We start from the raw sequence: 1142472 nt of genomic DNA on the forward strand, positions 1-1142472 counted from the left end.
TAACAAATTAATATTTAAAAGTCTCTGTACACCTTTGTAAGCATAGGTGCAGGCCAAAGTACAGTAATATATGGGCTATATGTTACCATAACTAGTGCTGCTTGATTTATTGGCAGCATCTGATAACCTTCATCACCAGATTCTATTGACATGGCTAGTATTGTCATGGTTAGCAAACCATAAGAGATGCAAAAAAGCATTTTGAAGATCACATTGCTAATAAGATCCAGGCCAACAATAAAGAATTCTTTAAATATATCAGAAGCAGGAAACCAGGTAGGGAAGCAACAGTAATTTTTAAAAAGGGATCCAGGGGGGATCTGGGAAATTGCAGGCCAGTTAGCTTGACATCCATTCCAGGTAAATTGGTCGAAAGGATTATTAAAGACAAAATTAGTAATCATATAGAAGGATCTGCTGAAGAAGAATCAACAAAGGCAACAACAACAACAACAAATCAAAGACAGACTGTGGACCAAGGCAACAATTCATGGACAGATTCAGATAGGGGATAGGGCCATGCCAAGACATCTTGTTGAGGGACAGGGTAGATTAATGGTTAACTACGCCAGGGTTAATTCTGTGGTAGAAGTTTAAGCAAGCACGAGAAAATAATGGATGAGGCGAGGTTTAGAACAAGAAGAGACTAAGGCCTTTGCTAGACCAGCCTATATCCCAGGCTGATACCCGGGATCGCCCCTGTGCATCCAGATGATGCACAGGGGATCCTGAGCTCAGGCAAGGATCAACCCTGCCTGGCCCTGGGATATAGCCTACCCCTTTGGGCCCACGTGAGCATGTGGCCCATTTTCGCAGCTTTTCCCGGCTCCGTGCGATTACTTGTGCAGAGCCAGGAGCACTGTGCCCATCAGGGGCAGGGGGGGGGGAGTGGGGAAACCCATGGTTTTTTTTTTAAAAAAAAAAACTTACCTTGGCACATGAGCGTTTGTGCACTTCCTTCCTTTAAAAAAAATGGTGGACGCGATGGGTCTCTCCTTGAGCTCATCGCAACTGATGTGTAGACTACAGCGACATCCCGTGATACTTGCATCGTGGGCTCTCCCCTCCTCCGTCGCGGACTTTCCAGTAGGTCTAGCAAAGGCCTAAAAATGAAGAAATGTATGGGGTTTGCCCTCAATGCGCAAGAGAACTTTGTTGTATAGACCACCAAGATTGTAGAATTTAACCTTTGGTCAATGGTAGAGATGCAAAGCTAAGGGTTATTAATCCTGATTGGAGCCAAGGGCAGTAAGCTCACAATTTGCAAGAGAGAGGATATTGTTTAGGAGGCAGAGTTTTCATCCAGCTGTTAGAAGGATGCTTGCTTGAGACCTGCTTTGTGACCCTTTACTTTTCTCTTTCCCCCTCTTTTTGCTACCCTTGAAGCACCTTCATTACTGATACCTGGGTGAACACGAGACCTTTCCATGTCTCTTTATGATCCCCACTACATATTTCATGACTTTAAATTGAAACACGCACAGCATCTCCAAGCCATTTTAATCATTCTTATACTGGACTGACTCATCAAACTCAACACAGGCATTCTGTCATATTTTCAGCAGCATGTTATGTGTTTAGGAAATATAATCAGCACGGGGTTGTTCTGTCTCATGCAGAAACTCACAGAAGGGTCAGATTTTCCATTTAATTCTTGATACATATTTGTATTTTGCAGATGTTGAAGCTTTTGCTGATTATACATGTGGATTTGTTCTGTGGATGTGAGGTCAACGTGAGTGCAAATCTGGAGACAGTACAAGCAAAATCTGATTATAAAGGGATACGATGAAGCAACTTGCAGTCTTTAATATCGAGCTTTACATATTCCAAGCTGCATTTGTACAAGAAATGTCACCCCAGACAACTCATTCCAGCAGATTGAGATGAGTTCATCGTATTTTAACATCATCCTTATTACTCTGAAGTAATAACTAGCACTGCACACAGTATCCAGTTCGCAATCTATTTATTCTCCACCCTTGCAAAGTTTCCCATCATTTGTTCTGATGGTTCACCATCTTAGAAGCTTCTTGATCTACATGGGAAAGGCCATAGCTCAGTGGTAGAGCACTTGCTTTGTATGCAGAAGATGCCAGATTGAATCCCCAGTATCTCCAGCTAGGGCTGGAAAGACTTCTGTCTGAAATCCTGCAGAGTGCTGCCAGTCAGTCTAAATAATTCAATGAACAAAAAACCTACGGTTTATAAAACAACGTTAAGGCCCTACACTTTCCCACCAAGCACCAAAAAGCGGGGAAATTGGGAGTTAAGGCTCGCCAGCCTTAACGCCACATCCTCCCTAAGGAGGCAGAAAGTACCAGTGAAATTCTCATTCTGCCAAAGCAGATAAACCATGAGGACAGGATGGAGAATAGGATATGCAGAGGTGACTGTGGGGTTGTGGAAAACTGATGACGAACAACTTAGAGCCACCTACTTCTTTTTTTGTTTAGAGCAGCCCTTCCCCAACCTGGTGCCCTCCAAAGGTGTTGGACTGCAACGATCCATCATTGCAAGTCAGTATGTCCCATGGTCAGGAATGCTGGGACAGCAGGATGGGGAACGTAGGGCGGCACCTCCAGGCAAGCCCCCCACCCCGCTTACCTGCTCTGTCGTCGTTGGGCCCGGGCTTGAACTGAGCGCCCTGGTGCACCTGGAAGCAAGGCCACACTTGCAGCCTTGCTTCTGGGTGGACCCAGGGGCTCAATTCAAGCCTGGGCCAGGCAACGACGGAGCAGGTAAGAACACCCCCCACACACACCTGGCCCCTTACCTGGACCTGCTGCCACCGCTGCACAAAGTGCAGCAGCTCCAGCCAGCCCCCCTCCTGCCTGGCCCCTTACCTGGAGCCGCCACTGCACAAACTGTTGCGGTGGCAGCTCCAGGCAAGCCCCCCCGCACCCCACCACTTGCCTTCTCCGTCATGGCCTGACCCGTGCTTGAATCGAGCCCCCGAGTCCACCCAGAAGCAAGGCTGCAGGTGCGGACTTGCTTCCGGGTGGACCAGGGCACTCGATTCAAGCCGGGGCCCAGCAACAACGGAGCAGGTAAGTGAGGTGGGCTGGGGTGGGGGCTTGCCTGGAGCCAGTGGTGCAGTTTGCACAGCAGTGGCAGCGGGTCCAGGTAAGGGCCCAGGCAGGAGGGGGGTGTTTACCTGCTCCGTCGTCCCCGGGCCCAGGCTTGAATTGAGCTTCCGGATGGACCAGGATGCTCAGTTCAAGCCCAGGCCCAGTGACGATGGAACACGTAAGTGGGTTGGGGCTTACCTGGCAGCAGGGCCAGGCAGGAGGGGGTGGGGTTTCTTACCTGCTCCGTCGTCGCAGTCCAACACCTTTGGAGGGCACCAGGTTGGGGAAGGGCTGCTCTAAACAAAAAAAGAAGTAGGTGGCTCTAAGTTGTTCGTCATCAGTTTTCCACAACCCCACAGTCACCTCTGCATATCCTATTCTCCATCCTGTCCTCATGGTTTATCTGCTTTGGCAGAATGAGAATTTCACTGGTACTTTCTGCCTCCTTAGGGAGGATGTGGCGTTAAGGCTGGCGAGCCTTAACTCCCAATTTCCCCGCTTTTTGGTGCTTGGTGGGAAAGTGTAGGGCCTTAACGTTGTTTTATAAACCGTAGGTTTTTTGTTCATTGAATTTCATGGCTTTTTGTAAAGGATGACGAAAGCCCTGCCCTCTTTTAAATGCGGTCACTGTAGTATGGCTCCTGCAGCTTTCACTGTTGTGATGAAAAGGAGATTTCACCAGGTTCTCCATATAAACAAATGACACCTGGTGAAATTCCCTTTTCATCACAACAGTGCAAGCTGAATGAATCCATGGGTACGTAAATCCTACAATCCTATGCAAGGTTAGACATAAAATCCTACAATCCTATGCATATACCCACGGATTCATAGACCCACTGACATCGGAGTCACTAGCCCCACCATGTGACCATATGCAAAGGAGTACAGGGCTCCTGCATCTTTTACAGTTGCATAGAAAAGGGAATTTCAGCAAGTGTCACTTGTATTCATGCAGCACCTGGTGAAATTCCCTCTTCATCACAGCAGTGAAAGCTGCAGGAGCTGTACTAGAGTGACTCCATTTAAAAGAGGGCAAGGCTCCTGCAGCTTTCACTGTTGTGATGAAGAGGAAATTTCACCAGGTTCTCCATATATACAAATGATATCTGCTGAAATTTATATTTATAAATATAGCTGTAAAAAAATTATATTTTTTACTTAATTAACATTAAAGAATGCACAATGCACCATTGTGCATTCTTTAATGTTTATTAAGTAAAAAATATATTTTTCTCCTGCACCTTTAACTGGTGTGATGAAGAGGGAACTTCACCAGGTTCCCCTCTGCTGAAATTCCCTTTTCTATGCAACTGTTAAAGATACAGGAGCCCTGTGCTCCTTTTCATATGGTCACAGGGGCAGGGGGCTGGTGACTCCGATGTCGGTGGGGCTATGTCGTAAGTACATAAATCCTACAATCCTACGCAAGGTTAGACATAAAATCCTACAATCCTATGCATATACCCACGGATTCATAGACCCACTGATATCGGAGTCACCAGCCCCACCTTGTAACCATATGCAAAGGAGTACAGGGCTCCTGTATCTTTTACAGTTGCACAGAAAAGGGAATTTCAGCAGGTGTCACTTGTATTCATGCAGCACCTGGTGAAATTCCCTCTTCATCACAGCAGTGAAAGCTGCAGGAGCTATACTAGAGTGACTCCATTTAAAACAGGGCAGGGCTCCTGCAGCTTTCACTGTTGTGATGAAGAGGGAATTCCACCAGGTTCTCCATATATACAAATGACACCTGGTGAAATTCCCTTTTCTGCATGCACCTCCTGGTGAAATTCTCTCTTCATCACATTTAAAGCTGCAGGAGCCCTGCCCTCTTGACCAGACACAAAAGAGGCAAGGCTCCTGTGACTTTAAATGTTGTGATGAATCCCAGGTGGATTCCTGCATTAAGAAGTGGGATGGACTAGATGCCCTCATAGGCCCCCTTTTCAACTCTGCTATTCTACGATTCTATGAACATGGACAGAGTGCATTGCCTGTGACTGATGTGAGCCAAACATGCAACGATAACTGGAGGGAGGAAGTTCTCCCTAACTGTCAGCTAAATTCCTGCATTAAGAAGGGGGTTGGACTAGATGCCCTCATAGGCCCCCTTTTCAACTCTGCTATTCTACGATTCTATGAACATGGGCAGAGTGCATTGCCTGTGGCTGATGTGAGCCAAACATGCAACGATAACTGGAGGGAGGAAGTTCTCCCTAACTGCCAGCTAAATTCCTGCATTAAGAAGGGGGTTGGACTAGATGCCCTCATAGGCCCCCTTTTCAACTCTGCTATTCTACGATTCTATGAACATGGGCAGAGTGCATTGCCTGTGGCTGATGTGAGCCAAACATGCAACGATAACTGGAGGGAGGAAGTTCTCCCTAACTGCCAGCTAAATTCCTGCATTAAGAAGGGGGTTGGACTAGATGCCCTCATAGGCCCCCTTTTCAACTCTGCTATTCTACGATTCTATGAACATGGGCAGAGTGCATTGCCTGTGGCTGATGTGAGCCAAACATGCAACGATAACTGGAGGGAGGAAGTTCTCCCTAACTGCCAGCTAAATTCCTGCATTAAGAAGGGGGTTGGACTAGATGCCCTCATAGGCCCCCTTTTCAACTCTGCTATTCTACGATTCTATGAACATGGGCAGAGTGCATTGCCTGTGGCTGATGTGAGCCAAACATGCAACGATAACTGGAGGCCGGACGTTTTGCCAACCCTACCAGCTGAATTCCTGCATTAAGAAGGGGATTGGATTCTTTAATGTTTATAAATTAAAAATTATAAATTTTAGTTATAGATACATGAGTGTATTAGTGGTAAGTTAGATAGAATACTAATGTATTAGTTAGTGTAAAACCTGAGTTTGTTGCAGTTTTTGTCACGGACTTTTGCGTTCGGGTGTACTTACTGTATCCAGAAAGTGTTTTTAATAAACAACACCTCCCTCCAAAAAAACTCAACTTGCTTTTTCACAAAACACAGATGTGACTTTATATACCCATCTATTTCATGGTTACATGTATTTTATATTTATATTTATATTTTATCTTTGCCTTGTAGCTCCTTTGTAGTTCTGACTGGCTATAACTGAAACCTAGAGCGGATTCACCACCCCACTGACATCAGAATCACAAGCCACTGCTGGATTTAGCATGTCTCGCTCCTGTAGAGTGACCATATTCAAAGGAGTACAGGGTTCCTGTACCTTTAACAGTTGCGTAGAAAAGGGGGTTGGACTGGATGGCCTCGTAGGCCCTTTCCAACTCTGCTATTCTATGATTCTATGATTGGGGTAGTTTATGCGCTCTCTCTCTCTCTCACTCTCACACACACACTCTCACACACACACTCAAACCCAAATATGTGGCAGTGTAGTGCAATGGTTAGTGTGTCAGGCAGGTTCTAGTCCCCACTTGATCATGAAGCTCACTGGCTAACTTTGGACCAATCACTGACTCTCAGCCTCACCTACCTCACTGGGTTGTTGTGGCTATTAAATGGACAACAGGAGAACTATGTACACCACCTTGGGTTGCTTGCAAGAGGGAAAAAAGGTTTCTCCCATATACCTTTCCATGTGGCTAGGGTGATGAATTCAAAGGAGTACAGGGCTCTTCTATCTTTTACACTTGTATAGAAAAGGGAATTTCAGCAGGTCTCACTTGTATGCATGCAGCAGAGATTATTATTATTATTATTATTATTATTATTATTATTATTATTTATTTATTTATTTATATAGCACCATCAATGTACATGGTGCTGTACAGATAACACAGTAAAAAGCAAGACCCTGGAATTAAGCTCTTTCACAGGAGGTAGGTTTTGCACAGAATATTTCTCAATGTCCCAATGTTCCCAAATACATTTAGTTCTCAGAATATAAGCTCCTGCTGATGTCACAAACTCCCTCCCTACTGGCAAAAATATTCTTAGCTATCCCTTTCCTTCCCTCTCTGGTCTCTTGTTTCTTTCAGGAGAAGAAACTGCACACACCAGATAGGGAAACACTACAGACCACCTCCAGCAAGCTACACACACACCTCACCACCACCACGCTAGAAATTAAAGCTCTAGCTTTCTTTTTACTATAAAATTAACTACTGGACAATCTATCACCCCTGCTCATGTCATATGTGCACAACCAGAGACTGTACAACCAGAGAACACAGAGTCCTAAGTATGGAGACAAAAACCATTGAGAGGGTTTTTGCTTTAAAGGTTAAAAGGAGGTATTACTTCTGCTTAAAGAATGTGATATCTCATTAAAGATATAGGAGCAAAAATAGATTTTTATACACCCTAATATACATTCTAAGGCTGCAATCCTAACCATGCTTACTTGGGAGTAAGCCCCATTGAAATCAGTAGGCCTTCCTTCTGAATAAGCATGTAGAGGGATGGGCTGTAGGTCTGGCAGAATCCAGAAACAAGAATGTGCTTTTCTAAAGTATGCTAAAGCAATGCCTTCAGCAAGCTAGCCAAAACGCACAAACTGGCATGTTGAACAACTGGAAACGTACCTTATCTTCTTGTCTTGTGTCAGTCCAGAACACTACATATAATTGCACACCCACTAGAAAATTTGCTGGGGTCAGCCCATCAGCCATAAGATAAATCACAGAACACTTAGATTATCCAGAGTCCAGTGCAGTTTTAAACATTTTTCTCTACGTTGCCTGCCTAACTTTTGTAATTCAGGAACTCTGCAACTGGAACACGCTGCTCAGTGCTTACGCTTCAGAGCTATCTTTAGTGTGGCAAAGGGAAGGCAACAATGAGAGTGTAGCCACTCCTTTCTGCCGTTTGGCCAAGTGAAAGTTCTAAACGTAATCTTCAGGAAAGCAGGTTTTTTTCCCTTAAGGTGTTCTCTCTGCAGACAGTGCTAACTGAGCACAGAAGTCTGGGATTTCTGTGTGTTGTCACCTTGAAAGGGTAAAGTACAATCAAGTGGAAAAGAAGGATACTGCTATGAAGCAAGCAGGAAGCAGTCTTTATCATGATTATGGGATAAATAGCAATTTAAATAAGGATATGAGTCTTCCTGGCACAGTAAATATTATAACTGGCAGACAGCTGTCTCGTTGCAGAAAACCTTCTACAAAGATTAACAAGCTGGGAAGTCACTATTTTGCACAGGCATTTATTAGACAGTGATTTGCTGAATGCAGAGAACCGCCCTGGGTGCTTCGGCTATTGGGCAGTATAGAAATGCAATCAATCGCACAATCATGCCCAGTAGCCTTTTTAATTCCATTATGGTACATAATCTCTCTCTCTCTCTCTCTCTCTCTCTCTCTCTCTCTCTCTCTCTCTCGGGGGGGGGGGGAGGATTACCTTACCTCCTTCCTGTCGCAGGGCCGCTGGGAAATGGAGTTTTCAGCATAAGAGGAAGTGATGTCACTTCCTCTTATGTTGAAAACTCCATTTCCCAGCGGGCCTGCGACGAGGAAGGAGGTAAGGTAATTCTCTCTCTCCCCCACCCCCCCCGGCTAGGCCCCCCCCGCCACTCTCCAACATCCCTCCACCCCCCACCACGCGGTCACTTACCTTTCTCCGTTCACCTCCCAGTCCAGGCTTCGAAGCCAGGCCGGGGGTTTGGAGGTGGACTCTTTAGAGCGGTGCACCAGATGGTGTAGCACTCTAAAGTGTCCCCTCCAACTCCCCGCCCTAGCTTCGAAGCCTGGACCGGGAGGTGAACGGAGAAAGGTAAGTAATACCTCCTCTCCCCCCCCCACCCGGCTAGGGCCCCCCCCCCACCGTCCACCCCACCCCCCCCGCCGTGCGGTCAGTTACGTTCCTATTATCACCTCCCGGTCCAGGCTTCGAAGCCAGGACGGGGAGTTGGAGGCGGACGCTTTAGCGCTCTAAAGCATCCGGCTCCAACCCCCCGTCTTGCCTTCTAAGCCTGGACCGGGAAGTGATCATAGTAACGTAAGTGACCGCGCGGATGCCCCAGCGCGGCCCAGTCCCGTCCCGCAGGGCCCGGCCTGCCGCCGCCGTAGCAACTACGGGGCGGCGGCGCGGCCCATGGGATTCCCCCCAACACCCTGTCCTGGCCTCCCGCCACTGCAGCGGTAGGCAGCGGCGGGGACCAGGAAATCACCCCTCCCCACCCCGCACAACATCACTTACCGTCCTCCTCCACAGTCCGTCGCAAGATTAAATTTAGGCCGTGGCTTTAAGCGGAAGTAAAGACCTTGGCCTTTACTTCCGCTTAAAGCCATGGTGTAAATTTAATCTTGCGACGGACAGTGGAGGAGGACGGTAAGTCTCCGCTTCCCCCCCCCCGGGCCTGGGACCGGGACCGCCGGTTCCCCCCCCCCCCCGCTACGCCTGGGTCCGCCGCTGCACGAATGCAGCAGCGGCTCCAGGCAAGCTCCCTCACCCCACTTACCTGGCCCGTTGGGGATGAGCGCCGGCGGCGCTCTCCCTGCTTCTCCGTTTCCCTCTGGGGATTCTGAAGCTCACGCGCATGCGTGAGCTTATCAGATTCCCCATTGAGAAACATGGGGATTTTAAAAATTAATTAAAAATTGATGGAACGGTCTTTCGAAAAAAGAAAGGCCATTCCATCAATCGGATGGATAGGGGAATTTAATCCTGTTTATGCATTCCCCCGGGAGGCTTCCCCTTTTGCGCTACGAGTGCGCAAAAAAAAAGTCGCCACCCCCCGAGAAAAACAAAGCAGATTGTGACGGACAGACTTTCTCTCCCTTTTTCTCCTTTAAACTCCCACCCAGACCTCAATATTTCAGGAATCTCCCTGAAACGCGCAGGGAATGTAAAGCCAGCATTTCTTTCTGGCAGTACCGCGTTTCAGAAAGATTCCTGAAATAGTTTTCATTTTAGGACCCTAAATTCCCCTTCCCCCCCGCTAAATAAATTATAATGGTGGAATGCTCAGATTACTGATGGGCCTTAACATACAGCAGCCACTACCGTGGCTGCTGTAATACTGAGCCAAATGAACCAGTAGCCTGAATTGGTACAAGGCAATGTCCTGGGTTCCTAACTACCTGTGAAGTTAATTACCATTGTGAGAAACAATAGCATGTGGAGCAGATGTGGAGAGGGGGTGAACAAGGGAATAATAAATAGCTGAACCAGACTTGGGAATTGTGTGGAATCAGTTTAAAGGTGGCAATTCCAATCCAACAATGAATATATTGCAATATTGGAACAAAATGGTAAAACTAAATAGCATTAAAACAAAATGGTAGCATGAGCAACATGAAAAAGTGTTGCATGAGATGCTATATGTTTATGAAGTAGGCCATGTGAGTGAACTCCAGCTGGGCCTTGAAGGCCCTGGATCAGCTTTGAATTTCTGGGTTTTAGGGCAATTGTGCTGAAAACAGCCCAGGGCCAGGCCACCTTAAGAACAGCTTCATTTTGTATGAACCTGCCTGGATGTTGAGTTCATCACAGGAGGCCTGGATGTTGACTTCACTGCTCTGTGTTCCATCAAAACAATGGCAGCTGGGCATTCCAAAGTTATGAAGTGCCCTCCCAAAGCAGGTCCATCTTTCCTCACCTTTCAGATAAAGTGAAAACATAGCTATTCCAGGGAGCTTTTGGCATGCCTTTTAATTGTTTGCAGTGATGACATAAAGGGCCTGTTCAGAAGATACCTTAAACCCTGATGGTTAAGGCTTTTGGTTAAGCAGCAGGGTTTAAGGTGTTTTGTGCAATTTGTTTTGCTAAACCCTGCTCACTCACTAACCACAGTCAGACTGCCTGCAGCAGGGTTAGCGGTTCTAACCGTGGCTTAAAGTGCTGTGTGCGACAGCATGGCTTGTGTTTAGTGCTAACCCCAGAGAATCACAGTTTTGCTAACAACAGAGCCTGAAGTGTCATCTGAACAGGCCCAAAATCTTTCACAGGATGCGATGAAGTTTTGCGAACACTTTTTCTTTTCTTTTATAAATTTTGTTGGCTGCTTTGAGCAATTTTCTTTAAAAAAAATGGAAAAGTAAGTGGGATAAAATTGCCCTTAAGTAAATAAATGAAGCCAGATGTTGCTATGATTGTGCACATGGTCCCATATAACACTGTCAGGTCTCATCAGCACTGTTAGGCATGTTATCCTGTAATAAGGTAAGTTGTTTTTCCTTCAAGGTTGGAAAAGCTACTTTGACAAGGAACATCAATAGAACACATTGTGATCTCTTTCTGAATCTCCAGAGGATATATTATACAGTATAATTCTGGGGAAACTATTTATTTTAAAGACATTCAGCTCCAAGAAGGCAATTTAACCCCAAGTCACATCTAATGCTTGTCCAACATGGATAATGTTTTATGCTCAGCTGTGAGAGCATGTTGAATTAAAACTTCTCCGGTGAATCATCGCATTGAAGGATAAACTGTTTCCTAGTTAATCAGTCCAGGGAAAAACTTAATTATATAGAGAATTTAGTAAAGAGAAAGATGAAGTACCACAACATTAAAAATGCTAGTGTTGCAACTGAGATGTTTGGATGCCAACTTTTGACCACACACATAAGTAGGTATTTCAGAAGACATTTCAGTTAGTAGGCTTCATGGTGACTTAATTTTTTAAGCAGCCCAGATGCTGGGGAAATCACTGTGGAATAGTCATCACTAGAGAAGGGCAGATCAATGTATTTCCAGTCCATGTCAACTTCATACGTGTTCATAAGCCCAGTCTATCCTGTTTCCACATTAATGTGCGATGGCTTTGGGTCTTTTTTTTTTAAAAAAAAAGTTCTGTACAAAATGTGTGTATGAATACATACTTAAATGTGTATTTTTATTTTTTTGAATGTATTCTCAAAAAATCTGCATTTTTGTTTTAAATACATCTATGCATTTAATCTGTATGAAAATGTGTGTGTATAAGAGATCTTGGAATGGGAAAAGAAGTTGTGGAGGGCAACTTGACATCACTACATGACACCACTATGCCAGAAGCCCATCTTTCTACATGATGCACAGTGGATCCTGGGAGCAGGGAGGGATGATCCCTCCCTTGCCCTGGGATCTCGCCTTCCCCTTCAAGCCAGTTTTTTTTCCATGTTCTCAGGATGATCCTGAGACTGCAGAACATGTGTGTGGGCGTCGCAGTTTGTCCCGGTTCCTCGTGGTTAATCGCAAGGAGCCAGGAGCCATGCATGGGGCGCAGAGCTTCTCAGGAGCTCTGCGCCCATTGAGGGTGGGGTGAGGAGAGCAGGGGATTTATTTATTTATTTTTTAAAAAAGATTTACCTTCTGAGCATGAGCGCTAACATGCTTCTTCTTTAAAAAAAAAAAATGCTGGCTGCGATGTCGCACGCCACGTGTAGACCAGTGCAACGATCTCACGATCATAAAATCACAAGTACAACCCCCTGGTCTAGCTGAGGCCTCAGTTGCAGTTTGGGGTTGTCCCTTGCAGAAGCACTACAGCCAATCTCCAGTCTGAGCTCCATATGGAGCTATCCAACTTGAATCTGGCTTGGCCTTGCCTTACCAGGACCTTGTCTTTCTTTATTTTGCCATATTGGAAACTGAACTTTGACTTGCTTTGCGCTACCAGAACCAGAACCTTTCTCTGCCTTGCTGGAACTTAACTCTTGCCTTGAAACCCCCCACTCCCCAACCTGGGGAGAAAGATCCTGCACATAAAAACAAACATGCCAGGAGAAGTCTATAATATAACTCCTGATATGTCACTTTCTAGGTGTTGAGAGAGTTTTACTAATGTGGGGAAGTGTTCATTCATCTAATCCAACCTGAGGTCTGAGGTGGTGCAGTCCACAAAGGGTTTTATCATGTAAAGATTAGGTTTAGAGAACGGCAGCATCCCTATGTGCAATACATTTAGAACATTTGAGTATGCAAATTTGGAGGATGTTTGCCAAGAAATATGGGACTTCAGCTAATGCAACATACTGTCCCTGTCTTCTCCTCCCCTCTGCAATCCCCTTCGTGCCTCCCAGAGCTAAAAAGGGCTGCAGGGAGAGGGACTTCGCTTCCACTGGCAGAATGATTTGACCCATAATGTTTTCCCTAACATTTTTTTTGTCTCCATGTTCTAGTTTTCTTTTCCTTTTTTGTTTGTTTGCTTAAAAAGCATACATTCTTCATTTTATAAGGCTGTGCTCCATGAATTTCCCAAAGCTCTTGCTAATTGCTCAGAAGTACTTGGCTAATTCCTTCATTGTTCTGAAGTTATTTTAGTTGCATTAACTTTTGGGACCTCAGGGCAAGCTCCACTTTTCCCTACAGTATTACAGAATAACTGGGTGTCCCCTGAGTTTGAAACCATCTGCTCTACCTCTGTTGGGTTGGGACTATGGAAAACTCCTCTTTGTTTTCAAAGGAGAAATGCTCTTTAAATAATCGCTTTGGGAATACTATCAAATGCAATTTATCTCAACAAAGGAGTCTGATTTTATTCATGTCTAAACCATCAGAATCTCTTTCCTTCATAAATCTGATTTCCCTTTTGAAGTGGTAGGAGACACATTCAGTCTCCCCATCCTCACCACATACCCATCTCTGGTTATGAGGCACTGCCTGCCTTGATGCCTAATAGTAATAATTATGGTGTATGTTTCACTGTTTGGCAGACACCTTAAGGAACATGCAATAGGAAGCTTTCTCAGACCACTTGTCCATCAAACTCAATTGTCTTGAATGGCAGTGGCTCTCCAGGATTTAAGACATTAATAATAATAATAATAATAATAATAATAATAATAATATTTCTTACCCGCCTCTCCCTTTGGATCAAGGTGGGGAATAACCAAATACAAAAATACTATAAAATACATAAAATTGATTAAAAACATATACAACTAATACATTATTAAAATAACAGCCAGGAGTATCTTCCTGGAGATGATGGGGATGATGTGCTCTAACACTGAGCTGAAGCCCTTTAACTAGCCTTTCCCCAGTATGCTAGGTTACATGCCTCTATTGAAACTGAAATTCGTGACCCGGGTATCCTCTACATTAATTTAGTTAAAAGTTGTTGCCCTGGGCCAGAACTATATCAAGCAGGATATAACACTATGGAAGCAGTTTGAAAACAGTATAAGGAATGTGTCATGGTCCCAAACAGTTGTCAGTGCACTTCAATACCGCTCTAAAGCAATCAGAGAACCCATTGGGCACTATTTATTTATTTATTTATTTATTATATTTCTATGCTGCCCAATAGCCGGAGCTCTCTGGGCAGCTTCACATAAACCCTTACATATGCCCAAAGGGCTTTTTGGATCATGATGAAGGTTTCATAATAATTATCTTACAGCCTGAAGATGGGGAGATAAAGTTTGGATTGTTATGGGGAAACCCACAAGAATCTTAAGACTTAGCTAGATAGGGCTTTATCCTGGGCCTAACCCCAGGATTGTCCCTGTGCATCCACATGACATACAGAGGATCCCGGGATCAGGGAGGGATCATCCCTCCCTTGCCCCGGGATAGAGCCCTCCCTTTGGGGCCTGGTTTTGAGCCCGAGGCTGTGGAACATGTGGCCCGTTGCCGCTGAGCTGGGAGCCGCGCATGGGGTTCAGCACTCCTCAGGAGCACTGTGCCCGCCGGGGGTAAGGTGGGGGGAGCAGGGATTTTTTTTTAAAAAAAAACTTACTTTTCGGTGCTCAAGTGGTCGTGCACTCCTGCTGCTTTAAAAAAAAATTAAATGCCGGGCGTGACGCCGCTCCTCCTGAGGTTGACATCGTAGACGATCACCTTGCTAGGAGTATTTCTGCAGACATCTCTTATCCACCCCCTGAGGAAGGCCTTGGAAAGAACACAGGCCAAAATGCATTGGGCTTTGAAATAAAGATTTTGCATCCTGAGAACCTGTTCCTCCCTTCTTTTTCTGTCCTGAATGGATTCAGAACCACAAGCACTTGCTTTAAACTTGCTTTAAACCAAATCTCTTCTTGCTTAGCCCAGATAACTTCTGAATATTGAAGCACTCTTTTAGTAGCTGAAATATTTTACAGAAGGATTGAATTGTCAACTCTGGTTAGCACAAGCAAAAGGACATGTGGAAATAGAAAGATATGGCTTTCACCACATGTTTCTGCCAAATGTAAGAACTCCGAGTTCCAAAGAGTTTTATGTTTCATTGGATGCAGGTGTTCTTGTTACTTATCTGCTAGACTTTAGCAAGAGGGGCAGGGAATATTAAAAGCAACACGAGTCCCTTGTACAGGTTATGTGCAAAGAATTTATGAAATCTTACGTAATATTAATACTGAGCATATTCATCCAAAGCTAAGGACTATTAATCCGTCTGCATTCAAGATGATTGTTAAGATTATATCTATTATTTATTAACCACATTGGTATATCCTGCCTTGGTCTGTGCAAAAATTGCCAGCCATTTTTCACCTACATTTTCAGCTGACCTTTGGAGGACAGTTTTCCAAAAATGTGATCTTCCTTGTTTTAAATTTCTCTTATTCTCAGTTGTTTCCTATCACTCTCCAAGATGCCATTATTAAATTAAATCTGGATATATCATTGCATGGTTTCATACAATGCACAATGTGATCTCACAGTGCATGCAAATATCCATGTGGCAAACCCAACAAGGATGAAGAAGAAACAGCCAATGGGATTGATGGTGCCAGACACACAAGCACTAGGGAAACAGCATTGCTTAATATGATTTTTTAAAAGAGGAGTATTCCCACATACTATATAGTTTGGGAGAAATGCCCACTTTATTAAAAACACTAGTGTCAATCTGAGTAGCCCAAGTCCAACTCTAAGTTTGGCTAAGCTCGCCAAAGCCGAGGGATGAGTGAAGTGAGCACCTTGTTCAGGGCAATGACCATTGATTTATCTAACATTCATACTCATATGTAATTTTAGACAATACACTTGGCTACACAATATGTTGTGAAATTATTATTATTTATTTATTTATTTATATAGCACCAACAATGTACTAGACAAGATTAATGCCCACTAGACAGGATTAAGCAGGAGGTTTCCATTAGTAAAAAAAAAAGTGCAAATTACTGAAAGGTTGAAGCTATAAGTACTAGGGGTGTGCACGGACCCCCCAATCTGCTTCGTGGCCCGATCTGGAAAATCCAGATCTGGCCCGATCCTCTTCGCGCCGCTCCGCCCGTCTCCTGCTCCGCGGAGCGAGATTCAGCTTCACCGCCGTCACTATATGGACGGCGGCGGCGGCCCAAGAGAAACCACCCACCCACCCCACCCCCTTATCTTCCTCCGTCGCGGGATTCAATTGAGGCCCCGGTTGAAGGCGGAAGAGGTCTCGGCCTTCACTTCTGGCTTCAACCAGGGCCTCAATTGAAGCCCGTGACGGAGGAAGGTAAGCATCCCTCCTCCCTGCTCCCTTACCTGGTGCTGCCACCGGCGCCGCTGCATGGATGGCGGCGCCGGCAGCGCCAGGTAGGCCTGGCCCCCGCCCCGCCCCCCGCCCCCTTACCTTCCTCCATCGCGGGCTTCAATTGAGGCCCCGGTTGAAGCTGGAAGAGGCCTCGGCCTTCACTTCCGGCTTCAACCGGGGCCTCAATTGAAGTCCGCGATGGAGGAAGGTAAGCGTCCCTCCTCCCTGCTCCTTTACCTGGTGCTTCCGCCGCCGCTGCCGCATGGATGGCGGCGCCGGCAGCGCCAGATTAGTCCCCCTCCCCCCCACTTACCTTCAGGCGAAGCTCCGGATTGAGGCGATCCTTTTCGCCTCGATCCGCAGCCCCCCGACTCTCTTCGCCTCCGCCTTTTCCGGAGGCGAATTAGGCCACCTCACTCCTGCTTCTCTGAACCGAAGAGAAGCGGAGCACATCCCTAATAAGTACACTTGGTAGGGTGGGGAGTAAGCCTCATTGAACATAAAGGAGCTTAAGTCGGGGGGGGACCATGTGCACAGAGGGTCCCTGCTTTTAGAGATAAGGTGGAAACTGGAAACAGGAACTTCTCTGTGGTAGTGCCTATCTTTGGGCCCCTCCTCCAAAAGAGCTCAACTAACATCTATGCTGATATCCTTTAGACTGCAGGTGAAGCAATATTATCTTTGGCTTCTCCCTGACATGGGGCAGTATCCAATGGGATGTTTACACCCCCACAATTCCCTTCCACCCTGCTAATTCCTTTCTGCAAGTGATGAGTCTTGCCAATTCTGTTGCACAAGGAGGGCCCACTGCTCACACAATGAAGATTTAGTATTTCTGGGAGGAAGCCCCGAAATGAGTGGAAACACTTGTTTCTGGATTGGGTGAGGTTTGCAGAGTTCCCTTAAGTTTCCTGGAGGAGAAGTCTATCAATGGCTACTAGCCCTGATGGTTGTGTGCTACCTCCAGTATCCCAGGCAGTAAGCCTGTATGGACCAGTTGCTGGGGAACATGGGTGGGAGGCTGCTTTTGCACCATGTCCTGCTTTGTTGGTCCCTGGTCGACAGCTGGTTGGCCACTATGTAAACAGAGTGCTGGACTAGATGGACCCTTGGACTGATCCAGCAGGGCTCTCCTTATGTTCTTAAGCAAGCTGTGCTGACCTTGCCCATTCCAGAATCAAGCACTTCCACTCATTTTGGGTTGCCCCCAGAACCACTACATCCTATTGTGCAAGCAGTGGGGGCTGCTTGAACAGCAGAATCAGCAGGGCACAAAAAAATCATCAGGTGTATAAACGCCCTGTTGAATAGTGCCCTGGGTTTGTATCGTTATACTGTTTTATGCAATTTGTACAGTGATTCAACCTTTCCTAAACTTGTTTATTTTTATAATTACCTGTTTTAAATTTTATAATGCAACCAACTTTAGTCATATATTTGGGAAGACAGGATATTAATTGTTTGACTGATTTATTGACTGGTAACTAAAAACACACACACAATGCTTTAATGCTGTACTGGTCTTTTGAGACAAGCTATACACCGATATGATTGTCTGGAATGAGTTAGTAACATCCTAGCCTCATATTCTTGACATCTGAATGGCATATTTATTTGTCCAGCAGTTTAACTTTTCCAATCTGAGCATGACTTTTGTAGAACCAATAAGCGGTGTGAATTGATAGCACTTTGAAATCTGCAATGCCAGTACTTGCATTTTATAAATTGCTTTCTGCCAAGTACTTCAATTTAGTTCAGACTGTTGATAACCAATCTGATGGAATGGACCACATTTTTGAAGAAACTGCATGTGAAGAAAATAGCAGTTTCATTCCTAGCTTTTACAAACAGGTACAACATGTTAAGGTTCAATTTCTCCATAATGTGTTAGCAGGCTTTGTCTCCTGCAAACACATACCTCCTATAATGCTACAAAAACACTTTATGGAGATATATATATATATATCTTGACTCAGAACTGGCCATTAATTGTGGATTCTCTAATTCTCTTTTTGATTTGTTGTGTTCCTTCTCCTTTCTCTATATTCTATAACATGCAAATTACCTCATTTGAATTTATTTAGGGCTAAATCAAGACTAAAGCTGACTGAATAAGAATGACCTCTGCAAAGAAATTGTTCATAGAGCAGGAAAAACAGGACTGATTGTGAGTTCTGGCTGTTTCCTAACTTTTGGTATTCATTTCTGAAGCCCTAGCCTGTGCTTCTGGCCCATCAATGACAGTACAGTGGTTTCAGCATGGGTGTGTTCTGTGAGTCATAGGACATGTGAGGGCTTAACCTGGAAGGGGGGCGGAACACACATGCTGGCTCTGTCTTCTACATCCTTGTGTGTGCCGGTCCCTGGCCCCTCTTTCCCCAACCTTGCCATGTTGAGCGAGAAGTTCTGAAGATATATCCTACTCATCTTTGCAAAAACATGCGTGGAACTCATTGCATGATTAGGGACCCTGTTTCATCAGGACAGCTCATCACATGGAGACCTCTATATGCATTCAAGTGAATTCAGGTAGAATGCTTCTTCAAGCCTCCTTGCAGAATGTACGGAGGTCACAGACAGGGTCAAAATATGTGGCCCCAGCCCCTACCCAGTGTAAGCCATTACATGTTCAGAATAATGCCTGAACAGAGATTGATTCTGAGTTTACAATAGGGGATATAGAACTCACCGGGTGCTCGCCAGCCCTATTTGGGAGCTGGCCCGGCTGAGCATTTGGCAAAGCACACTCTCTGGGGCCTCTGGAAAGTGAACAATTCCCCCACCATGCCATTAGTGAGTCCAGGGCAATTGTGCACTTTCCAGAGGCCCCAGAAAGTGTGCTTTGCCTCCCTCCCCCCCACACCAATCGTGGCCCTCTTAAAACCTTGGATTTGATTAGTGTGGGGGGGAGGGAGGCAAAGTGTGCTTTCTGGGGCCTCCAGAAAGTGCACAATGGCATGCTGGGGGAATTGTGCACTTCCCAGAAGCCCCAAAAAGCATGTTTTGCCTCCCCCCTGTGCCAAGGTTTTAAGAGGGCTTTTAAGGCCACAATCAGCATGGGGGTGGGAATGTGATTTAATAGGGCCTTCATCAGCACAGGAGGGGAGAGAAATGCAATTTTGCTCTAGGCCAGGGAAATTGTATATTACCCACCGCTGCTTTAATGGTGGCTGCCATTAATGCAGCAGGGGAAATGGACAAAGGGTGTGCGTAGGGCCGGACAGAACTCAGTTCTGCTCGGACCTGCACCCCCTTTGTTCTTTGGCAGCGTTGGGGCAAAAATCCCCCAAGCGCATCCATCAGGGTCCGTGAGGTCCAGACGTGAGGGTGTCCGTTGCCCTCATCGGCCCAAGCAGATTTTTGCCCCATCACAGCCAGAATAGTGACATGCTGAAACAAAGATTCATTTTTAAAAAGACATGATGTTACTTGGATATTTAGAACTCCATTCCATGTTTCCAAGGGTACATCTACACAGAGGGTTTGCCCTGGGGTTGCTTCGCAGTAGCGTCAAGTCAGTTACATGATGCAGCCACCACTGCGAAGCCATCCGGGGGCAAACCCTTCAAAATCTGTGCCAAAAAAGTTGGGCATTTACTGCAACTTTTTGGCAGCAGAGGCAGCCCCATGCCTCTAAAAATGAAAACAAATAAAAATGGGGGGGAGGAGAGGAAAAGTGCCGTTCCTCCTCCCGCTTTCTAAAAAAAATTATGAGCCCTACCTGTGGAGCTCTGCATAAACATGAACATATAAGCTCTATCTGTGGAGCATCACAGATTTATATAAGGGGGAAAGAAAAGAATGAGGCAGCCAGAGCAGGGCACAAGAGGGGGACTGGAGGTTGCCCGCTCCTCCCAACCCACCCGCATTTATGTTTATGCAGAGCTCCACAGATAGGGCTCATAAAATAATTTTAAAAACAGCTCCGTTCCTTTCCTCCCCACCCCACCCCGTTTCTTTTTTTAAAAAAACTTTTCAGAGGCAATGGGCAGGGAAATTCTCACTTGCCTTCAGTGCAGATGCCGGGAAGGAAGGCAAATGCAGGTGCAAGGTGCCTCCGGGCGCCAAAGCACCTCCATATAGATGGGGACCTATAGACAGGAGCCTAGGAGTTTAATCATATCAGAATTACAATAGTTCTTACCCATATTATATTAAGGACTTATGTTCTCTCTCTTTCTCTCTCCTTTCCCCTCCCCCCGGACTAGAATAGGTCAGGCCTCAATATAAACACTTGTTTGATATTAAAGCTCTTGTAATAAAGCACAGGTGGCTTGGAACACTTTTCTGTCGTCCCCTGGATCCCAGAAAAATCTCACAGATACCAACTCATAAAAGTGTTACAATATAGAGCTCTGGGTCAGCGGAGAGAAGAGATTGGCAGCTACGTACCATACTTTCCAAACTTCCTCCTGAGGAAGTCTGTCTTTGATCCAGACCATTGTTTTGTTATAAGTCCATGGAGCTCAGCGATTTTGTCTGATCTATATTATTGCCTATAATTACATTATTTTTTCTATTGTTGCTGAAGATCCCAGAGACATGAGATTATTGTCAAGCATTTCCTACAATTACCGCTCTGATATGATTTGAGATATGAAATGGTAAATTCTTCCTGTGACCAAATGGGTTGCAACTGATAAAGGACATTTCAGGACATGCACATCCTCAAACCTTTCCAATTTTAATTGATCTTATAAAAAAAAAACCTTACTTCTAGCCAATGGTAAGGCCTCTAGATGTTTTAAACAATATGGATCATTATGGATCCTGGCTGAGGCTGCTGGGAGTTGAAGTCACAAACTTCTGGAGGGCACCAGTTTGGGGAAGGCTTTCCTAGCCAATGTTCTTTCAGATAATTATTATTATTATTATTATTATTATTATTATTATTATTATTATTATTATGTCTCATATTTCAGACAGGCAGACTAGCAGATTCATAGTGTTTGGGAGGCACGCCTTTGGAATATTCATTTGGGTAGTACACAGTGTGAATGTCATTACTAAGTACCCCTTTCAGCAAGTTCCTCACTTTGTTGATGGGAAGCTTGTTGAATGGTGTTGTTATTACCACAGTGCTTTTCCTAAGTTGTACACGCTGAGCTCTTTCAATACAGTTGAATTACTATCATTATGGCCTGTTATGTTAGGTTTGCTTATTCACTGTGCCAAAATACCATGTGGATGTTTAAAAACAAAATGTACAAAGGACTCTTTAAAAGGCAAACAATTACCTCATATGTTTTAGTATGAAATATAAACGTTATTACATACATTTAGCAGTTGAAATCTAACAAAGTAATTCAAACAAATGGGGGATGATCCAGATATTATGCATTTTAACTAGTGTGACCATAAGTCCAGATCCCCCAGGACAAGTCCGGAAATGGGGGGGAAATCCGGCGTCTGGGCGGGGGGGGGGAATGTAATAATTAATTAAAATGTCCAGGAGTTCTGATCTCCCCCACACCACCCTGGCCCTTTTCTTCCCCACTGCGATCATGGAGGCCAAGAAAACACCCAGAGCGGTGTGGGGGAGGACCTTGGAAGACGCGTTTCCATCTCCCTCCCCTCCGAGTGTCTTGTCCTTGCTCCTCCTTGTTTCCTGTCAGTTTACCTGGGCCAGATCTACACTAAGCTGCTGCTGCTGCAACCCCTTTTGCAGCAGACACACCGCCGCCGCTGAATCTCAGGCCTGGGGAAACTTCCCGCTGCACAGTGGTGGGAGGGGGAACGTGGGCCAGACGCAGCTGCGCAGAGCTTGACTGCGGGGAAAATGAGGTGAGTCAACCGAGCGGCCATGGCTGCCCCTACCTTCTTTCTCCTGCTCCTTCTCGTGTGTGCAAGTGTAGTGGGCAGCACGGCACCTCCTTTCCTGCTGCTGAGGGAGGAGGAAGGGGGCTGATGGTGGGCGGGCGCAGAAGGAGTGTGCACTACCTGGCCACTGAGCAGGTGCAAGCAGCACTCCCTGCTTGCACGTCTCTCTGTGTGTCTAACCCTATTCAGAAACAAGCAGGACAAGACTTCTGAATGTCTGAATTACTCCGCAACACTTTTAAAGAGCATCCCAAATTCAAAGTCTCTGCATGTCTACTCACAAATAAGCAGGTCTCTGATCTGTAAAATGCACATCTTAACTCTGTGCAGCAGCTCTCTTGCCTGCAAAAGGCACTGCTCAAAATCTTTGCAACTATCCCATTCTTTGCAGGATATTTAAAAGTTAAATGCTTTTAAATATCCTCTTATCCCCAATCAGTGATCAGAGTTAACAGCAAAAGAAGCTTGCTTGCACAGGGATGGAACCCCCCAGGGGCTGCATCCAGCCTGTGAGCTGGAGGTTCTCCATTCATTTTCTATGGGGACAGGCCCTGCCATTGTCTAATCCAGTGTGGCATAGTGGTTTGAGTGTTGGACTGGGACTTGCCAGATCTGGGTTCTAGTTCCCACTTGGTCATGCAGCTCATTAGGTGACTTTGGTAGGGTGACCATATGAAAAGGAGGACAGGGCTCCTGTATCTTTAACAGTTGCATAGGAAAGGGAATCTCAGCAGGTGTCATTTGTATATATGGAGAACCTGGTGAAATTCCCTCTTCATCACCACAGTTAAGGCTGCAGGAGCTATACTAGAGTGACCAGATTTAAAAGAGGGCAGGGCACCTGCAGCTTCAACTGTGGTGATGAAGAGGAAATTTCACCAGGTTCTCCATATATACAAATGACACCTGCTGAAATTTCCTTTTCTATGCAACTGTTAAAGATACAGGAACCCTGTCCTCCTTTTCATATGGTCACCCTAACTTTGGGCCAGTCACAGACTCTCAGCCCTACCTACCTTACAGGGTTGTTTTTGTGAGGATAAAATGGAGACGCGAAAGATTATGTATGCTACCTCGGGTTCCTTGGAAGAAAAAAGGCAGGATATAAATGCAATAATAAAAAATAGTCACAAGTGGCATGAAAGTAGGGCTTTGAGGTTGGTCTTTCCTCTCTTCTTGCCATCCCCCCTAAATTGTGCATGTTTATCTGTGGAAAGTGTTTACTAGATGATGATGATGATGATGATGATGATGATGATGATAAGCATTTAGTCAAACTGTTTTAGCAACACAACAGCCCTTTAAGGTAGGCCAATTGCACTAAGAGATTTTATTCTGTTTCTAAGGAATTTCTAAGGCTGGGCATATTGGGATGGGCACACCTTCTTGAGGGTGGCCATATTGTCATGTGACCAAGACCACATCCCCTTGGGGGCCGGTCATGTCAAGATGGTCCCGACTTGGGGGCTGGGCATGTTGAGGTGGGCATGCCTCCTTGACGGTGTCCATATTGTCATACTTTTTGGTTTCCAAAATATGGTCACCCTATTTTAACTGTACCCAATTTCCTATGTTTATACCTAATCTTTTGAAATTTTGAAAAGAAACCATTCCTTATTTTAAATGATATGAGTTCTGTGTCATGGAAATTATTGGGACTATGGGGAGGGACACATTCAGGTTCAGTTTTGTGAGGTCTGAGAATTGATGGAGCCAACCCTTCCATTAGTTATTTGATTTTTTAGGGGGAATACTCTGCTCCCTGGGAGGGTGGCTGAAGGGTCATAGGATGAGGTGCAAGCACCATTCCACAAGCAGAAAGGGTCAGGGGCTGACAGCAGGATGGCATGTCTACCACCAGAATTTCCCCTGATGTGACAGCAGAATGCTCCATCACCATTGCAGTCGAATCCATGGTGTTCTGCCAGCAGTGGGGGCCGAAATGGGCGTGATTTTGAGCACATGTTGTGGGCATGGTAAGAGAGGCCATGAATATGCAGGATCCTCTGAATATCGCTAACCAGCCTTGAAACTGCACCAACACTGGAGCCAGTGTAGTGAATTCCGTCCTATCGTGGTAAATTGGGGTGGGGGTGAGAAGAAATGGAAAGAAAAAACTAGAACAAGAGCCAGTGTTGTATAGTGGTTGAAGTGTTGGACTGGGAGTCAGGAGATCTGAGTTCTAGTCCCCACTCAGCCATGGAAACCCACTGGGTGACTTTGGGCCAGTCACAGAGGCCTGGTTCAGACAACACGCTAAATCATGCTGTTTAACCACAAAATTGTTAAGGGAATGCACTAACCTTAATGCATTCCCTTAACCATTTGTGGTTAAGCAACATGGTTTAGCGTGTTGTTTGAACCAGGCCAGACTCTCAGCCCAGCCTACCTCACAGGGTTGTTGTTGTGAGGATAAAATGGAGAAGAGGAGGATTATGTATGACACTTTAGGTTCCTTGGAGGGAAAAAGGTGGGATATCAATGCAATAATAAATAAATAAATAAATAAATAAATAAATAAATAAACAAACTCCTGCCTTGACTGCAGCAAGCTGGCAGGGCTTGGGGCGTGACGTTTCTCCACCATGAAATCTCCCCAACCCATCATAGGATTGCTCTGTAATTCTTATAGTTCAACTGGCTCTGGCTGCTATGTGCCTTGATTTGGGGGAGCCATTAGTGTTCTGCCTCAGGCAGCAAAATGTCCTGAGCTGTCCTGTTAAGCAGCAGTGTTTGTTTTCTGTACATTTTAATATAAAGTGAGACCAGAGTCAGTATGTCCGTTTTGTGTGAGGCATTAGCTAGGGTGACCCTATGAAAAGGAGGACAGGGCTCCTGTATCTTTAACAGTTGCATAGGAAAGGGAATCTCAGCAGGTGTCATTTGTATATATGGAGAACCTGGTGAAATTTCCTCTTCATCACCACAGTTAAAGCTGCAGGTGCCCTGCCCTCTTTTAAACCTGGTCACTCTAGTATAGCTCCTGCAGCCTTAACTGTGGTGATGAAGAGGGAATTTCACCAGGCTCCCCATATATACAAATGACACCTGCTGAGATTCCCTTTCCTATGCAACTGTTAAAGATACAGGAGCCCTGTCCTCCTTTTCATATGGTCACCCTACATTAGCCTATTGCTAATGTAGTTATTTGGCTGTGAGCAAATAACTGCGGCCTTAAAGAACATCAGAACATAGGGCTGAACCCATTGGTGTCATTATAATTCTGGAACTGCTTCCCTTAGTTGAACTAGCAGGGGGTGATTCCCTCCTACCCCTCAGCCCCCAATATGCCTTAAAAATCTGCTCCAGGAAAACCCTCTAGGACAGATTTTCAGGTAGCTCAGAGGACTGCAGGAGAGGGGAGAGATGGAAAAAGTCCCACTGCACTAGCAGATTTCTTAACCCATAAGAATTAGCTTGCTGAATTAAGTTAAGTGTGCTCTTTTTAACCTATCTAGTCCAGTGTGCTCTTTCAAATCAGATCTAGGAAGCTCAGAAGCTGAAGGTCGTGGCCAACTCTTGTTGTCTGTCCCCAACATCTGCCAATCATACTTCAATCCCATTATTATTAGCTATTCTTTTCTCCTTGAGGTTCATATGGATATAAACTGGGAATATTAAACAATATTATATTCACTGGGAATATTAAACAATAGCCTAGTGGGTCACACAGACTAGACGTAAGTAATGAAAGAGTAGATCTACTCATGTTCTTGTAGCTATGACTTGTATTCATGATATTACTGTGCTTAAAATTCACAGTTTCAATACAAATTTAATTCTACATAGGTCAACACATTTCACCATTTACACTGTGACTACAGAGTATTAAAAAGCACAGTCTGCTACCAGTTCTTTACTTTCAGAAGTTTAAAAAATGCGAAGTAATTATAAAAGGCTACTCTCAAATACCAAGAGAAACATATTGCTACAGTTGTTCATGTTTGCAAAGTACAATCTATTGTACTTTGGCACTATGGCCCTATTCTTGAGATGTTCTTAAATTTCTTTTCACCCACTCCCTTTTGACATTTGCTCATTTGGAGACTGTCTTTCAGGAAATCTTCATGCCCTTTCTTTATGATTTGTGGACTAATAACATGTCTTGCCTATAAAATTGTGGCATAGTTTCAAAACATAATGGAAAAGCTGGATTATGCAATTCTTGTGAATTGCATTAACCATCAAGTGTATAAAATGGTGGTTTGAAAAACAAGAACCAATGCCAACAATGCTAGATCATCCTGAAACCAATAAATGCTTTGCAGACCTTCAAGTTAAATTAGACGTATTTAACTTCTAAGATATTTTAACTCCATGATCTCATCATAAAGTCTCCAGTTCTCCCGGTTGTGTGAATCCACTAGGCTTCCTTCCATTCAAAGCTAACAGTAAAGTAACCTAAAGGAACTAAGGCCCCTCCTGGCACTACTGTTATGGCATGGAAACGGCTCCTGCGGAAATTGGCCTTTCGTCCCACAGTGCTCCAGTGACACTGCAACGTCTTGAATATATTTTTATTGCTGGGATAAGGGGGAGTGGATGGATCCATTTTGTGTGGCTTTAATCTCGAGGGTTCTACCTTTAAAGGCAGCCTAAGAATAATTTAAAATAAAATAAATAAAGCCCATACAAGGATCTCACAATGCTGTTCCTTCCTTCCTTCGCCAATGTTACTCCTGCTAGGAACATGGGCAATGCTCACATTGGAAGACCCCACATAGTAGCATAGATCTCTTGGGGCTAGAGGAGAGGCATGGCAGAGGCACACACCACAGCTGCTAAGATAATGCCATAAAGTTGCCTCATTATTTCCATTCGTCCACATCTCTCAAAATGCTTTTTGATAGGGCAGGCTGAATATAACAAATACACAAACCAAAATGCATTTTGCGGAGTCTCTCTGAGCCTTTGAATAAATACAATCAAATTATATCTGAATATTCACCAATATCTCTGCTCAATTTTTTGGGGACCCCCTTCCTTCCCACTCCCCTCCCCACCCCACATCTCATCCCTTTCAGTAGGTATAACATTTTCAGAGGCTGGAAGGGCTGCCCTGGGAAGGAAGAAGCAGGAAGGTCCACTTCCATCAGTGCATTTGATCCAACTTCAGTCTAGATCCACCATACCTACTAACAGGGTAACACCACCCAATGTGGCAGCAGTGTTACACTACTGTCCCGTTCGGCTATGCCGATGTGATTAGTATTGAGGTTCCAGTTATGTTGGTAGAGATTATGTAAGACTCATCAGTGAGATAAAAATCATTGAGATATGGATATAACCATCCAAAAGATTCAGACAACCCCTATCGATGTCAGCAGAATATCCCTAGAGAGAACTCACATGCTGTTTTAAATGCAATTGCTGATTCCAAAATATAGCAGAGACCTATGATGTTTATTTACCATGGGGATCTTTTCTACACTTTAAATTAACCTCTGCCTCTATTTAGCCCTTTGATTATGTAAGCAAATCAGGGACAATCAAGATATTGATAACTTGATTGTGTACGAAACCTCTGCTATCAGACACCTGAATGGAAGTAAAGACAGTTAAAATCTATGGGAATTGATTTCAAGCAAATGTAAGTAGGACTGAGGCATGCTATTTAAGAGGCATTCCAAAAGCCCTCTGAGTTAGTGTAGTCTCACTACTAAAATTCACTGGCATGGGAGGGATGGGAGAACCAGAAAATTCTCTTAACTTCACTTCAAAGCTTGGTTCAGCTCACTGTTAAGTATATGAAAAGAAATACTTGCTTAGTCATTAAAATTGTGTGTGTATGGCTATCTCAGGGTTAAACAGAGAAAGTCTATCTGTGGGCAATTACCTTGAGATAGAGGCTGTTCTGGGAACCTTGCCAAGATTCTAAGTTAGCCTCATCACAGCTGTATGTAATGTAGATAAGAATTGTGTAAGATGTGTATATAGTTTCTCACTTTGTAAAATGGAACTGATCACTGCTCGCTGATCACTGCTCTCTGATCACTGCTCTCTGTGTATGCCTCAGTGTGCTGATCTGAACTGATCTGAATTGAACTGCACAGAAGCCTGAAGGAAATAAACCAGCTCTGCTGTGTAAGACCTGCGTGATGTGTGTTTGTTTCTGAGCACAAACAGAGTTCCAGAGAGAGAAAAGTTCTGGCACAATAACCCAACAAAGGTTATGGGCCCAGCCCAGTCCAGTCCAGGCAGCCTACGCCAGCCTAGAGCCAGTCCAGCCTAGACCAGCCTACGCCAGCCTAACCCAGGCAGAAGAACCAGAACTTGGTGGGAACGGTGCAGTATCAGAACCAGGAGTCTGCTAAAACAGAAAACTGTTGATGAAGAAAGACATCAAGCTAAAGCCAGTGCTGCAAAGTGAGGAAAAATCTCAGTCGGCTGACTCTGAGGAGGACTCTGAGCAGGAGGACGGTGAGATACCAATTCCTAAAGCAGAGGAAATGGCAGGAGCTAATATGTCTGGTTTGCATCAATTGTTAGAAAAGCTGAATGACTCTAACTATGCATTATGGTCTTACAAAATGCAAATGTATCTGATTCAGGCTGAACTGTGGTATGTAGTCACAGAGGATCCACCAGATAGAGCAAATCCACAGAATGCTAAATGGTTTAAGGATGATGCAAAAGCAATGGCAGTTATTGCATTAGCTGTGGAAGACTCTCAAATTTCCTTCATTCAGTTTTTGAATACATCAAAAGAGTGCTGGAATGCGCTACAAGCTGTATATCAAAGAGAAACAGCGGGCAGTAAAGTAATTCTAACCCGGAAGCTGTATGGAATGAAGCTGAAACCAGGGGAGTCAATGTCAAACCATTTGAAAAGCATGAGAGAAATCTTCAATCAACTCAGGGCACGAGGGATGGAGTTTACAACTATACACCAAGTCTATGTGATTTTGTCAAGTCTTGATTCATCGTACGACGCGGTTGTCACCATGATGGAAAGTCAAGAGGAGAAAAATTTAACCCTCGAGTATGTAGCTGGAAAACTACTGGAAACCTATGAAAGAAGACAAGCTTCAAAACAACAGAGCCTTAAACTTCCTGTGGCTGATTTTCAACAAAGCCATAAATCTTCTGATGTGGTGGCTGCATTAAAGGCAAGGAAATGCTTTAATTGTGGTTCCACAGAACATTTACAGCGGGATTGCAACAACAAGAAGAAAAAGCAGTCGACAGCAAAATGGAGAGAAGAAAACAACATGAATGAAGCTGAATCAACAAAGAAGTGTCTTCTAGCAAGAGTCAAAGAGACAATGAATCCTTGGTTTTTGGACTCTGGGGCTTCAATAAGTATGGCAAAAGACAAACTTTCATTTGTAACCTTGGAAACTTCTACTTCAGAGCAAAAGTGTGTTACCCTTGCAAATGGAACAAAAATCCAGATTTGTGGTGTGGGTAATGTATATTTTGATTGTCTGGGAGTTGAACTACAAAGTGTTTTATATGTACCAGAATTAGAAACAAACCTTCTAAGTGTGTTTCAGTTAACAGAAATGGGGTATGAGGTTTGTTTTACTGAAGAAAATTGTACTATAAAACAGGGAAACAAGGTGTGTGTGCAGGGAATAATGAAAGAATCTTTGTATATAATTAATACTTGTACAGAAAATGAAGTTGTAGCCAGCAAAGTCACAACAAAAACAATAGCCAATTGCAAACCACACCAAGAGTGTATCCATTTAACTCATAAAAGGTTTGGTCATGCTAACTATAAAACAATTTCTAAGATTCCAGAATTGTGTGAAGGGGTGAAAATCAAACCATGTTCTAACTATGTAGAATGTAATGTATGCAGTGAAACCAAGTGTCATAAGTCAAACATTCCAAAACATAGTGAGAGAACAACAAAAAGAATTTTTGAATTAATTCATGCAGATCTTGCAGGTCCTTTTGAGACAAGTCAAGGAGGAAACAGATTTTTCTTGTCTATTGTTGATGATTACAGTAGATTTGGATTTGTGTATGTGTTAAAACAGAAGAGTGAAACTTTTGGAAAGTTTAAAGCCTTTGTTAAGTGGAGTAAAAATAGATTTAAAGAACCTATAGCTAATCTAAGAACGGACCGGGGAGGTGAATTTCTTAGCAACCAATTAAAAAAATTCCTCAGTGATGAGGGTATACAACATGACCTTACTGCTCCATATTCACCATTTCAAAATGGAGTTGCAGAAAGGAAAAACAGAACCTTGCAGAACATGTTAAGAGCTCTATTGAGAGAGTCAGGATTATCTAACCTGTTCTGGGCAGAAGCTTTGTCCACCTCAAATTATTTGTTAAACAGGCTTTACCACTCTGTACATGAAAAAACTCCATATGAAATGTTTTACAAAAGAAAACCTAGAGTGTCACATATAAGGGTTTTTGGAAGTAAATGTTTTGCTCATGTTCAGAAAGAAAACAGACCAGGAAAGCTAGCTCAAAGAGGTTTGGAATGTAAACTGTTGGGATATGATACACAAACAAAAGGCTATCGTTTGTGGTCTCCATATCACAAAAGTGTAATTGTGAGCAGAGATGTAGTTTTTCATGAACAAATGCAGGAAACAAAACAGTATGTAAGTTTGCCTGTAGAACAGAAAGCTGTAGAAACAGAAGAAATTCCTGAACAATCTCAGCAAGAGAGGGAGGGGGAAGAAACTGTAGAGGAGGAAACTATGCCTGTAACTATGCCAAGACGATCAGAAAGGGAACGCAAAGCTCCAATTCGTTACTCAGATGAATACCAAAGCAAACAGGTTTCTCATAGAGCTTTACTAATAGCCTATGAACCTACTTCATTTGAGGAAATTCAGGAAATGGAACCTACAGAAGCTCAGGGCTGGCATGAAGCAATGTCAGAGGAAATCAGAGCAATGGAAAAAAATGAAACGTGGGAGCTAGTACCTTTACCTGAAGGTCGTAAAGCCATTACCTGTAAATGGGTATTCAAAGTAAAACAAAATGAGAAAGGACAGGTGGAACGTTACAGAGCAAGATTGGTAGCAAGAGGATTTGCTCAAAAATATCTAATAGATTTTGAAGAAGTTTATGCACCTACAACAAAATACTCAAGTGTAAAACTTTTGTTAAAAATTGCAGCAGAAAAACAATTGAATGTATTTCATTTTGACATCAAAACAGCTTTCTTATATGGAGATTTAACAGAGGAAATTTACATGACTCAACCAAAAGGTTTTGTTAAAAATCCAGGGTTAGTTTGTAAATTGAAAAAATCCATATATGGTTTGAGGCAAGCAGCAAGGTGTTGGAATAAGAAACTGGACAATGTATTGATCAAAATGGGTTTTAAACAAAGCAAAGCTGATCATTGTTTGTACACAAAACAGGATGGTTCAAATGTAGTGTATTTGCTGATTTATGTAGATGATTTGTTACTGGTTTTTAATGAAGAAGAACAGAAAAACACATTTGTAAACCAGCTGCAAAGACATTTTGAGTTAAAAGACCTTGGTTCAGTGAAAAGTTATTTAGGAATGCAAATTTCAAAAGATTCTAACACAGGGTCATTTCTGATTGAACAAAGTGGCAAAATTAAAAAATTGCTGGAAGAACACAGCATGGAGAATTGTAAAATTGTTGCCACTCCTATGGTCACTGATTTTCAAAATCAGACAGACAGTACTGAAATGGAAGACATACAGAAATATCAGAGTGTGATTGGAAGTTTACTTTATCTAGCAAACCTAAGTAGACCAGATATTACATTTGCTGTAAATCTTTTAAGCAGAAAAATGACAAAACCTTCTGTAACTGATTGGACAGCTGTAAAACGTGTATTGAGATATCTAAAAGGTACAATCAATCACAAATTGGAAATATCTACACACAAAGATGGAAATTTCTGTGTTTATGCAGATGCTGACTGGGCTAACGCAATTGATAGAAAGTCTACCAGTGGAGCAGCATTCTTTTACAATCAATCCTTGATTGATTGGTATACAAGAAAACAAAATTGTGTAGCAACCTCTAGTGCAGAAGCAGAATATATCAGCTTATCTCTGGCTTGTAATGAGATTGAGTGGTATAAACAATTATTTGCTGATCTAAGGTTGGAAATTGAGACACCAGTAACCATATTTGAGGATAATCAGGCATGTATTAGTATGGCTACATCTGAAAAGTGTAAACCAAGAACTAAACATGTGGATGTTCGTTATTCTCATGTGAAAGATATAATTCAGAAGGGCTGGATTAAGCTTGAATATTGTCCATCTGAAATGATGTTGGCTGATTTATTCACAAAACCAGTATCAATGGTAAAACACAAAGAGATGCTTTTAAAGCTGGGTCTCAGATTGTAACACAATTTAAACAACATGCGCAAGAGGAGGACTGTTAAGTATATGAAAAGAAATACTTGCTTAGTCATTAAAATTGTGTGTGTATGGCTATCTCAGGGTTAAACAGAGAAAGTCTATCTGTGGGCAATTACCTTGAGATAGAGGCTGTTCTGGGAACCTTGCCAAGATTCTAAGTTAGCCTCATCACAGCTGTATGTAATGTAGATAAGAATTGTGTAAGATGTGTATATAGTTTCTCACTTTGTAAAATGGAACTGATCACTGCTCGCTGATCACTGCTCTCTGATCACTGCTTACTGATCACTGCTCTCTGTGTATGCCTCAGTGTGCTGATCTGAACTGATCTGAATTGAACTGCACAGAAGCCTGAAGGAAATAAACCAGCTCTGCTGTGTAAGACCTGCGTGATGTGTGTTTGTTTCTGAGCACAAACAGAGTTCCAGAGAGAGAAAAGTTCTGGCACAATAACCCAACACTCACTCCCACTTTCATTTGCAACCTGTTTGTTGTTTGTTCAAATGGGGAAAGGATTTCTGTGCACATTTTTCAAAAGAGCACACTCCCCCTTCCCATTGACTAAAGTATGAAAATCCATATTTTGGGGGAAATGCACATTTCAAATTGCACATTTAAAAGAAAACAACAACCCACTATCACAAGTTGGGGAAGGTGCAAACATTATCATTATTAATAATAAATGTACTCCCTTTTGCATTCAGGGCAAATTTGAATGTTTGCAAATTGAAATGAAATTCTAATGCATTTAAATGAATGGACTAGCATAAGAAGAGCCCTCCAGGACCAGACCATGGGTCCATCCAATCCAGCAACCAGTGGCCAGCCAGATGTTTCCAGGAAACCAAGCAAGAAGACAACAGCTCTTCCCCATTATTTGCCCCCCACAGCTAGTATTAAAAGCCCCCCCCTACAGAGAGAGAGAGAGAGAGAGAGAGAGAGAGAGAGAGAGAGAGAGAGAGAGAGACTGACTCACAAGCATCAGAAGGTAGAGGCAGGGGAAAGCTGGGGAAGCACCGTGCAGGCAAATGAACCGCCCAGAGAGCTCCGGCTATTTGGCGGTATAGAAATGTAATAAATAAATAAATAAATAAATAAATTGAAGCCCACGACGGACCGCGATGGACGCAGCTAAGGGGGTGAGGGGGTGGCCTACCTGGTGCCGCCGGTGACACCGTCCATGGAGCAATGGCGACGGTGGAGCCAGGTAAGGGGGCAGGGAGGAGGGAGGCTTACCTGCGTCCGTCATGGTCCATTGCGGACTTCAATTGAGGCCCCAGTTGAAGTCAGAAGTGAAGGCCGAGGCCTCTTCCGGCTTCAAGCTGGGGCCTCAATTGAAGCCCGTGATGACTGACACAGGTAAGGGGGTGGGGGGTTGGCTTACCTGGCGCCGGCACCGGCGTCCATGTGGCGCCGGCGGCGGAGCTGGATCTCGCTCCGCGGAGCGGAGCAGGGGGCGGGCGGTTCAGCCCGAAGAGGATCGGGCCCGATCTGGAAGTTCCAGATCGGGCCACGAAGTGGATTGGGGGGTCCATGCACAGCCCTAATTGTTGACAGACTGGCAGTGGCTCTCCAGGGTTCCATGAAGGAGTGTTTCCTTGTCCTATCTGGAAATTCCAGGGCATAACCTGGAACATTATGCATGCAAAGCATGTGCTCTAACACTGAGCGATGTTACCTCCCCAGCTGCAGCACCTTTACTATTTAAAGACATCCACAGCACTTCTACTTCAAGCTCCCCTTCAAAAAATATTATTACAGAACAAAGCAGGGAAATGGCTAAAATGTGTTCTCAGGTAGGTAGTTATAACAGAAAGAAGGAAAGTTGGCAAATGCAGTATTAGAGCACTGCATCAAATTAATGGTCCACAATAACAGGACAGTGCCTCGCAATCTTTGTGTATCATCCCCTTTCCTCCCCATGAAATTAGCTGCCTTAAATTAGAAGAGGAGGAGAATGGAACAAAAGCAAGTCCGGGCAAAGCGCCATACATATTGACAAATTGTAATGACCTTTCCTCATTTGTCAGGCTCAGCTGCTCTTGCACCTGGGAATACTCATACAGACCTCTGCACTGTTCCACTGAATTGGCTATTTTCAGATAATCAAGTCAAGCGCCTTTGAAAAGGAGGAGCCAGGGGGGAAAGTTACAGTGTTAAAACTCTCATTTCGCAAAAGCAGTTGGACCTGAGAGCCTTGTAAGCCAGAGCTACTGCAGCAGCAGACACCAGACTCATGGAATCAGGATAAAGATCTCACGATCTAGACATAAGGGCACCATGGGCTGTGGCCCAGTGGTAGAGCACCTGCTTTGCATGCCGAAAGCCCCAGGTTCAATCCCCAGCATCTGCAGGTAAGGCAGGAAAGAAACCCTGCCTGAAAGCTTGGAGAGCCACTGCCAGTGAGTGGGCCTAACAATACTGTGCCAGATGGACCAATGGTCTGGCTCGGTATAAGGCAGCGTGCTGTGTTCCTAACTGCACCTTTACAATAAATCCAGGCTGCCTCTGTCTCCACCATTCTAACTGGGGGCAGCAGAGAGCAGGTAGGAGGGGCCCACTCCATGCGTTCCATTGAGAGACCAGCTACCATTTCACTCATCTCCTACAACTGTCACCTATTAACAGCCAATTGGCTGTGGTAGAAGGAGAGATGGGGCGATGGCTTCATGACACTGAGAGACCAGTTGCAATCTAGCTCCTCCCATCCCTGAATTGCTTCAATTCAAGCTGGTCATTATAAGACCAAGGCAGGATCTACACTACTGCTTTAAAATGATTTACAATGGTTTTGACAACTGTTGGGGCCCAGGACACACTCCATATACCGTTTTCAAAACACTTCCAAAGTGTTATATCTGGCTTGGTGTAGATCTGGCCCAACTGTGTAACTTTTACAATTGGTGACTGGATTTTTCATTTTCTTCTTCCTTTCCCATCCTTTTTGAATCATATATTTTACAATGCAAGCCTGTGGGCAGCAACTGGCATATTTTTTTATCTGCATTCAGGACTTGGTAAATTTGGGTAGCACAGAAGCACAAATCTCTGGCTGTCAAACTGCAAGTCCTAGTTTTACTGCAAAAGCACAAATTCTGTGTTGTAGAAGAGAGACTGGGCCATCAATGCACTGGTAAATTCTAAAAGTGCTCCAGATTGGCTTGTGGAAATCTAACAAGATCTGGACATTTGGAACATACATAGATACTGAGAAACAAGTTACCATGAATATCCTCAAGCATGACCTAAAACACTAGTCTCATTCTTCCCACAGTAATAAGGAAAGGGTGGCCAGATACAAAAGAGGGCGGGGCTCCTACCACTTTAACTGTTGTGACCAAGAGGGAATTTCACCAGGTGCTGCATGCATACAAAAGTCACCTGGTGAAATTCCCTTTTCTATAATAATAATAATAATAATAATAATAATAATAATAATAATAATAATAATAATTTTATTTATTTCTTACCTGCCTCTCCCTGTGGATCAAGGCAGGGAACAACATTAGAACAGGAATCAATACATCTTAAAATTCTTGATTTTACATTGATCTGGATAGGCCTGCCAGAAAAGGCTAGTCTTTAAAGCTGCCTTAAAATCACACAGAGAATTAATTTTTTGAATCTCCTCCGGAAGGCCGTTCCACAATCTGGGGGTGACAGAAGAAAAGGTCCTCTGGGAAACTGATGTCAGCCTAATTTTAGCTGAGTGAAGTAAGTTCTCCTCAGAGGACCTAAGTGTGCAGGGCGGACTGTATGGGAGAAGGCGATCCCGCAGGTAACCTGGACCCAAACCATTTAGGGCTTTAAAGGTAATGACCAACACTTTGTACTTTGCCCGGAAACTAATTGGCAGCCAGTGGAGTGATTTTAATGTTGGGGTAATATGCTCACCCCTAGATGTACCAGAGACCAACCTGGCTGCCATATTTTGAACTAGCTGAAGTTTCCGAACAAGGTACAATGGTAGCCCTATGTAGAGCGCATTGCAGAAGTCAAGCCTTGAGGTTACCAGCGCATGCACTACTGTCTTTAGGCCTTCTGACTCTAAGAAGGTGCGTAGCTGGCGTATCAGCCGAAGCTGATAGTAGGCACTCCTGGCCGTCGCATCTATCTGGGCTGTCATTTGGAGCGACGGATCCAGGAGCACCCCCAAACTGCAAACACAGTCTTTCAGGGGGAGTGTAGCCCCATCCAGAACTGGTTGACACACCTCCAAACCTAGGTCAGAGCCCTTGACAGCAAGCACCTCTGTTTTGTCTGGATTCAGCTTCAGTTTGTTTTTCCTCTCCAGCCCATTACCACCTCCAAGCATTCATTCAGAGGAGACACACTATCCTTAGCTGACGCTGTTATTGAAGGCATAGAGAAATATATTTGGGTGTCATCAGCATACTGATAGCACCCTGCCCCATGCCTCCGGATGATCTCTCTCGGCGGTTTCATGTAAATGTTAATAAATGAATAACCGGGGATAGGATGGCACCTTGTGGTTCACCATACAACAGCTTCTTTTTTGAGGAGCAACTATCCCCAAGCATCACCATCTGGAATCTACCTGAGAGGTAGGACTGGAACCACCAGAGCATAGTGCCCCCGATTCCCAAACCCCTCAGGCATTCCAGAAGGATACCATGGTCGATGGTATCGAAAGCCGCTGAAAGGTCCAAAAGTACCAGCAGGGACACACTCCCCCTGTCAATACTCATGCGGAGATTGTCCACTAAGGCGACCATAGCTGTCTCAACTCTGTATCCCACCCTAAAGCTGGTTTGAAATGGGTCTAGAAAATCTGTATCATCCAAGACTGCTTGGAGTCAGAAGGCAACTGCCTTCTCAATCACCTTGCCAAAAAACGAAGATTTGATACTGGTCTGTAATTATTAAGGTCCAGGGGGTCCAGGGAGGACTTTTTTAGAAGTGGACATACCACTGCTTCTTTTAAACATGGTGGAAAACTCCCCTCCCTGAGAGATGCATTAATAATATGTTGTGAATGTTGTGGTTGTAGTCTAACTGCATCTCCTACCTGGGCAACCGGCCAAGAAGAACAGGGATCGAGAGGACAAGTTGTTTTCCTTACTCGTCCAAGCAGCTTGTCCACATCATCAGTACTCACCAACTGAAACTGATCCAGTGTAATCCTACTCACGGAGTTGCTGGACACTTCAGCTTCAGCTTCTGTTATAACGACAGCATCTGAATTGGCTCTTACCCGAGAGATTTTTTCTGTGAAATGATCATTAAATGCATCACAGCGAACTACCGAAGGCTCTAAAACTGGGTTCAGGGGAGGAGGAGCCCCACTGTCCTCCTTTCCATTGTAGCTTGGACTGACTTCCCTAGTAAAGTGTATCCTCCCCTCCTCCCCATGTTTTGTTCCTGTTCCCCAGCATCCTTCCTTCCTTCCTTTTCTACCTACCATAAATGCAGATCAAAAGTAACTGCCACTAAGCATGTATGCTTAGAATTGCATCTTTATTTTTTCTCATCTTAAAAGGTGACTCAATGACAAGTTTAAAAATGGAGTGATTGACCTTTAATATTGAATGGGCCTGTAGCACCATATGGCAACTGAACCATAAAATACTGGATGACCTATTAAATAAGTAAATTGACTTTTGAAATTACAGCTGTGTGCAAGTGACCTCTCAAAATTCTCCACCGTGAATCATAGAATAGTAGAGTTGGAAGGGGCCTACAAGGCCATCGAGTCTGAGAAATTGGGGGGACACACACAACTTCATCAAATTTCTCCAGGGGGAGGAGAAATTCTCCAACAATTTCTCACAGTTTCCCATTGGCAAGGGTTGTATAACAGTTTCTTTCTTCCTTTTTTTCCTATGGGTTTTTGGTTTTTCTGCACTGCCATTGCAAGTGGCAACATCATCAATTGTGTTGGCCGCCTGGCCCCATCTTGCATCCCCCACAATACCCCATATACCTAGCAGCATTCCAGGACATGGCAGGGGGTGGGGGAGGGAATGCAGCCCCACACACAAAAATAATGGTGAAGAAAAGTGTCTTTTCATTTCTAGGGGGTAAGAAAAGTAAAATCCTAGGACATTTCTGAAGAAGATGTATTCTAAGAATTTTTGAGTTAGCTTTCAGGATTCCGCATTTTCCTTAGTCTTCCAAATGTTACATTTCTGAGGGGTGATTTTGGATACAACATATCTCTAATGCAGGTGCTGGCAACACTGCTCCTTCCCTGAAAGCCCTGTAGCAGGTGTGAGGTTGTCGGGAGAGAGCAGTGTTGTATTCAGCTCCAAGGAAAGGGTATAGCGCTAACGCTGTGCCAAAATCTGTCCTCCAATTTCCTGAAAGTTTTCTTCCCCCATGAAAGAAGCTTTCATCTTTTTCTCACATTCTCAGGGCATTTTATAATTTATTTTGAATGTGTGTTGGTGATGTTTTTGGCCTCACCTTAATTACTGTGAGAGGGCAGAGGGTATTGTCTATATTTTCTTTCTATTACACATCTCACCATTGCTCTCCCAGGCTGCCTGCACCTCCTGATCTGAAAAGGCTGTCAGAGAAATGATTATACAATGAAAGACAGGACACTCACACACACTTCTCAGCCACGAAGTACCCTGAACCCAACCCAGGAGGATTTCCCTGAAATTTCTTCTCCCTTGAATTTCTTTTCAAAAGCAATTTCTTTTCTTTCAGATTGAACGAGAATGGTCAAAAAAATATGTGGGAGAAATGTGAACTTGCATATGTTGTATGCATTTGTGTGTACATCTACAAATAGCTCTAAGTGCTATTGGGCCTATTCAGACAAAATGCTAAGCCACTAACCCTTTTGCAGCACATGATTAGTGAGCGTGTTTAAACAATGGTTGTATAGCCACCATGGTTAGGAATGGTTCACACGACACACTAGGGGCCTTGCTAGACCCAGCCGGATAAGCCGGCAGGGAGGCGGGGCGACAGCACGCTAACTTTAGCGTGCACCGCCCCACCTCCTAGACGCACGACGCGCAGGGACTACGGAAGCCCTGCAGCGTCGGCCATTTTTTTGTTGTTGTTAAAGGGGCCACGTGCGCCCCAAAGCCGCCGGACAAGGTAAGTGCCTTTTTAAAAAAATTAAGCCCCCTCCGCTCTTGATCCCCCCCCCTGCCATCCCCGATGCCTCCCTGGTCACTCTTTCCCCGCCCGCCCGCCCTCTCCCCGATGCCCGTGCTGCCCTCTCTCCCTCTCCCTGATGCCCGTGCTTCCCTCCCTCCCTCTCCCCGATACCATCCCGGTGCCTGGCCTTCTACCACCCCTCTCCTCTCTCTTCTTCCCCCCCCCCCCGGCCCGATGGGCACAGCGCTCATATGAGTGCTGTGCCCAGTCCGTGGCTTTTCCCGGCTACTTGCGAGTAAGCGAGTAGCCGCAAAAAGCCATGGACCTTGCTAGACGTTCTGCAGCCCCGGCCTCAGGCCAGGGCTGTGGAAAAGGCACGCCATAAGTGAATTCGCTTATGGCGCGTTAGGGGAGGTTTCAGCGCGGCCTGACCCTGGATTCCCCTGTGCGTCATCTGGACGCACAGCAGGGAAACCGGGCCTCACAGCGCGATAAGACCTCGTCTAGCAAGGCCCTAAGTCGTGGTTCACATGACATTCTAAGCCATAATGCTTAGCTCAAAATGCTTAACTGCAGTGCCTTAGTGTGTCATCTGAACAGGGTCATTGTCTACCTGAAACAGAAGAAGGTAATTCCACCATCACATATGCTGATTCTATGGTGCTTAATAAGTATGGAACTTTCAAACAAAAATCAGTGTAGCACTGAACAACATGTGGAAACAAGTGTGGTAAGGTCCACTTCATTCCAAATCAAACCTTAGTCCGCTTTTGAGACTTACTAGTCACGTTAGATTTGTATGTTTATTTATTCGACCATTTAACATCATCCCCCCCTTTTAGTAATAAGTTATTTATTACATACCTTATCACATCCCTTCAAGAGTAATAAATTAATTTTGGCAAAATCACATTGGTAATACATTAATATTGATTCGATAACACCATGTTAGGCTCATAACTTCACAGACAGTCTTTGTATTTAATATTATTGTAATTGCAAAGTACCCCATTTTGTCTAAATCTGGCCCAAGCCTAAAGACTCCTGATAAAGTGCCGCTCTGGCTTTCAGTTGAGCCACATTTTGATGTTTCAGCAAAACAGAAAAACCATTAAGAAGCAAACTGACACTTCCCCAGACTAATTCTCATAGCAGAGCAGTGCCAGCACAGGGTAGAGTCCATAAGCTCAAAGATGATGTCAGCAGGGCCCCATACAGGATTGGCAAGCTGCTCATCCTAGCAGTTAATATAGGATGGCCTATATGCTGGCAGATAGCAGCTATCGCTGAACCCATGCATCGTGCCATTAGACGATTTTTCAGCAGCTCAAGAGACTGCTGTGGGTGAATGATTACAGTCAGCAGTTACTTGCATAGCAAGAAAATTCCTTATGGTGATTAGGTTGGCCAGTTACACATCACCCCCAAAAAGGAAATACATCTCCAAGAAAGAGGACAAAACAGAGTGCTGGTTTACATCAATGTTGCATATACAATTTTCTAGCATATACATATTCGTGCCTGCTCAGTCTGCTGTCCATGTGCTAACTGTTCATGGGTAATTTCTAGGCTTCCATTCTCTTGTCTTACGGCTTTTTATCTTTAAAGCAGACTTGGACTGGACAATCCTTCAAATAGAGTACACTTTCGAACAAATGACTATCCTCTGATTGTCCTCTCTAATCAAGAACCAATCCCCAAAACCTGGACCACTCAGGCACAGTCTTTGCAGTAACGTTGCTGATGAACTATAGTTAAATCAGATGTTTACAGTTACACTACATTTGGGAGGTCCATGAAATTTAGGCCCATTTCAGGCATCCAGTTGATCACTGAAAACTCAAAATGGTGTGGAAGTACTCTGGTCCTGCCTGGTCTTCCAGCCTCTAGTCTTGGTACTTGTCCAATGAGCACTCTGCACTGCTTAACCAGCTAATCCCAAAACTTAGGGGAATTTGAGACTAGGGGCATGTCTAGATGAGGGCTTATCCCAGGAATCACCCCAGAATCATCCCTGTGCATCCACGTGATGCACAGGGGATCCCGAGGGCAGGAAGGACAGCTTTAATCCCAACTTTTCCCACTGTCTCAGGATCATCCCGGCTCCTTGTGAGTAAACGCAAGGAGCAGGAAACTGGGCATGGGGCACAGAGCTTTTCAGGTGCTCCGTGCCCATTGGGTGTGGGAGGGAGGGAACGGGATCTTTTTTTAAAAAAAAAAAAAACCCTACCTTTACGATGGAGCTCTCATCTTCACTCATCTTCAATAAAATGCACTCATCTTCAATAAAAAAACAAAAACAAAATGGCGGGCATGACGTCCTCTTTCCTCCTGGGACATCTTGCCACGTGTGGACTGGGGGGGAGGATCTCGCGATCACCATATTGAGAGATCCTCCCCACTCCCCTGTAGACATGCCCTAGGAGTGTTACTAAACTCTACTAAAAGTCAGATTCAGTGTGGATTTGAGGTCCCATCCACACTGAAAGCAAACTAAGCTGGGGCTGAACCTGGAATTACTAGAATCTAGAAATTTCTTTTGCAGGTCAAAAGATCTTTTCTGTTGTTGGAGCATGTACAGATGCTTTCTGCATTAGTGTGACACAATGTACAACAATACCATGCTATTGTGGGATGAGTAGATCAGAGATATTCAGAGACAGGACCCTGCAATGGGATAACAGGAGTAGGATAAGTTTGCTATGTGTATCTTCCAAAAATACTGATGTCTCAGTGGTTGTAGTTTGATTTTGCTTATTTGACAAAAGGGCTAGACAAAGTATATAAACAGATCCACAAGAGGGTGACGCTGGAGGCAAAGTTGCTAACTAGGGCCTGTTTGGGGTTGTAGATGTCTGTTAAGGGAAAGGGTTGGGGAGATGGTACAAGAATGCAAGTAGACAGCAAGTAGATAGAGAAGCTGGGAGGGGAACAGTTGGAAAGATTAAAAGCCAGCGAGGCTCAAGCAGCCCTCATGCAATTTCAGGAGGTTTTTTTCTTCTTGTTGGCAATGCTCTGTTCCATGAATGGAAGGGAAAACAGGCAAAATGATGTGTCCATTCTCCTTTTTGCTCTTTCCTTCCTGTGGCCTTTTCTCTGCCACCAGATGGAAATATTTATTTCTCTAGCTGCTTCTACCAGACCAGCCTTAAAGCTCTCCACATCTCAGGTATCTACTTTAGATAGCGTGGGAGTAGGCTATTAGACATGGTGTGGGTAACCCCCCTCCCTCCATAACAATACCACATTTCTTTCCTCTGTTTCTTTCTGCTTCTCTGCCTTTCTGCTTATATCTTCTAAAATTGTTTTTTCCCTCTCTCTCTCGCCAGCATCAATCAGAGGCTAGTTTCTTGTTCATTTCTGCAAACCAAGTCTCTGTTTACTGCATTCAAACTTTTCTCTTTCCCTCTGATCTTCTGCTGAACTTTATAATCTCCTGGCTTCCCAAGCAAAATTTCTTGACTTCCCTATTTTCTAACTAAACGTTTGACCTCTAAACTAATCTTTTGGTTGAAAATGACAAGCACACACACTCACACAAACACATTTAACCCCATAATATCCTAAAACCAAACTCAATGCAAAAACTGAGGACAGTTATGTTCCTTTACAGTTTTAAAAATACTTCTATCATTTTAAACTCATTTCAATTAGGGCTGTGCACTACCTCAAATCTGAACCCCAAATCCAAAATGAATCGGGGTGATTCGGACCCTTCCGAACTGGATCCGAGGCAGTTTGGGCAAAGGCCAAGGTGGCCCGAAGCCAAAGCCAATTGGCTCCAAAGCTTCGGGCCGCCTCAGTGCTTCAGAGCCGGCCGCACCCTCCAGCCCCCCACCAGTCTCCTTATCTGCTGCCTTCGTCGCCCCCACCATCTTGGTTTTGGTGGCTTCCAGTGGCACCGCTGGAAATGAAAGGGAGTAGGCTGCGCGATTTTAAGATATTGCATGGCCTCTGCTGATTAGTACCTCTATGGCCACCGTAGTTACAGTGGCCATAGAGGTACTAATCCCAGCAGAGGCTATGCGATATCTTAAAATCGCGCAGCCTACTTCCGGTCATTTCCGGCGGTGGCACCAGAAGCTTCTAGAAGAAATATAGCAGGTAAGGAGACTGGTGGGGTGGGGTGGGGCAGGAAGGCTTTTTTACATCTAACAGAATTGGAATACACCAAGCAGTATCTACCAGCAGATAATCATTGCCTGTTTGTATTGAAATATCTTGCTAAATTCCCAGGTGACTGATTATACAACATATTGATTTTGAGAATGCATTCCTAACTAGGAAGGATTCCTGAACATTGACTCTCAGGAATATTTTAGCATCTTTGAGCTGCTGTGGTTTTGCTGAGTCTAACCTCTTCACAAGGTCCTGCCAGCAAATTTTACATAGCAGGAGTCCTTTGTCAAAAGGAGTCTATGCTGTGAAAGTCTCTTCTTCAGGAACTCCACGGGGTTCTGAGTACTTTGACATTTCAATTAATTTAACAGCTTCTCTTTGTGTAGCTTTGCTTACAGATTTCTACAGTTTTGTCACCTAAATTATACATGTAGGTTTAACATTTTATTTTCTTATTGCTCCGCCCACCCTGCCTGTGCTTTGGCTGTGAAGGTTTTTGAAGTATACGGATTAAACATCAGAATGTGGATATAGAACCAGGAAATAATTTTAAATGTGAACTCAATAAATTCAAACTGAACATTTCTTACAGCCTACGTTTTATTATTCCAAGTCAAATATTGCCAAATTATCTTGAGTATTTCCAACTTTAGGCAAAGCCCAAGTCCATTTTCCATTCTCTAGAACCATTTAGACTTATTCCCCTGCCCCTTATTCCAGCTTTTATCTATTAGCCATACTCTCACTATGTGACTTACAAGGTTGTAAAACAAATGGGAGGAAATAATAGGAGGAACAAGCTCTGGGGGTATGACTCTCAAAGTCCCACTGCGGGGGTTCCTGGATCAAGGGTATCTGATTTTATGGGGTCAGGCTCTGGCCCAGGCATGATGCAGTGCCTTTGTCTCAGGTGCCACTTGCCTGAGTGATGTGGCCAGCCTCTCCTTGTCTAAGCCCAGGCTGCTGCGCTGAGTGGGGTTCCTGATAGTATGTCCCAAAGGGAGGCACACTTCCCATAAACTGCTGTTCACCTATTTTCTCCACATGTATAATACAGTGGTGGGGAGGGGCACAGTATCAGGCTTGCTGCAGGATGTCGCACCCCCAATTTTCATGAATTCAAATGTGAAAGGGGATTATACCCAACTATGCGGTGGTGGGATGGAACTGCATAAATTTTGAATACAGAATTGTTATTTAAATGTTATCCTAGATGTATGGGAGCTGGTTTTTCTTGTGCAGCTTCCTTATGGTTAGGATAACATTTAAAGAGCTGTGGGGGGAAAATATATTTAAAATCATGTGTAAACTGAGACTGAATCCTGGCAAGACGGAAGCCCTGTGGGTGAGTGGTTCCCAAGTCCGGGAGACAGGCTCATTGCCTGTTCTGGATGGGGTTGCACTGCCTCTGAAAGATCAGGTTCATAGTTTGGGGGTACTCTTAGACTCATCTCTGTCACTGGAGGCTCAAGTAGCCGCCGTGGGTCGGAGTGTATTTTACCAGCTTCAGCTGGTTTGCCAACTATGGCCTCTCCTGAACAGGGATAGCTTGGCCATGGTGTACCAGCATTGGTAACCTCAAGATTGGATTACTGCAATGCGCTCTATGTGGGGCTGCCCTTGAAGCTGCTCCGGAAGCTGGAGCTAGTGCAGAATGCTGCAGCTCGGCTGTTGTCTGGAGCTGCACGTTTCCAGCATGTACCTCCTCTGCTGAGGGAACTGCACTGGCTGCCTATTCGCTACCAGGCCAGGTTTAAGGTTCTTCTACTTGTGTACAAAGCCCTAAACAACTTAGGACCAGGACACCTGAGAGAGCACCTTCTCCCCTAACAACCTGCCCGGTCACTGAGGTCATCCGAGGGCCTGCTCCTGGTGGTTCCACATAGATCCATCCTCTGATTGGAGTCCACCAGGGGAAGAGCCTTCAGCGTGATGGCGCCCCTCCTGTGGAATTCCCTGCCTCTGGAGGTCAGGCAAGCTCCAACCTTGTACTCCTTTCGCTGCCTCCTGAAAACATCTTTATTCCAGGAAGCCTTTCCTTACTATGCAGCCTTGAATTTCTGTATTTGCTTCTTTTAAAATCTATTTTAAGTGTTTCATTCTGTTTTTATTTTCATTTTATCTTGTACATCACTCCAAAAATTTTCAATGGGGAACAGTATATAAATAGTGTAAATAAATAAATAAATAATAATGATAAAATATATAGATAAGCTTGTTCTGTAATGTAGTGTGATTATAATGGTTATTTCAGATAGGTGAAAAGGTTACCTCTAACAAAGGCTAGTTACTTTGCAGGCTGCCAACTGCCAGTAAAGCTATTACTGTTGTTACCAAAGAAGCTGTTACGACTTCAGTGGTTAGACCTGTCAGCTTATATATTAGAAAAAAGGATTCAAACAGTCATGTTTTGATAGGTCATTTATGAACTTTCTAATGCTGCTCTGGCGTAAAGTTATAGCCCAATGATGCCATGTTTCTCGCCTGCCCAAGGGCCTCTACTTCCCTTGCTCGGCTTCGTCCATTTTCGTCTGCTGCCCCTTACGCCTGGAACGCTCTTCCAGAACATTTGAGAACTACAAGTTCAACCACAGCTTTTAAAGCTCAACTAAAAACTTTTCTTTTTCCTAAAGCTTTTAAAACTTGATGTTGTGCAGACTTCTACTGTTACTTTCTACTGTTAGTTTTTCCCTACCCTGTGCCTGCTTACCCTTCCCTGTACCTGTTGGCATTCTCTTCCCCTCCTTATTGTTTTACTATGATTTTATTAGATTGTAAGCCTATGCGGCAGAGTCTTGCTATTTACTGTTTTACTCTGTACAGCACCATGTACATTGATGGTGCTATATAAATAAATAATAATAATAATAAGTAGGCAAATACTGAGGAATTGTAGGTTATTCGTCAGAGGGTCTTGACTGAAAATGGATAAAAGAGGCAGTTCCAAACTGTTGGAGCAGTGTAATCTGGTGGTCAGTCAAGCCCAGAAAGTGGCAGATGATTAGTGAAGATCACTGAAGGAAGGACCTGTGAGCACCAACCAGGAGAGAAAGATGTGCTTTGCATCATCGCAGGGGTAAAAGAAGCCACATGCACATCGTGGCATGTAGGGTGGGTATAAAGCCACCCTGCCACACCACGCAACAGGTTCAGATGACATGCCAACCTGTGCAGTGCAAGTAATTACGTAAACAACTGGCATGTGTGCAGCACACACAGGGGAGATGGGGGAGAAGCCACAATGGTTTTCCAGGTGGGCTTCTGGCTTCAGTGACAGTAGAATACAGCTAACCTCGGCAGAAGCATAGACATCTCAATTTTTCAGGGAGCGTGGGCGTGGGGCTAAACTTGGAAAAGGAGGGCTAGGCTTGTTTACATTTATGTATATATTTCTATTTCTGGAAACCATCCTTCATCAACAATGGATCCTGGAGTGTTAAAGCCACATATTAAAATAACAAGTACTCAACAAAAATATTACATTTTAATTATAATGTTATGAATCTTTACCCCACCATCCATAGTACTATACAATATACCAGTGTTCTTCAAACGTTTTTTCCCATGACCAAGTATAATAATATCGCATACCCTCAAGACCCTATTCCTGTGCTTAGTCTAAAAAGATCTGACATGTATTATGCTTTTGACTCATTAGTCAAGACGTACTGTATTAATTTAAGGAGACCTTTATAATTAAGTCCCAGTGAGCTCTCTGGAAATTACTTCTAAGTAAACATGCATAAGTTTCGGTAGCTAAAAGTGTTTAATAGTAGCTGGATTGTGTCAGTATGTGTGTATTATTATTATTATTATTATTATTATTATTATTATTATTATTATTATTATTCCATCAAGGTATGTGGTGCTGCACATAGTAAAACAATAAATTATATAATATATATTGTATGTATACATTTTTTGTTTAGACATATTTTGTAAACCGCCCAGAGAGCTTTGGCTATGGGGTGGTATATAAATGTAATAAAATAAAAAAATAAAATAAAAAAGGCAACCCCTCCCTCCACACTAATTCCTAAATGGGCAACCTCTTGTCCTACAAGGCCTGAGGGGTAGGAGAAAATGAATATGGAGGAGGCTGAGCCTGACACAAAAGGAGGGTGGCTTTTGTCAAGCAAAGAGATCTGCTGGGCAGTTGAGGAGAAAGCAGGATTTGCTTGGAGGTAAGTTAGACTGACCCCCAAACACATAACAATGCAGACAACTGGAGACTGACTGAGGAATCTGCCACAAACTGTTTAAATAAATGTATATATCCTGTTCTCATTGGCAAGTTACATTACACTGCCCCAATTCTATTTCACAAATCTGTAAGTATATATATACACACACATATAAGTGGTGTGTATCATGTGCGTAAATAATGCTAACAATAAAGTACATTGAAACCAATTATACAATGTTTGGTAATCATTCAATAACAAAAACAGTTTTGTAACATGAGACAATTCAATAACAACAGCTTTGCAATGTGTAATTATTCAATAACAAAACAATTTTGCAGCGTGAAAAATTCAATAGCAACAGGAGTCCAGTACATTAACGTGTTTCACCAGGGACTGCTTCCTCAGGAACACGAGGAATATATATGTACTTACAGAATTGTGAAATAGAATTGGGGCAGTGTAACATAACTTGCCTATGAGAACAAGATATATATATTTATTTAAACCGTTTTTGTGACTATTTGTTTTTCTTGCTTGTGGTTGGAGGCTGTTTACCCCAATTTTGTTTGTAGTATTTCCAACCACCGCCTCCTTCTATTGAGGAAACTTCCAGCCAGACTGTGATTGCCCCCTTTGAGAAATCCTGGTGGGGGGTTGACACCCCCACCCCAGAGTTTAAGCTCCTGAACTGGGGTGGAATCAAGGAAAGAGTAGCTGGCATATGCTTTTTATTTAGGGAAGTGAATTTAGTTGGGGATATAACAGCTTTCTTAAACTGTCAGTATGCAATTTATTGAAAATTTCTAATCTAATAGTCTTAGTAATACACTTTAATATTTGTAGGCATTTCAGCTAAATAAGGAATAATAATGATGATGATGATGATGATGATGATAATAATAATAATAATAATCTATTTGGTGGTGGTGGGTTGTTTTTTTTTAAAAAAAAAACTCTTTTGGTTTATCCTGTGCTTAAGGCCTAATGCACTGCTTCTGTAATATTTATGGTGTATTACAGGAAAGGTTTCTTAGCGTTTATGGAGGCAGTGGAATTTTAAGTTATTAGAAGTTAAAGTAATTTTATAATAGAGGCCAAGAAAAAAATGGTAGCCAGATTCATCATAGTTTGGGAAAGTATAGAACAATGTGGTTTCCATGAGTGCACTGGCAGCTGCCAAGACCCCAAAGTGTACCACAATCAGCTTTTCCTTACATTTCTTGAAGTCATTGTACTGATCCTGTTCTACTGATTTTAATGTGTGTGTGCGGGGGGGAGAGAAGAGTCCCCTGTAAAAAAAATGGTTTGAAGGGGGATGACTACTCCCACCTAGAACACTTGGAGCAACAGAGACCTTCGTAGGAGTCATGACTAGAATGATTCTGAATAGCATGTCTGTATCCACTTTTTTTTCAGCAGAGGAAAAAATTTCAATAGAGGTGGGGACAAAAGTCCCATGAAATTAATTTATTTATTAAAGTGGCTGGGGGTTGGCAAGAAAAATGTCAAATTTACCCATGGACACAAAAAAAGGATAGAAATTCAGTCTTTGGTGTCCAAGCAGTGAGATTTAAGAAACCCAGTCAACATTATTTTCTCCATTTGGTGGTAGCAATAGGTTATGTGACCAATTTCCACAAGGGCCCATAAAATGTGACACATTTTATTATAATTCAGGATGGTAATGGACCCATTTGGCAGGAACTAAACAAAGTCTGACAACCATTAATGCAAACTAATTCCTTCATAAGAGTAACCCAATGATTTTAATATAAACTATTCAGAATTACAGTAGTCATGACATATTTTTTCATTAACAAGGACTAGTATGAAATGCCATCTATTAGTTTTGGTTATTGAATTAACATCAGCAAGTATCGAAAATTGGGATTTCATTTATCCAATTTACTTCAATCTAAAGTTTTTCCTCTGCCCAACTATTTTTTTCATCTGAGTACAATGTGAAAAGCCTTTCCTAACTCATCTTTTAGCATTAAAATAAATGTATTTTAGGAAACAGACATGGTTTATTTAGTTACCGTATCATGAATCTTTGTAATAAACTTAATTAAATGAAGCAAAACAAAAACTTAATACAAAATCTCCTTGTATTAAGTAATAGATATTCTATCTTCAGACAGAAGCAATCTAATTGTATCAGTGAGAAAGACTGTGCATCATTTATACAGCAGAATAAGATTCTCCCTTCATCTCTGTAATTGGCTAGGCAAAAATTCACTTTGAACACTACACCCAAACAAATGGAAATTAAGAGCTTTTTGATGGGAAATCCTCAAACCAATAGTTCCCCAAAGAGATCAGTCAACCACAACTGTTATTGATGAAATGACTACCTTACCAAAACTCATTCCATACCATGAACTCACCCTTTGGCATGCCAAGAGCAGTATCCAATGCTGCCCATCTGCAAATGGGTCCCAACATTTCCTTTCCACAAGTATCACCCACCATTTGTGGAACATAGATTTAGCGCTTCTGAGGAGAGCCTCTGAAACAAGGAGAAACCCTCATCTCTGGAATGGAGCAGTTTAGCAGAGCTGCCCTATGTGAGCTCTGCCAACCTGCCCCATTACAGAAACAAGTATTTCCACACATTTTGGGTTGCCCTTGCAAGCACTACATCTATGTTCCTTAAGCGCTGGGCACTGTTTGCAGAAGGGAATCAGCAGGGCCAGCTGCTCACTGGCAGTCTTCTTTGGACACTGCCACAGCTCTAGAAACAGGAATTGTGGCCTGTGTAAGGAAGAAGGCAACGTGGAAGTCAAAATAGGCACATCTATCCGTTTAATTTTCTCCCACATTTCCTTTTTAAAAATAATAATATAAACATAAAGAACTTGGTGAATTTTGCTCAATTCCTTTTTAAAACAAACTGAAATTAAACTTTTATTTATCTACACCAGACAAATTCAATAGATAGTTATCCCAAGCATGGAAGGAACCCAATGTACCAGCCTGCCATATAGCTGTTAAAGATGAAAAAAGAGGTAGTAACCCTAAGTATGCAATGATGGCTATATATACAGGGATGTTTTACAAACTAGCCAATAGGCAGTCAAAGGCTTAGATGAACAAATCTGTTGGGTTTTTTTTTGTTTCTCCTACATTTTATTTTTTATTTTTTAATATCTCAAATTCTTTTTGGCTCAAATATGGAAAACTTTACAAATTTTGAATCAACAGAGAAAATGGCTTCTTTAAAAGAGATAGAGTACCGGAGTAGTTATTTGTTTTAGGTCAAATGGATGAGAATTTCATTTCAGTTTATTTTTGATAATAATTGGCAACATTTTCTAAATTTGAGATTAAAAGAACTTGAATTTTAAAAAAAACGTATATGAGAGAAACCGACAGATTTGAGTGCTTAACTCTTAAAAGCCTAGGTCTGAATCTTTGTGTCTTCAAATACATTAGTCCTGAATTAGAGCTGCCATGACTTTTTTGGGAGGCGGACAATTTCCTCAACTTTAAGAACTTTATGACAGGCAGGTACAACATGGTCCTCTCTATGCTGAGAATAGCACCTGTTGAATTTGGCCAGTGCAGATGGTTGAGAATTTTGTTTCAGAAATTTAATAAGAATTTATGAAAATTCACACATTTTTTTTCATATTTGGGCAGGGCTCCTGTATGTCTAACAGTTGTATAGAAAAGGGAAGTTCAGCAGGTGTCATTTGTACACATGCAGCAGCTGGTGAAATTCCCTCTTCAGCACAACTGTTAAAGCTGCAGGAGCCCTGCCCTCTTTTGTATCTGGTCATTCTGGGGAAATTCTCTTTTCTATGCAACTGTTAAATATATAGGAGCCCTGTCCGTCTTTCCATATGGTCACCCTAGGTTTGTTGCGAGGGCGGGGTGGAGCGGTTGGATGGTATTTTATCTGTATTGTTCCAGGAAGTAATAGTTTTCTGCACACTGTTTTCAAAGATAAATGAGGGATACCAGAGCTAAAAGGCCATACACTGCGGGCAGCTCATTTCGGGAAGTGAAAACATTCTCTCCTCACTTTCTTCTCTGCCTCTCTTTGCTGGCCATCCTTAGAACAGGACATTTTGATGCAATACATAATGACCTTCTCCCTTCACACTTTCACTCTGACTTTACCACCACCTGTTGAAATTGTAAACATTTTGCACTTTTATCTCGTACATTCTTTTCAGATTACAAGGCAGCCTTAAGTAAGACAGATAGTCTGTTTTCAGTATTGTGGCATGGATTTGTTTTTGAATAATGAGCAGCAGAGAGAGTATGATTAATAATTTTATAGAAAAAGAGCAGAAGCTACAAGGCAGGGGGTGGGGTGGGGGGTTGATGTATAGACCATTTATTAATGAAGTACATTTAGTGCTGCCTGAAGAAAATAAAGGAATAAGAAAAGGTTTCATGTGAAAAATTCGAGATGGCATGTAAAAAAGAGAAAGCAGCACAGGACAAAAGGAAGCTGACAAATTGTAACATAAGGAGAGGCAGAGCAAACGGAATGAGCAATCCATGCAGCCAAAAAAAAAAAAAGCCTTTGCAGAACAGAACAGTAAGGATCTCTGAACAATTTCCTAAAGAAAGAAGTGTCCAGGAATGAAAGGAGCAATCAGTGGAGAGGCTTTCTGATTAAATACTGAAGGTCTAGAGAGCTAGTCTATGATGACTCAAGTAAGATTTTTAATAGTTTTATTTAATGTTTTTTAAAAAGAGGATAGTGAAATTGTAGAACATAATCTACAGCAAATCCACGAAAAATATAGAGAGCCTAAGGCTGAGTACATGCATACCATTTTAAGTATGGAATTGAAATCTGTGATCTCAATCTTGCACGAGAACCTTCAGTGAAAAAGAGGAGTCACTACACTTTTATGGGGGGTGGAGGAGGGGAGATCCCAGGATGCGAGTATCACGGGATGTCGCCCTCGTTTACATGTCAGGCGCAGCAACCTCTGGAGGAGAGGCGTAATATCACGCATAATATCACCCCGGGATATAGCTTGGTCTAGTCTTAGCTGTGTATAATGTTTCAGAGACAATTAAGCTATCTGAATGTACAATAAACATATATGGGGTTGGTAGTGTCATGGTGACAGGCTCCATCCCAATGTATGTGCATTTGATGTACGATCTGAAAATTCCATTAGGTTGAATCCAGATTTAAGCTGGCTCAACTGTGCTGGTACAAATTGACCTTTTCAACCCTCCTGCCTTTTGCAACCCCTTCAGCCCCCTGATATTGTTACACAAATAAGCCAGGAGACCTTAATGATTAGTCTGATCTGTGGTGTGGGGAGACGGGGAATTCCCAAAAATTGCACCTTCTGCAATCTGAGCCTTCCTTTTGCAAAAGGCTCTCCTTGAAGGATCAGGACTATGTCTGGACTCAGATTTGTTCCTGGAGGATGCCCAGAAGCTCAAAGAGCAGCTGTGATGGCCAGGAGTGCTTTTGCTGAGCTTAGGCTGGTGTGCTAGCTATGCCTGTTGGTTTTGGTGACAGATCAAACCACTGTTACATATACCTTACTGCTCTATATGTGGCTGCTCTTGAAAAGCATTTGTAAAATTCAACTGGTGCAGAATGAGGAAGCAAGAGTTTTAACTGGAGATGATTCAAGAGGTCGTACGACTCCATTGTTACATCAGCTGCACTTACTTCTGGTTTGTTTGGGACCACAATTCAATTACCTTTAAAGCCCACAACAGTTTATTGTTAGGATAATTCCTTCTGATTCATGATCCTGCCTTGACACCCAGATCATCAGGAGAGACCTTGCTCCATGTCTCTCCATCAGCTGAATTGTGGTTGATGGAACTGCAGGACAAGGCCCTCTGTGCCATGTTAACCAGCATTACTGGGTTAACAAAAGTTCCATATATATGAATCTTTAACCTGAAGCTCTTTAATTCTTTGCTTTGAGGGATTCACATGGGACACCTGCTGGTTATTGTTCTGTGGGTCTAGAGTAGTGTTTCCCTCCTTATGATACTGACATCATACTAGACTGGTGGTTTTCTTTTGGTTCTATTTAAAAATTGTATTGTCATAGACCAAACTGAATGTTCAGGATATAAATATTTTAATTAATACATATATAAAGGAATAGCCGACGCTTGGCAGTCAGAGGTATAATGGCTCTGAATCTGGAGGTTCCATCTAACTATAATAACTAATAACTGTTGATAGACAGTTTTTCAAATACGGGGGCAGGGAGCCATTTTATTTTATTTTATTTCTGTAATGTATATGACACTTTCTACAGAGGTATCAAAGCAGTAAACATAAAATTTGATGACATTAAAACAACAATAAAATATAACAATAAATAAACAGAATTTTAAAAAGTTAATCAACAGTAAAACTGCACACTCTACTCTGTGCTACAGGCCATTGCTGGTTGGGTCACACTTTGGGGAAAACCTGTGTGAAGCAATGGATCTTGAGAAGATGTCTAAAGATCAAAACTCTGGGGACCTGTCTAATGACAGTTAGGAAAGTGTTCCAGAGGAATGTGCTGCAACAATAAATGCTCTACCGCAAATGCTCCTGAGGCAAACTTCAGGAGCATGTGGCACCCTCAGAAGTGCACCCTTTGAAATTTATGTAGACTGGGCAGGGAGATAAGAGGTGAGGTGATCCCTAAATGAACCTGGTCTCAAGTTGTTCATGGCTTTATATGTTAACAGCAACATCTTGACTGCTGCATTCTGCATGAGGACCAGCTTCTGGACCAAACTCAAAGGAAGCTCCACATAGAGCACATTACGTTAATCCAAACTTGAGATTGCCAATGGATAGCTACAGTTATCCATGCTCTCATAACCTCTCGTTTGGATTACTGCAATGCGTTATATGTCGGGCTGCCTTTGAAAATGGTCCGGAAATTCAACTGGTACAAAACAGGGCAGCATGGTTACTAACAGGGACTGGCCAACAAGAGCACATTATGCCAGTCCTCCAGCTTCATTGGCTGGAGGTCCGAGCCCGATTCAAAGTGTTGGTATTAACATTTAAAGCCCTAAATGGCTTGGGGCCAGGCTATCTGAAGGAACACTTGGGGGCAGGCTATCTGAAGGAACACCTTAGGGTACCTGCCCGGACCCTAAGGTCATCATCAGGGGTCCTTCTCCGTGAGCCCCTGTCAAAGGAAGTGAGGCAGGTGGCTACCACGAGGAGGGCATTTTCTGCTGTGGCACCCTGGCTGTGGAATGAGCTCCCTAAGGAGGTTCACTGTATTCTTTTAAATGCCAGGTGAAGACTTTTTTATTCTCCCAGTATTTCAACAGTCTATAAATTAATTTTAACTTTGCTGTTTTAAATTTGTATTTTAAATTTGTATTTTTGCATTGCTGCTGTTTTTATCTTGGTTGTGCTTTTATATTGTATTTTATAGGCATCAAGACCATTTACAAGTATTGTAATGGGGAGCTGGAGATTTTGCCCTTCTTAAATGTGTTGTTCTAGTACCTCACTGTGGAGCTCTAAATTTATGTAAATATGATTTTGTATTTTTATACTCTTGTATTTTCGTTTAGCTTTTTATTGTATTTTAAATTATCTATTTTTATTCCATTTACATACAGCTCATCTTTTTACTTGTATTTTATTTTTCTAACTATGTTAAATTATGACAGCTTATCGCTTTTATAAAGATTTCATTCATTCATATTATGGTTTTATACTGTTGTTTTAGAATTTGAATGGTCTTAATTTTGTGAACCGCCCAGAGAGCTTCGGCTATTGGGCAGTAAATGCAATAAATAAATAAATAAAATAATGCCTGAACCACTGAGGCTAAGCTATCACAGTGCAAGAATGACCATAGTTGGTGCACCAGCTAAAGCTGGTAAAAGGCACTCCTAGCCACCAAGACCATCTGAGCCTCAAGTGACAAAGATTAATCCAGGAGTATCCCTAAACTATGCACCTGTTCCTTCAGAGGGAGTGCAATTCCATGCAGAAAAGGCAATTGGCCTATTTCCTGGACCTGTGACCCACCCATCCATTGGGCTTCAACCTTGCCAAGATGCAAACTTAATTTATTGACCCTCATCCAGCCAATCACTGCATTCAAAAACTGGTCCAGATCCTGCAAGGCCACATCTTATACAGAAGTCAGAGCAATAGAGCTGAGGGTCATTTGCATACTACTATACCTTGCTCCTGATTCCCAGATGAGTCTTCCTAACAGCATCATATAGATGTTGAATAGCATTCAGGATAAATTTGTGTCCTGAGGCACCCCATAGCACAAGTGCCAGGGAGCCAAGATGCACTCCTACAACAACATTCTCTGAGACCGACCTGTATGTAGGAATGGAGCCAATGAAGTATACTGTCCTTAATACCCATCCTACAAAGCTGATCCATGGTCAATGATATCAAAAGTTACAGAGAGATTGAGTAAGAGGAACAAGGTGGCAGTCCTTCTATCGGTAAATGTCATACAACAGGGAAACCAAGGCCAATTTGGTCCCAAAACCAGGTCTGACACCATTTAAGCTAGTAGCCAATGCTACATCATGTGGCAGTGAATTCAATACACCAATTATGTGTGTTATGAAGAAGTTCTATCTTTTGCTTATCCTGAAACTGCTGGCAACCTGTTTCATTATGTGACTCTGAGTCTTAGGCCTTAGCTAGACGGGGCTTTATCTCAGGGCGATCCCCAGGATCATCCCTGTGCATCCACATGACACACTGGGGATCATGGGATCAGGGAGGGATGATGCCTCCCTTGCCCCAGGATCTCACCCTCCACTTTAGGCCTAGTTTTTCCATGCAGGATGTCTGGCCGGGAGTTGCGGTTTGTCCCGGCTCTTCACAGTTCCTTGCAAGTAGCTGGGACCTGCACATGGGTAGCTCTGTGCCCATCGGGGTGGGGGTGGGGTGGGCGAGCAGGGAATATATATATATATTTAAAAGTACTTACCTTTTACCCACGAGCGCTTGTGCGCTCCTGTCACTTTAGAAACAAAAACAAAATGGTGGGTGCAACGCCTCTCCCTCTGAAGCTATCGCACGCTGCATGTGAACAGAGAGGGAGATCTTGTGATAAAAATATCATGGGATCTTCACCCCTCCATCGTTCTAGACCACTAGGTCTAGCTGAGGCCTTAGCATTATGAGAATGGAAGAAATTTTCACTTTCTCCACACTATGCCCAATTGAGTCTTTCCTATGGCTCCCTGTTAGTCATCTTTTTCTTTTCCTAAATGACAAAAGGCCAGCCCCAAATGCATTCTGCCTGTTACTGGACCACAAACATTTCAATATCTTCTGATATCAAAGATTAATATTCACTGAAAAAAGGCAAGGGAATGTCATGTTTCATCCTACAATGAAGGGAAGATAAAAAAGCAATTAACTTGAATAGGAGGCAAATGTTTGTTCCATTTCCCTTGGGTCAGATTGTCAGCAGAAAATAAAGCACCCTGCTGACATAATGTTATGCCAGCTGAGGATATGATCCCTATCTTCTGAAATCCATCTGAGCACACTGGTATTAAATGTGATCTCCAAATATGTCTCTTCCCTCTTCAATGAAATACTATGTATGTTCTAACATGTGATAAAAGATTTTCATTGATATAGATAGATAGATAGATAGATAGATAGATAGATAGATAGATAGATAGTGCAAATGGGTAATAATAGATTGAACATATGTGCTTCAACCTTAGGGCTGTACCAATTGTTAACCTGTTTTGTTTTATGGTCAAAGGTAGTTGCAGCTTTTGATCACAAAGACTTCCCAAAGAGTAGGGCAGTCCTCAAATGGCAATTTCCAGGTGTACAAAAAGGGTTGATCATCTTGTTCCTACTTAGCCAAGGAGCGGGGAGAGTCTATGTTTTAGGGCGAGTTTGGAGCACTTCTTGGAAAGCACAGTGAAAACCTTGGTACTGAATTGATAAGTGCTACAGAGTTGATTGTGTTAGGAAGTGGAGGAAGATTTCACGTTAACACAAATTATTTCTGGTGGTTCCTTGCCCATCTCAATCCCAGTTTGGAGAACTTTAGGGTGTGCTTTGTTCTAGTCTGTTACAACATTTTCAGACAAACTGTAGCCTTTTGAGCCAAGGTGCTCATGAGCGGACATAAAAAAATGGAGACACAAATTTGCTCTCTGCAACAATGGTGCCAAATTAACAACAGCAGCAGCAGCATGACTTGGCAAAGCAGAATCCAATATAAACTTCTCCTGTTAACCTTCAAAGCTTTTCACGGTCTAGCTCCTTCCTATCTCTCCTCTCTCATCTCACACTATTGCCCCGCTCGTGCTCTTCGCTCCTCTGATGCCATGTTTCTCGCCTGCCCAAGGGCCTCTACTTCCCTTGCTCGGCTTCGTTCATTTTCTTCTGCTGCCCCTTACGCCTGGAACGCTCTTCCAGAACATTTGAGAACTACAAGTTCAATCGCAGCTTTTAAAGCTCAACTAAAAACTTTTCTTTTTCCTAAAGCTTTAAAAATTGATGTTGTGCGGACTTTATACTGTTAGTTTTACCCTACCCTGTGCCTGCTTACCCTACCCTGTGCCTGTTTGCATTCTCTTCCTCTCCTTATTGTTTTACTATGATTTTATTAGATTGTAAGCCTATGTGGCAGGATCTTGCTATTTACTGTTTTACTCTGTACAGCACCATGTACATTGATGGTGCTCTATAAATAAATAAATAATAATAATAAAGCTCTTCATGTTCATCTAGAAAAACCAGCATGAGCAAAAAGAGAGAGAAATAATAATAATAATAATAATAATAATAATAATAATAATTCATAACTAAATCATCATCATCAAGTGATTCAGCAAAGGCCAGGAAAGCCCTGACTAGGACCCTGAGCTGCCCATTGAAAATCTGTTTGGGATTATATGTTAATAACTAATTTGTGGAGAATAGCTTTAGGTATTGAGTTGTTAAGATCTCCTGTTATGAACAAATCTCTCCCTCCCTCCCTCATTGCACTGCTGAAAAGCATTTGGAGAGCTCATTTCAACAAGATAGGGCTGTATGATTGCCTCTGGTGGTAAAGTCAGGTAGAAGAGACTAATTGGCTAGAACCAATTAGGATAAAAATCTACAGCGTGTTCCAGTCCATTCCTGTGGAGACTTCCGACTTTGCTGCCACGTGCCAACCTGAAGTGGCTTAATTGTACATTGGCTTTCTTAAGGATAAAAGTAGCTTAGACTAGATAAACACTCATTCCAGTTCGGTGGCATTGACTGATGACTGAAAATGTGATTTATTTAAAAGTCTGTAACACCCTTTGGATTCATACTTGAGTGTTCAGGATGGCTCACATGCTTCCTTTAAGTGGGTTAAAAGTCACAGCTCACAAGATTGCTCTAGTGTGGAAGTTTTGATTTAGCTAAGAGATTAATCACAGGAGGGGTTTGTTTGTTTGTTGCCACCGGAGTTCTGTAGAAATTCTCAATTGCAGAATGGTGTGGGCTCTTACCCTGTCTGAGATTATTGGGGATTTGGCTTGGCAGCTGACATTTAAGGTGGAACAAACCCTTCTGGGCAAAAGGTTCCCTGCAGCATATATTTGCTACGGAGTACTGTTTGATAAATATGAATACTACCAAAGGACGACTAGCATTTTCCTAGATATCGAGGAAGGAGTTAAAGACTCCAATGCACACGGAAGACTCCCAGATGAGATGATAGAAGGAGCAAACATTAATAGTTAAAATAAGACTGCAGATGGGGGCTCACACGATTCATATCTATATATCTAATTCCTTTCCGTGGAAAACTGTCCTAACAAGGAGAAGGCTTCTATCCTTTCCTGAGATGTAGTTTAATATATGCATGGAATTGTTTTGTCTGGAGGAGCATTCAGTCATGAGATTCATGTGTGAGCCCACCTGGAGTCTGAAGTGGTACAGGTGAAAACAGATTTAACCCTACTTCTGTGAACTAGGACTTTATGCATGATGCAGTGGTAGATGGAAGACAGCAGAATTCTGTATGGTGAAGGTATGTGGAGTATTTTACTCCTCATGTAAAATACTTCGTGCCTTTCATTCCAACATGTTTGCATTTTAATTTTTTGTGGGGTTTATTGTTCATTAACCTGCAGACACTGTATTTGGATTTTATTCCATGTATGATACATATGTATATCCTTTGTAATAAAATGTACATAATTTTTTTGTATATTAAAAGTCAGTGGTTTAATTATAATTGTGTATTCTCTGGCACTTGTTGATTGCATTTGCAACAGCCATCCGTATTTTGTTTTGTTCAAGCCCTATTCAGGCATTCCTGAAAGGGCTTAAACATATGATTGGGGAGCAGGGCCACACCACGTAGGCTACTCCTTGATGTCACTGTATGGACGTAGGCCTCCCAACAGCATCCTGGCTTGCATGTTTAATTAAGACCTCTAACTATGCCTGAATTGGGCCTTACTGTATATAGGAATGTAAGCTGTGCTTTCTCTATTATTTTGGCAGACCTGAATTATGACATCTCAGCTTTAAAACACCCAGAGATATTCCTGTGTCAGTTTTGCCAGAATAAATACTCGATGGCCTTATAGGCCCCTTCCAACTTTACTGTTCTATGATTCTATGAAATTGCCAATGTCTTAGGTGAATTTTTGCAAATATTTACCAAAAATAATTCCTGCACAAGCTACTCATTTAAACAAATGGTGTTTGTCCAAATGCAGTTCTTGGTGGATTGTACACACACTTCAGAAGAAGGCTGTAAAATGAAAGAGAATTTGGTTCAGCCCAGTCCAGCAGTTCTCAATACAATCATCGTTAGTTACTTAAACACTATTCATATTTCCGTTACATTCATTAAGCATGCCAAAAGCTCAACTTTAACCTGAATAGCAAAAGAGAAATGGAATAAGCATGACCTTAATAAGCTTGTAGGTGCTTTATGCATATAAATATAGAAGAAATCCACCATAAAAACTGTCACCTCTCGTATGTAATTTACAAGTGTCACATACAGAATTAAGGGAATAATAATAAAAAGGTTATGTGTTGCAGTATTTCTTGCAAAGTATTAAAGTGATATCATATTGTATCAGGGCAGCTTTTATTACCAACTTCCATCATGTAGTTTTAATCAAGAAGTTGCTTTTGAAGCACTAGCTTCAGCTGACTTTTAAAGTGGTTTTTTTAGTATAAACATTAGATTTGTTAAAGTGGTGATGGATTTGTGCTATTACCTCATCTCGTACCATGTGTGGTGTGACTAGGATTGGTTTAACCTTGCACAAACACCATTTTCTTTTGTGTATATATGTGTTCCCATATCCAGGTCCCCCATCACCATAGTGCTGTACTGTTTGCAAATTATTTAGATCATGAGTGCTAACATATGCAGATGAGATCCAGTACACCAAATGCAAGTGTTTGCCCTCTGCTCCTGCAACAAGAGAAAAGGTATTAGGAGGTGTCATTATCAGGGAGAAGACATACAGCTCAGGGGGCCCAATTGAAAATGGGCTTCACAGCCACCTCCTATCATTATAAAGCCCTCCAAGCCAGTGCCTTGCCTCCCTCAAGCAAAAAGTCCTCGCTTTGGTAAAGGGGTGGCAGAGAGGGGATTCACTATCATACTATTTCCAGGGAAGACCTCTCCTTCGCTGGAAATTACCTCCAGAAAGTTGTTTTGCAGTTGCAGCTTTCGAGTTGTAGTACTGAACCTTCACCAAGGAAAGGTTTCTTTGTAGGAATGAGGAAGGTGGAGAACACAGGCGGGACGACAAGAAGCTGTGTTTCATGCATTTGAACTTTTTAGAACAGTGCTATCAAACCACAGAATGTTTTTTTAAGGTGTTTTTCATTTGTTTGTTTGTTTGTTTGTTTGTTTTAGTATTCAACAGAAATGCTCACAAATCCCAAATGGCTTTTTGGGTGAGCCAGAATGGGGGAAAGGCTCAGACATCATAGTGGTAGGTGGATCTTTGTAAATAATGTTATGAACAGTTCCTGTGAATAGATACCTTCTTTTCTTTTTTTGTTATGTTCTTTTTCTTTTTCTACTGTGTTTTTTTCCACTTCTTTTTATCATTGCACATTAAAAATAAGTGAACAATAAATAACATTTTTACAAGGTTGTCTGTAGACTATTCCAATGTTGTTGTTGTTTTACCACAAATATTTCTTTAAGGTGTAGGGTGTTCCAATCCAGCCCCAGACCTGTTAAGCTTCAGCATGGTTACTGCCTCCAAACAGTGCCCAAATTCAATAGGCCCAGCTATTCCCAGCATGAAGAGGACTGTTATGATGTACTTGCCTGCCATATAGCTATTAAGAATGAGGAGCCGGTCAGGGAGGAAAAAACAAAAATATGGTGGTACACACAGGGATCCAAACCCCGACTTTTAAGAGCTAAGCACGAAAGCCCAGTGCCCAGATAGGTGACTCTGGCAGTTTCACTTTCTCCCACATTAGATTTAATATATATATCCCTCCTGTTTCTGAAGGGATTTGTAGGTTTTTGAATTCTTATTTTTTAAAAAATAAACCAAATGAAATTCTCATCTGTTCCAGCATACAAACCCTTTGGGGAAGATATGGTAGCAATTTCCCTTGTAGAGCTCTGCTTTTCCTCGCATTTAAAGGCGCCAAACACATTTCAAAAATAAAAGACCAGAAAGCAGGAAATAACCACATATATTGACAGGACTTTGCTGATGGGGACTTTACGGGAAGTGATTACATGCTGCAGGACATCAGCCCTTTCCTTGGGGGTGGGGATGTACTTTTGACATGACTGGCCCTCATTTGAACAGAAGCCCAGATTCCTGCCTTAGGGGTGAATCTCTTGTCCTATGTGTGGGGAGAGGAAGTGAGTGGGAGAGAGTCAGCATGAACCAGGCATACCTAGTGTTAGACTGTGTCACCAGGTATGACAAGAACATGGCCTCTTTCCATACACCAATCACCTTTAGGCCAGGCAGTTCAGAGGAGGAAAGGTTTGGAGGAGAGCAGCACACAGGTTGAAGTGTCAGATGTGCACCTAGGTCTAGCTTGGATACTGGCCAGGGCTTCCTTGCCCATGCTCCCCCTCCCATATCTTGGCCTTCTGCCTATTCCTACTTTTCCCAGTCTGTTCCCACAACCCCTGAGCTTCACATTCATTGAACTAACCTATAGTTGTTTTTGCAGTCTCATGACCTCAAAATGCTTACAATGAAGTTTGAATTACCAGTGGCAGAATCAGGGGGCTGGGAGGAAACATCCCTGCTTTGCTTGGACATTGTTTTTATTTCTGCCCACAGATTTTCTCTGCTGGTAGGAAATTGAGACACCTGTAAATAGAGCAGAATAGAGTTATGGTAAATTGAGGAGACCAAAGCTGTCGTTTATCTTGTATTCATTAGGTTGGTCTGTGTTGATGTTTAGATTGTGCTACTTACATATCGAAGAAATCTCAGTACAATATTTGTTTTAAAAAAGAAGTTGCTCATAGATGAAGATAGTGAACCTTAATGTAAAATGCTGATTCTTTCAAAGAGAATATTCTAGATCATCTACTTACATTAAATGTTTGTCTGTCAAATATGGTTATAGTGCAATACAAGCCATTTCCTAAGGCTACTTGACAAAGCAGCTGGTGAATGATCGAGGGCTAGGGCCCTAGAAAAGATTGTTAGCCAGCTGTCAAATAGTGTATATGTTTGCATCTAGTAAATGTTTTACAAGGACACCCTCATTGCTTGCCATAAGCTTATGTCCCTTGGTGGTGACAAAAAGGAGATATTGCAGGTCACGTTCGTTTAAACTGAAATAATTTTTGTGCTTGATGAAGCTTTTAAACTGTAATGTGACCTTGCCAACCTGGCAAATACTACAGATTTCCTATCATAATCTTGCAGAATTGAGAAAAAAATATGTTTTCTTTCTATCATCTCCACATGCAACGGCTTCCATTTTTACGGGGCAAGTGGATATGATTGCCATTTTTCTCGTTTTCAACTTGTGTGTCTGAGATGGGAACATTTCTAAAACAAGAGGTTTATGATATATTAAAAACTGGTAGCACGCTACTTTAGAGAGCAATCCTATGGCCCCTGGGTAGCATCTGGGGGTGCGGGGGATAGGGTAGTTTGGCTCCTGGATCTGAAGTCAGATACAGCACTCCGACCTTGGACCCAGGTGTCCGAGCTCCCTGCCTTCTCCCCTTTGCACTTTGCAGCTGGCACAGAGAGAACTGTGCTGGCTACCCCTCCAAGCTCACAAGTGACCATGGAGAGGCTGGAAAGGGAATGGCTCTATGGGCAGGGAGGGGACTGGGGAAGCAGAGGTATGACCTTTCCCCAGCTTCCTTCCCTCCCCCTCCACAGGGCCCTAGCTAGACAGGCAAAAATGACCAACTGGGAAAATGCAGAGTGGGAGAAGCATGGAGACATCGCCTCCACACTCTCCCCATTCTGCATAAGATGCCTATCAGCCTCTGACTTTGGAGGCTGACAGGCATCTGGATAGGACTGAGGCCTTGGTATCTTCACTTCATTATAGGGTGCTGCTATGGAATTTCTTTCATGGGGTTTGTCAAACCTCAAACACATTCTGTGTAACACAGACTTGTTCTCACAAATGGGTGTTTCCCATTCACCCACCTGAATGCCAACAAGGTTACTTTAAGGCCATATGCTCCATACTAACTGCAGTGGGGGGGGGGACTGGTAAATTTTGAAGGGCAGGCACTCATCATGACAGTCTCCATAGCCAAGCCGCAAAGGAGAGTCCAAAATTGCAGGCAGTGCTGTGATCCATATCAACATTCTCATTTTCACCTGCTAGGAGTAGGCTTTTTGTAAAGCTAATGGGGCTCAATGCCCCTTTTAAGACTACCCCACCCCAAATACTTTACATTATATTGAGGAACAAGATATTTTTCCTGGGGAAATTCATCCTCCTGCCCTCAGCTACTGTGAGGATTGCTGCTAACCTCAGAAGGAACAGGGAACGCTGGATGGGGGGAGGTGGCAGATGATGTCAGAGTCCCTGCTAATAAAAAAAGTGTTGGTGCTACATCCCTAACAGCCTTGGCTCCACTACACCACTGACCAGGTGTGATTCCAGCTGCCTTAGAATGTTAGACAACATAGCTGTATGTACAATCAATGAATGGAGGAAAGGAGCAGGGTCACACCCACCAGCTCCAACCTCCAAGTGTTGGATCCAGATCTCTCATTCTTCCTGTGAAAAGATACTGCTTGCAGAATGGGACTTCCACACCTTGTCCTCTCCCATGAAGCCCTCCTCCTGCCCATACATCCTCCAAATCTGCTCTGGAGGCTCTCTTTACTCTCTGGAGCAGATTTGGAGGGTAAGAATATAAGAACATAAGAAGTGTCATGCTGGATCAGACCAAGAGTCCATCTAGTCCAGCACTCTGTTCACACAGTGGCCAACCAGCCGTTGGTCAGGGACCAACAAAGCAGGACATGGTGCAACAGCACCCTCCTACCCATGTTCCCCAGCAACTGGTGCACACAGGCTTACTGCCTCGAATAGTGGAGATAGCACACAACCATCAGGGATAGTATGGTGCAGAGGGGATGCATTCCATAAACTGTATCCTTCCGCCAGAGAAATGAGAGGACTGGATCCAATCCCTGATGTTTCTGCAGGGTACAAATTGTGCAAAACTGGATAGTCTATATTCGCGTTATGCTTAGAAAGGCAATTGAAAATATGGCCTCATCTGTTCTACTGTGAAACTGTATTGTGCCTTGAGCGATCAACATAAGGGGTGAATCAATCCACATAGTCACTTATTCAGATGTCCTATAAGCATTTAATAATGAAGGTATTAAAAAAATCTCATGATAACTGATCCCACCTATGGTAAAGATGAAATAAAGAAGAAAAGCATTGCTTCTTTTTCTTTATTTATTTTATGTATTATTATATTCTGATTCCACCTTTCTTAGAGGTGGCTACATGCTGTTCCCAGGTGGTCTCCCCTCCAATGACTGACCAGACCCAGACCTTCTTAGCTTCAGCAAGGTGGCTGCCTCATGAGCCTTTGCTTGTTTTTTAATTTGAGCATATCATTCGAAGAATCCTTTGGTTTTTTTAACTCATCTACGATCCATATTTTTTGTACAGTAGAACACTGGAATTCCCTTGTGCCGCTGAAAGATGAAAGAGGTCAGCTACAAAGCAAAATGCCTTGGAGGCCTGGGGCCAGCCACTAGTACTGGCAGCATTTTGTTGGTGCAGGACGAGTGTTTTGTCTCACTCATTTATCTACCATCAAAAACGCTCTGGTGCTCCAGTCTGCAACAGAATGTCGTTTCCCTAAAGGAAATACAAAGCAAGAGGAGGAGGACTTAGAACTGTCTTCTAGCAGCATATTCTACAGCTCTATAACCAAATTCAAACAATGCTCCGTCCCTAGAGATCTTGTGTTAAAAATAATTGCTCAGAGCATGTTGACAGTTCCAAAACGTTTGAGTGAGATGATATTATGCACAATAGAGCTCATTCTCCTTCTCATAAATATGTGCCGTGAAAGTGATTAACCTATGGTCAGTCAAAATCCATTACATGAACAGTCTCCTTGGTACCTGTCAAAAGCCATTAGAAGCTCGAGGGGGCATGCACTGATAAGCTGCCATCCCTCCAAAGACCTGAGTATCATAGGAGGCCATGACCAAATGAGCCCCTTATGAAGGATCCACTGTGATAGAATCAGAGGACTGGGATGTACCTGGCCAGGAGTGCATTTGCACAGTTAAAGGTAGTACGCCAACTACACCTGTTCCTAGAGATGTCAGACCTGGCCACAGTCACACATGCCTTAGTTACATCCCGATTGGATTATTGTAACACACTCTACATGGGGCTGACTTTTAAGAGTGTTCGGAAATTTCAGCTGGTTCAAAGAGCTGCAGCCAGAGTGTTGATGGGGGCTGGTTACAGGGAGCATACAACTCCCCTGTTAAAACAGTTCCACTGGCTTCCAGTCTGTTTCCGGGCACAATTCAAAGTGCTGGTTATGACCTATAAAGTAGGGGTGTGATCCGCTCCGATTAGGAGCGTAGAAGCAGTAGCGGATTGGCCTGCTCCGCCTTACCCAGAGGCGGAGTAGGAGCGGACCGCGGACCCCCTAGAAGCAAGGCGAAGAGAAGCGGCCATTTTTCGGAGCTCCGAGTTCAGTCGGAGCGCTCCGGTCGCCATCTTGAAAACATTTCGCCATAGGATTGCATTGCGGCAAATAATCGCGCATAACTAGGTTGTTTTTGAAGCTATCGTTCTAGAAATTCTTGTGCTCAGAAAGTCGTGGATGGGGGTCATTTTGAGACCACTCTCACCTCTCTGCGTTGTCTGGGTCGCGTGCTATATTTTTGTGAAAATCGGGTCAACCGCGCGGCTCAAACGGCGTTTTCGGCTTTTCGCCCATAGGATTGCATTGAGGGAAAGAATCGGGGATAACTGGGGGGGGTTTTAAGCTATCGTTCTGAAAATTCTTGTGCACAGAGAGTCGTGGATGGGGGTCATTTTGAGACCACTCTCACCTCTCTGCGTTGTCTGGGTCGCGTGCTATATTTTTGTGAAAATCGGGTCAACCGCGCGGCTCAAACTGCGTTTTCGGCTTTTCGCCCATAGGATTGCATTGAGGGAAAGAATCGGGGATAACTGGGGGGGGGTTAAGCTATCGTTCTGAAAATTCTTGTGCACAGAGAGTCGTGGATGGGGGTCATTTTGAGACTACTCTCAACTTTCTGCGTCGTACGGGTCGCGCACTAGAAGTTTTTTAAAAATCAGCGGGAAAAATACCTTTTTCAAAGGGCTGAGGGGCAGAGTCAGCTCCCGGTCATGATGATCCCAAAGTTGGAGGAGGGCATAGGCAAAACAGGTAACTTGGGATTCTGGGAAACTTCTCTTTCTTCATCTGAACGGGCTTTTCCCCGTGTTTTTTAACACAGTAGCCCCACCAAATGCACAAACACAACCTGAAATCATATACTAAGCCAAGAATAAGAGATAGAAACACAGCACTGCTCCCCACCCTAACCTTGGTGAACAACTGAATAGATGTGGTGCAAGGGGATGAGCTCCCCTAGGGCATCTCATCGTGGACGTGCCCCCACTCTCTCCTGCACTGGAAGGCCATTAGAGCCTTCCAAAGAGAGTAAAACAGTGGAGCAATGCCTATCGTGAGTTGAAGTGAATGGTCACTTTTCAGTGGTAGAGCAATGCCTGTTATGAGTTGAAGTGAGCGTTTTACTTCTTCTCAGAGCTGTTGGTGGCTGTCTTGAACTGGCAGCTACTTCCCCCTCCCCCGGGCACGTCCCCCTATTGCTGGTAAAAGACAGATATAGCCTTTTTTTAAAAATTCTTCTTGCTGTTTATTGAGCAACACTGCTGCTTTTAATTCCACCCCTCCTTTGTTTATTGATTGATTTATTCCATTTTATATGCATTACTGGCTTATCCTTGGCTCACTTCCTTATGCCCCCAGAAATGCCAGCTGCATGCCTGCCTGCCTTCCCTCCCTCCTCCCCTGCCCACCTCGCAGGGATGTTGTGTGTGGGGTGCCCGATTTTCAAAAATTCGCCAAAAATCAGGGGATGATGGGATTGCTTTGAAACTTGGCGTGCGTGTGTATATCCCCATGAGGTGTCATGGTGCCAAACATGAGGTTTCTAACTTGAACAGAAAAAAAGTTGTATAATTTTTTAGCTTTCAATGCAAGCCTATGGGGGGGGGGGAAACGGAGCTCCGGATCCGGATCCGGAGCTCCGAGCGGAGCGGAGCGGAAGTGGGCGGAGCGGGGGCGGGGCGGAGCGGCCCGATCCGGAAAATGGCGGATCTGCAAGTGAAGCGGAGCGGGGGGTCCGTGCACACCCCTACTATAAAGCCCTCTATGGCTCGGGTCTGGGTTATCTGAAAGACCATATTCTCCCTTATGAACCTGCCTGGGGAGGCCTTTCTCTCAGTCCCACCAACATCACAGGTGCGCCTGATGGGAACACGTGATAGAGCCTTTTCGGTGGCTGCTCCAGTGTTCTGGAACTCTCGTCCCAGGGAAGCTAGACTGGCTCCCTCCTTGATGTGCTTTCAGAGGCAGGCAAAATCTTTTTTGTTCTGGCAGGACTTTGTCGATTAATCTGGGCCTCCATCTGTGCTAAGGACTTTTAAAATTGTAATGTATTTTAAATGTTTAAATTTTTTAATATTGGAATATTTTTTTTAACTTTTGTATATTTCTATTCATATGCTTTAAAAGGTATATGTTTTAAATTTTGTAAGGCCGCCTTGAGGCCCTGTATTGGGCAAAAGGTGAGATACAAATTAATAATAATAATAATAATAATAATAATAATAATAATAATATAAATAATATAACCCCAGTTACCAATTTTGTAATTTTAATTTAATTTATTTATTTAAGCTATATTTGTTTAGGGAGGGAAGTGGTATTTCATTTGTAAGCGACTTTATCTTTGGTTTAGGGCCCTCAGCTTGAAAAAACAAGAGACTTAAAGGACAGAACTGAATGGGTATCTCAGCATCCCCCCAACCCAGTGACCTCTAAATGTTTTAGACTTCAATTCCCATCAGCCCTAGCTGGCATAGCCAATGGTGAAGGATGGTGGGAGTTGTAGATTGAAACATCTGGATGGCCACAAGTTGCCCACCCTTAGCCCAGATATTGCGGTCAAAACAGAACATCACCAGGGAGTCCCAGAATTCACAATGCCTCTTGGCTTAACACAAGGGTTGGCAATACAGTGTCTATGGGTGCACTGTCACCTGCCAAGACCCCTGAGTTCACCAACCAAGACCCCCTTCCTCATGCCCCTATGTGCACCAACCCACTTTTACACTGCTGACACTTCTCTCTACCTCCTCAGGGCCAGGATGTCGGAAGCTGGCATATTGAGAGACTTCCTGCTTCTTTGGTTTTAGGGCAACACTGGGAAGGAAGAAAGGCAAAAGTGGTGTTGGGGAAACGTGGTGGAGGGGTGGGAGAGGGAATGTAACCACAGGAGGAATGTAGCGACAGGGGAAAATCTGGAGGAGAAGCAGTGGTGGGCAAGGAAAGAGGTAGCAAAAGGGGGATGAAAGAAGAAGAAAGATGAGGCAGTGGCAGTGGGAAAGGGATTCCAGAAAAGAAGGAGGAACAGCCAAGAAAAGAGAGAATCTGGGCAAGGTGAGAGCATGAAAAAGAGATGATGCAAAGAAGGGGTTTGCAAAGAAAGATTCAAGCGGCCTTGGTTTTTCTTTTGAAGTTTACACCTCTTAGGAATGTTGCAGGAACAAGGGGCAACATCTTTCCTATATGGCTGTTCTCACCATTTTTCTCATAATATTTAGCCACCTAACATGTTGAAAACCAAGTGCTTTACACAGGTATAACATGAACTAATTCTGCATGAAGAGATAAGGAGAACAAAAACGGAAGGAAATATTCTCTAAAGTCAGTTTCATTTATACACTATTTCCTGCTGGAACAATTTTGAAAATGAATTGGCCATTGCATTAGTGCCTGCTCACTGATGAAGCATTCCAAATAGGTGAAGCACAAGTAGCTTAGGGAATTATGATTCACCTCTAAAAGCTCCATCCGATGAGCATTTTATTGCACACTCGTTACTGGGCACTCATGGAGTTTGCTCAGGTCCCTCACATGCCATAGTCTGCCTCCAGCACGCCTTAGCCTTCCTTGTGCAACAAAAAAAACCCCTCATTAAGTCAGATATTTTTTTAAACTCAGAATCGCTCCTCTCTCCTGCTGTGTGCAGGAGAAACAGCGCCATTAGAACAGTGGACTCAATGGGCCTCGTGCTTATTCTGAAAAGAGGAAGTAACTGAGGAATGACAACACCACAGAGAAGCGAAGGTAGGGAGCGTGTAACCCCCGGTGTGATGGAGCTTAAAGCTTCTAAGCTTTAAGCCTTAGAACCTCAATGACTGTTAGAGACTGCCTATTGAGCAGAGAATATGCAACGTATAGTCAAGATATGCACATTCCCTAAGATCTGTTGGGGATTATGCATATTGGCCAGAGAATGTTCAAAATGCAGCTGAAATATACACATTTCCCAAAGCTATTCGGGATTATGCACAATGACCAGAGTATGTGTGAAATGCAATCCAGATATATATTCAAGTCTTATTGGAGATTACACATAATGGTGTGATGGCGAATGTGCACAAGTCCCTCTTCATTAATAGATCATGCAGACATTCTTCATGAAGCATCATGAATATTTTAAATGGCTGTTTGTTAAGCACATTAACTGTTCAACTCACATTACACCCAACATATATACAATTCCTGAGGTAAATGTACAGTGCTTGTTTCCCTTAAAACAATCAATGTTTCTTTACAAAAAAAATCAAATGAAATTTTATTTTATTTTTATCTACCATATTTTGTACCACTTTTCAATTATATTATTTACAAAGCAATCATTCTGTGTTACCTTTTCAGAATATTAAACAAAGGAGTCCCAATTATAAATGAGTCAAGAGAGAGGAGGTCTTACAGTAATTAAAAAGGGAAGAAAGTTGCTCATGTATAATACCAAGAGGGACTGAATGGAGTTGTTAATAGTCAATGGAAATTCACTCCAACAAGTCCATTAAAAAATGAAATGGATCTCTAGCTCAGAAATCTGAGAACCAATTTTTACTGATGTGTGAATATTACAACAGCAATCAAAATATTACTTCACATTTTGAAAACATGTGCCCAGAAAACAGATTAAACTACCAAAGCTTTTATTATAGTGCCAGAAGTAGGGTGTTCCCTTTCTTCTATCTTGGGTTGGGTCCAGATCCTTGATTCTGCTAGTGGAAGGACACCACTTGCGGAACAAGAGTTCTACGTCCTCTACTTCTCCCACCAGCCCCCTTCCACACACATCCTACAAGGGGTTAGGGTACTCTTTGGAAGAGATTTAGAGGGCAAATGGGGTGGGTGGGTGATGCAGTTGGTGAGTGGACACAGAAGTTCCATTCTGCAAGTGGCAGTCTTCCACTGGCAGAACAAAGATTCTGGCTGCAAATCCAAATGTATATCGTTACTATTGGACTTCACTTCAGGTAAATAGGAATGGTACAGAGTATCAGATAATAGTGTTCAGATACTGGGAAAAATGTCATGCCACCATCTCAATTGCTCTGCTCTGCTCGGATATTTATTCCATTTAGTGATGCTATATGAGACAGATGTGCGCAGACTTCAAGCTTACGGGAACTACTTTGTTTTTTTACTAGAACCTTGAGATCCACCAACCAGAGCCCAGTACAAAAGACATACTCTTTAGAATGAAAGAATGCTGCATCCAGAAATTTGTTTTGCACAATGGAACTGCGTGGAACTCACAATCCTTCTGTATTAAAAACGAGGGCTGGTAGGGAAGGGGGCCGAATAAGCCCCCCCTCCCCCTGCCCCCTTACCTGGCTCCGCTGCCACCGCACGGACTGCGGGAACGGAGCCAGGTAAGACCCCCTCCCCCCTACTTACTTGCCTCCATCGTGGTCTGGCGCTGGCTTCAACTGAGGGCCAGGCCTCAGTTGAAGTTGGCACCGGACCGCGACGGAGCCAGGTAAGCCCCCCTCCCCTCTGCCCCCTTACCTGGCTCTGCTGCTGTCGCTGCACAGACTGCGGCGGCTTCGGAGCCAGATAAGCCCCTCCCCCCCCTTACCTGCCTCCATCGTGGTCCGGCGCAGGTTTCAACTGAGGGCCAGGCCTCAAAATGGAAGAGCAGGCCAAGGCTTGCTCTTCTGGCTTGACACCCGGCCCTCAGTTGAAGCCAGCACCAGACCATGACGGAGGCAGCGAAGCCCCCCTCCCTCCTGCCCCCTTACCTGGCTCTGCCGCCGTCGCCACATGGACTGTGGCGGCAAAGCCAGGTAAGCCCCCCTCCTCCCCCACTTACCTGCCTCCGTGGCGGTCCGGCGCAGGCTTCAACTGAGGCCCAGGCCTCAAAGCGGAAGCAGGCCTGCTACCACTTTGAGGCCTGAGCCTCAGTTGAAGCCTGTGCCGGACCGCCACGGACACTGGTAAGCCCCCCTCACCCCTGCCCCCTTACCTGGCTCCGCTGCTGTCGCCGCACGGACTGCGGTGGCGGTGCCAGGTGAGCCCCCCTCCCCCCCACTTACCTGCATTTGGAGCACCGGATGGAGGTGAACCGCTTTGCCTCGATCCGCAGCTCCCCCGACCCGATTCGGATGCACCTTTGGCAAATCAGAGCGGAGCACAGCCCTATTAAAAACCCACACCTCTTTACCCCCTTGATTTCAGCAATATAATTCTGGGTGGGTTTGTGGGGGACAGTCACTTTGCTGCTTCTGTATTGCAAACATATTGCATAGCTGCGGGGGAATGCTGGGAGTTGTAGGACTTTGTAGAACTTGCATAGGCTTGTACCCTTACCGAAATAGTTGCAGTATCATCAGGCCCACAGAGTCAAGCACAATCACGTAGCCAGAGCCAAATGACACATTACGCTGATCGTTCAGCACATAAGTAGAAGTTAACTTTTTATTTACTCTAAACACACATGGATTTGAATTGGCACCAGTACACACTGGGAGGGCAGGATTAAACCTTACCAGCCACCATTTCTTCCCTGAAATTTCTGCTCCACCCATGGGGGAAGGTGATTTTAAAAAGAAGAAAGAAAAAACCCTCTGTTGATGCCAATAGTAACTTTTTTTTCTTTTCATCCCCCAGTCCCCCATGGGAGGATTTCAGCGGGGAAACAGGGGAAGAGTTATTCCCCTCCACAGAGGTCTCAATCTGAATCAGGGTCCCACGTACTTACAACAGACTAAATAAAAAACTAACCTCCAGCTAAACTCTGTGTGATTGGCATAATGGGTACTAAAGAGAGGATTTGCCTAGTATGGAAGCACAGATGGATAGTTCTCCCTGTTTCCAAGCTTTAAGAAAGTGCTCCCGCCCAGGACCTATCAACGCTGACAGGCTCAATCTGTAAGCGTAGAGTTTATTGTAGGATCTCTACACTTGAAAACATAAATTCATGGTTTTTTGTGTCACCTGCCTTAAACATGTGAGCCAAACATGTGCTGCATTTATTTATTTATTTATTTATTTATGGATTTTTATACCTCCCAATAGCCTCTGGGCAGTTTATAAAACTCTCTGGGCAGTTTATAAAAATTAAAACAATAGAAACCATTCAAAATATAAAAACAAACAGTATAAAAGCATAATATAAAATACAATATAAAATCAGCCAGGATAAAATCAAGCAGCAATGCAGAAATTAATCCCGATTTAAAATACTATGGTTCATAGCCACAATTCTGCCTCCCTTCAATGTAACGATGTAAAGATGCAGCTCACGTACCTAGAACATTGAAAGATTGATGCAATTATTCTATTGCTTTCTTTGGGACTTAATTAAATTCCAGTTACCACCAGTGTAAAGTAGATTTGACAGATGAAGATTTAGCTTGACATGTGAGGCTGGGTAATTCTTGATTCTGGCAAAGTCATGGACTTTAATGAATGAGACAGTGTTTTGCTTATATCATCAACAAAGCTATTGTACATTCTTAGGTTAAAATATACAGCACACATAATTTTATTTCTAAAGACTGCAGGATTGAACTGTTGTCAGGGAAAGCTTTCCCCTTTGCCCTCCTTGAATCTCAAGCTGCTTTCCTCAGCAATCGCAACAAGAATCTTCTCTGACAGTTCAAAATTTCCTATACTATGAACACCCATACTAGCCCTCACCCAGTGCTGGCTAGGGGGGAAATATTTTCCTTGCTGTCAGGGGAACTACACACTCACTCACCCAGACTTAATGGGAGAACATAGCGGGTTTTAACAGCATTTAACAACGTTAAGTTTGTTTTTAATGGACCCCAGAATTGTTGTTTTTTAATGAATACTGTTGTTTTTATGTTTTTGATGTTTTTTTAAATTTTGTATACTTTTTAATGTTTACCATTTTTAACTGTTGTAAATCGCCCAGAGAGCGTTGGCTGTGGGACAGTATATAAATGTAATAAATAAATAAACAAACTTAGCGTAGACCCACTAAAATGAATGGAATTTAGGTAGTCATGACTCATTTAAATCCACTTCATTTCAGTGGGCCTACTCTGAAGTAGAGCAGTATGACAATGGAACCAGTTACCTAGGGAGGTCGTCGGCTCTCCCACACTAGAGGCCTTCAAGAGGCAGCTGGACAACCATCTGTCAGGGATGCTTTAGGGTGGATTCCTGCATTGGGCAGGGGTTGGACTCAATGGCCTTATAAGCCCCTTTCAACTCTACTATTCTATGATTCTATGGTTCTATGGTTCTACTCTGAGTAGAAGCCTCAGCCATTCAGAATGAGTCTGAATGTTCAACAGAGTAATTTTTAGAATGTCCAATGGACACTCTCCAGATTAGTCCATTTTAACAGGTCCATTTAACCAGTGGTTAAACTCACTGGCACATTGTTTTAACTGTTTTAATTGCTTTTACTGCTTTTAAATTATATATTGTTTTAACTTGTTCATGGTTTAATCTGTTTTTAACTGTGCATATTTATTGTTTTATACTGTATGCTTTTATCTGTATGCCACTCTGAGATCTTAATGATATAGGGCGGGATATACATGTTTTAAATAAATAAGTAAATAAATAATTGGGCAGGAATGGATCAGCCCATCCCTATAAAAATCATTGCCTACAAGGAAAAGGCTTTTCACTGAGATGAAAGCACACTTTCTAAGAGACATCGGCCTTTGCTAGACCAGGCTATATCCCGGGGTGATACCTGGGATCGTCCCTGTGCATCCAGATGATGCACAGGGGATCTCGGGATCAGGCAGGGATCAACCCTCCCTGGCCCTGGGATATAGCCTACCCCTTCAAGCCCACTTTTTCCCGTGAGCATGTGGCCCGTTTTTGTGGCTTTTCCCAGCTCTGCGCAATTACACGTGCAGAGCCAGGAGCTGCACATGGGGTGCAGCACTTGCCAGGAGCGCTGTGCCCATTCGTGCTCAGCGTCCCCTGTAAAAGTTAAAAAATGGGGGCGTGACGGCTCTCTTCTTGAGTCTCCTCGCCTTAAGTGTGAACGAGGGCGGGATTGACAACACGAGATCACCCCTCCTCTGTCCTGGAATACCTGTAGGTCTAGCAAAGGCCATCATCTTCTTGCATAGCTCTAGTGGAAACACAAAATGCTAACATCTGTTGAAAGTGTGTAAAGTCCAAGATAGTCATGTGCAAGCCTAGAAGCCTAGAAATAATTTGAACTCTGCAATCACTTTTTCTCTCTCAACCACGCATAATTATCTTCCTTCAGTGATCAAGAAGGATGCATGCTTAATGAGCTGGAACATATGTGGATCTGTAGTCTATATGTCATATATGATGCTTGCAGAGTATCTTGCAAATTTCTGATTAATATACTTAGGAAATCTTCCATGATATAAACGTCTAGAAATAAAGGCAATTAGTACAGTGTTCAAGCAATGCCACTCCTAGCACTGTTTAGAGTAGATTACAGATGGCTTTTATTTCAACCTCTTAATTACATGGAAAATGGAACATCTTGGCTATTGAGTCTTTCTCCCAATATTCAAGCCAGATGAATTTTATGAGCTTTCCATTTTAAATAAATGATTTTTTTTACCTACTAGCCATTCTTTCCTAATAGATGTTGTGTTTTATCTGCTGCAATTTATTGAATTTTTTTGTGATTATTTTAACTTGTTTTTTTTATTATTATTCTGTAAGCTACCCAGAGAACTTCTGCTATAGGGCAGCCTATAAATTGCATGCATGATTTTATAGTGGTTGGGCTATGCAAAGCAGCTTGAAGTCTGTGTAAGCTGTGCATGTATAAGCCAAAACATATCAGTTTAGGGTCAGCCTAAAGTCCCAGGAGGAAGGTTGTTTAGAATCTGACTTTCAACAGAGTTCCAGATTTTATCGTGTCCCCGATCATATCAACAGGAATATAATCAGGCCCGGAAGTCTCCTCTCCCCCAACTCCTCACAAGGCATTTCCGATTGGGAATTCACCATGGGGATCATGAGGAAGGCTAGAAGCCTGTGCAATGCCAACTACCTCCAGAACTACCTCTTTTCTCCAAAACATACTCGGACGTGACTGGTAGGATGACCATAATGAAAGGAGGAAAGGGCTCCTATACCTTTAACAGATGTATAGAAAAGGAAATTTCAGCAAGTGTCATTTGTATGTATGCAGCACCTGGTGAAACTCCCTCTTCATCACAACAGTTAAAGCTGCAAGAGCCCTGCCCTCTTTTGTATCTGGTCACTCTACAAAAGAGGGCAGGGCACCTGCAGCTTTAACTGTTGTGATAAAGAGGCAATTTCACCAGATGCTGTGCGCATACAAATGACACCTGCTTAAATTCCCTTTTCTATACAACTGTTAAAGATACAGGAGCCCTGTCCTCCTTCATATGGTCCATATGGACCATATGATCACCCTGCTTAAGTAGTTATGGATGCAAAGCTACTCTATTCTCAATACTGCTGGGTCTTCTCTCCATTTTAGTGAATTTGACACAATGATCAAATTGTGCTGGTCACCAAAATGCTACAATAATTTTCCTGTTCAGTATGTTCTTTATTTTTTCACTCATTCCTGATGAAATGCCTTATTAAAACACACAAATAATGAAAGCGAGATAAAAGCATCTGTGTACTGTATGTACCAAACTTGGGAAATAAAAACAAATGCAAGGGTATCTTGTTGTCCTGGCTGGTTAGCGTTTCATCTTTTCCAGGTAAACTGATGGAAAGCATTATTAAAAGATAAAATTATCAAGCAAGAAGGACATGTTCTGCTGAAAAAGAATCAACGTGGCTTCTACAAAGGGTTGTTCTGTTTGACTAACCTTTTTAGAGTGCTTTGAGAGAGTGGCAATAAGCATGTGGACAGGGTGGTCTGGTAGGAAGTGTTCACCAGGACATCCAAAAGATGTTTGACAAAGTCCCTTATCAGACTTCTGAAGAAATTTAGCAGTCATTGAATAAATAGAATAAATCTTATTCTGCAGTAGTGCTGACAACAAAGAACTCAAACTCCCCCCCCCCACACACACACCATTGCATCTGCTCAGTGTTATCCAATGGAGCCTTTTTGAGTGGTGAAGGGTCTTTTTGGAGTACGCCCAGGAACACAAGAACTTCAGTCCTCAAAAGTCTGCTATGAACAATTTGCTGGACACTTAGTTATTCATATCTGTGCCAATTTATACCATTGTTTTGACAGAGTCAGAACTAGATGTGATCAGAGTGCCATTTAGTCATGTAATCATGGATACCTTTCAGCATGTACAGCCTGAAGATTTGGATAAACTGCTTGGGTGACTGAGGGCCACTGCTTGCTCTCTAGACCCTACCGATCTTGGCTTGTGAAATCAGCCAGACATGGACTGGGTATATAGACCTTGAAGTTGATTAATGCCTTGCTAATGATAGGAGTAGCCCCCACTAGATTAAAGGAAGCAGTGGCAAGACAACTATTGATGAAACCTAGATTAGATCCATTGGTTTCTGATAATTACCATCAAATCTGACATTTTTAGGCAAGGTGCTGGAGCATGTGGAGGCTTTTCAACTCCAGGTAGTATTGGATGATGCTGGATATTTGTATCCATTCCAGTACAGGTGCAGTCCTGGCTTTGGGATGGAAACAGCCTTGGTTGTCTTCATAGAGGCCTTACTCTTGGGATGGGGAGAGTATGACTTTGTTGGTTCTCCTGGGCTTCTCAATGGCTTTGATATCATCAGCCATGGTATTCTGAATTGGTTGTCTGGGTTGGGCATAGGAAGCACATGATGGTTCTGGTCCTTCCTGGATAAACAGTCTTTGAATGTGGTGCTGGGGGGACTTTTGCTCCCCCCCAATGGCCATTGGTCTATGGGGTGCTGCAGGGTTCCAGCCTTTCCCCTATGCTCTTCAATAGCTATATGAAACCATTGGGGAAAGTCATTTGGAGTCATTTGGAGATTTGAGCTGAAGTAGCATCCGTATGCAGATGGCACTCAGCTCTACTTGTTTCCATTGAATGATCCTAGGGAGACTGGGCAGTTTTGAAATGAATGAGGGCAAACAAGCAAAGAGTTAATCTAGATAAGATACTCTGGTACTATGGGGATACTGTGGGTAGGGAAACAGACAAATCTGGTCAAAGGAATATATATGGTCTTAGATGGGTTTGCAGTGTGTTATTTGGGTGTGCTTCAGGACTCAGAACTAACTGGGGAAGCTCAGCTGGCAGTGATGGCCAGGAGGACTTTTTCCCAGCTTAGGCTGGTACACCAACTGCAACACTATCTGGAAAAGGAGGATCTTGCCTCAGTCATTCACAGTCTAGGGACATCCAGGCTTGACTATGTGATCTGCACTATGGAGGGCTTCCCTTGAAGCCAGCTTAAAAACTTCCGTTAATGCAGAATGCAACCCCTCAGATATTGGTGGGAGCTGAGCAGTCTGATTGTATGACATCAATACTACGTCAGATGCATTGGTTGCCAGTGTGTTTTTAAGCACAATTTAAAGTGCTGCTTTTAACCTTTGAAGTCTTAAATAGTTAATTGAAGTACTGACTTCTCCAGAACCAGCACACCTGCACTTTTCAGAAGTGGCCCCACACCTCTGGGATCAGCTCCTATCAGGGGTTCATAATGCCTCCCTTCCTTGCAGATCTTCATGAAGGCTCTGAAGAATCACCTATTTTCACTGGCCTTCCCATAATCTGTGGACTGCAGGTTGTTGTTGGTTAACAAGTGACTGATTTCTTAGCATTACTGCCTGAATTGCTAGGTAATTGCCAAAGAGATGGAAACTGGCAGAGGATAATCTGGCATTCATTATTGCCACTTTAGGCCTATATCCACTATGTAATTCTTAGCAACAGAAACTCTGCTTGCTCCACAGCAGTTAAGACTTTCTCTAGGTAGCAGAAAAGCATCTAGTGTTCTATTGCCACCTCCTCTCCTCTCCTTTCCTCTCATGCAATGGATGGGCAGAAGATATATTGGGGCCAACTAATAGATCATTGGATGATTTACAGTAGATTATCAGTGTTTCCAACTTCTGATTATGTAATAATATGAACAAAAAGATTTCCCCCTTCTAAGTTAGAATTCCTAATCAATACGAACTTAAATATGATTTGTACTTGTACATGCAATAACTTTATCTCACCCACTGAAAATAATCTTAGGACAAACTGTGTGAGTAATGGGGTGGGGGCAATTGCCCCAACTTAGTTAAAATATTAAGACTGCCAGAATCCAGATAAAATTGATGGTAATACTTTGAGGGCTACATCTGAGGCCTAAGGGCATAATTTGATCCCTGATTGAGAAGATAGGCTGTGTTTGGTTTTGAATAGGTGTCATGATACAATAAATTTCAGGAGGCCTCAGGCTAACTTTATTTGGAATGGAAATCAAAGGAAAACACAACCATGGTGGGAAAACACACAAGACAGACTGCGAGAACATTCATAGAAAAAGTTTCCTCCTCCCTGCAATCACCCTCCCCCACCCTCAAAGCTTCTCTGGAACCTAAACAATCAGGGATGGAGCATGGAGGTAGGGAGAAGAATCACCCCAAATCTGGAGTTCTGAGTGGCTGCAGCAGGCAGGGGGAGAAGGACCTTTCCTTCTGTGAACTTCCTGAAGTGAATGTATCTTAGGTTCCAAGCCATAATATACAAGCCTAGACAGACTCTGAAATGTTTGTATTATTATTATTGTTGTTGTTGTTGTTGAGGAGTGAGTGAGGAATGAACCTCTTATCCTTGAAGAACTTTTCATCAGATAATTATGTCCAGATGTACTTTCAATTTCATTCCCTTGATTCATTCCTTTTAACAATAAAACTATAAGCAGGTTCTGTTGTAAGTTTTGGGCCAATTCCAGTCCTAAAGAGATTACTCTAGAATAACTAGATCAAAGCTTATGTCCAAAGCTTGGTTCTTTGGGATAATTACTTTTCGAGAAATAGTTGATATGCTCAGGTAGCCATAGTTAAGCAGTATATGTCCCATTGATTTCAACGGGAAAATGAAATCAATAGGATTGACTGAAATAGAAGTGTTTAATTATGGCTGAATTACCCCATTGTTAATCAATTTTTAAAGCCAAATGCTTTATTTTTCTTAGATTGACAACAATGAACTGGGCCTTTGTCGATAAATTAGTCTTCAAAAGCAGCAAGAGCTCCTGTTATCTTTATTAACACTGAAAAATAGGTAGAATATGATATTTTATTATTTTGTGTAGGACAATAAGAGGTCTAAGGAATAATTCATGTAGCAAATAACATTGGCAGAATATGCCCAAAGGACATCAACAATCCATCTCAGGAGGAATAGGAGTTGTAAACATTCAGTGCTCAGTGATGTTATTATTTACTTCAGCAAAAGGCCATCACAAAATTAAATGATAATCCAGATGAGCTCAAGAATAGCAAAACACATACAGGTGCAATTTTACACACACACACACACACACACACACACACACACACACACACACCCCCCTGCAAGCATTGTAAGAAACATTTGACAACTATAATGTAATGGACAAAATCAGAAGTCACATTTAATGGCTGCTTATATCCACAACAAGATATTGCAATTGATTTCACAAACATGCTTCGGATTTTTTCAGCAGTGACTTCCAACGGCATGATTTTGCTACAAGAATTGACAATAGGCAGCAAATCTTTTGGAAGTCTATAGATCCCAGGAAACTGTTGAAGCATCTGGGTTGAAAGTGGTCTCTGAAGGAGTTATTATATAAAGCTTACATATATGTAGCTAAAATGCAGTTGAGAACATAGTCCACTGCAACTTATGTTGTATTGTCCTCTATATAAATTGACATAATGGACGATGTAAATCGCAATGGCTTATGATCTCAACATATGTGTTGGCTACATATGTGTAACTCTTTGTTTGTCCAGACTTTGGGCTCATCTAAACCAAGCAGAATATTCCATTATGAAAGCAGTTTATAAAAGGCAGGAATCACACCAAGCAGCATATAGCAGTATGAAAGTGATAGTTAGTATGTCTCAATGGGCCCCAACAATTGTCAATGCACTTCAATACCACTATAAAGCAGTAGTGTGTGGCTCCTGCCTTTTATATACTGCTTTCATAGTGGAATATCCTGCTTGGTGGTGTAGATGAGCCCTCTGAATGGAATCCACCCTGCATCCCCCAATCTTCAAGAACAGATTTTGAGGACATGTTGATGCTGCTTCCAGGGAGGATGTGGAATTGCCCTCTCTGTTCCGCTGATGGCAGCAGCTCCTGCCAGCAGTGAGGAGACTCAATTGGATACCACCCTATAATATATCGACCATCTACAATGGTTGAGAGCATCAGCTGAAAGTGCAATCTCATAAAGGCTTTCCCTGGAGAGAGAGAAATACAAGTTCCTCGAAGTTACATCACTCAGCATGGTCTGCCTTAATGAAGAGATGCTTTCGTGTTCTGAATCATTTCCATATCTCATAGGATACATTTGCAAAATAAATAAATAAATAAATTCTTGTCTTTAATTCATGGTTTTTTTTCAATTCCAAGTAGCTTCAATAATTATTTGTATAACTACTTTTGACATGTTTTCTTTCTTTACATTCAACAGGAATTACAGTTGTTACCAAGAGGAATTAATGCTGCTATTCATAATGGGATTGAATCATTGAGAACTAAGTGGAAATCATATGGAGTAATCGTAGGAGACCAAAATGCTCAAAGAAAGGCTTTAATTAACAATGCTGTTAGCAAGAGAAAAGCAGTTTGTTCATCACTGCAGTACCACACAGCAAATATACTTAGAGCATGGGGTCATGACTAGACTGGATATTTTTTCTTTCATGCAATTTACCTGATCTGCCTAACAACTTAACAAAACATAAATGTGGAATTCGTCAGACTAAAATCGTTAGTCATGTTTCCCTTACCGCAATTGTTTTCAACCTTGAGGGAACCTCAATCTTGAGGTTTCTATCTTGATGCAACACCCTTTGTTGTATTTATGCATTCATTTAAAGCATTTCTAATCTGCATTTCAGAGAAAGCTCTCAAGATAGCTCACAAACAGTTAGAATAATTAATATCAAAATTTATTTAAAATTACACTAACAATTTTTTTTAAAAAAGCTAGAGAGCAGCAACTAAAATCGAAGCTAAATTAGCACTAAAAGCCACACCAGTAGAAGTAAAATTGTCTATTAAAATCAGAGGAGAATAAAATGTCTTCATCTGATACCAAAAGGACACGTTGGAACTAGCTGAATGGCCCCATGGAGAGCATTCCAGACCAGGGGCTCGCAATGATCCTGGGTCCACCAGTCATCCATTGTGCCTCTGAAGATGGCAGCACCCAGGGCAAGGTGCCTGGTGCAGATCTTAATGGATTAGCAGGATCATATGAGAGCAGTTGGTCCTTCAGATACTTTGATCTCAAGCTCCGTAAGACTTGCTAAATCAAACAAGCATTGACCCTGTTCAGATGACACAATAAGCCATGGTGGTTAAGCATTTTGAGCTAAACATTATGGCTTGGTGGGCCATGTGAACCATTGCTAACCATGGTGGCTACATAGCTGTGGTTTAAAACATGCTCACTAACCACTTGCTGCAAAAGGGTTAGTGGCCCAGCCATGGCTTACTGTGTTTTCTGAACAGGCCCGTTATGGCTTGTACCTTGTAACAAATTGGAAACCCTTTTTTAATACTAGTGAGATATTAGGGATGGGGCCAAATTCATTTAAATTACATTTTAATGTGAACTGACCTAATTTGGCACATTTGAACCATTAGACAAAATGAAATTCAGTTATCCTTCAAAATTCACATTTCTCCATTTTTTACAATAAAGTCCAACAGTAAAAAAAAAAAGAGTACAAAAATGAGTATATTAGGGAAAATAATGTGCAACAATGCATTGTATTACAAAAATTGTTTTTGGAAAAATGTGTACATTAGGCACAATATATACAAAATACATGTTCACACAAATGTATATGATTTTTTAAAAAAATCCAAGTTCAGGATGAACCAAACCTAAGACTGAAGAAATTCACAAAGCTTTAGATGATCTAAATTTAGGATTGGAAAAATGGGGAAACAAGAGAAAACGAAACTGACAGATTTGTCCATCCCTATCCATTTGGAGCAGCCAATACTGGTCAGATACATTCAGAATAGCCAGTACCAATCAATAACCTGGCCACCATATTTTGAAACAGCTGAAGTTCCACTTCATCTTGTCTGCTGAACAACCCTGACTTTCTGCAATGGAACATTGATGCAATGCTGTGAATTTTGGGATGTATGCTAGGGGACACACTCAGGGTTGGATCCAGGATCTGCCTTCCGCAGGAGGAAGGCTCTGCTCGCAGAGTCCCTCCACTCATTGTTGGGGGTTCCCACTTTCTCCCTCCTATGCTACAGCTCCCCATTCAGTAATGTCTCCTGACTCACTGTGTAGCATTTTCAGTGGGCTGCAGGGAAAGGTGGGGGCAGAGAAGTCCACTTCCACTAGCACAGTTAATCCATCTTAAATCAGGATCCAACCCTCGGTTTAGACTGTACACTGGCTATGCTTGTTGCAATGCTGTCACATTACATGAACCCATAGTACAATAACAGAATAAGAAAAATCTGATCATTTCTAGTCATGTCCCTTGTGAAGTATGGCTATGTGAACTTGTGACTGTTTTCTCCTGTTAGGCAGCTTGCCAACTTACTGATGCTATTTTGAATGATGTGCCATTGCTGCTCTGGCAGCTTGATTCATATTCTTTTGCATAACTTTAGCAAATCCCCAGTATCTTTTCTCCAAAACACCCTTTTACAAAAAGGCAGTGAAACTTAAAGTGTCGCTGTCTGTCACTCCATCAGCATGCTACTGATGTGCTTGGCAAGTTACCAGAAAGGAGAGCAGCAGCTGCTAATGGATCCCACTGACATTTATATGCGCAACATATGCCTTGACAGCAGTGATAAATCCACATGGGAACGGCTTTACTCCAAAAGCCTGTGACCCACAAACTGAATTCAATTGAAATATTTCAACTACATTCTTTATTGTAAGAACAGAAAGCCCAGATCTCAAAAATGGCTTGCATCCATGGAATATTTTTGAGGACATAACTCTAAAGAGTTCTGACACTACAAGCCATTTTGAAAAGAATCGTATATTGAGATGATGAATTAAGATCCTGCTGTTGGTAAACTGTAGTTGACAGCCTTGCAATTGGTAAATTGTTGAAATATATGATGTGTGTTTTGGATATTTGGGTACATACATGGCAGGATGATGCACATTCACACTTACAGGTTTTATAAAGTGCTTTAAAGATATGTCCAGCGCAGGCCATGGAAAATGTTTTCAAATTACCTCCTGCAGTGGACTCAATGAAAATCCTGTATTGTATAATGCATACTGTGAATGTTTAAAGTGCATTAAATAGTCATCCTTGGAGGACTAGCCACTTAATAGTATGAATGGGCCCTTAAAGCATGGTAAATAATGTGAAAGATCAGCAACATTTTGCATAATGTAACACTATTAATTCTTAAGCTACATTGTTACCATTACATGTTCTGATCACATGGGTGTGAGTGGAATTCACCAGTTCATCAATGGGAACATTTGGATTAAATTTAAAGGTAGCCCTACCTAAATTCGAAACACAGAAATATTTCCTTCAGTGGATGGAAATGTCTAACTAGGCCGGCAATGCATGCAAAATGAAGAAGTAGCTAGACTTAGTTGAAAACTGTCATCATCTGCAAAGACAAAGAGCTACTTCTCTAAAATTCTCCTCTTGTTTTATCTAATATGATAAATCTCTTATTAGAGTTGTCACTGCAATACAAATGCAAATTACACAACAATGTTGGAACAATTAAAATTTAGTCCACAAGTTTATTGTCACAGGAGAATTGTAATTGAATTCATATTGCTTTCAGACTAGGTGGAAATGACCATAATGAAACACATCAGTTTTATATTTCACATGCCATTGTTTGAACATCGAAGTTTCTGACTGGAATATTTTACCCTCAAAAGCAGATCAGGGAAGTGTCAGGAGAAAAAGCTGCTTAACACTGTTAATATGACTTCTTAAAACAAGTTTGATCATCTAAACTCAAGAAATTAAAAGTTATGTGTCCCAAAACTATCTTGATTCTATTAAGGGCTTGCTTTCCAAAGTAGCTGAGGGACGAATTTTTGAAGAGTTTCACACAGCTCAGTTCAGGATCTGATTTGTGGAAAAAGCTCAGCTGTCATTTAAGAACAAAAATCAGAGCTCCTGCTGTACCATTAGCATACAGATTTCTCCAAAAAATAAAGGGATTATATGTGCAAGTATAAATTAAATCAAAATTAATACTGTGTGCAATTGGCCCCAAAGCTTATTTTATATATACTTTAAAAATAAATTACCCAGTACTACAACCAAATGTGGCTTTATGAAAAATGTGCAGCTATCACCAAAAATGATTGCCTCAATGTATTATAGTAGAATGTTATGTGATGGCACAATAGAATACTAGATATAGAATAGATATAGAATATAGAATGTCACAATAGAATACTAGATATAGTAGAATACTATGTGATGTCGGAGTTTTGCCCACCTCTTATCAGCAGCATCCACTATGTGGAGCATATATAGGAAGACACTGTGATATCACAGTACAAGGTACATTCATATAGCACAGTCAGAATGGGAATTAGATGTGATGGCTGTTTTGAGCAGCAACCTCACTTTTGTCAAATTTCTAGTTTGGTACTTACATGCAGGCAGGCACCATTTTTTGTTAAGCTTCACATGAAGATAATTTAAGAGAGAAGTAGAAGCATCTTTCATTGTGGAGATAAAAGCATGATGAGAAATAATAAGTGAGATTATGAACTTCGGAGGTGGAAAAGCTCAACCATATCCTTTCCCTCTTAATAGAGGGCTTATGACTTACCCACCACCTTCATTCTTATGCAGATTTGGGAAGTGTCTGGAGGGATGGCAAAACCAAACCTACCCCTATCCCCAACTTTATTTGATCATAAACAGAACCAAGTTGCAGCAGCATCACATTTGGATGACATTTAGGCTGCAGTCCTATATACACTTTTCTGGGAGCAAGTCCCACTGGACTCAATAGAGCTTCCTCAGGAGTAGACATGTGTAGTATTGCATGGTAATCTCTTTCTTTTTACAGAAGGGTAAAACCATCATTTCCCCTTAAAAAGTTGGAAATCACTTGTCTAACCTAGAAATTCTACTGAGCCAACTTTCCCCATTCATTTCAATGAAGCAAGCAGGCCCAGTCCATACAGGCAAAGGGACACATGGAGTTATCCCATCCACTGAAGAGGATGGAGAAATCTCTCTGTCTCTGTCTCTGTCTCTGTCTCTGTCTCTGTCTCTCTCTCTCTCTCTCTCTCTCTCTCTCTGTGTGTGTGTGTGTGTGTGTGTGTGTGTGTGTGCGCACAGGATTGCTTGGATGACAGTTACTGTGTGCAATTGATTATGGATCAACCAAGCAATGTAGCCCAAAAGTGCCAAATAATAACTTTACAGGGCACACACCAGTTTACCAATAACAGAAATATCTAAAAACATTGCCTAAGGGCATTGCACTCTCTTAGAACAAAGAACATTGGATCCTATGATGTTTAGCTGCCCTTGGGGTCATTTGAACTATTGCGTCTGAAAATGAAACAGTTTTCTTGTTCCCTTGACTAATGTAAAGAGAAATGAAGCTGCCTGAGAACAGGATACATCCAGTCACCCTATTCATGTCTTTGGGTCTGTAAGTGTGAAAAACAGTGCACAGAGATGTTGAAGTTGTTTAGCTTTTCCCACCATTAACACTGACACACATATATTGCCATAGTTTACTATCACTCTGACATATTTTGGAGAGTCATTAGAGAAGATTCAAAATATTGAACAAAGCCTTTCAACCTTTTTTGGTTATTTGAGATTTACCTCATAATCATAGAACAGAGTCCCCAGTCTAGCTACATACCACAGCAGTGTTCACATAGTTAAAATTTATCATATGTTTAAGAAATTACCAGATCTGTCTGTTACTAAGAAGCTCCACCATGATGTCTCTCTACGTACGCAGTTTATATTTTGTATCCTTGTTGGAATCACCCTAGCACCTTGCCTAAAATGACCACATAAGAGGGTAAGGTTCCTGCAGCTTTAACTGTTGTGATAAACAGGGAATTTCACCAGGTGCTGCATGCATACCTGCTGAAATTCCCATTTCTGTACAACTGTTAAAGATACAGGAGCCCTGTCTTCTTTTGCATATGGTCACCCTAAGTTATGGGATCATAGAGGCTTGTAGGACACCTAGGGCAATCTCCTGCTCTTTCAGGAAATCCTGAGCTAGAATATCTCCAACAGATGTCTGGGGCTTGAAGACCCATTCCTCAGGCAGCTTATAAATCTCTTCAATAAACAGCTAATAGGTTCCATTATTGAACTGCTCATACCATCAAGATGTTTTGCCCAATGTTCAACCTAAAACTATCCTCCTCTAACTTAAGCCCATTAGATCTAGTTGTGCTGTCTGGGGCCACAGAGAACTAGTCGTTACCTGCTTCTGTGTTACTGTCTTTTAGGGATTTTCAGAGTGCTTATGCAGCTTCATGCCTGATCCTATGCATATTTACTCAGAAGTAAGCCCTACTCTGTTCAGTTAAGCTTCTTCCCAGATAAGTGTGTTTAGGATTGGGTGTGTGTGTGTGTGTGTGTGTGTGTGTGTGTGTGTGTGTGTGAGAGAGAGAGAGAGAGAGAGAGAGAGAGAGAGAGAGAGAGAGAGAGAGAGAGAACAAGAACATGCAATGTTACACTCAAATTGCTTTACAGCAATTTCACATTACAGTTTAGATTTCTTTTCTTCTTTTTTCTTCTTTTTACTTGGAGATTCATTCTCAAAGCCATTACAATGCATCAAAACACTAAACAAAGCATGCCTTTTGTTCTTAAAATATATCACAGAAATAATATCTATAAAAGCTCATTTTCATTTCACAGTTGAAAAGCTGATTATGAATTGTTTTTCAGCCAGTGGGTCATTTGATAGCACATGCTACTAACAGCAAGTGACACATGGTTTGATATTTTTGCAGGCTAAATAGCTTGTCACCAATACTTTCCTGATTTTGGCACTGGACATCTCTTGCATGTAAAATGAAGTGGGGCAGCAGGCGGTGGGGGTGGGGGTGGAAGATGCTTCTTTCAACATTTGTCATATAGCAGAAACAAAGAACAGCCAGAGAGCCAGATATTCCTGGTAGGAAAGGGATCAAAACTAAACAACTACAACCCACATTTAACAGTATTACCTTCAAATGAGAATCCACTCTTTTGGGTATGACTGAGAAGTTATGGTTTTCAAATGAACAGATTTGGTTTGGTTACATTAACCATAGTATAATCATTATGGGCATCAATGACAAAGTAAAATTGTAAAATAATCTCTAAACCCCTAGAGACATTAATTGAGCATCTTAAAATATTATAAACTAGCTGATATTATAAACTAAAATATTATAAACTAGCATTGCTCGGGGTCCATGAATAATGTTTATAACATTTATTTGAAATATAATAAATTTCTATGCAATCTGTTCATCTTTAGGTTGGTTGGGTTTTTTAGACCTAAGGTTTATCCCAGGATTGTCCCAGGGTTGTCCCTGCCTGTTCCCAGGATATCCCGTGTGTCATTTACATGAACAGGGATGACCCCGGGACGATCCCGGGATAAACCTTAGGTCTAGCTAAGTCCTGAGTTGAACATCCATCTCATATGTTCCCAGGCTTACACATCAAAGAGGGAGGCATCAATCATGGATACAGTACCTGCAGAAACACTTTTCCTACTACATTGATCTATTCAGGGTTTAGAACATTTTGGGTGCGTTTAGTACAAGCATTTATGTATTTGTTACCATCTATGGCCAAGATTTGGAGAAAGTCAACATTCGTCCAGCTTTGGACATTCACTGTAACACTGGCCTTCCTTCTTCTCACATCAGTCCGTTGGTTTCTGTTCACCACTCTGCTGCTAAGATCATCTTCTTGGCTCGCCGCTCTGACCATGTAACTCCACTTCTGAAATCTCTTCATTGGCTCCCAATTCACTTCAGAATCCAATATAAACTTCTCCTGTTGACCTTCAAAGCTTTTCACGGTCTAGCTCCTTCCTATCTCTCCTCTCTCATCTCACACTATTGCCCCGCTCGTGCTCTTCGCTCCTCTGATGCCATGTTTCTCGCCTGCCCAAGGGTCTCTACTTCCCTTGCTCGGCTTCGTCCATTTTCTTCTGCTGCCCCTTATGCCTGGAACGCTCTTCCAGAACATTTGAGAACTACAAGTTCAACCACAGCTTTTAAAGCTCAGCTAAAAACTTTTCTTTTTCCTAAAGCTTTTAAAACTTGATTTTGTTCTGACTTTATACTGTTAGTTTTACCCTACCCAGTGCCTGTTTGCATTCTCTTCCCCTCCTTATTGTTTTATTATGATTTTATTAGAATGTAAGCCTATGCGGCAGGGTCTTGCTACTTACTGTTTTACTCTGTACAGCACCATGTACACTGATGGTGCTATATAAATAAATAAATAAATAAATAAATAAATAAATAAATAATCATAAGAGATGTGGTAGGTAGTGTTTTCTTTTTACTGTGCCTATGCAACCCTTGGCCATCCAATGGGCCAGGTTCATAAATTGTGATGGTTTTAATTCACATATGTGCACTTCAACACAGTAAGTGAAAGAGAACAAGGTTACAACAGTGAAGGACAACTCCTTTCATCCCAGATGTCTCAAAATCTGCCATGTTTCTTGCAAGTGGACAGCTGCAGTAAGCTAGTTAGTCTTGGGCTTTCTTCCTTCTGAGAAGTCTATCATCCATTCTGGCACATGCTGTCCAGGGTGCCAACCTGGAATTTTAAAATCTCAGCAAAGTCAGGATTTCAGCTTGCTCTTCTGGGTAGGATTTCAGCTTGTTCTTCCAGCTTCTGCCGATGGCTGTTGAGAAAGTGATTGTCAGCTTGCAATGTCTTCCCCGAAGAGTAATCCACTTCTCATCCTAGCCTTCTTTTATGAGTAGCACTGCAATTTTAGCCAGCAACCAGGAAGACCTCAGTGCCCAATGAAACTTCCAGTGAAAACTCATCACTCCCCAGGCTTGATTTCGTTATAAGAACGCAGGTTGGGCCTTCTTCAGGCTGTCTTTTATGCACATTAATGTCTTCCACTGAATGACTACTATGGAGACTGGGTTTTCCCCCTCTAAAGCTTACACATGTCATATGCACAGTCCAACTAAGCAGTTGTGTTGCTCTTGGTTCTCCTGATACAATTCTTTCCCTATTCTTATGAATGGGGGGGGAGGCAGGGAGGACAGAAAAACAACTGAATGAAATCTTCTTAAATGGTATTTCCTTTCTTTGTGAGAAAATCAAATAGAACATTTATGTATGATGCTTCCAGACCAAGAAGTACCCACTTCACCCAGTTCCTTTTAAGAAATGGAAACAGGACCTGTGAGCATCTCTGCCATAAAATCTCAGTGGGCAGTACTGATTAACTTTCCATGCTCAAGAAGTATAAAAAAGCCAATTTTTGTTCTGCATGAGAAGCACAAGATGGTTTTGAAAACAGGAGCCTGGAGCTGAACATATGTTGCTGTCAAGAGTGACATTTTCCCTTTTTCTTGTTCACTAGCTCAGCCATAATAGTATTAAGAAATCTTATGAAGACTGCCTGCGACCTTTGCCTGCCTTCCAATTGGACAGTGCTGGAGTCCAGAGTTGTTATCTTCCAGAGTTGTTAGCCATGAAATAATGTTGTATATCATTTTTGCAAAGAATGAGATGGACTTTTAAAATATAAGGCACAATCCCAGACAAAGTTAAGTGGTAAAGACTTAAGCATGTGTACAACTCACCAGCTGACATCTATGGGAAGTAAAAAGGGCTTAACTCTAGCTCGATTGTGTCATATTATAATTAGTGATGGTGTTGAAGTTTGGAAATAATGGCCTCCCCCAAGCTGAATATGAGCTGAGGCCAAGCCCCAGTAAAAACTTGGCCTGGCTCATTATTTGTTCACTAGCACCATCATGGGAGTTTGCTACTGAAACTGTTTTCTACTTACCTAGCAATCCAAATGAGATTTAACTAATGTTGTCATTAAGTCATCTCACTGAGATGCCTCTGTTCTTCCCTGCCTGGGAACTTGAGCACTGCAACAAGTTTTCCCATCACTAATTGCAATCAGTAGTGGAGAAATCATATATTTGGAGTGTTTCTGAATTTTTAATCCAAATTCTCCCTAGATCCTGGAATTCTGAGTTATTCTTATTTCCAAAATGGAACAAATGCTTTTGAATTTTTCTGTGGTTCCATGTTCTATTTCTGGACAAAGTGTTGTACTTTTGCCATTATTTTCAGTTTCTTTTCATTTGTGTTCCCCCACCCTGCCTTACTTTACTGATGCAACCATTCATATGGATAAAACACTACAAGAGAGCAATCTTGATGCAATTGCATATATGATTGTATCCCGTTTTTGTGTGTGTAGTGTTTTACCAATGCACAGAAGCATATGTACAGCATAACACAGTAAAGCACCACACCATATAGCAGAATCTTGATGCAATAATATGTCTTATCGTATCAAGGTTGCTTTTTTGTTTTTTGCAATGTTTATCAGTCTGTATACATGCCCACTATGATAGTGAGGAATGGAAAGATGCAAATAAATGGAAGAAACTAAAATCTGTGTCAAACTGGGCATGCTCAGGTTCAGAAATTAGTTTTAGAAATTCTCCTAGATAACCTGGAATGCAAGGCAGAATGGCGCCATGAGAACCAGATGTGTAGACTGCATTCAGATGCTCATCTGTACTGTGATGTGCATTCAAAGAAGAGGCATCTGAAGTGGCCCCATTTGTGCAAAGTCATGAGGATGTGCAATGAGAATGAGCATCCTGCTTGTGTCAATGCTGGCTGTGTCTGCCCTGTTCAATGTGACTATGGGTTGGATCTATCACCCTTGCTCCACCAGCAGGATACCACTGGCAAAATGGATTTCTGCATTCTTTCTTGCCTCCTGTAGATCCACATGCATCCTCCAAATCTCAGGGGGATGTCCCCCAACCCTCCGGAGAAGATGGGAGGCTGCAGGAGGGGAAAAGAAGATGTGTACGTCGCATTCTGCCACCGGTATTTTTTTTACTGGCAGAGCAAAGACGCTGCATCCGCTCCAGTATCTATATCAGAACCTGGGTGTTAATGCTGACATTTGTGTCTGAAACTGCTTATCAGACTAAGTAAAAGACAATCCATAGAAAACTCTCTGTGTTCATACCTTTCCAATATGACTTGTAGAAAGAAACCCTGCTTTAATTATTCTGATGGGCTCAGTGTCAAGGTAAATTAATAAGCATTTGTGTTCAACCAGAACTAACAACTTAATTTGTTTATTGGATTTCATATCCTTATTCTGTGTATTAAAGCTTATCATATTCTTTAATGAAGTGTTCATTAGTTTTATTTCCTTTTAAGTAACAGATTAACTAGAACATAGTATTGAGCTTTGACATCTATAGCTTCACCTGACTGACTGGTGCTTTTAATGTACACAGTTTCCATTGATACAGTGCATAAAAGAATTCACTTTCCCAATTTATACCTGCCACTTATCCATTTATAGCTAAACTACTGGTATAGAAGTAGGTGCGATGTTTGTTTCATGCCCTGTTTGTGATCACGGCTTGCTCTGAGGAAATGGGGAAATTCTGCAAACTGAGCAGTGATTGATTGTGAAATTCGTGCAGCTTTCCTCTATAGAGTAAAGTCAGGACGATTCAGTCTACAGGGGTCATTTGTGCAAATTAGGAAATCTGTGCAAAATTGAACTGGAATGTTGCGCAAATAGAATCCAGACACGAGCTCACGCTCACGTGTTTTGTGAGCAAAGATTAAATCCTCATACAGCCCTATATCGATACTAGAATCAAGATTTTGACCAAATAAACATAGCTGGCCTGCTACAATGCCACCATAGTTAAGTCAATATTTATATTTTTGGATTCTTTTCAACAGTAAGATCTAGTGGTATAATATCTAACTTTGTTCCACATATCATTTAGATACTTAAGGCTGGCTTGTAAATATGCCCCCGAAGTTACTAGCCTTCATTTATTTTTTTAAAAAATGTCAATTAGTCTGCTAAGAAGACAGTAGCATGCATTACTATGTTGGCCATGGAGGAACTGAAGCCTCTTAGTAGCCTAGTTAAAAAACAAATAAAAACGTCTACCATGCAGGCTGGCAGAGAAGGTACAGATCACCCCATCTCTCCATCACCTGCACACTGCACCTCTGGGACTTCCCTTCCTCTATAGCCAGCATAGAAACCAGCTGGCTGACAGAGAAGCCATGAACTAATCCATCCCTCCTCTATTGGCCTGCTCACTCGTGTGTATGGAATTCCATGAGTAGTATCCAATGATGCACCAGCAGGACCCAGTGCTAGTGAAATAGGAAGCTAGTAGTTCCTAATGCAACCCAAAAATGAACTGAAATGCTTGTTTCTGACATGGACCGGGTTAGTAGAGCTCACAGACAAGAGTTTCAGCAACTTTCCAGGGTTACTTTAGGAAACACTAGCTTCTTGTTGCACCCGTGGTTGATCCCGTATCACCCAGAGCAGCCAAGCAACTTGTTAAATACAAGGCTGACTTAAAGAGTGAACCAATAAAGACTTAAGTGCCCACAACCAACACAGATGTTTTCAAGATTGATAAGTGAACATGGTTCAGATGCAACTGAAAGCACCAATGACAGGTGCTATGCTTCTGCTGGTGCACCAGGACAAATTATGTGCTGCCACTGGAGATGTTCATATCTAGTCTTATAACCAATTGTGTCAGCATGAAGAGTGAGAAAGTATGTGCAGTGACAAAGTAATGTTGAATAATGGTAGAACTAGTTCACACTACTGTCTATGAATGAGCCTCCATGGATTCAGAAGCTTTTTGCTGAATGGGCTATAAGGTATCTCTCTGTGGGAATTATGGCTGAAGCTATTTGCTACCAGCACCCATAGAAAATGCCTTATAGCCCTTTCAACACCTCCAGCACAACTGCAGCCACAACTTTCCCACTCACCCTCAGTTGTGATTGGCTTTTGGCAAAGAAGAACAAGAATGGTTCTTTGTCTTCCCTTCCCTGTGTTTGGAGTATGCAAAGATATAATTTATTGGACTACATTATTGGAATGGGAAGAGTGGGGAGAGGGGGAACCCTATTTTAATCCTAAAGCCATGGACAATTAGCACCAGTTGGTGATCATATAAAAATGAAATGAAGGTGGCATGCACATAACTAATACACACACACACACACACACACACACACACACACACACACTTTGAGTCATATCCATAGGCTACACCTATGGGAGGCTAAACACTTGGGCTATATCTATGGGAGTTGTAGAAAGGCATGATGTGATTTTTATGTCCAAAAACCCAAAGCCCCACAATTGCACTGTCACTGTTTAAGGCAGCTGTGCTTTTCCTGGAAATGCTCAGCATACACTTCCTCAGTGTTATATGCAGTCCCAGCTTCCCTTGCTCTTCTCCCAGACAGCTGACTCAGGCTCAACCATTTGAGAGATGAGTGTAAGTACACTTATCTTGCATTAAGCAAGCAAGCATACATTTTAATCAAGTCTGCAATCAGTGCTATATTGAATAAGCAAGCAAAATGACCGACTTCTATGAAGCAATCTGGTGTGTACCAACAGGTTATTAATTTCTCTCTCTCCTAATTAGAAAGCAGCTTGCTACACTTAAATAACGTTAACTTATCTGAATCTAGAAATAACGACATATAATCTGTCCAGTCCTAGCAGATCTAACCCAGAAGAACACTTGTATGTATACACATGTAAAGACTTGACTTGGGGGAACAGTCACTATTTACTGCTCTGCCTAACGCATCAAAATGTCTTGACTGTGTCATTTGTAGTTCACTTGTATGTGCAGGAACTCTGGACTCTGAATATGTGCCCAAGCCATATACAGCCATATTTTCTGTTTAGATAGTTACTTATCCTGGGGTGTGGGGGAGGGGAGTATGTCAAGAGTTACTAGTCTAACTATTGGTTCTATTTGTCCTCTATTCTGTTTGACAATCTAAGCAGACATGACTTTAATTCCATATCTAGCAGCTACATCTTTTTAACTCTAAAATGGGTGCAGAAAGCACATTCTCCACCCTAAAGCCCTTCTATCCACCATCCTAGGATCCCTATCTGGATTCCACATGAGTAAAAATATAGAAAAAGACATAGCTAGATATGCATTGAAAGTCTATTTTGGCCCTGAGAAGCTTCTGGTTACATCTTCAGAAAGAACTGTGAGATCAAGGGAGTTGTTGCTCTTCTCTTTCAATAAGTAACCGAAGACTATGAATCCCCAAGATACACTGGTAGTCGCTGGGCAGCATGACTACAGCAAATCAAAACCCATAAACAAAGGTAGCGATGGTGGTCCATGTGCAAACTTTTGAGTTCTGTGGGTAGCGGTTTATATTTTAGAAAGCAGTAGCAATGGGTGATCTCCATTACTAAAAATACAAAGCTGGCTGTAACTTTGACCTGCCTCTTGCCTTGGGCCAAACACGCAGGTTCCTGAGGCGGCATAGTGCAAAAGTACAGAGAAACACGACAGTCCTTATATTAACAAAACCAGTGATTAATTTTAGGTGATCCACTAAATTATCATCTAGAGAGCTTTGGCTATTGGGTGCTATAGAAATGTAATAAATAAGTCAGTTGAGGATACATTGTGAATATTACATCATGGTTGGAGGAAATCAAAAGTTACTCATTAGAGAAATCCATAGAAAATACAGACATCAATTGCTGTTAGTTCAGACCAGTGCCACCTCCAGGTTTCTAAGAGCCCCTGGACAAGACACCCTCAGTGGGCCTCCTGACTTAGTAAGCCTTCCTTGTTATTGCCATTGTGACCAGCTGCTCTTGCTTCTCATCCGCTTTCTTATCATTGTTACCACCTGTATGCTTGACAGGCAGAGAGCCAGGGAAGAAGAACACAGTGGCATCCCCTGGTCCTCCTCCTCCTCGCTACCACCATTGTCTGGTCCAGAGTGAGAGGAAGGTGAACAAGCAGGCTGCAATAATGAAAAGGGGAAGCAAGTCCAGGTGGCTCTTGTCACTGGGTCCCTGCTGGGGTGTGAACCCTCAGCCCCCAGCCACGCCTACCCTCAACTTTGCCATAGTTATAAATGCTGGGGCATCTGGCTGGCCACTATTGAACAGTGTTGGATGTTCTGATCCAGCCTAGGTCATGCTTATTTTCTTCAATTGTTATTTTGATCAGAATTGGAATGTGCATGTTTCTAAAGCTTTTCCACTAACCCTCTAATGTCAAAAGCACTTGTTTGTAAAGCTTTTGAAAATCTCACATTTCTTCCCAAACAAACCTTCTAAGCAAATTGTCAAAGCAACACATTTCTTTGTTTTTGAGACTCTTCTGTAAAGAGATAATTGGGGAGGTGAGAGGAGGTGGCTGAAGGGAAGAATTACTTCGTCCTGCGAGAGTCTGCTGGCGGGTCTAATTTTAAATAATCATCAATAACAACAAAGCATCATGTGTGCCAGCTGCCTTTTGGAAAATACATGAATATTGGTTGTTTTCACATGGGGGGAAATGGAGATTTATTGTTTTTATGGCTCAAAGCAGAATCACATTATAATGAAAGCATATGATGTCCCTGTCCTAATTACCTGATAAAACATTTGCAGGTGGCTTATATGACTGCAGGTGTAGTCAGCATGTGTATGTTCCCTTACGAACTGTGGACTAGAGGACATTTCTGGAAATGCTTAGTAGAGAACTGAAATGTGGAGTTCCCAACATAATGAGCAGGGAGTGAAGGGTTAAAGTCTGTTGCTGGGAAATCCAGCCCTTTTGGGCTTGCCTAATTTCAGCGGCACATCTGGCTCAGCTTGCATTTTTGAGCCGAGATGCGTTTTTTCCTGAAATCTGGGTACTTTTCCCATTTTGTTTTGTTTTTAAATTTTATTTTTATAAATATAAATTTGTGCAAATTATGGCCAAATGTATGTAAATCCTTAGCCATGGTCCCTAAATACATAGCACTTCCAGAGACAACTACAACAAAATACACACACACCTTCAAATTAGTGCATGGAAGTGAGACTCATTGCATGCAATAGACTTTACTTCTGAGTAGACATGTCTTGGATTGAAAATTGAGCTGCAGCAATGATCAAATGAAGAATAAAAGAACACACACAGAGAGTAAGCAAGTTGTTAATTGTAGGATTATTGTGCTGAAAGGAGAGGACATTCTCAGTAACATCTCTCGGCTCCCAGCTTTGAGCCCCATGGCCGAGCTAGGGAGATGAGGCTTACCTTTGGGCCAACCCTACTCATCCACTCTGAGCCATGCGGCCTGAGTCGGGATGACAAAGGAAGGTCTCCCTACCCCACAAGGGGTAGGCCCGTGGGAAGGGGAATGATGCATCACTCGCCCACAGGCCATGAATAGCTCGCCCAACTAGAGGAGCCTGTTAACAGGCCATACTGGATGCCCGTTAGGATTCCTACCCCTTTGGAGATCATTAATAAATGTTTAAACCCAGCTATTCTTGTCTCATCTCATTATTTATCGACCTATGCAGCACAAAGGAAATTCTCAGTAACAACTCTCACCAGGGGCTTCATTATACAATGAGGGCCCAATAACCAGTCCAAAAATTATTCAGCTGGCCTGGACTCAATGTTTGGTAATTCATTAACTGGCCATTTTCTTTTCTCAGAATTAGGATGGGAAAAAATAGTTATTCTGGACTGATTATGGGCCTTTACATCATTGGTCACTGGTACCAATCCCAATTGGTCACTGGTACCAGTCCCAATTGTTTATATCCTCCTCAGATAATCAGAGCTAGCAGCTAGCAGCTCTGACCATGGGACATACTGACTTGTAGTCCAACACCTTTGGAGGACACCAGATTGGGGAAGGGCTGCTCTAAACAAAAAAAGAGAAGTAGGTGGCCCTAAGTTGTTTGTCATCAGTTTTCCACAACCCCACAGTCACCTCTGCATATCATATTCTCCATCCTGTCCTCATGGTTTATCTGCTTTGGGCGAATGAGAATTTCACTGGCACTTTCTGCCTCCTTAGGGAGGATGTGGCATTAAAGGCTAATGAGCCTTAACTCCCAATTTCCCTGCTTTTTGGAGTTTGGTTGAAAACTGTAGAGCCTTAATGTTGTTTTGTAAAATGTAGGTTTTTTTGTATAATGAATATTAAAATCCTTGGTTTAGAATACATCAGACTAGACAAGAGAAAAAGGTTACAGAGGACACTACAATGCTATTTATAAAGTATAAATATCAAACAGTATTATTCTCATGGCTAATTTTAAGTTTAAAGTTAATTTTAATGACTAGAAGAGAGGAAATGAAGCCAATCAGGGTAAAATATATAACTACCAAAGAAAGGATAAGGACAGATATGGGTGACAGTATAAATAGTTCCATAACGTTGTCATTTCTTTGTCATTACATTATACCCTGCCTTTTCCGCCAAGGAGCCCACTCCAGATGGGGTGCATGATCCTGGTCTTCTGTTTTTCCTCACAAACCCCCTGTGAGGTAGGTTAGGCTGAGAGTTAGTGACTGGCCTGAATTCACCCAGTGAATTTCATGGCCGAGTGGGGACTGGGACTCAACTCTCTGAAATCCCTCTAACCACTATACCACACTGGCTCTCAGCATTTCATTTTACCTGGTATGAAATAGCAGCATGCTATATATTTTGTGGCATAACTCAGAAATGAACCTTTTTGCAACAGGACAAAAAGTAGAAGATACAAAGTACAAAAAAGGAGTTGGTTCCACACTGACTTCTACACATGCCATTGCTGAGTTCAGCACACAGTGAAGAAATGTTACCCTTTTGCACCCCCAAAATAAGTAGTTGTCACACAAAAAACATCTTGCATTGAAGAAGCAGCATTGAAAAATTCACAATATCTTCCATAATATGCCACAGTGACTGATGATAGGTGTGCCACAGTGATAGATGTGCCACAGTATCAGAGCAAATAAATAAGATCCAATCAGACTTACAGGGAATTTACACTAGCCATTTATTGCAGGATTGTATTGTAGTCATGACTAACAGGGCATATGATGTTCACATGCTTCTGCAGTGATCTCATTTCCACCTCTCAGTTACACCAGAATATCCCTGACTGCTTTTGTTATTTATTTATTTATTTATTTATTTATTTATTACATTTTTATACCGCCCAATAGCCAAAGCTGTCTGGGCAATTCACAAAAATTGTTGCATTTTTTCTGGCTCTCTTGCTTCCTTTCCAAAGTACGTGTATGGGTGTGCCCCCCACCTTTGCGATGTCATTGCTGTTCATTGGGAGTGGTGGGCTCAGCAAACAGCCATCACCTGTTAGGGGCATATCCACGGGTATCAGCATGTTTCACTATCAGGTTTTTTTTTTTCATACAATGATAATCTGCACAGAAGCAGATATTTGACAGAGTAGTTTGCGTCTGCACTCGTGTGCATGAGTCATTTAAAAAAAGTACACTTCTGTCCTGTGGGCAGGTGTGCCCCATGAATGGCAATCACTGAAGCAGGGAACAATCGTAATCATCCCTCTTCCATAGTGAAAGGCCTGCAGGTGTAGACTAGCCCTTAATCTCTGATGCCCCTGAAGTAGGGTGGAAACCAAAAAGGAGGCCAACATGCCCAGCCCCCAAGGGAGCATGCCCACTGCCACGACACAGGCTCTGAACACCAGACCTCACGTCTGCCACCAGTTCTTATGGGGCGACACAGGCTCTGAACACCAGACCCGGCCAAGGCTACTCCCTGCTCAAACCAAGCAACACCACTTGATACGCCTGAGGCAAGGGATAAAAATCCACCTTCCTCCAAACTATGTGGAGAAAGGGGTTTAAAATGGAGAATGGATTTTAATATTTATAATAATGCGCTGTGAGTTATATCTGCTTAGGTGAATGACTATCAGAGTGGGTGTTAAATGTGTAAACATAAGATGATAAATGCCAAACAGACACGTGGGATTTTTGTGGTAGTTTAAAAACAAAACAATCAAAATTTATTTTTAAAAGTTCACAAGCTTTGTTTCAAACAACAACATTTAAAAACCTTTTTGAAACCTTTCATACAATCCGGTCACTCATTCACATTCACGCTTTCCTTTTTCTCACACAATCACTCTTGAACTTTCTTTATTATCAGTATTGATTAATATACTTCCACTACGTGCACACCACACTCTAAAGACACCACTCACTACACTGACTCTCAAATTTCCCAGAACTTAAGTACCATAAACACAGAGAGCACTACAGACTCTAAGAGTACCTAACAAGTCTCCCTGAAAAGTTTCCCTGAAAAGAATTTCCTGAAAAGAACTCTCACTCCCCTCAGTCATTCCCTTATATATCACTCCTCCCCCCTCCCAAGACATTCTAACTCCGCCCACTCAGGCCAACATTCTAAAAACCACAGACTTACAAACTGCAACATACATTTGGAATTGACTTGTGGGGTGTAACGCCACACCCACCAACGTGCCCAGCCCCCAAAGGGGCGTGCCCACCCAAACATGCCCTTGGTCACATGTCTGATTTCACAGCACATAATTAAGACAAAGCTGTTCTACATAACATCTTAAGGTTAAAATCACTGAAATAAAGAACATGTGAGACATTCAACGTATCTGAAATCAACTTCACTCACTCCCACTTTTGTAGCTTTTGCTATACTTTGAAGCTTTTGTGTGATACAGTCTTCCCTTTCCTCAAATGTCTTTTCTGACTGCTTCCGACCCCAATTCAAGGTGCTGGTTTTTTTAACCTATAAAGCCCTACATGGCTTGGGACCACAATACCTGATGGAATGCCTCACCCGACATGAACCTACCCATACACTGCGCTCAACATCTAAGGTCCTTCTCCGAGTGCCTATTCTGAGGGAAGCTCGGAGGATGGCCACAAGGGAGAGGGCCTTTTCAGTGGTGCCCCCCCCATTATGGAATGATCTCCCCGTTGAGGCTCGCCTGGGGCCAACATTGTTATTTTTTCAGCACCAGGTCAAGACTTTTCTCTTTTCCCAGGCATTTAACAGCATTTAACAATGCTAAGTTTGTTTGTTTTTTAACAGCCCCCAGAACTGTAGTTTTTAAATTGATACTGCTGTTTTTATACTCTTTATGTTTTTGATGGTTTAATATTTTGTATACTTTTTAATATTCATTGTTTTTAACTTTTGTAAATCACCCAGAGAACTTCAGCTATGTGGTGGTATATAAATGTAATAAATCAATCAATCAAATCAAATCAAATCCTTTACTGGATGACCATAGTTTCACCTTTCCTAACATTTAACACTCTTTCTTCATCACCTTTTTCATATCCATACTTAGATTCAGTATGCTGCTACCACTGAACAAATGAAGCAGTTGACAAGTGCAGAAAAATCTAGTACAACAAACTAGCAACCTAGCATTCAGAAAGAGTATGAAATACTATTACCCTGCAAACATTAGCCATGGAACAAAATGGACTAAAGGCTTATTGCAGCCACTTCTTACTAGCACCACTTAGCTTGTTTCAACTTATTATTATTATTATTATTATTATTATTATTATTTATTTATTTATTTATATAGCACCATCAATGTACATGGTGCTGTACAGAGTAAAACAGTAAATAGCGAGACCCTGCCGCATAGGCTTCCATTCTAATAAAACCATAATAATCTAAAAATGTGTCATTACATCTCTGGTTCATTAGCCATATAAACAAGACCATGGTCAGTTGCAATACAAAGAAAGACTAGAACAGAAGCCCATTATCACAATGCTAGAGAAGGATCTTTCCCTCCTTTTATCCATATATCTCCTGAATTTAGGCTGCCTCGGTGTGCAGAGAACAGAAATCCCAATCAAGGACCCAAAGAAATGACAGAAAGAAGTCCCATTGATTTCAATAAATACTCCCACATAAGTGAATATAGGACTGTAGCCTCTTCACATCTGTTCACCTTACTCTAGCATGTGCAAGCCCCTCCTGTCAAGGACAACCATGTATTCACAGAACCTTAACTCCTGGGTCATGCAACCAGCAGGTGCTCTCCAGAAAGATGCTTTCAGAGCTTAGGAGATCCAGACACACTCAAAGAAGTCAAGCCAAAGCACGCTATGCACTCACATGTTATCTTGCTGGGACAGAACAATTCTGGGACAAAATTTGAGACAACAGCTGCCATGTCACTATAACAGATAACTGGGAATAAAATGTGAACACACCAAGATATGCATATATGGCTACTGAGAGGAGACTGAGAATAGCTGAACAAGTAACCCATACTTGCAGTCTAGAGCAATGACAAATCAATGATCCTTGTCCTTCAAATCATGCCAAAAGGCAAGCAAGCTGCTTTTCAAAACTATGGGTTGCATTCAGAGTCTACATTCCATACATTTGGGTCTAATCTATGTAAGACTAACATTGGATACAACCAATTGTTCTCTTTCTCATGGGATTTTTCATACACCACCATCTTCTTGCTGTTGGTTATACAAATGTTTATGGCAGCTGTACATTAATACTGCTAAAACCAGATATCTCCAATACTGTTTACAAGCCTACCATCAGGAATTTTACTGAGGCAACCAGTCCATCATTCCAGATGCTCTTAAAAGAACTGACACATAAACTTTCAGATATTCCCATTCAGTTACAATGAAATAAAATGTAAAACTTTACTGAGGTATCATTTTATGGCAATTTCAAAGGAAACTGCCATGAACATCTGCAAGCATACAGGTTTCTCCACTGCATTTGCCCATCCCATCACATAACAAATTGCCAAACAGTTTTCTAAACTGTCTTATTGCAAATCAAATTGTTTTATGTGTAGTACAGCATTTAATAACACAGACCATGAGTGCTTTAAAGTTAACGTTTTGTATTCAAAGTGATAAATGGCACCATATTGTATTTCAATTACTACAAGATAGGTCATGGTAATAAACAGTGGGAATACTATTCATATTAAGCCAATAAAAAGCATCTGCAATGTGTAATTTATAAGAGCTGTTATCACAACATAATTTGATGGCATCATACAACAAAGAATCATAGAACAGGAAAATCCAGGTCCTGATCATGAAGTATTCAAGCCTTATTTTCATTAATTTATTCTCCTGCACTGCAAGGGAATTATATATCTAATCCTATGTTAGATACAAAGATAAAAGGAGCATTAGTACTCTAAAGTATGGTTTAGTTAGTTATGTGCAGCACTAGAAAGTAGCTGTGATCGTAAAAACACTTACCCATTGGACTCAATGGAACTGACTTCTGAGTAAGCAGGTACAAGATGGTGTTATTTTCTGTTTAACAGTGGCATCTGTATTAGAGTGAGATAAAAATGCCAACTAAAAGTGGTAAGACTGACCAAAAAATAAAGAACCAAGCTACACAGAGAGGAATGTCCATGTATAAGAAAAGAAAGGAGAGAGTATGAAGGGCACTTCAGTCTCTGCAAATGAGTTGAAGGTTCCTTAATCAGACTTAGACTTCTTTCAATATATACATGTGCGATCCTATGTTTAGACAAAAAAAAGTATAAAGTATCTTTGTAAGAGGTGATTTGGGGTGGGAAATCTGCGGGTGGGGGGATTGCTTAACCCTTTCCCAACCCACTATATGATTTGCATAATTAGCAAATAGCTTGAATAACATGTAAATTAAGCAACACTCGCCTCCCAACAAATAGCACCCCTGATGGCCACATAATAATAATAACAACAACAATAATAACAATAATAATTTAGATAGCCCTTTCAGGCTGATTCAGCTCATCAAAGTATGAGCTGTAGAATTCAGAGGATGCACCATCCATTCTTCCAAGACTAATAGAAAAATATGAATTGTGTTTGGGAGCCTGGCAAAGAGTTAGGGCAAACCCTTCCACTTTCTGGAGACCTGGGGGGGGGGCACGTACCCCTAAGCTGCTTTGGGGAGTGAGGGTCTTGATTAAAGTTCAAACTCTGGGATTAAAGTTCAAACTCTACAGCTGTGGGGGCGGCTGCTGCAAATGGGGTGGTGGCTGCCATAAAGCCAGAGAAGGTGAGCTGCAGCTGGGCCTGAGTGGGAGGGGCTGGCAGGCCACTCCCACGCATCCATCCAAGCTTTTGCTGAGTCATTGCCATAGCGATGACCTAGCAGATGCCCGGATGTACCATTGGAGGTAATGGAAGGGCCTGTTTCCAGAAGTGCTGAAAACAGGCCTTTCTAGCCAAGCTTCTGCTTGGTCATCACCATAGCGACAACTCAGCTGATGCCTGGATGTACCATCAGAAGTGCTGCAGATTCAGCCAGACAGGGTCTTTTTGGTACGCTCACATGAGAACTCAAGTCTTGCTGGAAGTCTCACAAGACTTCCTACTTCCTGGGAAAGATGAAGGCAGCCATAAACAAGGCCTAGCACAACCACTGGGTGCCCGTAAGTTGACCCTCAGCCCCAGTTGCTCCAGTCAGCCTTCTTTTCCCAGAGGATTCCGGACTTTTCTGGGTGGAATGGTCACCCTACCTGAAGTATCCTATAGCTGTTGTGTCAGGAGGTAGCACATTCTTTGTATGTGTTCCTTGTTACAACCCCTGGTATTTCTAATGAAAAGACCTTGAGTTGTAAAAGTCCTCTGGCTGAGATCTTGGAGGGACTCCACCATAAGGAGGCAACTTCATGTGTTTCATAGGAGTTAGGCATGGAAATTCTAGAGGCAAATATATGGAATTTGTATTGTACAGTAACTAGATCAGTCATCAGGGTGTTATGCAAAAACAGATTTAGCAGTATCAATGGTTGAGTTCCCATTGACTCAGTTTAGAAGTGATCTTAGAAAACTGAGCTGTGTTTCCTGAACCTAATTCCAAAATTAAGAGAATGATAGGGTCCAAAAACCTGACCCAAAATCATCCTTTGCAGGTCCCACAAACTTCTGTGTCCTGCCCAGCCTCCTCCTTCCATTCCAGCAGGAAGATGACAGCCACTGGGGTGGGGGGAATCTCTGGAGGCCTCATTGAGAAGTTTTCCATTTCTCTCTTGCACCCTGCCTCCCTATTTTGCATTTCATTTTGAGAGCCACGTGGCTTTATACAACCTACACTTTTCATGCTGCTGAGCCAACACCCACCCTAACTACTCAAGTGCCATTGGAAAATTACATTTCCCAGGACCCCTGATTTCTGGGATGCTACTATTTCAATGACCAACCCAAGGAGGAAGGGAGGCCCAGGCACAGACTAAATCCAAGCTGGAGAAGAAATTCATGGGAAAATTTGTAGCACAGGCGAGTATTACAAGCCGGAGAAATTGATATTTTGGGGCCCATGTATTTTAATAATGACACTACCTCTGCAAGGATAAACTGGTCCATTTGTTTCATCGCTGCACCATCAGGATTTTATTAACTTCTGACAGTGGAACGGGTCATAGAATATCATAGAATTAATTGCTGAGAGTAACAGACTATGCATCTTGTGCTGGGGGAACCAAATATTAACCCAGGCATGACCTCAACCTAAAATATAAAATGTAATCAAGATATGAAAATACTGCCTTGTTTTGTTTCTTATGTATGAATCATTCTATCAAGCAGTGGAATAAGCTTCGATGCTGTTGTTGAATTTGGTCTAAATAAAGAATGCCATTGTCCTAAATGAAATGTATACATCAATATGCATGAGTTAATTTGAATCCTATATTAAACAGAAATTCAGTACCCAATTACAAAAAATAAATAATAGTACCATTTTGCATATATTGTTGACATAGCTAATTTGTTACCTTCTGAGAATTTGCAATAATATCATTATCAAGCCCCTTATTGTCATTTAGTATTTACTGTTCCTTGGCCCTTCCTAAATTGAAGGAATGCTGAACACATTTCAGTATTGTCAGAGCTTTATTATAGACTTGTTGTAGGGATGTATAAAATTTTTGCTTCTGTTTGTAAATCAGGCAAAACTCTCCTGCTCACAATCCCAAATGCAAACATGAGTAGAAGTTCTTTTCTTTTTTTGAGAAATGCTTACAAATTGCCGAATTTGTCATTGCATTAAAAAAATGCATATATACATTTTTAAAAATGCATACTTGAAACTGCACACTTAAAAAAAATTCATGCTTTAGTCAATAGGGGGAAAGTTCACACTTTTGAAAAATAAGCACAGAAGTGAGCGTGTTTCCTGTTTGAAATATGCACTTTTCCTGTTCGAACGAGGTTGAAAATTAAAATGGAGCAAACCAAAATGAGCTTCAAATTATTTTCGCAGAATTTAGGTGAGCTTGAAAAAGGCTGGTCCTTCCATCCTGAGGTTGCTGGGAACAGCACCAGAGAACAATAACAGTGCAACCCTAAACTCAGAAGCAAGCACTATTGAATTCAATGTGACTTATTCCTTCTCAGGTAAATGTGTACAGAATTGCAGCCCAGCAGAGCAATTCTAAAGGCGGGGGAGAGATTTTTTCGTGGAGAAGGCAACACTTCCTAAGGCTTCCTTGCTCACTTCAGTCAGGATGGAATGTGGACACTATTCATTGACACTGATGGGAAGTATCCCAGTTCCAGGGCTAGGGTCCTTTTCAGCCTTTGGGGGTTGGTGAGGGGGGGGGGGTGAGCAAGAGAAACAAAGGAGCTTTGGATCCAATGGATCCAAGGCCTCCCAAAATGCCCCCAATACCCCCTGGAAAGCTAGAGTGACCAGATACAGAAGAGGGCAGGGCTCCTGCGGTTTTAACTGTTGCGATTAAGAGGGAATTTCACTAGGTGGTGCATGCATACAAAAGACACCTGCTGAAATTCCCTTTTCTATACAGCTGTTAAAGATGCAGGATCCCTGTCCTCCTTTTGATATGGTCATCCTAGCTTTGGATCCAGGGGATCCAAAACTGTACCAACACAACCCTGGAATGCCACAATTTTGGGGCCTACCACCAGTAGTAAACCCACTGGCAGTGCTCCAATATCCACAGAGCTTTATAGGTCTATTGGGGTCTCCATGACAGATGTGTCACCCTGCCAAAAGAGCAGCACTCCTGCCCCATCCGAATCCTCCACAACCAGTCTTTGACAGGGTTAGAACTGCTCTGTATGGCTGCAATCCTATACAGAGTTGCCTGAAAGTAGCTCCTTTTATGCTGTCAGGTTTTAAAATGAAGTAGACAAAAGGTTTATTTATTTATTTTTAGACTTAATTATGCTCTCACTGAAGGCTCAGCATATGAAGCAATTTAAAAAACACACACTAATAAGTAAAAGAAGGATTAAGGAGAAAATAATCAAAGAGTCTAAAAATCATTAGCCTTTGTGTGGCCGAAATACAATAGGCTGCTGACATGTCATCTTCTATAAATTAGTCTTTTGCAAAAATTGACTAATTCATAAAAGGTGATGTGTCAGCTGCATATTGTATTCTGGCTGTAAAAACACTAATGATCTTGAGAGTTTTCGTTTAATCCCTCTTTAATCCAGTCCATTAAAGAGACAGAACCAGATTTGGGCTAAAGTCAGTGATGAATGAGGAACAGCAATGAAGATTTGGCTAAGCTGATGGAGCCACATAACCCTTGCGCTTATTTTGGCGGATTTGCAGAATTTGGAGGTTTCATCACGTCTGGAATGCACTAAAGCACTTAAGAAAAAACATCCCCACAAGTCAGTAAGAAATACTCTCAGTTAATAAAAAGATCTTTGCCCTCTCCAATGGTTTTGTTTTACAGTAAATGAGCAGACACTTCCCCTGCTTTCTCTCACACACAAATGGAATTGTTAGTAGGGATGTGCTCCGCTTCTAATCGGACCGGCGAATTAGAAGCGGAGTGGGGTGCTTCGTCTCCCCTTAAGGCGGAGGCGAAGAGGATTGGGGCGACAACGGCAGGGCCCGGTAAACCCCCCCTCCTCTCCCTTACCTGCCTCCGTCCACTGTCCCTCGGCTTCTTCAATTGAGCCCGCGGTTCAACCAGGAAGTCTAGGCCGCACTTGCAGCCCAGACTTCCTGGTTGAACCGCGGGCTCAATTGAAGAAGCCGACGGACCGCGGACATAGGCAGGTAAGGCCCCCCTCCCTGTTGGTCCCTTACCGGGCTCTGCCGTTGTCGCCGCACGGGCGGCGACGGTGGCAGGGCCCAGTAACACACACACCCCGCCCTCCTCTCCCGGCCTTACCTGGCACCACTCCCCTCCACTGCGGAGCTCCGATTCGGAGCTGGAGCAGCGCGGGCCGATCCAAAATTTTCGGATCGGCCCACGGGGCGGAGCGGGGGGTCCGTGCACACCCCTAATTGATAGACAATTTATGCAGTCTTTTAATCAAACTCCATGGGTTGGAGCTAGACTTGCTTTCCATTTACAGAGGGAACTGGGATCCATTGGATGCTCCCTGCTGGATAAAGGGCAATTTTTGCAGATTCCCCCTTTTACTGTACCCCTGAGTGCCATCTCCCATGGTGTTCCAGAGGGGGGCCCTAACCCCCTGCAGCAGCTTTTTAGGGGGGCACAGAGAGCTGCAGAAGGAAGGACAAGTGGGCTATCCCACACCCTTCCTTAGCTATTGCACATACATTGACCTAACCAATATATGTGCAGTGGCCAAGCCTGCACATGAATATCCTCAGTTAGCTACTCAGATGTTTATTGGAAAGTTATGAGGCAGCATAATGGATGTTTATTGGCATTATTGTGAGTGCCTGACTGGGATTATATATGTGTATCCATTTACAGTTAGTAGACAGGACTGAAAAATGATTCATGGGTGCAACAACTATTTGTGTCCGCAATTCCTCATGCAGCCCGAGGAAAATATGCAGAAGCTTGGTTCCCTGTATGTATGTCCCCTACCTGGACTGAGGCAAAAAGTCCTTCTTAGGCAGGATCTACACTACTGCTTTAAAACAGTTTATAACAGTAGTGACAACTGTTAGGGCCTGGGACACATTCCATATACAGTTTTCAAACTGCTTTCAAAGTGTCATTTCCTGCTTGGTGTAGAACTGGCCTTAGTTTACAGGTCACAATTATAATAAACCCTTCTATTCCATCCTATAAAGGGGTAATATTTTAAAGAATCCCTGTTAACAGCGAACTTCAGACATTCTGTTTCCTGATGCAGTCTCAGATACCACAATTCACATATAGAAATAAAAGCACAGCATTTATTTCAATGGGGCAGAATTCTCCCTCCTCATCTTAAATGTAAGAGCTGCTTAATCTGTATATTAATCAAATAACATTTTGCTGATTAATCAATGGGGTAGTTTTAGTCAGCAAAAATGTGAGTTAAGTGCATAGTTGTCAGTTGGCAGCTTTTGGTTCTGGCATATTGCAGTAACAGAATGAAATGGAAAATATTAAAAATTGGACTTCTCACAATTACTGGTAGCTGCATTTTATTAAATTATGTTACCCCACATTTCCTTCAACTTTTCAATGCTACCTATAGGCATTTCTAATATCTAACTTTTTGGGAATGTGCATGTGCATTTAAATATCAGTTAATAGATTAATTGATTATGTAAAGGTAAAATTAAACAGCTATAAACTCTTAATTGGTTGACAGTCTAAATTATTACTCATTTTGATAGTATGCTCAAAGAATGCCAACTAGGGATGTACTGATCCATCTATTTCTGGTCCATAGCTTCACATATGTCTATATGTAAGTCCATTCTGTCCTATTTCCATATTAATCTGCCTTTTAAACAAACATTGATGGTGCTATATAAATAAATAATAATAATAATCTACACAAATATTCATGTTTATTAAATATCTACTTTTGAACTCGTTTTCTCACATGATATAGAATTCTAAACATATTTTCTCAAAGTATACATTTCTAATCATATTGTATCCTAAAACATGTGGTTTTATGTCCATTTTTGGTACATCTTGTGAGCTGAAAATAACATCACAAAATTCAGAAAAGTGCGAAATCCCTAAGGTAGCTGCATTCCTATCTCCATATTACTTTCGGATGTGCAATTCAAGCTGGTTTGCTTTGAAATTGAGACCATATGAAATCTTCGAGGGGTTCTAATGCAAACCATATGGCAAGAACTTCACAGTAAAGCTGACAAATATTCTAGTCACTGCAGAATTGATTGATTCATTTTTAGATGTTAGAATATCCTCTCACTGAAGGCTTATTATTTGTAACAACATTTAAAATGTCCCATCTATGAAGCAAATACTTTATTATATATAAAAAGCTAAAAAAAAAAGGCCTTATTTCTCATCCTTAGTCACTTATCTCACTCCCAGCTTTGGTGGGTAAAGACAGCCAGTCTAGAAGAGAGCAGATTTGACCTTATTCAATTCCCTTAGTGTTCCCTGAGTTTACTCTGCTTAGCATTCCATTGTTCCAGAACTCCATTTTAGCTAGAAGTCTATAAAATTACTTTTATACTTGGGGCAATTTGCCACACATTGCCCCAGCATTCTGTTCATTTGTGTTGTTTTCCTTCTCTATCCTAGCTCCTGCTTTTTGTGCAATGTTTCTGTGATGTGAACATGTGTGCTTCTACATTTGGGTGCTTTGGATTGATCTGGGCCATTCAGAAGCCCTATCAGGGCCTCTGAATCATCCACTCACACCAGAGACTTAACAAACCCGTCTTTTTGTGCCTGACAACCTCCCGCTCCTCCATGGAAGCCGCCATTTTTACTGAAGGTGGGGGCTGCATCATAGATCTATGTTGTGCACAATGGCAGCCTTAAAGGGCCATTTCCACTAGCCCCAAATTAGCCTCTGAAGCAGGTTGGTGGTGGTGGTGGTTCTGTGCACAGCCCTACGCAAGATTAAAACCATTCATTACAAAGGGCCAATCTACACCAAGCAAGATATAACACTTTAAAAACGGTATGAAAACAGTATTTGTAATGTGTCCTGGGCCTGAACAGTTGTCATAACCATTATAAACTGTTATAAGCAGTAGTGTAGATCCTGCCCATCACGAGCAGAGTGAACCACCCTCTGGCCTAGGAGGTGGCAGCAGCAGCAGCATGAGCTGAAATAGTTGCACAGCGAACCATCGCCAAATTTGAATACCAGATATTAGCGGGAACATTTGGGCTAGGTGATAAACAGCAGCTGAGAAAACTCTCTCCTCTGGCAGTGGTAAATAGTATACTGCTATAGTGCCTCATCCACACATTTCTACTGGAGGACTCTGTGGATGGTCGATTCTCATGCTACAAATCTACGGTAGGGAAGGAATTTTCTTTAAACTGGATTGCCATTGATTTTGTTCCTAATTGCTCTCTTTGACTCTCCCCTGTAATACGGCAAGCTTGGATCACTTGCAATCTGGAGCTCAGTGGAATGGGACTTTTGCATCCTCTCTTCTCCCCTGCAGCCCCCGGCCCACACTGCGCCTTCCAAATCTGTTATGGAGGCTCTCCCAACACCTTCTGTGAATAATCTGCTCCCTCTTGTAGTATACTGTGGCTTGGGATTGTGTACATTCATCAGTGAAGGGCTGTAGGATGGGGCAGAGAGCTGGGCTAGAGAGACTCGAGAGTTGATTCCTTCTAAGCCTGCAATTTGACAAAACAGATCCAGTCCTGTGATTATCCTCAAAGACCCTCTAATCTGAAAATAGCACTGAAAAATCTTTTTGAATTTTATAACACATCTCTGTGTGAGTGCAATTTGGTCCAACCCTGCTTTAAATGTGAATATGTTTGACAGGCCTGGCCCAAGGCAAGTCGCCACCTGAAGCAGTGGGGAACAGCCATGCCCCATGTCCCCCTCCCCTCTGCCTCCTCCCACGACACCCCCCTCCAGGCAACTTACTTTTACAAGCATGGATATGCACATTCTGTAAAGTCTTTCTGCCTTCAGGATCCACGCAGCACCTGTGCGTCTGCCCAGTGCAGCTCCTGAAGGCAGAGGCAGCACGCTGGCAATGCAGGCAGGCATGTCCCCGCTAAGGAAAGTAAGCCGGCTGGCCAGCAAGGTTGGGAGCAGGAGGCTCTGCACCTGCTTCCTTCTGCTTAATGTTAAGGCCAGTCCTGTTGCAGGCAGGCTGAAGAACAGCATTACCAAGAGCCGTTAACCATTGCTTTGCTGTGTTGAGGCTGCCTTGCCCAGGGCAACCAGGTGAGCCTTCCTGGCATGGGCAGAGGCATGAGCGGAGGCACTGTTGGGAGTGCGTGGGGAGCAGCTCTGATGGTTGATTGCAGTTCTAAAATCACTTACCCGAAGAAAGGATTTCACTGAGATTTGATTAATTCAATGTAGGTAACATTGTCCTCAGGCACTGGATACCAGTGAATTACTGATGACTCATTTACACATTATATTCTATCCTGGGGTTGCAATACTAAGAGGCAATCATGGCTTTTGCCTCTAGGAGGCTGCAGTTCTGCTAGGTAAGTACGACTGGAAGAAAAATTCAGGCCATGACAGATGGCAAGTATGCAATTTTTTAAAGTGATTTATGTGAGGAAACGCTGTGCAAAACATAAAGTGTGTGTACAAGCTCTTCGCCCAATAAATACAATGACAGCAGTATTTATGTTTAGAAAAAAATAACTAGAGAAAGATTGTGCTGCCCACCATGGATCCAATCCAGCTCTGGCAGAAACTTGTACATTCCCATTCACTTCAATGGGCATTTAATCAGATCCAGGCATTAGCAGGGCATTGCCAATATAAGCCCTGATGTTAAATCACATCAAATGCAATGAGGGTTCTGATGATATGAGAATATAAATAGACAAAGAGTAAAAAAATCACAAGAGAAAGTGATGGCTTCATGATGTTTTTATCTTAGCAAAAAAAAAAAAAATGCTTCTTGAAAATGGGCCATATCCTTCAAATTTTGTCAATGGAGCCCCAGGAAAGAAAGGAAAAAAGCAAGAATTAAAAGTTCTGCAGCAACCTTTGTACTCCTCTTCCATTGCCATCTGTCCGCAGTAGCACAGGAAACAGAACCTCCTCCATCGCCCACCAGTGCCCAGTAATCCCATGTAGGAGAGGAGGCTGTGGGGGAACCAGACTCCTGTCCCCCACCTAATCTGCACTGCACATCCAGCCATCCATTAAATCAGTTGCCAGGAACCCCCCTTCCCCACCATGCACCCAAAGTACAAAAACCAGCAATGGAGATTTGAAACTGAGATTTAAGCTAACAATTTCTATAACTCATTATCGTCTCCGCAAAGGCTGCAAGTCCCTTTGATTGCAAAATCCTTTTATTTGTAGATCTCCAATGCTTTGTAGAGACTAATTGGCAGTAATTAGTGTGATCCTTTTATCTCATTCCAATGAACACAGATTCTATCATCTTTCCTCTTCATCTGTACTGTAAGGAAAGGGACCAATTCAGCTAGACTGTCACAAGGGCCATTTAAACATTATTATAATGGGGGATGATTTCAATTCATTTCAATGGAGTTACTAAAGTTTTAATGGCTCTTGATTAAATTCTTGCGTAAACAGAAGCAGTATTTTCAGCAGCATCACTCCCTTGCTGAATACTTTGGAAATTATTGATCTGTATTGGCATTTGAGATTGCTGCTTCCAGAAATACTGCCCTCTCCCTGATACTTAGGTCGCTAGGGATCCTATGATATTGAGCAGCCAGCCTAAACTGATGAACTGCAATGTTTTTGCTTCTGCAAGTGGAAACCTTTCCTTTAGTTTCCCAGGGTGCCTCACTCTATACCAGGGATGGACAACTTGTAGTCCTACAGATGTTTTGGCCTACAACTCCTATCAGTCCTAGCCAGCATAGTGGTGAGAATTCATGGGAGTTGTAGTCCAAAAATCTGGAGGACCACAAGTAGTCCATCTCTGCTCTGCACCTCTGTTAGGATTTTACATTCATACATATTCAGTAGCGGTGTGCTCTCCACACCGGAATTATTTTCAGTAGGGGGGAGCTCTCCGCCCCGGCATTCTGCAAACATTTCAAATATTATCAGAAGACATCACTTCTTGAATCATGTATAATGACTGTGGAAGGGAGGGTTGTAAAGGCATTAATCTTTGTGTGGCTGTTTATAATTTTTGTAAGAAAAGACCCAGAAGCATAGTTTTTAAAAAGAAGTGAAAAGAGCCATATTGATCCATTCGGGAAGAGAAACGATTACGTTGACCCCTGCATGTGCTTCTTCAGCTCCTTGATACTCTTCTTTAATTGGTTCACATAATATGTGATTAAGGAAGGTGATGCTACTGAGTAGAAGATTCAAGCCTGTAGTGTCCATTCGCTGAAATAAAGATGTACTCTCGGAGTCTTTATCCTTAGTTATTTCTGGCTCTTTCTTTACTTATCTTTTTAATGTGTCAAATTTAAAAGACAGGCTTAACTGGACTTCTGGGGGAGACTTCCATTTGATTGGCAGTAATGAGAAAGCTCTTTATATGAGTGGCTCATTTTCTTTGCTTAGAACAGGGTTCTGTTGAGAAGAGGATAGATATTCAGCATGACATGATATGTTTCAATATGGCTGCTGCTGAGGGAGCAGGGGAGCTCACATATCTCCATCATTAAGCAACCACAATTGCACCTCTTCATAGCCAGAAAATGACATATTGCTGCTCAGGTCTACACGGACTAAAGTAGTGCCTTCTGATCTGGAAGTCTTTCTCCTAATTTTGAATTGTGGTGGGGAAGGTGCACTCTGAACTAGACTTGGCTTTGAAAATAGGACTAAGTTATGTTGAGCCCTATTTCAAGATTAAGCCCTAAATTAAGCTCTTGCAGACACCCTGTAGCTGAAGGGGGAAGAGGACTCTCTTAGGCTACCCTGCTATCATCAGACCTGCATGTTTCAATCAGGGGCTGCAGACTGATCTGAGGAATTACTAAATGCTATATTTCGCCCCACCCCAAAATGGAGATCAGCCATTTTTCTTTCTGTATCCCAACAGATCTCAGTGCAACCTGGAAATCTGTTTAATGCCCTAGTAGAGGCACAGCACTTCCTAGAATCCATCTAACTTAAGACTGTTCCCATCTAACTCACTCAGGACAAAGTCCCATGCATCTGACTCTAGTCCATAAAAAATTATGCCATAACAAATGTGCTAGGCTATTTTTTGCTTTCTTAGGACTTTTTAAATCTGCAGGTATTATCGCTTGAACTAGGGCTGTGCACTGCTTCGGCTCTGGATCCCAATTTCAGGCTGAAGCAGACCAATTAGGACCAAATTGGTCCGGAAACAAAGTGGGTCGGCTGCAGGCCAATTTGGGTGCCAAAGTGCTTCATAGCACATTGGACCGATCCAGCCCCCCATTCATGCCCCCCTCTGCATGACCCCCCCCCGCTTCTTACCTGGACCCCTCATAAGCAACTCCCTTAAAGAGGCCCACACAGCTGTGGGTGCTCACAGCTGGACCAGTAAGGGGCACAGGGCTCTAAGGGGCTTAGGAGCAGTTGCTTGGCAGGTGCCAAGCCGCATGAGCCCCCCGCCCCTTACCTGGACCCACTGTAAACACCCACCGCCATGGGGGGGGGCTTGCTGGCCAGCCAGGTTGGACCCAGTGCAGAAGCAGATCAGGATGGATTCTTAAGATCCAAATAGGCCTCCAAACAGATGGCTGTATGTGCACTGCCCTACTTTTTAACATCATGACAGCTTTCTCTCTCCCTGTCCTTGTTGGCTTAACATCTAGCTGGAATAAGAGTTCTGGAGAATGCTCACTATCTTGTGACCTTTTGAAGGTCACGATATATCGAATGAAGGTATTTCCTTACTGTGTATTTTGGACCAACACAGCTATCGATGTTTTTCATACACTAGCCATTTCTAAATGAAAACTAATCTCAAGATGGCCTGAGCTGACATAATAATCACATTCCTGGAAACAGGAAAAAAATATCCCAGGGAGTGCTCACACACTTATCTCCTGCATGCCCCAATAAACTTTCTCCCACAAGTCCTATTATGCATTGTCCCAGTGCATGTGCAGGGCTGCACGAAATAGCCTCAATATCATGCACAACAAACAGCCCCTGCTCCTATCATATGAATGTACAGCAAGAACATCTGCAGGGACAGAGCCTTCATGCATCCACTGGAGGTAAGAGAAGGCTCCATCCCTGAAGATATTTGTGCTGTATGTGTGACACCAGGGGGTTGAGGCTTCTCATTGTGGCCCCACTCCCTGCTCACATGTTGGGACAATGCAGGAGTAAAACACCTAAATAGGGCTACGGACTAAGGCCTCATCTACACCAAGCAGGATATTGCACTATGGAAGTGGTATGAAAACTGTATGTAAAAGGCAGGAGCCACACCAAACAGGACATAGCACTTTGAAAGCGGTATGAAAGAGGTATATGGTCTTTGTCAATGGGCCCCAACAGTTGTCAGTGGACTTCGATACTGCTATAAAGCACTAGCATGGCTCCTGACTCTTGTATGGCGGTTTCATACTGCAATATCCTGCTTGGTGTAGATTAAGGTGCTTGGGAAAGGGCAAAGCTTAAGCACCACCATCTCTGGAAAAGTGTCAGTTCCTTTTCTGATCTTTTTGCCCACATTCCAAAAATGTTACCTATAGGATTGCAGTCTTACCCTAATAACATATTAAGTCTTAGGGCCAACAGGTATTTCTGGATATTTCTGGATGGGGTTTAGAAAATGTCCTATTTATTTTTCTATGTACTCCTCAGCCTTTTTTTTTTCCCCATACTCTCTAGCCTCTTGTCCTTGACTCATTTTTTTCCTGACTTTCCCTCACTTTACTTCCCCCCTTTTTTTCACACTTGCTCCTTACCGGAGTGTCAAACCAATGACTTGCTAGTCTAAGTCATTATTCCAAGTCACCCCATTAGAATGGTCATAATGCAAGCGGTCCCATAAGAGCTCACCTTTAATGTTTAGTGAGAGCTTGCATTTCTCAATGATCTGAAGAACCATGCTGATGGGAATTCCATGCCTTAATAGAGATACTCATACACGAACATTAAAAAAAAGAGCTAATGCTAATAACATTTCCTTTTGGGGGGAGGGGGATCTTAAAGCTTTGATACCACATAGAGCCCACTACTTGCCTATCTTGTATTAATTAGCTACAAGCTTTTTTGGTTTCAAAGCTCTGGACTTCAGGAAAAAACAGTCAAATACCAAGAACAACAAAAGGTGGCAAAAGCTTTTAGCGATGCAGTCTCTACAGAGGGTGACCCAATGACACCAAAAATGGTAAACAGAAGGCAGCTTCAACCCATCCTTAGAGAGAAGCCTCTAAAGCATTTTATCAACACAAGTCCTTTGAGAATGACGCCCTTACCTTCTACATATGTCCTTCAAAGTTAAGTTTTCAGATCTGAAATGTAGAACTTTGCTTCAAGATACTTGCAGCAGGAGACACAACTTGTAGAGTATGCAGAAGGCCCTAGATTTGATGGCTGGCATCTCCAGGTTACAGTCATAGCAGGTGATCGAAAACACTTTTGTTGGAGAACCACCACAAGATGGAATAGTAAAAACTATTGGCAGGGATGTGAAAGATGGCACATTTGGCAGGGACATGAGAGATGGCCTTCTGGCTGGCTGTTCCCAGATTTTGGAACCCCCTGCAAAGGGATACCAGGCAACCTACATCTTTGTTGAAAAGACACTTTTATTCTGACTGTCATTTGGCATTTAAGATGACTTGTTTGCTGGAGTAGGTCGAACTCGTGTGTGCAGCTTATTCCTTTTTTACTGGTATGCTTTTAAATAATTTGCTTTTATGTTTTCATTATAATGTTGCATTTTAACTTATATTTTAGTGCTGTTAGCTACCTTGGGTACAATTTGTAGTGGAAGGGCAGGATAAAAATCTAATAAATATTGGGCTAGATTCACCAATGGTCTAACTCTGTATAAAGTAGCTTTCTACTCCATGCAAAGCCATACTAATCACTGAATATCTTTTACAAATTAGGAGCCATGGTGGAATGCTAAACTGTGGGAAGGGAAGGGAAGGCTACCCCACCCTATCCCATAAGTAGCAGCACTATTAGTTTCAATATTTCCAATTGTCGAGATTGTAATATCCACATGATCACAATTCCAAGCAGCAACTGCTTATAGACCAGACTATCCTAAGCCACTTTGGAGATGTTTTTAAGCAGAAAACGGCCATATAAATATTTGAAACCAAGAAATTGCTTTCCATAACACAAATGCAATAAATGAAAACTGTCAGCTAGTCTGTAAGGTGACATTGCAAGTTTTGCTTTCTGGTTGCTACGGAAAGCAAAAATGTATCTATTTTTTAGATATAATGTAGCATTACTTGGATCACTGCCATAAAAGCAGTATTCATGGACGGACTGAGACTTTCACTTTCTAACTACATTTTACTGCTATTTTTCATTATTGAGAGATGCCCCCGCCCCCGCCCCAAACATACACGTTATCCATTTATTTCTCACTTTTTTAAAAACCCATCTTCCTACTGTTTCTAGATTGGCACAACTGTGTGTGTGTTTTCTTTTCAGATCATTTTCTCTCTGAATTTTCTTATCCTTCCTCCTTGACTGTATTCATGGTGGACAGTCCTTGATGAAGGCCACAGACATTCTAACAAAGAATCTCTAAAAGGATCTTGAAAGTGTCCAACATATCTCCCTAAACTATCGAACAACGAAAGGGAAAGGCAATCTAGAAGACACTGCAATTAATCGTATTTGAACTTAACTTCACAAATGCTACTTCTCAGATTTCAAGGGTACATGACTTCTATAATCTCACAGAGCTACAAGAAATATACCTCTGATTAGATGTGTCCCTTTGTTAATAACCAGGACTGTCCCATTCATCTTTCAAAAATATATTGTGTATTAAAATATTACCCACTTTCACAGGGGACCTCTTAGCCCAAGCATCCCACATGAGGTGAATTTCCACTCCAAAATTCTGGATTTCCCCTGAATTTTCCCAGGGGAAGTACTTTAAAACACCTCCCTTGCAAATCAACAGAGAAACTCTCCACTGCTTTTCGAGGTGGGTGGGTTGTTAAGAGCTGTTCCTTGGGAAACTAGGTGTGGAAGGGGGTAATGAAGAACCCCCTCCCTCCTCCCCTCACTCCCAGTTTCCACAGAGGCAGTTCCTTAACACTGTCCTGTAGCAAAGCCAGTAAGAAATATCCTGAATCAGATCAAGTAGCAAAATGGAGAAAACCTAATGAAAGTGTTTCAGGTGTCTGGGCAAAGTGGGAAACGGGGGGGGGGGGGAGGGGACAACATCCTCTGCTGTGCTGTCAAGGGATAAAAACTGGCAGATATAGGATCATTGCTACTGCATTCAGATTTTAGCCTCAGTGGAAGAGAAAATATGAACCTCTGATACTTTCTTGTGTGGATATTCTTGAATAGGCTGGAACAGGACAATCAATTAAATTTATTTTTAGGCAACAAGATAGAAGAGAGCTTCTTAAAATAAAGATTTAGAACATAAGATGAGTAAATCCAGACCCTTGAAAAAAGTCACAAGAATCTCATATTGCCTTGTGTATAAGTGAAAAGACCTCAGGAAAGCAGTTTTGTTTTTTAATTTGACTGCAAATGTGAACCCTCAAGACATACTGGGATGCAGTGGCTGAGCCTATGAATGATATGTTATGGGATAGTGATCAAAGTGCAAGCCTCTCCGGTGATCCTGCTTTGGGATCCAAAGAAGTGCATGCCTGTCCGCTTTGGGTCTTATCCAAAGCCACATCTGTTATTGTTAAACCAGTACCAGAGCCACACATTCTATCTCTACTGCAAAAATGCTTATAGGCCAGATTCATTTGTGAAGGTGTGGGGGGAAAAGCAATAAAAGGGAAGTCGAGTGACAAGTCATACCTTGATAATGAAAGGCCAGTATCAAGGGGAAAAAATAAACCAGGTCATTCCTCCTCATTAGCTCAGTACACATCTAGCCCACTCTATATCTTTAACAATAGGTTATGCAAGTGACTGCACAATAATCTCCTTGGTTAAAAAAAGGCCTCACAAAAGCTACTAAACAATACAGCAGACCAAACTGCAGGTGCACAAATCACTCCTTTTGGTGGTGTTTGCATTGGTTTTCGGCCCTGGCTGCCCCTTTTTTCTTTCTTTTTTAACATACTCTGGGGTGTTTTTGATCACAGCCATTCTTAGCTACAGGTTGCTAGGCAGAGGGAAATGCTAGTTCGTTTTCCAAAGTCACTCTAGGATTTTAAAATGCTCATCAGCTTATTGATGTGAAGAGGCATCACACCATTGAATTCTAGTGTACAGTCATCCTTTGAATAACAAAGGCAGCTAAAAGGAAAAAAACCAAAATAGAGGAGAAAAGGAACAGCAAGATATTGGGAACCAGATGGTGAATCAGACCATCTAAAGCCGCTTATTGTTTGTTGTGTTTGAGTTTTTGCATGAGTTCCATGCAGTCCTTATTGCTAGGGGGACCTCTTTGCTACGAATGTTTTCAGCATTTGAAGACTTAATTTCTCCATGGTTTAACTGGTATCAGAAAGAATGTAACACTTTCTCCGATGATGATGATGATGATGAAGCTAGCACCATGTACATTGATGGTGCTATATAAATAAATAATAATAATAATAATAATAATAATAATAATAATAATAGGGACAGAGATGTACTGATAAATTATGTCAAAATAGACACTGGAAACCCAGTGAACATTGGCATATACAGATAATTCTGAAGATTTCTACAATTTGTAACTATGTATTAGTAAACTCGGCTCAACATAGATAGTTTTTGGGTGTCACTGGAAATTGCCTCAGCCTCGGAATGTTGTGTGCCAACGGGGAATTTGAGCATATGTGCGGAACTTTGTATTCCAAGCTACTATTGCAAATCCCCTCATACCCATTTTGCATTTAGATAAAATTGCCATGCTGGATCACATGAGTGGGCCATCTTGATCAGGGCCGGAGTCAAAGGTTGGCAGGGGCCCACTGACAAAATCCCCCTGGACTTGCTCCTTCTCTTCACCAATGCAACCCCACTCCTTGTTCACGTACCTGTCACTGTGGTCCAGACAGTAGTGATGGCAAGAAGGAGGAGCAGTTGATACTACTGCCTGCTTGTACCCTGGCTCTCTGACTGTCAAGCAACTAAGTGGTAGCAATGAGGAGAAAGACAATGAGGAACATAAGCAGCTGGTGACAATGGTAGTCAGAAGGTAGACTCACTGAGGGAGAGGGCCCATTGAGGGTGTCTTGCCCAAGGGCCATCAACAACCTGGAGCTGGATCAACATTCTGTGATTGCAAAATAGATGTGCATACATCAGGCTATTCCATCCAGACCTTCTAGCTCTGTTCCTCATCCTTATTTCAATACATGGAATTGTGAGGATTACATATCAGTGAGATAAATTTACTCTGCATATTCCTAGAAGGAGGAGGAGGAGGAGGAGAAGGAGGAGGAGGAGGAGAAGGAGGAGGAGGAGAAGGAGAAGGAGAAGGAGAAGGAGAAGAGTGTAGATCTTTCAAATTTGCACCACCTTACTCCTGCTGCCCAGTTAACAAATCCAATAATTAAATGCCTCCAAGAGAATTCTGAATGAAAGAATGGGATCCCCATGGCTAGTGAAACAGAGCTTGGCCTCTTGTGATGGGAGTAGTTAAATTCATCTTATCTTTGAGGCTTCACAAAAGTGCCAGGCCAACAGTAAATGACAACTGGCTCCTTGGTATTCTTTACTGACAAGAGAGGATTCCAAATAATGGTGCCCAATTTTGCAGTGTCCATATTACATTTATAGTAACATCCCCCTCACAGCATTGAAAAGCAACCATAAAAACAAGCAGGCTGATCATAAAACAATTAGCTTAATAATAGAACAAGTATGCCATCAGATAAGGTAATAAGAGGGAGTTCCCAGATCGTAAAAATGCAAGATATGTTTTTACTCACAAGAGAGGTTGAAGTGATTTCTGGAAATGGAACATTCTGTGTGACCAATATCTAGGCTGAAGACTTTATCTTACCCTTAGGTGGCATCTGGTTTGGGGAGGAATCCAATTATGTGTAGTTCAACAGGTAATTCAGAGCTGCCGACATTCACTTTTTGAAGAGCCTCTTTCCATTCAACCCAATACCACCTCCATGCAATATCTTCAGTTTATTTACTTAGGACATTTACATCTCACCTTTCAGTGGTCAATTATAATTTCCAAACAGGCTTACAGAAAAGTAGGGCAGAGGAATATTACAACACAAATAAAAACTCCAATCAATTAAAAAACAAAACACCTCCCAGCTGTTTAAAAGAATTTAAAGCTAGCAATAGTTAAAAGTCTGGCACCAATATGATAACAAAGCAAGCACCAGGCATTACACAGTTGGATCACCACCACTAAAGAGGCTGTCTCCCTGGTTACTGGTCATCTGGGTGGGGGCACCCAGAAAAACATGCCAGATATAGATGTCATTACAGATTGATGAAGGAGAAGACAGTCCTGAAGAAACTTATTCTGCAAGAAGCAATCTCGACATGCTTAGAGATATTGGACCTGTCCAGATGATACACCAAGCCATGGTTAGACCGCTAACCCTTTTGCAGTGAATGGTTAGTGAGTGTGTTTAAACCATGGATATTTAGCCATCATGGGTAGGAATGGTTCACATGACACACTAAGCCATATTTTTTAGCTCAAAATGCTTAACCACCATGGCTTAGCATGTCATCTGAACAGGACCATTCTTAATTTTGTTATTTTCATAATTCCAGAATTCAGAGGAGAGTCTGGGATTTATATAAATGCTGTTCTTGAAAAATCTTTAATAATAGCGGATGTTCATGTGCTTTTAAATCACATCTGTGTGAAGTGGAGATTAACAGATAGATAGTAAAGAGCCCTTACAGTTGCAAAGAGATGTTAATCAATCAAACATAAACACCTAATGCCTACCCTTCAATGAAGTGAAGATCTTACTTCTCTTATTACATTGGAACACATCTCCTCTAGCCATCAATTTCAAATGAATGCTTATTAAGATATATGAACTGCTTATATTAAAGTATGTATTTACCCCTCTTTTTTCTTTTCTTTTTTCTTATATTAAGGGCGATGTAAATGATTTTTGTTTTGTGATATGTTCTTTTTTCTTTTCCCCCTCTCTTTTGTGGTCCCCCCCCATTTTTGTTATTGTATTTGCAAGTAAAAAAATAATTAAATTGAAATTGAAAACAAGGGGTTCTCAGACTGGCCTTGTTGATTCATGGCTGAAATTAGGCTCTGACTATGGACAGTAGCAAGTCTGATGCTTCAGGATGTTGCATCCCTGGCCTAATCTACACCAAGCAGGATATTGCACTATGAAAGCGGTATATAAAAAGCAGGAGCCACACCAAGCAGGATATAGCAGTATGAAAGCGCTATACGGTATGTGTCAATGGGCCCCAACAGTTGTCAGTGCACTTCAATGCCGCTATAAAGCAGTGGTGTGGCTCCTGCCTTTTATATACCGCTTTCATAGCTCAATATCCTACTTGGTGTAGATTAGGCCTCAGTCTATGTTCAAACTCTTTGCATTCCCTTTTAATATTTGGACAAAATGCTTGTCTCACTGGAAAACATATTCTAAAAAGAATTTAGCTACACATACATTTCTGAAGAAAGCAGCTGTTTTCATTGTGGGGAATGGTTCCAATCAGTAATTTCGCAGCCACCTGTAATGATAAACATTCTCTTTAGAGCCACCAACACAAAAGCGGCCAATCAGCCGTATTCAGGTAAGATTCCATTTTGTGTCTTTGTTTTCCTTCAAGAGGCAAACCCTTATTTTTTATTTAAGTGGAATAGCAAGAAATCCTTGCTTAATTGTTGCCTCAAAAAAAAAATTACCTCTTTAGCAACAATCGTAACTTTTTGTTTTAAAAAATAATTTTCTTAAATTGAGGTTTGCAGCGTTGAAAGTTCTCTTTACGGTTGTCGCCCGTTCGAAAACAACTATTTCATGCTAATAATGAAGAGAAATGCTACTGTGATTCAGAGTATGCTGGTGGTGTGACCACTTGCAGATGCGAATGAAGAGTCAAGTTGCAAAGAAACTCAAGAACAGGCAAACCAGCAAATAAAATTAAGGGTGCAATCCTAAAGCTGGCCAAAGACCAGCCGAGGGGGAAAAGGAAGTGGCCCCTGCTGCTGTCAGTGTGTTTAGCACAGGGGTGGGGAACCTCTTTCCGCATGAAGACTGAATTCTGTTTCAGAGAAGCTCTCAAGAGCTGCTTTCCAGTGGTAGGCAGGACTGAAGGCAAAGGGGATGGGACCAAAAATACCAGGATACTGTTGCTTTCAGACCTTGCTGCCAGTCACTACGCCTTAGGAGAGGCATTCCAACCATTCGGAATGGGAGAAATGGCACGAAAGCCAGGACACCAAACAACTGGTGGCGGGGAGCAAGGGGCATATGGCCATCTGGGGAACCTCAGACTGGCACATTGGAACCCCAGGAGGGCAAGATTTTAGTGGTTAGGGACTTGTATATACCCTCTCAGGACTAAGGAGTCGCACCCCATTGTTTATATGACACATCCGCCACATCGGGCTTTTCCTCACAAAACTGCACTTTTGCGAAGTGTCATTTTACCGTAACTTTTTTCAATTTGCTTTGATAATCGCCACAGTTGTTTTCTCATTTGTCAGTGGTGGCTTCGGTTCAGGTTAAGAAAGTGGGCCTAGCAAGGGGCAGATCCCAGTGCAGGGCAGGCACAGGAATGCAGGGCAGGGGGTAGCAAACCCAGTAATGCTGTTGAGGAAAAAGAAGGCCACACATTCCGCGGTCCCGAGCTCAGCCCAAAGCAGGCCCAAAGTGTAGGGCTGTATCCCGGGGCAAGGGAGGGATGATCCCACCCTGATCCCGGGATCCCCTGTGCGTCATCTCCCCGGATATAGCCTGGTCTAGCTAAGGCCTATATGTGGCGTTTCCCCACCTCAGATGTCCACGCTAACACATGGACAATTGGCGTGGAGCCAGGAGAAGCAGTGTCACTGGGGTGGAGTTAGAGGTGTGGCCCTATAGGGCCTTTCTGCACTCTTTGCCCCTTCAAGCGAGTAACAAGCAGACTTTAGAAATCCACTGATGTTAGAAATCCACCAACGTTATTTCTTTACAAAAAATTCTTTTTGTCAGACCCAGTAAACAAGTTTTGGTATTCTTAGTCTTAATGCTTACTATTAATTTGTCTCCTTCTATAGAAGGCGGCGTGACTCAGTTCTGTGACACACTTACTTGAGCGATACAAAGTGATCTGTTTATTGGGCATTTTGGTATGGAGTACATGGTTTGCTCCTGTTCTCCTAGATGATGTAGGTTGCCTGTAATTGGTGTATGGAACCTGTGTGGTGCAGGGCTAGGTAGCCTCTGGTTCACTCCTGTTCTTTTATCCTACATTACTCAGTGTTGCATGAAAGTGGTAGAACTCTTTGGGCTACGCTGCTTCATGTTTCATAGGGGGAGGGGTTTGTTTCTGAGCACAAAAATGCACAGGACAAAAGATGTTAACAGAAGATGTCACACACAATTTTGTCCCATTCTTTGCACCAACGATTTGCCTCCAGCCATTATGTGCACTTATTAATACATTAATCATCATTATGATGGGGTTTAAAAGTTTGGTTACATAAAAGAACCAGAGGCCAAATGAGGATTATAATTACACTTGACGTATATTGCCACTTTGTCTAGGCTTCTACAAAGTTTACACAGCAGAACAGAAGTCAGAACCTGTATATAACAGGAAAAATAAAAACATTTCCTAAGGGTTATTTCTATATGCTGTGGCCTGGCTCTGATTGACAGTAAGGCCACCTTAGACGTTTTCCTTCATGGCCCAGAGGAGTATCTGCATCTGCATCATTTACAAGTAAAAAATTAATAATTAGTGGAAATACCCAGACATTGGGAGTGAATTCTGGGGATTTGGCCACCAGAATCAAGTTAGGTGGCAGAATCCTAGGTGGTAGAATGAATTGTAACACTTCATGATGCAGGTAATAGCTTATATTTTTGAGTGAAAATATAAGCTATATTCATAAATATAGCTTAAATTTATTATATTAATAAATAAAATGCCTCAGTTTCCATTCCTGCTTTAGAAAACTAGCACACAGACAGGATTTAGAATCTTTCTCTGGCATGTATTTGGTTTTGTTTATTCAGCAATGACATCTCACTCCTGCATTTTAAAGTGGTATAGTCCACTCTATTAAGAACAGTGGTATAGTCCACTCTACTAAGCCGCATATAACACTATTAAAGCGGTTTGAAAACACTATGCGGAATGTGTCATAGGCCCCAACACTTTTCAATGCACTTTAATCCTGTTATAAAGCAGTAGTGTAGACCCTGCCGAAGTCAGGATTCTACCACCACATTGTGCTGCATGCATACACTAGGTCACAATCAACTGTTCTTTCCAAGGTGTTAGGGGATCTATTCCAGCTTTCCTTGATGCTCTCCCAACAGGTGATCAGAGCTTTTAAAAATGCCAACCATGTATATGCATAGTTCCCTGCTGCTCAAGAGGATATTTGGATTAGAGTCCTAGGCCTTAGCTAAACCTACTGGTCAAGCCCACCATTTTGTTTTATTTTTTCTTAAAGGCGAAGATGCACATGAGTGCTCGTATGCAAAAGGTAAGGGTTTTTTAAAAAAAGAAATATATATTGCCTGCTGCTCCCACCCCAACCCTGATGAGTGCAGTGCTCCTAAGGAGCTCTGTGCCCCGTGCACGGGTCCCGGCTCCTTGCAAGTAACCACGAGGAACAAGGACAAACCATGATGCCCAACCACACATTCCGCTGTCTTGGGATCAGCCCGGGACCATGGAAAAACTGGGCACAAAGGGTAGGGTGAGATCCTGGGGTAAGGGAGGGATCATCCCTCCCTGATCCCAGGATCCCCTATGCATCATGTGAATGCACAGGAACGATCCCAGGGATCACCCTGGGATTTTGCCCCGTCTAGCTATGGTCCTAGAGATGGAGCCAGATTTAAGCTGGATCAATAGTGCTGGTGGATGTGGACTTCCCCAACCCTTCCTTCCCAAGGTAGCTCTCCTAGCTGCCTGAAAATGCTAAAAAAGTCAAGAGGCCGTGCTGAATGGTTTGAACTGAGTGAGGGGATTCCCAAAAGTCAAGTGGTGGGACCTTCTACAAGCAGAGCCCTTCCTCTTATGGAAGGTCCCTTCCTCTCATTGAAGGCAGATCCTAGGTTCAACCCCTAGTGTTTGTTGTTGCTAATTTAGTTGAATCATCATCATCATCATCATCATCATCATCATCATCATCATCCTACAATGCTCCTTGACAGTTCTCTACACCATTAGTTATGGTGATATTACAATCTCATTCTTGTACATCACATATCTTTCTTATGGTCATATTTTGCCAACACTGCAATATGAAGAAAAACATTCATTTATTTTAACTTTTCATAAGTGCTGGAAAACTAAGGGTAAAGTCATTCTATGCACAGGGTTTGTTGGTTTGGTTTGGTTTGGTTTGGGGGAACCTTGTGGGCATCCCAGAGGCACCTGTTTGGCCACTGTGGGAAATAGGCTCCTACACTAGATGGTCCTTTGGTCAGATCTAGTAGGGCTCTTCTTATATTGTTACATTCAATTTTATATTCAGCTGACAATTGCAAAATACTGACCATATGCACCAAGCTATTTGTTACAAAAGAAAATGTGCTATGACCAACCCTTCTGTAGATAATTGTATTTTCAATTAGAAAGTGTGCAGAGCATTCCTATGTTTACACAGAAATTCCGCCGTGTTTTGGGCAGGAATCTTTGGGCTTATACAGTTAAGACTAGAGATGGACAAGCTCTCCCACATTTCCCAAAATATCAGAAGAATCTCCGATAACTATCCAAGACAATCCAAGGCTGAGAAAATGCTCACCCCATCCCCACCAGCCATTCTCATGCCCAAACCCCCTCCCCATTAAATCCTCCAAGACATCTCCCCTTTTTTACTTACCCAAATGGCCATGGAAGAATGAGCAGGGAGGACAGAGGTTGTCCTTTTCCTCCTTATTTCTCTGTTGTCATGGTACACACTAGTGAGCAAGACCAAGGTCCCATGGGAGATGTAGTTCTCTCCTGAGGGCTACTACAATTTCAGATTTTGATCCTCATCAGATCCAAGCCCTTCCCAAGCCTAGCCAGGGAAAACATCACAAGCATCTCTAGTTGAGTCTTTTCCCCCCTACACATAGCTGCTTCAAATATATTTCACTCAATTCCATCTTGGGCCATTAAAAGAACTGATGTTATTTTGTGGGTGCAGTGGGGGGTAAAGAAGTTGTTTATAATGCATTTTAGCTTGGCTCAGCACAAAGACATTATATTTCAGCAAAATATAAATGGAAAAGAAGGAAGTTTGAAGGACTGGAAATAAATCCAAAGGGAATTACTATGGTTGATTTTATGGAACTCCAAGATATGATAGGTGCCTTGTTGTACAAAAAGTACTTTGCCCCAATTTAATGCAGGTATGCTACAATTTCACAGGTTGAAACAAAAGACCAGCAAGACGGTTTAACAAAGACATGTGCAATGATGGGGGGGAAACTGCTATCCCAAAGACTAGTAGTTTTAGTTTTTTAACAACTCGTTTATTGGCAATTGTACAGAACTTCCAAATAGCACAGTACTATAGCCAGAAAATGGTCCTAAACAAACATCTGGACCTTGCTGAAGTAAAGACTCACAGAATATTACAATATTTAAATTACAAATAATACAATATTATCGTATGTTGTGTAAAACTGCATGTATCAGCAAAGAGAAAGAATTAGTGAGTAGTGATATTACCCATGCCAGTGAATATCTAAGCAATGATCATTAACGATAATCATGAATAATAAAAGGAAGTACTTCTTCACACAGCACATAGTTAAACTATGGAATTCACTACTACAAGATGTAGTGATGGTTTTAAAAGGGGGTTGGATAAATTCCTGGAGGAGAAGGCTATCAATGTCTACTAGCCCTGATGGCTATGTGCTACCTCCAGTATCTGAAGCAGTAAGCCTGTATACGGTTGATGGGGATGATGGTTCAGAGAGTGCTGTTGCACCATGTCCTGCTTTGTTGGTCCCTGGTTGACAGCTGGTTGGCCACTATGTGAACAGAGTGCTGGACTACATGAACTCTCGGTCTGATCCAGCAGGGCCCTTCTTATGTTATGAACGAATATTATGATTGCCAATGAATGTCTAAAATTACGGACTCACAGAAATCAATGTTGGCAACCACTGACCACTGAATGATATCCACTTTCACTTTTCTATCATCTCCATATTTTTAGATGTTCACCAGATAGGTAAAGGTTTGTCAAATGCTTCCTAATGATTACTGACCATGTCCATATTTTGGATATTCTCTGGAACATGTACAATTTGTAAAGTCTTACATATGTGTGCAGAGGATGTTATGTCAGAATTGAGTATCAAACAAACAATTAAGCAACAGGAATTTATTTTCATACATTTGTATCCCACTACCTGGCTATGGTCCCTGCAACAGCTTACAAATTCATAAAACAAACTACGATCAGAAATGTTTTGCAATCTTAGCCAAGAGACGCTAAAACCAAAATAAATCCAGCAAACATTTGGAACAACTATTTTAAACAAGATAGGGAAATACATCCTAAAGGGGCAGGGAGGTGTTGTTTTTTAACCTGTTTCTAAACACAGGTAGGACATTGTTGAAATGTGTGTCATTAAACCCAGATGACTGGAGATAATTTTAAATTGTTTTCAATTCATGTGTAGTTGTCTGAAAAATACCTCTGCTTACTGTTACTGGAACAGTTAGAGAAATAGCATATAGAAGTGGCAACCTCTCTATTAAAATAATATAGGACCTGTCCTTTGCTTTTGGACAACTGTGTTTAGGAGCAAAGTCTTGCAATAAAAAATTGTGGAATTTATGGCAGCATTTAAAAGTTGGAAAAGGTGGAAAATTGTCCTTTTTTAAAAAAAAAATGCTACTATATTATTAAGTGCCATAATACATTTAAACTGTAATAACTGTACAAACCATGCAAGACATCTAGGCAATTTGTTAAAAAAAAAAAAAAAACTACGTTGAACAAAAAGCCTGTTGGTTCAAAAATAATGGGTTGTATCCTACCCTGAACATCCATCAGTGAAATGGTCAGCACTGCTTTTCACTTTTCTGCAGTGCCCCTGCAACCCCCAAACTTACTCCAGAGGGTTGGAGACCGTCTAGAGCAGATTTGGAGGGTACACAGGGACTGCAGAGGGAAGGAGAGCAAGGGGAAGTCCACTTGCATAGGGTTGGATTTAACCCATGAAATTACAACTTCCACAATGCCCTACTACATGAACAAGCTAATAAGATACTTTCATAATTTGAGCCATCCCCCCATCCCATGTCCTGCTGTAGTCCTCCTGCCTAAGCATGCTGGCATTCTTCCATCCTCCCTTGCAGTGTTTAAGGTCATTTAAGCCTCCCACTCCATAGGCCTGGGTTTAAGCCATTTCCAGTGCCAATACAGCCATAGCGCAAGGTTTTGAAGGTGCATCAGGTACCGCCATACCGGGGGAAGCTGTGTGTCAAGTTTCGTTCCCATCCTGTAAGGTCCCAAGGCTTTACAGATGCCCCCTGTTTTAGTGTTTTGATTTTAAACAAATAAACAACACTGCAATAGCTGGTTTCAGCTGTCCCCAATTCCACAGTTGTGCATATTCTCTCTCTCTTTTGCTATAATATCACAGTTGCACATTTGTTCAGGAAACAAAAGAAGTAATTCTCAAAAGGCGTTTTGTTTTATTTTGAGCCCTAAGCATTTGGGAGAGATTTCTTTCATTTTTAGGAGCTGATCTACAAACCAGCACACAAGCGCTTATGAGCAGAATAGTTCCACTTCAAATTTTATTTTATTTTTTAAAAAAAAGCTTTTAAAATGCCCAGAGCACAAAATGACGTCTCTTATAGAATAATTTCAATTTGGTCAGGATCAAAATCTGAAATTGTTGTAGCCCTCAGGAGAACAATCTGGATCATATCCATAGTAAGGATGTCTACATGTATGTTACCCAATGCTGTGCATGCCCAGACACCTAGGCTCACTGTCTTTTCCACTGTAGGGCTAGGAACACTTGTCATGTTTAGCCACACTCAAACAGAAAATTAGCATAATCACCTTTGACAACACAAATCACCTCTTTGAAGGGTGCAACAGAATGATTCTATCAGGATATCAACAGGTGATCTGCACCATCAGAGGAAAGAGTAAGAGTATTGGCAATGGATGTCTATCCATATGTCAGACCATACTGAGAGTTGTAGGACTTTTTTGTATCCAAAAATGCATAGGATCACATCCTTCATAAATGTAATACCATGTCCTTCAGGATATCTGCCCTCACAGGGCAGCATACAATTATTAAAAAACTAAATTAATCAAACAATATGAAATATATATATTAAAATAATAAAAGGAGAACGCTAATTTATTGAAGAAAGCTAATTTTTAGTTGGTTGAGAGAAAATCTGTCACTAAATATATCTTTCCTGGGTGTTCCAGAGAAGCAAATATGCATTGCCAAAAATATAATTCACAATACATTTGCCAACGAACAGTAATGTGCCAAAACCACTGAAATGTTTTCAGTCCAAAACCAAGCAAAGAAATTCATTCATGTTTAATTTGCCATAAATTTAATGAGGCAATAGGAGAAGCTAATATAATCTGTTTTAACAAAGTTCCCTCTTTTAAATTTCAGCATTGAATTTTAAAAAATGAACATGTTTTTAATACATTGCCTCTGCATGCACATTTTCTTAGTATTCCAGAACATGAAACACAGCCAGATATCCACAGTGAAATAGTTTTGTCACGTTTTGCAGAGCCTATTCCAAAGGGACAATGCTAGAAGGGCCGAGTCAAAATTACTCCCTCGTGCACATATTTTGGAATTTTGAAAAAGCATCATCCTTTGGATAGTTTCCTGTTTGTTGCAATACCTTTGGGAACCCAATGAAAGGCCTGTTATGTTATTCTACCATAATATAAGTAGATAGGACATTATATATTTACATGTCTGGTTAGATGACTTGCTCCAACAGTAGTTACCCTGTGTGATCCGGATTTAATCATTGTACTCAGTTCCCCATTTTCTTGTAGGGTTTAAACAAGGAATGTACATTATTTCAAATGGTTTGCCTTTGGGGTTTCTTCCAAGATTGACTTTCATAAATACACATACACATACACATACACATACACACACACACACACACACACACACACACACACACACACGGCTATCAATGGCTACTAGTCCTGATGGCTAAGTGCAACTTCCTGTATCAGAGGTAGTAAGCCTGTATACATTAGTTGCTGGGGAACATGGGTGGGAGGGTGCTGTTGCACCATGTCTTGCTTATGGATCCCTGGTCGACAGGTAGTTGGCCACTGTGTGAACAGAGTGATGGACTAGCTGATCCAACAGGGCTGTTCTGTTCTTAAGAAGCAGCACCATTGAACATCTATGGAAGAAAGTACATTTGATGCACCTGCCCCTTGTAAACCAAATGGCTTGGTCAAAGAGCAGACGACACGTATAATCAGTGTAAAATGAGCAAAACTCTTTTTGCAAAAGGCTCTTTAGGGTAATAACCCCACTGGGGCTCTTAAATCTTCAAACTTTAAATGTGAAAGCTGTATTTGCCCCATACAGGTCAATGTATCAGAAAGAAATGACACCCTTAAGTTACCAATTGACCATTTGTGTCCTGAGTCTTTACAACGTAGGCTCTAGTGCCAGGGGTTTTCCATCACTGCAAAGATTAAATCACGTTATGTGTCATAACAATGACAAACTTTGCACCTTGCGATTCATAATACAAACATCACCAAGAATGTGATGGTCTGAGGACTTTTTTTCTTTGTTCTAACTATTATTGTCGGATGCACGAGTTATCAAGATAGCACCCTACAACGAAATGAAGTGAGCTCTGGATAGCCTTGGGAATGAAACCCAACAAGAAACAGGCATCATGCTCATTCTGAAATAGGTGATGTTATCTTTGCATGGCATAAAACAAATGTGACATACAAGTAAATAAATTGAAATCTTGGGGAGAGACATTAATTTTCTCCCATCACTTAATGCTGAATTTCATTGACTGTAGCTCCGTGGAAGAACACATGAAAAAGGCTCCAGATTCAACTCCTGGCATCACTAGACAGGGTTGGGGGAAGTCCTGTCTGAGACCCTTGAGAGTCAGTGTAGATTAGGCTGACATATGAAAAGGATGACAGGGCTCCTGTATCTTTAACAGTTGCGTAGAAAAGGGAATTTCAGCAGGTGTCATTTGTATACATGGAGAACCTGAGGAAAGTCCCTCTTCATCACAACAGTTAAAGCTGCAGGAGCTATACTAGAGTGACCAGATTTAAAAGAGGGCAGGGCACCTGCAGCTTTAACTGGTGTGGTGAAGAGGAAATTTCACCGGGTTCTCCATCTATACGAATGACACCTGCTGAAATTCCCTTTTCAATACAACTGTTAAAGATACAGGAGCCCTGTCCTCCTTTTCATATGGTCACCCTAGTAGAATATGGGGACTGAAAGCACAGTACAGTTTTCCTACCCTAACCCAGAGGTGGCTCTTACATGCTGAGAATAGTGTATTAGGGTAACCATATGAAAAGGAGGACAGGGCTCCTGTATCTTTAACAGTTGCATAGAAAAGGGAATTTCAGCAGGTGTCATTTGTAGGCATTATTATTATTATTATTATTATTATTATTATTATTATTATTATTATTTATTTATTTATTTATATAGCACCATCAATGTACATGGTGCTGTACAGAGTAAATTCCCTTTTCAATACAACTGTTAAAAATACAGGAGCCCTGTCCTCCTTTTCATATGGCCAGCCTAGTGTAGATGGACCAATGCTCTGACTAAGTATAAGGCAGTTTCCCATGTTCCCAGATCAACTGGAGAGGTTGCATTTATATTCAGATTTAGTTCAACATAGCAGCAGCAGCTGGTGATGCTTAAAAGGGAACGCTCTCTCTCCTCTCTGATGGCCTTCTGCGGGTTGCTTAAAAAAATATTTTTAGGGAGGCAATTGGACTGAGAATTGCTGCCTCGCTGAAAATGGCTTTTAACTGTCTATGCTTTAAAAAATAATTTTACTATTGTATCCTTTTATTTTCTGCTGCCATTTCAGTGTTTTACTGTTATACGGTATGGGCAGTTTTATTTTCTTAGTCTGTTCTTTTAACTTGCTGCCAGTCATCTTGAACTCTCTGGAAAAAAGACAAAGTATAAAGTAAGACTCACAGTGCAACCGTATAAATGTTTACTCACAAATATGTCTCCCAGAGCTCAACAGGAATTACTTCTTCAGAAGTGTGTTTAAGATTGCAGCCTTAATATTGCTCTTGTTTACCACTCTTTATTATCTTTTTAATCCTCCCAACAAGAAATGTTCTCTGCACAGATTACATATTTATGTGACTTGACATATAAATTTTAATCTACTTTTTAAAGAGAGAGAGATGATTTGCCTGTCAGGATGCAGTAGATCCCTGTTCTTCCCCCAGACTTTCTACAGCACATAGAGCAGGGGTGGGTAATACATGGCCCATGGGTCAGATGTGGTCCCCACTGTCCCCTGTTGCAGTCCCAAACCACTCACATTTCCCCCAAATTTATTTTTAATAGAAATGGCAGCTGTAGCAGCTACAGAGCACTCTAATAGCCAAATTTAGCTGGTTTGCAAGCCAAATTTGGCCCTCTGGGTTCAGTGGCAAACTTTAATTTCAACATGAATTGGAGGGGGGGCTGTGGACTGCAACCTGTGCCTGTGGTCCAGGTGTTAAAAATGGTCTCCAGATGTCTGGAAATGCCCCGCCCCTGACATAGAGGATATAAATGACTGAAACAGAGTTAAGGAAAATAACATATATGGAACCAGCAGTTACAATTTAATTACTATGTCACCAAATATCTGTACAAAGATATTTATTACAGAAAAAGAATTGCTTGTGATCCATTTTTAATTCTTTTTATGTAATAAATAACTTTGTACACATATCTGGTGACATATTAATTAAGTTGTAACTGCTGGTACCATATATGTTGTTTTCCTTAACTCTGGCCTAAGGATTATCCCAGGAAAATGGAGGGATTGCCCCTGCCTGCTCCCAGGATCCCCTGTGTGTCATTTGGATGCACAGGGATGATCCCGGGACAATCCCGGGATATAGGCCTGGTCTAGCCATGGTCTCTGTTTCAGTCATTTGTTGTTTTCTGTTAAGGATAATGTGTGTGTTTTTAGTAGCGGATATGGAAACATAGTTATAGTGAGTAATAAATCTGCCAGTTTAATGCCAGTGTGACAGTTTGAGCAGAACTGTGGGAACTGGTTCTCTTCCCAACTATCACAGCTGTCATTTTCTCCAAGATTTGGGGGCGGGGGGAACCCACTGTGGCCACTATCCAACTAAGAAGGATTTCTGGGTGGAAATTGTATAGCCCCAGATAATATAGAAAGACGGAATGCATACACTTATCCCTTCCAGTCTTGCATTTAAAGCAATCACCTTGAATGCAATAATTGCTGAAAATGCACTTTTTCTGTCCATAAGGTTGTTTGTGCCTGAGGCTTCCATGTTGTATTGCTGACAGAAATTGGACAATAAAGCTGCCATTCTAAATATGCTTAGTCAAGGTTGCAATCCTCAAAATGTTTACTTTGTGGGGAAATCTCATTAAAGCTATGCTATCAACTTGTCTACTCCAGCTATGTGTCTGAAAGACTGATTCTACAGAGCAAAGTGAGGAGTAACTCACATCACTGCTGCGTCAGGCAGGACTCAGGATGAGGCAAAGCTAGCTTGTGACTTCTGCTATGGTTTATGAGGATATGTGGGGGGCCCGTTATCATTCCTATGTTCCAATAATGCCTGCACACTTGGATTCCCTACAGGAGAGTAAGATGGTACCCTCCTTTTGTATCTGCCAATAAGAGAGCAAGATAATGGCCAAAGTTGAATTAGATGACCTTCAGATTGTTGAGGCTGCTTTCCAATGCAAATAATGCCTTGTCCGCCACCATCCTAAACACAATCACAGTTAACAGCTAGTAAATTCCAGGGCAATGAATGGAAGTAATTCACAATAAATGTGGTTTGGGATTGATTGGACTCGATGGCCTTATAGGCCCCTTCCAACTCTACTATTCTATGATTCTTCAATACATTTTGTTTTCTTTATAATTTGTTAATGTGTATTAATGCAGATAATTTGAATATAAATGAAACCCCTAGAGTCTAGAAATGTAGCTAATGTGAATCGTGTAACTAGACATGGTATTTGAAGAACTGACTTCACATTCTTGCTAATATAACAGTATACCAGCAGCATTTTCGAAAGAGCTTCAAGAGGGGAGAATTTGGGGTGGGAACGTTGCATGAAGGGAAGAGGGAGAGCACATCATTGCCCTGCCAGCTGATTTTCAACTCAAAAGCTTCCCCTGCTGCTTTTCTTCTCATGAGGTTCCAGATGTGTGTCTATCCTGCAGGTATCTAGAACCTCACAGGAGGGGAAGGAAATGGGGGGGGGTGTTTTGAGTGTGAAAAAAACACCCCTCAGGGAAAAATACCTTCTCCACTCTAAATTTCCCCATCCTTACACCAGAGTATCGTCATGTAGATTAGCATGTAACATATAACTAGCCCCCAAGGTGAACATTATTGGTTGCTAATACTCATTTTTCTTTAGGGAGAATAGCATCCAAGAACAAGAACTCTCCTATACTAAGAATTTCTAACAGTATTGTTAACATTTAATCCAACATATATAATGCTCTATGATGTAATAATTGTGTAGTTGTGGGCAATTAAAAAAACATTTTTCTCATGAAAGCAGACTCATCAGGTGCTGGATCTTCAACTTGAGAAGGCTTCCTCAACTCACTAGCCACTGTTTCTCTGGTTCCTTTGTTTTTAAATTGAACAATTTTAAGTTGCTTTTTAAATCTTCTTTCTTTTACTGTTCACCGCTCTGGAATCTGTGATAGATAATTGAGCAGTATATAAATATTGTAAATAAATAAATAAATAAACTCCTCTTAGTTGATTTACTATTGGGGATGGGGAAGAGGACAAAGTAGAAATTGCAATTAAAACATGAATGAGCTTAAAACTTGCTGAATTAAGACTAGAATGGCAACCATGCCAACATGTTTTAAAATGGAAAGCATGACTTTTTTGGGGGGGGGGGTACTGCTGAAGCAAGAGATAATATTTTATCACACTAAGTGCCATCCATGTGTTCGGGTGGGGTAGGATTGAAAAAAGTTGAGGTCACATCTGCTCTTTCTCTTGGCAGATATTCTGTCAAAGTATATCACAGCTGAAGGGAATTCTTCACACTGAAATCAAATTAAAACTGGCTTTGTGATGGTTTGCTTTTGCTTTTTTCCCCCCTTCACATGTTTCCAGATAACTGGAAGACATTAGGAGGGGGGAATTACAGCATCTTGGAAGTGGCCCAGTGAAGACATTTCATCAAAGAGAGAGTGCTGTGCTGTTTCACAAGAATTTGGAAGTGTTATTTGCTCACTAACTGCTTCTTCAGCCCACACACATGTGCCCTAAATATTTGGCCCTCATCGATCATATAACAAGCAGATGGGTTCCTTGACAAGTAGGTTCTTTACCACCGAGTGAAATGGACAATGATCTATAAGCAGTTCTCCAAATAGAACAAACAATGAAAGAAGACCCACAAAATCCTTTCCAAAAAGGAAATGCTACTGCCTGAAGCTTGGTAGGAGGCTGAGAGAAAAATGAGCCCTCTCCAGCCATTCTGTCTAATGCAATTAAAAACCATGTGATGGAAGGTGAAGGGTGCATCAGCTCACCACCACCACTATTTTCAGCCTTCCATGAGCGGAAAGGCAAACTTCCTTCAATTTCAGGATTTTAAATCCACAATAAGATTGCCCTTTAATTCATGGAGGGGGGCGTTGTAAATGAGGGGAGGGTGGCAATATAGGAGAGGGCTGGACTTGCCAGCACATCCTTCAGTTGTGCAAAGAAATGGAATCCCTGAAGCGGGCAACAGGGAGATTAAAATCTGGAACGCTAAAAAGCCTAGAAGCCTGCTACCATTGTTTATGGAAGACATTTCAATACAATCCTATCAGTGCTACTTTCTGTACTGCAAATCTGCACAGTCAAATCTGTGATACATCTGAAGTTCATTCTGCAAACATGGTCATTCTGCTCAATCTTCTAAATAGGGGCAGTGTAAAAGACAAAATGGAAGGGAACAGACCCTTTATTTTAAATGCACACACACACACGTGTGTTAGAGATGCCTGAGAACAATATTTTAGGACAGAAACCCTTTCAAAATTATGTTTAAGGTCATTCAATCGGGTTTCAGGCCTGGTTTTGGAATGGAAACTACCTTGGTCGCCCTGTGGGTTGACCTCTGCCGGGAGAGAGACAGGTGTAGTGTGACCCTGTTGGTTCTCCTGAACCTCTCAGCGGCTTTCAATACCGTCGACCATGGTATCCTTCTAGATAGGTTGTCTGAGCTGGCGGTTGGAGGTACTGTGTTGTAGTGGTTCCGCTCCTACTTGTATGTTTGTTTTCAGAAGGTGGTGCTGGGGGATTATTGCTCTGTGCCATGGTACCTAAGCCATGGGGTTCCACCGGGCTCGATTTTATCCCCTATGCTGTTTAACATATACATGAAGCCACTGGGGGAGGTTATCCGGAGATGTGGACTGAGGTGTCATCAATATGCAGATGATACTTTGGCCACATAATGAGAAGACAGGATACCCTGGAGAAGATGCTGATGCTAGGGAAAGTGGAAGGCAAAAGGAAGAGGGGCCGACCAAGGGCAAGATGGATGGATGATATTCTGGAGGTGACAGTCTTGACCTTGGAGGAGCTAGGGGTGGCAACGGCCAACAGAAAGCTCTGGCGTGGGCTGGTCCATGAAGTCACGAAGAGTTGGAAGCAACTGAATGAAAAAACAACAAACCCAGCTCTACCTTTCCTTTTCATCAAACCCAGGTGAGGCAGTGGCTGGTCTGAACCAGTGTCTGGGCACAGTAATGGACTGGATGAGGGCTAACAAACTGAGACTCAATCCAGACAAGACGGAGGTACTGTTAGTGGGTGGTTCATCTGTCCAGCGAAGTGATGTTTACCCTGTCCTGGACGGGGTTGCACTCTACCTAAAAGATCGGGTCCATAGTTTGGGGGTGCTCTTGGATCCAGAACTGTCACTTGAGGCACAGGTGAACTCAGTGGCAAAGAGCACCTTTTATCAGCTTAGGCTGATATTCCAACTGCGCGCTTATCTGGACAGAGATAGCCTAGCTACAGTTATCGATGCTCTGATAACCTCTCATTTGGATTACTGCAATGCATTATACGTGGGGCTTCCTTTGAAAATGGTCTGGAAACTTCAGCTAGTACAAAACAGGGCAGCCCACCTACTAACAGGGACTGGCCGGCAAGACCATATCACATCAGTCCTTCTACAACTTCATTGGCTGCCAGTCCAGGTCTGGGCCCGATTCAAAGTGCTGGTACTAACATTCAAAGCCCTAAATGGTTTGGGGCCAGGTTATTTGAAGGAACACCTCCTCCCATATGTGCCTGCCCAGACCTTAAGATCATCCACAGGGGTCCTTCTCCACTAGCTCCTGCCAAAGGAAGTGAGGAGGTGGCTACTAGGAGGAGGGCTTTCTCTGCTGTGGCACCCTGGCTGTGGAATGAGCTCCCCAGAGAGGTTCGCTTGGTGCCTACAATGTACTCCTTTTATCGCCAGCTGAAAACCTTTTTATTTTCTCAGTATTTTAACACTTAATTTAACTTAAATTTAAACTTTGCTGTTTTAATTCCATATTTTAACCTATATCAATTTTTGCTGTGTGGTTTTAATCCTGGTTGTGCTTTTTATATTTTATTTTGTATTTGTGGTTTTAGGTTGTTGGCTGTTTTTATGGTCTTCATGATTTTAATTTTTGTGAACCGCCCAGAGAGCTTCGGCTATTAGGTGGTATAAAAATGTAACAAATAAATAAATAAATGTTATTAATAACCCCTTAATGCCTAGAACATATCTGGAACAGAATAGAATGGCTCAGAACAGCCATTTCCAAATGCACCAAATCAGCCACATTCACCAGTCACACATAACTACATGGGACTGAAGCGATAAACTACAAAACATTCACAGAAACCATGTTTGGATACCCATTCTGGGCAATAGTCTGCATTCCAGAAAACCACCCATAACAGCAACTTCCAAGTGAGCGAAATCAACCGGAATCACCAGTCACACATGACTAAATGGGAGCGATACAATAAGCCATAAACAACCACAACCACTCAATATTAGAATTAAGAGCCATCTTTAATGTATATTACAATAATACGACAGAATCAAACCCACCTCAAAAGTTACTCACATCTGTCTTTAACTTTAAGCCTTACCAAGTAACATTTGACATCATCAAATTAAATCTGTTGTTAAACCACTATAATTTATATTCAGTGATTTTTAAAAAAACACCGAAGTTAAGAATCTCTGGTGGGATTTTTGTAATGGGGGGTGGGAATTATTTGCACAAAGTTCAGCTGTAAATATGCAAAATTGTGAAATTTAAAGCCAAAATTTGTGCAAACCTCTATTTGCACAAATTTCAGCCAAGATCCTCCACCCCAAAAATAATGTGTAAAGAGTCCCCAGGACTCAGGGAATCTGTGCAGTTTGCCTCACAATAGTAAGCCAAGTTGGAAGTCTGGCAAGCCCCCCAAAAGCCAGATTTCTCAGCAACAGACATCCCTAACTCCTGTATCAAAGTGCTTTCAGTCCCCCACATGTATGGCAGGAGCTAAATGGATGAATTCATAGAGGAGTCATCTGACTCCCACCAGGTGATGCCTCCATTTGGGACTTTCAGGGATGGGGTGGGACTTCTGGCAGATGTGGGGCTAAACCTCCTTTCATTTGAATAAGGAGTGGGGCTTAGAGTTGGATATGAGGTAGACTTTTTCAATACTTCATGCGACACTTTGGCGCCGCGAGGTGCCTTGCACCCACACTTGTGCCCCTTCCTAGCATCTGCACGGGCAGCAAGGCAAGGGTGAATTTTCCAGCTCTGAAAAAGTAAAAAACAAAACAAAAAACGGGGCGGGGGGAGAGTGGAACGGGGCCCTTTCTCCCCCATTTTAAAATTTATAATCTGTATCTGTGGAGCTCCACAGATATAAATAATAAAAATAAAAATGGGGGGGAAGGAAAGCTGCGCAGATATAGACAATAAAATAAAAAAGGGGGAAGGAACGGCCCCATTCCTCTACTCCCCCCCACGCTGGTTGTTTGTTGTTTGCCATTCAAGAGGCAGCTGGACAACCATCTGTCAGATTTAAGGTGGATTCCTGCACTGAGCAGGGGGTTGGACTCAATGGCCTTATAGGCCCCTTCCAACTCTACTATTCTATGATAGTATTCTATGATTCTGTGATTCTAAGCTCAGATAGATCTTGTTGTTCAAGCACAGCTCCGATGAAAAAGGAAGTCCTTTATTCTCCTTCATGCCCAATAGCCTGTCCAAATGAGTGGAGCCAGTCCAGTTCTGGAAAGTTTCTTCCCTTAGAAGTTACATGGCTCACCACATGGGGACATTGGTCACCAGTTCTTGATACTGGTCCCCTACACAAATATAGAGAACCTCAATCTTGAACAGTGTCATGCCCTTTCCCACCCACAGTTGGACTACCTTTTAAAGTTTAAAACCCTTGAAAGTGTACCACAACATGTTTGAGCATAGCTCATAGGTTAATTCCTGTTCAGTGTTTGTAAGAAAATCAGTCTAAACATGCAGTTGCTCTGAGCCACATCAAAGTACTTGCTTTGAAAAATGTGAACCAACCGCTGAAGACCAATTCTTAAAAAGCCTACAAGTATACCAGACATCAGGAAATCAGCATAGAACAGTCATTTTTTCAGACAAGATAGAGAACATGGTCTATGTTTGAAGTATCTAAAATTAACACAAGGCAACAGCTGAGCAAGTTATATGGGGAAAAAACCAGGGCCTTCCAGCACCCCCAAATGGAAATAGAAACATCTACATAAAGAGCTAGGCTCAATAGCAAACTCACCTCTCTCAGCACATAGGAAGGAATAATGAATTTACTCCTATCCATATTAACTGCCTCTCCATAGAGGCACACAAATATACACACACCTCATGAAATTGTACATACATTTTAGAATATCGCAGGGATATAGAAAAGAAATGTTAAGAGATAAAAGTTCATGTATTAACCCTAGCATACAATAATTCCCTGTTACTACACACACCGAGACACTTCACCATAGGCAAAGCTAATCTTATCTGAACACAAGGTATTTGAAAGTACTATGTGTCTACTAAGCTTTTCATGCTGAGGAGTCAAAGAATACAAGGGGGACCTCTAGCAAAATGTTGTTCTGTATCCCCAGCCTGGTTTTATTGTTCAGGACTCAAGCCAGTCAGGAACAGGAGCCTTGTAGGCCTGTTCAGGCCTTGGGGAAGGCATAGACGTGTGCGGAAGGGGGGGGAGACATTTTTCCTCTCATGCCTTCCCTGCGATACTGAATAGTGGGTGCAGTTCTGGAGAGTTGGAAAGTTGTGTGTATGTGTTTCTTTTCCTTTCTCTTCCCCCTCTCAACTCCCCCTCTCAACGGATCGACGACTTTTATGACAGATGGGACAGCTTTTATTAGTTTTTGAAATGTGGCAATCACTCTGAGGCATACTGACATACATGGGACATGCTGACATGCATTGATAGGAGTTGTAGTCCAACACCTTTGGAGGGCACCAGGTTGGGGAAGGGCTGCTCTAAACAAAAAAAGAGAAGTAGGTGGCCCTAAGTTGTTCGTCATCAGTTTTCCACAAACCCCACAGTCACCTCTGCATATCCTATTCTCCACCCTGTCCTCATGGTTTATCTGCTTTGGGAGAATGAGAATTTCACTGGCACTTTCTGCCTCCTTAGGGAGGATGTGGCATTATGGCTTGTGAGCCTTAACTCCCAATTTCCCTGCTTTTTGGTGCTTGGTTGAAAACTGTAGAGCCTTAACATTGTTTTGTAAACCGTAGGTTTTTTGTTTAATGAATATTATATTGATCACATGGCTTGTTCCTTCCTGACACCCAATCCCATTGTCTAGACTGCCCATCCAAGATCAAGTTGCTCTTTTACTTTGTGTAAAGAACTTACTAACTTGTACTATGTACTAGAAAATATTTCACACTGTTGTATTTTGGCACGAGAAACAGTTTGCAAAGAGATGCTATTTTCACTCTAGATTTGCCTTCCCCAACCTGGTGCCCTCCAGATGTTTTGGACTACAACCACCACCATTCCTGACAGTTGGCTATCCTGGTCTGGGGTGATGGGAATTGTAGTCCAAGGCTGCTCTAGAAAGAGATCAGTATGGGCAAAAGTAATTACTTGTAGATTAAAGTAAATGCAAGCCACAATTTAGTAAACCCATAAAGATTCCATGAGTTTGAAGAATTGAAGGAAATAAACATGTTAAAGGTTCTGTTCAAACATGGATTGAAAGTCAAAGGACTCCTACGAGTATGATTAAGCAGATAAAATAACTTCATTCTTAAGCTATAGGGGAAAAAAAGAACAATCAGTATAAAAATAGATGTGGTCTCTACATCGTCAACAATCATGGCTTTGTTAACCATGATTTGTTAAAACTGCAACAGGAGAAAGAGCATTTGATGGTTCAAAATATGAGAAGAGCCCTGCTGAATCAAACCAAGGGTCTATCTAGTCCAGCACTCTGTTCACACAATGGCTAACCAGCTGTTTACCAGGGACCCACAAGCAGGACACTGTGCAACAGCATCCTCCCACCCATGTTCCCCAGCCACTGGTGTATAAAGACTTACAGCTTTTGATACTGGAGATAGCACACAGCCATCTAGTAGCCATTGGCCTGGTTCAGACAGCACAATAAACCATGCTGCTTAACCACAAAATAGTTAAGGGAATGCATGCAAACTGAGTGAACCGCTTCACCTCGATCCACTGCCCCCCGACCCAATTCAGCTCCACTCCCGCTTCGACGATCCGAAACGGAGCAGAGCCCAGCCCTCCTTTATTGTTTCAACCAATGGTTACAACAAGCATAATAACAACAATGCTAAAACAAATCATATCTAGTGGTTTTATATGTAATGTAATATTTGAAAAGGATTAATTCTTTATGTTCAGATCCAATGATGATGATGATGAAAATTTGGAAGACACTTTAATTTATTTATTTATTTATTTTATTATTTATTTATTACATTTTTATACCGCCCAATAGCCGAAGCTCTCTGGGCGGTTCACAAAAATTAAAATCATCATAAAACAACCAACAAGTTAAAAATACAAATACAAAATACAATATAAAAAGCACAACCAGGATAAAACCACGCAGCAAAATTGATATAAGGTTAAAATACAGAGTTAAAACAGTATAATTTAAATTTAAGTTAAAATTAAGTGTTAAAATACTGAGTGAATAAAAAGGTCTTCAGCTGGCGACGAAAGGAGTACAGTGTAGGCGCCAGGCGGACCTCTCTGGGGAGCTCATTCCACAACCGGGGTGCCACAGCGGAGAAAGCCCTCCTCCCAGTAGCCACCTGCCTCACCTCCTTTGGCAGGGGCTCACGGAGAAGGGCCCCTGTAGATGATCTTAAGGTCCGGGTAGGTACATATGGGAGGAGGCGTTCCTTCAAATAACCTGGCCCCAAACCGTTTAGGGCTTTAAATGTCAATACCAGCACTTTGAATCGGGCCCGGACCTGGACTGGCAGCCAATGAAGTTGTAAAAGGACTGGCGTAATGTGATCTCGCCAGCCAGTCCCTGTTAGTAAACGGGCTGCCCTGTTTTGTACCAGCTGAAGCTTCCGGACCGTTTTCAAAGGCAGCCCCACGTATAACGCATTGCAGTAATCCAAACGAGAGGTTATCAGAGCATGGATAACTGTAGCTAGGCTACAGGAGCTGAATTAAGGTAGCTGAAACTGAATACTTAGGTGAAAGTCCAATTTAACTCAACAAGTGATGGATCAGGGGTGAAGGCTATTATGTCCCTGAGCTCTTGCTGAGATACATACTTTATGAGTACATACACAGATCGAATAATTTCCTAGTGTTCTGCATTCATACACTATGTCATTGCACATCATCAGGTTTATTTTCACACGTGCCACTTTTGCTTCACTGATAGAATCAGCATTTCATGCATATTAGCCCATTTATTTTTTATTGTATTATATTGTTTTCATTTGCAGTATTTTAATGGGGACCATAACATTCATCTGCTCAGACTTGTAGAATTTGTCCATGACTTTTTGTTTTACTGAAGTCAAACTAGGAGGTCATTCTGCGAAATAATTCTCCTCCCAAAGTATTTCGTTGCACAGGGGTTTGCTGCCCTCTAATGTTAGACATGTGCATTACCCATAAATTAAATGGGAGATGCATTTTTATGGAAAACTAAAGCTTCTCTGCACATACATCTTAAAGAACCTTGAAACACTTTCTTTCCTCACCACCACCACCACCACCCAAAAAAGGTTCTAATGCACCATTTGCAAATGTGCCGTGTTCTATCCTTTTAGGACAATGAGTTCTGAGAAATCAATAAACTTGTGCCTGTGAGTGGAATTAAATTGCATACTGCCACTTGCCTCTTCTTTTTTCTCCTGTGCCCTTACTCCTAGCATAGGAAATATTGTTTGCTGAGCTGTAGAAGAAAAAAAGGAAGGAAGAAGGCTACTACAATTCTTTGAATAGGAGTATAGTTGGGCAAAGGCACAAAGACTACCCTTCATTCAGCTGTTGCTATTTTTCTGGACCCTAGGGGGCAGCAAAACCTAAGGAACGCACATATAGACAGGCATGCTAGGAATGACGGAGGAATCTGGTTTGGAGCGTGAGGTCAATGACTTTTCATCAGCTCACAGATCCCAGAGTTTGCCCATCAAGTAGGGCAAGACCGCAGTGTCCCCCAGTTCCGCAAGGTGAGATTTTGTGCAAAATCACAGCTAAGCTATTTACAGAAATTGCCATACTGTGATTATTTTTCATCAGAGGATGTCCTTTTGTATTCTTACTAATTTTAAAATATGCTTTCAACCAATTTTCCCAGAACAGACATTAAGCTGATCAGACTGTGATTTCCTGAAACCCCCTTGCTCCCCTTTAAAAATTCGTGTTACATTAGCCATTCTCCAGTCCTCTGGTATGAAGTCTGATCATAGCGACATGCTATATATTGTTTGTGTGACACACATGTAGATGTAATACTGCCTGCTGTCCCTGCTGTCCTTAAGGAGGCAGTAGTGCGACCACTCCTGAAGAAGCCCACTCTGGACCTGATGGTACTAGACAACTACCGCACAGTCGCAAACACACCCTTTTTAGGGGGTACTTGAGAAAGTTGTAGTGGAGCAACTGCAAGCACTCTTGGAGGATACTGATTATCTAGACCCCTTCCAGTCTGTGTTTTGATCTGGTAATGGGACTGAATCAGCCTTGGTCGCCCTGATGGATGACCTTTATCGAGAGAGGGACAGGGGGAATGCAACCCTGTTAATCCTGTTCGATCTCTCATTGGCTTTTGATACCATCAACCATGGTATCCTCCTGGATCGACTCCGTGGGATGGGCATCAGAGGCACTGTGTTACAGTGGTTCCGGTCCTACCTACGGGGTCGTTTTCAGAGAGTAGCATTGGGTGACCAGTCCTCGGCCTCTTGGCAATTGAGCTATGGAGTGCCGCAGGGCACCATCTTGTCCCCAATGTTATTTAACATCTAAATGAAGCCGTTGGGAGCGGTCATTAGGGGATTTGGAGCTAAATGCCATCAATACGCTGATGACACGCAGCTCTATCTCCCTGTAACAACTGAATCGGGTGAGGCTATGCAGGTCCTGGACCAGTGCCTAGACTCAGTAATGGGCTGGATGAGGGTCAATAAACTGAAACTGGGTCCTGGCAAGATGGAAGCCCTGTGGGTGAGTGGTTCCTAAGTCCAAGAGATAGGCTCATTGCCTGTTCTGGATGGGGTTGCATTCCCTCTGAAAGATAAGGTTTGTTGTTTGGGGGTATTCTTAGATCCATCTCTGTCGCTGGAGGCTCAAGTGGCCATGGCAGCTTGGAGAGCTTCTTACCAGCTTCAGCTGGTTCACCAGCTACAGCCTCTCGTGGACAGTGATAGCTTGGCCATGGTGGTACAGGCACTGGTAACCACAAGATTGGATTACTGCAATGCACTCTGTGTGGGGCTGCCCTTAAAGCTGCTCCAGAAGCTGGAGCTAGTGCAGAATGCTGCAGCTTGGCTGTTGTCTGGAACTGCCCCTTTCCAGCATGTAACTCCTCTGCCGAGGGAACTGCACTGGCTGCCTATTTACTACCAGGCCAGGTTTAAGGTTCTTTTACTTGTGTACAAAGCGCTAAACAACTTGGGGCCAAGATACTTGAGAGAGCACCTTCTCCCCCACCAACCTGCCCGATCACTGAGGTCATCCGAGGGCATGCTCCTGGTGGTTCCACATAGACCCATCCTCCAATTGGAGTCTACCAGGGGAAGAGTGTGGTGGGCCCCCTCCCATGGAATTCTCTGCCTCAGGAGGTCAGGCAGGCACCAACTTTGTATTCCTTTCGGTGCCTCCTGAAAATGTCATTGTTCCAGGAAGCCTTTCCTTAATGACCAGCTACGCTTCACGGTTCACTTTTCATTTCACTTCTTTTAAAAAATCTATTTTAAGGTGTTCTATTCTGTTTTTATTTTATTTTATCTTGTACACCACTCCAAAATTTTGAATGGGGAACAGTATATAAATATTGTGAATAAATAAATAAAATAAATAATAACATCACAAAGAAACAGATCCTTTTGATGCATGCTCATGCATATCTCCATGCAGGATGGAAAGTATTTAGCATGACAAGCAAAATTGAGAGAATACTGATTGCTTGGCACACATATAAGTTAAAAGGTTGGTGGGATGCAAGTTATTTTGTATTCAAAGTTTAAAATATTAGACATTGATAAGACAGGGTGCTTGTTTATGTAAGCATGAGTCATACGTGAATTCCTAGGAACATAGGATGTCACTTGACGGTTTGAGATAGTTGTTTTTATTCTCTGCTGCTGGAATTTTTAATGCTGCATTACGTGTTCTCATTCTTATGGTTTATAATTGTGTTTCAACATTTTATTGCTATTATAAGCCACCAAGGGAATTTGGTTCTCGGGCAGCATATAAATACAGTTAATAAATGCTAACTAAATAATAGCAAGTCATATTCAGAAGCTCTCTTCTCAGGTTTCCATGCACACACTCAATCAATGCATGGCTCGGATTCAGATTTAGGTGAGTGCAACTGGGCTGGATAAAGCAGACTTCCCCAGTCCTCCTCCCTATGGCAATGCCTCCCCCCTTCCCGAATAAATGCCACACAGGGGCCCCTGCAGGGGCCAGAAGCACCTTCCATGACCTTCCCCTTTTCCGCAGCCTTCACATTTCAGCAGGGTTCATTTTTTCCCTCCAGATCCTCCTCCCAACAGGCCACAGTCTGTTCAGTGGCTTGAAAAATGAATTAAGGGATAAATAAACAAAACGAATGGTGTCTGGAGCACTATGGAACACTAAAAAGGTCAAATTTAGCTTTTCTGCAAACTAAATTTGACCCTTCTGCAGCTCGATAGCTACAGAGCGCTAAAAGGATCAAATCTAACTTTGATCTTTTTGGCACCCTGTAGTGCTCATAGAAAATAAAATAAATGTAACTTTTTTCAGGAGACAGGGGCAGCAGAGACAGATGCAGTGGGGGCAGCAAGAGGCACATACAGCCTGCGGACTGGATGTTGCCCACCCCGGGTCTATTGTATAGCACAATCAGGAGCCTATCTTTGCATTCTACATAGATCCTGTCTTTGCATTTTACTCAAGAAGTCAAGGTGAGACCAGCAGATGGCTCCAAGTCTGGAAGCAGGACCAAGTAGCCATGACCTTGCACTTCCCCACACGTTAGATGATGACAATGCTTCCATACTGGACCATCATTTTCTCCTTCTCGTTTAATTTTTCATGGCAACTCTACAGTGAAATATAAGCTATGCTGAAAATCTATCTATACAATAAACCCTTGCATGGAGGTGTTTTTTCCCTTTTTTGTTTGGTTTTTCTGTATCGATTCTACAGAGAGACAGATGGGATGCAAAGTGGTTCAGATGTTAATTTTTATTGGACCAGATGGGGTGGTACTGCTTCATAGCCAAAGATGCATGCTGACGAATTTCTAGATTTGTGCAATAAATACACATAGGATTTGCACCAAACCATTGCCAGATTTTCATTCATTCATTCATTCATTCATTCATTAATGCATGCCCATAGATAGAGAGCCCAATACTGGGCCCTCTAGCAGCTTCCAAATAGATTTCTGGATCATGGTCAGCACTATGTGCTACCTCCAGTATCAGAAGCAGTGAGCCCATGTACACCAGTTGCTGGTGAACATGGGTGGTGTGGTGCTGTTGCACCCATGTCCTGCTTGTGGCTTCCTGGTCAACAGCTGGTTGTCCACTGTGTGAGCAGAGAACTGGACTGGATGGACCCTTGGTCTGATCCAGCATGGCTCTTCTTATGATCTTATGGACTTTTTGTGAGTCTGCAGCTGCTCTCTCTTGGATGGAGTACCCAAAAGGGGACCAATATAATTTATTCCTGTTATTCTTTGGATCACACCTAACAGCTCCACATTTTCTTCACTACACCCATTGGAGAGCTCCTGCCTGAGCTTTAAAAAAATGCCTAATTTCTCTTGATGTTAAACTACCAGTTCAATGCAATGGACCTCTGAATATTAATTCTCATGCAGAATTAAGTGTTTCAGTGCTGTGTACAGAAATCTTGATAAAGGGACTTAGAACCCATGCAGTTTTATCCCCCGTTTTTCCATATTCTAAAAAAATGTGATAGTTGCTTGAGAGGTATAGTTGCTTTTTAGAAATAATCATGCACCTATAAAAAGAACATGTGATCATTGTTTATATCACAACTGAATAAAAACATAACTAAACTTCTCTCTCTTTTTTTCAATACAAGAATAGCTATTTTTAATTTTCTTAATTTTCAGGTGCATAACAAGCATTATTTCACTTCTTAATGCCCGTCACAAATTGATGGTTGTCTCATAAAGATGCACCATTCTAAAGGTTATAGTGAGCATGAATCTCATCTTACTCCTTTAAGCAACCAATTCTATTAAATCAGATTATATTTCATTAGAGCTCTAACAGCATTTCATTGGACTTGATGGATGCAGCTACTGGCTACAAATTAATAATAATCACCCTGGAAATATAAGTGAAGGGAGGTGTTAAAATACTTATAATAAAGAAACAAACTGGACATCGACACAGGAAGTGGCCTTAAAATGAGTCAGACCCTTGGTCCATCTAGCCCAATATTGTCAACACTGACTGGCAGCAATGGCTCTCATGGTTTTCAGGCAGGAGTTTTCCCAGCCCTACCTGAAGAATGAATCTGGGACCTTCTCTATGTAAAGTATGTGCTCTATCTTCTAAGCTACGGCCCTGTCAAACAACCAACTTAGATTGGAGAAGGTGTCAGGCCAGCTGATTTTGAACCAAATAAACACTGCCAAAAGGCTTTTGTTTTCATACCAACCTAAAATAAGTAGAATTTGTTTCCATTGCACTATGCTTTATAAACCTTAACTCCAGGCTGCATTATTGACTCCTGTCCTTGATTCTTACTCATTGTTAGCAGTTCTGTCATGGCCGTTAAATGATTGGGTTGATCCTCTTGGCTTACATGAAGTTAGCACTTAAGATCAATGAAACATCTTGATAATTAATCACTTCGACAATGAGAACCTCTGTCAAATTAAGCTTTAATCTTTTACAGCTCAAGCCTCGTAGGTTTCAGGGCTCTTCGCTGCCACACTTCACAGAATGTCATTGTCTTCAAATTAAGGTATTATCCCTCAGAGGCACAGAAAAGCTCAACTATTTTTAATCACTTCAAATTTCAAGATAAATCAGGCTGAAATGTTTTTGGAACATGCTAGCTTATTCCAATATTCTTAATTTAAAAATAAAACTTCCCTCCAGGGTAATTCTGAGTCAGTGGTATATTGGGAAGACCTGGGTTCAGTGTTTACCTAAGCTATGCATGTGTTGTGTAGCCTTGAGGGAAGCATTATTTTACAGTCTCAGTTCTACATCTGTAAAATGGGCATTATACTCACACAGCATTATAAAACATTTTGCATGTTAATAAGCGTCATCAGATGAGATTTATCAGGTGCTCGTTGCTATACCCTTACAGATGTTTGTGGGTCCTTTTGACGATGACGTCTACTTCCCATGCATCTCCCACTCCTTCTGCCCTTCCTTCCATCACAAAATAGATCCCGGTGAATCCAATTCATTTTAGGAAAGGTGGAACGATAAAAACAGCCACTGAATGGGATATGTGGTCATTGTATCATGGGACAGAAACGGGGGAGGGGGAAGCGACAGTAAGGAAACACGATCACTATCTGATGACACTCACTACCACAATATTAAATATGTTTAGTCAGAATGAAATCCCACTGATTCTAATGAAACCTGCTTCCAAGTGTTATGCTTAGAGCCTCAAGTTCTATATAACTTATGCTGTACTAAGATTGCTGTTTTGGATAGTTTCAGGTTCTGCAGAAGTCATGTAGCAGTATGAATTTTTTAAAAAGGATATTCCAAGACACACCACTTTTATGCCATAGATAGATAGCCAGATGGGTATCAAGATAAATAGATAGATAGATCTCATGTGGGGGGGGGGGTTCCCCTCAGTGAGTGCAGTTGTCTCTTTGATCATGATAAAGGCTAATGGAAGAATCATAAAAGAATCATAAAATAGCTGCATAATGATGTAAACATCTTAACAAGAAAAGGGGCACACATTTCTGAGTTAACTGAGAAAGCCTGAGAGCTTTGTAAAACGACCCTGGTGAGAATACATGCAAACAAATAAACAGAAATAAAATAAAACCTCATTGCCTCTGGCTAAGCAGGGAGCAGCGAGTTATCACAGTCCCCCATGAATGCTGTCTCATGCTTGATTTGCATTCATTTTCAGCTTCAGTCTTCTCTCTCATCCACTACTTATTTTGCCCAGACAAAGCCCAGTCTGGCCACTTGGGGCCATGCCTTGCCACAGGCGATGGTCCACAAAAGCCTCATTTCAAAAGGACCATATTCTTCCTTTTGCCGCTGAGACGCAGGCATTTCAATATGCCCCAGTTTTCAGCTGCAGGAACGAGTCAACGAACCCAGGGGAAGGTTTATTTGAAGCCCCATCTTTATTTTGAGGTCTTTCAACAAAATTGTAGCCTCTTCCTGCTATCCTGTAGTGTGCATGTGTATAATCGGATCTAATTTTGAACTTGTTTGGTCCCATGGACCAGCCTTGTAGTGCAAAGTAGTGGAAGGGATTGCAGGTGGGACCCCTTCAACTTCCCTCTTTATTTTCCTACTTCAGTTGGCTGTCTCTTCCTGAAGTGATAGTCAAACTGAAGTTCCATATTGTATTCACTGATCCGGTTTGCACCCTCACCAGGTCGTTAATAAGCCATGGAGGCTTGTTAACCACACTGCACATGCTGGTTGCACACCATCTGGATTTATATATTTACCTTTGCAAGCATGACTTGTTTTTGCTGTCCAAACCAGGCAAGATTGGGTGGTTGGACTGGTTAACAAACAACTCAGAACCTCCATGGTGCCATGCTTCCCATTCCCTGCAGCATTCCCACGTTCTGGCAAACTGACACGGGACATCCACATCTGTGAAACTTACTTATTGAGGGAAAGCTCATGGTGAAAAGCTTAATGGTTACATACTTCAGAAATACTTAAAGCTGATTGATGGTCAGAAAGCTTTAGGCTCCAAGATAACGTACAGTCAAAATGCTACTCACTACAATAACAACCTGGTTTCCCAGTTGCCATCTCAATGGTTCCAAAATGGGTTCCGAACCTGGCCAAGGGAGGAGAAAGGTTCCTTATATGATCCTTCAGGCAATCACAATGGGACATTCTTGAATGGCTTAACCAACCATACCTAGGGAGCTAGTCCAAATATGGATCATTCGTTGGTAATTCAAGGAACATGGCCACAGCCTAAACAGGATCACGTGGAAGGTAAAAATCTCAGGCACAAGAGGTCCCATGCTCTGCTTTAGCACAGGGAACTCCCCACCACTTTAGTCTGCAGAGAAAAGGTCTAACAACAAAAATCAAGCTCAGACTACCCTCACTCCTTGCCTTTGCTCCAGCTTATAAAGGGAGATGTTGGCCTGTTCAAAACCACTTGACAGACGGGAGCTCTGACCTATAAGTCATGCTCATGTCCAAACAGGGTGGCACTTTATAACATTGTCAAGTTCCCAGTGAAGCCATGTAGCCTCAAGGTTGAGACAGGGAGTAAGTGAAGCTACTGAGGGCCTTGCTAGACCACGGGTTAGCGTGGTGCAAGGCCCGTGCTCATCCTTGTGCGTCCAAATGGCGCACAGGGGATCCCGGCCTCAGCCAGGGCTCGAGCCGCCCTGGCACCATGCTAACCAAAACCGCCTGTAGCGGGGTTCTTCCCGTGGTCCCGGCCTCAGGTCAGGCTAAGGCCAGGACCGCATGCGTGTGGACCGGTCCGCCACTTTTCCCAGCTCCCGCACTTACGCGCGAGTAGCTGGGAAAAGCAGTGGACGGGCCGCAGCGCTCCCACCGCCGCTGAGTCCCCGGCCTCCATTTCCCGCCTCCCTATGCCCACTGCCTGTGTTGGCCTCTGCCGCCAAGTGCCTGACAGGGGGACATGGCAGCGCCGGCCATCACAGGCCGGGAATTCAGCGGCAGAGGCCATCACAGGCCGGGGACTCAGTAGCAGAGGCCATCACAGGCCGGGGACATGCGGGGGTGGGAAACGGAGGCTGGGGACATGGGGGCAGGAAAACAGAGGCCGGGGACATGGGGGGAATTGTGGGCGGGGGACTGGACATCATGGGGGGAAGGAGAACGGGCCGGGGGACTGGACATCGTGGGGGGCGGGGGGGGAAGGAGAACGGGCCGGGGAGGGGAGAAGGAGACTTAAAAAAAAAAAAACCCTACTTACCTGTCCTGGCTCCTGCGCTGCTGCTGCCTCTTTAAAAAGAAAAAAATGGCGGCCACAATGGCTCTCCTCCAGAGTTCATCATGGCTCCCATCTGAATAAGGGCGAGATCTTGCATTATTCCTAGCACGAGATCTTCCCTCCTCTCCTCTGGATTATCAGGTAGGTCTAGCAAAGCCCTGAGAGCTTTAACAGAGATAAGTTTGCACAGATTCTGACATTCCAAATTAGTTCTAAATAAGGCCTCACAACCTTGCTGAGACCTATACCTGACAAATGGCCTGTTTTAGGGTTTGTGAAAACCAGCCCAGTGTCTGTAGTTTGGTTGTGTAGGCTCATTTGAAGTGGAAATAGAAGAAAAGCACACAAAGCATTTTAAAGTAGAGTGAATGAACTGTGAATGTTGAGTAAACTCTTACCTTTTCTCCCTTTCGTTATTGTGACTGCACATCAGGAGCTACCTGATTGGATCATCCCACATTACCAGAGATTTCCTTGAAATGCTTTCCTCCCTCCCTATTCTTTAATGCTCTCCCCACGCCTTTCTTTTCTCTCCCAAAAGTGTTAGGGATGACAATCTACCTAATCCCCACTTCTTTGACCTCTCACACTGACAAACCCATCATCCTACAGTAGACTGAACAGTCAGCACATATCCACAGACTAGTTTCAGCTCTAGATTCAGCCTCCAAGAGAACAATGCTAATTTCCCCATAATAACATTCTCTCTGCAGGCTTCTGAGGGGCTTAATTGCTCTCTCTCTCACTCTCGCTGTCTCTCTCTCTTGTATTTACTCTCCCAAGTTACTTTCTCTGAAGTAATGGGTGTTCAATTTACGTTCTTGCTTGTAGTTAATAATTTCCCCATTGCTTGAAGAAGCTTGTGGGGGGGGTGTTTTTGAGGAGTTGAGCAAATTTGCCCATGTGTCTACAAGAGCACATTCAGTAACACCACGAATGGGTTTTATAAATGGGTACTGCAGCTAAGAAGATACTCTTTCCAGCTGTAGCTGCTTTACTTCAAATGTTGGGGGTGTAGGGTGAGACTCATATTGGAGTATGTAATCCAATTGTTCATGGGTTATGACACCCATGCACCAAAGCAGGCACCATGCTCCAAGAATGCAAGGATTGCCCAAGGCCTCAAATGGCCATCTGGTCTAACTATATGACACCAGCTCCACTTAACAGTGCAGCTTCTTACCCCAACTAACAGTTGTTTGGACAAGAATGGGGCCTGTATAGGCTCCATTTTTGCTTCTCACCTGAGATTTCACAAGACCCAAGGCAAAATGTTAGGTCTTGCAAGTCTGGGTCAAATGTCTGCTGTTCCTCCCCTGCAAACTACTCTGTTCCTACAGGCTTGCCCACCTTTAATTAGGGATGCACCCAAGGTCATGGCCCCAAAGTGAAACCAGAAGCTTCCGTGAAAGGGCTGGGTATCGTAAAGCCTTGAAACGTAGTCTCACCTGATTCCTGAGGGTGATTGCTCAGTATTTCATTCCACATGCTGGTTTCCACTGTGACGTATGGGGAAATCCAAAGCTGTGCAAACCCACCCATGATGACTCACCCAACTGTTGAAAAGTAAGGTAGTCCAATGAAGGTAGGAACATTAGCACTATAGCAGCAGACCATGGCTATGTTAAAATGCATCTATTTCCCCTCAGTACCAAATAATTAAAAAATAGGACATTTACAAACTAATGTTGTACTAAGACCAGATCAACACCAAGCAGGATGTAACACTTTGAAAATGGTTTGAAAACAGTATATGGAGTGTGTCCTGGACCCCAACAGTTGTCAATACTGTTATAAACTGTTATAAAGCAATAATGTAGATCCTGCCTAAGTTGGACTGTGTCCTACTCTTCTGTTTCAGTGGTGAGGAAACAGGCCTTCCAGTGTTCCTGGACTCCAACTCCCATCAGCCAGCATGGAAGTCATAGTTTGGCAACATCGGGAAGGCCGCAGTCTCTCCACCCCGTCCTAGTTACACAAAGCTACCTGCAGGTGTTTACAGACTTGTACATGCCATGGACACATGGACCATGTTATGCCAACACTACAGTCCTTCCAATGCTAGGTTAAAACTTTATTTAAACCAGAGTTGGATATTATGTATTACATCTGTATATTAGGCTGTGTTAACTTGCCAAAGCTTTCTCCCAGAAAATCTTTTCATCTTTTCTGCTACTAAGACAATGACTTATGGCATTAAGGTGAATGCTTCCCGCAAATGAAGAAAAGTTTCCCCATGAAACAACTGACTTTGGCATGGCAGCGTAATTTATCTGGCTGCCCTGATCCAACTTGCCTGGGGAAAGAATATTTTAACTACACGTAGTACTTTTGTTTATTTATTACTGCCAGTTTTATTTAAATCACTATTGGCTAATTGCAAGGAGGGATAAGGATACTAATTGTGTCTGCTCACTCCCAAAATGAAAACACTAGCTCAGTTGAAGACATTCTGTGGCTGTTTTGACAGAGCTGAAAGGAATTATGTGAAAGCTTATACATTTTGGAGCTTGCTGTGTTCTGATTTTAATTTCCTACAGAATTTACTAGGTTTCTCAGATTGCTGTATTAAATGTGGCAATTTCCAAGTTTCAATTTTACCATGTTTTTATTTTCCAAATTGCTGCTTAATGAGCTGGGTAATGGTTATTCTGAGACATATGAGGAGCGGTATATTGACACACAATGCCCTCATATGGAGTAAATGGTTACAGTTTCACATTGGCATGTTGTAAAGTGCAAATACTTACAGAATAAATCAGCAGAGGGCACCATCAACACATGTCTGCAAACCACTTCTGATCAATTCAGTTTGAGAATTTTTCTCAGGAGTGCTAGAATTGGGTTTTTCTCCTATAAAAGGTGTCTGAGGCCTTGCTAGTCCAGGGGTTAGCACGGTGTGAGGCCCATGTTTGTCCCTGTGCGTCCAAATGACACACAGGGGATCCCGGCCTCAGCCAGGGCTCGAGCCGCCCTGACACCGTGCTAACCGGAACCGCTTGTAGCACGATTCTTCCCGCGGTCCTGGCCTCAGGTCGGGCTGAGGCAGGGACCGCAGGTGTGTGGACCATTCCGCCACTTTTCCAGCTACCACGCTTACGCATGAGTAGCCAGGAAAAGTGGTGGACGGGCCACAGTGCTCCCACCCCCCTTCCCCCAATTCCCCCCCACAACCTCCCCTGGCCTCCAATCCCCCCCATCCCCACGTCCATGTCTCACCCCCCCGTCCCCACCTGCTGTGTCCTGCTGCCACCGCAATGTCCCCAGCCGCTCTGTCCTGCTGCCACCACCGATGCCCCATCCCCAGCTGGCGTTTCCTGTTGTCACCATGTCCGGCCTGTGATGCCTGCTGTCTCCATGTCCTGCAGGTCGGACATGGTGACAACAGGAAACGCCAGCTGGGGACAGTGGCGGTGGCAGCGGGACAGAGCGGCTGGGGATATTGGCGGCGGCGGTGGCAGGACACAGCAGGTGGGGACAGGGGTGGTGGTGAGACATGGACGTGGGGATGGGGGGGTTTGAAGGCCAGGGGAGGTTGTGGGGGGGAAATCGGGGAATGGGGATGGGAGGGACCACTTACCTTTCCTGGTGGTGCGCTCCTGCGCATGCAGCCCCTTTAAGTTAAAAGAAAATGGCAGATGCGATGGGGTTTTCCTAGGCCCCATCATGTCTCGCATGTAGATAGGGCCAACAGGCCATGCTACTTCTGGCGTGTCCTGGCCCCTCCTCACCGCCGGATTCAGCGGTAGGTCTAGCAAGGCCCTTAGACTGCACTTGCAGCAAACTTGAATGATTTTCATTGCCAAACCTAAAAAGCAACAGACAACTGCCTATGGATTGGCCATTGGCTCCAAGAGGTAAAGCAGATAAACTCTCTGCAATCAGAACACATTTTTGACCTTCAAAATCTGCCTGAGGATTTGTGGATCAGATTCCTAAGAGAGAGATTAAAATATTAAAATAGCTGGAGTGATGGTTTGAATGCTGAAATCATTTTCTGAAGGTGAGCTTCAATATTTGCATTTTGATATTGAAACTGGGAGTCAAATGAGGGGTGCTATTATACAGTAAATCGAAAACTACCGCTGACTTCATTAGTTTTTGCATATAACATTAAAAAAAACCTCTGGTCTAAAGACAGGTGTAAAGTCAATGCATAAGTCAATGGCAAGCATTAAGTATTCTAAAACTGGACTCTCCAATACAATATAGGATGGGACTAAATGCTACAAGGTAAGTAGAGGCCACTGGAGTTTTTCCATTGCTTGATTGGCTTTAGAGAACTGAGTTTCACTGAAATATAACTGATCCCAGCTGGATTGTGAAAAATTGATATGTAGATATGAAGGTCCTGAATATGTTTTAGTCTTCATTCCTTTAGAAGTATAAGAAACTGTCCAGAAGGGCAAGTGTCAGAGAATAACTAGCAAAAGCTATAACTAAGTCTGCACTATGGTAGTCTGATTATAGCTCCCATCCATTGTGACAATGGCCATGGCTAGACCAGGCCTATATCCTGGGATAGTCCTGGGATCATCCCTGTGCATCCAAATGACACACAGGGGATACCGGGAGCAGGCAGGGATGACCCCTCCATTTGCCTGGGATAATCCTTAGGACTAGCTAAGGCCAATATGTTTGTGGGGACTATCTTGCACTATGAAAGAGGTATATAAAAGGCAGGAGCCACACTACTGCTTTATAGTGGTACTGAAGTGCACTGATAATTGTTGGGGCCCATTGACAGAGACCACATACTGCTTTCATAGTGCTATATCCTTCTTGCTGTAGATGAGGTCTGTCTATCTATCTATCTATCTATCTATCTATCTATCTATCTATCTATCTTTCTAAAGAAATCAGGGTTAGAGCAATAGAATATTGTGGTGTATATTTATCTCAGCAAGACCATGCTCAACTTGTGGACATATTGAGACACTGTTGGATTCACAACTGGGCCAAGCTCACATGGTTGTTAGCTGTGGGTTGACACCTCCATATGGGTAGAAGACAGGGCTGACATCAATGGTTGGCATGATAGGCATCTCTTGCTAAGGGTCGACCCATTGACAAGAGTCCCCTGGAGTTGCTCCTCCAATTCATCACTGCAATCTGTTTGTTTACGGTCTCTTGCTGTGGCCCAGACAACAGTAGTGGTAAGGAGAAGCAGGAGATGTCGCTGCCTACTTGCTTCCTGGCTCTCTGCCTTCCAAGCAAGCAAGTGGTAGCCATGATTAACTTAAAAGGTTGCCACACAGAGGAGGGCCAGGATCTCTTCTTGATCCTCCCAGAGTGCAGGACACGAAATAACGGGCTCAAGTTAAAGGAAGCCAGATTCCAGCTGGACATCAGGAAAAACTTCCTGACTGTTAGAGCAGTACGACAATGGAATCGGTTACCTAGGGAGGTTGTGGGCTCTCCCACACTAGAGGCCTTCAAGAGGCAGCTGGACAACCAACTGTCAGGGATGCTTTAGGGTGGATTCCTGCAATGAGCAGGGGGTTGGACTCGATGGCCTTATAGGCGCCTTCCAGCTCTGCTATTCTATGATTCTGTGATTCTATGATTCTATGATGAGAAAGAGGAGAAAGAGCAAGAGCAGCTGGTGACCAGGATGGTGAGAAGGTGGGCTCACTGAGGGAAAGGGCCTGTTGAGGGTGTCTCATTCAAGGGTCCTCCAAACCCTGGAGCCAGCACCATCATGGAAATCAGGGCAGTTGTATACCTCACTTACACAAAGGCCTAAGTTTTCACAAAGGCCTAAGTTCTGCATGAGACTTACATGACCACATGAAGGAGGGCTTCATAAGTAAATCAGCTAGATATTGGCAGGATTGCTAACATAGCAGGGATGTTGCAGTTCTAAAAGTAACCCCAGGATTAGCAGAAATGCTCACTTCCAGATTGGCACAGGTCAGCAGAGCTCCCTATGTAAGCTCCACTGACTTGTCCCATTCTGGAAACCAGCATATTTGCTCATTCCGGGTTGGTTATAGAACCACAAAATCCCCTTTGCTCGAGAGGCCACTCCTGCTGGGGCACATACACAACAGGATACTGCCCAATTTTGCCTTCATACTAGGGTGACCATATGAAAAGGAGAACAGGGCTCCTGTATCTTTAACAGTTGTATTGAAAAGGGAATTTCAGCAGGTGTCATTTGTATATATGGAGAACCTGGAGAAATTTTCTCTTCATCACAATAGTTAAAGCTGCAGGAGCTATACTGCAGCTATACTGTGACCAGATTTACAGTATAAATACAGTAAGAGGGCAGGGCACCTGCTGCTTTAACTGTTGTGATGAAGAGGGAATTTCACCAGATTTTCCATATATACAAATGACACCTGCTGAAATTCCTTTTTCAATACAACTGTTAAAGATACAGGAGCCCTGTCCTCCTTTTCATATGGTCACCCTACTTCATACTAGTCACCCTACTAGCATGAAACAACTCTGTCATGTCACAGTTTAGGCAAGACTGCAGGTGAGCCACAAACCAATGGAGTCTTACTTCTGCATTTTGAGTCTCTACTCTTCATAGACCAAGGAGCCATTTTTTTTTCTTTTTCTATTCAGTAACAATGATTTCAGACCACATTGCTACTCTATCCCTATCTAGACTCTGTTTCTGGCAGTGCCTTGTCCTTGCAAAAGGTAATTCCTGCCCCATCAGCTTTCATTCATCTACTCCAATCTGTTTCAAAAGTGTTAATAATATATTGTTCGATAATGTATCGTGTTTTAAAATTGTTGGTTGTTTTTATGCTTTTTGTGGTTTAATTTTTGTGAACCACCCAGAGAGCTTCAGCTATTGGGCGGTATAAAAATGAAATGAAATAAATAAATAAATAAATAAATGTAAGAGGTAAACAACAAATTACTTCAAATGAGTCTTTGCAGTTGCATCCATGTTGTTGTTGTTTTAAAATAACAGGCACAATGGCATGGATTTGGATTGGGACTGGGTCATGAGGTGGGGTGGGGTGAGGTAGTCAACCCCTTCTTCCCTCTGTCAAGGTCATGAAGAAAACTGCTCCCTCCAGATGGGAGGTTCACTGTTTGGGTTGCCAATGGCAACTTCCCTTCCAGAGCAAATGGCAACTGCAGCAAGGGAATGATTTCCATTGGGATTGCAGCTAGGAAGGAAACATTCAACCCCTTCCAGCCATGCCACAGCCCCAATCCTGATCAGGGCTCATGGAGGCTGCTATTTACAAACAAACAGAGAGATGTGCAAATGTACTTAATGTGGCCTGTTCAGACAACATGCTAAGCCATGGTTAGACTGCTAACCCTTTTACAGTAAATGGATAGTGAGTGTGTTTAAACCGTGGTTATGTAAACACCATGGTTCGTAATGGTTCAAATGACATGCTAAGCCATGATGTTTAGCTCAAAATGCCTAACCATCGTGGCTTAGCATGTCATCTGAACAGGGTCAATGGAGTGGAACCCTAAAATAAAAATAAACTTGAATATTACTTTGGTGCCAAACACAGTCTGTCCGTTTCCTGAGCTCATGTCACTTCAGCAGGCTATATCAGATTCTCTATTTTCTCAGGGTGGTGTCTTTTGGTCCTCTGGTATCTTGCCTCAACTTCCTGCAGGATGATGTCTCTTAGTGGAGCAGTGCTGGTTGACTCAGGGAAACTTTGGGAAGTTGGCTGGGCTCTATCAATTATGAGGCTTTTTCTCAGTCTCTAGCCTCCTCTCTTCCTTCTGTCTTTTCTGCTGTCTCCTTGGACTCAACTGTCTCTTTCTTTAATTCCTCCTTATCCTCAACTCTTGATAATCTTGCTCCATCTACAACTCGGATAGTTCGTCCTTCTCAACCCCAATCGTGGCTCACCTCTTTCATCCGCTACCTTCGTTCTTGTTCCCGGGCAGCTGAACATCTTTGGCGTAGGACCAGGGAATGGGCGGACTTTGTCCATTACAAATTTGTTCTCTCCTCTTTCTCTTCTGCTATTTCCTTGGCTAAACAGCAGTATTACTCAACGTTGATCCAGTCAAATGCTATGCATCCTCAGCGGCTCTTTGCATCCTTCAATTCTCTTCTGAAGCCTAATCCACCACCTCTCCCCGCCCCTCTGTCTGCTAATAACTTTGCCTCTTTTTTCAATGCTAAAATCCAAACTATTCACTCTGATCTTGCCAGCTCTGCTCCTTTTCCAGTTCCTGTCCCTCATCTGTCAGTTCCTCTTGCAAATTTCTCTGCGTTCCCTTCGGTCTCAGCTGATGAACTGTCTAGAATACTGTGCTCTTCCAAGCCTTCCACTTGTTCTGGTGATCCGATTCCTTCTCGGGTCTTTATTAATCTTATCCCTGCTATCCTCCCTTCCTTGCTTCATATTATTAATTTTTCTTTGTCCTCTGGTTCATTTCCTTCTGCTTTTAAACATGCTACAGTCTCTCCTATTCTCAAAAAAACTACTCTTGATGTGCTTTCTCTGTCTAACTACCGATCTACCTCTTTGTTGCCTTTTGTTTCAAAGATCCTGGAGCGTGTGGTCTACTCTCGTTGTCTTGATTTTCTTTCTAGTAACTCTGCTCTGGATCCTTTTCAATCTGGATTCCGTCCTTTGCATTCCACTGAAACAGCCCTTACTAAGATTACCAATGATCTTCTTTTTGCCAAGTCTAAAGGCCTTTATGCTATTCTTATTCTCCTGGATCTTACTGCAGCCTTTGACACGGTTGATCACGATCTTCTTTTGGATTCCCTTCATGACCTCGGATTTTGTGGCCCCATCTATAACTGGTTTGCCTCCTATCTAGTGGGTCGCTCTTTCAATGTGTTGGCTAATGGCAGCTCGTCTTCTTCTTTTCCCCTTTCAGTAGGGGTTCCACAAGGCTTGGTGCTTGGCCCGTTGTTGTTTTCTTTATACATGTTGTCCTTGGATAATCTTATTCAATCTCATGGTCTCCAATATCATCTGTATGCCGATGATACACAATTATATCTTTCATCTCCAGAACTTTCTCCTGATGTTCATGATTGTATCTCGGCATGTCTTTTGGTTATCTCAGCTTGGTTGCTTCATCGTCGTTTGAAACTTAATATGGCAAAGACTGAATTGCTTGCTTTTCCTCCTAAACCTTCTCCTCATCTCTCATTCTCTCTTACTGTCAATGATGTTACACTTACTCTAGTCAAGGAAGCTCATAGTCTTGGCTTTATATTTGACTCCTCGCTCTCCTTTATTCCTCATATTGAGGCAGTAGCTAAATCCTGTCATTTTTTCCTGTATAATATTGCCAGGATTCGACCATTTTTGTCTGTCTCTTCTGCCAAGACTCTTGTTCATGCATTGGTTATTTCTCTGTTGGACTACTGCAACCTTCTTCTCACTGGCCTTCCTTCTTCTCACATCAGTTCGTTGGTTTCTGTTCATCATTCTGCTGCTAAGATCATCTTCTTGGCTCACTGCTCTCACCATGTTACTCCACTTCTGAAATCTCTTCATTGGCTTCCAATTCACCTCAGAATCCAATATAAACTTCTCCTGTTGACCTACAAAGCTTTTCACAGTCTAGCTCCTTCCTATCTTTCCTCTCTCATCTCACACTATTGCCCCGCTCATGCTCTTCGTTCCTCTGATGCCATGTTTCTTACCTGCCCAAGGGTCTCTACTTCCCTTGCTCGGCTTCATCCATTTTCTTCCGCTGCCCCTTACTCCTGGCACGCTCTTCCAGAACATTTGCGAACTACAAGTTCAATCGCAGTTTTTAAAGCTCAGCTAAAACCTTTTCTTTTTTCTGAAGCTTTTAAAACTTGATTTTGATCTGACTTTTATACTGTTAGTTTTACTCTACCCTGTGCCTGTTTGGTGCATTCTCTTCCCCTTCTTATTGTTTTATTATGATTTTATTAGAATGTAAGCCTATGCGGCAGGGTTTTGCTATTTTATTGTTTTGCTCTGTACAGCCCCATGTACACTGATGGTGCTATAAATAATAATAATAATAATAATAATAATAATAATAATAATAATAATGGGATGTCCCATTGGTCATCTCTGCAGAAGATGTACTCAAAATAGGGATGTTGCAGGTGCCTGACTCGGTCCAGGAGTCCAAAGGACTCCCTTGTGTCCATCCCCCCCAGACCAGTTGGGCACCTGCAGTATGTTCTTGGGCCTGCAAGTCAAACACCCATGCAATCCCATGAGCACCTGGTAGCTGTCCAGAGTACCACGAGTGGGGATGAGCAGCGGTGGTGGCAGGGCAAGTGTCCTACAAAATGGATGCTGGTGAATTCACCCATCCCTAACTCAAAGCAGTCATATAGGGCATCACCAGGAGTTGTGCAGGAGGAAGACATCCCATTAAGGACCTTTTTCATTCCATTGGCTCTGTTACTATAATAGAGCTTTTGGGTGGGTGCTGTCATCTGTGGGTCATAGTGGTATATAAGGCCACTAGGTTAAGACCAGCAACTTAAATTGGGCTCAGAAAGCAAATGCAAGCAGGCCAGAATTGGTGTCATAAATTCAGACTATCTGGTCCCTGTTATTAATCTGGCTGCCACATTTTGCTCAAGCTGCAGCTTCTGAACAGTCTTCAAGAGCAGACCCACACAGGGTGCATTGTAGTAATCTAACTTGGAAGTTACCAGAGCCTAGACTACTGAAGACAGATTATTCCTGTCCAGTTAGAGGCATAGCTGAGCCACCAGCCAATGCCTCTATCTGGACAGGGATAACCAGTCCACATGTTGTCACTTCCAGATGGAAAACTAGGAATGGCTACTGCTAAGTGAAGGGTCCACCAGGTAGGGCTTGGCCAAGAGAGATCCTCTACACAATGGGTAGGCAACTTGTGGCCCTCCAAATGTTTTGGCCTGCAACTCCTCAGCCCTAACCAGTATAACCAGTGGTGAGCAATCATGGGAATTGGAGGCAAAATATTAAAACTAAACCATGTTTAAGGTTAACAACAGTTCCAGGTTTGGTCATAATGATAAACCATGGTTAATTGAAAATGGAAGTGATAGCTTCAATCTTCTTGCAACCATGCCAGAGTAAGAGAGGGGGAGAAGAGATCACACAAGCCTGAAGCTCATACTAGATTGTGTATTTGGGTTCTGCTAATCAACTACAAAATGCATGTCTATCTAACTCAGCTAGGAGAGGTGCATAATTGGTGGGGTGGAATCCTTCAGCACATTTGCAAGTGGCAACTGAGAAAGGATCAGGTCCTGATGTTTGGGAAGCTAAACGTTTTACAGGAAAAATAAAGTTATTTTTGATCACTAGAGAGCAGCAGAGTTTCAAAGAAGAGGAGAGTTTAAAAATATTCAGTCAGGCTGTAGGAAAACTGGTGGTGAAGTGGTTATGCCACTAGTAGCTGGCTTTCTGTTTTCCCTGTTCCATAATGGAAGGATGACCTAAATCTGCATGAAGCTGGTGCAATTGAGACTTGAGGCACCCTGCTGCCTGAGGGCAAAGGCACAGCACCGACATAAACGGGTTTAATATAGTAATGCCCCCTCCTGAGGAAATCCTAGGATCTGTACTTTTTTGTAAAGGAGCAAAGCTAGGAACCTCTAACAGCGATTTTTTTTAGCACCTTCGCAAAACTATACTTCCCCCAATTCTTTGAGAAAAGTTATGATGGCTAAATGAAGACATTTTAATGAATACTTTTATTATTTTTTCAAATGCAACAGTTCATTACACAACGTTACAACTTTATTTATACATTTACATCAGCCCAAGAAATCCTTCCAGAAAAGGCTATGTGTTTGTGGTGGTTGGTTTATTTCTTTGGCTCTGTTCAGAAGACACCTTAAACCATGGCATTAACCACGGTGAATAAGGCAAAAGGGTCTTTGTGGTCTATCATACAGCTTATAATGTCCCACCAGGTTGTATAAAAGTCATCCATGTTTGTGTACTTCTATATGATCTTATTTTAGTCAATTTATCCACTAAGGAAATTGGCCATTTCTTATTGCCAAACAGTGGGTGCTTTTCCAACTAGCCACAACTGAAAAGAATGTCAAAAGTTCAGTTGTTATTTTCCTTGTCATATATTGCGAGGAAATACACAATTGGAGAAATTTGTATCAGATGATTTGTAATCACAGCTGCTTCTCTAAATTCCTTAAACACCTCCTGCCAAAATTGATTAATTATCCCACATGACCACCACGTCTGAAGAAAACGTGCCAGTCAATATGACTGCATGATATGCAGAGTGGTTCCAGTAACGGAAATCACCCATATTCTTCTGATTTGTTTCAAAAAACTGTGGGGCCTAGAAGACAGCCCTCTTTATCCCAGTCACATGGACATAACCATGTGGCTCTTATATTCTTGTGCCCAGTTCACTTATTTGGTACTCCGGACACTGTTTTATACGAAGTCATCCCATTGGTCCACCTAACTCAGTTTCAGAAGGGGCCAACAAATGGCCCTCCAGATATTGTCGGATTACAACTCCCACCATACTTGACCATTGCCATGCTGGTTGAGGCTGCTGGGAAATGGAATCCAACAACAACTGGAGGGCACCAGGCTGCTCATTCCTGGCTACACCAATTGGAAACAGCTCTCCGGGTCTTCTGACAGGGTTCTTTCCTAGTTCTACTGGGAACAAATTGTGGGGAATTGAACCTGGGGCTGTCTATGTGCAAAGCAAGTGCCCTACTACTGAACTTCCATTTAGGAGTCACACTGACTCAATCACAGAAGAAGGTTCTGTTCACTGACGGAGTGCACATTTTTAACTCCTTTGGGTGAACAGAAATCTTCAGCACAGATGTCACACTAATGCTCAAAGTAGTTGTGACATTTCAGTTCTATTTATGAAGCACACCTCCAGTACATTAGGATCAAAGACTGAGGCAGGATCTACACTGCTGCTTATAACAGTTTATAATGGTTTTGACAACGGTTCGGGCCCAGGACACATTACATATACAGTTTTCAAACCATTTTTAAAGAGTTGTATCTTGCTTGGTGTAGATCCTAAATCTCCCTCACTAAGGGCAGATGCCCCCACTGTATATTCATCAGGCCTGTTGTTCAGGTCCCAGTACTCAAATGACCCACTGGCTGCTTCATATCACTTCCTGCCTGTTGACGGACTTAAACAGTTACAGGGTATAACTTCTTGAAAGTTGTATGTACACCTAGTTCAGGTGGTTTACTGTGATTAAGTGCTTCTTAGCTCTGCTTTACCTCCTCTTCTGAGTATATTATTGTTCAGATGTATGAGAATTTCATTTTGGTGGGGTTTTGTTTGTTTTTATCAGAACTTGCTCCATTTCCACAACCACCCCCAATCACAAACATAAGTATATTTTGCAAACAAAGCTCACACAGTCTGGAGCTTATGATGCAGGTTCAAAAAATACATACTTTGGAAGGGAGGAAAAGTGCATTTTTACCCCTTAGTCAATGAGGGGAAAATATGCATTAAGCATGTGCACTCTTGTGCATACTACTTTTCCAGTTAGAAATAAAGAAAGCTTGCAATCAGGAACGGAAATAAGGTAGACCAAGTATTGACGTGGAATTCAGAGAGCCTTGATGAGTCACGCTTTGCTTGACTGTATTTTTGTTTATTTGGGTTGTATCAGAAAAAGTGGCTTTAGCAGACAGGTGAAAGTGTACGATTAGATACACAGTGTCTTAAATTGTATATAATTAAGCTAGATTGAGGAATCAATGTGTAGCACAGTGTTTCTGCACCCAGAGATAATAAAAAAAATGACTTGGAGATCTATGCTACTTATTTTCAAATTTCGGCATCTGTTCCCTACTCTCTGCATAAACAACAGAGCAGCAGATGGTGTCAGGCAGGTCAGTTTGAAAAGGATCACTTCTCTTTTGATGGAAGATGCCTGCCTATATAAGTGCAGTACAGCATGGCTTCAGCTTGCGGCTCTTGCCAGTGGGCCCCTGCTGGGCTGTGAGCCCTTGGCCAGTGCCCAACCATGCCTACCCTTGATGTCAACCCTGGCAATGGGGTAGGATCCTGCTTTGTTCTCTCTTCTCCCTGCCCTGTTTGAACTTCAGAGCCCTTTTCTCTTTATAAGCAAGAGGGAAAAGCACAAGTAAGTCTTCAGCCCTACTCTTACTAGGGAGTATGCCACACTGGGAATTACTTCTGAGTAAATATGCACAGGATTGTGCTGTAAAGCAAATATTCATTATATAACCAGGCAGGTGCTTTGCATGGAACACAATGTGAAGAGAGTTAATTCAGTTTGATTTAGTCGTATGAAGTGGTTGAAATGCTGCAACGTTACATTCACTGGAATCATTGTTCCTAGTCAAATGCAACAGCATTACAATCCACCTTCATGCTGTTATAACTATTGGGGATTGTCAATTATAAGTGAAATCTCCCTTTTCTTTATTGCCTGTTATAAGTGAATCTACACACACACATCCAGTTCACTCAAACAATTTATAGTGGGTAATGTAATATGCTTAGCACTTGAAGAACTTGGTCAACATAGTGGGTACTGTAAGGTCTATTCAATAACCCCCCTCATGCATCAGTCACATGGAGGGCTTCCATGGGTACGAAGAGGTAGTGGGTGCACGATTGACTTTGCCCCCACTGCTGTGCAGTTTCCTCAGTCCTGCCCCTGAAATCCCCATGTTGAGCATGGATGTCTGCATAGGTGAAGTCCATGAATGTAGACCTCTATGAACATAGTCTTCTCCTAGGCAGATATACTAAGGGAACACATGGGTGTCATGGATGTCACTCTACACATGGATGTCGGAGGATGGAGCCAAGGTGCAGTGTGACCTTTGAAAGGAGGCCAGTGGCACAGCCCTGCTGATTAATCCATGCAAGAAGCCGATGAGGGATGTAGTTGTTAGGAACTGTTGAATCCTCCTGATATGAATATAAAGGAAAAGGCTACAAATTAAGACCTCTTATATCACCTTCTATGCCAGACACTATTCATTCACTCTCTCCTTACTGTATTTAGTTAGCGTGATTTGTATTTATATTTTTAGTTCCTTGAGCAATTCAAATATAGGGTTGGATCCAGATTTAGAGTAGGGCCACTGAAATCAATTACAAACATAAGCCCCATTTATTTCAATAGGTCTACTATAAGTATGACTAAATCTGGAGCTAATCCCTAAAATATCTGTATGCAACAATAAAATGCAATAACCAGAAATAATAATTTGTATATATTTTCTTGGCAGATAAAAAATTAATTCACATTAAAATGAAGGTGAATAAAATCCACATGCTCATGTGATGGTGTGGTACTGTGAAATGCACATGTGCCTGTAGCACAGCTTTCATGTGTTAAGTTCCTCCCTCTCTCTCTCTCTCTCTCTCTCTCTCTCTCTCTCATATAAGTTGTTCTGGTGTCACAATACAGGGGTATTTCTCATTCCTGCCAGTGGCAACTATTGATGCAGAGTGGGAAGAAGCAGGGAACCACACAGGTATACTAGGTCTTACAGAAGTCAACTGGGGGGCTTGACACAGGGTTGTCATTTTCAGCGGTAGTCATGCAACCATTTCACATCATGATGCCATCATATGGTAAATGCAGTTACAGTGTGGATAATCTGTCACAGAAAGTACTACCGGATCTTACTTTAATCTTCTTTTCCTGCAATGTTCCACTGACAAGTATTAAAAGCATATAAATCATGGCAACATTAAAAAAAAAAAGGATGAACAAAACACTTTAATTTTACAGCACATTCAGCATATTTAACAAGAACACTGTCACGAGTCTGCATTTACAGAATTAGTCAATAAAAATCAGTTGGACAGTAATTGATAGCTCTTCATTCTTATTGTGTTTAAATTATGCAATTATCAGTGCTGGCCTCTGGGTTGCTATTAAAATGTGCATAGTAAATGGAAGAGCCGCAAATCATGTTGCTGCGTGTCTTTCCTTGAAGGAAGAGTGGAACAGTGAAGCCAATGCATTTTGTCCGGCTATGGTTCCCTTGCTACTGCCTCCCCAAAAGAGGGATGGAGGGCAGCCTTCTTTCTACCCTGTGTTAAAAGTTCCTCCACTACTAAATCCTGCTCAGATCCTGTTCTTTAACCAGTTACTGATTCAAAAGAGGGCCTCTCCTCTTATTCCATAACTGCTAACTTTGTTCAGGAGTCTTTGGTGAGGGACTTTATCAAAAGCCTTTGGGAAGTCCAAGTAAACAGTGTCCACTGGATCACCCCTGACTATATGTTTGTTGACACTCTCCCCCTTTTTTTCGTCATGTTCTCTCTGCTGCAGTGGGATGAGGAAGCTGAGTCTGGCTGTATAATTAATATTTTATGTATTTTGTATTTGGCTCTTGTATGTAGCATTGAAATATATTGGAAAAGCCTGGACATAGGGTCACCCTATGGAAAGGAGGACAGGGCTCCAGTCTTTAACAGTTGTATAGAAAATGGAATTTCAGCAGGTGTCCTTTGTATGCATGCAGCACTGGATGAAATTCCCTCTTCGTCACAACAGTTAAAGCTGCAGGAGCCCTGCCCTCTTTTGTATCTGGTCACTCTAATATAGCTCCTGCAGCTTTAATTGCTGTGATGAAGAGGGAATTTCACCAGCTGCTGCATGCATACAAAGGACACCTGCTAAAATTCCATTTTCTATTTAATTGTTAAAGCTGCAGCAACCCTGTTCTCCTTTCCATATGGTCACCCTACTGCACGTAAATAGTCCAGGAACTGAGCTAGCTGAACAAAACAAGATACACAGCAGCAGATGTGACTTCCTTGTGAGAATATCTGGTGTGGGGAACACCAAGTCTGTTTTTTGAAAATGAAGTACTAAGATACATAACCAATGAACTAAAAACAGGGCAAGCTTATGGTGGGCTTGTTTTCACTGACCCTGTACCAAGTCTTTGCAAGTTCTGTATATATCAAAGGGGCTGTATCCTTCCTATTTCAGAAACTCCATTCTTCTTCTTCCCATATCCTCTGTAAACTCTGAGAAGCTTAACAGAACTGAGTTCTTGGAGAAACCTAACTTTACTGCAATCCTGGTTTAAAATGACGACACTGAATGCATCCCAATAAGCCTACTTTTTCCCCATATACATCTGAATATAATGAGCAATCAGAAAAGGCAACTGCATAAGAGCACTTACCACTGCCTCACTGAATATTTATTTTATGTGTTTTTAAAATTTATCAACCACCTTCTCAAATCAACAACCACAACTGTTCAAGGCAATGTATTATAAAATGCATAAAACTAATACAATCAAACATCACATGAACAGTCACATAAAGTCTCTCTGTGTGTCAGTTCTTTGCTCAAATATTTGCTTGGGTTTTATCCAGTGTTAACCCCACTTAGAGTAGGCATACTGAAATGAAGAGGACTTAAGTTAGAAGAACTTTGGATACACCCCAAATCTATGTATTGTCCCGGCTGTGGGCTTGTAAGGTTATTCAGGTTACCAAGTAAACAATTAGTCAGATTCAAGGTTTGTTTACAATTTATTGAGTAACTTACAACACATAACAGGTGTACCCAATAAGAAGGATCCAGACAGTGATGGTCTGCACAACCACTTGGCCAGTTCTGGACACCCACCCCTAGGCACAAGAGCAATTTATAGCATAACTGGACTTGGCATAACCGCTGCCAAGTTAAGCAAGTGATTGATTACTAGGATTAATAACAAAGCATTCATTCTCAGCATAAGATTGGCACTAAATAAGCAAGGCACTTCTTGACATCTCTTTGGCATACATAAGCGCATCTTAAGCTTCCTACTGGATAGATGGGGTGTTATGGCATAGCCCCTCGACATAGCAACTTTGGAATCTCAGCTCATTAGTGCTTCTAGATATGGTACCAGGCCTGTTGATAAGGCACCTGGTACTTCCATGAGATCACTGTAATTGTACTTTGACCCATCTTTCCCAAAGCCAAAGGAATGTTGCAGACTAATACAGAAAACTAACAGTTTGCTAGATTAAAGGCAGAAGCAGCCATTCACCCATAAGCCTTTGCAGGTAGCCATTGCTTGTAGGTCAGTAGACCACACAATCTTTTACCTAAACATATGAAAAGATTGGTTCAGGTTGGCCCAGTGGAAGCTGGTGCCTCTGATTTCAGTAGGGCTATGAATCCAATCCAGCCAGAACAATAAAGGAGCTGTCCAAGGTGCTGAACACCACCGGCAAGATAGATTCAGCACATTGGATAGCTCCTTTAGAGTTTTGGCTGCCTTTGAGTGAAACCCAGAATGGATTCACTGCCCCAACAAAATCGGAGGCACCAACCTCAACTGGGTGGGCCTTCTGGGAAGAACATTCCAGAGAATAGGCAGGTGACCTGCTCTTATGGAGGCACAGCATGCAATGATGTTGCACAACTACCTCTTTTACCTTTGGTGTTATCACGTTTTGCCTTTGGCCCAGCCCACCAGTGAAATACAACTCCTCCTAAAAGCTTATCCAAAATGGAAGTCTAAAGGAGCTATCCAAGGTTCTGAACCAATTTCAGTTATGAGCAGCCCCTTTATTGTTCTGGCTGGTTCTGATAGAAACCCATTCTCTGGAATGGATTCACACACACATCAAAATCAGAGCCAACAGCCTCCACTGGGTGAGCTTTCCAGGAAGAAAGTTCCAGAGAACAGGCAGATGACATGCTCTTATGGAAGCACAGCATGCAATGATAATGCACAGCCATCACTACATGTCCTGCTTGGAGGAAGCTCAATATCTTGTGAAGTGTTGTGCAATTGGCCAGCTCTCACACTGGGGACATTGCTTTGCTACTAGATTGCTACTGCTAGTTTTTGACCACCTTGATATTTATGCAGAACATCACTTGCACAACACACACACATATTCCGTGTGAAATTTGCACAGGGCACCATGAGAATTCCTGCAGAGTTTATTGTTCCACTTCCAAATCTTTAATTTATCCTTGCCCCTCCCCTCCCGTAACGCTGCCTGTGCACATGCAATTGCCCTCCTTGCATGAGCCATGTGAGAGGGAGCCACGGCCAGCCCAATGAGTCCAGTCGGATGAAGAAGACTGGGAGCAAACATGGTTATAGCCATTGTCCCATTTGCACTGCTTAAAGGATCAGAAAAAGAGAACAGCATTACTGGTCAAGCAGAAGAGGGACAATGAGCTTTATCACACCAGTGTTATACTGTGCAATCATTGCGAATCACCCGCCTCGATCTAGAGGGAGAGGCGGGTAAGGAATAAATTTGTTGTTGTTGTTGTTGTTGTTGTCTATGTATGCCAATTTATATATGTGGTTACTCTGAAATTATTCCCACGTCTTCAGCTGAATTGATGAAAAGAGCCTCTTTGAATTGCCAGCTGAATATCAAATCCTCCCTGCTCATCAGCAGTTATATAAGCTGTCCAAAAGTAATGTCACAGTAATATTCTTCATGCATCAAAAGGCCAAAGCCAATATAATAAATGGGTATAATCCTCCAGAGCTAAGGAATTTTCTCAGTCATGAGTTGGGTGCCTATAGCAAAGGATTTCTCGATGAAAGGGAAATACTAGAATTGTTCCCTTATAGCAGGAACAGCCAGCCTGGCGCCCTCTAAATGTTTGGACTACAGTTCTTGGCATCACTCACCACAGGCTATGCTGGCTAGGGCTGATGGGAATTGCAGTCAAGTAACATCTGGAGGTCCACAGTTTACCATCCTCTTACAGGTATTTTTTTTAAAGAAAAAGAAAAACCACTCATATAACTCAATCTAGCCCAGTGTACTAAGTAATGAGAGATAGGAATGAACTGGAGATGTGCCTACAAAGATGTGGCAAAATCTTCCCTTTTGAAGTAGAAATGATGGAAGGAGAGGGGACCCTACCTTCTTTTTGTTTGTTTTTATTTATTTGTGTATCTCAGACCCTTTTATGATGTATTGCTCTCTTGAATGTGTCGATTTGGTTCTCTGTCTTTATACACAGGCAGATTCTTCAAAATGCACACTAACTAAATATTTATTTATTTGCTATGTTTATATCCCACCATTTCTACAAGGAATTCAAGGCAGTGGACATGGGAGGGGGGCATCTATATGTTGCCACTTTGCCTACTGATTCCCCCCCAAACCCTGCAACATTGCTGCCACAAACTGGCAACAGTAGGGTTACGTGGCAGGAGTGAGCATGGGCTATCCAGCCAGGAAAATGTGCAGCACCATTGTCTGATGACAGTAATGGGCAGCAAATATTGAGGGACCAAAAATTGCACACACAAAAACCCTTTTCTTTTGGGAGGGTTGTTTTCTAGCAACTCTGCCCAATTTTGAAAGCCTGTAGCTGCACATCTGCACTGCTACAGTTCATTGAATTTATGCATTATACATAACTGCCCTTACTTTCATTCCCCAGACTTTGATATCACTATGGCAGCCATTACTAAACACTCTGGGGCTTGTTGAGCCTGCCCCCCCCCACTTTGGAAAAGAAAATACAGCCAGACAATGGAAGAACTGGAAATATAATTTAAAGGAATGAAAGCAGAGGAAATGGATATACATTATCCTAGTCATTATTGTTCCTATAATTGGTAAATAAAATCCACTTTTCCAACAAAGTACACAATTCATGTTTAATTTCAAGTTGTAAATCTTTCTACATGTGAGAACAAAGCTCAGAGTTTGATGATTAAGGGACAATGGAAGCCAGCTGTCAAAACACCTTTAGCCCTACATATTTTCTTTTTGTCTTTGCTGTGAGCAGTGAAGATGTCACTGTTGGATGTACTGTCATGGTAGAAGAACACAAAATCATCTTATTAAAAGCTCTGGCAAACAAAAGAAGGCTTCATTTTCATTTACTAAATATACAAGCACTCCTCCCTTTTTTAGGGCCATCACTTAATGCTGTCTTTTGAATTTTTGAAGAATTTTGGAAGCTGGTTATCCAATAACAGCCTTCTAGATACTTGGATCAGGTGACATTTATGAAAATTCCATGTAGATGTCACTCTGCTAATACAATTCAGCGGGCTTCTGGCTTGGCCCAGAAATACCTCTTTTCCTATTCATTATTTAGACAGATTTAATTACTTAAGTGAATTGTATTTATCACCTATGAATCACCTATTAATCACCATAGACTTCTCCACGGGTTGCCATTCCTTCATGAATGTCACATAATGATGTGGCATGAAACACTGACTGAGGATTGGTCAACTAGGGAGACCTAGGGAGGTTGTGGGCTCTCTCACACTAGAGGCCTTCAAGAGGCAGCTGGACAACCATCTGTCAGGGATGCTTTAGGGTGGATTCCTGCATTGAGCAGGGGGTTGGACTCGATGGCCTTGTAGGCCCCTTCCAACTCTGCTATTCTATGATTCTAACTGTTGCCATCATAAAAACAGAGTTGTGCCTGACAGTCTGGCAGATTATCACACTTTCCAAATTCTCTGAGAATCAACAGTGGCCATTTCTGTAAGATACATTTCAACCAAACCATTTAGTATTTCTCATCTAACTTGCTGCATAAGTAAATCAAATGAGAAATTCCAGGAAAGACCCCTGTAGTCCTTCTTAGACACCTTGTTATCTGCCTCTACTCTGCTACAGGAAGTGGCACCTTGCTTCATAAAATAAATACAAAGAGAAGCAGAACAACAAAAAGCCTTGCAGCAGCACTAACAAATATATTATGGTATAAGCCAGGGATATAGAATCTTTTCCACCCCAAAGGTGATGTCCATTTTGGAAAAGCCTTTAGGGGCCATATTCCATTGGTGGGCGGGGCTAAAGGAAGAGGGTGATAGCACCAAAGGCAAAAGGGGTGGAGTCAAAATGCAAAACATACTCCAAATATCAGCACATTTTCTCTTAAACTTATTACTGCCAGTAATTCAGCTTTAGCAGAAGCATTTCAACGTTTTAGAATGGGGTGTGTGTATAAAAGTCAGGAAACCACCATTGGTGATTGGAGGAAAGGGTGGCAAGTAAAGGGAGTGGGGCCATCTAAAGAACCCCAAAGGCCAAATTAGAGTCCCAGGAAGATCAGATGTCAACCTAGGCCTGCACTTATGGCATAAGCTTTTGGCTCCACTTTATCAGAGGAGTATGTTTTCCACAATGTACATGGTTAATCAGAAAAGTGTTGGTTATACCATGTCTACTTTTTGTTGCACTGTAGACTGCACATAGCGGAATCATATATTTTAAATACCCCCCTCCTCCCTCGCAAAAATGACCCACATATCAAAAGTTATTATTCTTTGTCACATGATTATTTCCCAAGTTTTGTTATTTTCTAATTTTCTATGTCCATGATTTTTTAAAAAATCTAGAGGATAATTTCAAATATGCAATATGGATCAAACTGGTATGATCCAATAAGAGCTGTCCCATGTGATTCTCACGATCCTTCTCTTTGGACCAAAGCACACATTCTGGTTGCCCTGCAAATGCCACAAAACTGCCTTCCACATGGCAAGGAGGCCCTGCTCAATGAAACTACCCTCAGCACGATGCTCTCCCATCATATTCCGAATGCATATGAATGACAGACCACGTTGCCATTGGGAACATGAAGTAGTGGCAGGGAAATTCGCAGTAGCTACCCCAAATGGCCTGTTCTAGGCATGGGGCACTTTTACAAAAGTGGTTCCAAAAGCTTATTAATATAAAGTGGACCTGTTTGAAAGTCAGTCTGAGACCTGAACAATATCACAAAACAAAAACAGCGGTGAAAGTCCAGTCGCCCTGCCTTTTACATCTCTGGTTTATGATGTCAAACGCTCCAGTGGGATTCCTGGGCCAACCCATCTATTTTTCTCTATTTAATTTAGTTCAGTCTTAGCTGAGCAGACAGTTGTTCATTACAATATTAGAGCGCAAACTGATTCAGTGCAATGTCCCACTGAGCAGGCAACTGAGTGGAGAAATTACTTAAGACAGGCAAAGAGGCAGGTATTGGAACAAGCCGCTGCTGTTCAGCAAAGGCCAGCTTAAAATTGCTGGAGGCTCCCTGAGCCCTCACCCATCTCTTTCTGACTTGCTCATGCAGACCAGCAGTATGTACATTCAACATAAGAACTGAACCCAAGTTATGGCTGTGTTGATTAAATCAGCCTTAGCGCTGCCAGCTTTTTCCAGGCATGGCTCCCAGAGATAAAAGAAGCAAACATTCAGCATGTCAAGCTTTCCACATTACTTCACCTAAACTGAGAATTTTTGCTTGCCATATACCTATTAAATAGGGTGACAATATGGAAAGGAGGACAGGGCTCCTGTACCTTTAACAGTTGCACAGACACGGGAATTTCAGCAGGTGTCAATTGTATGCATGCAGCACCTGGTGAAATTCCCTCTTCATCACAACAGTTAAACCTGCCTAGCAAGACCAGATACAAAAGAGGGCAGGGCTCCTGCAGCTTTAACTGTTGTGATGAAGAGGGAATTTCATCCGGTGCTGCATGCATACAAATGACACCTGCTGAAATTCCCATTTCTATATAACTGTTAAAGATATAGGAGCCCTGTCCTCCTTTCCATATAGTCACCCTACAATAAAGGCCTCGTGTAGAAAGGCCCAAACCACAGCTGGAGAAGGAAAAGCAAAGATTCTGTGTGCACCCACAGCGAGGGGGGTTGAGAAACCACAAGAAAGGAGAAAGGGGTGATTCCACAGTGAAGTGAGGAAAGGGAAAGTTACTGTATTTACTGTTACTCATTTTAAATTAAAAGAAATGTTCTTAATACATCGTTGTTTGTCTGAATTCTTTCATTCCCCACTCAGATTTTTATTTAAAGGAGCCTGTTACCCTAGCTGCCATGGTGTTTTCCTCTATGTTTTCTAGCTCTGATTTGGGGATGGGGTGCATGTGAGTGTGTTACCTTGACAGGAATAACCAAACCTGAGCTGTCCTTTTACTAATTTTCTCTCTCTCTCTCTGTGGCTTTTGAGCTTCTCCACACAAACACACAATTGGGCGTGTTAATGTGGAAACTGTCAAGAATTCCTCATGAATGGTTCCCAGCCCGGGGAAAGGGAAGCACTGCCTGGTTGTGCTTGCTGACTGCTATTTGTCCATTTACATATGCGCACGCGCGCACACACACACACACACACACACTGTTGTCCTGGATGGGGTATAAAATGGGTGGGGTATACCCCATGGGTGGGGTATAAAATGTGTTCTCCTTGAAGCTATTTCAACCAGTGACCCTGTGAGCATGCAGAGATTCATTTCTGTGTCATTCCAGTTGTACTGGCTCTTTCCATAACTTATAAATGTAATAAATCAATAAATAAAGCCTTTGCAAGCTTTTCAACGAACAGTGTCTGAGGAGGACAAGAAAAAAAATTCCGCTGTGTGGATTTGAACCATCAGTTCTGTGAATGTATGTATCTTTAAGCTTTAGTAGAGTTAGGGTGACCATAAGAAAAGGAGGACAGTGCTCCTGTATCTTTAACATTTGTATTGAAAAGGGAATTTCAGAAGGTGTCATTTGTATAAATGGAGAACCTGGTGAAATTCCCTCTTCATCACAACAGTTAAAGCTGCAGGTGCCCTGCCCTCTTTTAAATTTGGTCACTCTAGTTTAGCTCCTGCAGCTTTAACTGTTGTGATGAAGAGGGAATTTCACCAGGTTCTCCATATGATACCTGCTGAAATTCCTTTTTCTATGCAACTGTTAAAGACACAGGAGCCCTGTCCTCCTATTCATATGGTCACCCTAGTAGAGTGTCCCATGGGCTTCCCTTCCTTGTTGCCTATTGCCTGGCTGTATGTCTTTCTTCCATTGGAAGGTGCAGGGGGAGAGTAAAAATGTTTCATTGATCGGGGTATTCAAACTAGCCACCGTCAGCATAGCATGGGATTCCCTTGCTTACTGCAGCTGCCTGGTTGTGTGTCTTTCCCACATGAATTGGGTGTTCAGGGGAGGTAAGTATGATTTGCCCATAGATGGATTCAAACCAGCAATCCTCACTGTGCGTGTGTGTGCGTTTGTGTATTTAGTTCTTGGGCTATGGTTGCTACCTCTGCCTGGATCTCTGTGTTTCTTCTGTGTTGCGGGATATGGTGATGTGATGAACATGCTCCCAGTTCAGCATGGGGTGCCATCCCTGCTTAGGAGCTGGGGGCTTGTGGGATTTTGAGAGATGGGCATGTCTGCCAGTTTGGGGTCACATATTTTCTGATTGTGTGTTTCTCTCCTACTTGCTGAGCATGCATTGGTTACAGTGGCTGTTCCACTAGTGTAGGAGTGACACAGAGTGTCATCAGACAAGGCTCATTACTGGCCACTCACAGATTTTTGCGGGTCCTTTTCATGACGCTGTCCACCTCCTGTGTGCCTCCCGCTCCTTCTGATCATTTTCCCATTAGAATCCCTCCCAAAAAAAATTCAATTCTTTTGGCTGTGATGAAACTTGCCGCCATTTCCTGCTGTGTGCAGAAGCAGCAGCATGATAGAAATGCCAACTGAATGGGCCATGTGGTCTTTACTTGCTTCCTCTTCCTTCCCGCGTGAAGAAAGAGGAATCTGTTTGTCCCTTTTGGGGGACAGGAGCAGGAGGCAAAGTGACAGAAGGGAAATGCAATTCCTCCCCTCCCCCCTCCCCCCTCTGATGACACTCATATTCACAATTTTGGATTGCTCTGCCTTTAAATGAATGGGGAACATAGTGCTTTGATGTAGTCCTGCCTTTGCCCAAAAACAAAATTATCTATTTTTGTGGAGAAATGCTCTGAGATTCATGGCGATATTTAACATGAAAATACCCTCCAAAAATAAGAAAGGTTCTCACATCCCTAGTATATCTAAATATTATAAAGACTGTAATGTATTTTTATTATATTGCAACTTCTATCAGGATTTTAGGACAGAACTGTTCATGCCTTTATTATCTAAATTTCTTGGCAGAGACAATCTGTTTTACATATCTTACTATTCCACCGACAGCTTTCCTGCAGGGATGCCCATTGTTCAGAAATCCAGGGCTTAGGGGAGTCAATTGATTTCCTCTACCCACATGCCTTGGCTTGCATTTGTGAGCTGAGCCACAGGTTTCTCCAAACTCCAGAAGCATTTTGTGGCTTTGGAGGGGGAGGGGGTGGAGAAAGACCACAATTTGCACAGAGATTTGCACAATTTGCAGCTGAAACTCGCACAAATGTGCGTAATTTGCCAAATTGCACCTGCAATTTACATAATTTGTGTGAACTGCAGCAATAATTAGTACAATGTGCAAATTATGCAGTTTTATGCAAAATTGCAGCTTTTATTTGCACCAATTGAACAATATGGAACATCCACTCACTGACTCACTGCATACCAAGTCAGGCCACTTGGCAGAAAATTGAAAAGTGGGGGGGGGGGTTTCAGTCTGACAAAAGCTTGTTGAGCTCCACACACACCCCAAACAGATTCCTCCAACATCCTTGCATTCCGGTCATTCCTGGGAAAGTTGCTAAGGTTTTTTTTTTTTTCCCTGTTGCAGTTAATTTGAGAGCTCAGTTAACCTATTTTTGATTAAGTCAGCATGGATGATATGCTGTTCTCTGTGTCTTGGTATATATACTTTGTTGCTCTAAATGTTTTTGTAAATATATTTGGTATAACTTGTTTTTACAATCTGGTCATGGACTGCAATAAACAGATTTTGGATTTGGATCTGAAAGATTATCTTTCAGATCATGCTTTATAAATGATCAATAACATTCTATATCAAACAATAATAATAGATACTGACAGTGGTAATAGGTTCTCACAGTACAACCTACATAAAGGGGTTTAATTGATGTCGTATTTTACTAGCACATATAAATCGACCGATTAAAAATTGATGTTCTTTAAGCAAATTTTTAGTATTGTGCTCAACAGCATGCCAGACCTTGGTAGAGGATGCAATGGGAGTCCATTTCTACAGCAGTATGATGTATGATGTTTACAATTGTATGAACATGAAATGAATAAATAAAGGAGTCTAGAGGGTTGGATTTTAAAATTTAACAGAAGGGGGAAATTGTATCTGCAAAGCAGAACACAGCAGTCGCTTTAAGAATTATTAGTTCCGGTATGGCAAATCCAAAAGCCCACATGGCAGTCAAGAAATCTCATTGACCATTTTGTTTGATTGTAATTGCATGAAAAACCAATATAGTGGTACATCAGCATAAAATTGAATTAGTGCCATGGTAAATCACAGGCATTTCCAGGTGCATGCATTGGTGATTAGACTAATTTTTGCTACTTATGATGGTTGTGATTTTTTAAAAAATCTTATTCTTAGAACCCAACTGTGCACAAGCTCTCAGTATGAGGGAAGGTAATAGACTTCAGCCAATTAAAAATTTAAACAGCCCTCTTATTTAATGCAAACCATCTGGTACATGATCATGCATGCAATGTGTCTGAAGACTGAATGGATTCACTGGGCCAAAATCTACAAAAGCATTTGAATTTCTCCTACTTTTGGCTACCAGTGTACTGTGGATTCTGTGAGAGAACCTCAGGTTAGGATTGTGCTGAACATTGGTGCAAAAGTGAAGCTTGTGGAGAAGGGGGAAATGTGCGTTGGCAGAGGGGGTCTATTTTGGCTCAGCCCGTCACCAGCATCAAACAGCACCTTTACTAGGGTGACCGTATGAAAAGGAGGACAGGGCATAGAAAAGGAAATTTCAGCTGGTGTCATTTGTATATAAGGAGAACTTGGTGAAATTCCCTCTTCATCACAACAGTTAAAGCTGTAGGAGCTATACTAGTGTGTCCAGATTTAAAAGACGGCAGGGCACCTGCAGCTTTAACTGATGAAGAGGGAATTTCACCAGGTGCTGCATGCATACAAATGACACCTGCTGAAACTTCCTTTTCAATACAACTGTTAAAGATACAGGAGCCCTGTCCTCCTTTTCATATGGTCACCCAAACCTTTACCATCTATATAAATAAAAATGAAAAAGACCGTTCGTTACTGTCGTTATATCTCCGAAAGTTCTTCACCGATTGCTTTGAAATTTTGACACAGTGTTGCGTTCGAATACGCGAGCATTGTTATGTAACTATGTTCTCTATGGGGTCAAAGGTTTGTCTTAAAATCGAAGAAATAGGCCTCCTCAAAACTAGTCCTGCTGATCATTGTGACATCACCAACCAGTAGGCCAATCAGCTGCCTCTGCCTCCTCTCCTATTTGCATATTCTCTCGCAATTGGCTGAGTGAATATAGATGTCACACCTGTGACAGTTACACGTTCTGAAGAAAGGTAACTGCCAGGAGTTTCCAGTAACCTCCTCACCGTAAAAACATCCTTTTTTAAAAACCAAACAATCTGCTTTACTTCATCCAAATAATGCCTCGCAGAAGATCACACTTAGGTCGTCGTACTCGCAGAGCGGAAGCACTGCAACGAGAAATTGCAAATCAGACTGAGGAAGAACGGGCATCAGCAAACGAGAAAAAAAGAAAAAGAATGCCTCAAATACGTGCCAAGGAACCAGGCAAGCAATGTTCAGCCAGACTTGAGGATGCACGGTTGCGAGCACGGCAATCGCGTTCTACAGCTTCAGATCGGATTTGTTCTCAACAGAATGAACGCGACAGGCTGAGAGCGGCTGAAAGATGTCAACGAGAAACAGCACATCAGCGTCAAACACGACTCCGTGGTAAACAATCACACGATTACAATCGCCTTGCATTCCGGTACAACCCAGCTGATGATTATAGTTTGAGGCGGCATGTTCTCATTGGCACTGTGACTGAAGTGTGTCCTTATTGCAAGGCTCTTAAATTTAATGGAGAAACAAAAGGAATGTGTTGCGCTGCTGGAAAAATTAAACTGCCTCAACTTGGAGAACCACCAGAGCCATTACAAACTTTGCTTGCTGGATATACCGCAGAATCAAAGCATTTCCTATCTAACATCAGGAAATACAACTCATGCTTCCAAATGACGTCGTTCAGCGCAGAAATCATCACAGCTCCATTTATGCCAACTTTCAAAGTCAAAGGACAAATTTATCATAAAGCCGGCTCCTTCCTTCCGTTTCAAGATAGTCAACATAAATTCCTACAAATGTATTTCATTGGTGATGGCAATGATGAATTGAATGCACGCTGCGGAATTTATACCGGCATAAAAAGGTCCGTCGTTTCAAAACTGCAACAGCTACTTCACGAAAAAATCAATTTAGTACATTTGTTCAAAACAGCAATTGACATGATGCCATCTGATACACACAAGATTGTTATTCATGCTGACAAAACGCCTGCTGGAGAACATGTGCGAAGATTCAATGCTCCAACTATAGACGAAGTGGCAATTGTTATAGTCGGAGATCAATCTTGACAGGACCTTTCAAAGGTGAAGATGTCCTCATTCCTCGCATTCCTATGATTCCAACAGATATGCCATTTCAATTTAAGAGATTGCAATTCCCAATTCGATTGGCGTTTGCAATCACCATCAACAAAGCTCAGGGCCAATCTTTAGAATTGTGCGGTTTAGATCTAGACACAGATTGCTTCTCATATGGTCTTGCTATTTACTGTTTTACTCTGTACAGCACCATGTACATTGATGGTGCTATATAAATTAATAATAATAATAATAATAATAATAATAATAATAATAATAATAATAATATGTTGCGTGTTCTAGAGTCGGCAAACCAGACAATCTCTATATCTACACAGACAATGGAACAACTAAAAATATTGTATATCCACAAGCATTGTGAAATTAAACATATTAGAAACATCCGCTTTGTCTTTTCTTTCTTTTCAATTTAACCAGACTGAGCCACAGCAACGCGTGGCAGGGTACAGCTAGTATATAATATAAATACATTACCAAACCTGTTTTCATATTGGAGTCACTTTGGATAGGATTCCAGATTTCAACAGAATTATAGTTTTGGAATGCTGCTCCCCAATGCATGGGCAGAGGTTGTTTTGTCCCACCTCCTTGCACTGGAATAGGGACACATGGGATGAGCATCCACGTGTCCTGATATCAGCATGTCTGGCCATGGGAAAGAGCTGACACACATCTTTATAAGGCAGCAGTGCCCCAACCCCCAGCCTCTGCAGATCCAGAATGGCATTTACTGATTTGGCTTATTGGCAACTTATTTTATTTTTGTCACAACTGGCAAACAGTGCAGGCACCTAGGGAGTTGCGTTAGGCTACACTGGTGAGCATCCCTTAGGTACCTGAATAAGCCAAATCGGTGGGAAGGGGGCATATCTTTGAGGTCTTTAGCCCATAGAACAATGTCCAGCAAGGATGGAATGGAACAGACAGGCTCCCCTCAGCTTATCTATAAGGTGAGGAGACAATGAAAGGCATAGATAAGCAAATTGGCTGGTGCAGCATGTTGAGTCATGGTCATCTGAGTGTGAATACAGCTGGGTGTGTGTGTGTGTCCCAGCTGTTGACTCTAGTAGTAGTTAATGTGTTGCTCATTGCAGATGGTTGTGGCCCTTACATCCAACTACTGCCTCAACTCTTTATTTAGGGTGATCATATGGGAAGGAGGACAGGGCTCCTGTATCTTTAACAGTTGTATAGAAAAGAGAATTTCAGCAGGTGTCCTTTGTATGCATGTGGCACTGAGTGAAATTCCATCTTCATCACAACGGTTAAAGCTGAAGGAGCTATACCACAGTGACCTGATATAAAAGAGGGCAGGGCTCCTGCAGCTTTAACTGTTGTGATGAAGAGAGAGTTTTACTGTATCATGGATATAGATGACACTGAAATTCCCTTTTCTATACAACAGTTAAAGATGCAGGAGCCCTGTCCTCCTTTACATATGGTCACCCTACTTCATTACCTTTTGGGGAAGTGCAAAGCAATTTCTTTATGGCAGGGAAATATGTAACAAACAGTATTCTGGGATATCTCTTTCTCTTGTTTGGTGCTCGTTGTCTTCTGGTGGGACCAGTATGTATAGTTTAAGATCACCACCTTGATCTTTAGATAGCCCACTAAAATGGGAGACAAAGCAGCCCCATCTCCTCCTGCCTGTTCCCTCCATACTCTTCCTTCTCCTGTAGTGCCAGGCAGGACTCACAGAAAGCATGAGAGGAGAATGGGGAGGGAACAAGGAAGAGCATCTGTGGCTGTCTTGACTCCCATTGCAGAGGGAAATGATGTGTGGTGTCCTAGTTACCAGGTGATTTTGGTGCACAGCCTCGGGTCAGTACTGAATTGTCATTATTCCAAGCCATCCCACTGATGTATAAGACAATAAAGATGTCTGCTGTGGAACTCACAAAGCTTTGTTTAACAAACATCTCTTCATACCTGAAGGCAGTGTGAATGCTCGGAGCTATCCTCTAAGCCTAATTTGGCTAACAAAACTAGGCAGTTGCTTTAAACTAAAGCAAGACTGTTTCCTATAGTCTAACAGGCACTTTAGCTCATGGAGAGTCTTTTGGGAGGAGCCTCTCACAAGCCGCTACCCTAAGTGACCCTCTCCCACCTCCTCTCAACTCTGCTTGCTTGACCATGTGGCAGACTCTAGGATCTGTCAACTCTGATGTCTCCTCCCCCTCAGACAGAGGCTGAGTTCTCAGGAGTGGGGGAATGGTCTCTGAGCCATTTGCAACTTCTCCATGAAAAGCTTGTGGGATGATTCATCCTTGATTCCTGAAGAGTTTACCTTGGAGAATCTCCTTCCCTGTTACCTGTGTTGGCTGGTAAATTCGTTCTTCTTATAAATTTTGGATAGCATCACCTTTGTTCATTAGAGCATGTTAGAAAGAACATGTGCTGCTTCCTCCAGTTGGCCAAGCTGCAGAACCCTCATTTTATCACCATTGGATTCTGCCCTCCCACCATGGAGTGGCCATATGCGGGGTGAGCCTCTTGTTATCATCATAGGTTACGTTAGGCTGAAAATTAGCCACATGCCCATTTGCCTAGCCTACACCCAACATTCTATTTTAGGGGTATGAAATCTGAGGTCCTCCAGAAACCTGACTCCAACTCCCATAACCCCATACCGTTTTAATAAATCAGTGCTAGCTGAGGCTGATGGGAAATTAGTTTTCCACCTTTTTATCTAAATTTTGCTTTATTTTGCAAAGAACTGAGCAAGGCATCCAAGCCAACATGAAATGCATTTTGCTGTGCCTCTTCAACTAGCATGGAATCAAATGTTATGGCCAATTTTTGCAGCACAGAGGCTACAAGATGTGGGCCATCTGGAGACTAGTTGATCAGTGCCATAAAAACTTTGATTGCTGTGATGGAGAAAAAGGCTTGTTGTTTTCCCAATTGGATTTTGATTCATATTGGAATTGGAGTACGATGAATGAGTGCTGTACAAGTCTACTTTGTGCAGTCCTAATGTGACTAATAACAATAATATTATCTGGTCAGTTTCATTCTAAGCCTCTCTGCAAGCTTTGTGCCTTGTAAATTTTACTTTTACAGCATTTCATGCTTGTGCACAATGCTACCAGCAATATTTATTGCTTTTACAACATTTCCAAACACTCTGCTAGCATGCCAGAATCTAATTGACTTTCAATGTCACAAAGTAAACATAGCAAAGGACAGTTAAGGGACATGATAATTGCCTAACTAAGCAGACCTCTACACAGAGGGTGATCTAGAAAACAACAGCAAAATGACTTGTATTTGCCAGAATTTTATTTATTTACTAAATTGAAGCTAATAAGATTGAAAATGATTTCTGGCTTTCGGGCAGACCCCTCATTGTCTGGATTAAGGGTAAAAAGTACACTGATGGAGTACACAGTGTACTATTGAATTGGCTTACTATATTGAGAGTTCCACTAAGATGAACTTTATAACTTTTAATTCAAACCTGAATTTAAATTTGATTTGAACTGTTTTTAAAGTTGTGCATTCAGGATTTGTTGTAGTTTCCAACTCTGCAAATCTGAGACTTTCTGACAAATTGTGATCCTTGCAGAGGAAAGAGCTGTGTTTTGACATGCTACTGAAAGGTAACTTCGCTGCTGCACAGTGGCGTCCAGTAGACTGAACTGTACATATATAAACAAAACACATTCTGAAAAATTTAGGGAGTTGTACATCCCTTACTAAAAAATGAAGACAGAGGTTTTGGGGAAGGACAAGGCCTCAGATCTAGAGTACCTGCTTTGAATGCACAAGATCTCAGGTTCAGTCTCCAGGTTCTCCAGACAGAGTTGAGAAAAGTACTGCCTGAAACCTGGAAAGCTACTGCCAGTCCATTGACCCCTTTCAGACAACATGCAAAGCCATGGTGGTTAAGCATTTTGAGCCAAACATTATGGCTTAGCTTGTCATATGAACCATGACTTAGCATGTCGTATGTACTATTCTTAACCATGGTGGCTACATAATCATGGCTTAAACACGCTCACTAACCATTTGCTGGAAAAGGGTTAGTAGCCTAACCATGAGCTAGTGTGTTGTCTGAACAGGCCCAGTGTCAACAATTCTGGGCTTAGATGGATCATTAGTCTGAGTCAGTATAACACAATGTTCTTTGTTCCCTAGTTTTCAATGAGGCACGAAAGTGTGTGCATCTGTGCCCAGTAGTATCATTAAATAAGCCCTTCCTTTAAAAATACAGTTAGTTTACCAGTTGTATTTACCAACTGGTAAACTAACGTAATTCACAGAAACCCCACTTGCAAATTTAGAAAGATTCCACAATCCTAATTAACTGCACTGTGCACATGTAAGGGTACTGAAGTCTTGGGCACATTGTTTTGTTATGAAAACTGCCATGTTGAACTATACTCTTGCACCCAGTAGGAAAGCAATATGGAGAAATCTAATCGAATTCTTGGAAGATGTACTGTGGTTGACAAGGTGACCACTGTAAAGAAAGGTCTTGTAGCATTTCATGCTGTTCTTGTCTGCAATATGAATCCCTAAAGGCTTCATCAGTGCAGAAGAATTTTGCTGGCTGAAGCACTGGTATGATTAAAGACCATCTCAGAAGTATGTGGTATCTGCCCCTTTGTGTTGAGGGAGAAAAAAACAATGATATTAAAGATATTTCTGCCTCAAATAATGGTCTAGGAACTAGTTAAAGATTTTCAGTCAAGTAATGTGCACAAAAATGTGTATATTGAGGGAAGTGCACACATATTAGTGAAAATAACATTTAAAATGCATTATACTGAAAAAATCCTGACAAAAATTGTACATATCAGGCCAAATTGCATATAAAAAGTGCAAGTATTAGGAGAAATACACACAGAATGTGTAGATATTTTCATGACAACTTTTTAAAAAAGATTATTCTCAAAGTTCAGGATGAACTGGATTTAAGACTAGCAAAATTAGAAATTAAGATAAACCAAAACTGACAAATTCATTCACCCCTTAGTTTTATTTATTTGCTATTAGTATCCAGCACCTATTATCCATGAAGGGCAAACCAATCTGTGTGATACGTCAGGTCAGGAGGTGGCATGAAAGGCAGCCACTGAACTTTGCAACTAAAAGGGGATTTGAACCTAGGCTTCTCCCACCAAGTCCAACTCTTTAGCCTCTCCACTGGCTCCCTTCTGATATGTGAGCTATGCTTTCTGATTTCTTCTTTATCAGTTGAATGTACAATGTGGACAGCTACTTTCACAAGATGTTTCACAACTGAGAAGTGTGGCCATCACAGCTTAATATTAACCTCCATTGATCATGAGCTGTTCTTTCATTTAAAAGAACAGCAGCAACAAAATATTTAAAGGATTTAGCATATTAAATTCACTTTACCATTCAGAACATGACCTGATAACCTAGGGGTTTGATCCAGATTTCATCAGACTTTGAGTAGACCCATTTAAATTGGTAGGAATTAAATTAGTCATGATTCCAAGGGGGGCAGTTCTACACCAAGCAGGATATAACACTTTGAATGTGGTTTGAAACAGGTATGTGTCATGGGCAGTTGTCAGTGCACTTCAATACCATTATAAAGCAGTAGTGTAGATCCCATCTCAAGAGAGTACAACCTCTAGGAACTTGCGTCTAGGCAAAAGTATGCAAACTAAGTGAGACAATTGTCCTTTCAAGAAGAATGGAAAGCTTTTCCCCAGAATGCTTTAACTTCAGGGAGACTGGTTCTGAAGAAGCCTTTGGCAAGAAGCTAGCCAGGCTGACCTTCTCTCACCTTCCTATAGCTCCGCCCATTTTAGTCTGGAGCATACTCTAGGATCAGCTAGACTTTCAGTGCCCTCACCCTCAGAAGAATACTGATTTCCCACAGAATGTGTGTTGTTAACATTTTCAGAGACAATGACTGGCGAAAGTTCATTTCCAGCTGGTGACCTCCCTCCCTCAATTATCAGGAATGCCAAAAGGCACACAACTGCATAACAATTTTAACAATACATCAAACAGTAGTGATATACAGAGTCAAATTAATGACTTCTATTTTATAGTACTATCAAGTAGAACAATTCAAATATACAAAATTGTGAAGATGACAAAACAATATATGGAATCTGTATGATTCTCTGAATGTTTTTGTTTGGATGTTTGTTCTGAAAGTTAATTTTGTCACCCAGCTAGTTTATTTACTTAAGTAATGTTTATTTATTGACAGACTTGAAAGAGTATTCATCTGAGGAAGTCTGAAATGAAATGACGAAACGGGAAAACAACCAGAATCCTGTTATAATTAATAATATTTAGTCTGTTGTTATATCTTATTGTCAAGGCATCATAAGAAGCAACTATTTGCATTGTTTTGTCATCTTCACAATTTTGTATATTTGAATTGTTCTACTTGATAACACTATAAAATAGAAGTCATTAATTTGACTCTGTATATCACTACTGTTTGATTGTATTGTTAAAATTGTTATGCAGTTATGTGCCTGATAACTGGTTATTATGAACTGCAGCCTTCGTGTGTTTTGGTTTGACCTCCCTCACTCTCCATTTAGGCTGGTATGTTTCTGGTACCAACTCTTCTGCTTCAGAATCTGATTCCGATTGATCGCCTGAAACTCCTTCCCCAGCATAAGGGGAACAGGCCTAGTCATGACATCCTGTGGCCCCTAATCTAGCCTGATGTCCTTGGGTCTGTTGGAGGTCCCTCTCCTGTTTTCAATGTTGAACGAAGATTCCACAGCTGGTCCGATTGGCTTCTGTACATAGAATTGGCAGTAAGTGCCATCTTCTCTGCTGCCTTGGGCCAGCCTTGAACATTGGAGACACCAGATGTTGTATTTTCCCTCCATTGTGGTTTTGGCTCAGCCTTCCGAAAACCAAGCTCCTACAACAGCTGATAAAGATGGGTGAAGTGACCTTCACCCTGACCTTTTAACAACTTCTGACAAAATTGTGTCTGAAGAGAGGATCTTAGGGCCTGCCATAAGTATATAAGAACATAAGACGAGCCCTGATGGATCAGACCAAAGGCCTAATAGTCCAGCATTCTTCTCCTACAGTGGCCAATCAGAATCCCATGGGGATAAAAATCCCAGGAGGGCATGAGTGCAATAGCCCCCTCACATTCATGTTCCCTAGCTACTGGTATACAGAGGCAAAATTAGAAGTTAATAATAATTAATTTTGGCACATTTCTATGCGTGTCAGTCATGTTGCTCTGAGTTGTGGTTGATTTTTATCATGATGATTATGTTTATATTGCTTTGTATATTATAATGCATTTTTACCTTAGTTGCCTTGACTGCCATCTGAAGAAATAAATAAAACCTATCTGGCCCATGCCTTTAGAAAACATGAACATTTAGCTGAAGATAAATTCAATCCATCTATAAGAACATATGAAAAGACATGCTGGATCAGACCAAGGGCTAGCCTGCTGTGTTCGGGAAGCACCCAAATAGGAACTCAGTGCAACTGTATCCTCATACCTGTGTTCCTCAGAAACTGGCGTCTCTGAGACTGGGGGTTATTTGTAGCCATTATAACAAGTCGAAATTGAAAGCCTTATCCTCCATGCATTTGTCTGTCCTTACATTATAACTCGGGCACAAACCATATGGACTTCTAACCATGTGGGAACTAGAAGGCTATTTGTGTGAAGGGATTTCTCCATACGGTTTTCAAAACATTATTTGCTGGCATGGTTGAGGAATGGTTAGGAGCAATACCACTGCTTCAAGATGGCCTGTTAAATTTCTAAGGTTAAGCATTTCCAAACCACGGCAGGCAAAATAGTGTGCTTCTCAATAGTCTGTGCTGCAACTGTTTTAATTCTTGTCATTTTCAGTAGATTTACAGCAGGTAGCAAATAATTGTCATTCAGCTGTGTTGAAATACTACAATTTTATGTTCCAGTTGGTGATATTGCTTTATTGTATTCCCAGTGTTCTTGTGTAGTCTCTGAAAATCTAACAGTAAAATAAAAAATCCCAAGAAAGCATTCATATATTTTTATAAAGCATTGGCAGAAGCACAATATAGTATAAAAACCTTCACCTGAGATGCTCTTTATACACACGGGAACTATGATATCTTAATAAATCCAGTATTCAAAGCTTTATAAAGACACATTTATATATGTTTTTTAAAGCTTAAGTCTCAACTCTATGGCTCATCCAAATCTGTTACTTCAACTTTAGATCCATAGTTACAAGCTAGTCTGCTTAGTTAATACTGCCATAAGTCATGGCAATATAATAACAGTGGTGAAAGAATATTAAACATACAAGGTATGCCTCACCCACTATGTAGTCTACTACAAGAAGAAGAGAGGAGTAGTCATTGTGGAAGACTCCTTGCTGCATGTAATTGAAACTCAAGTATATCACGAAGATCTATGGACTCGCCAGGTATGCTGTCTCTCTGGAGGACAGATTCAAGATGTGACTGAAGGGTTGCCAAAGCTCATGAAGCCCACTCACACATATCCCTTTCTTCTCATCCATGTGGGAACAAATGATACTGCCAAGCGGAGCTACAAAGAAACCACACCAGACTTTGAAGCTTTGGGAAGGAAACTCAAGAACTTTGAAGTCCAGATAGTTTTCTCATCCATCTTCCCAGTTCGTGGAAGAGGAATAGAAAGGGAAAGAAAAATACTCTGGGTAAACAACTGGCCACGAAGGTGGTGCCGACATGAGAGATTTGGATTCTGGGAACACGGGGTACACTACTTTGAAGATGGACTGCTGGTAAGGGATGGGTTGCACCTCACAAGGACTGGGTAGAATGTGTTTGGCCACAGCAGGAAGAACTTCATCAGAAGGGCTTTAAAATGAATAAACTGAACTATGATAAGTAAGGTCCCACGGCAAGTGGCCCTAATGAGAAAAGGAGTCTGAGATGGGTGGGAGTTTTTTAAAAAAAGGAAAATTTAAAGGTACAATTGCAAACAATTCCAACAAGGAAAAAAGAAGACAACAAAACAAATCAATGTGGCTCCACAAAAAGCTTAGAGATGACCTGAAAACAAAAAAGGACCCATATAGGAAGTAGAAGGAAGGCCAGGCTACAAAATAAAAATACAGACAGGTAGCACAGAAGTGCAGGAATGGCATCAGGAATGCTAAAGCTGAGAATGAGCTGAGGCTAGCGAGGAATGCTAAAAACAACAAAAAAGCTTTCTTCAGGTATGTGCATAGTAAAAGATAGGGAAAAGAAATGGCAGTTCAACTGATTAATGAGGATGGCAAATTGATAACAAATGACAAAGGAAAGGCCGAAATGCTCAATTCCTACTTTGGCTCAGTTTTCTCCCAAAAGCGGGTGTATGACCACCACCACCAGCAGCAGCAGCAGCAGCAGCAGCATAAGTGAAGTACAAGCTCAAGGGGCAGGATTGCAGTTTGAGATTGATAAACAAAATGGTCAAGGAACACCTAATTTCTTGGAATGAGTTCAAATCTCCAGGGCCCAATGAACTGCATCCTAGAGTAATGAAGGAGCTAGCGGAAGAACTCTCAGAACCACTGTCTATTATTTTTGCAAAATCATGGAAGACGGGTGAAGTGCTGGACAACTTAGGAGGACTAATGTTGTCCCTTAGTTCAAAGAGGGCAAAAAGGAGGAACCTGGGAACTATAGACCAGTTACTCTGACATCAGTCCTAGACAAAATTTTGGGGCAGATTATAAAGAAGTCAATCTGTAAGCACCTTGAAAACAATGCAGTTATGAATTTTTATGCAAATATGTGTGTTTTATTCTGAATGTTTAAAATATTTTTAATGGATTAAATGTTTTACAAATGTTTTAGAGAAATGTTTTTGTATTCATCATATATATATATATATATATATATATATATATATATATTTCAAAGTTAGGAGTTAGTTGGTCATGTCTTTTTGACTGCCTTCCTATTGATCGATTCTAATGAAACATACTTTATTGGAAAGCTCTTTACGTGCAGATTCCAGGAATAGCAATGGTTTTCACTATAATTTAGTCAGGAGTTCATTTATGTCCATAATCCTTTTTTAAAAAAAGAATTAGGCTACTATAACAATGTAGTATAACATTTTATTTTTAATATAACAATATCAAGTATTAATTAAACAAACACATTAGGTAGGATATTTGTTGTAATTAAAAGTGAGAAGCCAGCTTTTCTCTCCTACGCCTCAGAAGAAATTTTGTTACTTCCTTTGTAACAAGAGAATAATAACCTGGACAGCTGGGTTGCTAGAGAGCTGTAAGAAAAGCTTCAGTAGAATTAAGGCAGACAAAGCCATCTGGGTTGAACAGGAAATATACTGTAGAATTTTTTTGCGGCTGGGGCAGGGGGAAGGAGCATCATTTCAGTTCAAATAATTCCAAATAGTATTTTAAAGTGCTGCATAATTTCCTAGGAAAATATCAGTTAGGTTAATTTTTTCATGATAGTCTACATTTCATAGGAATGGCATTGTTATCATGAATACTTCCATCTAGACTATGAAAATTTTAAATCCTTTTTAATAGAAAGCTGTAATAATCTGCTGTGCTAAAGGGGGCAAAATGACAAATTCCCAGAGCTCTGATCTCACGGGGTTCAGTTAGTCATGGTATCAACAAGAGAGGAGGCGATTCTGGATTTAATCCTAAATGTTGTTGCCCAGGATCTAGTATGGCATATGAGTGTTGTTGAGCCAATTGGAAACAGTGGCCACAGTGCTATCACATTTAGTATATATTTAAGTGGAAAATTGCTAAGGAAGTCCAACACAGTCACATTGCTTTCACGAGAAGAAATGTGTCTGAAATGAGGGAAGTAGTCAAAAGGATGTTTAAAGGGGGAGCCAAGTTGGTTAAATCCCTTCAAAATGCTTGAAAGTTATTCAAAACCACAATAATAGAAGCTCAGCTAGAATGTAGAAGTCAGGAAATGAAGCACCAAGTTCAAGAAGTCACAGGCAGCCAGGTAAATGGCCAGGGTCAAGTAAGCTATTAGAAAAAACGTAGCAGTCATGGAAGAAGAAAAGAGGTCTTCAAAAGGATCAGTAACTGGTTAAAGAACAGAAAACAGAGAGTAGGAATAAATGGTCAATTCTCCCGATGAAGGGAAGTAAATAGTGGGATCCCCCAGGAATCTGAATTGGAACCTATGCTTTTCTACTTATTCATAAATGATCTGGAATTAGGAGTGAGCAGTGAAGTGGCCAAGTTTGCTGATGTCAATAAATTATTTAGGGTGGGTAAAAAAAATAGGGGTTGCACGGAGCTGCAAAAGGATATCTCCAACTGGGCAGCAAATTGGCAAATCAGGTCCTAAGTAAGCAAGTTGGGTCAAATAATCCCAACTTCAAGTATAAACTGATGGGATCTGAGCTAGCAGTGACTGACCAAGAAAGAGATCTTGGGATTGTGGTGGACAGTTCAATGAAAATGTCAACCCAGTGTGTGGCTGCTGTGAAAAAAGCAAAATCCATGTTATGCATAATTAGGAAAGAAATTGAAAATAAAACTGCCAAGATCATACTCCCCTTATACAAAGCTATGATATGACCTTACTTAGAATATTGTGTACAGTTTTGGTCACCACACCTAAAAAAGGATGCTGTAGAATCAGAAAAAAGTGTAGAAAAGGGCAACTAAAATGATCAAGGGGCTGGAGCAACTCTCCTATGAGGAAAGATTACAATAGCTGAGGCTATGCGCCTTAGAAAAAAAGGTGAGTAAGGGAGATATGAAAGAGTTGTACAAAATTATGCATGGTATGGAGAATGTGGATAGGGAGACACATTTCTCCCTTTCTCATAATACTAGAACATGGGGTCATCCCATGAAGCTGACTGGTGGGAGATTCAGGACAGATAAAAGGAAGTGCTTCTTCACACAGTGCATAGTTAAACTATGAAAATCGAAACCACAAGATGTAGTGATGGCCACCAATTTGGTTGACTTTAAATGGTGATTGAACAAATTCATGGAGGATAAGAGTATCATGGATACTACTCCTGATGGCTCTGTGCTACCCTCAGTATCAGAGGCAGTATGCCTATGTATACCAGATGCTGGGAAACATGGGTGGGAAAGTACTTCTGCCCTCATGTCCTGCTTGTGGTTTTCCCATGGGCAACTCGTTGGCCACTATGTGAACATAATGCTGGTCCAGATGAACCCTTTGTCTGATCTAGCATGGCTCTTCCTATATTCTTCTTATTATAATCTTTAATACCTTTCTAATGGTATGTATGGAGTTCCAAAGACAGGTTGCAATTAGTGGTGCCACCAGGGCAGGACTTTGGGCAGAAGTCCAGGCCCCCACTCAGCAGAATGGTAGGCAGCCAAACAAGTGAAGTAATATACATTGCCATCTAAAAAGGGGGGTCCCTTTCAGATTCTTGTCCAAAGTCACCTAATTGCACCACTGGGCAGAGCCACTGAAAAAAATCATCAGGAGAGTGCATATGTGCCCAATGTCCTATTGTGTATGTGCCCAATGTCCTATTTGGTACCTGGAGGAAGAAGGAATTTCACCAGGGGCTGCATGCATCTGAATAATACCTGCTGAAGTTCCCTTTTCTATACAACTGTTAAAGATACAGAAGCCCTGTCCTCCTTTTCATATGGTCGCCCTAGGAGATGCATGAAACATAGCTCACAAGTATGACTGGGTTTGGTGTGCACCTGTATGTGTGTGGAGGAGAGGAAGGTTTGTCAGAACAATAGGTGACTTTTGTAGCTTGTGCTCTAAGCTTCTTTTGTGGTATCCAGCTGTAATTTCAGATGCCACATTGTCTAAGGTCATAAACATTTCTTAAAGCTGTGTCTGATATAAGTCAGGGCCAAAGTCATATCTAGCAGCTATATCTTTTTTGTTTAATTTTTACCCTAGAATAGATGAAAGGGGCCCAATCCAGAAATAACTGTCCCCTACACCCATTTGCTAGGGTCCCAATCTGGATTGGGTGCCCTGCACCTGTTCTGAAGTATATATGAAAAGGGGGGAGAATACACAGCTGCTAGATACAGATTTAAAATAGTGTCTGGTTTGGCACTCAATAGCTATGAATTCTAATTGGAATTCTAAAAGTTAGCATGTGGCTTTTCAGAGTACATGAAACTGCTCTATTAAAGCAGTGAGAAAGTAGCATTTTACATGTTTTTACTTGCCTTTTTTGTCTGAATTCTAGATTGCTGCATTGCTTCTCTAGTTCCTTTTGCCTCAAACAAATATGCTATGAGACTTTCCGCCAGGCTGCAGGTATTTGTATGTTCAATCACGTCTAGGGAGAGCAATTATTCCTAAATATGGTAATAAGCTCTGTGTAAAAAGCTTGAAATTGAGGAGCTGTGCCTTTTCTTTCTTTCTTTCTCTCTTTTTTGCTGGTTTCACACAAAAATGGGTTAGGAAGAGGAAAAATTACATTTCACACTCTATAATTTTCGAAGTGTTGCTAAAAGCAAAAGGCCTTTAGCAGTTTAATACTAAACCAAAATCAACCTCACATACAACAGTTTCAAACGAAGGGGAGCTTAAGGTGAAAATTTAGATTCCATCTCTTATGTAATTTGTAACTAAAATCACTGTGCCAAATGTTTTCCTATTTTGGAATCTTGCATCAAAAATGGTAGTTTTCTAGAGTGGATGAAATATTTATCCAAAATACTGGATACATTGGGTGAAACAGAAATGTGTTTCATTCCTGTTTTGTGCCATTGTTTCCTCTATGTGCTGTCTCCTCAACAGCATCTACTTTTTCTAATTACTGAAATACTTCTTAGTTCTCTTAGAATATTAAAATGGGTGAGTCAAGCCAGTTGGGGATCATGAAATGAATAGGATGGCTACCACACTGTATAGCCAATCAGATCTGGAAATAATAATAATAATAATAATAATAATAATAATAATAATAATAATAATAATTTATTTATTTATTACCCGCCTCTCCCTTTGGATCGAGGCGGGGAACAACATTAGTACAAGAATCAACACATCTTAAAAATTCTTGATTTTACATTTATCTGGGTAGGCCTGCCGGAAAAGGCTACTCTTCAAAGCTGTCTTAAAATCACAGAGAGAGTTAATTTTATGAATCTCCTCCAGAAGACCGTTCCACAATCTGGGGGCAACCGAAGAAACGGTCCTCGGGGTAACTGATGTCAGCCTAGTTTTGGCTGACTGAAGGAAGTTCTCCCCAGAGGACCTGAGTGTGCAGGGCAGACTGTAATGGAGAAGGCGATCCTGCAGGTAACCTGGACCCAAACCATGTAAGGTAATGACCAACACTTTGTACTTTGCCCAGAAACTAAATGGCAGCCAGTGGAGTGATTTTAATGCTGGGGTAATATGCTCACCCCTAGATGTACTGGTGACCAACCTAGCTGCCATATTTTGAACTAGTTGAAGTTTCCAAACTAGGTACAATGGTAGCCCTATGTACAGCACATTGCAGAAGTCAAGCCTTGAGATTACCAGTGCGTGCACTATTGTCTTTAGGTCTTCCAACTCTAGAAAAGGTTGTAGCTGGCGCAATAGTCGAAGCTGATAGTAGGCACTCCTGGCCGTCGCATCTATCTGGGCTGTCATTTAGAGCGATGGATCCAGGAGCACTCCCAAACTGCAAACAAAGTCTTTCAGGGGGAGTGTAGCCCCATCCAGAACTGGTTGACACACCTCCAAACCTAGGTCAGAGCCCTTGACAGCAAGCACCTCTGTTTTGTCTGGATTCAGCTTCAGTTTGTTTTTCCTCATCCAGCCCATTACCACCTCCAAGCATTCATTCCACAATATTACTGAAGGGAAGTGAAGCCAAGGGAGAAAGATATTCAAGCTTCCTGGATCAGTCATATGGGTGATTACAGCCAATCAGGGATCATATAATGAACAGGGTCACAATTATTATAGCTAATCAGGTTTGGCTAAATCCTGACATTATTGAGGCCAAAAGAGCCAGTTCAGAGTAAGGAGAAGGCTTTTTGAATAGCTGAAATGTTCATCAAATTGCCTCCCTTTTTGCTCAGGCCTAATAGGTTGTCTGTCTTGTAACGTGAACACAAGTCATGTTACAACTTTGGGTACTTCTAAACAGAGGGCTCTTAGAGCTAACAACCAAAATACATTGTTCAATTCTCCCATCTTCTCCTCCATAACATATTTTTTTCTTCTAAGAAAAAAGATCGATGTAGCAGTGGAAAATACTGGAGGGTCACAAATTGAAGATGATGACGTAGTCTGGACTCACTATAAAATTCTGTCAATGAGGCCTGGCGGTTGCATAATAAAAGCCTAATCTGGAAGAACCCTTTCTTAATATGCAAGTAAATTGATAATCAATGGATGAATTAATGTTTCTTTGTAAAATTAAGATCTTCAGTAGACTTCAAATCCAATCCTTTTCCAGGGTTTCAGCTTTGGAGTTTATACCAAAATTCATAAGATAACAGATTCAGCTCAGATTTTCTCTTCCTCTTCAGACCTTTTTGTGTGCCTTCAGAACACCTGATTTTAAAGAGGTATTGCATCATCTTGTTTGAGGAGCATTTTCATGTTTTTTGCGCTTCCACACTGATGAATCAAACATGCCCTCTTAACATGGATTAAGTTGAGGTGCTTCAGTAAACTGTGCCAGAATGAAAGTTGTCGATTATATAGAAGAAAGTGCATCATGTTGTTCAGCACAGCTGTCAATTTGCATAACTGGCAGCACCAAACGGGGAAGGAAACGCAAGCTGAGGATGGAAGGAGTGCTTGAATTCATTGGCAAATGATTCTGGTGCTTTTTCCTGTTACAGATGAGGAACTTGAAGCAGAATCTTTTAAACTGATTTGGCTCAAACCACAGAGCAAGCCAGGGGTAGAACTGTGAACTCTGGTCTCTTTAATAACAAAAGCACAATTTCCTTAGGAGATTTAAAGGTAAGAGCAGCTTAAGGTGTTTTTTTTTTGGGGGGGGGTTAATGCTGAGCACCCTAATATAATACTGATGCTAATAAATATTTATGGAAGAAAGAGTCCCTGTATGAACTCATTCCTTGCTGCTGCTGCTGCAGTAGTGCTGTTTTCTTGCCGCTGCTACAATGACAACAGCGTCAATGATGATAGCACCAGTGACATAATATTGATTTAAAAAAGAAAAAAAATACAGTATTTGTAAACTGCTACTGATCCAAAGATTTTGGAGCAGGGAGCAGCAGATTACATGCCAAAGTCGATTTAGGAGAAGCTCTTGGTGGGGGTGGCACAGTGATGGGCGTTAGCGAAAGGAAAAAGGAGCGTACCCAAATACCAACGTAGTTTACTGTAAACCTTTTACTGACAGTAACGAAAGCTTAGAAGAGGCATTTTGAGCTTTTAGAATGTGCAAAAGCTGGTAAACCATCAGTAGCTGGGGTACAGGGAGTAGGCCCAAGGAACGAAGGTGAGGCCTTCTGGGAAACACTGGAAGGTTGGATTGGGACCCTTTGAGGGGCAGGTTTGGTGCCTGGGCCTGAGGGTCCCTGCCAGAAAGCTTGCACTGTACACCCGAAGGCTAAGAAGAAAGGGTGGAAGAGTCAAGTCAGGGATTAAAAAATATGTACTAGGAAGTGGACAGTAAAAAGCCAGGTAGCAGCTGAGGCATAGCTGGAATGAGGACTACAAATAGTTGAGTTTAAGAAAAACTTTGCTAAGGAGATGAATCTTGAGGAAAGGCAAAGAGAAGGACATAACTTGATGAATAGAGATGGGTATGCATGTTGCTCCAGGCTAAATGGCAACATAGCAGAAGGCAACAAAGATGGAAGCAAGAAGACCACAGTCCTGTGAGCTAATAAAGATGTTGACTCAGTTCAGAATCATCTCCCTATTTCTCATTTTTTGTTTTTTGTGATTAAAGAGTAAGAGAACTTATTGTTACTTATTTTTGTTGCGGAGAAAATCAGAATCCCATTTTAAATGTGTATATGTTGTTTTTGTGATGTTTGTTTACTTGTCTGTTTTTTATGTTTGGAAATAACAATAAAAATGAATAAAAAATTAAAAAAAGAATCATCTCCCTATTGATGGGTTTTCACAGTGAGTGTTGGTAAAATAAATCCACCAAAACCAAACCTCGTCTGTTTTTTCTTTTCTTTTTTTGAGAGCTGTCTGCTGGCTCATAAAGTTGGTGTATGTGCCATGATAGTGTCACACATACGGACATTTTCATCTTGTATCCTGGGAATTGAAGCTTGGATTCCTTGCCCAGCATCGCCCTAGCAGCCATGGTGGAGGGACTCTTCATAATTTTAGTGACTCTCTCTCTCTCTCTCTCTCTCACACACACACACACACACACACACACACAGGAACAAGAGAGAGATTTATAGCTGGAGAGGCAACAATGACCACACATCCAATATTTGATTGGCCCAAATAGAAACGATACTCACTGCACAAAAGATGGTTTGGTCAAGTAGTCTATTCGTTTAGTTCACAATAATCAGAGTTTAATCAACAATAAGCAGTTAACTTAAAAGAGTTTTTGCGCGTATGCTGATAGAGCCACGTAGATTCACAGCAGTCAATGAGATTTTAATCAAGAGTAAAGGATTAGCTTTTAATTAACTTTTCTGCAACCACGTACATTGGAGCTGGCTTGAGGTACTGGTTCCCCAGACGGTGCATCTGCAGAATTGCATTTAACGTTCTAAGCCAGAGAAAAAATTCTAAGGGAAATTATGCTTGATTCACTATGAGCCAGACAAATTTAGATGCCAAACCAAGTACATACAGATTTCAGCAACATTGCAACTCACTGTCAGTAAGTGTGATTATTTGAAAATGGAAAGTCAGGCTGGGTGGAAGGAGACCCAGAGGAGGAGATGTAGTGGGAAGAAAGGGCAGAGAGAGCTTTCAGAAAGAGCGAGAATCTTGAAGTTGATGTCAAGCATGACAGTGTAATGACTTAGGGCAAAAGGGTGAAATGATCATAGCAACAAAAGAGAGAGAAAAGTATAGCAATGGTATTTTGATTTAACCAGGAAAAGATAGAGCAGGATAACAGGCTTGCAAAGGGTAAGATAAAATAGCCTAGAAAAATATATTTATTATTTGCATAACGTTTTGTGAATGAAGACGCCCAACAACTCATTCTATACACATTAAAATGGGATATTTAAACAATTTTTTTTGGCATGGTTTTAGTAGTCGCTCAATAGCCTCAATTGATCTAATATTACATTTTAAAATCCATCTCAGATCAACTGGTTGCATACATTATGCAAATTGCAATCCCCTGGGGGGGAAACTGTTATATGAATTATTGGCAAGTATCCCATCAAAATTGCATTGGTGTGGAGAAGATGGATCATAGGCAATATGTTCTAAAGTGCTTACCTCCAGTATCAGAGCCAATATGCCTACGTACACCAGTTGCTGGGGAACATGAGTGGGAAGGTGCTGTTGGACTCATGTCCTCCTTGTGGGTTTCCTGTGGGCAACTGATTGCTGGACTGGATGGACCCTTGGTCTGATCCAGCAAGGCTCTTCTTATGTTCTTATGAAATAAATAAGGCTTATATCTAAGCAATGTGGATGTAACTGTGACCCACTAACTGCCTAAAGTAGAGTAATTGGCCTCAAGCTGACCCACTAAAGTCTTGGGTACTACAGTGATGGATAAGTCAGAGCATCTGTAAAACTGCATCCATTACTGTTACCTGGAAATGTCTCAAAAGTACATTAATTAAACAAATAGGACTTCTCTGGAGTAGATTATTTAAAGACTGTTGCTTAACACCATAAAACCAATCGTTGAACCAGGGATCTATTGCAAATTCACTGTAGCATTCTTACAATAACCCAGCATATCTGTTTACTATTGATGCAGCTGCTATTCCACGTTATTCTAATTACTTACTGGAGAATCAAATGTTAGTGCTAGGTCATGAGATTGGCAGTTTTTGAGTGTTCCCAATTCCCTGTATCACAGGAAGAAATGTTAAAGAAAATCTTAAAAATGCATATAGTTATTCAGATTCTGCAATGTGGAAACAGCCTGTGAAATCTTTCAATTTGGTATAATATTGATAGATAGATAGATAGATAGATAGATAGATAGATAGATAGATAGATAGATAGACTTGGCAGTAAAACTCTTCTCTAATAACTGAGGATTTATTAGTCCACTTTCACATTTTATTACTTTTACAATCACAAGTCTTCACTAGAGCCCTTTTTCTTAAATGTCTGGACTAATGTATTGGTCCAATTAATGCTTTTATTCTCCTTGAAGGGCAGACTAATAACAATTAAATACCTTTATTCCTAAAAGAGAACTCACGATCTGCTATGTGCCACTATATCGTAAACACAAAGTCGAAAGTCATCATCTTAAGTATAGTGAAAGAGAGACACTGGCATCTAGCTATTTTCCAGGCAGCTAACATTTTCCTATGTTAACTGAACCCTTCTATAGTAATATGTATTAATTCAGCAATGCCTATTGTTTAAGACAGGCTTGATTAACTGTAAAATCCCATGCTGCTGGTACTAACTCCTAGGCGCCTTTCTCTGACAGCTGAGCTCTTAACTTTTAAGATGAATGGAAAGTTTAAGAGATGACTTCACGTACCTATCTAGAGACCGAGAGCTGGAAACTCATATTTTTTTCTTGCTCGAAGCCAGCCAATGACACAGCTGTGGAGCAAGAGACCACTCTGTCTGACTTCAAGTGACATGACAGAAAATGCCTCTGAACATTTAAAATACTATTTGGACTCAAAAGACATATTCAGTATCCTAGAGGGACTAATTTAATTGCCCTCTGCTGATCTACTCAAAATGTCTTAGCCTGGAAAAATCACATTCTAGCCTCTAAGGCTTCCTGTAGATTTGGAGTGGAGGAGGAGGGACTATGTAATATCAAAAGAAATGCCTATAAGAATACAAATTCTGAGCATGTGTTTGCTAATATCAGATATATATTTTCTGAATACGATGCAGAAATTGCTAGGTGGATGTGTTAGGCCTCTATTAGACAGCAGGTCACATGAAATGATGGGTTCCATCAGCCTTAAAACCTATGAATATATTTCTCTAAGATTCCTAGCGATTTATATTTATGGTGAAATTTTCTCAGAGCCCAGTATAGATACAAAAGGGCCATTTTCATAGTTACAGAGTCATTTAACGACATGAGAGATGCTTAGGCTTCGTACATAAGGTTATTTCAGGTAAGAAACAGAACAATGCTTCTGAGCACTGAGCCTTTAGCTACTCAATCCTACATAAGTCTATTCAAAGGCAAGTTTATTTACTGTGAGAACAGAATGCTGGACTAAATGGATCCTGGGTCTGATCTAGCATGGCTCTTCTTACGTTCTTAGGACATACTGCCCATCTTCTTCACAGAGTCAGGTATTGTGGCCCAAGACTAGAGATAGCAATTCTAAAAGGAAAGATTCAGGGCAACACCCCTTAATAACCAATACACATCTTTCTTCTCCTGGCAGGGCCTTCACTCTCTGTTATAGATAGAAGGAGAAGAGACAGATGGAGCTTTGAGCTTCCGAGGAATTATCTAGCAACCATTCCATGCCACTTGATGGAAGTTTGCAAGAAGGTCAGGAGGCACAGCAGTATAAACCCCACCTCTAGCAACAAGAGCCTAAGGAAAGCAGTTCCAACACAGAGGAGAAGAGAAGGAGACTGAGGCCTTAGCTAGACCTAAGGTTTATCCCGGGATCATCCCGGGGTCATCCCTGTTCATGTAAATGACACACAGGATATCCCAGGAGCAGGCAGGGACAACCCCGGGATGATCCAGGGATAAACCTTAGGTCTAGTTAAGGCCTGAGTCTTTCTGGGTAAGTGAATTCCAGCTTCTATTTTCCTTTCCTTCTCATGTATATTTTGGCCTCCTTATCAGGCCATTATAAAATCCCTGACTGGTTCTTCCCATTTCACTCACACCTCCTCCTGTGTTCTGAGTCACAGCTCTCCCACAACAAGCTTCAGCAATGGACTTGACAAAAAGTAATAATCAGAAAATGAAGTGAGAAGTTAGGTTAACATTGTGCATATTTAAGTTGTGTGTAATTAACATGAATTGGCTTTGAATTTGCATGAGCTTGAGAGAGGTCAAACAACAGCCTGTAGCCGTGTTGCTCCTACTCTTTGCTCACTTAGGAACTGATAATATCAAGTGTTGTGGGGTGGGGAAGTATGAATCAGCTCCTTTTGGGGGGGGGGGACTCAAAAATTAATTGGATTTGAGCAGTATGATCAGGTATGGGCTTTTATGTGTTTTATTTTGGGATGGTGTAAAAGCCAGAATGGAATAGGCTGGAACGACCCCTTTATATTAAAACACACACACCAAAAACAGTGGCATGTGTTAGAAACACTTGAGAACAATATTTTAGGACTAAAATCCTTGCAATATTACCGTATTTCTTCGATTGTAAGATTACATTGATTGTAAGATGCACACTAATTTCAGTACCACCAACAGAAAAAAAAAAACCTAAGACACACCCACAATTCTAAGACGCACCCCATTTTAAGAGATATTTATATGGGGAAAAAAGTGTGTCTTAGAATCGAAGAAATAGGGTATATCACTATTAACTCCATAATTCCCAGAAAAACATCCGGAACAGAATGGATGGCCTAGAATGGCCACTTCCGAATGACTGAAATCAACCAAACCCACCAGTCACATGTAACTTCATGGCAGGGATGTGTTAAGCACCAAAACATCCATGAAAACCACATTCCAATACTTGTTCCAGGCCATAGTCCAGTTTGCGCAAAACAGGCCAGAACGGCAGCTTCCAAGTGAGTCAACTCAACCAAACTCACCACTCACACACATTACTAGGTGGGACACATATAATAAGCTCCATAACTTCCACTGAAATTGTGTTCCATTACCCATTCCGGACCATAGTCGTATTCCGCAAAATGAGCCAGAAGGGCAGCTTCCAGGTGAAGTAAGTCAACCAAACTCACCAGTCACACATTACTAAATGAGAAAGATAGAATAACCTCTGAAACTTCCATGAAAGCCAGGTTCCGATACCATTCCCGGCCATAGTTCGTATTCCCAAAATTAGCTGGAAAATAAAATTATGGGTAAGCAAAATGAGGCACAATCCATTGTTGGGAAATTGCCCACAATAGCAACTTCTTTGTGCACGAAGGGAATTTAATAAACCACTTTTATTGTACTAAATGGAACATTTAATAAATTTTCTCAGAATCCAGAGCAAAGATCTTCAAAGATGTGAATGGGAATCTGTCACTGCAAGCTTCATAATGGAATGGGTTCCCCACATCCTAGTCTGATATTTTAAGCACTACACAACACCACATGACAACTATGGGCTTCTGTAGGAAACTGTCTTTGCAGTCATTTGGAAGTGGCCACTCCGAGCCATCCATTCTGTTCTGGCTGTTATTCTGGGAGTTATGGGGTTAACAGTTATATAATATTACAAGGATTTTAGTCCTAAAATATTGTTCTCAGGTGTTTCTAACACACACCACTGTGTGGTTGTTGTTGTTTTAATATAAAGGGGTCGATCTGGCCTGTTCCATTCCAGCTTTTACACCATCCCTTTTATTTTGAAGTATTCCACAATCAAGAGTACTTTAGAAATACTGCAGTATGAAAGTTGAAGTACTGAGAGTCCCCCAAAACATCCAAGGGTCCCATATAAACAGGTATGCAGGACAATTTGCATAATTGCTTTTTTCTAACCCCCTACCTCCATTTTAATCCCAACTCTTATCTTAAATTCACGTGTTTTATCTTAAATTTCCCATAAATATTTATTGGCTTTTATTCTGCAAAATGTTGAGCTACTTTTATCAAGTTTGGATACAATCCTATGCATGTTCAGGCCGAAAAAAAAGTCCTACAACTCCCAGCATTCTCCAGGACAGTTAAAAGGAAGATTTAGGACAGATAAAAGGAAGTACTTCTTCACACAGTGCATAGTTACGCTATGGAACTCACTACCACAAGGTTTAGTGATGGCTACCAATTTCAATGGCTTTAAAAGGGGGTTGGATAAATTCCTGGAGGAGAAAGATATCACTGGCTACTAGCCCTGAGGGTTATGTGCTACCTCCAGTATCCAAGGCAGTAAGCCTCTGTGCACCAGTTGCACCATAAGTGGGAGGGTGTTGTTGCACCATGTCCTGCTTTGTTGGTCCCTGGTCGACAGCTGGTTGGCCACTGTGTGAACATAGTGCTGGACTAGTTGGACCCTCGGTCTGATCCAGCACAGCACATCTTACGTTCTTATTTCTTTCCTGGGAAAATTCATTATGTAGGAACTACATAGAAGCCTTTCTCTGTGGTGGCTCCCTCTCCCTTCCCACTGAAGCTCAACTGTCGCCAATACTGCTGTCTGTTTGATGCCAGGGTAAAATTAATTTAGGCCTTTGCTAGACCACAGTTTAGCCCAGGGTGAACCTCGGGCTCGCCCCTGTGTGTCCAGATGACGCACAGGGGATCCCAGGCTCAGGCAGGGGTAACCCTCCCTTGGCCAGGGATAACGGGCACCGCTTTTGGCCCAATATTTCCCGTGGTATGTAGCGCATTCCGCCGCTTTTCCCGGCTACCGCAATTACTCAAAAGTAGCCGGGAGAAGCCGTGGACAGGGCGCAGCGCTCCACAGGAGCGCTGGGCCCATCAGAGCCGGAGGGGGGGAGATCAGGGGGGAAATTGGAGCCAGGGGGATTGGGGAGGGAGAGATCAGAGTCAGGGGGAGGCTAAGATGGGGGGAACAGTGACATAAAGGGGGGGGGAAATAGGCTAGAGGCTGGCAGTGGAGAGAACCAGTGGAAGAGAAAGAGCTAGGGGCTTGGAAGACAGAGAAAGAAGGCTAGGGAAGAAGGGAGGGAAACAGCAAGGAAAGCAAGGCTTGGAGAAGTGAAATAGTGAAGTGTGAGGCTTGGCATGGAGGGAGGGGGGGGAGAGAGAGAGAGAGATCCTTAGGGTGACCATATGAAAAGGAGGACAGGGCTCCTGTTAACAGTTGTAGAATAAAGGGAATTTCAGCAGGTGTCACTGGTATGCATGTAGCATCTGGTGAAATCCCCTCTTTATCACAACAGTTAAAGCTGTAGGAGCCCTGCCTAGCATGACCAGAAGACAGCAGAGCTCCTGCAGCTTTAGCTGTTGTGATGAAGAGGGAATTTCACCAGCTGCTGCATGCATACAAAGGACATCTGGAAGAAGATTGGATGGGGCCAGGAAACAAATCTTTCCTTCTCTTCCTGCCAGCCAAACAGCTGTTCATTGACAGTTTCAGGGGCAGGAAGGAAACCCTGCCACCCTTGTTGTTGTTTTTAATTAAAATATGTTTTCCAAAGGGGCAGGGAACGGGGAGCTTCAAGGACAGAATTGAGGTCCCCGTGGGCATTTAGGAGCTTCACTCCATTACTGCTTTCACATTCCTTATCCCAGCACACCATTTTAGTACCCATTTGCATTTGTTTTGTATTACTTCAATACACATTCTAGACAAAAAGTGACTACAAAATATGACTCCTCTATTCAAAGTTTAACAAATGAACCTCCTGATCACCCTCTTACAATGTGTTCAACAGAATGTGTTTTCATATGGATGCCAAAACTAAACTACGGTTATCCTTTCTATATTTTTCAATGCCCTTGATTAGGAATTTCCATAGAGTTTTCTGACATTCAAATAGAGGAAGACAAAATAAAAGAGTTATCAAGTGCTTTGTCCTTGGAACCAAACTTAAGTCTACAAATAATTGCCTTTATTTTCTTTATGTATTCAAAGATATCACCTTCCAGTAATTTAGCAGAATCGTTACTCATTGGATGAAGCTTTTACTAGCTATTGGAGAAATGTTGGAAATGGCCATATATTAAAAGACAATAATTTAGGAAAACAGCTTTGGGAGATCTGCAGATAACATCAGTGTTGATGAAAGTGACATAATGTCACATACTGTTATATGAAACTTCACATTTCATTTCAAAATAACCTAAAGAAAAAAAATGTGCATGCCATCCTTTGTCTAGATGCCTTTGCCCCAATCCTCTGATTTCCTAGTGGTATGATACCTCCACTTTAAACACAAGCTCTACAAGGGCTTCCTGATTTGGAACACCATTACATGAACTCCATTACATGTACACAGTCTTGGGCTCTAACCATCTCATACTTTTTGTAAACCGCCCAGAGAGCTTTGGCTATTGGGCGGTATAAAAATGCAATAAATAAATAAATAAATTCATCACAAACTTGTGATGTACATCAGGGGTGGGCAGAAAATAGATCTCCAGATGTTTTGGACTTCATTTCCCAGATGCCCGTCAGCAAGGTCAGGAATGCTGGGTGGTGAAGTCCAAAACATCTAGACTTCTTCCTTATAAAATGAGCTGAAGGATGCTCTGTGAGATGGGGAGGGACACCATGAAATTATGGATAAACATGGAGGAGGAAAGAAAAGGTCTTTTGATGTATGCAATGCATAGACGCAGGGTTGGATATCTTATCTACCATGATTAATTCAGTTTTTAAAAAAAATTCTGGGTCTTTGTTTTACAGCAGGAGCATGTAGAAACTTCTTCATCATCTATGTCTTCATCCTCTTCTCTCTTTTTTAAAAAGAATGTGTGGGTTAAATATTACATCTCTGCTAAATTCCAAACATATTAGATTGAATAGAGCTTGGCTAATTGTATTACTATTTTAAAAACTCAACTATGGGGCTCAGCCGGCTAGGCTTCTGTTGACAGCAATCATTAGATGCATTTCATTTATTTAAATTTTTGAGTTATTCCAACTGTTTTCCAAATTAATGAGGATTTCCATTGCATTTTTTTCATGTAGAGAAGCAAATACATTTATCAAAATGTTCAAGAGCTACTTGTCAATGATGATTTGGTGAGTTTACCCATCTGTTTGCCCTGACCCTTTGTACAGAATTTATCTTAGAGTGTGTTTACACAATAATTTTTGACAGAAAAGTGAATTATACCTTTCACACTCCAATGATTAAGTTTATTGTGAATGTTCTCTTATCATGGATTTTATAATGGTTTTCAGAACAGATGAATCTTCTTATGGAATATGTTATTCTGTAAGGTGCTTTATTTTATTTATTTTGTCAGTTTTATATACTACCTTTCCAATGTATAATGGCTTTGGGTATTTGATAATAAAGTACATAAACTAAAATATGTGATCAGCTTTATATTTATTTTGATTTTGCTTATTTGTAAGGCTTATTGACAACACTTCTTACTGAAGCTTAACAATAGACAAAAGTGGAAATGTCACAACAGTGTGATTTTTTTTCCTGTACAAAATAATTGTGTATATGTATCTTTATACACCATTGTGTTAATCAACACAACTGCCATCCAGAAATATTGCATATATAGGCCTCTATACACAAACAACTACATAATGCAACACGTGACAGTTTCTTGCATTGAGCAGGAGTTTGCACTCAATGGCCTTATAGGCTCCTTCCAACTCTACTATTCTATGATTCTCTGAAATGGCTTTCTCTTGTATTGTTCCCAAGCTACGGAATGTGTTCCTTAAAGAACTATGATTGCCCCCTACTTTCTCGGCTTTCCAAAAGACAAAACTTTTCCATTTTGCCTTCTAAAATGTCTACTTCAGTATTTTAATGTTTTGCCATTTTTAGTGGTCTTCCTCAGTAGACCGGCTTTTCCTGAATCATGCAGATTCCATGGATTTGTGGACCAGTTTTGGGCAGATTTGCACTAATTTGCATTTATGCATTAACGCTAATGTGCACTTGCACAATGTGTTAATCCACACTAGCTAATACGCATTAGCATGATGTGCATTAACTAATGTGGATTAGCGCAAACTGGCAGGCATAGCGCCTTCTCTGTAGGGATAGGGCCTTCTCTGTAGTTCCACAACATGTGGAACTCTGGCCATAGTTCAGAAGGGGCAAAATCCCAGGGTGATCCCCAGGCTCATCCCTGTGCATCCACATGACGCACAGGGGATCCCAGGATCAGGGAGGGATGATCCCTCCCTTGCCCCAGGATGTCCCTCTCCGCTTTACCCCAGTTTTTCCATGGTCTTGGGCTGAGCCCGAGACCACGGAAAGCTTGGCTGGGCACCACAGGTTGACCTGGCTCCTTGCGATTCCTTACAAGGAGCCAGGAGCACTGCACCCATCTGGGGTAGAGTGGGGAGAGCGGGGAAAATAATTTAAATTAAAAAAATTACTTACCTTTCACGCACAAGCGTTTGTGCGCTGCTGTCCCCTTAAGAAAATGGCGGGTGATGCCTCTCCTGAGGTCATTGTGCATTGCGTATAAATAGAGGAGGGAACTCACGATAAACACATTGCGAGATCTTCCCTCCTCCATCACGTGCTAACAGATAGGTCTAGCTAAGGACTCTGTTTCAATTGCTGCCAGGCCTTCAAACAGGCCCTAAAGACTCACATTATTACTTTGGCCTATATTTGAGTTAGGAACCTGCTTGGGATAGTGTGTATAGAGCACTGTTTTTATCATTGCCTTTATTGTTGTTATTGTTTAATTATCTTTAGTAGTTTTGTGTTCTGTTGTATTGTGCCTTGGGAGACAGCTTATAAATCTTTTAATAAATAAATAAATAAATAAATGGGGAGAAAGTATTATGGGAATCAGGTATCTTACATATGGATTTATGCCCATATGAATCTGATATGCAAGGGAATCAGTGGTGCAGCTAAGCAATATTTCATAGTCCCTGCTGCTTTTTATGGGCCAAGGGGTCCATAGGATAATATGCAGGGGATTAGTGGTGCTCCTAGGCAATTTTGGACCCTGGATTTAATGATCTAACACAGGCCCCCTTTTAGATAGCCATGTGTATTACTTCAGTTGTGAAGCATTCGACCAACATTTCTCTTCTCTCTCCCCCCGCCCCCACCGCCCATGCCCACAACCTTCATTTCATGTTTTACAAGTGTTGCTTATAATCCCTTACATGTTCCAGATAAAAGAAATACCCCGACATATGCAGTTGCGCATTTAAATTCACTTAAAACATAGTGAATTTAAATCATTAATTCTTTTTAATGTTAACTGTTTTTAACTTCTGTAAACCGCCCAAAGAGCTTCGGCTATGGGGTGGTATATTATTATTATTATTATTATTATTAATAATAATAATAATAATAATAGCACCCTCATAACAAAAATAAAAAATGGAATTTGCTCATGATGCTTTCATCATGTACCACTCTCTGGCTAATCATTGCAGGGCCTGGACATTGGCCCTAGCTGCACCACCACAAGGGATTATTATTGTTGATTTAATATAGCACCCTTCCTCCCAAGGGAGCCCAGGGTGGTAATTAAAAATACATCACCATGCATAAAGTAAAACATGGACTCTCCTCACTTGTCAGAGTGACCCAATGGCCCCTGGTATGGCACCACTTGTTTGAGCGCCAGACCTTTTCATGGGTACAAGCTCAACCCTCATGATGATTCTAGGGTGCATAGATCAGTTCTTGTGAGCTGCAGTCTTCCATGACCAGACTTGGACAAAATAAAAACTAACAGGCATTTTACATCCTGTCAATGAACATGACATTAGTCAAGCTTAAAAATGTAGTCTGGTATATAGCAGTGAAGGGAATAAGAAAGATAATATCTCCTCAGCCCTGTTCTTTTCTTCTTCTTCTTCTTTTAATTTAATAAGAATCCATGGAAGTGAATTTTGTTCTAGCTACTTTAAAGGCACATTTAAATGCATCTTCAGAGAACAGTTTCCTCTGAAGAATGGAACATTTCATGGTTTTCCCCTAGAAGCCAAGGGATTAATTTTCATCAGCCTGTATAGGAAACTGTACAGACTGCTCCTTTCAATTACATACAAAGGCTGCATTTTCCTCTCAATCACTCTCAACTTTATGCAGGTGTATCCGAGACAGGAAATGACTATTGTGTTGCATTGCTTTCAGTCTACGTTTCTGAATTGTGGGTCAGAGTGACCCTCAAAACTCAAAAAAGAGGCCAAGAGCCTTGCGCGAGGCTTCCATTCATTTTGCTCAACTCTGCATTAATGCATCCCTTAAAGAGAAGCTTTTCAGGTGTTGTGAATCGTACAGCAAAGGAGACCATTGCTATTCTGCAGATGTAAAGGCATCCATACGACCGTAGGGCAGAGGTTGAGGCACTATGCTTTGATTTATTGCTTTATTCTTCTCACAGAGAGGCTCACCTCATGAAATCCAGTTCACTAAAAGAAAAAAAGAAACACCAAGCCATTGTCTGCAGAGCTAGCAAGTGAGAGATAACTGAGCAATTATTTATTGTGACTCACAAGAAATTATTGCAGTGTATCACCAGCCACCTGAACAGGAACCTTGTAGTACTATTTGGTGTTCATAGAAGACACCTTTTCCCCAGCCTCCCCGAGAGGAGAATGCTGGTTATGGAAATATGAGCGCGGCACCAGAGGGAGCCTGCTAAGAAGGATGATGGGGAATGAGTTGTGAACCAAGGGTAGTATCCAATAGGGGCCGTGTGCGGCCCACCCAGTGCCGCCAGCCCAGATCTGCATGTGGCTGTGATATAGTGCTTCTGGGGGCAAGACCCAACACATGCAAAAGCTCTCATTTCTAGAAGGGGCTTGGCCTGCCTCTTTCAAAAACAAGTGTTTTCACTTGTGTCAGGGTTTGCACCTGGAAGCGCTATATCACGGCCGTGCATGGACCTGGGCGAGGCACACGCACACCAGAGCCCAGTGAAGCTGACCACATGTGCACAGTCTTGATTGGATATTAACCTTGGTTCACAAATCATTTTTCACCATCCTTCCTAGCATGCTCCCTCTGGTGCCATTCCCACATTTCCAAGACCAGAATTCTCCTCTCACTTGCACCATGTCCCTGCCTTGTATAACCAGAAACAGCTTCACCCATTGTGAAGCTCTCATTGTCACTTTCAAGCCAGCTTCTATTTCTTTGGCACAGACCAATCCCACTGTGAGCTCAAAAGATCTGCCTGGGACACCCAAGGGCCTCCTGTACTTGGTACACAAGCACAATCTTGTGGCCGCCTTGTTGTGGGCCTTGCAGAATCTTGGGGCTGTAACTCCCAGTGGGAGGGAGAGAGAGAGAGAGGAGTCACTGTGGTTTATGAGTAATGGTTTACTAATACAATGGACAAGTAGGGAATTTAAAGGATTCTAGTGATATTTCAGGGTGTCAAGCCAAGTGCAATCACACACATCCACTTACTTCTGGCCCTTAACTCCTACCGCCAAGTTCCCTTGTCTCTCTCCTTAACTCCTTAGTTAAGGAGAGAGACAAGTTAAGGAGAGAGACAAGTTGTATGTAAAACACCTATCTGTGTTTACATAGAGCATGGTGCCCATATGTACATATAAGGAGCACATTTAAGGAGTTAAGGAGCGAGACAAGGGAACTTGGGGGTTGGAGTTAAGGGCCAGAAGTAAGTGTACGTGTGAGGTGGATTTGTGCAAATGTGTAGGGAGCACTCAGTTATATGTAAAACAGCTACCTGTGTTTTATACAAGATAGGTGTTTTATATATATAATACTGTGCAGTTGGTCTGTGTTTTTTCTAATAACAACTGCAACAACAGGATAATACCAATAGTACAAAACAATAACAATGTACATTATGGAGTAGGTCTGCTTTTCTTTACATAGAGCACGGTGCCCATATGTACATATAAGGAGTACATTTGAGTGCTCCCTAGACGTTTGCACAAATCCACCCCTACATGCTTAAGAGATTAGTTTGGTTTGTACCCTTGGGATGTAGCAATAGAAAAACTATATTTAATTCTCAGAGCAAGTAATTTAATATGCCAGTATCAGATAAAAATTCCAAATGTAATACATTTTCAGCTTTTGAAGTTTTTATTCTTCAGCAGCTACTATATTTCCACAGGTTTCCATTCACTTTACTTTTCATGCCAACGTGTCTAACTATCATCAAGATTTAGTGTTTTTAAACTGTGCCTTCTAATCATGCCTCATCTCTCTTGTATTGTAATAGATGTTACATGCTGATCTCCATGCTGTCTGTAAATTAAGATTTCCAGCTTTGAAGCTCTCCAGATTTTGTTTGTGGGTTTTTTTATGGGCTCATCAGTATTCCTAAGCTTCTTTAGACAGCCTTTGTTTCTTTTTCTTAGTGGCCAAGGTTTCAGCCATAAGGGGCAAAACTGGCCGTAGTGATGAGAGCACTGTTGCTTTCTGTTCTTGATTTAGCTCATTGTAAAGACTATCATAATATTAGCATTGCTGAATGGTAACAGTAGGCTCTATAGTACCCATCCTGTCTCACCTAAAGGAAGCCTAATCTTGCAGTAATTCATACTTTCAGCAACTGAGTTAAGACACAATGCCTATAAACCACCCAGTCTTGTTGGTGAAATATCTATGTTGAATTCAGGCATTATTTCTTAAAGTCCTCCTTTCTTCAAACAGAGCTCAACAGGGCTAACAACAGTAAGTTAAAACAACTATAGTCTAACACTACAATTAAGCGGCATTCAAGAGGCAGCTGGACAACCATCTGTCAGAGATTCTTTAAGATGGATTCCTGCTTTGAGCAGGGGGTTGGACTCGATGGCCTTATAGGCCCCTTCCAACTCTACTATTCTATGATTCTATGATAATCAAAAGAGCATAAGAAAAAGGACAGAAAATATGCAGAGCTATTAAAGCCATTTCATCAAACAGCTGTCAGGAAATTAAAACAATTCAGTACAGGATCTTAAAAAGCATTCTTGGTCCAAATGCCCTTAAAGGTGGCTACTAGGAGGAGGGCTTTCTCTGCTGTGGCTCCCCACCTGCAAAGGCAGCACCAATCACTGATGCCAACTCCTGAACTCCTGAGCAAAGGCAGGTCTTGAGAGAAGCACGTGCAGCAGTATAGGGATGCCCGGTTCCCCCATGGACATCCTCAAGTGAACAAGAAGCTTCAGAGTAATGCTCAGAGGATGCCCCCCTGACAGGGCTACAGTGGGAACCAGGAAACTTAGCCCAGCCAACAGCAAAAATAAGTATAGGCAGTGCAGGTGCACAATTGTTGCCAGAGGGAGAATCTAAAGTGTCAGAAAGAGACTTCCCAAAGCAGCAAACAGAAATCCAGACTCTCCTTAAAACCCTAGCCACTGGAGGAGACAATACTCTTAACTGCCAAAGAAACCTCTCCCAGAAATGCACAAGGGAAATTTCCCCTCAGCCAGAGAAGTTGAGGCTTCACTTCCTAAGCCAAGTGAGTCCATGAAAGGGCCAGTTTTTAAAGATCCCCCAGTTCGAGTGAGCAAACCCAGTCTAAAGTTTCTGCCATGCCAAATTGTAAACAAAATCCTGTGGCATGTTTAGAAGTAGAAATTACAAGTATAAAGCCTGTCAAGGAATGCTGTGTAGCACAGAAAGAACATTCTCAAGAAACACTACTGCTTTAAAGTGCTTTGAAAATGTTTTGAAAACTGTATAGGGAGTGTGTCCTGGGCCCCAACAGTTGTCAAAACTGTTATAAAGTGCTTTAAAGCAGTAGTGTAGATCCTGCCTTTGTCTCTTGAAATGGTGGTAAAGTCTAGTAAATAACTCCTTGTATTTGTTAATCAGATTTTGCTTCCTAATAAATTTAAACTTTAAAGGTAGAGCTTCCAACTGCAGGAGGTGTCTACCTGAAACACAAATTAAATTTAAAAATTAATTCTGTGCCTAGCGTGACCAGATACAAAAGAGGGCAGGGCTCCTGCAGCTTTTATTATTGCGATGGAGGGAATTTCACCAGGTGCTGCATGCATTCAAATGACACCTGTGGAAATTCCCCTTTCAATACAACTGGCAAGCAAGAAGCCTAGTGGTCTCAGCAGGAGCCTTTCTTCTGGGAGGAGAGGCTCAGTGATTTCAGCAGCAGTGTGGCACCTTCCCCCCCCAGGTGGTGGTAAAGGCACCCAGCAATTTCAGCATCATGGTCCCATGCCTCTGGGCAGTGGGGACGCTTGGACTCTTCAAAACTGATGGTACTTACAGTTGAGTGTTTCTATAGGCATTTGCTGTAAATAAGAAATCACATAGGTGGTAGCAATGCTGAAGAAAAATCCCCCCCCCCAACAAAAGGAGCAACTCCTTAACTCCTAACAGAGCAGTTCCCAGACAAAGAAATCAGAATGCAATTAGTAACAGCTGACTGCAGTGTAACAAACATTAGGGGGGAGAGGAAGACTGTACCCAAGAGGTGGACCTGGTTGTGGGTGTATCTGCTGAGGGTGAAGGTTTAGGGAATTTGGCCTGAGGTAAAAAGTCATTAAGAAGCTTGCAGCAGCAGCAGCCATGTTTCTCAAGTCCTTCAGACAGAATTGTCACCAAGCAATCTCAAAACCCCCAAAGTAAATATTAGTATTCCCTCATGTCTGGAATTTTTACTCTCTCCCCCCCACCCCATTCCACAGTTCAGTCCTTAATCTCTCTCCTCACTCTCAGGCATCCACCCCACCTCCAAACTTCTATGTCCCTTTTCAAGAAAAACCTCTGCCACAAATCACCCATTAGATGCACTGCTCCCTCACAGTAAAATTAACTGAAAGGAAACAAAAGCCATGGGTTTCCCCAGTCTAGAGTCTTCAGCTACAGAAGGGGAAGGGGTCCATTCCCCCCTCCTTTCCATAAGCAGAGTTAAAGGGGATTGAGGACTGGCGTTGTTGCTCAGTAGTAATGCACCTACTTTGCAGGAGAAAATCAGCTTTGGAAGAACCAGTTCTCCCACAATTAATTAATTAATTAATTAATTATATGCATGCCACCTTGTCACACTACAGAACACCGAAAAGCTCAAGGCTGAAAATTCCTACTCAGGAGCAAAAGGGTGAAGACTAGAGGGGTCTACTCAAGTGAAGGAAGAACCACCTGTGAATACTAACGAGCCAGACTCAATTCAGCTGCAGCTACAGAGCCACAGTGCATATAATCTCTCAGTATTCCCAGTTCCTTAGATAGAGAGTTTGCATAGGGGAGAAACTCAAAAAAAGAACCAGTTTGCTCATGGCTTTCCATCCTTCCTGAGCACAGTGCAAAGGCCCAAGTGGCACTATGGGGGTAATTGGGCCACAAGAAGCAATGAGCCTTCTGTCTCAACTGTGTTTTACCTGCTAGTAAGAGTGCCTTCTCGCTTGGCCTGGACTGTTTCAATCTGCAGCTTTGCTGGTAAGGATTTGCCATTGGGGACTGTGGTGACTGGATTAGGTCAGAGACTCATCTGGAAGTGGCTGATAAAAGAACCAGCCCTGCCATGGGCTTCTTTTCTGGGAGCAGCACAAGGGACCAACTGGCAGCATGAGGCTTACTGGGCCACAGAAAAAACACCCAGCCCTCTGCCTCAGCTGCATTTTACCTGATAGCAACAGTGCCTTTTTGCTTCTCCAAGCTCTACTTGGTGGCTGGCCTGCTTACCTGGACTGTTTCAATCAACAGCCTGCTAGTAAAAGTTTACTGCTGGAGACTGTGTGGTGGCTGGATTGGGCCAGAGCCTCAGCTGGAAGAGGCTCATGAAAGAACCAGCCCTACTGTGCCTTCCTGGGAGCAACACAAGGGACCAACTGGCAGCATGAGGCTTACTGGGCCACACACAAAAAAGCTAGCCCTTCAGCTGTGTTTTACCTGACAGTAAGAGTGCCTTCTTGTTTGGCCTGCTTGCTTATCTGGACTGTTTCAATCTGCAGCTGGCTAGTAAGGGGTTGTTGCTGGGGACTGTGTGGTGGCTGGATTGGGCCAAAGCCTCACCTGGAAGAGGTTCATGAAAGTACCAGCCCTGCCGTGGCTTTCCTTCCTTCCAGCAGCACAAGGGCCCAACTGGCAGCATGGGGCTGATTGGGCCACACAAAACGCCTCACCCTCTGCCTTAGCTGCTTTACCTGCCAGCAAGAGGGCCTTCTTGCTTCTCCAAGCGCTGCTTGGTGGCCAGCCTGCTTACCTGGACTGTTTCAATCTGCAGCTCTGCTGGTAAGGGTTTGCTGCTGGGGACTGTGTGGTGGATGGATTGGGCCAGAGCCTCAGGGATCTACACTACTGCTTTAAAGCGCTTTATAACAGTTTTGACAACTGTTGGGGCCCAGGACACACTGCATATACAGGTTTCAAAACGTTTTCAAAGCGATTTAAAAGCAGTAGTGTAGATCCCCCCTGGAAGAGGCTCATAAACATCCAAACCTATGGGGAGGGGGGCTTGCCTGGCTTGTTCCCAAGTGGTGCCTTGCCCCCAAATGTGGGGCAAGCTGCCATCTTGGGGGCAAGCTGGGCATTTCTTGCCCCCTTCTTTCTCGCTTTTCTTATTCATTCTCTCTCTCTCTCTCTCTCTCTCTCTCTCTCTCTCTCTCTTCGGGGGTAGGGATTTTTACAAACCAGAATGTGCCAGGATAGAAGGGAGGGTAAGATGGAGGTAGAGGGTGCTGCCATAGCAGTTGTCATGGATAAGGGAAGGTCTGGCACAATGGGGAGGAAATGTTATCGAAGCTGTGGGGGAGCTAGGTGACTACAAGCCGTTGCCCTTTCTGATCAGATCCCCACCCCCACCCCAGGTTCCTGGTGGACTGGCTACTGAACCCTCTGGCTTGGTTTATTTATTGCATTTATATACTGCCCCATAGCTGAAGCTCTCTGGGCGATTTACTAAAGTTAAAAACAGTAAACATTAAAAACAAATATACAAAATTTAAAAACATAAGCATAAAAACAACTGTATCCTTGTGGAAACAGCTATTCTGGTTGTGGTGCTGGTGGTGAATGCCAAGTCAGCTTGCAACAAGACCTCACTCATCACTGAGACATGGTTCAGTGAGCTGGGCAGTGTAGCAGGGTGACCATTTGGAAAAAGGGACAGGGCTCCTGTATCTTTAACATTTGTATTGAAAGGGGAATTTCAGCAGGTGCTGTTTTATGCATGCAGCACCTGGTGAAATTCCCTCTTCATCACAACAGTTAAAGCTGCAGGAGCTATACTGTTGTTCCCTGCCTCAATCAAAATGGAGAGGTGGGTAAGAAATAAATACTTTTATTATTATCAGATACAAAAAGGGGCAGGGCTCATGCAGCTTTAGCTGTTGTGATGAAGAGGGAATTTCACCAGGTGCTGCATGCATACAAATGACACCTGCTGAAATTCCCTTTTCTATGTAACAGTTAAAGATACAGAAGCCCTGTCCTCCTTTCTGTATGGTCACCCTATGGTGTAGACATGACCCAGCTTTGCCCATCTGCTTATTTAGTGCAGACCCAATCCAGGCTTGAGGGCCAGGGTTGGGAGTTGCCATGATCCATACAAGTTAAATCTTGCTCACCAGGAGATCCCCTATGCCCTGGGATAGGCTATGAGGGCCTGTACCTTGTGCTGGGCCAAACAGACAGATTAGGGATACTATTGGTGTACTACCCACCCTGCTACCCAATGGGTTCCCTGACTTAGCTGCCTGAGGAGCTCTCGGATGTGGTCTTGGGAAATCCTAGGGCCTTGGTCCTGGGGGATTTCAATATTCATGTTGAGGCTGCCTTAACAGGACCAGATCAGGATTTCATATTCTCCATGACAACTGTGGGGCTGTCTCCATTTGTCGAGGCCCGACACACAGGGCAGGGCATACCCTTGACTCGGTCTTTGCCTCAGGGTGTGAGGGGGTGGTCTGGATTTTGTGTGGAATGGAAATTACCCCATTGTCATGGTCAGACTACTTCCTGGTGAAATTTGGTCTCACACAGTGGCGGGGGTGGGGGCAAATGCTCCCCCCAAACAAAGAGCTTGCCACCCCAGTTGCAGTGGAGCAGGAAAGAGTGGCAAATTCAACTGCTCTCCCCATCCCGCTCCTGCAAAGGAAGGCCAAGGACATCTTTCTCACTGGCTCAGCCGCTGCCTTCACTCGCTCTTCCACTCACTCCCCCACCCAGCTGCTCCTTGCTATGAGCTGCTCTGCCTGATCTCTCGCGACAGTTGCTGACCAAGGAGTGAGAGAGAAGCTGTATGTTTGAGTGTTCTCTCCTTAGCTCTATCTCTCTCCCCACCCCCCAAGTGTGGACTCCAGCAAGACTGAGAGAGAAAGGAGGGAGGGTTAAGGAGGATTCATCATCAGCACTTTTTTCAGAACTGCTAAAACAGTTCTTATCTGCCCTTGCTAATTTTAGGGTGTCCAAACCCCTTTTTTCAAGCTGTTCTTTTGGTAAACATGGTAGGTGTGTATCTTGTTTCACCTTAAAAACAGAGCTGCAGCACAATCCTAAGTATGTCTACACAGAAGTAAGCCCCACTGAGATCAGTAGGACTTACTCTGAGGTAAATGTGCATAAGAGTCAGCCTGAAAAAGAAGGGAGAGTGAAGTAAAGACAAGAGAAAAGGATACCGATGAAGGCATTGTAGAAACAGAATAGCAAGATAACTGTGGGATGTTTAACCATATTTAAAGAAAATAATAAGTACAGTAATGATTAGTGCCCTTAAAATTAGTGCCCCTCTCCTTCATTCATGTGTAACTGTATTTTAGTCTCAATCAAATAATTGCAAGAGTGAACCAGCTAGGTTTTCCATGAGAAAACTCTGTACCAGGTAACAGATAAGTTTTTTTAAATTAAAAACATATCCTTTCCTATAACAAAATGGTGCTTACTCCTAAGTAAGCATGTTCCACTGCAAAAGGAAATCCTATTTGATTCCTATATTCATGCTAGTGTGGCATGGTGAGTTAAAGGCACAATTTTATGCATGTTTAGACAGAAAAAAGTCCTTCAACTCTTAGGGCATGCTGGCTAGGGTATGCTGAGAATTGTAGGACTTTTTTTTCTTTCCAAGCATGCATAGGGTTGCACTTTAAATGAGTTTAAAATGTGAAACTCCTCACATGTGTTGAAACACACACACACACACACACACACACACACACACACACGTGTGTGTGTGTGTGTGTGTGTGTGTGTGTGTGTGTGTGTGTGTGTGTGTGTTTTAAATGAGCCATGTATCCGCTTCTAAATCTTGTGGGGCCTTAATAAGAGCATGTACTTTGATCTTTTAAAATATTGTATAACCTTAATTATAGACTTTTTAAAAGTAATGTTTTAAGATTCATGTATTGTTTGTTTTTAACACATGTTTATTGTGTGTGAAATGGTCTGAAGACTTAACCAGTAAACTTTTGATCGATTTTTTTATTTGATATAATTGCTCTAGTATCAGGAATGTAGCAGCTGTCAGTGTGGAAGGTATATCTGCCATTTGAACTGAAGTGATACATTTTAAGATATAAAGGGGCCTATAAGTATCTAAAATTGCTAAACAACACCATTGTAAGCTACTACCTGATTATGCAGAAGGAGGTGCCCAGCCAATTACTACACTTTGCCATTATTATTATTATTATTATTATTATTTATTTATTTATATAGCACCATCAATGTACATGGTGCTGTACAGAGTAAAACAGTAAATAGCAAGACCCTGCCGCATAGGCTTACAATCTAATAAAATCATAGTAAAACAATAAGGAGGGGAAGAGAATGCAAACAGGGACAGGGTAGGGTAAGCAGGCACAGGGTAGGGTAAAACTAACAGTAGAAAGTAACAGTAGAAGTCTGCACAACATCAAGTTTTAAAAGCTTTAGGAAAAAGAAAAGTTTTTAGTTGAGCTTTAAAAGCTGCAGTTGAACTTGTAGTTCTCAAATGTGCTGGAAGAGCATTCCAGGCGTAAGAGCATTCCAGGCGTATAGACAGTGAGGGTCCTGGCAAGGGGAGGAGTGGGTGGACTGGCTTCTGCCATATTCAGTGGAGTGCCAGAGGCCTTCTTTACCTGTTGCTTCTTCCAAGCTGCCCAGGCCCCTTATCTGGGTTAAAGAGACAGAAGTGGCACTGCAGCAAAAAGGGATGTGAGCAGCAACGTTTGGGCTAGGGGCAAGATAATATGTGGGTATGTAGTGTGGTTTGGCTTGAATTGCTTGTGTCTGGGTTTCCTTGGCTCTCAAAACATCTTTCTGGACTGTACCTGCTAGTTATATGATCCACAAGGCCAGGTTGTGGTATAGTCCTCCTTGGCAGGGGTTTGCACTTGCTAGAAAAAGGTGAAGAGATGTTAAGGGAAGCATAGGGAACTCTTCTTCTTCTGGTTTCAAAAGCTATAAAGTGTCCTGTGACATCGTGAAGACTCACAACTTTATTAAGGCATAATAAGCTGTTGTCAACTGGCCTCAAGTGCCAAAATGACTTGACTGGCTTGTGCACTGTGACTTTTTTTGAGGGAGGGGGCATCAAGTCATTTGCTATTCCACTTCGGGCAGCAAAATGTCTTCAGGCGGGCCTGGCCGAAGATGGCTGTAAGTTAGATACAGAACAACATGCATTGGGTTTCCTAGCTGTACAGGGCCCTGGTGTCTCAGGCAGGATCTACACTACTGCTTTCATAGAAACATAGAATAGTAGAGTTGGAAAGGCCTCTAAGGACATTGAGTCCAACCCTGTGCTCAATGCAGGAATCCACCTCAAAGCATACCTGACAGATGGCTGTCCAGCTGCCTCTTGAATGCCTCTATTGTGGGAGAGCCCACAACCTCCCTAGGTAATTGGTTCCATAGTTGTACTGCTCTAACAGGAAGTTTTTCTTGATGTCCAGCTGGAATCTGGCTTCCTGTAACTTGAGCCCATTATTCCATGTCCTACACTCTGGGAGGATTGAGAAGAGATCCTGGCCCTCCTCTGTGTGACATCCTTTCAAGTATTTGAAGAGTACTATTCTGTCTCCCCTCAGTCTTCTCTTCTCCAGGCTAAACATGTCCAATTCTTTCATTCTCTTCTCATAGGGCTTTGTTTCCAAACCCCTGATCATCCTCATTGCCCTCCTCTGAACCCCCTCCAGCTTGTCTGCATCCTTCTTGAAGTGTGGTGCCCAGATCTGGACACAATACTCAAGATGAGCCCTAACCAGTGCCGAATAGAGGGGAGACAGTACCTCGCATGATTTGGACACTATACTTCTATTAATGCAGCCCAAAATAGCATTTGTTTTTTTTTGCAGCGACATCACCCTGGTGGCTCATATTCCGCTTGTGATCTACAACAATTCCAAGATCCTTCTCGCTTGTAGTATTGCTGAGCCAAGTATCCCCCATCTTGTAACTGTGCATTTAGTTTCTTTTTCCCAGGTGTAGAACTTGGCATTTATCGCTATTAAATTTCATTCTGCTCCAGCCTATCAAGATCACGTTGAAGTTTTTTCTGTCTTCCAGGGTATTAGCTATCCCACCCAATTGTGTGTCAATTGCAAATTTAATAAGCATTCCCTGCACCTCTTCATCCAAGTCATAAATAAAAATGTTGAAGAGAACTGGGTAAAGGACTGAGCCCTGTGGTACCCCCCCCCCCCATTACCTCTCGCCAGTTTAAAATGGTTTATAACAGTAGTGACAACTGTTGGGGCCCAGGACACTCTACATGTACAGTTTTCAAAACATTTTCCAAAGTGTCATATCCTGCTTGGTGTAGATCTTGCCTCAGTTTGCTCTTACTTTCCTTACACTAGGAGTCTACCCTGTACTGGTTCAAAAGTAACTGTTTCCTAAAGAAAGTGTTCTGTCTGTCTAATCTGTATGTCAAGAAAATGTTTGTGTAGTGACTCTTAACTTGTTTGAAAGCTTTTCTACTTACTGTAATTAGAATTTGGCTCATGCTAGATTAAAAAAACACTTACTGGGTAAATTAATCAATATATCACTTCAGAATATATGGTTAGGATAGCAGTTTTAGTGTGAGAATATACCATTATCTTTATTTCAGAGAACTTATGTGAGACACAGCCCGCTCACCTAGAAATATACTTTGCCCCTTCTGTGCCCCCCGCCCCCTGGAGTTTCCTTTCTGGTTCTGCCACTGGCAGTCCCTCCCTGCAAGGGTGGGGGACCCATTAAGATGGTCTGTCCCCAGAGACTTATGAAATCCGAGTGGTTCCTGAATGCTTTGGGAGAATTTTTGTGAACCGCCCAGAGAGCTCCGGCTATTGGGCGGTATCGAAATGTAATAAATAAATAAATAATAGCCAGAGCCAGCGATTCTGTCAAGGCCCTTGTCATACTATGGAAGGATGCAGTGCGAAGGACCATTGACCCAATCACTCCTGAGTGCCCTTTTCAACACTGTAGGACTTGGAAGGTGCCGTGGTTTACTGGGGAGATCAGGGCAATGAAACAGGTCAGAAGATGGCTGGAGTGTAAGTGGCGTAAGACTAATCATGAAGGTGACCGAACAGGCATACGAGTGTATAATCATGTCTTCTGCATGGTGGTGAAGGCAGCAAAGAAGGCTTACTTTGCTGCCTCCATTGCATCAAGCTGTTGTCTAAGCTTTTCAGAGTGGTTCAGGGATTACTTGCATCTAACCCACCCAATTCAATACTAGAACCCTCGAGGGCTCACTGTGATGAGTTTGCAAGACACATTGAGGATAAAATTGCTCACCTTCACGCTGGCTCAAATGCCACTATTGATTCAGTGTCTGTTGAGGTGTCCAGTGCATGGTCTTACCTGTTTTGTGGGATCAATCCCAGTTTTTGGAGCCTAGGATGTGGACAAGACACTAGCATCAGTTCAACCCACCACATTTTCCCTTGATCCTTGCCTGTCATGGCTTATCTGAGCTAGCTGTACTGGCCTCCTCCTCCTGGCTGTACTGAATGGCAAATGAGCAAAGAATCCCTATTGAAATGCAGCTTCTGCTTGAGGGACACCTGAAAACTAAGGTGTCTCTTTAGATATTGCAATTAGTAAGTTTTACCTTTTTTTTAGTCTTATTGTGTGTGTTTTGTTCTTGTACGTAATTGTACATTTTCACTTCTCTTCCCCAGCTTGTCTATCTGCTTGATCAGCTTGCTTCAAAGAAAGGTAAGTGCCTGGGATTTGATTTTATAACATGTTTTGTGGTTTGAATTGTTGGGAGTTGCATTTTACTTTGTCATGTATTTTGTGGTTTGAGAGTTGGTTTGTATCATTCTTTAGCATTTATCACACAATCTTTTGTGTGTTTAATCAGAAGTAAATCCCAATGGCCCTGTTCAGAAGGCACCTTAAACCATGGTGGTTAAGGTTTTTTTGTTAACAAAAAAGCATTAACCACTGTGGTTTAAGGTGTTGGGTGTTTACTGAACGAGGCCAAGATCATTGACTGTGAAATGGGAGGACGCCAGGTTGGGCAAGGATGGTGTAGAGGAAGAACGGCTGGCCGTGACAGGGTTAAATACACCTTACCAAGATTCCTTCATGGCTTTCTAATGGTGCTTTCGCATTTAATACTGCATTTTGTTTGTTGATGCATTTTGTGGATTGAATTGTGGATTGAATTTCATTTGATTATGCATTTTGTGGTTTGACATGTGGATTGAATTTCATTTGATGATGCATTTTGTGCTCTGAATTGTTGGAAACTGCCCAGAGAGATCAGTTGTGGGAGTTGGTTTGTGTCATTTTTAGGGTTTTATCATACACCTCTACATGTATTTAATTAGAAGTAAATCCCAACGTCTTTAACTGTGAAATGGGAGGGTGCCAGGTTGGGAGATGGTGATATAGAGGAAAACTGGCTAGCAGTGATGGGATTAAAAAAAACCTTACCAAGATTAATTCCTGGCTTTATAAATGTGCTTTTGCATTTTACATCACAATATATTTCGTGGTTTGAATTGCTGTGGATTGCATTTTTAATTTATTTACAAATATAAAACTTAAATATCAGCATACAAAGAGTAAGTAGTAAATTGCAAATACTTCTTAAAAAAAGAAAAAGTCCAACTATAGAGTCCAACACTATAAATACACAGTACAAATTTAACATTAGTTCTTAGGCAGATTTAAAATATAATTAACTAAAGAGAGGATAGGTCCCAAATCAAAAGGAAGGCTGTGAGTTTATTACTGTGTTTTTTAATGTTTTCTCCTGAGAAACTATTGTAATGAGAAACTATTAAAGACATTTCAAAATCGTGTGGGTGCTTTCATTTCGTTTGTGCGTATAATAAAACACCGGCATTCTGTTACAAAAGTGTCATTTTTCTTGTCGCCTTTTAATACTCTCAAATGTTAAATAAGTTTCTGTCAGAGTTACTTAACATAATACATTGTACCATCTCCTTATGTTTAAACTTTCTGCATACTTCCAACATTTGGCAATTAGCATTATAATTAATAATGTGTAATATGGTTTTAATAGTTGTTCTTAATTGTCCAAAGAACTTAGTTGTAAGACCTTGCTTGTGCTACCTTTTAAAATATAAAGTTGCTTATTAGCTTTCTCCCAGGTAAGTGTGCAAACTAATTACGAATTCACTTTGCACAAGGTGAGAGTATAATTTGTAGGCATGTGAAAATAGAATCATAAAAACAAACATAGCAAACTTCCCATTCATTGGGACGCCAGTTACTTAAAGTTACCCTGCCACCCGTTAAAGGTGACTAAAAACTGTGTTAGACACAGCTAGTGTCCAATTCATTAGGATACCAGGACTTATAGCTACCCTGCCACACATTAAAGGACTGGCTGACTAAAAACTGTGTTAGACACAGCTAGTGTCCCATTCATTAGGATCCCAGGACTTATAGCTACCCTGCCACCTGTTAAAGGGCTGGCTGACTTAAAACTGTGTTAGACACAGCTAGTGCCCCAGGGACTTATAGCTACCCTGCCACCTGTTAAAGGGCTGGTGGATTAAAAACTGTGTCAGACACAACTAGTGTCCCATTCATAGGGACCCCAGAGACTTAAAGCTACCCTGCCACCCATGAAAGGGTGGTGGATTTAAAACTGTGTTATACACAGCCAGTATCCCATTCAATAGGATCCCAGTGACTTATAGCTACCCTGCCACCTGTTAAAGGGTTGGCGGACATTAAACTGTGTTAGACACAGCTAGAACCCCAGGGTCTTAAAGCTACCCTGCCACCCATCAAAGGGCTGGCGGACTAAAAATTGTGTTAGACACAGATAGTATCCCCTTCATTGGGATGACAGGGACATAGAGCTACCCTGCCACCCGTTAAAGGGCTGGCTGACTAAAAACTGTTCTAGACACAGCTAGTGTCCCAGGGACTTATAGCTACCCTGCCAGCCATTAAAGGGTTGGCGGACATTAAACTGCGTTAGACACAGTGTCCCTGTCATTGGGATCCCAGGGACTTATATCTACCCTGCCACCCGTTAAAGGGCTGGTGGATTAAAAACTGTGTTAGACACAGCTAGTATCCCATTCATTGGGATCCCAGGGACTTAAAGCCACCCTGCCACCCGTTAAATGGTTGGCGAACATTAAACTGTGTTAGACACAGCTAGTATCCCATTCATTGGGATGCCAGGGACTTATAGCTAACCTGCCACCTGTTAAAGGGCTGGCTGACTTAAAACTGTGTTAAACACAGCTAGTATCCCATTCATTGGGATGCCAGGGACTTATAGCTACTCTGTCACCCGTTAAAGGTTGGCGGACATTAAACTGTGTTAGACACAGCTAGTATCCCATTCATTGGGATGCCAGGGACTTATAGCTACCCTGCCACCTGTTAAAGGGCTGGCTGACTTAAAACTGTGTTAGACACAGCTAGGACCCCATTCATTGGGATGCCAGGGACTTATAGCGACCCTGCCACCCGTTAAAGGGCTGGTGGATTAAAACTGTGTTAGACACAGCTAGTATCCCATTCATTGGGATGCCAGGGACTTATAGCTACCCTGCCACCTGTTAAAGGGCTGGTGGATTTAAAAATGTGTTAGACACAGCTAGTATCCCATTCATTGGGATCCCAGGACTTATAGCTACCCTGCCACCCGTTAAAGGGCTGGCTGACTTAAAACTGTGTTAGACACAGCTAGTGCCCCAGGGACTTATAGCTACCCTGCCACCTGTAAAAGGGCTGGTGGATTAAAAACTGTGTCAGACACAACTAGTGTCCCATTCATAGGGACCCCAGAGACTTAAAGCTACCCTGCCACCCATGAAAGGGTGGTGGATTTAAAACTGTGTTATACACAGCCAGTATCCCATTCAATAGGATCCCAGTGACTTATAGCTACCCTGCCACCTGTTAAAGGGTTGGCGGACATTAAACTGTGTTAGACACAGCTAGAACCCCAGGGTCTTAAAGCTACCCTGCCACCCATCAAAGGGCTGGCGGACTAAAAATTGTGTTAGACACAGATAGTATCCCCTTCATTGGGATGACAGGGACATAGAGCTACCCTGCCACCCGTTAAAGGGCTGGCTGACTAAAAACTGTTCTAGACACAGCTAGTGTCCCAGGGACTTATAGCTACCCTGCCAGCCATTAAAGGGTTGGCGGACATTAAACTGCGTTAGACACAGTGTCCCTGTCATTGGGATCCCAGGGACTTATATCTACCCTGCCACCCGTTAAAGGGCTGGTGGATTAAAAACTGTGTTAGACACAGCTAGTATCCCATTCATTGGGATCCCAGGGACTTATAGCCACCCTGCCACCCGTTAAATGGTTGGCGAACATTAAACTGTGTTAGACACAGCTAGTATCCCATTCATTGGGATGCCAGGGACTTATAGCTAACCTGCCACCTGTTAAAGGGCTGGCTGACTTAAAACTGTGTTAAACACAGCTAGTATCCCATTCATTGGGATGCCAGGGACTTATAGCTACTCTGTCACCCGTTAAAGGTTGACGGACATTAAACTGTGTTAGACACGGCTAGTATCCCATTCATTGGATGCCAGGGACTTATAGCTACCCTGCCACCTGTTAAAGGGCTGGCTGACTTAAAACTGTGTTAGACACAGCTAGGACCCCATTCATTGGGATGCCAGGGACTTATAGCTACCCTGCCACCCGTTAAAGGGCTGGTGGATTAAAATCTGTGTTAGACACAGCTAGTATCCCATTCATTGGGATGCCAGGAACTTATAGCTACCCTGCCACCTGTTAAAGGGCTGGCTGACTTAAAACTGTGTTAGACACAGCTAGTGTCCAATTCATTCAGATGCCATAGACCTATAGCTGCCCTGTCACCTGTTAAAGGGCTGGCTGACTTAAAACTGTGTTAGACACAGCTAGTATCCCATTCATTGGGATGCCAGGGACTTATAGCTACCCTGCCACCTGTTAAAGGGCTGGCTGACTTAAAACTGTGTTAGACACAGCTAGGACCCCATTCATTGGGATGCCAGGGACTTATAGCGACCCTGCCACCCGTTAAAGGGCTGGTGGATTAAAACTGTGTTAGACACAGCTAGTATCCCATTCATTGGGATGCCAGGGACTTATAGCTACCCTGCCACCTGTTAAAGGGCTGGTGGATTTAAAAATGTGTTAGACACAGCTAGTATCCCATTCATTGGGATCCCAGGACTTATAGCTACCCTGCCACCCGTTAAAGGGCTGGCTGACTTAAAACTGTGTTAGACACAGCTAGTGCCCCAGGGACTTATAGCTACCCTGCCACCTGTAAAAGGGCTGGTGGATTAAAAACTGTGTCAGACACAACTAGTGTCCCATTCATAGGGACCCCAGAGACTTAAAGCTACCCTGCCACCCATGAAAGGGTGGTGGATTTAAAACTGTGTTATACACAGCCAGTATCCCATTCAATAGGATCCCAGTGACTTATAGCTACCCTGCCACCTGTTAAAGGGTTGGCGGACATTAAACTGTGTTAGACACAGCTAGAACCCCAGGGTCTTAAAGCTACCCTGCCACCCATCAAAGGGCTGGCGGACTAAAAATTGTGTTAGACACAGATAGTATCCCCTTCATTGGGATCCCAGGGACTTATATCTACCCTGCCACCCGTTAAAGGGCTGGCTGACTAAAAACTATTCTAGACACAGCTAGTGTCCCAGGGACTTATAGCTACCCTGCCAGCCATTAAAGGGTTGGCGGACATTAAACTGCGTTAGACACAGTGTCCCTGTCATTGGGATCCCAGGGACTTATATCTACCCTGCCACCCGTTAAAGGGCTGGTGGATTAAAAACTGTGTTAGACACAGCTAGTATCCCATTCATTGGGATCCCAGGGACTTATAGCCACCCTGCCACCCGTTAAATGGTTGGCGAACATTAAACTGTGTTAGACACAGCTAGTATCCCATTCATTGGGATGCCAGGGACTTATAGCTAACCTGCCACCTGTTAAAGGGCTGGCTGACTTAAAACTGTGTTAAACACAGCTAGTATCCCATTCATTGGGATGCCAGGGACTTATAGCTACTCTGTCACCCGTTAAAGGTTGACGGACATTAAACTGTGTTAGACACGGCTAGTATCCCATTCATTGGATGCCAGGGACTTATAGCTACCCTGCCACCTGTTAAAGGGCTGGCTGACTTAAAACTGTGTTAGACACAGCTAGGACCCCATTCATTGGGATGCCAGGGACTTATAGCTACCCTGCCACCCGTTAAAGGGCTGGTGGATTAAAATCTGTGTTAGACACAGCTAGTATCCCATTCATTGGGATGCCAGGAACTTATAGCTACCCTGCCACCTGTTAAAGGGCTGGCTGACTTAAAACTGTGTTAGACACAGCTAGTGTCCAATTCATTCAGATGCCATAGACCTATAGCTGCCCTGCCACCTGTTAAAGGGCTGGCTGACTTAAAACTGTGTTAGACACAGCTAGTATCCCATTCATTGGGATGCCAGGGACTTATAGCTACCCTGCCACCCGTTAAAGGGCTGGCTGACAAAAAACTGTTTTAGACACAGCTAATGTCCCAGGGACTTATAGCTACCCTGCCAGCCATTAAAGGGTTGGCGGACATTAAACTGTGTTAGACGCAGTGTCCCTGTCATTGGGATCTCAGGGACTTATATCTACCCTGCCACCCGTTAAATGACTGGTGGACTAAAAACTGTGTTAGACACAGCTAGTATCCCATTCATTGGGATGCCAAGGACTTATAGCTACCCTGCCACCTGTTAAAGGGCTGGTGGATTAAAACTGTGTTAGACACAGCTAGTATCCCATTCATTGGGATCCCAGGGACTTATAGCCACCCTGCCACCCGTTAAATGGTTGGCGAACATTAAACTGTGTTAGACGCAGCTAGTATCCCATTCATTGGGATGCCAGGGACTTATAGCTACCCTGCCACCTGTTAAAGGGCTGGCTGACTTAAAACTGTGTTAGACACCTAGGACCCCATTCATTGGGATACCAGGGACGTATAGCTACCCTGCCACCTGTTAAAGGGCTGGTGGATTAAAATCTGTGTTAGACACAGCTAGTATCCCATTCATTGGGATGCCAGGGACTTATAGCTACCCTGTCAGCCGTTAAAGGTTGGCGGACATTAAACTGTGTTAGACACAGCTAGTACCCCAGAGACCTAAAGCTACCCTGCCACCTGTTAAAGGGTTGGCGGACATTAAACTGTGTTAGACACAGTGTCCCTGTCATTGGGATCCCTGGGACTTATATCTACCCTGCCACCCGTTAAATGACTGGTGGACTAAAAACTGTGTTAGACACAGCTAGTATCCCATTCATTGGGATGCCAAGGACTTATAGCCACCCTGCCACCCGTTAAATGGTTGGCGAACATTAAACTGTGTTAGACACAGCTAGTATCCCATTCATTGGGATGCCAGGGACTTATAGCTACCCTGCCACCTGTTAAAGGGCTGGCTGACTTAAAACTGTGTTAAACACAGCTAGTATCCCATTCATTGGGATGCCAGGGACTTATAGCTACTCTGTCACCCGTTAAAGGTTGGCGGACATTATACTGTGTTAGACACGGATAGTATCCCATTCATTGGGATGCCAGGGACTTATAGCTACCCTGTCAGCCGTTAAAGGTTGGCGGACATTAAACTGTGTTAGACACAGCTAGTACCCCAGAGACCTAAAGCTACCCTGCCACCTGTTAAAGGGTTGGCGGACATTAAACTGTGTTAGACACAGTGTCCCTGTCATTGGGATCGCAGGGACTTAAATCTACCCTGCCACCCGTTAAATGACTGGTGGACTAAAAACTGTGTTAGACACAGCTAGTATCCCATTCATTGGGATCCCAGGGACTTATAGCCACCCTGCCACCCGTTAAATGGTTGGCGAACATTAAACTGTGTTAGACACAGCTAGTATCCCATTCATTGGGATGCCAGGGACTTATAGCTACCCTGCCACCTGTTAAAGGGCTGGCTGACTTAAAACTGTGTTAAACACAGCTAGTATCCCATTCATTGGGATGCCAGGGACTTATAGCTACTCTGTCACCCGTTAAAGGTTGGCGGACATTAAACTGTGTTAGACACAGCTAGTATCCCATTCATTGGGATGCCAGGGACTTATAGCTACCCTGCCACCTGTTAAAGGGCTGGCTGACTTAAAACTGTGTTAGACACAGCTAGGACCCCATTCATTGGGATGCCAGGGACTTATAGCTACCCTGCCACCCGTTAAAGGGCTGGTGGATTAAAATCTGTGTTAGACACAGCTAGTATCCCATTCATTGGGATGCCAGGGACTTATAGCTACTCTGTCACCCGTTAAAGGTTGGCGGACATTAAACTGTGTTAGACACAGCTAGTACCCCAGAGACCTAAAGCTACCCTGCCACCTGTTAAAGGGTTGGCTAGACTTAAAACTGTGTTAGACACAGCTAGTGTCCAATTCATTCAGATGCCATAGACCTATAGCTGCCCTGCCACCTGTTAAAGGGCTGGCTGACTTAAAACTGTGTTAGACACAGCTATTATCCCATTCATTGGGATCCCAGGGACTTATAGCTACCCTTCCACCTGTTAAAGGGCTGGCTGACTTAAAACTCTGTTAGGCACAGCTAGTATCCCATTCATTGGGATCCCATGGACTAATAGCTACCCTGCCACCCGTTAAAGGGCTGGCTGACAAAAAACTGTTTTAGACCCAGCTAGTGTCCCAGGGACTTATAGCTACCCTGCCAGCCATTAAAGGGTTGGCGGACATTAAACTGTGTTAGACACAGTGTCCCTGTCATTGGGATCTCAGGGACTTATATCTACCCTGCCACCCGTTAAATGACTGGTGGACTAAAAACTGTGTTAGACACAGCTAGTATCCCATTCATTGGGATGCCAAGGACTTATAGCTACCCTGCCACCTGTAAAAGGGCTGGTGGATTAAAACTGTGTTAGACACAGCTAGTATCCCATTCATTGGGATCCCAGGGACTTATAGCCACCCTGCCACCCGTTAAATGGTTGGCGAACATTAAACTGTGTTAGACGCAGCTAGTATCCCATTCATTGGGATGGCAGGGACTTATAGCTACCCTGCCACCTGTTAAAGGGCTGGCTGACTTAAAACTGTGTTAGACACAGCTAGGACCCCATTCATTGGGATACCAGGGACGTATAGCTACCCTGCCACCTGTTAAAGGGCTGGTGGATTAAAATCTGTGTTAGACACAGCTAGTATCCCATTCATTGGGATGCCAGGGACTTATAGCTACCCTGTCAGCCGTTAAAGGTTGGTGGACATTAAACTGTGTTAGACACAGCTAGTACCCCAGAGACCTAAAGCTACCCTGCCACCTGTTAAAGGGTTGGCGGACATTAAACTGTGTTAGACACAGTGTCCCTGTCATTGGGATCCCAGGGACTTATAGCCACCCTGCCACCCGTTAAATGGTTGGCGAACATTAAACTGTGTTAGACACAGCTAGTATCCCATTCATTGGGATGCCAGGGACTTATAGCTACCCTGCCACCTGTTAAAGGGCTGGCTGACTTAAAACTGTGTTAAACACAGTTAGTATCCCATTCATTGGGATGCCAGGGACTTATAGCTACTCTGTCACCCGTTAAAGGTTGGCGGACATTAAACTGTGTTAGACACGGCTAGTATCCCATTCATTGGGATGCCAGGGACTTATAGCTACCCTGCCACCTGTTAAAGGGCTGGCTGACTTAAAACTGTGTTAGACACAGCTAGGACCCCATTCATTGGGATGCCAGGGACTTATAGCTACCCTGCCACCCGTTAAAGGGCTGGGGGATTAAAATCTGTGTTAGACACAGCTAGTATCCCATTCATTGGGATGCCAGGGACTTATAGCTACCCTGTCACCCGTTAAAGGTTGGCGGACATTAAACTGTGTTAGACACAGCTAGTACCCCAGAGACCTAAAGCTACCCTGCCACCTGTTAAAGGGTTGGCTAGACTTAAAACTGTGTTAGACACAGCTAGTGTCCAATTCATTCAGATGCCATAGACCTATAGCTGCCCTGCCACCTGTTAAAGGGCTGGCTGACTTAAAACTGTGTTAGACACAGCTATTATCCCATTCATTGGGATCCCAGGGACTTATAGCTACCCTGCCACCTGTTAAAGGGCTGGCTGACTTAAAACTCTGTTAGGCACAGCTAGTATCCCATTCATTGGGATCCCATGGACTAATAGCTACCCTGCCACCCGTTAAATGGCTGGCTGACAAAAAACTGTTTTAGACCCAGCTAGTGTCCGAGGGACTTATAGCTACCCTGCCGGCCATTAAAGGGTTGGCGGACATTAAACTGTGTTAGACACAGTGTCCCTGTCATTGGGATCTCAGGGACTTATATCTACCCTGCCACCCGTTAAATGACTGGTGGACTAAAAACTGTGTTAGACACAGCTAGTATCCCATTCATTGGGATGCCAAGGACTTATAGCTACCCTGCCACCTGTAAAAGGGCTGGTGGATTAAAACTGTGTTAGACACAGCTAGTATCCCATTCACTGGGATCCCAGGGACTTATAGCCACCCTGCCACCCGTTAAATGGTTGGCGAACATTAAACTGTGTTAGACGCAGCTAGTATCCCATTCATTGGGATGCCAGGGACTTATAGCTACTCTCCCACCTGTTAAAGGGCTGGCTGACTTAAAACTGTGTTAGACACAGCTAGGACCCCATTCATTGGGATACCAGGGACGTATAGCTACCCTGCCACCTGTTAAAGGGCTGGTGGATTAAAATCTGTGTTAGACACAGCTAGTATCCCATTCATTGGGATGCCAGGGACTTATAGCTACCCTGTCAGCCGTTAAAGGTTGGCGGACATTAAACTGTGTTAGACACAGCTAGTACCCCAGAGACCTAAAGCTACCCTGCCACCTGTTAAAGGGTTGGCGGACATTAAACTGTGTTAGACACAGTGTCCCTGCATTGGGATCCCAGGGACTTATAGCCACCCTGCCACCCGTTAAATGGTTGGCGAACATTAAACTGTGTTAGACACAGCTAGTATCCCATTCATTGGGATGCCAGGGACTTATAGCTAACCTGCCACCTGTTAAAGGGCTGGCTGACTTAAAACTGTGTTAAACACAGTTAGTATCCCATTCATTGGGATGCCAGGGACTTATAGCTACTCTGTCACCCGTTAAAGGTTGGCGGACATTAAACTGTGTTAGACACGGCTAGTATCCCATTCATTGGGATGCCAGGGACTTATATCTACCCTGCCACCTGTTAAAGGGCTGGCTGACTTAAAACTGTGTTAGACACAGCTAGGACCCCATTCATTGGGATGCCAGGGACTTATAGCTACCCTGCCACCCGTTAAAGGGCTGGTGGATTAAAATCTGTGTTAGACACAGCTAGTATCCCATTCATTGGGATGCCAGGGACTTATAGCTACCCTGTCACTCATTAAAGGTTGGCGGACATTAAACTGTGTTAGACACAGCTAGTACCACAGAGACCTAAAGCTACCCTGCGACCTGTTAAAGGGTTGGCTAGACTTAAAACTGTGTTAGACACAGCTAGTGTCCAATTCATTCAGATGCCATAGACCTATAGCTGCCCTGCCACCTGTTAAAGGGCTGGCTGACTTAAAACTGTGTTAGACACAGCTATTATCCCATTCATTGGGATCCCAGGGACTTATAGCTACCCTGCCACCCGTTAAAGGGCTGGTGGATTAAAATCTGTGTTAGACACAGCTAGTATCCCATTCATTGGGATGCCAGGGACTTATAGCTACCCTGTCACTCATTAAAGGTTGGCGGACATTAAACTGTGTTAGACACAGCTAGTACCACAGAGACCTAAAGCTACCCTGCGACCTGTTAAAGGGTTGGCTAGACTTAAAACTGTGTTAGACACAGCTATTGTCCAATTCATTCATATGCCATAGACCTATAGCTGCCCTGCCACCTGTTAAAGGGCTGGCTGACTTAAAACTGTGTTAGACACAGCTATTATCCCATTCATTGGGATCCCAGGGACTTATAGCTACCCTGCCACCTGTTAAAGGGCTGGCTGACTTAAAACTCTGTTAGACACAGCTAGTATCCCATTCATTGGGATCCCATGGACTAATAGCTACCCTGCCACCCGTTAAAGGGCTGGCTGACAAAAAACTGTTTTAGACCCAGCTAGTGTCCCAGGGACTTATAGCTACCCTGCCAGCCATTAAAGGGTTGGCGGACATTAAACTGTGTTAGACACAGTGTCCCTGTCATTGGGATCTCAGGGACTTATATCTACCCTGCCACCCGTTAAATGACTGGTGGACTAAAAACTGTGTTAGACACAGCTAGTATCCCATTCATTGGGATGCCAAGGACTTATAGCTACCCTGCCACCTGTTAAAGGGCTGGTGGATTAAAACTGTGTTACACACAGATAGTATCCCCTTCATTGGGATGACAGGGACATAGAGCTACCCTGCCACCTGTTAAAGGGCTGGTGGATTAAAAACTGTGTTAGACACAGCTAGTATACCATTCATTGGGATCCCAGGGACTTATAGCCACCCTGCCACCCGTTAAATGGTTGGCGAACATTAAACTGTGTTAGACACAGCTAGTATCCCATTCATTGGGATGCCAGGGACTTATAGCTAACCTGCCACCTGTTAAAGGGCTGGCTGAATTAAAACTGTGTTAAACACAGCTAGTATCCCATTCATTGGGATGCCAGGGACTTATAGCTACTCTGTCACCCGTTAAAGGTTGGCGGACATTAAACTGTGTTAGACACAGCTAGTATCCCATTCATTGGGATGCCAGGGACTTATAGCTACCCTGCCACCTGTTAAAGGGCTGGCTGACTTAAAACTGTGTTAGACACAGCTAGGACCCCATTCATTGGGATGCCAGGGACTTATAGCTACCCTGCCACCCGTTAAAGAGCTGGTGGATTAAAATCTGTGTTAGACACAGCTAGTATCACATTCATTGGGATGCCAGGGACTTATAGCTACCCTGTCACCCGTTAAAGGTTGGCGGACATTAAACTGTGTTAGACACAGCTAGTACCACAGAGACCTAAAGCTACCCTACGACCTTTTAAAGGGTTGGCTAGACTTAAAACTGTGTTAGACACAACTAGTGTCCAATTCATTCAGATGCCATAGACCTATAGCTGCCCTGCCACCTGTTAAAGGGCTGGCTGACTTAAAACTGTGTTAGACACAGCTAGTATCCCATTCATTGGGATCCCAGGGACTTATAGCCACCCTGCCACCCGTTAAATGGTTGGCGAACATTAAACTGTGTTAGACACAGCTAGTATCCCATTCATTGGGATGCCAGGGACTTATAGCTAACCTGCCACCTATTAAAGGGCTGGCTGAATTAAAACTGTGTTAAACACAGCTAGTATCCCATTCATTGGGATGCCAGGGACTTATAGCTACTCTGTCACCCGTTAAAGGTTGGCGGACATTAAACTGTGTTAGACACAGCTAGTATCCCATTCATTGGGATGCCAGGGACTTATAGCTACCCTGCCACCTGTTAAAGGGCTGGCTGACTTAAAACTGTGTTAGACACAGCTAGGACCCCATTCATTGGGATGCCAGGGACTTATAGCGACCCTGCCACCCGTTAAAGGGCTGGTGGATTAAAATCTGTGTTAGACACAGCTAGTATCCCATTCATTGGGATGCCAGGGACTTATAGCTACCCTGTCACCCGTTAAAGGTTGGCGGACATTAAACTCTGTTAGACACAGCTAGTACCCCAGAGACCTAAAGCTACCCTGCCACCTGTTAAAGGGTTGGCTAGACTTAAAACTGTGTTAGACACAGCTAGTATCCCATTCATTGGGACCCCAGGGACTTACAGCTACCCTGCCACCCGTTAAAGGACTGGCTGACTAAAAACTGTGTTAGACATAGCTAGTGTCCAATTCATTGAGATGCCATAGACCTATAGCTGCCCTGCCACCTGTTAAAGGGCTGGCTGACTTAAAACTGTGTTAGACACAGCTATTATCCCATTCATTGGGATCCCAGGGACTTATAGCTACCCTGCGACCCGTTAAAGGGCTGGCTGACAAAAAACTGTTTTAGACCCAGCTAATGTCCCAGGGACTTATTGCTACCCTGCCAGCCATTAAAGGGTTGGCGGACATTAAACTGTGTTAGACACAGTGTCCCTGTCATTGGGATCTCAGGGACTTATATCTACCCTGCCACCCGTTAAATGACTGGTGGACTAAAAACTGTGTTAGACACAGCTAGTATCCCATTCATTGGGATGCCAAGGACTTATAGCTACCCTGCCACCTGTTAAAGGGCTGGTGGATTAAAACTGTGTTAGACACAGCTAGTATCCCATTCATTGGGATCCCAGGGACTTATAGCCACCCTGCCACCCGTTAAATGGTTGGCGAACATTAAACTGTGTTAGACGCAGCTAGTATCCCATTCATTGGGATGCCAGGGACTTATAGCTACCCTGCCACCTGTTAAAGGGCTGGCTGACTAAAAACTGTGTTAAACACAGCTAGTATCCCATTCATTGGGATGCCAGGGACGTATAGCTACCCTGCCACCCGTTAAAGGGCTGGTGGATTAAAATCTGTGTTAGACACAGCTGGTATCCCATTCATTGGGATCCCAGGGACTTATAGCCACCCTGCCACCCGTTAAATGGTTGGCGAACATTAAACTGTGTTAGACACAGCTAGTATCCCATTCATTGGGATGCCAGGGACTTATAGCTAACCTGCCACCTGTTAAAGGGCTGGCTGAAGTAAAACTGTGTTAAACACAGCTAGTATCCCATTCATTGGGATGCCAGGGACTTATAGCTACTCTGTCACCCGTTAAAGGTTGGCGGACATTAAACTGTGTTAGACACAGCTAGTATCCCATTCATTGGGATGCCAGGGACTTATAGCTACCCTGCCACCTGTTAAAGGGCTGGCTGACTTAAAACTGTGTTAGACACAGCTAGGACCCCATTCATTGGGATGCCAGGGACTTATATCTACCCTGCCACCTGTTAAAGGGCCGGTGGATTAAAATCTGTGTTAGACACAGCTAGTATCCCATTCATTGGGATGCCAGGGACTTATAGCTACCCTGCCACCTGTTAAAGGGCTGGCTGACTTAAAACTGTGTTAGACACAGCTATTATCCCATTCATTGGGATACCAGGGACTTATAGCTACCCTGCCACCTGTTAAAGGGCTGGCTGACTTAAAACTCTGTTAGGCACAGCTAGTATCCCATTCATTGGGATCCCATGGACTAATAGCTACCCTGCCACCCGTTAAATGGCTGGCTGACAAAAAACTGTTTTAGACCCAGCTAGTGTCCGAGGGACTTATAGCTACCCTGCCGGCCATTAAAGGGTTGGCGGACATTAAACTGTGTTAGACACAGTGTCCCTGTCATTGGGATCTCAGGGACTTATATCTACCCTGCCACCCGTTAAATGACTGGTGGACTAAAAACTGTGTTAGACACAGCTAGTATCCCATTCATTGGGATGCCAAGGACTTATAGCTACCCTGCCACCTGTAAAAGGGCTGGTGGATTAAAACTGTGTTAGACACAGCTAGTATCCCATTCACTGGGATCCCAGGGACTTATAGCCACCCTGCCACCCGTTAAATGGTTGGCGAACATTAAACTGTGTTAGACGCAGCTAGTATCCCATTCATTGGGATGCCAGGGACTTATAGCTACTCTCCCACCTGTTAAAGGGCTGGCTGACTTAAAACTGTGTTAGACACAGCTAGGACCCCATTCATTGGGATACCAGGGACGTATAGCTACCCTGCCACCTGTTAAAGGGCTGGTGGATTAAAATCTGTGTTAGACACAGCTAGTATCCCATTCATTGGGATGCCAGGGACTTATAGCTACCCTGTCAGCCGTTAAAGGTTGGCGGACATTAAACTGTGTTAGACACAGCTAGTACCCCAGAGACCTAAAGCTACCCTGCCACCTGTTAAAGGGTTGGCGGACATTAAACTGTGTTAGACACAGTGTCCCTGCATTGGGATCCCAGGGACTTATAGCCACCCTGCCACCCGTTAAATGGTTGGCGAACATTAAACTGTGTTAGACACAGCTAGTATCCCATTCATTGGGATGCCAGGGACTTATAGCTAACCTGCCACCTGTTAAAGGGCTGGCTGACTTAAAACTGTGTTAAACACAGTTAGTATCCCATTCATTGGGATGCCAGGGACTTATAGCTACTCTGTCACCCGTTAAAGGTTGGCGGACATTAAACTGTGTTAGACACGGCTAGTATCCCATTCATTGGGATGCCAGGGACTTATATCTACCCTGCCACCTGTTAAAGGGCTGGCTGACTTAAAACTGTGTTAGACACAGCTAGGACCCCATTCATTGGGATGCCAGGGACTTATAGCTACCCTGCCACCCGTTAAAGGGCTGGGGGATTAAAATCTGTGTTAGACACAGCTAGTATCCCATTCATTGGGATGCCAGGGACTTATAGCTACCCTGTCACTCGTTAAAGGTTGGCGGACATTAAACTGTGTTAGACACAGCTAGTTCCACAGAGACCTAAAGCTACCCTGCGACCTGTTAAAGGGTTGGCTAGACTTAAAACTGTGTTAGACACAGCTAGTGTCCAATTCATTCAGATGCCATAGACCTATAGCTGCCCTGCCACCTGTTAAAGGGCTGGCTGACTTAAAACTGTGTTAGACACAGCTATTATCCCATTCATTGGGATCCCAGGGACTTATAGCTACCCTGCCACCCGTTAAAGGGCTGGTGGATTAAAATCTGTGTTAGACACAGCTAGTATCCCATTCATTGGGATGCCAGGGACTTATAGCTACCCTGTCACTCATTAAAGGTTGGCGGACATTAAACTGTGTTAGACACAGCTAGTACCACAGAGACCTAAAGCTACCCTGCGACCTGTTAAAGGGTTGGCTAGACTTAAAACTGTGTTAGACACAGCTATTGTCCAATTCATTCATATGCCATAGACCTATAGCTACCCTGCCACCTGTTAAAGGGCTGGCTGACTTAAAACTGTGTTAGACACAGCTATTATCCCATTCATTGGGATCCCAGGGACTTATAGCTACCCTGCCACCTGTTAAAGGGCTGGCTGACTTAAAACTCTGTTAGACACAGCTAGTATCCCATTCATTGGGATCCCATGGACTAATAGCTACCCTGCCACCCGTTAAAGGGCTGGCTGACAAAAAACTGTTTTAGACCCAGCTAGTGTCCCAGGGACTTATAGCTACCCTGCCAGCCATTAAAGGGTTGGCGGACATTAAACTGTGTTAGACACAGTGTCCCTGTCATTGGGATCTCAGGGACTTATATCTACCCTGCCACCCGTTAAATGACTGGTGGACTAAAAACTGTGTTAGACACAGCTAGTATCCCATTCATTGGGATGCCAAGGACTTATAGCTACCCTGCCACCTGTTAAAGGGCTGGTGGATTAAAACTGTGTTACACACAGATAGTATCCCCTTCATTGGGATGACAGGGACATAGAGCTACCCTGCCACCTGTTAAAGGGCTGGTGGATTAAAAACTGTGTTAGACACAGCTAGTATACCATTCATTGGGATCCCAGGGACTTATAGCCACCCTGCCACCCGTTAAATGGTTGGCGAACATTAAACTGTGTTAGACACAGCTAGTATCCCATTCATTGGGATGCCAGGGACTTATAGCTACCCTGCCACCTGTTAAAGGGCTGGCTGACTAAAAACTGTGTTAAACACAGCTAGTATCCCATTCATTGGGATGCCAGGGACTTATAGCTACTCTGTCACCCGTTAAATGTTGGCGGACATTAAACTGTGTTAGACACAGCTAGTATCCCATTCATTGGGATGCCAGGGACATAGAGCTACCCTGCCACCTGTTAAAGGGCTGGCTGACTTAAAACTGTGTTAGACACAGCTAGGACCCCATTCATTGGGATGCCAGGGACGTATAGCTACCCTGCCCCCCGTTAAAGGGCTGGTGGATTAAAATCTGTGTTAGACACAGCTAGTATCCCATTCAATGGGATGCCAGGAACTTATAGCTACCCTGTCAGCCGTTAAAGGTTGGCGGACATTAAACTGTGTTAGACACAGCAAGTACCCCAGAGACCTAAAGCTACGCTGCCACCTCTTAAAGGGTTGGCGGACATTAAACTGTGTTAGACACAGTGTCCCTGTCATTGGGATCCCAGGGACCTATATCTACCCTGCCACCCGTTAAATGACTGCTGGACTAAAAACTGTGTTAGACACAGCTATTATCCCATTCATTGGGATCCCAGGGACTTATAGCTACCCTGCCACCCATTAAAGGGCTGGTGGATTTAAAACAGTGTTAGACACAGGTAGTATCGCATTCATTGGGATCCCAGGGACTTATAGCTACCCTGCCACCTGTTAAAGGGCTGGCTGACTTAAAACTCTATTAGACACAGCTAGTATCCCATTCATTGGGATCCCATGGACTAATAGCTACCATGCCACCCGTTAAAGGGCTAGTGGATTAAAACTGTGTTAGACACAGCTAGTATCCCATTCATTGGGATGCCAGGGACTTATAGCTACCCTGTCACCCGTTAAAGGTTGGCGGACATTAAACTGTGTTAGACACAGCTAGTACCCCAGAGACCTAAAGCTACCCTGCCACCTGTTAAAGGGTTGGCTAGACTTAAAACTGTGTTAGACACAGCTTGTATCCCATTCATTGGGATCCCATGGACTAATAGCTACCCTGCCACCCGTTAAAGGGCTGGCTGACAAAAAACTGTTTTAGACCCAGCTAGTGTCCCAGGGACTTATAGCTACCCTGCCAGCCATTAAAGGGTTGGCGGACATTAAACTGTGTTAGACACAGTGTCCCTGTCATTGGGATCTCAGGGACTTATATCTACCCTGCCACCCGTTAAATGACTGGTGGACTAAAAACTGTGTTAGACACAGCTAGTATCCCATTCATTGGGATGCCAAGGACTTATAGCTACCCTGCCACCTTTTAAAGGGCTGGTGGATTAAAACTGTGTTAGACACAGCTAGTATCCCGTTCATTGGGATCCCAGGGACTAATAGCTACCCTGCCACCCGTTAAAGGGCTGGTGGATTTAAAACAGTGTTAGACACAGCTAGTATCCCATTCATTGGGATGCCAGGGACTTATAGCTACCCTGCCACCTGTTAAAGGGCTGGCTGACTTAAAACTCTGTTAGATACAGCCAGTATCCCATTCATTGGGATCCCATGGACTAATAGCTACCCTGCCACCTGTTAAAGGGCTGGCTCACAAAAAACTGTTTTAGACCCAGCTAGTGTCCCAGGGACTTATAGCTACCCTGCCAGCCATTAAAGGGTTGGCGGACATTAAACTGTGTTAGACACAGTGACCCTGTCATTGGGATCTCAGGGACTTATATCTACCCTGCCACCCGTTAAATGACTGGTGGACTAAAAACTGTGTTAGACACAGCTAGTATCCCATTCATTGGGATGCCAAGGACTTATAGCTACGCTGCCACCTTTTAAAGGGCTGGTGGATTAAAACTGTGTTAGACACAGCTAGTATCCCATTCATTGGGATCCCAGGGACTTATAGCCACCCTGCAACCCGATAAATGGTTGGCGAACATTAAAGTGTGTTAGACACAGCTAGTATCCCATTCATTGGGATGCCAGGGACTTATAGCTACCCTGCCACCTTTTAAAGGGCTGGCTGACTAAAAACTGTGTTAAACACAGCTAGTATCCCATTCATTGGGATGCCAGGGACTTATAGCTACTCTGTCACCCGTCAAAGGTTAGCGGACATTAAACTGTGTTAGACACAGCTAGTATCCCATTCATTGGGATGCCAGGGACATAGAGCTACCCTGCCACCTGTTAAAGGGCTGGCTGACTTAAAACTGTGTTAGACACAGCTAGGACCCCATTCATTGGGATGCCAGGGACGTATAGCTACCCTGCCACCCGTTAAAGGGCTGGTGGATTAAAATCTGTGTTAGACACAGCTAGTATCCCATTCATTGGGATGCCAAGGACTTATAGCTACGCTGCCACCTGTTAAAGGGCTGGTGGATTAAAACTGTGTTAGACACAGCTAGTACCACAGAGACCTAAAGCTACCCTGCGACCTGTTAAAGGGTTGGCTAGACTTAAAACTGTGTTAGACACAACTAGTGTCCAATTCATACAGATACCATAGACCTATAGCTGCCCTGCCACCTGTTAAAGGGCTGGCTGACTTAAAACTGTGTTAGACACAGCTATTATCCCATTCATTGGGATCCCAGGGACTTATAGCTACCCTGCCACCTGTTAAAGGGCTGGCTGACTTAAAACTCTGTTAGACACAGCTAGTATCCCATTCATTGGGATCCCATGGACTAATAGCTACCCTGCCACCCGTTAAAGGGCTGGCTGACAAAAAACTGTTTTAGACCCAGCTAGTGTCCCAGGGACTTATAGCTACCCTGCCAGCCATTAAAGGGTTGGCGGACATTAAACTGTGTTAGACACAGTGTCCCTGTCATTGGGATCTCAGGGACTTATATCTACCCTGCCACCCGTTAAATGACTGGTGGACTAAAAACTGAGTTAGACACAGCTAGTATCCCATTCATTGGGATGCCAAGGACTTATAGCTACCCTGCCACCTGTTAAAGGGCTGGTGGATTAAAACTGTGTTAGACACAGATAGTATCCCCTTCATTGGGATGACAGGTACATAGAGCTACCCTGCCACCTGTTAAAGGGCTGGTGGATTAAAAACTGTGTTAGACACAGCTAGTATCCCATTCATTGGGATGCCAGGGACTTATAGCTACTCTGTCACCCGTCAAAGGTTAGCGGACATTAAACTGTGTTAGACACAGCTAGTATCCCATTCATTGGGATGCCAGGGACATAGAGCTACCCTGCCACCTGTTAAAGGGCTGGCTGACTTAAAACTGTGTTAGACACAGCTAGGACCCCATTCATTGGGATGCCAGGGACGTATAGCTACCCTGCCACCCGTTAAAGGGCTGGTGGATTAAAATCTGTGTTAGACACAGCTAGTATCCCATTCATTGGGATGCCAAGGACTTATAGCTACGCTGCCACCTGTTAAAGGGCTGGTGGATTAAAACTGTGTTAGACACAGCTAGTATCCCATTCATTGGGATCCCAGGGACTTATAGCCACCCTGCCACCCGTTAAATGGTTGGCGAACATTAAACTGTGTTAGACACAGCTAGTATCCCATTCATTGGGATGCCAGGGACATATAGCTACCCTGCCACCTGTTAAAGGGCTGGCTGACTAAAAACTGTGTTAAACACAGCTAGTATCCCATTCATTGGGATGCCAGGGACTTACAGCTACTCTGTCACCCGTTAAAGGTTGGCGGACATTAAACTGTGTTAGACACAGCTAGTATCCCATTCATTGGGATGCCAGTGACTTATAGCTACCCTGTCACCCGTTAAAGGTTGGCGGACATTAAACTGTGTTAGACACAGCTAGTACCACAGAGACCTAAAGCTACCCTGCGACCTGTTAAAGGGTTGGCTAGACTTAAAACTGTGTTAGACACAACTAGTGTCCAATTCATACAGATACCATAGACCTATAGCTGCCCTGCCACCTGTTAAAGGGCTGGCTGACTTAAAACTGTGTTAGACACAGCTATTATCCCATTCATTGGGATCCCAGGGACTTATAGCTACCCTGCCACCTGTTAAAGGGCTGGCTGACTTAAAACTCTGTTAGACACAGCTAGTATCCCATTCATTGGGATCCCATGGACTAATAGCTACCCTGCCACCCGTTAAAGGGCTGGCTGACAAAAAACTGTTTTAGACCCAGCTAGTGTCCCAGGGACTTATAGCTACCCTGCCAGCCATTAAAGGGTTGGCGGACATTAAACTGTGTTAGACACAGTGTCCCTGTCATTGGGATCTCAGGGACTTATATCTACCCTGCCACCCGTTAAATGACTGGTGGACTAAAAACTGAGTTAGACACAGCTAGTATCCCATTCATTGGGATGCCAAGGACTTATAGCTACCCTGCCACCTGTTAAAGGGCTGGTGGATTAAAACTGTGTTAGACACAGATAGTATCCCCTTCATTGGGATGACAGGTACATAGAGCTACCCTGCCACCTGTTAAAGGGCTGGTGGATTAAAAACTGTGTTAGACACAGCTAGTATCCCATTCATTGGGATCCCAGGGACTTATAGCCACCCTGCCACCCGTTAAATGGTTGGCGAACATTAAACTGTGTTAGACACAGCTAGTATCCCATTCATTGGGATGCCAGGGACTTATAGCTAACCTGCCACCTATTAAAGGGCTGGCTGAATTAAAACTGTGTTAAACACAGCTAGTATCCCATTCATTGGGATGCCAGGGACTTATAGCTACTCTGTCACCCGTTAAAGGTTGGCGGACATTAAACTGTGTTAGACACAGCTAGTATCCCATTCATTGGGATGCCAGGGACTTATAGCTACCCTGCCACCTGTTAAAGGGCTGGCTGACTTAAAACTGTGTTAGACACAGCTAGGACCCCATTCATTGGGATGCCAGGGACTTATAGCGACCCTGCCACCCGTTAAAGGGCTGGTGGATTAAAATCTGTGTTAGACACAGCTAGTATCCCATTCATTGGGATGCCAGGGACTTATAGCTACCCTGTCACCCGTTAAAGATTGGCGGACATTAAACTGTGTTAGACACAGCTAGTACCCCAGAGACCTAAAGCTACCCTGCCACCTGTTAAAGGGTTGGCTAGACTTAAAACTGTGTTAGACACAGCTAGTATCCCATTCATTGGGACCCCAGGGACTTACAGCTACCCTGCCACCCGTTAAAGGACTGGCTGACTAAAAACTGTGTTAGACATAGCTAGTGTCCAATTCATTGAGATGCCATAGACCTATAGCTGCCCTGCCACCTGTTAAAGGGCTGGCTGACTAAAATCTGTTAAACACAGCTAGTATCCCATTCATTGGGATGCCAGGGACTTATAGCTACTCTGTCACCCGTTAAAGGTTGGCGGACATTAAACTGTGTTAGACACAGCTAGTATCCCATTCATTGGGATGCCAGGGACATAGAGCTACCCTGCCACCTGTTAAAGGGCTGGCTGACTTAAAACTGTGTTAGACACAGCTAGGACCCCATTCATTGGGATGCCAGGGACGTATAGCTACCCTGCCACCCGTTAAAGGGCTGTTGGATTAAAATCTGTGTTAGACACAGCTAGTATCCCATTCATTCGGATGCCAGGGACTTATAGCTACCCTGTCAGCCGTTAAAGGTTGGCGGACATTAAACTGTGTTAGACACAGCTAGTACCCCAGAGACCTAAAGCTACCCTGCCACCTGTTAAAGGGTTGGCGGACATTAAACTGTGTTAGACACAGTGTCCCTGTCATTGGGATCCCAGGGACTTATATCTACCCTGCCACCCGTTGAATGACTGCTGGACTAAAAACTGTGTTAGACACAGCTATTATCCCATTCATTGGGATCCCAGGGACTTATAGCTACCCTGCCACCCATTAAAGGGCTGGTGGATTTAAAACAGTGTTAGACACAGGTAGTATCCCATTCATTGGGATCCCACGGACTTATAGCTACCCTGCCACCTGTTAAAGGGCTGGCTGACTTAAAACTCTGTTAGACACAGCTAGTATCCCATTCATTGGGATCCCATGGACTAATAGCTACCCTGCCACCCGTTAAAGGGCTGGTGGATTAAAACTGTGTTAGACACAGCTAGTATCCCATTCATTGGGATGCCAGGGACTTATAGCTACCCTGTCACCCGTTAAAGGTTGGCGGACATTAAACTGTGTTACACACAGCTAGTACCCCAGAGACCTAAAGCTACCCTGCCACCTCTTGAAGGGTTGGCGGACATTAAACTGTGTTAGACACAGTGTCCCTGTCATTGGGATCCCAGGGACTTTTTTCTACCCTGCCACCCGTTAAATGACTGGTGGACTAAAAACTGTGTTAGACACAGCTAGTATCCCATTCATTGGGATGCCAAGGACTTATAGGTACCCTGCCACCCGTTAAAGGGCTGGTGGATTAAAAACTGTGTTAGACACAGCTAGTATCCCATTCATTGGGATCCCAGGGACTTATAGCCACCCTGCCGCCCGTTAAATGGTTGGCGAACATTAAACTGTGTTAGACACAGCTAGTACCCCATTCATTGGGATGCCAGCGACTTATAGCTACCCTGCCACCTGTTAAAGGGCTGGCTGACTTAAAACTGTGTTAAACACAGCTAGTATCCCATTCATTGGGATGCCAGGGACTTACAGCTACTCTGTCACCCGTTAAAGGTTGGCGGACATTAAACTGTGTTAGACACAGCTAGTATCCCATTCACTGGGATGCCAGGGACATAGAGCTACCCTGCCACCTGTTAAATGGCTGGCTGACTTAAAACTGTGTTAGACACAGCTAAGACCCCATTCATTGGGATGCCAGGGACTTATAGCTACCCTGCCACCCGTTAAAGGGCTGGTGGATTAAAATCTGTGTTAGACACAGCTAGTATCCCATTCATTGGGATGCCAGGGACTTATAGCTACCCTGTCACCTGTTAAAGGTTGGCGGACATTAAACTGTGTTAGACACAGCTAGTACCCCAGAGACCTAAAGCTACCCTGCCACCTGTTAAGGGGTTGGCTAGACTTAAAACTGTGTTAGACACAGCTAGTTTCCCATTCATTGGGATCCCATGGACTAATAGCTACCCTGCCACCCGTTAAAGGGCTGGCTGACAAAAAACTGTTTTAGACCCAGCTAGTGTCCCAGGGACTTATAGCTACCCTGCCAGCCATTAAAGGGTTGGCGGACATTAAACTGTGTTAGACACAGTGTCCCTGTCATTGGGATCTCAGGGACTTATATCGACCCTGCCACCCGTTAAATGACTGGTGGACTAAAAACTGTCTTAGACACAGCTAGTATCCCATTCATTGGGATGCCAAGGACTTATAGCTACCCTGCCACCTTTTAAAGGGCTGGTGGATTAAAACTGTGTTAGACACAGCTATTATCCCATTCATTGGGATCCCAGGGACTTATAGCTACCCTGCCACCCATTAAAGGGCTGGTGGATTTAAAACAGTGTTAGACACAGGTAGTATCCCATTCATTGGGATCCCACGGACTTATAGCTACCCTGCCACCTGTTAAAGGGCTGGCTGACTTAAAACTCTGTTAGACACAGCTAGTATCCCATTCATTGGGATCCCATGGACTAATAGCTACCCTGCCACCCGTTAAAGGGCTGGTGGATTAAAACTGTGTTAGACACAGCTAGTATCCCATTCATTGGGATGCCAGGGACTTATAGCTACCCTGTCACCCGTTAAAGGTTGGCGGACATTAAACTGTGTTACACACAGCTAGTACCCCAGAGACCTAAAGCTACCCTGCCACCTCTTGAAGGGTTGGCGGACATTAAACTGTGTTAGACACAGTGTCCCTGTCATTGGGATCCCAGGGACTTTTATCTACCCTGCCACCCGTTAAATGACTGGTGGACTAAAAACTGTGTTAGACACAGCTAGTATCCCATTCATTGGGATGCCAAGGACTTATAGGTACCCTGCCACCCGTTAAAGGGCTGGTGGATTAAAAACTGTGTTAGACACAGCTAGTATCCCATTCATTGGGATCCCAGGGACTTATAGCCACCCTGCCACCCGTTAAATGGTTGGCGAACATTAAACTGTGTTAGACACAGCTAGTACCCCATTCATTGGGATGCCAGCGACTTATAGCTACCCTGCCACCTGTTAAAGGGCTGGCTGACTTAAAACTGGGTTAAACACAGCTAGTATCCCATTCATTGGGATGCCAGGGACTTACAGCTACTCTGTCACCCGTTAAAGGTTGGCGGACATTAAACTGTGTTAGACACAGCTAGTATCCCATTCACTGGGATGCCAGGGACATAGAGCTACCCTGCCACCTGTTAAATGGCTGGCTGACTTAAAACTGTGTTAGACACAGCTAAGACCCCATTCATTGGGATGCCAGGGACTTATAGCTACCCTGCCACCCGTTAAAGGGCTGGTGGATTAAAATCTGTGTTAGACACAGCTAGTATCCCATTCATTGGGATGCCAGGGACTTATAGCTACCCTGTCACCCGTTAAAGGTTGGCGGACATTAAACTGTGTTAGACACAGCTAGTACCCCAGAGACCTAAAGCTACCCTGCCACCTGTTAAGGGGTTGGCTAGACTTAAAACTGTGTTAGACACAGCTAGTTTCCCATTCATTGGGATCCCATGGACTAATAGCTACCCTGCCACCCGTTAAAGGGCTGGCTGACAAAAAACTGTTTTAGACCCAGCTAGTGTCCCAGGGACTTATAGCTACCCTGCCAGCCATTAAAGGGTTGGCGGACATTAAACTGTGTTAGACACAGTGTCCCTGTCATTGGGATCTCAGGGACTTATATCTACCCTGCCACCCATTAAATGACTGGTGGACTAAAAACTGTCTTAGACACAGCTAGTATCCCATTCATTGGGATGCCAAGGACTTATAGCTACCCTGCCACCTTTTAAAGGGCTGGTGGATTAAAACTGTGTTAGACACAGCTAGTATCCCGTTCATTGGGATCCCAGGGACTTATAGCTACCCTGCCACCCGTTTAAGGGCTGGCTGACAAAAAACTGTTTTAGACCCAGCTAGTGTCCCAGGGACTTATAGCTACCCTGCCAGCCATTAAAGGGTTGGCGGACATTAAACTGTGTTAGACACAGTGTCCCTGTCATTGGGATCTCAGGGACTTACATCTACCCTGCCACCCGTTAAATGACTGGTGGACTAAAAACTGTGTTAGACACAGCTAGTATCCCATTCATTGGGATGCCAAGGACTTATAGCTACGCTGCCACCTTTTAAAGGGCTGGTGGATTAAAACTGTGTTAGACACAGCTAGTATCCCATTCATTGGGATCCCAGGGACTTATAGCCACCCTGCCACCCGTTAAATGGTTGGCGAACATTAAACTGTGTTAGACACAGCTAGTATCCCATTCATTGGGATGCCAGGGACGTATAGCTACCCTGTCACCCGTTAAAGGTTGGCGGACATTAAACTGTGTTAGACACAGCTAGTACCCCAGAGACCTAAAGCTACCCTGCCACCTGTTAAGGGGTTGGCTAGACTTAAAACTGTGTTAGACACAGCTATTGTCCAATTCATTGAGATGCCATAGACCTATAGCTGCCCTGCCACCTGTTAAAGGGCTGGCTGACTTAAAACTGTGTTAGACACAGCTATTATCCCATTCATTGGGATCCCAGGGACTTATAGCTACCCTGCCACCTTTTAAAGGGTTGGCGGACATTAAACTGTGTTAGACACAGTGTCCCTGTCATTGGGATCTCAGGGACTTATATCTGCCCTCCCACCCGTTAAATGACTGGTGGACTAAAAACTGTGTTAGACACAGCTAGTATCCCATTCATTGGGATGCCAAGGACTTATAGCTACCCTGCCACCTTTTAAAGGGCTGGTGGATTAAAACTGTGTTAGACACAGCTAGTATCCCATTCATTGGGATCCCAGGGACTTATAGCCACCCTGCCACCCGTTAAATGGTTGGCGAACATTAAACTGTGTTAGACACAGCTAGTATCCCATTCATTTGGATGCCAGGGACTTACAGCTACTCTGTCACCCGTTAAAGGTTGGCGGACATTAAACTGTGTTAGACACAGCTAGTATCCCATTCATTGGGATGCCAGGGACATAGAGCTACCCTGCCACCTATTAAAGGGCTGGCTGACTTAAAACTGTGTTAGACACAGCTAGGACCCCATTCATTGGGATGCCAGGGACGTATAGCTACCCTGCCACCCGTTAAAGGGCTGGTGGATTAAAATCTGTGTTAGACACAGCTAGTATCCCATTCATTGGGATGCCAGGGACTTATAGCTACCCTGCCACCCGTTAAAGGGCTGGATGACAAAAAACTTTTTTAGACCCAGCTAATGTCCCAGGGACTTATAGCTACCCTCCAGCCATTAAAGGGTTTGCGGACATTAAACTGTGTTAGACACAGCAGGTACCCCAGAGACCTAAAGCTACCCTGCCACCTGTTAAAGGGTTGGCGGACATTAAACTGTGTTAGACACAGTGTCCCTGTCATTGGGATCCCAGGGACTTATATCTACCCTGCCACCCGTTAAATGACTGGTGGACTAAAAACTGTGTTAGACACAGCTATTATCCCATTCATTGGGATCCCAGGGACTTATAGCTACCCTGCCACCGATTAAAGGGCTGGTGGATTAAAAACAGTGTTAGACACAGGTAGTATCCCATTCATTGGGATCCCAGGGACTTATAGCTACCCTGCCACCTGTTAAAGGGCTGGCTGACTTAAAACTCTGTTAGACACAGCTAGTATCCCATTCATTGGGATCCCATGGACTAATAGCTACCCTGCCACCCGTTAAAGGGCTGGTGGATTAAAACTGTGTTAGACACAGCTAGTATCCCATTCATTGGGATGCCAGGGACTTATAGCTACCCTGTCACCCGTTAAAGGTTGGCGGACATTAAACTGTGTTAGACACAGCTAGTACCCCAGAGGCCTAAAGCTACCCTGCCAACCGTTAAAGGGCTGGTGGATTAAAATCTGTGTTAGACACAGCTAGTATCCCATTCATTGGGATGCCAGGGACTTATAGCTACCCTGTCAGCCATTAAAGGTTGGCGGACATTAAACTGTGTTAGACACAGCTAGTACCCCAGAGACCTAAAGCTACCCTGCCACCTGTTAAAGGGTTGGCGGACATTAAACTGTGTTAGACACAGTGTCCCTGTCATTGGGATCCCAGGGACTTATATCTACCCTGCCACCCGTTAAATGACTGGTGGACTAAAAACTGTGTTAGACACAGCTAGTATCCCATTCATTGGGATGCCAAGGACTTATAGCTACCCTGCCACCCGTTAAAGGGCTGGTGGATTAAAAACTGTGTTAGAAACAGCTAGTATCCCATTCATTGGGATCCCAGGGACTTATAGCCACCCTGCCACCTGTTAAATGGTTGGCGAACATTAAACTGTGTTAGACACAGCTAGTATCCCATTCATTGGGATGCCAGGGACTTATAGCTACCCTGCCACCCGTTAAAGGGCTGGCTGACTTAAAACTGTGTTAGACACAGCTAGGACCCCATTCATTGGGATGCCAGGGACTTATAGCTACCCTGCCACCCGTTAAAGGGCTGGTGGATTAAAATCTGTGTTAGTTACAGCTAGTATCCCATTCATTGGGATGCCAGGGACTTATAGCTACCCTGTCACCCGTTAAAGGTTGGCGGACATTAAACTGTGTTAGACACAGCTAGTACCCCAGAGACCTAAAGCTACCCTGCCACCTGTTAAGGGGTTGGCTAGACTTAAAACTGTTTTAGACACAGCTATTGTCCAATTCATTGAGATGCCATAGACCTATAGCTACCCTGTCACCCGCTAAAGGTTTGGCGGACATTAAACTGTGTTAGACACAGCTAGTACCCCAGAGACTTAAAGCTACCCTGCCACCTGTTAAATGGTTGGCGGACATTAAACTGTGTTAGACACAGCTAGTATCCCATTCATTGGGATGCCAGGGACTTATATCTACCGTGCCACTGGTTAAAGGACTGGTGGTCTAAAAACTGTGTTAGACACTGCTAGTGTCCCATTCATTGAGATGCCAGAGACTTATAGTTTCACTGCCACCCATTAAAGGACTGGCTGACTTAAAACTGTGTTAGACACAGCTAGTGTTTCATTTGTTGAGAGGCCAGGGACTTATAGCTACCCTGCCACCCGTTAAAGGGCTGGTGAATTTAAAACTGTGTTAGACACAGGTAGTGTCCCATTCATTGGGATGACATGTAATAATAGTTACCCTTCCATCCGTTAAAGGACTGGTGGACTAAAAACTGTGTTAGACACAGCTAGTGTCCCATTCATTGGGATCCCAGGGACGTATAGCTACGCTGCCACCTGTTAAAGGGTTGGTGGACATTAAACTGTGTTAGACACAGCTAGAACTCCAGGGACATATAGCTACCCTGCCACCTGTTAAAGGGCTGGTGGATTAAAACTGTTTTAGACACTGCTAGTGTCCCATTCATTGAGATGCCAGAGACTTATAGTTTCACTGCCACCCATTAAAGGACTGGCTGACTTAAAACTATGTTAGACACAGCTCGTGTCTCATTTGTTGAGAGGCCAGGGACTTATAGCTACCCTGCCACCCGTTAAAGGGCTGGTGAATTTAAAACTGTGTTAGACACAGCTAGTGTCCCATTCATTGGGATCCCAGGGACTTATAGCTACACTTCCACCTGTTAAAGGGTTGGTGGACATTAAACTGTGCTAGACACAGCTGGAACCCCAGGGACTTGTAGCTACCCTGCCACCCATTAAAGGGCCTGTGGACTAAAAACTGTGTTATATACAGCTAGTGTCCCAGGGACTTATAGCTAACCTGCCACCCGTTAAAGGTCTGGCTGAATTAAAACTGTGTTAGACCAGGTATTATCCCATTCATTGGGATCCCAGGGACTTAAAGCTACTCTGCCACCCATGAAAGGGTGGTGGATTTAAAAATGTGTTAGACACAGCTAGTATCCGATTCATTGTGATGCCAAGGACTTATATCTACCGTGCCACTGGTTAAAGGACTGGTGGTCTAAAAACTGTGTTAGACACTGCTAGTGTCCCATTCATTGAGATGCCAGAGACTTATAGTTTCACTGCCACCCATTAAAGGACTGGCTGACTTAAAACTGTGTTAGACACAGCTAGTGTCTCATTTGTTGAGAGGCCAGGGACTTATAGCTACCCTGCCACCCGTTAAAGGGCTGGTGAATTTAAAACTGTGTTAGACACAGCTAGTGTCCCATTCATTGGGATGCCAGGGACATATAGCTACCCTGCCACCCGTTAAAGGGCTGGTGAATTTAAAACTGTGTTAGACACAGCTAGTGTCCCATTCATTGGGATGCCAGGGACATAGAGCTACCCTGCCACCCGTTAAACGGCTGGTGGACATTAAAATGTGTTAGACACAGCTAGTACCCCAGGTACTTAAAGCTACCCTGCCACCCATTAAAGGGCTGGTGGATTTAAAACTGTTAGACACAGGTAGTGTCCCATTCATTGGGATGCGAGGGACTTATAGCTACCCTGCCACCCGTTAAAGGGCTGATGGATTAAAAACTGTGTTAGACACAGGTAGTGTCCCATTCATTGGGATGACATGTAATAATAGCTACCCTGCCACCTGTTAAAGGGCTGGCTGACTTAAAACTGTGTTAGACACAGCTAGGACCCCATTCATTGGGATGCCAGGGACTTATAGCGACCCTGCCACCCGTTAAAGGGCTGGTGGATTAAAACTGTGTTAGACACAGGTATTATCCCATTCATTGGGATCCCAGGGACTTAAAGCTACTCTGCCACCCATGAAAGGGTGGTGGATTTAAAAATGTGTTAGACACAGCTAGTATCCCATTCATTGTGATGCCAAGGACTTATAGTTATCCTGCCACCCGTTAAAGGGCTGGCTGACTTAAAGCTGTGTTAGACACAGCTAGTATCCCATTCATTGGGATCCCAGGGACGTATACACTGCCACCCGTTAAAGGTTTGGCGGACATTAAACTGTGTTTGACACAGCTAGAACCCCAGGGACTTATAGCTACCCTGCCACCTGTTAAAGGGCTGGTGGATTAAAAAATGTGTTGGACACAGCTAGTATCCCGTTCATTGGGATCCCAGGGACGTATAGCTACACTGCCACCCGTTAAAGGTTTGGCGGACATTAAACTGTGTTTGACACAGCTAGAACCCCAGGGACTTATAGCTACCCTGCCACCTGTTAAGGGGCTGGCAGATTAAAAAATGTGTTAGACACAGCTCGTGTCTCATTTGTTGAGAGGCCAGGGACTTATAGCTACCCTGCCACCCGTTAAAGGGCTGGTGAATTTAAAACTGTGTTAGACACAGCTAGTGTCCCATTCATTGGGATCCCAGGGACATATAGCTATGCTGCCACCTGTTGAAGGGTTGGTGGACATTAAATTGTGCTAGACACAGCTGGAACCCCAGGGACTTGTAGCTACCCTGCCACCCATTAAAGGGCTGGTGGACTAAAAACTGTGTTATATACAGCTAGTGTCCCAGGGACTTATAGCTACCCTGCCACCCGTTAAAGGTCTGGCTGAATTAAAACTGTGTTAGATGCAGGTATTATCCCATTCATTGGGATGACAGGGACTTATTGCTACCCTGCCAACCGTTAAAGGGCTGGCTGACTAAAAACTGTGTTAGACACAGCTAGTGTCCCATTCATTGAGATTCCAGGGACTTATAGCTACACTGCCACCTGTTAAAGGTTTGGAGGACATTAAACTGTGTTTGACACAGCTAGAACCCCAGGGACTTATAGCTACCCTGCCACCTGTTAAAGGGCTGGTGGATTAAAAAATGTGTTAGACACAGCTAGTGTCCCATTCATTGGGATGACATGTAGTAATAGTTGTCCTGCCATCCTTTAAAGGGCTGGTGGATTAAAAACTGTATTAGACACAGCTTGTACCCCAGGGACTTATAGCTACCCTGCCACCCAGTAAAGGGCTGGCAGACTTAAAACTGTGTTAGACACAGCTAGTATCCCATTCATTGGGATGCCAAGGACTTATAGCTACCCTGCCACCTGTTAAAGGGCTGGTGGATTAAAACTGTGTTAGACACTGCTAGTGTCCCATTCATTGAGATGCCAGAGACTTATAGTTTCACTGCCACCCATTAAACGACTAGCTGACTTAAAACTGTGTTAGACACAGCTAGTGTCCCATTCATTGGGATGCCAGGGACATAGAGCTACCCTGCCACCCGTTAAAGGGCTGGTGGACATTAAAATGTGTTAGACACAGCTAGTACCCCAGGGACTTAAAGCTACCCTGCCACCCATTAAAGGGCTGGTGGATTTAAAACTGTGTTAGACACAGGTAGTGTCCCATTCATTGGGATGCGAGGGACTTATAGCTACCCTGCCACCCGTTAAAGGGCTGATGGATTTAAAACTGTGTTAGACACAGGTAGTGTCCCATTCACTAGGATGCCAGGGACTTATAGCTACCCTGCCACTCATTAAAGGACTGGTGGACTAAAAACTGGTTTAGACACAGCTAGTATCCCATTCATTCGGATCCCGGGGACTTATAGCTACACTGTCACCCGTTAAAGGTTTGGCGGACATTAAACTGTGTTAGACGCAGCTAGCACCCCAGAGACTAAAAGCTACCCTGCCACCTGTTAAAGGGCTGATGGATTAAAAACTGTGTTAGACACAGCTAGTGTCCCATTCATTGGGATGACATGTAATAATAGTTACCCTGCCATCCGTTAAAGGACTGCTGGACTAAAAACTGTGTTAGACACAGCTAGTGTCCCTTTCATTGGGATCCCAGGGACTTATAGCTACGCTGCCGCCTGTTAAAGGGTTGGTGGACATTAAACTGTGTTAGACACAGCTAGAACCCAGGGACATATAGCTACCCTGCCACCTGTTAAAGGGCTGGTGGATTAAAAACAGCTAGTGTCCCATTCATTGGGATGACATGTAATAATAGTTACCCTGTCATCCGTTAAAGGGCTGGCTGACTTAAAACTGTGTTAAACACAGCTAGTATCCCATTCATTGGGATCCCAGGGACATATAGCTATGCTGCCACCTGTTGAAGGGTTGGTGGACATTAAACTGTGCTAGACACAGCTGGAACCCCAGGGACTTGTAGCTACCCTGCCACCCATTAAAGGGCCGGTGGACTAAAAACTGTGTTATATACAGCTAGTGTCCCAGGGACTTATAGCTACCCTGCCACCCGTTAAAGGTCTGGCTGAATTAAAACTGTGTTAGACACAGGTTTTATCCCATTCATTGGGATCCCAGGGACTTAAAGCTACCCTGCCACCCATGAAAGGGTGGTGGATTTAAAAATGTGTTAGACACAGCTAGTATCCCATTCATTGGGATTCCAGGGACGTATAGCTACACTGCCACCCGTTAAAGGTTTGGCAGACATTAAACTGTGTTTGACACAGCTAGAACCCCAGGGACTTATAGCTACCCTGCCACCTGTTAAAGGGCTGGTGGATTAAAAACTGTGTTAGACACAGCTAGTGTCCCATTCATTGGGATGAGATGTAGTAATAGTTACCCTGCTATCCGTTAAAGGACTGGTGGACTAAAAACTGTGTTAGACACAGCTAGTATCCCATTCATTGGGATGCCAGGGACTTATAGCTACCCTGCCACCTGTTAAAGGGCTGGTGGATTAAAAACTGTGTTAGACACAGCTAGTATCCCATTCATTGGGATGTCAGGGACTTTTAGCTACCCTGCCACCTGTTAAAGGGCTGGTGGATTAAAAACTGTATTAGACACAGCTTGTACCCCAGGGACTTATAGCTACCCTGCCACCCAGTAAAGGGCTTGCAGACTTAAAACTGTGTTAGACACATCTAGTGTCCCATTCATTGGGATGCCAGGGACTTATAGCTACCCAGCTGCCCGTTAAAGCATTCCTTTCATTGGGATGTTAGGGACCTAAACCTACCTTGATGCCCATCAGGCAAGAGATCTCATGGTCCAGCTGACAGCACTCCACAGAAAGTTTGGAAGAACAGCTTGGCTCCTCCAATGTTGTTCTCAGATGTCCCTATGTGCAGGAAGCAGACCCAGAGATCCTTCATCTGTACAGATGCCATAGGTTCTGAACGGTAGAGAAGGAAGAAGCTATAGCTTGGCGCCTCCTTTGAAAGTAACATGCTGACTTAATTAGCCTGCTTTGCTTCTTACGGACCATGCATAAATCAGTCCAGCTGGAACCTGATCTCTGCTGCAGTCAACTGTAAGTTAACCTCAAGATGTCGCCTTACTTCTCTGGACCCTGCTGACTCCTTGACCCTCAACAATCCACATGGACCATCCTCCTTCACAGCAGCTTCTAATCCTGAAGGATGAGTTCATAAAGTATTTAGTTAATTCTTCCAGAAAAGAGTCATGCAAACGGAGTTTCTTTACTCTGTAATATAATATTTTTGCTTCCGAAATGAATGCTGTTGCTAATGTCTTTGTCAGTGCCTTGGAAATCCATGACAATACCTGGATTCCTTGTCTGGGAGTCGACAAGGCTCGTCAGGACCAGATCGGTAGAAGCCCTTTGGGGACCACCATCCCAGCGCGCACCAAGGTAAGGGACCTTTTGAAATCCCTATTGGCTTGGCCTCCCCTTCGGGTGGAACCGTGGGTCCGGAGCACGCTCGAATCCCAACCCAGGAATTCTGTGAGACCAAGCAAAACAGGAAAGTGGACCTGACTGCCTCTGTAAGTAAAGAATGTAAAGTTTATTACTCACCCCATAGAGCATGTCTTGATACCCTAAACGTATTGTGACCTTGTTGCAAGGCATGATGTGGCCTTTTCCTCCTTTGGAGGCTGGTTTGAGTTTCCTGACTCCTCTTCATGAAATCCAACTTCCAGCCTGATCACCTGGGGGTCTTGGAATTTAATGAAATCTCTTTTTGCATTTAAGAAAAGGGAATATTGAGGAAATAAGGAGACACCATGTTTCAGAGGAGAGGGAAACCCGTATCTTCTGGGTATTTTGAGCCATATACAGAGTGGTTTGCTAGACTGAGCTAGTAGAACCTAATGAAGTGTGTTCAAGCTTCTCATTCACAGGTAGTCAAAAGACTGCATCAACTACTAGAGCCTGGAGATTGAATCTCCAGCCTGGAGATTGAATCTACATCAAATTGTTTCAAAGGAAGAACGTCCTGCAACCGAGGTGGAAAAGTCCGTATCAGGTGCTTCTTGCGACCAACGCTGCTGTTAAGGGTAATCAATGCCATAAGTGTGAGGGCTACAACAGCTGGGTCTACTTCTCACACTGCAAAAGAGTGACTGCCGACGCCAGTCAAGAGATGACACCAAGGGACAGAGACAGTGATTCCCAACGGAGCGATGCTGGCTGCCCAGCCCAGAAAAAACTGACTGCAGTTGCAGATGGCTTTCTCATGACCACCAGATGGACTGCTAACCCCTCGGGAGACCTCAAAGTGAAGTTGAAGAGACTGAACTGACAGGATTTGCCCTCAGTGAAAACTGGTTTAGAAACTAGTTATTCATGGGTTCAGCCACGCTGGCCTTACTTAGTGTGTTTGCTTTTCACAGTCATTATTATTGTTACTATAATTCTGTTGATAGAATTCTCATGAAAAGAGAAATCCTATTAGTCTTCCCATTTGTAACCCCTCTGAGTTCCTTCTACTAAGGCAACACTTTCCTCCATCATGTAAAGCAGATAGAACAAGACTCAGAACAAGACCCACTACTGGGTCTGTTCTCACAGGCCCAAAGATGCCAAAAGTGGCCTACCCATATTTTCAGTCCTGGCCAGTCATGAGTGGGATGGGGAAAATGTCTCCTGGATGTAGGCCCCAAGTAACGAAAACTTTTTACCCTTTAGCACAAGTGGGTACCCTCCCCATATGCTAATAGTACCCAAATATATGCTCAGATGAGCCAAGGGAAAAGCAGGAGTCTGGCAGATCCCTTCCAAGACAGTCTGACCAATGTGCAGATTATATTTGTCTATGCATATGCAGCTGGAACATTTTGGCAATGCAGAGAGCGTGTCCACAAAATGATTCCGTGCAGTGACCCTGGCCTGTGTTCCCTTTCATATATTTCCTCCTCTGGGAGAACCCTGAAATCCTTGCCTGCTCCCAATTATCTCAATGCTAATGGAGGAGCAATAATAGAAATGTACCTCAAAGGAGCTGTTCCCTTTTATGAGGCAGGTGCCAATCACATGGATATTTTAAAATTATTCTCAGCCCTAGAAGAACTAGGAAACACTATGGCCAAAGCCCTCGGAGCCATGAGTTCTGAAATGGGGCCAGTAAGGAAATTGTCCCTACAAAATAGAATGGTTGAGGGAGCCCAATGGAACTTTTGGGGACCACTATGGAATTCATTAAGTAGTTCAGTGAAGAAGATACTCATAGCTCTGGGTTGTATGTTTATGTGTTTTGCTTGCTTCCAAATGTCCATTTGCTGCTTCAAGTTGTACGTTGGGAAGGCTGCCAAGGCCATCAGCACATGGCTGACTTAGAACTGTGTTGCACATAGCCAGAGTCCCCTTCATGAGGACGTCTCAGCTTAGCAATGATGACCTAATAGAAGGTGGCTTAATGATGGGGCATCGTGATGGATCCTTCCTGGAAATGTAGCTGAGTGTGAGGAAACCTCCAAGGTGAAAAGCCCAGACACATTGAATGAGATTTCATATTAAATTAGAACTCTTGTTTGAGCGACTACAGGAAAACAACAATTTCACCTGAGGCACATCTTCCCATCACTAGTTTATAGAGCACAACCTTTCCCAACCTAGTGCCCTTCAGAGGTTTTGGACTATGATCCCCAGCATTTCTGACCATTGGCTGTGCTGGCAAGGGCTGTTGGGAGTTGAAGTTGAAAACATTAGGAGGGTACCAGGTTGGGGATTGCTGATATATCAATATATGTGAAGTTTTATGGAGAATGTGCCAACAAAGGTGAGCCAATTCAATTGTACCTGCCTAGGCTTCCTTTCGGGTACAAACGGGGATGGCAGAGGGCAGCCACCTCACATTGGAATTGCATAAAGGCAGAAGAAGCATATTTATTGGGTTTTTTTAATGCATGTTGTGTATGCTGCATGTTTTTATGGTTTCAAATGCATGTTGTGTATGCTGCTTATTTTTATGGTTTTAAATTGTATATGTTTTTAATTTTATGTCAACCACCCAGAAAGCTTTGACTATGGGGCAGTAGAGAAATGTAATAAATAATGACAATGAAGCAAGGATGGCTGGAGCAGAAGGTTGTTGCCTTGATGTGTCACGTTATTCTACCCCTTCAATAGACAAAAATATAGCCCACATATGCTTTCATCTTATCACCAAGAATGTAGGTGTTACTGAAGAGAGATGAGATGCTTCAAAGGGGATTAGCTAAATGTGGTCCAACTTCAAAGGTGTGGTTGGCTGGGATGCAAAATTGGGTTTGTTCTGCAACACTCAGGTTATTCATCTCCCTCATTGCTTCCCTCCCTTTAGCTTTAGACATTCTATTAAGACTTCTTTTATTACTATTTCACTTACCTTGGGCAGAGCAACATCAGTTAAAATTATGTCCAGGGAAGAGATATGCTACTGCAAGATTGTCTGTCATGTCCTTGGCCTGGGAAGGGAGAAGGAAAGCCTGCTGTCAGAAAATACAGAGGGTAGTCTCTGGCTTGCCCTTTTTGCCACAGCCAGCCATCTGCTTCCAATGTGAAAACTGACACTAGATAAGCCCAGGGTAGTGGTACAGGGCTCACAAGTAGGCCATGTTGGTACATAGTTTATTAGCTGGGATGCTGACATCTTCCACCATCCCCACCCTTCAGAATGTCCTATTCCCTTTGAGCTTAGCTGCAGTCTTCACAATAAGTGGGGGTGAAATGGATTTCCCCAAGGACACTGCATTACAGCAGGGCCTGGAACTCTACTGAGAACCCCTGTTAGACTACAGCTTCACATACCATGATGCACCTTTGGGGGATGGGCGATTAGCTCCAATGTAGCCATTCATTTCCATCAGGTCAGGAAGTTAGTTGAGGTTATTTTCAACATTTTATTTAGTATTTTGAGCCACATGCCTAACAGAATGGCTCGGGCAAAGGCGTATGAAATTAATATGAAGAAAACAAATTACGTCAATAAAAGTGTCAACTGGTAGAATTAAAAATATCTTTATAAAACACTCACTAGAACTAGCCCAGCCTTCCAAAAGAGCAAGATTAAGCAGTTTGCAAAAGAAGCTGCCAGGTAGACCGTTTTCCCTGGAGAGTAAGTAAGAGGGCTGTGTCACCACAGATCAGGGCTGGGGAGCCTATGGCCCTTCAGATGATGTTGGCCCTCAAATCCCATCAGTCCCTCCCAAGATGAGAATTGTTCCCCTTGGAGCCAGAGTTCAGGCACTCTTTGCCTAGGAGAGGATTCTCAGAGCGGGACAGGGCTCCTTCAGATGAAACTGTGCTGGGCAAGTTATTTTCTTATCCAAAACCCTCCCCCACTTTGAAAGAAATCCCACTTAAACTCACTTTCAAGATAGTATTAAGATCATAGGTGTTATGGAGTTAAAGAGGGCCGCATTTGACTTCTGGACTTTGGTCACTGGTAGTTACATCAGCATAAGATTGGCTGGTTTGGACAATTGTGCTTGATAATTACTTCCACAAATTAATTCTTATTAAATTCTACCCCAGTTTTCTATTTTTTAAAAAAACAACAACACAGCACTGAGAGCCAGTGTGATGTAGTGGTTAGACTGTTGAATTGGGAGTTGGGAGATCCGGGTTCTGGGCATTATTCAGCTGTGGAAGCTCACTGGGTAAGTTTGGGCCAGTCCCAGACTCTCAGCCTAACCTTCCTCACAAAGTTTTTGATGTGAGGATAAATTGAGAGAATGAATACGTACTCTGACTTGAGTTCCTTGGAGGAAAAAAGGTGGGATATAGGTGCAATAAATAAATAAATCATTTTATGAAACACAAAAATAGCAAACAATGCAAAATGATAACAAACCAAAAAAAAAAACCAAAACTAAAGGCTTTAAAGCAGCTGCCAAGGAAAAGCTTGGCAGTGCCTTAAAGGCTAGACCTGGAAAAAGTTCATTGCTCCAGAATTTGTTTAGATGATATTCTGAAGGTGACCGACTTGACCTTGGGGGAGCTAGGGGTGGTGACAGCCGACAGAAAGCTCTGGCGTGGGCTGGTCCATGAAGTCACGAAGAGTCGGAAACGACTGAACGAATAAACAACAAAGAGCAGTATATAAATGTCGTAAATCATTATTTCATGGCTCTGGTGTGTCCCTTTCATGTTATGTGGTTTGCACATATGCATCTGTAAGCCTGTATGCATTTATCTATTCATGCCACATGAACTCCGTATACTATTTGTTTCACCAGTTGAATGAATAGTCAAATAGATAGCCCCTATCATACCCTCCCCAAGCCAGTGGACCCCATGAAATTGATTGGGTTGCCTGCCCCTAATTTCCATCCCTGGGGGATAATTTGAGGGGGATTATTCATTCAGCCCTGCCCACCACTGGAATGCTGCCCACAAGAGCTTCTCCAAAACAGAACTCAGTCCTCAGGCTCAAAGAAGTTCATCACCCCTGAAATAGATGAGTCCTTCAAACAGAAAACTGTCTTATGATACTCCTTCAATTAGCCCACTGTCCTCAGTAAAGCAGGGCACCTGGCCACCATACGCAAAGCTGCTATCCAGAATTACTGGAAATGGAATTCAGAATGTGCCAATTTTGTTATTTTCTCTGGGTGACCTTGGGCAGGTTTTTTCTTCATTGAAAACCAGCCGTCCTTCACCTTACAGGTGTGACAGCCTGGCATCTTGAGCTGAAACCATCTGTGGCTTCTTCTACTCCCCTCTTTGGTGCATTGATAGAACTGGGTGGCCAAATACCTGAACCAGGAAGTGGTGGTTGATTTGAAGAACTATCAGTGATGGTGCCAGTGGCAGAAACTCTGCTGCAGCAAGAGACCTGCCTCTCCTGTGAAAGACTGCAAACAAGACCAAGATTTTAACACATTTATTTCTTTGTTATGTTTCTAGCCTGCTTTTTACTGTAAGGAGATTGAGGCAGCATCTGGTGCCTCGGATAGCTGCCAGGGCCCAAACACTCTGACCAGGCCCACTGTGGATACCTGCCCTGGACCCCTTAAGAAACATATTCTGGCCTCATCCTCAAAGCCCCACCAGGCAGCTGGGCCTAGCTGCTGTTCTAATTTCCCACGATGCCCTAGAATGAAATTATATAGGCTAACCATATCTTGGAAACTAAAAAGGAGGACAAAATGGCCACCCCAAGGAGGCATGTCCACCAACATGTCCAGCCTCCAAGGGGGCGTGCCCACCAACATGTCCGGCCCTCAAAGGGGCATACCTACCAACATGTCCAGCCCCATGGCGATGACCCAGCAAGAGCCCGGATGTGCCATGGGAGATGCTGGGAAAGCCTGTACCCGCAAGTGGCGAAAACAGGCCTTTCTAGCTTCCCATGTAAGGCAATTTTTCCGGATTTGGGGGCAAATTCAAGGTTTCCCCCCCCCCCGGACCCGGTTTTGGCCCCCAATTCCCAGACATGTCCGGGCAAATCCGGTCATATGGTCACCCATGGTTATGTTATCCTTCATTGTACTCAATAACAGAAGAGTATTGTGTTTTTCTTTTGAGGATGAATAATGATATTCATTTATTTACCATGGAAATGCACCAGCACTCACCTCCTTCATGTATCTGGGATATTCCAACAGTATACATTAGGCATAAGGAGTCATATAAGAATTTCTTTTAACAGAATAGAAACAGGAAGTACTGAAAGAGCAAATAAAATGAAAATTGAAAGCTTGAAGGAGAAAAATAAATCTCCACTTTTAAGCGTGAGCTTAAGAAAAGTGGAGTAAACAGTGCTTACAATAGAAATAGATCACAACTATCTTGCTGGTTATTTAAGACCTGAGTGACCAGAAAGTACTGAAGATCTTATTTTAACTAATGAGATTTCTCTGTACTCTTATGCCCCAGATTTTAATGCGTTTCTGATGATGAATTACTCATCAAAACGTGTCAGTTCATTTGCAGATTCCTGGAGGAGCAAATGACTACCAGCAAGACGAGAGCAACTTATTCTTCTGGGTCAGTGCTCAACCATGTTAAAATGCTATTATTAGTGTGTGAGAGAAATAGGGGCCTTGATTTACAAAACAGTGAAGAATAACATAAGAACATACAAAGAGTCTCCCTCGACCAGAACAAATGTTCAGTTCCAAACTCCTCTTTCCCACAGGATCCACTCAGGCATTTTGGGGATGCCCAGAGGCAGAATATGAAGGCAATAAGACTTGCCAAGTTGCTTCCAAGTAGCTCATATTCAGTGGCATATTGAACCTGCAAGTTACATATATAGCCATTGTGGCTGGTAGTTGCCACTGACAGACTTTATTCAGCAATAAACATGGATACATACAGGAGTCAGTTTCTTAAACCTATCTATCAAAGTAGATAGTTTCAAGCTACCTGGCATCGTAACCCTGAACACAAACACCAGTGCCAGCTTCAGGTTTTGGAGGGCCCATGGGCAAGGCACCTTTAATGCATCCCTCCCTCAATGAATCTGTTTTCTCACCACAGTTGTCAACATCTGGCTTCTTCTACCATTTGCTGCTTCACCAGGTATGGCTGGACAGGGATAGTTTGGTCACAGTGGTACAGGTACTAGTAACGTCAAGACTGGCTTACTGCAATGTACTCTATGTGGAGCTGACCTTAAGGCTGCTCCAGAAGCTGGAGCTAGTGTAGAATGCAGCAGCTCAGCTTTTGTCATAAACTGCATCTTTTCAGCCTGCAACTCCTTTGCACTGGTTGCCTATTTGCTACTGGGCCAGGTTTGTTTTAGAACTAGTGTACAATACCGCAAACAACATGGGACCCGGATAACTGAGGTCATCAGAGGGCATGCTCTTGGTGTTTCCACACAGACCTATGATCCAATTGGAGTCCACCCAGAGAAGCATAGTGGCCCCTTTCTATGGAGCTCCCTACCTCTGGAGGTCAGGTAGGTGTCAACATTGTGTTGTTTCCAGCTGAAAACATCTTTATTTCAGGAAGTCTTCCTTGACTGACCAGCCACTGTTTTGACTTGTATTCTGTTTGTTTTTTAAAATAACTGTTTTATTCTTTTATATTTTACTGTTCACCACTCCAGAATCTGTTCAGATGTGGAATGGTATGCAAATATAATAAATAAATAAATAAATAAATAAATAAATAAATAAATAAATAAATCTGCTGTTGCTTCTCATCCTCTATCTCATAATTGCTGCTGCACATTTGCTTGACAGACAGAGAGCCAGTGAGCATGTAGCAATGGCATTTACTGCTCTTCCTTCTCATTACCTCCATTGTCAGGGCAGAGCGAAAGGCAGGTGAACAAGGAGGTTGCAGTGTGAAAAGGAGGAACAATTCTCAGGGGCTCTTGCCAGTGGGCCCCTACTGGGAATTGAGCCCTTGGCTGTCACCCAACCATGCCTACCCTTGATACTGTTCCTGACAAATTCAAATACTTTTTGTAGAAGCTTGATATGGGGAATATCACCTTCTTCTGCAAATGGTTGTTCATGAATGGAGATCCACACCTGGGAACCTATAACTATGTGCAGTTTCTTCCTCATTGGATTGTGGCAATACTGATGAATCATCTTAACTTTACAACTCAGTGTTTCATAAATAGTTATGCTCCTGATTAAAAATAACCAATGCATCTGGAAAAACGTTTAGAGGCAGATACAGAGACCATTATTTTTTTTAGTGAACTTCACATCATCTAGAAGAGTGGTCTTAATTCATCCTATCCTGCGTGAGCAAGGTACAATGAAATACAATGAACTACTGGGGAAGACACTGGCAAATGTTAAATGATAGATGAAAATAATGGGAACAATTTACCAAGACTGTCTCAGATAGAAACTGGTAAGGGAGGCAATTCAAGTCACATTTATTTTTTGTGTCACAAAAAACAGGCTGTTTTTCTTTTAAAAGTTAAGCTCTCTATGTATTCTCTCCAGAGTCCAGGGATATTTCTTTATAACTTTTATAAGACCTGTATGTCTTCCACTCAGACAAGAAGTTCTTCACAGGCCTCTATGTGTGTATCAGAATTATTGGATGGGAATTCATTCAAATGCAGATTCCATCTACCTGTACAGCATTACTAGGGTGGACATATGAAATGGAGGTAAGATAAAAATGTCAGTTCTCATCCCATTAAGGGTGACCATATGAAAAGAAGGACATGACTCCTGTATCTTTAACAGTTGTATGGAAAAGGGAATTTCAGCAGGTGTCATTTGTATGTATGCAGCACCTGGTGAAATTCCCTCTTCATCACAATGGTTAAAGCTACAGGAGTCCTGCCCTCTTTTGTAACTGGTCAAGAGGGCAGGGCTCCCGCAGCTTTAACTGTTATGATGAAAAGGGAATTTCACCAGGTGCTGCATACATACAAATGACACCTGCTGAAATTCCCTTTTCTATACAACTGTTAAAGATACAGGAATCATGTCCTTCTTTTCATATGGTCACCCTGAATGGGATGAGAACTGACATTTTTACATTACTCTCTAGATTCTTGAGTATGGATCTAGACTCCAGAGCAACATATGAAAATTTCTAGTTATGTTTCAGTAGAGTGCTGCTTAAATTGACTAGGTCCAATCACAGGGAGGGACAGATACAAAAATAGGGTTGGATCCAGACTTAGTCATACTTGGAGAACACTCCTTGAAAAAGCCTAGCTTAAGTCCAACTTCAATAGGTTTATTCTAAATATAACTAAGCCTGGATCCAATCCATAGGTTTTAATGGGAGGGCTCAAACCACAGTATCCAGCAGCCAGCCTCCAGCAACTAGCCTCCTATATCACCAACTAGGTCTTTTAGATCAAGCTCCAGCCTGAAAAGAGTCAAATGATAGCAACCTCCCATCTTCCATACTATCAGCTGACTCCACAAGCCAATTGGCAAAGAGCAAACCCTTGAAGCCACTCCTACACATCAGTCTGAGCAGCTTATTGCTTTGCCTTTCTGATTCCTGTCTTCCTCCTTTGCCACACTTTTTGTCTCTGTCTTTTCGTGCCTGTTGCTGGTGTTAGAACCAGGCTTTCCCCAAACTGTGGCCTGGTGTGGAGCAAGACTTGACCCTGGGCATGGGACTACCTTGCTCTGACGCTGCATGGTTCTGAATGATTTACATATGCAGCTGTTTTGCATCATTCAGGACCTCTGCAAAGGCTGTCATTAGAATAGCTTTAGAGAGGGTGCTCCTGGCAATTCTTCTTCCTTGATGATTCTGTATGGAGAGTAGGACAGGAGGAGCCTGATCCATGTCATACAGGCTGCAGCTTGAGTCAGGGCTGGTGAACCTGCGGCCTCCAGATGTTGTTGGGCTGGAACTCCTGTCATTTCTCACCATTGCCTATCCCAGCTAAGGCTGATGGGATTTGCAGCTTGGCAACATCTAGAGGGCTAGAAATTCCTCATCCTTGCCCTAACTGATGACACACTGTGATAAGTACACAGACACTGGGGGTGGGTATCAGCCAATCGATTAGAAACATACAGTAATAAAATATACTTAATTGTATGCCTACCCAGATGAATTTTAAACCTAAGAATTTTAATACGTTGCGATTGTTATTTTAATATTGTATTGGTTTTATATGCTCTTTTAACTAATTTTATGTGTTATATTTTATATTAGTGTTGTTCCCGCCTCGATCCAGAGGGAGAGGCAGGTAATAAATTATTATTATTATTATTATTATTATTATTATTATTATTATTATTATTATTATTATGCACAGTATGAACAATGGACATGGATGATTTGCTCCATGCAGTAAATATATTAGATAAAAGTTAGTCACCCTGGATTTCAAAGAAATTATCTCTCTATGATTACGATTAGAATTATAGATTTAATTAATCTATATAGCAAGAATTGCTTTGGATTTCTGCTTATTGAAAATAAAAAACCCAGAAAAGGGGAACATTGTATTTTCCTTGATATTTCTTTTATCGTTGTAGAAATGATGGTTTGTTTTGCAAATAGAATGGAGAGTAAAATCCAAATTGAACCCTCTTAATGTAAAAAAACAAAAAACAGTTTTGTTTTTAAGAAATGAGTTCAAATATTATGATTTTTCAACTAGAAAAATCATATTTACAGCAATTAAGAACAGAAAAGGATAAAAAAATGTATTATTCAAATACTTGAACTTGTTCAATGAGAGATCAGTTTTGTTAAGTGTTGCTTAGCAATGGACTCAGAGACTTCATTCAGCATATTAATGTAGGGTGGGGGTAATAACATATCCTGTGAAAATAAACATTTTTCATTGTTAATTAGTACTTGGAAATAGATTTAACTGAGTAGTTTTCAAACTGTATTCTTTGAAATCACCCGGAAAGCTCATAATTAAATTAGAAGGCCCGTAATAAGACCTTCAATTAGAATAGGGTTGGGAAACTTTTCTCTCTCTCAAGGTTGTATTCTCTCAGTTGGCCAGCTGCATGCTAGCAGTGGGTGGCCCCATTAGACGTCCGTGCATATTAATTCACTTATGGAACCCATAACTAACATTTCTCTTCTGCACAATCCAATGACTGTTCCATGCTTTACAACTACTTCTATTATCCTGATACTTTTGGGGGGTGGGGGTGGGGGAGAGTTTGCTAATCGTGGTAAAAAGAAAGAAAGAATACTCTGAGGAAGCACATGGCTACAGGAATACAATGCAGTTTGTCTGCTACACTGATGGCTTCATTACCTGCCACTCTCTGGGACCTTGGCCTCAAGGTCAAGGCCTAGCTGCACCACTATGTGTCAGAGGTAGGTGTTTCCAACGTCCAGAAACCACCTATGTTTCTCTCTCTCTCTCTTTCTGATGCCCTCTTCTCTCATACCTCCCTCTCTACCACACTCTTCCTTCCTGTCCAGTGGGCTGCTGGGGAAGTCGCAGACATATCTCAACAGAGGGCTGAAATGATTGCTCATTGAGGGCTTTGGAAATTATGCTGAGGGCCACAAGTGACCCACCCCTGAATTAGAACGTCAGCAATGGTTCCTTAGCAGGTACCCCCATTACAGACAGGGTTCCCTGAACAAAGAACTCTTGAAAGCCACTGGTCTAAATGACATCATGCTACTTACATCCAGCTAAATGTGTAGTAGTAGTAGTTGCATGGGGTGAAGCTTGTGGTGAATCCTTTTATCTGAGCCTTGGAAACATCATAAGAAGCCATCTAATACTAGGTCAGACTATTTTTTCACCTACTTATAAGAACATAAGAAGACCCATTCTGGATCAGGCCAGGGTCCTATCTAATCCTGTGTTCTGTTCCCACAATGGCCAGCCAGCTGCATGTCGGAAGCCCTGAGGTAAGGCATGAGTGAAAGCACCTTCCAACAGGTGTTTCCCAGCAATTATACAGCATACTACCTCTGATACTAGAGCTAATATGCACTATGTAAAGTTCCTCCATTATCTGTCCTGTATCTTCCACCAAACAGACTGTCCAAAGTCCCCTAAACCTTTGCAGTGAATGGAACCTCTAGGAGCAAATAGCAGCATCAGGGATTTATGTTGGAAAAATACAAAGGAAGGGGTCCTGCAGTTGTGAGCATGTACTTTAAAGTATGCTGTTAATGTAAAAAACAACAACAGTTTTATGGCACATTAGAGACTAACAAATATATTATGGCATAAAGTTTCATGGACTTCAGTCCACTTCATCCCTGAAGGATGGGAGGAGGTTCCATTCAGCAATTTCAGGTATCTTATATATTCATCGGAACTGTTGCCAAGTTTGACCCGTGAAGGTGAAAAGTGCTTTGGGAAAGTCCAGAGAGGGATGGAGAAGGGTTGTGAGGTTTTCTGATATGTACAATAATCCCAAAGAAATCAATTAAATTGTCCTAATAGTGCATTGAAATGAGTTAGAAGAGAAACAAATGAGAACGCGGAAAGGAGAAAAGTTTTTTTAAAAAAGAAACTGGTATAGTCATAGATTGTGGAAGGCAATATTACAATGCTGCTTTAGGGCATAATCCTATTTAGACAGAAATCTACAATTCCCAGCATGCTTTATGTAAACCATCCAGAGAGCTTTGGCTATGAGGTGGTATAGAAATGTAATAAATACTAATACTAATAATTATGATAATGATGCTTTACTCTCTCTAAACATGCAGAGGATTGCAGCATCAGTAACATGTGCTAGACAAGTGGGACAGAACTGCTTACTATCAGTCCATGAGCTCCATCACACCTACTTTTTTTGTTGGTGTGCACCCATGATTTTGACCTCCGTTTCATGAGCTCAGCAAGCTCTGGTCCCTTTCATGATCGTTACTATACTAGTGAACTCTCTTTTCACTTGTTTACTCTCCCGCTATTGCGCCCAGCCCCACCTGGCCCCTTGTCTTTCCCTCTCCAGTTCATTGGTTACGACATTGTGATGGTCGTCAGCAGCTGGGAGAAACATTGTGAATCCTGGAATTTCTGAATGCCTTCATCTGCCCCCTCCCCACCAATAAGCTATCCCCTTACTCTGTTTGTACTGATAGGGATACCCTGACTTCATTTGTTGTGACTGCCAGTTCCCTTCACCCCTCCCCTGGTAAATGTATGGTGTGGAATCCTATTGCATGTCTACTCAGAAGTCAGTCCCAATGAAATCCATGAGAATTACTCCCAGGTCAGAGTGATTGCAGCCCAAACCTTCATATATCAAAGCTTTCATTTTTGGACAAAGTGATTGAGAGGGCAGTTGCCTTCCAACTTCAGGCAATTTTGGATGATACAGATTTTCTAGACCCATTTCAAACAGGCTTTAGGGCAGACTTCACTGGCTGCCAATTAGTTTCTGGGCAAAGTGTATAGTGTTGGTTATTACCTTTAAAGCCCTACATGGTTTGGGTCCAGGTTACCTGCAGGATTGCCTTCTCCCATACAATCTGCCACACAGCCAAAACACTATCTGCCACACAGCCAAAGGTTGACAACCATTACCCAGAGGACCTTCTCTTCTGCCGCTCCCAGACTGTGGAACGGCCTTCCGAGAGAGATCCCCAAGCTTAATGGTCTTTCTGAATTTAAAAAAGCTGTAAATATGGATCTCTTCTGGCAGGCCTAACCAGTTGAATTTTAAAATGTCTTAAACGATTTTAGGATTTTAATAATGTATTGGTTTTATGTTTTTAATCAGTTTTATGTATTTTATATTTTTGTTCCCTGCCTTGATCCAGAGGGAGAGGCGGGTAAGAAATAATAATAATAATAATAATAATAATAATAATAATAATAATAATTATCATCATCATCATCATCAGAACTACACCAGATCTGGATTCAAAGCAACCTGAGAGCAGCTCAGTGGAAGCCTATGCATGTTCTACTCAGAAGTAAATCATATTGCGTTCAGTGAGGTTTATTTCTTGGGTTGCAGTCTTGAAGGCCGTGCTGCGTGCATTGTACTACCCAATGCAATGGGGTCCTGAGTGCTTGTTTACTCAAGAGGAAGCATCTCCCCCATCCACTGAGCCTGGTACATCAGGATCACTCCCTTTACCAGGACTAACCCTATTGAAATGCAGGGCTAATGCTTTAAACTGGCTGGAGTGTTTCCCCCCCCCTCCCTGCACAATGGAAGATCATTCCAGGGAGTTGTTAATCAGATCCCAGAGAGAGAGAGAGAGAGAGAGAGAGATGGGCAGGTTGGAAAAGGTGTCATTCACTCCCCCACCCAAAAAAAAACCCACAGACATAATTCCCATGGCAAGAAGAAAGTAAATGTTGCACCTCCTGTAGTGTGGGCTGGTAGAGGGTGAAGCAGCCACACTTAGGAGTTGCACTTGCTAGTGCTTCCACCCTCCACATGAGGAGAACATTTCTCTTTCACTCTCTCTGGCTTGCTCTAAGCAGCTTGTGCAGAACAGTTTCTTGGCAAGTAGGTGGAGCAGCAATGGAAGAAACTACAAGCCCCACAATTGCAACTGCAAATGGCAGAGGAGGAGGAAGTGCTGAAGGGCAACAGAAAGCCCCTTGGTTCTCACAGCCTGATAACCACTCCCCTCATAAAGCTCAGTACAAGTCCATTTGTTCAACCGACAGACTCAGCAAGCTTTCATCAGCAGTGCCCCCCCCCAAAAAAAAGCAACATCGCATGAGGACGACAATACATGGAGAGGGATGAGCAGTTTTATTGCTCATGGAGAAAATAAACCAGACTTTCCCCACTATAAAATAAGATGGGAAAGGGAGGGGAAGAGGCAAGATGAGTGCAGGATAGTGACGTCATGTGAGTACCGCATTGCAAACTCACAAACCAAGCATGATGAAAATGTGATAAAATGCTGGTGTGATGGAGCTCCATGTGTTGATATAACAGAGACAAAACCCGTCAGACCAGGTGCAAAGGAATGGAGGGTGCTCTTCCTTTCCTTCCATCTGTTTCATGTACTCCTAGATTCTCTTGCATAGTATGGTTGCACTGTTTGGAGGTTTCTTTGGAATGCTGGAGTACTGTGAGTGGAAGCTCAATACAGCAGATGGAACCACCTTACACTGCCATGGCAAAAAGTCAAGGTGCCCCTATTCTGCTGTCACTGAGACCTTCACACCAGATCCTGTGTTTCAGTGTCTATTGAAATAAAGGGGATGAACAAGAACACAATTGATTTCATTTCCACTGAAATATGACTAACTGGATCAAGACCAGTCTCTTTAAGCCTCTTTCTGATTTTCTTGGTTTGTATGTGGGCCTAGTTGGAAAAATAATCTTAGTTTACTGTTGTACTTGATTTTAAGTTTACTGCTGTACTTGATTTTAATGGAAGGCTTAGGACCAAGCTATGTGATACATTGGGGCTCTGTGTTTGGAGTTCTCATGGTACTTCACATAGCTATGGGAAAGGCAATATGGATCAGGGCTATGACACAGGGAGGGAGGGGGGAGAGAGAGAGATTTACCATTTACCATTGTACTGCAACCCCAATACAGGCCACCCTCCTGGATCTGCTATTAGCCACAGAGGGGAGAAACCAGCATCTCAGGGAGGGATTCAGATCAGGGTTGTTGCAGTGGGGGAAGCATTACATCCACCCTCTGCATCATGGCCCTGATCTAAATTGGATGAAGAGCTGTAGATGCTTTAACAACAACACCCATGTAATTTGGTCTTATAACATACTTACCCATTGAAATTAGTGGGATTTAAAGCTGCTTCATTTTGGATGAATTATACCATTTGATTTATTTTGTCTTATTTGTTGTCAAATGATGTTCTGACAGTGACCCTGTGTTTATTAAACCATGGCATGATTAGAACTTAATTTAGAAGTTCCATATAATCCATGAGAACTTTGTATAAATTGACCCAGTTATATTCAGCTAATTTTAATGCAGTAATTTAGTTCAGTCTAGTACACATTACTAGTATGCATTCCATTGTACCTTAATTTTATGCTATTTTTGCTTAATCTGATGGATTTAAATGACAAAATTGCCATATTTTGTGATTAATTGTTGTTGCTGGTTTAGGATGATCATGTAAGGATATCATGGCAGAGCTTCCATTATTATGACAAAACCAACTATTTCCACATGTCACATATGATGTCTCTTGCTGATGCAGATGAGAGCTATTGGTGAGTTCATAGGAATTGACATTTTGCTCCCGTAACACCTAGTCAAGTCACTAAGGCTTTCATTGATGTTCTATGTGGATTGTGCCATATTATCAATAAAAGAGCACTTTTTGCTTTGAAAAAGTTGCACAAAAATCTGGAGATAACTGACATCAATTCATAGCAACCTTTGAATGGTTTCCAACTTTTCCTCTCCCCCTCCCCATAATGTACCCAGCCAACACCTGTGTTGGCTTCAAGCTTGGCAGCTGCAGTAAACTCTTAAATTGGCTTTTTTGCTCAGGTTATTATAACTAATTAAGGCTAATGAACTGTTTGCAGAATCTGCTAATTTGGTAGAGTCCAATTTTGCTGCTCCTATTAAAGTCAATGGAATTTTTCCCGTTGGGCCATTGGGAGGATGCAATTTCAATACATGAGTATCTCTTACTGCTGAGTACAGGGGAAATCTGCAAAGTCTAAAATATGGTCTATACTGTGAGCACATTATTTTTTGTGCCAAGTGCCATTTTTCTTTCGTTCTTCTTTAATTGCATGGATAGGGCAGGCTCTTGACAAGATCCATGTCCTTCGACTGTAAAATATCCTTACACAGATGGGATTGAAAGCAGCCCCGTCTTAACATTGTGGAAGCTATGAATTAAAAGTTCAAGTTGTATTCCCTGTCTGCTGCTTTGTTTAAAATGTGCTTCTTGCTTCAGAGCAGCAGAAAGACAGAGAAAGCGTTGCAGCTTCATGACATGTGGAAGACTGTGTAATGAACATTTCATAACCAGATCATCATTTCCAGTAAAGAGCTTTTCTGTATTTATCTTTAACACAGCTAACAACACTGAAGCCACAGCCTTGGGAATCTCCAGAGTGTGTGGAAAGAACAATTGTCTGTTTGATAAGCAAGATCTTGTGCAGATGTCACAAAGGGAATGCACACACTAATTGCATGCACAGAGATCCAAAGAAATGATGCATGCATGTAGGCCCTACACTGTAGGGGAAGAACTGTTGCTGTTATTTCTGAAGCACTTCTACTGCTGAAGAAAACCACTGCTTTCTTTGGAAGTTGAAATGACAACAATAAAAACAAGGAATGAAACAATTGCCAGTGGAAGCTGGTGGCTTTGATTTCAGTGGGGCTGTGAATCTATTCTGGATTTCAGTCAGAACCAGCCTGAAAGGAGCTATCCACAGTTTGAACCTATTTGAGGGAGTGTTCAGCACTTTGGATAGCTCCCTTCATTAAGGCTAGTTCTGACTGAAATAGGAGCCAGCCTCCATTGACAGCTGCTGAATATGTGGATCTCTCTTCTAATTGCACAGCCCCTTCTTTCAGTCCATGGTATATTCCTTTGGGAGTTGCAGATTAAAAAAACATCATGTATCATTGTTTGGAAATGTTGCCTGGGACAAATACACACTTTCCTGTGGTGCATGCCATGTCTAGAACAGCTTGACAAGAGTAGCTTAGTGAATTGCATACATTTTTTAGTCCCCAGTTACCTTCCTCATTACAGGGATCCCTGCTGAATGACTGAGATTCCATAAGACATTCCTTTTATTTCCTCTTTGTGAAAGATGTGATTGCTACATTTTCCTCTGCAACAACTACCCACATAAATTGCCTTTAACAGAATCTTAGAGTTCTAGCAGCCTGCCATCCTTGACTTATCATGTGAGTAAGAACCATTGTAGCCTACTGTGGTCAGGAATTAAGTGAGATTAGAGCTGTGTTGAGTAGACCTTTGTGTACTAGTTCTTTTAAAAGGCTGTGATGATTGTCAGCAAACTGGAGATGCAAGTGGAATTATTTTATAGTTAATTGGCACCCCTGGTTGGCCCTTCCATTTTGGAAATGGCCATGGCAGGAAGATGAAATGAGCAAGCTCAAACCCACTCACCCCCATAGACTCAGACCATGGGTTAAAAAAAATCGTTTCACCCGCTCTCTTACACATTGCACACTGAACATTGCTGTTCATATGTATATTTCATAGATCATGGTTTGAACATAGGTGGTGGTCTGAGTGCACTATACTTTAAAATATTTATTAATACATTATCATAAGAACTACTATCCTAATGCTTCTCCTGTTTTTTTCACCTGTCCACCTAGGGAGGCAAACTGTCTTAATACATCACTCACCTCAGTTGGAAGCTTGGAATATTTCATGGGCCCAATGTTCAAAATTGTTCATATACATTTTTACTTAAAGAAGTCTAGATAGAGATATTGCTTAAAGAAAACTCTAGATTTGTTTCCTCTTCTCACTGACAATACTGAAATATATTAGGATAATGGCTCTAGAATGAATTGATTCTTGAAACTTTTGGGATTGTGTTTTAATGGTGAGTTCCAGCCAGTGCCAGATAATTTGAAAGACAAAAGAAGCAAGAGCATACCTTTAATTTGACCAAATACAAGACACTTCTAGACATCAGCTTCCCCAACATTGGTAGCCACAATTCCAGAAGCAAATATTTGGAGTATTTGAGATCTCTGGTTTTGCATGACAATTGCACGCTTTGTTTCTCATGCAATGACAGTCCTGCTATGCAATGTTTGAAGCAGGAATGACCAGCAGAAGGATAGGGTTAACGAATGTGTGGATTGCAAGTCCAGCCACTCACAAAAACTCTATGATTGGCAACTGATGCCTGAAAGCACCCTTAGGAGAGATGGAGGGTGGAGAGAAGAGAGAGAAGCTTGGTAAACATGGCTGACAGTCCATGACTCTATGATTAAGTGCTACTGAGAATGTGCGAGCTACTTAACCTACTTCTCATCAACTCATACTTATAATCTAATTAAATTTCACAAGCTGTTACACATGGACCTATAGAGAAGGATGAAATTCTGACTCCCATGCAATTAATGGCTACTTTTCTATAGTCTCCATTACTTTTCAACTGCTCTGCTTCATTGTTATTCTTGTGTATTAAAATATTAAGTAAACTATTTTAACAGGCTTTAGCTTGAAAATCTGAATACAAATACTCTAAATAAAACAATTTATAAAATGATGCATAGTATGATATTCATAACAATTAAAATAATTTACTAATTTGGTTTTATGTAAGCTAATCATGTAGTCTGGACTCCTTCCTGATGTCATCTTCCACTTTCCTGCCTACATGTTCTCAGGCAGCCTTCACCAACATGATACCTTTCAGATGTTTTATACTCCCACTCCCAGCATTCCTGTCCATGATGGCTAGGCAGATGGAAATTGAAGTCCAAAACATCTGGAAGACACCACATTAGGAAAGAGAATACTGTCCTTGTTTGGCTACAGTCCCAGAGCTGACACCAACAGGTTAAAAACATATGAAAAAGTTCCACCTTAAAGTGAAGTGCCAGCCAGCTACAGGAGGCAACAAGCTCTGTGTGTTTGCTCAGATTGCTCTGGGCGTAGTCTGCTTTGCTCCTGCTGTTGCAGCTGCCATTATTTCTGCTACTGGTTCTGCCATTGTTGTAGTGACTGCTGAGAAGGAAGCTGTTGTATAGCAGCTCAAGCAGGTGCGGTGACTGCCTGGCTTGCTGTTTCAGAATTTTTCACTTCCTGTGGAGCTACCTTGCCTCCTGCCTCTCTAGGATTCATGCTGTTCCAAAAGTAGAGACTCTCTCTTTTGCAAGAGGCGATCATACACAGCTATGTCTCCAGCATTAGAATTTGAAACTGTTAAAGCTCCAGTTGGTGATAAATACATTATTAAATCTACAGACAAGGGTGGTGTTTTTTTTACTGTTACTGTGAGTGATAAACAGCTGTGATGTACTGCAGCTGCTGAAGGATGTGAATCACTGTCAAAGATTAAACCTAGATCTCACATTTAGTAGGATCAAAACGGATTAGAAGCATTTGGAAGATGGTATTATGCCATAATTGGGTAAATGGAAATGCATCTTTCTTGTGCAAACATTGGAATATACAAATGTTTGGAATATACAAGTGAAACCTAGGTAAATGTTTTTCCCCTGGTAAATATTTTCCTTGGTTTAACTGCAGTAGAACTTTAGGATTCTTAATATATGCCCCAATACTTGTGCCTCTTAAAAATTCTCAATAATTCTTTCAATATCAGCTTGTTCTGCTCTTTGTTATTTCTTCACTTCCCCCTAATTTGTTTTGTATCTCTCTACCCTCTACCTCTTTCCTTCACACCACTCTTCAAAGATCTCTCATATTCTTTCCTGAGATCTGGTTTGGCCCAATCTATTGCTTTCTTGGTAATGCTTCAAACAATCATTTTATCATACCACTTGGGACCTTATTTGTAGGAGTGTCCAGGGTACTCAGATAAAATATTTTTGAATGGTGAAGTAAATGGAGGTTTGTTATTAGGACTAAATTTGATCTGGGAAGTTGTTGAGCAATATAGTCTTAGGAGTGTTTAGAGTAGGATCTTCCATAACTCAGTGCTGATCCAAATACTTTGCCATGAGATGGAGCTGCCCCTCCACCTAACTCCTCAATGGGCTCTTCACAAACATGAATCTATGGAGTCAACAAACATCTTCCAGTCACATGGCTAGTTAATTATACAATGAAAATCTTTATCTCCCCACCAACCTGGACAACAACACCAGCCTTCACTTCAGGTTAAGGGAATAGTATCAGGTTGATGAGTAGTCTCTCCAAGAACTGTGGCATATTAATTGAATCATAGAATATAATTTTAGAACTAATCCACCCTCTGCTCAATATAGGATCCACAATGTAGGGGGCAAGTACAGCATCCCTCGCAGATGGCTCTTCTACCTCTGCATAAATACTTCCAGTGAAGAAGAGAGCCCACAACCTCTTGAGTAGGGTGACAACATGAAAAGGAGGACAGGGCTCCTGTATCTTTAACAGTTGCATAGAAAAGGGAATTTCAGCAGGTGTCATTTGTATATATGGAGAACCTGGTGAAATTCCGTCCATCACAACAGTTAAAGTGCAGGAGCTATACTAGAGTGACCAGGTTTAAAAGAGGGCAGTTTTAACTGTTGTGAAGAAGCGGAAATTTCACCAGGTTCCCCATATATACAAATGACACCTGCTGAAATTTCCTTTTCAGTACAACTGTTAAAGATACAGGAGCCCTGTCCTCCTTTTCATATGGTCACCCTACTCTTGAGTCAGTCTGTTCCATTGCCAAACAGTTCTTAGTATTAGGAAGTTCTCCTAGTCCGTAACTGAAATCTGCTTCCCTGCAATTTCCACCATGTAAATTCAAGTCCTGACTTCTGGACCAACAGAGAATAAGTCTGCTACCATCTCTTTTCCAAGACAAACGTATCTAGTTCTTTCAACTGTTTCTCATATGGCAAGGTTACAAAGCCCTCACTATTCTGGACACCCTGGTTTGGACATGTGTTTTTGTTGCTCTTCTTAAAATATGGCAACTGAAATTGACCAGAAAACTTCAGAGGTTGGATCCAGATTAAGCTGAGGTAACTGCTCTGGTGGAAATTGACTGCCTCCAGCCCCCTGCTGAATAGGATGAACTGTGGTGTGAAAAGGACAGCAGCTCCCCCAAAATTGGGTAGAGAGACTTTCTGTGAGTCTCAAGAAAGATCCTTTCCCCTTGCAGAGCAGATTCTGGATTCAACATTCGATGTGCTGTGACCTGCACAGAATAGAGTGGAACTAGACACAATGTTTCTGTTAAAATAGCTTAAGGCCTCATTACTCATATGAGGCAGTGGTCCATGCAGGAGGTGCTCATAGCCACCTGAAACCCCCCACTGTGGTGTGCATTATGCATGTCAGAATCCATGGCATGGCATACCCTGCTCCTGCCTTCCTTGAACTAGATACAGAATTACCAACTTTTTGAAATTTCAAAACTTCTGATACCTGGGTAAGACCTGGTATATGAGGAATTCCCACAGCCTGTTTTTGTGGTGTGGGAATTATAACCCACCCTATGCAGCAGCTGACCTCAACCGTCTTGAGTCCTGAATGCACCTGTGTTGGATATACTACTCACTTTTACTCAACAAATTCTGGCAACTATGCCAAATTGGTTTTTTTTTAACACCCTAAATTCTGGCAGCTGCTCCAGGTTTTTGTTGTTGCTTTTTAAACAGAATTCTCAAGTCACCTGCCCAAAGCGTGAGGTCTGTTCCCAAATTGGGTAGCCCGGTGGTCCAATGAGTTCAGTTGGTGGGTAAACTCTAACTTTAGAGGCAGCAATGCGCTTTAAGTGATGCACACCCTGAAGAAACAAGGGGCTATTTTACTGAAAGGCTGCTGCAGCGACGCCTTCACAGGAGAACTAGGCCCGAGGAGAGCCTGGAAGGAGCCGGGTTGTTTTCTTCAGCAGCCACGGCAGCGCCGCGCATCGCTCAGCAGGTGGCGCCAGATTTCGAAGAATCACGCCGAGCCCGTGAGAGGAACGCGCACAGACACGCAGCCCACTTCCACAGGCACACACAAAGCGGCTGGGCGAAGCGTTCGCGGGGCTCCCGGTGGTTCACTGCGACCCCAAACCAGGCGGCGGCGGCGGCGCAAAGGTGGCTGAAGGGCTGGCACAGGCACCAACGGCAGCAAAGTCCTCTGACCGAAGGTGAGTGGACCCGGAGCATCCTTGGCAGGCAAACTTGCTGGCGGCTTCCCTCGCCGACGGTGCCGCCTCCGCCTGAGCTCGGTTCTGTTCCCAACTGGAGGGGCGGTTACGAAAGGCTTGCCTTGGAGGGGGAAGAGGGGAGGGGGTGCGCTCCCCGCCCAAGTCGGAAAGGTGAGGAGAAATCCCGCGTATGCCACTCAAACTTTCCCGGGAATCCGTCGCTCTCCCCTCCCTGCAAGACCACTGCTTGTTTTTGCAGTTTCGTTTCCTTCAGTCGGGTTGCCCTCAGCGCCCGGTGCAATAGGACGCTGGTGTTGACGAGGAGCTCGGCGGCGTCTCCCCCAAATCCCAGGCTGAGCCCACTTCGCCCCTCCTCTTGTTATTAAGCTAGCTTGCTTTGGAACACTGGTTTGTTTTTTGACTGACTGACTGAGACAGGTATCTGTGTGTCTCCCCCCACCCCCAATACCTTCTGCTCTTCCTGCTTTCTCTCTCCGCCCCCCCCCACCTCCCTTTGCAGATGCATAGGATATTGGCCATAGTTGTTTGGTGCTTTCTGCAAGTGGAAGGAAGGCATCCAGAAATCGCCACTGGTAGCAGCAACAATGGCAATTTCTTGGACAATGACAAATGGCTGAGCACTGTTTCCCAATATGACAAAGATAAATATTGGAACAAGTTCAGAGATGTAAGTACCCTTATTATTTTCCCAAGCCACTTCTTAGGGTTTTTCTCTGCTCAGGGCTGCCTTATGGGGAGGGCGGGGGGGTGGAAGGAGAGATGGCTATGGCCATGCAAGTGGTTGCTGCTGTTGTATTGGAAGGAGCAGGCTCGCCCTTTAAAATCCACTGTGTTTCAGTTTTCATGGTATTAGTATTCTGTGTATGTTTACTTAGGGGTTAGTTGTTTTGATCTTTGGCTTTCCTTCAGGGCATAACTTTCAGAGAACTTTGTGTGCTTGTTGTGTAAGAGATTAGTGACTGTGAAATACAACCTTCTGAAACACACACATACACAAGTGATTTACCCACAACACCACAAGGTGGTAAACACTGAAGCTTTCTGTTGTGCATAAGTGGCAGGAGACCAAAGCAGCTGATTCTGTTACTCAGTTCTGCTCTTCAGGGTATTTGTTACGGTGTCCATATTTTTCAGACCTGGCACGTTAAAAATTCAGGAATGCTTTCAGTTGTGTTTAGACTCTAGGATTGTGCTGTAACTCTTGCATATTAGATATGGAAGGGGGGAGAGAAAATGTATTTCATAAGTAAAACTTTAGGGGAAATGAACACTTCAGAATTGTTCCTCAATGTAGCTGACCACCCCAGGAGATGCAATGTAATGGTTTTGTTGTTAATAAGTCTAGACACTTGAGAAGCTTAACGTTTAGGATTGTCTGTAAGCAATATTGTAGTAAGCTATTAACAGATCTTGTGGCCTCACAATGGTCTTATATGGTTAGTGTAGCAAAGGTATTTCTGCCAGGTTGATTATAGGAAGATGGTTGGGAGATTTAGTCATCATAAAGTATCCTAATAACAAGGGGATTCACATCAATGTTTATAGACTCCACTTATCCAGCATCATGTAAGGGTGGGGGTGGGCTAGGGAGCCCATACTGTTAAAGTAAAGGTAGAATTTACTTGTCTGTAATTTGTACTATCCATACATTATCCACAAGTTGTTTTCCAATGGAGCAGAGCCATAATTCAGTTACCATTGATATTACTTTTATTCAACTTCAATATATATCACAAGATAAGAGAATCTAAACATATATCACATGACCAATTGTAGGGGTAGAAAGTGTTATGATTTAGCTGAGTGATTCTGATTGAAGAGGGATTGATCCATATGATCAGAGGTAAACAAGAATCTTGCTGTTGAAGCCAGTGGGTCTCAAATGCAGTCTTAATTAATCAGCAAAACAAAAATGACTGTGTTAGATCAGGGGTGCAGAACATTGTTGGGGTGGGCAGATAATAGTGGGGGTGGCCATGCCCACTCCCACTGACATCATCACCCCACCCATTTAAATTTTTGGGGGTCTCTCATTAGGACAGAAAAAGGGACTTGGCCACACCAGGAAGATTTGCGGATTAGTTCTGCATCACTGCTGTAGACTGTCACTCTTCTTCTTAATAAACATTCACTGGAATATCAACTCTGTGACCATTTAATGGCACATTTTATTTGCCATGGGCAAGTGGCTAGGCTTGATGAAACTTTCTAATTCCTAGAAAGTTTTTAGGAACTCTACTTCTATAGCAATTTTTGTAAACTCAATTGTAATTCTACCTGAGAGTTTCTTGGAACGATCAAAATTCAGAAGTTATTTCAGTAGTTAAGGCCTGCATTTGTAACTAGATCATAGAATAGTAGAGTTGGAAGGGGGCCATAAGGCTATCGAGTCCAACCCTTGCTCAGTGCAGGAATCCACCCTAAAGCATCCCTGACAGATGGCTGTCCAGCTGCATCTTGAATGCCTCTAGTGTGGGAGAGCCCAAGGCCTCCCTAGGTCATTGGTTCCATTGTCATACTGCTCTTACAGTCAGGAAGTTGATGCCCAGCTAGAATTTGGCTTCCTGTAACTTGAGCCCATTTGTCCGTGTCCTGCACTCTGGGATGATCGAGAAGAGATCCTGGACCTCCTCTGTGTGACAACCTTTCAAGAATTTGAAGAATGCTCTCATGCCTCCCCTCAGTCTCCTCTTCTCAAGGCTAAACATGCCCAGTTCTTTCAGCCTCTCCTCATAGGGCTTTGTTTCCAGACCCCTGATCATCCTGGTTGCCCTCCTCTGAACATGCTCCAGCTTGTCTGTGTCCTTCTTGAATTGTGGAGCCCAGAACTAGACGCAATACTCTAGATGAGGCCTAACCAGTGCCGAATAGAGGGGAACCAGTACCTTGTGTGATTTGGAAACTAAAATTCTGTTAATGCATCGCAAAATAGCATTTGCTTTTTTTGCAGCCACGTCACACTGTTGGCTCATATTCAGCTTGTGATCTATAACAATTTCAAGATCCTTCTCATGATGCTGAGCCAAGTATCCCCCGTCTTGTAACTGTGCATTTGGTTTCTTTTTCTTAGGTGTAGAACTTGGCATTTATCCCTATAAAATGTGATTCTGTTGTTTTCAGCACGGTGCTCAAGCCTATCAAAATCAGTTTGAATTATTATTATTATTTACAAGGCAGTTTACAAGATTAAAACATGTGTAATTAAACATGTACAATTAAAACATATAAATATAAATTATAAAAGTTAAAATAGAATTAAACCTACAGTAAAATTAAAAACGTGTTAATTTTTTTTTAAAAAAAACCCGTTATAGATTAAAAGAGGGTGGGGAATCCAATACATTAACACAGGACCAGTATAGTTCCAAAAGCCTGCTTGAAAAAAAAGGTTTTGCCTGCCTCTGAAACTGTAGCACAGAGGTTTGTTTCTGTCTTCCAGGGTATTAGCTATCCCACCCAATTTTGTGTCATCTGCAAATTTGACAAGCATTCCATGCACCTCCTCATCTAAGTCATTAATAAAAATGTTGAAGAACACTGGTCCAGGGCTGAGCCTTTGGTATCCCGGTCGTTACCTCCCCCCAGTTTGAGAAGGTACAATTGATAACATAATGGAGTAAGGTGAGGACTGATGGTTCTAGATTAATTCATGGTGTAGAATAGGGATGGGGAGTGGGTGGCCCTCCATATATGGTTGGACTGCAACTCCTATCATCCATCACCATTGATCATGACCGCTAGGTCTGAAGGGAATTTCAGTTCTATAAGATCTGGGGGGCAAACATTCCTCACCTCCGTTATAGACAAACTGTCTCAAATAGTTCAAAGACTTCTTTAAAGCATATTTAAGAACTGATGTAATTTAGTGACCAAGAGTTGGAAAGTCTCTGGTTCAGACCTGGCAAGGTAAACCACTGAACTGGTTTGCATGATCACCATGAGCTAAATAAGCCATAGTGGCTTGTTTAAGCAAAAGTGTGTGCCACAGATCAGTTGCTAAATCACCTGTCTGAGTACAGTTTGTTGTGTTGTCCAAACCTGCATGGCTTGTTGGAAATCACCCTCCAATAACCCATGGGCTCTTGTTGGGCTATTTGAGATTTTTTTGTTCCTCCAACAAACCATGCTGCCCAGGTTCGGCCAACACAACAAGCTGTGTTTGGGTAGGTGAGTAGGCAAATACTGCCTGGCACAGCCCACACTTAAACAAACCACCCAGGCTTGTTTAACCCATGGTGATTGTGCGAACATGCATTCATTTGCTTTCGTTTAAGGATAATATTGGCCTACCTTACAGGGTTGTTGTAAGAATTAATGTGATATTTTGTGTGAAGATTTTGAATATTGTAATGTGCTACATAAATGCTTATTAGTGGCCTTTACTGAATTATCTTACTTAGGCATGCCCATTTAGGGCTGTTCTTTGTTTTTTTACTTTTAATTGAACAACAGAATCCTATGGCAAATTGCAAACTTATTTTTAGAAGTCCCTTAAATTTTAAATGTTGTTTTCCATATTGGAGGGCTGCTGTTTGAGGAAAAACAACCCCAAAGTCACCTTGGCTATACAGAAATAGGTGTATGTTTCTTTTTGGATTGCAGCTATTAAGTATATGATTTCTTATTCTTCTGCACATGAATACACTTCTAGAAGATTATGCTGAAATATACCAGAAGTGCTGTGGTTCCAGATAGCCTGAGAAATCTATGGTCACCAAAGTACCTTTGTATTCAACAGAATACTACCAGATTCTCTTCTTTTGCTTATTGATAGTGATCTTGCCAGATTGATTAGTCTCTTCTTATAGAAGATGGCTATTGTTGCTGGTTAGTCTGAGCTATTTTTCCTTTCATGTGAAAGATGCTAGAAGCATAATCTACTAGAAATTTTGTGACATGTGATTCATTGAATTAAGCATTACTTTAAACAGTTCCAGTTCATTTCAGCAAGCCTTTCACACCAAACATTTCTAGTACATTGTTCCCCAGTATAGCAGGAGAAAATTGCTCACCTGTCGACAGCCTTCCTTTTGAAGAGAAGTGCACATGATTCAAATTCTGTATGATATTTATCTTTAAAGGAGCATTTTGAAAATGCCTCAGTTCTAGCAGCAATAATACCGTTAAATGCTTATTTTTCAGAGGACATGAAAGGAATCTGTTAATGTTGGAGTTCTGTATGTCTATGGATAGTTGTGTCCTAAACCTTGAAACTGTATGTTTCAAACAAACACATATATTTTCTTGTTAAGCCAAGTCCCTGCCCTTAACAGGGAGCGATGAATTGTGGAGGCGAGCAGGCCAGCAGCGAAGCGGGAAGGGCTGGTAAAGAGCAGTGGCACAGCCCCCACAACAGAGCAGCAGCAGCAGCATCTCCTTCCCAGGAGGGGACTGCTGAGCCAATCAATGCAGTGATGGGGTGGGGCCAAAGAGGCAGACCCAGCAGAGTGAGATCGCTCCTTTATCTGCCTCCAGATCAACTTGAGGCTCCCAAAGGCAGACCTCCAATGCATCTCCAGGATTGCAGTTGAGGTTGTTGACTTCCCCAAGAGTAAATCCATGTGGAAAGAGATCACTGAGCTCGACCCACCTACTGCAGGTAGTAAGATGTCTTGCAGTAGCAGAAGTAGTCACCAGTTAATAGGGCTGGGAAGGAATTTTACCTGCACACCAATTGGCAAAGACTGTGAAGTGTGGTGTGTGTGTTTTTGCCTCCCCCATTGCAAGATTAATTCCATTGTAAATAAATTGATCTGGACTATGAATAAACTCTTTGTGGATGCTTCATTTGATAACATTTGTCACAGTTTACGTAGGCATGATAGGCATTGGGCTGGATCCATTGGTGAGGGAGAACAGGATTGAGCTTCCTGCTCTCCCGTGCTGAGGATTCCCATAAGGGATCTTGGGGATGTGGCACCAAGACCAGACCAGCTTGGGGGCTGTGAACTGGCTATGTTTGTGGCAGTGGCAAGGCGTTCACATTAGCGGTCTGTGCCATGGTGTGCCCCCAGACCTTCCAACACTACCAATCTTCCTGGCATGTGGACCAGAGGAATCAGTCAGCAGGCTGGTTAGTTATAGAGCCATGCCCTATGCCGCTGCCAAGCCCATTCAAGTGAGTCAATAAATGTTGTAGGCAATTTATTATTCCAGTAATGCTTCCGTGTCTATTTGTTCTCATCTGTTTGCTAGCCAGACCCAATTAAGCGTTGCCCACACAATTACTACTAAAGCTCAGATATTGGGTATATGAAGCTCTATTACTAAATGCTCAATGTTCGAATAAGGGCCTGTTCAGACAACACATTAAGCTATGGTTAGGTGACTAACCTTTTGCAACATATGGTTACTGTGCCTGCTTAAACCATGGTTATTTAGCCACCATTGGTTAGGAATGGCTCACATAATACACTAAGCCACAATGTTTGGCTCAAAATGCTTAACCATCATGGCTTAGTGTCTCATCTGAAGAGGGTCTAAGATGAGGATCAAACGAGAAGTGATGGGGACAGGCACATTTATTCTAGGAATGACACAATCATTTGAGGAGAGGTGTTTGCACAGGTAAATGCCACTCCTCAAACAATTGCAAGTAGAATCGGAACAAATACATGCTTTGTCCTAATTCTATGAACTGCCACCTCTGCCTAACCCAAGGCAAAGGAACATGGCTGCTTCCAACTGATGACAGGTTAGCTATAAATTACATAGTTGTATCTTGTGATTATCCTAAGAAATTAGTCTATGTATGTGGATTTAATTCTATAGTGAATTCTAATGACACTATCACAGTACTGCTAATGCAAATAATATGAGAGTTTGTTAAATATCAGACAGGTTTTTAACATGGAGTGTTTCCTTAATCAAATACTCATGACTGCAGAGGTGTAGATAACTAATAGGGAATGAGGGAGGGAAGGGATGAATGTTAGGACATAGTATGGAATACGGAGGGCTTTGGGTTCCCAAGGTTACCATCCCTTCTTTTCAGTGACAAAAAGTAAACTACTTGAAATAAGCCATCATTGAAACCTTGCCATAAACTTGAATGCTTAATAGCACAAGTTGAATTTCTCTGACAAAATTCAAAAGGATATTTACATATGTGCTTTTGTCCCATTAAAATGAAATCCTTTGGGAGAATCTGTACGTGAATTTGAGAGAGTACTCGAGTTTTGAATTAAATATTTTGCTTCAGCAGTACTTAGAAGGTCATGGATCAAGAGCAGGGGGAAAAAAAATCCTGTATACTTCTTCCACAATGTATGTTAAATTCATTTATTTTAAAAGCACACAATACAAAATGTTTAATAGAAACAAAGGACTGAACAATTCATAGCCCAATTCTGAAATACTTTCTTGGAGCGTTCTCACTTGTGCATTTTAAAGTCACTGAAGAAATATTTGTATTCCTTCAGCATGGTAATCATGCACAAAACTGTATGTTCACCTTCCGCTTAGAATGAGGTGGAGTGCAAGCCTCGGGCCTCTGATTTGGAAATCTGAATCATGGAGGCCATTTTATGATAGATCCACTATTTTCTTGATGACTTCCTGGGGCTATCGCCAGCTCCTCCTGGGAAGCTTTTATATTGTATTTTATATTGAACTTTTGTATTGTATTTTATATTATGGTTTTATACTGTTGTTTTATACTTTGAATGTTTTTAATTTTTGTGAACCGCCCAGAGAGCTCCGGCTATTGGGCAGTATAGAAATGTAATAAATAAATAAGCTGGCGATCATGTGGAGGAGCCGGCAATTGCCCTGGGAAGCCGGGGATGGCAGCAGCTAATTCATGTATTCCCTCTGCTCCTACTGCATGCTGGGAGTTGTAAGCTGTATGGGGAGCCTAGGGCTGTGCAAGAAAATGGCGAATCCATCATAAAATGGTGGATCTGCCATAAAATGGGCTCCATGGTTTGGATTTCTGAATCTGAGGCTTGCACAGGCTTAGTGGAGTCTGCCAATGCTGGAACTGTAGCTTTCAGCAGAAGCATTTCCAGGAGTGGCAGGTGTTTGCTTTCTCTCCCTGACCCCCCCCCCCCCCACTCTATCCTCAATCTCTTCGCCTCAGAGGCCTTTGGGCATGCAGGGTGGGATGTATTTCAACCACCTTGAATCAACACCTTGAATGGAAGCCCTCATATCCAGCAAGGGGAATGTTAACAAGAAGTTCCACCTTGCTGAACTGAATAGCTCTGGATGCTAAGTGGGTCTAGTGTGGCCCAGAGGCCCTGCTAGATCCTATTCTTATCTAATGGTCTTCAACCTAGCAAGGCACATTTTTGTTAACTCCCCATGATTGGATTGGTGGACTTCTTTCCTGGAATGCAGAGAAGTCCTTGGATCCAGTGAAGGGAAGGTAAAACCAAAACCCTTCTCACCAGTTTAGAGTCTTTCAGAATTAAGTGTGTGGGAGGTTGGGAGATCCTTTCACCCATTGGATCATAGTGAATTGTAATCCGCTCCTGATGCACTTTGGTGGAACAAAACAAAACCATTTTCTTCTTTACCTAAATTTTGCTGAGTGGAACCCATCCATACTTTCAAGGAAGTGCATCATATTTTACTTTGGAGCTGTTTATTGCCTACTTCATTGAATGTCCTAATTCAGGGGTCAGCAATCTGCCAAACATATTTCACTTAAAAATAGAGAGTAATTCATAGCAGGAAGAGAATTGAAAACTAACAGCACTGGTAATAGACTTCTCAGTTTGATTTGCAGTCATATATCAGTATTTGATCAGATAATATGGACCAATGTATTTTAATCAGAGGAATACAGAGAGAAACCTGTGTTTGTCTGAAGAGCTAAGAAAATATTTAGACTGTCGTTTTTGTCTTCCAAGATTGCAAAACTCAAGGAATGAGCAGATGAGTAGATTTCTTTTCTGTTCCATTTCTCTTTTGTTGCATGGGTTCACTTTGACCCGGCATTCTAGTCTTCCTGAATTCTGGTTTAACTAAGTTTCTAAAATTAGAATTTAGATATTCTAATTCCAGGAATTGAACATGTAGTTTGCTACACCTTTAAGGTTCTTGCATCTAACACTTGCATTTAACACTTACCAGTGCACATGATTAGATTGACAAAACACTGCAAAAAAAGACCGCCTTGATGTCACTGGATATATGGCTGCCTCAAGATTCGTTTTGATCGAGGTTGGATTCAAGTTTAAAGTAGAACAACTATGTTAGTGGAAGTGGACATCTCTACCCACTCCTTCTCATATGTATAATTATTCTCATGGCAGTCCCTCCAGCCCCTGAAAGTTCTACACGGTGAATGAGAAGACTCTGCTGAATAGGGCGAGCTGTGGTATGGCAGAGGCAGAGGGGCCTTCCTTCAGAGAGCCCTTATTTTTGCAGAAGGCAAATCCTGGGTCCAACATACTTTTTTGTGAACATAATTTTTGTGAACTGCCCAGAGAGCTTCGGCTATTGGGCGGTATAAAAATGTAATAAATAAATAAATAAACATACAGTGTTTTACTGATGTGGACATGCGGTCCTGTGCTTTGGCAAAACACCACAATCAAAACTGTTATAGAAATGTACTTGGAGTTTCATCAAAATTCTTTTTTGTGTGTGTTTTATCAGTGCGTATGTGTGGCAAGCTGTACAGGTACAAGACTGTACACAACATTCAGAAATAAGAAAAGGGAACAACTGAGTATTACTAATTCATCAGCTCTACCTCGGAAACAAAGCCAGGTGATTAAATGGAACTTTAAAATCTGTGAAGAAAGGTGGATAAGGAAATTTTTAGAAGTATCCCTAGGAAACATGTGATCCCATATAGTCCCAGTTACTCCAATCTCAGGAGAAAGTCGATTTACTCCTGGAGCACAAGGTCCCTTGGGTCAGTGGCTTGTGCTGGAGCAAGCAGAAGTCACTGCTCTGTCTGGCCAGGCAAAAGCCAATAGCTAAAAGCATAGTATTTAAACTATGCCTGGCCAGTCCAGAGGCTTCCTGCAGCCTAACAACCTAACACTGCACACATTTTCTCCCTGTTGCACTAAGTACAACACTAAGGCCTAAGTACATACTAAGTACTAAATCTCGTGAATGACAGTCTCTGGTCACCCATGAGGCTAGATCCCAACTTCAGATCCTGGGGTTCTTTGTTCAAGCCTGACCTGAGGACCCTGACATCTAGATACTGGTGGCTGTCTTGGTTGCCATCACTGGAAAAAACACACACCTCAGATATAGCCAGAGATAGTGAAAACGCTCTTGTTTTAAAAATGTTTGCACCTCATTAGATTTGCACTTTGAACTTACTTGAATCACTGATAAGACATGCATTGTACAGCACTTTGTAGAGGCCTTGCAAATGTAATAGTCTAGTTTAACACATCCAGATACTTAAAGAGGAAAGTACTAGCTTGATGTTTGCTTCATAATGCTCATCTGATATGAAACACATGTCTGGCACAAAGGGTTATTGTGGCTTTTAACCTTAATATCCATTAGTTTTGAAGCCCCAAAGGGTGAGATCCTGTATCTACTATAGTCAGTAGTAAAAGTCCTATTGGCTTTAAAGGCAGGAGGGTTGTAGCCACAGAGATCCAGAGAGTCAAATGATGATTGCTTGGTTTCAGTCCTGCTGCTAAGTTATTAACAAGCAAAATAAAATACCTTTTTATATAGTACTGTTTGGAAATAGAAACTGTATTGGGTGCAGTGGTTTCTAGGACTATTTCTTTTGAACAAAGAAATGTAGAATTGAATTATGAACAATTACAGTTATAGATTTGGAGAACATTATTTTTATGTTTGCCATTACACTTTTTTAAAGGTAACTTCTATCAGACATGGATACTTGCTTATTAAATCGTTTCCGTGTTTTTATGATCTTTTGTCTGGATTCATCTTTGCGAAGGCAGCCATAGTTTGCTTCTTGGATGTAGATTGTAGATACTGAAAATAGCCAAGCTGCAGGGAAATATAATGATGTTGGGATCATGCTATTTCTTCATGTTGAGGGGCAGAAGAAGAAAAAAACTACTTTGGTGAATTGTTATATGGAATAAATGTGGAAACTCAACTTTTATGTGGAAGTCATATGCCTTCAAGGATGGAAAAGATTTAGCAGGCAAATTAAATCTTAGCCATATGTGCTTGAGACGTGGATCGTTTTTAGATTGATGAAATCCCAACCCCTTATTAAATGAGCAGCCTATGGGCAAAATCTCTGTCAGCAACAATGGCGGTCCTAAACAAAAATGAAAGAATATTGCCAAAAGCGCTTCTCCTTATCTCATTAAAAAGTTGGTAAAAAGGCAAAATGGGTTTAGAAAAGAGAGCTCATTCTAGTACACCACACTAGCGGAGGTTTGAAAGTACATGACTCTGTTGAGACTTGATTCTGCCTTAACACCATGCAAGTAGAAAGCGATGTGATATAGCGGCTGTAGTATTAGATTCATGTGTAAGAAATCTAGATTCAAATCCCTGTTCAGCAATGATACTTCTGTGGTCATCTTGGTAAGTCACTATCGTATCCTAAGATTTTTTCCACCCTTTGAAAAGGCCTCATACAGCCTTGTCCTGGAGGAAGAAGTGTCTGATTCTTTGAGAGAAATGTCAGGGTTATCTGTACTCCTTCTGTGTGTTTTTAACTATTTATTTGCAATATTTCTATACAACTTCTTATTTGCACAAATCCCGAAGAGGTTTATTAAGAATTCAATAAATACACAGTAGTACAATATGACAAATTTATTCAAAGATAGTGCATGGCTGGGAGAAAGCCAAAGTAAACAAGACACATTTTCAGTAGCCGCCTAGAACACACCAAACTTCAGTCATGCAACAGAGGTATAGCAAAATTAGGGAACACCTAGAGGCTGGGCTAGTTTGCACCTCACAGGTGTTGAGGCTTACTTTTCATGTGGGAGAGGCAAAAAAATCAGAGTTCAACTCAGAACCCAAAGGTAACACCAGGGAAAACTCAAGGAAGCAGTACGGAGACATCCAGTAAATGGAATATAGCATTTTCTGTGGACAGTGCTAGCAGTATATTGTAAAAACGTTTTTAAAAAACACTGCATCTCTTCAAGAAATGTGAAATTTACATACCCCTGGGTTCATTTCAGGATTTATCTTCCACTGTGGAAAGTTTCCTTCCATCCATGGGAGGCTTCTGATCCAGTGAAGCATTTCTGCTGGGAGGCTATCTTAGGGAGTTCCTCCCTCCCTCTGTAACTCCCTATCACCACCCCACCCTGCAGTGTACTCTGGAGGGTTGGGGACTCCTTCTGAACAGCATGGGAGTTTGCCTTGGGGACTGCAGGGGGAAGAACTCTGCTTAGGGGAACTAAGGTAGAAGTAAGAACCTGTTTGCAACATTGATCAGTTTTTAAATTATAAAGGCCTTAAAATTAAATAATTTCAAAAAATGATGCTGTTTCCTGCATGATAGAGAACACTATTTCCTTTGAGGTTTAAGGTACGCATTATGAAGTACACCTACACGTACATGCACACACACCATTGTGTTGAATTCACCCCCTTCCAATTTAAACAGTGTATCACAACCTTGATTTCTGTTTTATAAAGAACTTCTGCAAATTCCTCAGCATGCCACTTCTTGGTTTTCCTTTCATATTTGGTTTGTAATCATTTATAACAGAAAATCATTCTCAATAAATGAATGCAAATGATTTAAATGAGTTTTTTTGAATTTGCAGTGCAATTCTGTATATGTTTCCTCAGAAGCAAACCATGTTAAATTAAATGAAACTTACTCCTCAGTAAGTGTGTATAGGATTGCAGACTTAGTTTCTCTCCTAATGAACTAAGACTTCAATTTTATACTTACTTTCCCCATTCAACTCAGCACTCTTCTGAACAGAATGCATAGGATTGTGCTGTAAGTATCATAAATCCACTTAAAAATCGCTCTTCCTCACTATTCACACCTGTCAGAAGGGATAATGTTTTCATAATGGCCTTCAAGTGTATTCTTTCTGTGCAAAAGTAAAGGTGTGTATGTGAGTGCGCTGGGGATGAGGGACTTGTAGGACCACAACTGCCAGCATCCCTCACCAGCATAGCCAAGGAAGTTAAGCAGTTGCAGGTCCAAATCTGTTTATGACATTCCATTACTGGATTGAGAATACACGTGCGTGCGCACACACACACACACACACACACACACACACACACACACACACATATCTTAAGTACTTAAGATACCTTAATTAATGGCATGTTAACTCATGTTTTTTTTACAATCTTTTCAGTAACTACAGGAATGATATCATCTAAACAATAAGATACATAAAACAATTTGACTCTACCAGGTAACTTAAATAATAAATGCATAATCAGTTCTCTTCTAATATCCTGATAGAAATTATAATACAGTATGACATGCATTACGACTTCCAAGTCCTGGTAACCACAAAGACATTAAGGTTGAATCTTCACTCTAACATGGTGGATTGGTATAACATTCGTAAGGACCAATGTAAATACAACCCAAAGCTTAAATGTATATAGTTCTTAAGTAATTTGCCCATTTACTCCCAATTGTGAATTGAATGACAAGGATATCAAATTTTGCTAGTTGAAGGCCAAAACATTTGTAGGGCCACAAGTTTCCCATCCTATTTCTATATTTTTACATAGCAAGCTCCATCTAACTTCCCACCCCTCTGCCTTATGTTAGATGTTGAATTTGGAAATGTCATTTTACTATCTACTGTAGAAAAGATTGTGTGATTTACTTTGGCAAATACAGACTTCATTGGTATTTACTCTCATTTTCTCTTTTTCTTTCCTCACCAATCTTAAAAATAATATGCTACTTTTCAAATAGCTGTGCCTGTCACCCATTCTTCAAGGAGCTCAAAGCTGCAGCCAGGGGTTATATAATTTTCTTCTTAAAACAATACTGTGTGAGGTATCTCATGATCACCCAGTGACATCGTAGCTGAAGTAGTTATAAATAGAAAACTGGTTGTCTATAGCATCTGGGTATGTGGTGGAGAACTTTGTGACACAAATCTGGTTAGGGAAACAAAAGTATGCTGAAACTAGGGTTGCCACCCAGCTGGCTCTGTTTCGGGAGCTGGCACTGCCAGGCACTCGGCAAAGGGCACTTTTGGGGGCTTCCAAGAAGTGTCCAGTTCCCCCAGCACACTATAGTGTGTCCAGGGGGATTGTGCGCTTCCTGGAGGCCTCAGGAAGCACACTTTGCCTTCTCCTCCCCCCACCATGCCAATTGTAGCTTTAAAGGCCCTCTTAAAACCTTTAAGGCACCCATTGGCATGGGGCAGGGGGAGAAACACAATTTCTCCAAGACTTGAGTGGAGGGGGGAAATTGCGTATTTTCCCCTACTGTGTTAATAGTGGCCGCTATTAATGCAGCGGGGGAAAGGACAAAGGGCACGTGCAGGTCAGGGCCAAACTGAGTTCCACCCAACCTGCACCTTTGTCCTTTGGCAGCATTGGGGCAAAAATCCACCAAGGCAGATTTTTGTTAGCTGAAACTTTAATTGACATGTAACTGGATTTTGCGAATGACTGGCTTTCCATGAGGTTACATGGCACTAGAATAGGTTTACAAGCAGTGTTCACTCCAGTTTAAAACTCCAGCACAGGGTTACTAAAGATGTCTATTCATCATCTATAGGTAGCCTGTGTTTTCAGTGTTCCATGAAATACTAGGGCCATAAATATGGGCTTTATATGCCGCTGGGGAATTGGTAATCCATACTTTGAAACACTGTAAAGTAGCCCTTTCTTTAATGAGGAAGCGGTTGTTGTTGGTGCTTACCTCAACAAATTTGTTAGTAGACAATACTATGGCCCCTATGATGGATCCAGCCCCTTGAAAGCTTTAATACTGTACCATATTCCCTATGTCTTTTGTCTGATTGCTCCCATTGAAGAGACCAGGCCTTGATTACTAATCAATAAAGCGCTTTTGAACCCTCTGTCGCTGGAATGGTGGAGTCGTGCTTAAGGGCTGTTTGGATCTCGTCCTTGGGTGAAAAGAACATTGATCTAACACCTAGACAGTATTTGAGGAGCCATAGGATCGTTGGGAGACAGCACTCTGACCTTGGAAGGGGGAAAAGGAGAACCACCCCCTCCCCCTTGCAGCTGGTGTGGAAAGAACCATGTGAGCTGACCTCAGAGGTCTGGATCTCAACCTTGGAGGAGGGGGAAGGGAGTGTTTCAGTGGGCAGGGAGGGGAATAGACTTGAGAGGCCAGAGTTCTCTGCCAGCCTCCTTCCTTCCCTCTCTGAAACACCTTTGTTATAAAGGTAAAAGAGACAGTCTAGCAAAAAATGCAGAATGGGAGGACAGGAAAGCGAAGATTACTCCACCATTCCTCCCACCCCGAACAGGATGATCGCAAGCCTCTGAGTTCAAGTGCTTACGATCATCGAGGGTGCGTTCGTTAGGATTTCACCTTAAGTCACCCTTTCTACTTCTCAAGATAAATCACACTTTGGTATTTTAGTGATGTAACTGATTTGCTCGGGTTAAGGATCCCTTCCCCCATTTTTACTCAAAGCATGAATATGTTAACAGTGGTATTGATAATACTTTGTTCCAGGAACGTGGAGATTAGGATAACATATGATACTGTATATGTGTATAAAATGTCCTTCTTAGTGAGGACATTATACTGTGTACTTTTTGTGTGTAAAAATGTCCATGACAATGATAACATCCCCTGTTCAAATTTGCAACTGGATTCTTGCAATGGGTTAGATGGGGCAGTGCACATCTTACATATAATACTTCTTACGAATGAAATAATGACAGAATAATTCTTTGTAAATACTTGTTAGTTTCTCTCTCACACAGACTTATCAATTTGTTGGTCTGCTGTCTGAATTTGTAATGTAAATCATTCTAGATCGTGATGAGCATCACAAATCTAAATTTATACGTTTTGGCATTTTTAAAATATGTTTTTACAAAAGATTCTACTACAAACTCTACATATAGCTTTTTTTTAATCAATAGAAGCACAAAAATAATCCCTATACAACCAGAAATGTATAACTTGGCTGTCCTATCTGATAGCTGGCTTTTCCAAACCTATTATACATTGAACATCCTGACCTGTAGAAGAATTCTATTAATTTTCTAGTACTCCTATATACCAAGATGCAATGTACTGTCTCTTTGATTTCAGAGAGCTTTGCAAAGCTTATTCATTGTGCTATGCAAACACTTTGGTGTAGCTATGAGTAATAATCATAAAACACAGAAAAGAGATTGCTTTGTAAAGATAACAAAGTACTAGATAATATAATAAAATGAAATTTAAAATAGCATTTTCAGTGAAGCTTTGGTCTCCTTTTTCAAGATATGATTGTTTTAGTCATGAAAACTTTGTTTCATGCATGTTTATCCAACTCCTTCCTCTTTTTCATTCTAGTTTTACTAGCATAAGGAGTTCATTTTGTACAGTTTGGAATACCCCTTAGTTGAATACAGCAATGCCTCTAAGCAAAGTTATGCACTGGTCAGAGTAGGGCACATTGTACCTGTCTTGCCTGAGTGAAGACACACCTGGTGGCACCTTTATACACCCCTCCGGCATGCCACACCCCAATACCCCCTTGAGGGAGCGAACTGCCCACTCCGTTCCCCTGGAGGGGGGGCTTCTGTATAGCAAAGGCAGCCGTATAACAATGCCTCTCAGAATATTCCATCCTGGCTTAGAACTGTATCAGCTGCGAAAACAATGCTCTGGCTAATCACCTAGTGACTGAAGATGGTATCGCAGACTTCAAACACATGTCCGCATTTAAATTAATTAAAATAAATTAATGCATTTAAAAAACAAAATAAGCCGTAGGATCCCCTTACTGTGCATGCCAAGCTTCAGGTGTCTTGTTTTCATGGTCTTGGTGCTGTGATGCTGACAATTAAACAGACATCCTCTCTTCTTCTTCTTCTTCTTCTTCTTCTTCTTCTTCTTCTTCATAATAATAATAATAATAATAATAATAATAATGATAATAATAAATTTTATTATAGATTAATAAGGAACAGCCAAGACTAGAGCTTTCAACTACATTCTTTAGCTATAGCACATCTTATGTAGATGTGTTTGTGAGGACTTTTTTGGTGTTGCTCATGGCTCAGAGCTTGATTTGAAAATCCATCCAGACTCTTTGTAATTTGCAGTTTATTCTTATGGACATTGCTTCTATGCATTGTGCTTCTGAAATTTGTTTTCTAATTATACTTTATATATAAACGTGTTAATATAACTAGGAAGAAGGAATATAATGTTTCATTAAGTCATATTATTCCTTAAGTCGTATTTGTTTATAGCTATTAGGGCAAGCCTAGCCTCAACATGGGTTCCCCATTCTACTCTGGGATGGCCATGAGGAGGACTTCAGAAGCTTTTGCTTCCAGTTTAAATTAACCACAATTTGCTGTGTCGTTGAATTTAGGCAACTATGGATAATTAACTATGGTTAGTGGAAACAAGCCAACTTAAAACCATAGTTTATGAAGCTGGCTTGTTTTCAGTAACTATAGTTTAGATTAACCAGAGTTGAGGGTTTAGATGAGATGGCAAGCTGTAACTAATTGAAAAGGGAACCAGAAGCTTCTGATCTTGTCCTTGCAGTTGAGTTGGAGATGGTGGGGGGTGTGGATGAGCCTGGTGGGAGTCTAGGGTCATTCTCGTAAAATTAAACCATAGTTGTGTTTGAACACAATAATTATCGTCACCCCATAGAATTCGGTGTCGATTCATCTCAGCTGCTCTTGACTATCTGCTCTAACAGGCAGTAGTTCTCTAGGGTCTCAGTAGTTCTTCAGTCCTGCTACCAGGTATAATTCGTTTAATAGAAGATGGCAAAACTTTAACCTCTGGCATTCTTCATACAAACCACATGCTCTGTAACTGCACTATGTTGAACTGATGACCCATAGCTAAAAGTGACTTGACAATTGTACTACATTTGCAAGGCATACTTGCTTGATTAGGGACACACACATCCAACACTAAATTGAAATCATGTATTGAACCTGAATATTAGTTCAATATTTTAACTGCAAGGCTTTTTCTGGTCATTTGTAAGTTTAATAATCACTGATGTATCAGCCTGATGTCTTGCTCATCCTTATTCATTCCTCATCTGCTACTTTTCATTTAATTGGTCACAGAGGACCTTAGTTTAGCTTTCTGCTTTCTGTTATGCTTATCATGCTATTTAGTAACTTTCAAGGTAAGTCTTGCACAGGTTTCCGCTCCTTCAAAGGACAGCAGTTAATTTCTTCAGTAGTTTCATATACAATTAGTAGAATATAGGTGTGCATTGTCATTACACTGAAAAAGATAATAAAATCTGCTCAGCACATCTTGCAACCCATTTAAGTTGAACACAGCCAGTGTTCGCTTTGATAAACGGCGTGGTATTGATTCCTGCAGGCCATGATACCTAGCTGGTGGGATACATTTCGCTTTGTTGGGTATCCATGTAGTATTTGTGTTGAGGTTCTCACTAATGTTTCTTGTAACCTTCAGATGCTATTGCATCCCATAGAAGAAATGTCTCCATAGGATATATTAAGACCAAGATGTTACAGGTTAAGTTTTGCAGACCATGGGTTGGATCCTGATTTAAGCTGGATGATGGTCTTCTCTGCTCCTGCCTTCCCAGGGCAGCCCCCTGAAAATGCTACACAAAGTGCCAGGAGACTCTTCTGAATGGGGTGAGCTGTGATGTAAAGGGGAGGGGATCCCCCAATATCAGGCAGAGGGACCTTCTTCTCACAGAAGGCAGATCCTGGATCCAACCCACCATCTCACTAACCTCTGCAATCACAAGCTGTACTTTTCAATTGTATGTTTTCGTGATTCTTTTAATGTGTGGTAGTTACTTTCTCAATAGAGGGAGTTGGACAAACTAAGAGTTTGTATTTTTCCTCTAATAAAATTACTGGAAAAGGAATACGTAATATATTATGGCATGTATCTTTGTAGTTATATGAGTAGAATTAGTTTCCTTTTTTGTGGTGCACAGTTTCCACATATCGAGCAAGTATCTCCAAAATATCAAAGTTTACTTCAAACATTTTGATTGTAAAAGGTTTCATTTCATATTTCTTTCATTCTGCATTGATATATAAAAGGTAAGAAAGTTCATTTTACTCAGCATGAGGTTTGCTTAATCTAATTCTAGTCAGTTTTCCTCTCGTTCTGGTATTACACACTGAAATTCAAAAGAGAAGCAAAAGCCATTTATGTATGTATTTATTTATTTCTAAAACCTGAGACTAAGGTTGCAGTCCTCAAATAGTTCATGATGGAATAATACAAGTGAATTAATTTTGACTAGTTTGAAGAAGATGATTTTAGGACTGAAGTCATTGTACCCTACAGGTGACATGTTAGCTTGAAGTATTTATTCAAAATTGGCTTCCTCCCTTGCCTGTGTGTAAAATTGGAAACCTCACAGGGATAGCTCTGCTTATTTCTATCTGTCACAAGGCTGAAACATCTCAGAAGGAGAGATACAAAACCATGTGAATCAATCCATCCCACTTATGGAAGTAGATTGAGAAGTTTCTGTCTAGCATCTATCTCTACTCTACTTGAACTACTATTTGTGAACCGCCCAGAGAGCTTTGGCTATTGGGCAGTATAAAAATGTAATAAATAAAATTATGAATTGTATGTTGACATTCAAATGCAGTTTCATTTAATTGTACTTGTATACTCATAGAAGAGTGTGACTCACATTTATTGAGAACTGAATTCTGTATCCTGAGGTTTTACAGTGAGTAAAACTCACTGTAAACCTTCCTAAAGTTTTCAGGAAGCACAAATTTAGAAGGAAGCCACAAAGTAAGCCTTTATCTTTCATTTTACAACCATTTATAAGATACATTTGAAAGTTCTATGGACTCATTACTAGAGACATAAACATTAGCAGTGCATTATTAGATAACCTCTGATTTTGAGTTGGCATCTGTGTAGAATTTAAATTTATGAACATCTTGACAATTATTTTGGATTAAGTGTGGGATAAAAGAGTTTTAAATAGAATATGAAATTACCAAACTTAGGGCTGTTTTCAAATATAGACATTCTGATACATGCTCTGCATGATGCTAGCATCCCTGTTATCTAATGCCACTTCTCAACATTCTCCTAAATTACTGTTGATTTTGTGCCCTTTAGATGGGGATGTCGCTCCTTTGCCATAACTATTTGCCTCTCAAAAGGTTCAGTCAGTTTCCAGTAACAGCTACCTTCTTTTCTCTGGCCCTGATACCATAAGGAGCTGTCCAGTGCTGAATAGTTCCACAAGCATAGCATTTCCTTGCATTCTCAAGGGTAGTTAAACAGTAAGAATGTTTTATGCCAAAAGCTTTCATTTAGGAAGAAGTGAGGAAACTGTTGTTGTCTAAATTCTCTTCTTGAATGTATATGAAATCATATAGCTCTTTCATTTTTGTCTTTTTAAAGCATTCTCTGATCAGTAGGAACTTTCCCAGCCCTTCTCTACTGAAAGGGGCTACACTTTCTCACCCGTGTCCATAGGTTACCTCAAAAATTTTACTGCTGTATTGTTGATTCTAAATTATTTGCTCTGAGTTATGGACACTTTTTTATGTAGCGCACAAGTAAGAAGTCATCCCTGCCCCCAGCAGTCTTTCTGTCTTCCAACAGGATTTTTCACCATTCACCATACTTCAGCATACTCTTTACATAGAATTTGTTTTTCTTTATCTTGCTGGTGAATATATCCAAGTGAACAAAATGAGTCATGACTATACCTTCATTGTAGATTAGGGAATGTTTGTGGAACAACCTTAGCATTTGTAATATGTATAGTATATATTGCAAATGCTAAATACGGAAGCACCAACAGCTAGCTAATGAGTGATTATCATCATCATGTCCCTTAACCCAGAAGCATATGTTCAAATAGTTTTGTATTATGAAAAGATTTCCTGTCTGGCAGCTTTATTGTATATAATTTTTATTTATTTTTATTGCATTTATATCCTGCCTTTTTTCCTCCAAGAAACCTAAGGCTGTGTGTACATAATCCTCCTCCTTTCCATTTTATCCTCACAACAACAACCCTGTTAGGTAGGTTGGGCTGAGAGTCTGCGACTGGCCCAAAGACACCCTGTGGGTTTCCGTGGCCAAGTTGGCACTAGAACCCGGATCTCCTGATTCCCAGTCCAACACTTTAGCCACTAACACCACACTGGCTCTGTGTTTACACGGGTCTGTTGTTTGCTTCTCCCATGTGCTCTATTATCATGGGCTTTTCCTGATTGGCTATCCTTTATCATTGTGGACTATATACAGTGTTATGTGAGTGTACTTCTGCTCTGGTGTTTGACTTCCCTTCCCCCTTCTCCAACCTGCAGCCTTCCATGTCCCTCTCTCTCTCTCTCTCGAGTCCACCAATCCTCCAGAGAATGGGAGGATGCAAAGCAAATCCATTGTGCTAGTGGATGCCATTCATAGGCATTAACACACCATTAGATTTAACCCAGAAAGTCTATTTGCCTTTGATCCAGATGTTTTCTCTAAAGAACTTTCCAAGCATTTTTTAAAAACAATAACTGTCAAGATATGAATTAAGTTTTCAATACATTTGTGTATTTCTCCTAACGGTTGAAGGGGAAAATTCTTCTAAATGGCATGTAATTATATGATTAGGCAAAACATAGCCTGCTGATTTGGCAAGACTTGATTTCTTTATGTCTCTAATACTGTTTCTATAGTACAAGTTTTATTCATGGCTACCCTAAATGGGTTTTAGCCTAATGTTTCTATATTTTAAAATCATCACTCTTACCTAGAGATGTAAAATTTCTGGAAATTTTGAGGACATGCAAAACCAGTTTTCCAGTTTGTGTTGTTAACCGTCCAGAGAGCTTCGGCAATGGGGTGGTATAGAAATATAATAAATAACAGTAATATTTTGCTGGAAAAAACAAATCTAAAGTCCCTTTGTTACTTTAAGGCAGCCTTCCCCAAACTGGTACCCTCCAGATATTTTGAACTTTAGCTCCCATCAGTCTCAGGCAACATGGACAATGATCAGAAATGCTGGGCACTGTAGTCCAAAGCATCTGGAGGACACGAGATTGGGGAAGGCTGCTTTCTGTTCCTAAAGTTATTTTATGTATAATTTAGTTTGCTCATAAAATTATTATATTTTAAAAGTAAACTTAGTGAGGGAGCAATCCTATGGCTACTAGACACTGTTTAGATGGCCATGGGAGTTTCCAGTTTCTGAGAACCGAGGTCAGAACCAGTGCTCTGATCTCAGTTCACAGAAACTGCTTGCCCTCCTTCCCCCCTGCTGCCTCTTAGCCAGTGAGGTTCTCTCAGGCGGTCAGAAATAGAGTGTGGGGAGGTCAAAAATGGGGAGGGGAGATCCCAGAAACTGGTGTACGAAGTTTCCTTTCAGGTCTATGGCCTCCTTTCCTCCTCAAAGCCACAGCTAGATGCTCAAAATCGAGTGTCTAGTGAAAGTTGCAGAGCGGATGGAACACTGAGGAGAGGATTCCCTCGGTGCACCATGTGCCTTGCATTGGATAGTTGTTAGCTTCCGAATTTGGAGGCTTTGCACCCTTAGTAAATGTGTAATTATTATCTGAATAGATTAACTACCTTAATTGACTGCTACAGCATCAGAACACAGGACTCTATAGAACAAAACTCAAACTGTCAAGAATGCACATTTACTGACAAGAATCTGACTCTACTCACATGTTGGGAAACAGAGCTTAAATGTCTATCAGTAAAGTATACTTTAGATCAATAATTTTAATAAAGAATGAAAGAAATAGCTATGCTAGGAATCTTACAGACAGGATTAAAAAATACTTTCCCCTATGGCTTCATTATTTTCAGACATTTTTCATCTCTAATCTTTCTATAATAAAAGTGTTCTTTTTACATGTTTTTTTAGAAATCATTTTGGGGAGGAAAGGCTCTGTAACAATATATAAATACTTTGACTTAAATTCTAACAGAAAATATTTCATAATCTAAAGCTCTTGAATTTTTCCAGTTTTCCAAGAAAAGCAAAAACAGTCCTCTGGGGGGAAAATGGGGAGGGGGGAGACCTGGGTTTTCCCCTGCACCAAATTTTTCCAGTCCCCCCCCCCCCAGACCTTCACATCTTTACTCTAACCCTTTCCTTAATACATCATTTGATACTATTGCAGTGAACTTTTGCTTAGGAGAATATAAAGAAAGCTTAAATAATATATTTAAGCGCAGATATATTTGAGTGTTGTTTTTTACTCATCCCTTCTAATTTAACTTCAGGAATATATAACTTTCAGAGATGTTCTTAAAACAGAAAACAAACAAAACGAAGTATCTCAGATTTGCCATATGTGCCATTTTACTGTTGGATCTGCACTTAGCTGAAGCTTGGTGTTTGCAAAATCAAAAAATAGTGCTGCACAGCTCTGAATAATGATGCAGGTCATGCAAGTTAACAAACATCCCTTCATTAAGATGGATGCATGTTGCACCAGAGTCCCCCTCAAGTTACAGAACATGTGTACAGTCCGATATTGTAAGTCTTATCGAATAATAAGAGAGGGAAAATTGGAAACAATAATCCTAGCCTTCATTTGGACTATATTCTTACATTTAATTACAATATAGTAACACTTTTTAATTTAATCTAATCTTGATTTTATTTTTGGAAAATCAGAACTTGAAAATAATTTCAGCAACAATTCGTTCTGTACAGAATCTTTGTCCTGCTTGTTCATCCCTGGCCGATGGCTGGTTGGCCAACAGAGTGCTGGACTAGATGGACCCTCGGTCTGATCCAGCATCAGGGCACTTCTTATGTTCTTATAAACCAGAATGGAGAATTTCATGTTGTGTTTAGAGGAGTAGGGCCAGATATACACCAAAAGCAGGTTATGACACTTTGAAAATGGTTTGTCCTGGGCCCCAACAGTTGTCACTACTGTTATAAACCATTTTAAAGCAATAGTGTAATTTTGTAATTTATTTATTAATGCTTAGGCCATAGGCCATTTGCATACAGAATAAATACACTATGAAGAAACAACAATATAAAAGTGCTACATATAGTCACAAACAGTTCATACATAATAAAAGAATAAAATTCAATACAATTAAAAGCATAATTTGAATATAAAATTTGTAGTTAAATAAGAGCATCTCCAGCACAGTTAACTGCAGTCTCAGTAATAAATAGTGTAGATCCTGCCAGAGACACAGTGACCTTGAGGGAAATGTGGTAAAATCCTAGGCATAAGTACTTAGAAGTTCAATTGGACTACTCCTAAACATTGCCAATAAAAATTCCAAGCAGTGTCTTGGTAAAGGTATCTCAATGGGCAGAAGCTTAATCTTATCATATTACATATCTAGAAAAGCAGGAAAGGAACAAACAACTTTTCTATTTGTCTTCTGTCACCATGTATTGTGTGTATAGGACATCTGCTTCACTTTAAATGAAGAACTGCAGATCCATTTGCTGAAGGAGCACATGTTAAATTACTTAACACTTTTGCTGAGCTAATGGTAAAATTTTGTTACATTCATAATTGGTGATGGAACAGATGGCACAGCTCTAGTTTCAAAGCAGTATATCTACTAAATGATCCAGGAATACATATTTAGTTTCTCTTGCTAGGTTTATAGAAAAACAAAGAAACGCTTTAAAACAGAGATACAAAATAGCAAAAGAAAAACAAAACAATATATTTACCCAATTAACTTCGCAAACTAAATCAATGTACATAAAATATACTTCATATGTATAACATATTGCTCTGGTACAGTGGTGAAAAAAGGACATAGGGGGGAAAAACAGTATTTTATTTATTTATTTATTTATTTATTTATTTATTTTATTACATTTATATACCGCCCCACAGCCGAAGCTCTCTGGGCGGTTCACAACAGTTAAAAACAGTAAACATTAAAAAAGTATACAAGATTTTTTTAAAAAAAACCATCAGAAACATATAGACAACAATATAAAAACAATATTATCCATTTAAAAACAACAGTTCTGGGGTCCGTTAAAAACAAACTTAGCGTTGTTAAATGCCTGGGAGAAGAGATAAGTCTTGACCTGGCACCTGAAAGATAACAGTGTTGGCGCCAGGCGAGCCTCATTGGGGAGATTATTCCACAGTCGGGGGGCCACCACCGAAAAGGCCCTCTCCCTTGTTGCCACCCTCTGAGCTTCCCTCGGAGTAAGCACTCAGAGGAGGACCTTAAATGTTGAGCGCAGTGTATGGGTAGGTTCATGTCAGGAGAGGCGTTCCATCAGGTATTGCAGTCCCAAGCCATATAGGGCTTTATAGGTTAAAACCAACACCTTGAATTGGGCTCAGAAACGTATAGGCAGCCAATGCAAGTGGGCCAGAATCGGTGTTATATGCTCAAACCTCCCTGTTCCAGCTGTCAATCTGGCTGCTGCATTTTGCACAAGCTGCAGCTTCTGAACTGTCTTCAAAGGCTGTCCCATGTAAAGGGGGTTGCAGTAATTTAATTTGGCGGTTACCAGAGTATGGACAACTGAAGTTAGGTTATCCCTGTCCAGATAGGGGCATAGCTGGGCCACCAGCTGAAGCTGGTAGAAAGCACTCCGTGCCACTGAGGCCACCTGAGCCTCAAGTAACAGATGGTTCTAGGAGAACCCCCAAGCTACAAACCTGCTCTTTCAGGGGGAGTGTAACCCCATCCAGAACTGGTTGAGCACCTATGAGTATAGGTGCTGAGAGTCATGGGCTGGAAAGCACTGAGGACGATAGGGAGATATTCAGAGCAGAAGAATTGCTGGTTGTCACATCCAGCTTATTTTTTTTCTGCAATCGTGAGCTAGAAATTTGGGATGTTCACTTTTACTTGCAGATTGGAAGACCAGGCTTCTTCATGAAAATTAATATCAAAAGTTTTTCCAGTTTCAGAGGAATGGAGATTGTATACCTGGTGAAAATTTTAAAGTTATTTTATTTTATTTATTTGTTACATTTATATCCCATCTTTTCTCCAAAGAGCCGAAGATGGCAGACATTATTCTTTTCATCTCATCCTCACAACAACCCTGTGAAGTAGATTAGGCTGGGAGTCAGTGGTCTGGTTTGCATGATCAGGTGGCCAACCATCACTCTTTTAAGCCATAGTGGGTTGCGGTGTGTGCGTGCGGCGATTTTTAATATTTAGACCACAACTGTGGCTTCTTGTGTCATCCAAACCTGGTGAGGGTGGATTTTTGGCATGGTTAACAAACTACCCAGAATACCAAAACAGTGCACAGGTTCTGTTTGTCTTGTTAACCATGCCAGCTACCCACCCTCACCATGTTCGGATTGCGTGACAAGCGGTAGTTGTTTAAATATTGAAAATATGCCTGGCATGGACTGCAAAACACTGTGGCTTATTTAAGCCATGGTGGGCTATAGTTATCCTGTGAACCTTGTCAGTGACTGGCCCAAAGTCACCCAGTGAGCTTCATGGCTTAGTGGGGACTAGACCCAGGACTCCTGAGTTCCAGTCCAATATCCTAACCACTACCCCAAACCCATAGATTTATGGCCAAATAAGATTCATTACTATTTTTTAAAGTAAGAAGTGAATTTAATGTGATACAGTTGTAAAGAAAACTGTGAACAGTCCTCCTGCTGAAAAAAATGTTTTTATTCTTACCCTCTCTTTTTTTTAGTTTCATATTAGCAATTCAAAGCCAAGAAATGTGAGAGTTTTGTCAGCATTTTGCCATGACACTAGTTGTACATAGAAAGCCAGAGGGCAAAACAAAGTAGTTTCTTTTGGTCCATGTAATCTACTTACAAAACAGTTGTCGCCCTAGGGGCACAATCGGTAAGGTCTATGTGAGCTACTGTTCAGGATGATAAGATTTTAGATGCAAAAGCCGACTGGTAATTAGCTGCGAGAAGGTCCTTTCTACAGATTTAAAGGGGGGGGGGAAGGTTTTCTCCTCTTCAAGTATGTGAGAGTAAACCACTCTAAAGTACTTTATTCCTCTAATCTACCAGATATATTATTTCTATATCCCGAAGAGGCTGGATGGATTATTGCATCCTGTCTTATATTGTCAGGATCACTTGGTTTTATTTTTCCAATTTCTTCTTGGTTCAAAATCAGCTGACTTCAAAAACAAAAACAAAGATAAGCAGCAGTTGGGATACTTATCTGTGTGAGATGGCTTATATTTATCTTCAAACTTCAATGAATAGAGCACTTTGTTAGACACTGCATCCATGTTTTATACTGTGCTTTTATTCCCTGGACTTTTAAAGTCTATAGAGAGAGAAATAGTTCTGACAAAACAACGATGACACTCTAGATGTATAGAATTGTTACAACTTTTTAGTGCATAGTGTATATTTAGGACAGCTTCAGTAACCTGCAATGAAGTAATCTTTCTGTAGCACATACTTCTCTTCTGTATGTCAGACAGTAAATTTTGATGACACAATGCAAAATGTATCTTCTTTATGCCATTAGAAATGTCCTGTATTTCTTCACAATCGAAGTTACAAGAAATACAGGAATAGAAGAATGCAGAAACATAAGAAATGCAGGGTAAAAACGAAAGTTTTCCAGTCTCCAAGGTCCCCTTGTTTCATTTGTGTGTGTGTATGCAAATGTATATGTATTAAATATATTGGATCCATTGTTGTCCTATGAATGGAAGTTTTCTTTCCATTTTCAGTAGGCTTCCAATCCAGTAGAACTGCTGTAAAGAATTCTCTCCTACCCATGCCAATATGCCCCACCAAAATCTGTTCCTGAATGTTGGAAGACTCTCCAGAATGATGTGGTGAGGTGGCACTGCAGACTGCACAGGGATAGAGTAATTGGCAAAGATTACCTTCTTCTTTCTGGCAGTGGAAGCATTCTTATTTTGAGTGGTGGTCTGCTCAGACAGTGCTCCCCTGGGTGGGAAAGGACTTGGATCTAAGCTATCTGTATTTCTGTATATAGATAGATAGATCAATACAGTCAGACACAGACACACACTGGTTTTTATACTGTGATGTCTATGAATGCTGTAACCATCTCTACTATTCTATGATTCCCATCTGATTAACAGCCTCTGTGAAGGTGCATCTGGGTAGACTTTTCTCATCCATTTAACATACACTCTGGCCTGTCAACAATTTATCTTGAAGTAGTGGCTTATGTGTGAGAACAACTGGAGTTAGTATCAAAAAATAACAACAAAACCTTATAAGAATCATTTCTTCACTGGCAACTGTTTTAAGGAATTCAGGTCAAATAAGACCACATCCTTTTGATTGAAGAATCCACCTTTCTTTAGGAGTTTTATAGTGACTTTTAAAATATATTCCACAATAAATGCTACAGACAACTTTTGTGTTCATTTGTGTCTTTTAACATTTATTTTATTTAATTGTGCCTGTAGAATCCAAGAATAAATGAAGTGATTTGTGTTTGCTCACTTCCTCTGTGAGCTTGAAAACTGAAAATTCCAATTTGAAATTTATGTGAAATAATTAAATCTATTTTCATTGTTGAAATTGAAGCTTATATGTACTGGAAAATAAATTCAGCTAAAAGCAGTTTCCAAGCAAGTGTAAAACTTGTATTCTATCAGCTTACTTTTCAAACTTTTCATTTTTCAATTTTTGAACTTACAGTTCTCTCCCCTGCCCCCATTGCCTCATTTATTATTAATGTAATTAATAATAAATAAATGTAAATAATAAATAAATAAATTTAGTGGCAGCCTTGTGCAGGCTGAAATGGAGCAACAAACTGGAAGGTAGAGCAAAAATACTGACACAAGGTCTCTATTGGTACACATTAATCTTTATGCACATGAGAAGAAACAGCCCCAAACCTAGGTGCCTTCACATCTGGGCTTGATTCACATCTGGGCTTGATTCAGGTGTTGTTGAAAGCATTTTTTTCTGCATTTCCTATTCCTATCACACACAGATGTGATGGTATGAAGCACAACAGCCTTCCCCTTACCTTTTTGCATTGTTAGTTAAAAGCACATTGGAAGTGAAAAATGGGAAAACATTTTTTATCATATGAATATTTAGCACAAAATCCTCTAGGTTATATTATACTCGGCTGTACTATATTTAATCGGTATCAGACTTAACGATTCCTAGTATCATGACCTTTTTATTGATCACAGTACTTGTTATTAGTTCAATGTGTTTGTGAACAAAGGTTATGTGAGAGTTGCTGAAAATTGCAGGGTGTTTTTTTTTTTAAAAAAAAATGCCTCCCACTTTTAGTTCCTGGGCTTTTTCTTGGCTCTGCTTCTCCTTTTGATGACAACAAAGCCATCTGGATTCATGTATGGCTGTGGGCTAGATTTTAAAGTGCCTCATGAGTCAAGTACTTTCAAGTTAATAGCAGTCAAGTTAACAGTTTAACAGTTTTCAGCACTGTTGGTGAGGACAGCATGATAGTAATCCTATCAACACACTTTTGGTTTTGTTCTGTAGTGGTCTTCAGTTGAACAAGAGCAATTTTGTCCTAATGGTTTCCTTTCAACTCCTCTAAGCTATAAGTAACTATAAACTTAGGGCTACTTTTTAATCTGTCTGTTGTCTAGTTGTGGTGACTCCCTTAAAGCACTTTGAAATCTCTTAAACCATCTCTTTTGAAGGAATCTATATTTTTCATTTCTTATAAAGGCAAAAAATCAAGGCAGCTAACTACAAATTGATTTACAAATGGACCCAAATAGGAGTACATTTAACTTGGATAGACATGCCCATTCTGGTGCATGAATTCTGTAGCTGCCATTTCCTAAAATGGTTGACACGCAGATGGGGTTATGTAAAAAGCTCACTTGCTGGCAAAATGTAGGGGTTTTAGGTACATGTTATTTGCATTTAGTTAGCCTTTGTCTCGGCACATTTGATATCCTATAGCAGGTTGTGACATTGTATCAATTTTGCAGGCAAGTCTTCTGTAAGTATAAGAGTCTTCTATAAGTATTAGCTACAAGCTATGTCTCCTGGATTTTATACCACATCATCTGTCAGGACAGAGAAAAAGCCTTTTGATTTCAATCAGATCTAAGCTGATCCAAAGGATCAGTTGGTGCCATATAAGATACATTCTATTCATCTAATTTTACAGGTAGATAAATTATTAGATTTAGAACCAACATTTCTCTGTTTATTTTTCTGACTGTAAGTCTATGCTCAGTGTGGTTTATTAATAAACCTGTTTGGTTAATTCAATTAGCGTGTTCTGATCAGACTAACACTGTCTCACACCATGTCAATACCTTGGCCAAGTTACTGCAACAGTGTGCTAATCCTCCTAGGGGAATTGGGGTGGGCCAAGATTGGATGCTGACAGAGCCGTAACTTAGTACCCTGATTGATTGATTGATTGTGTATTTTATCCACCCAATAACTGATATTCTCTGGGCATATTACAACTATTAAAACTAAAATACAAACAATTAAAAGTATAAAATATTTTAAATATAACAATAGTTAAAAGAATATAATACAGTAACAAACCAACAGCATGGGAATAGTTAAAAAAAGCCATAAACTAGAACTAAGTCTCTGAACTGCTTGGGCGAAAAGAAAGGTCTTTGCCTAGTTCCAAAAAGATAACAAAATATAAACCAGGTGAAACTCTTTGGGGATGGCATTTCATAAGTGGGGTGCCACAACTGAAAACACCCTCTCTCTTGTAGCCACCTGCCTAGCTTCCTTCCATGGGAGTACTCCAAAGATGACCTAAGTGTCAGGGCAAGTGTCAAGCTATATATGACTTTAACAATCAATTCCTCTTGAGCTCTGCAGGTAGTGGCACATATTGCTTCTTCAGGTATTTTAAGTGATGTTCTTTAGTTTAAAAATATATACCACTGTCTTTAAAATAAACTCAAAGCAATTTACCAAAAAGTTCATAAAATAAAAAATAGTGTATTATAACTTACGTTGAAATAAATTTGTAGTGAAAGAGAACCCAAAGGAAACGTTTATTTGTACACAAGCATCAATAAAGAAAACATTAGATCTAGCTTTTTAAAAAGCTCTAGGTAGCCTTGAATCAATTTGGCTTTATTGATGTTAATGATATATGCCACATGCTAATATCATAAAACATCCAATTTCTTTTCCTGGAGAGAGAGAGGAGGGTTTCAGGAAAGCATCATAATGGGAGTTTATTTCATCATTTCATCTGTTTATACGGCTTTAACTGGGACAGATCCTTTAAAGAGATGTCTTATATTTTGAAGAATTGGTATCTAGTCTTCTTGTATTTCAGAAAACAGTCCCTCTACAGTAGCCCATCAGAAAGTCATGGCATAGATATTTTTAGTCTTAAAATGTTATGTTTGCAATTTTAAGTAGCCATCAAGTTTTCTCAAAGTTATGTCACATCTACTATGGAATTGGTGTGACTGTGTAGGAGACCAGCATGGACTTGATCAAGTAAAATTCTGAGAGGTATTCACAGTGCTGAGGGTTCTCTGAAGCCATCTACTAGTGAGGTGGTAGTTGTTCCCAAAGTGGAGTAATGTCATATGATTACTGTTTGCATTGCTGCTTCATAATCATTTTACATCCTTCCTCCTGAACTGAACAGTATTTGTGTTATCAGCACTTTGTTGTTAAGGTGCAGCCCATAAGAGGATTAACCCAATAGTAATTTGGAAACATTCTTGTTGAGCTTTTAGCTTTTTTTAAAGTCAGCTGTGGTTCTGAAAATCCTAGATAGGGTCTTGCATTTCTGTCCTTTTAAAATGCGGGGACCTACGTTTAGTGAAAACATACTGTGCCAAAAGGCCAAAGCAAAAAAAGAATATAAATGGACAACATGTTTTTAACATACCACCTCCCCTGGTTTTTAAGACTCCTTGCTTTGTTCCTAGGTTTCCACCATTTCCTCTTAAAGCTGTTTAGATAGTTGACTTTAAACACAGAATGTCCTCTATAAAGAAAAATATCCAGAGTTGTTTACAACGTGGTTTTAAAAAGTCTTAAAAAGATATTTTCTTTTTAGTTCTTTTCAAATTGAGCAAAGATTATACCATTAGTTGAATGGTTGTCTGAGTCACACAGATAAGTAAAGGGTTTTGGAAGACTCAGAACGAACATCAACCCAGGGACACAAATACCATTAAGAGTTCACAGCCAGAAATGTATCCCTCCCCCGATATAGCTGTGCCTACAATGGATGAGACCAAACTCTCACCCTCTGATGTTCTATTGGAAATTAGGGATTTAGTGAAGGAAATAAAAGAATTATTGACTGTAATGATGGGACTACTGAAGGAGAGAGACCATCTTCAACCAGTGGAACGACAGATCCAAAGAACGAAAGAAAATCCCTTATTTTGCTCAGATAAAGACGATTATTATAATTTATCACCTAATACAGCTGAAAGAATTGCTAGTTTATCACATGAGGAATTATTGCTATGTCTAGGACAAAACACCTGGGATCCTTTAAAATTAATTTCAACCAATCAAGATAAACAAGATTTGGCCAGTGACCAGTACCCTTCCATTGATGAAGTTGAGTCACACAGCTATTTTTATTAAATAATGGTGATCCCAAAAGCTATTCATTTATTATTTTACAGTATTTGACTCACTTGGCATGAGAGGAAAGGCTGTAGAAAATGGCACATGAAGTTTGTGAGCTATGAACTACTTCATTAAAGTACTAGCAGGACCACAGTAGCAGTTCACAAATCACGGTCAAAGACTCAGCTTTGTGTTCTTGGGTGTGTTCATGTGGAGTGAGGGCAGGGAGAGAGACCTGCAAAGTTTTCTAAAGATGTGCCTACAAACCTTAGCACAAATTGCCTATCTTTAATTAGCTGCCATTAGCTGCCAGTTTCTTCACATGACTGAAGGAGAGGCACTTTCTCTCCTGATCCTGCTGTAGTCCAGTTTGGGGACGGGGGTGATGAGAAAATACACACAGACACATAGCTTCTCTCTCTCTTTCTCCCAAACCTCACAGTATCAGCAGTGCTGATTAGGGCAGGAGGGCAGTAGCTCAGGAGGGGAGATGGCCCCAATCTGCTGCTCCTGACAAGGGAAGGAAACTTGGGGTTACATTCCAGCAGCAGAAACAGACCTGCTCCCCACCCGGCTGGCCAGCCAGCCTACCACTCTTCTTAGCAGCCGCTCTGCCGCCCACATTCCTCCATGTGCTCCTTCCTCACCCGCAGCATGGCAGAACAGAAAAGTCTTTGCCTGCCTCCTAAAGCACATCAGGGAGGGAGCCAGTCTAGCTTTCCTGGGAAGAGAGTTCCAGAGTACTGGAGCAGCCACTGGGAAGGCCCTCTACCGCGAACCCACCAGGTGTGCCTGTGATGTTGGTGGGACTGAGTAGGGCTTCCTCCGAAGATCTTAGAACACGGGCAGGCTCGTAAGAGGTCATATGATCTTTCAGATAACCTGGACCCGAACCATATAGGGCATAACCAGCACTTTGAATTGTGCCCAGAAACAAACTGGAAGCCAGTGAAGCTGTTTTAACAGGGGAGATGTCTGCTCCCTGTAACCAGCCCTGGTCAGCAATCTGGCTGCAGCTTTTTGAGCCAGCTGAAGTTTCCAAACACTCTTTAAAGGCAGCCCCATGTAGAGCGCATTATAGTAATCCACTCTGGATGTAACTAAAGCAGTTGTCACTGGGGCCAGATCTGATGTTTCTAGGAACGGGTGCAGTTGGCGCACTAGCTTTAACTGTGCAAATGCACTCCTGGTCACCACTGAACCCTGGGCATCCAGGCTCAGGGCTGAATCCAGAAGTACACCCAAGCTGCAGACCTGTGTCTTCAGGGAAAGTGTCTTCATCACAAGCTGAATCCCTATTCCTTGGTCTGCCTTTTGATTCACCAGGAGCACCTCTGTCTTGTCTGGATTAAGCTTTAATTTGTTTGCCCACATCCAGTCCATTACTACCAACAGACACTGGTTTAGCACAGAAACAGCTTCCTTGGAATTGGGTGGAAAGGAGTACTAGAAGCCATGGGCCCTCCTGGGCAGGGGTAGGGTGGGGAAAGCAGCTGAATTCACAGCTCTTTCTGCTCTGCTGCCTCATGAGGGTACTTCCCCCTGCTTAATGGTGAGGCCAGCTTTGTCTGCCAGAAACTGGGATGGCAAATTCCTTGTTTGGGGGGCATCTGCCCCCCCCCTTCTGGCACCACCACTGTTCTTCTTCTCCATAGATCATCCTTAAGGTTCTTTTTCCCCAGGGAAAAAACATGGATACTTGATTATCCTTGGGACAACAATACCTGATGGAACGCCTCTTCCGACGTGAATATACCTGGTCACTACGTTCAACATCTAAGGTCCTCCTCCGGGTGCCTACTCTGAGAGAGGCTTGGAGTATGGTAATGAGGGACAGGGCCTTTTTGGTGGTGGCCCCCAGACTATGGAACTATCTCCCTGACAAGGCTTGCCTGGCACCAACGCTGCTATCTTTCCGGTGCCAGGTTAAGACTTTCCTCTTTGCCCAGGCATATGGCGGCACATCTTAATCACAAATAAATAGAAGTTTTTAAATGACTAATATATATAAGGTGCCTGAAAGCACACAACTACCCAACACACTAGTGAAGAGAGATGATCAACAAGAAACCCATTTATTATTATACAAAAGTTATAAAAAGGCTGATGTATCCCATAGTTGTTTAACAATAGTGGTGTTGGGTGCTATAATACAATAAACCAATAATTCGAATGATATTCCTACTTAAAGACTATACAGGTCTATAATATAGCCCAACAAAATCACACTAACACACTTTAGTATATTTTACACATTTGGCAATAACATCAGTACATAACATATATTCACAGATATAATGTCATTATAACTTTTGTATAGTAATAAATGGGTTTCTTGTTGATCATCTCTCTTCACTAGTGTGTTGGGTAGTTGTGTGCTTTCAGGCACCTTATATATATTGTTGTTTATTCATTCAGTCGTTTCCGACTCTTCATGACTTCATGGACCAGTCCACGCCAGAGCTTTCTGTCAGCTGTCGCCACCCCCAGCTTCCCCAAGGTCAAGTCTGTCACCTCCAGAATATCATCCATCCATCTTGCCCTTGGTCGGCCCCTCTTCCTTTTGCCTTCCACTTTCCCTAGCATCAGCCTCTTCTCCAGGGTATCCTGTCTTCTCATTATGTGGCCAAAGTACTTCAGTTTTGCCTTTAATACCATTCCCTCAAGTGAGCAGTCTGGCTTTATTTCCTGGAGTATGGACTGGTTTGATCTTCTTGCAGTCCATGGCACTCTCAGAATTTTCCTCCAACACCACAGTTCAAAAGCATCTATCTTCCACATCTTAATCACCCACATTTTTAGTTTTTTAACGGTTTTTAATGCTTTATGTGTGTATGTTCTGTTTTTTTAGAATTTTAAATTTTGTATACTCGTTTTTATCTTAATTTTAGAATTTCTGTAAACCGCCCAGAGAGCCCTGGCTATGGGGGCAGTATATTAGTGTAATAAAATAAATAAATAAATGTATCATGTGTGCCAGCTTATCTGCTTGTGGGAACAGTCTATTGGCCTAATCTTATCATTTCCCAAAAGGTGCAGTAAAATACTTAGATAAATACAATGTTTGGTTCCATGTCCGCTTACTTCCCCAAATAACACAGTGGACACAACCAGCTCCAAGTTATCTTCTTTTATTTGATGTTCACCCACCTTAGTTTCACTCTTTTGCAATTTTTCCTGCCCTTTGTTTTGTTAGGTTCTTCTTTCCTTCCTGTCCCCCCATTACTGGTGCCTGCTGCTTATCATCCCTAGTCTCCTGCCATCTCTTTAGATACCTCCTGGAAGTATTAATTTACTGTATTCATTTACTTAATTTTGACCCCCCCCCTTTTCAGACAATTAATGTCTCAAAGTGGCTCATATCAGTAAAAAGACAGATGGGCCCTGCCATCAGGGTTACAAACTAAAAAATAACGTGACACACAAGGGAAGGGGAGCGGAGAGGGCAATAGGACAAGGAGGGTGAGCAGTTTTTGAAGGCCAGAACAAGGTGGTGAACTATAACAAGGCATTTATGTGCCTTTTAGGCCTGGCTGATCTTCCCTTGCTGGTGTTCTTGTTTGAATAGCAATTGGTGGCTATTTGGCTGATGGACAGGGCCAGAGCGATCTTTCCTCTTCCTTCTGGACTCTTAAGAGCTAAAGGAGGTTGGAGCGAAGTATATCTTTTTTTCTGGAAGGGAAATGGAAGTAAGCTCCCTGTAGCTGCTTCATCTCTGGCTGATGGATAGGCAAAACTGGTCTCCCCCTTGGCTTGGTGAGTTATTCTTAGGAAACAGGTTGTAGTCTCCTAATGGCCTTTGGTTGCTTGGCTGATGGCACACCTTTTCCTTTATCATATTACAGTTTCAGAATTTCTGCCTTGGGCAGAAATTAGGGGATCATGCAGGATGTCAGAAAAAGAGAAGAACAATTGAGTAAAGAAGATTGGAAATAAGCTTACAAATCTATTGGATCATTATTCTAACTTTTGAATCTGGGAGAGGCACAACTTCAAATGTTATACCAATAGTAGCTTACAGCACAAATAATTAAGAGGGTTTGTTAAAAAAAAAAACACAACCCAAAACCCCACCACCACGCACCCTATTTATCGCAAATGCTATTATATGCTCATGTGGGTGCCTATGTGGTGGGACTGCCTTTTGGTTGGTAAATTATTGGAGGGGGAGTATTTTGTAATAAGCAGCAACTTTTATGATGATATTGAATGTTACATTTTTTTAAAAAAAAACTTTACATGTACATAATCATAAAATCTTTGCTAAGAAATTAGACTGTCACTTAAAATGTAGTGGCTGCAAAGATTGTAACTGCAAAGGATTGGAAACTTAATGGTCCATTGTATACCATGGAGTAGTTGAGGAAATCACTTTCAGTAGATGAAATGGATAAATCGAGGGATTGATATGACTATAGAATAGAAAAAGAAATTGGTAATTGATTATTTTAGAGAAGGACCCCCCTCATATATTATAAAACATTCAATTTTGTATATTGTAAAAATTATGAATGTAAGTTTCCTTAGAGTATTTTGTGGGGGGGGGGGCTGTCTGGCAAAGTGTATCTTTTATTATTAAGACAGTAAAAAGAAAGGGCTAAGCATCCCCAGCTGCTCCTTCTCCAGTGTGTTCCCATCACACCAAAAGTGCCTTTTTGTGTTTAAAAGCTGGCACTGGAACTATATTATGACTTTAGTGCAACAGAAAATTGCCTCTTCCCTTGTTACTGAAAGAGTGTGTTGTTCGTGTTCACATAGCATATTACTAGTGTGATATTTGCTTCTTTAAGATTTGCTGGGTTGTTTTACATGTGAACTAACTCAAATGCGAACTAAGTCTTGCAATCTTCACAATTTCTGGGACTTTACTCATCTGTTTACCAAGATTAAAAACAGCTTTCCTTATTGATTATAGCAAATCCTTAAATAGGGAAGGCTTATTTGTGATCTGCCTACCCATGTATTATACCTAGGCAATGTATGATTGTGCCTAGTGATGGGATGGAATTCCACTCCAACCAGAATCCAGGCCGTGACTATGGAATCGGATTCAAGAACAAACATTGCTAGAGTTGACACAGAATCCACTCCATCCCAGTGGGTTTTCTGTTTGTTCTGAGAAAAGCAAACCTAAATATATTTATCCAGAGGTAGGCTCCATAGAATTAAGAGAAGACATCAATTTTGATTCAGAATTAGTCTTAATAATAAGCTTAGTTCAGACTTTACCACTGGTATGTTATATTCCTCTTGAGAAAATGAACTAAACTTACTGACTTAAAATAATAAAAAGGCTAAGTATATGTTATCTTGATGTACTTTATTGTATTATTAATGTTACAGCCTCCCGAGAAAGGCCTTAGAATTAAGCACAGGCTGAAATGTATCACGCGTCTTGAAAATAAATATTTTGCGTTCTGAGAAGAACTCATTTCTCTTCCTTCTAACACATTCTGAACAAGTGCCTGGATGCAGTAATTGACTGGATGAGAGCCAATAAACTGAGACTCAATCCAGATAAGATGGAGATATTGTTAGTGGGTGGTCTGTCTACTTGGATAAGTGATGCTCAACCTGTTCTGGATGAATTGTACCCCAGTTAAATAATAATAATAATAATAATAATAATAATAATAATAATTGTTACCCGCCTCTCCCTCTGGATCAAGGCGGGGAACAACATTGAATACAAAAATACATAAACTAATTAAAAACATATAAAACGAATATATTATTAAAATAACAGCCAAACATCTTAAAATTTGACTGGGTAGGCCTGCTGGAAGAGATAAGTCATTATAGCTTTTTTAAATTCAGAAAGACTGTTAAGTTGGTGAATCTCTCCCGGCAGGCCATTCCACAGCCTGAGAGTAGAATCAGGGTTATACTTTGGAGGTACTCTTGGATCCTGTATGGTCACTAGAGGTACAGGTGGACTTGGTGGCACAGAGCACCATTTATCAGTTTAGGCTGATAATACTAACTACGTACTTACCTGGAAAGAGAAAGCCTAGCTACAGTTATCCAGCTAATCTTGTCTGGATTACTGCAATACATTATATGTGAGGCTGCCTTTGCAAATGGTCCGGAAATTCCAGCTGGTCCAAAATAGGATTGTGAGATTGTTAATGGATCAATGTGATCATATTATGCCTGTACTTTCCCATCTGCACTGGTTGCCATTCCATTTCCAGACCCAGTTCAAAAAGCTTGATATTAACATTCCGAGCCCTAAATGGCTTGGTGCCAGGTTGCCTGAAGGATCTTCTCCCATATATATGCCTGGACCGTCAGATCATCTTCAATGGTCCTTGTCCTGGAGCTCCAACCAAGGGAAGAAGAGGGCCTTTTCTGTTGTGGCACTCTCATGCCACAAGAGAACTTCCCAGGGAGATTCAATTGGTGCCAGGTGAAGACATTTTTATTTTGCCAGGCATTTTAGTTTTTCAGGTTTTGTCTTAAATCTGGTACTGTATTTTAATTTTTTACATTAGTACTACGTTCTATTTGGTTATTATTTTATTGTATACTGTAGCTTTAAACCAGAACACACAAACTCCCACCAGAACAGGCAAACTTCACAAAAGACAGCCCTCTATTTGAAATGCTGTCAGAGGAAACTCTTCTATTTGAAGGTGGAGTGACCAAGAAGGCTCACACCTAGATTGAAGTTATTCCTTAGTTCTATAGGTACAAAGTGATGCAAGGGGGTGACGGTTTTGCTATCCGTTCAGCTGCAGCAATTTTTGCATACAAAAACGGCAAGATTCATTGGCCCTAAATTAACACTTGCTGAGAGAATTTACACATCACAATGTAAGACCAATTCAGTCCTATTGTAAGTGCCTAGAACTTGGGAAAACAGCATTTTTAATGATTGGTGGAAGAGTTTGCTAGCTTTTTCTACAAATCTTTCTGGGTGGTATATGCTCATGCAGAAATCTTCTTTGCTACTACTTTTGTTTGCCTCAAACAGATTAGATATAAAGTTACATTTCATCTGGTTGAAAGAATATGAAAAACTGCAAGCGCTGAGGTGTGTCTTTGAAACTGCACCTCTTTGGTATAGGTTTACAACTTGCTATGCTTAATCACCATGAATCCACTCTGAACTGACTGACGTCTAAAAGTGTGGAGGTGGAGGGAAGAGAAGAGGAAATGAAATATGACTATCCCAAAGATCAAATGTAATGTTTTCTTTAGAATCCTATGAATGTTCTGAAGCCAATGCAGCCGTTACCTTGCTTTTTAAAATCTCGATTAAACCCAAAGGAAAGATTTCTTGTCTCAGTAATGTGCGTGTGCAAAGCCACACGTTTAAAATGCTGGAAGCAATGGTTATAATTTGTCAGAGCTCTGCTTTGGGGGTGGGGGAGAAAGGAGAAGCATGTTTAAATAGGTTACTGAAAACATATTTCAGGTTTTGTTCTTACTGAAAATATGATCAAACAATGAGAGGCCTTCCAACAAGCTCCATTTCAGTTTTCCAGTATTTCTCCAAGGAGACCTATAATTAGTTCCTTTTCTGTGTACAGATAGAAAGCCTTTCCCTGGAGCTTTAAATGTACTGCATGTTACTTTATCCTGGGTAACGAGATTCTGTTGCATTTGCTGTAAGCATAACATGAATGTAGCTGCTCATTAAAACAATACATAATTTTATCCATTAAGAAGCACAAGTTAATTGATGGTTATCATTGGCCTAATTGCAGTCAAGATAGCATGGGACATTTATGTACTCTGCAGGAAAGGTGGGGGAAGTAAAAGAAATCTTCACAATTTGTGCTTATAACTTAGTCATTTACCTGAATAGTTCTACCTGATGAGGCTACTGTGTTTCATAGTTGAGGCTAACTAGTCTAGCATCTAGAATTCAACAACCATTAATCATGTGATAGATGTTGTGAGCTTTACCTTGCCATACACTCTTGTTTTCCTGGATGTCTGGATGGTTGTGGGGGTGAAGTAATGTTCCATTTCCAGTAGTGTGGGCCACTCCCTCTATGCAAGAAGAGTAATCATGTGATATGTTTTTAAATGGCTGTCATGTGGTTAATGGTTATTTTATTCAATCTTAAGGAATGTATGAACTCATATTCATAGAGGTATAATGCTTAAAGACACTCATCTGTACTTCTGACCATGAGCCACCTTGTTAAGCAGGCTTTACATCAATAATAGGCATGGCAGATCAGCTTCTGGTACCTAAGACCACCAGAGATCCTGCAGGTAAACAAGCAAACAAATAACAACAACAACAACAACGAACTAGGAAACAATACTGGCTGGAATCTTTGTTGTGCTTCTAAGCAGACATGCACAGAAGGCTAAAGGAGATTGTACTCCAGCAGCCATTAATAAGAAAGGGACATAGTATGACATGTGGTGGTGGCACTTTTGCTACTCACCACTCTCCTTGCTGTCTTTTCAGCTCCCTCTTTCAGCTCAGAGAAAAGGGAAAGGAAGTCCTGGGCTGGAAAGCCTTCCCACATCCATTTATGCAATCTGCAGCTGCAGAAAAGAGAGGGAAAGGAAAATGTGCTACTTGTGCATCATAGTACTAGACGCTCTGCACACTCTGCCACACATCAGGCTCAGTCAGGGGGTTATTCTACCTTCCCAACAATCTGAGAGTTGGATATCAGAGTGGACCAAATAACTCAAAGAGCCAGTTCCTGAATTCCTTCTCTGCATGCTGAACCCAGGATTCCAGGTCCTAGAATATGACAACCTCTAGGCAGGGTAAAAAAAAAACACCATGGGTTTTCCGCTTCAGGAATCCACAAATCATGAAGCTGGCTATACTTTTACAGTTTCCTGGTGCAGCTTCTGATTTATAAGGTGCCATTTTTGGCACCTTATGAAAATTTAGGATGAGTATTTTTCCAAGTGTTGGATATAGTGTGGCATTAACTAAGAGCACTACTGACTGACATACCATTTTAAGATGCACTCACATTTCTTCTTCCCACACCATTACACTTCGTGCTCTTGTTTGTGGCTGATTTGGTATATAGCCATCCTTGCTCATTCAAGTGTGAGGTAAGCTTGTTACGTGGTGTAAATAGATAACAGGTAAAAATGTGGTGACATGAGTGACACTTCCCATTACATTGTCCTGGGGGTGTCATTTACAAGGGACATTTTGCTTCATTTGGAAAAAAAATATTCTTCTATAGATTTTTCTTTTGTCATGACAAATACTATTTGGCATTTCCTGATGTATTATCCTGCATGACAGTGGAAATAATTTGCTGTCGGGTTAATGTGCTGCTAAGCTCTGTACAATTAAATGTTGCTACTTAATGAAAGATGGTTAAAATCTAAAACCAGAATCCAAACACTTTTCTATGAAGCTTTCATGAGCTACTGTTCTTTTTGTGTTCATGTGGAATAATGAATAAAGGAAGAAAATCAATCCTACTTCATGGCTAGAGTGTCATCTATAGTTTATATTTCACTTTTGCAGGTATTACTTTTTATACCGACTTCTAACTAAGAGAACATCAGTGTGCAGTGAGGCTACAATTGACAGTGGCTGAGGCAGCTGCGTTGGCACTATATTTTATATAGCAGCATTTCCCTAGCCAAAAATCAGTGCTATTCTGAACATATAAGCCCAATTCTGGCCTGCTGGCACTGCCTGTATTTTTCTGAGGTAAATTCAAGGTGCTGATTTTGATTTATAGAGCTCTATATGGCTAAGGACCACAACACCTGATGGAGCGTCTCTCTCTTGGCATAAGCCAACCCATACATTACACTCAGTATCCAAGGCCTTCCTCCAGTTTCCTCCTCTGAGGGAAGCTCAGAGGGTGGTAACAAGAGAGAAGTCCTTCTTGGTGGTGGTCCCCCAGTTGTGCAATGATCTTCCTAACTAGGCCCACCTGGCAACAATATTGTTATCTTTTTGGTGCCAGATTAAAAATGCCTTCCTTTCTGGCATTTGGCAGCATACAGTGAATTTTAAATTAGGTCTTGGATCATCTTTAGCTGATGGGTTAACAAATTGTTTTTTCATATTATGTTGTTTCTCTCTCTCTGTGTGTGTGTGTGTGTGTTATCTGTTTATATGGTTTTAGGTAAATGCTTTTTTTTTGTACTTTGTATAACCTGTTTTAATGGTTTTAATTTTTGTGAACTGCCAAGAGAGCTTCAGCTATGACCAGTATAGAAATACAGTAAATGAATGAATTCAGGCTATTCAAGTGGTACAGGTACTACTAGCTATGGAACAGAATCTTTAATGCTCCAGAACAATGGCATTATTAACTTAGAATGTGCATCTAGAACTTATGTAATGTACTCCTGAGTTATATGTAAACTCCGATGATTCCATAAAAAATAAACTCTCTGGCAGAAACTCTAATATTAGGGATTAGGTGGGTGTTTACAAATGATAGGGGCTTTTTAGTAGTGGCATTACCAAAATCCTCTCCATGGAGAGGTCTGCCTGATGCTTACTTTGATATCCTTTGGGTAAAGACTTTTTTCTTTTCCAAGGCATTTTCAGTCCTGTAGCTTTTAAAAATTCAATTTTAGCACTTATGATTTATTTTCCACTCTGTGTTTTTATTTTGTTTTGATTTCAATTTGGAGTTGGTTTCAATGCTCCATCACATTTTATTATATGATTCACTGTATTTCTATTTTTGATCTTGTTTGTTTTTATTCTGTAGTTTGCCATGCTGTTTTTTGGTATAAAATTGAAAATAAATAAATAAATAAAATATATTAGTATTAGTTCTGGACATTTAAATATTTGTGTATACGTTTTAGTTTTCCTTCAAAGATTAAAACTTGTCTCTTCTAGCAGAGATAAATAACATTTACTGTGCTATGTGGGATGAATTGTATTTGTCCTCTATGTAAATAGGAAAAGAGGAAGTTGTTATTCAAGTATATTTTAGAAGTGTTTAAAAAGCAGCAGTTAATCTTTCCTATCTGATGCAATATGCACATATATTGTGTGTATGTGTGTGTATACACACACACACACACACACAAATACACAGAGGGAGAGAGAGAAACACCTGTGTAGAAAATTGAATATATCACTACTTCCCATCTATCAGATATTTGAAGTTGTTGATACATGAGGGCTAACAAACCAAACCTTAATTCAGATGGAAGAGTAGCTCAACTTTCTAAAGAGATTGGTGATTAACTTGTTTTGGATAGGATTTCACCACCTCTTAATTGTCAGGTTCACAGCCTAGATCCAGCTTATTCTGGATGCTCAGGTGGAATCAATGGCTCAAAGTGCTTTCCAGCAGTTGTGGCTGGTATGCCAGCAGCAACTCCTCTTGGATAGAGAGAGATCCTTGTCACAGTAGTCCATGCTGAGGTGGCAGCCAGGTTATTAACTAGGTCTCACCAAACAAAACAAACCTTGCTAGTGTTATATAACTTATTATATAAAAGTTTGGGAATGGCCTTTTTATTTTTAAGTTGTTCGGAAGGTTTCAGTTTTGTATAGTTTGAACATTTTATGGAACATAATGTGTTACAGGCTTGCACACTAGTAGGCAAATACAGAAAATGCAAGAGGTGTTGGACCAGAGCCTATTAAACTGTTCTATTTGAAGGGTACCTAACTTAGGATAGTCGTATGAATGAGTTTGAAGTATCATATCATACTACCATAGTGTTCTCTATAAAAGAAATCTTCAACACAACATTTTTAGAACATTAGTATACAAAAACCTACAAATAATGAAAATAGTGTCCTTTCTAGGCAGAAACAGTCTAACAGGGGAAAAAGTGTCAACACCAAACCTGCCATTCTTGTTTTCCTTGAGGCACAAGGGGACAAGAGCCTGATGGAAGGTGTAAATTAAATCTCCTAGCACATGCTGCAACTTTAATGTAGCTCCCTGTCTCTTTATTTGGCAGACTCCTGAAAGGCATAGTTAGTCATTTTGAAGGACTTTAAAGCACTCCTACCGAAGCTAAAGGCAGATCTCCCACTGGCTTCAGTGGTGTGGTATAAAGCCTTCAGAATTGATTGCCTGTAGTGCGTACAGTGTTATCAGTTGTGCAGATATTAAAGAAGCTATAGACTTTGGCACACTGCTCATGATTGCAATACTAAATATTTCTGAAACTCTTTAAAGAAGATCCATTGTGTTATGGCATTTATGGGACCTTGGCCAATAATCAAATTAACTAGCCATCAGACTTACCTGGCATGCGTTTTTGCATACCTACATAAGTAGCCTGCATAAGACTGATCTGATATTTAATGTTGATACTATGCAATTGGAGTGCTATTCTTACCATATTTTGAGTTCATTTATTTATTTGTTTGTTTATTGCATTTTTAACCCACCCAATAGTTGAAGCTCTCTGGGCAGTTTACAAAAATCACCTTTTACAGTAGTCAATAATGCTTACAAAGGAATGGATGGAAGCAGCCAGATTCCTATAAGGAGTGGGCACAGTTGTTGTGCCAGGTGTAACTTACGAAAGGATGTGCCTGTTTACCTGTTGTTGCAGTGCCTCCACAGTTCACTATCTCTGTAGACCACTAAGGACAGTTCTAGCCTCTTGATTTAAAAGGATTGTAGCTCAACTTTCTAGCACTTGAGCTGGACTTACTAACATATTAATTTGATCAATTAATAGTGATCTTTCCCCACCAGTGCAGATAAGGGCATTTGACAATAATGATATCTGGATATGAGGAGTGTTAAGAGTGTTAAGTCAGTGTTACAAAAACATCTAACAATAGTACAAATTGTAAATAATTTTGGAATTGTCTGTTGATTTGCATCTGAAATACTAATACTCCTTTTTGATCCTCTACATAAATTCAACAACATAGATTGGTGTCATGCTCTGACGTAGAACTAAAGTGAATTATAGTGTTGAAACTCAAAGACAACCTGATATTCATAGAAAGCATATAATAAAAAAGAAGGGGGGGAACCACCTTCAATGTATAATACATTTTAAATCAAATACAGATTAACAGGCATCTGAAAATGAATCTCGGGAGAGCCTCTAAAGTCACCTTCATTTTTAATGGAGTTTGGATAACATGCAGCACCTTCTGTGTACCATCAGAAAAAGCTAGGGAATGAATATTCAATTTAAGATTTATTTACATATAATTCCACTTGGATAGTATTTGGAATTATTCAACTAGATACTCCTGTCAGCTAGCAGCTAAAACCTGTCAGTCTTAGCCATTCTGATGTGATGCCTCCATTCTTAATCATGATCTGACTGAATATTGGAATGTGCAACAGGATTTACGTTTTCATGTATGGTGATGATTTAAAACTTGATTGCAACTTGAGGTATCTCAAATCTTGTTTTAAATCTCAACATTGAAGCTAGCATTCAAGCAGTAATCCAAGATTTCTAGGCAGTGTCATGTAGATGCAAAACCTGGTCCTTCTAATCTTCCAGAGTAGAGCCAAAAGGTTAGGTCAGAGGCATAGCTGAATCTAGGTGTACTTGGTGGACATAACACAGATACTAGTGTTTACATAATCCAAAGAATGTGCCTGTACTTTAGATGCCCAAGGCAGTTAGAGATGGTTCTTCCACTGCACGTCCTGGCGTGTTCCTCACAAGTCTGTTCTGTTGCCATGTGCCCTTGTTCATATAGACATGTAACTTGCCTGTGTACATGTGTAATGACCAATGGATTTCTAAGGTTTTTTTTAACCAGGACTGTGGTGCAGACACACAGTGGATTCATGTAGTGTGGTCTTACCAAAGTGGAGCATCACTACTTCAATGATGGAAAATTAACTCAAACTCTCATTAAAGTCCAAAAGCATAGACTTTATTTTTGCAGATTTTGTTTTCAACATGTATACTTCCTACAGAAGAGAAAAATGGCTTGGTTAGTATTACCATATACCTAGCACATGGACCAGTATAGTAGTTCAAACGGACTAATGAAAAGATAAAGAAATTTGAATGTTGGTTAATTAGTGTTTGCCAAATAGGAACAGGAGTAGATGCGATGAAAAGGGCAAGGCAAGGGAAAGCTTCAAGCACTTTATTTAGTACCATACTTTGCAAAAAAAATACCCAAGGGATGATACATCAGGAGATGGTCGTGATACTAGAGTTCTCGGTGATGATTGGAAGGCTGAACAGAGGCCTAGCCATTATTATTAGGGAATCTGGAGTTCCAAAATTTGCTTAAACATAGAATTTGATTGGGAGAGTCTTTAAAATGTCCTTCTCCCTAGAATTCCCAATAAGTGATATGGGGTGGAAAAATTTCCATTGTCTCATTTCTGGGTGGATTTTTTTCCAATTCATATGTTCATTACTAAAAAGTAAAATAAAAATGAATGTATGTCAAAGGCAAATACAATTTTAGGCATGCTTGGCAGTTTAAAGTTGCAATTACTGCCTTTCAGTAATTATCCTTAGCAAGTTTGTCATTGAAATACATAGATATTTTCGAGTGAAATGGAAATAATAAATAGTGACAACGAAACTGAAGATGTTCCAGTTCAGTGAAAGAGAGTTGAATTCTGTTGAAATAGATAAGTGGTTGTCAGCATATCATCCACATTTCGGGGTGTTGCTAAAACGTATTAGTGTGTCAACATTTTTCAGCACCTCTGGGTTTTCCTTTAAATTTAAACAATATAAAGGAAGTACATGCTATTGAATTTAAGTTTTTAGAAGTATTCCAACAAACATTTTACATAATTGAACATTTAAATCACATTAAGGGTGCAATGCCATGTGGATTGCTGGCAGCCTCTGAACTCAGAGGCTGCTGTGTGTCCAATGCAGGTCTTCACGCTCCAGCCACCCTGCATTTCTGCTAGCTGGGTGATTTTGCCCATCTAGCATTAGCGCCTCAGAGGGAGAGAGAAGAAGGCTGGGGCGGCCATAGGATATGTTGTACTGCAGCTGCCCCAGTTTCCTCCCATTGCTAACCCCGTGAATAACCCCTTTTCCCTGTCTCCATGCTCTATTTTCCAGGCACAGAGAGATAACTGCGTGGTTCTCTGCACCAGCTATGAGGGGGAGGAGGAGGGGAATGTGGTCCCGAGGTCAGAGCCCTGTTGGGAGGAGGACAGAGGATTGCTCCATAAGTGTGCTTTAATTCCCTCACTCCTCCCATGAAATATTTTAGTTAAAATACTTGTGGTGTATTGGGACAAAAAAATGATATGGGGTGTTTTCTTTAAAGCTTTGTCATCTACTAAATCCTAAATACAAGTAAAATAAACCCATGGACTGTTTTAGGGTTATTTCTCTCTCCAACAAGCCATGCTGCCTGAGTTCAGATGACATGACAAGCTGTGTCTGGACTATTGTCTTTAAGATTTTATGAGTCTTCTTATAAAAATGCCTCTATAATATAACATTGAAATCACATTAAGTGTGCGTTAATTTCCCCCCTCAACTATTTCAGGTCAAATACTTGTGTATTGGGACAAAATATTAACATGGGTTACTTTTTTTTTAGTGTTGTTTATTAAATCCAAGTAAAATAAACATGCTAAATTAGATCTCTCTAGGGCAGGTGTGGGCAACTTGTTGCCCTCCAGGTGTTTTGGACACGGTTTCTATCAGCTCTAGCCAACATAGCTAATGATGAAGGATAATGGAAGTTGTAGATGGAAACTTCTGAAGGAACACAAGTTTCCCACCCCTGTTCTAGGGCGTCAGAACATTTTCCAATGCAATCTTTTTTTCCCTCTATACAAATTAACCTAATCTGCATTGGCAATTTTTCTGATACACACTAAACATTTTCGGTGGAAATGGTCCCAATTTCCTGGAAAATTTGCCAAATCAAAATTTTCTGGAAAAGTGCATAACCTATTTTGAAGAAAAAGCTGTGTCCTCTCCAGGTGGCCATAACCCAGCAGGGTAATATTTTTATGAATTGTCTTGCTTGGATATGTTCCACCTGACAAAAATTGTGCTGGAGTGTAAACTGATCACTTTGGTCTGTACACACAATAATCCTTCATGAGTTGAGTCCATTTTTATATCCACAAACAACAAATAGTTCTTCATTACAACAAGTCCTTGATTAGGGCTAGTTCTGGGAGAACCAGATCTACACTCCACATCTACTTTGCCCCTGACTTTTGCTGTCACAGCTGATCATGCCAACCATCTCTTTATGTATCCCATTGGCTGCATTCTATGTATAAACAACTCTTAATCAGGCACAGAACCCATATAGGGATGGGGTTGAATTCTACCCCAACCAGAATCTGGGCTGGAACCACAGCTTTGATTTGGGATTGAAGGATATCTGGACTAGTGCCAGCAGCCATTGCATTCAAGAGACTTCCATTCCCATTCTAACATTATATGAAGGATTGTCATATTGTGGCCCATAATGTCTTCAATCTCCTCTGCACCACCTTCAGCCTCAAGCTTGCTAAGGAAGCAACAATATCAATAGCAGTGAAGGCCTTGGAACAGATGATTTAAGGTCTACTGACTTGAGCTGTCTCCACTTCTTGGCTTCAAGGTGTCCAAATGCCGCTGTCTGCTCCAGAGGTTTAACAGAATGGAATGAATAGACTTCACTCTCCACCAAAGCTTTTCAGAGCAAAATGCAGTGATTTGGCTCATCCCTATGGTATTTGTAACAGCACCATATATAAAAAAGTAACATTGAGTTTATATACTTGTTAATATTGTCTAATTAACCCTGGAGGGGAAAAATAATATTGGCAAGTGCATTGAGGGTACAATAGCTAATCAAGTGCAATAATTTCCAAGTTGGGAATCTTAAGCATAAGACACAAAGGTCTTTCTCACTCTGTTTGATGATTTTTATGAAGATGCTTCTCCTTTTATTTTAGAGGTCATCAAGAATTAGTTTTAAAAGCAACACACGGATCAGCAAATTCCCCATTTGGAGCCTTCTGTCTGGAAGTACTATCGGATCTATTTAATTAGATTTCAGTACAGCATCTGTAGCACCAGTAAATTCCAATAATTAAGCTTCATGATTTCTTCTGTATTATAAATGTCACTAAAATTGCTGTTGCAGAACAGATAATTTCTTTTTATAATTGGAATTTGTCATGAATTGTTTCCTCACTTACAGCTATTAGAAGTTACAAATAACTCTGTATAATTAGATTCATTTTATATTTATTTTATTTTGTGTTTATATAATACTTTTCTGATGTATCTCCTAGTATGTCTTGCTTGCCATCCAGGATACTAGAATGTTGATGCTTTAAGATTTATTTTGTATGTGAACTGGAATAACATGGCTCCTGCCACCTTGTGGTTGCTCTCAAAACTACTATGCAATTGACTGCACTTATCAGGTCTGCTATGAAGGTCTTGGCTATTACAATCATTCATACAATTAACACAGTCCATTCATGAAGTTTTTAGGGAGCGTTAAAGTAGTAAATATGGATTCTGTTTTTGTGACTTACATAACTGGAATTATTGCTCCCAAACGTTAGTCTGGATCAAAGGAACCATCTTCTACCAACTAATTGCCTCTCTGGTGTTTCAGACAGGAATCTTTCCCGGTCCTGCTTGGAGATTCTGAGCTTTGAACTTGGGACCTTCTGTGTGCAAACAGTGTCCTCTACTGTTGAGTTATTGCTCTTCCCCAAAGATTCCTATGGTGTTGAGATTACACTGTAGACCTTACGAGTTGTTGTTTTCTTCTTTTGCCATCTGAAAAGGGTGCAGAACCATTCCTTAAAAGATAGTAAGTTGGGGTTTTTTGTATTTTTCTTGCCAGGCTTGCAGTTTGATTCATCATCATCATCATTATTATTATTATTATTATTATTATTATTATTATTATTATTATTTTATTAGAGATTATTTCATGTATTCAACGTATCACAAACAATATAATATGATATATGCCCCTCCCACACACACAAAAGGAAAATAAAAATAAAAAATGGAGTAAAGGTGTAGTTTCCCTATTACACTTTTTAAAACATTTTTTTATTTTTATTAGACTACTAAATAAAAACAAACAAATATGACAATTTAACATACCATACATAGAAAAAAAATCAAATACATAACAGATTACTTGAATATATAAATATTAACATATAATACTTTATCCATAACATAATCCAACAAGTGCTCCCCCCCTTCCACACGGGATCATTCCTGTTTCCAAAATCTTAACGCCTCTTCTGATGGTGGTTTCCCACTTCCCTTAGAGAACACAAATATTAGGAACTGTTTCCAAATTTCATCAAATTCGTTCGTTTTTGCTATACCTCTTCTTACTTTTATGTTACATGTCAATTTATCATTGATAGCAATATCCCATACTTCTTTATACCATTCTTCAATACAATAATCACCTTGAATCTTCCAGTTCCTAGCTAGAATTAACCTTGCTGCAGTCAGCAAATTTGTTATCAATTCCTTAATTTCTTTTTTACACTTTAAATCTTCAAATAGTGAAAGTAATGCTGCTCTTGGTGTCTCTTCTATCTTCATTCCAACAATTTCTTCAGTCTCAGAGAATACCATCTTCCACAATTTTTGCACAAATTTGCATTCCCACCACATATGTAAATACGTTCCTTTTTCCCCACAACCTCTCCAACAATTTGCTGAGTGCTGCTTGTTTATCTTGTTTAATCTAACCGGGGTTAGGTACCACCTCCATATGATTTTATAATAATTCTCTCTTATTCTCACTGACATATTTCTTAACACTCTTTGTCTCCATAATCCTTCCCAACTCTGTTTTCCTATTTGTACCTTCAAATCTGTCTCCCACACCAATTTTCCTGAGTTGTCCGTCAACCCTTTCTCGAGCAATATTCTATATATTTCACTCATGAAACCTTTTATTACTTTACTTTCTCCCTTATCAATTTCTTTTTTAGCAATTAGTTCCTCAAACTTCGACAACTCTCTACAATCTCCATTTTCTCTTATCCAGTTTTTGGTCCATTGTTCCAATTGCCAATAGTTTAACCAGGTTAGTTTTTTGTCTTTTAAAACCTCTTCCAACTCCCCACGTGTATTCATCCCTCTCAACCATTCCCTTAATTTCATTTTATTTTTCTCTATTAAAACTTTGCTTAATCTACTCTTTAAATTTTCAGGGAAATTCTTTAACATTATTACCGGTGATAAAGGAGAGATGCTCGAAAGTAACTCCCCTTTATATTTACTCCAAATTTCCCAGTGGAACTTTAAAAGAGGATTACCTATACTTTCAACCCATTTTTTACCTCCCTCCCTAAAAAATACATTTTCCAGATTCAAATCTATATTATTTTTAGTTTTATCTTCCATCCATTCTAAATCTCCTACTCCTAAAACTGCTTCTGCAATATGCCTTAACCTATTGGCTACATAATATGGATTAATATTTGGGAGACCCAAACCTCCCTTTTTTTGGCTTAGATACCAATTATTTTTATTTATCCTCGCTTTCTTATCCCCATTACAATAATTATTTATAATATTCTGCCAACTTTTTAACTCTGAATCTGAGATTTTTATTGGTAGCATCCTAAAAATAAAATTGATCTTTGCTAAAATTTTCAATTTTATTAATGCTATTCTTCCAAACCATGATAAATTCAACCTTTTATATTTTTTCAATTTATCTAAAATCTCTTTTTTCAAACTACTTAAATTTTCCTTCTCTAAATTCTCTAGATTTTTTTGTAATTCTAATTCCAAAATATTTAATCTGTTCTTTAATTCTCATTTCCATTACTTTTCCTTCCCAATCCTTCTCTTCCTTTTTAGTATAATAACATCAACTCTGATTTTGACCAATTTATTCTTAATCCAGTAATTTCTTCAAATTCTTTCAAATGCTGTTTAATTCTTCCCATCTTTCCAGCTGGGTTTTTAATAGTTAACAAAGTATCATCCGCAAACATATTCAATTTTATTTTTTTAATACTACCTATCCCTTCTATCTCCCCATCATCTCTTATAACATTTGCCAAGAGTTCCATAACCATTACAAACAGGACAGGCGAGAGTGGGCATCCTTGTCTTGTTCTTCTGGCCAGTTGTATTTTATCAGTAAATCCATCGTTTATTACCACTAAGGCTGTATTTTGAGAGTATAATTGTTCTATTATAGCTTTAAATTTATTTCCAAATCCCATTCTATTTAAAACCATCTTTAATGCTTGCCAGCTCACACAATCGAAGGCCTTAAAAATATCCAAAGCTAATATTCCCGCTTTAGTCTTTGTCTTTTTTACCTCCTGTATTACATTTAAAACTCTTCCCACTAAATTATGCATTTGTCTACCTACTACAAATCCACATTGCTCTTCCCCTATATAATTAGCTATAAATTTATTTAATCGTTCTGCTAAAATAGTTGAAATTTTTTTTTGCATCTTGGTTTATTAATGAAATAGGTCTATACGAATCAGGGACAGTCAGATCCTTTTTTGGCTTTGGAATTAAAATTATTAACGAATGTTCCCATGATTCTGGGATCCTCTCTCCTTCTATTATAGCATTATATAGCTTCAATAATGTTGGTACCAAAAACGTTTTAAATTTTTTATAATATTCCGGTCCTAGACCGTCTACCCCAGGTGATTTACCCGCTTTCAAATTCTCTATAGCTTCTTCCATTTCTCTTTGAGATATGCTCCTTTCCATTAGCTCTTTATGTTCTATTTCCAATCCCTTCTTTATATACTTTTCCATATAAACTTCCATCTTCTTCCTTATATAGTTCTTGATAAAATTCCTGGAAAATTTTTATTTTACCCTTCATTGTATGACAATAATTCCCTTGTTTATCTTTCACTATACCTATCCAATTCTTCGCCTTTTCCTTTTGTGTGAGTCTAGCAAGCATCTTAGAGTTTTTATTACTATTTTCAAAATACTCTCTTTTCAAATAAATTAATTTTTTCTGGACTTCCTCTAAGTTTTTATTCTCTAACTCTTTTTTCTTTGCTTGTAATTCTATTAATTTATGTTTATTTTTAGATTGCCAATATTTTTTCTCCAAATTCTTGATCTCTTCCTCTAACTTTTCCTGTATTGCAACCTGTTGCCTCTTTAAATTATACGTTTCCCTGATACAAATCCCCCTTGTTACTGCCTTCATGGTATCCCAAACAACTGTCATTGCCGTTCCTCCCTTTTCATTAATTTCCCAAGTTTCTGACAATTCCTTTTGCATTTTCTCCACCACTTTATTATATTTAAAAATCTTTGTATTCAGCTTCCACCTAAACGCTTCTCTATAGTCCTTTCTAACTGTGAAATCTAAACTTACCAGTGCATGGTCTGTTACCTTGATTACCCCCAATTCCATTCCACAAACCTTAGTTGCAAACTCCTTAGAGACAAAAACATGGTCTATCCTAGAATAAGATTTATGAACTGGAGAATAATATGTAAATCCAGGCTCCGCCCCTCTAAGTAATCGCCACCCATCAACAAAGTCTTTTTCTTTTATCAATTTATTTAAAATAGTAATATTGTTCCTCTTTTCAACACTAGTGGGGTTCAACCTGTCCAATCTATTATCCATAACCATATTGAAATCTCCAGCTAAAATAACATATCCTTCTTTGAATTCTTCTATTTCTTTAAATAATTCTTTATAAAATTCTCTATGTCTCTCATTTGGGGCATATTACACTTTTAAAGTCTTGATATTACAATAAGTTCATTCTATTTCAGAAGTTTCATGATGTTTATACATTCCATATCTCCTTAGCTTCAGTCAGCATGTATGTCAGCAACTCAAAATCTACTGTATGTGAAATGAATTAATGCTGGTGGCTCATCTTTGCCTTGTAGTAACCATAACGTATGCATTATTTTTTGACAAATTGAGGTAGACCGTATATTTTTATACCACACCTTTTCGTCTAAGTAACCCGTTTTTTTCACAACTGTGCTATTGTCTGTCTCACATCTGCTATTAAAAAGGTTATTAATTGTTTGGCTTCAATAAGTTCATTATTATTAACAGAGATAATAAAAATAGTTCTGGAGAACACAGAATTTGTTCCTTTGCAAATTCCTGGTGCAACGTGTGTCAAAACTATTGAACTCACAGGCATTCCCAGGTGATAATACGTGCCTCTGATGGAGCACCACCTACAACAATCAGAATTTCCATTTGTGATGATGTGAGCCATTTGCATTGAGGTTCTGTACCATTGATGCAGCGTCTTCAAGGATGTTTTCTTAATGGGTGCTGAAACTGATTTATAGGGTCTTTCCAACCAAAGCCAATTCCATCTGGTATCATAAAACCAAAGTCAGTCTCCCAAACCATTTTCAGGCCCTGTAGAGGATGTGTTTGTATCTCAACTAAAATACTGTAGCAAGATGATATAGTTCCCTTCCCCGTGGACCCTGTGGAGAGAATAATTTGTTCAGTTGCCGTTAATGGTCTGGTGGCATGTATTTTGATGATTGGATCCTGCAATATGTGCATTAGTTGTATTTCTGTATGCAGTGTAGGTTCCAGTATCCTATCTTGGTTTTCCGCTGTTCTGTCGTATAAGGAATATTTTGTATATAAAATTCTCTTAGACAAAATAGGCTACAGTCTGCCCGTTCTGCTATTTTTCTTCTCAAGCCCTTATCTAATAATCTAGGGTATGTTTGTAATGGGGTTATTGAAGAACAAGCTGGTGCGAATTTTGTCTGCCACCTTTTCCAAATAGTAAACATTGCAAGTATATATGGGTTTTTAATTTGGCGGATATCGCCTATCTTTATTATTCTATGGGGTACAGTGCACATGGGGCCCATCTGCAACATCTCCAATCTGATCCAATCTTTTCCCCCTCATTATTATAAACTCCAGTTGTCTTAATTGCTATGCTTCATAATATATCAATAACGAAGGGAAACCCTAGCCTCCTTCAGCTGTTTTTTTTTAATAATAAGGTGTTTTGCCCTGAAAAATAAATGCATTTATTTGTTTTTGCCAATTTCTTTACATTTGAAGATGGGGAGGACTTGGAATAGGAACAAGAATCTCTGGATCACTTTCATCTGAATTGCTGTTCTTCCTGAAATTGATAATTTTAACTTTGATTTCATGTTTCATTTCATCTCCTTAATTAATGGCTTATAATTTAAATTAAATATTGGCTGCATTGCATGGTACTTATATGCTTAAATATTTAAATGAAGTACTACACATTGGGACCTGGAGGGTCCTACATGCATTTAGTTTCTGCTGGGGAGGGGGCATATCGAAAAACATAATAACAGACTTCTCATAGTTTACTCATAAGCCTGTCGCTTGTGCAAAGGATATCATTTCTTGTTTCAGTATAGAAGCTGTTCGTTCCGATTCAGATAGCATCACTATCATATTATCAGCATACAAGTCTTGCAGTTTTATGATACCCAATGAAATAGGCTGCTCGGTTTTTTCTCCTATTTTGAATTGAAAGTCAGTTTAGTATGTAGCAGAGCTTTAGAGAAACAATACTGATAGTTTGATATAATCTTTAATGGCATTCTATCTGTCTACCAGCAAAACCAGGACACCACTTGGAACAGATTCTCCCTCCCTGCTGGAGCCCCAGAATCTTCTCCAGAAGGTTGAGGATCATTGAGTACAGATTTGGAGCAGGTGCAGGGGGTAGGAGAAGAAGAGGAAGTCCCATTGCACAAGTGGAAATCTGGTTGTACAACATTAGATGTTGCCCTAGGTATTTAGCCAGTCTTAATAAGATTGCAGCTGGTATCAATTATGGATTCTCAGCAGGCTTCCTTTGTAACCATAGTCAGCTAGTTCACCTCTGCAGTTATTGGCTAGAGTTCAATGGTTGCTGCTGTATGGAAGAAAAGAAATGGCTGAGCCAATGGGACCGCATAGCTTCTTAGTGGCAATTCACATGGATACATGGACACATTCTCTCTTTTTTCAGCTCACATGACTCCAGCTACATTATTCTGTGAACTTATGCCATACTTTTTCCTTGTGATTTGTAGCTGTCAAATTGATGATTACTAACATGGACTATTCTTTTTTTTTAAAAAAAGGGTAAAGCCCATGTTGTCATGGGCACTAGTAGTCCTGCTCCTTTCCAGCTTTTTTTTTTTTTTTTGGCCCCTTAGCTCTGTCACCGTAGAGGGGCTGATGAATAATGCAAATATGGCTCATGCATGCTGAATCCTCCCTCTCAAATATGCATGTGTTGCGGCCCTGCCCCCTCCCTTGCATACTGCAATTGGCTGCCTCTGTCCCCTTCTTCCTCCCCACTGGTGGCAGCAGCCTAACCACACGGCTGCACCCAGGGCCTGCCTTTGCACCACACTTGCCGAGAAAAATCAGTGTGGGAGATCTCTAGTAATAAGCCTTACACTACTGTATTCTTATATAAGATGCATTATGATTTAATACTCAGCACTGCAGGTTTACTACTGTATTTGACTACTAATTCTATATTAATATTGATTTTGACAGCTTTGTTTTACCTACTACTTTTTCCCAATGTTGACTGACTTGACAGTATTGGAAATAAAGGGATTTGAAGATTACCAGCTCTTGTCTACTAACTCTGCTGACTACCAACTTTATCCTGATTAATTGTAGAGCTTGACTTCACTCTAATCTTTATTCTCTCCAATAGCTGATTAACTGATTTGATCACTATAATCCAATATTATTACTAATCCTATTTTTGTTTTAATCTGCTATACTTTTTAGTAGTATTTGAAGGCAACATTTTCTTTTGGAAACTAACAGGTAATTTTAACCCTTATCTCAGAAAGCTTTCATGTCCAAAGCCCTGTTATGCTCATGCCAGTAGGACAGAAGTAAGGGCAGTTTCGCAAATATATGAAGTATGTACACCACGAGGAGAACTTAAATAGGTTTTAGAAAGACTATATATTTTTTATAATTATATATATTATAGAGGATTATCTAGCCTATTGTGATGAAATTTGTTATTTATTGATGACCTTATTTGTATATAAATTATTTCAATTATTAAGGTTATTTGTGAAGTTTATCTATGTTTGGTAATACTCCAAATTTACAGTAATGTGTATGGCAAATGTTATATTTAATTGCAGTTAATAAATATAACAATGAAAATACTATTTAAAATCCTGGTGGCTGTGTATAAGTCCTTCGGTATGTTAGATCCCCTTTTATAATGCTTTTGTAATAGCTTTTATTCATCTATTTAGTGTTTCCTACGTCCTTTTGTCAGGTGTAACTTATTTGTTAATTTTTCTGTTAAGGCAATCTTCTAAACTTGAGTCCACCAAGCATCCAATGAAACTCCTCTTTGGTCCTTCCAAAATTGAGCAATGACCAGTCTAGTTACTGCCAACAAAAATCCAGCCAGTGGCTTACAGAAGCAATTTCTATTAGTTCCTAGAAACAATCCTAAAAGTGCTAACTCTGGTGTTCTATCCAATTGCAGTCCAAGTATCTTATCAGTTTCATTAAAGCCTGAAGTCCAAAACTCTGCCACTTTTACGCAGGGCAACCACATATGCTGGGTGGATCCTAGTTCTTTGCAGCCCCTCCAGCACAAGTTTGACAATTCCTGGTGGATATGTGCAAATAATCAGGGGCCATGTACCATTTTTGAAGAACCTTCAAAGCTTGTTCCCTTATATTAATAGATACTGATTTAAATGGGAATTTTTCTAGCACTGAATTCCATAAAGCATCCTCTATTTCTGTTTCCTCAGTCCAGTTCCCACACTTGTTTTAAACTGTTGGTTGAACCCATATCTAAGTTGATTATCACTCATTAAATATGACACCAGTCCTTTCTCCTCCTTGCCTAAGAGTTTAAATATGGATTCAAATTGTGTTAAATTTCTCAGGGTCTGTTCTTTAACATTCTATCTCCTAATAAACATACCTATTTGATACCATGCTAACCATGTTATTCCAACTTCTTTCAAGTGAATCCTTTAAAATTTCCTATAAAGGTAATAGGTTTTAGAATGGTGAAAACAGTGGCCTGGTTCACATGACGTGATATGCCAGCTTAATTTACCCACGGGGACTGTCATGTTGGGACAGGCACATTTTGACATGGTGCCCCTAGATTGCCATGGCTTCTTGTGTCATGGGAACCCAGGCAGCAAGGATTGTTTGAGGGCACACAGCACAACACAGCACCCCCATGGGTAAATTAACCCACAGTGGGTTGTTGTGTCATGTGAACCAGGTCACTGTTTTGAATTACTATGAGTGCTGTAAGTGGAGGTTCAGCCACAATGAACCACAGTGAACAAGCCTGGATGGATTCCTTAAAACTGTGCATTTATTCAGCACCACCCCTTCTTTTTGTTTGCAGTGATTCTGTCCCTCCTTTCCTGGTTTGAAGCAAATCATAATTTTGCTGTTTTTGTCTTAATTGGCAAGCTGCCGTTTGTGCTTATCCTGAAAACCAGACCTTAAAATAGGTATCAAAGCCTGCTTTCCGATCCTGGTTTGTAAATTAAGCACGAACTGTAGCTTGCCGGTTCAAACAAAATGGGAAAGTATGCTTTGCCTCAAATGAGAGAAGGAGATAGTGTGTGATGATGATAAACCATAGTTTAGTGCTCTGCTTGAACCACTCCATTGTGTTTAGCAATAAGAGGAAGAGGACTAGAACCAGAAGTTTCAAGTATCTCTCCTGAGCAATTTTAGTTTAGTGCCATGTGGGGAAGCTTTTAGCATAATAGCTCGTAACATGTATTGTCCTGCATTTTCATTTTCCTGCAATTTGGTTATTTTTTGTGATATTTTGTGAGTGCACCCAGGGCTCTGGTGGCCATATTCTAGGTCATTTTCCCATCCTGCCCATAATTTAAAAGGTTATTTAATGTGTTAAGTGTTGCTTGTTAAATTCAATTTCTGCAAAACTTTTATGGTGTCAATCCTACATACATACAATCTTGTTATTGTTTCTTTATATGCAAAAGCATAAAGAGATGTATTTTGGATTAAACAGAATTTATTAATGTGCAGTTCAACCATATTTTATTCCTGAATAGCTCATTTACCAATAATGGAATGTATATAATTGGTTTGAGGATCGGGTTTGTTGAGAGTGCAGTAGAGTAGACATGTTGTGAATACAGTGAATCCAATAGCTAGAATTAGTGATGGTTACTGAAACTTGCAATTATCTGGTTTGGAATATCAGTTTGTTTATCTTATAGTGCTTACAAGCAGTATAAATCTAACATAATTTTTCTCAGTGTTCTTCTAGAACTTGGAATGCACATGCATAGAGTATTTTTTTAAAACCTGAATCTATTTTAAGACCAAGGCCTAATTTATACCAAGCAGGATATCGCACTGTGAAAGTGGTATGAAAGCGGCATAAAAAGCAAGAGCCACACTACTGCTTTATAGCGGTATTGAAGTGCACTGACAACTGTTGGGGCCCATTGATGCATACCATATACTGCTTTCATACCGCTATATCCTGCTTGGTGTGGCTCTTGCCTTTTATATACGGCTTTCATAGTGCAATATCCTGCTTGGTGTAGATTAGGCCCAAGTCATAGATACCAAAAGTTGTCCACACAAGGCTAAGCAAATACCCACCAATAGAGATCTTTAAGGATCCAGTGTATGGTAGACAAGCCCAGTGATGCTCCCAAGGCTTGAGAAGTAAAAGATATATAACCAGTTTTTGGAAAATGCCCTAGATCAACCTGTTGTTTACTTTTAACAACTGAGGCATCTGGGAAGAAGTCTTTTCTTTCTTTCTTTTCTTTTGATCTCAGAGGCCTGACTGGGATTGTTCAGACAAAATGTGAAAGTTCTAATCTGGCTGTACTTGTGGAGCTGGCATGCTGGTCTCACCTCATCTGCCCTCGTAAGGCTGGTTCTTGTATAGGCCAGAATCATGTGGTCAATTTCCATTACCTGAGTATCCTCTACATGATTGTGGGCTATATGTTCAGGCTGTATTCATATGGGATGGTCCCACATGGATTAGCAGGGCTAAGTGCAGGCTCCATGTGTAGGGCCAGATTACACAATTTCAAGTACCATCTGAACCATCCCACTATAAACTCAGGTGGTCAGGGAAACATAGACTAGAGGCTAGATCAGCTGTGCCTGAAATTAAAGTTTCTGCTTCTGTTGTAGCATCACTTAGGAAACTTTCCAGAGATTATGCAGTCTGTAGCTTCAGTCTGTTTTCTATGCCCACTCCCCAACACACATGCATCCAAGCTATAGAGCAGGACTGGGCTCCTTGTAGTCTTAAAAATGCAACCTGAATAGTGTTTGAACTGAGATTAGTGTGACGTCCTTGGGCAAAGTATGAAGAGATTTCAAAGAAATTCAATGGCCCTATTCAAAAGATATCTTAAACCATGGCTTTTACCAGAGTGAATAAGGCAAAAAGCCTAATTCACAGTGGTTAAAGCCGTGGTTTAAGGTGTCTTCTGAACAGGGCCAATGTAGTGTAACCAATATTACAAATCATTTTAGAACTTTCAGGGGGAATCCTTTTTCCCCCTCGCATAAGAACATAAGAAGAGCCATGCTGGATCAGACCAAGTTCCATCTAGTCCAGCATTCTGTTCTCACAGTGGCCAACCAGGAACTGATCAGGCACCCATAAGCAAGACATGAGTGCAACAGCACCCTCCTGTACATGTTCCCCAGCCACTGGTGTATATGCTACTGGTGCGCTTGGTGGGAACATAGGAGAGGGCCTTCTTGGTGGCTGCTCCAGTGCTTTGGATCTCTCTTCCTGGGGAAGCTAGACCCCCTTGATGCGCTTTCAGAAGCAGGCAAAAACTTATTTGTTCCGGCAGGCCTTTGGAGAATAATCTCGGCCTCCATCTATGTTAAGGACTTGTAAAATTGTCGTGTATTTTAAACCTTTAATGTTTTAATATTGTATTTTAATGTTTGTACATTTCTTTTCCTAGGTTTTAAAATGTATGTATTTTAAATTTTGTAAGGCCGGCTTGAGGCCCAGTGTTGGGCAAAAGGCGGGATACAAATATAATAATAATAATAATAATAATAATAATAATAATAATAGATAGCCATCAGGATTAGTAGTCATTGATAACCTTCTCCTCCTGGGATTTGTCTACCCCCCCCTTTTAAAGCCATCCGAATTGTTGGCCATCACTATATCTTATGTTACTGGATTCCATAGTTTAACTACGTGCTATATGAAGTACTTCCTTTTATCTGTCCTGAGTCACTTCACTTCTTACTCTTAATTCCAGATCATTTATTAACAAGCTGGAAAGCATTGGAGCCAATTCTGATCCTTGTGGGACCTAATGTTTACATTCTTCCATTGGGAGAATTTCTCACTTATTCCTACTCTCTGCTCTCTGTTCTTTAAACAGTTACTAACCCATAGCAGGACATTTGCTCTTATTTCATGACTGTTAAGTTTGCTGAGGAATCTTTGGTGAAGGACTTCGTTTAAAGCCTTTTGGAAGTCTAAGTAAACAATGTCTACCAGATCACTTGGTCCGCATGTTTATTGTCACTCTCCAAGGACTCTCAAAGGTTAGTGAGACAGAACTTACCTTTGTGGAAGCCATGTTGATTCTTTTTCAGCATGAGTTGTCTTTCTGTTTTCATACTAATTGTATCTTTAAAAATGCTTTCCACCAATTCATCAGCAGTTTAACATATCAGTTCTTTAAGAACTCTAGGATGAATACCATCTTGGGCTAGTGATTTATTAGCTTTGAATTTTTCACGAAGATCTAGAACTCAATCTTTTGTCACCACTATTTGATTCAGTTCCGCAGTGTACCTTCAGGAAAATATCAGTTCAAGCACAGATACTGTCCTACATCTTCTGCAATGAAGACAGATGAAAAGAATTCAGTTTGCCTGCAATCTCGTTATCTGCCTTTAGCACCACTTTAACTCTGTTGTAGTCAACTGTTTGGGAAGCAAGCTGTGGGGAATTAGCCCTTCACTAGCTAGAATCACAATACTTCATTTGCAAGAATTGAGACACACCTTTCTGATAAAAGTAAACTAGAGTATGTCTTAATTAGGCCCTTACTAACTTGGAAGTGTTATTTCTTAACTCCCAGGAAGAAAACTGGAACATAGTTGTTATGGCTGCATTAGTGGACAGCATAGGCAAAGAACAGAATGTCAAAACTGGCAGGGAATAGCAGACATACCAGGCACAACCTGGCCAGATACAGATTTAGGAAGGATCATGTCAGAGAAAAGCAATGGCCACTGCCAACACAATCCAGACTACTTCAGTGACCCTGGAGGGGTCCCCGTGCATTCTGCAGGTGCCCCACAGTCACCTGCTTCTCTGAGAGCCATCCATTCTGGTAAAGAAAGTGAGCAGCTCTCAGGGAAAGCAGGAAGCTGCAGGGTGCCTGCAGAACGCGCTGGGACCCCTCCAGGGTCAGTAGAATATCCTGGATTGTGATGACAGCAGCCAATTGTGCCGAGGAGACAGTGACCACACTGAAGAGTGGATGATTGTGCTGGAAAGCAGGTGATTGCGGTGAGGAGGAGGCAGTAGCGATAACACATGTGCTCCCACTGTACTAGGGCTGTGCAGGAAAATGGTAGATCCTTCATAAAATGGCGGATCTGCCATAAAATGGCCTTCATGATTTGGATTTTGGATTGCAGAGCCCTAATTGTCACACAGACTAAGATTGAACATTCTAGAGTAAGCTACATATTGGAAGCTTTACAGAACATCTAAAACTTAAATTATGTTCTGTTTCTAGCAATGCCTAGTCAGTGGTACACATTAAAAGCAAATATTGATCAGATCATTTGATACGGTATGCTACATTAAGATTTATGTTAGGGGGGTTTCTGGCAGGTTCATATTGGCCCATTTTGCTATGGTGAGAACTTACACAGGACTGTAGCAAATAACAAAATCTCGATCAATAAAAGCATTAGTAATAAATGCAACTCTCCTGGGTGAGCTAATCCATTGCACTACACCAAAATGAAGTGTTGGATGGAATATATCAGTCAGAAAAAGCATTATAGACCAATCAATATGTGAGCCCTCCAAATACATCAGCTTAACATTAAGTGCTATTATTGGCCTTAATAAAATATGTGATGCTTCACAATAAATACAGGGATAATGTGCTAGTAAAGCAAGCTGAACTCTGGAAATCATTGCATCTTAAACCTAGAGGTTTTGATCTTCATGTAAGGCAGCAGTGATAGATTCTCACCTACACAGGTCTATGAAATAAAGCAACATTCAGTAAAGTTTTTTTTGAGCCAGAGTGGGCTGTATTAAGGATCTTGCTTTGGAAACCTAGAAGAATAGAAAAGCAACAGCAGGTTTGATTCTGACTAGCAGTCAGTAGCTTTAAGTTTATTATCTATTTATTAAGTTTCTATACCGCCCAATAGCCAAAGCTCTGTAGTTCCTAGGTTGGATCCAGATTTAGACATACTCAGAGTTGTGACTAAGTTATATCCCTTTGATTCAGTAAATATGACCAAGTCAGGATCCAACACACTATTTGCTGAATGCTAAAAGTGTTGCCATAAAAATGTAATACGCAATTCTAACCCAGTCTGCACATTTGTAGGCTTTAAAAATAAAGTTAGAGATAATGTTAGATGTTTTGTACTTGATGCCAATTCTGAACCTATCCGAATATATTTATGACTTTGGACAGTATGGAGAAAAAGGTTGTTCTTAAGTTGTTTCTTGATTGTCCCAAAGAGCTTTGAAGATTGAGATAATCTAATAGTTTAAGAGTATTTTGCAACTTTGCAACCATAAAGAGTATTTTGCAACTTTGCAATGTACTGTCAATTGTAAAAGAAAATACAGAAGTAATTCTTCCTGCGTGGTAATTTGTAACCCTGTTACATTCTTGGAACAATGTTCAGCTATGAATTCCATTAACAGCAGCAGTCAACTATCAACTCAGTTTTTAATTGTACCTCTTTATTTTAGCAGTCGCATGCTGTTATTTGAACACAATAATTATTTCCCAGCAGAATATTGCTAATGTAACAAATGCAATTTCTTACAATACCTAAATAAATACTGTCAATATTTTTCACTTCCCTTCATGAATTTTGTCTTTTCAACTAGAGGATAATGAAATTACTTTAGCAACATCAAGATTACTCTGTATTTACAATAAGGAATTTATAAGCGTTCATATCATATAATGTTCCAAAACTTGTATTCCCCCTGTTGACATTGTATTCTAAATTGCATTTAAGAAGCTCCTTCAGTAAACTCACCAAATTTGTCAACAGAACATAATTGTTGCTGTAATGGAAATTAACCAGTACAAATTGTTTACAAGAGCAAAGCAGAACAGGTGGAGCTGAAGGCTGGCTATAAGGATATTTGGGCCTCACTGAGTTACAGGGGTAGAAAAATTGTTAGGTTACTTTCACAAGCAAGGAAAGGTAGAACTTGGCATGCGCATCATCAAAGGCATGCAAAAAGTCTGACAGTCGTCATGTTAATGTCTATTCGTTCCACTATGCTATGGAATGGCTGCCTCAGAAGGGTTGCCAGTACTACTGAAGAGAGTAAACTGCTCGTGCACCAGCTGGAAGGGTGTGTGTGTTCTCCTTTTACACATTTGAACAAACTTGAGGAAGGGTTGTAGCCTCGTAGTAGAGCACATACTTGGCATGAAAAAGGCCCCCGTTTCAATGTTCAGCACCTCCAGATATGGCTGTGAGAGATTCCTGTTTGAAATAAGCCTCTAAGCACCACTGTCAGTCATCTACACAATACTGAGCTATATGGAACAGTAGTCTTACTGGGAATGAAGCCACTTCCTATCTTCCAGATTGGTGGTTTTTATATTTATGGTGGCAGCCAGGAATTTGAATAAAATGTGGTAGTTCCTCCTTCACACACCTTGACTATCTTGGGTTAGAAGATGTGGGGTGAGACTTGTACTGGCAGGCGAAATGTGTATCTGTTCCTGCAGAATGAACCTCAATTTACTATTAGGAGTACCATTTCATTCTGTTTTCCACTGAAGCTGACTGTGGTAATCCCATGATTTGTTCTGCATGTCTCAAGCGATATTTGCACAGTATGGAATTTGACCTATGGCTCACAACAGCAGTGCAAGCAAGAGGAATCCTATCCTTGTGCTTAGGAGCCAGAATCTGGTTTTGAGCTCTGCACCAAAATAACAGTAACCAGCATCAGTACTGCCACCTTAGGATATTGCCAGGTGGGGCTTTTTGTTGCACAAGCACCCTGTCTATGAATGGAATTTAGGGGGGAGGCATATGTCTTACGTTCATGAGAAAAGGGGTGGAAACGGTTTCCCTCTGAAAGTTCTAAGTTGCAGAACATTCTCGCTATAACCAGATTAGGATAGTTGGTGTAGACAAAAAATTCAGTTTAATTCAGCTGAATACAGAAATACTTAGTCATCCATGTTTTCTTTATCAGTCTTCTACAGGCATTTCAAGCATGATTAAACTAAATATTAATATATGGACTCAGCAGGCAAATTTTCTTTAACTGATGGGTCTAGGGAAAAGAAATTTCAGTTTTACTAATGGCTTCTATGGGAGAAATAGCCTACGACACGTAGGTACATATTTTAAGTATCCAGCCTGATTTTAAATGTGCTTACTCAGAAATAAGTCCCATTAAGATCAGAATATTTTTGCAAGTTTTTTGCTTGACAGCAGAACAAGCAGGGGGTGTTGCAAATTCTAATGCTTGCTAATTTCTATTCCAATTGCTGTGGCTCATTTTCATTCAGGCCTTAGCTAGACCAGGCTTTATCCCGGGGCGAACCTCGGGATCATCCCTGTGCGTCCCGATGATGCACAGGGGATCCCAGGATCAGGGAAGGATCATCCTTCCCTTACCTCGGGATACAACCTTCCCCTTTGGGCCTGCTTTTTCCACGGTCTCAGGCTGAGCACGAGTAATCATGTGGCCCGTTTCCACGGATTTACCAGGCTCTGTGCGATTACTCGTGCTGAGCCTGGAGCTGCGCCCATTGGGAGTAGGGTGGGGGGAGCAGGGAAAGTAGTTAAAATTAAAAATAAACCCTTACCTTTGTGCATGACTGTTTGTGCACTTCCCTTCCTTTAAAAAATTTAAAAATGGTGGGCGCGACACCTCTCTTCCTGAGGTCGTCGCACCTTACGTGTAAACGGAGGAGGGATCTCGCGTTAATTGCAACGCGAGATCTCCCCTCCTCCATCCCGGACCTTCAGGTAGGTCTAGCTAAGGCCTCAGTCTAAACAGGGCCATAGAGTAAAAAGGCAGAACAGGATGCTTCTGACAATGTATCATCTTAACTTTTTCTGCTAGCCACAAGGATTGTTCCAAAATTTTATTTAGATAGTTTTGTCATATCTGACAGCTGATTCAGCTTACCAGTCTAGTCAGACACTTAAACACCTTTTGGGACTCTTATTTTTCTGTTTAGACATTTTGTATATCAGGTATGAACAATCCCAGAGTCCCTCCCGAAAGGCCAAAATCTGCTTGCTCATCTAACCATGTCAGACTGGAGCTTGTATCCTGTGCTTCCTGAGAAACAAAAGTTATACCTCGATCTTGACATTCATGTATTTGATAGTATTGTGGGTGAGAACTGATGAAAGCTGGTTTTATCTAAAATTATCTCTCATGAATGTGAGGCATTGTGGCTAAAATGCTTAGGTATTAGATAATTTAAATTACAGCTGGTAGATTCAAGAGGCAATCATCAACATAAAAGATGCCACTAACATGTTATAGTATCTAGATTTATTATGACTGTAAAGTTCAGCTGTGATACTTAAAAGTTTGTAAATTGTGATGTTGAGCTTTGATATATTGGGCCAATTAGGCTGAATGAAGAGAGGCTCTGGCACGTTGCCCTTTCCTTAGCATATAACAGAGACATTTTTCAGGCCTGTCATGGGGGCATCTTGCTTCGGAGACTTCTGATACTCTGACTGGGAATGCTCTATGTGGCATTCACTGATCTTTTCTCTGGGTGAATTTGGCTTTAGGATAAACTAGTGGTTAAGACCTACAAAAAATTGTGCAGGAGGTGGAAGGAGGAATTGAGCTCAGCAACGAACAAGTACATACTCCCACACTAGAGGCATTGAAGAGGCAGCTGGACAACTATCTGTCAAGTATGCTTTAAGGTGGATTCCTGCACTGAGCAGGGGGTTGGACTCGATGGCCTTATAAGCCCCTTCCAACTCTACTATTCTATGATTCTATGATTCCTTTCAAGTAGAAAAGGCTGGGAGACACACAACGTATTTACAGATGAGGAGCTGCTACCACCATGATAAATACTTTAGATTTAGTCACCTGGAGATTCAGACCTGCAGATTTTTTAAGGAAAGGACACTGATCTCTGTTCACTCCCTTTTTAGTACTTAAATATTTAATATTTAGTAGCATTAGAGCAGTCAGCTTTAGGTGAGATCACCCAAGTAAAAGCTCTTAGCTCCAGGTTTGTAATTCATATCTTTTGTAAATCTTCAGATTTTTTGTTTATAAACTTAGGTCATTGCAGTACAAGGCAGGGAAAATTGATATTATATAACACATTTAAAAATGGGACAAGATTAATTAAATATAAATCAGTACAAAATCAAACTAGTTAAAACCATACAGTCCACCCAACAAATTAAGATGACCATGAAAACCAGCTACAACATTCAAACTTGAGATGTTGAGATCCTTGTTAAAAACCGGATAGTACAATTTTAACAAGCAGCATTTTTTTTTCAATACTGAGTGTCAGGAAACTGTTAAAGTGATAATGGGGAAGATCACTGATCTCATTTAAGCCACAGTAGCAGAAGCATATATAGTGGCTACTTTTGAACATGTCTTTAAGCTATGATGAATTAATACGCTACACAATCAGACAAATAAGCTACTATGCAGTTTATTAAGCTTCAATACGTAATCAGAATCATTTCCCCACCCCACCGCTTGTCCTGTTGCAGTCCTCCTTCCCCAGCAGTGGCACTGTTTCACCCATTGACTATTATTATTATTATTATTATTATTATTATTATTATTATTATTATTATTATTATTTCTTACCTACCTCTCCGATTGGATTGAGGCGGGGAACAACAACAAGCATAAAATACGCAAAATACTGATTAAAAACATAGCATACACTTTTAAAACCATCCTAAAAGCATCCTAAAAGCATATTAAAAATATCCTAAAATTCTACTGGATAGCAGCCTATTTTAACCTTCCACAATATCCCAATAAGTGGTGAGAGCTGTGAAGTAAAGTACAGAGGCTTAATTCAGCCCTTTCAGCAGCATTCCGACAAGCGTGGTGGTGGTTTTAAAGTGCTTGAAGTTTGCAGGATTGGGACAAAACTTTTTTCACAGCATCCCCTATTCAGGAGGCATCCAGGCACCATCAAAGCCCTGTGCAATTATATTTGTTTATTTATTTATTTATTTATTTATTACTTTTTATACCACCCAACAGCCAAAGCTCTCTGGGCAGTTCACATGCAATAGATCAGAAACCCCAGGTGCACCAAAAAAGGGGGTAGCACAAATAAACCCTTGGAAGTTTGCAGAATCAGTACCAAACTTCATGCACAGCCTCGCGTAGCAGAAATGCACATGAGGCCCATTGAAAACCCTCTGCGCTGATCCATCCACATGAACGAAAGCACCTTTTCACCAAAAAGGAAGGGGTGGCTATAACTCCATGGAAGTTTGCAAGAGAGGAATAAAACTTCATACATAGTATCTCTTGGCAAGGATGCACACAAAGCAGAATGGCAACACTGTGTAGCTGCCGCCAACTGACTGAGATGGTGTTTGAAATTTGGGGAGGTTTCAGAGGACAAGCTGAGAGTGCAATCAGTTGCTAGGAAGGTTACAGAAACAGAGACCTAACAGCTGGAGGAGAGCGGCGGCGGTAATGGTTTTGACTACTCTTGCCAGGCGACTCTGTAGACGAAAAAAATAACCCACTGTGACCAACACGTGACACAATAACCCATAGTGGGTTAAATACCCCACTCTGCAGACTGTGGATTATCATAGTGGGTTATTTTGGCCAAATAAGTGATCATGACAGATGATGCAATAACCCATAATGGATTAAATAAACCATCATGGTTTATTTAAACCATCATGGGTTATCATGACATCTGAACCCATCTATATGTTGTTTTAGCTAAGGTGTCATTAGGAAATGTAGATGACATTAATTGAAATAGCAAGAGCTGAGTTTCTTCCCCAAACAAAATTAATCAGTTTTATATAAATAGAGGGCATGGATTATGTTTAAGTAAATTATACCAGAGATATCTTTACAAACTTGAGAGATGCAAAATTTCCCCACAAAAACTCATAATGAGTATATAATTTAAATTACTTCTTGCTAAAATATGGTCTTTCTGGAGAAAATAAGTTCCCAAATAGCCAATTTTTTGCAGTACACGTATATTTTGATACCAGGATTTCTTCCTCAATGGACTTAAAGTCAATTATTCCAAATAACATTTTCCCCAGACAGTTATTCCAAATAACATTTTCCCCAGACAATTATTCCAAATAACATTTTCCCCAGACAATATGTCGTAGTATATCTAGGAGTCCCCAATATAACTCATATATAACTCATATGAGATTTGATGGCGCCAAATGTCTGATCTGAAAAATCCTTGGAGAACTTTAATAGTATTAGATTCAGCATAGAGTGGACCTTCCTGCCCCCACAGTATACCAAAACTTAAGAATCCTATTCACAATATGTACAGCCTTGAGTTTTGCTGCCCTAATGTGGGGTTGCTATGATAACAATATGTAGATTTTTGCTCTGTCACATTTTCAGCTATAAACCATTTATATTTTTGAGCTGCTTCTGAAAGCTATTACTTCAGTCTTTTCATAATTAATTTCTAATTTCTTATCTTGACAATATGTTTTCAAATTAGCCAGAAGACTTCTACCCTGTATTTGGGTATAAGAGAGATTGGCCATATCAACGGCTTACAGGAAAATGGGGATTTTTCTTAGTTTAATTTCTGGAGAGATCATTCTTTATGCTTCATATGTTGAACCATATGTTTTTCTTTGCTTTTTTTAAAAAGACGATGCCATTACACATCTGCTTCCATTCTTTATATCACAAGATAAAACAAAGAATCTTCTAAACTGTCATATTTTTATACATTGTAAAGTGATAGTTGTACTGTTTTTGTGTGTGTATTCCAGGTATTGCTATGGCCTAAATCAACCAAAATATTTAATTAAAATATTTTTATACATCCAGTAAAAGCACAAAAAGGGTGGGTGGGCAGAGTAGAGCTAAACAAAGGGTTAAAGAACATATATGTGACTATCCCAGGGGGCTTAATGTGGGACAGGAGAGGAACTTGATCAGGCAACTAACTTATTTAGCCACCCAAACTGACGGCCATCCATTGCTAGTTGCAGATTAGTGCCTGTTTCTGCTCTTTGCTGTTAAGATTATTCCCTTGGCTCCCACCATTTTAGGCAGTGTAGGAGAAGGAAGGCATTCTAATCCCTTCCTCTTTTTTCATGCAGAGGTAGTAGATTTCTATCATTACTAAAGATCTTTGCATCCACTTCAGTCCCTGGAATGTCTGCATGTGGACATCTCCAATTTACAGATATGTTTGGCTCTGACTATATACTTGAAAGCTGCTGCTGATTCTGGAAATTCAGCTTTTTCACATGTGGTGTAAAAGGACACAAATTGAATGTATTTAATACATATAATAGAGAGCATTCATGTGACCTTTAATAAAAGCAGGTCTTAAAGTAGAGTTATGTTTTAGAAAAAAACTGAATCAAACTGGCATTAAGCAGCCTACTGTATTAAAAGATGCGTGAACTCCTGACCTTCTGTTTACCTTCTTAAAAGTTTGTGAACTGGGCAACTTGATGGTACCATGACATACTCTGCACGCAAAAGGTCCAGAGTTCAATCTCTGCCATATCCATTTTAAAATATCTCAAGTAGTAAGGCAGGGAAAAGGTTCCAGGCCAAGATACTGGAGAACTGCTTCCAATCAGTGTTAGTCAATAATTGACTACTTGGATCAATGCCCTGACTTGGTATAAGGCAACTTTGTAAGTAACTTCTGTTTGCTTAGCTGCATGAGGACCTGTTGGTTATAGAATAAATAAAACAAGTATCCATGTCTAACACGGCAAACACAAAATCACCCATCTCTATTCAAAGAGACAATTAATTAAAATCCCATCACCGGAGCTGTGAGGTTCAAGGTGAGTTATTACTCAAGCCCATGAAGCATAAAATGGCTCAAAGAGCTGCATTGCTCTCATGTCCTGGAAATTCTTTCATATGCAGTTTCCAGCTTTCAATATTACAGGAATGTTCTCTTACATAAATCCTGCTCATAACATTTTGACGTGTACAGTAAATATGTGTGGGGGAAACAGGAGCATAACTGCACCACTGACCCAAACCAGCAACACAGGAACTCAGCTTGCTGGCTCTCTGTACGAGCATAGTCTGTGTCTCTTGTTTTTATTGGCATCATCTGGTACCTTGGCTAAAGAATCCATTTGTTTCAGGAAAGACAGCTATTGAAGGGGGAATTACTTACTTACCTACTAATCCTCCAGCAGGGATCAATAGGAAACAGCAAAACATTTTCATTTAAGGGGTCAAGAGCCCTGACAAGTCTTAATGCTTTGTCCATATTGGATAGGCTGCAACTGCAATTGCATTTTATTAGTCTCCCCAAATTGCCACAAATCATGTCTGAAAAAACACAAGAATGGGCTACAGAAAACACAGGAAGTCAACAATTTGGAAAATATAATCTGGTTCATCTGTAAAAATTGTACAAACAAAAGAGGGCAATTCCAAAGAAAGTGACTAATTTGACAGCATCCCAAAAGTCACCATTACCTCTGAAGAGGATTTTGAAATGTTAGGCATAATTATAACAGTTTAGAGTCATTTTAGTTCAGAACTATTGTTTTGATTTGTATGCAAATTTTATTCTTTAATCATTTAAAGTAATACAATTCATCAAATAAGTTGTGTTTTTTTTTTAAAAAAAAAAAAAAAAAAAAAAAAAAAGGTTGACAGGGAGATCTGCCAGTCTAGGTCTTCCTGAGACTGTCATTTTTTTGTCGTTCAGCTTGTTCAGTCCCATTTCTGTATGAAATTGCAAATTTCATACAGAAATATGCACATATATGTTAACAAATGTGCTTTTGTTCACATTTTTAAATGCCTGCATTTTCTTCCAAGTACTTGCATTCTGATGGATGGTTTTACACATACTTTTCTCAAATATATGAATTTTGTACACAAGTTTCCCTAATGTGTACATTTTTAGGGACCTTTCCCCTCCAAGACAAGCTACACTGGAAAGCTTAGAAAAATGTAGATTTTGGAACAAAACTCTGTCTCATCTTGCTGAAAGTGCAGATTGGGTGACTAAGTAAAAAAAGAAAAAGAAAAATCTCACGAGTGAATTTCTTAACCATCCCTAATGACAACCCTAAGGGGAAAATGACAAAGGGGGCATGGAAATATATATAGAATAACGATTGTCATAAAAGTAGGTTTCTATGGCTCTATATGGGCCCTGAAACAAAATCCTGCAATGGGGACTGTTCCTGTTCTCAGTGTTCCAGTCTGTAAGCCATGTCCCCATCTGTAATGCTGTATTCTGTTCTCTCTGCCATCAGTAGTTTTGTCTCCCCTCCCAAACAATCAGCATTCCATGGTCACTGAGCTTGCTCAGCCTCCATAGGAGTATTATAGATCCCCCTCCCTTAGTCCCCCCCCCAACTTCTGGGGGTGGGAATATTTTTTGGCAAACTTTGGGGTTTCCCCAATGCTGCTGTCTTGTACATGAAGAGTGCCATTTTGAATACTTAAGCAACAGCTGTCACAGCCTGAACAGTGAAAATATAGGAAATGATTCTACCTTGTCCCTCAATACTTATGAATGTGAAATGAATTGCAACATAAATTGTACATAAAACACTGCAGTGTGTATTATTTATGTTACATTATTACTTTTGCCCCCCCCCCCCAGCAGCCTTATCTTTGAATTCTTTCATTTTCGTGTTATTATTAAGGACCAACAATCTACTAAGTAGTCAAATTATTGGTATTTCTCCAAAAGTACCATTTGGCTCACACAAACAGGAATTGCATCCATCTGTTATAATTTTTTTAAAAAAAAAACATTGCAGAAATATTTTTATGACATTGGAGGATCAACAAAAGTTTTGTGTGAATTTTCATTGCTACAATATTGGGTAACGTTCTTCATTAAAATGTCACTGGTGAAATGGCTATAATGGCATTTGGCATAAATTCTGTGTGTAAGTTGATAGAGAAGATTTCCAAGGTCAGGTGCAAAATATTCTACATCTCATTCTCCTCCCCAGGTATGTTGTTGGCATCTGGGTCATTCAGTGTCAGGGTTGGAAAGCAGGTTTCACTTATAAGTGGTGGTGGGAAGATCTGAATTCAGAGATACTATTGAGAAAGGAACTAAACCATATCATGCTGTCAGCATAACCCCATCCCCATTTCTGATCCTGCATGAGGCACCAAGACTCAGTACTATGTGTGTATGTATGATGTTTGGGGGTGGGGTGTGTGTTTATTACTCTGTTTTCCCATTCCATTCAGTACTTGAAAACAAAACAAAAAAGCAAATGGCAGATGGATGTTTAGCACTTCTTTCTTGAGTTTGCATTATTTGCACCTGAATGTTTGCATTCAGAATGTTTATTTTAGTATCAGACTTTTGAAAAGTAAAAGCATGATTGGTGTGCTAAAAGTAGCATCTCAGTGGAAAGCAGAACATATTTAAGCTTGCAGAAAAGTATCACATTCTTTGTATACTCAGCACAAGGACCGCACTTGTTATCATGTATTACATCTTATTGTACATTACATTTCAATGATTACTGCATGAGAGATCTTTTGTACAAGTTCAATGTAACAGCTGTGGCTGTTAATGTCTGATTTCCAATGCTGGCCTTGGCAGAATGATCACTGAAGCTGGTAAGTTTGCTCTCAGACTGGGTAATGGCAGACACTTGATCTAAAGCCAAACCAATAAACCAATGCCCTAGTGACACTTGTGGTGCTGGCTACTGTAGATACAGAAAAGCAATTCAGTGATATTGCTAGGCATCAACGATTGTTCCAAATTAGCTGTACAAGCTTAAACAATATAGACAGTGTATTTTGCCCTGCATTGTTTTCTGTCAAACTTTTGTGGCAAGCATCACTCATAAAAACAGAAAAGCTTTCTTGTTTGAGCACTTCTATTGTTGATGTAATAACCAAGACACTAGTGCACACATCTCATTCATATTCAGATTTGTGGGCAACATCATCATGTGACAACATAATGATGTGAGTGGAGCTCCTCTCATGCAACAGGATGTCCTTTCATCTCCTGTCCCCCCCCCCCCCAATATGCTCTGGAGGACACCAGTCCTCTGCAGTAGATTTCGGTGTTTGTGAGGGGACTGCAGGGAGGAAGTGGAAGCCCTTCCACCAATGATGTCCATTCTGGTGGTGGACAGATACCACTGGAGACAACCCAATATATTATGAAGTTCATTTTAGATACAAGTAAGATCTAAATTTCTGGTGCACTACAAGTAAGTGCACCAGAAATTATCTTATTATTTGATTTTTGAAGCATTTGAAACCCACTCTTCAACTAAGTAAGTAGCTTACAAAATTAATAAGATGTCAGTCCCTGTCCTAACCCTTTGAGAACCTGTTGGTGCACATTTAATGACCAGTTCTCATATCTAGATCTTAGAAGACTTCAATAATTTTAGCTTGCAACAGTTTGGGATCAGATGCTTCCATTTGCATAATATAATGTATAGCATTTTCTTCCAGTTGGCATTTACAAGCATCATTATGTCAAATACCACTTAGTGGCGCTTTAAACTGATTTAGCACAACTGAGAATTCATCAGTATCAAAGATGTAGATGTTTTTGTAAAATTGTATGCTGATATTTCTTTAAAAAATGAATTGAGGCACAATTTTTCAGTTTTTTTAATTTTCTTGTGGCAGTAAGTAGCAAATGACAATATTCTGCTTGATTTATTTTACAAAAGTATGTATCATTTTATTATTATGCCCCATGTTTATTAAGCCACTGTTAATTAAATCTGGCCCATTTTGAAAACCTAATCATACACTATTCAGAAGGCAAGCCTTCAAATGATTCAGCAAAGCATAAGACAATCTTCTTTTTTCTTTGTCTTAAATTTTTATTGTGAATATCAACAAAACAACAGGAAATATATCGTGAAAATGGGGGGTGGGGTGCTGTACATAAGATTACCATCATTTTCCATCATATGTACCATTCATTTTTAAAAAGGGGGGAGTTATACAAAGGTTTCAAGAAAAGCAGACCAGATATCCATATATTTATCCACTTGCAAGTTCCATCTATATAACACCAAAAGTTGATAATATTATTAGGTCCTCGATCCATTCCGTTATGGGAGGTGTGGATTTGTCCTTCCAATGTGATAGTATAAGTCAATTTTGTGGAACAATAGTGATATATAGGTTTATGTCTACAAGAATGCTTAAGCTTCATTTGGTAAATGGGGTTTCAAAGCATATATTAGCTGCATACATAATAAACAGTAGATGGTTTGTGGCTGAATATTAAAGCAAAATGATAAGCATATTAAAACTATTCCTTTGTGTTTTCTTGTAATTGACTGAAAAAGCTTTGCGAAATCCTACAGGTATTACATACTAATATATCTAGCACCTTGGAAAATTCTTCACACAAAAAATGGCCTTAAAAGGAACTGCTTTTTTTTAATGATGCTTCTTAACTTTTGAATATCTAAGCCTTTAGTACAGCATTCTCTAATCATCTGAGAATTCTCTCTTTGAGCTAAATAAGAATCTGTATTTGTTCTGTCTTATGTTTAAAAAGATTAACATATATTCAAGATAATGAAAATCTCTTTAAAAGCTTGTTATGTCTTTGGTGTGATAAAAGAGTGATACTAGCTCCCTGCTGATGTGTTTTAACAGCAAAAACAGAACTCTCTAGACTTTGAGGAAGCCTACTTGTATTTTAACCTAGCATATTGCTGGCCAACACTGTTCCAGTCCTTGTGGTTCAACATTAGGCATTGGTCAGTACACATGCTATTGGGCTGTCTGCCATTACATAAATGTTTGATATTGTACCTCAAACAGGGGAAGGGGAAAAAAGATAATAACTGCTAAATTAACTAGTTGTGGATATGTTAGTAGTGTAGGTAGTAGCTGTCATGATGAAAACCCTGTGTATTTCCCATCTGTCTGCACAGAGGCCTATCAATGCTGCAAAATGACTGTTCCTGAAAGACATATAGTGGACTCAACCCTTCTCTCACCACTGAACAGTGGTATAGAATGACCTGGTTCATACATGACTACAACCCATCAGTTTAAAAACTGATGGCTTGTCAGGCACAAACAGCTGAGAATGTGCAGACTGCAGCCTCTTCTGCGTTTACTCTATGACCCAAAGGGGTGTGCACTCTGCCCCAGAATGATCTGGTAAGCCACGAACATCCAGAGAGTATTCGATCTTCCAGAGCAGAGATTGGCTGCTTCCAAATGCATCAATTCATATCAGAGTGGAGACATGCCCAATCGGAGCTTCTAAAGTCTCCAAAATTATCCTGTTCTCTCTCTCTCTCTCTCTCTCTCTCTCTCTCTCTCTCTCTCTCTCTCTCTCTCTCTCTGTGTGTGTGTGTGTGTGTGTGTGTGTGTGTGTGTGTGTCTAAATTGAATATCTCAATATTTGGAAGATGCTGCGTGGGGTGAGGGGTAGCTTTGATACTGACTTCTGTGGCTAACCAATTAGGAAGTGCCACAGCACTGTCTGTGACCGTGTTCTCCAATCACAGTGTCCAGGGGAATGGGAAACACTAACTGGCTGTCGATTCTGGCCATAGGGAGGGGAGGGGAGGAAGGGAGGGAGCACATTGCTCAGAGTAAATCATCCTCATTTCCACAGTGTGAAAGTGCTCCTGGGCTGGCACGGTAAGTGAGAAAGCTTCAACCCTTGAGTCAGGAACAAGCAGGCTCTTTATTTCAGTGACTGAGCTTCCAGTGCAGCCGGGGCGGGGGCTCTGGAGGGTACCAGGTTGGAGAAGGCTGGAGTAGTGGGGATTTTTTAAAACATTGCTTCTGATTGGCTCCAGCAAATCTCAAAGAATCTGGTGCATTCTAGATTATTTTTGTACTACAACTCCCAGCATTCCTGGCTGGGCTGATGGGAATTGAAGTCTTAACAGAGAACAGAAGGCTGATCTGGACAATAGCTTCAGAGAAAGAGGGAAATAAGTTTCCAGAAATATCCTCAAGCATGATATAAAATTAACTGCATTTCGCTTTCATGGTATTGTGATTGCCAACCTGTGATGGGTTTCCCTGGATCTCCAGACCCTGGTAAGGTGCAACCTTCCTCCCCACACCCATATGCTTGGACTTTGGCCAGAATAATTGCCTTTGACTGCGTTGGGACAACAAGATTACCATTGGTGGGTTAAATAGTCAATGGTTGGTTATTGTGTCTTCTGTCAGGACTTTTTTCACACCACAGTTGGTTATTTAGCTGAAATAACCAATGCAAATAACCAAAACTGTGCAGAGTTGATTGTTTGAACAACTGTTGGGTAGCGTGGCGTGTGTCATTGGCTATTTCACTGCACATGATTGCTTTTGGTGATTACAGAATCCCCTGGCAAAAATGACCAAGGCGGCAACTGCCACTCTAGTCCAACCAGCAGAACATGCAATGGCTGATGGAATGCTAGTGGGAGGGTGGAGAGAGGGAGGGGGGGTGTCAGTCTAACACACCGGTGATGAATATTCAATTTGAGGCTGACCTTAACACCATAGTTGATTATAATCATGTCATGTGGGAGTATCCTCTCAATAATCAACCGTGGAGTTGACTATTAAGCCACCATTGACTATTGTGTTGTCCGAACGCAGCCTTAATCACATAGGAGGCTTGTAAGTTCTGGGGCCTGTCTACATGGGGTATTGGCTCCCAAAGGCAATCGTGTTAGATGACGCGTGTCCACCTCAATTGTGAGTGCACTGTTTCTTGCTGTAAAATCCAGTATTTTGGAAATTGGTTTTCCTGTCATAGTGGCTTCAGAGCAGCTTGGGAGTGTGTGTGACCTGGACTGTCCTCAGTGTGTGCTGCTGGAAGCATTGCTGATTGGTGGAAGGGAAAGTTGCATGGTGGGGGGTATGGGGAGAACAGAGAACTAAACATGTCTACCCAGAAGTAACTTCAGTTGCACTTTCCGAGTACAGGAGCCGAGGGGTCAGGAGAATTCCTTTGTTTTAAATATTCATTGAGCAAAGGAATGGGAAGGGGGTGGGGAGCTGGCCCTGTTGCTATGTTACTGCTCTATTGCGAATGTGCACTGGATATACATGCTTACTCTGAAGTAACTCTCCAATTGAACTTAACTGACCCCAGGAGTCAGTGGGAGTGGTGGAGAGCAAGCCTCAAGCCCGCCATTTTAAAACTACCCATGCCTGCTTGGAAGTAACCAGTTCTCCGTTGCAACTCACTGACCATGGGGACGGGGAGAAGTGGCAGAGAGATGCCTTAAACAAGTCATTTTAAAACTGTGCTGTCATGCAAGTGGGAAGGTATGCTCTTATGGAGGTTTGCAGACACACAGAGCCTTACTGATCTCAAAAGCTGATGGCCCGCAAATGGCCACTAACCCTGCAGAGAAGGACTGGAGACAGAGAAGACATGTCTGCTAAACATTTTTATTTGAATGTCGCTCATTCTCCATTGCACCTCATGGAATACAGGGCATAGGTGTATGGAGCAAGCCTCTGATCATTCACTGCCCCACATCTATGCAGTTGTTAATGTTCTTTTCTACTTACGGGATACCACCCACCCAACCCCGAACTAATGTGGTTTCAGATGCCATTTGCCCCATGCAAGTGGTTTTTGTTTTAATGAATAAGCCACTTTACCAGATACCATTTTTCCTGGAAGGAGGCAACATCATTTCATGAAAATCCAGATTTTAACAAAATCATTTCAAAAACTGTCACGGTGAAGATTCAGACCTGGCTAAGGCCATTCTGACTTAGTATCATTAACCATTGTTAAGATAAACAAAAAGTGGAAAGGGAAATTCATTCTAGATGGAGGAAGAAGTATATATTCTGAAAGCTGGTTCCCAGTTTCTAGACCCTGGTTTGCAGGTAGACAGTATTATATCTGCCCCTGACCACTGACTAAATTTTAGATTTTGCATGCATTTTTATGAGTTTTTCCAAACGCTTGGGAAATTTAGAAAATCAATTCGTCTTTTGGTATGAGATTTATCTTAATAGAGTAAGGGAGGCATATAGCATGGTGTAGTGGATACACGGAGACTGGCCAATGTATAAATAACATATCAGTAAGAGCCTTCCCATAACCACTATCTCTACAGTGTTATCACTTCCCAAAGATATTCAGAAATCTCTCTTTACTTCTGTCTGCAATTTTAATCTAAGCCAGAAAACTTTGAGACATCTTATTATATTCTGTTTGCATTTCCAACAGATTGATTACAGTTGACAAGTGTTTGTGATTATCAGCTTAATCTAAAATGAACTTTCCTAGCAAAATAATACAAAGGTAAATGCTCTGACAAAAGTAACTAAAAGAGACACACTGCTTTGGCTTGGTTGCTCCAGGGGAACACTCCATGCATTGAAATTATGTTTTCAAGAGAAAAGAATGATTATGGAAGGAATTTCATTATTATAGAACAGAATCTAATGGGTTTATACATGATGGGAAAATGCAGTATCTTTCATCTAAAGGTTCGATCTTAATGCACGGGTGACTTTACCATATTGGCTAAATGGGAAAAAAGATGCATGTTATGAACTTGTGTCTTTATTACTGCAGCATAATTTGCAGGCATATTTTCTGTACTGAGTTGAGGGGAAGCCTCAGAGTGAGTCTCTTCTATCAGTTATTTTTTAAAGTTATTAATTCTTGCTGACTTTATTTTTCTTCCTTGGTTCATTCTTTGTTTTAAGCTCCTTTCTTCATTGCTAACTTCATGCCTTCTGATTCTTTTTTTTAAAAAGTATTTAACTCTGGCCAGTTCATACATTTACTGAACAAGGAAGAGTCTTTCTGTGGTGAAAGAATGGGTACACCCCATCCTCTTCAACATATAGATAACTTCATGAGTGACCTGAAGTCTTCCAATTCAGACTCCTGATTGCACAAATGCCTGATTTTTCACAGCCTCACACAACTAGGCACTTATGTAATCTGATATCATAAGATTACTTGTATAATAGATGCACATTTTCCTCCTCCTCTATCCCACAAACTCTTGCAAAACTAGTAAATGACTAAACAAGACCGTTGATTTTCAGTGCCTTCCAATTTCACAAAGTTCAGTTTGCCCTCAAACTTATAAAATCACATACATTTATCTCTTTATGGATATCATATGGTACAGTTCACAGGTGACTCATTTTTTGTATGTCTTACTTGACATTCTTTGGAAGATAAAGTTGCACTTATCAACCTTCTAAAGTTATTTGTATCTAAAACCTTTTGAAGTTGATAAATTTAGAAAGTTAATAAATATAGGTATTGGGTTACACTAGAAACCTAGTCAACACACAAGAAGAATGATTTGCGAGTGGAGAAGGAAGCATGGGATAAAGACACAGTCACCAGAGCTTGAGATAAACTAGGCCATCTTTATTTAAACAAGGGAACTTTACCCCTCCCTGGATCTGCATGTGAAAGTGCAGGAATCTATTAGATCCTTTCTTCAGGCACCTAGCCTGCCAATAAGAGTGAGCCACTCCATTGAACACAGGGGTTGGGTAAACCTGCCCCCTTATTCATTCAACACTTCAGTGTACGGAGAGACCAGTCTGCATCATCCCCACTCAGTGCTGCACAGCTCCAAGTAGATGAGGCACGAGAGTCTCCAAAAGCATACAATATCCTGACACGAGAACTGCACAGCCCCCAAGGAGCAGGATCTCCGGATATGCCAATCACCAAAAGGTGTCAGAGTGCTCACAGTCCCTATTGTAATATCATGCAAATTCCTGCACACCCCGCCACAGGAGGGTGCCAAGCCTCTGCTTTGGCACACTAGCCCAGGGAAATCCCGCAGGCCCACATGCAGATCCTGCAGGAAAACATAATTGCCTGCATTGGACATGTGAACTCATCTGCCCTATAAGGTTCCCCTCTAGTGAAATATTTTTTGGATAGTGGATCACATCCCTGCCAATCCTTGGAGACAGACAAATTTACCTATTGACTTTTGTCATTGCCCTATTTAAACTAAGGGCTCCCCCACCCACAGGCCCCTGGCAACAAGGGAGCAAGTATGATCGCACAGTACAAATATTTGGCCATCCAGATATGCTCTAAGTCTGCCCTAGGCTGTAAAGTTTGGGACTTCCACTCCAGAAACCCCATTGTACCCCCCAATTGGGCAACACACCTGTGGTGGGGCAAAACCAACCAGATTGGACTGTTTATGGAGGGGACACCACCACAGCATGCCTCGCCTGCCACCCCACTGGATGGAGGCCAACTGACCAAGCCCAAGTGTGTGCCAACAGCTGCTTGTGTCGCTGTACAGCTGGCCCAAATACCACGCTGTGTCTTCAGATTAGGACCCCCAAGGGCTGTGGTCTCCACCACCAATCTGTCAAAGGAACACAGATATCAACATTGAATCTTCAGTGACTGCACTCATCTTCCTTTCAGAATGTACTCGGATGCATGCCCAAGACTGCCACCTTTCTATGGCCCAGATCTTGGCCTCCCACAGCCCCATTGCAGAAACAGCAGCCCAGTGCCAAATGGGTGTCCAAATGGAATAGTTCCATAGGCCTGATGTCTGATGGTACCTGATAAGGGGCAGCCCCTTCCTGTGTTAGAGTAGCATCCAATGTTCTTTCCCCCATAGGGTGAAGTAGGGTCAACATTGCAACTGGGCATGTACCCTCACTCAAGACCACAGTGAGTGTTACCCTGGCACCTCTAGTCAGGTTCCATAAGCGAAAGAGTCCAAGCTTCAGTGGGGCAGGACTTTATAGGCTCTTCCCTGCCCACACCTCATGCTGCTCATGTCCCATTGCACATGCAGCATCTTTCTCTCCCCCCCACGCCCCACCCTACAAAAGCCACCTCCCACCCCAAGCCATTCTGGCTGGGCTGGAAGCAGGCATATGGTACCATGGCACTTGTTGACAAAGTTTATAACTGGAAAATAAAAATGACATAGCACAGTGTGTACATTACCAATAGCTGCCTGCTAGCGGAGTTTACCCACTACCCAAAGTAACCATGCCCAGTATCATCACTTTACTTTTATAGTTTTACACTTGAACATGTTATGTGATGTGATGGCTGTAGTCTGGTTGGCTGCTGTACTCTTCTGATCCTACTTATTCATATTTGCTGAAGTCTTGTTTACTTCTAGAGTTCTATAGAAATTTCCCAACATGTTCTTGGTCGTTTTACCCAGTCTGAGCCTTATGAACCTTATTGAGCAAAAAAAAAAAAAAACTTGTAATTTTCTCTTTTGTCCAGGTCAAGCTGCATGTCAGTAATAGGCCAAAAGCAAACTATGGTTCAGAAAGCTGACACTTTAGCTAGGTCTCTTTGGTATGCTTAGTATGATCGTTGCATATATATATATATATATATATATATATATATATATATATATGCATTTGAATTTTAAATTCAAATGCTATCATTGGCATATTTCATTTGATTTAATTTTGAGACTCATTTTGGATCCAAAGAGGGCTATTAAAATAAAAATAAAAATGAAATTCGTGAGGGTGCGGGTGGTTTCAAATATGCACATTAGAACTCAAAACAATGGTAGAACACAAGACATGGCATCCTTAGCTCCAGGAGCAAGTACAGGAGCAGGAGCACCAAAAAAGATCTCTCATTGGGTTTCTTGGGTGTCCTAATATTAGAATATGTAAATAAATATTGCAGATTGGGGGGGAGTGCATATGTGAGTCCACATGAACACCCTACTACAGATGAGCAGCTGTGGTAGACTGCTTATATTCTACTGTAACCTGTAATGTGTTCATGCATGCAATATTTTGGATAGCTGTCAAGCAGATGGCTATAGTTCAGTTCCTTGGATGGGGAGCTCTCATTTTATAGTGTCTGCTCATCAGAATTGTTTGGGTGGCTGAGCGTACATCACACTGAGACCTACCCATATGTTTGTTGGAGAACTTTGACCATGCTGTGATTTTCCTCTGCTGCTAAATATGAAGCAATTAGCATTGATTCATGCTTTCTAAGTGCTGCTTGAAATTCAGTTTAGGGAATTGCATTTTGGGGTGAATTTCTAGAACTGGTGCTGCAGTATATGTAATATGTATATATTTAATACTGACAGCTATAATTTATGTTTAGAAACCTGTATGATATGATCCAAGAAAACATTTTGATTGTTTTAGTGGCAATGTGCATGCTAAAAATATAATTAGTTATATAGATATTGTTGAACTCCATAAGATCTAATATAAATAAGCTTAATATTTCACATCTCTCTGAATGGGTAGTGATTTAACATTACAAGGGAAGATACATTTCTTCTCTTCCTCAGGAAAAAAATACATAATCCCTCACCTGTTTATGGACATCAGTTCTAGTACTTCTATAACTTGAGGCTGCAGGAAAAGGTCAAGGGATGTATGAAAGAGAAATCTAAAATGATGTACAAATATTATGCTGTGTGTTTGTGTGAGCCAATCTGCCTTTCTCTATGTGGCAAAATGGCCAATAACTTAATTGTGGCTGCAGTCCTCCCAGGAGTAAGCCCAAATGAACATAGTGATACTTACATTTGAGTAAAACATACATAGGATTGGACTGCAAGAGAACTCCATGGGGCAGAGGGAAGCAGTATCAGCATTATTCTTTGGATTGTATGGGTAAGGTAGCCATAATGTAATGTAACATGCTTAAATAGGATTCTAAAGGAATCTATACTACAATGCTCATAAGAGGTGAAACAGTAGCTGAGTCTAGTGATTTTGAAGTCAGTGTAGTGTCATTGACTTCAAGGCAACTGACAATATTTGGGGCCATTCACAACTTATGCTGGCTAAAGATTTGTGCCCAGGTACCAAATGATACTCATATTTTATTGTTGCAGATCAAAAATAATGTATCAGCTTCATTGGTATTTCTTCAGATTTACAGCACCATGCTAGAGAGTTCCATCCAGTATTGATCAAACTTGTATCCCAGAACTCATAAACAAATTAAAATCCATTTGCAAATCAGCAACCAATCCTAAGAGATGCCATTGTGCTGCCCAGAAGACAGAAGGTTGCTCTATCTTGTTGTGACACAGACGTTCTTCAAGGAATTATGCATTACTGAGGCCACAGACTCTTTTTAAATGAAACGTTTACACAACTAGCTGGGGAAAAGGCCCACATCAGTGCAGGTCCCCATTATGTAGCTCCTTAGTAGTGATTATACTAGTCCTACCTTATTAGGAGGTTCCAGAAAATGGTGCTGGTGTGTATGCTGTTCTTCCATTTATGGAGCTCTCAATCTGATGCTGGTTTGAGCCACATGAGACAAAGTTGTCTGGTTTCGTGCCCCAGCACTACTCTGAGCTCTCCATGGTGCTGTCCTGTACCTATCCCTGCATCTCTGAGAAACCCTGGTAAAACCTTGAAACCCTATGACTTCACCAGTACCCAGCAATGCTAAGACTTCGGCATGACAGAGGCTCAACAGAGCACTGTGATAGTGTGTTGTCTCTGAATAGGCTGCCTGAGGTAACTGAGGGAGGAATGGGCAAGGGGGAATGAGTTGAAATGTAATTCAGAAAAGGAGCTGCTCATTTCTGGGTTATCGTAAATCATTTTTATAATTGTTAGCTGCCTTGAGCACAGTTTTGTTGGAAATGTTCTAAATAAATAAAATAAAGTCAATCAAGTGGTTTATTTGTTGTTTCAACCGTCATGGTCATATCAACTTTACAAATGCATAGGTAAGCACACAAAAACTTTACAATACAAAGAAGTAAAATACAAAAAGATACTAAAAAGATGGTAATTTGCCTGTTTTTGGGTGAGCTCACATTGTCTCTGAAAAAGCAGTACTTTTGGTCTTGGATCTCCTCCTGGATTCTCAAATAGAGGCTGTGGCCATTATCATGTCCTATCAACTTCAATTGATTGTTCCAGCACTGTCCCTTTCTTTAAAAAGACAGACCTCACCAAGGGAGTCCTTTTACCTGGGAGAGACTGTAGTTCAGCAGTAGGGCACATGCTTTGCATACAGAAGGTCCCAGGTTCAATTCCCAGCTTCTGATAGGGCAGTGAAAACTTCCATTTGAAACCCAGGAAAGCTGCTGCCAGTCAGTGTACGAAGTACTGGGCTAGATGGACCAGTGATCTGACTCAGTATAAGGCAGCTGCCTATGTTTCTATCTTCACCACTCTTATTGCAGTACTCTCCCATGGACTACTGTAATGCAGCTTCAGTTACAAGGGACTGCTCTGAAAAGCAGTTCAAAAACTTCATTTGACTTAAAATGCAGCAACAAGACTGATGAAGGTTGTTAACTGCCAGAATGATAAAACAGAATCTCTCCTAGTTGGCCCTATGCTTTCTCTTCACCTTTTAAGCATCTAAACAGCATAACTCTGAAATATAGAAATAAACACTCTCTCATGTATATACTTCCCTGGTCATTGAACTCCAGGAATGAATCTCTACAATGGTTGCCACATCCTTTGGAGGCTAGATTTTCTTCAACAATTAATAGAGCATTCCCTGTTACTGCCCCTCATTTATGGAATTCATTACTGCTTTGAGATTAGGCAGATTCAAGAAACTGGCCTATTTAGAGGGGCTATTAGATCTTTTAGATTAGTTTTTAACATCCAAGGGTGATGGAGTTTAGTTGGGTTTATGTTGTTGTTTTTAGATAATGCTGCTTGTTAGATTTTTCTTTGTGTTTTCATGTTTGTGTTTGTTTTTAAAATTGTTATCTACATATTAATGAGAGTCAAAGTATATTATAAATCCTCCAATAAGTAAGTAAATAAAACCCATGACGTGGCATAATCTGTGCAGGTTTTAGCTGACAGATCTCAAGCAAGCTTATCTACTTATAAGTAACGTGTAGGAAGAGCCAAGCTAGTCCTGTTGAACCTGGATTTTGTTGTGTTTTTAGATACAGTAGTACCTGAAGCTCTGGCTGGTAGGAGATGTAGTCTAATAACAGAGGAAGCAGGCTGTTGGGAAGGGCACCTGTTGTACATGTTTTGCTTAAAGAGACTCAGCTGCTTGAAACATTCAGGCTGTAAATGAGAATTGTCACGTAATTGCTTTTCATATAAAGAATAACAAAAGTATTAACTCATCTTGTTTACTCAGTCAAAACTCAGTATGTTGGTTTAGGATTGCCTAAGGGTTTGTTATCCTAAGATTAAAATAGGTGCATTAACCAAAAATTCCCAAGTGTTTTTTTCAGCTATGCACTCTTTATGAGTATCTGGAATCACTTACAAGACAATGTGGGTGGCTTCAGATGTTCATGGAAAGTAACAAAGTATATGTGACTCTCACTTCTGCTGATGCCACTTCGAAAGAGGGTGAAATGTGAATATCTCAATGACACTATGGAATGTAAGCTGCATTTTCAGAGGGAAGAAAAGCAGCAAACCAGCCCCTTCTTAGTCCTCTCTGAGTGGATATCATTATTTATTTTAAACATTTTAAAAAGATTATACTTGTCTCTCGACCTGGGAGCTTACAGTGGTTAAACTAAACTACTAGAAACATACTTGCAATACCAGACAAAACCCAATAAACATTAAAACACAACATCTATTTCCTGGGTGCTTCCACAAAACAGCCCTTCAACCTCTACAGTAGAATTGCTTCTGGGGCGGGCAATATTGCAAGGGGGGTTCACACACACACACACACACACACACACACACACACACTGCACTCATTCTCAAGCTAAATTTAACTAAACTACTATTTTGTGGGGGCTGCACCAGGTGGAGTCAAGGTATGTGTTGTCAACCCCTGAATTACTGGCTTATCCAACAGTGTGGTATGGCACTTAGTTATGGGATGAATAACAAGGCTACAGAAAAAAGTTATTCTAAAGCAATTTTTGCTTAGCAGTTATTCAGAAAATATTTTTTTTGGGGGGGGAACACTTCCAACTTTCTCTTGTTTGCATCCACTGCAAGCCTTTATCCTGGTTTCTTTCTGCATAAATGCTCTAATTTCAGTGCTCTCTTTTTCTATAATTCTTTCATCATCTGCTCTCTCTTTCCATATCTGTAATACTTCTCTCTACTCTTTTTTCCCCAGTCTGAATTGTACACCCCTATTTTTATTCTGCTTCCCAACTTTTTGGCCAGTCAGAAGGGTAGTAGAATCCTGGTTAAATTTCTATTTTTCCCTAATTGCCCTAATCTTTGGGTTGAAAATTTGACCCTCCTGTTAGTTCATTCCCCCTTTATGTTAAATTCATAGGCTCTTTTATGTACTTTTGACCATCTCTAGTCAGAGCCCCCTCCAAAACAAATAGCAATCATCTTACAACCCCCAAAACGTTACAGAAAATGGCTGAAAGTTTCATTCCATCTCAATTCTCAGTGGTAGCATGATGTGCATTCTCCCTTGAGTGAACAGAATGTTCTGGACAGAGCAGGAACGTTTTGCCAGTGTTTGTATGATTCATTTTAGTTTCCAATTCACCACCTTTTCCCCTCAGAGGGAAAAAAATATTTTCACAATAGGCTGCCTCCTACAGCTGTCCCCACCCCACATCTTTGGCAGTAGCAAAAGGAAGCAAATTGAAGATGATGCATGGTGTATACATTGCAGTTTCTCTATAAGGAACCGCTTTGGAAAAATTAGACCAGCTAACCTAGCTGTAGTTGGCTATAAAAAGTAGTTAGCATTTAGATCTGTTGTGGATAATTCCATATGTTCTGAGGGCTAGGGGATTTTGTATTTTTGTTGACCCAGTTTAGCCCTGGGTTAGCTACTTCCATTAAAAAGACAGCTTCACTATGATGCGGAGCTTTGTTCAAATTGTTTCAATGTGCTTATCATGGGTCAGTTGCAGTCATGGTTAGTTTGACCCAGGACTTTAGCCTCCAATGTTTAATTACACGAGAGGTAGAGGGAGCTCTTGGTCTCCCCCTCCCTCCCACCAGCCATGGATAAAACTGAGAAATTGGTGACTGGGGTTGTGTATTTCATGAAGCCCTCCTATTTTTCTACTTATAATTGTGGAGATGGCAGCCTGTTGTGTGTCCCCCCACACACACACACATACCTGTCTCTGTTATACGTTTTTCCCTTACATATCTGTACCTCATGAATAAGTGAATATATTCAAAACACACTTGCATGTTAAAACGAACACGTTAAAGTTAAATGGAACTTAAATTGCAGTCTTTTGAATACTTTGTTCTCATATTTACTTGCTATTAGTTCCCAGTGGTCTCATTAGCCCATTGGGTTCAGATAGACTGCTTACATTTTATTAAGCCTGACAGCTCTTTATGTCTCTATTGATTAAATGACCTAGGAGCACTGTGGGTTGTCACTCATAGATTGAAAAAGAATTGGTACTGCCAATTGGACTGGATTGCTGGGAAATATGAATGTCTGATTCCAAGGTTTTGGCAGAAATTAATAAAGTGAACATTTCTTTAAGAGAAGCAGTGACATAATTGTGGTTAATCTTGCCTTTATTATTATTATTATTATTATTATTATTATTTATGATTTTTATTTGTGTGTGGGGGGAAGAGATATTAAAAGGAAGTGTATAATTAGTTGTGATATCATGTGTAATGTTTGCTTAGGTTTAGTAAATGGAAGCCCAGAATTATGCTCCTTTCTGGATGACATGATACATTACTCCCATTAAGGATGGAGCTTTAAGCATATGTGTTGAAAAGAGAAGAAGGTCCCAAGTGTGACGCTTCATTCCTACTTGTATAACATTATGAATACCTATGGGTATAATGACGTGGATTCTTTTTCTTAAAAGAGTGTAAACTTCAAAGAGAACACTTCAAGTTAGTTATTAATAAGCACAGAATGCTTAACCAAAGCACCACCTTTTCTTACCTTGTCTATGTTGCTGAAAATTATAATATGAACATCATTGCAGTATGGCTCTAAATGCCATCAATTACACAAGGAGATGCCAGCATTTTTTTAAACAAACAAACTGGTCCTATGATAGAGAGCACTGGAACTCAGGCACTGCCATTTTTCATAATCTTAGGCTTGATTCATATTACTAACAGACTGCTAAACCTACTCCTGTGGTGAAGAAACAGGCATATGATGCCCCTGCACTTACTGTAAAAATTGTCATAAGGACTATGTGAAAACTAAGGCATCCCACATTAGGCATCATTTCTCCCCTTCCGCATGTGCATACACACTGTGTGAAGGGGACAAATTATGCAAATCAGGCCATTCCATGTGTGGCTATATACATGAAGAATGTAGAAACCAGGCTTTAGGGGTTTAAATAGTGGTATTTGAATACTAATTTAGTCACACAAAAGCAGCATTTGCATTTCTTCAAACCTCTATTTGAAGCCAGATATATGAGGTTGAGTTGTATTGAATACAGCATCTTCCACCAGAGAGTAATTCAGGACCAGGAGAATTTCATCCTACACACACAGGGAGGGAGGGAGGGAGGGAGAGAGAGAGACTCCATATTATCACTATTAACACTATATTATGTGGTATGGCTAACCTCTTTGTAACCTCTTGCTCTGGCAGTGTAAAAACCAGGCTTCATTCTCGTTGAGCTAGGATGCATCAAGAAGGCATTCCCACTAGTACCAATCAGCTGCTAAATTTTATAAAATGGTGCTCAAGGCAGCTAAATAACTTACAAGTGATATATGCTACCAAGGGCAGATGAGTCTATAGAGAATTTCTCAGTTGGCCAGTTAAAATGAAAAATGAGGTAGGGAAAGCTGCACTGCCTAGGAGCAATCCTAAATAGCATGGGCAGGAATGAAGCATGTGCTTAGCCAGAGCTGTTCAAAGGTCGTATGTTGTTGTTGTGGTGGTGGTTGTTATTATTATTGTTGTTGTTGTTGTTGTTGTTGTTGTTAACAATCACTAGGGGTATCATGGAGGTTCTCCCAGACCTGACTCAAACATGAATAACCAGGGTTCAGTAGACCCTCACGAAAATGTGGGGCAACTTTAAGTCAACTTTGAACTCTATCGCCATACTCAGATAAAGAAGGGAAGTTCGGTTATTTGGTGGACATATGCTAGCATGAATTTTTGCAGCTTCGAACAGGGCATGCCTGCATGTTTAGCAAAACAAAAAATAAATTCTCATACATCCCTACTTCCAATGTAATAAAAACACTACCATCTGCCAGCAATACTTTTTGCATTATTCATAGGGCAAATTGTGTACTTTCTATGCAAAAGAATAAATGGACACAAATCTGACATCAAAAGAACAGTATTCAGAAACCAATAGGGAAGCATTTCAACCTCCCGTCTCTCACCTTATGTGAGCATTCTTGGACAAAGGAATTTCAAAGGGTCACTCTAGACTAAAACCACTAAATTACAACATATTAAGATGTTCGGTTCAGTCATCTGTGGTCTGAATCGAGATAATGGGACTTCTTTCTACTACAGGAGTTAATTAACTTACCAAAGCCAAGATAATTCTGTTATAATCAACACTGCTTTGTTAATTTTACATTTAAGCTCTAACGTAATTGCCTTTGCCTGTGGTTTTTTGCCTTTCATTGCCTTCTGCATCCACTGATTAAAACTTCCCCATCGACACCCATGTATGCTTGTATATCTGTATCTATGGGCATGTCTATGTGGGGCGATGTCCAGGGATCGTTCCAGGATCGTCACTGTGCATCCTCATGACGCACAGGGCATCCCGGGAGCAGGGACGGATGATCCCTCCCTTGCCCCAGGATATCGCCCTACCCTTTAATTCTGATTTTTCCCATGTTCTTGGGATGTTCCCAAGACCACGGGACATGTGGGTGACCATTCCGGTTTGTCCCTGCTTCTCACGAGTAACCGTGAGAAGCTGGGAACCAGGCATGGTGCTCTTCAGGAGCTCCGTGCCCATTGGGGGTGGGGTGGGGGGGAGAGGGATTATTTTTTTAAAAAAAAACAAACCTTACTTTTTGTACGAGCGCTCCAGCTCTCCTTTTCAGTAAAAAAAAAAAAAAAAAAATGGCGGCCGCAACATCCTCTGTCCTCTGGGGATGTCACGCACCACATGTAGACTGAGGGAGAGGGTCTCGCGATCACCATATCACAAGATCCTCCCCCTCCCTTTTCACCCATAGGTGTAGACATGCCCTAAGTCTCTTTCTCCTAACCAGCTTAGAATAGCACTTTATCAATATGATGAAGTGGACTCTTATTCATGATGACTCTTGTGCTATCATAGTTGGCCCAAGACATTTTGCTGCCTGAGGCAATGGATAAACCATGTAGAAAAACTGACCAGACTAATAGTTAAATCTTCCTTCGACACTACTGCTGTGACAACATCTTCCACTACACCTGATGGCAACAACCTAGGTTAGGAGAAGGGCAAGTTTCATGGCACGCACAGCTGTTTTCCCAACAACTTGCTACATCTCTGAACCTCCAGCATCTGCCTACTGAGGTAGCTGCCTCACTCTACCTAATGCCAGGGTTATCCCCATATGCCATAATAAATTTATTTAATTACTCTTTATTTCTTCTCTATGTTATCTTCAAAATAAGCAATTAGTATGTGATACGGTATAATGTTTACCTTGCTTCAGACAAGTTCTAATAAGTGGAAAAACAACTCTGAAGCAAATATGATGTTGTACAACCCAACTCTTGCATGTCTACTCAGAAGTAAGTTTCATTAAGTTTAGTGGGGTTACTTTGAAGAAATATGCATAATATTACAAGTTCCTAGTGACCTTTTTTTTAAAAAAAAAAAATATACATATTCAGTTCCCCTGAAATTACATGGTCTGTTTAATATTCATTTTATACGTGTATTTCTCCCCAAGGATTGGTTCTAATAGAGATTTCATGCCACAGGCTCCTGAGTTGATGAGCTTTAAATAGTCTTCATTTGAAGCTAACTGGCTATGATAGACAATTTTTAACTGCCTGTTCCCAAAATTATATCTTAAGTAGTAACCTGCTATTTTCTGTGTTCTGTAGACTTTGTGATAAGTTTGGTATGGAAAGAACTGTCCAAGTGCCTTTTAAATTGAAGTTCAAGATATAGAGATGCTTGATTTGATCCTGCAGTTCCCTGAACATTTTAGCTAGAAGGCATAGGGACAAACCTTTTTCATTCTAAATGTTTAATCTACCTTGGCAAAGTTTCATGAAAGTAACTAGAAAGGTATGTCAGAATTTGCTATGAAAGAATAAAAAGAAATCATGGCTTCTTACAGAAGCCTGTAGATTCTGATCCTTTTTATCCTACCATTTCCCCCCCCAGTGCTGAGCAGACTTCTGCTGTAGTGGAAAGAGTTGTAATCTAAGGAACATGCAGAATATTCTGCAAAATGAACTGCATTCTTAACATGAAGTACTTTCCATTTTTTTTAGGAGATACACTTGTATTATAAAAGCAAGCTAACCTTATGATGGATCTTAACTGCCAAGATTAAAACACATTCAGGCTGTGGTATTGAACTCCCTGAAACAAGGGAAGCTTCATTTTCATTCTGATATTCTCATTAATTTTTACATAGTGAAAATGTATTGGCCAAGAATATGAAATAGTTGAATCATGCAGTAGTGATTATATAATGAGAAAAAGGGGTTGTTCCTTTACTGTTAACAGAATGACTTTCAGCTAACACAGAAACCTTGGGAAGGGAAGGGAAGTAAATAAATTGGTATATTTTGTCACTAGTCTTTTTGATGCTGTCCCACTGAAATGTGTTTCTCATTCGATTGTTAAGTTTCACAATATGCCATCTGAACTCGTCTGTCATAGCAGAAGGAGTCAACTAATCGGCCAGTCCTCCTTACTAGTATGAGGCTTAGTCTGCAGGGGAATGAACTGTGTGCTCCTGACATGAGGACAGTGGCTTATGCAGCCTGAATCCTGCTGCATTGTAGATTTGGGCAACAGGCTGAGGTGGCTCCTTGAAGGCTAATCCAATAGATTCTCTTGCCCAGACATGGCCTGTTTACAAAAGCATAGTCCTCACTGAGGTGGTAATCTTGTGTCTGTGCTGTACCACTTCAGGCTGCAGGTAAGTCCTCACATAACTGAATGTTCCTCCAAACTAAAAAAATAAAATTAAGAATGCATGAATACTGAAAATCTTAGGTTTCTTTATATGACATTGTTTTGTGTGGAGTAGCATTCAGTTGCATCCCCCCCTCCAATTTATTTATTTATTGCACTTTTAGACTTGAGTTCTCCATGCAATGTATGGATAAATTAAAAACAAAAAATACCACGCAATAAACAGTGATAAAAACGGCACATGATAAAGCCAAGATAAAACCAGCAGCAAGGAGTAAAAACAATGCAACATATAAAACCAAAGTAAAACCAGCAGCAAAACCAAACAGTATGAAGTTCTAAAAGCACTAAAGGCAGTTCTTAAAAAGTTTGGGAGAATAAAAAGGTCTTCACCTACTCCTGAAAAGACCATAATTAGACCTTTTATTGTTATTTGAGTTTTATTTGATGTGTTTTCAATTGATGAATGTTAATTATATCTATGTTTGCTAGCTGCCTTGAGCACCAGTTTAGTGGAAAGGTAGGCTATTAGTTAATTATTAATAAATAAATAGATGCCAAGCTGCCACCCTGACAAATGCCTTCTCTCCTCATTTGGCAGGGACACCTGGAGGAGGACCTAAGACAATGATGTTGGGGTCTGGTAGGTAGATATGTGAGGGGATGCTCCTTCAGGCAACCTGCCCCATGCTCACTAGGGTATTAAAAGTAAAAACCAGCCCTTTGAATTGGGCCCAGGAATAGACTGGAAGCCTGTACAGATAACAAAGTATGATCATTGCAGCCAGTCCCAGATAACAGTTTAGCTATATGGTTTTGGACTAACTGTCTAGACTGTTTCCAGAGGCAGCCTCATATATAATGCATTGCAATACAGTACTACAGCTCAAATACAGAATTACCATGTTAATTTAAACCAGGCCTAATCCCTGGTTAGCTAGAAGTCTCTCTGGACTTAATGGAACTTACTTCTGAGTAAACATACTTCGAGAATTGTGATGAAAATGATGAAATAGTAGGTGGTAAACATGAAAGAGGGTAAGTGTGTGTAAGGTGACAACTTCAAACAGGAAAAGAAAACGAACCTGCCAATTACTGATTGCCAAAGGGAGCTAAAAATCTGTAGTTACTACAAAAAAGTAAAAGTAGCTAATTATATCTAACATTTTAGAGTGCAGGTGACTGATGTTATTTCTTTGAGTCATGGTTTTCCATCACTGTAATGCTGACCCATGTCACTTCTATAGGTTATTTTTGTAAAACATTTTGTCTTGGGTTAATACTGCAATTTTTCTTTTCTTGTTCAATTACTTAATCTATTTGATCTTTCTGATATTCAGCAAATAGGTGGCTGTAAAAGTGTGTTCACACAAGAGAGGGATGAAAGTTTTAGGGCCCCACTGTAGTCCACTAAAGTAGTCCACTATTAAATAGTCCACTAAAGGCTAGGTCTATGGAATAGGAAAGGAAAAATGAAGGTTGATCCAGTGTGGCGTAGTGACTAGAGTGTTGGACTGGGTGTCAGGAGATCTAACTCCAAAGCCTGCAACAATGCAGCAGGAATAATTTCTACTGCTGTGTAGGTATGACAAAGTTCCCTGCTCCCACTTTATTATAGTGATGCAGTATAGCAGTGTCTAATCAGGAAGGAATCTAAAGCTGTAACTTTGATGATTCTCTATAAATAAATTTTATACAGTCAGTTCTATATTAGATACTGATTCATATTAATCACTTAATCATTTCCAAAAATAAATCTTTAGAAAATGTTCTAAGGTAGGCAAGCAGCTAGTAAGCTAAAGGCTAAAGTAGCACAGCCTTATTCGTTCTTAGCATTGGGCCATGGGCAGCATTCTGAGATGAGCCAAGAGCTAAAAACTGGAAGCTGTGGGACAAGGTGGTAGTCAGGGTTGAAGAGCAAGTCTAGGGTGACCATATGGAAAGGAGGACAGGGCTCCTGTATCTCCTGAACAGTTGTATTGAAAAGGGAATTTCAGCAGGTGTCCTTTGTATGCATGCAGCACCTGGTGAAATTCCCTCTTCGTCACAAGAGTTAGCTACACGAGCCCTGCCCTCTTTTGTATCTGGTCACTCTAGTATATACCATATATAAAAGAGGGTAGGGCTCCTGCAGCTTTAACTGTTGTTAAATTCACCAGGTGCTGTGTGCATACAAAGGACACCTGCTGAAATTCTTTTCTCTATACAACTGTTAAAGATACAGGAGCCCTGTCCTCCTTTCCATGTGGTCACCCTATCTAGGTCGGAACATACTATACTGAGAAAGCTGTCACCTGCAGTTTAGAAGGTACTAGACCTAGATCCAACAACTCCCGATGTTCATATCTTTAGCCTTTTCATGCATTGTTGTTTTGCTTTTTTCATAAATAGCCCATGCAGGAGGGGCAAATCAGTTCAGGACCATAGTGTGGAGAATGGGTGGGGTTTTAACACCCCCTGAGTTGGGCATTTGCAATGGCAGACAAACTCTCATTGTTATCAATCTTGTTCTTCATCTCCTACCATACTAGGTATTCATGAGGGCCAAAAAACATGCACACCAGAGCTAAAGATGTGAGCTTAGCCCTAATACCATCTTTGCAAGTTTTTGTTTTGCTCCTTCAGGATTTCTATAGTGTCCTTCTAAAATAGCTTATGTACTTATACCCCTGTATTGTTACCTAAATGAAACCAAATAAAGCACTCTTGCTTTTCTCTATGTGCCAGTTTAGATATTAACTGACCATGAAAATAGGCATCTCTGTAGTGAATTTCCCAGCCACTTACTTATTGCAGAGATGAGCAAGTTATGTCCCTCCAGATGTCACTGGACTGCAATTCTCATAATCTTTACTATTGGCTATGCTGGTTAAGGCTGATTAAGGCTGATTGGATTTGCAGTCCAACAAATACGGAGAGCCACAAGTGGCCCGCCCTTTGCTTATTGGTTAGTATCACCTGCAGCATGAGTTATGACCATCCCATTTCCTGCACACTGTTCCTATCCATGGAATTCACTGGGAGATTGGGACCCACAAGATGACGGTAATGTTTTGACAGGCTCTAGTCTAGTTCTTCTTGGGTTTATGGCATGACAGAAGGTTATATGAGGCCTGATAATGATCTCAGCCAGAACTATGAACACAAAATTGTTAAGAGAATATTGTTTTGAAAGCTATGTAGTCTTATAGAGGAAATTTCAGACTCTAGGGAATATAGCAAAGCCATGTGATATTTATTTACTGCGCATTTTAATTGCATCAGTGGAACTGAACTGATAAATTTTCTGGATAACTTGCTAAATTTGTTTTTCTTGCTTAACTTTTGGGGAGAGGGGGGGGAAGCTGCCCATCTTTTCCGTCTTCTGTGAAGCATAAAATGACTGCAATGAAGAGGAAATTACATTGTATGAAGGTCTCTATTGAAGATTTATTCAGGGATTTTTATGCAATTCATTAAAATTTCCACAGGACTGAATGTAGGTAAGGATAAGTAGCTTTTATGATAATTATCAGGTAAAAGGAATATTTCGCATCATAATTAACAATGGCTTGATTTAAAACATTTTACACTTAGCTGTGAACAAACAGTTCCAATGTGTGTTCCTTTTATTTGCCTTTTTCCTCCTGGGAGGTGGGGAATTCTTGGTACACGTAATGAGGAACTGCCTTATGTTGTGGGTTATTTCTATGCCGTGTTTCAGATGAAAAGGCCCCCACAAGGTCTTATACAAAATTCAAACAGTACAATACATCTTACAGCAAATTTCAAACAGTGATATTTTAGTAAATTTGATATAGTCCTGAATCTGCCATAGATACCCATTAAAAAGCAGGGTGGCAGAAAATCTTGATGTTTGTATGTGTTTCAGGCCCATGTTGGAATACATTTAACTTGGGTAGACATGCCTATTCTAGTGCATGAATTCTGTAGCTGCCATTTCCCAAGATGACTGACAGGTGAATGGGGATATGCAGTAACTCATGGACAGATACATGAAGACAGGTCATTTTAATGGCAAAATAGAGGAGGAAAGAGGTTTTGTCAAGATAGGTAGAAGAACAATTTCTAGTCACTGTTATCATTTGTATGATCCAGTGAATAGAATGCTACACAAGGAGCAGAAAGATCCAGGTTCAAGTCCCTGCTCAGTTATGAAGCTCAGCAAATACACTTTGGCCAGTTACCATATCTTAGCCTAACCTACTTCAATGGTGTTGTTATGAGGATAAGAGGAGGAGGAATCATGTATACTATCCTGAGTTCCTTGGAGGAAGGATGGAATAAAAATGAAATCAATAAATATTAACATTGAGTATAGTTACTGATGCAAACAACAGCATACATTGTTGGCTAATAAATATAAATAAATGTTTGAACTTGGGTTTGTTATTTAAGATGCATTATGACAGCTTTTCACACTTGCATATAGTACAACCAATAATTGACAACCTCAATAATTTGCATGATAGTTTCTTTATGATATAATCTTAATAATGCAGTTCAATAGTATTGTTCTAGATTGGTGTACAAAAAGTCAGCAGCTGGCTCTGTTCAGGCAGCAACTTGTTGATTGGGCAGAAGGGCCCAACACAACTGCAAGGCCATTACAGTGTTGACTTATGGCTGAAGTGCAATAGCTTAAGTATAGAGGCTTGCTTCATGTGGTACCTCTAGCATACAGGATGGTAAGTAATGGGTACAGTATTTAATGGGATGCCTTCCTCACACCAACCTGGAGAAACACATTTTATGAGATGATTACATGTGACAAACTCTTTTAGGACTAGGAGCTACGTGGTTAATGCTGCAGTGAAGACGAACCTAATACCAAATATAGCAAGAGGCATAATAGACAAGGAAATCCCAATTGTGTTAGATGATAGATTCAATCTGGATAGCTTGCTTGAGACGGGCTGACTTGCTTGAGGAACTTAGAAATGTAGGGTAAGAGTAGGCAGAAGAAAGAAAAGGAAATTTGGAGCACAAATTTTACCAATTCCAATACAAGAGGGAAAATAGGTTTCTCTTCTAGAGAGAAGGTTGTGTGCTGCTGGCCAGGAGGTCAGTCTCTCTTGCCAGACTACATGAGTTATTCATCTGTGAGTCTGTGGCTCCCAACTGGAGGCAGTGAAAACCTAGCAGGTCACTTTAGCCTTGTATATTATGAAGCTTTTTGGTGTACAGCTTGGAGGCCGTGCATTCCTTTGGGGATATCTCCTATAGGTTCAGTTACCTGGGGAATCTCTTGGATCGAAGACGAAAGAGTATCATAACTATGATTGCAATACAGGTTTTCCTACCATGTGTGATGAGTGCATGAACACACAGAATGGTTAGGTCACGAACGATGATGATCACTAATATTCCTTCACCAGGGTATATTCCTTCACCAGTATATTCCTTCACCAGGGTATATTCCTTCACCAGTATATTCCTTCACCAGGGTTTTAGGTTAGGCAATTAAAACAAGGCATTAAAAAGACATTTCCTTGTTTCCAGAGGTTTCATAACTTATTGGATAAAGAGCACAAATCAGTCCTGTGATCAAGATTAATGGAAGGAAGCCATGAACATCTTGTTTGTTGCTCCACGTGCTTAAGCTTTTGCTTTGCAACTTTTGTTGAACAAACTGTATTTTTCAGAGTCAAGGTGCAAGATATTAGGGATAAACCTACCTAATTTGCACTGCTCAAACCAAAATGTGAACCAAAACAGTAATCCTTCGGTATTTCCCAGAGAATTTTTTAATTTTATTTTACCTAAGTTATTAAAGGCTTTTACTGAATGGTGGGCACTGGTATTGGGCCTCACCCTTTATTTAAATTGATTGTTCAGGAAAAATTCTAACTGAATGGAAAGAGATAATATCGGTGTCCATATATAAAATGGCTGAAAGAGAAAATCCATCTAGCTATAGAGCTACTAGTTTACTTGTTGTTGGGAAAGTCTATGCTAGACATTTTCTAATTAAGCTAGAAGATTGGGTAATAACTAATAATAACCTATATGAGAAAACTGGCTTTCAAGCTGCTAGATCAAACAGCTTAGATCGTTCTTCTTATACCATCTTATACAAAAGTATACTGTAAATTGCACTCAAAGTCTGTATGTAGCCTTTATTGATCTTCGGTCTGCATTTGATACTATACCAAGAGAACAGCTTTGGAAAATCTTGAAGAGTAGCAAATAGATAAACATCTATTGTACTGGCTCTTTATATTAACATCTGTTTTAAAGTTGTTGGGGAACTTTATGATTGTATCTGAACACAAAGGCCATCCATCAAGGGGGCAAGGGGGAAAATGGATGGGGGAAATATACAAAAATACCAGCATATATTTAAAAGCTCTTACTGCTGGTAACTAAGCCTTAGCAGGGGTCTTTTTGAATGGTGGAGGGGGGAAGCGGTACAAATGGTGGGAAACCACCATATGATTGGTGGTTGTGGGAAAGGGGGTTAGGGCAGGAGAAGGGATTCATGGAGGGCTGAACTGCTGTGCTAAGGAACAGTATTTGGCCCGATTCTAGATAAATATTTGGTGGGGGTTGTCTGCCCATGAAACAATCTTCTTTGTGGACAAGATAGTTATCTAAATTGCAAACGCCACATATTTTCCATCTACCGTTGTTAGCACTAGATAGACGATTGAGGTAGATTGAGACCTTTATGTTTATGTTCATGAGTAATTATATAGGTTTGTGTAATTTTACTCCTTTAACCTACATTTTAAGTTCATTCTATATGATCTGAAATTGTGTTTACTTTATATAAATACTAGCTGATATGCCCTGCATTGCTCAGGTCCGTGAATAATGTTTATAACATTTATTTGATAATAAATTTCTATGCAACTTATTCACCTTTAGGTTGCTTGTTTTTTTTTAGTTTGGTTGAGTTAGTAAATTGTTTTGTTAGAATAAATGGAAAATTGTGTTAATAAGAACTGTATTTTAAATTAGAGCTTCGTGATAAACCACATTTTTTGTTTTACCTGAAATGCCGCCAGCTCCCATCATGCCATGGCCGGAGCAGCCACCTAAACTTCAAAAACAATCAGGACACACAACACCCTTTCTACCATCTAAAAAAGAGGCAAACCTAAGAATATGTTTTCAAAATATATCCAGCATTGCCCAGATATCTGAATAACATGTAGTAGGGCAGCAGATCTCAGAGACTTGGGCCTCTTATCTGAAATACCTGCATTCTGAAGACACACCATGGCACTTTTTATTTTTTATTTTTTTAGTTAAATGGTCAACCCACCACCTTATGATGCTGGTGGCATTGTGCCACTGCTATGGATCCACATAAAGTAATTTTCAATATCTCCTGCTGAAGAAATTTTATTTATGGAAAACCTGAAGGAATAATAGCAATTTGCACTAGTTATGACCATGAGTCATAATTTGGTGGCAAGAGAAGACTCTTGGGAGTTCCACCCAAGGCATCCTGGGAGTTGTAGGCATAAGCCTCAGATTTTTATTAAATTATTTAAAAATATTTAAAATCCAAAATTTCATGTTTTAGATTTTTCTGGTACATTGTGCAACCAGACCTATCAGTGTGCCAAATTCCAAGTTTCAACCTGACTGCCCCCTAAGATATATGTCTGTGAGGTAATCATCTTAAAGTAGCAGGCCAGTGCTAGGCCTGTGAGTTAACCTTTAAACAAATGAAATTCATTTCTTTTTTTCCTCTCTTATCCTCATGACAATCCTGCAAGATAGGCCATTCCTAGGCCTGCAAGATAACATTAAAAATAAATAAATTGTTCTTCTCTCTGTCTCTGTCTCTGTCTCTGTCTCTCTCTCCCTCTCCCTCTCCCTCAATGCCTGGCCAAGGCCACCTTGAAGCTGTCATCATGATTTTCCTTGTCCCCACAGAAAAGAAAAACTACAACTCCTGGCATGCCTTTTGCCCAGAGCTGCAACCTTCCCTTCTGCTCCCAATGGAGCCCAGTAACTGAAGCAGCCAACCCAGGCACTCTCCCTTCAGACCCAGGATGGCAAACCACTTCCAGATGATGCCTGCCAAAGCCTGATAAATCTTCCCTCCCACCCAAGGCATGCTGGGAGTTGTAGGCATAAGCCTAGATCCTTGAATAATATGTTAGTCTTTGAACAACATCTGAGGTGTGGTGTAAGACAACTGGAGAGCAGGCCATCTTAGATGTAGCACCCTGCTTATGGATTTCTTTTTCCCAGGCAGGCTTGCCTAGTAACTACATTAATGGCTTTAAAGAGCCAAGAGATTTTTTTAAAAAATATATATTTTCCAAGGCCTTTTAACTTGATGAGATTTTTTGTGCTGCATTTTTCTCTGTTATAACTAAACCACAACATTCCAAGACAGATGCAATAATTACTGAATACAGTTTATGATTTTTATGTAAAAGCCTGATTTTTCTATTGAAACAGAAGAGTGAATGGAGGAATGACTGATAGCTGAGGCTAGAATGGAATGGTGGATAATGAATGGCTGTTTGGGAAAGTCAGAAGCAGAACAAAGACAGTTAGCGAGAGGTCAGGAAAGTGGGGGCTGAGTTAGGACTGAGAGATAGTGACGTGGTTTGCACATACTGACCTGGTTTGCAAACTGCATGCCAGTACTACACCTCCCAGCATCCCTTTGGCAGCCCACAGGTGCCCATGTCCTCTGAGAGGCAATTCCCTCCTCTCATTGCCGATGCTGCTCTTCGATAGAGGATTGAGGAGGAGTATTGCAAAAGAGGGGAAGTAAGCGTCTGTCAGTGGACATGCCCAGCTCTAGCAAAGGCCTGCCAGGACTGCCCTGGCCTGCACTTCTTGCCCACCAAGTGCTCCATCAGGAGCCTCTACTGAAGGGTCAGGGCTGGTCCACCTACTTGCTCTCCTTCATTGAGACTATTTCTGGGCATGCACTGAGTGCTTCCCTTTCCTCCCTCCCTCCATCTTAAGGATGAAGGCTGTACAATTGCTTCCCTCAGTTTCTGAGAAAACAGCGATATCAGGTGCCTTTGAGCATGTCTAGAGTTTAGCCTCTCAAAGACACATTGTTGCATCTAGTTATGATTTTAAAACCACACATGGCAGGTGAGAGGAGGCACCGCAAATGGATGCAGCCCATTTATGTGGGTTGTTCCCTTTTATGTGGAATTGGGTTGACTGCTTCAGACTGACTTTAGGAATCACAATGGCTGCCAAAGGCCAGTAAGTCTGGCTTTCCACCCAGGGCATACTCGGAGTTCTGCCCAAGGCATGCTGAAAGTTGTAAGTGTAAACCTAGTTTTTATTAAATTCTTTAAAAATACTTAAACACCCGAAATTCAAGTTTTTCTATTTTTTCTGATCCATGTACAAGACCTGTCTGGGTGAACAGTAATAAAGGCAGTACCATATGTGGAAGTGGGTAAACATTTTGGGACATATATGACACACACATTTGTTGTTTATTCGTTCAGTCGTTTCCGACTCTTCATGACTTCATGGACCAGCCCACGCCAGAGCTTTCTGTCGGCTGTCGCCACCCCCAGCTTCCCCAAGGTCAAGTCTGTCACCTCCAGAATATCATCCATCCATCTTGCCCTTGGTCGGCCCCTCTTCCTTTTGCCCTCCACTTTCCCTAGCATCAGCCTCTTCTCCAGGGTATCCTGTCTTCTCATTATGTGGCCAAAGTACTTCAGTTTTGCCTTTAATACCATTCCCTCAAGTGAGCAGTCTGGCTTTATTTCCTGGAGTATGGACTGGTTTGATCTTCTTGCAGTCCACGGCACTCTCAGAATTTTCCTCCAACACCACAGTTCAAAAGCATCTATCTTCCTTCGCTCAGCTTTCCTTATGGTCCAGCTCTCGCAGCCATAGGTTACTACGGGGAAAACCATTGCTTTAACTATGCGGACCTTTGTTGTCAGTGTGGTGTCTCTGCTCTTAACTATTTTATCAAGATTTGTCATTGCTATCCTCCCAAGAAGTAAACTTCTTCTGATTTCCTGGCTGCAGTCAGCGTCTGCAGTAATCTTTGCGCCCAGAAATACAAAGTCTGTCACTGCCTCCACTTTATAGGTAGAGATTTTATCTTTGTATTGATATCTAGTAATTTTTGTTAAATATTTATGATGTGGTCTAATGACAATATACAAATAATAATAAAAAACTCATTTGAACTGATCTTTGCTATTCACAAATTTTGTGATGGAGTTCTCCAGTAAAAATGTATACAAACATGCATATATTAAGGGAAAATGTGCACAAAAATACATATATTAGTAAAAAAAAATCATGTTGAAAAATGAATTTATTTGTGGAAATCACAGACAGAAATGCATTATATTAGGGCAGGGGTGGAACCTCTGAGAGCCCCCATGGATAGAGAAGGCTCTCCCCTTCACGAAGTCACCCTCTACTTGTAGAGGATGACAAGAGTGACAATTGAGGAGGGTAGGGGTAGCACATTCCCCTTCTTGCACATTTAAACACCACACTTGGCCAATTCCTAAATAGGCCTCATGTTTTCCCAGAATCTATCAGTGCCAGAATTCCTGGTGAGAAAACTTCTGCTGAGGAGAAGGAGATTTGATCTGTTCTACTTGATTCATATAATTTGCTCCTTTTAAGATGGCACAGTGATATGAATGACATTTCCCCAGCGGGGATTCTGGGAATTGTACTCCGAGTCCCATGGAGCTTTGTGAATAGTCACCTGCTGCCACCGCTTGTCAACTGGAGTGTGGTACAGCAGAGATGTGGCCCTGAATGTTTAAATTGCAGAACATGAGCATGGGTGCCTCTGTAGGCATCTTTCAGACACAAGGATAAAAGAATCCAATAAACTATTTGGATTCAACATCTTTTGTGTCTCTAGGTCTTTTTAAAGATGATATTGATCTTTACCATCAGACACTCAGGCAATCAATCATACACTGACAGTCGCACATATGCAAACTAGCAGTTATCATATCCCGCAGTCTGCTCCCCAGAGAGGTATTGATTTTGACTTGGTTTTGAGAGTTTTCCAACTTTTCTTTTTCATGCTGTAAGTGATCTGTGTGGAAGGGATGAATATGCAGAGCTGGACAACGCAATGCTTTCACTGTTATCGATGTGCTTGTAAAACCTCAGGCCCGGGAGGCTAGTTTAAAAGTAACATTGATTTTTTTTTTCAGGAAGGTTATTGAAGTCTTAAATGCTTAACTACATTCTTTCCATTCAATTATATTGAAATCACCAGTCTTAACAATTAGCCAAGTTGGTATTATTAGCTGTTGAGAAAGATTTACGCTGAATCCACTGCCCTGTCCTTCACAAAACATCAATAGTGTATATTGTTGCAAATCTGTATCGAGGAAGCCAAGCCCATTAATTTGATAGCTTAGCTAAAACTGTGTTAAAGTGTCCCATCCAGTCAAGGCAGTGATCACAAGCATTCTTAAAAACAACACAAAGAACACATACCCCAGTTTATTTTATCGTAAAGTGCTATAAAGTAGCAATCAAATGCTCAGCTACTTAATATAATAACCCCTATTGTATTTACTCAGAAGGCTTACTTCTGAGTAAATATGCTGAAAAAATGGACTCCATGCAACTATTAATGTAACTGCTCTGGAATACATGAGTGAGGGCTGGTGATACGCAAGAAAAAAGAAATTAAAAATTATTCAGTACTGGAAAAGGAACTGGAATATGAGCCCAGGGTTTTATTAATTTAATTAAGTGAAAAAACCAGTATTGATTTCAGTGGACACTAGGTTGGCTCCTATCAAAAGTGACAATAATGAAAAGTTTTACTTTACTAGCAGTGAGGATAATTAAGTGGTGGAAATCACTGCTTGGAGAGATTACCAGCTTTTTACATTAGTCATTGGATGTCTCTTTAAAATATTAATTCAGCATTCAAAGTACTTAAAAAATTAGGTTTGCAGATATTTTGCTTCTTGATTGTACTCAAACATTATTTGAGTAACAATCCTTAAAATTTCAATGTATTACTAAATAATGATTTCAATTAGAATGTGGATTCAGGAAATAATAGTTTAAAAGTCTCTGTGTGGTTCCTATATGATGGATATGCTCACTTTGTAGCATGCATTGCCTTGTTAAGTGTGATTAGATTTTTCCATTTAAATTAACTCTTTTTAGTGTATTTATAGAATTGTAAGCATTGGGGGGGGGGGGACTTGTAGGCTATCCAGTCCAACCTTCCTGCTTCATGCAGGAAATCCTTCAGCAATAGCCTCTGTCCAGCCCACTAGCAAAGGAGAGCTCATCACCCCTCTTGCTAATTGCTTCAGTCGTTGATCTTCTCTTACTGCCAGAGATTTCTTTTAATGTTAATCCTAAATCTACCCTCCTTTAATTTAAACCCATTAGATCTAGTCATACTCTAGGGGACACAAAGCATCTCTACCTTTAGGAAAAACCCTGACTCCTTGCCAAGTTGTTTTTTTTTCTAACCTTTCCACATTCACTACACATTCCTTCAGACATGACCATGCAATTTGTAATTGAAGCCTACCCCTCCTTAAGAGCTATCACATTGCCATGTTTCATCTCTTTATCTATATAAATTATGCAGATGTAAGCATTTTTGTTAATTTCCATTTAAAAATTCCTAAAAATCAAAGTATGAACCTATCTGATTCAAACTTGGTGGGGCTAAAGCCCTCCTTAAGAGCTAACTTTTTATCTTTAAAAATTAGGGAGCAGTAAGCATTTCTGTTAATACTTATTACCCTAATACTGAACCGTTGTTTGACGGGTAATTCGAAATCGAGGCAGAGAATCATCTCTTCAGAGCTCCAGTTCAAATTTCGAGGCAGAGAAGACCCACTTTGCACACTCCTACTATTTACATATTGACAGTTCACTACTTCTTCCTCTCCTGCTCACAGGACAGTTGATTGGAGTGGCTTCTGTGATGGAAAGGAGGCAATAAATGTATTTATTTTATTTTATTGATTTGTACCCTGCTTTTCTACCAAGAAAAATTGCATTCAACGCAGCCCCATTCCGTTTCATCCCTCCTACCATATGGTGTTCCATCTCTTTCTCCCCACCTCTACACACGCATTTCTCTGGTCCTGTCTCTTTTATTCCCAACCTCCCTGCACACTGCTGCACTCAACAAGGAATTTGGCTGATTGGCGTTCCTGGTTGCATGAGACTCTGTCATTGCATTCAGCCGAACACAGTTACAGCATCCTTTGCTGACCTTCCCTGTCAAAATAAGGGAGGTCGGCTCTCTTCATGTTTACAGTTAACCGACTTTGGCGAAAACCTGAAGAGTATGACAATCAGTCAGTATTCTGTGGCTGTGGAGCACACTTAGGCTTCATTGGGCTGTTGCAGTGTTTTTCACCCTTTACTATTTCCCCCGTTTAACATCAGTTGTACTTCAGCAGACCTTGGGGTCCTCCGAAGCCTCTTTCTTGTCTGTGGTGCAAAAAGATGTTCCATGAATCATTTACCTCCCTAGAATGACTGTATAGGATTTCTCCTGTGTTGTGAGAGCCCAATGTTCTCTGCTAGTCCTTAAGATTTTTTTGGTTTGAGTAAGAGGGAGGTGGAGTGGTAGCTAAACTGAGATTGTCAAGTATTCATATCAAACACTCAGAGTGCTCTTGAGGTTTTTAAAGTGATCAGTATGAACACTTAAAACTCCCAATTTATTTCCAGAGCCATCAGGACCCGCTCTCTCCATCCCACCCTTCTCTCTCTCTCTCTCTCTCTCTCTCACTCTCTCTCACACACACACACACACACTCACACACTTTTTAAGGGGCAATTCTTCAGCCTAGTTTTAGCATTATTACTTAGGAATGGTGAAACTAAAGCAATATAATTATTCTGTAGGATTATTTTTCTTTCCACTGTATGCAAGTTTATTGTTTAATCTCAAGCTGCTATGAGAAGCTCTTTTTAAAAACCCATATCAATAGCAATGTAATTATAGCTGCCTCAGCTCAAAGTGCGAGCCAGATACAAATTATTTGAACTGAACTGTAGGTTCCTAAGCTAGACTGATAAAGCTGTAGTTGCCTTCTATTAGAGGATGATAAATCATTCAGGAGAAATCTCAAGTTAGTTTAAACTAAGTCACGTAGACAGTAGATTTGTTGTCAGAGAGGGAAGAGCTTATCACTAAAAGTGGGCTGAGAGCTGGAACTAACTGTGAGTTGCAAAATAAAGCAGCAGCTCTTTTCAGAGCAAAACCTTGGGAAGAGAGAAAAATATGAAGTTTTTAAGCATGCCCTCAGTCTTTGAGGTTGTGGTGGAGCGTGTTATTTTCTTCTCTAATACGATATTCTCTGCAGGACAGCCGTAGCCCCAGGGAAACACACCAAACACTTAATAGAACTTACTCCTTGGAGAGTAGTTCAAGGTGGTGGCACAATTCATTTTGCATTTTCTCCTCAATTATATATGAAGTTGGGATGCTGCTAAAATTCATTCAGAATTACGTCTCGTGTGCATGTATATGTTGTTACTGAATGCATGGTTCTGCAAATACCCTTGCTACTTTTATAAGCAGTCTTAATGACATCTATAAAAATAGGAGAAGAAACACAATCGCATGCTTTTCAGAATGACATTTCAAAGGTCCATGTATATAATTCTGCTTTTATGGATTTATTTATATATTTAATTTCAATACCACCCAACAGCTGGTATAGTTATGGGCGGTTCACAAAAATTAAAACCATGAGGTACAGCATAAAATATAAAATATAGAATATTAAAACCACAGTATAAAAATACAACCAGAATAAAAATGAGCAGAAAATGCAGAGATTTAAAATACAGATTTAAAACAGCGGAGGTAAAAGACTAGGATGCTAAAATACTAGGAAAATAAAAAGGTCTTCACCTGGCACCAAAAGGAGTACAACGTACATGCCAGGCAAGCCCTCTAGGGGGCTCATGCTTTTGGTAGAACTAGATGATAGAGAGAACTGCACTGGCTGCCTATACACTTCCAGTTGGAATTCAAGGTGTTGGTAATGACATTTAAAGCCCTAAATGGATTGGGACCTCGATACTTGAGGGAGCACCTGCCCCTGTCTATGCCTGCCCAAGACTTGAGATCTGTTGGAGGACCCTTCCTCTGTGTCCCACCAACGCGAGACATGCGCTATTGTGGGACATGGGAGAGGGCTTTCTTTGTTGTGGCACCCCAGCTGTGGAGTGCCCTCCCCTTGAAGGCCTGACTGGCACCAGCACTGTTTTCATTTTGGTGCCAGGTTAAGACATGGCTTTTTCACAAAGCTGTCGATGGCTAAATTCACCAAGCCTGTACATAGTTTTAATTGCTTTAATTGGTTTTACTGGTTTTAAATTCTATACTGGTTTTAACTTATTAATTGTTTAATTTGTTTTTAGCTGTGTATATTTGTTGTTTTATATTGTTTGTATGATTTGACCAGTACGCTGCCCTGAGATCCTTGTAATATAGGGCGGGATACAAATGTTTTAATGAATAAATAAGCATGGAACTGCCACCATAAACAGCAGGCACACATCCCCTCTTCCTCTACCTCCAAGTAATGTCTGGTAAACTCAGCACATGACATCAGATTATTTTAAATTACAACGAATATTTAGTTTTTACAGTTTTTGCTATGTTTTTGTTATCAGTTATAATGCTTTGTATTTATTTATTTTGTTAGTCTCGAAGATGCCACAAGACTCTTTGTTGTTTTCTGCAGTAGGTTAACATTGTTACCTTTCTGGAAATAGCTCCTGCTCTGATAGGCAGTCTAGAAATAAATAGTACGTATACTTTTTAAATAGAAATAAACTTAAAAGAAGCACCGTAACACCAATATGTCATGATGTCAGCCAAGTCAAAAGGTATATTTTTCTTGACAGAGTTAGGGATGTGTGAGAAAATTGTGTTTTGTATCAATGTATGCCTAGTTCTTCCAGACTGAACATGGACTCAAACAGAATCTGTGGTTGAGGTCTGTACAGTTCCATGCATGCAATGTGATTTTTAGACACACACAAAAAAAATGTATTTGACAGCAGGCAGATATTTGCAAAATTGTGCCTGAAACAAATGCATACGTTTGAAAAATGCACACAAATGCATTTTAATCAATGGGAGAAGAATGCGTACATTTCAAAGATGTGCACAGTTGTTGCATATATCTGGAAATGATGGAGATATGCACAACTTTTCATGTGAAAAGAAAAAGTAATAAGATATGGACCTGAGTCAGAATGAGCTTTGAAATGGAATAACCCAGTTTTGCTCATTCAACTATCCCTAAGAGAGACAAAGGGGATGGGGTGGGAGCATCCACATCTAATTTACACATCCAGTTGAGGGGTCCATAGCTCACTTATACCAAAATGGGCCAATCGTTTCTCCTTCTTAGCTTCTTTAGAAACTTCACTATTTCATCCGCAGTTTTTTTAAAAGAAAACAAAATGTAAAAGTGGGTTAGTGAAAGTATGCTTGAAGTTTCTAAGCTATACTCTGAATTAAAAGCATTCAGTGGTTTATATTTTAGCAATGCTGTTGGCTTATGCCTAATGGGGTTTATACAGTATAATACTCCTAAGGAAAATCCCCAACTCACATTGCCTGCAGATTTGGTCATCAGGGCAGCATTCATTTCCTGATTATAATTGTGTGGACAAGAGTTCTTAAGCCAGGAAACATAGACAAGCTTACACATATCCTTAAAAACCTCTAGTGTGACAAAACCAAATCAGGGGGCGGGGGAGGAGAGAACTTAAGTGTTGTGTTATGTACTTTTAGGTGGGAGAATTTTTTTAAAATTCACATAAGTCCACTGAGTCTTCCATCTGAAATATTTCTTAACATTGTCTTCTGCTCTCAGTAGTTATCTTCCTGTTGAAATGAGGAGGATAACTAGAACTGACCTTCTCTATGCCATGTATTGTTTAAGACTTCTACAATGTCACTTCGTATTCACCTCCTCACAAAATTGTCTTAACCTTTTAGATCTTTCCTCATGTGGAAGACTTTCCATGCCTCCAGTTATTTTTGTTACCCTTGTCTGAACTTTCTCCAATTTGCCGCCTCTTCTCAGAAATGGTGTGACCAGAATTCAGCACAGTACATTAATGTCAAGACTTATTAGTATAGTATTTGCGCTTCCACTCTGTGTAGCAGAACACTATGGCTTATTTCTGAACTCATTTTCTCTGTTTAAAATCAGAAGGAACTTCACCAAAGTCCATTGAATTAATCTGAGGCAAGTAAGTTCAGTATCAACACTTTATTGTTAGTTTTTAAGGCAGGCTTTGTCTGCCCTTAAAGCCTACCTTAATATTATTGTCACCGAAAAAGGGAGCTTCCTGCAGAGATTTGGAGACAATGCAGAGGGCTGAAGAGAGGATGCAGCGGTATTCTTCCAATAGCAAACAACAATGCTGAATCAAACCCACTCTGTGTGTGAATTTTAGAATACATTTAGTTCCAGTGGTAAGGTTAGAGTAATTGTTTAATGACCACTGGCTCTTCAAAAGAACACAGGGAGTCATGCCTATCTAATTTGGAAGGACTGGAACACAAAACAGTTATAGAATAGGATATTTAATTTTCAGCATGGCTAGATATTTTTTAGTTGTGGAAAAATATATTTTGGTGATTGAACCACAAACTGCTGTTTTGATCACAAAGTAAGAGAAGTCAGATATGTAGTATGGTATGCAGATTGCTGGATTTTGATCAGATTGTCCTGGGCTCAAATCTCAACTCAGACATGGATGGCTTATGGCCAATGACTATCTCTCAAGCAACCTCCCTAAAATGGTTGTTGTGAGAATAAAATGGGACAATTCCCTTTGTGAGCTTTTCTACATGAGGTTGTTCATCTGCTGTTAATCCACTGTATCTATTTTCAGTATTGTCTCAGAATTGAGATAGGAGCACTGTTTCCATTCCTGCTTTTCCTCCAGATAATCTCTAAGTGGCACTGTGGTATAGAAAAATAGCTCAAATACCCTAGTGAAAATAGAGTTTCTTTCGCTTTCACAATTAAATGCTGTATTTTCCCTGCTCTAAAAAAACTCACCAAAAGTGCTTGTTAGTCACAGAAGCAAAAACGGAAGGTCATGATCTCACCTAAAAAAATTGTAAACAATCATGAGTAGGGACTGACAAGGACACAATAAATGTCTCATGTAGAAAAGCCCTATACTTCTCTGAACTCCTTAGAATAAGTGTCAGCTAAAATGGCATGTTGTGCTCTGTTTAGAAGAAAAGGAACCTGGATGGTGGAGAGTTCTTTCCATTTCTTTAACTTTGCCCGTGCAAGCCAGTTTCAGTTACACAAAGGCTAAAAGTGCCTTGACAAGAAAGAGAATCTTCTTCTAGTGAGCTTTTCCTTCTTGTTCTGCAGAACAGATACAATCACCATATGTGATATATCCTCAGGCTAGGGGGAAACACTTATCCTACACTGAAGGAATAGGGAGATAATGAAAGAGAGAAGAGATTATACCGACATAGAAAATATCAAATTGGTTCCTCCGCTACTTTGATTTGTCTTCTTCCACTTTATTAGTTATGGTTTAGAGTGCTCAGAGATGATCTGATGTTGTTTCTTAAATGTATATTTCTATATATAAATCCATTTAAAATTTGTTCAAATAAGATTTGCTTCCTATTGTTCTGACATTTTTTCATCGGTATTGATATCCATCACTGTATAGTGTGCATTCATCATCAAAAGTAGAAGCACAAAGTAGGGAAAGTGGTTGGTGGGTGTTTTTTTCTTGATTGTGCCAAATTTAGATGGAAAAGATTGCACATTGCCAAAGAGTATTTATTTGAAAACCATGTTTAGGCACACTCATTCATACATACAAAGGTTTCCAATAAAAACCAATCTCATGCCACTGTGAACCTTCTTTTCTCTGAGACCAACTAGGCAATAACTTTTGAAACAAAGAAACCATGTTTGTTTTATAATGAAGTTTGACGTTAAGTAGCTTTTCAGCAAGGCCTGGATAAGAACACTGACAATTGGTCCGTAGGACACAGGTGCACCATATATGGTATGAAACTCTATCTTTGAAAGTTGGAGTGTATGGTTTTGTCTTTTAAAAGCTGTTTTTAGTAAACAAGCCTCCTAACTTCAGCAGTGAAAAGTTTTTCAAGCTCCTCCAACTAAAACATTAGTCTTTTATCCTGTGGTGTTGCGGAAGGATAAGAATACTGTGATCACTCTGGTAGGTAATAGACTCTATCATTACTGTCTGGAAGCCAGTTCTTTATAAATTCATTTATCAACTCTGCACCCTCAGAGCCTTCCCTTTCTTATTTCTCTGGATATTAAATTTAGTTATAGCTCTGGTATTATTGCTTTCCTCTGTACATCATTTTCTCTTGGTGGGGGAAGATGTTTATTCAGTCAAATAAAAAAGTGATTTTCTGGCAATGCAGTCAAAATGCAATCACCAAATAACTTTGTGTGATTGATGTGGATTCTAGTTCTAATATCTAAGGAACAATGAAGGCATGTAGTGAGGATAGACGCAAATCATATTGCTCCTTTCTTTAAGGAAGTCTGACCTTTATGTTGCGGTCCAACACTCATATGTCAAAAAGCTTTAAAAAGCCAGAGATTTTGGTTTATATTTTAGCTACATTTTCTACAGAAACAAACCACAGCAAGAGAGAACAAGGCATGAACCATGCCTATTCTTATATCCATTGGCATTAGTGTAATCCTTTCAGTGGAGAATGGATCAAGGTTTTATTGATTTGCCCTTAAGAGTCTGTGTCAGGAGTAGACCAACAGAGTAGAAAATGGCACACTCTCCACTATATAAGGTTCTGTCCCCATCTTTGGTGATAGGGAGGGCAAATATTTTGGAATTATGAAACCTACTCCTCCATTCCCCCCCCCCCCACACACACTTTTGAAAGGGATTAGATTATACACTACGTGGTCCAAATTTGGATACGGATCAAGTTGTAGATGGACAAATGGAGAAAACAATTAATGTACTTTACTTCATAATCCTGTGCATATCTACTCAGAAGTAAGCCCCATTGAGTTCACTTGTACTTGCATCCAGGTCCTGTAAGTGTGCAGCTTTGGTTGGAACTTAACTGCTTCTAAACATGGCAGTTCCATTTTAACAACCATGGTAAAAAGTTCTAGTGATAGCTATATTCCATGCATTTATCTAACCTTATAAAGCCATCTAAAATACTGCCCATCACTTGCTGCCTTTCAGTTACATTGTATTTCAATTTATGTTCCACATAACCATGGACTTCTTTTCATACTTTCCATTTAGCACAACTTTTTAAAACATGGGGTGCAGGAAACTTTGGTAAAGATGCACCCTTGAAGTGTTTATAGGAATCAATACCTTACTGAATCTCCCCATAGTATTAATAACATTTTTGTTGTATTGTTAGACAGCTTTTATGGTTCATTTGATTTCAAATATATCCTGAATAAAATGGTTTTTTTGACAGGCACATAATAGAAATTCTGCTCATATACCTAAGGCAGGACAGTTTATAAATCGTACCTTGAATTGACACTAAAGGAAAGAAATTATTTTCATGCCTGTTTGACATGCCTTATCACTTTGGAATTGAGTCAGCTACCTATAAGTATTCAATAAATTGATATAATATTGCTATGCTATTACTGTCACCCATTGCTTTCTGGTGCAACTGCATATACGAAGATAAATGAGTGATTAAAGCAACCCTGCTGCTGTATTTGTGCATTTGTGATATGTAATGACTGCTTGTTTATTAAGACTTCAAGATATTCATACTCATAATATCTCCTAAATTCTCTTGTCTCTGAAGATAGGCTCCCTGCTTTGAACTTGCTAGTTAGCTCTTTGTATTCTGCTTTTACCTTGCCACTTGAGAGACATTGCAGTATAGTAGCTTAGACAAATGGGACCTAAAATAAAAAGTTGCAGTGGATTCTCACCTTCCACCAGGAGCCCTGTTCAGAGTTTCAGCTACCCAGGGCATGGCTAGAACAGGCCTATCTCCTGGGATTGTCCCAGGATCATCCCTGTGCATCCAAATGACACACAGGGGATCCCAGGAGCAGGCAGGGATGACCCCTCCGTTTGCCTGGGATAATCCTTAGGTCTAGCTAAGGCCCCAGTCAGTCAGTCGTACTCTACTGTAGGATGCTCCATTTGATCTGCCACCCCCAGAATTTTGCATTTTCTTTTCCAACTGACACTCATTGTGCTGTGATTACTGAGTATGTTCAACTCTCAATGGATTGTTGGGAGTAGGGTGAGTGTTCCCATATGGGTTGTTCTTTTTTGTTTTGTTTTTTAAAGATGTTTTGTACTTCTGTTCTCCCCACATGTTGATATATTTGTTTATTTAAAACATTTATATCCCGCCCTATATCAATATACCTCTTGATTTTGGTGGACCTGTTTTGGCTCTATTTCTATTGGCAGTTACCACTTGAGCTGTGTACTAGAGAATTAAAAGAATATAAAATCTTGCTTCTGAAACAAACTTAATATGTGGCCTTAGGCAAAGCTCCCCCCCCCCCCCGCTCTCTCTCTGGCTTAACACATACACCCCATCTGCAATGTAGGGATAATAATATAGGGATATTACTGGACTTATCTTACATGGTTGTTGTAAGAATTTTAGAAATATATGTACTGTATGTGAATAACTGATTTAAAAGCTATATTATTATTATTATTATTATTATTATTATTATTATTATTATTATTATTATTAAAGATCAAAGGCAGCAACATCTGGCCATTAGGGCTGTCACCATTTTTCTGCTCCTGCTTACCATGGGCTCCCCACACAGCAATTGAGTGGGTGAAGCTTTTACCTAGTTTTCTCCATTCAGCAAAAAGCTTCAACTGCTACATTTCTGTGTGTCATGCTGCTGTCGAAGGCATAGAGCAGGACCAGTAAAATGCCACTGGCTAGTAAATCAAATACTTCAGATGGTTTCACACACTCATGGTCCGTGGAGGGTAATGTAATATATACTGACGCTGTTTAGGCTGACACTGAAACACTATGACAAATATTTTCTTAGAGGCTCCATGAGCATGTTATTAGGTTACTTGAAACAGTGACTCTAGCCCACAGTGCTGGTTGTGGACATTCTCCCGAACACAGATTGGCAACATGCCAGAGGCACTACTTAAACCATCAGTAAGCATCTGCCCAGCATCTCTTCTGCTACTTATTGAAGTAGATCCCATATTTCAGTATTACTTCCATGTCATAAATATACACATTGATTTCTCTTTCAATTTATAAATAACATGAAATATTGACACCTTAATTTAGATTCAGCAATGTCATCATCTAACTAATGTGTTCAGAATGTAATTAATAAGAAGATATTAGGAGTGATGTTTCTGTTATTATGTATTTGCCAGCATATTTTAGTTTCTGGAAATGTCATTGCTTGTTTCCTATTTTGTGCACATATTCTTATGTGCCTTATGTATTTATTTTTTATTTTGTTCTCATTGGGCATTTTAGAAGAAAGAAACTATTCAACATTCTGTAGAAGAATGTGACAGGCAGGAAATAACAACATTGGATCAGGTGGTTAAGTAATGTGTGGCTCACGTTATTGAATCTCCCAAAATAAATAAAAATAAAATTAAAGATAGATGCCCTTGCCTGACAGCTTTCAGAAGTGGAATATATCTCTGTTCCCAAATTTGAAATGAGGTAGTGTAGAATATTGGTATTTTATTAACATACTAACTCATAACTGTCAGGTATCTTCATGGTATGAAAAGAGGATGAATGAGCAAACAAACAAAAATGCACAAAAACTTATAAAGAGTTGCCCTCATATCTGGTATAAATCATAGGAATGATTCCGAGGGAGAAATTGACTATATTGAGTGAATGCCTATTTAAATTGGCTGCAATGAACTTAAAGTTACAGAAATAATTGATGGTAGTATAGGTTATGTCTGAGTCTTAGGAAATGCACAACAAGCTAAAATGTCAACCCTAGAGTCATACATGTTTTCTGGTTGAACTTTGCCTGAAACTGAATCTTTTCTTCCTCCCCAAATTTTGAGGTGCCAATTATCAGAAATGGTTACCAGAATCTCCAGTTCTAATGTCATTTCTGAAAAACCAGAAAGCCAACATAAAAAAAAAACCTCTCAAGGGAATAAAATTGTTTCTGAAAGGAATATCACTCCATGCCGGTGCATTCCTGCAGAAAGGGAATATAAAAAGCAATAAATATCATGAAGGAACAAATATATTTTCTTTCTGGAAATTGGGGGTGCATTTAATTTTTTTAATCTGTGCTGGGGTTCTGGTGAGCTCTTGCAGAATAGCAATATTAAAATATTATTTATTTATTTATTAAATTTATATACCGCCCCATAGCCAAAGCTCTCTGGGCGGTTTACAAAAGTTAAAAACAGTGAACATTAAAAAGTATACAAAATTTTAAACCATCAATAATATAAAAACAACAGTATAAACAACAGTATCCATTCATGTATTTACTTATTAGATTTGTACTCTCCCTTTCAATAGAAATGAGTAAATAAATATAAAAATAAATATTTCTTACAAATCACTTTCTTTTTATTTAAATATCTATTCCACTTTTTGACTGCAAGTAATGTTCAAGGAAGCTACCAATAACAAATAAGGTAAAATACACAAATATAATTCCAACATAAAAGAAAATCAGTTAAAACACATTCATAGAAATAAAACAGTGCCCACTAGTTAAAGCCTACTTCATCAAACAAGTCAGCTTAAAAGCCAAAGGCCTGTTCCAATAAAAACGTCTTTGTCCGCCAATGGAATGACAACAACGATGGAGTTGGCTTGGCTTCCTTTGGCAGGGAGTTCCAGAATGTGGAAGCTGCTACCAAGAAGGCTCCCTCTCACATTCCCCTCAATGTGCTTCCAAAGGTGGAGGGACGTTAAAAATAACCACTCCTGAGGATCATAAAATCTGGGTAAGCTCATATGGCAAAATACAGTCCTTCCAAGTTGTGTAAAGCTTCATTGTTGACAATCAGCACTTTGAATTGTGCTCAGAAATGGACTTTATTTATTTATTTATTACATTTCTATACCGCCCAATAGCCGGAGCTCTCTGGGCGGTTCACAAAAATTAAAAACATTCAAAGTATAAAACAACAGTATAAAACCATAATATAAATACAATATAAAAGCTCAACCAGATAAAAACAGCAGCAATGCAAAATTACTTATAGCCAGTGAAGCTGTTGTAACTAGGGATGGGAGAGAATTTTGTTAGTACTACACTTTTAAGTGATCCTAATCAGTACATCCCAGATATACAGGTCAGAACAGCGGACAAAGACATTGTGCATTTCTTGAAATTTTGCAATGCAGTTTTTAACTAAAAAATTGTGTACAAAATGTGTATATTAGGGAAAGTTGGACACAAAATGCATGTGGAGAGTGCGTTCTGGTAGACTTATTTACTTGGACTTCCAAAAGGTTTTTGATAAAGTCCCTCATCAAATACTCCTGAGTAAACTTAGCCATCATGGAATAAAAGAAGAAATCCTCCTATATAACTGCTTAAAGAACAGAAAGCAGAGAGAAAAAATAAATGGCAAATTCTCTCAATGGAGGGATGTAACCAGTGGGTTCCAGTGCTTTTTAACTTGTTCATAAATAATCTGAAATTAGGAATGAGCAGGGGAGTGACCATGTTCGCAGATGTCATCAAATTATTTAGGCTGGTTAAAACGAAAAGGAACTGTAAAGACCTCCAAAAGTATGTTTCTAAACTGGGCAAATGTGAATTAAAATGGCGAAGGTGGTGCAACGTAAAAAAGTGTAAAGTGATGTATATTGGGGCAAAAAATTCTCAACTTTATATATACGCTGATGGAATCTGAGCAAGGGGTGACTGATAAAAAATAATAATAATAATCCTGGGGCTGTGGTGTTCAATATCAACCCAGTGTGCAGCTGCTGTGAAAAAAGGCAATTACATATTAGGCATAATTAGGAAAAGATCATAATGCCTTTATACAAATCTATGGTGGGACCACACTGTGAACAGTTCTGCTCACCACACTGAAAAAAGGATATTGTAGAGTTGGAAAAAGGTGAAGAAAAGAGCAAGCAAAAGGCATGGGAGAAAATCTCCTGTAAGGAAATGTTACAATGTCTAGGGCCATAGCTAGATGGGGCAAAATCCTGGGATGATCCCTGGGATTGTCCCTGTGCATTCAGATGACACACAGGGGATCCCTCCCTTGCCCCGGGATCTCACCCTCCCCTTTAGGCCCAGTTTTCCTACGGTCTTGGGCTGAGCCTAAGACCATGGAACGTGTGGCCGGGCACCGGGACCTGTGCACAGGGCGCAGCGCTCCTCAGGAGCACTGTGCCCATCAGGGCTGGGGTGGGGGGAGCGGGAGAAGTAATTATTTTTTTAAAAAAATAACTTATCTTTTGCGCACGATCGTTCGTGCACTGCTGGCCCTTTAACTGCAAATAAAATGGCGGGCACAACACCTCTCCGTCTGAGGTCGTCACGCACCATGTGTAAACAGAGGAAGGTTCTTGCAATAAAACCATTGCAAGAGGTAAGTCTAGCGAAGGCATAGGACTGTTTAACTTAGAAAAAATGAAAATACTGGGAGACACAACAGTGTTGTACAAAATTATGTATAATGTGGAGAAAGTGGATACAGATACATTTTTCTCCCTCTCTTGTAATACCAAAACCCAGGATCATTCCATGAAGTGGAAAGGTGAGAGATTAAGGACAGATAAAAAGAAGTACTTCTTCACACAGAGCATAGTGAAACTATGGAATTTACTACCACAAAATGGGCCATCAATTTGGATGTCTTTAAAGGGGGATTAGGCAAATTCATGGAGTATAAGGCCTGTGTAAGGCTTAATCTGCACCAAGCAGGATATTGCACTATGAAAGCGGTATATGGTCTGTGTCAATGGGCCCCAACAGTTGCCAGTGTATTTCAATACCGCTATAAAGCAGTAGTGTGGCTCCTGCCTTTTTATATATCGCTTTCATAGTGCAATATCCTGCTTGGTGTAGATTAGTCCTAAGACTATTAGTCATGATGGCTATATGCTACCTCAAGAATCAAAGGTAGTATGTCTATGTATACCAGTTTCTGGGGAACATGAGTGGGAGGATGCTATTGCATTCATGTCTTGTTGTGGGTTTCCCACGGCCAAATGTTTGGTTGCTTGTGAACCAAATGCTGGACTAGGTGGGCCCTTGGTCCAGTATAGCTCCTCTTATGTAGCTTTGTTTATCCTCACCACCAAATTAACTATGGGAGTAGAGTTTAGGTTCAGAGCCAGAACTCTGAACCCAAACTTTTGCATGTTATCTCTGACTCCAGTTCCTCACCCAGCTACCACCAACCTCACTTTGGGGACAAAAGGAAGGATTTGGGCTCCGAGGAAATTTACTCTTTCCCCCCACTCCCTCCCTGTCATCTCACTTAGTATTTTCTACGCTGAGAGGCAGCAGCTTTCTAAGGTTTCAGAGGGGAAGTCTTTCCTAGCTATACTTGGAGATGCCAGGACTGAACCTGGGATCTTTTGCACACAAACTATGTGCACTAAAGTCCCCTAAATCAGTTGTGTGTGTTTTTAAAGAGGAAGTGGGTGGAGGAAGCAATGAGGAAATAATTTCCCCTCCCTTCTCCACAATTCCTTCTACATTCCCACTTGTTTTATTTATTTTGTAACTATGACACCCCCTTTTCATATTATTAACACCTTTAATTCTCAGGGAGAAAAACATATCACTAATTTAATTGAAGGTATTTCAAATTAATTAACTGTTAGATTTAATGTTTATGTAGTCTCCATGAATTCATCTGTGAATCTATTATTTTCACACAAGGTATTTATTCAAGGAGGTATTTATTCATGTAGGTAAAATCTTCTGATGTTCAAAATAATTGTATGTGTGCATATGTGTGTGTTTTTAACTTCTGCATTTCTGATGCCAACACATATTGACATTTAGCTTGATGACAGGGTTATACATGTTCTTGCTCATTTGGGGGTGGGGAATCACTGATCCTTTGAAGCCTTCACTTGCAAGGAAGGCTGGCTAGGGCCCTGCATTTATGACATCCCTTTAGCAGTGTGGGAGCTGTGCAGAATGTATCCTTCTAGTACCACTCTGAGAGTGTCAGAAGTTGGAACTCATCTGGGAGGATCCCGCAATGCAGGTCCATTCCACACCAGCTGGGACACCAAGTTTCCAGTAGTATAGCTGGCCTAGAATAATTAACCCTTGGGCTGAGGCAACTGCAGCTCCCAGTTCACCATGTCAGGGATCCTTCTAGGTTCCCATCTTTCAAATAAAGAAAGAGCAAGTCTTTAGCCCTTGTAGCAAGATATAAGACAAGATGTTCAGGCACAATTCTGTCCAATCATTTTTTGAGAAATGAGCTTTTCGGTGTGGTTAGCCATTGAGTAAATTCACAACTATGATTGATACTTAGCCACAACAATATTGTAAAGTGTATGCAGAAGGGGCTTTCCTGTTCCTTTTGAACCCTCTTTCTTTGTCTACCAATGTGAAATAGTGATTATTCTGCATTGAAAACAATTCAGAGAATTTTAGTGTAAATGTGATTTAGCAATAGCATATCCAGCCCCAAACAATAGGCAGCAGGATTGACATTAGTTCATAGGAGCCATGTCCTCCTACCTGGGCAGGTAGGTCCTAAGTGCAGAGTACTGCAAATTCCAGGCAGGCCCCAAGCTCTCCATACCCGGGATGAAGCCAGGCCATTAGTCCATTTCCTTTAACACCTGGGTGTTGGAGCTTTGCCTTTGTTCTCTGTAACCAGGTAGTAGCTGGGCTCTTGGGCCTTCTGTTTGTTTTGGGCCTTCTTGATGTCCCTTCTGTTTATTTTGGGCCATCTCTTTATTTTCTCTTTGTTTCTCTTTTATTTCTTTGTAACTGGGTGGTAGTTGGGCTGTTGGGCCCAGCTACTCTTTATTTTGGCATGGAAAGTTCCTAGACTGTGGCTGCCCTGCTCTCGCTGTCCCTACCTGGGATTAAGCAGGATGGTTGGGCCCAGATGATTCTATTCTCAACACAAAGAACTCCATAAGGAGTAGCACCCAGCCCCTCCCTGTCAGGGACTGGGGATGCAGGTTTTGCTCCATTGCCACCTTCCCCCAACACGATGTTAATCTCTAGCCTGCCCCTACCCAGGACCAGGCAAGGCTGGTTGGTGTGCCATCAGCTGTCCACACAGTGGGAGCAACAGAAGCTATGGGGCAGTGAGTGGAGGTGGCAGCATTGCTGGGATAAGACTCCTCCAGTGCTATCAGGTCCAGTAGGAACAAATCTATCCTGGGCCCTCCCCTATTCTTCCCAATGGGTGCTGGATTTGAGTGCCGATCAGTTTGGGACCATGTTTCATTCTTGTTGGTTGTTAAAGCAATTAGAGTGCATTTTTGACAGGTACAAGAACACAAGTTTTCCTTTGAGGGGGCCTTTGCTGGGTACATCTAGTAGAGACTTCAAGGAAGGGAAGGGAAGGGAAGGGAAGGAAGCTGAGGTGGCAATAGGAAAAGGCATAAGACAGATGCCCCAGCCTCCTCCCCTCCCTGTCCCCAGGAACTCCCCCTTTCCCCATCTCTGCACTCCATTTTGCTGGTTTGAAGAGATAGCCAGCATGGTTCTCTCAGGGACCAATACGAGGGGGGAGGGGAGTACGATTTCCTGGTTATGAGGTTGGAGCTATTTCCATGAAACTGATCCCTCCATTGTTGCTGTGAAAGCTGTTAGCCTTGTGGATAATAACATGGGGATAGTATTTGTCTAAACCACACTAAATAAGCAACAATAAAAATCAAAACAAAACAGACAAAACACTTGCCCTCTAATTTATAGTACTAACTTTCTTGTGTTATTTTTCTCACTAAACTACAAGAACCTTTGTATTAAGGATGAGTGAGGAATTCATTTCAGTCCATTTGTTGCCAGCATTTGTATTCAGATTCACCTGTGGACTTGAATACAATTTGCAGTCTGAAGTGTATTTCTACCTTTGCAATGTGATTCATGAGATAACAAAATGTCTTTGATAAACCTGAAAATTGTAGGCATTTGAAAATAGTGTGTGTGTGCATACGTATAAACATACTCACATATGTGCATGCACATATACAGATACATAGAGTCCCCTGTATACCAGTTGCTGGAGAACATGAGTGGGGGTTACTATTACACTTGTTCTGTTGGGGGCTTCCCAGAGGCCCCTGTGTGAAGAGAATGCTGGACTAGACAGGTAGGCTTTAGATCTGAGTCAGCATGGCTGTTCTTGTGTTCTTATGTCTTAGATGAGGGAATATTCCTTTCTTCTTTTCCTCTAACTTCTCTCCCCCTGCCCCTGCCCCTGCCCCTGCCCCAGCTTCCAACTACCCTAAATGAATCCTTACTACTCTCAGAAATTCAATGTCCAAATTCCATCTCAGGAAAGAAAGTTATTCCTATTGAGGTCCTTTAAACATACTGAATTGAAATATAGCCAATTGAAGTGGACAGGCAGGCAGTCTTTGCCTCTCATGCTGCTCTGGAGGATCCCCCTGGCCTCTGTAACAGCTTTTTAGGAGTCACAGGGGAAAGAGGAATGGCAAAGATTACCTCCTTGTTCCTTTATGCCAGCGTGCATGGAACTCCAGCAGGTGCCAATGTGGATCCAACCCTATGTGATGATGGCTGGCAGAATTCTGGGCTTCAAGCTGCAAGAGTCAATTGCACATTTCATTTCTGTCCTCAACTTTTTAAAGAACTTGTACAACAGTTGCTTTGAAGAAGGAGGAGGAGGAGGAGGAGGGAACTCTAAGCACAGGGTAAGGTAGTGGCTAGACAGAGTGTTGAACTGCGAGTCAGGAGATCTGGGTTCTAGTCCCCACTCGGTCATGGAAGCTCACTAGGTCACTTTGGGCCTGTCACAGACTCTCAGCCCAACCTACCTCACAGGGCTCTTGTTGTGAGGATAAAATGGAGAGGAGGAGGATTATGTACAATGCCTTGGGTTCCTTTGGGGGGGGGGAATGGTAAGATATAAATGTAATAAGTAAATAATAAATAATGAATTGCTCTCTCTACTACCACACTCTTTTTGCGATAAGGGTAAAGAAGAGACAAAGGTATAAAGACTGTGCATTGCCTTCCTCCCCACAGCAATTCCTTGCAGTTTACCTATTCTTATTAGAGAAACCACCACCACCACCCCGTAAGGAACCCCAAAATATTGTGGCCCAGTTCAGTTTTTAGCTCTCATATTTAACCCTCAAACAGTTTCTTCTTGCTTAGAATTGTTTAGTAACACTGCCCTTCCTTATAGATCAAGATATGCAGATAGATGAGAATTTACACTATGCCCATAATTAACCACACAGTTAGGTGCATTTAAGGCTATAGACTTCAGTGACTCATATCCAAAGGATTCAATGAATATTTATAGTTATTTGTTGCGAGCATAAGTGTCCTGAATCAGGCTACTGGTTTCCCAGTTTATTAAAGATCCACAAATCATATACTCGTTAGCAATGAATGTGAAATAATCTGATCTTTTAAGCAACAGCTTGGCACAATGTGAAATAACAACCAGCACTTCAGTGGGGAACAGCAATAATAAAATGATCATGGAAATAGCAAGACTCTCAGGAGTTTTAGTGGGCATAATGCACATTTATGGTAACATGTGGACTAATATGAACGAAGTATTCAGAAAATCCCACTGTTACAAAAATTACACATCAACTTTTGTGGATTAATGTCCTGAACCTGTGGCATCATACTTAAGCAAGGTGAAAAATTTCCATGGAAATAATAGGGATGGCTTGGTACATTTCTGCCATGTCTTTATTTGTTGATGGCTACTGAGTGATGGTTATATTGCTGGTTTTAGAAAAAAAGCCAGCAAGCCAGCAGGATCTTTAATCATAGTACCCATTTGCACTCAAAATTATATTCAGGATTGTACTTACTTTCCATGCTTTCTTTATCACATTATTGCTGAAATGTTTTTTTTCCAGCCTACCACTTCAAAATATGCTCATTTCTATAACAAAATTTATGGGCATATGGTATGTTTAAACAAATAAATTGACAGCATGTAGAGTCAGCCTGTTGGGAAATTGACATTCTTAGCACTCTCTTATCAAGAAAGCAGGATTGCTTTGATGTTGCTGCTGTCTGGAGATAAAAATGCACTACCATGGGTAAACAGGTATAGGTAAATGTCTAGGTTAAAAGCCTAAAAGAAAGGTCTGTGGATGGTAGGGAGAAAGGCTAGGCAGACCCAGAATGGGCAAACTGAGGCATGCAATTTAAGTTTAAGATCATGAATGCAATGCATGGGGGGTTTTTTTTGACCCATATAAACACATTAAAATAATCTTCTGATCCAACATTTGTCTGCTCAAACAGAGCACCTATTTCACAAAAGGCAAGTCCCCCAAATCATCTCTAAGTTAACCTTAAAATTCCCTCCCCAAAAAAATATTTCCCAAAGTACAAACTTCACTCAAAATCAATTTTCCTCAAGCCTTCCAATCCTGCCACAAGTTCACCACCAGATAATTTCCCCCCAAATTCATTAGCCATCTCACTCCTTATCCCCAAATCACCCCAAGATAACCTTTCCCCAAGCTCATGCCCCATCCAGATTCTTCCCCAGATGAATCTCTCTACAATTATCCCTCAATTAACTCATTATCTCTTTGCCCAGCCCCAAAAGAAAAAAAACCTCTGTTTCCCCCTCTATTCCTCACTCATCGTTACTTATTTATTTATTTATTTATTTATTGCATTTCTATACCGCCCAATAGCCAAAGCTCTCTGGGCAGTTCACAAATTTAAGACAATTCATAAGACAAATCACCAATCAGCCAACCAGCAGCAATTTGTAAAAAACATTTTAATTACTTTTTAATATGTGCCTGGGGAGCTCTGGGGGATATGGGGATGCCCGCATAACTGTGGTCACGGGTAGGGGGAGGTATGGTGCTAGGAGAGGAACAGGCCAGATGAGGAGAAGAGGGGATAGATTCCTTTCAGCTATCCCTTCTTCTGGTTCCTACCCCAACCAGATAGTTCCTGGCGGCCTTATCAGCTTGCTCCCGGGTCTGGTGGTGCTGCTGCTGAATGCCAGGTCAGTTCAAAACAAAATCTCCCTCATCCATGATCTGATTGTGGATGAGGAGGCTGACCTGGTATGTATCACTGAGACCTGGGTGGGTGATCTGGGGTGTGTGTGTTACTCTCACCCAGCTCTGCCCTCCTGGGTACTCGGTGCAGCACCAGCACAGACTCAAGGGCCGGGGAGGGCGGGTTGCCATGGTCTATAGGAATACAATCTCCTTCTCTAGGCTTCCTGTTCATTCAAGTGCTGATCTTGAGTGTTTGTACTTTGTGTTGGGTACTCGAGACAGATTAGGGATTCTGCTGGTGTACCGTCCACCCCGCTGCCCAACAGTCTCCCTGCCTGAGCTGACGGAGGTTGTCTCGGACCTGGTGTTGAGGACCCCCAGGATGGTGGTTCTGGGGGATCTCAACTTCCATGCTGAGGCTTCTGTATCCGGGGCGGCTCAGGACTTCATGGCTGCCATGACAACCGTGGGGCTGTCTCAACATGTTACTGGCCCAACGCATGTAAAAGGACACATGCTTGATCTGGTTTTCTCGACTGGACAGGAGGATGGTGATCTGGAAGTGGGGGAACTAACATCTACCCCCTTGTCATGGTCAGATCACTTCCTATTGAGGTTTAGACTCTCGGCAGCCTTTCCCCTCTGCAAGGGTGGGGGCCCTATTAAAATGGTCCGCCCCTGGAGGCTAATGGACTCCAATGGATTCCAGAGGGCTCTGGGGGATTTTCCTGCTGATATGGCCGGTGCACCTGTCGAAGCCCAGGTCTCTCTGTGGAATACAGAGATGACTCGGGTGGTTGACACGATCGCGCCCAAGCGTCCTCTTCCTCTGAGCAGAGCCTGGTCAGCTCCTTGGTATACACCTGAGCTGAGGGCAATGAAGCAAGAGGGGAGACGGCTAGAACGCAGGTGGAGGAAAACTTGTGCTGGGTATGATTGAACACGGGTTAGAGCTCACTATCGAGCCTACTCTGTGGCTGTGAGGGTAGCAAAGAGGCAGTTCTTTTCCACCAGCATTGCGTCTTCTCAGTGTCGTCCAGCGGAGCTTTTCCGAGTGGTTTGCGGCCTGTTACACTCTGGGCCAAGGCGTGAGATAGTTGAACCCTCGGTAGCACGCTGCAACAAGTTTGCACGGCACTTTGAAGATAAAGTCGCTCAGATTCGTCATGAATTGGACACCACACTTAATGCAGCTCCACTAATAGAGGTGTTCAGAGCGCCGTCCAGTTCATGCCCTGGAAGCTTCCTCTACACACATGCAGCAAATTGAAAGTGGGGGAGGGAAGACAGACCGGAATTGGATGGGATTGTCAGAATTAATGTCCATTTATTTTTAAACCTTGTCAGTCCAGAGAGTTTGAGAGTCTCATGTGCCTGAATTTGTTTCCTACCCTGGCGATGCCTACCTGTAGGTGTAGAAGGAAGAAAAGGAGCTCCACTCCTTTGCACATCACAGTCCGGCTGTATGTACATTGCCACTCACTGGCCATGATAACATACATTGTTCTTTTGTTTGCAGCCATAGGGAGCTGGGGACTTGCAGGAGTAGGGCATCATCATCATCATCATCATCATCATCATCATCATTATTATTATTATTATTATTATTATTATTATATACCGCCCCATAGCCGAAGCTCTCTGGGCAGTTTACGAAAGTTAAAAACAGTGAATATTAAAAAGTATACAAAATTTTAAACCATTAAAAATATAAAAACAACAGTATCCATTTAAACAACTGCAACAAAGAGGTGATAACCTTAACCTAACACAGTATAAATGAAATCAAGGAAGTTAAGGAAACAGGTAAAAAATGCAATTTTATATACTAAAATATGTTTAAAAAAATAACATACACAGAGCATTTCACAAGTACAATAATACAACAAGACAATCAGAATGCTAGACAGAAAATGCTCAGTAAACTTGATCCATTTGGCCAGACGCGTTTCGACCCTTGGTCTTCCTCAATGGCCAGTTTGCCAAGCTGATTAGTACCGTGGGCTATTTTCTCCTGGGGCTGACTTAAAAGTTCCAAAAATTAAACGAAATCAGATGTCACTCCCCACAATATACGGTATGAGTCCAAATATTCAAAGGAAGCCCATGGAAGGTATTCCAGACAGCCACTGCTCGCAAGCAAACTGGCCATTGAGGAAGACCAAGGGTCGAAACGCGTCTGGCCAAATGGATCAAGTTTACTGAGCATTTTCTGTCTAGCATTCTGATTGTCTTGTTGTATTATTGTACTTGTGAAATGCTCTGTGTATGTTATTTTTAACATTATATTTTAGTATATAAAATTGCATTTTTACCTGTTTCCTTAACTTCCTTGTTTTCATCCATTTAAACATTAACAGTTCTGTGGTCCATTAAAAAACATAAGCAGCTCTCTGCCTTCCTTGTCCAGATGGACCAGGCAAGTATGGTAGAGAGCCCTAAGATGTCCTGATATTAAGAATCCCTGTAATCATTGAAACAAATGTTGAAGAAGAAGTCTGTACTCAAAGTTAAAAAGCTTATTTTGATTTTTCTCACCCTGCAGCAAAAGCGTTTCACCAAAAAACTGTAACACATGAATGAACGGACATTTTCATTTGGATGTAGCATGAATGAATGAGATGGGAGAGAAATATTTTATCCTCTGATCAGCACTTAACCAGTCATGTAAGAAGTTTCTAGCAATGTTATATTTGAAGTAATGCCAACAGGTTTAGTACTAAAAGTCTTGCTTCCCAAGTAATAATTGGTAATTTAATTCAATATAGGCAAAGCTTCCTATTCATATCCGAAGGAGGAGGGATTAATGTTGTCCTTACGTTTTCTTGAAATTAAAAATGTGGTATATGTGAAGCAATTTAAGCAAGAGAGAGCTTAAATTTCTCTCTGACTGACCATTCCTGTGTTCAAACCCAATATTCAGGTGGATTTTTACAGTCATGACTGTATGCAGTAGCTTGTCATGCTGGAAACCCACCTGGAAACTTCTCACCAGAAACTATTACAGGGGGAGGGGAAGTGTGGTGTGGAGAAAATTCACCAAGTTCATAGTTTGAACCATTGCCCATAAATGAATAACCATGTGAGCAATTTAAAACAGTCTCCACAGGGCTTCTGATTGGTGTGCAGATTATTATTCTTCCGGGAAAGGGGAAGAAAAGAAAATATTTTCTTTTCTTCCCTTTTTCCAGAAAAACAATAATCTTCTCTGAGCATGATATATTTAATTTACAGGCTTGCTGCATTTTATTTGTATTATGAGCATGCACATACAGAGCAGAATTTTGCTGAGGAAGCAAAATAGCTGGAAACCGAGTTTAAACTAGCCAATTAATAGTGATTTACAGAACCTTTATGGGGGCTCACAAATTGGCCAGATCTTCTTGGTGAATTTGACCAATAAGCTACATACATCTAATGCCCAAATATAGTGCAAGATCCAAAGTCCTTTAAAATTAAAGCTAAATTCACATCTTGAAAGATAATTTCACTGCATGGTTCTCCACTTGCATGGTTTTGTCTGTCAACCTGGTTTGCATGATTGCAGTGTGGTTAATAAGCCATGGTGGCTTGTTAATCATCCTACATGTGCTTGTCACGTACCAGGGAGACTAACATAATTACCCTTGGCATGGACCGTGTCATATGCCATATGAACCCAGCCAGGGTGGCTTGTTGTGAGACATAGTACTTTTTAGTGTGTAGATAAAATTGAATGGATGGAAACATCTATTATACATCTATTCTATTACTATACATTGTAAAATATGTAAAGGAAGCTTGAAAGAAGAAGCACATCGTTTTGATCAGGTATAAACAAACAAATTTAGATAAATAAAGCAAAAACATATTTCATCAAACAAACATGAATATTTCATGATTTCATTTTAATATTATTTTCATAGAAGAGCATCTAGATCACCTGCAGTCTGTAGTGCTACAGTCCATCCTATTACCTCTTAACCCTGCTACATGCTTGCTTCTCATACTGCTGCATATTCAGACCAGCCCTTAATTCAAATCCATGGCAGACATTCATAATAGCCTTTAGGTCCTCTTCAGAAAACAACAGTCTAGCACAGGTCTAGCCATTTATCAGACCATGTATGTAACAAATACTGGTCTGTCTGTCTGTCTGCTGTCCTTGGGTATGCTAAGCTTTACTGACCACAGGATTTGTACTCCAGTTAATTACATGTGGCATTATGCCTGCTATCAGATTCTGAAATACAATGCCTTGACTAATTAGTTTAATTTAATTTATAACTTTAATTCAGTGTTTATTTTTAAGAATTTTTATTTAATAGGGATTTAATTGTTCATTTTTCATTTCTCTGTAAACACCATCACCTTACCCAAAGGATATTCTCTTTAGGTGTGGAGGCATTGGTAACTATCAGTGAACTGCAAAAGACAGAGAATGAAAAATCCAATGCCAACACAGTAAATTACACTATGTTCCCAACTCACACTGGGACTGAGCTCAGAAATGATTAATGTGGTATAGATTTTGTACAGGAGGCTAGAAGGGCAAAGAAAATGATCCCTTCATTCTCACCAGGACACAAGTCCTTCTGTTCAGTATGTTCATCCATGCTTTGACTGTCCAAAGGAAACAAAACAAATGGAGGAAATGGTATTGATCTCAATTCTGTTTAACAAAAGGAATGAGAGATCGGTAATAATATTATATGATGGAAAGCAGTAGAAACTGTACCTACAATTCTGTGCTGAGAATGTGCAAGTTTTACATGTGGCCACTTTAGCTTGTATCATATTTTTCTTTGCCTTCATGTGATCCTGTAGGTTTTCCCCAATAGGACTGGAATGAGTATTGGTAGAGTAAGCTTCATGCTTGTGTCATTAGGAAAATACACCAAAAGAAGCACAAAAAAGTATTTGAAAGTCACATGCAGAATACAGATTTTCTGCTTCCCTTTTAGTGGAATCCACGTATTGAACTTTTTTTCTCAACTGGAATTTAGGAGGCATTTTTATATTCTCCCTTTGGAAGCTGGGCATTGGAGGGGATGACAAAATGAAAATCTTGGACACACGTTACCAGATCCTGTGTAGGCTGGCAGAATGATGTTCTGTACATCTTGACCTTGCAAATACCAGGGCTGTAAAGCACACATAGGTATGCATACTGGTGCACCAGTTCTGATAGCTATGTTATGCTCATGATGGGACCAAAGGAAGGCCTAATGCTAACGAAAGAACTCCTTTAATAAGTAACATTTAATAGCAATGGAGGAATTTGTCTTGGATACATTTTAATAGAGCAGCTCTCTCTACATTAAAAAATAGTCCCATGATTGTCATGAGACCATGCTGGAAACAGCAAAGATACCCCAAAAGGTGATTTTTCACACTCATTGCCTCTTTAGACACATCCTGCTCACTTAACGAGGCCACAGACTGATAAATAATGATGAGCACTTTTTACCATTCATAATTTTGTACCCTAGTTATAAATCCAATGTTACAAGTTTGGACCGAAGTTACATCATTATAACATTTCAAAGTATTTCCAAATTTTAGTCATGTGTGTCACCAAACTGGAAATATGGCCTGTGTAGCATGGTGTTTGTGTTAAACTATGAAAGATAAGCCTCCCAAAATTGGTTTAGTCTCTCTAAACTCTTTGAAAAAGCTAAATATTTTTCAACTTGGCCTTAAATAAGAAATAACTGGCTCATTATACAGAGCCTGTTCAAACAACATAAACATGGTTTAAACACACTCGCTAACCATTTTCTGCAAAAGGGTTCGTGGCCTAACCATGTTTAGCGTGTTGTCTGAACAGGCTCAAAATGTTTAGCTCAAAATGCTTAGCAAAATGTCATCTGAACAAGGTGACAGGCTGACAATTTGCTAATGCATAGTTCTAGGATCAATTAGCCCATTGTAATTCTTATCAGCTCCTATAGTCTTTCAAAATAAAAGTTGCCTGTCTGTTGTATGGCTTCGCACAAAAGATTATTTGTCTTCTCCTCTGTCCACCCCCACTTTCCTTCAGTCTTTGATCAGTTTATATTTTTATTTTTATTTATTAATTAATTAATTAATTAATTACATTTTTATACCGCCCAACAGCCGAAGCTTTCTGGGCGGTTCACAAAAATTAAAACCATAATAGAACAACCAACAGGTTAAAAGCACAAATACAAAATACAGTATAAAAACACAACCAAGATAAAAACCACGCAGCAAAATTGATATAAAATTAAAATACAGAGTTAAAACAGTAAAATTTAAATTTAAGTTAAAATACTGAGAGAATAAAAAGGTCTTCAGTGGCGACGAAAGGAGTACAGTGTAGGCGCCAGGCGTACCTCTCTGGGAAGCTCATTCCACAACCGGGGTGCCACAGCGGAGAAGCCCTCCTCCTAGTAGCCACCTGCCTCACTTCTTTGGCAGGGGCTCACGGAGAAGGGCCCCTGTAGATGATCTTAAGGTCTGGGCAGGTACATATGGGAGGAGGCATTCCTTCAAATAACCTGGCCCCAAACTGTTTAGGGCTTTAAATGTCAATACCAGCACTTTGAATCGGGCGCGGACCTGGACTGGCAGCCAATGAAGTTGTAAAAGGACTGGCGTAATGTGATCTCGCTGGCCAGTCCCCGTTAGTAAACGGGCTTCCCTGTTTTGTACCAGCTGAAGCTTCCGGACCATTTTCAAAGGCAGCCCCACGTATAACGCATTGCAGTAATCCAAACGAGAGGTTATCAGAGCATGGATAACTGTAGCTAGGCTATCTCTGTCCAGATAAGGGTTATATCAACCTAAGTTGGTATATCAACCTAAGCTGATAAATGGTGCTCTTTGCCACTGAGTTCACGTGTGCTTCAAGTGACAGTTCTGGATCCAAGAGCACCCCCAAACTATGCACCCGATCCTTTAGGGAGAGTGCAACCCTGTCCAGGACAGGGCAAACATCACCTCGCCGGACGGATGAACCACCCGCTAACAGTACCTCCGTCTTGTCTGGATTGAGTCTCAGTTTGTTAGCCCTCATCCAGTCCATTACCATGCCCAGGCACTGGTTCAGAACAGTCACTGCCTCACCTGGGTTTGATGAAAAGGAAAGGTAGAGCTGGGTATCATCCGCATATTGATGACACCTCAGTCCTCATCTCCGGATAACCTCCCCCAGCAACTTCATGTATATGTTAAACAGCATAGGGGATAAGATAGAGCCCTGTGGAACCCCTTAGCTTAGGAGCCACGGCACAGAGCAATAATCCCCCAGCACCACCTTCTGGAATCGGCCATCCAAGTAGGAGCAGAACCACTGCAATGCAGTACCTCCAACTCCCAGCTCAGACAACCTATCCAGAAGGATGCCATGGTCGATGGTATTGAAGGCCGCTGAGAAGTCCAGAAGAACCAACAGGGACATGCTCCACCTGTCTCTCTCCCGACAGAGGTCATCTCACAGGGCGACCAAGGCAGTTTCCGTTCCAAAACCAGGCCTGAAACCCGATTGAAATGGATCTAGATAATCCGTTTCATTCAAGAGTGCCTGGAGTTATCCTGCAACCACCCGCTCAAGCACCTTGCCCAGGAAAGGGATATTAGCCACCGGCCTGTAGTTGTTAACATCCTCTTGATGGCTTGGGCTCATTAGCTGCCTGCAACAGTTGGTTCCCACAACCCTTGGAAATGCCACAATAACTTTGAGGTGGAGTAGTGAGGCTAGTCAAATTTCCACCTATGCACAGCCTGGGTGACTCCCCATGTGTCATAATGTCATGCATTATGTGACACAACCTTCTCTAGCTGTTACCACATTTGCTTTGTTTACAAAACTAGATTGATATGGAGCCACTACAGGCCAAGAAGTGTCTGTGGAAGCAGAACTAGAAGCAGCAGCAACAAAAAATGTTTGTTCATTGCAGGGCTTGGTGTTTTTTTTATCTAGTTAAGGAGCGGAAACATCTTGCCCCTTGGTGTCCCTTATTTCAAAGCCCAAGTTTGGTTCCTTAGTCATGCCAACCCCATAGACTGTGCCGGTGCATAAAATATAAATTAACTCATAATTAATCTTGGTTTGGATTGCGAAAATATTAACAATATCCAATTTCTTTGACTGAAGGGCTTACTATAAATTTACGGATTATGAACATATTAGATTCAACTTTTACATTGACTAATTTCAAGGTTTTGGTGGCATCAGTACTGATAAGATTGCTGCTTAAATTAGACATCCCTGTTCTATTTTACTTCTCTGCTTTATTTGCTTTCACCTGTCAAAAACCACAGGGAAAGCCCAGCTTCAAAGGTAAGTTATGCATTGACTGGTCCCAAAGTCATACTATGCAAGTCACGCTAAACCTTGAATTTCAAGCCTGATTTGCCAAAAGTCTCAAGGGGGGGGGGGAACCATTTATAAAAGAAAAACACACTTTTGAAAAATATGCTTTTTTGTAAAGAGAGATCAGAAATCACCCTTCCATCAAAGTCCCAATCCATATATGGATTCTGATTTTTAGTCTAGTAACTTTCTAAATGGTAGTTTTGGCTAGTTTTCTGGGTTCTGCTAGCGAGCAGTAATTTCTCACTAGTCCATGATTATAGCTGGCAGATTGCCAGTACTGGATACTGCTCATAGTTTTAAATTATTCAAATATTTTAATAATATATATTTTAAAATTTATTTATTTATTTATTTATTTATTACATTTTTATACCACCCAATAGCCGAAGCTCTCTGGGTGGTTCACAAAAATTAAAACCATCATAAAAACAACCAACAAGTTAAAAATACAAATACAAAATACAATATAAAAAGCACAACCAGGATAAAACCACGCAGCACAATTGATATAAGGTTAAAATACAGAGTTAAAACAGTATAATTTAAATTTGAGTTAAAATTAAGTGTTAAAATACTGAATGAATAAAAAGGTCTTCAGCTGGCGACGAAAGGAGTACAGTGTAGGAGCCAGGCGGACCTCTCTGGGGAGCTCATTCCACAACCTGGGTGCCACAGCGGAGAAAGCCCTCCTCCTAGTAGCCACCTGCCTCACTTCCTTTGGCAGGGGCTCACGGAGAAGGGCCCCTGTAGATGATCTTAAGGTCCGGGTAGGTACATATGGGAGGAGGCGTTCCTTCAAATAACCTGGCCCCAAACCGTTTAGGGCTTTAAATGTCAATACCAGCACTTTGAATCGGGCCCAGACCTGGACTGGCAGTATAAAATAGTCTTGTCCTGTGACTGTGCAGTATAACTCTTTCCAAACTTCCCTATCAGACACTGTTTGGATTTTTTCCTTTCCTTCTCAAGCCAATTCAGTATGGAACTGAATTATTTAACCCAAGATTATTTTTGCAAGCATTCCCAATCTCTACTCTTTCTGTTCCTTGTGATAAACTATCAACCATAAAAAAAATCTGCTTTGTTCTTCTTTTTTTACAAAGTAGATGCACCGGAGGAAATACATCCTAATGCTGTTGTGTAATTTCTGTTCATTGCTTGCATTACTAAGAAATACACAACAAAGGAAAGTGTACACCATAATCCTAATCAAAAGTGAAATCTGAGTTTATTTTCAGAGTCAGTATTTCTGTTTAGCTTCCCATACAATGCAAACAAATGCTAGGGAGGGAGGGGGAAAGTGAGAAGAGGGTTTTTCTCCTATATTCCACCAGTATCAGATTTCAATTTAAATGAATTGGGTTTATGGATGGCTGCAGAAACTGTCTTTATTCACACTCCATATACATCCATCAGAGATTCTGCAGACTTTTACAGCAGCAGCAGCAGCAGCAGGAGAAGAGCTAATCAGAATCACCCAGTGGAATATTATGATAGGAAAAAGAGAAGAATAGATTACATATTTATGTAGTCTGCAGAAATGCATTTGGACAGAAAGAGTGCTTATAATCTAAGTACTTCCATTTCACAGCCAGAAATCCTAAACAATATTTTTGGAGCAAACTCCACTGGAGTCAGATATGGGTCCTATTCTCAGATTTTTTTTAGGACTGGTACAACTACTGTCAAACTTTGTTGCATCAGTTATTTTATAAATAGGTTGCCCTGAATGGACTGATGTATTAATGACTTCCATCCATTACTCTAAAAATAGAATTTTGAGGTCAAGTTTTGTACTTTTAAAAATCAGAACAAGGAAGATGCTAGAGTTTAGCTTTAAATTCAGATAATAAAAAGAGAGAGAGAAAACTGTCAAAATGTTTTTGAATATTTAGACTACAATAGTATACCCATTTACCTGGGATCAAGCTGTATTAAACTCTATGGGTCTACTTCTGAGTAGGTATGCATACGATTCCCCTGTTAAAAATGTGAACATCTAAAAACAAAAGGCTATTTGCCAAAAAATCCTTCCTTGTGCTGATGTATGCAAGAATTCAAGGAATGTGTGAACAGAAAGTACATATGGGCCAATTTATAGATGACTGCAGCTGAGTGTTGTGGAGCCCAGATTTCTTTGTTTGCTGCTGTTGGAACAGAAACCTCACAAACACTAAATCAGATGTCATGACCCATACTTACCTTGTATCATTGCTGTAGTTTCCCCACTCATAGTCATTTATATTAAAGCTGTTCACATACCAAAATGCATTAACAAGTCAATATGCTCTCCAACTTACTTTAAATTCCAGAAACACAGGTTGTTAGATCCCTGTGCAAACCCAAATATGACAGTAGCTTTCTACTTTTGCACATTTAATCTTCCATCAATTTCACTGCTGTCTGAATATTTCATCCAAGCTGAAGGCTTTATCACACAAGGAGCCTGAGATAGCTTGATATTATCTCATGGGAACACCTCGCTATTGCCTGGCTAACATCAAAGTGCACTTGATGAGTATTATGCCTTTGACACTGTGCAAGTCAAAGGGACAGACCACAGTCTCTTGTGCAAGTTCAAACAAGCTGAAGCCTTTGACTCTTCACACTGGGTAATGTGTACTTGCAGTATCTAGTTTTCCCTCCATTCCAGTAAGCAACAACTTAGCTTCTAAGTTTTAGATAAAGGTTTTCCAGTTCACCAGTTGGAAATGCTTCAACTGAGGCTACAGTTATCTCTAATCACTGAGAGCTTCAGACTTTGGCTGTTGTTCTGTCAAACCAAGATACCTTTTTTTCTTATTGCCAAGAGGATTTGCTCTGCTTTGCTCTTCTCTTGTATTCTCAGATTCATCTCACAGACAGCTGAAAATATACAATAATGTTGTCACAAAGTAATGCTTCAAAAGCCCGTAGTTTTTCATTAAAACATTCCAATTCAGTGATTTAATACAGCTAAATCTCATGCCTTTCATCCATATGCCAGTGGCATGGCAGCACTTGATTTAATATCGTCACTAGCAATATGCCCACCACATATTGGGAATATGTCTGGAAGCATATTGTTATAAAGATGAACTAAAGCTGGCTGTGAAGATCTGCCAGCACCAGCATCTCTTCTTCGTAAGTAGATTGTCCTCCGTCCCACTGAAGTTTGTAATACTAAAAAATTAATAGATGGGATGCACATATTGTCAGTGAGTTACATTATGTCTTCATCTGAAGATTTTCTATTTCCACATTCCATGCGATTGTAATTTTATTACGACAATGATGATGTTGCCATAGATGGGAGCTTTGATGATGCATTGCCTGCAGCTTCACAGTAAGAATTGTTTTCTCTGAGTTAAACCTGTCTTGAAGGGAAACTGGCGTTGGGGAGAACGTAGTCTCTTCCCCACCAGAGACTAGATTATGCTCATCCTGAAGCTCTGGTCTGGAGCATCTTCCTTGGTGGTATGCTTCATCATACGCCAACCACGCAGGCCAATGAAATATCACATCTAAATACTCTGATAGGACCATGCCTTTATCAGGATGCTTTTGCTAGACTACTCCTATAAAAATAATATTTCCAGCTAGCCAATTAGCCCAGGTCTTTTCAAGTTCCTTTTTCTTAATCCATTCTTGACCCTTGTTCTTCTCTTTTTTCTTATCCTCCCTGAAAAGGAGGGAAGATATGTTGATGATTGTTCCCTTCCATATCTTCTCCTTAGTGGCTGGCAGTAAATGATAGCCTAAAGGAGTGGATACAGTGCCATATGGTATAGGTGAGCCTTTTGCTGAGGCATAGGGATCAGAGCCCAGGAACTGGCTCTGTTTGTGTTGTCTAAGTTTATGTTGCTGTGGCGGGTGGGGACACGGTCTTGGTGACTACCTCCACCTGCGCCATAGGAGCCTGAGGCACTGCAGGTGCACCAGCATCAACTGAGATGGAGGTCTCCTGCCACACTGGCATGCATGTGTCCAATAAGGACTCTTGTTGTTCCATGCCAGTCTTGTGGTGGTTCTTGTATTCAATTGGCCATGAGAATGGCCACATTTGTGCTATACCCCAGGGGTTGAATGAAGGTCATCTTGGAAAAGTCACAGATGCTTGTGCAACGTACTCACTCTGTGCCGAGTTATTGCTATAACCCGTCCCAGATGTTTTGGGATCTGGTGCTTGCACTTCCTGTGGTGGCTCCATCTCTGGAACCATAGCAGCTCCACCCGATGGCCCCTCATTATCCAACCTGAATCTCTGCTCTGGAATAACAATCTCAGCTCTGTTATATATTTGCCAAAATAACTAAACTTTATAAGAATTGGAGGAGTCCTACTCCAAAAAAACAAGACCAAGCAGTTTAGACTGTCAAAATGAGAAGAGTCATTTTGACCCTTTGCAGTAACTATGTTGAATGCCTAGAGCTATCTGATGACCAGTCTTCATAGCTGAACAATGGGAATTCAGCTGAACAATTCACCCTACAGATGGTATTAACTACGAGGGCATCTTTAAATAACAAATTGTACTATAATAAATTCTTAGTCCAAATAAATGTAAGTGAGGTGGTGCTCCTAGAAACATTTATGGAAACTGCTATGATCTTTTGTTACAAATCATCTTCTCATATTGTGAAAAACTGTGATAACCATAGAATGAGAGCAACTGATATCCTTTATCACCTGTTCAGTTGCAGTGTGGCACAGATTTCTTGATCCTTTCCCAAGTGTACACTGTTCATCCATCTCTTCTTATAAGCCATTTTCTATCTTCACATTACATTACCAATTACAGTGGTTCCATGTAATGGGCATTATTCTTCATTCATGACAGCTGGTGTATTTTATCTTACATATCCTTATACTAGAGTGTACTAATGTATAATTTAGAAAGGTAACAACAACTTTGCTACAGTGTCATTCAAAGCTGCTCTAAACATATTTCTTCATTTCTATATGTTGCCTGGCTGTCTAGTGAATAAGTTTTCTATCTCTTGCATCAATAAATGCAGAACAGGAAATGTTAAATGGTAGGTGAGAGAATGTTACTGTGAGAATACGCAATTTCAAAGCCTACCTATTCTGCATTCATAACATGCATAGCTTCTTAAGGGCCGAAACAGACCCCACTTTAAATGATAACTAGCAGCTTTGTCTTTTTCATTTTTACTTTAAAGTTGGCATAGAGGCCCAAATCCAGATCAGGGCCCTATTGTAGTGGGTGGGGGCTTTTAAGATCCACATTAGGGGGCATGTGCCAACTGAAACATCAAAACATGAACATGAAAAAAGTCACAGCTGCTAGATACAGGTTTAGAATGAAGTTCTGGAGCACCTTCATTACTTCCTTGATTTGAGTGGATATTTTATTCATTTTTAATTTTTATTTATTTAACACCTTTTTATACTGCCCAATAGCTGAGGCTCTCTGGACAATTTACCATTAAAACCATAGCATACAGCAAGTTAAAATTTAAAAAGTTAAAAATACAGTATAAAACCAAAATAAGTTATAGTCCAACAGCCACGGGTTGGAAATCGGGAAGGATCTGTCAGTGAAGTTTGTGGCTGCCATATCTCCAACTGATGAACACAACCAGGTTGCAGATACTGAAACTGATGAACACAACCAGGTTGTAGATATTGATGAACACAACCAGGTTGCAGATACTGAAACTGTCACCAACAGCTGTGAATCTACAGAGCTTGCTCTAAGTGTGCATGCCCTGTTGTTTTTCCTGAATTCCATTACCACCAAGGTGGTGGTGGTTTTTGTTTTTCGTTTTTAAAAAAGCAAGATAAAATCCTTCATAGATCCAAATGGAGACTTTTTTTCTATTTTCTAGCCCTCTCCCCTCTGGAGGGTCGAATTTCACATAGAAAATGGGTGGAGGAAGCTTAAATCCTTCTCTCATGGAGCACTGTGGTCCCGATTCAAATTGGAGCTACACATGCAACCAGAGAGTAGAGAAAGCTAGCACACAACATTTAGTTTGGTCCTGAGTCAGGACTCTAATAAAAGGTGTCCAAAGCCTGATTCTTCCAAGGTTAGAAAGACCTCATGCTCTAGTCAATCTCCAGCTCAGTCAGTCTCCAGATGTTATTGACACAAGAGGCTCATTTGGAGATCTCCAAGGTGCTGTAACACTGTCCACTTTTCTGCTTTGCTTTGCCCGCATGAGCTTCTGTTCAAGTTCAAGACATGTAAGAGTCTTAATTCACTTTTAAGTATTCTACAGCAGTTCCACGATGATGAGGTGCTTTTAAAGAGAATATCTTATTGATGCATTTTATCTATTTAAGATGATACTAAAATAAAGCATTTTTGCAGCCTTATTGTAGCACTCCATTTCCCAGCCCTGACAATTGTTTCTCTTCTCCTTTTAGCTTCTTAGAAGTTACACAGACATCCTGGTACTACACAACAAATGTACAATGGATTGAAATCTGTTTTATTATTTCTTATTTGAGGACACCGGGGAGGGGGGATGTAGATGTAGTAAGTATGTCCTTTTCCCTATTTCAAAAAGGCCCAGCCCAAGTCTATGTCACCATTTGGGTCTGTTCCATGAATAAAATCTAGTAGACTATACTCACTTTTCCCCAGGAGATGCTTCCTCTTGCCCCTTGTGTTGCTTATGAGTACTTTTGCACCAACATGGCCCCTCTATGTTGTATGACACATCCAAGAATGTAAGAGGTCTTCTAGGTCAAACCAAATACACCACACATTTGCTTACCTGTGTACACACACGCACACACACCATTGTAGCTACAGAGTTGTTAATCTCAGTGGTTTTGTTTTCAAAACCCTTAGTCAGAATACCCTCTTTTCTTATTTTTGGGAGTTTGATGTCCTTGGATGAGTGAGTGCTACCATAGGTGCTCAGAGCTCACTGCGCCTTCATTTTTGGAGACATAACATTCCTAAAACAAATTTTAAACTTTTTGCAAGAGAAAACTAATTCATCACATACTTCTGATTAGATATTGAATTGAATTTAATATAATAAGTAGAATGCATAATGTACTATATCTCCATGTGTCTGGGGTGTATTATTATGTATTCAGATATGTCAATGTGCAGGTTACTCACAACTTCAGTCATGACACATCATAGAGATTATGTAGATTTGCATATGATGCTATGGAACCCTGAGGATAAGAAAGATGGGTTTTTTTTCACACAAAAGACAAAAGAAGCATGTGTAATAATCAGCATTACTTCAGGAAAAAAAGGACTTACAGTGTTCCTAACATTACTTTTTTATACATGGACTGATTCAACAAGGTATAAGGCTTAATATAAAAGTTATTATAGGATATCAACTACCTTCCATCTAGAAGTACATTTTCAGTCCTCTGTAGAGTTCATGCTGTTCTGGAACAGAACTTTTATGGAGCTTTCAGACTATTACTTCTAAGAGAGCCAGTGTGGTATAGTGGTTAGAGTGTTGGACTGGGAGTCAAGAGATTTGGGTTCTAGTCCCCATTTGGCCATGGAAGCTCACTGGGTGACTTTCGGCCAGTCACAGGCTCTCAGCCCAGGTTACCTCACAGTGGACTGTTGGTGTGAGGAAATGGAAAGGAAGAGGATTATATACGCCGCCTTGGTTCCTTTGAGGAAAAAAAGGTGGGATATAAATGCAATGAATCAATATATGAAATAATACATAAGATTTACGCATATTACAACAATGCTTCTAATTTCAGTCATCTGTACATAGAAGGAATCAGTGGATTTGAACATCATAGTCTTCACGTCTCTCCTTGTAAAGTCATACCCATGCTTGTTTCAATACAAGTAGGCTACATCTTAAATACTTGGGCATGTTCTTCACCATTTTTTTCTGCCCCTCGGCTGGTTATTTGAAGACTATGGGCATGTCTACACCTAAGGATGTAGAGGGAGGGAGGGGGGAGGATTGCAGACTTATCTGTTTCTCTGATCCTCCCCCAGCATCTTGAGAGCCGCACAAATTCCCAGAAGGGAAGAGCAATGTCACGGCCAATTTTTTTTTTCCTGGAATGAGATGGAGCACAATTGCACTCCAGCGCATGTAAGCTTTTTAAAAAAAACCTTTAAAAAAAGAGAAAAAGTTGGCCATGTTCCACCCACCCACCCCCGATGGGCATGGACTGTCCCCATGCAGCTCCGTGCCCGTTTTAAGAGCCTCGCTACTTGCAGGGAGTAAGGGAGAAGCTGGGAGCAGGTGCTACACCTCCGGCAGTCCTCAGGATGGTCCTGGGACCACAGGGAAAATCAGGATAATGGGGCAACCTGTTATCCTGCGAAAATGGAAGGGTCATCCCTGGTTGCCCCCAGGATCCCTTGACCATCATTTGGATGCACAGGGATGATCTAGGGATGACCCTGGGGGAAAGGCTGGTGTTGACATGCCCCATATGTCCTTAATGGTGCCTGTGGTGAAATGGATACTCAGCTACTGCTAATTTTGCCCCAATAGTGGATCCAGGTAGGGCACTTCATTGACCCATACCCTGCCAACTAACTCTTCATATGTTTCACAGTCACCACACAGAATCTTCATTTAACTTGAGTATGCATTCTCCATTTTTCTAGGTCTTTTAGTAAATTCTTAGTTTAAAGAACAAGAAGTATCCTATACTGTTACTGTGCTCCAGCCTATTCAGTTGTGCCAGTGGGACCCACTGCTCATACAACAGAAAGTTAAATAAAATTCAGAGGCTAAATTGTATCTTGTTTATTCAGGAAGCATTTGTTGTGGTTATTTTTTTTTAAAAAAAAAATGGTCTCATAATAAGGACTCTATTAGGATCTTTCACCCTTCTTTTTCCTTGATAGCCAAAGGCCAACAAAGTAAGAAGTGGATTGACAGAGAAAATGAGTGTCATTAACAAGAAGCAGCAACCATCCTTCTTGTGTGAAACTGATTAATGCCCAATATTGTAAAAGAGATGGTAGTTTCAGTTTTACAATGAGAGGCAGGAGAGAGGACAGGGGATAACTTTCTCCCTTCCCGTTATGCCTTGCATTTGTGGTGTAGTGTGGTGTAGTGGCTAAGGTGTTGGACTGGGAGTCAGGAGATCCAGGTTCTAGTCCCCACTCGGCCATGGAAACCCACAGACTCTCAGCCCAACTTACGTCATAAGGTTGTTGTTGTGAGGATAACGTGGAGAGGAGGAGGATTATGTACACTGCCTTGGGTTCCTTGGAGGAAAAAAGGTGAGATATAAATGAAATAAATAAATAATTTCAGACCATATGTAATTGTTCTTCAGCAGTAGGTTGTCTGCTTATTATGAGACGTTTAAAAAAAAAAAGTAACCACAACAAATGCTTCCTGAATAAACAAGACACAATTTAGCCTCTGAATTTTATTTGTTTAAGGGTAACTTGGAGGAAGCAAACATATATAGCTGATCTTATAAGAAAGAAAGGGAGGTTGAATTACTAGGGCAGAAGCATAATACAAAGAGAAAAGGAACTCGTTTACTGAGAAAAAGAGACATTGCCTTTCCTACTCCGCTCACATCCTCAGCCTTTCCTTATACCAGCCCACGCAACTTTATTTGCATTTCAAATATCTGGATACACTACAGGCAGCTAGACCTTTCCAGTGTCACAAATGATGGGACATTTCAACTAGTGGGTTGCTGACAGCTTGTGAGTTCAGAAATTTCCTTTAAGGCTTTATTTACATTTGATTAATGCGTCTCACAGTTCTGACATGACAAGGAGTGGATCTCTTGCATCAACTTTCAATCTGTCAAGCTGAAACTGAAGCATAGCATTTTTCTTTAAGAACAGTGCAGGTTCTGGCAGCTTTGGCTCTTCAATGATACTGTTACATGGTGGGTCGGCACACAAGAAATGTGTAGGAAACTTGCATATACTGAAAATGAAGTTCCGACTGCCCCAATGCAGTGTAATGAGGGTTGACTTAGGGCTATTTAAACATATGTTAAAACTTAAGCAGCAGAACAGTGAATGTTCTTTAACTTATTAAACAAATGAAAACATGACACACAGGAAGTCTTAAGAGATGAATGGTTTATAGAGAAGAGAAAATGCAGAAGAACATCACATGCTGAAGTAAAATGTGAAATGTGCAGTGATTACAAGGAAAATACATTTATAGCCATGAAACGTGGGTTATATGGAAAAATTACACCACGCAAAAAAACTACAGTTTAATTCTTATTGTGGCCTATTAGCAAAATAGTATTAGGAAAACTGTACTAGAGCATCAAATGGAATAGCTATGACATACAAAAGTTATAGTTGGCCAAACCAGCAGCAGTTTTAATTGTTACTTAGTTCCTCTTAAACTTCCATCAGTTAAACAGCCAAACATTTAAATGCAATGTTTAAAGTTTTCAAATATATAGTAGTATAGTCCAAAACTTTAGAGAAAAAGAAGAAGAAAATGAAAATGAATGAATAGCTACCCATCATAAGCAGACACCTGAAGAACAAGCCTTTGTGCACTCCAGGCCCAAGATATAAGACCCAGCAGTGTCCAGATGAGAAAATTAATCCAAGTAGAAAGTGAAGAAAACGTTTAAAATAAAAAGGTTGGTGAAGCCTAAGACTCACCAGTGAGTAAAATAAAACAGTGGGGAAAACTGGATCAAGCTGCTCAGAGGCTAGGTCTCTAGCCCCAAAATGCAAGTTCAGAAATGATCTCTAGCTTCAGACTTAAAACTGAAGAAGGTCATGTTTAAAGGAAGAAAACACAAAAATCTGTTAACAAACACTGGAGCTATGCAACAAGGAAAAACAAAAGAAGGAAGGGCACAAAGTGTTCTCTCCTAGGGTTCAGTTGCATTGTGATTCACTGCCTCCCCTAAACTTTCCTGTTTTATTGTCCCTTTTCTTTCTTTCAGTTGCCAACTAGAGATTTGGTCCCTTCCCCTTGGGCACACAGGAACATTCCAGGTTCTTACAGCTGCTAGCTGCAGGGAGTAATAGACATGGTATCTTCTTATACTGGTCCATTGTTCCACAACTTGACCACAGCTTTGTCAGCATGACTGCCTGCATCTCAGACTACAGGCACCAAAACTTTCTGCCCTCAAGGAAAGGCAGGCTTGCTTATGAACCAAAGTTCTACTTCCATTTCACTCCATGGCTTCCTTATAAGCCTTCTGTTCCCAGCGCTTCATATTCTTGGATGTATGCTGATATAGTACAGTGGCATTGCAAATTCTTGAAGGAGCACATTTAAACTTTTTTACAGATTAGGAACATAGAAGCTGTCTTAAAGCAGGTCAGACTCTTTTTCCATCTAGCCCATCTATTCTGAGATCCTGGAGAATGGCAGAAAATGGAATGGAAATAAAAGACAACATGTGGACATGCCTAGGCATAAGGGACCCCCTGCCATGTTGCGTTGGCTTTTTGTCCTTCTGCAATAAAGGGGGGGGAAATGAAATAAAGAACTGGAAATGCTACATTTTTCCTTTCCTACCTTCCTAATTCCAAAATCCCAAATGCATATAAAACAGAACCTTTGTGTTCTTTGCTTGTGAGGAAGTCTTGGGATGTAGAAATATCAAGATGATTGTCACAATATTCATTTTCAAATTTGCATCTTATTAGCCACCAAATCATATCACTTTGTTAATCTTTGGTTTGTTTCTAATGGGGCAGGGGAGAATAGTTGTTTATGAGCATAGAATTGTTGCATTGAGGGGAAATTAGCATATATATATATATATATATATATATATATATATATATATATATGCCTGCAAGATACAGCAAGTCTCTGTGGTTGCCATCAAACATCCATAAACATCCCTAGAGTTTGAAGAGTTTATGAATATTAAGCCTGCAACTGTAAATCTGAAAAGGATTTATCTGAAAAGGATCTGTCCAAAACTTCTGATTTGAACTCATCTGTATGAAATGCTATGGGGAAAATGTGAATTTTGATATAAACTTTGCCTGCTGTGAAGGGACTTGTTGGTTTGAACTAGTTCTGTAATAAGCACTCACATTATTATAATTCATGTAGTTTAGTTATGCTAGCTACACCCTACACTTTTGAAAAGGATTGTCAAAACGATTGTTAAAAATAAAAAAGCAAATCAAAGGTTCATTAGTTAAATTATTATTATTATTATTTATTTATTTATTTATTTATTTATTTATTTATTTATATAGCACCATCAATGTACATGGTGCTGTACAGAGTAAAACAGTAAATAGCAAGACCCTGCCGCATAGGCTTACATTCTAATAAAATCATAAAACAATAAGGAGGGGAAGAGAATGCAAACAGGCACAGGGTAGGGTAAACAGGCACTGGGTAGGGTAAAACTAACAGTATAAAGTCAGAACAAAATCAAGTTTTAAAAGCTTTAGGAAAAAGAAAAGTTTTTAGCTGAGCTTTAAAAGCTGCGGTTAAACTTGTAGTTCTCAAATGTTCTGGAAGAGCGTTCCAGGCATAAGGGGCAGCAGAAGAAAATGGACGAAGCCGAGCAAGGGAAGTAGAGACCCTTGGGCAGGCGAGAAACATGGCATCAGAGGAGCGAAGAGCATGAGCTGGGCAATAGTGTGAGATGAATGATTCTTATAAAGCACGTGCTGTGTCCATCCAATAGTTAGGATTTCTCTTGAGCTAAGGCCTGTATTGCTGCTGTCTTCCCAATCCCACATTGACATAACACCCACTCATCAAGTAGGCAAGCTGGAATTGGAAAGAATCAACAAGTAGCTTAGGTTATCACAACTGACTGTTGAGCCACATTCAGCCTATGAAGGATGGCAGTTGATCACTGGTGGATGTACATATTGAGGGCAGAAACCAATCATGTGTCTTCTATTACCCATAAACTACAGAGACACTCTAGGGTGCATAGGGTGGGGTCACAACCGTGGCCTACCTAATTTATTTTAAAAAGTAGTCCCAGCCTACCTAGCTATTGTTAACTTGGGGGTCTCAATATTGAACATTTTCCAAGTGTTAGGCTAACAGAAAACATCATATATATTTTTAAAATTAAATTTAACTAGTGCACCTCATCTGTAAAAAGAGTAATTAATTTAGCCATCATTAATTTATCTCTTCCACAGTTGCTTAATTCTTTGATAAATATATATACCTGCTTGTAGCCCATCCTACTAATCTGATTCATGGTAGATTAATAGGAATGGCTTCATATAACCTGGGGGCCTATCTTCTTCATGTATTAGAATTCCACTCCTGGTGTTTCCTAAGCAACGGCACTCTATGCTTACTTTATTGGCCTTCTCCCGAAGTAAGCCTGCTCCTGACTCTACCAGCAGTGATCTGCATTATAGCCCGTCAGAAATTAGAGAAAATGGTACAATCCTCATACAGTAGGCATGGACAGATTGGTTTGTTGATAGTGCAGGTACATTCACCCAAAATACCCTTTTTCCTGTTTCTACATTAATCTGTAACTTTGAAAAAAATCTACATGAACATTTTCATTTCTATACATATTTTAAAAAGAATTTTCTCTCAAAATGCACATTTCTGAATGGTTTTTTAAAAAAGGTGAGAGCTGTGTGTGAACATTTGGGAAGTGTGCAAGACAATGATGATGATTTTCTGATCTGCACATTATTCTAGGAGGGTCAGATAAGGACAGTTTTTTTATCAGAATTCACAAATAACAAATTACTCAAGCATCCCTAGTTTGCAGTGACATTGTAAAAGTCTCATTGCAGCATTTATTTCCATCATATTTGGAAATATTTATTACATTTTGTATCTTGCCTTTCCTCCAAGGAACTCAAAATGTCATCTAAGGTGGCTGCCATTCTTAATTTTACAACAACCCTATCATGTGGAACTGTCATAAGGAAGTTTGCTTTATATAGGGTAACTTAGATTCCATTTACATTATTTTACTGGGATGGCAACTCCTTCCTCTCCGGTTGGTTTCTCCAACATAATTTTAGAAATTATGTCTGCTCATGTGGTTGCTTCTGTGTTAGGCCACACAGATATATTTGGAGTAAAATGCTATTTGCAGCTGTAAATGGCCTTAGATTAGTGCGGGAGCAGACACACTAGTAAGGGAACATATAAAGGAGGTGTTAATAGATTAACTGTATGAACATTCATGCTGTATTTTGCTAAAAATAGAGAATTTGTTGTATCAAGCCCAGAGTGTTAGCTGATCAGAATTCCAGTCTTCTCCTGTTGTGTAATAGCTGCTGCTGCTGCTGCTACTACTACTGTTAAAGATCACATTCTCACCTTTAGGTTTTCCAAAATTGTGTTGGTTGGTTTTAACACATCATGATTTTCAACCCTTCAGCAGGTAGTAAACATAATGTCTCAAAAGCGGGAAGATGTCTCTGTTTACAGCCACAAAGTTGAGAATTGTTTCTTGAAGATCCTGGAGCTTTACATCCTCTTGAGCCCTAGCTATCTGGTTGGGAAGCTTCTTAAAAGTGAGAAATAATGTTTTGTTTCATCAGGTTTCCTTGTGCCACTGGTCATCCTATCGCAGGCTACACCATGCTGAGGAGAAGAAAGCAAACACTGAGCTTTTATTACTGAAACACAGAGTCATGTGTTCTGACCATTCCCACAGCACATCACTTCCCTCTGCATCACACTTTTATTACTTGTGTGTCCTTGATTTAAGAAAAGGGCTAGTTTCTGTAAAAATCTATTTTAGTTGTTTTAGAAAGTTAAACATCCTGAAGGGATTTCTCCCCCCTCCTTCCTCCTCCCCTTTTTATTAATGATTGCTATTATGCTCTTGTTGCTTGGCTTATAGAAGAATGATGCAGTACATAAAATGCAATCCTATACATGTTTACTCAGGTGCAAGTGCCACTGTGTTCACTGGGATTTACTCCATGTGTGTACATAGAAACGGAGCCTCACAGTACAAACCTATGTGAATTTATTCACAACTAAGCACCACTGCACCGGTTTACAGCCATAATGGCATATGAATAATTATTTCTTGTAGCGTGACAGAAAACCCCTTCCGGTCACTACTTCTTATCATATAGAGAATACAGTCTTTGTGGCAGATTACCTGCAGGTTGTTTACAAGAGCTGGATGCATTAGAAAGGGATCTTCTTTTCTTTTGTTAAGGACTCTGGGAAATATTGCTTAGGGGAAGTGTCACTGGTTTCCAGTATCCTGACTTGCACGGTCACCACAGTCCACTGTGGCTTATTAGCCATGGTTGGTTATGGTGCCTGTAGGCACCAGGTTACTGATATATGCTGACACAGGTTCTCATTACATGCAAACCCAGCAAGGATGAGTTGTTGGAATAGTTGACAAGCCACCCAGAACTCATGGGCTGTTTGTTTTAAGGTTGTGGGGTGGGGGATTGTCAACCACTCCAACAAATCATCCTTGCCAGGTTCGCATGTATCAAGGAGCTATAAGGCATCCCTGCTCCACCTAGAATATTCAAAATGGTTGGCACCATTGCCACAACAAAAAGGCCCACGAGGAAATTTTCCCATGGTGACTTTTTGCTATGTGCAAACTGGGCCGCTATGTTCTGCTGCCATGTTTATACTGGTTAGGAGGTGTGAGAACATGTTTATAAGAGTCCATGTTCATAGCAAATTTTTATGGCACCCCTAATTTGGCTAGACAGAGCTGGAAAACTTCAGTGAAATAAGCTTTCTCCCATCTCCTTGTTATGTTCCAAGAGGCTTACAATTCCAACAGGGTTACAGTTCTTCTGTTTGATAGTATTGTGAGCAAGGATTAGTGGTGATAGTGTGGTTCATCCTATTTGCTTTGACCATTTTATTAAGATTTTACAGATGCATTGGAAGGTGGTCTAGGGCCAAAACAGTCATGACACTGTAGTAATGTATCAGAAGCTCTATTTGTGTCTGTGAATACAGAATATTGCTTTTTGGCATAATGTATTTAATAGATATCTTTAATTAAATGAACAAATTAGTACATAGGAAGTTTAAGTTCACTTTCATGGTTGGAAGCTCTCCCTCATTAGTACAAAGACTCTAGTGGCCATGTTCAGATTTAACATTAAACCATAGATTAGTGCTACATGAACAAGCCTCAGGCAACATACTTCTCCCCTCTCCTGTTATGGCACGGTTTTAAGGAGATTGAGAGCATCCACTTTCATTATATACTAATTGTATATAATGTCTGAACAGTAACAAAGTATAGTTAGTTTAGACTATGGTTTAGCGAAACAAGACAAAAACAAACTCTGGTTTTTGATCCTGGCTTGTTTGGGGGGAAAACATAGTTAAAACAAAATGCAGTTCCTAATTCAGGCAGATTTACAAAATATAAATAATATATTTATCTCTTACCCACCTCTTCCTCTGGATTGAGGCGGGGAACAACATGAAATACAAAAATATCATAAAATATTATAAAATACATAAAACTAATTAAAACATATAAAACTAATACATTGTTAAAAGCAGCCAGGCTTCTTAAAATTCAACTGGGTAGGCCTGCTGGAAGAGATCAGTCTTTATAGTTTTTTTAATATTCAAAAAGACTGTTGAGTTGGCGGATCTCTCCCAGCAGGCCATTCCACAGTCTGGGAGTGGCAAAAGAGAAGGCCCTCTGGGTAACAGTTGTCAATCTAGTTTTAGCTGGCTGAAGTAAATTCTTCCCAGAGGACCTGAGTATGCAGAGCGGATTGTATGGGAGAAGGTGATCCCGCAGGTAACCTGGACCCAAACCATGTAGGGCTTTAAAGGTAATAACCAACACTTTATACACCTGGAAACTAATTGGCAGCAAGTGAAGTGATTTTAAAATTGGTGTAATATGGTCACCCCTAGGTGTACCGGTGACCAACCTGGCTGCCATATTTTGAACTAGTTGAAGTTTCTGGACTAGGCACAAAGATAGCCCTATGTAGAGCACGTTGCAGAAGTCAAGTCTCGAAGTTACCAGCGCGTGCACTACCATCTTTAGGTCTTCCAACTATAGGAAGGGGCGCAGCTGGCATATCAGCCGAAGCTGGTAGTGGGCATTCCTGGCTGTCACATCTTATCTGAGCTGTCATTTGGAGCGACGGATCCAGGAGCACCCCCAAGCTGCAAACGCAATCTTTCAGGGGGAGTGTAACCCCATCCAGAACTGGTTGACACACCTTGCTAATGGATCATCCTTCCTTGCAGTTTTCTTTTCCCACTCACTTAATGGGAAAAGGGCAAAGATGCCTCCTTTTTAGAGGGGAGATTTTAGAAAGGTAGTATAGATCAGAAAACACTTTACATCCAGCCTAAAAATGCAGTGTTTGCCAATATTCAAGGGCCCAGCACATCTTTGACTATCCGAAGTACCATCTTGAGAGTTAAACAGTTAGCTGGTCTTTTTCACATTGAGTCCAAATTGAATTGTCATTTAATAGATGCAGTTTAAAGGATTGGAATTACCTTTATACTGTGCAGCATAGAGCAGCCATGAGGAACAGGCTGTGTTAAAAGTAGACAATCATATTCCACTCCCTCTCCACCCCTGAAATAAAATTGAATCTGTCCTCATGGAAATTCTGCTCTGTGGATGCTAGCAAGCTTTGCATTTGAGTCTCACTACAGCCATTATTGTAGTTTAGTAGTCCATCCACTGAACCAGTATATTGTATTTTAGCTTATTTATCTTATTTTTATTTCCTTTTTATTGACTAGTCTTGCAAGCTCTTTCAAATTCAAACACTGTTCAAGCTTACAAAAAGTTTATCTTGGAAATATTATTGCCTCAAGCAGATGACAGTATGCAATTTTATGGCTTATAACTTTTTGTCATTCATTGTTAGTCTTCCCACACAGGTGCTGCAACAGACACTACTAATATGTTTCTTAGTTATTTTCTATTTTACTGTATGAATGTCTAGATATGTATCAGTGAGCACGTATAAAGATAATGTTGAACAGTTCACTTAATTTATTTATCTGGAATTATATCCAATAGCTATATGAATCAATGTCACACAACTAGGACAATCAGTTTTGCAAAGAGTGATAATTTGTAAGATAGTTCAACCTAAAAATAATAAAAATAGTGGTGACATAGATAGAGCTTTGGAGCCAGCATTACTACATCAAAGATACCCAGAATGTTTGACTTCACTCACACTCACAAACTCAATGAAACTGTTATAACTTTAAAACATATATAAAAACAATTTAAGGAAGTTAAAGTCAAACAGAACATGGACCTCCATTCAGCAAAGCAAACTAAAATAATATACTCACAAGTCTGGCAAATTTCTGGAGAACTTGTTAAGACAAACATAGACAAACACACACACAGTGACACCATGACAGTACCACTCATACTGACTTTCCAAAGGAGCTCTTCTTCACAGAGGGACTCCCATCTGCACCAGGCAAGACCAAGTCATGCCTGAGGGAAAGGGAAGACATCTTTGTCCTCTGTGTTCAGACTTAAATACCCTTCTCAAAGGGAAAGACCTCCCTCTTAATACATATTAATTTAATCAGAAATGGCTAAATCTATTGGTCCACATTATTAATTTAGATCTTCTTCTCAGACTGTTCCATCCTTTTCTGACATATTTGTTTACCTCTAAGTTGGACATTACTTCTGCTTTTCATGTGGTCAACTGTCTACTTCTCTGTTCTTATGGACTTTTCCAACCACAACCTCACCTGTCAACCCTGGACTCTTCACCTAGTTCCCTTAGAAAGAATACATACAGCTGGTACAAGTTCATATGACTAATGTCTTTGTGCAACATAGTTGGTACAAGTCCTCATGAGTATCGTCTTTGAGCAACCTCAGATCATATTTCCAAATCATTTCCCATCAGGCCTTATCTAAACTAAAGCATCCTAACCTTGATACAGTGTTCTATGTGTGTATGCCTACTTGCCCCCTTCCTACCCTATCACTTGTACAGCTATTTAAACCCTTTCTATTAGGCATGTGCTCCGCTCCGATTAGAAGCGTAGAAGCAGGAGCGAATTGGCCTGCTCCGCCTTGCCCAGAGGCGGAGTAGAAGCGGACCGTGGACCCCTAGAAGCAAGGCGAAGAGAAGCGCCCATTTTCGGAGCGATCCTCTTTCCGCGGTCCGATCCGATCGCCATCTTGAAACATTTCGCCCATAGGATTGCATTGCGGAAAAGAAGGGGGGATAACTGTGTTGTTTTTGAAGCTATCTTTCTGAAAATTCTTGTGCTTAGAGAGTCGTGGATGGGGGGGCATTTTGAGCCTACTCTCTGTGTGGTGCGGTTCGTGTGCTAGAATTTTTAAAAAAACCGGCGGGAAAAATACCTTTTCCGAAGGGCTGAAGGGCAGAGTCAACTCCCGGTCATGATCACATGATCCCAAAGTTGGAGGAGGGGATAGGCAAAACGGGGAACTTGGGATTCTGGGAACTTCTCTTTCTTAGTCTGAACGGACTTTTCCCAGTGTTTTTTAAAACAGTAGCCCCACCAAATGCACAAACACAACCTGAAATCATACTAACTGATAGGAAACACACAGCAGTGCTACCCACCCTAACTTTGGGGAACAACTGAAAAGATGTGGTGCAAGGGGATGAGCTCCCCTAGGGCATCTCATTGTGGACGTGCCCTCACTCTCTCCTGTACTTGGAGGGCCATCAGAGCCCTCCAAAGAGAGTAACCCGGTGGAGCAATGCCTATCATGAGTTGAAGTGAGAGCTTTACTCCTTAGAGCTCTCGTGGTGGAGCAATGGCTTTCATGAGTTGAACTGACAGCGTTGCTTCTTAAAAGACTGGTCACTAGGACCAGTCAAATTGGCAGCTGCTTCCCCCTCCCCTGGGCACGTCCCCCTATTACTGGTAAAAGACAGATATAGCCTTTTTTAAAAAGTTCTTCTTGTTGTTTATTCAGCAACACTGCTGCTTTTAATTCCACCCCTCCTTTGTTTATTTATTTATTTATTCCATTTTATATGCATTACTGGCTTATCCTTGGCTCACTTCCTTATGCCCCCAGAAATGTCTGCTGCCTGCCTGCCTGCCTTCCCTCCCTCCTCCCCTGCCCGCCTAGCAGGGATGTTGTGTGTGTCTGGCTTTGACTCAGGGGAGAAGTCCTTCCTGCGCTCAATTAGACTTTTGGAAGTTCCAAATCCATTTTTCAAGTGTGGAAGAAGATTCATAGGTTTATCTCTACTCACCAATTCATGGCATGTTGGGATTTCCTTTGAAATGGCCCCATTGAGCTGTCTGAAGGTTTAAGCCCCGCCAAAAAACAGGGGATGATGGGATTGCCTTGTACCTTGGCATGATTGTGGGTCTAGATGGCATCTGTGAGTGTGCTCACTTCCCTTTTTTTTATCTGTCCAAATGTCAGAGAACAGTCCACGTCTGCAAATGGGGTGTTGGATTTCATAAATTCCCCAAAGATCAGGGGATGATGGGACTGCCTTGAGTCTGGGCGTGCATGTGTATCCCTGGATAAGCTATCATGGTGGTGAGTTTGAGGTTTCTAACGTGCAAATTGACGGAGCTATCGAAAGGGGTGTGAATGGGGTGTTGGATTTTCATAAATTCCCCAAAGATCAGGGGATGATGGGACTGCCTTGAGTCTGGGTGTGCATGTGTATCCCTGGATAAGCTATCATGGTGGTGAGTTTGAGGTTTCTAACGTGCAAATTGACGGAGCTATCGAAAGGGGTGTGAATGGGGTGCCCGATTTTCATACATTCCCCAAAAATCAGGGGATGATGGGACTGCCTTGAGTCTTGGTGTGCATGTGTATCCCTGGATAAGCTATCATGGTGGCGAGTTTGAGGTTTTTAACGTGCAAATTGACGGAGCTATCGAAAGCAGTGTGAATGGGGTGCCCGATTTTCATAAATTCCCCAAAAATCAGGGGATGATGGGATTGCCTTGGGTCTTGGCGTGTGTGTGTATACCTCCATGAGGTGTCATGGTACCAAACTTGAGGTTTCTAACTTTCACAGAAAAAAAGTTGTATAATGCAAGCCTATGGGGGGGGGAAACGGAACTCCGATCCGGATCCGGAGCTCTGGAGCGGAGCGGACATGGGCGGAGCGGGGGCGGAGCGAAGTGGCCCGATCTGCAAATCGCGGATCTGGAAGAGAAGCGGAGCAGGGGGTCCGTGCACACCCCTACTTTCTATTCCCCCAAGCTTCTTTCCCATGCTATGCCAACAAACTTTTATATCCCCAATCTTAAAACATATTTAGTAAATTTTCAAATGAAGAAATAATCTTACACCATTCCAGCCAGAAGCAGGTTTCTGTGCAGATTCTTGCTGGAGGTGGAACTCTGTCCCATCTCTATGCATCTTGGAGATGATGATGTGATGAAAATAACAGAACATCGGAAGATAATTTGGGCACAGAAGTAGAGAAAGTCATCAAAATTCACTGTTCTGAGCAGAGGACTTCATTAAAAATAGCATTACCAAATGATAGTGAAAATAAAAAAGAGAAGGAAAGTGCAGAGGAAGGAAAATAAATTCCGGGTTGGTGGGGCCAAGGACAGCAGCGATCATGGGGTAGCATCACGTCCTGGAGAGGTCTGACAAGTATAATGGTAAGCAGTAACCTGGAAATCTTGGAAAGGGTATTCGTTTTGGAAAAGATTGTTGCCTCACGCTTGCATTAAAACCCTTGAAGCATTTTGCCTTTCCCTCATCCCTCTCAGCATCCTTGCTTTAACACTCTTTCCCCTTCCACCCCGGATATTCTTTCAGGCTCTTCATCTTTGTCATAGTGTGATTCAGTACTGCCAAGCTGAAAGCATAATTCATCAATGCCATTATGGAAGACAGTGAGCCTTGATACTGTGAGAAAATATCAGGTCACACCTTGCATTGGGCTAAACAGGATTAAATGAGATTCCCCATTTCAGGAGATAGATATAAATTCAATATTTAAAATGATGAGTTAAAATAAGATGAGAAATAAGATTAAGGTATAATTTGGTTGGCACAGATGTATTTTCTGATTCTGATGTTTTCATATGAGTTATTAAGGCTAAGCAGTCAAGCAGCAGTAGCTATTTATTGATGGCAGGCTTTCTTCCTTTAAAAAAAATGGAACCTTTCCTAATTAAACACACGAGATAATAAAACTATTTAGTGAACATGATTAACTAGTAAGAGAGTTGATCATCTATCCACAGTAGCCACAACTGGTTGCAGTGATAAAAAAGATATGTTTGCTGGCATGCAATGATGCAGTAAGTGTGTATAAAGACACACTTTATACACTCTCTCTATAAATATATTTGCCTTATATTGTATCATACTATCAATGTTTATATATTATGAACCCTGAATGGCAGTGGCTCTCCAGAATTTCTGCCAACCTTCCACCTGAAACATCTTAACGTTTGTACCTGGGACTTCATGCATCCATGTGCTCTTCCACAGACCCCTTGCCCCTCACAGTTGAGATTGTATTTATTTATATTTATTTATAATGTGCACCCCAATTTTCCATTCCATAAAAATAGCATCTCAAAGCAGCTTACAAAACATAAAAAGCATTAAATAATAAACAATGATTAAAATATATGTATAACAAGCTAAAAGCAGCAGGAGGAGAGACAATAATACAAAGAGCCAAAACAACAATCAAATAAAATTAATTACACTTGTCTTCCTCTCTGGATGATGAATTTAAAGGGTTAAAAAAACACCAAACTTGCAATGTTTGTAAGTTCAGTGTTTCTGAGTTCTTATAGCTAATTCACACAGTCAAAAATGTAGGTTGGTTCACTGCTGAAGCTGGGGCTGAGATCCAAGGCCCGAAGATCAGAAGGCTTCAGAATTACTACCCAGACAGTGGTGGGTCATGGGGCGAACAGTGAATAGGTCCAGCATCAGCATTTGGATTGGCATAGGCTGGGGCTCACTGGGGCTGACACCACTAACCACAGCATCCTTTAGGGGGCAGCTGATTGGGCCTGTACATGGTTACAACTGCTCACTTCATTGTTTGACTAAAAAATACTGTTCTTCAATACAGTAACATGGTTCTTATTACCAAGTTAATGTAATAGCATCAGGGCAGCAAAATCAAATTCCACTTTATACCTGTAGTCATGATGGTGCTATGATTTAAACTATGTTCTTTAAAATATGAAACTGTTCATGATCAGAGTACTTCACTGTCTTTTTTTTAATCAGGGTGGGCAAACTGGTAATTTGTTTTGTTTTGCTGTAAGATATCATGAAAGTTGAAGCAATTGTAAAGTATGGCATGGGGGTGGGAAGTATTAATGAAATTAATACTCATGTCCATCTCAAGGGACACCCCTTAGAGGAACATGAAGTCTGTGTTCTAAAATTACCTATCATGCACTAATGGCTTGTTTGTCCATGTTACACTGTGGAGAAATGTATTGTGTCATCCAGTAATACATATGTTCATTCTGCAGCCATTCCTGTCACAGCAGGAATTCCTTAAATGTGAACAGGTCCTTCAGGCAAAGAGAACAAATACCAGCTTTGCAGAATAGCAGTGAACTTTGTGCTGAGGGACAATGTCAGAAATCAGATGGAATGCTTGTCATTCTGATTTTGTTCACAAAACAAATGTGACAGTTTATGAAGTATCTTCACATTTTCAAGAATGCATTATAGCCCACCATGGAGAAATCTTCTTGTTACTAGTCCAGTGTTGTTCGTTTTTATACCTCATATAGGAAATGCTGCCAAAGAAAACAAATTTATCTCATAGTTACAGAATTTTAGTAGTTCCCATATCTTCATGAGATCACTTTGGGCAGCAAACTCGTGGCTCCAAAGAGGCCATTGGATATAGTGGTGGTGGTGGTGGTGGTGGTGGGGTTACCCTAGGGCTGGTTTAATTAATTTTCCTCCTACTGGGAGCAATAGAAGGGAAAGGCTTTTTTAAAAAATAGAAGGCCAAAACAATATGGGAATACATCCCACCCACCATCTTCTACTCTGCCAGCACATAGGAAGTAGCATTCATCCTCCAGAGATTCTCCCTCCCCTTCTCCCTTTGGATTGCTCTGTCCATTAATATTGCTATCAAGATATTTTTAGGGCATTCCTAGACAGCTAGTTGTGGCAATACAAACCCAGGTATCATATTTAATTACCAGTAAAAATTTCTTTCCCCAAAGACAACTTGATGGATGTCTCCATTTATTTAATAGTGACTAATAAAATACAATAAATGTTGAATTAGCACAGGAAGCAGGGCTGAAAGAGATGCTGCTCTGAGACTCCAGAGAATTGCTGCTACCACTGAGCCAGATCAAGGGTGGGCAATTTGTGTCCCTCCAGTGTTTTAGCTTGCATTATTTATTTATTTATTTATTTATTGCATTTATATCCCGGCTTTCTTTCATAGTGGAACTCAAAGTGGCTATATGTGGTTCCCAGGTGGTCTAACCTCCAAGCACTGACCAGACCCAGACCTGCTTAGCTTCAACAAGGTGGCTGACTCATGTGCTTTCAGACCATGCTTTGGGACATAAGTTGCTCACCCCTGGGCTAGATGGACCAACAGTTTGACTGCAATGGCAGGTTTGAGTCCTATGGTGATGATTTAATTTGTACCTTGTTTGCCCTTTTTTAGTGGAAAGGTAGGGAACAAATTACATAAATAAATACCTGACTTCATAAGTTCAGACAGTCATGATTCACATTCCCAGAAAATAGCAGTTTAGCAGTTTATTTCATTGCCCAGAATTCCACAATCATTTTGAGTCATTTAAGCTTTCCAAATTGCTGGAAGCAGCTCTGGTGCCTTCCAGATGTGTTGGACTAGATACATTCCAATACATCTGGAATGCATCTTGCTCAGAAAGCCCTGGCATATAGAGTAATATAGTTTATATTTTAGGTAAACTCCATAACAAAAGTTTTTGATTTTATGAATTAATAGAAGTATAGCTTCCAAATCGTGCGAAATACTGGTCCCCCTCTATTTGGCACTGGTTAGGCCTCTTCTTGAGTATTGCGTCCAGTTCTGGGCACCACACTTCAAGAAGGAAGCAGACAAGCTGGAGCGTGTTCAGAGGAGGGCGACCAGGATGATCAGGGGTCTGGAAACAAAGCCTTATGAGGAGAGATTGAAAGAACTGGGCATGTTTAGCCTGGAGAAGAGAAGGCTGAGGGGGAGACATGATAGCACTCTTCAAATACTTGAAACGTTGTCACACAGAGGAGGACCAGGATTTCTTCTTGGTCATCCCAGAGTGCAGGACACGGAATAATAGACTCAAATTACAGGAAGCCAGATTCCGGCTGGACATCTGGAAAAAACTTCCTGACTGTAAGAACAGTATGACAATGGAACCAATTACCTAGGGAGGTCATGGGCTCCCCCACATTAGAGACATTCAAGAGGCAGCTGGCCAGCCATCTGTCAGGGATGCTTTATGGTGGATTTCTGCATTGAGCAGGGGGTTGAACTTGATGGCCTTATAGGTCCCTTCCAATTCTACTATTCTATGATTGTATGAGTTCTATATGTTCTCCGCTAAAAGAACAGTTAAAGATGACATGGCCAGAAATTTGTATGGCTTTAAAAGGGGTTGGATAAATTCCTGGAGGAGAAGGCTGTCAATGACTACTAGTCCTGATGGCTATGTGGTACGTCCAGTATCGGAGGCAGTAAGCTTATATACACCAGTTGCTGGGGAACATGGGTGGGAGGGTACAATTGCACCTGTGTCCTACTTGTGGGTCCTTAGTGAACAGCTAGTTGGCCACTGTGTGAACAGAGTGTTAGACTATATGGACCCTTGGTCTGATCCAGCAGGGCTCTTCTTATGTGCTTATGACATCATGTGCTTTAAAAGAACTTGTAGATAGATAAATAGCAAGAGATATCTTGCTTGTGATTAGGTGCACATTGTAAAGTACCCCTTGAAAAAACTCTGCATAGAGCCAGTGTATTCAAGTATTTCCACTGACCTAGAACACTTGTAACACTAAATTTCAAAATGAGATAAACTGGTTGTACTTGACTGCTATTTGTTTCCCTATAGATTTTTACTAGTGGGTCTTGTAGTTCTTCATGAAACATAATTACAATTTGATTTATAATTTAACTTCTGGGGAACCGTGATATCTGGAGAACACTCATTTTATCTGATATTTATTTTTCTCAAAATTACTAATTTAAGAGTTAAGCCAATGAAAGGAGAACTCTGAGTTGCTTCCATAATACAAAGCAAAAACGATGAGTAACTGTTCAATTATGAGAAGTTATTTCTCTATGGTACCTGTTCTGGGTGCCTTAATAATGAATTAATGGGCATGAAACTCATGCTTTGAAGTGGGATCCAAAGTGAATAAAAAAATATTAAATGTTAGTTAAATGAATGTCTGCCATTAAATTGATGGATAGCATTATTAACATTTGAATTCTAAGTATATAGAAGAAAAGGCGTTGCTCAGGCAAAATTAGCATGGCTTCTGCAATAGAAATCCTGCTTCAGTTTGGAGTTTTTCCAATTAGCAAGGATGTAGAAATGATATATTTCCAAGTAATGTCAGGGATTATTAGAAAAGGGTCTGAAAATAAAACAGCCTATATTGGGATGCATTTGTGGAATGTGAAATACTGTGTACAGTTCTGCATGGGTCATCTGAAAAAGAATACCACAGAGCTGGAAAAAGCAGAGTGAGGGAACCAAAATCATCAAGTAGATGTGGATAAAGTAGATAGAAATCACACACAAACACACACACAGCACTAGAACTCATAGTCACCCAATAAAGTTGATTAGCAGTAGATTCATGGTACATAATTCACCTACAGAAGTTGTTGACCCAACAGTGTGATGATGGCCACATCATTAGATGGGTTCAGACACTGACAAGTCCTCCATTAATATCAAACGATATTACCCATGGGATGTACTTGGTTTAAAAGGTTGCCCAAATGCAGAATTGGTAAGCTTCTAATTACCAGTTACTGGGGCAAGTAGCATGGCAGGACCATTTCTTTCATACCCTGGATGTGGTTAGCAGCTGTGGAAAATGGAATGCTGTGCTTAATGGATTTTGGGCCTAATTGAGTATGGCTGTTGTAATTAGGCAGGGCTGTTGTAATTGTAATTAGTTGGAATACCCCCCTCATTTAAGTATCCAAATTACAAGGTGCAATGTTGGGGGGGGAGGGCATTTAGATTATTTTCAAGGAGCTCAAAGTGGGGTAAATTTACTTCTGGCACTCATGGCTTGCCTGAGAGCTTGTGGCCACCAGTTATCTTCATGGTTCCTCCCTCATAATACCACATGATCATTCCAAAGCTACTCTGATTGCTGCCTGTTAACTATTGAGCCATATACAAAGTTATGTCATTATCCTATAAAGCCCTAAACAACTTGAGACCAGCATACCTAGCAGACCGCCTTCCCTTATATGCACCTGGATGACGACTACGATCCTCAGAGGAGGTCTGCTGGCCATTCCGAAACAAACGGAATGCTGCCATGAAGAACCTCGGCTGCGGGCCTTTTCTGGAAAACCCTCCCTCATGCGGTACGGGAGGCGGAAAATGTAATAGGTTTTAAATACCTCCTAAAGATGTACCTCTTCACACAGACTTTCCCTGGACTGTGATTTTTCTGATTTTATATTGCAATCTTAAGCTTTTAACGTTTTAAATGTATTGCATACTTACTGTATTTTTATGGTTTTAACTGTGCACACTGCCTGGAGAGCCTTGCCTATTGGGTTGTATAAAAATGTAATAAATAAATAAAATTATTCTGAATCCAATCAGAGTGAGGGTAATGCCTGCTGCCCTCAGTCTAAGGAGAATAATGTGGTGCGGGATACAAGGGGGCAGCTACCAGCTACCAGGAGAGTCAGGATTGACATCGGCAGGGCCTCTAAACAAGTGATGGTAGTGCAAAAAGTTAAGCCAGGAGATGTTGTTTTTTCTGCTAATCCCGTAATTCTGAGCAGAAAGTTCTCAAAACCTTGGCCGCCCTTTCTGCTCTGCAAAGTGAATTGGAAGGGGGGGACTATTTTCAAGGGAGGAGATGCAGGTGAGAAGAGAGGTACTTACATATTGTTTCATACTTCCCCATCACAGCACAGCTCTTGCCCACCTAGTAAGGGTTCCAGAACAATATTTCTGATAGGGGTGTGTGAATGTGTGTTTGCTTGCTCCAAAGACAAATTAGGCGTTACAAGTGTTGTTGAATGCTTGCAAAACTCAAAGGATTTTTTGAGTACCAGCTATCAACAATTATTATTATTTAACCACTATGCCCCCTTACCCTCCAGTCATCCCCCCTGCTACCACCCCCCACCCCCCAAATTGACTTGGAGAAGAGATAGAGCAATTAACAGGACAACTCCAGGCCCCATGATCTCTTGGCAGGAAATTGCACTCCATTATAATTTGCAACTAAGGAGCCCTGATGCCTGTTGACTCCTTCTTTTTTCCCCAAGATAAGCTTTTTGGTTTGGGGAAGGTGGGAGAGATTTTCAGGGAAGGCAGAATAATGCCAGAGATGGGTAACCAGAGATTCAAGGCTGACAGCAGTGGGATGCCTTGTGATGGCAACTGACAGCAGCACTGACAGGATCAGTGAGGCCACCCAGCTGGCTCCACTGGTGCCACCATTTTAATTCACCCACAATGCAATGCCAGATGTACTTTCAGCATTGTATTGTGGGGAAGTTAATGTGGTGACACCAGCACAGGCAGCTGGGTGACCTCACTGATCCTGTCAGCACCCAGCAAAAAAATGTGGTTCCAGATCAGACCACATGTCAGCATTTGCCTGAGGCAGACATATTCATGTGCTGGCTCTGCTGGAGTTTGCATATTGGATCACAACAGCCGAAGCCCCATTCCACACAGTTTCTGTTCTGAAGGGCAGAAGTGGGGACCAGGGCTTGAGCTCTCAAGTTTTTTGTAGGTAGTGAAGAGAGAGGGGGAAAAAGGTTTCTCTGAGTAAAAGAACCATAAATATATGATAAAAGAGAGGAGCATAATTTACCTGTTTAACTATTAGATCCTGACTAGGAGAGATATGAAGTTTATCTTCATTGTTAAATAAAAGGGAACTAAGGGTCTCTTCTAAGCCAGAGATTTGGATAGAATTTCATTAACAACTGAAGTGCAGTGACTTTGAGAGATCCTGATTCCCCCCAGCCCTAAGTCTCAGTCCAGCACTACTGCTAGCTAAAATCATCCCTTTTATATTTTTATTACATTATCTTGTAATGTGCAACAGTCATATCTCCTGAATTCCAGCTGCCTTGGGAAATGTCTCACTATGGCCATTTCTACACCTTCCTTTCCCCCCAGGATCGTCCCTGGATTATTATTATTATTTATTTATTTATATAGCACCATCAGTGTACATGGTGCTGTACAGAGTAAAACAATAAAATAGCAAAACCCTGCCGCATAGGCTTACATTCTAATTCCTGTGCATCCAAATGACACACAGGGGATCCCAGGAGCAGGCAGGGATCATCCCTCCCTTTTCCTGGAAATAATCCTTAGGTGTAGAAAGGGCCTATGTCTTCAAGGATTCTTTCTGCCACAGGAAAAATAAAATAAACATTCCCCTTGGTATGAGCAATCCCTTCACTGTGGAACCCACCCTAATTGAGTGAATATTCCACATTTCCCAAGAGGCAGGGCAGAAAAAGATTGCTAGAAAGATTACAGCGTGCTTAGGAGGCTGAGAGACCAACCTTTCTACTAAAACAGACTCTCGCCTGTAGTTACAACTGGGAAATCTCTGTTCACATTAACAGGGGAAAATGTGTAATTTGCTGACACTACAATTTGCTTTGAATGGGCATTACGCCTTGGGGAGATGTTTATGGTAAGACTAGATTGGTGTCAGCAAGCAGGAGCTACTGCTACTCCCACATTGCCTTGATGTTAGAATGATCCTCAATATTACGAGTTAGAAGAATTTTTTAAAGAAGTGCAGCTGCTGCTTCCTAGGACTGCTTTCAAAGGGGGAGGAAAGTCATAATTATCCTTCTTAGATGTTTTTATTAAAGCTGAGAGAGTTTTCTTACAACATATGGGCAGTGTGAGCATTGTGGCAGGATGGTTCCTTCCAGGCCACTGATTCCTAGGAGAGGCAATGATGATATGGAACACATACCATATGAAGCCTCCTCTCATGTGGCCTGGGGGCTTCTCATGAGGCCTAGGGGCAAAAGTGCAGTGCTCCTTCATTGGAGCACCAGTATGACATAAGACCACAGTATGGCAGCCAAGAGGAGGGATGTATGAGTCAGCAAAATCCAAGCTCCTTGAGGTTCTCCAAGTTTATTTATTTATTTATTACATTTATATACCACCCCATAACCAGAGCTCTCTGGGCGGTTTACAAAAGTTAAAAACAGTGAACATTAAAAAGTATACAAAATTTAAAACCATCAAAAACATAAAAACAACAGTATAAAAACAACGGTGTCCATTTAAAAACAACAGTTCATTCTGAGTCATATATGTATCAAATTGCAAGCTTTATTTTTTTTCCCTGCCCACATGAAAAATTGTGCACATTTAAGGTATGCCTCAATTGTAGGCAATTTTGAATGTACATATTGATTAAAATGTGTTTATGTGCATTTTTCAAGCACCCCAAGTAGACAAAAAATCTCTGGCAAAACTGATTAATTTTATTTAGAGTACCTCTTGTCTGATTGGAGTGCTCAGGTCGTGGTAGCATCCTGAGACTATTCTCCCTTTTTGTGTTAATCTTGGATGCCCACCCGCCTTGCACCCACCATAGCGAAAGTGGCTAGATTCTGCACAGCGACCATCATCTGTTGGAGAGGAGTGACAAATCAACATTGCAGAAGGCTTCGTACCTGGATTTTTCTTGTTATCTCTTATTGAAGTTTGCATAGTCCTATATTCGATCTTTGATTTTTAATTGTATTTAATTGTCTTAATTGTTCTGATATGCTAGTTACTGATCATAATAAAATCATTCATTCAAGTTTGCACATTTTTTCATGTGCATTTTTCAAACACTTTTTGTTGTTGTTCCACAAGCTCAGAAATATACGGACTTTGATTATAGATTGTGTTTGGGTCCGTATCCAGTTCTTAAAGGTGCAAACTGAGAAAATTCTAGTCAAAAGCAAACTGAAATGAATTTCTCATATATTCCAAAAGATTATAATAGGCCTGAAAGGAAGGAGAAAAAGACCCATGAGCCAGTGAAAGTCACAGTAGATGTAGCCTTGTGATGGATGCTTGCTGCTCAACAGTACATTTAATATGGTTTCAGAGTGCTGAATGTGTAAGGCATCTAGAAATATTTATGGTCAATTCCTATGCTGTCTGGATATAGCTGAGAAGTAATGGTCAACATGCATTGTGTTACATTTTCACAACACTGATGCACAAAAAAGACATATTCTTGCAATCTAGCTAAAGCAAAGCTGAGGTTAGCAATTCAGTTCGCCAAATGTCGAATGAAGCCTTTAGAGTGGTATCCTTCCTATAAGAGCTATTTTATTCAATATCTCATTGCTGCTAGATTTATATGCAAGTATAATTGATAACTACAATTAATCTGACAAAAGATAAATATTTATGGCCCTATTTAGCTGATGTTCCTGCTATTCATAAATATAAGCAACTTGTATAAGCTCCTTTTTTTTGACAAGCTAGCAAAATATCTTTGAAATGTATTCCTATGTTATCAAGAGTTTGTGCTTGCTTCAAGACGTTTAATTATCAGGTTTAGAAAACAGAAATGGAAGAAACAAGAATAAGATTTCTGGGTAGAGCTGCATGAATCTAGAACTCAGCAAAGTTAATATTTCCTCATTTGAGAAAGGAAATTGTGGAATTTTATTTGATTTATTTTTATTTTAGTTCAGTTGTAATCTCTATGTCTAGGAAAACTGAGGGAGGAACCCAGGCCTAATTTCACACATGACAGTGAAGGGCATAATACATGCAGAAGTGGATGCCAAATGGTGCTATGCCACTTGGTATGTATATTAAAAATTCTCATTAATGTTACCACTTGTTCTTACCTCCAAAGCTTTCACTCAAATTTGTTTTCAGAAACTACATTAGCAAGTGTTGGGAAGTAAAGTTGTTAAGACAGGCGTGAGAAATAATAACCATACCATCCCTCAAAAGTTTCATATTAACTATAACAGCTCAAATAAGTTCTTTGTCAACAACAATTGTTCCCACTGTTGTAACAATGAACAAAAGTTCAAGAAAAACATAGCAAACTATTTTTACATGGTTATGGAATGATTCATAATTTTAAACCTTCTAGGATATCAAGCAGGCAGCCTCTGCCTCTATCACTGATGTCCATGGCAAAGATGCCACTGAAGCTCACCACATCCGAGATCTCTTACAGGTTTGGGGAACTCATCATGTCCCTAAGAAGACACAAACATTAGAGCCCTAAGTAGTTCCCTAGTTTGGATTAAAATCTGGATTCAGGATTAGGCCTGACGATTGTCCTGCAGTTGGAGAAAATATTAAAAATCCTGTCAACTATGCCTCAAAATGGAGGACTATGGCCTTAGCTAGACCGGGTTTTATCCTGGGGGCAAACCCCGGGATCGTCCCTGTGTGTCCACATGATGCACAGGGGATCCCGAGACCATGGAGGGATGATCCCTCCCTTGCCCCGAGATAGAGCTTTCCCCTCTGGGCCCGTTTTTTCTGCGCTCCTGGGCTGAGCCCGAGACCGCAGAACGTGTGGCCCGTTGCCGCGGTTTGAGCCGGCTCCGTGCGATTCCTTGCATGGAGACAGGAGCACTGCACCCATTGGGGGTAGGGTGGGGGGAGCGGGAAAAGTAATTAAAATTTAAAAAAACCTTTCCTTTAGCGCATGAGCGTTCGTGCACTCCTTTCTCTTTTTTAAAAAAATGGCGGGCACGACACCTATCCTCCTGAGGTCATTGCGCCTCAGGTGTAAACGGAGGAGGGATCTCGTGTTAATCACAACACGAGATCTTCCCTCCTCTGTTGTGGACTATGAGGTAGGTCTAGCTAAGGCCTATGAGTAGCTGTAACTTGACATGACATCACCTACCAGTGAACTAAGGTTCCAGATGCTGAAAGAAGCAAAGAACCTGCCCAGGGCACTATTGGATTGCTAGCTCTAGCACAGAGGTCTCCAACCATTACTTTTCTTATTAACAATGAGAATATTGGTTTTTCATTTGGCTCTTTTTTGGCAATTGTCGGAATACCTCTGTGTATCAGAATAAAATGAGAGCTGAGTTGATACGGATTTTTAATATCTTGTATAAATGACTACTATCCTTTTTTGCTTCTTTCTTATTTTTCTCTTATGGATTTTTTTTAAAAAAAAATGGGAGAAGGGGTGCTATGTGTGCAATATAAATGGAAAGAATTACTTCTTTGCATGCTGTGAAAAAAGTGCTATAGGTCCTATAGTATAGGAGCTTCACTAGAAATGAAAGTAAACCCTTGACTCTATTCTGGAGAAGTTTGGGCAGAGACCAGACTGCTTCTATAAACCTTAATGCATTGAGGTATCTGACGTGGATTCCAACATACACCCTGAGTATACATAGGGAGCCCACTCTCAGCCCCCCTAACATGGCAAGGTTGGTGGTGAAAATAACAATCCCTAGCCATGGCCTTGGAGCATGTGAGGTATAGTGCAGCAGGTTCTGATTCTAACATGGTTTATTCTGTAGCTGATACCTGGAGTTTTATTCCAGCTGGGTGGGCTGATCTTTGGTAGTACCTTCAAGTCTCAGAGCACAACACAAACATTGAGAAAGTAGTGATAGCACAATGTACGTTGTAACTGCAGAAAAAGAGCCTCCTTGCCTCATCTCCTATGTATGTACTGAACAGACAAAAAAATGGACTTCTGAAATCCACATCAAAGTTTATCCACAACTTTGCCTAAAAGCTTACAACACAGCATTGACGACAGTTTGTAAAACTGCAGGTGATATCTGTTTAGTCTTTATAGGGTTAGGGTTAGGGAATTTCATGACAGCCTTTTGACAATTTTTTTTAAAAAACAAAACTTTATTGTGAACAGAATGGTGTGTCTCTGTGTGTTTCCATTGGTAATGATATCTCAGAAGCTGCTAGCATTTAGAATATTTATATTAACTTCATATTAACTTTATCCAACAAAAAAGACAAATTTCAAATTGCGATGCCAAATTTCAGTTCCAAAATTCAAATATCAAAACTTGAGCATTCATCAAATATTTGGATATTTGTCCTAGTTTGAGTGTGACTGGTTAGATCCTAGCTTATAGTTTAATATTCTCTTTGATAAAAAAAACACAAAACCAACTGAAGATAACTGAATTGCTACATCTAAACATGAAGTATATTTCCATTTTAAGATTTTAAACTGTCTCTTGCATCGAATTAGTATATCTCTGAATTATTTGTAGGGGAGGGGGGAACTGAAGAAATGTCATCATTGCTTCACAGCATTTAATTTAATTCTTTTGTTTTTCCTCATTTATTATGCTTACATTATCAGGAAGTTGAGGTATGTATGAAATATATGCATAGTACATCTCTCTGTGTTGTTTTATACTTTGATTGGTTTTAATTTTTGTGAACTGCCCAGAGAGCTTCAGCTATTGGGTGGTATAAAAATGCAATAAGTAAATAAATTTGGACTTTTGTATGCAATATGTAAAATGTACATATTTGTATTTAATACTGTGTTTGAGAACATGTGGGGTTAAATCAAATGCTGGCATCCCATCAGCACACGGAAACGTCATGCAGAATGGTTTGCCTTCCCTGCAGCTTCCACACTGTAGGGAGGGGAAATGTGGGGGGCGTAGTGGGGGGGCTGCAGCAGGGAAGAGAGTAAAGGGAAAGTCATGTTGCATGAGCAGAAGACACTTGTGCAATCTTGGATTTCACCAATGTTCCTCAAATGTGAAGTCTACACTGCTACATGATGTCATCTTAAAACAATAAAAACAAAAGCATTAAAATATTGGAAACATTATTTTAAAAGGTTAAATTGAAAGTGTGCATATTTTACATATTTTACAGGTTAAATTGAAAGTTTAAGGTTAAATTGAAAGTATGCATATTTTACATATTCTACATATTTTAAAAGGTTAAATTGAAAGTATGCATCTTTACACCTTTTCTAAAGGGTAAGGAAGTGGGGATTCTCAAGGGAGACCATTCCATAGTTTGGGGGGCAACACAAGAGAAAGCCCTTTCATCTGTACCTGACAAACAGGCCTCTGTGGGTAATGGCATCCTCCAAAGGCCCTCCCTTGCAGATCTTAATACCTGGGCAGGTTCATAATAAAACAGGCAGTCCCTTAGATAGCCAGGTCCTAAGCTGTTTAAGGAATTAAAGGTTGAAACCAACACTTTGAATTGAGCACGCAAAGCAATTGGCAATCAGTGCCAGTCTTTCAGGACAGGTGTAGTATGTTCCTAATACCATGTATGCTTACCTGAGAGTCAGCCCCACTGAACACAGTGGGGCCTGCTTCTGAGTAAACATGCATAGCATTGTTCTCATCAGTGGTGAGAATAGGATATATATTCACTGGTTTGTCTAAATAAGCCTTCAGTTGATTATCGGTGGCCATGCTGGGATACATGGAAGGGTTGAGTTACTACTTATGTATAAAGTAGTAAAACATTTCAAGGGAATGCATGAAACTAAGTACGATAATATTTAGGCATCAAGTAGTTTAACATGCTTTCAGTTGAGATATTTCTTTTCAGTTTTTTTTGGTTTTTTGTTGTTTTGTTAAAGGGAACGATCCCCTATATAGCATCTGAGGGCTCATGGGATTGTTCAAATTCTCAGATCCAATATTGGAGACAGTGCTTTGAGCTCAGAGCTAGGAATCTGAGCCCCTTTCCCCTTGCAGCAAGTGCAGAAAGAACTGCACCAGCTGCCTCTCTGCTTCAGGGAAGGGGAAAAGCAGCTGTTTCGGTGGGTGGGGAGCAGGAGGAGAATGGGAGGCCAGGATACAAACTGTCCTGTGGCCTCTCTTTCCTCCTTCCCTCCTCCTCCGAGACACCCTATCTAGACAGACAAAAAAGCCCATCTAGAAAAAATAGAGGGCGGGAGGACTGTGAGCGAAAATGCATGGCAGGAGGAAGATCACCTCTACTGCTCATCCCACCTGTACTCCAAATTTGGAGGGTTACAAATCTCACAATAGGATTATGCCCTAATTTGGATTGAATTTTATATTGGGAGACATTAAAAACAATTAATTACCATTTCTGATAATTGGGGGTGTATTCATTAAAACTTAGTGGTGACTAGCCCACTCAAGATCACCCCTTCTTTCATTTTTTCTCTGGAAAAAGTCATGAATTCATGACTCAGCACCTGCACTGTTCAATGCAAGTAGCCTGCTTGCATGACCAACTATTGTTCCCTATATTGTTGGAACTGAATTTCTCATATTTCAATGTCCTAAAAGTTCTCATTCCCTTTCTGCCAGTATATGTTCATTTAAATGTATGCAGATCACTCGTTCTCTGATATTGAGGTGGACAGGTAATAACCAAGTATCATAAAAAGCCAGTAGGATCCTTAGCAGAAGTGTTGAATGAATATGTTGGCCCAATATGACATTCATATTAAGGCAGATTTAGCTACTCAATCACTAGCGTCATTGTACTTGGTGTAATACATAATTTTCAGTAATGATTTAAAGTTTATATTAGGATGGTTTGCAAATAGTTCCAGCATTTAATAGATACTCTCACAGTGCAGTCCTGCCCATTTGTGAGAGCTAAAATCTAGTGGATGTGCTTTGCCAGCTGGGAGGAGGGCCACCATGGTGGAAGCCCCTGCCCAAAACTACAATTAGCAGTTCTCCCACTTGGAGTGCCAAACATAATGCCCCAAAATGGGGGTCATTCTATGCTAGGGATAATTTGGAGCTGCCTTTGGATCAGCTGGATCCAAAGCCACTCCTTCCACCTCCATTCATCTGTAACTGTCAAAGCCTTCAGATCAGTATCTGAGAGCGTGATTCCTGAACAAAGCTGATCAGCTGCCTAGTGCCGTGGAGAGGGCCTTTTCTGTGGTAGCCCCATATCTGTGGATTACCCCTATAGAGAAATACATTTGGCCTTTTCCTTGTTGGCCTTTATTTTTTCTGTGTGATCATACTACATTTTAACATTTTTGTGTTGTTTTGTATGAGTATGTTGTTTAATTGACTATTGTAAACTGCCTTGGGGGTAGACTATTCTGAAAGGTGATTTTAAAATACATTAAATAATAAATGAATGAATAAATACCTTGATGGGTGCCCATCCAGGCTTCTCATCTAGGTCAGATTGAAGCTGGTATATTAAAAATTGCTATAAAAATAAAAACAACCACAATGCTCTGCTGGGATAAAAGGAGAAAGAAAAAGAAAAAAAGACTTCCCACCTGATGCCCAGTTCGATGTGGCTAGCAGAGCTGTGGATGGGGTGGTGAAGCCACTTTGTTACTCCCTATCCCCCACTTAGGATTTCTGAGAGTAAGCCTGAGAGTAATCACCATTGAAGTCAATGGAACATGTCTAAGTAGACATAAATAGGATGACATTGTTAGAGCGCAGTCCTATATTTACATGGAAGTAAGTCCCATGTGTTCAGTGAGATTTAGTGGGCTTTATAAGTCATGTTTATATAACCACCATGGTTAGGAATGGTTCATATGCCATGCTAGCCATAATGTTTAGCTCAAAATGGTTAACCACCATGGCTTAGTGCATTGTCTGAACAGGGTCATTCTCAGCTAGTGAATGGCAAGCTCCCTTGGAGCTTGCTGAGTGTTGTGGAATTGACCACAGGCCGCTGTCATATGTTCACATGAATGGAAAACACCCATTTACTACAGATGGCCAATGGCTGGTTGACCACTGTGTGAACAGAGTGCTGGACTAGATGGACCCTTGGTCTGATCCAACCAACATGACACTTCTTATGTTCTAATGTGTCAAACACTCCTTGTTATCATATTTAGTGAAGTCACAGAAGTTCATTATTCCTGGCCTGGTGAATGTCAGCAACTCATAGTACTTAACTACAATATGAAGTTAAGTACTAATAATTGTAATAAACAATTATTTATTTATATATATATATTGCATTTCTATACCGCCCAATAGCCGGAGCTCTCTGGGCGGTTTATGAACACCAGAGTTCTCTAGATAAGATATAATCCAAGCCAGAAGAGAATTCCACCTCAAACTTGCTCTCTCACTCCCACACCTACTTGTTCATATAATCCATTCTTCTCCCTTCCCCTTTCCTGGATGTGGCAGCAACAGGTAGGTTCCACCTTCCTTCCGTCCAAGTAACATATGGGTCACTGCTACAGTTCCCAGGACCCTAACACCTGCTATTGCCATGACTCATGAGCCAGAGACAGATGGAAGTATGGACTTACCTGCTGGTTTTGCCTCTGCTGTCCCAGCCTCATCCATCACATCCAGGGGTGGGAAAGGGGGAGAGACCTGCTGCCACTATAAGTACAGCTGCTGCAGCAGCCAATTAAGGACTTGGATTTAGAACCTATTACAGTCTGACACAATGGCTGTGTCATTGGGAGTGCAGTGGTCTCCAAAGACGGCTTAGAATTTGACTTGAAAATAATAAAGCTATCTTCTGATTTCTTAGGAAAATAGCTCTGTCAGATAAGCCCAGTGACAAATGAAGCCGAGAAGAGTTTGTCTATCATATGGCTTTGAAATTACCTGGGCCTATGCATTTGTTATTAAAACGATGGAGCTGTTAAGATAACACTTTTATTTTGCATTATGAAATATATATCTTCATTTTCTGTATTTTATTTAGTGTATATGTTTGAAAGTAGCATGCTAAATTTGTAAATCTTTTATCTTGAAGCCAGAGAATAATAGTTAGCTAATCATAGAAGAAGAGCTTTGCATATTTGTTTTTGTATTATTATTTTTTAAATAAAGCTAACTCAAAAGTACACTTACATTTTATTTTAACTGTTTGTTTCCTATTTCTTCCTCTTAGGATGATTATTTCAGAAACTGGAATCCAAACAAGCCTTTTGATCAAGGTAAAAAGTAATATTACATTTACTCTATTAAACTGTTTTGTGTTGTGAACATTACAAACAACCTTTTTGTTTTAGGAAGACTTAATCTATCCATTTTAGAATGTGGACATTTTTGCCATTTTTTTAGGGTTTGGACCCAGTCCCATTTAGAACATGATTCTCGTTTATCCTAACAGTGCCTAACTAGGACACTGTTTCAGAGTACAACATCAAATAAATTACCTGTTAACTCTCATGTTGATATTTAAATTCAGTGTGTGTTAATATACTTGACTTTAACTACCATTTATATCCAGTTATGGAAGTAAGTTGACATAGGAATACTTTCCTTAATGGCTCTCCTGCTTGAGGTGCTAAAAATGTGTTGCATATCTGTAAATGGGTGGTGCTTTCATGCTGAAATCACTTCTTCTAGGGTAATCTCACTGAATTCGAATCCAAACGTGTTACAAAAGGATCAGATGTGATTTGACGTGGAATTAAGACATCCTATTTTTCTCTTTTTTTTTTTACTAATTAGCTGTCCTATAGGGCTCCTTTGAAAACTGGGTGACTGATGCTCTCAGAGGGGGTGTTTAGCCATTTCATTTTGTGACATTTCCCGAATCTATATCCCTCTCTGGAACTGCCATCGATGGGTGAGGGAGACAGATTCAGATTGTCAGGTTCTTCAGAAAACTCTTGCTTTCGATGGGAGGCAAATGACGAGGCTTGCTAAGTAATTTACAAAGCTTTTATTAGGCAACAAACTTCTCTTCTATCTCAAGCAAGTCTAACTTCTTGAAAATGTCCCACTAGGGCAAAACTATGCAAACTAAGCAAGACAACTGTCAGCTCAAGAAGAATAGGAAACCACTTCCCAAATGTCTGTAACTTCAGGGAGCCTGGTTCTGGCGTAATCGATCTGACTTTCTCATGCTTTCCTTCGGCGCCATGCGTTTGAGCTTCTGGCTGACCCTAGCATCAGCTAGCTTGTCGGGGACGCTCACCTCTGGAAGAAACTTCACTTTCCACTGAGTGTTTTCCACTTGAGGAGAGGGCTGATTCCCAGCTGGGGAATCACCTGTGAGAGCTTCCTCCTCCACTGGTACACGCTGGCTGGTGTCTGGCGCTGTGTCTTCTAGTTCTGATTCTGATTGATTACCTGAAACATCTTCTCCCAAGACAGGGGCAGTAGTGTTAGACATGACACAGATGCACAGGAGGAATGGGTTGTAGAATCTGTTCCAGAGTGTCTCTTCCTCAAATTTCAAAGCTAACACATCACATCTGTCTGGCCCACAGTAACCAGTTTGGATAATCTAAGGATGTATTCAGAGAACAAATGTCCTGTGCAAATCATTGATAAAGTACAAAGAAATTACTTGCCAATATTCCCAGCAAAGATAGCTATGGATAGGTGAAACATTAATTGGGTTTGAATTTTAATGTTAACTTGCCATATTTGCAATACCTAAACCTAAACACAAGCCAAAACACAGCTTGCTATCAAAATCCATATATTTTTCAAAAGTTTACAAAATAAATTGCACAAAAATGCAAACTTTATTTTTTTTAAAAAAAAAAAGTGCACAAACACGCTTTATTTACTGGGAAATCACTTTTAAAAGTGTGTGTGCCTCCAAAGGTTCACAGGGAATTGTACCCTTTTTTGAAAAAAAAAGGGTAGAAAAATATGTTTTTTAACTGCACATAAAAATCTGTATAAATTGTCATGCAGGCTAAAAAAAAAATCAACTCAGAGGCAGAAACAAGACAGAGGGAATTTAACAGTGGAAAAATGAGAAAATCCAAGGGAAATCAATCCATAATGAGAGCCTGGTTTTAAAGAAATTCCTTTCTAGTGTTCTCCATAGTACCTAGTTTTTTAGGCATTAAATAATAAAAAGATTGTTTCCCAGTCATACAGTCCTTTTATCTGTCAGCCCGCAATATAGGAATGTAGAGAAAGAGAAAGAAAAGGAGGTGGCAGAAAGAGAGAGGAATGGGGTGACACCCTGTCCCTGCCCACTACTAGCTTTGACCCCGCCTACAATGTGCATGCAACTCCTAATGGATTACCCGTAAGAGAATTTGGCCCTCAAGAAAGAAAATGCTTGCCCACCCCTCCCTTACAGCAAAATTGTTGTCATATTGGTTAACTTTTGCTATTATTTATATATCTATAAATAGTTTTGTAAAAGTTCTAAATTTGTGATAATACAGTTGTACCAACTAAAATGGCATCTCTACAACTGCAACATCTTTTGTTGTATTTCCATTTCTCTATTTCCTTTCCTTTTTATTTTATTTTTTTGTAGTGAACGTATAATAGCAATATCTTTGTTTGGTTCCTCAGTATGAAAGCCAAAGGTCAATGTTAGCAGTAGTGTCATACTAACATTGAAGGATTGGGTTGTTAAATGTGATTTTTGTTTCATCCTGAATTCAAAAGTCTCCCAGGATAAAGGATATATGCATCAAAAGTGCTAAAGGAAAAGGTGTCAGGGCTGTCTTTCTCTCGTGTATGGTACACAGAAAAGAATAAAAGAGCCAGCACTACATTGCAGTATCGTATCTCGGAAAGCAAATACTGGTAAAGCTATGATGAAATGTATCATTTGGGGGGGGGGGGGGGAACTAACCAAATGATGGCATAAGTATGAGATCAGAAATCCTTTGCCATGTGGAAAGTTAAATAGACAAGGAGTATGTCGCCTACCATTGCTGTATAAATTCTATCTACCTCAATATTCTGTCTGTGACATCTTTGGGTATAAAGGCAGGACATCCATCCATCAAACAAACAAACAAACAAACTGTGATATCAGTTCTTTCAGGAATATCAAAATCCCTTCCTAGACAGTCCTGTTCTGTTTTAATAATCCAGAGATACATGGAAACGACAAGTATTATAGGAAAGTAATTTGACAAGTCCTGCTAGCTTCTCTATCATACAGAGTCTCCTTAGCTATCACTGTCTAGGATCTCGTTGGTAGCATCGGGAATTTCCAGCCACCCTATAGCAGTATTCCTCGAATGCTTTGAACTCTTCCACCATTAAAAACTTACTCTAGCTTCTGCCACTCCCACATTATTGCCTATCATCTATTGGACAGATGAACATGCATAGATCCTTGATCATACTTATATGCATGCAGCCTATTGCTGCTGCATGCAAGGATCTGTCCTTGGGATATTAATCCAAGCACTGCCTAAAGAGGAATAGAATGGGATATCTATAATTCCACCCATAAACCCATTTCAAGGAAACATTGTAACTTCAAAGAAATAGCTCTGTCTATCTCCGTCCTTTCCAAATCACATTAGGATGATAGGGAAGCCCTGGTGCAGCTGCCTGCCCACAAATTCAATGTCCCCTGTTATGGGAACATATTATCCACCCAGGTCTTGGCTCAAGTCAAAAGGGGGGGCATAAAGCATTGCCTTCTTCAGGATCCCGCCTCTTCTTGGAAATGTGTGCCCTTCCTCAAGGTGTCCCATGTCACCCCCGGCTGGAGTGGGGGAACACCACAGATTGAGCATGCCTGCTTTTTATCCTAAAAGAGCACTTCCTTTCAAAATTATATTGAACATCATTGGACACATTGCCAATCTTGCTGTGGCTTTGTACACATTGTGCTGAACCATTTCTGCCCATTGAGTTATAAGGTAAAGAATTTAAACCTATATGTCTGAAAAGTAGCACTAATGCAGGTTATAAACTGAAATCGGGCATCACACTTGACATTAGAAAATAAGAGTGTCATTTTCCCCACAGTAGATCTTATAATTCCACTGAACTCAACAAAATGAAAGAAGCATCTCATTCTGCATTGAAACTCCAAAAAAAAACAAAAAAAAAACCCAAATAGGATAAAAACATCCCTTCCCCCCCCTCCCAAGACTCTGTTATTGGCAAGGAGAACATGCAGAACAATTAACCTTCCCTGAGTCTTGCCTCATTAAAATGTAAGCAGATGCTATTGATCGTCTTTATTCTGCATGGCAAACAAGCACTGCTGGCACTTTTGCATATCTGCATCCCAGACTGGTGGTCAGCGTTACAAGTCATGTGCTTTTGTAAATCACTGTGCAGTAACCAACCAGCTGTGTGATAAAAAATATAATAATCCCAGACATTCTGCTGACACTTTACAGACACGTTACAGACCAAAAGTATTCTTTTCCATATTCATTGCTATGCAATGTGATACACATCAGAGGAGTTATAGATCAGTATGTTTCTTATTAAGTGCTAAAACTGTATTCAAGATATAATCATTGCTACAATATAGCTGCATTGTGCCAAGCTGCTGTGCCCTAGAATTTCTCTTTTGTGTCTTTCAAGATGCAACCTTAGGACTAGGGTTTTATTATTTATTTATTTAAAACATTTATATCCCACCCTATATCATTAAGATCTCAGGGCGGCATACAGATAAAAGCATACAGTATAAAACAGTAAATATACACAGCTAAAAGCAAATTAAACCATGAACCAAGTTAAAACAATATATAATTTAAAAACAGTAAAACAATTAAAACAGTTAAAACAATGTGCCATCTTAGACTGTTTTAGACAGTTGTGCATGCAAGATTCCATTCTGCAACTACTGGAATATCAATGAAATCTCTCTCTTTGGACTAGATGCTTAGCAGAATATCTGTGGACTACCTAAACCCACCGTTCAGCCTTGATTCCAGGATTTAAGTAAGGTTTTGATTTTCCTCTTGATTGGCGCATAATTAGTTTCCTCTGTGGACATTCAAATATATAATTATCGTGTTCATGCAAATAAGCTATTTCTGACTGGTAGCACCTATTTTCTAATCAGTACATAATCAACAAGCTTTCCATCTGCCCTTATTAGATATGTGTATTTGTTGATGTGTCAGGCAGTGGTGGAAGGGTTGTTTCATTTCTTTACTTAAATGTGACCATTTTATACAAGTAATCCATATGCTCCTGCATTGCATTAGCTACTGATTTTTACTGCCCTATATTTCCTAGGATGCTAATGTCCTTGTGTACTTAGAATTCTAATGATGTCAGTTCTCTCTCTTACATTTGTAATTGCCTTACTTTCAAGCTGCTAATCAGTCTGCTGTTATAGTGAATGCTGAGTTGCCTGCGAAGGGACTCTGAAACTATTTTGCACCTGCCCTCCCCCAAAATCAAAGCACAGCTATTGTATTCTGACATATAATTAGTGACCTGTTTAAAATTATTGATTAAGCTGTTCAGCAGTCAACCCTCATAAATTGGGCACTTGTCATAAGATAATGAACTCTGGCAGATAGATATGTCCCATTTCCTTAGGACAATCTAAGAAATATATATATATATATATATATGATAAGATTATAGATACAATCAGTGGAGGCCGGTGGCTCTGATTCAGTGGGGCTTCACAGCTCCACCGAAATCTGAGCCAGCAGACTCCACTGGTTATATAGCAGCACAGAATATATATTTTCCATTATCATTAAGAGTGTCATTCTAGTCCCCATCATAAGACTGAAATGTCTTACACTGTTTGTACTTACTTAAATTGTGTAAATCACGGACTACAGAATAAGATATAATTTCATTTAGATTTCGTCATATGACCTATCCTGGCATTCACTCATCAAAACCACATTGAAATATTGTTTCTCACAGTTAAATTGGCTTGATCCTGTGCACTGCATTTATGCATATAAGGCTTACGGGGGGGGGGGGGGGAGTAAAAATAAGAAATCCAACCCTTAATTCCCAAGCTTCTCTTCCATCTGCACTCACATAATAGTATCATTAAACTAAGTGATTTTGCATCTGAGTAAACATGTATTGGACAACAGCATAAAGAGTCTATTGAAAGACAGTGAACATCCAAGCAGATTGAGTTATTCAAGTTATACAAATGGCATCCCAACCCAATATTCTTATATACAGTTCTTCCATATAGTATGGTGCTATGGCAAGTATCTGTGGGCAGGGGAATTAATGCTACATTAGCATTAGAAAATAAGTAGAATATTCTATATCTCTCACCTCTCCTAAAAGACATGCTGTTTTAAGTAGCTCTTTTTTCACCTTGGGCAAATTTGAGATAAAAGATATGAACTTAGTTCCTTCCTTCCCCTCCAGCCTGGCTGAGTTAGCATGTTTTGTTGCTACAATCCTCAAGAGTCAGTTAAAGAAAATAGCCTACCATGTACTATTGCTAATTGCAAAGCTTGGGCCCATTTTATTTCTAGAAAATGTGTTTACTTTCCTTAGTTCTCCGTGTGTTAAAGTCAGGATAGATAGCACATCATTGCCAGGTTGAAGTCTCACTCCCGTATGAGGAGGGGGAGGTGGTGATGATGATGATGATGATGATGAACCCTAGACCTCAAATACAGAGAGCCATAGGACAATTATATTATTAACATTGCCATTAGTATTCTGTTCTCCACCAAGATTACGATATTGATTCATTTTTTTCTTAGATATCCTAGCAGGATTCTTTCACTTCAGATATGAGGACTTGACAGAGAATGAGAAAACAAGTAGAGTGAGAGAGGCAGGAAGATGAAAGGATATTTTTCTCCTCTCTTACCCCTGTAGACTCACAATGGCACCCAGTAGGGAGAGGAAAACTAAGGCTTGAGAGCTCATAAGCCACAGCATTGTATGCTCTTTTACTCTTGGTCATAACATGTTCAGAATTGAAGATCGTCCTGGTACTGGACAGGAAAGCTAATTTCTGTACTTTGTCAGTAAGAGTTGTGGGTTTGTGGCAAGAAAGGACACATTTTGCTGTGAATGAAGGTGCCTTCTGATGTGATGGAATGTGGAAATAACAGGAAATGCAGGTACCCTGCACTTTCTGTTCTCCATGTTTCATTTTATCCATATTTCCCTTCTGGGCGGATACACATGGTTTCCTTCACTGAGAGCTTGAGCATCTCTTGGAGGGTGTAAAGGACATTCAAAAGTTCTATTTCATGTGATACAGAGCACTTGAATTTCCTGTCCACCTTACTTGCCCCCACTAGGTGCAAGACTGATCATCTACTGAAATAAAGAAATATGCCCACACCCCATAAAAGCACCCTAATTCCTTCAGCTGATAGAAGGTGTGTGCAAGCAGTGTGAACGCCACAGAAGTAGTTCGCTGAAGTCCTTCAAGGAACTTGTCCACATCCTCATGTTGAACAAGTTGAAACCTTTCCAACAAAATATGATAAACAGCTACTTCTGTCATTATGACAGTTCCTGCTCTCAATGTGGAATCAGAATGGATGTGAGCCAAGGAAGCCATGCTCTACCAATTGATAGAGGGCAACTAGAAGAGATCATAACAGACCACCCAGACCATCTCCCCATTTGAGAAATCAATCGGAGTTTCAACAGAATCATAAGGTCTTGTAACAAGAAAGTCCTCCAGAGCACACAGAAATTCACCAGTTTCTGAGGGTGGACCATTTCAATGCCCAGCACATCTAAACCTTATCAGGTATTTTCCTAATCCAGAGCATGTCCTGCAATCTGAGTAGGAGCAGATATCATTCAGACAAGGTCATGGTTGCTATGTAAACCATTAAATCTTGACTGCTACAGACAAGGGGGACTCAGGATGGATGTTGATATCTGCCGACATACTTAGTCTAGGAAAAACCAATACCATTCCCAGTAACAACTTAGCCAGCTCGGACAGGAAGATGATGGGACAGCAGGGGTGAGTAGTAGTCCAACAGAATCCCAATACTATCTCTGCAACTTACCCCCAGGTGCCATGACTATTTTAAAGAATGTAATATATCAATATGTGTATTGTTAAGCTAAAATAAATCCATAACTAATCAAACACAGGAAATTTTACATGGAATTGCAACTGAGATTCATTTCTGTTCTTAACAGATTTGCAAAATTCCTAGATATATAAACAGATGCTGCTAATCTTTCTGGTAATGTAAACCAATAAAGAATAAACACTGATAGTATTAGATTCACTGAACCAGTTTAGAATGGTTTATAATTTGTTTGCCATATGGCGTTTTAAAAGGCATCATTACCCAAAAGACAGAAACACTGGAAGTAATGGGATGATTTTTGTACTGCAAAAATATATGCTTTGAATTAAAATTATTGGTCCCACTGAATGACCATTATTATTTCTAATAAGCAAGCAGATGGATACAATGAGTGAGGGAAACCTGCCTAGTGAATTAAATTATATCCATTTTTCCTAGAATTCTTGGTGCAAGAGAGTATAGAAGTGCCAATTATAATAGTTTTAGGGGAGCAGCCTTGGATAGGGAGAGAAATGACGGGTTTGCATGATCACGCCAACTGAAACAAGCCAAGGGCATGCTGGACATGATCTCCCTAATCACCCGCGTCAGTGCAGCTTGAGCTGTTGTCTGAACTGGGTGGCAAGGCTTGTTTGGGGTGGGCAGCAACTCTCCAATTACTCCTTGGGCTGTTGTTTGTTTATTTGAACGTTGCTGCCCACCTCAAGCAAGCCATACTGCTCAGATTTGGGCGAGACAGCTAACTGTGCCAGTGTGGGTAATTAGGGAAATCTGGGCTGCACGTGGGTGGTTTCAGTTGTTGTGATCATGCAAACAGGGCCAAAGAGTTAAACTTCCCTCCTACCACCACCACTCCTCCAGTCCTGACGAAAAATACCTCTCCAGAGATGCTCTTTCATTTTTAAGGAAAGGTTCCATTGGCACCAGTTCAAACCTTTCCATGCAATGATTTTTTTGGAACCATGGCAGGAAGACACACACACACAGAGCCAGCTGCTATTTACAAAAGAACAACTTTGCATGTAAATTGCAATTGTCTAATTAATGCTACTTCTAATTTGGCCCTAAGTTGTTTTTCAGAGATGAAAACTTTCAGTTAATGCTGAAAGCATAAGGTTATCGCTTGTGCACACACAGCTCAAAATATTTATTCATTTATTTATTTATTTATTTTTAAGTGTGGTGCTTAGGTAAGGACTGAGATAGTGGAAGAGGATCAGTCAGGAGGTGAAGATTGATGAGCTCCAATAGGAGGAGAGAATTGCATTTGCACCTATGGCTGGTGCTGTGAGATATAGTGGGGCTAAGCCTGTGCTTGAACAAGCTGGGTGAAAATAGATATAAAAGCAATACCTGCAATGTATTGCTGCCAAGCCACTATGTTGCTCTTACACCTCTAAGGCCACAGCTAGACCTAAGGTTTATCCTGGGATCATCCAGAGTTCGCCCCTGCCTGAGCACTGGATCCCCTGTGTGTAACCTAGATGAACAGGTTTGACCCCTGGACGATCCAGGGATAAACCTTAGGTCTAGCTATGGCCTAAGACTCAGTAGTTAGACTCAACAGAATCTGTTGGGGAGAGGCTAGGTAAGAAACACAGACATGCACCTTGCAGTTGCAGGTGAAATAGGGTTGAACAAATCTACTTGATTCCTTAGAGTCTGGATGTGGGCAACACAGTTCAAGCATGTGCCCTAAGTGAATATGTTACAGCCGATTTTTACTCAAGAATGCCCAATTTAAACAAAAAATTATAATGTAAGGTATTGCTTTTCTGGTTGATTGCCAAACCTAGATTCTTTACCAGGTGGACCTCAGCCATCCATTTGCCACAGTGCTGGGTTTTTAATGCGATAATGTGCATATTCACATTTGCAATTTACCGCGACTTTTGGATCAATGTCCGAGTTTGCACCACGTTATAGTTATGTGTCTTTGGGGGAGTTAAATCGCATTTTGACATGTGGGCAAAGCTTTCAGGGCAGGACAAAGTGATTGGCCGATTGCCCACCTTCCCACCTATTGCGCCCTCCTCTGGCTCTCATTCCGTCCCACCATTTTCATTTTAAATTATATGATTCTGCGAAGCTCCGCAGATAGAGCTTATAATATTAAAACAAAGAAGGGGGAATGGGCAGCCAGAGGGAGGAGACATGTTTAATCCCTGTCTTGCTTCTTGGAGAAAAGCCTCCGTTTTCTTTTTGGAGGGTTGTCCTTTGCAACGCACTGCTTCCCCCCCCCCTCGTGTCCTCCTTTGCTGCTTCATTCCTTCCCTCTCCCCCCCCCCGGTTTTTCTCTGTTTTTCTGTTATATGAATCTGCGGAGGTCCGCAGATAAAATTTATAGCTTTGCTCCTCTCTCCTCCGTAGCATCATATGTACGTATGTGCGCATTAATAACTGCACTACAAAAGAATTCAGGAGATAAATTGCTGTTGCTGCTGCAGTTTGATGCTCTTTGCCTAGGTTCGAATCAATGAAAATTCCAGTTTATATTCAATGAGGAGCAATCCTGTTGTTGTATAGACAGGGGGCAATACTTTATACTTTGCCCAGAAACTCATTGGCAGCCAGTGAAGTGATTTTAAAATTTAGTTTGGTCCTCAGTCCTGGGGCAGGGGGCAGGAGAGGAGAGAAGGAAGACTAACTTAATGAACAACCTTCCAGAAGGAGATAATGAGAGAATTGTGATGCAGGATAAAATCATGGAACATGCAATTATTTTTGAAGGCTTTAATTTTCTTTTAGCCCTAACCAAGATGTGCTTTTTTTAAAAAAAGAAGCCACTCATAAATCCATTTTCTAGAGTTGCTTATTTCCGTATTTTTTTGCTTTCCATAACTGTGCCGTTTTCTAAAATCTTTCTATTATTTCTGTTTCACTTGGCAGATTTCCTATTTGGCAGTTTATACTGTTGTGCGGTTTTCTGTATCCTGGTTTTATAAGTTTATTAATAAGACTGCTTACCCAGTAAATCAGAATTGTTATAATAGTGTTTGAATATGCAGAGAACAATAACCAAAACAATGTGAATGAAATGAAGTGCTTAACATAAACATATATAGTCAGAATAGCTGTAAGAACTGACACAATGCAGATGGACAAAACCTGACTTCAAGTATCCACAGCAAGTTATATTATTAAAATGTCTGTGTGCTTGACATGCTGTCAGCTTGGTAATTCAATTCGCTTTAAGAATAACAAAGGCATACTTTTAACATTGGGTTGGATCCAGAGAGGCATGAACAAAACAAGGGATTTCCAGGGCTCCTCTAGGAATAATCCCCTGCACTTTCCCAGAAGCTGCTGCTCCAGGGTTAGAGGTTACCTCTGGCAATGGCATGGGATGTTGCAGTGAAACACCAAAATCTGAAGAATTCAGGGAGACTGCCTTGCAGAAGCAGAAGTGCCTTTTGAAGTCCAAGCTAATGTGCCTTTTGCTCCTATGCAAGTCCTTTAAAAGTGAATAGAAGTTACATGAGAACAGTAGTTAGCGAGTTGAGCCCATGTTATCTAGAATCTTTAAGGCAGTCTGTGAGTTTCTTTCTCTGATATTATGTGAGAGCATGAGAGTATTTCTTTGATTATCTAAAGCGGCCTTCCCCAATCTTGTGCCCTCCGGAAGGTGTGTGCTACAACTCCCAATATTCCTGACCATTTACAATGCTGGCTGGACCAGATGGGAATTGACATCCAAATCATCTGGGGGAAGGTATATGAGGTTACTGAGTTTGACAGATACATACTAGTAAATTATTAAAATGTTGAAACTGTGCTGTTAGTTGAAGATACTTAGTGGTTGCTGACATTTAATATTAAATGTTAGAAATCTTGGTGTTATCATGGGTTGTTTGGGGTCATAGAAAACTCTGAAATGAAAATGGCAATTATCCATTGGCCAAAAGCACAAAATTATAGCATTTACTTATTGCTTATGCCATGTGTTAAGACATTTCATTATACAAGGTTTTGAATGGGTAATTCATGACTGCTGCTTTTATTATGTTACCCTTCGAATTTTAGTCTGTATACTGCCCCTGCTAGTTTGTTGTGGTTTATGTTAAACTTGTGGAAAAGAAGCTTCGGATCTTTTAACAGAAAATCAGTATATAATTAGTTTAAAAAACATTTTAAAATATACTGGTAAACAACAACTTCCAGAAAGGGTAACCATGTTATTCTGTTATAGCAAAACAAATAATTTTATGGTAACTTAAAGAGTACTTGTTTATACCATCATAAATGTTAGTGGACTAGAACACATTTCATAGATGTATAGAGTGCATCCTCAGTTAGCAGATATACATACACATATGGGTATACAGAAACAATCTATTCTCAACAAGACACATTAGTGATAACATAATCTTCCTAGGTTTGTGAACGCAGTACCTATAGTGGGGCAAAAATAACCATTTGCTTCCTATTGAATCCTGAATGAATATTATCAAACTATTTGGTTCAACATGGCAAGTGTGAAATTACTCATTTTTGTGAGACTGTCACTAGACACTTGTTTTGACCACTTACTGACTTGCCATAAAAAAAGCTGATAGTTCCATATGGTCAATGGCCAAAGGCTGAACTGAAGATTTCATAAATGTCATTTTTATATATATCTTCAGCTAGCCTCCTAACATTTTAAGAATTAATTGAATACATCATGTTAACATTCCTAATATTACTAACATTTATCCCAACACATCTTTGATCTCATCTTTAAATGTTTAGCAGCACAATTCAATATATGTCTCCTCAGATTTAAGTCTCATTGATTTCAGTGAGGCTTACTCCGAGGTAGATGGGTATAGTATTGTAGCCTGTCTTTAAATACAAGTACAATATGTGATAAAAGAAAGTAAATTGTATTAAAGCTTCAGTGAGAAATCCTTAAATTATAATACCCAATTTAAACCATCTTAAACATTATGGATTTCAACAATAGAGATGTAAGCATATGCTTAACCGTATAACATGAATAAATGAGTATTAAAAATGAACTTTGGTTGTCTCATGCCTTAAATGTTCAACTGAAACACCAGATCTAGTTCCCCATAGAACTGACATTAACTCTCTGCTTTAACTTTTACATTTAGTTTCGTATGTATGGCCTTACTTAACCCTGAATCTATTTGTCTCTGTTTGCGCATAATTAAAATAGATGGTAATACTTAAGATTACACTAAGCCATAAAATACTGAAGAATAAAATACTGTTAAGAGGAACAGTCTTTGAATATCAGGTGTATTTTTAGATACAGATTCATATTCTTCAGAAAAATAGATATAAAGCCTTATTATAAACACAATGGTAATTCTAATTATCTAATTTGCCTTTGTGTCCTGCAGTATGATGTACTATACACTTCGATGAGGATTTTTTAAAATTCCCTTTATTTAGTGTCTTACTTGCAATAAGACCAATAAATGAAGAGGTAAAATAACTCAGACACTTTTTAAACTAACATTTTATTAGAAGTTTACCTGCTCCTTTTTAAAAATACATCTAACCATAACAGCCAACTCCTCTATATTCTTCCCACCTCCCAGGCACAACCTTGGTGAGGGTCTGACACACTGACATGACATACTGCTAAAACGTATCTACACAGCATAATCTTAGCCTGAATTGCACGTCAGACTTTCCATCATTTTTCTGAAGAAAATTCCCCTCTTTCTCCCAAAATCTTATTGCCTCTCATGCCTAGAAGCAATAGTGGACAAAGCTGGAATTAGTTTAGGAAAATTAAGAAAATGCATATTTAAAAGAGAGAGGAAAAACAAGCTCTGCTTTCAAAACAGAACAAGATGGTGTGACCTAGCCTTAGAATCAAATCTGCATGGAGGGAGACCCTGAGGAGTAGTTCTTTACTAACAGGCCCAGCAATTCAAAAGGGTTCCAAGTTTCAAAATTTATCTTTAAGGCTACCTGCTGGTACACCACCTGAGCTAACGGAGTACACTGAGACGTCAAAATTTTGAAAGATAATTACATACAGAGTAATTCTATGCATGTCTACTTAGACGTAAGCCCCATAGAGTTCAATGGAACTTACTCCCAAGTAAATGTATAAGGGATTGCAGCCTTGGCCACTAAAACTACTTGGAGAAACAAAGCTGTCTTACTGAAATGGTCCAACCACTAAGACAGTATGAATCACACTAATAGGGGGCAATTTTCATATTTATCTTTCCAGAATGCAGAGACCTACAAGGCCATTTCTTATGGTGCTTTACATTTTTCAGCTACATTCTCCTCACTGGCCCTGTTCAGACAACATGCTAAACCATGCTGCTTAACCACAAAATGGTTAATGGAATGCATTTTGTGGTTAAGCAGCATGGTTTAGCATGTTGTCTGAACAGGGCCACTGTAGCATATTCCTCCACCACACAAAGGAATTTACAAAGTTTTCTCCAACTAGGCATGAAAAATGCTGTATTTTAAAGAATAATATATTTGTGATGGTAACTTTTACAAGTTTTGCATTGTAGCAATGTAACCAAGGAAAAGCAAAGCAAACAACCATAAAAGCACCAATAGCCCTTTAAACCAGATGCTACTTTAACACTGTTCAGTTTGTTTTAATGCAAACAGTAATGTCGATAACTGCAAATCACTGCATCAGGATGGTTTTAGAGACTGAACGTATGAAACAGAGGTCAAACGTTCTATTTCCCATTGTGAATTTTACATGAGTTTAATACACTATCGTCTTTCAGTACTGAAATCTGTAAAATACTGGCTGGTACTTCAAAGCCACTCTCTAACAGAGGCCCATAAAAATGGAATTTAAATGTGAAGGTAATTTTACTCCTACATTTCCATTTGCTTGAAAAGATACCATATTTGCAAATAAAGAATTTCCCTATTGCTAAATAAAGTACCTTCACATTCATAGAACCATTGCATTTTTACCCTCTAATATTCTCAGTGCAGCTAGTATCTTAAGGCCACTTCTTATTAGTCTACTTGTTCATGTACCACTTACTAAATTTAATATCATTTGTGAAATGTACATGCAAATGTAAATGATGACTTTGATTTTAGCATTTATATCCCATTTTTCTTGTCAAAGACAAGCCACGCTAACACAAAATTAAAAATAGTATAAGAACAAACCATGAAATGACTAAATACAACAAAACTACAATGTAGGAGCATTAGAGCAGTTGGAATCAAAACAAAAACAATCAACAAAAACAAGGCCACAAAACAGAAAATAAAAACAAACCAAGAATAAAAAACAAGCATCAGAACCAACAAAAAATTGACCTAAAGGCCTTTGGAAGGCCAGATTTTAGCCTCTTGCCTGAAGCCATGTAGTCTGGAGTTGGCAGGTTTCTCTGGAGAGATTCCGTAATGCTGGCACCACCACTGAAAAGGCTCTGCTCCTAGTAGCTGTCTGCTGATTTCATTTGAGGAGGCACCTGCATCAAAGCCTCTAATGATGTGTGGATTAAATGAGATGGCACATATGGGATGCACATATGGCAGAAAGAAGGCAGCCACCCAGGAGGCGTGGTTAATAGATTCTGCGAGTAGCAAAACCATTTCCAATAATCCACAGGCGTTTCGGAAGTTGGAGCCAAGCAAGGTGAAGTCAGTCACGCTTGATGATGGACGGACGTCGACTGTAGAAGGAATTGGATGCTGTTACGTTCCGTGTCTGGAGAGGGAATGTGAAGAAGTTCTATACGTCCCAAAGCTAGATTTTTGTCTCCTTTCTGTTAGTGCTTTAACATCCGAAGGCTACGTTGTTATGTTTCAGAAGGATGCGTGCCATGTGGTCAAGGTGGCACTGGAACATGTTAGAGATGGATTGTTCTACATGGGTGCAAGTAAAGAAAGGGTGGCACAGACAGGTAATGTGCCAGACCATAAAGACTGTGTACACGTGTTACACAGGTGTCTAGGTCATGCAAGTTTTAAAGCCTTAAGTCATATGCCTCAAATGTGTACAGGGTTAAACTTGCAGAACTGCAAGAAGTTTCTTGATTGTTCAATCTGTAAGCAAACAAAATCCCGGGTGCAGAACATCTGCAGGAAAAGTGACAGGGTGTCACAAAAGCCTTTTGAATTAGTGTTTATCGACTTGGTAGGTCCATTCACGCCTATGCAAGGTGGAGCCAGTTACGTGCTTGTAATTCTGGACGATTACACGCATTTCAGTTGGTGTAATTTACTGAAATGAAAAGCAGAAGCTTTTGAATCTTTTAGAGATTGGTGTTCCTGGGCAGAAAGGTTCTTTAACAAGCCCATTGTTTCTGTACAATCGGATCAGGGGGGTGAGTTTGTATCAAAAGAGTTCTGTAAGTGGTTCAAGAAAACAGGAATCACGCACAGGTTGATCCAGAAGCCCCGTGGCAAAACGGATCGATTGAGAGAAGGATAGGGGTTCTCCAAATGAAAAAAGACTCTCTCATGGTTGATGCACAAGCTGAGCAGGATCTGTGGGGTGTTTTAAAGCGCATAAAGTTTTTGAAGTAACAGATTTGCCTGAAGGGCAAAGAGCCATCTCATCTTGATGGGTGTATAAGAAGAAATTAGTAACAGGGGAAACTGTTTACAAAGCAAGATTAGTCGCGAGAGGGTTTTCTCAGCGAAAAGGAGAAGATTATGACCAAGTTTTCGCACCCACATGTAAGGCAGAAAGCCTTAGGCTTGTTCTAAAATTGGCAGCACAGAAAAATTTATGCTTAAATCAGTTTGATTTTGACGCTGCTTATCTCCATGCAAATTTGCAAGAGATTATTTATTTGCAGCCGCCACAAGGTTTTGAAAAACAAAGTCGAAAAGTTTGGTTGTTGCATAAAGCGGTGTATGGTCTCAGACAATCAGCAAAATCCTGGAATGATTGTCTGAACAAAGCTTTAGAACAAGAAATGTTTTTCAGCCGCAGCACGGCTGATCCATGTCTATATGTAAAGGGGCAAGGAGAGGAGTACATGATTGTGCTTTTGTTTGTTGATGATTTGCTGGTGGCAGGGAGTTCCCAAGACCACATTCAGAAATTCTCAGCCCAACTGCAGGAAAAGTTTAAACGGAAGTCTCTGGGGGAAGTTAGGCGTTACCTTGGTGTAGAGTAGAAAAGGTTTCCAATGGAAATTACCTAATAAGCCAGAAACAGAAAGTTTTAAGTTTGCTGGAAGATTACAGGATGACAGAATGCAAAGGAATCCAAAGCCCCATGGCACCAGGTTTTCAACAGTGCCTGGGTGAAGAAAAGTTTGAATCCCCAGAGCTTTACCAATCGTTAATTGGCAGTCTCCTGTATCTCAGTCAGTGGTCACGACCTGATATTACCTATTCTGTAAATATCTTAAGTCAGCAGGTGTCCAGTCCAACAATTGCTGCCTGGCAAGGAGCAAAAAGAGTTTTGAGATACTTAAAAGCAACACAAGACCTCAAGTTATGTATGTCTACCACAGACAGTACAGAATTACACTGTTACTCTGATGCGGATTGGGAAAGTTGTATAAAAGATAGGAAATCAATAAGTGGAATGGTAATAAAATTTGGTGACTCCACTATTTTTTGGAAGTCCAGAAAGCAAAGTTTCGTGGCAACTTCTACCTGTGAGGCAGAGTTTGGGGCTATGTCTGACCTGTGTGGAGAGATAACATGGTTCACATAATTGTTATCAGATCTGAAGATCGAGGTGTCTCTGCCAGTTAGTTTAAAGGCAGATTCGCAGTCTTGTATTGCACTAGCTATTTCAGGAATTCTAAAATCCAGGTCTAAGCATATAGCAATCGAGTATTATAATGTGAAAGAACATCTAAGCAGAGGTATAATTCATTTAGAGTATTGTGAATCAAGCAGGAATGAAGCTGACATATTCACAAAGCCTTTGGTAAATTTAAAACACAGAGAAATGATTACAATGTTGGGATTATTGTAAACATGTAAAATGCATTGTTACAGGTGAAATGTAATGAAATGTAATTTTTATTTCTGTAGTTAAAAAATGAAAGGGTGTTGGGGATATTTTTATCCACAGAAGAAAGAAAAGGACATTATGGAGTTAAATGTGCTTGGCAGAATTGTCTTTGGAATGCCAGCAGGGGCCAGACCGGAGCCTGGCAGTTTTGGTCTACGTGTAAGACATGTAAAAGAGACAATTGGTTAATTGAGCCAAGGGAAAAATGTATTTAAGATGTCCATGTTTAAAGACATCTTGTTGTCAGGTTTTCTGTTAGGTTGCTGCTGTTATTATTTTGTTTGGTGAAGAGGCTGTAAATATTCTATGACCATTTTGTAAAGAAAATTATTCATTGTCAGTAAAGTTTCTTATTGATAAAACAACGTGAGTACTTGATTTATTCCTCAAGTAGGACTTTAAAGCTATTAACCAGTGTGCTTCCAGCTATTCGCAGTCAGCACGCACTCTGGAAAATTAATCAATACCTCGACACCATCAAGTCTGCATGTCTAAGGGTATAGCTGCCAAGCCATCAATGCTAGGAAAAGCTACTACTTGTCATCACCACCACATGAGCTACCAAAAGTTCTTCTTTTGAGATTGCTGCCTTCAGAGGTGCATTTGGTGGCAACCAGAGAGAGGGCCTTTTCAGTGGCTGCTACCAAGCTGTGGAATTCCCTCCCAAGGGAGGCTAGGTTCATACTCTCGCTGCTTTCCTTGTGCTAGCAGGCAAAGATTGCTTTAGTCAAGAAGGTCTGACCTGTTAATTGGGTCCTGTTTTATTTCTATTTTATTCTGTAATTGTTATGTTTTATTGCATTTTAATGTGATTTATTGATTTAATCAATATTAATTATGCCTGAAAGCTGCCTTGAGTGCCATTTTTTGGTAGAAAGGCAAGGTACAAATCAAATCAAATCAATCAATCAATAATAAAGCAGCGTCTGATCATGTAATGTTTCGACACATGCAACTTGGGAACTATAGTGCAGAAGAGGCAGGAATCAGCACATCCATTATGTATTCTGATGCTGTGGCTACTTATTGGCGACAGGAATGTGGAGAAAGAGAAGTATCAGGAGTCCCATCACCATTGATGGTGACAGTTACCTTGCACACCAAACAACGGCTGCATGGCTCTGATAATATATGGCTTAGTTATATCTAAGTTGGATTGTTGCAATGCACATTAGATTTGCAAGATGCATCTACAGTGTCTTTGCTTGTTAAAGCATTTTCTGATATGTATTTTTTCTGAAGAAAGTATTTGATGTATGAAACTGTTCCAAATATGTAGCCTGGATAGATTGTGTAGTTCAAAATTGCATCAGATATGAATTTTTGATAGATGCAGTTCTTTTATTTTATATGAAAATTGACTTTTTATCACTTAGAAAAAGGCAGGAAGACACATTAAGCAATGTGCCCAGTGGGGTTATAGGATTAATTCAGCATGAAGATTCATAGCAAGCAGGTATATGTCTTGTCACATAGTTACAAATATTGCTCAAAAACGAATTCCTGTTAGTAAATAGATTTTCCCCCACAAGCACAATGGGTTTGATCATATCCATGAGACAGATGACCAGCAGAAAATTTGCATGAAAAATTTGCCTTCTCAGCCATATCCATGTTGCAAAGTAGCGTTCCACCTATAAGACTGTCAGCAAAATCTATGTAAGATACTGGGTATGGTGCACGTCCTTGGTTCCACCAGTGGAAGGACACTGCTTGCAGAATGGAACTCCCATGCCCTCTCCAACCCCCTACAACACCCTCTGTGCCCTCCAACTCTGTTCTGGGGTGGGTGGGGGACCTTTGGGAGTAAATTTGGAAGGTGCATGAGTGGCTTTAGGGGGCAGGAAAGGACATGGAAATCCTACTGGAGGAGCCAAGGATCTGGATCCAACCCATTATATTTAAACTGGATTTGGTACTCAGAGAAAGTAGCCAGTCCTCATTGCCATATGGACTATATTGTCCTAAAGTGCAATTCAAAATAGAGAACTCATATAGTTTTTGTTTCAAAAGCAATGCATCTTCACTGCAGGTTCTGAACCACTGTGGTGAATCTTAAGAATTCTTTGCAGTAGTAACAATTAGAAGATATATAAAAAAAGATATTGTAGAGCTGGGAAGAAACAGTGCAGAAAGGGGGCAACTAAAATGATCAAGGGGCTGGAGCATCTCCCCTATGAGGGAGAGTTACAACAGCTGGGATTGTTTAGTTTGGGGAAAAGGAGGTTAAGGGGAGACATGATAGAGGTGTACAAAATTATGCATGGTGTGGAGAATGTGGATAGGGAGACATTTTTCTCCCTCTCTCAAAATACTAGAACCCGGGGTCATCCGATGAAGCTGATTGATAAAAGAAAGTACTTTTTCACACACCGTATAGTCAAACTATGGAATTCATTACCACAAGATGTAGTGATGGTCACCAATTTGGATGGCTTTTAAAGGGGATTGGATAAATTCCTGCAGGAGAAGACTAACAATGGCTACTAGCCTTTATGACTATGTGCTACCTCCAGTATCCGAGGCCGAGGAACATGCCTGGGAGGGTGCAGTTGCACTTATGTCCTCCTTATGGGTTTCATGTGGGCAGCTGGGCAGCCACTGTGTGAAAAGAATGCTGGACTAGATGGACCCTTGGTCTGATCCAGCAGGGCTCTTCTTATGTTCTTATCTTGACACCTAATACAGAAGGCTTCTTGGTGATTCAGCTTAGTTAAACAGCCCACCCATGAGCTTTCCATCTTCCTATTGTGATAGATAGCATCCCTTTCATGGCTAAAGAGGCTACTCTTAAGGTCAACAAGGCCTGCTGCAGCTTTCACATCTGCACATTTCAGTGGGAAAGCTATGACTGATAGTCCGCGTTTTTATGCTCACTCTTGTGCTGAAGCTGTAGGAGCCATTTCTCATCATAATTCGGAGTCCAGGCTCAGTGCGTGTAACACCAGATGTTTTGTTACTCACCAGGCTTTCCCACTCATTGATGTCAAGTTCTCTTAAGTCACTTTTACAAACATCCTTATATCAGTCAGAGGCTTGAAGGCTGCCTAGATGCATTCTTAGTTTGGCATATGGCAGTTGTATTGTTGCTTCCGAATGTGCACAGGTAGAGATGTGTGAAAACTTCCTGAGAAATGTCACTAGAGGCCCAGTCTGCAATCAACTCACATTTGTCATGCAACTATTCCTACACACACACACACACACACACACTTTTTTTTCAGAAGCTTTGCACTGTCACAGTGTATAGTGTATCTGTACAGATCCATACATTCACAGCACACAAATTTGGTTATGTGAACAATTGACCCTATGTTGTATAATATATAAGTACTGCTCTCATTTATAATAGGATGCTTCTTTTTAAAATTGTAATTGTAATTTTTCATTGTTATTTGAGTGGGGGCGATGTAAGTCATTTTAAAGGTGTTGAGTAACTTCAGCACTATTTTCTCGAATGTCTGTTTAACAAACAAAGAAATAAGTAACATATCAGTGTTTAAAATGAATAAGAAAATGTTTAAAAGATTGGTTTTTTATTTTCATTTTTTTAAAAATAAAGAACATTACAATGTATATACAATTACAGTCAAGTACTAAAGGAACCAGAGGTAGTATAACCTAATAATAATCATAACCATAGTGATAATAATAAAATTATTCTCCATAAGACTTTCAGCAATAAAGAGTAGATCAATAGTTTTTACCCTGAATGCTCTGTATCATGTTTATTTCTTTAGTTTGATTTTGGAATTCAATTAAATGCTCGTGCTCCATGCGTTCCTACATTTCTTCACTGATTTAAGTTAAGGAGCTTTACTGTGTACAGTATTGTAGCATACGGAATTGATCCAGATTTAGGCACGAGCAGCTGAGCTGGCATAAGCAGCCTATATCTGGGTCCAGTTCTATGGGCAGTATCCAATACTGCCACTGCAGCCACAGGAAATTAGCATTTGCTAGTGCAAACAGAAATGTACAGCTTCCAGAATGGGCTGAGTCAGGGGAGGTTGCAGGACAGGAGGGAGTTCCACTGACTTGTCCCATTCTGGAAGTGATAGATTCAAAATTTATGAAATGTATCTCATATGTCTGGAGCAGCAGGTGTCGGATCCTCAGGAAGCATCTACATAGGCTTTAGGTAGTAGACCACTGAAAAGAGCAATGAAAATGCAATATGCAATAAGAACAAAAATGTTTTCACAGGATGGCATTCTAAAAAACTAAAAAAATAGGTTCAACCATTTAATGCAAGATATTTAAATACCTATCCCCCACCCTCCCCCGCCTCCTCACCACCACCTTAGAAATCTCTAACTTTCACACAGTGCTATTGTACTGTTTGGAAATCCGGTGACATCAGGTTAATAACTTATTCTGCAATAACAGTATGGTAGGCTATGTTCATTTCCGGGGGACTTTGGACACAACATGCTGCCTTCAAGGCAAAGCAAGGATGTGAATGGCTCTGCATCTGCTTTTCATAGTTGCATGAAACAGAGAAAGAATGAAATTCACTGAGGGGAAGAAGCAAGCATGAATCCTACAGCTAAGCTGGTTTTGATATATATGTTTTAAATCAAAGTGGTTGTTTCAATGAATGAGACCCTTTAATTGAAAAAGCAGGCAATGTGTGTGTGGGGGGGAAAAGTATTTCAAAGAGTTTTCAAGCTATGATGATCCCAGGTAAAGGATGTTCTGGGACAAGTTCTATAGCCTCCCTGGAAAAGTTGTGTAGTTCCCATGTGAGTCATAAAAAGACAACAGTGGAGTTCCCTTAGACTTGTCCTTTTAGGTGCTTTGCCTGAAGATTCAGTAGCCAAAAGAAAAGCAATAAACATTTCCAGATGCTGAAAAATTGCTGAAAAGACTTTTAAAGCATAATGAGTGAATTCTCACCACTCTATACATATATTTTACACCTTTCCTCTCCCTCTCACCCCACATCTATGAAAATATGTGCGGGATGCAAACCCCATTTTCAGGCTTTAGCAAATGAAACTTGTATGAACAGTTGTGGGTTACTCCTGATGAATTCCCTCTTTGGACATTGTATTGCAAGCCAACACAACTTCTGACCTGCCAGTCCAAACCCTTGCATTGTGGTCTCCCGGGAGCTTGACAACCTGGCTATTTTTGCAGTCGTAGACAAGCAGTGAACGCAGAAGACTCATGATGAATTGCGGTTTACGGTTTGGGGGAATGTATTCAGTTCGATGGCCTACAGTTTTGTGGAGCCTGCAGGCCAGTTATACTAAAAACCACCAAGGTGGGTACCCAGACCACTTGTGCTCTGAGCAAGTTTTACATGATATTGGCTAATTAAGGGTCTTAAACAGAGAACTGGGTTAGATGTCATTTTCCTTCATCACAACCCTTACACACATTCCACCCCAAAATCCCTTGGATGAAATTCACATCTTGTATAAGGTAATTAATGGTGCAGCCCATTTCTACTTATTATTTTAATGCCTACATTAAATAGGTGTTATTCAGGAAATGAGCATGAAATTGATTTTGCATCTCTTTTGCTGCGTGAACTAGTACAGTCCAATAGCACTTTTTTAAAAAAAAAAAGTTTCAAATTCAGTATTAAAATAATTAATCATGCTTTCTTACGATACTAAATTCTCTGAATAGAATCATAGAATCATAGAATAGCAGAGTTGGAAAGGGCCTACAAGGCCATCGAGCCCAACCCCCTGCTCATTGCAGGAATCCACCCTAAAGCATCCCTGACAGATGGTTGTCCAGCTGCCTCTTGAATGCCTCGAGTGTGGGAGTTCTCATATTTACACAATATAGTTCTCATATTTACACAATCCCCTGAACACTTAAGAGGGTATTTTTTGAAATACCATCTCTTTTATTTTACATTATTTGAGAGATCTAATAATATATTCAACCAGATGAAAGTTATATAATATGAGAATAAGCTGGTATATCAACAAATATTAGTTATAAATTTTACTTGTACATTTGACCCAATACTAACAGCCACCACCAGTGACCTTCTCCTTGGTGGGAACAGGTCACATAGTATCACCTCCCCATTAGAGATGTTTTAAAGGGGAAGTAGAGGCAGTGGTGACATCAGAATAGGAGGAGCTATCAAGTGCCTTCAAGTGTTTGCTTGTGCATCTCTAGATTTGAACAACAAGCCAACTTGGATATGAATCGATGGTGGTGGTGGTGGTGGTGGTGGTGGTTGTTATTATTATTATTATTATTATTATTATTATTATTATTATTCTAATATAATTTGGGCCTGGCATTTAAAATAGGGCATTAAATAATATTCATTAGTTTGTATTTTTTCATATGGGTCAGATATCCTACTAGTACTCTCTAGTTCTAATATATGCTGAAGTACATGATATTGGGTTTTTTTAAAAACGTGTCAGTTTCTCATATCAGCTGGATGCAGCCCCATTTTGTTGGCTTTCCATAGTTCTCTTGCACTTTATTTCATTGTTTATAAGGGGTGGTTTGGTATATAATGATCTTTGTGGAGCGTAGGTCGAGAAATAATGAGACAGACAACAATAGCTGGGTTTAAACAGGGCCACATTTATTTAACCATCTGCAAAGGGGTGGAAATCCTATTGGGCATCCAGTATGGCCTGCTTGCAGGCCCTTCAGGTCGGGCGAGCCATCCGTAGCCCGTGGGCAGGCGCTGGACCATTTGCCTCCCCACGGGCCTGCCCCTTGTGGGGTAGGGAGACCTTCTTTTGTCACACCCTAACTCAGGCCACCCAGCTCAGAGTGGGTGAGTAGGATTGGCCCCAAAGGTAAGCCTTATCTCCCAGGCAGGCTGAGGGGCTCGAAGCTGGGAGCCTCAGATCTTACCAGTCACCTTGAACAGCGCCTGTGAATGCTCACCAGGTCGTGATCCCTCTGGATGCCCGTACCTAGCGCCAAATAAAATGTGACCAAATTGAATCAAATTAACCTATTTATTACTCCCAAACTGTCTTACAGTGTGGAGTAGGCGAAAAAACTTATGTACAAATCGGTATATGAGTAAAAATTCCTACTTGGCCCCAAATGGCAACCAGCAAGCCCACACTGTTTACAGGGGAGGGAGCCGCGCAGCAAAGAGCAAGCTGAGAGGGGAGAGTCTTTCTCTTAAGACTTCTTAGTCCCCTCTCAGTCTCGTGGCCCTGAGGTGCTCAGCCAATGGCAAGCAGGCACGTCTCATCCTCTTCCATGACCACTAAGGCCTCCCCGTGCCCAGGCTATGCCGGGCCTGGCAGAATGGCACAAATGGATGCCTTTACCATACAGGAACTTACATAAGAAAAATTGGTTCCAAATACATTCTTTTGTATTTCATATTATGCTTACTTAGTTGCCTTATCTTATTGGCTATTGCCCTGGCCAATCAGCTCATGCTTGAGTGTCCCAGGGCACCAGCGCAGTGAAATAACTGGCATCCTTACTCTAATACTTGTTCCTGTATTACTGCCAGGACGTGTATGTACCAGGTTCAGCTTTATGAGAGTTAGACAAAGAATTTTGTGGAGTACTAAATATTCAAGCCACTGAATCACAGTCTCCCTCTAGCGTCTGACATTTCAACAAACCCATTTTACAAATTTGTAGGCTTTTTTCCAAAAATAATAATGGCAGAAGAAATGCCTTAACTTCAGTTGAAAAACAAATGAAAGAAATATGGTTATGTGAATCCATCCTGCCAAGTAGGCAGGATTATGTCTGTTCACAGTAAGATGCATTGTGATTAAGCAGTGGGATATTATAACATTAATCTCCTCAGAGATTCAGGAATTAACCCAGCAGCTATGATCCATGCAAAGCAAGATCCAGCTTTTGCTGCAAATTGAAGTACTAGATTCAGATTAAATTGCATTATCAGACTGATGGGGCGGGGACCTTTTGAAACCACTCTGTTGTGGGAATTTGGGCTCCCTGGCTGTGAGGAAACACTGATATGTTCCTGCATTTCTTTCTTCTCAAAGCCAATGACTGTGGCAGTGATTGAGCCCTTTGCTCATTTGGGATGCCACCCTTTTATGTCTCCAGATATTCCTCCTGAGGGATGCAGGTGCTTAGGGTGTTCAGGTATCCTTCTTTACAGAGGGAAGTCTTCTGTTTTAAAGGGCTGCCAAAGGGCAGTCCTGTATTTGAAGGTATCCCCTATTTGAAGGGCTGTCTGGTCCACATCCAGTATAAAGAACCTTAAGAAGGATGAGAAATTGCCCATCAAGAATGCCAGAGAGCAGACCAAGCAGACACACACAGCTCACCTGGTCACAGTCCTCCCCACTACAGTGAGATGTAATTCATTTCTATTTCAGTTATAGTTAGCATTTCTAAATTTACATCTATACACATTAATAAGCATGTGCAAATATTATGCAAACTGGAGTTATCTTTTTTGGGTGATGCATTTCCTTCCTTTGGCTATGCATACAGGGCTACCATACAGGTGTTTGAGATTGTGAATGAGAGGCATAAGGCAGATCTGGTATAAGTAGTTGAGTTGGTCTGGCAGCATTGGAAGGCAAATGGTTGCACAATCCAGCATGGCTTCTCCATGCTACTTTTACTGCTGCCACAGCTTAACCAGGCAGAGTAAGCACAGGAGCCAACAACACACCTCCTTGTAGCCATTGTACAATTGAGGTCCAACAGCCGGACATGGCAGGGACAATCTGAATTTAAATCTGTCATTTAGATGGGTGTACAATTCAGGCTCAACAACATCATGAAGCATCCATAAGCAACTTCTGTAGCAGGTCCCACTGCTGGCATCTGCCCTTGGCCCCGCTTTAATATATATATATATATTTTAAAGTACTCCAAAGAGCCACCATTTCAGTTTCCCGACATAGCATTGTGCTGGGGCGTAGTGGGAAATTTAAATGACAGATCACTGTCTGCAATGCTATTTGTCTGATGCTGATGCTGCCACCACTACCAGGTAAAGCCCACCAGGGATCATGCTGACATAATAGGTGGTCCACTAGAGGGGTCCATTAAACCTTGAGCTGGCTCTAATATAACTTTAATTGAGATTCATATTCTATGAACTGCTGAATATGTAGCAGAGGGCTTCTCTCAATTGTAGTTTTAAAAAGCGGGAGTTAGTTTGGGGCATCATGTACTCCCTGCGTTCCCTTTGCCCCAGCACCACCTCAGTCCATGAGTAAGAGACATTGACATTGATTTAACTATGTTTAAGCTACTCGTATTCTCTGCTTAACCAGTATGTTTAACCAGCTTCATACCCTAGTTTAGAATACTGATTTAGTGATCGGAGGAGAGAATTTGCTCTGGGGACAGGTTGGAAGAGGAAGCATATGCTCCCAATCACTTAACTACAGCTAAATGTCACTTCATTATGTCTGCCCTCTCTTTCTGATAATACAATGGTGCATAGGTCGGTCAATGTAAAATTAAACCATCTCTCTCCTACGTATTTCATTTACTATGCATTGAAACTCATGTGCTTCACCCATTATAACTTTTAATGGGGAAAAAAACATGATTTGCTATCTTTTTCTAAAAACATTGCACGTTCAAATTGGGTTTGTTTTCCAAGTGTTTTGATTTTTACAAAGTGTATAGATTCTTCAAACATGAGAACGTCATTGCTGCATCGACATTTTGCTACAATCTCTAGCCTTCAGCTCTCAGCAAGCAAGGTTTCTACATTGTTTGAAATAATTTCACCCTCATTGCTTCTATCCAGTTAAATAATCCTTTAATCCTGCTTAGTACTAACAGATCTTGTCTTATTTAATGCTTTTTACTAATTGATGCATATACAATGGCACAGTACAGTATAGGAGGTCAGATTGATCAGTTTATCAAACGACAGAGTCATTACAAAATCATTAGTTCTGGTTGCTTCCATGATTAGAAAAAAAAAAATCTTATACCTAGGGCCAACCGTGTTCTTTCATAATAAGGGATTTAGAAGATATTTATACAGGCAGAAAATTGAATCAGCATCACCATCAGTGCATTAAATTATAGCATTTTTGAAGCGAATGTTGTCTTAAAAACATGAACGTAGATATGAATAGAAAATAATGATCTGTGTTGTGCATCTTTAAATTACAGTTCTTATTATTTCAAGAATATTAGCCAGGGTAACAAATTACCCATGCCTTTCTTTTCACTTTAAATTATGGATTTATATTCAGCAGGTTATGCTCGGGAGGGTAGAGCATTACTCTGGTGCAGCTAAAGACCCACCAATACCATTGGCCTGCCAGATGACCTCAATTGCTCCCCACTTCTCTGTGCTTCCCCTTAACCCTTTCTATGTCTTGTTTGTTTAAATAGCAAGATATTTTGGTGTGTTGTTTGGCGATCTATGCAGCCCTGAGAGCAGGGACCAATTTGAGCCAAAGCATAGCTCTCAATACTGTTTTGAATGTCAGGACTTAGCCATAGACTAGAACATACAGAGTAATATTAATATTGCCTCTTATTTATTACATTTATATCCCGCCTTTCCTCCAATGATCCCAAAGTATCATCCATGATCCCCCTCTTCTATATTTTATCCTCACAACAACCCTATGAGGTAGGTTAGGCTGAGAGTCAGTGACTGGCCCCAAATTACCCGGTGTTTCATTTATGTTTTGCAGCTGAGTTGGCGTACTTCAGTTGTCTGACTTGTGTGAATTTTGAATTCTCTCCATGGATTTACTTGATCTGAAGGCTTAGTTGGTTCCTTGCATGATCATAGTGAGTTTGTGTTAAATGTTCTTGTCGGGCTGGTTTCACTTATAGATGTGTTGCTTGGTGGAAGGGCACTGGCAAACACATGAGCAGCTGTACATGTCAGGTGAACTGACATGGGCCACACTCAGTTGCTAGGACTTTGTCTTTTGGGAGCTGAGACCTCTAATATACAGGTGTCCTGTATTACTTCTATTAATGAGTGGTATTTTGCTTGTATTCTTTAGTGCTTTTCCCCCATGAACAATAATTAAAAGAGTTAGCTGTGAACTGAGAAAGCCCTTGATTTAAATCTCACCTTAGTCACAAGATCACTCACTGACTTTAGACAAGCATTGTTTGTCTATATTATGGGAATAGTAACTCTGGCCAATGTGACAACATAATTTATAAGGCTGACTGATATAATGAATGTGAGCTCTCTGACACTTAAAGCGTCTCTACGTTAAGGGGAAATCTTATCTGGGGCTTTGTGCTTGCTGCTTCTTTGGCGTAATTGTTATGGGCTGCCTTACACAGGCAGAGAAGGGAAATGCCATAGTTTGAATTGTTTCCCCTCTAAACATTCTTGTTCACTTCCACTGAGGCAGCACCATTTAGTGGTGGAAGACCCTCCTTTTTTCTGGATATTATCACATTATCTGTAGTTCTTTTAAAAGTGGGATTTCCAAGGATAGTGTGGGAGACATCCTGGTTGTTGACAATGTCATGTACTAGAGACACAAACTTCTGTGATTGGCCAATCATGAGCATGCAATAAATCACTCATTTAGAAGAGCCCTTAGGATCCTGGGAGAATAATCTAGATTTGTTTTAATTGCTCACTTAGCAACAAGAAGCAAGATGAGAGTAGGGGTAAAACTATGAAAATTAGGGACACTTGACTTTTGTCTGCGAAATTAGAGCTTTTCTAGAAATTGGAGCATGTTTGCCTGATTTGATTTTCTTGCAGTGAGTTTTGTAAGGCGTTACTGAGAATCGAAAAAGCCTTTGTAGAGTGAAATCAAATGCTCTCTGAATAGTTAAACATTTTCAGCCTTTTTAATCAGCAATCTCCTAAATATTGTCAAAAAGAGAGCAGGAACCTTCAGATGCTGACAAAAATGTTCATGTAAATGTTTCTCCTAGTATTAATAGTTGTGTACCAAACAGCTTGGCCACATAAAGAACTCTGATATTAAAGTACAATGGGACTTGTCATTTTGGAGTAACTGGTAATATAAACAAGCCCTGGTTCTTCACATATTTAGAAGACAATATTATCTAGGCCAACAGAGTATTAGCCTTTTGTTACTTGAAGTTGGATATTATGCGGTGCTTTGCCAGAAAAAACAATCTCCCAATGGAACTAATAAAACAAAGTGAAATAGCTTGAATATTATCACACAGTTATGCTCTACTAGATACCTAGAAAAGCAATTAAAGGGACGCCATCAATGAGAGGACCCATTGGAATGAAAATGAAACCCGATATTACCATTGTTTACCTTAAGCTTCTCTGAACTGAAATTACTTTTTGTTGCTTCTGTATTCAAACACAATGACAAGAGCAATTTAATCTAATTTATGCCTTTTCAGAGCTTCCCGAAGGGAATGTTCATGTTCCCAATCAGCCTTAGATTTATTCATCCATAATAATGAATAGTACTGTGGTCAAAAATGCATCAATTTTAATATGTTCTTTCATTTCCAAAGTGAGCCACTTAGAATTTTTCCTCTATAGTTTTTCTTTCTTTTTATCAGCAGCATTTATGGCTTTATTGAAAGTATTTTGTAGAAGACAATGTAGTTTTTGATGAAACTATCACACGTAATGGCTAGCTACGGACTAAACAACCTATACTTAGCCATGGCCATGCCAAAGTGAGCAAGCCTCTGCCTCCCACACACTCATGCCATTTCTGCTTTCTTTACGGATCTCCAAACAACTCAGGAATGTCCTGTCCCTGATGCCCTATTCCTGGCTGTTGCTGTGATGTGCAAACCCAGCACTCTGGTTTGCTGAGAGAGAAACACCCCAGAGTTTGAACCTGGGTTAGATCTTTGGGTAGTTTCTCCCTCAACAGTCCAGAGTGCAGGGTCTGTATGTTGTTTGTCAAACCAGAAAGAAAGCAGAAGTGATGGACGTGTAGGAAGCAGCATGCTCACTTGCTCTGTTGTGGCCATGGCTAATGATGGTTTCTTTAGCCATAGCTGTTACCTGCAAACCGGGATGTTTATTCCTGCATGCTGTATGTTCTGTAAAAGAATGGTGATAGAATCAGTAGGTTCAATGGAATTAAAGGTAAAGTTGCAACTAAATTAATAGAATGCAGTCTTCCATCAAAGCAGTATAATTTTTCAAAATATAAAGGACCATTACCGATAACGGCACTGATTCTGAGGATTTTCAGGCTCCTTTTGTACTTTTTCTTTAAACTGGGCTGTTCCTGAGAATTAGTGGAGATTTCACAGGAATGTTCTGGACTGAGAGAACCATCAGGTTGGAGAAGCTGAAACTTATGACACCAATGAATATTTTGGATATGTGTTGTCCAAAAGGAAGCTAAACCCTAATAAACGCTAACCCTAGATTTTCTCTCCTTTCAGGGAGGTGGGGTAAATGTAATAGTACTTTAAAAGTACAATTTTCAGGATGCAAGACTGAAATGTGCCTCCAGTTTTAGCTCAGAGAAAAGTGTTTCACTGGTAACAGAGGTTTGGGAGATACCTAAAGCTAGTTTTAACAACTTCTCTGTCCAGCTCCAATTACCAGCTTGCTAGAACCTCTAAATTCAATGAGATTACAATATATCGCAGATAAGTTCTCACCTAACGTTGGTACAAACATTTAAAAGGGAATTGTGGCCGAGCATTCTTTAAGAATCCTCAATTAGAATGAATGAATCAGACAGTACCACTTAGGTAATGGTGAAACAATTAACATCAATACCATATTACACCTCGCCCCCCTGTTTTATCTGTTCCCCTGATGTTTTTACAGGAACAAAGAAAATCAGCTTGAAGCTCTCTCTCCTCTTCCTCAGGATCATCTAGAACCCTCTTGACACCTAAAATAGCTGGCAACTAATGTTCCTTCCCAGAAAGGATTGTTTGTGGCTGAAGTCAGACTAAGGTTGTTTCTATACTAGAGCCCTTTAACATCACTGAGGCATTGCTTTTTTCACAATTAACCGGATGTTCTATACAGCACTTGGATACAGTGCCATATTATCTAGCAATTCCCTTTTCCATGGCAAAGATCTTCCTGTGGTTACTCACAATTAAATTCCATGCAGCAACAGTTCCCAGCATATTAATTAAGAGCTTGTTCCATGAAATTCCAGCCCATTTTATTGCTGCCTGATGAGTGTGTGTGTGTGTGTGTGTGGTGTGGAAGAACCCATATTGAATAGACTGTTGATTACCCCTCTTAACTGCCTCCGTGTCAGTTTCTGCCCCCATTGCAGGGGACGTCCTCTTATTTGTTTCTCAATTTTTAAATAGCCAAATAGCACATTTCCCCTAGAAAAAGATTAAAAGAAAAATGAATTGAAAATGTGAACCGCCCAGAGAGCTTCGGCTATTGGGCGGTATAAAAATGTAATAAATAAATAAATAAATAAAATGTTGGGGAAATGTCTTGTCACAATTAGGTTGACCCTGAGGGTGTGTGCTAATGGAAGTGTTGTACCTGGCTTCAGCACCGAGGGCAATTCTGGATGTTATGGATAACATAGGCCTTAGCTAGACCTAAGGATTATCCCAGGCAAATGGAGGGGTCATCCCTGCCTGCTCCCGGGATCCCCTGTGTGTCGTTTAGATGCACAGGGATGATCTCAGGACAATCCCGGGATATAGGCCTGGTCTAGCCATGGCCATAGATTCATCAGTAATTTGCATAGCCTTCTACCTTTGCTTGTTCATAAGATCCCAAGTAGAATGTGTGCATCTTCCTCCTCATGCTCATTCAGAGCCCACACATCTAACTATGGTGGGAGATGTGCATGTTTCACTTTTGGATGTACAACAAGTGCAGAGAATGGCAAACATCGGTCCCATTCCTGTTTTCTCTGTTAGAGGCCACACGCAAATCTTCTCTAAGCATGAATTCTTTGCTTGGGTGCTCATTGAAACTGAAACTATATTTTCTGGGATTACTTTAACAACAACAGTTTTTTGCTTATTAGCCAATCAGGCCATGCACATACAGAAACATAATGAAATACTCCACACACCAGAGGTAATACCAAAATACAAAGTGTTAATAAAATGGCTAACAAGAGCAGGTTAAATAAATTTATAACAACATTATTAAACAAGAGGTGACAACAGCACATATCAATTTTACTGTCCGTAGTCCTGTGAAAGACATTCTCAGCCATGTGTGCTTGAGATGAATGTGTGGGATTTCCTGCCACCTGTTAATTCTCACACATGTTTTTGTTTTATTTATTTTATTTATTTATTACATTTATATACTGCCTCATAGCCGGAGCTCTCTGGGCAGTTATCATTTTATCATTTCAGCCAGTTAAGAACCAGAGGTACATATTGTAGAAACTCTTGGCATAACTTATAACAGTTTTAGATGAGTTGTATGCATTTGAATGTTGACTCAATCATTCTGAATTGCTTAAAGTGCAGTCCTAAAGGATTGCTGTTTGAGAAAGAGAGAGAGAGAGAGAGAGAGAGAGAGAGAGAGAGAGAGAGCGCACTGAGATTGGAGCTCTCTGCCCCTCCAATGCCATGCCAACTATAGGCAGGCAGGATGAGTGTAATAATGGAGGCTTTTACAGCCTCCGATTCCACCTTAAATTCAGTTTAACTAGCTCAGCCTCTGAACTCATCCAGCTTCCTTACCTTTTGGTGAGTGGGAACGGTGATGGAGAGGCTCATGGATCAAGAGGGTCTAAGTCTCTTCTTCCCCCTTTCCACTCCCACTGTCCCACCCCCAGGCCCTCTTTGAAGTTGCACAGCAAATTTAAAAGAGGAGCTACTCCTGAGCTTTCCATGAGTGGAGGAATCTTCATTCAGATTTTCCCCTTCCAACATTGTATCTGTGTCTATAGCCTCAGGGGGAAATCTTCAATATCCTATGCCCCTGGGATGCCCTCCTAGGGACCATAGAATTGCTCTAAAAGTCTGAAATCTGGAACCAAGATAAAATGCATTGAAATTAAACAAGAATTTTGGTGATGTAGATATATACTTGCCCCACTTGCACATAATTGCAGAAAATGGTGGCTTAAATTAATTGACCAATGTGTGCCCAATGCACGCCATGTCATTTTTAATATGCAACCTCTGGTTGGCCTGATCAGAGGTTGCTCCGTGACATTGAATGAATATATTTTATTACAGTCATTGACCAATACCAACAGTACATTTAACAAACACTCTATACAAAATACGTTAACACATTAAATCTACCAACATCTAGAGAGTCAGAGTTCATAACAGTTATATCAACAAATCCGTCTAAAATCACAGAGTACTCTCAGGGGCTAAAAAGGTACGGCATGTTATTGCAATTGCACAAAATTTAGCTACTTTATTGGTAACATAAGGAATCTTATCCGAGAGATCCGTGACATTGGAACCCAGACACAAAGGATTAATTGTGGATTAAACTACCCCAAATCAATTTAACAACTAACTGTAAGTTAAATTTGGGTTGTTTAACCCACAAGTAACCAGTAGCGTCTGAGTTCACAAATCACAGAGCAACCTCCAATAAGAGGTTGCATATTCAAAATGGCAGCCACATGCAACCCTGGAAAGTCGTGGGTTAATTAACCCATGATTTGCCACTGTTATGTGCAAACTGGGTCACTGAGATATTTCCTTTCAACCTATCCATTTCCCCAATCCTTTTGCATCTTTTCACTTACTATATAAAAATGGGATTAGATTTTTTCCCCACAAGGCCGCATGCTTTACTTTTCATCGTGGGCACACATTTTGTAATCAGACCTGTCAAATAGTATTGATTTCTACGTGGCATCAGTTTAGCCCTAAAGATAGGAATGTGTCTTTTGTGCTGTGTGTGTGTGTGTGTGTGTGTGTGTGTGTGTGTGACACACTTTAATTTGGACTGCAACATAATGACATTTTGAAATACGCAGTGGCATTTCTGCTTGGTTGGTTCTCATCATTTTGTTTCCTTGACATGGAAATAAAAGCTTACTAACTGTGGGAAGAATTAGCATGAAACATGTCCATCAATCTCCATGAAGAAGCATTATGCTCCAGAATTATATTAATTCTGAAGTCAAGGTGGCATAATTGAACAGAAACGTGTGCAATCACTGATAGCCTTTGTAATTAGAAATTCTCTTAAATTCCATATTTGTTCTGTCCAGAATTTAATTAATTCTTGCCTTGCATTTTTCTGCTATTACTCTTTTATTTGTAGACATTGCAAGTAGAGAATGAAGAAGTCGCGGGGCGCCCACCCTGCGAGTTCGCCGAGTGCTGCCTGGCTGGCCCAGTTCTGGGAGCCATTAGCAAGCTGGGGGAATTGCGCACTATCCAGAGGCCCCAGAAGGTGCACTTTCCTTCTCTCCTTCCCTCACCAATCATGGTCATAAAGGCCCTCTTAATCAAATTAAGGCCACAATTAGCGTGGGCGGGGGGGAGCTAGGGAAACGCGCATTCCGTTAGAGTGGAGGGGGGAGGGGATACGTGATTCAACGAGCCTTGGGGAAATTGCATTTCTCCTCACCACCACCACCCATGAGAGCCTTAAAGGCCCTGTTAGTAGGGCCTTTCAAGCCCCATCAGTTTGGAAATTGTGTATTTTCTCCCTCCATTAGAGTCGAGGGAGAAAATATGCAATTTCCTTAGCCTTGGGTAAATTACGCATTTACTCTTGCTGCAGTAATGGCAACTGCGGCTACCACAGCAGGGGAAAGGACAAAGTGATTCCTGCCCAGACCTCTGACTCCTTTGTCCTGCAGCAGCAATGGAGCAAAAATCCCCCAATGCATCCGTCAGGGCCTGGGAGGGCCAGATGTGGGGGCACCCACTGCTCTCATGGGCCCATGCAGATTTTCGACTCATCGCTAATTGCAAATCATTTTATTTTGTGGTATATTGCAGTATAGGCTGAATTTCCTGTTTGGAGAAAAGGGTCCAAAGATACGTGCTATTACTCAATACTATTGCTGCTAATTACCACATCTAAATATATTAATGATTAGTACCTATTTATCATAGCTGTAAAAATAAATCTAAACACACACACTTTCCTAGGATCATTTCACAACCCTAATTATTTATCATTTTGACATATAGCCCTGTACATCATTCAGTTCTATGAGAAGTACTTCAACCACTTACGTACTGAGAAGAAATGGAACTGATCCTCTTAGAAGAAATGGAATTGATTGTCTTTTAAATGTTTTCATTTCTTGCAACAGACAGATGCTTCTTAATGTGTTGCAGTTATGGGGGAGATGCTGCTGAGCTCCTTACTGAATTTCTGTTGGGCCATATTCTGCATATGAGAACATTCAGAAGCCTATTAACTTTCTAGGCTGTCCACAAGCTGGTTAAGGACAAGGCTGGGTGCCCGGAGTTTAATTGAATCAGGTTTTGATTCTAATTAAGGGTTTCTAATGGGAATATATTTGCTGAATTTGCAGTGCATTTCTTTCAAGTGTTCTAAACGAAAGTATCTCGGTATAATTTTAAAAAGCTTCAAGCAGTGTGTATTCAATTGCACTTTAACCCTAACACTTACAAAGATTCTAAGCAAGAGTCTGGAAACTATCACCAGACGATGGTAGAAAAGAAGTGCTTAATCAGAGGAAGAGTGTTCATGACTATCTGCTCCTACTGAAATTAAGAGCAAGTCAGAAGAAGTTGTTGTTGTTGTTGTACGCAGTCCCCAGCAGCTGTATTATATTAGCTCTTGGTAGTTTATTTTTTTCTCGGAATAAATTTTAAAGCTGCTTTTTTTAAAAAAGAAGACATTACAGCCTCTCTTTGAGGGCACCTTCTCCACTATGAGATCCCCCGTGCATTAGCAATCCATATGTGAGCTCTGCTCTGGGCTCTTGTTTCATGGGAAGCTAGATCCCTGAGTGTACAGAGCAGGTCCTTTGCTGTGATTGGTTATGGTTGGCACTAAGGGATGCTGGAGAAATTCAAGGTGGACTAAAATAAATTCAGATTTCTAAGAATTTGACCTGCGGAATCCACTGCAGAATGGCCTCCTCAGGTGCACAGAATCTGTGGACCTCTATTTTTTTTTCCTTTCCCGAAATATAGACAAATTCATTCACAGGGAAATATCATGTTTCTGCTAAGGCATATGCCATGCTGGAGAATATTCATGGGTAAAAGTTGAATGGAATGTGGACAATGCCTAAAAGTTACATACTCACATAAATTATATAAATTGTTGCAAACTTTCTTATGGAATTATTTGCATATTTTTCTGCATAAGGGGGGGAATCGAATTCGTCTGTGAACGGACACCGGAATGAACGACACTGCACAATTCACAGAATACATGAGGGACAGATTTCACAAAATCTGGACATCCCTAGTTGACACAGCTTTGTAATGTCTTCTGCAAGAAAGCATGGCAGTTTTCATGGTTATTTAAACATCAGACTATACTAATGTCTGTTTATTTCTTGAAAACCTAAACTTTTCAAAAAGGAAAAAGAAAAGTGGCTACAATGCTGTCTAGACCTGATGATAGAAAAATAGAAGATTTGCTATATTGTCACACTGTTTCCTAAAGTATTTGAAAACGAAATAATTTTGCAGTGGGTTTGGCAAGTATGGGGGATTGTAACCTGGACTTGGGAAGTCCAGGTGCCATATATACCCTTTAAATGTCTATTGCATATTTCCATAGCACATAACCAACAAAATGCATTAGTTAATACAAATGAAAAGCATATCGAGCCATGTTCATAGTTCAGGCAGCTTAATTTACCACCTCTAGCAAGGCTGGCCGTCCCATGAGGTGAGATGAAGCCCCTTGCCTCAAGCAGAGGTTTATCAAATTGCACTGCTGCTCCGCGCACTCCCACAAAGCCCCGTCACCCACCCTTCCACTATGGCATTTGCCACAGTGAGAGAGCAGCCAGAGCAGCTTCCTGGAGAAGCCTGTTCTATTCTTTTACTATGTACAGCACCATGTACATTGATGGTGCTATATAAATAAATAAATAAATAAATAAATAAATAAATAAATAAATAAATGAATGACAACAGAGAGCCAGCCCTTCCTCAGAAGTACACATTGTGGGGAAGCATGTCCTAAGAGCTTGCCTGTATACAGGAGATCTCCAGACATGCCCCTCCCATGCTTGGAGCAAGGCATTTTGGCCTGACTGGCACTCTGAAGATCCATGCCAGCTGCTCCATCCAGCCACGTGGTTGTAAGGTAAGTCTACTGATGTACTAAAGGGATGGGGTTGCAATGCAGTAAACGGATGGGGGTGTGACATGGTAAGGGAAAGAGGTGGGGCACAACACAGTAAAGAAGAAGGGGAGGGGCATGATATGGTAAAGAGTGAGGGCAGGTATGACACAGAAAAGGGAAATGGTGAGGGTGCAACAGGGGAATGAGGTGGAGGCCTGCCACGGGGAAGGAGAAGGAGGTGGTGGATACGGTGGCACAGGAAGGGATTGGGGGAAGCAACTTGGCATGGCAGGGAGGGGAATGAGCTGGGGGCATGACATAGCAGCAGGAGGTGTGTGTGCTGCAGTAAAAGGAAGAAATAGTGGGTACAACACAGCAGCAGGAAGGGAAACGGGGTGAAGACACAACATGGTAAAAGGAGGGAATGGAGAAGGGTGAGATGTGGTGGCCAATGTGCTCCCTCACCTTGGGTGGCAGAAGAACTTGCTCCAGGAGAGAGATCTAGAGTTAGCAATGTTAAAAAATGTAGGAATGTTACCTTGGAATGAGAGCCATCCAAACAGAAGCCAGCAGAAATCCATCAGTGTCCAGGAAAAAAACACACTTAAACTATGAAAAAGCGCCTTTATAGAAACTACAATAAAACAATACATGAGAAATAGACTCAATCTCACCAGAATTGCACGGATATAATCTTAGTTTGATTCGAGCTCCTAAGAAACTGCAAAACATTAAATCTTGCCAAGAAGAAGGCTCCCTTTATATTTCAGAACTACTAAAACCCTCAGGTACGAAGCACATTTGCTCAGATGAAGGATACTCAGCCATTAAGCCACAGAAAAATTGACAAGCTGAGATACAGCTATCAAACCCTATTGTATCTATCTAGGGATACCCACCCTTTCTGGACCCATGGGCACATTTGGAAAAGTGAAAAACCACTGTGGCCACCACAACAAAATGGCTCCCATGAAGGATCTGGCTTGTCACATAACAGTTGTCATGGGGGCCTGGTTAGTCAAAATGGGGAAGACAGAGAAATAGCAAGGCTAGAAGCCTACAGAGAGTAGGAAATAGCAAGGCAAGGGGATAAGAGGGGAGAAAAATAGTGAAGCTAGGAGGGGAGAGAAACAGTAAGATATAGGGGTGAGCTGGAGAAAAAGAGCAGGGCTAGGGGCTAGGAAGGAAGAGAAAGAAGGCTAGGGATGAAGAAGAAAGAGAAATAGTAAGGCTAGAGGCTGGGAATGGAGGCACTGGGTAGTATCCAATGTTAGCCCTAAGTAGAGTATACCCATTGAAAGGAGTGAGTCTTAAATTAGTCATGGCTAACTTAAGTCCCATTCATTTCAATGGGCCTATTCTACATAGGATTGACATTGGATAGTAGCCATAGCGGGAGAAAAGGGAAAGGTCTGTGTAGACAGATGAAGATTGGTTGCAGCCAGGAAGCAACCCTTTCCTTCTGTTCCTGCCGACAGAACAGCTGATCAATGGCAGGTTTGGGAACAGGAAGTTATAACATTTTTTGAAGATTTTTGAATTAAAAATACATTTTTGAAGGAAGGCAGCAGGTGGAGAGTTTCTCAGACTCCGTTGGAGGTCCCTGTGGGCACAGCATTCGAAACCTCTTATGTACATCCTAGATCCTTTGCTTAATTAGCATTTTAGCAATATCCATATCTAGCATTAATAACTGGACAGGAGAGAAACTTTGGGAGATTATTTTTCTGTGGGAGAGGACTTCACCCAGTAATCTTTTTCTTACAACAACCCTGTTAGGTCAAGCAGCAAAAATTATCCTCCTATTAAATATAGGGGCTGAGAGGAATAGCTGCTTGTGTATGGCCGCCCAAATTCATTGCTGAACTGAGATTAGAATCTGGCTTGTAGCTCTTGCATTTAACCACTACACCATTTTGTCTCCTTCCGAATACACCTTCTTTATATAGTTCATTATCCTCTTACATTTCACAAAGTACTTATTGTTGAGCTATTCCCTAAGACAGCATTCCTGTGAAATGTCAAGTGATTAATTGGCATAATTTAGTGTCTGTATTCAAATAACCTTACTGTACTGAAGCTCTTTTGCAAAGGCATCACCTTCTTAAGATGCCAGCTTCTATATAATTGTTATTATTTTGGAGAGGTAAGGATGGACCCTGCATTGATCAGGTGCTACGTGGGCTACTGAAAGTGCATGGGTGCTCCATCCATTTCAATAGCACGCTTGCCAGTTCATCTTCAGATGCAACTGCTTGTTAAAATTCATGAGACGTGCCTTTTAAGATTTTACTGCCCAAAATGTGAATACCCACTACTGTGCAAATAATTTGGAATGAAAGATTCCTTAACTTGAATATTACCAGTCTTGTTCCCTTAAAAGGAGTGTATTTCATTTTAACAGATTGCCGAACAAATTGTTACACTGATGAAAGCTTTTCCTGTAGGCGAGTGGGGAGTTTATATAAAATTCGTAAGAGCTATGGAACGTAGTGCAGGAGCATGCTTTACAACGAGCCTATTGAAAGCATGGCATATACTCTTAATGGCTATCTCAGGAATGGAGTGAATTTGGAATTATATTTCCGTTCAGGTTTCCTTGGATTAAAGATTTCCCTATAATCCCTGTGAAGAGAGAGAGAGAGCCTAGTATAGCTATGAAAATGATCTTTATAAGGTTAATTAATGTACTCCTACAATTGAAAGCACGCTAGCTTCTAAAGTCAGAATCTGCAGACCTAACTGAGAGTCTTCAGATGAATTCATAAGAGTGGCAAGAAATAATCTCAAAGCTATAACTTATGTTTCAGATCAGAGTGATATGTTCAAACTCAGAGGTTAACCAAGAGCAATAGAAGGGCAAGTGTTGTATGTTGAACACATGAGAAAGGTAATTTTTGGATCATCTGACAGTAATTGAAAGGGTTTGTTACATAGCTGTAGTTGCTGCCCCCCTCTAGAAATGCTTGTGTAGATTGTATTCCCATAAGCTCCCACTTTAGGTGGCGGAGCAGAGAATTGCACCACTTCCCTCTGCCCCTGCCAGGAGGGCCAGCCTCATACAGTGGGTGCTCTGGAGAGCCTTGCCAACAGCTCTTGTGCCATGGCATTTGAGAGAGCAGCTGGCAGGACTTGCCACAACAGGCTTTCCAGACCATATATTTGAAATGGAAGTCATTGCTAGGAGTGCACTATGTGCGTCTCCTCCAAGATCTTCTACAAGCCCTGTGGCAATAAAAAGGCTAGCAATTGAAGGAAGGGTGTTCTATGGCATAAACCCCTTACACTACTGTTCCACATATAACTATGGTAAGATTTGGTTTCATGTAGTATTATGACATTTGTCAGTGAGGCTAAACAGGGCTGCATCCTGGTTTGAGGCGTAGCTCGCTTTCTACAGGCTTTCTCGTCAGTAGTGGGGGGCAAATGTGAGCTGCCTTCTTAATATTCCACAGTGCTTCTGAGCAACACTATATTGGGTGCACTGGAACATTGTGGAAAAATAAATAAATTATGTCTTATAGCCACTTATTCAAGGCAAGTATGAGTATCAGTGAGCCCTGCTGGGAAATTTTGGCCCAGCCAGGTGCTGATGTTGGGCCTGATGCTAAAGTGTCTTGAACAAGCCCTCAATAAAATGGCTACTTTGATCCTTCCATTCCCTGGGATATGGCTTATGTTTCCGTTACTACATCATGAAACACATTCAATTTCAGAAAATATCCTTCAGCTATGTGCAGTTTATATACTCCTCCAAAAGTACTTTGGATACCAGGAATAGAGCTACTACAGTCAATTGGGCTAATGCCAGACTTTGAACTGAGCATGTGGCCTAAATAATATATGAATTTAATCTATAGACATGAAACATTCAAACCTACAGAAATCTTTTTCTGTGTTCTCATAGATAGATATCTGCATCTGTTTTGACTGACAGTGGAACTAAAGCCTTTAGAAACATTTTATTTTGTACATTATATACAGTAAAATGTTTTTGTTTAGTCAGAATCAATCAAGACTAATGGTGTGTTATCTATTTCACAAGCTGAGAGTAGAGTCTCTTGATACTTGACTAAACAAATTGTTATGGAGATGGTTTGTATTCCATGCCTGTGGTAATGTTCCTCATCTCCTACTAGTACTAAGTAAATTTAGAGTGCTTCTACTCTAGTGCTATTTGAGAAATGCAGAAGACGAAGCATTTTCTTTACATTTGAAAGTGCTGCATTATATTAACGCCTTTGCTCACAAATTCTACAATGCTGATTTCAATATTTCTATTACTGTAAGGTATTTGAAGGTTGGGGTGGCAAATTCCATTTTATGCAGTGAATGTGCCATCCATCTGCTATCATTAAGAGTATGATTCATTGAATGTATTCAGAAAACTGTTATCTCTCCATTTAAACAGGGGCCGGTAGAATGTTAATAGAATGATCTTTGGAACCATGGGCATGTCTAGACCATGCTTTATCCCAGGGATCGCCCAGGGATCATCTCTGTGTGTCCACATGATGCACAGGGGATCCCGGGGGCAGAGAGGGATGATTCTCCATTTCCCTGGGATAACCAGGACGACTTTTAGCCCAATTTTTCTCCTGGTCACGATTGTCCCGAGACCACGGGAGGTGTGGGAGGCTGTCCCGGTTTTGTCTCGGCTCCTCACGAGTAAACGTGAGGAGCCGGGAACCGGGCATGGGGTATGAAGATCTTTAGGTGCTCCATGCCCATTGGTGGTGGGGTGAGGGGAACGGGATCTTTTTTTAAAAAAACAACAACCTGACCTTATCGTTGGAGCGCTCATGCACTCATCTTCAATAATAAAAAAATGGCGGGCGTGACATCCTCCTTCCTCCCTGGACGTCGCATGCCACATGTGAACAAAGGGGAGGATCTCGCAATCAGCATATCGCGAGATCCTCTCCCCTTCCCTCCTCAGTATAGACATGTCCCATGTCTTTCAGTGATGAACCCCATTAACCAGCTTATTTTGTGGAAAGGGAAGTTTAAATACCATACGCTTGATTTTTCCCACTGTTTCTTTGTTTTCTTTCAAATTTCTTTTTTCCTAAAGCCTTGAATACTATGGTCATAAGTACCTCTGTTTGTTATCAGACACAAGTGCTTGTACAATGTCAATATTTCATGAATTGCCTTATAAAATGGAGCACCCATTGGGTTGATTTGCTGGTAGCTAGAGAGGTGGCCTGTCCTTCCCCATGCCTTCACCACCCACTCTGTTTACTCCCTCCCTGACTCTCTTCCAAGGTAACTGCTGCCTTGTGCAGAAGAAATTACCATGGTGCTTTCTGAGGCAGTTTCACAAGGTGGGGAACAGTGGGAAATCCACACCATTCTATGATCCCTGGGATGCCTTTTGAGGGACCATATGATTGGTTTTTTAATTTACTTAATTTCATAGACTTTATTCATGGGATCGCCCCTTGGAGTAATGGGACAAGCATAAACGTTGCTTGCCTACAAGTAGTGCTCAAGAAAGATTCCCTTCCTTTACGGAGATGTTAGGGCTGAGTTCCAAAGATGTAATCCCAACATCTTGCGTATGGCCTATAGAACTTAAATAAATTTCCTTGATCCACTGACCAACATGCCATATAGCACATTTACTGTAGCTTTTGAAAAGTAATCTCATTGGAATATTCAGGTTCTTGCCATGACCCATATTTGCCCACCTGTTCAGCAAGGCTTCTCAAGCATGGCAATGATGTAGTAATAATAGTGGTAGTGGTGGTAGCAGTACAGTAGTTGAAATGAAGAAATGAAGAGGAAAAGAGCAGAATGAGCTGATAAGGGTACTGAGATACCATGTTCAACGGCAGCTAGTGGATACATTTTTAATGTTACCCTATTTATTTATTTTTAAAAAAATGCCCTGCACATAGGAAAAATAGGAAGAAAATGTGTTTTTGTGTTTTTTTAACCTGTTGGTTGTTTTATGATGGTTTTAATTTTTGTGAACCGCCCAGAGAGCTTCGGCTATTGGGCGGTATAAAAATGTAATAAATAAATAAATAAAGAACGAAAGAAAATATACATTGGTTGCATGTTTTAAGCACATAGTTGGCATGCTTTGATCTATCTTTTGATCTCTCATAGTTGGGAATAATTGGGATTCTTTATGGCTATTATATCAAAGCAGGCAAAGGCATGAAGACACAACTGTCCTCAGAAAATGAGCCCTATTTTCCGTTGATCTTATATATTGTACGTTCCACTCTACAGTAATATTGTTTCTTCCACATACTATAGGGACATAAAAGTTTCTCGTCTGCCTTCTACAGATGCATAGGAGCATTGGTGTTATGCAGACAGAAACTCCCTCTTGTGATTTGTGTGGAACGTACAGTAATTTTATCTAAACCTTTTGCATTTTACATAGTCCAGAGATCCTAAGCTAAGGGTTCCTACAGAGTGTACCTTTTCAGGCCTTTGCAAGAGCTAGATCAGTCATCCATATGTGTAATAGAGGTCTATTTTCTCTGCACAGTAGGGAATGTGAATAGCCGGATAGTCAGTCACTTTTAACCAAATGTGAGCCCTACCCATTTCTGAGTTTTATATTTTTATAAAATGAGATGAATAGTGTTATATTCTAGGCTCTCCCTCTGTTGTTGCAAAGTGCTGATCAAGAATCCTGTACTAAGCTTTGTTTAAAAGAAAAACCAGGAAGAAAAGACTTCATCTGAAAAATGGAGCACTTCAAAGATGTAACATCTCATGGACTAACTGAAAGCTGGTCCAGTGTGGATAGAAGATACATGATCCAGCTGTTGTAGAAGAACAATAATTCTTTTCTTTTCTTTTTAAACTTCTGATATTAGTTAAACATTTTTAAAACAAACAAACAAACAAACAAAAACCTCTAACTAGCTACTTGGGTTTCCCAGGCAATTGGCATTGTATGAAAATGACCAAGAGGTGGATCATTGTCCACATTGTTTTCAGAAGAAATGCATTTGTGCATGCATCTGTGTCTTATGGATGCGTGAAAGTATAACATGGAGGCATTTTTATGAGAAAAACGTATGGCAAAATATAAAAATAAGGCAGAAGCAGATGCAAAGTCACAACTTCCAAGAATAAATATGAACAGGGAAGGGGTAATATTATTAAAATGAGTATTCCTCCCCATGTTTAATCAATGTACTTAGAGAGGTCCTTTTCTCTATTCTGCCATCTCATTTTTTAAAAAAGAAGTTTCGTTGTGGTTTATAGAATGCCCAGACTTTTCACAGTCTCATATGTGTTTATTAGAGAAAGAGGGAAGTTTCAGCTTTCCAAATCTGTAAGCATATCACAAACATTTAATACTCTCTTAAGCTTTAAAGTGGTTCTCTGATTGTGTTATTCACTGTGATGAACAGTCACTGTCCAGTTCCCAATGGTGCCCCTTCCATCCTTCAATGCCAACAGAAGGGCTTCTGAAGAACCATTTTGCAGCTATGGCTTCTTCAAGAACAGCTTCCCCCAATCTAGTGCCCTCCAGATGTTTGGACTACAGCTCCCATAAGCCCTAGCCAACATGTCCAATAGTCAGGGATGATAGGAGTTATACTCCAAAATATATATGAAGAGTGCAGCTTGGGGAAGGGTGTTTGAGACATTTTGTCTTTTCTGTTGTTGGTTAATAATTTTATGCAAACTACTTTGTGAGGTCCTGTGGAAAAGCAGTACTTACAAATCTTAAATAAATAGATTATATGTACATGTGTTATGACTAGTTTGTTGTTTGTTCTGTACAAAACATGAAATACTTCAAGTAACAAAACACTTATTTCCTATTTTATGTTTTCATGCACATGGTTGTGCACCTGTGGATCTTCTAGTCTAATGTAGGAAATTAATACTCATTTGTAGCCCACATATTGTGTAAAGTATGGAAAAACGGGTTGGTACTGATCAAAATTCCTCAGCTACAATCAGTGTGAAAAGTACTCCTGGAGCACAATCATACATTTCAATTGACTCTACTGAGAAGAGGCAGGGAGAATTGCATCACAAAGGGAAATGAAGGTGGAAAGTGCAAAAAGAGAGCACAAGAGTGCAGCGAGAAGGATATGAGGGTTGAAAAAAGAGTCAAGTGGACTGTTTTCATAGAGGCATACAAACAATGCTGAGATAAATTTGACCTTTACAGTGGGGAGTTCAGAACATGATGCAGAACATGGTGTAGTTTCGGAGAAGCTGAATAAATTGTTTCAGTATTTACTTGAAGTGGAGGACAGTTCTTATCATGTGTGTTTGTTTTTTAACTTTGTTAGTGAGTGAGTTTGTGTGTGTGTGCAGAGCTGGGGGAATATCCTATTTTCAACACTGAATCAGAATTGCTGCCTCGCCCATGGTTTAATTGAGAGAGGCAGCTACATACTGTAACAGATGTGTTGTTGATGATCCCTTGCTTCAGAATCCTTGGTGTTTATTTGTACAAATTCATCTTGAGTATGAACAGCTTATCATTTCTGTATAGTCTCAATTGGTTTATTGCACTTGGCTGAGCATGAGCAATCTCATCTAAACTGAGGGCAGAGCTCTCTCTTCTGCGAAAAGGGAGTCCTGATCATCCAAGCAACCTCACATGTAAAACCAGAAGCTGAATTAATGAGGTTTGTCTCAAAATAATTTTTGGAAAACTAAAATCTAGTGCTGTGCTAAATTTTTGTAATATTCCAGTTTCACTGTGAAAGTTGCTTTTTTAGAGAATATTAAAATGTTTGAATAATAATAATAATAATAATAATAATAATAATAATAATAATAATAATAATTCACCGTTATCTTGTTGTGTGTGTTTTTGCAATTGTTTGTAGCCATTATTCCCCTGAACTACTGTTGCGTGTGGATCAGGGTGGAAGAATTCTCATTGCCATTGTAATGGATCAATGATCTTTCACATCGGGATATATATTCCAATGCACTTCCCATTGAAAATAATGTAGTGCAAAAGAACGTTCACAAACTTCAATTAAATGTACATCAATGGAACATCCAAAGATAGATGTCATTTTTCTGCACTGCATTTGGATGTGCATTCCAATGTGATATGTGTGGGCCCAATTCCCTTGGTAACTCCTATGCATTTTATTCCCTCCACCCCAGTACCCCCACTCTTGTGATAGTTTGTGCCTTTTCATAAGGATTTCACTCCATTAGTTTAATTTGATTCTGTTAAAAAAATATGTTGTGCTATCAATTCCAGCACCAGAAATATATCAAGATGGAATTCCAGTGTAAAGTTTGTAGATGGTATTGTTACCACCAAAACATCAAGAAGACCTTGATCAAGTATAAACAGCTGACAGGAGAAAAAATCCATCATGGTGGCAGTGATGTACATGAGCTCTTATTCACAAGTTTTTTGTTTTGCTTTTCTTTAGACTTGCTGTGAGCAGTATTGGTACAAGAAGTAATTGTAATGGAACAGCTAGCCTTGGAATTTTATATAGCTGTACAAACAAAATTAACTGCTCCAGGGAAGCTGCAAATTTCAGGCTGGATGTGCAGTTTTTATTAGGTATGGGAGAACATGAGTAACTTCTATCTGGGGAGAGGTCTCTAAAAACAAAAATACTTTCAGGTTTACTCAACTTTTTTGTGTAAACGTATTTTTACAAGTATCAATATTGTTATTGTTCTTTTAGATGGAGGTTGTATTCTATTCAGGAGCACTCTATACAATGAATCAAAGTCGTTGCAGGATATATTTGTCTGCTTTTGTGAAATAGGAACATGCAGCTCTTTTAAAATCAAGTGAGCTTCCCTGGCATTATGACCAATACATTAAGTTTCTGTAAAGAGTTGGTTATATTGGGGATAAAAGCACTGTTTGGCAGAAACATCAAACAACTGTACAAAATAATCGTGAGTGTGCATTTCTTTGTTCCATTACCACGTCACTTTTAATTAGAAGGAAAATTCAGTTTCCTGTAGTTCAGGGGTGGACGACAGGTGGCCCATGGCCACAAGTGGTCCCTGCTGCTCCATAGAATTTGGAGGAACGACCGGGGGGGGGGGTTGTGTTTTTAGTGTGCTGCATATTTCTTTTGCAAAGATTTCAGCAGCAAACTGCCACTTAAAAAAAAGTTGGGGGGCAATCCGGTGCATGTGAAAATGCCCCCCAGACCTCTTAAAGCTGCCAACCCCTGTATCAGTAGTTGAGCTCCATTTCTAAAGTAATGTAGACTCATGCACCGTGACTGTATAACTGCAGGCTGGTTCCCAAATGGGAACCATGCTAATTTTCTCAGCTCAGTGTGTGGGTGGATGAAGTCCACACTGTCACATATAACCCAGAACCTGTTAGGCTTGAGGCCTACAGCTTGAGTCATGTTACGTTCAGCAGCATAGTTGGTGTGTTTATAAAGCAGGAATGGGATGGATGCATGGGAAATAGCTGAAAACAAACCATGAAGGGTGGAAAACAGGAGAAAAGCTGGTAAACAAGCAAGAACTGTTCCAAGGTCCCATATGCATCTGCTCAGACCGTTGGGTCATCTTCAGAGACCCTCCTCTGGGTGCCCCTGTCAAAGGAAGCTAGATAGCTGCTACAAGAGAGAGGGCCTTCTCAGTTGTGGCACTTCACTTATGAAAGTCTGGTGCCTTCTAGTCTTTTAAAGACTAGTTCTAGATTTTTATGGCTGTTTTATCAATTCCTGTGCTGTTTGTTGTTTTACATTGTATTGTATTTTATATTTTTAAATGTTTGTATTATGTTTTATATTTTTAATTCTTTCTATGGCATTCTTTCTTAACTATTTGTAATCCACCCAGAGAACATTGGTTACTGGGAAGATTAGAAATGTAATAAATAAGATTTACAGGCAGAAGATAACAGGACGGCTTCTGAGGCTTATCTGCACAATGCAATCCCTAGCTATATCAAACGTTCAAAAAAAGCAAGGCAACCCCAGGGGCATAAAGAAGTACCAAACGTTAACACTGAGTAATTCAGGGATGCTCAACCCTTTTCATTCTGGGCAAGGCTGTAGCTAGAAGGTTCAAAAGGTGACTTGTATTCCTAACTGGGGTAGAACCCCAGCAGGAGTGAGAGTCTTGTGTTTTGGGACTGGGATCCAGTCAAATGGACCATGCCAACAAGGGTAGAGGAGAGGTATTTTTTAGAACCAATCTATGATAATATCCATACAGGACCAAGGGTCTTGAGTTAAGCGCTGAGACAGAATTCAAGGTTGCAGTTATACATGAGTTTGACCTTTATTTTATTTATTTATTTATTTATTTATTTCATTTCATTTCTATACCGCCCAATAGCCGAAGCTCTCTGGGTGGTTCACAAAAATTAAAACCATGAAGAGCATAATAAAACAACCAACAATTTAAAACCACCAAAATACAATATAAAAAGCACGACCAGGATAAAACCACACAGCAAAAATTGATATAGGTTAAAATATGAAATTAAAACAGCAGTTTAAATTTAAGTTAAATTAGGTGTTAAAATACTGAGAAAATAAAAAGGTCTTCAGCTGGCGACGAAAGGAAAACAATGTAGGTGTCAAGCGAACCTCTCTGGGGAGCTCGTTCAACAGCCAGGGTGCTGCAGCAGACAAAGCCGTCCTCCTAGTAGCCACCTGCCTCACTTCCTTCGGCAGGGGCTCACGGAGAAGGACTCCTGTGGATGATGTTAAGGTCCAGGCAGGCACATATGGGAGGAGGCATTCCTTCAAATAACCTGGCCCCAAGCCGTTTAGGGCTTTGAATGTTAATACCAGCTTTGAATCGGGCCCAGACCTGGACTGGCAGCCAATGAAGTTGTAGAAGGACTGGCGTAATATGATCTTGTCGGCCAGTCCCTGTTAGGTCCTTTGTTGTTTTCTTTATACATGTTGCCCTTGGGTAATCTTATTCAATCTCATGGCCTCCAATATCATCTGTATGCCGATGATACACAATTATATCTTTCATCTCCGGATCTTTCTCCTGATGTTCACGATCGTATCTTGGCATGTCTTTCAGATATCTCAGCTTGGTTGCTTCATCGTCGTTTGAAACTTAATATGGCAAAGACTGAATTGCTTGTTTTTCCTCCTAAACCTTCTCCTCACCTCTCATTCTCTCTTACTGTCAATGATGTTATGCTTACTCAAGTCAAGGAAGCTCGTAGTCTTGGCTTTATATTTGATTCCTCGCTCTCCTTTATTCCTCATATTGAGGTAGTAGCTAAATCTTGTCGTTTTTTCCTGTATAATATTGCCAGGATTCGATCATTTTTGTCTGTCTCTTCTGCCAAGATTCTTGTTCATGCATTGGTTATTTCTCGGTTGGACTACTGCAACCTTCTTCTCACTGGCCTTCCTTCTCACATCAGTCTGTTGGTTTCTGTTCCCCACTCTGCTGCTAAGATCATCTTCTTGGCTCGCCGCTCTGACCATGTAACTCCACTTCTGAAATCTCTTCATTGGCTTCCAATTCACTTCAGAATCCAATATAAACTTCTCCTGTTGACCTACAAAGCTTTTCACTGTCTAGCTCCTTCCTATCTCTCCTCTCTCATCTCACACTATTGCCCCGCTCGTGCTCTTCGCTCCTCTGATGCCATGTTTCTCGCCTGCCCAAGGGTCTCTACTTCCCTTGCTCGGCTTCGTCCATTTTCTTCTGCTGCCCCTTATGCCTGGAACGCTCTTCCAGAACATTTGAGAACTACAAGTTCAACCACAGCTTTTAAAGCTCAGCTAAAAACTTTTCTTTTTCCTAAAGCTTTTAAAACTTGATTTTGTTCTGACTTTATACTGTTAGTTTTACCCTACCCAGTGCCTGTTTACCCTACCTTGTGCCTGTTTGCTTTCTCTTCCCCTCCTTATTGTTTTATTATGGTTTTATTAGAATGTAAGCCTATGCGGCAGGGTCTCGCTATTTACTGTTTTACTCTGTACAGCACCATGTACATTGATGGTGCTATATAAATAAATAAATAAATAAATAAATAAATAAAAATAATAATAAAGTAGGCGGGCTGCCCTGTTTTGTACTAGCTGAAGTTTCCAGACCATTTTCAAAGGCAGCCCCACGTATAATGCATTGCAGTAATCCAAGCGAGAGGTTATCAGAGCATGGATAACTGTAGCTAGGCTATCTCTGTCCAGATAAGGGCGTAGTTGGTATATCAACCTAAGCTGATAAAAGGTGTTCTTTGCCACTGAGTTCACCTGTGCCTCAAGTGACAGTTCTGGATCCAAGAACACCCCCAAACTACGGACCCGATCCTTTAGGGAGAGTGCAACCCCGTCCAGGACAGGGCAAACATCACCTCGCCGGACAGATGAACCACCCGCTAACAGTACCTCCGTCTTGTCTTGATTGAGTCTCAGTTTGTTAGCCCTCATCCAGTCCATTACCATGCCCAGGCACTGGTTCAGACCAGCCACTGCCTCACCTGGGTTTGATGAAAAGAAAAGGTAGAGCTGGGTATCATCCGCATATTGATGACATCTCAGTCCACATCTCTGGATAACCTCCCCAGCGGCTTCATGTATATGTTAAACAGCATAGGGGATAAAATAGAGCCCTGTGGAACCCCATGGCTTAGGAGCCACGGCACAGAGCAATAATCCCCTAGCACCACCTTCTGGAATCGGCCATCCAAGTAGGAACAGAACCACTGCGACACAGTACCTCCAACTCCCAGCTCAGACAACCTATCCAGAAGGATACCATGGTCGATGGTATCGAAAGCCGCTGAGAGGTCCAGGAGAACCAACAGGGTCGCACTCCCCCTGTCTGTCTCCTGGCAGAGGTCATCCCACAGGGTGACCAAGGCAGTTTCCATTCCAAAACCAGGCCTGAAACCCAATTGAAATGGATCTAGATAATCCGTTTCATTCAAGAGAGCCTGGAGTTGTCCTGCAACCACCCGCTCAAACATACAGCATTTTGATTAATACACTATATGCTTCTTCCTGTGAGACCCAGTAGAGGCAAAGAAATAAGTAAGGACAAAGAAGGGTTTATAAATGCCATATTTTTTCTGGCCTATTGGTGTTCAAGAGATTTTTCAAGCTCCTCTAGCCAGTGATCAGATATATTGACATCCCTAAGGCTCTAGGATTAGTTTGTAAGAAAAGTCTATTTAATCAGTTGAGCAGCAGGAGACACAAGTGCAGTTTGTTATCAACATTTAGTTACTTTGACAAATTATAATGCCCAAATGGTTAATTATTTGGATATCAGGCTTGATCTTCACAACTATAGGTATGCAAGTGCAGTTAAACTGGGCCAAAGCAGTGGCATTTTCAGCTTAGACGGTGGGCTGATTCACAAGATCAAGCAGCCCATTGTGGCTTGCAGAAGCCACAGTGAGCTGTGGCACATGGATTTGGCCATTTTGAATATCCAAGACATATCCAAGGCTTGTCATGTCATCCAAATCCAGAAATAGTGGATTGTTTCTGTGGCTAACAAACCACCCACAACCCTAAAACAGTCCATGGGTTCTGGGTGTTTTGTTAATCATGCCATCAACCCACCCTTAAATAAGCCACGCTAGGCTGGTGTGATTGTGCAAACCCATTCTGTATCTATCAGTTCTAAATGTTTCAGGAAGTTGGACCCAGTATGACCTGCTATTCCATAATATATTCTGGTGTCAGAACTGGAACCATAGCTATGCTTATATATTATGAGTTCACACTGCTTATAATTTCTATAGCAGCAATAGTGTGCCTGCCACAATGTCTGTGCTGCTGTCTTCTTTGTTGTGTAGGTAATTTGTGGATCTTGGGAAGAGTTCAGTATCCAGAACTGTCAGTTCAGTACAGCACCTTTCAGGAGTAATCAAGCCCAGTGAAGTCTGCCTTCAGGAAGATGAATATGTCTCTCTAAATGACAGTGTACTCCAATTCTTTTTTGTATCCTGACAGCAACATTCATGATGGAGCAGAATTCAAAGCACCACCTGGTGTTCTTTCCTCATATGTCTTCTTCTTCTTCTTCTTCTTCTTCTTCTTCTTCTTCTTCTTCTTCTTCTTCTTCTTCTTCTTCTTCTTCCCCCCAACATCTGGATTCATTTACTCTGTTTAGTTTTGATAAATCTGTATCTTGTGGCATTAGAAGCGTGATTATTCAATGTTCTTCCAGGTGTTACTCAGGTTGTTGTTGTTTTTAAATGAATTACAGAAGTACATTTAAATAATACAGAGGCAAAGGTTTATATCAGTGTACACAAAATGTTAGCAAATGCTCAAAATGTGAAAGTTGTGATGAATTATGTTTAGGCCCGAACCCTAAAATATTTTCAAAAATGGTCTCAGAGGGATTGGATCACAACCTTTTTATTTCTCCCATCTGTGGATTCCCAACAGTCACATTATGAATCTTATTCACTTTGACTAATATCAGTTAAACGTGTCCATGGCTGCCACACCACACAGTTGTGGCTCAGGCCCCTCTGACCCAAGCCAAGTTAATCTGACTCTGAGATCTCATGGCCACGGTCCTAGGAGATCTCATAGCCTCTCAGTCCATCAGATCCATCAGATCTAGAATCTGAGTTGGAATGTAAGGAAGTCAAATGACCAGTAAAGAGGAAGTCAAATGACCAGACTATGATCCCGGAGGTTCATTGAACATTGCAGAGCTTCAGTGGACTTCTGAAGGTGTGACACTTTAAGCCAGAATCCTTCCCGTATAAATTCCTGGCTTCATTAGAGGGATGCTGTGGCAGTCAACAGACCTGCCTGGGGATAGAAAGGCTCAGTTTAAGTTTGATTGTTGATGGATCACTATTGGTTTTTCTGGGAGTACTAGGGCTCATCCCAGAGTTCTCAATTAAGAATATTCAGTTTGAAAACTGAGTGAGTCCAAGGCAAAAGGGAGAGCACATCCACCTCCCTATTGTCACCAGTACTGCAGGTTTTATGACACTGGCATTCCTTTTGCGGCCACCAGCTGGCATTTCCACCTGGAATACCCTTTGGGATAATGCTACATGATGGATGTTCATAGAGCATTCTGTGGGAAATTGTTGGCCAGCAGACACTGGAAGGAGTGCCACGTTGCCATAGGACGATGACATTTGGACTGTAATCCTGAGTCTGGAAATGCCTTATAACTTATCTATGTAAACTACTTTGAGAGCCTTTTTCAGCTGAAGAGCAGGCTAAAAATGCTTTAAATAAATAAATAAAATATTAAATACACTTTGCTTCCAAAATCACAAAAATCCCAACTCCATTACACTATCAATGAATGGGATGGTGAAATAAGATACATCTTGCTCAGCCCTAGGGAACACCCACTTGGGTCTTTACTGAGTCTTCCCCTGCATCTGGGCCTCCAGGGACAAAGATGGAATGAGGAGCACACAGAAACTTTGGACCTGCTCCTTCAGAGGGAGTGCAATGCTATCCTGACTTGGCAAACACCCCAATTCATTGACCTGGAATGATACTCCCCATGGCATGAGGGAGACAGGCCCAGGCCACACAACACCCCACAGCGATGCCCTCTGAGCAGATTCCTCCAGGAAGTGAGGCTTGCAGCCTAAGCCCCATCCCTGGCAGAAACCCAAGAGGTGGTGCAGGCCAGAGTGGGAAGCCCCGTGGGCTGGATTAGGTCTGCAGACCAGAGGTTCTGCATATCTGGCATAAAGCATCAGGCAAAAATTGCAGATATATAATACCTGCATATTTAAACTTGGTGAATGTGTTTCTCTTAACATCGGTGTTGTTGTTGTTTTTAAAAAAACCTAATGTAAAATCTGAAATGTAATGTGTTTTCCTAGGTAAAAGTTTCACATTTACACTTTTAGGCCTCCAAGGACCTGGAAAAAATAATGCATTAATTGACAGTAGGTGACAATGGTGTTTTAGAAGGTTAATCATTTCAAGAAAGAAAGCTGTTTTGAAAAGCTCACTATGTTTAGTTATTAGACCATCTTCAGCTCTGGTTGGATAGCTGACTTTTCCCTTAGTGCATCAGGCAATCAACATTCAATTACTCAAGTGCTTTGATTAGTTGATTAAACACCTAGTTATTGAATATGCATGAAGTTCCTAAAACAAACATTTCCAGATTAGTAGGTTTATTCCTTTTAAACCACTTGTCCAGCAACTTTGAAAGGTTTACAATTCATCAATATTCATAGAGCCATTTATTTTAAGCTTGTGTCATCTTGCCTTATTTGTCGTCTTATTGTGCATTCATTAGTGAAGTGTGCTTGATATTCCTTTACATTTTCAATATTCGAGGGAGGAAACACTTGTACAAGATCTTCTATTATTCAGCCTGTAAACATTGTATAACATGTTTGTTTTTTTTCTATACACACCAAAATTGATGAGCAACCTACTGCCAGAGTTTTTCGGTATGATTTCCAGTTCTCTATGGCCAGTGCCCTTTGCATCTTGTTTAGACTCTTTATCTTTGAGTTGTATTCCCATTACAAAGAGGCCAAGTTCAGATGTAACAAGCAGTTCCAACAAACCATGGTCAACAAGCTTGAGCGCACTCTCCCCTTCGCTCACGTATTCAACATGATAACCGAACAGTTCAGCCTTCTCCAACCTAGTGCCTTCCAGATGTTTTAGACTTCAACTACCATCAAACCCAGCCAGTATGGCCAATGGTCCAAAACATCTGGAGAGCACCAGGTTAGGAAAGGCTGCCATGGTTTAAGGCTTCGCTCCAAACCAGAATTTCAACCAGGATCTGATCCATCAATTCTTTTGGGATTAACTGGTATCTGTCTCATCTCTCAGAACTGCCTCATTCAGTGCTCTTTTTTAATTTCTTTTATTCTTGTGAGTATTTCTTTTGTGCATTGTATGAAATAATACTTTGTTTTGTCTGTTCTAAGCCTGCTGCGGATCAATTTCACTGGGTTACCCTAAATTTATAAATCTCTATCATATCCCTCCGTAGTCATAGTTATTCTAGACTAACATGCTTTAGCCTTTTCTTGTAGGGGAGCTGCTCTGTCCTCTCCATTATTTTGGTTGCCCTTTTCAGCATCTTTTGTAGATCTTCAGTATCCTTTATAAGATGGAGAGACCAGAACTGAACGCAGCATTCCCAGTGCAGACACACCATAGAATTTCTATGAGGGCCTTGCACTTGCCGTTTTATTTTTAAACTCCTTCCTAATAATTCGTAAGATTGAATTGATATTTTCACTGTCACTGCACACTTAGGGGTTCATCAGATGAGTGTTTTATCACACCTTCGCTACTGCCCATTCACAGTTTTTCACACATCGTTTAGACGACGACACATGCCTCCTGCTCCTTCTTGCCTCGTTTCTATCACAAAATAGAGCCCCCAAAATCCTACCTTTTTTTGGAAACGGAATGTGCTGCCATTTCCTGCTGTGTGCAGGAAAAGCAATGCGATAAAAACAGCCCCTGAATGGGCCACGTGGTCTTTGTTTACTTCCCTTTTCTTCTCCAGGACGAAAGAGGAAGTATTGAGCAACAAAAGCGGGGTGGAGAAGTGACGGTAGGGAGCAGTGATTTCCCCCCCTCTGATGACAATCCCAGTTGACTTTTTCAGTGAGCTGTACACCACATCTCCAAGTTCACCTATTTGGATAGTCATAGTCAATTCAATCCATACCAGTGTTTATCATTACACAATGTTTTGTAATAAATATCTTATTCCATTGTGTCCCTCTGGTCACATTTTTAAGGACAAAGTAATCACTGTTTTCATTAATCATGTGTGTTAGAAAGGGATGAGCTCTTCCAGACTTGCCTCAAATTAGAAACAATCTAAGTAAATTGGGGGCGGGGCGAGGGGCAGAAGAACTCAAATCATTTTCTGAACCAAAAATGCTGCAAAGCCTGGGAGGCAATGGTGATCTAATTCTCTAAATTCTTGGTGCTCTTCCTGTGCACTGAATGTGAAGGTGGGTGGACAGCAAGGACTTTTGGGTAGGTGAGGTGCTAGCAGAGAAGGGGGAAGACTCCAGTAGTTCTTCAACTAGAAAAGGATTCATTTGAGGTAGGCTTTTCTGAGCCCCGAGAAGTTCTTATCAGAGTCTGGCTTGGGAGAACTTTTCTAAATATTGAATGATGAAATCAGCTTTGTGCACTGCTGGCTGAAGCTGGGCCCAACATAGCTTGTGAAAGAATTTTTCAATAATGCTTTGTATACTAACAAGGGGAATATTAAAATTCCCATAAAAACAAATTGAACTATGGTAATGTTGCATTTTTTGATAAACAAACATTATAGCAAGAGAGCATGTAAAGTTAATTCAAAAATAGCTCCATGCAGCAGGGGTCCTTTTTAATGTTATAAAAGGGTGATGAGTACGCTCAATTTTCCTGTGAGTGCTTTTGCTTATGGGCGTGCTCAGGAAGACCTTAATGTTGTCTCTATATTGAGTAGCAAATATTCATTACCAGCATTTGTTGTTCAGGAATCATTATGCTACTTTTCTTTTGGTGCTTTCAGAAATCACTTGTGTATCACCCTGCATATTTCAGTGATGCTGCCATATCAAAGGTGGAGGTCCAGATGGCCTTTCAGTCTCTTAGTGTTGCTGTAATTGACAAAATTGTCATTTAACAAGAAGTTCAAAAAGAAGAAATGATCTAGAAGTGTGATTAAAACCTTATATAAAAATCACACCTACAGTTGTTACCTACTGACCTCTGTTGAAACTTCAATAATAATAATAATAATAATAATAATAATAATAATAATAATAATAATAATAATAATGAGGAGGAGGAGGAGGATTTGCCCTATGAATAAGAGCCTTCTTTGTGATGATTGTTTAAAGAGATGCTCTGTTAGCCACTCCTTAGTGACAAATGTTTAAAAAAGCAATTGCCAACTGTTAGTCAGCAGCAGTAAAAAGAACCATATCAATGTTCCTCTCTTGACTCAATAGCCACAACAGAGTAATACCTCGGTTAGGACCAACTAAAATGTTACATAGTAGTGAGCAAGCCATCATGTTCTCCAAAACTCTTCTGCAGGTTAGACATTAATGGGGAGAAAGAGGGGAGGAGGAAATTGGTCAAGTTGGTGTGGGGGCGAAATCCCACAGTTTGTAACTGACTCAGAAACAACATGGTCTCTGCAGCCAGTGTACATTCTACTTGCTAAGGTCAGGAAGCCATATGTGAACAGGATGCTAGCAAAGCAACACACACTACTTGGTAAGTCACTTATGCATGCATAGCAATTTTAAACAAAAAATATTTTGAATCGGGATTTTTTAGTAACACATTAGGGTCAAGTGCCAGTGACTGGGAGGAGATGGCTCAGAACAATATGCTCAGCACTTTCCATAACCATTCTTTGTCTCATCATATTTTTGATAAAATGTTTTTTAGCATTCTTCTGCACTTAAGTGTGACATTCAGTTTGTTTAGTTCCACGTGTGGCTCAGTACACCAGCTCTCTTTTGCTTTGCTTCTCTCTAGAACATAAATAGTTCCCCTAAGGGAGCAAAACATTATTCAGTCCCATTGTGATCAACGATAAATGCAAACAACTTCCAATTACATTTGTAAAGTTGCAGAGATTCATAATGCAACACATATAGAAGTCACCAAAGGCATCAAAATATTTCTGTGAATATAAAAAAGCACAATGTTCACCTACAGAGGATGCTGAATCTCTCTTCCTAATGGCAACAATTACATATCACAATCTGTGAAGAATAAATAAATTCTGGGTTTTGAATAAGGAAAGTCGTAGTCATAGCTTTTCCGTTCATTATAAGGGTGAGGAGTGAGTTCAACAGCAAGCAGTAATTCCATATTGGATCTTGATATATGGTGTGGATCTACACTTCTGCTTATATGGGTTTTTTGAGCCTTTGTAACATTGTAACTTGTATCGCTACCTTGTATAACGTTGCTCAGTAGCGTTTCTTACCTTTTCTTGTAACATTGTTGCGGAGCACACCGTTCGTTGCCCCGTTGTCTGTGTTGTTTCTTCTTCTCGTTTCTGTGATCCTTGCAATTCCCAGACTGTCCTTTCTCTATGCCTCCCACTTCCTTGTTTTTGTATTTTCCGTGCCTCTCTAGCTAACATTCCTTTATGCGCATGCTCTTAATTTCAAATCTTTGTGGCAGTTCTTCAGAGAGAGTGGTTTGTGGATTGTTGGAGTTGTCTGTCTCTAGAGGAAAGTGTAGAGATGCCTGGTGAATGGAATGTGTTAAATCTTTCACATTTTTTAAACATTTCCGTGGCATTACATGCAACCTACCTTGGGTAAAAACTTTATTTTATTTTATTTTTTATTAAAGGATGTGCATATGCACATAATTTAAATAAATTAAGGATGTGCATATGCACATCCTTTAATTAAAAAAAAAGTTTTAAAAAAGTTTTTACCTGAGGTAGGTAAATGGAAATAATGTTTAAAAAATAAGAAAGATTTAACACATTCCGTTCACCAGTTCCAACAATGGTTACTGAAGGTGCGTAGAGGAAGTTACATCAGACAGGAAGCCCAGTGAGGGATCATGTGACGTTAGTTTCGCAATGCGACACAGAAGACATCGTAACAACGGAGCACATTGAAAGAAGTCTAACGAAGCAGAAGTGTCACAACGAAAGGTAAAACGTTTACAAAACCTTTCTGTATAATGTTATAAGGAACACATCACGTGATCACTGACGTCATCCAGAGCTATCTATAACGTTCAGCTACAGTAATGTAGATTTGGCCACTTGGGGGTGGGGGGTGGGGCTCCAGAAGTGCTGCTAGACAACAGGAGAAACACAAATGTTTTTTTGTTGTTGTTGTTGTTCTAGTAAAGAATGTTGGGGCTTGAACATTATAATCTCCAGTTTTTATTTCATTTTCAGCATGAGTTCACTGACAAGTAACTATTTTTCATCTTAGTTTCCATATCTATAAAATGGAATAATAATAGATTTGGGGAATAGATTTCTGGATTTCTATACAGACTTTTTTTAAAAAAAAATCGCAAAGTGATGCAGAAACGGGATGGAACAAACTTGAGCTTGAAAAGGTGTGAATATTATAAAAAAGCAAAGTGGACGAATTTGTCCATCTCTTATTCTATCCAGTTGTGTGTTGTACTAAAAATTCTTGTCAAGAATATTGGAAAAGTATGTTATTTCATTCTGTTAGATAGCATGCCATCTGCAGAACAATGTATTAAAGCACGAAATTGTCTACATCATTGAGGGGGAAATGCAAAATTCTTTGAAATGGAACCATTGCAATGAAATCTGTTATATATAAAAAAGTGATTTACAGGGCAATCCTATGCAGGTCTACCCAGGAGTAAGTCCATCAGGTCTTATTCCCAGGTGAGGGTGGTGGTGATATAGGATTGCTACTTTTTAAAAAATAGCTGCTTACTATTTCTGCTCCATAAATACTTATATTTCTCTACCTGCAAAATGTACATGAAATGAAATCTATTGATATCAGTTGCTTCTAAAAATTGCCATTACTTATATGTTAATTAATTAGGGTGACCACATGAAAACGAGGGCAGGGCTCCTATATCTTAAACAGTTGCATAGAAAAGGGAATTTCAGCAGGAGTCATTTGTATATATGGAAAACCTGGTGAAATTCCCTCTTCATCACAGCAATTAAACCTGCAGGAGCTATACTAGAGTGACCAGATTTAAAAAAGGGCAGGGCACCTGCAGCTTTAACTGTTATGATGAGGAAATTTCACCAGGTTCCTCATATATACAAATAACACCTGAAATTCCCTTTTCAATACAACTGTTAAAGATACAGGAGCCCTGTCCTCCTTTTCATATGGTCACCCTAAATTAATATATACGACACTGGGAAGGACATGGGACTGGGCACTCTGCACTTTGGTTTGGTGAGAGAAAGAATTGGGGGAAGAGGATAGTTTCATTGCTTACAGCTGCGTGCGACTGCCCCCCACCTCCCAGGAAGCTTGTCTTTGATTGGCTTGACACGGATTGCAGAGTGAATAAGAACACCTGCCAGAGTTTTTCCAGCCAATCGGAACACAGTACTTTGAGCTCCATCACACCTATTTCCCCCCCTGGTTTGCCCCCTCGTTATCCACCTTTGTTTCATTAGTGCATCAAGCACTGTTCACTTTCACGTGTGTGCATTGTTGCACTATTTCAGAACTTGCAGCTTTTCATCGGTGCTAGCTTGCGCTTCTTGGTAGCACTACTATTCCAGCAAAATCTCCTCTCACTTGTTTTCTCTCCAACTATTTGCCCGCCCCGCCACCTCCCTTCTCCTTCCCCTTGCAGTTCATTGGTTGTTGTGGCTGTGAGGGACATGGGCACACTCCCCCCTTCTGGTTTTTTGGTCTAACATTTAAGGGATTTGGGGTTTTATCACCCGTTTCTGGAATTTGAGCTGTGCGGGGTGCAGCATCTTTTATTACACCAGCTGCTCGCAAACTGGCTCCTGCTGGGCAGAAACCTTTTTTATTATTATTTCTGTGCAAATACAATAGTATTCAATCACGGCAGCCTGAAACTGCGCAATCACAGAAAACAACACACTACGCTTTCCCCTAGGATTGTATTAAACGATATAAGTGATGGTGGGTTATTGTCAATCAGCAATTGGTGATGGATGCCTTTGGGGAACCACATAATAAACTGAAAGGAGTTTTTTTAACAGGAGACAGCACAGGCAATTTGCGCCCGTTTCTGCAATTTGAGCATTGCGGACATTCATGCTCCCATGCTCCCTACCCCTTCCTGGTGGTTGAGAATGGTTGAAAAAATTATGGCAGATAGTCATCAGGGTATATTTGCACAATTCCACCTGAGCACCCATACAGCGGGCAGAAAAAAAGAGGGAAGCCAAAAGAGAGAGGGAGTTGCAGCAGTGAAAGTACGGTTGACCGTCGTTCATTCGTTCCACCAACTCAGCACACAACCCCAAGCAGAATGAGGAAGGGAATTCAAATGGCACACTAGAGGAGAACTTTCATAAGTAGAACTACCCTTCAACACACACACACCCAACAAAAAAATTGGGATGCTCTGATAGTGCGAGGACAGCTTTACACAGGGATGGAGGAACAGTTTTACTGCACATGGAGGGGAAAATCAGACTTTCCCCATTCCAAAATAAGACAGAAAAAGGTAGGGGAAGACGCAAGATGAGTGCAGGACAGGGACAACATCATGTGAGTACCACACTGCAAAACCACATAACAGGCATGGCAAGATTGCGATAAATTGCTGGTGATGAAGCTCTGTCTCTGAGCCCCTTAGACATTGTGGAGATTTAAACTGTCCTACTAGAAGGTGATGGGCTACCCTCAAAGCTGCAGCTGCCCTTAAAATTGCAGCTTTAAGGCAGCCCTGGCCTGCATCAGAGGAGGGAGAGAGAGAGAGAGAGAGAGAGAATAAGTTTTTAAAAAGTTTCTTCACAGGTCTAGCACCAGCCTACGTTGCAGAGTTGTCATGAGGATGAGGATGAGAAAGGGGGGGGGAGAGAAACAAATTTATTTGTTTAGCAGTTAATTCACAGGCCTAGCACTAGCCTACTTCTTTAAGATGATTACTTCACAGACATATAACTTAGGGGGCCCGAGCAACACTAGTCTATATCATAATAATCAGCTAGTCCTCAGATAAAGTAAGATGAAACCACATATCAGAACTCTAACACTTTCAAACTAGGCTTCTAGGAGTATCTGGATTGGCAAGGGGGTATCATCCAATCAAAATGAAAGAAATGATATGCGACCATTTGCAAATAAGCTGAATCCTGGGAAAGAGTTGTTAGATGGTTCCCACCTTTCAGATGCATATTGAATGAAACTTATCTTCTTCACCTCTTTTCTCTGATGGAAATGAGAAGATGTTAGCAGGAAAGGCAGTTCTTAAAGGGACAGGAAAGGGGAAGCCTGGCTTTGTTGCACTCCTCTAAACAAAGATGGGTACAGATATCATAGAAGGTCCTTTCCAAGTTTCATCCAATCAGATTAATGCAATTGGTGACATTTATATTGCAGTTGCAAGATTGACAAATGTGTAAAGTTCTGATATTTATCTTTTAATGCGGCCATTTGCCCAAAAGAATCTACAAAGCAGGACAAGCCTGGAAGAGAGAGGGGCTTAAAGAAACTGCCTGGTATTCAATTTCCATGGTTTTCTGAATTTTAGAGATAATTCCTTCCCTCAAAATGGCATTCCACGGCAGCAACCTATTTATCCCTTTTAAGTTAGCAAACTTGTCCTCTAATGTAATCATGCAGATATGACTTGGGGCTGGATTTGTGCATCAAGGCCAAGCCTGTATTGCTACAGCTGCCACTCCAAAGTCTTAAACTAAACAAGTTTAAGTCAGTTTAAAGGATTCCAAAGGAGTGAAATAAAAGGTATTCTGGTAAAATGAGGAAAGTAAGATAGACAGGTTTGGAGTGTTTCAGTTGTATTTTTACCAGTTTATAACAGTTTCCTGCTAAAATATTCAGGCATTTATTCTATAGATAAGTAGGCAAAGAAAACTACATTTCAGCTGTAGTGGAATTGTCTGAATTTGCAGGAATGATATTGATGTGCTAACCCATGTTAATATAATGATGCAAGTTGCTATGATGTTTGCAAATAAAACTTCACTTGTGTTCCCACCCAAGTTGTTCAAGAGCTTTGGTTGTGCTATGATATTTATATACGAAATCAGGTGCTGTAGCTTTGCAATAGATCGCATGAGTTGCATGCAGCATGCCCCAGGCTCAATCCCTGGCACTGCAATGTAGGGCTGGAAAATACTCCATCTGAAACATCGGAGAGCCCAGTCAGTATAGACAATACTAGTCTAGATGGTCCAATTATAGACCAAAGATATAATCCTGAATTCCTGTTTCAGCTGTGAGTTCTGAGAAGGGTAGTGGGAACAATGAGCATCTGTACAAAATAATATCAGTACAAACATTATCTCCTAATTAGAAGCAGTAGAAAAATGTTGTCTTATATTCAGTGAGTTCAGACCAGTTTAATATTCTGCAGTTGCCACCATCTACTCAATTAGAGTGAGTGTGTGTGATTTAATTTATATTATTTTAATTAAGGTCGCTATACAGTTAGTCCTGCTCAGCCTCTGACTTGGAAAATCAGCAGAATACAGAGGTCTTATTATATTATAGTGTTATATTTTCCCTTTTCTAATTAGAAAATAACTTTTGTATTGATACTATTTGTACAGGTACTCATTGTTTCCCACTACTTTCCTCAGAATTCCCAGCTGAAACAGTAATGGAATATCATACATGTGATCCATATAGTCTGGGTTTATAAGGCAGTCATGAAACCATATTTAAAAATTAAATAAATAAATAAATATAAAATAATGGGCTGGATCTAACCCTCGGTGTAGCATTTTCAGGGGAGTGGTTGGACCACCATGGGGAGCAGGGAATGGAGAACTCTGCTCCTTCTCGTCCAGTTGCAAATGCCTAAACCTAGAACCAATTCCAATGGTTTTGGAGCATGCCCCATTCTAAAGCTTGAGGCAGGAATGGTAGATTTAGAGCATGTAAAAAACAGCCAATTAAAATTATAGAAATAAAACTAAACAAATATGAAAACTCCACTCCATATATCAGCTTAATCCTAAAAACCAAAGACCAGTCACCCCACCCCCCAATTCATATACACCACTTTAGGAGAAAGTTAAAGATGTGACCAAATCTCCACAGAAAAAGAATTTCATAGTTGATGGGATCATTTATGAACAGGTTGAAACGCATTGGTTCCAGTACAGTTCCCTGTGAGACACCGCTATTTACTCTCTGGCATTGGAAGAATTTACCATTTATTCCTAAACTCTGCTCTATTCTTGAAGTGTCTTTGACTTCCTAACTTAGCACATGTTATGTTCAAAGAGGGTGCTTCTTGTAGAATAGAGTTTCTGGGCAAGTCTACATCAGCCGTTTATTCCAAGATTGTATCATAGTCATCACTAGCGGGCCATATGATGTTCACCTGCTCCCACAGTGATCGCGGCTGCACCTCTCAGTTTTACTGGAATATGCCTGAATGCTTTTGTCATGGTTTTTTCAGCTCTCTCGCTTCTATTACGAAGAACGTTTGCAGTGTCGTCGTCCCCTTTGTGAGGTCATTGCTGTTTGCTGTGAATTCTGGGCTCTGCAAAGAGCCAATCATCTGTGAGGGGCATGTACAGGATATTGGTACGTTTCATCACTGAGGTGATGAAAAAACATATCTCTGTATAGGTGCGCATATTCATCATAGTTCCTATCCCCCCATGTGATACTGTGTATCTGTGCTGGTGCGCATCTCTCAGGAGTCATTAAAAAAAACCCCTGTGCCCCGTAACCATCTGCCTAGCCCCACCCATTTCTACTGATACACATGCGGAAATGCCATAATGGGGCACACCTACTCCCACAATGGCACTCCTGTCATTATGGGAAACTTTGCAAGCATGTGCCCTGTGAGTGCCGATCGCGGAAACGGGAAAAGTCGTAATCACCCCTCCTCCCTTGCGAAAGGGCTGTAGATTAGGCCAAAGATGGGACACAGAGGAGTTACAGCCTGATTCTATGCAGAGTTAAGTCCACAAGTCCACTGAAATAATAAATGTGTTGGTTCAAGTCGCGAGTTAGAAATACATAGCAAGCAATAAGCTGTTAATAGTGGACAAACATTGTGGTGCTCTGTTTTTCTAGGGTTTAGTTGAGCAAACTGTCAACCCAAAGAATTGTAACTGTATTGTGTCAGCTCAGGTTACAGTCCTTAATGTACATTATTAAGATTAAAATAAGGAACAAATCTGTGCACATGCAGTTTGGTAAAATTTAAACACAAATATGTGGGTAGAAAGTAAAAAGCCCAGCAACGATCAGTTTTGACTTTCTGGTTCAAAGAATCTTATCACATGTATATCCAGGTGGGGCTTAAGGTACAGAACAATTACATTTAGTACATTTTGATACTGTCCAGTAGCCAAAGCTCTCTGGGTGGTTTACAAAGATAAACCCCCATAAAAATGCAATGTTGTAACATAATCTACAAACCATTTATTATTATTATTATTATTATTATTATTATTATTATTATTATTATTATTAATTTATATAGCACCATCAATGTACATGGTGCTGTACAGAGCAAAACAGTAAATAGCAAGACTCTGCCACATAGGCTTACAATCTAGTAAAATCCTAGTAAAACACACACACACACACACACACACACACGGAACTTTTGAACAACCATCAATTAGATTTTAATGCATTTCTCATGTGTGACACAATCCTGTTTTCTTCACTTTTAGAGTATTTTAAGTATTTTAATGATTATGCATCAGTTGCAAACCAAACAAAAATATTTTGATTTGCTTCTTCATTTTATGTGTGTCACTACACATGACTGGGGGGCATACTAGAAAAAAAGAGGCACTCATAGGCACATAAGTTGATAGGACTCCAAAGAGCTAGGCAGGCAGCCACCCAATGAAGATAGACTTAAATTACCATACATTATCTGGAGTTGTAAGAACTCTTCAGATTGGCATGAGCCCACAAACACTCTCTTTGCACTGGGAATTTGCTGATCTTTTTCAGAGGCTTTTAATGAGGTTTATTCAATGCAATGACTCAGAAAGGCACTGTTGATGCTTTTCTACTAAAAGTAGCTGATGGACAGAGGGAAGACAGAGCTGCAGAATAATAATTTATTGGCTTCTATTTTACTGTACTTGAAATTGTGTTTCATTTTAACCAGACCCTCATCAGTACTTAGAACATGTTTTGAACAAATGCATACACTGATAAAAAAGATAATTTGTTCAGAGAAGCAAGCTTGCATGATATGTATTATATCACGCAGGATTACTTCTCTGATCAAATTAAATAGTTGAATTACATCAGAAAGCTGAATTTGGGAGATTAGTAAAGTATCCAGAGTTAAAGATTCTGCAATGTGATGGCACAACAAAGGCTGTTTTTCACATTTATTAAGATCTGGCTTCAGGATCTTGGAACTCCAAATAATAAAATATATTCAATACTGTCTCCCAGACCCAGCTACCAGCACTGAAGTTCATAACTACCTAGTTTGGTTTCTGAATTAATTCAGTAGTGTTCTGAACTGAGCATCATTTCCTCCAGGTGTTTTTCTTTGCCTTGGAATGTTGAATAGGATTCTATACATGTGCAGTCAGTGTTCAGCAGTTTAAGCATTGAAAGCCCAAAGTTTTTGTGAACCGCCCAGAGAGCTCCAGCTATTGGGCGGTATAGAAATGTAATAAATAAATAAATAAATAAATAAATAAATAAAGCCAGATTCTTTGTAGGAGTGGGCACAGGAGTTCTTTAATGTTAATCACTTAGTCCAGGAGGGCACATACACCATCTTGTCCACCATTCTGTTCACACAGAACTAGCTGTCAGTGGGAAACACACAACGAGGTGCAATAGCCCACTCCTGTTGTGTTCTCCAGAAACTGCTTTACTGCCTCTGATCCTGGAAGCCCTAAACAACGTGGGACCAGGATACCCAACAGAGCACCTTGCCCTTACCCACCTGCCCGGGCAATGAAGTCATCAGAGGGCATGCTCCTGTTGGTTCCACGTGGACCTATGGCCTGATTGGAGTCCACCTAGAAAAGAGTGTTTAGTGTGGAGGCTCAACACTGTGTTACTTCCAGTGACCAGAAGTAACACTATTTCAAGTGTGGTTTGTATAGATTTGTATAAGGGCAGTTTGATATTGGCTGGTTTATTTATTTTTATTACTTTTCTAATTATGCCTAACATGCAATTTGCCTTTTTCACTGCAGCCACCCAGAATCAATCCCTGCCATCTCCAAGTAGAATCGGAAAAGACTCCTGTTAGGAACCCGTTAAACCCACTGCCAATCAGTATTAACAATGTAGCTCTAGATGGACCACTGGTCTGACTCAGTGCAAGCCAGCTTCTGATGTTCCATGTACTCTGTACCTCTAAGCCTGCCATGTCTAACAGTGCCTCTGCAAGTTTGGTTCAGCCAAAAATAACTTAAAGACACATAATTCTAGAAGTTCCCCTTACTATAGTATTTTGCATCATCAGTGAGGGACTTTGGCATAATAGACAACCCTGGGGAACTATACTCTACTAAAGCTGTCATTCCTTCCCTTTGATAGGATGATGCTTAACCTCTCCTACTGTCTTTGAAGTGGCTAACTCCCATTCTTTCTGCCAGTTTAAACATATTCATAATTTGTTTGGTGAGGAAGGTCAGGACAGAACTTCTATTTGCAGATTGTGTCTCTGTCCTTTTCTCCACATCTGTTCCTAAGGCTGTCTCCCTTTCTTCTTTATTTCTCTACTAAAGTCTTTCTACTGAATTAACTTCATCTCATCTAAACTGTCCCTATGCTGCCATTTGATGCTCTGTTCCCCATCACTGCCTGCATGTAAAGCAAAACAAAAAATGTGCTAGTTGTTCACAGTAACTTGGTAACATTATGCCACTCTTAGAGTTTAAATTGGAGCATACCACATTGATAGTTTGGATTTGGTGGGCTGGATTTGGTGCAGAGTACTGAACTACATGAAACAAGTTCACTCTCTTAGGAAGGCTTTTGCAACTCTTTATACAGTTGTGCAGATGGGGAACTAGCAAACTGAGTTATAAGAGAGTTCAACTTATCATCTAAAAGAAAAATATTGCTATTAATAATCATAAATACATTCATAGTCTAGTAGAAGGATATTAAGAATTTCCTTCTTAACTGTTTCAGTAGCCAGAAGTCTTATGCCAAGCTCTCATGACAATTCCACTATAGACTTTCTCTTTCCAAATGTTTTTATTTACTTTCCAAACTTTATTTGGATGCTAAGAAAGCATCCTTAGCATAATCTAGTGAAAGCATTCATGCTGCAGTGCTTTTCCTAGAGATTTAGTTCACTGATTATGATTCCGTGAACTGCCAATCTGCACATGAAAAGAATCAGTTTTATTTAACTACTCTGTCTACCAAGATTAATGTAACTGAACAGGTAAGGAAAAACACTCTACGAGCTAGTAATTTCTTTAACTAGTTTGGGGGGGGTGTATGTTTAAATCACCACAGCCCCATTTATATCTAATGCCAGATAAGCAGCTGCTGTGGCAGCAGCATCCCCAGATGAAAGGCAGAAAGATAAAAGGGAGGGAAAATGTTTATTAATTAACTTCAGATATTTAACGGGTCCCTCTTCCAATTCACTCTGTCTGAAATTATTGGCATGCAGTATGGCCTGCAGATGGATTGACTGTGGTGCACATATGGCTGTGAATTTCTAGCACATAGATCTTAGTTTTGAGCTTGTTGAATGACCAGGCCCTGGGAATGGAATTGCCCACAGTTATTTAATAGTAATACAAAAAGGAACGTAAACCACATAAAGCACTTTGTGTGTGTGTGTGTGAGAGAGAGAGAGAGAGATGATCCACTCCTATTGCATTGTGAATACATCACATGCAATGATGAAAATGTACTCCGATCAATATTAATGTAATAAATACATTATACATTGATAAAATAATAATGTTCATTTTCTTCACACTGCCTATGCCAAAGGTAAATAGGGGATGAACCTTGACATATTTCCCTATCGATTAATCTTGGAAAATGAAAAGAAGATTCTGCCTCTATGGATAACACTGAGTAATTACAAGGCTTTAATTATGTTTTATTTAAGATTGAATGGTACCTTAATCATATCTGACCCAGTACAACATCTTAAACTGTAGGTGGTTGTGGTAGGTTCACATTTATGAAGGCCCTCCTCTATCTATTTATTTTTAAACCAATTAACAAAAAATCCTTTCGATTTATCATGTTATGTTAAGGGTTTTCCATGTTAACTCAAGTTCCAAAATGGTTGGAAATTACAGCTGTCAAGGGCCAGACCCTTAATGGAAGCATTATTTAGGAAATATAGATATTGTATGGTATCCTATGCTGTGTCTAGTTCCAGCTCGACCTTGGAGCTGGATGGCTGTCAATGGCAGAGGGCTGGACCTAAGTGCAGTGTCCCAACTATTTCACTCTGCTAGCACAAATGCTACTGCACTAGCAAAAGCTAACTTCTATGTCCAAGAGGAGAATCCCACTAAAGTTACATTTGCACAACTGCAGCTCTGCAACCAGTTGGTTGTGCAAGGGTAAAACGCAAGCGCTTGTGAGACAGAAAGGTTTGGTGGTGCTCTGCTAGTTAGTTGAGTTTGTAGAAGATTTGTCTGTTCACTGAAACGTGTGTTTTATTTATTATTTAGTTATTACAATTATTTATATGCTGCCTTTAAGGATACAAATCCTACCAAGGTGCCTTACAAGTAACATAACAAGTAACACATACAATCAAAGTAAAGAGTATTAACCATTATTATTATTATTATTATTATTATTATTATTATTATTATTATGGATCTTTCCATGAGGGCAGTTGGTGGAAGATTTATTTATTTGTAACATTTATATACCGCTGAATATAATACAATGTCTCAGCAGTTCACAACATGAAAGATGGCAGGGAGAGACCAGCTAGAAGAGGAGCAGGTACCTGGTGTTTTTCTCATTTTCGTCCTCTCTCTCTCTCTCTCTCTCTCTCTCTCTCTCTCTCTCTCTCTCTCTCTCTCTCTTGGAATCCTTCACACAGGGCAGTTGATAGTAGATGGCTCTGTGGGTGGGGCTGGTATAACTCCAGCTGTAGTAGGCCTTGAGATCTTCTTCACCTGCCTCGATCCCTTTCTCTCCAGGAAAGCAAGGAAAGACATGGGCGGGGGGGGGGGGGGCATACAACATTCAGAATGGTAAGAATGTACATTGAGGCACCTTAACATACATTTTTAAACACCTTTCTTTGTTTTAAAAAGTCACAATGCATGTATGTTAATATGAACTGGTAGTGATTATTAATTCAGGGAAATTTAGCACTACTCTATAAATGTACAAAATTCTGAAAGATTTTTTTTATCACAAAATACCAGTGACATAAATCTCTGATAGGCCTATAAACTTGTAGCTTATGATGTCCTAAGGAGCTCCTATTTTTCTTAAAACCCTGACTGTCTCCCAGCTGCCTAAAACATAATAGTTCCCTGCTCCCATCCTCCACCTCCTCTCCTTCTATCCTGTCTTCCTGTTCACCATCCAGGCTCACTCACATTCTACCCGCTCCCTCCTGCAGAATCATTATCCTTATGAATTTCCATAGGATAAAATTGTCATATTTTAAAGAAAAAGCTTCAAATGTGTTGTGCTACTACTAGGGTATAGCACATACTAGACCTTCCCCCTGACCTGACACAAAAAGATTCTGTATAAATGGAGAAATTGGCACCTAAACCATAAACCCCAGCAAAGTCTGTGAAAAGAAAACAGACAATACCTGTCAAACTTCTGCGGGTCGCTAGCCAGACTTTAAACTCATGTAATTAAGCAACTTCATGTACCTCAGCATCATTTTGGACCATCCTCAGACTGACCTCTCCTACACTGCCAAGTTTTAGATCAATCCTCAGAGCCGTTTTCTGAGCATAAGCCATCTCTAATTTTATTTTGACAGAACGAGATTTGTCTGGCTCACCCTTAAAACAGGGCTACAAACTAATTGCAAAGAAAAAACTAACCCAATAAGGAAAGAAAATGTCTCTTCCACGTGTACAATCTTAACTTGCTGAGAGGGTTTTTGTTTTTGCTTTGTTTTTTAGAGATAAGCAAGTATTCAAAACTGATGCTCCTACCTGTGGTCTTAAATACTACTATCTACTCCACCACTTCCATTCTTACCACCTCGTTGTGCTGCATGCGTCAGCCAGCCCTTTCAGAAAGCTAATATCTCAACCCATCTCATAGAACTATATGGTAATTACACTTACAGCTGGCTTGTCTACCATCCTCAAGTTTAACAATCGCTTTAGTCCTTTCCTTTGTTGGTGAGGGGAGTTACTGTCTTCAGGCCTTGTTTACAGGGTATTCTGAACTGGCAGCGCACTTTTGTTCTAGAATAGAACAAGTTGTTCTATTCTGAACAACTTCTTTAGCACTGATAATTGATAGGAATGGCTGTAGAGTTGCTACAGGTGTGGTAACATGTCCAGTTTGCTTGATGTTACAAACCCCTATGGTTGGGGAGCCTACTGAGAATGTACAACATTGCTGAGCTGTCTGCACTGTTATTTTGTCTTCAGGTGAAGAATCAGAATTGAGTTCTAAGAAATTACTAATGCACTGCTGTTAGCAATTAACATTGTGTTGCAACTTACAAACAGCAGCAGAATCCCAGGGTGTCATGAGGTAGTTTCTGATGATACAGCGTCACAAATCATGTCAGCATTTTGTATCTGTGTTGCTACCAGATGCTGTTTGACTCAGTTGTGGGCATGTCTTGCACCTGTGGAAAATGAGAGGGGGAAAACTCTGAAATTTTAAACAGGAAAATATTTCTTTGCCACCGAGACTGTATGTCTGATGAGACATAGGGTGATATTTATCTAGCTTCTCTGTGCTGTGCATCACAAGACTTCGTCAATTTAGATCAATATTGCAACTAGTGGAGTTTATTAAAATAATTATGAAGGATTAATCCCAAATGGTTACAGCAGTGTAGGTTTATGGCAGCCGATACTATCATATGATGATTTATGAAAAACTGGAAAGGAATAATCCAACAAGCAATGCTACTGTAAAACTTTGTCCAGGCAAGGTCCAGTTAAAACTAATGAAATTTTTGTGACAACTGGTTGGAAATAAACTTTTAAATTTTTATTTTGCTATTCTGGTTAATGTGTATCGTACACTTCCATTGTAGAAAGTTCAGAGCATCTTCTCTGGGGCTCCCAGGAGTGTCCTATCCAGAGACTGATCAAGTTGCCACTGCTGAAATTTAAATTAAAAGCTATTTGGGACTTTCTCTTTTCTTTTCTTTCTTTCCTTTCTTTTTTGGCTTACATAATTCCATAAAGCACTATGTACATTCATGATGGTATATTAAGAATTCAGCATGGTTTGAGCTTTTCCCCATGGTCACCATGAGCTGACATGTTGTGAGGATAACATGGAGAGGAGGAGAATTATGTACGCTGCCATGGGTTCCTTGGAGGAAAAAAGGCAGGATATAAATGTAATAAATAAATAATTAAAAGCTCTTCGAAGGCCATACAAGTGTTCTCAAATAAATAAAGACTATTAGATTAGAATAAAACAGTTAATCCCTTCCTCCTCTCCTATAAGAAATGATAGTCAAAAACCTAAGTATGTTAAAACAAATACAAGTGTGCTCTTCTCTCACAGAAAAGTTAATTTATGTTTACACACTTATCTTCTTTCTCCTCAAGCACAATCAGATGAGTGTTTTATTGCACACTCATTACTGGGCACACAAAGTCATCTGCCTCCCATGCACCTCCCGCCCCTTCTAGCCTTTTTTGTATGTAAGTCCGACTTATTTTAAAACACGGAAGTTGCCGCTATCTCCTGCTGTGTGCAGAAGCAGCAGGATCCAAACAGCCCACTGAATGGGCCACATGCAAATTGTTTAATTCCTCTTTCAAAAGAGGAAGTAATGAGGGACAAATGTGCAGGCAGAGAAGCAACAGTAAGGAAATGCAATTTCCCCTGTATGATGACGCTTTTCATCTGAGAAAAAGAAAAAAGGGTTTTTTGAAATTCTATCCATTTCAAAATAGAATCCAGGCTTTTCTCCCTTGTACTTCTGAGTTAATGTAGTAACCAACTAGTTCACTTCATCAGGTCAAATCCAAGCCACAAGCATTCTTCTGATCATTTTCTTTCTAGACTACACCATTTGAAGCTGTCATTGTAAAGCCTCACATTTTATCCAGATAAATGGTGGAACTGCACTAGGTGAAGGAGTTCACAAGATCACTTGGAAGCATGTTAGATATCTCTTTAATCCTACTTTAACCACAATTTTGTTCATATAAAGACAGAGAAGTGGGGTGTGTGTGTAAAATAGTGCATTTTACACATATTCACTATTATGAGGACATATCCTGGCTGGTTCCATATCAATCCAGATTTTTAAAAAAACAAAAAATGGTTTTAAAAAAATATCTTCAGCCTATAGGTGTAGAACACATTCTGGGGTAAAGTTAAACTCTGTATAAAACAAAAATATGGTTTATACAGAGACATTTGCTCCTTCGAATTCCCTATGTATTTCTGCTGGGCTTGCCACTACAGAAAACAGAATATATGAATACAGAATACAATAGAGGCAACATGAAAATACTCATTACTGCAGCAGTTTCGTCAATCCGGGCCAAGGTAGTTGTTTTTTTTTTTTTTATTATTATTATTATTATTATTATTATTATTATTATTATTATTATTAATCTCCTGTCAACACTGGCTTTACATTTTTCCCTTCAGCTCATTTGTATGCTGTCAGTGACACAACTTTTCTTATTGTCTCTTATATTTGTGGAGCTGTCTTGCTAAGGAGTTAACGGGTTATCAGCTCTTGAAGTCACTTTTAATCATTGTGGGGGAAAAGTATCTTTGTAATAAGGAAAGTGATTAATTATCATAGCCTTTTTATGATTGTAAAGCCTGTCAGGTGTATTGTGCCTTTCAGATATGACTAGAGAGGAAATGAACTTGGAGTGGGGCAAAGTCACTCAAGCAAATTTCCCCAAATCAGAGCTGCGAGAGAAAATTATATTCTTTTGCTTTAACTTCTTCCTCAATATTCCCATGGATGCTATTGAGATAGTATTTGTAAATAGGGGCATACAAGTCGTGAATTTAGACCCCTTCCCCCAACTCCAATTCCCCTCCAGATTTTGCCTCAGCTTGTAATGACTCAGTGCCTTCTTTCTTGTCTGCTCTTTCCTCCTGACCCCATTTCCCACACTTTCATAAACATACCAAGGTGTGAGGAGGAGGGAAAGGTTTTTTACCCCCTCTTCTCCCCCTCCTGTCTAGGAGGAGTAAAACAAAATTAGAGTTTTCTGTGTTCCAATACACAATGGAAGGTCAAAGCATGCTTAGAAGCTTTCATTGTAAAGAGTCGGAAATTCTGGAGCTCAGGATAAGGAAGGAGAAAGGAAATTGACTGGAAAGAGGGTGGTAATACAGTAGTTTAACTAGCTTGTGCCTTCTGAGTTTAGGAGAATCCTTAGAAGAAGTTGAACCAAGAACCAAGAAGTTGAATCAAGAAGTTTTCTTGATTTTTTCCATAAAGGCTTAGAAAAATTCAACCCATACTGAATCATGAGGAGAGGTTTCACTCATTGATTGTCTTATCCTCTATGAGAAGAAGCAATCAATGGCTCCTAGTCATCATGGTTATATATTACCTTCAGTATCAGATGCCTCTGAATACTGGTTGCTGGGAACTTGAGTAGAACAGTGCTCTTGTGCTTTTGTCCTGTTTGTGGACTTTCTGTAGTTGTCTGGTTGGCCACTGTGTTAAGGGAATGCTGGACTATTTATTTATTGTTTATTTATTTTATTACATTTATATACCACCCCACAGCCGAAGCTCTCTGGGCAGTTCACAAAAGCTAAAAACAGTAAACATTAAAAAATATACAAAATTTAAAAACCATCAGAGACATAAAAACAACAGAATAAAAACAGCAGCATCCATTTAAAACAACAATTCTGGGGTCCATTAAAAAACAAACTTAGCGTTCAATGCCGTTAAATGCCTGGGAGAAGAGGAAAGTCTTGACCTGGCACCTGAAAGATAACAATGTTGGCATCAGGCAAGCCTCATTGGGGAGATCATTCCACAGTTGGGCGGCCACCACCGAAAAGGCCCTCTCCATTGTTGCCATCCTCCGAGCTTCCCTCAGAGTAGGCACTCGGAGGAGGACCTTAGATGTTGAGCGCAGTGTACAGGTAGGTTCATGTCGGGAGAGGCGTTCCATCAGGTATTGCGGTCCCAAGCCATGTAGGGCTTTATAGGTTAAAACCAGCACCTTGAATTGGGCTCAGAAACGTATAGGCAGCCAATGCAAGTGGGCCAGAATCGGTGTTATATGCTCAGACCTCCCTGCACCACCTATCAATCTGGCCGCCTGCATTTTGCACAAGCTGCAGCTTCCAAACCATCTCCAAAGGCTGCCCCATGTAGAGGGCATTGTAGTAATCTAATTTGGAAGTTACCAGAGTATGGACAACTGAAGCTAGGTTATCCCTGTCCAGATAGGGGCGTAGCTGGGCCACCAACCGGAGTTGGTAGAAAGCACTCCGTGCCACCAAGACCACCTGAGCCTCAAGAGACAGAGATGTTGTAGGAGAACCCCTAAGCTATGAACCTGCTCCTTCAGGGGGAGTGCAACCCCATCCAGAACCAGTTGAACACCCATCTCAGTCTTGTCTAGATTGAGTTTCAGTTTATTAGCCCTCATCCAGTCCATTGTCGCGGCCAGGCACCGGTTCAGCACATCCACAGCCCCAACTGATGAAGATGAAAAGGAGAAGTAGAGCTGCGTGTCATCAGTTTACTGATGACAACGCACTCCAAAACTCCGGATGACTGCATCCAACAGTTTCGTGTATATGTTAAACAGCATGGGGGACAAGACTGACCCCTGTGGAACCCCATACTGGAGAATCCACGAGGCCGAGCAATGCTCCCTAAGCACCACCTTCTGGAGCCAACCCACCAAGTAGAAGTGGGAGGCAATGCAGTGCCTCCTAATCCCAACTCAGCCAGACGCTCCAGAAGGATACCATGGTCGATGGTATCGAAAGCCGCTGAGAGATCAAGGAGAATCAACAAAGTCACACTCCCCCTGTCTTTCTCCCAACATAGGTCATCATACAGGGCGACCAAGGCTGTTTCCATGCCAAAACCGACTGAAATGGATCCAGATAGTCTCATCCAAGAGTGTCTGGAACTGGCCCGCAACCACCCGCTCAAGGACCTTGCCCAGGAGTGGAACATTTGCCACCAGCCTATAGTTACTAAGATTTTCCGGGTCCAAGGAAGTTTTCTTCAGGAGTGGTCTCACTACCGCCTCTTTCAGATGACCTGGGACCACTCCCTCTCGCAGAGAGGCATTAATCACTTCCTTGGCCCAGCCGGCTGTTCCATCCCTGCTAGGCCTTTGGCCTGATCCAGCTTTTGTTATAGCTTCACAACTGATAAAAACATTCCTTCTTCCCCACCATTAATAACAAACTCAGGTGCTGAATGCCGAAAGGGTTGTAGCACAATGGAACCACTAAGACAAAAGGTAGGAGGAAGAATGCATCATTTTAAAAAAAATCTAAAAAAGAAAACAATAAAATGAAATTAAAACTACAACACCAAATCAGCAAAATTAAAACTGATCATAATTTTATTCTTAAATGTGTTGAATCTCATTTGTCATTCTGTTACCGATTTACCCAATTTGAAGATATCATTTTGGAGCTCTACACAGTCTATTTCATTGTTCAGTGGTACAGCAGATGTTTTATATCTAAATCATCATAGTTCAATCCCCAGCATAGGGAAAGGCTCCTGTCTAAAATTGTGGAGCGCTGCGGCCGATTAATGTAGATGTCTGACTTGGTATAATGCTACTGTGATGGAACCGCTCGGCTGGACTCAGCGATTCCCCGGCCAGACACATGCCCCCTCACTGCCGCTTTTAACCCTTTAGGAGTCTAGGTTCTCAAGGAATGATACCACACAGGAGATAGGGACCAAACACTTTTATTCTTCACACAAACACGCTTCCATAAGGGTCCATACTTTAAGGTAAACACGTAAGAGGTTTTGGGGAAAAACACGGACAAAGGAATTACACACTTCAGACAGCAGGGACTAATACCTCACCCTCACCCTTTTACACATTCAGACCAATTGGATTCATACTCACTCCCCACCAACCACTCACCAGCTGTAACTCCAGCAAGGTCCCTTGCCCACTTGTACCCAAACCTATTCTAAAACAAAACAAACACTTAACACTGCGACTCAACCTCTGTTGCTCACTTCAACTCAGCTTCACGCCACTTGAACTAGACTCTTTCCCTCAGCAGTCGCGTGGAGCTTCCGCCATCCAGCCGGACCGGCCTGGATGCTCCTTGCTCACACACGCACACACCGGACTCCAACACCACAGGAAAGAGACTGGACCCTTGGGTGCCCAAGCTTTTTATCTCTTTCTGGGACCCCCTTGTCACCAGACCCACCCTGACCAATTGAAACCCCCTAGCAACCCACACTTCTCTCGAAGGGAGTGGGAATGCTCCCAGACATTGCACAGCTGCAACTTGTTACTCTCCCCCCCCCGCCGGTACCAGCCCAAGGAAGTGTTATCAGATGCCACGCACTTCTCGCACCACACGGCCTTGGCATTTTACTTGCTACTCCTTTTTTGGACACAAAGAAACCCCTCTCTCTCTCCCCAGGATGAAGCAAAGATGTTCTCTGAAAGGGACCATGGGCCTAGCCCATGACAGCTACTTCCCATGTTTTTAGTGTCCTGAATAATGTGTTGTCCCCATAAACCTGGGTACCCCACTTCTCATCTCTGATTCCAGGGAAATATAGTGAATTCCACTCAGTGGAGGCTAATGCAGACCAGTAGTCAATCCCTCTAATATAATGAGCTGCAGCAGTTGCTGAGAGAAGCTAGCCAGGGTTATAAAAGTAGGCAGAGTTGCAAGGGAGCCCAGCTCACCAAGCATGGAGGGTAGCCCCGATGACAAGGTATCAAGATAAAAGAAGACGTGAACACACCCAATAAAAACAACTAAAGAAACAGCTATTTAAAAAGCCAGCAGGGATATGGGAGCTCTCCAGTGTCTTATATTATGACTACCTGCCTGCTGGACAGAAGTCATGGATGTGTGCACAATGTAGTCAGTTCCTGGACCTAAGGAAACAAATTCATTCCCTAGAAGCTGAGAGAGGCAGACAGGCCTATTTGGAACTTGATAATGGGATCTCAATGCCTGGGATGGTCCTCACTGGTCACAAAGCATGTGGGGCCGTAGCTAGACTTAAGGTTTATCCCAGGATCATCCCAGGTTCATCCCTGCCTGAGCGCTGGATGCCCTGTGTGGCACTTAGATGAACAGGTTTGATCCCAGGACAATCCTGGGATAAACCTTAGGTCTAGTCACAGGGCATTACTCCCTGGAAGACGGAAATGATCACTTATAAGTAGGGATGTTGAAGAAATCTGGGTTTGGATTTCTATGAATCCAATCTGCAGAATCTGCAGTGGACTGGCATCTTTTGAGATACATGGATTTCGCAAACTAGCAGACCATTTTTATTGTACCCAAATTTAGTTGTACAAAAGTTAATGGAAAAATATGTTAATATTTATAACATTAAAAAAATTGCAATGTGTTATGCATCTTTTATCCCTCCTCAGCCTCTGCTGTGTAGCATTCTTTTGTGTGTGTGCTCTGCTCAATAATTGTATACTGCATGCAAAGAACTCCAAAAAGGATCTCTCCAAACTGAGAGTATGGGCATTAAAATGGTAAACAGAGTTCAGTGTAAGCAATTGTAAAGTGATCCGCGTTGAATCTCAACTTCATGTATATGCTGAGGGGATTTGAACTGGTGGTGACTGACAAAGAAAGAGATCTTGGGGTTCTGGTGGAGAGCTCAATTAAAATGTTGACTTAGTGTGCACCTGCTGTAAAAAAGGCTATTCCATGTTAGGCATAATTAGACAAGAAATTGAAAATAAATCTGCCAATATACTGCCCTTATTACAAATCTATAATGTAACCACACTCAGAAGACTATGTACAGTTCTGGTCACCAGAACTCGAAAAGGATATTATCGAGTTGGAAAAGTTGTGGAAAGGGCAACCACACTGATAAAGGAACTGGAACAGCTCCCCTATAAGGAAAAAAATTCTAATGTCTGACAGTATAACTTACAATAGGGGGTGCAGAACTGTTTTTTGGTGGGGGTGGCAGGTTGCCTCATAACCCATAAGTCGGATGTCAGGGGGATCGGCAGGGTCTTGCTATTTACTGTGTATAATCTGTACAGCACCATGTACATTGATGGTGCTATATAAATAAATAATAAATAATAATAAAGGAGGTGTCACAGATTGGACTGGGGTGCCCAGTAGGTTGGAAGTTAACACTGCACATAGTTAAGTTATGGAATTTGCTACCACAAGATGTAGTGATGGCCACCAACATAATTTCTTTAAAAGGGGATTAGATAAAGTCATGGAATGTAAGGCTATCAATGGCTATTACTAATCATGATAGCTTCATATTACGTCCAGAATCAGAAGCAGTATGCCTTTTCTAACAGTTGTTGGGGAATACGACCAGGAGGATGCCCTCTTGTGGACTTCTCACAGGCAGCTGGTTGGCCACTGTGTGAAAAAACTGCTGGACTAGATAGGCCTTTGGTCTGATTCAGCATGGCTCTGGTTATGTTCTTGTCGATTTGAATAGTTCAAACAGCACTTTCCAGTAGAGATCCTTTGGGAACACAATGGAATGGGCAAACTTAATATCTCTTGAAGTTTATGTCAAAAGCCAATTTCAAAAGTTTTTGGTTGAATTCAGATATTATTTTGAATATGTGGGAACTTTAAAATTATAGCCTTTGGTGAAATCTAAATCTTCTGAGAGAAGGAAAAGGAATGGTGCTACTAGGCAGATCTTTCATTTGACAAGCTATTATCTCTCCCCACTTATTTTGTATGCAATTACAAGTAAAAACAAAACATATTCTATGTACGTGAAGAAACACTTGGAGACTGTGAGAGAATAAAAAGAAATTTCAGCTCTATATTGATAGCTAAAACTGGCATCAGAAGCTTAATGGAAACAGAAACGAATTACTTTTTTTCACGATGAGAGAACAAGACCTTTTCATAAGTTGAAAATAAATGAAATCCCAGTACAAAATTAGGAATATGCTTTTCATTTGTAAGGAATAATGAAGGGAAATACTGTGTCTCCTGTTAATAATTTCACTTCAGGCTCAACTGTGAGAATTAATGGAAACCACAAGTTAGGAGAAAGTACTTGATTGTGTACAAAAAAAAATAGACAAGAATTTTTCACAAGGTCAATGTTCACAGAATGCAGAGTGGTATATCTAAGTGTTAAGGAGAGGGCCCTTTTTGAAAGCATGTAGAAGATATGAGGTTAATAGTAAGCCATATCAAAGCTTGTGTATACAAACATTTACCACAATCATTGTTATTCATATTATTGTGAAGAGCAGAGATGAATGAGGTAGGTTAATTAGTTAGCTGCTGTATGTATGCATGTATTATTTGGAAAACCATTTATATCTTGCCTTTCGGCCCTAATACTAGCCCCCAACATAGATTATAATAATAACTAAAAACCACTCAAGTCAGACAAAAATCTGAAAGCATAAAATCAGACTTGTCTGAATGGCTGGTGAAATGGTCTTAACACAACTCAAAGGCCCTATCTATTTCTATATTACAGTGCACTTACAATTAAATAATAATAGAGAAGAGATCCAGCAGAGATCTAAGAGGTAAAATAAAATTTTAAAAAACAGGCAAATACAAGGCAACAACTCTTTCTGTTATGTAATGAAGTTACAAAACTGAACTCAGGCAGTTCAAGACAGAGGAGAAAGTGGAAGCAAGTGGCAATTTGTCCAGCTGAGCAAATGAATACCTTGTTGACTTGTGTCTCTGACAGAAGCAGCCAGGTGGAATGGCTGTTGGGTTTTTCCATAACCCTCAGTTTATACTGTTTTAAGTTTGGCTTGTCTAATTGTCATGAATAGTCTGTCTCTATGGCTTTACCTATACTGTCAGCTGATTGGAGTCAGGTATTTGACAAAAGAACCCTAATGTTCCATTAATGGATGTTAATGTTGCTTGAACAAATGGCTTCAGGGAAACAGGCACATGTGTTAGACCTGTACACTGCAGGGCAGAATTGTATGTGAGACAAGCAGCCTTTTCTAGATTGAGTTTTGGAGATGGAGAAAGAGCTGGAAGCCAGCTGAAACAAAAGTCTCTTAGGGTTCAGTCTCTCTTGGGATCTCCTGCCTGTTTCTCAGAGAGCTCTTGTTCAGATTCTATATTTGTAAATAAAGCAAATAGTACAAAGACACCTAAAGTGTACAGTGCACAGTCTCTCACATACACACCCTCTCTCACATCCAGAGAAAATGAAACTTAGTTGTGCTGCTCCTGGAACTTCTCACTACTCACAAGTGGGGATTGGGTAACATTCATGATAGAAGTTGGATAGTATTTCCCATGGATCTAAACTATGAACTGGTGAGTATCATTTGTGACCCAAGTTTTCACAAATGATACTGTCAGAAAATTGTATGAGAATTTTGCGTAAGAAATAAAAGATGTGAAGAATTGTCTGGAATATCAGTAGGCCATTCATGAAGGGATGAAGACCTTGTTTATTTAGCAGCTACAAGGGGTCAATAGAAATCCAGACACCCAACTGGAGATCACTGAGTCATGGTGGCTACAGAGGTCCATGAGATGGTTGAGCAATTGATCGGCTTGGATTTAGGAGTATTGCAGTCATAACTGGGAGTTGAGAGGCTTTGAGCATGTCTAGACCTAGGGAGGGGAGGGGGAGGATCTCACGATATGGCGATTGCAAGATCCTTCCCCTCAGTCGAAATGCAGTGCACTCACCATTTTATTATTATTATTATTATTATTGAAAATGAGTGCAGGAGTGCTCCACCGAAAAGGTCAGGGTTTTTAAAAAATAATAATAATCCTGCTTCCCCCCTCCCACCCCCGATGGGCACGGAGCTCCTGAAGATCTCCGTGCCCCATGCCTGGTTCCTGGCTCCTCATGTTTACTCATGAGGAGCCGGGACAAACCAGGACAGCTGCCCACATGTCCTGCAGCCTCGGGCTCATCCCAGGACTGCAGCAAAAACTGGGGGGGGGGGGAAGTGTAGGGCAATATTCTGGGGAAATGCAGGGATCTTCCCTCCCTGCTCCTGGGATCCCCTGTGCATTATGTGGATGCACAGGGACAATCCCAGGATAACCACCAGGATATTACCTCATGTAGACATGCCCTTTGTGTGTTCAGGAGCCTGAGAACAGTGATCATGGAGAAAAATCCAGCAATGGAAGAAATATCTTATATAAAAATACGGTAGTGTAAGGCTTGTTACTAGAGAACTACCAGATCGATTTTGTTTTAAACTGACAGCTGGACAACCATCTGTCAGGGATGCTTTAGGGTGGATACCTACATTTATTTATTTATTTATTTATTTATTACATTTTTATACCGCCCAATAGCCGAAGCTCTCTGGGCGGTTCACAAAAATTAAAACCATAATAAAACAACCAACAGGTTAAAAGCACAAATACAAAATACAATATAAAAAGCACAACCAGGATAAAACCATGCAGCAAAATTGATATAAGATTAAAATACAGAGTTAAAACAGTAAGATTTAAATTTAAGTTAAAATTAAATGTTAAAATACTGAGAGAATAAAAAGGTCTTCAGCTGGCAACGAAAGAAGTACAGTGTAGGCGCCAGGCGGACCTCTCTGGGGAGCTCATTCCACAACCGGGGTGCCACAGCGGAGAAAGCCCTCCTCCATTGAGCAGGGGGTTGGACTCGATGGCCTTGTAAGCCCCTTCCAACTCTGCTATTCTATGATTCTATGATTCTATGAAGCATGAGCAGGGTAGACATGTAGAAAATTGTGAAACTTCAAAAAATTTCAAAGCTCAAGCTTTTAGCCAAACAGTATGTTTTTCTATTTATCTGTTTATTTATCATATTTTTACCACATTCCTCAGCCAAAAAAGGCTCTCAGAGCAGCTTACATTCAATTAGAAAGAAGACAGTCCCTCCCCTCAGGCTTACAATCTAAAAAAGACATGACACACAAGGGAAAAGAGTTGGGGAGAGAAACGGAAGAAAGGAGAGAGAAAACTGATGTTTCCTCTGCCCGCTTCTGTCCCCATTCTTCTTTGTTAGCAAGAATAGTCTCTCTGCCAGAAGCAAAAATGGCATTTCTTGCTGTTGCCTGGTTAACCAGTGAAGCCTCTGTTCCAGAAAGAAAGATGGCAGCTCCTGCTCTTTGGTTTCTCTCAACTAGCACCTATGGCAACCTGGGGTTTACATTAGTTGAGAAAAGAATTTGAAAGAGGTTGAAACAGAAAAAATATATAGTCCACATTGGAAATGAGATGTTTGGAAAGAGATTAGTTTGAAGCATGAAACTATAAGCAAAAGATAAATCTTTATAACGTTTAAGGCTTTGAGAGTAGAACCCTAAGCTGAAATTTCCTAGAGTCAGGCGGCTCTAGTGAGAGTCAGTGAGAGACTGTGGAATCGACGTACCTCAATTTTATGGTATCCCCATTTGGAGGAAAGAAAAGGGGAGATTCTGTCAGTCAGCTGATGGCAAAATGTGTTCTTAGATGAAGACTTGTGGCAGGACATAGCTCAGTAGTTTGGACCCAGGGCCAAATTCAGTGCAGGAGTAGCAAGAAGGAGGAGGAGGAGGAAGAAGAGGAGGAACGCTTTCTGTGATTTACAGCAAATGCAAAAAGTTTTCTGGGTGTGACATAGAGAAATCTGCACAAGGTAAGGTAGATGCATTCACAAACAAACAACTGATTTGAACTTATTTTTGATCTTCATTTGGAATGCATATCAAGATATTTTGCCAAGCAGCAAGAATCATAAAAGGCATGGAATTCTACTCAGATCCAAAACAAAGAGGAGCACGTCTCAAGGGGAATGTGTTGTTGTTGCTGTTTTTAGAATTAAGTGTTTTTATAATTTCCCTACAGCAGGGAGTTAGGGATGTTTGGGATAACTAGCAATAGGTGTCTGCTAAGGGTTTTTTATATTCAGAAGCGGTAGGGAGGACAAAAAAGCAAACCTGTGTTAGGTAGCAAAGAAAAGAAATATTTCTGAGATGAAATGCATTGAGAGAGCTAGAGGGTTTTTTTGCTATCTGGAATGTAGAATCATACACATCGGAATTCTTGTCCCTTGCTCTGCTTATGTCAGTGAAATCCATTCATCTTAGAAAATTGGTCAAGTGTGGGGACTGAGAGGGGGATGATAAGGAATTAGGGCCACACACACACACACACACACACACACACACACTTGACAGCCCTATTTGTGGTTGGTGAAATGTGGGGCATTTTAGCAATTGGGGGAGAGGAGACAAAGTGGAGGAAGTTTACCAGTAGCATCAGGAAATTCTGTTTCCTGTGGCTACCAGCCACAAGTGTTTTTGTTTCCCAGAAGTCATCTGGGAATGACTCTGTACACTGCATAATTCCCAGGGAACTGGAGTGGGGGGAACCACCACCAGGAGCAGTGCTCCTTGCCACCACCACTGCAAACCTAGTGGTGGCTGAGTCTGAAAAAAAGGAGAAAGGGGAAGTGTGTGCCATCATTGTAAGCCAAAAGTTCATCTCTTTGAACTTTTGGCTCAGCCCTAGGTTTAAGTTGTGTTTGTAGGAAGCCCAGAGCAGAAAAGAGTCTTAACTTTATAACTTCTTTTTAATCCTTTTCCTTGTCACTATTGATAGTCTGACAATCATTATTATTTTGTTTGAGAAAAGCCCTTAGCACTGTGAATAGTTCATGATAAATCACCTTTTATGTTTTAACTTTTAATATTTCTTGTTTAACTTGAGATTAAACTACCCGGTTGTCAGTTTCTCAGGGCACTTGCAGCCATCGGTAATTTAAGTAATCTTGGCATGGTAGCAGAAGGTTTCCTAAGAGGGGGAATTGTGCTGTGAGTGTTGCCATCTGATATATGTGAATGCATCTACTGCTGCGATTTGCCTGAAGTGTCAATTAACTGGCAAAGAACTTGGATGTTCATTTAATGACCATGGATGTTTCCTAAATGGGCAATTCGCCTGCAAGGGTATGGTTTCAGACCAAAGCTGGTTAGAAGAACTGAACATGATGAAATGAGGGTCTGGCTCAGTATTCCAGGGGTGGAAAACCTATTTCAGCCTGAGGGTCAGATTCAATTTCAAAGGAGCTCTTGGGGGCCACATTCCAGTGTCAGCAGGCAAAAGGGTGTCTGACAAAAGGCAAAAGCAGGGGGCCAAAAACACACAAAAAATGACAGCATGTCTTAGCTTAAAGCTCTTACTGTCAGTAATTATCCCTTAAGAGAAGCATTTCAACTTTTTAGAATGGGGAGGGGGAATGGCAAAGGCCGGGAAAACAGTAAGGACTCAGCAGTTGGGGAAAGGTAGATGTCCATCTGAGGAATCCCAGTTTGCTGGATTGGGCCCCTCAGGCTTGAGATTCCAGACCCCGTGTGGTATAAGGTCAAACAGATCTATGAATGAAGATATGTGAAACTGACACAGATTGGAACTATCCATGCACCCCTAGACCGGAGTGGAAGTTACCCTCATATTCAGGGATGATCAGTAGAAAATACAACCTCCTGCAAGTATGGTGTGTGCACAAGACAAACATGCAATACTACATGTAAAAGTCATTGGTAGGATAGAATATAATCATCAGTGACAATAAATAGCTGTTGTTTTTTATCATTGTTGGGTTTTTTTATCATAAAGTGATCAAAGATGAGGATAGATAGTCACTCCAATGCACATCAGTGGACATTTATCCCCACTGATAATAGATTTGATGCTTATGATGTTGTTGTTTAAGAACATGTTTGAGTCTTGAAGCACATTACTTCAAATGTAAATGAGATTCATAATATTTCTTATCTTTTTAATGGGGCACTAATAAATTCAGCATTTTTTTACTCGACATGCTTATTACTGCAACATGCAAAAACTAATCTCATAGCAAACTGTGCACAATAAAGTAATATGCCAGCTTTAATAGGTAGGTCATGTGAAGTTTAGAATACAAGACCACTCCTTAATTATGGGGGAAAGGGAGATGAATGCTGGCAATGTTTGTTTTTGTTTTTTCAAATAGTGATCTTTTTTTTTTATTGCCACCTAAGCCCGTCTGAGGTGTTAAATAATGTCTTGGTGGGTAGTCACAGTAGCACAAATTGTACATTTGCAGAACCATTTAAAAGAAGCAGCAGCAGCAGCAGCCCAGCTTTATTGCAGCTGCTACATGATGTCCATTATGCTACTGTTGTGCAAGCCCTTGTACAATTTAAAAGTTAATATCTCACCAGTGGAGAGAAATGCCACTTGCACTCCTCTGATACTTTTCAAGGACGAGTTCATTTCTTCGGGGGGGGGGGGGGGAATACAGAGCAAATCCCCAAACAAACTTTGCCATTATAGGAAATCTTTTCTTCTGATTCTCCTTTTAACCTGTGTGTGGGTTTCCCCCCACTCTATAACCCAAACACTGGCTGGGTAGAATTGTAGCATTCACCGCTTGACTGGCAGACCAAGACACAAAGTATGCTTTGAAATTGCTTCACGGTACATCTCTGTAATTAATCAGTAGAATGCTCTGAGCTCAGGAGTCCAGTCAGCATCTCCTTTAAGATTTACTGTGTCACATTCAGAATGTTATTCATATCTCTGAAACGAACAAAGGTTCCTCCCTGCTCTTGCACACAGCGCAAATCCTCCCTCTTTAGTCCTGCTAATATAAAGCAACCAATAGAGGTTGCCACAGCAGAGAGGGGCCCTTTCTACACCTAAGGGTTATCCCAGGAAAATGGAGGGATCGTCCCTGCCTACTCCCGGGATCCCCCGTGTGTCATTTGCATGCACAGGAATGATCCAAGGGGGAAAAGACAGGTGTAGAAATGGCCAGGGATTTTGGATTTCTTCCACTAGGTCTTACTGATGCAAATTTACAGCCTCTGCAATAAGTATCAGTTTAAGGTGAAAGTCCTCAAGTGGCTTTAGAGGGAATGCAGGATTTTGGAACATTATCAGCAAGCAAATGCCACACACTTTCGTTGGAAAAATGGAACATATGATTCAACTCTGTGAGAAATGGCATTGGTGATGGCAGCAACAGTAACATTGGGCCTTGGAAGGCCACCACCACCTCCCTGTCACAGGAAAGGCTAAGCACTGGCAGCTTTGCCAGATTCAAGAGTGTACACTTGCAAGGCTTGAAAGTAGTGAATTTGAAACCAGGAACACAGAATACATTCACTGGATCATCAGATGGTGTACAAAAGAAGAGGAAGGAGTGGGGGAGAAAGGAAGAACAGATATGAAGCTAAAGACTGAAGCACTGACGGAAAAGGTATGATGTAGAACCAGGGAAGGTCATAGGCGAGGATAGAATGATGCTTTTAAAAAAGTCAGAGTTTCAGTCAAGACTAAGAAATAGATAGACCAAAGTGCCTATTGGTCAAGGGCACATGATGCAGCAGGGCCAGCCGTACCATTATGCAGAGTGAGTTGGCTGCTTCAGGTAGTAGACACTGAGTAGCAGGGGGCAGCAATAAAGTGTTGGAAGTTATAACTGTGAGTATTACACAGACCTGCACTCACTAAGCTACCTTGCTATCCTAAGGTGTGTTGGACCCTACCCCATCAGCAGTGTTGAACCAAGGTTCAGCCATCACTCTAATCAGCTTCTGTACATGGAATGGAAGAGGGTACCATTTTATCCTTCACCTCAGGCAGCAAAATGCCTTGGGCCAGCTCTGGGATGTAGCAACCATGCCGAAGCTAAGCAGGCTTGTGTTTGATCAGTGCCTGGTACATTAATGGTGCTATATAAATACTAATACTAATAGTAATAATAATAATAATAATAATAATAATAATAATAATAATAAATTACATGGGAACCCCATGCATGGGGGAGCTCCATTTTATTATGGAAGAAAGTTAGAATATAAATATATTAAGTAAACAACTACATTTCAAATAATCTTAGACATGTCCCAGGACCACTGTTTTGTATGAAGCAGCTCTCCACAAGGTGTGGCCATGCTGGTGCAGTTACATAAGGGGAGAGGGAGAGAGAGAGAGAGAGAGAGAGAGAGAGAGAGAGAGAGAGAGAGAGAGAGAGAGAGAGAGAGATCAGTGATCAAGCAGGCGCTTTGCATGCAGAAGTTGCCAGGTTAAATTCTTGACATCTTCAGTTAAAAAGATCAGGTAGCAGGCGGTGGGAAAAACCTTTGCAAGAAAGGTGCCGCCAGTTAGGGTTTTTAAATATGATGATGATTTATATCCTGACTGTTCACACAATGGTGCCCATAGCCACTAGATGTAGTCCTGGGCTAGACAGATCCAATAGTCTGACTCGGTATAAGGCAGCTAGTTATGTTCATACATCTTAAGTGGACCCTGGTTATCAATTCTGTGTGCATTTTTAAAAATTATACCTTCTGACAACGAGCCAATCCAAGGGAAGAAACCACCTTACCAGCATTATCTAAGCTGCAAGGTAAATGAAATGCCTATAAGTTCCTAGTCTCCACCGCAAAGGTAATGCTGCCAACCCCTCTGTAATTGGATTCACTTCGTGGCAGCAGAGATAGCATGGAAATGTTGTTAGTATTTACCTTTGACTTATCAGCTAATGCATATTAATACAGGAACTGACTGAACTCATTCTGATTTTTCTATTCTCCTCTAGGCCTTATTTTATTATCAGTAAAGTTTCACTGACACTGCTCTAGTAAATGTTCTAAAGAATATTATATAAACTCCCATTCTGTCAATTATAGGTTCAGAGTTTGCTAAACAGACACTTCCAATAGCTAGCCTGCCATGGGATTAGCACCTGCCATTAATGGGGAATTGCCTAATGAAGTAAGGAACAATGATCCTGGATCATTGATGATGTGATTAATTAGTATAACTCCATCTTATCACATGTGTCAGCTTATCAATTATCCCATGGGACAATTTATTTATTTTTATTTATTTATTTATTTATTTATTTATTTATTTATTTATTACATTTCTATACCACCCAATAGCCGGAGCTCTCTGGGCGGTTCACAGTTGCCTTATTCCTTTTCTTTATTTCCTATTTAAATTTGAATGGACAGAGAAAATATATAGATGTGCGAAGGAGTACATGCAGATTATGCATTTCACAATATTTCCCAAAAATCACATAAAACAAAATTCCCAAATAATCTTCCAGTTAATGAGCATTAGTACATACAGTTTAACAATAATAAGCAATAAAGAAATTTTATACTATGTTTTATGAAAATCTATGCACTGCATCAGAAGAGAGAGAGAGAGAGAAAGAAAAGAATTTGTTTTAAAGTTACCTCACAGGCCTAGGACTGGCCTACTTTGTGGGGTTGTCATGAGGGTGAGAGAGGGGGAAAAAGAAATGAATTTAATTTGTTTAAAAGTTAACTCACAGCCTAGCACTGGCCTGCGAGGTAAGATGATTACCTCACAAAATATATCTTAGAGGGCCTGAGCAACACTGGGCATATCAGCTAGTTTCTATATAAATGTGTTACCGCTTTTAGCCTGTAACCCTGAAGGCTTATTGCAGACTAGAAAACTTAAATGGATACACCTGAAATCCTTACTGAAATAAACAACCACATTTTACTGGAAATGGCGAGTATTTTTTTTCCTGCCTGGGCTTATATATTTTCTAGTTTTGCAGGCTTTGTGTACAGGAACCTGTAGAGTGTCCAACCAGACTTTGGGAGAGGGGTGTACCTCAGTCACAGAGTACATGTTTTACATGCCAAAGCTTACATCTTCAGTCCGGCATCTCAAGTTAAGGAGATAGCAAGTGATGCGGGAAACCTCTATCTGAGACCTTGGGGAGCCATTGACTGGGGTAGATAGATAAATATTTACGATACAAGGCAGTGCCCTTAATCCTATTAACAAGGGTGCCAAAATACTTCAAATACTTCTTTCCACCTTGTGCTTTTATGCTATGTGGCCTGACAAAAGTGCCAACAGACTCAATTCCTTGAGAGGTATGTTAGAGAGCAGCTTCTCCCTTATCAACCCACCTGGGCACTGAGGTCATCAGATAGGATGCTCCTGTTGGTTCCACATGGACCTATGGCCCAATTGGAGCCTACACAAAGTAGAACTATCAGTATCATGGTTCCCTCCCTGCAGAACTTCCTGTCTCTGGAGGTCAGGCAGGCACCAACATTGTATTTCTTTCAGTGCCTGCTGAAGACATTTATATTTCAGGAAGCCTTCCTTGATTAACCAGCCATGGTTTTTATTGGTATTCTCGTCTAAAAAACTTTTAAGATGTTGTTTTATATTTTATGTTTTAATAGAGTGTTTTTATTCTTTTAATTTTTATTATTTAGCACTTTGAAATATGTTTAGATACGGAGTATTACTATTATTATTTATAATAATAATTTCCCCTCTCCCTTCCCAAAAGGTAACCACTTCTCCTTCATGAAGTCAAACAATCACCTCCCACTTTTTCATCAGAACCCCCTTTCTCCTCCCCATTTTAGACAGATTTCAATGCAGCCTTACCTTGTAAGGACTTGTTCATTTTTAACATTAACAACTTAGCACAGGTTCAAATTGACAACCAGTCCTCTTTATTGTAGTGAGAAGGTAACCCAAGCAATTCTTTAGAGTCCATAGCATGGAAACTTCACCGAGGTTATAGTCCCAATTAATCAATTAGTTCAGTTAGGAGCACAGCCTGTGCTGTAAATCCAGCATCAAGTCCCATGGACCATGTACATTGTACAGCACCATGTACATTGATGGTGCTATAATAATAATAATAATAATAATAATAATAATAATAATAATAATAATAATAATAATGGTACAATCCAAGCAAAAAATGGAAGCAGGATTCTGATGACCAATGATGTAATTAAGACAGAGTTTCAAAGGCACTGGTTCCTAGATTTACAAATGTTCACGATTCAGGAATAATATCCAAAATAAGGTCCCACGAACATAGGAGTCAAGATGAGCTTGAAGATCAAGGTCCAGGTATATCCAAGCAAGAGAGTTTTCTGGTACTAACGACATTGTATTCACAAAGCCCTCTAAGCTCTGCAGCTGATTTTAAACAGAGGTGGAGTACCTAAACTCTTCGCCAGTCCACCTATCCTTGCAGACAAACTTTGTTTGTAAGCATGAATGAACCACACCTCAATGGGAATTTCTCTTCCAAACTCTTCTTCCAAACTGTTTAAATGCCTCCATTCCCAAGTGACACGATCGAAGTCTCTCCTTCCTCAGCCGAGTCTCCCCTCTGCTTGTTTCCCACAGAATGTCTCTCAGACCCCTAAGCTGAAGGCATCTCTCCCAAGGTATTGCAGCTGGCCTACTCCCTGCTGAGAAGCTCCCACCATTCTGACATTCCACAGCCTGAGCAGGCCTCAAATTATCAGCCCTTTCTATGTCTGAGTCTGAATCTTCCTCCAAGGCCACCGTGTCAGGGATGGGGGTTGACATGACGGGGGAAGGCATAGGCAGGAGGGGAGAAAGTCTGACAAACCAGAGAAACCCCTCCTATGTCTTTCTCTCCCCCATTTTTCAAAAGCATGTGACAAGGAGGCCATTTCTATATCATTTGTACTGCTGCCCCCTCCCCATTACGTAATTCAATTTACAATATTAGAGAATCATAATTGCCGTGTATTTTACAGAGATGCGCAACACTTGAATCCAGTTTGCATTTCTGCACTGAGGGTCCTGCCATCTTCATGAGAAGAGCATGCAGGCTTTCCTTGCTTGCATATTGATGCTTGCTTCAGATTATTTTAGATCTAGTATACAGATACTAGAAGCAGAGTTGCCTGAATCTCCTGCCCTTTTAACCTGGCCCCTTGCTTGTGGTTGAGCTTTTCACCTCTCCCCTCTCATAACTGATATACTATGCTTACTTTCCAGGGTGAAATAGACATACTAAACAGAGTAGGTCCACTTCTGAGTACATGCCTGGGATTGTTCTGTAAATTTCATAAATATGCCAAATAATACACTTTAAATGCTAACCAAGTTATAAATTATCCGGTTAGGAGCATATTGTATTTCATTTGTCTTTCAGCATCAACTGAAAAATTGCAATGATTGAAATTAGAGTGAAATTCTAGTAATAAAAGATAATACAACAGTAAAAGATCTATGGTGAAATAAAGTATATTTCTTTCCCCCAAATAAGGTTCTATAGTGCAGGCTAGCAGTTTATAACTTTCACCTTTTAAATATGTAACTGATATGATTCTTCATATTTCAAATGAATTCCCAGTCAGCATGCTAAGCCATTTTATGATACACACAGAATGCACAAGCTTGAAATATATGATGTAAAGAAAATGATTGCACAGTGTTAATTAAGGCCAGATCTTGAAGAGAGGCTGAATGTATCTACTCTGCAGTTTCAATAGGAGCTGAAGGTGCTCTGGACATTCTCCAATTTGACACTGAGCTGGCTGGAAATGAAAGTTCAATTTATATTAATGAGAAAAATTGTCCTTTGTGCAGTACATCAAGATGATAATCTGTAATTTATAGAATACACTGTAGGCAGGAGCATACAGATTTAGGGGCTGTCAAAATAGTTGTCTTTGCATAGATAGAGGGTTAGAAAGTGAAAAAAAAGGCTTATTGACAGAGGTTAGATCCCTTTACCTACTTTGGCCACATGCCACATATCCTTTTAATCCTTTTAATTTCCCTAATGTAGTCCAATAATAATCAGTGGAATCACACTGGGACAGTTTCCACATCAGTTTCTCTGGCTGAAGACACATGTAGAGAAGTCATTGTGCTGGGAACATACTGTGAGCTTTGTTTTTATATTAATGTCAGTGTATGGGAAAATCAAATGCTGATATAAGCGCCTTGTCTGTTCAGGCTTGCTTGCCTGCCCACTTGCTATTACTGCCAGTTCCTCCTTCTCTAGGTGGGAAATGAAGCAGCAGCTGCTTAGGTGGTTTTTGGTTCCATGAGAAACCTGTATCTTGTCCCCAAGTTTGAAAGTCTTCTATACTAAAGGCCGTAAAGATGAAAGATACAACCAAAGTTAATCCAGGCCTTTCCCCATGTATAGCACATTATTATAAGGAGTGGAGGTTAACCATGGACTTACATACAGATATTTTGTGACTTTGTAATTCATTCTTTCACAATCCTCTGAATCAAGGCGTTGCATGTTGCCAGTCAGTTTCCAGGCTCAATTAAAAGTGTTGGTACTGACCTTGAAAGGCCAAATGGCTTAGGATAGCCTACCTGAAGGAGTGCCTTGTCCCATACATTCCTGCTCAATCTTCAAAGGCTTTTCTCTGGGTGCCACCAGCCACAATGGTGAGACTGCTAGCTACCAGAGACAGCGCCTTTTCTGTAGCAGTCTCCTATCTGTTGAATGCCCTTCCCAGGAAGATCTACCTGGAGTATTCATTGTATACATTTAGACACCAGTTAAGATCTTCTTTAAGAAAGCATTTAGTCTTTAATCTGTTACTTGGTTACTAATTTTATTCCTAGCTCCTCAATGTTATAAATGTTTATTATTGTATTACTTTGATACTTTTATTGTATTTTTGTTACTTTGCTGTCAATGTAGTTTAGTTTTATGTTTGGAAATGGCTCTGAAGGCATTTATCAGTTGGGTGGTATACACCAAGCAAGATATGACACTTTGAAAACCGTTTGAAAACTGTCTATGGAGTGTGTCTTGGGCCCCAACAGTTGTCACTACTGTTATAAACCGTTTTAAAGCAGGAGTGTAGATCCTGCCCAAGTCTAATAAATGCATAAAATAAATACATTTTAAAAAACGGATTGTTCCAATTTTATATCTTAGCTCATAGTTGTTGTCTCTGGGTTTGTTGGTTTATTTGAAAGGAAAGATAAAAAAATCTATAACAATAGCAGCAGTTCCATTCATAGTACTAGTAGTATGCTCCTACTAAGCCACGTTACTGGGACTGCTTAGAAGTTGGCAAGGCCTGGCTTTTCCATGTCTGTCACATAACTGAAATTGTCATACTTGTTTTAATCTCCTGCTTCATGAACCGGAGTCATGAACATCAAATAAGGAAAGAATCTATTATAACCATTCTTCAGTTCATGGGAAAGAACAGGAAAAAAAGAAAGAAAGAAGAAAAAATGAAATCTAAATAAAATATAAATAACAACCAGCTTTAGAGATTCTTGATTGTATGTTCGATCCAGTTAAATTCTTATTTATTTCAGCAAAGACAGAGTTGAAGACTGGGAATGAATGCATGGATTGGAGTTAGCAAAAAAGACTGAAGCACAACTACTGCAGGTAGCCAGGGGAGATGTTCTGAATTATCTCAGGTTTTATGTGAGTTGGATATACGTAATGAAAATAGTGCTGGATGCTGTTTACATATTATACTGCACTTACTTTTGTGAACACCCAAGCTTTCTATGCATTAGACATGGCATGAGGGGAGTCAGAGGACTCACTTTGCTTGATCATTTGTGTTCCATTCTTCTAATTAATCAAGCGCTCTCCATTCTCCTAGTCTTTGTCATCCCATTTTGAAATGGTGACTCACCAGCTAGGTCTGTGGAGCACAGTATGTGGGGCCCTAAATCCTTTATGAATAACAAGGCATATGTTGGTGGCTGTTTAATTAGCCCTTTTCTGTGTTGCATATTGGAGATTTGCCTTAGGAATTTTAGTTATTTCTGTAAGATGTGCTGATATTTCACCCTTGCCTGAGGGCATTTATAGGCTGTCACACAGTTCAGTGCTGTCACTTTGCATTGCATTAACTGTCCTGCTCTAATTTTCACTCCTATCAAATTGCTAACTTCCATCTCTCCCCCATTGTTCATGTCCCTTTGACAATATCAGTAAGCCTTTTTAAGGCTGACTATATATAGCCATGCTTTGGGACTACTTATCTCCTGAACAGGATTTCCATAATTCTGCACCACAGAGAATGCTAGTTTTGTTTGTTTCTTTGTTTAATTAATGATATTTTTATACTGACTTTATGAAGCCAGCCAAAGCGGGGTGTTTTTTTAAAAAAAATCAGAAGTTAAAATCACCAAATAAAAATACTAAAAGCAACCTTAAATAAAATAATTTAAATTTCAAGTTAAAATGTATGTTTTGGTCCCATTCTTCAGTGCAGAGGGAGTAGTGATCTATTGCAACTCCAAAGGGGAGTGCATTCCAGAATGCACACAGTGCAACACAGAAGAAGGCCCTTTCCTATCTGTATGGAAAGCAAGGGTGTCTTCCAAAGCGCACCCCTGATGATATTAATAACTGAGTAAGTTTATCCCAAGGCAAGTAGTCCCTCAGATAGCCAGGCCCTAAGCCATTTAGAGCTTTGAAGATTAAAGCTAGCACCTTGAATTGGCCACCAGTGCAAATCTTTCAGTATGGTGGTGATATCATTCCACCATGCACCGATTACCTGCCTAGCTGCCACACTTCATACCAATTGAAGCTTCTTAACATCAAAGGTAGCCCCATGTACGACACATTGCAATAGTCTAACTGTGATGCAACCAAGCCCCCGTCTATACGACAACGGGATTGCTCCTCATTGAATATAAACTTGAATTTTCATTGATTCAAATCTAGGTAAAGAGTGTCACACTGCAGCAGCAACAGCGATTTATCTCCTGATTTTTTTATAGTGCAGTTATTAATGCGCATATGCGCACATACGAGGCTGTGAATTATAGACGAGGCAAGCTATAAATTTTATCTGTGGAGCTCTGCAGATTCACAGAAGAGGAAAAGCGAAGCAGAGGAGGATGCGAGCAGGTGACTGAACAGTTCTCCTCTCTCTCGATGCCCGTTCACCCTTCTTTGTTTTCATTTTAAAAGCTGTATCTGGCTGTTCCCTGTATAGGCAGAAAAACGAGTGGGGAAAGGAATGAGGCAGCAGAGGAGGATGCGAGCAGGAAACTGAACAGGTCTCCTCTCTCTCGCTGCCCATTCACCCCTCTTTGTTTTCATTTTAAAAGCTCCATCTTAATTCAACATGAAAACGGCAGGAAGGAATGAGGCAGCCAGAGGACGTGATAGGTGGGAAGGCAGAAAATCAGCCAATCACTTTGTCCTGCCCTCAAAGTTATGCCCGCATGTCAAAATACGATTTAACTCCCCCCACGGACACATAACTATGATGTGGTGCAAACTCAGACATTGATCAAAAGCCGCAATAAATCACAAATGCGAATATGCGCATTATCACATTAAAGAACCGGCACTGTGGTGAATGGGCGACTGCATCATGTGTCCTAAAATACAAATATGCGCATTTAGGTCAGGGTAAAGAAGCCGTATAGACATGCCCCAAGGCGTGGATAATTGTTGCCAGATCAGACTCCAGAAAGGTTGTAGCTGACATAATTGTGCAAAGGCAGTCCTTGCCACCGCTGCCACTTGAAGATCTAGGGAAACATAGGATCCAGGAGCACTCTTAAGCTACAAACCTGATGCTTCATGGGGTGGGTAAACATCCAAATCGGTTTGAATCCCTATCTCTGTGCCAGGCTTTCTACTGACCAACAGCATCTCTGCTTTTCCAGATTTGATCTAGTTTGTTTACCATCCAACCCATTATCAAAGATAAGCAATGATCAAGGGTGTTGTCCTTCAAGTCAGGTAACACAAGTGCAGTAGAACTGAGTATCATCAACATACTGAGGACATCTCACTTCAAAACTCAGGATAACCTGTCCCAGAGGTTTCATGTAGATCAGGGATAAGCGGCTGAATTGCCCCCCACTGGGGCTTCTGTGGGTCAGGATATGTTAATGGAGTGGCCGTGCCTTTTGACATCATTGCCCTCCCTCACCAATTTTGCCTTTCTCCATTCTGAAAGACGCACAGGGTTCAGGCTGGAGTAAAGGACTCAGCTGGCCATAGAAAAACCAGCAGGTCCTCTTAGCGATGGTTGAGTCCCCGGGTCCCAATTGGGAAGGAGAGTGGCACACAGGGGAATCGCTGCTATGTCCAATCTGAGATAGAAGATAACTGGGGATTCCTCCAGGGAGTGAGACTCTGGCCTTAGCTAGACCTAAGGTTTATCCTGGGATCATCCCGTGGTCATCTCTGCCTGATCCCAGGATATCCTGTGTGTCATTTACATGAACAGGGATGACCCTGGGACGATCCTGGGATAAACCTTAGGTCTAGCTAAGGCCTTAGAGGAGAAGCCGCACCCCTGGATAATTGCAGCATAACAGTACAATCCTGTTCATGTCACTCAGAAGTAAGTCCCAATGAGTTCAATGGGGCTTCCCTCCAGGTAAGTGGATATAGGATTGCAGTCTGAATCAATGACAAAAATAGCAGTCATTTCTTTGCAGAGTATATTCTGTCATAATAAACAGGAACATTTGGGAATTGCACAGGACATTGCTTTACCTCTCTACCTGAGATTCTGCATATTGAAGCAAAGTTGGCCATATCTCAGTTGCTAAACAGCCCTTATCCATGCCAATATTCCCTATAGTTGGCATACCCCGAACATCAGCTCATATCTCCACAATTCTTTATAAGTGTCTTCATTTTTTACCTTACCATACAGCATAAGGTCCCATAAATCCTATACTTTGCATCAGCTCACACGTATTACATACATCCAAGTGCATGACACAGAGTACATACAGGCAGAAATTGGAATATTTTGGGGGGGGGTAAAAGTTCAAAGACTTCTGCCTTTCTTCTGAATTTTGCTTGCTCAGTCCTAAGTTTATTGGAAGAGACTGGGGAAATCTTTGCTCGTTGCTATTAAAACTGAGAACCCTGAAATCCTTAGCCCCAAATTATCCTGTAAACATTTAGACACCTTGGCAGATTGTCACATTACCTTTTGATGGCAAGTATACCATCAGGGGCTTCTCAGATAAAACTAGCCTCTTCTTAATGATAGACCTATGATTCTACAATGACTGTGCTGTTGGGAGGATCTGTAATGGCTGCTAAAATCCTTCTCTCCCTAGTTGACAATTCACCTTATATTACACAGTATAGGTACTGTAGTAATCTTGCAAATGTTGAGGGGAGGAGAAACAAATCATGGAGATATGTGGCTCATTTTAAAAACGACAGGGCATGAAATTGATAGTCTTATGAGGGACAAAGAGAGGAATTTCCTCATTAAGTCCTGTATGTCAGTGCCAATTCTATGGCTGTAGAGGCGTGAGTGTAACCGGACTTGAGGGTTTTGTGAGGTTTCTTCACAGTAGCACTCTTACATTACACAACCACATGGAATAATGCTTGTATGAAGGGCTGACATTTCTCCTCACTGTAGTGCATAAATGGCTTCATTTTGTTTTTATGCATGCAAATTGGTTAGGTGGGAGAAAAGATCATTGTGAACAATTCTTATTACTATAACATGTTAATGTGCATTAAGAGAGCAACCTTATAGTTACTGGGAGAACTTCCCAAAGACCATAGGATTCCTTGGAAAACACCTTCCAAAGTCAGACACAGTGCTCCGACCTTGGAAGGGGGAGTTGGAGTTCCTCCCCACAGCCGGTGCAGAAAGACCCGTGCCGGCTGCCCTCCAACATCAGAAAAGTGACCTCAGAGGAGGAAGAAATGGGGCATTCCATGGGCGGGGAGGGTGGAGACCAGAGAGACCGGGATACAAGATATCTTGAGTCTCCTCCAGCCTCCTTTCTTCCCCCTCCAAAGAATACTTGCTAGATAGGTTGAAAATACAGAGGGCTGGGAGGCAAAGGTTGCCTCTGCCACTCCTCCTGCCCTGCCAGCTTCAGCCTGGCAGAGCATAGGAATTTTGAAAGCCTCAAGATTCCAATGGCATAATTGATAGGATTGCTGCCTAAAGAATTGTTTTACTTACATTTTTACTTATATTTTATTTTTTGTAAGCAATCTTGGGGCTCCTTTTTTGGAACCAAAATGGTTATAGAACAGAAATGGTTTAATAAGATTTAAACACGCACAGCTGGACGTGTTTAGTTAAGGCCCGACGGGGGGGGGGGAGCATTCTACCATTATAATAGGGGAATTGGGGAGGGGGGGTTATTCTAACATTCATAAAATCGAAAATTTTCCACCAATCTTCCTGAAATTATATGTGCTAGAAAGAAGTGTTGCTTTTGCATAATGCAAAAATTTCAAGTTTTGTGAAAGATTGAGGGAAGGAGGGCAGTTTAAAGTAGGGAAAAAATCTGCCTCTCTCATTGTGATTGCTGGAAAAGGATTGGTGAGGATTTGTGCTCTTGTGTCTTCATGAAATGACAGGTTACCTAATTAAAATCCCAATTATTTCCTCTACCTTTAATCTTATATTTGATAGAATAGCTGTTCTTTTTTTCTTTTTAAAAAAAACACTTTAGTTTTTTTAAACAATATTTATCCTGAGCCATGAGCTCCCATAGAAACTAATGTAGCTCTCTGGTAACTGCATGCAGCCACAATAGCACCTTTCTCTGTCCCCCTCCCTCCCCCCTCTCCACCTGGATTGGAACATTGAGCAGTCAGAGGGAGTGACTGCCTGCCTCCTGGATTCCCTTAACAGTGCTAACAGAAGTAAGTTCCATTGAATGCAATGGGTCTTACTCCCACCTAAGCATGTAGAAGATTGCAGCATTTTTAAAATTCCTGGGCCCAATACTCTTCAACATTTTTATTAATGATTTGGGCAAGGAGGTGCAGGGAAGACTTACCAGATTTGCAAAATTGGGTGGGATAGCTAATACCCTGGAAGACAGAAACAAACTTCAGAGTGATCTTGATAAGCTGCAGTGATGGGCTGAAAACAACAGAATGAAATTTAATAGGGATAAATTCCAAGTTCTACATCTAGGAAAAAGAAACCAAATGCATAGTTATAGTACAATATGGGGGATACTTGGCTCATTAATCCTACAAACAAGAAGGGTCTTGGAATTGCTGTAGATCACAAGCTCAATATGAGCCAACAGTGTGATGTGGCTCCAAAAAAAGCAAATGCTATTTTGGGCTGCATTAATAGAAGTAAAGCTTCCAAACTGGGTGAGGTACTGGTTTCCCTCTATTCGGCACTAGTTAGGCCTCATCTTGAATATTGCATCCAGTTCTGGGCACCACACTTCAAGAAGGATGCAGACAAGCTGGAGTGTGTTCAGAGGAGGGCAACCAGGATGATTAGGGGTCTGAAAACAAAGCCCTATGAGGAGACACTGGAACAACTGGGCATGTTTAGCCTGGAGAAGAGAAGATTGAGGGGAGACATGATAGCACTCTTCAAATACTTGAAAGGTTGTCACACAGAGGAGGGCCAGGATCTCTTCTCAATCAACCCAGAGTGCAGGACACGGAATAACGGGCTCAAGTTACAGGAAGTCAGATTCCGGCTGGACATCAGGAAAAACTTCCTGACTGTTAGAGCAGTATGACAATGGAACCAGTTACCTAGGGAGGTTGTGGTCTCTCCCACACTAGAGGCATTCAAGAGGCAGCTGGACAACCATCTGTTAGGTATGCTTTAGGGTGGATTCCTGCATTGAGCAGGGGGTTGGACTCGATGGCCTTATAGGCCCCTTCCAACTCTACTATTATATGATTCTATGCTCATTCTTTTTCCAGGTGGGAGGCCTGAGCCCGCTATAATTAGGAATGAGGTTGAGTATCTTAATCATTCACCTATCATTCTTCTGTAGGTTGGCTCACTGTTTGAGATATAAACCTCACAGAGAGTTGCTTGTATAAAAGAGAATGAACTATTAGTAACAGATCGGCATGTGTTGACGAATAACACGAGTACAGTAATATTTCGAAAGGGCATGCTTTCCTTTGCTGAATAGAAGGACACCCTCTTGCTGCCTCTGTCTGCTTAGCAATACCTTGAGAGCTGTAATATTGTTGGAAAGCAGAAACATATGCACCATAGCATCCTTTATTGTTCGCTTGTATCATGCCTTGCCCTTATTATCTATGTAGCTCTCTTTACATGTAAAGAATAACAAAACTAAAAAGGGCACATGAATCAAGTTTCTTTTATTCCTGTCATTATTTAGAATAGCTCGTCACAAGGAGAACAGTCTCCAAAAGTCTCCAAAACAGGAGTGGGCAACGCATGTCCCTTGCAGCCCCCCATTTCCCCCTTTTATTTATTTATTTATTTATTTATTTATTTATTACATTTCTATACCGCCCAATAGCCGGAGCTCTCTGGGCGGTTCCCTATGTATACAAATACACCTATATATTTGTTTTCTTCTTTAAAGGGAAAAAAAGCTATTGAGGCTTGGAATTGGGCAGATTTTGCTTGCTTTCCAGCTATTTGTCCATTCTAAGCCTATGTTGTGACTATGGAGGTGTAGAATGGACATATTTGGCTTTTTTTCCCTTCTCCCCCCTTTTTTTATGCCACTGGGGTGACGGTGGGGGTGCCAAGGGGGTAGGTTTGGCTCCCAGCCTGCCCAAAGTTGCCCACCCCTGCTCCAAAGAAACCACTGAAAAAGGTACAATTGGGCCCTAGATGGGGTTGCCTTTGGCATATTGTTTCAGACCACAAATTGCTCCCCTCCAAAAGGTCACATCATGGGTGAAGGGATGCTGAGTTCTCCTTCACCCTCCAAAGTGATGGTTGGGGAAGGGATTTGTCCCTTGAATTTCACAGGATGTACCCACTTGTTCGTTATTGTTGTCCTTCACCTAAAGAGTGCCGCAATGTTTTATAGGGCTTTCTTGGTTTACGATTCATATGGCTCTTGCTTCCTAGCTACCCTAAACTGGGTCAGACCATCTAACTCAGTATTTTCTACAAACTGATTGGCCCAAACTGTGACTCTTTTGGGCTTGGAACAGGCATCTTTCCCAGCCTTATTTGCTGATGTCAAGGACTGAACCTATGACCTTCCACATGCATATGCGCTGCCAATGAGTTTCAGCCCTTCATAATAATTTTTTTTATTTATTTTGTAGAACAGAAAATATCAGTTAAAATGATGACTGGTGGCATAGATGTTCTTTGATTTGCCCAGATGTTTGCCCAGTTCACAGATGTTCTGTGAACTGCCCAGAGAGCTTCGGCTATTGGGCGGTATAAAAATGTAATAAATAAATAAATAAATAAATAAAATTTGATTTTCAAAACCCTCTATTAAATTGATAGTAATGTCAAGAATATATTGCTTGTGTTTAAAATAAATATCTATTTAGGGTTTATTTATTTATTTATTATTGCATTTATAATCCTGCTTTTTTCCTCCAACGAACCAAGGCAGTGTACATAATCCTCCTCCTCTCTATTTTATACTCATAACAACAACCCTGAGAGGTGGGTTGGGCTGAGAGTCTGTGACTGGCCCAAAGTCACTCAGTAGGATACCATGGCTAAGTGGGGACTAGAACCTGGATCTCCCGACTCATAGTCCAACACTTTAGCCACTACACCACACTGGCTTTAGTAGCTTTATATGCTTAGTTTCAGTAGTGTTAAATGAGCTGATTGGCCTGATCAAATGTTACATATTTTCATGTCTGACAGATCAAAGTCTATAAATTATATCACACCAGCAGATTATCTCTATAAGGATTTATTTTAGTACAGTAATTTCTCTAAAAATGACATAATGTGCAAGCTAAAATGAACCTGTAAAAGCATGGTTCATTCCAAAACAAAATGGATTTCCTTTCTCAAGTATAAATTATATATTATTCATTAACATGTACAAGAAGCACATGCAGTAATAGCACTTGTATAATAGCTTCTTTAGAAACTTTATTTGAAAGGTTGGATGCAAATTTCTAAATAAAGAAGTAATACGTACCATTTAGACAAATTTCAGAACCAGGTTATTCAAACCTTATCTAGACAAAACTGAACTGTGATGTCCCGGTAACTCTTGGGAGAGTAGTTTAGTTTTTGTGGGCAAAATCATAAGCTCACTCAAAGATTCTTCATTTCACAAAATGAACCTTACGTTAAAAAAAACACCTTTGCCATCGGAAGAGAACATTCACATGCAACTGAGAAGAGAATTTGGCCACTGTAAGACTTGCAGTCTGATCTATGGAGTAAGGCATACCTAAGTCCATTGAAATGGATGTGCTCTGCATAGCATTGGGTGTAGTACTGCTACATCTATCCAGAAAGAGAGGCTGAGATTTGTAAACGCTTTCTTCATTCATGTGGATTTTAAAACTATGCTCTATTTCCATTAAAAAAAGAAACATGATTAGTCTTTGAAATCTCCCCTTTCATTTTTGCATTTCATTTTCTCAGTGAAGACTAAAATTAACATAATATGGAAACAAGTTTTTAATTGTTGATAAAGGAAATAAAACACTTCCACACATTTCCTTGGTAACAAGCAGAAAGCTGTGATGAATTATTGTGGCTCTGAGCTCTGCAGGGGTTTCAGTTGTTCTGTATAATTTCTTTATCAGTAACTAGTGGCAACTTGGTGTTTACATGTGGTAGCACATCAGAGGGTTCCCTGTGAGTTCCTCAGGTAACCAATTTGGATGGCTTTAAAAGGGGGTTGGATAAATTCCTAGAGGAGAAGGCTCTCAATGGCTACTAGTCCTGATGGCTGTCATTTATTTAGGCTCTCTGGGCTGTTTGCAATTAAAACCACAATATACAAAGGTCAAAATTTAAATATTTAAACATTTTTAAAATGTTATAAAACCAGAATAAGTTATAATCCAGGGAAAGCTTGTCTAAAAAGATGTGTTTTCAGGAAGCCTTTGTAGGATGTTATATTTTCTACCTCCCGAACCACGCAAGGGGGGTTTTTCCAGAGGGTGAGTGCCTCTACAGAGAAGGCCCGTAATCGTGGTTCTTTGTGACGACATTCTGTTTGTCTTGGAATGACGAGCAGGACCTCCTCTGACAATCATAAATGTCATCTGGGTGTGTATCAGGGAAGGAAGTCTGCTAGGTATCCTAGTCCCAAGTTGTTTAGGGCTTTATAGGATAATAATATAACATTGTACACGGCTCGGTAGCTAACAGACAGCCAGTGCAGTTCTTTTAGCACAGTTTTTTATGTGGGCAGAGCTAAGTCTCCCCGTGAGCACCCTAGTTGCTGCATTCTGCACAAACTGCAGCTTTTGAACTGCACACATGGCTAGCCCCACATAGAGCATGTTACAGGAGTCTAATTGTGAGGTTACCGGTGCATGAATGACCATGGATGTTTTATTATGTTCTTAATGGTTTAAATTTTTGTGAACCGCCCAGAGAGTTTCAGCTATTGGGTGGTATAAATATGTAATAAATAAATAAATGGCTAGGCTATCCCTATCCAGGAATAGGCATAGCTGGCATACGAACTGAAGTTGATAATGGGTACTCTGGGCCAGCAAGGCCACCAGGGTCTCCAGTGACAAAGATGGATACAGCAGCACCCCTAGGAGTGCAACCCCATCCAGAACAGGCAAACATCCCAATTCCTGAACCTGGGAACCACCAACCCACAAGGCCTCTGTATTATCATGATTCAGCTTCAGTTTATTGGCCCTCATCCAAGCCACAACTATATCCAGACACTGGTTCAGAACGTGCACAACCTCTCCAGATTCAGATGTTACAGAAAAATAGAGCTGAGTGTCATCAGCCTACTGGTGACACTTTGCCCCAAATCTCCTGATGACCGATCCCAACAGCTTCATATAGATATTGAATAACATTGGGGACAAGATGGTGCCCTGTGGCATGCCACAGTTCAGCTGCCAGTGCTATTCTCTGGAACTGACCCCACAAGTAGGAGTCGAACCACTGTAGAACAGTGCCTCCAACTCATGAAGGTGGTCCAGGAGGATACCATGGTCAATGGTATTGAAAGCTGCTGAGAGATCAAGAAGTAACAGGGTTGCACACCCCTTCTCTCTCCCGAAGAAGGTTGACCAAGGCCGATTCTGTCCTGAAACCAGGTCTGAACCCAGACTGGAATGAATCCAAATAATCAGTTTCATCCAAGAGCACCTGCAGTTGAGACCTTGCTCAAGAATGGGGTATTTGCAACGGGACAATAGTTAGCATAAACCTCTGGGTCAAGGGAGGGTTTTTTCAGGAGTGGTCACACCACTGCCTCCTTCAAGGCAGCAGGGACCATGCTATCCCACAGTGATGCGTTCACCACTCCCCTGATTCATCCGGTCAGACCCCTGTGGCTAGCTTGAATAAGCCATGATGAGCAAGTTTGAGAGAGCATGTGGTGGGTTGAACAGATGCTAGTGTCTTGTCCCCATCCTCAGGTTTCAAAAACTGAAATTGATCCATGATACACTGGACACCTCAACAGACACTGAATCAATAGCGGCATACAAGTGAGCATGAAAGTGAGCGATTTTATACATGGGATGACACCAAGCACTTGCTCCTGTTCCAGCTGGTCTATCCCCACCCCAGGGCCACTTTCTCCCCTGAAAGAAGAATCCTGATGACTTGTTAGCAATCTGTTAATATTATTTATTGTGTTTTTATTATTTTTGTGCTACTTGTAGGATTTTTGGTAGGATTTATATCCTGAAAGGTAGCCTATAAATATCTGTAAAAAGAAAGAGAGAGAGAGTCTGGAAGCTATACAGAATCCTCAGGAGGAATGAGTAACCACTACTATTGAGAAGTGGTAACCAAGTGAGAAATATGTGAAGAACAATTTTGGTCCTGCCATTTAGTGTGTAAGGAAATAGAATCAGGAAAGCACCATTGAAAGCAGGTGAAATATTCCAGCTATGCTGGATGTTGCTGAGAATATAACACAACCTATCATTGTGCCTAATTGCTTTTTGGAACACTTAGTGTGTTGTGGATGTGTAAGATGGATTCCCTGAATGGGAATTACAGCCACAATAATAACTATACTTGTCAACACACTATGCAGTTCCATTCTACATATGTGATTCAGCCTCTAGGGATATGAATTTTCAAAAGCTCATAGCAAATACTTACAACATGCAATGTTTACTAGGAAACAGAATCTTATTATTCCTGCTGAAGTTCAGATTCATATACCTGATAATTTGCTGCTTAATTTTCAGCAAATGGTAATAGACTCAGGGATATTAATGAGGGCCTTTTTTTTCCTTCAGGAGACACAGCTTGCTTGCAAATCTTGAAATTAAACATTCATGTTGCTCATATGTTTTCAGCAGCTATAATGATATAAATAAACTACTGCAGAGCTATATATTAGCTCTGGTTAGGATTTCTTCTTTACAACAGAGGAAATTATATAAGCAGAGTAATTTATTGCAGTTACAGTGTATTATAGCTCACTCGTGCAAAGTTCACGAAAACACGCATTTATATCCTAATTGCTTTGGATGAGAATCTCAGAAGGCAGCTACCTTTTATTAGCCCTTGTCTTCCCAATAACCACTGGATTTGCTGATTGAAGATTGGTGCCAAAATGTAACCAAACATAGCTACATTTAACTCCCATTGATTTCCAAATGAGGATTAAGCATTCCAATCAATGGGGTTAGAAGCTCATAGCTTTGGCCAGGCCATGCATTCAGTTTCACATTTAATAGAAAATAAAAAATATCTTAGCTGCCATGAATCTTAAGCAACAATAAGGGAGGAAAGAATAATATTAAATATTTTATTAGGACTGATGAAGTAGATTCTAGTCTATAACAACTTATGCCACAATACAATTGTTAATATTTAAGGTACCACGGGAGTTTGCTTCTTAGTCTGAACCCCAGTCCAAAGATTTTCACATGAAGTCATGCAATTGCCTGCTTTGAAAGCCCATGGGGGAATGGAGAGATGTGAATTTAGTTTTGCCAACCTGAATTGAGAATTAATTCATTGTTTATGATGATACTTCTTGTACACTCTAGAAGTAACCAGGAATGAATAACTTCGTAGCACTTACAAGTAGCATCCCAAGTTCCAAGCCTCTGCATGTCTACTCAGAAGTAAGCAAGACAAGGCTCTGAAAGACAAGCTTCAGAAGTAAGCAGAACTGAACTAGCAGCTTCCTTCCCAGGCTTCATCCATACTCTCCCAGAGGTAAAAGCTCTTATCTCCGACCAGAAGCTTATAGGAGTTATGAGGTTTTCCCCTGCTGGGAGACTGCCTGGGGTCTGGGGGGAAACTGATAGGTGGATCACCTAAGCTATTATTATTATTATTATTATTATTATTATTATTATTATTATTATTATTATTATTATTATTTTATATAGCACCATCAGTGTACATGGTGCTGTACAGAGTAAAGCAGTAAATAGCAAGACCCTGCCACATAGGCTTACAATCTAATAAAATCATAGTAAAACAATAAGGAGGGGAAGAGAATGCAAACAGGTACAGGGTAGGATAAGCAGGCACAGGGTAGGGTAAAACTAACAGTAGAAAGTAACAGTAGAAGTCTGCACAACATCAAGTTTTAAAAGCTTTAGCTGGGGGGAAAGTGTGGTGCAGCTGGCTTTTCAGGCAACAAAAACAGCAGAGAGCTAGGAGATATGTCTCCCTCTGCTAGAGGATGCTTAAACAGAACTGATCCAGCTCAGATAACCATATGCGCAACATTATATACCGGATGTAGCATTAAGGGTGTTTTTCTTACTCAACACAATATCCTGTTGTGCGTGCAAGACACAATCTAGTGACTGGATGTAGAGGTCTGCTTTGGCACATGGCACATACAATGTTTCAAAGACATGGGTGCAGCCTTGAAACTCGTGTATAAAAATGGAAAATCAGAATATACTTTGAGACATAGGTAAGGGCCAGACTAAAAGGTTTGCCTAGCACACATGGTGGAGCTATGCGTGCTAGTTTTCCTTACCTCCATGTAAGTCCATGCAGCTTCAATTTGGTGAGAGGAAGTTAAATCTTTCCCATCCCAGAAATTCTACCCACCCCACCCCCACTTACACAGAGGTAAAGAAAACTAGCACATGTGTCTCCACCATGCATCCTAGACAGAGAATTTTGTTTGGCCCTGAGATAGTAAGAAAGTATACTAGCATGAGAAACAATCTTAAACTACAGCAGTTTAAGTAATTCCTCATTTGTATTCTCTGTACTTCCCAGAGTTAATAATTGGGTAAACAGCCAACTACTGACCTTGTTTCAAAGCTATTTAGTTTCAAACAAGAGTTTGGCCTTGAGCTTATCAGGACATGTGGCATAGCTGCCATAGAGGGAGATGCATCCAAGAACAAATTAACTCTCACAGACAGCAACTGGGACTTAAGGGACCAAAATGCTACTGATGTCAGATTATAGATTATTAGACTAAAAGAATGCTCTTTGCATCTATTAGCGAAATGTTTGCATTTCAAACCTGATCCCAGTTGCAGTAAATGTCCTGGTTTTAGGTTGTAATGTTAAAGCGCTACAAATTTGAATAGATGTGCATTTTTATTTTGAATGTGTAAAAACATTTTTCTGACTTCGTATTTGTAGCCATGTAATAGTTAAACTAAGGAAGCAATCTAATATAATTTTACTTGGGAGTACAGTCTATTGAACTAAGTGAGAGTTGTGTCTATGAAAACATGAACAGGAGATTACTGTCTCAGTACTCGCTGAAGATATTTTTCTGCCTGAGGCAGATTAGCAAATCCATTCCACTCCTCATCAATGTGCCTACCTGTGTCTGGGAAGTGTGGCAGAAAATCCCACAAGCTCCTCTCCTCCCTGGCAGTAAAAAAAACAATTGGTTGGATCCAGACTTAGTTTCCCTTAGAGTGGACTTAAATACCATTGATTTCAATGGGTCTCACCAAAGCATATCTAGGTGTAGATCCAGCTCAACAATGATAAATATAACTAGCAATTTACTGCTTTTACACAACACCAAACATCTGCTGCCTGAATTGGCCATCTCACTTTGCCTCATGTGAAGGCCAGCCTCAGTCTGCATCTCTGGATTCAGTTTCCAGCATAACATATTTCTTCATGACAGAGCTTTAAGAGTGACTCTCATAGATACACATACATGGAAGACATGTCAATATTTTGAATCATTGGCTGGCACCATTAATGGACTTGAGGAAGGTGAACAAACTGAAGCTTAATCTAGACAAGACAGTTGCTTCTAGTCAATTGGAAAGTAGATCAAGGTATTGGAGGCCAGTCTGTTTTAGATGAGATTACATTTTCCTTGGAACCTTAGATTAGTAGTTGCACTGCATTCCTGAGTCCACTAATAGACTTTAAATATCCAGGTTTGGGCAGTGACTGAGAGAACTTTTGTTCATCTGAGGCTGATGTGCCAACCATAAAACCTAGATGTTTTATATCTGGCCTTGGTGACAATGCCTTGGTTACATCTTCTTTGGAATATTGCAATGCTCTTAAATCAGGCTGCTTTTGAAGGCTATTTGGAAACTCAGTTGGTTGAGAATGCTGCAACCAGACTATTAATTGGGCCTCATTATATGGTGCATGAGTCTCACACGTTACAACACTGGGTATCAATCTATTGTTGGATACAATTCAAAGTGATGTTCATGACCTATAAAGCCTATAAACAGATTGGGACCAAGATACCCAGACTGCTTCTCCTCTATGAGCTTGGCCATTTTCTGGAGAGCCTCTTCTCTCTGTCCCACCAACATCTGATGAACACATCCTTCTTGGATTCTTGTTGGTGTCTTTCTATCATTCTTGTTGGTGTCTTTCCACTAACAGGTAGCACTCACTGAAACAGGTGTCTGGCCTATTTAGCTTATATTGCAAGGGGACACAGCTCAGTGGTATAGCAGTTGCTTTGCATGCAGAAGGTCCCTGGTTCAATTCCTGGCATCTCCAGGTAGAGCTGGAAAAATTCCTGCCCGAAACTGCCAGTCAGTGTTGACAATAGTGGGACAATACTGGGCCTGATCAGTATGAGATAGCTTCCTATGTCCTGCTCTGCTCTTCTGCATTTTACTCTCAGTAAAAAATGACTTGGAATTAAAAATCTCTCCAGGTTTTCCAATAAAGATAGCCAGACACTGGATCTCCATTGGTTTTAATTCAATTTTAATTCAATTACTGTGAAACTTACTTAAATGTTCAAACCTAGCGTAACATTTTCCAGGTGTTCACTTCCACAAGAATTCCAGAAGTCTTCTCATGGAAAATTATAGCTTGAAAGGGGGTATTAATGCCAACTAAGACTTTCTGATTTGATTCCATTAGGATATCCAGCTTCATGTTAAGACGAGCAAGGTTTTAGGATTGCTTTATATGATGACATATTTTCTACATCCAATGTGTTTGGGGGTATGGATGTACCTGAAAAGTTTGGAAGCTGCAGGAGTATCCTACCCCACTCCACTCCCAGTCTTGCAAGGGGCATAGTAATCTCAAGAGGTGCCTGGGATACTTGGATATACTTCTTAGGATGTTACCTGCATTCTTAAAAAAAATGTCCATATTAATAATATTAAAGCACACAAATGCTAATTTCAGCATGAAATGCAGGATCATATATTTGCCACGAAAGTGTTTATCGCAGGCATCCAGCCTGATGGTTCCTTACCTCCCATCACCTATTGTTGCTGCATCTCATTTACCTTTGTCAAGCAGGCTGTCATTATTCACATTTCTTATCACAGTTGGAAAGCAAATCTGCTCACTCCTTTTACAGTATCTTGAGCCTGGATATCCATCAGCACCATCATACATCCGCTGTGAAATATGATTTTGGAAACTAAAATAACTGCATTTTTACTGCTTATACGCTATAGTTTATTTAAAATCAAGGATACTGCAGTGAATGAAAAACTTATTGTGGCGTTGTTGTTGCTGCTGCTGCTGCTGCCTACATTGGCCTGTTTAGGTGTTCAGGAATTGTGTATCCTAAACATTTGAGAAGTGGGATACTAGCCCTGCACCCTCCAGCTTTTCTAGCACCCTTTACACACAGAGGATGACTTTCTGAACAGAAGAGCCTCCTTCTTCGTGGCAGTGTTCCATGTGATTTGGAAAGCTGAAAAAATCAGTATTCCAAATCACATGGAAAGCCTTCCCTGGATGTGGGAGGTTCTGCTCTCCAAAAAGTCACCCCCCTGCACATGTAGAGGGCGATGGATAGGGCCACGCAGAGAGCAGGGCGAGTAGGTCCACAGTTCCCACATGCCTGAATATTGTTAAGTTTGTTTACTTTGAATAATTCACATGCATGTTTGAAGCATTCAAATGTATGATGGTTTTTATCTGAAATGATTTTCATATGCAAAAACTAAAAGCAATTGGGGGAAGGGGAAGAAAAATAAAGTTAAACATCAGAGTGTGTTAATCAGACTCTCTCTCTTCTTTGCATGTGCTGGGGAAGGGTCATTGACAATTTTCTCTCTAATGAAGCAGTATGGTTTATAGCGAAATCTGTAGAAGGGAAATTAAAAAATGTGTTTTGTTGTTTTTCAATGGATGCTACTAAGTATTTTTTTAAAAACAAGCATATATATACAGTTACTCTGCTATTGATATCTTCGATTACTTCCCCATCAACAGCCCCATGTAATTGGTAATTAAAGCAATGCCTTGAATTACTAAAACAAGGAAATGCCCACACACATATGCTGGGAGGGGGGGATCTTCTCTTATCTTGACTAAATTGCTGTATGCATGTTAGAACAAAGGATTAACAGTTAGGTCTTCAGGGTTTTGTTCTCTTTGTCATGGAAGGTCTTGCCCCCTTGAAGGTTAAAACATTGGATTTTAACAGTATTTTAATTGGACATTTAATCTTATCATATAATTTTATCACTAACTTCCCAAAGATGTCAGCATATGTCAAGCTACAGATGCAGATTTTTTTTAAAAAACAAACATTTCCCCCCATGTTTTCCAGTTTTCTAATTAGCATTTCCATTTTAACCATAGTGATGTCAACTTTTCCTACACTGACTTCTTCCCAAGACCCATTCAAACAATGGGAGTTGTTTGATTTTTCACACAGTTTATCCTGGCTGATTCAGCACTGACAGATAAGTTTATTTATGCACAAATTCAACACTAGGCTGAGGGGAGGATAGATCTGGCTTGATCCAAACAGCCCTTATGGGACACAGAATTGACCATGTATAGTACATAATAATAAATGGTGTCTATTACTAATCCCACTTTTAGAGCCTCTTCCTTTGTGGTAGTCCCTTTCTCACCCTATTATGCCTCATAATGTATAGTTCTTCGCATCACTGGTTCTGTGGACATTGGGGTGGGGGCAGACTGGATTATACAAAATGCAGATCTATGCTGTAGACTCTAAATAGAGAGTAGCTTTGCCTAGATTATGCTTTTAATACATGTGTTTTTAGAACTGAATATTTATGTTCCTGACAAGATCACTTTTGTAGGGGTCCCCAAACCTTTTTGGAAAACATTTGGGAATTTGAGAAATTGCTGTGGCATCAGCACCACAAAATAGCTTCCACTGAGATTCTGGTTAGTCACATAATGGCTCCTTGAGGGGCTGCCTAGTCAAAATAAGCTAAAGAGGTGGGGTGGGGGAGAAATAACAGTGCTAGAGTATGGGAGGAAGGGGGAATAGCAAAGCAAAGGGTTAGTGTGGAGAGAAAGAGCAAGGCTAGAGCCTAGAAACAGGGAAAAAGAAGGAGGGAAGGGAGAGGGAAGGGAGAGAAATAGTGAGGCTAGACAGGGAAGAGTTCTCTGTAGGTGGAAGAAGGTTGGGCGGGGCCAGAGCAACTCTTTCCTTCTCTGCCTGCCCGCCAACAGCCTAAAGTTTTTCCAAGTTTTTATTAAAAGTATTTTTTTTAAGGGGGCAGGGCTTTATGGAAGCCATAGGAGGCCCCCTCAGGCACCACATTAGGGATCCCAGATCTCTTGTCAGTTCATATTATTGATACGAATGCTGACTATGCCATGCGAGCCATATCCTTTGTGAGGTAAACAGCTTAGGGTGGATAGTTGTTGGTTCTTCAGGAAGAGTTAATGTTTGGAAGATGTGTAAAGATCAGCCCTGGAATTTGAAAGCCATTTGGGGGAAGTGACTCCTCTCTTATCCTCCCTGCCTGTAGAAGAAATTGCAGAGTGAAGGTTTGGAGAGAGATGGGGAAAAAGAACATTGAGAGAACCGCCCAGAGAGCTTCGGCTATTGGGCGGTATAAAAATGTAATAAATAAATAAATAAATAAATAAATAAATAAATAAATAAGAGAACCTTGGGGTGGAGGCACCTCTTGGATATGGGGCAGCAGATTTGTTGCCTATTAGGAGTGCTTGCATCCACTTATGCTCTACTTGTATATTTGTAAATAAATCAAATATTTCCCAACCACCATATATTTCCAGTGATGGTTCCTCCATAAGGAAGCCAAACCCAAGAAGCACTGGCCCTAGAACTTTTTCACTTGGGGAAGTGGGGAGTGTGTAACATTATTTCCCTTCAGTCATTCCTGAACAGATGTTCTTATTTCTCTTACACCAAGAACAATTCCAAGGGGATTGTTTGAGGCAACTGCTCTTGACATTTCGCTATATAAAACTCTTTTTGCTTTGGAGTAATCATGGTAGTTACAGTAGGGCAATATTGAAAACAAAGAGTGTTTACATAATGTCATATTACCTTTGATTGCTGGCTTTTAAATAGAAGCTTTACTGAATACTTGTGAGGTTGGATTGATTTTTTTCATAAAAGAATGGTTGGGAAGCAAAATCAAGTTCATAAATCATCTTGCAAGTGCATTATAAAGTTCTATTGAAATGTACATCCATTGTCAAAAGCCTTTGGGAGTATTTATTTATCGCCCCCACGTGTATGAAGAGTAATCTAGGGCTACTATATAACCTAGGGCTACAATATAACCTAGAGCTACAATATAGTCTTATATGCCAGACCGCCAATGGATTTCTGTCACCTGAATCTGAGAAATGTCTTTCTTTATAGTAGTTATATATATTAGTATGAAACACAATGGAAAAGTAGCTCAGATTCTATTGTTGAATTTATGAGCAACAATGATCAATATTGTTGAATTCCACCTTTCTACCGCAGGTAAGGGGAAGCCAACAAAGTAGCCTGTATTATTCATAGCACTCATAAGACAAGTGGAGCCTTGTAATGCAGTATACAGAGAGAGAGAGAGAGAGAGAGACTCTCACACACGGACATTCTGGTGTACTGCTGGTAGTTTGTTAAGGACTTGATGCAGTTGTTGGTGTTTATTTCCCAATTATTTCTATAGCTCTGGGAAGAAGCTGTAGAGGATTTATAGATTTAATAAGGGGCTTAGGAAGTTATGAATAACAAAAGGTCAGCTGGAAAACAATGAAAGAAGACACACTCACTGCAATGAGTGCATTTCGCCCTTTAATGGCTGAAGCCAGAGAGTAAGCTTGAATAGATCGCCTTCAGATAGAAATTTGAAATAGCTTACGTAGATGGAAAAACCTTTTATTCTTGACATGGATTTAGCTGACCCTTTGCCTACCTTTCAGCCAGCGGCACCTCTCAGTAGGTTTCAGTAGCCAGAAAAACTACATCGTGGGTCATTGACACTGTCTCTGACATTGCTTCCATCCTAGATATATCTGTGATTTTTAAATAATAATAATAACAATAACAATAACAATAACAATAACAATAACAATAATAATAATAATAATCCTGTGATCTGTTTTAAAATCTTAGGTTTGATTCTGTTCGGTGAGATTTCTTCAGCATGGCAAACTATCTGTGTTTGGACCAAAGTGCAAGAAACATAGACGCTTTCTAGGACATGCATGCATGCATTGTTTTATCTTTTCACTACCCTTCCATATATGTCTACTTATGACCCACATGTAGATAGTTATAGGAATCATAGAATCATAGAATAGCAGAGTTGGAAGGGGCCTACAAGGCCATCGAGTCCAACCCCCTGCTCAATGCAGGAATCCACCCTAAAGCATCCCTGACAGATGGTTGTCCAGCTGCCTCTTAAAGGCCTGTGGTGTGGGAGAGCCCACAACCTCCCTAGGTAACTGGTTCCATTGTCGTACTGCTCTAACAGTCAGGAAGTTTCTCCTGATGTCCAGCCGGAATCTGGCTTCCTTTAACTTGAGCCCGTTATTCCATGTCCTGCACTCTGGGAGGATCGAGAAGAGATCCTGGCCCTCCTCTATGTAACAACCTTTTAAGTATTTGAAGAGTGCTATCATGTCTCCCCTCCATCTTCTCTTCTCCAGGCTAAACCTGCGCAGGTCTTTCAGTCTCTCTTCTAGGGCTTTGTTTCCAGACCCCTGATCATCCCGGTTGCCCTCCTCTGAACACGCTCCAGCTTGTCTGCGTCCTTCTTGAATTGTGGAGCCCAGAACTGAACGCAATACTCTAGATGAGGCCTAACCAGGGCCGAATAGAGAGGAACCAGTACCTCACGGGATTTGGAAGCTATACTTCTATTAATGCAGCCCAAAATAGCATTTGCCTTTCTTACAGCCATATCGCACTGTTGGTTCATTATTATTATTATTATTATTATTATTATTATTATTATTTATATAGCACCATCAATGTACATGGTGCTGTACAGAGTAAAACAGTAAATAGCAAGACCCTGCCACAATTCCAAGATCCTTCTCGTTTGTGGTATTGCTGAGCCAAGTATACCCCATCTTGTAACTGTGCATTTGGTTTCTATTTCCTAGATGTAGAACTTGGCATTTATCCCTATTAAATTTCATTCTGTTGTTTTCAGCCCAGCACTCCAGCCTATCAAGATCACTTTGAAGTTTGTTTCTGTCTTCCAGGGTATTAGCTATCCCACCCAATTTTGTGTCATCTGCAAATTTGATCAGTGTTCCCTGCACCTCCTTGTCCAAATCATTATTAAAAATGTTGAAGAGCACTGGGCCCAGGACTGAGCCCTGCGGTACCCCACTCGTTGCCTCTCCCCAGTTTGAGAAGGTCCCATTGATAAACACTCTTTGGCAATAACCGAGCTCAAAGGGTAGGGTGAGATCCCGGGGCAAGGGAGGGATCATCCCTCCCTGGTCCCAGGATCTCCAGGAGGGATGATCCCTCCCTTGCCCCGGGATCTTGCCCTACCCTTTGAGCTCGTTTTTTCTACGGTCCCAGGCTGAGCCCAAGACCGTGGAATGTGTGGCCGGGCATCGTGGTTGTCCCAGTTCCTCACGGTTACTCGCGAGGAGCTGGGACCCGCACACGTGGCGCAGAGCTCCTCAGGAGCACTGCACCCCTTGGGGGTGGGGGGAGTGGGGAATATATATATATATATATATATATATATATATATATATATATATCCTTTTGTGCACAAGTGCTCATGCCCATCTTCCCCTTTAAGAAAAAAAACCAAAATGGCGGGCGTGAAGCCTCTCCCTCTGAGGTTGCCACATGCCAACATGCCGGGATCGCCCTGGGATTTCGCCCCATCTAGCTAAGGCCCTGGTGAGACTTTTTCTCCCTGAGTTTACAGTCATTTCTAAAAACTACAAGACTCTTCTCTTCAGCTATCAGAAACCTATCACCTGTTATAACTGCTTATAACATACTGATAATGTATGTTGGTGATATACACAATTCCAGGCATAGTGGCTTCTGGAGAGGAATTAATGAAATCTCAGTAAGGGGAAATGGTAAAGGGCACTTCCTTTGAGTGCTATGGCAAAACTTTTATTATTCTTTTATAAGAGTGAAGAGCAGCAAGGAAATTGTAGCCATGTAGCATAGTCAGGGCGGGCTGCTACCTCATTATAGCACTTATTTGCATTGCTGAGCAAGGTCTGCATGAATAATTCTTTGTGCTCTTGTCTTGCCGCCTTCTCCTCCTCTTGCTATGCATATAGAGTTGTAACTGTTCATTTCAAAGCTTTCACACTCACCGCTTTAGGACACAAAGAACCATGATAACAAAATACAGGATTTGTTTCTCTTTCAACTTATTCCCATGGGTCTTCCTTCCCGACAGATGATGAACATCTGCTGCTAGAAACTGATTAATGGAGCGTGATCTGTCATTAGCATATTTCAGAAAATGTATCTTAGGTTCTGTCCTTAGAGGGGAGAGGGTTATTGTCTTGTATAGGTGTGATCCAGCATACACCTTCAAGGTGTTAAAGAAGTGTCAGTTGTTATTGGTCCTAGGGAGTACAGAAAAATGAAAAAAAATGAGAAAGAAATGCCTCTTTGTTTCTGTCAAGGTGCATCCCAGGTTAGTGTAGCCAAGTGCCATGAATCTATAAGTAAGTTTATGATCTGAGCTTTGCCAATGACGTTTCATTTTTCCTTGCTCAGTAGAACAGCACATACATGCTAGCAGAAGTGTTCAGTGCCTCAAAGTCTGGTGGCGGAGGATACACTGTTTTACTACATGGAGATAGTTCACAGGTAGTCTACCTCTGAGTATTAGATACTGAAGGCAAAAAACACAGGAGGACTTTTGCATTCATATGCTTATATATTTTCCCCAGACTTTATACTGTTAGTTTTACCCTACCCAGTGCCTGTTTACCTTACACTGTGTCTGTTTGCTTTCTCTTCCCCTCCTTATTGTTTTATCATGGTTTTATTAGAATGTAAGCCTATGCGGCCGGGTCTTGCTATTTACTGTTTTACTCTGTACAGCACCATGTACACTGATGGTGCTATATAAATAAATAAATAAATAATAATAATAATAATAATAATAATAATAATAATAATTGAAGGGGGAGTCCACACACCGTTCCGAAGGCGCCCCGAAGCCCCTTGAGGGCACCCTGAAAATGGTCGTGTAGCACATACCTTAATCGTCCCCAGAAGAGGCGGAGGAGGAGGCGTGTTTTGGCAGCGCAGACTGTGGGCGGGCTGCTCCTGGCTCCGTTTTCCTTTAGCCAGCAGGCCCTGCGAGAGCTACCAGCAGTGGGGCGGCAGCGGGGGCGGCCCCTGTGCGGTCCCGGGGGCGTGGGCGGCGCCCTCCCCTTTCCTCGCCCGTCGGCTCTCTTCCCTCCCACGACCCAGCTCCGCTGCTGGTAGCTCTCGCAGGGCTGCTGGCTAAAGGAAAACGGAGCCAGCAGCGGGGCTGGGTCGTGGAAGGGAAGAGAGCCGACGGGCGTGATTAAAATTCCTGGTCAAATGAGGACTGAAGACAGACTATTACTGTCCCTTTCCATTTACCTCTGCCTCTCACACCTAATTTCCAATCTTATCTGGCTTTGGGGTACTTAGTACCTTGCCTCTATGGCTTGAATCCTACTGAATGGTGCTCAATGTGGTTTGTACCATGGAATTGTAGGACAGGGCGGCAGGATGATATATAAATAGGAAAGCATTGGGAAAAGGTGGAACGGCATCCTTCAGATCAATTTCAGGATGAAATTGGACTTGGAGAAAACCCGTGAGCATGTTTACTGCATGAGATTTAACTCCAGAGCATCCCCCAAAGGGTGAAAAGATCACACCCACAAATGGTTTCATTTCCTTTCTGGACACTGCTAATTTATCCTTGTCAGACATAATTTATCCCTGAGCCTCATAAGCATACATCTGAGAGACATACTGTTTTTCCCTGCAGGATGGATGTAAGCCAATGTGGGGAACTTGTTCACCTCTAGGAACTCCTGAAAATATGTATCATGAGATGGAGAAGTGCAGCGACTCTGCATATTAAATTGACACGTAATTAGATAAATGGTGTGAGCCTCATGAATATTAGCCATGGAATGGCATCCGTGTGGCACTTCTTTTGCAGTACTATTTGCATAATTTTAGGGTGGCTGGAAAAGTAGCCTTTTTCAACATGCTTGAAAGATGGTCTTGAGCTAACTGAAATGTGAATTCATGCATTCTTTTAGGCTCAGCAAATAGTCTTACTCAGAAAGAGTTAAAGGTTTCAGTGTAGCACTTCATTTTATAAGGAGAATAATCCTGTAATTCTGGGCTACCCCTCACCCATGGATTCCATTTTTCAAAATAATAAATTTTATTGAAAATTGTGATAAAGGCTTAAAAATTGTGAGTCTTGCAAATAAGAGTTGGATTCTTATGCATTTGCCTCAAAAAGCAAAAGGCATTGGGGTGCATTGGTTTTAGACTCTAATAACGTCTTTGCAACCATATAAGTTTTAACTGTTTTTACTGCTTTTCAATTATATATTGTTTTAACTTGGTTCATGGATTAATTTGTTTTTGCCTGTGCATATTTATTGTGCATATAAACTGTGCATTTATTTATTGAGATCTTAATGATATAAGGTAGGGTATAAACATTATAAATAAATAAATAAATAAATAAATAAATAAATAAATAAATAAGAGATTTTGTATTTTAAATGCATTCTAAGATTTCTAGGATTCTTCCAGTAGGATGCCATGGGTTTCATAGTTAAGAACATAAGAAGAGCCCTGCTAGATCAGATCAAGTGTCCATCTAGCCCATCACTTTATTCATACAGTGGCCAATCAGTTGTCATCCAGAAACCCATAAGCAAGAGATAGGTGCAACAGCACCCTCGTGCCCATGTTCCCCAGCAACTGATGTATATAGCTTACCACCTATATATACCAGTTGCTGGGGAACATGGCTTGAATTGCATAGCGACTGTCCCTGGATTTAATGGTTCCTTTGGAAGAGGGTTGTACTGTATTTTTTCCAGCTTTTTTATGGCAGGGGAAATGTTGACACCTTCAGCTAGGTATATAGGAGCTAGTTAGTTTAATAATAAAATCTAAAAATTCTAAACTGTGAACCAGGAACTCCATGGTACGAATCTCACCTCAACAACAAGAACTTAGGCAGCCTTGGAGACACTGACTTTCAGCCTCTGCTCTTCATCTGCAATAATATGCTTGCCTATCCAATGTGGCTTCTCTAAAGATTTCAGAGATAGTAGGACTGTTCACTAGTTTATCCCGCACAGGTTCATTCAACATATGAGCAGAAAGCAGAACCATACACGGTGACTGACAGAGGCACATCTCCTGGTCATAAACCCCAAATGAATGCAGTCAGATGTTTGCTTGAAAGGGGCTTCTGTGCATACAACTCTTCCATGTGATTGGAAACACCGAGGTGTCCTGATTACATGAAGGAGTCTTACGCGCAGACACTGAATGCACAGATGTTGGAGGCAGAGCAAACAGGCTGGGATAGTTCTGTATAGACCTGATGCATGTGAAGCAATTTGGATACAAAGCACCTATATAAATGTTGATACCCCAACATCTAAATCTGGGGCCTGGGAGGGTGGGTTAGCATTGTTTTGTGTTCCCCCATTTATAAAAAACTTTTTTTCAGGGAGTCAACATATCAGGGCCATCCTTCCCTTCTGTTCTTTTCCTTTATATATTCATGCTCTAGACACAAAAGGTTTATCATAAGCTAAATGGGACATTTTTATAGGAGCCCCTTATTATAATATTGGCAGAACATCAGTGGGCTGCTTGTAGTCCCAAAAGATCATTTTAGGATGTGAAAAGGTTTTAATCCTTGTGTCCTGGCAAGATTCCAAATTTGTACTTACTATTTTTTCTAGCATATTAAAAAGACAGCCTGCAGCTTCACTGTGATATGGCATTATAAATTCCTTCAAACATACGCCATGGTTTGGTGCTATATTGTGCTGCAGAGATGGTATTTTAATCCAGATGTAGTTGTATTTAACTGGCAAATAGAACATCATCCATATCTGTATACAAAAAGCTTCAAAGGGTTCTTTTGGATTCTTTGTAAATGAAATGCAGTGTTTAAAAGTATGATTGTTGCAGTAATGATAGTATCTCCATTCTACACTAGTATTTGTGTGTCATGCTGGCACTAGCTGGAACTGGCATGCTGCGTTTTTGTTGATTTTAGAGTTATGTTGGATCAAATACAGGAAATCATACATTGTACTAACACAAGATTGCTAAGTTTCACGTGGGGCTCAGCAATCACTACATGTCCAGGTGCACAATAGCAATCATTAAATAGCCTGTCGTGTAGTTGTTATTTCAATAGATACAGTGACATTTGGCTGCAGTCCAGATTTCTAGGCATGACAGACTGGAGATGCACTGTGTACTATTCTTCTGTAATACTTTTGCTTGTTCTAACTAAAAGTACTTTTAAAAAGCAACTCCCATATTTTTTGCAATGAAGAAGAGACGTTTTCTTCAGTCCAGCACCCCCTATTTTCATGCAAAATGTATTCCTTTGCCTCTTCTATCCAGGTTTTGTTCTTGGTTTATGGCTTGACATGGGAAAGTCAAGCCAGAGTTCCTGGTTTGGACATTACACTAACCAAGTAGGAGAGTCTCTGGCTTGTTTAGGAGCCAAGCAAAAGCAATCAAGCCAACATGTGAGCCAGGCTTATATCTATTCACAATAGTTATAGACAGCCCTGCCTAAGTGATGTTATTGGGAGAGAAGAGGTGGACCTGAGGATTGTTCCAGCTGTACATTTCTGTGATTCTGCAGATCCAAGCAAGAGTGTTGGTCACCAGAATATTGCAGTGGATAGAACATTGGGTATCAGCTCTGGCTTCAAACGCTAATGAGTTGGTTATAAGGTTCATTGGATGCCTCTGGTCTGTGAGGAAATTTTCTAAACTTTTTCTTTATATCTTGTTTTTAATAGCTCTTGATCCATCCAAAGACCCGTGTTTGAAGGTAAAGTGCAGCCCACATAAAGTTTGCGTCACCCACGACTACGAGACGGCCATTTGTGTAAGCCGCAAACAGCTAGTACACAGGTAAGGATGTGGTGATTTGTGATTTCAATTATATAGCTCTGACTGCTCTGTCAGTGTGGTGACATTATGGCATCATGTAGCCAATTCGATTTGGCTATGTGGCATTGTCAGTGGGAAGAAATGAAGCCCTGTTGCTGAGACAATCAGGGTGATTTCCCTAGTCTTGCCATTCTGTGTTGGTGATTTCATTGCCTATCAGTGCCGCACAGCAAGACAAGAGGGCTGAATGGATTGCCTCGGCCACATGGACAACCTTCTTCTTCATCCTAACATCTATCCCTAAACACAGTGAACGAGCATTATACCCCCTTTTCACAAAGCCTAGCAAATAGTCAATGAAAGGACATAGGCTTAAATACAACATTGCGCTAGTGAAAATATGCCTTCTCCCTTGTACTAATGACGTGGATGAGGAGGTGCAGGGGATGCTTATCAAATTTGCAGATGACACAAAATTGGGTGGGATAGCTAATACCCTGGAAGAGAGAAACAAAATCCAAAGTGCTCTCGATAGGCAGGTGCACTGGGCTGAAAATAACAGAATAGAAGACTGTGGGAGAGACATCATAGCACTCTTTAAATACTTGAAAGATAGTCATGCAGAGGAGGGCCAGGATCTCTTCTCGATCTTCCCAGAGTGCAGGACATAAAATAATGGGCTCAAGTTACAGGAAGCCAGATTCTGGCTGACTGTTAGAGCAGTACAACAATGGAACCAATTACCCAGGGAGGTTGTGGGCTCTCCCACACTAGAGGCCTTCAAGAGGCAGGTGGACAGGGATGCTTTAGGGTGGATTCCTGCATTGAGCAGGGGGTTGGACTCGATGGCCTTGTAGGCCACCTTGCAGCTCAAGTATTCTATGATTCCCTCTCTCTTCCCCCACCTCAGCCTTCCATGTCCCCTGAAAATCTGCTCCAGTGGAGCTTCACAGCTCTTTGGAGTAGATTTTGAGGCAGCACAGGGGGAACTGCGCCCTTCCAGTTCCGATGACAAAAGCAGTTCTGGTAGTGGAACAGATTTTTGTTGTTGTTATTATTATCATTATTATTACTTTTATATACCGCCCCATAGCCAAAGCTCTCTGGGCAGTTTACAAAGATTAAATTTAGACTTTTTGCAGAGGGTAAAAAGGACAATGAAAATTGTCTCCCTGCACTACGTTTTGCTTAGCTTTAATTGGCATTACATTTTACCAGAGGCTTCTGAGAATAATTTGGTAGACAAAAAGTGTCTGTATAAACTTGCCAGATGTTGAAAGAACTGAACTCTGATAGCACTCCCTAGTCCAGACTTCCCCAGCATGGTGCCCTCCAGACTACAGTTCCCAGCATCCCTGACCACTGCTGGCTGGGACTGATAGGAGTTGAACTCCAAAACATCTGGAGGACACCAGCTTGGGGAAGCTGCCCAGGTCCATCAACCATTAAATGTCCAGCAATTTGTTCACTATTTTGACTCAGTACTGTTGGAGCCTTTGTTAGGGACCAGAGAGGAACAGTCAATGTAAACCAGGTGTGTGTGTGTTAAAAATCTGGACAAGTTCCCAGATCAACATCTGTCCCTCTAAACTGCAAATCAGGCCTTTCTGTTGACTAGAGGCAGCAGGATACACTGACAACTGCATCTATCTGAAAGAAGTAGAGCTAATCTTTCCTTCTTTCTGAAAAGTAATTCCAATAGTTAGCTAGCTCCCTGTGGCAAATAAAAGCTGTAAAATTGTTTCTCCCAAGCATGCAAAACTATCTGCATCACTCCTAATCTACAGGGTGTTTGATCCAAGCTGTGCCTAAAAGGAAATTCAGGAAGGGAAGATACTGATCATTGCATTAATTTCTGATCGTTGACTGCTTTTAAGAACTGAAGTCAGAGTTTGGGTATTATAAATTCATCTCTGTTTGCCCTGTTCAGGCTTTTTAGGTACAAAGTTTGGATTTACTAGCGTTACTACTAGCTTTTTCTTTCTATTTGGGGTGGGGAAAGGTTAGAAGCACTGTTTGCATTTTCTTTTAAGATGAGTTGAACACGAAGCCTATAAAATTGGACACTGCCATTAATTACTTTTTATCTCTTGTACATCTCCATGTCTCCCTCTTTTATGTACATGCTTTGCCAGAATGTTAATTAAGAGTTGGCTTAAATCCATGCACTCATTGAGGGACGGGCTCTTTATGTATTAAATGTCTGACCCCTGACTTTTAATAGCCCAGGCAAGGTGAAATAAGGTATGATTCCTAAATCATTTAATCCTCATTTAATTCTAAGTAATGTGTAGATGGGATGCTACTTAATGGTCTGAATATATGAACAGCCTACATTCATTGGTTGTTGATGTGTAGTGGTAAACCTGAAGTTAGTAATTAGGTATAATGTGTTGGATTAGACTCTGCATTGACTTATTCCAGCACCCTGTTTCTCTCTACTGCCAGCCAGATGTTTACAGGAAATCCACCAGCAGGGCTTGGAAATAGCCCTCTCCCATTGCTGTATCCCAGCCACAGGTATTCAGTGGCATATTGCTTCTGAACCTGGAGGTTCTGTTTAGCCATCATGAGTAATAGCAGTTGATAGACTTATCCCCGTAATCCCCCCTCCCCCTCCACATTTAAAGGCATGTAAGACAGTGGTCATCTCCACAGGTTAATCTATGCATTGTGTGAAGCATTTTCTTCAGACACAAATCTGAAAAGAGCACTACTCAGAAGCCAGTCAGAGAGCATTTATTTCAACCTCTCAAGTTGTTCTTGAGCAAAAGATATTCAAAAGATATGCAGCGCAAAACCAATGAATATAACTTATTAAGAGGTTCAGTTCTATCACCTGTGGGTTTAATTGAGATAATGGGTTTTAATCCCACTACAAGTATTAATTAGCTTATCAGTGTCAGGATACTTGTATTACTACCAGCACTTCTTTATGAATGGTCAGTGTAACAATTTTACATATATTTAATTTTTAAAGGAAATTCTTGCAGTCTATCCTTTTTGTACTTAATTTCCCTCTAACCTCACTGAGCCTCATAATTCATATCCCTCCCACACACACCCATGCATATATCTATCTGCAAATTTAGGATAACTCTTTGTGCATCTGATGAAGTGGACTGTAGTCCACAAAAGCTTGTGCCATAATACATTTGTTTGTTTGTTTTAGCTATTACAACCCCCTTTTCTGTTGTTTTTCAGCTACAGTCTGTAGAAACACTCTCTAAATTCCACTGGTTCAAAATAAAAGAACTCTATGAACTACTGTTGTTGGATTTGGTCGTCAGTTTTCTGCTTCCGTAGTTCATTTTCCAGTAAAACAGGGGAATGTGCACAGCTGCAGTTATCCACACTTTATTGCTATGACTTGCATAAAGATCTTTAAATGTCCAACTTTTAATGCTGTAGAATTGTTTTTAAAATGTAAAGAAAATATTCAGACGTTGTTGTTGAACCATGAGTTGTTGTTTGGTGTGAACCTAGCCGTGCTAACAAACCATGGTTTGTTATCCATGAACAATCCATGAAGAGAGCCCACAGTTTATTGTTGGATTGTGAACTGTAGGTTGTTTGTAGTTAGCAATCCATTGTTTGTTAGCATGGCTGGGTTCACACAACACAACAACCCATGGTTCAACAACAACACAGAGTTCAATCCATACTCAAGCTTGAGCATGGGTTGTCATATTGTGTGAATGCAGCCATTGGATTGGTTTCCTTTGGCCATTGTTAGTTGTGCGGTGGGCGGGTGGGGAGAGGGAGATATTATAGTTTAATGAAATGAACATTAGGAACTGGTATATATTCTTCCTGTCTGGTCTCTCTACTAGTTTTCCCATTTACATGACATTTACACAAACACTGAAAAGAAGGAAATACAGTAAGGTAGGACTTACTTCAGGTTTTTAAAAGTTCTGCCTTTTCTTGTTATAATGTAATTTCAAACATTGGCCTGGTTCACATGTCACATCAACCCAAGTTTGTTTGTTTTTTAAAAAAACCTGGGTTACCATGAATGAGCCAACATGCTAGTTGATGTGGTTTGATCACTCCTGCTGCTAGCAAATATGGCTAAGCAACTACTGGGTTGCTTAGTATGATGTCCCAAACCAGAACTCTGGTTTGTCTCTCCTACCGCTGGCTCATTCATGGTAACCCAGGTTGCTGTGACCTACAAACTGAGCCTTCTGTTATGTACCTTTTCCTTAACATCCACTAGTTATACATAAAACAAATGCAGCGGAATATGCTTTATATAATCATGAGAAAGTTGCCTTGGAGGTCAAGGGAAAAGGTATTACCAGACATTTTTTTAAAAAAAAGTAACAAAGAAAATTCAAAAGCGTTATAAGGCATTGTATCTTTCCTGTTTTACAAGATGGCCCAGGGAATTTATTACTATGCACTGAAGTTTCAATTTTTTGACAAAGAAATAATATACACCCAGAAATTTGAAATACCTGTTTTTTCCCTTGCTGATAGAAAACTGCAGTAACATTTATGTTGGGTAGGTTCCACTTAGTCCTACCTTTTCAGCAGTTTTGTTCATTCAAATAACCTAGAGGATTCTATAAAACAAGACTCAGGGCCTGTTCGGACAACATGGCAATCCACCATGGATCATTCAGAAACGTGATCCATGGTGGATTAGTGTGTCATACATCGTGGTTGAAATACCCACGCCCTCTACTCACCTGCTGTAGGTAGGGACAGCTGGGGCATCCATGGTGGTTCCCATGTCATTTGATGGGAACCTTCCCTCTCCCCATGATCGTGTGAATGAAGCTAGAGTGTACATAACTTACTTGTGAATGTTTACTTGACTTATGAATGTCTACAATTGGCTTATTTGAAACAACTGTGTTTGATAGGTCTTAACTTTGCTGTGAATATATAGTGAATTAGTTGTTTATATTTCTTTATGGATCCGTGAATGAATTCAATAGTTGGCAAGGTTGAAAGGATTATTTGAACCACATTGTCATTTCCTTTACAAAACTCATTTGTGAAAACACAACCTTTTTTTTTTTAACCTTCAGAACAGTTATAGCAAGGGCATTGAACTATATATAATCAAGCCAACAAGGGGGAATATATGTACACATGTGTTTGCAGAAACAAATCAAATGTCTACAAAAACAGTTCTTTGATTTGCATACCACTACATGACTCCTGTTCTCAACTTGTTCCTGTTTTTGTCTTATTCTCTGCAAGTGCTTAATGGTAGGGAAGGGCAAGATGAATGCCTTTCACATTGGAGTCAGAACTGTAAATGAGTTATGAGTAAGTCGATGCTATCTCTCCCTTTGGAGAGATCCTGGAAGTCCACTATTAAAGAACAAAAAAAGGTGGGGGGAGTTATGTTAGTAAATACGCTAATATTCTTTTAGTGTATCCTTTGTGCTTAGGGAGAGAATTAAGATTACACATGCTACAATAACTCTGACATTTTCTTCACTTATGCATGCTTCATTGAGCAACCTTCATGTTTCATTACTGAATGATTTGAAGACATTATTATTATTAATCATCTTAAAATAAACATCACCCATCACACCTATCAGTTTCCGGTGTGAACAAAAAGTGCTACAAGACCTTCATAACATAATTGTGAAGATTCTTACAACCTTAAGTCCCAACAATTCCCTGTCTACCCATCTCCATGCTTACAGGCTATAAAACTGGCTATAAGAGTTACTTGCCTTGCAGGATTATAATCAGACTCATTTTGAAGTGAAAAATAATTAGGCTTGAGATGAAGTTGGCTCCAGGTTTCAGGTAAGAGAAGATGCCCTGCTTTGTCAGCTGAAAAGTTCTTTCAAGGTGAATTGCATGGGAAAGCCAACTGAGAATAATGTGCATATGACCATTGTTTTGCAGTGTTTAACTCTTTGTCACAGTAGGAGAGCAATCTGGTTCCATACCATCACAGCATAAGAAAAAACATGACATCAAAGATACCAGAACTGGCTACCTCCCTATAAAATTTAACTAGCAACCTGCAAACCATATGTTGCTTGTTTATCTGTATATTGGTATATTTAGGATAATTATCCCCACTTTTCAGTCCAAAGGAGTCCCAGAATGACTCACATAAAATTTAAAAACATTAAGACATAAATCTTGGAATACAAAAAAGAGGGTGGGGGGAAACCAGCATAAAAAATATCTAGCATTTTATAAATAAATAAATAAATCTGAAGGCTTAGGGTGCTTCTACACTAAAAGCTGTATCCAGACTGCTGGAGGAAAGGTAGAAGACAATGGGTAGTATCCACTAGGGGCCATGCACACATGGCCAAACCCACCAGCCCAGGTCCTTGTGTGTTCACAATATAGCGTTTCCTGGGGCAAGCATTCATTTCTGGAAGGGGCAGGGAACCATACGGAAGGTACTGTGTGGTTGCAGAAGGAAGGGAAAATCAGCAAAAAATTGCCTTCACCCTCTGAAGAGATGCCATCTGAAAAGACAAGCAGTCAAAAGGTGTGCTGGACTGAGCCAGAGGTCTCTTCATGAAAAAAAGATCTATTAGCACATAGAAGGCTTGCTCAGAAGGAGGGCCTTTGCAGCTGCATTTACTAACAGCTCACACTTGAGGTTTGGGTGTGACTCTGCATTAAAGCAACAGTGTAAGACTGAGAGGCTGCGTTCAGATGACATGCTAATCAACTGGGTGGCGGTGATGATGATGATGATGATGATGATGATAATAATAATAATAATAATAATAATAATAATAATAATAGGAACAGAATGGGAAACAACTGTTGATTAGCGTGTTGTCCGAACTCAGCCAGAGAGTTGCCGGAAACAATGTTGATTAGCTCTTCCTGAATTCTGTTTGCTAGTGAACTGCTGCCTTGGCTGATTCCTGGTGTAAGTACTTCTATTATTTATTATTTATTATTATTTATTAAATGTATATACCGCCCCATATCCAAAGCTCTCTGGGAGGTTTACAAAAGTTAAAAAACAGTGGACATTAAAAAGTATTCTAGCCTGAACTTTGACTATGGCTGAGTTCGGACAACATGCTAATCAACGGTTGTTTCCCATTCTGCTCCTATTACCCCCCAAGTTGATTAGCGTGTCGTCCAAACTCAGCCTATGTGCTTTTCTCCTCTTTGTTTATCATGTTGCCTGTTACCTAAACTGGAGTTTGGCCCTCTGTCTGTTTGCCTGTGACCGGGGCTATTGAGGCCCTGCATTTTGCCTGAGCCCTGTTTGTGCTGACTATCTTGGAACTCCCTGGACCCTTAAATTCGTAACTGCTCAGATTATGGAAATGTGACACCCTGTTGAAGGAGGCAGGGGGTCTTTAACCCTTCCCCTGGTATGGTTCTGATCTGAATCAAGGTCCCCACAGCTGCAGTTTACATAGGTGAGAAAAACTTAAGTTGCTTCAATAGGAGTCTTTTCCAGAGCAAATTGCAGGCACTTGGAGACCAATCTGGATCAGGATTACAATGGGGGGCACGGGTAGAGGGGCCTTTCCCCCTCAATGAGGGTCTGATCTGGTTCAAAGGGACCTGTGCCTGAAATTTATATGGGGGGGGGGTAATCTTATGTTGGATGCTTTCTCTTAATACAAATTGTAGGTGTGGAGGAGGGCAAGTGGTTAAACCATCCAACCCATAACATGATTCCAACCCAGATTGGGCCCCTAACACCTAGAGAAACCCCTCCCACTGTAGTCAGCACCCAGGCCATGGAGGAAGGGGCAGGGCCAAGGCCAAAGAAAGATGCCCTGTGGGTCAGATGGGATGATGATGATGATGATGATGATGATTTATATAGCACCATCAATGTTCATGGTGCTGTACAGAACAAAATAAAACAGAATACAAAACACCCTGCCATATGGCTTACATTCTAAAATCACAATAACAAACAAACAGGGAGGGGAAAGGCCAACCAGAATGGGGGACAATAAAACAACAAATAATAAAAACTAGTATCGTCACACTACAGATTGTAAGCTTTCGAAGCGTTCATCCAGTCCCAGACCAGCAGTTTCCCATCCCTGGTTTTGGGGAAGCGCAACCCTGTACAGGACAGGATTTAATACCTCCTCCCACATAAGTTTACCACCACTTGGGGGGGGGACCCAGTTCTTCCCACATTCTTGGACTGAGTTTCAATTCATTGTTCTCTTATGTTACATCTCCAATACTAACAAAGTGAATGAGGCTGGGATTTCACATTACCTTGGAAAATGTGAGTTCCCAGACCTGTATTTGCCAGGGTAACAAAAGTGCAAGGGCAGAGTGGACATTTGACAGGGGAAATCCATAAGGAAAGAGAAAAGTCTTAATCCCTTGCAGACTTGCTGATTCTACTCTACAAATATCTCCTTGTCAGATTTAGTTTTTGTTTTGGAACCTGTGCGATGGTGGTAGGGAGTAAATGATGGTGTAAATGCCATGGGGCATTTACAGGAGGAAACTGATAGGTGTGAGGAGTGTTAAACTAAGAACCTCCCTCCTGCTCAATGATTCTATTCTGCAAGCACTACTCCCAATTATGAGGAATGTATTTTCCTTCTCATGTGTGGTTTTACCTTGAGAGATGTTTGGTTAACCAACATGTTCCTATCTATGGGTTTCCTAGGTCTGACTTCAGCTGGACTATCAACAATTAGCTTTAAGGGCACAAAAGCATAACTGTGGCCTTAGCTAGACGAGGGGTTATCCCAGGCTGATACCCGGGATCGCCCCTGTGCGTCCAGATGATGCACAGGGGATCCCAGGCTCAGGCAGGGATCAACCCTCCCTTGCCCCAGGATAATGAGCACCACTTTTGGCCCAGTATTTCCCATGGTCTTGGGCTGAGACCGCGAGCGGGTGGCCTATGTAAGCATTTTTCCCCAGCTCCGCACACTATGTGAGGAGCCGGGAGCTGCACCCATTGGGGGCAGGGTGGGGGGGATCGGGGAATTTTTTTTTTAAAAAAAAAACACTTACCTGCATGAGTGTTTGTGCGCATCCGGCCCTTGAAAAACAAAACAAAAATGTGCTCGTCACGCCTGACGTCTAGCCTACGACAAGATCCCACGATAGTTGCATTGCGGGATCTCCCCTCCTCTCGTCCAGATTTTTGTTTAGGTCTAGCAAAGGCCTGTGTTGCCATTTTACTCCTAAGTTAATTGACAGCTTTGTTAAATTAAGTCAATTGACACAAATGTGTGGTGTGAGAGTCAGGCGTCTACACTTCCATGGCTCACTGCCTAAAATTCCCCAATTTTGTTCTTTATATGTTTACAGTTATGATAACTATGAAATTGCTGCCAATGATACGGTAACATTACTGAACATAACTCTTTATTTTTTCCTGTTTATCCACATCTCAAATCGGCGAAGCAATCCATTCAGCCAGAAATGGTTATTTAATGTTTACAAATGACCACCAATGTTGCTTAAATTATTCTTTATTTCTACAATCTACTTACTAGATAGTCTAAATTTATTGCTGTATTTTGCTGTAAAAGCCACAGGACATAAATGTGTTTGAGTGGAAAAGTCTTTTTAGTGGTAATAAAAGGCATGTTTTTATAATATTCGAATTTATGTTTACAGGGAAAGGGTTTTTTTTATTAAAGCTTTTCTTCAATTTCTAGTATACCCACTACACTGGAAGAAAAATGTTAACTGTTCAGCCTTTTTAAAAGGGTCTTTTGACAGATGGTATTACAAATCCCAGTTGTAGCATATATTATAAACCTGAAATATTTCATTCATATGAAATATGCAGACTACCCTCTCAAAAGTATTACTGTAGGAAGTGGTCAGTATATTAAATTCTTCCTGCTGTTTTGTATTCATTAAGAATTAAAAGTATCAGTGTCTTAAACCTATTGTTTTAAGTGTAATCAGATGGTAGCAAATCTTTATTTCATTAAAAAAAGTATGTGGGTAATATATAAACAGTGGTATTATAATTTCCCTGCTCTCTTTGGACAGCCCATTTTTCCCTAGTTAGGGAAGACCTCATCTGAATCCTTCCCTAACTATTTTATAACTCCACTTCTTGCTTTTGCAGCAAATTCATCCATATCCTATAAATGCGTAATTGGTATGGGCCTCGTTTTCAAAGTCCAGCAACTATATTCTTAAATATAATTTTACAGTCTAAATACATTCAATAATTATACACATAGGGTTAAAACAGACATTACTTTAAATATGTGTCTTGCAGCTACAGCTCTAGAGTAGGTGCAGAGCCCCCGAACTGAATTGGGACTCTAGCATGGGAAGGCAAGTTTTGTTTTTTTAAGGATCTGAACTGGTTTCTTGCACCTACTTTAGAGGAAAAAAATGAAAAGAAGCTGCTAGACACACATTTAAAGTAATGTCTGTTTGGGCCCATACAAGCACAATAATCGGTATAACAAAAATATTTGTGCGTGCGCGCACACACGCACACACACACACACACACTCACATACACGGCATAGTACAGCACATGGGAATGGTGTGCTGTATCCTTTAAGGGACAATGGCACCAAGCAGATCTAATCTGAAGCAGAAATGACAAAGGTCTGCTATGTTCTGGTGGTAGGAGGAAAAAGTAATTTTCTTAGCCCATCTTCATAGTGTTTAAGCCACAGTCTGCATACCATACCATTTGAGTTCTTTCTTTGCCCATAGTGTAGATCAGCCTTCCCCAACCTGGCGCTTCCAGATATGTTAGACTTCAACTCTCATAATTCCCAGCTAGAATGGTCATCCTAGTTTATGTTGATGGGAGCTGTAGTCTAACATATCTGGAGGGCACCTTCTTTATGAAGGGTTCCAGTATTTACAAAGCAGACTACCTGAACTAGTAATGCACAACCTAATCCCAATGCAAAAAGGAGAATGGCAAACTCCATCTGGGCCCTGACACCTCTGAGTCCCCATTTTCCAAAAGCAGCTCTCTTCATTGACAAGGAGATGGCTAGGGGGAGTTCAGAGCAAATGGCAATCCAGAAGCCCACAGAGGAGAGATTATCTCCTTTGGGATGGGGACTTTGCTGCAGTTCTCAGATTATGGCGGGGGGCTGGGAGAGGCAAAGGAAGCTATCACGAAAGGTAAGGGTGCAACTACTTTAGAAAGCTATAAGGAAAACATGATTGGCTAAACTTAAGGGCTCATCTACACCAAGCAGAATATTCCACTATGAAAGTGGTATGAAAGCGGTATATAAAAGGCAGGAGCCACACTACTGCTTTATAACGGTAAGAGGTATTGAAGTGCACTGACAACTGTTGGAGCTCATGACACAAACCATATACCGCTTTCATAGTGTTATATTCTGCTTGGTATAGATGTGTCATGGGCCCCAACAGTCGTCAGTGTACTTCAGTACCATTATAAAGCAGTAATATAGATCTTGCAGTGCACTTCAGTACCACTATAAAGCAGTACTGTGGCTCTTGCCTTTTATATACCGCTTTCATACCACTTTCATAGTGGAATATCCAGCTTGGTGTAGATGAGCCCTAAGAACATTCTGAAGGGGTACCTTGTTAATTTCCCATAACCAGAGTCCTGACTGGATTGTTAACTTATGGTTCCTAAACCTAAAAGGTTTACTTAGCGCTTGTAACTCTTTTCCTGAAGCTTATTATTTTTCATGTGAAGTCTCATACTGTAATCTAATTGCAAAAAAAAGTAATATTCAACAATTGCCAAACGTTACAACACCCATGGTAAAATCCTGAGTTATATTAACTGCTTTTATTTTTATATAGACAACAAAACGTCTTACTTGATGCAAGCAATTTTACCATGCTTAACTTTTAATCTGTCACTTCCTAGTACTTTCATTTTCCATCTATCTCCTTTATCATTAATATGCCTGCAATTGCCTGCTTAGCATTCTGCCAAAACTCATCAGGAGTTCAACCCACAGATTTTCAATTTAGTCATTTTCTATCAGATTAATTTGACCAATGAACCATGAATGACATTATTTATGGGCATCAGCCATATAAGTACAATCTTTTTCAGGCTCTGAACATGTGGATTATACTAATGCTTGTCTAAAATTAACCCAAAGGATCTTGCTTGTTTAAAATAGATGCTTTAATATGGCTTGGCTTTGGTTATAAATTAATTTTTAAAAAGACCAATAATCCATTCTGAACGTTAGGCAAAGAAAGATACCATATTTCATGCTTAAAGGGAAATGGAAAATTCCTGATCATGAATTAAATCAAAGTTAAGCATAAACCATATAGGATCAGGTGGAAATGTATTGGTTCCTTGAGTCACCTAACCTCTGCTGACCTGATAGCTACACCCATGGACTCTTGTAGGGTTCTGGGGTGGTTTGTCAAAAACGGCCAGAAGCCACCATCACCAGGTTTATTTATTTTATTTACAATATTTATATACCGCTCCCCACTCAAAATTTTGGAGCGGTGTACAAGATAAAATGCAATAAAAACAGAATAAAACACCTTAAAATAGATTTTTAAAAGAAACAAAATGAAAAGGGACCATGAACCATGGCTGGTCATTAAAGAAAGGTTCATAACTTCATATGATACAGCAAGCTGCTCCAGTAACGTTAATTATGCAGACACAAAAACCTCCACAGCAGGAGGGGTGGGGGAAATAAGCCACCAGGACATACTTCTCCCTCCATAATCATGCAAATAGGCTCAATGGTAACCTCTGGGATAGTCCTGAAGAATATCAGAGATCAGGACAGAGGTACCTGATAGGGAATGACAGTGGCAAAAGATAGGTTACCAGAACACCCAGTTCAAGACCCTTAGTAGCTTATAGTGAAGTTTCTTCCGTGATTTGGCCATTACTCATTTCTTATATTTATATAAGTATTTAATTTGGTAATTTCACCAAGACAACAAATATAAACAGGCCAGGATCAAAAGGACCACATGGGCATGTGGAATTTGTGATTTGATCTTTGCAATAGAAATACCCCACCTTGCTTTATAAACCACTTTGGAAGTTCAGAGGAGCAGCCTGCATGCACAAAGCACGCGAAAATAATAATAATACCAGTTTCACCAAAGGTTAGATGGTGATGCCATTTGGTGATGCCAAAGGTTAGATGGTGATGCCAGAGAATCACAAGCATGCCCAAAGAGCTCCATTTCTTATTGCAATAATAATTGGTTCCATGACACCTAGAAACATGTCTGAGTGAACACATCTCTAAAAATTTGAGACAACAGAGTTTGGGGGCTGTGTTGTAGATTGGTTCCCACAGGACAGTTTATGGTCTTCAAAATAAATACTCTCTGACAGTTCATCTTTGACTCCCTTTGATTCTGACACCACTCAACCTGCCTAGAAGGTCTGCACTTAGGAAAGAAATGATTGTATTCCTTTAGTGTAAGAGCTAGTGTTGTCTCATATATATGAGTCAACATGACAGTACATAACCTGATGTTTTGAACACACACACGGATCATTCCGATAGCTAGAGACTTTTATAGTCATGTGTGTAATTTTGTATTGATTCTTCCCTTGTTGAAATGGAAAATAAACTAGCATTCCTGTGCTCTTCAATGGGAGCCAAGCTGGTTTCAGCATGATGAATAGCATGTCTTTATGTTATATGCATTCTTTTAGAGAAAATACAATTTACGCTACTGCAGGGCAACCGTATTCCATAACTGTCGTACATTTGAGAAAGTACTGTTGTGTCCTGGCATCTGCAATCAGTAGTTCTCTATTTCAAAACTTACTTGGGCCCAAACAAAACTAGTCTTCCATAAATTCCTAAGCTATTTGTCTGAATTCCGTTAATTTGTTTTGTTTTTGCAGTTTTGACAATATCCATGATTTTGAAAAATGTCAACAACAAAAATGGAGTAATTTTTATATATGCAGCAGGATGCTTTCGGAATACTTCTTGGTGTAATACAGGGCAGATTTGTAAACCATCTCTGGTCCCAGAAATTTTCCTAATTCCCATGATAAACCCAAACATCTTTTCTTGGGACACTGGAAGATGGAGATGACACACAGTCCTAAGACCCTGTGGAATGTCTTTTCCCACCAAATCCTGGAACTGCAAGTCCCAGAATCACTTGTGGGAAACTGCACTACACACCATACATATGGATTTCTCATAACAATTGTTGTAAACCGCCCAGAGAGCTTCGGCTGTGGGGCGGTCTATAAATGTAATTAAATAAACAACAAAGTCATCACTTTTCAGCATATTTGCAGAGATGATCTTAAAAACAAAAATGAAGCACCATGGGTTTTGTTTGTTTGTTTGTTTTTTAAAAAGCTGTTGACTAAGAGCATGATAATCTGAACAGAATGTAGACTTCTCCCTTTTAAGCCCATGACTTTTTAAACCATTTAGAATGGGCTGGTTCATACAATTTAAGCCACTGTTGGTTGTGGTATCTGCCAATGGCCATTTTGAATATTCAAGCCATAGCTTATCATGTTATGTGAACCCAGTAAGGGTGGGTTATTGGCTTGGTTAACGAACCACCCAGAACCCATCAGCTGTTTTAGGGATGTGGGTGGTTTGTTAAGCACGCCAGTAACCCCACCCCACCTGGTTAGCACAACATGACTGGCCACGGTTGGGGCTTGAATATTCAAAAGTTGCCTGGCATGTGCAAGTACATGCCACAGCCCACCTATGGTTGATCATGGGAATTGGGTCAGTCCTTTATTGTTGGATTATTATTATTATTATTAGTTGTTGTTGTATAAGATGTATTGTCACCTCTTGTACACCACTTTGAAATCTTTTAACAGGCTGCTAATAAGTCACAACATGCACTGTCTTGCAAGTTACTCATGGTATGCATGATTAGTTTACAAATGTAGATCATGCTTTAGCATATTGCAATGCGGTATTGTATTTTCAGAGGTATTACAAAAAAGAATTACAAAATTTCTTCCCAAGTTAAACTGTTAATTAGCCACGATAGTTTTGTTCTTGTAAGTCTGACATAGCTTTATTATCATAATAACCAGCAGAAAACCTAATAAATATATTACATATCAAGGGTGACAGTTTGGAGTGTTGTCTTGTTAATTTCGTTGGCCTCTATCTTCCAGCTTTTGATTACCATGCAACCTATCTTCTTTCATTAACAGCTCCCCACAATCCTGAATAATTACCTGTTATCAGTAGTTAGGATCAACTACCAGAGACTAATTAAAATCAGGAGCAAGTCCTAGACTTGTATTTTATGCCAATGCACTGGATGTCAAAAGGGTTGCTTAACTTCCAGTACTACATTGTACTAGTCCCACTAGTAGTACACTAACCTCTTTGGGACTCTCTGGGATGTCAAATGAAGATACAAGGGAAGAAATGCTTGAATTTCTTAATGGTTTCCTCCCCCAGTTCTTTTTGCATCTTAAAACTTGTTTTGCTTTGATGTTTCATCTTTACTTTGGTAACCATAAGCAACCATCTAGTTTTACAAAGAATTGGAAAAAAATATCCTCCCTTTTATATTAACATTCCTTTGTATATGTTTTATATATTTACCAAGGATTCATTGGATCTGATGTACAGTGTTCATTAGGGATGTTTCAGGCATTTGGTTAAGGATGCCCTTGATCAAATGCTTGTGATCAGGATTGTGCATATCCTGCTGTAATCCAGATGAGCATGTGTATGTTCACTCCCCCTTCACTTACCCAACGGTGAAGAAAGGGGCTGCAGCTACTCCTTCAGGCAGATGAAGAGGCTGCAGCTGTTCGCAGCATTCACTTTTCCACTGGGTGTGCAACCAGTACATCTAGTGGGAAAGTGAGGTAGCATAAACCCAGGGCTACACATAAAGGGCCTTTGGGTCCTAGTTCAGTCCCATCAGGGAGTGAACTTGGAGCACCAGAAGCTGCCACCACCATTTCTGCCTTGCTGCTCATCTGCCCGAAGGTATGTTTCTTCCCTAACCTGGTGCCTCTAGGTGTTTTGGACTTCAACCCACATTCAGCATGGTAAAGTTAGGAGTGCTGGGAGTTGTAATCCAAAACATCCGGAACCAGGTTGGGGAAGGCTGCTTTAGGGGGAGCCAAAAAGGCATAAGTGCTTCTTGAGTGCTATTGAGGGAACTGCATGTGTTTGCCTGGAATGAACATAGGGGTGCTCATGTGTTCCTAGCCTTCTAGTCTTCGATGTTTGAGAGTGAGTAGTAATCTGAGAACAGGTTTTACAGATGCTACTCCACAATTTTATATATCAGAAATATTTTAACATGTAGCAAGTACTTTATTTATTTTCTTAATATATATGATTTATACATCTTAATATATATGATTTATACCTGAACTTTCAATCCAGAAGGATTACAGCCATTAAAACACCCACTTTAAAAACTAAACTACCCCAAAATCACAAAACCAACAACAAAATTAAAGCTATCCAGTCTCTTCACCAGCTCTCTACCTCCAAGTGTTTGTGAAATAGAAATTCTTTTTTGTCAGCCTCATCAAAGCCAGGGCTGACGAGCATTTATTTTGGAATTGCCATGGCCCATAACCTCACATTTCATGGCAGGTCATCCACTTTTAAGCTTCCCGTGTTTTCCAATTGCTGCTTTTGTCTTTTCTTTCCCCCCCTTTTACCTGAGAATGTCTATGTTTTTGAGAATAATGGCAGAGGAACACCATCTCCACAGGTGTAAATGCCCCTAGTGCTTCCCCTCCATCTTTTTAAAGAGGTGTGGTTTTGACATGGGCAGTGTCCTATCAGGCAGTGAAACTATCACACATGTAACATAACTTTTGCAGTGGCCATTGCTTTTATCATCTGTTTATTTTCTTTTATTCAATCTTTTATGTAGTAAGTAGTACTAAAGTACTTTTGTGCCTATTTCTTTAAAAATAGAAATAATATTGATATTCAATTAAAACAAAAGCAATATATAAATGTTTTAAAATATGGGCAAAAATTTTAGTCACTATCATTTTAGCCTAGAAAGGTATTTTAATGTGTGTGTGTGTGTGTTAAAAAAATAGTGTTATAGGGACATCACACATCCTTATAATGCCACAGTGCTATTTTAAAGAAAAAGTATTATAGTATTATAGGGGTATAATACTATATCTCCATAATGCTAATTTTTTTTAAAAAAAATACTTTTTAAAAAACTTTCTAGTCACCTCCATTTACCATCCTGCTAAAATGGCTGACGGGAAAGGGGTTTCCCTTCATTTTTTAAAAAAAGATTTTGTAATTTATTTATTTCATTTCTATACTACCCAATAGCTGAAGCTCTTTGGGCAGTTCACAAAAATTAAAACCACAAGGTACACCATTAAATACAAAATATGGAAGCTTAAAATCACAACATAAAAGTACAACCAGAATAAAACCAAGCAGCAATGCAGAGTTTTAAAATACAGATTTTAAAATAGCAGAGCTGAAAGGCTAGGATGCTAAACTGCTAAAATACTGAGGCAATGGAGGGGGGGGATCTTCACCTGGTGCCGAAAGGAATACAATATAGGTGCCAGGTGAACCTCCCCCAAGAGCTCATTCCACAGCCATGGTACCACAGCAGAAAAGGCCCTCTTCCTGATAGTCACCCAGAAGATATTGTAAAGATTTGTAAAGATTTTGTAATACATTATATTATTGTAAGAGTATAACAGTCTGCCACTTAAGTGGTATTTTGCTGCTTATATAGTCAGGAAAGTGTTTGAGCATTACTTAAAATATTATTTTTAAAATACGCAGGTGATAAAAAAAAAAGTTTCCAATTAGTACAGCGGCTTAACGACAATTTCTGGCCAAATCGTGCACATTGTGATACAAGTGTGAAATTTGGTATGGTGGCATTTATGACCATGTAAATTAAAATGAGATGTAGGGACATCTTGGGAAATCATCGTAATGGCCGCCATCTTGGAAAATGGCAGCCAAAATCCAGTTTTTGCACAATAACTCTATTATTTGTAATCTCACAGAAAAGTTGTCTCAATACAAAATTAAAGAGCATAAAATTTGTACAAAAAAGTTATTAACGATCTTTTCATAGGAGCAACACTCATGGAGAAATAAAGGTTTTATTCCTACCCATTTGTCTGAAAAGTCAACAAGATGCACTATCTTACCCTCATTCCAATCTTGCACGTTGTGTTGCAAGCCTGAAACCTTCAGAGGTCACATTTTACACATTTTTCAATATTATCAAAATAAAGGAAAACCGATCCTCCTCAGATGCAAACAGGTGGAATTTCGCATTGGTGGACTATCAGGACAATGGCTTAAGAGGGATTTTTAAAAAAAATCCTTAAAAAAATCAAGGGATAGACCGATCTGATTCAAGTTTGGCATACCCAAAGTCCTACAACACAACGTGCAAGATTGGAATGAGGGTGAGATAGCGCATCTTGTTGACTTCTCAGACAAATGGGTAGGAATAAAACCTTTATATCTCGACGAGGGTTGCTCCTATGAAAAGATTGTTAATGACTTTTTTGTACAAATTTTATGCTCTTTACTTTTGTATTGGGACAACTTTTCTGTGGGATTACAAATAATAGAGTTATTGTGCGAAAACTGGATTTTGGCTGCCATTTTCCAAGATGGCGGTCGTTATGATGATTTCCCAAGATGCCCTATATCTCATTTTAATCTACATGGTCATAAATGCCACCATACTAAATTTCACACTTGTATCACAATGTGCACAATTTTTTGCTAAGCCACTCTACTATAGTGAATGTGAGCTGAGCTGTGCCATGCGTCTTTAAAAAAGAAAAATAGAAGAAAGAAGTACCACCATGGTCATTCATGTGGACAGAACATAGTGGATGTACACACATAAAATTGACAATATCCCTGGATAGTGTGGAAGGCCTGTTCTTAAGCAAGGGATCCAGCCAAGAAAGGGGGTGGCCATTGAAAAGGCCCTCCTTCTTGTAACTAGCTCCTGAGGTTCAGACACTCTTAAAGTAGGGCTCCAGCTGATGACCTAAATATAAGGGGAGATGTATGCAGGAGCAATAGTTTCCCATAAATATCCTGGGCTCAAGCTATTTAGGGTTTTAAGGATTAGAAATTATTAAATTGAATTGTGTCTAGAAATTTACTCAGAGCCTCAAGGGAGCAGTCGAAAGCACTCTGAAAAATGGAGGCTCTTCTACGCAAAAAAAACCAAAAGCAAAAATGAAACTAAGCAATGTTTTGGCTCGGCTCTAGTAATGACAAAAATATAATGAGACAATAAATCACTGAAGCACTTGAACTATATAGAGAGCATAGAGAGCTACTTGAACTTCATCAGTCTGTAGATGGACTAAAATATGTCCCTGAGGGACCCCAAACAGCACATGCTGGAAGAGCTGCCAGAGAGAACACTGGGGCTTCCAGAGAGAAAATAGGAAAAAGAAGACAAGACAAAATCAGCAGAAGACATTTGCATAAATATATAGTCATGCCTACAATTTGTGTGTGAGGAGGAGAATGTATATAGAACCCTTTGTGTTTTGAAAATGACAACATTATATCACATCCCTTCTCCTCCCCGCTGCCCTGACATACCCACCCACCCCTTAATGCCTACTATTCCCCCAAGTGTGTAAGGCTGTTAATGTCATATCTATTGATTACAAGTCAGCTCACTTGTGAAGGGTACTACGCAAGCAAACATATGAGAGAACAACTACTGTCCTCTCTTCTTAAACACACATGTACCAAATTCTGTCACATGGGCAATTTTAAGGTAACTATAAGCAACCATTATTTAAGAAGTGAACATAGTAGTGGAGAAACCTGGAGTGGCGTGAGGTGGGGGAAATACTAGTAACATCATAGGAGTGATGATGAATTAGTTAACATTCTCTTTTCTCCAGTTGAGGTGTCTGATGCCACCATCTGCCCAATTTTGTGGGATCAGTTCCAGTTATTGCTGCCTGATGATGTGGACAAGGTGCTTGCAGCAAGGCAACCAACCACTTGCCCTCTTCTTACTCCTGAGTAGGCATTTTCACCTTAAAAGGAATGTGGAAATTAATAATAATAATAAATTAATTTTTTACCCACCTCTCCACTTTGATCGAGGCGGGAAACAACAATAAACGATAAAATACTTAATACTCAATTAAAACATAATATACATTGTTAAAAACATCCTAAAAACATCCTATAAACATTTTAAAAGTGCACCCTCCTTGCCCGCAGCTCTCTCATTTTTAAAGGTAAAGGGATAAAAATTGGCACAGTGCTAGCTCTTACACAGAGCTTTCTGCATGCTAAGTTTGAATCGGGTTAGGTCATCCCTTGATTTTTTAGGAATTTCTTAATTTCCCCCTCTTAAACTCTTTCCCTCATAGTCCACCAGTGCAAAGGATCATGTTTCTTTTCCTTTGATCATGTGAAGCTTTGCATCTCCAAGTTGTTTATGTTTATTGGTTGTTTCAACCGTCATGGTCATATCAACTTTACATATGCATAGGTAAACACACAAAAATTTTACAATACAAAGGAGTAAAATACAAAAAGATGCTAAAAGGTTTTTATTAAAAGGTGCCCACAAATATATAAAAGTTAGTTTTAATACAAAGAATTAAAATAAAACATTAAGAATTTACATTAAAAGGGCCATAGAAGTATAAAAATTAATACTACTTCACCATATTGACATCTATGAAACTTTTTCTCAATTTTTGGGCAGCCGCTGCAAATCTCACAACTCTGTCTGTCACAAATTTGTCAGTATCAGAGAGCAAATATATAACTTTAACTTGGTCATCACTGTTAGATATATCCCGTAACAGAGTCAAAATAAATTTTGTCCTGGGTTCAGAATACAGAGAGCAATGTAATAAATAGTGGTAGAGGTCCTCTACTATTTGAGCACCACATATACAGTACCTCTGTTCTACAGGTGTTTTACAGTAACACCCCTCTAAGTATTGTGAAGGCATGCTTTGAAAACGCAATGCCTAAAATGCCTTTCTAAAGGATGCTACTGATAACTCGTGTAGATAGCGCTCAAAGCCATGAGTTAATTTTAAAAGACGCAGCTGTGGAGTCTTCTAGATCACGTTGGGAGTAAAACTCACCCAGTTTATTTTTTATGTGTCTCTGAATCTGATCCCGGGGCCATCCTTTGAGAACCTGGGGTATTAAGTCAAAAGCTAACATTTGCTGTTCACAGTTCTCTATCCAAGTGGTCTGTCGGTGAGATTTTAACTGTTCTAAAAAACATTTTTTAGGTATCCTGAAATCATCCATATTAAGGAGTTTAAAATAGAACATAAACAAAGCTACAAAAATATAAAACTGAACTGGCATAGTCCCGGTCTGAGCTCTGATATTGCCTGCTGGAGTAAGAGAGGGTAAGCCAAGCAATGTTTTAAGAAATTTATTTTGGGTGATTTCCAAATGGGTTATTTTTGTCAAACCCCAAATCTCTCCCCCATAGGTCAGCTGTGGGAGCACTTTGCCTCTAAAAACTCTCAAAGCAGGGACAATCATGTTACCCCCTTTAGTTCTGGTAAAACACAAAACTGCTTGCGAGGATCTTGAGGCCTTCAAAACAGAGGACATCATATGATGGGACCAATTACCCCTGTCAGTAAACCAAACCCCCAGGTAATTAAAATGCCTCACTTGTTCTGTTATTTGTCCATCAAGGTACCATTTATGCTTTGGAGGGCGCCCCCCAAACACTACAACTTTTGTCTTGTTATAATTTACAGTAAGATGCTCATTACGACAAATTGCCCCAAAATCTTTTAGTAAATGCCTCATGCCAATCTGAGTATATGATAGCAAAACCATATCATCTGCATATAGCAGGATGGATAATTTATGGGACAGAGCTGTAACTGGATGGTAATCTGTTTGTTTAAGCTCCAGTATTACATCATTAACATATAAATTAAACAAGAGAGGGGCTAATAAACAGCCCTGGCGCACTCCGTTTGAAGTTGAAATTAAGCCTGATAGTTGGCCATTCATTCCTACCTTCACTCTCACGTGTGTATCAGAATACAGTATTCTGATGAGTGTAAATAGTCGTTGGTCGATATTGGAGTTCCAGAGTTTTATCCACAGCTTATCACGATTTATTCTATCAAAAGCTGCTGTGAGATCAACAAATGCTGCATATAGATAATTTTCGGGGCCCTTTGCATACTTATTAATAAGATGATTTAAGACATAACATTGCTTGATCGTACTCCTTCCCTGCCTAAAGCCTGCCTGCTCCTCTGCAATAATATTATTGGATTCCACCCAGTCCTCCAATTTAAACAATAAGTATTGTGCATACAATTTAGATGTCACATCCAAGAGACTTATTGGTCTATAATTGCTCGGGTCACTTTTTTCCCCTTTCTTATAAATTGGTACTGTTACGCTTGTCTCCCAACCTTTAGGAAGCTTACCATTTGTATTTATATATGAGAACAGCTTAGCAAGCACAGGGAGCCACCAGTTAATGTTATCAAGAAACAATTCAGGTGGTAACATGTCTTCCCCAGGAGCTTTGTTATGCTTCAGTAAGTTAATCAATGCTTTAACTCTGAAGGTGTCACCACTGGCCATGGGTCAGTTTCATTCAATTCTGGGAATCTCACATAGGGATAAATGTCACTGTTACAGAATTTTGAATTAAACACCTGAATAAAAAAAGCTTCCCATTTATCAACTAAGATGTGAGCATCAACCCCAACTTTCAATTGCTTTGATTTTTGTGCTAATAGAGACCAAAATTTAACAGAGTCATTCCCAATCGCAGCTCATACCAAAGTTGTTTGGTGTGTTGCATTTTCTTCTTCTTTAACAATTGTTTTATTTTCTTCTTTGTTGCACCATTTCATGCATTACAGCATCACTACCCTTTTGTTTTACAGCTCTTGTTAAATTACTCAGTTCTTGCTTCCTTCTCCTACATTCCTCATCAAACCATTCTGCATTGAACTTGTACTTTCCCCCAGCATAACTAGGCCATACTACCTTGAACAAGCCCAATCTCATCTGATCTCAGAAGCTAAGCAGGGTCAGGCCTGGTTAGTACTTGGATGGGAGACTGCCTGGGAATACCAGGTGCTGTAGGCATCTCCAAGTTCATAAACTACAGATCTGCTGGTTCCCTTACTCAAGAGTAAATCCCATTGATTTCAACTGCATTTACATCCAAGTCATACCAAAATCAGATGCATGCTTACCTTTGAGTAAACCTCATTGAACAGAAAGAAACTTATTTCTGAGTAAACACATATAGAACTGACTAAGACCTCAGAAGTAAGCATAGGGTTGCAGAGCACTTCTTTCCAGTTTTCTGTTTTAGACTTTTTTTAAAAAAAAGCTTCTGAGTGACCATACTATTAAAGTCAGTTCTGTATGTGGCTATAATTTTCATCACCTGATCTCAGGTGGTCAAGGAGAAAGTTTTGTCCAACGCTAGAGTAATTCATAAACATGGTATATGCACCAGGGTAAAAAACTTGTGGAGGCAAGTTGTGGAAGCAAAGGAGGATAGGACCATTGGGACAAAGGCTGAGATCAATAAGTCTCCTTCAAGTTTAAGCCTGTTACATTTCCATTTCACCAGACAGCCCAAACTACATCTTTTGTAATATTTTCAAATACATTCAGCCTATAGTATAGGGCAAAAATTCAGCTGAAATAAATAAAATGTTTGATGCATGGCATTTGATTGTAAAAGCTCCACCTGACGAGCGTTTTACTGCACGCTCATTACTGGGCACTCGTGAATTACTCACATGACGTCGTCTGCCTCTCGCCCGACTTCCGCCCCTTCTGGCCATTATTGCGCCACAAAAAAACCCTTCATTAAGTCCAGTTGCTGCTCTCTCTTACCAGACTGAATGGGGCTAATTACTTCCTGTTTTCAGGAAGCGACATGGGAGCGGCAGCAAAAGAAGTGACGGGAGCCGCGCATTTGACTAGATGTGATGAAGCTTTATGAGCATTATAAAATGCCAGGTTCCTGCTTCTTATCTTTTACAACCTAACTTTATTACATTTACAAAATTAATCTTTTATATTTTGGCACATGAGTGATATAGCCACATATCATATTGTATAAACACATTTTCCTTAATGCAGTGTTTGTTTTGAAAACTGGATTATGTTTTCATTCATTTATATTACATGCCACTTTTCCAACCTATGTTCAGAGCAGATTAGCACACCAAGATGGGGGAAAATCATAACATATGTATGAAAATATTTTTTGGCTATGATAGTAACAATTCCTTATTACTTAATCTGGTGTCGTCTCCTTGACAATGTAATAGGCTTGCCTCTTTAAAACAAGGTGTCAGAAAGGGCAGGCATTTTGCTAGGACCTCTTGTAGCTCATTGTTTCCTTCACTGTTGTGAGTGAGGATTCCTGATATTGTATAGTAATTTTAGAAATACATTTGGTTTATTGCCATTAAGGGTAGGGAGGAACAATAATGGAGCAGTTCTATCAAGCTGGTTGTTGAGAAAGAGAAAGAGCAATAACAAGCGAGCGTGCTGGTTCCTATGACACGACACAGTTGCTCCCACTGCAAGTGGGAGGGGCTACATAACCCAGGGATGGTCAATTCTTTAGGGTTATGTCTGAACCTGGACCTTTGGCTTGGCTCTCCCCTAAGAAGGCTGAGAAAGAACCCATTGTTAGTTTCTGAGTTGTCCTACAATTGTGCAATGGTGAACGGTGCAAATACCTGTCACTTGAGCTTTTGCTATGGTTCTTTGTGGGGGGGGGGTTGTGGGGGGGAAGAGGCTTCATTTGGTAGGTTTTGGTATTCATAGAATCTTAAATAAAGATTTTTTTTAGAGAACTATTCATCTTAGGTTTTAATTTCCCCTTTGCCCCCTTTTGTGGAATACTGTGCAGTAATGGAATTGAATCCAAACCAATTCTCCAAAATCTTGCTGTTAAGGTAGGGAGGAAACTAATGGAACAGTTGTATACCCCTGGTTTACATGTTACAACAACCCAGATTTTTTTTTTTAAAAAAAAAAACCATAACTCTGGGTTGTTGAGAATGCACAATAACAAGTGCGCATGTTAACAAGTTTTAGCCTGGAAATCTGGAGATCTCAGAGTTTTCTATTGTCCAGCAAGCGCCATCCCAAGAGATGGATTGCATAGGCCAGCTTTTTCAGGAACTAGTGTAAGAGGCCCAAAGACACCTGGAAATTTCTTTGATTGTCCCTTGCATACAGATTGTCTCTCCCTCTCTGATCTGGATTCTTGGATTTTTCTTTGACTGCATGTGTGCTTGTGTTGACTTGGCATCTGGCTTGACCTTTGGATTATCTCTGACGTTCACTCCTGGTTGGTAATTCTATTTGTACCTGACTTCTGATCTTCTGGCTTGATTCCTGGACCATTCTGACATGCTCTATCTAACACTTGCCAGCTGCTCTTCACTGCCATCCAAGGCCCAGCATGACACACCACCTCTGCGGCATTGCTCTACTAAAGGAAATGTGCTTACCATTTCTGCTAACCTGTGCAGGTGATATACTTATCTGAACACAACTTCTTTGTTCTATGATCCTTAACTCATGAAAAATGGACAATGGAATCAGTTACCTAGGGAGGTTGTGGGCTCTCCCACACTAGAGGCATTCAAGAGGCAGCTGGACAACCATCTGTCAGGGATGCTTTAGGGTGGATTCCTGCATTGAGCAGGGGGTTGGACTTGATGGCCTTGTAGGCCCCTTCCAACTCTGCTATTCTGTGATTCTATGAAAAACACCTTTTATTGCTCTCAATTTTAAAGCTGAATGTACTCTGAGTTTTAGGAAAGCCGGTTTTAACAAACTTTAATAGGCAAGTGACCCTAATGAGAAAAGGAGTCCAAGATGGGTGGGAGTTTCTTAAAAAAGGAAATTTTAAAGGCAGGAATGCAAACAATTATAACAAGGGGAAAAGGTAGAAGACAACAGAAGAAGCCAATGTGGCTTCACAAAAAGCTTAGAGATGACCTGAAGACAAAAAAGGGCACATATAGGAAGTGGAAGGCCAGGATACAAAAAAGTACAGAATAGGTACCACAGAAGTGCAGGAATGGCATCAGGAAGGCTAAAGCTGAGAATAAAGTGAGGCTAGCGAGGAATGCTAAAAGCTGTTTTCAAGTATACGCACCGTAAAAGACAGAGGAAAGAAATGGTGGTTCAACTACTCAGTGAGGATGACAAAATAATATCAGATGACAAAGAAAAGGCAGAAGTGCTCAATTCCTACTTTGGCTCAGTCTTCTTCCAAAAGAAGGTCTATGACCCACCCCACCCCGCAGCAAATGTGAAGTATAAACTGAAGGGGCAGGATTGCAGTTTGAGATTGGTAAACAAATGGTGATAAACAAATGGTGAAGTAACACCTACTTTCTTTGAACGAGTTCAAATCCCCAGGGCCTGATTACATCCTAAAGTAATAAAGAAACTTGGCAGAAGAACTCTCAGAACCACTATTATTATCTTTGCAAAATCATGGAGGACAGGTGAAGTGCCGAACAACTGGCGAAGGGCTAATGTTGTCCCTATCTTCAAAAAGGGCAAAAAGGAGGAACCTGGGAACTACAGACCAGTTAGTCGGACATAAATCCCTGGTAAAATTTTGGAAAAAATGATTAAGAAATCAATCTGTAAGCACCTTGAAAACAATGCTGTGATTATTAGAAGCCAGTATGGATGTGTCAAGAACAAATACTGCCAGATTTAACTGATCTCATTTTTTGATTGGATAACCTCCCTTGTGGACCATGGAAATGCTGTGGACGTAATATATCTTGATTTCAGCAATGTTTTTGACAAAGTGCCCCATGACATTCTGATTAACAAACTAGCTAAAAGTGGGCTAGAGGGATCAACTATTAGGTGGATCCACAGTTGTCTACAGAATCGGACTCAAAGCGTGCTTATCAATGGTACCTTCTCAAATTGGGGGTGGTAACTAGGGGGATACCACAGGTCCTGGGCCCAGTGCTCTTCAACATTTTTATTAATGATTTGGAGGAGGAGGAGCAGGGAACGCTTATCAAATTTGCAGATGACACAAAATTAGGTGGGATAGCTAATACACTGGAAGATAGAAACAAAATTCAAAGTGATGTTAATAGGTTAGAGCACTGGGCTGAAAACAACAGAATGAAATTAATAGTAATAATTGCCGAGTTCTACACCTAGAAAAAAGAAACCAAATGCACAGTTACAAGATGGGGGATACTTGGCTCAGCAATACTGCAAGCGAGAAGGATCTTGGAATTGTTGCCAATCACAAGCTGAATATGAGCCAACAGTGTGATGTGCCTGCAAAATTTTTTTTTTTAAAAAAAATGCTATTTTGGGTTTCATTAACAAGTATAGCTTCCAAATCACACAAGATACTGGTTCCCATCTATTCAGCACTGGTTAGGCCTCATCTTGAGCATTGTGTCCAGTTCTGGGCACCACACTTCAAGAAGGATGCAGACAAGTTGGAGGGGGTTCAGAGGAGGACAACATGCATGATGAGCCATCCGGAAACAAAGCCCTATCAGGAGAGACTGAAAGAACTTGGTATGTTTAGCCTGGAGAAGAGAAGACTGAGTGTAGACATGATAGCACTCTTCAAGTACTTCAAAGGTTGTCACAGAGAAGAGGACCAAGATCTCTCCTTGATCATCCCAGAGCACAGACACAGAATAATGGACTTAAGTCATTTGAAGCCAGATTCGGGCTGAACATCAGGAAAAACATCCTGACCATTAGAGCAGTACAACAATGAAACCAATTACCTAAGGAGGTAGTGGGCTCTCCCACACTAGAGGTATTCAAGATGCAGTTGGACTGCCATTTGTCAAGTATGCCACCATATGAATGATTCCTGCATTGAGCAGGGGGTTGGACTTTGATTCTTTGTGCCACATCCTTTCCTAAAATGAACACATACAGAAAACTATTTAAGTCCCATAGTTAAAGAAACCAAAGGTAAAGAGATCATAATAGTCAGGAGAGCTGAAGAAGCTGCTCATGCTACACAATGGTAGTTCTTGCGGATCACTGTGACAGAACCCAAATTTTATGTAGCACATCTGTCTTAGTAATACAGAATAATGCAAATAAAAAGTTCATCTCATATCCCCCTCAATTCATAATTCATGGAGCTTTGTTGATAAGAATCTCAATCTGTTGCTGCCGTCACAGCTGGCGAAGAGAAAAAAAGGCAGTTTCTAGGAAATATTCTTTTTATTCAAACTTCAAAGGTTCTGATAAAGGCTTCTAGACTGAGGGCATTCTATTTTGGACAGTAACAAAATTAACGCTCTTAAATTTGATAGATGTGGATAGTCATTTTCTATAGAGTTTGACAATAAGTATATGCCTTTCTCATATCCTCACCATAAGATGGGTTTTGTTCAGGTTTTGAACGTCAATGGATAATTCTCCTAATCAACACATACTTTGGTTTAAGGAAGTGTAATAAAGAACTAGTTCTCATAGTTGTGGTAAATCCATGTTGTGATTGTAACACTGAACAATCATTCAGTGTTCACATGACATAAATGTTTCCATATAGAGAAGCATTCAGTCATGTGATCCCCCATCTCTACTCTGAGGTAGTAAAGCCCAGGCTTACCACCTCAGTGGGAACTTGGTTTGGTGTTTAGTTTTATTTATTATTTATTTTTATTTAAAATATTTATATCCCGCCCTATATCACTAAGATCTCAGGGCGGCATACAGATAAAAACATACAGTATAAAACAATAAATATACACAGTTAAAAACAAATTAAACATGATCCAAGTTAAAACAATATATAATTTAAAAGCAATAGATACAGTTAAAACAGTTAAAACAAAGTACCAGTGAGTTTAACCATCAAAGGCTTTGTTAAAAAGCCATGTTTTTACTTGGCGTCGAAATGAAATCAATGTTTTGTCATTTTAAGGTTGCTTTTGACTATTCCTTTTTATGAGGTAAAAATTCTAGATACAAATTTAGCTTGCACTGTACGTTTCTGGTAAATCTTTATATACTGGCACTTATGTAAGGTTAAGAAAGAACAGCCGTCTGTGATCATGCCTGGCAGAGTTTATAAGAAGCCACCACTGAACAGAGGCTGAGGATAGGGCTACATGTGTTTCCTGGCTACCACTGCAACATGGGGCTTGTCTTGACGAAGGATTTGCAATGGGTGGATTCGCAGTAGCGGCAGGTCATCTACATGATGCAGCCGCCATTGTGAAGCCATCCAGGGGCAAACCCCAGACACTCCGCTGAAAAAAAGTTGGGCACTTACCCTGACGTTTTTTTGTCTGCGGAGGCGTGTCACAGCTGATGGTGCCCCCTGATTGGTCTCCATCGGCTGGACAGGGAAGGGGCGTACCTCCAGGAGCTCAGGAGAGTCCCATGCATCCTGGTAAATAAATAAAAAAAAATCAGGGGAGAGGAACCGGCAGCCAGATGGAGGTCAGAAGGAGGAGAGGTGGTTTGGGCACCTCACTTTCCTCTCATCCTCCTCTGGCTGCCTCGTTCCTCCACCATCCCTCCCAGTGCTCAGCGCCGTGGCGGTGGCAACTCTGCACTTGCTTGCTTTCCCATGCAGATGCCGGGAAGGAGCACAAATGCAGGAGCACGAGGACTCACAGCACCAAAGCACCACCATCAAGACGGGGCATGGTAACCATGAAAGGAGGGCCCAGTTCCCATAGAACCTATGGCATGCAAGATTGTTACAGAGGCCTTCAGCGCATAGGCCCTTAATGGTTCCTCTTTGGCCAGGGACTTTAAAGTTCCCTGCATCTCTCCTCAGCCACAGCTCAATTATGGCTGTTAAGTATAGGATACATCCCTGCATGGGCGGGAACTTTCAAATTCCTCTGTCATGAAGTGCTCCTCTGAATAGTATTGTAGATGGAGGAGTTAAAAGAAAATATTTCAGCTTTAATTATTAAAAATTCTCCCATCTCTCAATTTCTTCTGAAAGTTTAAGCTCTCCATGGTATTTTTTCCTTATCATTTTCTGTTTGAAATTCTCTTTTATCTTTGTGTAAAAATAGCAATAAAAAGAAAACAGTCCTCTTTATAAAAATGTATGAGATCCAGGGAAGTCATAAAGCTGTTTTGTATATTCAGTAAAAGACATATATATATATATATATATATATATGTACACACACACACACTGTATATGGTGCTAAAAGAAATATCAAGGCTTTTGGAGATGGGGTGAGGGGGACAAGTACTCCTTTTTAGTTTTAAATTTTCTGCATTTCCAAGCATTCATGAACCACCAAAAGTTGCAGATCAATAAAATCTATAAAACAAAACAAAAAAAGGGTCTGAAATGTTAATAATCTCATCTTTGGAACAAAATAACATCTTTTTGAAAATAATAAAATAAATATGTTCAAAGAGTCCAAAACCAGCAATATACCATCTGCTCTCATGACCTTCAAACCATCCAGTTTCAGTCCAGAAAATAGAACTACCAGCAGGCTGTGATAAATAGAAAAGAATATTTACGTTAGAAAAGTGTGCTCATAACTATAGTAGACTAAATCATTACTCCGTTTATAATCTGTTAATTGTCTATTGTTAAAGTAGGATGGCTACTACCTTAACAGTAGTAAAACCTATATGATATGAACAGTTTCACTTAGGTTTGCTTACTGAAGAATGCTTACAGTGAAGGATGCTACTGATCTGGCACACATGTAACAAACAAACCCATTGTTGGTTGGGCTACATGTCACTGGGTAAGCAAACGAGCAGACTGCTTTCTAGCTGCTTGTTGCATCCACTTTGCATTCCGTTTAGCAAACAATCCAGGAACGCCCCTTTGGTGTGACATGTGAATCTCAACAGCTGGGCTGTTGAGGAAGAAACAACCCAGGAGTTTTAACCCCACAACAAACCCTGGGTTAAAACCCTGGGTTGGTTTCATCTCAACAGCACAGAGTGCCAAGTTTTGATGCCCCAGCAAATAACCCAGGAACAGGGTGTTACCAGGTTGTTTGCTAAACTGGATGTGCAGCTGTGAGTGGGCAGGAGACAGCACACTTGCTCACATGTGGTCCCAACAACCCATGAGTTAAACAAGAGTTAGCACAAGACTTCACACAGTTCACAGACACAATTACAGTATCAGACATTGTTAATTGCACTATTAACTTGCATTACACTATAAGAAACAGTTAATAAAGAAAATACAGGCTGTGGCATATTAAAGGTCACATATTGAAGGTCACATAGAGAAGCATTAACTGTTTCTCTATGTGAGCGATTTATTGCATGCTCATGATTGGTCACTCATGGAGGTTTGTGGGTCATTTATATGATGCCGTTAACCTCCAGGATGTCTCCTGCACTTTCCCCCTTTATCTCGCTTTCAAAAAGATTGGAGATAAGCTGTAATGAAAGTGAATGGCATCATATTGACAATGTGTAGTGCCAGACAAACACTATAATAGAGCCACTAGATGGTGCAGTTTCACTGAACCTATAGTGCATTGCCAGAAGGAAGTTTTCAATTCCTTATCACATGTTTTTTGTGAACCGCCCAGAGAGCTTCGGCTGTTGGGCGGTATAGAAATGTAATAAATAAAAAAATAAAAAATAATAATAATAATAATAATAAAATGTTCATCGTCTAAAGGAGCCCATTGTAAACACAGAAAGACTCTGGAAGAAGAAAGCCTGGTAAGGATGTGGAGTTTTTTCTTAATGTAGAGAAGCTCTAAATGAACATTAATGGTCTATTAAATGACCTTATGGAAATGGAAGAACACTACTGGATTTGGGATCACTGTTCTCCTGTAGTGCTCTTCTACTAAATCAGAAATAGCCTTTTCTTGAGCAGAAGGGCATGTTTTGATCCAACCCAGTGTTTCCCAAATGTTGCAAGTTTCAGCCAATGTTCTCGGGACAGGAAAATACTGGACATGGTGACTCCATGTCAAATGTTTCTTTTTAAAAATGGAATCCTTGTGTACCCTGGAATGTTTAGTTTGGGCTGCAGGGATAACCTAGTCAAATGCACGTCCCTTTTCCTCCTCTTATTTCTAGTCTCTGCTAAAAGATCTTTTCCGTCATTCTTCCCTCCTACAAGGCCACTTTTCTTACCTGCCAGCTGAGTAAATACTTACGTTAAATACTGTTGTGAATAACCATATTAGACCAACCTGGTGTAATTTCACTGCTATTTGTGAGCTTTCAGTGGAGGTGAATTTGGGCCATGTGCTGAGACACAAAAAGAGCAATAGGAGTGCTCATCAGAGTGCTAGCCAGAGCCATTCCAAGTCATTGGAAACAATCCATATACCCGACAACATGCCAAAAGGCATGCCATTTATTATGCCAAACATCCCTGAGAGAAAATGCAAGGAGAGAAATATCGGGGTAATTGCTTACCCAAAATATAGCAGAGTGCGAAATAGCAGCAGCGTAGAGTCTGGAAATGGTTTCAGCTTGAATTTAGGAACAAAAAGAAGCACTCACGGTCTTTGGTCAGTAAGAAGCTTTACTGACACTAAATAAATTACTTACAGAATAAATGGTCATATATACAGTCCTTTCACCAACAGTACAGCAACAACGTAGCAGTATAACATCAGCAGTAAGTTCCAGCAGTAAGTTCCATACAACATGGACTTCTTAAATACACTTTTCTCCTTGGCCCAATTAACCAATAGTCTCTTCATCTTGTACATCTCGTACCGCACGTAGGCCAGGGAAGAATCTGCTTCATACTGGACTTCTCCTGGCAGAGACAATCTGGCCAAGGACATCTTTTTAACTCTTTAGAGTCCTTTTCCTTCTGTGGGTAAAAACCTAACCACAACACCCTTTCATTTTTAACTACAGAAAAAATACAATTTACATTTCATTACATTTCACCTGTAAGAAATCAACTTTACATGTTTACAACAATCCCAACATTGTGTACATTTCTCTGTGTGTTACATTTCCCAGAGACTTATTTATATGTAAGCTTTTCTTTTCTTCTTCTTCCAAGCACTGTTGAAAAATTTTGTGCTTTGGGGCGTTGAACTACTTTGCAATCTTCCAACTTGCAAACTTTCAGCAATTTTAAAACTTTCTGCTTCTGGCTTTTTAGGTAATTTCCTTTGGAAACTTTTCTACCTCTACACCAAGGTAACACCTAACTTTCCCCAGAGACTTCAGTTTCAACCCTTCCTGCAGCTTTGGGCTGAGTTTTCTTGAATGTGGTCTTGGGAACTCCCTGCCACCAGTAGACGAACCACTAGCTCCACAATCATGTACTCTTTTGCTTGCCCCTTTGCATACAGACACGTGTGTTTGAAAACACCCCCTTTCAGTTTTCGCTGCCTGAAAACACTTTTCTTGCTTTTGTTCAGACAATTTTAACACACCACTGTAACTCTCAGGTTCAGACTTCACATAACATACACTGAATTCATCTGAATACTTTAAAGGTGGAATTCCTTTGTTTTTTCTTTGTGAACGACGAGGTACACTGGAAATTTCTTCCTCCCTTTCATTTCCCTCCTCCCTTCCACTTTTGGGAGTGGAAACACTCTTCTCAGAGATGTGAGGGCTCTGAGAAGTTAACCCCTGAGTTACTGTTTTCTCCTGGTTGTTCACAGTTTCTAACAGAACTTGGGAACCTTGTATCCTGTCCCAACCTGCCTCCTGAAAAGTAGCAGACCTAGAAACAACCACCTTCCCATGACTTAGGGAAAATCGCCAAGATTTGGATTGCATGCCAGAATAACCCACAAAACGTAATTTCACAGACTTGGTTTCACCTTTAGATCTTTTGGACTTTGGGATATGCACGTATGCCCAAGACCCCCATGTTCTCAAGTGAGACAAATCTGGCTTTGAACCAAAAAGTAAACAGTAAGGCGAACTGCCTGTAACCCTGCTCCAGGTTCTATTACACAAATAGTTTGCGGTTAAAAATGCTTCTCCCCACAAATCTTGCTCAGCGTTTGCATCAGCCATGAGAGAATCTTTCTTCATTTGAAGTACTCCAATTCTTCTCTCAATTGACCCATTTTGAAAAGGAGTTTGGGGATCTATTAACCTGTGTGTGATTCCTGTTTTCCTAAACCACTCACAGAACCTTCCAGAAACAAACTCACCCCCACGGTCCGACTGCACAGAAATAATGGGCTTGTTAAAGAACTTTTCCGCCCAAGTTTTCCAATCCCTAAAAGTTTCAAAAGCTTCTGATTTTCGCTTCAGTAAATAACACCAACTAAAGCGTGTGTAATCATCCAGAATTACAAGCACGTAACTGGATCCCCCTTGTGTAGGCGTGAATGGCCCTACCAAGTCAATAAACACCAGTTCAAAAGGCTTTTGTGACACCCTGTCACTTTTCCTGCAGATGTTCTGCACCCGGGATTTGGTCTGATGACAGATTGAACAATCCAAGAAATTTTTACAGTTTCGCAAGCTTAACCCTGTACACACTTGAGGCATGTGACTTAACACTTTAAAACTTGCATGACCTAAACGCCTGTGCAACTCATGAACACAATTTTTATGGTCTGGCACGTTACCAGTTTGTGCCACCCTTTCTTTACCTGCACCCATGTAAAACAGTCCATTTTTAACATGTCCCAGTGCCACATTTTGTCCATCCTTAATCACTTGGCACTCATCCTTCTGAAACGTAACAACGTATCCTTCAGACGTTAGAGCACTAACAGAAAGGAGACAAAAATCTAAATCTGGAACATACAGAACCTGTTCACACTCCTTTTGCAGACATGGAACGTAGCAACAGCCAATTCCTTCCACCCTCGACGTTCGTCCATCTGCAAGCGTGATTGACTTCACCTTGCTTGGTTCCAACTTCCGAAACGCCTCTGGATTATTAGAAATTGTTCTGGACGACGCAGAATCAATCAGCCAAACCTCTTGGGCCTCGTTACACCTCACTGTGGCTGAAACAAATGCATTCGAGCATTCCTTCTCCTCTCCAGCCTGTGTAACTCCCTTCTTCCTCTTTTTACAGAAGCGTTTGATATGACCCGGCTGTTTGCAAAAATAACACTTTCTTACTGCAACTGCGGTTCTCTCCACACTGTTGTCTTGGAAACACTTATCTCTCTGCATTCTTTCTCCGCTGCCAAGGGCTGACTGCTTAACCCTTTCCTGGCAGTTTTCCTCCTTCCTGGAAAGACGCCGTTTCTCTTCTTGGAGCAAACGACCCGTCAAATAATGAAGAGTGAGTTCATCAGTCTTCATACTTTCCAGACTGGTTGTCAGAATGTCCCAGCTTTGAGGCAACGACCCCAAAATCAGGTAGCACTTATGCTCTTCCGTAAAAACGATTCCGACCTCCTGCAACTGGACAAATAGAGATCTCACCTGTTGGAGATGATTTGCCAAACTTCCAGCCTCCTCCAACTTTAACCGATATAGCTCTCTGGTGAGGCTCAGCCGTGTGCTTGCCGACGCACGCACATAAATCTGTCTCAGCGCATTCCAGCTGTCTCTTGCCGTCTCATCTCTGTTGATATGGACAATTTGCGAGTCCTCCATACTCAAGACAATGTTTGCTTTGGCCCTTTCATTCTGCTCTTCCCACGCTTGTGCTTCTTGAGCAGTCTGACCAACCGGCCTCGGGACACTCACGACGTTCCAACATCTGTCCCGCTTCAAAAACATTTCCATCTTGAATGACCACGTTAAGTAATTTCTCTCATTCAGCCGTTCCACCGGAATACTGGATGCCATCTGAACCTGGGCCATCCTCACCGGCTGGGCTGGAGCGCGACTCACACTGGATACAGACCCGTCTGAGCTCGATGAACTGCCTGAGCTAGACTCCGTCTTTCCCTCCAGCGTTCCTTTGCTCTCAAGCTTTCCAGCAACCAAAAATTATGCCTTCCAGACTTTCTCTGGGCGCATAACCTATCGGGGTAATTGCTTACCCAAAATATAGCAGAGTGCGAAATAGCAGCAGCGTAGAGTCTGGAAATGGTTTCAGCTTGAATTTAGGAACAAAAAGAAGCACTCACGGTCTTTGGTCAGTAAGAAGCTTTACTGACACTAAATAAATTACTTACAGAATAAATGGTCATATATACAGTCCTTTCACCAACAGTACAGCAACAACGTAGCAGTATAACATCAGCAGTAAGTTCCAGCAGTAAGTTCCATACAACATGGACTTCTTAAATACACTTTTCTCCTTGGCCCAATTAACCAATAGTCTCTTCATCTTGTACATCTCGTACCGCACGTAGGCCAGGGAAGAATCTGCTTCATACTGGACTTCTCCTGGCAGAGACAATCTGGCCAAGGACATCTTTTTAACTCTTTAGAGTCCTTTTCCTTCTGTGGGTAAAAACCTAACCACAACAAGAAAGCAGTCACTTGCCTGAAAGCATTCTAAAATTGCAAAGTCATTTATTCCCATTAAATCATGGAAAGTCTATCCAAATTATCTAGGACAATGCTGAAATGACAAGATAAATCCGCCCATTTTATTCTTTGTAAATGTGAATATTTAATCCAGGTGGGGAAGTGACTGATTTGTGCCTTTCACTTTACAGTGTTTGTGTTAAATGAAGGGTTTGTGTTTCATTCAAAAGCCTACTTTATTTCGCATAAACAGAATACAGGTGGAGATCATTTTTCTCCCATAAAATGAAATCTGAGCAGAGGGCTCTTACAGCAGCTGTGGATCTATGCTGCCAGAATTAAAAATTTAGAAGAGTATAAAATGTGCTTTACCGCTCCGCATCAAAATGTACAGAACAGTGATGTAACAAGAGAACATAGCTTTGACATTTATCTTAGTGAATTCAAAATCTATCATTTCCCTTTCTGAAATCACAAGAAGTATCTTATAGAAATAGTCCAGGGACTGCTAGTTCTCTTGTTATAATGATAAGTCTCCTTCTAGGAGACAAGAATACTGTGTGCACAAGGAACTGACATGTCATTTAAAACTTTGCTGCTTGTTTAACAATGAATCATTTCATTGGCAATAAAACATTTTATGTCTGTTTTGACTTTCAAGACTTGAGATAACTTTTCAGTAGAAATAAGTATTTAGTGGCATTTTTGTTCATCTAACAACAACAGTGCCTGCTCCTACTCTTCTTCTTCTGGTTCCTTTATTGGCTTCTATGCACTAGCTTACATGCCTGATCACAAATGCTCATGAACTGTGGTGTCTTGCTTGAATATAAGTGATAGAATATCTTGTTAGTGCTTTTGACAGCCTTAGGCATAATTATGGCACCTAACAGGATTGTGTACAAAATGGTGTGTTGTGGATATTTTTGTGGTAGCGGAGTTGTGGGGTTTGTTGTGGTGGTGATGGTTTTGCATGTTATCGTCCAATCACCATCGAAGGCTGCAGTCCTATGCAGTTCTCAGATCTCCTCCTCTGTGGGTGGAGAGGGAGAGATCTGACCTCGGATACCCCTTTCAATTCCTGTAGAAGCCTCAACGCCCCTTCCCACCTTGACATCAGGAGTGGTGAAAAGTGGTGGCTCAGGGCTGTGGTGTGGGTAGATCACAGTCCCTCCCAGTCTCCAGACATCCCCTCCCTGATATGGGGGGGAAATTACACCTGGAGCTGGCTGGAGTTGTCATAAATATAATGTCCCTCCCATAAATAAATAATAATTTGTGGATTGTTCCTTGAAAAACATGACTTGTAAACTAGTTCAAAATTCACAAAGTGAATTTCTTCGGTTATACTCTACCTTGGGTTAGCCATGCTGTAGCAGTTGGATTTAAGATTACTGTATGTGGAAGCACTTTGAACTGTTTTTCTTACTCTCAATAATAGTGCATACATGATTATTATTTTCTTTGTTTTGTAGGGTGGAGAAAGTATTGGGATAGGTGTGGAATCAACATAGAGAGGATTGTTTATTTTAGTTTCTTCAGTATTGGGTTATCTTGTGATGTTTTTTGCTATAAAATACCTTGGATTTTTCAACTATTTTTGCCATTCTGATTCCATGTTTCCCCTCCCGTTTAGTAATCCTTTAATTCCCCAACATTCTAAATTTTAAAATAGAACAATAGTTCACTGTGCAACATTTCACCTTGCTCAAGGCCAAAAAAGTCCAACCAGGATCCCGTCTGTCTCTTGGAACAAACAAACAAAAAGCTGATTGCAGAAGTGTCACCAACTGGTTCAGCTTTATGGCCAAATAGGAATATTTTATAAACTACCTGAGACACAAATGCACTGCCTGCAGTTTGAAATTCTTTTTTTAAAAGTGCTTAATAGTCATTTTTACAAAGAGCCTTATTTGTCCACTACAGCAACCCCAAAGTCAAAACAACTTTGCAGTTTGTTCACTGTGGTTCTGTGATGTTTTGCTGTTTAATGCCTGTTTTGTAATGTACTGTTACAATAATGTTTGAGATTTAAAGATGTATTTGCTGTGTGTACTGCTGGAACAAGATTGTTACATAGTTAATTCTAGTAAGCGGGGGAGTGAGTGACCAGGATGTGAGAGTGAATGCTGATTGGCTGGTGGTTCAAAGGTTAGGATTGGTGGTTAAGCAGGGAGTGGGAGGAGTTAGTGAGAAGCAGTTAGTGAGAAGTGTGAGAGGAGAAGGGTTAGTGGTCTGCCAGAAAGAGGGTCTAGATTTAGTGTTTTATTATTTTGGGGAACAGAGTGAAGGGAGGAGAGATAGTGTAGTCTAGAGGGTAGAGTAGGCAGGGTTGTATTTGGAACTGTACTGAAACAAAGAAGCTTGAACCCGATGAAACCATTACACTCTTTAACTGCATAACTTTAACTTGTTAATAACCATTCTTTTTGTTCCATGCTGGAGTATTTTGTGAGGTACCTGAGATAGGTTACAGGATTCAATGGTGGCAGCAGAAGAGAAGGTGTGAGTATAGGGGGCTGGGCTGGGCTGGGCTGCTGTGGGGCCAGACAAGGGTGGCAAGTCACAGAGGCAGTGAGTAACACTCTGATCCCTGTTCCATTGCTGGGACCCTTTGATTTATAGGGGAAATAAAGGAAGACCAGAGAGGACAGCATCACAGGTTTCATGTTAAACACTTGATATATATTTTTTTTTAGGTTAGTGTGTAATTACTGCTTCATCTCAGGACATTAATAAAAGAGACTAAACTCTATGATGAGTTTAGGCTTTGTTTATACATGCTAGAATTATGCACACTTTATTTACTTGTTAATGTTTTACCTGTTCATTTATAAGGTGGATTGAACTTGTTATTATTTAAGAAAAAGCAATGTGGTGATTGATAGGTAGATTTTATTTGGTTTGTAGCCCACCTTTTTACCAAGAAAAATGGCAGTCAAGGCAACTTACAATCATAAATTAAACTTGATTAAAACAATAATAAAACAGCATTAAAACACAATTAAAAATACAATAATCACAAGATAGAATCAGGACACATTGTTAAATGTTGAAATTGCTGCTTCTATTGATGTGTTGGCAATTTTGAAGCAGCAGCTAAATAAGAAAACTGGAAAGGTTATCAGTTGAAATTGTTTGCTATTTAAAGTTGTGAACCTCCCAAGGAGCTTCAGCTGTTGAGCAGTATAAAAATGCAATAAATAAATAAATAAATAAATAAATAAAATAAAATAAATACCACAATGGCTGAGCTATTTTCTGACTTATCAGGGTAATTGTGCTCAGGATAAAATTATTAAGAGAGTAATCTTATGACCCCTAAGCAGTGTTGGGGGGGGGCATAGGATTGTTCAGTTTACTGGCTCCGAGGTCTGAGACAGGGTTCTGACCTCAGAGCCAGTAAACTGTGCTTCCTGCCACCTCCCCTCCCCCTCATTGCTAATGCAGAGAGAAACCTGAGCATGGACAGGGGAAGGGGTGGTCTCAGGGGCAGGTTGGGGAGGAAACTGGGGAAGCTGCCTTACACAATTTCCAGTGCTTCCCTCCCCCCAGCCTCCTTCCCTCCTGCTCCAAAGCGCTGCAGTTAGATGGGCAAAATCACCCATCTAGCAAAAATACTGGGCTGCCAGGGCACAGAGGCAAAGACGATCAACACAGGATTGCACCCTAAATTTATAAAAACTTAATAGGCTCTTGTTACATGATAAGCTGTTTCCCAAAAATCAAAAACTTCTGTTCTTTTTACAGGGAGAGCAATCCTATGGGGGAGGGAGAGGGAGAGGGAGAGGGAGGAACTGAGGTGGAAGAACTGCCTTTCCTGATGAAAGATGGGAGCCAGAGCCAGCCCAAGAAATTTTGCTGCCTGAGGCAAAGCAAGATATCCCCTTCCATTCAGGTACAGAAACCTTACTTCAACTCTTCAACAGTATAGTCGTCCATCACACCGGAAGGAAGCAGTCTAGTTTAATGGATACAGAACAGGCCTCACTCTGCCTAATAATAGACAGCCAAGGTTATTTTTGACAGCCAAGGTTATTTTTGGTCATTTTCTTTTGTTTTTTATACTTTTGTTTTCCATTGATTCCAATGTGAAGGAATGAACCATGCCGGCTCCTGGGTTAGTGCAGTTCTTCCTTACCATTCCAGGAGTTCTGGTGTTGGGGACATGGCTGGATTCTGTGGATCCACAACCTCTCCCAGTAAACTGATGGAATACTCAGGGAATGCCTCCTTTTTGTACTTTCTGACTTTGGAGAAGCACCACTGGTGGAGCGTTCCGTAGCCTTACCTGGGACTTTTTCAAGGTTGCGTCTCCCTCTCAGAGGGTGAGGCTCTCTCTTCATCCTCAGAGGGAGAATTCTGAAAAGTCTTATAGCCCATGGTATATCCCACGATTGCAGTCTGTTTCATTTTATTTATTCATTCCATATAAAGGCATTCTATGTAAAAGGTACAAGTCTGTACCTGTAGCATTTCAAGCCTGCTACTGAATAAATGGAAAACATCATATATAATAGATGATTAGAAGTATTGAAAACAATTAAACTTTTTTTTTACCACCATGGGAGGCATCATTTCGATATCTTGAGCTGTCTACTGGTTGAGCCTTCCTCCTTTGTTTCTAGGATACTCGGTAGATTTACACTTTCTCGTTGACAGTGTTCCTAGTCTTCTGACATTATCAGAAGTGCTAACTTTGAATGTGCACATGTCTCTGAAACAGAAGTCATCTCTATAACAGCACTTCTAAAGGTACTATAGCAGGGTATGCTGTTGAGTTAATGCCATTCTTAAAGCATTCTAGACTATAAAACATTTCCCTGCACTTAGGGTCAAACTAGATATGCCAGCAGCCAGGCAACCGTGTCTGATTGTTTATAGGAACCGGTAGAAATTACATCTGAGTCTTGTTTGATCCAGACTCCCAAGTTGCCTTTCTTCCCCAGAGGCAAAAACCCCCAACAACCAACAACAACATGCTGCTACCATTGATTGGCCTTTTCCATCTCTGCCCAATATCCTAAAGCATGCCATACCATTGTTTTGATTTCACAGGCCTATATATACAACAGGGTCTTATGTCTGGGGTCTTCTGTTGCCGTTAACAAGAAGGTATGTTACCTGGATTCCATCTTCTACCTGGAAGACAGAGTCATTTGATTTCTGACCCAGCTATTGGATCTTCTAAAGCTACATAAGATATGACCTACCTGCCAATTTTAACAGCTATGGCAGATATTAGGAGTTAGAAGAACCAACGTTATATTAGAAGTTAGAACCAAACATCTGCTGCTGCTTGTTTTCACTGTAATTCTGTGTTCTAGGTGTTAAATTTTTAATTAATCAATTAATATGATCTGATCTGGGTAGATGTTGACTAATCTTATCTCACCACGTTATAATACCTAGTCTTCTTATCCAAGCTACAAGAAAGGTGTATGCTATTCCTCTAGAGCAGGGTCCAGACGGGCAGAAAAGAGAAAGTAACAGCAGTCAGCTATTATTGTTAGTGTGATTGTACAGTAGTTTAGTAGCTATGAGGTGGCAATATGATTCAGAAAGGACACAATTCAGATCTCACCTGGCTTTGACAAGCTGGCTCCAGATAACCCACTGTGTTCTCTCAGACCATTGGTTCATCTAGTTGAGTATTGTCGACACTGAATTACAGCAGTTTTCCAGGGTTTTAGGCAGGATTCTTTCCTAGTTTGCCTAGAAAAGCCAGGGATTGAACCTGCGCCCTCCTGCATGCAAAGTAGGTGGTCTGCTACTGAGCTACACCCCCTCCCCTAATGCATACCTGTATGCCCATTCTGTTGACATGGGATTGTATATTTGGATAATTGGGCAAACCCCTTGAAGTTTAATAGACTCCACAGGGCATCAGAGTGGTAATATAAATAATGTGCCAAAAGGCAACTAACCCCACACCCAAGTTTTAACCAGCAATGTCTTTTCAGCTGAAACCCTCATTGGAGTTTAAAGGACTTTCTTCTTGTGTAGTCTCTTCTTGTTGGGTGGCTTCAGAACAAAGCCAGCCCAAGGCATTTTGCTGCCTGAGGCAGAATAACAAGTGGTGCCCTTTTCCTGAGGTCAAGGTGTTTAGTACCACATCTGGCCAAGTTATTTGAGGCAGAAAATCCCATAAGGGCCTTTCCCTGGGAGTAGAAATGCAATAATAATAAATTATATCATTAACAATTTGCTGCTTTTTCGCATCAACTCAAAATCTGCTGCCTCGGGCAGCTGCCTGACTTTGCCTAATGGTAGGGCTGGTGGCTGCTGTGCCTAGAAGCTTGGGACATGACTACCACTTACTGTGTTTTTCTTCCCAGCAGCCTCACTGATGGAGCTGTGGGGGAGGAGGCGAACCCAATGGTGCCATCTTAGCAAGGGCTAAGCAAAGTTTTAACACAATTTCCCCTCTCCTTTAAATGTCTTGCATCTTGGATTCCAGAAGTACAGGGGGAATATGGAACACAAGGAGCTGCCTTATGCCAAGACAGACAATTGATCTGTCTTGCACAGTATTAACTACACTGATGGGGACTGGCTCTCCAGGAAGACTTTCAAACTGGACGATTTTCCTAGCCATATTAAATGATGATGGCAATTAAACCGGGCTTTATCACATGGGCTTTATCACTGAGCAACAGCTTTTCCCCTCTGGGTATCTCCAGTCAATTTTCTCTCACACTTTGGGCCCCAGGCTGAAGGAAAGCAGATCGCCTCCTTTCCTTCAGCCTAACTGCCTGCAAAGTACTTTCTGATGTTTATTGGCAACATGAGAACATCATGCCTGCACAGGCACAACTCCTGAGGAAGCAGGAGAACTGTGGAGATTTTTGAAAAAAACAAAATGTTTCTGCATACACTGTGGCCCCCATGGTATACTGGAACCTCCTCCTATCCTGTCTCTTCCTCCTTGTTTCTACCCAGCACATTTTCATGTGGGATATCCTGTTTGAAAACAGAAGTTATCTATTGTTGTACTTAAGTTTATTATTTTTATTTTCATCATCATCATCATCATCATCATCATCATCAGAGTTTGTATGCACAATTTCAACACAATTTCCACTTTCAGAGATACATAATCCTTATCTCATTTCCTTTCAAATGATAGCGGCAGCAGAAATTTCAGGCATGGCAATAGTTCTTAAGTCATGCACCCTATTTCGTCTTCATTAGTAGGAAGGTTGTAAAGGTGTATCTCCTCATCATAATATTCATGGATTTGAAAATAAATCACACCAAGATAACAGCTCAGTTATGTCCAGTTGTTGAAAGAATTCCCCTATCCCTTTACCCTGCATATATGCGAACATTTTCCACCGAAGAGCAAATGCCTTGGTTTGCTCACTATTCACCATTGGGCCTCCTAATGAATTACAGTCGGTAATTTTCAACTGTGGATCTTACAGGCTGTTGCATTTTCAGCAAAACAGAACTTCATTTGCCAAGGCCCGTGATGTTCCAACACTTTTGTTCATAAGTGGAATGATTGGCATACCAAAGTAGATTCACAGTGTGTGTTTGCCCTTCCATTGAGAACAGATTTGCAGTCTGTCAATTTACTGCAGCCGGCATTTAAGTTTAGGTTTTAATTTGTTTGTTTGAGACTTTGATTTGCTGTTAGGGGTTATGCTCTTGAAAAGCATCCAAAAATCTTTTTATCCTTCCTCTACAAAAGAAAAAAAAATGTCTGCTGCTTTAGTTCAGCAGATGGTGTGATGTATCTTCTCTTCTCCTCTTTCCAGAAATTGATACCTACATTTCAAGAACCATGTAACAGTTCCCTCCCCCCCCCCAATTACAATAAACAATGCTTTGACCTGCAGCCTAAAATTAGGCTGACTTACCTCATAAAGAGTGACACTGCTGTTTGACAGAACCATAAACATTTTGGCAGCTTTTAAAATATATTTACTTTGGAAACAGAAACTGGTGCCTGTTACTGTGTGTGCTTCCATTGCATCCTATAAAGCAAAGCAGAAATAACAAGACAGGAGTCCAATGACTTTGCTGCTTTAATATGGGTGTATTAAATTGGTTGCTGTACAAATTGCAAAACTACCTTTTTTTTAATTGAAAAACAATATGTTCCAAATCCCATGTTGCTGGGTTTTCTAAACAACTACAAAAATAGTGTATCTTGATTAGTAAATTGATGTCTAATGTCAGAAGGAACAGTCTTCAAGAACATGTCTGTAATCTAATTAAAAACATAATGCACTAGAATTATGCTTCTCTAAAATAAAGTGAAATTATATATAATTAATGCACACTGTTATTAGCCTTAGTGATCTGAGTCTTGTGGCGGTGCCCAAACATCCCAGTTTCATTAGGTGTGCATGAAAAAGTATCATGTTCCTGGGCAGAACAAGAGTTCAGTCAAGGAACCATGGACAGCTCTGAAGCCATGTTGAAGATTAGGCTGGAGACATTCCTGCCCCAACAGAGTCCATGGGCAGAACCAGGGAAGCAATGCAAGAGTTTAAGCAGAGCCACAGACAGCCCTGTGTGGATCTGGGCAAAGTTCATTCTGGATACAGCAAATTAGATTTTAGTTGGCAAAAGGCCGGAATCATCTGAATGTTTAGGAGGTCCTGCTGTCAGGCTTGGTGTTCTTGGTGTCCCCAGCCCCTCTAAAGAAATTGTTGCGGTCCCTGAGGTGCTGACTGTCTGCCAAGTATTCAGAAACAGAGACCCTGTAGTCTGAAGAGAAGGGCAGAGTGACCTCTTCATGCTGTGAAGGTGGTGGTGAAACCAGCTCCTTGGTTTTCTGGCAGAGTGGTAATTCCTGCCCTCCACTTCCTCAGTGTCCTCAGACCCTTTGCCGCCTTTTGCCCAATACTGGGCCTCAGGGCGGCCTTACAAAATTTAAAACATACATTTTAAACCTAGGAAAAGAAATGTACAAAATTTAAAAAATAAATAAAAACTAATTGCAATATTAAAACATAAACAATTTTACAAGTCCTTAACATAGATGGAGGACCAGATTATTTTCCAAATAATGTGACACGTTCCTGATGCTTACAGTGTAGGGGAAACAAGCCAATTCCATCCCTCCTGAGCTTTCAAATAGGGCTCACCATTGCCTTTGAAGTGGCTATAAAGAGAGCAGGCCTAGCCTTTATTCACTGAAAACTGCTAGGAAAGATCTTCCATTTCAGCAAGCTGCTTACATGACTCAAGATGACTCTTAAAACTGTATTTCAAAATGACAAGAGGGCCAGAGGAGCAGGAAATGTTATTAGCATTAAGGTTCATCCCCTATTAGCAGCTAGTCCTGAAAAATATAAACTCTGAGCTGAGATAGAGCATGAATTATAAATTGGGGTGTGAAAGGAGGCTATGTAGGAACTAACTAAATCACCACTGAAAGGACTAAATTATTTCAGCTGGGTTTAAATCACAGTTTTGCGTAACAGCTCATTTTTAATTATTCTTTCAATTGGATGATGAAGATCAAGATTGAGGAGCACCCAGAATAAGTAAGTTGTAGTATCACATTTAATAGAGTCATCATGTTCTGACATATAAATGGGTGGGGACAATCTGAATGCACTATGTGGTGGTGGGAGAATAATGTATACAGTCATGTTAGGTGAAGGTTTACTTGGAAATACAATCAAGAGTATTGTATGTAAAAGACAGAGCTATTGTGTCATCACGGATAGAATGTTGGAAGTGGTGCTGTTTTTACTGTTACTGCTAGTATTACTTCTAGACATTTATTTGGTGCTACAGGCACACTTGAGAGAGAGAATTTCAAAGATCAACTTGAAGTTAAATTGCTTAGAGCTAAACATGGAATTGAGTGGGAGATGGTATATCCCATTGCTTCTCCATATATATAAAAAGCCTTCCTAAATGTGTGAAACTATCATGTTTATCATAGCCACCTGCTTTTGGCATGTCTTCCCCAGGTATGTTTGCCCAGTGTTGTCTTTGACAGGTTTAAGAGGGCTGCAATTTTTGGTAGTCCTTCTAATTTGGTCTGGTATAAACCTGCTTCCCATTCTGTTGATATTATTTATTGATTAACGGACTTTAATTTTCTTATGTAAGCCATCTTGGGCATTTATTTAAATGAGAAAGAGGCAGGTTAAAATTTTAAAGCCAAACAAAATGTAACTTTTTGAATAAAGTTTCTAAACCAGCTTTCCCTCTCATATGCTGGTTTGTACAAAGTGGGGTGGTTGCTGTAGTTTTTAACTACCTTAGCATTTGATCATGCATTTTTCCTCAGCTACTCTGCCAAATAATATTTCAGCTCTTAGATTTGCCTTCACCAGGTGGATCTTGCTGCACATTGAAGCTAAATCTATTAAACCTAAATCATTGGCATATCTATCTGCAATACTGTTGTATTATCCTTGCAGTGTTGGCATAATGGTTCATGAAGTAAAGCTAATATGGTGAAGGTTTTGGTATAAGAAAAACGTCTTAAAATCCACACCCAGAGCCAAATCACATGTTACAGCAGACATGGCACAGCATCCAAAAATAGCACTTGCACGTCACAATCTTCACCTTCTCGGAGTATAAGTTCCTGACTTCTCACCAGTTGCAGACAACAATTTGGAGCTGGGTGGGGAAACGCTCAGTATAACAATGAGACAATATATAGGTTAAGACAGTTTGCACGTATCGCCGCAGATACGTGTGAACTGGGTCGGTGGGTTCTGACATCCTCTGTTAGCCTAGCGTACCTCCAGTGGTTATTGTGAAATGAAAAGTGAATTTCAGAAGGAAGTGGGAAGTGAATTGTTTTGTTTGTGTCATTGCTCAATTGGTATTTCCCTTCCTAGCCCTTGTTTTCATGCTGCTAGTTAGATTATCTTTTTTAGATTCAGGATTTCCAGGTTTCAACCTGAGGATTGTTACTATATATTTTTAATTCTCTGAAACAGCAGGCATTTCTGCTATTGGGGCTTTTCTTTTCTCCCCCCCCCCTTGGTCCTTTTGCCACCCACCTTTGCTATTTGATATAGTAAGGAAGCTAGCAGGTGCTGAAGGAAGACTGGCAAAAGAAGTATAGGAAAGAGGGCAGCAGAAGACACCATTGAGTCTTTTTCTTCATTAAGTAATGTAAAAGTATAGCAACAATCTCCAGGTTGCAGTCTGACAACTCTAATTACGCTTTTTGAGCAGTAGCTAATTAGTTTAGATTAAATAAATTCCTTAAATACATACCTTTCTTGTATAGTGTGTCTCTTGTGTCTCATGCCCGTACTTTCAGAGGGTTATAATATTGTAGGCATAAAAATGGTGCAAGCATTAACATTTGAAATATGTGTTTTTCAGCAATACTATATGAATCCCTTTTACTCCCAAGAACAGCCATAACTTTAACACTATCTCTTTAGCGAGACATACAACAGGAACCCTTCTGTGGGTGCTTAAAACCTAGTCTTTTTGAACCAGGGAGATAATATGAATGCTGCATAGATGATAACATCCCAGGCAGGCAGAAATAAGATAATAATAATAAAATATTTTTCCTATCTGGGTTCTAAATTTTTGACACATCATACTTTGACTCAAGACACTTATGCTCCTAGAACTGAGCAGGACAGAGAGATAAAGTTAGAAGGAACACATATCTTTGTCGAGCTGAAAAGACAAAACATTCATAATAGAAATAGCTCTAAAACTATTATATTTCTGACATTTTTGTGGGGATGTAGTAGCACCACTTTTTGTATTAAAAGGTTTGCAGCATTTTTTTTTAAAGAAACCTCTTATTAAAACATTGGGATTGGTTATCCAAATACTTCTAACAGCTAGAAAGTAAAACCTTGAGAAGAGCAGCTTAAATAGAAAACCATGTTTTATACAGTATTATTTTAAACCTTAAGCTTCATGGGAACAGAAGTGGGTTTTCTACCACCAAGCAGTAACTGTGGGGTTTGATTCCCGCCCCCCCCCCCCTCATTTTGCTCAATCATTGGACATTTTCTCATCTGAATATTGATAGATTTGTCCTAAGGGCTAAGAAATATTTCTGCTGAGGACATTCTGGTGACATGACTAGTGGGCTAAGTTTGGCAACAAGTACTTATTAGTTGTGTTCAATGCATTTATTTATGTATTTTTTCCAGTTTAAAGTGCAATCCATTAGGGTTGCCATTCTTTAGATGGGTTCAGAGTCCTTCACCCACCCAAAGCCCTGCAGTAGGGCTGGTAGAAATTAAACCAGGTGGGCCTCTTGGCTTGTTCAGCTTCCTTAACCCTCAGTAGATGGGACAGGTGATGGAGAAGCTCTCCTTCTTCCTCCCCGCTATCCCACACCCTTTTCTCTCTCTGCGCCACTTTTCCAGGATTGCTATTGCATCCTGGGATGACTAGGTCCTACAGAGCTTTCCACAGCAGCTATGAGAGGAGAAATCCCCACTTGGCTACATCCCCCCCCAGCTGGGAAGTCTACATCTTCCTATGGACCATAGGATTGCTATTACATAGGATTATGTAAAGAAGAAGAAGAAGAAGAAGAAGAAGAGGAGGAGGAGCAGGAGCACTGGCTGCCTGTTAGCTACCGAGCCATGTACAAGGTTATGCTATTCTCTTACAAAGCCCTAAACAACTTGGGACCAGGATACCTAGCAGACCGCCTTCCCTTATATGCACCCAGGCGACATTTACGATCTTCAGAGGAGGCCCTGTTCCTCATCCCAACACGGAAAGAATGTCGCCATGAAGAACCTCGATGGCGGGCCTTCTCTGTAGCTGCACCCACCCTCTGGAAAACCCTCCCTCGTCCGGTTCGGGAGGCGGAAAATGTAATCACTTTTAAACGCCTCCTAAAAACATATATTTTAAAACAAGCCTTCCCTGGACTGTAATTTATTCTGGTTTTATGTGATTTTAAAGTTTTAATCTGGATTTTGTAGTTTTAGTTGTAAACTGCCCAGAGAGTTTAGGCTGTTGGGCCGTATAAATATGTAATAAATAATAAATAACATTTGGTAAACCTGTATCAATTTTAAAAGTTAAAATTACAATTGTATTTTTAGATGGTGCATTTAGGTGCACATTTTATAACTAGCACCTGCTATGCAAATTGCCCTCCAGGAGGATGCCACTCTTCCGATATTTTCCCTTCCACAGCCAGTATCCATCCCGGCAATATTTTCCAAACATTTTCAACTAGAGTATGCTATAATAATAGCCGTCTTTGATTATTCCTTGGCATCTCAGGCACCACATTAACAGACAAGTTGATGGATTAAGTGCAAGAACATACGAATGAATAGGCAGACAATATGAACTAATTGCAGGCATCGAGGAGATGGGGAAAGATGGATGTTGCATAGTAAGACTCAATCGATCATCAGCTTGAAGGAACAAGTGGAGGGCCAGAACCCACCACCGCTGGAGTTTTTGGCATAGAAGCAGTCAGTATTTAATACTTCGGATGCTATTGCAGCTGTCTTCTAGTTTTAGATTATGTTTGGAAATACTTTCACAGCATGTCCTCCTGCTTTAAAAATAATAATGAGTATTTAGCTTATCCAAGTCCTGCTTATCTGTTTTTTCCATGTCTTCATCCTATGATGAACTGGTAGTACGTAGCCCAGATGTTGTTAAAGAGGGACACCTGGCAGTTCCTTCACCATGCATAGCCTATAGCTGCTCAGTAAACTTCTAATGAGGATATTCCATTAGGGTATGGGATGAACAACTTGTTCATTATGGAGTACCACCTTTGGAAAATAGCCATCACCAGTTCAAGTTTATTTATTTATTTATTTATTTATTTATTACATTTTTATACAGCCCAATAGACAAAGCTCTCTGGGCAGTTCACAAAAATTAAATCATGAAGAGCATAAAAACAACCAACAATCTAAAAACACAAATACAAAATACAATAGAAAAAGCAGAACCAGAATAAAACCACACAGCAAAAATTGATGTAGGTTAAAATATGGAATTAAAACAGCAAAGTTTAAATTTAAGTTAATAGGTGTTAAAATACTGAAAAAATAAAAAGGTCTTCAGCTGGCGATGGAAGGAGTACACTGTAGGTGCCAAGCAAACCTCTCTGCAACCATAGCAACTAAAATTGACTTAAATCAAAATGTGGATACTTAGAAGTCTTCTAACAAGATTCTGTTGGTAGCATTAAAACTATGTTCAAGTTAAACTTAAGGACTGTGTGTGGGTTGCACACATGACTTGCAAACATTTCCCCCCATAATGTAATCAGCTCCTACTCTCATCGCAGCTATTCATGCTCTGTCTTCTTGCAGGTGGCTATGACTATATGGCATTGACTCAAAAACTCTCAAACAAAAGGAGAGGTCCATGTTCACAGAAGCAGCAGCCATTGATTTCAAGCCAGGTATTTGATGGACCAATCCTATACTTGCATTATGCTGAAACTGGAGATATGCCATTGCTGTGCCAGTAGGATACCTACCCTATGCAATGCAGGGCCTTCCAGGAGTGGAGGAAGAGAACAGACAAAATTTGCATGAAAATAACATTCAAAATTTGCATAAAAATAATAGACTCACATTCTGGTTTCCCTGAAAAAAACCACCAGAGCCCACCAATTGGTATGGGAATTCCTGGCAACATCACTCACCTGCCATATCTTCTTCTGCCACATCTTCTGACAATAAGATATTACAATGAGCTTTATAGATTTGGATCCACACCAGAAACAACAACAACAGAGCTTTTGGTTGAATCTAGAGTATATTATTATTTACCTACCTTAATTAATAATGGCTTTTGAAGTGTACTGCTGTTCTATATATTAAGAAAGCTGCTTCTTGATCATTGGGGACCAATGATTCTGACTGCTGGGTTTTCTTTTTGTAGTTTATGATATTGTGATAGGGTTGCTTCTGTGGACTCAAGCTCCCTAATAGTCCTATTTATCACAGTGACAAAGGCTGTAACAGAAGAAATCTTGAGCTGAAATCTAAGCATAGAATTTTTATTATTTTAGCAGCTGAATGTGACACTTCAACATACTTTGTGTTGTGCAGCAAATTGCAAACTGAGGTGAAATTGCTTTAAAAAGCAGCCATATCTGTGTTTCTCAACCATGATAAAGTCATTTGGTGGTTTAAAATGCATTTCTTGACTAAGCTAAACTGCCCTGATGTGCTCTTGCATTAGGGCAAAGTAGCTGAATTGCTGTCCCCTCTCCCTCAATGTTTGAATATGGAATTTTATATCAGCCATTGTTATGATGTCTAGAAAACCAATGCCATATGGAGTTTTTGCACACATAATACTTCCAGTCCCTTAAACTGGTTAATGGGGCAGGTCACTAGACCTCTACTTTTCCCGCCTTCTTCTCTAATGTGCAAATCCCCTCTCACTTTACTGGACTTAACCATGGTTAGAAGTTATGTCTCTACTTCTCTTGGCCATGTTTAATGCTGCTCATTAGAGTTTGCTCTTAACCAGAATATGGTTTTGTTCTTGGTTTTGTTCTTTATTTTTATACTTTGATGTAAAGCACAAAGCAATGATTCTGTTAATCAGATGCCAAAATCCAGAAACGTAGACAAATATATCCTAATATAAGATCATGACTAGTAAATTAATAGTATTTAATTAGAGTTACTAGAAAGAATATAAGGACATCTTAAAAACAGAATTGGCATTCCTGAAAATAGTTTTAATAATTTTAAAATATATATATATGTGGGACTTTGTTGATTGCATTCCATAGAAATTAATTTTCTAAAAAAGTGAAATCACTTGTCATTGAACTCTTCTAGCTTGTCTTAGGCCATGTCTACATCAGCCTGATAGTCTGGGCTGGTCACAGCCAACTCAGGGGTCGGGGGGACGGTGACAAGTTTTCTCAGGGATAAAGAAACCCTGGGAAAACCCAATTCTTCACCATCCCGAGAGTGTGAGGTGTGGGCGCCCATCCTGCCTGGTGCCACACTTAGTCGTGACTAAGTGCAGCACTGGAAATGCTCCATGCCCATCAGGGAAGGGAGATGGCAGGCAGTGGGGTTGGGGGTTTATTTGTTTTTTTAAAAAAAAAAACCTCACATTTTCGATAGAGTGGGGCCTTGCTTTTGCATGACCAGTGCTTAAAAAAAAAATGTGTGTGGACCCAGGGGGAGGATTTTGGAATGAGGAAATCCCAAGATCCTCCCCCCACCCTCCCATAAGGCCAGGAGGTCTAGAAAGGGCCTTGATCAAGTTTGGTAACTGGCTTCAGAACCATGGTTTCAAGTAGGGCTGTGCTCCGCTCCGATTCAGATTGCAAATCTGGAGCAAACCAACCCAATCCGCCTCTGCCAAAGGCGGATTCGTATCGGGTCGGGGAAGCTGCAGATTGAGGCGAAGCAGTTTGCCTCTATCTGGAGCTCCAAACATAGGTAAGGGGGGAGGGGGGCTCAGTCCATGCGGTGACGACAGCCCCTATTTTGCCCCCCCTCCCCACTTACCTGTCTCTGCCGTCCACTGTGGAGGCAAGTAAGTAGGGAAGCAGGGCAAAATCTCAATCCCCCCTCCAAATCTCACTCCGCAGAGCGGAGCAAGGGAGGGTCAAATAGACACAAAGCGGTTTGGCCTGATCCGAAAGATGCGGATCGGGCCACGAAGCGGTTCAGGGGGTCCGTGCACAGCCCTCGTTTCAAGTCCTAGCCAAGGCTGAGTTCCAGTTGCACCAAAGGCATTGTGGAATTGTTTGTATTCTAAGAAGGGAGACATCTTTATTCATTTCATTAGGAATCTATGGGTGGTACCATAATGTAGGAATATATATAAAAAATTAGGAAACCAGAGGGAGACCAGGGCAGGGGGGCTTAGCTGCCTCCATCGTGGTCTGGTGCAGGCTTCAACAGACTATTGGGCTGGTCCTTGAAATGTATTTGGGCAAAAGTATTTTGCTACTAGGGAAGACTGGAGTATGGTTATGATGTCAGTGGATGCTGGACTGCCCTGTGCCAAACTTTACTTCATCCAAATTGGCATTATTTACTCCCAAGAGGGAGGGAAACAAATGAAAAATAAAGAACTATGGCATTCAAAAACATTTCTGATATTGCTGAATCAGGAACAGGAGGAGGTTTCAGTAAAAAAGTGGATATATAAAAACCTTTGTATCATATCACAATGTGTATAATACAATAGCATTTTAGAATTCAACTGGTGAGGGTGGGGAGAATGTAGTTTTGAAGAACAGTTAAAATAGTTTATTGTGAAGATGTAAGAACATGAGAGAAGCAAGGACATCAAAATCACAGTCATGATCAGCATTCATTTATGAAGATTTAGATGTCCAGCGCTGTACACTAAAGGCTTCTCAAAGGCATCAGAAATTCAAAAATATTTCTTAATCCAAAAATATAGTACATTACAAAGGACAAGTAAAAAATGAACATAGAACTGTGCATTTCCCCACTTTGAAATATAGCATACAGATTTGTTTCAGATTACTTTTATTAATCTATGTTAATTATTATAACATGACCAAATAAATAGTAGTCACATAATTTGTTCTGTTAGTTTTTCCAAAGGTTTAAGATACCAGTTGCTATTTTAAAAAAATGCTAATTCCCAAAGTTAAAGAATTCTGTTTAACATAAAATTCTACCAGGCCAGGTTTAACGTTCTTGTACTTGTGTACAAAGCCCTAAACAACTTGGGACCAGGATACCTGAGAGAGCGCCTTCTCTCTTACCAACCTGCCCGGTCACTGAGGTCATCCGAGGGCCTGCTCCTGGTGGTTCCACCTAGATCCATCCTCCGATTGGAATCCACCAGGGGAAGAGCCTTCAGCGTCTCCTGAAAACATCTTTATTCCAAGAAGCCTTTCCTTAATATGCAGCCTTGGATCTCTGTTTTTGCTTCTTTTAAATTTTGTTTTAACTGTTTTATTCTGTTTTTATTTTTATTTTATCTTGTACACCGCTCCAAAATTTTTCAATGGGGAGTGGTATATAAATATTCTAAATAAATAAATAAATAAAATACCTATTAATCATCATTTCTCTACCTTCTTGAAATTATAGTAGATGTGTGAGTGATCCGATATAAAATGTACTCCAGGGTCTCTTCAGCCAATCTTTTATCTGTGGCCCGTGTGGTTTTTCTTATTTACAGGCCACCTCGGCTCTTTCTGTAACAATCAAATTATTAGACACAGGGAGAACAATCCTATGGCCCCAGGAGTGTGCCTCAGGGTCCATAGGATTTTTCAGAGCCCCCACCCCCCCACCCCCGCTCCAAGAATATACACACTGCTGTGACCATGGAAAGGGAACTCCAGTATCGAATCATTCTGCACCCCGACCCCTTTGCCACAGAAAGAACTGTGCAGGCTGCTTCTTGACGTTACAAATGCAACTGGGGTATGTCAGGGCAGGGAGGAGAAATCCTATGCCTCTCCATCCCCAGTCCTGCACCCACCAGCATGCCCTCTCTAGACAAGCTCAAAGGCCTGTCTGGAGAGAGAGAAAATAAAAAAGCCTCCAGCGCTCATCCTGCAGGACATTGGTCACATAGGCCTCAGCTACACCTACAAGTCTAGCGCGACGGAGGGGTGAGATTCTCGCAATATTGTTATCGTGAGATCTCCCCCTCTGTTTACACCCATTGTGCGATGGCCTCAGAGGAACAGGATGTCACACCTGCCATTTTGTTTTTTGTTTTCTTAAAGGAGAAGAGCGCTTGTGCGCAAAAAGTTAGGGTTTTTTTTATTTAAAACTATTTTCCCCACTCATCCCACCCCACCCCCAATGGGCATAGAGCTCCTGAGTAGCTCTGCGCCCCATGCGTGGTTCACGGCTCCTTGCAAGTAAACCACAAGGAGCCAAGACAAACCGCGACGCCGGCCCATATGTTCTGCGGTCTTGGGATCAGCCCGAGACCATGGAAAAAGCGGGCTACAACTGTATCATCCCTCCCTGCTCCCAGGATCCCCTGTGCACCCCATCCAGCTATGTCCACAGAATCCTTTATATTTAAAGTCTTCCATCTCATGAGAGAGCAGTCCATAGGATGCTTCAGTATATCCAAGAAGTAATCTTAATGATATTACTGCTAGCATGCATGCTTTTATTATAACTTCAACAACTTCTTTCCATTTTAATTTCTTACCAAATATGGAAATCATAACACCTGCTTACCAAATATGGAAATCATCCGTTCTTTGTACGGATCATCTCCAATGTAGATTCATCCCTGAATTCTCCATTTTGTTAAGTTAAGACATCAAATACCAATTGTATAAAACTTTCAAATTGTTTTCCTGTAAAGCTGTATGACTTGTAAGATAGCACTCCATGTATTCAGGATCTGCCTTCCAAAAGAGGAAGGGCTGAAGGGGCTGCCATTGGAAGATGGAACAGAGAATTCCTCTTCTGCCATCACAGTTAATCCAGTGTACATCTAGATCCAACTCATTCCTATTCAGCTTTACTCCACAATATTTATCTATTTATTTATTTGATTTGTACCCTGCTTTCTACCAAGAAAATAACACCCAAGGCAGCTAGTTTGACCATTTAGCTCTCAAAACTTGGATTTTATTTCCTCCATCGTTACAGTATATTTTCTGATAGCAGCCTTCTGGTATTCTGAGTTTGCACTAACAATTTTTCAAACCATGTTAATTGCCAATTGACACCATAGTTTCTTACCAAATAATTTAAAAAGAACCTTAACTGAAAATTATTGAACCACCAAATTCTCTTGTCAAACATGTCTGCCGTTAAAGAAATCTAATATTCTACAAGGATCCACCTTTTCCATATTGACACAGTTTTGGTTGATAACTCCCAACACTTAACAGTTTTTGGATATAACCTTTTTGCCAAAAATACGCAATTAGGAGCATCTAATTGTCTAAACTTGAACTGAACCATTTCCCATCTTGTACAAAAGGAGCAAAGCATGGATTTATCAGAAATATTTGATGGCCATATTTTCTTATTACAACATGAAAATGCTTTTAATGGAATCTCTAGCTCATGCTATTCTTGTAAATTTATTAATGCTTGAGAGAGTGTCAAAACCCATGCTGAAAGTCTATCTCTACTGCTATATAATAGATTTTATACTAGGCATATACATGCCTCGATTCATCTTACATTTATCATATGTGATTCTAGTCATTTGCTTCCGGTAGTGATTTTTTTCATAAATAATTCTAACTTTTCTGTTGAAATGACAATTTGCGAAGTTAGAAATAAATATATTGGGTTAGATCCAGGTTTTGGCATGTACAATGGGGCTGGTGAAAGTATACTTCCCTGCCTCTCCTCCTGCTCCAGCCTTTAGCAAATGCTACACAGAGGGTCGGAAGACCCCGCTGAATGAGGTAGGCTGTGGGTTATCCAAAAATTTGGTGGAAATGCCTTCCATCAGCCCTATCATTATTTGCTGTTTGTTACTATTGTTATGCCAGTAACTATCCAGTTTATCCTTAGTTGTCCTTGAAATGTGTTTGGGCAAAACTAGATTTGAAATGTATAGTGCTATACAGAAAGTCTAGGTTGTTCTCCGGCTTACATTTTGTAGAGACTGATCTTGCCGAGAGTCTTTTTTAGTAGTGTATCTCTTCCCCTTATCTTTTCCAGCCTTCGGCAGAAGAAAGAAAGCCTTCCCCAGAGACATTGGATTGGACCAGCCAATTTAGTAAAATGCAAGCCATGTCCTCTGTCGCATGCCAGCTCTGTTTGTGGTTCTGATGGACATACTTACACAACCAAGGTAATTGCATACCATACTAAAAACCTTTATGTTGAAATTCATGGGGCCACAAAGACACCTTAAGAAATTTAAACCTAGCTGTGCAGCATTCCAGCCCAATTCATTTGACAAAGCTGTTTAATGGAGGATAGTCTGTAAGGAGAACTGTTACCCTGCCGCTGCCCATGTGTCAAGTTGTGGAGTGAAAGGGTTGTCAGGTTCAAGAGAATCCCATCAGTCTTCCAACATCTCGGGCTATCTTATTTGTCATGAGGACACCATCAAAAGTGAAAGTAGTCTAGATTCTAAAACATATTTGAAGTATTGTACAATTGCCAGATTGGATGCACAATGGAAATAACGTTGATCTTATGTTTAGAGTGTGCTTAGAAAACAGTAACAATTGATTGAAGACACCTGTTATGAGAATATGTGGCTTTATGTTGCTCTATATTTCCTTCTCTTTATGATGTCACATAACCCATTAAAATGAATGATGCTGCATTGCATTTATATCACTCATTGCATGGTTGTTAAGAGAGAAAAAGCCTTTGTGGGAAGTGTAACATTTGACTTGATAGTGAAAATATAACTTAGAAGTACCGTAACTTGTGCGGCTGCTTTTGTGTTGAATAGGTCATATATACCAGTATGTCAAAGGCATTGCTAAGATACTAAAGGAGTTTCACATCTAAGAACAGATAACCCAGTGGATTTTTTAAAACAACAACAACAACAACAACAACAGATTATTAATGCCTTAGGCATTGATTTGGTAAGAGGATATCTCCTCTTTAGTCATGTTTAATTCAGGCTTTGTAAGTGGAGTTAAGAGTTTTATGCTTTGTTCTTTGCAGCATGCTGCATTGCACTACTCATTTATTTATGCATGCATTCATTTAAATGTGTAAAGGTGGGTATGAACCTTTATAATAGGGGTAGGAAATGCACTCCAGATGTTTTGGACTACAACTCCCATAAAACCCAGCCAGTGTGGCTAATAGTCAGGAGGGTACCATGTTGCCTATCCCTGAATAATAATCATCATCCTTCTCATTTAAAAATACAGATGAAAAAGATAAAATGCATCCTTACAGACAACTTAAAAATGTCCACCAAAGTTGGACATTTTTCCTAATTTCTGGCCATCATTGTTGCCCAAAATAAGAAATCCTCACATTACCTCCAGAACACACTAAAATTTATATATAGCAATTTTCTGCAGGAACAGCTGTTCACAGTTGGGAAAGAGACCATAGGTAAGTGGTAGTGCACACGCTTTGCATGCAGAAAGTCCCAAATTTAATCGCTATCATCTCTACTTAAAGCAGAGATGAGGAACATCTGGCCTGGAAGGGGTATGTGTCCCCCTGCCATGTTGACTGGCAGCAGCTATCCCAGGCCCTGCCCCCTTTCCCCCAGACCACACCCCTCTCCTTCAGGCAGGCAATTGCCTCCATCTCCCTCACACGCATTTTTTTTAAAAAAACACCTCATGCCTCCAATAGCTGATTGGAGTAAGAGATTTTTCCTCTTCCCTCCACTCTCACTGAATTTATGCTTTTTAAAAGCTTCCATTGGCATTTGGGGGTCAGCGTGGTGCTTGAGGGCTAACCATCCTCACCCCAAGGGCTAACCATCCTCACCCCAACACTGCCACCATCTTAAAAAGAATTGCTGCTTATGCTGCAACCAGTTACTTAATAAGTCTTTTAAAAGGTTTTTTTTTGGGGGGGGGAGGGAGTGTAACTGCTGGTGTGTGTATTAATGTGGGTGTGTAAGGGGGATGGACTATCATGTTGGGGAGCCACATGCCAGTAGTGCCAGGCTGTGGCCCTACTCACCGCTGACATTGGGCCACTAATGAGCTTGGTAGCAAGGCTAGGAAAGCTCTCTGCTGGAGGGCCATAAGTAATAGTGGACTAGGTGGATTCAGTATCAGGCAGCTTCATTATGGGATCAGCTACCATGAATGCCCTTGTGCATATTCTAGTTCAGGGCTTTCAATCGGTAGGCCAAATTCAATTTCCGAGAAGCTCTTGGGTGTAACACTTCAGTGGTAGGTGGGGCCCAAAAGCAAAAGGGACATCTACAAAAACAGCAGCACGTTTTCGCTGAAAGAAGTTACTGTCAGTAACAAAGCCTGATGAGAGGAATTTCAACCGTTTAGAATGCGGGGAGGGGAAAAACCATGCAAATGGCAAAAACCCACGAAATGATCCCTGGTTTGTGAAAAAGGGGGTGGGGCCTGAGGAAGAATACTTTGTACCGTTCTGGTCACCCCACCTAAAACAAGGATGTTATAGAGCTGGGAAAAGGGCAACTATACTTTTTTAAACTTGTAACCAAAAAGTGAGCAGTCCCCTGACAATTGATGTCTAAACAGTTGTTATATAAGAATAAGAAAAGTTAATTAATACAATTTTAGGGGGGGGAAGCAATTCAAGAAGTAGAGTGAAAAAGAGAAAGAGAAAGAAGAAAAAAGAGAAAGACCTAAATAAACAGTTATACTAATTAATAAGTGTGCTGTATGATCTTCAATTGCTGTTACAATGTCCAAATGCTCAAATCTGAAGTGGGCATATATTGTTGTAAGTCCAGTGGTGATGTATGTCGAATAAATATCCACCATGAAAAGACAGCGGTTCTGTTTTTCCATGGATGATTTTAATAGAATGTAAGCCTATGCGGCAGGGTCTTGCTATCTACTGTTTTACTCTGTACATCACCATGTACATAGATGGTGCTATATAAAATAATAATAATAATAATAATAATAATAATAATAAGAAGAAGAAGAAGAAGAAGAAGAAGAAGAAGAAGAAGAAGAAGAAGAAGAAGAAGAAGAAGAAGAAGAAGTTGTTTTTTCTGGTATGCCACAGACCATATATTTCGGTACCATGCCGATAATTACACTGCTGTGTAATTGTCTGGCGAGTGTCAGTTGTTAAGAAGAAGAATAAATCTTTACATTTCAAACTTACATTAGATCCTTTGTATATTGATAATAAAAATAATTCTGGATCATATACAATCGTTTCTCTAATAATAACCATTACTTCTCTATGTACTAATCTCCAGAATCCCTGTATATGTGGACAAGTCCACCATAAATGAAAATACATGCCTTTCACCCCGCAGCCTCTCCAACAAAGGTGGCTGCATGTTGAAGTAATATGTGCTAGCTGTATTGGTGTATTGGGCCCTCGGAGTCCCGATTGGCGCCAACGTTGATTGCATTTCGACGCCAAGTAAAACATGGCTTTTTAACAAAGCCTTTGATGGTTAAACTCACTGGCACATTGTTTTAACTGTTTTAACTGCTTTTCTTGCTTTTAAATTATATATTTTTTTAACTTGGATCATGGTTTAATTTGTTTTTAACTGTGTATATTTATTGTTTTATACTGTATGATTTTATCTGTATGCCGTTCTGAGATCTTAATGATATAGGGCAGGATATAAATGTTTTAAATAAATAAAAATAAAATACAATACCATCTTTGTGGCATTTTCAGAGAAGTTTCTCGAATGGAAGCTGATATTGATCTAAATAGTCTATTGTTTCATTATTTGTTCCAGCTAGTGTCATCTAATTCAAAGGGAAGACATGATAGAGTTGTACAAAATTATGTATGGTGTGGAGAATGTGGATAGGGAGACATTTTTCTCCCTCTCCCATAATACAAGAACCTGCAGTCATCCCATGAAGCTGATTGGAGGGAGATTCAAGACAGATAAAAGGAAGTACTTCTTCACACAGCACAAAGAAAAACGATGGAACTCACTACCACAAGATATAGTGATGGCCACCAATTTGAATGGCTTTAAAAGGGGGTTGGATAAATTCCTGGAGGAGAAGGCTATCAATGGTTACTAGCCTTGATGGTTGTATGCTACCTCTAGTATTTGAGGCAATAAGCCTGTGTGCACCAGTTGCTGGGGAACATCGGTGGGAGGGTGCTGTTGCACCATGTCCTGCTTTGTTGGTTCCTGGTCGACAGCTGGTTGACCACTGTGTGAACAGTTCTGGACTAGATGGACCCTTGGTCTGATCCAGCATGGCACTTCTTATATTCTTAAGGGGGCTTTGCAATCTGGGGTACTCTGGCGGGCTGGATTGGGAGCCCAGGTAGGCCAGATTTGGCCCACGGGCCTGTGTATTTTCATACACAATGGTATATTTAAGAGAATGATATGGAGATTGTGCCCAGGCGTTTGAGAGAGGGCTATATTCTCAGATACCTAGGCTGGAAATACCTGTGTACTGTGTGGAAGGCAAGTTAATTCATTCTGCTACTGAAGCTTTTTAATGGTTACTGAGTGCAGTTCCATACAGAGAGCACGGAGAATACTCTAGGCTTAAGATGACATTGGCGTTAGCAGGCTTCCTTGTAAAAGAAAATAAAGGTGATAAAAAGCAGTCTTAGTCCGTTGCCAGATGAGGACTTAGCCTGGTGTGAGGCCCGGGCTCCCTGCCGTGTGTGCAGATGACGCACAGGGGATCCTGGGGTCAGGCTGGGCTAAATCCTCCCTTGACCTGGGATAACTGGATCCACTTATGGCTCGGCTTTTCCGCAGCCCCGGCTGAGCCCGGGGCTGCGGAAGGTCTAGCTACTCCTGTGGCTTTTCCCAGCTGCTCGTTTCCCAGCTGCTCATTCTGTTTCTTTTCCCATAGGAGCGCTATGCCCATCGGGCCGGGGGGGAATCACGGGGGGGAGATGGGGGCCGGGGGAAAGAGCGGACCCGGCAGGAGAGATGGGGGGAAGAGTGGAACCAGGGTGGGGAGATCACGGACGGGGGCGCGGAGGGGGCATTGGACATGGCAGGCGGGTGATCGGGTGGGCATGGCGAGTGGGCTGGCAAGCGGGCAGGGGGGCATCAGACATGGCGGACGGGGGGAAGAAGAATGGGGCCAGGGCAAGGAGATCGGGGATGGGCGAGTGAGCGGGGGGCAGACATGGCGAGCGGGGGGAGGATGGGCAAGCGAGCAAGCAGGCAGGGGGGGCATCAGACATTGTGTGGGGGGAAATCAGGGGCAGGGGGAGCAGGGAACCCTTTATTTTTTTAAAAAAAACCTTACCTTTCCATTGGTGCGCTCCTGCGCACATGGCCCTTTAATTCAAAAAAAATGGAGGACGCGACGGGGCTTTCCCTTTTTCCATCGCGTGTTATGTGTAGAAAAGGGCGACAGCCCGCACTAGCTGTAGTGCGGCCTCGCCCCGACTCCCCACCGGATTATCAGGTAGGTCTAGCAAGGCCGTTAGTGCCACCGTTGCCACCACCACCACCACTGCTACTTGGCCAACCAAGAGAAATGATGGTTTGAGGGATACCCTAAAGCTACGAGCCTGAACGGATAGGGAAACTGAGCCCCACCAATAACACATTAAGCAGGGCCTAAAATATGTGATGAATGACTGATCTTTTGGTTCTGAACTTACCTTTATTAGGAAACAAGGGGAAGACAACTAGTAAAAAAGCATGTTCAAGTGTTTAAGATAGCCAAATGATAGCAATGTCCCAAGTAGTTCAGTATCGGAAGTGTGGTGGTGGTGCTAAACCATCTTAAGGGTTAGTTAATAGCCGTATTCAAAATAGTGAAAATTAATTTGAAATTGGTAGGCATGTGGCACTTCTCTGATAATTTCATTTTTAAGCCAGCTGTGAAGGTGGTCTAGAAAAAATATGTTAAAAATATTGGGCATGATCCTTTTCACACAGATGCAGAGCCAAAAATGGAGGGATTCCTATAAACAGAATCCTGTTTCCCCTTCTCACTCTCCTTCTTGGTGCCTGTGCAGTTTAAAAGATTTCCATACAGGAAGTAAATAGAAAGCTTGGCCTTTCTTAATATTAGCATTTCTTAATTGCTCCACTTGCTCAGTACGTTTATAAGGTGGTTTCATATGGACTGCTTACTTTCGTGTCCCAGATATGTGCATACTAACCAAATTCTCTGATGCTGATCCCTTTTGTGTTTTCCTTCAAAATAAATTTCCATTCTCCTGTGATTATCTTTCTCTTCCATAATCCTTTTAGCCACTTAGAATATGCTCAGATTAAAAATAAATAAATTGGGATTGACTTGATAAATATATAGCCTTGTATTGTACATTCAGTTGATCTGTTTCACAGGCATAATGGGTCTTTACGGCAGGATTCTGCCTGAGCTTTCAGAAGCCCCTTTGATTATTTATCATTAGATCTAAATATTCCTTGATCGAGAGTCCTTGATATTGCTGCTTCACAAGGCTTTTCTGGCTTAGTGTTGACTTTATTAGTTATAATGAAGACATCTCATGACTCCTGTTCTTGCCGTGGCACTCTGTGAAAGTGATGCTTTCCCACTGCTCATTCAGCTTTGATAGTCAATATTGGCCTCTGAAGTGACAATGTAGGTAAAATGAATGTTTGGAGGAAGGTCAACATCACACCCATTGCCCCCATTCTTGACCTCTAGACTGGTGAATGGGTTTGCACAATGGTGAATGAACACATGGAGGTTGAGGGTGGTACCCACAGATGCCCATCTCAAATAGGGATATATCAGAATTTTGTTTTTGATTGCAAAGCATGCAACTCTGCCCTGTTTCCAACTCCAAAGACAATCACGAGTGCAAGCATGTTCATAAATTGCAGGACATGTGCTCAGGTTTGATTTGTGCAAATTTCCTAAACTTGTGCAAGTTGCCTAAATTTCTACAAACTTTATAATTTGTGCTAATTTCCCTGTAGGCCAAATCAGCCCTGCTTTAGTCTATGGAGAAAATTTGTGTAAATTTATGTCATTTGCCTAATTTTAGGAAATTTGTGCAAATCGAACAAGGGAAAGTTGTGCAAATTTCATGTTTAATCCCTGCTTGATTCACACAATTTTCCTGTTCAGAGTGAGCAGCAGTTGCAAATGGGAATGGGAACTGGGCACGAGATGAATGGTGAGCCGATGATAAGAGTATCCTGGTGATCTCGAATGTTGCTTGTTCGCCCGTCCCTAATATTAACTTCCCGCATCTGTACAGGTTAATATCTTCAGCTGATATGTGTAAACAATTCTGACCTCTCTATATCTGTACTTAGTTCAATTAACTTGTGATCCCCATAAAGACTGTAAAGAAACCCTTTTTGTTACCAGTGACTGCAAAATGAAGCATAGATTAATCTGTTTCTTTCCCCCAATTATTATCCTATATCTCTTCACATATGCTGGGCAAATAAAAAAAATATTGCATTCATCATAATCAGACACAGAATTCTTCCTCCCACTCATCCTCTCCCATGCATATTGATAGCAGGTGTTTTTGAAAATTTGGACTGAAGTTTTTCCTGGCTACTGTACAATGAATAATAATCTCTTGACAGCTAAGATAGCCCAAATTTTCAAATACAGGGGGATGGATCCAGATTTAAGTGTGAGGAACTAGGTTGTAACCCCCTGAAAATGATACACAGAGTCAACAGACCCTGCTGAATGGGGTAAGCTGTAGTGTGTGGGGGAGAGGAATCCCCCCAAATTGGGCAGAGGGGCTTTCTGTGAGCAGAGCCCTTTCTCTCATAGAAAGTCTCTTCATTTCATGGTAGGCAGATCCTGGATCCAACCCATTATGTTTTATATGGCAAGAAAGTGGTCCATTGCTTTCCTGTGCCTTCCTGTGACTGGATTTGTTGTAAAACAACTTTCCCCAACTTGGTGCCCTCCAGATGTGTTGGACTACAACCCCATCATCCTCAACTAGGGTGTTGGCTGGGATTGATGGGGAGTTGTAGTCTGGAGAGTGCCAGGTTGGGGGAAAGCTGCTTAAAATGCAAACAGGTGTCTGGCTTTTACAGCTTGACACAGGTAACGTTAAAATCTTCAACTCTAGTATGTTGCTTTTCAAAAGAAATTATTTGTTAATAAAGTGCAAACTTCTAAGAAAATATTTTTCATCCCATCCATCCCTCTCAAAAAGAAAGAAATGTCTGAAAATTATGATTTGGGGAGGGGAGAAATTTCCATGTGTAATCCTTCTCCTGGAGCCAGATCTTTCAACTTGGATGTTTATAGTAATCACAACTCCAGATTCTGAAAAAACTCAGCAATTCAGAATTGACTACTGAGGAAAATACAAAAGTTGAGGAAAATCGAGGACATTTCCACCAAATAAGCATGCGTACATAGGAGTTCACTGTCCAATCACCTTTGTTGAGTGTGACAAGCCCCAGCCTTCCTCCCAATTTTAGAGCTGGGAAGAGGGCAGAGTGTCATTGCCAAAGTTGCACTATGCATCTGAGGCACTCCATCTGGCAAGGACAATCCCCAGACCTCCTCTTAAGTTTGTACCTAGAGGTAGAGTGGGGTTGTCCTAACAGTTGTATCATGCTTTGAAGCCACTTTGAGCTCAACATCTGGTTCTGTTTAGCTTAGAGGGGAAATGTAAGGGGAAATGATAGAAGTCTATAAAACTATGCATGGAGAGGAGGAAGTGGATAGGCGGACATTCTTTTCCTTCTGTCATAATCTTAGAACCCAGGGTCATCCCATGAAGCTGATTGGTAGGAGATTCAGGACAGATCAAAGGAAGGACTTCTTCATAAAGTACATAGTTAAATTATGGAACTCAGTTCCTCCAGGCCTAGTGATGGCCACCAACTAGGTCAGCTTTGAAAAGATAACCGACAAATTCATGAAGGATAAGGTGATCAGTGGCTACTAGTCATGATGGCTGTATTTTATAACTGGTATCAGAGGAAGTAAGCGTCTCAGTACCAGTTGCTGGTGAACATGAGCATTCATGTCCTGTTGTGGGCTTTCCATAGACTTTTGGTTGGCCACTATATGAGCAGAACGCTGGACTAGATAAGCCTTTGTTCTGATCTAAGATGACTCCTCATATGATTTTAAGCTCCCCTACATCTTAGGAGATGGTCTTGAAGACCCTGGCAACCACAAAATGTTGGTTGGCTACCAAGGAACCCTGATTATACACTTTGCAGATTGCATTGTTTTTAGGTACATGATTTTGGTATTTTAAACCTACAGAAACCTTAACACGCTGCATAGTCTCCTACTATTTGCTGTTTGAAAACTACTGTGTTTCCAATTAGTCAGTGGTACATCATGGCCATTCTCTAAGGAGAAATGTAAAGCTGACAAGTCTAATGCTGGATAATTTCCCTGCCTGTAATGTTACCACGTCGTTCTCAGGGATTGCCAACTTTTATGAGCTTGGCATTTATTTCAGCTGTTTGACTTCACACAAGGTTTCATTTTCCGTGCAATCTAAATTGTTTCAAACAACTGCTGTGAAACTAAAGGTCAAGATTTAATGTCCTAGCAAATAAAATGTTGATCATTGTAAGTAATTATCAGGTAATTCTAGTGCCTGCCCAAAATTTCAGGGAATGTTCTAGGCTTCAGTGAGCAAAGACCTTAATGAGCTTGACAAAATTCAGAGCAGCAGAAGTGGCATTTATGGATTATCGCTGTTTTGAATTCTAACCCAGAAGAGGCAGTGCATCTGACATGATGGAGATAATACTGTAGCATTATAAATACAGTGTCGCTGTGAATCTGGAATGTAGAAAATTAGTTGCCCCACAGAGGCCAAACTTATCAGAAGATCTAGGAATGTGTATCAACATCTTAGAATATGAAGCCTAACAGAGAAACTGCTGTAGTATTGTTGCTTTTTGAGAATTTGAGATGTAATGAGATTTGTAGCTTTCATTTGTCTTTTCCCGCCAAAGTTTCTAGTGCCTATGATTGTGAACAAAAAAATGGAAATATTTGATCTATTGCTTCTTTCTGCATATTAAGGCTTCTGCTCTCAGATTTTCTGCCCCTGCCAAACCCTTTCATACATGAGTCATACTGTATACCTCCTATATATATGCAATTCTCTTAGTATGCCGTATAACCTGGTTTTCATTCTGCCATTTCTGACAGACATATTGGAACAAACCCTCCAAATTCTATAGACGCAAATATTCCTGTTTTTAAATTGTTGGTTGTTTGTATGCTCTTCATGGTTTTAATTTTTGTGAACCGCCCAGAGAGCTTCAGCTATTGGGTGGTATAAAAATGAAATAAATAAATAAATAAAAATAACCCCAATCTGGGCTAATCACTTTGGGTTGTTGCCTTGTATACATTGAGTTCCATGTCTTGTGAATGTTAAATTAAACCAAGGAATTCTCTATGTATACACCAGGGAAGTTGCTGCACACTGGCAAAGCATTTCTCATCCTAGCCAAGAATAAAAAGCCCATATGTACATAGAGCTCTATGCATGTACTAGCAAGCCTAAGGACCTTGTGTTTGTTACACATATAGTTTAACCTAAATAAGTCTCCAATTTAAATCCCCGCAGAATTAAAACACACACACACACACACATACACACTCAAGGTCTGATAGACAGCTTGCCCCTGGGATATTTCTATTCAAATCCTTGCTTGGTCATGGCTCCAGTGGTGGGTGGCCTTTGGATCTACTTTGGTTTGATAATTGTAAAATGTGACTAATAGTGCTCAAGGATTCTTCCATATGGAGGGGTTCTAGCACTAACAATTAGAAGGCATTGTTAGCGGTAATTTCGTATTCCCCCCCCCTAATGGGTTTTCTGTGGGAGGAAAAAAGATGAAAGAAGTGCTGGGAAAACACAGGAGAATTATGAGTAGTGTTGTCCAGATTCCCCCCGCCCACCCCCCCTCGGCAAATAAAATTCTGTGAATGAAGCAGGGCGATCAGACAGTTAAAGTACATTGTTGGTGCTAGAAGACAAAGAAGAAGAAGAAGAAGAAGAAGAAGAAGAAGAAGAAGAAGAAGAAGAAGAAGAAGAAGAAGAAGAAGAAGAATGCTTCATCTGGAAGCACCCTAAATAACATGACTGTAAAAGTAATCCCAAACAAGAAAACTATGCTAGTCTGGGACTAAAGCAAGAAGAAAGTATCTGAAGGGGCTGTGTAGCTTGAATAAAGGGTCAGGTTTACCCTACCCCTGTGATCAATGCAGTGGCTCGCCCTTACTGGAAGGCTAGGTGCCTGAAGAAAGGGTCTAATAGATTCCCGCGCTTTCACATGCAGATCCAGGGAGGGGTGAAGTTCCCTTATGTAAATAAAGAGGCCCTCGTTTATCTCAAGCTCTGGTGTCTGTGTCTTTATTCCATGCTTCCTTCTCCACTCACAAAAGTAATCCAGAACAAGAAACCTATGCCAGTCTGGAACTAAAGCAAGAAGAAAGTATCTGAAGGGGCTGTTTTTGTTCCATGTTTTGGAAAACTGTTCAATATGTTTTATGTTTGCTGCTTTTTTTTTCATGGGTATTTTCCTTTTGAAACAATCTTTTACAATAATTGTATAATTAATGGGTGCAGCAGCAAGTGCATAGCTTTTAGACATTGCATTTTAATTTCTTCTGTTACCTTCTACACTGCTTATTTCTAAAGGAAAAATAAAATCGTTTTGTCCTTTTAGAATTGAAATGCCAATCCATTACATGATGAAGTGGGTTTATGATAACCAAAGCCACTGTCAGATGGATATCAGCTTTCCTGTTATCTTGGCTGTCCATAGCAGGGCAACCTTTTATAATAAATGGTCATAGTGTTGCTGTTTTTAGCACTCTCATGGCTCCCACTGTGCTGCCAGAGCCACTGCATTGAATGAGATCACAACAGCCACCACAATGGTTCTTTCCAGTTTCAAAAAGCCTTGGAGCTCACCAGCTCCAGTCATCTTGAAAGACGTTGCCCGTTCTTCCTTGCTTAAACACATGGCACCTCAATGACTGCAAGTCACCCAGTGGCCAGTGGTTGCACCCCAGCACAATCTCAATGGTCATTCTCTGGCAATGATGGATGGTGAGATTTGTACCATTGTTTTGCTGTTGTTTCAGATTAACACCAGTAATACCATTTTGGCAGGCAGTGCATTTGCTGACAAATAGGCTTTGGCATTTGATGATTGGTTTTTGGATGTTTTCTGTCATGAAGGTATAGGCCTAAATCCAATATATCATTAGCGGAAGAAATTGCTCCATTAGCAGAGCTCCGCTCTCCTTTCCCACTGTGTAAGCAATTGCACAACGGCTACCTGACCACTTTGTAAGCCTAAGATCTGCAAGTGATTGTGTAAGAAGTACTTTAAGTTGTATTTTCTCCTTGCACTTAGTTCAGGACTTGATTTCCACTGGTGCAGCATCATTTGTGCTAGCAGAATGACACTGTTGGATGCAACCCATGGAGCACAGTATATAATTATAAAAATATGATTTTGCTGCCAGAGTCTGACTGTGTTTCATAGTTATTATTATTTCAGAATATTTAAGATAATTGTACAGAATTTTCCACATTGGAAGTCTGGCATAAGCGTTGATTATAGTGTCTCATGTAAGTAACTAAAATTTGAACAGTAATATGTTGCTCACAACAACGGTAGCAATGCTTCCAAAACCATAGGCCAGCCTCTTCCAGCTTGGTGTCCTCCAGATGTGTTGGGCTTCAACTCCCATCATCCCCAGCCAACCGTGCTGGTTGGGGATGATGGGAGGGCACCAGCCTAGGGAAGGCTGCCATAGGCAGAATGAGAGTGAGCAAATGCCCCTTTCTTATTGCTTTCTTCTTCACTTTTCACATACAAATTATAACAGAACCATACGGCTGTCCTTCTAGCAAACAAAGTCCTTAAAAATCAACAGAGTTTAATTAAGAGAAATTATGTTTAGGATGAAGTCTTAATGTGAATTATACCTTTTTCCTTTTCAGAAAGCGCATCCTAATATATATAATTTTTCGGGTGCCACCAGTGTCCAAAAGGATATCCAGTAAGGTATTGAGGTTTTGCAGTGAATTGAAAAAAAATCTATTAATGATAATGGCAAAAAAAAGGAATTACTGGATTGATACAACATTTGCCTGGAACAGCAGGAGATCCAGGAAAAGAGAATTTAGCATACATTCATGCTGTGTATTGCACAATTCTTGAATTCTATCCCATAATGCATAAATTGCCAGTGTGCTAAACTCTAGTAGGAGGAACTGCAGATTATTATTGGATTATCTCCACTTCCTGATTTTTGTTTATGGTTATATTAGGTATGCATCAGATACATATTTCAGATTTTTTTGACAGTTAAGTGACGCTCATGACAGTCTTGTAGTTGGTTTTAAAGAAGCTAAAAGTTCAGAGATGGTTGTATGTAAAATCATCGCTCTTCTTGTATGAAAAAAACTACTCTTCAGGCTTCAATGTCTCCAATAACCATCTTGAATTATGACCATATTTGAAAGAGTGCCTTCCCCTCCTCTTTAAAAAACAAACACCTAAGCATATATAGTTAGAATCCCTATACTTCCAGTGGAACCTACCGTCTGGTACCTGTGGCTCCTCTAAATGAGCCATTTAGTGCATACTCATGATTGGCCACTCACTGAAGTTTTGGGGTTGATTTAATGATGTCATTAACAACCAGGACATCTCCTGCAAAATCCTCTAGAAATCCTGGGATAAAAAGAAACACTTTTAAAGTTGAAATAGCTGGGAAACAGCAGGATATTCTGCTACTAGATGGCTCTGTCTCAACAGAACTGAACGGAGGGAAAGTATTCAATTCAAGCCCCTTGTTGTCCCTCTCCTCCCATGTAATACAGCCCAGAACAATTATGCCAGAGAACCAGGAAGCAGAAAAGCACCAGGAAACAACACAAATGTAGAGGCACACTGTGTCTGGGTTTGCATTCAAAAGCCATATCCTTAAACAGCTATTAACTGCCAAGGTGGAATACCTAGGATCAAATTTCTATTCATCCTTTAATTGTTGTGCTCTTTGTACACTTATAATTATAGAAATTATACACTCTGTCAAAGGCAGTCAGCTTATTATTTTTCAGCTTGGCCTTTTCTCCCATGAAAATGACATGGCAACCAGGGAGAAATCGATATATGGAGTGCAGGAGTAGGGTTGTGCCCACCGGTCTTGCTTCTATTCTTCATGTGTTGATCAGGTCCTCTGTACAGAACCTGACTTACGGAGGGCTTAATGGAACTTGAAAGAACCACAAACTATACATTATTTTTTCCAGACAGAACTTAATCTTGCTCCCTGACATCACTCAACGAGGCAGTTCATTGCATTTCCATCATATCCTTTATAAATAATAATGAATTAAGCCAACAAGTGTTCTAGCCCTCTTATAAAATCCGTAAGCTATTAGTTAGCACTTTTGCCTCAGCTGCACATTAAGTAGAATAACTGCATAGCTGCCACTTTTACAGGATGTGTAATTAAGCTAGTTAATAAAGCAATTACCTGAACATGACGATGGCTGTTCTTCACTAATCAGAAAATGAAAATAAGGGTAATCTTAAATTACCAAATACTTCCGCAGTGACTAACAGCCCTTTCAGTGATCGGAAAGTACACATAAGTATAATGATTGTGACTGTAAGTATGTACATTGTTGTTTGGCAAATTTAATTAAATCATTGTAAACAAATTAATCCAATTACCAAGTCTCTTGTTTGAAAATGGGGACAAAAAATGCCTATTGTTGTCATAGTTCTACTAATTCAACAAGAAAAAAACAAGAGGCAAGCTGTGTTTCCAGCAACTGGGGAAAGAAGAGGGGAGGCTTTAGCTATCCAGCGTGTTTGCATTCTTTTGTTTTGCTTTGTTCCACACACCAAAGCCTGTATCTGTGTCTCAGGAACACTGGTAAACCTGCTTTATCCCAATCCCAATTACTAATTGAATGGCCAGAATCAAAGGAAGATGGAACACCTGTAATTTTAATGGTGTGTAGAAGAGGGGATTTCTGCAGGTACAGCTTTGCTCACCTGCATAGTAAGTTGCACTTAGCTCTTTCAGGCAGAGAAGGGGGCTAGTGTCCTGCAGAGGTTGCTTCCCCCCCACCAGCCTTTCCACAGTTTCTGTGATATAAACAGCACTATATCATCCTGTTCCTCCATGCAGCAGGACAGTTGTACTTGCTTTATCAGCACCAGCCTTCTCCCACCTCTACAGGGGTTTATGAATATACAAGTGTATTTAAATGTGTGTATGCACACATACATACATACATACATACACCTTTCTTCTCTCATGGGATTCAAGAAATCATGCATGGGGATTCCCAAGTAGTCTCCCATCAGGTACTGATGAGACCCAGACTTGTTCTATGATATGTGCAGTGTTCAACTGGGAAGAAAAAGAGCCAAGCTCCTCAGTTTAGATCAGACTCTATTATGTCTGTTTTAAGTTCCCTAAAAAGAAGCGAGATGGTATCCAACATCACTTTGAGCAGGAGGATGTTTCTAGCATAATGTCCAACCATCTATTCCTGATTGATTTCAACAGTTGGGATAAGATAGATTTCTTAGTGCTTAATGCCCTCGAAGTAAGTGAAACTACACTATCTTCTATCTGAGCTACAGACTTGGTTGCCTGTTATAGTGTTTATTGCTTGTAGGAGGGTTTATGTCCCTGTTGTACTTTCTCCTTGCTTATTTGGTGTTTGTTTTCTTTTCTGTGTAATAAAGGTTTAAATTGTACTTTTCTGCAATCCCAGATGTCTTTCCACATAGGGTGCTTATATAATTCTTTTCTTCTTTCCTAAGATTGCTGTTAATGTTGAAATTACTCACTATTTGAGATCAAGCTTAATCAAGGCAGATGAAACTAAAGAATCTTACTGGGAGAATTATGTCACGCTAGGCTTCCTTCTGTCTCCTCTAGCTGCTGCTGTCTAAATGTAATAATCTAGAGTGTGCATCACATGTCATCTTGCTTCTCTTCAGCATTGCTGGTGGCTAGTTCTCCAAGATCAAAGACAGAGCATACTAATAATGCAGTGAAAGATGGTTGAAGAAAGTGTTGACACAGACAGTAATAAACTATGCATTGTAACATTTGACAGCGTAAACAAATGTCACCATCGATGTAGCTTGTAATACATTGCAAATCTTGCAGTGTTTCTTCGGGTTTTTTCACGTCCAGGTTAGCCAGTTTATGAAGTATGGCGGATGTAATGGCACTCTGCATTGCCATCTGAATTAGACTAAATACATCCATCTTCATTATCGTTGTGGTTGTTGTCATTATTACTTACAACAACTAGGCACTGTAAAAAAATTAAGAAATACGTGAAGCCCTAACTGCAGACTTAGAGTCTAAAACAATCTACCATAAGTGAAATAAATACCAGAATATTTCCTGGCTATTTGTTTGCTTAGAGAACTTATACCCCATTATTTGCAATTTGCATGGTTCTGGGGGGCTTACAACAATTAATAGAAATGATACAATGACATGGAAAGAGTCTAAAATATTCTACAATAAAAGCCTGCCACTTAAAAATCATCTGCTCACCATAACAAATCCTTGTCAGGTCCAACACTTCAACCAGTCAGCAAAAATAGTAAGCATAAAAGAGGGGGCAAAACATGGGGTGAGGTATTTCACAACCCGGGTGCAGTAACTGAGAAGGCCCTCTCTCCAAACCAATTGTGCCTCAGACGTGGATGGGATAATAGGTACTAGGGAACAAGCAGGCTAGCATAGTAGGAGATTGCTACTCAGGTATCCTGGAACCAAGCCATGTAGGGATTTAAAGGCAGTCACCAACACTTTGAATTGTGCCCAGAAACAAATTGGCAACCAATGTAGCCAAATCAGCTGTTGCAACCTGGTTCTAATATGCTTCCATGAATGAACGCCTAGTAACATCCTTGCTGCTGCATTCTGGAACAGTTAAAGTCTCTTCAAAGGTAGCTCCATGTAAAGTGCATTGAAGAAATACAGCCTGGGTGTAAACAAGGCATGTGTTACCATAGCCAGTTCTTCTAGGCATTCAGATGCAAACCAAAACCCAAGAGTACCCCCCCACCCAAACTGTGGACCTAATATTTCAAAAACAACAAAGAGCTTTATGTCACCTTAAAGATGGTCCCTAGGAGGGCATCTCCTCCCAAGGTTAAAGCAGTAATATAAATTGTTCCCCTCACAGCTGCTGTGGAAAGCACTGTGGCAGCTGCTCTTCCAAGGTCACAAAAGTCACAATAGTGACGTCAGAAGAGATGGGAGATTGGGGAAGGGCGGGTAGATCGTGGGCGGGGTTGGGGTTGGGAAGGAAAGCAGAGAGGTTAGGACCCACAGAATTCTAATGCTTTACTGTTGCCCAGCCCACCCACAACAAAGTCAGCCAGCTTGTCTAGCTGAAGAGGCTCAAAATGGAAAGAAAAGGAGGGATGGGATGCTTTTTTGCCTCCTGCTTCTGCCTGCCCTGCCTGGCTCCTGCTTGCAGGGCATGCTATAGACAGATGACTCCAATCTTGGACACCCTTTGTCTATCAAGCAACAATCCCTTAGGAGTGTGCTCTAATAAATTGACACCAACAGAATCCCTATTTTCCCCCAGCTGCCTAGTCTCAACAACAAACCCTTGAAAATAGAAGCCTGCTGAATGAAACACCTGCCCAGAGGGATGGAATCCTAATAGACCACAGCAACTAAGCTTCCCTGCCTGTTGCCAAATCTCAGCCAATATTGTATGGAGAACCTCAGTGGGCAGAGCTGGGACAGGTTCACCTTGCCCTATTTGCTCAGCCAGGTCTTCACAATACCCTGGCATAAATTACCACCATGTTCTGACTAAGAGAAATACCACCCAGGACATTGTAAGAAGTATTCCTGGAACTTTATTCATCAGAATTTGTTCGCAAGTGAGCAACACTCGTCTTATGTTTGCTCTTTTAAAACTAAAACTACATAATCAACAAAATAGAATTTTGTCGATAATAAGGATGTGCATATGCAAAGGTTGCTACAGTGTGAAAGTGTTAGATTTAGGTGAGAGAAACATTGGTTCGGACTGTACCTTCAGTTCTCTTTGTTGACTTTAAGATCCCAGTGCATCAGGTCTCCCTTTGTAAATTGGGGATATTAAATAGCTGGGCTATTTTAGGCACACACAGATGTCTGTTCAATCCATCTTGCCCCTCTCCCCAAGGTGACATCTGATGTTTTCTAGAAGGAGAGTGCTTCCTGGACAGGGGCTCACCATTGCCGTCAATGGGATTAGATGCACATAACTCAATGCAATGGATCACAAAGAGAGTGGCAAATCTGAGGTTCTCAAGGATCTGGTATCTTTCTAAAAAGGTCTAAAGGACTTGCACAAGAGGAATTCTGCTTTTTATTTAATTTCTCTATTTAAACCTGACTCAAAAGTGTATGCATCTGGTCTTATTAGGGATATTCTATTAGCTCTTGTCATTGCATAGCTTTCATTGTCTTCTTAATACTTTTTTTTTCATGTGGGAGTTAAGTAATTGCCAAAAATGTGAAGAAGTGTTACCCAAGGAATCAGTAAGATTAATTGACATTCTTCTAGTGTAACTATCTCCAAAGACACAAAGAGGCACCCTTTTTCCCCAGTCTCCACCACTTAAAAATACAAAGTTAACTTAAACCACACCCAACTACAGCTGTTGAACTCTGCCCTTTGGCAGGAAGTATTACAAAAACTGACTTTTCCCAAGGCTACAACATTATTGGATATAATTGTTTTTCTTTATCATTTAATAAGTGTTCCATTTTACATGATGGAGGGCCTTTTTCTCTCTCTCACACACACACACTTAATTTAAGAATACCAGCTTTGGCTCTGGACATTCCCAGAGATGGCATGATCCAGGCAAGAGGTTCAATGCAGAAGCAGACTTCCTCATATGTATCACCTGCTGGATCCGGCTTTGTATGGATCAGATGTTTCTCTAAATTATTGGAATGTATCTAAGTGTAGTTGCCGTCTGTCCACATTGCATTACTTTTTTTTTTAACGCACATCCACATCCTAGCAAAGCTGGCCTTGTGTAAATACTATTCTAAAGAGTGACTGGAGCAGATCACCTGATCAATTTTTTTTATTATTTAAAAAGGGTCTGGATCAAATTCCATACCTCAGGTCCCTGCAAACAGGGGCAGGGTGCAGAGGAAGCCAGGAAGTCATAATAAAAGAGGAGAGAGAATTCGGGAAATTGCCAGTGCAGACAAATTCCTTGTATTGATCAGTAGCAGAGAGAAGCTGAGTGCCCACAGAAATAAAGAAATATTATGGAGGTTTTGAACCCCATATGTTTTTTTATTGTAAATTGGGACAAAACCAAAGATTGGGGATAATTCTAAAGCTCCACCTATAACTATAAAGTGACTGTTGCCAGGACTCAACAAATGAACAGATAAATAGAAAAGGCTGTCTTATGGCCAGTTGTTAGACGGACAATTCATTTTAGTGCTGACAGAGAGCTTTTGTCCAGATGATATGTGTTAATGTCTAGATTTGTCAGCCATCTCAGTGTCTTTATCAGAAAACCAGAACACTGGAGCAATCTATTTAAAGAAAAACAAACTTTTGGGAACTATAACACCTGCTCCATTTAGCAGAGAGTTTTGACCAATCCATCACCAAGAAGAACTGTGTTCTTTGCCTTCCCTCTCTGCACAATTCCTACTATGTCATCTTGTAAGGATTGACAATACTATTAATATAACAGAAGTTCATTCAGAGTATGGCTGTGCCTGCTTGAAAATACGTGTGTTCATATTAGTTTTCCTTTCAGGGGGAAAGAATCTCTTCTAGACAATCTGTGCAGAAATATCAGGTACCATTCACCTGTTTCATCTGTACAGCTTCCCACTGTTAGCCAGGACTCTATAGGTCCAGCTTTGAAATCATGCAGCTGACGATAAATGCACCAAACAACTGTCAGGTAATTGATCCCTTGTGTTCCCGTTTACAGCATATGGGGGGGGGCTTCATGGAGCCGCTTTGCTGCTCCTTCCTCTTGAAACCCCGCAGTATTGCTACTGTGGAGTGGGGATGGGAAATCCCCATGCCACAGGGAGCATGGGCTATCTGACGGCCATTGGCTCATCAGGCCCACCCCCTGCCCTCTGCCCAGCCTTCCCACTATTCTGGTGACCTATCAGCAGTCGCCATCCACAGCGGAACGTCCCAGCTCGACACCAAAGTAAGGTCACACAGTGGAAGAACCGTGGTGACCTCACTTCAAAGCAAAAAGTTGGAATAAATTTCCAGCTTTTAAAATTTGCAGCTTCAGGGAAAAGCCCCACGTTGGCTGCGATTTGAAGGCAGTGATGTATAGCTGATGCAGCACCACTGCGCAGCCACCACAGGACAAATTAGGTCTATAGAGAGCCCCTGAGTTTTCTTGATATCAGGACCAGCCCTACTATTAGGCAGAAGGAGGCAGCCACCTGATTTGGGGGTGTCATGAAATGGCAGCGAATTGGTAGTTATTTAATTTATTATATTTTTACAGCCTGAAGGGGGAGAGGTGCTTGTGGGATTTTCTCCCTGGAGTGCAAAATACTTTCACCAGCCTTGGGTATTATGTACCTTAACTTGCGGAAGTGGAGGGTAAGAAATAACAAAACAAGACATATAACTGGGATTAAATATGGACCGCATTTATTAAAGATCTGCAAAAGGGGTGAAGGCCTAAGCAGGCATCTTTGCTTGGCCAATCCACAGGCCATTGTTAGGATCGGGCGAACCATTCACAGCCAATGAAGTGGTGTCTGGTGCTTCGCCACCTCATAGGCTTGCCCTTCTTGGGGTAGGGAGGCCTTCCAGTGTCACACACACACACAGGCCGCAGGGCTCTCAGTGGGTGAGGAGGGATGGCCTCAAAGGTAACCCTTATCCCAGCAGCTGGCTCCACAAGGCTCCCAGCTGTGGGCCTCAGGCATTACCCATCACCACAACGGTGCCTGTGAAAGCTCACCAATACCAAACCTCGCTCCAGATGCCAGCACCTACCTGCCCATCACAAATGTGACCGAATAAATGAGCCAAATTGACCTAATTAATACTCCCTTACTGTCTTACAGTGTGAAGTAGGTAAAAAAAAACCACCCTCATAACCAAGTTAGATTATGAGCAAAAAATTCCTACTTGGCCCCCAAAGTGGTGGCCAGCAAGCCCACACTGTTTACAGAGAGGGGAGGGAGGGAGCCACGCAACAAAAGAGGCTGGGAGGGGCAGGCAGGGTTATAAAGCCTCTGAGTCCCCTCCCGTCCTGGTGGCACCATGCAGAGGCCGCCAATGGTGAGCCTCCACGTCCCATCTCTGTCACCCCCACCCACAACTAGCCTCCCCTACCCAGGCAAGCTGAGAGCAAGGGTGAGGCATTTGGGGGCAGAGGAGCATTTGCTGCCCTGCCCAGGCAGGTTCTTCCTTGAAGGTTTTTAAGGGATGGTGGTGGTGGTAGGTGGGGACATACCTATCTGCTTTAGTTAAAGATGGTGCAATCCAGGCCTGTGTGTATTTTTGTGAAGGAACAAAGGAAAATTGCAGCTTGTGTCCAAATCAAAGGGTGTATGTTTCCAGCAATCCATCCTTTCAAAGAAAACCAAACTGGGGTAAATGCTGTCCCTGAAATGTCCGTCTGCTCAGGGAAGTGGGTAGCACATAACAATACTGCATGATTTTTCAGCTCACATTTACTGAGGGCTCATCTATACCAAGCAGGATATTCCACTATGAAAGTGGTATGAAAGCAGTATATAAAAGGCAGGAGCCACACTACTGCTTTATAGCAGTATTGAAGTGCACTGACAACTGTTGAGGCCCATTGAGACATATGATATACTGCTTTCATACTGCTGTATCCTGCTTGGTGTGGCTCCTGCCTTTTGTATATCGCTTTCATAGTGGAATATCCTGCTTGGTGTAGATGAGCCCTGAGTAAACATACACATGGGACTTTGAACAAATGTTTTAATTAGTTAGCTGTTTTTAATGAAAAGAAAATATAAAACAACTGAACAGACTTTTTGGCTTTGGAATAGAAAACAAGTTTCAAACTTACCTTGCTTCTTTCATTTCCCCAAATGCATCTCCAATAAGTGAACATGTCTGGCTGTAGATAAGATACTCCACAAATTGTCTATTTGTTAGTTACAGAATTACAGATTAATAATAGGCAAGGAAGATTTGTTTTTAGCAGCTTGTGCAGAAGGAATGCTTTCAAAGGGAAATCCAACACATTTATCATAAGAAACTGTCTGGATTGCACGCTAAGAGTTTAATCAGCGCCACTTAAAAAATGAAAATACAGGTGAGTTTTCTATGAAAGATCCCTGTGTGGCATTTGAAACTCCTGTCATGGAGCACCTTCAAAAAATCCACATTGGGTTGCATTTCTGTTACGTTTTCCACGTGCTTAGTTTTGGCTGCAAGAATCTTTCCAAAAGAAGAAATTAGGACCTCAGAGAGGCCCTAATAGAAATTGTTTGTTGGAGGTTTGAAACCGCAACAAACCCAAATCCACCCTACGAGCCTATATTTCTCCAACTTGTTTTGATGTTACATGCCTGCTTGACATAAGGATATTGTTTTTCATTACTCCCACTGTTTCACCAAATGAGTTTGATGTATTTGTGTAAAATGTGAGCATGAATGCATCTAGCGTTGCCCATCATCAGATGCACAATACAAGACTGATGGACCAATATATCTGCAAAGCGTTATATTGGAAATGCGGTCATGTCTGACAGTTTGCCTTTAATTGTTTGTTACAAGTTCCACCTTCAAACTTTATCTACCCACAGGGGTTAAACCATAATAACAGCACATCTGGCAGCAATATAGGGATATGCATACTCTCTCCCTGACCCTGTCTAACACACCGTATTCATGCTTTCTTCTATTTTTTTCCCTTGGGTTTTTTTGTTTTTGTTTTGTGTGTGTGTGTATTTTTGGTGGGTTTTTTTTTTTTTTTTGGTTAATGTTGCATAGTCAAAAGCAATTTATAGATATTTTTTTCCTAGACTTTTAACAAATAGATTTCTTACAGTTTTGGTTTTTTCTTCTTCTGTGGTTAACATATTTTTGTCAGTTTATTGATTTATTCATAACCCTTTTTTATTTTCAGAAGAAAGCACTTCTTCACAGTTGCCTGGTTTTAATTGTAATCATGAGACCACAGTACTCTGGGAGGTGGTGGGTTTTTTTAAGCAAATAGTAAATTGTCATCTTTTAGTATTAAAGTCAAATTCAGAGGGCTATAATATAAAAAGAACACCATATACAGTCGTGTGAAAAAGAAAGTACACCCTCTTGGAATTGTATGATTTTACATATCAGGACATAATAACAATCATCTGTTCCTTAGCAGGTCTAAAAATTAGGTAAATACAACCTCAGATGAACAACAACACATGACATATTACACCGTGTCATGATTTATTTAACAGAAATAAAGCCAAAATGGAGAAGCCATGTGTGAAAAAGTAAGTACACCCTTACTGCTTCCATAGGAATTAAGATGCTAAGTAGCAGACAGGTGCTGCTAATCAAATGCCCGTGATTAACTGATCATCAGCAAGTATGACCACCTCTATAAAAGCCAAAGTTTTTTCAGTTTGCTGGTCCGGAGCATCCAGGTGTGTGTTAACACAATGCCAAGGAGGAAAGACATCAGCAATGATCTTAGAGAAGCAATTGCTGCTGCCCATCAATCTGGGAAGGGTTATAAGGCCATTTCCAAACAATTTAAAGTCCATCATTCTACAGTGAGAAAGATTATTCAAAAGTGGAAAACATTCAAGACTGTTGCTAATCTTCCCAGGAGAGGACGTCCCAGCAAAATCACCCCAAGGTCAGACCGTGCAATGCTCAGAGAAATTGCAAAAACCCCAAGAGTTACATCTCAGACTCTACAGGCCTCAGTGAGCATGTTAAATGTTAAAGTTCATGACAGTACAATTAGAAAATGACTGAACAAGTATGGTTTGGAAGGGTTGCCAGGAGAAAGCCTCTTCTCTCTAAAAAGAACGTGGCAGCACGGCTTAGGTTTGCAAAGTTGCATCTGAACAAACCACAAGACTTCTGGAACAATGTCCTTTGGACAGACGAGACCAAAGTGGAGATGTTTGGCCATAATGCACAGCACCACATTTGGCGAAAACCAAACACAGCATATCAGCACAAACACCTCATACCAACTGTCAAGCACGGTGGTGGAGGGATGATGATTTGGGCTTGTTTTGCAGCCACAGGACCTGGGAACCTTGCAGTCATTGAGTCGACCATGAACTCCTCTGTATACCAAAGTATTCTAGAGTCAAATGTGAGGCCATCTGTCCGACAGCTAAAGCTTGGCCGAAATTGGGTCATGCAACAGGACAATGATCCCAAGCACACCAGCAAATCTACAACAGAATGGCTGAAAAAGAAAAGAATCAAGGTGTTGCAATGGCCCAGTCAAAGTCCAGACCTCAACTCGATTGAAATGCTGTGGCGGTACCTTAAGAGAGCTGCGCATAACCAATGCCCTCAAACCTCAATGAACTGAAGCAACGTGGTAAAGAAGAGTGGGCCAAAATTCCTCCACGACGATGTGAGAGACTGATAAAGTCATACAGAAAATGATTACTTCAAGTTATTGCTGCTAAAGGTGGTTCTACAAGCTATTGAATCATAAGGTGTACTTACTTTTTCACACATGACTTCTCCATTTTGGCTTTATTTCTGTTAAATAAATCATGACACGGTGTAATATGTTATGTGTTGTTGTTCATCTGAGGTTGTATTTTCCTAATTTTTAGACCTGCTAAGGAACAGAGGATTGTTATTATGTCCTGATATGTAAAATCATACAATTCCAAGAGGGTGTACTTTCTTTTTCACACGACTGTATTTTCTGCACATATGTCTATATTTTCTAATTGCCTTGTCAGAGTATTTTGACATGGTAGGTGAGAAATTGAGGGTTTCTGCAGGGGTGGTGAGAGTCTGGATAGAGGCACTTCCCCTTGCTAAAAATCTCCATACGATCCTGACTGTTAGAGCGGTACAACAATGGAACCAGTTACCTAGGGAGGTTGTGGGCTCTCCCACACTAGAGGCATTCAAGAGGCAGCTGGACAACCATCTGTCAGGGATGCTTTAGGGTGGATTCCTGCATTGAGCAGGGGGTTGAACTTGATGGCCTTGTAGGCCCCTTCCAAGTCTGCTATTCTATGATCCCCAAACCTGATACTAGCAAAGGATCCTTGAGGGCAGAGAACAGCTTGCAGGAACTGCTGTGTTCTGCATGGGAAAGCACTTCTCTCTGATCAGCTGCTGATTGGAGATAAGAGATATCCTCTGAGAGTCGCAGCTTCTTCCTCCATGGCAAACAGGGCAGAACGTAGAGAAGAAACTGCTGGGCTGGCTGCCAACCCCCACCCCCCACCCCCAATGGGCGTTATCAGGCTAATGGGCTAGAGATTCCCCATCCCTGCTTTAGTCAGACAGGGCTGGAAGTTGGGATAGCTGAAATGAAATAAATGGACTTGGGACACACTTCCAGCCCCTCCAGAGTCCTATCTACAAACGACTCCTGTATATAGGGAAAGGTAATTTGCTGTACTTTGGGGGCACTGTGGAAGTGAGCTCTACATCCCACTGAGTGCTGCGCTGACAGGGTTCATGCAGAGGGATATAATGTGTTTTTACACATGCACCAGTGATCCCTTCAACATACAGATCCTCCATCCACCACTACCACAAGAAGGCTATCAATGGCTACTAGCCCTGATGGTTGTGTGCTATCTCCAGTATTTGATGCAGTAAAGCCTGTGTGCACCAGTTGCTGGAGAACATGGGTGGGAGGGTGCTGTTGCACCATGTCTTTCCTTGTTGGTCCCTGGCCGATGGCTGATTGGCCACTGTGTGAACAGAGTGCTAGACTAGATGGACCCTTGGTCTGATCCATCATGGTACTTCTTAAGTTCTTATGATCCTGGTTTCTAATATTCTGGGAGAGGGAGAAAAATGTCTCCCTATCCACTTTCTCCACACCATAATATCTTGTTATTGAACAGAAGAAGAGTCTGCTGGGTCAGACCAGAGATCAAGTTACTTCAGCAGCCCATTTTCCACAGTGACCAACCAGATCCCTCTTGAGAGCTTGCTTGGAGGACAGGAGAGCAATTGTAACTGGCATTTTGTTCTGATCCTCATATCATATGAGTAATAGCAGTTTTAGTATTTATTGGCATAGTATTTTCTCAGCAGTGATTTTCCCTTCCTCTTATACATTAGAGCTGACTGTTTCCCACATCATCCATGATGGCCTCTTTGGGTTTCCTTGCCCAATGGCAGTAAGGATTACTAAGTATAAAGTGGGAAGAAAAGCATAATTATAGGATCTGTTTTGAAATGCATGAAAGAGGTGTGCTCTGAATGCCAGCAGGCAACGTGCTTCATAATAACCCTCTGCATTAAAATTACAGCAGTTGCACAGGGAGAAGAGGCAGTGAATAGGCTTACTTTGAATTAGCATGTCAGTAATGATGGATGGAACAAACAATAAAATTTGACCTGTCACATTATGATTATGAGTCTGCAAGCCTTAAGGCATTTGTAATTGGCTCCAGCCAGCAATGTTAACAAAGAGGAAATGGGAAATGAGATTATTAGGGTAATATAGTGTTAACATTTTTAGTATGCAAAAAGAAAAGATCGCAAACTTTTTTCTTTTTTTTTTATGTAAGCCATAAGGTTCGTGATTGCAAACTCTCATTCATTCCCTTGAAACAGTGGAAGGAAAGGAATGGTGTTTTTTAAGCAGCCAGTTTAGAGCATGAAAAATACATGAGTTATTTGAAACTATGACGTTGGGCCTCATTCTGAAACTGTGTAAGAAGTGGGCATAAAGCTTCTTTTTGCCCATACTGGGACTAGTATGTGTTCATTTTTTATACATTATGCATCTTTCTCCGAAGTGTCTCCATGGTATGCAATGTCAATTGAAATGGCTGTTTTACTCGGTTCATTCTCAATATGCAGCAAAGAAACTAAATAGGGAATTGCCCCTATGCAAAAATAAATAAATAAATAAATAAATAAATAAAATTTAAAAAACCATTGGTGCTAGAATAAGCATCACCACATTTGTTGTATGAAATGAAATATAATATATTCCCAAAATGTTTTCTATAAACATTGAGGGTGTATCAGTATGGGGAGAAGAAAGGTAAGAATGAGAATCTGACTCGAATAAATATTGTTAGAAGTACATTTGCATACCATATTTCAGTCTGTGATTAAGTACCTCCTCCCAAATCCCATCACTGAACTGCATATGTAAATATTGGCCAAAAGGGGGAAATATAATGCAAACATAAACAGGGACTGCTTATGAACATTTGTGGGGGCATATATTGGGTTCATCCCAGTGCCAGATGTTGAATTTGGGCATGGGTGTGGCTGCATTTTGTTTATATAAGGCCTCGGGTGAGAGGGGTACTCACCTCTCACCTATTGCTACGTAGTCCGTATTTGACAAGTTGGTTGTCAATTCAAATAATATATAAGCTGATCAACCAAGTTATTCCAGCTGCCCCAGTCCATTCCCAGCAGGTTTTCGGCTGGGCAGAAACAACAAAAGGGTACCTGAAACTGAAATAGAATAATCACCCAGTTCTTTTATACCTGTTTACTTTAATTCTTGCCCTGTTAATTTAGCTTTTCCCCAACATAATTGTCATTTTATGTCCACGTATAAGGTTGGATCAGGATATATGTCCCATGGATGGAAGGGCTCCTTCCTCTCCTTCTGGCAGAAGTGATGTTCATTTATTCCCCCTCCCCCTGCAGCTCTTCAGAACAATCTAGAACCATGGTGAAGGTGGCACTAGAAGCTGGAAGGGGAGAGGCAAATCTGCAAAAAATGCCTCCTAGTCTTTTCCATTGGCAGAGGCATTCTGAGCAGAACTCTGCTCAGAGGATGTCACCAGTGAGGGAAGAACATTCTGGATTCTACCCAATATCTATGTGTTCTTTAAGGTGTCAGAGTGGGTTTTGCCTTTCTGCTGTTACAGCCTGAAACACACTTGTTCTAAATAAAAAAAATCCTGAACATATGAGTTCATTTTTAGAAGCTTGTGCTCCTACAGCTACAGCAGCGTTCTGTGCAAGCCAACTGGAACAGCTAAATCCCAACACATGTTGTAACTTGCATCTTTCTATTGCCTGATGCTGGGCATCTCCAGGTTCATTGACCCAGATTTTCTAGATCTGTTGGGTTAATGGATGCAGCTGTGCTGGTACTTGGGCCAGGGCCTATTTCTGGCATCCCACATTATGGTGTCAGATTTGATGAGGTAGGTAGAAACTAATCCTTTGATACTGTTGGATGAAGGCTCATGGAATCACCTTGCTACTTGGTGATAACACACCATGTGATTGTTGTATTTCCATTGCTGTCTTGTACAACTAAGGGTTTTGGATATATTTTTCTTGTATGAAATTGAAACTTTCCCCCTAAGTTGAGCTGCTATTCTGCACTGACAAAAAGTAACCACATGCAGGTTGGTACTACTGAACTTGATCTAGCGTCTTCGGCAGAGCAGATGTGAGCTCAGTATGAGGCCAAGTCAGAATAAAAATGTGTTGTCACTTCTCCTTCCCCCTTAATTCATGTAAACAAATGTATTTCTGAGGGCCGTTTATTCACATTGCTTGATGAAATACACTGAACAAAGACCTCTTCCCTTGTAACAGAACCGTTCTCTTTTAAGCATAGGTTGTTTAAAGCATCTTACAGGGCCTAATCCAGGGAAGAGCACATGAGGACAGTACATATGTTTTCTGGTTTCGATTTGGTATCATAAAGCACTCTTGGACGAGTTGGAAAAATACTTTGGCTTGATTAAGCAAAGGAAAGGAATCCATGCATTTATGAGCCATGTAGCCCTACCTTCTCTTCCTATCAAGATAAAGCTCATTAACTCCACAGCATGCTGTCCCTCCACAGGCTCAGAATAATGCTAGATAACTCCACCAGCACAGACAAGCACTTTACATTACACACAAGTGCTGAAACTGCATTCTCTGGCCGCTGTGGTTCACAAATCCTAAAAAGAAAAGTCCAATAGACCTCCCCTTGCACATCAAGTGCAGTTTGGCACCAAAAGTAACAATTCTTACAAACAACATTGTTTCCGTAGACACTAAAGCAAAAATTAAACAGACATGGCCTTCAGGTTATGAATATTATCCTTTTAATGTTTTGTATTGGTAAAACAGTATTGTTGAACGTCTCTGCAATCCAGGAAATAAAACCATTACAAGTTTGGATTCAGTTTGGGTTCAGCTGCAGTTAAAGTTGTTCTTGCCTGAGCCAGTCTTCAGCCAACAATTGGTTTAGTTCCAGTTCACATGAGAAAATGTAAACGTAAGGCACAATTTTTATGCTTATTATTTCACAGTGGGGTAGAGCAAGCTTTTATAACTGTACAATCAGAGACATTTGTAATCGGTGAAGAAGCAATCAGTATTTCAAATATATTCCTACTTCATTTTACATTTACATATATGTTCTCATTGTATTGTAAATGGAAGGGCCATCTATTCGGACACCGAATATATCCTATGATGCTTGTCTTTTATTGTTGTATCACCTCATTTATGGCTGCATGTTCATTTTTTCCATGTTCTAACTTGTATGTTGACCAAATCCCTGTCACAAAGGGGACGCAGGCCTCCAGACCTAATGCTTCCCAGGCTGGTTCAAACCCAAAAGGTCTTCCAAATATTGTTTTTATGCTGTGCTAATTCTGAATCTGATTCTGGTGGAGCCAGTAAGCGTACCACATCAGATGTTTTGTTGTTTGGTTAAATCCTTATTCTGAACTGGTAATCTGGTTGTAGTTTTTTGGGTTCTGTTCCAGTTCAGGTTCCACGGGGACTTTCAGATAATGGTTCTGGTTCTGACTGAGAAAAAATTAAGGTTTGTCCTGGTTTTTTGTTCAGGTTCAAATTCAGGTTTCATTTGCCTTCGTGTGATTCAGGATCTATTTGGAATTCAAGTGGAATGTTTTTTGTTGTTGTTGGCGGTGGTGGTGGTGATTAAGGCTTTTAGCTTAGTTTGCAGCATTACCTGAATAGCTGAGTGAAAGCCAACAGGTTTTGAGCAAGTCTTTTTTTATTATTTATTTCTGGGTACTTGCTGAGGCCTTGCGTGTTATGGCTATTGTAAATTCGGTGAAGAAGAAAAAATTACCTTTTTCTGCTGATAATTCATGTAAAAAGTGTTGTGTGTCTCTCTCACCGATTATTAGGAGCATTGTGTGTTTTGCAATCGTCTGCTAGATGTTGGGTGGCCCTAGTAACTCATCAGAAGGAAGAAGGAAAGGCTCCATTCTCATTTTTCATTATCTGAGTAATAGAATGCAATTTGGCGCAGCTGGCAGCTTCTGCTAAAGAAATGTCCTGTATTAAGTAAGAATGATGTCAAAAGGCCAGAAAGAACTGCACTGCCATAACAGCTCTCTGTAGAAAAGCTTGCATGTTGTATTTTTCATATATTAATATTTATTACTGGCTTCATATGACATAGTACCCAAACATTTAGGGGTGGGGCAGAATCACACAGAGCTTATTCCTCCTTTAGTGCTCCTGGAATATAGGAGTAATCAACAGAGGAATTAAGGGCTAAAGGGAAAGTGAGGGTAGTGGTATCCCCATCAGAATACATGTGATGATTCCTAAGGGGAACACATATTTCTGTACAACTCGTTGGTTCTACTTACGGAATGATCTATTGTTATTTTAAAAAACCAATTGGGCCTATTTATCAGCTGTGCCAGCCTACCCCAACCTGGTGCCTTTCAGATATTTTGGACTAAAACTCCAAGCATGCCTCACTATTGGGCCATATAACAAATTGTGTCCATTACTCCCACATCCTACCAAAATTCTACACCAAGCAGGATATTCCACTATGAAAGCGGTATATAAAAGGTAGGAGCCACATTACTGCTTTATAGCGGTATTGAAGTGCACTGACAACTGTTGGAGCCCATTGACACATACCACTTTCATAGTGCTCTATCCTGCTTGGTGTGGCTCCTGCCTTTTACATACCACTTTCATAGTGCAAGACTCTGCTTGGTGTAGATTAGGCCTCTGTCTGTGGATCAGCCTGATTTTTTTTCTCCCCTGCACTGCCCAGAGGCTACTATGCCTGAAATAAAGTATCAAAGTACATTTTCCTATGCACAACAATGGTAGGGTACTTCCTTTCTAAAGCCAAAATTTGGTAAAGATGACTTGAGGAAGATGTGGACCTCCAGATGTTGTTGGACTATAACTCCCATCATTCCTATCTGTTGGCTTGGCTATGCTGGCTGGGGTGATGCTTGTTAGGAGTCCAAAAATCTGGAGACTACAAATTTCCCTATTTGTGCTATACATACTAGAACTTTAATGCAAATGACAGTTACAATTTGGCTACAATTTGCTTTAACATCAATGAGAATCTTTTGCCCTAGGCTCCAGCCGAGTTCAAGGTGCATCCTACAGAAGATAATTTGAGCAATCTTCCTGTGTAAACCCAAGTATATAACTGACCTTTTACCATCTACTTCAAGCTTCTCATGGAGTTGCATGCTGGGCTGGAGGAAGATATCTTTGAGCTGATCTAAGTAACAAGGCAGGAGTGCAGTCTTCAGTATGGTGGGGAGGGCAGATTTCCTCCTACCAGGCCCTCCACAGGTCAGATAACATCAGTAGGCATGACCATGACCACTAACATCATCATCTTCCCATCACCCATTTTCATTTTCATCATGCTGAGAAGACCAGTGCTGAGAGGGATGGCAAATGGTGTGTGCAAACTGACTTAGTGGGCACTAAGTGGCGATTCCCGGTACCAGCCAAGTGGGGAACCACCTCTGCATGCCTCTCACCCTCCCCATAGGGGCAGCAAGAGGCATGTGAAAGAAGTCTCAGATGGTGCTGGGAAGAATGGAGGCTCTGCAGGCCAGATTGGGGAGCCTGGCAGTCCCAGTGAGGCCCATGGGCTGAGGGTTCTGCACCCCTGCATTAAGGTGTCACTCCAATTCTTATACTTCTAAAACAAAATTACAAAAGAGTAAGAAGGGACATGTGAAGGTTGATCTTGTGTAGATTGACAGTAGATCATGTAGATCATGGCATCCACTCTTATGAAGCTGTTAACTTCATTTGTTTAGGCAGCACCATTTTCCAGATTGGTTAAAGAATCTTTCTGTCATAATCGAACCATCCACACTCCCACTGCTTTGATGTGTTCTCTCCATAGAAAAGATGTGTGACACTAAAGAAAAGAAATGGAAGTCCCAGTACAAGTGGGGCTTTGAATTTGTGCATTGTTCCCAAGGATGGGCACATGTCCCTTTAATGCGGCTCTCTTATTCTGTTCTCTTTTATGAACCTCATTTTCTATGGGTTTTTTTTCCCCCACAAATAAATTAGAATCTTTTGACAAAGAACTTATTCAGCTCACATTACACCCCACTTCACAAGCCATAAAAGAAAATGCCTTCTGTCAATATTTGCTCATGTGTATTTTAAATATGTAGATTTTTATGTAAATGAGTTCGTTTAAAGGCAGTGTTGTAACTACATCATATATTTTTGCCTATCTCTTCCTTTTCATTACTTGCTAGAAGAGCAGTGCATAATGCAAAATAATTAAAAGAAGCTCCTTAAATATCATCATGCAAATGTAGTTTGGCTCCAACAGCATTTTCTGTAAATGACAGAAATGACTGCAGAAAACACAGACATAGTTGCATGCAGCTAACTGGGTGATTACCGAGACAAAATTGTTGCAAACGGAAATGTTGTTCATTTTCATCTTGTGTCTCTCTGAGATGTCTTGGAGCTGTACTTATTCCTGGCCCTCAATTTAAAACTCAGGTTTACCAAAGGAAAAGGCTACATCTCATCTGTAGAATTTATTTCAACATTGACCTGTGCTATTGACCCTGCCAAATGGATATCACAAATCCACTTTAACACTTTAGTTTTAGTAGAGCTGGGTGCTTGCTATTGGCCTAGGGCAAAAGGTTGAAGTACTTTATATTGTGGTGCCATAACTGTTTGAATGGGATTTTTATGGCAAAGAAAATTAACCTTCCTCATTTTCAAAATCCTGTTATTGATAGTGCTAACAACAGCAGCCGATTATAATAATTGAAAATGATAAGGCTACAATCCTATACATACTTACATGGGAGTAAGTCCCATTGCACTCAGTTCAGAGTAGAAGTCAGTTCAGCGAACTCAGAGTGGACATGAATAGGCTTCCACTGCAATTGATAATAAAAAAAGAAGAGTCATTTATATCATACTTTTCATGTACCTTCAAAATGATGCCTATATATATATATATCATCTCAATGCTTTTCACCTCGATGCTCTCACATGTGGACGGATTGAAGCTGACAGACTGACCCAGTTCACAATATCGCAGCATTGTTAACAAGCCACTGTGGCTTGTTAAGCCCTCTGTGCATGTTGGTCAAATTTCCTAAACTACCGCTGCTGGCACCACTTGCCTTTGTGTCCGGCTTGTTTGAGGGAGCAACAACCCTCAAATAATCCATGGGTTGTTGTTGGGTTATTTGACGATTGTTACCCCCCGCCCCAAACAAGCAAAGCTGCCCAGGTTTGGATGACACAGCAAGCCGTAATTAGGGAAATCTGTCTCGTACACAACCAGCTGGTGCAGTGGGAGAAATAACCCACTGTGGCTTATTTTTGTGAGCCGCCCAGGGAGCTTCGGCTGTTGGGCGGTATAAAAATGCAATAAATAATAATAAAATAATAATAATAATTTCTCTCACTGCGATTGTGTAAATGAGCCCACTGTGACTACTTCTATCTCCCCCTTACAAGGAGCTAAGCAGGCATAAAAACATAAGCAGAGTCCATCTGGTTCAGCATTCTGTTCACACAGTGGCCAACCAGCTGCTCACGGGAAAACCACAAGCAGGATAGAAGTGCAACAACATCCTCCCGTCCATGTTCCCGACCAACTGGTGTAGAAAACCCTTTCCTTTATGAAATACAAGATTGGAGGGTAGGAAAATCCAAATAGCAGTGTTCAAGCCTAGCAGTTTAAAGTAAAAAGAAGCAAAGTAAAGGAGGCCACTCTCAGATTCAAGTTGTGACCTTCTTATTGCTAAGAGGTGAGGGCTATGTAGAGAAGAGGCTTAATCTACCTCAGACCACCATTCAATCATAGTGGTGGCCCTTTATTTTCAAGACATGTCTCCTTTCCTTCAGTGTGGGGAGGGGGGATTTTGCCATTTTTAGGGCTAAAGACAAAAAAGATGGGGGCACTGACTAGCCCTCCCTTCTCCCTGTAGTAACTGCTTTTTAAAAAGCAGGGAGAGAAGGAAAAAGGGGGGGTTTCCTCCTACACTATCACAGCATATAAGCTGGCAATTGGGGAGTTAATTTGATTATAAAACTAAATAAAATATTAACTTTGTAGTCTTCACTCATCTCACTTCTATTCATATGTCATCTTCATTTCTAGTGAAGAATGATACTATCATCCATGAATCTACAAATGGTATATTTCCTGAATTTCCCTCAACAACTCCTTTTTCAGTCATTTTAATGAATCACTGCAAAATGAACAAGCCATAAACTCAGCCAGTCCTATCTACAGACACATTGTAGGAGAGAACAGTGGGGTTGAGCAGTGCTGATGTCATAATCGCCTCAACCAATGGCAGAGCGTTTTGCCCTGCCAGAGAAATTTGAATCTTTAAACAGGTTTTTAGAACACAATACTTCACTTAGGACCAATACAAAATGCAACACTAACTAATGATGAGCTGCCTGTGATGGAGTAATTCTACTAAGTTTTGGTTTTACATATCTTCCACTTTTTAAAATTAAAAAAGATCATATATGGCTAGAGATTTTAAACTTGTGTTCTAAAAATCAAAATGTTTGGCAATCATGTACCCCAGGCATGCATGCTTCTGCAGAAGTGAGCCCTACTGTAATCAGTGGAGCTTACTTTCAAATGTGCGTAGGAATACAGATTCGCAGTGCAGTCTTACGTATGTATAGTTAGAAGTAAGACCTACTGAGTTCAACGGGACTTACTCCCAGATAAATGATGATGATGATGATGATGATGAATTTCTATACCACCCGAAAGCCAAAGCTCTCTGGGCGATTTACAACAATTTGTAAAAATACAAAATACAACATAACAACAGTGTCAGTGCCAGGCAGGCCTTAGGTTGGAGGAGAGCATGCACAGTACTGTGTCCTGATTCAGGGCCCAGACTCCAATGGGCCTTCAGCACAGTGCTGCCAATGGCACCACCTCCACCCACTGCTGACCCTCGACTCCAGCTGCTGCCAAAGCCACTCACCCATCCACTCACTGCATTTCCTTGGCTGCCCACTGACCGACCTACCAACACCTGCCCACCATACCACTGACCTGCCCACCATACCACTGACCTGCCCACCATACCACTGACCTGCCACCCTAGCTCCTGCATACCGCAACTGGAGGCCTGCCGCCCACTGCCACTCCCCACAACCCACTTGCTTGTTGCAGCCCTTTGCTTCATTGCCCACCAGCCTGCCACCACTACCACCGCTACCACACCTGTCTCCCCACTGTAAAGACTGCCCTGTGCCCTCGTTGGTCATGCCCCCCCCCAAGGCACTGTCTGATTAGTTCAGATCATGGCTCCTCAAAATTTAAGCTGAAAACAAAAAAATCTTTAAAAGATTTGGTGTCACAGGGCTTGCAGGCTCAGCCATGGCTTTTTCCCCCCACCAGTCGGGCCCCCCGGGTGGGCAAGGAGGAGAAGGATGGCGTGGGTAGGAGCTGGGGCAGAGATGGGCCCTTTTGAGCCTCTGGGCTCTCAGCAGCTGCCCACCCATGTTGACCCCTGAGGCTGCCGGGTCTGTCCTGGATTCCCTTCCACCCTGGCAGGGATCTTTGAGTGAATAAACAATGCACAGATAAGTTACATTCTGGAATAATATTGTCTATGGAGTTCTGATTATGAATGATATGGAATAATTACTGATTCACAAGATTTGGCTACTGAAATATTAAATCAATATTCACTACAAACTGGCATCCCAACAAAATTGATCAAGTCTGACTATATTACTAGAGCCAGAACTGTGTATGATGCTCCTTAGGCCTCCACCATTCCTCCCACCACCACCCCACACGTCCTTTTTATTAAAACTGCTTTGCCTGTAACGTAGTTTTAATGTGGTAGTAAGCAGAAGTTAGTAACTGAATGTTATGTGATGTTATTGCTATTACTCCCTTTAACTGCTTCACAAATTGCCCCATTAAACATTACATATATAGGGAGATAATTGATTGAATTAATTATGTGTAGAAATTACATGATTATATGAGATAGCAACACCAGAAATATTTATTAGTTTAGAATACAGAATATCGAGATAGATTAAACTACATATTGCATAAAGCACAGTATTAATTAATCTCATTTGTAGGGAGAAGGCTCATACTGTGGGCTGCATTAAAATCCAATTGAATGCAATGGACTACTAAAAGTCTTCTGTAGATCACGGTTTCAAATCACTAATGGCCTTTACTCTGCTCATGTCAGATTCCCAGTTTTTCTCAGGCTACCCAGCTGCTCTGCCATACAGGAGAATTGTTCACTGGAAATTTCAGTTTTAAAGTCATCATGTGTAACATGTTTGAGAGAGACATGTCAAGCAACATGAGGCCAAGAGGGGTTAAGCACAGAACGCACACACACGCAAACCGTTTTGATTTGAAAGGAACTGAAGTGAAAAAACCATTTCAGTATCTGTAGTGCGTTGGAATGAAGCACAATCAGGTCACAATCAGAAGCAAGCATATCAGTTGCAGGTTGCTTTTTGCCTTGTCTATCTCTGCTATAAAAAATATTTCTTTAAAAGCCCATTTTAGCCTCAAGGAAAATGGCAGTGCTCTGTATAGTTTTGGAAACAATATCTTACCTTGGCAAACATTCTTCAGGAAAACACCAAATCATTTGCTGCTGCTTTGATTATTATTATTGGTGTAAAGCCCATGTCGCCATGAGCACTAGAAGTCTGAGGGCAAAACAGACTGCAAATTGCAATTCTGGGTCGTGCTGGGCGATAAGAAAATCCCACCTGTTGGACTTTTAAAGTCAACAACAGCAAGAAACACCGTTTTTGCTTCTGGCAGAGAAGCTATTCTTGTTAACATACTCTGACTATTAAAGCTCGAGCTTTGAACTTTCTTGAACTTTCAAAATTTTCTGTATGTCTACACTGCTCAAGCTGCGGTTTAAAACAAAAAAAGAGCAATTATTGGGTAACATAACAGGATTCTGGTCTATTTGTTTTCAGACCACAACTGTTTCTTTCCATAGTGTAATCCACTCGTAAGAAGTGAAGCTAAATCCTATACTATAATAATGAAAATGAATTGTATTTTTGCAAAATAGCCAGATGTACCAGATTTGTGGTAGAAATCAAAGGTAACCTAATTTAGACTATGCTTTTCAATGCAATGCAATCCTTATCTTACTTTCCTGCTGAAGAATTTACTACTTCAATTGTAAGACTCTTTAATATTCAACCAAGAAATGATGCATATATGAAGGATTTTCTTTGCTCTGTGTCGTCTGCACAGAGTATATTCAACTAATAATAATCTATACAATAACATGGTAATGTAATGCTTATTACTAGAAATCTACAAGACCAATAATTGCATCCCGGCTGCCCCATTCCTCCCCCCCCCCATTTTTTTATCTTTAGATGCAAAACTTCCCATCTACAGATTATTTTTTAAAAAAACTGGGGAGGGGGAGAGGAATGGAGCAGCCAGAGCAAGGTCAGAGGGAGGAGGGCCAGCTGCCCCATTCCTCCCCCCTCCCCGGTGCTTGGCCCGGTAGCAGCAGTGGCCTCCCTGCTGCCCCTGTCCTCCCCCTTCCCTGTCCAGCCCAGCCGATCAGGGGGCGCCATCAGCTCCTCAACTAAAAAAGTCAGGCTCTGCTTTTTTTAAGCAGAGTTTCTGGGGTTTGCCCCCCGGATGGCTTTGCAATGGTGGCTGTGTCATGTAGATGACCTGCAGCCACTCCAAATCCCCCCAAGGGCAAACCCTCCATCAAGACAAGCCTCCAGTGAGCTTCCATGGCTAAGTGGGGACTAGAACCCGGATCCCCCAACTCCCAGTCCAATACGCTAACATGAAGCTGGGAGAGGAACAACTGGCACTGCTCCTTGCTCACACATTGACTGGGTTCACATGACATGGGGATGGTTAATAAGCCACAGTGGCTTGTTAACCACCCCTACACATGCTGTCTGATCTCCCTAATTATCCTCACTGGGCACAGGTTGTTGCGACATCCAAAACCAGCAAAGGTAGGTGGCTGGAGTGGTTAACAATATTCATTAACTGAGGTCTCAATGGGAAATTTGGAGTAAATTTAAAGGGAAGCTGCTTCCGAGCAACTCTCCCTTGTCACCGGTAATAATGTTAAAGAATTTCCCAGAGGAACTGAAGGGTAGATTAAGTAAAATATTAAAAGAGAAAAACAAAATGAAATTAAAGGATTGGTTGAGAGATATAAAAACAAGAGAAGATATGGAAGAGCTGTTAAAGGAGAAAAAATTATCTTGGTTAGAGTATAGGCAATTAGAACAATGGAATAAAAAGTGGATTAAAGAAAATAGAGTATGTAGAGAAATGACGAAGTTTGAGGAGTTAATAGTAAATAAGGAAAAAGGTAAAGGAGGAAATATAGTCTTAAAAGGGTTAATGAGCGAAATATATAAAATATTGTTAGAAAAAGGGCTAATGGATAGCTCAGGAAAAATGGTATGGGAGACAGATTTGAAGGTACAAATAGGGCGACAGAGCTGGGAGGGACTGTGGAAACAAAGTGTGTTGAGAAGTATGTCAGTGAGAATAAAAGAGAATTACTTTAAAATTTTGTGGAGGTGGTACCTAAGCCCGATTAGATTGAATAAGATAAATAATCAGCATTCAGCAAATTGTTGGAGAGGTTGTGGGGAAAAAGGAACGTATTTACATATGTGGTGGGAATGCAAATATGTACAAAGATTATGGAAGATGATGTTTTTGGAAACTGAAGGAATAGTGGGAATAAAAATAGAACAGACACCAAAAATTGCATTACTGTCACTATTTGAAGATTTAAAATGTGGAAAAGAAATTAAAGAATTGATATCGAGTTTGCTGACTGCAGCACGATTGATGGTAGCTAGGAACTGGAAGATTCAGGGGGAATATTCTATTGAAGAATGGTATAGAGAAGTTTGGGATATAGCTATTAATGATAAATTGACTTGTAATATTAAGTGGAGGAAAGGTATAACTAAAATAAATGAGTTTGAAGGAATTTGGAAACAGTTCCTAATATTTGTGTTTTCTAAGGGAAGTGGGAAACCGCCAGCGGAAGAAAGCATGAGATTTTGGAAGCAGGAATAGACCCCGAGGTGGGGGGTGCACCTATATGTTAAGAATGCTTATATTGTATGATAGGATAGGTTATAGGTAATATTTACTCATATATATGTACTCAACATTTACTCAAAATGTATGTAGTATGTTGTGTTGTTTCTTTTATGTAAGATGTTTATTTTGTGTTTTAAAATAAAAAATTTAAAAAAAATTCATTTGAATTAGGGTAAATCTTCCTAAATTTTAATCTATACACATAAATTAGCATGTGGATATGTAAAAGTTATGCACATCTGTGCCCTTTGTCTTTTTAGGTGACATTTTTTGGCAATGCATTTTTTGGCAATGCGTAAGTGGCTAGCCTCTTAGTCTGCCCTGCCTCCGCTCCCCCCATTCACTCCTCCTTTCTCCTGGTCATACCTTGCAAAGTGGTAAGGACTGCAGCAGCAGTGTCTCCGTTACTCTGTGGTGCTGGCATTAGAATATTCCAGCAGTAGAGTTCGAGGAGAAAAGAGTCCTGGGGAAATAGTTTCAGGGCTTCTGAATCCACATACATAAGGTGGACATAGACAGCTACTAGTAGAAGCTAAGAGCATGTTGGCAAGGTACACGAGGCAACCCAGAGTCCTCAAGGAAAAACAACAACACCCAACTTACAAGTAGGGTACGCAATTAATAGAAGTTGCTGGTAAAAGAATAAGGGAGAGTAGGGGTGGTGTACATTGTACAAATTGAGGAAGGTTATGGAATGTGAGGCTATAGTGAAGGGAGATGAAGATGACTCAGACAGAGGTACAGCAATAGGTATATTATCTTAAGAGAAACATAAGTAGAATAGAGGCACTACCAGTGGTGTGTATGTACATTATTGGGGACTCCAAGAAGAAGCTGGTATAAAACAAAGTACTTTTTAAACACCCAAAGGCAGTGTGTTATCTTACTCCCTCTTTTCAACAGTTCATCACCACTCCAGGGCCTCTGTATGAGGCCATGTGTGCTCATATATCCCCTGGATAAGAAGCACAACTTCTATTTATTCTGAACATCTTTTCTTGAGTAGTGAGTGTGTGATGCATTACCCATATGACAGGCATTATTCTGCCTGCTGCCGTTAGCATTCCACAGAATGGTAGAATGCTAGGTCTGCTGGAGTCTGCTGAAGTTCCCCTGGCATCTATGCATTCCCCTTCGACACAAGCCGAGCCTCATGGCCAATACAGTTTGCTGGCTAACTTACAAAAGGAGATCACATGCCGAGTGTAGAACAGTATACATAGTCCAGAAAACTTCAGCATCTGCCCTGGACGTTTTGTAAATCCACAATGTGTGTTTTGCAGACTTCCTACCAAATACTACAATAGTTATCTCTGATTCAGTTCTTTGTATAAGTAGCGATATATAGGTAACATTTGCTAAAAGATCAGATCCTTTTGCTTTAGCTATTTTTATTTTTTATTTTAAGCTACCAAACATTAGGGCGTAGCGATACTTTGATCTTCTTCAAAGAATCGCCAGCAGCTTTGTTTCATGCAGGAATTTTCATTATGTATCATAACACTGGCTTTGAAACAGCAAAATAGCCCTTTTAAAATCTATTTCATATATGGTGAGGAAGACTTGGGTATGTCAGACAAAATGAGTCAGACAGAATGAAATGGAGCAGGTTGTGGTGGAGTGGGAGATACAATTAGATTGTAATACAATTAGACTGGAAATCATGAATGTGCAGCTAGCTGATCAATCGCTTCATCGTTTGCTGCTTGCCTTTTGCAGCCAACCCTTCAAAAAGTGTATTCAGTGATGAGGGTGGTATTCCCTGCAAGTGTATGTACTCCTTTGATTCAGTGAATGCATTTAAGATTATCTCCTAAATAATACTGTGTGTAGTCAAAGAGCAAGAGAGTTAAATGTAACATACAGGGTTTTCAGTCAATCTAGCTGCAAACAAAAGCAAGAGAAAAATACCAAATAACAGGAAATCCACAGAAAAAATCCATCTTGGATTTCAAAATGCATGTAGAATTCAATTTCAAAGAAGCATCATGGAAGAGTTGGATTAAAAAGGCACCTTTGGGCTATATGCCAAACTCACATCATTCTGAAACATAATGATAATTCCAAACAATGTCTGTTGTTGGCTCAGATAGTAGACATAATTGTGCATCTGGTTCCAATTTTTTTTAAAAAAAGCTTGATTCAAATGAAGCTTCCATCTTTCCCAACTTACATATTGGCAAAATTTTACATCGAATTTAAGCCTTCAAAAATCTGTTACTCATGGCAGGTTTTCTAACACTGAATTAGAAGCACAAATAATGGATTTTTATTTCTCACTAATCATGTTGAGATTAATATAATCAGATAATAGTGCATCAAATTATAGAATAGTGCATCAATTCTGACCTGGTTTGATGATTTCTAAAAGTTGTCATCATCTCACTTCTGTATTGGGCAACCTTATGAAAGTTGTTGGCGCTGTCACTAAATGGCACATTTCAGGTTTGGGGGAGGAGCAAACATACTTTCACAGCAAGCTTCTTGGTGCTGCTCTCGAATATAGTCAAAATTGAAAGGGGGGAAATCTGTATTTTGCAAGTATTACTTTATATACCTCATAATAACTAGCAGATAGTTATTATGAGGAACTATAATTCTGAAGGAATAATTGCATGTGGTTTGAACTATGGGTGGGGACTGCCTTGTCCCTAAAATGCATCCCACCCAGTTCAACAGCCTAGACATTATTTGGGGGAGTTTTCATAGCTTAGTAGTAGGAAAATGACCTTCTATGCACCACCTCTGGCATCTCCAGAAAAAAGTAACCTGATGAAGCAGAGCTAAAGAAAGACTTCTGCCTGACACTGGGAAGTGTTGCTCCCAGGAGATGTAGACAATACATCTTGGCATCCCAAGGGCTATAGGAAATATTGGATATCCCCTTCCAAGATCAGAAAAAGAGAGAGAGAGAGAGATCTGACCTTGGAGGAGAAAATCCTATCTTGGATCCCCACTTCCTGTCCCTGCAAAAAAATCTGCAAGACTCACCTCTCTGAGGTTGGAGCTCTGACATCAGGATAGGTAAAAAGGGAGACAGATTGGAGAGGGAGGCATAGTTTAGGCAGATAGGGTGTGACTTGAATACAAAGCCTTCACAGTCTCCAAACACACACCCATCATGCAGGGAAAATTATGCCAACCTTGAGGCTGGTGTAAATAATTTCCCTCCTATTCTTAGCAATGGAAGAGGTTAAAAATAAAAAATAAAAGCCAGATGGAAGGGAGAAGACCACGCCCCCCCCCCCCCTTCTGCCTTTCCAGCAGGAGTTGAGCCTGGCTTTAAATGTGTTGGATGCTCTAATTCTGGAAGTATGACTGCCATGCCCCACACTAGAATAGAATAAATTGTAACGTGCCTCCTTCTCCAAGTAGTTAGAAATCCAGAGGCAGAACTATTTAGTTTCCTTTGAATGAAAGTACACTTCATAGGATTTGAGAGAGAGAGAGAGAGAGAGAGAGAGAGAGAGAGAGAGAGAGAGAGAGAGAGAGAAGGAGATCATAAGTGGAGGCAAAGAGATATTCCTATTATAGGCAGAAGTTTCCCCAATTTACAGGTCCCCTGGCTGTAACCCCAGGTTCAGTGAACTTGAGCGAAAAACTCTCAGCTATCTCTCTCATTTGTTCAAACCACAATCTTCTGGTTCACAAACACTCCACTTAGACATTGGTTTTACACAAATAATTGTGTGTATCAGCTCTTGTTTTCCAATCCATCCACTCACATTGATTTGTTTGAGTACAGACATTTTGTGGTCCCTGGGAAATGTAAAGTGTTCATGCATGGGGTTTCTGTCCCATTCTTTATGTCAGATTTGTGATTGTTTAGCTTTACTAATTTTCTCTGCAATACAAGATTTTCTATCATAATTTGAAAGTTATTGATTTTGTTGTTGTTTTAGTAATCTGTTCAATTTCTTTTATGTTTTGCTTGACTTAAAACACATGTTTTTAAGTGTCATGTAATCCTCATGTGACTACACTACCTACCTGATATACCTCCTTATGGATACATTGGCCTGGTTGGCACATAATGACAACACAGACTATGGGTTGAGTATGGGTTGTTGTTCAATGATGTGTTGTCCTTAAACCTCTACTATTGTTTATGTATTTTATCGTTTATTATTGTTCCCCACCTTGATCAAAATGGAGAGGCTAGCAAGAAATAAAATTATTTGTAGTAGTATTATCTATGGGTTGTTAACCAAGAACCATCATTCACAACCCAACAACAAACAATGGGTTCTCTTTCTTCATTGTTCATAGTTAACAACCTGAAGTTAAAAGCAATTGCATTAAATTAAGGATGCTTGCTGCCTAATATAGGATTGTGAGATTATCCCCATAACAATGTTCTAAGTATGAGCAATGATTCCATTCCATTGGATAATGATTATGCAGGGGTTCACATGATCACCCTCACATTTTGAAAGCACAGGTGAGGAGGCAGCGGGATCACACATGCTGTATACACCAGCCACACACCCCACCAACTGCACATTCAGTAACCATGTAGCATGGCCTTGTGCATAGGTGCCCTCCATGCGAGGAGGAATCATGTAGAACCACCCTACATATGTCAGGCCCTTTCACACAACCACTGAACATGGGGGCAGCAGAGAGTATGTCTGGTAAATGTGTGGCAGCTTAAGGTAAAGCTAGTCTGTGGCCATTGCTAGACGAGGAGTTAGCCCGGTGTGAGGCCCGGTCTCCCTCCTGTGCATCCAGATGACGCACAGGGGATCCCGGGGTCAGGCCAGGCTAAGTCCTCCCTTGACCCGGGATAAGCGGATCCGCTTAAGGCGTGGCTTTTCCGCAGCCCTGGGCTGAGGCCGGGGCTGCGGAAGGTCTAGCAGGGTCCGTGGCTTTTCCCGGCTGCTCGCTCGCGAGTAGCCGGGAGAAGCCACGTACTGGGCACAGCATTCCATAGGAGCGCTGTGCCCATTGGGCGGGGGGGAAATCACGGGGGGGGAGATGGGGGCTGAGGGAAAGAATGGACCCGGCAGGAGGGAGGGGGGAAGAAGAATGGGGACAGGCATGACGGATGGGGGACGAGCATGGCGAGCAGGGACGGGCATGGCAGATGGGGTGGAAGAATGGGGACGGGCATGGCGAGCGGGGGACAGGCATGGCGGACGGGGGGAAGAATGGGGACGGGCATGGTGAGCGGGGGACAGGCATGGCGGACGGGGGACGGGCATGGCAAGCAGGGATGGGCATGGCGGACAGGGGACGGGCATAGCAAGCAGGGACGGGCATGGCGGACGGGGGGAAGAACGGGAACCGGCATGGTAAGCCGGGGTAGGACGGCAGAGCGTGCGGGCAGGGGGGGCATCAGACATTGGGGGGAATCAGGGGCAGGGGGAGCGGGGAACCCTTTATTTTTTTAAAAAAAAAATACTTACCGTTTTGTTGGTGCGCTCCTGTGCACATGGCCCTTGAAGAGAAAAAAAGCTGGAGCATGCGACGGGGCTTTCCCTTGCCCCATCATGTGTTTACGTCTAGCTAGGGGCGACAGCACGCGCTAGCTGCAGCGCGGCCTTGCCCCAACTCCTGACCGGATTATCTGGTAGGTCTAGCAAGGCCCTGTGTGATCCCATGACCCCTTCACATGTGTTTCAGTGCATCTTGGAGGTTATGACAGCAGAATTATGTGGTGGTATTATTCACTGATTTATAAAACATTACATAGAGAAAACAGAAAGGAGCAAATACTAGACCTAAAGGGACTGTAAAACTTTTGTCCAAGTAACTATCATAGAGGTAAGGAATATTGACATAAAGGTATTTACTATGGGCAGTGTCCAATCAGACAGTAGCACTAACAAAATTGCTAAGAAACCTCTAGTGCAATGGCAATCGTATTACTTGGTGCAATTGGGTTTCCCAGAAAACCTGCCTCAGCAGCTAAAACTATTGATGTTGTACTAGAGGTCCCTTCTGCTAACATGACATAATTTATATTAGTGCTAATGTCGATTGGATGCTATCCTATGAATGATCTGAGAACCCTTGTTGCATTGTCCAAGTTAAGAAAGTGTGGATCTGGTCTAGTGCCTGAATGGGAGAGTAGACCTCTGGGGCTTCCACATCAGCTACTCAAAATATTCTGAAGGAAGCGTGGGATAGAAGTGTAATAAATAAATCTTAGGCGGCATTACATTTATCACAAAAAAAAACTTGGAAGGGGTGTGCTGTGCCAATAGGGAAAAGACATCATGGTGTTTATTGGGGATATGAGCTGTGTGCTGAAAAGCAGCATTTCTTGCTGCCTTTGATACAAAGCTATAGAAGCACGGTATATAAATCATAGAGTAAATTCAGTTTAATTTAAAGTCAAGAGATTAGGTATCGCTGGCACAGGTTCCTTCCCTACAGGTACTAGAACTGAGCACACGCAGACATGCTGTGGCAAGGTGTCCACTCAGTTACAAAGATACACTACAAATAAGTGTATGTTGGTTGTGCTTCTGTTTTCCTTGCTTCTCTTGACTTGGGCCTCCCGGATCATATGCCTGGTGAGAGCTGTGAATCCCAGGTGACCTTTGGAGCCTTGCAAGGGTGAGATCCATGCTTTGCATACTATTACGGACTGCACTGCAATCCACAGAAGTGTGTGACATTTGCGCTTCTTCTCCTGCTTCTTTGTAACAGCAGAGAAGGATTTTGGTACCTTCCGTATAGAGCAGTCTTTAAAAATAACCCCAACCAGCACCCACCAATTTCTTCGCTTTCAACACTGAGGGGACCAGTGACTGCCTCTAACAATTTGCTTCCCTGCCCTTGTCACTGCACAAGAAGCGGACTGTGAGAGGCTGAGGACCACATGTGGTTTTAATTAATGAGGCCAGGGTACTTGATTGCCGGAAGAGTTTTAGGTGCTTTGATTTTGCACCATACCCTGCAAGCAGCCTTCCCAGCTGTGATATCTTCTTTGTGAAACTCATATTGATAATTATATATTTCATTCGTTCTAAGGTGCCCCAAAGGTTTCATATAGATCAAAATCACTCCCCTTCTGTCTTTAATAAGAAGATTAATTCAGACACACTGGGCTGGACACAGCACTTCCGAGAATGAGTGTTGCTACAAGTGGGAAGAACAGACCATTTATGTGGCCCCCTGAAAGGTCAGGGTCAAGGTCTTTGACTAGTGGCTGATGGGTTGAAATAGATTAGAAGTACCAAGAGCGTAATCTTCCTGGAAGCCGCATATACTCTGGTCTGAAAGTGTTTTGACAGGCTGTGGTTCTCAGCGATAAAGAACGTGAACTCCATAGATGCCCACTTTATATATATATACACACACACACACACACACACACACACACACACACACACACACACACATATATATAGGCTGAGCCACACCCATATATAATGGAATCATTAGTCTTGATATAAAAAAGAAAACAGCAATAGCACTAATCAGATGCTGAACAACTGAATGGTATAAATTCTCATGACTGGAAGGCCTACAAGCACGGTCCCTGGTGCTTTGAAAGCACAGTTGGATCAGTTTAGAGGGCGTGATGCAGCCATATTTAAGCACATTGAAGCCCCACTGACTTCATTGGGAAAGATTTAAGCACATGCTTGCTTAAATCTCTCCCACTGAAATGAACAGCATTTAAATAGTTTAATTTTGGCTGCATCATGCCTAAAGAACTGGAGATGTCTAAGTAGTCTAGTTTCACATGAGCAATTGAATACGTTTTTTCTCGTATGCACCTTGCTGTGCATTATCTAGGCATGCTGGTCATTTAATGAACACTATCTGAGCTGCAATCATTTTTTACCCAGGTAGATCTTTCAGCTTCTGTGGTTTTATATTTTGTATATGAAAAGACAAATACCTTTGGCTATTGAAGTGAATTGAGTCTGAATATGTAAATAGCCTCCCCCAAACACATTTATTGTCAGCTTGAAGCATGCAAATGTAACTTGCACATTCTCTTACTGAGTCTTCCTGGGAGGTAAATATTTGTAAGAGCTGCCTTGTTTGATTTATTTCATTCACATTTAGCAGTGCGGTGTTTTATCTAAACTAAAAGAACTGGCCTTTTCCACTTCAGAGCATCTATTAATATGTATGAAATCATTGAACATCTTATTGCAATGAAACACTTTTAAACTTCTGAGCCTTGGAGTTCTTCAAGAGATAGCATCTAAGTCTTACTAATAACTTTTTAATAATTCCTTACTGTTTTTTAAAATATAGAGTAAAAAGATACATGCAGCAAAGCTGATGTGCAGACTGGTTCCCTGGAGACTAGAAAAATGTGGATCCCAAAAATGAATAATTCTGATACAATGTTAATTTTCTGAGCCAATTTATAGCCTCCATATTTGAACCAGTATCATCTTAACAATGATTTGTTTAAATGGATGGAGAACACATAGGTTTTGTGAAATAAAATGTCTAGTTAATTATCACAACTAGAAACTTCATCCAATTTCTTTTCTAAATATTATGCCACTGCGGTTTTCTTTTGCTACCTTCTATACAATCATTTCTTCTATGGCCATTGTCCTGTTTTCCCTCTCTGATTTCAATTTTCTATTCTTCTAAATTGGAGTTGACAGATCCAGTCTATTGCTGACACAACCTCATGCCAACCAAGATGATCCAATCAGGTTGCTGACTCTACCAGTTTAGACATCACGTTGACTTGACTGCTGTGACATTATGCAGAGTCAGCAGAAAATCTCTACAAATCCATGCAGGATCCAACAACCTTGTAGCTGCCTTTTCTTGAAATAATAACAGTTTTGTCCCTTCTATGGCTCCTGCATTTCAAGCATGTCATCTATCTGGGGTCCGTTTCTCTACATCTCCTTTACTTAAATGCTGTGCCTCCACTTCCTTATTATAACCTTTGAACTGCATGTTGCAGGAGACTGTGCTTGTGGAAGGGAACATGTGTCATGATGTTCTCTACTGTACACTTGTAACAATTTAGTATTTGTACATAAAATATATTTTCCTTTGTGGACCATATAGACACATAGCATCAGGGAAGCCCATTTCTGCTGCCACGCAGGGAGACCCAGGGTAGTTTGCCTTGAGTATGTGGCTGGATGACCAACTGGTTAGTGCAACCATGGATGCATGATGGGACTAATCCTGTGGGCTAGTTGGTTGCCAGGGAATGGGCCTGGAGCAGGCCCAAGAGGGGTGATTCTCTCTCAGGTCTGAATCATACATTTAGGACTTCTGCATGGCTTCAGTTGTTACTGGTGCTGGCTTCCCCACCTACTAGTGAGTTTCCCCATTGCTATGGACTTTGGTTAGCCACCAATTGCTGGGCTGGGAAGGAATTTTTCCTGCCATATTTGAGCCGAGCACAGCAGGATTTCCCCCTTCCTCACAGCATTACTATCACCTGTTTTTATCCACACTATTGATATCTATGTCAGGAGGCATTGGGCTAAATCCATTTTGAGGGGAAAGACGGGGCTGGATCACCCAACCCCCGAAACATTGGGGGACATGAGGGATCTTGGATATGGCTGCAAGACTCCATCCCAGCTTGGGGATAGTATGCTTGCCATGTAGCCAGGTTGTAGGAATGAGCCATGTTAGCAGTCCACACCATGGTGGACCAGAGTCTTCTGCCACTTCCAATGTTAATCGAGCATGTGGAGTGGGAGGCACGGTGAATAGGTCAGCAGTTGGACTGGCCAGTAACTGGATCCTTAAGCTATGCCATGGCAAACTCAGTGAGCTGCAACCAATAAATGTGGTGGTTTTTAAGCCTTTCATATGTTTATCACCCCTTTCCCCATCTCCCTGCATACTGCTGGTAAAGTGGGCACAATTTCATGTTGCAATTTTCCTACTGAACTTTTAAAAAAATGAAAATTCCAATGACATTTAGGCTGCACACTTACCTGGGAGTAAGGTCCATTGAAAATAATTAGACTTACTTCTGAGTAGGCATGCACAGGATTGCATTGTTAATTATTTTATATTTGTTTTAATTTTTGTATAGCCTAATTAATTAGAATGCTTCCCTGTTATAGAGATGAATGAATGCAAACTTTTTTGATGTATATATAGAGAAATTGTTCTAGAAAATCTATCAAAATGCTCTTGGCAGCTGTCATTCATGTTGTTCTTTATGTTTTTTACTTGATTGTAATAGCTTCTCATTAGAAATGCCCTTAGGTATTGAGTCTCTTGACAAATTTAGGACTTTGACCCATAGTGAGAGGAAGGGCAGGAGAAATGAATTGCAAAAAGCCTTTAGTTTAGGAAGCATGTATGCTGTAGAATACTTTATGAGTGCTCTAGACACCTTCAAACTTCTGGAAAGAGATAATGTGTATTTCCAAACTCCCCAAAGAGCTCTGACCTTTTATTCCAATCTCTTGTGTATTCAAACCCAAGCAGACCTGAAAGTCTTCCTGCCATACTGAAGTACAGAAGGTAAGAAATGATACACAAGCAAACAGGAAATCCCCCTACACACAGAGAGAGAGAGAGAGAGAGTGCACCACCATCCTTGAGCCATTAAAAAAATATTTTCCAGGCCTTCAGTCCGTTAAACAAGAAATGTGTAGTTGTCATTTATGTGTCAAATTACTAAAGAAACACAGAGGCATACAGTGAACTAACAGCATGTCTTGTACAACCTTGACAAAAAGAAGGTTAATGAGAATTCTAAAAATATAATGTAAAAAATAATGTGCAATAATCCAAGTGGAGCCTACAGGGAACTAGAATAAGCCATAGTTCAACTTGCTTACAACTTTCATCACCTTTTGGGAAATATCCTTCAAATGCCACAGTATATCTTCTTAGAATGTATCATTCGGAAGTAATCCACTGTACCACACTGGAATTCTTTACTACAGAGATAAGAAACAATAGCAGTAAAAATGAAATATTAAAAATGGAGATGTTTATGAGAATTCTGATATCGCTGCCACATGTGACGCCTTCAAACTCTGCAATAAATATTGTCACCACATAGTTCCCCCCAAAATAAACCCTACAATCAAAGCTAACATAAGACTGTGCTATATTTTAAAAGTTTTAGAGGGTTAAAAGTTTTAGAGGGGTTGCCCTTGCAGGGGGCAGATTTGATCCTCCACATCTGTATGACGTTGAACAAGTTGGACTGCATGCAAGAGGCTGAGAGGCAACTCTCCAACATCTTACAGGCCCCTATCCTCAGATCCCACTGAGGAATACCAGAAGGAACTACACAGCCTGTTGAAGGAATTGCCTACTGGAGTGCAGGACCCAATCTACAGAAACACAACTCAGGACCCTCAGCCAGGCATCTCCTGTCAGCTACCCAAAATAACCAGACTGGGCAAACTGGTATGGGGGAGTTGGGGTACCTGGTTGTATGAACTCCATTATCAGACCATATGGCACCAATACTCTAAGCTACATAAGGGATACCGCTGACTTCCTGAGCAAACTACAGTCCACTGACAATTTCCAGAAAACACCTTCCTAACTACAATGGATGTTTAGGCCCTTTACACCAACATCCTCTAGTCCATGAAAACTTATGCCAGAATAAATGTGTTCAGGCTTCCCTACAGTAACCAAAACTCCCACAGCCTTACTGGTTTACGATTGGCACAATACATGTGCTCCCCTCCCCCTTGTTTTTTCCAGTTCCTTCCTATATGCCTCGTGTAGAGACGGCCCTAGTCTTTAAGGCACACTTGACTCTGATATTTTAAAAGCTATCTCTCATGAACTCACACAAATATATTAATATAGGAAAGAATCATGTCATGGGGGGCAGGGGCAGGGGTCTAAACCACAGCATTAAGACTAGTATTTATGGAGTGGCACAATCTAAGAGCAGAAGCGACCAAGGTCCCCATTCCAGAGAAACCTGTAGTCTTTTCAGATACGCGGGTCTCAGGGAAGATATTCCCACATGTATGTCCATCAGTGCTGATTTGCATCTGATGAAGTTGACTCTAGTTTCCACAAGCTTATGCCATAACACATTTGTCAGTCTTTAAGGTGCCTCAATTTATTTATTTATTTATTTATTACATTTTTATACCGCCCAATAGCCGAAGCTCTCTGGGCGGTTCACAAAAATTAAAACCATAATAAAACTACCAACAGGTTAAAAACACAAATACAAAATACAGTATCAAAAGCACAACCTCAAGACTTTCTATTTATGCTGCAACGGACTAAACATGTCTGCTCCTCTGGATGTTTTAACAAATGAGCATCATACATCAATCAGAAAGCCAGTTCTCACATATAGCTGTGATTTGTCATATGTTGAGTCATAATACATAGAATCATACAATAGTAGAGTTGGAAGGGGCCTATAAGGCCATTGAGTCCAACCCCCTGCTCAATGCAGAAATCCACCCTGAAGCATACCTGACAGATGGTTGTCCAGCTGCCTCTTGAATGCCTCCCTAGGTAACTGGTTCCATTGTTGTACTGCTCTAACAAGTCAGGAAGTTTTTCCTGATGTCCAGCCAGAATCTGGCTTCCTGTAATTTGAGCCCGTTATTCCGTGTCCTGCACTCTGGGATGATCGAGAAGAGATCCTGGCCCTCCTCTGTGTGACAACCTTCACACATATATGTGTGAAGTGGCTTTAAGATGTTCATATGCATGTATTGAAATTTATATATTCAAATTTGTGTAGTTATGGGCTTTTAGCTCTTTGTGGTTTGGTTTAGTTTGGCTGAAATTTTACAATACATTCATTCTAAGGATATATTCATTAATGAGAAATCAAATTGGGGGGGGGGAAGAGCGATGAAACCTGTTTCAGGCGGTGGCATTTTCCTATTAAAGAAGAGTGTATGAAAATGTGCTGCTTTTTTGGATGATCAATGCAATTAACAAACAATTATATCTCAGAAATAACATGCTCCTTTTTATTTCCAGTTAATGGGAATGTAATTCTGCCTTTAATCGAAAATAAAATGAGCTTTTGTAGGTCACTGTCTGCAACCCTTGTGGACTATCTGTAAACTGCATTGTACCTTAAAAGTCTTTGAAGTTTCATGGTAGGTTCATCTACTATGGCAAGGTTTTCCACGTACTGGATGGAACATTAAAAAAAAATCACAAAACTGTGTCATGCCCATTTCACACAGGAGACATGCAGCTCTTCTTTTGAGAGTTCAGCCGTGAAATAGCAGTGTTCAGCTTGAAAAGTATATGAGAAATTGCCATTGAACTATTGGTTAATATTTCAGTTAGCCTGTTCTCAAAGTGTGAAATGAAGGTCATTGGTGGACCTTGAGGGGTTGCCCAGAAAGATGAATGCATCAAAAATAAGAAAATCGTTATGTAAATTACAAAACTGAGAAGAGGCTATTAAGAACATTCATACCCATGTATCTTTCTCCAAAATACATAAAGAACAGCCAGGGATTAAAGGATTCTCAACTGATTATTATTTGTCACACTTGGACGCTGCTTTCTCTTCAAAGAGGTTGGATGGGCATGTATATGCTGCCCTGGCAGTATCCCATCCTAGCAACTTGCGTATTTTTACCTGTATAATTACATTGTGTGTTTTCAAACCATTTAGACCTGTGTGCTTTTTCCCCTTAATGAATTCTTAAACATTAGTTGATTTCATCAGTCCAGTGCTGTGTTGTTTTTGTGATAGGGACAACTAGATTGCATCATTTGCTATCAAAAAGTTATGGGTGAGAAATTCATCCAATTTTTGCTGAAACAATAAGTTAACCAGAATAGAGTTGCACACGAAAATTCACACTTTCCCAAATTTAGTGCTACTGATCTCAACTCAAAGAGCCACACATAAATGTGCATATCCAGAGTAAATGCACACAAAAATCCATACACTGTGGGGAAAACTTCACATAAATGTGCACAATACTGAAAATAAAACACACAAACACATTATTAATGGGAAGATAGCTTGCAAAAATGTGTAGTTTAGCAAAATCTGTAAAATTAATGCATGTATTTGGAAATGTATGAGTATATTCTAAGAAGTGCATACAAAAATGTATATGAATTTTTGTGTGGACATTTTAAAAATAAAATTCAATGCAGAATCGAACAAAATCAAACCATAAAACTGAGAAATTGAATGGAATAGGAACTGACAGATTCTCCCATCCCTTCCTGTTTTTCCAGAACTGCTATAGTGACTAGTACCATGCTGAATATTTTGACTCTTTCATTTTTGGCAATTCGTGGGTGAATGGGAGTCAAATGAAATCTTCAGCAAAGGGGGCTGGAGAGGGGGATAATTTCAAAGGATGTTCTCTCTGTCAAGGGGGTCAGGGGTCCCGTTTACCTTTTATATACATAGGAAGTGGCTGAGGGGGGTTTCTTATTTTTTACTCTACATGTTGGGAGAAAGGCAAGATATATCTTGATATCTAGTCATATCAACCCCACTGAGTTCAGTGAAATCTATGCCTAAGTGGTTCAGCCCAGCATTATGACACAACAATATCTGGACTGTATCACTTCAGTTTGCAGCTGCTCCTCTACAGGGAAAAAAATAGCATGTCAAGGAGAACATCCAGTTTTCTGTGTGCAGACGTTTTTGCTTGTGTGTCTGGTTTTAGTGGGGAACATTCAGTTATGCAATTCCCAACCTGACGTCCCAGACCAACTTTACTGTGATGAGCTATTTGGCTGGAGAGCCATTTACTGGAGGCTATCCAAGTGGCATGCACATTCGTGGCCGCTCAAAATGTGGCTGTTGCAAGCACACAAATCACAGCAGCTATGTGTATAATGTGGCCCACATGGAGCTGTGTTGATGTTGGCGAGTTGTATTCCGAAGTTTAGGCTTACAGCCTTGGTGTTGTGGGAAGGGTTTTTGTTTGTTTAAATGGATTATAAGTATGACAAAGTTTGGCATCCCGAGACGTACAGTGCAAAGGTCAATGCTTTGGGACAGGCAGCTTTAGATGTATTACTCTGTCCAAGAGGCAGTTTTTCTTTTAATGGATATAATTCCCAGGATTAACTTTGTGACATTAATCTCTTCAGGGTTTGTGCATGACAGCAGTAGCAATCTACTTGAGAATGCTCGGTTGCTTTTTCTGTAGGTATAACTAACACTCCGTCAACTTGTACCCCTTCCTGAATTACATTGTCTGTCTTAGAGAAGCTCACCTACTCCCACAGTTTGAAAGAGACTTACATTCTGTTGTAAAGGGATAGAGGAAGTGTTCAGACTATAAAAGTACCACCTGATGTTTCAGTTTGTGCAGACTGAGGAGATGGACAGGATTTTTGGATAGGAGAGGTCAACTACAGTGCCTTGCATAAGTATTCATCCTCCTTCGACTTGTCCACATTTTGTTGTGTTCCAACCTGGAATTAAAATGGAGTTAATTGGCGTGTTTACCACATGCTTAACACTTTGAAGGTGCAAAATATTTATATTGTGACACAAAAGTTAATTAAACAAAAACAAACTGGCATTTGTCGGTTGCATAAGTATTCACTCTCCTGAGTCAATACATGGTAGAAGCACCTTTGGCATCAATTACAGCTGTGAGTCTTTTTGGGGTAAGTCTCTACCAGCTTTGTGCATCTGGATCCTGCAAGATTTGCCTGTTTGTCTTGGCAAAATTGCTCAAGCTCTGTCAGGTTGGATAGGGACCATAGGTAAACAGCAATTTTCAAGTCTTGCCACAGATTCAAAATAAGATTGAGGTCTGGGCTTTGATTGGGCCATTCTGAGACATTCAGGTTCTTGTTTTTAAACCACTCCAGTGTAATGTTGACTGTGTGTTCAGGGTCTTTGTCCTGCCAGAAGGTGAACCTCCTCTGCAGTCCCAGGTCCCTTGCAGACTGAAACAGGTTTTCCTCTAGAATTGCCCTGTATTTGGCCCACATCTTGCCCTCAATCCTGACCAGCTTCCCAGTCCCTTCCGATGAAAAGCATCCCTGCAACGTGATGCTGCCACCACCATGCTTCACCACGGGGATGGTATTTTCAGGGCAATGAGCACTGTTGGCTATATGCCACACATAGAATTTTGTGCTAAGGCCGAAAAGTTCAATTTTGGTCCCATCTCACCCAATGAGATGATCTTTGGAGGCCCTTTACTGTGTCCCAAATACTACTGAAGGCAAAGGAGGCTATCTTGTATGTTCTAACTTACCCTCCCTCCAGAGATTCGCTTAGTTAGAACTAGAGAGAGGGCCTTTTCAGTGGATGCCCCTATTCTCTAGGATTTCCTTCCAAGGCAGACCTGTCTCAGTTCCTTGTTAGTGACACTCCAGAGGCTGGTAAAGATCTTCCTTTTTGGGAAGGCATTTAGTATGTAATCTTAACATACTATTTTTAATTACCTTTGGTTGTTTGAATATTTACAATATTTTTATCACTGTTGTTTTTATTTTCTACTTCTGTTTTCGTGTCTTTAATGTTGAGTGCTTCTGCTGTAAATTTGAAAGGATGCTTTTAATTGTTCATTTGCTCTTGTTGTTTTAAATTGCCTTGAACTCCTAGGAGAAAAGGCAGGAGGGGTGTGTGTGTGTGTTAAGATGCATACATACCTACTTACAATAAACCAATAAGGTAAATGTTATATCTCTCTATTGCTGAGGGGAGCAACTGAGGGTGAGAGATAGTAGCTTGCCCAAGATTACTAAATGAGTTCTTGGGTGAGGTGTCACTGGAACTGTGTAGATTTCTTGAAGAACTCTGGGAGTTCTTCAGTTCAATTGTGTTTGAATGTTATTGAAATATTACTTCCTAAATACTATTAAAGGCAAAGGAGGGTATCTGAATAAGTAGTATATCCAAGTTTCTCTTATGTTCTAGAGCAGGATCATCCCAGCCCATACATTTGCTTAGTGATCTGTACCAGCAAAAACTGGCCATTGTGAACAAACAGATTATGCACAAGTTTGGCCACTTCCTCTCTCCTTTGTGCATTGAATGCCTGAATAGAACTAAGGTCTGGAGCTAAACGGAGCTTTGATTCTTTCCCCAGCCTGGCTGCCTTTCCCAATCTTCATTCCATCTTGGATCAGTACAAGATCTTTTACAGGCAAAGCTACTCTTTCCTGGAACATTGCACTCTATCACCACTGAGCTAAGCCACGCCAGGTGTGTTGTCTTTGGAGGCAAGGTAGTGGTTCCTGGGAGACGTGCCACCTCAGGGACCTTGGGCTCAGAAGGCTGTATGCTACTAAGTCTTGGATTTGTGTCGGGGTCTGTGCCTGGCACCTCTGCAGCCCATACCACTGGACTCCAGGTTTCCACAGGACCTTTAGACACAACTCCTTGTGAATTAGTTTCCTGATCACTGCTCAAAGCAGAAGCCATGACAATATAACCCTATAGAAAGCACACCTTTGCCTTAACTATAGGTTATTTGAGCAGCTGAGATGTAAAAACTAGGTCTGACAGTCATGAAGTTGAAACCACTTGATAGTGAATTGCTTACCCCCCAAAACAGGAACACATCTTCTTCACTTCCTAAATACTTACTTCATGTGGTAAGCTTGCTTTGACAAACAAGTTATTCGCACCATTTAAAAGATCAAAGAGGTACTTTCTGATTTGGATAATCCTTAATTTAACACTGATTTATTAAAGGCAGACACAGATGAATATGGCAAAGGGGATTAGCTGTGGTTGCCTGGTTTTTGAACATAAACAGTTGTTTAGCATTTTTGTATTGGCTTCAGTCACAGCTCATCCATTTTTCCAAATGCTGAGTGTAGGCCTAAAATGTGTTAAACTGTTTTAGTATGTTCTTTTGTTCCTCTTGTTCTGTCTACAAAAAAGGATGTTTGCTGTAAGCTTTAACTTCAAAGCTATAGGGAGTTAAGCCTATGATTACCGTGTGCTTCAGTTTTCTTGCAGCTTTATGCTGTTTCAGTATCTGCCAGTGGGCAGCTCTACTCAGAATAGCAATATATTCAGAATAAAATGTTTGTTTTTGTAAACACAGAGAAGTTTAAGTGCAGTTGATTGACAAATAGAAATGGACCTACTGACCTTTTAAATTATCTCTCTGCTGTTAAAGAGGGTGAGAAAAGGATATGATTAGTTGCTAGGAATGTTTTCCCTAAAGATCTTCACAAGACATAATCAGAAAGTAACTTTTCCACTTCCCCAAGCCCTCAGAAACTTTTATTTGTCCTTTGCTGCACAACAACATTTTGAAAGGTGGCTATTATTATTTCTGTTTGTAGTTCTTTTATTAGTGGAGGAGGTTCCGTTGGTTTGACAGGCTCATCGTGAATGCTAAGTGTTGACCTTAGAAGATCAGCTAAGCCTGCTTACGAGGTTTGTATGCATCTCCCAAATGTAGTGCCTCATACATGCTGCTGCCCCCAATTTCCCCTCCCTATTGCAGCAATGCCCCCTTTGCATCCTCATCCCCTATCGCTGCTTATATGTAGCTAGTGGTTTCCCAACATTTCATCTCATCTGTTCTGCAAACAAATGTTTATTTGTAGCTTGAAACATGGTGGCTAGGATTATGTATCTTAGGAGCTGTAGATAACATCTGTCCTCTACCTCGCTGGTGTCGTAGCAAACAAGATAATAATAAAAATAAATTTGAGCCTTTACCACAACCACATTGCAACTGCGTATCTATTAGAAGCTCCTGTGTGGCTGAGAGAATGTTTAAATGACCCAACCATGTGGGCAGGGCTTGATGGCAGAGATTAATCAGCAAGTATTCCACTGCCTTGTGGAATGGAGTGATTGCTCTGCTCTGGAAGAAGAGGGTGGTGCCAGCTCCAGGTTTTGGAGGTCTCTCAATGGGCACCCTGCATCAGTGGGGCTACCTTGTCCCCAGCGGCTATGGCTGTTCTTCATCCTCTTTCGCATCATTGATACTGTTTGCTTGCTTGACAGCGAGAGAGCCAACAGGCACTGGCATCTGTTGCTTGTCATTCTCACAACCACTGTTGCCTGAGCCAGAGTGAGAGTCATACGAATAAGCGAGGTGCAATAGTTAGGAGTGGGGAAGGAACAATTACAAAAGGTTTTGTCACTGGGCTCCTCCTGGAGTATGGGCTTTCAGCAGGTGCCCAGCCATGTCTACCTTTTACCCTGTCCCTGGGAGAAGGGGTACAAATTGCATGGTACTAAGTCATTTAAAACATACTGCTAGTCACAAAGGAGATGTTCAATGGTAATCAGCTTTCCTGAGATTGGGGGAACTTCAAAAAGCCTTATCATTGTTAATGTATTTAGCTGGTTCTTTAAGCAACAGAAGCCTTGATTTTATTTGCCTATCAAAGGCTCTGTCATCTCAATGGAAGACAGTGACCTGGTTCACATGACATGACAGTCCAGTGTGGGTTAATTTACTTGTGAGAAGCTACAGCACATGCTAGCCGCCATTATGAATATGCAAGCCCCATCCAGGAGTTGCCATGGCTTGTTGTGTCATGTGAGCCCAGCCAATAGGGGCTGTTTGAGGGTTAAACAACCCTCACATAACCCACAGTTTGTTTTAGGGTTATATGAGGGTTGTTTAACCATCAAATAACCCCCACCTACTGGGTTCACATGACACGAGAAGCTACTACAACCCCTAGGCAGGAACTGCATATTCATAATGGTGGCCAGCATGTGCTGTAGCTCCTTGTGGGTAAATGTCAAATTGCCCCAATATTGTATTGGGTGAGTAGGTGTGATAGCTCAGCAGTTGAACACAAGTCCCCAGCATCACCAGTTTTAAGAAGAGATATTTAGTAGCAGGGCTGGGAAGTACCTGTGGTTGAGATCCTGAAAAGCTGCTCTCTACTGGAGCCAACAATGCTGAACTAGATAGTCCAATAGGTCTGATTTGGTATAATGATGCTCTATATGCTTATGCTGTTCATATGCATTTTAACTGGCACAGGGTGTTCCATTAAAAAAGTAACTCTCATGGCTGTGGTTTGCTTTCCAATGTAAAGTTTACATATACATTGGCTTCTTACTACCTTTAAGGAATACTGTCTACAAAGACTTCTACTTTGAATAAACCCATTTTCTGTGAGCCAGTAATTAGAAGTGTTAAAATAGGCCAAAGCTTGACAATAACAAAGGAGTGTTAAAGAACCATTTAAAGGAAACAAACTAAACACACTAGTCACCCATTACATAGTAATTAGTATATTGGGAAAGAGAGTAGTCACACGAGCAACTAGCAGAAGGCAGATTATTTATCAGTTACATTATATACCCCCAGGAATCTGGTATGTATTTTCAAGCAGGAAACATTATGCTTCTGTAGTTTCCTTCTGTTAGAAACACGATTTGAAATGAAGATTTTTTTGGACAAAATGGTGAAAGTTAACACTCTGTTTTTATTAGTACAAACTTGCAAGTCTGGGTGCCCAAGCGAGGTAGGGCAAAACCATTTTATCCCTTAGCCCGGCCGAAGCGGTCCCCCCCCTGTGTACCTATGGGTCAGGTACTCCAGGGGTTACAGCCTATCCCGGTATGCCTGATAGCTCCTCCTCTGTTTATTCCTCTGCTTCCTTCATTTGATAGTCCACCCATCTCTGTTTACTTGTGTCCATATTAGGCTTTTATTTCCCATAAGCACACCTTCTTAATTACTCTTAATTATTCCCCCCTCCCATTTGTCTACCCACTAAGTCATAACTTTCGAAAGTTAACAGATGTGTTTAAGTTCCTCTCCCTTTCTTCCAACCACAAAGCCATAAATTCTGACAGTTAACAAATGTTTCAGTCTGTGCCCAGTTTATCTAACTCTTCTGACCACAAGTCTGACCACAACTTCTTACTATTCAACTGAAAAGTCTCCACACCTGCTATGCCTTCCTGTTTTTCTATAACGTTCCAGTAGCTATAACATTGCTTTGAGCTGAATTCTGAAGTCCTTATAACATCTTTTAATAATGCATTAGCCATTATTATATGCTTTTATGCCAAGCATTGCAATATTGAAAAAGTAACATATTTATCCATTTCTCACACTTCTGCCTGGAAAAAGTAGCAGAAGATAATGAACAACAAAGGAACATTTTTCTGCTGTAGAAGTTTGATCCTACCTATAACAGCAATAATGGAAAGATTTTCTAAAGAATTCTAAATTTACAATTGTGGTCATGTTCTATGAAAGCTTAATAGCAGCCAGCCAACCATACTGATGTAGCAGGATGAAAACTGGAGCAAAGGTGCTTCTAGACCATCCTTTTATTCTTCACACATGATTTTTGCCCTGAAAGTAAATAACAGAAACATGCACTACCCACATTAGAGTGTGCCACTTCATCGTATCCCAGAAATTGCAATGTGGGGTATCAATAAAGTACATGAATAGCAATGCCATAGAAACATGCCTTTCTCTGATGAATCCTGTCTCACCAAGAGGCAAGGGTTGTTTTTAGGACTCAGAAACAATGAACACACAATGGGTGAAGGCTGAAGATTTTATTAAACAGGAGGAACAAACTAATGCAGCAAGAAAGCAAAACAGTACAGGGCAATAATTGTAGCACCAAAAAACCCTATAGAGCAAGATTATAAGGCTTATGTCCCCACAGTTGCTGGGAATCCCCTCTGAATAGCAATGGATGGACTCCAATAAGGTAAGCAGTACCTTTCCCAGATCAGCCTGCATTGAAATTCCACCCTGGGAGTGTCTCAGGGATTCATATATACTGTGATACTCATAATAATCCCATGTAGGTTCTGACCATACTCCAGCAACATCAAGAATATTTACATACTCTTGCAAAGTGAAAGGATTATCTCTAGCACGTGGCAAGCAGCCAGCGTAGATAGCTATATGATCATCCCAGACATTACCACCCATACTCTGTGGTAGACCTTGAAGTCTAGCCACGGACTATCTAAAAGTAAATAATAGCCTCTCAAGCTGTACTAACTCAAACAGATAGCTGGCTTTGGACAATAATAAGAAAGCAAGAAGCTCTGCTTAACTACTTAAAGCAAACAGGGACTAACCGGAAGTCAAGGCAGAGAAAGAGCAATTTGTTGTTCACCGCTAACTGTTCAAGATAGCAATTGCTTTCCACATTTCCACTACAACCCCCATGTCCCATCTTCAAATATAGAAATGATATCTGCAAACGTTCCCATGTGAGGAAAAGCAAGGTGCAGAGTATCTGGCAGAGAGAGCCTCCAAAATAAACAAAGGAAAGAAAACCCCAAACAGGAGAGGATGTATAAATAGTCAGGAAATGAGCATTTTATGTTCTTTTAATTTAGTAGGCTCAGTTGCAGGAAAAGAAGAACACAAAATACAATCTACCCCACTTGCCAAAGAAGCACTGCCACATTGTCCCTTTTAGTTTTTTAGTGCGATTTTTAACGGACAGCCTGCATAATGTTGCGTATTGGATCATTGCTAGCTATGGCACTTCCCTGTCCAGGCCTCTCTACAGCTTGGAAGGCCTTAGCAGTGCCAGAATGGGAAGAAGAGATTTATTAGTGTAGCAGTTCCAAGGGCAGCTACTGCACCAGGGTCAGGCACTGTGTCCCAATGTGAGTACCAAGTGGAGTGAGTACAGTTGTGCAGCGAGTCTTACAAAGAGGCTGTTAGCTGGCCCAGCCCAGAATGACTTAAGAAGAGTTTCCCTCTCACCTTAGGTATGGTTTGCCCACTACAGACATTATTTGAAGGTCATTTTAAACCATTCCACCTGGAAGGAATTGTTCATGTGCAGCAGTTCCCTCTGCTGATCCAGCAATTTTGTCGACATACTGCAAGAAACATTTGCTGTACTAAGGAGAAAATTATGATGAGCATGGTGAGCTCTTGCACGCAAATGCCTCACCGTGTGGTGACAGCTGATGCATGGATTGATTTAAAGTCTCCTGCATGTGGTGGCAATAACACCTTAGTCTTTGTACCTACAGCTTCCCACTAGAGAAGTTGCCAGGCCCTGAATGCTTCTGGTTCAAAGCTTTATAAAGTACCTGATAGATTATTAAAATCTCCTTTGGACTGGCACATCCTTGCTTTTACTTCGCACACATTTTTATCATAAAACCAAAGCGATTAACTGAATTTCCTAACGTTTCTGCTTTTCACTGAATGAGCTGATCCTTCAGCTATTGCTTAGGACAATTTATTTGGCATTAGAAAAGCATTTTGTGCTTGAGCAATCAGTCTGCAAGGCCCAAAGTGAGCTGTTTCTGCTAGGTATAGATGAGCAGTTTTATAGTGCTCCATGATTATATCTTGGGTTTCTATCCCTGCCAGTAGAACAATGGAATATTTCAACCAGACTGCCAATTGTGGTTCTATCTGCCCCCTAAAAAGAAAAAAAAATCTCTTTAATACAATGAAAACTTGCAGAAATGTCACTCCTATTTAGGTTTTCACTGTGACATCAGAAGTTAAACTTGCTACATTAAACCATTTGTGAAACCCAATTAAGCTTCTACCTGGATACTAAAGACTCCGAAAATATATAAGTTGAAACAAACCAGTTTGTCATCTGGTGCACAGTCAGGAAGTATGATGTTCTTTTATCTCATTGTATGTTAAAAGAAGGGTTTTCCTGAAGAGTAAAAAAAAACAATCCATGATCTCCAAAGCCAGCTAGCTCCATTTCTAGTTCACCATTTTTAAAGCAGGGTGTAGAAAAGTGGCACCTTCCTGTCAGCCTTGCAAACCCCTGAGTTGATAACTGAAAGGATAGAGACACTCACTGCAAAAGGTAGTTCACTGTTGGTTTATAGTGACATAACTCGAATGGCAATCATTCACAAAGCCTAACCATTTCTCCATAAACACAGTGGTTTGCATATAATGCTGCAATATGAGATCTCTGACCACAGCAGCCTGAAGTCACACATTCATGTCCTGTTGTTCCAATTCCTCTGGACCAGCTTATTCTACATGTAATGACTCTAGAAAATAAAATAAATAGGCTTGATTCTAAAGCTCTCTTTATCGCTTCCATGCACAGAGTGGCTAGTGGCAGCAATAGAAACATGGTTATGGGAGGAAAAGAAAAGGCAAGCAATTTCAAGAATGGGGTGTCTGCTCATTCAAAGCTGCAGTTAGAGCCACAGCTTCCCACCAGCGCCGTGCAAAAGTGCTGTGCCATCAAGAGATGGGAGCAAGTCAGGACATAGAAGTCCCCAACTTCGTTTCTTTGTAAGCTATCCGTAACTCTGTTCAGTCGACGTATTCATGGAGGGGGGATCTGTGGGGGCAATCAGGATTGTCCACATATCCATGAAGGTGGAGAACTTTCTTTCACTGCCTTGCATTCCACTAACACTTAGTACATATGAAGGCTCTGCAAGGACATTCAGATTAATGCATGGAGGGCAGAAGTGTGATCACCAGGCATGACTCACCCACATTCTTTCCATGTCCATTGATGTGCCAGCTGAACAGGGCTCACGAAAGTTATGTATGGTTAGATAGTTCAAGAAGTCAGAAGTAGCCTCAGAGCAGAGCACTTGCAGACTCTGAATTGCTGGGGTGGCTTTTCACAGCTGGTACACTTCAGATCATGTGTTTTTGGACACACACACACACACACACACACACACACACACACACACACTCCAATTAGATCTATACCAGCTGGGAAAAGCCACCCCAAACAATTCAGAGTCTGGAAATGCTCTGCTCTGAGACGTTCTAGTGTCTCGTTGAAATCCAATTCCAAAAGCCATTTCCCAACCTCCATCTCCCCAGGAGACTGCATCTATGACTCTATTAGCAGCCTATTTTAGGCACCAAGACAGGCCGTTGCAATACGGTCATCTGCTGCCTCTCACCTGGTGGTGGAGCAGAAATGCTTGTACATGTCGATGTGCCTCCCAGGAGCCCATTCCTGCAGCTCTTTAGATGACTCCTGGTGGTGAGCAGAATTGCCTTCTCAGATAATAAAGGCACTCAGTGCATTGCTAAATGATGCCCTTTGTAAATATGTACAGAACCTCCTTTATAACGGCAGCTTTCTTAATGTGTTCTGTTTTCCTAGCCGATTAAGGATTGCTAGCCTGGAGTGTAAATATGCACTGAGAGGGGAGTTTTTAATGTGTATTCGTTTACACAACAGTCAATAATGGTCTTTCCATATCAATCTACATTTAGTTGCTAGTAAAAGTGGTATTTCTGACCTAATCAGCTGTAAAATCTACTTCAAAGAGGCAAATAACATCCACTTTAGAAAGCAAATTTAACATGCTTATTTCCCAGATGGCTAAATACATATTTACACAATCAACTGTGAATGCTAATTAGAGGGTCTTGGCCGCCACCATTGGCAGGTTCAATATCTATTAATATTAATGACAATAATACACATTCACCTAGAGAACAGCACTCATAATTAGAATAAGTGGTAAAAAAAAAATCTAAATATAACTCTAACTGCATGAGGTTGGGTTTTTTGCTTTTGTTTTTCACCAAACCCCATGGAGTTGCTTGGCTAAATGTTGATTTACTTACACAGATGTGTAATAAATGAAAATAGAGAACAACTTTGGGTGGACTAGTATATTTGTTACTGATGTGTTATTTATTTATCTATGATAGTTCCATAAAAATCTCAAGAAGTCTTGCAAGCTTTTGACATAACAGTTAAAATACATTAAAACATATACATTGCAGCAATAAATATTAAAAACAGCAAAACAGAAACTTAAAGCCTGCGTTAAGAGAGATCAATAAGAAGCAGTGTCAGGGACCTATATACTTAATATTGTTCAGGATTTAAATAATGGGTGTTTTATTCATTATTATTTAAAAAAATTGCCAGCACAGTTTCAAATAGTAACTTTAACATGAAAAAGAAACAGCACAATTTTTAAATGAAAAAAAAAACACAATTTTTTAGAATATAAAAGGCAGGCTATTCTTAAATTTGTTTTTTTAAACAACAACAACAACAATAACAATCATCCAACATTGTGCTGTGTAACGTAACTTGTGTTCTGTAACTTGTCCCAGCAAGGTTGCATTATGTAGCAACCTCCCAAACCTTATAACAGTGTTTAAGCCAGAAACATCAAAAATAGGAAACATCAATAGAACTCCAGCAGACAATATTCATAGAATCATAGAATCATAGAATAGCAGAGTTGGAAGGGGCCTACAAGGCCATGGAGTCCAACCCTCTGCTCAATGCAGGAACAAAATGTAAACAATTTTTTTTCCCTCAAAGGGATGTCTGAATTCCTAATTCATTCTAATTACCTGATCAGAAACACAGGGTAAAAAAATACCAATAAAAACGGGGAGGGGGAATTAAGCAGGGAGAGAGGGGTGGAATTACAAACATCAACATCCTGTAATTTCTGAATGTCACAGCTTCTTCGATTAGCAGATGACTAAAGAATAGAGCCCCAAATCATTAGTTTTTGCAGTTTATATATAAAGCAGACAGAAAGAGCATATTGAATGGTAACAGAAATATATCCCATAAAACAAGCTGTGTGTTGAAATTTTTCTTTTGGGAGATTTAAAGGAGCTTTTAGACATTATATAAGGTTCAACAGTTTTCCTCTTCTTCTTCCTCTTTGTATGTCATTTGGCCAAGTGCCCTCTTTTACAGAGGAGAGTCCTCTATTTGATGGACTGTCCCTTCCAATTCCAGTTTAAAGGAATAGGGTCCTGAGGGTATGTGATATTATTACAATTGGTCGTGTGTGTGGGGGGGGTGAGTTTGAAGAACATTGGTATATTGTATAGGACTATGGATGATGGGGTAGTGTGTAAAGTGTCATAATGTTATAATTAAAATGTAATATTTTTGTTGAGTACTTGTTATTTTAACACTCCAGGATCCATTGTTGATGAAGGATGGTTTCCAGAAACAGAAATATATACATAAATGTAAACAAATAAGCCCAACCCCCTTTTCTAAGTTTAGCCCCATGCCCCCCCTCCAAATTGAGAAGTCTACACCCCTGGTTCGTGTGGAACAATAGAAAGGCCAACCCCAAGAAACAAAAATGAAGTCAATGGAAGATATAAAATTCAATTTTGACCCTGAGGGCAGAATTCAACAGGGTGCTTCTCTGCCAATTCTTTTCTGCTCTGCCAATTCTGTTGTGCAAGTGGCCCCCATCACTTGTGTGATGGTAATTTAGCATTTCCAGAGCAAGTTGAAAGGACCGAAAACACTCATTTCTGGAAACAGACAGGTCAGCGAAACTTGCATAAGGGAGCTCCACCAACCTGCCTCCTTCCAAAAATGAGCATTTTGTGGCTGCCATCTCGTTTCTGGAAGGAGATGAGATGAATGAGGGAGCTCTGCCCACCTGTCTGTTTGTTTGTTTATTTATTTATTTATTTATTGCATTTCTATACCGCCTAATAGCCGAAGCTCTCTGGGCGGTTTACAAACTTCCAGAGATGACTGTTTCCAGTAGTTTTGGGGCTTCCTCAAGTAGGTTCCACTTACACAACAGAATTAGTGGGACCCACCACTTGTGGAAGGTAGTCAGCAGGATGGAAAAGAATCAGCGGGGTCTTAAATGCTCCATTGGATTCTGCCCTTTAAAGAATCTGCCTAGGATAAGGCTGACCTGTATTTACGTTAAAAGGAAGCGCCTACTCACTTCTTGCCTGAAGATTTTGACAGAAGACTGGGGCCTACAAATGAGAGAAATATAAAGTAGTAGGGAATAAATGGTTATGACATGATTTACGTTTGCTTTGCAATAGGAATATTTATGCAAAACACACATTGCCGTAGGTTTTTTTTAAAAAAGGAAATCATCTCACAAGTAAGGTGAGGAATTCTCAAGGGATCACTTTACCCAAAATATCCTCTCTAATAACTTGCCGAGCTCACTCAGCTGTATAAACAAGTGGTGAAATTCTCAGGGATTGGTTCAAACATCCTTCCCTGTCCTCTCTTTCTCTCTCTCTCTCTTTCACACACACACACACACACTTCATATATTTTATTGTACCAATGTACATTTAGCAGCAAATACAGCAGATAGCAGAGCTGATTTCCATTTGCAGTAAAATTGTTCAGGGACACTTATCTGGTCTTTGGGGATTACTATAAACAAATGTAGCTAGCTTAATGCACAACGAGCATAAGTGTTGCCTTTATCCAGTAAGCGGTACTATAGGAGAAGCATAACAGCTTTATGAAACTCCAGACAAGTAGCTAGTTTCTCTCACAGTGGCTTCTTTACACAAAAAACAGAAAGTAACAAGGCCGTTCTCTTACTATTGCTGTTACTGTCCACACCTCTTGAGATATATGGAGGAAAGATGGTACTAGGGTGGCCTTGTGTCCTCTTTTACAGATGACCATCCTTTCTTTGAAGATATCTGAAAGCTCTCCTGTTTAATTCTGGTGTAACGATAATAAGCCATAAGAACCATTGCCCATAAACAGTTAGCATCTGGACAGCAGACTGAACAGGCAGGTGCAAAGGTCAGTTGGACACAATCTTCTGCACTATGGTGAGATGTACTGTATTTCCATTAAATATATATATATATATATATATATATATATATATATATATATATATATATATTATTTCTAAATTTGTAACTGCATAAAAATATCAGCATATGCAAATTTCATGCAAATCTGTCCTTTTTTTGCCCTCTTTTCTAATGGTGCATTTCCTCTGGTGATTCATGGACACCCTATCAAGAAAGGGTTGAAAAGTAATATCCCTGCCCATTTTCTTCATAAGATGTAAACCATGCATTGGGGGAGAGAGCCATGGAAACAGAGGACATCAGCCACTGAAAATAGCACAGGGCAAATAATTCTCTCAAACTACCCCAATCTCCAGGTATCTGTGGCAGGCAATAATCAGGGGAATAAAGTGAAGGTCCTCCTTATGGGATTGAGACATTAGCCGTAATGTAGTCCTGGAAGAAATACACTACTAAGGAGTCCAGATTGTAGACCACCAGATGTAGCACACACATAAAAGGAAAGAGACATGCTTTTATTTCCTAAATGACATGCGTGTCTTACAATGGGGTGGCGGTATTGAAATGTTTTCCTTCACTCTTTCTCCAGAATACAGGCCGAAACTTCCATTTGAAAGTTCTTTTTACCAGTCCAGCTTGATCTCCATTAATAATGAACAGTTCAAGTATGGTTTGGACCTGGGTGTTGTGCACACATACGCATCGCTAGCTTGAGAAATGTTAAAAATTAATGGGGTACCTCAAGGACATGCAATTATTACCCTATGTAAGAAGAAGAACAGCTTAAACTTTATGGTACTCTATAACAATTAATACATGTTTTGATCTCAAAGTTCCTTCATTTTAATCAGAGACTTGCAGCATATCTGGAAGATACCCTTTCTGAGCCAATTTCTGAATATGAAAGAGACTGCAAGCATTCTGTTTTTAAGTAGAAAGAGAAGGCATGATTCTCACCAACATACAATGCAAAATTATTTAACAGTGATCCACTGTGTTTGTCAAAGTAACTCCAGGGTTCAAATAATTTAAAGATTATTAGCCTAAGGTAACTGGCCATGTTTCTTCTTTTGTTTGTTTTCATGGGCACTTAATAAATATTCTGTAAATTCCAGCAGTGGAGGGGAAATCAGGAAAACATTCTCAGGAAGCTAATGAATAATGAATAGCTAATGAATTTAAAATGAAGCTAATAAAAGCTTTTTGAGTGTATTTTATGCTTACTAGTAATTTTAAATTGTAAATCAGTATAGAGGAGGAAAGCCAGGTATAAATTTATAAATAAAAATTTATAAGAGAATGGAATGGGATATATATTGCAGAATAGCAAAACTGAAAACCGTGCTCCATTCTACTCTTCTACTTTTGTGTGTGTTTATTTTGCCTCCTGAAATAACATTATAGATTAGCTCCTTGTGTTTATTTCCTTACCATTAGAATATATACCAATGCATCCATGTACTGTATATCCTTACCTTTTCTGTGTTGATCCTTCCCTTTGGTGAGAATGTATTTTGTCTTTGACTCCTGTATGCCTTCAAATACCCCTCCTCTTGGGAGTGGACTCCAGGCACCCTATGATGCCCAGTGCAGTTATGTGTGTGGTTCTGCTTGCCAGAAGCATGTAGGAAAACAAAATATCAAAAGGTGGCTCCTGAACAAAGCCGCAAGCAGATAAGTAACTGTGCTTGTGTGTTTTCTAAATCTGAAGGACAGAATAGCATCGGGAGCATGCAACCATCAGAGTCCTCTGAAGTGCAGAAAGAGCCCAGGAGATAATGTCATTGGGATAGAATGTTGTCAGAGGATAATGGTCTCCTGCTGCTAGATTAAAGGCTGGGAAGGCTGAGCCCTCTTAGCAACAACTACACAAAACCCAAACCAAGCCATTTACGGCATTTTCAAAGTAGGAGGCATTTATCTTGTAACAACATCCTATTCCGTTCACTCTGCTTTTTTGTTGTGGTAGAATAGAAAGGAAAGATGTCGTAGAATATGTAGTGCTTCACTATTTCCTGATTGGTTCATCACACATACCTGTGATTCTTGGACTGCAGTCATAAGCATGCCTCATGCAGATATACCCAATTTAAATCAATAAGACATGCTTCAGGAGAAACATGTTTAGAATGTTCCAGAGGGAGAGGCAGGTAACAAATAAATAAATTATTATTATTATTATTATTATTATTATTATTATTATTATTATTATTATTATTATTGGAATCAGTCTTCTAATACACATGTTTTATTATTACTAAATGTGTATAAACATTTTTATACCCTACCTTTCCATTTAAAAATGTTAATCTATGTCATTATGTATGGAGATTTCAAGTGCTCTGAATGCATCACAAAACAGAAGGCAAATGATAATCTGATCTAAACTCTTGCATATGTAAAAATGGCTCTAAAGGATAGCTCCTATACTCATGTGCATTTTGTTACAGCAAACATGTAAATTCAAATAATTAAGGTGGGAATCTTGTGCATCTTTAGACAAAAAAAAGTCCTACACCTCCCAGCATTCCCCTAAATGCCACTGGCAGTAAGGGAGGACCATTGTAGTATTTTAGCTATTTGAAGTATCGTTATAGTTGGGATTTGGGAGAGCAGTTTTTCATACCCAATATTTCCCTCCATTTGCCTCAGAATTATCATAGTTCAGCTCAGTGCTAATCAGTGTTCTAGTAATATTGAGGCTAGATTATTGTTAAGTATTATGCCTGGTGCTGCTTATTTTTATGGCTATTTGAAAGACCACATTATCTGTTACGAGCCTGCTTGGGTTTTAAGATCCTTGGGAGAGGTCTTTCTGGGCCTGTTCAAACAACACACTAAGCCAAGGTTAGGCTGCTTACCCTTTTGCATCAAATGACTAGTGGTTGTGTTTCAACCATGGTTATGTAGCCACCACGGCTAGGAATGGTTCACACAACATGCTAAGCCATAACGTTTAGCTCAAAATGCTTAACCACCATGGCCCCACCACCATTGCAGGCACTTTTCAGAGGAACGTGAGAGGACAATCTCAGTGGCTAGTCCCAGGCTCTGGAACTCTTTGCCAAGGGAGGCAAGGTGAGCTCCATCTCTGCTGTCCTTCTACTGGCAGGCAAAAAGATTTTTATTTAGGCAGGCTTTTGTCTGGTAAGCTGTTTTTGTTTGCTCAACTAGTTTTTAAACTGATGTGTTTTTAATGGATGTGTTCTAATTGATGTGATTGATGATGCTTTAATCATGTTTTTATCCGGATTATTGTTCGATGCCTTGAGCACTTTTTTTAGTGGAAAAGCAGGATAAAATTTCAATAAATAAATAAATGGTCCGTTACTCATTTCAGCGGAAGCACCACACTTGCATGTTATCATCTTCTCGGATTAGCATTTGCCTTCATTAGTTTTTAACATTCAGGACAATAATTAGCAACACAATCCTATGTGTTGTTATTCCCACAGTCCTGGAAATAAACCCCATTAAATACAGTAGGATGTTCTTCTGAGTAAACATGCATAGGATTGTGTGTTTGTAATCCATTATTATTATTATTATTATTATTATTATTATTATTATTATTTATATAGCAGCATCAGTGTTCATGGTGCTGTACATAGTAAAACAATACACACTTACCTAGGAATAAGTCTAATTTCAGTGGGACTTACTTCTGAGTATCTTTGTGTTAAATTGTACAGTAAGGCTCAGTTTGGATGATCCTCCAAATAAGTCGATAATCGCTATTACATTAAACTTTGATGATGTCAGTAGTGGGAAACCATTGCTTTTTTGCTGCTACAGAGTAGGCTCTAAAGTATGTTTTGGGTTCTGTTAGACTCAGCCCAAGTCTTCCACTACTTGTATTCTAGCCATCATCCTAGCTGCTTTTTTACCCCCGGCTTTCCAGTATACCAAAAATCCAACTGGATTCTATTCAGTGTCAGAGGCTTTTAGGAGTGATGTTGTCTACCCCTTAGGCCATCTCCATATTCCACTGAGTTAACAGGACTTCAACAGGGTGTCAGTCTAGCTAACTACCAACTCCTCCAATAGCATCAGGAATCCATCCAAATCCATTAGCTCCAGAGGTGGACCATCTTAGCATGGCTGGCTGGAGGGATGGTGGGAGTTGTAGGACTTTTTCTGTCTCTACATGCATAGGATTTCACCCTTAATCACTCCTCTAGCCCTGCAGAGGAAGTGATCAGTCTATGACAAAAGAGTAAATTTAGAAATCTTCTTTTCCTTCCACAGCTGGGAACATCAGATCCAATATGTGTCAGGCTGATGGCATCTTAGGATTGCTAACAGCCATGAAGTCCTGAGTTTCTCTAGATAAGGCAGCTTCAGCATGAATGTTAAGGTCTCTAGAACCAATGGTTTGAATATACAAGAAAATACAGAAGTGTGTTTGTGTATGTGTGTGTGTGTGTGTGTGTGTGTAAAAGAATTGTTCTAAATTGGAAAATAAAAGCAGAAGCACAGGCAGTATGGACAGATTAGCATTGCCACCACCAATACAAGACCAGCTCCATGATTTCAAGCATGGAGGTGTGTTCAGTACACCAACAGAATCAGTCTTCTATCCTAAGCATGAACACTCAAAGCTAGAACAGTGGCAGACAGGTTCTATGAAAAGTAATCCAATGAACTAGCATGATATCTCTTCCTTGACCCAATGTGTAGAATCGGTAAGCGGGCCAGATATATAGGTGTTCTTGAGGAATAAACAGAAGTGGTTTCAAACACATTAGGGAACCAGGTCCCACTCTAGTGGTGATGTGTAATTTCTAGACCCCCCCCCTCCCTGCTTTATCGTCTTGTTTTGTTGCAATTACAGTGCAAGTTGGAGTTTCATGCCTGTACATCTGGCAAAAAAATTGCAGCGCGCTGTGAAGGGCCTTGCCCATGCCTTCCAGGACAAGAAAGTCCAAAACACAAGACAGAAAAAAATGGTGAGTTAATCTGTTAAATTAAATATCAAACGTCTTTTTAATTACTTTTGTTATCTTTGTGGACATTCATTCCAATTTTATGTATGGTAACTTGAAAGTGAGACCCACGGAGTTCACTGAGGCTTACTTCCATGTAAATGACCACAGTATTGCAAGCTATGTGATGGCAATTGAATTGCAAACGTTCTTTTACATGGAGCTCTTTTGTCAGGATCTGTGAAGGAGGTTAAAAGGTCTCTAAACAAGCATTTTGGAATCCCAGATTGATAATACTCAAATATAGAATGAGTCTCTGGAACATTGCTGTTAATCTGCGTTCACGTGAAGGGTAGTGCAGTACGAGCAATGTGTGTAACATCGTGATCGGTGTAGGAGCCAGGAATTGGGCCATAGAGAGAAGAAATACAACTTTGTATTTCTAGGATCCTCTAGTGAAACATTTCAGAACTTTTGTTCTAGAGGGGGAACATGTCGAGCTTCAATTGTTGTTGGACTGCAACTGCCCCTGAGCCCTAGCTAGCCTAGCCAATGGTGAGGCATTCTGGGAGTTGCAGTTCAACAGCAACTGGAGGGCCACAAGTTGCCTTCAAGCAGTGATTAAATCACAGGCTAATCTTCAGCAAAAGTTTCCTTGGCAGGGCAATCAGTTGAGTGCCTAGCCAGGGGTCATATGAGTCTTTCCAGCTTATAGCTGCTGCTATCCTAAACCTTCACATGTGGCTTCCTCCATCACAAGGAAATGGTGACAGTCCAATGAAACATTCAGCAACAGCTTCTCCCACATTGCAGAGCAGCTTCTGGTGGGTCTGCAAAGCAAAGGAATGTCATTGAAAGCCTCAGAGCTGTGTGCAGGTCTTTAGATCTTCCATGTGTTGATGATCCTAGAAAGTACCATATATTTTAAAGTGAGGCTATGCTTAAAAAAATGAGAAACACTGCTTTACTGAATCACTGGCCCATTTTTTAACAGTCCAAATGACAGGGACATTAGTCTATTGTTGTGGTTCTAAAAATTGGCATTTAATTTGGTTGCTCCTCTTACAGAATGCATCTTTTTCCCTGTCCCATTTTATAAAATTTTGTTAAAGCATTCTAGGTGGTATGGTCATCTAATATAATACATGTGCTTCATAAAGCCTGATGTGGCAGGGATGGTTTTGAAAGAACAGTCACTGATAAATTGCCACGTTTATATTTATTTTCTCTTATAAATACACACAGACACACTCACATTGCCTCTCATAATCTGCTCCCTCTATGCCCTTTAACATGCCCTTATCAGAAATGGTATCATATTAATAAATCTCTGGTGACATTTTAAGCTCACAATTTCATTCATACAACAGAATAAATTCTAATAACCCTCACATTGATAAATCCAATTTGACAGGATGTACGCATTCAGCAGGGCAATCTTTTGTTTTGGTTGAATCCCTGATTAGTCAATTCTGTTGTGCAGAGCAAAGTGTTTCTGAAATTCCATTTCTTGGCAGCTTGAGACAATAATTGCTTTGGGGTTGAATCTCTTTTACCCCAAAATGAGTGTATGTGTGCAACCGATCTGGTACTTGTGTGGGTGTTGCTCATCCTGACTATCTGAGGAAGGCACCAAGTTTTTCCCCCTTCTTCTGGCATTCAAGGTGGGCAGCCTCAACTTGTGACTGGTCTTCTCACCCCTTTCCCCTTAAGATGGAAATGTCCAAATAGATCTGCTCTGTACTGCCTAGGGAAGGCAACTGACTGCCTTCTTTCAAGGCAGTAGGAACTGGGTACTGGAAACAGCAATTCATTCTGCTCCTTCTTCAAGTTATCTTTCTCTGGTTAGAACTACTGGGATCCAAAAGCCTTGATCAGCCCTGTTGCTGATTATTGTATCATTCTTGTTTTTCTAACATTGCCTTTGATACCAATCCCTGCTCCATTTCTCCCTAGCTCTGTTACTCATGTGTCAGGCATTCATGTGTAGCCTTAGCAGGGGGGATTGCACCCCTGTGCTAGCACCATCCCTAACTTGCTGTGTTGACCATGGCAGTCTCAATAGGAAGTTCTACTCATGAGCAGCTGCTCACATAGAACCCCTGCTAGCCCAGGAATGTGATATCTTCTGAACCTAACCCTGTACGACCAGGGGTTTGGTGCCCTTCCTGCAGAACTATTATGCAGTTACTAGCAGTGTCATGTTTGTGCTGAGCTAGTATAAACAGAAAGCCTCTCAGAGATTAATTTCTTTTCTCAGTGAGTGTATCAGATCCTGTTTTCCTATAACTGAATTTTGCTGACAGATGATGCCGCATTTCCATCACTTATGAGGAGCTGAATTTGTGAAATCTATTCAGACATGACCATATTGCTAGGAAGAAATAAAGGAGGCTGTGTTAAAAGCAGTGCTGCAGTAGATGGATGTTAGTGAGAAAATACTGAACAGAGTAGTCTTCCCCTCCAGATATTTTGGACTGTAACCTCCAGCATTTCTAACCATTGGCCATGCTGGCTGGGGCTGATGGAAGTTGAAAAGCAAAACATCTGGCATGGAATAGAGTAATAACATCAGAGCTAGAGCAAAATGAAAATGCGCCTTGCCAAACTGTTGCATAAGCTCTCTTAATCGGTTTTGTACAACTGAGCTAAATATGTATTCAATAAACAAAAAAACTACAGTTTACAAAACAATGTTAAAGGCGCAACAGTTTTCAACTAAACTCCAAAATGCAGGGAAATTGGGAGTTAAGGCTCACAAGCCTTTAACACCACATCCTCCCTAAGGAGGCAGAAAGTGCCAATGAAATTCTCATTCTCCCAAAGCAGATATAAACCATGAGGACAAGATGGAGAATAGGATATGCGGAAGTGACTGTAGGGTTGTGGAAAACTGATGACGAACAACTTAGGGCCACCTACTTCTCTTTTTTTTGTTTTTTTGTTTTGTTTTGTTTTTGTTTTGTTTTTTGTTTAGAGCAGCCCTTCCCCAACCTGGTGCCCTCCAAAGGTGTTGGACTACAACTCCCATCATTGCAAGTCAGTGCAAAAAAGTACAAAAAAGTACTTCGAACTGCCATCCTGCCCTCAATATTTCACCAAACTTCTTGAAACTCGCAGGGTATGTAAAACCAGCATTTCTTTCTGGCAGGTCTCCGTTTCAGAAAGATTGGTGAAACATTTTCCATTTTATGAACGTCAGAATGACCCACCCCCAATTACGGCCTTAACATGGTGGAATGCTCTTTTCACTGATCACCTATTAACACAGGGAAACACTCCCGTGTTTCCCTGTAATACATTTGAACATTTAATGACAAGTCTTTTGCACTACGCCGCACACGTTCACTCAGCTGAATGTAAATATTATTCTAAATTAAACATGTAAAGAAACGTTAAATTTTCCGGTTGCTGCTAGATTATATGCCAGACCTTTAAAAACAACAACATCCATTAGTGAATGAAGCAGACATGAAGGCAGAGAGAAAGAGAGAGAGAGAGAGAGAGAGAGAGAGAGAAAGGGAGAGAGAAGAAATATGGGAAGTGATTCCTATGATGGGACTCTCAGATGATACCCCTGAAAAAATGTGTGTGAATTAAGCAGGCACATCACGTACATCGTTCCTACCTAGTAAAAGTATTGTCTTGTCATTGATCCCTCTCATTATTTCCCCAGTGGTAAGAGATCCCACTATAGGGAAGCCGCTTCCACACTGCTCTGCGTACGTGTGAAAGGGGCTTGATTGTTGTTGTTTCTTGAAAGAAAAAGTGGCTATAGAGTCATAGACCTTCTTCATGTAAGCTCATGCCGTGGAACTGCATCTAGCACTGTGCACACAGGCACCTATCTGGTCAAGAGTTTTTCTGGAGGGCCATTCTGAGAAGAGGGTGCAGGTTAGTTGGGCCCCCACTCCAAAGTGCCGCATAGGCAAGTAATTGTTGCCTTAGCTGCGGCTCCCTCCACAATCGTCTTTCACTTTGTTGGGAGGTATGTGTCACTGGCCGAGATGCCAGCTGGATATGGCATTTTTATTTAGGCCAGGCACAATCGCTGGTGGTGGTATTGTACCAGCAGCATATCCAATCCAGTGTCCTTGAGCAACTGTACTTCACAAGAGTTTTGCATTGCACAGAGATTTGCATGGCATTGCAAGTGGAATTGGTCTGGAGCAGAGGTGGGCAACTTGTGGCCCTTCAAAGTGCTGGTATTAACATTTAAAACCCTAAACGGCTTGGGGCAAGGCTACCTGAAGGAACGCCTCCTCCCATATGTACCTGCCTGGACCCTAAAGGGTCCTTCTCCACGAGCCCCTGCCAAAGGAAGTGAGGCAGGTGGCTACCAGGAGGAAGGCCTTCTCTGCTGTGGCACCCCGGCTGTGGAATGAGCTCCCTAAGGAGGTTCGCCTGGCACCTACACTATATCTTTTCAGATGCCAGGTGAAGACCTTTTTATTCTCTTAGCATTTTAACAGTCTATAAATTCAATTTTAACTTTGCTGTTTTAAATTTGTATTTTAAATTTGTATTTCTGAACTGCTGCTGGTTTTATCCTGGTTGTGCTTTTATATTGTATTTTATATCATGTTTTTATACTATTTGTTTAATACTTTGAATGGTTTTAATTTTTCTGAACCGCCCAGAGATCTTCGGCTATTGGCTGGTATAAAAATGCAATCAATCAATCAATACAACTCCCATCAGCCCTAACCCTGATTTAGTTGCAGAGGTCCATGCAACTGTTCAGTGAATTGGGGCTCAGTCTATAAAAAATTCTGCTACTGGAAACCTTTCACCGGGTTTTTGTAGCACTTATTCACAAGCCCCACTGAAGTGGCTCAGCAGCACTTCAGCACTTTGGTGGATGGTGCCCCAAGTCCAGAGAAGGAAAAGCCTTCTAACAATTACTTTAATTGTGTAATTCTTTATTACAGTAGCACCCAATGGCACAAAGGGATCTGCATTATTATTATTATTATTATTATTTAATTGGCAAGATGGTAAGAAGGAAAATTATAGAAGGATTTTGTCACTGTTATGATTAATACTCTTTTTATTGTCTGGCATTCTGCAGTAAAATCTTTAAGGAGACAATATTCTCTGGTGTATGTGTTTTAAAATTGAATTTTGCTCAGTCCTTTGAGAAGTAAAACCCTTGTATTGAAATTGGATTACTAATAACATTTTTTTAAGTGAAAGCAAATGTTTAATACTCACTGTCTGTTTGCTTGTGGTACATAAACTTTGAAGTTTATCAAAACGTTGTCTGCACTTCATTATTTACAGCAGTCTGTGCTTTATTATTTACAACACTACCAGGCCTTGCTGTCTGTTTTGGGTGATAATTTCCAACTAAGCTACTGAAAGATAAAGGTTTGTTTGTAATCAGCACTGAAGTTTCCTACCCTTCCAGACATGCCCCTGCTTTCTAAAACAAATTCAATAGGGGAAATATTTCAGCAAGGGAATAAATACTGCAATCTAAAACAAGAGACTCTGGTTATTGAATAGGGCTCGACAACATCTACTTCATGTCCATGCCGCAAGGAGGATCTATTACAGATCCACACCGCTTCCCTATGAACTCGCATATTGGCACCACAAGTGACACAAATAAGAGAGTTGACACACTGCATAATTAAAATGCTAGCGATCACAAAATTGGGTTTTGTGATCGCATATATGCTACTAAGGGCATGTCTACACTGGGGAGGATCTCACAATATGCTGATCACAAGATCCTCCCCTTTGTCCACACGTGGTGCGTGACATCCTGGGAGGAAGGAGGATGTCACACCCGTCATTTTTTTTATTATTGAAGATGAGCGCACAAGCACTCCAACAATAAATTTAGGTTTTTTAAAAAGGAAAAATGATCCCACCCATCCCACCCCACCCCCGATGGGCACGGAGCGCCTAAAGAGCACCATGCCCAGTTCCCAGCTCCTCGCATTTATTCATGAGGAGCCGGGACGGCCGCCCACACCTACCGCGGTGTGGGAAAAATCGGGCTAAAAACCGTCCAGGTTATCCCAGGGAAATGGAAGGATCATCCCTCCCTACCCCTGGGATCCCCTGTGCTTCATGTGAATGATCACCCCTGGGTGATCCTGGGGCGATCCTTGGGATAAGGCGTGGTGTAGACATGCCCTAAGTATTATGGAGGTGACCCAAAGTTTCTTTATTGCTCTAATTCAGTGGCCTTCTGTGTTGTCTAGATCCAGGGCTCACCTTTTACCCTGACATACAATGTTTGTGACCCTTGGGCTCTTACCCTTTAGCATACACTTAGAGTTATGTCCAGGGCCGGATCTACACTAGTCTTATAATGTTGCTAGTGTCCCTTTCTAACGTGGTTCTCTGTATCGGTTCTCTGTATCACGGGGCACACTAGCGTTACTTACGTTTAGCTGTAACGATACTGCAGGGCACATTGTTAAATCCTTTCGTTGTTCTCCCTCCCTCTGAGCGTAGCAGAGTTGCTGGGTTTGCTCTGCCCACTGCCTGCCTCATTCCTAGCCAGCAGTGCAGGGCAATAGTCGTAAGCACACACACAAACCTCCTCCCAAAACATCTTAATACAGGTCCCAGGGAATAGCCTGAGTGCATAGGAGCCAGCCACTTTGCTGAAGCTAAGCAGGGTTGGGTCTGGTCAGGGTTTGGATGAGAGACCAAATTGAAAAGTTTTCGCAGCAGCCGCATTTAAGCCCCGCTGGTCATGAGTTTGGGACTGGGACCAAGAGACCCTTGTTAATTTTCCTGCACGGAGCTACAGCGATCCTTTGAGCCCTCCTCAGCTCCTTTGCAAAGAGGGGGGAAATGTTTTTAAAAAACCATTAAAAATCAACCGATGACCCAATTTGATTCAAATTTTAAGGCAGGATGCATGGGAGTACTTCACAATAAAAGCAGATTCTAAGGTGGAAAACTTCTGAGTCCTTTGCATGCAATTGTCAGTGATTGCACAGTATAACGCTGGTGTGATTTATCTGCTGTAACAGATAAGATAGCAAACGGGGGGGGGGGGGAAGGAAGGAGAACAGGAAGTGGGCGGAGCAAACCCAGCAGCTCTGAGAAAGGGAGAGGAGAATTACCGGTAGGACGAGGCACATGAATCTGTAGCCACGCTGGAACTAAGAAATAGAACCTGTAAGTACCACTCATTTACAACGTTGGAGACCCAGGGTCACGTGACGCTGTGCGTCACAGTAACCCATTCAAAACGTTAAAATAACACCAGTGTAGATTCCCACCTAGATAGAGTTTCAACATGTTTATGCATGAGCTATTGGAGAGAAGGGATGAGGAATTACTATCAACCTTTATGTCAATGTTTCCTGCCTTCTGGATGAATGGCTGTGTAATTGCTATTACCAAAGAATAACTTCAGTTCACATTAGTAGATGTTTGTCTTGTTAGTCCAGAAAATAAGCACTAAAGTGCTGTCAAATAATAAGCTACAGTTGTAGTTTCAAGTGTTCATTTGCTTTGGTTTATCAGAACCCAGGAGAATGTCCTCAGAAACTTATATTGGATGGGCAAGGGACTGTGTATTACCCAAAAGATATTTCAGAAGCATCTATTGTAGCAACTTTTGTGTGAAGCGCTAGGCTAGACTTTCAAAGAGAAATCTCTGAAGGAACATTTCATTTATTTCCACAGAGTTATTGTCTAATACAATAAGGGGCAATACTGTAAATTAAAGAATGACCCTTAAAGAAGGGACATCTGGCAATCCCAAAGGAGTATTTCTTGGCAAGTGCTGAACTTTTAAATGGCAATCATTGTAGTCAGCAATCTGTTTTTACGCCCTTCTGCAACCTCTGTCTTCAGAATTACAGACAATGTTACTCCCTGTGTCTTTCTGAGTTTCCCCTTTTAAGCGTTTCTAGGTAACATTAGGCTCTAATTCCAAAATATCAGTTTCTATTGGTATTTCATTTGGTTTTCAGCTCTACCAATACATGCAATCATGCCACTATAGAAATCTTTATGCCAACATAGTAGGAGCAGCAGGAGTAGAAATTGTTGTTGTCATCCATAAAGTAGTATTGTTTTAGGTGGTTTCTGAGTGAAAGAAAAGAAAGGTGGCCACATGAGCTAGCAACCCCTGGGAGGATTTCTACTGCCACTGGTAGGTTTCACCTCGGACCTCCAATTTTGCACATCCCTGAAAATCCCTCCTCCAGTCTTGCTGCTTGTGAAAGCAGAGGCAAAATTGGAGGGGTGGTGTTGGGACTTTTTCATCTGAGACTCTACCTCTGTATGGAGTGAGGATTAAGGATTTAAACCAGGGATAGCGGATCTGTGGGCCTCCAGATGTTTCAGATCCTATCATCCCTGAACACTGCCCATGCTGGCGGGGGTAGATGGAAGTTGGAGTACAGCAACAGCTGGAGGGCCACAGGTTTCTTACCCCAAGCTAGGCAGCTAACAAAAGGGGGCACAGATTACCTCTCTGTGTAACACATGCTATGAATCCTATAAATTAATGTGCCTACTACCATAATCCATGCCCATCCCATGTAAATTCATTGCAGCTGCTTTGAACAAGATACACACATTACTAATATAGCTTCATTTATCTCAATTCAAGAAACAAATTCTGCACAGTTACTCATAAACACACACCAGATGAAAGTAATATTACCAGTGGAGCTTAAATCCCAAATGGGGACTAATGAGAGTGTTGAGATATGTTCAGCTCCAGCTTAGTTCATCTTTTCCCACTTCAGCTGATATGTAAACACTGCAGAAAACAACATCCCTTTTATGGAGAGGAGTCACTGCTCTAAAATTATCAGATTTTATAGGCAATTAGCATATTTGTGTTAGTCTGTAATATTTTAAGGCAGCGTAACATTTTTATTCTGCCAAAACAGAACATTCTTCAGACGATTACAACTTTCATTGGCTTCCATGTTCAAGAACAACAAAGCAGTATAAATAGTAAGGAATATAAATAGTATCTATTTCATGAAGTCATCTGGAAGTGGAATTTTCTCTCAAAAATGTATTTAAAGGCATATTTTATTACATTTATTTATTTATTTATTTATTTTTGAGAAAAAGGGAGAATGTATCACATAGAGTATAGCAAAAGCTTCAAAGTACAGCAAAAGCTACAAAAGTAGGAGTTAGTGAAGTTAATTTCAGATGCATTTAACGTCTCACTTGTTCTTTATTTCAGTGATTTTAACATTAAGATGTTATGTAGAACAGGTTTGTCTTAATTGTGTGCTGTAAAATCAGATATGTGACCAAGGCTATGTTCAGGTTGGCACACCCCCTTGGGTGCTGGACACGCCCCCTGGTGCCGAACATGTTGGTGGGCACACCCCCTTGGAGGCCAGCCATATTGTCCTACTTTTTGGTTTTCAAAATATGGTCACACTATCCCTGAGTGTCAGGGATAGAAGGCATGGCTGTGGGGGTTTGTACCTTTTAGCTCAGATTTAATTTATTTTTATTTATTTATTTATTACATTTTTATACCACCCAATAGCCGAAGCTCTCTGGGCGGTTCACAAAAATTTGAATTGATCTCTGTCAGTGTTCTCAGAGCAAAGTAGTGGGAGTGCCTCTATTCCCTGCAAGCCACCTGCTTGCCTCAGCCTTAGCAAAAAGCTGTCTGTGAGAAATTGATAGAGAAAGGGTGGGGGTTGGCAGAAGTGTCATCCAAACTGAAGCATCATCTTGGTGGACTGAGCAGTGCCGCTATGTTTGGACAGGGGTATTGTTGAAAGGCCAAAGCCCCTGTCTGTCAAGTGGTCTGGATGAGGCCTACGCCTCCCTTTTTAAGCTGATGCAAAAATGAGGAGCCTTTGCTAGGAACATCTGCTCTGCATTCCCAGAAAATATCCCTGTTTGGATCTATCATCATCTGAGACTCTGGGAGTGCTTTGCACATGCTCCTCCTAAGTGGAACTTTGGATTGCTAAGAACTTGCTATGAAAAGTATTGTGAGGCTTTTCATAGACTTGAACTTTTGTTTGCTGTGGATATTTATTTATTTATTTATTTATTTATTACATTTATATACTGCCTCATAGCTGAAGCTCTCTGGGCGGTTTACAAAAGTTAAAAACAGTAAACATTAAAAAAAAAGTATACAAAATTTAAAAACCATCAGAAACATAAAAACAACAGTATCCATTTAAAAACAACAGTTCTGGGGTCCGTTAGAAAACAAACTTAGAGTTGTTAAATGCTGTTGAATGCCTGGGAGAAGGGAAAAGTCTTGACCTGGCACCTGAAAGATAACAGTGTTGGCACCAGGCAAGCCTCATCGGGGAGATCATTGGGGGGCCACCACCAAAAAGGCCCTCTCCCTTGTTGCCATCCTCCAAGCTTCCCTCGGAGTAGGCACTCGGAGGAGGACCTTAGATGTTGAGCGCAGTGTATGGGTAGGTTCATGTCGGGACAGGCGTTCCATCAGGTATTGCAGTCCCAAGCCATGTAGGGCATATTGTGTCATGCAAGTTCAAGGCAGTGTGGGTTATGTGAGGGTCTAACAATGGATTGTTCTAGGATTATCCAAGGGTTGTATAACCCTCACATAATCCACACCACCCAAGTTTGCATGACACGACAAGCCACAGTGCCAGCCGGCCACAGCTTGCATTTCAAAATGTTGGCTGACACACATTGTGAAATGTACACAGCTTAGTGTGATGTGCAAACAAGGGCAGGATCTACAGTACTGTTTTAAAATGGTTTATAACAGTAGTGACAACTGTTGGGGCCCAGGACAAACTCCAGATACAGTTTTCAAACGATTTTCAAAGTGTCATATCCTGCTTGGTGTAGATCTGGCCTAGGTTATTGGTGCTGGAAAAATCCATTCCCCTCCCAGCTGCTGTGAGGATTGCAACTAAGCTCACAGGAACAAGAAAGCCCTGGATGACGGGGGCAGATGGCATCATCATCCCTGCTAATCGAAAAGTCTTTCTACTTCAACACTGTGAGCCCAGGATTCACAGCACCACTGATTAGGAGTATGAGTAAAATGGACTCTACGCCTTCTAGGACCATACCAATATATGTCATGCTGACTTCTTATACCAAAAGCCAGTGTAGAATAATGTAGAGACAATTTATGTTGACAGTTCTACTTGCTAAGTGTTATGCACTGTGAAGTGCACATCCCAACCACAGTGGAGCGACTCCTATTGTTCATGCCCAACTATCTGTCTTTTTCCCATGGATTTGTAAGTCAGCTACATTTAATGAGCTGATCAATAATGGTTAACTCCCTTCCTTTCGATTTCAATGGAATTTCTTTAATCAGCATTATTTACTTTGCATCCATCCAGAATACAGTAAATGGCTGTTCACTGTTTCTGAAGCAAGGAAGAAAGAATTTCCCAGACATGAAATCGAAATGTCATGTACCAGAATACTGCAGAATAACATAAACCTTTAGGACTTCTGCTAGGAAAACTTTGACAGCCCCTAGAGCAACAGCTTCATGATTTTTAAATTGTCGAAAGCAGGAAGAGAGCCCTTCAGGTAATCTGTCAAGTCAGGCTCAGTTATTTGATCATTTCACCTTTCAATATTATTATTACGTTAAGAATTATAAAAACGTTTTTGTCTTCACTCCTGCCTTTTAATGGTCCGATTCTGACAAGTGCCAAATTATCTTCTGTAAGTGGACAATCAATTTCTGAACAGCCCAAATGCCAAAGCAATGCAATAGCAGGGCCACTGTTTAAAGCACTTTGTGTGCACACTTCGGAGATAAGGCTCAAATAAATTAATGGGGGGGTTGTGGCACCCAACTCTCCTCCAGATTAAGATGCAGCAAAACACCTTAACAGAAGGTTCTCACCAACCTTCTTTCATGAGTTTATGAGATTTTAAATATATCCTAAAATTCTCTTTAGATCTTCAATTATATGGCCGTTCTTCCTTTCAGTGTCCCTCTCCAATCTCTCTCCCACTCAGCCCTTCCTTGTTTACTGAGGTACTAACTAATGGCCGTTCTATTACAGCTGCTGACTCCTCTTTTCTGGCACTTGGGGACCCAAAACATTTCACAGATGAAAACTGAAACGTTATGGTGTACTTATAATAACCCCCCTCCCCATTCTTAGTTTAAGGATAACAGACTGACTCTCCCCCACCTCTGATCCCAACACACACATATTGCTGATAGACACAATTCTGCTTGCTGTACATTGCACTTTACTTACTTTGCAATATCTTATCCTGCATCGATTTCAAAGCTCAGGCTGTTTGTTCAGTAAAAGAAAGATATACTAGGAGATCATAATTGTCCTATAATATGTTTTGAACTCTTCGACACCAACTACTCCAGTTCCAGATGTGAGAGAGCCGACAATGTGATGCTTATACTCTAGTGTTCATGCACAGTCATTTCTATGTATGTATCCTAGGAACAAAATGCATCCTCTACCATGATTCGGAGTTTTAACTTTGAGAGACCCAGGAAAGGAACACTAATTATAACAAGGCAGCCTGGAAAAAACAAAATAAGAACATTGAGTTAACAGTTATACCAGAACTGCCTTTTCAAATTTCCTTTTGGCTCATATTTCAACATAATCTTTACTGACTATTCAGACAGCTAAGAATAAAGCTCAAGGGCCCAGAAAATCTTAGAGTTTGAATAGGGTGGATTTTATAAAAATTAGTTCCTAATTCCAGCATATTATTAATGCCTTTTCCCTGTTCTTCATGCAGTTGTAACTTTCTCTGTGCCTGACACAGCTCCTCATGTTACACCAAAATTGTTGGCAGATATACTGTTCATTTGAAAACAAATACTCCAAATACTCTCTTTCTCTAAGTATATGCCATTGTAGGTGTTTTATTCTGGAACACTTGCTGCCTAATAAGCTTTACTGGGTTTGAAGCATAAACCTGGAATTGATCCTGCTCTTTTTAATGCCTTTTTCCCCACAGGGGATATAAATATTTTACCAAAGAGAATAAATTAAAATAGTTTTGTTTACTTTCAACAGCCCTTCAAAGGAGCTATTTTGCTGGATATGGATAGAACTGTCTTTTACATGAACATCAGATAGAAGGGAGAAATGCACTGTTCAGGAACTATTTTGCATTTTAATCTCTCATCCTTTTTTTTACTATAAATTCAGAAACACTAATTATGCCAAACTTTAGACAGATCATCCCAGTGGCTACTACTGCACATGGCTTTCAGCTGCACATTCACTTCAGATACCACACAGCATCCTGTTTTACTTCATACATTACAAGTAAGAGCTGCAAATTCTGAACCTTGAAGAGAACCTGAAATTCGTGTCACTTCACACATTGCATTTTTTTAGGTGTACCACTAAGATGTTTGGAATGTGAAAAATATGTGCTGCTATCCTACAGGTACACCAGACAGGGAACTGTGATTGGCTCCAGCTGCCTGTGTGTTGAGTGTACACTCAGAAGGGTTTTCCTTTGTAAAGTGGTCTTTCATATCTCAAAAGATTGGTGTACAACCAAAATGTTTCAAGTTTACCATTTTAAAATGTGAGCGAAAAAATATGTCATGTTCATTTAAAAGTGTTTTTATAGACATACACTTGTCAGGGAGGCAATATTGACTGTAATCCATGTTTATTTTACTGTTTAGTTAACCAGCATTAAGCCACGGTTCCCTGGTTTGGATGTAATGGGGAATTCTGGGTTAATACTCCTCCCTGGGGTGTAAAGGGAGGAAGCGGGGGAGAGTGAAAGACTGCAGTTTTTGGCCAAGGTGCCTGGAATGGTTTACGAAGCCAGGAATAAGTGTCTAAGCCAAGCCATTGTTTGTTAAAATTCTCTATATGATCCAATGTCCTGCACTTCATTCTGAAGAAAAACATAACACTGTAAAATAGTGCATATTTCCAAATACCCAAATGCTGAATTTTATGAATAAGGAAAGCAACTATATAAATATTATATAAATATTAGCTGTAAAATTGCTTCAAAGCAGTGACTGAATCCTTCAAAAAAAATAGTTCAGGGCTTTCATTCAAATCATTGTAATCAAACCAATATGATAGTAGAAACAAAAACAGAATACTCTGCGAGGACAGGCTTAAACAAAACAAAATAAAACATCATGATACGATAGAGAAAAAAACCCTTAAGTTTTGTACCTTGAAAAATAATTATCGGTGCATATAAACCTTTTATTGGGCCAGCATCTGTTTGCATCTCAACTGCTTCAAATCACAAAGTTAGAGAGAACAATTTTGGTATACCTTAGAACTAGTGGGTTTATCAGTGAGTTACTGTAACAGTCCCACATAATGAAGTCTTTTGATGCTAACTAGTCTCAACACTGGAAGATTTTAATCTTAAAGCAGCAAAATTCTTATCCTTTATTCCTTCAGGAAACTACTTTCTTAACACCTGTGTTAGGCCTTCAGGATTTGACCTACCATGTTTTAAATTAATTGTGTATGCCATTTAGATTATAATTCACTTAAGCAACACTCTTGATCCTGAAACCTCTTGAAGACATAATAAAAATAGGATTATAAGTGGACTCTTTCTTGTAACCAAGATGCCTTTTATGGTTTTGTAAGAATACACATAATTATTAAGAAACCACTTCTTAATGGCAGCTGGCATGTGGGAGGAATATAAATACAATTATAATATCACACTACAGTTTCACAGCAAATAAAAACAAGTGAAATGAAATGATTCCAGGAAAAATAAAACTTAGTAGGTGTCCATATAAACCTTTAGAATTCTCAATAGCTCTGGAGGCATGTTTATTTCAGATAATTAATGCACAATTCAGTTACAGTCAGGGCCAACCATATCACGAGGCAGATTCACCTGTTTTCCAGGACAGCGACTAAATTCCACGAAGCTCAAAGTGTTTGGATTTCAGAGCTAACAAATGTATTTAATATTATTTATTTAGTATATTTATGTCCCACCATTTTTCTGTCATGGAGCTCAAGGTGGATTATAATAGATTCCCAGGCAATCGCCCATCCAAGCACTGACTTGACTCTTTATGTTCATCCACGTTGTGTCATCATTAGTCCAAGCTGATTTATTACATTTATAATTATTTACCACTGACTCCTGTGTGTGCTACTTTGTAAATAGACTGCCTAAGAAGATAGGAGAGAACAGGTGGTAGCACACACACACTCCCCACAAAAATAATAATCCCAGAAGCATGAAGGGTGAGGCAAAACTCAGGCTAGTGCTTGAATATAGTGATTTATTGTATGAAGGTTGGCCAACACATTTTGAGAAAAGCTCTTCCTGCTTCATATTCTGATACGACTATTAAAACAACTCCCTCAAGAACCACCTTTTAGTGTTACATCTGTTAAACAACATGCACAATGCAGCATTTCCATGACCTTCCCTTCCTTTCCTGACTCTTCTGACACTGCTGTTGCCACCTTGAAAGAGAAGCTACCACAGGGCTCTCCATGGTGGCTACAAGGGCTGGGGAAAACAGTGCTCAGATTTCCCTTCTTATTATTATTTATTTCATTTTTCTATTGCCCCATAGCTGAAGCTCTCTGAGCGGTTTACATAAGATTAAGACACTTAAAAACAATATACAATTTTTTTAAAAAAAAAAAAACCCAACAATATACACATACATTTAAAACCACTATAACAACTTTAAAAAAACTATGAGCCTAAAAAAACAGACCCAGGCTCATCACATATTGCGAAATGCCTGGGAGAAGAGAAAAGTCTTGACCTGGTGCTGAAAAGATAACAATGCTGGCGTCAGGAGGGCCTCATCAGGGAGATTGTTCCACAGTTTGGGGGGGGGCACCACAGAGAAGGCCCTCTCTCTTGTTGCCATCCTTCAAGCTGCCCTCAGAGTAGGCACCTGGAGGAGAACCTTAGATGTTGAATGTAGTGTTCAGGCAGAATCATGTTGGGAAAGGCATTCCATCAGGTATTGTGGTCCCAAGCTGTGTAAGGCTTTATAGGTTAAAACCACCACCTTGAATCAGGCTTGGAAACGTACAACTTGAGATTATAGCTGTGTCTACAGCCTCAGGGAGGGAGATCCACACCATCCTATGGTCCCTGGGATAGCTCCTTAAGGCACAATCCTCTGAAGTAAAAGGCTGACAGGAATCCTATGTTAAGTGGGAGCAGTGCAGAGGCGAATGTTGCCCCATTTTCACCCATTTGGCTGAGGCACCATGAAGGGGGAGGGAAGGAGGCTGGGGAGGCCGGAGGCTTCCTCAGATGGATTCCCCTATCTGCCAGTGGAAAGGCAGCTGGCATGATTGCTCTCTAAGTTAGATTGACTTTATTTTTTAATTACAAGACTTTGTGTGAGGCTTTTGACTTCCCTTTTTCTTCCCCCAAATAAATTCAATAATATACATGGAAATTTGGTTTCCTTGTTTTTAAAGGGCATGTCTAGGGGAAGCTGTCATAAAATCTTCTCAGTGTGCTAAGAATGCACAGCTGTTAATCCATCCTTGTGTTCTCAGGGTCACTCACAAGGTTTCGTTAAGTTCTGTGACCTTTGGGGAAGTAAATCCAAAGTTCCTTACTGTTTAATATTTCTTGAGCTGGTGTTCTGGGAGGGGCCCTTGGCAGTAGGGCTCAGAAGCAGCTGGACAGCCGGGAGTTCTCAAGCTAGGATCAGCCTGTGGCAGCATATGTATATTCTATTATGGGGAACACTTACAACTGGGATCAGAAAAACCTTCTCTTTTTCACTTGCTGGCAGCCCACAGAACAGACACCGCCATCCCAGTGAGCTGCTTAGTTCAGTTTTGATATTTTAACTTAACTGAAACAGTACTGCAGTTAATGTAAATATTCCCCAGGCCTCGGATTATTCTGTGCATCAACTCAGCAGCCTCCGGCTCTGAAATATGGCTCAGGAAAAGAAATATTTTAAGAGTTTAAATGCAGGCAATGATTAGATGTGCCTTGCCAGGCAGTATCTTCATAATTTTCTAGTAAATTTCTTTTCTTTTCTTTGGTGTCTTTTTTCCCTGATAGAAGGGTTTGAGGACAAAGCTATTATATGTGTGAGACAGTTCTTCTAGCTACAGAAAATGAGCACAAAGATGGAACACAATATGGAATCCAAAAGCTGTGTCTATAATGTTGCATGGATTATGCATGGAGCTTTTGCCTTCGTGGAATATTATTGTAGAGATTTAAAACAATCCTTCATGTCCTTCAAAAAAACCTCCTTAGTTCAGAGTCTTTGTTCAGTGAGATTCTCTGGTGCTAAACCCCCAAAGGAACATATTTATCAAGTCTTCCACTGGGGTGGGGGTGAGGGGTGGCTGTTACATTTCTCCCCTGAAAAGCAACCTTGTCTATTTAAAGCTTAATTTTTAAATGCTAGGAAGCATTCACTGGAAGGGAGGGCTTGCAGACATTTGATAGCTTTTATACAAAGCCATGGTGCCTGCCCTATGGAACACTGATATAGAGCCTGGCCCAATAGCAGCCTCACCCAATCTGGCATTCTCTGAATGTTGGACTGCTACTCCCATCATGCTCCAGCTAGCATGGGCAGTGGCTATGCTGGCTGGGGATGATGGGACTAGCAATCTAAGCCATCTGGAGGGTGCAAGATTTGCTCGATTCTGGTGTATAGCATACAGTTAATAGAGCAGTTGTATTCATGTCTACTCAGATGTAGTCCTATCGAGTTTGATGTGTCTCACTCCTAGGTAAGTGTGTACAGAAATAAAGCCCAAGATACATTTTTCTAACTGAACTGAGAGGTAAAAGTGTAACCTGTTTAATTTGTTTTTCAATGGATGTTCAAGGTTCTAAGTTTATCACTTTATAATGACCACGCACGTCTTACACACTACATTTTACATTACTCTTAACCCCACCCAACATTTCCATGTAAAAAGAATGTTTGTAACAAATACCATAACACAAAAACCCATAATGCTTTGAATAAAAAACAATCCTAATGGAGCCCCCTAAATATTCCTCTTTGGTCCCAGATGTAGCAAAATATTTCTTTTCCTTTCAAAATCTGTACTATGTTTTCCTTCCAAAAGAAGCCCAAAGTAGACAGCAATAACATACGCAACAAATACGACTTTGTTTATAAAGCACATTGATTAATTTTAATTCATTTAAAATGTGTCCATGTGTATGAAGCCTGCAGTAACATCTTCAGTCAGTAGGGGCAGACCTCCTTAACTAGCACAGAGCTTTGCAGTCCATATAGTTTGAAGCCAGGCAAGATTAGTAGTCTAAGGGACGGATTTATATGCCTACTCACTCTCATTTCTTTTGGGACAATCCCCCACCCGGTCAGGAGAATGGAGTGGACAGGTCCCTCCCTCAGCGGGCTATACAGGTACACCACGTCAAGGGTGCCAGGGGGCATGATGTTACTCAGACGGGATGGGCATAATATGTCCAACTCTGATGGCTGAGCATCTTTGCTTGAAGTCTTCACTGTATCAAAGTAAGCATTATTTCAACCCATGGGAAGCCGGGTCTATGCACTAGTAATCAATACGTTCATGCAAATATAAGTAGACACAATAAAACATAATATAAAATCAATACAATACAAAAAGTGTTCATCCACAATGCACAGATCAAATACTCAGGCCGTAGCTAGACCTAAGGTTTATCCCAGGATTGTCCTGGGGTCAAACCTGTTCATCTAAGTGCCACACAGGGCATCCAGCGCTCAGGCAGGGACGAACCCGGGATGATCCTGGAATAAAACTTAGGTCTAGCTACGGCCTCAGTCTCTCTCCACCTCCATATATAACCCAGAATGAATGCCACAAAAGCAACAGTTGTTACATAACTAATATACAAATGCCCTTGAAAATGAACATGTCTTTGCCTGGTGCATGTCAAACCTGCCATTTCACCTCAGGTTAAACCTGAGGCAGGAGAGAAGTGGGTGGCCATCACTACTGCCCCAAGCAGTGATGCAAATGTGCAAGTTGGCTTTCAAAAAGCTTGTCAAGCTCTCCTTCAAGTTCACAAGCTTGTTCTTTACTTCAGGGCTAACAAAACTAGATATGGTGCAGATGTGCTATTCTGACATATTCTGAAAAATTGCTGTTTGTTAGAGCTTCATGCCTGGGGCACTATCTCTGTTGTACCGTGTAAGGAAAAATATTGTTTAGCTAACCAGTCAGACCTGTGTCTGGACCTAAGCTGCAGTAATATTAGCCAAGGCACATACTATACAAAGAGGTCTGGGGTGTAGCTATCCCAGGAAACAGAGGGATCACATCCAGTTATGACAGGATTTCTATACTTAGAAATACTTAGAAATACTTAGATAAGGGAATCAGATTTTCCGGCAGCCTACAGTCTATTCAGTTGCCCGAAGCAGCATGGTGAAAGAGCTGCCTACCTCTTTAGAACAGGAGCTGACATGATGTTTCCCCTCTGCAGAAAAATAAAATAATCATAAAAATGGCAAAATGCAAATGAAACATGGTTTTTGAGGGACTCATCCAACATCTTTCCTATAAAGTCCATGGAGATTTTGTACTCCAGTCAAATGATTTTCCCTTAGCAAAAAACTTTTAAAATGGATTTAGTCCACAGAGAACAACTATATTCTCATCTGCAATGGCTTGCGTTTGTTGTCAATATAGCTGCAGTAGGTCCTTCTTCCTTTAAGGGAATCCATATATATGCCAACTCAACTGGGAGATAAAGGCATGGACTGCTTGGGCTCATAGCAAAATAGCTGCCTGTGGCTTCTGGACAGCATTGTTGGTTCTACATCAGAGTGCCCTGGGTAAAAACAAGCACACAGTCTAAAGTTGCAGGAAAAGGATTGAAGAATGCAGATGTTGTGTACATATGCCATGTTATCCCTTTAAAAATACCAGAAAAAAAATGTGGTAGCACAATAAAAAAAAAATTTTTTTTAAAGCTATCAGCTTATTTTACTCACTGCAGTTGTGTCATGTTTAGCAATTCACTGACCACTGTATGATTGGATTTATTTATTTATTATTTTGTTCACCTTTTTGCTCCTTTGAAAACAACTGGCATTCCATTGGGGGGATTTCAGTGATGAAAGATGAAGCGAAGCCTCCTCTGGCAATTGGATATTTTGGCTTAGTAGAGTGATTGCTGTTTGAAAGAAAAATTGGCTTCCCTAGAGAGTATCTGGGCAATAAAGCACTAAAGTTGCAGATGCGTTTGTGTAGGAGCATGTAAAAACTCACCCCTTTCATTACGGTCATCTTTGTGGGAAGCAGAAAACTCAATGACTCACTAGTAACAGGACTATTATATTTGTTTAAGTCGTTTTACAAATCACACTTCTTTTAAAAGTGTTTCTTTCCCTGAGGAGACAAGCAAAGGGTTCTGTCTTACAAGCCAAGTATGCCAGCTTGTAACAGGGTTAAATGAGTATTTTTCATGAAGTGAAATATGAAAAATACCCTTAGCAGGAGGTCAGCATGCAAGGAAGTGCTCTGGAGACATCAAGCTGACCAAGGGGCTGAAGTATGAAACACTGCCAAAAGAGCTGGGCTTGAGCATTCGGAGCTGCCTATGGATCTACAAATCCCTTGGGAATTGGGTGAACATTTCCTTTGAAAATTCTAGCCTTAATGAGTTAGTATGGAGAACCAACAGGAATATTAGGTTGTTAGCATTCACAAAGATGTAATTCATAGTTGGCTCTATGTTTAGTCTGACTAGCTGCCACATTTCCTTATCAGTTGGGTTGTCTACATGTTTAAATAGCCCAAGGCACAGAGCTGCTATGCCTCCTACCCTGATCTACTACTGACCCTTTTGCCTCCATCACAACTATGACCTTAAAGGCACAGCATGTAGGAAATTAAGGGAATGAGGCAGGAAGCAGAGAGGTCCCTGACTTGCTTAATGTTCTGAAGCATTTAAAGTGTTTTTTGACAGGAGACTTGTTGAGCAATGCTATTCAACCGTAGTCATCTGGCTTTGCTCATATTGAGGTACCTCTCTTGTTCCCTGGGTGAGTTCAATGACATTTTGAGCAGAAAAGTGCTTTGTTTAGCACTTTGATTGCAAGCCACTGCTGCTGTGAAATATAGAGTTGGATTGCCAGCGAAATGTAAGAAATGTGTGTAGAAATACATCCATTGTGACCACAGCAGGGATTGGAGAAAGGAAGGATGGCAGTAGACACATGACTGGGTTAAACCATGGCTATATGGATTACAGCTTCCTGGTTTAACGTTTTGAGAGCTTGTTGCCAGACAATGGCATACATTTCACATCTGCCATGTCTATTGAAGCAGTATTACAAATGTCATTACTGTCATTGTAATGTCATTAGTGAGACCATGAAGAAAATCAGTACTTTCAAAGATATATCCAGTGGTCCTATACCGTTGAACATCCCCTCCAACCTAAAGTGGAGCACAGACCCTTTTGAGATTCTTTCCTGTAAATCAGATTTCAATTTCCCCCCCCCCCCAAAGTTTCATCTTAAAGGCGTTATCATTTAAGCCTTTTGAGCAATTGTCTATTTCATGTCACTATAGCTAGAAGATGGGACAGGTGGCAATTATTTTCCCCAGTAATCTAAATGGGTGTTTATTCTGCACATGTAGACTCTTTCGTGGTTTTCAAAGATTGCAGTTGTAGATGGCTAAGAAGGTGGATATGAAGATGCACATTCAGGACTGGCACCCTAGACAATCCTGCTCCCAAAGGAAATCAGCAGTCTCCCATGCTGAAGAGCAAGATGGCTCCTATCCTGGGCATGGAGCTAGTCTATTCAGTGCCAGATCCCTCAATATTATACCAGTGAGTGCTGTACAGGAGGTTGGACTCAATGGCCTTATAGGCCCCTTCTAACTCTACTATTCTATGATTCTGTGAGTCAGAAGCCCTCTTCAGAAGTTGCCTTTCACATGTTCCAAGCTGAACGTACTGGCCCTGCCTCCAGACTAAACTAGGTGAAATGTCTAAAGAAAGAATATGCATGTGTTTAGATGAATGTGCTCTTCCATGCGCTCAGGAACCCTGTGCAATTGGGATTCCTGATTGCATGGAGAAGCCTGCATGTGTTCAGCCAAAACACACATAGGTTTCCCCTTCAGACCTTCCACCCAATTTGCAAAGGTCTAGGGGAGGAGCCAGTGGGGATGTTGGGGTGGGGCAGCACATCTGGCTTCACTCCTACCCTCTACTCATTCTACATGGAGATTAACTTCTGAATGGGACTAAAGTGCCTGTGGGGTGTAACCAACAATTATCAGGGTCTATCAGATTTCTCAGTGCCCTCTTAGGGCAGTTATTTTTTGAAGCACTCTGTCAATGTAAAATGAAGGGTTATGAGGAATTGTGTCAAGAACTGCAGTAGTACAATCTAACCATGGTTTTACACATATATTGCATTGATCTTAGTACACTAACTACTAATACATCCATGCAGATACCTAGTTTCTAGTGAGAGCTTTTTCTAGCTACACTTGAGGAAGATCAAGCATCTGTTTTCCTGTTTATAGTGGGGAGGAGCAAAGAGTAACAAAGGCAGCTTCAGCTATTGGGCAGTATAAAAATGCAATAAATAAATAAATAAATAAATAAATGACTGAGAATCCCTTTTGTGTGTGTGTGTTTGCATGTGTGTTGAGTGAAACAGAAACAAAGAAAATGGTATTCATAAACTGCTGCAGGCACTGTGTGCAGGTACTGTGAGATAGGCTTATATCTTTCTTGCTCTCTGAATGGTACCTTAGGTTTAGGATGCACATTCCTACCCTTTTCATTGAACTAATTGAGCCTAAACTGTCCTCAAAGGACCCAAGCAAAAGTAGAAATGAGGGAAAGGTGATTAGATGTTACAGTGATGGTGTACTACAATCACAGATAGCTATCAGAAGGGCGGAAGAATGAAATGTCATCAGCTACTTCAGTACAACAATAAAGGAAATCTCAATGAGATCATATAATTGTGTTGCTAATTACATTGTTTCTAATGTTAGCAGCAGAGACGTCTGTACAACATAATGTATTCTGGATAAAGAAATTGACTTGGAAAGTGGCCAAATGCAGCCAGTCTTATCATAATGCTTTCTCATTCCTTTTACCACATTTATTCTATATAGTGTTTCTTTCTTATGAGTTAGTTTACTGGTCCACACATTAGTGCTTTGGGTGAGTGTGCAATCCGTCATTGGGCTGGAAGCTGGGCTGTCACAGAGGTATCATTTGAATGAGCTGGTTCCTCTAGCAATCTCTCTCTCTATATATCTGCCCTGATTTCCAAGCTGCCTCCATCACAGAAATCAGGACAGTCCCTTATATGCCATGCATGTGGAGGCACTGGTTTGCATGGATAGCATCTTTTCATTACAAATATAGAAGATATTTCAGAATGAGAAGTTCTGAAATAACACATATACACTATGTTCCATGAAGCTGTGCAGTTTTGGGGAGCTGAAAACTCTACTGAAAACACTTGGGTACCCCCACTTTATTTTTTAACTGAGCACTGAATTTCTGATTATCCTCCTATATCCTAAAATATAATTTAAATATATCTCATTAAAGATTGGTTTGCACACAATAAAGTACAACCAGTAGGGTACCCAATAAACCGTGTGAACAAAAGATAAATTCTTTTATTTAAGAGACGACTGCAGAAGCAACCTGAGACAAAAGTAGGAATAACTATGCAGCTGCATTTTAAATTTTGAAAGAACTGAAATTATTAATTATCACTATACTCTTGAGTTAATGTTATACCATCTGCAGAAAGCATTTCCCCTAATTTCGTGTTGTCATTTTGAAATTTAATCATAGTTATATCTTGTAGAATTTTCTGCACAGACTTTTGTGTGTGTGTGTATGTATTCTGTATTGTTGAACAATGCTTAAAATGTGTTTTCAGACAATAGAGTAGAAGTCAATAGAAATCATCTGCAAAGACATTATACCGTCTGGCAAACAAATGCATCTCTCCACTTTGCCCACAATTGTTAGTCCCAAGGGACTCCAACAAGAAGAAGCATTGCACAGGGCACCCACTTGAAATGCGCCTGCCCAACGTGGCAAGCCTTTCTCGTGAAGCCGCTGTGTGGCTTGACCACGTTGCACCTGCCAACCCAATCTGTGTGCTGAACTGTTTCAAATGAAAGGGAATACCCTTCATGCAACTGCATGTCAAGAAGCTAGTGTACTGCTCAGTGTGTAAGTGAATAAGTAAGCAAGCAATAGTGCATACTCAAGATCAGTGGATGCCTATGACTTTTGTTTATTGCGTAAAATATTTCTTGACCACCTCTCAGGGGAAATGCCAGCACTGTACCCAGCCTCCATTGTTTGGTGGGGCAGTCACATTTCTAGGTGGGGTATATGGGGTGGGTGGGTGCATAGCAGCAGTCAATCCCTTCCCCGCCCCACCCCAGATACTCACACAGACTCACTGGTGGAAAGGATATTAGGGTCAGGTTGGGGGCAGAGGCAGGGAATTCTTTTCCCCCTCACTCCTCATCCATGCAGTTAGTGTGTTAACTTACATAATGGGTTACATGAAGGTCAATTTAACAGAAAAATTAGTATGAATACCAGGAATTAAATGGCTGGCATATTTTTGTTTCTTAAGAAAAAAAAGATATTAAGGATACAGTGAACAAGGGTATACCCAAAGGTATAAAACAATCAAAATGGTTTGCGTTAGAAAATGATGCATGTTGTTCTCAGCACCATTCTCCCTTAATGCTTGGCTATGGTTGCATTGTAATGTATTCTTACTCTGTTTTCATCCTCAAGAAATAGAAGAAAAACTAGCCGTTATGACTGTGATGTTAGTGAGTGCTTTAAAAGAGTAAAGGCTAACGTATGTAGATATTTTTTCAGATCACTTTAAGTTATCTCTTTATTTCACCCTTTAGCAATAAACACCCAATTCTGCTCTACTCATCATCATAACTGCAGAATAAACAAACTTCTTACTGCAGGCAAACAAACATGCTTCTATATTTCTAGCTGGGTAGAGAAGAGAACTGAAACCGAAGCCAAAAAGCAGAGTAAAGTAAAGTTATAGGGGTGGAGTCAACTTCTCGCAAAGTTCTAATATTTATTGAAGCATTATGTTAACATTCAGGCTTCGGGATCACTTAAGTAATTATAATGTGATTATAGAGTGATTGTGACCATGAAAAATTCACCCTCAGTCAGGGGAATGTCTTGAGAGAGCATAGTTTTTTTTGGGGGGGGGGTCCCCTAGGTGAAGCTTTTGCTGTGCTAGGGTGACCATCTTTTGGAAACCAAAAAGGAGGACACTATGGCTGCCCCCAAGGGGGTGTGCCCAGCAACATGTCCAGCCCCCAAGGGGGCATTCCCACCCAAACATGGACTTGGTCACATGTCTGATTTCACAGCACACAATTAAGACAATCCTGTTCTACATAACATCTTAATGTTAAAATCACTGGGATAAAGAACAAGAGGGACATTCAATGTATCTGAAATGAACTTCACTCATTCCTACTGTTGTAGGTTTTGCTGTACTTTGAAGCTTTTGCTATACTCTGTGTGATACAGTCCCCCTTCCCTCAAATATCTTTTCTGACTGCAAATCCTTCACTGGATGACCATAGTCTCACTTTTCCTAACATTTAACACTCTTTCCCCGTCACCTTTCTCATATCCATACTCACAGATTACGCATACTGCTACCACTGAACAAATGAAGCAGTTGACAAGTACAGAAAAATCTAGTACAACAAACAAGCAAACAAGCATTCAGAAAGAGTATAAACTACTATTACCCTGCAAACATTAGCCATGGAACAAAATGGACTAACACAAACACACACACACACACACACACACACAGGATCATCCACTCCAAAACACACACGCACACATCCATTCAATCAAACAACCATGCACCCAATGTACCCCATTTATCCATACACTCTCTCGCACACACTTCTTATCTTACCTTACTTGCTTCTTTGCTGGGAGGGGAGGCATGGGAAACGCATCCTTCTAGGCCCCCCCCCCCCCCCGTGCTGATCTAGGCCTTCTCTTTGCCGGCACGATCGCACCAGCCAAGGAGAAGACCGGATTGGCACTGGGAGGAACTGAAGGATGGATTCCCGGAAGTCCAGCAACATGTCCTTCTAGGCCCTTTCAGTTCCGATCTGGGCCTTCTCCTTGGTTTTCTCTGGTAAATTGGGCCCCAGCCCCAGTTGCCCCAGAGAAGCTTCATTTTTCTGGAGGTCTCCAGGGTTTTCCGGGTCATTTGGTCACCATAGTTGTGCAGTTGCCATGCTTTATTCACTGAATTTTTCAGAGGGTCCTATTTTTCAGTTGCACCTGTTCTTAAAACAAGCTGTCAATCTTTAAATGCAGCCTGTCATTGTCTCTCATATCACAAATTAAAAGGACAGTTCCCCCCCCCAAAAAAAATTCCTTAGGGTTGAAGATATGGAATGGGGCTGAAGCATAGCTGTGGTGCACTCATTTGCCCCACCCTGGCCAGAGGACTGACAGAAACCCTCTCAAGGCAAGGTACAACAGTAAAGTGCATAAAACCATTACAATACAAAAAAAAGAAGATAAAAACACAATAAAACAGTCAGAACACATTAAAAGCAGCAATAAAAATCAACAACTAAATCAGCATTAAACACAGAAACAGCAGCAATCCTATCAGGAGAAGGCCAGAGTAAAAGAATCTGTTTTCAAGGCCTTCCTAAAAAGCCTGCAATGATGGTACATCCTCGATGGCAACTTATTCCAGAGGTATGGGGCCACTGCAGAGAAGGCCTTTTGGTCTGCTTTAGATAGCCTTCTGTACATATGGTTAGGGAAGCTAAAGAGAGATTAATGGGTAAATTCTCTTTCTATGCATGTGCACTTGCTCACACCTACCAAGCTGTTGACCAGGACACTATTCATATTGGCATTTACCTGGAAATGATAAGAGAAGCAAGAGAGGCATCCCTAATTATATCTGTCAAAGTGCATAAGGCTAAGAGTAATCCGAAAACACTTTCTAAAAGGATGAGGCTTCCTGTTGCTATAATATTCACTCACTATTCAGTAAATAGCTGCCTTTGCAAATTAGAATGACATGCAAGCTCCTCAGTACGCCCCTCAGCTGCCTGCCCATCCTTTTTTTTCCTTCTCACCCATTAAGACAGATGTTAAGCAGTTTTAAAATGCTGTGAGGAAAAGAAGGCCACACATTCTACTAGCAAATTACAAGGTGTCTCTCTGACCTCAAAGGTCTACTGCTGTGCTTCTCTTTTCATCTCAGACATGAATGTCATCATCATAGAGATGATGCTGGATGATAGATTTACCTGCTTAGAGCCTAAAATGTAGTGGGGGGGGGGAGGAAATTGCAGCCTGTTCACCCACCAATTTGGGGGAGAAACTGATCATGTGAAACATTATATATTTAGTTATCCAAATTAGATGTCACTCTACTTTTTTTTTTTACTGTTCATATTCTTGGAGCTCTGCCTAGATTAAGAAGGAAACCCATTATGGGTGGAGCTTTATGATGTTTGTTTCATGAAGACAGAATTGAGTATCTAACTAATGTCAGTTGTGTATTATTTCCCCTCACAATCTCCAAGGCATAGTGTTGTCCTAGAGAATTCTGTGTTGGGAGAATCCTTCAGAGAAGCTCCATCACTGCCACTTGTTGTAGTGGCACAAAGTATAAGTAACAAGAAGAAAGGACAACCACCAGTCTATGATAAGCCTCTCCATGTGAATCTTTCAAATACTTTTGCTCTACTACAAGAAGAAACCCGCCCCCCATCAGTTCAAGTCAAATGTTTTCAAATTTGAACTTTTTTCTCAGCATTAATATTTACAGTAGTGCCTACAGAACAAGCATAGCCTAGGATGGTGAGCTAATCTTGTAAAGATTCAGTATTTTATTACATGCTTTCCACCTATTTCCTCAGATTGCGAAAGACGTAAAAGAGAGGGAGAGGGAGAGGGGGAGAGAGAAAGAGAGAGAGAGAACAGGAGTGACCAGGCAGTCAAACTGCAGAACCGTGAAAAGGTCATATTACGGAATGTATAATGTATTTAGTGCATATTATGTAGCTGTCTTCCCCAGAATTTATGGAGGGATTAAAAACCTCCTCTTGCGACTAAGATCATAATGGGAACTGAAAATGCCACAACATAAATTGATTTGGTGTTAATGATTGTGACAAGAATGGAAAATAAATTGATGCAAACATTACCTTTTACACTTAAAACTCCTCTTGAGACATTATGTAAATGTAATTGCATGGCCTGCTTCACATCAGTCTGAATATGTGCATAACTAGTGTTGCTGTTAGTCCATGTGCATATAGTATATCCAGTGGTCTTCAACTGGTGGGTCGAAACTCAAGAGTGGGTCATGAGATCAGTCCAGATGGGTCACGGCAAAGCTGTTGCTGCCATGTTGAACATGAAGAAAAATATGAAAATGGATCCGATGATGCAGGTTGTGCGTCCGAAGTGGGTTTCGGGTCTGGACCAGTTGAAGACCACTGATATATACTATATACAGGGAGTGGGGGAAAGAAAGAGAGATGGCTTTATAAAATCAGAACAAACAATTTTAAGCGGATCACTCCTGTTGATTTCATCAAGATGATATAACAAGCTTTGGCACCAATCCCTCAGTCCACTATATGATGGAAAGCTATAAAATAATAATATATAGAGAAATTGCCAATAGAGCTTCTCTCTCCATTCAGTGCACAAGCGCAAGCAAATAGTACACTGAACCATTATGGGGATTCTTTAGACAATTATGTATATGTAATCGCAAGGCTTGCTCCACCTATAGGGTGGTAACTCACACATTGCCCAAAAGAGGAAATGCAGCGCTAAAAAAAAAAAAAAAAAAGGGACCAGAGAATGCCAATTTGCATAACAGTTGCATAGGCTGATGTGGGTGCATGCAAATTTGAAAATAATTGTTATAATTTAAGTAGAAAATCAATAAATTTCACCATAGTGTGGAAGACTGTCCAGGTCATGCATGTGCCTGCCTGCTCATCTGCTGTCCAGGTGCTGTTGGGGGGGGGGGATCCAAAGTCCTTGCTGTTTCTTCTGATGGTTTATTTATCTTTAAACTGGACTTGGACTGGGCAGCCCTTCACATAAAGAACTGTCCTCTCCTCTATAAGCAACATCCATGGCTGTATTATCCACGCAGCTCTCTCTCTTACCTGAATTCAAGTTATTTGAGCTAGAAACTCAAGTGCCAAGATTATACATTTGCTCCCTACCACTCCCCTAGAGAACTGCCTGCACATGTGTCCTATGGCAATCCCCCAACTCCTGTGAATGCTGCACACGCAGAAGACTAGATTATTTCCCCACAAACACAGTAATAGTAGTATCACTAGTAGTATATAAAGGTCTCTTTAAAAATAAGAATTAATGAGGACATATTTAAAAAACAACAGCAGATATTTCAAGAATGCACAAACAGTGATAAAATATAAGCTGAATGGTGAAGGTTAGGACACACAAAGAGAGAGAGAGAGAGAGAGAGAGAGAGAGAGAGAAGATATATAAGATATGCATATGGTCAGACTGAAAGCTTTCAAGCTTCAACAGTAAGTGTGCCACTTTCAGTATCTAACTTTCAGGAAAGAAAATAAGTTACAGGAGTAGTAACGATGGAACAGGGGTAAAAATGTGACAGTTGGATGAAAATTGCCGCATTAAAATTTCCCCCTATTTGCGTTTTCAGCAGAACCCTCTGAAACTGCTAAATCAAATGAAGAGCTACGGGATTCAAGTTCTCTTGATAAGGAAAGGTGTAATGCAGCAGTTTATGGATATGTCTGGCTGTGCTAATTGGAAGCCTTTATGAAAGAGCGAGGAAAATAAACTTATTTGAAATAATGAGCATATTGGGGAAGAAATAATAATCAATAGAGCACTGCTGCAAGGCTTTCTGCCAATTTTATTGCCCATGTTTTTGGTATTCTGTAGGCCGAAATGATGAGGAATGTAATGCAAAGCACAACTACCACATGAAAACAAACAAGCTGCAATATATGCAAAGTTGTTTTCAATGGAGTCCAACCTTTGGTTTTACAGTGGCATGTCAATAGTCAAATACAACCCTAGATTCAACACATGAAGGTACGTGCTCACAACCAGATCAGTAGTAGCTAGAGTGCCTGAAATTTGGCAAGAACTAACCTTTTGTCTCTGCTGCTGCATGATACTAAAGTCATGTATCATCCCTCAACTCCTTGACTGAATAAACATCACAGAGCTTGAAGTCAGTGAAATGATAAAGCCATAACAACAACAACAACAACATTTGTATATCATTTTCAAATTCAAAGTAGTTCACATGCACTATTTAGTCATAATCTTTACAGCAATCTTAGTGGACCTGTTCAGAAGACACCTTAAACCCTTTTTGTTAAGCAGCAGCGTTTAAGGTGTCTTGTGCGATGCGTTTTGCTAAACCCTGCTCACTCACTAACGACAGTCGAACTGTCTGCAGCAGAGTTAGCAACTCTAACCGTGGCCTAAAGTGTTGTGTGTGACAGCACTGCTTGTGGTTAGTGCTAACTCCAGAGAACTCCAGAGAACCAGTTTCGCTAACCACAGAGCCTGAATTGTCATCTGAACAAGCCCAGTGAGTGGCTTGCCTAAATCCACCTAGGGAGTTTATGACAGAGGCAAGATTAAACCAGGGTCTTTCCTCAGCTTCTTAACCATTGGATGCATTGTTGTACTCCTATTATTAAATTCCTGAAGTGTTGCAAGAATGTATTGGTAGATATAATGTCCACGATGACAGATGCATTACACAGTGATGCTGCAATCTGTGATAGGGCCATTTATTTCCAAATGTAGAGAACCCTTGTGTGAAGAAATGCCATGTACGAAATTGTTGTTTTGTAATTTGGATGTGTGTGGCCTCTGAGAGGCTATAATGTATCTGAGTAAGCCTGAGGTCTTGGTTTGTTATTGTCAAAGACCAATGTAGTAGTTGCTCAATAATGTTCTGAAGGGGGAAAGAGAGACAACCTGGAACAGGTAAATTCAGTCCTGATTGGCTAGGGATACTAGCTAGGTGGAAAAGAGTGGTTGGGAAATGACAGTTGACACTTAAGGAGTTGAGAGTTAGGGATAGAGAAAGTCTGCTGGTAGTCAGAGAGGAAGAAGGTCTATGGGTGGGTAGGTAGGTGGTGTTTCAGAAGTACTAGGAAAAACCTGAGGAGAGGGTGAATAAATGGGTCCTAAATAGTAAGCTATTCCTTCTATGTAGGATAACCCTACATGGCTGGTGAAGATCAGGAGTATGGAGCAGGTGGTTGTGTTATGCTAGGAGGATGTCCTAAGACTTTGCCAGAAGAAGATTGCACAAACTGTCAGTAAAAACCAAGATAAATGGTCCAAGCAGCCAGAAGTACAACAGGAGAAGCTTTGGGAGTCAGAGGAAGACTGTACCGAAGAACTGGACATGGTTGTGAGTGCATTTGGCTGGGGTGGAGGTTTAGTGAATTTGGCCTGAGGTAAAAGAAATTAGGGATGTGCTCCGCTTCTCTTCGGTTCAGAGAAGCAGGAGTGAGGCGGCCTAATTCGCCTCCGGAAAAGGCGGAGGCGAAGAGAGTCAGGGGGGCTGCGGGTCGAGGCAAAGAGGATTGCCTCAATCCGGAACTTTGCCTGCAGGTAAGTGGGGGGGGGGACTAATCTGGCGCTGCCAGCACCGCCATCCATGTGGCGGCGGCGGCGGCGCCAGGTAAGGGAGCAGGGAGGAGGGACACTTACCTTCCTCCGTCGCGGGCTTCAATTGAGGCCCCGGTTGAAGGCGGAAGTGAAGGCTGAGGCCTCTTCCAGCTTCAACCGGGGCCTCAATTGAAGCCCGCGACGGAGGAAGGTAAGGGGGCGGGGGCCTGGCCTACCTGGCACTGCCGGCACCGCGATCCATGCAGCGGCGGCGGTGGCAGCGCCAGGTAAGGGAGGAGGGACGCTTACCTTCCTCCGTCGCGGGCTTCAATTGAGGCCCCGGTTGAAGGCTAATACACCAAATGTCTGAACCTGCGGTTCCTCTCGTACTGAGCAGCTTTCTCCGCTGTGGCACCCCGGTTGTGAAATGAGCTCCCCAGAGAGGTCCGCCTGGCACCTACACTGTACTGCTTTCGTCACCAGCTGAAGACCTTTTTATTCTCACAGTATTTTAACACTTAATTTTAACTTAAATTTAAATCTTACTGTTTTAACTCTGTATTTTAACCTTATATCAATTTTGCTGTGTGGTTTTATCCTGGTTGTGCTTTTTATACTGTATTTTGTAATTGTGCTTTTAACCTGTCGGTTGTTTTATTGTGGTTTTAATTTTTGTGAACTGCCCAGAGAGCTTTGGCTATTGGGTGGTATAAAAATGTAATAAATAAATAAATAAATAAATAAGTGAAGGCCGAGGCCTCTTCCGGCTTCAACCGGGGCCTCAATTGAAGCCCGCGATGGAGGAAGATAAGGGGGTGGGGGGGTGGCTAATCTTGCGCCGCCACCGCCGCCGCCCATATAGTGACGGCGGCGAAGCTGGATCTCGCTCCGCGGAGCGGAGCAGGAGACGGGCGGAGCAGCGCGAAGAGGATCGGGCCCGATCCGGATTTTCCGGATCGGGCCATGAAGCGGATTGGGGGGTCCGTGCACACCCCTAAAAGAAATCATTAAGAGACTTATAGTAGCAGCAGCAGTATCTCTTGAGTCCTTAAGATTTGTCAGGAAGCATTCTTTTGAAAACCCTAAACTAAATGTTATATTCCAATATGTACAAAACATCCCTTTAATAAAAACTTGCTTAAGATTTCATAGTCTGTCGTGTTGGTGCCCATCTCATGCCTAAGCCTCTTATACGATGTTATTAGGAGGTTTTAAAGCAGTGGTTCTCAACCTTCCTAATGCCGCGACCCTTTAATACAGTTCCTCATGTTGTGGTGACCCCCAACCATAAAATTATTTTCGTTCTTCTCTACACGATCCATTGTCATGGGATGGTTTGCTAATGAAAATAATACATAACAATAGCTTTAATAATACAAAAGATGATACATGACATAGTTCAGTCAATACAGTTTCCTAAGACCATCGGAAATATGTGTTTTCCGATGGTCTTAGGCGACCCCTGTGAAAGGGTCATTCGACCCCCAAAGGGGTCCTGACCCACAGGTTTAGAACCGCTGTTTTAAAGTATTCTAACAGAACTGGGGGTAGTGAAAAAGGTTCAACTTGAGGAACTCTGAGTTATAGATCCTGAAATACAAGCATTTGCTAAAACTAAGAAACCCTGTAGGTGGGATTGCCCAGTGAAGGAGCAGTTTATGGTGGCAGTGTTGGAGAGAAAATCTCCCATACATTGGAATTGTAGTCAGAAACCATAATATTAGTTGTATTTCTATGAGGTAGGCTAAAGTGACAAAATTCCTATGGCCGTTCTCCAGTACCTCCATTCTGAAGCTCACGCAGCAGCAGCAATAATAATTAGAAGTTTTTCACTATGGCCTAAATGTGAACAACCTTAGATAAACCAAGGAACCAGAGGCCAGAAACAAAATGGGCAAAGCTGCTTTGCTTGCAGGGATAAATATTCCAAAGTGTGCAACATTTATTCAATGTTTTCTCCCTTCCTTTTTTGTCTTCTGTTTGAATTAAATCCACATTTCCCATAGGAAGCATCCCAATTTAAATAATCATGCCTTCGTTAAAGGCGTGCAATTGCATCTTATTATTTTAATCCATTCATTTGATTACCCAGATACAGCCATTTTTAAAAAAGTTTCTTCATGTTACCTCTACAACCCAGTCACTAATTGGTGATGCCTGTCAAAGGCTTCATGCTAATATTTTGCTCTGTGAGACTGTAGCAGATTATTTGTTATTCTGATTTTCATAGACTGTTAAATATGATAAAAGGGCAACTTTCTCATAAAATGTCAGCATGTTTGATACTGCAGACACGTTTGACAAGTAAACAGGACACCTGATTTATACTACACCATGTGGAACTTGCTGTGATTAGACTTTTAATGATGATAAAATGTTTGTGACGAAGACACAAGGAGGACATCCACATATTTTGTTGTAAACAAAGCAAGCAGAGGGATCTTCCCACACCATGACATGTGAGGCTTATTTTCAACTAAATTTACTCATAGAAGAAATGACACAACATTGAAATCACCCATCTCTTTTTCCTAGAAGGCATCACATTTCTCTATAAGGAATTCATCTCACGTTGTGAACAGAATGAAATGAAGTAACATGGAGAGGTTTTCAGTCAATGCTGCTCTGCAATGTGCATTGTTTAGTGCTAAAGCCAGAATGCCAGGCCATACTTTTGCTGGTGGAAAGAAAGTCTTTCCTTCCAAAATGAGTCACAGAGACTACAATGCTCCAGCAAACAAGCCTCACTCCTGGGCCTTAGCTAGACCTAAGATCTCGTGATACTTTTATTGCAAGATTTCCCCCTCTGTTCACACGCAACATGCAATGACCTCAGAGGGAGAGGTGTCATGGCCACCATTTTGTTTGTTTTTTAATTAAAAGAGAAGATGTGCACGAGCGCTCGTGCGCAAAAGGTAAGGTATATATATATATATATATATATATATATATATATATATATATATTCCCTGCTCCACCCACCCACCCCTGATGGGTGCAGTGCTCCTGAGGAGCTCTGCGCCCCGTACGCGGTCTCGGCTCCTCACGAGGAACTGCGAGGAACCGGAACAAACCAGGGGGGGGGCAGCCACACGTTCTGCGGTCTCATACTCAGCCTGGGACCACAAAAAAACTGGGCTCAAAGGGTAGGGTGAGATCCCGGGGCAAGAGAGGCATCATCCCTCCCTGATCCCAGGATCCCCTGTGCATCATATGAAGGCACAGGAACGATCCCAGGGATCGCCCCGGGATTTCGCCCTGTCTAGCTAAGGCCCTAGTCTACACATGTAGCAGGATGAAGTGGTAGAATCCTGAGGTGGTTGAACGGATTGTACTAGCAGACTGATAGCATAGGACTCCATTTCTGAATGCTCTTTTATGTAAAAATGCAGGGGTCAGAGTCCTATTTAGGAATTGTCATGTGAAGGTTATATTTCCAATATATTACCATCACTATTGGCTTCCAGTTTTGCTTCTGGCTAAAATCAAAATGTTGGTATTGTTATTTTTACAATGGCTTGGGCCCAATATACCTGAAGGACTGCCTTCTCTAACTGGCCCTCAGGTTCTCAGTTGAGGCCCTGGTCTATGGCCACCACAGTCTGAGGTAAGGTGGGTAGCTACGCAAGGAAATATATTTTAAGTAGTTGCCCACTGCCAGAGACTTTGTAATTCCCTCCTGCGAAAGGCTCACTTTTCTCCATCTCTTGTGGCCTTTTGATTTATTCTGGAAAGTATATTATTTAGGTATGCTTTTGGAACTGTAGTACTTTAGTTTACGTCACAGCTGCTTTTTGTTCATGTTCTGCTGCTTTATATTTTATTTTGCTTCTTTAAAAAATGTTATCTTGATAAGGCATGTTTTGCTAAGCCATGGTTAGGCCACTAACCCCTTTGTAGCAATTGGTTAGTGAGTGTATTTAAACCGTGGTTATGTAGCCACCATGGTTAGGAATGGTTCATATGACATGCTAAGTCATGGTTCACACGACACACTAGCCATCATGTTTAGCTCAAAATGCTTAACCACCATGGCATAGTGTGTCGTCTGAACAGGGTCATTGTTGTTATTTTCATTTAGCCCCCTTGTGTGGCTTAGTGAGGTTTAAGCATTATTAAAATATGGGTTTAGGGGAGTTCAGCTTGTTTTGGATGGAGTAGCATTCTCCTTGTAAAAGCAAGCTCGCCATATGTGAGTAATCTCAGACCGGGATACCATCCTGGTTGTCTAGCAGCTGTTGCCAGGGGTGCTTCGGGCTACCTGGGGGTGCTGCAAGCATGGTCATTTCTAGGAAGGTCAAACTTCTCCATGGAGAGACATACCTTAGTTACATCCAGATGCATGATTGCAGTATTCTTTATATAGGGCTGTCTTTCAAAAGTCTCTGGAAACTACAGTTGATCCAGGATGCAGCTGTTGTATTTTATTCTTTTCACTATTAACTGTTTGTAATCCATCCGGAGAAGATTTGTTATCTGGTGAATTAAAAATAAATTAAAAGTACAATACATAAATGCAGAAATATTTTACAACACTGACTTTCACGTCGTTTCCAGAAACAGTTCATACTGCTAGTGGTTATCTTTAAAACCCCAAATGGCTTGGGCCTAGGATACACAAAAGTCTATTTCCTTCTATACCAGCTTGCCTGCTCATCTTCTTGGGATGATTAACATCATCTTGGGAAGCTCTTCTTTGCATCCCAGTGATGGCCAAGGAACAACTGGTTGACATGCAGGATACAGGGCCTTCCATTGACTGCATCTAGGTCTTGACTCCCCACTCTCTTCTGCCACATAGCTTAAAGAAAAAGTAGATGAGATGCCATTCACATAATTAGCAGTTGCTTGAATGCCTTTAACAAAAATTAATAATGGGGGGGGCAGTGTGATCTGCATCAGGATGGAAGAGAAAGAGGGTTTTCACCATATGTGTCTTGCTGCCATCTCATTCTAGATTCTTTATATATATATAATTATATATATACAATTTCTAGCTATTTGAGTGGTATTTTATCTAGTCTAGCCCTAAGATGTTTTTATTTTTGGCAGGCATTTGCCAGTTTGAACAATCCTGGTTTGATCTCAGTTGTAGGGTGACCATATGGAAAGGAGGATAGTGGGTCTGCTGTATCTTTAACAGTTGTATAGAAAAGGGAATTTCAGCAGGCGTCACTTGTATGCATGCAGCCCCTGGTGAATTTCCCTCTTCATCACAACAGTTAAAGCTGCAGGAGTCCAGCCTAGCATGACCATATACAAAAGAGGGCAGGGCTCCTGCAGCTTTAACTTTTGTGATGAAGAGGCAGTTTCACCAGGGGCTGCATGCATATAGCCCTCTCCTCCTTTCCATATGGTCACCCTAACCAGTTGAGCATTGATATGCAGCAATGTGTAGGGTGACCATATGGAAAGAAGGACAGAAGAGGATAGGACTCCTGTATCTTTAACAATTGTCTGGAAAAGGGAATTTCACTAGGGGTCATATGTATGCATGTGGCACCTGGTGAAATTTCCTTTTCCCCACAGCAGTTAAAGCTACCCTCTTATTATTATTATTATTATTATTATTATTATTATTATTATTTATTTATATAGCACCATCGATGTGCATGGTGCTGTACAGATAACACAGTAAATAGCAAGACCCTGCCGCATAGGCTTACAATCTAATAAAGTTGTAGTAAACAATAAGGAGGGAAAGAGAATGCAAACAGGCACAGGGAAGTGTAAACAGGCACCGGGAAGGGTGAAGCTAACAGTATAGAGTCAGAACAAACTCAAAGCTTAAAAGCTATAGGGAAAAGAAAAGTTTTTAGCTGTGTTTTAAAAGCTGTGATTGAGTTGGTAGTTCTCAGGTGTTCTGGAAGAGCATTCCAGGCATGAGGGGCAGCAGAGGAAAATGGACGAAGCCGAGCAAGGGAAGTAGAGACCCTTGGGCAGGCAAGAAGCATGGCATCAGAGGAGCGAAGAGCACGAGCGGGGCAATAGTGTGAGATGAGAGAGGAGAGATAGGCAGGAGCTAGACCGTGAAAAGCTTTGAAGGTCAACAGGAGAAGTTTATATTGGATTCTGGAGTGAATTGGGAGCCAATGAAGAGATTTCAGAAGTGGAGTGACATGGTCAGAGCGGCGGGCCAGGAAGATGATCTTAGCGGCAGAGTGGTGGACAGAGACCAGCGGACTGATGTGAGATGAGGGGAGGCCAGAGAGGAGGAGGTTGCAGTAGTCCAACCGAGAGATAACCAGTGCGTGAACGAGAGTCTTGGCAGAAGAGACAGACAAAAATGGTCGAATCCTGGCAATATTATACAGGAAGAAACGACAAGATTTAGCTACTGCCTCGATATGAGGAATAAAGGAGAGCGAGGAATCAAATATAAAGCCAAGGCTACGAGTTTCCTTGACCGGAGTAAGCGTGACATCGTTGACAGTAAGAGAGAATGAGAGATGAGGAGAAGGTTTAGGAGGAAAAACAAGCAGTTCAGTTTTTGCCATATTGAGTTTCAAACGGCGATGAAGCAGCCAGGCTGAGATATCTGAAAGACATGCTGAGATACGATCGTGGACATCAGGAGAAAGTTCCGGAGATGAGAGATATAGTTGTGTGTCATCGGCATACAGGTGATATTGGAGGCCATGAGATTGAATAAGTTTACCCAAGGGCAGCATGTATAGAGAAAACAGCAGCGGGCCAAGCACCGAGCCTTGCGGAACCCCTACTGAAAGGGGAAAGGAGGAGGACGAGCTGCCGTTAGCCGACACGCTGAAAGAGCGGCCCTCTAGATAGGAGGCGAACCAGTTATAGACAGAGCCACAGAGTCCAAGGTCATGGAGGGAATCTAAGAGAAGATCGTGATCAACCGTGTCAAAGGCTGCAGTTAGATCAAGGAGAATAAGGACGGAATAATGGCCCTTAGACTTGGCAGTGAGAAGATCATTGGTGATCTTGGTAAGGGCTGTTTCAGTGGAATGCAAAGGACGGAATCCAGATTGAAAGGGATCCAGAGCAGAGTTACTAGAGAGAAAGTCAAGACAGCGAGAGTAGACCACACGTTCCAGAATCTTCTGTATCTCTTCTGTATCTGGTCATTCCAGTATAGCTCCTGCAGCTTTAACTGTTGTGGTGCAGAGGGAATTTCACCAGGTACTGCATGCATACAAATCACACCTGCTGAAATTCTCTTCTCTATACCACTGTTGAAGATACAGAAGCCCAGTCCTCCTTTTTATACGGTCACCCACAGCTTTTAAAGCTCAGCTAAAAACATTTCTTTTTCCTAAAGCTTTTAAAACTTGATTTTGTTCTGACTTTATACTGTTAGTTTTACCCTACCCAGTGCCTGTTTACCCTACCCAGTGCCTGTTTGCATTCTCTTCCCCTCCTTATTGTTTTATTATGATTTTATTAGAATGTAAGCCTATGCGGCAGGGTCTTGCTATTTACTGTTTTACTCTGTACAGCACCATGTACATTGATGGTGCTATATAAATAAATAAATAAATAAATAAATAAATAAATAAATAAATAAATAATAATGTAATGGAAATACAGGATTGGGGGTGGGGGTGGGGAGGAAACCTGGCAATTGCCTGACAAGGTTTGCATAAAGTTTGGAACATGGTTAGCCTAAAACCGTCCCATGCCTGTTTCACAGGCACAAAGCCCTTTGTGTTTATTCATCTCACTTCTGCCCATATTGGGGAGGGGAGAGAGAGAGAGAGAGAGAGAGAGAGAGAGAGAGAGAGAGAGAGAGAGAGAGAGAGAGAGCCATAAATAAGTAATAGGAATGCCACCTGTCAGGCAACCTGTTTGTATGCACTGCTTCCACTTGTATAATTGGCATTATTTGAGCTCCTCCACACAAAAGCTTCAAAGTGGCAGGTAGACCTCTGCTTTTATAGTAAATTTTGAACAACTGTAGCTAATTTCAAGCTCAACTTCCCTAGTTTTACACCGGTGTACAAGTTCCAAGGAAATGAACTGTCAAATGTAATTTTTGTCTATCCCTTAAAGAAGGAAAGAAAAACTTGATGGAATTCTATGCTTATAGGATTAAACTGCCTAGTGGATCAGCCATACAACACAATTTTAATTACACCTACCATCCTTCACTGCATTCTTTCATTCTTTGGCTGAACCTTATCAGAGCAAAGGTCTATGAGATGTGTTGAGGTCCACTAAGCACCGTCAAAAAGTTGCTTTCTCATTGTTCCTTTAAAAAAATAAACACATAAAACTCACATTTCTATTTTAGAGAGAAATGGCAGCTATTAAAGGCATTGCGTTTGACGCAAACACAAAACCATTAAGTGTTTGTGGGGGTGTAGAACAACCCGTGGCAACACACCCTGAAATGAATAACAACAAAGGAAGTGCAGAAGCAGACCAGGAGCATGTTATGGAAGATAATTATTGCCAGTTGTTCATTATGTATCATGCTATGGTTAAGTGAGTTTTATTGCCTTTATTTGCATTGTAACTAGAATTTCTCTGGTAGCCACATGTCACTGCTGAATCTTTTCAATATCTAAATGTAAATCTGTTCTAGCTGCCTTTAACAATTCAGCTAAAAAATATTTTAAAACCCTCAAAGGAAACAAAGGAAAGCATGTCACTTAAGATAACTGGGGACTGACAAGTTTTTCTACACACATCATTTGCCATGTAAAATATTGAGGTGGCTGCATTCCGCAATAGTGAGTGATGCCTTGCTTAAATGCTATTACCTCATAAGCAGACCATTTTATAACTCCATTTTGCAACTGAACAAACTCATACAAATACAATGGTTTGGATCAAGAGCCATTTTTTAAAAAAAAATTGTTTACGCCCAGCTGAGAAACCATGGATGGAAAGATTTATTACTAAAAAGTAGTAATTCCCCAGTGCAACACTTCTTACAGCATTGTAGGTGGCCATGTGTATTACTTTTAAAAAGGGCAGCCCTCTATTTGAAGGTGCCCTCTGCTTGAACGGTTGTCCTATCTAATCCAAGTTTGGTTTAAGAGAAAGAAACATCAGAAAGAAGAGCTGGGCCTTGAAGTGGCCCATCAACATTTAGCATAGACTGTGCAAGGCACACAGCTCACCTGGGGGCTGCCTTGAAGGTGCTGTTTTGCCTCCGCCTTCTGAAAAATCCTGCACTTTTGTTGTTACGGGGTGGCATCAGGTAATCTTGATGCAGGAGGCAGAGCGGGCTTTCCAGCAGCCATTCGGCTCATCAGGCCCACCCTCTCCTCTTCATCCTGCTTCCAGCGACCATGTTGCCAGAGTGAGGACAGATCGCCGAAGGGCTGTATTGACGTTTCTCCAGCAGGAAACATTGGGGTAAATCCCTGACTTTTCTACTATGCAGCTTCATGGGAAAGCCCCACAGTGGCTGAGAAGTGACGGCTGCATCATATAACCGATGCAGAACCACCACGCAGCCACTACAGGGCTTTAAACCCATATATGCAGCCCCCGGTCACAAACTTCTCTGCTATAGTGAGATGTACTGTATTTCTATTTAAATTATGGAAATCAATTCTAAATTTGCATATATATGCAAATAAGCATGTGCAGATTTATACAAATCTGTGCCCTCTCTGGTCCCCCCCTTTTTTTGGTATTGCATTTCCTCTTTTTGATGATGCATAAGTGGCCACCCTGATTGTAAGTAGTAGAGCACACACTTTGCATGTAAAAGGTGCTGGACTCAGTCCCTGGCATCTCCAGATCTCTGGCACAATTCTCAACGGTCTGTCTGTTCTCACTGTGGAGCATACAGTGTACCCTGGGCTATATATTATGTACCTCATGTCCAAAGTAGTGGTGTATAAGCCAGGCTTTCCAAAGACAATTCCAAAGCTTCCATGAATGAGAGGTTTGTTGTCAAACATAATGTGGATCGGGAGCCACTACCACCCTTCTCTCTTGCTTCTCTCTACTTACCTTACCTTTCTTTAGGCAGTTAATTCTCCCTGCTCCTCCCCGTTTCAACCCTTTCTCCCCTCCCTACCCTGTCTGTTACTGTGATTTTAGATTGTAAGCCATATGGCAGATTTCTTGTTTTGTTTTATTCTGTACAGCGCCATGAACATTGATGGTGCTTTATAAATAATAATAATAATAATAATAATAATAATAATAATAATAATAAGCAAATGTAAACAGTGAAGCTTATAAGCAGGATATTGGGGCAACAGCATTCTCCTGCATTTTGTTCCTTGTATCTGGTATTCAGGGGTATGGTGCTTCTGAACATGGAAGTTCCCTTGTATCGTGGTTGATGGGCGGGTCTTTCATAGATGGAGATGGGCTGGACCAAGTAGGAGGAACTTTTGTGTTTGTAGACCTGAGGGAAGTGTAGTAGGAATAGCTTAGCAGGATGGGAGGCACCTGACACTTCTTTTCATACCTTCCCTATAAGCATCTAGAACAGTCTCCTTCAACCTGGTGCCCTCCAGATCCTGCTGGGGAGTCATGTGGGTTGCAGTCCAACACATCTGGAAGGCATCATGTTGTGGGAGACTGATCTAAAAGTTCATCTGTCCTCAGCCCTTAACATACCAGCAACTCCCAGGAAAAGCTGGAATAATGCTGTACATAAAGGCTGGAGAAGAACAAGCTAGTGGATGCTTGCAGAAGAGGCATGGAATGGCCTATCTTAGAATGAGTTGGCTGAGCCATGATGCCAGGCAGGGAGGGCTGTACTGACTTCTAAGTGCTGGCTTTGCATACTGTTCTGAGAATTGTGGCCCTGTTCTTTAATTATTTAATGGATCAGTATAAAGAAGTTCACTGGCAAAGTCTGAGCAAAGGAGCAGAATGCAAGATGAACAGCCAGGTCTATATGAATCAAAATAAATCCATATAAGTAAATGGAAGGTTGGACACAGCATTTTTGAAATTACTCTGGGGAAACGGTTCATAGATTTGAGACGTTTCTCATACTATCATTTAAGATGGTTGTCCTCTGACCTTGCGCTATGAAAAATAAAACAGCAGTAAATAACCAATCTACAACATTTTCTGGCTTGTCCAAATGGACATCTTGCTGAGGGTGACAAAGTTCAGTAGCAAACAAAATTGTGACTTCTCACAGCTGGCTTATTCTATCCGGCACTAATAAATTGACTTCTCTTAGGAAAATTAGTGAACTTGAGTTTTTATAAGATGAACCACAATGATGATTGATGCTTTGTGAGATGAAGATGCATTCTGGAACCGTTTTATCTTATGTGAACCGCCCAGAGAGCTTTGGCTATGGGGCGGTATACAAATGCAAATAATAATAATAATAATAATAATAATTAATAAATAAATAATAGATGATTTCTGCCTTTCCAAACCCTTCAGTATGCCTGATTCATTTCAGTGACTTATCCCAGGTCCATGAATATAGGATTGCTGCCCCAATTACCAATTATAAAGGTGCAATCCTATGCATGTTTAGACAGAAAAAAAAAGTCCCATCTTCCCCATGCTGGCAGTTGTAGGACTTTTTTCTGTCTAGGATTGCACTCTAAGCAAATTTTAAGTACGCATGGGCATTTGCCCATATTCATCTGCCACTATTCTGTACAGCACCACTGTACAGTGTACAGCACCATGTACACTGATGGTGCTATATAAATAAAATAATATTGATGTTGTGCAGACTTCTACTGTTACTTTCTACTGTTAGTTTTACCCTACCCTGTGCCTGCTTACTCTACCCTGTAACTGTTTGCATTCTCTTCCCCTCCTTATTGTTTTACTATGATTTTATTAGATTGTAAGCCTATGCGGCAGGGTCTTGCTATTTACTGTTTTACTCTGTACAGCACCATGTTCACTGATGGTGCTAAATAAATAATAATAATAATAATAATAATAATAATAATAATAATAAATAATAATATTCTTGTCTCTTCCCCTTCTGTTTTCCCCATTGTCTGTTTTAGATTGTAAATTCCTTACAATGTATGTATGAATGGATTAATAATTTTATGAGTATGTGGCATATTGAATGTATCCTTAAGGAGCCTGTAATGCAGTGATGGTGAACATGAGACCTTTCAGTTGTTGGTGGACTGCAACTCCCAGCATGCCTCACCATTGGCTAGGCTGGCTAGGACTGATGGTTAGTTGCACTCCACCAAGATCTAGAGAAGCCCACATTCCCCATCCCTGCTGTAATGGAACATTTCAGTTACCCCTCTGATACTTCCTGGTGAGTTTTTCGTTCCGCTAGGGGCGGTTCTGCTTTGTTTCATCTCTGTCTGCACTACTTGGAGTGAGCATAAGGCTGCATGTGATGCTCTGCCTTGCTGCAAGTACTTATGTTGGAGCCAAATAAAAAGGAAGTTGTTTTTATCAGCCAACCTGTCTCTGCTGTGCCCTAACCTGAGAGCAGAACCTCTTGGGATATGGAAGCCTGAGCAGTGATGTAGTGGACGCAAGGCTTGCAGGGTGCAGCGCTGGCACTTTTTGATAATTAGGGAGGCTGATGTAATCTGCTACCCTCTCAGAAACCCTTGTTCCCTCTGAGGAAGTACTCCACCCCTAGGAAGATCAATAAGCCAAAAATGAAATGTTATAGACCAGATTATTTGAAGAACCACCTGCATCCATCCATACCAGCCGAGGCTTTAAGATTGGCCTCCAATGCCCTTCTTGCTTGACCACTGTCAAGATTTATTAGATTGGTGGGCACTACAGACATTTCATTTCATTTTTAGCTCATTCTGCTTTTAATTCAAGAGTTGTGCTGGATTTCATATGCTCAAACAGTTGCTGTTCTTAGTCTTACTTTTAATCAGTTCTTGACTAAAGTATTGTGTTGGGTTTGTATTATTTTAAACTGTTGCTTTTAGTGTTGTGTTAAGATTAGTTTTACGGAATTGTTTGCTTTATTGAATGTTACGGTTGGTTTTTATGCTATACAAGTGAGGCTCCATGACAAATTATTATTATTATTATTATTATTATTATTATTATTATTATTATTATTATTATTTTAAAAAAAATTCTTACCCGCCTCTCCACTTGGATCGAGAAGGGCAACAACAATGAATATAAAACACATTAAAAACTGATTAAAAGCATATTATACATGATTAAAACATCCTTAAAACATCCTAAAAACATTCTAAAATTTCACTGGATAGGCCTGCCAGAATAGACCAGTCTTTATTGCTTTTTTAAATTCTAAAAGACTGTCAAGTTGACGAATCTCCTCCGGCATTAGCGGTGCCAGGTGTTTGAGGGCCCTTGGCATCAAGGGAAGGCGTGGGCGAGCGCCTGCCAAGGGCTCATATCCAAGCAGGGGCCACTGATGAGAGCCCCCTGGAGTTGCTCCTCCCCTTCGCCATGGCAACCTGCTTGTTCACCTACATCTTGCTCTTGCCCAGACAACAGTGGTGTCAAGAAGGAAGAGCAGGAGATGCCACTTGCGTATTGGCTTTCTTCCTATCAGGCACAGAAGTGGTCAAAAAGGAAAAGACAGAGTGAAGAAATATACCTTAGGAGATAATGAAATTTCTCTTGCAACGGATACACCCCTAAAATTGTCAGATTAGTCACTGGTGATTCTTTTTGTGAATATTCTTCAAAGTTTCTCATGAGATTATATATCTACTTGACTTGAAATGTGTTGCATGACTATTTTTGTCATACCCCTCCCCCGTAGCTTTCAATTGCACACTGTGTTTCTCAAGAAGATTATACTTTGTAGTGCTAACCATTACTTTATTTAAATCACCATCTAAACTTCTCCTTTGTGTCTCTGGCTTTCAAATGCTAATTAGCGCACCATTGTTTTGGGAGTTTTGAACATCTGCTCAGGCAATTCCGTTTTGAGCTCGAAGTGGAGTTATCAGTAGCCCCCAAAATTATGTTTTTAAAGCATGTGCTCCCAAATGTTTTTGTTGTGATGAAACACCCCCCAAAGTGTCTGAGAGATGCAAGTGCTTGGATGACTCTGGTTTAGTGGTGCTACCAGGGTTGAGGGTGCTCTGGGCAAAATGACCTCTGAGAGCCCCACCCACAGGAGAGTGGCCCTTCTCACCAGAATGCCCCCCACTCCCCCCGTGCAGTGCTCTTAATCTTTTCTCTGCTTTTTCTCTTCCCTCCACCCCATTCTCTCTCTCTGTCTCTCCCTCTCTGCTCTTTTCTCCACACTCATGCTCTCTCTCCCCACACTCTCAATGCTTATTCTCCCACTACTTCTCCTCACCCCACTTACCAGGCAGCTTTTCCAGTGTTTAGAAGAGACTGGGTGCACTGCAAAGTGCACTGCAGATTTCCCCAGCATGCCTCTGGGCCCGCATGGCCGTAGGAATATAGGAAGCTGCCATATACGGAGTCAGACCATTGGTTTATCTAGCCCAGTATTGTCAACACTGACTGGCAGTGGCTCTCCAGGGTTTCAGGCAGGATTATTTTCCTTGCCCTATCTGGAGAAGTCATGAATTGAACCAGGGGCCTTCTGCATGCAAAGCATGTGCTACGTCCCCTCCCATCCCCATGGCCATCTAGAGGCCATCTTGGAAAATGAAGATACTGGGTACAACTGCAGCTTTCTTTGCAGGGCACCTGATCTCTTCTGAAAGAAAGAAGGAAGGAAGGAAAGAAAGAAAGAAGGGCAGTGAGGAGGAGAAAATGAAAATAGCACCCATATGTGTGTGGGGAGAATAATGAAAGCACTGGTGGGGGAGAAAGTGGTGCACTGGGGCAAAGGGAGGGAGAGCAAGTGAGCATGGGGAGGGACGAGAATATATTTGGGGGCCCTGGACCTCTGCTCAGAGGTTGGCCTTAGTGGCCACACTGCAGTGCCCTAATTCCCCTGGCATCCCATTTGGGAGAGGAGCCGTGGTAGCATCCAGAGAGTTCAGTAGGAAGCTGGCTGAATCTGGTGAGTCATCGGAGGAGAATGCCGAAGGGAGGGGAAGCCAGGCCTTCAGGAAGCATACAGTGGCTGGGAGGAGCACTGAAGCTGAAGGAGAAGCCAACCCCTGCATGCTTAATAACGTATTTGACATTTGTAAACAGATTAGTAGAGCAACCACTATTTCTGAGGCTAACCCCATTCTGTGGCAACAGGGCCTGAGATGAGGTGTTGGCAGTTCTCCCACACTCTTACATTCTGGATGTAATGCACATTTCTTATTTATCCATAACTATACATCATTATTAAGAATGTAAGAGGAGCCCTCTGTTGAATCAGACCAAAGGCCCATCTGATCTAGCATTCTGTTCCCACAGTGGTCCATCAGTTTCCCACAGGAAGCCCACAAGCAGGATAAGAGCACAATAGCACCCTCCGCAGAAACTGATATTCAGGGGCATGCTGCCTCAGATACTGGAGGTACTACAGGATATACAGCCATCACAACTCGTAGCCATTGATAGCCTTATCCTCCATGAGCTGCAGTTTTGTTCTGGTTTATTAGGGTTTCCTAATTCTCACAGCACTAAATAGCGTTCCTGTGTTGTAGTGTTATATCTGGCAGCTGTGTACACATGCTGCAATAAAGAACATGGTAGCTGAGGTGCTAGTGGTGGTAGTAGTGCCTCTGTGTGTGGATAATAAAACTTATGGATTCACCCTCATAAAAGATCTCCATCTATCTTATGTCACCATTTATTGTTCATCTTTATGGCATGAGGCTTTCTTCCCCTCCTCATTTTTATTTGCTGGAGTCATCATTGCTATGTTACACAGTCCTCGTCTCTTCCCCCCCCCCCCCTTTTCTCAGTTAACATCCTCTCACCTTTCTCTTCCCAAGATCTGGGTGAATGGTCCGTTCCTTAAATTCCTTTGTCAGGAGATACAATACATAACATCCTCGGTTGTTTAAGCCATGGCTTGATGAGATCGCTGGAAATGTTATATGATGAAGTGTTAGGCACTGGGCTTGAAAAGACCATCTGTCCACAAGTCAAAAACGATGTCTAAAAGCAATAGCTGAGAAATGCGAAGAGATTTGTAGAAAAACAAAATAAGCACAAGGCTGTGCAGACTTAGTGGCATCTGTGAATTCCTCTATGTCTCAGGAAATCCTTGACTGTTCCTGTAGATTAGCTTCCTGGCTGCTTTAAGCAGCAAAAATAAAAATAAAAAAAATAAATCTATCCTAGGACTCAATATTGATCTCCAGATGGTGTGCAAAATGAACATAACTGGCTCACTGATAAGAAGAAGGAATTTAGCAGGGAAAGCAAACAGCAAGAAGCTAAAAGACAAACTTGGTAGATGAGCATACTCACTTAGATGTACATCCCATTGAATGCAATGGGACTTAGCTCTAAGTAAAATATGGTCAGGATTAGATGTAAAGTCAGGCTTTGTTTGCACTGATAAAGTTTATGTCAGGCAGTGCAGGTCAAGCCTTAATTTCAGAAGAAATATGCCTTTCTGTTCAGGAGTACTCCTGTGCATTTCTGCTGTTGTTGTTCAGTTCTCGTTGTCCTACTTTGGATTTCTTCTGCTAAATGTAAAATTTAGGGACATAACAAACTGCCTTATAAGCCTTCCCTAACCTGGTGCCATCCAGATGTTTTGGACTTCAATTCCTATCAGCCCCAGTGTGAGTTGTAGTTCAAAACTCTGAAAGGTACCATATTTGGAAAGGCTGACTCAGACCATTTGTCCATCTAGCTCATTACTGTATATACTGATTGTCTTGATAATGTAAGAACCTAGGAAGAGCAAAGAATTTTTGAATCAGACCAAAGCTGGACTAGATGTATTAGGTCCATCTAGTCCAGCATTCTGTCCATACAGTACCCCATGGGAAACCTACAGGCAGGACACGAGTGCAACAGCACCCTCCCGCCCATGTATCCCAGCAACTGGTGTTCTTAGGCTTACTGCCTCTGCTACTGGAGGTAGCACATAGCCATCAGGACCAGTAGCCATTGATAGCCTTCTCCTCCATGATAGATCCAATGCCCTTTTAAGGATACCCAAATTGCTGGCCATCACTAAATCCTGTGATAGTGAATTCCATGGTTTAACTATGTGCTGTGTGAAGAAGCATATTGACAGTGGCTCATGAACAGAGAGAGCTGGAACCTTGAATTTGCCCATTATCCTAGACACCAAACTGAGCAGGCAGGCTCACAAGTCACTATATTTCACTCTGGAGAAATATATTGTATTTTTATTAAAATTAGAGGAATTATGTCTACACGTTCAGCTATACACATAAATTAGCATATCCCTATGAAAATGTTATGCAACTCTGAGTCCTCTTTTCTCACCTTTCTGGGAGATGCATAAGTAGCCACCCTATCCACCAGGGACTTACACTGGCTTTTGTGGACCTCTTGTTTGGCTTTTGACTCAAAGTCCATGCAGCCCTATGGTGGATTTGTATGCGGAAATCACAATTTGTCTTGGGAGGTAGCCAGAAGAGACTTTGGAAAAAGAAGAATTGAAAGAGTGAGGAGAAAGATCAGAGTTATGAAAGAAGAAAAGGAGAACTGGACCAAGGCATAGATTATCGAGTACAAGGGAAATGACTGAAGAGGAACAGAGAACAGAGGCCTGCTTTTCTACTTGTATCCAGCCTCAAGATTTCAAAGCTGTTCAACCACTCTACATTCATGCCAGGAGGCTATTAGGAGATCTAGAGCCTGTGTGGAGCCCCGGAGCAGCATCTGGTTTCTGCAAGCTTGTCAGAGAAGTGCTGAAGTCCAGATCTATGAAGCAGCCTCAAAAAACAAAGACTGGTATAACTGGAACAATGAAGGTTGTTTGCAATAGACTGAGATTAAAATATAAAGGATGTTTGGTTTCGCTCATTGATACCACTGCATTTACATTTGATGCACCAGCATGTTGTTAACTTTGTTCCTTTCTTTCCCTTCCATGTTTGCACAAATAAACCTTGGTAGGAATCATAATGAAAGCCTTTGACTTTGGGGTCCAGACCATCTATTGCCAATTCCTTTCCCCAGATCCTATTAAGAATCATGGAACCTAGTGAGCTGCAGGCACTGTAGTCTAAGCTGGGACTTGGGCGGTTTTTCCTCACTGATATGGCTCCATCTTCAAACCCAGGGCTCTGCTATTTCAGGATTCGTGGTAAAAACAGAAGTTCCTTGTCTAGGTGGTAATAATCATGAAGGCTCCGCATTGAGCTACTGAAATTTTAGAATTTTCTAAATCTACCACACCATTTCTGTATGGTGGCGTGCCAGCACCTTCCATTTGTGATCTTCTGGCTTGGCTGGTGGGTTTTTTTATGTTTGTTTTTACTGTCTGGATGTCTTTCTTTCTTGAATAATGCATTCCAATAGTTGAAGTGACAATTGGTTGACAGTTTACAGTCCATGGAATGCAAACCCCATTATATTTGGTTTAAAGTGACAACTGACAGAAAATTGTATTGACAGGCCATGATGGAGGATAATTACAGAACAGGAAGCAGTCATCTTGAATTAATTAAAGATAATAGAAGTTAATTTGAAAACTTTGGTTCCTCGGAGTTCTCTATCTGGAAATGCATCTCTGTTTTTGTTTGTAGTGGTTGACTTATTCCGAATGAGATGCTTTTCTTATAATTAAACTAAGAGATGCTGACGCTTAAGAAACTGGTGTTTTAGTCACTGCTTCAGCACTATAAGGATGTGAGCTCTGGATTGCAGGGGTAAATAAAACGTACCTCAGGGATTTCCAGTTTTGCCATCAGTTCTGCCTTTACAGATACCTGCCTGACCTGAAGGCTATATTTGTGGATTTTTCCTTCTCAAAGACACACTACAGTCAATGCAGTAGGGTTGTTTAAATGGTACGACAGGGTAAGAAAAGGATTCTGCAGTGTGCAATGTAGCAAAAAGTGCTTAATAAAAGTACAGATGGAGAATGGGTATGCTTCCAAGTGATCTGTGAAATAGCAGATAAATAAGAGATGTTGAGATCAGTAGCCTCCCCCTGTTAACCTTTTCTTCCATAACAGTATTTATAGCTATTTCCAAAATTCTCTTATCACAGGTTGCATATACTTGCTTTTCCTTTCTCTCCTATGTCCTTACATGAAAAAGAATGAACATTTTAAAAGACTTTCAGAAGAGACATGAATCACTGAGTTTTCCCTGACCCTGTGGTTCCTCCAGACATTTGAGTGGAAGGATCATTTCAAATAATGAACAAGGTTGCCCAAACTCTCTTCATGAAAACTCAACAGAAATTATTTTATTTTTAGCATACAATAAAAGACCATTCCAAATTTCCTGATGTGCAAGTACATTGAGGAAGTGAGTCACAGTCAGATGTGCTTATTTGCAGTGGGTGGTACTCAGCTTCATCTAATCAAGTAATAGGTCAATTTTAACCTTAATTGACAGTCTGCTATAACAATACATTAAGTAACGGTTTACAGTAGTGGTTTTCAAATAACACAAAATCCTTTCCCGTAGTGAGCTGAGATTGCCAACCTGGTGCCTGTGGGGGCTGCAGCCCCCTATGGCTAATAAGGTATGTTGGACTGCAGAGATTATGTGAGCCAGGTTACTCTGTGAGGCTTGAGGGACACTGGCCAAGGCCCAATATGCCTTACCATTCTCCAGGGAAGCAGAATGTTCTCTAAAATATACCACCCATCACTCCTCTACAACTTTATTGTAGTAACAGGTAGTAATAACAATAAATATTTATTTATTGCATTTAAATATCGCCCCATAGCTGAAGCTCTCTGGGCGGTTTACAAAAGTTAAAACCAGTAAACATTAAAACAAATATACAAAGTTTAGAAACATAAAAAGCGTAAAAACACAGTATCCTTATAAAAACAGCTATCCATTCTCTTATGGATCATGTATGTACCTATCTGGTTCCTGACCATGAAAAACAGCAGTCAAGAAAGCCAAATCATGAGTAGGAATACCTTCTGAATGAGACCATACTGTGGTGGGGCTATTATTGCAAGATGTCCATCTGTTGTATGGGAGTGCATGGAAGTGAGGGACCATGCTGGCTCCCAACCACTCACCTGCTTCTGCTTTGCTAAATAACTGAGGAGTACCCCAGTCCTAAATGGTGCTCCATGGCATGCAAACCTAGAACTTTGGGTTGCTGAGGGAGAAACAACCCAGAGTTTTAATGTAAGAACAGGCCCTGTGTGCACTTCAAAAGAAAAAAAAAACCATTGCATTTTGAACAGAAGTGTTCTGAATCAATGAAAGCACAAGGTAGTCCTTATGTCACCCCTCTGCTCTCATTCACCAAGTCCACACCCACCCGCCCTGCGGCAGATTGGTTCAGAGCGCTGTTAATCAAAATGTAAGGTTTTTGGGTTGGTTGGTTGGTTTTTAAGAGCCAGCCAGGCCAGTTGAGGAGGAGGAGAAGGAAGAACTGCCACCACCTCTCCATCAGGTTAAAAAAATGGAGTAGAGGCAGGGAAGAAGCTGTGGGCAGGCGGCAGGCATCAGCAGATGAGCAGCTTCTGTCAGGTCGGCAGTGGAGAGAAGCTGTGGCAGGTGGGAGCCTTTAGGAGTTGGGGGGCTTCTGCCAGCAGGGGCAGGCTGGGGGCTTTGGTGGACAGCTGAGGAGCTTCAGCAGATGGGGGCTTCTGCAAGTGGTGGGGGGCTTGGGCAAGTGAGTGGGCAGGGGGCTTCAATGGTGGCAGCAGGGGCCATCAGCAACACCATGCTGAGGGCCCACTCGAATCCAGCACCAACCCTGGGCATCAATAAATGAAGTCATAACTTTTAAAAAGTGCAGCAATCTGCACATGCTCCAATTCTGGAATTAATTATATAAGTTTACTAGTGAAACCAGAATTCAGGACAACTGGAACATAGGGCTGAGTGAAAATATGGAACAAGAAGATCTGATCGTCCATAATAAAAATAAAAATAAATACCTTGCTGATTAACCTAGCCTTGCTCCCCAGTCTTGTTTTCTTAGCAATACTCATTTATTGCTACCTTTTACTTGCTTTCATGACTGAAGAGAATTAATATTTCTAACCTGTAAAGTAGGACAGATGTCCTTTTACCTTTATAATGAACAAAACAGGAATAGAGAAAGAAATGCAAAATCACTCATAAAATCCCACTTAAAACCACAGCATGTGGTTTAGTTTTCATACTGGGTCTAATTCTACCATTCACAGTAGCTTGACAGGCATGCTAAATACAATGAACAGTGAAATAGGCAATCTGTCCCATTTAGAGCAAGGGATAATTGTAATGTTTCACCTAGGCATTTTTCAAAAAAAATGAAATGGATAATTTGGTGTCATTACAAAATTGCTTATTCCATTTAGCAAATCCAGACACCTCAGATTACTGCACAGAATGGGCTGTTCAGTTAATACACATTGAAAATGTTATACAACTTCTGTCGCATTTCTCCTTTTTTCCAGCTAAAAGATTATCATTGGAATCAAGGAAAACACTAAAGGCTGCTAGAATTTAGTAATCCAGAAAAGCCTTAATTGGTTTAATAGGTAAATGTAATCCACATTAGCGAGTACGTTAATTAATTTCTCTTCCAACTGTAATGCTATTTCCCACCCCCACAGCCTGGCACACCAAATCCAGGTCAAAACAATGTTTGGGCACCATTTTAGGAGGAGCATAAGCAACATGATAGTTTATTTCCATTTCCCAGCTGTGATGCTGCTGCAGCCCATACCCCAACTAGTGCAAACCTAGAAGCTGCATTAGGTGAAGGAGGAAGTATGGACATTTTTATGTGGCAATGTGGAGCAGTCACTCAGCGTTGGACCAATTTTTCTTCTCTTGATGATGATGATGCACCCATGGTGGTCTTCAACTAGTGGGCTGTGATCCAAAAGTGAGTCGAAAGAGCAGACCAGATGGATCACAACAAAGCTGTTGCCACCATGTTGGGTAATTATGAAATTGTGAAAGTGGGTCCCATGTTACAGGTTTGGAGTCCAAGATAGGTCTTGGATCTGGACCAGTTGAAGTCTACTGGGCTATGGAAACTTAGTAGACCAGTGATCTTCACTATTTCAAGCAGTGCCCACTTTGGCTCCAGGAACTGCTGTTGAGGCCACTTGCGGGACTTTCCCAGACTCTCCTCTTCTCTCCCTCATCGTCTGGCAGCAACGCTATGCTCCAGGCTTAGCTGGAGCCTTTGGGGGCTTCTACTCATTCCTCTCCATGTTGTCCAAACAAGATCAGTCACCAAGCCACCAGGCAGGAACACTCCTACAGGCTCATTCTTTGTCCTTGGATTAGGATGGATTCCCCGACCACCACCAAGTGCTGCAGAGTCTATCAGTGCAGGTCCACATTGTTCTGTCCCTCACGCTTCCATTTGATTTGCCTTCCAATGTCTGAGCAATGCACCATTGCAGGTACCCACTCACATTGCTTTTTGTCTCTTGGGTGCCTCATCACAGCTAGTTAGTTGATTCGCTTGCAGCTGATGAGAGGCAGTTCTTCTCACTGCCTACCCTCGAAGCGTCTTCCAGTAGCCCAGATCCACTGCTAATGCCAACGACAAGGAAAAGCTAGAGAGCAGGGAGGAAAAGCGAACGCTGAGAGGGCTTGGGAGAGTGTGAATGAGAGAGAAAAGGGGAGAAGCCGCTGTAGCCCTCAGCCCTTACGATGAAGAAGGCTGCATTTATGTCAGTGTGAGGCTATATTACAGGTGATATCCTGGGACACCCCTCCTCACAGTGATTGGCTCTGAGGAAGGATCCTCACAGAGCCAGGTATTTGGGCCTGGGCGGCTCTCTGAAGAGCTGCGCTGACCAACATGGCTGCACAGAGAGCTCACCCATCCCGACCATCTCAGAGTGAGCCATAGAGGTTGGCTGCTCTCCCACTGTGGCATTTGCTACTGTGAGAGAATGAGGTGGGCAGGACTCCCCAGAGCTGCCACGCCTCAACAGCACTACTGCAGGTGCTCAGGTAGGCATAAATTCTGGAGAGCCCTGCCAGCACTGCTCCCACTGTGGCAAAGAAATAATAATTTAAAAAATACAATGATCTAGTCTAAACTTATTCTGCAGAGAATTGGGAAGCTCTTTATAAAATCAGATATGTGTCAATCTAGCTCAGTTTTGTCTGCTTTGATTGGCCGTGATTCTCTGAGGTTTTAAGCAGTTGTCTTTCCCATCATCTGCTATCTGGTCCTTCTAACTTAAGATGTTAGGGCTTGAGCATAGGACTTCCTGCATTCCAAGGATGTGGTCTAGCAGTGAGCTGCTACAGCCGCTCTCCACTCTGGCTTGATGCTCCTTTGGTACCCTGTGATTCTCTTTGTGGCACACTATAATGATGGACCATCAGACGCTGTTCAAATGGATGTTTTTGGAAAGGTTTTGTATACAGGATCACACCTTAGTGTAAGAAGCCAGGCAGGATCACCCTACATCTCTTCTAGCACTATAGTCCTGTGGCTCTATTCCTAGCCTTAGTTTGCATTGCTTTGTGTTAGAAAAGCAATAGCAAAGCGACCTCTTAGGCCCCTGCTACGTCCCCATGTGTCATGCAGTGATATTGTGGGAGAATAGAATCATGCTACCTGTGTAGACCCATTTTCCATGGATCCGCTATTGCATCCTTCTCCCTAATGTAGCCGCAAAGACATAAGCTGCATACAGCAAATTGTGTAAAACCTAAACGCTGGTAAGGCTTTGGATTCCTTCAGATAATGGATTGGGTTAATCAATTTGATAACTGGAACTGTCCAGGCATAATATCAGTTTAGAAGAACAATGACATCTTGCAGAAATCCATGCAAGTTATAAAAGAAACCCGTTAAGAACATACACTGTGTGTCAGTAAGTTGTTAGCAATTAAACAGCCACTGCCACAATGCTGGAGAGGTATGCATAATGTAAAAGTTTTATCTAGAGCTCAGAATCCTTCATTATAAAGAATGCCTGGCTGGACCTTTTACAAGATTTGTTAATTGCAAACACTTTGAGTGCATTGATCCATAACCGCTCTGATGAAATAATTATTCAGAACAGTACCTATGAGGACTGACAGGAGACTGCTTTGAAGGAACCACACAAGATCTACATTTAAATGAGGGATGTTGCCCAACTCCCAGTGCATCAGTCTTTACTTGCATTTTCTTTCAAAAGCTACAGTTCCAGCTATTTAATTTTCTTCAGAATGATTCAAGTTTAAATCGGATTGATTGTTTTCACTTTTTCTGAAAATGTCTTGAATTTGAGAAAGGTTTTTACAGAATTGTTTCCTGCTCTCTTGATTCACTGATTATTTATTTATTGGCTCCTTTGTCAGTGGAAAAGTCCATTGGAGTTGTGTGACAATCAAAATAGTTGTTTGCTTCATTGTTGGAATGGGTGTGTTGGGGACAAGATGGGTGTCTTACATTAGCAGTAAGTACAACACCAGCTAATTTTATTTTCCTTCAGGTCGCCTCTAATATTTTTCTTTTATCTCCTCACCATATGCCTGCTTTGCAGTTAGTATTCTAGATCCATGTATATGCTTAGTCTGTACATCTATTATACTGGAAAACCTGGCACCCATTTTTCACCCTATGGGCAGCACTTATTAAAGCTCATGAATATATGCGGCAGGGTCTTGCTATTTACTGTTTTACTCTGTACAGCACCATGTACATTGATGGTGCTATATAAATAAATAATAATAATAATAATAATATTTGTTTTCTTACAGAATAATTTCCATGGCTATCCACCTAGGGACATCAAAAAATCAACTAAACTTTTTAGTGATTTTTTTTAGCGTATACCTGGAAGCCAATAGACTACAGAGATAAAGAATAAGGAATCCTAATAAACAAGCTCCTGTACATTAGCCTGGTTTCCGTGTAAATGGGAAGAAGTTATTAGTTGGTGTTCTGATAAAGAGAGGCATACTAGACTTTTCATTTTGGACTATATATGGCCAATAGTGGCTCATCCCATACTTGCATTATTGTGACATGGTTTGCTGCTGACATACGGCTTCTATGCAAGATCACCGGATCATACACAAATGTATACAAATACACAGAGGGAGTAGGCTTCCTTTGTAGGGCAAGGTCACAATTATAACCAATATTCTTGAACATCAAAGACAATGAAGCTACTTAAAGGAGATTATCTCTTAAAGGCAGAGGTACACTTTCACAAGTCCACCTGACTCTGTAGATATGTGCAAAACAAATGTCAGTATTATAATACGGTTGTCTTCAAGAGAAGGTAGATATAGGTAGATATATTCTTTGTATGTATTTTATGGTGTTTTTATTAGTGTTGTACCCTGCCTCGATCCAGAGGGAGAGGCAGGTAACAAATAAATAAAATTATTATTATTATTATTATTATTATTATTATTATTATTATTATTATTATTTTGTGGATTCCAGAACATACCTAGTCATGAAACACATGGTCATCTCTCTTTTATTTTGTACATCTTCAGGAGGAAGCAGGATGTACGGGAGGGTATCCTTCCTTAAAATGCTATATGAAAGAGAGATGTAATTCACGTGCTCATCACCTCAACCCACAAGCCCTCCTGCCTTATTTAAAGTGTCTTGATTTGAATGCACAGATAAGCAAAAGAGCCATCCAGGCCCCTTAAAGTAAAGACAATAAAGTAAGAGAAAGGGGTGGATCGTATCACTATCCGTGTTGACATATACTACAAAGGTGGATAAGTATTATAAAAGCCTTTTAATACATTAATAAGTTTCACTAGTGCAGAAAAAGTATATTGCCACTGTAGAGCTGTGTAGTCTGACATTTACGAACACATTAACAAATACTAGGAACCCATTAAAAAACACTCAAAGTCAAGGATTTTTTTTTTTTTAAAAAAAACCAAATGCGTTTCGACCCTAAAGGAGGGTCTTCCTCAGTGGTCACATATACTATATAGACACTTAGAAATACTAGGTAGTTATTTACAAATTGCCAATACCACTAGATATTACTGTCCCTTGCTTTTTAAAGTAGGTATTGGGCTAGTATATTTCAGCCAGTATCCCAGGTTTGGAATACAGCTTCCTGGGATACTGACTGAAATATACTACCCCAATACCTACTTTAAAAAGCAAGGGACAGTTACATCTAGTGGTATTGGCAATTTGTAAATAACTACCTAGTATTTCTAAGTATCTATATAGTATATGTGACCACTGAGGAAGACCCTCCTTTAGGGTCGAAACGCGTTTGGTCTGGGTTTTTTTAAAAAAAATTCCTTGACTTTGAGCGTTTTTTAATGGGTTCCTAGTATTTGTTAATGTGTTCTTAATGTGTTCTTAAATGTCAGACTACACAGCTCTACAGTGGCAATATACTTTTTTCCTGCAGTAGTGAAACTTATTAATGTATTAAAAGGCTTTTATAATCCACCTTTGTAGTATATGTGAACACGGATAGTGATACGATCCGCCGCTTTCTCTTACTTTATTGATTTGAATGCAACCATTTCACTACTGTCTGTATGTCCTGCCTTTGGGTACAGAGTGAGAACTTTGCTTAAGAGTCACTCTTCAAAGTGCCCTGCCAGCATAAGCTCCATTCATTTCAATTTAGAAGGAACAGCAGGGTATATATATTCTTTGTTCTTTCCATGGAGTTCTTTCCATTGCAGTTCACTGGGGAGCTGCGTTTTCTCCTCATTTGCACACACTCATTACCTTTCTGTCAGGTTTTCAGAAAATTGCAGGGAGGATCCATTGGGACATCACTAAATACAGCCAGCCCCATGGTGCCCCCAGAACACCTCATTTTTCTTTTGAAGTCTGTCTCTGTTTTCACATTTCAGAGTAATTCACTGCATGACAACATTCTACTTTAATGAAGCCCTGGTGGTAGGAGACATGATCACATTCAGCAGGGAACATACAAATAAAAGCACAGAGGACGCACATAATATAAAATCAAAATCAGCTGGGCATGCAAAAAAGGTAATGGAGGAGAAAAACGGTTTCTGTAAGCATATGCTGACTTGCAACTGCCTCTTTTCATCTTGCTGGAGCCAAGTTGAATTAGGTTTATGTCACTTCGACAAAGATCCCTTTCAAATGGTAAGAAAATAAATTAATTAAAAACAGGAAATTCCTTATACTCCTTCAATTCCTCATGCAGTTCATCACTATGGACTTCAAATGCAGTTCACGAACTGATTTCCAAGTGCCCAAACCATAGCATTTTAGCAGTGTCATTCAAGGGCTGTAGTGTGGAATTCTATACAATGAGACAGTGTTTATATTCTGCCTGGCTGTGATGTTCTCAGGGCTGGACTGAGACATTTTGCTGACAGAGATGGACCAGCAAATAATGCCCTCCCCTCCAATTCAAGGTGCATACTTTCCAAGAGCAACCAGGTTATGTTGACACCTGAGGCAGAAAATCTCACAAGTACCTCTGCCTGCCCACCCCCTGGCATTAAAAATACAATAATCATAAATTAAATAATTATCAATGCGTTGCATTTCATGACACTCAAAATTAGCTGACTAAGGGTGCAATTCTAAGCACCCTCAGTGCTTAGAATGCTAGCTGGGAAATCTTGGAGTTGTAGGACATTTTCCTCTCTAACCATGCATTGAGCCTGTAGGCAACTACCTCTCTACCTAGCGGTAGGACCAGCCCTGGAAGTTCTAAAGAACAGCCTTTTAAAAATAACAGGACCACAAGGACCTTACCTCTCCAGTGGGACCCCTCTTTGTCACTTCAAAATCTGTTGAACCAGCCCTTCACACTTTTGTCTCCACATTAGCTGTGTTTACAACACCGGCCATTTTGCCTGTGTTTAGGCAGTGAAATTTTCTCTTGTTCCATCCTTTGACCACGATCCTTTCTCATCCTTTCCTCTCTTCACCCCTAAGACAGACACCTTTTCTTGGCAAACTGCTTTAAAATATGAAAGTGTTCCATGTGTAAGGATAAGAACCTAAGAAGTGCCCTGCTGGATCAGACCGAGGGTCCATCTAGTCCAGCACTCTGTTCACACAGTGGCCAACCAGCTGTCGACCAGGGGCCAACAAAGCAGGATATAGTGCAACAGCACCTTCCCACCCATGTTCCCCAGCAACTGGTGCACACAGGCTTATTGCTTCGGATACTGGAGGTAGCACATAATCATCAGGTAGCACATAGTAGCCATTGATAGCCTGCTCCTCCAGGAATTTATCCAACCCCCTTGTAAAGCCATTCAAATTGGTAGCCATCACTACATCTTGTGGTAGTGAATTCCATAACTGAACTATGCACTGTGTGAAGAAGTACTTCCTTTTATTTGTCCTGAATTTGTCCACCAATCAGCTTCATGGGATTTCCAACTAAAATCACAAGCAGAAAGTTAGGCCTATTGAACACAGTAGGAATTACGTCAGAGTTAAGTGAAACTGTTTTGGATCAGACTCCTAGCAAAAGTGAGACTCAAGTATGTTTGTGTGAAGGACTGGAATTGAAGATGATTTACCCTAAGTTGATCACTTGTATGTTGTATTTTTTTTATCACCTACCCCTGATTACAGTTCTAAGCAATAACATATATCTGTGCCTCCATGCTTGTTAACTATGCTATTTTTATTCATTACTGTTTCAGGTTCTGAGAGATCTTTCTGCTAAATCACAAGGCAGGAAATTACATAAGAATTATAGTAATTCAGCATCACTAATCATATAAACCCAGAGACAATTACTAATGAGTTTAGGAAGAAAGAAAGAGGTTCTGTAAAAGGACAAGATTAGCAGGTTATTTTAGTTACTGGTTATATTATTAGAGAAGAGCGGACCTCTGTATATCTACATCAAATTCTATATTACAGTTGAATACAGTGTTAAAAATGAGGAGTGTAAATAAGTAATTTGTGGGACTCAGATATCTCAAGGACCACCTGTACTCCCGCCCCCACAAATCTGCTCATCTATAAGCAGGGACAGACCATGACATTTTGGTGCCTGAGGGAAAGGACCAGATAGCGCCCTCTCCCATTCCATATAGAAAAGCTGTCTGGTCTGGAAGATTAGTCTGCCTTTAATACTGATGATGGGACAATGTCCTCTACTGAACCTGAAGCCAACAGGCTAACTTAGGGGGTGCAGAGCAAGCTACACGGCACAGAGCTCTCGCCTTGAATACCTTGCTGCTGCCTTCAAGCATCTGCTCCTTGAGGCAGCTGCATCACACTGCCTAATGGTAGGGCTGGCCCTATTTATAGGGACTGTCACTATATAGGACCACCCTGAGATATGGAGGGTGGTGACTGGAGCAAAAGCCCTTTCAGTGGTGGCATCCAAACTCTGAATGCTCTCTCCAGGGCTCAGCTTTTATACTGGCACCTAGTTTGATGAGTTTTTAGCTCCAAGCGAGACGTTTTATCTACATAGATTATAATGCTCACTAAAGTTGCTGCTGATAGTAGTTTAGGTCTTACTAATATTTTAGTTCTACTGCTTATTTTTACTGCCACTGCTTGAGTTTTTGTCATTGAATTCTTTTAAGCTATTGTTTTAAATTGTTTGTTCTTAGTTTTATTTTTGTTCGCTACCTTGAAAGTGTTATATGTAAATACAGGATCAGGGCTGGCTCCAGAATTGAGGGGACCCTTGTGCAAAGTGCCCTCTGGTGGGCCCTTGGACACAGGCTTAGCAAGTGTCATTTTTAATTTCCCACAATGCCCTAGATGAACACTGGGGCATTGCAGGAAATTTGAAATGGCAGCTCAGAGACTCAGCAGCCTAACGTGGAGGGCCTAAGGCAAGCACCAACGCTGGTGGCCATACTGGTGAACTGCTGCCCTGGCAACTACCTGAGTGTTCTGGGTGCTGTCACCAGATTTTGGAGGAATATAAATATTGTATATATATTTTTTAAAAAAGAATTTCATATGTCATTATTACAGAAACTATATTGTCACTTTCCAGTTTGATCCAGCTGTCTTTCAAATTTCTTTATATTTATAGATTTGGTACTGGGGTTATGAAAGAAAACCATATTGAAAAGTATAGCAATCCTGTCTCTTTAAAAAAAAAAAACAACCTGTCTTACCATGTTCTATTTTCCTTCTTTTTTCCTTATTTATTCAGTTTATTCATTCTCCAATTATGATTTTCTACAGTGGTTTCTATTTTTTTCAAATCGTCCATACACATCGCATACACAGCTCGGAGATTGTACAGATTACATGGATTTTCTAGATCTGAAAATGGGCTGAAAGCCAGTGTAGCTAGCCCTTTAGTAAAGTATTATAATGCCATACACATGAATACACATATTATATTAAGTAAACAGCTGAGATTAAAATAAATGATTTGTCTCTATACAAGTACAGTTAATAGTTTCTTATTTGCTTACGATTTCACTAAGTAAATAAATAAAAAGAGTTTCATAAGGAGATTTATCCCTGTTTCCCAGGGGTAGTTGATAAAAGAAACAAATTATGAAAACATATCATTTTTAAAAGGAATTAAAATAAAAACAATAACCAGCTGGAGTCTAATTAATTTCAGATGTCAAACATATTTGAGTGGAGCTGCATGAGTTTTATTCTGCAATTTCATCCTTCTGGACAGACCTAGAATTCACCATTAGTTGCATTAAATGAAGAAAGAAAGAAAAAACAGTGTGATTTTCTGCACTTTTGCATTGAGGTTGCAAAGCTATATACACCTACCTGAGAGTAAGACCATAGCTAGATGAGGGGTTATCCTGGGGATCGTCCTGGGATCATGACGCACAGGGCATTCTGGTAGCAGGGAGGGATGATCCCTCCCTTTCCCCGGGATCTCGTCCTACCCTTTAAGCATGCTTTTTCTGCAGTCTCAGGATGATCCCGAGACTGTGGAATGTGTGGACGCGTGTCCTGCGCACAGGACACAGAGCTCCTCAGGTGGGGTGAGCTGGGAAATTTATTTATTTTTAAAAAACCCTCACATTTCAGCGCTCAAGTGCTCCTTCTTCGTTAAAAAAAGAAAGGCAGGTGTGACGTCCTCTTTCTCCCTGGACATCACACGCCACGTGTAAACAGAGGGGGACGAACTCGTGATCATAATATTGCGAGAGCCTCACCTCTCTGTTGTGCTAGATCCATACGTCTAGCTGAGGCCTAAATCTCATTTACATCAGTAGGATTTACTTCTGAGTAAAACCTGCATAGGATTGCATTGTCAGTCATACATACAGAAAGGTCCCACTGAAATTAAGAGCTCTGATACAGTTGTGCCCAAGAGCAGCTGTCCTTTGCTTTCTTACTATGGAAATATGGAAACGGACACTTCTGGCAGCAAGAAAATAAAATGATCTGATGTTGAGATTCTAATATTGTCAGCATAGTTCTCTCCATTAAGGGCCAATATATGTAGTCCATAGAACAGAAAGTGTGCCTAGTCCATGCTTTAAAAGAAAAAGGGAAAAAAGGTGTGCCCAGAAAACCCAAATGCTATACCACCTCTACAAAAAGGCTGAAAACAGAAAATTCTTATTTTTGCATAATTTATTCAGCTTTTTAAACAGTTTATTCTATATTAATAAGAATAATAGTTTGTTGTGTTAGTCAACAAACAGGATAATGACCCTGAAATCTTAATCATCAAGAAGAAGAAGAAGAAGAAGAAGAAGAAGAAGAAGAAGAAGAAGAAGAAGAAGAAGAAGAAGAAGAAGAAGAAGAAGAAGAAGTCTGAACTGTCAAAAAAAAAAAACACCCTGGATCTGCACCACTTCCACATTTTGCTCTTTTTCAGTGCTCTGGTGAAATCATGGTATATACATAGTTCTACCTAAGAGTCATAGAATCATAGAATAGTAGAGCTGGAAGGGGCCTATAAGGCCATCGAGTCCAACCCCCTGCTCAATGCAGGAATCCACCATAAAGCATCCCTGACAGAATGTCTTAAGGCAACTTCAACTCATGTCAGCCATGGGGGGGAAAATGACTGAACTGACTGTCAGCCAGTTCAGACTGTGCCAAGCTGCTGTGAGCACCACATGCTGAGGACTATGCCCACAAGCCCTCAACACAGATTTCTGTCCTGGTTCAAGCTAATGTGTGCACTGGCCCTGAATCGCTGATTTGCCAGAACAGCACCTGGGAAGCCACATGGAAGGCTGCAAATAGAATCCGCCATCGTTGAATCTCAGCCAGTATTCTTTCCACTAAATTAGTTTTTTCTCTGTTCTTCTTAATGTACAAGCAGATTGTTTTCATGGTCATTAGGATTTCATCAGTTCTCCAAGGAAATCACCATGACTGTATAGATTGCTACAAAATATTCATGTTTAGCTTTCATTTGTTTCAATCCTGAAACAAGCAGCCTGAGGGGAAAAATAGAGCCCTTTTTATGTGTAATATCTGAAACCCTTTTTCGAGGAAGTACACTAGCCCTGTTCATGTGACTTACCTGAAGAGTGGATTGCATATCCACGTGTAATAGCCAGAGATCTGCTGCTCTGTATAGACACTGATCCAAAGTTGTATACAAGTAGGCTTGCTCTGCGTTTTGCAGTGTACTGGATCACATGTACAGAACCTACATGCGTAGGCTCTATCCAAAGTTACCAATCAAAGTGTGGAGGGGGAGGGGGAAAGAGACATGATCCTACTCCCCCACTGATACTTTCCTATACCTGGAAATTGCATGGGCACAGGTACTATCTCAGTGGGTTGGGTTGTGGTCCCATAGACACACACACACACACACACACACACACACACACACACACACACACACTTTGACTTCATAAGAATCTTGCAGTAATAATCCATGTAATCAGAAACTCCTGATGTCATTGTATTTAGCACCCACCTTGAAATCTGTTTCGTAGCTTCAGCCATGGAAAGAGTCCGAATTAGATCCCGGCTTAGTCATCTTTAGAGTAAACTCACTGTTTACTCTAATGCCCCTGCCAAAGGAGGTAAGGAGGTAAGGCAGGTGGCTACCAGGAGGAGGGCCTTTTCTGCTGTGGCACCCCGGCTGTATAATGAGCTCCCTAAGGAGGTTCGCTTGGCACCTACATTATATCCTTTTAGACGCCAAGTGAAGACCTTTTTATTCTCCTAATGTTTTAACAGTCTATAAATTAATTTTAACTTTGCTGTTTTAAATTTCTATTTTAAATTTGTATTTTTGCATTGCTGCTGTTTTTATCTTGGTTGTGCTTTTATATTGTATTTTATATTATGGTTTTATACTATTGTTTTGTTTTGAATTGTCTTAAATTTGTAAACCACCCAGAGAACTTCAGCTATTGGGCGGTATAGACATGCAATAAATAAATAAATAAATAAATAAATGGGACAATTAGTCATGACTATTTCAGTGAGTCCATTCTTCGAATGACTATGTCTGATTCCACATTTGCTCTGCAGCCTTCTACAGAATTGTAAACAAGAATCATAGAATCACAGAATCATAGAATAGCAGAGTTGGAAGGGGCCTACAAGGCCATCGAGTCCAACCCCCTGCTCAATGCAGGAATCCACCCTAAAGCATCCCTGCATGTCTCCCATCCCTGCATTTCCATGCTAAGGAAAGACTGATGTGCAGCTGTTGAAAGCAAAAGTACTATGCCAGAAAAAAACATCTGGCAGAGCTTTGCAAGTAGTACAATACAGAAATTGAAACTTCCTGCCCACTATGCTAAAATAGTTGGTATCTAAGTAAGCTAAACTGCCAAATCTTTCAAAGTTCTCACAGCATTAATTAACGCTTATATAAAAGCTTTTGACATGAACTATGAAAGTAGACTGTGGCACTGTACTTCTCTCTGCACAGCTTTGAAGGTTCAGCCCTGAGATTTGTTTCTCAAAACCCTTGGTTTGGGTTTGTTTTTTTAATGTAAGATCCACTTCAGAGCTCATATCCTTTCTTCAACAGCTTTGGCTGCTCCTGTATTCATCTCACAGCTATTACTGCAGCATCTTGTTGTCTTTGGCTTTATTTACAAGATCCGGTGTAAGTAAGTGACAGGAGGATCATAGGTGGTTATCAAGGACAGGCATTGTACTTCTAAAAAAGCTACCCATTCAGTGCACAGAACATTTGTATGTCAAGTACATTGGAACCACTTCAACATGAAATGTAGCTAGAAAAATGCAGTTTCCCCAAAGTTGCAGGTTCATTCTATGATAATGTTGAGGAGGAGGAGGAGGAGGAGGAGGAGGAGGAGGAGGAGGAGGAGGAGGAGGAGAAGAAGAAGAAGAAGAAGAAGAAGAAGAAGAAGAAGAAGAAGAAGAAGAAGAAGAAGAAGAAGAAGAAGAAGAAGAAGAAGAAGAAGAAGAAGAAGACAGCACAAATGCTCACATTCTCCTCTCACAAAAGAGCTGCTTGCTGGCTTCATGAAATGTCAGCTATATGTGTTTGCTGTAATTAGGAAACCTTGTATCAAAGGGGCATTCATTCCCAGCTTCACGCCTGGCCGTTTGAAGAAGCTAGCACCTTATAGAATTTCTGAATATTACAAATGTGCCACACACACACATACTTTTGTACCACCTTTTAAATCAGGTACAGTTGATCATGGAGGTTGATTAAAACCTCATGGAAGAGTCCTCGTGCCCATTCAGCCATTACTTAGCTTTATCAGGGTCTCCAATTGTGCTAAGAGTTCTACTCGTGTTCAAGTGAATGTGAGTAGAGCACCCCTTCAGAACCCTGTGTCAACACTAAAAGGTTGCAGACTGAGGGGGCAGGGTTCACCACTTGCAGCCTAATATCCCTCTATGCAATTTAAGCCCTCATGTGTTCCGGCAAATGCCTGAATAGGGCTTCCATTGCATAGCAAAAAATGGAGTCTTGGCTTATTCGTTTCAGAAAGCAAAGTAAAGTTACTAACAGTACACTCTTATATAATAGCCCAATCCTATATTCAACCCAGAAGAAAGTCCAATTGACTTCAATGGGGATTACTCCCAGGTGAATAAGTGTCTGCACTTACCTGGCAGTGGCTCAGTTCAGAAAACACATTTCTCAATGGTGGTTTTAGAACTCCATGGTGGAGTTTTTACACCACCGTTGAGAAATGTGTTGTCTGAAGGGAAAACTCCACCAGATGGTGGAGTTTTTTGTTGTTGTTGAAAACATTCCACGCTAAATATCCATGCTGTGCAAGGGAGAGTCCCTGCACAACCACTGTGTTGTGAGTTGTGTGGCAGGCTCCATGGAGTTTACCGTTGTGTGGAGTGGACTTTTCTCACTGGCTACAGAGTTCTCTGGCAAGAGCAGTGAAAGGAGCGAGTGCTGCTCTAGGAGAGCCGCCAGGATCGTTGTTGTTTTTGTTTTGTTTTTCGCAGCATTGGTTGATGGGATACCATCAGGAAGACTGGGGGAGGAGAGAGGGTGGAGGAACTGTCAATCAAACGTCACGTTGACTTTTACTCAACTCCACAGGAGCCCAGTCACACAACAGTGGAATTAGAACATGATGTGTGGTGACTACCCCTTACAAACTCAACCGTTGAGTGGAGTTTTCCCACTGTAGAGAAACGTGTTATCTGAACTGAGTCAGTATATCATTTTAAACAGTAGAAATTACCTCCAAGTAAACATTAAACTGGCCGATAACTGTCCATGATTACGATCAACATGTATGCTGTGATTGCTGGTATGACCAGGGCTTTCTCCTTCAGGCTCCAACTCAAAAAAAGATCCATTTGTTTTCCCTAAAGTCTTTTCAACGTTCCCTAAAGGTATTTATTATTATTATTATTTATTTATTTATATAGCACCATCAATGTACATGGTGCTGTACAGAGTAAAATAGTAAATAGCAAGACTCTGCCGCATAGGCTTACAATCTAATAAAATCATAGTAAAACAATAAGGAGGGGAAGAGAATGCAAACAGGTACATTGTTTTGAGCTTTCCAAATGGGAAGAGCAGGGTATTAATATAACAGATAAATAGATAGACAAACTAGATTTAAAAGCATTTGAAGCTGATGTTTTGGCTGTCAGGCTATTTTTCAAGCACCAGACTCACCCTTCAATCATCAGTGAAGGATGTTACTAGCTGTGTCTTTAATTCCATTAAAAAGACAGTGTCATTGGCAAATCCAAATGTGTCACTGATTGGCTGCTAAACAAGCCTCTCTCTCTCTCTCTCTCTCATATATATATATTCCAACACTGTATAATGCAGATAGTCCACAGAGGAGATGAACAATTTATTTGCAGCTGTACAGCCCTGGCTTACTCCTGTCTGGATATTGAAACATTTGGCTTTTGAGCCATTGGCAGATGCAAACTTCAGTGTTGGAGTAAAGCAACATAATCATTTGCCAGAATTTGCCTGATGCACCGTTTAACAGTTCTGTGGCTCCAAATCTTTAATGCAAACAGCTAGAAATTATATTTTCAAATAAGAACAAGTGTGCAGTATGACATGAGTGTATTGTTAAGTTTGATAGAATTATCTGTGGCTTGGGGGGCAGGCAAGGAGAATCGCCACCATCCTGTGGCCTCTAGACACCTTCTAGGGGTCATAGGATTGCTCTCTTAGGCTGATACTATGCCCATTTACCTGGGAGTAAGCCCCCCTGAAATCAATGAGTAGACATGCCTAGGATTGCACTGTTAGTGCTGTTAGATAAGTCATTAATTAAGGTCTTTTGTTCCTACTTCTGAACAAAACAAGCCGAAGGTAGAAGGTAATAAATAAAATATAAGGTTGCATATGTTTCTGATAATAAAGAAAAGGATGATGAATAATACATGGTCTTTTCAGTAATAAAATCAGCATTCTTGTTAAAATTGCATTTCCCTTCACTATAATCTGTCCACTTTAACACGTTTATGTCTTTGGGTTTTGTTTTTTTTAATTTCTACATAGTACCTTCAGGAGGTCATTTAAGTGCAGCAAATGTCTTCGCTTCTTTTCTTTTAAAAAAAATGGATTTCATTTGCTGGTGATTTTTGAATGAATGTGAAAGCTAACATGGTCTAGTAAATAGAGCAGCCTTACATAATTCATGAGCCACCTCAAGTTGAGTGTAGCCTACTGGCCATGCTTTACTGCCTGCCAAGGAGGCTTGGCCCTCTTCACCCGTTTGGGTAACAAAACATGGAGAAAGCCAGTGTGGTATGGTGGTTATAGTGTTGGACTGGGGTGACCCAGGTTCCAATCCCCATTCAATGATGAAGCTCACTGGGTGACTTTGAGCCAGTAACTGACTCTCAGTCTAACCTGCCTCGCAGGGTTGTTGTGAGGATAAGAGAGGAGAAGGAAGAGGGGTGTGCATGTCTTCTTGGGCTCTTTGGAGAAAACGGCGGGTTATAAATGTAACAAAAAAATAAATAAAGGGAAGTAGTTTATTGGGCCCAAGTAGCCACTGTTCATGGGTCAAAAGTTGTGTGCATTCCTGACTTGGACCTGGGTGCAAGTCCTTTGACAAGTCACTCAGTCAGTATACAGTCTTAGGCAAATCCCTTTCTCGTCACCCCCCCCCCCATAAGTTCCATGGAGATGTATTATGATCTCATATGGGATATTGTGAGATGACTTGGATGAATACTAGGAAGCACTTGACAATGTTACAAGCGGCCAAATAAAAGATAATCCTTGCAACTAATTCCCCCCCCCCGCCCCCAGAAAATTACTTTTCAGAGAACCCTTAGATCCCATGTCTCTAAATGATTAACGTTTTCCTCACATAGGCCTGTGCATGCTTCAAAATGGACATGGAGCTCCTCTGCATGCAGGCCATGCCATTCACTTAAATGGACAGCACATAAAGCCATTTGTGAGCATCTAGAAAAGAATGCCCATAGGATTTGATCCAGGATCTGAGAGGAAGGACCTTCCAGGAGAGGAAGGGTTTTCAGCCTATTTTGAGAGTATCCCCACCACCATCCTTGCACCATTCAGCAGAGTCTCCTAACTTTCAACGGGCCTGTTCAGACCACATGCTAAGCTATGGTTAGTCTGCTAACCCCTTTGCAGCAAATGGTTAAGGGGCAAGTTTAAACCATTGTTATATAGCCACTAGGTTCATTCTGAATCCAGATTTAAGCACAGTAGAAGTGGACTTCCCCACCCTATCCTTCCCAGGGCAGCCTTGAAAATTCTGTTTCCCAAGGCAGCCTTGACCCTGTTCACACAACATGTTAAATCAGGGTTCACACAACACACTAAGCCATAACACTTAGCTCAAAATGCTTCACCTCCGTGGCTTAGCATGTCTGAACAGGGTCATTGTAGAATCTTCAAGGGACTAGGGAGGCTGCCCTGGGAAGGAGAGAGGGTGTGGAAGTCTACTTCGACCTGTGCTTAAATCTGGATTCAGAATGAACTTGATAGGTTGGAACATTGAGACAAAACAAGCAAGTTGAAATTAAACTCTGATAAATGTACACTCTGTATTGATGAACAAAGAATCAAAGGCACAAGTATGGGATGGGGAAGACATGGTTTGTTAGCAGCATATGTAACCTATAAGGCCTTTTCTGGACTTTCTGATATGATCTTCAGTTATATTTGCTCATGTGCCTGAATTTGATTTTGGCTTTGATACATTATTTTTGTGTCGGCAATCTCTTGTCTTTTCCCATGCTATTTCTCCTACTCTTTCAGTTTTATACTGCAAACTCCTTGGATTAAATAAGATCCCGTCTTGTTTCTTAGCTTTGCAAAACACAGCAGTATTCATGGGGCGGTATTAAAGGCAGCTGAAGTGACTGAACTGACATATGCCTTGAACAGGGATGCTGTATTGTGGATTATTTTGTAAAGCATGTTCATTGCCACAGGAGAAATGCCTTCTTTTGTGTTTGAAACATTATTTAAATTTTAGAATTGGATATTGACAAGGATGATAAAAATGGCTTCAATATAAACACTAAAATAAGGCAAACCTGAAACATTATTTTTTGTCAGGAAGCACTGCCTAATTTTTTTCTCCCCTCTAATAAATACGTGGATTCTGCTGAGCAGTAATCTCTTGGCAGAAATTTATGAGAACAAATTAGATATTTCCCAATAAGAGAAGCAAGCAGTGGGTGCTTTTATCTACATAACATGAAAAAACAGTGACAACCTTAAGAAACTGCAAAGTCTTATTTGCCATCAAATTGGAAAACATGACAGCTTCCATTAAAAGAAAGGTTGCCTATTGCCATGACAATAGCTTTAAACTAAACCAAAGAAGGGTTATAAATTATTCCCAGGGTCTTGTTCTAAGACCAAAGCTGGATGATTCCGGTTTTTTCCTGCTGCTGTTTGATTGATGTTCTTTCTCAGAAGACCAAAAAGGTGACAACCCATACCCAAAAATTCCCACACATCTCTGAGAAGCAACGGATGATGGATTTGTGTCCAGATTGTACACCATAAATTATGTCTCCCACTTAGGCAGTATTCAAGTAGAATAATAAATCTTGTCTAGCTGTTTTGTATTTTCTTGATACGTTGCAACCATCTGATCTGCTATTGCTTGTCTCTTTGGAATTCAAAGGTCTTTCAGTCAAAGTTTATTCTTCAAGAAGTAAATAATAATTATCTTCTGTTAGGTTATGTCTAACATGTTCACACTAATTTAATTGTTGTCATTTTCTTAGCAGCTTGCACAGACAAGGAGCTGAGGAACCTCGCATCCCGTCTAAAAGATTGGTTTGGCGCCCTTCATGAAGATGCAAACCGTGTAATCAAGCCAACAAGCTCAGATTCAGCACAAGGCAGTAAGATGACAAATCTAAAAATAAAGTTTGGGATAAGTTCACTGGTTCAGCATCAGTAGCAATTGTAATGACAGCAAATGTAAATTCCTTTGCCCATACTTCCACTATTTTGACCCCACCCCCTCGTTTTCTTTTCTTTTTGCATAGAAACAGGGTTAGAAATTTTGCCAGCATTTTCATAGTAAGGTGAATCATGAAACTGGAAGGTACCTAATGGATCATCTGTCCAAGGAAAGCAACCTTCAATACATTAAAAACATAAGATAGTACCTTACATAATGACATGATATTTTGTCTTTCAATGCTAAACATCCCAGGTTTCACACTGCTATCCTTTGGGCAAAAATGAAAAGGTTAAATCAAAGTAGAAAATCCACAGAAGTCAATTTCACACTTTCTAAACCATAAACAAGTCATGAGAATATCCTGTCAGCTTAGGTAGTCTAGTTAGGCTACAGCAGGAGTGGGAAGAAAGATCTACAGGTGTTTTGAACTTCAGGTACCAGCATTCCTTACCATTAGCCATGCTGGTCAATGCTGCTTCTTGAAGTCCAAAACATCTGCAGATCTACCTTCTACCCATGGGCTATGGTGTTCCATATTGCGACATGCACTTTGAACACCTTGTCTTCCCAAAAGATGAGCAGGAGATCACCCAAGAGATCCATATTCAGGATAGCTGGCCTCCATAGATTTTACTGATATAATTGGGGTAGGGTTCAGAGCAGTCCATATATGCAACAGGACACTCAGGGGATATCAGACCAAGACATTCTTATAATTATTTGCAGCTCATTGTCTGGACTTGCATTGTGAGCAGGACACTTCAGAGCCAATAAGAGCTGATTATGCAGGATGGTGGCAGGAGATTGGGCAATTCTGAAATATCACAGTCACACCATCAAGCTCATGATCTGGTGCTTTTATAGCCCAACAAGTGGTTTAGAAGGGCCTAGTATTTTGTCTCATTTTCATAAAAAAAAAAAATAATAAGAAAAAAAGTCCTGCTAGATCAGATGCCTCTGAGAAGCCCACAAGGAGGACATGAGGGGAGTAGATCTCTCCCACTTATGTTCCCCAGCAACTGGTATTCAGAGGTATGCTGCCTCTCATCCTGGAGTTAGTATGAAGCCATCATGACTAGTAGGCATTGATAGCCTTTGATCCTCCATGAATTCATCTAATCCCTATTTGGTGGCTGTCACCACATCTTGTGGCAGCAGATTCCATAGTTTATAAGTTTATTCCATAGGGATAAGGGGACCGGTTATGCTGTCTTGCCTGAGGGCCCACAAAGTCTTGAATCCAGCAAACACTGAATCTGGCAGATTTAATATTGTGAGACGCTGAGAGCTTTTATTATATCCAGGGTTATATAAATACCACAAATAAATAAATAAATAAATAAATGAGCTGGAGTGCAGCAGAAGCAGGCCTTCTGCTGCCCTGCTGATATTCCTGTGATTGGCAGTAGACAGTAGGCAGGAAGCTGAGAAATAAAAGAGCCCTGTCAGTCCTGCGACACCTTTCCTCCAGCTAGGGGCGGCAGATTTTGTTGAAACAAAGTTAAATGTCAGCAGCCTCCCACCTATTCTCCACAGAATTTGTCAAACTTGGGCAATTTTTCAATCTGCTGGTCAAAAATTCACAGCAGGCTTTGCGTGCTGCAAATATTCTCATGACAGGCACTATATTGGAAACATAATTTTAACAGAATGCCTTTTGTTAAAAAAAAAAGTACATTTATTATAAAGCATGCAAGCCTCTGAGTAAGAAACAGTGAGTTGTTTTCTGTGTAAACACATCTCTTTTATTGGGTTAATGGAGATGGGGGGATAGCAGGCAGGCTTCATTGTTACCATGGAGCAATGATGCTGTCTAGAAGCTCTAGATGTGTGACTGTATGTCGTTGGGCCTAATATCAATTTAAATTATTTAAAGGAGCTAACTGCATCTTTAATCATTCATGAAATTCAAAAGGGCACTTGGGAAGTCCATACGGATATTCCAAGCCGCTTGAATAACATGCCCCTCCAGTAATTCCAAACAGGAGCCTATGTAACACAACGGCAGCTCTCACGTTCCTGGACTATACCACCTCCAGCTGTAGGTGGCAGAATACATAATTGGGTATTCTTTAATATACCCACCCCCTCACCCCAGGTAGGGAAAGGCATGTCAGCCTATTTCTGGTCCATGTCTGTTCTGCATTTCTTGATTCATAATCTGTTTCATCCCATTTCCACATTAATCTCTGTGCCTTTTTTAAAACTACATGAAAACTCCTATTTAAATATATAGAACATATTTTATCTCAAAGTAAGCCTTTTGTAAACATATTTTATCATAAAATATGATATGCCTTTTGGTGCTAGTTTGTTGTTATTGTTGTTGAAATCTTTGTTTGTTTGTTGAAATGCATCACAAAATTCAGAAAAAGTGCTTTCCAATCCTTACATTAGTTCAGAAACTGCAGATTAGGTTGGTTCACTTGAAAACGTGGAATGTACAAACCTCTTGAGCATTCCTACTCCTTGCACATGGAAAACTAGACATTAGGATAAGGGCTCTAGCTTAACTGTTTCATTAGTCTCCTGATTTGTGTATATAGATCTCACATCTCCCCATACAGGAGAATTCAGCCACGTGGTCCCTCCACCTGCATTTACCACTTCAATGCTTTTTGTGTGATCTTGGCTTTCAGAGCCCATGCATCTCCATCCTTTTAGCATTCTGCTTGCATTTTCCTCTACAGATGTCTGATCACTTCATTGACATGAGCTGTCAGGTTATGCTTATGGAGTCATAAGAAGCATGTGCTTTTTCTGTACAATCTATTTTAAGTATCCCCGTATGGTTTTAAAACCATGTACAGATGGTGGGAAATGATGGCTAAGAATTCTTTGAACACACCACATCTGGAGAAGGTGTTCCACTGGAATTTCTCTGCGCTATTTTACACTGTTGAGGTCTTTCTGTGAGCGTAAATAAAATAACTGAATGGATTAAATGTATCTGCACACAAACAAAATAAAGATGATTTTCCTCATCTCCTAATATGAAACAGGAATATTGACACAGTTTTAAACTTTAACCTTTGTTTATTGGAATCTTGTTTTCTGTCTGGTTAATCAAAGGAAAAAATTCTAAGAATTTGCACAAGATTGGGAGCAGGCAACTTGACATATACTTGGCAGGGTCAGAGTCAAGTAGCACTACATTGCTTAATTCATTTCACTTAAATTTCATTCAGAGGATATCTGCTCCGTTTTGAAGTTAGCATGTGTTTTAAAATGATTATTTAAAAATTGTTTATTCCTTCTTTACACTCTGCTTGCTTACTCATAAGTGAGTGCTACTGTTTTCAATGGGGCTTACACCATAGCAAGGGTATTTAGGATACCCAGTATAGTTACGATTTAACTTCTTTGATACGTTCCATAGCATACCAACTATATAGGGGCATTTACATTATGGAGTTTAATGTATCAAATATCTAAGCAAAGAGAATAGATTTCCCTGATATATTTTCTGCAACTTCCTGAAAGTCACTCCTTGAGTTCAATGTGTGCCTTGAATAGAATGCACTGTTTACTTTAAGTGCAACTTGTTTAGAAAGAGACAAGAAAGTGTATTTAAGCCTTAACATTTTTGAATTTGACGGTTGACATAGACCTGCCAAACAGTGATTTATTAAAAGCAACTTTTATCCACAGGCAATCTGAAGTGGAAATGGAAACTTGCTGCCGTATCTCAGCTTCATAATATGCTGAAAGGCCTTCCTTGCATTAACCTTTTCAACAGTAATACCTATTTCTCTATCTAGCTAAACGTTTCATAAGACCTCTCTAAATGCCTGCAAATCAAAGTAGCAGGTGAACATTTTCTAGTAGAAGGTTGAACAAAAAGCAAAAATATTCTGTTCTTAAATCTGATACTGTTCTACAGGTAAATCTTAGGGAAATACAGTTATCTTCTGGTTTCCATATTTGGCATTTATGGTGCATCGTAACACAGTTATTGTGTCCATGTTAATTACAATCATCACTTAGTTTAGTTAAGTGCTTGTATTCAGATTGCAGATTGCCATGTTGTGATTAATATCAAAGCTGCTGCTTCCATCATTGGAGAAAACAGATGTAAGGTGTACAGAACAGTAGAGCTGATCTGGAAGCATCTTCACTGTATTTAAACTGAACATACCACCTCTTCTTCAGTATCAAGCTAAAATTAAACATTCTGTAAGTTTACAAAAGCCAGATATACATTGTGCTAAACTGGCTCCTCTCTTGGTCCCCATGTATAACAAGAAATGTCCTCCAGAGCATTTCTATTTTTATTTTTATTTTTTGTTTAAAGGGAAACAATGAAACACACATTTGCTGCCCCTTTTCAAAATTAAGAAAGCGGGGACACCCCACCTTGTTGTTGTTTATTCGTTCAGTCGCTTTCGACTCTATGCATGTCTATAATTTCTATTGCAAAGCCAGGATCAGTCTGCAGCTGAGAGAGGCGTTGCAAGCTCTTTTCTATCTTCACTCTATGTATTTTCATAGATTTGTATCACATCCTAAGCTAAGGGCAGCATACAAGGGCTATCCTAATTCTACTATGTGCTAGAAGCAAAACAAAATCAAAGGTCAAATTGTGCCTTAAACTCTCCAATTTCTGAAGTGTTTTTTTCTATAGCTGCCATCAATATTGCTATGCAGTGCTAAAGATTGTTTATTTGGATAACTATACCATATTAGGGTCTGATTTGCACATACTTGTTTATCGTTAGATGTCTCGTCACTGGATGAATTTCAACTAAATGTGGAAACTGTCCATTCAAAAGTGTTCTGTTTCAGCTGACATCAGGTGATACAAAGCTTCTCTGACTTGAATTCTATAGTCCCATGTTTCCCAAAAAACATTTGTAGCAGAGAATAGCATATGTCTCATGACTGACATCAAATTGCTCTTATTAGATCGCCATGGAGAAGTGGCTCCTTAACAAATTGTATGCATTAGTGATTGATGTATAAGGGCTGATACATACATGCATGTTATCAGTGAGGGAACATAAGAGCAGCTCTGTTGGATCAGACCACAGCCCTACCCAGTCCAGCATCCTGTTCTCTACAATGACCAACCAGATGCCTACAGGAAGCCCACAAACAGGACCTGAGGGCAATAGCCTTCTTCTGCTTTTGTTCCTCAGCAACTAGTATTCAGTGTGATGCTGTGTAATAAACATCCACAGCTTTGAATATATTTAACAGAAAAGCAGTCCAGGATTGTCATAAATATCAGCTACTCTTTGGTTGTCTTACACCCTAATTCAAGAAATGTCTGTGAGCGAAACCTTTACTTCTCCAAGGTTATCTAGAACAAGCATCCTGGCTAATGCAAGCAGGATAACTTCATTGTTGCACTACATTTCCTTTTTGTTATATTAAAGCCAAACCGCATAATACCACAAGAAAGAAGCAAAGTAATGGAAAGCTTAGAGACTCTTGTTCTCAAACCCAAGTTTACTGTCTTTACTTGGAGACAAGTGTTAAAAGTAGCATGCTATAAAATAGCATTACTGTTTGCATTACCTAAACCCGTCTTGATGGTTCTTCAGTGTCACCGAAACCCCCAGCTGAAGATAAAGAGCCTGATTTCCAGTGCAAGGCCTTTCTGCTCCTTCAAATTAGCACTAGATAGACTGCAGAACTATTCTAGGCTTTCAGGGCAATTCAGCCTGAGTGATAGGCATTTTTCCAGTTACAAAGAGGCATCTGGTAATGGGACTTGACACACAAAGCAGGAGTGTCTGCTATGTCACCTCTAAATGTTAAGAAAAATCTTCCTTTTATACATTGCCAGGAAATGACAGCATTACTACAAAGTGGGCATATTATTCTGTGGATTGGTCATAATAAACAGTGACCTAATGGACTGTTTGCCACCATCGAGTCAGGTCAAAGTTTAAAATTTCTCTGCTTGGGAGAATAGAAAGGGAAGGCATATTGGGTTCACAAACCTAGCTTTCTTGGCATCGCTGAGAAATATTTTACAAATCACGTGTCTTGTTTAACCCTGAGGGAAGCTTTAAAAAAAGCAAAGGTGATACAAAATAAGGTGTGAGAAGCTTGTTGCGGATCCAAAAGGAAGGTTTACAACTTGTTATGCGGGATTTTTTGCAGGGTGGGGGAGTTCCAGGATTACAAGTAGAAATGCTTTAATTTTTGAAGAAGAACCTCTGATTCTAGGCAATTTAAAAACAGAGTGGATGTATACTCTTCAAGGTATTATGGTGCTGCTGCTCCTTACAATGTGGACCCATTCCATTGTGGACCCAAATCCAGCTGCAAATCCCTTCTCCAGTGACATTTTGCATTACTCAGTTCCCTTGAGCTGCTTTGGGAGTCTTTGGCTGGAAAAGTAGGGAAATAAATAAAATAAGAATATTGCATGTACACATGAACAGAGGAGAATTCTGAATGGAAAGAGGCTTTAAAGTCTTGTAAGCTTGGAATGGAAAAACTAGGAAATCTTGAAGACTTTGAGTTTCTCTGATTTCCTTCTTGAATCCTCATTTCGCCTCATTCCTGTTCTCGAATGAAAGCGTCATTTTCTTTTCTTTTTTCGAACAGGAAAAATGCTCATCTTTGAGCAGGAAAAGTGTGCTTTTTTTTAAAAAAAAAAAGCATGCATCCAAAACTCACACTCCCCCCTCTTATCTAAAGTGTGGGAACTTGTTTTGTTTTGTTTAAAGCACATTTTAAAGTGCAATTAAGAATGTCCATGTATTTTTTATGAGAAATGCGCTCCCATTCACATTCGAGGTCATGAATGGGGCAAGTTCTGATGATTTGCGAGCAGAAACAAAATTCTTGTACCTACCCTTGCTTTGCCATATATGTGTATAAAACAATAATGAATGGGTGTGAAAACCTATTACGCATCTTTAAGCTTTACTCTACCAGCTCTTTAGCCCATATATTTCATTTATACCTAGTTCTGAATTGGGCTCATGTTCCGTTTTCTTACAAGACACGAAGGAAAGGTTAATCTGAAATCAATTTTGCCCCAGTTAACTGCAAGACCTGAGAACACAGTCAATTAATGGGGATACTTGTTTTTCAGACATACCATGCTTTGGCTCAGTTGGGTTTGTTTTCTCCTGCCTTTACAGGATTTGACACTAGCATATTACCAATCTGTAAGGATTCATTGGGCTGGATGTTCAACAAACTGGATATGAACTATGACCTTCTCCTCGATCACTCCGAGATCAATGCCATTTATCTTGATAAGTATGAGCCATGCATTAAACCGCTCTTCAATTCCTGTGACTCATTTAAAGATGGGAAGCTTTCAAACAATGAATGGTGCTACTGCTTTCAGAAGCCTGGAGGTAAGTCACTGAGTTCCATACTAGACAAATTGACTCTCCACTTCAGCAGGTTGATGTTAAAATGTTTATACAGTAAACCAGTTTGCAAGTAATACTAAAAGCCAAATAGGTTGTTACCATTTTTATGAGGCACATCACCATGCCCCCATAATAAAATTAATAAAGGGTTTTTGTAATTTTCTACTTTGCAATACCTTCTGCTTTAGGATCACCCTTCCCAACAAAAAAAACTAACTATGAAAGTTTCTTTCTCTTTTCTTTGTACTGTTTGGACTTTACCCCATTATCTTTTTTATGAGATAGTGAGAACAATAAGAGATTGAGGTTTTAAAGACAACAGCCAGACAATCCTTAACACCTGCAAAAACAAATTCCTCAAACTTCCCCTTTCTCTTTTCTTTCTTCTCTTCTTCTGTTCCTTCCATTCCCTATTTTCATTTCACAATTTCTTCATTCTTCCTTTCCCATTCAATTATCCTTTCAGCATAAATGTTTCCATATCTTTCTAATCCTGGCAGTGTTCTTTTTCCATCCTTTTTTATTTATTTACAATATTGATATACCTGTTTCAGAGTGGTGAACAAATATAATAAAAGAATAAAAACAGTATAAAAACACATTAAAATACATTTTTAAAAGAACAAAGTTCCGATAAAACCACAGCTGGTCATTCAGTCATCCTTGTCTTCCACATGTTACTATTCTCTTTAAACTCTCTTCACACTTTTGTTGTTTCTTTACATCCTTCTTAAAGCCAAATTTCTGCTCTCTATTGGTTGCATGAGCAAAAGCGGAAGAAATCCAGTCAGGTGTGGCTGAGTCCCACTGAAAATCTAATAAGTACATGAGTATTCTGTAAAGGTTGCAAACCAATTCCCACATCTACAACTACAACCCCTCCCTCCCCACCCCAACTGCTCCAACTGAAGCCACTGTATAGTCCAAAAACAGCCGCTTCTCTTTGTTCTGCTGAGAGGAATAGAGAGCTTTCATTGCTGCTGCAGCTATGCATTGTCAGGCACACCCAGGCACTGCTGGCATCATCTGCCTGCACACATATAAACCTTGGTATTCTCTTCTTCACATGTAGGCCAAAGCATCAAGATCATGTCCGTAGCCTGCTCCATGACAGCAAGGTGCCTGTGTAGTTCCACTCGCACAAGGGCGGTTGAGCAGCAGAGTGCTCCATGTATTCTTTGGGAATCTTAGACCATGACTGTGACATGTAGAAATGAGAACCTTAGAACTGTTTCCATTGCTATTAGCTTATTGCTTATGTTATTGCTTATAATGTGGAAATTAGTCTATTAGCAAGCAGTAAATTAGCATCCTGGCTTTAGATCAGGCTGATGAAGGGAAGAAAAAACTGTTTAACCACCAAAATGGCCCCCAAACGCTATTTTTAAGCATAGCATGTTGTGAATTTTTTAATTAGTAAAGCTAATGGTATACATTTGTTCTGCAGTACAGTACAAGCATATGTGGTTGGTTTGTTCCCAGGTGAGCAATAGACTACATCGCCTGTCAATTGTGAACCTAATCATTAGAGAATCTGTGCCTTACCATCTGGAAACTCACTCTCATATATTATGTTTTAGGTCTCCCTTGCCAGAATGAAATGAACAGAATTCAAAAGCTGGGCAAGGGGAAGAGCCTGATGGGTAAGTTCAGTTCTTCGCCACTCACTCATTTAAACCACTAATTAAAGCTTCTGTTATTATGGTGACGTTCTATACTGAAATGGCTTCCCAATTAGAGAGTAATGGCAATCCCACCCTCCATTCCGTGCTTGCCACTTCATGGAATCGTATAAATAACTGAACATCAGTCTGTGCTAAACATGTTCCATGACTTAGCATATGAGCTAACATTATATAAAACAGAGATGGTCTTTCCACTGAAATCTCACGTCAGTTCCTTTACACTGATACAGTGCACAAAAGCTATTCAGATTTATTTTATTGTTAATGTTATACAAATCCGGGGTGCAAGAAATAGTCTTATTGGTTCTTCCCCTCCCCCCCCCCGAAGTCTACGTTGCACTTATTAATGAGTTGTAATGATAGGCATATTAAAGCGTTATTAATACGTAAAGCACATTGTGCTGTTTGGAAGCCTGAAGAATCCATCTGTTAAACAACAGGTTTATAATACTAATAGCTTGGGATACAATGTGGTCTTAAGCCTGAGAGGCAATATTTTACTGCATTTTTCTCCCACGCTTAATAATTAAAGTAAAATAATGCATAGGGCAATTAATACAAATGTAATTATATCTGTCTAGAGTGGAAACTCATACAAAACCTCATACATAAGTTGAAAATAATGCACATGGAAAAGAAAAAACGCCAGCTCAGACCTATATTTATAGCAACATTGAAGATAGGGGTGGGGGCAGGTAAAGTTGTAAGATTTGTCTACTTGAGCCTTCCTGAACAATTACTTGTCTCTTTTCTTCAGAGGTTCACAGGATGTTTATCTGTGGAATCATTTTGCACATTATTGATGTTTCTGATCATTACAGCTTTTGGTGAAATGGAAAAATACTCGGAAAGCACTTTCCCATCCTCCTTAAAGGCCCCGGTTGGAGCAATGGGGGGGGGGGCGTGCTTCCCAGACCCTCTGGGAAGTGTGTATTTCCCACTGCCACACTACTGGCAGTTACTCACTTTCCGGTGGCCCCATTCACATGCCTATGCTGATCCATCTCCTGTGAATGTGGTGGTGTATGGGGTGGGACATTTTGGGGCAGCTCTAGCAGAAGCAGTTAACTATGAAAAGGCTAAGGCTAAATATACCATCTTTATTAGACACTTGACAGTATTTTTTTAATCACAGATACTCACCTTCCATTCACGTTAATGGTTTCCTTCACTAAACTTCTTAGCCCCATTACTTTAATGTACTTGAAAAGGCAAAGATAAAAAGGTGTGATTTCCCCACCACTACCCCTGAGATCAGGTCAGATACAGGAAGATTAATGTTCAGGTATTTATAAACTACATTGTAACATTTAAAAATTGGGTACCTACTTTAATAACTGCGGTAGCTGAGATGGAAAATGCATTGATTTATAATGTACTAAATATATATGTGAGTGATTTCCCATTTCTCGATCTTTTATGCAAGTAATGGCATTTGAGCAATGCATTTTCTTTCATTTTTCCCTCCATGGGAAATGGAGTGGAAATAGCCCTTTTGACATATATGCACACGCTGCAGAGATACTCTCCTGTTTGGAATTGGTGAAGGAAGACTTTTTTTTAGTAGTAGTAAATCAAGTGGCATTTTTCTGACAAATGTGTAAGATATTTTCTTTAATATGTTTGAATACAATAAAAGGCTGCTTTTCTGTGCTTGAAACTGAAGCAAACAGTAGACAATGGAAATTACTATGTAGGCATTCAACTATCTGATCTCCAGGGAGAAGTGGTTTATGTTGCATGTATGCATTCATGTCCATTTACATTGTAACTGCTGAAGTAAACCAGCTTTCTTGAGAAAGGCGTGCTTGGATGAAGAACCACAGTGATACATACAACCAGCTGCTGTCAATGTGTTTGCTATAAAATAAAGGCACATCCAGAACTGATTTTTTTTCTTTTGCTTTTTCGGCTTCGCTTCTATGTCCCAGAACCTCTTATGAATAGCTCCAGCAACAGTATATATTTAATACATGGAAACTTCTTACAAACAGACAGGAAGTACCTTCCAGGGATAATTTATCTTCATGCTGTAAACACTGAAATCCATAAATTAAAAATGAAATATAGAAATAATTACTTCCTCATTAGCCTACCAAAGCAGTGTGTATTGTGTGCATGTGTGTGTGCAAAGACCTTCGTTATAAGATAGCCAGGACCAGACTGCATTGATTTGTGCAGTTGTGAATAAAATAAAACACAGTATAGCGAGGTGCATATGGTGTGTACTGGGGTTGATTCCAGAATTGTTATTCCACCAACGGAAGGATACAGTCAGTGGACAGGGACTTCCACATTCTCTCTTCCACCTTGCAGTTCCCCATGCACCCTCCAGATCTCTTCCAGAGGGTTCCCCCAGCACTCTGGGACTGTTTTGGAGGGTGTGTGAGGAGCTATAGGAGGGAGAAGAGAGGACACAGAAGTCCCATTCTACCAGCAGTATCCTTCCACTGTGGAACTATGATTCTGGATCCAAGCCCTGACCTTTTGGGTTCCTAGCATAACAGACCTCTCCATGACACAGACACCATCTAATAATCATTCCTGTGATGTAGGCATCCATTAAGATGAATGCAAGTTGAAGAACCACATTGTTTTACACAAGTAACTGAAATTTATATTAATTGGGCTCGGTATTTAAGATGGCAAAATTTCCCTCCTTCATAAGACAAAGTCACTTCAGACCAGCATCTGGCTGTGTTCACCCTCCTCTTCTTTCATGGTCTCTTCTCAATGCTCTTTATGTGGAAGCATTCAACTTACCAAAGAGCTGTTGATTTGGGGGTGGGAGGGACAGAATGCATTATCAGTTCAACCTTGCTGTGCAAGCAAAGAGGACTTTCTTGAAAAGTAGGGCCCGACTTAATCCAGTTCATCTGTCTGTTTAATTGTACAATTACAAGTCTTTCTACTCCTGACAAGGACTCCATGTGTTATCCCCAGGTTCTTTCATTCCACGGTGCAACGAGGAAGGCTATTACAAAGCAACTCAGTGTCATGGAAGTACTGGCCAGTGTTGGTGTGTTGATAAGTATGGAAATGAGATAGCTGGCTCAAGGAAGCAAGGGACTGTTAGCTGTGGTGAGTAACGGCATGCTTCAGTTAGATAAAGTAGGAATTAACGTTGTGTGAGCCCTTGCCCACTGCTGCAGGACTGACTATGAGAGCACAAAATGGCAAAAGGAAAAATGTATTTGCCATCATGACAAGTATCTTCAAGTCTTGTAGTTATAATGCAAATGGGCCCATACAAGAACCCTTTCTTCCTGAGCACGCATGACAACAGGAAATTCCTAAAAACATCTGTTCTGCTTTTCCTGCCAGCTTAAAATTGCAATAGTTTGTGCTGAATTAATATATGCTGTTGAGGTTACTTCAGCTTGATATATTTGTATATGAATTCAAAAGAAATATGTGGTTTCCATATAACAAAAAGTACTCAGTTAAGGAACCTTATCAATCAGGGCTGCCTTAAGGGGGAAAAGCTTGGTTGTGCCATGGGTCAGTTTTAGCATAGAGGCTTAATCTGAGCCACTGCTATTGGTGTATACGTATGCACACACACACACACACACACACACACACACACACACACACACACACACCACTCCAATATATATAGATGGCAATTTCTAAAGCTTCTTATACAATCCAGCTCTTTCAGTAGAGGAAATTAGTTTACACTGAAATATCTTGGCAAAGGAGAAATACAATATTGAAGCTTTTATATCCCAATCCTGTAAAAGTATTGATAACAATAGTCTCATTCAAAGGCACATAACTCCTATGAATATAACATCCTGGCTTGGAATTCCTTCTTAGGAATTCAAGTATTGAAAATAATTGTGGTGAACTTTTTGTTTTGTTTTTTCCTTCCAAAAAGATTAGAGAAAAGAAAGGCAGTAATATTGCAGATTCTTTCTGGGAACCCTTCCCACATTTAATTTGTCTACAAAGGCAGAGTAACTCTGTGTATCTGCTATGGGACCCCTTAATTTTGCAGAAAATTCTGATGTTCATTACAGAGTCACCCATTTGATTAGTTAAGGTGCTGGGTAGGCCTATGGGCATTTCCCATTACCTGGCACGGGATGCCTATGTCCCCCAGAACAAACTCAACATTGCCCTGTAGCTGCACATTATGGGAAGAAATCTGCAGTGCTGAGTACAGTGACTTTCAGGGGGGCTGGTCTGCTTTTACTAATCTCTTTGGAGAACCCCTAATATGCTCCCCCAAGGAATCCACTGTCTGAAAAACAAGTTTGTTCCAAGTCTGAATACCTCTAGTCTAGTAGATCCATAGAATCATACAATGTTATCAAAATGGACATGTGTTGGTTTCAATTGCCTTATTTTAATATTTGTAATGTATAGTGTGGGGGCATTTCATCTTTGGGTGCGTAGTATGGACATGCAGAGCCATATTTGTCTACCCCTGGTTCACCATCAACCATAGGAAACAAATCAATCAGTGAGCAAATCACTCTGGCTTATCTTAACTTAGCACAATTTAACCTTTCCTTCGGAATCACTTTATTTGCCTCCATTTATTTGCCTCCACAGTTGGCACTAAGCATATTTCTGTCTCATTTTACTCTTCATATTTTCTTGGCAGTATCAGGACAGAAGCAAAGTTGTCAGTTAGTGATGTTTGTGGTGGGGTTATTATGAGGTTCGCAATTTACTGAGACCACCAACTCATTTCAGATATCTTCGAACACTCATCAGATGGTGGTGTCTTTCAGTCACCATTGACCTGGGATGGATTTGAACCAACAATTTAGAGATGTAAGGTTCTGTCTTCAGCTCTTGCTTCCTCCTGAAAACGCATGGTTTTGTGGGTGCAGCAGAAGACTGTATGTCATTTTGAGCACCTGTTGTGTCACTTTCATTTGTAAAACAGCTGTGTGTGGTTTTTTTTTAAAAAAAAATCAGATTTCGCACACACAGACAATTAAGTAGCTTTAAGTAATGAGAGCATTGACATGCCCTGAGAAAAAATTGGTTAAAATCATAACCTTCCCTGTTGCAGAAGAAGAGCAAGAAACTTCAGGGGATTTCGGTAGTGGCGGATCAGTGATATTATTGGATGATCTGGAAGAGGAACATGAAGCAGCAAAAAAGGACAAAGAAGGGAAACAAAAGATCCATGTAAGAGCAGCTAATGATGATGATGAAGATGAAGATGATGAAAAGGATGATGAAATTGGCTATATATGGTAGTTCCTATAGCTCTGAGGACTCATGTTTTGCACAATATCACAAGTCATTTCGTATCTTTGCAATGATAACTGAAACATCAGGCATCGCACATGGAGTTCAGTCTAAAGCCGTTTGGGCATTCCAATATGCACACCAACCTCCCTTGCAATTGGGCTTCCCTTTCACTTTATTGCTGGGCATAACTCCACAAGCACAATGGAGATTAGCATGCAAAGCTGAACCTGACATTGAAGTGAACTGGGAAGACCTTTCACATGCGGGAGCTCCTTTCACATGTGGGATGACTTTGCACATACATGTGCATTGGAGCTCCTGTGCCCAGCAAACTGCTGAATGGAGAAAGTTATCTCTCCACTTCATTTAATTTTGTACACTGCGTTTAATTTGAACGACAGCTTTCCCTCTTCACTAGCTACTGTTTGGAATAACAGTTAGCATTGCCCTCTTTTATTGGCATGGTGACGCCTTTTGTTTAGTCAAACTTTCATAGTTTAATCTACTCACATGGTACATCTTTTTTTTTAATACGGAACACAGCAGGGGAGTCAACACATCCAAGCAACAGTCCTCTGCTTCTTTTATGTTATCAATATTGGAATTTTGAATTAATTGACCTCTTTTATTGTATCATTTGTTATTAGTTACCACTGTGCTGTCCTACTTCAATGTTAAAAGCAGGTGGTTCTTTTGTCTTCTTGCCATCTGGAACTTGTTACAAAAAAAATCAACTTGTTAGCATTCTGGTTTGGCTTTAAGCCAGAAAGAATTTCATTTTAGTTCCTCCTCACAGTCTGTACCAATGGATTGCAGAGGCTGACTCCTACAGAACACAGTTAAAGTTCTCCCCATTGAGTAAGAGAGTGCAGGAAAAAGATCCCAGGTGACCTTCTCTGCCAATATCAATTCAATTTAAGTTAATTAACGTGATCGTGATTTGAGAAATCTTGATGACTAGCATACTCTGCACATAAACACACACACTTTTAGCAAGAGGAATTGCTTTTCAAAACATGTGAGGAAGGAATGCTTTGCAAATACACTTCTTTATTCCTTTGCAATCATTTTGCAGGCTTGCAGGTCTTGGATTTTGCTTTGATCAAGTTTGCACTAATGCTATGCAAGCTGCCTCCGCTTCCTGAATAGTATACCATTGGATTTGCTGAAAATGCTTTTTCTTCATTTACTCTAAATGATTCCTCATTTGGAAGCGCTGAAGCTGTCAGAGGCACTAACCATCAAAAGTAATAAGCTGTCTTTCCTTTATTTAAAATTGTTAATATTTATTTGCTCTGTTTTAAAAGAAAAACATCCTTAGGCAGCTGGGTCTATGGTTAATATCACTTCTGGTTAATATGATATGTGATACTTACACTTACAAACCAGAAGAATGTGTTTAAAATTATTCCATAGGCCTCTCCCACATAGTTATATCTCCATAGCAGCAACTCATTGTTCCCTATTGCCATTCAGTGTGGGAAAATGAATGTGTCACTGCAAGACCTTTTATTATGTTTGTTATCCACATGAGGACAAAACATGATGAGCATGTATGAGAGCTGGGGGGGGGGCAGGGATGGTAACAAGCCTCGGGGTTTTTTCCCCTCCTCATTAAATTCAAGGGAGTAACTGCCAGACAGGTCTTAAATTCTGCAAACACTAAGGGCCATATCCACTTTTGTCTATCAGGGCAAATATAGTGCTGTTATACCAGGAAAATAAAACATGGCCTGTACACTTTAAAGAAAGCTTATATTTCTGTGAGAAAGCGCTACTTTTTTAGTGTGAATTTCTGTACAGTTTTCAGGCAGCCACACAATGGTATCAACCCTTGGCCCATTGTTTGCTGTGTGTGTAATACTTTGCTTCTTTATGCATTTTGCTTCTGGTGTGATAAGGTCTAGGGTTGCTTCTTTTTCTGTTTTTTAAAAGATTTGTCTCGTAATGTCTGATTTTTATTAATGAACTTTTCAAATGGTAATGCCAAATGTCATCATGTTAATACTGCAATTTTGCCTATTTCTGTGTGTTTTGATATTCCGAAGGACAGCAGCCTAAATCAATTGGCTTTGTGGAGTTTTAATAATATTCTGCTAAAGACGTCATCTCCCAGATGCAGCCTTACCCTGCCTTCCATTGGATTCCACTAATGAAAGGGGCAGATCGTCCTTTGACTCATCAAGGAACCAAAGGCCTACTGCTAGGCTACAATCCACAAATGTACACTATGTGTAATTAAAAACGGCATAGCTCAGCTGAAGTCAATCCATGTGATAGCGTTGGCTTTTTCATCTGCTTTAGTCACCGCAGTGCAGGCTGTCAATTATGCTGCTATGCTTAAAATGAGATCCAATGAAGCCATTGGGCTCTGCCCTCATTGCCACTCAGCCTCTACCCCCTACCCTTAAAGCAAGGGATGGACAGTGAAGGTTTGTCCTGGCCTCTATTGGAAAGGGAGATTGGTTGCCATGCAAAGGGAGCTGAAGGTGCACCCTTTCCCCTCTCCCAGTAAAGCCATACAACTATCCTTACATAGGAGAGCTGCCACTCAAAGGAAGGGCCAGCCGCTGATGCAGTGAAACTGTTGGTCTCATCCACAGTGAGGGCTGGGTCATATCTGAGCACAAGCACAAAGGTTGAACTTCCTATCACCTTACCCTCCATCCCCAATCCTACGCCATGCCATGCTATGCTCGTAAGGCATCTCAAAGAATCAGACCATGAGGCTTGTTATCCTTAGCTCAGACTTGAAAATAACTTACTTGAAATTAACGGGATTGGCTTTGAAATAAAATGAGATGTTAGCCACTAAACATTTAAATGTAAGGGGTTGTGGGTTGTACCATTCATCATATTTGGGCTTTGGCTGGGCAGCTATTAAGCAAAAGTTGCCTACTGCCAGAATGGCCAACTAGAAGCTGCAATGTAGTGGTCAGGCTCACCCGCATTGACTGTTTACCTACAAGTAAAATGCACTGTGTTTGCAGAGAACAGCTATTGGGCTCCATCACACCTACATGTTTGCCCTCAAATTATCCGCCTTCATTTCCATAGTGTGTGAAAGCCTGATCACTTACACCTTTGCACTTTTCATTCATCCTTACACCTCTCCTCTCCTGCATACCAGCGTATCGCTGTTGTTCCATTGAGATGCACCCTCGGATCTCCTTTGTACCTCCCCCTACAGTTCATTGGTTGGTGGTAGTTGGACACCTTGCTCTGGAGAGGGTTGCAGGGTTGTGTAAATCCCATTGATTTCAACTGCATTTACATCCAATTCATACTAAAATCCCATGCATGCTTACCTTTGAGTAAACCCCATTGAACAGAGGCAAACTTACTAAAATGTAGTTTACTCAAAGGTAAGCATGCATGGGATTTTAGTATGAATTGGATGTAAATGCAGTTGGAATCAATGGGATTTACTCTTGAGTAAGGAAACCAGAAGATCTGTAGTTTATGAACTTGAAGATGCACAGCTTCAAAGGAATGGAAGATCGATCCTTTTCACTTGAGAACTACCAGGAAAATGCGTTTAAGGGAGGAAATTAAAAAAAATCATAGAAAATCAAGGGATGAACCAATATGATTCAAACTTAGCATGCTGAAAGCCCTCCTTAAGAGCTATCATTGTGCGAAATTTGACCTATTATCTTTAAAACTTATGCAGATGTAAGCATTTTATAAATTTCCATTTAAAAACTTCCTTAAAATCAAGAGATGACCCAATCTGATTCAAACTTGGGTGGCTAAAGCCCTCCTTAAGAGCTACCACTGTGGCAATTTTGAACTCTTTATCTTTAAAATTAAGGGAGCTGCAGGCAAGGAAGGGGCATCTACATTTCTTTTGAGGTGAAAATGTACCCTTGGTCATGCCTACTCAGCAGTAAGAACATAGAGTTAAATGGGACGTCTCTCCCTCCCCCTTCATGGTTGAGTGGAGAATTGCACCGCCCTCCTCTTTTGTTAGCTAGATCACCCTTAGACACACATGCCCCCAACAAAGAATGGGATGGTTGATAGAACACAACCACAGCAATACACAGGAGGGAAGAGAGCATTTATTTTGCAGGGAGGGAACATAATCCAGACTTTCTGCACTCCAAAAAGAAATGAAACATGGAGGAGAATAGCCGAAATGAGTACAAGATGTGGACGAGGTCATGTGGGTACTGGGCTGCAAAACTGCATACCAAGCAGGGTGTGTGTGCGATAAATCGCTGGTGTGATGGAGCCCATTATCTTTTACATACTTAGGAAACAGCTTTCATTTAGGCTTCATTCACTCTCGCACACAAACACCAGTGTGGGAGCAGCTGTTCTCTGGGTTGTATGTGTCTGGACTGCCTCATGTGGTTGGAATATCCAATCACAGGGTTCTTTCTCCCCATCCCTTGATTTGCATTCTTCTTCTGCAACTCACAGCTAAGTCCTATTGAAATCAACCAGAGAAACTTAAGTTAGCTGTGACTAAGCTATACCACACTGATTTCAATAGGAGATAGTAAGCATGATTAACTTCTGGAACAGGGCCATAGTGTTGATGTAAGTAAAGAGCTGTAGATTAAACTCTAGAATTACTGGTGTACATCATGTGTTTGTGCACGCGTACAAAATCAGAATCCCTTTGTCTTCTAACTTTGTTTTTTCAGCACCAATGCTCTGCCTAATTGCTGATCCCACCATGTTAAAACATTATGGTAACATAGTGTTTGTTTTTATATAGTTTTTGTATGCATTCAAATTCACCAACACCTATTGTGTTGTGATTTTTTTAAAGAGCTGTTTCAAATTCTTTCCCTGCAATTATATATTCTAGCAAACCCATGATAATAGAGACAGATGTGAAAATTACTGGAAGGGGTCACTCCATATATTTCTAGAATGAATTAACAAAAGTGGAACAACAGGTGACTTCCTTAGCTCCCAGAATCTTCATCTCAGTTATGCGACTGTAAGATATGCTCCTGAAGCACACTCAGATTCAAACTCATTTTCTCTAAAACCTATGGTCCAGTTTCTGATTTCTTGCCATTTGATTTCCTTTTTCTGTCTAGACAGAAAATCTTAATGCTGGAAAAGGGCAAGGTGTCAAGAACATGGTTGAAAAATGCCATTTATTATTGTAATTTCAGCTGTAAAACTTGCAGCAGCAACTATTGGAGGCATTTTTGAAATTCTGTCAGATTCTCAGTGGCAATTTAAAGGAAAGATCAGGATGTTGCAGTAAAGCCCTTAGCAACCCATTAGAACAGTGCCAAAAGAAGCAGAGTGGAGTTGCACCTTCAGAGGCACTGAAAAGATGCAATGGAATATCCTACTCATGATCATGTTAAACGATTTGCTCCCCCAAAAGGAAGGATGTAAGCTCCAAGAACCAGGAGAAGATGGTGAAGGGACATAAGATTTTAGCTAAGCAAGTTTTTCAAGCTTTGGTTCCTCTCTGCAACTATGCAGAACCTGTCCAATCCAAATATAAAGCCATGGCAGATTCTCTGGGTTTCCTATCAAGCCACAGAATAAATGCTGCAAGTCATCTCTCATTAAATTTCTAGGGGAGAAATAATAAATGTAACTACTATTTTGCCTTACCAAGCTGGTAATAGGCCTCCTGTCCTAGCTTCTGTGAAAATTACGTTGTTTATAGCTTCTAATGGGTTTAACTGCTACTGGAAAAAATATAATGATGACGCTCTGCTATGCCATATAATAATAATAAAAACTAAAATGGGGTTATTTTGTACAATAGTATATACAATTTTGATACAGTGGTATGAACCAGCAGCAGGTTCAAAAAAAGTTACAATCAACAGCAATCAAAAAAATAACTATCTGGATGTGTTTAAGAACAAGCCATATTGTGGAGTTGTCTCTGAAAGTGCAGCTTCCATTCTTTCTTTCATGTACATCTCATGTAAATCAACTATAAGCAGCAGGTAGTGATTTTCTAGTTGTCTTCAGTGTGATTTCCACATATTACACTACAAAGACTGCAAGTATTTTAGTATCAGCTGACTTTATCCTTGAATTCTAGGCATATTAAATATCTCACATGCCAATACCATGCTCCAGCAAGAGTACCCCACATGCGCATAAGGTTTCCACCATTTTAGATGTAGTCGCAGGCACACAAAATGCTGTTACATGGGGAAACCACACCACATCCAACTCCCAGGATTGTTCCAAATCTAACCGTACTTAGAAGAGATCCACTGAAATCGATGGGACAAGTTGGTAATCCCATTAATTTCAATGCGTCTACTCCAAGTATGATTAATCTGGAACCAGGCCACAGAGTGCAATATACTGCTAAACGTGTCATCGACACTAAAGCTCTAACTGTGCTGATCAGCTGTTGGGGGCAGGGAGGAGCGAATGGGTTCTGTCACCCACCTCCCTGTCCTTGGCTACTGCCAATGTAGATTCTGTTGACCATCCGACCGACAAGAAAGCGCCTCTTGTGCAGCAACATACGTACAGCCCAATGCTGCATATCAGAAACTTTGGATCAGGGCCGATATTTGCATTTGCCCGAGTTCACTCAAAGTCGTACTGATTATTTGACTTCTGCCCACTTCCATCCAGAATAAAGCTTTCCCAAACTCAACAGCATCACTATTTCCCCTCACAATAATCAGTGGTAAAATCAAATGGCATGCACATTTCTGAAGGGCTACGCTCTCCTCCCCGAACATTAATAACTTTAGTGCACAATCCTGTGAGCGATTAGATGGGGGGGGGGAGTCCTACAACTGTCTAAACATGCACAAGATTGCACCCTAAATGTTCATGAATTTTATCTAAACAGAAGACAAGGCACAGTATACTTATTTGACATAGGAGTGGGTATTCTTTCTCAATATATGATCTGGGTTAGTCACTGGGTAAGAATAATATAGGGTTCTAGTACACAGGAATGGAAGGGGGGGGGAAAGGTTCAAGCAATCAATGTGTCCTTGACATGAGATTTTCAGTTCAGCTCTTCCATCTCCCACCCCCAGCTCAGTGGGATACTCTGCTGAGCCATAAACAAATAAATAAATGAAGAAAGACTCAAGTGCAAATATGGCTCTCACATTCATATTATTTAGAAACATGAATTCTAGTTACAGGTGTAACTAGACTTCAGGCCTTCCATATCACTTCCAGCTGTTGCATGATAACAGAATACGTTTAATGGTTTAGCCTCTCTACCTCCGCTGCAGTGCGCATTTCCACTGTCACAAAGCTTTCCTTCCAAACCTTTATTAATATAAAGTGTGACTTTGCAGGTTTTACTTACGTTTTTTCACCCCCAGTGAGGCTTGTCATAACAAGAAACCGATGTAGCTACATTATGAATCAGAGAACAGTCGTTTGTACAGAAACTTCGTCTAAATCAATGGCATTCAACACGTGCATTTAAGTGTAGACTATGGCCATAGACAGTTCATACTATATTTTGTTGCATGATATTTACCTTGATGTGAATGGCTTGTGCAAAGCTCTCAGTCGAATTTACATTAACTAACTGTAAACCCCCAGAGAGCCCTGGCTATGGGGGCGGTATATAAGTGTAATAAATAAAATAATAAATAATAAATAAACTTCCTCCCAACACATAGCTGAGAAGTCTCCTAAAAACAAAGCAAATCATTACATATTTTACACATCAGAGATATAATTTGGAACCACATCCTCATTCCTTAAGTCTGGGTGGATTCTTTTGGTCACTTTTATACAGAATATCTTCTGTGAATTGCCATGTGATTCAAACCATCTTATGGATGGTTTGACAAAGCATCCACTTTGCAACTAAATTAAATTAATGACAACATAATTTTAAGGATATTTACAATCCAAAGGACTCTAAAAAGTGTCTGAGGGGCCAGAGGTTGCAGTGGATCACTCCGTCCAAGGCCAGAGACAGAGCTCTGACCTCGGAGGAGGGAGAGGAAATCGCAGTGGGGATCTCTCTCCCAGCTATCCCCAGCTCTGCCAGCTACGGCGACTCCCTGTCTCAAGGTTGAGATTCCGACCCCAGGAAGGGAAGAAATGGATGTATTGGGGGGTGGGCCAGTGGGTAGTATGGGGAGGGACCATGGATCCACTAGATCCAGCAGCCTCTCAGCCCCCATCCCTGCCTCTGGCACAGCAAGCAAGTTAGACAGGCTCAGAGGTCCGTCAAATAAAAATGGTTTAAACAGAGGTAAAAATAGCCTTTGTTGCTCCTCCCGCTGTGCCACCAACTGCCTGACAGGTCATTGGATGGAAGTAAGGCTCTGAGAGCAGATCCCTCAGTCATTTGGGCTATCTCTTAAGGGTTGGTTGAATAGTTATCTGGGAAACAGAAAGAGGGGAAGGCACTTATGTGTCCCAAAACGGAAAACAAAATATTCTCAGGTGCCTGAAAAAAAACTTGTTTCTGCCCAACATGTTTCGAAAAGAAATTTCCTTCCTCAGGGGCCACTTATCTTTCTCCAAATGTGTTGAAAATAATCCTTTCAATACTTCTTCTGTCTTAAGATGATTAAAATTAGCATTTTAAGCCGGAAGTAATTTTTGAAGGTTTCTTTTCAAAACGTTTGGAGAAAGATAAGTGAGCCCTGAGGAAGGAAATTTCTTTCCAAAATGCATTGGGTGAATAATTATCTGGACACATGCTGAACATTTGTAGAACTGATTCTTCACAAGCCCACTGAGAAAGGTGGACTTCTACTTGATAGAAAAGAAAAAAGGGGGTTGCAATCCACTCTAATTTAAACAAAATTCATTTATATCTTGCTGTTTCCAAAAAACCCAAAAAAACCCACCACCTATCAAGACTATGACAATGTTTATTTAGTGAAAATGCTTATTTGAAAGTAAATCTGATAATACAATTAAATGACTTTATAAGTCTATAAAGTGGAGCATCCAAATCATTGTCAAACCGCTGACCATCCTATTCGTTCAGACTTAATAGTTACTTCTTGATGGTTAATGCAAGTACCATTAAATGCATGTTGCAGGAGTTCTTTCCATTGCTTCCCCACCTCTCATTTCAGGACATGCTTCAAGAAAGAAGAAATTCCAGTTCATTAAAGTATTAAAGAAATGAGGCCTTTAATTCAGTATACAGTAAAGCCACTGGCTATTATGCCCTACAGCAGAATTTCGTATTCTATTTCTCCCACATGACAATCTGAAGCTTTTAACTTGCCGCTAGCTTGACTTAATTTCTCTTTCCTTTGGAAGTGAACATATTCCATTTCCCTTCAAATCATCAACCCTCCAAAAGTTATGGAAAATGGAAAGCAAAAGGACTCCTATACTGAAAAGAGTCAGACCAGTCCAGCAGCCCTCAAGTCAATTATTCTATTCCCTCCACTTTAATGGGGCCACGTTCAAATAAGTCAGATTTGAGGGTTGCAGCCCAATTCTGTCATGTTATTCATATAAAAATTTATCAGGACGCCTCATTAGGTTTTTGCACTGTGCTTCAATGTGTTCTTTTTACAGATTACTGTAACAGATAAAGGCACCATTTGTTCATTTCCAGCCCTGCTTCATCCCTGATTTAAAACCATACTGTGGGTTGAATTTATGATCTGCCTTCCACAGATGGAAGGGCCCTTTCTGTCCATTGAAGGCTTCTCATGCAGCGGTTTTTTGCCAATTCCCCCTTCCCTCTATTCCCCCATTTTCCCCCACCCACAAAAAAATCACCTCCAGAGAGACTTCCAGAACAGCGTGTGGGAACTCCACTCAAGGAGCGTTCTTTCTGTTGGGAGGAAATGCTAAACTGAAGTCTGTGTCCACGATTCAGCACAGAGTTAAGTGTGGTAAGTTATTACTAAGGGGCAATCCTATGCACACTAGAATAAGCCCCATTAAAATTAGCAAGACTTCCAAGTTAGCATGTCTAAGATCAAGTTGCACCTCTATACTGAATTGCTACCTATGACTTAATCTTAATATTGATTCTACAATTAGTACTTCACATGTAGCAGACATATTTTGAAGAAACAATTTGTAAGGGGGTGTTTATCTTCATACAGAGATACTTTCATGTTAGAATTTTTTTTATTGTTCATATTCAGACAGCAAATGACATATGGCACAATCCAGCCAAAATCAATAGGGATCTCAGTTAATGGCAGAGATAAGCATGTGCATAATTTTCCTCCATTGAAATCAATGGGAACAGTTTAACTTTGGCTGGATTATACACATTGAATCCAGGGGTTATCATTTGTATCAGACCACCAGAATCTCAATATTTAACTTTTTCATATATATTTGTTGGCTTTTACTGCAGTCTCTTTTTTCTGCCGTTCAATTTTCTTTTGATGCACAGACTGCTTTGTACAGTTAATACACATCAAAGAGCCCTTTCTACAGTAGGTGGTACTTGGTCTTTTTATACTTTTCTCAATGCTGCTGACGTCCGTTACTGTTTAATGTGTAGCGTTGTAAGGAGAGATCCAAATATTAAGTGTTTAAGTTTTATGTCCCTACTGTAGATGGAATGTACAATATCATAGTTAATTAGAGTAGCACAGTAAATTATGAATGCTTTTTTCTCATGAAGACTTAAATGGAATGTGAACATTTTGCTGATTTCCTTGGTTAATTGTAAATGCTGAATTGTAGTCCTAAGTAGTTGCATTTTTGTCTGTCTCAATAAATTTTAATTTGTCTGCGATTCCCTACTGTCTTTTTTGTTTTGTTAAATTACTAGGATATCATAAAATAGCACTCTGCATTTTTTCCTGCAAATAATGTGCACAAAAGCAAGCACAGATGCAGTAAGGATGGGAAATTTGTCAAAGCAGGAAGCAGATCTGAATTGAGCTACAATCTATGTTTTGTGCACCACCAGGTTTTTATTTACTGCATTTGTATACCGCCCCATAGCCGAAGCTCTCTGGGCTGTTCACATAAGTTTAAACATTTAAAAACAATATACAAAAATTTAAACCCACAAAAACATGCAAAATGCGCATACACTTAAAACCACTGTAACAACTTTAGAAATGATGAGCCAAAAAAACAGACCCAGGCTCATCACATATTGCTAAATCCCTGGGAGAAGAGAAAAGTCTTGACCTGGCGCGAAACGATGACAATGTCGATGCCAGGCAGGCTTTGTCAGGGAGATCGTTCCACAGTTGGGGGGGCACCACAGAGAAGGCCCTCTCTCTTTTTGCCACGATCCGAGCTTCCCTCGGAGTAGGCACCCGGAGGAGGACCTTAGATGCTGAACGTAGTGTGCGGGAAGGTTCATGTCAGGAGAGGTGTTCCATCAGGTATTGTGGTCCCAACCCGTGTAAGACTTAATAGCTTAAAACCAGCACCTTTAACCTGGAACACAATCCTGTGAAAAACCTCTGCCTCAGTCTGTTGGAAATTTAACCACTTGTATTGGGCTCAATGTAACGGCAGGCACACAGCACTACAGAACTCCATGCATGTCGTTCAGGTCGGATCAGCAATCACCTTTGGGGGCTCCTGCTACCTTCCCTCAAATAATGCTCAGCAATGTTCTGATTGGAATTGTGCTCATGCACCAGACACCTGGGGGGGATCCGCACGTCGTACCCAGAGCGCTTCTATGTGACCCCAGTGCACCCTGAAAACGATAGTCTAACTTGCCTGTAAAAGAAACGAGGGAGAAACGTCCTTGCCGGCACCGGCGCCACCCACCTCCCTCCTCGCCAATCGGCGAGGAAAGCTCGGCGGAAGAAAGCGAGCTGGAGAGCGGAAGAAGCTCTCCACCCCGCCTTCTTTTACCGAGCTCTCCTTGCTGGCTGGCGAGGAGGGAGGTGGGTGGCGCCGGCGGTGCCGGCGCCGGCAAGGACGTTTCATCCTCGTTTCTTTTACAGGCAAGTTAGACTATCGTTTTCGGGGTGCACTGGGTCGCATAGAAGCGCTTTGGGTACGACGTGCGGATCCCCCCCTGCTGGAGTGGGGAAACAAGACCTGTGTGCATATGTCCCCAGATGGAATGGCAAAATTATGGGATGGGTTCAGACTTAAACTGGATTAAACTGCAATACAGAAATGGACTTCCTCGCCCCTCTTTCCACGGCAGCCCCTCCAGCCCCCTGAAAATGGTACCTAAAAAATTAGGAAACGCTGTTGAAAGGGGTGAGCTGTGGTGTGTGAGGAGGGGGAGAGGTGTTATCCCCCAAAACCAAGTGTGTGGGGGATCGTCTGCAAATGGAGCCCTTCCTGTGTAATTAATATGGGTGACTGATGCCCTCTTCTTAGTAGAGTGAATTCCTCATCTACTGTTTTTATTTTGGCCAGTAGAAATGGTGACCATTACAAGTAGTAGAGCACAATCTACTTGGAGCCCCCACACAAATAATAACGAAATTAGGGAGGATTGGTTTTCATTGAGATAAGCACAGTAAAATTTCCTAGTTGACTTGTGCTCTATTCTGTACCGGTGTATTGCTATCTAGTTAACTGGAATGCACTGTGCAATGTAACACAGGGCCAAAGGGAAGGGACCATTAATATATTTTACAAAGACACACAATCCACATGAATCACCACAGGTACAGGAGTAGCTTGCAGGCTGGGTCCTTGGGAGAGAGAGAGAAGGGGGAGTAGGTGGTTTATATTACAAGTACTGATAACTGAAGAGGGGTAGAGAAGAGAAAGGGGCTTCACTGAAACCCTTGCTAATTCCCCTCTCAGCTGTATCCATGGGGGATGGTTCATGGCCATAATTTTTAAGGGAAGCATCCAATGTTAAACTACATAGAGTAGACTCATTGAAATGAATGGGATTTAAGGACCTAGCAAATGGGGTACACATCAGGTCCTACGATCCAAAGGTTAACAGGAAAAGAGAAAAAATGGGAAGCGTGTTGTGTTGTGTTGTTTTTGTTAAAATGGAAAGCAAAGTGGATACCAGATCAATAATGGGCCCATTGATGACAAAGTAGAAACAACATTTTTAGCAGATAAAATTTTGGAATAATAATACTGCCTTCCCGGATATTGAAAATAAGTATAAGTTAATTATGCAACAGTTGGGACTGTTTAGGGACAAAATAGTAAATTATTCATAAAACTGCATGATTAAATTGTCTTCTCCCTGTAAAGAGACTGCTCATCTCTCTGTGCCAATTCATATGACTAACTAGCAAGCTGCAAAAATTGGCTGACTGGATCTCTCCTGAATGTATGAAATCGTTGTGTGAGTACCTCTCCTCACATTGCAACTCAACAGACATTTATCATGCCACCTGCACTGCCTACACCATGACACACACAGTCAACTTGGAACTCAAGTAATTTGCATCAAGCCAGAAGAGGGAGCTGGATATGGAAAGTGGACACAGACCTCCTAATCCTCATGAATCAGTATGCTATGTAAAACATGCAAGGGAATAATAATAATAATAATAATAATAATAATAATAATAATAATAAAAATAAATTTCTTACCTGCCTCTCCGATTGGATCGAGGCAGGGAACAAGAGCAAGCATAAAATACGTAAAATACTGATTTAAAACATAGTATACACTGTTAAAAAAAACATCCTAAAAAACATACTAAAAGCATCCTAAAATTCCACTGGATAGGCCTGCCGGAAGAGATCACTCTTGAAAGCTTTCTTGAATGCTAAAAGGCTGTCAAGCTAACGAGTCTCCTCCAGCAGGCTATTCCACAGTCTGGGAACAGCAGAAGAGAAGGTCCTCTGGGTGATTGTTGTCAGCCTAGTCTTTGCTGACTGAAGTAAATTTTTCCCAGAGGACCTGAATGTGTGGGTTGGAAGGGAAAATATAGCTCTGAGTTCTTTGTAGATCCCTCTATGCGCAGGTACATTTCCAGACTATTTATTCTGCTCCTCAAATTGATAGATCTACACTGTAGTATAGTGGCAGCCTCTGTGGCACAGCTGGCAGGAGTCTTGCAACAGAAAGGCTCCAGAGATCCTTGTCTATATCCCATATGGAAGGGCTATAGTTCAGTGGCACTGCATATACTTTACATGCAAACTATGCAGGTTCAATCCCTGGCCAGGTAAAGCTGGGAAGGACTTCTGTCAGAAATCCTGGAGAACCACTACCAGTCAGTGCAGACCAGGGGTAGGCAACCTTTTGAGGCCAGTGGGCACCCTTGGCCATTTGAGAAACTATCCTGGGCACCACCACCAAATGAGTACGCTGCAGATGAAAGCAGCACCCTGCCATCTTCATTTCCTAAGAATGTTTCTGAGATCCATGTGTGGCCCAAACCCTTCCAGACCACTTCTGATCGGATTCTGGCCAGAAACTATAAGGCCCACTGGAGTTCGGCTACAACAGGGGTAGACAATAATGAAGTAGGCTGGATGGAACCAATGGTCTCGTTCCTATGTACATAACATATATACAGTGAAATTAAAATGAACATCCTACAGCTTATCAAAAAGGGTTTAGCTCCCTCCAATTTTAATGTTCCTTCCTTCGGTATCAGAGGCAGTGAGCCTACATACACCAGTTGCTGGGGTACATGAGTGGGAGGGTGCTGTTGCATTCATGTCCTGCTTGTGGGTTTCTCCTGGGCAGCTGTTTGGCCACTGTGTAAATAGAATACTGGACTAGATGGATCCTTGTTCTGATCCAGCACAGCTCTTCTTATATGAAAGAAAATGGACAGGTATAAAACTGAAATTTGGCAACCTGAAGTGAAGTGCCACCTGCTCTTTCTGATCCTGTCTTGTGTTTTTGCCAGCTGCCCAAACAAAACACAAGAATGTAAGCTGTCCTTATGCCCTTGAAAGTGTGAAGCTGAATGGTGGTTGTTCCCAACAAACTGAGGGCAAGAATTGTAGTGTCTCCAACCCTGCTCCTCCGCCCTGCCATCTGACAGCTACAGGATGATCGGTGCAAAGTACCTGACCGCTGTAGAAGGGGAGAGCCCAAATTAAAGCCAAAAAAGTGTGTATTCACCAAAACATAACAAAATCCAAAAGCAGGAACAGAAGGAATACTTCTCCTGTTTTTGTGTCAGATCAAAATAGTAACTGCAGCTTTTCAGTTAACACAAAAGCTATCACAGGGTACCTTTAGTTTTACCAAGCGCATTTTGATAAAGAGCACTAATCACATAGAAAAAATTACTGCTGGGGCCAAAAACTAGAATTGTTGTTTTTAAACACACGCTTCCTAAAATGTGAAATTGGGTCAGGTTTATATCACTAATTCTTACAGGAAGGTGACATGACATAGCATTCCTTGAAATTCTTCAGAAATTATTTATTCATTTCTATAGACATATTCCCATTAGGTAAAAACCAACTATATGCAATTCATCTAGTGAAACCAAATCAGATCCAGCATCTGCAAACACCTGCTGGGATCCATGGACTGCCAGGGCCCACCACTCAGCAGAAACAGCAGAAAATGTCTTCTTATACCACCCCCATCTTTGCTCAGTCAAACACACAAGGCTAAAAGAGAGGGTCCATAAGGCGCCAGGAGGGTGGCTGCTCCCACCCTTCGAAACTGCTGCCATTGCTCAGCAGCCTGGACAGACAGCAGTCCATGGGCCAAAGATCTTTGGTGGGTGCAGCAGAGCCAGGAGTACGAAGGATTGCGGGTCATCTTAGTCCTGTAGCAGCTTCCCCACTTACTGCCAGCACCCATGTCCTGCTGCTACTCCTCACAGGAGCCCAGTTTGCTGCCCAGAGATCTTAGATGGGTGCTAGGACCAGACAGTCAGGCAAATCATGACAAAGAGTTGCAGTGGATGGCTACTGATGGTGATGGCAGAAGTGGCTGGTGTTACAGGTAGCAGACTTCTTGGCAGGCTTTCCATGGGGTTCCTTGTGTGGCAGTGTTTATGTAAGCAAGAGACAGAAACTGTGTGTGTGTGTGCGTGCATGTGCGTGTAAAAAAATTTGGTGAGACAACAGGCATGGGGCACACCAAAACTTCAGTCCTGGTTGCATCTCATTGGGAAGTATTATAAGAACACAACAGCACGGAGTTGCAGCAACATCTCACCCATTTGTGAGCTTGCCTTGTAAAAATTAGTCATGTAAAACTCACTTTTGGTCATGCTCTTTGCTGTTTTTCAGTTGCTAGTAACAAAATTACTTGTCAAATCTATATAAATTGCTGAATCATTAGAGCACCCGAACTGCTCCCCTAAGCCAAACTCTGTCAAAGCCGTTCAAGGCAGGATCTAAACTACTGCTTTATAACAGCTTATAACAGTTTTGACAACTGTTCAGGCCCAGGACACATTGAATATAGTTTTCAAACTGTTTTCAAAGTGTCACATCCTGCTTAGTGTAGATCTGGCCCAAAATGTTTGTTCTCTTGTACTAAAGAGCTGCACTATTCTCATCTTTTAGAATGATTACTTTAGAGAAGCCAAACCATGACAGCAATAAGAACCTTGGAAGGGGTTACAGAAAACAAATCTTTCAAATACAGCCAGTGCACTTTGTTATAGGCACAGAGTCCTTGTCACGAAAGACAACGGCGAACTTACAGTTAGCTGTGCATCCGATAGATAGGACTGCTGCTTTGACATGAGCCTGCCCTGCTAAGAGTGCCCCCACTTTCTGATGCGTGGCAGATGGCAACAAAGTACAGGGCCTTCTTAGTGATGGTGTCTCTGTTCTGGAACGGTCTTCCCCTCTTCCACCAGGCTCCCTCCTTGTTGAATAAAAAAAAAAACCCTGAAAACATATGATACTGTTATTATATTTAAATTCTGCTGCCAATTGCTTTCTTTGTTGATGTTTTTAAAAAATGTATTGTGATTTCATATTTTTATCTGTTTTAGCTGACTAGGTAATCCCTGTGATTAAAAGGAAAGACGTAAACATTTTAAATCCATACATAATGCACATTTGATCCCTATCGTCGAGGAGCATGAAAGTTTCAGCCTGTGTTGCTCCTTGATGGAACTACGTAGGGACCGCGGTGGAACCAGTACAGGCTTTCTGTTCTTCGTGTCAGATCAAGTTTGCAGCCTTCCATAGATGTGTGTATTTTTGTTTGCTTAGAAAGAAATATACTACTGGGAGATTGTTACGTGCATCTACCATGTAACATCTAATTTGGCCCCCAGGTTCGCCTGATTTATTCACTTAAAGTAGCTATCCACATTAAGCTGTATTTGAGACTAGCCAAAGCCTCAATCAATTTTCTCTACTGAGCGCTTTTCATGCAGAAACTAGCAAAAAGAGGGATTGATTGAACTTTGATAGAAGTGAAAGGAACTGGCAGCACCTTTGCTTTTATTATGCAAGCTAAGTTATTTGAGGAAAGAACCCAAGGGCTAAATCAGACACTTGCTTCGTGCCTGACATTTAGAAAGCCCACAAGAAAGCTCCCCCATTCTTATTCTCGTCCTGAATCCTTTTCCAAGATTTTTCAAAATGGGATTTCCCTGAAGAAGCATGCCTCAGTTAAACAATGCTGCACTGATTATTTACAGCTTGTCGCTCTGTAATTTGAATTTATTGTTTGTGTGTTTTATTTACAAGTGTTCATTATTCTCCCATTTTCCTCATCCATCCTCTAAGTTCCCTTCCAGCCTTTTCAATTATTTCCCCATATTGTCAGTTTATCAATTATATCACCAAGACACATTCTTGGTGAGCAGCATTTGTTCCTAATGCATGGATTTTGACAGCATGATTCATTTTAAAGCTTTGTATGGAATTCAAAGCCAGGGTGAGACACATCTCATGTTGGTGAGACACATCATGGAAAACTAATTACATTCAATATCCCTGTTCAGACAACACGCTAGACCACGGTGGTTAAGCATTTTAAGGTAAACATCATGGCTTAGCGTGCCATGCATACCATGACTTAGCATGTTGTGTGAACCATGGTGGCTACATAACCACGGTTTAAACACATTCACTAACCACTTGCTCCAAAAGGGTTAGTGGCCTAAACATGTGTTGTCTGAACAGCCCTATAGACTCATAGAGGTAGAAAGGATCTTGAAGGTTAAGAAATATGAATATTAAGAAGAGCCATGGTAGATCAGAGCAAGGATCCATCTAGTCCAACATTATGTTCATATAGTGACTAACCAGCTGCCCATGGGAAACCCACAAGCAGGAGATGAACAGCCTGCCACCCATGTTCACCAGCAACTGGTTTACATAGGCATTCTGCCACTAATACTGGAGGTAGCATATAACCATCAGGACTGATGGCTATTGACAGACCTATCCTCCAGGAATTTTGCTAATGAATTCCATAGTTTAACTATGTGCTGTGTGAAGAAATACATGCTCTTATCCGTCTTAAATCTCCCACCAACCAGCTTCATAGGATGATCCCAAGTTCTAGTATTATGAGAGAAAGAGAAAAATGTCTCTCTCACACACAAATGTCTCTCCCTCATTCATAGATTACATCCAAGAGGTAATTTAGTCCAACCTATGCTCAATGCAATACAAGATGCAGCACCATGCTTTAAAGCAGCAGAAACTGAGAGTAGCTTTTAAAAATAAATGGACAAAACATAACTAACAGAAATTTATAATATTATGAACAGTGTGGAGTGAAGGAACATTTTTCTTACTCTCTCAGCAATTATAGCTCAGCCAGCCGATAAAATTGATTGATATTAACTAATTCACTCCCACAAGATATGTAGGTGGCCATTGTTTTAAATGGCTTTTTTTTTAAAGAAAGGCGTTCTGTTCATAGAGGATAAGTATGTTGTTGGCTATATTGCCATGTTAGCTAAATGGAACCACTATATGGGGGCGGAGGGGGGGTCTGCACATGTCTAAATAAGAGTTCCTGGGAACAACCAGTAAGGGGCAACTATCGCCAGTTGTTTCTGCTTGCAAATGGCTGCCCAGAGGCCTCTGGTTGAATCCTTTGGGAAACTGATGTTGGACGAGATGCAGCCCTTCACTTGCTTCAGCAAAGCAGTGGGAGGGGCCATGGCTCGGTGAGACAGAGCACATGCTTGGCAAGCAGAACATCCCAGGTTTGATTCCTGGCATCCCCAGGAAGGACTAGGAAAGACCCCTGCTTAAAACCCTGGAGAGCCGTTGCCAGTCAGTATCAACAGTATTGGGATAGATTGACCCATATATACGTATAAGGCAGCTTCCTATGTCCCCCAACCAATTCCATTGTTTCTGTGCCTTATATTTAGCACACAGTGTGATACGTGGGGCAGACTCCGGTCTTCTGTCATTCCATGCGTCCTTCCTTTATCCACATCGTCATGCTTTCTAGGCATACTTCTGAAACGATGGCACATGTCTTCCATACAGCATATCTCTTACAAAAGGGCCCACTCTTCATTCAGCTCCATTCCAGGTTGCCAAAGTAACAGCTCATTGAGGTTTCACAGGGCAGAAAGGTCATCCGGGCTTTTGAATATTGCCAAATCAGGTGCAGCTAAGACACAGTGTGCTCCTCAGTTGAATTATAGTTAATAAGGGGGCATTCAAGAGCTTTACCTCTGTGCTTTACACCAAGTGTTTGGTTTTGTTTGGTTTTTAAAAAGGAGCACAGAAATGATGAGAGAGTTTTCCTTGAGCTATAATAGCATACAGACCCGCGCACGCACACTGACACATTCACTCCCATAGCTCTGGATTTCAAGTGGGCTGATGACAAAAGTGTTTCCTAGCCCTCCTTGTAACAATGACAAATTGTCCATTAGAATCTGTCATTTCCTCCTTCCTTAGATCATGAGGTGAACAGGCTGTACAGAGCCTGGTGACTTGCAAGGATCAGTATTTGAAGGACTGCTCAGCTGCATTTGCCACATATTCAGTCGACTGAAAGCAGCTGCAATCTGTTTTTATTTATATATTTAGATGATTTGGGTTATATGGATCTTCTCTCTCTTCCTCATCTGGAGGCTGTGTAGCGTCTGCAGTTGATCAGGAGCTCGATCAAGCACAACAGTGGGGAAAGTCTTCAAAATGCCTGTCGTACACAGCATCAGAGAAACCATTTGTTAAGCTTTACATACAGCTCTGGTCTCTCATAGCCAACTTTGATTGCTTTCCAGATGGGAATGAAAAACTAACCATAGACGTTCTCAGAGAGAGTGGCGGGGAGACACTTCAAAGCATTATGCAGTGGCATTTTTGTCACTATTTTCTGATTCAAATCTGTCCTCGCCTCAAAGGTCTGTCCTCTAAATATTGCTGAAGAATGCTTCAAAACCTCTCTCTATGCAAGCCCCTTTTATTTCCACGGGGTCTGTGCCAATGCAATGCTTTGAAGATCACACTACTTAGCTATTTGGAGAGAAATCGGGGGAGAAATGTTTAAAAACTGAGAAACAGGAAATCAAAATGTGCTATGCATTTATCCATCTGGAAAGGGTTGGGAAGTACAAAGGGAAAGGGAGAAGTATCATCTCTTTTCCTGATTCTATGATAGGCACAACCAAATACAATCTTTCAACTTGGGTGGCTGTTTCTATTAATTTTAGTTTAAGTTTTAAGTGTAAAATTCAATTTTTGAAGGGGGATTTTGCATACCTCAGCCTGCTCTAAATGCCCACAAAAGTTTAAATGCTGTTTTCATTACATCTAGCATGTATTGGTTTCTGCCTGCCCAGAACATACACATATACAGTACAAATGTCCCTGCGAGCTATGGATACTTGATGTACTCAACTGAAATTCCACTTGGAAAATCTATGACTAGAACTACATTCTTCAGTTAGTGCATGGTGCAAAAGCACCACCAAACCTATGTTCTCTGCACCTTAATGTTCAATAAGGCATTCGGAAGTCACAAGGTGATTTTATTGTGTTGTGAGTTTTCCCTTCCTCTGCAAACAGCAGCCAATGAGTTGGAACAGGTGAAATGTTGGACTGTGATCTCACAATAAACAGTTGGCCTTTCTAAACATTACAGGGATGTGGAATTGCTCACGGTGGTGGGGAGCCACTGACCTGGTTCACACATGATGGTGGTAAATTGTAAGTTAATTAACCCATGATTTGCTGCAGTGGATGCCAGGTACTTTCTGCCACTATTTTGAATTTTCAACCACCAATTGGGCTGATCAAGAATTGTTCACTTACAATCAGTAGTTACATTATTTATGGATTGTTTAACCCACAATTAACCTAGCATCCAGGTTCAGGCATCACATAGCAACCACTGATTGGCCCAATTGGGGACTGAATATTCAAAACACTGTTGGAATGCAGCCAGGATATACCATGGCAAATTGCGGATTAATTAACTGTATGTGTGAACAGCCATTATGTGTAGTTATGGTCTATGACATCAGATATGCAATGTTATAGAAGCATCTTGACTTTCCTTCTGAAAGTATCAGTCAAACGTTCTCAAAACAGTAAGCAAAAAAGTGTTGTAACTTTCACTTCATTCATTCATTTTACTTTGATTATATTAAATGCATTCAGCTCTTACCTATGAAAACTCTTAGAAGGTAGGAAATATTTCAAAGGAAGAAGAAAATGTTTAGTTTTGATCCTACATTACAATTATAATAAGAAATTTTCATTTTACACAGCAATTCATTTCTTACGGCTGAGGGCAGTGTCAAAATATATTTAAATAAACATTTGGAAGTGAGTAACATAGACAAACACATTTCTGAAAGAATTTTCATGGAAAACTGAGAACATTTGTTTAAGGGAACAGAATAATGCTATGTCACTCTGAATTTTGATTTAAAGGCAGAAAATTGGGGAATATGTGCCATTTGATATTGGTTTATTAAATATCCCAATATAAACAAATTCCTATGCAGAATAAGTCATTTTTGCAACACAATCCTATGCATGTAAACTCAGAAGTAAGTCCCACTGAGTTCAAGGGGGCTTTCCCCCAGGGTAAGTGGATTGCAGCCTTAAAGATGCATTTTAGATAATAAAAATTGAACATATGATATAAAAACATTAATAGTACATCATAAAGCTGGAGGTACACTGTAAAAACTAGTCAGGTTGATGAATTCCCAAGCTGCACATCTCAAAATAACGTGTGTGTGTGTGTGTTTTTATGTTCAGCAAATATTTGTTTGCTCAGCTATTGTAAATCAACAAAGCTGTACAAGCTACACAATATATGGGAGATCCATGAGTTAGTCTCTTGATGCTTTTGTTTTTACTTTAAAGCAGCTGCCATAGGCGGCAGGCAGGGGGTCATGCTGCTGTCTGAAAATGATTGGAGAAACAGTGTTGGACAAGGATATTAATCCTGCCCCCACCCAGTGCTCTTTTCTCAATCTAAATCACTGTTGTAACTCCAGAGGATAAAATACAGGTTCCCTGTGGGACTAATAGCAGATCCAGGGACTTATGGCACAAGTAGGAAAGGTTAAACACTCCCCGGTGCTGTTGTTCCAACAAAATTCAAAGCTCCCCACAGCAGTCTTACAGCAAACACTAAATACCAGAGTTCCAATCCTGGGTATCCTGCATAATGTCCTACAATGAAGCCCTAAGTTTCTGAAGATGTGGACCACTCTGTCACTGGAAATGGTTATTATTTTAATATTATATTGGATTAGAGGAATTCAAGGATAACAGCCTTCTCAAAGTCTATTAACCATAACAGCTAAATTATACCTCCAAGTCCTCCGAGTAGCATGCTAGAAACAGGAAGGGCTGTTGCCTTCGTGCCCTGTTCATAAGCTTAAGTGGACACTGTTGGAAAATTAAGGTGGGACTAGATTGACTGTTTCTCCAAACCAACAGCAGTCCCAGTATCTTATGAAAGATACTGGGACCTCACTAGTTGACTCACTCACAATTCTTAGGATAAATCATGGGTTCAGCTATGCCCTGGCTTGTTAGTGGAAGGATGACAAGGCCAAATAGAGTGTCCCACTCCTGTGTGCCCTTCCATTTGTAGTATTTTTTCACTGCCATCAGATGAAATTCTTTATTTTCCCCAGCTGCCTCCGCCAAGCAAACTTACAACGCTCTGGGTCTCCTCTAAATACCTTTAGACAGTGTGGGGTTTGGCTTTTAGGCATGGGGTTGGTTATCTAACAAGAAAATAATACTGGAAAAGGAGGAGGAGGGGGATTCGGAAAAGGGTGTTAATATCTGAATGGTTACAATACATGCGTACACACAGAGACACACACACACAAGAGCAAAAGGGTAGGTAAATAATCGGGGTTTAAATGGATCCAGCTAATTCCTAACTAGAGTGTGTCTCTGTTTTCTCTACGTTCTTCCCAGTAATATCTTATGGTCAGAGTTCTCAACTGTCCCAAGTTGCTTCCTTTTTTATCTCCTCTCCTTCCAGCCTTTCAACCTTATTTCAGTACCTCTCTCTAAAACTGCCTTTTGCCTCTTTTTTTATATTAAAGCTGGCCTGTCCCCTTGTAATTGGCCAATCAGGAAGGCACATCTGAGCCTTGAATTTCTGCTGCTGAACTCTGCATACATTTTTACAACATCTCTGCATTTTGGAAATTGCAACCTATCTTTCCCTCAGAGCAGATACTTCTGCATGTAAGCGCTAAGCAAGGCTCCTGACCTGTAGCTGAGCCTACTGTCCCCTCCCTTGCTCTGTAGATATACTAGCACTACTTGAACTTTTGAACTTTTGCTTCCAGCAAATACAGAAAAAAAATTAACCCTGTAACATCCAAACTAAATTATATACAGAATTAGAAAACAGCAAAAATCCGCCCAGCACATCTATCAGGGCCAAGGATGGCCGGATGTGGGGGAGTCCACTGCCCTCATGGGCCCAGGTGGATTTTTGCACCAATGCTACTTCCCAGCAAGCATGTTTACAGTTATAACTGAAACAGTGCATTCCCAAATCTTGCTAAATGGCTGGGAAGAGAAACAGGGAAATATATATACTTTACCTAATGTGATCTGTGTGGTTTTACATTTGACTACACATGGGGTATGTTTGTATTGTCATGTGGAACTCAGCTAAAATGCATGAAGTGTTTGAGCTGCAACATTGTTAAAAGCAACTCTGCAGACTGTATCAGGATCACAAAACATATTTCACAGCACAGCCATTCACAAAGGTACTGTCTGCAACCCAATGTTACACTTGGACATTACAAGCAATATTTTAATAGCATCCTAGGGTGCTTTTACTTAACAGGACTCCTGGTATGTTTCAATTTCAGGGGTTTCCAGTCAGCCATTGAATGTGCTAATGAACAGATTGTATAGGCAAGGAATGCTTCTCGAATTATCAAAAAAATAATTGGAATAAAAATCCTAAATGGTTACTGCAAGGGACATTTTTTGTAATTAGCTGAATAAATGGGATGGCAATTACTATTAACAACAGAAAAGTGTTTACCTAGACATTGGGAAAGTGCATATTAGCTCCCTAATTAGCAGTCCCTTAAGGATTCGATGCAAAGTTTGTGCATAAAATAATTCACTTCATACTCTCTTTAATAAGTGAAGAAAACAGAGATAAAGATCAGTTAGGGAGTTGAAAAATATAATTGCCACGTCCGCATTCATTCTCCCATCCACCTCGCCAATGCTCCTATTCCTTTCCAGCGAGTCATTCTCCCACTCACTCCCCAAATTAACAAAGTACAGCAGAGCACCACTGGCTTCCTTTTCCATCAGCCCCAGAACTGTGCTTAAATTTTCACCTACTTCAAAATTAGCTTTGGGCTGGATCCAGCAAAAGCCTCGCATGGCTGGAAGGACTCCTTCCATCAGCAGAAAGTTTTCAATCTAGCTCAGTTCTTTCCCCAGCTAAAGAGAGGAGGAGCCAGGGCTGGTGCTACCATAGAGGCCACTCAGGCGGCCGCCTAGAGCACCAAGCTAAGAGGGGCGCCGGGCACAGCGCAGCACTCACGCGCGTTGGCTGTGAGCCGGGCTGGCCCAAGGATTCAGCTGCGCCTGGGCGGATGAGATGGTGCCTAAGGCCCGCCCAGCTGAAGCAAAGCCAGGGACGCTGGGGTGGGGGTGGAGCGGCTCCACGTTCGGACTTCTGGAACGCACCCGGAAGAGAGAGAGAGAGAGAGAGAGAATGTATGGGTGAATGGGGTCTTTGGGTGAATGCATGTGTTCATGCGTGTGTTTGTTTGGAGTGAGTGATGCTGAGTGTGTGTGTGCGCATACGCGTGTGAGTTGGGGGGGATGATTTGGAGGTGATATTCCTATTAAATAATGCATTTTAGACCTATAGACGTTCCTTTCCAATTTGTTTGCTATTATTGGCATGACGTATTTCTTGCAGTTTAAAATAAATATAGCAGTTTCAAGTTTTGTGCTTCTTATTTTTTCCAGTAAACATATGTTCTTAAAAATCAAAGTTGGCATTTTTGGTGTGTGTGTGTGTGTGTGTGTGTGTGAAAGTAGCTCACCTTGCCTAGGGCGCAAAATAGTCTGGCACCGGCCCTGGGAGGAGCTGATCAGTATCCCCATGTCCCCTGAAAATCTCCTCTGGAGGGAGCCTCCAGAACAGTGAGAAAGGTGATGTTGGGGGCTGGGGTGAAATGGTGAAAACCACCCTTTTCCATGGTGCAAGCAGTTACAGCAGAGCTCTGCTTGGTGATGCTCTTACCAGGGAAGTAAAATCCATTGCTCTGAAACAAGCAGGTTCTAACTTTGCAAAATAATTCACAGCAACATAGCAGCCTTGGAAGATCGAACAGATGAGCTATGTGTCAACTGGAACACTGGGAATGTAGCAGCCCCTGATCACATCTCCTCTTGCACCAGATGATCCATGTCCAACCAGTTGCTCCTTGAGCTCACAGAAAATGTGGTGAGAAGACAGATTATTGTCAGACTGAGAAGTCCAGGAAGATGAACAGCAGCTAAATGGGTGAGAGTGGCTAGTTGGGAAAGCAATGAGGCTCTGCGAAGAACCAAGTAGCCAAAGGCTCAGTTTTCTGCACGTGTACTTGGAAGTAAGTACCAGTCAATTCAGTAAGATTTACTTCTGAATAAACATAATATCAGGATGCCTGAGTATTTTCTCAGTAGTCATGGAAATTGCTTCTTCAATTTCACACACACACACACACACACACACACACACACACACACTGGCATCCTCCAACACCCAAATTATGCTTGTTTAGAAAGAAATGATTATCCACTCCAATTCACATCACCCATATTGATCAATCTGGGGCAGGATCTATACTACTGCTTTATAATGCTATTGAAGTGCACTGACAACTATTGGGGCCCAGGACACATTCCATATACTGTTTTCAAACTGCTTTCAAAGTGTTGTATCCTGCTTGGTGTAGATCTGTCCTTGGACAGGCTGCACCCTCAGCAGCAGATCCCAGAAGCTTCTATAAGAACTAAGGCACCAATCCTTTCAGAAATACATTAAATGGACCAATATGTTATTCATGTTAAGATGTTGCAAAAAACCTTAATAAGATGTACTGACACTGTTAGGTTAGTTCACAAAAATAAATTCACACCTCTGAAATTTCTCAACAGGAAATATGGCCCAGTAAATAAGGCAACAGCAATGGGAAACACCCAGTACAACAGACATCTTTGGCTATAAGAATGCCTCTCCTATCAAGCTGCCAAGGTGTTGGCATCAGGATGTGTCCATGCCAACATCCCAAAGGGGCAGATCACAGCAAACTGTTCTTATTGTTCTAAAGATTCTGATTATGCCTCCTTTTGTGACTGCATGGACAGAACCCACTTTGTCAATGTTTTTTGCTGTATGCCTTTTAGCACAGTAAATAGTAACATAAGCCATGATCCAAAGAAGCTATTTAGATATGGAGGTGGGAAATATATAGATCTACAGGCAAGATTCAAATGACCATTTTCTTGCAGTCACAAGTTGGCAGAAAGACCCATGTCAGGAGGAGGAGCTCTTTAGTTAGGGGAGCAGGGGAAGAAAGAGCCCTGAAATGTGAGCATTGCAGGTGTGAGTTGTGATAGGAGAGGTGAAGATGGGCTCCTCGCAGCTGTATTCTTAGTGTGTAGGGCAGGTGCGTTGATAGGGGCAGGCTCAGGGGTGTAGTTGAGAGCCATCCCAAGACTCAGGAGGCCTGGGGGACAATTGTGACAAGCTCCTGGGATTCAGGAACTCGAGTTCAGCATCTTCCCTTCACCCTGGTTTTAGTTTCGTTACAGTGGTAACGTCTGAGAGTTACATAAAGTTGTGTCTATCTTAATCTAACTTATGGGATCCACTTCTCTTTTATCATCTTCAAATATAGTTCCTGCCTCTCTTAGCAATGGTCAACACAGTTCAAGTTTGCACAGCTAGTAGCCTTTTAGGATTGCAGCCTGGGTTACCAAAGAGCTGGACCAAGATGCTGGTTTCTTTGTCAGCACTTCTAGCAGCTTAGCAGCATGCTGGAAAGGAATAATTATAGCTAACGTCAATTGCAACCTTTTCTTTGAACATCCCAAAGGAAACCAGTGCTAATAGGTGAGAATTGCATCTCAGCAGACATCCAACCTGACAGTGGGCTCAGGAGCAATGGGACTGTTTCTGCTACTGGTGCTTGATGATAAATAAGAACTGAGACAACTGCTGGGCGATTTGCAGCATGATGGCAACAACAAGTGGATTAGGAGTGACATCACCAGCATAGCCATGGCAAGATGCCAGCATGCTACAAATCTGGCACATTTAAGCCTCCCTCTCTTTCTCCACTGGCCCATGGGATAATGGCTGGCCAGGGTTTAGAATCATGCCACTTGCAAACAATAGTAAGTTATTGTATTGTTGGATGAAATGCTGATCGCAGGGCTTATACACCTAAGTTTGCCCTGTGTTTGATTGTGGCCTGAAAACTTTCCTAGCGCTGGCCTTAATGAATAGTCTCCCTGCAACGACAAGGGATAGCTAGAGATGTTCCATAGCTGTGCTGTGCAGCAGGAGGGCAATTATCATTTTTAAGCCATTTGTGAGAGATAACGCAACAGAAAAGGGACATCAGGCAGCTAAAGGAAAGTTTAGAGGACATACTCAAAAACAGCAGGTTTCTTTCACCCTAACACTCTTTGCCCACCCTGACTTCCACCATAACAGGAACGGTTACAGACAAGTTTAAATGTGTGTTTCCCCTCCCTTTGTATGTATATACCTTGGCAAAATGAAGGTTCTTCTCTGTGCTAATGCCTGTGAATTCAGGGTCTGGATTAATACAAAGTACGCCCCAGTTGGGTCAGAGATTAAATATCTCTTTTTTGATGAATTTTAGAACATTTTTTTTCAATGTGTGTTTGCTTGTGTGGGCAGTGCTTAATTGGGTCCAGCTGGTGAACGGACGAGAACAAATAGACATACAGGCATAGCTGGGATAATAAATTGGGCACAATGTTTATTGACTCACTTGAATAGGCTTGGTGGCAGCATAGGGCGTGGATCCTATAATCAGCCAGCCTTCCTGTTGACGAATTCCTCTGGCCCGCATAACCAGGTGCACAGGTGATGGTTGGAAGGGCCAGGAGCACACCACAATGCAGGCAGCCTGAACCCCTTGCTGCTACCACGGACATAGCCAGTTCGCAGCTCCCATGCTGGTCTGGTCTTGGTGCCACGTCCCTGAGATCCCTTATGGGAATCCTCACCGTGGGGGAGAAGGGAGCCCAATCCTGCTCCCCCTCACCAATGGATCCAGTCCAATGCCTATCACGCCTACGTAAGTTGTGAGAAACGTTTTCAAATGAAGCATCCACAAAGAATTTATTCATAGTCCAGGGGCACGTCTACACAAAGAGTTTGCCCCAGTGTGGCTTTGCAGTAGCGACACGTCATCTACATGACACAGCCGCCATTGCAAAGCCATCCAGGGGCAAACCCTGGAAACTCTGCTCCAAAAAAGTTGGGCACATAGCCCGACTTTTTTGGCAGTGGAGCCCTACTAGAAGGAGGGCTTTCTCCGCTGTGGCACCCCGGTTGTGGAACGAGCTCCCCAGAGAGGTCCGCCTGACGCCTACACTGTACTCCTTTCGTCGCCAGCTGAAGACCTTTTTATTCACTCAGTATTTTAACACTTAATTTTAACTTAAATTTAAATTTTACTGTTTAAACTCTGTATTTTAATCTTATATCAATTTTGCTGTGTGGTTTTATCCTGGTTGCGCTTTTTATACTGTATTTCGTAATTGTGTTTTTAACCTGTTGGGTGTTTTATTGTGGTTTTAATTTTTGTGAACCGCCCAGAGAGCTTCGGCTATTGGGCGGTATAAAAATCTAATAAATAAATAAATAAATAAATGGTGCCCTCTGATTTTGGCAGTGGAGCCCATGGTGCCCCCATGCCTGTAAAAGTAAAAAAGAAAAACTGGGGGAGGAGAGGAACAGGGCTGTTCCTCCCCACTTTTTTTTAAAAAAAATTATCTGTATTTCCGCAGCTGTGCAGCTACAGATAATAAAAAGAAAAAGAAAAGGGATGGAGGAACGGGCAGCCAGGTGGAGGAGAGGAGCGGTGGATCACCCCGAGTCCCTGCCCCCTCTCCTAGCGTCCTCCCTCTACCTGCCCATTCCTCCCCCCACTTCTTTTTAATTTTTTTACTTTTAAAAAATGGGAAAGTTCGCACTTGCATTCCTTCCCATGCAGATGTTGGGAAGGAATGCAAGTGTGGGAGCAAGGCACCCCACAGCGCCAAAGCAGCACCATATAGACAGGGGTGGGGCAGGTCAACTTATTTCCAATGGAATTAATCTTGCAATGGGGAAGGCAAAAATCTTTGCCAATTGGTGTGCAGGTAAAATTCCTTCCCAGCCCTATTAACTGGTGACTACTTTTGCCACTGCAAGACATCTTGCAGTGGACTTGGGAAAGGATTCTTGAAAATAAATGTCTTCTCATAGAGTCCTTCTGGATGGCAAAAATAACAAGTTTTATATGCACAATCACAGACAATCCTTTCACATATATTTCAACCCCCCTGAACTGTGGGAAAAATGGGTTTTGAGGTATCCTCAATTATTTAGGAACAGGGGAAGGAACAAAGGAAAATGCCAGATGCTAAGTTGGTTACTCAGCTCAGTGTGGCCAATGCAGACGAGCAGCAGCTCTCCAGAATCTCGCACAAGGTTCTTTCCGTGCCCTGCCTGGGGATGAATGCAAAGGATGTGCTCTACTACTAGGCTACTTCCTCAGTTGGGAATCACATGCACAACTCTTTGAGACAGGAGCCAAGGAAATTGCAACAGAGGAACAGGAATATAGTACCACTGCCGAAGACACATTGGGGACCCTAGGCAGGGTAGTTGTTTTATTGTAAACTTGCTTATTTTAATCCCTGTAAACCACCTAAAGAACTTCAGCTAGAAAATGGCCTATACAGTGTGTGTGTGTGTGTGTGTGTGTGTGTGTGTGTGTGTGTGTGTGTGTGTATAATAAAAAATAACCTATAGCAAACTGTGGGCTTTTCCTCTGGCAGGAAAGAACAATTCTGGCTTTGACAGGGTTGTTTTATTTAGATGTTAACACTTAAAAGCAGGTATTTTAAAGTATGCAGCCTATCTAGAAACAAACTCTTCCAATTAAAGCAACATCAACACAAATCATAAAATGGAAAATGGAAACATATATATGGTATAGCCTTGGGAAATAACTGTCTCCCACATCTAAAATGGGAGCAATAGTGACTAAAAAGTGATAATTATGTGCTTTAAAAGCATGTGCTATTAATTTAATGCCTGCCCTTGGCCACAAGTCATCGTTCTGAATCCTGAATGAACTATGGTTCATTGGGAGCTGTCTGTCTTTGTACCTTGTATAGCACCGGTTCCTTGCTGATCTGGACTGGTTGTCGTGTAAATACCCTTCTTGCTGTTCGCCTGCAAGATTCTTTACATATTGCTGGGTGAGTTGAACTCTCTTATCTACAAGCACCACCAACATTTTTCGCTGACCATTGATTATTATACGTCTTTGTTAATTAACTGAGGAAGAATGAGAAAGGATGGCAGAGGTGCTGTTGAACAGCCATGGTCAAAGAAAGAGGGAGAAGGGTGCAAAGAGAAGTGGGCCCCAGAGGGGTGGCACTGAAGCTTCTTCATGGGGAGCCCAAAAACTTGGGAAAGAAAAGCCTAGGGCAAGGCATTAGCCATATAGTGCAAGGATCTTTTTCCAAGCTGCTTTCCTAAGAAAGGCTTCTTCCTAATACCAAGAAGTTAATATCTAAAGATAAAGCAAAACTTTAGAGATGTTCAGACTTGCTTTGTGAAAAATGAACCAGGATTTTGTACTTATCACCTTGCTCGATAACAGCTTAAAGCAAACACATTCAACCCAATCAAATTACTATCTCAGAAGGTTACAGGAATAAATTTACAGTGCTGGAATCCTATTTATATAGCGAAATCCTTTAAACTAAATAGCTTAGATTGGACAGTCTAGCTAATAAATGAAAACATGCTGTACCAAATAAAAATATATGGCCTCTTTCATCTGCTTAACACAACTTATTTATCTGGTAGGTTCACCAGGGCATCAAAGGAGGGCTGGAAAGGTGAAATTAATCAAGGAAAAGTGAAGTGTAGCAAGAGGCTTATCGAAATCCTGATGCTGTAAAAGTTGCTGGTGGGGTGTGATTTCTGTGATGAAAACTTCATTTGCATCAAGAGCTTAAACATGTTTTTGCACTTGATGTTAATATCACACATAAAGGTGACTGGATGACACTGTTACAAAGCAAAGCCCACTCAATGTGCAGGGCAGGGGAAGAGGAGGGTGATTAATACTGATGAATGCTGTTTTCCTGGCTCTTAGAATCCAATTAAACTGGTGAAGTCCTGAAGGTGAAGAGAGAAGAAATGTCGAGTTCCTGCAACAATAGTTTAATTTAGCCATTAAAACACAGGAGAAACAGCGACTTCTAAAGGAGGAAGGAGATCCTCCCTTTACTCATCAATGGCTATCAATGGCTACTAGCCCTGATGGTTGTGTGCTACCTCCAGTATTCAAGACAGTAAGCCTGTGTGCACCTGTTGCTGGGGAACGTGGGTGTGAGGGTGCTGTTGCACCATGTCCTGCTTTGTTGGTTCCTGTCCGATGGCTGGTTGGCCACTGTGTGAACAGAGTACTGGACTAGATGGACCCTTGGTCTGATCCAGCAGAGCTCTTCTCATGTTCTTATTCAAGCCTATGCCAGGCTAGCTTCAACTTGGTGCTTTCTGTGGTTTCCAATACAAGAGAATGACATCTGCACAACATCACAGCTCACTTTAGCCAAGGACAAGCATCTATCTATCTATCTATCTATCTGCCAATCACATTTGTATTGCACCCTTCCTTCATGCTGCTCAAGGCAATATATATGGGTTACCCCAATGCCGTCAAAAAAATATGCAGTGAAGTGACTTGTTCCAAGGGTCCCAGTAAACTTCACAGCTGTGCAGGGGGATTGTACCAAAGTTTTGAACTTCACCAGCTCTAAGGGACTCATCAGAAGAATCACCTACACAGATACAGTCAGAAATCCTATGGCTCCATTCTGTGAATTGTTGTTTTCAGGCAATGGCTGAGTTCACACATAATGCTAAGCCATCCTGGAGATAAGCCACCTTGGGTTGGTTGTTCATTTGATCATCCATGTTACTCTGCAACTCAGCTTGCCGTGGGTTGTTTCTCCCTTAGTCCTGCTGCCCACTCTTGGTGCCTTTGCAGTAGAAATCCTCATTTCATCATTCCCTATATCAGCACCCTTTCTGTAGCTGGTCTGCTGGGGTTGCTGGCTCACAAGGGAAACATCTCACCACCACCACTCCTACATCAGATCGCCAAATGTATATAAATTTCTGAACCCTTATGGATATAGTAACACGTTTGCAAAAACCTTTAAAAAAATGGGTCTTGCTCCAGAGCCCAAGACTTCCTTCCTGTTTGCTATTTAACCCAGCATATCAATATTCCCCTCTTGTCAATGACCTTGTCAATTTCATCCTCCACTTCAGCACTTACCTTGCTAGAGAACACCTTAAAAATAAATAAAAGAAGGTACTGAAGTAATTACACATGTCCAAAAAGCTCCTTCTCCTGCAGCCACAAGCTGTTTTGAGGCTCTCTTTCTCCACCTTTGTGCTTCTTGCTTCCCTCTACTACTCTCTGTTGTTAGCTGTCAATATACATATAGGTTTCAAAGAAGTGATGGGAATCGGTAAAGGCAGAGGAGGGTGTTAGGGGGATCTGTAAAGATATGCAAATTTAATAGCAAAGCAGGAAAGTATAGGGGGGATATGCAAAATTCATATCAGTGGACTTTCAAATGTGCACGCTTGCACAAGACTGAAAAAAATAAAATGAAAAAGTTTGGGAATGCATTCTGGACACACTCTAGTGTCCTTTCTTCTCAATTTTTAGGATCATGCGATGGAGGGCACTCACAAGCAATGAGAGAGGATGGCGGCAGCACTAGTGAGATGGCAAGGAGTGACAGGGCTTTTCGCCGCTCTTGGCAGGTGGCTCTCTAGCCATTCCTGATACCCCTCCATGAAGTAGCCCTACTAGATTCAGATGTCACAACCAGCCATCCTGAACAATTCAACAACAACCCATCAGTTCTCAGTGTAGCTTGTTCATGTAAAACAAGCCATAATGCTTCACTGCTTCACTTTCGGATGTCATAATGAGCTAGCCTGAGAAAATTCACAGCGACACGCCACTGTGGCTTCTCGTGTTGTGTGAGCGAGGTCAATGATTTGTAGGATAGGATATTGATAATTCCAGCTCCAGCAGTGATTCCTACAACAGCAGTCTATGTTGCTAAACCGGTGGCCTTCCATTTCCCAGATTAAGTAAGAGTTTTAAGCTAAAAATACGCTTAATTTCCCCTACCCCTTGTTATGCCTTCAGCCCCACCTATCACTGGAATGTGGTCCCATGAGCTTCCCCAAAATTGATTTCAGCCTCTGGCAAAAAGAGGTTCAACAGCTCTGTCCTACATGATACAATTTTGTCATACAAAAGATTGTTCTGGTTCAAGAGAGGGAAAAGCAGATTACGGAACTTTGCACTATTTCCTTCTATCAACCCCAGATAACACCAGATAGGGGTACTTAGAGCAACTGGATCAGGAGAGGACTTGAGCTTTCATGGCAAACATGCAAACCCCCAAGCACCTGACCATACTAAAGCAGATTCATAGGAACCCATCCAGAGAGCTTTAGGTATTGGGCAGTATAGAAATAAAATGAAATCAATCATCTTAGCTTTTGCTTCTCAGAGTGCAAACAACAACCCCCCACTGTTTACATCTGGCAAGATTAAATCTAAATGGACTGGGGAGGGGGATTATACCTTCCCCAGTGGGATGATGATGATGATGATGATGATCATCATCATCATCATCATCATCATCATCATCATCATCTCTGGGCAGTATAGAAATAGTAAACTTACTATTTCTAAATACAGCAAATGAATTGGGAAAATAAAAAGCATTTTAGTTAAATTTCAAAGTCCGTTTAAAATATAAGCTGATCCTAAGAAATGAGATGAGAGGGTTATAATAGAATAATGTTAGAAGGACTGTTTTTGGAAAGTTATCCATACATATTTAAGAACAAACAAGTCACTGTCTGAAAGTGTAACCGTCTGGCTCTTTCAGGCCTAACAAAACGAAACATATTTGCTCAGAAAAAACACTAAAACTAACCATAAGTCTATGACAAAGATAACGCTTCAGGATAATCATTTATATTTACAAAGCTTTTGATCATCATTTCAAACACACCACCCCAGGCTCAGAATCCTTGGGCAGTATCCAAGACTGCCGCTCTGCCTCAGCTGGTTCCATTGTACTTATGAGACTTGCCACTAATGGAACAGTAACTAGCGCTTCCAGAAGGAATCCTGAAAACAAGCAAGAACACTCATTTCCAGAATAGGATAGGTCAATGATGCTTTCTCCTGCAAGCTCTGCTCACCTGCATCTTTCTGGAAACAAGCATTGTGCTAGCAATACGTCCCACTAGTAATTTTATTTCCTTCATCGCAGGGGTAGAAGATCTAGGAAGATATACCCCAACACCTTACCCTATGGGCACAATTCTCCACAAATTAACCCATCTAATTCAAGGTCTACTTATTCTTCCCCATTTTAAAGGTGAAGAACTGGTACTAAACAATTATTGCTAACAAAAAGCTCCCTGAGTTTCATTGCTTAGATAGACTTTGTACTCAGTTCTTCCAGGGCTGTCTATATGACATTGTATGTGTTTCATCAGGGAGAAGTTCAATGCGTCACTCCAGTTGGCTCAGCTTCTGCACAGTGATGGTTATTTCTAAAACCTTTCCTTCATTTCCAGCTTTTGATTTGGGGAAATTATGACACCCATATGCTACACCACACAGTGTCTAAGTGTCTTTCTATTGTTACATCCATGTACTGCCTCATAAGACTTATCTTGCAAAACATTGCAATATGTAATGAAATAGGTCCCTGCCCCAATCTAAATGAAATCTACAGTCTGCTTCTTGGAAGTGAAAAGCAAAACACCATGAAATCACTTTTCAGCATCCAATTTCATCACAGAGACATTGGGACAATTTCACGGAGGTTTTCCTGATTTCCTTCCTATACCTTTATGAAGTTATTTCAGGTCACATTATATCAGACCGACCAGCTCTCAGTGCAAAGACAGAAAGAAAGACCAGTTTTAAACAAAATAGTAAGTAGAAGAAAGCATTTTTGCCCCTTATTTCCAAGACCCCCATCCTATTATAAACTGCTCTCCCAAAAAAAGTTGTTTACTGTCTGTATCAGGAGTGGGCAACTTCCATGAATTCTAGGACCAATTCTGCCTCCCCCCCCTACCAGAACCCACCAGTAGCCACAGCCCCTCCCCACTGCCATGGATTTGCCCACTAAAATTCACTGGCCTGGCAGCAAAAAAGCTGCAGCTTTCTTTTAAAACAAGGCACATGTGGAATACACACTTCATTTGAGAAGCAAAGCCACACTTCCAGGAGGCTTCTGGGAGCATGATTCTGCTCCCCCCCCCCCCACACACACACCTTATTTTAAAGGAAAGTCATAGCTATAACGTCCATTACAGCGGTGGCGAAGTTGGCAGCACTGGTGGGGTCCACAAAAGCAACTGGGGGGCACAGCTGCAGGCTGTCTGTTGCCTATCCTGGCTCTACATGCACCAACTTAGCTGTGGCAAGAAATATTTTCGTATTTAAGAAGAAAATGAACTGAATGTTACAATCTCCAGTATAGAATGCAAAAAATCCCAGGTCACAAATAATCCCATATGCTATGTGTGGCCCCAAGACTTTCAGGCACCTGAGGCAGAAAATCCCAATGGCGCCTTCCCTCCATTGCAACAAGTTACTGCTAAGTACAACTTCTGGCCATTGTTTGCTGCCCTTTAATTGCCTTTGGCAATCTGCTGCCTGAGGGGGGCTGCCTCATCCTGCCGAATGCCTGCATTGGCGCTGCATTGCATAGTTCTGCAAACTTGTCTCACATAAATCATCAACAGGGGTTAAGCGTATCTAACTATCTGCTGAGTTGTAGCCCTGGCAAGTTATCAGCTTCTTTGCTTCAGCATCTTGGTAGCATCTTGGAGCTACAAATGCAGATAGCGTGGATTACCGGAATCAGATGCAACACAATTCTAGAGAGTGCAGCAAGGCAGCGATAAAAACAAAACATAGAGATTTAGATACATATTGAAAGAGTGATATAAGAAACAACGTGCAGGATAACCTGTTGAGCTGAATGAAGAAGTACAATCTAATCATAAAACTGAGGAATAAAGGTCAGTTCAAATTGGCATTTGTGATCAGCAGGACTATGATATAGCTACAGAGAACATAATAACCACTTCTGGCATTAGGCTAACATGCCCTGGTTAGATGAGCAGAATGGTCAGCTGGATGCTTGCGTTTTAGCAGAAATAACGCTGAAAAGGAAAGACGCAGACGGAACACAGAAGTGAAGAATTAGGAGAGGATGTTGTTGCCATTGAAGGTCAGCCTGAGCTACATATCATTCCTGTGGCAGAAACTGATCTTGCTCTTACGAAAATGAATTAACATAGTTACATTTTCACCATGGTCCAACCAGCCCCAAATCACTCCAAGTCAATGCCAATTCCAGTCCAGGACCACTTCCAGGCTCAGCGGCAGAGGTAGGCATGATAGGGCAGCTGTCGAGGCCCCATGGGCTCAGAAGGGTCCATCCACAACTATGCTAACTCCTAAAATGGCAGGTGACAGGTGCAAAGTGGGGCTGGGCACCAACTTAAGCTCCCATTCAAAGGTACTGAGCTTGCAGCAATAGCCATTCCCATACCAGTATAAGCATTCCCTCACCACTATAGCCAGGAGGCAGCGGCACTTCTGAATGGGAGCACTTTTGCACTTGCCACTCATCAGCTTAGGTGACCCTAAATGCAATGTCCAAGGTTAACATTCCAAGGTGTGGTATAGTGGCTAAGATGTTGGACTGGGAGTAAGGAGATCTGGGTTCTAGTCCCTACTTGGTCATGGAAACCCACTGGGTGACTTTGGACCAGTCACAGACTCTCAGCCCAACCCACCTCACAGGGTTGTTGTTGAGAGGATAAAGTGGAGAGGAGGAGGATTATTATGTATGCCGCCTTGGGTTCCTTGCAGGGAAAAAAGGTGAGATATAAATTATTTATTATTATTATTTATTTATTTATATAGCACCATCAATGTGCTATAATAAATATGATGCAATAATAAATAAATAAATTGAAGCAAATGCTGATCCTTGCACACCAGAGTGCCTATAAAGAAAATCCAGCTGAATAAAAAACAGGGGAAATTTGTTTCATTTTTCTTGAAGCTAGCAAAAGAACAAGCCAGGTGTCTTTTCAATGCGGATTAGGACACAGAACACTTTTATTGTACACGTTGATCACTCTGAGAAACTGAAACCATAATAGTCTCTGTATCATTATAAAAGGAGTGCACACCCATGAAAAGACAATTTGTGTTGGAAAGTAATTCAGAGTAAACTATGAATTGAATATTTAATAATAAATAAATAAATAAATAAACATTCTATATATTTTGTTCATTTTATCAGAAACCAAATAATTGTTACAAAGTATCTTAAGGAACTTTGTTCCTATAGATGCAAACTGTAATAGACACTTTTGACTCTTTTAGAAAAGGAGGGGCATAAAACTTTTAAATAAATTTAATTAATCTTTTGATGAAATGTTTATGCTAAATGGGTTTTCCTATTGTTGTCCCAAGCACGTTTTCCCATTTCTGTTTGAAATGATCTCCAGATAATATCTGATGACAATTTTTTATAATTTATCTTTAGAAAAAATTTAATTGCTGTTTTCTCAAAACCAGTTAGGGAGCCTCTCCTTATACTAGACTGTAACTCCAGTACTACAGTATTTATATAATACTTAAGTATTTATACAATGATTAAGTTGAAGTATTGGAAACAATGAGGATTCCCTCTCCTACTCCTGTGAGATCTTGAAAACTCACTCAATATCTTTCCAATATCTGATTGTTTTTTTCTTAAGAATAACTCATTTGGGATACTTTAACTTAGTAATGATAAAAACAGTTGGCCATGCTCATCATGCCAGATGTAATCTGGAGGAATGAGGGACACAGTAGATGACCACTATGGGAGCTACATTAAGGGGGGAAATGGACTAAAAGTACTTGCAAAAATGCACCATTTCCAGAGGGAATTTGCAGGGTTACTGCAAATTGTGACAATGTCATGTGTAGCAAATGACTCCAAACTGCTCCTGGTCCACATTAAATCAGCCGTGTAGATTCGTTCTTGGACTTTTCCAAGTCAGTTTCTCTCCAAGGCCTCATGAAGCAAAATGAGGTGGGGAATATAGAATGTAAAGTCCTGAGATGTCGGAAGGGATTGCAGGTAAGGGGGCACATATCTGAATGTTCCCCTGCATAAAACAATTCTCTGCAAATAGAAAGGTAGCGTAGCAGTGACAGGCCTGGCCTTGAACTTTTTTCTCCAATATGCTAGGATTGTTGTTTTGTTGCTATTTTTAAGAGAGAATAAAACTATGATCTTACTCATTAGCATTCTCAATCTATACAGTTCAATCTACAGCCTCAAGATTTTACTATTCATGTTGTTGCATATAAGTTCAGGCCTTAGTCAAAAGACATCACAATTTTTTTATTCCAGAATTATGGGTCAAATTTAAATCTGTCACTGGCTTCCATGATTTAACTTTTCCTGCTCTACATTACATATAATTTATACTATAATATGTAAATATTCTAATTTAAAACCATTTGCCCTCTATGAGGAAAATATATGGAGCTCTGGCTATAATTATAGTAGATAGTCTGTTGGCCTTCAGCTAATCTTTCCTGATACCTGTACTGAACTTCAAATTAGTATAGCTGGTAGGGTGTGGCATAAACAGAAGCTCCTGTAAACACAAGATTATCTAAGATAAAGTATTTAATTGGGAGATTTGTCTATGCTGATTAGAAAAGAAAGGTAATAATTTTAACTGGAGTATCATGATCCTGTAACTTTCAAAGGAGAGGACAGAAGTTAAGTAAGTGAAGATTCCAAAGGATGAACAGGGAATACAGTTAGTATTAGGGCTCTCACTCATCCAATTAAAGACATCTCAGATGATGATGATTAATTTAATTTCTATACAACCCCATAGCTGAAACTTTCTGGGTGGTTTATGAAATTTAATGATAAATCAAATTAAGTGATCAAATTTGCTAATTGTACAAATGGATAAAAACAAGAGTTTAAAATAAAAATAATAATCCTTTGCTTTCATATGTTATATGTCTGTCATAGCAAGACTTAGCAGCAGCAGCAGCAGCAGAAATTATCATTATGATTATTGGCAACATGTGACTTAAAAGGTGCTTGAAAACTGCCATTATTTGCAGTCCCAGGTAACTATAAAAATTAAGACATTTTCTGAGCTCCTAAAAGGCTTCCATGCATGGCTAGCAGACACGTCTGTGCACGTTTACTCAGATGGAAGACCCACTGAGTTCAATAGGGCTTACCCCTGGGAAAGTGTCCTTAGGACTGCAGCCTATGTTAGGCTGTGTCCAGGATGGTTGGCCACATATTGTGTGAGTCTCCATGCTTAGAACAGAAAGGCAGTTTCCTAATACTGGCAATATCCATTGTTGCCTGTGTATCTCTGTTAATTATATTGCACCAACAGGGCCCACCGCTGGCATAACAGGAAGCTAGCAGTTCCTCGAGAAACCCTGGAAGTGAGCCAAAATGCCTGTTTCTGGAACAGGATAGGTCAGCTGAGCTCCCTTCTCCCAGATCATTGAACTGTTCCGTTCTGGAAACAAGTGTTTTGGCTTGTTTCCAGTTACTTTAGAAAGTACTAGCTTCCCACTGCACCAGTGGCGGGTCCCACTTGCACATGGACAATGTTGGATGCTGCCCACTGTAATATATTTATTAGAAGTATAACTATATAGGAAGCAAATGTTTCATATGACACCATCAATCTTGCAGTTTGCGTTGCACCATCATTAAAGCACTACAGATTTCTTTTTTCGTTTCCTTGCTACCAATATCAATCACTGGCCAGCTTTGATTTTATGGTGCTTCGGGGATTCCTGCTGTTGTTAGAGGAATAATCTCTTGTTGCTGTTTATTATAATAGTCATAAAATAGTCCCTGATGGTTGTTAGGCACCAGCAGCTGAAATTCGCTCTTTTATAGATCTCAATGAAATCTCAATACTTAGACCATTGTTGGGCAGTAAAATATAAGCCAGTGCCTCTTGTCTGAACATTGGTAGTTCTGATTTTTCTCTCTATTGCAATCAAGGCATGACTGCAATCACATTAGTGTTTGTAATCCTATTTGTGGCACGTTCATTGGATCATAACCAGAGCATGCATATAATATACTTGGCTATATAATGCAATATCACTGAAAGTTTCTACCAGTGCCCTGATCATTCTACTGAAATGACTGTTGCTCTACAATCATTAAGCCAGACGACCACAAGTCCGTGTTCTTTAAAAAAGAGCTGTATATACCACCACAGCTGCTGCTCTTTGCCTTGAGCGTCTTTATCCCTCTGTGCTACATTATTAACAGGCTTTTAAGCACTAGGTAAGCACTTTCATGCCTATTTTAAGGTTTACTTCCTCATTACTCATTTGCTAATTCATTTACATGTGAATATTAAATAGTCCAGAGTAGTACTGAAGGAAAGTTCCCAGAAAAGAAACAGTCAACAGAGAAAATAAGAACACATTTTGGCTGCGTAAATCTGGGCAGGCAGCCATTTCAGATCCAGTACCATTACATCTATTCCCAGTTCTGAGGAACACTGTATTTTACTACCATGACCTTTGAATACGTCTGACCATGCATCTCAGAAATTGTTAATCTTTGAATTAGTGTTATAGGCTGAAATATAGAAGAGTATTCATTCAAGTTCCACATTCACAACCAGATTTTTTTTTCTAGGCTTCCTTTTTCAAAGGTTGCTTTTTATCCTTGAAATTTAAAAAGATAGAAAAAAGGAGCTTGGCATGAGAACATTAGAGGAGAAATATGGGATAAATACCATGTGGACATAGTGGCAGCTTATATTTAAAATAATATCCATGGAGGTAACTTTAGGTTTTCTTGGAAGGGGACTTTTTTAAAGAGGAACCATGGGCATGTCTAGACCGCCCAGCTTTCCCGGAGGGAGGTGGGAGGATCTCGTGGTATTATGCTCACGAGATCCACCCCCTCAATCTACACCCGGCGCATGACGTCCCGAGAGGACGGAGGATGTCACACCCACCATTTTATTTATTTTTAATCAAGGAAGAGCACAGGAGCGCTCCACTCTTTAAAAAAAACACTCCCGCTCCCCCCACCCCACCCCCGATGGGCACGGAGTTCCTGAAGAGTGTCCCGGCTCATTGCGGTTACTCGCGAGGAGCCAGGATGAAACCACGACAGCGGGCCACATGTCCCACGGTCTCGGGATCATCCTGAGACCACGGGGGAAAATGCAACTAAAGGGTAGGGCGATATCCCAGGGCAAGGGAGGGATGATCCCTCCCTGCTCCCGGGATCCCCTGTGCATCATGTGGACACACAGGGGTGATCCTGGGGTGATCCCCAGGATATCACCCTGTCTAGTCATGCCCCATGGAAAAGCCTGGTGAGTGAGGGATCTTGCATGATGTATATACCCCTCAATAGCTTATTCAACAACACTCATTATCTCTATTTAAAAAAGAAATAGCTATTCACAATGCTATTACAAAACCCAAGATCACTGTAGTCCTTTCTTCGGATTAAGGAATACTACAACCCTTAGCTCTGTTCAATATCATACTTGGAGATCTCACACCTCCCATCCTCTTTGCATTTGAAACAAATGCTGATCCTTGCACACCAGAGTGCCTATAAAGAGAATCCAGCTGAATAAAAAACAGGGGAAATTTGTTTCATTTTTCTTGAAGCTAGCAAAAGAACAAGCCAGGTGTCTTTTCAATGTGGATTAGGACACAGAACACTTTTATTGTACACGTTGATCACTCTGAGAAACTGAAACCATAATAGTCTCTGTATCATTATAAAAGGAGTGCACACCGATGAAAAGACAATTTGTGTTGGAAAGTAATTCAGAGTAAACTATGAATTGAATATTTTATGGAAATTAACTAGGCTTAGCATTTTGATACGTTTTTTACTATGCAATTTTCCCCCTGTACCAGAGTCTCATGTACTGTAAACGGTAGCAGTTTAGCAAAAATGAAAACTGAACAGGATGATTTCCACGCATTATGTTAGGCAACAAAATAGACCATTGAAGTCAAAGTCCATAGAACCTGTCGCTTAAATACAATATTTATATGAGTTTGTGGCTTAAGGGAACTTGGGAATTTAAATGTTTCTCTTTCTTAAAGTGGGCAATTATTTTGTGCAGGTTGATGAAAGACAGGACAAGCCACAGTGGAACTCACTTTTGTATTTTTACAGCTTCAATTTCAAGTTGTTATCAGATGGACTAATCCCTTGGAAACCGCACATAAATCATTACACTTCAATGAAAAGTAACACAAAGAGTTTAAGGCAAAGCTGAAAAATGTCTTCTCCAAATAGTGTAGAGCCCTGAAATGCAAGGCAACAGAGCAAGAAGAAGAAAAAGCACCCCTAACTATAATTTATGGTAAAGCTTCCTGGGTCTAAACATTCCTGACATCTGTCTATAAAATGTCTCCTACAGTCCCCAGCGCAAACCGCTCAGCACTAGAGCCCTCCTTCTTGACTCTATTACAGTGTAACTTCCCTATCCCCATGTCTTGATTCTTACACACACCCCACACGTTTTACGACAAGCTGCTTGGAGAAGGACTTTAATATAAAATCCTATCCAGTGATCATATTTGCATGATTGCTGCAGTTCACTGTAGTTTATTTAAGCCATGATGAGTCATGACGCCCATGGGCACCATCATAAACATTCAAGCTACAGCCATGGCTTGTGGAGGTGTGCAAACCTGGGGACTGTGGGTTATGAGAGGGTTAAACAACAGTCACAGAACCCCTGTCCCATTTTAGGGTTATGTGAGGATTGTTTGACCCTCACATAACCCACAGTCCGCGGGGTTTGGACAAGCTGCAATCATGACATGACTATTCAAAATGGCCACCAGAACAGACCACAACCCAGAGTGACTTAAATAAATTGCTTATGTTGCTCATGACAAGATGATAGGAATGCTAGGTGCAGAGCATGCTGCATTTGTGTAAAGCCAGTCTCTTAACCCACTTCTGTTGGATAGAGGTGGAAAATCTATCTCTATCTCCTAAGAACTGACTGAGTTGCCAGTCTTCCTCCAATTGTGCTGCATTAAGTACACAGGTTTCAAATTAGGGCTCCTGAGCCCTAGAAATATGTCAAATCAGCTTACCCTCACATCTGATTGTATATCACGACTTTGCCCTGCCAGATTATCAGATGTATAGCAAAATTAGATAGTTCACCAATTTGATGAGATTTCATTCACACCCTCATGACATATGTACTCACGCCATGTAGTCCCATCTGATTTTCTTTGGTAACAGGTTGTCTTGGATGGCCACTCAGAGCCCCAGATTTGTCATCCACTGAAACTTTGCAAACTTCCCTCTATTCCCAAGAATTTCTCATGGATCGTAGCTCAGACTTTTCTTTCTTCTCCTTCTCTACCCTCTCCTTTTACTACTGTTCCTATCTAGCCTACACTGTACTATTTTCGTCACCAGCTGAAGACCCTTTTATTCTCTCAGTATTTTAACACTTAATTTTAACTTAAATTTAAATTTTACTGTTCTAACTCTGTATTTTAATCTTATATCAATTTTGCTGCATGGTTTTATCCCGGTTGTGCTTTTTATACCGTATTAATCCTAAAATGGCCCAGCAACCACAACATGCTTATGAAAATAAAACCCTTGTTGTTTTGGTCATGTGGCCATTGAATTCACAGCAACTGAGTTGTAGCAGGAAAACTAGGAAAATATGATGGTGTCACTGAGGCCCAAGACTTTATTAGGGAAAGTGCAGAGTGGCTGTTCTGGCATTAGATAGGAGCTGATGATGGAAATTTGGTCTTCCAAGCCAATGATACCCAGTAGCATGCCAACTTACTCCTCTTTCATACTTGGATGACATTTACTCCACAAATGGTTCTGATGTTTTCTTTATCCTAGCTTGGTCAAAGAGCTATATCCTAGCACTTTAGTTTTTAACTGTGAATACCGTGCTACTAAATGAGGTTTTAAAAATCTGAAACAAATATACTTTATAAAACAAATATATATCTTGCCTATCTGCACAGTAAATATTAAAACAGTCATTGTAACAGTTTAGGCAGAAATATTTATTTAAGAATGCTGCAGTTGTGTTAAAGCAATGATGATTGTCAAATCAATCATTCTTAACCTTTTGTCTCAGGCATTACATAAGGCTTATGTTAAAGCTTAGCTTAATTTTTCAGGGTCTAAATGGTGCTGTAATCATAACTATAATGTGAGGGTTCACTGAAGCCTTCATTTTAAATGTACCATCGTCAGTTTACACAGAAATCTGTCTGTAAGCCATCTGTTGCAGAAACTGGTCATTATCAATTTTGTCAGGCTGTTACTAAGTTCTGCAGATGCTAACCAGTTGAGACCATCTGTTTGTGTCAAAAAAAGAAGAACTAACAATTCACTTTGAAGGGGAGAAAATTGACACTATTATTTAAGTATGCTTCTGACCTAAACCTTTTCAGTGGAGGCGAAGCAAACTGACTTATCAGAAAAATAAAAATGGCCAAAACCAAGTACTGTCCAAATTAAGACTTTCCTTTGAAGTCAACCTGAAGTGACTAACAATACACTAGTTTTGTAGCTTTCTAGATTGTAGCCCCCATTTTTAGCACATGATAAAATGCTTTATAATTTCCTTTATTTCAAACAAAATTAGACTTGGTAATTCTACCTCAGCTCTTTGCCCAACACCTCCAGCCTTCAATACAATAGTATCTGACTCTGTGTCTCTCTCAGACATACACACCTTCTATAACCCACTGGTGTTGTGATCTACTACCTTTTGGGAATCATTGCCTTAAAGTGTAGCACGTTGAAGAGCTAATATGTCAGCTTGCCACCAGCTAGCTCAATTTTATGGGAACATAAATGAAATAATGAATTTATTTGATGGATCTCATAGTAGATGCCAAAATTCAACCACTTACCCAGGGACCTGTCTTCCTAAATAATGGGTTCTAATGCACTAACAGCCTACATAGGTAATGTATTTAAAATAATAAAGCAGAATGGGGCCTATTATCACTGAAGGCTCATTCTTTTTCTTGAGTCTCTGTCATGCCATTATTTATTATTTTGCCAGTTCACGTACGGCTGATCAAATTCACAGGGGGAAAAAAGCTCTGGGGCCAAAGCATTGGTGACAATGAAAAATAGTCCCATGAACTTTGATTGAAAATGGAATGAAGAAGTCAACGTAGAAAAAAAATGTCAAGTCAAATTCACCATTCAAAACCACAGGGAATAGGCACTCTTGCATAAGAAGACTAACAACATATGTATGTACTTCATGCATTTTCATTACACAAATGAGGACATGTATGAAGATAGGGACCTGCCTTATACTGAGTCAGACCATTGGTCCATCTAGCTCAGTTCTGACAACACTGACTGGCAGTGGCTCTCCAGGGCTTCAGGTAGTCCTATCTGGAGATGCTGGGAATTGAACCTGGCAGGTTCTATATGCAAAGCATATGCTCTGCCACTCAGCTATAGCCCTGTCTTGTTGAAAAAATCTGATCCCAGAAATAAGAAAGCAAGGACTAAGCAGATTTTATCAACTAGTCTGGTGGCAATTTGTTTTTCCTGCACATCCATGCTTTCACATTCCATTTTTGGTTCAATCGTTAACTTTGAATAGGAAAAAAAAGTCACATCGGTGCTCTGATAAACCACGTCCAAGACTGTGCAGATACTGCATAGATCGGGGTGGAGAACCTTTTCTATGTTCTATGCAGCATGTCTGTTAATCCTACTTCCTGAACATATCTCAGCAAACAGGAGCTGATCTACACTAAGCTGGATCTACTGCTTATAAACTTTTTTTATTGTGTATTGAGTCTTATTTTGCTGCATGATGCTTGCCTTGTAATGTTGTATCACTTACCCTTTCTGTCGTTCTATTTTCTGATCTTATCCGTATAAGTCGTTGTCTTTTCTCTTATGTGGTCGATTGCATTGTAAGAAACCTTCCTTCTTCTTTTTCATATGCTTTTCCTTAGCCAATCACCTTCCTCGGGGCATGTTTCTTGTGTTTCTGCACCCAAAGTAGCAGCCATTTTTTCTCTTTCTTGCCTCATGTTCCTCTTTGCAGCCACAACCTCCCTCCCCCCTTCCATGATCTGCATGTCTATGGGCATTGTTCTATATGTGTTTACTCAGAAGTAAGACTCTATCTGTTCAATGGGCTTTCCTCAAAGATAAGCCAGCATGTGATGTTAGCAGTTGAAATCAATGGGATTTACTTTTGAGTAAGGGAACCAGCACACCTGTAGTTCATGAACTTGGAGATGCAAGCAAGCAGGGAGGGAGACGCCAGGCAGGGTTAGTGGATTAACTTTACTCAAAAGTAAGTCCCATTGATTTCAACTGCTAACATGACATGCTGCCCTTTGGTCTGTGCTTAGGAAAAGGGCGCAGAAAGAGGGAAAATCTTTCCAGCCCCCCATTCTCTCCTCCAAGCACAGACCAAGGGGCAGGAGGGCATGTTAGCAGTTGAAATCAATGGCCTAACCCTGCCTGGAGGCTCGGAAAAAAGGGAAATCTTTCCACCACCACCCTTCACCATTTCTCTCTGAGGAGGAGGGACAATGGAAGAAAAGAGGAAGTGGGAGGAACAATAAGCAGACGGGGAATTGGAAAAAAACGTTACAACATACATTGTGTGGCCCAGAGTGCTGCATTCCTACCGGAGAGGAAAACGGTAAGAAACGCCTTAATGCCTACGTGTGCCCAGCGACGTTTTAAGTCGGTGTAACATATTACGTTTACTGACTGACAAAACAACGTTATATATACCAGTGTAGATCTCCCCCTGGAATCACTCTCATTTTAAAAAAATACGTAGAGATGGAAAGTTGGGAGACAGGAAAATGGCACCCCTTATAAAATTTGTCTTTGGAAGGAACTGCTTCACAATCCATCATGGTGAGTCTGGTCCAGGCTATTCAATCATCATGTCACTTTGCCCACACATCCTGAAAGCATCCATAGAGAGTACACAACTATATTCCAGACACACTCACCCAGAATCAATCCCTGGAGTTCTTCCAGAATCAATCAGTCTAGCACCACTATGGTTTAATGTTTACACAGTACAAGTAACTTGTGATACTTATGATTAATTTATACTCCATATTTCTTTGCTCCATCAAATAGTGTTAAAATTAAACAATGTCACATAAACTACAAATCTGATCATATAAGTATCCATTCAGGAAATTTTGTAAACTGCAGAGAGAACCAGATTGCTTTCAGAACCACAATTAGGCTTGTCAGACTGGAATTTAAAGAAGGCGTATGGAGTTTGTGAGGGGTACATCAAGTTCTTCTTGGCCTCATATCCCTCAGTCTTTGCTCGAGATTGACAATGGTACACTGCATTCACTGTGATCCAATACACAAGTCACAGAACCAGGCTTTTTAAAGGTACAGGTCCTGCAAGTTGCAGCCTGACAATCCTAGCCACAATACAAGCCCAAAGCATAGCTATCCTCCCTACAGCCAATGTTGTATAAGAATCAGGTTTGCATGATGCTAGCATGCTAATGTATTGTTGATCAGCCCCTATGGTAGCATTATTAGCTAAGGTAAATAATTCAGCATAGAAACAAGGGATGGAGTGCAACGCGTGCTCCAGTTCCAATGACTTTCAACACTGCACAGGACACCCACGGCTTTGTACAAGTGCAAAGAGTTGCAAAGTCCCAAAGAGTTTCAATGGCTCTTTCTGGTATTTCCCTCCTTCCCTAGGAATCTACCAAGTTCTCTGAAAACCCACCAACCAAATAGCAGTCACAAATTTAAGTTTCTCTCTCTAGAAACTACCTTTTTTTCCAAGATAATAATAATAAATAATAATAATAATAATAATAATAATAATAATAATAATAATAATAATAATATTTCTTACCCGCCTCTCTGTTTAGATTGAGGTGGGGAACAACAATAAGTATAAATACATAAAACTAGGGTGACCATATGAAAAGGAGGACAGGGCTCCTGCATCTTTAACAGTTGTATTGAAAAGGGAATTTTTGCAGGCGTCATTTGTATATATGGAGAACCTGGTGAATTTTCCTCTTCATCACAACAGTTAAAGCTGCAGGTGCCCTGCCCTCTTTTAAATCTGGTCACTCTAGTATCGCTCCTGCACTTTAACTGTTGTCATGGAGAGGGAATTTCACCAGGTTCTCCATATATGCAAACAACACCGGCTGAAATTCCCTTTTCTATGCAACTGTTAAAGACACAGGAGCCCTGTCCTCCTTTTCATATGGTCACCCTAATAAAACTGAATTAAAAACATAGTATACGTTATTAAAACATCCTAAAATTCCGCTGGATAGGCCTGCCATGTTGCTTCTCAGCTATTTGTTTTAAAGAAACCTGTAAAGTGATTGTACTAAAGACACTGTATTAACTAGAGCCCTTAGGTTAACCCTAACAAACTGCAAATATTTCCCCCAACTTGACTTTTGAAAAGATATGTCTTAAGGCTATAAATGCACCATAAATAACAGCTGGAACAAGCAGACCCCAAACTGCTAAGTATATACTATACACAAGAGCTAAATTCATCTGCAGCAGAGCATCCAAGATGAATGACAGACTTGATTGATATGCTCAGCAAGCAAGACACACAATTAGATGTATATTGATGTTCCTAGAGGGAACACAAATTCATATATCCTGGTGATGAGGACAATATATACACTTAGCCAAATAGCAGAGTCAACAGTAAACATTTGACTGCTTGTATATATTTGTGAGGATATTCTGCTAGAACTAGATTAAATTTAACAACTTGCTTAGGGTAGAAATACAATAGAATTAGGAAATGCAAACTCAATATGCATAACACTGTATGTAAACTGGTTACAGATGGATTTATCTGCATTTAGGGACTGTATAATCTAAGGACTGTAAATCCTTCCCAATTATGGTTTAACATCAGCATATGCCATGCATGTAGCCTGCAAGCATGACTGATCTAGTCAAATTTTAATTATGGTGCAACCTCATTTATTCCACTTCCCTGAGGGACATCCAAGACATTCTGATAACAAATAGTTCAGGTACATGGGGCTTCTATTTTTGTAAGGCAATCTGGCATGAGGTGCATAAGGGGAACACAATGAATTTGGACATCATTTCTGATCTAATATGTTGAGGGTTGAACTTCACAACAAGTTGAATCTCTAAAGCCATCACTTCATATTTTTTGTCTCAGTGCTTATGATCAACTTACTGATCTGAAAACTAGTCTGGGGATTCATTGTGAAAGATGACAACTTCCCAAGAATATGTACAAACTGATTTTAGGCATGTTTTTACTCCCAGGTCCCACTGAGTTCAAGTAAAGGTGTATAAGTGACTTAGGACCTCGTCACACAATGCATTTGTGGGTATAATCCCAAGATGTTTTTTATACCTAAAAATGTAAGTGTAGATGCAACAGGTATTATACAGCTACAATGGGAAGAGGGCTGTTATTGACTATAGCTTGCTGTTGAACGTACACTTGGTGGCAAAGTGTGCCTTCATGCAATATGTTCATTCATTTAAATGGAAAATTTTTGGCAAAGTAAATTGCAGATGCAGGCGGCCTGAACTGGATCAGAACTGGAGCAGGGAACAAAGGGTCAAAGCCCCCTACCACACCACAGTCCAGATCAGATCCTTTACACTTAATTCTGAATAAGGAAAAAAAGGCATCTTTAAAGTAATGTGTAGTTTCATTTGCAGCACTGCAAAGCATGAAGTCACCACCCATTGGTTACTAATGGCCCTTTGAGCTAGTGCAAACTTTTCTCCAGGCAGCTAATGCCTATAAATAACTACTCATATGAATGGTATAACATCCAAAGTTGGCATCTCTGCTCTGGATAGGTTGGACTAGTTCACACAGGAGCAAGGCCATTTCACCTGTAGCACCTTCATAGTCAAATGCTTCCTCTCCACCATGAAACCTGCTTGATTTCTGCTTGACCTTGGAAGTTAAGTGGAGACACTTTTATTCTTTTAGGCAGTGCAATTCTGACAGCCGAACAATTCTGAAGACATTTCTTTAGAAAACAACAACCCATTTCTCTTATACTTTTGCTATTCTTGCACACAGAGTTAATATTTTAAAGTGTTTTAATTTTCTTAATGTTTGATTCATTTTTAATGCATTTTAAAGGTTTTGCATGCCCAAAAATAGCTTGCACATTTGCCTTTCTAAAGCCAATAAGAGAGTTTTCATTTTTATTCATTGGATCAGGATATGTCTCCAATTTTATTTCTGTGTCGAGGCAACTGGGTTTTCTAAACAGGCCAACAGTAGAACAGAACATCTCGCATCTTCCCACACATGAGCAGTAAACAAAGCTGGTTAGCCTTGCTCCGTTACTCACCCTAATTGAAATATGTGTCAAGAGTCTCAATTGACTTTTCTGCTCTTTTCTCTTTGCATGTTACACGCCTTCCCCAGAACAGCAGCACAGAATGTTGATGCTTATTTATGCTGCTTAATTTTTAAATGAATGGGGGGAGGAGGGGGGATTCAGAAGTAGATGGAAGGGGTCACCCTATCACATGGAAGACACTCCCCCTAATCTCAGATGTATAAGGCTTGCCTTATTAATATGTTGTCACGGGGAAACTATGGAACTCACTCCTAAGGGACATCCACTTCTTTACTTTCTTTTCGGTGTCAGACGAAGTCTGTCCTGTTTACCTGTTTTGTTTAATTTTGTTGCATTGGTTTCGTATTATTCACCATGACGACTGGGCTTAACCGTAGTGGAATGTTTTTAATTTGCAGTTTTGATTTGAATGGTTTTATTTGCAAAGTAACGACATGTTGATATTTTAATCTACTCTGTGCTTTTATTGTAATTGTTTCTTAATGTGATGTTTATTATGCCTCCTTGAATGACATTTACGGTAGAAAGGTGGCATACACATATTCAATTAAATAAAAGAGCTCAAGCTGTTGGTAGAGCATACTGAAAATACTGGGCATTTTGACATAAGTGCGAGTCCATTTTGATTAACAGAGAATCCCTCCCACTCCTTCATTATAGGTCCATAAAGCTTTAAATAGAGAAATGTGAGGAAGCTGGATCTAATCTAATTTCTAATCATTAGCAAAGTTAAAGGAATACAATACAATCTGTTAACTAAGGGTGGAACTTGGGCTGTGCAACATATACAGCCCCAAGGCCCACATAAGATATTGAGTGGGCAGGTGAGGGCCACAAATATCACTAGGATGGGGTGGGGTTAAAGCACCCCTACACAAATATACACAAACATATGCATAGTCTTCCTCTCTCTCTCTCTCTCATATACGCACAGTCGCCACTCTTTTTCTTACACACAAACACACACACACACTAAACACACACAGACTTCCCCTTTACCTCTCTTCTATTGGGGAATCAGTATATTAAACCTCCCCATCCTGGGCAGGGAATTCTTTCTCCTGCTAGGAGAAGAGATGTGGCTTCTCCAGCCCACCAAACTCTGTGATTTCCCTCTGAAGAATAAGAAAAATTGAAAGGAAAATTGAGAGTTTGACAGTCTGGAGCAGGCACCTCCCCTTGAGAGAAACCGCGATATACAAGAAGGTGGAAGGGCAAAATAGGTTTTCTTCTCAATAATGTTATTCTTCAGAGAGAAAACACTGTATTTGGTGGGCTAGACCTAGTCCATTTTAGGTCCCAAAAGGGGGGGGGAAGTATAGTGGGAGAGGGATGGGCAGGGGAATTTGGGGTATGTGAGGGGGTGTCTCCACAACATATGTGGGTTCCAGAGGAGACCCCTGAGTGCCACATGCAGCCCACAGGTTGCCCACCCTCTAAAGCACCTTCTTGCTTGTGGTTCCCAGCAAGTGTCTCTGGCACCTGAGGTAAATTACAGAGATAATGACTAATAGCCATTAATAGCCTTTTCCAGTAATGTAGAAATAATTAGAATAAAAGTCATGAACTTGGCATAATCTAGACTGGAAGAGTGGAGAACTATAAAAGCCCTGTACTATATCTGACAAACCTGCTTTGGGTTTTTTTGCATTCTTTTTTGTAAGTGACCACAATAAATACTTTTCCCTGAGTGCCAATTAATTCAAGTTACAAACATCTGCCCTGAATTCTTGTAGGTAATTAGCATTGCAGGTTATCAACAGGAAGCTGGTGCCCACAGGCACTTCAGATAATTGTCTTTCAATATTAGCACATCTCTGTCTACTAAAAGGTCACTGTGCCTTCAATCCTGCCAACTCCATTCCCCCATTTCATTTACTAAAGCAGTGGCAAAAAAATTACTTACATTGTTATAAATGTTCCAAAAAGGCAGTGGCAAAAAACTAGGGGCATAAGATAGATGGATAAACAACGCAAGCACTACAGCACTTTGCCCTACTAATTCTGGATTTCTGAAATAGTTCACTGGTTAATGAGAAAAACATTAAAGCTAAGTTAAATGTCCATGCACTTGAATTTAATTGGAAGAAAAGCATATGGAGAAAATATATAATTATGCTGTAGCAAAGCTATTGGTCATGCTCACCAGCACGAGGAATATGGGTAAAGCTGTTCTTTCCCAGTGGACAAACTCTAAGCATTATTTTGCCTACTCTGTAAAAAAAAACTATAAAGGATAACTGTTTATCTAGTTTTACCAAAACTTATTTTCAAAACCAAACTAAAGACTATTTTTATTTTGTTTTGACAGTTCTGTATTCCCCTCCATTTTAGATTTTTCTTTTTTCTTTTCCTTTTTTTAATGCTTTCCAAACAAAATACTATTTTATTTGTAATAAAGCATAGCTGTGGATTGGGAGGATGCAAAAATGTACAAAGGTCACAAAATCACAGAGTTGGAAAATAGGTATAGATGAAGAAGCAATCCACCAAGATTCTCCTTGAATCTTGGCTCGCCTCATTTCCTGTGATTGACTGCACTCTTTTTTGTGCAAATGAGAATAGTGTGCATTTTGAATCGGAAAAATGTGCACTTTATAAAAACAGCACCAGAACACCCTCAAATGTGCACCCACCCCCCACCATAGAGTAGAGTAAAAATGCACATTTTCAAACACAAGAGCAGGAATTTGTGAATATTTTCAGAGATGTATTCCTGCTCACATTCGGGATTGCAAGCAGGACATGTCTGCATGATTAGTGAACATAAATAAAATTCTCTATTGGAAGGGACCTTTAAATTCGTTTCATTGAATCCCCTGCAAATGCAGGAAATTCACCACTACAACATTCCTGATAGGTGGCCATCTAGATTCTGTTTAAAAATCTCTAATGAAGGAGAGTCCACCATCTTCTCCAGCAGTCTGATGAACAGCTCATACCTTTAGGAAGTTCCTCCTAAAGTTTAGTCTAAATCCCCTGTCTTGTAATTTGAGCCCTTGTAATTCGGGTCCTACCTCTAGAGCAAGGGTATGCTTCAAACTCATAATATTTAATATTTATATATCACCTTAGAGCATTCAAACCATTTCACATACATTATGCCAACTAAAGACAGCTTAGAAAAAATTAAAATATAACAAAACAATGCTTAAAATACAATTTAAAAAAACAAAATAGACACAGTACAAAGCAACAGAAGCAGAAAAGGCATCAAATATAACTCCTAACAAAAAATGTTTACTAAAATAAAATTGTCTTCACTGCATGCTTTGAAGTGAGCAATGAGAGGCCACACACTGAATGTGGAAATTCAGGTTATTTCAGCAACGCCCACCAGCACCTATGCTTGCCCTAGACCCCATCATGCCAGGGAGCTATGAACCACTGTTATAAATTTCCCACAATACCCTAGAGCTTGAGGACACCTACCATCGCCACAAGCCAACACAACAGAGGGCCTCCTCAAACCTGAAGCCAGACCTCAGAGAATATGCTTTACTTAAAGCCATCTGATATGTTCATGGCTAAGGCAAAACTTGAACTAGGGACTTAAGGTTTACAGCACAAACTCTTAACCCCAAACTACACATGATGCTAATTGCATGAATGTGAATTAATGTGTATGTTTTTGTTGGGTAAATAACAGCCACAGAGGAACGTGAGCAACATTGGGACTGAAGGAGGTGAAAAGAGTGCAAACAGTGGGCGGGAGGAACCTGTACATCAGCTGCTGTTTGTATCAGCAGGGAAGCCTACATTGGTGTCAATGGATGAAAATAGCAGCTGGGGAGGGGCTTCCAATGCACACAACAGCTGGGAGGGGTTTTCATTGGGACCATGATAATAGGGGAAAGGCTTAAACTTTCCATCCATACCATTTTCAGTCCCAGTGCAGCTCAGGCTCTTCTGAGGTTGCTATTCATATAACTAAAAAATGGCATACTAACTGCATTCACGCCACTGACGTCACATCTAATTTGGCCCAGAAACACTTCATATCCTACTTCTCACCTCCAACGTAATATTTTTCTATTTGCAATACATTAGGCTTAAAATATCCTGGCACTTCAAGACAAGAGATCCCTGCCACCTGTACAATTTTTTTTGGGGGGGGGGGGGCGGGGGGGATGAAGCATTTTTGTCAGAATGAACAAAAGTAAGCTGAATGAGCTATGCAGAAATTGGACATTATAGACAAACAGATGCACAGGCTATATTTGTGCAATTGTCACAAAAGCAAAGCATCAAAACATATCAAAAACATATAGATAGCCATTTGATATTTCAAAAATCCACATACATTAAAATTTAAAAGATGGTTGCAAAGTAGTAGGTGACATGACATTGCTAATGAAAATAGGGGGAGCACTGGCTGGACAGCCATCTATCAGGAGTTTCAAAGTGGAAAGATCCTTGCATTGAACAGGGGATTGTACTAGATCATCTCCAAAACCCATTCTAACTCTAAAATTATCTGCTTTAAAGAATCAACTCATAACACACAAATTGCTAACGACAGAAAATCAAACCACAGAATTCTGGTTCAAAAAACCCCACCATGGCCCTCCTGGCAATAAAAAGAAGCACCTCCAAAATGAGAAACACGGTGAGCAAGATTTGCTTTCAAGAAAAATCAATGCTCACTTCATAGAGTGCAAAACTTTTAGCCTCTGTCAGGTTCAGCCATACAATCAATGGAGTATTTTGGCCACGGTGACCTTCACCAGGGGCAAGCTGTACATGCAGCTCAGTAGTTCGCACTCTGTGCAAACGATCTATTGCCTTGCCACCTAATTAAAGCGTGCACCTTGTAATGTCACTGGATCTTCCCTCTGGCTGAGCAATATGGTACACTGTCACCCTTTGGCAATACATTGTCTTGTAGTTGCTAGGTCAGGAGTCCAAGACAGAAAGTACACATTTAAACAAAGAGCAAATTCAGCTAGTGTTCAGATTGTTATTGGGATACAAAAGACACAAATTACAGCAAAAGGCATCGCCACAGATTCATAGGTTAACATCCTCAATAGAAATAAGGCAACTGTGGCCAACTAGCAGCCTTGTTTTATTTTCCAGTTTATACTGTAATTCAAAATTATTACTGCCATAATTCTCTTAATCGCTTCCTCCCATCTTCCGCCAGTAGGATACTGCCCCCGCCATTCCATCCTTACCCATGTCTTGAACTCCTGCAATTTTATCACCCTCAGTCAATAAAAAATAATAACCTGCTCCTTCAGGGAAAGTTGCCTGGTCTACCAAAAGAGAACAAAAGATGGCAAATCTATTCCTGGGCTGCACCACTTCAGACTGCTCATGGAGGAGGGGGAACTGTATAATCACTGGAGGCTGGGGGCTCAGATGTCAGTGAATCCACTCTGGGTTTCAGTCAGAACCAGGATGAACTCTAAAGGAGCTGACTGGCTCTGACTAAAACCCAGAGCAGATTCATTGCCCTGCTGACATCGGAGCCACCGCGGTCGGCTGCATGCAATCAAATGCTCTCCCATGAGGTAAAAAGAAAAGAAAAACAAAACACTTTGACATAGGCCTTTGCTAGACCAGCCTATATCCCAGGGTGATACCCGAGATCGTCCCTGTGCATCCAGATGACGCACAGGGGATCCTGGGCTCAGGCGGGAATCAACCCTCCCTGGCCCCGGGATATAGGCCTGTGGCCCATTTCCGCAGCTTTTCCCAGCTCCGCGCATTGGGGCTAGGGTGGGGGGAGCAGGGAAATCAAGTTTTTGCCGCTCGTCCTCTCATGCGCAGCCAGCCCTTTAAAAGGTTTTTTTTTAATGGCGAGCGCGACGGCTCTCTTCTTGAGCTCATCATGCCTCGCATGAAAACGAGGGCGAGATCTCGCGTTATTCATAACACAAAGTCTCCCCTCCTCTCCCTCGGACTTTCACTTAGGTCTAGCAAAGGCCATAGAAAAGAAGAAGAAAGCAAAATATCCTAGCCTTTCCAATGTAGTGATTGCTTCCATGGGGCAAAGTTCAAACATCTCCTGTCTCTCACCTGTAGTCTGACAGTCCAAGAACAGTTTTACCATCTCATCTGTTTGTCCTGTCATTATTTTGCTTTGCTGTCATTTTTAATATATTTTGTTTCTTTTCCGTATTTGTATCTTTTGCATAAAAATATCTCTCTCTTTCCCCCTTGTGGGGGCAGGTAAGACAGAATTTGATGGAGGTTTATGCTTTCCAAATGTTGAAAAGCAAAAAGGACTTCAATTTTCTTATTTGGTTTGCTTCTGCCTTCTGAAATTGGTTCAAATGAATGTATCTGAGATGGTTGCCTTGGAAACCAACAGACATGACTTTGATTGTTCAGGGTGGTATTTCATGCATTGCACTGTGTCAAGGGGGAGAAAAACATTATCATTTGAGAGATGAAAGCTATTGGATGGTTAAAGAGGAGGAACACGGTTAACTCTTCCCAACAAAGCAGCCTGATGTGAAACTATCACTTAGCTCAGCGCAGGACATGCTACAGATATACATACTGCTTGTAAATGAGTATTTTGTGTCACCAGATGCTAAAGAGGTCACATTATCGTAAGATTAATCCTCTCTCTTCACAACTCCATTAATTTTCCAGAGATCTCAACATCTTGAGGAGTGGTTCAGCCCAAGTCTTACGTAGTAGCTTAAACAGTGACTTGCACCACCTTGGCAAAAGCAGAATCCAGTGCACGGCCTCTACAGCACCTCATTCTCCTCTGAAACCTGGGACTCTGGTTGCACCAGCTTCCACTATTCCTATCAGATGGAAGGATTCATGAAGTATCGTGAGGCATGCCCTGCTTCCCTGTCCCCTCTTCATTGCTGAGCCCATTTATGCCAAGGAAAGATAGGAGGAAGGCACCAGCACAATAATTTCCAGTGGCTGTTGCTGCAATGGACCATGTGTTTATGAGCATTACATCCTCTACACTCCAATTCTGTGATGCACACCTGAGAACTCCAGGTGTGCATTTTACCCAGGATTTTGGTTCCTGGAAATGAGGATACTGTTGACTGACTGGCATTTTGTGATATATTTCATTTATTTGATTTGGACCCTGCCTTTCTACCAAAAATGGCACTCAAGGTAGCTTACTATGACTAATAAAACATGATAAAACCAATAATGAAACAAACACATTAAACACATTTAAAAACAATTGCAAATGCAACAGTGATAATAGTAAAAAATAGCCTCCAGCCCAAATATATGAGAGAGAGAGAGAGAGAGAGAGAGAGAGAGAGAGAGAGAGAGAGAGAGAGAGAGAGAGAGAGAGAGAGAGAGAGAGATCTTCTTTGTTAACTTTCTTTCAATATGGTTTACCTACACATATGGAGAGGTTAAGAATAAATGGAGGCCCACAGCTTAAACCCACTCCAACAAACACTGTTCCCCATCAGATCTCGAGGGGAACCAGCAGCACTTTAGGATTCTTGCAGAGAGCAACTCAGTATTCTCATGCCTTCCATTCCGTTCCCCAGGACTGTTTGCTTCTTTACAGATACCCAGTTTAATTAGCATTTCCCAATGGGGAGGGGGGAAAGTGGGGGAAGAGGCAGCTTTTCAGATATTTGCTGGCCATTACTATGTCCAACCAGTTTTGGCCTCCTATTAATTCAGAATCATTTACAATCACAGTCACTACGCTGTCAGAGATTGCTGAAAGGTCATTTAGCCCAACTCCAGGTTTCACTACATAAATATACTTGGCCAGGGAGGTAGCTGTGTTAGCCTATTGCAGCAAAAATAACAAAGAGTCTTGTTGCACCTTAAAGACTAATAAATTTATTTATCTGGCATAAGGCTTCATGGACACTGTTTCCACAAAAGCTTATAACAGAATAAATAAAGCTGTTAGTCTTTAAGGTGCCACAAGACCCTTTGTTATAAATATGCTTGTGTGAGATCACATACACACACACATGCACATTGCTTAACAGCCTACATATAGACCTTGATACTGCAAAGGCAGTGGTTAAGCTTCCTTGTATTTTAATAATAAGCACAGCTGTGTTAATTTCAAGCTCTGTTGGAAACACAAGAAAATCAATGTCTGACAGATAGTGAGGGGCATAGATAGGTCAGGAAAGATTTTTGCTTCTGGGAAGATTCTAGCAACAATGTGGAGTTAAAAATATCATATGATAATCAAAAGAAAATATTTGATAACATTCCTTCAAAGTCCGTTAAAGAGTGCTCTGTTGGATCTTCTGGTGCATGCAGAGAATGAGAGGTAAGTAAATTAAGGTTATTGTTATATTAAGCAAATTTCATTTTCATTTAAGTTATTGCATTTTTATACCACCCAATAGCCAAAGCTCTCTGGGCGGTTTAAAAAAATTAAAACTACAACAAATTTTTTTAATAATATACTAATCAACAACAAAACAATAATATTCAAAAGTATACTGAATACAAGTTTTACAGCAAAACAAACCAGATAAGAAGATAAAAAAGAAAAGAAAGCTTGGTTGGAACAGCATTTCTCCCCCTGAAGCAGGGCCTCCCAACCTTCAGCTCCAGCCTTGCTTCTAAAGTCTGCAGGTGGGGGTGGGGGAGCAGGTGGAATAGCTCACCCTTGGTGGAACAGTAAGTACTAATGATGTGTGAGATCTTGAAAAACATAATATGGGGAAATAGTGGTTTACTTCACACAACTGTCATGTGGGTGAACACAATAAAGCACTTTGCAAATATAAATAATACGCCATAGTAGAGATAGTAGCAAACCAAGGGGATGTTTTCCATTCACATCTATTGTACCTTATGGAACGTAGAAATTGGAGGAATGAGAGATTTGAATTCTTCCCAATAACAAAATCCTGTGTCCACCCACACTCGCTAGGCCTTAGAGAAACTGCAGGATGGCCCGACAACATCTAGCTAAACTTAATGAGTTGACCCATCCTCCCTCCAGCACATTTTTTAAGGGTTCAAAATGTTTCATAAATATTGGGGCTGTTCACACAACCTGACAACCCAGCATGGGTTATTTAACCCATGGTAAGTGTGTGGCATGTGCAGGATATGTGTAGACGCCATTTTGAGTATCCAACCCCCACTCAGGGGTTGTTGTCATCATGTGAACTCAGTGAGTGTGGTTATATAAGGGGTTTGCATAAACCACAAACTGCTTTAGTGTTGTGGGTTGTTAAATCCTCACATAACCCATGCTCTCCAGATTCACATGACACAACCCCAAGCAGGGTTTGCATATGTAACATGGTGCCTGAGAGCATCACAGCTCATTGTGGGTTAAATAAATGAAGATTGCCCACACCATGTCGTCCAAAGCTGGTTAGTAGCTCAGGAAAATTTATAGCAACCCTGTCAGTATTACCAACCCCCATATTACAGATGTATTTTCACTTGTCGTTGTTGATATGTCCACACAAACTTGCATGTATTCATGTGTACCCACTGAACCCAGAAATATAAGAACCTTTCCTAGCAATGTGGCACACAAACAGCAGATCATGAACTATACTTCAACAAATGGCGAACAGCTTCTTCCAATGGGGAAAATTAGTTTGAGAACAACACTTGAAACTGAACGATATAACAAGCTTTATCTTACCACAGAGTATTGTACAGAAGAAAAGAGTGCTTAGTTAGTAAAGCAACTCCCTATCACATAGCCTGGCACACTATTCCTAATAATAATAATAATGGAGATAGAGAAAGATGGAGGCAAGGAATATGAATCTGCCAAATAAGGGGCGTGGAGGGTACTTGGCAAATGGCAAAGCAGGACTTGGGAGGCTGCATGCAGAGAAGTCCAGTTTTGATGCACACAGTGAACAGACACAGAGAAATATCAGGAGGAAGAAAGTCCAGGGAAGCTGCCATTGGCACCCATTCTCCTCCCCTCACACAACATGGTCCAATACCTGATCACCCCTGCCCCATGGCTGTCATGTTTGTAGGAAAATCAAGGAAGACCATGTTAAATACTTCGGGCTTATGCTATTGACATAGAGTTGGCATAAGTGATCTCTAGTGCAACACCTAGCATATGCTAGTGCAATGCGTTTTCTGCTATTGGCGTTGTGCCAGAGGGCACTTACGTTAGTGCTACATCAATGGTATATGTAGAGTGGCTGCATTGGCTACTGCCCATACACACTTATTATTATTATTATTATTATTATTATTATTATTATTATTAATTTATTTATTTATATAGCACCATCAATGTACATGGTGCTGTACAGAGTAAAACAGTAAATAGCAAGACCCTGCTACTTCTCTGCTCAAAATATGTACACTCTCATCAGCAGTCACTTGAAACCCAGCGCCAGGAGCTCTGCCTCTTTAAGATGTTCATCCATGGCTGCTATCCCAGGAAAGGATTTACACCTCTTCTTCCCCTTTTACAGAAACCCAGCAGCAAGTCCTCTATGTAAAATCCAAATAGTGAGGGAACAGCTTTGCTATATTTGCAAGGGTTTGCAATTAATAGGCCAAACCTGACTGGTAGCTCTCTTGTATCTCTTTTATGTCTTCTCTGTCCGTGCCCTTCCTCAAGTGAGGTCAACTCCAGAATGGAAGCTGGGGAGAGGAACCCATGCCAGAGACCACTCAAGGAAGACTTCTAGGAAAAAGCAGGAGTGGCCTCTTTTGTCGCTTAGAGTTTCTAGTCATGCTAGAAATTTATCAAGCTATTTGAAATTTAATTCAAGGTCCATCCTAAGCAGGAAACAAGATTTGCCAGTTTTCTGAAATCATCATGTTGAAATGTCTATAATCAGTCCTGTCATTGCCTCAAGTGCCATTTTGTTAAACCTGTTGAGCATTCATAAATCTGCTTATTTCCATAAAATTAAAGTGGAATTCTCAGTGAATCCTGATTTGCTTAACACTACAACTGAGCATAACATGGCACAGAATATATTTTTTTTAATCAAGCTTAAAGACGCTGGCAGATGCACAAGTAGTTATTACATTCCTATAGTGTACTTTTCAACACACTTCGTAGCGGCAATTTCTTATTATGAAATGCAATTTTACTTCGGTATTGTAGCATCCAAATAGGGCATTTTAGATCAAGGCTAACTGGAGATAGAAGAATGTGGACCTAGACATAACTAACACAAGAAATGACAGACAGCTAAATCAGACCAATATCAATAAAAATGTAAATTAAGTCCAAGATTATACCTACTACCAGTGTTTGAAGCTCGTACAGTGTAGGCTTGTGGGCACATTACCTTTTACCTCCTGGTTCCATACCAAGAGGCATCTGCTAGATTTGCTTCATTGCAGCTGCAGCCCCCCTCTAATGAAGGGCAAATGATAATTCATTCATTTATTCTCTCTCGCTCTCTCCTTATTGCTATGACAGATGGATGTACAGCCATTGTCAGCAGTATCCAACGCTGCTGTCCTTAGTTTTTATGGCTTTTCACCAATCTTAGGCCAGCAGACAGATTGCTTATATCACACACACACCTACATATAAGAGACAAGAAGTTCATAGTAGTGGCTTTACAATGTGTACTCTTCTTCCACAGAGACTGACATGTTTCTCCATCGCCATACATAAGGGTTCATGGCACATTCTGTGCAATGCAGTTCTCACGTGCTGATATCTACCCTGAATATTTTGAAGTTGGCCTACAGCAGCCTTCCTCAACCTGATACCCTCCAGATGTTTTGGGCTTCAACTCCCCTTCATCCCACGTAGCATAGCCAATAGTCAACAATATTGGGAGTTGTAGGCCAAAACATCTGAAGGGCACCAGTCTGGGGAAGGCTGGTTTAAAGAGTATCTTTGTATCTATGGATGGTTTATAATTCCCAAGCGAATCTTTAATAGAGATAAAGGCAAGCCTGCCTCTAGGTCAGGGCTGCCCAACCTTTTGGGCCACCATTGTGGGCACGGCCAGTCAGAAACACACACACACACCCATTTCTGAGAAGGCCAACAGGGGAGAGCAAATGAAGATTAACTTGCCCAAGAAAATAAGTGCAAGGCAGAAGTGAGGGCTGAGCTCCAAACACAGAACCAGACTTTTGAACCCACCTTTTTCTGCTACGACACTTATTTATCAGAAGGCAAACTGATGAGGCTCTCCATGCCACCCTCTTTCTTTCTTTCTTTCTTTCTTTCTTTCTTTCTTTCTTTCTTTCTTTCTAAGAATGCCTCTGGGGCCTACATGTGCTCCTAGTTGAGGCTGAATTACTACTAGCCTTTTACATTGGCTTGGATCCTAACTTCCAATGAGTAGAACTCTATTCCTGTAGACAGAACACGGGAGGTTTTTCCCCACCAATTTCCATTTCCCCTTATAGATTTCTATGAAAATAGCTTCTGCCCTTCTCATTTCATTCATTATATTTCCATACCCAAAGTTCTCTGGGTGGTTCACAAAATTAAAAACCACTAATTTAGGATCCAAGTCATTAGTATTAAAGTGGGATTTACCACCGGTCAATAATTGTCATAGTATATTTTACATGAGCATTTTTCTGTTAAAACTCTATTTAATACCATAAGCAGCCATAGTATATGTTCACATTTACTTAAAGTCTGTTTAATTACCCTGTGCTTCATGAGTGGACATCCAAAAGGATCTGATTTATAAGAACATAGCCTCTGCTTCACCCGGATTGGCCAAAGAGTGGGCAAGACTAGCTTGGGACCAAACTGCTGCACAGTTTATACACAGCCTCCTTGGCAGAAGGGTGAGATAAAAATGCAAACCACAACAATAATCAATAATCAACATCTCTTATTCAGCAGTTCACTAGGGACTTACCCCCTGGTAAGTGTGTTTAGGGTTGCAGCCTTAAGCACACACTTAACATTCTCCCACTAAGATTGATGTGTCTAAAGTACTTATTTTGGTTGGAATTGTGCCCACTCATAGGCTATCACAGATGTGGATACAGTATTAAAAACAAAGCGAAAATATCCATGAAAACACAGCCTCAAATTGGGAGTTTGAAGTGCTCTAGAGGGTGTTCATCCAACCCCACAAGAAATTAAATGCAAGAATGCACTCTTAACATCTGTGTGAGGCTCTAGGTTACCTGAGAATAAGAGGATAAACAATTCCTTTCTAGAAACAAAGCCTGTCTCCTTTCTCATTACAAAAAGGAAGGTCTGACTAGGCATAACTGCAAATACAAACAGGATACGGTCATTTTAGGGTGTAATCCTGCTTGCTGTTTAAATCTCATTGAAGTTCATGAGAGTTTGGCTGAATTCCTATACCTATTTACCTGGAAGTAAGCCTCATTTAAGTATAGATGAGTAGACATTACATGATTGCACTGTTATGTAGCAAATGGCATGCAGGACTGAAGCTTTAAAGAATAGTTTGGAAGGGGACTGATTTATCAGGGATTCCAGCATTTCACATCCTTTCAGTATAATATACTGAATATGATAATAAACATTATCAATTAAAAGCTGAATTCGTGCATGTGAAAGCTCCATCCGACAAGCATTTTATTACACGCTCGTTACTGGGCACTTCTGAAAACAGGGGTACTAGATCTATCAGCTGTGACCATCTGGTATTTCAGGTTAAATCAACCTTCCCAAACCTGGTGCCTCCAAATGTTTTAGAGTACAATTTTCAGCATTCCTGACCATGCTGTGGCTGATGGAATCTGACATCCAAAACATATTTTCGGCCATAGGAATCTAGGTTTGGATGTACTATAGTGCATCTAAGTGGCAGGGTAACCAGATTCTGGTTGTGTGCCATAGCAGAGAGGGTTTTGGAATCGGGGACTCAACTTTGATTGATGCCATCTACCTGGATCTGAAAACTAATTCAACATTTGGGGAAGATGTATGCATTCTTTTAAGTAGTCTGATTGACAAATCAGGAAGCAATGTTCAAACCAGGAGAATTTCCATAAGAAAGGAGATGAGATATAACTTCAAATAATAAAGCCCTCCCAGGGCAGGGCAGGCAGGTCCTTATCTATAAATGTTACACAGAGAATATAGCAATTTACCTCTCTCTCTCTTCATTTACTGAACTAGGATTTTTATTTTATGTGTATTAATTTCCCACCTTTCCTCTAAGAAGCTCAAGGTCATATACCTAGTTCCCTCCACTACCATTTATCTACACAATGATCCTCTGAAGTAGGTCAGGCTGAGATATAATGACTAGCTCATGGTCACCTAGTGAGCTTTATGGCTGAGTGATGATTTGAACCTGAACCTCTGCAGGTCATCAGACGAGTGTTTTATCGCATGCTCATTATTGCCCACTCACATTTTTTTGCGGGTCCTTTTGACACCGCCATCCACCTTCCATGAGTCTCCTTCTGTCCTTCTTCCTGTCAGAAAATAAGACCACGGTAAGTCCAACTTATTTTTAGAAGTAAAACTTGCAGCAATCTCCTGTGGTGCAATAAAAATGCCCACTGAATGGGCCAAGTGGTCATTGTTTACTTCCTCTTTCTTCTCCATGAGAAAGAGGAAGTATTGTGTGACAGAAGCGGGAGGAGAAGCGACGGTAGGAAACCATGATTTTCCTTTTGTCTGATGAAGCCCATAGTCTAAACACTATACCACACTAGCATTAAGTTAACAGACCTTTTTACAGGTCCCAGGCAGCTCTTAGGCAGAGAACACTTCAGTGAGAAGTACATATGCAAGTTCAGTAGGGTGTGGCTGAATTCAGTTCCTACTACTCCACATCTTTTCCACTGCTGCCATCGGGTTGCTTGAGGTTTGTGTTCTTCAATGAAGTTTTGAAATTTATTAAACTCAGGTCTACAAGTCACCTTTTCCAAGTTACCATCAGCAAGTGAATTGAAACAGTTCCCTCTTTAGAGCAAGACGTTCTTACACTCATAGCTCAGAGTTGAGACTAATTGGATCATCCAACTGGCCTGTGCTCTTTAATGAAACTACAGAATAATTACAGAATAGGGCAAAGCCATCAAATAAACTAATTAGTGGATCTATGAGCCAAGCAGCCCAAATAGATTGAGCTGACGAAGCAAATTCCTGTTTGCGAAATCAAGCCACCAAATAACAATTACTCATTCTGTATTTCCTCAGCTGTGCAAAGAGCACTTTGAATTAAAGATAGATAAATTCATTACTCCTATTAGTAAAATGAGAAAGAAAACCAATACCACTGAAGAGAAGCGGTTTGGGACTTAGCTACACAGGCAGCTTTCATTAAAATCACCATCAGCAAATGGCTGCTTTAACATTTATGGCCAAACTATCTGTAGATATCAGTTGCTCCAATCAGTCCAACTGAAAAAGCCAGCCCAAAAAACTAGTCCAGTCTGCATGACTAGATCCCTCCCAACTGAGAAGTGTTTCAAACCTCATTATTTTCCTACACTTACAGTTATCTACTTATTCATTTAATGTATTTTAATGCATTGTCCCTTCACTCAGTGCTCAAAACAATTTACAATTAAACTACAAAAAGAATAAAATATGCCATTTTAAAAAATCTAAAAACAAAACATATAAAATACACACATTATAATAAAAGAGGGGAACATTCTAAAATCAAGGATTGTCATTAATCACTTACAGCTCAACAGAACAGTACAGTTTTTACCAGCCACCTAAAGGCAAATAACAAGGGAGCCAAGCAGCACTGGCTACACTATGGCTGCTTTCAGACAACACCATAGTCAAGGGTGGGTTAATAGTCAACTCCATGGTTGGTTATCCCCACACAACATGATTATAATCAACCATGACATGGAATTACATCAGCATCGGTGTATTTGATTGACACATCCCCCCTCTCCTCCCCCTCCAGTCCTGCTGGTATCAGCCATTGCAAATTCTGCTGGCTGGAGTAGAGCTGCCACCACTGCTTTGATCACTCTTGCCAGGGGACTCTGTAGTCGCTAAAAATCACCCACTAGGTGTGACGAAATAGTCAATGGTGCCTGACACACAACACAATAGCCAACGGATGTTCAAATAATCAACTCTGCATAGCATTGGTTATTTGCGTTTGTTATTTCGGCCGAATAACCAACCGTGCTGTGAAAAAGTCCCGACAGACGACACAATAACCCACCATTGACTATTTAACCCACCATTGGTTATCGTGTTGTCCAAACCCAGTTTATATGTTGTACCTAGGAAAATGCACTCCTCCTCCCAGCTAGCACATCTGTATGAAATTAGGTAGTATAACCAAGCCAGGCACCTTTTAGCATCTGTTTGTAGGTATCATCCTGGGTGGTTATATAACTTCCCCATACTCATTCCTGAAGCATGTACAGCACAATCCCATGAATACTTGCTTGAAGGTTAAGTGTCAATGTGTTCAATGGGGCTTACTGCCAGGTAAGTGTCCTTAGGATTGAAGCAAAGGTTTTTAACAAACTCTTTTTAAAATACTAAGTGTCTGTCAACTACCCTCCTCCATGGCTGTGTACAGTATTAAGCTATTGCAGTACAAGGCCAAATAGTCTGTCTATTCCACCCCACCAACAGAGGTCACCACTTCAGTAACCTTTGCCTGCAAACTATGTCCCAGCTATGTGATTCCTGCTGTGCAAAGCTTATACCAGAATGAGGGCCTGTGCAGTCAACAGGCCCCGGAGTGTTACACTTTAGGAGGCATAAGGCTATTGCGCTAGTGGTGATTCTGGGTCAGGGAGAGTGGGACATAAATATAAACATTTTATGATTACTTTTAATAATGAAGTTGCATGTATGGACTCCCACTGTGTGTGCAGCTCCCAGACAAAAATGGTGCCAGCTTTTTTCACTCCACTAGAAATTATGCCATTAAAAGGTTAGAAATAACACCAATATTCTTTATCACCAAAGAAAGGCTAAGCCCAGGGTATTGGCTGTAATGACTTGCTAAGGGCACAGCTTTGTTTTAATTTATTTATTGGTTGTGTTCAGGCAACAGCCATAAGGTACTTAGCTTTTGCTTTCTGTTACCCTTTGAAGTTTCTTTTATAAGTGATCAAAATGTTGTGCTGCAAAACCCTTTTGGCCCCAGTCACAAAAAGCCTTTCAGGAGGAGGGTGGCAGCTTCTAATGGTTTTTCATACTAACAACAGTATACCCAGTGGCCACAATCCAACACAAAGTTAGCCCATGAATTTCAAAGGGCTTAAGCATGCCTAACGTAGCCCTGGATCATGACCAATGCTCTTTTGGCATGATCCAGCTATTATGATACAGCTATTATCTAACTCTTCATTCTTGAACATGAAGCAAAATCCCACACAAAATTCTCTTCACCTAAAACTTGCAGTCATTTGTAATGCTAGAAAGGAGTTCATGTAACAATGCAGCCATTGTAGCAATTCATAATCTCCCAATAATGAATGCCATCATGTGCTCAGATGCTGCGAGTTCCTGTCCCCACTGCCTATCAATTAGACTTTTGCTTCAAGGCTTTGTTAATCATCAGCACTGGCTCCCTTCTCCTGCACTATCAGAAATATTGGATGTGTTTTTTGGCTAAGGACATAAAAATTTACAAGGTCTGATGGGTGCCTAAGGACCTTTGGTTGATTTGCTGCTGTCATGTATCCTATGCCTAATTTTTATGTAACTTATCTCGTTATATCAGATGGCTCTGTAATCATGTTTAATTTTGGTTTACCCATGGTAGTTCAATCTGGCTCCAGGCTTTTAATTACATTTTACCCTCTCAAGCCATTGATTCAGTCTAGACTTCAAATATAACTTTCCCCTGCCCAATTCTTTTGCTCACATAACCTTTGATTTAGAAATCTGCACAGCAGAACTTTGTATGACAGTTTCAAGAGCTTGCCCACCATTGGATCTGAGAGTTGGTTCTTTGTGAAGCATGAACAAAAAGAAGTAGAGATTAAAAATATGATGAAAAGTAGTGAGCAGGATAAGGAGTGAAGAGGAACCCTGTTCTATGTTATTAAAAGAAAGGGACAATATAAAAGCTTGCCACAGGCTCTGATCCCTTGGAGTAAGCAAACGCTCCATTCAAATGATGTCAAAGTTCTTTATTATAACTTGAACTTTCCATTACTAGATACATAGTACAGCTACATAGTACTCTAAGGTGCATACATGTACAGATTCTTACACTTGGTGACTGATAGGAGAATATATGAACTGGCTCCGTTGGGAAGTACAAGATTTGAGGTCACCTTGGGTGATCTGAAAGTTTCCCTATGGTGTAAGGTCTGTGATAGCTCATTCATACATGTAAATCTTCAACAAATGAAGTGATAAATGCACACATGTAAGCCAGCCTAGATCATAAGGATATAAGAAGAGCCATGCTGGATCAGACCAAAGGTCCATCCAGTCCAGCACACTGTTCACAATGGCCAACCAGCTGTCAACCAAGAACCCACAAGCAGGACACAAGTGCAACAGCACCTACCGCTCATGTGCCCTAGCAACTGGTGCACACAAGCTTACTGCCTCTGAAACTGGAGGGAGCACATAGCCATCAGGACTAGTAGCCATTGATAGCCTTCTTCTCCAGGAATTTATCCAATCATCTTTGAAAGCCATCCAAATTGGTGGTCATTACTACATCTTGTGGTAATGAACTCCATAGTTTAACTATGCGCTGTGTGAAGAAGTACTTTCTCTTATTTGACCCAAATCTCCCACCAATCAGCTTCATGGGATGAGCCATAGTGGTCGCACCACAGATTTGTATAAAAGTATAATAATGGCAGTTTTATTCTCAATTCCTTTTCTAATAATGCATAACATGGAGTTTGCCTTCTTTACAGCAGCCGCACACTGGGTTGACATGTTCACAACCCCAAGTTCTCTTTCTTAGGTGGTCACCGCTAGCTCAGATCCTATCAGGATATACTGGAAGTTGGGATTTTTTGCCCCAACACTTCATACTTGCTTACATTGAACTGGATTTGCTATTTGGATGCCCACTTTCCCAATCTGGAGAGATCCTTTTGGAGCTCCTCACAATCCCCTTTTGTTTTAACCACCTTAACCAACCATTCCACACCAAGAAGATTCCCCCCCCCCCAAAAAAAACTTTGTTGTTTGAAAATCAATATTACATGAACATTGCTGTCTAGGCAAGGTACTTCACTGTCATATATATGCAGTATGAAAAGGTAGAGGTTTACAAACATCACACACCAGCGGTGTGCAGTCAGAAGTCACCCCAATTTGATAATTCATTGCAAAGTTCCAGAAACTCCTATTTTAAAAGAGCACATGCTGCAAGAGCTCTACTACTACAATGAGCATTCCACAGTTTATAGATTCCATTTCATGCAGAGGTTCAGGTGTAGGGCCAGGAAAATTTAAATGAAAATGTGATGCTGTGGCATAGCTCAGTAACCTAAGAGGATTACTCCACTCATCAGTGGCCTCATCTCTCTCATGTTCTCCCATTCCCTCTTTATATACCTATCCTAAGCCAGTCTTGCCACTTCCCAGGTGGTTCTGTTTAGCTCTTATTTCTATGTTATTGGCTAGAATCCAGCCAATGCCTGCTGGGTCCTAGTGGCACATTTTTTTCACCCCATATTCCTCCTTAACACATAGCAGAATATTCCCATAAAAACCACAACCAATTAAATGAGCAATTCCTTCCTTCTGTTGCTAGTACACAAGCCGTATCTGTGCTACGACACAATGTCTATTTTCCCCACATACATGGGAGAAGTGAAATCTAAGTAATACTTGATCCCCAGTTTGAACTATTGCCAAGTGACACATTGATTTCTCTTCCTACTCTTCCTGGATGCCTTTCTCTTTGTTTTCTCCTCTGACACTCTATTTCCTTTAGAAAACTGCCTAATGGCTTAGAATCCTAGGATCTGGGGGGGTTAAAATCCTAAGCCACTTATGCGTTTCTGGAAACTTTATCCCCATTGCCGCTCCATGAAAAGTTATCCTTTTTCTCCCCTTTCAGTTACACTCACCTATTCCTGCTGATTATTAGAATTTTTCATCCCCTTTCTTCTTGTACTGACAAATTGCTGTCTCTCAGAAAACTCATTTTGAACATTTTCCTTTGGTGCTACAATCTTCTCCTATTCTTCAAACTTTAATCAAACCCCTCTCAATCTTGCACACATTTTCCTCTCTGGCCCATATCCACACATTTCCTCCTAATTTTGAATCTTGCCACTCAATCAACTTATATTTCATCTGCACAGACAGATCATGAATCCATAATTGTCACACCACTGGGCACATTTTGTTTTATCATATAGTTCCTTCCACTCTTGGACAACCCCATCAGTTCTTTTCTCTTCAATCTCCTCTTATATGGGCCTTAGTTGATTGATAATGTTTTACAGTGATGGATGGCTCAATCATAACTCCTACATGCTTAAACCCTGCTAATATACTTTAATTTTCATCTCCAAAATATGGTGTCGTGCAAGTACAATTCCATCTTGTTAAAGCCCCAGAGGCTACATTAATCATAAGGGTGGCCGAATCCTAGCAGTCTGCTTTAGCTGTAGCAGTGATTTGTTCTACTGAAATTAAAGTGGCCTACCAAGTTTGGCAAGAAGGGGACAGAGCAATGCAATTCTGTCTCATTTACCATCATGCTCTCCCTTTCTCACAAAAAGATGGCTTGGATCCAAAGATCCATAAGGAAAATGCACGAATTCTGTTCCGTGCACTCTTGCACAAAACTAGCGGAAGGCTTTTTGCAAGGCAATGCTACAATGTATGAGGGTGTGCGTTACAGTATAAGCAACAGTGAACAAAGAAAATACAGGCTGCAGCGTATGAAATCTATTATTTATTTATTTATTTATTTAAAACATTTATATCCCACCCTACATCATTAAGATCTCAGAGCGGTGTACAGATAAAAGCATACAGTATAAAACAATAAATATGCACAGTTAAAAACAAATTAAACCATGAACCAAGTTAAAACAATATATAATTTAATCTAGTGGGCTGTTAAACGGTCTTGAAGACTAGCTTATGCAATTGGGAGAAGTTCTTTAAATTCTAGATTTTGGGGCAGTTTTTCTTAGGCAATAACCTGACCCCCATGAATTAATCACCACATCCTTGGGATGTGGGAATGAATTCCATAAATTAAAAATGCGTAATATGAAGAAGCATTGTTTTCTTTTTCATTTGGACATGCCAGTCCCATATAAGCTCCAGATACTGAGGCTGTGTGCCTCTGAACAGTAGTGACAGTGGAGGGCTATTGCCCTCCTGTCTTCAGAAACCCAAAAAAAGAACATCTGGCTACTGGCCATTGTAGGAAACAGGACTCTTTTTGGTTTTCATATTCCAATAGGGTATGCCATACTTATTTCATGTTCTACCGGCATTAATAAGTCTTCCTTCAGAAATATATTTCACTTATGTTCTTAGCCATTATATTAAAGCCTCTTCTGCTACATAAGAACAGAGCACATCAATTCTAATCAGAGGCGGAGATCTCCCTTCACTATTTGCACGGCACTAAATCAACTCTTTATCTTTCCCCTTATTATTTTTCAGAATAGACTCGAGACAGAAAGCAAGAGAGAGATAGAAATGCGTAGGGTATTCTGAAATAACCTACAATAAAAATGTTTATGAATTAAACGGACTAAAGATCTGTCCCAAGAAATTTCATTTCTACGCAGAAATATTGTCAGCACTTTCAATCTTCACTAAAATTTTTGGGTGGTTCAGATGTAACACCAAACCACCATTATTTGACAAACCAACAGTCAGGAGTCTCAGACTTACTTGCACACTCCCCTTCTCCATCCCATGAATACTGTTTTAAAGCAAACCATAGCCTGCCATTTTACCCAAATTTGTAACTATAGTTTGCACTTGCTTTACAAACCAAGATTGGAACCAAGGGTTAGTTGAATGAGAGGAGGAGGAACAAAACACAAACCTTGGGTTCCTGACTGCTCTATCACGTTAACACCAAAGCACTGTTGGGCATCATGTAGGAAACTCCCTTCTATTTTTTAAAAATCATGCAAGTTATGCAAGATGATTGAAGCATTTGTCTATCCATCGTCTATACAAGGGAATCATAGAATCATAGAACAGCAGAGTTGGAAGGGGCCTACAAGGCCATCGAGTCCAACCCCCTGCTCAACGCAGGAATCCACCCTAAAGCATCCCCGACAGATGCATGTCCAGCTGCCTCTTGAAGGCCTCTAGTGTGGGAGAGCCCACAAACTCCCTCGGTAACTGATTCTATTGTCACACTGCTCTAACAGTCAGGAAGTTAGATAGAAGAATAAAAGACAGTTGGATAGGGTGCCAGCCGCTTTCTTGTTTAATTCCTATCAATCTAATAGGTTGTGTGCCTGTTATACCACAGCCAGGAAGATAGGCAGATATACACACACCCAAAAGACGTTTGCACCCTAAAATGGGGGTGGGGGGTAATTGTGCTGAATGTAGGTGGAAGAACTTGGCCGGGTCCCATTCCTTCACTAAGTATTGACCTGAGGACAGGACATGGTTTTAGGAGGACCCAAGAATTCTATCTCTCATACCCTGGTTGCAGAAAGGAAAAAGGCCCTGAAAAGGGTCTTCTCAGGATGTGTTGGTGGTAGAGCTGTGAAAGCCCGACAGCTGCCCAAGTGCAGCTGGCTTAGAAAGGGTAAGTGGCTGTGACAAAACACAATTTCTCATTGTGGGCTTTTGGATACAAACCAGTCTTGGGACTAGGATTTGTAACAATTGTACCCCCAGGGAAATGGCTAGAAGCAGTAAGAGCAATCTGTATCATCACCTCTCCTCCACCATTTGCTCTCACATGGTTTCATCCAAACAGGCAACATGCAATATATCTAGATGGGATGGGCACCTGGTTATCCAGCACAGTCAAGGCTGGCCACGACGATGCTGGCCCTTTATGCAAATAAAGAGAAATATGTTAACTTAAAAATAAAAGATAACTACAACCAAGCAGTTAATGCCATCCAAATAATGCAGGGAAGCAAGCAAATAAAAAGATCAGGAACATATCACAAATGTTCAATAGACCAAAGGCTCCAAGAAATGTCCTGATCTCCTGGAGTAGGACATGTCAAATGTTCTATTCCGCAATCCTAAATGAGCCGCAATTATTAGTGGGACATGTACTAGGGCCTTTATGAATAACCTTTTATTTATTGCGTTAACATCTCACTTTCTTTAATCATCAAGGTGACATACACATGGTTCCCAGGCAATCTCCCATTCAGGCACTGTCCAGACCCGGATCTGCTTAGTTTTAACTAGGTCCCTGCCTTATTTGCCTTCAGACCAGTTCATACCTCTGGTGCAAGATTTCCTTAATGAACATTCTTCTGAATATAGTTTGGCACAATTCACTCTACTCCATCCCTAAGACTCCAAGACAGAAAACTGAAAGTACATATCGCTGTATCTGAACAGCAAACAGTGATGGGGAAAGTTCTTTGAAAACACCTGAAAGCCAATTGAAATCTGAAATGCTTTCCCAAAGAAAACACTAAAAGAAACATGTACACACACTCCCCTGTACACATTCAATCTTGGCACTCGGTGTTATCTCTACAGGGATGCATTATCACACAGACAAAGCTCCCTCTTTCCCAGAGATACCTTAGATTACCAAGATCATTTTATTTTCTCTGATAAAGCCCAACTCTAACAAGAAAAGCATATTTAATCTAGAATCCCAAACATGTTGCTATAAATAACAGGCAGGCTTGCTGTTTACAAAGAGATGTGATATTTCTACCACTTGTTCACTTTAATCTGAGCTGCTCCTTACAGTTCTAATGACTTTCCTAATTGAATTCTACCGGCAGTCTACTTATCATTATGATTCATATTGTAACAGTGCCTGAAAACCTTCAGTGTTAAGAAGACTGTCTATCAATTCACACAACTGCACCACCCCACATTCCACCCTAAATGCTCAGGTTTCTCAGAAACATTTGTTAATCTGATCGGAAAAGAAATGAAATGCACAGCATCTCATACATGCAGCTATCTGAAAAGGTTCTCAAGGCCAATTTATAGATCCCTCACCAGTTCTAAATTCACACAGCTTTGAAGTTGTCCTTAATTAACTGTACTTAAATATGTATTGGGTGAGAGTGGCTAAGTAAATTGGACTGTTAAATCTACAGTAGAGTTGTTTAGCTGTTTTCCTTCTTCTGATCAAGTTTGACTGTCATGGCTGCTATGCATCAGGGTTAAAAACTGGAGCAGTTACTTCAACAGGAAACCCAATCTCTGCAGCATACAAAATTTGCAGCATTTGGAGAGAGAAGTGGGGATATCAGTGCGTTGAATGGGCAACAAGCCAATATCTGCATGTTTGATAGGCCTTTTGACTAACAAATCTGAACTCATTCTTGCTTGTACTTGTTTCTATGTAGATAGCAGCAACTGTTTGATACAAAAGCAACAAGCAGAAGAGACATAATGTTTTTTCTTTAGTACTCAATCCAGTGAAGCATCTCACATAACTCAATGATTCTCTGTGCCAAAAGCAATGGGTCCAAGTCTAGATATGCAGCCAATGTTATGCCTCAGAAATGCCTTTATTATTACTGGAGTACCTCAAGGATAATATACCCCCAATACTTCAAAGCCATTAGTTTAGCTTATAATTCAAATTTTGCCGCTTTTCTCAGGTCTACATTTTCTCTTTAGTCTTAGGCAGTATCTACACTACTGCTTTTGAAGTGCACTGACCACTGTTGGGGCCCATGACACATGCCATACACCACTTTCTTTGTGTGATATCCTGCTTGGTGTAGATATGACATTAGTTGTGACTCTGGGAGATATGGTGTAGGTCCAAGGTACCTTAGGGAATGCTTTCTCCCCCATGTTCTAGCCCACCACAAGGTCCTGCTGTGACTGCCTCACGTGAGATCGGCAGCCACACGCCAGAGGACCTTTTCCTTTGCCACCCCTCAGCTGTGGAATGGCCTGCAGGATGAAATGCACCTGCTGACTTCTGTTATGGCAGGCCTTTCCCTTTTAGAATCTTATTGCTGACCGTTACATATTGTTTTTATGCTGCATGGTTTTATTGACTGTTTTATCTTTTAAAATTGTTTTTAACATTTTTATGCTGCCTATGGAATTTTATTGATTGTTTTTATCTTATTAACTTTGAATGCCACCTAGGGTATTCTGTATATAAGCGGAATATAAATTGAATAAATAATAATAATAACAACAATAACAACTTCATAGTTATAAATACTGAATCAACTAATTGAATCAAATTCAATTAGTTGATTCAAGGTGTCAGCGTTAACCTTTTAAAGCCCTAAATGGCTTGGTATCTGGGTATCCTTCCATTGGTACCTCCCTGCATGCTCTGGCCATCATCCAAATCTGTGCTTCGGATCCCTCAACCCTGTGAAGCATGGTGGACCAGGTGTAGTTTTATGTGTATGTGGGAAGGGGGTAGTTGTGGCACCTACCCAATGGAAAGCCCTGCCAACTGAGGCAAAAACATGCTTATTTAAAAAGCCCTTTGGCTGAATATTTTCAGCATTTCCCTAATTTTGACTGCTGCTCCTAGAAGTTCTTTTTTTTCCCCTCAGCATTTTAACATAAATTTAATTTTAACTTTACTGTTTTAAATTTGTATTTCTGCACTGCTGCTGATTTTATCCCGGTTGTGCTTTTATATTGTATTTTATATCGTGTTTTTATACTGATTTTTTTATACTTTGAATGGTTTTAATTTTTGTGAACTGCCCAGGGAGCTTCAGCTATTGGGCAGTATAAAAATACATAAATAAATAAATTGTTGGTCTTAATAGAGTGGGTTGACTGTTGTTATTAGGAATGTAAAGTACCATATGTTTTATATGCTGTTTTCTATTTGTTAGCTGCCCTGAAAAGGGAGGAAATATAAAACAGAGACAAGTAAAAAGAATGCAAATAAGCATCACTCACATCTCAACACTTAATAACAATAAAATGCTTCCAATACTTTTCAACTTGGTTTCCTTTGTGTGGTGCCCAGCCACCATACAGAAACATAGGTGTAAATCATACACTGGATTCAAACAATCATCATAATGGATGCAGAGACATTGATTGAAAACATGGGGAATTCTGGGCACCTGTCTGATTTAGAGTTGAAACATACAGAATCATAGAATCATAGAATAGTAGAGCTGGAAGGGGCCTATAAGGCCATCAAGTCCAACTCCCTGCTCAATACAGGAATTCACCCTAAAGCATCCCTGACAGATGGTTGTCCAGCTGTCTCTTGAATGCCTCTAGTATGGGAGAGCCCACAACCTCCCTAGGTAACTGATTCCATTGTTGTACTGCTCTAACAGTCAGGAAGTTTTTCCTGATGTCCAGCCGGAATCTGGCTTCCTGTAACTTGAGCCCGTTATTCCGTGTCCTGCACTCTGGGAGGATCGAGAAGAGATCCTGGCCCTCCTCTGTGTGACAACCTTTTAAGTATTTGAAGAGTGCTATCATGTCTCCCCTCAATCTTCTCTTCTCCAGGCTAAACATGCCCAGTTCTTTCAGTCTCTCTTCATAGGGCTTTGTTTCCAGACCCCTTATCATCCCGGTTGCCCTCCTCTGAACACACTCCAGCTTGTCTGCGTCCTTCTTGAAGTGTGGTGCCCAGAACTGGATGCAATACTCTAGATGAGGCCTAACCAGGGCCGAATAGAGAGGAACCAGTACCTCATGTGATTTGGAAGCTATACTTCTATTAATGCAGCCCAAAATAGCATTGGCCTTTCTTGCAGCCATATTGCACTGTTGATCAGCAGCCTTGTGTGATGTATCCGTTGCTGCCCTGGTCTCTTCACACTGCAAATGGTATGTACAGCCCAGTCACAAATAGCTTACATGAAGCAGCTAATACCATAGCTTGGCTTTCTATTGATGGTGATCAGGCAGCAGCCATCAGTGCTATAATCTCACCAGACACATCTTTGAAGCAATGAAGGGATGGCAAAACATTCAACATTTCAATAAAGACAGCTGAGGCTGCAATCCTATGCACACTTACCTGGGAGTAAGCCAATTGAACACAGTTCGTCTTACTTTTGAGTAAACATGCCTAGGATTGCTCTGTTAATTAATTTGTGCACAGTAAGCATTGCCGAGCTGATCACCCTAGTAGTTGAGCAATGGCTTTGACGCAGCATACATGCAGTTCCCCACTATAATGAGGAATAAGGTGTAACTGTTATTGTGTCATTATTATAGGAACCGAATAGTACCAAGGTGAGACTCAAGTTTCCCTCCTATTTCAGAGAACTATGCCACATGCATTCAACACTTGCTATAATGATCCATATCATAATGGAGTTCTAAATAGAATGAAGCCCTATTATAATACTGTGTTGAGCATAATGCAAACAAAAAGAATGTGAACAGGCATGACTCAAAGCACCAACTCTACATTCTGACCCAGTTCAGATATAACAATAAAGAGGCTTATCATTACGTACAAGAGCCTCTGGTTCATATGCTCCCTTACTCCCCTTTCCTCCTCTGAACCAACTGTGAGAAGACTGGAAGTTTTTGCTTCCAGTTTAAATTAACCACACTTTAGCACTTTGTCTGAGCCCTAACGTGTGGTTAAACTTAATTATGCTTTGTTTGAAACAGGCTTGTTTCAACTAACAAGTTAAGTGTAACTGCAGTTCATCCCAGTGCAAACATAATGCTTAACTGCAGTTAGTCTAAAACAGAAGCAAAGCTTCAAATGCTTCCTCCCAATCATACTAGAGGAGGAGAGAGGAGGGGGAATGGGCAAGCCAGGGGGTCTCTGCAACTCGTTCCCATAACAATAAACCATGGTTTATTGTTACTTCCAAATGAGGCACCCCTGTCCAAATGTAGATTGTTATTGGTATTCATTCTGTTTGATGCTGTGCACTTTGAGAAGTGCTCTATTTGGGTTAAACAGTGTATCCGAGGACAGTTGGGTTGGTTTTTCTCCCTAGCAAACCACTCCCACCACCCAGCTCCAAGCAATGTGATGTGATATGTGATACTAGCATTTAAAATGGTCTAAAATGTAAGGGGAACACATCAATAGCAAACTGCCTGGAAAGAAAAGAAACACACCACTGTATTCTCTAGCCCAAGAGCATGTGATGACAAATAACAGCATAGTCCTATGCATGTCTCTGAAATCCTATGAAGTTTAACATAAAGCCCTGTAAAAACAGAAATATTCTTAAGAATATTATGGTTCTAAATTGTGTGATTGTGTGTACGCGTGTATACATGCACGCACACACATACATGACATCTATGCCAAACAGCTTGGGAATTTTGATCTGGCAGAAACCACATTTACCAAGCAATTTGTGCCTGTAATGATACATGTACACCTTTTAACATGTCTTATGTTAATAATAATAATAGTTTTTTAAAAATACCCAAGGCAGCATACAAAGTTAAAACAGTTTAAACAAGATAAAACAAATAAAAAATTCAAAAGACGGCTGGTGCTAGATCAGTACCACTTGCTTTGCAGGGCAGTTTTAAAAATGCCAAGACTCCTTGTTTTCCTGAGGTAAAAGGGGTACTTGCCTATGTTTCTAGTGCCTCTTTTTGGCCCTACAGTAAAGAACGCCAAGCTCAGTTGTGAACATGACTCATTTGCTCTGCTCTTCTGATCATGTCAAGTTGTCTGATCATCAACAGCTAGTCAGAAGTCTTCCTAAGAGAGAGAATAATCTCAGGATGCTTTAAACAACTTTATTGATGAAATGCCCTTTTCATCAATAATGTTGTTTAAGATTAGTCTCTCATTTTTGTATTCAACTTGGATACTTACCCACTTTGCACCAGAAGGCTTCCTGTCAGGAAGTGGTAGTTATGGTTCGTCTCCTATAAAGTGTGAAAGGGAGATTCATGTCTCCAGCCATGCACTGGACACATTTCACAGAGTTGCAGTCAATCCTGGGTGCCTGCCTGTCATGTGTTGCTGAGAATTTGGTGCCTTTTCAAAATACCACTGTATAAACCACCAAACATGACTGCCACCTGAAGTGTGAGGTGGCCCTCAATCTGCAAGATTTCCTTAAAAGAATCATGCCTTAGAGGAGCAGGCTAGGTATGAGGGAGTGGTGACACAAGCCTTTAATCAGCATGCCTACACCTTAAGGAGGAAGAGGGAGGGAGAGGGAAGGATCATGGACTTATCTGCTTCCGCAATCCTCCCCCAGTGTCTTTACAGCCATGTGACGTCCAGGAAGGACATCGCGGCCGCATTTTATTTTAATTTTTTTTAAACAATGAAGAGCACAATTGCACTCCACCTAGAGATGTGAAGGGCTGGGGGAAACCATTCCCCACCCCACCACAGAAGACCCTGGACTCCCCCCATTCCAGCTCCTTCCCTCTAATGAACCCTGCTACTCACAGGGAAGAGGGAAGAAGCTGGGATGGGCATCCACACCGCCCAGAGTCCTTGGGATAGTCCTGGGACTGTAGGTAAAAGTGGGATAACTGAAGTTTCCGTTATCCCAGGGAAATGGAGGGATCATCCCTCCCTGCTCCCAGGATCCCCTGTGCATGATTTGTACACACAGGGATGATCCCTCGAAAAACGGATGGTAGAAAGGGCCCTAGTGAGCTTCATTCAGTCTGTCCTATAATGACCCTGTTTAGATGACAAGCTAAGTCACGGTGGTTAAGCATTTTGAGCTAACATTATGGCTTAGTGTGCCATGTAAACCATGACTTAGTGTGATGTATGAACCATTCCTAACAATGGTGGCTATGTAACCACAGTTCAAACACATTCACCAACCATTTGCTGCAAAAGGGTTAGCGGCCTAACCGTGGCTTGGTGTGCTGTCTGAAAAGGCCCAATATCTCTCTGAAGCTGCTCTCAACAATTACAAGTAATGTCTTATGTTAGTGAGTGTGCCTCATATTTTGCCTACACTGTGAAGATTAAAAGTGTTGCATGGTATTAATTTCTGCAAATATCAGTGCATGCTAGGGCTGCTGGGTCTAAACTTCTCTTCTACTTCTCCCCCTCGGGATGGTTTTGGTTAAGGCAATGCTAGTTTCACATCTGAATGACTTTGCCTATGCAAATAAGAAGTGGCCTGGGGAGGGGGGTGTTCCTCCCTCTAGGCAAGCCCTGCAAGCCCTTAAAAGGTATTCTATCCCTTATCTTTCAGCAGGAGACAGCAAACTGACTCTTCAATAAGCAAGTCTGCAATGTCACTGTGCAAACATGAAAGCAGTCAGTTCTTCTAGAAAATAAACTTCTGCCACCTTATTTCAAAGGCCTGAACTGTAATATGCCTCCACAGACTACTGAGGGAATTATATAAAAATGATACACCCAAAACTAAGGAAGTCAAATTATTTCTCATGCTTTGATGTTTGTGTGTGTTTCGCACTGCAGGGCATTTGTGAGATGTAGAGGAAAAAGCTAGGAGAATGAGTGAATACTGCTCAAATAATCTGGGAAGACGGAATGGCAAAAAAGGCTCTTTGAACTTGGCCTGATGACATATTGTGAAGTGCATCTTTTTTAAAATCGTTGTGTCATCACCTACCTAAGTCATGAAAAAGTTACTTTTACAGTGAACCTTGTTGTAAAAGTACAAACAGAACTCTGTAACATGTCTTTCTACTGAAGGATTGAAGGAAATAAGAAACAACAACTGGACACGAATAAGCAATCTTAGACTTGATAAACCTTGAGTCCCCTGTGCAATTTAAAGGTATAACTGTGTTCCATTTATTTATTATCTTTTTATCCTGCCATTTATCCAAAAATCTCAGGGCAATGCAAAAGATACAGCCCTATCGTTTTATGCTCTCAAGATCAGGCTAAGAGAGATTGAGCTGGTTCACACATCACCACTACCCAGGGTTTAAACAAACTCAGCCAAATACTCCCACTGCAAGAAGTTACCCAGGGACACTTTATCCTTGACTTGTTCATCGTGGCATCCAAAACCTAGAACTCTGGGTTGTGAGGGATGAACAAATGTAACAAAACAATTTTAATTCAAAGACTAATATAACGTACAAAGTTTAAAAGTACAAAGTTTATATAAATCAATAAATTTATAAGAGAGCAATTAATCAACAGTCTTAACAGTTTACATAGAAACATAGTAACATTACTGGTTTCCAGAAAGGCTATACTGATACAAAATATCAAATTTATCGCAGTTACATTTTTTATTCTTAAAAGCTTTCTTACACCTCTTTTGCTTCTCTGTTAAGTTTGATTAGGGACAGAACCATTATTGTCATTTTCAACAACCCACAGTTAACAAACCATGGGTTTTTGATGACATGCGAATCAGGTCAATGACTGACGTAATATCACTCAAATGAATTTCATGGCATAGTGGGGAGCTGAATCCAGATCTACCATATCTTAGCTGACATTTTATTCACTACAGTATACTATATTAGCTCTTTCACTGGGCTTACATATTCTGCAATAGCCATCCATGAGATATGTATCTTCTTAAAACTGCCTAAAATTCTTTCCCAGATGTTAACATTATTAGCTATATGATGTGGCATAATGTTGATTAGTACATATTTTATTTATTTATTTGTTTGTTTATTACATTTTTATACCGCCCAATAGCCGAAGCTCTCTGGGCGGTTCACAAATGGTATTCTGAATGGCTTGTTCAAAATGTTCCTGTAGGTAGGAAGTTGGATAGCATCCTGGAAAAGAACGCTATCAATGGCTGTCATAAAAGGTGCTTGTTAATGTGAGAACACTTACCCCCACTTACAAACCAGTCCAACATGACTTGCCATTTGGAAAAGTACTTAGCCACAATATTAATTTATTATTTATTTATTATTGCATTGATATCCCGCCTTTTTTTTCCTCCAATGAACCCAAGGCGGTGTACATTTCCATGGCCGAGTGGGGACTAGAACCTGGATCTCCCAACTCCCAGTCCAACACCTTAGCCACTACACCACACTAATAAGAAAAACCTGATAAAGAAATAATAATTTAGGCAACAAAGTCATCTTTACAGCGGCTATTCTAACTAACCAAGTGAGACTTAATCGATGCCATGCATCATATGGCTGTGCACTTGCCCCAAGTTCCTTTTAAATATCTGAAGAGGATCTCTTGTTATAGGTTTTATTTATTATTAGTTATCTTCAATGTGCTGATTCCTTTTATACTGTTTACCTTGGCTGACAAGAGAATACTGGGAGCAGTAGGACATTTTTTCTGTCTAAATGTGCATAGGATTGTGCCCATATTTAATTTGCTTTTCTACAAGGTAAATGACATAAAAAGGAATCAATGTACTGATTATAACTGCAGGTAACATTCTTCTGTAAATCTAAGCACAGCTTTATAGAGTAAAATAGAAAGTATAGAGTAACAGAAATGATAAGGTTGAAAAATATCGCAAGTGGAGGAGGGCAAAACCACACTCAGTTCTAAGAAAAACAGTCTTCTTTTACAATTCTTATCAGAATACCTTTATGTCCACTCAAAACGTCACAAAACATGTGCAAGCTTTTGAGAGCGCCAAACCTTTAAAGCCCTGAATGGCTTGGGATTCAAATTTCTGACAGATGACCCCTTCTTATACCAGCCTGCGGGTGTCTTAAGATCTTCTGCTGAGACCCTTCTTCAAATGCCTTCCATATCGGAAGTGTGTTAGGCAGCTACATGACAATCTTTTTGGTTGTCAGGTTAAGATATTTTTATTTGCCCGGTTATTTTTAATCTATGTTAACGTTTGGTCTGCTTTATGTTTTTCAGCTGCTATTATTGTTGTTATTGAGTTATGGTACAAATAATTTATATTTTATACTTTGCTATACACTGCCCTGAAATCAAAACTGGATGAAGTGAAGTATATAAATGTTTTAAATAATAAATGAATAAATAAAATATCCTTTGTCATGGAGACTGATGAATCAAGTGCTATGAACTACCTGAAAGAGGATCGTGCAAATAAAAAACAATAAACTTGTGGACAGTTGTGCTTTGCAGAACTATCGGGAGAAGCCCTATCAGGCCCGTGGAACAATTCAAAGGCATTCTGGAAAATTATTCTCAAAAAGATTAAGAAATAAAACCACAGAGGAATCAGTCGTTCAAAAAGATCTTGACACTTTCCACCTGCAGGGTGAAAGGTACACGGTCTTGTAAGTTTCAGAATATAAATGGAATTGTAGCCATCCAAATAAGCATTGCTGAGACCTGCTGGTATTTTTCTTATGGGATTGTCTTGTTCACTTATTTTCAAAAGGATAAAATATTAAGACTTGCAAGGCTTTTATCTCTGAACCTTGGAGATTCAAAGAATGAATGTGAAAATAGGATGGTGACATGAGTTACTCCCCAAATGATCCTAGTCTGTAGCATAAGAAACATATTTCAAGAATAGTAGCAGCACTTCTGCTGAGAAAAGTGTCAGGACCCAGAGAGAGAGGCACAGGCAGGTCACAAAACTTACTATCAACAGTAGTAGTAGTAAAGTAGTAGTAGTACCACCATCACCACCATACTCCTTAATCATTGTGACATCATTTTGTTCTATAAACCAATAGCTCATAATAATTCTACAAATTATAAAATGAAAAATCATTGTTAATAAACTAGTACATTTTCCATATGAAAACAGTCCAAGCTACAGACAGGCAGATCTGTCGATCTCGTTGAGCTTCTGCCAAGTTTGTTCTGTTTTGTTTTTCTCCTGAACAGGAATCTTACATTATTTTGTGCATTTTTCAAATGTATGGATTTTTTTCCTTATACACCCATTGACTAAAGTGTGATTGTGCATACATTTTTGAAATGTACAGCTTTCAAGTGTGAGTGTGTGTGTGGTTTCGTAGAAGGCATCACAAGAACTGATGTGGGTGGAAAACTTTCCAGTGTTTAATTTTTCTGTGGAAAAAAATCCATTTCATAAGTTCATTAGTAAAAATAAAAGGATGCCAATTGCAAACACACTGTTAGGCAAGCTTGGCAGTTTCAAAGTTTGGCAAAAAGTCATTAATGATGACATGCAACTCTTAGCAGATCTTTTCCTTTGACTCCAAATCAGCTGTGATGATTGAATCCAAATATTATGAGAATATCTTACTCCATTTTTTTTTAAAAAAAATACATAAATGGCAAACTATTTATGGAAAAGCTATGGAAGGTGAATCAATATGTATTAAACAGTTTGAGTCTTCCACTGATGAAGTATAGAAAGAGAGCTTTGGCTATTGGGTGGTATAGAAATGTAGGGTGACCATATGAAAAGGAAGGCTCCTGTATAATTTATTTTATTTATTTATTATTGCATTTATATCCCGCCTTTTTTCCTCCAAGGAACCCAAGGCTGCGTACATAATCCTCCTCCTCTCCATTTTATCCTCACAACAACAATCCTGTGAAGTAGGTTGGGCTGAGAGTCTATGACTGGCCCAAAGTCACCCCATGGATTTCCATGGCTGAGTGGGAACTAGAACCCGGATCTCTTGGTTGTATATGTCAGATGTATATGTCTTCTGTTGTGCTCTATTATGCATTGCTTGTATTGTAAGATGTAACTGTGAATATTGGCTAAAACCTATTTTGGTTGCCTCAACAAACTTTAAAGCATCCCTGACAGATGGCTGTCCAGCTCCCTCTTGAATGCCTCTAGAGTGGGAGAGCCCACGACCACCCTAAGTAATTTGTTCCTTTGTTGTACTGCTCTAACAGTCAGGAAGTTTTTCCTGATGTCCAGACTGAATCTGGCTTCCTGTAACTTGAGCCCATTATTCCGTGCTGCACTCTGGGATGACTGAATAGAGATCCTGGCCTCCTCTGTGTGACAACCTCTCAAGTACTTGAAAAATGATATCATGTCTCCCCTCAGTCTTCTCTTCTCAAGGCTAAATATGCCCAGTTCTTTAATCCATAGCATATTTCTGATTTATTTTTTTAAAAAAGCTCATATAATAATGTTTTTTTTAATTGTCTTCTCCATTTCTACAGTGACATTTCACCACAGCATATCAATCTGTAGTGGCGTGTGATACAGGGAAGTTGCAGACTGAACCTATGGTTGGTATTCTGAATGGTTTCCCAAGAGCCCAATCTATGGCATTTGCCTAGAACCATAAAGCCTGTGAACTAGTACTGCATCTCAAGTAAGGGTTGTGCTTGTAGGTACGTATACAGTTCATGCTCCTCCTTTGAAATGCAGAAGATTCTAAATATGACTGACAGAACAAATCAGCTAGTCATTGAGTTGTTCCAGCATTTTGATGAAGTTACAGGCCCTGTTCAAAAGCTCCCTGCAGAATTCAAATGCTTCTATAGATGAAAGGTATAAGGGAAATTGTCAGGACAAAAGAACACATCAGATCTGTTCAGAGAATGGCATTCTTGCCTTTGGGCTATAAAGACTGTAGGTTTTTAACTCACACGAGCATTTAGATAACGGTCTAGCATGTGGGGAGGAAGCAGGTGTCAAAACTGAAAGCGAGCAGCATTTTCATACGGAGTTGTACAAATGGATTTGCCTACTCTGCTCCTTTATGTAGGAAGGCTGTGGTCTTTAACTATTTAGATTTTGAAACTTTATGTGTTTTGTTCTGTAACCCAGTTAAACAGCAAAGGACTTTAATCAAGAACAGAAAAATCCCTCTTTAGATCTGGTAATCTTTTCTCACCGCTGTCAAACAGGGGAGCTTCCCTCTTCTCCAAGCCCAGAAGCTAAGATTAATTCAGGTCATTCTGTTCCATGTTCATGGGCTGTTGCTAAAGCACATTCTCTTAAATAAGCATGCATGGGTGCCCCAACCTCTATTGAGAAAATCTACAGTAAAACCATTCCATTGATTTTCTCCTTAATTTCTCCAACCATCTTCAGTTTGGTATTAATAAAACAACAACAACAACAACAACAAGCATTCTTACCATTTTTATTTACTGTTCATGAAGCATTTTGGAATCCTTAAACTTAGAAAGTACTGTAAAACTCAATACTCCTATTCAATCCAATATTTCTATTCTAGGCACAAGTCTGGTTGATGACACCAAATATCACAGTACTGACAGTCAGTATTTCCTCCGGAAAAGATCACCTTCTGGTATAATAGTATGCGTAATGGTTAGAGTGTCAGACCAGGACTGTTGAAAGCCAGGTTCAAATCCCCACTCAGCCATGTAGTTCCCTGCATTACTTTGGACCTCAGCCTAACATACCTCATAGGACTGCTGCAAGTATGAAATTGAGAGAGGATGCCGCCATGATTTCCATGCAGAACAAACCCAACAAGCAAATAAAGATGCTTCAGTAGTAGTAGTATTTATTTTCTCATTATGATCACCTGTTACTTGTGTGTCAAACTTGCACTTAGCGATGACCTAGGTTTCATTGGGGCTGTAAACCTGTGTCTGGACTCTGCTACTACAGATTGTACATGGGGATTCACATGACTGAATGTTCCTCCAGACCCTTCCCCATCTTCCACTTAGAAAACTAAGGCAGGATTTACACTACTGTTTCATAATGGTTTATAACAGTATTGACAAATATTGGGGCCCATGACACATTCCATATACCATTTTTAAACCGCTTTGGAAGTGTTATATCCTGCTTGGTGTAGATCTGCCTCAACATTAAGAAGAAGGGTTCTAGCCTAACCTTAAAAACACACACACACAAAAAGCCCTGCTGGATCAGACAATGGGTCCATCTAGTCCAGCATTCACTTTCTTTCTGAAATGCTCATTTTCTATGTATAGGAATGTTTTTGGAGAAGGAGAATTATGTGAACTCTGCCTGAAGGACAAAGGCATACAATTGAGATACACAGGTTTATGACCTCAAAGGCAACTAAGCCATTGATACTTACCTGCCATCTAAATATGGTTTATTTGTCTAATAGTAGATGGGAACTGTTGGCCCTCTGGGTGTCCTTGGGCCGCAAAAGTCATCAGCCCCACCCAGTAAGGCCAGTGCTTAGCAATGCTAAGTTTATTTTTTAACGGACCCCAGAACTTTTGTTTTTAAATGGATACTGTTGTTTTTATACTATCGTCTTTATGTTTTTGATGGTTTGAAATTTTGTATACTTTTTAAATGTTTACTGTTTTTAACTTTTGTAAACCGCCCAGAGAGCTTTGGCTATGGGGTGGTATATAAATGTAATAAATAAATAAATAAATAAAGGGAACTCCAACAACATTTAGAGCCAGAGGTTTCCCAAAGCTGTAGAAGGCCAGTTCTCTTGTTGCTGGTACTTTGACTCTGCTACTCAGTACTGAGCTTTGGAATTCTGGACCTGTATAGTTGTCGAAAGCTAAAACGGCACTGCACATGTGTACAAATTTGTGGCATCTGACTATAATAACTTGTTTTCCCAAGAGCTGAATCCCACATTGCCACATGCAAACCATTTTTGCCTCAAGAGAGTCTCATCAGCTACAGGCTCACACATCATGCAGCAAAGGAATGACTCCCAAGACTGGGATGGGGCTGGGGAGCTGCAAAATGCCTCGCCTAGCAGGATACTGTTGGAACAGAAAAAATGAGACATTATGCAAATTTAGACCGTTTCATATGTCTACCTATATTTCATAATTTATTTTGCTTCTGCTACTTATGGGTGAGAGCAAATAACTCTGAAGAGCAATGGAGTCCTCCCTTGACCACTGAAATCCTGCTCATCCCTCACACACGCCTGAAGGTGGAACTACACAACCAATGGCAGCTGCATGTCATTTTCCCTTTCCCATGTAACATTTAGTATATGTCAGAAAGTGTGGCCTGTTCTTTTGCCCAAGTGCCCCAGGCTTCCCAACTCCAAGCGTCAAGGGTTCCTTCATCATGAAAACCAGCACACGTGCAGATGGGCCTGATGGTTTAGCTTAAAGCTTGGCCAGTTTAATCAAAGTGTTTCATTGTCAAAGAAAAACATGTTTGCAGCAGGAGCTTAGATACTGGTTGGAAGGATCCAAGTCAGTTTCCGAATCAGCTTGGAGAACTTACGTATGGGAACTAGCAGGAAACTAGAGCCGACCTGACTCACTTCCTTTGGCAGGGGCTCATGGAGAAGGACCCCTGAGGATAAACTTAGGTTCCAGGCAGGTACATATGGGAAAAGGCGTTCCTTCAGACAACCTGGTCCCAAGCCATTTAGGGCTTTGAATGTTAATACCAGCACTTTGAATCAGGTCTGGACCTGGATTCCATCCCATAAATATGATGGATAATTTTGAAAGGCTAGAAGGACTGGAAGTTTGTTTCGTTTTTCAATTATCTTAGGGTGCTGAATTCTGCATCCCAGTGTCAAGTTCTGTAGTTGTGATTTGCAACCATGAAATAATACACAAAGCCCTGAATACTATATATGATGAAATTAAGGTTTGCCAATTTCTCTGAGTTTGCAGCATACAAGACCACACATTTCACTTCAATTGCTTGCTATCCTTCTGTGATGAGTTTCTCTAACTTAGTGTAATAAAAAAGAGAGTATGTTGTATTTGACTAAATGCTAGGTAGTCCTATGAGGACAAATTAGCAACTCATCATTGCATCTTCTGTCATGGAACTAATGCACCAGTCCATTCACTTAAACCTAAGCTCATACAGAGGAATATTCATTAATGTTTACTCATGTAGAATGTTCACACTACATTAGTCACAGTTCTATAAATAAATACACTTTTCCATGCACACCACATTAATCTTGATCCCATAAACAAATAACCATAGATTTCTGAGGGTCCCTCCAGAAAGAAAGTTGCTGTAGCAGAGAAAATATCTAGCGTTATGCTCACATCTGACTATAGAAGATGAAGTCATATCATTTCAATTATTAGTTTACAATAGCAAGTTTATTGAGGCAAAACTAGAGTGATTTTGTTTAAGGTGGATGCATATATTTATGTACAATTATATTGATGTTTAGTGTTGGTAGGTTTTAATCGTTTGTACTCCTGCTTAGAGCTTGGAACACCGCCTTCAAAAATAAATTCAAATACATAAAGTTCACCATCACATGGCAGCATCAAACTTAAAGGTTTATGCTCCAAAATGATCCCAAAAAAGATGAGGAAGAAAATATAATCATTTCAGAGCCATATAGCATTGCATCTGTTTGCAATTCACTCTAGAACATCCAAAATGCTCTACTAACCAAATACATATAGGCATCAATTTGCCAGCAGCAATGGAAGGGCTTTTGATTTTTTTTGGAACCAACAAGGATAGGAATCTAAAAATTCTGAATAGATATCCCAAACACATGAATTCTTCAAACAGAATACACTTTTCAAGGCTACATTTGCTGATATTTTACATTAATGTTGGAAACTTTTCATATTGAAGTCAACAGAAGTGCTGGTCTACCAACAAAGTTAAAACAAGATTGTAGGAGCTGCACATGTATAACATATATAATCCAAAAGCAGATATAGCCCTTCCCTCAGGGGAATATTTCATGTGCCTTAATATAAAAGGAGGGGGAGATAGTCTTAGAAGGTCCACATTTATTTATTTCACAGGAGAAAGCCTGCATAATCCCCCTTGGTAATTTCATTTTCAGGGTATCTTCAGAGCTAATTGGGGCAGATCAGAGGAAAGATGCAGGTACACAGAGGGAAAGGAAAAGACAGAGAGCCGAGAGTGGGAAGCTATTGGCGGGGTGGTGCTGGTGATGAGGCAGCTGACAAGTCCACCTCATCAGAAAGCACAGGAACAAGGATTAAGGCATGTGCATTCTTGCAAGAACAAGGCCTGCTTGCAAGCCAGGAAAGGGAGCTAGGAAATGGACCTGACTGAAGAGTCATGTAGAAACAGCAGAGGAAGGAGAAGTCTGAGGATGAAGGATTCTCTGAAGTCCAGGGATGGGCAACTTGTGGCCCTCCAGATATTTGGGCCTACAACTCCTATCATTCCTCATTGCTGGCTATGCTGGTTGGGGCTGATGAAACTTGTAGGCAAAAACACCTGGAAGGCCACAGGGTTCCCACCCCTGCCATAGTCAGATATTGTGCCAAAAGTTTCAGAGAAGAAGGAATTGGTGACAATAACCCCCTTCACTCCCAGTATTTATCATATAAAGGGGCAAAAAGTATAATCCCAAATAGTTAAGCTGCTTTGTGGCCACTTAGGAAACTGAAATCTAGTAGGCCAAGACACATTGATTAATAGAAAAGTCTGAAAGCTGAACATTTTGCACCTAACTGTCAAGACGTTGAGTATGGTTTGGCTCAAAACAGAACCAACATTCCTGTCCAAGGCATGCTTAGTTGCACATTGGATATAATATCATTGCCCCTTCAGGACTGGAATTGGGAAGAGAAATGTGTGTCTATGCTTGCAGAATGCAATCTTCATTTGCCATTATAGACTCAACTCCCTACAGGGCAAGGCCATATGTGTTACTTACTGAGCATGACACCTTTCTTCTTAATAATGAATAATGACTGTAGCACAAACATCACCTCACTCGTATCAATAGCTGTTTATTCCTGCCTCTGTGCATGCTGCCATTTAAGATTAATGTGTGTATAGTGGCTTACTGCTCAACGCTAACAGATAGCTGAGCCTGGCAGAAGGTATTGGCCATCTCAAATCAGATTTGCCGCTATGAAGAGATGGCTTAGATGGAACTGGGCAACCACACAGGCAGAGCACATAAATACCTTTAAGTACAATAAAGTCAATGTTGAAGCCGTTGCAGAATCCTGACTTTCTAGAGCAGTCTGTGGAATCCTGACTTCTATATGGAGAGCCATATCCTGTTTCTACAATAAACAGAGCCAGAACGTGTACATTATTTGTAAATGCCCCAACATAGCATGAGTAGACCTGGTGTGGCCAGAACACTGAGTGGAGTAGGGTGCCAGAGATAGTCTACAAGTTTTTCATCTCCCCCTTCATAGTCTTCAGCCAAATAATTCTTGTTTCTCTTTTAGTTGTACCCTGTCTTACTAAATTGACACTTGTACAGCCACATATAAATTGGTTCATTAACAAAATTGACCTGTTAGTCTCTATTTCTTACCTATTTTCCCCAGGAGTATAGAATTAAGCCAAAATTAATTGTTCCATTAAAAACAACATGCGGCAACTTGAACCTGTATAACATTTCATCTTTCACAGGTTTCTCCTGGGTTTACTATGACTGAAATGGGTGTCCTTCCATTCTCTATAAATCGGCATGATTTCTTAGTTACAATGCTAGGCTGAAGTGGCTGATGATACTTTTCTTTATTTAGTGGGACTTTATTTTTTTTAAAAAAAAAACTCTCCATTTCCCATACCAGGACTTGTAGAGCATTTCTAAATGAAAAGTAGCTTTTACATATTTGCACTGTGCCACATTCGCAAAATACTCAGAAACATCCATTGTTCTCTACACCAGGGAGGGCAACCTTTGACCCATGGTGAGGCCCAATGTTGCCCACCCAAACCCCTCCCCCTCCCAAGCCTCATCCCCTCAGGGCAAGTGGCAGAAGGGGGAATCCCTTTGTTATCTCTGATCACCACAGGGATTCCCTTGCACCAGCTCCCATGCCATCTGCATGCCAGTCAGGACATGCATGGCACAGGAAGGAGCCTGACTTGCCCAGGGCTTGCAGGAGCTGGCTCCTGCAACCCCTGGCTGAATCCGTTTCTCTGTACAGAAAGTGGCACGGAGCTCCATGCCTTTCTCTGCATAGAGGTGAAAAAAAATTAAGTGGCCAGGACAAGATGACATCATGGGAGGGGCAGGGCTTTGGGGGTATCCCTGAAGCCCTGCCCCTCCTACCTATCAGGCTTTGTCAGCTGACCAAAGCTGAATTACGCTGAAAGCCATAAATCTTGTGCAGATAAACTTGGTAATAAACCCGTCAAGGCCAGGGAAGGAGAGAGGGTGATGCAGGACAAACACAGCTGAATGCTGGGCTTAAGAGTGTACCGAATCTATGAAGCAAATTCACGGGAGCAGAGAAGAGTCCTTTACCAGTCCAGTGTCCAAAATCCAAAGAAGTCCAGGTTACAGATGAGGGCAAGGCTCAGGGTCTAGAAACAGGCTGAGAAGAGCCGGTGTGTCGATTCAATGTTGCACTTCAGCGCTGGGCTGTGAATTCCAACTGCATTTAACTCCAGCATCCTGGAGCAGCTCCTGGTAATTAGTTCCCAGTCTTCTGGCAGGCTTTTTTGTTTTAAACAGGCCAAGAATCTACTCTGCTGCTCTTTCACATTAAGCCTCCTTCGCTCTGCAGGGGTCAGTGGAACTTGGTCCTCCGAATCCGACAGCGGGGGTGTGGCAGGGCATTGGTCATTATCCGGCAGTGAGGGCTGTGAAGCTGTTTCTGTGCTAGATCCCTCCCCCGGATATGCAACCTGACCTTCCTCTTAATCCTCAGAGCAATCTGAGGGAGGCATGACACTACCTCTAGCCTACCAGCTTAGTCTGTGGGTGGGGTGGGTGGGTGGTAATCTGGCCCCTCCCCTGTACTATACACTCATGCAACTGCACAAGCATAACTTCCACACAAAGCTGATCCCCAGCTCATTTAGAAATCAAGCCAGAAATCAAGGGGCAACTCATCTGCGTGCATGCGGGCGCATACACACATGCACACACTTACTTTCCCCCAAAAGACAAAACCATAACTACATTGCAGCTTTTAAAACGTCTGAGAACACTTGATTCTGGTTGCATGCAGATTAAACAAAAAACCCTCTCATATCTCTCCAGAATTAAATCATTTATTTCTCTACTATAGAGAGAACTAATTATTTCAGCCACATGGACAAAAATAAGGGTGTCGTTTGAACCATACACCACCAGCGCTTATAATTAGAAGCTATTTCAATATCATTGTTCAGTCTTGGAATTATGAAATAACTTCTGAGCATGTGCAAAGTACCCCTCCTCACTTAGTAACCACAACTAGCCATCATATATATGGGATTAGGGAGAGGGGAGGAGACATGTGTGACATCCAGACATGCTTGTGACACTACACTTTCATGACAAAAATACTGACAAATCAGGAAGTTGGACTTGCTGTGAAGAGTCCTTCGTATCATCTGTGAAACGTTCTTCTGATTTAGTTTCTATGATTATGACTATCTTCTTGCTGGACAGAAGTGGTAGGTCTGTGAACATGAGGAACACACACACAAAAAGAATCTGCTAAAAACGTTACAAATAAAGTGTTTTAAAATGCATCAGAAGCAGAAAACCTTCTAGATAAGTGGCTGGACATTGGATGAGAAGGTAATTAAAGAAGTACTGAAGGAGCACGAGGAGGTTGCAGAGAAGCTAAATGAATTCTTTGCATCTGTCTTCAGTGCTGCATATATCATAAAATAATTTAAACTGCACTTGCATGCCAATCAATTTCAGAATGACTCTTGAATAAAGGAAAATATAGTAGATATGATTATATGCAGTTTCTGAACCAGCCTTGGCTTTACCTGGGAGGCATCAAACAATTTTCGGAAACACAGAAAAGTTTCAGCTTTGACCTAAACTACCAATTACTTTCGCTTTCGCTTTTTGAACTCTGTCAAAAAGATTGACTTGGTCTATGCTACTCAACAGAAGTTAACTATGTATGGATTTCTCACAGTTTTGCTGAGTGCATATGTTCATACTTTGTATGCAATCAGATGGAACTCTGAAAAGCCACACGAAGTTTCGGTGAAGTACATCTATCCATGCGTAAACACTTCTTATCCCCTACATTGATTTCTTCCTGAAGCCATGACTTTCAAAGGTAACCTATGCAACACATTTCAAAAACAAGTCTGGCAGCTAAAATGTATACCCATACCATACTGGAAAAAAGCAACTTCAATTAATTAGTTTTTTCCTCAACCAAAAAGATCCTTGCAACTTTTCAAAATCTGAATCCTATTTCAAGAGAGGAAATACATTGACTCCAACTCTCCCTCTCTACTTCCAACAGGAAGAAAAAAATATCCTAAAGGCTGATATTTATAAAATAAAAGTAGAAGCACACAATTATTTGGATTTTTGCCAATCTGGGTTCAGGGCCATTTTTGGGACCTAAACTGTTTTGGTTGCCTTCGTGGACAATTATTCTAAGATGTTGAAAGAGAGGTTCTGCTGGACTTCACAGTGGTTTTCAATTCTGTCAGCTGCTGTATCCTTCTGGGGTGCCTTGCTGAGATGTGATCTGGAGGACGTCTTACAGTGTCTCAGCTCCTTCTTGGTGAGCAGATCTCAGAAAGTGCTGCTGTTTCCATTCTATCCCCTATGCTGTTTAAGGTTTACATGAAGCCGCCAGAAGACGTGGTTTGGGGATTTGACATTGGGCGCCATTAATACAGTGCTAACCAGTCAGGAATGAGAACACTTCCCAGGAAGCAGAGGCCACGCAGGAATTACAGCCTTCCTTGCCACGCCAAGCCCTTTCCCACCAACAGTAGGTCGATCCTTTCGTCCCATACCTCTGTGTCACATTTCTCTTCAGGAATATGCTGGGGACTGTACATGCAGCTACCAAATTATACCTCCCTCTCTAAAAATGTTTTCCATTTCTACCTTCCCGCCAACATTGAAAAGCATCTACTACATACATGCAGAATTTCTGCTATTTCCTCTTTGAAGTTGGAAATACTGTGTATTCTAAATCCAAATACTGCTGTGTTGATGCTGGCATGTGGGTATTTCTATCCAACATGGGTGCATACATTTCCCCACATACACACAAATTTCTAAATCTAGAGGATTCCTCCAAGCTATGAATAAGCTATTTTCACCTAGAGCAGAGGTGGGCAACATGCAGCGTGTGGATTGCATGTGCCCCTTCCCCATCTTCTAGTGCTGTCCCTACTCTGTCAAAGTTCTCTGCAGTAGTAGCAAAAGAGACCCCAGGGGTTTGCCACCAAATATGGCAGCAAACTGCTATGGAAGCTTTAAAAGGTCACATTTAGCTTAAAAATAAACACAAAAGGTTTGCTGGTGAGATTTGCCAGCAAACCATCTTTAATTTGCCATCACTGTCTAGGGGGGTTTCAGCCCACGGGGAAGTCCGGGGGGTATAAAGTTGCCCTGGACCTCCAAAGTTGCCCACTCCTGATCTAGAGAAAGTACTTCATTTGTTATAGGCAAGTTCAAAAATTGGATATAGACTGTTGGAATGGAATATGGAAATGTCTGATTAGTCCTCTATTCTAGACTTCCCATCATGTCCCGTATGCCACTAAGGGCACAATCCTATCAAATGTGCCCTCGCTGCTTGGAAACTCCAAACTTAAAGGCTTGCCAGATTCCTATACCCTGCCAGGCTGAAGCTGGCAGGGCAGGAGGAGGGACAGAGGTGATATTCACCTACCTGACCTCCATGTTTCATGGTTTTTAGCCTGTCTAATGAGCGTGCTTTACAAGTGGAAAGAAGGAGGCTGGAGGTGGCTCAGGATAAATCATGTCCTGGCCTCTCCCCTCCTTGCCCCCTCTCTGTGGTCAATTTTCTCTCTACACCAGCTATGAGGAGGCGGACTCTGGAATAAGATTTCTGATTCCCCCTTCCAACGTTGGAGGGCTGTCTCTGAGCTTGGTGAGATTTTCTAAGGAATCTTATATCCCTGGGACGCTCTCCCAGGGACCATAGGATTGATCTCTGAATTGACTTGCAGAATGTACATTATGATAAGATTAAAAGACAAGTCCATTCAGAAGGCACAGCCAAAGAGATTCATAGAATCATAGAATAGTAGAGTTGGCCTATGGTCCAACCCCCTGCTCAATGCAGGAATCCATCTTAAAGCATCCCTGACAGATGGTTGTCCAGCTGCCTCTTGAATGCCTCTAGTGTGGGAGAGCCCACGACCTCCCTAGATCATTGGTTCCACTGTCGTAATGCTCTAAGATGTAGGAAGTTTTTTGCAGAAATTCCATGCATAAAGTCTTCTCACATTTGCTAATTCCAGCTCTTTAAAGTTTATATGCTTCATGTTTGTAAAGCAAAACAGCTCAGAGTCCTGTACCTGCAACAAATGTCAGCTTTTCAAATGGAAAGTGACAAGAAACAAGGCAATGCCATGATGTGACAAAAGACTACATGCTTTAGTAGCAATTAAGGAACACTCCAATACAGAGGAAGATATTTGTCTGCGTCCCTCAGGTCAAGGAGGGTCAGCAATTTCATCTTAGGGCTGCACAAGAAAACCAGCACACAAATGTGTTCCGCCACTTTAAAATCCAACACAGGTTATCACAGCAATCCAGAAATCTGTGTTTCCTGTGCCTGTGGGATTGCTCTGGGCTTAATTAGGTTTCGGTTTTACAAAAGCATCTGTTGCCTGTTGCACACTCTGAAATTCTGAGGGGACTGCAACAGGCTCGGTGTATGTTTTGTTTGTGCAGAAAACAAAAACTTTATCAAGCCTTGAGCAGTCCTATAGTCCCCGAGGCCTGCAATGCTGCATACGCATGCAAATATAGAAGCCGAAGAACAGGCAGCACCATGGACAGCAACCAACTGAGAAGTCTGATGGAGCCTAGCAGCCTGTATATTCCTTGGCAAGCCTTCATCTTTCCCTTTTACTTCAGTCAATTCATCTCAGGAGGTTGGTTCTCAAGTGAAAGTAAGATATAAGAGGGAAACAGAAGAGGAAAAACAACCTTTGATGTGGGAGAGAAATGCTGAACATTAACAAGCACTGTTAAATCTTGACATGAAATACTTCCAAAACAACCACACCATCCTCATCTTCAACTGAGTTGAAAGAGAAAGAAATTAGATATATAGAGATAGATATATAAACTTCACTGTTGGCATAAAATTCTCTCTGTAAGTTAAAATCTTTCAGTTTTATGATTAGTCAAGAAATACAGTGGCAGCTTTGTGCAATCAATAGGGCTTTCTGCAACGCCAGGTGCTACTACAGCATTCATAAAGTGGGCTACTTTGTGTAACATACTAGTGTGCATCAGAGGGTTTTCAAAACTCTGCACTCTCCCCATACACACACCATTGACTAATGAGTGAAAATGAAAAACTGGCATTTCAAAGTGTGCACTTATCAAAAAATACACATTTTTTGAACATGGTCACGAATACAGGAATGTGCAAATATTTTTCAAAAAACATACTCCCGTTCATGTTTGGGGTTGCGAATAAAGTAAGCTTGGATTATTTGCAAGCTGAAACAAAATTCTCATACATCCTTACAAATAAGTCTCGTTCTGCTGTAAACTGGGACCTAATGACCTGTGTGTGTCTGAAATCCCCATTCATGGCTATTGCAATAGGAAGTCTGGAAACCTGGGAGCAAGTTCCTACTCCACTGATAATTTATTTTATTTTACCTACAGCACTTTCAGGATTTCAGACTAAATTATCAAAACAGTAGGTACTTTGAATTGCACCAAGATTTGTATATATTTATGCACACAATAGTGCATATTTTTTTTCACAAAGACTAGTAAATCCGTATTGTACACTTTTGCTGTCATTAGATAACTCATCAGTCTCTAATACTTCCTCAAAAACAGCGTGTTTTACTTTACTAATATCATTTCCTCAAGTATTTTATATGAAGCCATTTTTATTGGAACACATATGGCTCTTTCAAATCAGTAATGGAAAAAACATAACTTTCAACTGTGTTTCTGTAGCTAACAATTTATGCAATGCATTTCAAATAATGATTTTCCTGAATAGTGTTTTGATATTTCATCAGGTTTAAATCTCAGATTGCTTTATCAACTTTGAAATCAGTATTTGTTTGGGGAGGGGGAGCATTAGTCCCATCTACATCAAAAGGCCCAACCATAAATTTGTGGGTTTCTGTACTGCTAATGGTGGCATGCTATGGTCTGGATTGTGTGAAGTGACCTGTAGGGAACTGGGCAGTGGCCCTACCTTGTGGCAGATTATTGAACTTGCCTTTGATTCCTTGCAGCTCTGCGTCTAGAGCATGGGTTTTCAACAAGGGGGGGTATTCCCCCCCGGGGTAATTTTAGGGTTCCAGGGGGGGAATTGGGACCACTATTCAGCAAAGTATGATGTCCTGTAGATTATGTCTTCCTACACATTATTAAAAACATCCCAGAAAAGTGTCATGTCATCTGCAAAAGCCAGGCCTTTTCTCTCTTTTCCCTCCCTCCCTCGCAATCCTAGAAGTTTAAAGCTTCCCATTTAAAGGAGCAATGCAAAGCATAGGAGCTGAGAATGTAAAAGGGGGCATGCTTTGCATTGCCCCTTTAAGTGGGACTAATATAGAAAAAATAAAAGATTTTCAATATTATTTGCATATTATTTGGAATGCACCTTTTGAGTTAGACTATCTTGGGAAGGGGAAATTATATTCTGAACAATGGTGAAAGGGGGGAATGGAGCAAAAAAGGTTGAAAACCACTGGTCTAGAGCAACAAGGTGTCATCTTAACGTAACACTGCTGGTTATTCGGCAAATGCACGATGACACTGGGCCTTAGGTACGCTGGCGTAAAGTTGATTCAGGGTCTATTGTGAAGATGAAAAAATACCCTACAGTAAGCTATGGTAAGCTCCTTTTGCCTTGCCAAAACAAATAACATGGTGTTGATACAGCAAAAACGAATACATTTATTCTGGCATTGTAAGGATCAGGCCTGTTCTCCCTAGTATGGAGGAAGGGTGTTTTTTTTTGGGGGGGGGGGGGTCAGTCAGACTCAGAATCAAAAGAAGAATCAGGAATTTAATAGCCAACACAGGAACCGGGGGAGGAGATTCTACAAGTCTCTCCAGAAGTCAAGGATGAATCTTCCTACCAGCCTATCAAGGAAAATGCAAATGGATCAGAGATCATTCCCCACCACTACCACTCCTGAGAACTCAGCCCCTGTCTGAGGTGGAGGGGGCATCGGAGTTGACGGATCCCAGAGTCCACCACAGGGCAAGTAGACAGAGTTGGGAGGAGGTGGGAGGCAGTCCCTTAGTGCAGTGGCTAGCGAACAATTCCTCCCAAAAGACCCTCCCTGAACTAAAGTACCTGTTGGATTGTAGATACTTTATAGATACTTTGTAGATACAGTCCTACTTTAATTGAAGGCAACTGCCTAGCTTTGTTAGCTAAATTAGGCTTAGAGGATAGCTCCTAGCATTCACACTCTCTTCAGCTGTGAAGACATGTTTATTTGTTGAATAAAGCTTTGTGGATTACACAGCAGACGTCTTTATTGTCGTGCATCAGCGGTAGGGCTTGGAAACATGACAGTCATGACTTTTCATAGGGTAGAGCTTAGAGTCTATAAAACACCAAGCTGATCCAGAGTAGGGCCAGGATTGGGCGCATGGCAGGTAGGAAGGCCATTTATCCATTTCTTTCCATTAATCACTAATAATCAATCCCCAAGATTCACTCTTATTATTCAAATTAGGAGAGGGGAAAGATGTTGCTTATAATAGTTACAAGGAAGTTTTCATTGCTTTCTCTCAAGAAGATACAAGAACAAAAGATACTTTCCAACTAGAGTAAGAATAAAACAACCTAATCTGGAATGAGATTATATGTAGACTTGACAGAAACCCAAGCCAGAGAAATGCAGAGGGGATGACAATATTCCCTTACTGAGAAATGAAAGTGGAACTATTAGCTGGTCAGGACATAGAGCACATTGTGTTCCAATTCTTTCCCTTCACACAGGGAACATCTGCTCCAAACATTGATAGGAACAGCTAGGCAACAAACTTTGATGCAGATGATCCAAACCCACTTCAACTAGTACTAATCTTGTAAATACCAAATAGGTGTGTTACAGAGATAAGAACACTCCTGATTGATTGAATAAATGCACTATCACTTTGCATAAATGCAATTAATTTATCGATTTTACCACTTCATGTGGAATAAAGGTCCTATAGCACTTCCATGTTGAAGAAAATATGCAAACCACATATACCAAGGGTGCAGAACCTTAGGCTCCAGGCCAATCTGGCCCTCCATGATTCTCCAGATGCCCATGCCTCCCTCACCTACCCCCTGACCCCACCCCACCCCCAGCCATGATCATTTGGTGGTTCCCTGGGTTTGGGGCAGTATTTTCTAGTGCAGTGCCAAAAAAAATTGATTATTCCATTTTTGACATTTTGGGGGGGGAGTGAACACTCTGGCAAAAGAGGCTGGGAGAGATGAGAATTTTCTCCTTGTGGAGGGAGACAGGTTTTCCACATACCTTTTTAAGTGTAGACTGTTTTGAGGAATCTTCTATTTTTTATTTATTTATTTTTTAAAAAAACATCCCCAGCACTTCCTGAATGCTGGAGAGGGCAAGGTCATATGATCTCCAATAGGCATTCATGAAGAACAGCCGGGCTCCTCCAAGTGCTCTGTGTGTGTGTGTGTGTGTGTGTGTGTGTGTGTGTTTAAAAAATAAAATAAAAAGAAGACCCCTCAAAAACTGGCTACACTTTAAGAAGGTATGTGGAAATACTGCCCCCTCCCCAATGAGGAAATTCTCCCCCTCCCTGCAAAAGAAGCAGGAAAAACAATGCCTCTTTTACAGGGAGTGAAAAAGTTCCCAAAAAGTTCCCAAAAAATACACAACACTAGTATTTTGCCCTATTCTAAAAGGATGAAATACCTCTTCTGGCTTAGTTACTGGCTTTCCCCTTTTTTCTTTGGCCTTGTCCATTACTGGAATATGGCCCCAGAGAGCTTCTCCAAAAGATAATTTCTCCCATGGGCTGAAAATCATTCTGAACCCCTGATGTATAGACTGTTGTGAGTACATTGTGTGTCTGGAGCTTTTTGTTGATTTGTTTTGTTTTGGGGGTTCTTTTTCTGCAATTCACTGAGAAGCTGACAAATAATGACTTTCAGGTGCATGTACAGACAGCAAGACAAGTGTGTGTGCAATCGCTGTGCATGATGATTAGAGACAGTTTACAAACTCTTTTGAACATGGAATTGCTATCCCAGTAGAAAATTAATCACATTTGAAGTGGCCCTTATCTTCTGTGGAAGCAAGAAAATAAGTGAAGAGACAGAAGCTAGAGAAATAAGGGCTTTACAGAAGTAACGGCTAACAGAAATAGATTGGCCATGATCCACCGAAGCAGTTTTTCATACAACTGTTTCTCACGGTCTCCTCTCCAAAGGGTCAAATATACCATTGGGCATGTACAAGTTCTTGGTTGAAGTTAAAGTAGCTCTTTGGATCTTGGACATTGATTTTGACACAGAAGTGGAATGTGCTACAAAATGATGAGTTCAGGATTCCACCCACTCCATTCCCTCTCCCCTCCTACTTGGTTTTCCAACCTGCCGCCAAAATAATCATATTCCCTGCTCTGTCCTAACTGGTTAATTTGGGGGGGGGGGGTTCATGGGACTACCCAAGTCTGCTAGTACTTCCCACACATGTGTGGGGTGCCCATTTTGCCTACGTAACCAATGGCATTCACAGCTAGAAAAAGAGGGAACAACAATACATTGCAGTGCATCCCTTGTGCACATGTGTTACCTGAGCTTGTGGATCTGGAGGTTGAATAAACAAGTATCAACATCAAAGACCAGAACCCCTGCCCTACTCTTTTTCTTAAGTTTTGAACAATTAAAGGTGCAACCAGTCTGCATGCAAGTCAATGAGGCTTCTGCATTCAAATGAGTGCTTGATTTGGCCTGAGAGGAGCTCTGAGGGTGCTCTTTAAATTACGTTTTGCTGCAACCTGAGAGGTATGAAGCGATTTTGACTGGGAATCCAAACCAGATGTAATTTTAACAGAGAACATCACTGCAGGGTTCTTGTATACTACTTTCTCAGCCCACCTACTGTGTTGGGATAAAAGTAATGTATAACTCTGCAGGGATGTTGTAAACTGTTCTCTCAGTTTCCGCCCAACCTGAAATAATATATATGGACAAAACTGCAGAGTTCTTATAAACCACTCAGCGTTCAGTGTGAACCATTCTCCAAGCCATGACCCTTTTCATCCTGCAATTTGGGAGCAAAAACTTTGCATTAGCAGGTTTCACACTAAATATGAACTCACATAGAAAGAATGCTGATCTTTGCTTTGGCAGGGGTCCAGTCCTGGCTACATTAAAATCTTGGATTTTTCCATTGATTTCTATGGTCAAGTTCTCACTTCCATCCCTGGAGACATTTAAAAATGTGAGAACCAAAACGTGACCTATGTAGAAAATAAAACAGTTCTCTCTTCATTTTTTTTTATGTCTGTCTGTCATTTCCTCCATCCTCCTTTCCATTCCCCTCCGTCTGCTTTTCGCCCTGCCCCAACTGTCAGTGAGCACTGGGCAGTTCTGGGGCGGGGGTTCTCCTCCCCCCCCCTCCACACACCCCAGGTATGTTTTTTCTAAATACTTTTTGTACTTCTGCAAATCTCGGGTTATACCAAGTCTTCCTATGCCTCCCTGAGTGTGGCTGCTGCTGTTTTAGCTACATAATCCACAGGATTTGGGAGAACTGAACGGGAATTAGAATATAGGCTTGATACCTATTCCCAGAGACAGACCTAGGGAGGGTCCGTGCTCGGTTGGCAAGAACGCCAATTTCCATACACAGGGTGAGAGTCCAAAACAGCAAGGCTTTTATTGTTTTCTGCCAGCAGAAAAGAGAGAACTTGGGCTTTACAGCAAAAACAAGAATTCTTCCTAGTTTAGTTTCCAGGCAGCTTTTATAGGCACATCATACATATAGTTATTGTGGTGGCTCCAAAACCCACCAAACATCACTCAAATACAATGAAAACACCAATCATTACTCAGATCCAAAAAGGCACCAATCATAAGTCTTAGATTAATGTCCAATCACAGCACTCAAACAAACTCAAAACATCGAATCAAGTGTAAGCTGATGCAATGGGTTGTTTGTGTCCACTTGTGGGGTGTAAACACCCTATACAGAAAATATGATTCTGGCAGGGTAGGGTGCAAGGCAGAAGCTAGCAAAACATCTATTTTGTAAAGTCATGGTGTTTTGACAGTTTAGGGTACAGTTAGTATTGCTCTCTGTCTTGGCCTTAAAAGTCAAGCACATATTCTAAGTTCTTCTACAATTGTCCCACTCTTTGTTCACAACCAGGAATTTTAACTGTATCAGTCTGATTATGCTCTAGGTATTATTGTTATTATTATTATTATTATTATTATTATTATTATTATTATTATTATTGCATTTAGTTACCGCCCCATAGCCAAAACTCTATGGGTGGTTTACAAAGATTAAAACACGGAATGGCTTTATATTCCACTGTAGGCTAGAGTTTACTTAGTTTCTTTGCCACTGTTTGGTTTGTTATCCATTTCCCCTCTTTTCTGACTTTTTCCAGTTTCCAACTCTTGCATTTCCCCACATATACCTGACCCTAGGATGACCCCGCCTAGGTGACACACACAAACTTTGGGTGCAATCCTATGCTTGTTTAGATAAGAAAACATCCTACAACTCCCAGAATTCCCAATCAGCTATGCTGTCCTTTAATCTTTCACAAAGGTTTTGAGGCTGAAGCTGTAAAGTTTATTCACCACATTAGCATTCAGAACTACCACAAATGTTGAAACAGAAAACTCTGTGCTTGTTTGATTTTCCTACTTCAAACCTAATTAAAATTGTAACCCTGCATCAGTTTAATTAATTTTAGAGTAACTGGTAATATTAATGTAGAGGCTTGAGGGAGGGAGGTTCTGCATACTTTTTGCCCCAAACTGAGCTAACCAACCTTCCAAACAAAAAGTAAACCTAGGGCAAAACCCCATGCATATTTAGATAGAAAAAAGTCCTACAACTCCCAGTGTTCCCCAACCAGCCTGCACAGGATTGAGTCCTTAATAATATTAATTTTATTACTGATATCCTAGTCCAAACCTGAATGGAACTGACTTCCCAAGAAATATGCTTAAAATCCCAGGGGTACTGAAGCTGAACATTAAACTGGCTTTCTATAAGACAGTGAGATCAAAATAACATTTAAGGGGAAAGCCCACCCCCACCCCCTAGTTTGATATTCTATCGGAACTATATGCATATTAAAATATGCTGTGCATTTGGGGGGGAATGATACAGGATGATGAATGTCTTTATATTGCTTCACTCTGAAACAGAATTAGAACAAGTAAAATATACATTCTAGTTATGGATGTTATTCTGTTGACACACCATTGATACAACCCCTGCTTCTTATGTGATATCTGTTGTGTGAATATCTCCAATATTTCACATACAACCAAATCACTTTCAGTGTAAACTGGCAAACAGCAATTCTGGCATGTGCAGCTGTAACTGGTTTCAGCATGACACGCCCAGAATTTCTAGCATAAAACAGTTACCTGATATAAACCATAATCTCCACCTGGCAACACACTCAATAGCACAGCTGTATGTATACCCAGACAGAACCTTGGCTCTCTAGCAGCGACATGGCATAACACATGCCTCAAAAAGTGTATGGGTCACTTAGATATGGTGCTCTTTGAATAGTCACTAAAAACACTGATACACTTCGTAAGGTTGAAGAGCTGGTGGGGGCAGTGCCAGACTTTGACAGCTAGCTCCTCCTCATCCATTCCCCCACCACCACCTTTCTGGGAAGAGTCAATCAAATCAGAGATCTCAATTACTATCGCAACATCAGCCTGGTGCAAATTCTTGCCTTGAGATAAACTAGACTGAGAGAAGTGTGAAGCACACACCAGGGACTCAAATTGGCAGAAAAGATGGAAAGTAACTTCCTTCAAGGTACAGGAGAAACAATAAATACTGGATATAGGGACAGAAGGAGGCTGGAGCCCCCAGAAACATGACCCTTGTCCAAAGGGCTAGCTGGCTCCTAGGGAAATAAGAGGTTGTGGGAAAGTCCTTTTCCTGTTACTTGGATCAACATTCCTCAGCCATCTACAACAGCAATTTAGTGTGGATGGAGAGCCGTTTCAGGTCCTTTGTGACACATAACACCATCACCAATTTGCAGCCAACCAGCAGCTTCCCTCTTGAAAAGACACATTTTCTGAAAATACTTTTATGCTATCTTTTTTTTACCTATAACAGCTCCTAGGCGATTCCTTCTGCATTAAATCTTAGCCATGCCTCTCTGACATGGTCAAGGGGTGTGGCGACGCCTTCCCCACTATTCACTCTTTTCACCCATTGGCACTACTGTCACCAGTCAGAGTAACTAGCCCCTTTTCTCATTCATAAAAGTGCTACAGCACTCTCTCTTGCCACCACAATTGCGCAGTTGTAGCTTTCACCAGGCAAAATATCTAGCCTGCCTTTTCTTTCATCAAGTCTCCAGAACTGTGAAGCAACTACTTTCACAGTACCTAGCCTGCAACTCCCATTCATAGGAACCCAGCAGCAGGGGGGAGCCTGGACAAAGGCAGGAAACAAGCTCCTCCCATTTGCTGAGTGGTACCTCCACCCTGACTCCACCCACCCAACCCCGAAGTTTCAAGTTCTGTGTTCTCTGCTTTCCTTGCTTCGTGTGCTGGTGAGGGACCAAAGTGATTTTTTAAAAAAAAAACTGGTATAAACAGGAAGTGCTTCTGGTTCAGCTGCCATGTCGATTACCCTCTGGCGATTCCCACCAACTAACAATCCATTTCTCTTGCCTTTTCACCAACCACAAAACCCTGTTTGTTTCACAAACAAAAGAGACCCAACACTACTGCTCATTCTCAGAAGAGAATGTGAACTATTTGGATATTGGTAAATAAAAGATGGACTGAGGAATTGTGAGATTTAAAGAGTAGATGCATGGTAAAAATAGGGCTAAATGTATGCATTGATAATTTGCATTTTTATAGTATTAACACATTAATTTATACCTAAAAAAACCTAGTCATTTATTTATTCATATATATTGGAATATTTACAAACCTTGTAATAAGTTACTGGACTTAAATAATTTATAGAGTTGTCATTGTATTTTATAATAGGTAATAATACAAAATTTAAAAAGGAAAAACAAGACCATGAACAGAAACAATGAAGTGTAAATGCAACCCATATTAAAGTCCACATGTGCTTTCCCAAACTCCAGCTCTATTTAATTTTGTGGCAGAGAGATTTCTGTGGCACTTTTATGTAAACCTAGTGTAAATTCATTTTTATGTATGACAAGATCCAGTCCACCTTCTCCTTGACATTCATTTCGATGTATTTTAGGAGTGGAAGTTGCTCTCTTGGAAAATGTTCTAAAGATTACTATCAAGGCTGGTTTTATTCACTTTTTTGTGTCAGTGGTCTGGAAAAAAAATATGTAGCAAGGTGATAAAGAAAAGGATAATGGCACAAACTGGAGGGGCGAATCATTGTCAATTTAAGAGGCAACGGCAATAAACTTCAAAATTATTTGGGCCATGCAGGAGTGGGTTGGTAAATGATTTATGTGGTTCACTGGAGAGAAATGGAAGGTGATGATTTAGGGTGTAGTGTTTGTCACAGAATAGGTTTAGCAAAAGTCTACTGGTGAAAAGGACAAAAGTCATTACATAAAGTTTTCAAAATGCACTGATGTAGCCACTACTTTGCTTTCAAATAAATGTCTCTCTCTTGCTTTTCAGTCCAAGCAATAAGTCATGCAAAAGTGTGGTTTGTAAAGCAGTTAAGCTGTAATAGTATACTTAAGCAATTTTAAGGCTACATAATAAGGTGTATATATACCCAGCAAAAGAGCATGGGTATTGTATAGACAACAGGTCAAGGAAAATAATACAGTTTGAACAGCTACTGTGTATATCAATTGTCCTGTCCTGATACCCTTAACAGAAAGTTGCCTTCATATATTGTAATATGCCTACATTTTCATTTTTGGAGATTATATCTATGGACAGAAATCATAATGTATAAAGCAGCTCTTAATCTCTAGCTATAATCCAGTTTAAAAGAAGTATACCCATTCACATAGATCACAGCATAAAGCTCTGTATTCACATGATAAACAAGTACAAGGGTCTAATACAAAGCCATATATATTAATTAAACCATTCACCCTAGCTCAGATACAAAGAAATTTGGGTCCCATGCTGGTATAAATTAACAGGAACATGAAAAAATATTGCTGAATTTATGAATTGGTCTTCGACTGAAATGTGGTGCTGTTTAAGATTATTTGTGTTCTTTTACATAGGCAGGAGCAAGAGAGCAAACTATGTGATCTCAGCAATAGAGGTAGGCAGAGACGGAGAGAGGGGGAGAAGAGGGTAGCAGGAAGGAGGAACCACACTGTGGGCTATAGAGATCCTAGGGCTAGCTATGCCCACGCATTAACTAACTGCAACACTGTCCCCTTCCTGTAACTTGCAGAGGAGGTGGCAATATTGTCGCAAAGTAGACATATAAAAGTGCTCACGAAGCTCTAAAGTACCTGGTTGCTTCCACACTAACTTTTTAGACTTGGACAACCATCCTTCATTCCCTTTTCACAGTGTTTTGGCTGGCAAAAGTAATTTTCATGTTATCCTCCTGTCTTTTTCCAGAATTAATTTCTGGCAAAAAAAATATTTCACTAAAGATGTAATTGCAGTGGCAGTTTGTCCAGTATGGACTGGCAAGGCACTATTGAGGCTTTTCAGAGTTACGGAAGCCACAACAAGGAAGCTTCTCATAAAGTTGCAGGGGACCTTTGCTGAGACATTATAGTCATGAGGATATTCTATAAACCTTCTAGAATGATCTTAACCATGAGGGCAGCCATTACCAGCGAACACAGCCCTTTGTTATGTGTGAATTGTTTCAGTTCTGGTATCCACTTGTTTGTGAACAGTGCTGGCTCCAGGTTTTTGGGAGCCCTTGAGCAAGACACCCTCAATGCCCACCCACAGTGAGTCTACCTTCTCACTGCCATCACCACCAGCTGCTATTGCGCCTCATTCACTTTCTCATCATTGCTGCCACTTGCTTGCTTGACAGGCAGAGGGCCAGTGAGTAAACAGGCAGGGGCATCTCCTCTTCCTCCTCCTTCTCACAGTCACTGTTGTCTGGGCTGGAGGGAGAGAGGCATTTGAAAAAACATGCTGCAATGGTGAAAAGGAGGAACAACCTCAGGGGGGTCTTGTCAATGGGGCCCTGCTGGGATGTAGGCCCGCACCATGTGCCCAACTATGCCTACCCTGGAAGCTGGCCCTGATCATGGAAACATAAGCCAGAGCAAAGGTAAAAGTTGCTGTAAATCGGCAGTTTCAGGAGGGAAATCCCAATGTGGCTGCGAGTTGGCGACTGTGCTATTTAAACAATGCAACATCACTGTGCAGCCACTATGGGATTGATAGACTGTATAGACACACCCACCCTAATGTTTTGGACTTCAGCTCTCATCAGCCCCAGCCACCATGGCCAATGCTCAGGGAAGCTGGGGGTTGCAGTCCAAAACATCTGGAGGGCATCAGATTGGGGAAGGCTGTTTTAATGTATTTAAAAGGAGAAAATAACACTTTTGTTTATTCATAAGTCATGGCTGCCCCAGCAGTTAGAAACAAAAAGGAAGTGTATGGTCAAGGGTTGAATGCTCCAGAGGTCATTCTGCAGTGGGTGGACAGGAGGTACTCCACCCACAATTTCCCACAGAATTTCCTTCACTGCTGTTTGTAACGCGTCACTGTATTAAGTGTGCAGTTGTATTGGTACGTGGGCTCAGGCACCAGCAGGCCCTCTTCCCTGAAAAACACCCCTGCAATTGCAAACTGGGAAACTAACAATTAAGGATTCTAGATTAGCTTTCTCTTAAACATGCTGTTAAAATTTATTTATTTATTTATTAAATTTATATACCACCCCATAGCCGAAGCTCTCTGGGCGGTTTACAAAAGTTAAAAACAGTGAACATTAAAAACAAATATACAAAATTTAAAACCATCAAAAATATAAAAACAGTATAAAACAGTATCCAGATTGACAACTGTCAGCCAAGTGCCACAATATCTGGGTGCCTTTTCCCCTGGCAGCAAGGTCCTTCATTGGGCCACAATACATGCAAATTGTAAACCCCCCCGTCTTCGATGTTGGGACCCTCCATTTTCCTGCTAGGCAGAATTTGTTAATTTTTTGAGTAACATTGAGATCTTAACTCCCAGATTCAACCAGTGCAAGTGAAACAGTTTCCCCCGCAAGCCATTTGATTTGTGAGAGAGTATTTAAATATAAGATGCCAGCAATGGTGGTCTGAAGTGGTACCGTCTAGAAAAAGCTGTACCGTGTGATTCTACTGCATGTATAGTTCAGATCTTAAATGTGGACGATGTGCCAAAAGAAATCGAAGGCGGTATGCAGTGGCTTGCTAAAAAAAATTAATTCAGTTCATGGCGGTACAATCACATATCTGATTTGCCACATGCTGAGAGAGCTGTAAATGCAGCTGCCATAGGTAGAAAGGCTCACTGAGTTAGGACACCGTCAGCTTTAATCCAATACATTAGTTCAATTGGGCTGAAAAGGCAAGGAGTGTGACTGGAGATCCCCACCCATTTAAACAAGGATACTTGAACTTAACCTAGTTTAGGGCAGACAACTAACTTCAAGGGGACTAGGGCGGTTTAAGTGCACATCAGGCAGCTGTAGTAATTTGTGGATCACACTGGAAGTCCCTAATAGCTGCATGCTACAAAACAGAGGGCGGGAGGATGGCCTGTGGATGAAGCTTAAATCAATCTCTGGATCCATCAACATGACGATTAATCCCACCCTGCCAGAGGTCAAATTCTCACAGCATGAGATTTTTGATCACTGAGACTTCCAAACCAACCCTTTCCAAAAGGTGAACAGAGCTTAAACACAAAGCAGAAGGTTAAATCATTAATAGTCTTTGACAGAAGGGGGTGGGGTGGAAGCATTTTGAACCATTGAATAAAACATGTAAGTCATGTGATTTTGGGGGCCTCGAGAACCAATTAGGCAAAAATGTACTGAATGAGGATGGATATGGGAAGCCTTGGCACATGTTCCACCTGAGCCACAGACCCATTGGTTATTAGACTAAATCTCCAACTACACCCATGCAAGTAAGAAATCTACTTCATCTGCCAACTCTTTATTTTTCTACTTGTTTCCAGAATTTATCACTCACCCTCTTACTACACAGAGCATCCAAAGGAATATGGGGTGGGAAATGCTACATTTGAGGATTGACCTCCCACTTGGAAAAAAAATCTATTTCCCAGCTTCATCCATCATTCTCGACAGTTCAGCCTTCACTGGGGTGTCCAAAGCAATCACATTATCAATTAGAGCAGAACTAAACTGAGCTTGTTAGATCAAAGTGAAGCCCTGCTCAGTTTCCCGATGCTTTTGAGGGTTGATGTGATTATGTTACTAGTTTCTCTGCCCTCTCTACCTCATTGCCACTTACTTGGATGAATGAATCTGAATATTGGGTCACATCAAGTATTTTGTATTACTACGTGGTACCAGGGGAGAGAGGAAGAACAGACATAGAGTGGCTGTTTCAGACATCAGGCCTCTATCTCAAGTGATTTGAAGTTCTTGCTTAGCCATATTGGGTTGGATCCATGACCTGCCTTCCACCAAGAGGAACAGCTTTACCCGTGGAAGGTCCCTGTGCCCAATTTTTGGGGATCCCCCTCACACAGCTCAGCTCATTCAACAAGGTCTCCTGGCTCTCTGTATAGCATTTTAGGGGACTGGAGGGACTGGTGCGGAGAGGAAAGCAACAGCATTGAGCCACCAGTTGAGATGTGATTCCCAGCCGGTCCACAACAATGCTCAACTCTGTAAAGTTGTTTATTCCTTCCCAATAGCTCTTCTGCCACCTAGCTAACCAGAAGATGCCTCATCATTGAAATACAAAACAAAATTTCAGCCTAATGTTCAGTGTTGTAATATGGTGATTTTGTACCGCATGAAATGTTTTTACTTTTTTCAAACAGTTAAGAATGTGGAGCCAAACGAGCTCCCTGGTTCCCCAGGGCACTTTAGCCAATGAAACAAGTGGAATGTTAACTAGAGCGACGTTGGCAGAATACACAGAACAAGTCCAGTCAAACAAGGGCCAGAGTTCATTGGAGGGCAGCAAAGGAACCATACTTCTCCAGCAAAAGTACTTTTATTAAAATATTAGTTGTGTGGTTTGATTTGTACAATAAAACAAGTTTATTAAGTGAAAACCCAGCAATTTTCAAGCACTTAGCTACACATTTATGAAAGAGAACAAAAGGACAGAGTGAATCTTTTGGAAGAGATGGACAGAAACAGATGGCTAAACTTAGGGCTCTGCAAGCATCTCTCTTTGGATCTGATGGATGGCAATGGATTTGGTTGGGAGTGTTTAGGCTCAGCTTCCATCTTTGTTCGATCTCTAAATTCGTAAATAAACTCAAATACTACAAAATGCCTTAAGCCTGCATTGATCTCCTCCCAAAGGAAACCAAACCCAGGTAAGCACTGCACCCCTGGAACATCTCGGAGAAGTGGGCAGAATGTTAACAATACAATATGTGAACCAAAACTCTTAGTTATACCTTGCTGCCTTTTTAAAAAGCTGTTATGAATCTGAACCAAAATACATGTTAGATAGTAGCTATTTGTAATGATTGCAAATGAGAATGGACCATCAAGAGGAGGGAGCTTGGCAGCAGGAGAGAGATAGAAGGGGGGTCACTCTCTTTCTTATACCAGCCATTTCCCCCTAAAACTTCCCCACCCTCGCTGCTTTTACCCCTTAACTGCTTTAGGCCTACATTTATTTTTCAAACACAGGTCTCGAACCACTCTAGGGAAATAGCGGTTAGGAGGAATATCTCAAGGGAAAGGGAATTTCTCCCCTATCCCTTCTCCACTGCAAAGTGTCTCTTTCCTGATGGAGTTCTGCAATGGAGTGAAGGCCCTCAGACAAATTGCTGCATGTGGCTATTCTGAAACATACTTTGACCCCAAGCTTACTCTTGACCGTGATCAAGATTTGCCACAGAAAAGGAGATATCCTAGAAGCATTTCCCTCAGAAACAAATAAAAAAGCCAATACAGCATGCAGCATTCAAGATGCTAGTCATATACAACTTTGTTTAGAATATTATTAAGCAGGTACCGCATGTACGTAAAACAAGTTTCTCTCCACGATGTACATACATTTATGAAGAAACATTTTCATTCTTGGTACAGACACGATGCCTAAACTTTGGGAGGCACTGCTAAGTATCTGCAGGCATGCATCGTGAATTCTTAGCATCGGCAGAATTAATCATGGGGCGTGGAAATCAGACTGAGAAACTGGCTGTCTAAAACAGGATTTAAGAAAAAAAAATGATTTAATCTCCTACAGCACTACATCAGGTTAGGGTATAACACAGAGGCCCAAAAAGCCAGTGGAACAAATCAGGTACAGGGAACAAATACTGAGACACAAGGGTCTAAGAAGAACTAAATCCTTAGATAAGGCAGCGAAGCAGAAGTTGCTTAAGAGTATAAGAAGAGCCTTGCTGAATCAGACCAAAGACCTGTCTAGGGAAGCATTGTATTCACACAGTGGGGAAACAGCTGCCTGTGGGAAGCCCACAATCAGAACACGAGTGCAACAGCACCCTCCCTCGTGTGTTCCCCAGTAGCTGGTGCACATAGTGCTTCTTTGATTACCATCTTTTAAGGAACGAAAATTAAGAGCTGACACTTTGGCACTACAAATCTAAATGTTAGCAATTTCAATCTTCCTTACACCGTGAATGCTGGCACATCCTCATGATCTGTGATGTGGCCCTTATCACCCTTTTCAAAGCTTGCTGACTCAAGCAAGTCTCAGAGTTAAGCCATGGGAAATGCCCCAAGAATGGAAATTACAGAAATAACACTGAAGCACAGCACATTGACAGGTAATGTCACTTAGCTGTTATCCTGTAGTTCATGACGCTTTTCAAGGATGGTCTTTGGTGCAGAGCAAGTTGCACGTTACTCCATATGGACAAGACTCAACCAGCTGGTTTTGCCATCAGCCATGGTATGATTTTTTGTTTCTTTTTTTCTTTTAAAACCCTCTTAATTGAAACGTGTGTGGTAAAAACAATAAGACAGAGAAACAATTTTATAGAGAAACCTGCGTGATAAGCGGACCATTTATTTCAATTTTTCCCCCTTGATCAAAAGAAATTGACTTTCACTCGCATCGGTTCAGCAGGTGCAGCTACTGTGTGCTGATGCCATCTTGTGGTGTAGAGGTAGGAGACTAACAGTTCAGTCCTATTAAGGCCCATTAAGTTCAACCAGACTTAATTCAAAGTGAGTGCTTAAAGGAATGCAGCCGAAAGTCTCTAGCACCAACAGAGAAGAAAGAAAGAACTGAAGCTCTGTTCTTACTCTCTGGTGTTCTGTGTAGGGCCATTTCACTTGACTGCCAATTTTTATATCATGGACAAGTACTGCCAAATATTCTACAAAGCTCTCCTTTTTAATTGCACCACAGTGTCCCCTGAGAGCATCATAGTTGTCTCCTGATATCAAAGGAGTGAGTACTTCTTGTGCCCCCCAGGCATATGAGATTCTGGGTGTGCACATCCATACGTATGCACATGCTTCATTTGGAACAGGCACCTCCCAAAATACTCGAGAGCCACAGATGCATTTACAAACTGACTCTTACCTTTTATATATGCCGAGTATGTATTATGGTTTGGTTTCATTTTAAATAAGATTTGCAACTGTCTGTCACCTTCAATTCTTTGTTTGTCTTTCACATACAGTTATATGAAGTTTGTTAGCTATAAACATAATTGATTAGAGTAGTTTAATTTGCTTGCATCATCAGTTGATTTAACTTCAATTGGCATAAGTCTTTCTGTTACTAAGGGAGCAATCCTAGGGCCCGTAGACAGAGTCAGGGGGGCATAAGATAATTCGGATTCCTGGATCCGAGGTCGGAGACTATGCTCTGGCCATGGATGCAGGAATTTGTGCTTCCCTCCCTCTCCCCCTCCCCCTTGCAGCGGTTGTGGAGAGAACTGCACTGACAGCCTCTCCGAGTTCACAAAGGCACCAGCTGCAAAGACAGCCTTGAAGAGGGGGTAAAGTGGGTGTGCCAGTGGGTGGGGAAGGGAGAGATTGGGAAAGCTGGGATACAAGGTGTTCCCAGGCCTCCCCAGCCTCCTTCCCTCCCACTCAGATGTGCTCCAACTAGATGGGTGAAAAAGCCAAGCTCCTCCCACTCTGCATAGGATGCCCGTAAGCCTTCCAATTCAGATGTTGACAGGCACCGCCAGAGGATTGCGCCCTAAATCAATGGACTAAATTAATGGTTTAAATATTTCACTATTACTAAATCATATAGTTGATCAAGTAATTTTGACTAGTTCGGTGACCAGCCCTAATTAGCAGAATGCATTTCTGAAACAGAGACTTTTGTGATATTATCAACCTCTAAATTCTTCTGCAATATATCTTACTTGACCAATTGTGATAAATGCTACTAAGGATTATGGATACCAATATCATCCCTTCCGTCTTAATGGTTCAGAGGCAGTTAAAATAAGCTTCCCATCAAAAGATAAACATAAAGAAGTCCAATAATAATTTAAATCAAGCCATTCCAACCTAGCCCCAAACAAGAAAATCTTGCATTACTTCAGAAGTTGCCCTACCCAGGAACCAATTTATACACTTGTGCTTGATTATTCAAATTCATTGACTCACAGCTTAATATGTGAATTGTCTCCATTGAACAGCACTCTCTATATAAAGGTTTATTTGTGGCATTTGATTATCCACACATACAAGTCACCAATACAAGGTGCAGTTTTCAAGTAATAAGCATAGTTGAACCAGACCTCAGCAGAACAAAAGACTATGTTGTGGTTTAACAATCATCTCAAGTTAAAACAGGATCCCTTTGCCTCAAAACTTACTTCAGCCTTGGATTAATCCCTTTGCAGTGGAAGAACCAGTTCAGAGCTTGAATTTCTCTCATGTTCCTTGATAACATAAACAAGGCCTGAATCGCTCGTGTCTCAAAAGATATCACGATTGCTTAAAAGGCTGGTGCTTATGCTAGCCTATACAAAGTAGCAAAGTAGCATTTTGCACATAAGGGAAAAAATACTCCCAGTGTACAGATTAGCAAAGAATTCCAACTAATAACATGCGACGGACTTTCCCTTCCCACCCCATTCCTGAACAGCCCTGATTTATGAACTGCAGCCAAAGAGAAGGTGCCCACAAGAAGTCACTGACAGTGCTGTGCTTGGATGCTTTCCACTTGAGCCAGGTTTTTGATTCACTGTCAGTGGAAATCTTTCCAATGTGACTAAAATCTGCACATTACTAGTGAAGCAGAACCACCAGCAACATGGTATATCTTGCCTTTGGCTCCTACATGGCAGCTATTGTGACGGTTGCTTCACTCATAGGAGAAGACATGACAAAGATAAATGTGGAAAACTCACCCACTGTAGCTTCAGCCTTTCCTCCGCATCTGCTTTTCCAGAAGGCTTTCAATAGTAATTCAAAGTAAGAGAAAAAAGGGTCAGGTTTCATAATGCCTTTCAGAAACAGACTTTACCGTGTGTGTGTGTGTGTGTGTGTGTGTGTGTGTGTGTAATATCACCAGGCTAATATTTTCTTCATGAGGATTTAAAATTAGCAGTGCTTTTATTAACGGCTTGTGGATACCATTTATTGCATATAAATTTTAAAACACCAATGTGAGAACCTGAATCCTCCAACAATCTAGCTATAGCTGCACTTGAAATTCCTGATGATCAGCCTCCGGGCATACCACTCATTTTGCAACTTATACCTTCATTATTGGTTGACTCATTAATCACAACCTTCACTTGTAAGACAGCGTGAATGGCCAGCGGCAGCACATAAGAAAAATGCTAGAAGTCTCGCGCTTATTTTCTTCAAACACAGAATTGTAAAGGAACATCCCTCTCATCACTGCTATATAGATTTTTTAATAACAAAAACCACATTTTTTCCTCAAACCATTGTTCCATTAATTTTACAGGCATCATTAGACCCTGGTTCCATGTAGTACAACTGTTATGAGTAGGATACATCATTAGTAAGCTATTCAAAGTGAGGAAAGAAGGTTTATATATGATATATTCTGGATGCAAAATAGATGCTGTGAGGAAGCATATGCAATAGTATCATTCTCCTACAAACCTGACAGACCGACATTGAGACAGATTCAAAATAATAGCAATTGTCATTCAATATGAATAAGTACCTTAGAGCTAAATACAAGCACCTAGATGCTGCTCCTGACAGCCTAAGCTGTATTCAAATTCAGGTACTGCAAAGCCTTAAAACTTGACTAGATGATGGCACATAAATTACTGGGTGTCTGGCTACTGAAAGCTTCTTACAACCCAATCCTATCCATGTCTATCGAGAAGTAAACTTAACTGACTTCAATTAGACTTACTCCCAAGTAAATTGGCAAAGATCTGCAATCTAAGTGATAAGAAATTCTAGAAAACAGTATATTTACCTAGCTTATTATGCTAGAAATTTGGGAAGGGAAAGAGCGTGTTGCAGTTTCTCAATAAGGAAATACGTTCACGCATGCTCAATGTCACTATCTTTTGGATATTGTCAGCATCCAGTGCTATACTATTAACAAATAAAGATTCCAGGGCCAAGCCCTGGCTGAAATTATGATCTGATTAAAGGATTTTTCTTACTTTCAGAGATATTTACCAAGAAGTTTCTTAAGAAAGACAATGGGGAGGTGGTACAGACAATAAAAATAAATCAGGGAAATGGTTTATAGATGATCATGAAACATTTAACTGTCTTAACTCTGCTCTGTGCATACTGCAAACATTTATGTGGTAGTCAAAAGTTCGTATGCAAAATGCTCTCGTGTGGCCATGTGGTACAATCATAATAGCTGCATTCAGACTCTCATCCACAGCTTCACAAACTATGGCATTACTCTTCTCCCTTGCCCCTTCCCTTCATTCCTCCTATCGTGCACCAACTTTGAAGTGGAGATCACGACTTGCATTTAAGTCAGAGTTCTACATTATGTCCAAACCAGGGAACTCTGGCTTAATGTTGATTAATAAACATGGATAATAAGGCAGGACCCTGGCTTATTAACCAACATTAAGTCAGAGTGCCTTAGGGCATTCTGGCTTAATGAAAGCCAGGATCTCCATACTAAGGCACAACAGGAAAAGTGGATAGACGAAGGAAGATGACATGGTTTATGTAGCTGTGGATGAACATATTAATATAGCCTATCTAACATATAATACAGAATTTAGTACCTTGAGAAACTCACACATTTCTAACTTCTGCAGAGAAATCTTTGACAGCATGAAGGCATTTTTAAAAACATTTTTCTCCTTCCACACTACTCCTAAACTGGAGCCACTCTGGAGCTTTCTTCCATCTTTTAAAAAGCTGCTAGAATGATTGATGCTGAGCTATACACAAACATACACACTAAGGATTGCTGCCTTTTTTTCTGACACCTGTCTCCCAGGATTTCTCTTATAGCCGGTGGCCAACATACTCAGTGGAGGAATGGGTAAGAGGCATAGAAGCTGCCTCCTCTCTTAGAGGAGATCTACACTAGTCAAGTTAGAACATGCCTTACCATTTTTAAGTGTGCGTTTCGTAGTATTACGCCACATGACATATAGTTTGTGACGTTTTATTGTTGTCTGTTCTCCAGTTTTTATTTTGAACTTCTCTGAAATAAGTCATTCTATTTGGTGTGATGTGGCCGATTTCATCGTATTAAATGGGTTTCCTGTATTTCTTAATTAGCCAATCACATTCCTGCGGGGTGTGTTTATGTAATTTCCGTGCCCAAAGTCAGAGCTGGTTTTTTTTTCTTTCAAGCCTCTTTTTTGCAGCCACTTCCAGTTTCACTTTTGGGAGGCATCTCGGTGGATTGTTTGTAGGTAGAGGGGCAATTGAAGTGGAGAGAAGAGGAAGTGGGAGGGGAAATTGGCAGACGGGGAAATAGAACAAATGGATTTATTTTCTTAGTGTGGCCAAAATGAATGCATTCCCACGGAAAGAGAAAATGTAAGGAAACGTTTTAAAAACCACGACGTTTTAAATCGTTCAAAAACAAAACGTTCAATGACTGTAAAAACGTTTCATATACTAGTGTAGATCCCCTCTTAGTGATTCAGAAGCATTTAAAAGCACAGGCACATTCTCCCCCAAAACGTGTCTTTATTTGGAAATTGTGTCCATGCCTTTAAAACATTCTTTACTGGCACTTTGTTCTCAGGCAGCAAGACAAATCCTGCTAGCTAGAGCAAGTGGAAAAGGCTGACAATGGAACGGGATGAGGCGGCCCAGCCACCTCCTCTAGGGTCTCAGACCAATTAACACAGGAATGTGGAACGCGTGGCCCTCTAGGTGCTGTTGGACTGCAACTCCCATCATCCATCACTATTGGCTATGCTAGCAGGGTTCTTGGGAGTTGAAGTCCAACAGCATCTGGAATGGGGCACACATTCCTCATTCCTGTATTAAAGGGGTAGATACTATCTCCGAGCAAAGGAACAGAAGCCTTAAAGAAAAGGCCTGACTAGCAACAGAGTTCAGCCTGCAGCAATCAACAATCTTGGCACACTTAAATTCCTCTTGTCTCCATTTACAAAACAGTATGTTTCCCATTTTTCCTCCGCATCCACTCCAAACCCCCATGCCTGTTGTAACATTTGCTGCTGCAGACTTTTATTAAACGAGGCCAGAGGAGACAGAGGTATGGCACACAAGCCCACTTTACTTAACCACTGTGCAATTCTTCCTGCAACTGATCTCAAAGGCCTGATCTACACCAAGTAGGATATAACACTTTGAATGTGGCTTGAAACAGGTATATGGAATGTGTCCTGGGCCCCAACAGTTCTCAGTGCACTCAATACCATTATAAAGCAGTCTTGTAGATCGTGCCAAAATGGCTGCTCTCCTACCTTTTAGTACTCTGAAATGCCCAAAACTGCTTGGCTCCATGCAGCCACTCACAGAACATTTTAGTTTCTACTGTCGTTACACCTGTTATCAAGGAAGTAAATATTTACCTACTGAGCTGCAGAACCATGCTGCAACTTAAAGGCTGCATACAGAAGTGCACAGTGAGCCCACAGTCATTCCTGTTTGGCCAGGTGCATCATCAAGTTCAGAAGTAACCAGCTCTTCCTGCTTCTTGCAGAAGCTGCCTGTGCTGCTGATTGGCTGGCCCTTGTGACAATCACACCTACACAGAAAGATGCAGCAATGTTCACGAAGTGTATGTTTGTGTTTTAAATGGTTTTTAAAAAGGGGGGAAGCCAAAACAGACATTTAACTTAGATACACATCCCAGCACGGGGGTGGGTGGGGAGAGTCAAAAGCCTTGCCAAAGTGTGGTGTGTATGGGTGAAAATCAGCTCTGAATGTGTGCTGAAGGCAAAGCCCTACTGAGTTTGCCCAGCAGCAAATGGTGAGGTGGGGGACCCCAAAAACACCTGCTCTTGTAGGTACAACAATGTAGAGGTATACAGATGGTGTACTGCCCAGCAGTTTCACTGATACCTTTTGCCTCTATCTGGAAAGCTTTAAAAAAAACCCAAAGATGTTCTATCATTTTGGAGTTCCTTATAGGAAGGCATTATCCATGTTTTTTCTGCTCCTTTGAGAACTACAGTACAAGTAATTGTATATCCTGTAAGTAGAATACCAGATTTTAATAATATCATGAATTTAGTTTTTTCTTTGTGTGTGTGTGTTTACTCAAACTTAAACAAGGCAGGAACCAAATACAAACAGATTGTGAGTTCCGAATGTAGTTCTTTTTAGAGTTGATTTTTTTTTAAATGTAGATACCGTGAATGAAATTTCAGATCCATTGTGCCTCATGCCTCTTTGTGTTAACCGCACTGAACCAATAATGTCTACCAGCAGAAACAGTAATTCACTTGTACTACCATTAGACTTCAAGTTTCTGAACCACGTTTTATGTGCTACAGAATCCACTCAGCTCCCCCCTCAAGACTATATAATTTTATTTCCAAATTATGCCATCTTCCAAAATTATGCTTTATCTTCCAATTTTTATCTCCTAAAATTAATGCCTTCTCTCCCCCCCCCCCCGCCGCCCAACACCAGCTTCTACACATGCCACCTGCAATTTGCAAATTAACAGGTCTGCTGGGGGGAAATGTCTGTGTTTAATAGAGACAGCTCCCCCTGCCACAGATTATTATAAAAGGAGACATATCAACATGTCAGAATTCACATAATGGAAGGACAAATCCCAGAAGTGGAAAAAGTTCATTCCACAAAAGCAGCACTAGTGGCACTCAGCAGGATAGGCAGTTATTTAAAAGATTAATATTCACATCTGCAGACTATGAAGTTGTCATTACCACACAGGGTTTTCTTTTTTGTATCAAGACTCAGTTTCTGTTTGCTCTTCTCAGTTCTCCATTTCTCAGCTGTGAGCCATTTATATCACTCTGCAGAAGCATGCGCAGATGCACACATCTCCCTGCTAATCACCACTTCATATAAATTGAGGCCATTAAGCTAATCTCCTGCTCGTCATGAAAGATTTTTCTTCTTCTTTGATAGCCTTTATTATTTTTATAGGATATCATCAAGCAAATTATGTATTTTTTATCAGATTGGCTGTTGCAAATTTGAAGGCTGGATGCTATGACTAACTCACTGTGTCCAATTTTTCCAGGAATTTTGTGTTTGAATGACAAAGCTATGCCTCCATTTACTCCTTTTGTTTTACAACAGCCAGATCTACACCAAGCAGGATATAACACTATGAAAGCGGATCAAAACTGGTAAATGTCATGTGTCATGGGCCCCAACAGTTGTCAGTGCACTTCAATACCATTATAAAGCAGTAGTGTGGATCCTGCCAACACCTATTTGCAGTGTAGTTTCCACCTATCTCTTTAACAGCTACTTGGCAAGTAGAAATCCAACAGATTAAGTTGGAAGAAACCTGATCTGTTGACCTTCTGGCTATTCTGCAGCTGTTAAAGGTATAGGAGCCTTAGCAGAAAAGGGTGGTTAACACTAATTCCAGCACATGAATTAAAAAAATCACAGCTTGCCTACAAATGCTGACAATATTCCAAAAAGAACATGTCTCCTACCTTCATAATATGCTTGACATAAGTTATGTACAAATCTGTCAGTTTCGCTTTGTCCTGCATTCAGATTTCTTAAATCTCAAGTTCTTTCCGTTACAAATATTGAGACATTTATGAGTTTAGACAAATTCTTATCAAAACTGAAATGAAATGAAATTCTCTCCCATTTGCACGGGCCAGATTAATTGCTATTCTAACCATGGAGAAGACCATGTTCTGCCTGCCTGCCATGTAGCCAAAGATGACGAGCCTGTTAGGGGGGGGGAAGCCTGTTAGAGGGGGGAAAAACCCTCTTACAGCATCACAAAGATGGCGGAATATGCAGGGATTCAAACCCAGACTTTAAGAGCCAAGCACTCAAAGCCCTAAGGCTGTCTGGATGAATCTGCCCATTTTGGTTTCTTCCACATTCATTTTTTAAAAATTCAAATTCTTTCCATCCTGAATATGAAGAAATTTGTGGATTTTGGTAGATTTTTATCAAAAATGAAATTCTCAGTCATCTCCTGAATCATCCACAGCTACAGTTTCTCCTACAATCGAGAGTGATGGGAAAATTTCACTATTGATTATGGCTCTACTTCCAAGCTTTTAAAGGGGCAGCAGTCTCATCCATATTTTGTAATATGGCCCACCCTCTGTCAAGAGCTTGCTTGTTCCCGAGAAAGAGAGAGAGAGGTGGTTCTCCTGCTGCAAGTTCCAGATTCTATGGGAATTTATAGTTTATTACATCACTTGTGGAGTATTTTTTAAATTGAGTTTGCCCATCACTTTTTAAAAATCTCTTCCCAAGATTAAAACCATTTAGGAAGTCACATTATATGCCTAAGTTATTTTATGTGATGTTCAGCATTCAACACTGGCCAACTAATATTATGCACTATAGAGTACTTGGGACACAGAATGGCACTGCAGAGGTATGATTTCGCTCTCAGCAACAGAAAACATTTCCAGGAAACTAGGATTGCAATGTAATATTATCAAATTATTGCTGCAGTTGCTCTTCTTCATGGATGAGCAGTAGATTGAGACCAATACTCAAGAGTCCCAATTTCCAGCATCCTGAGGGAGAAGAACAAAAATATGAGGAAGTTCGCTCTAAGCGCCCTTGAGTCGCAGAATAAAAAGAAGATAGAGAGATCCACTCTTGGCTGTCCCTCAATCATTAGTTCTTTCTTTTGAGTGCCAAGCTGCAAACTCTTTCTAGGTCACCTCAGCAATCACATTCCAGCTACGTAAAAAAATGTGTGTAGCAAACCCAAAGAACAGTTGAGGGATCTCTCGCTTGGAGACATAGGTGTCTCCAAGGAGATGATAGAAATGTTCAAAAGAAAGCCTTTATGTCAGAAGGCAGAAAACAACTTTATTCTATACACTGATTGTCAGGGGATCTGCTACAATGGCATTTTAGGTTGCTGGTTACCTTGCTTTTAGAGGAAGCAAACATTCCTAGAAACATTGAGGAAGGTAAAAGGCCTTCCACTGAAAAAGCCTAGTTATACTATTGCCGGAAGGAACCAAGAAAGTTTACCCTTACTTTTTTTAGGACACTTTAAATAGTACATGTTGCCTAGGGGACTTTGTTGCCATGTTTTAGTGCAGCTGTAAGAGTGTTTTCTAATGTTCAATAAGATGAGTTTCCCCAGTAGTGCATGCGCTGGTAACTTCCTGATTAGACTACTGTAATGCACTCTACACGAGGCTGCTCTTGACGATGACTCAGAAGTTGCAGCTAGTGCAAAATGCAGCAGCTAGACTACTGACCAGAACATCACTTAAAGTCATATTACACCAGTCTTAAAGGGATTGCACTGGCTGCTTATACGCTTCCAGTTGGAATTCAAGGTGTTGGTGATGACATTTAAAGCTCTAAATCAGTGGTTCCCAAAGTGGACCATACTGCCCCCTTGGGGGGGGATTTCATAGGGGGGGCGTTAAGTGGCAGGGGGCGTTAAGAGGCAAAGGGATGGCATTGGGGCGCTCGAGGTGGTCTCTTCCAAGAAGCGCCTCTCCAGAAGGTCTCAAAACCCAGGGACATTTTTATGGGAGAAGGTAGTTTGGTCCACACATGTATTAATACCGTTTAAGAAGAGTCCTTTTAATGGTGAATTGAAATGTTTCAAAAGCACCAAAATGCTAATGAAGAGACATGCCCTGCTTGGTGTGCCCTGCCACGCTGGCTGCAAAACAGAGGCGTTCACTCTCTTTTCCCTCCCTCCATCAGCAAGCCTGCAGCAGGTGCTTCCCATTTAAAGGGGCTGCACGCAGCACAGCCATCTTTTCACTCTCAGTTCCTCCGCCCAGCCACCGCCGCCACTCACCCTAGGCGCCCAGACCAGCAGGATCCAGAGGAGCATTAAGAATTTACAGAATAGTGAGGTACTCTACCCTAGATACTAAATGTGATATCTAATATTCTTGCTAAATGACTATCAGACTTTGAAAAGATGGTATCACTGGATCAAGTTCATCAGTTATGTTTAATTGAATAAACTAAAAAAAATGTAATTGGATTTTGAATAAATATTCAATTAATTGTTACAGTTTTGAATTTTATTGTTATTATTCCTTAGTAGGTCATTGAAAACCGCTATTCTGAATAGTCTTGCTATTTACTGTTTTACTAGTCTTGCTATTTACTGTTTTACTCTGTATAGCACGATGTACATTGATGGTGCTATATAAATAAATAATAATAATAATGATTTTTATAGGGTAAGGTAGGGGGCACTGGGCAACCAAGGGGAACCAAGGGGGCAGTTACCTGAAAAAGTTTGGGAACCACTGCTCTAAATGGCATAGGAACTTGATACTTCAGGGAGCACCTTTCCCTATATATGTCTGCCTGAGATGTGAGACCTGGTGCAGGAGTGCATCCCACCAAGGTGAGATATACATTATGGTGGGACATGGGAGAGGGCTTTTTTTCTATTGTGGCACCGTGGCTGTGGAAAGGCCTTCCCTTGGAGGCCCAACTGGCACTGACATTGGCTAGGGTGACCATATGAAAAGGAGGACAGGGCTCCTGTATCTTTAACAGTTGCACAGAAAAGGGAATTTCAGCAGGTGTCATTTGTATATATGGAGAACCTGGTGAAATTCCCTCTTCATCACAGCAGTTAAAGCTGCAGGAGCTATACTAAAGTGATCAGATTTAAAAGAGGGCAGGGCACCTGCAGCTTTAACTGGTGTGATAAAGAAGAAATTTCACGAGGTTCTCCATATATACAAATAACACCTGCAAAAATTCCCTTTTCAATACAACTGTTAAAGATACAGGAACCCTGTCCTCCTTTTCATATGGTCACCCTAACATTGGCCTTGATTCAATGCCAAGTTAAAACATGGCTTTTTATCAAAGACTTTAAGGGCTAAATTTTCCTAAAAACTGCACATATATTTAATTGTTTTGATTGTTTTTACATTTTCTACTGGTTTTAGCTTGTTAATAGTTTAATACATTTTTAGCTGTGTACATTATTTATTGTTGTATCTATTTGAATTGATTTTATTTGTATGCTGCCGTGAGATCCCAGTGATATAGGGTGGGATACAAATGTTTTAATAATAAATAAATAAAATGAAAACATCTTAGGAATAGGCCATCTTGTTCTCCCACTCAAGAGGGATGGGTTTTCCTTCAACATTAATTGAGGCGGAGCTAAAGGAGAAGTGGTGCACAGCAGCAGCAAATTCACCTTACAAAGAGAATTACCCATTCATTATATTTGGTGAGGGTAGTGCTGAGAGCGTAATGTCACCCTGTAACAAAAATATTGACCTGATTTGCACATATTGAGAAGTCACCATGGATTAATTTCTTGTTGTAGTGGTGCCTGCCATTTTGAATATTTATGCCACGGTGGGTGACCAACTGTCAGGATTTCCCCAGATGTGTCCTGGATTTTGTTCTATCCTGGGTGTCGGGGGGATTTTCTATAATTTTCTATAATGTCCTGGAATGACACGCTTTCCCTTTTAAAGCTGCCATTTAGTGTGGTGGAAGGGGAATGATGAGCTTTCTGGAGGTGTGGCATTCCCTACCCCACCCCACCCCACCCCACCCCACACACACTGCTCCAATCACGGACTTAAAGGGGAAAGCATGTAGTTCCTGGACATTCTGAAGGAACGCCTCCTCCCATATGTACCTACCCGGACCTTAAGATCATCTACAGGGGGCCATCTCCATGAGCCCCTGCCAAAGGAAGTGAGGCAGGTGGCTACTAGGAGGAGGGCTTTCTCCGCTGTGGCACCCCGGTTGTGGAACGAGCTCCCCAGAGAGGTCCGCTTGGCGCCTACACTGTACTGCTTTTGTCGCCAGCTGAAGACCTTTTTATTCACTCAGTATTTTAACACTTAATTTTAACTTAAATTTAAATTTTACTGTTTTAACTCTGTATTTTAATCCTATATCAACTTTGCTGTGTGGTTTTATCCTGGTTGCGCTTTTTATACTGTATTTCGTAATTGTGTTTTAAACTGTTGGGTGTTTTACTGTGGTTTTAATTTTTGTGAACTGCCCAGAGAGCTTCGGCTATTGGGCGGTATAAAAATGTAATAAATAAATAAATAAATAAATAAATTATAGAAAAGGCCCCGATTGGAGAAGTGGGGAGGGGGGAATGACACACTTTCCCCTCCAATCAGGCCCTTTAAGGCCCTGATTGGAGCAGAGAAGAGGAAAGCACACTTTCCGGGAGCTCTGGAAAGCACATCATTCCCCCTTGCTACTCTAATTGCAGCCATGCTTTCCCATTGCCTCTGCACTGTTCTAATCAGGGCCTTTAAGGCCCAAGTTGGAGCAGTGTGGGGGAGCAGGCATGACACACTTTCCCCACCCCAACTTTTCCAGCCAGACTGAAGTCAGCCTGGCTCTTCCACCAGTCTGTTGTCACTCAGAGCCACTCCAAAGGCGTTCCTGGGCAGAAGCCGGCCTCCTATTGGTTGCCAGAAGCTGGGGAAGGATGGAACCGGTGAGCCTGCACTGCCTCCCCTCATTAGGACAACTAGGCTCCACAGTGCATCAGGGATAGCCTGGGGTTTGGCAGTGGAGTGGCACCAACCTGGCACTGTGACAGCAGCTCCCTTATATCGTATCAATACAATCCCATCCTGGTGACCCTGTATCCCTCTTGCACATTTATACGTTGTAGAACACACAACGGGCTTCTTCACACGAGCAAAATAAAGCATGCTCATGGCTGGCCACTCCTGAAAGTTTACACGTCCTTTTGACAAAGTCAGCATCAGGAAGGATGTCTCCCACGTCTTCCCCCCACTAGTCCATTATAACTTATGACATTGTTGTTCCCCGCCTCGATCCAGAGGGAGAGGCGGATAAGAAATAAATTTATTATTATTATTTTGGATAATACAAAATGAAAAGCAGAAACGCTCGAAAAGCAGAGTATCGAATGTGTAATGTCTCCTGGTGATTATCAGTGCACTTCCATACCAGTAAAAAAAGACTAGTGTAGATTTAGCCCTAGACAGCTAAGAGAACATAAGAGCCATGCTAGATCATATCAAAGGTCCATCTAGTCCAGCACGCTGTTCACACAGTGGCCAACCAGTTCTCAACCAAGAACCCACAAGCTGGACATGAGTGCAAGAGCACCGACCCACCCATGTTCCCCAGCAACTGGTGTACATAGGCTTACTGCCTTGGATGCTGGAGATAGCACATAGCCATCAGGATTAGTAGCCATTGATAAGCCTTTTCCTCCAGGAATTTATCCAACCACCTTTTAAAGTTATCCAAATTGGTGGCCATCCCTACATCTTGTGGTAGTGAATTCCATAGTTTAACTATGCGCTATGTGAAGAAGTACTTTGTTTTATTTGTCCTGAATCTCCCACCAATCAGCTTCATGGGATGACCCCGCATTCTGCTACTATGAGAGAGGAGCTCAAGTTCCCTTTCTTAAGAGGGGGGAAATTCAGCTGAAAATGGTGCAACATCGTCTTTTATGAAGGCAAATTACAATCCAGGGAACAGGTCTTTTTCCTAAATCTAATTCACTTAGCTCTTCCCAGCTAGACAATTTTTTTGTTAGAACTTTGTTAGCAGAAGCACATACTGTTGCGCCATTATTGACTTAGCTGCTTCTCCTTACAGATGAGAAAACTTTACATGTATTTCAAAGATGAGACCTGCAGGACACAGACAGCAACTAAGAAAAGCAAAAACAGCTTGGAGGCATGGTTATCTCCCACCAGAGCACCCACAACATTTAAAGCACCCTCTTCCACAGCCTTCCTTCCGCTAAGGTGCTTGCTTGGACAGACAGGGTGAACTCTTCTTGAAGAAAGGGCATTCCTCATTCTCCATTCGAGGAGTGATTAAAAGCAGAGCTTTTGTCTGGTGCTAGTACTGGTTTTGCAAGTACCTCTGTGCAATCTCACTAGGTGCTTCTCATATAATTCATGCTTTAAGTTAACTATCTGGCATTAAAACCAGCCGGGGAAAACATACAAAAACGTTAGACTATGGTGAACATGGCAATTGCAGTGCACACCACTGTTATTATGCTAACCCACAATTAGAAGATAGCGTTCAGCTTTCTGCAAATATTAAAAAGTATTTTGATAAGCAGGCTTTAAACCACATCAGCTGCTGCTCTTCATGTTATTCTTTCATTGGGCTATAGTGACCTCCAGTGTCTGATTTTAGATGGCACTTTCCAAGGCCAAATCCTTTTAACCGTATCTTCGCACCTATCTTTGTCTGTCTGTCTCTTCACACACACACACACACACACACACACACACACACACACACACACGGAAAAAGAGGAATTTTCGCTGGAGAAGTTATACTGATTGCCTTCTAATTGAGTGGTGTGTGGTGTGGAGCATTTATTTATCTACTTTTAATTGTTACATGTACTCAAAACTAGAAAATTAATTAGATACAAAATACGCAGGCGTGATATAGCAAAGCATTTGAAGCAACTCATGGGAAAAATCAAGAAGACAATGGGAACTGCACCACAGCTCTTTTGTGAAGATTTGCACAAAAAGCCTAAATCACAAAATGAAAATGCAAGCTCTGATGGACCTGCAATTTCGTACTGTAAATGACAGGAAAGTCAACGTTCTCGTTATTTTTTCCTTTTGTGTAATGCACACATTTCAGTGTTTGTGTATTTCTGTTTTCTTGTGTCTGGACGCTGCAGATTGGTGAATTAAGCAGCCAGTGCCCAAGAAACAACCCTCAATAAATATCAGATAGGGACATAGCTAAGAATGTATCGGGTACAATCCAGGCAAAGATAAGCACCTTTTCAGACTGCTGAATTCAATGGAAGACGAACACAGTCATTTACCATCACAATCCTATAGTTGACTTAGAAGTCCAATTAAATTTAATGGGGGGGCTTACTCCCAGGTAAGTGGTTATAGGATTACAGGCTCCATCTCTTTCATTGAAATCAAAAGGTCTTAAAAAGAGCTTTAGTGCAACTGTGCTGATATTTTTGCTACCTGATAGCCACATTTTCCTGGAGGGACCCCCAATGCTCTGGAGCAGATTCAGAGGGGGCCACACAGAGCTGCAAATGTTAGTTGGCATTAGTGAAAATTGCCTCCACCCTTCAATTTATGAAAACCTCTATGGATCAAAGCATCTGTTCATGAACAGAAGGACACTGTTGGATAGGTCAACATCAGCTATTGGTGTATAGCTGATTGAGATATATCATATATAACAGACTCCCTACATTTAAAGGACAAATTAAATTATTGAAGAAAAAGACAACAGGAACATTTATGCACTTCAGCTGTCTTTGTTATTATCAGTGGATGATTTTTTTTTTATTATAAATCCTCATCTTTTCTTTATTCAATTTTATGTACCCACCACAATAGTGTCCCAAAGAGCGGTGCTTAGTTTCTGAAGAAAATTAGCATGGGGTCCCTGCACATGTGAAAATTTAGGGCTTTTATCTGGCCTTGTAAGATCCTTTAGTTCAGGCTTTTCCTCAGCTGTCATGTACTTCCAGAGCGCAATCCTAAACTAGTTTAGACAGAACAAAGTCCCACAACCCCCAGCATGCTGGGTGGGGAATGCTAGGAACTGTGGGACTTTTTTTGCCTAAACGTGTCTATGCTTGTGCCCTTAAGTCTGCAATTCCATGAACATTTTAGCAGGGCTTAAGCCCTATTGAACACAGGACTTCCTTCTGAGTAAGCATGCACAGGTTTGTGCTGTACAGTGCACACAACTGGTTGTCAATGGCATGAGCAATGTAACATTATGAGAAGAGATGTAAAACCTTGTAGTTCAACTTCAGTGAGTAGTGAACTCTTGTTTTAGGGCATGTCCTGATTACAGGATATCTGCAGTTGCTCTCTGGCTACCTGAAAGTGCATCCATACAGCATCTTTGAGAGAGAGAGAGAGAGAGAGAGAGAGAGAAGCCACTTTACATTAGGCAAAATCGAAATGGAATTCTACTCAAACCATGGGACTTTTCTCTCCTATCCTCCCAACTGTAGCAATCTTCCTGCCCGCCCAAATCTGCCCTGGAGGATCTCCCCAAGTCTCCAGAGCACATTTTGAGGGCATATGGGGAGGGAAGAATCCCCCCATTTCCCATTCCACTGACAGCAGCTGTTCCATCAGCAGGATGGGTTAATTGGATAACAGCCATTAATAGCTTTTTCTTCCCAACTATATTTACTAGGTCCATTCCAAGTGATATGCACTATTCCCAACTATATTGACCTGGTCAACCATAAAACATAGCTAATGGATCCAATTGCATGCATGCTAGAAATAACCAAGGATTTAAAAAATGATGCAGTTTCAATCAAGGATTGAAACTGCATCATTTTTAAAATGAACCGCCCAGTTCAAAAATGAACTGGGCGGTTAATTTTTGTGAACCGCCCAGAGAGCTCTGGCTATTGGGCGGTATAGAAATGTAATAAATAAATAAAATAAGAAGAAGAAGAAGAAGAAGAAGAAGAAGAAGAAGAAGAAGAAGAAGAAGAAGAAGATGATGATTATGATAATTCATTCAACTATTGGCAAGAACAGAATAAATACAAAATCAATTTCATTTGCTCAACTTTATTCAACCAAAATTCAACGTGCTGTAAAACAGATATGACCTCCTGTTGACAAGGTAAGATTTTTATGGAGTCTTTCATTAGGCTTTGCTGCTGAAATAGAAGGGGGGAAAGAACTGCATCACAAACCAGTTGGTCCCACAGCAATAGCAATTTATAAGGAGCTAACAAATGGATATCATGTGCAGTATATTGAAAAACATAACTAAGGCTGCAATCCTATGCACATTTATTTGGAAGTAAGTCCCACGAAACAAAATGAGACTTACATTTCAGTCAACATGCATAGGATTGGGCTGTAAACCTACTTAAATATTAGTATGTTGAATTAATTGGTATATGGATCACAGCTACATTTTTATCTCAGTCTATTTTTTTTTAGAAAAAAAATTGTGCATCCAAGGTGAACGCATTTACAATCTTCAGTTAGTCTTAAAACATATTTTATACAGTATATTTACAAATTAAATTTCTTAGCATTTATTTCTACTATACAGGAAAATAAAATACTTTAGGATCTCATGAAAAAAGATAGTTTACTGGATTCACATTCCCATACTATATTTCTCAGTGAGCACATTCAGACAGAATGCCAGACTATACTTTGCCATTATATGCCTGAGCTAAGCCTCGGGCTTGTAACATTCCTCTTCCCCTTGCATGGCACATTTTCTAAAATGACTCCCAATTTCCCATAGTTTCCATACGCAGCAAACTCTGGTTTGCTCAAACCACAGTGTGCCCATAAACGCAGATCAAATGTGGTTTGGAATACTGATTTAGAAGCAAACTATGAAAGTTGGAGATTGTGCTAGGCGCAGGAATGAGGAAGTGCACATGCTTGAAGTTCATCTGAATGTGGCCACTCTGTGTTCAGCAACAGAATATTTTGATAGTTATGATTCTTACAGGGTTGACAGAATATAACTTTACTATTACACCAAGCCTGTAAGTACCATGGCAGAATGTCTACCTTTAAATAGTGATGTTTCAGAAAAATCAAGATTTCACATCATTTACCGATGTTTCCAATTTGAACCATTTACCAACTATAATGGTGTATCCATTTGTCCTATGGGTTAAATAGGAAAAAGCTCCAGCAAGTTTTGGGACAAATGCAACAGGTTGATTGGCAAGCTTCCTAAATAACAGAGTATTGAAAGTCCTTGGTGTACAAATAGTGCAAAAAATAAAACAGTTATGTTTTCACTGCTAGGCTGTGCAATGCTAGCCAGAGTCACAGTTGAATATAAAAGAGGATCCAGTTGAACTGAATTAGCTTTACTCAAGACAAATTGCACACCAGATTCAAATAGAGTCAGCAGCTAGCTCAAAAGATTGGAACAGTGAGAATAGGTCCATTTCAAATTTCTCTATAAACACAGCAATGTAGTTCTGAATACACTTGTAGTTAATGGGCAATATCTAATGCTGCCCCTCCACCTCTGCCAATTGAATTGCACTAGCAGGACCCACTGATGGCGCAACAGGGAGGTAGGGCTTCCTAGAACAACCCCAGAAATGAGCCAAAATGCTCATTTCCCGAATGGTACAGGTAAACATTTGGAAGGTCCACTGACCTGTTCTGTTCCAGAAACGAGTGTTTCAGCTCATTTCTAGTTAAGTTAGATGCCTGTTCTGCTGACGGTGGATTCCACTGGCGCACAGGCAGTGTTGGATACTGCCCAATGCTTTTGGTGATGACCCAAAAGAATATGCCCACCCAAAAAGCTGGCTGAAACCCTCAAATTTCTCCTTAAATTTTTCAAGGCTGAAACATAGGTTGGAGATATGCTACAAGAGCATTTTAAATGAGAAATTTGGAATGGAGTGGGGGCAGAGAGAATAACCACATGTGTGCCAGTAACAGTTTCCCTTTGATCTCATTCTGAATTAAACTCAAGAATTTAAAAGTGCATTTGGGAGTTCAGTGGTGGGAGCTTCTAAAAAGGGAAGTGTTGGAAGTGTTTGTGAGCACATGTGAAACACAGGCACACATGCAGTCCTTTGAAGACATTTTTAGGTTTTGGATTTACATCTCAGATTATGGAAAGCCAACTTATTCCAAACAAACAAACCAGCTTTTTGATAAGAGACTGCCCAGCGATTTCATCAACGGATATTTGTAGGTATATGTATTTCAGACATCATTAACATAGTGCTCCAAAGAAACTTAAAGATTTAAAGGACAATAAAACCTAGTACAATTATTACTTCAGATTTTGCCTTTAACTTTTAGCCTGGGAGCACATTCTGTTCAGACAAGAGAGCAAGAGAGAAATGTTTGTGTTGAACAAAAAGCCAAATACACCCCAACATTTTTAAAAAACCACAAACACAGTTTTTGTTTTTATTATAAATCCAGCAATTCATGATGTTATTAATCATGGAGGTAACAGTCCATGATTAACAGTAATTAACATTGAATCCGGCAGTGTCCTTTTCATAAAGTCAAGAGAAACCAAAGGATTTTCCTCTCTTTTTCATGCAAAAATATACAAGCCATCATACACAAATGGCTGATGAGAACTGGGCCCATGGTGTAAGGATTAGACACTAATCATAATGCCACCAAAATCAAAGGAGATCCAAGCATCCGTAAGAATTATCTTATAAAAATAGCAACATTAAAATTTGCTAGCTCTAAAGCTATATTTTCAAGCCCTATAAAAAGGCAATCTTTGAAAGGATCTGGCTCAGATGCTCAGAATCGGCACAGTACAAATATTAAAAATGCACACACAATGTAAGATATTTCAAAAGCGCTTTAAAGGGGCTATTGCAGCCGGTTGTTGTGTAGCAATTATTAATATTGCATAGCTGAAAAATGAGGTCACTTGACTTGCATTAACCCTGCAAGTTTACACATGGAAGGAGTGACATATACCATTTGCTAGAGATAAGTGGTTCTTAGCCAAGACCAAAGTTATTTATAAGTGTCCTGACTATTTATTAACAGCCAGAACACTACACAGTCTTTGTAATTTTTCCAAGTCTCATACGGGAACATAGGCACCATGTTAGAATAGAGCTAGGCCAGGTTAGCTCAAAAATATACTGCCCATCGATTGTGAAATATGAATACACCTCTGGGGTGAAGGGAACAGAGATGTCCATTCATTTTCAGTGTATGGGCACCTGTGACAAAATCTGCATAATCAAATGAGGTGAGGATGGCTTCTTAGTGCTTAACTGATTCCTCCATTAATAACAGGATGAGGAAAATGATTGTATTTAAATTGTGTTGAGTAGTCTACACATTGTTGAGGATTGTAGGTATAGGATTTCAGCCCTAAGAGATTACTGGGTGAAATCTAATGGTTTCCACTCACCAGTTGAGTGGACACTGAATGGATTCCGCCTCCTCCCTACAACCCCCTGTGCATCCACAAAATCTGCTCCAGAGGGTTGGGAGAGCCTTCCTAGCAAATCTGAGGAGCGCAGGGGGAAGAGTGCGAGAGTGGAAGTGATCTTGTACAACATTGGATGTTGCCCACTGCCATCCTATAGAGAAACATCATACTACTTCCAAACATTCCTAGTAGTGGAGTGGAGACTCTCCACATGAGAGCAGTATGAAATGACCCTGGAAAACCTATCACGTAGCATATTCCATTGGCATTGTACTATAGGTCGCTTCCATTGCTGCTCCAGCAATGCTATAAGCAGCATTGGACACTGCCCTATAGGTGCACCATGGAAGTCATACATGGAAAATGGAGGCTGTATGTGGCAGATCAGCATTCTCCATACAGAAAGTATAGATCATAAACAGGTCCTTACAAGAGATTCTCCACCCAGCTCCAGAAGCAATGCATTAGTGGCAGGCCGCACCAGCAGCAAACACATGTAGAAATTGCCATATTTCTCTTTTTAAAATACACAAATGTCGAGCGGGCAATATGGCTCCTTGCTCATATCTATTTTAAAGAGCAATCATGATTTCTCTATGTGCATTCTTTAATTGGATTTTGTCTACGTGCATTCTTCAATTGGATTTTGATATTATAGTAACTGTGCCAAAGTACAAAAAGTATCATAATTCTCAGTAGTACTGAGACTTTAAGGAAACTGTTGTTTTGTTTTTAAATCTAATTAATGAAAATGAAAGCCCTTGTTAAAAACAATCCAGTTTTCCCTTCTTCACTTGTTGAAATTCAAGTTCATTTGTATTTTCTGCTTCAGCGTTGAGATTTGAAAGTTGTGTTAAATGATAGAAAGGCTATCTGTGTGAGAAATAAATTAAAGGTGCAATTCTATGCATGTTTAGACAGGAAAAGGTGTACAACAATTGTGCAACTTTTTCTCTATCTAATCATGCATAGGGTTGCGCTTTAATGCTCGGAGGGGATGTATGTGGTAAGGGGATGAGGGAAGGAGGAAGAAAATGAATACTTTCCTATTCATTTTTCCACTGAAGTTTTGGTTGGCATTATATATGCTAGAACCACTTGAAGTTATAAATATACACATTTTCTAGGAACAAAATAATTTTGAGTTTGATGTTGGTTTTGAACATGAAAGAAACCAGGGTTTTTTAGATACGGCTTGGGCCTTTAGTTGGACTTGGCTTCCCCCGTTTTCAAAACTTCCGTTCTCTTTCCTGTTTAGAATAAATGTTTAAGACTTGTAGTAGCTTCTTTACAGATATAATAATGAAGATGTGGAGAACATTAGAAAGATAGCTGTTAAGAAAAACAGGTGGAAGAATTAAACAATTGTACAGTCTAAGCATTAAGACACTTTTAGGTTTAAATATCATCTTGGGTAACTGATGATGTTTGGCCAAATGCATGAGAGGTATATGCAGGGATGGGGGGAACCCATACCACTTTAATCTAAACTAAATTAGGATTTACTGGATTACTTTTCCAGATAGTCTGCTGGTCATCCAGTTGTTATTCTGAAGTCCCATTTGCTCAAATGGGCTTACCCAGAGTTCTCTCAACCATTGCTCATTACAATGGGGCTATTCACACAACATGCTAACCCACATTTAGTGGTTGAGTATGGGTTGCTTTGAACCGTGGTGGGTTAGCATGTTGTCAGAACGCAGCACATTTTCCACAGGGTGGGTTATCGTGTTTGGCTTGTTAACCAAACAAGCAGTGTAACATTCTCGTTCCTCCCTAGGCTGTATAGTATTGGGAAACCATATTGTACATGCTTGAAATGCTTCAGATTTCTATCTTCAAAAAGGAGGATAATTACATTCTATCCTTGCTTAGGGATAAAAGCACCGAGGACTGAGATCTCCACAGTACTGTGACAATGGGGGGATAGTGAGCTTGTTAAACTACCTTGAAAACCCAACAACAAACCATGGGTTCTCAAGGTGGCTTGTTTGAGAAAATAAACCACACTGCATGGTTCACAAGCAACCTTGGCTGTATTCAGAGAGTACAATAACCCATGATTCAATAAACAACCCACAGTTCAAAACAACCCATACTCAACCACTGAGTGTGGGTTAGTGTGTTGTGTGAACAGTCCCATTATTATAATTGCATGCCACATCCTAGGTATTGCTGTGTCCTATGTGGCTTTCAGAGCTTGGCTGGAACTCCAGATCTACCACTGAATTCCACATGGGTTTTTGATTTTGGAATTTGGTAGCAACCATAGTTGATTATTTCAGGAAATCCCTAAATAGCTTTGGAAAAGAGGAATGGGTGCAGCTTGGATTTTCTAAATTGTTGGTAATAGCCAAGAGACACGCTATTATGACTTCCTTTTCCTTGAACAGAATTCATTTTGAAATAGCAAAAAGCCCCTACAGAACACTACACTTCAGTGGGGTTATTTGTCTTTGGGTAGCTGGAATATGCTTTCAGCCCAGTGAAAGACACTGCTCATCTGCTCCCATATATGATGAATGCAGTTCTATGACTAAGATGAAAGTCATGCACTGCATACCTCCAGTGCCCTAAATCACACATTTACAGTAGTCAACTAGTATATGTACACATAATGGAGACAATACGCTGTATGAGCTGGAGTTCCCAGTCTGTTTTCATTTCTTCCGGTCTGTTTTCAGGCCAGGTTCTTTCGATGAGTATTTCCAAATTCAGGTCTCAGTAGTAGATTTGTCTAACAGGTGAAATAATAGGAAATGCTTTCTAGAACATAGAGTGCATATGCAACTTCAGTAGTGAAGTACTCCAAAATTCTCTTTTTCCCAGTTACATGCCATAGAGAAACATTTCCTCTCTTGAGAAATTCACTTCAAACTCAGTCCTGGCTGTACATAAAACAGCAGATTACACCCTCAAAAATCCACCCAGGCAACACCTTGTTTCTGGAACATGTTCACAGCATAGTTTTCACACTGATGCACTGCCGTCACTGAACACAGATTGATGGTCTTAGCATATACTTGTCATACTAGCAGTGCAACACCAGTGTGGCAGTTAAGTTATCAATTTCTTCCAAAATCCACCGAGCTAGACAGACATTATTTCTTGTCTTTGCAACCACATGAATTTGTGTCACAATGGTTTATGGATCACAGCTACACCTGCATGGGAAGAGAAGAGCACATGTGCATTCAGTAATTTCTATCCAAATGAACTTTGGGATAAACCTTGTACTTGCACTGGGACTTAGAGAATGCCCAAGATTCTAAGACTTGGGTTGCTGACCCTTTTCTGGGTAAAGGCTCATTTGCCTGTAACAGGTATACATCAGGCAGAATCTCAACATCCATGGGCAACCAGCACCTGTTGGATTTCTGCCTGTTATAAATCAGCTTGTTTTAAGGGCCTAGGATCCTTTAAGGAGTGAGATTTCACCCACAAGTTGGGGGGGGGGGGTTTGGCAACTTTGCCAAGAGCCACAGCAGGGATTTGGGAAATCTAGAATCATCTGCCCCAACATTCTGTTCCCACCTGGTTCAATTTGCTGCTTACCTGCATAACTTCTTCCAGTGCTCATATTGGTTGGTAACAATGTCCATTTATCAGTGACAGGATTATAGTATTCTACAGATGCCAAATTGCAAGAACCATCATCTCCTCCAACCACATAGAGAAGACCGTTCACTGCACATACCCCTAGGATGAAAATATGCTATTAAGGTCTTCACAACTCTAGCATTAAGGCCAGATGTACTCTGGGCTCTTCAGCCCACTCAGAACAAAACATGCACTAAGGACACATAGATCTGTACTGATATTATGTTACTTTTTGTTGCTATTTTAAACCATTACCTTTTCATGAGCTGCTCTTATGGCAAGGTGAAGGGGGCACTTCTTGCATAATTTAGGAGTATGCAAACTATTTCCCTACTTTGTTCATTTTTGTTATTAAAAACTACATTTCATAACTGATTGAAATCATATTCATTTCATTACTCACATTCACAGGTGTTGCTTTTTTAAAAAGAACGGGTTTTTTGGTGTCCCCTGCCCACAGGAGGATATGATTCCATCCCAAATGCTCTGGAAAAATGAAACATCCTGAGCATTCTCAGAAAAGAAAATGGTGGCCATCAGGAGGCAGCTCCAAGAGGAACTCCACTTCTAGAAAGAAGTAAATCCTTAACACCAAATGAATGACAAATGGGTAACAAACCCCAGATCCTTTACATGCAGAAGGTCCCAAATTCAATCCCTAATATTTCCGGGTAGGGCTGGGGGGGAAAAACCCTGCTTGAAAAGCTGGACAGTGTAGACTAGAGGTTGACAAGTTGTAGGCCAGAACACCTGGAGGGCCATAATTCCCATCGTCCCTCCCAATTGGCTATGCTGGCTAGTGCTGAGGGGAATTGTAGGGCCAAACATTTTATGGGCGCAATCCTATGCATTGCTCAGAGAGAAAAAAGGAGTGCTACAATTCCCAGCATTCCCTAGCCAGCCATGCTAGGAGTTGTAGGACTTTTTTCCCTATCTAAACATACATGGGATTGCACCCTAATTACTCCTTAAAACAAGGTATGATGAAGACATCATAAATAGAAAGGGACTTTTTATAGACATTTTGTTTTAATCTAAGTGGTTGCTTATACCTAAAAAATGGTGGGGGTTTTTTTGGGGGGGGGGGGTTATATATGAAATAAATACCTGCATTTCTCCTACACATATTCATATCTGCCACTTGTTTCCAACTGTTTGTTCCAGGGTCATACACTTCCACGCTTTTCCTCACCAAAGGTCCATCATGTCCTCCAGTCGCGTACAGCTGTCCACTAAGCACACCCACACCTGTAAAGCGGAGCACAGCATCTATCAGAGCTTTACGATGCCCTCGTCATAAATTTAAGCTACATATTCAGTGCAGCAATTCTCTTCCAGCCCTACCTTAAAAACTGCTGCATTGAGACAATGGCTCATGGGATGGACAAAAGGGGCCTAGCACTGAACTGAAGGGGAAGAAAAAAGACCGTTCATAGCCTTAAATCAGCACTGGGACAAAACCCTCTAGAGACTACAGGCTGGCCTAGAATTTGAGAAGTTACTACACAGCAAAACCATATCACTATTCTTTAACAGTCATGAGACAGACCAGGGTGTCAACTTGTTGGTGTCCAGGGGCCAGATCATCTCCCTGGCCCCCTCATGGGGTAGATGGATGGACTCGATGGCCTTGTAGGCCCCTTCCAACTCTGCTATTCTATGATTCTATGATTCTATGACATCAAGAGGCCAGCCCCTCGCTGACATCATCTGGTCCTGGTCCCCACCTATTTTTCTTTCGTCTGTGCAGAGAGAGACACGGAGCTCCTCTCTATGCATGAAGAAAAGGACTCAGCCAATCCTTGGAGCAGCAACTGGCTTTGTCGGCGTGTAGCACACAAATGTCCTCAGTGGGCACTTAGAGGAGTGTCTTTTCCAAATTCTGGCTGAATCATCCTGCCAGCTGGGAAGATAAATGGTACACAAAACCTAATCCCCGCTGTTGAGAGGGCGAGCAGCAGGCTAAAGGGAATCCCTGCTAGTATCTCTGATCATGATGAGTGATGCATGAAGTTGGAAATTCAACTAGCACTTTTGTGCTGCCAATCATCCCAGTTGGGAGGGAGAGTGGCATGCAGGGGAATCCCTGCTGTTATCTCCAATTACTGATTGGAGATAACTGCAGGGATTCCTCCAGAGGGTAGAACTTTGTGCCCTTGGGGGCTCCACAGGCCAAATGGGGTACTTGTGCAGGCCAGGGGTTCCCCAATGTGGGACAGACCAATAAATGCTGTGCCTACCCCACTGGCCAACTAGAGAATATACCTTAGTAGTCCATCTCACTAGATGCATCACTGAAAGTAAAGAAAAACAATAAAACTGGGCAATGCAAACACTGCCTTGAATGTGAAAATCTCACACACAAAGCCAAATGTGTGCTCACTTCAGGGTTTGTCTGTTAGATTAGGCTGGCTTTGCCTGAAAGGGAATAAATGAAAGGGAGTTGCACAGGATATAGCTACTAATAACATCTGCGCAACTTCCTCCTTCACAACATAGGATTGTTTTCAGGAGCGTGGGAAAATAAACTCTTATAATAAATTTAGGGACTGATCAGAGATTTGTGTATGGCAAACACACACACGGACACCCTGACTCCGCTGCTTCCATTGCGCTCACGCAAGCGACTGCTTGCTTAATGGGGCCTTCCCCGCTTCTGCAAATAGCCCCAGAAACAGGCAGAGATGCTCACCTGTGGGACAGAACTGCTGAGCTCCCTTCTGTGAGTGTCGCTGACTTGCCCTGTTCTGGAAACCAGCATTTCTGTCCTCGTTTCTGGGGTTATTTTTAGAAGTGCAAAAGCCCCATTGCGTGCGCTATCGCTCCTGCGAGCACCAAGGCAAAACAGGAAACTAACCAATAAAGGTGAAAAAAGGGACGGCTGAGAATAAAATACCTGCACCACTGCGCCGAGTACTCATATCCGACACGTAAGCCCATTCGTTTGTAGCGGGATTATACTGCTCTACAGTACTAAGGCACTGACGTGATGCTCCGTCATAGCCACCAACAGCGTACAGTTTCCCTAGAAGGAATGGACATTGCAGCATGGACCAATTAGCAGAGAATGAGTGCAGAGTGGCACTATTAACATTTTGTAACCAATGTTTTATCTTTTCTGATTTGTTTCACATAATTGACATGATCTTCCTGAGAAAGCCCACAACATGCTAGATAGGTGTCAGTGCTTTCTTCACAAAGTGGAGATATAGAACCATAGGAAGGCCAATAGCTTGTGCTTCCTGTTCTCTTCACATTATTGTAACATCTGTTACAATGGACTCATGATCCAGAAATGCTCCCATTACACTGTGCTTTTTATAAACAACTTTATAAACAACATCTGCTCATAGTTTCATTTAATTTTGAATCATGGTTCATATCATCAGGCATCAGTGAATCCAGTTTAAGGCAGGGGTAGGCAACTTGTGCCCATCCCGATGTTTTGGACTACATCTCCCACCAGCCCTAGCCAGTGGTGATGGATCCTGGGAGTTGTAGGCCAAAACATCTGGAGGACCATAAGTCACCTATCCTTGGCCTACTCAGTGTTGAAAGCATGTGAGACTCATGTTCCAGAAATACTCCTATTACACTGTGCTTTTTATATACAACTTTTGTTTAGAACATAGAAATCAATGGGTGGAGCACATTTAAATGATTGTTTAGCACTTGCAATGTACTGCATGATGCAGATTAGCCAGTCTAGGATTCTGTCCCTCCACCAGTCTTGATTTCTGTCAGGCCAGAGGATGAAATATAACTGACACTTTCTAACAAAACTGAACAACTAAGCATGGCTCTCAGTCACTGGTGTGCTTAGCCTGCTACAGTTCAGGATGGGGATTTATTTACACAATGCTCAATGTCCCCTGACAATTTTAACTAGTTACCTGTCATGTCTTAAATAATGTTTGTGGTTAGAATGTCAGAGTCAGGGAAGCTGCTGTGACTGAATTGAGAGTTTACTGTTCTTACCCTCCACAACTCCAACTCCAACGCTGCTCCTTCTTGTGTTCATGGGTGCTACAAAAAACCACTCATTGGTTTTATAGTTATAGGCCTCCACAGATGCCAGACCTGTTTTGAAAACAACAAAAACATGTTTTCTACTTCCAGAATATAGTGCCTTCTTCATCAAATGGTGCCATCTTTCCTTAATAGTAATTCCACATCCAGGCAAAACGAGAAAGAAAGCAGGCAGAGACGGCATCAGTAGCCAAAAAGCTTACTGCCTGAGCATTAAAGTCATCTTAACTTGGCCTCTGGCCCACACTAAAATGCTTGCAATGGGAATCTACACCTTGGCGTAGCATTGCAGTGCTTGTCACTTATGATCATTCAACAACTGATTTTAAAAGCAGCACTTGATAAATAAGAATAGTGAAAAGAAGTTCAAAATGCATTTCTGTAGAGCATTACTCACTTACTTCCAAAGAAAATGTAAAGGAAAGTGTTTTCTTGGATGACAAGTCCAGTGAGGCTTCTCTTCAGATGAGCAAAGAAAAATGTACCAGGCTTACAAAACATAACAACACTTTAGCTGAAAGGTGACACAAGGTGCCCTTTGACAAACAAATAGCATACATTTCCTCAAGAGATTGCAGTTACAATAAGACAGGATGTAAAAAGTAGGATGTACGGAGTGCATGAAGTGATTTTTAAAGAACAGGAAGGTTTGAAATTGACAGTGGCAGGAGCACTGATTTCGGCGGAACTGTGTAGTGTTTAAGAACGAAGCTATGAATAGCCTTCGCCCATTGGCTTTTGCCTTTGTTCGGCGACCTACCTGTGCTTCCATCAAATCCACCAACAGCATAGAGAAGCTCATTCAGCACGGCTGCCCCTAAAGTGCTCCGTCTTTCTTGCATGCTAGCTATGGACGTCCACTGGTCTTTCACGCCATCGTATACATCTACTGTTCGGACTCGCAAAGAGCCATTAAAACCTCCCACAGCATAGACTTTGCCTGTCATGAATACCACCCCTGTTAAAAACAAATTGGAAGAGAGAAAGGTTTTAGGCAGATCATGCCGACAGAAACATGCTTTTTAAAAATTCTTATCAGAATCCCATGTGTTACAGCAGCCACATGAAGGCCACTAAGAAACATTCCAGTATGTTGGAAATTGCTTGTGGAAGCTGTACTGTCTGGCAGGTACTTATGTCACGGAGCAGGTCCTATCACTAGATGAAGCTTCATGCCAGCACCTCACATCTCTGATGGTTTCTGGCCCTGATATGGACTCTCTATATCCAATAGGTTGAATCCATGGGAAAAGTGAGCTTTCAAAATGTTATAGCCTTCAACATGGAGCCAATGTCATACCGAAGTATTTCATAGCAGCCTTTAACAGCCATTGGACACATTACTCAAAGGAAATCCCAGGTTCACAACCAGTTTTTCCCCCCAAGCCTTCACATGTCTAAACCAATCACAACTTCCCAATGAGTTCATAGAACTATGGCGCTCCCACTGTACATTTCTAAGTGTACACACACACAAATGCAATGTGTGAAATGACTCCAGTGACTGCTGAAATACATGAAACAAGCAACTAAAGTGGTCAAGGGGCTGGAGCAGCTCCCCTATGAGGAAAGGTTATGACATCTGGGATTGTTTAGGCTGGAGAAAAGGCAAGTAAGGGGAGACATTATAGAGGTGTACAAAATTATGCACGGTGTGGAGAAAGTGGACAGGGAGACATTTTTCTCCTGTTCCATAATACAAGAACTTGGGTCATCTCATGAAACTGAGATTCAGGACAGATAAAAAGTACTTCTTCACACAGCACACAGTTAAACTATGAAATTCATTACCACAAGTGATGGCCACCAATTTGAATGGCTTTAAAATGGGGTTAGATAAATTCCTGGAGGAGAAGGCTATCAATGGCTATTAGTAGCAGAGGCAATAAGCCTATGTATACCAGTTGCTGGGGAACATGGGTGAGTGGGTGCTGTTGCAGTCATGTCCTGCTTGTGGGTTTCCCATGAGCAGCTGGCTGGACTCTGTGTGAACAGAATGATGGACTGGATGGAAACTTGGCCCGATCCAAGATGGCTCTTATGTTCTTATGGAAATGTCTGCAGGTAGCACTTGTTAGCAGAGAACAACTAAATTCTAGTTATCATTAATGCTTTATGGTTTTGCATTATGTAGTCTAAGCGTAACAATTCAGCAGTCTGAAGGAAGATATAAGATACACCACAAATAATAATGTCTGGGATTCTGACTGATGACATTACAAAAGGAAAACAAATACCTGCTCTGCATCGCCGGGAAGGAAGTTCAGCTACTTGATCCCATCGTTCTTCCTCAAAGTCATAACACTCCACACTCCGAATGGCTTTGGGTGCTTGCCCGCCCACTACAATCATTACCTTGGTGAGAGACGAAAAAAAGTTACAAGAAAAAGGAAATCCCATGTGATCAGAGTATTTTCAGCAGCAAGCAGAAATTTGGAAAAAAATAAAACCCTTAATCTTATTTGGGGCCTCCAGTAGTAATACTCAGCAGAATAAGAACTCAGCCCCAATGAAAATACTACATTTTATTTTTGAAGCATGGGGACTTGGCATCTGCGTGATGTTAAACTTAGGTGTATAAGCAGGAAGTTGTTGGATGAAATGCTGATTGCAGCCTTTGAGTAAAGCCTACGCACTCAAGCTTTCATAGATTATCCAATTTTTTTCACAAAAAGTAATTAGTTCTGATCCCAGAAGAGCTACATTTTTAAAAATAAAATAAAACATGTTATAAGACCCTAGAAGGATAGGTGAAAAATTTAAGTATAGACACACTAATGGTGCTTAGGATCAGGAGAGGCTAGTTTTAATATAGGGAGATTAAAATTAAGTGAAGATAAGGGGGGATTTAATAGATCTTTCAGTTGCTTATATTCCTTTTCATGTACGTATGTGAAAACCTAGCTGCATTCAAAATGGCTAAGGCTTCAAAATCCATGCATGTTCTAAACCATAGGGCTCCTTTTTCAAATTGGTTGCTTTAGGTTCCTACTAAGCTAAGGCGCTCATGATCATCCGTTACACCAATATCCAGCATCTCTAAGCTGGGATATAGTACAAATAATAATGACAGGCTGTGGGGTTCTCCTCCCCTTTTTGCTTTGCCATTTAGGTCAAACACAATGCCTATGATTGGTATTTTCCATGCAGTTGTGCAGCAGAAACCATTTCAGGGAGGGGGGAAGACAGGGACATGAAGGATAAATTTAGCGGGTTTAGAATCAGCCGTAATAGAAAAGCACTTGGATTGGAAACAACATTAGATGACTGAATGTGAAGCTACAACATTTCTCCACTTGTAAGAAATTATTATCTTCATGCACTGGATTATTTATTTATTTATTTTGTTTATGCTGCCCAATAGCTGAGGATCTCTGGGCAGTTTGCAATTAAAACCATAAAATACAACAAATGAAAACATAATATAAAGCTTTAAAAGTTTTTAAAATACCATGTAAAACCAAAATAAACACAGCAGCAGTTACAGCCCAGGGAAAGCCTGTGTGAAAAGACATGTTTTCAGGAAGTGTATAAAAGAAGTTACATTTTCTGCCTCCCGAACCGCACGAGGGAGGGTTTTCCAGAGGGTGGGTGCCGCTACAGAAAAGGCCTGCTGTTGAGGTTCTTCATGGTGACATTCTGTTCATTTAGGAATGACCAGCAAGTGAGTGAACTCTGCCTGAGTTTTTCAGCAAGAAGGTTTAGCTTACCTTTGGCAGACTCACTGGTGTCCTTGGTTTTGTCCTAGGATTCTTTATCAGCTGTCTTTGATCCAGAGGAAGTAAGTGATATTTCATGGCTTCAATAAGGAAGTCTTTACATGTATTATTATTCTTGATTAAAGCTTCTTCTTCAACTGTCTGAAAATATCAAGAAAGGTTAGGACATCGGCAGTATTGTGGACGTTGCAGTGTCAATGGCAGTTAAAGCAAATTGTCAGTAACGATTTTGGTACAGCATCACTAATATAAGTGTCTTACTACTTCTTCCACAACTGGCTTAGTTGGGCAACATCCGCTCATTCTGTTGCACCCACAGGACCCACTGGTAGCACAACAGGAAGCTAGCAGTTCCTAGAGCAACCCTGAAAAGGAATCAAAACTTGGTTCTGGGGTTGCTTTAGGAACTGTCAGCTTCCTGCTAATGCGCAGAATTGGATACTGCCCATTATGTCGCTTACATATTTCATCTATAACAATATTATCTAGTCCAACTTGGCATTGATGCTTGTGTGTGCTATTTTAGTCTAAATTACAGGTGCGCAACCTTCTTGCCTCCAGGGACTGCAGTGCTGGTGATGGGTCACGGGCCACATTCACATCCTTCCAACTCACGCCCCCTCTCAAACACAGTGAGAAAACACAGGCAAAGAGAGAGACAGGAAGACACACACACACCCACTCCCCACCCACTCAATGTGCAGGGATAGAGAAATTTATAGATCCCCTCCTTGTGTGCTAAGACTGTTTTAAAAGTGGGGGTCGTGCTGGTGACAGCCAGCGTGATCTTGGCTTCCTTGATAGGGTGCGCAAGAATCAAAGAAAATGCCCTGGTCCATCAAATGCCCATTTGCTAGCCTGAGAGGAGCATGGGCTACATGGGGAAGAAGGTATGGGAATGACATTCCCTAAGAAGCAATCCTCTCAATCAGCAGTGGAAAAATTGGCAGCAGCATGGGGCCAACTTGCACGACTGCATGGATTGCCACAGGTGACACACCCATATGTTGTCTCAGCCTTTTATGTTGTGCATATTAGAGACGCACAGATTGTGTGAAATCTGTCCCATGTGTGTTTCATGGATTGTGTGGTGTCATTTCATCCGGTATCCATTCACAGACAGATTTGAATGGGGTTTTTTTTCTGTTATACAGAAAAATACATAAATAATTCCATAAGAAAGTTTGCAACAATTTAAATAATTGAATATACAAAACTTAGCGTATTGTCCCCCATTCCATTCAACTTTTCCCTGCATATATTTTCCAGGATGGCATAAGGAGAAACTTGTGTATTTTCCTGCAAATAAATTTGAGTAAATTTCGTTTTAAAAAAAACTATTCAGAAGTCAGCAGATTCTATGTGGCCTGGGTAGGCCAGTTTGCAATGTATTCCACAGGTCAGATTCTTAGAAATCTTTAGTCTGATTAGAATTTCTCCAGCAACCCTAGTGCAAATACAGCAACCCTGTTTCTTAGTATGGCCATTTTACAATAACACTACTTACAAGTATGTTAAAACAATCTAGTGTACAATCAATTAAAAGAAGTACTGAATCTTATAATTTGGAAAGCCAAGATATTCTGGGGATACAATATTCATATAGAGAGATATAGATCTGTATATGCATAGATGTGCATGCATCAACATATATTCCACACAGTGACTGCAATCTAGAGCTTCAAATGTTTAGGGCCCCGGTCACAAACCATGGAAAACAGAACCCCATAAACATACATGGCTCCTTCTTCTTCCATTGTCAACAATGGGAATAGCTTCACCTGTCTGCTTGCACTGCGTTTAGAAAGAAACTGTACTAATTGTTCCGGACATTGTATTCTGGGGGCCCAAAGTGTTCATATACGGCCATGAAACAACAAGGAGAACATGCATATGTACTAAAAGGACACTTTCAGCAGCTACAATGCTGATCCCCCAAACTTCTTTGAAAACTCTGGGTGACCATCCCTACATCTTGTGGTAGTGAATTCCATAGTTTAACTATGTGCTATGTGAAGAAGTACTTCCTTTCATCTGTCCTGAATCTCCCCCCAATTAGCTGCAGGGGATGAACCTAGGTTGTAATATTTTGAGAGAGGGAGAAAAATGTCTCCCTATTCATATTCTCCACACCATGCATAATTCGTACATCTCTGTCATGTCTCCCCTTATCCTCCTTTTTTCCAAAACTAAACAATACCCGCTGTTTTAACTTTGTCATGCCGGAGATGCTCTTTTTAGTTGCCCTTTTCTGCACCTTTTCCAGCTCTATAATATATATATATATATATATATATATATATATATATATATATAGGTGTGGTGATCAGAACTATACACAGAATTCTAAGTGTGGTCGTTTTATTCTCAATTCCTTTTCTAATTATGCAAATTTCCCAAATTCATCAGGACACAGAAGAGACAGAGTTATATTGTACCAGTTATTATGGACAAGTTTTACCCCCATTCTGCTGAAGAGAAGATTCAGAACATATTCACCCTGTAGGATTGCAGTTCCTCAATACAATGTCTTTAGATAAATAGTGAGCCACAATCAAGGCACCCAAGCTTATGTTATTTAAGTTTCAATCCAGTAGTAGAGTTTGGATGAATACTAACCTGTACAAGGTAATCTCTAGGCAAGAGAGGGAGACGGACATGCTCCATCAGCTTTGCCATGTGCTCCAAGCGAGACTCTTTTTCGTAATTTATCCAAGAAATGACAGCTTCAAACACCTGAAAAGAGCAAATGAAACATATATGTTAACTTAACATTTAAATTCTAAAGGGGCATAAACCAACACTGTCAAATCCAACTTAGGAAGCAGAGGTTTGGCAAGGTAAGAAACACAACTAAACATATTTTAAAAAGCAAGAAGAGAGGATAATGATAAAGGAGGACTTAAATAGAATAAAAATAAGCGTATGTTTGTCACACATGTGCTGGATGCAAACATAATACTTCAGATTACTCATAACCCTCAGTTTTTTATAGACTCCAAATTAAGCAAGAAAATTTAATTCTAGAACATCAGAGTTGGGAGATTTGTGCACAACATATAACCATGGGGTTTAGCATTTTGAAACTGGTTAAAAAAAACCCAATGATTTCCACCACTAGAAATATTCCCTACACCCCATCAGGTTTTTGTACACCTATCAGGTGCTTATAGATGGACACATCTCCCTCCACAACACTTAGCACCAATTATCACTATTTTAAAATAATTAGAGATGGTATGTAGAGCCCAAACTTTGTATTAAATGCCATGTGCCATGATCAGTATAGTCCTGATCATGGAACATCTCCTTCCATGAATGTAAGCAATGCACATTTTAAATTCTGGTCCTTGCTAAAATCCTCCAGTGCCCAATAATTTGAAATGTATTTTAATGGAAGAGCTGTACTTGGTTTGAACCACCAGGTTGAAATCTGTTATCCAAGAGTACAAGAAGGGATTTTTAAAGAAAAAGATGTTCCATTTATTGAGCATCGAATGGAATGCAAAAACCAGCTTTAACTGTGCATATACGTATGCTTGGGCTTTTGAAAAAAGTATCACTTGACCAGCATAAATTAAAGACGGGACATTAAATTCAAAGTAGCACTAATTGCATTCTATTCAGCTTGCTGTACTTTCTACAAGAGGTTAATTAATTGCTCATTTAGCTGTGTTTTAAGTTGTGAACTTCGACCGTTGTGCCTTCTCATCTTTCCAGCTTAATGAGTAGCTGTTAAGGTGAAATCCACTACACAGTACTTAAAACTTCCAAGGTTACACTACTCCCAACCTTACTAGGATGCCAGATACCACCTTTATTTTATTTACATTTCACTTTCTTCAGAAACCTCATCTCTTTTCTTGACAGCACAATGCAAAGGCTTTTAAAGATGCATGTTGGTGCGTCCCTTTAAAGCCCTAAATGGCTTGAGACACAAGTACTTGAAGCTTCCAACACAAATAGTAACAACGGAAGAGGAAGAAAGGGACGGGATTATAGCTTTGTCTCTCATGTTCTGCTCCACTGCAATTCATTATTTCATTTTAATCATTTGCATCTCACTTTTCAAAACAAGCAGTTATATCCCACTTCCCCCCCCCCAAAAAAAGCAAAAAAACAAAAATTAACAAAAATTAACAAAATCATATCAAATAGATTGAGAATACATCAGCATAAAAAAATAGAACAAAGTATCATAGAACAAAATCAGTATAAAAAGCTTCTTGGAAAAAAAAATGTTTTCAGAGTCCATTTAGAAATGGCAGCCATGTTGGTCACCAGTGCACCTAGGGGTGACCATATTACACCAACATTAAAATCACTCCACTGGCTGCCAATTAGTTTCTGGGCGAAGTACAAAGTGTTGGTTATAATCATTAAAGCTCTACGTGGTTTGGGTCCAGGTTACCTGCAGGATTGCCCTCCCTCGTACAATTCGCCCCACATACTCAGTTCCTCTGAGGAGAATTTACTCCTGTCAGCCAAAACTAGGCTGACAACTGCTACCCAGAGGACCTTTTCTTCTGCCACCCCCAAACTGTGGAATGGCCTGCCGGAGGAGATTCGTCAACTTAATACTCTCTCTGAGTTCAAGACAACCATAAAGAGTAATCTCTTCCAGCAGGCATACCCAGGTTAATTTTAAACTTAAGAATTTTAAAATGTTGTGATTGTTATTTTAATATTGTATCGGTTTTATATGCTCTCTTGTATTTAATGTTGTTCCCCGCTCTGATCCAGAGGGAGAGACGGCTAATAAATAAATAAATATGTTGTTGTTGTTGTTACTACTACAAAAATGAAGTCACCACTGAGTCACCACTGAAAAAAGCCCTGTCCCTGGTACCCACTAATGAAACTTTGCTAATTTTAGGCTAGAAAGCAGTGTTTCCAAAACTGATCTCAAGGTGCAATAGTGGCAATTACCATTTCCATAAAGTCCTTGGTTCCCTAATCACAGTTCTTCCAATGTATGAAGCTACCTTAACAGTACAATCCTTTGCTTATATATTCAGAAGCAAGCCCTGCTGCCAACACAGGAAAAATCAATTGGAGGTTGAAACCAAGCCCAGCTCTTATTTTTATTTTTGGTTTTTGGTCATTTCAGCTTGAAAATTGGTAAACAAACAAACAAACAAAAACCCTCCTTTGGAGTATGGAAAAATAATGTTTAAATGCACTAAGGATTAGCACTAGCAGGTAAAACATGCACATGATGGGAAGCAAATGTGTTATGAAAGACAAGCGTCTTGGATCTCCACCACATATGATGGCTGATGTGCAACTTTGTATGATATTGAAAGTGTCTTTCGTCTAGGAAAAAAGTAACGTATATTGAAGCCCTCATTCCTTACCTCCAAACAAGAGTGGTCAATATTGGTTGGTTAAGTATTCATGCACACAACATTTATTTAAATTTTGCTTTAAATGCTTTTGCCTACTGAGTCCTGAGGGATCCAGCATGGTTTTAGATACATGCAGTTCCCCTGACGAAGGGTCATCTGTCATTCGAAATGTGCTGAGTTTGTGTTGATTTCTGAAAAGGTTGACCTCCATCTGCTTCTAGTGGTTTGTATGGAATCAAAAAAAGGAAGCTCTCTTTGACCTACTCTACATCCCCCAAGACCCCAACTGGGTATTGTGGGCAGTATCCAATGCAACACTACAGTTAACATAAAAGACGTTGTGCTAGCTTAAGCTACCGCTAGCAGAATAGCAATAGTGCTTGCTGATGAGATGGTTTTGCTGGAATACCGTTACATCAGCAAGCGCTACTGGGGTACACTAGAGGTAGTTTACACTGGCATGACATCATTTGGGGTTTTTTAGACAGATTGCCTTTGCCTCGCTTTCCAGGTCCTCTAATACTGGACAAAAGCACAGGGATACTTGTATATTTTATCTATTCTATTCCTTAAAACAACATTCCAAAGCCATGTTTGTTTTCATGTTCCTAATTACAGTGTGCACAACAAGACTATACCTTTTCCTCTGATGAAACCGTGAGTTTGTCACTCGAAATCAAACTGCAAACCTGGTCCAGGCTTAGGCTGAGAAATTCTTCACCAAGCATCACCTCAGGAAAATGCTGCTCTGTTCAAAAGAAGCAGAAATTGAGGAAAGGAAGTTTATAATGAAATCCATGTGATGGAGAGTAGCAGTACGAACAGAACCATCAGATCACTGTACAAAGGAGAACAGTCTGATTGGGAGGCAGGGATGCCGGCACCAAGTTAGGAATGGCTCCACGGCCACAACATCAGGTGCACAGTTGGCTGCTGCACACATGAGTCTCTGAATTTCACTGCAGAAGGGCCAAAGCACATGCTTTGCATACAGAAAGACCCACTTATCTCTAGGTACAGCTGGGAACAACTCCACTTTGAAACCTGGGAGAGCTTATGCCAGTCATTGTAGACCAGTCTTGCACAACCTAGGGAGACTCGTAAGGGAAAGGGCCTTCTCAGTTGTGGCCCCTGACTATGGAGTGAGCTCTCCACAGAGGCCCACCTGGTGCCGACACAGCCATCTTTTCAGTACCAAGTAAAGACCACCCTCTACTCACAGGCTTTTAATGATATATGATGAGGCATCTACATCTCCTGTTTTAGAACAGGTCTATTAGGAAAAACATTGTTTATTTAAATTGTTTTTAGCCATTTACATTGTTTAAATTTTTCTACATTAAAAATTTCAGACTATTTTTATTATGTTGTATTTTGTAATTTTATGAATTGTTGTAAACCACTCAGACAGCTTTGCCAATGGGGGTAGCACAATAATAATAATAACAACAACACAACAGACTACAACTCCCATCACTGAGCTGCAGTCCAACATATCTAGAGGTCAGCAAGACGGGCAAGACTGGTGTCAACAATGCTGAGTTAGGTGAACCCATGCAGCATAAAGCTCCATGGGTTCACATTCAGCATAAAGCTGTTCCCTGTGGGAAGAACCAACCAGGCTAGCTTCCATAGTATCCTGGAAAGCCATACATGCAAATCTGTTTTGCATTTGGCAGAATATTCCCCCGTCGATTGTGACATCTTGCTTTCCTAACTGAAAAGCACCACATTGGTGAAGTGGTTATCATTAATACATAAATGAAGAGATATGACAACTCTGCAATTTTCCTCTTTCGTTGCATCTTTTCAATATCACTTTTTTCTTTCAGCTACGATGTAGTAAAGGACTGCCATTCAATTCAATTACCTCCCGGCAATGCTATGCCAGCATTAGCCAGTAGATGGCAGTTGCAGACAAAATTCAAAACACAGCCTACAGATCAGCCCACCGTTATTTAAATTGAAAAAGACTGTAGAAATGTAAGCATTCAAATACTCATAATTTTATAAAGGCAGAAATGTCCGCCATTATGTTAACAAGGCCATGTCATTTGCTCTAAGGCAATTTTCAAAGTGGAATTTTCTATCAGGTGACTTCATACGCTCCTTTCATTTGTATTAACATGCAGATCTTTGGCTTAACACAGTTAATGTATAGCCAAAGAATATTGATAGCATTTTTTTGGAATGACATTTCATTAACATTATATAGGATGTTAAAGTAAAAAGAGCTTCATGAAGGCCAATAAAACAACCAAAGCAGCTCTTGTAATTTCCCACCAGCCAAAACTAAACTGAATGCAATACTTGTCTGGTTAAAGATTAAATGGTTCTAAAAATCAAATCTTTAAGAGTGAGTCATTTGTCCCAGACCAGTTTCTCCATTGCTTCTTATGCACCACGCAAGTGGCTGAAAAGATTTTATCTGGTTTTGCAAGCGATTTGATTCACACCTAGTCTTTCTTATTCTCTGTGCTTGTAGGCGGTACATGTGTAAATGTGGCTGTAGAGGTCACAGAAATGGTGAATTGGGAGTGGGTCTGAAGCCTCAGGGAGAGAAAGAGCTTGCTTCAAGATCAAGAATTTCCAGCATACCTGCTGGGAATACCTGCACCTCCAAGCATATCAAAATTATAACAGAAAGCCGAGAGATGTCTCTGGGTTGTTCATTCCTCTCTTGACAAAGAGCTGACTCAGACAAAAAGTCTTGTACATCTTATAGAGAGTTCTCCCAGGACTCTGCAACACTTCGAATTGCAGGTGAAAGACCATTTATTTTGAATGTTCCCCATATCAGAAACCAGCTGCTCCTTAAAAGCTAGCATGTCAGACAAGGCTAAATCTTACTAATCTCCCTAATATACCAGCTTTCCATGAACAGAGCTTGACTCTACAAATAAAAGACTACAGCTCCCAAGAAGAGGATTCAATTTACCTTCCCTCTGTCAATGTCACAGTGCGTTCCTACAATCTTGTGCTAAGACTTTGGAATGCGGACTTTTAGGCAACTACACCCAATTGGACCAGAGTTCACCTTACAGTGCCCCCAAAGCAGGAGTGAGCAAATTGTGGCCCTCCAGATGTTTTGGCCTACAACTCCCCTCACCATTGGCTATGCTGGCTAGGGCTGATGGGAGTTGTAGGCCAAAACATCAGGAGGGCCACAAGTTGACCACCCTTGCCCTAATGGGTTTGACACTACAAAGATCCATGCATCTCATTCATCTACAAATTTTGTGTGCACCTTTCATTTCAGAGCTCTTCCAGAGAGTCCACTGTACATGCAGGAGGGGTCAAAGGATATCTATGCACCCAATAGATTCTATGCTCTTGTGGATGCAGTTAGGTGAATAGATATGCTTTGGCCCATTCCTGTATGTATAATGGACTCTCTGGAAGAAACCTGAAGTGAAAGGTGGTGAAAAATGAGCCTATGGAAGGAATGGGGGTAAACAGGGGCACATTTATCCTAGCCCATTTGACTGGCATGAGAGATAATTTTAAAAACCATTTAGCCAGTTACAGCAAGAATATAATCTCCCTGTAGAGAGAGAGATATTTTGCCAATATATCCAGCTCCAACACTGCATGAATTAAGGAGTGTCCTTGATGCACTCGGCACTTCCCAAGAACCTCAATTGTATTCATCAAACAAATTATATGCATCTAAACTGTGCGACACTGATAGTTTAAACAGACATCAAAAAGCAAGCTGAGAGAAGCCTAGATGATACCAAGACAAACATGGAATACACTCTCAAGCATACTATCACAACTAAAACAATGGTAATTAGCACCAAAATAAGTATAAAGCAAAACAGTAGATAATCAATAGTGCAATCCCAGAGATGATTTTCCACAAGTCCTGCAGTGTTCAATGAGGCTTTACACCCTAGTAAGTGTGTTTAGGATCGCAGCCCATGTGAGCAAAAAGTAATACATCCTTCAAACATGGCATTTCTGACAACCACCTGTGCTGGAGAGGCAGTATATCTGTCGTGGCTTTGCCCTCAAAATTACAGCATTAGGGCATGAAGAAGTAAGGTTTTGTCAATCTGGGCAAGTTTGGCCCTTTCTATAATACAATAAAGAAGAGCTCTCTTTAACAACTACTTAAAGCTTTACAACGTGGGAAGTCTCACGAAGCTCCAACAACAGAACACGGGGCAGAGAACATATTAAGATCTAACAATAAATGAGAAAAATTGCTTATAAGAGGCATGAAACCCTAAATAAGCAAGAAATTTTGAGCATTGTATGGCTGACGTTGCAATCCTATACATGTCTACTTAGATGTAAGCACTGCTGAGTTCAATGGAATGTAGTTCCAGGTAAGTAAATATAAGGTGACAGCTTAAGAGACCCAAGTGACACTTCCATCTCCCTATTTGTCCACAAACTCCTCTTCTTAACTTCCCTGCTCCTCCCTACACCCATGTTTTGTTAACGGTATGTTGGGTTGGTATGCAGCAGGTGATCAGTGCAAAAGGTAAGGTTGATTATATTAGTTTATTTTAGGTTTGTAATAGCACTGCTATTTTGAAAAATCAGTAAGACATCTAAATAGAAAGAAGAGAATGGGACACATAATACTACTGCTAAAGTGAAACCACTGGGTAGACTTTGTGTCTTTTTCATCAGGGATACTACCAAAAGCAGTAAAAGCCATGCATGTGGACCAAAATACTGTTCTAGGACTTAAAACCTGTATTTACAGCTGCATCTCACCAAAATTAGGATGAGCAGCTTTTAAAATCTCCAAAAAAAATTTAATCTTTCTACTCCTCCAACAATTCAGTTATTGTCAACATTAAATAATAAAAAAAGGATTTCCTGTTAACTCATTTTTTGCTTGTATTGAAGCATGAAAGGTCAGTACTTTTAAATTTTGTAACAAGAGACATCTCGTAGGCTGCTGTGATCACCTGCATAGGCGTTGGCCTGTTGCAACAGTTCAGTGCAAGTATGCACATCTGCAAAGGCGCGAATTCCAAGGCAATTGGTGGGATGGAGCTGAGATTGAAGGAAGTCACAACAGTTTTGTCGAACGTCCATTAACTGTAAAAGGCTGGCTGCTGGCAACAAAACCTGAAGAGCAGAGAAGAAAAGGCGAAAGAGGATTAGTAACCAAAGTGCCAGGTTGCTTTCTCAAATAAATAATCCACTGCAACATTGCTATAGCACTCTTTAGAGAGAGAGACAAATAATGGACACAGCTATTACAGATTTAGAAAACAGTAAACAGAAACTACAGATGACAAAAAGAAAAAAGCAAGATTAATCATGCAGTCACTCCTTTCGATATTCCTTCCCCATTTTCCTATCAAGGAGAATGAAGATCCCTGGTAGAACAGAATAATAGATCTGATATGCACATCAGAGCAAATGCACCTAAATCTATTATACGCAGTAGTTATTTTTTTAAAAGAAAAGAATACAAGATCTTACTTTGATTTGTAAATTTTTAAAGTTTCCCTACTAAATACACCAGTGCTCATTACCTCATTGTTCACAATGCCTGGGTTCACACAACACAATAATCCACCCTGTAGGTTGAGCGTAGGCTGTTGTTGAACTGTGGGTTATTGCTGAAATGTGGGTTGTCTTGTTGCCACAGCTGGGTTCAGACAACATATCATGGTTTGTTAACCATGAACAACCCACAGTTTACAACCCAACAACAAACTATGGGTTCTCCTCATGGGTTGTTTGCAGTTATCAAACCATGATTTGTTAGCCTGACTGGGTTGGTTCAGACAAAACAACCATGCATGGGTCAACAACAACCGATATTCAACCATACTCAGCCTTGAGCGCAGGTTATCATGTTGTGTGAACCCAGTTTCAATTTTACCACCATGTTCAGTCCATCTTTCCCATTTGTTATTATTACCGTTGCCTTGTGTCCTTGTTCACATGTTTGCGTGTACACACGTAATATGCAATGCAGGTCAAAAGGAGGCCTTTAACCAGAAGTGTGGTGCACACACAGAAGATTGATGTATTACACTCTTACCAAAGTGGGAATAGGTACATTTAAAATGGAAAATTATCCCAAACGTTCGTTCAAAGCCCAAAAGGATAGACTTTATTTTTACAGATTTTGTTCACAAAACACACATGAATGCAAATGGGTAATAAAAGAAAAAATGGCTCGGTTAGCCAGTATACTAATTCTAACTGGCCTAACTAGAAAAGACAAAGAAAGACTAAAATTTCTTAAATGGGGAAATTAGCAATAAGGCGCAAAAGGTGGCACTTTGGAAATGGCAGAACAACGGACTGGAAGGCTATGCAACCAGGAGAGTTCAGGGTGTGTGTGATAATGGTGGTCTACAAGGGTGGTAACAGATTTAGGAGAAAAGAAAAAGGAACAGGGCAGGAATGGCTATAATTACTTAACTTCAGAATAAGGGGAACCCAAAAGACTTCACTTCCTGATTGGTTGCCAAACATTAGAAAAATGCATTTTCCCAATACCTTTGGCTTTCCCCCCAATAACTTTGGCCCATGAGTTAGTTGGCCAGGTGGGGGCATGGCAATCAGTCAGGCATAAATTAGCCTCATGGTTCTCAACTTTAGTTCCAAAGCCTCAAGCCTCTTTGGCTTGAACATTGAACAATGTTCCTGAACATTGTCCAGAAAGAGTCAAAAGAATTGCTTCTGGTTCACCAAACGGAGGCTAAGCTGATACTAGGGTCCCTGCAGCCACCACTATTTGGTTAAAATAGACTTAGATGGAGAGTCTTGCCAAAGTGGCTTCTCCTTAAAAATTTCCAATAAGATTCAGAAATTGTGCACTTTTTGATAGCTTTTCCCCAATACCTTTCGCTCACTGATTAGTTGGTTAAGTGGGGTCATGGCAACCAGGCAGGCATTTTCGGGCTTTTGTGGTTACGACTCCCTTAATCTAATCAAGGATGAAGCACCTACCCTCTAGGGCCCCTGTGTCCCCAAGGCAGTTCAGAGTCTTAACGATGTTCCAGGCAGCTTTTCAGGCTAGACCTCATGAAACCAAAATGGATTCTTGAGCCAAGGTATCAGGGTAATGCCAATTAAATCCATAGCACACAAGACATGTGTCAGTGAGCCAGCACGTCTGAAGCTTCTCTGGAACATAGCCCACCACCAATGTACATGGCACCCATATGGTGCTACACAGGCCATACGTTACTGCCTCAACTGACTTTTACAAAAAGTTCTCCCCCTGAACTTTGTATTACAAGGCAAACAGCCAGCCCAGAAACGTATTTCCACAAAAATGCTCTACTTTATGAACTGCAGACATACATCAACACAAATGGGGAAGCCATATTGCACTGACACACCAACTCACTCTAAATTATTTTGTCATTATAGTTGAACTGCCTGCATACCCAAAGGCTAATATTGCTGAAAAAATCCTATCTGTATGTGACTTGCTGGTGGTGTCTATGACATTCAAAGTATTGAGTGATGGCAGATTGAGGAGATGGCCTGGGGCACTTAAATTGTACATTTGTTCAAAAGGACTCCTCTCAAGTGCCTGTACTAAAAAGGAATTTAAAAGGTAAAAAAAAAAACCTGTGAAATCTAAACAGCATTAATTTCATTCCCTCCCACCGCTGCTAAAGCTATATTTATTCCATTAGAATCAAGAAAACTTGGAAGCTTGTCTCTAAGGCATGATCCAAAGAAACATGACAAAAATTGTTAAAGACTTACCTTGCCATAACATGGTGTTGGCAAGAAGAGAACTGTATTCGTCTACTGCCTTAACTTCTTTCATCCAAAGAGAACAGTAGTAAAACTGCAACATGCCCTGGGGTGCATTCACTGTACTATTCCATCAAGAAAAATCCACCCCAGCTGGATCATGCAGGAATATTACAAATCAGTAACTTTTTTTTAGAGAGCACTAACCCCAGTAGGCAACAATAAAACACAGAAATTAATTAAGCAATGGGTCTCCATGCCCCAAATACTTTGATTTCTAGAACAGATTAACTTAAGCCAGCCAAGGGAAAGTAATGAGGAATTTCTGTTTTTTTCAACAAGCATCTTAGGAATCTCCTCAGTGTCTTAATTTTCCACTAAAACAATGGGAATTACAAAGTTAAGTGAAACTTATTCAACTGTTCATAGTAAGGGGAAATCCATATATACATGATATATAACATAGATGGAACAGGTTTAACAAAATCTTTACATTCCTATTCTGCAGTACTTGATACTGATATTTCAACAGTAATAGAATTGGAAAACTGGGTTGGGAACATTTGCTTTAATTAGGAGAGCACTGACCACCCCTCTGGGCCAAAGCTTAACATGTCTCCACTAAAATACTTAAAAGACATGTGGCATCATTAACCAATGCTTCAAATACATAAATGCCTTCCCAGTGAATTCACAGGATCTTTCAACTGAATGGCTCTCCATTAAAAAAGTGAATAAACACAGCTCAGGATAATGGATATCTGTTAGCCAACAGACCATTTCCTTCAGCAATAATATCAGGAAAACACTCAGCCTGATCACAGAAAAAACAGCTTAGGGGAGAAGGGGTGAATCCCCTCCTCCTGAAGCCCCTTTCCTCAAGGAAAAGCAGCCAAGAATGTGTGTGAAATGTGTTGTTCTATCCTTAGTTATCAAGCACAGTTCTTGACTTACACACTTGTAGCATTTATTTAAAGTTACAAATGAACCGCTATTTCTATTACTGTAATCAGCCTAAATGGATTAGTTGTATCTGCAATCTAGGAAAATACTAAGTATCAGTACATTTAAGGCCCCATAGGGTGTTCTATTTCATTTTGATAGCGAGGATAAGAATTCTTTGAATTTTCAGAAATATTTCTGAAAACATTACAGGTGACATGGGAGAGCCTCACACTGAAGCATACGTGGAGCTGAATTTTAGCTAGGGATTGCTACCCACTCCGCAGGGCTCAACCCTCCAAATATTTTTTACGGCCAAGGGCAATCCCTAAAAATTAGTTCTTACTCAAGATTATAGTCCCTCTGAAAATATGCAAGTCTGGAGTCTTCGCCAAGAGTCTTTACCAGCTCTCCTACATAAACTGATATTAAATAGGTTATGCTGAGGATTTATTCTGGGCCCTTTTGCATGCAAAGCATTTGCTCTGCCACTGAACTTTGTACCACTCCACAGACTGTCCACAAGCTCAATCAGGGTGAGAATCTGATGTGTGGAATCTGTTTCTGGAAAGATGCTCCATGCAGATGCCCCCTTCAAATTATAGTACTTTATACATTGCCCTTCACTTTTGGGAGCTTTTCCCACTGTCTCCCTAAATTCCCCATTAGTATGCTTGCCAGAGGAACAGTCTACAGAATGTTGCACATTGTGGCTAAGGAAGCCCATCTGACCTTTCCGACCGCTCTGCTTCTCTTGATGTCATTGGGTGAGCTGCTCTGAGGTCATAATGCACCTGGGCAGCTAAAGATTACATTGGTGAGCACTTTAATAGCAGAGGGGAGTGCTAAGGGTACCAGCAATAAGCAACTTATGTTAAGCCGAATCACATTGCTTACCATCATGGCCTTTCAAATGGTATTTACTGGGCAAAGTGGTTTGGGAGTCTTCTAATGAAAAGACTCCTGCTGCATTCTCATTTTTACTCCCTTATTACATGACTCAAGCTCTGAAGTTCTACTCCACCTGCTCAATTCACAGTTTTACCATTGATTTATTGAAACTACTGTAGAGACAATATAGTGCCATTCAGAAGTCACTTAGACTATGAAATTGTTGCTTTAGAAACAAAACAAAAAGCTGCACACAGTATCATTGAACTTAAGGAAATTCCTTGAACTAGACAGCAGGGGAGAAGAAGAGGCAAAGCAGGGCCACTTATACCAAGAATAGCTAGAACAAGGCTCAAAAGTGCATGTAGCCCAGTTTAGTGAAAGACCGAGGTCCTGTTACTGCTTTGACCCCTTATGTCACTCATAGGAGTCCCTGAGTTATGTTCAACCCTAAGCGTCTGCCATCAGAATGGAATTCTCCTCTGAATTTCTAAAAATGCATGGGAATAACCAATACACAATCTTTGGGCTTCTCTACATTAAGCAAAAAATCCCGCTTTCTTCCTGTGGAGTCTTTCTGGGATTATGATGGGCCTTCTCTTTTCCTCCCCAAGACCTTTTTCTGACTGTTTCCTTTGTGGGGAAGTTCCATTCATGCAGCCAGCAGATGGCTGCATAAATCAACATAAAAAAAATCTAGAAGACCTAGCAGAAAATCACTCATAAGAATAAAAATGTTTTCAAAGCCTGTTTAAAAGCAGATAAAGCTTGGGCTTGATGGAGCTCCCCAGGAAAGAGGCAAACTACCCAAATGGCCCATTTAAGTTCTCCTCACCTGAACATTCTCTTCTGTGACCTCTATCTCCGCTGTGTAGATGTAATCAATCAGTTTACTTAAAGTTAGCCCATCGACATCTTTGATCTCAATCTTCTTTGCTTTGCTTTCAGTCATATCTCCTGAAATTCAATTTAAAAAAATAATTCACAATTATTTTATTTATAGTTTATTTGGCTTATAGTTTGCATTTCTCCCCACATGTTCCACTGAGCATAGATTTCTAACTATTCTTCTTTAAAAACAAAATACCAGCCAACTTTAGAATACTCTAAGCACAGATTCTCCAAGTCTGGGAAATACGCCCAAGTCTGACAGTGTCACTTCCAAAGCTACTTTTGAAAATATATTTTGGAAAGTGAAGGGATTTGTGCTGCAGGTTTGGAAGAACCATGTACTGCAGGTCATATCTCGTAAAATTTTACTTCTTCATAGTACAATTTATAACAGTTGGTCCTGTTCTATATCAATTCATACACTTCTCATTGCTATGATTATTTTCTTATTTCTGTTTTGTGTAACCCCTCCCCCCTTGATATGTTTTAATGTGATTTTAGAATGTAAGCCTCTAGGCAGGGTATTGCTGTTTTATTTGTATATTCTGTACAGCACCAAGTACATTGCTGGTGCTAAATAAATAAATAATAATAATAACTTCTATAAAGAAATCCAGAGAAGTTCTTTGTTCCCTTTTCTATATTCTTAAAAGGAACAAATGTGAAAAGTCGACTTTCATTGAACTACCTCAACAGGATTTCTGTTCTCCTTTGAAGAAAACTTCACTACTAAAGCAAAGGAAATGCTTATCTTAAGATCCAGTGCATATGTTTTATGGCAGTATGTATGTGAAGGAGCACAGAAACGAAGAACTTTCCACTGGAGGCCTCTGTAAGTCCAGAGTATATATGTGTGCTGCAAATAGTATAGAACCACTGGATATATGCATTTTTGGATGGCTTTTATTCATCTGTGTCAAGGGGAAAACAGAAGAAGGAAGTGTGATGGAAGTTGTAAATCCAAATTGCAGTTTTCTGTGACTACCAGTGACTAATGCTGCTGCTGAGTGTCACAATTCCTAGTTCAAAAACATAAGTCTCCAGATTTTGTAATGCTCATTTTGTATTTGGGGTGAGCATTACAGTCCTGAGGGCTTTTTCTCCTGCTCAGACTTTAATCTAAACCAGGGATGGACAACTTGTGGCCCTCCAGATGTTTGGGCCTACAACTCCCATTATCCCTCACCACTGGCTATGATGGCTAGGGCTGATGGGATTGTAAGCCAAAACATCTGGAAGGCCACATGTTGCCCACCCCTGAACTATACTGAGGGAGAAATCAATTCCTTCCTCCAACCTATTTATCTTCCTCCATAGGCCCTCCCTTCTTCCTCCCATCTGCTTATCTTGCTTGCTGCTGCTTCTCAGGAAGGAAGATATCTCCCCCACACACACCCTCAATTCCTGACAACTAGCTAGCAGCTGTAGCAGCCTGCCAACTACCAAAGAAGAGAGGAAGACAGATCTCCCTCACTTCCAGCCATCACTGCTGAAACAGCATGCTATGTCAGTCGACAGGTAGATAGGAAGGGAAGGAGTTTTGAGAAAGGGAGTCAGGCAAGTATGTAGGAGGAAGGGAGGTGGGAGAAGAATCAGACCCTGACAACATAACTGAGGATCCACTAGGGTCCAATATGGTTCATAACTGAATAAGCCCATCTTCTGAATTTTGGGTAAAACAGCTTAGTTTTCCAAACCCAAATTATGAACTCAACTAGGGTGGCGGAGAGGTCACCTTCATCACTACCAAGAAATCATCAAGCACTTCATAAGATACTGATCTTTATACAGCTCTCTGTTAGGGACATCTAGAGAACATTCCACAGAAACCATTTTGGAGGAATGCAGACTGTAAACTTGCAAGTGCACCCTTCAACCCCATGTTTTCACTCTGTGGCATTCCTGCAGCTACTCTAAATTCTTGACATATAATCTTCTACCTTCCTGTTCTCTCTAAAGCCTACAGTAGGGTTTCCTACTGTATTTACTGACAGAAGCCCTCCTTCCCTCTCAACCATGGAAGAGCTGTCCTTTGAATTCAAAAGATGCTGCCTATGTATTTTCCAAATTTTTACCTAAGTCCAGAAAGAATTAGAAACTTTGTGCATGTACTGAAGATTGCTATAGAAAAGATTGCATTATCTTGATAAGATGCTGCACTTGTTATATGTGTATGCTTAACCTTGAACACAAGTACAACCCATTAATCAAATCTACAGTTATTCAGATTCTTCATGCAGCCCATGCTAGTCTAGCCAAACATATGTTGCACTTCAGTTTCCCTGAACCTATGGTTATCTATGCTAGCCTTCCCTGACCTAGTGCCCTCCAAATGTGTTGGACTACAATTCCCATCTGCTTCATCCAAGTCTTCTGAAGGCTGGGGGAAGGCTGATCTAGGCATTCTGGATGTTGTTTAATAGTCTGAATAAACATAATTTGCTTTTTAATAAAATCCACTGATACCATCTTGCCACTCCATATTCCCTAGATTTTTCTGGATGTCCTTAATTTTATAGCCAAGATGCTCTATGTTAGGCATCCTGCTGGACACAGGCAGAGCTGTCTATGCACCTGAGAGCTAGACATCTTGCTTGGACTTCCCTCCCACCCCATCCTTGGGTTTTGAGGTTTTATCATGTGTTTTATATTTGCTGTTGTTCTCCACCTCGATCCAAGTGGAGAGGTGGGTGAGGAATTTATTGTTGTTGTTGTTTTATATTATTATTATTATTATTATTATTATTATTATTATTATTATTATTATTAGGGTTTCCCACTGTATTTACTGACAGAAGCCCTCCTTCCCTCTCCACCATGGAAGAGCTGGTATTGACATTTAAAGCCCTAAACGGTTTGGGGCCAGGTTATTTGAAGGAACGCCTCCTCCCATATGTACCTACCCGGACCTTAAGATCATCTACAGGGGCCCTTCTCCGTGAGCCCCTGCCAAAGGAAGTGAGGCAGGTGGCTACTAGGAGGAGGGCTTTCTCCGCTGTGGCACCCCGGTTGTGGAATGAGCTTCCCAGAGAGGTCCGCCTGGCGCCTACACTGTACTCTTTTCGTCGCCAGCTGAAGACTTTTTCATTCTCTCAGTATTTTAACACTTTATTTTAACTTAAATTTAAATTTTACTGTTCTAACTCTGTATTTTAATCTTATACCAATTTTGCTGTGTGGTTTTATCCTGGTTGTGCTTTTTATACTGTAAACTGCTAATTGTTTTATTATGGTTTTAATTTTTGTGAACCGCCCAGAGACCTTCGGCTATTGGGCGATATAAAAATGTAATAAATAAATAAATAAATAAATATTATTATTATCAAGAATTGACCACATATTTTCAAGCCTATCATTGGGTGAATACAGATGACCAATTTACAGCATGGGTAAGATTTTCTACCACATGATTCCTTGGTGACCCATGTTAGTGCAAACATTTTTATTTATTTATTACATTTCAATAGCCAAAGGTGTTCACAAAAATACAGAGTATGATGTATTTTCAGCCACATAGTCTGATGTGTGGCAAACACTGGGACCTTTATCAAGTCAGGCTTCCCTGAATTTGCCACATGACTGGATGGTCATCTGTGTTATTGGTTCATGGCAAGTGATGTTGAGCAAGGAAGGCATTTCTCCAAGCTACTGAGTTTCATGGCAAGAGTCATCTTTTAAGGAATAGTTTAGTTTCCCTGCTATTTCTCCATGGTTTTCACATTGCCACATGCCAAGTATTGCTTATACGTTTTGAATTTTTTTAATATTAATAGTTTACATGAGGTGCATTTTGAGATGTCATTTACGTTTTGGTGTGCTTCACAGTGTGTGTGTGTTTACCAAAAAATCATGCTGTGATATCCTGAAGACATGTTAATTCATGTGCTTTACTGTGTAAAGTTAACTGTTTGGGGAGGGGCCTTTCCTGCTCAATTTACCCTTCCATTTGGTAACAGACACACATTACAGAGGAACCACTAACGTTAAGCAAAACCAGTTAGAAAATGCTTGTTTAGAAATATTGCACATACTATTTGGAAACCAATGCAAACATCACCATTATCAGAATGAGTAAACTTTTTAAGACAGCAAGGACAGAATAAACCATCTGCTTCTGTAAACAAAACCCCAGTGATTAGTGATAAAACACTGCAGTCATCTAAAGAGGGTCAGGTAGAGCTAACAACTTTACTCTACAGTGACAGGACTAGTCAGTGAACAGGGGTATAAAACAGCAACCATGGAATAGTTCAAAACCAGTTATAGTCACCACTACTGCGGTACTCTAGCATGCATTTAAAAAAGGGGCAAATGTCCCCACATTTCATATGTGGTAAGTTGAGTGTCTGTATTTACCTGGAACAGCCTTAAAATCTGGAAAGGTGACTTAAAAGAAAAATAGATGCTAAGGCAGCTGAAATCTGTCCCAATATCCATTTATGCACAGTGTGATCGTGTAACTGTGAAATGCATACATTGTCAGATGAAGGGGCTATGGACTGCAGCAGAAAAGCTGCAGTTGGCCCTCTGAGTAAGTGGAAAATTTTGAGATCTTTATCATTTTGCAAGCTGCCAGAGTCCATGGAGGAAGCAGCTTGAGGGTGGGCGTCTGAGCTCACACAGCATTTATTTTTGCTGGCTCTTCTGTGTAAGTGCGAGAGAGAGAGATGATATCAGACCAGGCGCTTTGAGGTATTTGTGTATTTAAAGCACTCATACAATAGCTCCACTTTGGATCAGTTGCGTTTGAAAGCTCAAGTCTACATTTCATGAAGTTTGTTGTATAACCTCCTGTTACTCGATTATATGATGTAGCTCAAAATCAGAAGTCGGTAACTGAATTGGCATCAAATTGGTCCATGGGTCAAAGACTGAACTGAGAGGCCACTGCTTTCCCCACCCTCATCATTTCCATAAAGTAATTAGAAAGGAAGATAGGAAGCCCGCTTCGTACAAGGTCAAATTATTTGTTCACCAAGCCTGGTATTGTCTCTTCTTACTGGCAAAGAGCTCCCCAGGGTCACAGACAGAGAAGAGTCTTTCCCAACAGCTGTTACCTGAACCTTTCAACTGGCAATGCTGGGGACTGAACCTGGGGCCTTCTGGATTCAAACCACCCATGCTAGTGCTGTGCTATCATGTTTTGCCTGTTCTCCTGCTCCTGCTATTTTAAACTAAGGTGTTTTAAAGCTCTTCACTGTTCAAGCTCACACTGGCTGCCCTAGCAAGCATCCGAATAGAGAAGGAGAGGGAAGGAAATAGGGGCAATCCCATGTGTCACTGCTTGGCAACCACATACACATTTCTTAATGCTTAATCCAGAAGCAATGGGGGGAACTTGTAGGGTAGCACAGCAACCACAGACAAGACTTTCTCCTCCCTCCTTTTCCAGCTTAATACTGGATACCAACATGGGTGCCATCGCTGCATTTTAAAGTGGCGGAGGGGAAGCAGGATTAACTCCCAAGCATCTCCACCATCACCAGAGGGCCTGTCGGTAGCCTTCATTGGCCAGATTCTGCACATGGGCATTCAGACCCTGCTTCCTGATTTAGATCTTTACCTACATTTCATCTTCACTGAAGTCAAACCAAACAGGTGGCATAAGCATAGGCATTAAATATGTTTTGAAATAGCATTCCTGTGACCAAGAGCCACTTCACACAAGGTAAATGTTTTACACAGGAATCATTTTCTTATTTTAACACCCCCAGCCACCCACACCGGCATGACTCCCATATGTGGTTTGTCAGATGTGGTGAGTACACATTTGTATTTTGCCACTTCCGACTTGGCTAAGCAAAGAGAAACACAATTATGTTATTAATTAGTGACAATGGTAATTATTGTGATAGCAGAAAAGCCACATCTTAAATCAGAAAAGCAAACAAACAATTATAAAATGTATTATTGCTGCCTTGTATCTCCACAATTAAGTTAATTATAGAACTGTGGTCTGCAAAACATTCACTCCAGGTTCTCGGTTCTTTTCTCTTCTAGTAAAAATCATAAGGGCCAGTGAGGTAAGGCAAAGAAAGGAAATTACAAGCCGGAAGCAAAAGTTAACCTGGGGTGGGTGTTTTTTGCAGGGGCCAACAGCAAGAGAGTCACCTTGATGCTCGAACCATCGCTTTTATTGTTATTGTAGTTGAAGTTGTTTTCTGTATTTTAAATAATGATTAACATTTTTATGTAAACTGTTTCGAGGTATTATTTTATTAGGCAATGTATAAGTATTATTACTAAATTATCATGAAAGCCTGACCTAAAAGCTTTTTCAGGTAGTATCACATGGCCTGTTCTACCCTGTAGCTGTCAAGTGGCTTTCTTGCAGGTTTCACTGTAGTTTTTTGACCAAAGCATGGTGGTGGCACACCAGATGAATCTCTACGCAACATCCCTTAGATCCCAGTTTCAAGTTCCCCTAAGGACTCAAGTCCTGATCATGGCAGCCTTAATGCAAAAAACAGTGCTAAGCCTCCATTATGAAGACAACGCAGGTTTTTGATCCATCAGTACAATCAAGCCGAAGGCACAATGTTGATAACTCAGAAGAGGTCACCTGGAAATGTTTATGAATGCTTGCTCATACAGTAAACTATGTATTTTTGTTCTTCTTAGAACAGGCACATGCCGCACTAGTAGAAGCACCCAACACATTATCTGGATCTAGATTTATATAGCAATAATAGTTTTTTATATTGTCCCCCCATTGCTTCTGGATTAATAGCTTTTATATTGTATTTTATACTATGGTTTTATACTGTTGTTTTATACTTTGAATGGTTTTAATTTTTGTGAACCGCCCAGAGAGCTCCAGCTATTGGGCGGTATAGAAATGTAATAAATAAATAAATAAATAGTTAGTACTTGGGAGCATAAGGTTACCTGTAAACATGGCGCAGAAATATGGACTGCAGGCTGCGAGGACAACACGATGAGCTTCGATCTCAACATCTTCAGCAACGATCACCACATCACAGAGAAGCTGCTTACTGTGAACACGCCAAAAATCATGGTTTTAGAACATGTCCCCACACTGCTTTCTACGTGAATGCTGAAGCGGTCAGGTTTCCTCTGACCACCCGTCTGCTATACAGAACTATCAAGAAAAAACAAAAACAAAAAAAGCAAATGATTGCTAGAGCTTCCACTGTAATCTTGTTAAATGATCTTGGTTTTTAAAACAAGTTTCTGCTCCATCCTTTCAGAACAGCGTAGAGAGAAATCTAATAAGGAAGACTAGTGAAGAATGGGCAGAGATAAAGATGAGGTCAACTTCTACATTATCCAGTTCTAGGGTTGACAGATGTTCCCTCCTTAAAAAGGGAAAAACTCTTATATTGAAGCCATACTGAACAGTCCACCTCTGAGTTATTTTGAATTTGCAGCAAACACTTGCTGTTAATTTGAGTAGACAATCCAAACCTTTACCCTAGTCCCCATGGATACTGGTAGACCAATGTACTTTATACTGCCAGATATTTCCTGTCCTCTTCTACTACTCATTCAATCAACCATGTGGCTTTCAGCATGTAATTCCACTAACCTGACCAATTCCGCCATCTAAAATAAAAAAAAAATGTCCCATGCCTATCTAATGAATGGCCTAGGTGCCAATATCTCTGCTACACATTTAAGGTGGAAAAAACCCAGTACCTCTTTTATTGAAATAAAGCTAGGGCTATAAAGAATGTTCCAATAAACTGAAGGGAGGAGGGTTCAAACAAGTTATGTTAAGATGGACTCACCTGGGGGATACACAACAAATTGAAATAATCAGGACATTTGGCCATTAAATTTGAACTCTGTAAATTTGAACTCTGTATAGCAAAGTATTCCAAGCTCAGGTATACTCCAGATGTTTTGGACTTCAACTCTCATATGCAGACCAAGGTTCTCAGGATAATGTCAAATGGGAGGAGGATGGGAATAAAATGAAGTGACAGAATCTCTCACACTGTGTTCAGATAGCACAAAACTGAAGGAAATCCATGTTGAAATACATACAGATGGAAAGAAGCCCACACACACACACCTGCAAGCGTTTGCTTTTACAAACTTTAAGCTGATAGAGGCTATTAATTAATAATGTTTCATCCACATTAAATAGATTACAGAAGCCAGTTCACTTTAGTTCAAACCACAGTTCTCCTCAATTTTGAAGATACAAACTCATGACTCTCATTTCTATACATGGGTAAATGTAAGATGTTCAAATAGAGCACTCTTATAAAACCATACATATAATAGCTGATTTTGATGAATATGAGACTGAAGATATTTAGATCTATTGCTTCACGAGTGCCACAATGTCATATACGTAACATTGATTGCCATGGAAATCAGATTTTACTAAAAACAACAGATTCAAGGCATTCAAGCAAATGCCACAATTTAGTTCTACAACTGTCCAGCAGCAGCAAACCAAAAGCATCAATTGGCAATGTGCATGAAAGGAAAGAGACAACAGAGGCTTAAGGGCAGCTGTAGTCTAGTATGTTTAGAAGAGCATCATGCACAACACAAGCCATTAGCTTCCACTAAGAGCAGCACTGTCACTCTCTCCCATTATCCCCCACTGCACTCAAGTTACAAAAGCAATAATCTAATATTGTATCATCCCAATGCATCTCCTAAATAACTTAGGCAGCCAAGTGCTCAGGCACGCAAACAACTGTACTCTAGTCCCCTCATTTTCTGTGCCAGCAGAGAAGAATTAGAAGCACTCGCAGCCCCAAGAAAGTAAGAAACATATTTCTTCACATCATTCTGCTGCCTTTTTGACCTTACCGCTCTGGTGTGGGAACTGCTTTTCCTTGTCTTCACCCCACCACCATGCTGCTTTGTTTAAAGGCTGACCTCCACATAAGCAAAGCAAGAAGCATGGATCACTGTCAAGCAACTGCTCCCAGACAACATGGCATGAAGCCTTTATGTGTTATAGTAGCACTGTGGGATAGACCCACGGAAAAGCGGCTCCCACACCATTGCTAGAACATCTAAAGGTCACTGCTGGTTGCACTAAACAAGGAGCAACACTGCAGTTAGCCTCTGAAGAGTGCTCTATTCCTGTCATGGCCAGACATTTTGGTAAATAGTGCAATTCGACTGTGTGTTTTTGCCGCTCCCTTTATACAAATCTACGGTGTGACCACACTTGGGATAGTGTGTACAGTTCTGGTCACTGCACCTAAAAGAAGGATATTCTAGGGTAGGAAAAAGTACAGAAAAGAGCAACTAAAATGATCAAGGGTCTGGAGCAGCTCCCCTATGAGGAAACAATATCTGGGATTGTTTAGTTTAGAGAAAAGGTGAGTGAGGGGAGATAGGATAGAGGTGAACAAAATTATGCATGGAATGGTGTGGAGAAAGTAAATCGAGAGATATTTTTCTTCTGCTATTATTCAAACCTGGGGCCATTGCATGAAGCTGATTAGTGGTAGAATTAGAACAGATAAAAGGAAGTGCTTCTTTACACAGTGCATAGTTAAACTATGGAATTTGCTATCACAAGACTCAGGGGCTGTTCAGACAACAGGCTGACCCACACTCAGTGGTTGAGTGTGAGTTGTTTGCTGAACCATGGGTTAAGATGGGGTATTGTGTCGTCTGAACATAACTAGCATGACTTGTTAATCATGCAGTGTGGGTTGTTAACCAACCCCAAAAACCCAACAACAAACCATGGGTTCACAAGTTTGCTTGTTTGAGAAAAATAAGCCACAGTGCATGGTTAACAAGTCACCCTGGCTGTGTTAAAACAACACAATAACCTACAGTTCAACAAACAACCCATACTCATCTACTGAATGTAGATTTGCATGTTGTGGAAACAGACACATAATGATGGCCACCAATTTGGATGCATTTAAAGGGAGATTGGACAAATTCATGGAGGAGAATGCTATTAATGGCTATTAGTCCTGACAGCTATATGCTATTTCCAGGATCAGAGGCCGTATGCCTATGTACAACAGTTGCTGGGGAACATGGGCAGAAGTGTGCTGCTGCACTCAAGTCTTGCTTGTAGGTTTCCTGTGGGCAGCTGATTGGCCATTGTGTGAACAGGATGTCCGAAAACATTTGTTTACATTCTTCTATAGCCTGGTGCTCTCCAGTTGTTTTAGGCTTCAACTCCCATCAGTCCTAGCCAGCAAGGCCAATGGGCAGGAATGCTGGGAGCTGTAGCCCAAAACATCTGGAGGATATCAGGTCGGGAAAGGCTATTCTGGAGAGGATTTACTAGTTAGGAGGGTAATTCCACTGCCAATTTATCAAACCATATTTGGCTTTTTTGTTTTTAATACAGTGAGTCTCAAACTGGGCAAGGAGATCTACCCTTTGTCACAAAGTTGCCAATCGGTTTGTGTGAACAAATGAATTTTTAAAGCACAGTAAGAATTATCCAACTGTTACAAGCTTTCTTAAGATGCACATACACATATAATTTTAGGGAGATTTATAGATATATACATCTATAAATACTAGTTTCAGTAGATACAGTCACTGCTTTATTTAGTAATACCATTTTGACCTATCTTTAATGAATACATCTCTAAAAATTGGCACTTTTCATTTCCCAGAAAAGCAAAATAATTATGCACATGTGCCCCTTATGCTGATGTGTTGTTTACGCTTGCATTATGTTTCATAAGTGATCCTCCTGTGACATCTCTCATATGATATGCAGTAAAATACGATTGTCTTGTATGTTACCATGCAAAAATATGGTATGACCCAGACAGAATCTTACACTTGTTTGTGTACAAGAAGCTGTATCTCTTCACATGGCAAGGAACAGATACACTATTCACAATTATCTGTTTAATGCATCTTGCAAATAAAGGCATTATGGAGTAACATCACTGTATCTCTAAATAGTATACACTGGGCAGATGTGCAGAAAAGACACATGTGAACTCAGAACAACAGAAGACAAACATCCCTATCTCAATTACAGAAGTGATTGCTTATCTCTGAGCCATTATTTATAGACTTCCCCACCTGGGGTTGGATCCAGATTTAAGCTGGATCAGTTGCGCTGGTGGAAATGGACTTCCTCGCCTGTTCCTTCCCAGAGCAGCCCCTCCAGCCTTCTGAAAATGCTACATAGTCAGGAGACCCTGCTGAACATTGTGAGCTATGGTGTGTATCGGGGACGGGGGGATGAGGGATCCCCAAAAACTGGGTGGAAGGACATTCTGCAAGCAGAGTCCTTCCTCTCAAGGAAGTCAGATCCTAGACCCAACTCCTGCTCCAGTGTCCCACGTTCTAAAGCAATGATGAACTAGGCAAGGTTTTATGGTATTTAAAAACAGAATGCACTTAGCATGTGTCTTGTATTATTACAATACAACTAGGAGCCTAAACATGCACATTTGGTAGGAGGCATGGTGAAGTACTCTCTTAACTGACATGACATTTTTAATTGGCATGTAGGAGGGTTGGCAGTCAAACAGAAATGAAATAGAAAACTGGCAATTTTTCCTCTGCAATTAGGTGTAGGTGTCACAATACTGGTAAAATTGCATTATTGGTTTTTAAATAGCCCTCTCTGCTTAACATAATCTTGATTATGTGGAGATTTGTGCCAAATAGAGAAGGGCGTTAAAACCATTTTTTGTTTGGAGAGAGATTATTTTACTCAAGAAACATTCTGAAGATTCTGGTAGGAGTGGATTTATTTTATTTTTTTGTAAAGCAGCAGTGTATGTGCATGAAGGGCAGAAAAAGCAAAGGATGAGAATTTGTACTGAAAGTAGCAGAATTCTAGGCCAGTTCAAAAATATAATCTTTATAGTGTGCTTGCCTTGGGCCTGGCATCAGCAAAGAGATTGGTTGGGCAAGTGCCAGGGCCCTGAAAGCCCACCACCACTGATGACTGATCCCACTGGCCAAAGTGGGCCACTTAAAAAACAAACAAACCCAGTGCTGACAGAAGTGCCAAACAGCCATTGCCAGCATTCCTGCTAAGCTTTCCAATAAATCTACCACAGCTCAGCCACAGGGTGGGGGGAGTAATTGAGTGCCCACGTAGCAATGGGTGGCTATGTTTCTAGGTGCATCTAGAAACAGCTGTTTCTAGAAACAGCTGTTTCTAGGTGCATCTAGAAACAGGGTGCATGGGTGGGAAGGACAGAAAGCCCAGCAATGGGGGGCAGCAGGGAGGGTTGTTCAGGACCTTCTCAAACATGTAGCCACATTGGCTTGCGTTTTTCCCACAGGTAGCTTCCACATTATCTCAATGACATCTGAAGATCTGCGTCAAGTGGTTCATCTGAACAACATATGTACTTTCAATACCAGCCTCAGCAACCCCATTCTGGAGTGAGAGGCACACATGTGATCTGGGAGACCCATATGAAGTGGATGCAAACAAGTTTCAAGGTGACCCTTGAACTGGGGCCTCCTTTTCTAGTTTTTCAAAGTCAAACTAGAGCTTAAATGCCTCCCATTCCAACTAACAACTGGCTAATAATTGCAAGATGATGAAAACGGAATACAAAGAAGTACCTCCTTAATTCGTTCATGACTTTGAATGCTTTCCCCATGTGACAAGGATTGATGGTCACTGTTCGCTGGTCCTTATCTTCATCTGCCTCAGGTGGTTGAGGGCACCGCTTGATGCTAAAGGACAAGAAAAAGATGAACTGAACATCCCTTTGTACTCTTAAGAATTAAGACAAAATAATGACTATTTATGCAAAGCCACTGACTTTGTATCACAAGTGGTTACAAGGTTTTATCTGGCATAAGCAGCTGTCTATACCATGTGAACTGTAACTGGAATCCCCTTTGAGATCTCAAACTATGCCAAAGTGCATGCCTTCTACGTAACTATGTGAAATATGTGGTAGGAATACGTGCATAAGTTCTTTGCTGAACTAAGCCAAATATTTGTGGATACTAGACATGAGCTTTTAAAGTTTCAAATGAAGCATGTATATAACTCTGCCCATCCATTTTTATTTTTTTTTAAAAAAAAGATAGGGGGAGGGAGATGCCATATGGGTTTAAAAATGCACAAGCAAAGCCACACAGGATTTACTACTGGCCTATCTACTGCAGCTTTTTATTTAAAAAAAAACAATATTTTTATTACACCTGGGACAAATCAAGAGTACAAGTTTGGCGCAGGTTAGAAAGAAGCAGGAACAGGGGAGTCATGCATCCTCTTGCTGTGCTTCTAAGGATTGTAGAAGGGATAGTTAAAAGTTATCTGACTTCTACATCACTGATAATTTCTTCCATGTAACATGTAAAACCACCTAATGAATCTTTCTGCCTAATTCACCTTACTTTAAAACTGGGTTAACATGAGAGTTCAGGGAATGTGTTTTCTTCACTACACATACAATCCGAATAGTTGCACACATTTCACAAACCTTTATGGTGGCACAATAAACAACTGTCATTGCACACTGAAAAGCCAGGACTTGAACAGGTGGTGAAGCAAAGGATTATATGTCATAAAAATCCACCCATGTGTCTTTCCCCAACATCTGAGTGTGACTTTATGGTCAATTGGACCTTAAAAGCTGCTGCATTTAGCTTGTTATGTGTGTATTTTAAGGATTAGTTATTGTTTTTATGTTTTATATATTTTGTAAGCCACTTTGATCGACACCTTCTTTTGTAGGGGGAAAAGGAGGTATAAACAAAAACATACCAGTTGCGTTTAATCTGAAATGGGCAAAATAACTCAGGCTAAATGTGTGTTTTTAATCCCCAAAAGACAGGTTATAGATCTAAAGGCAATGCCGTTCCTCCACTTAGCCCAGAAACAAACATAAAACCTTGCCAAACCAGTTCGTCTCTAAACAAAAAACAAACAAAAAATCACTAACAGCACGGCCAACATGGCTGCAGGTAAACATTTCCTCAAAGGTGACGGTTAACTGAACCAGAGGCCAGATTAAAACATGACACTGGGCAAGCAAAAACAATTTACCTGTGCAGCATTTCACACAGCCAACATCACTTTTAAACTTGTCCCTCAGCCACTATGCATTACAGGCCACAAACCTCTGGTGTGGCAACACTGTATGCACAGGCAAGCCAACGTCATTTACACAGAACCCTTTTCAGGCCAGCTAGAACCCTTTTCACACCAGGAGTGTGTGTTTGCTGCTGTTTACATAGGCTTACTGCCTCTGATACTGGAGGTAGTATATAGCCATCAGGACTAGTAGCCACTCCTTTCAGCTCCCTCTTCACTCCAGCTCTATTCTGCCCCTGCCCCAAAATATTCCCCTGGCTGTCCAGCAATCCCCAATTCTCAGTCTCCTCCTCCCAAGCCACCTTTCTCTCGCTCCACACAAAGACTGCATCGTCTTCAGAGTTTCACCTTAATGGCAAAAAGCACCTGACCTTCCAATGACAGCTACAGCACGCCCTTCCCCCCTTTCAGATACGCTGGCAGTTAAGAAGGGTGGATTCTGAATTTTGCCAGCATATGCCGAGGGGAAAGGGGTGGGGTGGGGAGGAAGGCGTTGGTCTGTGGAAAAAGAGAACTAGATGATAGGGATTGCTTATGTTCGTGGGACTGGGATGGTTGTTTTGGCATGTGGAAGGATTTTCTATGGCAAGCAGTGGCACACAGAAGGCGTATGCAGTGGGAAAGAGAGAGCAGCAAAAGGGAGGAGCCGGCAGGTGAAGGCAGCAGTCATTCGGGTGAAAGATTTTGGCTGGTAAAGTGTGGAAGGCAGCATAGTAGGGCTAGGTGGCAAGTCAAAAGGACTGGAGGTTTTGATAGCAAGAATATGGGTGTGGACCCTAGGCCCCAATCAGGGGAAGGGATACGTTATCTGGGCTCAGAGATCGCGGCAGCGGGGCAAGTGGGGGGCAGTCCAGGTTGAAAATGCATTATCATTAGAGGGAAAATGCCGCTAAATTATAGGCTGTGCTTGAGACTATTTATGGCAGCGTATTTCCCCATATCTGTGCACCTATTGTACAGATCTTGCGAGATATGCCAGAGCCAAATCAGAAAGTGTTGGAACACAAGAAGCAACATCCTGGACAAGCAGTTGGTAGCCCAGAGACAGAGTGTGCTTGTGCAGTGAAACTAAGACTTGCTAATTTGAGAGACAGGGAGATTTGTGCTTCTCTATGTACCAGGCTCACTCCAGAACTGCCAGTCCCAGGCTTCCTTCTACATAGGTGAGAAGGAGTAACAGCTGGTGGAACAGGCAAAGCACCATAGTAATCAGGACCACTGATCTCAGGGACAGTGGGACACAGTGCCACTGGTATGTTCCACAAGTCCATATCTGTGTCTAATTGTCTCTCTCTCTCTCTCTCTCTCTCTCTCTCTCTCTCTCTCTCTCTCTCTCTCACACACACACACACACACACACACACACACACACACACACACACACACACACGAGACAAGAATATTTAAGCCACACCTTTGTCTATTGAGTGAGAACTTGCAAGAGAAATTGACTTTGGGGAGATAATTTGTAATTTTGCAATGAAAAAGTCGAGAAAAATAACGCTATAAAGTGAATAGATCTACTTATAAAACCTTTGATGCTGCATTGGTGCATTTGAATAATAATTAAAAATCAAAACATCAACAGCTTAATATGTTTTTTGGTTTTTTTTAAGAACCAACCAAAGGTTGCAAAATAAGCCCTGTTCAATCATTAGAAAGCATGCAGGCTCTACACATGAGAAGAGGGAACAAGTATGCTAACTCCACCCCACTTCATCATTGTCCTCTACATCTACCAGTGGGGAACTTTGGAAAATCAGGGTTCATGAACAGAGGAGGCTCTTTCACTGCAGACAGTTACCCTCAATCCAAGGAAGAGGGGGAAAGAAACAGAGCTAGCATCCTCATACTCACTCCTTCTCCTTGCGTGTAAAGCCTACACTTTTTCTAATTAATGAAGAGGGCTGTAGCCAGCATGCTTGGCGTCTTCTTCAGACTGGATGTTACTTTAAACAAAAAGAGCAAACGGAGAGGCTGAGTTGAAGAAAAATCCCATTGTGTGCCATGGTGTAAATGTGGGAGCTTCCAAGATTGTACTGGGCCCTCAAAAAGGATGTTTGGGCCCTGCTGAAGGGAGAGTTTGGCCCTCCAACCCATTTGAGTTTGACACCCTTGGACTAAACTGGGATAGAAGGATGGGGAGAATGTTGCCAACTAGCTGATATAAAGGAAATTGCCTTCTCACCTCCCTATTCTTTAAGCATCCGTAATGTTTTGAAAATTTCACGGCTTACACTTATTTTCTTGCTCTGCATTTTTGCCTCTGCCGTCAATGTGATTATTCATAGTAGCTCCACGAATGCTGAGTACACCTGCCTTCCAATCACGTTAAGGGTTTCACTGGGGCCAACGTAGAGAACATTTCTCCTTGACCCAATCGCCCTAGCAGCAGTGCTAGACTATTTAAAAGTAACTGTTTGAATACCAAGATGCTGTGCTCTGTTTGTATGCCATTAACATATATGCTCACTTGCTTTAATGGCCTGCCACTGTAGACATGGCAAAACCTTCGGCTTCCATCCTTGGCCAATGTAACAGAATTACACAAAGACTGGGAGGAAGTGAATCAGGCAGAGTTATTTACTGTATTTACTGTATTTACAATATTTATATACTGCTCCCCATTCAAGACTTTCAGAGCACATTTCTTTTTTTTTTATGAAAGAATAAAAACAGAATAAAAACACATTAAAAGTACATTTTTAAAAGAAATAAAGTGCAAATAAAACCGTGGTTGGTCATTAAGGGAAGGCATCCTGGAACGCTGACGTTTTCAGGAGGTGCTGGAAGGAATACAAAGTTGGCACCTGCCTGACCTCCAAAGGCAGGGAATTCCATAGGAGGGGGGCCACCACACTGAAGGCTCTTCCCGTGGTGGACTATGAAATAGGTGGCATTTTCTTTGTGGCTTGGTGCTTCATGTTCACAGGAGCCATTAATTTATTTCTCACACCACACTAGCAGTTCTTTTACAACATACTACTTGTACCCTGGCGTGAAGTTTAGGAATGGTTACCGTATTTATTCAGAAGACCCACCATATTCTGGGCACAAGCCTCTTCTACAGAGGGATGATTTATCATCACAAAACAGGCCAACATCCTCCAGTCTTATAGACTCTATTCTCTAAAAGCTCATCAATGGGTATAGCTATGTTAATTTACATGCCACCAAGAAAATGGCAGCTATTCTGTTGCCCTGTTTAACAACAGTTGACTTTTCTACCCAAGGTTTCTTTAAGGGCACGGATATAAAAGCCATTGAGGCAGGGGTATTAGTAAGCAGATCTTCAGATATTTGGACTACAACTCCCAGCATTCCAGATATTTGGCTATGCTGACAGGGGTTCTGGGAGTAGAAGTCCAAAATCTCTGGAGAGCTACTTTCTGCCCACCCTTGCGTTAAGGTTTAGAAACACTCGCTTTGGAATAAAAGCGTGAAATTTGGATCAAATGTTACTAACCCTGTAACCTATTGTAAATAAGCCTAACTATATATAACTAAAATATTTTCCCTAATTAACACTAGTAACATCACCCCAATTACCTTTATTGTCTCCCCTGTGACAAAATGTTAGATTATGAGCACCTCAGGACAATGATTGGCCACCTTGAGTGTCATTTTTTGGTAGAAAGGCAGGGTATAAGTCAAATAAATAAATAAATTTGTATTTCATAAAGCGGGGGAGGCAGGCTTAAAGGGTCTACGGTTTTCCCTCTTGAAACCTGAGGTCCATCAATTGGAGCCAGGTGCAGAATCGCAGCTCAGGAAAGTGTCCATAGATTTGCAGACCAAGGTGCCTCTGAGCACATGTTTAGCCCAGGAATTTGTTTTCAGTACCAGAACTGGAGCTCTCACACAAATCTACTCCTGTACTCCCTCAAGCTTTGTTTAATTTAGGAGGGGGAAGGGGGAAAGGATGTTTGTTAGCACTATTTTTAAACCATTGAGAGTTGAAAACCCTTGCTATCTACAGCAAATCACTCGTACATCTACCCTTTGCCCACCCCTTTTGTAATGAGCCCCATTCACATCAGCACTACCCCACAGACTATGGTGCACGCAGTCAATACACACTGGGGGGGGGGCGGTGGAGTGTAGCAACCATTCATATGGGCCATGACAGTACAGCGAATGCACATACATCAGGAAAGAGAGCTTAGCCTTTCAATCATGAAGGTTCCATGCACCTTCTCTGTAAACACATGCAGGCTACCGACATAGCTGTGGAACAATGAAACAATTTAAAATATTGATATCACGCCTGTCTGATACAATGTTCAAGGCAGCTCACAACAATAAAAAAACATAATTTTAATTAAAAAAAGAACAAGAGTGTTGCCAACTGCTCCAGCTCTACTGCCATTGGATCCAGGAGGCTCAAAAGGCAAGGAAACTCTTCCATTGCAAAACCACACATAAGCTTCTAAGGGCGCAATCCCATTCATGCATAGTCAGAAAAAAGTCTTACAATTCCCAGCATTCCCCAGCCAGCAAGTTTGCATATTACGCTTTGGGTACATATCGGCATATTAGGCTAAGTCTAATATTTTCATCTCTTTTGCCTAATCCTCTGTATCTTACTATTTCTCATACCACTTGTTAAAGTTAAACACGCCCTGGGCATACAACATCAAGAAACAGTCTGGCTAAGATAGGGATGGACCAATCTGTCAATTTCTTTCTCTCATTTTTAGGTCCCATCTGGCTGAACTTTATTATTTTTACATCCACATGAAAATTCTTAAGTATATTTGTGCATATTTCTCGTAATACGTGAGGGGGGGTTGTATGCAATTTTGCAGAGGACACACTTTTGTAACCGATCTTCCTAATATATGAAGGTACTGGGAGACGTCACTAGGGGTTTGGGTGCCAACAGTATGCTGATGGTACTCAGCTCTATTTCTCTTTGTCGACCAAGTCAGCTAGAGTGGTGAAGGTGCTGGACCAGTGCCTGGAGGCTGTAATGGGCTGGATGAGGGCTAACAAACTGAAGCTGAATCCTGATAAGACAGCTCTGTGGATTGGTGGTTCCCGAGTCCAGGAATTGGGTAAACGACCTGTTCTGGATGGGGTTGCACTCCCTCTGGAGGAGCAGGAGCATAGCTTTGGAGTACTCCTTGTCACTGGAGGCCCAGGTGGAGTCCGTGGCCTGGAGTATTTGGGATCAGCTTCGGCTGATACACAAGCTATGGCTTTTCCTAGCAGGGCAACCTAGCCACAGTAGTCGAATAGGTGGTAACTTCCCAATTAGACTATTGCAATGCAGTCTATGTGGGGCTGCCCTTGAAGATGAATTGGAAGTTGCAGCTGGTGCAAAATGCAGCAGCTAGACTGCTCACCAGAACGACTTACAGTATAAAGACCATATAACACTGGTCTTAAAAGAATTGCATTGGCTGTTTATACGCTTCTGGTCGGAATTCAAGGTGTTGGCAATGATATTCAAAGCCCTAAATGGCTTGGGACCTCAGTACTTGAGGGAGCGCCTCTCCCTATATATGCCTGCCCGAGATTTGAGATCTGTTGGAGGAACCCTCTTCTGCATCCCACCAGCATGAGACATACATTATGGTGGGATGTGGGAGAGGGCTTTCTCTACTTGTGGAATACCCTCCCCTTGGAGGCCCAACCGGCACAGACACTGGCTTCATTTTGGCACCAAGTTAAACCATGGCTTTTTATCAAAGCCTTCGAGGGCTAAATTCTCCATGGTTACATGATTTTATTTGTACACTGCCCTGAGATCCCAGTGATAATAGAGCGGGATACAAATGTTTTAATAAATAAATAAAACATATGCATTTTTGTGTGACTATTCTCCTAATATATGGATTTCTGTATGCACGTTTTGGAGAACTCCATTCCAAAATTCCTGGAAGTGTGATTTTTGATGGCGTTTCAGTATTGTTCAGAAGTGCAAAATTAGGTAAATTTGTGTTAAAATGTAAACAAAATAAATTTCTCCACCATCCTAGCTAGGAATGGATTCTACTTATGTGCTAGTGTAAATTCCTTCCTTCTAATAGATACCTAGAGGGAAAGAATTAAAGGGTCAGCCTCTCTGCCTAATGGCACCTCTCAATCCTTTTAACATGCTAATCAATCAAAGATGCAATGAGACATCAGGAAACAGAGACTTAACGAATATTTTTACTTAAAGACCCATAAATAATACCAGGGGGTAGAAGGCACTTAATTTTAGGCATCTGTTTCCCAAGGAATCCTTACTAGGAGAACTCAAGGAAAAACTTGTGACTCCTATGCTTCCCTTTACTTTGTTTCCACTAGAATCTCTTGCTTCAAACTTAAGCCATGCAGACTTAGGGTGCATTATCTCTCTCAAACCTTATTGTCTCCCTAATGTCCCTTAGCTAGCTGGAAGTCTTCTTCCTTTTTCTGCATTATTTGCTAAGTTTTATATTATCTTTTAACCAAGTGCTGTTGGCTCTGGGGAGATATTAGCTGCATTGGAGCCCTCTACTATACAATCTTTGGGAGAGCCTACATTGTTGAACACCGAGACAGACTCTTACCATCACTCCTTTATTCTTCTCAATAATGTGCCCATTTTTAGTGGAACTCATTGACTCAAAGCTTAAAAGAACATGAACATGTGTGAATGCCCATATTCATATCAGCCAAGCACACATGATAAACCAGAGACAACAGATAAAATAGATTAAGAATTCATATGCCAGAGAGATTAAAATTAACAACCTAGCAAGCTTGTCAAAAGAAAGAGATCTTCAAACATCATAGGGGAAGTGAGGCAGAGTTCCCTAGGTACAGAGTCTACATGTAGCCAAAGAAAAGGCTCTTTCCCATCTCCCAACTAAACACACTTCAAATGTTGCCAAGAGACACAGGAGGGTCATAGAACACCTTAATACATAAACACGTTCATAAGGGAGAAGATGTATTTTTGGGTATCTCAGGCCAAAGCTTGGTGTCTTCCACCACCACTACTCCAGTTGTCTTCCCAGCCATTTCATCACCCCAGCTCTCTAGAAAACCAGGAAGCCGCATCTACTAAGTGATAGAGGATGCTCAGGAACAATTGTGTCAACATCCTCCAAGACATTTCCCATTCCATAGGTTGACAAGAGATTAGTCAGGTTCATCTGTAGAAGAGACAGGACCATCTCCTGCAGAAAAGACAGGAACATCTCCTGCAGAAAAGACAGGAACATCTCCAAGACCAATCAGAAAACAATTTGGATCCATCAGCTTCCTAATTTTAACAGGCACTCCACCCCTGCAGAGGCAAAGAGTATCCATAAGTCTATACCCTAGCAGGTAGTGAACTGCCCATGAGAAATGAATTAAATTAAGTTCTCACAGCTCCAGATCACTTTCATCCCCACATTCAGTTGAATGTGTGGGGTCAGAAATGACCTAGGACAGAACAATGGTTGTCACAACTGACAGGGGAGCCTCAGCATTTATATTGAAATCCCAAGTGGAACCAGGTTAAGAGATTTCAACACCACCCTCAAGGCCATCATGGCTATGTCAGGTAGGGAGTCTCTTGGTGAGTGGGCCATTATATATCAACAGAATCCCTATTCTGTAACAAGCACCCCCTTCAAGAACACACTGGGAATGGAAGACCTTTGGATGGGGCACCTGGTTAAGGGGATGAATTCATGACAATACTGTTGCAGCTCCACTTCTCTCATTCAGTAGTACCCAATGGTGGTGCAGCACTGGCACTAAAGACATTGTGCTAGCATAAATCAACAGTAGAGCTAACAGGGAAAGTAGTGATTTGCCACTGAAATTTGGTGGAAGCGTGTTTCAGCAGCAAATTGCCAATACCCCCCTTTGTACTAGTAAGCGCTAGTGATGTTACACTAGTGTTGGGTTACGCTAATGCAACGTCATCAGCGCTAGCACTGCACTACCGTTTGTTACTATCAATGGTAGCTGTTCCCTCATTATTTGAAAATATAAAATCCAGCACTTACTCAGATTTCTCTGCAGCCCTCAGTCCAATCAAGGCAGGGTCATCTACTCAATGAGACTTCTGCACTCCATTTTAAGACTATTAAACTGCAGACCTTCCAAGATCATACGTCATGACCAGACACTCTTTTTCCCCTCCTCTACACCCATTTTTCTTAGCAGAGCTTGAAGAAGAATTCTGGAGAACTTGAAAATTTGCTCAGTATTGTGTGACGTTTTGGTTGGCTCTAATGAAGGAATTACTCTGTTGTGCTTTTTCCATTTCTTTTTGAGTAGACCAACATAGGTAGAAGACAACTAAAGAACAAGTGGTTTTTGGAGAAAACGTCATAATGCAGAAAGACAAACAGTCAAGAGGTATATAGGATATTGGATTGGAAAAGTTCAGGAGGCTTGGTAAAACAAGATTTGATGGTCAAAGGAAATCAATAATCATCTCCCGATGTGGGTAGGATTGCTATTTGAAAAAAATGAAAATTGGTGCTGCTTCCAAACAAAAAGAACAGATTGCTGCTACGAAGAGTGATCTGAATCTCTTCTCAAAATTATTCACTGCTTGCTAGTCATGAAAAGGCGATCACAAAGACTTATTTAAATATGAAAACCATACTTAGTCATCATCTATTTCAATACTTGGAAAACTCAAGTCTCATATAATCTCTCTTGCAAAAAGAACACACATCTGACATCACTGCAATAGTTGATAGTTCTACCTTCGTGTGTATGTTCCCTACTGGTACTATTCATGCATATCAAGTTAGTTTTCTTGCCATGTATAGCAACCTAGGCACCAACAGTCAAATGAGACAATTCAATTGCTACAGCCTTCTGATCACATGTACGAAGAGCAAATCATTTCCATCATCAGTTATTTTAACATGACTAATGTTGCTCCATTCAACTATGAAGACATGAACTTCACTAACGTTCCAGATGAGAAGCTGCTGCTACTGATGGTTTAAGACTGATAATTCTGATACTGTAGTCATCATCTTTGCATTCTTTCTGCAGAGACAAACTAGAAAGACCTTTAGATCAGTGCTGAGTCAAAATTGGGGTGGAGACAACAACATTTTTCAGGATCTAAGTTCCCCCCCCCGCCCCCATTCAGCAATTTTCTAACCTAATCTCACCAATGTAACCTGTAAAGGAAGCATTGTCCCTCATCTTCATTTGCCCATAGTGACATAAGAAAATCATTATAACTGATCTGCTAGATGGGACTTAGATCCCCAACTGGTTGGGATCACACTGAGAGGAATGAAACAGAAAAATAGCTATTGAAGCAGCAGCAGCGGAGGAGGAAAGAGGGTGGAGAAAGAGTGGTTGTAATCAGCTATGAAATGAAGTAGGATCAAGTATTGGCAGGGGAGAGGGGAGGAAAATCCCCACTTTCAAAGCAAGAATGGAATCTGAAGAGCATTTCACCCAATACTACTTTAGATATCTAGCTGCTCGTGATATTGCCTGAAATTTAATTAGAATAATAAGGCATTGCTTTTGTTTTATGCAGTCACTAATTGTGTTTTATGCAGGCACTAATTGTGACAATGCCCCAGTTAACCCACAATGTGCCAGTTTCTTGTAGGGTTACACGAGGATTGTTTAATCCTCACCCCCGGCAGCTGGGTTCACACGACATAGCAACCACCATTCAGGGTTGCATATTTGCACAGCATGCACCACGGCACATCGCAGGTTAAATAACTCATGGCGAGCCAACTGTGTTGTAGGAATTGTCCCAGTGTGTCATTATTTACCAGAAAGGAGATCACAGCTTGGGACTTATGACACAGACACAGGGAGGGAGGCAGGGAGCTTGAAAAGTTTATAATTGACATCAAATGGTACTACATACCAATGAATAATTATGATAGGGAAAGTGTATTAATGAATGAAGAGGGAAGGAAAAGGTCAACTGAACATATTCCATGAGCTGCAGGTGCCTTAAAACAGCACACATCCCATGTATGCCATCTACCAGAATGTCAATGTGTAGAAACAATCATTGGTGAAGATAGATACTTCCCTCTATCGACACAGGATTAGAATGAGAGTAACATGGAGTGTTGGAAACCAAAAGAAAATTGGGAATATTGGGGAACACTTAAATAAAAAGACTATGAAATATTCGTTTGGAATGAAATTCTTTTTAAGACAATTTACAGCATTAGAGAATGATAATTTCTGTGCATACTAAAAACAGATACAACAATCAAATCCAAAAAGTATTAATATTGGGATGTGATGAAACTTTCTGTACAAACACAAATTGCAAAATTTGTGGTTTCTGTTTTCAACTCCCCCTCCCCCCCAGCTTGCCTGCAACTTCTCAGATGACAAAAACTAATAGATATATGTGCTTAGGTAGCATATGGTGCAGCAATTTGCAGCGCTCTCTCTAGTATTGTGCATATTCACAATTTTGCTTGTATAACATTGAGGATTTTATACTTTGAAGAAGTAGTCTTATACGTACTTATCTGTATGTAAACTCTACTAAAGAGATTGCTCTGTAAATTTCATAAACATGAAAAAGAGATTCGATCCATTAAATGTAGTCATCCCTAATTCCTTCCTTGTCCCAGACTTTTACCATGAATAATGCACAATTGCCTGTATTCCACAATCCTCTACGCCGCAAACCCGTAGCAACTCCAGTGGGAGGCCCACAAAGAGTCCCAGTGCAAGTATGTGAATCAGTACCACCAGCACATAGGGCTCAACTACAGACAGCGTACAGGTAAGACGCAGTAATAAGCCCACACAGTTTTACTAAGGGCACAATTCTATGTGTAAATGACTAGGGAAAGTTGGGAATTGTGGGACATTTTTCTGACTAAACTTTCTGACTAAACATACGTAGGATTGAGCCTCAAGTGTCTTTATTTATTATTATTAATAATAATAATGGAGGATGATAATATCATCAACAACAACACTACAGTATCATCAGTGTATATTGCATTTTATAAAATATAGGAGCTTGAGGACAGTAGGTTTCAGGTCAAACAAAACTTTTGCTTGTGTTATTGCAGAAAAACCACCCAGAAAGCTTCAGGTATGGGATGGTATATACATGTAATCAAATAAATAAATTGCACAATAGGCACTGACTGAAAAGGCATCTCACCCCAATCAAATCTGTAACACTCTCCAGCAAACTTCCTTCTTTAATACTGGCTATAAAAATGAAGCAGACGAGTTCTCCCTGCCTCCTCCACGGTACATTCACAGATGGCCGTGGGGCATATGAAAATGCCTCAACCACATGAGTCAGCCATTCGACTGAGTCTTCCTATTCAACCGTTCACCAACACCACTAGCATGGTGGGAAAGGTCCACATGATTAGCCTTGCCTACATGGTTGCAATTATTTGCACATGTACTGAGCTACATGATCTCACACCATAAAGGAAGAACTCTCATACAAGGTACGTGTGTGAGGGGGGGGAGTTTCACAGTTGGGGGCAGGGGCTATGTCCCACTCACTTCAATGCCATTTACTCCCAAGGAACTATGCAAAGGATCTCAGTGTTAAGGTATCATCAGAAGGAGCACTCCTTCACAAACTGTTAGCAGCCAAAGGCAAGGAATACTATAGGAAGAAGCAGCTTTCATATCTCTTCTTCTATGCACAGCACAAGCTGCCCCAATAGCGTTTTTCTGAGGTAATCCAGTTCATAATGTGAAAAGGAAGTGCTCTACATATCCTGTTTTTCCAAGAAAGCAAAACTGATTGGGAGTGGGTGTTTTGTTTCCATTGGTTTGCATCCCATCACAATAGGAGGAAAACACATTTCTAGTTTGTCTACTGGGAAACACTGATACAACCTCCCACCATGTTTCACGCACAACACGTTTCACGCATTAAGTTTCAACTTCTTACTTAATCCTTTACAGATATTGTAAATGAACAACACTATTTAAAAAAAAACAAGACTCCTCTCTTAAATGCTAGTCCTGTGCCCCTCATTGTTTACCTTTTCATCCGCCATGTTACAGGTCACTGGTGGCGGTTTTGTCTTTGTTTTAATTAAAAGGAGGCATATGTATTATCTTCACAATGGATTTGTAAATGTTCTACACTCTTGTTAGTTTAAGTGCCTAGAAAACTGGCAACATGGTTAAGATTTAAAAGATCTGAAATAAGCAACCAGAAATGGAAGCGTATAAGACACAGTAGGAAAAAAACTGTTCTGTAATGTTTTGTTATACACTATTCGCCATTGAAATGAAAAACAGGTTCACTAGTTACACTCCTTTTCTTAGTAATAGAAGGTTTCTTTACGTTGAGGTGGTTTTTATCAGGTGAGCAGAGGGCCTCACAAGGCCACTCACTGTGATGACCTGGTCGTATTAAATCCTACTGTATAATGATGTGAACATCAAAGAAGCCACAGGTGTATTATGTGCAACCATTACTTGAATGGCTGCACAAGCAGGTACTAAAAATATCATGTCCCCAAAGAATTCAGTCAGCAGCTATGAGCACAAAAAATGCATCCCACATTAGGAAAACAGATTGTGTGAATCAACCCTGTGTTTCTTTACCAAAATTATGTTTCCATAGCAACTGTTTAGCCCCTTCCCCCCCAACCCAGCCCCACACACAAACACATCCTGCAGATTTTTGTTTTTAAGTTTCATTAAACCCAAACAAGTTAGCCTTTCACCTATGTAATTGCTATGCCAAGGAACCAAGCAGGCATGTGTTTCTGGATTAGAAAGTGAATTCCAAAACAGTGGAAAGAAGAAGAAAAAAAGAGCAGGAGGAAAGAAAAGGAGAGTTCATACCAGAGTCAGCAGCCCTGAAAGTAATCACTGCTCTCGCATTTTAATGCCTCGCTGGCTACTGTCTAGTGTTCACCAGTCACACACACATACATGCATACCTAGCCACACAAACACCCCAGTTCACCATCTTTCTGGGGAGCTTGTTAAACTCAGAATCAGAAGTTAAAATTTCGCCCCGGTTAAAAAGAAATTGTTCCCTCAAAATGACTGCCCCGTCAAATAAAATTTAAGAATTTTAACTCCAGGGCGCTCCAGGTCAGTTGCTTGCAAACGTATTTTAAAACACACACACACAAATTGAGAGAGGGGGGGAGGGGGAGACGGAAGAAGGGAGGGAGAGACGTTTCAACAAGGGCCATTGGAGACAGGAAGTAGGGGGGAAATCTGTAAAAAGTGATGAAGGGGATTCCGGGATGAATGAGTCGGGGGCGGGGGGGAATCACACCGTACAAACATCACCCCTACACACACACACACACGTCGAAGAGCGTGACAGTCTTCAAGCAAGTAGGGGGTGGACGCAGGGGAGCGATCTCTGTGGTGGTGACAAATAAACGTACGCAAATAAATCGCGTCGCCCGGAAGGTTATTGCAGCCAACTTTGGACTGATGCTAATGATTCCGGCAAGGCTTGTCGATCTCCTTTCAGGATCCATCGGCCAGCAGGAACCTCGGAACGCCTAGCCATCCCCTCTCCGCAAACACAAAGGCTCCTGCACTCTTCTAATCGCATACACACACACAAACGTAGAGCATGATCAGCACAAACCTTTCGTCGTCCATTGTGCGCAGCCGGAGTGGGGCTTGAACTCTGCATGCACCCTCGTCTCCTTGTCCTCGGCGATGCCGCGTCTCCCCTCCGTCCTCCCTGCTCTGGGTGCCGCAAGCTGGGCGAATTAATCAGTGCCTGTGATTCAGCATGGCTGCAATGGGCTCCCCTCCTTCTCTCTCCCCGGCGCCGTTTCCTCTCGCTCCTAAAGCAACAGCAGCAGCTTAACGTTGCAGCAGCAAACAGAACACTCCTTACCCAGAGCTCCCCGCTGCTGCTGCTGCTCCAGCCTCGGCAGCCCACTCCCTTCTGCCTCCTCTGCTCCTCCCGCTTCAAGCTTCCTACTCGGTCTCCTGGCAACAGCAGCTGTGGGCATAGGTACAGTGCACCGCCCCAGCTACTTCTGGAAAGCGTTGCATTTCCACAGGGCATCCTTCAGGCGTTTTGGGGGTTTTCAACACCAACGGGGATTTAGCAAATGCCGCAAAGCCGAAGAAACAGCATGCTTCCACCCCCATCTGGTTAGCTACCCTCCTGCTCCGGAATTGACACACTTTCCTCTGGATTTATGGACATTGCGTTACTTACCCTGTTGTAAGGCCTGCCATAGGCAGCAATCTATTAAAAGTATGTATTGTCAGTGAAAGGAGTAGTTTAGCGAACATTACCCCTTTATCATCGAAGTGGTGGCACCAGAATAAGAAAATATTTAAGTGCTGGCAAGAGAATAGCAAAGGAATTCTGGGATTTTTAGGGAAATTCTGTAACACGGGTGGAGGATAAGATTAAATGCCTACTGTCTCTCTTCTGAAGTATTGGCAAGGTACTCCCTTTCAACTTGATGTAGGGTGCAATCCTGTGCGGGTTTACACATTTAAAAAGTCCTGTTACTTCCAGCGTTCCTCAGCCAGAATGGGTGACTGGGGCATGGAAAGGAGTTGTAGGACTGTTTTCTGTCTAACCATGCATAGGATTGCATCTTTAAGTACTTTTGGAACCCTAGCTGCATTCCTAAATGAACTTATTAGGATGTGGAACCCACTGAATTTGGAGTGTCTTGCAAAAAAGCATATTTATTACTGGATTCCCAGACTTGGCTCACCTCAGAGGCCATTGCCAATAACCATCAAAACACTTGGAATGAATTTGTGAGAAATCTTTAAAAAATTGTTCTGAACCAGGAGCAAACCTGAAAATTGCTGAGACAGGAGGGCATCTTCATGATTTTCATTTTTGTGAACCACCCAGAGAGCTTCGGCTATTGGGCGGTATAAAAATGTAATAAATAAATAAAACTTTCTAAAGTATTGTGGCATGTCTGCATTTTATAATTTTAATGGTTGTTGTTTTTAAATTTAATTATATTAAGATCATGGAATTATTGATTTTCCTATTATAGTTTCTAGTTGATATGCTACATTGTAAGCTGCTTTGTGAAGATGTTTGCATTGAAAAATGAGATAATCTTCTGATAGTAAACAGCTCCTTCTACCTTTCCTACACTTTTTCTATCCTCTTTTACAATATTATATCGGAACATGTAAGAGAAACACTGCTCAACAGGTTGATCAGGAATTGATGTGGAATACTGGCTAAGAATGGCTTTCTGTTTCAAACCACATGAACTAACACAATCCTATGTATGTATACTCGAAGTCAATCCTATAAAGCTCAATGAGGCTTAGTATCAGGTGTGTATAGGATTGCAGCTTAAATTATTTTAGGGAACTTAGTTTACCATCTGAAATATAATATTCATGTTGCATCTTGTGTAAATGAGTACAGATACACCATTTTATGAGTCCGATAACTGCCTTTTCACTAAATTTATTGAATGGACTTCAACAGTCATGTATTTGTCCACTTTTCTCTATTGCTATCCATTTGAAACCATTCAGCAGTGTGCGTTTAATCATAAGATAATACAGTTTTTGCTACGCTATATTCTACCTGTCGGATAATGTTCAGAAATTCACATTGCTCTATTGAAGCATTATTCATAATGCTAGCTGTTGATGCCTTGACCTTTCCAGCCGTTAGAAATCCAGGTCAAAGATAACCTTTTCCCAATCTTTGTATATGTTCAATGAACTTGCAAATCACAAACAGGCCACTATGTGCGTGCACTATAAAGTACCTTTTGTCTGACTCCTAACTCCTTTGATGAAATCTGAACTAGTGAAAGGTATTTTAGCTGGAATGCATTGCCCTTATTAGCAATGCAAGATTTGTGCTACAATCCTATTTTGATGTTCCACTGAAAATTAATGGGAAATTCTCATATTTTAGGACCACTGTTTTAGGTTGGTAAATAACTTGGCAAAGCATTTTGAAAGGACAAGTGGTTGCTTCCTATAACCACCTATAAATTTTACATATTTTTAAAGGTGCCTATTTTCTCATTTTCTGGCCAGATTCCTGTATCTTTAATAGATTGCATGTTTGACAAATTCAGCAAGCAAAACATTTCCTAGCACAGAATTACGGATAGCACAACCTGCACTTGTTGAATAAAATTCACTGGAGCGCTCTCAAAGAGGGGGGCTGTACAATTAGCAGGAATACAACAGTAACTACTTTTTCCATTTTGTCAAAGACAAAATATGAGATGTGGTTAACTCCCCTATTGGGTAAGAGGACAAAGCCCTGCTAATCCCTTCTTGCCCCTTGAGATAACAGCAGCTCATAAATTCTGTATGTTTGATTGCAGGGACAAAGATGTGTTGCTGTAGTTAAGGCTAAATCAAGCAGAGAGAAAAAAAACATTTAATGTCTTGAAGAACCTAGAGCGGTAGCAGAGCCAAAATTTGCCTAACCATTAACTGAGTGTTTTCACAGTAAAATGTGTGCTTATTTTATCAATACACACTTGCTAAAAAAATCCCTCCTATATTGCTTTATTTCTACAAATGGGACCTGCAATGAAATGTTACGATGTGGTATGCTCATGTTTAGGATTCCCGCCAACCCTCCATGCCTTCTTCTAGGATACTCATCCGAATACCCGTTCCTCCTAGTTTCCCCTTCCCCTCCCTGACTGCTAGTCAGCATTCCATACTCATTGAGCATGCTTACTCCTCGTGGGCTGTTTTCAAGGAGTATTCGTCCCTTAGGTTTTCAAAGGGTGTTCCTCCACCCACCCAAAGATATGTTGTACTCCTACAGCTTTTAGGTTCCCCTGAGCTTGTTGATACCTCAGAAGGTGGTCCTATTTTAGCAACATAAGCAGCAGGACTCTTTAGTAAGTTGGCTATTGGTTAACTATATTCAATTTACAAGGTACAGAACCCTCTCAAAACCTGACACTGGAAATCCTAATGAATACTGTACAACATATTTCTCAGCCTTCAAAAATTCACATGAAGAGAGCTGTTTTTCTGGAACCTAGCTTATCATCCTAGCTCTGACAGTGCACATTAAAATCACTAACAACCCAAATCTTCAGACTTGCAGTGCCAGCAAACAGTATATTTGGTACAGTGCCTTATCACACTACCTCAAATGGGGAGATTTAGACAGAGTAATTACTCTTACAGTAAGGAACTTGTCATTTCTTGATTATGTTGTTATGCCACTTAATTTTCCTTTTGAATTTGTTCATAGATTCAGCACTCTGAGGGTCAACCAGACCCCTTTATACCTTTAGGTCAACTTAAACAAAGAATTCCATTACAGGCCTTGCTTCTTTCTTTAAAGAAGTTGAACTACGTTCAACCATGGACCAGGATTTAGTAAATCAGGCACCTTTTCAGTCACTTGCATGAATAGCCACCCACATGTGGCATGAATAGCCATCACTCCCAAATTCTTAAGTTTCTGAGAACATTAAATTCAACAGCAGATACTACTGAGATCATGTACTAAAGCAGGTAGTTGATTGTAGAAACTATTTCAAATCACTCCTGCCAATGAAGCTCATTTGAACAATTTAGTAACTCTTGGTTTAGCTTCTGATACTTGATGTAATGGCTTTTACAAATGCAAGACATAAAAGATGAACATGCATGTGTAAATCACCCTTGGTTTAAATAAAAGTTACATAAAATGGTTAAATTACAACACAGCAAGTTATCTACCATGTAAATAACAATTATGTACTTGCATCTTTATAATTACTTGCCTATAAAAGCATATGCTAAACATTGCAAACAAGAGTCTAAATTATGAGTTCTCAATGCTATAAGATGTGAGTGCTCAAAAAGAAAGTTAATCATATGTGATGAATAGTATTGTTTTGAGTTCAAAGATTCAAGTTCATAGCACATTTAGGTATATGAATTAGTCGTAAATATGTCTCCTCACTCTAGGATTTCAATTTCTGGACTGAAATCATACCTTTCTTTCAGAGTAGGATAACAAGATGTATGGGATTGCATCATCTTATATGAAATGTGTCACAATATGTATTGTTGACAGAAGCCTTTTCTGCATAAGTAATCCCTTGTTTAAAAACTCCCTCTGCCATTCATGCAAACATACATAACAGACAAAAATCAGACTTTAGAGCTAGATATTATCCAAACAGTACACACACAGGATCCGTGGAGAACCAGTCTGCCAGCATGTGAAAGTGTCAAAAGTTACAGAGACAGATTACGCACACACAAAGCTGAATATCATAAAATGTTCAAAGTAATTAAATACACACAAATCTTTCCATCTGACATCTTCACATCAAGCTTAATTCTGTCTTTAGTGCATAGATTCTATTAGATTTGATATAAAGGGAGAAGCAAGCATTAACAGAGAAAAAAACATACAGTGTTCCTAATTAACAAGATAGTGAAAAATAAGTCATGGGGCTAACAGTGAAAGCGTTAGGGTTGAGAGCAACGCCTGGCATATCAGCTAGTCTCCTATAACATTTATGGTTCAAACATGAGTAACTAAGCTTCCAGCCCTCATTTCATTAAAGACTGCATAAGTGTTTAACCACCTAAAGGTCTTAGCCTTAAACATGGCACAAAATTGAGACCTAAATACATTCAAAGACTGTTAAACAGCCTCTAGATTTTGTAGTACATCTACAAATACAATGTAAGTTTAGTACTACATTTAATTGAGTCAGGGTCCATACCACAATCTTACTCTTCAATGCTCTGTGCAGATGTGATTACTACAGAATGAAAGTATTGGGGTAGTCCGCTTCTATCATTTAATACAAAGTGAAAACATGAAAACTGGCACATTTGTATAATTGGAATAAAAGATGCAGTAAAAGTCAATATTATAGGATTCAGATACTACAGTCTAAAATAGCCTTAGATTGTTGAAAATACTGCACTTCCTTCTGTTAACCTTTGCAAGACTACTTTGCATATGTAGTTGGTAAACAGCTTTCATTCTGTAACTCTTCCAAGAAAACTGTGTCTACCTTAAGGAAACTCACTGAAGAAGAAAGCAAATATATTAGCTAACAGAACAGTGATGAACTGTAGAACTGGATCACTTGTACATATTTCCCCAAACACAGTTGAAGTTTAGTTTCATGAATCAAAAGTGTTACCTATTAGTAATTAAACTCAAGACTGAAACCGAGCACCTTTTACACATCACTTTGTGTTCAGCTTTTGCAGTTCATTACATATGACACCAATACAGCACATCATTTGAAAGCTCAAATATCTAGACATATTGTAAGTTTATGGGCAATATACAAACCATTTTTACTACAGTAAGAAACATTGATGTGCTCTCACTGGGAGAATATGCATAACCACGCAGGTGTTACAAGTAGTAGCTGTTAAGTGCCCAAGAACATATTCTGCAAAGGTCTGCTCATGCCAGCATACAGTAACAGAACCACAGGAAATTGTTGCTATTTTAATATAGGAGTGAATACCAAAGTGGCAGTAAGGGTGAGTATTTATAATATGTAATCCCTTTATATTAAACCTGTAAAATACTAGTAGCAGTATATACCTTTTTTAAAAAGGCTTTAAAAGCAGAAATCAGGGCGCTATTCTGCAGGTAAATTACTTACTTAGCAATCAGAAGCCATACAAAAACAATTCTAGACCTTGACCTGATTCGCATGATCACTGCAGCCCACCATGACTGGTTGTGGTGCATGCCAGTCATTTTGAATGCAAATCTCTGGCAGAAGGTTGCCATGCTTTGTTGAACCTGGGCAGCAGCAGTTGTTTGAGGGCTGAATAACCCTCAAATAACCCTACAATAGACCATGGGTTGAGTGTTGTTTAACCCTCAAACCTCTGCTGAACAAGTTCACACAACACAACCCCCTGCTGGGAGTTTAATATTCTGCAGCAATAGTGTGAACTGGCCCATTGTATCTAAACACTCCCAGAGATCTGACCTATCAGCATGAGGCTTCTTATCTTCCCTCTAAGGAGCACGGGCACAAGCAAATTGAAAATTGGTAATAATATTTAAAGAACTGGAGCTCATTTTCTTCAACTTCACTAAACATAGTCATGAGTCCCAACTTGCTTTGAAATGTTTTATCCTAGGTTTTTCCACAGCACAACTGTTCCTAAATGCCCTTGAGGATTGTCTCAAATTATGGTTGTTTAAAAGACACAACACACTGTGTAAAGCCTACATGTAAAAACTGCATAAATTAATATTTTGCCATATGCTCATGTGCTGCAATGCCACAGCCAACTCATTGTGATTTCATGCTTTTTCTTACATAAAGTGCTTTCTATGTAGGGAAAGAATGACATGCTTGAAGCATTCCTAAGACTATATAGAGTGAAGTGATGTCACCTCTTAAAGGGGTGCTTTTATGAATCCAAACAGATACAAAATCAAGTCAAATTATCAATGTGCAGTCACTTCATACAGCTATTTGAACTTCCAGAGCAAACTGCATTAGCTAATGGAACATGTTCTTTCAGATGTGTTTCGCTACACAAGTAGTCAGGAACTTTGTTCAGGGCAGCAGCTAATGCAAATTTGCTTCAACCACCACCAACACCTATTACAAATTACTAACCCAATTTTACCTTACAGGGTGTTTTTTTACTAAAATAAACATCCATAGATCACCGTTGTAGCAGATCAAGCTAGCAAAATCACTAAAATAGAAAGTATCTCTGAAAGCTGCAATACTTTGGTTGAAGTCTGAATATTTAAAAACAAGCAACATTTTAGCCATTTCATACATACTCACTGAAGCATGTGAAGAATTCAATTCTTTATTTGTAATATCCATAACTATTCTATATTTCTATTCAGGAAGGCAGTTTCTCTCTAGAACATTGTTAATAGAACAACAAACTTTAATTCTACTGTGTAAAAGGGCTACAAATACATCAAGCAAACTACAGAGATTTTGATTTACAACTGGCCCCTAGGTTACTGGCTCATTTATCAGTCACCTAGCACAAAATTTAAAGACTGGGCAATTTAAGTATTTAATAAAGAAATTTACTTATGGGTGTTTCAAATGCATTACTTCAGCCAACATCCTGGAATTTTGTCGGCATGCAAGTTTGACCTTTGTCATCTAAAGGCCTAAGTCTAGAGATTTGAGAGCCAATTTGGTCTGTTGAAGAAAGACTTACAGCAACGGTGAACTATTCTGCCAGCAGATGGCACTCTTGGGATACTTGGCTTCTCTAATAAGAACAGTTAAGATAGTATCCTGTTGAAATGACTTCACTATGCAAACAAAGTATTTAATAGAAGAAAAAGCAGCCTCCTCTATAATGGATTGTTTACAGGCAAGCCAATAAATAACACAATGTGGAACTGAGCAATCTGAAATTTTGAACACTTATATAAAAAAGCACATGCTTTAAATGTGTTAGAACATATGTTGATGGATAACTCCCAATACAAAAAACAGACGAACCATGTCAGCAAGGCAACTGCCCAATTATAAAACAGTGGATGTGCAATAAAGTATTTTAACTGACTTCATCCACCAATGGACATTTCAAAAACTGTCCTACAACTCTTAAGTAGTAAGAAATCCAATACAGCAGGGCAGCAAAAAAAATTGAGGCCTTTACTAGAAATAAAGCATTTTATTCTAAACACATGTAGAAATTTGAGCAGAAATAACTTGTTTCACACTCAAAAAGCCTTTGTTTGAACTCTATGGAATGAACCCTAGGAAAAAAGACATATAAAGGTCAATGAACACAATGATTTATTTAAAAAATAAAAATGTAAAAACGATTTCCCCCCTTTTACAGCCATGGAACCAGAGTAATTTTGTAGAAAAAAATGTGTAGGTATCCAAGTCCTTACAAAGTTAATTCCCCTTTCCCTCCCAAGTTTTACTCCAGAATCAGCACGACTTTCCCTCCCAACCCCAAATAAACCAAAATTTAAACAATATCTTGTTCCTAGTATAAAAACGACTAATGTCCAAGCAATAAAAAAATAGAGTCCATCAATGACTAACACAAAATCGTTGTGTGAGAGGCCCAGTCCATCTTTAGAAAGAAGTGACACAGGCAGCAGAGCGACCCCAGCAGGGATATTCAAGAGCTGCTTCGCATCATGGGAGCCTTTTGTATGGAGGTGCCCTTAGGCAAAGAGTAGGGGAACAATTGAGAACCTGGCCCGGTACAAACGGAGGGCATACTCCATGCAGACAAAACTGACATCCCCAGAACGGTCACGGGGAATTCCCGCTTAGAAGGAGCCTCCGTAACCTCCCCCACCATAACCGCCTCTGTATGGTCCACTGTTACTGCGCGGGCCCCAGCCGCCGCCCCCTCCACCACCCGCGCCTCCGCTCTTCATGGGGCCGTAGGAGGACTGATGCTGGCTGTAGCTGCCGAAGCCGCCGTACCCATTGCCATAATCACCGCCGCTGGCACCTCCACCGTAGGACCCTCCGCCGTACGATCCATAGCCCCCGCCGCCGCCGCCGCCGTAGCCTCCGTAACTGTTATAGCCGCCGCCGCCGCCTTTGGAGAGACCGTTGTGGTCCCGGTTGCCGCCGCCTCCTCCGCCACCGCCTCTTCCTCTTCCCCGGCCGCCCCAGCTCGACCTGGAAGAGCCCCCACCTCCTGCCTGGATGTCTTCCTTAGGCACGGCCTTCTTGACCTCCACGCGGTGGCCCTGAATGGGGTGGAACTTGACGACGGCGGCCTTGTCCGCGGCGTCATGGTTCTGGAAGTAGATGAAGCCGAAGCCCCGCTTCTTGCCGCTCTGCTTGTTGGAGATGATTTCGGCCTTCTCCACGGGGCCGAACTGGCTGAAGTGCTCCACCAGGTCGTTCTCGCCCAAGTCCCCCTTGAGGCCTCCGACGAAGAGCTTCTTCACTTTCGCGTGAGCCCCGGGCCGGGCAGAGTCCTCGCGGGAGACGGCCCGCTTCAGCTCCACCGCGTTGCCGTCCACAGCGTGCGGAGAGGCGGCCATCGCGGCGTCGGCCTCCTCCACGGCCGAATAGGTGACGAAGCCGAAGCATCGGGAACGCTTGGTCTGCGGGTTGAGCACAACCACACAGTCGGTCAGGGTCCCGTAGGCCTCGAAGTATTCTCGAAGCCCAGCTTCCGTCGTCTGCACATTCAGGCCGCCAATGAACAGCTTACACAGCTGGGAGTTCTCCATGCCGGAGCCGCGGCCACCAGACGTCTCCTCGCCGCTGCCGCCGGTAGGGGGCAGCTGCAGCCTAGCAAAGACCGACAGGCGCTACGAGGCTGAGGCTCGTACGGAGGGCAGCTCGGCCTAGCTTCACCGGCAGAGAACGGGGAAAGGGGGTGGGGAGAGGAAACGCACAAAATGGCGGCTTCTACTCCTCCTCAGGCGCGCTCGCAGCCGGCGACTGGTGCCCACACACAAAGGAAACGCTGAAAGGCCCGCCCACCGTGGCAGCGTGAGACACGCCCCCTTTCTCAAGTGCCAAATGAGCCAACGAGCATCCGCCATTGCCTTTTGCTTTACACTATTGAATGATAGTTCCTTTAGCCAATCACATTCTTTGTGCGCGCAACGGAGGAGTTTTAAAAAGTTAAGAGGCGGAAAGAGGTCCTAACTGACATTCTGAAGTGCCCTATCGCATTCCTTTTTAGAGAGCCGCGCACCGAAGAGGCGGGTGCATGTTTGCGCCAAGAGAAAGTCGGAAACGGACAGGCGCTACACCAATACGTCAATGATGAAAGGCATCAGCCAATGGGCGTTGTGGGTTGCAGGCGCGCGCGCTTTCTCTCCGGGTCAGGCTTCTTCCGGAGGGAGGGGTAGATAGCGCAGCGTCGATAACGAGGTTTATTTGAATAGTTGAGCGAGCGCGACCGTTACGTGGCGATCTCGTTCTCTACCTCATGCGTTTGTTCCATCTTCGGCAACCTTGTCGCGAGCGGGGAGGGGACGTCTCTCGTCCGTCCGTCCCCCCTTGAGACTCCGCGAAGTGTCGTCTGCATCAGCGGCGGCCAATTCTAGCTTCCTTTAGGCCTCACTGTGTTCAGTGCGGCTTACTTCTGAGTAAACATTATCATCATAATTTATTTCTTACCCGCCTCTCCACTTGGATCGAGGCGGGGAACAACTTCCGATTGTAGTCCTGTAAACACGCACAAAACGACTTTTTCTGATTCAGAGGAGGGATCTGTGGGTTAGCCTTACTGTAAGAGAAAAGGTGTTGGTTCTCAGCCCTGAGTACTCACTTTACGAAATATGACAGGAATACGGAGAGGTGCTTGTGTGGACTGGTGGGGTCTATTTTTCAATCGTCATTATTTAAAAGATTACAAAAAGAAAACTTGTTTTCATGTGCAAATTAACACGTGTATTACATTTACTCAGTAGTGTGAGGGAACATCAAATTTTATCTGAAAAACGGTCCGCCATACATTATGTAAAATGCCAGTAAAATCAACATTTGATCAAAAGCTGCCCCTTGATCATTTAGGGCTCCATCACACCTACATTTTTTCTTGGTATGCGCCTGCAATTTTGACCTCCTTTTCTGTAGCAGGGCAAGTGCTGGACCCTCGCACCACCGTAGCTATACTGGGGGGTCCTTTTTTCATTTCCTTGCTCTCCCCTCCTCTAAGTGGGTTTGAGCCCTGGCATTTTTATTGGTGGTGGATGGGCTCTTTTCCAACACCCGCCACCCCACGTAAAATAAATAAATGTCTTGCTGTTCTTTGCCGGTCATTCCAAGCAGCCCTGCAGCAAAGGCAGCCAGCAAGCCCCATGGCTAAGGGCGGGCGTACAAGTGTATGTGTGCATGCACAGGCGTCGTTGAGGCATTCCCGGGGAAGCTGCTTCCGATGACTCTTCTGCCTGCAGTCTCTCTCCCTCTCCCCTACACCCCGGTCTTCGGAATTCCCCGAGCATTTCACAACACACACACATCCCAAACGTTAAAACGGTTCTCTCTTTTCTGGCAGCAAAGATCTGGTGCTAGGTAGGGGAAAGGACGGGGTGGGCGGAATTAAAAGATTTACAAATCACATGAAGCGGAGAGCTGAGAGGGAAGGGTTGCTGAGCCCTTATTAAGCCTGTCCAGAGAAAAGAAAGAAAAGGTTTAAATGCACCCGCACCCAGCAACCAATAAGGCAGGCAGGTCAAAAACCCAGAGGGAAAGTAGGAAGGAAAGACTAGGAGAAGGTGGGTCGAAGGAGGGGCACCAGGAGAGGAAACCCCGTGTGCTGGAGGAGAACCGCCCAGCCCTCCCCTTTCGTCAGCAACAAAGATAATCCAGACTTTCCGCGCACCAAAATACAACGCAACAAGGGGGGAATGGGCAAAATGAGTGCGGGACAGGGACGACTTCATATGAATACTACGCAGCAAATCTACATACCAGGCATGATGCGTGTGTAATAAATTGCTGGTGTGATGAAGCCCATAATGATGCATTATATCCCACACTTTTTGCAATCATTTGGACTTGAAAATGATTGGTGCAGGGAACGCTTATCAAATTTGCAGATGACACAAAATTGGGTGGGATAGCTAATACCCTGGAAGAAAAAAAACTTCGAAATGATCTTGATAGGCTGGCAATTTAATAGGGATAAATGCCAAGTTCTACATTTAGGAAATAGAAACCAAAGGCACAGTTACAAGATGGGGGATACTTGGCTCAGCAATACTACAAACGAGAAGGATCTTGGAATTGTTGTAGATCGCAAGCTGAATATGAGCCAACAGTGCGATATGGCTGCAGGAAAGGCAAATGCTATTTTGGGCTGCATTAATAGAAGTATAGCTTCCAAATCACGTGAGGTACTGGTTCCTCTCTATTCAGCCCTGGTTAGGCCTCATCTAGAGTATTGTGTCCAGCTCTGGGCTCCACAATTCAAGAAGGACGCAGACAAGCTGGAGCGTGTTCAGAGGAGGGCAACCAGGATGATCAGGGGTCTGAAAGCAAAGCCCTATGAAGAGAGACTGAAAGAACTGGGCATGTTTAGCCTGGAGAAGTTAAGATTGAGGGGAGACATGATAGCACTCTTTAAATACTTAAAAGGTTATCACACAGAGGAGGGCTCAATCCTCCCAGAGTGCAGGACATGGAATAACGGGCTCAAGTTAAAGGAAGCCAGATTCCAGCTGGACATCAGGAAAAACTTCCTGACTGTTAGAGCAGTACGACAATGGAACCAGTTACCTAGGGAGGTTGTGGACTCTCCCACACTAGAGGCCTTCAAGAGGCAGCTGGACAACCATCTGAAAGGGATGCTGTAGGGTGGATTCCTGCATTGAGCAGGGGGTTGGACTCGATGGCCTTGTAGGCCCCTTCCAACTCTGCTATTCTATGATTCTATGTATTGGTGCAATTTGACTTTCCTAGCACCTGCTGTAGGTTAACATTACAATGTATGTTTTAAACTCGGTAAGACTGCCTTGAGGCCCAGTATTGGGCAAAAGGCGGGATACAAATAAATATAATAATAATAATAATAATAATAATAATAATAATAATAATAATAATAATATTTCAGCAGCTAATAAATTTTAAAATAACTCTTCAGATCTTGTCAGATCTACATATTTTATGAAAGCTACCATGGCTGAAGCACCAAACTGTCTACTCACACACCTCTCCAAGTGGTGTGTTAGCTTGCTCCTACCTTTCTTCCCAAAAGCTATTTTCAGGGGCTTATCTTGGGTTTAGGATGAACATAGCAAGCCAGGTAAAATCCTGAGCTGAACAGGGCTGCCCCTACCATGTTTTTAATTTAAATATTTTTATTCTGCCCTTCAGTAAATCAGGGCAATAAAAAAGACTAAAATAGTAATATAAAATATTACAAGCATTAAAATATAATAAAACCATTTTTGAAGGCAGGAAAATTAAGGTAGACTAATCAATTGGGCAAACCAAGTTTTCACCTGGCATCAAAAGGATGACTCATAATTGGCACCAGTCTATGCAGAGGGTATTCCACAATTGGAGCTACAACAGAAAAGGCTCGCTCTTTGACACATAATGGGTAACAGGTAACTGTGAGAAGAGCCCCATATAGGTCCTAAAACACTGGCAGGCTGATACAGGAAGAGATGCTCCTTTAGTTGTTAGGCAGAGTGAGGCAGCAGATGATGAGGGTTCAGAGCAGCAGCAAGGTGTTGAAGGTCAGCTGTGTGTAACATAGCTTTCCCTGCACCCTCTAAACTAGCCTAATGTCTTCAGGTGCAGAAAAGAATGCTGTCCTGATACAAGATAAAACTGCCAGGTAGTCTGGCTTCTGCATATGGAATAGGGGTGGGGGTGGGGATTTTGTCCAGCAAAATGTCTTTAGCCAGGCCTAGCTCAAGATACACAGGCTCTCCAATTCTATTAGGGCTAAGAGAGGGATCTTGGTCTCCTTTTTGGCCCCTCAAGCCATTGTAAAAGCTTGTGCTGTGTTGGGATGGTGATGTGGAGAGAAGCCTCAGAGGCTGCTTGCCTGAAGGATCACAGCCCATTAGGAGGTTGCATCCTGTGTTTCCCAGGAAAAACACCATTGTAAGGATGGATAGTGGTCTGAGGATGGGTTTTTTGAAAGCTGTCCCTTATGGTCACTCCTGTTGAAATCAGATCACTTCCTGTTGAAATTAAACTGTTAGAGTTTGTGTCCTGCAGGGGTGAGGGACATATTTGGATGGTCCATACTCAGAATCTGGTATGTGACTGGTGCTCCTTTCAAAGTCCTGGTTGATCTGTGGAATTCAGGGGTGATTTGGGGGTTGACAAAATCTTTTCTTAGTGAGCTCCCTGAGAAATAAATAAAGCAGGGGAGCTCATAAGAAAAGATTTTGTCAACCCCCAAATCACCCCTGAATTCCACAGATCAACCAGGACTTTGAAAGGAGCACCAGTCACATACCAGATTCTGAGATACCAGATTTTGATTTCCCTGTATATATATATACAGGGAAATCAAAGTAGTGAATATAAAATGCACTGGCATCAAACTAATAAAATATAACTATAAAAAAACACAATACAAAATTAATCAGCAGTAAAATTGCACACTCTTCTATGTGCTACAGACCATAGTTGGGTCTATCACACTTCAGGGAAAGCCTGTGTGAAAGAGATGGGTCCTTAATATGTAATTAGCGAAGGGCAGTGAAGCAAGTTGAGAAATATCTAGAATGCAAGTGGAAGAAAACTTGGAGCAAATACAGTTGAACAAGTGTTCATTATCAGACCTACTCAATGGTGGTGATGGCAGCAAAGAAGCAAATTTTCTCCACCATCATTATGTCCTCTCAGAGTCATCCAGTGAAATTTTTCCAAGTGGTTTCTTGCCTTTTACGGATCTGGTCCTGATGGTGATATGGAACCCTTAGCAGCACGCTATCACTATCATGTTTACTGTGTATTCTGAGGGAAAATCACATCTCTCCCTTTTCTGTGCTATTTGTTGTTGGCTGCAGGGGATTCAAAAGACTACTTCTCTGTGTTGCTATGCAGCCCACCCCCACCCCAACACACAATGACCAGGTTCGGATGACATGCTATGGGCACAAAGTTGCATATGCAACCCCCTGCTCAAGGGTTGTTGTGCCATGTAAACCCAGAAAATGTGGGTTAAACAACCCTTGCAGAAACCTGAAAATAGACCATTTTTATTTTATTTATTTTATTTATTACATTTTTATACCGCCCAATAGCCGAAGCTCTCTGGGCGGTTCACAAAGGGGGCTGTTAACAGCCATGGGGCTGTTAACAACTCTCGCTCACCAGGTTCGCATGGCACAACAATCCCTGAGCAGAGATTGCATATTCAAAATAGTGGCCGCACTCATCCCGCACTGTGGGCTGGTAGGCTGTCATTTTGTTCAAACAGTACCAATTTCTCCACTTTGCAGACATTATTTTAAAACTAACTTTGCTCAGTTAGCCCTTAATGGAAAATGGATTCCTGCTTCAGATCAAAGTAATGTGGCCTCAAATGCCTTAGTGTGTTGGGATCAGATTCAAACTCTCCCTTGCAATCATGCTCTTCATCAACTGACTTGTCGGCTTGCTTCATTGTGCTTGAGTCGCCCCTCTTTTATCAGTTTAGGTTGATATACCAACTACGCCCTTATCTGGACAGAGATAGCCTAGCTACAGTTATCCATGCTCTGATAACCTCTCGTTTGGATTACTGCAATGCTTTATACGTGGAGCTGCCTTTGAAAACGGTCCGGAAGCTTCAGCTGGTACAAAACAGGGCAGCCCATTTACTAACAGGGACTGGCCAGTGAGATCACATTACTTCATTGGCTGCCACTCCAGGTCCGGGTCCGATTCAAAGTGCTGGTATTGACATTTAAAGCCCTAAACGGTTTGGGGCCAGGTTATTTGAAGGAATGCCTCCTCCCATATGTACCTGCCTGGACCTTAAGATCATCTACAGGAGCCCTTCTCCGTGAGCCCCTGCCAAAGGAAGTGAGGCAGGTGGCTACTAGGAGGAGGGCTTTCTCTGCTGTGGCACCCCGGTTGTGGAATGAGCTCCCCAGAGAGGTCCGCCTGGCACCTACACTGTACTCCTTTCGTCGCCAGCTGAAGACCTTTTTATTCTCTCAGTGTTTTAACACTTAATTTTAACTTAAATTTAAATTTTACTGTTCTAACTCTGTATTTTAATCTTATATCAATTTTGCTGCATGGTTTTATCCTGGTTGTGCTTTTTATACTGTATTTTGTAATTGTGCTTTTAACTTGTTGGTTGTTTTATTATGGTTTTAATTTTTGTGAACCGCCCAGAGAGCTTCAGCTATTGGGCGGTATAAAAATGTAATAAATAAATAAATTGGTAAAGTGGACCCTGTAATGAATCATAGTGTGCAGTGCTTCTGTTCAGTATTCCAGCAAGCACAGACCAGGTATGATAGTACACAAACCTTCTGAGCCAAGGTAAGAGACCGTTTTTCAGTTTATCTAGATTCTAATAATTGTAATAAATTGCTTAAGTGTCCTTAAAGTCTTTACAAGAGAGGAAGATGTGTAGAAAACTAGATCCAGTTGGCTCCAGCTGTGGTGATCCCTTGGTTTCAGCTGTGGTGACCAGCACTAGTGGGCACAAACTACTGCTGATTCTAGACAGAGGGTAAATTCAGTGTCTTCACTATCCAATTCCATCCCCCACCTATACTCCAGCAAAATACACACTTAGTGCATCCCAGTGTTATTTTAGGAATAAGCCTCTTTCTGGGTGGAAGAAGTATGTATTAATAGGAAACAAGGACACTTAGGCCATAGCTAGACCTAAGGTTTATCCCTGGATCATCCAGGGGTCAAACCTGTTCATCTAGGTGACACACAGGAGATCCAGTGCTCAGACAGGGATGAACCCTGGGTGATCCCAGGATAAACCTTAGGTCTAGCTGTGGCCCAAGAGAGCAAACCTATGCCATTTAGACACCCTGGGGGAACATGGGATTGTTCGGTTTCTGGGATCTGAGGTCGTAAGGTTCCCATTCTCTCCCCCTCGTAGCCAGTGTGTTTTCTCTGCACCGGGTATGTCTCTACGCTTGGAAACAGAGTGCTGAGATGGGGGAAAGGGGGTGCTTGGGGCAAGAAGGAGCTGCATTACGCTGTGCGCACCAGCCTCCTTTCTTCCTGCTCAGAAATGCCACGGCTAGACGAGTGAAATCGCCCATCCAGCAAAAATGCAGGGTGGCTGAAGCACAGATGCATTAGGATATGCGGCAGCCTCCAACTTTGGAGCCTATTAGTTATCTTCATAGGATCGCACCCTTAGACAGCAAGGGAGAAAATTGAAATGTAATGTGGCAAGAATACTGGTCTACTAGAGTGGACTAAGAAGGTTCTTAGGAGGACACTGGAAGATCAAATAAGTTAACAAGGTAATAACTAAATATAGATGGAATGTAAAAACCCATTTCAGCTTGACTGCAATAGTGAGAAGTGCCTGAATGTAACTTGCTACAATCCAGAAATTTAACTCCTTTATGCTTTTGCAGTCTCCAATTTGGTATATGCTGGCCCTGGAAGTTGCATAACACTTCCAAACCAGGGGCACATCTACACGAAGGGTTTGCCCCAGGGTTGCTTTGCAGTAGCGGCACATCATTGACATGACGAAACCCCCATTGCGAAGCCATTCGGGGGCAAACACCTTGCACCCACACTTGCGTTCCTTCCCAGCATCTGCATGGGAAGGAAGGCAAGTGCGAATTTTACAGCCCCGCGCCTCTGGAAAAGTTTAAAAAAAATAAAAACGAGGGAGGAGAGGAACAGGGCAGTTCCTCCCCCACTTTTTAGTATTTTATTATCTATATCTGCGGAGCTCCGCAGATACAGATAATACAAATAAAAAGAAATGGGGTGGGTGGGTAGGAATGGACAGCCAGAGGGAGGAGACATTGTTCGCCCAGTCCCTCTCGCATCCTCTTCTGCTGCCTTGTTCCTTCCCTCCCTTTTTATTTTTATTATCTGTATCTGTGGAACTCCGCAGATACAGATTATTAAAAAAATTAGAAAGGGGGGAGGAACAGGCCTGTTCCTCTCCGCCCCCCATTTTTATTTTTATTTTACTTTTCCAGAGGCGCAGGGCTGTAAAATTCGCACTTGCCTTCCTTCCCATGCAGATGCCAAGAAGGAACACAAGTGTGGATGTGAGGCGCCTCGCGGTGCCAAATCTCCGCCATAAAGAAGGGGGCTAGCACATCTTTTGGAAACATCACAGCCTGTAAATATACAAATCTTTGACAGGAAAACTTATTTTGATGGATATATTTCATAATTATGAGATAATTTATGATGCTTATTTTCTAATGATTTAGTTAATTGCTTTGCTGTTATTGATGGCATTCCTATCTGATTTTTAGAGTTTGTAAGGATCATTTGCTTATTTCATCACCTAAATATCTATAAATAGCAGCACTTTCCAGTGATTGCTGAGGAATTTATTTCTAAAATATATGTGCTTAGGATTGCATTTGTGTTTCATTCTCTCTTCTTAAACTGCAAAATTTCAAAAATACCATTTTGGAACCACATGGTGGCAGAGTAACATTAAATATCAGTGTACAATATATCAACGAAAAATTGGGCTAGAATTCACAGCTATCTGCTTGTGCCATGGATATGTCAGAAAAAAAATCTAACAGTATTTCATGTCATTCACACAATAGATATTTGATAAAGATTTGCAGCCTGACTCTAAGCATAACAGCAACACAGCACAGAATCAGATTCTAGATTTCCAGCACGAGTGCCTTATGAACCATCTCCAGTTATACACTTATGTGACCATATTCCATAAGGAAAGCTCAATAGAAATGAGTACACTGTGTGGGGGAAGTGCAGAGACAAACCTACTATAGGTTTTTCCGCCTCGTTTCTCAAAATGCACTTGGACAGCTAAGAAAAGTCCAAGAACAAACATCTGCAAACGAAACATTGCACTTAGAATGCATGGGAAATGCATCATCTTCACAAAAGAAATGCAACCTCAAAGATGTGTTGGTGATACACATTAACTAACATGCATTTATTTTCACATACATTAATCTGAAATTCAGCCTTGGGTGGGTGGGTGTACTGGGCAACATAGCTCTGTTGTCAGTCTTCCCATACATTTTTCCTGCTGCTTTTGTCCTTTCTTCTTGGCACAAAAGGTAATCCCATTTTTCACCTGACTAGCACTTTGAATAATTCTTTTGTAACCCTGTACCTTTCTGTATGCTATATCTCTGTATCACTTTTCTTTTCAAATGAGGGGAAAAATCAATGAGAATGCTAGGCAAGTGAACTCTCATCAGTGGGGTCGATTAACTCTTTTTCCAATTGCAGTTTTTCTGATCGAAACCTTCTCAATAGCCTGATTTTCCCCTTCCCTCCAGTGCCCAAATTTGGTGCAGGAAAGCAAAAGGCTGTCATTGCCCTGACTGAGACTGAGGTTTCCAGCATCAGCAACCACAAGGAGGACTCAGAACCAGTTCCTGGACCTTCACAAGTGGGGTCCTCCACCTTTGATCCCACACTCTGTCCACTCAGTCCCCAAGTGGTGCGCTACTCTCTGACTCAGAGGAGTAAACACCAATGAGCAGGGAGGCCATGGGGAGTATTCCCCAACCACCCCTCTAATTCCCCAGAACCAGACCCTCACCATGCCAAAAAAGCCAGCAACTGAAGGAAAGGGCACTGGCCTTTTAAAACAAACACAAAGGCAACCCTTGAAGAGGCAGAGTTCCCAGGAGGACTCTCCTGGCCTGGTTATAAAACCCTGTCAGTTGCTCTAAGCCAGTGCTGGAGTAACTGGTCATACCTAGCTGCGGAATTTTCTCCATGCTCCTGAATCTGAACCCACAGTCCCTGCATCAGCACCTACAGTTCTGTCTTGGGATCTGAACCTGCTCTACTCCAGAACTACTTCAGCTGCCACCCAGCTTCATGACCCCTCACTTCAACTGTCACTTGGTAGGGACAGTGAAATAGGACATGTTACTCCAGCCCAGAGGACACAGGCAAGGATAGGATAGAGTCATCCTGACTTGGATCTGAATCAGGCACGACACATCTTTCCTTCCTTCCTTCCTTCCTTCCTTCAAGGCAGCGGAGCTTCATTGCATGCATTTGCACATTACTAAAGAGAATAGGGAAGACCCACAGTTCAGTTAGATATGAGCTCACTAATATTCCTAATGAATATGCAGTGGAAGTGAAGAATAGATTTAAGGGATTAGATTTAGTAGATAGGGTCCCGGAAGAACTATGGACAGAAGTGCGCAACATTGTCCAAGAGGTGGCAACAAAAAATGTCCCAAAGAAAAAGAAAACCAAGAAGGCAAGATGGCTGTCTGCTGAAACACTGGAAGTAGCCCAAGAAAGAAGGAAAGCAAAAGGCAACAGTGATAGGGGGAGATATGCCCAATTAAATGCAAAATTCCAGAGGTTAGCCAGAAGAGATAAGGAATTATTTTTAAACAAGCAATGCGCGGAAGTGGAAGAAGACAATAGAATAGGAAGGACAAGAGACCTCTTCCAGAAAATTAGAAACATCGGAGGTAAATTCCAGGCAAAAATGGGTATGATCAAAAACAAAGATGGCAAGGACCTAACAGAAACAGAAGAGATCAAGAAAAGGTGGCAAGAATATACGGAAGATCTGTATAGGAAGGATAATAATATTGGGGATAGGTCAGATGGTGTGGTCAGTGAGTTAGAGCCAGACATCCTGAAGAGTGAGATCGAATGGGCCTTAAGAAGCATTGCTAATAACAAGGCAGCAGGAGACGACGGTATGCCAGCTGAACTGTTTAAAATATTGCAAGATGATGCTGTCAAGGTGATGCATGCTATATGCCAGCAAATTTGGAAAATACAAGAATGGCCATCAGACGGGAAAAAATCAACTTATATCCCCATACCAAAAAAGGGAAACACTAAAAAATGTTCAAACTATCGGACAGTGGCACTTATTTCACATGCCAGTAAGGTAATGCTCAAGATCCTGCAAGGTAGACTCCAGCAATTCATGGAGCGAGAATTGCCAGATATACAAGCTGGGTTTAGAAAAGGCAGAGGAACTAGAGACCAAATTGCCAATATCCGCTGGATAATGGAGAAAGCCAGGGAGTTCCAGAAAAACATCTATTTCTGTTTTATTGACTATTCTAAAGCCTTTGACTGTGTGGATCATAACAAACTGTGGCAAGTTCTTGGTGGTATGGGGATACCAAGTCATCTTGTCTGCCTCCTGAGGAATCTGTATAACAATCAAGTAGCAACGGTAAGAACAGACCACGGAACAACGGACTGGTTTAAGATTGGGAAAGGAGTACGGCAGGGTTGTATACTCTCACCTTACCTATTCAACTTGTATGCAGAACACATCATGCAACGTGCTGGGCTCGACGAATCCAAGGCTGGAGTTAAAATCGCAGGAAGAAACATTAACAATCTCAGATATGCAGATGACACCACTTTGATGGCTGAAAGCAAGGAGGAGCTGAGGAGCCTTATGACGAAGGTGAAAGAAGAAAGTGCAAAAGCTGGGTTGCAGTTAAACCTCAAAAAAAAAAACAAGATTATGGCAACCAGTTTGATTGATAATTGGCAAATAGAGGGAGAAAACGTGGAGGCAGTGACAGACTTTGTATTTCTGGGCGCAAAGATTACTGCAGACGCTGACTGCAGCCAGGAAATCAGAAGACGTTTACTTCTTGGGAGGAGAGCAATGACAAATCTTGATAAAATAGTTAAGAGCAGAGATACCACACTGACAACAAAGGTCCACATAGTTAAAGCAATGGTATTCCCCGTAGTAACCTATGGCTGCGAGAGCTGGACCACAAGGAAAGCTGAGCGAAGGAAGATAGATGCTTTTGAACTGTGGTGTTGGAGGAAAATTCTGAGAGTGCCTTGGACTGCAAGAAGATCAAACCAGTCCATACTCCAGGAAATAAAGCCAGACTGCTCACTTGAGGGAATGGTATTAAAGGCAAAACTGAAGTACTTTGGCCACATAATGAGAAGACAGGATACCCTGGAGGAGAGGCTGATGCTAGGGAAAGTGGAAGGCAAAAGGAAGAGGGGCCGACCAAGGGCAAGATGGATGGATGATATTCTGGAGGTGACAGACTTGACCTTGGGGGAGCTAGGGGTGGCAACGGCTGACAGAAAGCTCTGGCGTGGGCTGGTCCATGAAGTCACGAAGAGTCGGAAGCGACTGAACAAATAAACAACAACAGCCTATAAATGCACAATATGTGACATACTTTATAATGCAGACAAGTTACTGTGCAAATATGTCAGGTTGCATCCAGACATACAAAATTTCAGTGATGATCCTACTGTGGAAGCTATTGTCATGCATCCTAGTTCATACAGACATGGAACATGTAATAACCAACACAGGATTCTGTGGGTGTGCTCACAACAATGTACTGTGCTGTTACTAAAATGGGAAATATTTATTTCTAGAAATTAGCTCAAACACTCGTTCAATATTCACAGACTTACTTTTTTACCCTTTTCTTTCTTCTTCTTCACAGATTTTTTGTTCTCAAGTCACACACATTCATTACAGAGGAGAAAGTTGACTTGATTAGTATATCCACCTATATAGTGCATATCACTTCTAACAGATCTAACTAGAAAAGATAGGAAACAAATGAAGACTGGGGAAATTAGCCCTGTACAATTGGCAGAACAGGGGAGTGGAGAGCTACATACTGTAACCAAAGAAGCTCAGGTGCAGGTGGAAATGGTGGGTCTCGGGGGCAGAAATGGATAGATTTAGGAGGAAAGGAAAGGAAATAGAGCAGGAATGGCTATAATGACCTGAGCCTGGAAGATGAGAAACTCAATGGACTTCACTTCTTGGTTGGTTACCATAAATTAGAAAAATGTGGCCGAAGACTACCCTTGGGTTTATCAGCTTTAATTTCAAATTCAAAAATGGAGTGATAGCTTCATGGCATCCTGGCCTTGCTGACAACAGGCTTTTTATCACAGACATCCTAAAGAAGGGAGGGTGAGCAATAAGAGGGAGACCAAATGGAAGTTATTTTAGGCACACTGGAACAGTTATTCTCAGAGCTGGAACACCCCAATATGGCAGATGTCCAAGCAAAAAGAATGAACATTGACTGCCTGAACGCCAAGGCAGTTACAGAAATCAAAACTAAAGGAACAAAGAGCTTGATGGCTCAGAGGCTGGACCCAGGATGTGTTCAAGCAATTTTTGTTCCCAGAGAGCCAGCACATTTGAAGCTCCTCTATAACAAAGTGTACTCCCTGTGAAGATCAGCCAAGATGGCTGCAGTCTTGCTACTGTCTTGCTATCGCCTTTTGGACTGAGAGGGTTAATGTGAACCGCTCTCCAGGACCAACTTAGAAAAACAGCTTGTTAGGCACTTCTCCCAGAAGACAGCACCTGGGTAGTTATCAGCTAGCCCCAAGGCCGAGGGCAATTAGTACTGACTGGTTTCAGCTCTGGGAAAAGTGGCTTGGCAGGAAGGGCTCCCTTCCAATAGGGAGCGAGGCCTAAGACCCAAATAGAGCTTGGGATTGGCTAGAATGGGTCATGGAACCGTCTGGTCCAAAAAGGGATAAAGGAGTTGTCCACCGGGAGCCAGCCATCTTCTCTGGAACCGAATGTATGCAAAGAAGAGAGATCCCCAGCCGGGTAGGGTGATACCTTGGGTTTAGAAAGGTTTTATTGTTTTAGGGCCTGGTTGTTCAAAGGAATGTTTTGACGCCTCTGAGGCATTATTAATAGTGGGTTAGTGTTTGTTTGAACACCCAATGCTTTTCCCTTCACTCCCTTCCCCCCCACCACCATCCTGCATTTGTATGTTAAGTGTTTCCTTTGACTGAAGCCCTACATATTAATTTTAGAGTTTTAAATAAATTGCTTCAGTCCTTAGTCTGTTGTGTGTGGTTATTCTCTGAAAGGCTGGCTAATACCATCTTGGTACGGGGTTAGGGAGGTGGGAGACTGGGCAATTGGACGATTGGTCCAGAGCCTACTTTGCCGGGAGGTTGGGTGGACCCCAACTTTCCTTCACACTCCCCACATTTGCACCACATGTATGATCTTCTTGTCTAGATCTGTATCAGGTGAGACATGAGACATGCAAGCGCCCTCAGTACGATGTGTAGATTCCCTCTGGATTATACAAGTGATACCCAAGCTTGTGTGCACAAGTCAGGTTCCAATACATTGCCACTCTACTGTGCATATGCAGTCCCTGTGCCTTGAGGAAACTTTGACTTTAGTCTGCTGAGCTGGCAGTTGTGTAACACTGGTGGGGGCAGGCAAGACTTTGGCCTAACTCTGTTCTATAGCCAAGCCCACTGGCCCTCTATCCCATCTAGGAAAACCACAAACTCAAGTGTCTGTGCCACTTGCAGCACCCCCATCACAGGTTGACCACCCATGAATATGGCTGCCTGGCCTTGCTGGAATGGTAAGATTATAACTCCCCTGAGAAATAGGTGATACCATGTGGTAGCAAAAAGAAAACTGAAAATCAATGTAGCAGAACAGAGGGGGAAAGCATTCCAACTAAAAACATTTAATGCCCTAACTGGTCTGTGTCCAGGTCTCCAGGATAGCACGTGAACCAACTTTTCCCAGACAAACCTACCTGACTTGGGCCGGATCTACACTACTGCTTTAAAGCGCTTTATAACAGTTTTATAGTGCTTTAAAGCAGTTAAAGCGCTTTATAACTGTTATAAAACGCTTTAAAGCAGTAGTGTAGATCCTGCCTTGCATTTTTAAGAGCTTCCTCAGAGGGCTTTGCATTGGTCTGGGGTTCTGATTCTGCCAGGTCCCAGCCAAATTAGATTTTGGTTACTAAGATGAAACAAAGCCATTTGTGCAAAAAGATGACAGAAAATAGATGCAGAATATATATTAAAAAGATAATTCACACCTCTCTCCAGCTAATGAAGCTGTCACAAGCTGAATTGATGCTCCCTATGAGACCTTGGACTTATCACAACTACGTAGAAACACCTGGCAGAGCCCCCAAAAATGAACTACAAATATAAGGACAGATTTGAAGATTATTCTTTTCAGCCACCATAGATTATCACAGGAGACAATTATTTTGCTAGAGGAAATTCTGCAGACACTATCTTTTAACAAGTAAGAATTTGTATATTATACTTTTGTTACAGACCAGTTTTATATGATTTTAAATAATACTATATATTCATAGGCCCTATTGGCACTTTGTTATGTTAAAAAGTTTTTAATACTCACATATTATTATTATTATTATTATTTATTTATATAGCACCATCGATGTACATGGTGCTGTACAGATAACACAGTAAGGGCATAGGCCCTTGTGGCAATGTGCCTAATTAACCTAATAGCAAAAACATGTTTTAGTATTATATGTTAACTTAATGTATTTTATTGTATTATTAATACTACAGCCCCCTGAGGAACGACTTTGAATAAAGGTCAAAAAGTGTCAGGCTTTGTGATAATAAATATTTTGCATCCTGAGAACCCATTTCTCTTTTTTCTGACAAGTTTGTTTCAAACCCTCATTGATGACTTTTGGTCCCCAACTAAAGTCTGTGCTTTTTCAGAGGGAGCCCATTGTCTGAAGGCCATCTTTGCATGGCTTTTTACTGGCTTTCTTGGTTCTTAGGTTTTTTTTGCTCAAAAAACAATAATTTATGGCTGGACTGTGGGTGAATGGGCACTTGCCACACCTAACAAACAGCACCATCATTTTTTGTGCTTTTTATACTGTATTTTGTAATTGTGCTTTTAACATGTTGGTTGTTTTATTATGGTTTTAACTTTTGTGAACCGCCCAGAGAGCTTTGGCTATTGGGCGGTATAAAAATGTAATAAATAAATAAATAAATTCAACAAGTGCATCCAGGCAGTCACATCACCTTGTAAAAGTTACATTTTACAATACAATAAAACTAGTTACACATGAGATGGAGGAAGAGATGTGAGCAACAAGACATATGTAGCATTGTAGCAATTTCAGGTTATCACGTCACTTTAGTGCTGAAATAGCACTACTGACATTCTCCCCTCCGGACTTTTAAGGGGATGGTAGTCAGTTCTGTAATTAATCTGGCAACAAAATGTTGACTTTAGCCTGCTGAGCTGGCAGCTGTGTAATACTGGTGGGGGCGGGCAAGATTTTTTTGGGAGGATCATATGGAATACCTATATGAAATGGTAAACCTCAAAATTACAGCTTCTTAGTAGAATGAAATTTAATAGGGATAAATGCTAAGTTCTACACCTAGGAAAAAGAAACAAAATGCACAGTTTCAAGATGGGGGACACTTGGCTCAACAATACTACAAGCAAGAAGGATCTTAGAATTGTTGTAGATCACAAGCTGAATATGAGCCAACAGTGTGATGATGATGATGATGATGATGATTTATTACATTTTTATAGTGCCCAATAGCTGAAGCTCTCTGGGCAGTTCACAAAAATTAAAACCATTAAGAACATAATAAAACATCCAACAATCTAAAAACCCAAATACAAAATACAATATAAAAAGCACAACCAGGATAAAACCACACAGCAGAAATTGATATAGGATTAAAATACAGAATTAAAACAGCAAAGTTTAAATTTAGGTGTTAAAATACTGAGAAAATAAAAAGGTCTTCAGCTGGCGACGAAAAGAATGCAGTGTAGGCACCAGGCAGACCTCTCTGGGGAGCTCGTTCCACAGCCAGGGTGCCACAGCGGAGAAAGCCCTCCTCCTAGTAGCCACCTGCCTCACTTCCTTTGGCAGGGGCTCACAGAGAAGGGCCTGTGGATGATCTTAAGGTCCAGGCAGGTACATATGGAAGGAGGCATTCCTTCAACTAACCTGGCCCCAAGCCGTTTAGGGCTGCAAAATGTAGCTGCAAAAAAAAAAGCAAATGCTATTTTGGGATGCATTAATAGAAGTATAGGTTCCAAATCGGGCCAAGTACTGGTCCCCCTCTATTTGACGCTGGTTAGGCCCCATCTAGAGTATTGTGTCCAATTCTGGGCGCCACTCTTCAAGAAGGATGCAGACAAACTGGAAGGCATTCAGAGGAGGGCAATGAGGATGATCAGGGGTCTGGAAACAAAGCTCTATGAGGAGAAACTGAAAGAAATGGGCATGCTTAGCCATGAGAAGAGAAGGCTGAGGGAAGACATGATAGCACTGTTCAAATACTTGTAAGGTTGTCACACAGAGGAGGGCCAGGATCTCTTCTCGATCCTCCCAGAGTGCAGGACACAGAATAACAGGCTCAAGTTACAGGAAGCCAGATTCCAGCTGGACATCAGGAAAAACTTGCTGACTGTAAGAACAGTACGATAATGGAACAAATTACTTAGGGAGGTCGTGGGCTCTCCCACACTAGAGGCCTTCAAGAGGCAGCTGGACAACCATCTGTCAGATATGCTTTAAGGTGGATTCCCGCATTGAGCAGGGGGTTGCACTCGATGGCCTTATAGGCCCTTTCCAACTCTATTATTCCATGACACTCCATGGAATTGACTGCATGCACACTTAATTTGCATTGCTAGGTGCTACTTAAGTGCAGTTGTAGAGTTTTGAAATGTAAGAATGTACAAAAAGCCCTGCTGGAAAGGGTAATCTAGTTCAGCATCCATCCCAATTTTGTTAGTGGCTGCTAGATGCTACCAGGAAGCCTACAAGAACATGAAGACAACATTACCTCACTCTATCCCATTGCTATTTATTCGGAGACATGCTGCCTCTGACCCTGGAGGTTCTATTTAGCAATCAGGATTTCTTCTTTGTGGTCTCTGTGCATCACACATATGGGCTCTGCACCTGCATCGAGCCTCGTTTCAGGAAGTTTCTATAGATGAGCATTGTTTTGGTGGGAACCCTCCCCCACCATCACACTGCACATGCTCCTGTGCGTTTCCACCTTCCCTCAGCTCCTTTTCGACCGCCAATATGTGGTGCCATGTAGGGAAGTTGCTCTTGTGTTCTTCGCAATTTTTCACAATTTGCTGAGGCTCTTTGTCCTTTGTATATATTTTCACCTGTTATATATCTTTTCCATATTTAGAGGGTGGGGGTTAAAAAAAGATTTTTTCTTCCTTTTTCAATGTTGTATGTGGCTGAGGGGGTGCACACCTTCTACAGGTGTGTCCATTGTGGCAGTAAATTGCCACCTTTGGATGGTCACTCCCTCTGCCTTTTTTGCCTGGGAGAGTCCCATGTGGTACAGACTTGCCGTCATTGCTAATCTTTCCCCAAACAAACTAGGAGAACTAGATCTGACTGGCTGAAGGCAGTGTTGTGGAGAAGGGCTTGATTGCTCTGTATTGCTCTATAATGGGTTTGTTTAATCCCCTTTAAAAGTCAACTAAACCAGTGGTTTAAACTATCTTGCAGACAGGAATTCTATCAGATTGTTGTGCAAAAAAGATGAGGTCTGTCCTAAATTTACGCCATAGCTAGATGGAGCTTTATTCTGGGATCAGGGATCCCTTGCCCCGGGATCTCACCCTTTTTCCACAGTCTCAGGCTGATCCTGAGACCGCAGAATGCGTGTGTTCGCAAGTCGCAGTTTGACCCAGCTCCTTGCAGGTACTCGCAAAAACAAAATGGCGGGTGCGACGTCCTGTTCTTCCGAGGCCGTCACTCGCAGTGTGTAAACAGAGGGGGAGAGCTTGCGATAAAAAATATTGCGAGATCCTCACCCTTCCATCGCGCTAGACTGCTAGGTCTGGCTGAGACCTTAGTGGCCAATCAATGTCACTGATTGAACTCAAGTTCTAGTAAAATTTCTTTCTATTCTATTTTTCATTGCCATGCATAATCTCTGTTAGGGTCTAGATCATGTCCTCATCTATGGTGGGTAGTTCTAGATAGGTTACAATGCTAGATCAGCTTTCTCCAATCTGGCGCTATCCCATCATTCCCAGACAGCATGGTTGGAAGGCACCAGGTTGGGGAAGCTCGTGCTAGATGTATGCCACATTGCTCAGAAATTAGCTAGGGGAAAACCCTGTTGATTTGAACAGCTTACAGATAAATGTAGAAGACTTACAGTGGAAAAATAACCATGATTTTAATTGTGCCATGAGCAATGCCTCAAAAAGAAACAAAAAAGCATTCTACTGGATATCTCTCGTATTCTGTAACTAACATATCCTACAATGAAGCAATAAGCCATTTGTAAATATGTACTCGTGTCAAAAGTAAACAAGTGTACAGTGGAAGAGATAACTGCAAATCAGGTTGCAAGATAACACCTGGAAAAACCTTCCTAAAAAAGATCGTCCCTATGACTACTGGTCTCTCCTCCCAGCTGCCTCCTCATTGGTTTTTCTCTCCTCTCAGACTCCAGAGCTTGCCTTATTTCTGGGTTTCTCTCTCAGCACTGGCTTTTCACTGTGGTGGTTTTAGTTCCCAGTGGGAAATCTCAGTCAATCAGTTTGTTTCAGAAGGTGGAGAACTAAAGAGGCTTTACCTCCGGCTTCAGTGCGCAAGGCCAATCTCGCTGTTAGACACAAAATATACAGTTGTTGGTTTTGTCAATATTTATTATGAAAAGGAAAAGAAGAGCAGTCAAAGCAAAGGAGAGGAAATGTTATTTGAAATTTTCACAAGGTAAGAAATTTGAGTGTTCATCATAAGACTTTTTCTTTTTCTCTCTCCTTTACTTGCCTTGTAGTCAATGATCTGGATCACATCTCTCTGTGCACAAGTGGGTGATAATTCCTCCCAGCAGCAGCCCTAAGCACCGCATGGGAGGATACCTGACATTGGTGGTGCAGGGGGGTTGTTGCTGGAGTGGGGAGGTGAAAAGACCCCATATGTAAATGGGGCACTGTGTGCAGTGCTTTAGACCCCAGCCTTACAAATGTGTATTTCAAAGTACCACTTCCCCCGATTTTTGGAACTCAAAAACTTACATTGATTCTTTCTAGGGAAGGCATTATTTAATCCAAAACAGTGATGAGTTCTATGGCAAGGAGAGCGGAAAATAGCAAGGAGAGTTGAACATTTATTAACCAAATATTGTTTTCATATAAAAGTGTTTTCATTTTCTTTTAACATTACTCTCAGCAGCTGCTTGAATGAAAACTGGGTGGTTAATAACTTTTGTCCTATGTCATCAAAAAGAAGTCCTCTGCATGACTTTTTATGGACTCTTTATTTATGAGGGATTATTTATGTATTCATCATACAATATGATGATATAATACTACTAAAACTAAACACAACTGACACCAAAAGACATCATCATCCCTTGTCTGGAAATGAAATAGTTATGTGGATTTCTGTCATCAGTTTTGGTAAACCCAAGTCTGTAGTAAAATGGAGACAGTATTGGCTGCAAAGTATAGTCCGGATGTATCAGAGAAAGGTGGTAGGATGGGGATGCAAGAAGCCACGCTCTCCCCATACTGATTAGTCCCGTTGCAAATCTATAGTATAGTTTTGCATCTTATTTTTCAGCAGTCACTTCTTTAACATTTTTTTTTGGCTTTGGGGGATTTGTTTTAGCTGTCATTGACTTCTATTGAGTTCTATGGCTCTAGGGTTACATATTTATCATATTGCTTTACTCCAGAGAAATCTCAGGAAAGTTCTACTCCTGCAATAATGTGAAGAACATGATTTCAATATTGTAGCTCCTGGCCATAATCCTGCAGTGTGGATTAGGCACATTTAAGACAGACAGACACACAGATACACGCATACACGCACACACACACACAGAGAGAGAGTTTCCATTGTTGTATATAATGATTTTCCTACTTCTGTATACAATAATATATAATAAGAAAGACAGAAGCTTTTTTTAAAAAAAATCAGAAACTTGAAGAAAATTAATGTAGCAACAACTAATTTAAAGCAAGTGAAGTGAGTGACACTTAGAGTTTTTAACTACATAACATAAAGAAAACCAGATGCACCTATTTTTTTAATGAGGAAATACTGATATTTTAAGTTTGCTGTTCCCAGTTGCATATGTGAATTGATTTACATGCCATAAATTTGACCGTGTGTGGTGGTATTTAAAAAAAGGACACACCTGCAGGAAACCTTAGGTTTAACGCAGTCAGTGATAACTTTGTTTGCAATACAACAACAGCTGCATCTCTGTATGCATACAGGGGTGTGTGTCATGCTCCCTCCTCCTGACTCTCTGAAAAGCATCTCCCAAGGATGGCAAGACCTTTGTTGTGGCAGAAGGGACTGCAGTTGGAGTGCAATCAGTGTGGCCCTTCTCACACCATGCATACACGCACATAAGTAGCTTCCACTCGTGCGTGGGAAAGGGGATGAATCTAAACTGTTGAAAGTAAAAAATAACACATTACACAAGGATCTCATTTACAACTGTTTCTGTAGTATTAGGATTAAAAAGAGGATTTTCTTGAGAAAGCAGTATATAGCAAAACAGTATATAAAGTCTTAATTAGCTTCCACATTATTAGGTTTAGAGCAGAGAGGCTAAAGAGAGGCGTAACCTTTTATTTATTTATTTATTTGGACTATTTATATACCGTTCCCCATTGAAAAATTTCAGAGCGGTGTACAAGATAAAATGAAAAAAAAAAACAGAATAAAACAGTTAAAACAAATTTTAAAAGAAGCAAATACAGAAATTCAAGGCTGCATAGTAAGGAAAGGCTTCCTGGAATAAAGATGTTTTCAGGAGGCAGCGAAAGGAGTACAAGGTTGGAGCCTGCCTGACCTCCAGAGGCAGGGAATTCCATAAGAGGGGAGCCATCACGCTGAAGGCTCTTCCCCTGGTGGATTCCAATCGGAGGATGGATCTAGGTGGAACCACCAGGAGCAGGCCCTCGGATGACCTCAGTGACCGGGCAGGTTGGTAGGGGAGAAGGCGCTCTCTCAGGTATCCTGGTCCCAAGTTGTTTAGAGCTTTGTACACAAGTACAAGAACCTTAAACCTGACCCGGTAACGAATAGGTAGCCAGTGCAGTTCCCTCAGCAGAGGAGTTATATGCTGGAAAGAGGCAGCTCCAGACAACAGCCGAGCTGCAGTATTTTGCACTAGCTCCAGCTTCCAGAGCAGCTTCAAGGGCAGCCCCACATAGAGCGCGTTGCAGTAATCCAATCTTGAGGTTACCAATGCCTATACCACCGTGGCCAAGCTATCCCTGTCCGAAGATCGTAAAAGGCACTCTGAGCCGTGGCGGCTACTTGAGCCTCCAACAACAGAAATGGGTCTAAGAGTACCCCCAAACTGCAAAGCTGTTCTTTCAGAGGTAGTGCAACCCCATCCAGAACAGGCAATGAGCCTGTCTCCCGGACTTGGGTACCACTCACCCACAGGGCTTCCGTCTTGCCAGGATTCAGTCTGTTTATTGGCCCTCATCCAGTCCATTACTGAGTCTAGGCACTGGTCCAGGACCTGCACAGCCTCACCTGATTCAGTTGTCACAGGGAGATAGAGCTGCGTGTCATCAGCGTATTGATGGCATTTAGCTGCAAATGGCCACTCCCAACAGCTTCATATAGATGTTAAATAACATTGGGGACAAGATGGTGCCCTGCGGCACTCCATAGCTCAATTACCTAGGGGCCGAGGAGTGGGCACCCAATGCTACTCTCTGAAAACCTTTTCCCCACCTGTAGTGTTTTGTTCTAAATTGCCCCTATGATCTGGGAGAATTGGGTGGGGAAAGGGCTACACTCTCAATCCTCCATGGATTCCCCACTCTAAATTCCTCCCCGCCCCAAACTCTCCCCAGCCCCAAGAAAAGCAACTGCCTGTCCTTTGTTACATGCGCATGTGTGTAACATGCAATTAGGCTCTAAATGCATGTTCTTTGGAAGTAAAGAAAAAATTGAGCAGTAGCCACCAATTGTTGTGTCATTTTCAGTTCTGTTTAGCTTTGAGAGGATAAACACAGAAATCTAAAAAGTAGTGCAATGTTGCAAAGCTGAGCAGCATATGCTGCCAGTTTACAATTTATTTATTTATTTATTTATTTATTTATTTATTTATTTATTACATTTTTATACCACCCAATAGCCGAAGCTCTCTGGGCGGTTCACTCTCTGGGCGGTACAAAACCAAAAGGCACAGAAGACTTGATCCTCATGTGTTTGTATCAAGATAGCATGTTCACCACTCATCAACGGCAGCATCAAGTGATCACCTGCATGTTTGAATGAGCCATAAAAAATTAATCCCAGGTTGAATTTTCATATTACTCAAGGACAACTCAAGCATAATCCTTCTCAGGGGAATTAGATTACTTCAGTTGTAGAGCAACTCAGAGGTGAGCAACTCAATATTGCCTGTGGGAGCATGCATGTCTATCAGAAGGTTTACAGATAAGCCAGAATCATAGAGTTGGATTCAATGGTCCTTTAGACCATTAAATCCAATCCCCTGCTCAGTGAAGGAATCCAGTTTAAAACATCCCTGTCAGATGGCTGTCCAGTCTCTGCTTGAATACAGCAGATTATACTGCTGAAGAGTTTATGACTTCCCTCGGCAGTTGGTTCCATTATCTGACTGCTCTGACCATTCAGATGTTTTTCCTGATCTTGTAGGGGTATCAATTGAATGAAGAAGCTGCTTCAAATTGCAAGAATCTCAGTAGCTGCCTCAAAGAGCAGGTGTTCATGTGTAAACTCCACATACATGTACCAGTACATACAACTGCACCTGAACTTGGAGGGGCTGTGAGTGTCCCCACATGCTCCACAGGTGATGTACATTGATGAGAGTAAAATCCATATGAATCTGTTTCATTATCATCATGCAATTTTTCTAAAGGAGCAGGATCTATTGTTACATGGGCCAAGGAATAGGTGTGAAGGCATAGCTTTTTTCTTTCTTTCTTTCTTTTTTGCATGCCAATTCATAATTAATACAACTTCTCTTTTTCAGCAGTGGCATCTTGAACTGGTCTTGTGAATGCATCAGCAAACCTATTACACCCTAAAAATATCTCAACAGTGGATCGAACCAATATATGGTATGTCATATTTTGGACATGTGCAGAGTGAGCTATTCACAAAAGTGCAGTTGTGTAAGAAAGAAAATTTGTGTTAATTTTGCAAACAATCCCCTTAAGACTTTGTTTGTACTGGGCCTTTGCTGCTGATAGATAGACAGACAGACAGACATATATAGTGTACATTTGTCTTACATCATCTGCAGTAAAATAACACACCTTGAAATGGACGTATTTATGTGCATGATATGGAGAAAGGGAAGGAAAGGGCTAGCCAATACCACCAAAGGGGCTACCTCTGCATACTTAGATGGAGGATCTGTTACGTGAAGAGTTGAAACTCTACTCCATCTAGGAGGGCCAAGTATGAGAGATGAGATCACACCCAGTTTAAGGTCTGCAGATAAAAAAGGTCTTGGGGAGATTTATTTATTTTAGAGTTTGTTGGTCATGCATTATTCAGTCAATATGCCTGAATAGGATACAGAAACACATAGAATTGTGCACTCTGACAACAGAGTGTGTTTGCTGTCCCCACCCTCCCCAAGTTGAGCAGGTAAGTCTGAAGGAGGCTTCTACTCACATTCACTTGAACCCGAATAGAAGACTCCGCACATCTGGGAATCCTGTTTTATTGGAGTTCTCAGTCAAACAAATGTTCTACTCACTGTCAAGGGAATGAGAGTGGAAGCCCACCTCAGAGCTCCCTACTCAATATGGGGAGGTCGAGGATGATGACATTGGGGGCAAGGCTGGTATGGACATCTCAATCCCTCTTGTGCACTCCCCTCTACCCTATTCAGGCATAATGCATTCATAGAACCATAGAGTTGGAAGGAGCCTATAAGGCCATTGAGTCCAACCCCCTGCTCAATGCTGGAATCAAAGCATACCTGACAGATGGTTGTCCAGCTGCCTCGTGAAGTCCTCTAGTGTGGGAGAGCCCACGACATCCCTAGGTAACTGGTTCCGTTGTCGTACTGCTCTAACGGCCAGGAAATTTTTCATGATGTCCAGTTGGAATCTGGCTTCCTGTAACTTGAGCCCATCATTCCATGTCCTGCATTCTGGGAGGAATGAGAAGAGATCCTGGCCCTCCTCTGTGTGACAACCTTACAAGTATTTGAAGAGTGCTATCATGTCTTCCCTCAGTCTTCTCTTCTCCAGGCTAAACATGCCCAGTTCTTTCAATCTCTCCTCATAGGGCTTTGTTTCCAGACCCCTGATCATCCTCGTTGCCCTCCTCTGAACACCCTCCAGCTTGCCTGCATCCTTCTTGAAGTGTGGTGCCCAGAACTGGACACAATACTCAAGTTGAGGCCTAACCAGGGCCAAATAGAGGGGGACTAGTATTTTGCGCAATTTGGAAGCTATACTTCTGTTAATGCAGCCCAAAATAGCATTTGCTTTTTTTACAGCCACATCACACTGTTGGCTTATATTCAGCTTGTGATCTACAACAGTTCCAAGATCCTTCTCGCTTGTAGTATTGCTGAGCCAAGTGTCACCCATCTTGTAACTGTGCATTTGGTTTCTTTTTACTAGGTGTAGAACTTGGCATTTATCCCTATTAAAATTCATTCTGTTGTTTTCAGCCCAGCACTCCAGCCTATCAAAATCACTTTGGAATTTGTTTCTGTCTTCCAGGGAATTAGCTACCCCACCCAATTCCTATATTGTATTTCGGCTTCAGACATCAAGCCTGAATAGGGCATTACATCTATGGGAGTTTTGACATATTAGAAATAAGACAATAAATAAGCACACCTAAAATTATGGTATGGTATTGTCCTACCTTTCTGACACTTTTTTCAGCGCTGTGCTGCTATTCCTGAAAGAGGCAGGATAACAGCCAAAACCCCATGGTGAGCATGTGTTATGGACAGTCATATATTGCAAGCCTAAAGTCAACATCATTAGTCTTCAGCAGTACCTAATTATGCTTGCCACACTTGCAAAAGAAAAGTGTTAGGAAGAAAAATCCAGAAGCAGTAAAACAAACAAAAGGGTCTTGTGGCACTTAAAAGACTACCATGTGAGTAAATGGAATCTAGTCCATGAACGCTTATGTGACAATGAAAAAAACAGATAAGAATGATGGCCAGTTTAATTTGTGTTTCCTCTTAAGGTTATACAGATTGCTTGCTTCCTCATCTTGGCTTTAACTTGAAACAGCAGGGGACTTATTGAGAGAGTTGAGGACTGATTGAGCCTGGTTTGCGTTTCAGTGACACTTCTTTAATGGACCACGGTGAGTCATAGTTTGGCTATTCAAAGAGAATGCCTATGTATCTGGGCTCGAGGCTGTGATAATTTTTTGCTTAAAAAGTGAAAGATGGAGAAATGATCATTTTATTAGGCCAGTACATTATAATTCCTGCCTTCCTATATCCCCCTCCCATGGTGACACCTGAGGCAGGTGACTTCATCCTGCTAAACAACACGGCCAACCCTACCTTTGAATCAAACCACATGGAGATATCAAAAGTGCATTCAAAGGTGAAAATATGTAATTGGCAAAGAGAAACATCAGCCAACTGGTGACTTAAAGACCTATGTATCAATTCCTGCCTACAGCCATATTCCAATAATATTATTCAAATAACATGTATTGGCCCAAATGTCTCTGACTCTGAACTCCTTAGGATCACCTAGATGATAACATTAATTCTATGATTGCATTTGTGTATTGTATTTTTATTTTTTTTAAAGAGCAGCTGTAAGATGCCCTGTACTAGATCAGGACCACTAGGGGGGTAAAAGATTTTCCTGACAAAAATCCACACAGCTACACAAAACTGCTATTTGCTCCAGGAACAAAGCAGCTAATTGTGCTTTTGATTGCTTTTCTCCTAGGAAAATAGCCACTTCAAAGAAGCACCATAGAGGAACCTACCACACACCAAATTCCAATTCCCAAATTCCCACAATTTGCCATCACATATGATGAGGCCCAATATCTAATCTCTTTAGATTCTGGGATAAGTTTAAAGTTATCTAAGGCCACAGCTAGACCTAAGGTTTATCCTGGGATCATCCAGGTTTCGCCCCTGCCTGAGCACTGGATCCCCTGTGTGTCACCTAGATGAACAGGTTCGACCCCTGGACGATCCAGGGATAAGCCTTAAGTCTAGCTATGGCCACAGTGTCCTTTTGCTTCAACCAGAGAAGATCCTCAGTTTAATAGAGATATCATACCATTTGAATATTGGAAGAGGAATTACACTGATAGATTTAAGGTTTTGATTAATGAATGGAAATTACCATATTTATTCCATTAAAGAGAAATGGACTGGGAGAAACTTTCTCTGGTTTGAATATTTTCAAATCAGGGATTTTATCTCTCCAGTAATTGAATCTGGACAATTAAGGTTGTGATATTATACACACTTATGTTGGAGTAAGTCCCATTGAAATCTATGGAGTTTACATCTCAACAGACATTTATTCATTTTTACTATCGGGCACTGTAGAGAATTTGAGGAAATTATGAAAAATAATAAACATTTTGTTCCAAGAATATATAAACTGCTATTGAAATATGAATGTGAAATGAATCAAGCAAAGATGTTAATGAGAAAATGGACACAAGATATAGGTGATAATATACAAATGCAAAACTGGGGAACATATTTGGGTAGTAGAGAACAATTTACCCTAATAGAGAAAAAAATGTTATATAAGAGGAGGAGGAGGGGGAGTATGTTATGCTGGTGATGTTACATTGAATGAATACAGCCTAGTCCAAATTACTGGAAGTGCCAAACACTCATATTTAGTGTATTCACCCTCCCACAAAAAGAAAAGAAGAGAGCTATTGAACCAAAAGTAGACTACTTATAAAATGAATCTTAGGATATGCTGTAAGCTTAGACCCGCTATTATGTTTCTTAACATGTACAAAGGATATAATAATAAAAAAAAGAACTTTCGGAATTGGCAAGCTATATGGTGACAGCTAATGAGGAACCAATATTTTGACTGACCCTTTTTGGCTGTTCACAGGGGTGGGAGAGGGGATGATAAGGAATCCCAACCCACCAACTGGGAAGGGATGGGAATATTTGGGTGTGGGGCTGAGGGCCTCAGCACTTACCTTACTTTATGAGGATCCACAGTCTCCAGCATCTAGGCGTGCTTTCTGGAATGACACTGGGAGGATGTCATGATATAACATCCTCCCATGTGCATTCCAGCAAGTAATGTGAGGCTGCAGAGTTTGTCACAACTCTACAAGTAGTCTGAGGCTTTAAAAGAAAGCCCGTGGACCTGTGGCAGCTTCCCAACATGTTCATCTCTGGCATGTTCATCCCTGTGAATTACGGATGCAGCACTTCAGTTTCTTGAACCATGTGATGTAAATATGGCATATACGTTTTTTTGTATAAGGTATGTTGGTACTTGTAATTATTATAATAATAATTGTCGACACAAATTCAAGGTTAAAAAAAATGAAGATACTTAGGGCATAATCCCATGCATGTTTAGATAGAAAAAAGTCCTACAACTCCCAGCACTGCTTTGACCATCTCTAGCACTGGGATTACACACATGGCTGCCATTGCTGGATTGAGACTATGCACACAGTGCTGATCAGATGGCCTGGGCTATCAGCGTTGAGTGCCAATCACTTGCTTGTAAGGTTTTGCAACATGATGCTGTATGTGGGGATCTGTGCACTGGGCATAAAGAATGGGTTCGCACAACACGTTAACCCACACATCCAACTCCCCCTCGCATGGATAAAAACACACCTGTTGACCTCCAAGGTTGGAAAACCAACCTCAGAGAGGGGTGAAAGAAGGGGCATCTGGTGGGTGGGAAAGGGAGAACACCAGAGAGGCCAGGATATGAGTTATCCTGAGCTTCTGCTAGCCTCCTTCCCTCCCTGTCAGGAGCACTGCTACTAGATGGCTAAAAAGCCTATCTAGCAAGATATGCAGGGCGGGAGGAAGGCAAGGCAAAGATTGCCTCCATTGATGTTCCCACCCTTCACTGAATGATTGGAAGCTTCCGAGTTCAGGGGCTTCTGATCATTGAGGCTGTAATCGATAGCATTGCAGACTTACATGTTTAAACTGAGCTTTTGAGATCTGACTAACCAGTTCCAGCATGTACATAGGGGCTCTGATCTGCAAATGGAGATTGCCCTGATCATCCCATTAACTGCACTGAATTGTCCTCAACACCAAAGAGAGGATGAGGAGCCTATTCATATGGAATTCTATGTGTGTACTGGAACTCTACAGAGCTTTATATTTTGGCGATAGATTGTATATGGGTCTATGGGTTCAAAGGCAGTGTTGTAATATTTGATAATCTGTGCTGGAAATTTGTGTTTTTTTCTGACAGTTGGTCCTATTAAAAGAGAAGTTCCAAGGGGTCCCAAATGCATATTTTATATTTTCCATAGCATACAAAAATGTGGTCTTTCAATCTAAACTATGTCTGTTATTTCAGAGACGTTCCATGATGGGTAAAACCATTCAGGATCCTGACATGGACCCGTTAGTTGCAAATAGCAGCAAGTCACAATTTTTGCACTTTGAATCCTGCCAGTCGTCTCTTCCTGCTGTCTTCTTGCTCATCACAGCTTACGCGATAGTCACACTGATGGGACTTCTTGGCAACCTTTGCCTGATTGTTATTATTGGGAAACAGAAAGAGAACCAAAACGTCACCAACATTTTGATTGCCAATCTCTCTGTATCTGATATCTTCATTTGTGTCATGTGCATTCCTTTCACTGTTGCCTACACTTTGATGGATTACTGGATATTTGGAGAAGCCATGTGTAAAATAACTGCTTTTGTACAAAGTATGTCTGTCACTGTTTCTACATTCTCACTTGTATTGATTGCTGTCGAGAGGTATCAGTTAATTGTGAACCCGCGTGGTTGGAAGCCCAATATTTCTCATGCCTTCTGGGGAATTCTCTTCATTTGGGCCTTTTCTCTAATAACATCAACTCCCTTTTTTATATTCCACCAAGTCACTGATGATCCCCTTAGAAACCTTTCTTCCCACAGCGATATCTATACGAACAAAGTTGTCTGCATTGAGATGTGGCCTTCCATTGGAGAGCGGCTTGGCTTTACCACTACCACTTTAGTTTTCCAGTATTTCTTCCCACTAATTTTCATTTTCATCTGTTATCTAAAGATATTTGTATGTCTGAGGAAGAGGCATGGTAAAGTGGATAAGATAAGAGAGAATGAGAGCAGACTAAATGAGAGCAAAAGGATTAATGCTATGCTGATTTCAATAGTTGTGACCTTTGGGGCATGTTGGTTACCCCTGAACGTATTTAACATTGTGTTTGACTGGAACTACCAGGCCCTGATGAATTGCCACCATGATGTGGTCTTTACCTTGTGCCACTTGGTAGCCATGATCTCGACATGTGTCAATCCATTCTTCTATGGATTCCTTAACAAGAATTTTCAAAAGGATTTGGTCATTCTGCTTCAAAACTTGAGATGCTTTGAATCTCAAAAGGTATATGAGAACATTGCCCTTTCGACTCTGAACACTGATGAGTCAAAGGGCTCTTTGAAACTGAACAATGTGGTAGCAAATGTCTGAAACTGGCAACTTTCGAACTATTTACATACTTACTGTATTGCCAAATTACTCTGGTGTGGAATTGTGGGGTTCTTGGTCCTGTGCCAGTGAAGTGGGAGGGGCTTCTATTTATTGACTGTAGTGAGAATAGGAGCATAAATGAGCCTAAAATATAAATAATATAATAACAAATGTTACTGCTAATATTTGTTAAATCCATCAGTTCAAAATCCCTAGCAGAAGCTACGCTAGCTTGCAGTGCTGGAAAACTGGAAGTGTGAAGAGCAGTATCTGGAACAGGAGCTTTGCATTACCCACAAGATGATGCAACATTTGCTGTGTGTGCTAGCCACTATACAACCTGTGTTTTATCACACACACCCCTCAGTTTCCCTGGATCAGTACTTCTAACAAAGACCCTATAATATGAACAGATAGGATCTTAAGGAACTGTCTTTTAAGCGCTCTTCTTTTTGAAAATCAAAAATGAATCACTTCCCTATAATTACTTATGCAAAGTACTACCTTATGTATCTAACACAGCCTATCCCCAACCTGGTACCGTCCAGATATTTTGGATTTCAATTCCCATAATCCCCAAGAAGCATGGACAATGGTCAGAAATGCTGGGAGTTGTAGTCCAAAATATCTGGAGGGCACCAAGTTGGTTGAAGGCTGCTCTATGACCACCTATTCTACTCAAGTCCATACCTAGGTACACATTCCTCCCATCTTCCTATTCTTTGCTTCTAAATTCTCATGCATGGCTTCTTCAAGCACACATGTTTAATCTACCTACCTAGTGTCTATTGCTTTACCTGTTAATATATCCCACTGAGTACCAGCTAGGAATAGGCCCTTCAATGAAGTTATCTTGTCACTCCATAATAGAGCATTGGAGAGTATAAGTGCTGCATCATTTAGGCAGTGGAGGCCAGTGGCTTCGATGTCAGTGGGATGGTGAATCCACTCCAAGTTTCAGTCAGAACTCTAAAGGAGTTGTCCAAGGTGTGGACCAAGCACATTGGACAGCTGCTCTAGAGTTCAACTGGTTCTAACTGAAATCTGGAGCGGATTCACCAACCTACTAGCATTGGAGCCACCAATCTCCACTGCATTTAGAGAGTTGTTAGATAAATGGATTTCAAAACATTCGATGGACTAAAAACATATCCCAGATTAATTGAGCAACAGATTTTAAAATACGTATTTCTAAACAAGTTTGAATTAAATGTGCAGATGGTAATTTGGAAGATGCCCCTCTCTCCTGTGTGAAAAAGAATGTTACATTATAAGTTTGTGTATAGATGTATCTGTCTACAGAAGCTGGTGACTTTGTTTTTCTGCTGTTTCTCCTCACCTGTGCTCCTTCGATGACACATGTACTTGGCTCCATATCAAGCACTAATTTTCTACCCTTCTTCCATGCTCTGGGCAGACTTCCAGCTAACGATAAATAGATTCAGACACGTTATGTGCTTATCCATTTAAATGTTTGTTTTGTTGCCTTTTACAATTATCATCATACCAATATGTGTTATATTTTAACTTAAACATTGTTGTAAACTGGAGGAGGAGAGGGAATGGCAATTTCATAATTGTTATAAAGGCCAGCCAATCAGTACACATAGCCAACTTCTGCTGGAAACAGGAAGAACCAAGTTGATCTTCAATTCGAGTTGATCTTGAATTCAATTTTCTATGGAAGGTTGTATGTTTGCCCAGGGGGTGAGTGTGGACTCACAGTCGTCTCACAATCACTCTATATATGTTTGAACACACATTCTCAATTCTGGCAGCTAGAAATGCAATTAATGTGTGTTCAAACCGCCACACTTTAGAATCTGTGTCTGTCTTCACACTAGCTGAACCCATGAACAGGATCTTCCTATTGTTACTTTTTAAAAGATAAAAGCTGTAGGAAGGCAAAATTGGATCTGCACTTGAGGCACTGGGAAGGAACGATTTAACCCTTTCCTCCATATCACGTCCCTGATATTTATCACACACCTCAGCTGCTATTTTTACCCACAGGGGAAAGCATTCGTTTGCGTAGGGGGATAAACAACAGCTTTGGGGCAAGGGAAAATGGCTCATCTGAAATCAAATGAGCCATTTGATTCATACACATTTTGGAGCTTCTGGAGCTTCCAGTAAGTTCGTTTAAGTGTTTCCTGACTTTTGGCTTAGTTGACATCAGATCCATCTTCATGAGCTATAGTATCTAATTTATGGACAATTCTGAGCATGCCTATTATGCAGAAATTCCCACAGAAGGCAATGGGATGTACACCTGAGAAAGCATTTAAGATTGTATGGTTTACCCAGCTTGTAACAGTGTTGTGTACAGTGTTAAAGGAAATATACATTTTACTGTGTATCAAATACATTTTGGGGTGACTCCATTCCTTCATTGGTAGATACGGTTGTCATATTTTCCCTTTCCTTTTGCCCTTAACAGCACCTTCTCATGCATAAAAAATTAAGAAGGTAAAGATTTCCCTGGCCAGTAGATAAAGAGTGTCATCCCAAATCACGTTTCCTTACCGTCGCTTCTTCACCCCCGCATTTGTCCCTCATTACTTCCTCTTCTGCTTGGAGGGGAAAGAGGAAGTAAACAAAGACCACATCGCCCATTTAGGGGGCATTTTAATTGTACCACTTTTCCTGCACATAGCAGGAGATAGCAGCACATTCTGTTTTTTGTTTTTGTTTTGTTTTTTAAAAAGACGGATTAAAAGGGGTCTATTTTGTGAGACTGAGAGAATCAGGATGTGGGACTAAGAGACCTTTGGCCTCATCTAGCAGGACTCTTACATTAACTATATGCTTAAGAAAAAATAAAATTAAAACATATAGCATGTCTTATTCTCTCCTAAAAAAACCTTGAGCAGATAGAAAATTCACTGAAAATTAAATAGTAAACCAGATCTAACAGGGACACTTAATCACGTGGGTGTGATCTAGAAGCAACAAAATATAGACCTAAGGATTGTGGTTGACCACTCCTACATAAAATATTTCTTTTCTACATTTATATGTAAGTAATATCCAAGATTCCTCGGACTCCTCTCTCAGCATGTCTACACCAGACTTTATCCCAGGGATCATCCCTGGACCGTCCCTGTGCTTCCATGAGAGCAGGTAGGGATGATCCCTCCATTTCCCCAGGATATCTGGGAACAGATTTGTCTGGCTTTTCCCACATTCCTGGGACAATCCCAAGGGCTGCAGGTGGTGTGGGCACCCATCTCAGCTTCTTCCCTGCTCCCCACAAGTAGCGGGGGTCAGCAGAAGGAAGGAGCCGGAATAGGAGGAGTCCAGGAACATCGAGGCGGGTGGGGAGTAAGATTAGAGCTTTTTTTTTTTTTTGCTTTTTCACTGGAGCACAAGTGTGCTCCAGCTTCTGCCTTTCTTAAAAAAATGGTGAGCGCGATGTTCAGATTCCTCCCTGGACATCGCATGCCACGTATCAACCCAGGGGGAAGATCTCATGATCAGCATATCGCGAGATCCTCCCCTCTCCCTCCCTAGGTGTAGACATGCCCTCTCTCTGTCTCTCTTTAAACATACCCCTATAGAAATAGGCTCCCTGTTTGTACCTCTGGACATGTTATATTTCTAGACATCCTTGAACCAAACTTGCTTCTAGGACACAGCAGTTATATGGTATATGGTGCTGCTGCTAGTTTTATATCTGCCATAAATCCACAAAAGCAGTGGATTGACTGCTTTAATACAACTGTATGCTCCATGAGGCAAGCTGTTCAAATGCTGAGTCTACCTTCTCTTTTCCTCCTCTTTCTCATTGTTGCTCCCACTTGCTTCCTTGACAGGCAGAGAGTCAGTGAGCAAGTAGGAAGAGGGATCTACTCCTGCACCTTCTCACCACCACCTCTACCTGGGCCAGAGCGAGAGGCAGGTGAACAAGCAGACTGTAATGGTGAAGAGAAGGAACAACTGCAACAGGCTGGGCTTTGAGCCCTTGGCAGGTGTCCAACATACCTAGCCTTGACACCAGCCCTGGTATGCAGTGCCTTGCTGCACAACATCACACCTCCAAAGAAACATTTTCCAGTGACAGGAAACAAATTGCTAAAGTTGCATGATTATCCACCAGGCACAAAGGTCTCACATAGTGAATCATGTTCCCTGTGATATTTTTAAATCACCAGAAGTGCTCATACAAAATTGCAAACTAACTTTCAGTGCGCTTAGGATGGGTCTGGTCCTTTGCACCTTGTTGAATATTATCAGCAGCTTAATTCTTTGCCCCAGCTTGATGAAATATGCTCTTAGGATTACATACAAAGGCAGTGGTAAGATATTCCCCCCCCCTTTTTTTTTTACTGACTTTTCTATTATTCACTGGCTATTTCCGTAACTTGAAAGAAGCATTCAGTTTATGTTGCCACATTCTGTATGCAATAGAAATACTATCTGCCTTGTTGCTAATGAGATATAATTCTTGCTATAGGTCAACACTACGGGCCATCATGATTTTATCAAATCCGATAAGCTTGTTAGCTAGGTAAATGTCACATAGATGTGTTAAATGTCATGTAGGTGGATCTGAATCTATAATATTTTTTTCAAACTGGCTCCATATCTAGTCACTCATGAATACCTGGAGATAATAGACCATGGTTAAAGTCAATTCAAATGTTAAGGATGCAGTTCTGTAGCCTCTTATCAAAGAATAAGCTCCATTGAATGCAAGGACTTACTTCTGAGTAGACATGTATAGAATTGTTCTGTTGGACTACAATCCTATCTACACTTGTCTGGAACTAAGTTCTACTGATCTCAGTTCCGATGAAGGTTACTTCTACAAAGGATTGCACTATAACTGGAAAGGTGGGCTGGGCAAAACATGATGTGAATTTAAATATATGCATTTAACATGTCTAGCTTTGGTAAGCTGACATATAAATGTGTCCAGTGGAGGCTGGGGGTTCTGATTTCAGTGGGGCTGTGAATCCATTCTGGGTTTCAGTCAGAACCAGCCAGAGTTCTACAGGAGCTCTTCAAGGTGCTGAAACCTAGCCACTAAAATAGGTTCAGCACCTTGAATAGCTCCTGTAAAATTCTGGCTAGATCTGACAGAAACTTAGAATGCATTCACAGCCCCACCAAACTCAGAGCCACAGCCTCCACTGAATGTGTCCTCAATCTGAGACACTGGAGATGAGCTTTCATTATAAAGATAAAGCTAAGGCTAGTGCTGTTTGCACTCTGTATAGTGGTACTAAAGAGATACTTCCCAAAGGAAAACTGGTCTGTGTTTTACCAAAGAAATGAGAGAGAGAGTGAGAGAGATTAAGGGTCAATGGTGCAATCTTTGCTCTTTCATAACCTGAAAATCAGATTTTCCAATCAAGCTTTCATTTAGCCATCTGAACGGGTATTCTGCTTTTAGGACAGCAGTAGTTAATTGGATTTTTGGTTTGTAGTGCCATACAAGGCATTCCTACTGCAGGTGCTAATTCAATTTTTTGAAAGGTAAGAGACACACACAAAGCATTCAGTATTCTTGAAAATTGAATTTAATGCTCCAAAATATTTCTAATATTGTTCTGACACATTAGTTTGTCCTTGGGTTACTAGCCATTCAGAAGGCTACACAGTCGGATGCCCTCAGTTTCTTGTTCCTGAACCATTCTGAACATATACTGACACAACTCATGCCTACTAATTTGACCTCTCAGTAGGCTTCACAGCTACAAATCCTATTTTTCCCCTCAGATGTCTGCTATAACCTGCTGGGCTTGCACTCAGCTGCGTCAATATCTCTGCATGGTATCGTGACAGCACCGTCATCTTGAGAGCTGTTTTCTCCTCAACTCTTGGCTCAGTATCTTCATCGGGATTTGGGTTGCAGACACGGCTGCATGCAAAATAACTCGAAATAAAGACAAACATTTATTAAATAAGGATTTATGGGCTCACAGTCGGTATCCACAGGGTCATATGATAGATATATAAAACCAGCCATTGAAGTAATCAGTGGAAGGAGCAAAAAGGAAGGGAATAGATGGGGCAAGGGAGATGCAAGGCTTAAAAACATATTCAATGGGAAATTACCTTCACAATTAGGCAGCTCATTGTTGGGGCGTGGGGGGGTGAGTGATATTGACTGAGCTGAAAGGAGTCCAAGCACTGCTGCAATTTTGTTGATGTAAACAACTGTGAACTGCTTGGGCAGGAGGTATTGAACTATTTTAATAAATATCCACTAGACGCATTGGTACATAGGAACATAGGATGCTGCCTTATGCCAAGGCAAACTATGGGCCCATGTAGCCCAGTCCTGTAAACACTGACTGGCAGCAGCTCTCCAGGGTTCCAGGCAGGAGTTTTTCCAGCCCTACCTGGAAATGCCAGGGATTGAACCAGGGACCTTCTGTATGAAAAGCAGGTGCTCTACCACTGACCCACAGCCCCTGTACTGTTTGGTGAAGCAAGGGCTGCTTTGGTCACCATCTGAAAATGCAGCCACTCAAAGTGCAGCACCATATGAATCCAAGCCAGATTGGAAATCAAAGAAAGAAAAACAAATAAAACACCTCCACAGAACAGCATAAACAGCGCAAATATCACCTAGTTCTTTCAATACAACTGAATGCCAGTCATTATTAGAAATTCTTTTCTGTTTGACATTATTAAAAAGCTCCATCAGACGAGCTCATTGCTGGGCTCTCACAACATTGTCTGCCAACCACGTGCCTCCCGCCCCTTCTTGCCTTCTTTACACAACAACAACAAAAAAAAACCAGTAAGTCCGACTTAAAATAAAGATGTAACTTGCCGCTATCTCCTGCTGTGCAGAAGAAGCAGCGCGATCAAAATGGCCCATTGAATGGGCCACGTGCACATTGTTTATGTCCTCTTTTTAAAAAGGAAGTAATGAGGGACAAACGCACAGGCAGAGAAGCGATGGTAAGCAAACGTGATTTCCCAACCCCATGTGATGACGCTCTTAGTGCAGCTCCCCTGTTTTGAATTCCAGAGGAGTGCCCAAGGTAGTCTGTAGTAGCAAAGGAAACAAAGAGATTTGTGGCAGCTTTCAGATAACCCCTTTAGGTTGCAATCCTATGCACATTTACCTGGGAGTATGCCCATTCAGCAGAATTGGACTTACATCTGGGTAAATATGCATAGGATTGAGCTATTACAGTACAATCCTGTCCAAGCCTGCTCCGACTTAAGCCCTCTCTACTGGAAACTTGGGAGATAAATCAAGCTGATATCTCAACCAAGCGCTTCACAAACCAAATAAGAGGATACATTTGTATTTAAGATGGGCTGCTCTCTTTGAAATCAGTAAAAATTACGTTGATGTAAGTGGCTTTGTTCAATCAGCTGTGCCTGAGGAGTGTGTGGATTCCATGCTGCAAGAGCTATGAAGGTTTACTCTAAATATCTCTATTGATATTTCATGGATGCGAAGGCATGCTTTTATTCTTTCAGCTAGGCTGACACTTATTTCACAACAAAGGGAGTGGTGTTTTGAAGTCAACCCTACCAACTGTTCTTGCACACAAAAATAGGACAATACCCAGCAGGTACTTGTGTTATGCAAAGGATCCTTCAGAATGGGGAGACATTACAGTAGCCACCTCATTTAAAGATACTTCTGTTTTAACTGGGTAAACAGCACCAGAGCTGCCACTGTCTAATGCGGCTCTTCTCGATTATTATAAGGCTGCAATCCTGTACCCAACTTTTCTGGAAATAAGCCCCATTGAAGTCAATGGGGCTTGGTTTTGAGTAGACAGAGGCCTTAGCTAGACCTAAGGTTTATCCCAGGATTGTCCCGGGGTCATCCCTGTGCATCTAAATGACACACAGGGGATCCCGGGAGCAGGCAGGGACGACCCCGGGATAAACTTTAGGTCTAGCTAAGGCCTCTGTCTACTCAAAACTAAGCCCCATTGGCACAGAACAGCTCTTTCCCCAAGAGTGAGCTTCTTCAGCCCATGAGTCAACCAAAGGAATTGCTTCTGTGTCCAGAGCTTTGCTTCTCCTAAAGCTTCATCCCACATACCCATTTCCCTCTAATTATCCCCATAGTGTAAAGTTGTTGTTGTTGTTGTTGCTAGCTAAATCACACCCTGGGCAGCAGTGCTACTAAGATCCTTTGCATACCAGGAAAAGGGTTTAAGGGGGAGAAATGTAAAAAAATCATTAAAAAATCAACAGATGACCCAATCCGATTCAAATTTGGTGTGCTTAAAGCCCTCCTTAATATCTATTACTGTGCCAATTTTGATGTCTTTATCTTTAAAACCTACGCAGATGTAAGCATTTGCTTAATTTGTACTTTAAACATATCAAATCATCCCCCTGCGCCCCCAGTGGCTGCTCAGGGAACAACAAACGATTCGCTCCTAAAGGGGTAGTAAAATACATTGGTTCTTTTGGCTAAGAAGCACAATTAAAGCAGGATGCATGAGTGTGATTCACAGTCAAAGCAGATTATAAGCTGGGAAACTTCGGAGTCCTTTGCACGCAATTTGCAGTGATTGCACAGTGTAACACTGGTGTGATGAAGCTACTAGACTGCCAGCTCTTAAGAGAGGATTGCCTTCTTGACGTTTCTAGGCACCATGTTTACTATGATATGCCATCAAAGCTCAAGCCCTTGTCCAAAATAAATGTTAGCGTATATTAAAAGCACACAACTTCTTTCTATAATAAATGGGATCAGGTGTCGGCCATGGCTGAAATAGACAGTCTTCTTGTGTTTATGCCTACTCTCCTCCCTACTTCATTGCTGCAATTAAACCAGGGAGTGTCTCCTACAGCACAGAAGAAATGTATGTGGCTCCATTTGTGCCTGGCTTGATCAATAACTCTGGCGGTGAGGTAAGACATTTAGATTAATAGTGCTGTTAATGCTTCTTCCCTTCAGGAAGCCCAGTTCTTGGTCTTTTAAACCTAGAAAGCATAGGAAGCTGCTGCATACCAAGATAGACCATTGCCCTGTCTCATTTAGTATTGACAGTGAATGGCATTTCCTCCCCAGGGTTTCTGACAATGATCTTGGAAGCCCTCCCTAGAGATGCTGGGGATTTAATTTAGGGCCTTCGGGTTGCAGGAATTGTCATCTACAGCCCAGTCAGACTAGGGCCAGATCTACACCAAGCAGGATATGACACTTTGAAAATGGTTTGAAAACTGCACATGGAGTGTATCCTGGGCCCCAACAGTTGTCACTACTGATATAACCTTTTTAAAGCAGTAGTGTAGATTCTGCCCACACCTCATTCTCAAGGTGAAGATCTGTTTGACAGAGCAGCACATCTCACTATTAGTTAAAAGGACCCATTAATGAAATTTGGTCTTTGTTTAGATCTCTCTGTCTCCCTGATTGAAAGTCATCAACATCTAACATGTTAAATGGTTCCCAGTCATATATGCTGCTGTTTGTCCTCACATCTTCTGTGAATAAAAGATATTTAAATCCTATCTTATCAAACTATTAATACATGATTTACATGTCACTTTTTCATTATGCCCTCAAGTGTTTCATACAAAGTTGCCTTATACTTACTCTGTTTAGTAGCATTGCTTACTCTACTCCAAGGGCAGCACCTCTCCAAGATCTTGACCTGAGGTTTTTCCCCAACTCTGGTATTGGAGTTTCTTTAGTTAGAAATTGAACTTGACCAGTGGTTCCCAAGCTCAGTCTCCACCATGTTGTTGGACTACAATTCCCATCATGATGTTGGGCATGCTAGATGGGGATGATGGGAGTTGTAGTGCTGTTATATCTGGGAACCACTGCAAAAACATGTTTTTTCCACCTGAGCTGTCAATTCTCTTGCAATGCTCATATTGAGATTCACTGGTAATGAACCCTGTTCAGCATCTTCACCGACCACTCTCAGATTGGGCTTTATCTAAGTTGTGGCATTCTCACTATGGACGCCAAATACTTAAAGTTCTTAGTCAACTAACAGATCAATCTTTTAAAAAAAGGAGCGGGGAAGATCAGCTTAGGTTGAAATCAGTGTTTTAAGTTACAAAGGGATAGAGGGGCCCTTACCTTTCATATTCTGGAGGAGAAGGCTATCAATCGCTACTAGTCCTGATGGCTATGGGCTACCTCCAGTATCAGAGGCAGTAAGCCCATATACATTAGTTGCTGGGGAACATGGGTAGGAGGGTGCTATTGAACCCATGTCCTGCTTGTGGGTTCTTGGTTGAGAACTGTTTGGCCACTGTGTGAACAGAGTGCTGGACTATATGGACCCTTGGTCTGATCCAGCATGACTCTTCTTTTGTTCTTGTGTGATGGCCCCATTAAGAAATCTATAGGGGAACCATGATTTGGTTAAAATTGGGTGAGGTTAAGGGATGGCCCTTGTGCATTTCACCAGGAGGCTCCTATCTTTTCCACCATAATTAGAGTGTTGGTTGAAAACCAACACAGGTGTTTGAACTGATGAAATGTCCCAATATCTCAAATCAGAGACATTTGGACATGCGCTGAGAGCTGAAACACATGATCAGAAGTGTCATAAGGTACAGCTTCAGTTGTGCTGTACAGGTTCAGACTTCAGTTTAGGGCAATTGCATGCTCCCCATGCATATTCAAAAGTAACATGTCAGGGAGAAGGTCATAGCCTAATCAAAGTTTCACTGTATAATTCTTCTGATCTGGTCCGGCTTTAAGTCTGCAATACTATACACATTTCCTGGAAGTAAATTCAATTATCTCTGTGGGATTTACTCCTAAGACCCTATAAACGGACTTCCTTTGACTGCAGCAGCTTGGTACTGTGGACTTTGATAAAGCAATTGTTTGAAATGAGGGTGTACAGACTATATGGCATTCAAATGATATTTGCTTAATTATTCATATTGGGAAATCATTTTTAATACCAGATGGTTGACAGTCACATATGATTAAAACACTAGGTAGCAGAGGTATGCTGAAACTTTTTCTTTCTAAATACAAGAACTGGCAAGCTTATACAGCTCTCTCAGGCCATTGCCAAATGATTTTTCTTTTCCCCCCAAAAGCCAATTAGCTTATTCCAAGGTATTTGATGGAGTAAACATGGAAAGCAGTAACTTCGTGTCTATGACAATGAACCAAGTATCTCTTTCCCATTATTTACACATTCCACAGTTTCATTGGCTCGTATCTCACCTACTGTTTAGCAACAAGATCATTTTGTTCCTTTTTAAGAGGAAGAGTAAAAAAAAATATGTGGGGGAATATGTTTTCCCTCTGAGATGGAACTATTATTTTCATATAGTATAAATCGTGCTTTGAAAAAGTAGGTTTAGATACTCACTTGAGAAACTTCTTGCAAGACAGACATTTGCTGTTATTCCGGTTCTATCCTAAAAAAACACTCGCTCTTTAGGAAATGTTTGAATGGGAAAATTAAAAATGGCATTTCTGGTAACCTAGACAAATTCAGTGAAATGCAGCAGGCCTCATAACCATGTTTTTTGCTTTTACCTGTGAAAAACCCCAAAATAGCTGTTTTTACAAGGATACTGTTGTTTTTATGCTTTTTATGTTTTTAAACTTTGTATATCTGTTTTTAATGTTTACTGTTTTTAACTTTTGTAAACTGCCCAGAGAGCTTCGGCTATGCGGTGGTATATAAATGCAATAAATAAATAAATAAATAAATAAATAAGAACTTAGAGCCAGATAGGCAGGAAGATGGCAGTCCTATGACAGGATATTGTCACTGCCATATATCTACAAATATATATATATATATATATATATATATATATATATATATATTACAATGTAGGGGAGCCAACCCGTTCCCCTTCCTGTTTCTATCCCCCCCCCCTTTTTTTTTTAATGTTTTCTCCTGGAGGAGGTCTGTGACCAGAACAAGTGGTGTAAAGGGGCAGTCTGGAGAAGGGAGAGGTTGGTTGGGGAAGGGTTCAGCTCCTCTTGCTTCCCTTTTAGTTCAACATTTTATGGTTCAGCCAAAGGCTATCATGATATCCTGCATGGTGCTCTTCCTCTACTAATTCTGCTCAGTAGTTAAAATTGGGTTGTGCGCATCAGAACATGACAGTTATTTGAACGGTCATCTGCCTGTGTATTTTTAGACCCACCGTCTCTGCAGAACCAACAGTAGCATCTTTTTTGATTGTCACATACGGAGGGAGGAAGACAGACATAACAAATATGTTGACATAGATAGATTTTTATTTCATTGCATTGTTTCCCTCTTGGGGAAAAAGAAAAGTGTTACTAATTTGAAGAGAAACTCAATTCTTTACCTCACCCTTTTCTGTCCTTCCTCAAGGTACTGAATTGTTTAGAATGAATAGTAATTGCTGTTGTCAGCATGCACTATTAAAAACAATCCTAAAGGTGGGTATGGAGGAGCACAACCACAGCATAAACTGGCTATAGATTGTGTGGTAAAAGTGTGACACATTTTAAAGCCATAATATAACATTATTAATAATCAAACACAGATGTAAATCAAGAATAAAATATGAATAAAGTTTCTGATTTTCTGGCAATGATGGGGTGGTGGGGAGTGTAGGCAATTTTTAGACAATAGTCATATCAGGCATATCGAAGAGGCATTGCTAAAAGGGCTGTCTGAACCAAAGTTTGCTTTTGATCTCTTTCTGGCAGGCAGCTTGACCTGCCGAAAAGAGAACATTATGAAAAAACAACGACATCTTGCTCAATAAGGTTCATGCCCCCAGACAAGTCAAAACCACCGAGAACCAGTTGGGAAGTTTCTATAGAACTGTAGAACAGAACAGAACATCATCAAATATGAATAAATATGAAGAGGCGTAATTAAGAGTACAAGCCTATTAAAGTATAGTAAGCAATCACATATCATGTTCAAGTGTCAAAGGGAAGATAATGGGTGGGGTTGTTCCCGGCAGGGGGTAACCTCTGAAAGCGAAAAGGTGTGTTGTTAATATATGTTCTATACTTTGTCTTGATCTCCTTTCCTATTTTTCCATAGAGTATGTGGTGTACGTGTAAGTGTGATATTCTCTTCCTTATTAATAAAAAACAAAATGAACTTCTATCATTGTGGTTCAATACTTTCCAATGCCAAAGGCAAGTGACATCCTAGAATGACCTTAAGCTAGCCGTATCATATTGGAATTCTAGGACAGCTTCTTAATTGGGCAAGGATCGTCATGCACCTTAAATTTATTCCAATACATCCTACTTTTCCTACCCCGGAAATCTTTCTTACCATAGGAAAATCCCATATCCTATGGCTTCACTCTGCCAGCCACTGCTATGCTAGGTCTAAAATCAGCATAGCATAGTCAAGATCTTATGCTCTCTTAGCAGTAAAGTCATAAGTATAAGAATAGCATGAGAAACAAAAACAAATGTAGCAACACCAGTTGCCATTCCAACAGCATCCCAGGCAACTCTGTTGCCACCGGCTAATCATGATGTTCTTAGCAATGCAGCTTGGTTGCTTTAAAAAGAGCAAGACAGACAGTATAAATGTGCTCTACTCAGTACTGGTAAGACATCATTTGGAGTTCTGTGTTCAGTTTCGGGAATCACAAGATATATGGGAAAACAAATCTGACCATAATGATAATAATAATCCAGAGTAAGTTAGATGCATCTATAGGATATTAATCTCACCATGACATATCACTTGATTTATGTAGAATTTATTTAGAATTTGTTTATTGCCTCTCAACTCAATGAGCACTCAGGGTACTTGATGGCTTGTATTTCTATACTACCTTCCTGAAGCCAACCAAGATAGTTTATATAAAATTCAGAAAACCATAAAAACCATAATCACATAAAAATATTAAAAACAACCTTAATAACCACAACAACCACTTAAAGAGGCAAGTTAAAAAGATTCCAGCTGGATCCAAAGAGTGACTTCATACAAAGCATTGAATCTGACATATGAAAGTTCTATCTGTGGTATCTGATCTGTGATTGTGATCACTTGAACATGTAATTCAGTACCTGATGCAGTAATCACCAAATGGTATGTGTAAACAAACCTAAGCCCCATTCATAACAAGTCAGCAACAGAATTAAAGTGCACAATGAAAGTTGCTTTGAGTGCAACTTGGGGCCAAAACAGACATGACTTTAAATGTGTGTCTAGCAGCTATGTCTTCTTTTCATTTTTACTCTGAAGTAGGTGCATGGGGAGGCAGGCATCCAAATCTCTAAAACTGCACAACTCCATATTAGGTTTCTGGTCTGGATGGGGGTTTCTGCACCTACTCTGATGGGGTGGGAGCTGTAGCCTTCAGGCAAGACTACCTTCACTTTATTATGTCCCACTTGTCCTAAGTGAGCAAGAAGCTTCACAGGTCTGGCATCAAGGGTAGGCATGATTGGGCACCTGCTGAGTGCTCACAGAACTCAGAGGGATGCACTGGAAAGAAACCCCTTGACTTGCTGTTCACCATTGCAACTTGCATGTTAACCTGCCTTTCACTCTGGCCCAGACAACAGTGGTCATGATGGTGTGAAGGAGGAGCAAGAGATGCTGCTGTACTGCCGACTTTCTCTCTGGCTCTCTGGCTGGCAAGCAAGCAAGGGGGACCAATAATGAGAAAGAGTAGCAGCAGCAATGGCAGCTAGAGGTAATGGCAGTGAGAAGGTTGACTCACTGGGTTCAGACAACACGATAACCAGCGCCTGTCTCTGACCTTGGAGGGGTTTTCTAATCCATCCTATGGTCTCTGGGATGCTTGCTGAAGTACCATAGGATGGTTCCCATAGGGTTTTAAAGGTCACACCTATGATTACGTCTATGGATGTGTGCCTTGTAGGCATTTGGCATTCTGACCTAGGACTGATCTCTCACGAGCAAACTCAATTTATGGTAGTGCCATTTTAGTTCCATTTTCTCTCCATATCTGTTTTTTGTTTTGTTTTCCTAAAAAAAAAAAATCTTTGCTGCATGTCTAACGCCTAAACTGAAATTTCACCACATCTTGTCTCCCATTAGGTCAAAAAATGAACTCCTGCAAATCTTGTCATGATGAGCAGATAAACCTCTTTCTATTTGAGGAGTTCAACATTTCTCATTTTTAAGACCAGACTTTCTCTTCCCATACCTTTTGACTGGGAACATGAGAAGATATTAAACAGAAACTGTCATATGTCCAAAGCCACCCAGCTCTTAACAATAACAATCTTCTTTTAGACATTCAGAACTAGCAAACTAATGGTATGTTGATAAAGTGAATTCTAAATACTCCATTAAGAGATTATTTACTTTTTTCCATCTTTACAAGCATTTCAGTGAACATCCTTTTAAATGAACCTTGGCTTTGTATGCCGTGGGCATCCATTGCTGCATATCCACTTTTTCTCTTAATCATTTATTTGCTTGATCCTAGGGATAGCAAATGCCACCAGCAGTCTTAGAATGAAAAATGTCCAACAATTGCTGATAGTGTGTGTGTGTGTGTGTGTGTGTGTGTGTGTGTGTACGTGCGCATTTGGGGGTGGGTGAATTTACACACTTATAGTGTTATACACCATGCTGCACGGATGCTTCCAGTTAGCATTGTAGAGAACGTATTAAGAGATAAATCACACCATTATGTCAAAACAATTACCATTCTCATTATAGATAGCGACAGGCTCTTTATTTATTTAGTGCAAATGCTAAAAGGACCAGTGCTCTGAATTCATTTTTCCTAGCTGGGCAGTCAGTCCTTGACTGAGACTGGATACCCCCTTTCCCCTTCCACCCACCTAAGTAATCAGCATACTGTCCAAAGCTTCTTATTCACAGCACCGATCACCTATCGTCAGGCAAGAGAAGGAATCTCATGCACACAGCTTCAGCCTTTGGCTGCACTTGTGATGTCCTGGATGGTAGAAAAATGTTATGGGTTGCATCAGGGCCAGTATCAAGGGTCCACACCCCAGCAGGGGGGCATTGACAACAGCTCCATGGAGTGGCTCCTCCTCTTCACCGTTGCAACCTGCTTGTTCGCCTGCCTCTCACCTTGGCCCAGACAACAGTGGTGGTGAGAAGGAAGGAGCAGTAGATGCCTCTGCCTACTTGCTCACTGGCTCTTTACTTATCAAGCAAGTGGTCCCAATGATGAGAAAGAATAAGGAGCAACAGCAGCTGGTGACAATGGTGGTGAGAAGGTAGGCTCACTGATGGACGGGCCCATGGAAGGTGCCTTGCCCAAGCACCCTGATCTAACTAGAGGGCAAAACTTCCATGTTTTAATTACTCATTTTATTATTATTACTATTTCATCTAATTTCATTTAAGCTGAACCATCTGTCACTCTGCATAACAGTATTAAACCTTGTTAAGCCGTGCTTTATCCAGTATACTCATAGCCAGATAAAACAAATGTCATGATTAAATATGAAAGAAGTTTACAACAATTCTGGTTTTGATTTGTTTTTTTAAATGTGCCAAACTTTGAAATTCTGTTACAAAGGAATTTTAAAATGGAATTATAGCAGTCATTTACTACTATGGCTGGGGCATGCTGGGAGTTGGAGGACTTTTCTCTGCCTAAATATGCATAGGATTGCGCCCTTAGTAGCTCTTACTTATTACCAACGCTGCACTAGGTACCCCTCACTGAGATTGCCACTTATAAAACATGGTTTCTGCTCCTCTGCTTTTCAGCAGCTGAGAATTCTTTGTGCTCTTCCAGAAAAGCAAATAAATAAAAGGTAGCAATTCTACTCATCACAAGGCTCATATGCTAAGACATGAAAGAAAACAGGACACCAATTTCGCTGTTGCTAACTGACAGTATGCCAAAAAAAAAAATGAGGACAATTTTTCCTCCAAACAATATTTGGATTAAAAGGAGTCATTTAATACAAACATCATTTGTAATGTTGATGAAAAAGGAGGATTGTTTTAGAGAACAACCTGACAGTTGTACCTTTGTAAAACTCACTTGCTAGAAGAAGAATTAAAAGAGATGGGGAGACACATGAGTGCTTTAGTTCTGCTCATCATTTCTGCCAATGGAGGGAGGGGGCAGGTACACTAGTACTACTTATAAGCAGACCAAAATAAATCATGTATTTTCCAAGAGACAGGCAAACTTTTCAGTGCTCTGTGAGCAGACAGTCCTTGAATGGTCTCTGCATTTTCATCTTATCTTCTTCAAAGTTGGAGCTGGCCCCTTGAAAATTATAATCAAAAAGTTACTCTGATCTTGGATAATTACTCAGTTCTCTGCACTGTCCCATGAGAAGGCTTTAAAGATCAGAGAAGTTATAACTATGGCTGATGCACACACAGTAGCCATAAGCGTAATCCCTATAATCTCAAGCATCTTTCTGGATTCTCTCTTAATAGCAGAAATGTTTGAAGACAGTTTTGTGTTTGACCAGTAGGAACTTCAGAATGCCTTCAAATTCTAGGAGTTGCTTGGAACAGGATAAAACAATTAAGATATTATAGCATGGGGGCAGGAAATGTGTATGTGTGTTGACACCAAAGAGGAATACACAAGATGTGCCTTTGGCAAATAATTGCAAATGAGTTATAGGACAACAGAATGTGGACAGTAATGCATAAGACCCAGAAAAATAAATAGACAATGAAACTTTAAAGGGAAATCTAAATGTTAAAAAGAATACATTTAAGGAGTGATAATGTCATCAGAAAAAACAGGAGCAATCTGCACGAGTGATTTGGTGCAAAGGGAGAGCAGTTTGAGGTCTTTTGTGACACCAATCTTTTGTGTCACCAATCTGCAGGCAACCAGCTGCTTCCCTCTTTAAAAGCTGCATTTTTCTGAAAGTCCTTTCACTCCATCTTCTTTACTTAAAGCGGCTCCCAGGCAGTTACCCTGCAGTACGTTCCTTCCCTCCACATTAAATCCTGGGCATGCCTCTATGACCTGGCAGTGATGTAGTCAAGGGACTGGGGGGCTCTCGCCACTATTCACTCTTCCCCCATAGGCACTACTGTCACCAGTGAGTGTAACTAGCCTGTCTTTCCAATTCATAAATGTACAAAAGCAATTTTTCTCCCTTCAAAATTGCACGCTTACTTACTGCTTCAGAGAGAGTAGCTAGCCTGCTTTTATGAATGGAAATGGAAGACTAGTTACTCTCATTGCCTTTCCTATTAGTTGGGGCTTGTCTATATGGCTTGTTTACCCCGACCTAAATGCACATATTCGCGTTTTACATGACCCAGCTGTCCATTCGCCACAGCGGCAGGTTTTTAACCCGATAATGCGCATCTTCGCATTCACGATTTACCGTGACTTTTAGATCACGTCCGAGTTCGCACCACATTATGGCTATGTGTCTTTCGGGGAGTTAAATTGGATTTTGACATGTGGGCGGAGCTTTGAGGGTAGGACAGCGTGATTGGCTGATTTCCCGATTTCGCACCAATTGGCCAGCCACAGTATTTCACAAATGTGAGACACCTACAAATAAAGGAATATCCAGATGGGAAGGAGAAAGGGAAGTCAGTACAGCAAGGGAGCATGGACAGACAGGAACAAGCATCCCCAATCACACTGGGTTGCCCCTTCAGAGGAAAGCAGCAGTTTGCTATTTCCATTCACAGATAACAGCCATTGATTCATTCATGTCTCCCCTTCAGAATAATCCGTGTGTGTGTGTGTGTGTGATTTTCCTGTGCGTTTGTGGGAAGAAGGAGGACGCTTAGTTCTGGTAGCAGAAGTGGAGGCAACAACAGCAGTAGCTCTAGCAGAATGGCGCTAGCAGAAGGAAGCAATTCCAGCTCTTTCCTTCCCTGCAGAACCTTGATGCCTCCTGTCTATCCCCAGTCTTCAATATTGGTTCACAGTCGGTGGATGCAAGGGGGTGGGGAGGTGTAGGAGAAACCATCTCACATTACTCATCTTTTCCATGAAACTTCCCTGAGCAGTAGAAACTGGAGAGGGAGCAAACCTCTCTCATTGGCAAAGCAGCATCAACGGGGCTGATGACGTTCACTTCTACCAAGGACTCTGCCCGCTCTACCCCAAAGTAAGGTGATCTCAACGGCAGCCTGATGTTTGAAAAGCAGGTTCTTAGGTACTGTTTACTCCGCTTTTCTTGTTTCGTGTGCTGCTGATGAACCAAAGCCAATGTCATGAAAATCTGGATTATACCCCTACACAATTCTCATTCCATTCTCATATATAGCTTAATCACACCAGGGTTATACAGTGCAATAACTGCAACTTGCGTGCAAAGGACTCCGAAGTTTTCCAGTTTATAATCTGCTTTGACTGTGAAGCACTCCCATGCATCCTGCTTTAATTGTGTTTCATTTATAAAAGAACCAACCTATTTTGCTACCTCTTTGATTGAGCGAATCTTTTGTTGTTCTCCAAGCAGCCACTGGGGGCGCAGGAGGACGATTTGATATGTTTAAGTACAAATTAAACAAATGCTTACATCTGCGTAGGTTTTAAAGATAAAGTCATCAAAATTGGCACAATAATAGATATTAAGGAGGGCTTTAAGCATACCAAATTTGAATCAGATTGGGTCACCCGTTGATTTTTTTAATGATTTTTTACATTTCTCCCCCTTAAACCCTTTCCTGGTATGCAAAGGATCTTAGGAGCCCTGCCGCCCGAGGTGTGATTTAGCTAGCAACAACAACAATGACAATGACAGCTTTACACTATGAGGATAATCTAAGGGAAACAGGTACATGGGATGAAGCCCATAGACACCGTCCATGTCTGCCAAGCGGGCAGGGAAAAGTTTCAAAGCTGTGGCTGTTTTTGTCAGTGCATTGTTAAGGCTGCAATCCTATACGTACTTATTTCTGAGAAATACACAGGATTGCCCTGAACGTTGACATAGATTGCAGAAGTTCTCTTTGTTTTCTAGTCAAGGAATTCGCCCACCTACTCAACTTCCAATTTCCCCCCTGTTGACTACATCACTTCTTCAGTTTCTCATTCTTCTTTCCATTATTATCTCACCTGTTCCCTTCTTTGCTGTTCTGTTTTCTTACCTAATCAAACATTTGTTCATCCATTTTAATGTCCTAGAGATCCTAGGGATAGATGTTACTTTTTGCACAGGAGTTAGTACACTGAGTCATTAACTCAAGGAAACCCCAAGTGAGAAAGAGAGAGGGCAGGAGAGAGGGAGAAAGAGACTGAAATATCTGAAAAGGGTAAGCTATATGGGTTAAGTAAAATAAAGCAACTCAGTTAATGGGTGGAATTTTGCTGCCACCTGCTGTTTGAACATAAGAATAACAAATTTGTACTTTGTTGTATCAAGAGCCTCCAACCAACCTTTATCCTATAGCAAAATATCAGTGCAACATGCTCCTGCAACATGGCAGGAGACAGACAACCATTTTGTGTGCTAAGTGTCCTTTGGGTTAGTGTATGCTTACACTACGAATAATCCTTAGTTCATTTAGGGTTTCTACATATCTCTGAAGCTGAAGGAACTGGAATGAGTTAGGGGACATCTTAATGGAAATGTTGGTTTGTTGCACTTCAGAACTGCGCAATATGCAACCCTGCTTGTATTCCACTGGTCTCCTGCCTGAACAGCATGTTGTGCAGTCAGAAGCAATTGTGGGACCAGTGCAACATTGGCACCAGCCATGCAGTCTGCACTATGCATTTCCAACATCAGTGCTGAAAAACCTCAAGGGACAAAAAGTTGCCTTTGAATTAATTTATATTAATACTTTTCTACTGTTTTATATATATAAAATCTCTAAGTGGTCTCCAGGGTCTCAAAACAGGAGCTGTTCCATCACCTGCTATGACTTCATCTTTTTGAACTGCAGCTGACAGTCATTGAACCTGGGACCTTTTGCAATCAAAGTATAAACTCTACTACTGAGCTAAATACATTTTTATTATACATATTGTAATGCATGGACAATAATATTATTGATCGGACCAGAGAAGAGAAATAAATAATATTTTGCTGGCGACTCCCAAATAAACTATTGGACAAATAAACAAATAATCATCGGGGATACTTCTCAAATATTAAGTTCATTATAACTTAAGCATAAATATTTAAGCATATATTCATTGTAATTTAAGCATAAGCAAAGCCTTACTATGTGATAGATAGATGGATAGATAGATAATCTATAATAAAAGTATAATGAAGTGGGATGTGAACTTGCATATTTACATAGCATTGTGATAGCAGTGAACATCTTCAACAAAATATTTTTAAAATACAAAAATATAAAGACCAGAGGAAGCTCTGTCCTTTCCCCCTGGTCACTCCAGGTGATGATTTTTCTTTTCTGTTCTTTATCATATAAGCCAAGAGATGTACAGGCCAAGCCTAGCCATGTTTACTCAAAAGTGTCCCCGCGTCCATGGAATTTACCTCCAAGAAGCCATATTTTATTTTATTTTTAAAAAGATGGAACACATTCAAAAGTGGAGGAAATTATTATTATTATTATTATTATTATTATTATTATTATTATTATTATTATTATTATTTAAAGAAGAGAACATCATTTTCCATTTGACTACCCTGCTAGGGCTAATAAATGTGGAAGTGCTTGGCTGAGGGAGTCCAAGATGCTTTTATACACATAAGCACAGAGATAGCAGCTGTTGGATGGAATCCCACACATTCAGCAGAGCGTTTGCAAGACCTAAAAACGGAAACTCTGCCTGTTAAGAAGCTAAATTTGTTGGAGCTCACTTGAGTCAGAAGCTGTTTGGAGCCCATGCGATAAATGTATCTGATAACAAGTCTCATGCTTTCTTCAAGCTTTTAGGTTTCTTATTTGGTTTCTCAGTTCTCCCACAATAATTTATGATCGTCTCTCAGGTTTGCCAAGGCTAGATTTGACTATGGTACGCTGCAAAGGAAGGACCTGCTAAAGGACCTCAGCTGAAGGGCACTCCCATATTTCAAGGAGGGATTTTTGTTTTTGTTTTTAAGAAAAGGTCCACTTCCAGAGTGGAACCATCTCATTTGTGTTTTTAATTTACTTGCTTTAATCAAGGCTTTATTTTTAATCTGAATTTTATTATTAGCCACCTTGCATGCCATTTTTTGGCAGACTATAAGGCAGGACATAAATTAAATATATACATTATTTTTGTGCTCTAATTAAAGTAGAAGGGGAATCTCTCATCATAAAGACCACACTTGTTGATTAGCCTCTGCTTCCTCCCTGTTTTCTCTGCCAATCCCTTTGGGATAGATTGAGGCAATGGACATGGAGGCAACAACATAAGGGCCGGCCCTACCATTAGGTCAGTGGTTCCCAAAGTGGGCAGTATCGCCCCCTTGGGGGGTGGGTGAGATTGCATAGGGGGCATTAAGAGGCAAGGGGGCAGCAGGGGGGCGCTAAGAGGCAAAGGGGTGGCAGGGGGGCGCTCGAGGTGGTCTTTTCCGAGAAGCGCCTGTCCAGAAAGTCTTAAAATCCAGGGACATTTTTATGGGAGAAGGTAGTTTGGTCCCAAGCCATATTGGGGAAGAATCCACACATGTATTAATACCGTTTCAGAAGCCCATCCATCACATTAAGAATTTACAGAATAGTGAGGTACTCTACCCTAGTTACTAAATGTGATATCTAATATTCTTGCTAAATGACTATCAGACTTTGAAAAGATGATATCACTGGATCAAGTTCATCAATTATCTTTAATTGAATAAACTAAAAATGTAATTGGGTTTTGAATAAATATTCAATTAATTGTTACTGTTTTGAATTTTATTGTTATTATCTTCCTTAGTGGGTCGTTGAAAACCGCTATTCTGAATAATGATTTTTATAGTGTAGGGTAGGGGCCCTGGGCATGAGTTTGTGGATCCAAGGGGGCGGTTACCTGAAAAAGTTTGGGAACCACTGCATTAGGTGTAGCAAGGCAGCCACCTCAGGCTGAAGATGTTGCAGGAGCAACAGAGAGATGTTGGAGCATAGAGTTCTGTGTGACACACAGCCCACCCTTTCTCCCCTAAACAAGCCTGCTGCCCTCAAATGCATTTTCTTGTTGCCACTGTTGATGTGTGTTTTAACTGCTAGTCCAGTTTAATTCTTTATATGGCATAGAGAGGGTTGCCATTTTGTCTTTCACCTCCAGCAGCAAAATATAGGCCTTAGCTAGACCGGGCTTTATCACAGGGCGAACCCCAGGATCGTCCCTGTGCGTCCACCCTTGCCCCAGGATAGGGCCTTCCACTTTGGGCCCACTTTTTTGAGCCCGAGACCGTGGAACTTGTGGCCCGTTGCCGCGGTTTGACCCAGCTCCACACGATTCCTCGAGCGGAGCCGGGAGCAGCACTCCTCAGGAGCGCTGTGCCCATCGAGGGTAGGGTGAGGGGAGCAGGGAAATTAAGTTATTTTTTTTAAAAAAGACCTAGTTTAAGCGCACGAGCGTTCGTGCGCTGCTTCTCCTTTAAAAATTAAAATAATGACGGGCGCGACACCTCTCTTCCTGAGGTCGTCGCGCCTCACATGTAAACGGAGGAGGGTTCTCCCGTTAATCGCAACGCGAGATCTTCCCTCCTCCATCCTGGATTATCAGGTAGGTCTAGCTAAGGCCATAGTCTACTTTTTCTAGAAAGTTGTAATCATTCCAACAGAGACTATTAATGAATCTTTGACGAACACACCCTTTTTTTCTTGCCTACCCAAAAAGATATGGGCCAGATTTTAAGGATACCATCAGCAAAATCAACTAAAAGGGGGACAGGCATATTTCCAAAATCATTCTGTATCCAACAGCTTTCATTGCATCACCAATGATTAAAATCTCGTGGGATTTTGGTGCACTATGTAAATGGAAGTGGCTTAAAGCATATCACAAATCTGTTAAAGGGAAGTCTTCTGGAATAATCCAAACCAGGTGCGAATAATTGCAGGGTATTTTTCCCCATTAATGATTTTCACACAAAGTGACAGGAGACACCACAGCAAGTGTGAGGCTGATTCCAGACATTTTTCTTTTTAAAAGCATTCACAAAGATGGAGGCATAATTCAGAGGAATGGGACTTCAGCCCTTAATTGGAAGATGATCCTGCTAAAGCTAGGCACTTGTAAACAATGGGAGAATTTAAAAATGCCCTTAACTTGTCTCCAACCCATATCAATGAGGCATAAATAGGCATACCTTTGGTTAGATCATGCCCAATATGATTAAGCTTACATTTCAAAGTGGGCCTGAACAGAACAGATGGGTCACAGCCTGTTTGGTAGCTTTTGGCTTAGCTGCTTTGATCAATGAGTAATAGGGTTGCCACGGCTGACCCCAGTCATTGCGCTTCAAATCAGCAACCAAACCAAAGCACATATAAATGACACCATTAGATATTCTTTCACTGTGTGTCCCTATGTGTCTCCCTTTCCCCTGATGTTTCCCCTGTGTAGAATTTTAGACTGTGGGCCTTGCTAGACCTACCTGTTAATCCAGTGGGGAGTAGGGGCGAGGCCGTGCTGCAGCTAGTGCGGGCTGTCGTCCCAGTCTACCCATGAGACGCGATGGGGTAAGGGAAAGCCCCGTTGCGTCGGCCATTTTTTTAACACTTAAAGGGGCCATGTGCGCAGGAGCGCACCAACGATAAGTAAGTCTTTTTTTAAAGGGTTCCCCACTCCCCCCACCCCCAATTTCCCCCCACAATGTCTGATGCCCCCCCGCCTGCTCGCCCATCCAGCCCCCTGCTTGCCATGTCCACCCCCCCGCTCGCTCGCCCACTTGCTTGTCCACCTCCCCACTCGCCATGTTCGCTCGCCCGCCCATCCGCCCCCCCGCTTGCCATGTCCGATGCCCCCTCCCCCCCAGCCGTGATCTCCTCACCCTGGCTCTGCTCTTCCCCCCATCTCTCCTGCGGGGTCCGCTCTTCCCCCCCAGCCCCCATCTCTCCCCCCCCGGCGATTCCCCCCCAGCCCGATGGACACAGTGCTCCTATGAAGTGCTGTGGCCCATCCGCCACTTTTCCTGGCTACTCGAGCATAAGTGCGGTAGCCCAGAAAAGCGGCGGAATGGTCCACACGCCCGTGGTCCTGGCCTCAGCCCGACCTGAGGCCGGGACCGTGGGAAAAACCGGGCTAAATGGGGTTTCCCTTACCCCACGCCCAGGGAGGTTTCACCCCTGCCTGACCCCGGGATCCCTTGTGTATCATCTGGATGACAGGGGCGAGCCCGGGGCAAGCACCGAGCTAAACCTCCATCTAGCAAGGCCCTGTCTGTTCCTTACCATTTTGTAGCCTGTAAAGTGCCATGGATGCTGATGATAGATAGATAGATAGATAGATAGATAGATAGATAGATAGATATTCAGCAAGAGCAATAACTGAAGCGGAAGATAGCTGCAGCTCCCTTAGTGGCCCTATTGTCCTCCCTGTCCACCTACAGCAAGCAAGTCTCTTGAACCAGCACATTAGAGAGGAAGATTGCTGGTGGGCCTTTCAAGGAAGTTCATCTGTCATTAGTGAATAGTTATTGAGGAATCCTGGATAACCTTCCAAGGAACCTTCCGAGGAACCTTCCAAGGGTTCCCAAAAGACAATTTGAAAACCAACTATTTAAGGTCACATCTCCATCCACATACTTTTTGAGGAGCAGGTTTCATTGAATTCAGTGGGATTTATTTCTATGCAAATACGCATAGGATCATTTATTTATTTATTATATTTTATACTGCCGAATAGCCAAAGCTCACAAAAATTAAAATCATGAAGAGCATAAAAACAACCAACAATCTAAAAACACAAATACAAAATACAATATAAAAAGCACAACCAGAATAAAACCACACAGCAAAAATTGATATACGTTAAAATATGAAATTAAAACAGCAAAGTTTAACATTTAAGTTAATAGGTGTTAAAATACTGAGAAAATTAAAAGGTCTCCAGCTGGCAATGGAAGGAATACAGTGGCTCCAGCCAAACCTCTCTGGGAGCTCATTCCACAGCCGGGGTGCCACAGCAGAGAAAGCCCTCCTCCTAGTAGCCACCTGCCTCACTTCCTTTGGCAGGGGCTCACGGAGAAGGAACCCTGTGGATGATCTTAAGGTCCGGGCAGGTACATATGGGAGGAGGCGTTCCTTCAAATAACCTGGCCCCAAACCGTTTAGGGCTTTGAATGTTAGTACCAGCACTTTGAATCGGGCTCGGACGTGGACATACGCTTGGTCCATTACGCACTCTGGCTCCATTGCTCATCTTGAAGCTTGGAAGGTAAAGGCTCTGTTGCATAGGCCAGGGAACAAGCTTTGAGTGCCCAGGTCATGTTCTACACTCCCAATTTACAGGCACCTGTTGTGAACATGTTAAATTTGTGTCGAGGGACATTAATTACCATACATCAGGGGTCCCCAAACTTTTGCATCAGTGGGCACATTTGGGTGTTTCATAGAGTGTCTTGGGTGCTCTCACAAAATGGCTGCCATGAGAGCCAGTGTGGTGTAGTGGCTAAAGTGTTGGACTGGGAATTGGGAGATTCTGGTTTTAGTTCCCACTCAGGCATGACAGCTCACTGGATGACTTTGGGCCAGTCACAGACTCTCAGCCCAACCTACCTCACAGGGTTTTGTTGTGAGGATAAAATGGAGAGAAGGAAGAGGATTATGTACACTGCCTTGGGTTCCTTGGAGGAAAAAAAGTGGGATATAAATGCAACAAATAAGTAATAATAAATAAATGGTGGCATATATCAAGCTGAGAATGCTGAAGCATGTGAGGTGAAATTTGTCCCAGCAAACCAATCTATAAACTAGTTCTCTCTAGTATAATTAGAAGTCTACTGACAGGAAGCAAGTACAAGAGGAAGGATATTGTGTGTAGATGTCCATGGTGTGTAGATTATAGAAGGAACTGTCATTTGTGTCCAGTGTTTTGGCAAATATGTTAACATGGCCAAGAACTGAAGGAAATATTTCAGTGCACACTGATGGTGCACTGATGGTGCACAATATACATATACATATACACAATATACATATACATATACACAATATACATATATATTGATGGTGCTATATAAATAAATAATAATAACACTGTTGATGGGGCTATAACAGAATAACCATGCAATGTTACTGTGGATTGGCAAGCATCCAAGCATGTTCCAACACTTCTCAAATTAGCAGCAGGTATTCGTACACATCTTGGGTTGGCATTAGTTTAAATGACAACAGGAAATATATTAGATAGGTGAAAATGCTTGAACTTTAGCATAGCCTGAGAGTGTATACAAAGCAGAAAATTACTTGAGAGGCTGCCAAAAAACATGTCTGTCAGATCACTCAGTGAGCTGGAAGAATTTTGTGAAGTAAAAGTGTTAGCCTAATAATTAGACGAGCTTTGCAAGGAAATTGCATTCACAGGGCTAGAAACCCAAACTTTAGCTGTGTGGGCTGAAGTTTCTACTGTGCAATTAATGTTTGTGGTCATCAAAAACTACCAGCCTATGAAGGTGAAACCTTGAGCTCACATGTCCTCTACTGAAGATCCACTAGCTGAAGGGCTGGTTGGCCACTGTGTGAACAGAGTGCTAGACTAGATGGACCAGTCTGATCCAGCATGGCTCTTTGTATGTTCTTACGTTCTTAAGGGCTAACCCAGGGATGTGCTGCTTTCCCTTCACAGGACTGCTTCAGCTTTATGACCATGCTGCCCATCTGTTCTCCCTCTCCCTCTGCTGTTGCCCTGATCCTTCAGTGACAATATTATGAGGGCTGTAAACGCTTTCCCCATTTGTTCATCCCTCCAGCTGTACTGGCCATTCCAAGGTGTTGTAACCCCCTTGGAAACTATTCAGTCAACAATGTCTACTAAGAATGGGAGTAGAGAAATTCCCCATGTGTGGCTTTAAGCCAGAGAGAGAGAGAGAGAGAGAGAGAGAGAGAGAGAGAGAGAGAGAGAGAGAGAGAGAGAGAGAGAGAGTGCATTAGCAGAAAAAAAAACCTGTGAGAGTTCCTTGCTCTTACTGCTGTCTAGATGTAGTTCCTCTATCGGGATGGGTGGGGCAAGGTAAAAAAAATGTCCTTGGAGGATTCAAATAAGCCATCCTTTGAGCATGTGCATTTGCAGAGAGCACCACAGGGTTTTCTTGGCTTAGGCTGCTGCCTCTACCTGGTTCCCTGCATTTCTTGCACATTGAAGGTAAGATGATATGATGGGCATAGTCCCAGCTCAGCCTATGCCGATTGGTTCCCTCTCTGTCCATGTGGCCTGTGGGCAGCATTGCTGGCTAGGCCCTTGGTGGGTGGTCTGTGGCAGTGTTTCTAGGGACATTGAGGATGTGTCTTGTCATATTTCCACCATGCTCCTGACTGAGCATGCATTGGCTAAGAAGTGGCCCTCTCCAAGCCTGGTATAATATGAGTATAGAATTGCTTCATCCGGAAAGATGTTAAGCTGAGCTGCAACAGATCCATGCTGAAGACCCAAGACTTTTTGGCAACAACTGAAGCTAGCTGAGGAATTCATTGTACGTACACATGGATATATATCAGCACTCAAAAATATTAATGCTCATACTGATCTTCCAGAAGGACTATATACATTCATCATGAGTATTTAACATTTCAGAAAATCTATTTTAATATTTTTATCAATCTTTCTTTAAGTTGGTTATATTTTCAAAAGATTTTGTTGATAAAGAAGTATTTTAATGGAAAAAAATTAATGAAGAAAAGCCAAGACAATTAAGATGAAGAGGGTTGATGATGATGATGATGATTACATTTCTATACTACCCCACAGCCGAAGGTAGAAAAGAGCCTAAAATATCCAGACACAAGGCCAGCTGTTTTCTTTTTCTTTACCCTGTGAAACGTTTGAGATGGTTTGAATAGTTGTTCTTTTCTTGCCATCCTTGCATTCAAGCCAATGTCAAAAGTTCACTGTGTAATTATGATGCCTAGAGGTGAATAATAGTTGACATTCCTTGCACCAGACTCTCCTGCCACAGGATCCAAGTGAATCCTGTTGACTTCAATTACTGCCCAGGAAGGAGGATGGGTCTTTGGAGTGAAGCTGACATTCTCCTAAGCTGTCCAGTCAGGCATAACAAATCATCTAAGAGGCTAAAGTCAGGCAATAGCATCCCCAAACAAGCAGCTGCAACTCACATTTGACATCCATGGGTCATGTTCAGTCGTGACAAATGTTGGTGTAAGTTACTGATGATTTCCACACTGGCTGGAAAGCCTGTAATTTAGCCTGCCATGGTAATTTAGGAAGTCACAGACTGATGTTATTTGAATACGGTAGATGTATGTAGGGAAGGATGGGGTAGGAATGGGCCAGTGGGGGTGGTTGGGAAGAGATGTGCTCTTCCCCACCATTGAAATTCATGGAGGGATGCAATAGAGGAAAATAGCCAGTGATGAACATGAGCAGGTAAATTCAGGTACAGAGAGCCCACACAAAGATTAGTGATCATACAAGAGTATCACTGTAATGTTTTAAAAGTCTCATAACAGTTTTTGGAGTGTGTTCTCAGAATGCTGTCAATGGAGATGGGTGAAATGCTGAATTTCTAAAAAGAGAGGTGCTGAGATTCAGGCCTGGGTGGAAGCCATGCCATCTGTCCCGGAAGGGATTAATTCTAAGTCTAAGGGGATGAAGTGCAGTTGCTCAGTAATCAAGAAAAAGGGTGTCGATCCAGGCTTAGAGGTACTTTTCTTTATTCCTTTGCATCATACTTCATGGCCAAAGATGGCAGAGAGTGGTGTTAAATTGGCCTGAGTAAAGGAAGATGGGTGGGTTTACCAGCCCAACAGTAATGGCAAGAAGAGGGTTATTTTTTCTGCTTGCACCACTGAAAGTAGTGTAAATAACCTTTACTTTCTATTGAAGCTGTGGCAGCAAATCCATCCAGAACACCAAGAATATATTTTGTCTTCCCCCCCGTATTAGCCCTTGTTTGTAGGTAGAAATGTGGAAAGCTTAGTAGAAACAAATGCAGGGAAGGAATACTGCTTGCATTTTCTTTACCTAATCCATCAATTAGCTGAGACATTGATATCCTGCAGAAGTATTGGGCAGTAGTTAGGTTTCTAAGCTGTTCTGTTCTTGAGATTTAAGCAATATTATGTAGTCAGTGTAAAACTTCACTTAGATGGATGTGATAATGTATGTGTACACACAGGACCAGCCCTACCATTAGACAGGGTAAGGCAGTCACCTCAGGTGGCAGATGCAAGGAGGCAGCAGCAACTTGTTCAAGAAGAGAACTATGTGCAATGCAGCCTACTCTGTACCCTCTGTTTTAGCCTGCTGCCTTCAAGTTCTGTGGAGAAAGTTGTGCCATCATTGTGTTGAAGACACATACATCTGCCAGCCCAGTCAGCTTTTGTACATGGAATAGGATGGGCACCACCTTGTCCTTTGCCTCAGGAAGAAAAATGTATTGGTCCAGCCCTGTGTACAGACAACATACATGTGTAGGTATATAAATTCCATGGCCATAAATATATGCCCAAAAGCTATGTACAAAGGAACTATAACAGTGCTACAAGGCTCCTGTTCCAAGCTGGCTGGAGCCCTCAGGAGCACTCCTTTTACAGACTGGAGACATCTTGCAATATGATGATGATGATGATGATGATGATGATGATGATTCAGTGTGCATGTGTCCCATTCCTTTCATCATATTATCTGATCACCCAGCTGGGCCAGAATGTCAATCTCCTCTTCACATTGTATGTCTTGTTCTGCTAAACACTGAGCAGGTCAGATTGTCCTGCAGCTGGGACCATGGCAGTAGGAATTTGCAGTAGCAAGATGTACAAATGAGTCTGGCTCATAGTGTTGTTGGTGGGCTTCCCATAAGCATGTAGTTGGTCACTCTGGGAAATAGGATGCTGGACGAGATAGCCTCTGGTCTGATCCATAAATGCTGTCCTTAAGTTACTAATATAATTTGACAACAGTTAAAGAATCTTATAATAGTGGCCCATTTCACAGATCCACAACACAATTTTTTATTATTATTATTATTATTATTATTATTATTATTATTATTATTTATTTGGGGCAGTTGAAAGGCTCAATACACCCAATGACCATTTATTGCTGCAGGAATTAACACTATGGATACTAAGATTGAATTATGTCACTCTGATTGGTTGGAACGAAAATATTGATTATTCTGCTCTCATACAGACCACATCAGTGTGATACACTCTTACACGTTAATTCTGGTTGTTCATAGAGATTTTTTCATTTGTAGTTTAATTTCAGCATTTTAAGGGTTAATCTGATAGGTTTACATTTACAATTTAGGCTTACCCTTTGGCTTACAGGTGAACTGAGCCTTAGAGTAAAGTATTCTTGAGAGAAATTGTGTTCCTAGAATTATTAGTAAGTAAGAAGGATTACTTTGGGTTCCATATATGGCTATGGTTTGTAGTTATACAATATTTAATTCCCATCTTTTAAATTTGTGTGTGTGTGTGTGCGCACACACATGTGTGTGTGTGTGTGTGTGTGTTTATAGAGCAAGGAAACTTCAGCATTTAATTGTAAAGGGAAAGAAAGCGTGATTTCCTCTAGTGTATTTACACTATTCTGCTGTACCACAGTGTCACCTAGAGGTTATCTAGCAGAAAAGTGGGAAAGGAAATGCTGCTCTTGTAGTGCTTGAATCTCAGTTCCTCAGTGAAACAGCAAGTAGATACAGCGAATTAACAGCCAATTAAGAGCCTCATGAAGAAAAGCTCAAAACTCGCCAAAAGTGTAGGTTAGGCACAGAAGTGAAACTGCACGGTCACGATGTTGTCTAAAGATTCGGTAAACAACCATGAGTAGGGAATAATGAAGGCACACAATAAATGCCTCATGTAGAAAACCCTTCCCCCATCACAGTCCCTGTGCAAAACTTGTATTGCATTGTATAGAAAGGGCCCTGGTGTTTTTTTGTTTGTTTGTTTGTTTGTTTGTTTGTTTTTTACAATCGTGAGAAATTCCTGCTAAATTCTTCAATCATGAGAGGAGCCATTTTTACTTCCAAACAGAATGTCAGAAAAACAGCATCCCAGCATTCCACTCTTTAAAAGGGGATGAATCTAATTAATCTGCTTTCAGCTCACTCATCTCTCTGGTAGCTGGGAAGGTTCTGAGTGTGACACTTTCAGTGGTTAACCTAAATTAACACACACACACACACACACACACAGAGTGCAAGAACAACTATTGTGAATTATTATAAGTAGATACGCTTTTGGCAACTGCTTATATCTCTGATTTCTAGAGTTTCACCCTGCAGAGTGAACAGAACGAATTACTTTAATTTAACCCCATACAGCTGACATTCCTACCATACCGTAACTCATGAACAAGGATTTATACGTTAGAAATTTAAGAACACTTTTCCACTAGACTCCAGAGACAGAAGAGGAATTGATGCAGGAAGGAACTTTCTGTTTAAATGTGACATAAGGCTCTGAAACGTGAGTGGTGATTTCTGCTGGTTTCAGACAGTAAAGCGATTTCTTAAGACTTGCAGTGCTTCAAATAAAATCCATGGGTATAATTTGGATTACTTTGGCATGGGATAAATTTCATCAGTGCTGGCGATCATCATTGGTAGGAAGGCATTATCCTGGCTACTGTCTGTGGGGTAAGGGAAGGAAGCTTTAACTCTTTTCTTGTTGCAGTGAAACTTTTATTATTTGTGGGGAGCAGGGAATCCAATCCTCAGCATTTGTCAGCAGAAAAGGGTTTTGAGGCCACATTGTTAACATATATTAGAGCCAAGGTAGGAATATGCAGTCCTGCCTTTCAGGAGATGTGAGTGTAGATTAGGGTTCGTTACCCCACAATTGAGTATCTTATATATGTCTAGATAGTATGTCTGGTAAGTATGGAATGTTAGAACTGAGTGGGTGTGGTTTGTGATGTAATAGGTGGGGGAAGGAGTATATAAGGAGAGTGTTGGGAGTTTGTGAGGTATGTGAGTTTGGGGGATGAGTGAGGGAGAGAGAGTTGTTTATTGAAGAGTTTGGATTCTAGGGATTTAGGATTGGTGTGAAGAGAGTGAGGTGGTTGGTGTGTGGAGAGTTTAGATTAGAGTATTATATTTTTATTTAAAGCTTTTAAATAACAATAAACTTATTATTATTTTGTTAGCTACCAAATACCATGTGCCAGCTTGGCATTATTTACCTGCCTTACAGTTATTAAACACTGACACCAGATCATACCCGCAGAATATTTAGAAGAGATCCTATATTAAACTTGTTTCCCTCGTAGATACGGGAAAGATTTTATTTAACCCTCCCTCAGGTTTTCAAGTGGTGGCACCTGGCCTGAGAAGGATTTATGTGACGGGCCTAGTGAAAAGGTCGGTGACGTCGCAGTAGCCTTTTTCGGGCAGATAAATTTATTGGTACAAGAACCAATAGCCAAGAGGGCTTTAAAATGAAATCTGAGTTATTTTTGTTGTCCGTTTAGTTTCTGCATCTGCAACCAAATAAATGCAGAATTGTATGAGAGCCAGCATGGTGTAGTGGTAAGAGCGCTTGACTGGGACTCGTGAGATCTGGGTTCTAGTCCTCAGTCAGCCATGAAGCTCACACAGGGTGACTTCAGGTCAGTCACTGCCTCTCAATCTAACCTACCTCACAGGGTTGTTGTGAGGATAAAATGGAGAGGGAAGAGGAGAGCCATGTAAGCTGCCTTGGGTTCTTTGCAAGAGGAAAAATGGTGGGATATAAATGTAATAATAATACTAATTTAAAAATATGTTTCTGCATTATTATTTTGTTTCACTTCAGAGATTGATTTGCAGTATCCTGCTGGCCTTACACATGAATATGCTGATGTCATACATCTTGTTTACAGACCATGTCACTCAGAGTTGTATATGAAATAGCTCAACAATCACTCTCTGGCAGTGGCAGTTCAGGCCCTGCTGTTCTACCTAGTAATCTTGAGTCAGCTGACAAAAAGACAGAAATCTGAGCATACCCTGAGATCACTTCCTCAATTTATCCTTAAGTGATTAGAGTGACACCCAGTAGCTCAAGGGTCTCCCTACAGCTTAGCTTCAGCTCATGGAAGACCACCCTTTGGAAACTTTTGAGGTGTGATTTGCATGCAACATTTTTCAAGGAGACAGATGAGTCTCATCAGGGGCACTCAAGTTTGCACTGTAAAGTCTTTCCTGAAAAACTTATGACCAGACTTTTTTTTTTTTTACCGCTTATTAAAAACATGGACAGGTATGTAAACGGCATGTAATTTAACCATTGGGCTAAAAAAATAGTATCAATCACATCTTTGTGATTAAGGTTTAAGCCCTAAAATTATGTTCTAGGGCATAATGGGGGTGTTGTACACCATTCATGTATCATAATAACGAGGTTGTGTTGCTCTCGTTTGTTTGTTCAAGCGCAATGGCTGCTCATTTAAGAAAACCAGAGCACTGCTTTCAAGCTTGCATTTGTGTCGAAAGAAAGACATCTGCTTTAGCATTGCACTTGAGCTGCTTGACAGGCCGGTAGATTTATACACCATCAGCTGCTTCTATATTAAATGCTACACACATAGTTAAAATTAGAAATTAATCAGATCAGGTTTCCAAGGCTGGATTCTGCTATATGTCCCACAGACAGGACAGGCCCCATGTCCAGGACTTCCCAGCACTAATGGATGGGTTGTTTGGCAAGAACACAGACCACTGCTATTCAGTTAATCCCCAAAATCCACATCCCCTTGCTATCAAAACACCTAATTATGCTTGATGTGTTTGCAGCATATTTTGAGGCACCACTGGGATAGAGGATTTGGTAAAAGATCAAGTATAAATCTAGTATTTGCTTTTATAAAAGACAGGCAATCACATTTTATATTCCTCAGCATGTCATGTCCTTTGGCAAAATAATGGTTTTGGCTTTCAGACTATTTGGTCTTTGAAAGTGGCCTTTTGAGGAGGTGATGGAGATTTAGTGGTCTAAAATAAAATGTTTAAAGATTCAGGATTGCCTGTAAACAAAAATGGAGGAAAGCAGCTGAAGTACAAGTCTAAATGGGATATGCAACTGTTGTTGTTTTTTTACAATTGCATGATCTGTTCTGTATCTTACTTTCAGCTGCCAAAATAAAAAGCCTTCATTTCGCCTTCATTTAATTGGGCAGATTTTTATATTTATAATCTGAAATTCTTAATAATTCAACACGTTTACTTGTAATAGACATTATTATGGTCAAGAACCATAGCTGTGCACACAGGGAAAACCTGACAAAGGGTTCAGTGTAACCGTCTCCTGTCCTAAGCTTTCCCACAATGCATTTATACTGCAACACACTCCCCATTATATAGGATGGGGAGCCTTTTCGCCCACCCCAAACACCCATCTAGCTATCGTGCTCTATCCTGAAGCCTTGCTCTTCAAATTCCTTGAACCCCATGTGGGAATGGATCATGCCCTATTTTATTAACGTGTTTTTTAAAAATGTTTTTCAATCTTTTTCTTCCCAAATGACATTGAAATGTGAAAATCAGTCTTTAGTTTTCATATGTGCATATTTCAGATATACCTCATTGCTTGATTTGAATTCATAATGTTAGTTGTCTATCAGTCTTATTTTGAATTCTTAGATCATAGGGACATGAGTTTGACAGGATTGTATATGCCTGCATTGTAGAGTCACTGCATTTGTAAGGGCCTCTGGATCATAGCCGTAAGAAGTTGTCTTTTGGGGAATGTTTCTGCAAAACTTGGATGGCTGAAAAGTATTTGCTGCATGTATCCAATGGCCAAAACAGCACTCCTATTTGCATTTGGTGCGATGATAGTTTCCTTCAAGTTCAGCCCCTTTACCAGTTCTGCAAAAAGGCAGATAGTATTTCTGCAATGTGCTGTGTGTAGTGCCACCCTTGAAGACTTCTTGGAAGCTGCAGCAGGTGCAGTTTGCTCCAGTTGAGCAAGCTTTCACTGTTGGGACCATATTACTCAACTTCCACAAAAAGAAGTGATTCTGGCTTCTGGATGCAGTTCAAGCTGCTGAGCCACCAGAAAGCCCTGTGTGGATTGAATCTTAACTCCTGGAAGCCATGTTCTCAATGAGCTAAGCTAATGGTTCAAAAAGTGTGGCTGAAGTATATAAGGGTGGAAGTTTGATTTGTATAGACAGTGCTTCCAAAGTAGGACCTATCTTTGGGCAATTACATGTCCCACAGGCTTGTATAACAGAAACAAGAACATAAGTGGTATCTGCAACATTAAACTTGCAATGGTGTGCACCTGTTGAGTCAGCCAGCCGTACCCTTTTCCAGAATATTCAATTCCACTCCCACCTCCAGTGTTCTCAGCATCCTGGCGCCACTGGGCGTGCTCAGTCCTCCTCAGGCTACAGTTTGGGGTCCCCCATTAGGTATGTTGTTATTATTGTTTAATTAAGTGTACTTCTGCAAACCTTGGGATTCCCCCAATCCTTTTGCTGCTTCCTTTTTGCATGTGAATGGTGCTCTTTTAATACTTGGAGAATTAGTTTGTTCTTTGTATATGTGATTGGTGTCAATGGAGGCTTCCCTCCTGATGCAAATAGGAACTGGGGGGGGGGCACTACAGATCCTGAGAAGGGGGAGCGTGTTAAACTCTCCACATCCTGCAGTCTTGCTGCTGCTCCCTATCACTGTAACAAAATGAAAGAAATACTGGATTTGGGCTGTGCTTCCTCCGAGGGACCAGGAAGTGGTTGAGGGCAACACCCACTGCTTCTGGCCTGAGGAGAGAAAGGCTGCAGCCTGAAAGAGCTGTGTAGAGGGGTCTTTGTTTAAATAAAACTTAGGTTTATTTGGAAGGCAGAGGTTTTGTGAGCCCATGGTGTGGTCCATCAACTCTGAAACATAATTGCACTGATGACTGAATCCTAGATAGAAGAAGAATAACAAACTGTGAGTTGACAAGAAGAAAGAAAGAAAAAAAAGAGAGAGACTGAAAACAGACTTTGAAAGAATCATCATCACTGCTGCAGCTATTTATATTTAAAAAAAACTTCACACATTAATTGCATCCACACAAGTAATGTTATGTCTAGCATGGCCCATAGTATTGTAGTAGAAGAGCAGGTGCTCTGATGTTTGTATCAAATAGTGCAGGACTGCATGTGAGACAGCTAAGGGGCCTCTTGTCCCAGAATAGCAAGTGTACTGAATCATGCTCACAACCAATGACCAAAATGTTTGCCATGTCTCCTTAAATGACACACTGGCTTCCATGGAAGGACTCTGCGAAGCTATGCAGTTCAGACGGGGAGAATCTCCCCTTCTCCATCAATCCCTTTTCATATGGTGATCTGCTTTTAAAATGAGGGTTTCCCCAACCTACTTGGAAACGGGTGGGAGAGGTTCTTTACAGTTTCAAAGTTATTTGAACAATTTCTTAATCCCATGAAACTGTTTCCTAAGCTAATAATAATAATAATAATAATAATAATAATAATAATAATAATAATAATAATAATAATTTATTACCTGCCTCTCCCTCTGGATCAAGTCAGGGAACAACATTGAATACAAAAATTAATAAAACTGATTAAAAAACATATAAAAGTCTTCATAGCTTTTTTTAAAGTCAGAAAGGTGAATCTCTCCTGGCAGGCCATTCCACAATCTGGGCGCAGCAGAAGAGAAGGTCCTCTTGATAATGGTTGTCAGCCTAGTTTTGGCTGACCGAAGTAAATTCTTCCCAGAGGACCTGAGTGTGTGGGGTGGATTGTATGGGAGAAGGAGATCTCGCAGGAAACCTGGACCCAAACCATGTAGGGCTTTAAAGTTAATAACCAACACTTTATACTTTGGCCGGAAACTAATCGGCAGCCAGTGAAGTGATTTTAAAATTGGTGTAATATGGTCACCCCAATTTTTTTTCAAGATTCTGAGAGACCAAGCGAAACCTGTTGCTGATGCCATTTTGAGTATGGCTGGTCTGTGTGTGTGTGTGTGATTTCTGCATTGTATTAAGAAAATTTGTGAACTGCCCAGAGAGCTTCGGCTATTGGGCGGTATAAAAATGTAATAAATAAATAAATAAATAAATAAATACATAAATAAATGGTACAGGAAAATGTCTATGCTGTGGTAGTAATTAAGAATGAAAAATGACATGCAGGCTTCAAAACATAAAAGAAAAAACATGAGGCTAAGGTGACTATATGAAAAGGAGGACAGGGCTCCTTTATCTTTAACAGTTGAATAGAAAAGGGAATTTCAGCAGGTGTCATTTGTATGCTTGCAGAAGCTCGTGAAATTCCTGCTTCAACACAGTTAAAGCTGCAGGAGCCCTGCCCTCTTTTGTATCTGGTCACTCTAGCTATACACGCTATACTAGAGTGACCAGATACAAAAGACGGCAGGGCTCCTGCAGCTTTAACTGTTGTGATAAAGAGGGAATTTCACCAGGTGCTGCATGCATAAAAATGACACCTGCTGAAATTCCCTTTTCTATTCAACTGTTAAAGATACACGCTCCAGACTGTGTAACATAAAAAAAACCTGAATTTTGTCATCCATGTTATATCCTCCTACACTTGGCCTGGTTTTGTTTGCCCAGATAACTGTGTAATAGAGAGATGCACTGGTTGGATGTTGAACTTTTTATAGCCCTCTGACCTGTGGGCACAAATTTCTCGGTGTCCTCTTCTCCCTGTTGTTACTATCATGAGCGAATATCCTCCATTGAGCCATCTGCAAAAGAACATGTTCCAGGGCATCTCCTTACATCCTTGGGGAACCCTCTGACTCATTAACCGAGGGAAGCTGTGCTGGGGAAAGAAACAATAAGCCACAATAAGCACACCCAAAGAAAAATAAATTCCGAAACAAATCCATAATTTTCATTCAGGCTTTTCCTTATATTCTCGAATGTCTTTAGCAGATCTGCCAAATTGTGATTCCTTACCACTAGGAGGCTCCACAGGAATAATTTTTGAGGGAAAGTACTTATATATTCCTTATTAAAACAGCCCAGATTGTGGGAAAAACTACACCCTCCCAAAATGGATATGCAAGGTATTGTTTCTGTATTAATAGAACCCTCCACTTAGGTGTACAGTTATTTTCTATGGTCACTGGAGGTCCTCCAACAGTTGTCCATTTCCTCTCAATGGGAACAAACACTCAGCACAGCCATAGTTTCCAGAGACAACTTGGATTACATAGAGAGTATTATAAGGCTACGTTGCATAGTTTTCCTACCTTGCAGATTCAGAATTACCAGTTCCAAGCTGTCAAATATGATGAGATTTCTCTTATTCTTAATCCCATGATTAGCTAGTGTCTATACCGTGAGCAAGCAATGTTTTCTCCACAAGCAAGATACTTGACAGCCCTTTTTTTAAACTGACTTTTAAATTTTAAGCTGAGGCTGTTTCTTTTTTAAAAAAAATAACCACCACATGCTAAACATTTATTTAAAAACCATCCTAAAAGTTGGAATTATAGACCTCCTGCACTGAAGTCTAACTACGTTTTATGCATCTCTGTGCTATATGTGGGAGTTTCCCCTGGCTAGCATTTAATGCACATTCTATAAATCCATTGGAGTCAATGGGCAGTGATGTCATTCTACAAACTGAAATAGCCCTAGTGAAGCTTCACTGAATCCTTCTGTTGTGCCAGCGTGGTGTGCAGCTGTTCTTGTGCAATCATAACTTTAGTTGGATTCTTCTCTTGCATATGGCTCAGAACCTAGCTTCCGCTAACACAACACCCGTGTGTCAATTATGTTCATTATCTGTGGCCTGCCATGTTGGCTCAGATGGTTACCATTAAGCTTTTCTTTCTTGCTCTCTAAATATTTATCCTACAGTAAAAATATCAGATGAGCAAATTCCTCCTTTGAAAGAATCATTTCATAGAATTGATTGCCACAGGAAATTCCATCAGCCCCCAGTTAACTTTTAGAACTGGCACATCCTTTTGGGCTATAGGAAAGACAAAAAACACTCTTTTAGCATTCTACCTTTTGAAATGTGATTGGCCTTATTTTTCTGAACACAGAGTGCTTTTGGACAAGGCTTCTATGGCGCCATCGCAGTACCCCATTCACAGAATTTTATCAGGGGCCCCATATTTTCCCACCCTCCCATGTTTTGCCACCACTGCTTCTATTTTTTCTTTCACCACAGATAATCCATTAAGAAAGTATAGCTGCACGATGCCTTCTCATTTCTAACGGAAGGAGCCCTATATCTGGAAGTACCCTTGAATTCTGACAAGGACAAATGTCCAAAAAAACCATAATAAAAATAGAGATCAGTTAAACAACACAACTTTTTAATCCTTAGAATGTGTTTTGCATCATCCTTCACCTGTACTGATACACTATTCCTCACTATACATAGTTATGTAAAATGTGGCCAAACTTCAAATTTGTGTTTTTTCCAAACAAGTGCTTATGCCAGATTAGCAAAAAATGGTGATAGATAATGGTGCAGCTCATATCTTTATAGCAATGCATTTGGTGTAATTGCTTTGCATGTGAGATTTTTGTTTTTTTAAATTAAAAGTGAAAGAAACATATTAGCAGAGGGTTCAGGTCACAGCCAGTAAAAGTCAGTAGCAAAACTTCTGTTCAATTCTACTGTTTTTCAATTAACAGTCTTAGTTAATTAGTTCAATAGTTGTCTTCATTGCAATAAAATGTTCATTTTTTTCATGAATTTGATTTCATGTTCTTAAATTGCCCAAGGTGATCTTAACAATGGGTCTTGTGCGTATTAAAATGTCCTTTCTTACGAGAGAGAGAGAGAGAGAGAGAGAGAGAGAGAGAGAGAGAGAGAGAAAGTTTGCAGTTTGTTGCAAACTATGGTATATATATTTTTGCTGGTCTGCGACCGTAATAAATAACAATTTGAATTTTTCGGTATATATACCATAGTTTGCAACAAATTGCAGGAGTCACTAATCTTACTAAGAAATACCCACATTCTCTCAAATAAAAATATCCAGATTCCCTGGTAGATTCTCCCTCTATAAGCAAATAAACAAGCTGCTTTTAAAATAATGCTGATCTCTTTGGGGTGAATAAAGGAGTAGACATATTACAGCTGAACTACTTATAATTCCTTAACCCAGCCTTAAGGCATCTAAAAAACCCAGAGTCAGATCGTCCTCTATCTTACTAATTCTTCAAAAGCATCCTCCTCTTGCGCTCATTCAAATACAGGGGAAAGACTCCCAAAAAATCCCATAAATGAAAATTTAGGACCTCAAATCAGATTTTAAAACATTGTACACTCCTATAAATGTTTAACACAGAGACAGTCTTCATGATTCAAACAGCAATACCGCTTAATGTGTTTGAATGCGGTTTGTGGAATTTTTTGCATCCAAAGTTAGTGGAAGACTTTACAGATGGACCGTATTTATTTAACAGTACAAGACACATCCATGCATTAGAATGAAGCCTGTCTTACCTCTTTACCAGGAGGTTTCAGATATTCCTTATCCCACCCCCACCCCACCAGAAGAAATTTTTGTTGCTAAAACGGATTTAATAGACTGTCTACTTTTCAGATCTCTGGCAAAGTGTTCCATGCAGCCTTCATAATATTTTCCTAACCCTCACTGAATTACATTTGTCCCTGTACTAGAGATAACATAATTGTGCAAACATCTCAGCTATTCAGGTAGTCGTCATTATTGTTTGTATCAACAGCATGATCGGTATGTACCTTGTAATATTCCTGGTGTTTGGTTGCAAAGGTCCCCCTATCTTCATCTGGCAGAGTCTAATTCCGTCATCTTCACTAAGATCTAGAATTACATCAAGTAAAGGTTGCCATTTACGTGGAACACTGAGGTTGCTAAAACGACTCCCTTAGGTATAGTCTATGGTATTTCTTCTTTCAAGGACATGGCTGGTACAATACAGAGGTTTCTGCCAAGGCAAATTAGACGTGCAGATTCATGGAAAGAGCAACAATTTTGTTTCTGAAAGTTTGTATGAAACATGTTTAGTACAGCTACATTGATGACACTGGTCTTGTGCGAGATTTTGAGTCAACCGGTAGGCTGATTCAACTTCTATTGCCCTATTTGTTGATAACAGTTTAATTTCTAAAATTAGCCATTGAAGACTGCTAGGAAGCCACACACATAGAAACCTTGTTCTCCCATACCAGATATGAGGAGTAAGTTGAGATTTCCCAGTGGAGACTGATATGCCTTCTGTACATGCTCAAATGAGCTCTTAACAGTTATTTTACATCTTCCAGGCATAAGTTCTAGTATCTGAGTCCTGCCTCTTTAGTATGTTAAAGAACACTAATTTGGCAGTTTAGCTAATTTACATAACTTGTTATACCATGACCATGTGGGGGAAGGTGCAATGGGGGATGACTTTTCAGTAAAATGGAATCAAGTATAGAGTGCAAATTGCTGGTATAATGCTTTGCAATTTACCAGCAATTTGGGACTACAACCTGTCCATACAGTACCTGGTATGCTTTGAAACAGCTATTTCATCTCTATAATAACTGAGGTTAAGGATTCCATTGTCATTTATTTGCAATGCTGTATTTCTGATATGGTAGGGGTTTTTTTAAATTGCATTTTAATGTATTTTTTATTGTTGTTTTAACTAAGTATATTTTAATTTTGTGTTTTCTTATGGTTAGCCACTTGAGCACCATTTTGTTTGGTGGAAAGTCAGACTACAAAACAAATCAAATAACATACATGCATACATACATACATAAATTTTGCTTTGAATTTACATGTCATTCATCACTGGAGAATTTTCTCTTTTCACAGGGCAAGGCAGGTGATCTGAGAATAGCACCATTTTCTCATGGGGAAATCTTTTCTGTAGTGGTCTTATTGCAATACTACCAGATCCATCAAGAATGGGAAATGGTCCAATTGTAGTTCTGTCATAATGAACAGAAAACACACTGGGAAGCTGATATTAAAGTCTGAAACTGGTAAAATGAAATTAAAGACTTTTTTTAGAGGTTGGTTATCCTACAAAAGTGCCAAAATGTTCATAGGATCATGCTCTTATTGCTGATATCCGAAGTGATATTTAGTATGGATCTTCTAAATTTAAACACTAGATGCAACTGGACCCTTATCCCCAGGTACCCAATGTAGTATCTCTTTGGTGTTCTTTCTTTTTAATTACTGAAAAACTTCTCTTAGAAGATATTGCTTCACTGAGATTCATATTCTTTATTCAGATTATCTGAGGGTGCCTCAATGGCTTGCTAAATGAGAAGGAAATTAGTGTAATTGTAGAGATTGCCTGATGAGCTTCAAGCACACAGCTGTCCGATTTTACTCCCCAGTAATGGGGTTTAAATCAAAGTGTTTCTAAGCAACTCAGGAGTGTCAGCATTCTATGTTGAATGGCCATCTCATGGTCCTATCCTTGTCCTCGCTCAGTGACTGGAGACCCTGGTAAAATATGCCCTAGGATTAGAAGGTCAAGCTGTCAGTCACTCAACTGCATTCCCTCCCTCTTCCTTCCTCCTTCCCACACACACACACACACACACCCCGCTCATCAGCATTTTGGAGAAACAAAACCAAAAGATGCTATTTGAAGAGTAGACAGAAGATTTCCAATTCCGACTTTCCCCATCAACAATATTTATAATGGCTTAGCATGAAGTAGCACCTTTTACAGAGAGCATAGCCCTATGCAAACCCATTGGACAAACTAATACATATCTGTGTAGAGTAGTAGCAGTATTTTTTTATCAGCAATTGCTTAAATTTATTTTTTTAAATAATCCATTTACTCAAGATCCAAACATTTCTTATTTCTACTATTTAGTAATCAAGAAGCTTGAATAGTACAACAGCAATGGAAGGGTTATAATTTCCTGTCACATGTACTCCTAGCCAAAGGAATGTCTTTCAATGGGCAAAAGGATATTGGGTTATCACCCAGAAACCACTGTATTACATCTTAATTTAATGTACATCTTAATTTACATCTTAATTTAATGTACAGTCTACAGATCAGCAATCTGTATGAGGGTACAGATCAGCAATCTGTGTCCACATATACACAGACTATACATGCAATAAATGTAATGTGTGAACAACCGTTTAGTCTTAGAGATTTTCTACATGAGGCATTTATTGCCTGCTCCTGATTCTTTACTCACAGTAAGTCTGGAATTTCAGTGAATGGTGGCATGAACCCCTGGTGTATTTGTGTAGGTCCGCTACACCACAGCACCTAGTGATTGTGCAATGGAACAAACAGAAAGTCAGAGAAAGAAAACCACCAGGAAAAAAAAACATGTGTAATGTAGCTGATCTTAATCCCACAAAGAATGCAGAAGCAGAAGTCTCGGTAAAGTGGTGGGTTAAAAGCCTCATATAGAAAAGCCCTTTGAGCATCCACTTACACTTTTTAAGAGCTGCACAGTTAGAAGATCAGTCAAGCATAGGTTCTTTCTTTCACTGCCTAACTCTCTTTCTGCCACATGACACAAGCATTAAAATTTTCACAGGGTAGTCATATTAGTCTTTTGCAGCAAAAACAACACAGAATATTGTAACATCTTAACAATTTTTTTTCTAGCTTAAGCTTTTGTGGACTATAGCCCGCTTTATCAGTATTATGAAGCGTTTCAGTTTTATATATGGTATACTGTATATTGGGAGTGAGTAATGGAATTGTTAACTCAGCGGCCTTATAGGCCCCTTCCAACTCTACTATTCTATGATTCTATGAACAGTGAGGTCAGAAGGAAATTAAATGCAGAAAATGGCACTCATATTATTAGCAATGGTGATTCACAATGCAGTTGTTTCTGACAACATAAACATCCCAGCAGTAGGTAAGCCAATTTCTGCAATATTAAAAAGATGCTGGAGCCCTCTTTAAGTCAGGAACTACTAGCTGTGGTTAAATCTAGATATACTTCTGGGTCCAGAATTCTTGGGTGTTATCGATGCTGATAAAACAAGACAAATTAAAAAATCTTCATTTATAAGTGATCTCTAATATGTGGAAGGAGCAGGTTGCATTTCCCTTTGCGCCCAATGGCAATATTGCTAATTTTGGCACAACACAGTCCTTTCCATTACATGCCGTCTACCTCCCATTCAATTTTAACTTGATCTGCTGAACTTGCTCATTGTTTTTCCTCCAGGGAGAGAGGAGATAATTCAGTTTTATGTTTCCTGTAGGTTTATAGGGAAATCTTGACCAAGTTCTTCCCTGTGAGTGCCAGCACACTGGCTGGACCGGAGGAATGCCACAGTAAGTGCAGAGGTTGTTCCATTGTACATCATCACCTAATAAAATGGCTGTCTCTCCGAATAAGTCATGTTTATTGCTTGTTTGTTTGGGGGGTCTCTTCTCTTAGAACTAAGCGGAAAACCACCAGTCTGTCTCTGATCATTGGGTCCTCAGCCTATGAAGAGTTTAACAGCAGCAGCAAAGAACATCACAGTTATTCCACTTTAATTCAGCCCATGTCCACTGACCCTGAAAGAGTACGTTGAATACTTTCATTTTCTCTTTGTATTAATTTAAAATGTTTTAGCAACACCTTCCCCATCCACTCACACATACAAATACTGAGCCAAACACTGGAACTCCAGTTTTGTCTTCGTTGGTTTATTCCTCTTCCCCATTTAATCCTCCTCCCATTTAAACCATGTCTGGCTGGGGGTTTGGCATCAATCAGTGGGAGGATTAGAAGCAGTCATGTGGCTGCCCTGGAGCTTAGCCATTTGTCATATTCTTCCAAAGACATTTCAAAAAGGACAGTTGGATCAAAGCAGCTACTTAGTATAGAGATGGAGAATTCAAAACATCCAGGGATTTAAATGCCTTTCAAGTGGTTGGGGAGAAGTGTAGAGAGAGAGATTACATAGGCTTCTTTTTATAAGATTATGCTAAAGCAAAGGGAAAAAAGCAAATGCATTTCCAGCAATAGCACTTGATATTGTTTTGCACTTCACTGAGGAGTAGGAAGTTTCAAGCAGACACGACCTGATCGGTTTCCTTGCGAGGAAAAGTACTCGAGACTTAACAGTGTCTCTTGTAATATCTGTTTACAAACACACAGGTTGAGTGTGGGATGCAGGCGAAGCACCCAGACACTGCAAGGAGCATTGGTTCTCTCCCAAAAGCAAAGCACATGTGGCCTTAGAGCCTCCTAGGTTCCCCAGGGGTGGGAGCGTTCACAAGCTAGTAGCCACTAACCATCAAAAGCCTTTGAGCAAGTTCCTTCTAGCCGGTAGTGCCCATTGAGTAAGCATAGTTATTTGCTAAACAGAAATCTTGACAAAAGGTATCTCTTTGCTTGACATAATAGCATTCATGATTCCAAATTATTTATTTATTTATTTATTTATTTATTTATTTATTGCATTTTATACCGCCCAATAGCTGAAGCTCCCTGGGCGGTTCACAAAAATTAAAACCATTCAAAGTCAGTATAACAACATGATATAAAATACAATATAAAAGCACAACCAGGATAAAAACAATAGCAGTGCAGAAATACAAATTTAAAATACAAATTTAAAACAGTAAAGTTAAAATTAAATTTATAGGCTGTTAAAATGCTGAGAGAATAAAAAAGTCTTCACCTGGCATCTGAAAGGATATAGTGTAGGTGCCAGGCGAACCTCCTTAGGGAGCTCATTCCACAGCCGGGGTGCCACAGCAGAGAAGGCCCTCCTCCTGGTAGCCACCTGCCTCACTTTTACTGCTGTCCAAATCTATTGCAGTCAAACGTAATTCACCAATGTTTCCTTTATTATTATTATTATTATTTATTTATACGTAATAAACAGTCAAGAATACAATTTTTTAATATCTAAGATATTCTGATGACCTTATTGGTCTGCCAAAGCTGAGAATCCCTACTTAGGGATAGACAACATGGTGTTTGTGTCACTAATGTGTGCCCAAGTGCCTTTCTTGGTATCCTTCAAGGTTACCTACTCTTCTTACTGGGTTTTTTTATTATTAAATAAAGACATTTTTTTACCAGCTGTGGAATAGGTTTCTATTGGTGCTGAAAACTGGGTTCAAATGTGTTCTTTAGTGTGTTGGGGCTCAGAACCCCCTTCTGCCTTGGACTTAGCTTTGTGGGGCAGGTTGCTTGTTTTTTTCCATGCCTCTTATGGCAGCCATTTTGTGGTGGTGTCCAGGACAGTTTCTCAAATTGCCAAATGGCCCCACATCCCAAAAAGGTTGCCTACCTCTTCCCTGTGTCTTTAAGAATTCCCAAATTCCATATCATAGCTTAAATAATTTCCAAGTGGAAAAAACATCTAGAAGTCATGGAGCTTAAGTACTAATGGGTGGGTCTGGTTTACATATTAGAACAACCATATGGTGGTGTGGTTCCCACATAAGAAACTATTCATGGGCAGCAGTTCATCTAGCAAATTAAGCAGTTTTTCCAATATTCCACCACAGGGGGTCAAAAAGGCATGTAGGGGCAAAACTAACAATTGTCCAATGCAGGGGGCTGTCTAAACACTCGGAAAGCCCCAGGATGGGTGTACGGTGGCACGACGTTAATTATACAATGATGCTGCCATTGCGCACCCACCCAGGTGCTTCCAACGAAGCTGCGAAGAAAAAAAGTCGGGGACTTAACCCAACTTTTTTGTCTTGAGCAAGGCAAGGACATGCAAGACTATGTCAAGACAGCCCCTAAGCTTCCCTCCGGAGCCACAGCGGAGACACAGCCAGGCAGGGCCTGGTGGAAGGCGACCTGTGATGGGTCACCTTCCACCAGGAAGAGGGAAGGGACAGCTCCAGTCCCTGGATGGCCACCCAGATGGCCACACCCCTGCATTGGGATTACCTGACGCCATCCCGGGGAAGGGAAAGTGCAGGGTTTGGGAGGGACACGGTGCCAACCCGGCACTGTGAAGACACCCCCCAGGTCATGGGTCAATGCATACTAATGGCTTACCATGGGGTAAAATGCACAATGGCCATATGAAACAACTTAAAACATCTTCCAAGTGGTTGTTCTAGTTTGTAAATCAGTGGTGGGTAGCATGCTGCCTGTGGGCTCCATGCACCTCCTGCCGCTTTTGCAACCTCTATCACGCCACCGCTCCCCATTTCTCCCCCAATTTTTTTAAAAAACAAGCAAAATATGGCCCTTTGGGCCCTCCATAGCCACTGTGGCACACAAAAAGGGTTAATTTATCTGAGAAACAAGCTACAATTAATTTCTGTAATGCTACAGAGTGATTTGCCACCAATTTTCAGCAACAAATTGGAGATTTGCGGGGGAGGTTGGACACCCCACAGACTGCAGTTTGCACTTGGGGTCCAGGTTGGCCCCAAGTCCTCTAGACATTGCAACACCTCTGATGTAAATGGACCCAAGTTTGCAACACTTGAATCATTTTCTTCAGAGTAGCCCTCACTAGATAGCTTGAGAATTACATCATAGATGGTCTTGAAGATCATATGGTAAAAAGAGAATTCTGCTACAAATAATAAGTCAAGTAATCACTTCTACAAATATTACTTATATAACATATTTAGCATAAGTAGCTCTTGCACGGCCTTCTCTGCTGTGTAAATCTCCTCACAATGGTTTGTAAATTCGGCCTCTTTCTCCCCATTTTACAGATGTAAAAGTGAGGCTTAATAAATTGTGATCTGCCCCAAATTATCTACAGGTTGGCTGGAGTTTAAGGGAGTGATTCTATGCACTAATGAAAAGATTTTTTTTTCCCCTAGAGGGCTTAATGTAGAGCTCAAAGCCCAAAGACTTTTCTTTTTAAAGAAGAGCGGGGAAAGAAAGATATGCAGCTGCCAAGGTTTTGTACATTGGATATTGTGACTCCAACTTGTCCCTTTCTTTAACGTACAGATGCAAAGTCCATCAAAAGCCCAGACTGGTCCTGCCTATGAAGCAGCCCCTGTGTTCATAAAGGTAAGAGGCATAATCTTCTCAAGAATGGCTTGGATCTCAAGAGCAGGTGATATCTCCTGTAGCACAGGGAGGGTCACTCCTAACAACAAACCATGGGCAATGGTTGGATTAACTCTGGGTTAATCCATAAACAACTCTGAGGCCTTAGCTAGACCTACCTGAAAGTCCGGGGCAGAGGAGGGGAGGTCTCGCATTGTGATTAACACGAGATCTCTGCCCTGTTTACACATAAGGTGCAATGACCTCAGGAAGAGAGGCATCGCGCCCACCATTTTTGTTTATTTTTTAAAGAGGACGCAGTGCACGAACGCTTGTGCGCTAAAGGTAAGTTTTTTAAAAAAATTAATTTGGTTTCCCTGCTCCCCCCACCCTAACCCCAATAGGTGCAGTGCTTCTGAGGAGTGATGTGCCCTGTGTGCGGCTCCACACAAGTAATTGCGCGGAGCGGTGTCAAGCCATGGAAACGGGCCAGACGTTACGTGGTCTCAGGCTCAGCCCGAGACCACAGAAAAAGCGGGCCCAAAGGGGAGGGCTATAACACAGGGCAAGGGAGGGATGATCCCTCCCTGATCCTGGGATCCCCTGTGCGCCATCTGGATGCACAGGGACAATCCTGGGATTCGCCCTGGGATATAGCCTGGTCTAGCTAAGGCCTGAGTTTCCAGTTTTGCCCTGAGTTGTTAATTAAGAGTGGAAACAATGAGTGCTCAGCTTGCATGCTCCAGTTCATCCCCACAATTCCTGGGTCAAACAACCCAAGAATTGTCACTGTGATGTGTGAACCAAGTGGATATGTGTTTGCAGGAAATATGTAGTTTGGCTCTGAGTTTCCATTTCTCCACTTTTGACCAGGAACTTTTGTTGTATCCCAAAGCTAAGCCTTTAAACATATAGAAAAATGATAGAGCCACTTGGGAAACCAATCTTGACTTCAAATACAGGGTATTAAAATATAGCTTCTATGCAAAGTGCCATGTCCTCTACCACGTAAGCACTGCCTATCCCCACATATCTGGCAGGTCATCCAAGTCAGAGTACGGAATTTTAAAATTTTCTAGGCAGGTTTAGCATTGCCCATACCCAAAACATGTTTTCTTGTTGTTCCTAGAGTGACTAGATGCATCTTTAATAGTTGTGTAGAAGAGGGAATTTCAGCAAGGGTAATTTGAGCAAGAATTTCCTCTTCTATAGGAGACCTATCTTCTTTTTCATCTGGCCACCTTAAAGGAGCCAGACACTATTATTTGTTTGTTGTGCACCTAAGAAAAGTGGTTTCACTCTTTAGCAAATGTTTGCCTTGTCCAATATCCTCTTCCCAGTCACATTCATCTTTGATATCTCAGAGGAAGGGAAGGGACCCGTGGCTGCTGCTGGCCCTGATTTCAGTGGGGCTGTGACTCCATTCTGAGCTTCCATCAGAATTCCAAGGAGTTATCCAATGTGCTGAACCTATTTTGGTGCTAGAGTTCAGCACCTTGGGTAGCTCCTTTAGCGTTCTGGCTAGTTCTGACTGAAACCCAGAATGGAGCCACAGCCCTACTGAAATCGGAACCACCAGCCTCCACTAGAAGGGACAAAGTTGAGTGCAGAAGCCTTTGGATGTCAATAAACGTCTAATTAAGGTTGCAATCCTATACACTTACTTGGGAGTAAGTCCCATGATTGCACTGCACTTCATCCAACTTTGCTTAGACTAATTAAAATGTTTCCATATAATGGTTCAAAAGGATAATATTCTGTGATTTAATTCCTTCTACTGTCAGCCGAAATTTATGAAAGAATTAGCCATTAGGTTTTATAGTCAGTCGTGTTTGCTTTTGACCTAAATAACTCCACCTTTCCAAATGGAATTAACCCTGCATTTCTCTCTCAAAGCAAAAGCTCAGCTCAGCATAAATGTGCAGAACTCTTATTTCATACGTACAACCTACAATGTGGTTTTTCATCCTTCAGGGCCTACAGAACATTAGAGCTCTCAAAGGCCAGCTGGTAGTATTTGAATGCCGAATACGAGCAGCACCCACACTTCAAGTTCACTGGTACAGAGGGTACAATCAAATAATCGATTCTGCAGACTTCCGAATATTAAGAAAAAGTAGGTCTTTTTTTTTTTGTTATTAAAACTTCTATTCAGAATTTTTGTTTAATAATTCAGTTGATAATGAGTCGTAACCTGCAAAGATGTCTGTGTATTCGAGGGGAGGAAAGGGAAGAAGTGGGTGCTGCCAGTCATCCGCCTGCCTCAGCCTCTGCTCTGACTGCATTGGGGTGGCTTATTATTACATTTATATCCCACCTTTTTTCCTCCAAGGAACCCAAGGCAGTGTATTTATTTATTTATTACATTTTTATACCGCCCAATAGCTGAAGCTCTCTGGGGGGTTCACAAAAATTTAAACCATAATAAAACAACCAACAGGTTAAAAACACAAATACAAAATACAGTATAAAAAGCACAACCAGGATAAAACCACGCAGCAAAATTGATATAAGATTAAAATACAGAGTTAGAACAGTAAAATTTAAATTTAAGTTAAAATTAAGTGTTAAAATACTGACACAATCCTCTTCCTCTCCATTTTATCCTCACAACAATAACCCTGTGAGGTAGGTTGGGCTGAGAGTCTGTGACTGGCCCAAAGTCACCCAGTGGATTTCCATGGCTGAGTGGGGACTAGAACCTGGATCTCCTGACTCCCAGTCCAACACTCTAGCCACTACACCGCACTGGCTTCTCAGATATCCATAAATATGCCTGGGAAGAAGTCTCCCTTTCATGACAGTCCAGCATTCTCCAAGAGGTTCAGCAGGCGTGGGGCACATTAAAGGGGCCGGGGAGTCTCATTGACCAGCTTGATATCTTTCTTTTCTTCTTCCTTTCTTTGGACTGGTTCAGTTATTTACTCCAATGATAACAGTCTCTGTGTGTGGGAGGAGTGGGTGCATACCCTTCACTTCAGACAACAGGTGACATGATGGTTCATGCAGAGACCTGTACTTGAAGTCACCTAAAACATGCAATTTGTCCTACTAAAAAGGGAGGAAATGGTGTACATAAGGCGTTTGTACATACAAGTCTTTCTGTGTGAGGCCCGCCTCGCCCTATAGGTGCATGGAGGGAGGGAAGGGGCATATTCCTGCTCTTCCACCGCAAAAATGCCACTGGATCTCCAAACTGGATTTATATGCCTTTCCACAAGAGGCATTTATCATGCACTTATCATTCCCTACTCGTGGTTGTTTATAGGTTCTTTATACAACATCTTGACCCTCCAGTTTTACTTCTGTGTCTAACCAGCACTTTTGGTGAGATTCTTTAGAGCAAGGGAAATGTAGCTTTTAATTGTGAAAGCGAAAGAAAGGATGTGTTATATCACAGTGCCACCTAGTGGCTATGTAACAGGAAAGCAGGAAAGGAAACACTCCTCATGTAGTGCTCAGATAGCAGTTCTGCAACAAAACCAACAGTTGATCCAATCAATAAACAGCCTGAGCTTAGCCCTGCTTCATGCCCATTGTAGATTGTGAAGTGGAGGCATATGCCAAAAAGGATGACATAGAGCAGCTTTGCCTAACCTGGTGCCCTCCAGATGTTTAGGACTACAACTCCAAACATACCTGACCATGGTAGCTAAGGCTGATGGGAATTGAAGTCCAAATCATCTGGGGGAAGGCTGGCTTGTGTTTTCCCTGACTATTGATTTGCAGGACCTCACTGCTCTCACAGTTTCAATCCCCCCACCAAATTATACTCCCTTCGATCAGCATTCCACTTCCAATGAACCCCTCCTCACCTTTGAACTCTCCAGATTTGTTCTCCTACACATTTATTTGAATAACGTCTAGCCTGGGCTACAACTTTTTAAGCCTGCATGTGGAATTTGAGGATAAGCTTCTGCAGACAGAGGGCCATACTTTGGCCTTACTCTTGTTTTTCTGCACATCTACACAGCCTTTTTAAAGGCCTTAACCAAGTCTTTATCACCTTTGTATACATCCACACAATTCTGCACCAGCTTGATCTGGCAAATAACAGTGATTCAAACAAACATTTGTGGAAATTGGTCCAGTAATTCAAGGACAAGTGGTCCATGAAATAGCTCCTCCTTTCAACCAGCCTCCCTCTGTTTCGGTAATTAATTTCACGGATTTTTCAACACACTTCCTTGGGAGTAAGTTCCATTGAACTTTCTAGATAAGGCTTTTTATTATGTGCTCATCATCACTCACGGAATGTTGTTTACAGGTACTTTAAATGTTGTCACCATCCAGTTTTGCTTCCAGGTTTTAAAAGCAACTTCGCTGTGGGTGGGTGGGGGTGGAGTGGGAAAAATCCAGTATTATTTGTGAAAGTGAAATAAAGCACTAGTTCCCACTGGTGTACCTACATTATTCTGCTGCACCACAATGCCACCTAGAAGTAATGAAGCAGAAAATATGAAAAGGCAAAAAAGGAAAATAATGCACACAGAGCTCTAATCTTGATTCGGCAATGAAAATAGAAGTAGAAACAATGAATTAAACAGCCTGATCTAGAAAAGCTCAATAATGGGAAGGGGAAAACATGGCGGCAGCAACCACAAGTTCCACAAAAAGTCTAGTTACACCTAAATACTACCCCCTTGATAATGAAAGGACCTTTCAAGAAAGCCAGTGTGGCAATAAATAAAGTTTATGCTTAGTGTGCTTCCAGAGAAGGTGTTTATGCCCCTAACATCATGCCTCATTCGTGGAAGTTTTCAAAGGGTCCAGACATCAGTGTTTTCCACTCATAACCTTTCCTTGTTTGTATGTTCAAGACATGCCATCACTCCCAGATATTTTGGGAAATGCACTAATAGAAGCCTGTCCGAAATTCCCATCTATTGGTTCAACAATCTAGTTCAGTAACCCTATTATTTTTGTGTGTGTTATGGTTTCCACTCCACAGTGCTTGAAACTGGAGATCCATCCACCTCATTCTGGTGATCCAACGGTGGCTCCACATTCTTCTTTTGGGCAGTAGTGAATCCTCTTGCAGGGTTGTGGATAGCCAATTTAGCTATGTATAGTTTCTCTCTGGCCTTTTTAAACTTAACCAAAGCAGACTCTCAAGCTTAACCCTTTCCTTTCTTGCTGTTTTCTTGTTCTAAATCATACCCAGGTTTTTCTCCAGGGGCAAAAGCAGTTCAGGGATGGGGGATTTGGGGCAGCCAAATGGAAAAGAGTTAACCAGCCCATCCCCTACTACCATTCCTCCACTGAAACATGCCTCAGATACTCTTTTTGATTAAAATCAAACTTCAGAGAAAAGATGAATATGCGACGTGTAGTTGTCTATCCATTCTTTCAAGAGGTAGCAAAGCATACAGTGAAAGAGAATGGCCAGATGCAAAAGAGGACAAGGCTCTGGTACCTTTAATAGTTGCAGAGAAGATATTTCAGGAGGTGTAGCTTTATTTGCCTTCATTCAAGAAAACATTAAAAACAAAAAGTTGTCAACTACATTCTTCTCTCTCTCTCTCTCTCTCTCTTTTTTTTTTTTTTTTACAGAGGCTTGCTCATCCCTGGTCCCTGGTAAGTAAATTTAAGTAGGCAAGTTGCAGAAAACTAGGCACATGCAACCATTAGTGCCCACAGATCAGAATGTTCACCCTAACCTGCATCAAGACACATCCAGTTAACAGCGTGAAGTCTAGTTGAGCACTTGCGATACAGATGTGTGTGTCCATCAGTTGCATGCATATAAACCTTCTTCAATGTGCATGTCTTTCTTTCTGGATCTGGGAAACAGCGTTTATTTATTTATTTAATTTATTTATTACATTTATATACCGCCCCATAGCCGAAGCTCTCTGGGCAGCTTAAAAAAGTTACAAACAGTAAACAGGGGAAAAAAGTATACAAAATTTAAAAACCATCAGAAACATAAAAACAACAGGATCCATTTAAAAACTAAAGTTCTGGCAGATTACATGCTATACCCTGTCAATGTGAAATTCAGCAGCCTTCCACATAAAGCAATAAAACCACAAAGCAGTTGGATTCTTACATGCCCACAGCGTAGCCACTTAACTATGGCTATACTAAACTATAGTGTTATATCACTGTAGTCCAATCCTATGAACGTTTACTTGGAAGTCAGTACCATCGATTTGAATGAGCTTACTTTCATATGGGTGTGTGCCTGGGATTGTAGCTACATCTGCAAATAATCTAGTAGTGCAGTATCGTGCCATTTTAGCAGTTGGACTGCTTTGTATCCACCAACTTGCATATACTGCATGCAGCGAACCCTCTGAATTCAGTCCTCAAATCTTGAATGTGATTAAAATTTGCAGAGGTATACATATAGATTAGGCAAATTATTCCTACTAGTTCAATATATCTGTTTATATAGATATATATTGCTGCTGTGTTTTCATGTTGGGTTGAGTCTCTTTGATCATTGGATCTATTCAAATTGATGGGGGGAGCATAGGGCACTGCAGGAGAAGAAATCAACGAAGATTGCCTCCCCCTCCTTCTGCCAGCATGTTTCTTCTCTTGGATCAGAACCCTCCTATGGATCGAAGAAGACTTCCTTCCATGGGAGGCTTATGCTAGATAGAAAGTATTTCATTCACTTTATCTATATTACCTACATTCTTCTTTGTTAAAAATAAACATTTGATACAAATAACAAGCTTTTAAGAGGAACCAAGGCCTTAATTGTAGACACAAACAGTAAAACACACTGCATGAATCTGTAGTGCTGCTTTCTCCCCAATAGCTGGCTTATTTATTTTTAGTAGTAAAAAAAATAAATCAATTATAATTTTATGGAAAATTGGGGAAACTCCCACTGATGTCACAGGCAGGGCAGTGATATGACAATCTGCTTGTAAACTTGTTAAATGTCTCATTCAGTTATTTTCTCCTTTCAGAGGAAGTTTGCACCTTAGTGATTACAGAAGCTTTTCCTGAAGATTCTGGAATGTTTAAATGCACTGCTGAAAATGAGTTTGGTGCAGTGGCATCCAGTGCCCGCCTTTCTGTTTCCCAAGGTAACTGTAGGTTCCTCTTCTCTTCCACCAGTTCTTGGACAGAGTAAGCTGCCTTAAACAGTCAGTTTCTTTTTTGAAGCGTAAGTTCTAAGTCCCACCAGCACAAAGCAATCTCTTACTCCTCAAAAGCACTCCTTGTTGAACTTTGGAAGATAGCAGCCCAGTTCTGTGTTGCCAGTTCTGTGTGGAGCAGAGCACAGAATCAGACTTTGAGTGCAATGTGTGCACTGAAAAGGGATTGTATTAAACATATTCAATGAAGCTTTGGACACTTGACTTACTTGAGTTTGAAGGCACCCTATGAAAAATGGCAGGGACTGCCATCAGGACTGGACTTTGGGGGCGAAGACCAGGTGCCACTCAGCAGAATGAACAGGAAGTCCCCCCAACACAGCAAGACCGGCTTACCACGTTACCATTTTAAGGCCCCACGCTTCATAAGACCATTGAGTCCAGAGTCTAACAGCACTTAACTACACCACTGAGACTTAGGCGCCCAGAGAATCATCAGAGGGGGCATGTTGTTGTTAGGTTGTGAAATTGAAGCAAGGCTCACAATGCCTAGATAGAAAGCTGTCCAGGAAACACATTCAAGCTGTTCTGAGCTTTCTAAAGAAGAGTAAATATAAATCATTTTCATTGAATAAGTGTAATTAATTAAGAGGCCTACACAGCTGGCCTCAGATTTGTGGAATGCACTGCCAGTGTGGATTTGAATCAAACCAAGCTCTCTGAAGAAATAAAGGCCTGATTTTATTGCTCCATTATTGGCTCTGAATTACGGATTCCACCAGGATTCCCATTCTTCTGTCCCAGATTTTAAAATAGCTGCACGTTATTGAGTTTCACCGAAACTATAAAAATCCTTTTCATCAAGAAGATAGGGAAATCCCACTGCGATGACTAAAGAGATTGCTAGAGTAGAGAGAGCTACAATAAAGCACTTTGAAATCACCTTCCTAACCCAAGCAGGATAATGGTATATATGGTGTGAGTCACTGCTTTTGGTTTTATTTCTACTTATACCACTGGCTCTGCTTTTCAGGAACAGAAGACACAGAAGATTTTAAAGCAGCTCCCTCACTGTCAGATATGCCAGCCACAATGAACATCAGCTCTGAACCAAACAGCCAATATGTAGTAATGGGAAGAGATGTAGAGGAAAAGTCTTCCAGTCTTATGCCACGAAATCCCTCTGAATTGGCAAATCAAGTGGAGCATGAGAGTTCCTGGCCACAGAATTATAGTGATGAATGCAGGGATTTTCATGGTGTTTATGGAAAACCTTCAGAGAATTCATTTCATTGGTAAGTCAAATCAAAGATTCTCATTTCTTTTCAATCCAACAATATCACCTGCTTTTGCTAGCAACTGCTTTTGCAAACAGGTTTTTTTTTTTTAAACCTGCCCTGCTCCATGTGACATGCATGGATTTTGAAAGACCTGATGCTGGTTGGTCTGCATGCATTTGTTAAATTAACCTGGAAGTCCCATGCTATTGCACAGGATCCTTTGTGCCACAGACCTTTCATGTAGCTGAGCTTGCCAGAAAAGACAGGTGGGTTGTTGATTACAGGTACTTCTATGCAATTATAGGGTAGTGCACAATAACCATAATAAGAACTCATTACAAATGCTTCTAACTGGTCACAGATTTGTCAAATTCATATTATTCAAATAATTCCCTATTGCTAAAGTAATAGTTACAACACAGTCCTATATATGTCTTCTCAGAAGAAAGTTTCATTTACTTCAATGGGACTTCCTCCCAGGTAAATGGAAAAAGGATTACAGCCTTAGTTAATGTGATTGACAACACATTTTTGCTCCTCAACTTTTGAAGAGCGAAAGAAAAATGCAGGAGAGAAATCATTTTCTACTAAACTAAAACCAACTCCTGAACCCTTGCCAAGTCTGCTAAATAGTTAACACCACATTATAACAATGTATTTGCATCAAGTACGATCAGTTTCCTGTGATGAAAAGCAACGTAGTTCTGTGGAGTTGATTATACTATTTCTGGATTTGGTAATCAACCTTTTAAAGAGAATTAGCTGTTCCTAAACACACCACTACAAGCAAGCCATAAGAGGGTTCATTTTTAATTAGAGACTTCTCTGTGGAATGATTAGACTTCTACAAAGTTAATTTCCATAGCAGGGCTCCCTCTAAAATAGAGATTCAGTTCTCTAGGAAGACTTCAGCTTCCTCCTGCAATCTGGAAGTAAGACATAATTTCCTTTTATTCCGGAGACACATTATTTTGATTTTAGCACTGAAATTGATTTACAGCTCTCATCTAACGTTTAACTATAAAATGTTAACTTTAGATTTCGAAAACCTAAGAAGAGGGCATATCTGGGTCCAGTGTAGTCTCATAAAACAGTTAAACCATCAATTTGTGTTCTCAGGACTGGAGCACGAGCAACTATGGAGGCCTTTTTTAAGGCCAATTGCAGTATGGGAGGGGTGGGAGTGATTTTTGCAGTGTTGTGGGAAATTTAAAATTGGAAAATTTTCTGGATTTTTTAAAAATGTAAATTAGGTTAATTTGAGCTAGAGTACTTGCATCAGAAAATTTTCAGTTTGCATTGGAAAATGTTCTAGAGCACGGATGGGCAATTTGTGTGTCCCAAAAATTTTGCCCTACAACTCCCATCATCCCTCAGCATGGGCTATGTTGACTAGAGCAGTTGGGATCCATAGACCAAAACATCTGGAGGGCCACAAGTTGCCCACACCTTCCCTAGAGAGATCTAATTTAGTGTGTTTATTTTACTTGTATTTAGTAAACAACAAAGCTTTTAAAAAGTACCCCGTGTTAATTTTTTTTGCCCCAATGCAGCACAAGCATGTGACCTGAAATATTTGAAGGGGGGGGGGAATTACTTATGGTATAATCCCTATCCAACTTTAGACCAAAAAATTTTTTTTTCACTGTTTTTTTGTTGGGATCATGGTTGGGAAAGAGTTAAATTGCCCCTACCCCTGAGCTGTTATTCCAATGAGAATTGTGTATGTAGGGGGAGACATGCCTATTACAAATAAAAATAAAACCTGACCGTTAATAAATGCATTTAGTGTCACATCTACTTTGACCCTTTGCTTCACAAGTCCTGGCTTCTATGTTATTGTAACTTTTTACATAGGTTGGCCACTTAGACAATTTTATTTATTTATTTATTGCATTTCTATACCGCCCAATAGCCGAAGCTCTCTGGCCGGTTTACAAAATTAAGACAATTCAAGTATAAAACAACAGTATAAAAACATAATATAAAATACAATATAAAAGCTCAACCAGATAAAAACAGCAGTAATGCAAAAATTCAAATTTAAAATACAAATTTAAAACACAAAGTTAAAATGAATTTATAGACTGTTAAAATACTGAGAAAATAAAAAGGTCTTCACCTGGCGTCTAAAAGAATATAATGTAGGTACCAAGCGAACCTCCTTAGGGAGCTCATTCCACAGCTGGGGTGCCACAGCAGAGAAGGCCCTCCTCCTGGTAGACACAAGGCCAAATAAGAGGACACAGATTTTCATCAGCTCATGTATATGTATAAGATAAAATGTAGAAATTTAACTAGCAATAAGGTACTTCTCGCCATAGCAAGTAGAATGTGAATAGGTTGTGTGTGTGTATGCTCAGTCTACTGCCCATGGGCTAACTGGTGATGGACAACCTCATGGCCCCTGATCTCCTTTCTTCATCTCCAAACTGGACTTTCAGCCTTTCTACAAAAGGCATTTATTGTCTGCTTGTGATTCCTCATTCATGGTAGTTTGTGGGTGCTTTACCCACAATGTCATCCTTCTCCAGGGCCTCTCCCGTTCTTTCTGACCATTATTGCAGTTTTGGTTTTTTCCTAATGAAGGAAGTCTAGTATTTCTATGAATGGTGGCATGAAACCCCAGTGTACTTACACAATTCCACTATATCACAGCGCCATTTAATCGATGTGTAATGGACATATAGAAAGACAGAGAAACAACCCCCCCCCCCCGGAAAAACCATCTTTAAAGGAGCCTATCTTAATCCCACGAAGAATCCAGAAGCAGAAGCCTCAGTAAAGTGGCAGGTTAAAAGCATCATGTAGAAAAGCCATTGGACACCTCTCCCTATAGGGGACACTTTCAACTGGAGGACTGTCCTCTAAAGCTGGACACCCTTTTTACAGGATCTCTGAAAACACAACCAGACTTTCCATGAAGTGACCTTCTCAGGCACAGATTTTTATACTGTTTCTTTATTCTGTCTTGAGTATCAAGATGTTTTAGGTCAGTTCTGATATTCTATATTGTCCCACACCCTGGAAACGTTTTAGTTTGGGAGTTTGTTTTGTTGTGGATAAGAAAATATTGGGCACTTGATTACACATGAGAGAGGGTACTGAATCAAACATACACACAAGAAGACAAAGCTACACAACAGCCAAGGTCTTACAGGAGCACCTTGAATTCCACCCACCCAAAACACTGTCCCCCCTCCAGAACCCCCTTTGGTAACAGTACAAACCAAAATCTAAATAATTTAAGGTTAAGAATAGAAAAAAATAATATTGAATTAATTATTTCCCTTTTCACCCAGTTCCAGCACTGAAATCAGGTTACATGGGGCATATCAGTAACTAAATGCATGACTGAAAATAACTTACTGCCATCTCCTGTATTTGAAATTTATTCCCAAAAGGTGATGTCAGTTCCAGCGTTACGTTTTGCATCCTTGGGATACATACACATGAAATCATTTCATCAGAATTAGTCATTGCTGCAACTGGTTTAAAAGATAATTCCATGAGCTGGATCAAACTGGAATCTAGAATCCAGTCTGGATCAGATTGCCTTTGAACAATGAGATGACATTAAAGTGACACTTGCACCGATGCATCTACAGAAAATTCCAAAAGCCCACAGATGCACAAAGTTTTACAGATAGACTGCTATGCAGATTTAGAATGTCCTTTGGAAACCAGTGTAAGCCACTTGATAGCATTATCACCATTAGCTCTGAGAGTTGACCTGGCAATGTCCCACTATATTAAGTGAGGCTTACTTTAAGTAAGTGTGCACAGGATTTCAACCGAAGGGCCTATTCACACATTTCTGTCTGTCTGTCTCTCTCTCTTTTAAATATCTTGGCAACATTGCTTGGTACTTCACAATATATTTCCAATGAATGATAATCCTATTCTAATTTAAGGCATAGCAAACTAGGCTTTGTTTGAATTAGGTAACCCTGTACATTAGTAGTGGCCAAAAGCTCATCTTGCATTTCAAAACTGTATTTATTTATTCAGATGTAGGGGTCACTGCATGTTAAAGCAATAGAACACATATGTGTGTTTCCTTGGCTGCACTCTGTGGGACCCACCAGCCCTGGGGCATCCCATCCACTTATTCTGTCTATTTTTTCTTATCAGCTGTCATCTTCATGGCAGGGAGCAATTAGGTAATAGTGGGGAAACACCAATCTTGATTAGAATTACTATGAGGGGGGAGCGGGGTTAACTCCTCTCTCCCCACCTCCTCCAGCAATCCTGACCAGAATTCTGATGCAGAGATCACTGTTTCCTTGCTCCTAATAGCAGCAGGGGAACTGCAGTCTTGATCAGGATCACTTAAGGATGTTGGATTTTGCAGCTGATCAGCTGACTTTTGTTCTGTTGTCCATTCAACTGATGGAACCAGAATTTTTTTTATCTGAATTTTGTTCTACTTGCACTAATTTGCATGTGTGCTAATGAGCACTGGCACAAATCCAGGAGCACTGGCGTAAATGCAGTCGCGTAAATCTCCCCCAAAATGCCTGTGTAACTCGGAAAACACTGGTCCACTGCAGAATCTGAATTCATTGCAGGTTTCTCTGACTTCCCCAAGATCACTGAGGGGAAGGTTAAAGCCTCCCACTTCTGCCCAGTGATCCTGATTGCTAGGAGGCAGTGTATGAGTATGTGTGTGAGTGTCCTGGACCCATCCACCACCACCACCTCACTCACCCCTAGCCCTCCTCCACGTGCATGGTCCCTGATGGGTCCTGCAATGGCTAATTGCAGAAGGTTGCTAACCGCTGGATCAGAACAAAGCTTTAGGCTAGAGATGAGGCTGGGCATCTGGCAAGGGAAAGTCTCCTGATGGCAGAGTTATATCATCTGAGGTGACTCAAAGGTTATTTTAGGGAGCAGAGGTGTGCAAGCTTCACTTCCTTACTCAAGCTATTTAGCGTGCTTCCAGACAAGGAAGCCATTGCCCTCATTCATGGAATATTATGGATGGTTCAGATGATGTAAGCTTCCTCTCATAACCCTTCCTGTGTTTTCCCACTGCCTCTTCCATTTTGTTTAGTTTTTTTTACCACAGAAAACTCGTTAAGGAAGAAAAGGCTGAATAGCCGCCCGGTGCCTTTTCCTCATTAGCACTAGGATCTCTCCGTCTGGAACCACTCTTACAAACTTCTGCGTTCACTAAGGAATTGAGAACCAATTTCAGCCTCATTCCTTTCCATGTCTATCTTTGTTCACTCCCCTTCTCACAGATACAAAGCTGTTCTTTAATTGAAGTCTGGCTGTCAAAAAACAACAACTGTTCATGCTAAACTCGCAGCGCTAGAATCTGACTTTAACAAAAGAGAGAGGTGACCTTTAACATTCCCACAGCAGTTTATGAAATTGATGATTGCACTACAATTTCCTCCCACACCTGCCAGTTTCTATGTTTGACTGAAAAGGCTTGATTTTCAGCTGGGACCCATTTCCTTTCCATAATCACTTCTCTTTTAGGAAGAATTTATGTTAATTTGTATCCAATTAACAGTTTTAAAATGGGTATCCCAAGTAGCATTCAGGTGTTTTTTTTAACCCTACTAGTTATCTCCCTGGAAATGACAAAGAAACAAACCAGAAAAAGGAAGCAGGTACTTTTGGTTTGTGTATTAAAAACCTTTTTTTCCTTCTCCAAGTCAAGTTGGATCAAAGCAATATAGCTTTTACACATCTTTTGAATTGCTAATTCAGCTAAATTAGGAGGCTATGCTGGATCTTCACTTTGTGACTGAAAGCACAGGAGTAAATCATTGAACTTTATTTTTTATTCATTCCAAGTCAGCCTAATTATCAGAGGAATTGTGGAGTAGTACTTTGGCTGACCCCAATTATTATTGAGAATTGTGACTCCTGGCTGTTCTGAGTGGATTAGGCTGAACATAGTTTTGTTGTGCAGCTAAAAGTTACTAAAAGGAGTGGGGGATAATTTCTCAATGTAAGCAATGTGGCCTAGCCTAAGCATCCTTACTCTGAATTAGCTAGCAACTCCGATCAGGATTGTGACTTCCTCGTTGCCATTTCTTCCCCTTCTAAGGGAGAGGGACTAGAACAGCCTTTTCCAAGCATGTTGGACTGCAACTTACATCATCTCTGACCACTGACCATGCTGGGGGAAATTCTGGGAGTTAAATTTAATCCAGAAAGACTGATGTACTGTTTTGTTTGCTGGGGGCTCCACTGATTCAGGATTGGGGATTTCACAGTTTTAAACAGGGTTGCATTTTACTTAAAAATCTTGATTCCAGTGTGTCTGGATCCAGCATTGCTTCTGGATGCTCCAGTGGTGGCAGTAGCTGGGATCACATTTCTGCAGCTTTGTCCAGTGCACCAGTTGTGTCTTTAGCGGGATGCTTAGGCCCATAGTAATTCATGCCAGTCACTTCTAGGTTGGACTACTGTTACAAGCCCAACATGGGGCTGCCTGAAAGGCTTTGGCCTGATTTGAATTAGGCTGAGGAATTGTTTTGACCGCTGTGTCTACTTTTTTTATTATTGGTTTTTAAATTGATTTGTCAATTAAACTTTTGTAAGCAAGCTTGAGCATCCGCCCCCCCCGAAAGGCAGGGTACAAATGTTTTAATAAATTTGCAAGCAACATATCACGGCTTTGAAGGCATTCTTCATATTATTTGTCACAAATGTTCTTAGCTACATGTTTCTTATAACCTTACCAGGAGGTGGATAGCCCAGGTCCAGTGATCTATGCTCTGGTAATTTCCTTTTTCTATTACTGCAATGCATTAATAGTGTCTTTAAAGGGGCTGCCTTTGAAGACACTCCCAGCAACATTAGCTAGTACGAACTATGGCCGATCATACTACGTTGGTCTTCTCTCACTTGAACTAGCTTTTGATGTATTCCCAGGCCCAATTCAACGTTCTGGTTTTGACATATAGACTCAATACCTGAGGGAATGCTTCCTCCCATATATACCTACCTATACCAATGAGCATCCATGGAAGTGCTTCTTCAAGTGCTTCCTCATCCAGAGGCTTGGAGGGTGGCAACAGAAGTGAGGACTTTTTTGGTTACATCCCACCCCATGGCTCTGGAATGCTCTGCCAAGTTCTGCTCACCTGACATCCACACCATCTTTTCCACGCCAGGCTAAGACCATTTCTTTCTCCCAAGCTTTTAAAGAATTTTAATACTTTTAAGGTGCAATCTTATGTATGTTTAATACAGGAAAAAAGTCCAACTCCCAGCATTCCCTAAACAGCATGGGACATGCTACAAGTTGTAGGACTTTTTTCTGTCTTAAACATGCATAGGATCGATGTGTAAGATTCAATACTTTAGTCCCGGCAACGTACTTTTATTATTATTATTATTATTATTATTTATTTATATAGCACCATCAATGTACATGGTGCTGTACAGAGCTGTGTTTTTAGGTTTTGTGTCTATATTATATTGTGTTGGTATGTTTACTGGTTATATTCAGGCAACCTGACTGCAAGTAGTCAAGTCTCCTTTATTGTTTATAGCCAAAGGCCATTACAATATCATATGATCCAAGGTTATATATTATGTTACAGTTTTTGAATTGTATTATTCCCAAAATACACATTCCAATACCTTCATTAGCCCAATTAATCAGGCAAGATGTTATAAAAGGCAGGTGGGGTTGACTAGGTGGTGAAGTCACACTGTCTTCAGTTCAGAGTAGTCCCAAGGTGTACGGAAAGGAGTCTAGAGATATGCAGGATAGTCTGAATTTTCAGACTATGTGACTTCAGCATCTAGTCACCCTTTTTCTCTCTCCCTGCCCCTTGCCAACCTGCCTTTTATAACAACTTGCCTGATGAAGAGATCTGCAGGTTTTGAAAGCTTGCACAATTTTTGATGATCTTTTGGTTGACCTAATAAAGGTTTTACAGTGACATGGATTTGGGGGGAATTTTGTTATGGTCAACAGAACTACATTTGCTTTGTATAAATTATATTAAGTTGATATTTTTTTAAAATTATGCTGCATAACACCTATGGAAATTTACTTTTGAGATGTTTAATAAATAAATAACATGCCAAGACCTTAAGTAGCATACCATGCCATAGTTGACCTAAGGACTACTAATAGATTCAGGTGGCTGATCCTGGAAAAATTCAAGTCTGGGTCTGCATGCTGTGAGGCCTGCATGCTGTGAGGCAAGATGACCAGATGACCCGAGAATGAAAATGGAAGCAGCTAATCTCATTTTTCCACACCTAGACATGATGGTTGTGGGGGGGAAAGAGGGGCGAACACCAGGCTCTTTGTTTCTTCAGGGTTTTTTCCCCCTTTTCTTTTTTGTAGCTACCTATTGAGACAACCAGCCAGTTGGAAAGTTCGCAGAGACTCTCTTTAAGAGAGGAAGGGCAGAAGGGTGCTTGAACAAAAGGAGCGCCAGCAGGACTAGGTTGAAAATACTGAAATCTGATCGTGCGCTGCAGAATCGTCGTTTGCCTCTGCTTCAGAATCAAAGTTCCCTCGACCGCGGCAGCCGGAGGGGGGGGGGGGTCATTTTAAAGTGAACCGAAGAAGGGCGCGTTCAAGGCACCGCAGCTTCTTTGGCATCTTTTAACGGCGCAATCCCACACGTTTACTCTAAAGTAAGCCCCACTGTATTCAATGAGGCTTGCTCCCAAGTAACTGTTGCAACCAAACCCCCCTTTTTTCCTGCAGCTTTCGTGCACACTTTGCAACAAACAGCTGCAATTATTTTTCCATATTACATACTAGCCGGACCACAAGCCCAGCCTCTCTGACTGCCGTAGTCGTGCTTTGGTTCAGAAATGTATTCCAAATTCCCCAGCGTTCGTATGCATGTTCCCTTGGAAATGTCCTATTGATGCCTGTGGGGCTTTACCAACGGCCCTGTGCAAAATTAGGCGCGCAAACTTAGCCTCGGCACAGGGCCAGGCTGCAAAATCGCGGGACCGCTAATCCTCCCGAGTCCGACTGAGGCTAGTCCTGGCTCGGTAGTTTGTGGATTGCAGCTTTATTTGCTCAAAACTGTAATCCTGGCGAAGTTCAGTGGGCGTCTTTCTCAGGAGGCTTCAATGAAATGGCCGGCAACGATTAAAGGGGGAAGAGAGAATTTGGATTTTCAGCTCCTCCGCCAAAATAGCCCATGTACTTTCTTTTTTTTAATTTGCCCCCCTCCAAAAAAAAACCCAAAAAAGTTCCATCCTCACGCAGATTAGTAACTAGGCGTGCTCCTTGTAAGACATTCCGATTTTGCTTCTCTTTCCCCCGTCCGGTATCGCTGCTGAAACAGGCGTCCGGACAACAGTCTCCAACAAGATTGTACCAATAGATTGGTGCAGTTAAGGTGCAAGTAAACCCCATGAAGTCGTTAGGATTTGCTCCTGAGGACATACGCATGGTAGCGGGTTGTTTAAGTGAGGCTGCCATCCTGTACTCTTACCTGGGAGTAAGTCCCAGCGAACGCAATGGGACTTGTTTCTGAGTAGACATACGTAGGATGGCGCTGTAGCTCGCTGAGTAACGCAGCGTTCGCTCCGTTTGTTCCCGTAGGTGCTAGTGGCGGTCAGGCAGGACGGGGACTCTTATTTTGATACGCAAGCCTGGGTAGGTGGACAAGCGAGTACATCAGATGTCATTATTTGGCAGCCGATAAAAGTCACTGGTCTTATTAATACTAAGCAGAGAGCTACTATGATTGTAGTCTGTGTTAGTGAATGGCTAGCTTTCCCCCCCAACAGGTGATACCGTCTTTTGCTTATAGGTAAGATCCCTCTTTGTTCCTCCCCTTACCTCTTGATTTACCTCTAAATGTGCTTCCCTTGGCTGGATCTGTAGTGAAGAGTGTAAACCGAGCATACTTTCGCAGAACTTCTTTCCGCTTTAGGGGAGTGTTCAGTCGATCCCATTCTGTGTACCAGAAAAGGATCCTGATTCCGTAGCATGCAATGTGTTAGGCTGCAGTCCTAAGCACGTTTATCAAGGAGATTTAGGACTGCGCTATTAGTCCCGGATACAAGGAGCACTGGAAACCTGTCTTTCAAGACGAGCTGTAGAGGAAACGTTGAGTTCGAACGTATTTGTGTGCTCTTTGACCTTGCTAATTAGGACATGTGTCTTAAGCGTTCTAATTAGACCAGGATCTCACTGTCTGGTTTAGTTTGTATGGGGATGGAGAGACTTCTTCCAAACTTCATGTGAGAGCAGTGGTGGTTGCTTTGTGTTTTAGAGCGGAGAGATAATATTCATTTAAAGTGTTCAACCTGTTTTTCATTCTAGTTTGAAGGTGATCCAAAGATCTTATTTTATTCTCACTTTCTGCGAATGAGGTGGTAGGGACGTGGCAGAAGAGGAGAGGTTTTTTTGGGGGGGGGGGTATCATTACTTGGAACTCCTTACCTGCAACTTCTTATAATTGTCAAGAACAAACAAAAATATTTAAATTGCACTTTTAAAAAACCCTAATAATGTGATCTCTGTCTCTCTTTGGAGAATGTATGACCTCATGGAACCTACTTTAGGTTCCCTTATGAAAGGAAGACCACATACTGCACTTATATATATAGTAGCAAAACAGCTGATCTGGAACCCTGTGGTGTGGGGGAGCAGCTGGTAGGAGGGATTTTGAGTGGGGAAAGTTGCTGATGTTCTTCTCCACTGCCACTCTTCTACTCCACTTTGTTGCCTCCTGAGGCTTGTATATTCATGAAATGTGGAGTTTACTGGACAGTTGGTTTTTTTTCAGCTACACATAACTTGTGTTTTTAAAAATATTTACTATCATAAATTTTTGTATCTTTTTAAAATGAAACTTCCTCCTCTATAACTTAGTTACTTAAAATATATGGTTTACATCAGTCCTATTAAAGGTCTCAGGGCTGAAATATACAAGGTATTTTTGTCCATGAAAAATGTTCCGTTGTCCCTAGATAATATGCACCCTGTGTGGGGCAATCATGGATGGAGTGAGCAGTATTCACACTGGCTGAAAGAAGTGCCACCGCCATTGTGGGAATTGTTGCTATAACCGTATCGGAAAATGCCAGGTTCTCATAACATTTATCTCTGCAAGTGTATACTTGGGGCAGTTGTGTGAGCAGAAAATGAATTGTGGAAACATAATTTCCTTCATAAGTTTTATATATATGAGTTACTAAAAGTTCAGGTTGATTTTAATTTAAAATCTGTTTCTGCATGGTTGTTCAAAGATGCTATAGAAATCAGGTAACCGGGATCTAATCTGAAAGATGTCTAGACTCATGTATGTATGTTCTATGTGCATGTGTGTGTGTTCAGACACATAGGTATATGTATATATACCCACACATACTGCACACTATCTCTGCAGGTTTGAGCACAATCTAGGCAGAGGGAGAAGTTGCTTATCCCATTGATTTCAGTGGGATATAAGCATACCTTTTCGGTTAGACCTTGTATCTATAATTGTTAAAACAGGTTTGGTTGGTTGTTGGAGGGCTAACAGTGGTTAAGGAACCATTATCCTTATATAGTTTATTACATTATCTTTGATATCAGTTTGAATCCTTTTAAGTAAGGTGCATTGGAACATTTTGTACACTTCTAATGTTGTGTTAGATTTCTGGCTAATGTGCTTATGCTAAAATATTCAAGGTTATTTTCTGATCCACAAAGGCTGAAAGCTTATCTTGTAATGAAAGGGAGGTTGGTGGTGAGCTCCTTGCCATCTGTTCATTATATATTCCATTTACTTACACACAAATTGTGACGCATCTATGGAAAAATTAGACACAACTAGTTCAACAGTTGCTGTCAATGCTAAGTTCCCAGTAGTACACATAGAATCATAGCCATTTGCAGAACCAAGATTTTACATTGCTTTAAACATCTCTATTAATAGACCACTGTGTTATATGTTGAGCATTTAGGTCATCCTGTGGGCAAGTTGTATCTTTTAGTGATAACTATGGGTGTAATCCAGCAAAGGTAGCTCATTTATTGAGTTCCGTTGATTTTAGTGGGTAAGAGTTTAGTATGCACTGAATTGATGTGTAGATTAATATGAGAGGGGTTTTTGTCTTGAAAGGCAGTATAAAAATAAGTTAGAGTGTGAGTGTTAAAATGTAAGTATATGCTGACAGTAACTTTTAAACGCTTGTCAACATTCAGTGGTGTATTTGAATGTTTTAACATTTTAGCAATTTGTCAAGAGAATTATAATAATAGGTGGGAGACAGAGAGATTAGACAGGCATTTCTCGGGGATACTTTAGGTATAGGTTAACCTATTTTTGACAAGACTGGACCGCATTTATCTATTTGTTCCCTTCTAATTTTATGAATCTACATAACCTTTGCTAGTCCTTGTGGCATGCCATTTATTTTAATTTTATTTGTATTGTTTTCCCAAAGGGATTGTCATCATCAAGAGAGCCACTCTTTGCTGAGGCAGGGGTTCTATTCCACCCAGGAACCTAGCCAAGAAAGGCCACAAAATTTATCATCTAATTCTTTCCAGCCACCAACCCAAAGCCCATTTTCACCTTCTAAAACTCAGGACAATTGTGAAAGCTTCCCCATGAGTGTCAGTAATCTCCCATCTGTGTCCTCTATGTATCAACCAAGCATGTTTAATTATGAGCGTCCAAAACACTTTATCCAGTCTCAGAATCCATATCAAGGGAAGCCACAGCCTCCAGGACCAGAAACCTCTACTGCGCTTCCAACCAGGCAAACCAAGCAGTCTTCCATTCTAATCCAGCCTTGTAACCCTAACGAGAAGAAATTTTCTTCCTCTTCATCGCTGAGCTCGCCTATCTCGCTCTCCTCGCCTTCATATAGCGCTTCATTTCCCGTAACACCTGCATCTGCGCAGTCTCCTGCTAGCTCCTCATCTGGGCAGAGGATTTCATCCATGCATAACCAGTCCCCTGCAGCATTCCTTTGTTCCGTGTTGCCCTCCTCACACTTTGATTATAATAGCCAAGGCCCTTCCTCGGTGGAGTCAAAGTAAGTACGTTCTTTCCCTTGCTTTGAACTGTGTGTACATATGTCTCTTGAAACCCTCAACGTTGTTCATGCTACGCCTTCCATTCTGAGTATATGGTACACAATGCAAGTGTTAAATGTTGCAACTGGTTGAGAGGGGAAGCCAAGAAGGGAAAGCTTTGAGTGCCCTTCATTTTGAGAAGTCTCCTTCAGTTTGTTTTGTTTTTCGAATGCTAAGAGATGGGAGGTATGCGGCATGGGGCTTTCCAAAGCTTAATATAAGGAAAGGCAAGACCTGGCTGAAAAATAAAAATAGATGCAGAACATCCATCCTTCACATACCAGGTCTCAAATGCATAATATGTGAATGCTCTTCACCTTGGCTTTTTTTCACAGTTGGCCTCTTTTGTGGAGAAAGATGCAGCAGTTGACTAGATTATGGCAAAAGTCATGACTATTAAGGGTTTTTTTAATGCAGTGGTGGGGAACCTGTGGCCCTCCAGATGTTGTTGAACTACAACCCCCAAAGAGCATGGCCAATCGTCAGGGATTATGGGAGTGGCACTTTATCAATATCTAGAAAACTACAAATTCCCTAACCCTGTTGGATGAATGGTTTTGTATTAAGTCAAATAAATATCCTTTGTGTCTTTCCAGAGGTTTTTAAAAACATAAATTATGGCTCTGTCCTCTTTAAAAGAAAAGAGTTATAGCTCGTCTGGGGTGATTCCTACTTTATGCTTTAGTAGGACTAGCCCACTAAGCAATTTAGCTGTAATCCTAAACAGACATAAGTTCTAGGACTTACTTCTGTGAAAACATGCTTAGGACTTTACTGTTACTTCTGTTTAACACTGTTAAGATGGACCCCTTTGCATATTGAGACAGAATAAAGTCCTACAACTCCCAGAATTACCCAGGCTGGCTAGGGAATTCTGGGAGTTGTGGGATCTTTTTCTGTCTAAACATGCATAGGATTGCAACTTAAGTCTTACTGTGTTCTGCAGGCTTATACTTTCTCACTTGGGAGTATCTAGGATTTCAGCCTTGGTAATTCTTTCCCTTTGAACATATCCTGCTTCCGTTCTGTGTATCCACACACTAAGCAACTGACATAGAATAAGTGGCAGTTTCACACTTGGGTACAATCCAGTCCTAAGGGGAAAATATTTGGTGACTTCAATGGAAGCTAGATCCTGTTGCTTTTCAGTATTCTGTGTGTTTGCCAATACATAAATTGACTTAAAACAGGAGAATATATAATGGAAAATGGAAGAAGGGTTTTTACCCACTTTTTAAAAACTTTGAAATATTTAATGAAAGCTAAACAGAAAAATGAGCTAGTCAACAATTGGAAGACGTGTGTGTGTTCCCAGAATAAGGGACAACTCACTGGTATTTCAAATAACACAGAATGTTCACACTTTTCCATCCCCCAACCCTCGTTCTACTCTGCTGTGAAAAGCAATGGCATCCACATTCTGCCTAATACCTGAAGGAATGTTTCCTAATAATAATAGGACTGAAACACAGGTGGGCAAAGAAGAAGTTTGGGCATAGCAGTGCGATTTGTAATTCTATTTAGGAATTTTATGTGTAAAATTCCTGAGGCAACTACAATAATACATTATTCCTGAGGCAACTACAATAATACATTAAAGGAATGCATGGTATTTTATAATACCACTATTTAAGACCTCAACACCTTGTGAGCCATGGAATCCTAGTCCATCTTTAAGACTAGGCCTGCAATCCTAAAACTGTTTACCAAGAATTAAGTTCCACTGTAGTCTGTGAGACTATAATGCAAGTAAACATGTATAGAATTTTATTTATTTATTTATTTATTACATTTCTATACCGCCCAATAGCCAAAGCTCTCTGAAATTGAGAAATTGCGTGGAGGATGACAAATGGAAGACACAATAGTGAATTGATGTGGAAAGTAACATGCAAGTAAGGCAGATTCAGGAATAGATGCTCAGTATCATCAATCCTGCTGTAAGACATAATAAGCATTCATTGTGTGCTTGTTCATGGGCGCACAACGATTATAGGTGAATTGCCAACAAGATATAAACTAAAAATATGGACTAACCCATAAAAACATGGGCTAGTATTTGGACAGTTTAATCTTTTATTAAATGAAATAAGATCTTATTGTAATTAGATTTTCAGAGATCTAAAATTCAATCCTAACCTCATTGCTGGATGAGTTTTAGTATTGGGGGGTGGGAGTCTACTGTGCCCACAGAGAGCTCCACTGGCAAAATGCTGCCAACAGTAGCAAGAGTAAGGCCCTGAAACAGGTTATGATGGGGGTGGATTCAAAGCCAATTTTGGATCTCCCTAAGTGGGCCTAATATAGACTTCGATAGTCTGGCATAGGGATATTCCATCCCGTTATAATCAATAGAAGGGAACACTGTACTGAGGTAAAAAGAAGGGGGGAAATCTATCCCTACTTTCCGCCATGGCTTCATAGAATCATAGAATAGCAGAGCTGGAAGGGGCCTACAAGGCCATCGAGTCCAACCCCCTGCTCCATGCAGGAATCCACCCTAAAGCATCCCTGACAGATGGTTGACCAGCTGCCTCTTGAATGAATCTAGTGTGGGAAAGCCCACAACCTCCCTAGGTAGGAGGACGCAACAGATTTGCCTCTCCGTTATCACATGACCTGACTTAGAATTGCTGGGCTTGAGAGATTCCTTGTCTCTCTATCTTTAAAACTAAAGAAGTTGGCTATCACAGTTGCCTTGTTGGAAACAAGAACCATGGGCAAGTGTCTGTTTTCAAATCTCTTCTCTAAAGATATTGTCCTAGATCTTAGAAAACAAATAGGTGGGACATAGCCTACTGGAAAAATATGCAATATTTCTACTGAATTAATACACTATTTCCCTCTTCCTTTGTACCCTATAGTTAGAAGAGCATTCAATAAAAAGTAAAAAATCAGGAATGGACCAAAAAGAGTCCCATGGTTCAACAATCTTTATTTTTCTTCTTCTAAACCTTATTTTTTTGGCCCCACATGATATAAGTCACATAGAGGGTAATACATATGGTACTGATGGTGTCCTCCTTGCATATGACCTGGCCGACAATACAAACTCTTAATGGAGTTTTCTTCAGTACTATGTCATACCTCCAGCCCCAAATAATGACCTGTTCGCCCTTCTTCTTTCCTAAATTAGCAGTTATTCAAAGCCTATGTACAAAAAGCAAACCAGCAGCACCAGACAAGTGCAGAAGACTTCTGACAGAGAGATACAAGGAACGAAAGACGCCCTCATTCAAGACTTGGAAAGAAAACTACGATGTAAAGATAACCTTCTCCATAACGGAAACCAAGTAAGAAAACATATCATGTGCAGAATACAGTATATCTGGTAGAGGGGTGTTAACAAGTTAATGATTGAGCCGAATCACTCTGAGCTTCGCTTTCCTACAGTTTGAGCTCCTTAAATGAAATTAATCAGTGTAGGCCCACTTCTTTATGTGCGTGTGTGTGAGAGTGAGAAAGAACTTTGAGGTGTGACTATGTGTATGTTGCAATGCCCACTGAAAACTGTTTGATGCCTGTCAAGCAGACTCATTCTCCAGATTAATCTAGGAGCATGTTTAATACTGAATGTGCTCATTTCAGAATGAAGGTGATTCCACTGGAGCTCTTGTCATCCAGAGCTATTGAGCTTTAGCAGCAGTGACGTCTTGGGTATAAGGTGTCTCCTGAGCCACCAGTGCTTGCTTTCGCATCAACTGCGTTTTGTGGGTGTAATCCTGTGATTTGTAGTTGATACCACTGTCTGCGGTCATATAATCCATCAGCAAGGATGTGAGGGATCAATGCAACCATGAAAAGTATGTCAGGGTATGTGGTAGGGGACAATTGGCTACTAATAATATTAATACTGGGTGCCACTGAGAATGGCTCTCTGACCCACTATCCTTCTGTGGTGCCTATTTCAACTTACCTGTCTCCTGGCAGTGTTGCCATGTATTTCTCAGAAGCAGTCGTTGATAAGGAGGTTGGAGGAGAGGGGAGAAGGCACATCATTGTAATGATGCCAGGATACTGGGTAGGTTGAACTAGATGTTAGAGTGGGAGGAAGGAAATCAACCCAGGGCTGCTATTTTCATTGGTAACGCTGTGTGTGCTTTGTACTACTTTTCCCACCTTACTCATACCCCTTTAAAAGATATGCTGTTGCATTCTGCTCATCTTTCCCCTTTCCGTGGGGGTGGAACTGCAAAAGGCAATCTATTTTAATCCTGACCGTCTGCACCTTGAGTTTACATAGAGCCCTTGATACTATACTAATACATTCTCAATTCTGCCCTTATGTGTTGGTTCAGGCTGATTCTAGTCCAAATGAGTTAAAACTTCCCTTTATGAGAGCTGATCTCTGAAATTAATTTGGTGCTTTATTTGGATATCAATAATCTTCTGAGGAAAGGTGTGTATCTAGCTTTTTCCAAGGTGTGTGTTTGGATTGTGTAGCAAGGTGTGGGTGCAGCAGCAAAAACAAAAATAAAAAAAACAGTTTTGGGTCAATTTTGTGTATTAACAAGAAGTACCCTGAGAGAGACATGGCATCCAGATTAACTCTTTTTATTTATTTTTTATTTATTTATTACATTTATATACCGCCCCACAGCCGAAGCTCTCTGGGCGGTTTACAACAATTAAAAATAGTAAACATTAAAAGTATACACAAATTAAAAAAACATAAAAACCGTATAAAACAACAGTATCCATTTAAAAACAAGAATTCTGGGGTCCATTAAAAACAAACTTAACGTTGTTAAATGCTGTTAAAATGCCTGGGAGAAGAGAAAAGTCTTGACCTGGCGCCGAAAAGATAACAACGTTATCTTTTTATTTTTATTGAATAGGATCATGTACTTGTCCATGTATTCCTTTCTCAATTTTTAAGATTGCAGGGAAGAAAAAGCAATTCTCTGAGTAAATAAAATAGTGAAATACTTCAAGGAGTTTTGTTGGTTGTGCAATACTTCCTAGTGATGTAAGAGAGGCAGATATCAAGAAACAACACAAACTCAGGAAAATGTGCAACAGGCTAATATCGAAGATAAACTGGAAGCGCTGGCTTGATCAGTCCCTCAATCAAAATATGGTGATTAGGATTATCCCAGGAAAATGGAGGGATCGTCTCTGCCTGCTCCCAGGATCCCCTGTGAGTCATTTGCATGCACAGGGATGATCCTGGGGGAAAAGGCCTGTGTAGAAACGGCCTGTGATACATTGATATATAGACTGCACACATAATTCAGCAGCTCTCTATTGGTATGATACCACTTCTTTTACCAGAAATGAATATTCCCATGAACATTTTCTTCTGTGGTGAGCTCTGTAATGCTGAATGACAATTAAAGCCCAATTAAAGCCACTCCCTGGCCTTTTCTAACTAATTTTTCTTTTCACTTTGGCCTGTGTTAAGCGTTTAACCTACGAAGAGAGGATGGCTCGCAGGTTACTTGGACCAGAAAATGCTGCATCTGTGTTTGAACCTCAGAGTGAAGAAAATCCACAGGACCCACATGTAAGTGGTTTGTTTTTTTAATTGTCTCTATACAATCTGGGAGACTTCTTGGGATTTGCAAAAATAAAGTATTGCTGGAGATTAGGGACTCTTTATGATGCGAATTGGACGTAGGAGATGAAGGAGAATTTGTGGTGGTCTCTGGGTGCCCATAGTTATCGTCCTCATGATGATATTATCATTTCAAATGCCTCATATTAATATCCATGTAGAATTGGGTTATATAATCAGTAGCACTGCTAGGATACCCACTGTGTTTCTAGAATTTGCACAGGTTAGTGATTTCCAAACTGTATTGGATCTTCTTGATGACCTACTCCATGTAGCTCTTTCCAACAAGTAATTGAAGATTTTGTCTCTCACCATGAGGTGATTTCTCTCCCTCCCCAAGTCTTGTAAATCGAGCCCATTTATAAAATAAAGCAAACACTGCAATAATAGTACAAGGAAAATGGGATGAAGCTCAGTTGACAGATGCTCCATGCTTTTTAGTATAGGCTTGCTCAAATGTGGCCCACCTGGCCTCCCATAGTCATCACAGCCCAGAGGCAGAAGTAAGGTTAATGGGAAGAGAACAGGTGAAGCAAGAGGTCAAGAAGCTATGGAGTTGTAGGAGTGGTGAAGACCATAGGATGAAGAAAGCTGATGGTGACTGCGGCAAAAGAATGCTCATGTGAATGAGTTTGGTCCATTTATATCAATGGTTCACCTAATGGCAGATACATTTGTTTCTCCATTCAAGTAAATGCAACAATTGAATGTGGGGCCACACTTGCCTTCTGCAGTTAAAATAATGGGGTCTTGGACAGGGGATGTATGGCTCCAGAGAAGTAGTATTTGCTCCATTAACTTGTAAAAAGAAAATGGAAGGGTCTTTAATTGGAAAGCCATTGATTGCTGGGGAGGGGTGGGAGGAGGAGAGGAGGGGAAGTTCACATCCGTGGCCATAGGTAAATACCAGATTGATGATCATTAGTTTAATGTGTGTTTTGCCCTAGAAGCTGTTGTCAGTGACCCATTCAGCTGTTGAATTTATACTTCCCTATTGGTTGATGAGCATAAAACAACACTAGAGATTATTATTTTTAAAAAAGCAGCCAATATCCCATCAAGGCATAGCAAATTTACCACCCGTATTAGAGGGTTGTGAACCCACGGTGGTGTAAAATGTTTTTTAGCCTGCACAACCAAAATGCAGTCAGCAGATGTGAAGAACTTGTCGCAGAGCTTATACCATACTGTGATGAATACAAAAATACCTAGAACTGTCAGTGCTGCACTTCCTATATTTAACTGTCCCCATTGCTAAAGTGGTAGGAATACCTCTGTGCCTGAATTATACCTTGTATTGAATTCAATTACATCTGTTCTTCAAAATGTTAAATGGGTGTTTCAAGTTGGGGTATTAAAAAAAATCTCCAGTTGCTCATAAAGTTCATGTGATTTGGTTAAAAAGTTATTGGAAAACATAACTAGCTCTAGCACTGTGATCTAACAAGGAAAATATTTTCCAGCTTAAGATGTGTTGATTGCCATTGGTACCCTTTTGTGAGTTTGCACAACACTGCTCTTGCCAATACTGTATTAAAGTGACTGGACTTCTATTTCCTGCTCAGCTGAAGGACACTGTGTCCCTAGCTCCCATTTCAGATATTCCAGTGGGATAATAGTCCCCCCCTCCTCTAACAAAGGCTACATGATTGCCAAGTACTTTGAACCTGTGGAAAGAATTGTATCATTCCCTATGGCACATGAGCCCTGATGGCATTTGTCACTGCTGCTGAATGTGCATTAGAAATATATATATTTATTATATATTTTATGATTTTATTACTGTTTTATGATTTTATTTGGGACTGCCTTTGGGATTTTATATTTAAAAATGCAAAGTAGTATCAACATTTTCTGCAATAAAAAAGTGTTGCTCTAGGTAGGAGATCACTGTTATATTCTACAATAAAAAGTCCTTGTGAAAAATCAATAATTTGCTACTCCAGCAAATTTAAGCAGTGGATGTTCAGTTCTGACTCTGTCATAACTGTCTATCAAGATAAAGCAGTGATGAGTTAACTTTTTTTGGCTTTCTCAGCAGCAGAACATGGAAAGCACACGGCTGCAAGTTCCTACGCCACAAGTAAGGTACGTCTTATGCAGAACTTCAGAAGCAAGGCATATAGAGGGTAATCGGATCACACACAATATGATCCAAACTGCAAACGACTGTTTGTGTGGAGTGTTATGCCTACTGTGTGGGCTGAACATTGACTAAACCAATAACTAAAGTTGTATTTAGTGAAGTGGCTGGGAAGCTATCAATGTCCTGATCATTGTAAGGCAGTGAGTTTAACTCACATGCTTCAAGACATATGCAATGGATCTTAGAAGCAGTGGAACCATTAAAAATGAATATTCAACCTGACTTTAAGTGAAAACTATAAGGCACAAGGTATTACATAAATGCCATGAAGCCAAAGGTAGGAGCTGTCATGTGTAAAATATGCATAACTGACCTGGATGATCTGCTACCACAGTGAAAGTGCAAAACTAGAATTATAATTTTGTTCCTGTAGGACAGGGATGGCCAAGTTGTGGCCCTCTAGATGTTTTGGCTCTCTAGATGTTTTGGCCTACAACACCCACCACCCCAAGCCAGCGGTGTGGGATGATGGAAGTTGTAGGCCAAAATATCTGGAAGGCCACAAATTGCCCACCCCTGCTCTGGGAATTACCCTCACTCGACTACCATGCAATGAAACTATTACTGCATGCTCAGTGAGCTTGAGATGTGTGGAGGGCATGGAAGAAAGGTTATATAGGAATACTTCACCGACGTTTTAATATGCACTTTAGGAGCAGGCCATCTTCAAGAGGGGAGAGGAATGAGCAAGGCTCAATCCAGGAGAAGTTTTTTCAACCACGTTTCTTGCAAGTGCCTGAAGATATAACAGTTGAAGAAGGACGATTCTGCAGGATTGATTTCAAGGTAATAATACATAATTCCAAGCATTTATAACACAGTTGATACTTTGATTGTTTTATGATTTACCTTACTGGATCAGACTGAGGCCCATGCTAAACGTTCTGTAACGCATGCACAACTCCATTGGAGTCAATGGAGACTTTAAAAAAAACGTGGATGGAATGTCACACAAAAAATGGGTGAGGGGTGAAGGTTAAAATCCTTCTTCCTAGAGCACTGTGGTCACAATTTGAATCGGGGCGATGCACACTTACAAGAGAGTAGGGAAAAGCTAGCATGCTTAGCTCTGCTATGAGTACTTTACTGAACATTTAGTTTGTTCCTAAGGTCCATTTAGTTCAGGATTCTGTTTTGAGATGTGGCCAGTCAGATGGCCCCTAGAAATTCAGAAATGGGACATGAAGATGATTGGTTTCCCCTTTTGTTTCTCCTAATACTCATCTGATACTTAAAAAATTAGATTAAACCTGTAACCTCCATGAATCTATCTAATCTCCCTTTAGAGCCATGTAAGCTATTGGCCTTTACCACATCTCTCTCTCTCTCTTTTAAGTGCTACTGTACAAATTTTGGAGCAATGTGTTTTCTGGAAACCAGGTGGTTATTGTAGTTTGTGTTGTGATTGGTGACCTTATAGAAAGGACAATCTAGGTAGAATTCAGTTAATGTTCTTGTGACCTTTTGTTGGTAGCCTTGCCTGCATGCTGACAAAAAGCTGCTAATGAGCCGAAAGGTCTGAAAGGTTTCACAGCCCAATGAGCATTATACTAATAGCACAAGCAACGTGACACAGATGTCCTGGCCTCGTCTTGTATGTTCAGACATCAACTCTTGTGACCCAGTTTTGTGTCATACAATTTATTTCATACAGCCAAAGTCACTTACATCACTATATACTGTGCATATTTTCATAGTACGTTTCATTTATTATATTTCTATAGTGCTTCATAGCTGAAGCCCTCTGTGCAGTTCACAAAACCCATTCCTTGTTCTTCTTCTGTCCAAATTTTTCTTTTAAAATTTATTTTAAGCTCTAGAAAACAGAGCAGGACAAAATTAGATTCTAAAGCCATTACAACAACTCTGCACAAATCGTTCTTGACTTGCAGCACAAAATTAAATTTGACAATCTACTCCTTTTCATAGACATTGTAGTGTGAACCCAGTTCTGTTTCTTCATATGTTACAAAACTAGGTACAAATGCTACACTTACTTGTTGCAAAGTGTGCAATGATTCTTCATACAGAGCAGTTGCTGGGTACACGTTGGAAAGCCATTATCTGCCATGATTCTCAAAACATTACAATTTACATGGCTGTACTACACACATTTCGACATAAAAGTGCTTTAGAGGACATACAAGTAATCCATTTCTTTTATATTGGGGGTGCAGGTGGATGGGGTGCTGCCAAACTTTTCCACAGCAATCTTCCATGATGCAGAAGAAATGCTGTTTAAGTCTCACAAAATATAAATAAAAGCAAATCAAAGTGATGTTAGAGTGATGGCTCATGTTGCTAGATAGCCCTGAGGTATGCGGAGCATTTGTTGGTTAGTGCCAGAAGTATTCCAATACCCCTCAAAACAAGTGGTCATGGGCACAGGTGCCAATAGCATTTTCTGCTGAACTCAGGGATGGAGCAGTCTGCAATACCACCTCCTGGTCTAATCAAATACATCTAAAAGATGAACAAATTAGGGGGAATCATGGGACAAGCACCTATGACACATGGATTGTGGGTGATGGAAGTGTAAAACCCCATATACAACTTCTTATAATTCCTTTTTCTGATGATGCTACCCACAGTGACTTCATGCTACAGTGAGAAATGTTGGATTTAGGTTCAAATCCTGGTCGGCCACAAGCTTACTGAGTTGCCTTGGGCCAATCTCCATCTCTTTGCCTAACCCACCTCATGGGATTGTTGTGGGAATAAAAAATCAGGATAAAAATGTAATAGATCATTAAATGAAGAATACAGGATGTTCACATGTAGACATGCCCTTGGCCATAAACTGTAGTACCACAATACATTTATACTGTCACTGCCCCTGAGTAACTGCTGTCTTTCCCTTGCAGGTCAGTGGACTACCAGCTCCAGATGTGTCATGGTACTTAAATGGAAGACTGGTTCACCCAGATGACTTTCATAAAATGATTGTTTCTGAAAAAGGCTTCCACTCATTCATTTTCGAAGTCGTCCGGGTTTATGATGCAGGAACCTGGGAGTGCGTGGCTTTTAATCGTGCTGGAGAAGCTTCCTTTAGAGTAAAGCTAGATGTTATTGGTATGAGAGAGCTTTGTCTACTTCAAAACTATTTTCTTCTTCAACTGATGTATTCTATGTATTATTATTAGTTCGCAGGACCTATACGTGAAGTACATCTCTGGTTCAAGACGTCCAACTTTAAATGATAGTGACATAATGAGACTAAAACTTGAAATTTCTTATTGGAATTTCCAAATGTCATCCAAGGTGATGAGCCTCTGATGTCACTGAGAAACATCTTATTAACCCCAAGATGCATGTGTTGGAGCTGATCTTCTCTCCCTACCCTGGACAGGGTCTCCCTTCACTTTAATCTTGAGTACGGCTCCAGCATGCCCATATGGATCCACCATCACTGATACTGAAGTAAATTGCCAAATTCATATTAATAACTTTGTTAGGTCAACTCCAGGGTTCAAAACTGAGCCACTGAGCCGAGCCAAGCCAACCATGTGTGCTGCTCATCATGCTGTCCAAGATACAGTTTTTATTTGCTTTCACTTGTAGTATCTCGTAGTTATACGTGGCTCTTTCCAGTTTTTCCCTTTAAGAGTTTTTTTAAAAAAACTTTTCTCTCCCCTTTTCTTATCTTTACAATCTCCAGCACGAGAACACCGGAAAGCCCCCGTGTTCATCTTTAAACCACAAAGCACAAAAGTTTATGAGGGGGATTCAGCCAGACTTGAATGCCAAGTGTCTGCTATTCCCCCACCACAGATCTACTGGAAAAGAAATAACGAAATGGTACAATTCAATACAGACAGAATCAGGTAGGTATCCCTCAGATGAGCCTGCACAACCTGGTGTCTTCCAGATATTTTGAACTTCAGCTCCCATCATTCCCACCCAACATGGCCAAGGATTAGGAATGTTGAAGTTGCCTTCCAAACATCTGGAGGACACCAGGTTGGGGAAGTCCAGATTAAAGGATTAAAATACTGCTTTTATATAGAGTCTGCTGGGGAATCTACTCATAAGAAAAAAGGATTGATCTGTATTAAGGACTTCCTTCTCTTATATTGTGCCTTCCTCCTGCATACTCAAATCAATATCGGAAGTCCTTCCCCAGGTTGTCCTGCCAATTGAGATTTGAGAGTGAATATAAGGTCAGGACCTTCTCAGTTGTGGCACTGAACTGTGAAGAGTCCTTCAGAGAAGCCTGCCTGAACCCATCTTTATGTGCTGTTTGCTGACTTGTTCAAATGTGGCTTTTTAGGGAAGCTTTGAGGAGGTTGATGGCTTCTATCTCCTTACTGTCTGCTTTTACTGAGTATTATTCCCACCATTTAATATTAATATTTTTTGTTGGATTTATTGGTTGTCAGGGGTGTTTTATGACTGTAGTAAGAGTATCTTAATGTTTTGCTGTAAGCTGTTTGGAGTTCTTTATAATGAAAACCAGGGTAAACGTTCTTAAAATAAGATTAATAGCAAGAATTGTTACATTAATTGCTTTGGAGTTTTCCTAGCAATATTACTGTTCCACAAAAAAGTGTCTTTAAACTGCAGTGTGGGAGAGCATATGTACTTGGAGAGATCTAGAACTAGATAGTGTTGATTCTAGAGAAAAGTCATTCAATGCATGCCTGGACTTTGTAGAATATCAGAAACTGCTGGGACTTAGGGCACTGAGAGAGGGGGTCCACACTATGAGAGCTTGCTTATATGACTTGATACTGCCTAGCAGTGTCCTTGAGTTCCAATCAGTACCAATACTGTATCTGGCTTAGAAATGTCTGAAAATGCTCTCAAGTCCCATTGGAGAAAAATGTGGAAACTGCTTCTTCACAAATGCGTTTTTGTCAAGTCGAGAAAATTTCATCCTCCCCTCCCCTCCCCTCTTTCTCTTTCCTAGTATGTTTCATGATACATCTGGAAAGGTTTGCTTGCTGATCCACAATACAAATAAAAAAGATGCTGGTTGGTACACAGTGTCTGCAGTCAATGAAGCAGGAGTAGCAACATGCCATGCCAGGTTGGATGTAGCTAGTAAGCAATACTTTTTTTCTTTGGCAAATGTGAGTGTAAATTCATTCATACTTGGGTCTTCCCTAAGCACTACATGCAGTTATTGTCTCGTCCACGCACCCATTTGGGGTAACTCAATCCCTCAGGCAGGAATTAGCCATTGCTTACCAGCTTGTTTATTATTATTTTTATTTAGTAAAACATTTGTATCCTGACCTATTATCACTGGGATCTCAGAGCGGTATACAGATAAAATCAGAACAATATTAACTTAAATAATTTAGACAGCTAAAAATGTATTAAATTGTTAACAAATTAAAACTGGTATAATTTTTTTAAAAACAATTAAAATCAATTAAAACTATGTGTAACCATGGGGAATTTACCTCCCCTCCCCCGAAGGCTTTGATAAAAAGTGATGTTTTAACTTGGCACTGAAACAAAGCCAGTGTCGGTGCCCGTCGGGCCTCCAAGGGGGAGGGTATTCCACAAGCGAGGTGCCTCATCAGAGAAAGCCCTCTCCCACGCCCCACCATAATGTATGTTTCACGTTGGTGGGACGCAGAGGAGGGCTCCTCCAACAGATCTCAAATCTCGGGCAGGCATATATAGGGAGAGGCGCTCCCTCAAGTACTGAGGTCCCAAGCCATTTAGGGCTTTGAATGTCATTGCCCACACCTTGAATTCCGACTGGAAGCATATAGGCAGCCAATGCAATTCTTTTAAGACCGGTGTTTAAGACCTTATTAAATCACATGCATGACAATGCTCCTACTTTGGGGTATTTTGGTTCAGGAGTGAGGCTAGAAGGGGCATATTTGGGGGAGGTGTGCATTTGCTTTACTTTAGATATAGTGCAAGTAACAGCCGTGTGCAGTTAAGTGGATCCAAGTCCATTAAAATCAGTAGGTTAGTGGCAGGCCAAATTCTGCATAGAATTAGCCTGGACATGTGCAAGATGGGAAGTACTGATATGCATGCCAGTGTATGCAGATGTCTAAGTAGTACTGTTGCCCAAACCCCTTCATGAACGCCATGGGTAGTGCAACGGCAAACTCCAGTGGGCAGGAGGGGGTGGTGGACTTAATTTGATTGTATTGTAGCTCTTCTCCCCTCCCTCTTTCTTAAACTCATTGTTTTCTTTAACAATGTATTTCAGCTCACACATACAAGCCAATTCCAAACCCAAAGCCGTTGAAAGTTCGACCAACTTTTAGCAAATACTTGGCACTCAACGGTAAAGGTCTGGATGTGAAACAAGCTTTCTTGCCTGATGAAGGAGAGTTTCAGCGTATGGCAGCACAGTCTGGACTCTATGAGAGCGATGAACTTTAACTGTCAATAATATGGAAGAAAACTTCTATTGCTCCTGCAACAGACACTTATGAAGAATGCATAGGTTCAATTAAGTGGTGGTTGCACTGATTAGCAAACATGCCTAATATATTTTTATTTATAATTTAACTCTTGCTCTTACTTCCTGCTGCTGTGATTTTACTAAGATCGATGTGTGTGATTGTAGCAGAAGGAAATATCAATGTTTGTACTTCTAATGTTAAAGGCCAAGGAATTTGGCCAGTGGACAATCATGAAAGTGCAGATGGCTTGAATACATCTAGATTCAGTCACACAGTTTGTATTCATACTGCTTTGTTATTATCACTCCCCATAATACTACAATTTATGCTGGCTGACTACTAAAACATAAACTTTAGTGCTTTTAATGAAAGTTTTATGTCCAATGCAAATAAAAGTTTTAAATATAACACTTGCCATTTGCCATATCTTTAGAAATCAAGTGTGTGACAAACGTCTTCTTTTTTTAATGATGTGACCTTTGGGTATTCTCTTTCTATTGCAGAAATACCCAAAAGTGTCTTATAAAAAGGATTTTAAATAAAGAGAATTGTCATTCTGGTCTTTGGTTCAAGTCAGACAAATGAGAGATTTGTGATACTGATATTTGGAGTCAAATCGTATTTATTTGAATTTTATATCTTGCATTATAGTCCAAAGTGTGATGTGAACAGGGAGGCTCTCAAAAATCACTTAGTTGCTCAACATGTATAAGAATTCTCCCCTTAAACCATCATAAAATAGTACTACCTACTTCATAGCTTCCAGTGGGAAAAACAGCAGCAATGGAACTCATATATCAGAAACTGATTTCTTCTTCTTTTAAGGGTCTTAACTAGTCCCCTTCCTAGGGTGGGTGCTATGATCAAGAACACACTGCTTTATTTAGAGAAGTCTTCCCTAATCTAAGCATGAGAAAGTTTTTGTATGTGAAAAGATGTCCCTTTAAAGCCCAATTATTTTGGCTTACAACTCTCTTCAAGTCTAGCCAACATAGCCAGTTGTGAGGGATGATGGGAGCTGTAGGCCAAAACATCTGGAGGGCCGCAAGTTTTCCACCCCTGCTTTATTGAGTCTGCAAATTACCTTTTTTCATGAACAGCCTTCAGCACTCTGCTACTATTATAGTGTTAGTGTTCACTACTTGATTCCATGCAAGCACTACAGGAGAATACATAGGAGCTGCTGTGAGGACCAAATACTGCCTTGAAATGCTTCTAGTCAAAGAATCCATCAAGTGATTGATGCTTCATCCTATAGCAGTAAAGGAAACAAAGCACAGTAGGGAAGCTGTTTCAAACAATATCTGTATAATAAAAGTAGTGTGGAAACAAAAATGCCAGGAAAGCTGCAAGTCCTTAAAAACTGCAAAGTTTTCATCTCAATGCTAAGAAGCTTAATCAGGACACACCTGCAGGGAGATTGCAGAACTCAAGGCATAAGGGGGAAATGGCTGGATGGTACTCAGGAAGTTACTCATCCAGGACTTTGCTCATACTTTTTGAGAATTTTAGTAGCTCCTCTTGATAATGCCAAATCTTTACTTAGAGCACTGGTTTCTCTGTATCTAATTAGTTTTGATACTGATTGCAGTAGCATAACAGTTTTCTGCAAGTTGTGTAGGCGAAGTCTAGGTGATTAATGCAGTTGTCAGGATATTATGATAATTGACAAGACTTATACAAAGAGTGTGAGATAGATAGATAGATAGATAGATAGATAGATAGATAGATAGATACGTCCCACTGCTTTCGATCAGACTTATTCAGGGAAGTGGATATAGGATTACAGCCAGGGGCAGTGTCAAGCATAGACATAGTTGGACACTTGCCAAGGGCCCACATCCCAGCAGGGCCCCACTGGCAAGAGCCCTTGAGGATTTGCTCCTCCTTGCCATTGCAGCCTGCTTGTTCACTGCCCCAGATAATGGTGTGGTGAGAAGGAGAAGCAGTAGATGTCATTGCCTACTTGTTAATCGATTCTGCTTGTCAAGCAAGCAAATGGTAGCAATGATGAGATGGAGGAGGAAATAGCAGCTAGTGACAATAATGGTGAGAAGTTAGATTCAGAGAAGGAGGCCATTGAAGTTGCCTTGCCCATGGACCCTCCGAAACCTGGAGCCAGCACAGACTGTAGCATAAGTATCATAGAATCATAGAATAGCAGAGTTGGAAGGGGCCTACAAGGCCATCAAGTCCAACGCCCTGCTCAATACAGGAATCCACCCTAAAGCATCCCTGACAGATGGTTGTCCAGCTGCCTCTTGAATGTCTCTAGTGTGGGAGAGCCCACAACCTCCCTAGGTAACTGATTCCATTGTCGTACTGCTCTAACAGTCAGGAAGTTTTTCCTGATGTCCAGCTGGAGTCTGGCTTCCTTTAACTTGAGCCCGTTATTCCGTGTCCTGCACTCTGGGAGGATCGAGAAGAGATCCTGGCCCTCCTCTGTGTGACAACCTTTTAAGTATTTAAAGAGTGCTGTCATGTCTCCCCTCAATCTTCTCTTCTCCAGGCTAAGTATTTCAATACTATGTATTGAAATACTTAGCCTGGTATTGAAATAGTATTTCAATACTATGAGTTCCCAGAACGCTTTTTCTTATTTGGTGCATTGCATGACCTGGCTTGCAAGAAGTATTTAAAGAAAGTTCCAAATGTTTAACAGTTTGTTCAAGGTAGAGCTTTCTTATTGTAACTACAAATACTCTAGTCCAGAGCGCATGCTTATGTTACCACTCATGCTGGGCTGCTGTTATAGGGCTTCCCACATGAGGCTAAAATCCCACACGCTTACTGGGGCTTCTGCTTCCAGATTCTTCACAGGATTAAGATCGGCTTCTTTACACGGCAGACACGTGCTTCGAATCAAGGGCTTCCTTTCTCAGCAAGTTCTATATGTTTCATTATAAAGCCACTAGATAGCACTTCCGATATATTGGATTAACGTTGCTTATCAGGTTATCTCTGATCTTTTAAAAAGCAAGATAAAGGTCAAAAAGTGTGGGAGACCCTGGGTCCTAGGGGTTATGTGAAGGACCCACAAACTTCCTTGAGTGCCCAATCATGTTCCTGCAATAAAAGCCTTGGGTAGAAATGCTCATAATCTCTTTATCCTGAATCATCCAGCAGCCTTTTCTAAGGAATCAAGGATCTCCAGTATTCTTTATGATTAACATGAAGAATTTGAAATATATTTGGAGATATACCAGTTGAGAGGCTTGGGGGTCTTTTCTCAAGGGTAGTTATATGCATTCTTTAAAAACTTAATTTAAAGATGCAATTTTATATCCAAAAGATAGGGTATGACAATAATTCTGAAACAGTTTTATTCAAGTTTTTTAAAAAAATATTACAGTCTTTGCATTATCAGGTTTCCTGATTGTGGGGATGCTTCTAAACATGTTTTACTGGATGTACTTCGAATCACCCATCAGACAGGCAGAGGTTGGAATTGGATCTGGCACACATGGGAATGTAGGGGGCAGGGCTTGAGCACACACTCCTGCCCTCTCCCTACTTTAGGCACATCTGCATTCACCTGAATGTTTAAATAGGAGGCTACTGTGTTTGGGATGGTTCACATGCAAAAAATAAATTAAAAATTCTTGTGGGTCGTCCCAACCTTGGGCGCATGGAGGAAGCAATGTCTGACAAAATGTCATATGCTGGTTAGTCTCCATGGTCCTCCATGGTTTTTATAATCACAACCCTGTGAGGTACTTTAGGCTGATAGAGGGACTGTTCCAAAGCTGATAGAGGGACTGTTCCAAAGCTGATAGAGGGACTACAGCACACCACCTCTCTGAATCTGAAACATTCACATTTATTAACCTCTCACTCTCCAGTTTCAGAGAGCCCTTGGTCCCCTTGCTTAATAAGTCTACCTTCTCGCTTGCGTTGTCACCAGCTGCTATTGCTTCTCTTCTTTCTCATTGCCACCAACTTGCTAGCTTGGCAACCAGAAAGCCAGTGAGCAAGTAGGCAGAGGCATCTACTGCTTCTCCTTCTCATCACCAGTATTGTCCAGGCCAAAGCAAGAGGCAGGTTAGCAAGCAGGCTGCAATGGTAAAGAGGAGGAACAACTGCAGAGGTTTCTTGTCAGTAGTCCCCTGCTGTGGTGTGGGTGTGGGCCAGTGGTCTTCAACCGGTGGGTCAAAAGTGGGTCATGAGATCAGTCCAGATGGGTCACAGCAAAGCTGTTGCCGCCATATTGGGCAATTGTGAAATTGGGTCTCATGTTGCAGGTGGGAGTCCAAGGTGGGTCATGGGTCTCGACCAGTTAAAGACCACTGGTGTAGGCCCTTGGCAAGTGCTCAGCCCTGCCTAACTTTTAACTTTTTCATTTTACTCTGTCAGGATGAAGAATATTTAGGGAGCGCCAGTTTCTTTGTGTGTGTTTTTAAAGAGGGGAGTTCCTTTTATGAAACAATCTCATTTTTTATAATTGAAGAAAATGTTTAGCAACACATATCCTGGAACCTTTAAAAACAATGAAATCCACCTGACTTTAGTTTCAATGTCACTAACTGTTTTTCCTTGCAATTATTAAGTCGCCTGGATACCTTTATGCCATTAATTGCAATGAAGCACACTAAATTAGCAAGCTACATAGGGACTTAATACAAAGGGACTTAATACAAAGTCCCTATGTTCTTAAAGGAAGCTATGATTGGCTAGAGTTCCTTTATGAGTATGTAGCAAAGCAATGACACTTCAAATGTCTATTAAACATACAGGAGCCCTGTCTAGTTTTACATTTGGCTATCATATGTACACTCTCAATTGGTAATGTGTGATGATCCCCATATGTGTAAATTAGGGGTGCACAATGTTTTCAGCATATGATGTTGGCTCGGAGATTGGAGGGATGCACACATGTACATATGCATACACATTCCAGAAATCCTTATACAGATTTCCCCCCCTCATTGCCAGTAGCAGTGGAGAAAGAGTGATCTGTATGAGGAAAGGGGGGGGGGAATATGTCCTTTGAGGTTGCATGTGACCATGACCTTTAGGTTGGGCACCCCTGGTGTAAATCATGGTTTTGTCTGTAAAATACCAGGTAGCAAGCAGCGAAGAAACAATTCCTATACTTTGCTGGAAAAACCTGTGATGGGTTATCCTCCTTTTTGTACATGTACATTTTGTACATGCCATTTGTACTTGAGATTTCACTTTAAAGCACAAAGTATGTGAAGAATCCCCTATCTGAAGGCCGAGCTATAATTTTAACTGGAATCATTTGCAGGCAAATTTTATTGTATAGATATAAGCAAAAAAAATATTTCAACTACAGCATAGTAGATAGAGCATTGGATCTAGAATAGGGAGATCCAGGTTCAAATCTTCACTGAGCCCTGAAACTGACTGCATGACTTTGGGCCAGCCATTTCCTCTCAGCCTAATATACCTCACACAATTGTGTTGTGGTCTTTTTGGAGGAACCACTGAAAAAAGAAAACATTTCTCATATTCTAACGCCTTCTAACTCCACAGCTTCCTAAAGGTGACCACATAAAAAGCAAGCCAGGGCTCCTGTAACGTTTTAACTGCAGAGTAGAAGCGAGGGAATTTCTGAAGGCGGAGCACTCACTTGCTGAAATCCCCACTTCTACACAACTTGGGATAAGGCTGCAAATGTGTCATCTTACTCGAGAGTAAAGTCCCATTCAACTCAGTAGGGTTTACTTCCGAGTAAAAGTGCTTACGACCGGAATGAAAAGGTACAAAGAGCCCCGACGTCAAGGTGGATTCCTTACCCCTATCCCCAAATCCCTTAATACTAACTGGGACATTCAGTGACTTTCTGGAGTGAGTGATGGGTAATTTTGCGACTGGGAATTGGGCTGACCCGGCCGAGACCCCTCTGTGGGAGGAAGGGCGAATGGCTTTCCTACTATGGCAGCCAAAGGCCCGCCGGCCTCGCTCGGCTGCTGAGAAGGGCCCCGCCCTTCGCTGAGGAAGCGGCGTGTTCGTTATTCTAAGCCGGAGGATGGAAGCGCCGCCACTAGGATAGGCCGATTAGTTTGCCTCCCTGGCAAGCCTCGCCATGGCCTCGGCCAAGTCCCACACCGATACGTCCGTGTTAGAGCGCCGAGGCAGTGTCGGTGGGTATATGGCTCCCGGGAGAAGCGAGCTCCTGGCGGGGAGGAGGCCAGGCCGGCGCATCCCCCATTTTGGGGCCTCGTTCAACAGCTCGGCAAGCCTGGCTCGGGCCCAGCACTTTCCTTCACGGTTCTGCCTTTCTCCTCGTCTTCCTGTCTATACACGTGGGGGTGGCTTTAAAAACGAGGAGGTGGCGATGTCTCCGGGGTTACTACATCTACTTTCCAAGAGAAAGTGAAGTCAAAACCAAAAAAAACAGACATAGCAATGATACTGCTATTGTTTGAAACGCGCGGTGCTAAATGTAAATCCTGTTGATGTCAATGTACCCTTATCTAAAACAGTATGTGCATGACAAAAACGTGTTTTGAATGTGTGTAATTTACAGCGCCAAGAACCTGAGATTGGCGATCAGTCCCCACGTAAATATGTAATATTATTTTCTGCTGTGAAAGACAGTAACTTAACTTTTGCTTGATCGGGTCTGAGAATTTAGATCTTTTAGAGTACAATTCTATGGATGTTTAAACAGAAAAAAAAATCATCCAACCCCCAGTTTAGCATGGGACTGTGCCATTGGTTAGTTTCTCACATTCCCTTTGTGTGTTTTTCTAAAAAATCATGCATTATAGGTAATGTGAAGCCTCGACTGACTCACAGCAGAGAGCTAGAAATGAAAACGACCCTTCAGGAGTTATTGATCTACATCATTTTTCTAACAGATCTATGTATATGTAAGTCCATGGGGTAAAGAGATTATTTACCATTGATTTCCCCCCTGCAAATGTTATTTTATTAGATACAAATAATTAATTAGATATTTTTCAAGCTACGTTTAGAAAATGATGTTTGCAAACTGTTATAAAGCTAGAGTATGCCATCCACTGGGGATTTTTTTCCAATTATTTAGCAATCACACTAGCAGAGAGGAGTAAAAGGGGAGTGAACGGAAATGCAGTTTGTTCATGTCATTCTGCACAAATGCAGCCATAGTGTGCATGTGTGAAAACCAGAAATACAGCTTTAAATGTGCTTATATTGGGTTTTAAACTGAATGAAGACCCTGGAGGAAAGTTGATTTTAAATTGCATTTCAACACAAAAATGCAAGAAAGTGGAAATGCAAATGTAAATCAACTTTCCCATTCCCAAATGTGTACAACTCTATGAAAGGAAATGATGAGTGGAAGACAAAAAAGTACTTTAGAAATATGTGTGTTCACAGAGAAAGAGGAACTTTAAAGGAAGTTACAGTGGAGTGGGTGGGCAGATAATGCAGAAAGCTAGATGGCTTTCTATCAAACTGCGCTAACTAAATCATGATGGGATTATATCCGAGTCTAGTTGTAGGGCAGTATAGCCCAATATCCAGAGTAGGTGAAAGAGTATCGTCTTCCACACAAGCTGGAGTGGATGTGTATAACACAGGTAATGCACATAAATGGAAATGGAGTGAGATTCCCACATGATCATTCTGAAGTGATAATTAAGAAGTAATCCTATGGATTTCACCCTTGTTAGATGGAAGTCTCCATACTCAGAGGCATCTGTGTATCAAATTCCTGTTGGACTGCTGCCAGCAGCGCAGAAGGAGTGACTTAGGCAATTTTTGCCTCTCCACATTCCTGTTTTGTTTTGCTTTGCTTCTAGACAGGCCTCTGAGGAGGCTGGGATTAGAAAAGCCATAGGATTCTTCATAATTCTGCGTCTCCTCTTCCTGCCCACCAGAATACCCCTTGCAGACCTCTCCAAGATCCTTCAAGGCCACATTCCGCAGGGGCCGGGAAGGATTGGGGGAAAGGATTGGATTCCAGATCCCCCTTCTGAGTGTCTATGGCCTCACAGCAGGACTCCAAAGATTGGAGTCTCTCCTGCTAAGATTTTGGTCTAGCTCTCACACATACAAAATCGTCTCTTTATCCATTATGGTTGGTGGCATGTGGTTATGTACATGAAGCTTCTTTGTATAGCACTGCATTGCAAGAGCTGTGTTTTCTACTTAGTTGAGATGATAATTGCCTGTTTGTTTCCTCTGACATTTGATTTGGCCTATTAAACAGTTAAGAAAGAATTTTTCTTCTGGGGTCTTATTAATAAACTTAGCATGTGTGTTTGCTAATCTGGACAGTCTTCCTGTTTCATTTTGTTACATGGGATTTCTCCCTGATTTCTTTTTTATTAGTGACATTTGGAATGGTGAGCACAGATATGTATTACCTAAACAGAGTTATGTCGAATCTTTTTCTGGAAACCCCTCTGTCAGATAACGATAAAACTGACTTCATGTCCATGGCCAGCATTATTGACTTTTGGCAGGTAATGTTTTTATTTTGTATTTTTGCTGTTATAGGCAAAGCATATTTTTAAAATTATTCTATAGCTGTGTAGAATTTGGCCACTTTTATAGACTCTTCAACTGGATTTGGATAATATGATAACCAACGGTGGGTTAAATAGTGAATGGTGGGTTAAATAGTCAACAGTTTGTTATTGTATTGTCTGTTGGGCTTTTTTCACACCATGGTTGATGATTCATCCAAAATAACCAATGCTGTGCAGAGTTGATTATTTGAATAACCGATGGTTATCATGTCGCGTGTCTGGCACTGTTGACTATTTCAGCATACACGATTATTTTTGGCAACTACAAAGTCTGCTGGCAAAAGCGACCAAAGCAGCTGTTGCTGCTCTAGCCTGGCCAGCAGAACTCACAATGGCTGATGGGATACCAGCTGGAGGACTCAGGGAGAGAGAGAGAGGGTGGGCGATGTGTCAATCAGATACACCATTGACTAATATTCAACACAACACTGGCTTTAAACCACACCATGGGTGATTATAATCATGTCGTGTGGGGAATAACCCCTCAATAATCAACTGTGGTGTCACTGTTTCAGCTTGGAATTTACTGCAGATAAAAAAAGAATACAGCCCAGCAGCTCTTGTGCACGCATGTATGGATTCTGATTTACATACAGAGCTCTGCATGCACAGAAAATTTACTGCTATCCTACTGTATGTCCATGGGGAATTTCCCTTAATAGAAGAAAGCAAGAGGTGATTGCACTTATGGGATTTTGAACCATAGTCAATGGTTTTAAGGCATAATCCTATATTCATTTACCTGGGAACAAATCCCAAGTTATTTCTGAGTAGACATAGTAGACTGAGTAGGATTTCTCAGTTAGTGGAATTCAGGATCCCACTGAAAATAATTACTGTTGAAAGGATTTACTTTGCCAAGTGAAATGATTAGTTTATGGCTGCCTAGATAATATGAGTAAAGTAAAACAAAAAACAAAAAAAATCCAAAACAAAACGTTTTACAATGCCTTTGTGCCTGCTGGGTTTCCAGCTCTAACCATGGAATGTCAAACCATTTTAGATTCCAAGTAAAAACATTTCAAAGAGTGGGTTTATTCTGTTAAATAAAACATTAATATCTGCTTATTTCATGTAATGTAGTTTCTAGAAGGACCACTTCTGGATGGCCTTTATTGGAACTCGTGGTACAATGATAATTCTACATCGATCCACAGAAATAGCAGCCACATCTACTATGAGAACTTACTGTTAGGAGTACCTCAAATTAGGCAACTCAAAATCCGTAACGACACATGTTCTATATATCCCTCTTTCCGGGCATTTATGAGAGGGTGCTACGGTAAATACCGCTATGTAAATGAGGATAGAGAAAGCTTTGGCTTTAAGAATGATACTGAGTAAGTATATAAAGACATTTACCTTTTTTCTCGGAGGATAAAGCTATAAATAGATACTAGTTTTGATGGCTATATGCTACCTCAAGTATCAGAGGCAGTATGCTTATGTACACTAGTTGATGGGGAACATGAGTAGGAGGGTACTGTCATACTCATGTCCTGCTTGTGGGTTTCCCATGGGCTACTGGTTGGCCACTGTGTGAACAAAATGGTGGTCTAGATGGACCCTTGGTCTGATCCAGCATGGCTATTCTTATGTTCTTGCTGTTCTCTTTTCATCTGAATACATTTTAAACACATTTAAGCCAAATAAAGTTAACAGTGAGATCTGGCTTTCTTAGGAAGATTGGGAAATCCCATTATAAATACAGTTCTACTATCTAAATAATCAAAAGTCTAAAAACGTGTCAATGAGTTCAGATAGTGCCGTCTTGCTGTACAATGAAAACATCTACAAGATTAAAACATGTACAATGAAAACATCTGTGTTTTAATTGTGCATGTTTTAATCTTGTAAACCACCTTGAGTCCCAGTACTGAGGAAAAGGTGGGATATAAATAATAATAATAATAATAATAATAATAATAATAATAATAAATCACAGCAAACCAAATACTGGTCCAGTTTGGAACAGATATGCATGAGCCTGGAGCTCATACCACCCCTTCCTACTGTTAATCTCCTGCACCCCAGTCCTGAGAGAGGTGAACTTGCAGGGGCTTCAACACTTACTCAGATTTCAGTTTCCTAGAAAGAGGGCACTGGAGACTTGTGGTGTTTCATACATATTCTTGCCCCTCTTGGCTTATAAAAGCTAGCATGGATGGAACAGCTGGCTGGGCTAGGGAAGTGATTAATGCCTCTTTGTGAGAGGGAGTGGTCCCAGGCTGTCTGAAAGGGGCGGTAGTGAGACCACTCCTGAAGAAATTTTCCCTGGACCCGGAAAATCTTAATAACTATAGGCCAGTGGCAAATGTTTCATTCCTGAGTAAAGTCCTTGAGCAGGTGGTTGCGAGCCAGCTCTAGACACTCTTGGATGAGACCGATTATCTGGATCCATTTCAGTCAGGTTTTAGGCCTGGCTTTGGTATGGAAATAGCCTTGGTTGACCTGTATGATGACCGATGTCGGGAGAAAGACAGGGGGAGTGTGACTCTGTTGATTCTCCTTGATCTCTTAGTGGCTTTCGATGCTATTGACCATGGTATCTTTCTGGGGCAACTATCTGAGTTGGGAGTGGGAGGAACTGCATTGCAGTGGTTCCACTCTTACTGGGCGGGTCGGCTCCAGAAGGTGGTGCTTGAGGGATATTGCTTGGACCTGTGGATTCTCCAGTATGGGGTTCTGCAGGGGTCAGTTTTGTCCCCCATGCTGTTTAACATTTACATGAAACCGTTGAGTGTGGTCATCTGGAGTTTTGGAGTGCGTTGTCATCAATACGCTGATGACACACAGCTCTATTTCTCCTTCTCGTCTCCTTCAGGTGAGGCTGTGGATGTGCTGAATTCGTGCCTGGTTGCGACAATGGACTGGATGAAGGCTAATAAACTGAAAATCCAGACAAGACTGAGATGCTGTTAGTGGGTGGTTCTGCTGACCAGATGGAGGTTGTTCAACCTGTTCTGGTGGGGTTGCACTCCCCCTGAAGAAGCAAGTTTGTAACTTGGGGGTTCTCTTAGAACCATCTTTGTCATTTGAGGCTCAGGTGGCCTTGGTGGCATAGAGTGCCTCCTACCAACTTTGGTTTTGTGGCCCAGTTTTCCCCCTATCTGGAGAGGGATAACCTGGCTTCAGTTGTCTATGCTCTAATAACCTCCAGGTTAGATTACTGCAATGCACTCTATGTGGAGCTTCATCAGTCCTGGATCTGTTTTTATAGTTGTTTATGAAGTTGATTATAATTGTTTTTAGATATGTGTTTCTGTGTATGTTGTATATTTTTGTGGTTTTAAATTTTGTATATTGTTTTTTGTTGTTTTAATTTTATGTAACCTGCCCAGAGAGCTTGGGCTATGAGGCATTATAGAGATGATGATGATGATGATGATGATAGTAATATAATATCTAGACTGTGCTGAGGATGAAGGCCCAGAGCATTACAAGTCCAAGCAAACCCTACTTCCTTTCAGCTGCTCAGGGATCTTCTTCTGCTAGACAAAAGCCAATCACTCCTTTTGTCTTAGATTCATCCTTCCCCCAGTTTCATTTTTTCCTACCTCTCAGGCCTTGTAAAAAAAAAATGGTTACCAAAGGTTGACTTGCTCAAAAGACTGCATTGGGGAAAATCCTTAGTGTCTTTGTACTCAGCACCACTGAATTGTAAGGTACCCCGGGAGCAATATAGACTGACCCCAAACAACACCTTGCTTCTCAACATGCTGAGATTGAAGACTTCCGGGGTTAATTAACCATGGTTTCCCATTCTTTCTGAACCAGGAAATAATGGTTACCAAGATCAGAACTACATATGATCTGAAACCAACTTCAAACCGTAATTTTTAACATCAAATTCTCCTGGTGCACTTAGAAGATTTTACTGATGCATATTTACTTTAGATGTTTAAAATGTTTCCTAAACTTTCTTTTTTACAATCTTTTGGCACCTTTATACTTTTTCATGGGCATGTGAATAGAAAGGGGAGGTATACTTTTTACAAGCTTAACTGTATGATTCTTCTTCACAGGGTACAGTGCCCATGCACTGAGGGTTCCCCATAGAGTTCAATAGGACCCTGTTTCTCCCCTTTCCGGTTACGTGTGCATAGGCCCTCATGCATCGGTAGTGCAATAGGCTGTTGTAGTCTGTATGTGTCCCCATCCAGCTCTCCCCTCTCCTCAGTCAGATTATATGAGTTGATATGGGAGACGTGCACAGAGTTTCCATTCCCCAGACAGTCATGGCACACTGTCTGTGTGCCAGGCTGGATCCGAAGAAGGATTCAGGCTGTATTCCAAAGGAAGGGCCAAACTAGATGGGATGATATCCATGCATTTTGCCGAATGGCTTTTTTAAAGTCACTAGCAGGTGTGAGGGACTTATCTGGATTGGGACCCTAGTGGGGGAGCAACATCTTTAACCCTTTGCCAACTGCTGTGGTTTTGATCTGGATGGGCTGGGGGGCATATTTGCTGTTTGTATTGAAAGAAAAGCACAAATGGTCATCTTTCTTTCAGTGCAAATAGCAGGTGCCTAGTGGGCCCAATGCACCATTTATTTTTTAAGTCTTTCGGAAGCTAAGAGTGACTGAATAAAGTATTCAAATGGGGAAAGAGTGCTTTCTGTGAGTTGATGTGTACCACTCCCTTCTCTCCAACAGGTGGCATTATTCCAGTTCTAAAGCACTCTCTCCATGGCATTGGGGCCTTATTGATCTATACAGTAGTGGAGGATTTATGTTCACCTTGCCCAAGTCAAAGGAAATATGTTCAGAGAAGCTGGCTTTTCTCAAGAGAAATAACTGGATCACCAGAGGGACGAGGGTCATTTTCATTGACTTTTCAATGTATAATGCCAATGTAAACCTCTTCTGCATAGTCAGGTGAGCTCTTCCATTCACTGCCCTTGAAATCCCATTTTCAAGATAAATTTACTGGAGTACCTGTCCTCTCAAGGCCTAAGGGACCTCCATATGATAAGGCTCATGAAAAAGGCACACCCTGCTTTCCTGTAGACACTGACCTTGTTTGAATGTAATGACCAGCCATCAGTTTAAAAACTGAGGAGCTGTTGCTTTTATTCCACAAGCTACAATTGGCTCCTACATAAGTTGTGGAGCATGACATCCAAACCCAGGAGCTAAACAACCCAGCGGCTAAGCAATTGTTTGTTGTCGGGTTAGCTGCTGGGCTATTTTGTCCCTAAACAATCCAGCAGTTTAGGTTTGGTCGTCACGTTCTGCAGCCTATGAAAGAGCTGATCAACACATGTCCCCCTCGTGTACAATGGGTGGGTTGTTATGTGTGAATAGTCCCAGCATCTCTCCCTCAGCGCTGCCGCAAGACATTTTGCTTCCTGTGGCAATGAACAAGATGGCACTTCCACCCCCTTTTCCATATACAGAAACCGACTGGACTGGCATTCGAAACTTACGGTGATAGGACAACATCGTCCACCGCACCGGAGGACAGTAGACTAGCCTAGGGGGTACAGAGTGTGCTGTGTGGCACACCACTCTGTTCTCCATGGACAGCATCCATGTTTACTTCCATTTCACAGGCTTGTGGTAGAATTTCCTGCAACAGGCGGTGCAATCCCTTCTTGGCAATTCCACTCCGTAAAGCTTCTCAGATACGTCACCTATTATGATTATTTCCTGGCCTCTTGCGAAGTCATCTTTTGCCTCTTCATCTTCACTTTCATCATCCAAGAACTCATAAAAATGAAGAAGCTGAAAAAAGATTATTTTAGAGATGCCTGGAACTGGCTAGATATGTTATTGCTCATGGTATGTCTCTACATTTACATGTGACTACAGCAGAAAAAGGGAATTATGACAGATATCATATTGGATGGGGAAGCTATACTGAGGAGAGGGAGAAATCTATGTTGAGGAAGAGAATACTGGTGCCTAATGTGGTGACCAGAGAAGGATTTTAAGTGTTACATTCCATGGAGGCCCAACATTTTGTTTTGGGTGGCTGAAGGCAGGGTTGGGGAACGTCAGGCCCAGGTGCCACACTCCCTTCGCTGTTCTCCAGACTACTAATCATTTGGTGGTTTCCTGCATTTTATGCCATTTTCCCCCATTCTAAAAGTTGGAAAAGCCTCTCCTAAAGCTTAATTACTGGGAGTAAGCATTTCTAAGCTGGGCATGGGTGGGTGTTGGACCATACCCCTTTTCCTTTGGCCCCTTGCGCCCTTTTCCCCATGCCCACCACTAGAATGTGCCCCGACGTGAGCTTTTCCAAAATTGAACCTGGCCCTCAGACAGAAAGAGATTCCTCACCCCAGACTGAAGGAAATACAAGGATAAAAACGTAAAGGCCACTTGAAAAATTAATGCGTAAGTAGCCGGGTTTTACGCACTGCAGTTCAGTTTTGATAACCTGGCCTAAAGCGGTCAAAGTACAAAGTTCATTGTGGCCCACTGCCCATATGTAAATTAAGATATATGTAATTTACTGTGGGTCTGCTGGTAATCAGAATTATTCTATATCCTTACATGGGTGGGCAACTTGTGGATCTCCAGATGTTTTGGTCTACAACTCCCATGGTCCCTCACCATTGGCTTTGCAGACTAGGACTGATGGAAGTTGAAGGCTGAAAACATCTGGAGGGCCACAAATTGGCCACCCAGCACGAAAGTAGTGCTCAAAAATGGTTGTGTATTAGTTTTAGTGTAAAGCAGGATATTTTAGGATACACTGTAAACTTACGTCATTTTTATTATCGGTTTAGTCTGGCTTTCCCAAAGGATCTGGACTACAACAGCTAAAGTGCTGAAAAACGTCATGCATATGCTGTTTTTAAAAACAAACAAACTAAAAGACTCCTCAAGTAGATACTCTGCTTACATGCTGCTGTTTCAATGCATATATGACTTGCAGGCATGAATTATTTACCCTCCTGAGCCCTTTTTTGATCAGCCTCATTAAGAATATATAAGAAAATCTAGATTGCAACTTTATGAACCTTTGTGTGTGTGTTTTTCCTTTCCAGTTGTCTGTTTTTGCTATTGCCTTCAATGTTTACCGAACTGTTGAAGTGTCCAGGCTGATGGAAGATCTGCTCTCCAATTCAGATGCTTATCCAGACTTCTATTTCCTTGGATTCTGGCAGACCCGTTACAATAATATGATTTCAGTAAATGTCTTCTTTGCATGGATAAAGGTACTGCTCACGCCACAATCCTGTTTTGAGAATTAACTAAGGAACATTTGCATGGGTGTTCATGGATCTTTCCCCTCTCCTGCCTATATTCATGATCTCAGATGAGGCTTATTATGAAAAGGCTGTATACCTTATTTGTCAGGGAGAAGCTCCACAGATATGGCTTCTCCTATCAACAAGATGGTGAAAGAGATTCACTATTATGTTCTTTCTCATCTTCCTCTAAAAGATACTGGAGAACTCTTAAAGTTTAGGAGATAGAACTTCCATCCCAGTGGGCTGAACTAGATATTACGTTGGAGATAGAGATCATGGTGTCTTCTTGTATAAATTAATGCTAATACAGGTGAGGGCTGATGTGGAATGGAACCATGATGCTGGGAAAGTGGGGAGGGTTGTCTAACCATTCCCCAGAGAGACCATAGATCAAGTATGGGCAACAGGTGGTCCCACTACTATCCAGAATTTGGGGGGACCCCCAAAAAAAGTAATAACAAAAACCACATTCTTTTGCAAACAAAATGGCATCCATAATCAGTATGGATTGCAAAAAGAGTCAAAAGGAAACTAATTTTGACACTTTGGGCACTCTGAAGTAGCCACGGATGCCATTTTTAAAAAAATATTTCAAACCCCTCCCATTTTGGGCATCCACTGAGGGAGGGGTACAGCCTGCAGGGGAGGTCTGAGGTCCCCTGGACCTCCTGAATTTGCCTACCCCTGGTTCTGTCCAGATTGACCCCCACTGAAGCTGCTATTAGCCATATACTGTTTATACTGTAGTTTAATACTTTGAATGATTTTAATTTTTGTAAACCGCCCAGAGAGCTCCGGCTATTGGGCGGTATAGAAATGTAATAAATAAATAAATAAATAAAGGAAAAAGCATGTGACCCAGTGCCCTCTATACACAAGTAGTTGGACCATGGAGTTGTTGTGTTTGGGGTTCTCACTGATATTACCCTGACCCCTTGATTCAATAATTCATTTTGTTTTGGAAACAGCAGCATGGGAAGCTCCCAGGAGGGAGGGCTAGCATACTTGTATATGTGTTTTATTTAGATTAAAGGGGGTTGCTCCCATAGAACTACAGAAACATGCAAATGCTTATCTGGTTGCCAAGTCACCACCCAGTCAGCAGACCCTAGAATGCTTTTAAACTGGCCAATCCAGAGCCTTGGTGAGAAATATGGCCCAATCCTAAAGCATTTCCATCCACTATACCAGTCAAAAAGTTTAGATACTACATGGCTAACCCTCACGATAACTTTTGTATATGAGTAGCTAATTATCGTCTGCTATACTACTCTTGCCCTGTACATCCAGCTAGATTTAAATCAGTTAAGGGCAAAGAACCTCCCTGAGCTTTCTTTTAATTCTCTGGAGTCAAACTTTTGCTTCCTTTGTTCTAACACATCATGAGTACTGTCTATCTCAGAGGCATCGGTCCCTTTGTACGCTTTGTTTTGAATCCTATAACAGCTCTTGAGTTTAGGAAGCAGCTGTAATTTCTTTTTGCTTGACATGCCTCACACATTCGCCTGGAGAGATCAGTTTTGCCTTGTATACCCAGAGAGAAACCTTTACCCATTGGTAAAGTGCTCATTGAGTCCAAAGCCATTTTCCATATGAGTTGTCTTGGAATCTAACGGTAGTGGTCAAACAGAGAGCCTAGAGCATTGGAAAGCTGCTATCGAAGGTCTCGTGTCAAGTGGTGCAACTGTTTTGGCCACCATTTTAAAACCTAAGCAGAAGCCCTGTTTTAAAAACATAAGAACTGCCATGCTGGATCAGACTGAGGGTCCATCTAGTCCAGCACTCTGTTCACTCAGTGGCCAACCAGCTGTCGACCAGGGACCAACAAAGCAGAACATGGTGCAACAGCACCCTCCTACCCATGATCCCAGCAACTGGTGCACACAGGCTTGCTGCTTCAGATACTGGAGGTAGCACATAATCATCAGGGCTTGTAGCCGTTGATAGCCTTCTCCTCCAGGAATTTATCCAAGCCCCTTTTAAAGCCATCCAAACTGGTGGCCATCACCATGTCTTGTGGTAGTGAATTCCATAATTTAACCATGCACTGTGTGAAGAAGTACTTCCTTTTATTTGTCCTGAATCTCCCACCAATCAGCTTTATGTCTTTCCACTCTAAATTTTATTCATAAACCAAATTGTGGTAGTTCTAGGGTTCCAAGTAATGAGTAAACTTCCGTTTGGTCTTCCTTTCACTGCAAATACCAGGAGATCAAGAATCCAAATATATTTGAAAAGCCATTGCCTTTCTCGATTACCTGGTACTCAATAGTGCCTAAGTAGCTTGAGGCTTTTGTTCCTTTTTTTAATTTGTTATTCACAGCTGACAAACCTTGTGGTATTTTTGCAATGATTTGTAACCAACAATGAAGTGAATTATTTTGGGTTTCCTTTAATTTCAGATAATTATAACCACTTATGCTCTGTTTCTTTTCCTTTCTTCCTCTAAAACTGTCAATGTCCATCCCTGCCATTGTCACTAGCACTTGAATTTTCAATGGACATATAGCCTTCCAATCCTCTGCCTTGCTATTTCCATAGTGCCTCTTTCCACTCCTCACTTGGTAAACTCTTATTTCACCTAATCTCATTCTTTATTTTATGTTAGACATATTAGAAATAACATCCATATCCTAGGGGTTTGGAATACTAACCAAACCATTTTTCTCTGTTGTAATGCATGTGCATATGTGTATATAGAAGAACTTCTGGAAAAACAAAATCTATACTTTTGGACTTAAATGATAGTTTGAGCTAATTTCTCCACGTTAGAAGTTCCTCAATTTGTAGAAACTTAGAGCTTCTCCACATGGAGCTTTTATCCTGCGATTGCGATTGGTTATTCACAGATGTTTGCGGGTCCTTTACATTATGTTATCAACCTCTAGTGTCTCTGCTGTATTTTCCAAGCATTTCTGCGGCTTAATTTGAAACTTAACAAAAAGATCCACTGTCAGTCATTCTGACTTATACGTGAAAATACCGTATTTCTTCGATTCTAAGACACTATCGATTGTAAGACGCACACTAATTTCAGTACCACCAACAGAAAAAAGCTTTGATTCAAAGAAATAATAAACACACCCGCGATTCTAAGACGCACCCCATTTTTAGAGATGTTTATATGGGGGGAAAAGTGTGTCTTAGAATCGAAATATGGTAGAACATAGTGCTTTATATATACAACCACTAGATGGCACTGTTGTTAATGAAACACAGATCTCACAGATAAATAGGAGAAAATGGGGAGCTAGTAAAGGGCTGATCTTCTCCTGCAAAGAACCCGGAAGCAGAAACCCGGGTAAAATCTCAGGACAAAAAGCCTCAATGTGGAGAAGCTTCTAGTGTGTAAAGCTGCTGTATGCACGTCACATCTCTCGCAAAGGTCCCTTTTTTCCTGCAATCATTGTTACACATACACACATGCGTGTTCATGTGGCCATGTGAATGAGGATGCATGGCAAAAAAGTCTATGTTTTATCCACTGGGCTAATGGCATCAGAAAGGGAAGAAAGGGTTTACCCCCTTCCACTTGCACTTCAGCTCCAATTGGCACCCCTATGGCTCAAGAAAAAGATATGGAGAGATCTATTCATGGAAATCAATGGAACAAATTAGTCATGACTGCCAAGTCCCATTGATTTCACTGGGTGTTCTTTAAGCTTGACTAAGTTTGGATTCAGCCAAATATTTATAATGTTTAATATTGATTTCCTGATCTTTTATGTGAAGGATGCTTTAAGCAGGCAATTTTAAGCCTCCAGAGTAGTTTTTGGTCTCAGTGTTGTCCTAATTTAACCGGTTTTGTTTTCTTCCAGATATTTAAATACATAAGCTTTAACAAGACCATGACCCAGCTGTCTTCCACTCTGTCCCGCTGTGCTAAAGACATCATTGGATTCGCCATCATGTTCTTTATCATCTTCTTTGCATATGCACAGTTGGGTTACCTGGTCTTTGGGTCACAAGTGGATGAGTTTGCTACGTTTCAGAATTGCATGTATGGAGTCTCCCAAGCTTTCTAATATTGTTATATTGTCAGTTAGAGCAGCACGTCCTTAAGTAGAGAAACTCAAAGCATGGAATATTTGATGGTGGTGTACTGTGGGAGACCTAAGCTGCCTGGTATCTCTGAACCTCATAAGCCTTGCTAAAAGTATATGGGTGGGACAGGCAGTGGCAACGTATAAATGAGAGGCAAGAGAGCAAAGCATATCCTGGTTTAGTGAGTAAAGTCTACTGTTGTTCCACCAGAGAATGCCCCATTTACTCACAGTCATTTTAAAAAAGCTTGCTTTGGCTTGCACCGAAGCACTTTACCTGATGTTAATCATTATTATTATTATTATTATTATTATTACGTTTTGTTTTATTACATACATTATATACATGCTCCCTCCCCATACCCCATGCTGGATCCCTTTCTCACTGCATCCCCTTCCAGTTCAAATCCCTTCCAGGCACAGAGAGGTGTGATGGCTTCTATGTACACTGCTGCAAGCAGGGCACAAACTGGATCATGCCCTAAGCTTTTGCAAAGTATATTTTAATCTCTTGATTTGCCATTGCATTGCTTTAGGTGCTATGCTGGGAAGCAAGGTAAAAACCTGAAAATAATCATGAAAATGGCGTTACAGTTCGGCCCAATTCCAACAAAATAGGTTTGGAAGCTCAGAACAGGCACTGGTAATCAGTGATGATTCATATTTTTAAATTTCATATAAACTGTATGATATAATACATTTTACAGTGTAAACCTATGCATGGTTACCTAGAATTAAGAATTACTCTGTTCAGTGGGGATTACTCCCAGGTCAGAGTGCATAGGATTACAGCCTTAATATAAATTGGAGAAGAACATTGTATAGTTAACTGTTTCTATATTTCTGCTTCCTCTCAAGTTTTACCCAGTTTCGTATTGTGCTTGGAGATTTTAACTTTGCCAGTATAGAGCACGCAAACCGAATTCTTGGACCAATTTACTTCATCACGTTTGTATTCTTTGTATTCTTTGTACTCCTGGTAAGTTCTGTTTTAGATCATTCAGGTGGAATACGAAGTATTAAAAATAAAAAGTAATTCTATTATCCTAAATTAGGGGTGGCTGACTGAGGGAGTTTATTATTATTATTATTATTATTATTATTTATTTATTTATATAGCACCATCAATGTACATGGTGCTGTACAGAGTAAAACAGTAAATAGCAAGACCCTGCCGCATAGGCTTACAATCTAATAAAATCATAGTAAAACAATAAGGAGGGGAAGAGAATGCAAACAGGTACAGGGTAGGGTAAGCAGGCACTGGGTAGGGAAAAACTAACAGTAGAAAGTAACAGTAGACGTCTGCACAGAGATTACTCTGTACCTCCCTGGTACTCGAGAATATCAAACATCCCCTGAAAGTTGTAATATTTGTTAGAAGTCTTAAATGCTTGCTTTTATTATTCATTCAGCCACTTTTTGTGCATATAGAACCCACAGTACATGGAGGGGTCCTATAAGGGCTTTTCCATTCACTTAAGTGGAGGCAGCTCTGCATATACAAACGCAGACGCTGGCTTCGTTTCAACAGCAAGTTAAAATGTGGCTTTTTATCATAGCCTTTGAGGGCTAAATTTGCCTAAAGCTGCACATAATTCCTATTGTCTTGTTAATTATTTAATACATTTTAGCTGTGCAAATTATTTATTGTTTTAGACTGTTTGAATTGATTTTACCTGTAAGCCGCCCTGAGATCCTAATGATATAGGATGGGATACAAATGTTTAAATAAATAAATAAATAAAAATATACAAAACCCTCACTTTATGCTATGTTGGGGAACTGGGATATACAGAAAGCAAAAAGAGAACTTGTTCTCAAAGTTGTCAAAGGAAACATGTTCATTTAAGCCCCAAACTATTCAGAGACAAAAGCTCCTTCATCAGGGACAATCTGAAGAAGATAGCAATTATACAAAGTGAATAACTTCACACACAAATTTCAATGAATAAAACATTGTAAATGCTTTAAGAGAATAAAAGCATCTGGTTTTTTTAAAAAATCATTATTTTATAAAAGAAGTAAAAGTACAAACATAAGGACAAGAGGAAGGAACAACATAAATAGCATTAAAACAACTATTATAAGTCTGAATAAAAACATTTTTTAATTTAAAAAACAAACATTATTGCAACAAACCAGAACACCAAAAATATCACTGTAAGTTCGTAGTAAAAACCTAAATGTTTAAAATGAATACCTTATAAAATGCAAATGCTGCAAACAAACTAAGCCATCTTGCTAAGGTGGTGGTTATCCTTCATATACTATAAGGAGGAAAGAATATTCCTTCTATTGCTGCCTATGAGCAGTAGAACAGTGACATTTTAACAATGCATGCTAATTAAAGAGGCAAAGCTGTAAATTGTTAGGGAGTGAATTCACGAGCTACACTCTGCTTGCTAGTATAAGTTCAAACATTTTCTCGTGAAATACAGCTTGCTCGTACATGTAACAGAAAACCTATTGTATACATTTGAATGGCATGGACCTATTCTATATTATATTTGGAATAGGTGCAGATATAATATGGATATCATACATTCTCCAAGCACTTGTTTACAACAGAAGTAAGTGATTTACATCTTCATTTAACCCAAGAAGTGACAAATTCTTGAGCTGGAATATTCAGAACTGGGCTATGCCTCTGGAAACAGGTGCATATCCTCAGCTGGATAAGGAAGCACACACAGTGACAAGTGTTGCTCATGTGATTCGCAGCTCAGTCCTGCAGTTTGAGTTGTACATGTGGAGTGCCAGTCAGACAATTGGTGATAGGGCCTGCCAATTAGCTGTTTAGGAGAGAAAGAGAATGGGGTGATGGATTTATATCCCCGTTGAATCCTTATCACCATTTAGAACTCACCAGCACCATCAACAATTAGGCAGGTATACTTAGCTGGATTGGGGTGTACGGTGGTAGAGTCATGTTAGATGTCAGAATCTCACACTTGCATTCTAACAATATATTTTGATTAAAGTGAAATTTTATGCTCACTTACTTGAATTCAGTGGGACTTACTTTCAAGTAGACACGCATAAGATTTGGCTGTGAGCACTGGCAGACCCTGTTTACACCAGTGCAACACTGACAGAATTATGTCCAACTTCCACTATCCATGGCATGAAATTATCCTGCTGTTGCAGCATTCAGAGCTGACTTTTGTTTCAGTGGTCTCCGCAGTGCTAAGCTTAGTAATGGGTTGTTAAAGGGTCAGGGGGAAAAGAAGATGAGAGGAAGAGAGAGTGGTCTTCAAATGTGTGTGCGTTTGGAACCCAATTTCAGAAAGGCCACGTTCATGTTTGTCTATTCTCTCTGGTTCAGATGGTGACATTAAAAGACCAGAGTTGGAGGTGGGTTGTAGCAGTCTTTTTTCATAATTTGTTTTGGTTAGGTAGCCCTGCCAATTTAATTAGACAAGTCTTGATGTTATCAATGGGAACAGTAGAGCCACCTCGCTTATGTAAAATGTACATAAACCTTTTAATAATTGTCATTGAGACCTGAGAAGATGAGAAAATAATTATAGTCAGGCATCTCATTTCCCCCACACCCCACAAAAATTGAGTTGTTTAAATGTGGGATGTGCTTCTGTGGCTGCTGTCCTATACATACTTACATGGAAGTAAGCCCCAAAATTCCTTTTGAGCCAATGCACTGTCTATGTCATGGGGCGGACACTGTCCCTTTCTCATGAAGGGCCCTAGCCTGCTATGTCTCCTTGTAAGCAGGTGGGTGTCAGTCTGTCAAGCCAAGCAGCAGACTGAGACACTTGCTTATGAATAGATCTGCTCTGGGTAGGCTCACCAATATGCTGCTTGAAACAGTAGCGTACACAGAGGGATCTCCTCTCTGGCAAAGCACCCCCAGCTTTTCATTCCAAGTGGCAAGCTTGTATAGGTCAGCGTTCCTTATAGTAGCTATCCAGGCATCATGAGGAACATTGCAGTGAAGTTTACTTTGTACCACTTTAAAAAGGCTATAACGTCCCACAACAAATTGTAGAAATTAAACCCTAATCATGTCATCCAGAGAACAGTTGTTTTTCGGTGGTTGATTAATGAAATAAATGAATAGGGACACCAACTGACAAAAAGTTGTAGACTATACCAACTATTCTTCCTCCAGGAGGAAATAGCTGATGAAGTCAGCACATTACTCTAGGGACACTGGAAGGAGCCAACAGCCAGTTATAAATAAATTATAAAATTAATAGAAACTAGTTATTGCCAACCATAAGCAAGGTAGGTGTAGCCCTGTTCTACTATGACTATCCTTCTTTTTCTTGGTCTCTGCCTCTTGCACATGGTTATTGGGTTTACTTATCATACTGCTCTGTTACTACTCTGACAGTATTGCTTTTGAATACAATAGTTCAGATTAGGTAAGGTCTGAGATCATTCTCTGATTCTATAAAGATACAAATTCTTTTTTGCACAGAACATGTTCTTGGCGATCATTAATGATACATACTCTGAAGTGAAAGCTGACTTTTCAGTTACCCCAAACAGAGAATTTGAGATCAGTGACCTTATTAGACAGGTAAGCACCTAAGTCTTGTTCATATAAATATTGTCAGCAACAAAATAAGTGTTTTGAATATAATGAGTAGTTGCTACGTACATAGTTTTCCTCAGCATTTTATTAAAAAGGTGCTTTAAAGAGGCAGCTCAATAAATACCTTCTATTGTTCCATTTACTTGAGCAGTAATTCACTTGGCTTCAGCACATGTATGGCTACATACACAAGAACCTGGTTCATAACACTAATCGTGGTTTATTTAACCTGTGGCTTATTGAATTCTGAGTTGTCATGATATGCAAACCCAGCCATGCTAACGAACCATGGGTTGTTAACTATGAACAACCCAGAGAGAGAACCAATGGTTTGTTGTTGGGTCATGAACTCTGGCATGTTTAAATCATGGGTTGTGAACCTAGAACTTTGGTTGTTCATGGGTTGTTTCACCAGGCTACAGAAGCAGCAGGCAAGAGTGGTCATAAAAACTAGGTTCACAAGTTAGCACTCTACATGCCAGTATTGTAGCACTGCAAAGGCATTTGGGATACTGGGAGGGAGCAGTAGAAGGAAAAGGGAAACAAAGAAGCCAGAGATTGAAAAACAGTGACTTATTCAGTTGTCTACCAGACACTCTGGGTAGTACAACAAACCATGGGTTAGCTATGGTTTAACTAAACCATGGGTTAGTGTTATGTGTGGAACAGGTCAGTGAATGTGATTTTGCTTCCTCATTGTGAGTTGCATCTCATTACAGAATACAGGGAGTGATTTTTGGTTGGCTGTTCCTATGAGGTGTGCCCATGTGAACAGTTCCCCGAAGCAAAATCTACTTTTACAGTGGAAACTCACCATTTGATTCCCATCTTGTCTTCATGTTTACGGGTTATAGCCTTGACCATCCTTATACTAGGACAAAATGCTGCACGTCTTGTGACTTGTGAAAGCACCCTAAATACCTTTATATTGCCCATGGCTTCTTTCTGACAACATTGTTTTTAAACATGGTTTTACTAGCAACCGCCAATCTGGACATGCAGAGCACAGCACACAGAAAACAAACAAAAAGAAAGAAATGTGAATTTTGCATTGGTGATGAATGTGCATACCTACTTTTACTGGGACAAACAGGTCTGGGAACACTGAAGATCTCATGTGGCATTTAGCTATTAAAGAGCAGATTCCCCCCCCCCCAGCCACTTAGTTTGATCAGCCCCAAGAGTGGCTATTATCAATTGTCTATTTTCCATGCTGATATATGCAATCTTACATTTAAAAAAAATCTTCTTGTCCCACGGGGAAACTTTGCTCTACATTTAAAAATGGATTAATTGTAAAATAACTCAGTTAAGAGATGAGTTGCCACCCATGCAAATGGGCTGGCTGAAGCATTTCTGTGGTTACTTTTAGAACTGCTAATTCTCCATTGTGCAAGTGGTTGCTCTTGCTGGTGCAACACAATCAGTATGAGCCTAGCAGCCCTGTTGGATGTGGCCCTATAGACTGGAACTATATTTAGGCATATGTAACTGGGCTGCCTGAGAGTGTCAACAGATGGGAGTAAACCGTGTTTCCCTACCATCACTATCGCCTCCTGCTGCTGTCCCACAATAGTGACAATTTCTTGACATAGGGAAAGAAAGAGGAAGCAGCAACGACCATGTGGCCCATTCAGTGGGTGTTTTTATTGTGCTGCTTTTCCTGCACACAGCAGGAAATGGCGGCAAGTTTCACTCTAAAAAAATAAGTCGGATTTACCAGGGTCTAATTTGTCACGGAAAAAAGACCAGAAGGGGTGAGAGAGACGCGGGAGGTGTCATCAAAAGGACGCATGAAAACCCGTGAGTGAGCAGTAACGAGCGTGCGATAAAACGCTCGTCTGATGATGCCCTGAAGCTGACTTCCCTGCTCTATCCTCTCCATGGCAGCCCCTTGAAAATGTGACACAGAGGGTCTGAGGACCCTGCTGAACAAGGTGGGCTGAGATGTGGGTATAGAGGGGGAATCCCTGAAAATCTGGGGGAGTCAAGTTCCATGAGTGGAGCCCTTCTGTCCATGGATCCAATCCTATCACATTTCTCTTTACTTCTGCTCTCTGCCTCAGAAGAGACTTACACATTCCAGTCTGCACAGGAGATAGATCCAAGTAGCTCCTACATTTAATATTTTCAATATAAAGAGACATTATTGTGTCCTTGTCCCAACAGCCTTTATTAATGCATGCTGAAATTGTTTTGCACCTAAAAGACTAATCCTAATAAGTGGAGTGACCATATGGAAAGGAGGATGGGGCTCCTGTATCTTTAAAAGTTTTACTGAAAAGGGAATTTCAGCAGGTGGTGAAATACCCTCTTCACTGCAACAGTTAAAGCTGCAGGAGCCCTGCCCTCTTTTGTATCTGATCATTCTAGACCTTTTCATATGGTCACCCTAAATTAAGTCTGGCTAGCATTACCTGCATGCTAAGTAGCATGCTACTCATGCACACTGCAACTTTAGAACTCCAACAACATGTCCACCACATGTTCTCCCCCACCCCCACCCCCCACCCTGGGATTTTGTTTAATATCCTGCTGAAAGAAGAGTTCTGAGAACTCAGACATTTTCATACTATTTTGCTACATTTTAGTAGCTCATAACTATGATTTTTGGAAATGTTCAGTTAATAGTACTATTTTTATATTGTTCTTAGAGTTACAATAAAGCTCTAGTCAAACTCAAACTGAAAAGACAGACGTCACAGACAGAAGACTTGTATGGTATGAAAAGGTAGGAATCAAACTTCAGGAATGCTGTTGCTTTTGTTTAACTTTCTGCTCCTTTAATTTCTGTGTGCGTGCTAATGATAACACTATAGGGAAAAGCAAACCCAGAGCTGCTCATGTTTTGAAAGAAATAATTTACTTTTTTAACACACAATAAAAATATATATTCTGATATATTTCACCTGACCTTCCATTGTGTAGTTCACCAACATTTCTTCCACCCAATAAAAAATCAAGGAATTATGCTTAACATGGATTATTGTTGTGTATGTTTTTCTTGTTAGACAGTCCACCTCCAGAGCAGATGCAGCCAAGCATATCTCCAGAGTCAGTAGTTTGGATAAGGTAGGTCTTACACTTCTGTTTTCCACCCATAAACTCAGTCCGTATAGTAAGACAATAAGAAAACAGCATGGATTGGTTCTATGCCATAGGATGTAAACACCAGTGCAGTATAATAGTCTTTTACATCCCAGGAGTCATCTGACAGTTTCAACATAATAAAAAGCCATTGGTAGTTTTCTTTTAGAACAAAAGTTGCTTATAGCATCACCGGAATATCTAAAGTGCTCACAATTGTGCAGTCTGTATTTGTAATGTTAAATACTTATCTGCATAGTGACTTTTAAAAATAGGAATCATAACTAATGGCTCCTGAACCAAATCTGACTCCGGAGGGAATGCCATCTAGCCCTTCAGTTACAGCCATATAAATGGGGAAAGTATTATGGAGGGAAAGGTAACTGTGGCATTGGTAAGAGAACTTGCTGTCAAACTACCTGTGGGGTGAGAAGTGAAGCCATGGTTGGCTACCCCCTAACCCATTGCTCAAAGTGCTCCTTCAGATGTTGTTATTACTCAACAGAGTTTTCAAAATTCCATGCTGTAGGCATTTGAAGCAGACTAGCCCGGTTTAGAAGAAATGGTCATGCATTTAATCAACAAGGGAGTGGAAAGCAGGACTGCCCCAGTTAGCCCCACCTCAATCTTGTGCATGCTGACTTGCCCCACCTCCTGATGCCCGCATGTAGAACGTGAAAGCGTGCAGAGAAGAAGTCTTCACACATATAGCTGTACCATATAGTCTGGCGCTCTGAAGGGTTGGATGTCAAGGAAGGGTAAACCAGTGTGCATGACATTGGGGGGTGGGGCTAGCCAGCACATCCCTATACATGTGTTGATTCAATGCATGGCAATTCTTCTGAATTGGCTGTGTTCATGCACTAGATCAGTGGTTCCCAAACTTTTTCAGGTAACCGCCCCCTTGGATCCACAAACTCATGCCCAGTGCCCCCTACCCTATAAAAATCATTATTCAGAATAGCCGTTTTCAACGACCCACTAAGGAAGATAATAACAATAAAATTCAAAACAGTAACAATTAATTGAATATTTATTCAAAATCCGAAGCACCCGCCTCAGGCTTGCTGAGGGAGGGAGGGAAAAGAGAGCGAACGCTTCTGTTTTACAGCCGGCATGGCAGGGCACACCAAGCAGGGTTTGTCTCTTCATTAGCGTTTTGGTGCTTTGGAAACATTTCAATTCACCGTTAAAAGGACTCTTCTTAAACGGTATTAATACATGTGTGGATTCTTCCCTTAGATGGCTTGGGACCAAACTACCTTCTCCCATAAAAATGTCCCTGGGTGTTAAGACCTTCTGGAGAGGCGCTTCTCGGAAAATACCACCTCGAGCGCCCCCCTGCCACCCCTTTGCCTCTTAGCACCCCCTGCTGCCCCCTTGCCTCTTAACGCCCCCCTATGCAATCCCACCGCCCCCAAAGGGGCAGTACCGCCCACTTTGGGAACCACTGCACTAGATTAACTAGCTTAGATTACTTCTGCTCGTCTATGACCGTAATAAATTTAATTGATTGATTGATTGAGCTTAGATTACAAGTGGGTTTGTGGGTTCATGGTGAACAAAAGTTTTTCTGATGGTCACCACTCCCTTTCAAGGGAGAGACTTTCAGCTCTAAATTCTCCGCTGAGACTGTCTAGATTTTGTTCCCAAAAAAGCTAAATTCTCTGGGTTGGTGTGTGGAAGGCATCCCACAGTGGGTTAATTCCCCCTTTCCCATCTGATGCAAGGAGACATCTGTCATGGGTTAACTCCTCCGACTGCCCAGGACAGGCAAGGAATATGTGACCATGTTTAAGCACCAATGCATCCTTGGCTGAGATATGTAGGATAGCAACTTAGAAAAATCCAAATTCTTTCATTAGGCATTATAAAATCAACACATATGCCTATGCAGATATCTGCTTTGGTCGAAGGATACTGCATCAGGTGGTAGAATCAGAGTAGATTCAGTTAATTCATAAGTCTTCTTCCTACCCAAATTTGCACTTAGCTTTAGCATATCCCATTATGGGATGTCTTCCTCACACCAACCTGGCGAATGGAATATTGGTACTTACTGAGAAGGTTCTTTCTGAGGAAGACATCCCAACCATAGCTGTATATACATATAGTTCTACAGTAGCTGCCCTCTGCCCTCAAGCTGGTCCTCCTGAGGGGTTCTAATCAGTTAAGTCTTTCATATGTGATAACATTTATCTGCATGGTCTTGTGGTGCTCTCCCACCTGGGAGAGTTTCTGCTTTTCTCTATTTCTGAGCTCTAGTCATGGATGGAATTAGCAAAGAGGAGCCTGGGACCAACCAAGTACTAGAAAATCTGCCTCATGGTCCCTGCTTTTTCCTGGGTAATAGGGGGAGTTAACCCATTGTGGAACGCCTTCCACACACTATCCCATAAGGAACCTCCTCAGTAAGTACCAATGTTCCATTCTGCAAATTGTTTAAGTTATGCAAATTGAGCAAATCTGTATCACCTTTCTTTGCCTAGTTTCCTCTGCATTGTTCATTTGAGTTTTCACTATTAATGGGAGGAGGAGGAATGCCAAGGCTACTGCAAACCTGACAGAGCCAGAACCTGACTCCTGAGATTTCCCAACCCACCCATGTTGAACCCTATCTTTGTAGACACTATCAGTGGCAAGAAATGTGGTTTTGAAAAAAGTATGGCGAGATTTTCAGAAAGCTGAATTCTTTACCCAGTACTACATTCCACATGATGTAGAATCACAGCCCTCCCTGCATGTATTCCTTTTGTACTCAATTTGTGTTTGTTTACATGGATCGGAAAGAGGGATTTGTTTTAAGAAAAGAAAATGTCTTGCCCTAAATGCTCCTTCTTCCTCCTTCCCTGATTTGTATGTGTGTACTTCCTACAAGTTTACTTGAGCAAGGGTATAATGCAGTATATCCACAGTGGGGAATGCATTAATGGATGGCATTTTTTGTTTTGTAAATGATACTGTGTGTCTGCAGGATTTCAGCAGGAATCGCAAACCTTCAACCTCAGTAACTCATGATTCAGTTTCCCAGAATGAATTTCAAAGGTATGCTGCTGTTTAGTGTCATCATCCTAGTGGGCTCATTATTTTTTCACCAAAAGTGTTGGATGGTGAAAGTGCTGCAGTTGTGACCCACTTTAGGGCAAGCTGCAAAGTAGGAGATGAATGGCAGCACAAGAAGAGAGTGTGACCCTCACCTAGGCAGTTTCCCATGCAAATTCCATGGCTTTTAAAATACTAATTTATCATGGAGAATTCAAATCAGAGGCATCATTCAGATTGAAGCTAGCTTGACATTTGGCACTCAATGAATTTAGCAGAGAGAGAAAGTCAAACTCATGCCCACCTAAATAGTATGCCTTTATTAAGGGAATGCCATGTATGACTTTGGGTAAACAATCGTTCTTTGAAATAGCCGTCCTTCATTTGGCTCTTTTCAAAAAACATTTAAATTTCATTTCGTTTATTACATTTTTGCACCACCTAATAGCCAAAACCAGTTTATAGAGATTGAAGAACTTAAGAATACAATATTGTACATAATATAAAACATACACACACACACACACAATTTTCAGTCAATAATAATGATCAACCAGCATACCACTGACTCCATTAAAGAGAGCAATATAGCTATTTCTGGGGATAAAGGCTGGTGATAGTGACATTAACCCTATTGCAGAGCCACTAAACTTACCAAGATTTTATTGCTGCAATACTGAAAGGGCGCAGAGGGCTTCAGTAGTGTTTGGAAGATATCAAAAGATGCAACCTGAAAAGCAGCACAGGGCCGGATCTACACTACTGTTTTAAAGCGTTTTATAACAGTTATAAAGCGCTATAAAACTGTTATAAAGCGCTTTAAAGCAATAGTGTAGATCCGGCCCTGGAGATCTGATAAAGGGACTACACATTAAGGTCCTGATTTCTGTCACTGAAGCATCTGATATGCCCCTAGGCAAGAATTCTAACATTTCTCCTCCCACACACACAAATGCCCTTTATACTGGTACATTTTTATGTTTCTAATTTTTCTCCCTTGTTCTAGGCTTTCCAGATACACAGCACACCTTGAGAGACAATTGAAGGAAATGAACTCTAAGCTTAACACACTTATGAAATCTGTTCCTAAAGAAAACTAAAATAGTGAGTGGTGAGGACTAATTTTACAACTGGGGACCAGCCCTGTGAGAGGCTGGACTGAAACAGTAGTCACAACAACAGGCATACATCTTTCTCTTAGTGCTGCTACTACATCAGCATTATTTGATTTCTGATGTGCCACAAAAGGGTTTGTTTGGTGAAGGCTGAGTCATCCCAGAGACAGGAGCAGTAGCACAGCTCTGCATCATTGTGCCCCAGTATAAGTAATAAGTCTTTTTGTCTTTGGGGTATTTTTAAGACAAATGGTTCAAAGCAGGAGATAGTCGTTTGTATCAAGATCTAGGCATACTTAAGAGTGGGCCCATTAAATCAGTAGTACTTGTAGTCATAAGTCGTGTTGATTTCAATGGGTCTACTCCGACTAAAACTAGATCCAACGTGTTAATTTCAGTACCCAAATATTGGATGTGGCAGCAGCTTTCAGTGCAATTAAAGCATATGAGAACACACAATTAGGTGTATCTCTCTGTATCTGAGGGGCAGCACTGGATGTATTTAAATGGAGCCCCATGCTAAATATGATACCAATTCCCTACGTTTGTACAGTGTGTACAGGCCACCATCCATAAAGAGTTCAAGCTTTGAAAGGAACGAAGAGCACTGTATTTCCTTCCCCAGCTAAGATATCCCCCTAAGATATCCTAAGATATCACCCCGCAAATCATGAACACAAAATGGTGCAAGTTGACTTCCTGAACACCACAGAGTGTTCTAAAAGGGCAATGGGCAGAAATGTGTTAATTACTTTTTCTCTTCATTATTTAGAGGACAGAAGGGACAAATAACAAAACTTTGATTTTGGAAGTGCTGGGAGCAGGAATCCCTTCACGAATGCTAAAGAGAAATGTTTTGCAAGGAAAGATTGGGTATGTTAACACCACACAATGCTGTCAAATGTCATGGGAAACTAAATAAAGTATTTTAGTTTTGTATATGTTATATTTATTTATTTATTGCATTTCTTTACCACATAATAGCTGAAGGTCTCTGGGTAGTTCACAAAAATTAAAATTAAAGTAGACTTTTTGTATTAAAGAGACTATTTGAAAAGATTGAAAGAAACCTTCCAAGGCAGAGAAGGCAATCTACCTGCAGATGTTTTAAGGTTTTATCAAGCCCAGGAATTTAGTTCATAGTAAGTGCAATTACTACAGAATGTTTTGTAAATACGTGATTTTTAGGGAGATTTCTTAGGAATTATTGCCTATGGACAAATGCTGCAATCACAGTGATCTAGTTGCACATTATGCCAATTCACGGCTTAAACAACCCATAAATTGGCTGGAACATTGCTGTCTCCCGCCTGTTCTCCACTTCCATTTTGCACTCCCTTTGCTAAATAACCCAGGAACAAACCATGGGTTAAAACAACCCAGAATGCCAGCTTTGGTGTCACAACTAACATCCCAGTAATGGGGTATTTTTGGGTTGTTTAGTAAAGTGGAAGTGGTGAGCACAAAGGAGGCAGCGTGCTTGGACCCAGCAACCCATGATTCAAACAACTCCTAGGTTGTCACTGTGTGTGAACTAGGGCAATGTCTTCAAACATGGTTCCATTAGTAAAAGTTGCAACGCAACTGGAATGACCCATATCCATATTTTTTTGCTACTTGTTCAGGTATCATCATAGCCTGTGGGTGTGCTGGACAAATGATAAGAACATAAGAGCCATGCTGGATCAGACCAAGGGTCCGTCTAGTCCAGCATTCTGTTTACACAGTGCCCAACTAGCTGCCCATGCAAAACCCACAAGCAGGGCAGGAGTGCAACAGCACCCTCCAAAAAGACTTCCTGAAGCAGGTTGGAAGAGGTGAACTTATGAAAGCAACATTATTCATGGACGGAAATTAATCTTCTGAGACAATGGAACCAAGTGTAAAGCCGTTTGAAGTCAACAAAACAAAACATGTTCGTACAGGGCTATGAACATATTGTACCAAGTAGGAAGTCAAATATTGCAGTTTAGCAGCATGCTGTAGAGGAATGTGCTCAGTGATAGTTGAAATACTTCTGCAAATAATGTTATGCTCAGGAAAGGTGCAAAGTGCTTGAATGCATTATTGGAGCACTTTAGTTTCTGCAGGATAGGAATATTGAGGCAGTGCACTGAAGCCTGCCCACTGGAAATCTTCTCAACTTTGCTTCTGAAATGTTCAGCTTATTGCACATACGACTGAAGCTGAGATTTTAAGGATGCTGAATCCTGTACTTAATACTAATTTCTGTGCTTGCATGGCATGTTTGCAGAATACACACAGCCTGATAATAGGAAAAGGGCACTGTAGGATATATATGGCTGAGACTTTGATGGCTTTCTAAAGCAAAGGTTGAACCTCACATTGTGATAAGGCAGTTGACTGAAATCAGTGGAGACCCTAGATTACATGGTGTAATAATTATACTGACGCCTGACCCAAAGAAAAAGGGATGTGCAGCTTTCAGACCTGCTTCGTGAGTTGTGATCTGGGCAGGAATTTATCTTCTCTTAAAACTAAAAGCCACTTAAAACAAATGGTTTAACATTTTCCCTTGCTGAATTACTGTAAGATTGCACTGGAGCTGGCAGCACGGATATCATTGTTGCTCCTGCAGTTTTAATAAAAACTCTTGTAAGAAGGGGGAAAGGACAAATACACTGTTTACAGCTTCACACACACTTTGGAGTGGCTATGGACTATCAAGAAATCCACTGCTACAATGTGAGCTTTAATATTATTGATCTTTAATATTTACAGGTGAATTAACTCTAGTAGCATCATTTTCAGATGATATAGCAAAAAACTAAGCAAATACACAATAGTATGGCACAAATCTTTTATAAAGTAACCAGCAGCAAACTAGTATTTTTTCTTCATATTGTATCTG

At 41.1% G+C, this 1142472-nt stretch overlaps 7 protein-coding genes, 1 long non-coding RNA gene and 1 pseudogene across 20 annotated transcripts; 6 read left to right on the forward strand and 3 right to left on the reverse strand.

The window, feature by feature from the left end:
* Positions 1 to 283807: 283807 nt before the first annotated feature.
* On the forward strand, positions 283808 to 796361 carry SPOCK1 (SPARC (osteonectin), cwcv and kazal like domains proteoglycan 1). 3 transcript variants are annotated; one of them, XM_063120775.1, is made up of 12 exons: positions 283808 to 283921; positions 284442 to 284609; positions 457162 to 457207; positions 579211 to 579325; positions 636162 to 636294; positions 708820 to 708934; positions 779979 to 780098; positions 787267 to 787488; positions 789087 to 789149; positions 792135 to 792272; positions 793899 to 793979; positions 794224 to 794295. In XM_063120775.1, exons 2-11 carry the CDS (start codon positions 284442 to 284444, stop codon positions 793973 to 793975), a joined length of 1197 nt encoding a protein of 398 aa, XP_062976845.1. In that variant the 5' UTR covers positions 283808 to 283921; the 3' UTR covers positions 793976 to 793979; positions 794224 to 794295. The 3 variants fall into 3 exon arrangements, with proteins under 3 accessions (XP_062976845.1, XP_062976843.1, XP_062976844.1); XM_063120773.1 differs by lacking the exon at positions 793899 to 793979 and having other exon boundaries at positions 794224 to 796361; XM_063120774.1 differs by lacking the exon at positions 793899 to 793979 and having other exon boundaries at positions 779982 to 780098; positions 794224 to 796361.
* Positions 602205 to 602322, forward strand: LOC134397047 (5S ribosomal RNA; annotated as a pseudogene).
* A 134528-nt stretch (positions 796362 to 930889) lies between the features above and the next one.
* On the reverse strand, positions 930890 to 983762 carry KLHL3 (kelch like family member 3). Of its 2 annotated transcripts, XM_063120776.1 has the most exons (15): positions 983468 to 983762; positions 968442 to 968555; positions 962814 to 962920; positions 955870 to 955991; positions 950432 to 950594; positions 946142 to 946251; positions 942775 to 942891; positions 940147 to 940296; positions 938674 to 938791; positions 937197 to 937394; positions 936386 to 936487; positions 935304 to 935432; positions 933515 to 933655; positions 932363 to 932506; positions 930890 to 931971 (listed from the first exon to the last, which is right to left on the reverse strand). In XM_063120776.1, exons 1-15 carry the CDS (start codon positions 983479 to 983481, stop codon positions 931943 to 931945), a joined length of 1758 nt encoding a protein of 585 aa, XP_062976846.1. In that variant the 5' UTR covers positions 983482 to 983762; the 3' UTR covers positions 930890 to 931942. The 2 variants fall into 2 exon arrangements, with proteins under 2 accessions (XP_062976846.1, XP_062976848.1); XM_063120778.1 differs by lacking the exons at positions 955870 to 955991; positions 962814 to 962920; positions 968442 to 968555; positions 983468 to 983762 and adding an exon at positions 953211 to 953237.
* A 6854-nt stretch (positions 983763 to 990616) lies between these two features.
* On the reverse strand, positions 990617 to 993240 carry HNRNPA0 (heterogeneous nuclear ribonucleoprotein A0). The gene has a single exon (XM_063120779.1). The coding sequence runs from the start codon at positions 993002 to 993004 to the stop codon at positions 992081 to 992083; it is 924 nt and encodes a 307-aa protein (XP_062976849.1). The 5' UTR covers positions 993005 to 993240; the 3' UTR covers positions 990617 to 992080.
* Positions 993241 to 1022730: 29490 nt separating this feature from the next.
* LOC134396750 (neuropeptide Y receptor type 6-like) lies at positions 1022731 to 1023846 on the forward strand. The gene has a single exon (XM_063123310.1). The coding sequence runs from the start codon at positions 1022731 to 1022733 to the stop codon at positions 1023844 to 1023846; it is 1116 nt and encodes a 371-aa protein (XP_062979380.1).
* A 31202-nt stretch (positions 1023847 to 1055048) lies between these two features.
* Positions 1055049 to 1078205, forward strand: LOC134394928 (palladin-like). 3 transcript variants are annotated; one of them, XM_063120789.1, is made up of 6 exons: positions 1055049 to 1055100; positions 1068896 to 1068968; positions 1069075 to 1069204; positions 1072570 to 1072632; positions 1074586 to 1074727; positions 1078165 to 1078205. In XM_063120789.1, the coding sequence occupies exons 2-6, from the start codon at positions 1068961 to 1068963 to the stop codon at positions 1078194 to 1078196; spliced, it is 375 nt and encodes a 124-aa protein (XP_062976859.1). In that variant the 5' UTR covers positions 1055049 to 1055100; positions 1068896 to 1068960; the 3' UTR covers positions 1078197 to 1078205. The 3 variants fall into 3 exon arrangements, with proteins under 3 accessions (XP_062976859.1, XP_062976858.1, XP_062976860.1); XM_063120788.1 differs by lacking the exon at positions 1055049 to 1055100 and adding an exon at positions 1057717 to 1057961; XM_063120790.1 differs by lacking the exon at positions 1055049 to 1055100 and adding an exon at positions 1065627 to 1065685.
* LOC134394929 (uncharacterized) lies at positions 1069066 to 1090442 on the reverse strand. The gene is made up of 2 exons (XR_010025208.1): positions 1090393 to 1090442; positions 1069066 to 1069544 (listed from the first exon to the last, which is right to left on the reverse strand). It is a non-coding gene; the product is annotated as an uncharacterized LOC134394929 (long non-coding RNA).
* On the forward strand, positions 1079524 to 1108467 carry MYOT (myotilin). Of its 8 annotated transcripts, none has more exons than XM_063120784.1 (10): positions 1079524 to 1079657; positions 1080703 to 1080964; positions 1097113 to 1097269; positions 1099381 to 1099482; positions 1101572 to 1101621; positions 1102333 to 1102465; positions 1104544 to 1104751; positions 1105338 to 1105503; positions 1106589 to 1106722; positions 1107861 to 1108467. In XM_063120784.1, the coding sequence occupies exons 1-10, from the start codon at positions 1079588 to 1079590 to the stop codon at positions 1108034 to 1108036; spliced, it is 1458 nt and encodes a 485-aa protein (XP_062976854.1). In that variant the 5' UTR covers positions 1079524 to 1079587; the 3' UTR covers positions 1108037 to 1108467. The 8 variants fall into 8 exon arrangements, with proteins under 8 accessions (XP_062976854.1, XP_062976855.1, XP_062976852.1 ...); XM_063120785.1 differs by having other exon boundaries at positions 1097116 to 1097269; XM_063120782.1 differs by lacking the exons at positions 1079524 to 1079657; positions 1080703 to 1080964 and adding exons at positions 1090607 to 1090713; positions 1093340 to 1093936 and having other exon boundaries at positions 1101575 to 1101621.
* A 5641-nt stretch (positions 1108468 to 1114108) lies between these two features.
* Positions 1114109 to 1139585, forward strand: PKD2L2 (polycystin 2 like 2, transient receptor potential cation channel). Its single transcript, XM_063121552.1, has 14 exons — positions 1114109 to 1114166; positions 1114797 to 1114898; positions 1116346 to 1116479; positions 1117629 to 1117885; positions 1121204 to 1121425; positions 1122103 to 1122331; positions 1123546 to 1123716; positions 1127571 to 1127752; positions 1128654 to 1128774; positions 1132240 to 1132341; positions 1135011 to 1135087; positions 1135368 to 1135410; positions 1138418 to 1138488; positions 1139492 to 1139585. The coding sequence occupies exons 1-14, from the start codon at positions 1114109 to 1114111 to the stop codon at positions 1139583 to 1139585; spliced, it is 1863 nt and encodes a 620-aa protein (XP_062977622.1).
* The last annotated feature ends 2887 nt before the right edge of the window (positions 1139586 to 1142472 follow it).

The sequence above is a fragment of the Elgaria multicarinata genome, chromosome 3 (assembly GCF_023053635.1).
Source record: "Elgaria multicarinata webbii isolate HBS135686 ecotype San Diego chromosome 3, rElgMul1.1.pri, whole genome shotgun sequence".
Classification (NCBI taxonomy): Eukaryota; Metazoa; Chordata; class Lepidosauria; order Squamata; family Anguidae; genus Elgaria; species Elgaria multicarinata.

Bases quoted from the DNA above. Each gene is read 5' to 3' on its own strand.
- SPOCK1 (XM_063120773.1), top strand. From the start codon at position 284,442: ATGCATAGGATATTGGCCATAGTTGTTTGGTGCTTTCTGCAAGTGGAA. The intron at 636,295-708,819 runs GTAATTGCATAC...TTGCAATTACAG, and splicing joins GACATACTTACACAACCAAG to TGCAAGTTGGAGTTTCATGC. The intron at 787,489-789,086 runs GTAAGTCACTGA...ATTATGTTTTAG, and splicing joins CTGCTTTCAGAAGCCTGGAG to GTCTCCCTTGCCAGAATGAA.
- LOC134396750 (XM_063123310.1), top strand. From the start codon at position 1,022,731: ATGATGGGTAAAACCATTCAGGATCCTGACATGGACCCGTTAGTTGCA.
- KLHL3 (XM_063120776.1), bottom strand. The intron at 935,433-936,385 runs GTAAGAACAGTA...CATTCCTTCTAG, and splicing joins TGGAGTTGGAGTTGTGGAGG to GGAAACTGTACGCTGTTGGT. The intron at 932,507-933,514 runs GTATTTATTTCA...TTTTCATCCTAG, and splicing joins TATGTGTAGGAGAAATGCAG to GGGTATGTGCAGTGAACGGT.
- MYOT (XM_063120780.1), top strand. From the start codon at position 1,090,667: ATGGCTAGCTTTCCCCCCCAACAGGTGATACCGTCTTTTGCTTATAG. The intron at 1,101,622-1,102,332 runs GTACGTCTTATG...TATGCACTTTAG, and splicing joins GTTCCTACGCCACAAGTAAG to GAGCAGGCCATCTTCAAGAG. The intron at 1,105,504-1,106,588 runs GTAGGTATCCCT...TCTCTTTCCTAG, and splicing joins TTCAATACAGACAGAATCAG to TATGTTTCATGATACATCTG.
- PKD2L2 (XM_063121552.1), top strand. From the start codon at position 1,114,109: ATGGCCTCGGCCAAGTCCCACACCGATACGTCCGTGTTAGAGCGCCGA. The intron at 1,132,342-1,135,010 runs GTAAGCACCTAA...TATTGTTCTTAG, and splicing joins TCAGTGACCTTATTAGACAG to AGTTACAATAAAGCTCTAGT. The intron at 1,135,411-1,138,417 runs GTCAGTAGTTTG...GTGTGTCTGCAG, and splicing joins CAGCCAAGCATATCTCCAGA to GATTTCAGCAGGAATCGCAA.
- LOC134394928 (XM_063120789.1), top strand. The intron at 1,069,205-1,072,569 runs GTACGTTGAATA...TTTAACGTACAG, and splicing joins TGTCCACTGACCCTGAAAGA to ATGCAAAGTCCATCAAAAGC. The intron at 1,072,633-1,074,585 runs GTAAGAGGCATA...TTCATCCTTCAG, and splicing joins CAGCCCCTGTGTTCATAAAG to GGCCTACAGAACATTAGAGC.
- HNRNPA0 (XM_063120779.1), bottom strand. From the start codon at position 993,004: ATGGAGAACTCCCAGCTGTGTAAGCTGTTCATTGGCGGCCTGAATGTG.